Genomic DNA, 1,107,995 nt, shown 5'->3' on the forward strand with positions numbered 1-1,107,995 from the left:
CTATCATGGTATAGTCTGCGCTGTGTTAGACACATTTCATCAAACATATTCCATTGAAAACGATTACATAATATATGCAGGTCATTGGAGTACTGTAAGTATATACCTTAATAATGCATGTCGAGCATTCACTAGAGCAATTCATAAAAGTGCTGACTGACTGTACTTAATCCCTATTTGTATTCATCACGAGTCATAACGAATACAAACGTTCCTAAAAAAGTTTGACTCTGTACTGTCTTAGTTGAATGGAGAATAATACGAGTATGTTAATTAGACAGTCAATGATAAATAGAATACTCTACATAAAGATACTGTACAGGGCCACATGAGAACTCACGGCTACGGCTATTGGTATCGAAAGAAAGGCGGACCATTTTCTATCAATTAACACTGAATGTTCTTGATGGGATTTCTTTATCATGAATTAGCGTGTAAGCTTAACGGCGGCATCGACCACGTCAAATTCACATTGATTACTTTTATTATTTTCTGATTGATCGATTGATTAAAATGACGATTAATAAATTTTAATGATGATTTTTATGCTGGGAATAATTGTAATTACTTAAATTTACTCATATAAATAGATAAAACTTGTTTTTTTTTTTTTATTTCAGTATAACACCTATTAATTTTATAAAGGGTCGAACTACGTATTTCTATGAGACTAATTGGTACAATTACACAGCGTCGAGCTGGTGACATTTGGTTTGTTAATATTGAAAATTAATTTTAATTGCGTGGCGTTGGTAATGAATTTAATGAATCGTATATAACTTTGGCCTTCTGTCAATCAATTATAACCCAATTGCGATTTTTCAAATACTAAATCAATATTATCGATTTATGTTCCCATATTAATTTTGTGACACTTAAAGGTACCGTTTTTCTTGTTAAGAATATTTTATTTTAATATTTTATTCTTTAAAAAAATATCTACTACAATTATGGCAAAACCAGTTAATTTAATTCAAAATTACTGAACCCATTCTGATAAAATTTCTATAAAACCCGTCTGAAAAAAACTATCCACTGCTGAGCATAGGCCTCCCCTATAAGTGGGGTTTTACCAATATTTGTCAAGTAAATTGGCATCCGCAGTTAGCCTTTGGTGATATTTTAAGAGGGACGCTGTTGTCCATTTCTCGACCATTAAGTTCCCTTAGTCGCCTCTTACGACAGCCGCGGGAAGGGAAAAGGTGACCCATTCTATGCCAAGACCACACAGCAATTTGAATTAATGAAAACCTCAAAATATTATTCTAATTTTTCCGTTTTTTCTATGTCATTACCTCGTGAGGTGTTATCTAAGTGTGTAAAGGAAGTCGATGCGTAACCGAGTTGAAGATTATGTAGACAATTCAACTTAATTTTAGATTACGTTGAATTCTAGTGAGCAGGGTCCCCTTGAGAAATAACGGACCCATGTAATTTATTCGTACCTAGATACGCAAGAAAGGGTAGATTTAGATAATATGTAAAGTAATAGAGGGAGCGTTAGTTTATTAATGTTACTTTTTTACTACTCAACCTATCGTCACAAGTAATTTGGACATAATGAAGTACCTGCGTAGACGTATAAAATACTTTATCAGATTACGTGCCGAATCTAACACGTTTTCATTAAATATAGTAATTTAAGTTCTTGTCCCAATAAAAATAAACCGATTTCAATCATCGAATTGTGTGAAGAATTGCTAAAAATGTCGCGTTACACAACAAATATACATTTGTGTTAAAAATCTTTTTGCATCGTAATTCAAAGTTTATTTAGAATTTTTATTGATTATCAATAAATTTAGTGCATAATTATTTTAAATAAATATTTCAAATAAATTGTGCCTTAATTACATTATAACCAATCTACATTTATAACTAAGTAAAGTGTTATATTATCTGTGGTTGCATAAATTAAATAAATATTTACTCAGCTATTCACTAAATCCATTACTAAATATAGTTTGTATTCAGAGTCGACACAATTGATCAGAATAATTTGGTACCATGGTACCTACATATTAAATCACTAGATAATATTTGTGACCTTGCCGGGCAGGTAAATGGACCCCTAATGACCATCGCTACGCCATATGAATGTCAGAATATCTGTCATACTAGACGTCGCATTGTGTTACTTCTACGAATTGAACCTTAGGTTGCTTTGCTGCAGTTCGACTCAGACTTTTAAACTCGGTTTCAACTTTGAATTTGGAAGATTTTTATATAAAGTGTGTTTAATTTTATATAATTAACATAAAATTGATTACTAGCTATCTAATTTTTTAATGTCATTTTTTAATCATACAATAACATATACTTACATTAATTTAAACTTATACATTTTTTTTAAATAACAACACTAACAATTAATTATAAATAGTTTCCCAACCTACCGCTATCTAATTAATTTGAAATCGTTTTCTATAAATGGACAAATAGTATTTTTTGAAATTGCAATTTACTTATTGATACAATTCGTCTATAAATTGTTATTATATTCCTAATATCTAACTAGAATAATATCATCTGTGCCTATAGTTCAACTATTACCTGCGACTTTCAATTGTCATGCGATATTGTAAACAAATTGAAATGAATAGGATTCGTGAAATCGAAATAATTAGCATCCATTTAAGGGAATGTTCTGCCAATGAAAATGAACATGTTCATTAAAGAAACAAGTGTTCAAATACGACAAAAAACTCTAATGTTATCATGGGACATCTCCCATAATATACCATCAGTAGATTTTTAGTTTTATGTACGGCTGACGACTGTGATTTAACCGTGTATACCTAGATTAACTTGGTTACAATACCATCATAAAGTGTAAGTTTTCAAACAAGAAGCATTTTCTAGAATCTTCGACAGTCTCTTTCTTACTGTCAACTTTATTTGCGAGCTACAAGTGCAGTAAACAACAGCAATGTCAATAACGTTGCGGTTCCCAGCCGTCGTCGATTCCAGGGAACGGCTAATGATCACACGTGGGAAGCTCGGTGTTTCCGCATTGCCACTGGGTACATACGTACTTCTGCGTATGCCTTCTTACAAGGAGCATATTGACGTTAGAAAACAAAATGTGTTAAGCGCCACTTTGCGTCAATATTCAGTTAAAAGCGATCCGCCCCGACTTTGTACGGAGTTTTTTTTAAATTAACAGCCCATATTACGCGCCGCGAATGTAGCTCTCTATAGGTGAAAGAATTTTTAAAATCGCTTAGGTATGTTTTGAGTTTATTGAATAGAAACAAAATATTATTCCTTACCGTCCATGCTGCTATATTGTAGAATTCCTTTCCCATACATGGGCTGTAATATTATTGTTGTGCAAATTCGGAGCGTGTTTTAATATAAAACATGTTAAAAATGATGTCATAATATTAACAATTTTATCGTATCAAACATTTTCTATACGAGTACTACCTAATTATCACTCATTTTGCCATTTGGATTCTTTTTTTACTCTTTTGTATGTAAAATTGACGAAATGGCGTTTAATACATTTTGACCTTCCAGCGTCAATATTGACTGGAGCAAAACACAGTTACTTCACGCCTCGTTTGGCTCAGAGTATTGAATACCTGGAAATGAGAGAAGGGTGTAATTAAAATAAAACATTATTTAAATTAATTCAAAGTGGAAATGCTTTTCCACTTTGAATTAATTTAAAGAATGTTTTATTGGTGATGGAAACTTCCCATCAGAAAAGTGTGAAGTGACTAACGTTAGATAATTCTATTTTCAATTGACTTACCAAAGAGGACTTTGTACAAAAGTCGTTTCCTTGAGCACTTCTGTCCCATTCGTGTTTCTACCGTGAAACAGTTATATTTATATGGCTGTGTTACGATTTGAAGGATGAACAGAGTACATGATGTACAGAGGAATAATACCTGAGTCCTCAGGAATGGCAACGCATGGGGGTATCATAGGCAAAACAGTATACTCTGTTATGTCTATGGTACTGCTCATGTCTATAGGCGACGGTTACCACTTTCCGTCAGGTGAACCGTCAGCATGTTTGCTATTCTAAGTTGTATAAAAAAAACTTAAAAACTAAATCAAATTCAGTCCATCCGTTACTTACACTTACGCACCTCTTTTCAACCGACTTTTTTATATAATAGGACTTCAAAGAGGACCTTGTTATGTTGTCACCTCATAAATCCGTCAGTTATGAATCGATTTGATTTTTCTATCTCAAAGGAGATATTTTCAAATTGGTCCTATAGGAATTTTATGAAAATGACTTAAATAGTAGTCAAATTAACTGATTTTGCCACAATTGACGTCCATTTTTTTGTATTAACACAATTATAAATTATTGTGTCAAGAGTTAAGATTTAAATTAGGTTTTGTTTGGAATTCAGAATAGAAAGTTTATAACGGAAGAAATTATTTACTTATTGTTAATTTTTTATATGCATTATGCTATATATATTGATGGTCAATAAATATAAACTTTGACGGTTCATTTTTTAACCGAAAATTTCAGTTCCTTACAAATTCTGCAATTATTAATTTTAAAATATTTTCACCATATAATTAACAAATTACCAACAAGCATACTAAAAATCACAAAGATTTCTCTGAAATGTCATACATTCTGATTACTACAAAATATAATAATTATACAGTGTAATAGTTTTTCTAGTTTCTTAAATTATAAAAAACACAATCTAATATTTGGACAACAAACCTTAAATAAACCAAGAGCATTAGTCATCGTTATTATGTGTGCAACAATGATTAGACAGCTAAATTACAAGCAGGTGCATTTCAGTTTCAATATCTGACTCACTGAATAACTAATGTACAACGTGTTTTGATATTGCTCAATGGCAGAGCTTGCGAAAAATTTCCTTTGTTATATTTATGTGATCTGAATAATTCTCTCAAGATTGGCCATGAGCACATACCACCAAAATATCAGGTTTATTTGATGACCTTAGTAAAACAGTTCATCAATAACCGATGATTTCGAGGTTAATTCCTGGAAAAACGTCTACACATATTTAACTAGCTGTATCTCGTGGTTTCGCCTGCGTGAATATGTATTATGTTAAGTAAAATATAACCTATCCATGTACCAAATTTAATTCAAATCCTTTCAGTCATTTTAAGATGTGATTGAGTAATAAGCATACAAACTTTCACATTTATAATATTATTAGTAGAATGTATGAATTTAGAATATATATACTAGTCAGTCAGTTTTCTAGTACTCTTCTAGCATTATTCTAGATCTTTATACAAAAACGTCAATCGGGCAAATAAATATTCAAGACTAAAGACGGCAAATACTAATTTTTGCCCGGAGTGGCAAAACAACTAGATAAAATCTTAAGAATAGGACGAGCTTTGCTTAGTTTAGGAGGAGGTGGATATGTTAACTTTATAAATACTAAGTTTATGGACCAAGAATATTTATGATTATATTTATACGGATTTGAATCTAAAATATTTACATGTATGCATAAAGGATATAATAAGTGTAGCTATAGTGTTCAACCGTTACCACTCTATTAGGAGAGCTGTTAGCTTGTTTGCCATTGTAAATTTCATAAAAAATGTGTTAGAATATTCAGATACTAACTAATTGATTGGTCTCTGTATATTCTGAAATTTGCCTCTAGTTATCCCCAAATTTTTGTTGTTACAAAAATATTACAAAATATTGCTTTTTTTAAATGATGAAAATGGATTGGTAACTCCGCTTTGCTATGCGTTATCAGTACAGGATGATGGCGGGGCTCCAGTGAATAATAATAGATGAAGTAAGATAAATGAATATGTCGTAATCGGCAACTAAGGTAAATAATGTTCGAGAAATAGGCAGCAGCGTCCCTCTTAAACATCACCAAAAGCCTAACTGCGTTGCCAACCTGCCTGCCAAGCGTGACAACTACTAGCCAAATCCGCTTATGAGGGAGGTCTATCTTTAGCAGAGAACAGTTAACAGCTGGTATGAAGATTGTGGTAATAATCTACTGTCCCTTTTCCGGGTTAAGCTTCTCTTTAGTGAGGCCGCTGTCATCAAGTCATAATGATAATTTTATGTCATTTACCAGTTTCCTGTTTGAATCAAAATGGGATTTTTACCTTAATAAAATATTAAGTTTTAGATTTATTTTTACTTAACTTTTATTTAACTTGCTTTAGTGCTGTAGTGTAGTTACTGACACCTGATTTAAGTAATAAGATTGGTAACAATACATTATGATATATGATAAGTCCATTTGATTTATCTTGACAAAAACTACAACTCAGTGTACTGCCCGAGTCGGGTGATGAACCCTTAAATGCTATAAATAAAAGCTTGCTGTTACAACAGACTTGTTTATAACATTTCTATAAGCAAATACCTATATTGGGAGAAGGCATTGTTAGTAATGTGAAGGTTTGTCCTCATTGCTATCAATATACCCTACCAGGTCGACCTCCACGCGGACCTCATGGAAACTATCATGGCTAATTTATTACTGAATTCGACATGATAGACTTACTGATCTGCCTTTAATCCTCATCAATCATCCCTCACTGATACCCAGCCAGTGTATACCGATAGCGCAGTGCAGGGTTACCGTTTCATTATCATCCATAAAAAAATACCTACATTACCGATCCAGAAAAGATAAGTATATTATAGGTTAAGAATAGGCTAAAGCATTGTTAATTAATAAAATTAATAAAAAATAACTAGATTTAAAATCATCTTTTATATTTTAGCAAATAATTTCCTAAATTATTTCTTTTTAATAATAAAAAAATAAATAAACAGTCCTCCCCAATATCTCATACTTGATCTCCTGATACAATATCCATATAACAGAATATTTTAGAATCTGTCTATAAAATTTGAATCAAATGAAAAATCAAGGATCATAGTTACTAATTTTCTAAAAGTACATAGAAAAATTAGTAAATGGCCTATTATTCCAAATGTTCCTAAACGAAACTACTGCACATTTTGTTTTAGACTCAAGCTAACAAAAAACTACGAGTAATAGACTGACGGATATCTACGCATTATAACGAAACCACAAAGCTATTCTCAACCAAACAAATATACTGGTTCAAACATCCCAAACGTTTCTAAACCAAATAACTACACAAGCTCTTTTAGCCATTAATATTGATTTAAATAGATATAGCAACTTCGGCTGTCAATTTTTTGCTCTAAATGAAGCTCAATAGAAGCTAATTTCCAGCTAAATTTAAATATATAGTTTCATATTACTCAACGCATAGATTAAAAATACCAACTTAACGACTAGTTTTTTTTACTATTTTTCAACAGATTTGTTACGCACCGTTTAGGTAAATAGGTCATGCACTATCTTTAATCTTTGAAGTAGGTACATAAATTATCTTAAATTACATTCTAATTTGAAAAATTGCAGAAAAAAAATTATTCATGCAACAAATCATCATGACAAACAATTTTTTCAACATGAAATGCTAGAGGAAAAAACAATCTCAAGGGCGATGGACGAGGATTGCAAAACGTACAAGCATATTTCACAATACACATGGACAGGTGCGTATGTGTGTACCTAGCTAGATGACTTCATATTAGTTTAAACTTTAAACTCTTCACCATAAATTGTGGATAAATTAAGTTTATATTATTGTTGTAATGTAATTTAATAATTTTAGATTTGTATAACGGGATTTTCATAGATTTATTATTTCGAAGATTTTGTATATATATATTTCATTATTTTCATACTTTCATAACCATACCATAATCTTCACCACCACTATACCAATCTATTTACATACTATTGGTTAACACTGTGGAGTGACTTCTGACGTGATCAAATTAGTATGAAATTTAAACATATTAAGTAAACGTCAAATGGATATTACCATTCCTTATATTTGATGATTCGATACCAATTCGATTTGTCAATTGACTTTTAAAAAGGATGAGTTCGTTAATTCGTTCGTGATGTCGATTTCTCTTCTGGAACAAAATCTTGAATTATATCGTGTTAAAAGTCACTCCGTTAGTCCTCAGTCGTCATGTAAAAGCCTACTACAACCACATTGAATTGGTGGTTTGGATTAGGGTTCTATTTCGAGTTTTCTTTTTTTTTTTGCTCTAATATTTACCTTCCTCCAGTGGTTGCAACAAAAAATCCAATAGTATTTTGTTTATCTAATCGCTTCTTACGATATACTGGACACAAAAGTAGTGATAACGTAGATAGATAGATACTCTTAATTGTTTCCTCCATAAAATTACAATAGTAAACTTATTATAAATACAAACAATTACAGGAAAAAAGTAACCGTCATCAAAAAAAAAAAAATAACTGAGAGGAAAAGGATTATTTGTAATAGGGATGTTAACCTCCACTGCTAGTAATATACCATGTCAGGTTGATTTCCACGCGGTTCCCCCAAGAAACCATCCTGGTTAATTCTTGTTGAATCCACCACGATGGGCCAACTGACCAGTCAATTTGATTTCATCCTCGCCCATCATTTTATAATGGTACCCCGCCAACGTGTACCGACATCGCAGGCGGTGTTACCATTCCATTTTCATTTATTAAAAAGAAAAAGAAAAATAACTTCATTAACATTATAATTATGATTTATTTCTATTTTTTTTTTATCTAAATTTAAACTTATAAAAAGGAAAGTTTTTATTTTTTGTTTTGTAACGGATAAACTTTAAAAATACAACATGATTTTGAAAACTTTTTTATCGATAGAAAGATACATTATCAGCAACTAACAAAGAGTGTATTTTATGTTTTAAAAAATCGTGCGAAGGCAAAACGGATCGTTAGTACAAAATATAAACCAAAGAATAGTAAAAGTCGAAGTCCAGTTAGTCTTCATGAAACAAAACAATTTTTCCTAAAAAAAAAAAAAAATACCAATATGGTAAATTAACAAACATTTTCATATTTACATCATCATTCCGTGGAGAAAATAATTCAGTTTCACTAATTTTCCATTTAGGTTTATAATATCACCGGGTCCCTAATATACTGTATAATATTTCAACAATTACGTTGTATTCATAAATCAGTACACGTTCGTCAAGAAATACTTATCTACAACAATAAAATCATTTGAATGTGCGTGTCGGTTGATCTCGTCCCTAAACCGCGGTTCGTCGACCCGGTGGCCTTGCCCTTCATGGCCGCGGAATCAAGCCATTCCTCATAGCCGGCCCGCGCCGCACACCGTCGACAGATGAGTCTCGCTACATAATATTTATTACCACTAAAGAGCCATCCACATGGATGTTCATTTGTTATCCAAATTTAAATATATTCATCAGCTCATGTTTCATTGTGCAAGATTAAGAATAGTAACTGATATTCTTATTCTACTATGTAAGTAATTATTATTTAAGAGTTGACATTTCCTTTATATTGACAAAATAGAAAAATAAATTTATGCAACCATCTACATCGATAATATAAACATAATAAAATAAATGTATATTAATAGCATTAAACATCTATTTATAATAAGACCCTGTCGATAAATATCATAAAAAAATTGGTCTTTTTATGATATCTATCGACAAGGGTTCATTTTTGTGTAAAGTTTTTAAATTCTTAACATTGTTTACAGGTAATAGATTTGACAAAAACTTTTTGTGTTCAAAGTGAAACGACATCTTTTCATGACATTTTTGCAACAAAATTTATAACACTTATTCTTATCTTCTAAGCTAAAAACACAAAGAAACTTATGTGTGGTCAGATGATTTGTTATGGTTATATAGAGTATATAGTTGTGAATTATTATTTAGATCTAAAACTTTAGAATAACAAATCAGAGGGCACAGTAATGCCCTCACCAAGCAAGTACAGCGGTACCATCCTTTTCTCGAAGTGACTTACGACACTTTTTACCCCCTGTACTTTCATCTATATCTATCTATACTTATAATAAATCTGTAAAGAGGTCAATTCTGTACATGAAATATATTTCCAAAATAATTATCAGGGGGTGATTAGTGATCGATACTGATGCCAAAAATGCAATCAGTAAAATTTTTGTCTGTCTGTCTGTCTGTATGTTTGTTATAGAAACAAAAACTACTCGACGGATTTTAACGAAACTTGGTATAATTATTCTTCATACTCCTGGGCAAGTTATAGTATACTTTTCACCAATAGGAGCAGAGCAGTGAATGGAAATGTGTCTGTTACTTCAAAATCACTGAATCGTGAGGAAGGACATAGGCTAGTTATTTTACGAAAAACGACGGAAACACGGACGAAGTCGCGGGCAACAGCTAGTTATAAATAAAACAAGAAGTTTATACAATTTAGCATAGCAAACAAGCTGACGGCCCACCTGATAGAATGTGGTAACGGTTGTCTATATACCTCATAATTATATCTTATTGTTTACAAAGTTTTTAAAAGATATTAAAATGTATAGTTTGACAGATTTGTTTTTAAGTTTTATACAAAAATTGTGCAAAAAAATATGTAAATGTATGGTAATAACTATATTAGTTAAATTCAAACTATACATAATACGTTATCCATTGTTTTACTGGTATGATTTATAAACGTAATGTACAATTAATGACTAAATAATTACTGTGTAGTTAAAATAATTGGGCATTTCTAATGGGACTATATTCAAATTCCATTCCCGCTATTATGTTTAATTGTAATATGGCGCTTGTGCGTATCTATACGTAATTTCCTGATATAATTTCATAATTACTTATGTACCTATCTACTCTATTCATGTGATAAATATAACAGAAATAATTATAAACTGCCATATAACATCTATCTAGCTATGGAAAATTCCAAAATAGAACTCGCTTCCACGCCTGTAAAAACAGAGAAAAAATTACTTTGTAAGTCTCGACAGGTACAATTTTTTTCCATAGATTAAGGATGCTTTATAGTATATGCAACTACTAGAAGTCCTAACTACTTATGTATCATTTGTATGTTTACTAATTTATACTCGTATTATGATTTCCTCCCCTCGTCCGACGACGCGAGGCTGGTGTATGATATGGTTGGATGTAGGTTTGAATGTAGATCTACTTGCCTTTAGACCTGCATCGGACCATAGATTAATAAGTTTTTTTTTTGTTCCACGACATTCCTTTCATTCATATTATTTGATTTGGTGGTGTCTTTTGATTGTTAAAATATATACAATGATGTCCTTAAATTAATTAACGATGGGACTGATGTGCCTAAAAGGACAAAAGTCCCTAAATAAATAAATATAAAAAAATATATATATTATGATTTCCTGAAGACATTTCTTAAATATAAAATTATAAATAAAAAATAGAGTTCCTCGCAATATTATCTATTTATATATTGCTATACAAACGAAAAACAAAACATAAAAATGTCCCAAATTGCTAATTATTTTAAAATATAACACACATGGGCATGATAATATGATAATAGCTAAGGATAATAGAAAAATATTATTCAATTAACTGCAAAAACATTACAATCTAGTGAATTTAGGTAGCCTTGTAACTAACTATTATATCTACTTATTTGGGCCGTTAGCTTGTTTGCCATTCTAAGTTGTATAATAAAAAATAAAAAATATTACAAATCACTGAGCACCACTAACTCTACTTATTTTGGAGCTACTTTTAATAAATATTTACATATTTGCAAGCGAACTCGTCGAGTAAAATTTGTTAAGTACTTTTTAACTTTAATAATTTAAGATTTCGTTCTACCAAAAAAAGCTAACTTTAATAGTACCAAAACAATGTTTTGATTTAAAAACTACTACTACTATTACTGAACGAATTTTGATAAAATCTATGGAACCAAAATATAAAAAGAATATTCTTTCAGATAAATAAAAATTGAAATCGATTTATAAATATCGGAGTTATGAGGTAACAATTATAAAAAATACAACCGAATTTAGAACCTCCTCGTTTTCTGAAGTCGGTTGAAAACGAAAAGACCGCCCATGTTATTTCTTAGAATCGATAATGGTTTCTTAGTTTGATAATAGTCAAAAATATATATTTACAAAAACTAAAGTACAAAATTTTGTGAGGGATATTATTTATTGCTGCATAATTAGAGTATGAACATGCTCTAAATCCATTTAACAACTTAAATGTAATTATTTTTTAAATATTAAGAAATATTTGTATCTTATGTATTTATTTACTTAACTTTATTTTTTTTATATAAATGTTTAAAGTTATTTAAATTATGTATGTATTATTTTGTGTACATTTATTTATTTATTAAACCTGGGATGCTTTAAACGAGCTAGCATAATGCTGTCAACCGTTGAGAATAAATCATTCTTTTCTTGAATGATTCATGGAACAATTCATTGTCCTAATTTTAAATACACAATCGGGACAAAGCTTTTACAGGTAAATAATACCTGCATACCCGCTTCTGTGTTCCTGTGTTCACTCAGGATGATATGGTCACATGTCGTGCTAGCACAAAAGAAAATGTGTTTCACCTTTTTTAAAGTGTATCAGCCCTATCACTTCATCACAGATTTAGGGTAGTACCTGGGCCCTATCGTATCATGTTGTGCATTATATTTTGTACGTTTACTCCTAGTGTTAATTTACATTTGACGGACTTAATATCTATGTAGGAGTGCAATTTGGCAATATTACCAATATTAATAGAATCTATCTATCCTATTTAAGAGCTGCACTCTTATCGGTGGAGTTCTCGCTACTCACTACGAGTCTTTTCAACTTTTCTTCGAGTTTTTTCAATTTTTGATACGACACGACACCAACTTTTTCCTTGATCTGCCTGATGTAACTATACCTTGATCTCTTGGTATTAATAGAATAAAAATGTATTATTTGCAAAAATACAAAATTACAAACACAAGATACAAATGGCAGAATAATTATTTCTTTATAAGGATATTTTAATTCAAGGATCCCAGATAAGGTCTATTACCCCGCCAAGTCCCTTATGGCATATAGAAAGAATCGAATGCCAAAAAACTCTTCTTTCAACAAATTTCATAACTTGTTTCATAACTACATATTTATTACACATTTAGTTGACAAATAAATCTATGCTAACTAAAACGAACTCTTCAAAACAGGGTTTATTGGCTTGAATCACTTCTTGCCGCTAGATTACATAGCTGCGGCTAACTAGTCGTAATGTTTTCTAGATACAGCATTCAATGACAGTTCGCTAGCAGGAGAAATGATTGAAAATTCCCTTCCGAGAAGTGTGAAATGAGAGGAGGGTTGTGGCGCCGACCTGACTATAGTGATGTACCAGAATCGGACATTTAATCGTTAAAAAAATCGAATCCTAACTTGAATGCAAACTCGAGTATTTGTTTGAGTTTTTTAACATTTCATCATAGGCAAATACTATTTCAGTTGATTCCTGAAACTTACTTTTATTTGAGTGAATGAATGTTTGGTTATGTTTTTTCAGTAATTATGGAAAAAGTTTTATGAAACAAACGCGATAAACATGTGTTAATTTTCGAGTGCCATAAGTATTCAAAACATGTATACACATGGTGTATACTAAGTACTCGAGTACCTCAGTACCTATTAGATATTCGAGTCAGTACTCGAGTTAGCTTGACTCGGCGCATCTCTCCCTACCTGACCGGCCGGCGGCGGCAGCGACGCGGGCGCATTCCTGCTAACCGCAGCCCTGTATTTACCATCCAGTCCAGCCACCGGCACTCCGGTTGCTTTCCTATATTTATTCTAAAGAATTTATTATATAAATGTCTATATTACGATGATGAAATCTACGCCTTATTCTAGCAATGTCATTTAAAAATTAAAATTAGTTATTTTTTTTTATTCTATACTATTATATTTTAACTTAACTTATATATAAAAATATATTATAAATAAAACAAAAATATCGCTATAAATTAGAAATCGGTTTTACTATTTTTTTTTTTATTTGCGGACACTAAGGCACAAGGACACAAAACAAAATATATTTAACTTTTTAGAAAAAAGGACAATAAATAATCAGAAATTTCATTGTGGAATTTTTAAACTAGATTTTCGCCGTATTGTTATGATAATAAAATTATATAATGTGATATTTAACATAACTTTTGTGTATACTTATCATACTTATTACTTTTTATTTCACATTATCCATCGAACCCTGGTTCAGATATTTCGCATTTTTCACTACTAAGGCGAAATACGAAGTCACTTGCACCTATTTTTAGAAATGAGAAATAATATATTAAAAGTACCTGATTGTTTACAAAAACAAAATAGTTAATTTTTCGTAAGAGTGCAAAATTAAACTAAATTATTTTCTCTCTAACTACACTGGGTTGGCTGGAAGAGATCTCTTTCAGAGATAAGTCCTCCCTTGCTAACAAATACAAATACAAATACAAATAACTTTATTTTGTTTGAAAAATGGTATTTGGAATATAATATTTTATTGAACATTTTTCACCAGAAATACAAAATTTATTTAATTGTTCCACTATACTATGCTAATACTATACTTAAATTGTCATATTAAATAAATGTCAATATATTTACGTATTAATAATAAATTATACAGGTTACAAATTACAAATTACATTAATTGAGTCACATATTTAAGATTTAAAATATTCGAAATATTCATTAATCGAGTAAAAACATTTTAACAAGTTGTTAAACTAATCGTCGCATGTATTGTTTAAGTGCAATAAAATTCTGAAAAATTTATATGTAAGTTAAACTCAAATGAAAAATATCGCGTATGCGATATTTTTCATTTGAGTTAAAAAAATATATATTTCCTAGTAGCTAAATTTGATGAAACTTATAGATAATTTGTAGTAAATAGTAATTACTGCTGGCATCAAGAAGGGAACTAGTGGCCACATTATTACAATTGTTATTAAGTGAGCACAAGACAGCAAACCGTCCAGCGGCAATTAACGTCACGCAACTTTGAATATGGGCGGCCTTTCTAACGTTTTGAAGATCTGGATCCCACGAACTGAATTTGATGAGTAATACCACGTTTCACATGAACCCATCAAAATCCAATTTCACTTTGTTATTTGTTCGAAATTGTAATTACAAGCGGTATTCTGTATGCAACAACAATAGCTATAATACTATACTAGCTGTTAGGTTTTAGAATTTCACTGCACGGTGGTCTCTTTGTGTAGGTACCTACCTAGCAGTAAATATTTAAAATGATCGTCATGTATTAAATTCTTCTTAATAGACAAAAAAACTAAGTCTTTATTCTTGAATCCCAAATTTCAATAATAACAAGATTATAAGAATAGAATTAAAAAGAAACAACACAGAAAAATTGCTCACCATTACATAGTCTAATAATTTTCCTCTCTATTACTACAAAATATGTTTATTCCTGTCACATACTGGTCAAATTTAGAATGTTATTTATATTTTATTTTATGCAACTTATAACGGCTTACAAACGGACGGCTACCCTGATGGAAAGTGGTAATCGTCATATATAGACATGAACAGTACCATCTTCATGCGTTGCCATTCCTGAGGACTAAGATGTTTTGTCTTTATACCCTGTAATTTTATTGCCATATTCCACTCTTTAAACCGAAAATTTTACAGTCATGCAAACACAACTGCTTCACGGCAAAAGCACAATATTTATATTATTAAAATAAATCAATATGAACCCAAATAATTTTTTTAAGTAATGAAATAATTGATAAATAATTATCATAAATCTTTGCGTATTGTAATCATTTAAATTGGCTTTAGTCGCATATTAAATTTGTGGATGCCATGCTCGTTTCGGACTCGATAGTATACCTTGTTCATGAGCGCGGGTCGCGAGTGGAGCATCCCCTAATTTAATACATACATGGAATAAAGACCATGTAAATAATAACAATGTTTTGAAAAATAGCCTAAAATACAGTTGTAGCGTAAGCAGCGGAATTGATAGGTAAAAGCCAATAAATAAATAAAAGTAAGTACATGTGTTTTTAATTATTTGGTTTTATATGATTAAGCCTTTAAAACATATCATGAAACTTTAGAGTAATGCATTTAATGAAGTGGAATTGGCGTGTTAACGAGTTTACAGAACAAAACAACTTTTGGCCAAGGAGAACTCTTCATTCTTAGTAACGTTATTTCCAAGAAATATTGTCTGGATTGTGGCCTCACCTTTTTTAATATTTGGCGGACAACGCGATGGAATATTTATATGTACCTACATTTGTCAAAAAACTTAACGATATATTAAATAAAGTTAGTCTATAATATTAATGATATGGCAAAAAAGCTGTCGACATGGTAAATCGTAACTGATGATTATTAATATGAACAGTATTATGGATATTGCAAAATACTCGTGACGCCCATAGTACCCGTCATGCATTGTTGTTCCTGGAGTATGAAGTGTTATGAAACATAAGTCTTATAGAGGCTTGGTAAAAATCTTAGATTATAAAACGTAGTACATACGTTGTACTAAGTCTATGGGTATGTATCAATTTTTAAATTAAAAAGATATAACAGCGATTGTGCAACATCTAGGTGAAATATATCCCGTCCAAATATCATTAAAGTACCATATACAAACATAGATACAAATACTTATTTTTTTTTATACAACTTAGAATGGCAAACAAGCTGACGGCTCACCCGATGGAAAGTGGTAACCGTCGCCTATAGTCATAAGCAGTACCATAGACATAATAGAGTATACTGTTTCGCCCATGATACCCCCCATTCGTTGCCATTCCTGAGGACTCAGTTGTTATTCCTCTGTACCCTGTAAATTCACTGCCATATTCCACCCTTCAAACCGAAACACAGCTATGTAAACAACTGCTTCACGGTATAAACACGAATGAGACAGAGGTGCCCAAGCAAACGAATTTTTGTACAAAGTCTCCCTCTGGTAATTTGGATATAACAGCAAAATCTTTAGGTTTAGGAACAATTTAAACTAAATTTTTACAAGATTAAAATCAAAATAAAAAATATCTAAATAATTGTTTCCTAAAACATGCAGCGCGAAATTCTAAAAGTTAGATCAAAATTGTTTATAATGATTCTTAAAAGAATAATTTCGAGAAGCTATCAAATAGTTAGGTTAAGAGCTGAGTTTAGGGAAATGGCACCTTAGAATCGAGCTCATTGGCTATCAAATTGATATAGATCAGTGCGTCGAACGGAGTTCACACAGGAATTTGCTCGCGCTTTCACAAGTACCCGGACCCCGTGATTAGCACAAGCGTGACATGTCACGATGAATGACTCGGTAATTTCCTTTCTATTTTGAACTCTACGTCTTTCGTCATAGAGGCAGGGTTGCGACTTCCGTAGTGGGCACCCCGCGTGACGCGACGTCATACCTCACGGCGACGGCAGTTCAGGGGCCTCGGGGAATGGAATGATACACCGTGGACACAGCGGCGACACGCACAGTGCGTCGCAAATTGTTGCCTACGTGCCACTTGCTGTTACGCAACAATAATAATTGTCGCGTCCGTACTGCTATGTTCAAGCTTGATACAATTACATACAAAACTAATATGCTTACCGCAACTTCTCATTATTGGGCTGCATTGTATCAAATTATGGCGAATCGTTGACTCATCATTTCAAGTAAAATCGTTTCGTTCTCCCATACAAAGACAGATTGTTTTAAGATTACATCACTTTAATTGTATACGCGGCATTTATTTATATTCTTACAGAAATACCTGTAGGTAATTTTTTTATTTTATACAACTTGGAATAACAAACAAGCTAACGGCTCACCTGATGGAAAGTGGTAACCGTTGCCTATAGACATGAGCAGTACCATGGACATAACAGTACATACTGTTTCGCCCATGATACCCCCCATGCGTTGCCATTCCTGAGGATTCAGGTGTTATTCCTCTGTACCCTGTAAATTCACGTCATTCAACTCGAAACACAGCCCTGCAAACACAACTGCTTCACGGTAGAAACACGAATTACATTAAAGATTTTTATATTTAATGTACATAACAATTTTTTGACCTATTTTAAAATGAAGTACTTAATTTTCACACATTTGGTTCGATACAGAAGGCTATCTCAAACATTACAACTGCCCATAAAGTTCATCAACCAAATTCGTACAGTGATATATTGACGACGACGATACGTCTGTGTAGATAGGTAATTAATTGATATCCTAATTTCGATTCCCAGTCAGGCCAATTTAGGAAATGAACTTTTCTGAAATGACTCAGGTCTAGGTATTCTGAGCTATGTCTCCAAATGTTTGTTGGTCTCTCATAACAGAATATCTTATTTATTTATTTATTCATTAGTACAAATATGTGTACATGGCGGACTTAATGCTTAAAGCATTCTCTCCCAGTCAACCATTGGGAAGTGTCAGAATACTCGAATGCGGTACTACTAATTAATGATATACATACATACTAAAATTACATATATAAACGAATAAATATATATGAATAACAAATATACTTACACATATATGATATATACTATATTATACACGAATTTGGGAATAATATAAAGATCTTAGCTTGCAAAAAGGCGATTGATGTGATTATGTAGCACTTATTATTATTATATTACTGAACTGAACAACGACATAGTCGTTGGATTTATACATTATACTCATATGTACATAGGTATAGCAATTAATCATTCTCAACAATAAAAACTCGTTGAAAGTCACTTATTTGATTTAACAAACATAATATATTCATCTATGGTATATATTATATACTATAAACAAAGCTAAATAAAAATGGGAAATTCCAGTCCAGATAGGAAAGTCCGACTTTACATCAAGTATTTTTTTTTTATACGAATATGTGTATGTACGCAACATAAGTTTGTAATTAACAGTTCTACAACACATATGAGTTCTCACGTAACACAACATACGCATTCGCCTCCATTTACGCAAGATAATCCGCGTAATTGTCTTTTAACTGATGCTTCTCGAGCGCGGTCGTGGGCTACCCCTCCTCTCGCCAATTAATCCGTTCAATTGAATATCTAGAACGAAACCTATCGTGCTGCACTCCCACTAGTTAACGCTCGTTTGAATTCCACTTAAGAATTGTCGCTCACGTCTTTTGATCTTCTGGGAATCGATGTTTTGTGTTCGCCTACAAACCATCATTGATAGTGGTTTTTGTTACGTTTTGATTACAACATCGAAAAGGGTAACAGTTTTGGTTTCGATTATACTTTTTTCGTTCGTATTAGCCGCGAGATCTACACCAATTTTAATGACTTTTTTAAACGAATGGGTGGTCCTATACACATTTTGATAAGATTGGAATCAATGTTTTTATAAAACAAAACCACAAGATTGGCATCAATACAATTTAACTAAATACATATTTCAATTTTAAGATATTTACTTATATAATTTTAAGATGTTCCCAAAAAACTGTAAATAATTTTGATTTTTCTAGAGCTATTTTTCAATTATGCTGTTTAAGTTATATAAATGAGAGGTTTCTGAGACTTTCATTAGACTCATAAATTAAGAATAGCAACTGTGATATGAATGTAAGATTTTGAAAAATATAATACAAAACGTACTCATTTCGAATATGGTAAAAGAATATAACAACTGCCAGATATTCTCATTGTGGGCTTAACAGTTTTATTATAGGAAGTTCAAAATATTTTGTTGTTTTACGATCCATAATTCTTTGGGAAAAATGTTCAATTTCACTGGTAGCATGTTCCCTTTAAAGAATTCTAATTATTTCAATTTCACTCTACATAACGAAGTTTTTTTTTTTAATTAATCTTATTATCTAACTTATTTATATAATTAAGTCTTACTCAGGGCCGGCATGTTTTCACGCGTCTTTTCTGACGACATCAAAAAAGAAGGTTATCGAGGATCCGCTCTCCTATATCAATCCAGTGACGCTTTTCTAATATGTACCTCGGCACCGGAGGTTCGAATTTAGTAATAGCGACTATTAGTTCCAATGCTAAAAATATACCCTGTCACGTCGACCTCCACGTGGTCCCCCCTGAAAACCGTTGTGTTAAGTTCCAGGTGTGTATAATTCTATTTTAGTACCTATTCACAACTGTAGGTATATGTAGATATAGTAGCTAATAGGATATGCGTACCGGAAGGCTATTTTAAATCCATCGCTTAATTTGATTGTTAATAGCAGAGTGGCATCCATCAATTACCATACTTTAAAATGGAAGGGAAACGATTTGCAAGTCTAACCAAAGTTCTTTATAAATTGAATCGAGTAACTGTCACGTGAAGATAGAAGGAGGTCTCACCTAACATTTGATAAGGGAGGGAAAGGGATTGTTAGTAATGAAGACTGAGAATCCCATTGCTAGCAATATACCCAACCAGGTCGACCTCTTCGCGGTTCTCCCTGGAAACTATCCTGGGTAATTCCTGATGAATTCATCATGATGGGCTAACTGGCCTGTTTTCATTCTCATCTATCACCCTTCACTGGTGCTCCGCCAGCATATCCCGTTAGCGCAGGCGGAGTTACTATACCATTTTCACCCATTAAAAAAAAACATTTGATAAGACCATAGGGAGAAAGGTTTTCAAACGACTAACGCCTATTAGTTCATGGCTTCCAAAATATAGTAATATTTTTCTTAAGATCAGGGACATGAAACGCATTTTGTGAAATCGAACAAATCAAATATTTACTTTCCAAGTAACTGGCTTTCATATTTCTGTATAATATACATGTAATAGTATAAAATGCGGCCTGCTTGAATAAGTACTCTACAGATTCTGAATATTTTAAGTGTTTACCAGTATGACGATCGATCCCGTCAACATTATGTTCAACCATATTATAAGGACCTAAAGAAAGATCTATTTCACTACACGATTTTAGTAAGCATGACTTATTTCAAGTACCATCACTTTAATAAAATTATTGTTATCCCAGTACCATATCATCATATAATAATTAACAAACTCTTATATTATTATCAAAAACCTAATGTTGTTACTAGAAGATGAGTTTGTACAAAAGTAGCTTGCTGGGTAGGTACGTCTGTTTTAGGCATGATTCTGCCTTGAAGCAGCTATGCTTGCATGACTATGTTTCGGTTTGTAGGGTGGGATATGGTAATGAAATTACAGGGCACGGAAGCATAACGACATAATTCTCAGGAATGGCAACGTATGAGAAGTAACTTGGATGCCTACTTTGTGATGTCCATGGTGTTATTTATGTCTATAGGCGACAGTTACTACTTACCGGTGGGCCATCAGCTCATTTATCAAACTATAATAAAAAAGACATTGTATTTCTGCAAATAAACCTTTTGATTAGTTGATTGACGTCATCGTAAATTTAATATGGCGAATTGAACCCATGTATTGTACTAGTATGTAGAACCAACACAATAAAACTTTTTTTAATCGCATTAGAAACCGATTGACATTCATAATGCCTTCCAAATAAATGTATTCTCAAAACTATGTATGATGTTTTATAAATGGCGGTGCACACACGTGTTAAAAATAACAAATATGTCGTCGCTGCCGATTATATTGTAGAAATGTTTGCAGATAATTTTGCTTTCAGAGTATGTAGCTGTATTCGAGTGTCATATGTTAGACCAAGTACCGGTACTAACTTGTATTGGACATCAGGGATATCTGTCCTCAAATAAAATCTCTTATTGTGTGAATAAGATATTTATTAAGATTAGTGACATGCTCGCGAATTTTTTGTCCGCGTGATCGGGATTAATAAAGCGCAAGTCAAAATGTAGCCTATATCCTTATCCATTCATCTTTGCGAAAGATATATTAGGCATGAATCCTTTTAGATTTATGAACAACTATTATATATTACCTATGTTGCTGTTAGAATTTACATATATACATCCCATTACAATAAATAAATTAAATGTTATGAGCTTACTATGCTTGTTTTACTAACAATCCTCGCAAAATTCGTGAGGCGACAGAATTTGGTCATCGCTCTAATTTCAGTAGAGACAAAGCGTGGACTCTGTCGCAGATTTAGAGAACTTGTCTTCAAGGATGTCCTAGAAATGCACTAGGACCCAGAAAAGGCTGAATGAGTTTTGTGTCTTAGACTATTTAAAAGAATAGAGCAGTGAAGATAAAGATCCTTCATAGTTAAATACCATACACTTAACACAACCACTCATTTCCGAGGACACCATGGTCTACTACTCCAAGTGAATTTTATTTCGATTTTATTTCTGGGCGCTTTTGTATAAGGTAATTTCTGCTTTATTTTGTAAAAAAAAAAAGCGTTAATGAAAGTAGAATTAATTATTAAAATATTAATGCTTTTACGGACTTTTTTAAATTTATATTTGTCGATAGACTTCTAAACGGGGCCATCTTCGCAGACATTAACTTAGTGTGCTCTTGGAATGACAGGGTAAATTAATACGTATTTTTACTCTGTCCCAACTGTCAACATATAATACGTGATTATAACACTTATTACGATTGTTTTAATGTGGTTGGCAACCCTAACAGCGAGTAGAACAACAGATTTTAAATCGTGAATGGTACCTGACTTGCTCGATATCGCGTGAATGAACAGACGGCTCTGTTGTGAATTGTAACTGGCAGCACACGGCTGTCCTCACAATAAACAACCGACCGATACAACGGACATGTGCCCCACTTAGCGATACATTAAATTGGAACTATGTCCTTAATCGAGAAGGACAATGCACAGTTCGTACAAAGTCGGGAATGAAAACGTTACACAAACAATTTGAATAAATGCCTAATTGTATTTTTTAACACCTACCTGTATAGACAGAATATTATAAAAATCGATACAATCAATGTAATTAATATAATTATTAATTCATATAATTGGCCATTTGGATTCAAGGAAAAGGCAGGAGTATGAAGAATAATTGTGAACATACTAATAAAAATTTTACTGAAAGTATCAATCACTAGTCACCCCTAATATTTAGAAAATATAATTACGAAAGAGATTTATAATTCATATAATTGGCCATTTGGAAGGAATGAAAGAAGAATACGAAAGAGAATGCAATTTATCTAGAAGAATGAAAATGTCAGTAGGGGCCGCTCTAAACGGACATATGTCGACCAAATAGGCGATGTGTTGAAGAAGGGCTAAATTAAAAATACCTGTAACCGACAAGCGTATATGAAAAGATTGATAAATGTGAAAGAAGTAAAAGAGACTTGTTTGAATCGAAGTATTTAACGTTCCATTGTTTTTACCTACCCTAATGGGAGACAGGCATGACTGATATGTATGTCGCTACAATCAATGTAATTAATACTATAATGAATTATTAATTCCTATATTTTTTGTATTATTAATTTAATAATAAATTAAGATATCGCACCTGCTATACTTACAGATGTTATCTACGTAGATTACTTTTTTGAAAGATTTTAGAAATTTTACATGAGAACTTTTTTTTTTGATGGGTGATAATGGTATGGTAACCCCGCCTGTGCTAACGGGATATGCTGGCGGAGCACCAGTGAAGGGTGATAGATGAGAATGAAAACAGGCCAGTTAGCCCATCATGATGAATTCATCAGGAATTAACCATGATAGTTTCCAGGGAGAACCGCGAGGAGGTCGACCTGGTTGGGTATATTGCTAGCAATGAGGTTCTCAGTCTCCATTACTAACAATCCCTTTCCCCCCTTTACATGAGAACTACACCACAGTACTAAAAACAGGCACACGTACTTACTTCCTGTTTGTGCCATTAGAGTCGATACTGGTACACATTTCTCTATCATTAAAATTTCAATTTAACATCATAACGATATATTTATTCTAAGGACCAACATGAACTAAATATCTAATAGATTACAATCTAAATTATTATAAATTTAGTTTATGATGATGCATAAAATAGTAATTTTGTGAGACTATGAAGTTAAGATGATCTTAAGCTAATGGTTACAATTACCTTAGGGTTTAGATAAACGATATAATCGACGCGAATATGCTCCTGTTTTTTTAATGCAATAATTAAAGTTTTCAAAAAGAACTGTGAGAAGATCGACTTGTTAGATATTATAGTAGACTATCAATAGGGTTATTAGTTTACTAACAACATTTCTCTCCCCTTCTTGTTCAATTCTAAAGAATCATATCACTTATCTACTGTTCACTGTTGAACATAGACTTTCTCCAAAAAGTGGATTATACCAGTAGTTGCCACGGTTGGCAGGCGGATTGACAACTGCAGTTAAGCTTTAGTGTCGTTTTAACAGAAATACTGCTACCCATCTCTCGACTATTAAACTCTCTTAATCGCCTCTTACAACACTTACAGAAATAAAAGGAATGGCGTATTTTATACCGGAACCATACGGCAAATCTGAAGAATATCCACAAACAAGTCAATACCTGAAATCAAACTATAGGTATATGTAGCTTATGTAATTTTCAAAAACAAAAACCATTTTAAGAGGATTCACTGGAAATAATGCCATATAAAATTAAGTCAACCCTTTGTACCGAATCTTTTTTTGTAATGTGGTCAATAAAAAAGTAAATAATTTAATTAAAATCTTTAATAAAGCAAAATAATTTCGCTTTATTATTAATAAATAGCTGATTGTAACATCACAACAAGTAATTTAGTAGCGGTATGCTTAAGTCTCATATAGATTGACGTATTTATACAAAGTCATCTATCTTCATAAAGTCTGTGACGCCATACTTACAGTACCTAAAGTTTGGTATCTTACATATAAACATGTTTCTTTTATTTAGTGGTCTTTTATATCTAGAAAATATAAATTATACAAAAATTTAATTAATATTTCGTAAAAAATATCAACTTATTAATGACTACGCTGTATAAAAATTAGTAATTTCAAAAGAAACAAGCGAAGTATTGGAAAGTCGCTGCAAACTACTTTGTTTTATACTTTTTTTTAAAGATGATAGTATTGTTTTACCAACCCACTAATATTTAAAAACGTAACCACAGATAATATTACACTAGTAAATAAACGTATTCTTTTAAGCTTTTGGCCCTCAACCTCTAATCGACTTCTAATTAAATATATTTAGTGAATGTACCAGTCTATGAAACAGATATACTTATCTACGATCAGGTAGGTTTATTAACGTCACAATAACTGATCAATGTAAATCTACATCACTTTACTTTAACGTGGGAATGTTGTAACGTTATGCAAATGTTTACAACCACCACAACTAATATTTAAATAGAATCATTCCACCTCAGTTGACCATTTACCTACGGCCCTCTTATTCGCAAAACGAGCGTAATGATATTATCTGCTTATATTAAATTTGAATAAATTATAAGTGTTACTAGCACATAGTACTCTAGTACCTTAGTGAACTTTTTTTATACGTCGAAGGTGGAAAACAGCATACAGACCGTCTGGTGGGGGGGAGACCTAATTATATAATACCCATTGCTAGCAACATTGTAGCTCAGGCGGGGTTACCACTTCATTATCACCCATTACAAAAAAGAAACCGTCTGATGATGAACGATCATTGCAACCTATGGACACCTGCAACACAGCCTAGTACTGTGTCACGTGCGTTATTGATCTTGAAAAAATCTTAATATACACTTCTTGAAGAACCCCATACTGTTTACAAATGTTGTTTACAACTGAGGTTGTACTGTACGTCTTTAGGAAAAACCACAGTAGAAAGCTCCTTCCATAGTCTCAGCGTTCGTTAAAGGGAACTCCTCTGAAACCGCACTATTACAACGCTCACCAAGTACCTTAATATAATTTGGATTTATTTCGAGTTTTTCTTATTTTATACTGGTGTTTTGATTTCCTTAATTTCCACTTACTTTTGACATTCTGGAAATAAAAAGATGGTTTAGTTAATAAGTAATATGGCAAATAAACTGAGGTGATATTTTCTTTTATGCCATGAAATGGAGTACATAATTTCAAGCAACACACATACTTCATATGTAACCAAATAAATGTTAAAAAGTTGAGAGGACAAACATCAATCACAAACATTAAGTGGATGCTTAAGAATATAATTACAAAGTGCAGAGTTCTTATTACAAATTCACAATTTTAGTAAACATTAAAAATATGCTGAAATTATCTTAACCCACTCGAATTTCGGTACTTTGGGGTTGACAACACCTAAATGGAAATATTTTGTCGTCGTTTGAGCGTCGCGTGTAACGTGACGTGAGTCACGGTTAGTTTTACGGAAATGAACCACACACAAAAACAGGCCGACTCCAAATACTTTTTATTCCGACCAGCATCAAAATCAAATCATAATCACTGGCGACATTTGTTAAATAATAAGCAACTATCTATTTGCTTAACATCACATTATATAGCTAGATAACTACATGCAGTTACAAATAGTAAATACAGTATTGACTACTGTATTTTAAGTAACTATTTAAAGTTTTTTAAACCTGCGTTTTATCAAAATTAATTAAATTTATCAAATTAAAGTAAGTAAATATTTCTTTTTCAATTTATTTTGACTATTGAACAGCCAGGGAACAAGTTAGGCATTCTATCATTGACATTTAAATATGTATATTCATACATTTTATATACTTTTTAAATAATATAGTACATACATTATTACTAAGAGGTATTATAAACAAAAGATTGAAGCTGTTACCTCTTATCGTCTTAACAACTTAATCAATCGTCATGAAAATTAGTATACCTTTTTTCTTTACCGTTACACTTTTCTTTATTGTTGTTTTATCCTAGTTTATCCCAAAACTTTGTGCATGTGACCGGGATATGTAATCAAGATAACGTGCGCGAAGTCACGGGTAAAAGCTAGTAGTAAATAGGTAAACACTAGGGGGAGGAGGAAAAGGAATTGTTAGTAATGGGGATTAGCAACCCTATTACTAGCAATATACCCTCTCAGGTCGGCCTCCCTGCGGTTTCCCCTGGAAACCATCGTGATTGATTCATTGGTGAACTTGTCACAATTTGCTAACTGACTTGCTTTATCTTCACTTATGATCCCTCACTGGTGTCCCATGTATACCGATAGCGCAAGTGGGGTTACCATTCCATTATCATCTATTAAAAAAATACTTGGAAAAGGGAATTGTTAGTAATGCGGACCAGTCCCATTGCTAGCAATATATCCTGTCAGATCAACCTCCACATGATCCGCCCTGAAAACCATCGTACTGAATTCCAGGTGTATTCATTACAATGGCCTAACTGACTTACCTTTTCATTCTCACCTATGATCCCTCATTAGTGTTCTACCAGTGTATACCGTTAGCACATTAGATTATTATCCATTAAAAAAAATAGGTGAATACTAAATGTATGAGAATATACTGATACTTACTGGTTTAGTATCTAATTGTAATTACTTTAACTATATCTTGTAATGAGTCGTATTATAAAATACAGCTTTCTTTTTTTCTAAGAAAGAAAACAAGTGTTTCTTTTTTTTTTTCATTTACGTAGTTGAAATACAAAATTCCAACAAGCACTGGCTCGAAAATACAATTTTATTTCTTCGTAATTTTTCTTCGTGAATACGTTCAATGTATTGACCACTTTATTGGTACCAAGTGGACTGCGTATACACATTGTAAACAGCCTTTATATTGGGTGAATAAGTACCCTTTTAAATTTAATATCGGTTCCTCGGGCTGTTAGCCACTTAATAAAGCACTGCGGAAATTAAGAGCAATATAAATGAGAGATAAGTGTTTCATAGGTCGCAACTAGTAACGGCAACTTAGTTAACAAAGTCTAATGCCCCCCATACACGATCATTTATCGTTCCATAAAAGAGAAACTATAATCACTGCACACAAAGCGATTATCGCTTCGATCTATCGAAAAGATAATCGTAATTATCGGTTCCACTAATATTATAAATGTTATTGTGATTATTTATTACTCAATCAAAAATAAAATTTAATACACATACAGACAATAGATTCGTATAATACTGGTAAATAAACTGGATATATAATAAGTCCTTTTATATGAAATTGCTACGTTATGAAAATGGTATGCCGTCGTTGCTGGCATCTAGGTAAGACAATCTCCACGCGGTCCTCTCTGGAATCTATCGTGATTGAATCTGGATTAATTAGTTGCGATAGATCAACTGATATGATTTCATTGTCACCTATCATCCCTCACAGTGTACTAGTACTAATAGCATAGGCAGAACTTCATTTCCACTTTCATCCTTCAACAAATTAATCGACTTATCATTCGCCCCGTGTATGCGGTGCTCGTGACAATTTTACGACCAAATAAACCAATAGGTACCTACTTATTCACTTGCAAAAGTACCTATCTTTCACTAAAACTGCAACTGCTAAAGAGAATATTTATATTAGGGAAATTATCTTCATTGCTTTTACATTGTAAGCAAGTATGAGGTATAAGAAACTTGATTATAATTTCACTGTAATTTTGTCAGTATTTTCATATGTCGGTGGCATTTTGCACTAAGTTTTATGTGGATGATTCAGATTCATTAAGATCGTCGTAAAATAGATGCGAATACGTTTACGATAGGCTTAAAAAGAATAGAGTTAAAAAGAAGAATCTTTTTAATTCTTGAATATATATACATTAATTCTTTATTGCACTAAAACATACAATAAATTAATAACAATGTTAGCAAAGGCGAACTTATCTCTAAAAGAGATTCCTTCCATTCAACCTTACTATTATCATCATTATCAGACGTTAACTGTCCACTGCTGAACATAAGCCTGTAAAGAATGATTTTGAAACATACGAAACACCGAGGCCATAAATAAACGGACATTACTGATGAACACAAAAGTTTGTAAATTGTGATATTATATATAAAACTATAAAATTTTACCCCTTAGGCATTGCCCTTCCTGATTAAAGTGTTGTCCAATAATGTTACTGTAGGTATTGATATCTTTTTGCAGTATTATGCAATATTTAAAAGAAAACTTGAAAGTATACAAACTGTTCACGTGGCAAAAAGTGATAGCCGTCGCCTATAGACAAGAACATGATATCAAAGAATGCACTGTGCACTGCACTGCACCTTACACGTTTCCATGCCTGGGGACAACCACACGACACTGCAAATTCACTACCATTCTTCAAATTGATAAACAGTCATAGTAATACAACTGCTTGGCTATAGAAACACCAGTTACAAAGATCTTCATTATTAAAATATCATAATAGGTACATATATTATAAAAAAGTATCTATTTTAATGATAATAAATAAATTAATATATAATAAATTATTAATCATATATAATAAATTAATTATTGTTTATTTTTGAAAGATGGAACGAAGCCTCAACAACCAATGACACGGCTTTTCAAACAGCCAAGGTATCATAGAGTAAAGTAAAAGGTTTGTAACACGAATAAAACATTAAATATAAGTGCAATAACACGGCGGTGTCACAAACTGGCAGCAAGCAATCGCGACCGCAGCACCATCGCTCTGGGGATTGCGTGAAGGATATATTGACTACAATAGGGCTGCTATTACCGATATATACATATAATCATATATAAATAAACTATACAGAGTGAATTCGAAATCTTTAGCATCCCTTAAAGAGTGTTCTACCCATGAGCGTATTTAAAGGGGGGAGGGTGGGGGGCTACGTGGGTCATGTCCACTGATGAAACGTGTAGACTTTAGTTGATTCGTAATATAAAGCTAAAATAATACAAATAAAACTAATTATAATGAGATGCAATGATGATTAGAATTAGAACAGGAATTAAGAAGACAAAATTATAAAAATAAATACGTGACTATTACTTAGTCATTAATTGATTTATTTAATTAAATTACTATTAAAATATTGCACAATTGATAGTTGCATACGTACTATCAAGTTTCAATAACAATTGTAAAGCACTTCATTGGCATGGCAGCCCTAATCGTGGGTTGCGCTTGCGCACGAAGAAGCCGAAGCCGCAATCGGCGCGCGCGCACCGGAGCCGTCGTGTAATGACAGCTCCGCCGCCATTAGCTCTCATTACCCCACAGTCACGTACCGCAGGCAGAAATGGATTTGTCTTTGCGAAAATAATGATTGTAGATTGCAGGCCGCCTTCAAAGAAAATTGGATACGAATGCGCGTAAACAGGACTCGGAGTAGGTTTGTAGCGTTGCCCTTGAAACGTCAAGCTTGTAGTGCCGAACATTGCACTCTTCAAAATAAGATTCTATTCACCTTAAACTGATAGAATACTATTTTGTAGGATCCGTCTATAATTTAATATAACATAAAAAAATACTTATCACTTTGTTTATACATTCTAATCTCCTAAACTGTGGGGAAAGGGATTGTTAACAATGGAGTTTGATAGCCCCATTGCTAGCAATATGCCTTATTAGGTCGACCTCCACGTGGTTCCCCTGGAAACCATCGTGAACAATTCTTGTTGAATTCGTCACGATGGGCTAACTGACCTACTATCCTCACCTATCATCCTTCACTGGTGCCCCACCGGTAAATACCGATAGCGCAGGTGGAGTTACCATTTCATTATCATCCATTAAAAAAAATCTTCGAAACTGTCTAATATATTGAAATTTTGTAATGTACGACTATATGATTGGTTACAGTTTGAAAGATAGAAGTTTTGATTTAGTTAATTTTTTTATGCAACTTAGAACGGCAAACAAGCTGACGGTTCATCTGATGGAAAATAGTAACCGTCGCCTATAGACATGAGCAGTACCATGAACATAACAGTGTATACTGTTTCGCCCATGATACCCCCCATGTGTTGCTATTCCTGAGGACTCAGGTGTTATTCCTTTATACTCTGTAAATTCACTGCCATATTTTCTGCCCTTCAAACCGAAACATGGCCATGCAAACACAACTGCTTCACAGTAGAAATACGAATGGGACAGAAGTACCTAAACAAACGCCTTTTGTATAAAGTCTCCCTCTGGTTTATTTATTCATTTATTGCAGATTAATAGCTGTGATGTCAAGTTCTAAAAAGTTGTGACTGAAATCGGGAGTAAAAATTAGGTAACTCCATATTATTTGAATTTCTGTTGTTAAACAGTAGGGCTTACATGTTTTTCGGTTTGAAGGGTGGGATATTGTAATGAAATTACAGGGTGCGCAGGCATAACATCTTAGTTCTTAAAAATGTCACAGAGTATTACGTGATGTTCAATTGAGCTTTCCGTGTCTTTAGATGACAATTTCCACTTACCTTTATGTGGAGTATCAACTTACCTGTTATTTCAATTAATCCCAAAGTGATTAAACCTTATGTTATGTTTAATAAAAACCAATCGAACTGTCTTGGGGGGAAAGGGATTGTTAGTAATGGAGACTGAGAATCCCATTGCTAGCAATATACCCAACCAGGTCGACCTCCTCGCGGTTCTCCCTGGAAACTATCATGGTTAATTCCTGATGAATTCATCATGTTGGGCTAACTGGCCTGTTTTCATTCTCATCTATCACCCTTCACTGGTACTCTGCCAGCGTATCTCGTTAGCGCGGGCAGGGTTACCATACCATTTTACTCATCAAAAAAATCGAACTGTCTGTACATATTATATTAAATATCGCGTTGTTGGTATGTACACAGCGAGTATAATTTGCAAGAGTTGAATGGGTATTTCCAGCACTATTATTGTCAATTTAAGCTAGACTATTATTTGTCGAGATACATACAGAGATCATTATAGTTTTTACATTTTGTGTATCTAATACCTAACTAGTAGAAACAAGCTTAAAACGGATACGTACCGACCACAAATATCTAGCAATTATGTTCTTCACTGTCAACTGTAACAAACCTTGTGTCTTAGTATGGATAAGTGAATATATTAAACAAAGTCGTAAAACAAAAGTCGTTTATTTTGGTGTGTACTATCTACCCAAATATGGAGTGGAAGTATTCGAGTTAGGTATATCTGCTTATAGTGTGAGTAAGTAGGTACTATAGCTTTACACAGCATATGGCATATGGGACATTGAAGTTTATATCTTATATTGTAAATTTTGGTATATAAAGCCCTTTAAAAACTAAGATCATTTATGAAATTTCTGATTAAAAATAAAACAAAATTGTAAAAAAATATGACAAAATCAATCAACCAAAAGTCACGTTTGGCTAATTAAATTTTAATCTGTTTTTGATACACATACTTATTATTTATGTTTAAACTAGTATACAGGTATAGATACCAAAATATAACCTAGGATTGCGAACTACAAATAATGACAAAAAAGAAACATACCTATTTAAAACTTGTTCTTCAAATTCTTATTAATATAATTCTTGACACAATTATGGTTATATTACTTTACGCATATCCTGGGTTCCAATTTTCTTTCAAGTTATTTTAGGAAATGATTTTTTTTAAATTACTCACAATTTTTGTGCCCTGAGGTTTCTCTCAAGCGCCTTTAAGTTTTTCACAATACAGAACGTCCTATTTTAAAGACTAAGTAGTCGATATGATTATATAAAATCTCAAATAGATCAAACTTTTTTGTTTTGGACATTTTTCATTCGTCGCGGATTGTACAAAGATAACATTACATTTTAAATTTTAATAAGCATACTTAAATATATATAATAATATACATAACATACTTCATTCTAAACATGTATTTTTTCATCCAACCCTAGAGCATCCCAAATACTCCTTTCCTACCTCCAATCATTGACATTGTTTCCACATGATATTCAAAACCATCGTGGTTAAATCTTAATGAATTAGTAATAATAGATTAACTGACCTGCTTTCATTCTTACCTACTATCCTTCTCTGGTGCCCCCCAGCGTATACTGATAGCGCAGATGGAGTAACCACTTCATTATCATCATCCATCACCTTTGGCTTTTAGTTTTACGACCAACCACTTTCCTGACATTAATCATTCTTGATAATACATTTATGGGTGGTATCCACCACCTACGGTACAGAGGGATCTTTTTTTTAATGAATGATAATGGAATGGTAACCCCACCCACGCTATGGGTATACACCGGCGGGGCACCAGTGAAGGATGATAGGTGAAGATGAAGTAGGTCAGTTAGCCCATCGTGACAAATTCAACAAGAATTGTTCACGACGGTTTCCAGGGGGAACCACGTGGAGGTCGACCTAATATAAGGCATATTGCTATGTGGGGGGCTGTCAAACTCCATTGCTAACAGTCCCTTTCCAACCCGGTATGGAGGTATCATTACCATTCTATCATTATCACTAAAAAAAAACTACAAAACCATTAATTAATTTTTGCATTTAGTACCCGCTCACTATAGGTGCTAAAATTAATAAAATCGCCAGCAAATAGGTATGCAATAATGGAATTACCATTTCAATCTGATGGGAAACACAACATGTAGGTAGGTATATTCCACCTATAGTTACCTATGTATGATTCGTGTGTTGTAACTACATGAATCATAGTTTGATTGCGTAAAACAAATGAGGTGTACATAGGCTTGTACTGCTTAGTTTGAAATAATTTTAAAATACACTGCGTATCCAACAAATTCACACGAAATACGCATAATATATATTTACCTAAAGATCTAGTAAAATTTTGGTTCTACATTCGACATTAGAAAATAAATAAATAGAAATTTAATAACTGTAACTACTTATCTACAACAATTTTAATTTTTTTTTTACCGCTTAAGTACATTTATGTTTTACCAAAGGTTGACTGTTGGAGAATGCTATATAGCATTAAATCCGCTTTCTGTATCTAAAATTTTGTAATATGGTCAATAAAGAATAAATAAATAAATAAAATTTAATTCTATATAATAAAAAATTTGTTCATAATTAGTGAATACTTCATGTAATGTAAATACTTACTCAAAAAAGTACATGACAATTTGAGAGAGAGAGATTTTATTTATTTTATTAAGAGGGAGAACATAAAACTGAAAATGATTCTTAGTACCTACTCATTTATATTAGTATGAGCATCTTCCGCTAGATTAGCAAGATATTATATTTTTTGTTGGCCACACCTGGTCTATGTAGTATGGAAATATCTAATGCTAAAACTATATAACTATATATATTGTTTATTTTATAAAACAAAAAAAAACTAACATTAGTACAAATATTTCTATGTTAAGTAATTACATATGTTAAGCAGTCACATTCGATTATACTGTTTGAACAACAACGTCTAGCACAGGAGGTATAGTTAACTTATTAAGTTACATTTTTATTCTGTATACCTTCTTATTAAAGTTCATATCATAAAAGTAATGTTTAAAAGTAAAAATTGTACCCCTTCTTACTTTTGTTGTAAATAAATATTATTATTATTTGCACTAAATTTCACCCAAATCAATAACTTAAGCATACTTGAACACCAAACTTTTTTTCTACTTAAATTTTTTCTACTTACTATATTATATTTAAAATAAATAAATTAATTAATATCGAGACTTTGTCCCATAAAAATCTCAGCGCCTAGCACAGAACTCGAGAAAACCTAATTTCTAATCGCACCGAACGAACACATTATATGCTATATAATTTTCCTACCAACACAAATAATAGTAAATGTTTGGGCCAATAGGCGGCGTAAGGCGTAGGCGATGTGGGCAACAGTTTAGGTTATGGCCTCGTGATCTGGCAGACCGCGCGCCCCATAGCTTTTTTTAGATATTTACCCTTCGCCACATCCAATATAGATCTTGCCCTGTCACTGTTTGAATTCTACGCAAATGAGCTATCTTGCCTATAATTTGGTGAGTACATCTACGAAGTACGCTGGCGCCTTAATCTATATGAAAACAAAGGGGTGGGGGAGGGTGTGTTAAAAATTTGGTCTAACAGCCCCTTTGCTAACAATATACTCCATCAAGTCAAGTTCCATGCGATTGCCTCTGGAAACCATCGTGATTAATTCTTGTGAAATTCGTCTCAGCCTATACAAACTGATCAATTTAATACACCAGGGTTATAAAAATAGAGGGTAAATGAGCATGCGACTCACCTGATGGTGACTACCGCCGCCCCTGATCACCCGCAACACAAAGGTATTGCAAGTGTACTGCCGGCCTTTTAAAATAAAAAAAAAAAAACAAAGAATTTGCTCTTTTCTTGAAGGTACTTACCGCCGCTCATTCAGATAGTTGAGATGGAACTTTAGTTTGTGACAAGTTCTACAGTAATGATGATCTGCTTTTATCCTCATTGGTGCTCCGCCAGCGTTTATAGATAACTCAGCGTATATATTTTCACCAATTAAAAAAAAACTAAAAGAAGAATTGTTAGTAATGGCGATTAATAACCGCATTGCTAGCAATATACCCTATCAATTAAATTTTAAGTTAATACATCACAATGTGCTGACTTACCTTTTCATCCTCCCCTATCATCCCATGCTGATACGTTGCCAGCATATACCGATGCGGCAGAAGGGGTTACCATTCTATTATTATCCATAAAAAAAGTAGGACGTTACTACTTACATACGAGGTCAGAGGCTAATATAAATTTACAGCCAATAAATTTGTAATGTTAAAGAACACAATATAACCTATAGGTATGTGTATTGATTCAAGATGCAGTCTCAAATACTTATCAATAAACACGACAATAAACAACAATCAATATTGATTGATTACAGAACACGGCCTCAACACGAGAACGTTATATGGTCCCAGAAACAGTGTAATGTGACCAGAAGTATTTCGTAAACAGTAGTTGTGACTAGAGTGGTCTTCATTACGCACACTGATATGCCCTCAATTTTGAAAATCTCTTTAATATGCCAGGGATAATAATCAGCGGGTCTACCATGAAATGAAATTCCGAAATTTTGATTCCGAAAAACTCAATTTCGTATTTTTGTTTATACCAAAATCGAACCAATAAATGGAGTTGAACATTTCGTTCGTCATACATCCTATCATAAAAGTCCAAAAGAACAATATTTTAACATTTTTAATATTTCCAAACGGCATGTATTATGTAATTTTAACATCAAATTTCTGTTTCGTTTGGCTCCGAAATTTCGGAAAACATTTCATGGTAGGCCCCTAGGGCCTTCAGATAACATGAAAATCAGCGTATGTGGATACAGATTAAATGAATTTTTCTGTTTCTGTAATGACTGAACTCTCATCAAGGAAACAAAATTTGTAGGTTTATCCTCCTGCCAAGACTATTTTTTTTTAATGGGTGAAAATGGTATGGTAACCCCGCCTGCGCTAACGGGATACGCTGGCGGAGCACCAGTGAAGGGTGATAGATGAGAATGAAAACAGGACAGTTAGCCCATCATGATGAATTCATCAGGAATTAACCATGATAGTTTCCAGGGAGAACCGCGAGGAGGTCGACCTGGTTGGGTATATTGCTAGCAATGGGATTCTGTTTCCATTACTAACAATCCCTTTCCCCCCTGCCAAGACTATTCAAAGAAACCCACTTTTTCATTTATAAAAACAAAAAAAAAGTAGCAAAAAGTGTAAGTATTGTGTAAGTTAACTCTAGTAACAATTGCTGAATCAATAAGCAGATTTTTACGAGATGAAATTGAAATGGTAAACTCGCCTTGAAACTAAGTAGAACAAAAATTATAAACTATTTTTTATATAATTGCTATTTCAAAGTATGCATATTGGTATCATATAAAATGATAGTTGTTATATATTGACAGCTTTACAGCTATTCTATGTGATATTGATTAATGCTGTTCTACATTTTTAGATAACTACTTACCTATCTATATCATGAACTAACATTCAAACATGTTTTTCTCACCTCAATCACAGCCTCAATGACGCAGTTGGCCAGCGTAGCCCGGTAGCGAGTGAGGCATCGACCTCCAACATGTTTTCACACATAAATCTTGAACATTCCCAGTGTGCCGTGTTCGGTAACAAATTACAGCGTTATCCGAGTGGCCGAGGGCCGTTATTACAACTAATTGGCGACAATCAGTCCGGCTACCGCTTTGTGCCGCGGAATATTCTCGAATCTGGACGCCACGGCATCGAGGCGACCTAAATATTTATCAGCTTATATAATACTTTTATTTTTTGACAGATCCAAATTTGCCACAGTCACATATTTATCTGAAACAGGTTAATTTAAATAAGTCTAATTTTTACCACCACCTGTTGGTAGCTTACCAATAATGCTAATGCAAATAAATACCTACATATTTTAATTTCATACAGATTGGTTTCACACATACATAAACACTAGCTCAATGGCAGCCATTATTAATTTTTAGACTGTTACTACAATCTATGTAAGACAAACAACATAATATCCATTGATACTGTACCTTCAAGCTCCACATAATTATACTCATAAATATGATTGTGAGTTTGTTTGTTGACAAACATTTTACCTGTTTCTGAGGCCATGAAATAGCGATATTACGTTTAGGTTTGAAGAATAAGAATCAATACAATTACTGACACAAAAGGCAATAAATAACTCCTTCAGATATAACAATGTACAAGGGCGTCGTACGCATATAACGCACGGATGTCAAACAGAATAACTCTGACATACAGGAGGACCTGTCTATTTATTTTTATGCAACTTAAAAAGGCAAACAAGTTGACGACCCACCGATGGGAAGTGGTAACCGTCGCCTATAGACATGAACAATACCATGGACATAACAGAGTATACTGTGTCGCTTATGATACCCTTCATGTATTGCCATACCTGAGGACAAGGTGTTATGCCTCTGTGCCCTGTAATTTTATTTCCACATCCCACCTTTACAAACCGAAACACAGTCATGTAATTACAACAATAAAAGCAGATGATTTTTGTAGAAAGTAAATTATAGATAATAATTAAACGATACGAGGATTACTTTGGCTCAAGCCCAGTAAACAGTAGTTACCTCTTCTTGATTACGCTGACATATCCTATCTTGTTGCAACTGAAGAGTTTTGAACAAATATACGCTTTATGGTCTGCCTAAATATAACCATGGGGGGAAAAAGGATTGTTAGTAATGGAGACTGAGAATCCCATTGCTAGCAATATACCCAACCAGGTCGACCTCCTCGCGGTTCTCCCTGGAAACTATCATGGTTAATTCCTGATGAATTTATCATGATGGGCTAACTGGCCTGTTTTCATTCTCATCTATCACCCTTCACTGGTGCTCCGCCAGCGTATCCCGTTAGCGCAGGCGGGGTTACCATACCATTTTCACCCATCAAAAAAAAATATAACCATGGCTCCGCCTATAGAACAAAATTGAAATGGCTACCAATTTGAAGGCGTCGAAATTTTCATTTAATGTCGTTTTTATATTCCATTCTACATAACTCTTCTTCTTCATCCTATCTTTGTGAACGATTTGATTTTCTACTTCCTCATGGCGTATCCTCTCGTTCGACGAAGTTTTTTTGTCCTGAAATCCCTTTTCACTCGTCTAAGCGCTATAGTGGATCCTTTACCGTCCATGCATAGAAATACATATTACTACTAGAACTAGACCTGGGAAGAGAATCCACAATCTAACAAGATTGTGAAATTATCTTCCTATATCTATCCGTGAGAGGCAATCCCTAAATGTTTTTAAGATTAGACTTACAAGACTACAGGAACATTTAGGGAGCGTCTTCTATCTTTATAAACATATATTCATTTATTAGTATGTGTAGGTATATGTATATACTTATGTTTATATATGTATGTATGTATATATACGATTAAATATGATATAATTAGTTTTGTATAAACTTAAGTTTGTCTAATTCTTTTGTTTGAAAATTATCATAATATTGTACACTGCTTTACCGACTGGCATTGATGCTCCTTTCCACTTTGAGTTTGCTGAAAGAAAACTGTTTTAGAGTTAAGCTCGCTTTTGTACATTTGATTACTTCTGTCATCTTTTTTATATATAGTTACGTGTTACGTTGCAGTTTCATAATTCGTCTCATACATTCACATCGAATCCAGACACAATAGGTAATCGCGTAAGATCAAGAAACAGACACAATATCAAAAGCACCAACGCTCAAGGGACAGTCCCGGCAAAAATATCTTCCGATATAAGAGATTAATTACATTGAAATAACGCTCACTTGTTTGTTCAAGTACCAACGCAAGTGATACGAAGAGAAATTTTGCCTCCGTGGAAAAAATTTTCTTTATCTGCGTACGTTAGTAGACCAATTTATACAATCAGCATATTTGATATGTCCGTTTGACGAGAAGTAATGTGTCGCCATTCCTTTTCATTTCTGAGAAGTCGTCGAAACAAACTCTTTATCAGTCCAACGATTAACAAGCTGATAGTAAACCCATATCCTCATACGAAGAGACATGTGATTTGTAAAAGGACATTAAACGTTTACCGCTTACGATTGGAGAGGAAAAATTGATATTAATAAAGACGGCCTCGTTGCTAGCAATATACTCTGTTAAGTCGACCCCCACGCGGTTATCACTGAAAACCATCAGTCAATTATTCTATTCATCCTCGCCTATCGTCCCTCACTGGTATTCTGGCAGCATATATCGATAACGCAGGCGGATGTCTCCCTTTATCATCCATTAAAAAAAATTAAGGGTTGTAGTAGTAAATGCATGAACATATTACCTCTCTAATAAATAATTTAAAAGATGCTGTACTCTAAAGAAAATATCAGAGACTGAGTTATTTGACTGATGAATAGCAAACAGAGAATTTCTGCCTAAAATAGAATTGTATTACCTAACATTTCGAAGGACTTAAAAATTATCTACTGTTGCTGATCATAAACGTACATATCAGTTAAGTAAGTGATATGTACTCGTAAATGAAGCTAAGTAGGTACTTAAAATAGAATCCAAAATGATCTATTAGAGTCTAGCCCCGGCAGCAGATCGTAACGTGAAACAAATATTATAAACAGGGGGAAAGGGATTGTTAGTAATGGGGTCTAATAGCCCCATTACTGGCAATATACCCTCTCAGGTCGACCTCCACGCGGTTCCCCCTGGAAACCATCATGTTTAATTCTTGTCGAATTCATCATGGTGGGCCAATTAACCTGCATTCATTCTCACCTATCATCTTCCACTAGTGCCTCGTCGGTGTATACCGATAGCGCGGACGGGGTTACCAATCCATTTTCACCCATTAAAAAAAAATTATAAACAAAACAGAGGTATATCTCACACTACTCAGACCCACAGGCACAATATTATAACATGTTCAAGGCAGAATTATTATGTTCTCTTTTGACTTATTGCACGTTACGTAAACTGCCAAAGTCGTATCTTGATATAAAATTTATAGATAAAAACTTTCTGTTTTAATTAAATTAAGAATGTCGCATCATTTTTTTTATGCTACTGAGGCGGCAAACAAGCATACGACTCAGATGATGGTAAGCGGTTACCGTAGCCTATGAACACCTGCAATACTAGCGGCATTACGCGCGCTTTGCTGATCTTGATGAAATCTCTTTACATCTTTTTTTGAAAAATCCCATGCTGTAGTGTCTTGGGAAAACCTTGAAAGAGAGCTCATTCCATAACCCAAACGTTCGACAGAGGAAACATCTCTGAAACCGCGCTGTAAGCAACCTTCCAGGCTCTAATGTATGGTGGTGAATTTCTTGTCGATAGCAAGCTGTACGATGGTAAAAAATGGGCGAAATCAAAGTGATACTCAATAGATACTTAATTCCTCCTTGTAAATTATAATGAAGTAGTGAAATGCCAACAAACAATCATGCATTTCTAATATAAATAACTCGATAATCTGGCCACTGCTTATAGAGTAATAGCTATTTTGTATTTTTATTGATTAATTTTTATATTTATATTATTTAATTATTTTTTTTATTTATTTAATAAAAAATAAATAAATAATATAAATATAAAAATTAAACAATTATTTATATTATATAATTTTTATATTTTAAAATCAGTTAGTACTTTTTTCAATGGTAATTTACTATAACATATCATAACAATTCATTAGTGTTCCACTACTGGACACTGGTCCCACCCAATAGGAGATGGATATTATTTTAAAATTTTGGTATATCCTCCTGCACGGTTGACTGTGCTTTATTTAGTCACCAGTCACATACGACGGAGTAATGGTAAGTTAACTATAACACGGTAATTCACAATAAAACAATTTTATTATACTTACAACTACGTGCTAATTCCCAAAAAAGTCCTACTACGATGAATAATCTACCATCCAAAATAGTTTTCTTCAAAAAGCGGGTTTTTTTCTTTAACACGCGCAATTGAAACAAACTATGTGAACTCACTTTTTATTATAGGCATAAAATATTGTAAAACATTACAATACCCAAACAGATTTCAACAAAAACAATGCACTACTTTGTACCCGTAAATACTTACATGTTGCCGTTAGCGCATCGCGCCCGGTCAAATGCCAATAATGAGTTCACTTCATTGTGAATGCCTCAATACCCGCATGAATCGTGTACAAACCGGTGCACCATTACGCTAACGTTTAAACAAAAGAAACTTGCGTTAGGTCGTCGACGCGAAAGTTCCCTCGACCCTAGTATTCGCACGCCCTCTATACGGAAGCATAATGTTTACACGAGAAAAGTAACTATGTATGCGCCAGCGCATACAATGCCTGTCTCGCTCTTCATGAGAAACTGAATTGCGACATTGCACTGGACTGGTTCATTCATCGGTCTATTCTTTTTGAATTTACATAATAAACAAAATTGACTAAAAACGTCTTTGTAACTTAGCTATGTGGAGCTTTGGTGATTCTGACACGAATGATTCGAGTCCATTGCATTTCTTACAATAATTTTTTAAATAAATTTGATGCAGGTAAATAATAAATAAATGCCAATTGAATTAAAAAATTCAAATGAGTAATATGGGAGTTGTTTATTAATGCATTATTATACATATGCCTAATTTTATTAAACAAATAATTAATAGGACATTATTAGGAATATTGTACAAATAAAAATTTTCTAGTTTTTTTTTTTTAAGTGCCATTCATTAGAATCAAATAATAATTTAGGATAAAATTACAACAGATTATAGTTGGCTATTTTTCATCTTACCTAGATGAATACCTACTCAGTATTACTCGCCAGTGCTCACACATAGTAGCAACTAAAAACGCATCGTATGAATAATTTTAGATACCTAAGACAATATTTAAAAATATTTTCATATAAATTAATTTCGTATACAATGGTTGTCATTTAATATAAAAGCTTATGTAATATGATAATTAATAAAAATCAAAATTTTATTAATAATTGCATCGCTCCAATTCTTAAGACGAGAAATCCCTTAAATCAAAGGTTTCTCTCAATACACAAGCCTATTCTATTTCTTGTACTCTAGTATCCTAAGACTGTTATCATAATGATAATTGGGGAGAAAACAAATCTTCATCATTGACTACATTAACCGCTTACCATCATGTAAACGGTATGCTTATTTGCCACTTCAGTGGTATAGAAAAAATATTACGATTCTATATCACAGGTACACTCCTTCTAAAATCTTCATTTTCTACACAAAGAGTATGCCAATTAGCGTATGGTCTATCTATATATTAGCAGTCGCCCATTAACATTTACACAACAAGAGATATCTCTGGCGTATTGTTTTTGTCGATAGTCATTGCCAAACATAATGACCTTATCTTGAATTGCACCAATCACTTTTCAATATCTAAACACTAAACTTCTTTAAAATTAAAACTTGTTAATAATCCAAATTCATTAATATATCGCTGATATTTGGAGCACTTGAATTGTACAATTATATTATACCCGACTTAGGTATTTTTATGTGTAATCACTTGTAAATGGTGCAGCTGTTTTTGATTTGTTGAAAGACAATTTCATACCAATCTCTCGTCAAAAGGAGCCATGTACAAAACAGTAAAATCTATATCCCCAACTAATAATACATCAAAGCCAACCAAACATTTGTCCAGGACCGTTCAGTTATTTATATTCGTCCGCTGACTTTTATATATATGTAAATCGTGATCTAGTTTCGTAAAATATTATAAGGAAAATATTTTACGATTGAAAACAAAGGTCATATTGTGTTTACTGATATGATGTCATCTAGGTATTCGGGAAGATTGGTGAAACGAGGTTAAGTTTAAACATTTTCCTATACTTACACAAACAACACGTATATCATAATACTGGTCCAATTATACGTTATATAAGAGGGGCCGGGTGATCAACCACTGCCCACTCTTAGATTTTGAGCATAAGTACATTATATAAAGTCTATGTGCCCACCCTGGGACACAGCTGAAGCTTTAAAATATGCGTAATAAAAGAAATGGGGGTTCGTCAAAAGACGAATCTTTTTTAAGGGGCCATCATTATAACTTTTATAATATAATTTCAAATTTGCCCTTCACAATTCTATAACGAAACAAGTTTTTTTACGGACCTCCCAACGATATCCAATATTTTTATTATTTTATTTTACACTTCAAAATGTTAATGTGAAGTCATCTTGGACTAGATACTCAGTTCTTAGCCACACATTTAGAGGCTTAAGCTACTAAGCTCTGTCTACCCCGTACAGGGCATCTAACTATCTACAAGAAGGCAATTAAAGCTTCAACTAAACTCACCAAGTCAACTAATTATTCCTGGGGGGAAGGGATTATTAGTAATGGGAACTATCAATTCTATTCTAACAATATACCCTACCAGGTAGACTTCTAGCGGTCCCCCTGGAAACAGTCGTGTTTAATTCCAGGTGAAATCTTACATTGCGCTAATTGACCTGCCTTTTCATCCTCACCTATCATCTCTCGCTGCTTCGCCAGTGCATACTGCTAACGCGAACAGGGTTACCTTTCCATTATCACCCATAAAAAAACGACTTTAATACTATTTGTTTAACACGACAAAAATTCATGTAACTTCACGCCGCTTGGTTCTATCACAGTATAAAATTGTTTTATTACTGTCATAATAAATTTTGAAATTAAACGTTTAATTAAGTTTAGTTTTAATTCATTATTTAATTAACCACAATATACAAAAACTGGTAGCCGAACGGACGTAAGCAGAAGATTTAGATATAGTGTATCAGATACATTCCGAGTAAATTTAATGGCATACCTCGAATTAATGAGGGATAATTAGCTGTACAACGGCAAAAGAAGCATGAAAATAAAATAAATGTTGTAGAAACGAGTTCTTTTTACTTATTGTAAATGGAATAAACTTGAGCGATAGGGTGAGAAATTATACTATTAGCAAAACCGGCCAAGACCGTTTTGAACACAAATTATTAAGGTTCCGTAGTTGTGATTGCTGATACCTTAGAAAATTATTGTCATAAGGTGACTAAAACAAATTAGCACTGTAACTTTTACATAAAATTCTTTCTTTTTTAAAGTATAAGATTATTAATGTAAACAATTAATATTATGGCAAAATTAAACCTAGAAGAAGGCAGTGCATCTATGAGGGTCTTTAACTGTAAATTGATATTATAATACACATTATATATTTTTTATACATAATGCATAAAATGAGGAAAAATAAATAGGGAAGCTAATAGAAGGATGTTCATTAATATTTTATGAATCCTGGGTCCGACTGATGTACACTTTACATAAAAAAATGATCTAGAACATACACGAATTTAACACATATTTCGTTACAATGTGCCTTTGATTTCTGGCATAAAATAAACCCCTACTTTAAGTGACGTGACGTAATAACGACAATAATAAAAAAAATTAAAAATAAACACAACCTACTTATTAAAATTATTCTTAATTTTTTTTGTAACAAAAAATGTACAACATATAAAATCTCGTTAGCACCTAAGATAAAAATGTATATATGTATGTATAAAATGAAGATAGAAATCAATAAGAATTATGTAATAATGCCATACAATAGTCTTAATCTATAACTAAATTCCGATGGTCTTTAAGGTCAATTTTTTTTCAATTTCAGTAATGTAGAAATATCAGTATCTTTTGAAATACAATTCCATTCGAAGTGGAACAGATCAAGCAATCACAAAGGCGTACCTCGTCTACATTTTATTATTTAAGCTCGCTTTTATTCTCTACCTGAGTACCTGCCCCACTAAACTCACTACCCGGAACACTATTAAGTAGTTCTACGAGGCATAAAAAAAATATGTAGAAATAATGCCGAGCCGTCTCTGTTGATGGACAGAACGTAATTTACTCGGCGAAGCCTTTTGTAAACTTACTTTTGAATTTTGTATTCTAGAGCTGAGTTAACTATTCGTATAGGTTTTAATAATATAATTTGTTCTCTTGCGAACTGATTTTTCTTCTTTCTTTTGAATCATATTCAATTAAGAATATTGTTTTTTTTTTTTTTAATATAAAATTGTATTATTCAACGATTTAATCGCTTCGCTTTTATGCAGTTGCCATACCGCTCTAGCACTCAAACCGGCAACGTTATATTACCTATACTTGTTTCCTTGATATTTTGAACAATAAATCATTTTTATTACTTTTCATGTAGTAGGCATTTTAACATATGAACAGGTTCTCTGTCAAATACTGAAAATAAAGAAACATATCTATTTTTCTTCTTATTCCTCTATTTTAAAAATTATCTACAACTTCGATTCCAGTTGCCATGTATGTCCGTATAATGTTCTTATGTTACACACACTGAAAAGCGGTCAGCATTAGTTTTTTAATCTGTTTTCTCTATGTCAAATATAAATGTGACTGGCTGGGAATTTTGTAATATAAATACGTAAATATTTCGTTTCTATATCTATGAAGTTTTTTAGCTTTTAGATCATTTTAAAAGACATCATTGGCGCAATACGAACCTTTAATTCCTAGAAATGGCAATTGTTTAAAAATCGTTTATTTTTATACTATCTTCGGTATTACGATATTCCATTAATTCTTCAAAGTCCAATATCTATTCATGGAATCTGATGGACTACGATCCCATTTTATGTATTTAATATTGCAATAAAAATTAAAGGAATATGTAAATATTTCGTTTGTTTTTTAAAGATTTTATTCTGGTTTAAAATCACAGGAAGGACATAATTTTTATGTCCCTAAAAAAAGTTAGTATTAATTACTGCATGCAGTTTTCAGTATTTTTTTGTCTCAAAATTATTTTCCTTCTGAAAATAAGACTTATGACCGTGTAAAGAAACATTTAAGCCATAAGTACTTCAATATATTTTTTTCTTGGAGGCCATTTTTTGTTGTCACGAATACCTTTATGAAGCCCGTTTTCAGTAAAGTTCACTGCATAATATATATGAACTATAATAAATATCAGTAGAACTTGTATGAATTAAACATACAGGAAAACCGATACACAGATATATTGTGAGGTAAAATTGAGTAAAATTTCGTATTGCAAATGAGCAGGAAAATTTTCATAAATTTAATTTTATTAATCGATTGATATAACAAAGACTTTTTTTAAAATGCAGACACCATAATAGAATGTTATAACCGTCACCTAGAAAACAATTTGGACTTGTCCACCGAATAGTTTTTTTTTTTTTTTTTAATTTAGTTTTAATTTATTTAATTGCTTAATATTTCCGGTAACTTCAACCTTATGTTGTCTTACGATACATTATGTAGATACAATGAGTGAAGAAATACCATCAGTGCATGTGGAACGCGAAGCTAAATGTATATTTCTTATAGGAATTTGAGTATGAAATAGAGAGATAGAACACAGATTTAACAGGATTAAGTCTAGTAATGTTTAGACTAAGTGTCAATTTTCAAAAAAACTGAATGATTATTTAAAAAGTTAACTAAAGACCTTTATCATATAACTGATTTTTTTTTTATTTTGGAGGCATTTCAAAATTTCAAACGTAAACACTAAGTACTACAAATTTTTGGCTAATACCATACGTAGGTATTTAGGCAATGCATTTTGATGTAGAATTAATATTTTAAGACATCAAAGACAGCTACTTTTTTGCTATTATTTTGAAAAATTGAAATCATGTTAGTTTGTATAATGGACAAAAAATGGAATCATTGCCACGCTTATCTATACTGCATTTAAAGGAAGAGTTTTTACGTGACCAAAAATCTTACAAACACGCATTTAGATCCGCTTTACCAATTTGCTGTTATTTATTTGCATTTAATTTTATAAAGCGGATATACCTAGCTGTTCGTGTCATTAGCTTACTAGCTAACGTACATTTTTAGCCTGCACGGTCTTAAATGAGTACCTACTTAAGACCGTACAATCTAAAAAAAATAAGATAATGAAAAGAAAATAAGATGTTAATTTATTAATACTTTTCATTTATTTTTATTGCCTGAAAATTTTACCTAGGTTGATGATTAGAATTGTACCCACCTATACCAAAAGGTTTTTTAAAAACATCTTGAAGCTTTAGTAAGATATCAAACTTAGAATATTTTATTGTTAATTAAAAAAAAAGCTATGCGAGCATCCGTATTAAGTGAATAGGGCAAACAAGTTTGATAAAATATTAACAACAAACATGGGTCGTTAGTAGTAAATAGGTACTAGACATACATGAGAACATCTTAATTTCATAACGTTTCATTTATTGAGTAGAGGTTGACAACCATTATTCACTTGTCATGAATACAATCATGTGCCGACAGCACAATAACGAGCATTATTAGAGAGGTAACTCAACGTCGACATGTTCATAATTATCACTATGATGCAAAAACGAGCGCGACTTGGCGGATATACATTAGCGGGGGTACAAGACGGGGGAAAGGTTGTCGGCCCCGGCCTGTGACGTCACCGCACTGACCACTCTGGGACCGCCACAATGGCCTTTCTCAGAAGGAGCAGATGCGCTTGCCCCGCTATCTACCGCTCCCTTCCCCTCGCCCGCGTGCACTTACCCCGCACACGAGTATTCAGGAATGCGTCGATAACCTTACAACAAAAACTTACCTAAACTATCTAACCAAGCTAAAAACCGTGACTTGTATATAAAAAATAACCATTCTTCATAGGCGTAATCATGAAAAACTACAACAAAAACTCACTCTGAATAAGCAATAGCAAATCGGCGCGAAGTGTAACTAAACGACATTTTTGGGCAGCGCGGCAGAGGCTCTCAGGTAGAGACGCGGCCAGCGATCGGTTCGCGTCAGAGCGCCTACCTGCCGCTAACGTATCATTACGACGTACCGGTAATGATACCCGCCCGTAATCACCGGCTCGCCGCCCCGCGTCCTGTCTATGTCCGCCGCTCCTCCGCATGCCGGCACCTCCACCTCCTCATCGGCGACGAACCACGCAACTTCCATGGATGAGTGTGGATCTAGTCATGATGTAAAAAGACATGCACTAAACCTCCACTCATCGAAAGAAATTGACCACTCGCCGACCGTACAGTCCCGCAGCTCCGCACGTACCACTGCACGCACTTATCGTCCGCGATGTCACCTCGTAGCACCGAACAGTTTGTTCACGAGCACGTTGCCGTGTTTTTTAAACGGCCAGAATTAAACGCGACCGGGCAGTACAGCGACGTGCGCTCTCCGCCGGCTCACTACGAAATAAACGGTCGAGATTTGAAATCTGGGAAGCTAGACGCTGCGCGTGCGGCGGCCGGGAGGGGCGGCGGCGACCAATGACGGCTCAGCGCGCGCAAACCGTGACGTGGTGGGGCGCCCCTGCAGCAGCGCTGCCCGCGCGTCCTCACCCCGCATCACTGCACGATATTATCTTTTCTACAAAGAAGTACACAAACGGTCAAGCCGCTTGAGGCAAGCCCGTCACCTTTGCTGTTTGGGAGGCAGAGACGGAACTGTTCCGTACACTCCGTAGGTGCTCCGTCTTTGTCTTACAAACAGCGAAATATACGTGCTCGATCAAGCCGCTTTACCGTCTATGAAGCTCGTAAGAACGTTATTTTCTTTCTTTCCTACTCGCCCGTCCGTCCGTTCAACCGACAACGGAAGTGAAATGAACGCGCGCGTAAACTGCAGACACGGTGCTGGTACTTCGCTCAATACGACCGGTATATTGATGTGTATCTCGGCATATGTTTCGAGTGCACACAAACAATGAAAGGAATTAACAAAAGAAAATTATAGTATTCAAATAAATTTATTTGTAGTTTCATACAACTTAACTCAGCATTTTCTTTACAAAAATTTTACTAACACTAGAATTCTTACAATTCTGTAGATGAAGTATGATTAATACAAAGATTAATACGAAAAAAGGCCCGTTAGCCGCCGGTGGTTGGCAAAAAATGGAGGAAAATGAGAATAAAGGACAAACATTACTTAATAATATAAAAAAAATCATTTTAATAGTGTTATTAAAATACTAAGTTACATTGTGGTACCATTACTTTTATAAAATAGGAATCACCTCATTCTTCAAAATGCACCAAATTTCATAATGCGATTTCAAAAATAATAAATGCCATCTTAACCTTAGCAACAAGAAAAAAAAAGAGAGAGGTGCTCTTTCTCTCTCTCTCTCTCTCTCTCGGAATAAGCATCATGGGTCATTGTTGGCCGTTATTATGGTGCACCCGAGGTCTGTGAGCTGCATGAACTCCGCGCCACCGTCGAGGAGCCGATGCGAGCACACCGCTGCCTTTTCACTAATAACACACTTCTGTTTGTTGGTAAGATGGCCGGCGGTCACCACGGTGGCACTCAATTGTTCCAAGAGTTGCGACGCCGAATAAGCGTCCATTAGGAACCTGGAAGGAAAGTGAATATATGACGTTCTTTCCTTTTTTTTTTTTATAGATTTCTCTTACGATCTTATTTGTTTAAAATACTTTTACTTAGTTCCTTTGTTTTTATTATACAATATTCTTATTTTAAAATATTAAATGGTATATGATTTATATTTATGGGATTTTTTTTTGTTCACGGACTTCATAGTACTAAAAAGACATTACATTAAAATCTATTAACAATTTATAAATTTTATACCTATTTCTTAGACGATTTTTTTAATGAAACAAAGAAAGCGTTCTCCTCAGCCATTAAAACAAATTCCGTAATGTAAAATCGTCTTAGATTATTTTTCCTTTTTTGTTTATAAAACACAATTATTATGTGTAATAAAATAACATAAATTAAACATAATATTGATAGAGAAGTATTATTTATTAAATTTGTAACTCTCACTTCAAATGTCTTTGTAAGTTCATTAAATATAAAAAAAATTTAAAGATATATGCATGTTTACATGTTTATTAATCACGCTAAAACGGCTGAACACTTTAAATGAAGGTATATAAAAAAAATCTTATTATTGAGTGTTTTCTACCTACAATTTTTTTTAATTAATAATGACTAAATGACCAATCATAATATACTAATTATGCGTAATTTGAGACACTTGTGTAATTACGTTTACGCGCCTGCATTTTTGTTTGCTAATGATACATTTTTTGCTTATGTTAACTATTTTTTTTTTTTTTTTTATAAAACTTAGAATGGCAAACAAGCTGACGGCCCACCTGATGGAAAGTGGTAACCGTCGCCTATAGACATGAGCAGTACCATGGACATAACAGAGTATACTGTTTCGCCCATGATTCCCCCCATGCGTTGCCATTCCTGAGGACTCAGATGTTATTCCTCTGTACCCTGTAAATTCACTGCCATTTCCCACCCTTCAAACCGAAACAAAGCCATGCAAACACAACTGCTTCACGATTGAAACACGAATGGGACAAAGGTGCCTAAGCCTTCCTCTGGTATTCTTACTTCATCATCATACTGATACGGATTATTGTAATCGTAAATTATTATTATGTAATGAATCTAATGAGTCAATTAATATCTTATTTATATACACTTTAAATTATTTCCTCGAATAATTCATTAAATTGTTAATTAATACCTTATTTTAAATACCTTTTTCTAATTATTTTAACTATCTAAACATAATTTTTTTTAATCAATAATAAATTGTTGAATTAAATAATAATAATCTACAATAATGAATGATTCTTTAAATAACAATAAATACATAAATATTTAACAAATACAAAATCTAGTTATTACGTGAGTAAAGTCGATTTCAATAATTATAATAAATAAATATATAAAAATAATACAGTATATGTATATAACACATGTTTGTATATACATGCATAACTTACAGTAATAATAATTTACGTAAATCTATTATTATTAAATCTAAATTTAGTATTAATATATGGTCCTTAAAATAAATATTTCGCTGTAATATCAAATTGAAATTTTAATTTTAGAGATGAGTTTAGAGGAATGGCCCCTTAGTATCGACCCCATTGTTTACTAAACAAGATACGAAAAAAAAAACAGAAAGCAAAGCTATATTGCACCGTAATTTTGTAAAATTGTACCTGTAACATTTTCTTAAGTTATTGTAGTCGTGCCCGCGTGCCCGTAAGATGCTTTATAGCACGACCACGATCTATCATCAGATTATTCAGTACATTTGAACTAAAAAGAGTATCTGGATTTGTAGAAAATCTAGTAGTAGCCAACTTGCACTCACATAAAATGTAGGTGTTCTAATAAATGTAAAAGACTGTAAAGGTGTTTGGATGTTTTTAACTTTATTTTTAAATAGCCGAATTGATTTGAAATTAAATTTAGTACACGAATACCTATTACCTAACTTAACACATAGGATATTTTATATATTAATGTCCACGGGCAATGTCGCAGATAGTTGATAATTATTGCTAAATTCGTTACAAAGAATAAGGACAACTTATGTGAGAGGAGTCTAAAACAACTATCAGTCAGCGAAAAATTAAAAAATTAAAATAGCTGTATCTCACTGTTTCACCTGCGTGAATCAGCACTATAAAGTATTCTATGTGCTAAGTTAGGATATAACCTTCCCGTATATGAAATTTCATTTAAATCCATTTTATAGATTTTGCTTGATAAATTAACACATATGCATCCATCGTTATTAACTTTCGCATTTATTATATTAATAGGTTAATAAGATATCTAAGAACCTACCTACATTTATTTAAAAATATTTAAAAACCGTAACGTGTTCGGGAATAATAATAAACTGAAAAGTTTACCTTTGGGCTCGGGGCCCGCACAATAAGGTTGGAATCCCGTCGAATTTAACCTACTATTTAAACTGAATACCTACCAAGTTAGTAATAAAATTATTATTATATAGGTAGATATAAATTTTAATTAAATCTGAAATCTAACTTAATATTACAAATCTTTATATTATTATGTATACGTGAATTTATTGGGTACGGAGGAATAACACCTGAGTCCTCAGGAATGGCAACGCATGGGGGGTATCATTGGGGAAACAGTATACTCTGTTATGTCCATGCTACTGCTCATGTCTATAGGCGACGGTTACCACTTTCCATCAGGTGGGCTGTCAGCTTGTTTGCCATTCTAAGTTGTATAAAAAAAATACCCAATAAATAAATTAGTAAAATTTTGAAAAATACAAAAATATATTACCCTATAATAGTAGTGGGTTCAACGGATTCGAATGGGGGGGGGGGGGAGCTTAGTAATGGGGATTAACAACCCTATTGTTAGTAATAGTAGTATACCCTATCAGGTTGACTCCACGTGGTTAATATACCACGTGATATATTAACCACGTGGTATATTAACCACGTGGACGTGGTTGACTCTGGAAACCATCGTGGTTGATTATTGTAAAATTCGTCACGAAGGGCTAGCTGATCTGTTTGCATCCTCACCTATCACTAGTGGCCTGCCAGCATACACCAATAGCATAGACAAGGTTAGCATACTATGTCCACCCATTAAAAAACGGACTAGAATGTTTGAACGTGGATAAACAATTTTTTGACTAAATTTATAATACATTTCGAATCATAGAAGTGTCATTGAATATTTGTTAACAGAAGATTATTTCCATTATTATTCTATTATATACATCGACACGAAGCTATGTTTACTAATCTAATTATCGAGACAACAATGTAGATGATTATTAAAGATTTTAAATTTTTAATATAAATAATAAATATCCTTGGAGGTGACACACAGCGCCATCTAGTCCCAATTTGCAAACTAAACAGAAGTTATACTATGAGTACTAGACATTACTCTTGCATACAAACATATGTATTATATGGGGAACCAGTAATCACCGAAAGGTGTAGCGATATGGTATATGCATAATATTGGTTTATTGGCACAAAATATACAGGTCAAAATAAACATGCTTTTTTAACACTGAGAAACTATGTAGGTTTATATTAATGCTAAATACATTAAAACTATTTCAATGTGTATTAACATTATCTAAGGAGTATTTTTTTATTTACACTTAATGTTATTTTATAGGCATGTCTTTGCATATAGTCAAAAGGTGCTTTCTAAAGGTAGGATTGGCACTAAATTAATTACGCCTATAGGTACATGTTAGTGGTTACTACAACCTGTATATAAAATATTTCTAAATATGTAACAGCATTATTTCATCTATTCAATAATTTTATAGGTTTAAAATCATTGAATAGATAAATGAATGCATTTGTGAGACCTAGTAAAAATAAAAATTAATTAATAGACACTTACTTATCAACAAACTTCTCTAGTTCACTGTAATTCTTGACGCTCAGGTACTCATTTACTGTATTTTCAGGAACAAGGCCCGTCACCTGCACAGAATAAAATATGTAATTTTAAATGGCAAAATTGAAAAACATATTCAAGTCACTGTCATTTTGGGAAACATCAACATATTAATTCACAAGAAATTATTAATTTAACTGTTATATATCTATTTTATTTCTTACTAAAATTGGTAAAATTTTACCCACAAACATTAAATCAAGTACCTGTTTGTAGGTGAAATTCAACTAATCTAATTTTCTAATAGATATATATATATATATATATATATATATATATATATATATATATATATATATATATATATATCATATATATATATATATATATATATATATATATATATATATATATATATATATATATATATATATATATATATATATATATATATATATATATATATATATATATATATATATATATACATATATATATATATATATATATATATATATATATACATATATATATATATATATATATATATATATATATATATACATAACCCTTCGACTCAGTGCAACGACAAGCTATTGCTCAGAGGAATTATTCAATATGATGCCTACGGCCACTTTCTATCATCGTACGGCTCGCTATCGACAGGGAGTTCACCCTCATACCTTACAGCCTAAATGGTCGCGTACAACGCGGTTCCCAAGAGACTACACCATGTGGTTCTTCAAAAGGGGAGTAAAGAGGTTTCTTCAGGGTCGGCAACGCGCGCGTAATACCTCTGGTATTGCAGGCGTTCATAGGGCCGTATGCTTGTTCGCCACCTCAGTGGTATAAAAAAAATATAAACATGTTCTATCCTACATATCTTATAAATATCCTAGATCTAATCTTTATTCTTTCCAAATTTGCGTGAGATAGATGTCATAAAATTTAACATCATTGACATTATTGTTCCTGTGCAGGTTATAACACTGTTATTTTCAAGCAGTTTGGTAATATATATAATTTGGATACCTCAATAAGACCATCGGCTGTGATTTTTCCTAATAATCGCTGGCAGCACTGCAGTGCAGTGAGAGCACGACGGAGATCCCCTTCGCATGTGTCTACTGCCTGATGAAGTACATCACCTTCACCAACATCAACACCCTCTGCTTCACATATTTCACGTAATCTATTGAATACAATCAATCCAACATATGTACCCTTTTCATATTTTTAAACAATTACAATTAAAACAAGCTGATATTCTACATTATTGCAAGTACTTGTCACCAACAGATAAAAATAATTTTTTTGGAGGTTTTTCAAATGTGGATTGTTAACATAAAATAACCATCATAAGACATTTAGATAAGACCAGAATTGTGATTTACTAGATTTTTATTAATATATATTATATAGAGCTATTAGAGCCATTTTAGAAATATTTTTTTTAAATGTTCACAGTATTTTTATTTAAATATTATTCACAAACACATTAGACTTCTCATAATCATATTTTAGATAGAAGACTTTTGCATTTGTGTTAAATTCTCAATTTATTTATTTATTTACAAGGCAAATCCACAGCATACATATTAACACACTCTAAAACAATCCAATAGTTAAGGTACTACATAAAATGCATACAATGATTACAGGTAAGCACAACATTCACCATTACATTTACATAGAAAAGATGGTAATGAAGCTATTTAGTCAAGTGCATATTAAGCTTCTAAATTGACAATAAATATATAAGACAATACATTACATATAAAACAGAAAAATATATAATTTAAAGCAAGTGATAAAATCCTTTAATAATTAAAATAGGTTTGTATGTTTTAGTTTTTATTTTTTATTAATAATGAAGTATTTTGTGACAAGGCAATGAGTCTATTATATTGTGTTGGATTCAAGAGGAAATATAATAACATTCTTCACAATGTTGATATTCAACAAATGCCTCTAACCTCTAACCCCATAACAATAGATAACAATTGTGAGCATATTTATTATTGTTTAAATAAAACATGCATACAGACCTTTTAATAACATTTTCCCTTGCAAGAGGCTTAAATCTGAATTTTGAGCATCTACTTGTAATTGGAGGTATGATCCTAGAGACATAATTGCAGATCAAGCAAAACCTAGTAGTTCGTGTTTCACGTTCCATTGTACGCCGTAGTGCTGCCTGTGCTGCTGTTGTCATAGAATCAGCCTCATCCAATATCACCAACTTGTATGGAGGGCAGGGTCGTCCACTTAAATAATGAAATTGAAACATGTAAATTTCATTATACATTCATTCATTATTCATTATACACTCATGAATCCAAAGACTTTGGCTAGACTAAATGGCACAATGTAATATGTTCATGGAGACCTATGTACAAGCAAAATAATACAAAAATAAAGATATACTAACTCAAGTCTAGTGGCGCTAACAGTAAGTTGAGCAAATGCCTTCACTTTATCCCGAACAACCTGGATACCGCGTTCGTCAGATGCATTTAATTCTAATACACGGTCGCGTGTTATATCTCCAAAGAGTTGTCGGGCAGCCGCAAGAATAGCACTCGTCTTCCCTGTACCAGGAGGGCCGTAAAATAACAAATGCGGCAAGTCCCCACCTGACAAACATTCTCGAAGAACTTGTACCACTTCTCCTTGGTCAACTATGTCATCTATAGTCTTCGGCCGACTGAAATTTATTTGATAATTTATAAGTATACAAACTATACCGAATCAAACAAGACATTTCCAAAAGAAAACATTAATCATGGACTTACTATTTCTCAACCCACGGCGCTGGAGGTTTCTTTTTTGTTGAAGTCTTTATTCCAGATGAAGAGGGCTTATCAGTAGCTGATATTTTACCTGTTTTAAGAAATGCTTGCATATTGTTTTAAAATGCGTGTAATGATTAAACCTGAAGAAGTTATCATCAGTAAAAATCAGTAATCATATAAGCAAAATTTGCCGGGAAAAAATAAAAATATTATTACAAGAATAAAGTGAAGGTTAATTCCAATAAAAAGTATTTGTATAATTCTATGCAACCATTTCTATGATCCTATGCAACCATTTCTATGCAATATTACAACTTAAATAGTATTCCACAATTTCATCATCGCTATTAACATCAATCCATGATGCTTTATATCTGATATAGTATTTAAAAATGAGAGTTCAGTTGTAAATACATTTTGTAAAAAATATTATTATAATATTGTGAAAACTTGTTTGGATTTTATGAATTATTACATTTTAAGACAAATTTATGCGTATGACAGGTCTAAGTTCATTGACTCAAATAAAAATAGCCCATCTCCTTTAATACCTTAAATAGCGCGTATATTAAATTTAATGATAATGTGTGATATATTAAATTCCATTGTTTCTGCCTAAAAGGAGACAGGTGTGACAGATATGTATGTATGTATGTGATATACATATGTTGTCTCGGCAGCTGTCAAGAGATAACAAATAAAACCATTTTACTAGGAACTGACTTCAAAAAGAAAGTTTTTATTTCGGTTGGATCTTTTTGTTTCATACTCTTTTAATTTTAAATCGATTTGAAAACACTCTTTTTTAAATGAAAAGATATACTAACAGATTGCTCGCATAGAAATTTTATCAAAATTATAATAATAGTATGTCTAGTAATAACTATTTAGTTTGTATTATTTCGATACTATGAATATTAATTTATTTATATTGGTGGTTCTAGATGGTTATACAAAATATTTTTCCAAATTTTATAACTCTTGAATTTAGATTATATAGATAGATACTTAAACTTCAAAAACAGATCAACATTTGTCAGCAAATTGTCAAATTAAACTTTTTTTAATATTGTATATAAACTTAGACAACGTATGATTTTTTTTTTGACTGAACATATCTATATCTGTCATTTCAAATATGTCAAATTCATCAAAATGACCGCCGTTTTTATAGTAATAAAAATGTTTATTTGAATACGAATTAAGAAAATAACATTAAAAAATGAAACTTAAGATAACACAATTAAATATTTATTACATTTAATCAACTTAATTACAAATTATTCACTCATATTATCCATTCCCATACGTAGGTATTTCCAAAAACTCGCATAAAATAAAATGGATTCTACTTCAATTATTCCTAACATCAATACACATTTAAATCTACAAAGATTCTTCGATATACGTATTCAAATAAATCGGTTAAGTAAAAAGTATTTAAAATGTCCATTACTTTTAGTGACATTACCTGTCCATATTTATAATATACTGTAAAAATTTATTAGGTATAATTTCGTTTTACGTTACCAAAATATCAACTAGGCGATTAGAGTCGTCAAGTAAAATTTGTCGGGAAAAATTATGAATGTGGGGCATAAAAATTTTAGAAAAGTTCAGGTGGGGGGCATAGCATAAAAAAGGTTGGGAAACACTGCTGTTTCTGTATAATCAAGTTTTTACGTACATCGTTTAATTCATTTATAGATAGATACGTTCACACTCATGTCAAAAATAATATTTGTAAACCAAATTGTAATTGTAAACAGTCAATAGTTAGCTCTAACGCACAAAACTTAATACCGGTAACTAAATTTAAGTACTCTAAAACTGTATCTTTTTATGAGCAACAAAAATTGTTTAAACACTATATCTCTCAAACTGCATTTTCGCTCACAATTTGAAGTGTTATTTTACATATCAAATCACTAAAGCTGAATTACTTGTATCTATAGGTGTATATAATCTGTAACAAAAACCAAAGAATTTATTCACTAGAATTATATACTCTATACTATCTATGATTAATAAAAGTTAGAAACACAACTCAGAGTAATAACAAAACAGGCAAATAAAAAAATTTATAGTTTTGGCGGCGAATGAATACTTTAATTTTAATTTTACTCAAATTTGTTTTTTATTTTTTTTTATGAGTGTCCGCATTTTCATACTAAATCCTTTTTTTATAACTGAATGGTTGAATTTTTAACTTCCAGGTAGCAAACTATAATACACCTAAGGCCGGGTTAAAATCATAGAATGCGAGTAAATTTTACTATAAAATTTACTCGTATTCTATGCTATATAGAGGTTAGATAGCTTGATATTTTTGTCACTTCAGAATCAGATTTGTTAAAGTTATAATTGTTCTGTTTCAGAGGTTTTATTATTAATTAGTTACCTATATTACTAGTCAGTGTTGTAGAATGTGCAATTTAAGTCACTATTTTCGAGTATAATACTGTACTCGTTTAAATTAATAGACCGGTAAATTATAAAAGGTACTTTTCATTGACTTTTATATTTAGTAAAAATGACGACACGATCTCAAAAGCCAAAGTCATCGCCTGAAAGCCCTTTAAAAACAAATAAACGTGTCGAGAGTTCTTGGATTCTTCTTATAAAAGGTAATTAATCAAGAGTCAGTTATGTTAATTATTAGATATATATAATCGGAACTTGAATATTGGAACTATAAATCTATAGTATATTTTTCTGTACAGCCAAAAGTACCTTGGTAAGTATACTTATGATACAGGTATAATTTTTTATGATACCAGGATAATATACATATTGCAGGTTCAATTGATATTATATTTTTAACTAGTTTGCATTCTTTTTTGTAGATATAATTTAACTAAACTTATAAAACATAATATTGAGTTAAAGATTATATTGATTTATTTAATTGTAGTCATAGAATGCACTTCAATTGTATCTTGAAAAACTACCTCCTTACACAACATGAAACCTATAACTGAAACAATCTCCTTGCCCTATACACCTCATAGAACATTCAAAAGTATTTTGTATGCTTTAAGTTACAGGAACATTATATGGGGAATCTCAGGTGATATAAATTGTCCATTTATTATTCAGAAAAATGTATAAGAGAAAAAAAATGTGTAATGGTGGTGTGGGACCTCAAAAATCAGATAGGCTTCTTTTTAAAAAATCATAATTAAATTAATAATTAAATACAATTTGTTGTCTGATTATTAAAAAGGATCTCACTGGGTTTCTTTATGAAATCTGCACTGGCATCTTTGATGACACTGGTGCCTTTAATATATAACCCCTAACTTGAACCTTTTTTAAAAAATGGGGGTTGCAATCCTAAACTTTAAAAATTGTATTCTACGAAACTGTGATAGATATTTGATTAAAACTAAAGCGATATGAAAGCTTCTAACTAGCTTTTCATTATATATTTTTATTATAATTTTTAATAATTATAAGGTTGTTAAAAAAATATTGAAAAAAATAGGGGCTGTTTTTAGTGGCTATTTCTGGCTATCTCTGTCTATATTGTTATACCCTAATGGGATGTCATGAAAAAATTTAAGTTCTTATTTGCTTATTTAGTAATAATTTTAGTTCAATTTTAATTGCTTGTTTTTATATTTACAGATGGATTATTTGAAAACAGTAACTTCAACATCATAACCTTGCCACATCCTGCACATGGTAAACCTGCTAAGTATGCCCTGGACCATATTCATAATAAGATGTATGAACTGGTATTATTTAGTGAACCATACCGGTCCTGGTTCATTGATGAAACTGTCAAATCAGATGGCAACTTGCTTTTGTTGACTCCAGTTAATCCTTTATTTTTAGGTATACTTTATTATATTTTGGCCTTCAAACTATAGGGGTGTTCATGCAAAACTCTTCAGGAGAGAAAAAAAATAATAATATTATACTTTTTTGAATTGGCCAAATTAAAAACATATTTGTATGAAGTTATAAAAGTTCTTTCTTTATTGAGTAGGGTCCATATTTTTAAGCTAAATAGAACCTAAAGTAAATTAATAATTGTGTTTATGTCAAAATTCATTTTTGCACCTATGCCTCTTTGGTTTGAAGCCTGAAAAATCAAGTAAATAATACTGCATTTATTTTGAATTGTAATAAGTGAATTGTTTCAGTACTACCACGACTGAGAGAGCAATGCAGTAGTAGGGCTGTGCCCTTAGAAGACTTATTGTCAGAAAAAGGTTATAGCAAATTATTAGATTATGTTACTAATATAGATTTGATTGGCGATTTAAAGGTGTCTATTTTTATATATTACTTCTTCATGTAGGATATAAAATATTATTCAATGCATTTGATATCTTATTTAAAATATTTTATATAAAAAATTAAGATTAATTCTTGACATTCTTTCTTCATAAAATGTTCTAAGATTTTATAAAATGTGGCTATTTTACCATTGCAAGAGAAATAAAGAAAATCCATATTATCTTGATGGTTATATCTATATTTTAAGGGTCCAGCAGATATGAAAGCTTACAAGTACAATGAGGAAAAAACTTTAGCATGGCTTGAAGGAAGAGTTAAGAAATTAGCAACAGTATTAAGAGAGAAAAACATCCATGTCACTTCAGGAGCCACTTCTGCCACGTTTGTAGCTAGTAACATTGGGAATGATAATATTGATGAAGGTAATAGTAATACTCTCTCCATTTATCTACTGTTTGTTGTAGCACAGTCTAAAGAACTGATTCCTACTAGTCATCCATGGATTTGTCTAGAATTCTAGGTGAAGCAGTCTGTTATATCATTGTTTTGGATAAGCAAATGCTATTTTTAATATGATAAAAATGAAATTGTAACTTCCTTCGCTATGTTGTTGTTGTGAATGCAATTCTATTAATATAATAAATGTGCAAATATGTAACCATGGATGGGTGTTTGTTACTCTTTCACACAGAAACTACATAATGCATTTGAATGAAATTTAGTACATGAGTAGGTTATATCTTAACTTAGCACATAAGATACTTCATGTACTATTTATAAGTGCAAAGCTGTAGGCAACTGATTAAAGAATATATACATAATATCTGCTTATAAAATATAAATCATTTCATGTATTATTTAAATTTTACAGAAATCTACCTTAAATATGCACATGGGATGGTTTCTGAATATCTTCAAGATGATCTTGTAGAACTTTTAGAAAAAAAATTTCATTTTAAACCTGACCTGATTGAATCTATTGGAAAGAAGAGAAAATCTGAAGCAACAGATATCAGTGACCCTAATAAGAAAGTAAAACAAGAATCAAATGGAGTCAATGGAGACAGCATAGATATCAGTATAAATCAAAGTTATACCGAAGTTAAAAAAGAGCGCCCATTATCGGCCAAAGAAAAGGCCAGACAAAAAGCTGCTAGTGGTACTAAAACTATTTCATCCTTCTTTACAAAGAAATAAGTAAAACAGACAATATGTTTTAGGTTTAGACAATTATGTAATAATATTGTATTAAGTATTCAAGTAATAACTAAAATCGATTCTTGTTACACAATTATAAAATAAACATTTTTTTTTTAATATTTGTACAATGAATTTTTTCTTATTGTTATGTATTCAAATAAGAGATTGATTATATTATAAGACCGTTAATTCGCCCTTGCTTTTTTACTATTTCAAGTTGCATTAAAAATTGCTTTCTTCAATTTAAGGAAAAAATGAAATGCCTACTAAAGATTTGCTATTTTCCTTTTTAAGAAGTAGTATATTTATAATGAGTCTCGGGTAATGGGGTACAGCAAGGTGGATGAAGAAACCTAAAATATTTATAAAGGAAACAAGATATTTTATTTATAAACTATCAAATTTAATATAGATAATAGGGGCGAAAATAAAGGTAAATACTTTTATTTTCGCCCCTATTATAAAAAAAGGTTTTTTTATACAATAATATTTTAGAATGAATGAAATATAGTTGGTTCAACCCGGAGATATTGGAATATATAGTTATTCATCTGAAGTAAAATTACACAGACAATCTTATATCCTTCATCCTAATTTGTATCTGAAGTAATAAGATAGAGCTAGTCATAAATAAAAGTCTTGAAAATTATTATTGATTTTTATTTATTCAACTGGATCCAATTTTTTTTTTATTCTTCTTATTCAGTTATTTTTAGTATTTCCAAAAAAAATATAATGGCAACACTGTGGTCGCCATTAATAAACTTCCATCCGTGTCGGACATTTAGTGTTAATTATTAATTACGGACATTTTAAAGTGATTAGTTGATTATCAGACTCGCCAGACTTTGTGTAGTGAAACTGATGTGATTTATTTTGTTACTTTTGTGCGCAAAGACTTCCCTGAGTGCTAAATTTCTCGAAATCGCGGCCAATGTCAGCAGGCGTGTCAGATCAGGTATTTCGCATTTGTACTATCTTTTTGCATTATTTACAAATATATATCAGAATTTATCGAATTTAATGACGTTATGCTATTCCTTGTTTCATGTAAATGTGGCGTGTAGCGGATGAAAGGGCAAGGGAACCAAGGTAAAGTGAAACCATTATGACGTTGCAAGGTGTTTTCTCCGTAGGAGGAACACCGTACCGGTCGACTTTGTATCCGGTGCTTTTGCGATGAAATCAACATTAACATCATATGTATTTTGCTTTCTCCTATTTTCACTTTCTAAAATGCACGCATTTTCACGATAGATTATAATGTAATATTATTAACTTATGACAGTGGTTTATGGCTTTAAGTAAATAGGCGATTTATTGGTCTTACTCAACATATGTTATCATATCAACATTAATGTCTATCAACTGGTTAGTGAATGTAACATCAGTACACAGAATATATAGACTTACAGATATCTTTACACTCCTCAAAGTACTAAATTTGTAGACTAATTTGATATTGCACCTATGTATATCTGTACAATCTAATATCAGCTTAATTGTGTAATTGTGACATATACTTGAGACCTAATTAACAGTATTTGTCTATTTTAAATACTAATTTGTTTTATTTTGGTTGCCATAATTTTCTTTGCCAAACTAAACATTTAAAATGTCGTGCATGTAGATATATAGTGGTACAAGGCTATTTTAAGACCACCAAGCTATATGGTGCATGTAATATATGTGGTATCTATTTGAAGTAATAATTCTAGTAACACCAGTCATAACCACCATCATAACTTTATGACAAACAATATGACAAAATGAATATCTTTTTATACAATATTTCATGAATGTATATTAAGTATTGTACTTATGAAAAAAGGCTCAGATTTACATTAATTGTCATTATTTTTCATGCTTTTTTTCTGTTAAAGAACTGATTATTAGAAACACATTAATGAAATATTTTATAGAGGAGATAATTGAATGTGAATTAAACATTTAAAAAAAAAAAAAAAACAATACTTTTTGTGTAGTTTCTTTTTATAAAACAAAGTCTTTTATATGTGGTTGATGACATTTGTAGTTGCGAACTGAAGTACCTACTTAATTTATATTATGTAATCATCAAAGTAATTACATTAAATTCATTAATGTAACATGTAATTAAGGATAACTTTTGTTCATTTGACATAATTATTTCAAACAAGCTATGAAAGCAAATGTCTATTGATATACTAACATTTGTATCTTGTTTGCTGTATGAAAGATTGTTATTTTTAACTAAAACATGCTACAGTGTATTGGCCTTTAAATTTTATTAATGACAATGTCTTTGTTAGATTAGACCTATTATCTACTTGTTTAATTTTTATGTATCTACTTATATGTCAAGGTCAATAATAATAAAATGATAGGTATATAAGTAAAAGTAATACTTTAATTATCAAATTTCTTCACTGTCCTGTAAAGACATGATGTGAATACCATACCATCTGAAATAAATATTTTTTTAATGTCAACAGTAATACCTGTTTGTCTGTCACAACCTAGCAGAAATATAGTTTCTTTTTTTATATGATATATTTATTTATCTACCATCAATTGAAAATTCATATGTCGCTTAACACATTTTATTGTAATGTTCAGAGATAGATATAGATTTTTAAAATGAGGGTCATTGCCCTTTTCTCTTATTTTTATTAGGTTAACACATTTGTTCTATTAAATAAACTGACTTTGCTTATCCATAAGAGTGTTTTTATGTTAGAATGATGAGTGTGTAATGTAAGTTAGTGTAAAAGAAGATTGTGACATTGAAGTTTTTTTTTATATTATATATTTCCTTAAATATTACTGGAATTCTAAGAGAATATATGTATTTCATGAAAACCAGAGAACTTTAACAATGACTTAAAGGATGCTATTTCGAACTAGGAAATTTATTTATGATAACAGTATTGCCTACATATGAATTCCATAGCTCCATTGTTTATCTTTGACTAAAGTTTCTAAACTAATAATTAATTTCATCACATGTTGTTTATGTTATTTCTGAGTAAGGTGAGATTTTTAATGTTAACTCACCTTCTGAGTCAAAATGGTGACTGGATTAAAGATCATATAAATAATAGTAGTTTTATAGCTTACTAGCAGTAAGTGACTGACTGACTTGTAAACAGGGCCATCTTTCAGGTATCAGGTAGACTACCCATTGTGTCTGGACAAAATGTACAATATGTTAAGATCATATCATGATGCTTTACTGTCTTGCCCCTGAGCAAATTCTTGACTCCTCCCACTCCCCGCCCCCCATGACGAAAATAAAAATGTAGCAGGAATCCACTGTTCATTCTAAAGTGCCAGCATGGAATTTGATTTGATCCTTTACTGATTCAATTGTTCGCATGTCGCTATTTTAGACCTCGCTTCCCCTTGGATCTCGGCGCCCCCGAGCGAAGTCCGATCCCCTCTCGGCCCTTTTTTCCTAAGATCGTTACTGCTATTGAACATAATTTTTAATGTACTAATATATAAATCGACAGTGACAAATGCACCGAAAGAGCAACAGTTAGAGAGTGGCGGCGACGAGTTGGCGGAGGTGTCATGGCGTCAACAACAGCAACCTTCCTACGCACCGCCCATCTCGTCAGCGGCCGACCCCTACAGCGCGGCAGGTAGGTACATACTTTGCAATTTTTTTTATATAAAATGTATACTATATATATATATATATATATATATATATATATATATATATATATATATATATATATATATATATATATATATATATATATATATATATATATATATACATACACACATAGATGAAATTTAATGAATTATGTATGAATATATTGACTGTTTTGTAAAACAAAAATACATAATATTCCAAAATGATGATCTTCCTATACAAATCCAACAACTTTATTAACTCACTTATTAACTCATAACTTTTTGGAAAAATATTTAGTTTCACTGTTAGAACACTTCCTTAAAAATATGCTAATAAATTAAATTTCCACCTTTATGAAATGTTATACCTACAATCACAATACTTTGACCTATTATTATACACTATTCATCAGACCTGGTTTCGCACGGGTAGATAGAAAATTCGAAAATAATATATAGCCTGTGTTATTCGCTGATAATGCAGCTTTCTATAGGTGAAAGAATTTTTTAAATCGGTTAAGTAGTATTTGAGTTTATCTATTACAAAGAAACAATAAAATCTTTTATCTTTATAATATTGTCTATTATTAGTATAGATGTACTTGCATCAATGTCTTACTAATTAATAATTATACACAATTTATTGCTATCAACAATTTATTTACAAACCGTTTTTATGTTTTTAGTAACATGTCACTTTAATTCTATTACATAAATGACTGAATATTTTCTATCAGTATAATAAATACATCATATATCTAGCTTCCAATTCTCTTTACTTTGTTCTGAGTATATTTAATTGCTTTCAATTGCTAATATTGTTTATTTTATATTTCAGGTTATTACGGTACAACAGCACTTCCTTATCAAGCTTTTGGAGTTGGGGATGGGACATGGTCCACCAATGGAACAGACCCGATGACTTTCCTCGGAGGATACAATCCTCACGATTCTTATGGAATGGATGGTAGCTAGTATTTATTCAGTGACTAGAAAAAGTTACAGATTTACATTTATAAAGTATCTAGTTTGTTCAGTCTCAAAAATTACTGGAACTGCTCTACCAGTTTGGATTTTTTATAATTGTATAGCAGGCTAATAGAACCTGTTTTTTAATTCATCACTTTAAAAGGTTATTAGTTAATTAGATTGTACCAAAAAACGACACCTGCTACCAAAATTAATACTGCCACAGAGTAATGATTACAATATGTGGTATCTTTTCGTAACAATTCAATGTTACCATTTCAGGTGTATTTGGACCTTCAACAACTGCTTTCTCAACTGCTGCATTTGGTCAGCCAGGTTCAACTTTTAATTATTTCCATGGCAATGGAGATTATTCCACATGGGGTCAGTTGGGTCGCGCAAAACAGTACGATGATTACTACAGGGCCGATGGCCTGTACGTGCCTGATGGCATCAAGGCAGTTGAGACGGGAGTACAGGCGCTCTCTCTCGGAGAGCATAAAATGGACAAAGACCGGGCTTCAGAGCTCAAGGACGTATCAGGTGGATCGCAACCCAAAAAGATGACATGGGCATCGATCGCGAGCCAACCTGCCAAACCTGCTCCGTCTTCTCAGAGCACTGGACTCAAGAAAAAAGGACCGGGGATGCCCCCTCCGCCCATAATACCCGGCAAACATAATTTAGAAATAAATGCGTGGGATGCTGGCAAGAGTGCACCTGTTGTCACGGCGCCGCCTCCACCACCGTTACAACCTCAGCCAGTGCCCCCAGCGGTGCCGCTTCAAACGGCTCCACCGGCGTCGACGCCAGCTTCACTGCAGCGCGGCCCCCCACCACAGCACCAGGCACCGCCCGCGTGGGCCCACGCTCCGCGGGCGCCACCACCACATCAGCCGCACCAGGCGCACCAACCGCATCAGCCGCATCAACCACATCAGCCACACCAGCCTCATCAGCCACATCAGCCACGTCCGCCGATGCCTGCGCCTCCTATTGCCGCTGCGCCGCCAGTACAAACAAGTCCGGCTACACCTCATCCTGTACTTGACGAATTACGCGTCAAGAACGATTATAATCCTAAGGAGTTTGATTTAAGTGCTCCACTCGCCCGATTTTTTGTCATTAAGTCCTACTCGGAGGATGATATCCACCGTAGTATTAAGTATGAAATTTGGTGCAGTACAGAACATGGCAACAAAAGACTAGATGCTGCATATCGCGAGCGCGAACGGGAAGGAGGTGTAGTCTATTTGTTCTTTTCGGTAAATGGTAGCGGCCATTTTTGCGGTATGGCACGCATGACGAGTGCAGTCGACTATAATTCTAACTCATCCGTATGGTCGCAGGATAAGTGGAAGGGACAATTTCGAGTTAGGTGGATTTATGTTAAAGACGTTCCGAATGTGCAACTTCGTTATATCAAATTAGAGAATAACGAAAATAAACCAGTTACAAACTCTCGTGACACTCAGGAGGTTCCACACGCAAAAGGCCTTCAAGTGTTGCGTATAATGCATAGTTATTGTCACTCGACGTCTATTTTTGATGATTTTATTCATTACGAACGGCGTCAGGAGGAGGAGGACTCGCGGAAGGTGCCACATCATAATAACCAGGACAATAATCGTGACGATCATGAGAATGGGCGCGGTTATCGTAACTATCGCGACTACCGCGATCATCGCGACGGCCGCGACGGTCGAGATGGACGGGATCATCGCGATAATCGTGAGCCGAGGGACCACCGCGACTCGCGGGATGGCCGCGACAATCGCGATAATCGTGATCCTCGTGATATTCGAGATTCGCGCGACCACCGCGACTCTCGTGATCCCCGTGATCCTCGTGATCACCGGGATCATCGTGATCATCGCGATGATCGTGATGGACGAGACAACCGCGATCACGGGTATCGTGATCGTGACTCCAATTACAGACCTCATCATAAGGTTAGTTCTTTGACTTAATTATATATAAATATTGACATTCTCTTGACACACACATTGTATATTAAATCTTTTAATGTATTCCGTATGATTACAATAAAGATTTTACAATACAATACACATACGTTCTATTGTTTCTCATAATAATAATAATTATTATTGATTGAGCCGTGTCATAATAATGATAAATGTGAAAGTTTAAAAGGATAGATGGATTGGTTGGTGGAATGTTTCTCATTCTTTCATGCAAAAAGTACTGAATGGATTTGAATAAAATTTTGTACATGGGTAGATCTTGACTACGGACATAGAATAATTTAAGTACTGATAAAGTATTCTATGTTATAAAGCTGCGGGGCGTAGCTATAATTAGATATATACGACTATTTGGGTTTATATAGATGCATACAGCTCCAATAGACAAGGTACAAATAAATTGTATTATTGGAATTGAGTCCCACAGCGTTAACATGAGAAAGAACAAGACAATGTGCATCGCCATTTCGTTCTATCTCATGACTCGCTAGCGTAAACGATTTCATTAGAATCGTTTCTACTTTCTCTAGGAGGGTTGATTACGCTATTAATGTTTATATACTTCATATAATATATACAATCTGGAATATTAGAATTATGATCGTCATGACATCGTCATATTAGCTGTTAACTGTCCACTGCTGAACATAGTCCTCTTCCATAAGGGAGGTTTTGTCAGTAGTAGCCATGCTTGGCAGGCGGGTTGGCAACTGCTGCCCAACCTTCGATCATTAAACTCCCTTATTATAACAATATTACAACTCCTTTATTAACATTTATTATATAAGTAGGTAGGTATTATATGTATTTATAGTGTATGTATTTATTTAATATTTTATTATATATTTTAATATTTTATTTAACTGTATATTTGTTTATGTATTAATAGTTGTAGCGCTTCAACTGCCCGCTAACGAAATGCTTTCTTACTGTATAGAGATATGTCCACCCTTACTCACAACATAAATACATTATTTTATATGTAACTTACAAGTGCAATAAAGAATATATATATTCATCTCTTACGATACCCATAGGAAGGAAAGGGGTGGCCCATTCTATGCCGGGACCACCGGCAAAATTATGACTTGTCTAGTCGATAGGGATATTATTAGAAAAGAGAGTGAATAAAAAATATTATTAGAGCTTGAGTAATTTTTATTCACTCTCCATTTCGTAATCTCTCTCATCTCACAAATCGCAATTAAATTATTTTAATCTCTTTTGTAAATAAATAAATAATTATGATTATGTTTAGCATATATGTGTTGTTTAGATATGTGTTTAGCACGTAGATTACTATAGATATAAAATTACATTTCTGAATGTATGTTTCAGGACCGTGACGGGTCACGCGGGCGTGGACGTCCTCGTAATTGATTGGATGCCTATACCATGTGAGAACAATTTGAGGACTGGCTTCTCCCCATAGACAACTAGTACTCGAGTTAATAATTGGTACCGTATTACAAAGCAGATAATATTTATGTATGTTTAGCCGCATACATGAGCAGCAAAGATGCATCAATCGTAATGTGACCCATGTTGCGTCAATCTGAACAATTTATATATAACATAGAGTATTGATTGTTTTAAACAGTGCAACGCTAATGGAAAAACTTTCAACAAATTAAAATGTGCTAAATATTTTGTACTGGATGAACGTTTAATTAAACAAACGCATAGTGAACCGAACATTAACAACATTCATCATGTGCCAGTTACGTGGCACATGACGTTGAGTGAATTGTGGACTTTATTTCAAATTTGTGGACTGAATCAATAAAATATAGTAATTTTTATAACTAGGAAATTCTGTGGTGAGAGGAGTTGATCCTTTTTAGGGACCGGTGGAGTTAAATGATAAAATTAACATCAATATGTTGTGCTCAGTTATGAGTGTAGTGTTAAAACAATACCATGATCATCAGTGTCTTCATCAACCTAATAAAAATGTTAATACATTTTACCTATATCAATGGTGTGGTGACCTAATACTTTTATATTACAGAAATATTGTAATCAAAGAGGTGAGGACATTTTGTATACATTTTTTTAATACCAATAACAAAACCAGTTTGTGTATTCTCTCGTGGCATTGAGTTCCATATTCTACATACTGTATTATATAACATTTTGTTGTAAAAATATTAATTTTGAGTGACATGTAAGTAATACAAAAATAACAGTTTCATTATTACCAGAAATAAAAATCATTGTGAAGTATATTGATATGATTTCAGAATTTTATTTTCTTATGTTTTTCTTTAGTTGTAGGTTAAACTATGTATTGTTCTCCATTGATTTTTAGAAGATGTACATACATATTGTCTTTATTATATGCTATTTGTAAGTGCAACTACAGTGTGACGAGAGAAATTTGACGAACGATGTATCATCCACTTTATCATTCAATATACTTATTATATGTATATTATTATATCCCCACCTTAATTTTTAAAGTGCCTTTTGAATTGTTTAACTTGGATTTCTTTGACTCGATTAGACATCTAGAGCTAGTGCCACACAATTTATTTTTTTATCGTCAATTTAAATAATTTGTAGTTAGGAATTTGCTGATGCATTCTATTTTTTTTTTTTTGTTTTAATATTTTAGTTTTATCGTGATATTATATAAAGGAAATTAATTTTCCATAATCACGCATGAAGTGTTGATTTATAAAAATTATGTCGAACCAATATAACGTTTTCCTAAAACTGATACTGGATTAAAGCCTATCATAGATCTTTTGTGTTATTTTGTTATTATATATCCTAAGTACCTAGTATAAGTTTTAAACAAAATTTATGTTGATAATTTGTATTAAGAACTGCACCTCTTACGAATAGAAACTCGGAATTCTAAAAATACTGAGGTAAACGTGACCATGATTGTGACGTAAATTTTTATACAGGTCACACTAGACACTTTCCCTCTTGACCACTTCTAAATTATTAAGCTTGATAAATAATACAATTCTTGTTTTCTTTTTTTTTAATGGATGTTAATGTAATGTGGGAGATCCGTGGCTACTACGTGGACCGGTGCTGGCATGGAGCCGGTCTAATTCCTTGCCATCAGATATGTTAATGCAATGTTAACCCCACCTTACCTTTTTTTATACTACTATGATAGCAAACGACCATACAGGCCGGCTGATGGTAAACAAGGTTACTGTAATCTATATCATCAGGCCTGTCACACTCGCTTTGCTGATTTTTATGAAACCTTAATACGCCCTTTTTTGAAAACGCCATACTGTAGTCTCTAGGGAAAGCCTGAGTGTTCGCGGGAGGAAGCTTCTCTGAAATGGCACTCTACATGACCATTTAGCTTCTAAGGTGTGAGATAGATAATCTACTGTTTCCTCCAAAATATTACAATAATAGATTTATTACAGATACAAACAATTACAAGATTGAATCTGTGAGGATGGATTCCTCGTGGATGGCGAGCGGTATCGGTATAATTAGCCCGTCGTGACGAATTCAATAATAAATCCATCACGATTTTTTCCAGGGAGAACCGCGAGGAGGTCGTCATGATAAAGTTTATTGCGAGTAAGAGCCCAAATTGTATGTCATCCATTCCTATTATAATATTATATACATATATTCAATTCAATTCAATTAAAATTAAAAAGCTTTTATTTACAATTTTTACGTATAGATTTTGAAGTTTAGTAACACCTAGACACATTTTAAGTCCGCCCTTTAGGAACACAATTGTGAAAACGGCTACCAATTTAGTACAGTAGTTTTTGCGTGATAACGGAAAAATCGAATGACAGACAAAAGTTATAAAAATTATATTTTTCTCTTTATATTCTCATTACGAGAATTCATATTTCTTTTTTAAATATATCCTACGTAATCAGAAATTTAAAACATTTTTTGTATAAAAATTCATAAGCTCGTTTAACACAGCTATATAGACTTCAAATAATTATTATATATGATATATTATTATATCTCATTTACCTATATTCGTTATAATTTATGAAAATTATTTTTGGTAGTTACATGAGGCCATATTTTTAGTTTGTAGGTTAATCTTTCCCTTCTTATTGATTATGGGCTCATAAATAAATTGAAAATCATAAGACCTTAAACAAATGCCTAAGAAAATAGAGACCGAGATTTCCGAAGGTGTTTAGCCTATATTACATATAATTGAATTTTTTTAGCATGACCGTTTACGTATCTATTAATATGCACTATGATGTACTTTAATTTTTGTCTATGCTATATTTGTTTTCTCGCTTCTTCATAAGTATATCTCATTCTTGAAGTTCTAGTTTATCTGTCATGAGTGTCATGTCATTCATTCAGTCAGTTGCTTGTTTCGTTTGTCTTGTGTTGGTCTTGCGATCTCGGTTTTCGTTTTGTTTGTACTAGTATATATTCCGAATGATATCAATAAAAACAATGTTATCTAATAAATAATCAGATAGGTAATCTAAACACGATAACAATAATGTGACATGTTTTTAAGTTTTGCTTTCGAACATTTATAGTATCGTTTACGGAGACAATCTGAGCAGTGGATTTTTTAGCTGAAGATATTTTTGTAAAAATGAGACATGCATTCGACCGAAATGCAAAAAAGTGTATCAGTGCAAGTAGATAGTGATTTCGCTTTGTTGCTGCCTAGCGGTGCCTATGAAATAAAAAAAATGGAGCCAAGATCGAAGCTCCGGCGAGTGATACTGTTCTGTTTACTGCTTTCACTCTTTGGGATGGTGGCATTTGGATATTTTTGTCCTGACCAGGTTAGTTAATGTCTTATAAATATCTTGATAAGAAAACTATCTTTTCATTTTTTTTTCATTTTTTTGTTTATGTAAATTTTTACTTTTGCTGTACAATTTGTTTACCTTTTTGAAAATATGACTTATTATTTTTTAATTTATATCTAGATATCTTTTCCAACTAATTGCGATATGACATATGTAGCTAATGAAATATATATATTTTTTTTGTATTAGAAACTAATCATTTTAACCTTGAGAGAAAAAGATAATTATTCCAATAAGTCTAACAATAAACACAATATACTAATATAATATATTAAAATTAAATATAGAGTAGATATAATCTTAAGTATTATAATTTGTATTAATAGATCTTATGAAAATGTAAACAAACAAATAATTAACCTCAGATGTTAATTAACCTTAAATTAGAACAGCCCAATATACAAATAAAATTATATTATAATATGCAGTATAAATTAAAATTAGATTATTTGATTTAACAAATTAATTGTTACTAAGTAATTTCATTGAGAGAGTATTTCTGTGATAAACTTGGTAACCTTTTCTTTAAGCTCTGTTGAAACAAAATATGCATGATTAAGTTTAAGCTACATGCACTTCTTTTTGTTTTTTCTGCCATTAGCAACTTGATTTTCATTACGAGGATGCTGCTGTTGAACCATGGATTATATAATATCAATTATTTAATTTGGGGTACCAAAAAAAGTCACTCAGACAAAATGTACACAAGGCTAAGAAAGGGATTTTAGGGGATTTAAGAGGGAAGATTACAATTAATTTATATTAATTCCAAAAAGATATATCAAATATTTGTTTTATGTTAGTAATATAGTTACTAATATTTGTACAGAACAACAACATACAGGAATTTCTTTATACGAGTAATTTAACAATTTTATTTTAATGTAGTCAAGTAAATTTTAAGCAATGTATAAAATGAAGAAACACGATTGGGAATTATGAACTTTACTTATACTTTTTAGTGACTACTCAACACTTAAAAAAATCATATTTCAGCCTTACTGTAGTTACACTAATCTGATTAGAGGAATTGGTCATTATATAGTTAGAACAAATATGGTGTTAATTATATTTATTTTAACAATTCATAACATATTTTTCTATACACGTTTTTACTCCTTTTCATTATTTAATTTTCTACATTACAATAAAAATATCTAAATAATATTTGTCAAGTTCTTATAAACTTGTTCTAAAGTTGCCTAGTTAATTACAACTATTGGAATCTCAGTTATAGTAAACATCATTAACAAGTCTATGTGAATGTACTCTGTGTTAGGTATATCCTACATGATGTAATATAATCTTGGTAGCAAGGGACATTTTGCCATTTTTCACTGTAAAACAATGATATTGGATGAAATTTTTGAAGCTGTAGACTATCTAATAATCATAATATCATGTTAATAAGTTATTTTTATCTATCTTTATGCCAAACCCCTTGCAGGGTGGAAAACCAAGTTATGTAAGTTATGTGTTAGTAACTTTTTTCTATGGTTTTTGTGACTAGTTAGGAAAAGGTACTGTTAGTACTAAGATTCAACTGATCCCTTGCTAATAATATACTCTATCAGGTCGACCCCCATGCAGTTCCCCCTGGAAAACATGGTAGTTAATTTTTGATGAATTCGTCACAATGGGCTAACCGACCTGTTCTCATCCTTACCTCATTGCCAGAGCTTACCACTAGCACCGATGATACCAGGGTTACCGTTCCATTATCATTAATAAAAAAGGCCTGTTATCCATAATAACACCTGATAACACACAGAGTATAATGGGTTGTATATAATATAAAATAATCATTCATATTTCATTAATAATTTTTTATTGAATGTGATCAATGCTGTCTCGTGAGTTTTTTTTTTTATCGATAGTAATTACAGCTACTCGAGAGTTTGTCATTATTTAAAAATTTATTAAAATTGATAAAAATTAAAACTGTGAAGGACACAAGATTTAAAATGGCACGATCATTGGAGTTGATTGATCAAGCCGATCTCTCATCATACAAACCCAACTAACTTTTGATATTGACATGCTAAATTGTGTATAAAAAGTAGGGTAGGGATACTATCAAATCATCCTACCCAATATGTCCCCAACCGTTCTTTGTTAAATAAAATCTACAAATAGGTTGGTCATAGACATAGAAATAGAAGCTGCAAGTATCTCAAGCAAGGGAGCAAATATCTATTATAAAAACTAAATCTCATGCTTTTAAACTACTTGATGTTACCAAAAGCTATTTACTGATAGTTAAGTATCAAACCTGCCCCCGTACTGTCGTGATGATTTCACCATGAATTAACTGCAGTTTCCAAGAATACCGCTTTGTAGGCGATCTGATAGAATATTGTTAGCAGTGGAGCTTATTAGTTTACATACGAACAATCCCTATGATGTTGATTTATTCATTACTAATAGCTACTAGTAACTATTTTTATAATATATTATCGCAGCTTTTGCCCGCAACTTAATACGCGTAGATTTTCTACGCGCGTACTAAGTTGCGTTAAGCGTTACATACTCTTACCACTTCTAGATATTGTATCAAGATAAAATATAGTTACCAGATTTTAAGTCCGAGTTAGACTTTCAAAATTACAATTATTAATATCGTAACCAATTTGATGCTGTATGTTTTGTGTGATGTCGAAATAAACTTACAGACAAACAGCCAAAACTTTTTAAGAATTAATGTTTTGACTTTTCAAAAAAATCCTGTGAGACATCGTCCATTTAAAGTTTTTTTTTATGTAGCTTAGAAAGTCAAACAAGCTTACGGCCTATCTGATGAAAAGGGGAACCGTCGCCTATAGGCATGGGCAGAACCATGGACGTAACAGAGTGTGTGTGTATATGTGTGTGTTTTTAAATATGTATCTATACTTATATACTATATGAATCTACTATGTTTGTCGTTTTCGAACATTATATAGATGTTACCGATAGATACTAAGCTAGCATAATATAAGGTGACAAACACGACGCGCTTCAGCTTCATACTCGTATTTGTTGTGACTTTTATTATTCCCAGGTAAAGTTTGCTTTGCTGAAACGGGGGAATTTCGGTCCGGACATGTCTATATCAAGGGCAGACGTTATGAAACATTTTCCTTATGACCAACCTGCGTAAATATCAGCAGAAAAATAAGGCAGCGCCTCTAATCCCGAGGGTGTCTCTTTTATATTTTTTCTTGATAAAAATAGTGGGGCTCGTACACTTTGTCGGTAGAGATGTCAATGTCCTTTTGTCGCACAGTGAATGTTTGAATTATTTTCTTGGTATACTGTTTGTGCTTATTACTTATTATTATTATTTTTTTATAAATAATAGTATGATAATTTTGATATCTTATTCAAGAACTTATTTCTATATAACTGGACTTCATGAATTTAATGAATTTACTCTTTCGTTTCCAGTAGTGGTTTCAACTTCGTCCAGGTTTTTCAGGATTTGTCAGTATAATTATACGGATAGAAGTTTGTTACTCTTTCACGCAAAAATTACCGATCAGATTTGAATAAAATTTAGTACACGGATAGGTTATATATTAACATTGAATAACATAAGCGAAGTCGCGGGACACAGCTAAGTAGTAGTTTAAATAATTTAAAATAGTAAACATAAGATTTAAAAATACATAATTTATATGTAGCTATGTAGACTGTCATTTATTTTTTAACGCGATGTTTTACCATTTCATGATTTGACTGGTCATTTTGCAACGTCTCCTTATTACCTAAAGTTACTAGTTACTATTTTTGTTTAAATCCGCTATTATTGACAAATCTGCAACTACCAGCATTTGAGGATTGACTACTATTATTATTAGTAGGAGATCTTAAGCCTTCCCTATTAGTAATATGGACTTCTGCAAAGTAACACCTAATTCAATAAAATATTACTTAAAAGAAAAATGTAAATGACTTGCTTGTTTTTTTAGTATAATTTTGGCATTCATTGTTATTCTACTGTGCACGATTTCATTAGCGTGGAATTTGGAGTGAAGTAACCACAAAAAATATATAAGATATTTATCCACGATATAGTTAAGCTATTAAAAGAAACTTCCACGGTTTTTTTTCTTCCACTTACTGGCCTAGGTCACGTATTATAAAACTACTCGTATAAGTAATTTTTATCGTGTTTTTTTCAGCGTTTCATACTAAAAAAGTACAAAGGAACCTTTATGGTGCGACTTTGTCCATTCATCCATCTGTCATGGTACTATATCAGCATATAAAGGTACACAGTGAAAAAAGACACATCATAAAAATATAATTTTTGTTTAATTTAGAGTCGGTTTCGAAATTCGATACACAGAATTTATCAAAATTCCAATACACCGTTATACAAATATACATAAATCATTACATGAAGTGTTCAGCAAAATTTTGACCTTTTACGATGTTAATCCGATTTTGGCGCGTATCTTGTTAGGCGACGAGGTACAACGGATTTAGGGATTATAAAAATTTATTAATGTACATCAACTGATGCTGACTAAGTACATACTATTAGGATAATAAATATATATTATACGACCATCTCACATTTGGGTAGGAAGAAATAAAAAAAAAACTTCAAACGCTCTCCGATTCAGATTTCTTTCCCCTCCTCCACATTTATCAATCTATTCATACGGTCGTCGGTGCGGGCACTTTTTACTTGGCCTTCAGTTTATAATTATACTAGAAAGAAACGTCGGAAAAAGGCGTGTGCTTATAAATAATAACAAAAAAACCACCGTGGCTTTGCTCTCGCAAAAACCGTTTCTTAGTCTAGCAACTATGTCTACCAACACATGAGAAACTTCTTTGTAAAACGGTGTCCAGAGATAAATATCTGTTTTGTATAATGTATGAATAACTTTTGTTCCTATCTGTAAAAATTTAAATACAATTAATTTCAATAATACAAAATTAAAGAAAAATTTAATCTGATATATTTTAAACAAGTTTCTCAACAATAACCAGAATGTTACAAATATAGACCACCGGAAATCGAGTGATAGTTATCTAACTCGACAGGAGCATGATTGCAATGCCATAATAATTTTAACATAATTTATTCCTCTATGTGTAGTAGTTTTTGTATATATACGTGGTTACAGCCTATATATACACACACACACACACACACACACATATATATATATATATATATATATAATATCATTTTGTAAACCCTATTTGTTGTATTGTTTTTCTATACAATATTTTACAAGTGCACTGTACTTGTAAAATATGTAACACTTAAATATGATATATTTATTGGAGATACATAAATTTTATGAGCGTCTTAAAATTGAAAGCACTCTTAACTTCCTTCCATTTTTCCTTGGATTGAAAAATATAAAAAGAAAACTTTATTCAAGCAAAAGAGAAAATGAGACCTCCGACCGTGGTTCTCGCCTCAAAGCCTGCATTAAAAATGAAATTATTCTTTGAATTAATTTTAACTTTCTTGGTTATTCGTTAAGAACTACGTTTTTTTCGCAACAAAATGAAATTGAGCGAATTATTCGATTAGACTCCCTTCTGATTAATTAAGTACGTAACTGTAGACGTACTTATAAAGTTATATTTCATTACTTCGGTATAATAATTTTATACACAAAATAAGTAGCTTGAATTTAAACAAAATTATCGTGGGATTCCAGAAATTGATCCTTTCACATTAAAAATAATACGAATTGATCCACAAGTCTCGGAAAAATTGGTACACATTTCCTAATTTATCTAAAAAAATACGTATATATAAAAAAATATCTATGCACTTCCTTTTTTAAATTTGATCAAAAAATGAAAACCGGCGCATGTCAGACATGCAAAATGATTGAATAAGACTTCTCTTTTATTCGCTGTTTACATTAAAATACATGTTACAAAACATTTTCCGTCTTACAACAAAAAAATTAAACTTGCTATAGACAGGCGTTCAATAAATGTTTAAAAGTTTTACTACAAAAACGTATCTAATATCTGTTTATGTGTTAATAAAAAAAGTCCGCCCTATTCAAAATAAAGGGTAAATAGAGCAGTTACAATATTTTATACATTATATATGTGTAAAAACTAAAATTACAAGTAAATACTATTACATAAACATTATTTATTTACTAAGAGTTTCTTTAACTCTATTTTTGTTTATAATAAAAATAGGGCTTTTTCAGACTACTAAAGGCTGGTATGGCGGTGAAAATTTTTACTGGCTGTCTCAGTAATGGCGGATCCGAGTAGCAGGTTCAGAGCATGATCGGTGGTTTAAACATTGAAAGATTTATTGAATAAAAAAAGATACAAGGAAAATAAGAATTATGTGGAGTGACATCTTTCTGTAAAAGGAATGAAATTCGCCGTCTTAAGATTATAAAAAAATTATGTGCTGCGCATGCGCAACTGTCAAGAAGTGAAGTCGCTTGCACCACTATCGAATTAAATTAACGTTTTTTTTAAAGTTTGCTACTAAAATTGTACTTTACAATATATGTTATTGCGAAGTATAATTTCACGTTTTTACGTGTATCTAACATATTTTTGTCTTAGTTGATTACGTATTAATTGTTGTCTAATATTGCTTTGTTATCCGTATTATATTTAATTAATTAAACATTTTGGAAAAATATGATTTGCCATCTTGTAGTTAAGTAAAAAAATAATTGATGTTTTCTTGAGGGAAAAGTCCCTCTCTCTCTTTCTCTCTCTTTCAGTGTAAACGGTCAAACAAAAGTATTTGTAATTGACAAACCTAGTCAATATAAATAGATATTTATCGCATGTTTTCCTACGTATCCATTAATGTAAATGTATGCGAAATTTACTGCATGAGTGGAATGTGAATTTAGAAAATCAATTTAATTGTTTAATAAACATTCAAATATTTGGCTGAATTTTTTTCTAATAATTAGTAATGAGTAGTATTAACCGAGTAACGCGTGTTCATTTTATTTCGATTGTAGAATATCATAACAGAGGATTACTCTCCTCGACTACTCTTTTGTACTGACAAGACTGGAAAAGATTTAAAATACCTACGCATTTGTTGTCAGAATCGTTAAAAGTGGCCTCTGTTATATGTATTTGTATAAAAAAAATAGCACGTTTTATCTGATATCAACATATAACCTCCATTGCTATGGGTGGTATTATAAGGCTGCCACATGCGATACGATGCGATACTGCAAGACGCCTACGATATAAATATGGTTCGTAAAGCAGCCTCGAAACTCCCTTTTTGGTCAACTATTTAACATTCGTTTTGCGAGGGCAAGACAAAGAATGGAATTGCATCTCGTCGCACGCGCGTGTTGTTTCGTTCATTTCGTTGGTGTCTTGCCACAACGCCACATATGGCTGTACGGGTTGACCAGCCAGTGTCGTTGTCCGGACTGCGTGTGGAATTGCTAATGTGCTAGATAGCACCTGGAAATAAACGCCTACCCCGCATTAACAAGTTGCTGCTTAAGTAACCGCTGCTCAGCCCACACTCAGTAATTACGCACTACTTCTCAGACGGGACCTTATAGATATATTTATTTCTATCAAATGTATTTGATTGCACTGTAGGATTAAATATAAAAACATATATTTATATTGCTTTTGTTTTAAATTCTATCACCTGTCGTTTTTCTGTTAATACTATCTCTGAAAATTTTCATACGTTTCAAATTTAATGTCTATAATTTATTCGATTAGAATTTAAAATGCTTCCTTCAGAGAGTAATTTAATTTTTATATGAGATTCGTGTTGGAATTTCAATTTAAAAATAGTTACTGAACATTTGATTTTTATTATGATTATTTAATTTGTAAAATTTACGATAATTGATCTAAAAGGACTGTATAGTTAGCTGTACTGTCTGTATTTGAAATTGAGTATGACTCATTCAATGAAACAAATCGAATCATTCAATCAATTCTGTAAATACTTAATCGATTTTTGATTGGTACCATCATTGGATATCACTAGTGTATCTATAGTCGGGTTAATAACTAGTTTGTTCTATTTCATTCTCATTCTTTTATATCTGAATCTATAAATTATTCTATCTATGCTTGAATAGTAGATAACTTAGGTACCAAGAACTTATAATATGTGTAATATTTAGAAGTATGTGTTAACAGGGCTCTACTATTTTCTTATTAATTGCATTATACTATTTTAAATACATCTTTTGTTAAAAGCGAATAGATTTATAAACTACTATCTTTTACTCGCGACTTCGTCCGCATGGCTCAGATATGTTCACTGACTGGGAGAAAAAGTAGCCTATAACCGTTTCCAGAATACCATATATCTTTATACTAAAATTCATTATAATCGATTCAGCGGTTTAGACGTGAAAGCGTAATAAACAAACTCACTTTCACATTTACAATATTAGTTAAGGATTGTTAGAAATATGTGTTTGTATTATAGATAGATAGATACTTTTTATTGTTTCCTTCAAAAGATTACAATAGTAAACTTATTATAAATATAAACAATTACATGAAATAATCACAATGAGAAAACAATGGGCGCCCTTATCGCTAAAAGCGATCTCTTCCAGGCAACCTATTAGTATTGTGTATAATACGTTATTTTCCTTTTTAGTAATTACATCTTATATTCAATTCAAAATAAGTAAGTTAAATTATTTTGGGTGTAGTAGTAGGTCATCATCATCATCTTCCTACCCTTATCCCAATTATTATTTGAGGTCGGCGTAATATGTTTTTTCTTCCATTTTTCTCTATTCGCAAACATTTCCGCATTCACTCCCATTCTGTAGTAATAGTAGATGTGCCAAAAAATACAAAATTCTATATGTACTGTACCTAATTATTATTACATAGAGAAATCGGAAAATTGCTACATGTTTCAACGTGATATTTTTTGAATAAGGCCTCTTTATATCACGGTACACCGTCTAACACACTATCGTTATCTTTGTTTGGATTTGTAGGTCCAGTCACAGCTATTTGTTAACTACTAAAGGCAATGTCAACATGCAATTTTACATTTACCATAGGTATTTAAATATATCTACGAGGAATGGTATTACTAACGGTATTGGTATTACCATCTATAACAAACTTGAAATCTTATTTTTATTTATTAAATACTTTGTTGTACACGCTAATTATACATAAAAAAATGACATAGGTAATCAAATGTACAAAGGCGAGCTTAAAGAGTTCTCTTCCAGCAAACCCAAAGAAAATCCCACCAAAACCCAAAAAAAAAGCTTATAACCCCGATTTTAATTTTATAATACTGGTAACCAATACAATAAAATGATTTATGGAAACGATTCTGAATCTTTTAACTCTGGAATATAATAAAACCTTTGACGGATGCCAGCCCTTACTAAGAGAGATGGTTGGTGCAAAAAAATTAGTGATGTTACTTCGTAACTATTATAATAAATATATATTTAATGTTCATATTAAACTCTTATAAACTATACCTATATAACACGTGATGTAAACAATAAAATATATTCTTCTAAAAGTTGGTTTATTTTTTGGTATATTCTGATTAGGTTACTCACTGTTTACTATTTACGATGATTCACCACTGTTAAAAATATCAGCTTAGCAAACGTATATTTTTGCTAAAGTACATTTTAATAATTGTACTATACATACGTACGGACGACGTCAGTGTATTTAGAAATAATTATTATAATTCATCTGAGGGATTAAAATTAACAAAACTAAAAAGTGCAATCTTTTAAAAAGCCGATTTTGTCTGCATGGCGAAATTATAACTATATAATACTCGAAAGAGAATTATTAATAAATTATGTCAAAATGACCCTTTTACTCCGAACCTTATATTCCTAGCAGTAGGGACTACCTTCTCCATTACTAAGCATCAGGCCCCTTGGGCAGGTAAGTTTAGATTAACGAAACAATGTGCGAAATTCTTTGCTAATGTAGTCGAGTGACAAAAGAAAACCTTTAAGAAGAGGAGTATTCTATTCATTGGTTTTTTAAAGTTTGTTTATTTGGAGAGGCAAAGTTTTCGTGTGCACTTAATTTACATAAAATATAAACAAGTTAACTGCTTAAAGATAATGTGACGTGAGGTCACGCTACTCTTGCAGGCTTAGTAATGTTTGATGTTTACTTCTAGCCAATATCCGCAGTCTAGAGTAAGGGCAAAGCACGCGATAATCTCATTTATACAGCTGTTTATGTAATAATAGGTAAATGTACATAAATAGACGTTGTTGAAAATCGTGTTCATGACCTATATCGCTTTGCGTGTTCTAAGGGCCAAATCAGAACCACAAATCCATGTGTCAATGTAATACTAAACATACAGAGTAAACGATTATTTAAATTTTATGGTAATTAGGAATGTAAACCGTTTTATATGATTTAATGAGAAGAAATTTATTTTAATCTAACTTATGATCGACTTTACTAGCTTGATAGCTTTGTTTCTAAATTGATGACATCATAGTTTCTTTTGTTTTTTCATAAATTTATTTTATTATATTGTTGTTACTTTACTGAATTTAATCCGTGCGTAGTCATTCGGTTGTTTCATTGTACACCAATACATGTGCGTCTACTAAAGGATATCTGGTTTGCGGTTTTATTGAATGACATTATTAGAAATGTATAATAATAATTTGGTTTCGTCATGGCGTTCCATTTATGTCAACACAATGCGTAATCTAAGCCTCTTATTAATTACGGTGTATTAAATATCAGACATAAATGGTTAGTTAATGGTAGTATTGGTTAAATATGTATTCGTACCTACTATTGTATTAATGAAAATGTTGTTGAAATACGAATCAATATTTTAATAACAGTGTTATAATATTTTTATTTAAATTCATGTATATGTTTTAGACTATACAAAAATGAAAACCACAAGAAGAAAGTAACAAAATTTGTTGCAAATATAGTTTAAAAAATACCTTTACTCATAACATGTTTGAACTGAACAAAAACTGAAAGAATGGAAGAGGTAGTGCTAGATTTAAATCTATCTTATAATGAGGTGATGCCTTCACAACCAAAATATCACACAAAATCTAAAGACTAAAGGATTTATGGCATTTTGGGTGGACTAGTACCTGTTTCCAATGATGAACTAATTTTAGAATTGAAATATGGCATGCATTCTGTTGATAGATGTTGCACGAGACGAACTTGTGAAAAAATCTGAAGAGTATAATTAGACGAATGACTTGGAATATAGTAATGATGATTGTTGAATCTGCGTAGATTGCAATGACCATCCCCGCATCTATGCGTGCCTATACAGGTCCCACAGCGGTAACACTGAAACCGACCAACTAATTGAGCACGTCCAAATGGCTACAGATTCCCTGCTTGAGCAGATTCCTTCCGCTGAAGTCGTGATTGTTGGCGACTTTAATGCCCACCATGCCGAATGGCTTGGTTCGCGTACAACCGACTATGCGGGAAGATCTGTTCATGACTTTGCTTTGGCTTATGGTCTAACACAGCTTGTTTCTTCGCCTACGCGAATCCCTGATGTGTTGGACCATTCACCTTCACTGCTGGACCTTCTGCTGACCACCCACCCAGACAACTATGTGATCTCCGTCGAAGCCCCGCTTGGATCGTCGGATCACTGTTTGGTGCGGAGCGAGGTGCCTCTTACGAGTCCGACTCCACCTCGTTCTACGGGTAGACGTCGCATTTGGCACTACAGGTCGGCAGATTGGGATGAGATGCGGATTTTTTTCGCATCTTACCCATGGAGGCAGGTTTGCTTCACACTGGATGATCCCGACGCCATTGCCGATTCCATTGCTGATGTGGTGCTTCAGGGAATGGAATTATTTATTCCTAACTCTGTGGTGCCCGTCGGCAGGAAATCCCAGCCCTGGTATGGAGCCTCCTGTAGAAAAGCATCTCGTCTGAAACAAGAGTGCTTCCTAACCTGGGCTAAAGGTGTGGCGTCGCGAGATCCTAACACCAGTGCTCTTAAAAAGAAGTATAACTCTGCCTCTAGGTCTTTCAAAAGAGTTATAGCCACAGCGAAGTCAGAGCATATTAGTAGAATTGGCAAGAGACTGGCTAGTTTGCCCTCTGGGACTCGAGCTTTCTGGTCTCTTGCCAAAGCTGCACAAGGGAATTTCTGTAAGTCATCTTTTCCACCTTTGCGCAGGGAGGATGACTCGTTGGCCCAGAACGCTAAAGAAAAGGCCGATCTTCTTGGATCCATCTTTGCGTCAAACTCGACATTGGATGACGGGGAGAAACCACCACCGACCATCACGTGTTGTAGGAGCTCTATGCCTGACATTAAATTCACGCATAGCTCACTCTAGTGCTCATAGTAGAGCACTTTTCTCCCTCGAAATCCATAAGTCGAGTGGGCCTGATGGTATTCCTCCAATTGTGCTTAGGACGTGCGCACCAGAGTTGGCTCCGGTTCTTACGCGTCTTTTTCGGCTTAGCTACTCATCGGGCATAGTCCCAAAGTTTTGGAAGACTGCTCTGGTGCATCCGATCCCTAAAAAAGGAGATCGCTCAGATTAACTATAGGCCCATAGCTATCACTTCCTTATTCTCGAAGGTTATGGAATCCATCATTAACCGTCAACTGCTCCGGTACCTAGAAGAGCACCGGCTGATCTGTGATCGCCAGTATGGCTTTCGACAGGGACGTTCGGCCGGTGATCTTTTAGCTTACTTAACACACCGATGGGCAGTGGCAATAAGTGAGAGGCCTTAGCAGTTAGTCTGGATATTGCGAAGGCCTTTGATCGGGTGTGGCATAGAGCGCTGCTTTCAAAGCTACCTTCATTTGGGTTGCCTGCGAGACTGTGCATTTGGGTCGCCAGTTTTCTCAAGGAACGTAGCATTAAGGTCGTAGTCGACGGTGCATGCTCTGATTTAAAACCTTTGAATGCTGGTGTCCCGCAAGGCTGTGTACTATCTCCGACTCTGTTTCTTCTGCATATCAATGATATGTTACAGATAAGTAATATTCATTGCTATGCGGACGACAGTACAGGATATACATTATATACCGGTCATGCAAAGATCTCGCGGGCACATACCGATGAGTGCCGGAATAGACTTGTGTCTGAAATCGAAACTTCACTCCATCAAGTTTCAATCTGGGGTGAACAAAATCTTGTCCAATTTAACCCCAAAAAGACACAAGTCTGCGCGTTTACCGCAAAAAAGAATCTCCTCACTTTCAGGGCACTTCCCTTGATAAAAAGTCAAGTCTAGGAATTCTGGGCGTTGATATATCTTGCGACGTCCAGTTTTGCGGTCATCTGGAGGAGAAGGCTAAGATAGCTTGAGTGCTCAATAGGGTGAGACGATATTTCATGCCAGAACACCGCCTGAAATTATATAAAGCCCAAGTCAGGCCGCATATGGAATACTGTTCTCACCTATGGGCAGGAGCGCCACAGTACCAACTCCTTCCGTTAGACCGCATTCAAAGTCGGGCGGCTCGAATTATCGATAGTCAACGCCTTACTGTCCGACTTGACCCATTGAAACTGCGCAGAGATGTTGCGTCTCTGTGCATCTTCTACCGAATTTATCATGGGGAGTGTTCTGAGGAATTGTTCGGATTGATACCTGCTGCTGATTTTCACCACCGTACAACCCGCCACAAACTAAAGTTTCATCCCAATCATCTGGACGAGTGGCGGTCTTCCACCGTGCGTTTTTCAAGGCACTTTCTTCCACGCACAACCATTCTTTGGAATCAACTTCCAGCAGCAGTATTTCCGAACCGATACGACAACATAACCTTCAAGAAAAGAGTATATTCCTTTTTAAAAGGCCGGCAGCACACCTGCAATGCCGCTGGTGTTGTGGGTGATCATGGGCGGTGGTAGTCACTTACCATCAGGTGAGCCGCATGCTCGTTTGCCCCCTGTGTTGTAAAAAAAAAAAAAAATCTAAATTCATATTTATAAAGGTATATAAATATATGAAGAGAAACAATGTAATTTATAATTCAATAGCATCTCTGCTGATGCGTGAGTGAGCTATTGTTCGAGAGTTATACTAAATTAACTCTAATTTAAGGAGATTTAATTTAGTTTTAATTTCGTCCTTCCCACGACAACTCGAAATTGTAACCGCTCGTTAGATATTACTACTGCTTAATTTCCCTCACTGCCTCCCATTCTGTTAAGGAGAGAAGTAATTTCATTTATATTATTACTCCTACTTAATTTTTGTTCCCAGAAGTTAAGTAGGTTTTAAAATATACTCAAACTCTTTCATTGAGAATGCTTTGATTAGGTGGGGTGTTACTTACTTTATGTATATTAAAATAATGCAATATTTTTTTTATATTGAAGTATTGTTAAAATTATGCCGACAGCCACCTTTGATCATCTCACTGCTCGCCACCAACAAGGAATTCATCCTGACATGCTTGAATCTAAATGGTCACGTAGTATACGGTTTCAAAGGAATTTTCTCAGGCTGTAGAATGAGCTCCCTACCGAGGTTTTCCCTGGAGACTATAGTATGGGGTTCTCCAAAAAGGTATTTAGGTTTCTTCAGGTTCGGCAAACCGCACCATATACCCCGTAGTGTTACAGGCTTCTATAGGTTGCAATGACCGTTTACTATTAAATGGGCTGTATGCTAACACCTTCGTGGTATAAAAAAAGTGGCATTCCTTGAGTGAGGGTTAAAACTTTCTTAACCATCTTCATGATAATTAGTAACCGCTCTCTGTAGACAATATTGCATAAATTGCGTCGCTCATGACATTATCTTATGACAAACTTTGGACTTTGCAATTTGTGCTTCTTCTTAATGTTTGAACTTAGAAAAATTTATTAAATTTTAAGAATGGCGGATTTCGATTTATGCCGTCATTGAATACGTGTAAACTGTGTATGTAAGTAGGTGATTTTACGAAGGCCGCTCTTAAAAACTATTAAAAAAATAATTCTACTTTTTTTTCTTCTAAGAAATTAGTAATTGAAATTGATCACTTTGTCATTATTTCTTTAATTACACGAAATCGCACTCTTGTAATGACAAATTCGCAAAAACTTTCTTTAAAATCATTGAATTCTTTGAAATGTATTATCTTCTACAATTTTAATAAACAATTTCGGTCAAACGTTCATTTTTGGACCGAAACGGAACTTTGTATAAATAAGAGCGTTTCAATATAATCCTAAAGATGGCAGCGGGAGGTTAAGAGGGTGACGAGACAAAGGGCGCCATCCCCGGCCCCACTTGTTTGTACGCCTAATGAAGTGGGCAGAGCGCCCTTGGCACATTAACATACAGTTACAGCGGCCATCGGTGAAATGCGTGCTATACGTGTTGTGCCGAGTCGACCTTTTTGGTATTTGAATATTTCGGTACTTCTTAAAAATGAATCAAATACTGTTTCAAGTGTACTCTAGTACTTGTAATGTAAATTGGACTCCTATTTTCGTACTTTATCAGACTAGTGTATTTTTTTTTTTATTTATATCTGAAGTTTACATCAATCATCATGATGAATCTCATATTTTTGTTTACGTAATTAAAGAACATATTAATATCAATTCTATATTAAAAACAGAAAAACTTATGATAAAGACAAGAAACGCATATTTAAATACCGTGTCAGATACACGGTAATTCTCTATACCGAGTACATGCGTATCTATTATTTGAGTCGGTATTCGAGTCGGTATTCGAGTCAGGTTTACTCGGCACATCACTAGCTATACTCGCCCGGCTTGAGCTTTACGTTTCGGACGATAGGTTATCTATATCTATACTTTATGTGTAATAATGTTCAAGTACTTGTGAAGTGGATAGCATCACTTGAATGTTAAATTGATGAGGTCGTGATTCTAATTACTTCAAGTTTCAGTGCAGCTATTTTTTGTATCATTTATCCGAGTCCGCTAAGACGAGAGGATATTGTATTTATAACATTTTTTAATTTCGAGGTAAAATTTAGCGCGGAAACGCGGAAAATGTAAAAACAAATTACAATCTCTCTATATGTTGTAGAAAAAACATCATGGTGGCTAACACTTCCCATTAAGGGGTTTTATTTGTTGGACATTTAAATCCAATAAAATAAAATAAATTACGATTTTTCTATCGGTACAGCAAAATAGATAATATAGTTATTAATTTATATCAAAACAAATGATTGTACTGATTTTTTTTTAGAATAGAAAATATTTATTGCCTGTGTAATGGCTGAAATGATGATGAATGATGACAACACATAGTTGCAACAGAAAATATAGAAATGTATATATAAGTAGTATTTCAATTAGGTAAACTCAATTTAAAACATAATTTAATTTTTTTTGTAGTAATAAAAAGAATAGCAAGAGACTATTTACAATTTTTAATATATTTTTATGATATAACACTTATATAGTTTTTCAAATTACTATGGCTATGTGTATAATTGTATATAACTGCATTCCTTTGTCATTCTTTAATTTGCTTTTACTTTGAGACAATATTTTTAATGTCGAATGCTTAATAGAACTGGAAGTTGATAACTTTTGATTACGGAGACTGATTACTTATAATAATGGGGCCCTGTGAAAATGTCTATTTACCCATCAATGAGTTCATTTCGGACTCGTTCGGAAGGGCGGCTGTTGAAGGACATTGGGATTTAGCGTTGACGAGTTGAATCAAAGTCTAATTTGTGACTTGTACTTAACTTGTTTTTGATTGAGAATAGCTGATGGCTGATGGCTGCCGATTTACCTTAAAATTACTGCATAAAATAATATAGCATCTTAGTATATATATATATATATATATATATATATATATATATATATATATATATATATATATATATATATATATATATATATATATGTTCACGTCATCGTTTAGCCGATTTTCTTCGAAATCGTATTGTTTGCACCAATTTAAGTGACAGGATACTTTTTATCCCAATAAGAAAAAAATACTTGTTAGGTGGCAGTAGGGGGCACAACAACCTTTAGCGGGTCAACTAGCTACTATATATAGTTTTATTTTTTTATGGGATAGTAACCCCACCTGCGCTATTGTTATATGCTGGCAGGGCACCAGTGAGGGATGATAGGTGACAATGAAAGTAGGTCAGTTAGTCCATCGTAATAAACTAATTAAGTCGACAAAAATTAATCACGATCGTTTCTAGGGGGAACCGCGCGAAGGTCGACCTGATAGGGTATATTGCTAGTAATGGAACTTGTAAATCCCCAATATTAACAGTCCATTTCCTCCACTATATAGAGTTAGCAATATTACATTTTATCTGTGCGAAATGTAAGACTTCTTGCCCCAGTTATGTGCAATAAAGTAAGACTAACTATACGTGTGTAACCACGCGTGCGGGTTAAATCGCATTAACAGTTGTTATAATTATAAATATTGACGATTAACCGCCATCATCTCCTAATTAATACGTATAAAATTCTACAATCAAACTAAAAAGTAAAGTTTAACTTGTTTAAGATAAATTTTTAATATACTGAAGTAACGAAAAAAACATGAACGTAGTGTAGGACGACCCTTCATTAGATGGAGTGACGACCTCAAATGCATTGCAGGGAGTCAGTGGATGCAGGTAGCCTCAGGACCGTTCCTTATGGCGGTCTATGGGGGAGACCTATGTCCAGCAGTGGACTGATAATGGCTGAGATGATTATGATAATACTGAAGTAATAATTATTTTATAATGTAACATAAAAAATAAAATAATTTGGAAAAAAACATCTACCACTGTTTTATAAATACTAGAAGGTATTGGTAGTTAAGCGTCGATTTGTATAGTATTGTAATGGCTAAAATTACGATTGAAATTTTTTAGGTGTGCGCGCTATCTGCAAGGGAGCGAGTATCAGAATCCTTAGCGCTGACATATGCAGAGGCGCCGGGTCGGCCGCTGCCGGACGTGATCGCGCAGCCCGGCCTCTCGTACGACGAGGTCCTGCACGACGACTTCAGGTTCGACCTGAACGCACACGACGTCATGGTCTTCTTGCACATACAGAAAACCGGCGGCACTTCGTTTGGGAAACACTTGGTCATGGATTTGGACTTGAAGGTGAGTTTCAATCGATAAGAAAACTAAAATAACGTAATACATTCAGGCTGTTTCAATAGAAATAAAATGTAAACAAATGAACAATTGGTCCCGACCATCGACCACGTGATTAATTAATTTACTATTTCGATTTGTTCTTAATTTCATTTAGAGAGTGTTATTGTAATAATTTCAACAATAGTTGGACACGTTTTTATTAAATTCTATTGAAACAAATTAAAAAAGAGTTATTTACCCAATCTCGGAGAGAAAGTAAGAATTTTTAAATGTTTACACGGTTTTGTAGCCTCGTAGCAACTAAATAAACGACGAAATTTTGACAATTGATCATTATTGTAATTATCAATACATACGTATATACTAGTTCGTATATATATATATATATATATATATATATATATATATATATATATATATATATATATATATATATATATATATATATATATATATATATATATATATATATTATACCTATTTAACTTTGGAAATTAAACAGTCGGGGTTTTCACTCTATAATATGTTCAAATGTTAAACGAGCAAATGTTAGACGAGCGAATTTGGAATACGAACTTTTCTAATTTTAGCTTGAATTTTGTTCTAGTTTGTTACTCATTACATTTAGTGAAAGAATTAAAGCGCAGTACTGATGTATATATTACACAAAATAACGTAGTGGTACTGAAAAATTAATAAAGAATGAAATACCCGTCCTTTTATTTATTTATACAGAAATATATATACTGTACAAAGGATAGAGCAGAGATTTCCGAGTAGGTGTCCATCGCCGAGTTGGCAATCAATATAATTCATTATACATGCACCGTTTTAAATACTTTAGATAGAAGGCTTTGTTGCTGATACATATACAACGTAGACCCATTGTAAATAGAAGCCAAATTATATTTTCTATAAAAAAAAATAGTAATTCAATCTGTTTAGTTTTGATAGTTTTGAATTCTTACCTGAATTATCAGTATCCAGATATCAATAGCCAAATTAAACAACATTTTCAATGTATAAAATATTCACCGCTTATGTGAAGTAATAAAAATCACTAATTAAATATATAGAATCCTGTGTAATTGAATTACTCCATATATCCATTGTAAGGATTATATAATTAACCCTTTTTTTATACGACTTAGAATGGCAAACAAGCTGACGGCCCACCTGATGGAAAGTGGTAACCGTCGCCTATAGACATGAGCAGTACCTTGGACATAATAGTACACACACATACTGTTTCGCCCATGACACCCCCCATGCGTTGCCATTCCTGAGGAATCAGGTGTTATTCCTCTGTACCCTGTAAATTCATGCCATATCCCACCCTTCAAGCCAAAACACAGCCATGCAAACACAACTGCTTCACGGTAGAAACACGAATGGGACAGAGGTACCCAAGCAATCGACTTTTGTACAAAGTCTCCCTCTGGTTAAATCCTATGTAATTATCCTTAGCCAACACTTGCAAATTTTTTTGTGACTTAAGCTATTTGGACTATTTCCCAGGCTTTCTTGAATGAGACATGGTGTATATGTTGTTGTATGAGTTATTATGCATTAGCACATATATTGGTGCGTGTTCTATATCCGACTTCGACGAAAAAGATCTGTATAGAGTAGTCACCATTTAACATTTACAGAGGTACTCTAAACCAACTCGCCCACACTTCTGTATTACAAATACAGCCTGTATTTATAATAGCTATGCAGATTCTGCACAAATATTCGCATTTTGACTGCATTTATTCTAACTTCATTATTTTTATACCTACCTCTCGCTCCCTTATAATAATAGTGTGATTTAATAAATTATCGAACGCTCACTTTTTTGACAATTTTTTTCAAGTTGTTTCCTTAAATGTATTAAAAATGTATAAACGATAATGTATTATCCTTATCGTATTTATACCTTATCACATTAATCAAATAGTAGTTAAAAAAAGTTTTTATTAATGTCAATAATGTAAATGTGATAAGACTGATACGACAATAAAACGTTTAAGTACATGTTATTTACATAATACTTGCCACGTGCTAAGACTTGTATTTTTGGATTTTTTATAATGTATTTTTAAAATTAATACTGATCTTAGTAGATTATGCATGAATATATCATGAAGTTAAGATTGTATCAACAACTCAAGAAACTGTAAACGCAACTGCTCGGTGCCAAAACACTAGTGGAACGATGCTATGGGTAGCATCTGGCATCTGGCAGATGATTTTTGTATAAAGTCTTCCTCCAGATTATAGTAAAATTTTGGTTTTGGTTTGTGCAATAATAGATCAATCTCAAAGGTACTGGAGTTCGCTGATACCACAAAGTTACACAAAGTTAGTTAGTTAGTTTATTATTATATCAGCTGTTTTTTTGTTCACTGCTGAACATAGGCTTCCCCCATTAGGGGAATTTTGCCAGTAGTTGCCACGCTTAGCAGATGGGTTGCCAACCGCAGTTAGGCTTTGGTGATGTTTACGACGATGATATTTATGTGAGATGCTGCTGCCTATCCCTCGGTTGTTCCTTCCTTTAGTAGTCTCTTACGACACCCACGGGAAGGGAAGGGGTGGTACATTCTATGACTGGATCATACGATAATTATTATTAACAATTTTTTAAAGTTTTTTAGCTTTGTAGTATTTAAAGTTGTATGTTATAGTTATTTATCTACTTGTGTCTGTTTTCATGTTAAGTCCATTGTGAGATAGAGGTTTGCAGCGAGAGATATAGACGGAGAGAGAGAGAATAAGAGAGGTATTTATTTGTACTATTATTATCATAGAAAAGAAAAAGAAAACAATTTTTCCGTCATGAAACTTATGCTAGTGGAATTCTTACCATTTTTGTTCATTCTACGAGTACTTTCATAGTTTATTATATTGCACTTGAATCTAGCGTGCTATTCACCAAGAGCGAGGTGTCTTTTGTTTTCGCCGCTACACCGTCTGACATCAAAGGAATCAAAAGACGAATCAGCCTCTATCAATTTTAAACGCGAAAATCTCCATGAAAAATCTCAGGGGACGTGGCAGACATATGAAACAGGAGCGGAGAGGGCTATTAAAGAGAGCGCGCGTGCGGTGACTTCGCAGAATTGATGGAAAATGGCGGAATCGTTCAAAGAAAATGCCGCGTCACGTTTCGGCGCGTGACTGTGTGCTTAAACTTTAAAAACCCCTGTTAAGAAAATCGCTTATAAGAAACTTAACACTTGTATTTGTGGGGTTTTTCAATTAAATGTAAGGATAGAGACCATTGATTCTGAATTATTTTTGTCTACCTCTCTTCTCTCGGACTTAATGCTAGGCACGGGTACACACGGTTATACTACCTCTAATAAAAAGATAATAGGTTACTATTGTCTAATATTATACTTATGATAATATAGATCATGTTCTAGAGTCAAATGTCTCCAGAACTGGCGAGCCTGTATGAGACGAGATATGAAAGTGCAGGGAGGATTAGATATTTTTATTACCAATTATTATATATTAGTGTTTTATATCTGACTAGTTAAATATGTAATCGATTTTTTTTATGATGTCCTCGCTATTCGTTATTACAATTAGGTGTTGATTTGGTAATAATTGTATTGTATATAAAATATTTTTATAATGTTTGGGATCTTCCAGGCACTTTGACCCGAACGGAGACTTTGTATAAAAGTTGTTTGCAGAAGTACCTAACTTCTGTCCCGTTTATGTTTCTACCGTGAAAAAGTTGTGATTGCATGGCTGTGTTCGGTTTAAAAGTGTGTGAATGAAAATGCATGGCAATGAATTTACAAGGACAGAGGCATAACACCTTAGTCTTCAGAAATGGCAACGTACGGGTGGCATCACCATCAGCGAAACAGTATACTCTGTTATGCATGTCTATAGGCGACGGATACCACTTTCGATTAGATGGGCCGTCTGCTTGTTTGGCATTCTAAGTTGCATAAAAAAACTTTAAGATAAATTACTACTCGTATATTATGTAGCACCTGGTACTATAGCGAGACAATTTTTCTGACAATTCTATTGAGAGTATCTATAAAGAGTATTGACCTTTATTCTTATGTACAATACATATCTTGCTTCGTCCACTTTTTTAATGAGAGGCGACTGCGTACTATACTTCCTCGAGACCGATAACTATTACGAAATTATTATCATTCTACTTTCACAACATTAATATTATTTGGACAGTATGATAGTGATTTATTTATGACTTAAAACGCTATAAGGGACATTAAAGGTTCCGCAAGCTAATTGATAAAATAACTGATCAAGTGCGAGTATATTTCGTTCACAAAAGGTTATACAATAAAAATTCATATTTAAATGTTTTCTCTGGAATGGCTCTTTGATTTATTAAATTTAATCCTTCATAAAAATTTCGTAGAAATAAAAAGGACGGAAATTAAAAAGTAAGGACATAAAGAAAAAAATGTGTATCCCATTTTTCTTCAGATCTTTTAAAATGCGTTTCACTCCTACATTTTTCTTATAAAGGTAGCATGAATAAAATTAACCTCGATTTTTTTTTGTGTCAACCTTTGTCAAATTTAAATCAAAGTACATTGAACATTTCTCATTTATCATTCAAAGATTGCTTGTTTCGAATTATATAGATTCGTGCGGGCAATATCATGGTAAGAGATAACTGTTGATTTACAATTTTAATGTATCTTCAGCTTAAACAAACCATTAAACTGATGATTTGTTCGAAATTGACTTTTTCTTAATATAAAACTCGGTTCTGATTTCTCGTTATCATTCTCATCCATCAATGTTAATGGAGTCTTAGCAAACTTATGAAGTGTCATTTTGCTTAAAACATTATCATAATTTCTTGGTCTAGAGAAAATTCAATATAGAATCATATTTACCAGAGGGAGACTTTGTACAAAAGTCGATTGCTTGGATACCTCTGTCCCATTCGTGTTTTAATCGTTAAGCAATTGTGTATGCATGGCTGTGTTTCGGTTTGAAGGGTGGGATATGGCGTGAATTTACTGGGTACAGAGGAATAATACCTGAGTCCTCAGGAATAGCAACCCATTGGGGGTATCATGGGCGAAACAGTATACTCTGTTATGTCCATGGTACTGCTCATGTCTATAGGTGACGGTTACCACTTTACATCAAGTGGGCCGTCAGCTTGTTTGCCATTCTATGTTATATAAAAAAAAAAAAAATTAAAAAGTTCCGCGTGCTTCCGGCATAGAATAGGCCACTCCTTGCATTCCTGTTAGTGTCGTAAGAGGCGACTAAGGGAGTTTAATGGTCGAGGGGTGTATAGCAATATCTCTTTTAAAACATCTCTAAAGCCTAATTGCGTTTATTAATCCGCCTGTTAAGCTTGGTAACTACTAGCCGCAATCCAGGAGAAGACAGTGGACAGTTAAAGGCTGATATGATGATTTAAAAAGTATTACAAGTTATAAATAGGAACTTTGTATCTTATTTTACGCATGAAAGCTGTCAAACAACTAGTATGTTATAAAGCTTTTGTTTCGTCATCTTTTCATTCGATATTCTTTCCACATGCTCCCGGAGCAGCGTACCGTGCTGTTTCTCATTATTTTTGTAATATTAAACGCAATTGGTTTTGTTTGTATGATAAAAATATTGTTATGACATGTACCATATACTTACATGAATGCCTCTCAATGGCGTTACCCTGTATTACACCCGATTTAAATGCAAATACGCGTAATAGGTTCTTTTATGACCGCTTCCGGATATAAAATATATCATTTTCGTTTCTTTATGTGAATGATTTTTTTATACCATATAACATAATTCAACGTGCAAAATAAACGTGGAGTCGTCAATATTTCTTTATGTATTTATGTATTCGTATATGTGATAAACGGTTTTTGGGGTTCGCGCCCAGTTTTAAAGATATTGCACAACGGGATTAGTATTTCTGGAACTAAAAAAATCAGCATTTTACCGCCAGTTACATGTTAATTTCCTTCTATATTGCAGAAGGTCGTAACAAAAAAAATATTTTCTGGTCTGTTTCTTTAGGAAGGTTTATAAAGCTTCTCAGGAGGAAGAATAAGGTTAATTATGACTATTATAAGTTCTTGAACTAAACTCGAAGGGTCCATTGTCAACGCCCTTTAAAGTTTTATCGCCTAGTATTAATTGTATGGTGTTTTGTCGTAGTGTGGAAGTCCTTCGCTAGACGCGAGTTCACGGATTTAGATCTAAAAGTCTCGCTATAATGTATATATATATTTTTTTATTAGAATATAAACATGCATCAAATGCAAGATTAATTGGAGAATCCATGAACAGAGTAAACCTGTGAGTTACACTCTACCTACCATGAATTTTTATTAAATACCCGTAAGTCACATGGCGTGGAATTGTGCATGGAATGTGACTTGTAAGTATTAAAAAGTATGAAAAATTTTATGAGGATCTATAATAAGTCTGCTGTCTTTTGAATACATATTATCTAATATATAAAATTCTCGTGTCGCGGTGTTTGTTAGAAACTCCACCGAAAAGGCTTTACCGATTTTTATAAAATTTTGTGTGCATATCGGGTAGGTCTGAGAATCGGCCAACATCTATTTTTGGTAACCCTCAATGATAAGGGTGACCCACCCCTAATTATTTTTTTATTTTTTGACAATTTTTTTATTTTTATTTTATTATGATTTAGCATATAAAAATACATACAGATTCAATTTTTCACGCTTTTACGATCAACCCCTGTTGTTTAAATCGCGATTTTTATATTCCACAATAGGGTTGCAAGATAACAATCGAATATAATAATTTAAGTACGATATATTTTCATTTATAGTTCTAGAAATAATGTTTATGGTAAAACAACGTTTACCGAGTCAGCTAGTATTTTTATACTCCTGAAGCAAAATTTATCTGAGGGGATAGGATAAGGGCCTACCTACCACATTTTTAATCTCGATAAATTTTCAATTTCCTTTCTTCTTATCATCGCTGTTTAATTCGTGGTTCGAACCCTAAAATCGAAAATTTCATTCAATGGTCCATTTGTTTCTAGAGAACATATATCTAGTTTTACAATCAATAGGATTTACTCCCTTGTGCCATTTTTTTTGGAGTAAAAGATGTTCTTGTTGTCACACGATATCGTATTCTGAATTGAAATATTTTATAATATGGCTATAAAACATCTCGTTGTTCATTATCTGTGTTTGTGTGTTGTTTGTATTTAAGTAGCTGTATTAATTTAGTTATTTAATAGAATAACAGATTTGTTTTTCAATTAAATATTACGAATTTCTTTGTAACATCAGCACCACATTCTTAAACTTGACTCGAAGTTTGAAAGTTTTATCTGGCTTTATTGCATAAGAGAATCACATGTTGCTGCGTGCGTGTAGACAAAACTAACAGTGTTGTCAAAGTGGTACTAGTAATAAGTAGTAGGTATTCCACTGAATGTGGTAGGTCCGCTTCAAGAATGTTCACGCCTGCATTAGCACGCATGAAACAAACGACTTGATGGTCTCACGCATGGTAATCGTACGGTAATTAAATAACTAATCCAATATCTAGTATTATAGTTAAAAATAGATTTCATTGCGCAAAAATAGTAGCGTCATCACTTCAATTTAGTAAAAATAGTAATCTTGCGGTTTTTGTTTTAAAATAAATTCGATGAACGACACATGTTTTATATGCACATTAAATAAAATTTAGAATGCAAAATTGTATGTCTATAAGTAGATTTTTTTCGCAGTTAGCAATTATTTGCTTCGCAAAAAAGGCAGTTTCAGATGTCACAAAATTAATATGAGATGGGGATAAAACATGATAGTGTAAATCCATTAGGTCGACGGTAAAAATAATTATCAAAATCGTATCTAAATTAGCCACTAAAGATTACAGAGGAATATAAATCTCACCACACCTCACTTTTGGAAGTCGTTAAAAATAAAGTTTAATAACGAGTAAACACGAAAATCAAATGTTATCTTACAGAGAATCGCGCGAGGTCATATGTCGGGGAGGATATGAACGATACGTCTCATACGTAGGTCACTGTCTTGTCACGTACACATGCCGCGATGCCTGTGATGTACCTACTGCCTATTTACTGGATAGCTATAGTTTATTTCAATAGATCTTAATAAAAAAGTAACCAGAGTTGACAATCTGGTAACAGACATAGTAACAGAAACATAAATTAGTGTTATTAATTTATGTTTCTAAATAAAATCGAAACATTCGATCAAAAAATTGATTTTAATCTTTATTACTACTAATTAATATCATAAGAGTGTTTCAATTATTAGTTCGTTTACAATTTCATTAATTTAATTGAAAAATAACTTTATTAGTCAAAAAAAAATATAGTAGAAACGGCGGACTTAATGCTAACATTTTCATTATGTCTTGTTTCACTTTCTATATCGTACCAATGTGTGGCAACATTGGAATTATGTGACAATTAAAAAAAATACACAATTTTTGTTATTTCTGATTGATTCTTTTAAGAGCTTTGATAACGGATTAAAACATTAGTCATAAAACGTCTACCATTAAAATCTACCAACTAATTAATCTGCCGTTAAGTCTTACACCAACTTCATATGTATTATATTTTGTTCTTGAAGTTATTAAATATTTTTATATCATTGAAATAAATTTTTTTAGTGATAGCAGACACTTGATGTATAATTTATATTTTAGTTCGATATTAGAGCACTTTTTAAACATATAATTACAAATGTTGAATTTTTTTAAACTCTTATCAATATCATAAATGTGAAAGTGAGTTTGTTGGTGTGATCAACCACTGTGAAATTTGGTATATACTCGTATGTACGTACTAAATGGGATGGAGAAACGCATAGGTTACTATTTATCCCGATCAGTAAATATAGGGTATATTTACTGGCTAGTTACGCGAAGTCGCGGGCAAAATCTAGTTAACAGATAATTTCGATCTTAGCACACTTAGGTATGAATGCTTTTAATTGAATACTACTGACTATCGAGAGTAACAGTATTTTTATTAGGGTCCCAAGGTCAACTATGAATTTTTATAGTTACGTTCATCCAATTATTTTTATCATGTGGTTATTGCCCTGACCTTTTATTGTTTCTCTTTATATGTTTGCCAGAAGCCAGACAGTTAATAGTGGAGGAACGGTCTTTAAAAATATTCCAATGTAAACCGGTATTAAAAATAAAACAGAAAAATTATTAAATTATTCCCTTAAATTCGAAGTCATGATTCGATATTTTTTTTTGTCTTGTTTTAGGATATATGATTGTATTTTATTGAAAACTTGTTTACACGTAAGATGAATAGATATTCATAAATAATAGTCGAATCGCCAAATAGTCTTTACGTGATAAAACGTTTTTTTGATAGATTCGTTATTTCTTTTGGTCATAATCGAAATTGTTCACAATTCGTGAGCATATGAATACGGTTTATAGTTTTACGTGCCACTGCAAAAATAAAATAGATTTGATATAATTTACAACTCGTCATAGGTAAACTAATTTGAAGAAAACCTCATGCATATGGAAATATTTTTTTTTCTCATAGCATCTGTTTTTTGCAATGCCTACTGTTTTAATAAATTAGCTTGTATTTGTTAGATTTCAAAATTGTCTTAAATATTTAGCAGAGTTTTATACAGCTGGCTCATTAGTAAATTTCAAACAGTATAGCTATTAATTCAGTATGAGAATACCCCGTTGCGAGGCCGTATTTTCGACCGCAATGTAAATATTTTAACATTCGGCTAGTTCCAGCGGTCTACGCCTGCCGACAACTCTGGATGCTCTTCGGAAATACTCACATCTAACCGGACACGGCATTTTAGGATCTGCTCGTATATTTTCACACTTACTTATGTATTAACATAGTAGGGACCAAATAGGAATAGATATTATTACCATTCATTCCCACCACATATTCCGAAAATTAACAGAAATCGGAAAGCGCACGTTACAGCCCTGTTGTTGCAGGCATCCATAGGCTACGGTAACCGTTTACCATCAAATGGACCGTGTGTTAGTTTATTATCATTCTGATATATAAAAAATAACATTACTGATAAAGTATTTTTTTTATTACTGACAACGAAATGGCAATCCCACCTGCGCTATTGGAATACGCTAGCGGGGTACTAGTGGGAGATAATATATATGAAATCAAGTCAATTGGCTTATAATGAATTCACCAGGATGGTTTCCAGAAGGTACGGCACGAAGGTCGACTCGATAAAGTACATTGCTAATAACAAGTACAAGTACAGCTAATCCCCATTACTAACGATCCCTTTCCTGCGTAATAAATTAGTTAGATACATGTATTGCGTAACAATATGTTTGCCCAAATTTCACCAAGCGCCAAATAAGCATTATTCGAATTCAACATGCTGGAATACATACCTACCCCTCTCTTTAGTCTCGTGCTAAAAGGATTTATTAACGGTGTTTATCACAGCCGAAATTCTATAGTTGAAAATTTTAAATTGAAATATGAAGTTTTGATTGAAAATTACAGCAGAGGACTGAATTTTTTTAAAATGTACTCCTATGTTCGTAGCATAGAAGATTTTTTTTTTAATTTAAGATAATGTGTCATTAGGCTACGATGTTCTTTTTATATTCAATATTTATTCATATCTCTAACTCAAGAGGTTGTGTATTTGCATACAAACGGCTATTTCCTGTTTTTGGCCCTTCGGTTGGACCATCCAAAAATATTTCTTTTTGTTTGTTTGCGACAAAAACTCTCTGTATTTCTTATTGCTGGCACGCTAGTTGTTTTGGCTCTACGTTGATGGCTCTGTTGACCATCTTATTACCTTGCACTTGTCTCTTTCTTGTCATATAACTATTTATTAGTATGAGTACTCGAGTGATTAACGAGTGAATGAAATGTTAATAAGTTTCAAAAAACAAAAACTGTTGCAAAACATTAGGCTTTGTGTTTGTGCTAATATTAATATTCAAGGATATTGGCAATATCTAATTATTAAGTACAATGTATATTTATTAAATATACATAATCAAAGGGCCATTCTTAAATTGTGTTACACCAATTTCATAATTTTTGACGACACTCTCCCCCCGGTCTTTGTTACAGTTGATCACATTTGTGACACTTCCTTTTATCACATATTTTGTAATTTTATATTATTATATATTAGTTTTATCTACATTTATAGATAAAGTCGGTAATGTGTTTGAGATTTTGGTTAATAGTAAAAATTTCGTTTTTTATTGTATTATATTTAAACATAGATTTTAAAATGCCCACTGATAGAATTAAAAAATATTTTCTTACAACAAATAAGTTTTTCAGGCATGGCAGCATAACCATTCTACGTATCTTGCGAAAAGATTTTTTTATTAATGAAATCAAGTTTAGTCAACATTCAAATATGCATAAAAATTTTAACTTTATTGTATTGTACAAATCCAAAGTTGACATATCCAAAGAAAAGACGATCCATGTTTCTATGATACCTAAGTCCCAAGAAAAGGATAAATATATTCCGGTCGGAACCAACTAATTCTGTGTGTATTGCGTCTGTATTTTCTATTTAATTCATGACAGCTTTGTTTCTCTATAAAATAATGTGTTTATAACGTTAACTTTATTGACCCTAAACCAATAAAAAAGTATAAAAACAAATCGTAAATATAGAACGGAACGTAGATAGGATCTAGGTAAGTTTTTGTCCGCCATTTCTTACGCGTGGAATTCAGTACTAGAAAAACTTATGAAATAGACCAATTCTAGATGACGTATTAAGATTAAATATACACCAGATTTTAAGTTAGGCCTTCAGGAACACATTTGTTATATATATTCTTTATTGCACTTAAACAATGTATGCGACCATTAGTTTAACAACTTGTTAGCAAGGGAGGACTTATCTCTGAAAGAGATCTCTTCCAGCCAACCCAGTGTAGTTAGAGAGAAAATAATTTAATTTGGGTAATCCAGTGCAAGAAAGGTACCAATGAAAATAATGTAAATATAACAATAAATAAATAAATAAATATGTAAATAAGTAAATAGATAAATTATGTTAAAGTCACATATAATTTGGTGCATTATTTTTTATGATATTGATGATTATAAAATGCACAGGCAAACAGATTGTCATTTTGAAATATTTTTAAAGTTTATTATTTTGACATCTTTTGATCTTATTAAGACTTTTGAGATTATTATGTTTCATAAATATCTATGAAACATTAATATGACGGTCTACTAAGTACGAACATCCTCTTGTTAAATTGTAATAAAAATAAGATGAATTGTTCAACAGTTCATCTTATTTATTTTACAGTCTAAAAAAATTAATATCGTTATTTAATGTTAGAGCAAGAATAAATAAAAATCAGTAGTATATAATCGTTTATATACATATATAATGGGAAACTTTCGGACACAGTGAGTTCCTTATTTCTCCGTTATATATGTATATAGACATCGGATAAAAAATGAACATAACTTTTAAAAATAATATATTTGTTTTAAATTAAATTATTATGTATGAATATAACAATACTTGAAGTATGTTAAGATGATATTCTATTAAGTAGATTTAAGTAAGAGGACGTTCAATAATTACGTGAGAATTGTTTTCCCATACGTCATATTATATGGTGTGCTTAATAAAGCGAAGCAATACTTCACGCCGCTTCAATTATAAGGGCTCTGTAAATCGCAAATCCAGCCCCACATGGAGTATTGCTGTCCCTTATGGGCGGGAGCACTTAGACATTAGCTTGATCCTTTGTCTTAATGCAACGACGAGCTATGAGAATTGTCGATGATCCTAGACTTACAAGGAGTATCGAACCCTAAAGTCTTAAGAAAGATTTTGCCTCACTCAGCGTGTTCTATCACTTGTACAACGGACTGTGCTCAGAGGAATTGTTTAATATGATGCTCATGGCCACTTTTCGCTATCGTACAGCTCTCCATCGACAGGGAGTTGACCCCCATATTTTAAAACCTGGATGGCGCATACTGCCGATGAGACATTTCCTCCTACAAACGCTCAGGTTATGGAATGATCTTCCTGTTGGGGATTTTCCAAGAAACTACAGCATGGGATCTTCACAAAAGAGATAAAGAGGTTTACTCAGGGTCGGCAATACGCGCGTAAAACCCCTGTTATTACAGGCGTTCATTGGCTACGGTAACCGCTTATCATCAGGTATCACATATATACCTCAGCGGTATAAAAAATATAAATAAAATTTATTTGATAGGTAAATATCTGATTGTTGTCGAACAAGGTAGTGCGTAGAATAAATGTTTTTTTCTACGAAATAAAAAAAGAATAGAAAGTGAGATTTTCATTAGCGGATCCTTCCTATAAATGAAATTTTGACAGACCCCTTTCACCTTTTTATACTCTCATTATTTATGAATGGTCCCTTTGTACTTATAAGTAATAAAAATAATAATTTGTTATTATATGATATATTTTATATCTACTTGGTATATGATTACAAGATACAGATCCTCATTTTGGCCAATTGTCCGCAAACGGACATCCGCTCTCTGGGGAACGATACCGATTTCACTAGTAATTTCCGTGACCAGTCCCCCAAAATGGAATTTTCTGGCGTGAAATACGAATATTGCTTATAAAATTTGCTGTCTTTTATATTATATTTTGTTTACTTTTTTGTCGCCATAATTCGGATTTTAAACTGAACGTGGTGTTTTTCTTTACAGAGGCCGTGCAACTGTCAGCGGGCGCGAAAGCGTTGCCATTGTTTTCGGCCACATAGCAACGAAATATGGCTCTTTTCGAGATACTCCACCGGCTGGAAGTGAGTACCCTTTGTTCAAGTAAATAAATTAAAACCCCACACGGTCACAAAAAAATTCCTCAACGTCGGCCAGCGGTATATTTGGGTATTTCATTTATTCCCCATTCATAAGCGTGTTTTTGTGCGCACACAAATATTTGAATTTGGAATTTTTGTCGAGTAACGCAAGCTGTGTAAATGCACCACATGTCGTATTGTGGCAAACGATTTCAATTCTGAATATTTTTACACTACCGCATTGAAGAAAAAAATGAGAACGTTTTCTGCGTCTCATTATTAAAATCAGCAGGCTGATTTAATTTTTTTTATTTTAAAAATAGTTCTACTACAATACGGGCGAAATGTAAATGCTTTATTTGCCACTTGCAACAATGGTTGTGCGTTGAATTCGGCAGTTATCGTGACTACATCGCCGGCATGTAAATGCTACCAGCGGCGTGATAATTTACGTGTCAGTAAAACTAAAGAACAAATTTGAATATTAATATATTATTGTTCCCGAAATAGAGGAACATTCGATTACATCAGCGTATGGCGCCGTCTATGGCGGCCTTGGACCCGTCATCGTTCATTCGTTTTGGGCATGCAAATGTGCCGAGAGCTTTAAGTACATCACTTGATGTATTCAAAACATACAAAACCCCTCTTCTGGCTATTGTCTACCGCCCTTCGGGATAATATACGATCGCCGCGCCACAACACGTGACTGGTGTTTTAATTGGAAACGAATTTCAATTAAATCAGGCGCCTCTCATTGTTTCTCAATCATAAATCGTTGGTGTTAAATTTTATGATGCGGACAAACTTACATAGTATTAGGAGGTATTAAATAGTGTATTTTATTTATTTATTTATTTATAATTATGTGACAACAATAACTTAATTTACAATTTACCAATATACTAGAAAGCTGAATAGCTTTATGCGCAAGACAGAACGCTAAAAGGTTAGGTTTTTAAGACATTTTTTTTATAATCTCAATTTATAGGTGTTTATTTAAAATAAATTTTAATAATTTTAATAAATTTTAATTAAATTGTATCATAACAGTATGATGCTTTTATTATGTAGACTTCATTATACAAGCTCATATTACACACTCTGAGCGGATAGACCGTGTAGTCCATCTTAAATTAATTACCAGTCTTTAATTAGCATAGTATTCACGGTTTATACGTTTGATACAATGTTACATTGCGGTGAATACATATTTGTAGATAAATGGAATACACAATTATAATTTGTCTTTATTTCGTTTCGCAATAATCGTCGTATAAAATTTTCAACTCCGCATACAGAGTGAACTTGTTTCTGAAATTAGTTGCTTTAATTAATACCGCCCCCGACACCGCCAAACAACGTCGACGGATTTAAGGCCCGTTTCATAGTACTACGGTTCAGCGTAACAATCTGCGACGACACACAGTACAAGTAAAGTACAATGCATCGCAGAATCAGATATATTGCCGGAACGTGGAAATCTACGACGTGACGTGATTTCTTTTTATCGTTGTTCACACATTTATATATAGACGGCTGTTTTTGATTAAATATAGTGTAGGACGAAATAGTGATCGTACTTATTTATTAAGTATATACAAATTATTTGTTGTAATTTTACACTAATAGGAAATGTTACTTAGATAATTGTAATTAAAATTGCTAATAAACAGATGCTCTCAAAGACGCAACGATTTGTTAATTAGTGATAAATCGTTAATTAATGACAACTTTGAAGTAAACATTGAACATGGATCGATTCTATCATCTTATAATATACTCATACACGTCGTACGACGTCGGATGCGTATTGTCAATGCGTCACATCACACATCGTCACAAGTATTGTGAAAGGACCCTTACACTACCCAAATGATGATTTTAATAATTATTCAGGATGTCACCTTACGCCGCCGGTTGACGACTCCGGCGGCTATTAGCAACCACCGTAACAATTGTTATATTGTGAGCTGTTGATTAAATCGATTTGTTATAGAGCTTCTCATTGTCATGCTCGGCCTGTAAGCGATAAATTGCCACGCCATTACCCGTGGTAGGTATTACTGTTCCGGTGGTATATTATTTTAATACACTGGTCACAGTACATTATATATTAGAGTTTTAGACATATTTTATTGTTACGTTTAAATTATTCAATTCACACTTGTATATACATATATCATTTGTCTTTTAATTTAACCGATTTTGTTTCTGCCGCGTGGGTATCGGCATATGCTGCCGCGGCACCAGTGAAGGATGATAGATATAATGCAGAATACGTCACTATGGACTAACTGACCATTGTGACGCATTCTTCAAGAAATAAAGAGGATGAATTTAATCTTCATCTATCGACCACTGTGCATTTTAGAGGGTACAACGCAGAGGTCGATTCGTGGATGGATGCTCTGATGGGGCATAGTACTTGTAGACCCCATTACTAACCATCCTCACCCAAATCATATATATTATAATAAGCAAGGTTCACTATCATAATTATAAAGAATAGATATGCGTTAATTTTTATCCGCGACTTCGTCCGCGTAACAGGGATGTGTTCACTAACCGAGATAAAAGTAGCGTATGTCTTTCTCCATCTCATATAGAAAGTGTATACTAAATTTCATTAATTAAACTTATTTATTAAAAAAAAAATTAATAAACTTACTTTCACATTATATATAATATGATATTCGTAATAACTTCCACATTAGGTAAAGATGACTAGTTACTTTTTTTTTATACAACTTAGAATGGTAAACAAGCTTACGGCCCACCTGATGGAAAGTGGTAACCGTAGCCTATAGACATAACAGAGTAAACTGTTTCGCCCATGATACCCCTCATGCGTTGCCATTCCTGGGGACTCAGATGTTATTCCGCTGTACCCTGTAAATTCACGCCATATCCCACACTTCCAACCGAAACACAGCCATGCAAACACAACTGCTTTACGGTAAAAACACGAATGGGACAGAGGTACCCAAGCAATCGACTTTTGTACAGTCTCTCTGGTTTCGTAGTAGTCATATAAAAACCATAAAATAATCTCTGCAATTAAAATCGACACCATACAAGCAGCGCAAAAATGAGTTAATTTAGCATTCCCTATGCATATAAATCTCCTAAAGCGGGGATACTAAACAAGAGGCTGCCGGCAAATCATTTTAGGCACGCCAATAATTAATGAATAATAACTTAAAAAAATTGCCATCGCTGTCCTAAGGGTTGCTAATTCCAATGCAGTTTAGTGTCACACACTTAATGTCTCTTTTTTGGATTGCTAGTAAATTGCTGCTTAACTTAATCGTTCGGAGTTGGTACCACGAACTTCCTTTTAGTTCGGGCAAGGTATATTTCTTTATGACACCCACGGGGAAGGAAGGGGTGGTCTATTCTATGCTGGGATCTACACGGCTAAAAGAGCTTATGGTGGATGGATGGGCAGCATTCCCTTTAAAACATTGCCAAAACCTAAATTGCGGTTTCTAATCCGCCTGCGAAGCGTGGCAACTACTGGCAAAACCCTCCTTGTTAGGAGACTATCTTCAGTAATGGATAGTTAACGGCTGATATACAACAACAATATTTTTCTACACGCTAAATCCTTTGCGGTGTAGATAGGGCAGAGTACGTTTGCGGAGAGAGCCGAGTGCCTTTTATAGATCCCCCTTCTTAATCAATTTTCGTAACTTATCTCATACATACACATCGCTTTTGAAGACTAAGCCCCTCTCTCGATCTGATAGAATAAATAAAACAATGAATACATAAATACTTATGTTATAAATTATCTTTTGCCCGCAAAATAGTACGCGTGCATTTTGGAAACAGAACCATTTCTAGCCATGCCATATTACGTTTTCGTAAATCAGACTTTAATGTTGCAATTTTAATATATTAGTACATAAGACATCTAAGCGTGTACATGTAAATCAAATGATTGAGATCTCCAAAATGATAAAACAAGCCAAGAGGTGGCATTAAGGATCCGAATATTCCCAAATGATGGAATTAAACAGGACCCAATGCGATTATTAAGATAAGATAACCTTCAATAAGTCTACACTTTGAAACCCTCTTAATGTAATCAGTACTTATATATGCTGATCGCAATGTTCACCAATCGTCATTGATGATTTGTTTATTCTATATACTAAATTTATGTACGGTTTGAATAAGGACAAAAGTACCTTGTGTGAGGGAGGGAAGATTGTCAGTAATGAGGTCTAGCATACATTATGATGAGCCAACTGACCTAACAACATCCTAATCATCTTGTGCTGGTGATCCATCAATATATTCTAATAGCATAGGCGGGTTTACCATTCCTTTTTCATCATATTACCATACGGACATCTTTGCTAATTTTCTAATTTATAGTATACAGAGAACATGATAATACTAATAATGATCATTCCCGTATGCTACATCCGGCATGTTTCTATTAAATGAGATTGATTTAATGAAAGTGGACGAAGCATGTGATATATGTTCAACCAAATCAACCTAGAATTTTAAGTTTAGTCTGCAAAAATAATAGACTTATTAACATTTAAATTTTTATTATCAGTAAGAACTTACGTAATAATATTTCTTATTCTGCTTAAGAAACTCGATATTTTTGGTTTCCATTGTGTTAATTTTGGCCTAAATGGAATTTGTGTAGGTGTGCCTTTACGCACTAATTGGCTGTCGCTCAATATAAATGAAATACGAATGTATTGTACATAAAAAAAAAATTAAATCAATTGTTTTTATTAATTTATTGTGTACACAAATAACTTTATTATGTCTTTGATTGGAATTGATTCATTTTATTACACATTTTATTGAACAATTTAATAATAGCACTTATCATTTTGTAATTCCATTATAATGGTAATTCAGAATTCTTGGGAACATTTAAATTGGTTAATTATTATGAATAAAGTTAATATTTATTTATTAATATAAGGAAAATTAAATCTATTTGTTACTTAACAAATGGCTGTTCCCTTGTCGGTGTCGTGTGCTTATTCTGTAACTAGCTTTTTACTCTCTACCTCGTACGTGTGAATGTTAGAAGGAAAACCAAAGAAATGCACCACTTATAGATAACATATGAAGATAAAACGTATAGGAAATTTTAAGTTGTACCTTCAGGTACATAACTTTGAAAATAGCATCCAATCTGGTGCAACAGTTTATGCGTGATGCCAGAACAAACATACATATAGAGAGACAGCCCAGTTACAATTTTATTATATTACTAAGATATGGTAATAATCTCTAGTTTTATAACAAAAACAATCATCGAAATCGGTTTGAACTTCAGAATAGTCGAAGATTTTGCGATTATATAAAGTTTAATAAAATTTTTATAAATAAGTTTTAGAAATTTATTTTTTTCACTAAATCCTGTTAATCATCCCAAATATCTAGGTTCGAACTATTTATTAATAATATTTTGCAACTTACCTTCGATCATTTGTCTTTAGCAAAGAAAATTAGAAATTTTCCTGTTTTAATTGCTGTTTTATCCAGTTACGGAATATTTAAACATCAAAGGAATACTATAATAACCCATTAACATGGTAATATTAATGGGTTATTATTTCACGAATGGGACATTATGAGTTAATATAGTAATTTTAATATGCTTAACCTCTAATGTATAATTTGAATCTCATTAGAGAAAAACTACTTATTGCTATTAGAGTAGCCAAGCGGTTTCGTATAGTTTTATTTCAAATTTTCTACGAATATAGATAAGATCTCTAAGAATATAGATATATACATTATCATATAAATCAATGGATATTATGGTAATCCCTTGTCACGTTATTCATTCACGCTAATCTTCGAAGCAGCTCGATTCGCTACAATGGAATATTGTAAATATGTATTGTTGTCTTCAACTAGAGAGATAGAATAGTTTTTATTCCGATGTGAAAAAATAGATCCAGCAGCTGGTGGGAGAGGTCAAAATAACGTTTGTTAGGTCAGCTAGTTTAAATATAAACAATGTTGCTAAAACTGTATATCGATTGGACCAGTCCAGTGTCATAGCTAATCGTCTGCGGTAGAATGACAAAGTTACAAAGAGTCATTCAGTTGAAGGTGCGTTGAGCGGCTGTCAACAGCATTGTTACCGCCCTACCAGTGCCCATTCAATCCACACCCATAAATATTTTATTAAACATTTCTTACTTTCAATACAATAATTAAAGTACTTCACATAAACACGATGAAAGTTTACCAACTCTGGTATAATAGTGAATTAATGCCGACGGCCGGAGCAGACACCATGTCGCGGCAGCGGAACAAATATTTGTGAAATGAGTGTTTGTTTTGGACTGAAATTGTATGCGATAGAAATGGGTGTTCCGTTTACCAAGTGTTCAGGGTTGACAGTATGAAAACATGTCGGCCACCCTTTCGGATTAAGATGTTAACAAAAAATTTTTTTACCCTTACTAGTAGCTTTCATTACGTGCTACTCTATAAGAAATCGGTATATACTGGCGGGGCACTAATGAGGGATGATAGGTGACGATGAAAGCAGGTCAGTTAACCCATCGTGACGAATTTTACTAGAATTAATCACGATTCCATTTTATTCACGATTCCCAGGAGGAACCACGTGGAGGTTGATCTGATAGGGTGTATTGCTGGCAATGGGTCAGTTAGACCCCATTACTAACAATCCCTTCCTCCTACCCTCATTAAAAAGGCTGTATGCTAGTATGCTAGCTTTGTGGTATGAAAAAAATTAAGTCTTATTAGTTCCCTCTTACGATATCCACGGGAAAGGGGATGGTGACCCATTCTATGCCGGGACCACACAGCTATTAATAATATAATAAACATCAATAAATAAAATTATTATTTTTGTGATAACAGTCGCCAATAACAAAATATATACCATTTTAAAAGAAAGTAATGTTAAAAAATACCATGTTTTTTCAAAGCATTTGTAGGGTGACACTACCCTTTTTTTAGAATATCATACTGAAAATAGCAAACAAGTTGACGGCCCGAGCCTGATATAAAGCGATAACCGTTCCCTATATATACACTATATATAGACGTTATTGATCTAATGCGATTACATTAGAGGCGGTTAATTGTCTAATGTCTTATACTTTCTCACGGGTCAAAGAGTTGTTATCATCAGCTAGCTTGTAAGCTATTAATTCGTTTTACACTGGCGTCTTGGACCTCCCAAGTAGAAAGCGAGCGGCGGGAGGTCGCACTCTTCCGCTAGTCGACGTGTATTTTTAAAGCGAGATTAGCTTCATTGTGCGCTGTTTACTCACCAATACCTTACCATGCGAGTGAATGCACCCCCTTAAATGGCGAAGGTCCATTAACCGGTGGCGCAAGTAGGCGTTATTCTTTCTTAATAAAAAATAAATGTCAGATTATGATCTCGACTTGTTGAACAAGATTGAGGTATATTCTATTAGGACTACGTGATTGTTACAGTATATTATTATGCCCACGTTATCTGACGTATTGTAGGTTATTAGTTCATTGAATTTTACGTGTAATTTATTGGGATCTTGCAATGGAAGGATATATTTCATTCCCTTACGGTTTGGTTTGAAAGAAGGTATTTTGTGTCGTTGATTTATGTTTCGATATGTGGGGTAAAGTTTAATTTATTCCGTTCGATTCGTAAACATGAATGAATGATATACAACTTTAGGAAATTGTACATACATACTTACCATTTTTGTCTTCAGAAACCGCAACGAATAAAGGTACCATGACACTGTATTCTAAGATATTCACAAGTGACAGTTACCTGATGGTAAGCATCAGGTATACCTTGAGCTTATTTGCCATTCTAAACTGTGAAATAAATCAAGAACTGTAATCAGTGGGTAGAGAAACGTTACTTACTACAATAATAAGTTATTACAAGGAAATGCCTTCTATTACAAATAATTCATATAAACTCTATTACATAGCTCTCGGTTACCTGCTGATCTTGGTGCTGTTGGGTATTATAATTGAATAATAATAAACATCAAAATGTTAGTTGATTCTGTATTATTGCCTATTTAATGAATAGACATATTATGAGCGACATCAGTTTTGCTCTACTACTGAGTTTTCAATAGCGGACATATCAATTATGATTTTTCCTAATTGTGTGTTTTGAACAGCGTAACTCAGGCAGGAAGAGTATATGATAAGAGTAAAGCAATTTTTTTTTTAGAAATTACCAAATATCTACTTCTACTTCTAAAAACTTCTTTACTAAAATGGAATAGGTATACAAATTTGTTCATGTTGAAATTTTTATTCGTCACAGTATGTAATTATTTTTGTTTCATTCCGTTCCTTTTTAACTCCTTTCACGGACGTAAAACTTCGCAGTCAAAAAATATTTCGCGTTTATAATATTTGTAATGTCATATATTCTAAAATATAAGATACAGTTAGGTACCTATACAGATAATACGAACATACAAGTTATAGTTATTGATAAAAACTATTTATTATAAGTACATAAAGAACATAAAGAAATTGTAATAAAACTTTTATCAAAGTCATGCCTACAAAAACTGCTGACCTTAAAGTCAAATATTATATAATGCATATAAAACTTTATTACAATTATTGAATCACTTGAACTTTGTATCCTTATTGATGTCTTTTTATTATTGTGATATGTCGGAATTGAATATGATACCATAACAGTCGCAGCGAGATATTGTTTTTTATTTATTAATATTGTAAAATAATATTTTTATAGGTTTTTAGCAATTTATCTAAACTAATATTATAAAGAGAAAAGGTTTGATTTTTTTATTTATAATAGATAGCTCAATAAAGACAAACGATTTAATAATTCTCAACTAGAAATAGAATAGAATGTTACATTATCAGCGTACTTGCTGGCTTACGTATACGTGCTGGCTGTATTTTATTTAAAAAAAAAACTGTACAGTCATGGCGGATTATTAGGTATTTTTTAAATATTTGCATTAAAAATACACACACACACACACAGAGAGAGAACAAAAAATAATTTTGAAAAAATGTATTTGTGTCTTTTATTCCATCGTTACACAGAAGTTAATCTATTTACACAAGTGTCTGTATTATTCGCAACGAAATAGTGTGTCAAGACAATTTCAATTGCCATAAAGTGCTAGTTTTAACGAGACGAGTCCCTCCTGTCTAGGGTTGCCATCAATTTCGACTCCTTCGGAGGGCATGTTGTCGTTTGGCGTCCTTATTATATTATCTTGATATTATCCAGACTCCGAACGGTTCGCCCTTTAGGGTTCTGTATAGTATCAAAATATTTAAGTACAAAATAAAGTACTGATTAAAAAATAAAACAGGAATATTGTTGTTTTTTTAAATTTTCTTGTTTCTACAAATTAAAAAGTACGAGAACATTATTTTGATTATTGCCTTTAAGATTAATTTGCTCATAATTTTTTTAGTTGTTTTATCTTTATACGGATTATACCGAAATTATATATATACATATATATATATATATATATGTGTGTGTATATATATATATATATATGTATATATATATATATATATATATGTGTGTGTCAGTATAAATTTACTCTTAAGAAATTCAAATAATATTTTTAATGTGATATTTTATATATTTTATTATTGGTTAGATATTTGTTAATCAATCATGCTTAAATTTACTTTGCTTAAAAATGGAATACAAAATTTATAAAAGGTATAAATTTACTATATTTTGGATCTCTACACGGGCAAAGCTGCTAGTTGCAACTATAGCAAATCGTAAACAAAGGGCTGTACAAAAATGATTCGCTCCATTTTTTTTACGGCAGCCCTGTTTTCGTCCGTATCTGGGGGCCAATCTATCACGTCAGATAGTTGGCTCGGTGCGGTTATCGCAGCATCGTAAATTAGCTCCAACTATCAGAATCTGTCAAGCCGCGTCGCACCCACTGCAGGTCCCATTGTGCCGTGTAAGGTCGTTTGCTGAAGTAAATGTTCTTTGCCTGATAAAGCGTTGTAGGTGAAAAATGGTATAGACGGGTCAGTCAATAAAACGCTATGCCCAACTGCTTGAGCCACTCTAGATAAGTGGCAAACGAATCGATAGACACGGTATCGTTACCGCTTGAAAAGATATGAAACAGCGATGTCCGACGTCTTGTTCTTTCTCACACACATATTGCTAATAAATATAAATCTAATCAAAATGGATTCTTTTGTTACTTGTCTAATAATACTAGAATTGTTTTCTATACTGGGTCTACTATAATAGAAAGTAATCATGTTTAGGCTAATTTATTTAACATGATGATGATGATTCTTAAAGGAGTTTCTCAGTTAGGTAGACTGTATTTCTTTTTGTGTAAATTACGTAATATATTCGCTTCTATTTCTTTAATATTTAGGTATAATAGTGTCTTTGATTCTTGATAGCACTAATTTTCTGTTGTATCTTTTAGTTTTAAATTTCAGTAAGCCATCTAATTATTGCCATGTCAATTAAAGACGATAAAAATAATACTATTAGCTATAAAAAAACATGTTTTTTAAATTATTTATTAATTAATATAGTATAATAATATAGTTATATATATGTATACATATAATATATAAAACGATTGATTTTTTCTAATAAAAAAAATAACGAATTATCATGTCATGGTCATCATTATTTCAGCCATACATTGTCCACTGCTGTTCAAAGGCCGTGACTATGTGATTCTTTTTAATTAATGAGTCGATACTGTATACTGTACAAATAACATGACAACACAACATTGTGGAATATTAATGAACGTTGTGTTTGTCGAAAGATAATGAGAGCAGTGTTCCGTTTGAATCAAATCCGATTATGCCGTCGTGGCAATATTGGTATTGTGGTAATCTTGAAGGTCAAATAGCAATGATGTTAGAACCATATTGTTTTATAAAATAATATTTGTAAACTTATTGTTTGTAGGTAATTAATGTTTACTTACTTATGCCAATGGTAATAAAGAAGTCTAGAATGTGATTTTGGATTTTTTTATACACTGTATACTGATATGCTGAGTAGCGGGGTCAAAGCGGTCGTGACAGAAAATGATCAGAATTCATCATCATCATCGTCATTAATATATTGATTATAGGTATCATCTTCGTCATATCAGCCGTTAACTGTCCACTGCTGAACATAGACTTGCCTGTAGAAGCCACGCTTAGCAGGCGAGTTGGCCACCGCAGTTAGGTTTTTGATGATGTTTTAAGAGGGACGCTGCTGCTTATCCCTCGATCATTAACTTCCCTTAGTCGCCTCTTACGACATCCACGGGAAAGGAAGTGATGGCGCATTCTATGCCGGGACCACACGGCATATACTGTACTATATAAAATGTATCTGTATTATATATAATATTATATAACTGATTATAGGTATATACTGTATTCATTAGAGAGAAATTGAGCTTTTTTAACATGAGGAAATTTATACAGAGGCGCACTTTTGAAATGACTTTCAAAATTAGGAGAATTCTCAATTCGTCAGTATTTTTTGGAGCTGTGTTACACAATTACGTCGCAAATTCTGAAATGATTTATTATATTACATATTTATTTTCGACCGACTTCAAAAAGGAGATTCTCAATTTAACTGTACATATTTTTTTTATGCGTGGTACCTCATAATTCTGTTAGTTCTAAATCGATTAAAAAATTACTTTTTACTACTGCTGTTTTTCTTAGCGGAGCAAAATACTGCTTATTAATTTAACGAACGATCCTTATTCCAAATCCAAATTTTTCCAGTCAATGTGTGTACCTCTATGTCGTTTCGATGTTACGTCGTTTCTTTTGTAAAAAATATATCTAATATATTGTTTGTTTGTTGCTATAATGCCAAAGCCACGGATTCGTAAAGTGCGAATGTCCTGACTTCTATAAGAGTAAAACATAAATATGACATGAGTTACACATTTTGTTACTTATTACGTTCCATAATGGCTTGTTGTCTTTACTGTTTTTTTTAGAATGATATTTTCTAAGTATTGGTTTTTTTTTTAATAAAAAAATAAATAAAAAAATCTAATAAATGTTGATATAATGTTATTTTACTGAACTACATAGGTGTTAACTACATAGGACAGATAAAGGAAACACTAGGCGTCATGTCGTATAGGGAGATAAAGGATATGGCCTGGGATAGAGCTGGCTGGAGGAAGATGCATGAATTATTTGCACCGACAAGAGGAAACTCTTAAATGAAAAATGAGACATAGGTGTTATCTCGCGAAAGTCCATATCACTGGTTATTTGATTAGAATCAATACTCGAAGATTGACCATTGGTAGTAATAGTATTGGTCAGTCTTCGTATGTTGGCAATCACACACATATTAATGGTAGCTGAATTAAACAAAATAATTCTAATCATAATATGTGTAATGCATAACGCAACCTTATTTTGTTCCACATGTGACTTAGGTATCCATTATGATTGGTTTCTAACCCATGGGAACCGACAGGGAACATCGGTTCCTTGCTGTCCTCACTGTGTATCTATCATATAGGTATATTTAAAAACAAGTCACGTATATAATATTTATTATTCATTGTGATGCGAGTTATTGAAATTCCGTCCTGTTATGCATGAGAACGCATGCATTCGGACTCGTGTTTTATTTAAAGCAAATTTAAATTATGTTTGAATCATAAGTACACATTTATATCTTACATTGTTCGTCGGGTTTTCAGTAGAAATTTATGTTATTTTGTATGGTTGGTAAATTGTTAAGGTTTATTTATTTCAATAAATGAAAGATTTCAAAATGTTTATAAATATAAATAAATGCTGCCATAAGTAATGTTTATAAATTATCAGTAGCCACCATTTTCCTGCGACAAATACTAGAGACTAGCTTCAATCCATGATTTTATCCGCGTGACCGGGATATGTTCACTGACCGAGATAAAAAAAATATTCTATGTCCTTCTTTATCCCATAAACTACGTGCATACCAAATTTCATAATGATTAGTTAAATCATTAATTTCTCATTTTATTATTAACTCTATTTTTCTCAAAATTTGTAAATTTAAATTGAAATACCTCTAAGAATTAAGGTCAGTCTTCTAAAAACGTTTACCTATTATTACTTTTACTATCTCATTCAAAAATCTATCTTATCTGTTATACTGCAATAACATTAGTACATTACGCACACAATGCATCCTCTTTGATGAATTAATACAGTAATATAGACAGACTTTATGACTCTTGATAAAACAAACTAGAACTGAATGATTTAATCGGTCATTGACTTTATAATTAATAGTTCGTCAACTAATGTGGCCAGAAATATAAGTGGGTTATCGTTAATTAATAAATTTGTAATTAGAACAATTAGAATATTATTTCATTTCCTGTTGCTACGGCGCCCGTGAAGTTTCCTTGTTCTGTGGTTAATTATAAATAATTGAAGTAGTTATTTTTGACTAGCTCTTTATCCGTTACTTCGTACATGTAAATTTCATAAGTCAAAAAAACAAAGAAAAAAAAAACACTTGTAAACGACGTATCAAGATAACCAGATTTTAAATTAGACCTTCAGGAATATAATTGAAAACTGCATCCAATTTTGTGCAATAATTTTTGCTCGGTTTCAGAACAAACGCGTAGACAGACACACAGATAGACAAGATTTTTAAAACTTATTGTTTTGGCATCTATGGGTCCCCTCATATAATTTTTTGTTAAATAACTCTCATGACCTCTAGTTACAATTGTATTAATAAGATTGGCCATGATTGAGCTTTATAAGTCGGTGAGTAATTATTACATTATTTGAAAATGGAATCATGTTTGTTTATCTTTTTATCAACGAGGTCAAGATCTACATATTATCTTAAAGTATTCCGATCGCGCGCTCAGACGTTAAATATTAAGAGATTTCAAAGAGGTTTTTTGCATTTTTTTTTTTATATTATGCGGTTATATTATATGAATATTGTCTCTGTTATATGTCCATACAAATGCTTTGAGAAAAAAAAAATTACGTGATTAATAGTTATGAGTGGATTCCTTTATAACTTCTATATGATTTGTTTTATAATTTTTGCATCTTTTTAATGTGTAAAAACTCATTGTATTTATTAAATAATTAAATATAGACATCGATACTTCAAGACATATTGTATGCGTAAGTATATAGAACACTGATTGATAAAAAAATAAGTCAACTAATTTGGCAATTAGCTGACAAAAATTTAACCCGCTTTTGAGACTCGATTCTATATCTATATAATACTCGTATAAGGTTAAGCGATATCTTTGCTAATTCTGAACTGGATTAGTGAATGAATGAAAGCCATTTATCGTTGGCCTCAAAGAGAGTTACTGTTACATAAAATATGTAAAGAAACAAAAACAGTATTACACGAAGAAAGATAAAGAGGCAACAATGGGCGGTTTTATCGTTGAATAACGATCTCTTCCTCTAGTTTTGAATGAATAAATAAATGCATGAATGAGTATACTTTTCTTTGCATTGTACAACGTAGAGAATAAAGTAACATATTAAATATAAATCGATAAAGTTTACTTCCATATTGATCCGTTTGTTAAAAAAGGATAATAATAATAATTTTATTTATATCCTCAGTTACAAATATTAAATGACATATTATATAGAAATGGCTTATTTAGATTATATCTAAAATATATATTATTTTTATATACAATACTAAGACTAGTAAACTGACAGTTTACTAATCCATTTCCATCGGAAAGTAGGTAATAGTCGCCTATATATATATATATATGAAATTACGGGGTACGAAAGTTTAACACCTTTGTTCTAAGGAATGGCAACGCATGAGGGCCATGGGATCGTTAAGAGTATATTTTATAATGACCATGGTAACACCATTTCTATAAACGGTAGATCAGGTGGGTCTTCGATTCGCTTGTCTTTCCAAGATGCATAAAAAATGTACCTATGAATAAAATTATGAACCTCACAGAATATTCTGTCTAGCATCCATAATACTTTGTTTTGGGGGGAAAAGGTCGACCTTCACGCGGTTCCCCCTGGAAACCATTATGGTTAATTCTCGTCGAATTCATCATGGTGGGCCAACTGACCTGCATTCATTCTCACCTATCATCTTTCACTGGTGCCTCGTCGGTGTATACTGATAGAGGGCGGGGTTACCATTCCATTTTTATCTATTAAAAAAAATACGTTGTTTTACCTTCAAATCGAAACAAAATCGTAGGCTACTTCACTTATGCTAGTTCAATGCATAAATTGGAAAGACAGACCGCTGTCAGAATCGGTACCTGTGTAGGCAAAACTTTATCATCAACAAATATGGCCTCGCATATTCGAGGGTAAGTTTGTAGAGATATTTAATGTATATAAATTAACTTGTAATACAATTTATGTTTGCAATAGAGTATGCAAAATAACTTTTCCCATTAATTTCCTAATTAATATACACATTCTAGGAATAAGTTATAAACTTGATATTGTCTCCTTTATTTTACTCGAGAGAGGGAGATTACAAATGGTCACTTTTAGTACGTACTAAAGTCTACAGAATATGCAGAATAATACTTTTTTTTAATTACTTTAACAACAGAGAAGTTTAGAATGACACAAATACATGTAGATATCATGTTTGTCTTATATTGGTAGGTATATATAATGAAATGCCAAATGCTCCGATTCAAATAGCCCTCTACCCTTTTTCCATATTCATCAACCTTTTAAAATGAATTTTTAATTGTAACTTGTTCCTTTTTCGACACCTTAGTCGACATAGATTAAAATTAATACGAATACTGTGTATAAAAAATAAAAGGTGATGTTTTTGTTAAGATTTTTCGTATAGTCTACAAATAATGTCTCGTAATAAAATCCATTAATTCTCACATATTTGTCTGGGTGCTTAAAGTATTTCAAGAATGCAACCAAGAGACGACAATTTGAGCAGTTAATAACTCACGCTTAACGTAAATCACTGAAGGAATTATCTGTGTTATTTTTACAAGTCCATGTGGTGCGACTCTGCTGTTTCTAATAAATTATGGCATAGGACTAGGGGCCTGAACGACAGGGAAACTATTCCAATTCTAAATACAGAGTACACTGCTGCACGCTTGAGTAAGTACGAGACATATTTGGTATCTATTAAAAGTAATGAATATAATATATTAAATAGTGAAAATTTATATAAAAATAACGACAAATTTTGAATAGAAATTAATATTTATTTATTGCACATGTTATAGGTACAATATTATGCTATTAATTACTTAATAAAATACTTTTTCTAATATTATGCATGGTTTAGAAACCGAAAAGAGGAATAATATTGGGTACCGGTAAATCTACATTCACTTATATATAATCAAAGAGACGTATACAGAATAAAAATAAATAGACATAAAGACTCTCCTCTCCTCTTGTTACCATGCACAGGATTTTGTGTGAATATATGTAAATAGAAATCTAATGAAGTATTATTTTAGAAATGCCTACGTGAAACAAAGACGCAGGCGAAGTGTTTTCAACTATATTGTTTACAGCCCGATTCCATTTTCTAGAGCCATAAACAAATAATGCTTTACTTTAAACGATTTCTGTAATGCTCGCCATACACGGAGCGATTTATCGCTTAGTCTGTCGTTTGATCAAAACGATAATCTTATATAACTATTCTATTCAGTACAAAATTGTATACTTTATCGACACACACACGCAAGTACAAAACGTCGTTAAATTTAAAAGATCGAACGACATATCGTTATTATAATCGCTCCATGTATGTGGGATTTAAGAAGATTACGAATATTGTGTTATTCAAAAATGGAAACGTATTAGTTTATTGAATTCTATTTATTACTACCGACCCGGCTTCGCACGAGTAGACAGAATTTTCGAAAATCATACATATAATAAAAAAAAGTTTCAGCCAATTCAACTGATCGATTATTTTATACCATTTTAGATATATTTCTTTTGATTGATATAACTGTTTTTATTTATGAGCCAATTGAAATAAAACGAACACTAAATGTCAAGTGGAGCAAACAGCAACGCATTAATGAAAACGGAAAACAAGCACATTCATTTTGTTCGTATACAACTAGTAATCTGTAGTGATTAAAAAAATAACTATACCATTCCTTACCATTCTTCGTTGTTCTACCTTAAGTATCCTTATACCAAATATATTAAAAAAAACCGCTTCAGTCGTAAAAATCAAGCTGAATAATAAAGTAGTCATTTTCTTCACATTTATAATGCTGAGTATAGGGGAGAAAGGGATTGTTAGTAATGGAGACTAAGAATCCCATTGCTAGCAATATACTCAACCAGGTCGACCTCCTCGCGGTTCTCCCTGGAAACTATCATGGTTAATTCTTGACGAATTCATCATGATGGGCTAACTGATCTGTTTTCATTCTCATCCCTCACCCTTCACTGGTGCTCCCGCCAGCGTACCCCGTTAGCGCAGGCAGGGTTACTATTCCATTTTCAACCATCAAAAAAAATACTGGGTATACACGATTTCGTTTATAACTTCCCCTTTAAGCACTTGTTACAAATACTGTGACTCCATAATAAGGGTAGGATAGTCTTGAACTTCATTTCAAATCTAATCTATTATCATTGACCTTAATTTCAATTTAATTTAAACTTGTTTTGATAGCATGATCTTATTGGAATAGTTTAAAAAGTTTGTAAATAAACGAGGTGTTTGTTTATAAATAATGCTCCAATTTTTTTATTTTACTTGAATTGTTTTTGATGTTAAATTTTATTATAGTCAGTAAGATTTAATAGACATTCTAATATTAGAGTACTTCTAAAAATATTTGGAAATGAAGTTTTTATAAATGCGTCAAGTCAGTGTCTATCATTTATTTGTTCATTAAAATAATTATAACATGATATCATGAGTACACGAGTAGTAGTAATAGCTATAATTTATTTATTTAAACTTTAATGCACAATAAAATTCTATATACATTTGACGGAATTGTGGTGAGATGACAGGAAGAATAAAAATATAAAATAATCATATCCGTCCTTGAATTTATATTATTTATTTATTTATGTATCGTATAAATATAATAAACATTGGTGAGTATCATCTCATACATAATTTTTTTTTATTTAGTGATAAATTTCACGTTCTATCATCAGTCGGAATTAGAAATTCTGAATCTGTATTAACTATAGCTTAAATAATGTGATTATCTTCTCACTATTATCAATAAATGGTTTCTAAGCTGCAGTGACAATTCATTATTATCGAGCTACACATGTATCGATTTTTAATCAATTTCAATAAAGTTATTGGCAAGACTCGAACCGACCATTGCAAAACAAGTAAAAGCTTGTAAAAAGAATTTTCGTATTACGCACTATTCGCTGCACTCCGCGCCGCTGCCGCTGTAGTTCTGTTATTGTCGACGGTTACGACAATAAATTCATGACAATTGCACTAATTGTGCAGCTAATGGTCCGTTCTTTGCCGCGTTGTCAACCTAGTCACCCGAACAGTTGTGTCGCTGACAACCGAAATTGGTCGATGCGTGCGAAAGGTATTTATGGCCGAACTATTATTACGCTTCTTTGGGCTACTAATACGAGTATTTCGCCATTGGTATTTCTTTATTGAGTTACGTGACATGAATCCCACCGAATACTGGTAGTTGGAACGTTTCCTTACGAGAAGGCAGGAAATGAATCAATGTTATATTGTAGTGATATTGGCTCGCGTGGGTGAAGCAACCGAGGCTTATAGTCGTCGGGCCGAAACTAGAGAGCTGAATGACGCGCCTTTGGCCGATATTGAAATTGCTTTCAGCGTATGGAGTTCGCGTGACGCGCCACCAATCTACCGCCGATATAAATCTACAAAGCTGCCGAGTTTCGAATAAATCGCGAACTATAAGGAGCCGCGCAATTTGCCCGCCCACTCGGTCGGCCGTCTATCGACAAGTTAGCCACGCGATTTCGACGAATTGTCATTTTTGCTTCTAACTTTAACTATGTGTTGCTTCAAGTGAGAATGAAACTAATACGTGCTAGATACAAAATTATATTTTATGCTAAAATAAAAAAAAAAAAAAAACACATTATCACACATAAACTAAACCTAAACTCTACAAAAGAAAGTTGAAAAGAAAATACAATATCCAAACAACATATCTACAAGTTTCAAAATACTCGTATACGTAGGTAATTGATTTAAGCACCTTGACCTGATTGATAAACCTCTTAAAGCAATCATCAAAGAACTTTTATAATTAAGTCACCTTGAAAGACTTGATACTAGAGGGCGCTACTTTCATACGATTAATGGTAATAGTATTTACATATGTAGCACCGTATATATATATATATACTGACAAGTAATTTAAACTTAGCACGAGATTGAACAATACGGAAAATGGATACGCTCGGCTGCTGTAATTACAAGCACCGTCAATTATTATCTTCAACAATAGATCCTATTGTTTACTCCGTTATAGCTGTATCTAAAGTATACTTACTATATTGATTACAATGAGAAGATTCAAAGAATCAAGAATGTACTTTTTCAGAAAATATTTTTACATATTATCACAGAAAATGCAAGCAAAAGAAGCATCCATATACTCCCTGTTGTTTTTTGAGAACGTCTCTATGTTTACTATACATAATGCGCCCTGCGGGTATCATCGTTATGTTTAGAATAAAAAAAACTATATCAAATTTCATCGAAATTGTTTACAAGAAATTTGATATCTAAATTGCTAATCTTTTTAATGTGTCCTAAGTTAAGATTACCCATTTAGATAGTAAGTAGAAAAATATTTTGTCCTAGTACAGTCCCTTATAATCTCATTTAAATAAATGTTTTCTATTTATTAATGGTTACAAAGTTATACTTTAAATAATTTTTGTTATAAGCTCACATTTGGCATATGTAGAAAAAGGACCAACTTCACTTTTTTATGGTTCTGGCCACACTTTCCCTTTTATTAACGTTATTGAAAAATTTTTTAATTTCTCTCTCTTGATAGCCTCTAGGCACGATATAATTGATAAATTTTGTAAGTAAAATATACCAGTTTAACTGATATTAATACTGATGAGTTTAGTGTAAAATTTAATCTGTGTTTAATATTTCAGATGTTAATTTTTTTTTTCTTTGTTTAGAATAGAACTATCAGTCGTATAGAATTGTGAAGGACCAACACTATGGAACTGACGGATATCGCTTGAAATCCTTATTTTTGAAGTCGCTTTAAAACATGATGGCATAACAACCTGAAACAATTTGTGATATAAAAGTAGTGAAAACAGTGCTGTTTTATAGCGCCATTAAAGCTCAAAACTTTAGTGCACTGTAGATGCAAGTGAATGGATAGTAAAAGATCGTTGCAGAGATGCAACCACAGATCTGGTCGTTAGTTCATCACATTTCCTCTCTACAATGGTTCCTTATTGTCAATATTACGATTTCTAATGTTATTTAATCACGGTGTTATTATCATTTTATATTCAATGCGATTTACGAGTTTTACGACAGCTGAACTCGTAAGTGGTTTATGCACGCAAACTTTGATGCTGGTACAACTATTACATATTTTGCTATAATAAAAAGGATGTGAATTTATTAATTTATTTTTATGATCTTGGTGAATGTTTCAGTAGGTAGGTATACACAATATTTACTGAAATTTTATGAACTAAGCATATGAATATAAAATTAATTTTATTAACTTTAACTGAATAAAATAAATTCTGAGGGCTGTATTCACGTAGGCAGAAGTTCATGCTTATTTCTTCTATTGCACAATATAGGTGCTATATTGTGCAATAAATGAGATAATAATGTTTTCACTAATATTTTCTAATTAATTATTTTAATTAAAAGAATGTCTTTATATCAATCAGTTGAATGCTGAAATCTTTTTATCCTCTAATTTAATTTTTAGTCTATCTCTTTCATTCTAAACGAAAGAATTATCATCGCATTTCGCCGTCTGCGAAACATGACATGATTCACGATTGATGAATTGCTTCAACAGTCGTGAACTTGTGGTTCATTGGAACATTTAATTACGTCGTCTGGTCTTGCAATATGTACTCATAAATATCACACAATTTCGCCCTCTGTAAATCACTTTTGCTTATGTTTTCTTTTACCTTCTGTTTCAATCTACAATGAGTGATTAATTCACTCTCCAGCTTAAATTTATGGTCGTATAATTCTGTATCTCAAAATATTTGGTTCATTCCATATACATAACACTAGCGTGTAGTATGTAACGCGATAATTCGTTGTTCGAGTCTCCATTTGCTTGCTGCTGATGTATGTGGTTAATTAATTTCCCTACTCCGACATAGCTCCAGATCTGCCATCTGTCCGATTCAATATAACGCTCGGCCGAATCAAGTAAATCAATTGGTTACGCTACTGATTGCCACAATGCTCTGATCGTGATTAAGGCGTAATCGAAACCTTTTCGGGCTTAAATAAAAAATATATCAAATTACAGATTTTAATTTGTTGCTTGTACTTAAAAAGCATATAAAGAACATGTGCTGTACCTATATAAAATTTTATATCTTTACTAGTAGGTTTTAATAAAGACATTCTTTCATGCAGTGAATAGCTTTAGTAAAAGTTTCCTAAAAGTGTTGTATTGGTGACATGGTGACAGACAGAGGCGCGACAACAGTTTAATTGTTTTGGTCGGGTCTCTCTAGTTGGACGGCACATGTTGCCGACACCCACTGCCAAACAAATAGGGCTGTCGGCGGATAGTTGATATGAACCCGTTAGTTTAATGTTAACAGAAACGACGCTTCAAATTTGTGAAACCACTGACTCTGATGTGTGCAAAATTTGCATTCCTTATGTTACTTACAGTTTGGGATTTGCTAAATCTATGCATATGAGATATTTTGAGGATTTTTTATTATAAGTACTTCGTAAGAAAAATAGTCTTTAATAATATTTTAAGTGCTTTATTATTTAGTAATTGTATTAATTCTGATTTTCATTATCAAATTCAATAAAGTAATTAATCATATCAATAACTTTAAGTCGTCTATTCGTTCACAACAATGAAACGGGTCTTAAATTTTCGTCAACTAATAAAACAAAGGTCTGTTTAAGTCGCTTTGTTTGATTTATTATATAAGACAATCTAAATACGTCTGCACTTTCTTAATGATTTTTAAACTAATATTAACATTTAAGAGTTCGGTAATTTTATACTATATGTGTCTATATTTTAATGTTTATAGTTTAATGTTTGTTTTTCTAGAGCAGTAGTTGCAAGATTCTGGTACTTTTAAAAATGCCTGCGCGGTCTGAGTTGTATACGCATAGCTCGATTTATTCTCCATGTACTCACAGATAACCCGATAAAAAAAACGACGTTACCCCGAAAGCACGTAAATCACCTAGCATTTGTTTACTTTTATTACACCAAGTTTTAAAGTACGCATAAACTTTCTGACACGTAAAAATTAACTGAGCTGATAAATTTAGTAAAATCTTACACTTCTTATAACAAATGGAAAGCAGACGCGAGATCCCCCGAGACTTGGTCCCGGTAACGAGCTACTCCGGCGCCCGAACTAATGTTCTCTACTTTGCACGCGTCATCAGTGTCGCCATTGTCTTGACCCTCCTGTATAAGTACAAATAGAACTACGAATGCCCTATCGTCCGCCATGTCAGCTGGAAGCTTTCGTAATGAGATTCGAGATAAAAACTCCTTAGAGAATTAGCTGTCGTGAGCCAATTGTACTTTCGCAACCGCTTCGATAAATTGTCTTGGTATTATTTTACCTCGTGATATATAGTTGTGTATTTACTAAAATTTAATAAATTGTATGTATAAATTGTTGGACAAATGACCTGTTTTGCTCTTTAAGAAAGTCTTTTCAGAAGGCACAATTTTAAAAATTTCGCCGACTTAAAACACGTAATTTGGATATAATGTTTCCGGTTGCTCTGAACGGAAAATATCTTTGTTTGGGCGCGGATGCTTATTACGACAGGTCCGGAAAATTCGTACTGGCATGAAAGCGCCGGACCGTACTTAAGTGGGAGTCGGCTATTGTGCAGGTCGCTAGCACACCGCCACTACAATGTAAACCACTTTTTGTTTTATTACGGCTATGTATCAACTTCGCCAACACGCGTTTATTTAATGGGACGTCCTAATCTGGATTTTGCCTCCAAAATCGCCTTTATCGTTCAACTTATTCATTATGTACGCATTCAACTAAATGTTGAGCTGTCGTATCAATATGGATTATACCAATTTCTCATACATCTGGTAGCTCCGCTATTAAATATGTCGACGCTACTATTATTGATTGCTCCTTTTGTTTATTCAGTGACTTTTGCGGTCCAATATTGCGAGATGCTCCGCATTCAGGAAATATTTTTCTTTATCGTAAAACAAATAATATTCATTCGTTATTCTTTCTGGAATTTGTTTTGAAAGCGATAATAATTGTATTCATGAAATCCGCCTTAGTACTCTTTCGAAGTCACTTTTGTATGACTTTATTTTTAAGTAGATATGCGAATATGAGCACAGAATTTATTAAATAAATAAAGTACCTATTTTATTTTATTTAGATTTAAATGGGTAAATAATAATGGTAGTAAGTTCTAGGTCTTGTTGTCAAAGTATGGACATAGGCGCTTACAATTTATAAATGGATAAATTAAATAATTTGATTATATATTGTTTTGATAATAATATTTATTACGACAAATTTTTATGGGAGTAATTGAATAAATTTTGTCTACCTGATGTAGACAATTAACTTGGCATGAATATAGAACTGCTAATCATAATAAACTTTATATATCTACGTCATATATTTTGATTTAGTTCTGAAAATCCTTGATGAAGAATAAAAATGTAAGTGGTTATATCTATTAATATTTACCTTGAGTATAAAATATTTATCAAATTAGTATACACAGCTAAAAATGCTTTTGTTTTGTATCCTAGAAAACCACACACCGCTTTGTCACCGGTGTGAACCTCATTTTCTCCTATTCCCGCGGGAAGACCCTTTACGAAATGCTTGTGCCAATGTCACTTGAGAAACCATTGCGCAATATATGAAATTCGCAGTGTGCTCATGTATACGGTTCCGGAGATTTCACAATTATCAGTGATTTTGTAATTAATTTATATTGGTATTGTATTCATATTAAATTTTAACCTCGACTTCATAAATCGCTAAAATTGTGGGCAATAAAAAATAGCAAATTTACATTACATAATATTAACTATTCAATGTATTTTGGACGTTCTATTTATAGCTATTTCCAAAAGCCTTCTGTAATAAAAGCATGGGACTGCGAAAATTAAAATTTTTAGACATCCGGTTTTGTGAGAAATTTATCAGTAATTGTATGAATTAAAATAGGCCTGAATTAATCAGAGATATATGATTATATAGCAACAATTGAAATTAACGTAAATTATTTGAGTGAAGCTGGATGGAAATAATTAATTAACTTTCATTCATAAAGGAATTTCTCTAGAAGCTCAAATGTCGAATTCCGACATTTAATACGTGCAATAAATTAAAATCTGTGTTCTAGCAATAACTGAACTGAAAGCTTTTAAGGCGATATATTGGATTTGTGTCAACAAATATAGAGTAGGCGGTCACACAGAGTTGGGGCCTTTGGGGCCGACCTCACTTCACTGAAGATACTCGATGGATCGAAACATTCCGCTTGATTAATTTAATCCTATAGAGTCATGGGGTAGTGTTAGAGAACTGTTCACAAAATTATTCATGGTTCAATGAAATGTGTAATATAGTCAACCCGTGTTTATTGCGAGAACTTTACCCGCGAAGTTCAATATTGCCTTATTCTTGAGATATGGCAAGTCTGTGTCATATGAGTTTATATATACAATTTATATATGAATTCATATCTACCCATGTCAAGATTGAAATGACTAGTAATATTCTATATATCGAAGCTTCCAAGTAATACATTTACTTCTAGAGATTTGTTTGTTGGGTGAAAATTAAATGGTAACCTGCGTTATTGTTATACGTTGGCGAGGTAAGAGATAAGAATGAAAACAAGACAGTTTGCTCATTGTGATGAATTCATTATTAATTAATCACAATGATTTCCAGGAGAAACCCTGTAGAGGTCGACCTTTCCCCCTACCTCTAGAGTTAACTATGATCAAATATGTTTTAAGTCTAATTGTTATTAATTATTCACTACTAAATATAAGCTTTTTCTATAGACAACAATAAGAAATAGATCCAAACCTGACTTGCTGTCCTTTGACCTACGTTTCTTCAAAAAATATACAAGATACACGTGCTTAAGAAGATAATTTTGATCTTATTCGGTGTGTATGTAACGATGATTGAAGTGTTCATGAATATTCGCAGTTCGGTTCGGCAGTCGCCATCAGTGATAATATGGTGATCAATCAACCGTGGCATATAAATTTAACAGAAGCACACTCACTCCACCTCTTTCGTGAGCGCTCCGCCTCTTTTCTTATGACGCAATTTGTTTTATTGTTCAAGACAAAAAATTTCGCATTACTTTTTACTGTTAGGTAGTGCCGTACTTACCGTGAACTTACAATATCAATCATTTTTGAAATTTGCACTTACGTGGATTACTACCTAATGTATATGTAATATATCAATATAATACATTTATTTGTACCTATTATAAGTATACGGCTCATTCCATGGAAAGTAGTAACCGGCATTCGAATATGAATGTCACAAAATGTACTGTACTATACACAAATATTTGCAAATGCATATGGTGTTTGCTATAATACTACATTTCTTCTGTTTAAATTCCTCTGTTTTATTCTAAAATTAAAATACAAGAACGCAATCATTTACTACTTTCCGGCATACTTATTTCAAAATTAACAATATCAAATCTAAACCTTGTCATTAACGGAATTTTAATTATAATGTAATACAATTTGAACAATTTCAATGAGTACGAGCACTAGGCACATTTCAAAGGGACCAGCCAATGTTAACCATAAACATGTCGTGTAAAAATGCAATAAACTTAATCAAGCCGGCGCTCACTGTTTCGTTTCCCATTAGCATCGGCGAGGGAAATAATGACAAGTCCGACCGGTCCCTAGTTAAAAATTAAGTTCTTCTGTGTTCCATATGCGATCGGCACGCAAGTGAAGTCGGCGCAAACGTGGCCGCATTGCTTTCCCACGGCTCATTGAAAAAAAGCAGCTATTTCACCTGCGTCATTTTGTATTATATTAATCAATGAGCGAGGAAATATCAATTTATTTAACACCTACTATGCATAAAGATTTAATAAAGCACCGCGTTGTCTGTAAATACCACTAATCTATAGATTGGATTATCTTGCGTCGCGGATACGCGTGCTTGCGCGATAAGAAATATAAAACAAGATTTATAAGCTGATAGAGTCGTGTTTCAGTTGCATCAGATCTAATTGGATACAGTCTGCGTTTAATATTAAAGGTTAATCAAATTCAATGAATGTTCTGTGTGTGAATGGAATCAATAATAATTGAAACAACATTTATTATAGGTAACGTACAGGAAAACAATTTATCATTTATATATGGAGTATGTTTTGATAAAGGAGTGACCGCTCAATGATCACGCTTGCCTGAATCTGCGCCCAGAATATGTTGCTTAAAGATTTATGTTATACGCTCCGACTAAATGAACATTGATTCTATAATTGAATACATTATTGTATTCTTCACAAAAAGTTCTCACAGCTCGAATATCGGTGTTTTACGCTTTTACGACGGGGACCGTTAAGTTGTTTATTGCATTGTGTATAATGAAATGATTTTTATATACCTTCTGAGGGACATTTGATCTTTCGGGTTTTATATTTGATTATTGTCGCCATCATATTTTATTGTTGTGTTAATCGAATGAAACTTTAGTTATTTCAGAATGGCATTAAAATGAATATTGAGAGCTGTAGGGTACTTCCTAACGTGGCATCCATCGGTTAGTACGTTGGCACATTAGTAGTCCAGATCACGTTTTGGATATATTCAGACGGGAGACGTCACGCGTCTCGCTTCCGGAGTGAACATGGTATAATGACATGTGTCGGTTGTTACTACCTCTACGGCACAAGAAATGGCGTCCATTTGTGTATTTGAATGTCTCCAGACATGTTTTATTTCCCTATTATGTTTAGTATGCGCTATTGATCCTATGCTATCCGGAGTTCTTAGATTTTTTCTTATTGTCTTTTTAATTTGATTCATTAATAAGAGATAATTTATTACCATCAGAAATTAGATTTAACTTCATCATTATCGCCATCATTATATTAGCCGTTATCTGTCTACTGCTGAACATAGCATAAGCTATAAGAAACGATCCTGAGTCATCTACATATACTGACTCCCTGCAATGCATTTGAAGTCATCATTCTATTGGTGACAGTGAGGGATCGGCCTGTATTGCATTTGTTTGTACGGGGTCGCCACTCATGAGCCTTATTTTCCCATCGGTCGTCGGATAATTTAATGTATATAACTTGATTCCCATTAATATCGTATTTATGAAAATTCTTAATGATGCTTAGATCAAGAGTTAAAGACCTTCAGGGAATAAGTACTATATCAAGGAATCTTGCTTTCTGAGTAGGCGGGTCCACTGTCTCATCAGGTATTGGCTTCAATAAGAAGGAAAGTAAAATTTGATATGAAAGCTCTTCGCGTTGGGGTCGTTAATTGGTACTGTAAAAAAACATATACAGAGAAATTACAATTATTACGTTATAATTATAATATGAATTCATGTTGGTAGGCGTTCATTCGCCTCAATTTGGAACGTGTAGTTTTAAATTAAAATGCTTGCCGTAGCAGAAATAAACCGAAGGCTTTGAACTTGATAAATTATTTGAGACATACATGATTACATAGGTATGAAAAATCGCGTTATATCCGCAGAAAATGAATAAATTACGATGCTGCTATATAATCATATTATATTATATTACTCATGAAGCGTGAAATTCCAGTAAATTTTTGAATTTTCTAAAGAAATAAAGAGACAATGACTTCAATAGCTAAAATAATTTTGGTACAATATTCAACGTCTTTATCACTTAACGAGGTTAACCTAAGAAGCAATAAATCTTCCGATGCCATTGAGATTTCGGTCGGTTTCGTCTGCTGCATATCCTGATTGTTCCGTCCAAGTTCTGTAAATCTATTTTACAAATCTTAGACGGGAGTAATTTTAATTTATGTATAGATTGATTACTTCAAAATAAAACTAGTCACTTATTAGTTGATTAGAATTACTTGAGTTCCGCCACAACTAACCAGGGATATTGGACTACCGCAAAATAATACCTAATTCAGTAAAATATTTAATAGAACTAGTCACAGAGGTCTGACCTATTAACCCTAATCAGTAACGCAGATTAAACACTTCATGGGACGATAAATTTTATGATGTTAGCTTTGAAAATAATATTTGTTGCTGACCCATTGATAAGAAGTTCTTTAGATCAACTAGTAAGCAACATAAATTTTGTATCTAAGTTTATACTTGAGATTTAGAACTTTCAATCATAAGATCAGCTTTATTATCGCTATGGGCATTTACTTACTGAGATAAGTTCTTAAGACTTAAGATTAAAAGAAACAACTCTTGAAAGTAAACAAATATTTCAAGACGACATAGCTGAAAAAGTGGGAAAAATTTTGATGAAATTAAATTTTGCTTGCCTTTACTTAAGATATTTTCTGTCTCATAGGAATTGAGAAACATATTTTTATTTTATTCTTTAAAGTTTTTACAAGCTAGAATAAGAATTCAAGATTCTAATAAATCGACAAGTGTACTAGACGAATGAATGAATGACGACTATAACGAATTATCATTGTTACTTAATTTCTTCTTAATTTAAATTTGTAATGAGATAAAAATGGAATAATATCTTCTTGTATATTATTTTCTGGGTATCAGTGAGTGAGATAATAGGTGAACATAAATTCACAAGCAACTAATCACGATGGCCTGAGAGGAGATCACTTGGATGCTGACCTGTAGGGCATAATGCTAACAAATAGACTGGTACTAAGAATCTTTCTCCCTAAATTTTGCTTATTTTTCTTTGATCGGTACTTTCTAACATTGCGCTTTAAACAGATAAAAGTATTTGACAAGTAAAGCGACCACATAATTCATACTTTGTTATTCCAGTAAATTATTGCTTATCACCAATTTAATGTAGCCGATGATTTTTAGTTAGTACTACAAGAAAAGCAATAGGTTAGTGACGCGCCGTGCGTGACCAACGGACAAAGGGATTCCACCGAGATTTCAAATCGCAATAATCAACCTCGCTGGCGGGCCCGCCTCTATTGTCAACACGCGCCCAGTACGAGTCTTTCGAAGCTGCACGCCAACATCTCAATCAGACCTATTCATAGCCACCTGAAATTGCAAAAAAGTAATTGAAAAATCTCACCTTAAATTTTTTGTTAAAAGTAAAGAAGGGTTGTTGTTGATCGTGACAACCCCATTTCGTTCTTTAATAAGATGTTTTTATATATTTCTGTATAGTATAAATACTGTTCGTGATGCTTGCTCACCAAGCGTAAAATTATAAAATTAGAAACAAGCTCGAGAGATTTTTTTTTAAGTACCTACCTGCCTCTCTATTAATTTGTGTTCCTATTGATTTTAAATAAGTAATTAATAGAGTTTTAATAATAACAGAAACATTGAAATTATTTTAAAAGTGCGGATCTGTAGATAATTTATAGTCAGAAAAACCTGTTTTGACTTCATATCATTTTGAATACAGACAAATCGCAACGAACTCAACCGACCTCATCCTATTCTATTAAAATAGCTAGTACGCTCAAAGACAAGAGATTGTTAGTAATGATTTGTTAGCATGACGAACACGTAAATTTATTATTGAAATAAGTAACTCCGTACAAATAGGATATCTTTTTCAAATCCACCCATATTTGTATTAACTTATCTAATTATGTTTCGCATTGTCATTCCTTTGTTTGAAGGGTATAATAATATTTCCAGACTTGCAACATATAATACGTCATGTTTTATTATAGTTATATGAAATAAGAATAAAAAAAAATTAGGGAACAATATTTATAACTTTACCCCAGCGATATACAATTCTGATATACCTTTTATTGTATAGTCACTCCTTACAATAACACTCAAAGAAGTAGTAGTATATTGTGTAACCTTGACCGTTTCAAGGGAGAATCGCTAAGGGATAATATAAACTTTCGCCTGCCCTGAACCATTAGGACAATTGACTCAAACTCCGCCAGCTTTCGTATCACAAGCAAAATATTTATGGTCATGAAATAGTTTATCTCTCGAATTTTATTTTAAAATGAAAAAAATACAACTTTATTCCCAGATGGGGTAAGCAGTCAGAAGCGGTTTCGACTATTATGATAACTCATTTATGTGTATAAAGTTAATAAATATATATACAGTTATCTGTGATCCGATATAATTTCCATAACATTTGCTTGAATCAATGTAACACTCATTAAATTAGCATTATTGGCTTAATACCCATTAGAAAAGACAAGTAACTGAAATTATCTCCCAATTATTGACTCTAGGTATTAATGGAAACATAAAGTATTTAGTTATTCACTCCTCGTGTCAAATGTAAATCGTCTAAAAAATACTTGCACAGAAAAAAATCTTGATTACATTTATTGGGAACGCTTAAAACCAATTGAGCTTTTTCCGGCACGTCAGGAAAAAGGCGGCGTACAAAGTTGGTCGGTAAAATTTCAGAAATGAATCATAAAATGCTATTTGGGAGCCAACAAGCGTATCGTCTATCAGAATTCAACTCGCACATGCGACGTCTACATTTTTTTCCCATCTCGATCGACGAGTTAACACGTCGAACCGAGGATGTTGAAAAAACTGACTTGATCTTGTCGGCTGTTGTTCCATATTCACTGAATGCGTGAAGATAACATCTTTCTCACTGGAGACTGCTTGTTACTTAACTGTTATTAGGTAATAATAGCAATCGTTAAATATCATTAAATAAACTTATTTAATGATATTTAACGATTTATTTCCTTTTTTTTTTTACAAATTTCTTTTGTACATTTACTTTTAATATGGATATCAGGGGGTCTACCATAAATTGAAATTCCGAATTTTCGGACTCAATTTCGTATTTTTTTCATAACGAAATCGACCCAGTAATTAGAGCTTAACGTTGTTTATCAGAAATCCTACCATAAAAGTCGAACGTAAGGAATGATATTTTAGCATTTTTAAACGGTATGTATCATATAATTTTAACATCAAATTTGTATTTGATATTTCGGAAAACATTTCATGGTATGCCCTCAGGTTATAACAGTAATGTACACTGACTAATCTCTTGAAGGGGTTCCTATTAGTCGACCTGATGAACTTAGAAAGGAGAAAGTGTCTATATAGTGTTTGTATAAATTGAAGTATAACAAAAGTATATGTTGCAAAAATAATGCGAAAAATAATAAACTATATTATTCATAATTAAAAATATTTCTATGTCCTACAAGAGTAAGCATCCCCTTGGAATATTACATTGATTTGCAGGTCAAATCATATAAATGGATTTCTATTTCCTCACTACATTATTTTGTATGTTACGTTTACATTGTGTCAGTTATTGGCTCCGAAGTCCTAACTCAAAATAAGTTAGTGCTGATCCACTACTCCTGTATATTAAATGTAAAATGGTTTTAAGATAAACTAGCATTATCCCATTTATTATTTTTTGGAGGCAAACCGCAGACTGGGTAAAACAACAGTACGTGTCATTATACAGTTTAGAGATTTAAGATTACATTTATCTAATTAACTGGATTAACAACGATGGTGCTGGCCAGATTCTAGATACTTTCATGTTTATAAATCCCTTCAATTTCGCAGTAATCCACATATTACGCTCTCCTTTTGTGGAATGCTATAACAATTTAAATGAGTCTCAATTTATTCAGCTGAATAAACATTTGATTCTATCAAAGGGTATTATAAATATTATATAAATCTATTAAAAAACATAAAAATGATTTTAACTTATAGTTGCGTGCGTATCTCTCATTTAGAATTATTATTGTTCACATTTGTACCTTCAATTACCGTTTAGATGGTATGGAATTGTTATAAAAAGAATAAAAGTGACCGTGTGTCGTGTTACTGAAATGTATTCTTTTGTGTGGGGACAGCTGAAGTCACGCAACTCTACACTTAGATTGTTGGTTATAATTATCATAGATTCGAAGCAAATTCCGCGGCTTCACTCGCGCGTAGCTTGTTCTTGTTTCCGTATTTCCAAATCCTTTCTTAGTATATGTATCTAAACCACACGTGGAGAAGGTAAGGAATTGGTAATAATGGAAACTACGAGTCTTAGTTCTAGCAATATACCTTGTCAGATATCCACGTGCTGAATTTTTAACACACCTGCCTTTTTATCTCCCTCACTGGTGCCCCGTCAGCGTATACCGTTAGCGCAGACGGGATTATCATTTCATTGTTATTTATTAAAAAAATCCACAGCATTCTAAAAACGTATGTTCACCTCTGTAATTTTAGATAAGGTAATCGATGGCATTTGCCAATTGTTGCCATATTGAACGTTACGTAACGTAATAGGAAATGAAAACAATTCATATTTCTCTTTATATATGGATATTGAATAGAGGGAAAGTGTGGGGCTTCTCGCGGAAATCCTACTATCTTTTTTCCCATAAATAATTTCAAAATCTTTCTTCTTCCAGTTTATTTTGTATCATTATGAGATGACAACATTGATTCGGTCACGATGATTTTTGACGTCAACGTTTTTGTTGGAGTACCTATCAACTACCAACTTTTTCAGTAATTATGTATATTACCTTAGATTTTAATTGCACTATATAAAAAAGCGCAGACTGTGGTTTTTCACTAACATTTCAAATATTATAATAGTCTATCTGATATTGGTAAAGTTACGATGCTGTGTTACACGAACGGACGTGCAAATTAACATGCGTGTAATTGACTTATTGACCAAATTCCATACCTGCATGATATTACGAACCTGTAGTTTAACTGTTAATTACCTTAGCTATTCATCGTATAATTGAGATCGGCTTTACAAAGGTGAATGTTGTTTTTAGCTCCTATGAATTATATATTTCGTTTTAGTTCCTCACTGAATGCATTTAGGCGAGTGGTGTCGGCGTAACGTTGGCCAGAAATATCGGCACTCAATCACTCATCATGATATTTTTGTCTCATCCATCGACAGGTATGCGTTAACAGATGTATCTTTTTAAACAATGGTTTGAAGTTTCACCTTTTATTTTGGCGCCATTTTATTTTTGCGTGGCGTGTGTTGCTTTTTTATTTTCAATAATTTCCCGAAGTTGTCTGTCATAAAAGCAAAAAAGAAAGAACATAATTCCTACCTACTTTCAAACCTGTGAGATGACATTTAACGCAAATTTAAATCATTTCATTATATGTACATCAAATTTAAATGTACTGTGTATTAATGTCATTTGACATCCCTCTGATGTGATTTACCCGATTCGAGTGACCCCACAGATATGAATGTAGACTTAAATTCTGTCAGTTTTAATAATTCTTTTGGGAAGTGAAAATAGCCCTACCATTTTATTTATTAGTAAGTCTGAGTACTGTTGTGTTACGGTCTAAATCTTAAAGATAGTCAGGACAAACTCTAAAACAAGATGCTGAGACATGAATAGCTCAAATCTGACCCACGTTGAGCGATTATCGTAAAAATCAGTCGTTATTTAAAATCTAACGATACGGCGACGTATTATACACGTGTGGAGATATCTTACCCAAAATGTATAAAGAAACGGATCGTTAAGATCGTTTCGATTGATCGAAGCGATAAATCGCTCCGTGTAACACAGTAAGTATATTTTATGTTATAAATATTATCTCATCAAAAACATAGAATGTAAAAAAAGAACGCCAAGCCTCGCAACGCAATTCTTTCACTACAAAAAGTTGTGAGATCTCATGCAAAACCAAGATATTGTAGGTATTGTTTCCGGAACACTGTGTCAATATTAAACATCTTTATTTCTATAATAATTATAATGCCATGCCAATTGCACGGCATCATAACTATGCGAGAATTAAGTTATATAAAAGGGAAAGGGATGGTTTTACTCGTTTGGTGGGGATACTCCCATACCATTTGATCTCTAATAACGACAATCATTATCATTAGGTGGTTGTCAACTTCTTTGCCATTTATCCATGAATAACTATAGACTTGAGAATATTGATGAGCGCTTATCAAACGGGCATACCTCTATATTTTTGATTGTGAAAATAGTTACGTTGTTAATGCATGGGATGTTTGTACAGGACCGGGAGCTGAATTTATAATTTAACAGTTAACTCCCAAACGAGTTGTTCGGATTATGTGGATAATGCTGTGCGCGTACTTCCTTGCCTGCATATATGTGTAGTTTGGAGGAGCGTACACTTAGTTTCTCAACAATTCAAATTAAATGCATTTGCAAGATTTTTATCCAATTTCTAAATGAGAGATTCTTAATTCTTAGTGTAAACCGGTTTGAATGCTTATCGAACGGATTTACTCTTGTACTGGTTTTGTATTCATTTATTCGAGATTTAAAATAGGTTTTGTTTATGTAACAAAAGCGTAGTTACATTTTATCATTCGACATTCCGACTTGCCCAAATTTCACCGAGCAGTGAATTTACTGCTTCCAATTGATCGTTGAATCGAATTTATTTAAAATAACTTATTATTCTGCTGTGTGGTTTTCATGCCATGGATATAGTAAAAGAGGGCTAAGAGGACTTAATGGTCGATGGACAGCAGCACCCGTCTTAAAACATCACTAAAGTCTAACTGCAGTCGCCAACCTGCCTGCCAAGCTTGGCAACTATTGGCAAAACTTTCTTATGGGGAGGCTTATGTTGAACAATGGGCAATTAATGTCTGATATAAAAATAATAATTCAATTCAATCATTTAGGTGTTGCTATTTCATGTTGTAACAATATAGGTCTTAAGTTATTAAAAGTAAAGAGTCAAAATTACTACGAACAAGAAATATAGTAGAAACACATAGGAAATTTTTAGTCAAATAATCAGAATACAAATCACTTTTTTGGGTGGAACGAAAATGAACCAACAACAATCTTATAAGATAAAACATGGTCTCACATAACTTAATTTGTGGCGTAATCATCATATGTGCGTTTTATTAATGACTCACTCATAGAATAAGAAATAAGAAAAAAATGTACCCAAATGTTTGGCCATGTGAGCATTTAGAACGTGGGAATTACGGAATATGTCGCTGTTAGCCGTGGAATTAAAGTTAGGTGATGTATGCCGGCCTAGCCATCAGCCGAGATTATCCGAATTACGTACGGACGCCTCTCCCGTGACGTGGAGTGGTGCTCTCTTTGATCGCTTTAAAATGAACGTTGGCTTTTTGTTTTGTTTACACATGTTTACGTGTTTGCATATAGCGTCAAACTTTCAACTAAATTTCAACAACAGCAACTACTTTGAGTACGGTGTTAATAGATTTACATTCTCACTTATTAGTTAAGCTATTATCTATAAACTACTAGCATCTAGTAGAAGCTGGCAAGATAGATATAAAAATAAGACGGTTTAATGTAACTGGAAATGACTTAAGTATAATATGCACGAAAGAATAAAGGAAAAAAAACAGAAGACCAATAAACAATAGATTAGAATGGAATAGAATAGAAACAATTTAGATTTAAGTACTCGTAACCTTAATTTTGAAAATTATCGTGTAGTTATTTTTTATGTGTCTACCGCCCAATCCAGAATGTAATTTCAGCAGAGAATAATATCCGCATTATTTTACCAATTCTCCAGATAACCAATTCCGAGTACCTGTACTAATCTGTTGACACTGAATTTATTGCTATTATAGATAAAAGTAAGAAACCTGATACGAACTGAAACCGAAGATGCGTTACGAAAGTATGTAGACAAAACAAGACACTTATAGACCAGTTCTTTGTGTCTGTCTTGGCGGTATTTAGTGTGAATATACTATTATGTAGATGGATTAATCTTAGTATAAAAATTTTATACTGTGAGAATGAATCCCTAAGATTAGATATATAACGGAAAATCAGGAAAACACAAAGTAGGTACTAATGCAAAAGATTGAAACTCGAAATAAGTTTGACACACGAGCCAGATGGCTTAGTTCTTATGTAGTTGCGGGGAAACTCGTGGCCAGCAATAGAAAATTGTTATTAAGCATCTTACTACCAGAGGGAGACTTTGTACAAAAGTCGATTGCTTGGGTACCTCTGTCCCATTCGTGTTTCAACCGTGAAGCAGTTGTGTTTGCATGGTTGTATTTCAGTTTGAAGGGTGGGATATGGCGTGTATTTACAGGGTACAGAGGAATAACACCTGAGTCCTTAGGAATGGCAACGCATGTGGGGTATCATGGGCAAAACAGTATGTGTGTGTACTGTTATGTCCATGGTACTGCTCATGTCTAGGCGACGGTTACCACTTTCCATCAGGTGGCCCGTCAGCTTGTTTGCCATTATGAGTCGTATAAAAAAAATCGTAGAACTCGTTTCATGCTTAACGTAAATGAAATGAAATTAATTTCCCGATACTGTATCAATAGCACAGAACGTGTGAAGCTAGAGCCGTGTTAATTTCCTATAAGCTATGTAGTACACCTATTCAACATACCAGCGCTTTCGCGATATCAGTTTCACGTCGTGATTATATTGTGAAATTAGAAAATCTCGCGATGCGTAACTACCGCTCTTTTAGTTTTTAACAAAGAGAAACTGTACTAAAGTCGTTTGCATGAGACCTTTGTCTTACCCATGATACAGCCGTGTTTGCATGGTTGTGTTTTAGTTTAAATGGTGGAATATGGCAGTGCAATTACAAAGTATGGAGGCGTAACACCATAGTCCGCAGGAATGACCATCCATGAGGTGTATCATTGGTATCACAATGTATTTTGTGATAGGTATGGAACTATTCACGATTTTAGGCGATGATTACTACTTTCCATCAGGTGGGCCCTTCGTTTATTAGCCATTCTCACTTGCAAAAAGTAGTTTCATGAAACTTATGTATTACGAGGAGGTTTACGCATGAAATTATGCCTGTGGAACTAGATACTTGCCATTAACTTACCTAGTGAAAATTAGGTTTAACCAGTTACGAAATTTCTAGACACCGTCGTAAAATGACCTCTAATCCTAAACGATATCCAATTTATCTCTTATAGAGGCGGTATACTGTATCATAAACATGATAGCTTATCAAAGCAAATTGGAGTCTAACATACAAATGTAAGCAGGGTACGTTTGGATTACGTAATGAAGCTATTCATTACGGGAAAAGAGGGCGAAATAAAAAGAGATGTAATTTCGCGCTCGTGTTGGAACAGCGCGCTAATACGATGAAGGGTCGGGAAATCCTAGCCATCAAATTAGTCTCACCGTCACTACGGATTTTCGAAGCCTTCTTTATGCAATCGGGAATGGCAAAGCTTGCTACTGATGGCCTCATGATAGAAAGTTATGACCGTTGCCTATAGAGAGATGAATAGCGTCATGGACATTGCAGTATGTGCTATAGGGTAGGTGACGTTGTTTCAATATTAAAAACAAAATACAACAGTTGTATATGATAATCGTAGGGTTCGGCAACGCGCGTGTAATACCCCTGGTATTGCAGGTGTTTACGGCAGGTTGCGGTAACGGTTTACCATCGGGTGGGCCGTATGCTTCATGTGGAAATGGTGACATTTTTCGAAGTAAGTTTGTTCTAATCTTTGAGGCAGTGTGTAGACATGATGGATTTTATTAAATGAGCTGTCGTTGGAATTGTAAAAATGGAAAGTATAAAATAAATATGGGCGCCATAAACTTTCAAAAATTAATTTTCTTTAGATTTTTTGTAATCAACAAGCCAGTTTTTTTTTATATTGAGCGATTCTATAATTAACGACATTTTACGTTTTAATTATTACGATATAATAGGAGAGGATTTTTTTATGATATTTGGAATAGTAAACTGACGGGCCCACTGTTTAGAACTGTAAAGACATGAACAGCACCATAGGCATCACAGAATCTACTGTTCATGTCTATAAGCAAAGGCTACCACTTTCCGTTAGGTGGATCTGCTTGGTCCACCTGGTGGTGTGGCCTTCTTATCATTATAGTTGCAAAAAAAAACTGTTATGTGTCTTTGGTACTTGGTACATGGAGTAGATTTTATACTAATATACTTTTGTACCCTATAATTTCACTGTCATATCTCAAAATTCTGTAACCTATATCTTCATGCCGAAATACAGACTATGCAAGCGCAGCTGTTTCACGGCAGAAAAGCGATTGGGACAGAGATACCCAAGCAACGATTTTTATACACTCTTTCTCTGGTAAAATTTTAAAAGCGCCCGTTACGTCACGATCCACTTTTTTTCTATTACCAAGTTGTTTACACGTATGTAACATACTTACCCGAAAAACTTTCGGTGGCGTATCAGTTTGTGTAGACAGTAAGTATTGTAAACAGCAGTAGGTGCGGCGCATTGTAGTCCGCGCCAGATGCACTCGTGTGTTTTCAACGCCTTGTATATTTGAACTGGTTCGAAGTAAAATATATTGGGTCGTATCCACGAGTGTTATACAATCTGTGCTCCGCTTTAATCCATTTTATTTCCGTATATCTTTACTCAGCTGTATGTACTCTAGGTACCACTGGGTAGATGGTTTATGATATTCTCATTGTTTATATTTAGGTTACGTAGAAAACGGGGCCGAAAACCAATGATTAAAAGAGGATCGAATGTAAACATAATTAAAAATTGAAAAGTAGTCTTTTTTTGTATTTTTTTTATATCACTGAGGTGGTAAACAAGCATTCGGCCCAACTGATGATAAGTAGTTACTGTAGCCTTTGAACGCCTGCAATACCAGGGGTATAACGCGCGCGTTGGCGTCCCTGAAGAAACCTCTTTACCCCTCTTTTAAAGAACCTCATGCTATAGTCCCTTAGGAAAATTACAGCAATGAGCTCATTCTATATTCTGAGTGTTAAATACATGCTCACAAAAGAACAACCTACTCGCGAGTATAATTGCCACTGACGGCGTGTCATGAAGTTCATCGGCAATGCAATGTAAATTCGGCTTTACATTTCCTAGTATTTCGTGTCCGTGCCTATGTTACCATTGCCATAAATATTTTGTACGATTTAGTCAAACTTAGAATTTGTTTTGAGTATCATTCTGCTTCTATTTTTCTATTATTTTTTTATTACCTATCTACCTATGAAGGTGCATAATATCGTAGATTATGTAGATAATATTAAAAGTAAGTTAAGCGTTTAACTAGTCTTCATGAAATTTGGTATATGCTTAGGATTTTATACGAGAAGAACATAGACTACGTTCATAGCTACGTTGTACAACAATATGCGGACGCAGTCTAGCAATAATTATTATTGAACAATATAGGCTCTTGTGAAAAAAAAAAGAATCCTAGTAATATTTACAGTGTAACAGCACATTACATTGGAAATGAAAACAAACAGTTGCAGTGGACAGACATATACGAGTACAGTAGATCGCTGGCACCACGTCAGCGCGACGAAGAAAATTGAAAACAAAGTTTGTGGTATGTACAATCTCACACAGGAGTAAATAGGCGAGTCGTTCACGCTTATACGACTTTGTACTAGTTTGAAAAGCATTTGCACAGCTTCTGGTGGACATTCACTAAACAAAATCGGTATTAATTTAAAAAATCATAGTTTATGTGAATGTTTGTAAATGCTCGTAAGTTTCGATGTTACTAAGTCACGTTTCAAAGGCGGAATGGATTTCAATTAAATTTGATAGGTATATTGATAGGTACCTTCTATTCTGAAATACCACGAATTATATACTAATATTATAAATAGTAAATATTTAATTCTATATATATTTGTGTATGAATAAACTCAAAACAATTTAAAAAATTATTTTAATAGAAAGCTACATTATCCACAAGTAACACAGCCTATATATTATTTTCGAAAATTGTTATCTACCCTCGCGAAGCCGGCTGGATTGCTAGTGATAAATAAAATAAATAGAGAATTTCTTGCGCTTAATAATCAATAAACATAAGTTTGCGGACGATTTTAATAATTAATGGCAGCCACAAGATATCCAGATGTTGAATTGCTAATTCGAACAATTTTAAGTTTTTGGCCATTATACAGGTGAAATGGAAATAATTTGCATCCTTTTAAGAAAATATTCTAGCTGTGAAATACTTTTTTTTTTTTTTTAAATCGAATAAAAAGCAAAAAAATCGATGACTCCGAAATATTTTCATAATATATAGATACTTAAAACTCCTTCACAAATAAGAGAAGTCACTTCTTTTTCTTTCGTTTACTCATTAAAGTAACATGTTGCGTCAAACATCCAGATATTCATACAATAAAAAAATTGCAGTTTTTATTGAGGGTCAATTAAAAAAACTTAGCAGCAGCTTTATCATGGGACGCCATTGCACGACGTTAGCAGACATTTATTTCAGTGGATGTATCTTTTATTCAGCCGGAAGTAAATGTCATTAGTCTATGTCACCTCGCTGGAAACTCGAGGTGCGCCCTTTTCCACAATAATTATAAAGTGAGCTTGATTTTGATGTACGATGCGGGTCGGACTTGCGAAATAATTTTAAATTAAGCAATGACTTGAAAAAGATCGATGACGGCAAGTGCATTATGGTTAATGAGTTTGTATTGTATAGAATATTATATTATATCTAATATTATTATTATGATAGATAAGTTAATAACGATTTATGATTGAATTAATAATGTAGATACAATCAATGAATAATTATTTAATAGATGCTTATTATATGTACACACACATATATATATACATACATGCATTATCAACGCGCTACATATGCACAACTTATGACTGTAACATTATCTAATTAAAAATATATGTCCTATAATTACATGGATTAAATTTATAAAATAAATTACAGTATTTATTATTTATATAATTGTTTGAAATTATTATAAACTGTCAATAAACATTAAATGCTGGTTCGTATTGAAATTTGTACTGCAATTCTAATAAAAAAAAAAAAAAACAGTGCCGTGGACATTACAGAACACACTGTTATACCCATGATACCCATTATGCTTGCCATTACTAAGGACTAAAATGTTATAACTCTGTAATCTGTTATTTCACTGCCATTTCCTACCCTTCAAAGTGAAACATGGGCATACAAGCGCAGCTACTTCACGGCAGAAATACGATGGGCCAGAGATACCCATGTAGACTTTTTATGTCTATTTACTATTTTTGTATCTCCCTTTGGTAAAATCTGGTCTCAATATCTATTCTATCATAAATTCTGATGATTGTTTAAAAAAGAAGGCACAGTTTTATAATAACTATAATAACAATTGTATTATTAATGAATTTTTTTTTTTATAAGAGTGCAATTTTTATATTAAGATGAATTTCTGTCCAGAGCAATATCCATTAATTTTTAAAACTTGGAATTTTAACACAAAATTTTTCTATATACTTAATCGTTTTGAAATAAAATAATTTGCTTCTAATATCTTATAAAAACTTGTCGTTCATTTGTGACAAAGTTTGGTGGAAGGCCCTTAGCAACATCTATAGAATATAAGCTTATTTCTATGTTGTCTGTGGTTTGACATTTTCTGGTATCGATCTGTCTGCCACCTTTATGATTTTTTGTTCAATAGATAATGATCAAGGTTATTTATTTCTTTCCTACATTATGGGAATTACTTGAACAACGATGATTATCAATAAAATAATAAAATGCTCATGTCTCATAATTTATACCTGCGAGAAACTTCAAAATTTGAGTATAGTTAATACATTAACTATACAAAAAGTAAAAAAACAAAAAAAAAACAAAAACAAACTGCCGCAAATTAAAATAAAACGTATGTACTTTATAAAAAAATAATAATAAATCGTTTAATAATACCGGACATTTATGCAGGCACCGGGAATCGAATGTCAATAACTCAATTGAACCGATACTCAAACACTCCACCAACAAACCGTTAAAAGCAGCTGCGACATACTTGTAACAACCACAAGTAAGCAGGACCATTAACAAATGGGACAGCGAAATATTTTTTGTGCATCTTAAAAGTTGGACCCTTATAAAATTATTTTCGAACACCCGGCTGCAATAAAAATAATACGATCACTACTGTAATGTGGGCGAATATTTTGGAACACGCAATAACTATTAACGGTTGTAATATATATATATCGGTCGAACGATAATAAATACGTTTTCAGATCGTTATTAACTAATCCAGCATGTAAGAAAGCTAACAGTTTTAGCAAACATTGAAATAGATCACTAGTCTGCGTGAACAGAGTGATGTTTTAGACAATTAGACATCGTCATGAGACACATGTCCTAGCGGTCCTATATAATATCCTTAATAATCCCAATTCTCCTTCCTACCTTCGTTCCCGGTTCCAATTATTACCTCCTCCTTCCAGACCTAGATGAACCAGTCCAGGGTACTGAAGCTTCCCTGCTGTAAAACCCATTTTATGGGTAACTCATTTGCATATCGTGCTGTACAGCTGTGGAATAAACTTCCCGTGAATATTCAGAATAGCCCGTCTAGCAGTTCCTTCAAAAAAAGATTAAAATCATTTTATCTTTCCAATTTAATTTAAATATAAAAATGATTAGAAGACTGTCATCATTGTGTTCTCTTGTATTTGATATTTATATGTTGTATTTAACGTGTGTATGTATGTGTGTATATGTATGTGTATGTGTATATGTATATATATGTGTATGTGTATGTATGTATATATGTGAATGCATGTGTGTATATATATAATTATTTATAATTTATGTAAATATTTATTTAAATTTCTGTCTTGCACTACTACTGCCCACTCACTACTTCCTATGCCACTGCGTTAGGTTGACTGGAAGAAATCTCTTTTAGAGATAAGTTCGCCTTTGCTAACATTGTTATTAACTTATTGTTGTTACTGTATGTTTTTGTGCAATAAGGAATATATATGTTTTTCCATTTGCCCGGTTTTTATAAAATCGACGTATAGCGGATCATGGCTGAGCCTATAATCCACTTCTAAAACTACACTAAACTGCTAAAATTATGTTCTCAGAATAGGATGTCTACTAAACTAGAGGATTTATACGAAGTGAATTGTATTACGATTCACGTAAAGCGGCTTTTTAACCTCCTAGGTTCCGCAGGGGGTGTCAAATACCATCACTATACCAGTGAGTACGGGAAAACTTTATTACATTAACGAAGCGTTCCACCCGTTGAAGGGTCGACGGGTGGTAAAGTGGCAACGTACCCTTTCAAACGTTGTACGGTATGTGGAGTGGAGACGTGGAGCAAAGCAAGTCTCGTTATAAGATCCCTACAATTTCCTCTCAGCAAACATTTCTTTGACGTTTCAATTTGATAATAAATTGTACCTTTTTTTAATATTTGAACCAGCATCAAAAAGGATGAGATTTTCCTCTTCATTTATAAATATTTGCTCGTTTTTCGTTTTTATGTAATATACATTATTATGATTGTAAATTAATAACTATCAATAGAAATAAAATAATGATATATTTTTATATATTTAGTCATTAATCGTGTTTAATTTGCTTCAATAATCACGACTAGTTTTATTATGGATCTATTAAAAACAGAAACATAAATGTTAATTCGAAATATAAATAAAACGTTATGCTAAAAGTGGTGTTGGCATTTTTGGTACAGTTATTATTTGTAATAACAACAACAACTTAACAACACAATATAAAATGTTAAATCCATATCTACGGCGTATAGATTTCAGGTTTTATGTTATGGCGATGCTTTGTGTGAATAAACCGCGGCGCGTTCCAGCCTGCTCCCGTGTTCACAACAAAGTGGCGACGTGCCAATCCACGCTCCTACGGCAGTTATCTAGCACTTCGCTTGTGTTACCGGCTAATGGACTATAAAGTTTGTCATCAGACCGCTACCGACTGTTCGGGTTTGTTTCCCATCTGTAAATTTGAGTAATAACGTAATACGACCCACAGGTATACAGATATAAATTATATTAGCAATTGTTTTCTCATATTAATTTAACTTTTATACAGTTAACTATCTAACTAACTTTGGCAATTAAACTGACAGTTTATCTGATAGAAAGTGCTAACCATCGCCTTTAAACATGAATAGAATACCATGAATATCACAAAATATATAGTGAAACCCATGGTCTGTCGTGCTTTGTCATTCTTGAGAACTAAGTTGTCTACGTACCACTAGTGATTTCGTAACAATGGTATATTTATTAGGTTTTTAAATTTTTATTAAAATGAACATGGCAAGTTAGTTTTGTTCTTGTGTAAACAGAAAAAAAAAAATGATTATATATATATATATATATATATATATATATATATATATATAGTATCATACATAGTCTTCGAGAATAACAAAGCACTATTATCATTTCTCGCTTTCTATTGGGTGGACAGTTGTCAGCTTGTTTGTTTTATAAAAAGGCAAATACAGAAACGACTGCATAGTTAGATTGTAATGTTGACCTTAGTGGTTGACATTTTAATAGCTTCTATAATATATTCCCGTTGACGGGATATGGAATGAAGGTGCGAGTTTTAATTAAAATAAAAAATATAGCAATAAATCAGAGGAAATAGCAATTATTTTATCGCAAAGATAGTCTATAGTAGATTTATTATTTGTTATTTTTTAATGAACGATGATAGATTTGTTGTTAGTTTGTCTCCAAAATATATTCAACGTTTTCAACGTGCAATAACAAACGCACAAAAAATAACATATTATTTGAAGGATATTTTATAAATTATACTTGTATATTTTTAATTAATCAATAAAACAATTTGAAATACCTTAATAAATTATTATACAAACACAAACTAAATATATAAACACAATGCAATTGTGACTTTGTAAACATTGACAGTGATTTTTATAATTTATAGTTTTACGTCAATCCATTGATTCTGTTATGTATATCATCATTTAATGTCATTCGAAAATTCACTAAAAATACAAAAATACATTGTGCACGCTCAATATATTTTCGTGGCTTTATGCCAAGTAAAAAGTATGTGTTTAAAAAAAGATCATGTTCTTACAACTTGTGCATATTATTATGGAAATTATACTTTGTACAGCCATTACAACCTTCTTATGCCAGTCCTCATGTTTTGTTTCAAACTAAGTAATTTGTATAATATAATTTATTACTGTCATTTAAACAAATTGAGATATATTTTTTTATATATTTTTTTTTTATTATGGATTGCATTGAAATGATCGGTAAAGATGCTGATTAATCCTGATTAATTTGCAAAATTAATACTGTTTTAGTGGTACTGCATCATCATTTACCTATATACCTATTGCGGTACACTAGATTTTTATCGTATACATAGATAAACTCATTACTGATAGCGCTAAAAGATCTTTGAGTATCCGCTACGGGTACACGGTCCACGCGCCACCGGTTGAGCGATGGCTCCGTAAAGTTTATAGGGAATTGATTGATGAAAGTGACTTTGACTGTTCTTACTTCTTCGTGATGAAATATTGGGTAAACCAATATTTATAATAGTTGATGACAGATTGGCTGAAGTTGTGCTAATGGTTTAGAGTGGAAACGTTATTTTCTAAAGCCTTAACATATTTTTAATATTGTGTCTCGGATTGTTCGATCTTGAATAATTTTTGATTTAGTGGACTGGATGATTTTATAGCTCTTTTGTTGCGAATTATGTAAGTGTAATAACATTAAGCTTTACTACCACTAATTAGAAGTTTCAAACATTTAATGACACGACGTGCGTGTAATTCACGGCTCAGTGTAGTCTGTGGCCTCGTGCCAACCGCGGGAGATCGCGGATCTCCCTGCGGATTGTGATTATGTATATGTTACAGGGAAGTAAGAATACTAGAGATTGCATGAAGTACCTAGAGATTTCACGAATCACTGAACATGTCGAATATTCTAATATATAAATAATCTTTTTAATTTTGTAACTTCAAACTTTTTATGTTAACGTTTAATACTTACTTTTCGTAAGTCTATGTTTGGTTGATTGAAATATGTATCTAAGAAAATGTGTTATTTGTAATTTTGTTTTATTCTGAAAACAATATGTAACTATAAATTTTGCTAGACTTAATGAATTAACATGTTACTGAACATAATTTAATGTTAATGTTTTGTTATATCATTAAGTTTTTTACAATAAAATATTGTGATAATTTCAAATTTGTTCAACATTTTGCATGACATCGTGATATCCGTATTTCATAAAGTCCCTATTATTATCATTTCCCTGCGACATATACGCGTACCAGTTCTTTGTCGCCAAGCCGTCTAAAGGCGAGCGTCTCGCTCTAATAAGGTATATCCTTCCAAGAAAACAATATGTAAAACGCGACAATCGATTAGCATTCCGGTTTTATTGAACTGGTCTTACTATGCAAAATCCAGTTTGTTAAATTGTAGCTCTGTATCAAGTTCTATAATGTAGCTAAGTTAACTAAAAATTATCTCTAAACTAATATTATAAAGAATAAAGATTAGATTTTTTGTTTTCTAATGAATAGACTCAAATAATACTTAACTGATTTTAAAAGTTCATTCACCTATAGAAAGCTACATTATCAGCGAGTAAATAAGCTGTATGTAAAATATATATATAGCTTATTTACTCGCTGATAATTACTACTTTAAAAAAAACTGCGCCAATCCGTTTTGGAGTCGCTTCTAGATATAGACAATAGTAATTACCTAAATAGCATTACTCAGTGGATACAATAGGTATTTCGAATATTACATATGCTTTGATTAATCTCTGCTAGATAATCCTATAGAAATATTGATGGTTAATAAATAATAGTTCTGTTAGGTGCTTGATATTATATCCGTCTGGGGATATAAGATTATTAGGGTTTGTCTGTATCATTTGTTAAAAGATTCTATTGTTAACGTTATTGTTATATTATACGCTAACGCTGTGCGTAGCAATTAACGGTGTACAATTTTAAAACAATTATAAGTCTTCTTATAGTGAATGTAATATGAATTGTATTACTGTAGCTGTGCTTAAAAAAGTAAATATGAAACAATAATTAAAATTTTGGAATTGGATGTTTTTAAAGATTAGGAATTTGTTCAACTTGAAGCATGAAATGGCATGACGTCTTTGTTCTCAATGCCTGAGAGATACCAACAGTTACTGTGTATTTTCTTTAATGGCTATAGTGCTGTCCGTGTCTATAGGCGACGATGATCACTTTCCATCAGTTGAGTCGTCACCATATTTGCAATTTTCAATTATATAAAATAATTTAATATAGATGCGAAATTTGTTCTCTATGATCAACATTTTAGGGCAATAGAAAGCCATTTTTACGATATTCGTTACGCAATATTGAAAATTGTTCACTGGTTTTTGAAAATAACAAATAATTCTGACGTTGCCACGTTTCGGTAATCTTCCGTATGAACATTCCTAAAGAGATGGGATTTATTAGAAACAGACGGATTAAGGAATAGTATTGATACTCGAGCATGGTGGAGAGAAGCTATCTACGAGTTTACGGTTCGATTGACTAACCGCTCTTGTCTTCTACATAGATACATTGTGTTCTCCTTGTCGTCTCTTAGGGTATTTATTTCTTCGCAATATTAAAACATCTACTTTATTCAACTGCTTTTCACTGAATTATTTCGTTTATGTACTTACCTTTAATATTTATTTTCTTTTAAAAATACAGTAGCTCTGTCTAATGGACTTGTATATTAAATATTGATACAAATTATCGAAATGAAAAGATCTCATAAATAATTTTGATTTGTCACTTTCCTGTCGTCACAACTTGTAGTTTACACAAACAATAATTATCTTCCTTTCACTCACAAATAACAATTTGACAGACAGATGTAAACATCAAATATGATTAATGTAAAGCGTCAATAAAATAAAGGTCACATTAATTTTACATTGGAATTAATTGTTTCTAAAGTCTCGTTAATAAAATTTCAAGGAATTTTTGTGATAATAACTCAAATTTTATTATTTAAATACATAATACATTTTGCGTGCGCGTGTGGGCAGAGGTTTCGATGCACTGCGCCATTTATTTTTATTGATACCGTAATTTTACCAATAAATTTCCTATAGAACACTTCAAACGTCGTGCGTACTTACATATAATATGAACTTAACCTTTAATTATAATCACGCATTGTATTCTAAAATAAATTGTGTGATAAGCGAGCCAGTATCTGCAAAAAGCAGCCAGCTTTCTAGCATACTGATACCTAAATATAAAAGTGAAATATAAATTTTAAATAAATAAAATAAACTATTGTGGTGAATATGCCCACAATTCCCCAAGCATATTATAATTCAATGTGGCAGGGGATAAGCCTACCGCCGTCACTCGGATTAATTTGGTTTGTTATTAGTACATTCACACAGTTTTTGGTATTCGTCAGATTCGAACTATCTAGTATTCTATATGTAGAATTCTCGAGATATCACGATATTTAGGATATTTAAATAGAATAATGTGAATTTTAGTAATAAATTAAAACTTGTTTTTTGAACAGATGTGGCCTCCACGCTGATTTCACAGAGCTGACAGCGTGCGTGGGCGGCGAGCTTGACCGGAATGAAGGCTCGGCCGTCCACAGGAGATACTTCTACATCACTCTCCTCAGGGAGCCGGTGGCAAGGTAATTATTGATGTATAATATCCTATTAATATAACAAAAGGTAGTAACGATGGATGGTATGGATTGATCTCTGTCTTGCAAAAAATACTAAACGGATTGGAATGAAATTTGGTATACGGGTAGGTTATATCCTAACTTAGCACATATTATACTTTATGTATTGATTTACACGGATGGACACGCGAGATGTAGCTATTATATGAATATCCCACGTGTTTCATCCTCACCTATCATCGTTCACTGGTGCCCCGCCGATGTATACCAATAGCGCGGGTGGGGCTCCTATTCCATTATTATCCATTAAAAAAAAACTTCCACGTGTTTTGAAACATATGGATTGAAAATAAAATGGTTTTGGATTTATTAAAATTAATTTCAATAATTTCAATACAAAAAAAAAGAGCGAATTACTTTTTATACTAAGAAATACTAAAAGAACATTGTTGACAAAATATTTAACAATTTTATGTTTATGACTACAGTATTGATTTACTATACATTATATTGACACGTATTAAAAAGGATGAAGTTGCAGATAAAAACCAGTACTATATGCTTAGAACATTTTTTCAACTATATTTAAGTCTAATCCAATTTTTTCATTCCAAGGTACTTGTCGGAGTACCGGCACGTGAAACGCGGCGCTACGTGGAAAGGCTCCCGGCACTGGTGTCAGGGACGCACCGCCACAGGTAATCATATACATTACAAGTCTGTTTAAAACATTTTTAACCGACTTCAAAAAGAAGGAGGTTTTCAATTAAGTTATATTTTCTTGTTTGTCATAACTCCGACAGTTCTAAACCGATTTGCGATTTTTTTTTTATCTGAAAGTACATATAGAAATAATGATGATTATTTCTTGTTGAATTTTTACAATGGGCCAACTGATTTGCTTCATCCTCACCTGTTATCCCTCACTGATGCCCCGCCAGCGTATTTCGATAGCGCAAGCAGAGATACCATTTCATTTTCAACTAATAAAAAAATATCAGCACAAACCTGAACTAAACTACTTTTTTAATAGAAAGGATTTATGAGTGTTGTTTCCATAATACGAGCAATTTTGTTGAATTTGTAGATCGATTTGATCCTTTTTTTTTATGAAAACTAATTTATTTTTTTAAATAAAATTAGTTTGATTTGTTCTCCAACTATTTACTTTAGTTATTTTAGATATGGTAATCGTTCGTATTGATTACTTTGTTTATATTGCGTCAGGTCGTATGTTAGTAACACAAAATGTATTTTTTGTATCTAATCTTCTTTTTTGAAGTTAATTAAAATTAGTGACTTCAGATATTTTGATCGATATTTATTATTACGTGCCCATCGGAGTTTCTATGTAGTTATATAAATAAATTAATGACTAACATTTGTAACGTGACTTTTAAATTTTCTTCGATCGACTCACTTAGCCTAATATTGTTGGCGTACATAGACCACTTTTGTGGTTTCAAAAAAAAACTAACAATATTGAAATATAATAGACATAAACCACCTCCTATTAACGATAGAATTAAAATAAAAAAAAAAAACACCAAATTAATTTGCAGTTATTTGACAGCGGCTGTATTTGTTTCATATTTCATAACCATATTTGGTTCTTCTCTTGTAAGATGATTGAAACTGGGATCAATGTGTACTGTACACCTTTTGGCCTATTATATAGGACATAGATTAGCGTAACAAAAGCAAAATAAAATCACAGCGACTTAATTACCGAAACTATTTTCTTATTTTTATATTGTCAACTAATGCCATTCAAGCATCAGTTGAATAGTCGTTTTATGGAGACATTATCGAAATTAAAATCGTATTCAGTAGTGATTCTATTAAATTTGAGTTCTGACAAAATGCAACGTCCAATTTTGTATAAGATTTCGATTATGCGACTTTCCAATCTCAACCATATTTGAACAATTTAGACTTGTTGCAATCCGGATCTTGCCGTGTGTCATGCTTATGCTTTGCTTCTTATCCAATATCCATCTCATCGGAAAATGTTATTGGGAAAAAGAATATTTAAATAAATAAATATTTTTTGGAAATTTGTCTAATTTTACTGAAGAATTTGGTGTCATTAATTATGATATAAAAGTTATAAATGTGCTTAAGTATATAAAAAGTGCATTAAAATTAAGTAAAAGCAAGTATTGGCCATGTGGTCTCAGCATAGAATAGGCCACCCCTTAGTGTTGTAAGAGACGACTAAGGGAAGGCGAGGGATGGGCAGCAGCGTCCCTCTTAAAACATCTCTAAAGTTTAACTACGGTTGCCAATTCGCCTGCTGACCGTGGCAACTACTGGCAAAACCCCCCATGCTCATCACAAGCCGCCTCGGCTTGTGTTCAGCAGTGGAGATTTAAAGGCGGATATGATGATGATGATGATTGGGCATAAAAAATATTTGTTTTAGTCCCAATAGTTTAAAATATGCCGCCATTTACAATTTTTCCTCCAAAAAGCATCTATTACAATTATTTTGTTTAGATAGTGAAATTTCAGAATATAAATTAAAAAAGTGAGATTTATATTTAGTTTCTGTTATGAGCTGTGAAGCTCACCTACATATTACCTGAACATTCATTTTAAAAATTCCTTGTAAAATTTCGCTTCTATAAAAGAATGTTGGCAAAAACTTGCTAATTTAAAACAGAGCTCAAATTATAATTTTGCGGCTCGTATCCGACGCCCGAATACTTGTTATCAACCGCAAGATAAAACTAGACTTATTATTTATTCACGGGAACTAATGACTTAAATAGTTTCAATTCCCGTGCGTTTCAAACCTTCCTACAAAATTAATTCTGTAGTGAAACCTTTAAGTTTTTAGTTCTTAAAAAAAAAGTAGTGTCAGTGACATGTTTGAAGAGGAATATTGATTGAAAGATAATGCATTAAGAGAAATTAAAGGAAGGTATTTTTGGTTTAATTATTATTAACGGATGGATGAAAGAATAATTGTTAAAACGTTATATCGGGCGAGTATAGAATAGGACGAGATTTTATGTACCAAATAGAAGACTGTTTGCCACCACTTAAATATCCATTAAAAAAGGATTTATTGAAAATCCTACGGGAAGAAAATATAACGGTGAACTGCTAATCTATGCATATTTAATATATAAAAGTTCCGTGTTCGATATTATTATATATGATGTTAGCTCTCTGCTCACCACTTCGTACGTGTGGATTTTAAAAGTAGGGTAACCAATAAAATAGACTATTTTTAGATGGCGTATGTTAAAACATGTATTAGATTTTAACTCAGACCTTAATCTCCGAAATCGCTTAATCGATATTTTTCAACTTACTTCAAAAAGGAGGTTATCATTTCAGTTGTATTGTTTTTTTTTTCTTTTTTTACCATATAACTCTGTCAATGGTAAACCGAAAATTTGGAAAATTATTTTATATTATATCTGAAAGGATATATTTACAGTTTGGATCCATAGAAATTTTATAAAATCAGTTCAGTAGTTTGATTTTTAAATCAAAATAACTCGTTTTGTCACAATTGAAGTCCGTTTTGTTTTTTTTTGTGGAACACAGTTTTAATTTTTTCCCAATAAGTAAAGACGGATCTGGCTGGGGGTGACAGTATGGGACAAAACAAAGTTTGCCGTGTCAGCTAGTCTAAACTAATATTATAAAGAGGAAATCATTGACTTTTTATTTGTGATGGATAAACTCAAAAAAAAAAATACTTAACCGATTTTGAAAGGTCTTTCATCTTCATAAAGATACATTATCAGTAAAGTAACACGGGCTGTATTTTTTTTTAAATGTGCTAAGGTACAGCGGTTCATTGACTAATTGCCATTCAACTGAGCTGACTAATTGATTCAGTCGTATAATTGAATTATCACAGCCTAAACGCATAACTTAAAATTTCAATGTAAAATAGATAACGATATACTCGCGGCGAAGCCGGAGTACATATATTATATTTCGATGTAATGAAACGGTACAAAACACTCACTGGCTCAACTCAGACCTTTGCCAACTGATCTAAGTTTTTGTCTACTATCCAACGCTAATTGAGCCCGGGTCAATTACATACACATGTTACACGTTAGCGTTGTTTCTGTTTGGCCGCTCGCTAATATCCGATAATTTAGATTATAGAAAGACGAGAGATAAACAATTTATCAATTTTTTTATAATACATATCTAAGAAACTATCTAACCAGAAATCTGATTTAAAAAATATCTAAGATGGTCCGTTACGGTAAAAAATAAGATCATATTGGTGGGTTGGGAATAATGAAATCAACATCTAAAAGAACAAACTTAAACACGTATTTGTTTTAAAATTGTATATCTATAAATATTTTAAGTTCGTTTAAAAAAAAGAATATATCTCAAAGAACGGTCCCATTTAAATCTATTATTTTATACCTATCTATGAATTACAACTCATAGGATATCCAATGTACAGACTAATAAAGATCAAACATAAATAATATCAATATTAATGCCAGGAAATAGATAAATAACTTACTGTGGAATAGTACAAAGATATCTACCATATATCTACGTGGCACTTTGATCTTCTTCATACTTGAAACATATTTATCGTTGTCTAGTTGATAGCAGAAATAATCCGCCTGGATTCTGTATTCGCAGTTTTCTTTATTTATCACTAAAACACTCATAGTGTACTATTATTGTGTATAATTAGATATACTTAAAAAATATCGATGAACCTATGTTTGGGGGGCTACTCAAAATTACAAAACCAAATATTCGTGTCCGAACGATACGAGATCGAACTTAGCATTACTTTGCGTAACTCTAATTATCAGTCCAATTAAATTTATTTGGCGTTGGGATTACGATACATTAAATTTTAAATACAATTCCGTAGGACCAAATGGAAAGTCTGTATCCGAATCCGAATCTAATCATGTTTATATTATAGAAAATGCCTAAACTTTCGACTGAGACTTCAGATTTGAATGAATGAATGGGAGCTCTTTATTGTTCTCCTCAAAGATAGATACAAATTATAATGATTAACAATATTTCATAGTACCTTTGATACATTCCTCAGCCTGTGTGGATAAGGGACAATCGACGACGTATTTTTTTGGCCGTCAAAGAGATAATGTAAATGAGAAATCGAATTCATATGCACGTTTCTAAGAATTCATGATAATGCATAAAGTAATATTTCAATATTGCAGTGTGATACTGATGGTTGATTATATTGTAACATACCTTAAGTATATTTTAAATTTACAATCTGGATTAAACGCTACATGATTACAGGTAAATAGTGCCTATTCGCGTCGCGTATTGCCGATGACGCAGAAGGGGTTACCATTTCATGTTCAACCATTAAAAAAAAATCGCGTCTCGCATTATTCCTAATCATGAATATAAAATATATGTAAACAACGCGAAAGTTTAAAATTAACTATAATTTAGTTTTATAAGAGAGGAATTCAAAACGTAATTTCAGTTTGTACCTACAATATAATATACTATTAGTTTATTAAATATGGTATCGCTTTTACCCAGGAGCTGAAGTTCCACCGTGCTACACTGGGGAATCCTGGCACGGGGTCACACTTGAAGAGTTCACGTCGTGTCCTTGGAACCTGGCGAATAACAGGCAGACTCGGATGCTGGCTGATCTAGCACTAGTGGGTTGCTACAATGGTACCCTCAGGCATCGGACGCCAGACATCGACAGAGTATTGCTAGCTTCCGCCAAGAGGAACCTGGCTGCGATGGCTTATTTTGGACTTACGGAGTATCAGAAGGTAGGTAATATTTAAATTCCATTATTCCATTAAATTTAAATTATATCGCGGGCTTCAAACAATTGGGGCAAAGCCTTTTAAGAGAGATTTTTTTACTTTGTACAAAGTGCACCTTATGCAATAGGCCAGAATATAAAAGTACTTTATGATATAGAATGTATAATTATTAAATAGTATTATAAACTAGTAATCGTGTATTTATATTGAAAATATTTTTACAAGTCCTTACTTTTCTATTGTTTAAAGCCCACGATATATTAATTACCTATTCCCTATCTATTCTATCTATATTAAGTATATCTATTCTATCGAATTTGAAAGAACCTATATTCAGCAATAGCCTATAGATAGGACAAATAATGATAGTTTTGTTAACTACCAGTCCTAGGTTATTGTTGCAGTTAAATAGAACTAATTATGATTAACGTTACATACTTTTACATAAACTGTGACAATAAAAGACAGACGTCTAGACAAACAGACAAGACAAATATATGTATATAGAAGTTTAGTATTTACCATTAAATTATTGTACCATAGAAAACAATAGCTGTTCTCTTAATTGTTTAACTCCTTGCAGATAAAGTAAAAGTAATTTAGGTCAGTAATAGATACGATCGTAAATTCCTTACCTACCTCGATCTGATACGAAGATAAACGGTATTAAGAGTTGTTATTCAAGATAGCTGTGCTCCGCGTGGCGCCATCGGGTTTTACTTGTTTGTTGCGATCCATTCTACTCCGGTATGGATCAGAGTCGATTAGAAGAAAAGCTTTTACGTTTATTGCCGAATTTACAACGCGAAGTACGAATATTCGTACTTGGAGTTTCAAGAAAGTCTGAAACAAAATTCTATCAATTCCAACGTCCAATCGTTAATTCCTAACCTTACAGAAATAAAATAGTTTGTATTTTTTTTGTTCCATAACTTAAAACTAGAAATAGGATCATTAACTAAGATAGAGACGTGATCCTACGTCTCTATCTTAGTCATTTATGTTGAGAAAAGATCCTTTATATTATGTTTATCTCAGATAAATTTCATATTTGTGTGAAACTTATTCTAAGATTGATATTTTTGGACCATAGAATATTTTTTTTAAATATTTAAATAAAAATAAGAAACAAAAGTAGATCAATGTTTTGGTCATTGGCGCAAATATCGCGAAACATACTCGTACACACATAAATATAGGTAAATTGAGAACTTACTCCTTTTTGTTACCGCTTAAAAAGAAAATTTTAAAGAGAATTACAAAAAAGTTCTACATTTTTCTCTTCTCATTCATCAAAAATTCTCTCTTAAACCACAAAATAAATCTAAGCATATGACAGAGAACAGACTTCGTTTACTCCAGTAAACATTGGCGTGACTTCGAGGTGAATTCTCCATTCCATATCTATATATTTTAGAGATATGAATTTGTGTATGTACATAAATATTTGAAACATGAATCAACATGGAAAAATATGCCTTTTTTAGTATGCAAGCAACATAAATAAGTTCTTTTCGCCGTGATATGTCGTTAATAGGAATTGGCCCAAGGCTTTTCGGATTTTAAACGCGTGAAAGTAATTGCTCGAACGTTTATTTGCTCGAAAACGTGAACTTTCCGAGTCCAAAGAACATTTATTTTCCAAGCCATTAGTTACAATATTTGTGGCCATTCTACTCACTATTTGTAACAAAGATAAGATAAAGAAAATTGATTGATGTCATTAGCAAAAAAAAATGTTTAAAAAATATTCATCCTGGTACAAGTAGGCACGGCGAAAAGAACTTATTTATGTTGCTTGCATACTAAAAAAGGCATATTTTTCCATGTTGATTCATGTTTCAAATATTTATGTACATACACAAATTCATATCTCTAAAATATATAGATATGGAATGGAGAATTCACCTCGAAGTCACGCCAATGTTTTCTAAGCATATGAAGTCTGTGACTTCATATGCTTAGAATTATTTTGTGGTTTAAGAGAGAATTTTTGATGAATGAGAAGAGAAAATTGTAGAACTTTTTTGTATTTCTCTTTAAAATTTTGTTTTTTAGCGGTAACAAAAAAGAGTAAGTTCTCAATTGACCTATATTTATGTGCGTACGAGTATGTTTCGCGATATTTGCGCCAATACTAAAACATTGTATTTTACGCAGCAAAATCTTAAATTATGCAAACCACATTTCTGCAAAACTATCATTCAATTTCACGTGAGTTTGAAGCATAAAAACATAAAACATAAAAAAATGTTTGAGGCAGTCAAACATTTTTTTATGTTTTTTGTTGTTTCTCGTTAATGAAATTATGTAAATAGAATATCATATTTTACTATGAATAAGCACTCCATGACAGGAGGAGAAATAATATTATTAGAGAGAATTGTGGTTTATAGGATAGATAATGTAATCCGGACATGTTGAGAGTATAAGGAAACCCCTATAGATCCTCTATAAGCATTATACTTAATCCTTGTTATGACAAATTTAAGCCGAGATTTTAACGATCCAGAACACCTTGTTAAATTTACACCAAACAAATTGGTGGTGGGAGGGAGAGAGGGGAGGGTTTCCAAATTGGAGACGTCCCTATCTCATTCTACTACCCATCAATAAATTCATATGCCATTTTGCCATTTGTCTAAAAGGTTGTGCCTATAGTGAAAAGTTTATAGATGTAAACTATACAGAGAAGCAGAAAAAGGCATGCTATGGATTATCCGTTGGTAGAGATCCGAAGGTTAAGATTTGCATGATGATCATATAGTCAGTCGACAAAATTTCCCCGTTGTCTAAGCCGAGTACTCATACAACACGTGTACATTGTAGCATGCAATTTTAGGGTTGTATTATGAGTGGACTAAAATGTTCACCAAGACTTATGACTCCTCGGATTTCGGTAACCGAGGCAAATTATAAAAGAAGGCCATAAAAGTTACTTTGTAACCCAAAGGGTAAACAACTAATCGAAACCAAATGTAAATGTAACTTATGTTTAACAGTATATGTATAGGAATGAATATTTACTTAAGTATATTACTCAATAACTAAAGGCGTTGGATAGGACCTAAATATTTTAGACCGTAGGCGACAGGTGTAGGAGTCATCGTAGGAGCGTCGTCCCTGAAATCCGACATGAAAGGTGGCATTAGCAAAGATATTTACAGTCGCCACTGAATGTTGACCACCCACTCTGTAAGCCCTTTAATTCCGGTAATACGTGCCTTATCTGCAGCGTGAATTCCATCCTTATTGTCTCTAGATTCTGCCTTTTAAATTAAATATAGATTATACTAAAATATCTCAGAACTTGAACTTAATATATGTAGCGGAAAAGATTAACCGTCTTTAAAACACAGTATCAATATTTCTAATATATTTAATTTAAATTATAATGTATTTTGATGGATGATCAGTGATCATAAATCGGACTTCATTCGTAATTTGTTATAAAGCTGAAATAGAATACAATATTTTACCTTGCAGTCAATAGGAAGCCTCAAGACATCGTTTCCGTATGACACCGCTGAAAACATAGTGGTTTATTCAAAGGAAAGAGCCTCATGCTCGTTAGCGCTGTTTTACGCGGGGTATTTTCGCAAAAATAAGTCGAAAATACAGCAACGGAAGCATTACCCTTCCGTTTGTATATTTTCAACGAACTGTTTTCTTACAGCTTATGCAAACGAGTTCGTTTACGGAAATTAATCCTTTTATTTTGTACTAGAAGCAAATTCCGCGGCTTTACCCGTGCAGAAACCAATCTCTTCCGTTCCAGTAAGAATTCAATTTTCAAAAAGCTTTCCTAGTAGATGCCTTGATCACATATGGATGCTGCGTACAAAAGAAAAGCAAAAGAATAGATAATAGTTTTGTTCGCGACATTATTTGTATATATGTAATCGTAATTTATAGTTGTTAAGTCCCTAGTTTAATCGTTTTTGTATACTGTTATTTTTATATAGATTTTACATAGATTTAAGATACCTATAGTGTAAGTTAAATAAAGTATTCCTTTGCGTGTTGTCATTATTACCTACGAATAGAAATAGAAATTGTAACAATAAATAGAACTAAGAAATTGTAAATTGTAATAAATAAATAGACGCTAGAGAGTTCCGATCTGAAGAGACACGCGTCTCGTTCGCACAGATTCGCTAACGCGAGTTGGAAATGTTATCGTGCGAGCGGGCGGGTATAAAGATTCCCGTCGAGCGGCATTCGCTTCCGGGCAGCGACGCACTACACTCGAGAAGAAATAGGACAAGAAGAAAAATACTCTCTTCAGACGGTACCGGAGGCTTCAAAATAGTAATCGCTGTGTTTCACTCCAGCCTGAACCAACGCCCCTACAGTCCACGCTCACCGAACGGCAGTCCACACCGTACAAGTTTAGATTCTGAAGCTTTAGTTTAGATGGTATTTATTGAGGGTCTTTGGAAATTCCAATGGGAATAGAAAGTTCCATAATGCACACGAAGAAGGGGAGTTTCAGTTGTAGTCATTGATTATGGTAAACATTAAAAATGTTTTCTGTGCCATCTTAATTTTTTAATAAAATCGATATCACAATTTCTAACGTAAAAGAAACTAAAAAATAACAACTTTTTTCCTTATTTCTTTTTATCTTATTTTCCACTTTTAGTGTGTAATATATTGCCTGGCTTGAAGTAGAATAATAATTAAAATGCTTGTATACGCATCACCATAAAATCAACAAGTGTCGTTTAAAATCCAAGTTTTTAGTACATAATATTGTCTATTCGTGCTATCTTCAGTGACCCTCGCAGTAATAAGGGAGCACGTTGCTTACCCTCGAATCATTGTTCGCATATCTGCACTGTAATGTAACACCATTTGTTGGCCCACACTCCGCCTTGCCACCTCTCAGTACCCACTCTTCATATTCTGTGAATATTCATTGCCCATTTCCTATAACCGCACCGACTCTTTTAATGGTTTATTTGTATGATCTTGTTAATCTCGAATTTATTACGCTTTTATACAGTTGCCGTAAACTGCGCTGCGCACATAAACTAGATTTACGCTCCAATGTTTCAGGGAGCGGAGGAGTTTTTCGATTTCGTTTTTATTACGGTCGGTTTTAAGGCAACGTATTCCAATGGGAAATTTAAATTTGCAGATAATTAAAATATACTCTGTGAACAAATTTCAATTAGCTAACGCGATAACACATTCAAATATTAGCAATGCCACTTGATTGTATCATTTACTAATTCAACAATTGTACATTTCGGCATTTGAGTCAATATCGCATCCATATTTATATATAGACATGATGTCACTTCAAATATATAAAGAACTCTTTTCTACGAGTCGTCTAACGGACACGTCTAGATAGAGCAATGCGTCCCTAATTGCCATGTAATCGCTCGGGGCATTTTAAAACCATTGAACCATTATTTATCCTCTAATCAGTGTTTTCTATTAAATATCTATTGATAAATTTTTATTATTACAACTCAGAACGGAAAACAAGCTGACGGCCACCTGTTTGGTAGTGGTAACCGCTAACTATAGACATTGGGGGGAAAGGGATTGTTAGTGCAATTACAAAGTATGGAGGCATAACACCATAGTCCCAAGGGGAGAAAGGGATTGTTAGTAATGGAGACTAAAAATCCCATTGCTAGCAATATACCCAACCAGGTCGACCTCCTCGTGGTTCCCCCTGGAAACTATCATAATTAATTCCTGATGAATTCATCATGATGGACTAACTGGCCTGTTTTCATTCTCATCTATCACCTTTCACTGGTGCTCCGCCAGCGTATCCGTTACCGCAGGCGGGGTTACCATTCCATTTTCATCCACCAAAAAAAAAACTATAGTCATCATCATCATCATCATCATGTCAGCCTTTAACTGTGCTGAACATAAGCCTCCCCTTTACTACTACTAGCACTATTTAATCGAAATAAAAATAGAATGTTTTTATTTACCAATATACAATATTCACAGATATCCCAGTACGTGTTCGAGGAGACATTCAACCTGCGTTTCGCGGTGCCGTTCACGCAGCACAACGCGACTGTGTCGGGCGCGACCCTCGCCTCGCTGTCGCCCGCGCAGGTCGCGCACATCAAGAAACTCAACTCGCTCGACCTCGAGTTGTACGAGTTCGCCAAGAATCTTATGTTCAAAAGGTATATTTTTAATACAATTCTAGAACATTCGATACAATTTTGTTGTCACACTTAGGAAGGCAAACAAACTGACAACTCACCCGATGGAAAGTGGTAATCGTCGCCTACAAAAATGGACGTCTCAGAATACATAGTGATATCCATGGTACCCCTGAGTAGTTTCCATTTCTAAAGACTACACCCGTATGTCGCGTACCCTATAATTTCACTGTCATATCTCATCTTTTAACACAGTCATACAAACAAGCCCAACTCCTTCACGACAGAAACACCAATGTAGAGGTTACTACTAATACAAAAGGGTAAAATAGAGATAAATTCATATCTCACCAAAGCTCAAAAATAGTGACTACAATCAAAAAAGTGTCTTACCATCGTATTTTTGATAAAAATTCAGAATGATTTCAGGATTATTGGAAAGTCGTAATGAACTACAGACGACAAATATAATAATGAGTAGCTTGCAAAAAACTTTTCATCTTGATTCATTAGAACGCGTCGATTAATCCCAATTCCCATCTCTAATCAACGACAAATGACCAATGAATACGTCTCATTATTGTTAGGCGCGAATACAGCGTCCTCTGATATTTTTTTATGTGTGATCTTCAGCAACTGAGAACCGAATTTGATATATACGAAATAAATCTGCATAACTAAGTACATTATTGTGTTATTTAAATAAAAGAAAAACACGATTACCCTGTTAAAAAACGATCTATTTGAAATGTATGTAAATGTATATATAGCTAGTTTCACAAGAAACGATGAAAGGATTCTGATAATACCCCATACATTCAAATCTGTTCAGGCATTTAGAGGTTATGATGGAATAACAAAACTCACATACAAATAAACTCTTAAAATATTACACTCCCTTTTTAGCCAGTCATGTAAAAATGGTTTGGTAAGTTGAACTTAAAAGTAACTGTAACTATTCTGTATTGGTGTTACATGATTTATGATTTCAAAGAGGCAAGAATTAACTCGATTATTTAGGTAAAATATAACCATTTATCTTGACGTTTCATTTGATGAAGCATCCCGCTCTCGCTATTTGATACGGGATGTCTATGATGATGGGTGCATTAACTTGTCATTAGAGGACTGTTAGGGTATTAGGGGAGAATAAAGCGAAGAAGATAGACGGCCAATGACTGCTATTTACGTTAGTAATTGGTCGACTCTTCTACTTAGCATTTGTCTATCAACTGAATCTAATTTTATTAAGATTAAAATTTTAAACTTGCTTACATACTGTAAACAAATAATACAAAAGCAACGTATACTTATATTATTAAGTAGATTTAATCAAATCGGTCAAGGTTAATAATAAATAAGTTCGAATACTTAATACTCGTGAATGTAGTAAAGAAAAAAATTATACAAATGTATAAAGTAATAGCATTTTTAATAGGGAAATAATTTTTCACCTTGTCGCTCAAAATTATATAATATTTAAAATCGCAAAGAGATTAAATTCTATTGATAGACGAAGATTACCGAATTGTCTGGGTAATAATAAGTATTTTCAGTGTTGTAGAATATATAAATAATGTATTAGAATATATTATATAATTATTAATATATATAAATATGAACAATGTTCCACGCTGAGCTTCGACCTTTTTGTATGAAAACAATATAAATATTATGTTGTTTTATTATTATCTATTCTTATGTACATGTTGTGTGTGATTAGTAACAAACAAATAAACGATATATCTATCTATCTATCTATCTAATCTATGAAAACAATATAAATATGGTATTTCTTTATTATCCAGTGCTAATCTAGTATTAATCTAGTACTAGTTCAGCAAGTACATAGCATATTTTTTTTGAACAAGCATGCGGCTCACCTGATTAAACTACATCTCATCCACAACAAGCTGTAGGTGTGCTGCCGGCTTTTTAAAAAGGAATATACTCTTTTCTTGAAGGTTGTGTTGTCGTATCGGTTCGGAAATATTGCTGCTGGAAGTTGATTCCAAACATATATTTAAAGGACGAGGTATGAACAGCAGCGTCCCTCTTAAAATATCTCTAAAAGCCTAACTACGGTTGCCAACCCGCCTGCCAAGCGTGGCAACTACTGGCAAACCTCCCCTTATGGGCTTATATCCATCAGTGGAAAATTAACGGCTAAAATAATAACATAAAAATAATACATATTTACCATTTTCCATAAATTCACGAGGTTTACATACATCCTCTTCTATCTGTCGAGGTCGTTGACAAATAAAATAGGTATAATTAAAAAGCTCTATAGTTATAAATTAACAGATATTCTGTGACTGTTTAAATAATGTCTTGCTTCTTAATTTAAAGGTATGTAAACTCCTTATCTGGTAATCATCCTCTGTGACCATCATGTATAACGAAGACAGCGTCCTCTTTACACCAGAGGGCGTTACCTTCACACGATTTGTAATAAATTGCTACCCCTCCCCAGCAAAAAGTGACGGAAACTCGTTTGAGGAATAATACGTATGGTTGTCTCCTGAGTTCAATGCTCCAAGGACATCAAATGTTTTAATGTTATATTTTGCCATATGCCTTGTTTAATTGCTATTATACTACTAACTGGATACCTACTAATAATATAATGAACAAAACATACATAGTTTGAAATAGACGTAATTAAGCACCTTACTATAATAGAATAGAAATTATCTTTGTTCAGATTAACTTATTTAGAAGCTCTTTTAAAATGTTATTTTTATGATTCTACACCTAGGTTCAAAATGATGTTATCTACAACAAGATATACACGGTACAGAAGTATAACACTTGAGTCCTCAAGAATGGCAACGCATGGGGGGTATCATGTCGAAAGAGTATACTTTGTTATGTCCATAGTACTGTTCATGTCTATAGGCGACGGTTACAACTTTCCATCAGGTGGGCCGTCAGCTTTTTTGCCATTCTAAGTTGCATAAAAGATATTTTTACATTTGTATGTAACTATAAGAAACTCAACAGAGGTCGTCTTTAAATGTTTTATTTTTATACAACTTAGAATGGCAAACAAGCTGACGGCCCACCTGATGGAAAGTGGTAACCGTCACCTATAGACATGAGCAGTACCATGGACATAACAGAGTATACTGTTTCGCTCAAGATACCCCCCATGCGTTGCCACTCCTGAGGACTCAGGTGTTATTCCTCTGTACCCAGTAAATTCACGCCATATCCCACCCTTCAAATCGAGACACAGCCATGCAAACACAACTGCTTCACGGTTGAAACATGAATGGGACAGAGGTACTCAAGCAATCGACTTTTGTACAAAGTCTCCCTCTGGTGAATAAGTATCTTTCAATTAACATAATCCTTGGCCATTTAAATGATAATTACAATCATCTGAACATACTGTACCTACATCTTATTCTAGTAATATCCATTCGTAATGATGTGGTGAGAACAACTTTATGTATGAAAATGTATCATGTATTTAATTTCATATAATTCCGTTAAGCGCCATTCACACAACTCCGGGTGAGAGTTTTGAACTTTGAACCTTGTCAGAGACGAGTAATTCGATAGCCGTGTTCATACATCAGAGAAGTCAGTATCAGTGTTGTTTAGTGTTGTGTCCACACCTCGCGGTATTCTTGTTTTAATACAGAAGAATTAGCATTTATTGCAAGAACAATAATAATTAATAATTTTTATTAGCAATTTCTGTTTTACATACGTAATCACAAATAATAGAATATGAATAGATAATAAATATGGCAAATCGTTGTTTTGGTGGCGTGCAACATTAGATAGTACTCATGATAAGGCATACACAAACTAAACACTGCACGCCACGAATCATTGACATTGAACTATGTCATCAAATATAAAATGTACTTAAGCAATTTATCTTCATCCCCGACGAGCACTAACGGGGAGCGAACTTGGAACTGTGTGAATAGTACTGTATCTTTAAATAATATAAAATAAAGTCGCTGTGCGTTTTTGTTTGTCCTGTTTAAGAAGTATATTCTAAACTATGCGACGGATTTTAATATAGATTTCAATATCATTTAGACACTTTTATTTTGAAAAGTTTAAATAAACTTTTGTATAAGTAGATGCTAACATTGTTATTAACTTATTGTTGTTACTGTATGTTTTAGTGCAAAAAAAATATATATATGTTTTGTAACGAAATCGCTTAAAAGATTTACTTCTTATTGCATTCGTGCGAAGCCAGGCCGAGTCTCTAGTACAGTTGAAGATTTTTAATATGTATTTAATTTGTTTTAGATTCGAAGCATTGAAGAAACGCGATACAGATTTCGATTTCCGATGGCGACATTTAGGCGAAGTGACACGGACCGGTGTCACAGAATTCGACTGGGACAGCAACCTGGAAGACGCGACCACCGAGAGGTATAGAGGCAAATAAATTACTTGCCCCCTACTTCACTAGAAAACCATAATTATCAATCTAAAGATAATAGACTAGTCATAAATTCATAATGTACGCATGATCACAAACCGCGGACGCCTATTTTGGGTGTAGCTTACGGGTAAGCCACGTTGGTTTGCTCGGAGTTAATGGTTGTATATAGATTATACCGGTGGTATAGTAAATATAAGGTTAAATTGACGACATTAGCGGCGTAGAAAATATTACGTAGCACCTGCTACTACTGCCGCCAGTCTTCTTTTGGCCAATTAACTTAGCGACTTTGATATTGTTGATCTGCTTTTTGGATTTTAAACTATTGATGATTTAAATATTTGCACAGTAAATTAAAAATGTGTTATTAACTGAGAATTTAAAATATGTTTACATAATTTTAATTCTAATATATTCTACAGCACGGCTACATTATTAGTTGCAAACGCCGCTAATGGCTTCAATTTCCCCTTGTATAGAATTGCAATGTTCGTTATCCGGTTGACTAGAACATAGGACTGTACAAATAGCTTTTAGTATTAATTCACAACTACAAAAGCGTGTTCTATTTTTTCATTTTCCCAGAAAATGATTAATATTCGATCACTAATTACTGTGTTCGCCACTTCGATAGTTATAATAAACAAGGTGTAGATATGTTATCTACAATTTGTGCTATAAATCCATCCCTTGTAAATTATACATATATAGTTACATATATTTTTAATTATAAACAATTGTTGAGAGAATGTTGACGTTTGATAGAAACAGGGTAGGTAACACTGTTAGGAATGGCCCAACGAAGCGTAAGCCTCTAGTAATACTTAATTATAATACTAGCCCAGTGGATCGCGCTACATAAAATTTTAGAACAATAATAATAGAGACACTTGCTCAAACATGTTTTTGAATTGATAAAGTAAGCACAGTTGCTTTATGTAAGTATTGTTAATGTAAACAGCAGCTTGGTTCACTGGTCGAACAATACTCTAAACTTAATAACAATGTTATTACCGTGTATATAGTTGTATTATAATTGCGTAGGCTTATGTAAGTTTGTAAAAACTCGTGGTATATAGACACCGAACATGGCAATCTTTAATGGCAAAAATTGAAATGTGTTATTACTTTAATTTTAGATTATTTTCTGTAGTGGCGCGACTACACCGTGAAAAGTAACCAAAGAACAAAATTAGAGTATGTACATACTCTCGTGAAATTGTATCCGATAGAGTCTTAGAGCAATTACAATAAGAAACGCTATTGGTAATATTTTATAATTAAATATTGCCATTTTTCATTACATTAAAATAATGCACTTATGAACTAACAAGAAAATTAATACATTTGTTAGTCTCTAGACCAACAAATTTACACACTAATGAATATAACTGCAAGCTATATCTAATAACAGACTACCCGCTCCAGCTTCGCAGTGTACTAATGAAGAAAATGAGACGGAATTTTACTATTGAAACTACTGTCTTCTGTCCTACTCGCCCACTTTTTATGTGGAGATTTATAACACAAATTTTTTTCAAACATTTACTTTCACACAAACTTTGTCCTAAACAAAAAAATAAATTAATCAAATAGGTGCAACCATTCTGAAGTGATAGGTTCACATATAATCTTTTTTTTTAATATTAAATACTTGAAAATAAGAATTAATTTCTAATGAAATATAAGATATTCTTGTGTCATGATATATAGTACGTAACAAATCCAGAACTGAACTGCTACTGAGTAGCATATTTGCTTGTGATACTATACAAATTATGGATATATGTAGTTAACTGTAATAAGTATCATCAAGTTCTCAGTGCTTTCTCTAAGAAGCAGTGGCTTTGGCTAAGCGTCTCTTATTGTAAATACTCTAAGAATTAAGCAAATTATGTTTAATGTATATATATAGTTCTAAGCAGTCGAAATGGTATTTAATCTTTACATTTAGCAAAGTACCTTGCTAGGTATAGTTTTAATTTTATTGATTCGTTGCGATTTGTTAAGTTTAAACATTTGATCCAGTTTCGGGACTAGTGTATGCGAATGTGTATTTTTTTTATTTATCGTCAGAATTTTTCTTAATAATCTATTCATAGATATTTTCAATAGGAAAGTTATTTCAATGGCAATATCTTGTCTAAAGTCTTACTCCCTTATTCATAAAAATATCAAACCCCTCATAAATCTACTTTAGCTATGGAACAGTTTTGTCTCTTTCTTTTGTGTTAAATTCCCAATTTCAAAGAAAGTGACAAAACAGTATAATAGTTAAAATAGGTATGTGGAATGTTTTAGTTTTTATAAATAAAAGGATTATACTATTCGTTACATTATTTTTATAATGTGAAATGTAATAAATACTTTTTAATTGTGAAATTTCATAAAGATAATTTAATATTTCCATTATTTGTTTACACACTTAAATACATTTATACCGATAATTTACAACGTTTGCATTATCTGTGATATAAAAAAGTATTGGGAGTTTAAAAAGATTAATATGAATTTTTTGAGGTAAATTTATGTGCCAGTTCGCATTTTGATTTTTTTTTTATATTGACAGATAGTGTAAAAGTTATACGAACCTACCATATAAGATACAACTTGCTCTAGTAATGTGTTTCCGTGGATAAAATTACAAAGTCCATGCATACACTTTGAGCATTCGCTACTAGATAATAATCAAACCTGACCTTATTTCGTTGAGTGAGTCATAAAAGAGTTTAACTTTTACGGCTACTAGTACAAAGGTAACAACAAACATTACGACCTGCCTGGCGCCTATATACAACAACGCCTACAATAGGATTATCGCGTGCTAGTGCTTAGTTCTCTGACTTATCAAATATACAAAATTTGATTCCAAAAACAACAGTCGAATTTTCTGCCTTTTTCAGCTGAAACTGGACGGTACGGCGAAAAATGGCGTAAGTGAAAAAAAAATTGTCTATATTAATAAATTATTTTATAACTTTCATATTTACAGTAGTAGTCAGAAGCAAAGTCTAAGAAACGGATAATTTCGACGGCTTAGCTGTAATTACAAAATTTTCAATATTAATTCTTCTACATTCTACTTATGTTACAATTATTTATTTATTACACCTGAAAACTTTATTCTGTCCATTTTTTATGTAATTAATACATAAATGTACCGCCATTTCAAAAAACATTTTTTTTACTATAGTAGAGTACCACGATTGATCACGATCTCACCTAATGAAAAGTGGTGATGTGATCTGAGATGAAAGAATTTTAAGAAATCATTTATAAATATATCAATATTCAAATTTGTTAATTCAGCGAAACTATTATATATAATGAACTTAAAATAGCTCAGACTCAATCCTATTATAAATTTAATTTATTCTTAGAACAACATCAAAAAGAAAATTTCGAGATAGAGATGATATTTCAAAACGTAGTCTATTGTGGATCTCGGATTGAATATTTACCACTGAAAATATATACATAACTAGTGTTCACTCCCAACTTTGTTTGTCTGAGTTATATTGATTCAGCGCGATAAAAAATAATGCATCCTAAATCCTTCATTGCATATACTACAATATATAAAATTTCATGACTATTGTTTGATCTGTAACAAACAAACGAACTTACTTTTATAATATAAATAAGGATATAGTTAGTAATGTAAACACGATCATTAATTTATATCCAGTTAGTTAATATAAAGGCAAACTGTCAGAGAAATGTGTCCAAGGAATAGCTCAAGGCTATTTACAGTTTACACAACGTCGGACGCGCCACCATTGTGCTAACGAGCCTGGTAGTGGCAGTGAATATATCAATCTGTTTTCGTATATACATCCTTACTAATATTATAAATGTGATAGCGATTTTGTTTGTTTATCATCTCAAGGTGTCGATTAACGATCATAAAATTTTATATATATATATATAGTATTTGGGATGAAAAACGACATAGATTTATATTTATTCTAATAACATATTCCAGTTAAATACGATACAAAAGCATTTTTAAATAATGCATTTTTTTATATTATTTATACGTAATCTGGGTGAAATGTTAATTATTTATTTAAATTTTAATGCACAGTGAAACTATGTACATATGTGCGGACTTAACACTAGACGGTGTTCTCTGTCTCTGTAGTATTATTGTTTTAATCTAATGACTTAATATTTCATTTATTTATATTTCCATATAAAATTAATGCAGCTTTCTTCATATATCTACCTACGAACATATTAGAAAAGAAATACAAAAGGAAAAATAAAAATATTGTCTATGGTAAATTTTTAGTTTAATTCGTACAATCGGTATCGTTTTTAGTGCGTAACTAAATAAATAAAAAGGGAACAGAAAATAAAAAAATAATAAATAAATAAAAGGTTCCGTAACATATTTAATGTCGCCTGCCTTTATCATTTATGAATACAATGTCATTGAAATGTCAATGTGAATGAACTGGGATTAATACGAAAACAATGTTGATTGTTATTGGATGTATTTATCTGAATATTATATAACTGTGACATCACAAATGACTGTAAATTTAAATAAAATTTATATAATACAAAAATGAAAAAAAGGGTAAAGAGGTTTCTTCAGGGTTAGCAACGCGCGCGTAATACTCCTGATAAAGCAAGTGTTCATAGGCTACGGTAACCGCTTACCATCAGGTGGGCCGTATGCTTGTTTGCCATCTCTATAATATAAAAAAAAATCAAGCGTGCGGTATTTTCTACTTTTTATTATATTATTGATAGTGCATCCCTTTTAAAAGAAATTATTTTTAAAAAGATTTTTTGTTCATTATTAAATCAATATTTGGAAGTATTCTAAATTTAACATTTACAGCATTAGTAATTACTGAAAAATACACTGAATCATAAAAACGTAGTCGCAGATTTCTTTTTGCAATTTCATTATTACGGAACCCTAAAAATGGGCACGCAACGGGAATTATAGCATTTATTTAAATATAAACGTTCTCATAGATAACATCGCAGCTACTAGTATAAGTACAAGGTAGAATGTGTATCAATATATAATTTTAGTTGAGGTATCTTCTCTCTGATGTATAATGATTATTATATATAGTATCGGTATTATTTTGTATTATCCTTATTTATATTATTGGAGAGTGTGTCTTCTAGTGACGGTTATATATTTTTCAATATCATTAGTGCCTGAGGACTAATTCGAACGAACCGGTCGATTACAATATCTATGATAAAACTACATTAAATATTTTTTGTATGGTTTCAAACATTGTCTTAATAAAATAACAACAGATCATTACTAATATTTTGTTTCTTCTAATCAAATAAAATTTAATAAGATGTAGTATAAAAATATTTATATTTTATTACACATGGCTGTGCTCAGTGAACATTTATATCAGTTTACGGGCACATTGTCGTGAACATAACGCCAATATATTTACAATGAAGGCATTTGCTTTCTTAAAAAAGAAAAGATCATTGTCCTACCGTGTTTATAAATAGTTTATTTGCTTGATACTTAACAACAAACATATTTATTCATAGACACAGTATAGTCTACGGTCTAAATAACTCAAAATAGCCGCTAGGCAAGCACTCCAACTCTTTTTTATTTGTTAAATAAGTCACTTCCTTTCTTAAGTAATTGTGAAAGATGATAATAAAAAGTATTAAAGCAAATTACAATGTTGATTTGCAATTTTGTATAAAAACTAAATGCATTTTAAGAATTTTATATTTAACTTTCTTCAAGCGCCAATTAATACTGTGTCCCATATGTCATCATATTTATATCTCGAGACGAATTGTCTAAAGATATCGCGCTATTTCCGGAGTCGTATATTGTAGCGAGACGCGTCGATGCTCTGACCTATGGCGGCATGCTTTATTGGATAATATTGCAATATGTCAATCTGTCACTGTATATCATATTAACATGAACACTGCGACTTAAAATAGGATCGATTTAAAAATGGGGTGAAATAAAAAAGATGACAAATTTATCAGAAAATTTGTTATTGTGAATGAAAGGGATCTTTAAATATACAATTGAATATATAAAGAAATTGTGTTGATCGAAAACAAGCAGGCAAATTACATACGAGTACAATGAACGCATTCTTATCATTATTAATTAATTTTATTTACTCTTATATATATAAATAGGTGTATAAATATTGCATAATATTTATGTTACGCTCATTCTTCGCATTTACATTATTATCTGTTTCTCCTTTTTTATTAATAAACAATTTGTGTCTGATACGTATATCAGACAATTGTTATTTGTTACTATGTATATAGATATAGTTTCTAATATCTTTTTATATTAAAACATGATATTTTTGATACACCGCAATTGATCTCACCTTTAGAAATGAAATACGCTTATGACAAGCATACATTTACTTCGTATACGTAATATTAGAAACATTATATTTGAATCGAGGACGTTCAATGTTCAATAAGCTTCCTTTATAATTGTGAGGCGTCTTCCTGAATAGGTTCCCTCAATTGCTATTTTATTGATTTATTTACAGATTGTAAACAACCATGGTGGTATAATGGTTATTCACACACCGCCTCATCTTCCGATGGTCGCGGGGTTCGATCCACGCACGTATCAAACATTTGTTTTAAAGAATATGTTTGTTTTTATTTATCTGAATGATATTGGTTTGGGACTATATGTCGCTGTGAACTATGCCCAGTGGTTTTTATTTATTTAATCCTGATATACATTGAAATGCCAGTCTACCAACTATAAATTAGGTACACACGTGTTGAATCTCTTGCGGTATCTCAATAATATTGCTAAAAAATAGAACCATACTGCAAAATTTCAATTATAAAGCTGAATATAAAAAAAATAGATAATTGTTATTTGCTCTTAGTTAAAAAAAAATCTTGTCTTTTGCAATGTGAAACAATTTCCCGAACGGAGCACTTACAGTAATGAAATGTAATGAACAGCTAGTCTCGATGGGCACTACACATTAAATAAATGTTGTACGAACGTGTTCGAGTGAAATCGGCGTAGTGCCTACACTTGACAATAAATTAGTTTCCATATACTAGCAGAAAACATTTATATTCTTACAAAAGTTAACGCTAATATTATCACAGTAAAATTGTCTTTATATATATACATATAGATAACACAATCGGTCTATTGTCCACGCCATGGAGGACACAACAGCACGTCCGGTGGCCCGGGACAATTTGTGTTACGTAGACTATGTTTCCTACGTGTATAGAAATAAAAATATACTTCCTGTCACCAATTATGACTATAATAAGGTCACCTTCTTATTTTATATTAGTTTTTGTCAGCAATTTTGTACGCGTGCATTTTGACTGGAGAAGAATGAAGCAATGTACGTCACGTTCAAATTGTATATTTGAACTGACTGAGAAGAAGGGAAATATATATAAAAAAGAAAAGAACAATATAAAAATACAAGCAGAGTTGCCAGTGACATTAGGTAGACACTCCTAGATGGCGTATCGTGATAAAATATACCCCAAATTTTAAGTTAAGGTTTCAGAAATACAACTGAAAACTATGTTCAAATTGGTGCTGTAGTTTTGCGTCATTCTGGAACAGTCTGTCGTCTGACTATTGCTCTTATCAACACCCCTCATATAGTTTTTTTTCTTAAATATCTTTTATGTAAAATTATCGTTTAGTTACCATTATATTATATTCAATACTTATATATAATACGTAGCTATTGAGAATCTATATTTCGCTCGTTCTAAAATAATAACTTTTATAGAAATAGAAAAGTTACCGCTCACCTAGACGCTCAGCTTAATATCAGAAAACCTAGTCGTATTGGATTAAATGTTTTCTAAAGAAAAAGAGCCTTATGACGATATTAATAGAGTACTATATCCATGAACAATACATTGCCGTATTCAAGTAAATTACGTCATAGATATCAAAACTTGTAAATTAAATTAAAATTTCATTTTTCTTGTTGCCATCGTACATATTTATTGATACTAGGTTCGTATCGGAAAAAGTGATGTATCCTTTCTTGGACTGGGTCTTAATATATTAGATTTTAGTTACCAATACTGGTATTATACTTTTGAATTTTTTTTTTAATCAAAATATATATTATACTCAATAACATAACTGCTTTAAGTATAAAAATCTCAAAGATGTACGTAATATTAATGTTGTTTTACATTGGTTGTACCTAATTATTTGAAGTTATTTGATGTACATGCGTGCGCAGTCAACTTCAATAGCTTCAATACACATTCACAAACAGATATTAAAATGTTCCACAACTTTTGTTATTCACAATATTCTCTTAGAGCCACGAAATTGGTTAACAAAATGTCGCCTCAAATTAAATTGAACAAATTCTTGTGTACAAGCTAATTAAAACCATGTGAACTTTATCAATATATTTCAGAGGTTGACTGTACAGTTACTTTTGATGGTATTCAGCATGTTTTTACTTGTTTATCATAATAATTTTAATTAGATTTAAGTGATAATATCGACGATATGTATGTGTATATTTTTCTGTGCGTAAGGTAATGCTAAGCCCTGTGATATAATAAATATTGCACCCAAGATTCAGTTCCGACGATAATAACAAAAATATCACTAAATATTTCTCGCTTAAGCTGTAAATATATGATAGCAAAAGTGAATCTAAATCTAATGACGGGTGCATAAGCCATAAAATAAGTTAGCCATAGCCGCGCCAAGTTCTGTGGTGGCATGATAATAAACTAGAACGTCTAGATGTATGTACTGAGTTAATATCATGTATTTATTGTATGTATTGTACCTATAGGATACCACACTGGTGCAGTTCGCGGTGTCTAGTACCAAAATTTAGTGTTTAGTTCTTTAAGTTCCCGACTGAACCAAAACATAGTACGTTATATTGTGTTACTATCACTGAGTAATAAAACAAGCGAAACTAAATGCTCTCTTTTATTTATACCCACCTTCATATTTTGTCAACCCATACTCCTACAGAATTTTAAGTACGCAGAGGAAATATGTGGAAAACACGCCGGAAATACCTAACGGCCAATTAAAGCTGTTCACGCACAGAAACCAATATCGGTCATAAGGCGGCTTAATTTTACCTAATATGGACTTCATAGGTATGTACGTAGTCGGTTCAGCAAAGCGATGGTGGCAGTAGTGCGGGCGTGCAGGAAACTGAAATGGTCGAATTTGCATTTATGTCATTAGGGAGCATCCGCTAAACCGGCGCGGAGCGGTCACCATACTGTATAGGGTTGCCAAAAATCTCATGAGTAATATAAGATCCTTTAGACTGGTAAAAATCAGCAGATATAAAAATATTATATCTTTATTAAGGTGTTTAAATGAGGACAACATCAAAATATTGTGCTAATTTAAATTTCGAACTAGCTCTCCGGATGATGATGGAAAGAACAACAGATATAAAAATACTATATCTTATTTAAGGAGTTTGAATCAGGCCAACACCAAAAATTTGTGTCAATTTAAATTTTGAACTCTCCGCATGATGATGGAAAACACCAATAATATAAAAATTAATCTATGTGATAACAACTTCATGGAAGTTTCTGAACACCGACTTCGTATTCACCCAATTGGTACTTACAAACGGGAATTTGTTTAGTATTGCTAGTATTGTTATTTAGTAATACTAGAGATAAGGTCGCCTTTTGTATCGCTTCTCATAATTATTTACTGTATTTATTATTTTTTTTTAATTGGTGCAATAAAGTGTAAAATAAATAAGTATATAACATAATATAATACTTGACAACCCTATCACCGCATGCCGGTCAAGGGGGAGAATCATTGGAATTGAGCACTCGCTGACGTGCGTTGCACCCGTGCGTTATATAATCACGTAATACTAACTGACATGTTGGCAACTAACTTCCAATTTATTATTTCTAACTGTTTACATGCGACACCATCTTTGTCATAAAGCAAGTTGAACCTAAAATTATTAATGTGTTTTCGTAGCATATGTTGCAAGACACTTAGCGGTTTCATTATTAAAGTCTAAAATCTCAGACATTATGCTTTATTTAAGAGAGTTCATTACCTAATCCTGGCAACATTAGCATTATCTATCAATTTTTTAAAACAAAATGTCAATAATTTCTACTAATTATTAAAGATGCTTTCTGGTATCCAAAAATAAAACGAATTGCACTATGGTAAATCTATCACAAAAATTTGGTAACTCCTTGCATCAATTTTTATTTTTCAAATGCTATTACATATTTATTTTATAAAAACAAACAATTGCATTTCAGTTCGCTGTAACTTTTTAAATAATTATTTATAATGATCGTCCTACCATATTGGATTTTAATATGTTTGGCAAAATGTTGGCATATTGAACGTAGATGGTCATATACAGCGCGGTTTCAAATGTTTCCTTCTACGAGCGTTCAAGTTATGAAATGAACTCCCTATCGAAGTTTTTCGAAGAGACTACAACATGAGGTTCTTTAAAAAAGAGATTTTTTTTACAACACAGGGGGCAAACGAGCATACGGCTCACCTAATGGTAAGTGACTACCGCCGCCCATGATCACCCACAACACCAGCGGCATTGCAGGTGTGCTGCCCGCCTTTTAAAAAGGAATATACTCTTTTCTTGAAGGTTATGTTGTTGTTGTTGAGTCTGCAACGCGCGCGTAATACCTCTGGTAGTGTAGGTGTTCATAGGCGATAACTGCTTACCATCAGGTAGGTCGTATGCTTGTTTGTCACCTATAATTATCCGATTATATAATCGAGAATTTTTTTTTTGCTTAAAAATACCTCTATCGATAGTACAGTATAAACATCTCCTTACTTGCCAAGTATATTGTTTTTATTAGTACGAATAGAGCTATTATCGTATACAGGTCAGTGCATCTGTACATAGCTCAATTGATTCATTATCAAGCTGGGAGATGGACCTTGCAAACAGGTATATGGACAATATTAGTTGCAATTGTAAACAGCACATTATATATTTTCTTTTTATATAGTAGTTACGAGCACAAAGGATTAATACGAGGTGTAATCAAAAAAATATGGTGGTTGAATTATGAAGAAACTAATAAGCTTATATCAAATTTATATTAGTCCCCTTCAAACTACTCTCCATGGCTAGCGATGCTCTTATCTCAACTTTGATCCTGTAATTGAAAACATTCCCGAATGAAGGCTTCCTGTCGAAGGGCTTTCATCTGTTCTGTCGAGACTCTATTAAATAGGATCGGGGATCGTGTCAAAACGCCTTTCATAAAGTACATTTTTTAATTTTGGGAAGAAGTACCAGCCACCTATTTGATCAAATCATTTTTGCCACTTTTGCATGTTTTCGCCTTTTTGCGATTGAAGTACGTCTTAACTGTTACTTGTTACTTAACCTATTCATTTCTAAATCACTCGTACCACTTGTAAACAATTTTCAGAGTCACCACTTTATCGCCATACACAGATTTTAACATTTCATGAGTATTTTCCGTACTTTTTTTGCAACCTAAAATAAAATTTAAAGTTAACGCGTTATTTAAAATGTATGAAATAAATATGACTAGCATAAATTTGGTACACACTATCTCAATGAATTAGTTTACTGAACATATTAGTAAAAACGAATGTATCGTCGGCGGTTCCTAGTATACAAATTTAACATTTACCGTATTTTTTAATCATACCCCGAACACGAACTCGAATTTAAACATTGGCATCCATTTCTAGAAATAATCTACCAGTGAACTTGAACATCTTTTCCAAAGTAACATGAGTCGCAAAACGACAAAAACGTTAAAATATTGGTCTGCAGACAACAACCATTGTTATATCGAAATGTAAGCAAACGGATGTTAAAAGGTATTACTTAAAATGTATATATACATTTATAGAGATTTATTTAAAATTCTACTCTATTCGCCTTCATCCGCGAGATAAAATCAAAGGTCGCATAACAAAAAGTTCGAATTTCTTAAGTACTGCTTTGTGAGTCTCGTATCACATTAAGATGCACCCGGGATCGCGCCAGACTCGAATTACTCGAACTTCGGGTATAGGCATTTCTGTTGAAAACACAGTAAGATATTAAAAACTGAAATTCGTAGAAGTTCAATTCAAAGATTTCTCAAGAAAAGAACGTGTTGGAAATGTGAATTTTATCGAACTGAATCGTGGTTAATGTCTCGTGGTGTGCGCTCGATAGACAAAAATTACTGAACCGGATTTTTATTGAATGTTAATTTGAATGTATGTTTACGGCTTACAATATTAAAACTTAATACTGAATTGTGCGGTGGTTGTGATATTGATAAGTGTTTTTATTTCCAACTGTACTTAATATTAAATTTTTTATGGTTCTACATTTCTGCTACCTTTGAAGTTACTCGAGACATTAAAACGGAATGCAATACGTTCATTTTGTAATATTAGTAAAAATAAAAAAAATATATCAACTTAGAGAGTGTCATTTAACTATAAGCGCGATATTTGTTGAGATTCTAGCAGTAAAATCTTCTGGCAATATCATAATCAACTTTAACAGGTCGCTATTCGAAATTAAAATTCCATAAAAAATATAACTGATGTGTTGCCATCAACTAAATTCGTTCACAATGGCACTCCATCACAAGTAAATTAAACTACGTCCCAAAAGTTTTGAACAAGCACTGAACATAATACGGATTTATCATAACGATCCATTGTTTAGAGTAAATTGTAGGAATCGCATTAAAGATAAAGGGGGTTTTATTTCTGTGCGAATGAGCGATGTTGTTTCCAGAGAGAGACACTTCACTGTTTGAAGTTTTACAAAAGAGGCGGAGGCGGGGAACGCCTAAAAAGCTTTCAAAACAACTTACGTTTAGGAGTCCGCCAAGTTCTTTGTCTTCCTATCCCATTTCATGTAATCGCCATTGTGTTTCTTATCGTACGCACCAGTTATCTTCCGGAGTTTACCAATTTATAGTTAATATGCGGGTCTTTAGCCGCAACAATATTAACTTGTCTTTGTTCCGGCTGGTTCGTAGCTATTTCGGTAACTCGGATCCGAAAACAGAAGTTACGTTATGCTTTCACCTTAGGCATTGTGTTACAAAGTTGCTATCAAACTAATTTTTAGTTATTTTGGAACTTTTTCATATTCTTGATGTAAAAAGGGTTAAAAATAAATCCTTAAGTTTAGAACCTGTAAGTGAGGAGATGAGACTGTCTGTGGAGGAAAAATTTTCCCGATATGTTAGCTTGAGGAGTTACTACAAATTCGTGTGCATTACTGTTAAAATCTGTATCTACAAAAACACGCAATATTACGACTAATTTCGTACTCACTTTCATGAACTTTAAAAAAAAAGTTTCCAATATGTTTTCATTCTTGGTGTTCCGCTCCTGCGTTTTTCTTATACCATTACAAACTCTTCTAATAAATAAAAATAATTATACATTTGTTATTCTGGGTTCCTCTACATATACCTTCAATTACAAATAATGTTATACTACTGGTTTTTTCTCTGTGCTGATCCTCTAAACACCATTAGTGGCATTAATTAGAGATGGGTCTATAACTACGTTTTATCCCGCTCAACAACATATCCCGGTCACGCAGACGTGAAATCGCCTATAAAAATTAGTTTATTACTTAGATTTCCCTTGTGTATAGTGCCTTTATTTACAAACCATCAGACAGCATGAAGGGCCATTAATTCTATGCAGTAACCGCTGAACTGCACACAAAGGACGATTGTTTAGAAGTGGAAAGGAAGGGCTATCGGACCCGTGAGTGCAGCAATAGGCTGTGAAACACGTATCTCGCAACCGGCAGCTGTCATTGACCTCCGACCATTCAAACCATGTCCAAACAATCATCACTGTAGATTTTCAATCGATTTTTAAAATGCGAACATTCTCAACTCGTTGATATTTCTTTAACGCTGAATCAATTTTAATTATTCTCTTTTCTATCTTGTTACTCCCGCACTAATTTTGTCACGATCGGTATCGGTTATTTTTTACGAAACGAAATAATTAAGTACTGGAATTATTGCTCAAAGTTTTACATGTTCATTTTAATCCAAATACAAAAACGTTAGAAACACAAGAAGAAAAACCTAAAATTGTAATAGTTTAAAATTGTGGAATATATTACATATAAGTAAGGATATATAGTTATTTCTAGTATAAAGTAGCTTCTTAAATTGGCAACGAAATATATTTAGGCCATAGCTCTAAGATAAGTAAACATCTTAGAGCTATAGCCTAAATATATTCGGTCATATACGTAGGTATGTATATAAATACTCATAGTTATGTATCTACATAAAGTTACTATAATCTTCACTATGTTAGGATTAGGATATACATATGTAAATAAAAAATAACACGATTTAAGTTTTGAACGAGTTTTACAACAATTTGTGCAAATAACGTGTTCAACTTTAGGCTAATATGTTTTTTCCAACTGAGAACTCATTTATCCATGTCGTTTAACCATTTACGCCAAACTGAGTCAAGGAGAAATATTATGGAAAGAACATGACATGGACATATATGTTCATATCATGTCCTTTTTTTATAATTTAATATACTGTAGTAAGGGGGAAAAGGGATGTTTAGTATTGGAGATTAGTAGCCTCATTACTAGCAATATATCTACTATATCAGGTCGACCTCCTCGTGGTTCCCCCTGAAAACCATCGTGATTGATTTATTGTCAGATTAATCCCGGTGGGCTAACTAATCTGCTTGATCCTCACCTATCATCTATCACTGGTGTTCCGCCAGTGTATACCGATAGCGCAGGCAGGGTTACCATTCCATTATCACCCATTAAAAAAAATACTGTAGTATGTATACAGTTAATAGTGTTGCCGTTAACATTATCAGATTCTTGGTCACAGAAACAAAAAGTGATGCCATGACACGAGTAGTGTTGCTATCATGTCATCATTTCCTCCCAAAAATTTAATGAAAAACCATCACTTCTTTTGTAAATTTCTTTATAATTAATTCCTTAGAAACCTCAAACTTGAAAGTGTATATAAAAATTTTATGGCATAATTAGTGTTAATATACATACTAATTTAAATTTTATTTATTTTTTATAATTTTTATTTATTTATACTTTATTGACCAATAAAATGTGGTCCAAAAAGTGGACTTAATACTATAGATATTCTCTACCAGTCAATCTTATCATTATAAGTAGATAACCCAACTTCTTATATTAAATATTTCTAATGAAAATTCATATTTTGTAATTTAAAAACAATCATAAGCATTATTATAGTCTGTTGAAAAAGTAAAAAGACGAATAATTGACCTGTGAATAAGACAATCTGCTGATGTTCAATATTACTACAAATAAAAAACCAATAATTTAATTGAATGTTTCAATTTGTTACTAATTACATTTCAAATGTTTCTGTGATAATTACAACAAAACTTGGTTACTTTTTCGTAAAGTTTTGTTCAAAAGGACTATATCTATTCACTAATTTACTTAATTATACTATGCTGATTTTATATCGTTCGGAGTAGATATTTTTGTAGGTAAGTACTTATTTATTTATTACAAATACTACTCACGTAATAATTGCAATAAAATATTACTTCAAAAGAATAAAACAAATCTAATTTACTGTGAAAATATATGTGATAACGTACCTATTTGTCGAAGCATAAATCTACACATAATACCTAATTCAGATTCAAACCCCGCGCGCGAAACGCGAGCACGTGTTTCAAAACGTCTGATAGGTTCTGACGAAGGTCATGGTACGCTGACTGCTCTGAAATGCAAAATTAGACGAGAAACCGTTGTTAAAATACTGTAATATAATATTAGTTCATGACAGTTTATCTAAAGGACGACTTGACACACAAATTGTCACGTCTAGTTGATTATCCACTTAATTTTTGTAAAGAATTAACAAGTAGTAATAACAAATAACGTTCGTGGAATTTGTTATAGCAAAGTTAATATATTCCTAATTCTTACATTGGTCACAGAAAAAGTAATCATTACCTAGGCAGGTAAGGAAGAGAAGGAAGAGATTGTTGAAACTAAGGGCCTCATTGCTAGTAGAAATTTAAAGCTCCCCGTAGTCCCTCCTGGCAACCACCGTGCTAAATTCCAAATGTATTGCCCATGACGATGGACTAACTGACCTGCCTTTTTCATTCTCATCATCATCATCCCTCATTGGTGCCCCGCCAGCGTTATCATTCCATTATCATCCATTAAAAAAAAAACGGTTAAAATCAGGTAGGAAATCTTACAGTAGACATACTTAGTTGCCTGCATACTCACATTAGACCAAACGAGGCTAAAGTTGAGTCATTAGCGAGCTCCGTTGTGTTCAAGTACAGCTCGTTGGCACGTGCACTTTCATAGGGTAACAGCAAGGACTTACTATGGATTTGCTCTAATACCTACGATCTTTTATATGAGGTTGGAGTATGCTACTTGTAAAACCTAGTAAGTACTTGTGAATGTCGGTGAATGCCGAGAGGAAGCAATATAAGTCAATACTTTTACTAGATATGAAAGGGGTTGTTCTATATAATAGGTATAACTTTTTTATTCATCCCAAATTTTATTCTTAACTAAAGCGATTAAAACTTTTTAATTATCATAGCGAAAATGTCTCTTGCAGACTAATTCAATAAAATTTTCTTAATTTGTACAGTTATCTCGGTATTTAATATACATTATATCATCTTTGTTAGTACTCAGAGAATGAGTTCTTATTAATATATACAATTTTTTTTATGCAACTTATAATGGCAAATAAGCTGATGGCCCACCTGATGGAAACTGGTAATGCTGTTATGTCCATAGTACTGCTGATGGACATAATAGAATATACTGTTTCACACATGATACCCCCCATGCGTTGCTATTCCTGAGGACTCAAGTGTTATGCCTCTATACCCTGAAAATTCACTTCCATATCCCACCCTTCAAACCGAAACACTATGCAAACTACTGCTACACAGTAGAAATACGAATAAGACAGAAGTACCCAAGCAAACGACTTTAATTTGAAAATGAGTTTGTTTGTTTGTGACCTCTTGATCGGTATGGACGATGGCGTGGTGAAAGACATATGCTACTTAATACAGCTAACGAAGGCAGTAATTAGCATATTAAAGAAAAAAGTCAATAATTACTGCAAGAATGAACGATAATAGGAGTACAAGTCAATTAAATTAGAAAATACAAGTACATATATATATATATATATATATATATATATATATATAGACCACACCTTTCAAGTGACTGCGTGTATGATTTGTATGTTTAATATTTTTTGATACAACTGTAATTATATTATTATCATCAGAGGTTATTTTTATATCGAACCCGTGATACAAGAGCCTCTCACTTTTCTATGCTCTAACTGACATTGATCATCAGGTGATGACTGATCATGTTAAGGTACTGGAGGTATTTGTTATAGGCAGCACAGTGTATTTTTTATTCTCCATGGTGTTCGTGTCCCTAAGCGATGGTTACCACATGCCAACAAAAGTGCCGTGTATACAATATTAAATATAAAAATAAACAGTCATTTATTAGTGTTCTAAAATAATGTTTATTTACATCCACCTTTATTTCACAGTTTACAGAATATAATTTTGTATAAAGTTTTCCTATTACGTTCAGTAATATGATTTTAAATATAGCGCAAAACTCTCTCAAGATGATGCAGAGTGCGTACTTTGTAACAAAGTTCTTCTAAGTTCAATAATGGAGAGTGCTTAGAATTTTATATGACACTTTGTAGATGCACAGGTTAGTTATAAACTACATGTGACGTGCATCTGAGGCAAATAAAAGTATAAAGAATAATACTAACTCCAAATGAAGTAGGCGCGATGGCCAAGTTGCGGTTATATTATTTTTAAAGCTTGTCGCGATGTTCTTATATATATATATATATATATATATATATATATATATATATATATAATAAATTATTATTAAATATATAATATATATATAATAATTAGTTATAATTTTTAATTAGTTGTATAATTGTGGCTGAAATGAATGAAAAAGTATTCTTTAAAAAACAAATACATACATAAAGTATATGATTGTCTAGGGTTGTGGGTATTTTTATTTATACAACGAAAATATTATAAAATACATTTTATATAAACAAATACCTACCTAAGTGATGACGTAATAAATGGTAATCTATCAATCTATATGATGTAAATCACCATATAAGTATACCTATATATCACTCCTACCTAGGTTTAACATAAAACGACAAATAAGCACAACGATGACATAATGCAATTAAACAATAATAAAGATGAATACAATATTGATTAGTGGCCCGAGGAGAAATTAAATTAGGCAATAAAACGAGATAAAATCAATGATCGGTAATTAGGTGACTGTTCGAGCGGGTAAGTACATAATTATGTGAGGCATTCGACCTCCCATGAAGTTATTTGAAATTTGAACAGGTGTTACCCAAATATTCCTAAGCGGACATTAGGAGAGTGGTCATCCGTAAAATTATTACTTTGTAAACTTTTGCCGCCGGATATCGTTGAAATTGAATAATCTATGTCGATTTATCCATTATGTACTGAAGTATGATAGTAATTAAAAAATTATATTGTATTAAAAAGCCTAAAAAGAGATGGATAGAATGTATGAAAGACTAGAATGGAAAAGATAAATAAAAAGATAAAAACGTATTACGCCGATTTCAAATAATAATTAGGATAAGGGTAGAATGATGATGATCATGGTGATTGTATTAAAAGCATACAGATAAAGTACATTACCTAGTCGATAAATAAATTTTTCTTATTATATTTGACAAATCTGTGATTAATTATAAAAACAATAATTACGTTTAGTTTACATCAGGAAACAGCGTGTTTAATTATTCACTCTGGTTCAGCTCATATTCTTTAAACACAAAAATAATTAATTACTACAGTAATGGCAATCAATACTTTTAATTATCAAAATTTTGCTGGCAACAATAATTACAAAATATCCAGTTTATATACTTATATGTATTATCGTATAAAATAACTAGTTCCAATTATAGATATAACAATATATTTCAAGTGAACAAAAAATTATGTAGAAACATTTACTTAAAGACAATGGCACCAATTTTGATTTATGCAACCCGGCAGTGTTGATACAATGATATAAATTACATTATCTGTATTTATTAATCTAAAATCCAAGTGCCATTGAAAAAATGAAACGAGATTACTATTTGCAGGAACCAGCAGCCAGATCTTGTGATATAAATAGCTTTAAATGATAATAATTTTTCTTTGTTTATGTTTCTCGTGTAACTAGCCTTCATCTTTAAATTCGTATTAACGTCATTACAATTTAAACTACATACAATTACAATTATACTAACAAAAACATCATGAACGTAATTGTAGGCTGGAGTACTAAATCGTACTTACTGCTAAGCAATCAAATTTTGATTTCCATTTTTTTAATTCAATCTCTAGAAGTAAGTAATACTTAAATTAGTTAATTATAATAAGAGCAAAAATACGTGCATATATAGTACTTTATAAACCTAGACTTAAATTAGAATAAAGGTATACCTACGACTATAATACACTATCTACCCTATATGTTATGTATCGTCGGTATCAAAAGTCAATAAATACAGATTTCCAAAATCTGTAAACATCGCTGCGTACATAAGTAGCTTAACAAGGTTAACGCCAGAATTTGATGAACATCATATAGGATTAAAATTAATTGAATATACACAATGTCATATGCATGTTACAGAGTATGGGGAGTTTTGAAAATCTTAATGTGTTATCAAGTTTTGATATTAATCATATTACACGATTTGTCCACATTTTAATTAGACGTGCCACTTATGTGCTACTTATGTATAAAATCGAATAATTATCTGAATGAAACATTAGTTGAAAAATGTTCTAAATAATTTAAATCATCCATACCGATGTGACTAGCTGACAACTTAATACGGGGGCGAATAAGAAATCGCATTTTTGAAGCGATTAGAAAATGAGTAAAATGCGCTCAATGTACAATACAGGTAGTTCGCTGCACAATTTCGACGCCAGTCTCCCATAACTATGTTTAGTCTTATGTTATTGTTGCCAATTAAATTGTAATATGGTTGTGGTGGAAAAATAAAAATTATTATCATTATAATATACATAAATACTGCCGCTTGCTTATTATTACAATATTGCTATGGATCCTCCACGCAAAGTCAAGACAGGTGAGCCAATCCTATTAATTAATAAAATAAAAAGTTTTTAATATATCACTTTTTAAACAGTTGCACATATATGTTATTATACTTATTATTTTATTCTTGTATTAATTAATTATCTTCATCAATTATACAAAAGCCTTTGAATCGCTGAAACATGAAGCAATATGGACAGCACTCGCATGTCAAGATATTCATAACAAAGTACATCACTTTAATTCAAAACATGTATATTAAATGTCGCGCTAAAGTCCGACCTGCTGTCACCAAAGATTTTCTCTGCTGTACTAGAATATGTTTTTAGAAAATTATTGAAGGACACGGGAATAAAGATTGATGGCGATTCTAATGATGATTTCTGAACCACCTCCGTTTCGAACACGATATCGTGGTGTTTGCTGAAGCCGCAAAATGAACTAGAAACGATGGTTAGCAATAGTGAATAGTAAAGTGAGGTTGATGATCAATGTCTGCAAAACGAAGATCCTAACTGAGACAATGTGGAAGTAAATATAGAGGGAGATAGAATAGAATATGTCAAAGAATACAATAAAAGAATGAATTAAAAGTTCCACAGAAAAAGATATACAACGAAGAATCGCTCCATCATGGAAAAAATAAAATGGGGACTAAAAGAAATTATGAAATATAAAGTAATAAACTCAAATATAAAAAAAAAATTACTGAAATATCAATACTTCCATATACGAGTACGTCATACAAATGCCAGACTTAGGTTCTAAGGAAAGAAGATCAGGAATTATACAGAATTAGAAGTAAAACCAGAAGAAAAAGAACAGAGTCAATAAACGTAAAAAGATATTTAAAATAATTAAAATGGCAGTGGGTTGAATGATACCGAATACAGAATGCAAAATACAAAGTGAGCAAAAAAGTAACAGAGTAAATCCTCTGAGAATGGAAATGAAAACAAGAAAGGAAACCCGAAAAGAAGTTGTAGGGATATTTTTACACAGAGTTGGACCAGACTGGATGAGAATACTGCCGGAGATAATCCTACTAATTACACATTTAAAATTGTAAAAATTTGGAGTTTTGTTACTCACTCACAGCTGATGCAAATTATTTTTAATATGATGTTTGAATTGCAATATAAATTCTTAGATTAACACTTATGGTGCTTCATATTATACTAATTTATGAGAACACAGTCGTGGGATACAGCTAGTTAGTAATAAAGATGTTAACAAACATAGAAAAAACAGTGTGACACGAGATTGTATTAATAATTTATAATCTGTGACATTATAATTAAACTTATTATTGTCATGAATGTGAGACTACAAAACAAAATATTACTGTATTTTATCTCGACATTGTGGACATTGTGCGTCATGCTGTGTATTCAAATTATTCATTTAACAACTATAAGTCAGTAAATAATGAAATTGTGTTATGATTAGTTATCTTACCTACATATTGATCGGTTACATAAAAATGCAAAAGAGAACGCATACACGTACCAACTATGTAATAATAATAATTTATTAAAGTACGAAAGCACCTTTACATAATTGACAATAAATTTTAAGCAGGTGTTTGTATTGGAAATTTGATATGCATAAGAGCTTTTAGCACCTCAACAGAGATAACAAAATTGAAAGGTAACGCTCTACATCAAAATGTTTGTACTTAATTCTGAAACCGGTTGATATCAACTTACACTTTTTGCTGTGCATAAATATTTACTGAAAAATACGCAATTATTGTTTTATCTTGATCAACATAATTTGTTTTTTCACTGAATTCTTCACTTTAAAAACCCACGCATACGGAGTTGTGAGGTAAATCTAATTTATTATTTAAAAACTTAATCGTCAAAATTAATAAGTTTATTAATCCTCGTAATCCTATACAAAAATTTATGATCCGCCAACCACGTTATCCGAAGTAAATATACCTAACCTACTTTAATAATTTAAAACTCCGGAATTTTGTTTCACATGGCGTTTCCGCGGTAATAAACGGTTATATTGTATTCAACAGTATTATTATCGTTGGATGCTTATTTTTATTTTATTATGTCCAAAACTACGTAGCTAACAATATTATAATTAAGTGGTGCATACATATTTTATGGTGCTCGCTGGGATATTGCTCTGTGTCGAGTGACACGCACACTTCATACGGTAGCATTTTATTGACGCGCGTAAAATTTTACCCCACAAGCCATCCCTTCGGACTACTCGGCTGGTACCCTGTCTCGTTCGAATTTTGATATCGTGATAGTGATAGATAGATATTGAATTGTAAATTCAATGTTTTCAAAATTTAAATATTAAGTTCGAAATATGAGCACATTTTAAACAATTTAAAAACCCTATACGCATAAACTACTCAGTTTCTTACTAGATTTTTTTAGATTGAAACTACTTTCTGAACTGATCAGAAAATTAACGAAAAAATGTCGTGCCTTGTATGGACATATAGGTATGGACCTGGCATTCTCTTTCTACGTATATGTTGTACTATAAGTAAAAATATATTCTAAGATCATTAATATATTTTTGATTTGATTTGAAATTTTAAATATAATATTTATCTCAGATAAAACAGATAAGGTAAGTATTTGATTAATTAATTGTATTACCAAAGTTACCGCTTATTTGATACAGATATATTATTTACAACTATGTTGTCTTGTACTAACAATATTGCTGCGTAAATTATTAGATTAACGTATAGAACCAATTTTAACCGTCCTAGTTGCGAAGGGGGTTATTAATACTTAAGACATTATTATTACATTTCAAAGACCAGAATTTATTACCTGATTGTCGAAGTGTAATTTTTTTTTATATATGTTTATATTAGTTCTTTATATATGTTCCTCAAAATACTAGACAAGTTAGGAAATAGTAGTAACAAAATAGTATATAATAGATAGCTTTAAAGAAAACCTAATTGTAGTCTTTTGCATCATAATCCAACCAATTTATATTGTTTATTAGAAGCACAAATTAAATTATATATTTTTATTTTTTTAACATATACATAGCTGAGAGGATAAACAAAATGTAACAAGCTTATTTCCAAATTTAACATAATGAAAGAAAAATTACAAGTAGCAAAAATTATTTTACATTTATTTATTCGGGTCCCATATAACTTCAATAAGAAAATGTGGCATTTTTATACAATTTTGATCAATGCTTGAAAATTCTTTCACTATGCTATATATGTTGTAATAAATAAATCTAGGCTACAAGCTGGTCACTGCACGCAATATAACGCGTTGACCAAATGAGCAAAATCCGCTCATATCTATCATCTAGATATTGCAGACAAGCCACACGACGCTTATGAGCTCCGTATACGGTCAAGCGGCTCGAGTTGTGTCATAATAAGCATCTATTTCGATTATAAGACAAACAGACCTATTCCGTCTTCATTGTATTACAAGCGGCAATAGATTCGTGCTTTAATGAAGCCGATTGAGTGTCTCCTGAGCCTGTCCGCTTGTGGTTTAAGGTGGTTTTCGTAATATATTTTTTAATAGGTAATTTAAAAAATAATTAACACTCTAGTAGCGATCTAATTAGAAGTTAATATCGCCAGATGCAATTTTTAATTTTCTCCTAAATTGCCAATCGTTTTCATCAAAACGATAACAAAAAATCATACATTATTGCAAGCTACGAAAAAAATACCACTTACTTTTCTGCGTTGATATTAACGTCATCTTACGTTACATAGTAGGTATATCATAATGATATATGAAATAAATATATTATATACATTATAAATGCCAGAACTCATAAATAAATTATAAAATATTCTTCACATTTATCTACAAAAACTTTTCCAAGAGACTATACACAAAATTGCGAAATCAATACATGCAATGCTGTTAGAAGCAATTGGTGTTCGTAAAAAAACCAGATGCCGTTTTTTTTTTCAATACAAGTTTATCGTTAATTAAGGTTTCCTTTAACATTTTGCAATGATATTATTAAAGCATTCTGTGCAATTACTGTTTACAGTTTCGAAAATAATACAAATATTATGTTTGTACTCAGTGTATGTTGCTAAAATACATCTCGTACTCGATTGTTAAAATTAGTACTTACGCTGGACTAACGTAAATTTGTAATCTCACCGTAATCTAGAACAACTTACAGATACCTAACTATATGTATTGGGGGGAAAGGGATTGTTAGTAATAGAGTCTAGCTTCCCCACTACCAATACGTTTTGTCAGGTCGACCTCCTCGGGGTCCTCCCTGGAAACCATCATGTTTTATTCCAGATGAATTCATCACGATGGACTAACTGACCTGCTTTTCATTAATCATCCCTCACTGGTGCCCCGCTGGCGTATACTGTTAGCACAGGCAGGGTTACCACTGTTATCAACCGTTAAAAAAAACTATATATATTTATCCTATCATTATATAGACAGATAAATGTACCTAAGTACTAAATACTTAAAAAAGTGTTTTCAAAATTAAAAATACGATAATTTTTGTAATAAATGTGTTTAATAACAAATAGCTGACCTAGCAAACGTTGATTTACACCCAGTCGGCACTAACTAGGTCCATTTAACTCTCAAGTTGTAAGCAAACAATACTCATTTACAAAATTTCATTAAATTTGAGCTTTACAGAAATTAGCATAAGCGAACATTGTGATATGGATTTTTATATCCAATATAATGGGGAATTTTATTCTGAATAAAATACTGCTATTGAATAATATTCTGAAAAAAAAATGTAAACTTGTTGATTATATAGCTTTTAATAGGTAAAAGACTTTTTAAAATCGACTAATTATTTTTTGCGTTTATCAATTATAAATAAACATACAAAGAAAATGAAATCTTTCCTCTTCACAAGTAATAATATAGTTTAGATATATGTAATAAAACCTCTTGCTTTACAACAGATTTTTAAATTTGGAAACAGAAAGTGATCTACTATACAAATAAAACAATTTCATATCATAAATATGATCCATTTTCCCAATAGGCGAGTCTCTTATACGAGTAAAGACCCTCTCAGTGAATATTTCCCAGCACAAAATCGTTTTCAGAAATATTGTTATGTTCAAATTCAGTTTGCAAGTTGAGATACGCCAATATCTATCAATAAAGAACTAGTTTTCTTATACGGTATTCAATAACTAATAAGTTTTCAATAACGATTTATATGAAGGAATAGACATTGTGAATTTTTTTTTCTTGATATTAGATATTGTGAATCGTTGAAGAAACTGTTGTTAAAATAATTGCTATTTAAGCGACTTTTATCGTAGATCCTCGAAGCTATCACACCGTAGGTACAAAGATGCTATTACATATTTGCCTTTTCTATTCTATAAGGTAGAAATTACACAACACAACACACCGAAGACTTTGTACAAAAGACGATTGCTTGGGTACCTCTGTCCCATTCGTGTTTCAACCGTGAAGCAGTTTTGTTTGCATGGCTGTGTTTCGGTTTGAAGGGTGGAATATGGCGTGAATTTACTGGGTACAGAGGAATAACACCTGAGTCCTCAGGAATGGCAACGCATGGGTGGTATCATGGGCGAAACAGTATACTCTGTTATGTCCATAGTACTGTTCATGTCTATAGGCGACGGTTACCACTTTCCATCAGGTGGGCCGTCAGCTTGTTTGCCATTCTAAATTGCATAAAAAAAACACAACAATAAAGCGTTACAGTTATCAATATCGATGGTTCTGTTAACAAATGGACATGATTTTATGTTAATAAGGTCGACAGCTTGTTGCCGTTTCTAAGTATCTGAGTCTAGTACTTTCAAATGTCGATTGTCTACGCTAATTTTAAGTAAATTAAAATCACAAATTAAGAATAGTACCTGTTCTCTTTCTACGTTGATAGTTTACATAAGGTCATAATAATTGTTTGTGTATCGTAGTAGATATTACTAGAAAGTAATAAAGTAATCAATGGCTGTTACAAAAAGAACCACGCCATAGCTTTATAACTCCATATTACATTAAGATCTCTTCTATTATTATTGTTCTAATTACATATTTCTATTAAAAGATTGCCTGGAAGAAATCGTTCTCAGTAATAAGGCCACCCATTGTTTTTTTTTGTCTATTTTTCTTTTGCTAAATTTACTACTGTAATCTTTTGGGGAGAACAAGAAAAAATATTATTTATTCAATAATAATTATAATTTATTTGCTAGAAACATAGTTAAATTATATTAAAGTTTGTGTTTTAATGTTCAATCTGTTTCGTCATATTTAATAGCATGCAAATATTTATAAGTAGTATTTATCAGACTTCGAAATACATAGTTTATGTAAACATTAATGATATTACGTTATAATCTTAAAATTATTAACATATCAAACAATTCAATAAAATTGAATTACTAATTTGTATAAATATATAGATGCACGGGCACCTATTCAACCTCCAACTCGGTAACACCGAATCATTTGTATGCTCCGTCGAATATGCACATAGTAAGGTTCCCACGAGCACGACGCAAAATGCAAATACGTTGTTGTGGTGCAAATGACTGTCCCGTGCACGGCCTGCCAACGACTCCTTGTATCCCGGACACATCAGTTTACCCGTCCCATTGTCGACCAGATACATTATGAGAGGTTGTCAACTCTCATTGTTGGCTCATTTGGACTGCATTATACTATATCACTGCTCATTTGTGAGGGTCAGAAAACGTAGACTACGCTTGATGACGCTTATTATAGAGTTGAAATCCAATTATGTCACAAGAATAACAAATCATTCAGTCCTTTTATGAAAAGTCATATTTGTGATACATATTATCGTACCTTACAGCCTACAAGCTCCATTATTATATTTCTTGACAGGTACATAATTCTATTTTACAATTAAATAGAAATGTGACTTAAAAATTTTGCTACAATTTTCCTTTGTCCAATTTATAACAACTATAACGCGTACTGGCATGTAGTAAAGATAAAAGAAATATACGAGTATAAGTAAATTTATTTTTTTTAATGTATAATTAACGTGTGCTTTTTAGTATCATCATAAACTTTTTATGAATAGCTACGACTATTAGCTATGCAGTAAACATTTTATACTCTTATAATAGCTATATAGACTTCGTCTATAGCTGAGCTTCGTATATGCTCATCAACACATTAATACGACTTAACTTTAATAATTGACCAGTAAATGACCAGTAGAATTCATGTAGACATACGGTTCATAAAGAATACATCATTATTTATTAAGAGAGTTGAAGATAAAAGTCCAACTCGTACATTCGTTCTCGTGTCATGAGAAGCTGTCATTATAACGGTGTTAATTTATTTATGGTACTCACCCACTAATGAAAAGTTATTATATCTTTGTTGCTATTCTTGGAACGTATCAACTAGGCACCTCGGTATACATTTAATAGATTATTCATAATTCCTTATTCATAAAAACGTAGAAATTTATTTTGAAGTGACTTCTAAAGAATTAAGATCTCAATTTTTTTGCCTTTGGGTGCGATGGCAACATCGTCAATTCTGAATCGTTTTTGATAATTCATTTTGCGGTTGACAGGGTTTACTCCCACGATGACTATATTCATTTTATCACTTTCGAAAGCATTTTTTTTTATAGCAACTATATTTTTTTTATTATAATTGCAACTAAAATCTAGTGTGATACACTTATATGTGTTCTACTTTAGAAGAATGTTTTTAATTAAAATAAAATAGCGAAACATTTAAAATAAGGTAAAATAAGTTTAAGTTTTTATGAATAAGTGGAAAAGTTCTTAATAACTTTGTAGTAATAACTTAACTATAGTTAGAACCCAAGATCTAATTAAAATTTTTAGAATTTTTAAATAATCTAATTAGAATAATTCAAATCTTTGTGTTGTTGTGTGAATTTTAGGTAAAAATTATCTATCCAGTAAAAGCTCTTACGCGACAAAAACACAGAAATCCATCAGTTCAATTTTTAAAAAGAAAATTCTGTTCAATTTACTATTTTCTAAGAATATAGTCATAATTTTTAAAAGCGCTAAATTCTTGCACTTTTGACTCTACCGTCTAATTCAACCAATCCATATACATACCTGCATGTGAAAATATACTCTTTCTTTTGTAAAAAACATATGAAAATTCATTTAGAGATAATATCAGTCATATAAACTAATGACACGTCGACTTGAAATGCATCTTACTGGGTGGCGTTGAAACAGGAGAAGGCATATAAAGTCGATAAGCTTGTCGTCAACCACCGCTCGCCACCGCCCTACACTAGCGTAGGAAGTCGTAAAGCCTTGCCTTGTAACGGTCCTAACACAATGAACGAAATGTTTCTATAAAATTTTATATGTCTACAAAATTTTCTAGAAACTTCATGGAATGGCTTGTATTCCTTAACATTTTAAATATTTATAAACAGTATTTACAGTTTTTAATTTATAAACTATTATTTTTTTCTTCTATTCAATGTTCAAATTACGTTCAATATCTCAAAAAATCAGGTGAATCATATTGAAAAAACTAAATATAAGAATTGAATTTCACCCTATCGTGTTGAAAAGTATATATTAGTGAGTACTACTATGAATGTACGTATTTTCTTATCTCGTTACGTTATCCTTAGTCGTTATTATTAGGTATGTATCCGCTAGTAGATTGATGACAAAAATATTAAATACTTTATATAATTACCTAAGTACCTAGACTTTGGAGGTTTGTTTGAGTCGAAGCATTTGGTGTTCCATTGTTTCTGCCTACCCTAATGGGAGACAGGCGTAACAGATATGTATGTATGTATGTACCTAGACTTCACAAGTTCAACATACAAATTCACATTCAACATACAAACTGTATGTTTGTATATTTAACATATAAACTAAGGTTTTACAAACCCCCTGTCATTCTACTCCGACAAATTTTTTTTTATTATTACAAATATATCATCCTTTAACTGTTCACTGCTAAACATAAGCCTTACCCACAAGGAGAGTTTTGCCAGTAGTTGCCACGCTTGGCAGGCGGGTTGGCAACCGCAGTTAGGCTTTTAGGGATATTTTAAGAGGGACGCTGCTGCTTATCTCTCGCCCTCTCTTAGTCGCCTCTTACCACACCCACGGTAAAGGAAAGGGTGGCCCATGCTACACCGGGACGAACAAGGCGAATTCTTTATTATAGCAAAACAAAATTAAGACAAGTTATGTTATTAATGTATGCACTACTTTATGTATGCACTAATACGATTATACCTAGTACGAGTTCATTCCTCCCTTTAACAGACTGAAAAATGCAAGTTGAATGGCGTCAGTACACGTGTATTGTATGCACGACCCACCTACCTACTTTAGGTACCTATTGATTTAATCAATACTTATCTTTATAATATCAATAAAAAAAAAACTTTGATTTTTTTAGTACGTTTGTTCCGTTGTGGAACAAGCTAAGGTCGGAGGCCATGCGGCCTAGTCTTCAATATGATAAATTATCTGGAATTTTATTTTTCTAATGTCTTATACTTTGTGTACATGTGTCACTGGCAATTTTTAAAGCAAGTAAGGTTATATGCCTGACAAGTCAGCCTTTATTTTTTTTATGTCATAGATAAAAATAGCATACACCTATGTATGTAAATAATTTATTTTATTTGTCACAAATTAATGTATCGCTTTTTTATTGAATTTAATCATTTAAAAATAAAACGAACAAGGTAGTAATAATATGAAATAATACCTGTACAAAACAGTAATAATGAAACTATTTTAATTTAGTTATTTACACCGTATTATTTCGATAAAAGGACATGGCAACATGTTTACTAATTGTGTTGAGAAAGAAAAACAGCAGGTGTTGAAATTTTAATACTGGCTGTTGATGTTGAGGTTTTTTTCAGAACAATGTATTGTTTTTAAGTTTGTTCTATGTCAGATTTTTATAAGACATGTCTCGTATTTTTTTCACTAAACTTATTATTTTATATCTCAAATACATATGTGTTTTATTACCGCATCCTGCTATTTACAACAGCAGGGTGATTTTAATGAAATTTATTCGAAATCACATCGAATAGACGAACGATATAAGATAAAGACATTAGAAAAATTATTTATTCTTATAGTAAATGTATTTTAAAAAAAAATGTAATATATCATATAAATACTTTAAAGTCCAATGACTAATATCAATAAAGTTCAACGTTGTATATTTTTAAAAAAATTGTAAAAGTATTTTTACTGCAACCTTGTGTTCCATTGATTTTATGTTCAGACATTTTTCACGCAAGTTAAAACGCTTATCGCGACGGGGTGGTTCACAGTTCCTAGATTTAATTACCTACCCATTGCGTGCCCGTGCCTACCATGGCTACCCTGGCAGCCGTCACAATCTTGCGGCTTGTTCGCACCGTGATTTACTAAGGGCCATTGCTCATAAATAAACAAGTTCTAAAAGCAATCATAAATAAATAGGCGCTCAAGACTGTAATCCTGAATAGGATAAGAAACATTTTAAGATAATAAATAGGTATAAAATTTGGTATATAGAGGGATTTTTTGTTTTTCAAAACACTTTGCTACCAGTCTTAGTTGTATTTCTATATAAAGGATAAACAATATGGCATTTAGATTTTACTACGTACAAAGGCTTAATATATTAATCCAGGTAGGGGGAAGAGATTGTTAATAATGGGGACTATCTGCCCCATATACCCTATTAGGTTAACCTCCATGCGGATTCCTCTGGAAACCAAACATGGTTATTAATTATTGAATTCGACACGATGAATGCCAAAGTATGTGAAGATGGATGGATATTGGTAACTCTTTTACACAAAAACTACTTAATCGATTTGAATGTAATTTAGTACATGGATAGATTAATAATAGTCAAAGTCAACAATAAAAAAGCAGGTATGTAGGTACTATTTATTTGCAAAAATTTTTCATCGCCTTAAACCCCAATAGTGTATTTTAAAATATATAGATAGATTACACTAAAAACCTAACTTAAAACATAGGATACATTATATACTGATTCATGCACACGAAGCCACGGGTTACAGTTAGTAGTAAATAATTTGTACTGTGCCTCAAATGTCGATGACATGATACTGCGATGACATCAAACAGCAAGATTTGTACATTGCGGCTAATTAGCCCAATGATCAAGCTAATCACTCTTCACCAGCACGCGGAAGAGACATGACTGACGAATTATGGGAATTGTACAATGCTGTTGCATGGCAAACCCCTGAATCGTCGGCCTTAACAACGTTTAACCCTACACAGTTACGTATTTAGATGCCGCCTAAATAGGCCATTATTAAGTCGAACTTAAAAGCAAAAGGCATTTTCAAATGATGCATTTAAATTATTTATAAAAATAAAACAATTTTTTTTATACGCTAATACTGTAATTAGGAATCTTAATGACGTTCCAAAGAGGTTGAGAAATTTTCTTAAGTGGTGTAACGGGGAACGCACTCGACACGGATATCTAAGAGACGGAGATTCGAATCTATGTAGTTGTATGTATTTAACAACTGGGAAGTTATATTTTTCAACTTAGTATACCCTAACTATATTCGCTTTATCAGTATACTAATATCACTATGCTGCTTAAATCCCATTAATCTAATCCAAATCCTGCCAAAGCGTACCTGATCAAAAACCGTAGATGCAGGCTTTTTTTCTGTTAAACATTCCAATTTTAGATTAATGAAACTAGTGTCATTAGTTATTTGACAGATGGCGTTGTTAGTGTTTATAGTGGCATTCATTATTCATATACACTCGATGTTGTTTATTTATTCCTAAATCCCTCCCTGCGTGGACGCATGTAATTAATGTTTGCTTACGAGTGCCACGCTGTCGACTCGCGCGTCGTAAACTACGTTGCATTTGTTCCGCATGCCGTATTGTTCACAATAGACCGAATATAACCTAGTACGTGGTGCAAATTTAACTATTTTGAGCTTAGAAATAAGTTTATAATAAGAAAACATGAACACATGCCATTTGCGTGATAATTTTTTTTTTTTTTTTATAATTAATTCTGATTGGTTTGCAATGTTGTAATCACTGGCGTATTACTTAAAACAAAATCAAACGTTTATATGAAATCTATGCAACCAGTTCGTTAAAATTGAACATTCTACGCTATAAAGTAGGTAGTATCTTTTATTTATCGATATTGATATTTTAAACAGAGAGCTATTATAAAAAAAGATTTTCTAATTCATTTTCCTGTTTAATCAAAATAGAAGCAATGCTGACTCTTTAGAGGCCTTTCACATTTGTCTACAAAAAATAATGAAAATAAAATAATTTAAATTTTCAGTTTCTAAGACGGTGGTTCTGGTTCTAATTAAGAGTTTGGTATACATTTTTATTCTTGAATTATATTCTGATATGTATTAAAGACACCATTTTTAAACTTTTAGTTTGCTCATTCATCATCAACGTATCAACTGTCAACTATCCATTGCTGCTGCCTTCCCCTTAGGAGGTTATGCCCCTAGTTGACACGCTTAGCAGGCGGATTGGCAGCCGCAGTTAGGCTTTAGAGATGTTTTAAGAAGGATGCTGCTGCCCATCCCTCACCCTCCTTAGTCGCCTTTTACGAAACTCACGGAAAGGGAAGGGGTGGCCTATACCTATGCCGGGAACACACAGCAAAAGGGGGGTTATTATGTACTAATTTCCAAGGCAATTTATTAAAGAACATTGAGACAAGAAGTTTGTGGTCGTCCTTCAGTAATAAACTAGTATCAAGTTGGTATGATATTATTATTGAAACTTTGTAAGTATTCTCTTAATTGTTGTAATTTTTTCTTTCTTTGCAATCAAATACCTAATTAAATTGATTTTAATTGAAGCCAACTTTTTATCAAATCTTGCTGAAATCATCATAATTTTTTTCATAAATACAACAAGATTTTTGCATAATAAATACATAATAATAAACTTAAAAAATGTATAAACTAATATAAAAAAAACCGTAAAAATACGAGTAAAGTATACATATGTAAAGTTGTATAAATTTCGCTGCACAATCAATCAATGCAAAGTCAATCAATTTCAATACGCGTAACGTAATCTTGAGAATCGTGATTTTATAATAGTCCCCTAAGTACATAAATAATAGTGGCATTGTATTATTTATTTATATATAGTCCATTTAAAAAAATGTGATCAAACTTACTCTATGTCTATTTAGTTAAGTCCAATTAGGTATCTACCTCATTTAGGTATTTAGTAAAAATAGTCACGCTATCAAATATAATAAAATTGCTACATCAGTGTAGTTCATTGTGAATATCTATGAAATTTGTGTAAAGAGTTTATAGAGAGTCAAAAATGTTATTTACTCAGTCGCAACACTCACAACTGGCTAAAATATTTCTAAACTAATTATGTAATGGAACCCAAAAAACTAGTTACCCGAACTGAAGAATATAATGTAAGTACAAACTTTCTGTGCCTGCAGAGTTCAGAGGCTCTTGCATAATGAACTTACGGACAAGGAAATTTGTTTCAAATCTCTTTGAAGTACTTTTTTATTAGTTCTAACTTCGATTATATTACACTAACGACTAGCTATTACCCGTAACTTTACTCATGTATGTACTGTATTTTTTATTGACGCACCAGATCAATAAAAAGTGGGCTATGCCCTTTTTGACGACGCCTTTTATGATGATTGCTCGAGTCGTTAAAGCATCAAACGGTAACAAATTGATTTTCATATATGGTACAGGATGAAATCCAAGTCGCAAAACCGTATGTTAAACTAAGCAGACACCTATGTTATAAAATGTATTAACACTGAAATTTCGTGAATCAAAAATTAGAGAATAATAAAAACATTTGAGCCTCAAATAATAGATGTTAGTATAAAAATAAAAAATTGTCCATAACCATATATATAGTAAAATTAGTAACTTCTCATAGTAAATTATCATATTAATAGTCTCAGTCTCAAATTATACTTATTACTTTTCTTTGTATTGCATTTTCATATGAAATTACATACACCTACGACATTATTCTATGTATTGAATTCATTGAATAATATACTATATTTACGATTAAAGCTCTATCACTCAGGTATAGGCTACATTAATCGAGTCGTCCCCATGAGGACGCCCCAGCACATCTAAGCTATTAGTATTCAGTGTACGAGTATGTATTTAATACGTTCCAGTGGCCCTTCACAACATACACGACCCCAATTGCTTGAGGGCATGTCATATTATTAAGAAGGTGTAAGCCCTATGAGGTAAGAGAAAGGGACTGTATAGATAGAGTGTGTCATACTGATGTTTAAATTCAGATTAACAAACATCGTAAGATTACTAAGTCACTTTTTATTAGTAGTCTTTAAAACTATAATTAAAAAATGGCGGGAAAATAAAATTTTGTTTTGTTTCGGTTTGAAGGGTGGGGTATGGCGTGAATTTACTTGGTACAGAGGAATAATACCTGAGTCCTCAGGAATGGCAACGCATGGGGGTATCATGGGCGAAACAGTATACTCTGTTATGTCCATGGTACTGCTCATGTCTATAGGCGACGGTTACCACTTTCCGGTGGGCCGTCAGCTTATTTGCCATTCTAAGTTGTATAATAATAATGAAATAAAAATACATATATTTCATTCTTCTACCGCAATAGGCTAAAGCAGAAATTGCTCACTTTATAACAGCGTTCCTGTCGGGATAAATCGACAGTAAGCTTCCCTATTAAAAAACAGTCTCAATTCGTTTTTTTTTTGTTCCTACATTAGGTATATTTTTATTAGTTGTGACACGATTTTAATTTTTTTTATTTGGCTTATTTGCTAATTTCTCTATTCAATTTTTTTTAATCTAAATTTGAATATCCTGTGGTATGATATTCTTTTAACAAAATTTTTATTTCATATATTTAATTTTTAATTTGATAAAAGAAATCGGTAGGTGGCGATAACAACGTTTGCCTAGTTAGATATTTAAATTATAAAAATAATATCCAAACGTTTTAGATGATGAACGAACATTCAGTTGTAACTCTTGAGAGAGAGCAGATCGCGTGCGCGCAACATCCGTCCGGATATCACGCATTACGAGAGACATCATTTTATTAAATATTAAACAAATGATCTATGGAGCAAACTCTCCCGTGGGAACTTTAACAAGAACCAATTTCATACACGGGAGATACTGTTAATATTAAAACTGACAACCTCCGTGGAGATGTAATATAGTAGGCAAGTTTCTTTGTGAAAATGAAGTCTTAGATTCGACCACGCCAAGTTCATATTCACTACTGTACCGTTTCAAAAACAAATAAATTCTTTATAACTTATTTAATTGTATTATTACCTATATGTTTAAATAAAAGCATTAGTATTTTTACCAGTTCAACAAAAGCTTTGAAGTCAACCGTAATAAAATTAGTACGGAACTTACACAGAAATAAATTCTGTCGATTGCAAAAAGATATATCAATAACAGACAGTTATAGAATTGAGAGACGAGACGAGACGAGGCGCTGTACCCCTGAAGAAGACTCACGGATGTAGTCGAAATACCTTTTTTTTATGCAACTTAAAATGCCAAACAAACTGCCAGCCCACCTGATGAAAAGTAGTAACAGTCATAGACTTGAACAGTACCATGGACATAACAGGGTATACTATGTCGCCTATGATATTCCTCACGTATTGTCAAACCTAAAGACTAAGGTGTTATGCCTCTGTACTCTGTAATTTCACTACTGTGATTCTGCTGTATGGCTGTGATGCTGCTTTAAAGGATGGGATATGCCCATCCTTCAAAGCGAATCACATCCATGCAAACACAACTGTTTCAGAGACTACAACAACAGAAACACGAATGGAACAAAGGTTAAGTATCTTACAAACTATTTTTGTACAGTCTCTCTTTGGTAACCGTTGGAAACGACAGATATAAGTGTATAAAATTCCCGTTGTACACATTTATAGACATTGATATAGAATTTCTGAAGAATATTGCATATAACATACGAAAAAATAGTCCTATTTTTCCAAAACCTAAAATCCTAAACATATTAATTTATATAAGTATTATAAATTTAACTTTCATGTTAATATGATATGGACTCCATGCTGTACACGGTGGGTAAAAATATAATCGGTATTAAATATACTCCTTAAAATAATTATATAGCAATGTTATTTTGAGTCGGAATATTGTTGATAAAAGGATCAGGTACGTAAGATAGTGATCTTACGTACCTGATCCTTTCTTATCTATCTTAACAAAATCTTTTAAGTGTAACTTTAATAATTGAATTTTGTTAACAAAAAAACAAGGGAGCATGCTTGCGACACTAAAATGTATACAGCAATATCAAGAGATACATATACACAAATAGAATAACAATATTGTAACACCACTTTTTCCATTCTCATTTTTGGGATATCGTAAAAGGCGACTAAGTTCACAAACCATAATGCTTTGTTGCATCAGTGAGAAAAGAAAAAAACTCGAAATGAAGTGATAATAATTGCCTTTTTTGTAAAATATAGTACGGGACTAACAGAAGAGCATTAATATGGTATTAAGATAGGCTATGATATAACTAGACTGCTTAATGAAACTGCCATTTAGATACTATCAATGTTATGGATTTCATAGAATATACAATAACGACAATAAGTGCCACATATTACACTAATTAGATATCCAGTGTTATAAGGTACCAGGCAATACGGTATTAAGATAAGCTATAAAATAACTTGGTTGCTTAATGAAACTGCCTTTTAGAAAGATCAACACTATGAATTTCATAGAATAATGACAGTAAGTGCGCCACACTACTCTAATTGGATACCCTGAGTTATAAGGAAACGGGCAACGATCAGTTGGGGACGCAACCTGAAATACCCAGATCCAATCCATTTTAGAAAAGTTCGTTACCTAAATAGACTCGATCGGGATTTGAAGCCGGGACCTTATTTACACATAGCAAAGTGTCTACCACAGCGCCACGAAGGTCGTCAACTATGCCATACATGTTATCTCATGTTATTAACATAAATATTTGGCATTGCTATGAAGTTATTTGTAGGAATATTGTTAACCCAAAATATAAACATTTTGTCAGAATACTTAACGAAATTATTGATATATATAATAGCTAAATACAACCATGTAAATATATGGTTGTATTTAGCTATTCTATAATAAGTAACTTATAACATGGGCACCGCTAATTAGAAACTGGCATAAAACCTACCACGAATTAAAACAGCTAAACAATTACGATCGTGCCGCCTTTTTTTAATTCATGGTAGCATGAACATTTTATAATCGGGGGTCTACCATGAATTGAAATTTCGAATTTTCAGACTCAATTTCATATTTTTGTTTCTACGGAAATCGAGCCAGTAAACGAAGCTTAACATTTCGTTAGTCATAAATCCTGCCATAAAAGTCCAAAGGAAAGATATTTTAACACTTTTAATATTTTTAAACGGTATGTATTATGTAATTTTAACATTAAATTTGTTTCGTTCGGCACCAAAATTTCGGAGAACATTTCATAGTAAACCCTTGGATTTATTACGAACAAAAGAATATGATTTCTGTACGAACTTGTTTCAAAACGCATGAAATTATGTCTGAAACTACATTCTATGGTTGAGCCCTAACATAGATCATACACAATACAATAAATCTCCTTCATATTGATTGCTTTTATTACACGGGTAATAAATCAGTCAGTAAATACAAATAAAATACGTGGTCTGCTTGAAAATATGAACCCCTCTTCAAGGAAGTTAAAAGCTTTGCAGTTAATTACCTAAGCCGCAGATAGATGTATCATCTTATATACATCTATCTATCTGCGGACATATATACATAGATAGATTATATTACATCTTATAGATAGAATTAGGCAGGTTAAATAAGGTTATCGTTTATACGAGTATGAGTCTTCTTGAGAACTACTTACTTCTATTACTAAGTAATGCCACATCATCATTTACATTATCATAATATTTCCCTACCAGCTTTTGCACGCAACTTCGTACGTGTAGATATATATATATATATATATATATATATATATATATATATATATATATATATATATATATATATATATATATATATATATTTAATAACATGTTTGTAACATACAATTTATTTAATAACATTAAGTCAAAAATATGTAACAGACAATAACATCCAAAAATCCCAAGAGTCACCGACATCTCACTATCAAGCAAATAATTGTCATGACAAAACATGCAGATAGACAAAAACAAATTCTAAAGAATATTGAATTTTCTTCTGTTGTCCTTGTTAATATAAAAAAAATTAATATAATCAACATTGTTGTATTACAATTTTATTTCATTTGTTTATATTTCCTTTAACGTAATCATAGGATTGATGTCACTCAAAACCTATATAATTTTTTCCTCTGCAAAAGAGGTTGAAATTTTAAACTGTGTTCGTCTTCCAGCAGAAGTAATTTGTGAATATTTAAAAGAAATATTTGAATAATAGTATAAGTATTAGATAATCAAAGCAAACGTAGCTACAATGTTGTTTGGTACAATTCCAAAGTCTACCAATACCGATATCTATATATCTCTGTTGAAACGAATAAATAATTAATGCGTTAATTATTTATTCGTACCATTTAAGTACATAAATTATTCTTAGCATAAGTACATATAAATTATATTACTTATTTATATTTACGTTAACCAATAAATCAGTCAGTTGATAGGTGGCGTATCTGAAAACATGAAAACTGTTTGTGGAATCCGAAAGCTTCGAAGTTAATTATCCCCGCCTTCGGGAGTTAATTAAGTTACCGACTTATCTTGCCTGCTGCTTGTTCGGACTGCTTCTGATTGTCAGCTGTTTTGCTACAGCGAATCTTAATAAGATTGTGCATTTATTCTATTATATAACAACAAAATAAAATTACGTTCAACTTAGAAAAACTCTGATAATAAATTTTAAATTTTTGTATAAAAACGAAGGAAGTAATAAAAAATATAGCATAAAGTGGTAACGCATATATTATGAGGTTGTGAAAGTAATATATGGTTTGATACCTTTTTCAACCGGCTTCAGAATGAAAGAGGTTTTGAATTCCGTTTTATTTTATTTTTTTCTTTGTTAACTTATAACTCCGTCAGTTATAAACTAATTTAGTGTATTTTTTTTTCATCTGAAAGGATAGGTATACTTACAGATTAGTTCCTTAACATTTTTTATAAAAATCGGTTCAGTAGTTTAGTTTTTAGATAAAAATAACTGGTTTTGCCACGATTAAAGTAGAATATTTTTTAAACATAATCTTAAATTATTGAAATGTTAAAACATGTTACTAAGGTCGTATTTATAAAATATAATACCATAGTTGTAAGGAATAATGCATGCCGCATAGGTCACGTAAGTAATGTAAGTTATGACGCCTAATTTGTAAGTTGTAGTAATGCATACTACTGAGTATTACTACTAAGTTACAAATATGTAAGTAATGCGAGGCATCTTAATTTTAAGGAGTGGACGAAAGCAACTGATGTCACGGTTCTAAATAGACGACATCTAATGGACAACATATAAATGATGAAATAACAATAACAAACATTTTTAAACAGTAATGAGCATAAACTTGCGACTGTCATTTTAGTGAGGACAACACTGACTGTGAATCTTGTTACTGCAAATCAAAGGTAAAATTAGAAAATTATGAAAGGAGAATTTTGGAAAAATATACAATAAACTAGTTTATTACCTACTACTTCGTACACATAATTTCTAAAGTAGGAAATCCAATATTCAGGAATACAAATGGAAAAAACTCATTTAATTTTCATGTTGCGTTCTGCAGGAACAAATATGCAGGCAAGAACAAAATTTCTAAAAACTATTGTTTTGACCTCTATTAGTATCATTAATCCTATGAGAGATCTTTATATGAATTTAATCTTTATTTTATCTCTGAAATTAATTATTCTTAAATATTTCCAATAATTGGCAAACGTTGTTTAGCTACAATAAGATTACTATGTCAATGTTCAAAATAAATGAATTCACTATCTATGTCGTGATTTTTTAATGGAACTTTATTATACATTTAAGAAATGAAATTAGTTACTGTTAGGTAGATACATACCTACATCTATTTTGCGTGTCCATTTTTTGTTAAAACTAAGTCCAAAATGAAATCATCTACTCAGACACCAGACTTTCAACTAGGACTCATAGTTCTTACTAATAATATGTTGAAAATAGTTTATAAGAATAAGCTATTTTAGTAGCTAAATAATGTATCATCGAATCTTTACGAAGCGACAATTCGTCATCATCATAATTATTAGCCGTTATCTGTCTACTCCTGAATATAGCCCTCCCTCATAGACTGTCATAAGAAACGAGGCCGTTCCCTACCGTTCCGTTCCATTGGCAGTTACCATTGGGAGAATTTTACCAGTAGTCGCCACGTTTGGCAGACGAGTTGGCAACCGCAGTACGACTTTTGGTGATGTTTCAAAAGGGACGCTATTGCCCATCCCGCGACCATCAAGTTCCCTTTGTCACCTCTTACGATATCCACGAGAAAGGAAAGGGTGGACAATTCTATGCCGGGACCACACGCCAATTATTTACTTTTTTTTTTATACAACTTAGAATGGCAAACAAGCTGACGGAAAGTGATAACCGTCGCCTATAGACATAAGCAGTACCATGGACGTAACAGAGAGTACTGTTTCGCCCATGATACCCCCCATGCGTTGCCATTCCTATGGATTCAGGTGTTATTCCTCAGGTGTTATTTACTATTAATAAACAATTATACTGTAGTAAATAGAAAAAAAATGGCATGCTTGGTTTTCATATTATAAAACTTTTCTACTCAACTCTTATAATAGCGTCACAGTTGCACTGGACACGAGTAACAACGCATGTCCAGATTAATTCGTGCCCCAGTCGCTGCGAGAGTTTTATTGAAAGAAATTGGCGGATGCGAAAGTTAAGCAGTTCGACTAGCAACTTGTAAAAAGTTCTTTCATTACTCAACCGTAGTGTTGCCTCCATACCCCCCCCCCCCCCCGCCCCTCCTTCCCTGTTTTGACAGCATATCTCCGCAGACAATATTCATCGAAAAACTTTCTTATTTTACTTAAAATATGCTGTTTTAGAAGTGAAATATAACTAACATCTGTCTCAATGTTTCTACACAAATAAGTACATTATAAAAGTATTCTGATACATCGACACAAAAGGTTGAAATTTTTAACTTTATTAATACTTACACTGTAACTCCATGGTATATATATGATATAATGACCTGTAATTTCAAAGCTATACCTCACTCATACGCTTCAAAGCAAAACGTAGATAATATTCGAATAGCTGGCTGAACTAAAGGTGCCCATACAGATAATTGAGCATAACATCAAAATTATAAAGCAATTGTTTTATTTAAATTAATTAAAAACTATACTTTAAAACCAACTTATAAATCATATAGTATCATATAGTCAGATTTATTCTAACTATACTACTACTATTTTCCTGGATGTTTTTATTTTATACCACAAAGATGGCAAACAAGCATACAGCCCGTCTGGTGGTAAACGATCACTGTACCCTATGGACACCTGCAACACTAAGGGCAACACTTAATATACCCTTTTTAAAGAACTCCATACTGTTCCTTCTAGGGTAAACCTCGGCAGGGAGCTTATTACACAGACTGAGCATTCATGGGAGACAATTTCTCTGAAATCGCACTGTACACGACCATTTAGGACCAACCGTGTGAGGATGAATTCCCTGTCGATTGCGAGCGGTGCGATGATAAAAGATGACTGTAGGTTTCATTTCAAACAATTCATCAGCACTCAATTCGTTATACAGGCGTGGTGAACCAGGAACACACAAAAGAGTGGTGGTACGTGTAGGGAAACGATAATTCTTGCCTGTTTTATTTCCATCGGCTTGCAAACATATAATAATTTTATCTATTGCCGCTAATATATCAACCTATTCTAATGGTGGTAGAGTTGTCACAATAATTTATTACATTTTTCCTGGAAATAAATAAAGATGTTTCCTTAAGAACTACCAACTTGATTATTCGGTATCGGTAGGTACAAAGTGTATGTTTCTTAGTTTTAAACTAAGTACCTATTCAAGCGATTAAAAACTACTTAAATTTAATATAGTATCTAAAAATTAATTGAGGTGTTTAAATAATTATACATTTACCTTAAAATTGTTGAGCTCTGTAGATACAATAACGTATAGAATACCATAGAAGATAATTATCTCAAAGTCAGTTGTTCGATCTCCGCCTCTTTCACATCTACTCTAACGTCATCTGTTGCAACCATGGATAGCAAATGTGCCCCAGTGCAAACAAATACAAATGTATCAGTCCACATTTCCGCCAATACTGTTTTATTAGTATTAATACTAAATCATGATATTTTCAACCAACATCAAAAAAGGAAAAGGTTCTGGAATGTCATTTTTTTATGTTTATTATCTCATTTATAAACCGATTTGGAAATTTCTTTTTTTTTTATCTAAAAGGATACACCTACTTTCAGATTTATTCCATAGAAAATTTATTGAAACTGATTTAGTTGGTTACTTTTAATATCAAAATAACTGGTTTTGACAAAATTGAAGTCGGTGTTCTTTTTTGTAGACTTTGTTCCGCACTATCATAATATTGATTATAGATTATATAATCTGTCTGGTAACATGTTTACTATGAACGTGAATTTTAGCTATCTACAATTTTAGCTACTTACTATTTTAACATGTGCGTTACGAGGCAAAATTCACCGCACACTGTTTTTTTCCGTTCTTTTTGATTTGGCAAATACAAATATTATGACAAGGTAACTATTTTTTTTCGTAAATATGACCATTCGGTTAATAAGAACCTCTTTTTTTAAACAATATAAGTAGTCAAACTGAATCTCATGATTTGTTTGATTGACCATAATAAAACATACACCAGAACGCTTCTTCTCAAGTTAATGCTTAGGTATATTTATATTAAACCAACAAGGCTCTACAGCCCATTCATTTTTTCCTTAATCTCGTAATAATTTCCGGATATTCTTTTTTAGTGCTCATTTAAGTTATATAAGAACCGCTCTGCAAAAATTAATGACTATTCGCAACAGTTACGTCTATATGTTTTTTTTCTTAAAAGAAAAAAATCTGCTTGTCTTAAACAATCAGCTTTTAACAATCCGCTTAGTTAATTTTAAACTTTTGTGTTGTTTACATATATTCTAAAAACAGAATCGGGACTTCGTGCGATAAAAAAAACTTACAAGAGTCCTGTCGTGACTACGATGTGGTGCAATCCATATTGAAATGTCGGCAATAAAGAAGCAGGTATGTAGGTACTATTTACCTGAAAAGATTTATCATCACGTCAAGTCCCGATTGTGTATTTAAAGTCAAGGTTTCTCTTTAGATTTAATAAATTATTTATTTTAATATTAACGATAGTAAATACTACTAAAAAATGTACTTACATAATACATATAGAATAGAAAAGATAACTTTATTTGAAGCGATAGTAACAGTTTTAATTGTCATCATGACATCATTATGCAAGTCATGATGACTGTAATATCGTATTAAAAATAATTGATAACCGAAACCTGCGTGTATACCTATGAAATATTAAGTAAAAAAAAACAAATGAAGTATTAAAGATAAAGTGACACCTTCGAAAAAAAAAATGGATGTTCAAAATCACTATTATCGAATACTTTTATCATTCTTAAACAGAGTATAAAAAAAACTGTAATCCAAAAACTAGGCTTTAAAACTGCTTAGAGGGTGGCATCGGCGGTGTTGCGGGAGGCCGATAGTATTGCTCGTAGATAGCATCCCAGAAACGGACTCGTTCCTCAAGCAGTATACCTTTTAGCTTCAGCTCCTTCCCTATTTCCATATACGGAGAGACATCGGCGTTTGCAGGAGGCCACGCTGGATATGATGACCCCTCCGGCACTGGATTACTGTTTGACAAATATTATTATACTGTTTTATATACAAAAACTTCTCGTAATCAAAATACTGAAATCTCTCAGTGACATTATTATATTAGTAACCAGTCCCAACTTAGCACAGGTAGACAGGTAGAAAAATACGTTATTAAGGTTTAAAAAATATAGCCCCTACTACCCACTGCTAGTACAGCTTTCTGGGGGAAAGGGATTGTTAGTAACGGAGACTAAGAATCCCATTGCTAACAATATACCCAACCAGGTCGACCTCCTCACGGTTCCCCCTGGAAACTATCATGTTTAATTCCTGATGAATTCATCATGATGGGCTAATTGGCCTGTTTTTATTCTCATCTATCACTCTTCACTGGTGCTCCGTCAGCGTATCCCGTTAGCGCAGGCGGGGTTACCATATCATTTTCACCTATCAAAAAAAAAGTACAGCTTTCTATAATTAAAAGAATTTTTAATAACGATTAAAAATTTTGTGAGTTTATCCATTAACATACATCAAAACAAATCTTTTCTCTATATAATAGAAATATAGATTTCGGCAATAGTACCTAATATATTAAATTTATTTTCTTATCATTAATCATCTTCTGTATTGTTAGTTTTGCATAAGTATTTCATCAAATATAAAGTTATTTGAGATATTACGACAAACATAAGTTACCTACCTAAATAAAAACAACAAGTAGCCAGTGTGCTATTAAAAAAAATGAAGAAAAAGTGAAAGTCCTTGCTCAGTAATGAAACGTTAATGAGCTTTTAAAATATATAAATGTATATGTATATCTGTGTATAACGAGTAAACACTTAATGTTGCCAAATTTAAAAATAATAAAAGAAGGGTTTGAACAAGATAAACGTTCAAATTAACAACCCGTACGGCCCCTATTAAAGAAATGAATTACGCCCATTGTTTATTAATACTTATACTCAACACTAACAACAGAAACTTTTCTAATAGTACAAAGAGGAAAATTATTGCTTACCCAGTTTTAAAAAAATTAGACCATAAATCTCTTACAGAACCTTTAACTTTCCAAAAATCGTCACTAATATTTTTTTCTTCTGTACCTATAGAGAATGTTCCATCCAGTACAGCCAATGTTTGAGCACAATGATCTGCTCCTCGGAGACTTGGGTATTGTTTCGGAATATTGCCCTCTTCTGAGTATGAGTATTCGTACAAGAATATTTTGTCATTACCAGCTTCAATTTGTAACTTTACAGACCTTAGTGCTGGATAAGCAAACATTATATCAGTGAAATAATCGACATAACCAGTTATAGTATCTGAAGTTACTGAACTATCTTTAAAATAGAATTTCTTAATCTGCTCAGCTACTTTTTCCTTTTGCTTTTCATTCTCAAACCGCAAATCAGCTGGTAGAAAGTCAGAAAATTTGTCATTCATTCTGTCCTTCCATAGTTCAAAAAATGGTAAACGGAATAAACCTTCCATATTAGCAAATCCATATAACAAGGGTACTTTATTATATTTTCCTGTTTTCAAAATATTAACAGGAGTATCATCAAGAAACTTGTCTTCCCCTGTATCACGTTCGACACATAAAGTAAATCCAAAAGTTGAATCAGGAATATCTAAGAATGATTTAGATGCTAATATTTCATAAGGTGCCGTCTTATAGAATTCTTCTAAAGCATAGAAATCTTCAACATTTGTAAAATTTAGCAACTTTGCGTAATCTTTTGCGGTTTTAAGTGGATCTTGTTGTAACGACCATACTGCTATACTGGAGCCACTCTCCAGTATTGCTTTAGTAAAAAGTCCTTTGGTTAATGGTGATATTAATAAAAGATCAACAGATGCAGAACCTGCACTATAACCAGCTACGGTGACGTCATCTGGATTGCCCCCAAAGCTAGCAATATTTTTCTTTACCCATTGCAATAATGCTACCTGGTCTTTCATACCAGCATTACCAGGAGCATATTCTGTACCCAGGCATAAAAAACCGCGTACACCAAGCCGGTAATTAAATGTCACAACTATTACATCTTTAGTTCTTACTAGATTTTTTGGAGTTACTAAATTACCATAGCCCAAGTGGAAAGCACCTCCGTGTACATAAACTACAACAGGAAGATTCTTATTAATTGTATTGGGTACGTATATATTTGCAATAAGGCAATCTTCTTGCACAGTTTTATCCTGCCCATACGTTTGATAAATTTCTTTAGGTTGATGGCAAATTATCCCTTTATTAACTGCATCCAGAGTGTCTAACCAAATTGTTGCAGGTAGAGGTGCCTAAAAATTGTATTTTTTTAAGAATAATTCAGAATCAAACTAAAATATTAAAGTTTAATGTATTTTATTCAAATAAAGAAACTGAAAAATAGCTAAATATTTTTTACTTTTTAATCTTTTACATTTCATTATTGGCCCTATATGTTTTAAATAAAGAATGGAAGAAGTTGTAGTGAAATATGTTACTCTGATATTATAATATATGAAAAAATATATTTTATAAATACTTTTTAATTCATCGGTAAAAGTTTATCTCATTTGCTTTTATTTATTATGATTTTACTAACATTATTCGTAATGTCCTGTAAATATGTAATATTAACGACGTTTGAAATATTGTAATGCTTAGATTTTTACTAAATTTCATTTGTAATTAAATTAATATTTAAATTTTATAGTCGTTAAATTATAATACGAGATTGTTCTTATCTTCGCATTTTACTTAAACAGCCTTTTTTAAAATGAAAAATAGATTACAAAGCTACGATAGATGTCGCATAAAAAGATAACGACAAAAAACAGAAGTTTAGAGATATATATATATATATATATATATATATATATATATATATATATATATATATATATATATATATATATATATATATATATATAAAACAGGATTTTGAACTCACTTTAAACTTATTTGGTCCTGTCGGTGCCTTAGCATATGGGATTCCGTAGAAGACAAAGATGTCCGCTTCTGGGTCCTTATACCCACGGACAGATCCTTGTAAAATACGAACAATCTTTGATTCTGCTTCATCACCTTTCTGATCACAAACTACGCCTGCTACGAGGCACACGCATAGACACAACTTCCACATCCTGCTGTCAAACATTGCACACTTAACAAGCAATTGGGTAACCCAAGCTTTAAATAGTTATGGTATAATACTGATTTGCTATGCAGTCATATAATTATATCTAATAACATATAATAATGTAAGATATTCCACTCCTATATCATGATACCTAAATAAAAAAATGACCGCTATAGATGGCGATGTTAAATATAATGTTAAATTGTAATATAATAATATGTGTTTACGTCGCGTCTGTTTCTCCATTTACTTTTTTACACAACACGACGGATTTTGATACGGGTTTTCCTGTCAATTATATATTAAACTGAATGTTTGTATATCTACCTACAACTTGCACCCGTACAAAGCCGGGGCGAATAACAAATACAACAAATTATGAAAGGTCATACTGTTTAAATTTGTGTTATTTCCATTAATATGTACATTTAATATCGAATCATATTAGCTGATAATAAATGATAATGACTGCTTCGTATATCTTGTTCACCTTGGTCATCCAAGTCATTGTTACAACTTCCTCCGGTCTCCCGTGACATAGGGTAAACATATTATTAAATCTGTATAGTATACAATAACAGGTATATAAATAACGTATAGATGGTGTAATAATTTATATTATACCTTCATGTACTTTACATATTGGGGTTGATAAAAAAGCATGTTACTTTACTTTACCAGAGGGAGACTTTATACAAAAGTCGATTGCTTGGGTTCCACTGTCCAATTCGTGTTTCTACCGTGAAGCAGTTGTGTTTGCATGGCTGTGTTTAGATTTGAATGGTGGGATATGGCGTGAATTTACAGGGTACAGAGAAATAACACCTGAGTCCTCAGAAATGGCAACGCATGGGGACCCCCCATGCGTTGCCATTCCTCATCATGGGCGAAACAGTATACTCTGTTATGTCCAGGGCACTGCTCATGTCTATAGGCGACGGTTACCACTTTCCAACAGTGGGTGGGCCGTCAGATTGGTTGCCATTCTAAGTTGTATAAAAAAAAATGTTGCGTTATACAATCACAATATCTAGTACCCTTATTAATTAATAGTTGTAGTCCTGTACATAGGTATCTAGTGGGCCTACTGTATGCAGGTACTTGTATTAGTACTTCTTTTTGTTGTGTGTCCTTTATTTAGGTATAATGTAACTTGACAATGGAAATTTAATGTACTTATTATGATCGCCATTTCCAACAATTGTTTCGACTGATGTTTTCTATTTCCGTGTGCTTACAAAGTAAGAATAAAAGACACCCAGTGCTTTTAAAACGTTCACGTGTACGATATTGGTATGACGTTATCATCGAAGAAAATTCAGAGCATGTTTATGCAGTTGCATACATTTTGCCTGAATTTCGACGTCTAATGTAATGTTGAAAGTGTTAACATAACCCATACTAGAGTAAATTACAAAAGCAATTAAATTACGGAAATAACAATACAAGAAAAACTCGTTACTTTTATTATCTTTCTTCGGCCTAAAACTATTCATATTCTCTGGTCGACAATAAAACCAGCAGTAAATGCAATCTTAACACGCCACCGTAGCGAAACTCGAAATTTAAAATTACAAGATGGAAATAACACCCTCAGAAGGAAATTTAACCTTTTGTTGCATTTATCCATCTAGAAAGCCGCTTCTTCACATCTTCGCGTTATTTCTGTTTCATCATTCAAGTTATTAAATACTGAAATGTGCTGCCTATATATATCTTGACTTACCAAACCAAATTATGGATTCAATTCTTTCAAAACTTGTACTCTAAACTAAATATTTAGTTTTGTTTTTATTTTACTGCTATTTTCTTTTTTCTTCGTGCTTCAATTTTGGATAGATATCTCATTTTATTTATATATTTTTTTCTGTTATATCTCAGAATAATGAATTAATATATATTGTTTTGTATATATATATATATATATATATATATATATATATATATACATATACGTACATACGTTATGATACGTAATCACCTAGTTGCATGTATATATTACAAAAAAAATGGATGAATAACCTAACAGAATTATATATTTACCTAAAAAAATTAATTATCTGATAATGCCTCCGCCTATGAAATCTTTGTGTGTCCCATATTAATTTACCTGTGTCATAAATGACTCAAATAAAATGTTTATCTATGATTAACTAATAGAGAATGCCGTGAGGAAAATGTACATTTATTTATATATTTGTGTATTCAAATTTAATTAAACTTTGTGTAAATTTCATTACACACTCTACACTTGGCTGCACTTATAATCCTTTTCTATCCTTAACTGGGGTCATAAATAGATGCTCTCAATTATAACAATAACAAGGCTCTGAATAATTTATTCAAGTTTATAAAAATTTTGAAAATATTTAAATTATCTCTATTTCTCTCTAGAATTCAGTTTTTAAATTATGGAGAGAATTGACAGGCACGGTACCAACGAACGAACGTTACTTCTAGAGCTCGTATAGAATGCTGACGTTGTTCTTTTATATTCTACTAATTTTGTACTTGTAAAACTTTGAAAAGATGTTTGGATATTTGTTACTCAATTAAGCTTAAACGGCTGAACGGATTTATATAAAGTTTGATACACGTATAGATTACATCTTAACTTAATACATCGGATATTTTATCGATTCACGCAGGTAATTTTATGAGCACTTATGCAGTGCTCATTAAATGTGTCACATACACATGCCAGCTACATAAATTAGCTTTTGACAAAAACTATGCAATTTTAGGGTGATTATTGTACATACTTAATTACTCATTGTTATGTCGTTGTAAATAATATGTAAATGTAAACGGGTAGCTGCCTAACTTTTTTTATTAACTCAGTAAATTGCACTTCTTTTTTTGTAATAACTTAAAATAACATAAACCTATGTTCATACGTAAAAGACACTTGTTTTATCAACTGTATTGTTTGTAGGTACTCATTAGATTAACTGGAAGAAATTAATTTTATGGAATAAGTCTATCATTATCATCGTTATAAGAATTTTATAGGAGCTGAGTATTTTTAATAACATATTATACTTCAAAATAAAGATCTGTGAAGCATCTACCCATGCGACATATTTTTATTTAATTATATAAAACAACAGATAATAAAAATTAAAAACAACTAAATTATAATCTAAAAAAATCTAAAGCTCGCTGTGCTTGGCAGGCGGCGCCGGTGGTGCTACGGGAGGCCGATAGTATTGCTCATAGATAGCATCCCAGAAACGCACTCGTTCCTCCAATAATGCCTCTCTCAGCTCCAGCTCCCTTCCTATCTCCATGTACGGGGAGCCACCAGCATTTGCAGGAGGCCACACTGGATACGATGACCCCTTTGGCACCGGATTACTGTTTGAAAAGTATTTCTCGGTTTATACTCTATATTAAACCAACTAAGTAATATTTTATGTACATTATGCATTTAATAAGTATTAATAGACACATTAGAAACAGAAAAGTTAGTATAGAAAGAAAACCATTTACCGGACTTTAAAGGCATTTGGTATTATTTTGATCTATTTCTGTCCATAGATACACTTAAACTATGCAAATAATGAATACCACAACTTTAAAAATGTGCTCTATCTCCCCAACAAGCACACATTCTTTTATAATCCCAAATAAAACACGACCATAGGTATATTGTAATATATACAATGTAAATTACATACTTCTAGACTACGAAATGACTATTGAGTAATCAGTCATTTCATTATTAAAAACAAGAATATTTTATTTTAGTGCTTTAGATTTATATATGAGTATCACTTACCCAGTTTTAATAAAATTAGACCACAGATCTCTCACAGTAGCTTTAACATTCCGTAAATCATCACTAATATTTTTTTCATCTCTATCTGCAAAGAAAGTTCCATCAAACACAGCCATTGTTTGAGCACAATGATTTGCTCCTCGGAGATTTGGATATTGTTCCGGAACATTAACTTCTTCTACGAATGAATATTCATACAAGTATATTTTGTCATTACCAGCTTCGACTTGTAACTTTATAGACCTCAGTGCTGGATATGCAAAAACAATATCAGTGAAATAATCGACAAAACCAGTTATTGTGTCTGAACTTACTGGACTATCTTTAAAATAGATTTTTTTAATCTGCTCAGCTACTTCATCTCTCTGTTTCTCATTCTCAAATTGTAAATCAGCTGGTAAAAAATCTGAAAATTTTTCATTCATTTTGTCTCTCCATTGTTCAAAAAGCGGTAAACGAAACAATCCTTCCATGTTAGTAAATCCATATAATAATGGCACTTTTTTATATTTTCCTCTTTTCAATAAATTAACAGGGGTATCATCAAGAAACTTATCTTCTCCCGTATCGCGTTCAACACATAAAGTAAATCCAAAAGTTGAATCAGTATTATCTAAGAATGCATAAGATACTAACATATCATAAGACGCCGTCTTATAGAATTCTTCTAAAGCATAAAAATCATCAACATTCGTAAAATTTAGAAGTTTTGCATAATCTTTTGCAATCTTGAGAGGGTCTTGCTGTAAGGACCACACCGCCGTGTTAGAACCACTCTCAGGTATTGCTTTCGTAAAAAGCCCTTCTGTTAATGGTGATAGTAATAAAAGATCGATGGCTGCAGATCCAGCACTGCAACCATCTAAAGTGACGTCATATGGATTGCCTCCAAAGCTGGCAATGTTTTTCTTTACCCATTGCAGTAATGCAACCTGGTCTTTCATACCGGCATTACCTGGAGCATATTCTGTACCTAAGCACAAAAAGCCTTGTACTCCAAGTCGGTAATTAAAGGTCACGACTATCACATCTTTACGTTTTACCAAATTTTTTGGAGTTACTAAATCACCAAAACCTATTTGGAAACCACCTCCGTGTACATAAACTACAACAGGGAGATTATTATTGTTTGTGTTAGGAACGTATACATTTGCAATTAGACAATCTTCTTGAATATTTTTGTCTGTAAAATTATACATTTGAAGAAATTCTTTGGATTGATGGCAAATTATATCCTTATTTACTGCCTCTAGGGTTTCTGACCATATTGGTGCTGGTAGAGGTGCCTAAAAATGATAATATATTAGTTCTGCAGTCAACAATCTCCTATTATGAACAACAATGAGAGTTGATACTACTGCACCACTTTATGTGACCCTCTATAATTTTATCAATTAATTTAACAACGTATATTCGAACTATAGTGATGCAGTACCGTTTTTCATAGAAGAAGAAAACAGTAAAGGATTATTAATACATACATCGATTTATCAAACATACATATCTTAGAACGGAGTCGTTCGTGTCTATATTAATATGATTAAGAGAAAGGCTTTAATGTTTTTGTACTTGTTTGTAATTTCAATTGTATATATTTTTTTGTGAAAGTTTTCATCTGTATAATTTGTACTGTTCGAGGTAAGGGTCCTGGTGACTTGTAATACAGGTTTAATACCTAGTACAGGCACCATCTCCCACAAATAATATTGTTAAAATGTTTTGCAAGTTATAGATATTAAGTCTTTAATTGTTTGTGGTGAGAAATAATAATAATAAATAAATAAATATTATTAACACGTAAAGTAGGCTATACTTTAATTGTTAACTAATTCAAACCATTCCTTAAAACTAGTGGCAGTATTTATTAATAGGGCCTCAAATTTTTTTTTTTACTAAAAATAAATATTTCATATAATAAAAAAAAAATAAAAATCTCGAAAAAATTTACAATTGCATCTGTATTAACGACTGTACACAGTACAAAATGTATAGGTACATACTTATTATTACGTAATGCTGTTAATACAGATACAGATAGTTAGTTTTTTCGAAAATTTTAAATTGTATTGTTTGAAAATGAAATCTTATTTAAGAAAAAATAAATTTTGAGTCCTTATTAATGAATACTAACACCAGTTTTAAGGAATGGGTTATGTTAGTTAACATACTGTATATTATTAAATTTATTATTTTGTATTTACAAAAAATTAGAGATCTCTAATTTGCCTATAAAAGTTATTCGGCGTGCGCTGCGTAAACTATTGACGATATATAAAATAATGTAGGTATATATATGTAGATATTTTTTCATGTATTTATATAATTATTTATGTTATTTTGTTTTTCTTGTGCCTGTAATTATAATATATGTATTTGTTCTAGTAAGGTACATATTCAACTTATAGGTATGTATAGATATTTTAAATATGTACATATTTGCATTATACAATATATAAACATATATTGTATAATGTAAATAAAGTATACTCATTATTCATGCATATATGTATATATATACACATTTACTCATCATTTGTCACAAAAAAATACACGAGGCTATATATCTAATTATAATGAAATCACAATAACCATTTTTTGTTTAACAAATTATTATTAGTTAATCAAAATACGAGTAGAATTAAAAGATGTTTTTTTTTTTTAATTTAAAGACGAGATTCGTATCATGATATTAATACTTATCCAAACAAAATAGTTTCATAATTAAAGTTGATTATGTACATGTAAATTCTTCTTTAAATTATTCGAATCGGACCTTTCATTTATAAGTTACAACGACTACGAAAATATTTATAGTAAGAAAAACACCTAGATTTCAGTGAACAGACTTAAGCTTAATATTATTGTTATCTTTTGTTGGTCCAAGTAAAGTATTTATTTAAAATATGAGTATTAATTTATCTTTTTATGCGAAGCCCAGGCGGGTCGCTAGTAATAAATAAATCAAACTTCACAGATAAGTTCGTTGCGTCACATACTTGCTAGGTACCGATTACTTAATTTTTATATGTTTGTAAAATACTAAATTTTGTAAAATTTTCTAAAAGCTCTAATAAGTCACATGAATTAAAGTATTTCTGGTTTTCTTTTTTCGCTAACGCAATAGCAAAAAAAAAATTTATGACCTGTAGTATGATAATAATATGTTCTAAATCGTACTTTAAATTTGTTGGGTCCTGTCGGTGCCTTGGCATATGGAATTCCGTAGAAGACAAAAATGTCCACTTCGGGGTCCTTATATCCACGAACAGATCCTTGGGAAATATGAACAACCTTAGACTCATTCTCGTCATTTTTCCGGTCACAGATTACGCCTACTACGAGGCACCAATACAAAAACAATCTACGCATTGCTCCGGTAAACAGCTACTAACAATACGAACACAAACTAGATACTGGTAATGGACGAATAACTCCAAGATATATTATGCTATTATTAGCACTGTATCGTAAAGCTCATATCTATTTTTATTAATTATATAAGTACCTATATATTTATATCTTTTGCATTATCAGATTTGTTTTAGTTGATATAGTATCAAATTAAGGTTGCGATGTAGATATTTTTTTTTATTTAAACAGTTATTTAATTAGATGACATATTTTGTTAAGATTTCAAATTACAACAAAATTCGTTAAAACCTTTTGTTGAATAAGATTCTTTCATATTATGCCGACCTCAAATAATTGGGATATGAGCAGCAAAATAAATATGATAGTCTTTCAGACTTGTGTTAAATATATTCTGATCCATAAATTAATTATTTAATCGCATATGTATTTAAGCTAGCATTAATTTTTAAGCACTGCAGGGAGTCAGTGGATGCAAATGGCTCAGCACCAATTCTTATGACAGTCTATGCGGAAGGCCTATATTCAGAAGTGGATAGTTATCGGCTAAAATTATGAATGATAATAATCCTAAACTAATATAATCACTACATAGTATAAAACAAAGTCGCTTCCCGTCTGTCCGTCCCTTAGATCTTTAAAACTGCGCAATGGATTTTGAAGCGGTTTTTTTTTTAATAGATAGAGTGATTCAAGAGGGAGGTTTATATGTGTAATACATAGTAGAAAAACACTGATAAATTTAGAGGTTTCTAATATGATGTGATGTAATGTGCACACGTGCGAAGCCGGGGCGGGTCGCTAGTAAATACTAAATTAGACTGTAAATTTTTCATCTTATGTTATCGCCATCATCAGAACAGCCACTACTAAATGTCCACTACTAAACACATGGCTACTGGCAAAGCCAATTGGCATGCTTAGCAAGCGGATTGACAATCGCAGTTAGGCTTTAGAGATGTTTTAAGAGAGGCGCTACTGCCCATCCTTGGCCTTCCTTAGTCGCCTATTACGACACCCATGGGAAAGGTAGAGGTGGGATATTCTATACCGGTACCATACAGCCAATCTTCAATTTTATGTTATATGGACGTCAAATTCGTAAATTCGTGCACTCATTTCCATTGTTTGATTTTAGGCATTTATGATCTAGATGGTTCTTAATCGTTTCTATGAAAATTGAAATTTATTGGGTTATTATAGTTACTGACATTAGTAGATAAGTTAAGACATTTATTTTCCTAAATATTTTGAATTAATTATGTTAATAATATAATAAATTTAACAATATAGGCAGCAGACTAGCCTATATAGACATATGTATATACATATGTAACGGGAAATTAATGAACTCATAATAATAAATAAACGAATATTGTAATGAATTGGTCTGTATGTTCTAAATATACCAAAGAGGGGGGAAAGGGATTGTTAGTAATAGGGTCTAATTAACCCATTGCTAGCAATACACCCAATCAGGTCGACCTCCACGCGGTTTCCCCTGGAAACCATCGTGGTTAATTCTAGTGGAATTCGTCACGATGGGCTAACTGACCTGCCTTTTCATCCTCACTGGTGCTCCGCCAGTGTATCCCGATAGCGCAGGCGGGGTTACCATTCCATTATCACTCATTAAAAAAAGCCATACCAAAGAGTATTGCATATAATTATTTTTTCCTTATTTTATAATGTCATTATTCTACTATCTACTTATTATATATACGAATAAACTTTGTACTACTTACAAAAAGTGCCATCAGAGCGTTTTCACGAGCACTTTCCGTACCATTTCACGCTATAAATATGAATTTTCTGTTGAAACTGCAGCTGTCTGTTGCACTTCTATCCCTACAGGTCGAAGTATAACCATTTATTTGGATAATGGATCGCTTTTATGAAGAAATTATTTATGGTTTTATAAAATAACGTGGCATGTTTAACGGGAGTCTTCTTTTTTATCATAGCTTATCGTTATTTATTAAGAATTTCATTTACTAAAAAGATACTAAAATGATACTAAAATTGTACACGTATCCTTCTATTTTCGCTTTGTATAAGAACTTTTGCTACAAGCCAAAATCAACGTAGTTCTGAAACACGAAACCTGTTCTTATTATCTCTTGAAAGGTATATATAGTTTATTTATTTATCTACTTCAGATTTATACAATATAAAAAGTAAATCAATAAAACCGTGCAAGCTCAATGCAATATCCGCTGGAGTGCTTCGCTTGTATAAAGCAAATCCCATCGAAACGATGCTTTCGTTCATTTGTTTGAATATCCATTCTCCCCTCAGCTTTGGAGCTTAAAGTTAATTGTGTATGGGGCAGAACAGCCAGGCGTTAGCTCGAAACATTTATTGACTCGAGTCACTCAACAATCTGTAATTCTGTACTACGTATTTTCATCAGATTTGAAAGGAATTCACGGAAATACGTTGTCTTGGGAACATCACATTAGTAACAAAATATAATTTCACTTAGTCTTTTTATCTCTCTATGTATCTTCATGTTATATTATTTTCATGTTTATCCCACTAATATAATGAACATATAATATATAATTTATTGCACTTGTAAAATACATAGATAATATATAAATTTTAATGAATGTGATAATTTAAAGACATGAAGAGCACCATGGTCTTCACAGAAAACAATGGACCTCTTACGTATTGCCATTTCATTTCTGATAACCAAAAACTAAACAGCAATCTAAAGACTAAAGCAGATAGAATTTGAAAAAGACTTATAACGACATTTAAAAAATAAACTTCATTCATCAAATACATTTAACCTGTTTAAGTTAAACTTTGTAACAGATCATACATTACACCCAAAAAACTTTACATCCCTTCTTCAGCAGTCGGCTAAATAAATGTAGTGCAATACCAACTTTTTCTATTGTTTACAGGAATCCCTTGTTTATCAATTGTGATAAAGTACTCCAATTTAAAAGAGCTTCGTAGCAATTTATATACAAGTATTGATATATCAAACTGCAATAAAACTCTTGGAGCGAACTTATTTAGAGGGGGAACAGCGTACTGGGGATTATTTTAACAGACAAACTTAGATCAGATTCTGTGATATACGAGTCAACTAGCTCCATAAGCGGCAATAGCTGAAATAAATAATCGAGTTATTGTAAGGATACCGCTATTATCTTCCATAATTTACTTAGTCAGGCATCGCTTTGATAGTCTTAATCTTAACATATTTGGAAAATCTATTTGCATTATCCTTTAATTGAAAATGTTCTTCTAAAAAAAGAACCATGAATCTAATTTTTTAAACCTCCATCTATCGAGTTGGTATGCCTATAAAACACTCCCTTCAATGGAAACCAACGAACTAAATTTAAAGAACACTGCCACTATATGCTTTATAATAGTTAGTTTAATAATTTTTCTTTTTTCTTTCCTATGCTTCAAAATAAAGACCCATGAAACATGTTCCCATTGGAAATATCGTTCTAAGGAGCGTTATTGCAATAACATAGACTGTTTGTTATAATTATATTATTAGTAAATAAAACAACTGACAATAAAAATAAAAGCAATTAAATTATAATCTAAAATCTAAAGCTCGCTGTGCTTGGCAGGCGGCGCTGGTGGTGCCGCGGGAGGGCGATAGTATTGCTCGTAGATAGCATCCCAGAAACGAATTCGCTCCTCCAGTAGTGTTCCTCTCAGTTGCAGCTCCCTTCCTATCTCCATGTAAGGGAAACCATTTGCGTTTGTAGGGGGCCATGCTGGATATGATGATCCTTCTGGCACCGGATTACTGTATAAAAAACATTATTTGATTCAATATAATAGTATATAAGTAAACTATACTTCTATTTTTATTTACCTACTAATTAATATTATCAATTATTAGTCAACAAAATATTACCTATAATGTATCTAATACATTACCTACTTTTTCTCTTTCCAAGTTTTTAAAAAAACTATATAAAATAAAAGAACTATACAATAGAACAACTATATAAAATAGAAGAACTATATAAACTAAACTAAAACACTTTTTTGAGCACAGAGTGTATTCGAACATTATATTATGATAGTGGAATAGTCCTTTTTAAACGAAATATGAGTTACCATTAATAATAACACATCTAAATATTTATTAAAATATCATACATTTTTAGTAAATATTGTCAGATCTATAATATAAACTAATAAAAGGCACAAGTAACTACACATAAGTATCATAATTCCTCATTCTTAGCCCCAGTATAAAGAACGTAAGTATTGCTTACCCAGTCTTAATAAAATTAGACCACAGATCTCTCACAGTAGCTTTAACTTTCCGTAAATCATCACTAATATTTTTCTCATCTCTACCAGCAATGAACGTTCCATCAAGTACAGCCATTGTTTGAGAGCAATGATTTGCTCCTCGGAGACTTGGATATTGTTCCGGAACATTAACTTCTTCAATAAATGAATATTCGTATAAATATATTTTATCATTACCAGCTTCGACTTGTAACTTTATAGACCTCAGTGCTGGATATGCAAAAAGAATATCAGTGAAATAATCGACATAACCAGTTACAGTGTCTGAACTTATTGGACTATCTTTAAAATAGAATTTTTTAATCTGCTCAGCTACTTCATCCTTCTGATTTTCATTTTCAAATTGCAAATCAGCTGGTAGAAAGTCAGAAAATTTCTCATTTATTCTGTCCTTCCATAGTTCAAAAAGTGGCAAACGGAATAGACCTTCCATGTTAGCAAATCCATATAGCAACGGTACTTTATTATATTTTCCATTTTTCAAAATATTAACAGGGGTATCATCAAGAAACTTCTCTTCCCCTGTATCACGTTCGACACATAAAGTAAATCCAAAAGTGGAATCAGGAACATCTAAGAATGGTTTAGAAGCTATTATTTCATAAGGCACCGTTTTATAGAATTCTTCCAAAGCATAAAAATCTTCAACATTTGTGAAATTCAACAATTTTGCGTAATCTTTTGCATTCTGAAGAGGATCTTGTTGCAACGACCATACGGCTGTATTAGAACCACTCTCAGGTATTGCTTTAGTAAAAAGTCCCTTGGCTAGAGGTGAAAGCAATAAAAGATCAACAGATGCAGAACCTGCACTGTAACCAGCTATAGTGACATCATCCGGATTACCCCCAAAGCTGCCAATGTTTTTTTTTACCCATCGCAGTAATGCAACCTGGTCTTTCATACCGGCATTCCCGGGAGCATATTCTGTACCCAAGCATAGGAAACCTTGTACACCAAGTCGGTAATTAAATGTTACGACTATCACATCTTTAGTTTTAACCAATTTTTTTGGAGTTACTAAATCCCCATAACCCACGTGGAAAGCACCTCCATGTACATAAACCACAACAGGAATATTTTTATTGTTTGTTTTGGGTACATATATATTTGCAATCAGACAATCTTCTTGCATAATTTTCTCTATCCCATATGTTCCAATAAATTCTTTAGGTTGATGGCATATTATGCCTTTATCTACTGCATCTAATGTTTCTAACCAAATTGGTGCAGGAAGAGGGGCCTGAAAATTAAAGGAAAATATAGTTTTTAGGACTTAATTTTACATTTCAACTATAGTTAAGATATTTAAAATCAACATTTCTTAAAACGTGACTCAAAATATAGGTGGGTAATATACAGTAATATCTATATATCATAGTTACAATGTCTATATTAGTCAAATCTCGAATATGTTAAATGTCTTTTATCCAATATATTCAATGTTAGATAACAGGAAAAATTAGGAATAAAGAACTGGTTCAAAATTAAATAGACATTCAACTGTTACTACTGAGTGATATCCTTTTTCCGCTGTTAATTTCCGAAAGAACCCAATATATAGATATTGGAGCAATACTAATATTAACCATGTCTAGTTCAAAAGCTCAGCGCCTCAAACTCGAAATCTTAGAAGTAGCAAATAATAGCTAGCTCTTGTTGCCAGGATTAAATCATTTAAAAGCCTTGATTAAGAGGTTCTGAGAAAATTACTCTAAGAAATTTATTCTTTTGAGTAAAAATAATACGCGTGTACTAACAAGAGCTCTTACTGGACACTGCAAACTAAACAAGCAAATGGCTCAACTAAATTTATGCCCAAAAATTGTTTGCAGATTTTGTCACAATCAAGAAGAAACATCGCAGCACTTAATTTATGAATGTGGCCCACGCATGTGTTAGATATTTATTTTAAATTATATTAATTTTCTTAAACCTCTTGTGTTAAAATGTGTACCTACATTTATTAATAAAAATCAGACTAATTACTTTAAATATAATAAAATATTAAAATTGTTATTATACCAAATTTTGTAATGAATTATTCTTGTAATGTATATAAAACAATAATTTATATTTTAATTAATTTTATAATTATTTATTATCATGATAATTAAATAAAAAGTAATGAAATTCTAAGTACACGTGGTCTCACTAACTTGTTCACTCTAATTCGGTCCTGTGGATATAAAAGATTGTTATTGGGGTGGAGAGACACTTCTTGTCCAACCGTTGAACAGAGCGGAGCTCCCTGACGTATCAAGAGTGAACAAGTATAGTAAACCACGTAGTCATTATATAAAATATATCACAATTATTGTTGATGGAAGTCCTAAAGAAGATATAGTTAAATAAGTGTCAATGGATTAACAGAAGTTGGGTATTTATGTTATATATTATCTGTTATATATTATATGCAAAGTAAAATAAGTAAATATATGATTTAATAGTATGATATCTAAATTAAATAAACTAAGTGAACTTGTACTTCATTTCTATTTATCACTAAGAGGCTTACAACCTTTATATTGCTAAAGAATATATTATATACATATATGTAAAGTTAGTATTACGTAGTACCCCACACATATATTATATATATAATAAATAAATAATAACTGCCTACCCTAATGGGAGACAGGCGTGACAGATGTAAATAATGATTGAAAAATGGAGATTACCATTTTTAAGACATGCATAAACGATATATCTACTTTGAAAAATACACTTTATATCCAGAAGAACAAACTTCACTACAAAAAAATCTTAAAATTCCTATCATTGATAGTAATTAGCAGCGACCTTAAAAAATACGAGCACGAAAGATCATGAAAAGGTCCCAGTGGAAAAAAACTCATCTTTCCATAGTAATAATAATAAATGCCTAGTTCAAAATACCTAACGAAAATATTACATAAGACAGACATAAAAAATTCATACCAATTGATAATCTCCTCTTTTTTTAAGTCAATTTAAAACTAATTGAAAAATGATGATAATGATTATACTTATTTCAATAAAGTAAAAGTCAAACATTAACTATAAAATTTTATAATTTATATGAAATTGTTGGTAATATATTTTTATGTTATTTAAAAAAACTTTTAACATTTACCTTAAATTTATTTGGTCCTGTCGGTGCCCTAGCATATGGGACTCCATAGAAAATGAAGATATCCTCTTCGGGGTCTCTAAATCCACGAATAGATCCTTGGGAAATACGAACAATCCTGGACTCTGCCTCATCACTTGTCTGATCACAAACTACGCCTGCTACGAGGCACACACATAGAAGCAACCTCCGCATCGTGATGACATGCAATAACTGAGCACTTAATAAACAATCAGGTAAGTCGAGGTGTAAAGAATAATAGTATGATATCTAAATGACTACACCCAATAAAAAATATATAAGATATATTATTCTTTATCGTAGTAGATAAGAATATTATTTACTGCAGTAAAGTACAAAATCAAATTATCGATATTGTCAATTTATTTATTTTTTCACTTAAAAGACACAAATATGTGTACAAACATTGTGACCTTCCGAAGTGAACAAGGTTTACGAAGTAATTGCTGTTACAACTTCCTCCTTATAAACATAATATTAAGTATATGTATACAATGCAACGCAACAATATAAATTTATATTACTATTATAAAGAGGAAAGATTCGATTTATTGTTTGTAATAGATACACTCAAAAACTACATAATGGATTTTAAAAATTCTTTTGCAGCATAGGTTATGTAGTAATTTCGTAAATTGTATATACTCGTGCGAAGCCAGGCTCGATGTTTAGTAAAATAGGTATATCCAGATTATGCGAGTGACGGCGTTTAATTTAATACATCAGATACTTTTTATTTGTCGGACATAGATTTGTCACTCAAATGAATATTTAACTGGCTGATCTTTCACTCGAATGAATATTTAACTGACTGTCTGATCCTCCCTGGAAAAGCTAAGCATTGAGGAGTGTGGCTTGGCTTGGTCTTGGTTGACAGCGGTCGCATAGCTCCACTCGGCTTGGCTCACTTAGCTAGTTCGTTCGGAAAAAAAATTAAGTTGTCGTCTACTCGCTTTTGTATTATTGAATACTCACTCAAGTTCATTTGTAACTGAAAATGAAAATATTGATGTGCAATTAGATTTAGTATCATCAAGCTGTCGATTATGTGTAAAATTAATAAATATTTTTTTCTATTTTCAGTGTTCGCTTAAGTACAAGGTAGATAAAAATATAAAAGGAAGATAATATATATACGGGCGATAACCTCGCCCGGGCTACTGGTTTCAGATGTCGGGAAACCAGTGCGGAATGCTAGGTAAAAATGAATTCACTTTAGTTAATTAGGGCACAAATAATATAATACTATATTGTTAGGGGGAAAGGGATTGTAAATAATGGGGTCTAACTTCCTCATTGATAGCAATATCAGATCGACCTCCACGCGGTTCCCCCTGAAAAACATCGTAGTTAATTTTAGTAGAATTTTTCAAATACTAGTAAAATGTATTTTATAATTGTAAACTTTTTTTTTCTTGTTTATTCTATGGTTCGAAAAAAATTTCATCTCGAGTCTAATACCAATACTAGCGTCTGTGACGAACATGCTTGTTGTTTACTTCGGTAACATATTAATTTTATCCCATCCTGCGGTCTCCTGATAATAAAGTAATTTTTTTTTGTTTAAATGTGATTTCTATTATGTTTTTCTATTATATATATTATGTTTATCATATGCACCTATATTACTCGTACCTATGAAATATTATTTGTAATGATTGTTCAATAAAAAAATCTCATATTAATTTATAAATACTAATTATAAATAATGTGGTCTATTAAAGCAGTTAAAAATATTTGAAATTAAAATGTTAATATTTTTAATAAATATCTACGTTAAGTCCTGTATCTTCGATGTATAGTACCTATATATCTCCCAAAGGATGTACCCTCATCAAAACGAGGTAGTACTGGTCTGACAACTAACTCTCTCGACATGAACTTTCAGGTCGTGGGATCCGAAGTATTAGTCCACAGGGATATTGATCTAGTCATTCTCGAAAAAAATATATTGTCGCTAAGGCTAAAAGTTTGGTGTACTAGCAAATATTGTGCTACTGCAGCTACTTAGTGTAACTAATTTACTACACTACTAGCAGTACACATAGTAATTTAATAATTATTATATGTCAGCCACACCACGGATAATAGTTCTAGCTACACGCCCTGGCTTCGCACGGGTATATTAATTTTGTATTTTTCCGTACGATTTTTTAAACATTTCCTTTCATACAAATCTCGTCCTGATATTTACAAATAAAGCAGAAAAAGAATAAGCCAAATATTTTTTAAAAAAATTATTGTTAAAAAGTTTTTATTAGATCACAACTGTTAATAGGAAGTGGTTTTAACCACAGGCACTATCCTTAATCGGCGGTGGTTTCATTCTAAACATGACATCGCTACTTGGGTATATCTAGCGAAAAAGTTCATCTGAACTACTTTTTACAAACTAAACAGGTCTGTTGTTCTACTGTAAAATTTTATTATAATTCAAATATTCATAGTAATATGCTATGCTTCAAAATAAAGACCTATGAAGCATATTCCCATTCGAAATATCGTTTTAAGGAACGTTTTTGCAATAAAATCGATTAGTTATTATAATTATATTATTAGTAAATTAAACAACCGATAATAAAAATAAAAGCAAATAAATTATAATCTAAAATCTAAAGCTCGCTGTGCTTGGCAGGCGGCGCTGGTGGTGCCGCGGGAGGGCGATAGTATTGCTCGTAGATAGCATCCCAGAAACGAATTCGCTTCTCCAGTAGTGTTCCTCTCAGTTGCAGCTCCCTCCCTATCTCCATGTAAGGGAAACCATTTGCGTTTGTAGGGGGCCATGCTGGATATGATGATCCTTCTGGCACCGGATTACTGTATAAAAAACATTATTTGATTCATATATAATAGAATATAAGTATATCATACTTCTATTTTAATTTATCTACTGATTAATATTATCAGATTATTATTAGCCATTAAAGATATTACTTATAATGTATCTAATACATTACCTACTTTTTCTCTTTACTAGAATAAAAAAAAACTATATAGAATAAAAAAAAAACTACATATTGTATGGCTTGAAAATAGCAATGGTTCAGCTCACCCATTGGCATCGTAACAAACAACCAAATTGTGAATAAATATCTATAAACTGAACTTAAACACTTCCTCGAACATTATATTATAATACTAGAATTGTCCTTTTTAAACGAAATTTGACTTACCACTAATAATAAGATCTACATATCCATCAAAATATCATACATTTCCAGTACATGATTCGATCAGCGATTAATGCTCTACAAATCGCAAATTCGGTCCCAGATGAAGTATTGCTGTCACTTATATAGTCACTGTCACTAGAGCGAGAGCACCTAGATATCAGCTTGAACGCTTCGACTCAGTGCAACGACGAGCTATGAGAATTGTCGAAGATACCAGGCTTGCAAGCGGTATCGAACCCTTAAGTCTTAGGAGAGACTTTGCCCCACTCTGCGTCTTCTACCGCTTGTACAACGGATTGTGCTCAGAGGAATTATTCAATATGATTCCCACGGCCATTTTCTATCATCGTACGGCTCGAAATCGACAGAGTTCATCCTAATATCCTACAGCCTAAATGGCCGCGTACAAGGCGGTTTTAGAGATGTTTTCTCCCACAAACACTCAGGTTATGGAATGAGCTCCCTGCCGAGGTTTTCCCAAGAGACTACAGCATGGAGTTCTTCAAAAGGGGGGTAAAGACGTTTCTTCAAGGTCGGCAACGCGCGCGTAATACCTCTGGTATTACAGGCGTTCATAGGCTACGGTAACCGCTTACCATCGGGTGGGCTATATGCTTGTTTACCACCTCAGTGGTATAAAAAAAAATGCTGTCAAATCCATAACTTGAACAATTAAAACGCACAAGTAAAGGCCACACATAAGTACTATAATTATAGGTTTACCTCATTCTTAGCTCTAGGATAAAGAACAAAAGCATTGCTTACCCAGTCTTAATAAAATTTGACCACAGGTCTCTCACAGTTGCTTTAATTTCTGTAAGTCGTCACTAATATTTTTTTCATCTCTACCATCAATGAATGTTCCATCAAGTACAGCCACTGTTTGAGCGCAATGATTTGCTCCTCGAAGACTTGGATATTGTTCCGGAACATTAACTTCTTCAATAAATGAATATTCATATAAATATATTTCGTCATTACCAGCTTCGACTTGTAACTTTATAGACCTCAGTGCTGGATATGCAAAAAGAATATCAGTGAAATAATCGACATAACCAGTTACAGTGTCTGAACTTATTGGACTATCTTTAAAATAGAATTTTTTAATCTGCTCAACTACTTCATCCTTCTCATTTTCATTTTCGAATTGCAAATCAGCTGGTAGAAAGTCAGAAAATTTCTCATTTATTCTGTCCTTCCATAGTTCAAAAAGTGGCAAACGGAATAGACCTTCCATGTTAGCAAATCCATATAGCAACGGTACTTTATTATATTTTCCATTTTTCAAAATATTAACAGGGGTATCATCAAGAAACTTCTCTTCCCCTGTATCACGTTCGACACATAAAGTAAATCCAAAAGTGGAATCAGGAACATCTAAGAATGGTTTAGAAGCTATTATTTCATAAGGCACCGTTTTATAGAATTCTTCCAAAGCATAAAAATCTTCAACATTTGTGAAATTCAACAATTTTGCGTAATCTTTTGCATTCTGAAGAGGATCTTGTTGCAACGACCATACGGCTGTATTGGAACCACTCTCAGGTATTGCTTTAGTAAAAAGTCCTTTGGTTAGGGGTGAAAGCAATAAAAGATCAACAGATGCAGAACCTGCACTGTAACCAGCTATAGTGACATCATCCGGATTACCCCCAAAGCTGCCAATGTTTTTCTTTACCCATCGCAGTAATGCAACCTGGTCTTTCATACCGGCATTCCCGGGAGCATATTCTGTACCCAAGCATAGGAAACCTTGTACACCAAGTCGGTAATTAAATGTTACGACTATCACATCTTTAGTTTTAACCAATTTTTTTGGAGTTACTAAATCCCCATAACCCACGTGGAAAGCACCTCCATGTACATAAACCACAACAGGAATATTTTTATTGTTTGTTTTTGGTACATATATATTTGCAATCAGACAATCTTCTTGCATAATTTTCTCTATCCCATATGTTCCAACAAATTCTTTAGGTTGATGGCATATTATGCCTTTATCTACTGCATCTAATGTTTCTAACCAAATTGGTGCAGGAAGAGGGGCCTGAAAATTAAAGGAAAATATAAATATAGTTTTCAGGACTTAATTTTACAATTCAACTATAGTTAAGATATTTAAAATCAACATTTCTTAAAACGTGACTCAAAATATAGGTGGGTAATATACAGTAATATCTATATATCATAGTTACAATGTCTATATTGGCCAAATCTCGAATATGTTAAATATCTTTTATCCAATATATTCAATGTTAGATAACAGGAAAAATTAGGAATAAAGAACTCGTTTAAAATTAAATAGATATTCAACTGGTACTACTGAGTGATGTCCTTTTTCCGCAATTTTTTATCAATTTCCAAAAGAAACCAATTTATAAATATTGGAACAATACTAATATTAACTATGTCTAGTTCTAAAGCTCAGCACCTTAAACTCGAAATCTTAGAAGTAGCAAATAATAGCTAGCTCTTGTTGCCAGGATTAAATCATTTAAAAGCCTTGATTAAGAGGTTCTGAGAAAATTACTCTAAGAAATTAATTCTTTTGAGTAAAAATAATACGCGTGTACTAACAAGAGTTCTTACTGGACACTGCAAACTAAACAAGCAAATGGCTCAACTAAATTTATGCCCAAAAAGTGTTTGCAGGTTTTGTCACAATCAAGAAGAAACGCCGCAGCACTTATTTTATGAATGTAGCCCACGCATGTGTTAGATATTTATTTTAAATTATATTAATTTTCTTAAACATCTTGTGTTAAAATGTGTACCTGCATTTATTAATAAAAATGAGACTAATTACTTTAAATATAATAAAATATTAAAATTGTTATTATACCAAATTTTGTAATGAATTATTCTTGTAATGTATATAAAACACTAATTTATATTTTAATTGATTTTATAATTATTTGTTATCATGATACTTAAATAAAAAGTAATGAAATTGTAAGTACACGTGGTCTCACTAACTTGTTCACTCGAATTCGGTCCTGTGGATATAAAAGATTGTTATTTGGGTGGGGAGACACTTCTTGTCCAACCGTTGAACAGAGCGGAGCTCCCTGACGTATCAAGAGTGAACAAGTATAGTAAACCACGTAGTCATTATATAAAATATATCACAATTATTGTTGATGGAAGTCCTAAAGAAGCTATAGTTAAATAAGTGTCAATGGATTAACAGTAGTTGGGTATTTATGTTATATATTCCTAACTCTATTCGGTGCGCTCAAACTCTTACTACTTACTTACTCTTTCTTATAACTACCTCTCACTTTAGTACTATTTTCCTGTGTTCTCTCTTCGTTTTCCTTCGTCATTTTTTTTCTGTTGTATGTGTGCTGTAAAGTATGTGTATGTTATGTATATATTTAATTGTGTATATATTATATATGTGTATATATATGTATGTGTACATATGTATGTATGTATCTATATGTTTGTATATGATAATATTTATGTAATAGTACGCCACCTACTCTTTGTCTTTTTCTCAATGTCCTCTACCCAAAGGTTGTCTGGAAGAGATTGCTTAGCGATAAGGCCGCCTTTTGTATCACTTCTCATTAATATTTACTGTATTTGTTATTTCTCTTTTTACTCGGTGCAATAAAGTGTAAATAAATAAATAAATAAATAAAATATTATCTGTTATATATTATATACATATATGTAAAGTTAGTATTACGTAGTACCTCACACATATCATATATATATATATATATATATATATATATATATATATATATATATATATATATATATATATATATAATCTCCATTTTTAAGACATTCATAAACGATATATCTACTTTGCTTTACTAAAAATACACTTTATATAAGAACAAACTTCACTACAAAAAACATCTTAAAATTCCTATCATTGATAGTAATTAGCAGCGACCTTAAAAAATACGACGAGCACGAAAGATCATGAAGGTTCCACTGTCACTTTTTTTTCTGCGTGGAAAAAACTTATCTTTCAATAGTAATAATAATAAATGCCTAGTTCAAAATACCTAACGAAAATATCACATAAGACAGACATAAAAAAATCATACCAATTGATAATCTCCTCTTTTTTTAAGTCAATTTAAAACTAATTGAAAAATGATGATAATGATTATACTTATTTCAATAAAGTAAAAGTCAAACATTAACTATAAGTTTTTAAAATTTATATGAAATTGTTGGTAACATACTTTTATGTTATTTAAAAAAAACTTTTAACATTTACCTTAAATTTATTTGGTCCTGTCGGTGCCCTAGCATATGGGACTCCATAGAAAATGAAGATATCCTCTTCGGGGTCTCTAAATCCACGAATAGATCCTTGGGAAATACGAACAATCCTGGACTCTGCCTCATCACTTGTCTGATCACAAACTACGCCTGCTACGAGGCACACACATAGAAGCAACCTCCGCATCGTGATGACATGCAATAACTGAGCACTTAATAAACAATCAGGTAAGTCGACATATAAATAATAATAGTATGATATCTAAATGACTACACCCAATAAAAAATATATAAGATATATTATTCTTTATCGTAGTAGATAAGAATATTATTTACTGCAGTAAAGTACAAAATCAAATTATCGATATTGTCAATTTATTTATTTTTTCACTTAAAAGACACAAATATGTGTACAAACATTGTGACCTTCCGAAGTGAACAAGGTTTACGAAGTAATTGCTGTTACAACTTCCTCCTTATAAACATAATATTAAGTATATGTATACAATGCAACGCAACAATATAAATTTATATTACTATTATAAAGAGGAAAGATTCGATTTATTGTTTGTAATAGATACACTCAAAAACTACATAATGGATTTTAAAAATTCTTTTGCAGCATAGGTTATGTAGTAATTTCGTAAATTGTATATACTCGTGCGAAGCCAGGCTCGATGTTTAGTAAAATAGGTATATCCAGATTATGCGAGTGACGGCGTTTAATTTAATACATCAGATACTTTTTATTTGTCGGACATAGATTTGTCACTCAAATGAATATTTAACTGGCTGATCTTTCACTCGAATGAATATTTAACTGACTGTCTGATCCTCCCTGGAAAAGCTAAGCATTGAGGAGTGTGGCTTGGCTTGGTCTTGGTTGACAGCGGTCGCATAGCTCCACTCGGCTTGGCTCACTTAGCTAGTTCGTTCGGAAAAAAAATTAAGTTGTCGTCTACTCGCTTTTGTATTATTGAATACTCACTCAAGTTCATTTGTAACTGAAAATGAAAATATTGATGTGCAATTAGATTTAGTATCATCAAGCTGTCGATTATGTGTAAAATTAATAAATATTTTTTTCTATTTTCAGTGTTCGCTTAAGTACAAGGTAGATAAAAATATAAAAGGAAGATAATATATATACGGGCGATAACCTCGCCCGGGCTACTGGTTTCAGATGTCGGGAAACCAGTGCGGAATGCTAGGTAAAAATGAATTCACTTTAGTTAATTAGGGCACAAATAATATAATACTATATTGTTAGGGGGAAAGGGATTGTAAATAATGGGGTCTAACTTCCTCATTGATAGCAATATCAGATCGACCTCTACGCGGTTCCCCCTGAAAAACATCGTAGTTAATTTTAGTAGAATTTTTCAAATACTAGTAAAATGTATTTTATAATTGTAAACTTTTTTTTTCTTGTTTATTCTATGGTTCGAAAAAAATTTCATCTCGAGTCTAATACCAATACTAGCGTCTGTGACGAACATGCTTGTTGTTTACTTCGGTAACATATTAATTTTATCCCATCCTGCGGTCTCCTGATAATAAAGTAATTTTTTTTTGTTTAAATGTGATTTCTATTATGTTTTTCTATTATATATATTATGTTTATCATATGCACCTATATTACTCGTACCTATGAAATATTATTTGTAATGATTGTTCAATAAAAAAATCTCATATTAATTTATAAATACTAATTATAAATAATGTGGTCTATTAAAGCAGTTAAAAATATTTGAAATTAAAATGTTAATATTTTTAATAAATATCTACGTTAAGTCCTGTATCTTCGATGTATAGTACCTATACATCTCCCAAAGGATGTACCCTCATCAAAACGAGGTAGTACTGGTCTGACAACTAACTCTCTCGACATGAACTTTCAGGTCGTGGGATCCGAAGTATTAGTCCACAGGGATATTGATCTAGTCATTCTCGAAAAAAATATATTGTCGCTAAGGCTAAAAGTTTGGTGTACTAGCAAATATTGTGCTACTGCAGCTACTTAGTGTAACTAATTTACTACACTACTAGCAGTACACATAGTAATTTAATAATTATTATATGTCAGCCACACCACGGATAATAGTTCTAGCTACACGCCCTGGCTTCGCACGGGTATATTAATTTTGTATTTTTCCGTACGATTTTTTAAACATTTCCTTTCATACAAATCTCGTCCTGATATTTACAAATAAAGCAGAAAAAGAATAAGCCAAATATTTTTTAAAAAAATTATTGTTAAAAAGTTTTTATTAGATCACAACTGTTAATAGGAAGTGGTTTTAACCACAGGCACTATCCTTAATCGGCGGTGGTTTCATTCTAAACATGACATCGCTACTTGGGTATATCTAGCGAAAAAGTTCATCTGAACTACTTTTTACAAACTAAACAGGTCTGTTGTTCTACTGTAAAATTTTATTATAATTCAAATATTCATAGTAATATGCTATGCTTCAAAATAAAGACCTATGAAGCATATTCCCATTCGAAATATCGTTTTAAGGAACGTTTTTGCAATAAAATCGATTAGTTATTATAATTATATTATTAGTAAATTAAACAACCGATAATAAAAATAAAAGCAAATAAATTATAATCTAAAATCTAAAGCTCGCTGTGCTTGGCAGGCGGCGCTGGTGGTGCCGCGGGAGGGCGATAGTATTGCTCGTAGATAGCATCCCAGAAACGAATTCGCTTCTCCAGTAGTGTTCCTCTCAGTTGCAGCTCCCTCCCTATCTCCATGTAAGGGAAACCATTTGCGTTTGTAGGGGGCCATGCTGGATATGATGATCCTTCTGGCACCGGATTACTGTATAAAAAACATTATTTGATTCATATATAATAGAATATAAGTATATCATACTTCTATTTTAATTTATCTACTGATTAATATTATCAGATTATTATTAGCCATTAAAGATATTACTTATAATGTATCTAATACATTACCTACTTTTTCTCTTTACTAGAATAAAAAAAAACTATATAGAATAAAAAAAAAAACTACATATTGTATGGCTTGAAAATAGCAATGGTTCAGCTCACCCATTGGCATCGTAACAAACAACCAAATTGTGAATAAATATCTATAAACTGAACTTAAACACTTCCTCGAACATTATATTATAATACTAGAATTGTCCTTTTTAAACGAAATTTGACTTACCACTAATAATAAGATCTACATATCCATCAAAATATCATACATTTCCAGTACATGATTCGATCAGCGATTAATGCTCTACAAATCGCAAATTCGGTCCCAGATGAAGTATTGCTGTCACTTATATAGTCACTGTCACTAGAGCGAGAGCACCTAGATATCAGCTTGAACGCTTCGACTCAGTGCAACGACGAGCTATGAGAATTGTCGAAGATACCAGGCTTGCAAGCGGTATCGAACCCTTAAGTCTTAGGAGAGACTTTGCCCCACTCTGCGTCTTCTACCGCTTGTACAACGGATTGTGCTCAGAGGAATTATTCAATATGATTCCCACGGCCATTTTCTATCATCGTACGGCTCGAAATCGACAGAGTTCATCCTAATATCCTACAGCCTAAATGGCCGCGTACAAGGCGGTTTTAGAGATGTTTTCTCCCACAAACACTCAGGTTATGGAATGAGCTCCCTGCCGAGGTTTTCCCAAGAGACTACAGCATGGAGTTCTTCAAAAGGGGGGTAAAGACGTTTCTTCAAGGTCGGCAACGCGCGCGTAATACCTCTGGTATTACAGGCGTTCATAGACTACGGTAACCGCTTACCATCGGGTGGGCTATATGCTTGTTTACCACCTCAGTGGTATAAAAAAAAATGCTGTCAAATCCATAACTTGAACAATTAAAACGCACAAGTAAAGGCCACACATAAGTACTATAATTATAGGTTTACCTCATTCTTAGCTCTAGGATAAAGAACAAAAGCATTGCTTACCCAGTCTTAATAAAATTTGACCACAGGTCTCTCACAGTTGCTTTAACTTTCTGTAAGTCGTCACTAATATTTTTTTCATCTCTACCATCAATGAATGTTCCATCAAGTACAGCCACTGTTTGAGCGCAATGATTTGCTCCTCGAAGACTTGGATATTGTTCCGGAACATTAACTTCTTCAATAAATGAATATTCATATAAATATATTTCGTCATTACCAGCTTCGACTTGTAACTTTATAGACCTCAGTGCTGGATATGCAAAAAGAATATCAGTGAAATAATCGACATAACCAGTTACAGTGTCTGAACTTATTGGACTATCTTTAAAATAGAATTTTTTAATCTGCTCAACTACTTCATCCTTCTCATTTTCATTTTCGAATTGCAAATCAGCTGGTAGAAAGTCAGAAAATTTCTCATTTATTCTGTCCTTCCATAGTTCAAAAAGTGGCAAACGGAATAGACCTTCCATGTTAGCAAATCCATATAGCAACGGTACTTTATTATATTTTCCTTTTTTTAAAATATTAACAGGGGTATCATCAAGAAACTTCTCTTCCCCTGTATCACGTTCGACACATAAAGTAAATCCAAAAGTGGAATCAGGAACATCTAAGAATAGTTCAGATTCTAATATTTCTAAAGGCGCCGTTTTATAGAATTCTTCCAAAGCATAAAAATCTTCAACATTTGTGAAATTCAGCAACTTTGCGTAATCTTTTGCATTCTGAAGAGGATCTTGTTGCAACGACCATACGGCTGTATTAGAACCACTCTCAGGTATTGCTTTAGTAAAAAGTCCCTTGGCTAGAGGTGAAAGCAATAAAAGATCAACAGATGCAGAACCTGCACTGTAACCAGCTATAGTGACATCATCCGGATTACCCCCGAAGCTGGCAATGTTTTTCTTTACCCATCGCAGTAATGCAACCTGGTCTTTCATACCGGCATTCCCGGGAGCATATTCTGTACCCAAGCATAGGAAACCTTGTACACCAAGTCGGTAATTAAATGTTACGACTATTACATCTTTAGTTTTAACCAATTTTTTTGGAGTTGCTAAATCCCCATAACCCACGTGGAAAGCACCACCATGTACATAAACCACAACAGGAATATTTTTATTGTTTGTTTTGGGTACATATATATTTGCAATCAGACAATCTTCTTGCATAATTTTCTCCATCCTATACGCTCCAACAACTTCTTTAGGTTGGTAACATATTATACCTTTATCTACTGCATCTAATGTTTCTAACCAAATTGGTGCAGGAAGAGGTGCCTGAAATTTAAAGAAAAATATGAATATAGTTTTAAGGACTTAATTTTAAATTTCAACTGTAATTAAAATATTTAAAATTAACGTTTCTTAAAACATGGTTGTAAAATGCCTAACGAAAATACCATATAAGATGGACATAAAAAATGTAAAAGAATTAACAATTTCCTCTTCTTTGAAATCAATTTAAAATTAATTGCATGATGATGATAATAATTATACCTATTTCAATATAACAAAAGTTAAATATTAACTTTTACATTTACATTACATTAATAAAATGTAATAATTTTTAGAAGATTGCTCGTAACGTATCCTACTTAAAGTTTTAAAATTTACCTTAAACTTATTTGGTCCTGTCGGTGCCCTAGCATATGGGACTCCATAGAAAATGAAGATATCCTCTTCGGGGTCTCTAAATCCACGAATAGATCCTTGGGAAATACGAACAATCCTGGACTCTGCCTCATCACTTGTCTGATCACAAACTACGCCTGCTACGAGGCACACACATAGAAGCAACCTCCGCATCGTGATGACATGCAATAACTGAGCACTTAATAAACAATCAGGTCAGTCGAGGTGTAAAGAATAATAGTATGATATCTACATTATTCTACCAAATGACTACACCCAATAAAAATTATATAAGATATGTCACTCATTATCGTAGTAGATAAAAACATTATTTACTGCAGTAAAGCACAAATTGAAATTATCGATATTCCCAATGTATTTCTTCATTAAAAAGACAGATTTACGAAGTAATTACTGCTACAACTTCCTCCTTATAATAACATCCAAACATAATATTAGGTAAATGTATAAAGAAACAACAATATTAATCTATACTAATGTTATAAAGAGGAAAGATTTGATTGATCGTTTGAAATGGATAAATAACACTCAAAAATTATTTAACCGATTTTAAAAGTACTTTTGCAGCATAGGCTTTGTATTATTTTCGAAAACTGTATCTACCCGTGCAAAGTCGATGATATCAAATGATAACATTATTTTCTACAGATAATAATTTGCACCTGTTACATTTTTAACCGTACACCGTACATACAGAAGCTATGCTACTTTTAAGAATTACAGAACAACTAAATTAACTATGTACTATACTGTTGACTAAAATTGCGTGCTCCTATCAATTTATTTCCGTGATATGTACTCAAGAAAGAATCGCCGACAATCAATTAATAAATTGCACTAACTTAAATTTTCTTTATGCAACTTAAAATTGCAAACAAACTGACGGTCCACCTGATGGAAAGTGGTAACCGTCGCCTATAGACATGAGCAGTCTCATGGACATAACGGAGTATACTGTTTCACCCATGATACCCCCGATGCATTGCTATTCCTGAGAACTCAGACGTTATTCCTCTGTACCCTGTAAATTAACTGCCATACCCCACCCTTCAAACCGAAACACAGCCATGCGAACATAACTGATTCACGGTAAAACACGAATAAATACTTACACAATGCTTTCACCGCAAATAAAATAAGTACTCACCAATATGCTCAGATGATTTCAGAAAAGAGAAAATTCTTAAAAATAATTTATTGGATTCTGTTTTTTTAACGTATACGAAATTAAACCATGTATGTGAAATAAGACCAAATAACATGTTTTTCTTATCAAACTAGGGTGTAAAAACGACATGAAAGGTATCATAAGCGAGTATTGTTAATGTATATAGGTGATGGTGACCACTTTTACATCAATCAAATGAAATCAGCTGAGTAAAGTCAACACCCGAAGCGTACGAAAACTACCTACGAAAAAGCACTACTGAGCGCGCCTTGTGCATATCACGCGTCATGTGGATCGTAAAATTTCAAATACATTGCGCGGAGTCAAATCTAAGAATTGTTAAATTTATGGCTGTAGTGCATTTCCGATGGGAAAATAATGTCCTGTCCCTTCTACTATGTATAGAGCTTATGGCTCATACTTTACAGTGTCCTTTCACCCTGTATATCGATAGCGTGTGCGACGCCAAGATTACAGGCTGCACTAACTGATTTTCCAATTTTCCACTATTAACCGCGCGATCGCCGCATTCGTCAGTGGCGCCGCACGTCAACGTAACAGATTGGCGTAATAAAGCGACGGAAACAATGCCATTGGTGCGGAAAAGAAAACTGTAAATGGTCCTGTCAGGCACATTCTACATCAGGGTTTCTCAAAGTTATAGATTAAAAATAGCCGAGAGTTCGGACAAAACTGCAGATGCAAAACTGCAAACAGTTTCAATTTTTTTAAATAATTCTTTGTTAGATTTTAAAACAAAGGAGACGGTTCCCACTTATGTCTTCATGTTTTTCCCGAAATTGAAATAAATATTGTAGAAGCAAATAATAATGCGAGTAACTAACGGGTGACATACAATAACATAATAAAACTTATGTAATAAGCCAGCTGCCAAACTGTGGACCGTGGGGTCCACTGTTTGAGAAACTCTGCTCAAAGCCAAGAATGGTCCAGTGGACACTACCCAGTCTCCCTTCTAAGCGTACTTGACGAGTTGCAGTTGAAAGAATATTTATATAAACTTATACAACGACAGTCGAGTATAATTTTTATAAAGGTTTGTATTGTTACATGTATGTGCGTATATTTTATACACACAACAGGAATGTCAACGACAGTCGAGTATTATTTTTACCCACTAAAGCAGCAATTAATCGTTTTTATTGTGCGGGAAACCATAATCAGAAAGGCAATGTGTTTAGGTACATCGCTATGGTCAATAAATACTAATACTAAAGATAACTCACAACTTATACACAAAAAAAATACGATCAAGTTAAAAATAGGCTTCAACAGTACTACTTACCAATTAATATCCTCGATAGGTTTAAACATTTGATGTGCATAATAATTCCATCAATACTTCAGTGACACTCCACTGAAGCACACGTAAAAACCGGAGTGGGCTTCAATCGATCGGACGACCAACACAGCGAAATTTCTAAATACCATGAAAAAGAGAAAGGTATTATTGGTAACATTTTTTAAACTTTTACCTTGCATTGTTATATAACATATGGTTTAGGTTCAAAAATAATTGAAATTTTTACAATTCATAGTACCACTTCTGCGTGGTTTGTAAAATTGTAAAAGAGAACAAGGTTTGAGTCCTGCCGTCAAAATCTTTTCAATCAAGATGTAACAATTCTCGTATCATACTAAGTATTGTAAAACTTTAACCAGGTAACTGAGGAAATACGTTTATGTACTGACGGAGGAATAACTGTAATAATTTATAACACATTACAATTTTTCTAACGTTCATTTAAATAAAGTTAATACCTCAGCGTTATTAACGATAAATATATGGGTAGGTATTTGTCATGTTTTATGTTTCGTAAATTAATATTGCCAGGGAGAAATTAAATTAGCCCTTGCTAATGAATATTAATTGGACGCTCCACTGCCAACCGTTCAGGATAAGGGAAGTACCTAATCATTAAAAAGTAAGGTATTTGTGATTTTAGCTGCGGTAATTTTTTATCGGTCTGCGGCTTTCCACAAACAAAAAGGTCATTAACTTTTGCAATACCTCACGTTCTCTATTTCCCGGATAATGTTAAAAAATATATTAACATCTTTTTGAAACATCTATGTATATTTATTATTTACTTTCCATTACTTGGCATTTCATAACAGAAATAAAATTCTGTATTCTAAAGTAGTATTTAGAAGGAAAGATTTTTTGTTTATAGTTGATAAACTCAAAAAATTACCTAAAAGATCACATTAATTCCCATATCTTACAATCTATAAATAAAGAGTCAGGTTAAAAAGTTAGTAGTTTGTATGTAAAATGTATTATATTATACGTTAGTTCATCAAACAAGTTTTATTCAAAGGAGAAGGTTCTCAACCCGTCTGTATGTATATTGTGAATTTGCTATGCAATAAGATCGTCAATTCATGCTCTGAAAGTTAATCCCAAAAAACAGTAATTTTAATTTGGTGACAATTAAAACTACTGTTTTTTTTTTTTTGCGAAACAGAACATGTAGATAATTCCAAAAATTCTATGAAAATTTCTAAATGAAAATATTATTAGTGTATTATTGCTGTTTTTGCAGAGCAAAATGTAGTCTATTCATTTAACTTATTAAAAAATCTTCAATTATTTTCTATAGTTTTCCATTAAATTCAGAATATAGATACACAGAATAGACAAATTACAATTTAAGAGCAATACATATCTAGCCTAGCTACCTACTTACGAGAGCTATTTCCATTTTCAGTTTTCCATTTATTTGCGTCAGCGAATTCTGAACAAAGGTTTAGCGTTTATGGTCAGCAAAATACCGCCACAGATAGTCGAGAAAAAGCTTCAACTATTTCCAACAACATCTGGCCGATATTGCAATTTCGTTTTCCAATAGGCCGTTTTTGTTCAGTTACCACAAATATGTATTGCATGAAAAACGCAATATGTATTGCAGCACCAACTTCGATTGTTTTTTTTTTTTTACCAACAACTGCAAAAAAGCTGATCACGTTGATTGTGATCAGTCTGTTATTAATAGACATAGAAAAATATATTATGCCTTTAGGATCATTTTTACGCTCGCCATCGAAAGAAAGTTCACTCTCATATCTTAGAATCTAGACCAGTGATTCTCAACCTTTTTTTTTTTGTTGCGGCACATATTTAACGATTTCAAAATTTGGCGGCACACAAAGAAAAAGATAAAAATTATTTACTTACTGCAACACACTGCATAAATAGTTTATGACAAAAATTTTAAATATTTGCAAAATTTGGCGGCACACAAAAGTGCCGCGGCACAGTGGTTGAGAATCACTGATCTAGACGGTCGTGTACAATATACAATAGTTCTTCTTCCTACAGACGCTCAGCTTATGAAATGATACCAAGGTTTTCCAAAGACGATACAGCATGAAGATCTTAAAAAAGTGTAAAAAAAGGATCTTCTGAGGGTCACTGCGCGTGCTATACGCCTGCTATTCCAACACTACCATTACACTGGCGAGGTACCATTAAATGATGATAGATGAGAAAAAAGACAGGTTAGTCAGCCTATTGTGATAAAAATACACCAGGCCCTCTAGACAAGTGGCAAGCGAACTCGTCGACGAAATCGACATCGCTCACGAATCCGTCAGCTGAAGTGAGACGTCCAACGTTGGTATCTCATTCTGTCTCACGAATCCGCCAGCAATGTCCATTCTTTCGATGATCTCGCCTACCACTTGTCTAGAAGGCCTGGTTTTCAGCACGATGGTTTCCAAGGTGGACCAAGTAGACGTCGACTTGGTTGAATATATTGCTAGCGATGGGATCCTTAGTTTCCATTATTAACAATCCCTTTCTTCCCGAAATGCGGTTTTTGTGTTATCTATCTTCACGCCGGTTTCCTACACATTATACTATACCTACCTACTATAAAGGAGAAAGAGGTTGTTAGTAAAGAAGACCTAGCGGTTCCATTGCTAACAATATGCCTCGTCAGGTCGTCCTCTTCACGGTGCCCTCTGGAAACGAACATGGTGAATTCTTATAATACATAAATATTCATCACATCAGATCAAATGAACTGCTTTCTCATCACATTTCATCCCTCACTAGTGAAGTGCCAGTGTATATCGATAGCTCAAATGGGGTTACCTCCTCCATTCCATTATCATGCATTAAAAAAGACCTACTACTATAATATCAATACATGTTTATTTGTAAATATTTATCTAGGTACTACAATTAGATACAAAATATACTCGTAAATGTTTAATAAATACTATAAAATTTATATTAACTGTGGACATTTCAATCGATACGATAATACAATCGTTTTATCAAATTTATATCTTTCTCCCGGGCAAGTCATGGATATTAACATAATATTTCAGTCCCTAGGTCGTTCGGTTCGTAAAATAAATCTCAGCTGTCTAATGAAACGGAAGCTTTCAATAATTTCTACAGAATTTAATGAATAAAATCTTTTGTTTTCATTTCCTCCGCTTTGTTTTATGGCCACTTTAATTTCCCGAAAGACAATGGTGACCCTTCAGAATGTGTTAGTGGGTTTCCCCAAAAGCTATCCTGAATTCCCGATATCCCTTCTCTTTGTTTACGTAAATCGAGTTCAAACAATGGCCTCAATACGTTACTGTTAACTATTTATATAAGCACTTATTTATATATGACTAGCTTTAAGCCGCGACGTCGTCTGCGAAATCGGAATAGCCTTATATATATTGACAGGGTTACAAAGTAGCCTATGTCCTTCTCTGTCCGAAATAATACGCGTATACCAAATTTCATGACGATTGGTGTAGCAAACAAACTTAACAAAATGGACTAATTTTTACTCGCAACTTCTTTTGTATAACCGGAATAAGTCAATTGACCAAGAAAAATATTATCCTACATTCTTTTGCCAACCCAAATACTGAGTGCATCAAATTTCAGTGTAGTTTGTAAAGCTTTTAACAGCTTTGAAGTGCTAAGAAGTAACAAACAAAATATAAAAATATCACTTTCACATTTATAATACTATACGTATATTTTTTTTATGGGTGAAAATGGTATAGTAACCCCGCCTGCGCTAACGGGATACGCTGGCGGAGCACCAGTGAAGGGTGATCGATGAGAATGAAAACAGGCCAGTTAGCCCATCGTGACGAATTCAATGATAAATTAGTCACGATGGTTTCCAGGGGGAACCGCGTGGAGGTCGACCTGATACAGTATATTATTAGCAATAGGAACTAACCTTCTTATCTTTAACAATCCCTTCCCCCCTATATACGTATATTAGTCAATACATGGTAGATGAGAGGAATATCATAGAATTTGAAATGGAAATATCCGCAAAGAAATTAAAGTAATCGATATAGCCTTATTTTTTTATCTGAAAGGATTAATATTTGTACACAATCTAACTACTATACTTACAAAATGGGTCCATAGAAAATTTATCAAAATCTGTTCAGTAATTGAGTTTTTAAATTAAAGTAACTGGTTTTGAACACAATCTTATTTTTCTTATCGGTACAGTACCTATATAAATCTAGTCAACAGTTCTTATTAAAGTGACGTTTACAACATTCTAGTTCAGGTCGACCTTCTCGCGGTGCCTTCTGAAAACAGTCATAATTAAATTATTATATTAATATATATTAATATTCATCACAATAGGCTAACTAATATGACTTCATTCTTACCTAGTATTTCACATTGATTCCCCGACATCTTAAACCAGTAGCCTAGGCGAGATTATTATTCCATTTTCATTCATTTTTCAATTACCTTTTTCCATTAGATAAGCCGTCAGCTTATTTGTCATAGCTAAGTATCGCAAAAAATAATGCATCATCTATTTGAAACATTATACACACCTTTAATCGGTTCACGAATTTGTGGCTGAAATACGTCACGCTGAACAGCGACGTAACTCGAAAATAATTAATCACTGGTGTTGACGACAGAGCGACGCGACACTTCATTAAAGAAATATCCCTACTGGTAGGGGTATTATAAGTAGGCACTACGAAAACATACCATTTTCTATTTTCTTACTCTGTTGTCAATACGACTATCAGTGATTAATACCCAGTATTCACTATACGAGCCTCAAGGAATATTTATTTATTTAAAACAAAAAGTTTATTTTGGGGAAAATCATAGAACAATAATCTGCCATGTGATTATGTTGAGTTAAGTATGACATGTTATACATATCAGTAGCGTAACTATACCATTTGGGGCCTGTGGTAAATTCTTTTGATGGGGCCCTATCATTTATTTTCAAGTAAAATAAAATACTCAGGTACAAGGTAAAATAAAAATTCTGAGCTCGCGGCCTCTTGAGCCGGGGCCCTTTTGGGTCGGGGGCCCGTGGCATTTTGCCAGTCCTGCCACCCTATTGTTACGCCACTGCTAAGCATGGTAACTACGTGCAAAACTCCCCTTATGAGGAAGGCTTATAAGCAATGGCCAGTCAACAGCTGATATGATGACGATTCAATATACGAGCCTCAAGTCACACCACGCGCCTTCCTAATTCTACTAAACCCGCCTCTACTACTTTTTTTTTTAACTAAAATACAACCCATGTAACGTGCTGATAATGTAACTTTCGATAAATGAAAGAATGAGTTTATCCATTTTATATACAAAAAAAAAATCAAATCTTCACATTTTGTATTAGTTTAGATTTTATATGTACCTTATCCTTCATAGAGATAACCATCATCTTGCCGGGGATCTTTTTAAGACTACGCTACAAGTTCCACTGTAGGATGAAGTTAAATTTCGCACTGGAATCAGTCTCAAAATTAGTCGGGTGATAGACCGGATTTTTTAATGGGTGATAATGGAATACTTACCCCGCCTGCGCTATTGGTTTACACTGGCGGGGTACCAGTGAGTGATGATAAAAACGACGATAAAAAGACGATGACGATGAAAAGACAGATCAGTTAGGCCACCGTGGTGAATACGCTTGGAATTCAGTAAGATGGTTTCCAGGGGGTACCACGTGGAGGTCGACCTGGTCGGGTATATTGCTAGCAATGGAGCCCTTCGTCGTCATTATTAACAATCCCTCCCCCCCCCCCCCCTTTTCTTTATGCGCCATAGTTGCATCTAACGTCAAAGAGATAGTTTTTTGACAGCAAATATAATGGCAAACTTGGTTTTCAATACTATTCAATTCCGAATGTGTTGAGAGGTATAGGTACAAAATAAAGCAAACATTTAGTTCAGATAATACTTTTCTTTTTTTATAAATTAAATAAATTTACACGTTACTTAAATGCAGAACATTAGATATGATTCAGAACTGTACATTTATGTAATACTTAGTTCGAAATTTTGCTTATACGATTGCATTTTACATTTAAGAAAATTTGTTATAATACCTACTTGTTCATTGAATTCGGAGTCGAAGCCTGGCTCCATGGGCCCCAATGTACACGACTTCTTTTAAAAACTATCTAAACGAGTGATCATCTCATCTGGTGACTCAGGATCTGAAGCATTTGTCTAATATGAGGTAATGTTGACAGTATCTTTACAACATTGCCACATGGAGACAATCTTCAACATTTTTTTTTTTATACATTTATTATAAATTTTAACACTATAAAGTAAGATCTCACTATTGCCATTTACTAAATCCCATATTGTTTATGATACATAATTACGTTTACTTTATGTGGGCCCTGAAGAATATTAATAAAATTTCTAAAATCCCGCCGCTGATTTCTGTAGGTATAAGACATTTTAATTAAACTCTTTAAAGAAAATCGAAAATATAATACAACGCACCCGGATTGCCTGTTCTGTGCCAGGCGACAACCCTTAATTATAGAGGAAAAAGGGATTGTTAGTAATGAAGACTCTGAATCCCATTGTTAGCAATATACCCAACTAGGTCGACCTTCTCGCGGTTTTCCCTGAAAACTATCATGGTTAATTCCTTATAAATTCATCATGATGGGCTAACTGACCTGTTTTCATTGTCATCTATCACCCTTCACTGATGCTCCGCCAGCGTATCCCGTTAGCGCAGGCGGTGTTACCATACCATTTTCACCCATCAAAAAAAAACCAAAAAAAAAAGAGTAAGAAAAAAAGAATAAACTTCCGTTCGAATTAAAAATCTTTATACCTGCAGAAATCAGGGGCAGGATCTTCCCTGGTTTCTAATAACGCTTACAAAAGATATAACATAAAACAACTAACTTAATGTAGGTACCTACAGCAATAACTTTATTAGGCTGATGGCTAGAGATAAAAGCTTAATAACTAAATATCTTACTGTACAAGCACTCCTTTCAAATTACATCTAGTTTTATGTGATTATATGTTTTTATGTATTACTATTTATGTTAGGTTTAAAAAATTTTAATGATCGAAGCTTATTTATAAAAAAAAAACACTGCTTAAACATTTTTTCGTCAAACTGTAGTCTTGTAGCAAAATATTCGAACCAAATATTTTTATTACAGATCAATCAAAATAAGAAATTGAAGCTCGTTTAAGTACATTTACCCTTATCCATAAAAATATCAAACGTGTTATAAATCTATTTTATTAGATACATGTTTAATCTTTTTCTTTTGCATTAAATTCCCAATTTGTAAGTGACAAAACACTGTAAAACAGATTTGTAAGAAGTTTTTATGAATAAGGCGTTTATCTTCATTACGACCGTATCACAATATGGTTACGTTATATTTTATTTAGTAATAGTTATTAGATTAGCAATAGAATTACATTCTCTGGTCCAATAGTTTCAGAAACAATCTCAGAGTAACTTCTACAAAGCTAAAATATTATTACATCGAAACAATTAAGGCGATACACGCCATTACAAAAATGCAGTATTTTACACTGCATACTCGTAATATTATACTTTTATACACTCACTTCTTGTGTGATTCAAGTATCATTTGAATTCTATTCATTTACAAATGCTGCAATAGAATATTAAAGTATTTGTTGTTAGCACAATTGGAACCCAGCCACTAGGTAAACCAAAAACACCAGTAGGCAAATGGCGGACCATCTTGTTTTATCTCATATATTATGTTTGTTTATTGTGGACTGCCTCTTTTTTTCATAACAGAACGAGCATGTGGCTCATCTGATTATAAGTGACTACCGCTGCTAAAGATCACCCGCAACACCAGAGGTATTGCAGGAATGCTGTCGGCTTTCTATAAGTAATATTCTCTTTTTTTAAACGTTATGATGTCGTGTCGGTTCGGAATGATCCTCTTCTTATGGAGGTACATTTTAATTATTGATATCTATAAAAATCTTGATTTATAAATAAATTATTAAAGTAAATATAATTTAGGTATGTCAATTGGTCATTTAGAATTTAAACTAGGCTAAAACATCGCTAATAAAACATGCTAATAAAACAAGCTGTACATACATATATATTTGTGTACGTGTTACAGTTTTTATAGATAATAATACAAAAATAGCCCGACTTTACGACAATAGACAACACACATTATACTTCATTAATAGATTTACAAAATTTTATGCTTGAAATACATATATTCAATAATATAAAGTAGTAAAAAAGGTAATTCGTTCACGCTTAAGTCGGCTATAAGAAGATTTGACGCCAACATTGTGGCGAAAAACAAAAAGTACATTTAGAAGAAAATCATAGAATAATCTGCCATGTGCAATGAGATTATAATTTATTTATTATACTTTTATGAATAATTTTAATAAATAGATACTTACTAGATATTTTAGGGTGCTTTTATATTTTATCGTCACGACATTTTTAACAAAAAATTAAGAGCGATTTTATATAATTGCATACACTTCACTAAGTCGTTATATGCTTATAATAATATTGGATGCATAATATATATATACATATAATAATGATGGATGGTGCTATGATAAATTATAAAAAAGCCCTCAGTTGTTCATTAACAACTATCTATCATTTCTCTATCCACAGTGAATATTCCATAATCTCTCATTTTTTTTTTATTCTATACTTTCGTGATGAAGTCGTATATTATGTTTATATTTTTAATTCGAATTTATATTTTACACACATATTCAGTGGAGATACAACAAACTCACATTTACAATATTAATAAAGATTACATTCCATTTTTTTTTTTTTTGTATATTTCACTTATAAGTGTCCCATTATAACTTACATATATTTAGTTTACAGTGAAAAAATAATTATAAAATTATATTAAAATCTTACTTTATTTCATAATTTCATTGTTTATATTATGGCTAAATTATCTCTTTTTCAGATTCATTTATATCAAAGGCAGATTAATATTTTTATTGATCTACCGAAGATTGAAAATAAAAAAAATAAATCTATTGATTTTACACATATTTGATAGTATTTTTATTTTCAGTTACAGATGACCTTGTGTGAATATCCAATAATAAAAAAGTGAGTAGACGCCATTTTAATTAAAAAACGAATAGTGTAACGCCACAACGCGAGATGTCGCTACCAACTAAGTGAGCCAAGCCAAGCGAAGCTATGCGACCACTTCAACCAAGACCGAGCCAAGCCACACTCTCCAATGCCAAACTTTTCCAGGGACGATCAGACAGTCAACTTATAATGTAGCCAAATATTCATTTGAGTAACAAATCTATGTCCGATATACAAAAAGTATCTGTTGTATTTCAATTTCAAAAGGTTCTCAATTAATTGTATTTTTATAAGTTACAATATACCTTCTGAACCGATTCCTAAACTTATTCTGACGTACGACTAAGTAACCGTTTGTCTAATAATTAGAATAGTCATGTAAGTTGAGCATTTAGTTGTTATATTTATCAAAATTAAAAATAATATCCGTATTCCTTTCTGTCTTTTTTTTTCTATATTTAATATATTTAATAAATAAATCTTCGAAATTATATAAACCGACAATTGCCTCTTTCCACCAAGTAGGTGGGCTTTCTACTTCTTGACTATCCACAGTAATATAAAAAAATAGAAACGATCACCAGTAATATTGAATTCGAACTTTACACAATCGGCATACATATCAAAATATCAATCACAAAATTTTCAATAATCACACTTTCTTAAATAAATAGAACGCAAATTATTTGCTTACAAAACATTCCACTAGCGGTCAAAGTCCTCTATCATGACTGACATTATCATCATACTCGTTTAACAAAATTCCAAATAATATTCGAACTGGGAATTGAACCCGGGATGTAGCAACTAAATTTACAAAACACCATACTAAGCTGTTAGATTCGTATACAGAAAAAATGCAGAGAAACATATACACTGAATTCTCAATACAAGAATAAGAACCGGTAAATGATGAATTGTGACGACGAAAAAAATTGCTTTATCGATGTGACGTCGCACGGCCTTTCAAACTCAAAGAGAATTTTCTAAATTCAAAGAGAACTAAAAACCTATTTCACAAACGCCTAATTACCCATATTATAGATAAATAAAATAGTAATATTTTTTTCTAAGCTTCATTTAATTAATTTAATTTTTAATTGTAACATAATTGAAATGAGAGTCCTTCTAACGTCACGTCCTCCTATTTTTCCATATATAACACCATCTAACGATAGTATAACATTATTATCGCTAGATGGAGCTGTATATAGAAATGTACACAGTATTCCAAGTCATTTGGACAGTTCTGTGAAGTGACTAGACATTTTAGTAATAAAAAAAATGTTTTTTAATACGCTGTTTATTGAGGTGCCTTAAACAGAAAATAAAAAATCTTTTTAATGTATTTTTATTTTCTGCTTGCCACCTCACAATAAATACCACATTTTAGTTTCTTTTAATAATCGCGCAATATTTAGTATTAGCAATTCATATTAATAAATTTATTTTATAAATTCTTATATAAAATGTTAATTAGTTTTAGAGCCCTATTACAACCAAATAGGCCTCAAGTTATTACAGAAAACCTGAAGCAGCCTGTGAGATACGTTCTTATATTATACAGTAGCACTGTGATATGATTTAAGACAAGTATATAAATATATATTCAAATACAATACTTAAGTAAAAGCAGTCTCATATACATATGCAGGTTAGCTCACACATGCAACCAAGTTACAGCACTCTGTTGTGACATAGTCCATTTGGTAGATGCAAAACACTCAAGTACAGTTCACACTGCATCTGTTAGAGGAGAGATTGCTCCACCATTATCTTCTCATAGCCCGCTGGAGGTGGATATAGGAAATTTTCTAGGTTTATATCTAATATTGCGCCGTCATCAACTGAAAAAAAAATACTATTAAACTGCAGATTTATGAAAGGGAGATTTAACACAAAATTCGTCTGCTTGAATACTTTCATTCCACTCGTGTTTCAGCTACATAGCAACGGCGCTTGCATGGCATTATTTCGGTTTCAAGGGTGATACGATTGTTTTTTTTTTCACTAGAATGACAAACAAGCTGACAGCCCATCTGATGAAAAATGGTAATCATTGACTACAGAGATAAACAGTACTATGGACATAACAGTATTCTGTGGCGCCCATGATACACATCATCATGAAATTTGGTATAGACATGCTAATTGGAATGGAAAAAAATATAGGCTTTTTATCCCGGTCAGTAAACATATTCCAGTTACGCGGCGGAAGTCGGGAGTGAAAGCTAGTAGAATATAAAAGAATAAGGGGTGCAGTAAAAGAGAGAGAAAGTGCGAACGATTACTGCTTAGCTCCGAGCAGCGATTAATTTGCCTGAAGATGCCTCATCTACAGTTGAAACACGTGTCACAAAACGTGCGGGGACGAAATGGCGGTCGGAGATTAATGACTAACATAGAAGGTTGTAAAACTTCTGATAATAATAATACTAGTCAAACATGGTGGCAATGGCACGCATATTAAAGTTGGCGGAATTAAACAAAATAATTTTAATGAAATAACCAGAGGTATAAGAATACAAAATCCACACATAGTATCAAACTGGGCAGGAATCCAAGGAATTCAGGTAGAAACCACAGACATAGGACAAACAAAATAAAAATTGAAATAAAATAAAATAAACACCACAAACACCTTAACTAATATGAAAACTCAGTGACAGATCAATAAAAAATATCTTATTATAGGATAATTCAGAAACATACAAAAATAACATCACAAGTTCTAATAAATTATAATATTTGATACTAACCATAAAGCGCGGGATAAACTGTGCCTTTAATATTTCTTACAGGTACTTCCATATTTTTTCCATTCAGGAAGAAATTCAGATCAACATGGTCGTACGCCACACCGATTGTGTCGCCCTCTGCTGGCATTACTGCAACAGTATTTGCTTTCTCACTTTCAGGCTTTTCATGCTCGTGACTGGGAGAACCTGTGGATACGAGCAAATCTGCTGTGGGTGACTCTCTAGGTGCTGGGGCTAAGTGGTACAATTCGACATTAGCATGCCTCACGGTCCCATCACTGTTCAAACACCAGGATTCTTTGTCCATACCACCTGAAATAAAAATAAGTACTCAATCAATAGTTTAGAAAACACAATAAATCTTATTAATATAATAAAATTATAACTAGATGATGTCTGTACATGGAAGATATTTAAGAAAAAAATATTTTATGAAAGAATTTTTTTTTATATTTTATATAAAATATATTTTAGAAAAAAATATATTATTAAATGTCTTAATAAGATAAACAGAAGCCAAAACAGTATTCTATAGAAATTTTGTCTGTCTGTATGTGTGTTCTAGCAACATGCAAACTATTGCACCAAATTGGATGCGGTTTTCTCAGTTATGTTTCTGAATATGGTGTAGCGTTTCATGTTGTTGATACATCATCTAGAAGTGGTCATTTCACTGATTTTCGTGCCTCTGAAATTGACGTATATATACGGAATAGGGAGCAAAAAGCTAATAATAAATAAAATACCTACCATGTTGGATACGAGTATGATAAGCAAAATTTCGATATGAAATAATTGTATTACGTTTCTTACAATGAGAATATTATCAATGAAATATTATCTCCCCGGAATGACCTCATTAGATATTACAATTCTGAAGACATTTAATTTTTTTCCTTAATCATAAAAAGTTAAAATTTGTATCATCATTCTTACTTTAACCCATATATATACTGCCATTAGATATTTTTATAGTTTATGGCAGCACGACACGACACGACACGACACGACACGACACGACACGACACGACACGGCACGGCACGATTTTAACGTCACAGTATAATAAAAAAAAAACTACAATGTATGCCTATAACAATGTACATTTTCCGATATCACGGACATACACGGCACGGCATTTACCGTCGATAGAACAAATTAATATGAACTAGGTACACACACAATTATAAAATGACCTCTGTCTTTGACTGATAGAAATCGTACATTCCATCTCTGGTTTTTACTGAAGGTTAAAAAAAGTATTGTTATGCCAACTGGTGCTACAACAGCGCAGGTGTTATGTCACTCGAGTCATGTGACCTTTGCAGCCTCAGACCTTCATGAATTACAGTACACATTTTGCATACTAAACTAACTACTGTGTATGTATTTTAAGAACACTTTACTGCTGACTAATTGCCTGACCTATCGACACCATCTACAGCCCTGAAAATATTGAACTGTATATTACTGCATTAAAATCTCATTACCAATCTCGCTAATTTGCCTTCATGTTTACTACATGTGATTTAAGTATCTTGATCTATTTAGTATATTTATCTTTATGTACTATTATTTATATTATACATCTATATTTATGTAAGTTAGTCCTTTTTTTTATATAAATGGCATTTAGAATAATATACATTTTATTAGGTTACTCTTTGTATTTACTGTATCTACCTTTCTCTCTGTATTTATTTACTATTTATGCCAGGTTGTCTGTAAGAGATTGCTTTTAGAGATAAGACCAGCTTTTGTATATGCACATTCTATATAAATACTCCTTGTATACATATTTTAATTAATTAAATTTAGTAATTACAATAACATTACCATGCACTTTACTGACATCTGTGTCTCTAGTGGCAACTCCAACAGCCCAAACACCTCCCTGCTGCAACTTTACTTCAAAGTATGACTTGTTCTGAACAAGGGGAGCATTCCCGAGTGCGCAACCTGAGCCACACACTCGCTGGCCTCCTTTTACAACCACCACTTCATGTCCTGTAAAATCCAGACCACACCACTTACTAATATAATAAAATTGTAACTAGATGATGTCCGTACATAGGAAATATTTAAAACAATAGATATGCGGGGTCTTAATAAAAGTAATAAAGAGTGAGGGATGGGCATTAGTGTCTCTCTTAAAACATCTCTAAAAGCTATGGTTATAATAACTATAGTTGCTAACCAGCCTGCCAAGTGTTTGCCAAGCATGGCAACTATTGGCAAAACTCACCTTATAGGGAAGACTTATGTTCAGTAGTGAGTAATTAATAGTTATTGGCTGAAATAATAATAATAATAAAAGTAATGGAATCAAGCAAAACAATCTTTTTTTTAAATTTTTATCTGTCAGTCTATAGGTTTGTTCTGGCAACATGAAAAATTACTACACCTAATTGGATGCAATTTTCCATTTGTGTTGGTGAAAATGTAACATAAAAACAGGAATATGTTCCTGAAATTTATGTGGGCAATAATCTAGTAAAATATACAAATAATAAGTTAACAACAAATCGTCATTGTCGTAGAATACTGACACATCAGACAAATATTACATATAAAGATCCATCAGTATTCTACGACTATGACGAAATGCCACCATTTTGGATTGGTTATTTTAGCAATGTCAATATTAAGAAGACAAAGGTATATTATAAACAATATGATTTTTTTGAGTAGAATAGGTAACATTTCACTTCAGATGACACTAAAGGCTTAACATAAGGACATTATATACTATATTATTACATTAATAGAAAGGGAGAACACATTATATAAAGAAAAAGTGTACCAAAGTTGAGCTTGTAGTTTTAAATTATTTACAAAGCTATTAAATAATTTTAATTTAACTGGACTAAGTTGGGATGTGAAATTAGTTTTAAAGGATGTTGTAAAATGACACATATGACAACTGATATTATAAGTCAATCTATAATTATAACTGATACTTTGTCACAATCAAATATTTTGTTGAATCCATAAATTATATTTAAGTACTTTTGTACAATGGCTTCAATATGTTACTTGAACCATATTAATATGTTGAATACTAATATGTAGTAAATTTGGTGTATTATGTTAGTATAAACATGAAAAAAATATCTTAATTTTATATATTTCTGTATCATTTCACAGGTACAGGCATAAATCTAATTCTGAAAATCTTAAATATTTATCAGTAAGCCAATTTAAAACCAAGATTAAATAAAAATAAGACTATTTTTAATGATTTATTAAATGTATAGGTAGGATGTATGAATAATGACTATTTATAACAATGATGTACATAACAAGGTTAAGATAGATGAAAATGTTTTAATGGTATATTTGTAACATTAAAAGTACCTAATAAAATATTTATTTGCAAGTTTCTGTATAATGAATATTATTATTATGTCTGTCGAGGTTTGTTAAAGATATTAAAGTTAACTACTGTTATAAGTTTCATACATAGGTACTAATTAAGGAAATACCTTTTTTTACTGCTAACAAACCATATTTAAGTTACGATTTGCGGAACCTAATAAGTATATAATAAAAATTTGAAACAGTCTCTAACATTCGATTTGACAACAGTAAAGTATATAATGAAATTATGTCCATTAGTATCATAGACTTAGTATAAACTACTTCTTGTATAAAGTCAAAAGTGATGTTGTTGCAAATGTTGCAAATTTCAAAATAATTGTAAACTATATAACTAATCTATGGAAAACAAGGGAAAGATCGCAGAAATTAAAGCATAACTACAAACCCATATGTAAAGTGTCCAGTTGCACTGGATTCTCTTTGATACGAATGGGGACGCTTGGCGTCAAAGTGAAACCACTGATACATCCTTTGAGACAACAGAACATGTTGATATTATGCACAAACAACTATAATATGAAATCAATATAAGAATTCACAATTTAATTATCGGTATGTTATTGTATAAATGTATGTCATTTTCATTCATAACTTAATTGACTGCAATTTGACACTTGAATGACGAGACGGAAACGGCTGACTGAAGGGCACCGACCAATCATAGGACAGCACAGAAAATAAATTGGTACTATGTGCACAGATAACTACATATATACAGTACTGTTCATTCAATATAAAACGGCTGCGTTCGCTTCAGCATATTAAAATTATTAAGGTTTACGCAGATGATGGTATTTGTTTTCCCTTTCCCTTAATTGTGTATCGGAGATTTTTATGATAGGAAAATGTTATTTTTATTTGTGTTGAGCTCCACGCATGGAAATCATCATAGTTAATTCTTATTGAATTCCTCACAATGGGCCAACTGATTGTTTCATCCTCACCAATCATTTCTTACTATTGCCGCACCAGCGTATACCGATTGATATTTTTTATGGATGATAATAGAATGGTAACCTTGCCTGCGCTATTGGTATACGTTAATGGAGCACCAGTAAGAGATAACAGGTGAGGATGGAAATAGGTCAGTTAGCGCATCATGATAAATTTGACAAAAATTAACCAAGATAGTTTCCAGAAGGAACCACGTAGAGGTTGACGTGACAGAGTATATTACTAGCAATTGTGCTATTAGATCCCCATTACTAACGATCATATACCCCCGATTAAAGGAATGGAATTGATTAACTGATCTGCTTTCATCCTCATATATCACTACTTACTGGTGCCCCGCCACTGTATACCTATAGCGCAGGCGGGTTTACCATTCCATTGTCATCCACTAAAATGAACTGACCAGATTTCATTTTCATCTGTCATTCACTGGTACCGCGCTAGCGTATGACCAATGACGTAAGCAGAGTTCTTATTCCATTTTTATTCCATAAAAAAGTCCTCCAAGCGGTCTGCCCTGGAAGCTATCGTGGTTAATTCCTTAGTGAATACGTCATAATGACGTCATACGCTATTATACATCATAAACCGTTAGTATAGGCGGGGTAAGGAGCAGTGATACTAGTAATTCATTTAAATAATCCTTGCTTCCTTATCTTTCTTTTAAATGATGATAATGGAATGGTCACCCCGCCTGTGCTATCAGTATACACTGGTGAGGCACCAGTAAAGGATGATAAATGATGATAAAGTAGGTTAGCCCATTGTGGCGAATTTAACAATAAATCAATCAAGTTGGTTTCCAAGGGGAACCACGTGGAGGTCGACCTGACAGGGCATCTTGCTAGTAATGGAGATTAAAGTCTTCATTACTAACAATCCTTCTCCCCCTCAACCCTTCCTTTATCCTTACTAAGATTATAAATGTAAAAAAAATGTATTACCTCTTAACACCTTAACGAGTTATTTAATATACACATACTATATGGGACGGAGAATATAGAACATAGGCTACTTTTGATCCCGGTCAATGAACATATCCCAGTAATGCGGGCAAAATCGCGAGCAAAAGCTAGCTATAAAGTATTTTCATAAACAAGAAATTCTGTCTTTTCTCTTTCAGTACTTGTCGCTATGCAATTATGTCTACTCTTTCTGTAATTTCACTATGGGTAATTAGTTGAATGGTATTAATGATTATTAAGTACTTTTATAAATATAAATAGTCAAACTACTTGAGATTGTGCTAATACAAATACATATCATGAATCGTAGTACGTTCAAATACGTACGAAACCTCGAGACATGATCTGTTTGACAAATAAAGGAGCTCTCTTATACTATACCGCTGAACAAGTAATTATTGCGTTTGCCTATACATTTTTATGGCTTATTCTAGAAAGTTCTATACGGCAACCATTTTTACTCATTGTCATACAGGTTTTTTTATAAGTAGTAATTGTTGCCAGACAGACTACATACAGAAACTAAGGACTAACATTTTATACTTTCGTATCCAGTTATTTATATTTGGAAAACAAAGACTGTATATGTAGACTAAAACAAATTAGAAATAATAAAACTACTTATAACTTTTAGTGATAGAGATAGATTACAAAATTTAACAGTACTTCCACGATCAGGTATATAATATTTATTTATAGCTACTTACATATACCGTTTGCCATCATAGTAGTATAAAAAATATTTAAAATTTTTAGAACACTTTTATTTATCTGTCGCGTATATTATATCGACCTTTTTGACATCGGAAATTGTAAAACATTTTGTCATATACGAGTAATAATGTTTGAACCAATAAAATTAACATTTTAGACATTATGTAGAAGTACCGACTTCTATAGAGGATTTCAGATTTTTCTAAAAACCTTTTATGTAATAAGAAAGTACACCTTCACATAATTACATAAAGTGTACAAGAAAATTATACGAAAGGTCTTACGTACTTATACAGTAGGACAAAATAAAAGTGTCATAGCTAGCGATATTAAGTCATGGCATGACCTCATCATTGCGGTAAAATTTCTCTCGTATACGTTTACCTGTATGTTTTATGCCAGTGCCGTAAGAGGTAACTTAGTTTAGGTCTTGATCACATGCTAGTTCACGAAGTAGTTAATATTTCACTTAGAAACCTTCACAAACTAAAGGAGAATAATTTTAAAAACATTTAGAACCTATCTTTATAGGAGGGAAAGGGATTGTTAGCAATGCAGTTTGACAGCCCCATTGCTAGCAATATGCCCTATTAGGTCGACCTCCACGTGGTTCCCCCTGGAAGCCATCGTGAACAATTCTTGATGAATTCGTCACGATGGGCTAACTGACCTGCTTCATCCTCACCTATCATCCTTCACTGGTGCCTCGCCGGTGTATACCGATAGCGCGGGTGGGGCTACCATTCCATTACCATCAATTAAAAAAAAAACCTATCTATATAATATTATACAAATTATGATAAAAAATTAAATAAATAAAATCTAAATAATTAAATAAATAAATCCTTTTTCCTTTTTAATTTAATAAATTACATCATAATTTAAGTACATCAAAAAATGGTATGAATCTAACCTATTCTCCTTATTTTTAAAAATAAAACATCAATTTTTATAAGTAATTCAGGCTAATGCGTCGAAGTATATGTAATTTCATTATACAGTCATTCACCGAGCACATTTAGGAGGGAGAGGACAAGAAGGCTAACATCATAAAATCAATGATTAATTAATGGTATTAATCATCACCATATCCTTAATTTAAAATTTAAATAATACAATGAAATTTTAGGTTTTAGTGTCTGCCAGATTTGAATCCACGATCTCTTGACCACAAGTCAAAGTAAGTAAAAATAAGTCGCAATGCAATGCTTCTAGAATTCTAAATCACATTCAATATTAATGAGTTAGAAACAAATCTTTAGTAAGTTAAATGATTAAATATCTTAAAAGTACACTCATATTTAGAGAATTTATATTAACGACGGCTAAAGTTTTCTCTGCAAATAAAAATTATTGACTTTGTTGATTAGTTCAAACTTAAGGAGGTATTAGACAGTTGATTCAACGCCAATATTTATCGTTATAATTAATTGGGTTATGCAATAATAATTGATGTAATAATGTAAATTTGGTGTCAATGTCATTGACACCAAATTTACATTTTTAAATCAGTGAGAAAAGTAAACAATTCAGCTGGCGACTCCACAGAAAGTGGTAAATATGAAGATGTCGTCACAGAAATATGATAAGCCTGTAATGCTGTTAAACACAGGCGAGGTATCAGTGAATAAATGATAAGCGAAGATGAAATCAAGTCAATTAAGCTGTCGTAAAGAATTCTCTAGCTTAGCATGTAAACTGAAGAAGCTATTTTTATTTAGATTTTTTTAAAGTGATTTAATCGAGAATGATCGATGATTCAAAAATAATTATCAGCCCATTTTTAATTGATAAAAAAATAGGTCAATCTATTATAAACCTGGTATCCTGTTACTTTAATAATATTACAAGAACATGGTATTTTAACTTGATGATTCATCATCACTTGAAATCTACAGAATACCATATCCAACTCTTCAATAAATTCAAGCAGATGTATGCATTTGTGTCCATTGTATTGGTCTCAATTAATAGATACTGATCAAAATGTAATAATGAAGTAGGAAAGAGAAATAAAAACCGATCTGTCATGAGAATTATTAATAATAATATAATCCGTCCATCAGTATTAAAAGTGTTAAATTTTTTTATTATGTATGCATGATATAACTATCTACGAGAGACGCTTCTAGTAATCACCATAGGAAAAATACCTGTTCAGAAACCAGGCCGGATAATTTAATATATTAACCGAATTTCATTTATTTTTTATCTCCAACTAAAACTATAACGGTTTTAATTGAATATTTATGGATTTAAGTTAAAAGTTTACCTATTAAATAATCACGTAGTAGGTATATATGAATACATAGTACATTATATAATCGTCAAACCTTAGAGGATGACTTCATTACCGGTGATTGCCAACTCAACAAAGCGTAAATTCTAATATGTACTTACTGTGTATGTGCGCGCGTGCTTATCAATTGGCCGAAAGTGGGTAAATTCTTGTCGGGAGTCGAGTATGGAATGCTAATAACTCCCTAAAGTAACCAAATACTTTCTATAACATAAGTTCGACATGGTAAATAAATAATCAGGCCATCATTTATCCTCATTTATATGGGCGCCGGAGGGTGGTGCGCTTATATCTTTTGGGAATTCAGGGATCAATACAAATGTATATATTACTTATATCTATTATTCATTTATTTACAGCTATTTCAATCAATCTTTATTATAAAACGGATATATAGTAAATACATATATACATAAAATTTACTATATATATATATTATATATCTGATTCACATATGGAGGAAATTATTATAATCAGGATATATAAATTGTCATAAATAATTAAAAAACGTTATATTAGGGATATGTATATTTTTTGTTCAAACCCAATAAAAAGTATGTAATTTTTAACAATTGATAGTTTTCATGAATTTAAATATAAAACATATCGTTATTACGTGGTTGCGTCGCTGATTCTGAAGCGATTTTTCTTACTCCGGTCAATCTCTTGCGATTAATAGAGTTTACTCCATATTCCTAAGTTCAATGTTTCTACAACTAAAGTTATGTTTTTTCTATGCGGAGGTAAAACTATATGCTGCAAATCAAAATTTACTTGTAGAAGCACGATTTCGCGTAGATATATATTCTCCGTGTATGAATATTCATACATTTTGTACTGAAAAGCAATGTTAACTAAATTTTTTAACCATTTCTAGAATACTAGCTTTCTAGTATGCTGTAGACGCTAGAGTAGGTATACTGAAATCACTAGAAGCATCTCGAAATAACTATTCAAAGATTAGAGGATATAGTTTCAAAAAATGCCTATGTATTTCATTTCATATTATATTATTTAAGTACCTACCTATATTAATTAGAGTAGCCATGTAAGTATTTTCGAAATTGCGAAGCCAAACGAAAAAAGACCTTGATAACAAGTAAGTAACAAAAAAAAATGTCATGAAAATAGTGCAATCTTAATGGTTTGAACACTTTACAGTAAAATTCAAAGTTAGCAGACCCGATTTTGATATGAATATATTTTGTCATGTCCAGGAAATTTGGAATTAAAGACTTTTAAATTGCGAAGAAAGACAAGTATAATACTTGGCTTCAAAACTTTGGAATTAGGTTTCACTCAGTGCAGTTGTGCCGCTGCATTATAACTTGACCTATTCTGCATGACTATAAGATAGTCAGTTTTACCTTGTACCTACATATGTGTACACATATATTTCATGTTTAAAATCAAATATAATAGTTACCAACTTGCGTACATTACGCATAATATGTCTAACAATAGAAGTTTCCAAATTCCATGCTTTGACTTAAATATACATATAAATAGAGGCATTCGTATGTTCATTGGTTTTCGTGCTAAATGCCGTACTTTCAGCATATTAAAGTCTAGCAATTAATGGGGTATTTTTTTATACAACTTAGAATGGCAAACAAGCTGACGACCCATCTGATGGAAAGTTGTAACCGTTGCCCACAGACATGAGCAGTACCATGGACATAACAGAGTATACTATTTCGCCCATGATACTCCCCATGCGTTGCCATTCCTGAGAACTTAGATGTTATTTCTCTGTACCCTGTAAATTCACGACCTCATCTCACCCTTCAAACAGAAACACAGTCATGCCAACACAACTGCTTCATGGTAGAGAACACGAATGGGACAGAGGTACCCAAGCAATCGACTTTTGTACAAAGTCTCCCTCTGGTAATTTCAAAACAATATTTACTACTTAGTTATAAAACTTCTTATAGTAAATGTAATGTAAATTGTATTACTGTGCCTAAATAAATAAATACTGCTTCTTCTTGCCTTTGGCTTATTCCCCACTTTATGTAGAGTCAGGTCACCTAATTCTGTGGCGCCAGGATCTTCTGTCCTGGGTTGTCAGGTCGAGTTGGTCATCGTCTACCCCTTTTTAGTTCAGGCAGTCGCAAGGATTTTTGACCACAGGTTCCTCATCTTTCTGCATCACCAGTGGCCATACCATCTAAGATGGCTTTCTGTTCTTCCGATATGGAAGCAGCATATACTACAAACTATAAATCATGCCTTAATTTCACATGGATATTTATAATTTATTTCAAACATAGGTTATAGTAAAGGTTTAAGATAAATAGGCACGATTAAAATAAACCTAACTTATTGATTATTACAAATACGCTATCTAAATAATTGTAAATTATTCTGATTTTGTTCCATAATAACCAAACTTTAGTTTTGACACAATTAGTATGATGTGAATACTGAACTAACACTTTCTATTAAAAAAAAATCATTAAGGTCGATTTTGAATTAGCAGAGATATCCCAAAATGATTATACAAAGAAAAATTTATTCCACAAAATCCTTGACTTCAATCAGGACAGATTAATGCAGGACCGTGAATATGTTGGCTAATGCACACAAAAATACAGTCGAGAACCTTCGATTTTTATTACAGATCAATTATAGGAAAGCACAATGAACATACATTAAAAAGATAGTCGTGCGTATCTGTAACAATTAAATTCTTTTTTCAAAATTCCTAACAAAAACTTCCTTCCTGAAGGGCAAAAGCCACCCTCCGGAGTAGTGCATGTCTTGTCACACGCAGGCTCATGTCACCGCCATATAAAACGGTCGCACCGCTCACGCGCATCAGTTTGTGACGGATCCATTGGAGAAACACACCACACGGTAAGTACACATTATATGTAATTATATTTTTTCATTGTTATTACCGACCTATATTTTAAATAAGTTAATATAGAGTAGTAAAGATAGCAGAGTTCAGTGTCTGTTTTAAATAAAATCCTTATTTTTTAATAAAATAAAAAAAGAATATGTATATACATTTAAAAAATACCCTTAATATTATAATGCGAAAGTGTGTTCATTTGTTACCTATTGCCAATAGTTACGAAATTTGGTACGCTTGTACTATTTAAGATTAAAAAGGACATTGACTCGTTTTTATCCCTGTCACGCGAACGAAGTCGCCAGCACAGCCAGTATATAAGCTTTATAAAAGTGATTACTTTTAATTTACATTAATTAACATTAACAATTTTAACGAAATATTACTGATAAATTTAGAAAATATCTTTATATGTGTATGTAAGTAAAAAATGTATTATCGAGAATGGAATTTTCATTTCGAACGGCTTATTAATAACCAGTCACAAAAATGTTAAAATGCTTATATTTATGGACACAGAAAAAATGTTTGGGATTCTACAACATAGGTCGCGGGAGGAATGAACTTACTGAGGGGCCCGGGGCAAGGTCACTTTCTAACGCCCAGGACCGGTCCGACCCCAGCGCGAGCGATAAATATCATTCCAGGGAAAGTTTGTTTGTAAACAGATATATGGGATTCCAAATTCAAATCGTGATAAAGAAAAGACAATAGAACAACCTAGGCTACGTTCGGAAAGCGGACGATAAACATCAATTCAGGAAAAGTTTGTTTGTAAAATAATTTACGGGATTCTAAATTCAAATCGTTTTAGAGAATAAACAATACAACAAGCTAGGCTAAGTAATCACCACTGACACTCCGGAACGCTAAAACGTAATGTACTTTTGACGACTTCCGCAGTGCGGTGGGTAAATAGTACTTATTTATGTTACTTTTTGTAGATCTTTTCCCAGATTCAGTTCTGAAAGGGACAAACCATGGAGTGACTACTAACTTGCATTTAGACGATCATTATATATAATATCATCATCTCGTATACCCATTACTAATCTGCTGTACTACTAGCTTTTGGGCGTGAGTTTATATGTATATAAACTGGAAATATTGCTATATCAAATTTTATTAAAATTCACAAGTATTATGAATACGCATGACTAATTTATGTATGTATGAATATCACTATCCTAATTTATACGCTTTATAGCGGTATATCAATATATTATGTATACATTATGTATTTTATTCTACTATAAGACTAACTGTAAATTTGGTAATAATAAATTATTCTTTATACATATATACAATGATTTATTATATATACATATTTGTATACATAAATATTACAAGCGCATATAGTTAACTTGCCTAGCATGCCGATTTTTGAGGCTTTCTAAATATCATTTATATCATAAATATGCAGGACTTCTTCGTTATGCAGAAAGTATTATTAGTCATAAGTAGTAAACTTAAGCAAACTATTCCCTAAAAACAGCAGCCGTTCACGAGTATGACAGATGAGCCAACTATACCAAGATAATCTTTGTAAAGTTTATCATTATTTTAACAGACTCCAAATTAATTGTGGGCTTAAAATTTAGTTTATATGAAGAATAACATTGAAATAACTAATATAGAAATATATGTAAAAGAATAATAAATAACTACCTACCTAATCATGACATAATAGTTTTGATATAATAATTATATGCAAGTCTATTTAAGATGCGATTTATATTGGAAATTCCATAACTATCAAAAAATGTAAACAACAAAAACTTAAAACTTGTTCACGATTCTATTTGTAAATATGTTGAATACCTATATCCTAGTCATATATAATCGACATAATTAGGTTCTGCTTGTATTATTAGAATGACGCTGTCTTCATTCTAATATTGTTATTTATTTTTTACTAGCTGTATCCCGCGACCTCACCGTCGTAAATCAGTAGGTACATAAAGTATCTTATGCGCTAAGTTAGGATATAACCTATCCATGTACCAATTTTCATACAAATCCGTCCAATAGCTTTTGCGTGAAAGAATAACAAACATCCATTCATCCATCCATCATTACAAACTTTCGCATTTATTGTATTAATGGGATTATTCCTACACCAACCGTAGTAGAAAAAAAAGACAAAACTAAAACTGTAAACTCTGAGAAAACAGAGGAATTTATAGGTTACTTTTTATTAATAATAATATCTACTAATTTTGTTGCTAATAATAAATTGATTACATCTTGATCTTATTTAAACCAGCTGACATAGCTTAGCTATAGTACACTTTGAAAAAACCTATATAAAAAAAATTATAATATTGCCACCCATTAAATTGCTTTTGTTTCATAAATAAATAATGTACCTAGTGTGATGTACGTACATTTGGAAATTTCAAAGTTCCGATTACGACAGGGCGGATATATCTATTAATAAATCTCTTTAATTATTACTCCAAAAAAAATTAGTATAATACTAAGAATTGATAGAGCTCTAAAATAATTGACTCTACCGTTTTACTCTAATCATGTTACTCACATATTCCTCGTTCGCTTCCTCTCGTGGTTCCACGTTGGTGCTCTTTCATATTTAAACTATGTTGTAATTGTTTAAAATAAGAAATAATAAAAAATTATAAAGCCTTTGTCCATACTATACCTATATATGTCTGTTCCCTAAGTCTTAAATCCATTATTTGCTAGCAACTAAATTTTTAGATTGTTTATTGTAATTGTAACTCAATTGATTACACATTATTAAATATTGATTATTATTGAATATATTAAATATAATTATATTCGGTCGCGTACAATGTCAGAGGAATGTCTTCCCACGCGCGCTCAACCAAAGGAATGAGCTACTTAGTTTTCCTAAGTTAACACCGATCGGTAAAAATAAATAGATATAAAAAAAAACAGATAATTAAAAAATGAAAACAACATTGAATCCTGAATTTTCAAACAAGTTTCTCGGTTTTTGCATTTCGTAACAATTCTTATAAAAAAAAATCTTAAACTTCTTTACAAATTATTTCCCTAAAATTTCAATAATGACAAACTGTTCCTAGAATAATTTATTTTAATGAATTTATGATTCATTTAGATCCTTTCATGTATTGTATCACTAAGTGCTTATTAGATTAGTGGTATGAAAAAAATAATGTACCTACATTAAATAGATTAATAAAATAGATGTATGAAATACTATTTTTATTACCCTCAGGTATTGCACAAAGACCGCAAGGCATACAGCCATAACAATAGTGAATTTTTACAATTCTTATTTGTCAGTAGCATATTTTTATAACGCAATCCTAGAATCTAAACCGTGCGAACCGTTATTCGACATTAAGACTTAAATATAATAAAATGTATTTTATTGAATTAAAACAGGTATTAAAAAATTTAAAAGTATTACAAATAATGTTTTATATGAACGTAAATACCTACTTACCGTCAATACCAAAATCGCTGATAAATTTTGAACACTTGTACACAGTGGTCTTATTTATTTTGTACTTATTTATTTTTATTGATGAAGATGGTATATAGTATCTATGCTATTGTGTACAATGGGGAAACACCAATACAGGGTAAAACGATGATGACGTCGAGCTAGTTGAACCATTATAGAGAATTCATTAGGAATTGGCCATGAAGGTTTCCAGAGATGAAAGCGACCTAACCCATATTATAGAACTAACCAACCAACTAAGCAAGGGGGAAGGGATTGTTAGTAATAGGTATCTAAAATCCTCTTCGCTAGCAATATACCCTGTCAGATCGACTGCCATGCAGTTCCTTCTGGAAACCATCCTGATTAATCCTTATAGAACTCGTTACGATGGGCTAACTGACTTGCTGTCATCCTCACCTATCGTATTTCACTGGTACCATGCCAGCGTATAATAATAGGGCTGGTGGGATTATCATTCCATTATTACCCATTAAAAAATAACAACTAGGAGGAGAGGAGGGATTGTTAGTAATGGAGTGTAATAGCCCTTTTGTTAGCATTATCCATCATCTCTGTAAGTTGCTCATTTAACATCGACAGGTTATATATTATAAATTAACAGCCATTAAATTTGTTTCAGATGATGAAACAAATAAGCACAGTGCTGTTACTGACAGTAGTGGCGGTGGCTAGAGCACAGTTCTCGAACGGTCGCATATTGGAGCCCCCAATTCCATCACAGTGCGTGCAGAGAGTGATCCACGAGAGATATGTAGACAGTAAGTATTTCTTTTTACTAGATAGGTTATATAAAATTAATAATAGAATAAATGTAAAGCCGAACAAAAATTGTAACATGAATATTTTTTCTGGATTTTGTATACCCCACAAGGACATGATTAGTACAAAAATGATCTACATTCCTTACCACCGCCATTCTAGTACCTCTGCCATACAAATATTTACTCTAAAAGTTGGAATATAGGCCATATTATTCAGTATCATGAATAGTATCACTTCCGACTTGTTACTGTCGTTCCGTCTCTACTCCACACTCTATATCTTTGAATACCACTAAACCGTTGTAAATAAAACAGCGGAACAACTAGGTATTTAAATAAATAATATCATTATACTTCTGGGACGTGAAGAGAAAATATTTTAAACATAATTAAGTAGTAATTTCAAATTTCGAACACTACCATACGTATACATATCATGCATAAGTAATATTTTAAGCAATCTCATTGGATTACTTCTAAACTACTTGGTAATATTATAAGTATATTGTAAATGTTTCGAAATAAATTTATTATATATTATTATATAGAAATATTATTGATCTAGATGTGATCACATATATGAGAACGTAATAGCCCATAAAACCTGCGGACGCACCTGACTCTATTTAAAGCAAAACCGGCTAGAATCACAGTTAGAATAGTGTGTTAAAACAGGTAATAAATAATGGGATTCCATAGATATGTTTTAAGATTTGGTCGCAAAATACGACCAATTTTTTTTTTAATAGAATGCGATATATCTTCTGCTAACTGTGTGGTCACTTAAAATAATTCGAATTCGGATTACTCGCCGAGGATTTTAAAAATGAACAAAATGCCCTTATGTCACATATTAGTTTAAATTAATTCATAAAAATTAATGGTAGATAGCTAGTAAAAGTTTATAAAATAAACGAACCTTATCAGTCTTATATACAGATGTATATACATATATGTATGTTTATAATATCATCAAGGATTTTTTAAAACAAGATACAAACCACCCACCGTAGTTGGAAATGGAATGTCACTTTGCAAACAATCAAGCTTATCTCTACTCCGTTGATAAAATCCTACCTGTTGCCTTATTGTTCCTGAACCTCTTTTGGAGAACTGTTGACATACTTTTGATAAAAAAGGATTGATTAAATTCCACAAGCTAAAGGGATACCTCATTCATATGAAAATATATTAGGAATAATTATACACGTATATCTAACTTTTTACAGGTCAAACCTACCTTGACCTAGATTGATTTTTAACTGTAAAAATCCTATTTAGGTACAAAATTTTATCGAAATCTATAAAGCCTTCCACAAATCTTCCATAACGCATTTCAGCTGGGGGGGAAAGGGATTGTTAGTAATGGAGTTTGACAGCCCCATTGCTAGCAATATGCCTTATTAGGTCGACCTCCACGTGGTTCCCCCTGGAAACCATCGTGAACAATTCTTGTTGAATTCGTCACGATGGACTAACTGACCTACTTCATCCTCACCTATCATTCTTCACTGGTGCCCCGCCGGTGTATACCGATAGCGCGGGTGGGGGCACCATTCCATTATGATCCATTAAAAAAAAATAAAAAATAAAACGCATATCAGCTCCAGATAGTCTTAACTTTACCCATGAAAGTCGAGTCTAACTTATCAAGTTAAAAAATGAGTCTAGGTTAGATATCTATGATAGTATATAGTTACGCTGTCTATCTGATCATACGCTTACAAAAACATTTACAATTATACTTAACAAATTAGAATGTTATTTATATTTACATATGATATGAACTTTATAAACATAATCTTGAGGAAATAGATTTTTATTAAGTAGGTGCCTATTAATTTTATAAGTTTTTTCGTTTACTTGTTAACGGGCAACAGTACATCTTTTGTGTTCGCTGTTTATGACTAACCGTACAAGAGCCCGGATAGCTCAGTCGGTAGAGCATTGGACTTTTAATCCAAGGGTCCAGGGTTCAAGTCCCTGTCCGGGCGATTATTATTTTGAACAAAACAAATAATTCTGTAAATGTAAAAAATTTACGATATCTGTGATCAATATAACGTAATATTATAGCAATAAACTCTGTACAGAAATTTTTTACTTGTCTAATAATTAGACCGATACAATTGCGTCTATTACAGGGGAGTACATTTGAGGAATACAGCTGATATGGATTCAATATGAAATCAATGAGAACTAAATTGGTATATATTTATAACAGCTCGAAATGTGACCACACAGTTTGAGCGAATACAGGTACAGTGTATAAAGCTAAAAAATGCGAATATTTCATTCAATATTCAGTCATACTATTCAAGCTGAACACGCGTACTCACAAACATACTCGACACTCAAAACTCACCATACTTTTTGTAGCAGTCGAATAAAAAATAATATAAATAATAAAAAAATAAAATTTGCAAATTGCTCAATTTATTTGTTTATTTATTTATTAGTACATATAGTACTTGTACACATATACAAGACAAACTTAATGTTAAAAGTATTTTCTCCCAGTCAACCAGTGAAGTGTCAAAAAAGGGAAGTATCAGAATACGGTACTAGTAATAATTGATATACGTACATACTAAAATTTACATAATATCAGTAACGTTGAGACGCCCAGCTTTATAACATAAACACACAAACATTAATATCAAAATGACAGTGAAACTCATATCAAAATCCGTAGCATACTTAGTTTAGAAAAAGTATAAGCAGACAAACAGATAGACGCAGACAGCCACTTTATTTGATAATTTAATCACTGTAAATAATTTATACTGTGGTATCAAACTTATGAAATCAATCGATGTTCTGGCAACAACTAACACTTAATTATTAACACTTAACAATAGCTAGGTAATGATTCTTTTTATCAACAAGAAAGTTAGCTTTTACCGGCGGCTAATACTCGTATCTTAGTTCCCATGAACTTATATTCACAATATAATTTCACCGTAACGTGTAATCTTCTATTTAAAAACTTATTTCGTACAAACATCGATTATTTTAATCTATATTTATTTTGTTTATATGTGTGTTTATACTTACCTTGAATTCCATTAAAATATTATAGGTATATTTTTATTTTTCATACATTTAATTTTGGGATCTTTGTATTGCAATCAAATATTCAACTAGTTCATGCTGTAGAGTCAAAACTATAATATTAAAATATAATATCTATAATAAAATTATATAGTACCATTATAAACCGGCTGTCTAAAATAGCTTAATACTTTTAAGTGAAACTGATTTATTCTTTTTACATCAATTCTTGTTAGTGGCAGAGTAAATATACAAAATGTTACCATTATATACATAGCCAAAAAAGGAAAACACTAAAGGAATAAATCACAACATCAATGCTATACAAAAAAAACACGAAATAAAATTCTATACCAAACCGCCTGTCTTGATAATAGCAGGCTAATCTCCCCCTCTAATGGAGCGAGACCCGTGTCCCGTAGTAACATGATAATGGGTTGTTATTGTGGTGATACACCAAGTTGATAACACGACAATTATTACCACCCTGGACATTTACCCGACCGATGTCGGTCAAACCAATTTTTAGTAGGTGAAGTATGTATTACATTACCTACTTAACAAACTCTTCCTTTTTAGATAAAGGTTATTTCTTCTCGTGGCGTGACCCGGCGCTCCGTGGTGTGGAGGAAGACTGGCTTAGTGCGAGGAATTACTGTCGGCAACGTTGCATGGATCTGGTCTCGTTAGAAACAAGTGACGAGAATGAATGGGTCAAAGCTAGGATTGTTCAGGATAAGGTGAGTGATGCTAATTTTATAAATAGAATATATTATTAAAAATTACTATAAAATTCCACTTCTGAATATTTTAAATATTCTGACTCCGTATTACTACTATATGTGCTAACAATGACAATATCGAATAATATTAAAATTAATAGCAAGTTCCCGCGGCTTCAAGCCGACCCATTATCTTTCATTCCAAAATCCTTAGCTAGTTCTGCTTATATACGAAGTTTCTAAAACCCAGCAATCTCTGAGTTGATCAAGTCATGACCAGTTTTACTTTTTTAGAATACTAATAGAAAGAATAATAATAGAAAAAATACCTAGGTTGAATACCTAAACCCAACCACATTCAAGGTCTGGCTACTAAAAACTAATATTTACCTACACATTGTATTATTTCCTCCCAGACAATGATAATGAGCCACGCAGCTGGCCTACGACGAATCGTTAGAAATCATTTGTACCTTTGTGAAGAAGCGTCAATTTACTATCCTTGACCTGCATAATATAAGTAAATAAATGCATCGTCTTTTCGAAAATTTAGTAAAATATTCACGCGTGACACAAATATTAATAAGAGCGAAACACCGTGACCGTAGCGTGAAAATGTAGCCTTTTTTCAAAACATACCAAATAGAAAGAGAAAGCCGTGCATACTTTAAAAGATATCTTTGACAAATTCATAACGTGGACTTTTTCGTAACATGCTCTTTGGCACATACATACCTAAACGAGGGGCCTTTGTTTAGCAGACCATTAAAGCATCTGATTAGAATTTGTCGTTCTGTTCTTTGTCACCCTACGATAACAATAGAATGCCTAATCAATTTCACTTAGATTTCACTATTGCCATTTATATTTCCTGGGAATTTTACGGTTTTGTTGTCGATACGTTAGAGACTACTTTTTATGAAATATAGAGACTGTATACAGTACAGACAGATAGCAAAGAAAAGCCTAACATTAAAAAATTAGATTACATCATTTCTCTTATGAGGGTGGCACCCACTAGTACCAAGAGTTTTTAGGCCACCTTCGTTATACACGAAGGCCTCCAATGTGGTTTACCGGACGACGGCTTTACGTGCCCTCAAAGCACTAAGCAAATAACGGGGAACCTGGACCGCAGTCGAGCGTTGTTCAAATAAGATGAATTATTCATACTAATACGTATCTACATATTATATTATTTATAATGCTGTAAAATAGAATAGCACAGTAATACAGCATTTTAAAAGTAAAAGTAGAAAAGCTTTTTGATTGCAATGGATAAACTCAAAAATTATTTAACCAACTTTAAAAATTCTTTAATCATTCATTTATTTCTACGGCACATTACCTATACACCGTAGACCTATATTCCGCAGACTCGACTACTCTATACTTAAATTATTAGTACGTAAGTACATTACACTAAGTCTATAACTCTATATAATAAGTAAATATCAATGTACTATTCAAAAATACACTTCATTTCATAGACTTAATATAACGTACTTTAATTTACGCTTTGTATGATAATTTTTCATTACCTAGATTTGTGTAACGTACTCGTACTCGTAATCGTGAGGGAAATTGAGGTGATGCCATTTGCATCGTCCATGTCTTATTGTTATGATAATGAAAACTGATACACCTTTAGATAAGTACTTACTTAGGCTTGCTTAGTAATTGTGACAAATTGTCGTATCTCCTGTCCATTGTATGCAATCAGTGGAATGTATCATGATGTTCAGTTGACTAATAATGATAATTTCTTCTTAATCACCCACAGTATAATAAATACTTAAATAAATTACATTGACCGACATAATGGTAATTCAAATGGAATGGACCACCTATACATTATACATTTTCTATTTCTAGGTGAAATATATCTGGACATCAGGTCGCCTCTGCGACTTCAAAGGCTGTAATCGTCCCGATTTACTGCCTAACGAAGTTAACGGATGGTTCTGGACTGCTGAACTGCAAAAACTAGCACCCACAACCAACCGCCAGCAGAACGACTGGTCTGAGGGCGGTGGCATCGGAAAACCACAACCAGACAACAGGGTAAGGATCTTGGCTCTTCTCTTCACCGCACCATTCAGCGTGCAGCGTTTACAGAACAATAGCGTAATTCGATATTATGAAATCAGTCATACGTTGTGATGCAACGGAACCGATTCCGCGAGCAGTTAGGTAATGTCATAAAATACTCGTCAACCGATTGATGTATGTATCCGCATGAAAACGAAAGCGACATGGAATATTTATAGGCAGGCCTGCGAAATATTCGTCGAAGGGCGTACCCGCATGCGCGCGGCATACCACTTTCTACAAACAGGCAACGCAGAGCTGAACAAAAGCTCATCGTTATTCAGAATGCGTTGGCGACATAAAATATGTTTGTGCGTCACTTTCCCCGCGGGGCGGACACGGGCGCGACTCGCGGGCGCAGGCTGTGGCCGCGGACGCGCGAGCAAATAATACGTAACCCTTTGCGGTCGCGGTCGCGAGCGGATCATCCGTATCCGCCTCGTCTTACGTTCAAGGCAATAGACACGAGTTAAGCAACAAACACCTGTATGCTCATTCAACCAATAAGTACCTGCTTATATAATAATTTAAGATTTCTATTTCTTTCCCTAATATAAACCAAATTATTTCAATTAAAAAATAATCATCGAAATCGAATCGGAACTGATGAAGATATCGCGAATCTCTGTAGCGTAATATATTACATAGATATAAAAAAAATACTTGAATTTTTTTTCTTAATGGGTGATAATGGAATGGTAACCCCACCCGCGCTGTCGGTATACACCGGCGGGGCACCAGTGAAGGATGATAGGTGAAGATGAAGCAGGTCAGTTAGCCTATCGTGACGAATTCAACAGGATAGGATAGATGAAGAGATAGACAATTGCATGGATATTTGTTACTTTTTAATGCAAAAACTACTGTACGAAATTGAATGAAATTTGATGCACAGATTGGTACACACAATACACACCTTAGCACACACACACACAGGATATTTATACACTTATTCAGGTGGACAAAACCGCCAAAAATAGCTAGTTCTTCATAAATATAGAAATTAAATCCTACTTAGTCAAGTCTAATGAAACTCGTAACACTAATAGATAGGTACTAAATAATTGTGTCAATTCGGAAACTATTGCCATTTCTAAAACTAATGTACAGTTTGATTATTCCTAAGTCCAGTTAAAACAATGTGTACCTAATAGAATTCACACTTAGGTTACGGTAGTTCAAAACATGATAATCTAAAACGCAATAATATCAATAAACTATCACAAAGTATCAAATTAAAATGAAATTTTAAAGAGAAAATTGTAGTTATGAACCGCTTCAACTCCACCCTTATCCAAGTTTCTTACAAAATAGGCATTTTTTTTCCTTTTATCATTTCTTTTTGCTTGCTTTATGCGTCTATACTAAATATAGTATGTTTTACAAATTTTATAATTTTATCCACAGGAACTAATCCAAGGCGGAGCAGCAGAACACTGTGTGGCGATCCTGAACAATTTCTACAACGACGGAGTCCACTGGCACGACGTTGCTTGCCACCATCGAAAACCCTTCGTTTGTGAAGAAAATGACGCTCTCCTCAAATACGTGCGATACACAAATCCCAACCTTAGAGTTTGAAGTTAAAGATTACAATTATTATAAAAAAGACACTATGTTACATTGTAGATTACAGAGTTTCTAAATGAGATCTCCATCTGAGCCTGTGGCTAATTATTCTATTTTTAATCGGTACGTCTAAACTTTAATTCAATAGGAATAACAACAAGAAAGCATAACACAATAAAGACTTTCAATCACTCATGAGTTCAAATCTGGGCAACGCCAAAAACATTTTCTAGAATTTTATTTCTTAAAACACGTTAACAAATATTAAATACGTCTTCCCTAACGGGAATTGACTATAGTATAGAGCCTCAAAGAAACTGAAAAAGTACATTATGCAACATACTATCATCAAGAGTTGTAGACCAATTGTGTTTTCAATGTGTAAAAAATAAAGATAATTTTAATTCGCCGTGAACTAGAGTAAACGTAGGAAAGGATAGCAATTGTCTCAACAATCTGGTCCTAAGAACAACACTGATTCTTATTTAGAAATATCCGTTATTGGACAAATTCTGTATTAAAAATCTAGTATTAGCTGGGCTCAATCTCTTTTATCTAATTGCGCTTCAGTCCCTATTCTTAGGTCTGATGATAATAAATAATAAAGCGCATCAAAACTACGACCACTGCCAGTTAGAAACTTATTAAATAGTATTAAATTTGAACAAGTATACTTCACGGAAGTTCATATGGATTCAGTGTTAATGTCTTTAACAGCGCCATTAACAGAGTGCTTTTGCGACACGAGTTTCGCCTCTAATGGGGCCATTACAACGCAATAAAACTTTTTATTATCTACGATTTCTAAATTATAACTTACCTATGGTGCTAGCTTTAAGTTTACCTCAACACATATTTATTTGAGAATTGTATATCTACAGTAGTCATACGAGAGATATTTTTTTATGATCTGTCAATAAAGACTGCTATTCCTATTCGAAATACTTTCTTTTGTTACATTTTATAACCCTTTTACTACTTATTTTCCTATTCCCAAAATCATTTTTAGTAAATACGAAGTATGCATATGCAATTATTATATTTTCTAAATATATTATTGATTTATCCATGGTGCCACTGAAAATCAATACTGGTATCTATAGTTCTATCAATATCTTGAATTATGGCCCTCATTAATTGCTACAGTAAACTGTAATCTTCATATTAAATTATTTAATTTTGCTGAGCTCTGGCATATTAATGGGATATAATGATTTTCGATATTTTTAGCTGCTGAAAGTTAAAATTAATAAAGTTCTTTGAACCTATTCTAATATGCAAATTTATTGCAAAGTATATGCTAACAACTATGTATATGCTACAGTTCATAACAATCAAGATGCTATGAAGTAACCAAATAACATTCAGATATATATAATAAAAGAAAACAGTTAAGGAAATCAGAAATAAATTTAAAAACAATAATAAAAATGTATATTATTTAAATATTTTCTGACAAATTAAGATGGAATGGTCATTTTGAATCTGTAATGCATGCTTCTAGGCGAGCCCTTTTTTGTCATCATAAACCATAGACAGATGTTACAAAAGTAGACGAGGCTCAGGAGCATTGTCACTTGCATCAGGCGACACAATCGCAGGAAGTTTAATTTCAAACCCATACTGCAACATTAGCACTTAATTTTTAATAATTTATAATTAATCTTAACTGATTAATTGTAGATATTTAAATATTTATACATCACTGTATTTGCCAATATATAATTACAAATCATCATAGTATATTACAAATTACATAATATTAATTTATTTAAAATGCATACTGTACTGGATAATGATTTTTAAAGTAAGATATGACACACTCAGAAATCAACTAAAATATATGTTCTGAACACAGCAACAGCAATCTTGGGTATTTTGCCACATTGTCAAATTATTTAAAAGGGATTTAATTTTTAAAATATTAAATATATTTCTTTTTAAATGACAAATGTTGACCATTGGTGTGAAAATAAGATTGTCAGTGTTGTAATTACCATACTGTCCTGCTTTTATTATATTAATACTTCTACATTTAAAAAAAAACTAGGCAGAAGAAAAATAGTCATCAATTAAAACGATCATCTGATTTATCAGAGCACAACAGTTTGCTACCTAACTTATATCTTATCATTAAAACCAAAAGAAAGTGACAAAATCAACATACAAAAAATTTCATTTGCTTACTCTCTATTAGAAAATTCTTCCAGCTCAGAGTTGAAAGACTCATTTGACCATTGTGAATGTGCCAACTTTGTAAAGTCCTTGTCAAATTGTTCCTGCAAACAATATATCCTCTCCATAATGAACAGCAATAATATCGCCCAGAAGTATTCAAATTCAAATACCATTCCAGTCATTTTTTCCCTTCAACCATTATTATATGGTAACCAAATTTGGTTTTTATTGGAGGATCTGTGTATACAGGATTTGTGACCGAAGATATCGGCAAGGCGAATGCCGCATCTTGGAACGGACCAACCATAGACCCTCGAGTCATCCACCCGAGGTCTCCACCTTGCCTTGCTTTGTCTTCACTATACGCGGCCGCTACATCGGGAAATTTCTGTCCGGTTTTTAATTTCTCCAGAGCTTCCAAACATTTCGATTGCTTCTCGCATAAAATGTGACGAACTTTGACAGCTGTCCCACCTTTTTTCTCTTTAGCACCAGATTCTAAATTTGAAACGAAATAAAGTTTTATTATTTTAGTCCAACGTCAATCACTAAAAGGAAGATGTATATTATAATTATAATAATATTCACTGTAATATAATACATATTTAAAAATTCTAAATCTAACCTAACCTTTTGAATCTCCTCCGGACTTTCCACCACCACTTCCTTTGCCAGTACCTTTTGATCCCTTCTCAGGTTGCTTTTTAGGAGGCATTTGTATCTTATAGAATTAGAATTGTGCTTGAAAGAAGGAATAAAATAAAATTAGAACTTTACACTTAAGTCGGTTCTTCAAAAATCCAAACAAAACAAACGTCACTGAACTCAATTGTAACCGGAAAATTGACAGTATTAGCTGTCAACAGAATTTGACTGTTTGTCATGCTCTGCTATTCTTAATCTATGGCTGTCTGTAAGAAAGAGTTCATACACAGCCATAGACTTAATATTTAATTAATTAGAAAAATAAATACTTTTGTTTTGACACTAAAATATTCTGTGTAATGTCATATGTAAGAAAATATTTAAATATAAAATAATATTATTAGTCACCCGCAAAACTCCATCTAATAGGTTATGGGCCCAGTACGTTTAATTAGAAAATAAATACTTTTGTCTTGATTTAAGAACAAAGAATTACATAATATAGGAAATTAGTAATGGCATTCACCAGTAATAAGCAACGCCGGGATCAGGATCAATATTAAGGAAAACCAAGAGTAGCATTTGGTTTAAATATTAGTCAGTTAGCAAGTTCAGTCAATATTCATAATATCTAATACAAAAGGGTAATCAGTCATTTTTATTCTATTATTTTACATTGACAGGCACTGTTGGGATGCATATCGCCTGCCATTGAAAAGAGGTTCTTAACATTACATAAAAGGAATGACGACATTAAAACTGTAAATCATAGGCAACCATATGATTTACAGTTTTTATTTTATCAGTCCTTCTATGTAATTCCTAGTTCTTAGGTCTTGACACTAAAATATTCTCTGTAATGTCTACGTAATAAAATATTTAAATATAAAATAATATTATTAGTGTCCCGCAAAACTCCATCCATCACTGTCTATTAGCAAGTAGGTGAAAAGGCAATTGAAAATCTTTTTTGAATTAAATGACCCAAAAATTTCGGAACAGAATTCCTTGTTTTAAGAAGAAAACCTGTTCTTAATAGAAACAGCTATATTAAAAAAAAAAGTATTTCAATCTCGTTTATCTTGTAGTTAATTTTCCATTTACCTAACAAAATAAGGTAACGTCTGTAAAAAGCATTAATTTCGTAAATATGACTCTTAATCTATAATTAATTAAAGCAGCCGACTGTCGCGATGTTCTTATATATATATATATATATATATATATATATATATATATATATATATATATATATATATAGCTCTGAAAGCTAGTCATTTTGAGCCCACGTTAATTTTTTTTTTAAAAGGTGTCTCCATTCATATTTTGTTTTTTATACCACTGAGGTGGCAAACGAGCATACGGTCCACCTGATGGTAAGTGATTACCGTAGCTTATGAACACCTGCAATACCAGAGGTATTACGCGTGTGTTGCCAACCCTGAAGAAACCTCTTTACCCCCCTTTTGAAGAACCCCAAACCTCGGCAGGGAGCTCATTCCACAACCTGAATGTTCATAGGAGGAAACATTTCTAAAACCGTGCAGTACGCGACCATTGAGGCTGTAGGACATCTCCACATTAATCAAGAAAGTAATACCTCTTCACCAGAATTTGCTGCAGTTGGCTAGCATAATATATAAAAATCTAACAATTAAATTAATAATATTAGTTATTACACGTCATATACATAAATATTTTATTCCAAAATCTTTGTTTTTATTGCATTTGGCCATGAAAAAGAATAGTTATTATCCATAATCTATGTAACTGAAATATATAAATATTATGACTTATGTCATGTACCTAGTCAACAGTGCATACGTCCGCTTCACTTAGAAAAAAACTAGTTAGTGTAACCAACTCACATCATAACATCGTTAGTAATAATGCCACACTCAGTTTAACAAACTGAGTCTTAAAAAATCTACTAAAATAAATATTTTAAAGAAAATTATATTATAAATAATCATATAATACTATCCCGGTCTTAAAACTATAAACCAAATCTTTTTAGAATATGGATAAAAACATATTACACCGACACCAAATAACTATTGTGATATGGATAGGAAGATGATGATGATAATGATATAACACTATACATATTTATCCAAAATACCTCAAAGTTTAAAGACGAAGGTTTTTAATCAGTGTATGTAGCCAGTGATGACCTACAGGTGAAGCTTCAAATGTTGGTATTCAATTTGAGATATCTGCTAATATCTCGTAGTGGAAGGGAACAGAATAAACATAATATAAAACTATGATAAAATTTAATATAAGAGCAAATACGGAAAGCAACGATTGTATTAAAATGAGTAAACTCGATTTAAGAAACCATATCTTTTTAAATTACAACCGGTCAATAGTTTATATTTATACCAAAATAACTATGAAGAGAGCTATGCTCGGAATTTCTTTGCCCGACAAAATCCGTAATGAGGATATCCACAGAAAAACCATAATAACCGACATAGTCCGAAGGATAAGCAATAAGGCTGGTAATAAGCTCAAAGAAACGATGACCGATAGAAAAGAAGTGTTTTTGAGTGGTACGGGTTGTATGGGGGGGAAACGCGATTTAGGGCAACTCCTGACCGCCTCCCATCCCCAGTGGCAACCTGAAATGCATTGCAGGGAGCAGGTAGCTCAGTACTGTTCCTTATGACAGTCTATGGGAGAAGCCTATGTTCAGCAATGGACAGATAACGGCTGTTATAATGATGATGTAAATTTATTACATTAATACGTGGTTGCATAGATAATTTTTTCAATTTTGACAGTTAAAAAATAGTGCCGACTCCATAGTGACTGCTTACTCTGATAGGGAATGTATTGCTTTTCTATTGTATTATAATACTATTTATTTAGTAGCTAATTAGTGTTTTTTATTAGTACAATTTAATAATTTAGTTATTTGTAGTTTGAAAAATCATGTGCGTTCTATATAATTTTTAAATGAAAGGTATTAGACTTACTCCTAATCTGAATAATGGTGCCCTAGACCTAAATTTGAGCATTCGTAATGTTTTTGTTTTTATGAGATATTATAAAATCCACAGATAAATCTCTATATCCCGATAAAATGGGAATAATGTACGAAAAACGGCCACTTAAAAGGCCTCGCCTCGGCCCACCTGATGTATATCCTCAAGAGCCTCGACAAAAAGAGGATGAACTTACATCCACCAATGTCAAACTTGGCTTCGTCATTACATCCCAGAGTGATGAATTTGGAACCGCCAGAAATTCGAATTACTCAGCATCAAAGGTACAGTTTATAAATAAAAAGAACCAGTTAGTACACTGTTAATAGTTACCAAAATTTTTATTTAATGGGTTTTAGAGATAACTTATTCTATGTGTATCTCTTGATTTATTCACACACTCACAGTGTTACATAGGCTGTAAATGAAAATTATTTCATTAGATGTTGTAAAACAATTTATTGTTAGTGATAGTGATTTTTTTTTCAGATTGGCCAATATTTTTCTGGGATATTATCTAAAAAAGAAGAGCTTAATACACTTCCAGACTGTGGACGTAAACGCCAACAAGTTAATCCTAAGGATAATTTCTGGCCAGCTACTGCTCGCACCAAGGCACAAATTGAAGCCTGGTTCAAGGATTTAGCTGGTAATCTTTGTAAAATAGTAGTTTATGCTAGTTTAAGCTTTGTATAGAACATAATAAAATTTACTTTTCTATAAAATGAAATACTAGAAAATCATATTGGCATATAATTTTTGTAAAAACAATCCCTTGCATGAAAAAAATCATAAACGCTTGTTTTATAATAAGAGAATGAAAAAGGGGATAATTTTTTTATTGTTATTGCATTTTATCTATAATAACATTATATTTTCACATTACATTATACTTTGTCTTCATTCCAAGTTTCCTGGAACATATAAAACTAATATTTTTAATAAATGTAATATAAAGTATGTTCCTAAGAGAAATTATGTTGTTTTTAATACCACTTTCTCTGTCTAGGAAGCAAACCACTATCTCAATTAGCTAAAAAAGCACCAAACTTCAATAAGAAAGAAGAAATCTTTATAACATTAACTGAATACCAAGTATCTATGCCCAGAGCTGCCTGGTTCATAAAACTAAGTTCAGCATACACTGTGGCTGTCTCAGAAGCTAAAATCAAGAAGAGGCAACTGCCTGATCCAACTACAGGTAAGAAATTGCCATAATTAGTAAAACAAATAAAAAATGTAAATGATGTAGTGGCAGCAACTATCTACATAAGTGCTCCAGACAAATTATTTAGGTGTAATTTATTTCTAAAAAAAATTATAGTTTATAACTTAATATTCCTGTTTCTAAAGCTCGATGCTAATACATGTATTACTTTTTGGTTTATTTCATGATAATAAAATGAAGTCTGCCCTTCAACATCATCATAATTGATATTTATTTGAAAAATTTCTTTGTCTCAAATAAATGTTAATAAACATTTGAGACAAAGAAACAATGTCAATATTAATTAATACAAATTAAAACATTAAATGTCTTTTAGATAAATTTACATATTGATTGACAAAAGTATGATGTGTGACTTGTTATGAAAAAGTATATATTTATATAATTTGGCACAATTTTATAAAAAAATATATGTGTCACATTTTGTTACAGAATGGACTACAACATTAATAAAATTCTTAAAGGATCAAATTCCAAAGCTTGCAGAATACTATCAAAATGCTGTACCAGGAAATGTGTCTGATAAAACGCCACCCTCACAATCAGGTGCACTATATATTATAGAGAAACTGTTTCTTACTTACTATTATAATCTACTCAAAAGAATAAGCTAAAGAATTACATTAATACTGTTTTATTATTATTACTATAAAGAACCATAGTAACATAATTAACTATTGCATGTAGCCCCAACCTAAGCAGAGCTTGTACATGGGTATTTTGGTTGAAACATAATGTGTCAAAAATAGGCATATTTAGTCGGCCAATTGACAAATTAGTTGACTTATTTTTTAAACACTTGTGTACAGTAAAGAATTAACACTACTTTTTAGTATTGCAAGTATTAAAAATTATCCACATAATGGAATAAAAATTTCCTCATATTTTGATGTTTTTTAATATGAATTGATTGTTATTTTTAATATATTGTGTTTAATGTATATTATACATTTTTCAAGCCATTTTCTTTATAATTTATCTAAATATCTTTGCATTATAGATATATTATTATCTATTTTATGTATAATATTTAATATTAAAATAGCATTGTTTTAATACAATTATTTACATTACTAATAAAACAGCCTCCATTTTCAAGCAACTTTAAAAAGGTTTTCAATTCAACTCTATATAAAATGATGTCCTGTCTACACCATTCTTCGGAATAGAATAATAAAAAAATAATAATTAAATATATTTCTTAAGTAAATAACAATACTTATATTTTATGTTACTGTATTTATTTGTTAACTTTTACCCAATTACCTTAATTTAAAGTAATAATTTATAATCTGATAACTCATACACATGAACAAAAGAGTAGACTTGTTTTTGGCAAAGCATTTATATGGATACTACCTATATATATCTAAAATAATTGAAATATTTAAATACATTTTTTAATTACTTAATCAACATATTATTTAAATAATTATAATTTATTATATTTTCTCTATACAATATATATTGCAGGTCAGGGCACTCCAAACCACAACTCATCTGGTAATCCTCCAGGAAGCTCGACTCCAAATAGCTCTACTGTTCCTAACTCTATGCACTCACCTGGGAATACTAGCAGTATGTACATTATTTGTTTATACCAAAATAAAACAAATAGATAATTAGTTATATACATATGTAGCTATTTTAATTGGAACATAATTAATATATGACTAAGTTAGGAGTAATGGATTCTAAAAAGAATTACAACAGAATTTTGTGACTCTAGTCTGCTTAAAATTATTCCTCTTCATCTAAAAGTTGCCGGGAAGAGATCACTTTTAGTGATAAAGCCCCACCCATTGTTTTCTCCGTGTAAAGTTTTTTGCAATTGTTTATATTTATAATAAGTTTACTACTGTAATCTTTTGGAGTAAACAATAAAGAGTATCTATCTATCTATAATTTGATAAAATAACAATAGTTCAGAATACTCACAATTAAAAATTGTCTAAATAAAAAACCTAATTTTTAATTAAAAAAAAATGTCTATAACTGTATCCATAAAGGGATAGTCAGAAGCATTTGTCGACTTGTGGTGCCCGTAATATTCGACCACATTTCGCCGAGCATAGAATCCTTTAAAGCAGGATGCAAGCCAACCAACATCCCTCAGACTAATTTGATTTATTGAAATAATGGTTAGATGTGTTTCCACCTATGTAAAGTACAGGGTTCCAATCTTCATTTCTACTAATAAGCTCTAGTATAAAAGTTTATTACTGAATAATTATACTGTATCTTACAAATGTAGGTTCTTCAACTCCTGGCCCATCAGAAAGTACGGACTGGCGGCACTCTCTAAAGCTCTGGAACTATTGCTGTCGGCTCGCTAAATATTTATTAGACGAAGGTTTACTCGATAGACAAGATTTTTTGACTTGGATAATCGAGCTTTTAGACAAAAGAGCCCCTGATGATGGACTTTTAAGGTATGTTAATTGTATACAGTGGGTGTTATTGTTGTTGTTATAAATCTTTTTTATATATACTTTATATTAGACACATTAAAAAGATTGAATTTTTAGAGCTCCATACAGTAATAGTAAATTCTTATTAAATAACTTTATTGTCTGTCAGTCTGTGTGGCCTTTTCTCCAGATAGATAATCAAATATAGCTACCAAGCAGACATTTTTCTTAAGTACTAATTTCTATTATTTCATGGCTCTGTAAAAAAACCAAATTTGTAACTCAATTTAAGAGTATTCATAATGAGGCTTACTGAAATGTGGTAACAACTGACTGTAATATGTATTTATCAATTATCAAAATTAATAGAACTATTTTGAGTTTTACTGACTGATTATTAAACAAGTGCTCTGATGACGAACTAAAACATTCATACATATTTCCATAGAGCATAGCCCGAAATTTGCTAGTAAATATCGTCATAGTCATAAAATAGTGACGGATCTGACAAACATTAAATATACATATCCGTCAGTATTCTACAACTATGATGATATAGACACTGTTACTCTTAAATATCTTGTATAAGTACATAATCGTAATACCTAGGACACGCTTCCTAAGATTAGAGGAATATATAGGAAATTTGTTTCAGACTGATTCTTCCGCTGGCTTTGCAACACATCTGCGAGTTTGTATGCTGCGAAGGTCTCTCGAGGCGACTAGCGACCACTTGTGCCAAGAAGGCGGCTTCCATTTGCGCCGTTCTATCAGAGAGCACGTTACGCACGCTCAACCAGCCCGCTGTATTTACAAAAGCTACTGAAAGGAATGGAGGTATAAACTTACGTATAATTTTATAATAATAAATTTATTTGTTTTAAAAATTAATTGAAAGTAATAATGTCAATATATATAGCCCCAAAGAGGGTTGACGTCAGGCAGGCGGTCGGTCGTAAAACTATAAGCTAAATCCTTTTGTAATATGGATAAAATCATATTACGCCGACCCCAAATAATAATTGGGATAAGGGTAGGAAGATGATGAATGTCAATATATAATAAATAATGTCTTATATCAGATGAAGTATAAATACTGTTGCACTGGACATAATTATATTACTTTTATGAATTTGACTTATTAAAAATGTTAAATATATGTTTATATTTCATATAGAAGTCAGAAACTATTTCTTCTGCAATACATAAACTTTTTCTTTTTTAAAACATGTTCACTTTTATTTCTTTAAAATTTTCTTCATACTTTCAATAAAAATTAATGTTAATATGAGGATCAATTTAAAAAGTTTATAATGATTTTTTTATTTGTTTTCATTTTGTGCCTTTTAAAATGTACTTAAACGTAATGTATAACTTCTGTTCTGCCATCACTTGTAGTGTATTTTTAAAACCTTGTATTTCCTTACATGAGAAAAAAATTACTTGTATTTCCTTTAGAAAATAAATATCTTAAACGATTATTTCTTACTTTTGCTCAAATTGTAGAGACGAACGCCGCACCAATGTCACCCGCACCAGAAACAAGCAACGGCGATGTCAAACCTAACATATCACAGATAAAACGTTCCACCACACCAGCGGACCAAAATCAGGGCACACCGAACCCCAACCACTCGCTTGGTACCCCTAATCCTAATCACTCTTTAGGTACCCCTAACCCTAATCATTCCTTGGGTACCCCAAACCCATCACAACCCATAGACGTGCAAGTAAAGGAAGAAAATGGACCTCCGCCGATGGACGCAAAAACAACCCTAACTACAGTTATAACGGCGGCGTTAAACCCAATTCAAGTTGGATTCGGGGAGATATTAAACTGTTCATTTCATAGAGATGTAATTATACAACTGTCTACTATACTTCAGGTTGGTTTATTCATGTATTTACACTTTATTACCCCATTTATAAAAATATTAAATACAGTAACTTACTTTGTATGGTTATTGATAGAAAAAAAAACCCAATTGCACACAAAGTCGTTACTCAAAAGAAAACAAGTAGAAATACATTCAACTAATCTCCAAAGCTAATATAAATAAATTATTTATTTAGGATCACCAACAATTGTTACATTTATGTTTACAATATAATACTTAATTTGTGGTCTAAATGTGCAATTATTTTTAAGTGAACACAGCATGCAATATAATAAAAGAAGTTAAAACATACCATTGTAAACTTAATAATAATTATTTCATTTTTAATATTTTTTTAAACTTTTTTATTTCAATAAAAAAATCGTAATGAGACAATTGAAAACCCTTATTGTTATCAGGACCCGATCTTCACTATCACTACATAGTACAAAACAAAGTCGCTGTCGCTGTCTGTCCGTTCCTATGTATGCTTAAATCTTTAAAATTACACAACGGATTTTAAAGCAGTTTTTTTTTAATAGATAGATTGATTCAAGAGGAAGGTTTATATGTATAATACATGCATAATATTGTAGAGAAACGTTGATAATTTTAGAGGTTTCTAATGTTATGTGATATAATGTGCAACCCGTGCGAAGCAGAGGCAGGTCGCTAGTATTTGATAAAGTACAAACTAATCTGATAAAATCGCTGTTGCTATAGCAAAAGCTATTTTATCCGATTCGAATATCGGATTCGAAGATAGAAAGCGACAGCGAAATGCGCTGTCTTACTCTTTCTCACTTTTTTTTTACTTTTTCTTTACACCTTATCTAGGGGCTGATCTTATCTCGGTAAATCGTAGGATAATTGTGCCTGTATTCATATCTGAAAAATCAGACCTATCTAAAACAAATAATAAAAATCTCATTAATATTATTACTTAGATAATCTGTGTGGAATGCCCCACTGCGATGGTGTGGTCGGGCTGCGGCTCGTCGCTGCAGGGCTCCCCTTTGGACCTGCTACCAGTACCACCGTCAGCATTGCCGATGCCTTACTTGGACTCTCATATCACTGAGGAACATAGGAGAATGGTTTGTTTCCGTTTACTATTATTTACACCTATAGATTTACCATGAAACCTAATTGTGTACATGAAACGCTTGTTATATTTATACCTCTTTATATATTTTCCCATAGCTCGTAAGCATCTCATAAAATTTTATTAAAAAAAATATTTTATTCAATCATAAACAGACTACCATAATTTGTAACAAATAGAAAGAAATTATATTTATTTCGGAAAGACTGTTTTTACGGTTTAATATTTTTGAAATGGATTGAAGTTATATGTTTTTAAAATGCTTGTCATTGACACCTATATAATAAAATTTGTCTTTTTTTTCAGGTATATGAAGTTGAACAAGAAATAGCAGCTAGAAGCAAACAAGCCGAAAATAAATGGTGTACTGACAAATGGCAGACCAGTTCGCAAGGTATTATCAATCATCGTGAAATTATTTTTCTGTCAACTTCCATCCAAGTAGATTTACTATCTATTGTAGGTGTTTGTTTAGACATTATAACCAGATATATTAAAAAATATATAAATAATTTTGATTCGCTTAAAATTATGGGCAAATTGATGCAACTTCAAAACTCATCAATTTTAAACTTCAATGCTTTTGCTTTTGCTTTTTACGACCAATAACCGGCAAGTCCGTTGTTAAACCTAGTTCGTACTGTTTTAGTAATTTATTCAACTAGTGAGTAATTTAATACTTACCTATAAATATTTTTCCAAAATCATCTAACACTTTATTATTCAGACACGACGAGCTGCTAAATTGCTCACCGCTCGACTAAATTACTAAATCTATGTAAATTTGACTTAACATTCACTACAATGGCAATATTGACTAATATCTCTGATTGCCCTTTCAGGTACTAAAGTTAAAGTGATAGTATTTATTTTTAATTTTTTTTTTGACAGCGCGCGTACTAGCTGTACTGGAAGCATTAGACCAGCACTGCTTCGATAGAGTGGACCCCAATAACAATTTAGACACCTTATATAAAGAGGTATTCGCGAACTGCACTCCGCCTTCCAAAGATGCAACTATTGACACCAAGGATCCGGTAAATTTATTTAATTTTATTTCACAAATTCTTAAACTTTATTATTTTGTCCTCTATCTAATTTATTTATTAAAAGCATAATAATTATTGAGTTTAAGACATGTATTTACACTTGTATCTTAATGTCATTCATGTTCGTACTGATTATATATAATATCAGTTACCGCTGCGATATCTATATATTGGGTTTCTCTAGTAATTGATTTGATGGCGCAAAAAAATCGTCCCTCGCCCACGAAATTGTCCACACCGGTATCTGACCAGTAGATGTCTACAAACATTATTATTGTACATGTAAATAGTTTGCGACAAATATTTAAGGGGGGGGGGGGGTAAGATGAGAAAACAGATTGTTTTACGATCCCCTCTGGTCAATATCATAATTAATTCTTGATGAATTAGTCACGATGGATCAACTGAGCTGACTTTATCCTCATTCATCATCGATCACTGTTGTCACAGCGTGTATCGATAGCGCAGGCGAGTTGGAGTCAATACTGCACTGTAATCCCACTAAAACTCGAACGTGTGTGCCGTAGGAGTTTTTTTTTTTTATGTAATGTATGCGCTAACGGTATACGCTGGTGGAGTACCAAAGAGAGATGATAGGTGAGATAAAAAGGCAGGACAGTTAGCCCACCCTGAAATTAAGTCGGGAATCCAACACGATAGTTTCCAGGGGGAACCGCGTGGAGGTCCTGACAGGTTATATTGCTAGTGATGTGATTATTTGAACCCATTATTAACAATGCCCTTCCCCCGTGCGGCAGGAGTGGGCGGCGCCGTACGCGGTGGTGCGCGTGCTGTGCGAGTGGGCGGTGTGCTCGGCGCGCTGGGGCGAGCACCGCGCGCAGGCCGCCGCCGCGCTGCTGGACCGCCGCCAGCACCAGCTGCTGCACCAGCACCTGCACCACGACCACCACGCCACCGGTACACACCACACACACGACACACACGACACACCACACACACGCCCTTACACTACATCTTAGAATATATAGATACAAGATCGAATTTCAAAAACATATCAACTTTTTGTCAGCTAATTGTCAAATTAGCCGAGTCGTTTTTTTTATCAATGTTCTATATACTTACGCACATAATGTATGTTGACTTATTATTTAATATTTAATATGCCAGCAACTGAGATATTGATGGACGAACGTGCAAATGTGGGCCGAGGCGTAGCCGAGGCACACATACGTGAATCCATCAATGCCTAGTTGTGGCCAAGGCTTGTATAGTACTTTTCTCAAACAATGCGCGGAAATCAAAAACGCAATTTTATTTTTAAAGTTCAAGGACGAATAACGAACAATAATAATTTTTCACGCGCCATAATGTTCCTACTTTTTTTTTTTTTCAATAGAGAGCTATTTGCAAGACAATTCGAAATTTAAAGAAAACCTTTTATTAGTTACCTCCTTGGTAGCCACGTTTCGAAATAAAAGGTCATTGCATTTTTAGATTACAGGATAGATATGAGTATACACAGTCATCTGGCCGCAAAACACGACAGATATGGATTTTCATACTACATTTGCCGGCCGCTGCCTGCATGTATCTGGCCAGTACGGCAATTTTGATATATCTCGAAGAAGATAGACAAAATAATGCTTACATTTCCAAGCATGTTTGAGAAAATATACTTGTGTGACAATATTTGAGTTCAATATGTTTTCAGGTTCAGATGACAAGGAATCCATCAGTTCCAGTGCAGGCATTTACAATGGACCGCCCATATTCCAAAACCTTTTGCTGAGATTCCTAGATAATGATGCACCAGTATTAGGTAAGTATTTATTAAATGCCATTTATTTTTTAGTTTTAATTAAATACATTTTAAAGAGAAGACATGAATACATAATGGATTTGAGCTAATATAGTAGTTTGTACCAACTTGTATTTGTGGCGCTATAAACAATCCGCTAATAATAATTTTGAGTTTGTCCATTACAAACATACGACAAAATTTTTTTCTCTTTATATTATAAATTAAAGATAATATTATTTACCTAGTAGACAGTATCTGACAAAAATTACCTGACCAAATTTTTTTTTTTTTTTTTTATTCTAAATTATTATCATTTTTTTTTTATGGTTATACAGATATTATTCTCAAATAATGTGTTTTTCTGAAAAAATGTTTTATTAACTTCTGAGCATTATTATTGACAATGTTGCTGTAGTTTTTAATAGTATTTCTTTGTTTAATTTAGTATTGTCTAATTTTGTGTTTCGTTTACTTGTATTTCATTTTGTGCAAATTCTAGTGGCTGCCAAATTACTATTTAAGTATATATATATATATATATATATATATATATATATATATATATATATATATATATATATATATATATATATATATATATATATATATATAGCTGTTTGTTTGCCGTAAATAAAAAAATAAATAAAAAAATCATACTTCTAAAAATATATTTTTGTATTTTATTACTTTTTTATTTATTTATGGTAACAGCTTATGATATATATGTTTGTATTGTACATTTTGTGTTGTCTAGTAGCATTTTGATCTTACTTCATTCGAGTCCCGTACAGCATCCATCACTCATATGGTTTTGTATTACAGATGAAAGCCCAAACGCGCCACCTGGCAATAGACAACAGTTTGCCAACTTGGTTCACCTATTCGGTGAACTTATACGCCGCGACGTATTTTCACACGATGCCTACATGTGTACATTGATATCTAGAGGTAAGTTTTCATTGTATTAACAAGCTTTTTGCCCACTACTTTGTGCGTGTAAGAATTGGAAAACCAATGACATAGAATTACTTCTAAAGAGCGTTATAAAATATACATTAGTTATAAATTAGACCTTCAGGAGCATAACTGTGAAAATCGCATTCAATTTGGTTTAGTCGTTTTAGCGAGATGCAAGATTAAACTTACAAACATACAAAAATTCTAAAAATTGCTATTGGCTTGGCTTCTATTGAGTTTTTTTAAATATCTCCCATGACTTCTATTTACAATTTTATTAGTAGGGTAACAATGAGTAAGGACTTCTTATGTTAGTTTGATTATGTCAAAATAATGTCGGAGGGAATTAGAATGAGAGAGATACATATACTGAGAAAAATTGGGAACTTGTTAACTAAAATAGACCCATAATCTCAAAAAACCTTTCCTACCAGTTCCTTGAACAGACATGTCTAGACAAAGCAATGTCTTCAAAGTTGCCATGTCTTGTAATCGTTCGGAATATGCAAAAAACATAGATGTTTGTTAACGACCGGTTGTTGCTTATACTATGGTAAGTTAAGTAAATCTAAAATAGAAGCACATTGGTTACTATGTCTAACCCAAAATCCATCTAGTAACAGTAGATTACAAAAATATTATGCAATTAAATGGCAGTCAAAAACAGCTGTCAATAATAAAATTATTCGACTTTAAACTGTGAATTTTTCTTTTACATGTCTACTTGTATTAATATCACCTTTTTACTGCAGGTGATCTCGTATCGCCGACGGAGCCGAGTTCGTCGGGCGGCTCACACACGGTGGCGCCCCCTGCCACCAGCACTGGAACCAACCATAACATGGATGATGACATCTTTGCTGGCATTGATCTCAAGCCCAAAATGGAGGTTTGGAATGGTTATGAGTTACTGTATTACATTTTATTCAAAAGTAGAAATTAATAATTCCAATTGCTTTTTTAAGGAGAATGTCCGAATGGATCTAGATGATTCGAAAATTGATGACGATCTGGATAAGCTACTGCAACACATAAAGGAAGACCAGGAGAATTCAATGGATGCCCCAGATAGCCCTAAAGATCCTGGGGAAACATCACACAGGTGAGTGTGTGTATAAATACTTATAATTGTAATTATAGTTTATCATAGACAAATACTAAACATAATTCTAATCTTTGATTATCAGAAAAGGGGTCTAACGAATTCTCACCAAATCTCATTTAAACCAGGGGGGGGGGATAATCAAAAATCTCACGTCAACTTCAAAAAATATAAAATATTAAAGATATTACTAAAATATTAAAGATAAACGTAGACGTTTCCAGTGATTGTCTTCCTGCACTACTAGAAATCCCAGATGATATGTGTCCAATTACATTGAAAAAAACCAGTCTCCATGGATTGAGTAAAAATTTAGAAAGTGTTGTTTTTATGTCTTTACTTTGAATTTTATTTAATTTAAATAAATTAATTATAGTATACCTGAACGATTTATTATATTATTATTTTCCCGAATAATAAATATAAATTAAAAAATATTTTTTGCGTCAATCTCCGTAAATCCGCAAATCTCACCTGCGTAGTTTGATCGAAAAAAACGTAATTAATGGATGCCCCCTAAGAAGTGATTCTATGCCATCTACATCCATTTCAGGCAACATATTTGAAATCACTGCTCCATCTAGCCGAGATTGTCCTACATTACGTTTGCCCGAATGATGTAAATAATAATCCTTGATTATAAAAGATATATCAGGAAATATTAAAAACATAATGATTCGTACGATAGTAACCTCAGATGAAGTAGTCAAAGATTAATTATTGCAGTTGTGGGATACATAACACTCGACATATTCTCGATACTTACATTTTTCTGCTGTACATTTAAATTCAACAAAGAATGACCTGCCCCTGAGCTTGATTGAATAGTTGGAATAATAAATTTACGTATAAGCTTTTTGATTTCAGTCAAATTCAATCTGGCGGTCTTTCAGATCTGTAACAAAACACTTTTTTTATACGATTTAGAATGGCAAACAAGCTGACGGCCCATCTGATGGAAAGTGGTAACCGTCGCCTATAAACATGAGCAGTACCATGGACATAACAGATTATACTGTTTCGCCCATGATACCCCTCATGCGTTGCCATTCCTGAGGACTCAGGTGTTATTCCTCTGTACCCTGTAAACTTTACATAATAAAAACTACAAAATATTTTTAACTCTGTCTTAAACTGTTTATGTTTTGTTTAGTGTAAATTCGCCAATGATGGGAGCCAGTGGAATGAGTATACAGGGCATGCAATCGATGGGAATGGGACCGATGTCCGTACCAGGTAATTATTGTTTATATACAGTATATTAATTTTAACAGACTTCAGTTGTATCACTTAAAAAAATGCTAAAATAGTTTTACAACTTTATATGTTAAAATACTGTGGTATTACATTACAACATTACAAAAGCCAAAATTACGCGATTATTAAGTAACCTCACTTGCGTACTGGGTTCTTGAACTATATTACATTATGCCGTTTTTGCTTATGTATCATTTATTGTTTTGCCTATATACCGGTTTGATGAACGGGGCACAAGTGAGGGATGATAGGTGAGGATGAAAAAGCAGGTCAGTTAGCTCATCGTGATGAATATACCTGGAATTCAACACGATGGTTTCTAGAGAGGATCACGTGGAGGTAGACCTGACAGGGTATATTGATAATAATGGGAATGATAGTCCGCATTACTAACAATCTCTTCCCCCTCCCCCAAGACTGTACCTTTTTTTAATGGGTGAAAATGGCATGGTAACCCCGCCTGCGCTATCGGTATACATTGGCGAAATACCAGTGACAGATGATAGGTGAGGATAAAAAGCCAGATCAGTTAACCCACGATGACGAATTCAACGATAAATTAGTCACGATAGTTTCCAGGGGGAACATCGTGGAGGTCCACCTAATAGGGTATATTTATAGCAATGGGGACTAATCTCCTCATTACTAACAACCCCTTCCCCCCTCTCGTGACTATACCAGGCATGCGCACGAGCAGCGCAGGCCCATCAAGCGCGGGCGGCGGCGGCGGCGCGGCGGGCTCGGGCGCCGGCTGCGGCGGCTGCGGGGCGGCGGCCGTGTCGCGCCACTACCACTACACCATGCACTTCCCGCTGCCGCCCGCCGAGCCCGACCACACGCCGCACGACGCCAACCAGCGACACATCCTGCTGTATGGCGTCGGCCGCCAGCGCGACGACGCCAAGCATGCCGTTAAGAAGATGACCAAAGGTATTTACTGTTCCATATTAATAGCGTTCATACCTAAATTAATTAAAAAATATAATAAATCCACATTTCGTCTTATTTTTTAATTCCCCAAACATCTCGTTCTCACTCTCACACATATCTACAGCATACAATATTAGATTACTTTTATAATTAAAATATTGTTTTTGTTTTAGAAATATGCAAATTATTTTCGAAAAAGTTCTCAATCGACGTCGCCGAAGGTGGAAAAATAAAGAAGCATTCCAGAAGCGAATTCAATTTTGAGGCTGTCACACAAAAGTTTCAGGTAAGTTTAAATGTTGTCATACATTTAACTATTTATTCCTCTGTACCCTGTAAATTCATTGCCATATCCCGCCGTTCAAACAAATTTCATTATTAATTTTTACCGTCTTAATAACATCATCCTAAGATATAAATAATTTTTTTTTCAGTATGTTGTATTAATAGAATAAATAATAAAAATATATTATTATTTTTTTATACCACTGAGGTGGCAAACAAGTATTCGGCCCACCTGATGGTAAGTGGTAACCGTAGCCTATGAACACCTGCAATATCAGAGGTTTTATTTTTATTATTTTATTATTATGCGTGCGTTGCCGACCCTGAAGAAACCTCTTTACCCCCCTTTTGAAGAACCCCATGCTGTAGTCTCTTGGGAAAACGTCGGCATATACTTATAACTTTATTTCTCCAGAGACTGGACCCATAACTTGTTGAGTTCTTTCATATTTACTAGCCATGTATTACATTTAATATTCACATTTGATATTCGCGACATAGTTTTATATTTCTGCGTATATCATCGTTTCTCAATAAGATTGTAATCAATGTTTTTGTTTTAAACAAATAATGGGTAATTAATTAAATATTTAAGTGAACGAAAGCTATCGAATGACATTATTTCCCTGCTCAATTTTTTCTTTTTGTTTAGTGTAATCTTTTACTCTAGAAGAGTATTTTTAATCCCTTAACTATATTTGCATACAATTTCATCTGTCAACCTCCCATTGTACTTTTACTGCTTTATATATAAAAATCAAGACCTATTTTCACTACTAGAGTGTTTTATTATTTAATTTGAATATGAGAATTTAAGGCAAAAGAAAAGAACAAAACTACTGTAAGTCAGTTTTGGTAAACCTACCTAGTTTTATGATCCTTGTTCTTTTATTTTAGTCTGAATACACGTTTAAGCGGCCTCTTATATGTATATTATGTGTTTACGTGTTGTTGGTGTGCGTGCAGGCGATGTCGATGTACGAGCAGGGCGCGGTGTCGTGGGCGGTGGGCGGCGCGGTGTGCGAGGCGCTGGCTGCGTACGCGGCGGCCGCCACCACGTACCTGCCGCAGCCCGAGCACGTCGCCTTCGCGCTCGACCTCATGGAGATAGCGCTCAACGTGCACGGCTTGATCGAGACATGCATACAGGTCAGTACCTGTTTAAGGCAAACATACTGCTTTAACAACTATAGCAATTTTATAAATATTCTATAACATAATGAGTTTTGCTAAGTTACTTAGTACAAGTGAAGGAATAAAAAAAAACAATAAATAAAATAAAAAAATTACAGCAATCATACCAAATTCAAAAAAGCAAAGAGCTTCATTCTAAGATTTTAAAGGTCGTGAGTTCTGACCTGTCCTACAGCAAAAACTTTATTTTTTTATACAACATAGAATGGCAAACAAGCTGACGGCCCGCCTGATGGAAAGTGGTAACCGTCGCTTATAAACATGTGCAGTACCATATACATAACAGAATTATCCATTTTTTTTTCGACAATATCTCCAGTGATGGGAAACACTAATAAAAAACAAAAATAAACCAAATGATGGCATTTGACATATGGTCAGTATTATGCTTGGATCGAACCCGTAGGAAAATAATACACAACTGTTACACACGATTGCCAATATACATATCTTTACTAATATTATAAATGTAAAAATGAGTTTATTTGTTACCTGATAGCATCTTAATGGCTTAACAAATCACTATGAAATTTTATATACGCATACTATACGAGATGTAGGAGGCTACTTTTTGTCTATATCAGTGAACGTATATCTGTTACGCGAGCGATATCGAGGGTAAAGGCTAGCTAATATATGACTATTGTGTAATGTAATAAAAAACTTTTCCTTTACATTGTAAAGGAAAATTTATTTCATTATAGTACAGTAGGAATAATTTTTATATTATTATATGTATTACATCTCCCATATCTAGAACTAACAAAAAATTCCTACCCTCCTTACATTGTGGAAGAGGAGCGATAAGGTCGCCCATTGTTTTCTCATTGTGATTATTTCTTGTGATTGTTTGTATTATATTACATGATAAATCTATAGATTTACTGATAAATTATATATGACTTAGATTATATAAGAAAACATCAAATGTAATAATAAATTTTTAAATATTTAATAATCTACCTGGTAGATATTATTATATTATCTGTATTTATGTTACTGTATTTCACTTAAATTATTATTAATTGTCATTGTATATTTTTTTTTATGATGCAATGAAGGGTTAGATAAATAAATAAATATTATATTCTTAGATACTAAATCTAGCCGTGGGCATATGTTGTAGATACTGAAGGAGTTGTCGGAGGTGGAGAGCGCGTTGATATCCCGCGGCGCCCCGAGCAGCGGGCTGGCCGCGCCGCGCGCCTACACGTCCGCGCTGGCGCTGTACACCGTGGGCGCGCTCAGGCGGTACCACTCATGCTTGCTGCGTACGTTTTTCATTTCATTAATTATTATAATTAACTTTTTTTTTTATATATAGAACTTAGAATGGCAAACAAACTGACGGCCCACCTGATGAAAAGTGGTAACCGTCGCCTATAGACATGACCAGTACCATGGACATGACAGAGGATCTGTTTCGCCCATGATACCCCCCATGCGTTGCCTTTCCTGAGGACTCGGGTGTTATTCCTCTGTACCCTGTAAATTCATTGCCACATCCCACTCTTCAAACTGAAACAAACAAGGTAGAAACATGAATGGTACAGAGGTGCCCATGGAAACGACTTTTGTACAAAGTCTCCCTCTGGTAAAAATGTTTAACAGTTTTTAAAAATTGACAGATAATTACGCCGTTGCCACACTTCAGTCAGCTAAAGTCTGAATGTTCCTAACAATATAACACACGTGTATTGTCGGCAGTGTGCGTGGAACAGACGTCGGCGGTGTTCGAGCAGCTGTGCCGGCTGGTGAAATGCGTGGTGAACCCGGGCGACTGCGGCTCGGCCGAGCGCTGCGTGCTCGCGCAGCTGCACGACCTATACAAGGCCGCCGCGCACCTCTGCCACGCGCCGCACGCTGACACCTTCGCCAATGCATACCCTAAGATCAAGTTAGTTCACTATTTACCAATTTCGAAACTGACTGCTTCTATTTCTATTGTACACACTGGTAACACATAAAAATATGACACAGGTAAGTAAATGTACAAAAGTGAGGTTAACTCTAAAAGAGTTCTCTTCCAGCAAACTCAAAGTGGAATGAAGTGTCATTGTCAGCGAGTAGAGCAGTGTACAATAATGTCACAAATTTTCAAACAAAAAAAGAACTAGACTTAATTTTACATATAGCTAAGCTATATGTAAATCATATTTAATTCTATATGAGTGTGTTAGTGTTTAGCAGGTGGCCGGTCGTAAAACTAAAAACCAAATCTTTTTGTAATATGGATAAAATCATATTACGCCGACCCCAAATGATTGGGATAAGGGTAGGAAGATGATAAGTGTGTTAGTGTATTAATTAAATTATATCAATTTGTCAATCATAAAAAATATCTTAACAGATCGCTTATTTGAATATTACCAACATATCTTGCGCTCGCTTCAAGAATTTTTAAAAGACTCAATAACATTTTTGCTCTTTATGAATATATCATTTCAACAATTTAAGATATCTTTATCGAAAAACATTGAATAATTTGCAAGAATCATTACGATAGTCATGAGCTGTATGGGCAGAGCCCTTTAGTATAAACAGAACCAAAAAAACTGGTTTGATAATTCTTTTATAATCGAAGTAGTTGGTCCTGTATGAGTTTCTAATACTAATTTGGATAATACTAAAACTTTCTCCAAACAACCATTTTTAAAATTCTCCAAACAACCATTTTTTCTTATCTGATTTCCATTTAAAGCTTCAATTTAAAACATCTTTACATTATTCACTGATAAACATTGCCTGTACATTATACTAATTACATATTATATTTCATTTGTAAATATTACAACCTGATATTCTTGTTGCAGGCAAGCACTTTACTCTTCATTGCAACCCACACCTTCAAACTACGTTTACAATCCACAGTTTCTAAGCGAATTCTTCACGAATCCTCGGAAAGGTAATAAAATTTAAACTAATTTGCCATTTTTGTTTTTGTTGGATTTCCAATTTAAGTACTAAACAACATTGTCGTTTTCAGGTAAAATTGAAATATCTTGGGCTAGACAAGTAGCGGAGTCTCCGGCTAACAGATACAGCTTTGTCTGTTCAGCAATGTTGGCAGTCTGCCGGGAAGTGGACAATGATCGGTAAGATATTAACGTGGTAAATGTATTGTTTTAAATAAATTTAAGTAAGTTAACATTGTTTCAATTTTATTATTATTATTTCAGCCGTTAACTGTCCACCGTTGAACATAAGCCTTTCCCTTAAGGGGAATTTTTCCAGTAGTTACCATGCTTGGCAGGCGGGTTGGTAACCGCAGTTAGGTTTTAGAGATGTTTTAAGAGGGACGCTGTTGCCTATCCCTCGCTCTCCCTTAGTCGCCTCTTACGACACCCACGGGAAAGGAAGGGGTAGCCCATTTATTTTACTATTCAATTTTACATCTTACAAATATAAATATAACCAGACCATGTCTGTATATAGGAAATATTTATAAAAAAAAATATATAAGGATCTTAATAGAAGATAAAACATAAATGTTTAAAGTTTTTGTCTCTAGGTTTGTTCAAGCATTATGCAAAAATTACTGTACCAAATTAAATGCGTTTTTCACAGTCGTATTCCTGAAGGTCTAACTCAAAATTTGCTATTTTGTCTTGATACGCCCTCTAGAAACGGTGGCATACTTGTTCTCCGAAATTCACTATGGACGAAGTTGCAGGCAAAAGCTAATAATCAGTATTATAATATTTCAACGTGCTACATCATAGTACCGTATCCTAGATATTGGCAGTATTACCACTTTGGATACCTATATTATCTATGTGATGTATTTAATTTTAGATTATTTAATTTTAGTTTAATATGTGTAAGAAGAATTTTATATAATTTAAAATAAAATTGGTATGCAATTAATAAAGTATGTACTTAATAAAGTATCTTCAGAGTCGACAAAACACACGTGATACCTCTAATGTTGCAGGCGTCCAAACGTTGACCGCAGTGAGCGTTTACCATCGAATGGGCTGTGTGTAAACACGAAATTTGAAGTAAAAAGTTTGTCACCTTCTTGGTATAAAAGATTAACTACATACTGTTTTCAATTTTTGAATGTTACAAAGGGTACGGGCTGCTTTCTAAAAACTTTCTCGAAATATAAAGGTATTATAATAACAATAGATGTCTCTGTCGTTTGGGATGTTTCGCTACCCTCCCACATCGTTAGTATAGTGTACAGTAGGTAACAGTGCGCGCGGTACGTGACAGGGTGAACGAGCTGGGCGTGCTGTGCGCGGAGATGACGGCGTGGTGCAGCGGGCTGGCGGCCGAGTGGCTGGGCGCGCTGGTGGCGCTGTGCGGCGCTCAGCACTACCCGGCCGCCGCCGCGCACGCCGCGCCGCCGCCCTTCTACCCGGACCTGCTGCACCACCGCGACCTGCACGACGCCGCCGCGCACGACGCGCTCGCCGTCTTCACCTGCATCCTCGTCGGTCGGTCTCCACGCCAATATACTGTGGCGTGTACAACTGTACACGCCACACTGTAATAACTAGTAGAAACGCTTCGAGATTAATTGTCATTGAAACTGTACAGGACGAGACTGTAGTATGAATACACACGTTGTTTCTTACGTAATAATACTTTATCGGACTGAGAACGAACCGAGGCCGGCATTATAGTATGGATCTAGCCTAATATGCCTTAGTACGGTTCGATATCGCACAATTTTACTGTGACGATAAAATAGGAGATCAAAATATATGCTTTTGAATTTCCATCGAACTTTACGGTGTGGTTATGTAGTTCACATCTATAATATCGCACTAAACCTTTTTTTTTTTTTTTTTTATACAAACTTAGAATTACGGTGTGGTTATGTACCATGGACATAACAGAGTAATATCGACTAATGCGCTGCCATTACTTGTATTAGACTCTTCAAACCGAAACACAGCCATGCAAACACAAACGGTTGAAACACAAATTACTTTTGTATCTGTATTAGATGCAAACTTATATCTTATTATGTTTATATTTTTATTATGGCTTTCTCCACGATATAATTCATGTACGTTAACACTAATTTCTGCTACTTTATAAACATTCCAAGGAAAAACTCCAGTTCTTTCTTTTCTTTTTGTTTTCTTACTTTCTTCAATTCCAATCCAAGGAAAAAAGAAATTCCAATAAAAGAACATTAACAAAACATTAATCAAAACAAGAATTAAATTCTATAAATTATATTAAAATTGCAGTTTTAAAACTAGGACTTTTAAAAAAAAAGAAAAGTCCAAAGATACCAACGTCAAAAAATATTTTTTAATTTGATAGCCTATGCCTTACACTCATGTCACGACTCGGTTGCAGCACGGCACTGCTTCTCGCTGGAGGACTTCGTGCGGCACGCGGCGCTGCCGTCGCTGGTGAAGGCGTTCGGCGGCGGCGGCTCGGTGCTGGCCGGCAACCCGGCCAACGCGCCCTCGCCCGACACCGGCGCCCGCCTCACCTGCCACCTGCTGCTGCGCCTCTTCAAGACTGTCGACACGCCGCAACCCGGTCCGTACGGTGTACCTACATTGTTTTTTATATATTGAAATCTTTTCATATATTGGTTTATATATGTTGATTCAAATCTAAAATTTTGTATAACAATGTTAAATATATTTCTTACTCGTGTTAAATGGTAACACCACAGTTATTATCTGTTTAAAAAAATTTAAAATTCAAGTATCAACTTCAATAATTTCAACCTGTATTCATGATAACAAAAATATATTTAAATCTGTAGTCCCTGACATAGTATCGTAGTGCAGTACCAGCCTTAGGAGGGGATGGCATGATCGGACGACAACCGACCATTTCTTCCTCCTCCAGTATCCCTAAATGCATTAAGCATACACGAATATGGCAGTTGTGAAAAAAGTGCAAATATTTTTATGCATAATTTCAATATTGATTAGCTGAACTTAGTTCAGCTAAATACCAACAATTACCTGCATCAACATACATACATACAGTGCTCTGAGGAATTGTTCGGATTGATACCTGCTGCTGATTTTCACCACCGTACAACCCGCACAAACTAAATTTTCATCCCAATCATCTGGACGAGTGGCGATTTTCCACCGTGCATTTTTCAAGGCACTTTCTTCCACACACAGCCACTCTTTGGAATTAGCTTACAGCAGTAATATTTCCAAACTAATACGACATCATAACCTTCAAGAAAAGAGCATATTCCTTTCTAAAAGACCGGTAGCACACCTACAATGCCTTTGGTGTTGTGGGTGATCATGGGCGGCGGTAGTCATTTACCATCAGGTGAGCCGCATGCTCGTTTACCCCCTGTGTTGTAAAAAAAAAAGAAATTAACTCTATGCTCTCCATCAGGTTTGTACTCAGTGTCAACGTCACCGGGCCCGGGCGGCGGTGGCGCGGGCGTGCGGCTGTCGTGCGACCGACATCTCCTTGCCGCCGCGCACAAGAACATCGGAGTGGGGCCCGTGCTAGCAACGCTTAAAGCCATACTCAGTCAGTATTATTCCCTCAAAACTGTCCGCTTCCACCAACCTCATACAAACTGTTACTTTTACCTAATTCAAACTTGTGCCAATTTTCACTACAAAGCGAAAGATAAAAAAAACCATCCCCTATGTTTAACTTGATTTACCCTTTCCCTGCCGTCATTTTCTTTTGCAATTTATAAATACGAAAACTCTTTAAAATAAAAATATTAACCAAATATATCCAAGCCCATTTCACTTTTATCCAAAATTTCATTGTTAAAATAATTTTTACACAAAATTGTCAAAAAGGAAACCCAATCTGGCAACTCTGATATTACCATTATTATGGTAATTAAATTACAGGGTACAGAGTCAAAAGTGTTATACCTTAGTCCTCAGTCAACAGTCGCAACGCATATATGGTAGAGTATCATAGGCAACACAGTATACACTGTTATGTTCATGGTACTATTTATGTCTATAGGCGACAGTTACCACTTTTCATCAGGGCTTGTTTGCCATTCTAAGTTGCATAAAAACCTGAATACGGAGGTGTCTTATTAAATGAGAGTTTTTATCTAGTCAAAGCAAACGGCAAAATATAACAAATATCGTTCAATTCTTACAATAATTTCAACCAGTGGTCGGAGATTCAACAGCGCGGGATGCCGGCAAGCCGGGAGGAAAAAAATCTTGCGAACTATCGCATATACTCGGCACTAGCGACTCAGGACCTACTGACGCCCAGCTCGATCTCATGTCGTGAGTTATTTATATTATATGCATATTTTCTTTGTCGAGTAGAAGGTATAAATAAATGTAATATGGAGTTACTAAGAAAACATGTACAGAAATATCCGAGCGTATATAAATATTAAGTTATTAGATGCAAACTACAAAATTAGTTAAATGTAAACTTTGTCCACTAGTTATTGTATAGATATTTGTCTCGGATACTTTTTGTTTGTGATTGGGAGTAGTTAGTTGTCTATGGAACGTCAATATTACTGATAATATATTAGAATACGTTAGAATGCTTTTACTAATCAATGATAGCTACTTTTACATGTTTGTTTCATTTAAGTAATAATAAGGAGCTATAACCGTGTTTATATATTGTCTCATACAATGTTAAAATGCAGGTTCGAGTCCTGTCCTGTTTAGTATTTTTATACTATCTCTATCTTTTGATATAAAGTTAAATATTAGACATCTCAAATTTTAAACTAGTTATTTTTTATGACATGTTTTAATAATTATTTATCTATTAAATTACTAATTACTTTATAGATTTACATAGAACAAAACTATCAAGAACATATGTACCGTACAGACTTTCTGCTGTCGCGAACGATGCGTATTAACATTTATATTCTGCTTAAACATCATATACAGTTGTTTTTTTCATCATATTTATTGGCTATATTTTATTTTAGCTTTTATTGATATTTTGAGTACAATTCTGTCCGTTATTTGTCGAAATATTGTTACAAAACTTTATTTCTGTTGTATGTGCTTTTACTTATTATCAAATACATTTAAAAATGAAAATTTTAACCATAAAATATTTTCACAAGTCACGGCTAGTGCTGCCAATCATGCTGAATAAAAACACTGTATAATAATTTTGGCCAACTATTGACGCATATTTTTTATCCTTAGGATGGTAGACTCAGAGATGAGTGGGGGCCATAGAACTCCTAGGTTTGTTTTCTTTTATATTGAGTTACATAGTTGCACCTCACGGGTCCAGTGCTGTATGTGGGATATTCATATCACGGCGATCACACGCTTCGCTTCCCTTCATATTGTTTCGCTCATTTCATAATCCCTTTTGCATTTTCTTTACACCTGAATAAAGGATACTTCCCTGTATCTTTTACGAAATTGCACCTTATTTCCTCCTTTACAAGCTACCTTTTACGAGTTCCGCTTAATTTTTGTTATATCATTTTATGTGAAGTAACAAGCTCTTTACAAATTATTTGTCAGTTCTATGTTTCCTTGTGTTCTGACATTAAACTCGTGTTCACTGTATATTATATGAAATTGATATTTTAATTCTAATGTCTGACTATCTAACATTTTAGGCATATAATGTGGTTAAAATCAATACATATAATAAAGTCGTTACTGGTCGCTGTCTGTACGTGGAAGATATGTAAGAAAAACTATTATAAGGGGACTTTATGGACGCAATAGAACCCAAAACAATTATTTTTAGAATTTTAGTCTATTTGTCTTTACATCTGTGCACGCTAATCTCGAAAACGACTTAACCGATTTGAATGCGGTGTTCACTTATGTGTTGTGCTTTACTCCACTTAATATTTAGTGTTTGTTTTATTTCAATCGTTTCATAAATAAAAAAGTTATATCAATCTAAAGTTTCATATATAAAAAAAAAAACTATAAAATACCTGATCAGTTGAATTGATTGAATTTTTTTTTATTATATGTATTGATTTTCGAAAATTCAGTCTACTCGTGCGAAGCCGGGTCGTATCGCTAGTGTTAAATACATTTCATATTAAAGTATTCAATTTAATTGTTACCTATTCTAGTGGATTTCTATTTATAAATGTCACTTGCATTGAGCTTCTTCATGTGGTACCTTGTAAATAACACGTTGTATACCGACCCATATAAACTGGTATCAACAATCCTTAACAGTCGATATATAATCATATTTTCACTTCCAGACATCTATGTTCCAAATACCATTTGTCTATAAAAAAATATTTACAACCCAACAATAACACTGTGTTTTGTTTTAATACATTTTGCCGTTGAAAATGTCTTTAATAATGAATTTATTTATGTTTTTTTCTAACGCGAGTACATTAATAAACAGAATTGTTTAATTTTACAAATTCAAAACATTTTACTATTTTCTTGTATATAACTAAAAGTTTTAACATAAATGAACTATCATAATATAATCTGTTACTAGCCGTGATTGGCGACACAATTTGTAGAAAAGTATATATGTTTTTCTAATAATACCAACATAGATATACTAAAAGTTTTGCTTAAGTAAATTCGACTTTAATACAACATGTGTGAAGTAAGTATCGCATGTGACGTTGCAGAGGCAGCGGCGGCGTGGGCTCGACGTTACTCGACTCATCTCAATCCCTGTCGTCGCTCGCCCGCCGTGTACTCGCCGAGATCTGTTCCGAGGAGTGGGTGCTACAGAAGTGCCTACAGAACCCTGATGAACTGTACCAACCTGATATGCTACTTGATTCAATGCTAACACCCAGACAAGCACAAAGGTAGCGAACTATTTATGTTACATAGCATTGCACGAGACACTGGATTCGATTCTCGGTTGAACTAATTTAAAAAACCAAACTACTTGACTGTCGATGACAAAAAAATAACACCCTGATCGTAGGCTCTGGTATTTGAAAAATGTAAATGATGAAAAATGATGATGTCTCTATTATTTCCACGTGTTGATTATATAAAAAGGGAAAATTTTGAATTTACAACAAAAAATGAATAATGTATTTATTCTATTTCACCTTACAAAGCCTGGATGGCTTTGTAAGGTGAAATAGAATAAATCAGCCGTTAATTCTCCACTGCTGAATATTATAGACCTCCCTCTATTGACGGGTTTTGTCAGTAGTTGCCACGCTTGGCAGGCGGGTTGGCAACCGCAATTAAGCCTGCCAGTATTTCCGAACCGATACGACAACATAACCTTCAAGAAAAGAGCATATTCCTTTTTAAAAGGCCGACAGCACGCCTGCAATGCCGTTGGTGTTGTGGGTGATCATGGGCGGCGGTAGTCACTTACCATCAGGTGAGCTGCATGCTCGTTTGCCCCCTGTGTTGTAAAAAAAAAGGCCTTGAAGATGTTTTAAAAGGGTCTCTGCTGCCCATCCCTCGACCATTAAGTTCCCTTCCATTAGTCGCTTCTTACGACACACGACAGGCGATGATTCAATGTCATGTTTATTTGTAATTGCCAACTTCACCAAATCCTTATCAAATAACATACACATTATAAAATTCCTATGAATGAATTTAGATATCATCTATTTTTTTCTTTTTTTTGACGTTGCAAAAAATGTATAAAATATCTTTTGTAAATAGATTGCTGCACATGATCTGTTATCCTGATTCAGCGAGCCACACTCACCCCGATCTCGACCAGAAGACCATGATCACCCGTTTATTGGAGGTAAAATAAATAAATTAATTACAAACTAATTTTCTTACACCGACTTTTCGTTTTGAAATCGGGAAATTTTGTACCTTCTTCGTGTTTTGTTTCGGTAAGTTTTAACTCATTTGCTTTCAAAATTCAAATTTTCGAAGATTGCTTAATTTAAGTTAATCAAAATTGACCAATATTTCTGACATTATCACACTTTGGCAAGGTTTGGTACGAATGCTCTTAAGTTCTGGTTCAGTTAGTTCCTGATGTATTTAACAGAACCTAGAGCAGTGGTCGCTGCGCATGTCGTGGCTGGATCTGCAACTGATGTTCAAGCAGTTCCCAAGCGGATCGTCGGAGCTGAACGCGTGGCTTGACACGGTCGCGCGCGCTGTCATCAACGTCTTCCAGCAGCCGGCTCCGCCGCCCCCAGACAAGGACAGGTCAGTACACTCTTGTAATTGACAATAAATGTCTTGCAAAAGCATGTTGGGTATTATAATGATATAACCAATTTGAATAAAACCTTTTAAAAGATAAAATAGAAATATAAATAACAAATCACATGCGGGGGTCCATGGTACTGCTCATGTCTATAGGCGACGGTTACCACTTTCCATCAGGTGGGCCGTCAGCTTGTTTGCCATTCTAAGTTGTATAAAAAAAACACACACACACACACACAACACAACACTCAACTTGTTTATGTATGGGCAATTACTTTTTTTTTACTAGTAGAATTTAGAATAAATTACAGTTTTCTTTCTTACGACTTTAATTCTGTATTTTTTTTTTTTTTAATTAAACATGGACTTTTAGCATAAAAAAGGCTGCATGAAATATGAAATTTTTTGGTCCATTTATATTCTACATAGTTCACTGCATATTTGAATAAAACTTACACTTATTACTTACATAATTATGAGCATGTATTATCATTTGATGTAATAAATTTACCTTCTTAAGAAAAAGATTAAATATTTTGGTATGTTTGTTGAAGATTAAAGTTTTTATGAATAACGTGAATAACGGTGTCGACTGTACAGGACGGGCACGGACCGCAGCGTGGTGAGCACGAGCAAGTGGTCGGAGTCGGTGTGGCTGGTGGCGCCGCTGGTCGCCAAGCTGCCGGCCGCCGTGCAGGGCCGCGTGCTCAAGCAAGCCGGACAGGTACACTCGTGTGCTGATTACCTACACCAGGGGTCGGCAACCTGCGGCTCTTTAGTTCTATACGCAAATTATATTTATATTATTAGAAAAAAAAAATGTCCTCTACTGATTTACGAGGATTATGCAGTAAACTTTATTTATGTAAGTACTATTTATTATTGATAAGAAAATTATTTGTGACTCTTTAAAAACTTTAGAATTCTGTAAATTTATTTTTTTACTTTTCCGACTCAAAAGGTTGCCGACCCCTGATCTATTATAGCATTGGCAATTAGTGATCATTTCGCGATCAGTTGCTAATTTACAATATACATTTACATAAAAGTCCACCAACACTTTCAATAGAGAATTTTTCTAATTAGATCCGTTTTATGAATCTGTTCATATTTTTAAAAGTAAATTAACTCAAAAACTTATATGTTAAAATTAAATCGGCGCTTCTTCTTTCTTTTTCTTATATATATTTACCTTGGATTTGTTGCTAAATTTCATGCGTGTTTCCATGGGACTTCATATATAATTATCTCTATGTTTTTAAAACACTGTTATTGGCACTGTTAGGTCTATTGTTATAAAATTGTAATGTATATTGTTGTTAATTATTTTGTAAATGACTGTTTATTGCCATAAATAAATAAAATAAATAATTATGAACGAGTATACAGTCTAAAATTGTAATCGTTAAAAGTGAATTACACAAAGAAAGTGAAGTGAGTTACACTAAGAATCTATCTATACTGTACAACATATTAAGATAAAAATTTAGTAAATTTACTTAAGGAATTTATAATGGCATACAAGCTGACGGTTCCCCTAATAGAAAATAGTAACCGTCGCCTATAGACGTGAACGGTACCATGGACATTATTATTATATCAGCCATATATCAGCCGATAACTGTCCATTGCTAATCATAAGCCTTCAGTCAAGTGAGGTAACATAGTTACCTCGCTTCGTGGGCGGGTTGGCAACTACAGTTAAACTTTAGTGATGTTTTAAGGGGAACGCGGCTGTCCGTCCCTCGACCGTTAAATTCCCTTAGTCACCTCTTATGACACCCACAGGAGCAATGAGTGGCCCATTCTATGCCGGGACCACATGGTCCCGTCCCGATAGGCACGATTTTCGTCTTTTTTCGATACATGTATTTTTGAGGAGAATGTTCAGTTCCGCTGCTATTTGAATCGATTATTCGATTTCACTTGTAATCTGCAAAAAAAGAACTTCAGTCAAGAACACACTAGTGAAGAGATACTTCATAGATACTTTACATTACATATATTTGAATTTAGAACATAGAATTTCATATTTACGTTTAGATATTTAAATATGAAATTCTACGTTCTAAATTTTTTATTGGCAACAAGCAATTTTTTGCACTGTAAAAAATAGCTGGCTCGATCATCACAAAATTGAAATGAGACCAAAACTGCCAAAAACATAAACTTTATGTTACTTATGCTACCTTATTATTATTAAAAAGAATTTTGTAAATCGAATCAGAATGGATGACATATTCTACACTTTTTTATGAAAAAGATTTTATATGAAAAAGAATGATGACACATGCTACATTGACTATACTTTTTATTAACTAAACCTGTTTTTATTTTGATATCAGATCCTGGAAAGTGGCTGGGGCGCCGGGTGTAGCGGCAGTTGCTCGAGCGGCAGCGGTGGCGGCGGAGGATCGCACCGAGACTGCAAAAGCCACCAGAGTCCCAGTTATAAAGGGTAATAAAGATCTTTAAGCAGTTTTAAAAAATTAAGAATATATTTTGTCGTTAAAATGGGAATTTACTTCCCATACAGGATTTTTTATTTATTTATTTTTAAATACCAATGGTGGTTACATCCATACGGGGGAAAACACTACCGTTTTGAATTGCTTCTCCTTTATATAATTCTTGCTGCCGATACTTGTTTATCTATACAATCTTTTATTAAATATAGTATTTTTATTATTTATTTATTAGTTTTACTGTAACTCAATAGACATTTAATAATTTCTCGTGACAGAGTAAGATATTGTACGATTTTACCTATATCACAAATAATATAATACCCAATACGAACGAAACACAATATCTATTAAATTGAAAATATATACTTATATATAAATAAATAAATACATTTAATTTATTTTATTTCCAAGACGATATCGTAAACATATTTTGATATTATATTGTAACAGTAAAATCGTAGAATATCATGTCGTGTTACAATGTATAAACAAAGCGCCCAATATAAATGTGTCCGTATGTGGACGGTAGATCGTCAGGCGGCGGCAGCGGCGGTAAACGCGGCGTGAGCGGCGGCGGCTGCGGTGGCGGCTGTAGCTGTGGCGGCGGCAACGCTGTGCGCCTCGCCAACGAGCCGCTACTCTCGCTCGTGCTCACCTGCCTGCGACACCAGGACGATCAGAAGGTTCTTTTTTCAATGGATGATAATGGAATGGCAACCCCGCCTGCGTTAGCGCTGTATGCGCTGGTGGGGCACCAGTGAGGTATGATAGATGAGAATGAAAAGGCAGGTCAGTTAGCCCATCGCGATGAATACACGTGAAATCAAGCACGTTTTCCAGAGAGGCCCACATGGAGGTAGATCCGATAAGGTATATTGCTAGCAATGGAACTGATAATCCGCATTACTAATAATCCCCCCCTCCCTCGTGTTCTTGAAAATTATCTTAAAAATATACTTATGAAAAAATACCTATAATATATATTGAAACTACAACAATAATACTACCCGAAATCAGCACAGCCCTTAATCTTATAAAGGTCCACCAGCTTTGTTATAGGTATAATATTGTATAATGCACCCATGCCTATGCAAATCCTCGATAAAGTCAACGAGAATCAATATAAAGCTCCTAAAAATATGAAGGTGTATCCATAATCTCAGATATGTCTTTGCGAAGCTTCACTTGAATCCTGTGGTAGGCAGTAGACAATTTTACCTATGAGAAGGAGCATTACAAGCGTTTGTCCCGTGTGCAGGAAAGCCTGCTGAGCTCGATCCATGCCCAACTGCAACACTACCTGACACACGCGCGCGACCACGAGCGTTCAGCGTGCAACGACACGTGGCAGGACGACGCGGCGCCTGAAGCGCTGCAGCTGCGGTTCTCGCTCGCGGGCGGCATGTTCGACGCCATCCGCCGCTCCTATCAGCTGACGTCCGACTGGGCAGTGCTACTCACGCAGCTGGTCGCACACCAAGTCATCGATGCTTATAACAACAGGCTAGTATCTTTAATCTAACAAAAGATAAATGCCACGAAAAGTCACCGGACGTTCGGACAGGGTCACGTGGACACGACATCTACGGATCTTACACACAGGTGGCAAGTTGGAGGCTCTTTATCTGGGAACAATTTAATAATAAAATAATGACTTTACAACAGTAATATGTGCCAAACGTGATAAAACACATGGTGCATAAAGCATGAAAAAATAGATTTGACTGTATTTTTATGTCAATTTTCTAAAATCATCCATCTTGATTTGTCACTGACTAGATTTATCAAAAGTTAGAATCCTTTTCGTGAGAATAAAAAAAATTTCATTGATGTTTACTTTCTCTTTAATAACCGATGATTTATATTTAATAAACTATTGAATTTTGTACCTAATTTATACTTAGTTTGTTTTATTTGTAAGATGTTATTGTAAGTTTAAATTATTACAAGTAAATATTATTAGGTATTACAAGTTATAACCGCCGTGTAAGCCCCGGCATAGAATGGGCTACCCCTTCCTTTCCCGTGGGTGCCGTACGAGGCGACGAACGGAGCTTATGGTAGAGAGGTAGGCAGCAGCGTTCTTCTTAAAACATCACCAAAAGCCAAAACTGCGGTTGCCAACCTGCCTGCCAAACGTGGTAACTAATGGCAAACCGTAGTTTTAATCAAATAATATTGAGTTGGGTACAGTGAGTACAGAAGCAGACTTATTCTCTTTGATTTCTCTAGAAAAAAAAACTTCATCCAATATTCAAAATTAACAGCATTTCTTTCTACAGCTTGTGTCGCAGCAACTTATTTACAACGTTAATTGACATGCTGGCAACATTGATACACTCGACGCTCGCCGACGGCAGCGACGACAACAACAGGAAACATTACCAAAACCTGATGAAGAAACTGAAGAAGGAGATAGGAGACCGGTACGGGCCTTCTGTGCAGGCTGTACGGCAACTGTTGCCGCTCTCCAAGAATGCAATCATCGAGGTATGAAATTATAATATCTTTTTTTTTCTCTTTCATACGACACATTATTGAGTAAATGACAGTATATACTGTTATATAACATAAATTTTTTTTAACACAATATTTTAATCATTTATTAATATTGTGCTGGGTAGATAGTCCATTGATTCAATCTTTTTTTTTTTTAATCTTATACTAAAATATACATATTTTTTGACAGGTGATTGCATGTGAACCAAGTAACAAAATCAGTTTTGACAGTGATAAAAAACAGGTAAGTTTACATTTTCAGACATAGTTATCTCTCTTAATATATATCATTAATCTATGGATAACTCTGAATGTCCAAGTAATGAACATTATTTGTATATATTAAATGAACTTAGATTAAATGATAAAGCATGACTCTGACCTACCTGCTTAGGCTTCTATTAAGGAATTTGATATTTTTGCTTTATCATCTTATACGTGGGACACTCAGAAACTTTTGCGACACTAAAAAAATTTCAAGTCTATCGTACGATTCGTCCGGTTTCAAGTTACACTTAAAATCGTAAAAAATCATAGCGCGAAAATGTTCTCGACGCAAGTGCATTTTTCGATGAGACACGGTAATTTTAAATAGCTCGCAAAAAATGTAGAGGGAAGTTTTGAATTTAAAACGTACCTATTTTTACTTATAAGTAATCATATTTTTAAATAAATTATAACTGGCCAGTCTCACCTACATAAAAACTTTTTCTTGCAATACTTTCTGAGTGACTTGGTACAGACTTCACCTGTAGATGGTATGTACATCATAAATGATGAGAAACAATTGTTCTGAAACTGTTCTACTCCAAAACCACCTATCTGCAGCAGTTCTTGTTTCTCTGAATGGCGCGGTCAAATCATTCCTATTTCAGCATTGCAATTACTTGGTTAATTGAAATTCTGCAGAAATTCCCCATTTTCGATTCTATTACGCAATGAAACTCATTAAGCTACTTGGATCTTTTTTACTCGGCTAGCAACATTAAGCGAGTAATCACTGTATTTATTAGTAACAATATAAGACCATGTATTGGTTATATAAGACGTCACTGACAACACACAATGGCATTGCAACTGACAAAACAATTAATCTGTAAATATCCAGCTGGTTGTATGAATGGTCATGTGTTTGTGCCAGGGTCTTCGTCTGACTGATAAACAGCGCGTGTCAAGCTGGGAACTAGTGGAGGGTGGTCGTAATCCTGCACCGCTCTCGTGGGCCTGGTTCGCTGCCACGAAAATTGAAAGGAAACCACTCACATATGAAACTGCACATAGGTATGTACCATCGCAATATTCATAATAATGTAAAACAAAAGATTAAATAATGGCTGTAAATTGATTCTATAAAAAAAGAAACTTCGACTTCAATCAATTATTTTTATTTAAAAATCAAATTACTAAACCGATTTTAATGAAATGTCTATAGGACAAATATAAAAGTATATATACTTTTCTGTAAGAAAGATTTTTGAAATCGATTTATAAATGATAGAATTCTGAGGTATCAAGCACATAAAAATATAATTGATAACGTCATACTTTTTTTTAAGTCGGTTGACAAAAGAAAAAAAAGAACAAACTTTTTCTCTATTTAATAATGATTTTTTGTCAACCGACTTCGAAAAGGAGATTCTCATTTCGGTTGGATTTTTTTTATCTGAATGGTATACTGACAGATTAGTCCTATAGAAATTTTATCAAAATCTGTTCAGTAGATTAGTCTTAAAATCAAAATAACTAGTTTTGTCATAACTAAAGTTAGTTTTTTTTTTTTCTAAAACGCAATCATAATTGTCAACCAAAATAAGAAACTTCGATTCGCCTATCTTTTTTAGGTAACCTAAACTATTTCGCGATATATTCACGACTTGTGAACCGATTTTGAACCTTTTATTGAAATTTTATATTGACAATAGGTGATTCTTTAAAGAAAGTAAAAATTATGCACATACCTAATGGGTATTGCTAACATCTAAACGGAGTCCCCTCTGCAAACCTATCATATTTAATTCCTGATAAATTCATCACGATGAGACAGCTTACTTAGTATCTCTCTGTTACCCGCGAGTATATATCAATAGTGCAAACAGAATTACCATTCTATTTAGATTTCTTAAAAAAATATATTACTATTAGATTTAAACTCCTTATAATGCATTAGCCATTTCTTGATTTGACTTATGAATTTGTTTTAAAATCCACAGGTTATTGAAATATCACACGCACAGCCTTGTGAAACCACTCAGTTATTATTTAGAGCCACTGCCCCTGCCACCTGAAGACCTTGAAACAAATGACAATAAACAGGTAAAATTATTGTTGAAAATTTCATAAGTACACATTAGTTATTTATTTCATCAACTCATTTACAGTTTCCCAATATGCTCATTCAGGAAAGCATCAGTATAATATGTATAATTAAATGTCATCTACATCTATATCTTTAATCTGTGAATACAAACACTTTGTGGTCATCCGATAAAACTCCAGCAGGTTGAACGCAAACACATCTAATTGCAGACACCGGATCATAACATCATTTTGTAGTTTCAATGCATAAGAGATAGGACCTTGCTTGATTATATTTTGATGTAATAATTATTGTATTGTTGAGCGCGAGCTGTAAGCGTTCTTCGCTCATGACTAAGGGTCCCGGATGGTCCTGAAACTAGTCGAGTTTTCTCAACTAAAATACACTTGAACCGGTAGTTATTACTTTAAAACCCGCAACTGAATTTATAATATCACAGTAATAGTCAATCGAATCTTGTTTGTATTTATGTCTGTATGAAATCATTGGAAACATCTATGTATATCTGCATAGCTTATTTCCTTACTCTATGATTGTTGCAAGTAACATATTTTTAATCGACAAAACGGAGGTTTGTAATATGGTTGTTTTCTTTGCCAAATTTGAACCAATTTTATTCTTTCTTTTTTTTCTTTTATAATCGAAAAATTTCAATCCTCTGATAGTTCATAATAAATTGGTAAAGATTAAAGCTGATCTTTTGTCGAACAAACTCTTAGATGTTTTGTGTTATGTACAGGACAACGGCAGTCTAGACTCCAGTCCTACTGGTGCTGGCAAAGGACGATCGCGATCAGCACCATGTAAAAAAATCAAGAAACCCAAAGCCGCAACACCGGTAAGTATAGTGTTTTTACAGCAAATATCCATTGCGTAATATACCTGAATAATAAATGTACTATAATTATACCTCGTCATTATTTATATCAAATTTTACACATGTAAAAAAAAATTTTGGTTTTGTAGATACAAAATTTGCACCCTGGAATACGTCTACTCCAGTGATTATCAGCTCTGCTGCTAACTATATCTATACTAATACTATAAAGAGATTTCATTGTTTGTTTCTAAAAGACTAATTAAAAAACTACTTAACCTTTTTAAAAATTCATTCATCTATAGAAAGCTACATTGGGGCGGATGCTAATGCGCCTCTCCTTTAAAACTATCTCTAAAATTAAATCTTCAATTTAATATCACAGCGAAATCTTTATTTTAAGGACCAATATACAGTAATTTTCTTTTTAAATCAAAATTATTATAATTTTAAATTATGGTAGACCATAAAACAATACTTTCACGAAATTGTCAAACTAAATTAAGTTTAGAGAAATGACGTGTCAGAATCGGTCCCATTATTAACGAGTAACATAGGCTATATATTTTTTTGGAAGTCAAGCCGAATTGCTAGTCTACAAATAATTTCATATTCCTTACTTAGACAAACGGAAATGGTACGGCGAACCCGAACACGGGCCCGACCGGCATGGCGGCGACGCCCGCTCAACAGCCCCAGTTCATGCAACAGCCGCAGCAGTGGTTCCCCGCGCCCGGCCAGAACTATTACAACCCGCCAGGTCAGTGACATTGTTTTGCTTATTTATTGGCTGATCCGACATATATTATATTGCCCCCTATCACCGCGTACCTGTGGGAAAGGGATTGTTAGTAATGAGGATTAGTAAGCCCATTGCTAGCAATATGTCCTATTAAGTCAACCTCTTCACGGTTCCCTCTCGAAACCATCGTAATTGATTTATTGTTAATATCGACACATCGACTAATTGATCTGCTTCATCCTCGCCTATCATCTCTCACTTGTACTACGTCAGTGTAGATCATTAGAGCAGGCGGAATTACCATTCCATTATCACCCATTAAAAAAACAGTAAAAACTACCTATTACTACTACGCTTTCGAGGATTAGAGTGAACGAACATCGTAACACTTTTTTTTTATATATTAAGATTAATAAAATAATGTGTATACAATATAGCGGGCGTGAGTCCTCGCGGTGTAGCGCCGCCATCCAACACTCAGTCGAAGCAAGCTCTAAGCAACATGCTGCGGCAGCGACTGCCATTCAACCAAATAGCACAGATGCAGGTAATGTAATATGAGTCGTTAGTGTAATATTACCTTGTTTTCAATAAAATCCTAGTCTCATCTGACAATACAAATAGAAATAAATAGAAATAAACATTCTTTATTGAAAAATAATTGTTCACAAGCCTTTTTTTATTATTATAACGGCGAATTCAGTGTCTAATATGCACAAAATGTTCTTTGCGTCTCTATATAGTAGTAATAGATTAAAAAATATATTAAATGACTTGATCTAATGGGATTCGAACACAAATCTCTCTGCTATCTAAGCTAAACAGTTACACCACTGAAGAAATATTATCAGTCGGTAAATTTTCAACCAAAAAGTGGTTAAGAATTAATTTAAACCGAATGCGCACACGCATAAAAAATATTTTCAAATATAATCTCTTACAATAGTAATATTAAATCTAATAACTATTTATTTATTGACTTATAGGGAAGCGGTTATCCAGGTGCGCCACACGCGCGAGCTCCATACCCACGTCAAGGCATGCGCCAGATGCAGCCTAATCAAATGGGAGTCGGCCAAATGCAGCCCAAGTAAGTACATGCTATATATACTGTCATAAAGACAAATACAACGTAGGACGACCGCCGACTAGTAGAATATCTCAAATTGATATAGGAAATCAATGGCTCAAACTATTATTCGATGTCTTTGGATAAAGCTTCTACAATTTGTCTTAGACAAAAACTGGATAGACATGAATTTTTTTAATAAATGATTATAATTACAGTCAAATCGCACCGATGGGAGCCATGGGCGGTATGGGGCCAATGACGCAAATGGGTGGAGTTCAGATGCCGGGTCAAATGGGTGGTGGTCAGATGGGCGCAGGGCAAATGAACAGTGCACAAATGGGCGGCGCGCAAATGGGCAACACTCAGATGGGTGGCGCTCAGATGGGCGGCATGGGAGGCCAGATGTTCGGTGGACAATATGGCGGTATGCAACAGGGCTACGGGTACAGTCAACAGATGATGCAAGGTGGTCAACAACAAATGATGAATCAGGTATGTCTGACTATAACGTTTTTTAAATATTAATTATAGATCTAAAAAAATTACCAATATTTTATTCTTGCATTTTAGAACACAAATCATTCAAAAACATTTCATTCTAAATTGATAGCATTTAGTGTATTAAAAGCAGTGTCTGACCCGGCATACAATGGGCTAGCCCTTCCTTTCCCGTAAGTCTTGTAAGAGACGAATAAACAAGGGTAAGGGGTTGGGTAGCAGCGTCCCTCTTAAAACATCTCTAAAAGCCTAACTGTCGTTGCCAATCCACCTGCTATCCACCAAGCAACTACTGGCAAAACTCCCTTTATGAGAAAGGCTTATATCCAGCAGTAAATAATTAACGGCTTAAATAATAATAATAGTTTATTACAAGCATCTTTGTCACTCGTACCTATAACATCACGTAACGAGTGGCAGATATGGTGCATTATAACGAACCTAGTCGAATTTATCTTCGTATAGTCCTTTATTTACTGACCAGTGCCTATAATAGGGTTTAGTATTATATATATTCTTTATATCACTCGTAAAAAAAAGATACAGCAATTAGTTTAACAGCTTGTTAGCTTAAAGGGATCTCTTCCAGACAATCCAATGTATTGAGAGAGAAAATGATTAGCGGAGGTAACCTAGTGCAGGAAAGGTACAAAAAAGTATTTAGCATAAATACTAAGTAAATAGAAAACTAATAAAATGTGCATAGTATATAATTAGTTAAAAAGTGAAACTTCAACTTTTCCTTCAAAGAAATAATGGAAGGACTATTCTGTATGTTAGAAAGGAGTTTATCCCACAGTTAAATTAGTCTTTTTAAAATTAATCTGCAATATATATTTAACAGAATGTATGATCTTTTTTTATTCACAATGAACATGTTTGTAATTTCAGGGTATGGGACAAGGTGTAAATCAAATGGGACAACAAGTGAACTCTATGGGTCAAGGAGTCAATACTATTGGACAGAATGTAGGTCAAATGAACCAGGCTGTGGGACAGTCGGGTCAAATGCCCCAGGGCATGGGGCAAATGGGACAAGGAATTAATCAAATGGGACAACCAATGAGCCAAATGGGGCGAATGGGACAAAGTGGCGGTATGGGCGCCATGAACAATCGCGATGCTATGGGTCCACAGGGAGGTAACGCTATGGGTGGCTTCCCGGGACAACAATCATTCCAACAGGTAAACTTTTTTCTAATTTTTTTAATCACTTATGGTCAAAAATATATTATAAACATAAAGGTTTTACCTTAATTTAATAGACAATTATCAAATTAGTAGTAACAACAAATTATTTAGTATATTTTTTTATGAACACTACTACAAATAACTCTTTTTATTATTATTTTTAGAATATGATGGGTGGACGTGCGACTCAAGAAGCTCATACTTACTTAGCGCAACAGAGACAAAACACGCGTCCACAATACATGCAGGTTAGTTGACTGTGATGTCATGGCTGAATGCAAACAGCAACCGTTATTTTCATGCATCGTTATTTCTGAACAAAATTTGACTCTGAAGAAATTGTTAAACTGTGCCTTCGCTATTAAATGCGGAACCATCGAGTCTTCATCAGTAAAATAAAACTACTATTTTAATGCATTTAAAGCAGTCAGATAACTCAGATCTTGGATTCTTCAAACATAGCATAAAAAGCACTTAGTTAGCTGGCATAGTGCGGCCGACCGTTGAGAGAAAAACCTTCTCTTGTCAGTTAATAGTATATTGTTCCTATGTTTGCTCAGAATAGTGTAGTTACATTCGCAAGTAGCGACATTGCGAGCGAGCCCTCTTTTTTCCTCCATTTTTTTTAAATTTTTATTTAGTTCGTAACTAAGACGTTAAGAGTATCATAGCTACATTAACAAATAGTTTTGTACATTATTATTATTATATTTATAAAAATCCCTTTTTCTATATTCTACGAGTAGCTTCAGTGTTGTGTATTCCTATAACCTAACATCGCCATAAATAATATTCAACAGCAGGCGCCGAACGTAACAATGGGCGGTATTGGCGGTCCGGCACCGCCGTATCCGCGCGGCATGCAGCCCCAGCAGAGCGCGCAGTACCAGCAGCAACAGATGACCGAGCAACGAATGCGGCAGCAGATGCTCGCCATGCAACAGCAGCAGCAGCAGCAGGCGCCGCTAGTGCAGCACCTGCAACGACAACAATATCCCCCGCAATATTAAACCGTTAAGTGTTCCTGACAATACCCCCCACAATTAAACCGTTAAGTGTGACTATATATGAATTATCTGTGAATTGTCAAAAACAAAAAAGAGTATCGTATGCATCATAGTGAATTCTGTAATGTCCATGGAGTATTAAAGTCTATGACGATAGTTACCATTTTCCATCAGGTCAGCTTGTTTGCCATTCTGACATAATAAAATTAATCAATTATCAACATTTACGATTGTTTATTTAAGAAAGCTCAGTACCGAACTGAAATATTAATCATGCAATAAAATTCTTATTTTCAGTGACAGTTTATGCCACAGAAAATTTGAATTTTGGCGGCAAAATAGTACAGTGAACGCTCTATATAAGCAACATTCTTTATATTTTATTTATTATACTCAGTTTAATTAGTAAAAGGACGGTAAGTATTTTTATACTTCTTTTTTTTTTCCTATAAGTTACTTTTTCCAATAAGATTTTTTTTTTATTGAAATTGGTTCAAATGAGTTGCTTATATAGAGCATTCACTGTATTTGAAACTTTTGAAGAAAGTTTGCACCTACTTCAAAATATGAAATATAAGCAACTTAATTTATGTTTATCGTTTTACTTCGCTATTAAAACACTCTAAATAAACAATCAAAAATTATGAAAATTGTTCAGTGGATTTTTTAATTGAGCTGTAAAACCGATATTGGCAAACTTCTATATGAACGCTGTTTAATCAGTTAGTACCGAAAGTTTGTTGTCACTGTTACTTGGTACTTGACAATACATAATGCTATCAGCTTTATGAACAAGTAAGTAAGAGAGATAAAATAATGACCGCAACACGAAGTTGCTTAAATGTATATTTACATAATTATAAAAACATATTTAGGAAATTAAAACTTATCTCAAGTATTTTTTACAAATACATTTCTTTTATATTAATATTTTATTTAATTTTTTAATAAAAGATTATTATTAATTATTTTTATGACTATTCCCAGATCATGATTTGACACAATATAATGTATAAGAGGAACTTTTAGATAATTTTTCGTTTTTAAATCATTGTTGCACTTTTTAAGGACAAAATACCTTAATGATATTATAAGTAATAGAACATAATTATTGTAATGTCAAACCAAACCTTTAATATAATGTAATTTTTAAATAATTATAATAAATCAACTCTCTCAGGTAAAAATATAATTTATATATTTCTATTGCATTTTTCTACTCATAATAGTCTCAATTTAATTAAAAGAAACCGAATTTAAGTATGTAATAATAATATTTTGTTCGGATGACGTGTCTTCAAATTTACAAAATACTATTTTTATTTATATTATATAATTATCATTTATTAGATAATTAATATATACGTTGTAAATATTTGTTTTGTAAAAATATGACTTAAATGAATAGCAAAAACTTTTTTATATACTCAAGAATCTGGTTTCATTTAACTACACACTGCAAATATTTCTGTTGTTTTTTTATGCAATTTATGGCCCTGCTGGTGGAAAGTGCTATTCGTCATTTGTGTGGTAATTAAAGTGGTAATTTCTCGGATTAATTGGGACACAATAACATTTTAGTTAAAACAAGAAATTAATAAATTTACAAAATTTTGTTTTTTTTAGTCTAATTTACTTCTGCCTATTAATAGTAAAAACCTATTTACGAAAATAAAAGTACGTATTATACCATTTTGAAACAGATTTCAGAATAAATTTTAAAAAATATATATTTTAAATAGTTGGCTACTTAGACTTTCATACGTGTTTTTTTTTTTCACTAAGTCCGCTTAAACCAAAGCTTAAACTTTCATAATGAAAAATATAACAAAAATCATGATTAAAATGTAAGTTCAGATTAATGTTTTTAAAAAATTTACAAAACCTATTCATTTGATTTACCAGATTTGTTGTTATAGTCCATGTAGAACATTATAAAGAAATTTCATTGTTTATAGCTATCGTGCACAGACACGCACAGAAGTATGAAAAAATCGTCATTTAAAAAAAAATACTTTATTTGGGTACTAGCTGAAAAATATTTTTTTATTTTATATTTGGAGTCCCCAGTAGCCCTACCCTACTATGGGTGTTTTCCGAATTATCCATTCTTTCTGAGACACTCCATATATGTACAGGTATGTTCACGACCGTAAAATGAAACAGTTTGTGGTGCATCGTTAAATGCAATGCCCATCACTACCGAAACCGGTCCAGGCGACCCAAGGGTACGGCAGTGCGCGGGGTGAGCGGCCGACCTGCGCCTAGATGCAAGCGCAACGCGGCAGAGCGCATCCAAACGAATTACAAGCGAGACCTTTGTCACTGCAGCTAGTATTTGAACTACGCTAATTTAATTACGTCGCAGTTATAACATCCATAAGTTAATAATAATAATTTTGTGGGGGAAGGGATTATTAGTAATAGATTCTAATAGCCGCATTACTAGAAATATACCCTATCAAGTCGACCTTAACGCGGTTCCCCCTGGAAACCATCGTGGTTAATTCTTGATGAATTCTTCACGATGGGCCAACTGACATGCTTTCAACCTTACCTATCATTTATCACTGGGGGCCCATTAGCGTATACCGATAACGGATACGGGGTTACCGTTCCATTTTCACTTATTTAAAAAAGAATACTAATTTGGTTAGCAATTATTCCTTCTCCACAAAAGAGATATAAACAGTCGCTCACAAAAACTAATATCAAATTTAAAAAAAAATATATAATATTAACAAATTTCCTATGTGTACATACAGTGAGTGTAAAAAGTATTCGTACACCTAGGGTTATAATAAAAAAAATACGAATTTGATAGACTATATATTTAAATCAATACTGTTAAATAGTTTAACATTCCCGCACTTTGTTAATGATAATAATTTAATTTTTAAAAAAAAATAATACAAAAAAAAAATATAAAAACGTAAACTAAGCAAATAATGACAAACAAAAAGTATTCGTACATTCATTCGCCCGTATCCGTTTTAGTACTCGTGACAAGGACGGACAAAAAAAAACGCTGAAGAGGAGAGAAAAATAATTATGATTTACGCAAATCCCAATAGACCACGTTCAACCGTACAGACTGTATTGATCGGTTTTCTAAAAAACATTAACAATGTTAAGCAGTTGAATAAACTCGTAATCATAACTTAGTGTAATAATGTATGCGTAAAATGAAATAGCCTTTGTTTACCTTATACTGTCAAAATATCACTTGTCATTTTCAGCAAAATTTTCAGTTTGTTTTACAAATATAATTGTAGGTTATGTGTACATTGTGTTTTTGAAGTGTTTTGCTTTTTTTTTATATATTTATAACAGAAATGTTACAATGTTTAAGTGCAAAAAGATATTCATCGATAAAACTATTAATAAATGTTTGGAACTGTGAATGTCTTTATAAAAACACCAGAAACATACACAATGTAGGTTTAGAAGACATACCTAAAATTACAGTGACCAATATTCGAAAAATACTCCGTCAAAAGGGTTTTGCAGTCCAAAAAGTTTTACAAATATAATGGGTTTACCTCTCTGCAAAAAATATCATCCAAATGTACTGTGAATGTTACACAATGTGTTAGAAGACATACCTAAAATTACAGTGACCAATATTCGAAAAATACTCCGACAAAAGGGTTTTGCAGTCCAAGATGGGTTTACCTCTCTAATATCCAAATGTACGTTATGTTCAGGAGAAGAAAAAACGAGCGGAAGCAAAATATATATTAATAAAGCAACTGGTAACTAAACACATGTATATTTTTTTAATGTATTTTATAGATAAATAAATGAAAAGCATCCTTTTTATAATGCTAAAAGGTAATTCACTAAATAATTTATGGTTTTAGTGCATTGTTGCCATTATTAATCTTTCTTATATTTTCTGTTACTCGATTACGAATTTACGGGCTTTCTGTAATACTAACAATGATACGTTAAAATTGTACAGAAAATGAAGCCTGGATATGATACTAATTAGTCTCAAACATTTGTATACAAAATGGAAATGGAAATTACAAACATAAGCAATCTTATGTATTGTTATAGTTTAAATCACTCCCTATTACCCTTTGAAATAAGAGTACCTACTGACCTAAATTATTTCAAGTTACTTATATAAGTGCAGTAATGACTTGAAAAATGCCTTTGTGTCGTTGCTATATTTTAAACCTTTTTTTCAGTAGTTTTCTATATATCTTCTTTGTATATATATAAGTTCATTTATCCTTTTCCAAAAAACAATGTTTTTTTTTATTACTTCTTTTGACTTTCTATAAACAGATACCAAAAATGAAAAAGTTCTTTAAATTTCAACAAACCATTTATTTATATACACAAAATACTAATTTCCAATTATGCATTGATTAATCTATTTTATTCATGCAGGTTATTTTTTATGCCCTAAGTGCAACATCCATGGTAATTGGAATATCTTAGAAAGACTGCTCAAAAAGACAAAAGGTGAAGCATTTATAAAGGAGATTAGAGAAACTTCCCATAAAGATTTCGAAAAAGTTCAAAATGATTGGCAAGGTGTTGTCAATGAAACTATATCACTTTCAAAATTAAATGAAACAGAGATGTTAGATTTATGTAGACTATTTGAATATCCGGTTAGTATACTCTTTTTATTAATGATTCCAAAAGCCAAAATTTTGAGTAATGTGAATAAAGTATATTATGCTGATTGTATATAATTGGAATAAAAGCAAGAAGATGATGATTTATTGATGATTCCACTAAATATCTGTTTTTCAAAAATGAAGAAACTGGTAGCTAAAAATATGAAGTTTTGTACAGGAGTTCCATATGCAGTATAAATAAATATTAAGAAGAAATTTCTATGAAAATATAATTATATTACAGCAGTACATAGCATTCATTCCCTGTAGGATATGAATGCTATTTCACTCTTTTTTTCTTTTTAAATAATGACAAAGGATTGCAGTGTAGCAACCTAAACTAATTAATAATAATTCTATTATTCTTTACACAGTATCATCCAGAAACCAATAAAATATTGGCAGATGTCAGAATATCGCCTGATCACACAATATTGTATTTTCCTTTGAAAAACACATTAGACAACATAGTTGGTTATCGTAAAGTACAAGCTGGCAAGGAAGATGAATCGGAGCACTATGGTCTACACACAGCTGGTTTATACTCATGTAAAGCACCCAAAGTAGGTCGTAGTGATCAAGCCATTCTAGTACCAACAATACAGGATGTATTATATCTAGCAGGACATAAAGTGCCAGGTATGTCTAAAACTTAAAATAAAAAAATTGTCTTGTAAAAAAACCTTTTTGTTTAATACTCCCAACTCATATGACCCCCTTATTTTATATATGAAGATCACCTCAGCCCATTAAAAATCTGGAGATGGAACCTTACTCCTCTGTATATACATATTTTTGGGATACATACTCAAGTAATAATAATAATGATACATTCACAACAATAGTAACATATAATGACAAAATGTTTTTATATTATATTTTTTATTTTACAAATAAATGGTTGTTATGTCTGAATATTTTTATTATTTTTAGGAACATTAATATGGCTAACTAATTGTAGCCTTCCACCAATTGTGTTACCTGTACTTGAGAACTATCAGAAGTTGTGTTTGTGGGGTGATTGGGACAACATGCGAGCTGTCGCCGAGAAACTTGGCGAGGATAGATGTCGCTTTGTTAGGTAAATTGTATTTTAAAATGTCATATTGGTGCTTCAAACATACATAATTCTTATAAAAAAAATTATTATAGGCCTACAGATGGATTAGTGACTGCTACAGAAGCTGCAATAGCAAATTTATCACTTAAAACACTTGTATCAGAAGCAAAGCCCGCTGCTCATCGGTCCATTACTACATTTGCGGCAATCAGAGATGATGTTTATGCTGAACTCACTAATATTGAAAAGGTATTACTACTCAGAATTATTAGTATTATTACTTGGAATTCATTATTTAAGAAATGTTTTAAAATTAAAAAAAAAATATATATCTTAGTTACAAAAACTGGCTTTTATAATGCATGAAATAGATGGAGAAATATAAAGAAGTGGATAGTAACTTTATTTTTTACTACATAAGATTTTAGTTTTGACTAAAAAATATTTCAGATGAAAGGTATAAAATGGCGCCGCTTCCCAGCACTTACGCGTCTATTGGGCGGCCATAGACGAGGTGAACTTACAGTGCTTACTGGACCTACTGGCTGCGGTAAAACTACGCTATGTGCGGAGATGTCACTGGATCTAGCTCAACAAGGCGTAAGTAAATATACAATATCAAGAATGAAACAAAAGTTTATTACCTATACATTCACTAGAAATTGTAAATTAATCATTAGAACTATTTTCAGGTAAATACACTATGGGGAAGCTTTGAAATCCGTAATTCTCGTTTAGCTCGTACTATGCTGCAACAATTCGCTGGCATACCTTTAGAACAAAACTTACAAGACTTTCAGAAATACGCGGATGATTTCCAGAAATTACCTATATACTATTTAGCATTCCATGGACAGCAACCCATCAAAATTGTTATGGAGGTAAAGAATCTAATATTTTTTTAAATTTTGGTTAGAAAGGTTGAAATCTAACTACCTCATCTGTAACTTTTTTTGTATGCTTTATTGTATCAAAAACAAGAAGACAACAAAACTGTAAAAAATGATGAATGAATATATCCCAATAATCCCTGTCGAGGTTTTTCCAAAAAACTATAGCATGGGGTTCTTGAAAAGGGAGGTAAAGAGGTTTTTTCAGGGTCGGCAACGTGCGCGTATTATTATTATATTATTGGTATCGCGAGCGTTCATAAGCTACGGTAACCGCTTACCATCAAGTGGGTCGTATACTTGTTTGCAACCCCAATGGTATAAAAAAAATACGTGATACCGGTGCAAGATGATAGTGTAGAATGAATCAATTAGTTGGTCTATTCTGTAGTGATAAAATTGTAAAGAAAATCGACCTAAATGATGCTAACAATGAGGACGCTAGATGCGGCTACTAACAACCCTGTGCCAATTTGTCTACAGATATATTTCTGTAAACATATGTTAATATAATATAAACGTAATGTTTGTCAACCCCGGCTACTATGGGGGGAAAAGGATTGTTAGTAATGAGGTCTAACTGATTCTTTGCTAACAATACACCTTGTCAAGTTGACCTCCACGTGGTTCACCCTGGAAACCATCGTGGTTAATTCTAGTGGAATTCGTCACAATGGGCTAACTGACCTGCTTTTATCCTCACCAATCAACCTTCACTGGTGCCCTTGCAGCGTATACCGATAGCGCAGGTGGGGTTACCATTCCATTATCACCTGTTGAAAAAGAACCTGGCTACTTACAATCCCTTTGCCAAATTGTCTACATTTCTATAAATTTATGTAAATAAAATATAAACGTAATGACTGATAGAGTTGTTTTAATCTTTCTATGCAATAAAATCTGAATAAATAAATTTCATTGCCAGGCAGTGGAGCACGCACGTTATATGCACGACATCGCCCATGTGGTGATCGATAATGTCCAGTTTATGCTAGGCCTGGCCGACGAGAGGGACGGCGACCGTTATCAGAGGCAGGACGCCGTTATCGCGGCCTTCCGCACCTTCGCCACCGCAAGGCATTGCCACGTCACGCTCGTCATGCACCCCAGAAAGGTATATCATTAACGACACCACTCACCTATCGTGCACTGTTGAAAATAAATCTATGTTAGTTAGGGGTTAGTATTCATATCGCTAATGCAGAGTCATTATTTCCCATAATACTATCCTCCTCAACGCGATTTGGCTAATTCTTGTTGAATTCGTCACTATAGACTAACTGACCTGCTTTCATCCTTATCTATCATACTTCACGGTACCTCATCAGCGACCAGTGAAACCGCAGGTGGAAGTATCATTCTAATATCATCCATTAAAAAACTCATTGAAATCCTATTAATAATATATTTTTGTAAAGGCCTGAATACATAATCATGACATTTAGTGCATAGACAATATGACGTCCTTAACACATAAGTTTCTATTTTAATTCACGCGGGCAAAGATTACAGCTAATTTATCAATATGTCCAATCCAAGTGAACCGTATAAGCGTCCTAATAATTATAAATATTCAAGAGAAACATCTCGTTTTATAGGTATTTAACCTACTTACTGTCCGAGTGTTCATCACTAGAATTGCTACTGATTCACACCGTATTGTGACTAGGGTTGCCAACTCTCTAAAGAACCAAGCTGGGAGAATTTTATGTTTAAGAATTTTATCGAGTGGAAGAGGTTATTAAACAATAAGTAGTTAATTTTTAAATTTATATTTATTTTGTTTCTAAGCAGCATCTTATATTTGTCGACTTTTCACTACAAAATCATAAAAGTTTTACGTGAAAAATCGAAGTTAAACAACTTTGCTTTTACTTAAAAATATTTACTCCATTTCTTTCCTTGCTCCATCATGCTGAATACGCGCTCGCAAGAAGCATTAGAGACAAGAATAGAAAGAACAAATGAACAAACTTATACATTTAATTTTTTTGAGATTAACCATTATTACCGGAGTGTCCCGGGCAATTCAGAAGGATTGGCAACCCTAATTCTGACCCTGTTTTCATTGTTCAAACTATAAAATCTTTATTTCTAGGAACGTGAATCGGAAGATCTGTCTACTAGTTCAATATTCGGCAGCGCGAAAGCGTCTCAAGAAGCTGATAATGTGCTTATAGTTCAGGTTTGTATATGTAACATAATCTCACTAAACAATATTTCGGTATAGTCGTAGAATACTGACGGATCTTTATATGTATTATTTGTCAGATCAGTCAGTATTCTACGATTATGACGATTTGATATGATGGTTTAAACCTTTATGACGAAGGTATAAATTTTCACTGACTGGCCAACGTCAAGAAACTAACTTGCCAGAAAAACCTAAAACTTAATACTACTGGATGAATTTTATTGTAGTATTCTCTATACACCTTTTTATTTTCGTGAAGCTTTAAATATATCTTACTAATATAACGGCATCTATTATTATATCGATATTGGAATGATAACCCCACCTATTGCTATGGATATACGTTAACTGGGGTACCAGTGAGACAGTGAGAGATCAGGCGCTCTAAACAAGCGAATTCGTTTATGGAATCGACATCGCTAGCGAGTCCGTGAGATAGAAGGAGATAGCAACGTCGGATGTCTCATTCCAACTCACAGGCTCGCTAACGATATCAATTCCATCGACAAATTCGCTTGCCACTTGTCTAGAGGGTCTGGTCAATTAGCCCTTAATGGCGAATACGATAGAAATTAACCGCGATGGTATCTAGGGGCCACCCCGTGGAGATCGACCTGACAGTATGACGGTATATGCAGTAGGAACTAGCGTTTCCATTACTAACATCCCTATCCCCCGTTTGCACTAGTAGGCGCCTTTCGCACCGCGAGTTTTCATCATCATTCATTTTTCATCATTGATTCATCCGCTACACCACTCCAATTTACCTTTTTGTTTCAGGATAAGCGTCTAACAGCAGTTCGGGGGAAGAAATATTTACAAGTGGCCAAAAATCGGTACAGCGGTGACCTCGGCATCGTGCCACTAGATTTCGACAAGGACAGCCTCAGTTATCAACCGAAGAAAAAGAATAAAGCGAAGCAGGATGAACCCGATAAATTATTAAATCAATGTTTCGAAGAATTCTCAGTTAAGGAATCCAATTATGTCTCTGATTTTGAAAACAAGCCGTATAAACAAAAAGAACAGAAACATCGTGATGTAACATCTAATGGAAACAGTTATTTAAGTGATATACTTCATTTGAACAGAACAAGATAATGTTATCTATAGTCTGTTTCAATAGAACTTAATGCAGAAGTAAACAAACAACAATTGTGCCAATTTTATAATCATCATATTTATTTATTGAACATTAGCAGCATTATGACTTCTGATGTCCAATAGTAATACAGATTATAATTCTATTAAGTAATTAGTAATTATAATCTCATTATATCTGTGATAATATTGAAGGAACTTGGTAGGCTTTTCATTAAATTCCATTAAAACAGACTATTCAAAGTAATTTATATTATTGTTATAAGAGTTCATATTTTTATTTGTAATGATTTGTAAATATACAAATGTGAAAAATGTAAATAAATAATTACAAAGTTAAAATATTTATTGTTTTAATTAACTTTTACATAAGATTTATACACATCTTAATATTAATTCAGTGAAACATTAAAAATCATAATTTCGTCATAGTTGTAGAATACTGACAGATCTATATATGTAATATTTATCAGATCCGTCAATATTCTACGACTATGACGATTTATAAACAATAAAATATAACAATATGAAAAATAAAACTGATTCCTAAATATATATATATATATATATATATATATATATATATATATATATATATATATATATATATATACGATTTCAAAGTTTTTATCTAAACACGATACAAATATTAAAAATGCTCATAAAATTTTCAAGCCGTGAAAAAAAAAACATTCCTTGGCAGATAAGCGTTAACATTTACCGCCCTAATAATATGATGAATTTAATAAAAAAAAAATAAGATACTTTACAGATATTACGTTTAACAAAATTTCATAATTACATAAATATATATCACATTATTAATTACTAGTTGTATCTCGGGCTTCAGCCGCGTGAATCAGTTCATAAAGTATTCTATTTTCTAAGTTAGAATATAACCTACGTGTGTATCAAATTTCATGCAAATCTAGTTCAGTAGTTTTTGCGTGAAAGAGTAACAAAAATTAATTCATCCACCATTACAAATTTTCGTATTTATTATATTAATAAGACTATCAGATATCTCTTACTTGCTCATTGAAGATGAATGTCCCAAATAAATAAGCTGAATTCCATTTTTAACTTTTATATCACTACCAAACAATACAAGTACTACTTGGGTATTGGAAAAAAACTTTACATCTGATTGGCATCACACCTAAAAGCCTGTACTACATCAGATATAAAATACAGGTAGATAACAGAAGTGGAATAGAAACTTTGATTGCTGAATCTTTTTTATTGCAGTGCATCTGGAATTATACTAACAATAAAAAATTTAAGCTATTTTTTATTTAAATAATTCTAATCTAGTATTATTTAACAAAAAATAAGTATTTTTTATAATTTATTAATTTATAAGGAAATGCTAAGCACCCATAACCGATGAGCGTGTTTGAGAAGATTGATACAAAGAATTTGGCGTTCCAATGTTTTTGCCTACATTAATGGGAGACAGGTGTATGTATGCCTTTAAAAGTTCTATTACTGCCAGCTCTTATTGGCAATTGTGAAACATTCCTTATTATCATCAATACAAACTTATGGTATGTTGGCAATCAGAAATAAGGTAGTACTAGATATGTAACTGAATAACAAGGACAATAAAACATTTTTTTTTTTTCAACCTTTATGACCAATAGCGATCATAACCATATTTTAAAATAATAAAATCTGAAGCAATATCAATGCAAGTTAATATTGGAATATTATTTACATTTGTAGCAAACAAATAGATTTAAAGAAACAATATTATCTAGTACGCTGATATGAGTACATTACCTACTTAAATATCTATGTATTCAACAAAGGAGTGAACATATAGTCTTAACTTCCTACCAATATGTAGCCACAAGAGAATCCATCTAAATTATATCACATTAATTTCAAGTATTTGTTTAAGATAAGTACTTACCTAAAGTCAAATTCATAATCATATTCATTTATATATTATACAAACTAAAATTGCATTAAAGTATTAGAATTAATGCTTAATACAGTTACTAATAATATAACTAATTTTATAAAAATATAGATTTGGTATACGGAATATAATTTTATATTTTGTATTATTCAGGCAAATTATTTCTACAAGTAAATTATAACATGAGTAATATACACATTACTTAGGCAAAAAATATAAACAATTTTAAAAAATAAAATGCATACCCTTGTACAAAGTCGAGTTAGATTCTACTTATTAAAGTGAGCATGTACCGCATCAACTAATGATATTTCATTTGTACGATTCTGTCTCCTTTTACATTTAGGGCAGGGCATGTTTGCATTTAAACATTTACTGTGGAACACACTCGAGCAATCATTACAACGGTATGTTGTAGTTGTTTCAAAAGGATATAATATCTTTGGATCCCGACATACTTCACATATGAAACCCTTTTGACTACATAGCCAACAATCTAACACATGAGTTTTGGCAAAATTAACAACCTTCTCTAACTGCAGTGCTAAGGAACCATTTGGTATTTGTGCTAGATCAGAGATTGTGTAAAGGTGCACATGGTCATATAAATATTCTCTTGGCCACACTCTCTTTTGCAACTCTTCTATAATAGGCTCTCTACAAGTGAATATGTATGCTCTTAAAAAATTTAACTGTATTCTCAATTCTTGCAATTGGGCCATATCGGAAACACCACAATAAATCTTTGGATTCAGTTTCTTCATATCAATCCAAGGATGATGCTGAAACTCTAACAAAAACAATGCTGATTTCTTGGAAACTGCATATCTTTTGAAGTCCCAATTATGTATTACACGGGCAGGAATTATAAAAACATTGGGGTCCATACAATTGGTACAGTAATATTCTCCAGTATAGGCGCATACCTTTGCTTTCGATATTGTGCTTCCTAATAAATCTTGGCACCCTTTGCATTGATAATTTTGGTTGTCAAGACCCTGTTCTCTAGATAAAGAACCTAGCTGTTGTATCATTTTTTGTAATTCTGGTACAGAGAAAGACCCAGACATAGAATTAGGCACTACTTCAAAGTCTAATCCTTGTAATAATGGATCATCTGGACTAACTGTTTCTTCTGGTATTTCACATATTTCAGTGTCATCTGTCAATTTCAGTTCTTTTTGTATATCTTTTATGATATCTCTTAAATTTGGAGTTGTAGTACTTGTTTCACTGAATGGATTTGAGTTATCAACTAATGAAGACAAACTCTTTAATTCTGGTGTTTTTATCATACTGCTGCCATGTGATGAATTGGAATGCATTGATGCATTTAAGTCATCATGAGTGTCTGACCATCCTTTGCCAGACAAAGAGTTACCAGTTACAATAACATCAGTTGGTGCAACAAAGTCTTCAGAATTTAATGATGATGATAATGAGACATCTGGTTTTTGAGCTTGGCTCGTGGATGGTGCCCCAGCTTCCTCAGGAACAGACTTGTCCACTCCAGCCTGTGATGTTGTTTCCTCTTTTGTATAATCTCTTTTTTCCTCCAATATTTTAGGTTCAGTGGGTCTACTAGTAATGTCTTTTAAATCTTTTGATAATATAAAATCTAATGCCTCATCTTCATTAAGTGCAAGCATACGACCTAGGCCTGTAATGTTGGAAGTATGTGTTGGAGTAGTCACCAGTTTAGGTTTGGTCTCTTCATCAGTAATTGTACTAGCCACATCTAGGGCTGCACTTATTGGTGCAAATCTGATCTTTGGCACCCATATACCAGCCAGCACCAGTACCTGCTCTGGCCATTGATTAAGCAGACTGGAATTTATGGGTAAATTGAACTGGACACATGACTCCAAACCTTCAATAAGCTTTTGTGCTACTTCTAATATCTCAGTATCTGATACAAAAGCTGCCCTGGTGTAGAATGGCTTTACAGCAGATATGTTTTTTAATAATGTGGATAAGTAAGACGAAAGAAGACATTCATTGAGAGCAATACGAAGCCAAGCTCGACACTGACCTATTTCTGTGTTAATCTGGGGTAATGAAGATATCTGATCAATATTTTGTCTATGTGACAGCACTAATATTAGAGGCCAAAAATTCGGTTGTGGACGTTGATCTGAATCACCAGACAATGCGTTTTTGGCCTTTCGGAAAAATGTATCTTTCAAACCATGCAAGAAAACAGCCTCCAATGCCGAGCAAAGTGTATTAGTTGAGTCCGTGGAACCCAGCACGCTGTGGAAATTTTCTTCGAACTGATTGTTGTATTGTATGTCTTTAACGCATTCAGACAAATTATTTATTAAGGATTCTTTGATAATAGTATCACGACTACGAATGTTGAAGCCAGAGGCTACATTCTTAAAAAATGACATTGTCGTTTTCACATGAACAAAACCGAACAAAAGCGAACAAATTAATAATTATAATGATTGGTTAATACTATTGTCCAAAACTATGATTTCTTTACCGTAAACTTAGAGAAACAATATAATTTTCAATGAGCGTTTCAACAACACAAACATTGACAATAAACAGACATGATATGTTATGTCATTTACATATAACAACCACAGATTATAGAGACTATGTCTAAACCTAAGAACAAGGAATTACATAGAGGGAATGATAGAATAAAATCTGTAAATTATATAGTTGCCTCATTTCTACCATCAGATGCTATTTTTTCTCAATTCATACCAGGCTGTAATCTATAATATAAAATTTGTCATTGACAAATAATTGATATATCAAACATTTTCTATAATAACCTGCTATGAATTCAAAAAATAGCAACTTCTGATGTACCTTTCGTCCTATTTTTACTTATTATATTTGCATAAGAAGAAAGGAGATAACCATATGAATTAAAGTTTTCATTTTGTTATTCCTTCTATGTAATTCCTTGTTCTTAGGATTGAAGTGCCTTCTCATAAAAAATTTGTAGCTCTAACGTTAAAGTTAAAATGTCAATGTCAGTTGAAGTCGGTAATATCTACATATCTATCCTATTGTTTTTATTTATCAGCTGTATAAGTTTACGAATTAATTTATTTTTAGGTTTTAAATTTATTTTTTATTCTAAAGCATAAGATATTAAGCCTCATTAATAACTAAAACTATCGTTGTTTAAATTTATTTAAGTAAAGTGGCTTGCGGCGTTTGAAGGCATGTTTAATATTTTTCTTAGATTGCTATTATACTCGTATGCTTTCGTAAATATTTACACGTTTGCTGAAGAATATTCAAAAACCGAAAATAATGGACAAGGTAAAAATAAAGGCATGTTTATTTTACACTCAAATATATGGTAGTATGATAATAATTTCTATATTTTTTCAGAAGTGTTATTATGCCGCAAGTGTGGAGCTGACGTTGCAGATTCTTATTATTTGTTTAGCAAATTAAGTCCAGGATCACGTAAGATTGAAAAGCAAAATTTGTTCGGCAAACAAAATGTTACCATACAAACCTTGGTCAACCCATTTGGAGTAAAGTTCGAAATAATTACCACAGAGAAAGCAAGATGTGATAATATTGGGCCTGTAAGTCAAATAAACATATAGTAATGATACAGTGAAATTATTTCTGGTATATTAATATATTTTTTTAGATTAAGGACCATGTCAAACTGTTATTTTTGCAATTAGATTTTTTTATTTATTACATTAATTTTTTTAGCGTCAAGGTGCAGATTCTTGGTTTCCAGGCTACGCCTGGCGGATATGTGCATGTCCACACTGTGGGCAGCATCTTGGTTGGACATTTGACAGTTCTAAAAGTCCTGATACCAGTACTGAGAAATCACAAAATATACAAACATTTCATGGATTAATACTGAGTAATGTTCTTGGAGAAAATTGTAAGTACTGAAAATTTCTCTACAATTTTAAATAGATTTTATATTATTCCCTCCATATGGCCATAGCTAGAGGAGGACATTGAGGGGCAATGTTCTACCTTAAAAAGCTCAATGCCCTACCTTAAAGTGAAAGGCTCTCAGAAAATTAGGCAGATTTGCTCTTTCAAAGTCACTTAATTATAGCTTCTGCTCTACCAAAAAGTCCTTAAACATAGCTTTAGCTATAACCCTGTTCCTTCCAAAAGATTACAGTAGTAAATTTAATAAAAACAAAAAAAAAAATAGTAAAGATTACACTGAGAAAACAATGGGTGACTTTATTGCTAAAAGTCATGTCTTCCTTTTGGTGAAGAAGCATATAATAATATATTATATATACATATATAGGACATGCCTCTGATTAACTCATAAGAGATTATAATCATAATATTTTTTTTTACTATGTAATAATAATTTTATACATAGATTTAATATATTTTTTCAGTTACAGATTCATTGATAATGATGCCGAAAATGTACAAAATGTGAAACATTGTAAAATATTATTTTGTAAAGAGAAATTTCTATTTAAATAAAATTCACTTGTTATAAATTTTGTATTTTAAATATATTTTTTCACATAGCCCTATTGTTAGATAGGATTAAAACACAAATCTAGGCAATTACCATTTATTTTCACATCTCTATAACAAAAATACTTTTGAAAGTATAAAAATGACCTTAAATATAGAAACATGTCCAAAAAAAATGTTTTAGTGTTGAAAGCAAGAAATTATTTTTATACAACAATATAAATGTAAAAATATCCTGGACAAGTACAATTGGTCTCTGATAGCAAACAAAAATTCTTTCAGTCAATTACAATAGAATGATTACTTATTTTGTGGCCATGGCTATTATAGTCATGCCTATAATTTTGTTAGACTAGATACAGATTCAAAATTCTTTGTTTATTGAGGATGAAACTATTAGAAATTTTATCCAAATATGTCAAGTTTCATCTAAGTTTAAAAGACAAATTATCCATATTTTCTTAATACCTGCTACATAATTACCTTTTTACTTCCACTAAAATTTGATGATTCTCTATGCACTTGCTTTGTTGCATGTTCAGATTTTTTTTACTACTTAGAATGGCAAACAAACTGATGGGCATAATAGTTATTTACTTAATGGGTATGATATTTTAGGAGTTTACCTTTTTACATCTTATCTCTATATATTTATGAATAATTAATTAACAAAAACAGTTTACTTATGCTCAGTAATCATATTTTAATTATTAAACAAAATTACAATCAAACTTATCCTAATAATCTATTTCTTATCTATGTACTAGCAAATCTTTGATGTAGAGATTGCCCCGTGGCAGCTGGAGTAGGAGTAAAATTGACACCTGTAGGTGAATCATTACCAGAGTTATTGCCATATGTTTTTCCCTGTATAGCAGCAATTTCCTTTTGCAGTTTAGTATTTAATACTTGTTTATTCACAAACTTTCTGCCAATACCTCTGTTTCCTCCTCTACCCCTTCCACGTGATCTTGTGGACCTTCTGCTGTTATTGGACTGATTAGAACGGTTTGATCTGTTTGACCTGTTAGATCCTACTGATTTGACACTACCTGGACCTCTTCGAGTGTTATAACCACCAAATTGATTATTAAGCTGTGCTAGACTCTGTCTATTTAAATAACTAGAACTTCCAAAACTATTACGACGCCTCTTAGCAAAATCATTTGCTACACTGACTGTCAGTTGTGAAGCAGAATTGAATGAATTATTTCGAGATCGTGTGAATGTCTGTGACCGTATAACATTATTCTGCATAAGGAGATTCTGCCGTTGTTCCTTCAAAATTTGATCCGACCTTAGTCCTACTGCACTGTATCTGTTACCAGTGCTTAAACCACGACCACGTTTAGAGATGCCTCTCTTAGCAACAGCCAAAGGCTTCCGCACATTGTTTGCAGCACCTCGACGTGTGGTTATACCAAGTCTACTGTGTACATTACCATATAAGTTTGGATTTGAATTGGAGCGTCGGAGTCTATTCTGCTGGCCACCTAAAAGATAAACAGTGTTATTGAAAATTCATGATATAATTATAATTGTTATGTATAAAAATAATGGGTAATTTGATTAAGTCAATTGATGTGGGTACCTGTATAATAGTTATGACAATTAAAATAGTTTTGCTTCCAATCTCAACCAAGTTGTATCTTTTAATGGCGACTGATGAAAATAAATGTAATTATGCGAAAATGACGTCAAATCTTACGAATATAGTGCTTCCGGGACATTTTAATCCAAAAACAGATAAATGGAGGGATTATAAAGAGCAGTTATTATGTGCGCTCGATGCCGCGGGTTATGGTGAACAGAACATCGATAAAGCGCGTTCATTGTTTTTATCTCAGTGTGGAAAAGACACTTATGGCTTAATTGTATCTCTATTAGTACCAAATCGACCAACTGAAGTGGAATTTTTCCATATACTACATGTTTTGGACAAATTTTATGAACCGGAAATTAATGAAATTTTACAAACGGAAAAATTTCATAAACGTCATCAATTACAAAATGAAAGCGTGCAGGACTTTGTAGCAGCTATAAGTTTATTGGCTGTTAAGTGCAACTTTTCGGACTTGCAACGTCAGTTGAGAGACAGACTGGTGTTAGGGGTTGGTGATATACGCTTGAAAAGAGAATTATTGAAAACAGAAAAGCTAACTTATGAAAGTGCTTTACAAATGTGTCTCAATTATCAAGCTACATGTTTGGATTTATACCCTGATAACATCCTGCAGAAGCAAACTCCGTTCCATGTTACGGAACCTATGGAAATTGGTAGGATAAAGTCAAATGACTGTCGACATTGTGCAAGACTACATAAAACTGGTGAGCGCTGCCCGTTTGTGAAAGCAAGATGTTACTTTTGTAAACGTTATGGGCATATCGCATCTGCTTGTGAGAGGAGATTGGCGAAAGTGCATCAGACTACAGAATGTGGGGAGGGAAGCTGTAAGTCCTTGCCCGAAGAGATGTTGGGGGTGTATAATTGTACAGAAAAGTACCTTCCAGCAATTAGAGCTGATGTGATAATAGATGGTGTGAGCCTTTCCATGGAAATTGACTCTGGAGCTTCGAGAACAATTATTTCAGAGGAAACTTATTACAAATTATGGGTAACACCACCCCCACTGAATCCTACCAACATAAAATTAGTGACATGGACACGTGAACCACTGAAAGTGCTGGGACTGGCTAATGTACGGGCTAGTTTAGGTAACAAGGAGGCACAATGTGAGCTGTTGGTGATAACAGGCAAGGGACCAAGTTTATTAGGAAGAAATTGGTTCAACCCTCTGGATATACATGTTTCTGGATTGTGCTGGTCTAATGAAGAGTTAGCATCCTTCATAGACAAATTTCCTGATTTATTTAAGAATGATTTAGGAGAATACATTGGTCCAGAAGTTTCATTACATGTACGACCTGAGATGGCACCGAAGTATTTTAAAGCTCGACCAGTACCATTTCCACTTAAACAACAAGTGGAAGCTTCTTTGAAACAGATGATTAATGATGGCGTTTTGACACCAGTTAAGTATTCAAAATGGGCCACACCAATTAGAGTTGTTAAGAAAGATGATGGCACACTCCGTATCTGCGGAGATTATCGTGCCACTGTTAATGCTGCTATAAATACAGATACATACCCACTGCCCACATCAGTAGAAGCTTTTGCAAAGTTAAGTGGAGGACGTGTGTTTAGTAAATTGGATCTTAAGCAAGCTTATACACAGGTGAAGGTGGATAAGGAGACAGCTGAACTGTTAACGCTTAACACTCCTATGGGACTCATGAGGATGAATCGTTTGGCCTTTGGTGTGAGTGCGGCACCAGCAATTTTCCAGCGATTAATGTCAGCAGCCCTTGTAGACATGGAAGGAGTAGCATGCTTGCTCGATGACATTGCTGTATGTGGGAGAAACATTGAAGAACATAATGAAAGGTTATGCAAAGTTTTAAGCAAATTGAATTCAATGGGATTTCGTCTTAATGTAAAGAAATGTGTATTTGCATCAGACAGCATTACCTTTCTGGGACATATGATTGATGGTGAAGGACTACATCCATCTCCAGTAAAGGTCAAGGAGATTAAAGAGAAACCAGCACCTCAGAGTAAGGTGGCGTTACGGGCATTTTTGGGTCTTTATAATTTTTATGAAAAATTCTTGCCTGACAAAGCGACGATTCTTGAACCATTGTATAGGTTATTAGATGCAAAACGACCCTGGATATGGGGTGAAGCCGAACAAGTGGCCTTCAACAAAGCTAAGAATCTTTTATCATCAGATTTGACATTAGTTGGATATGAATTAAACAGAACACTGCTATTAATTTGTGACTCCTCTGATTATGGTCTAGGAGCTATGATTGTCCATGTGATGGATGATGGATCAGAACGACCGATTATGATGGCTTCACGAACTCTTCAGCCACATGAGCGGCGTTATGGACAAATTGACAAGGAAGCCCTGGCAATTATATTTGGTATCACAAAATTTCATGAATATTTGGCAGGACGTAAATTTGATATTATTACGGACCATAAGCCGCTTGTTGGTCTGTTTAACCCTTTAAAACCTATACCTGACCAAATATCACCAAGAATGTTACGGTGGTCGCTGAAGCTTGGTTGTTATAATTATAATATTAAATATAGGCCAGGGAAACTTATTGGAAATGCAGACGCCCTTAGTCGATGGACAGTGCCTAATACGTCTGCAGGGGAAGAGGAACGTCTAAGAGAAGTACTTTTACTTGATGAGCAGCCAGAGGGGTGGGACCTTGATGTAACACGGATTGCAGTAGAAACTAAGAAAGATCCAATTCTACAGAAAGTTATGTTTCATGTACTACATGGCTGGCCCCGTTCTAGTCCAAATATGGAAGTGGAACCATTTTGGTCTCGCAGAGAGGCTCTTTCTCATAGTAAAGGATGTTTACTATGGAGCAACAGAGTTATTATACCCAAAGCACTGCAGAGTAAAGTTTTGGAATTATTACATGCTCCCCATGCTGGCGTTGTTCAGACTAAGGCTTATGCTAGAGGATATGTTTGGTGGCGTGATATGGATCTACACATTGAGAGAATTGTGGCAGACTGTGTGCATTGTCAACAAGTGAGAAATAATCCACCGAAAGATCCACAGGCTTGGATACCGTCGGAGAAACCTTGGGGTCGGGTGCATGTAGATTTTGCAGGACCCTTCCAAGGTAAAACATTTTTTGTACTGGTGGATAGTTATAGCAAGTGGTTTGAAGCCGAGATTATTCCATCAATGAGCAGTGAGACAATTATTAATGTATTAAGGAAGATTTTCGCTGCACAAGGATTGCCTGATATATTGGTATCTGATAATGGCAGGGCTTTTAGTTCTGAAGAGTTTAACTCTTTTCTGAAAAAGAATGGTATAAAGCACAAGTATTCACCCCCGTATCATCCTGCGACTAATGGGCATATTGAACGTGCTATACAAACATTTAAAAATAAACTTAAGAAATTTTCATATGCCAATTGTAACATATCTTGGCCTGAAAAGCTATCGAAAGTATTGTATCATTTACGCACAGTACCGAATAGCACTAATAAAACACCAGCGGAAATTCTAAATGGCCGTCGATATAGAACTGCTGTTTCCAATTTACACCCTAATTGTGTACCAGATGATGCCCAGAAGCAACTTGAAGCTGTAGCCCAACAGTCTCGAAACAGAACGTTTAATATAAATCAAGCAGTGTTAATTCGGGTTTATGAGCCAGGACGGAAATGGCTCAGGGCTACCATTGTGGAGGTTGAAGGTCCAACCACATATAGGGTGAGAACAGAGGATGGGGAGATACATAGGCGCCATGTAGATCAGATTTTATCACGTGGTAGCAAAGAGCATACTATGCGCCAACGTAGACCATCCTGGGATCAACCAGATGATATTGTACCTGAGGCTTCGCCTGAGATTGAAATACCAGACCCTGATTCCTGGCCAGATATAATTGGTATACCTAGGGAATCTGTGTAGTGTTCATGTGTTGTGATTAATATAAAGAGTATCTTAGTCTTATGTGCTGATTTCTGTATTTGTAACTATTATAGATATTAATTGTACTTCAAGATTATAGGGGTGAGATATGTTATGTATAAAAATAATGGGTAATTTCTTCTTCTTCTTCTTTTTTAATAAAATATGGCTTCCACCGTAGAAGCTACGGTGATTTTCTGCCAATGTCAGGGTTAGAGAAGACTCCGTGTATTTTATATTATGACATTTTTCAGTAATGAAGATAAATCGTTCAGTTGAGTTCTCTGGAAAGGAGGACAACACAAAATATGTTATATACATGCAAAGGAAAAATAAATTTAATATAATATGTGTGTATGAGTGTATTATAGCAAAGGCAATGCGCGGAAGGAATGAAAAGACGAGAAGTGTAAAGAGTGACATATACTTATATTTTAAATTTTTATATTATTAGTACATATAAATTTGGCCAGTACCTTAACCAAAGGAGAGTGGACTAAGGTAAGAAGGAATGGAATATTTACAGGACGTGGAAAGGTACGAGGCAACAGGTCATAGAGGGGAAGGGTCAATTTGGGGCATTCAAAAAATAGGTGCTCTAACGTTCCTTCCGCTAAGCCACATTCGCACAGAGAGTGATCTTGTATTCGGATTTTGTATAAAAATACGGGTGTGCAGACATGTCCCAAACGTAGGCGGCATATAACTGATGTAACCCACTTATCTAAGTTTCGTTGAGTAGCAAACCATGGTTTTATAGGGATGAAGGGCTGGATATTACCATAATACTTGCCTTTAGATTGTCTAGTTTTTTGCCACAAGTTATCCCAAGCTTCTAACATGTGTGGTTTAGCCTGACAACGTAGATCTCGAGTGAAATAAAAATTGTAATTATTACCATGTTGGATAGCATTTTTGGCCCAAGAGTCTGCTGTTTCATTTCCAATAATTCCTGAATGACTAGGAATCCACGCAAGGGTAACATTAATACCGGACTTGTAGCACCTATGTAAAATTTGTTTAGTTTGCAAAGTTATGTAAAAGTTTTCTTTGGATTTAAAAGGTAGTTTTAAAATATCTTGTAAACAGCTTAGGGAGTCCGAAAGAATGAGGGTTTTGTTTAATTTATGTGTTTCTACATAGGACACTGCTTCCATAATAGCTATGGATTCACCAGTAAATGTTGAGGATGAAGGAGAACATTTGAAGTTGAGGACAACGTTATATTTTGGAATCCATACAGCGGCTCCAACATGATCTGATTTGTCAGTTTTAGAAGCGTCTGTAAACATCAGAAGCCAGTCGTGCCATGTTTCCGCGACAATAGCGTTAAACTTTTGATTAGCAAAAGGTAAATGTTTTACTAATCCAAAATCTAGAATTACATTAGGACGATAAATTAGAGAATCATAATCAAATTCGAAAAGAGGGTTACGGTCTATTTTTTTAATAAGTGAGATCGGGTTTTTGTACTTGGTAAAGCTCTTAAGGATGGGAGGGGTTCTTTATGGGTCCAGTAACTTGATAGGTTTATTTGTTCTGAGAGAGACTCTAAGATAGGAAGGAGAGGATGGGAGTTATATTGAGCAATATTGAGGTAAAAGCGGTCTGAGAGATATTGTCTACGTAGATGGAGAGGGGGATCTAGACATTCGACTTGCAGAGCGTTTGCTGGAGATGACTTCATTGCACCAATAATTATACGTAAGCACCTAGTTTGAACTCTGTCAAATTTAGCTAGAGCAATTTTGTTGCAAGGTTCTAACAGAAATGAGCCATAGTCAAAGTGACTTCGGATAATAGCATTATATAAGAGTTTTTGGCTATATGGATGAGAACCCCAACGTACACCAGAAAGGGCTTTTAAGATATTAATACTACTTTCGCATTTATTTACTACGTAGCTTAAATGATGCAGGCCTGTTAATTTTGAGTCCAGGATAACACCCAAAAATTTTACTTTATCTTGTACTAAGATAGGTTCGTTATTTAGAGAGAGTTCAATAACGGGGATTTGTCTCTTGCGGCTAAAAACGACCGCTGAGCACTTTGGTATAGAAAGTGTTAGCCCATGATCATCTAGCCACTGATTGAGGTAATATAACGCGGAATTTAGGCGGGAAGAGGAGTCAGAAAAGGAATCTGAGGCGATATACATAGCAATGTCATCCGCATATTGTAGGATTTTGCAGAAACAAGTAACGGAGGATTCAAGGTCAGATGTATAGATATTATATAAAAGGGGACTAAGGACAGAGCCCTGTGGGAGACCTTTCCAGACCAGTCTTGAAGGAAAAAGAGAGCCATTAACACGCAAGGAAATCGATCTAGCCATTAAGAGATTACATATGATAGTAGTCAGTCTCACAGGAATACTCAGATTTTGCAGCTTTTGCCTGAGTATTGGAAGCTGGACATTGTCATACGCAGACGAGATATCAAGGAAAATTCCTATGAGGTGTTCATTGCAGGAGAAAGCAAGGCGTATTTCCGAAATAAGGACACTAAGGCTATCTGTAGTACCCATGCCACGTCTAAATCCAAATTGTAATTTGGATAATAAACCTTTACTTTCTAAAATCCATTCAAGTCTATGTTTAATGAGAATTTCTAGAATTTTTGCCAAGGCCGAAGATAGGGCAATCGGTCTGTAAGAATTTGGATCGTTAGGATGTTTTTGGGGTTTTAAGATGGGAACTATAATTTGGGATTTCCAAGATTCAGGTACTATTCCAGATAAGAAGACACAATTAATAATATCCAGAAAGTATTTTTTACCTGACATGGGTAGATTACATATAAAAGAATATGGGATGCCGTCAATTCCTGGAGAGGAGTCATGGAGATGATCAAGGGCGCAAATCAATTCTGGTAACGAGAATGGTTCATCCATTCTGTCACCACTAGAAGTTGGAGGAGTTGCATAAGGAAGGGAATCTTCTGAGGGGACAAAAGGTGGAGCAAGCCTATCAAAAAAAGCATCTACCCATAACGAGGGATCATTCGATGTTAAATTATGATTAATAGTTCCATTGCGAAATGAATTGATTTTATTCCATACAAGAGAGGGGGAGGCTCTTGGAGATAAGGATTCACAAAACCTATGCCATCCTGAAGATTTTTTCTTGGAGAGCAGTCTCTTTGTGCGAGCAGCTATCTTACGATAGGAGAGGTAATTATCCATCGTCAAGTTTGATAAATAAGTTCTTTCAGCCTCTTTTCGCAGCTTGACACTATTTGTACACTCAGAGTCCCACCAAGGGGGGAAGGGATTTTGTTAAGAGTAGAATTTTTAAGGGGGATCGAATCATTAGCTGCTGATGTTAAAAAAGTAACAAAATTATTGTAGGTTTCATGAAAATTATTTATACTTATGGCAGGGAGGGAACAAAATTTATTTTCTAAAAGACTGGAGAATTTATGCCAATCAGCTTTATCTGTTTTATATTTTAGAAGTGGACTGGGGACAGACGTAGGTTTGGAATAAGTATTATAGAATGTAATTAAGATAGGAAGATGGTCACTACCATATGAATTAGGTAGGACTTGCCATGTAAGTTTAGTGACTAGGGTAGGGGATGCAAGTGTTAAATCAGGACAGCTGGGGTTTTGAAGAGGGGATACTCTACGGGTACTAGATCCATCATTCAGCACGCAGAGGTCAATGTCGTCGAGTAGATCTAACAAGTATGTGGAAACTGTGTCAGTGGATTGTGAGCCCCATAATGTGTGATGGCAGTTAAAATCTCCCATGATAATAAAAGGAGGACAGAGAGTCGATAGGAGTGACTGAAGCTCAGAGAGTATGGATTGATTTGGATGAGGGATATAAATAGAGACTAAGGTAATACCAAAGGTTTTGACTGCTACTATTTGAAATTCTGGACTGTGTGAGGGGATGGGGATTTGGGAGAATGTAGTAGATTTTGTAACCAGAAGAGCGGAACCCGCCCATCCGTCGGCTCTGTCATCCCGGAGGCATGAGTAGCCAGGCACTCTGAATGTAGTGCCAGGTCTTAACCATGTCTCCGAGATGGCAAATGCCACTGGTTTAAATTTATTGAGTAAATATATAAGATCATGTTTTTTATTTAAGATACTCCTAGTATTCCATTGTAGGAGGTTTAGGGTCATTTTTTAAGAAGGAGGAGAGGAGGAGCTGCAGTAATTGTTGGACATTGTTCGGTAATGCATCTGAAAATTTTGATATAATGTTAATGAGGGTACAAACAAGAAGTTCCACCAGATTGTCATTTGGGGTAGGGAGAGGAGTTGTTTCCTCATATTTTTGTTGGCCTATAGCAGCACAACCATTAGGTTGAGAGGATTTGGGTGTCTGAGTAATATTATTATGTGCAGATATGTCATACGATTTACCCATGGGGGGACGAGGTCGGGGAGTTAAAAGGACTGTTTCACGATATGATTTTCTGGGTGATGAGGATGGAGATGATGTAACTGAGAATTGATAGTTTGGAGGATGAGAGGTTTGAGGTTGGTGTAAATTTTGTTGAGTCGATGTTACATCAGCATATGACCGCTTTACAGAAGGAAATCGGACAGATGCCTCCATGTGGCTTATATTTTCTTCAGCCATTACAATTTTTATACTTTTTTGTCTTGCATGTTCGGGACACACCGACTCTGTAGCTGCATGATTATCACTGTCACAGAGTATGCAATGTGGTTGTTCCTTACTTTTATCACATGCATCACCTGCATGTTGAGCACCACAATAATAACATCTAGGTTTAGATCGACACTGAGTACGAATATGGCCAAACCTACAGCAATTTCTGCATTGAATAAGAGGTAACCTATATAGCAGAACCGGGAGAGAGGTATCAAAACAATAAACTTTTTCTGGAAGAACCTGCCCTTCAAAAGTCAATACAACTGAAGATGAGGGAATCCAAGTGACTGAGTTGTCCGGTTTATGAGATTTGACATTTAATCGTCTAGCTCTTATCACTTGTCCACAATTAGGAGGAGTATCGATATTTTGGACCAGTTCCTCAAGGGACCAGTCATTAGGTATATTACGAACAACCCCCATTCGGGAGATTTGGAATCTTGGGATGCTAGCAGAGTATTTATTATCTGTAAGGAGTGGATTTTCAACAAAATTGTTGGCTTCTAAATGATTTTTAAATTCAACAGATATCCTATTACGACCTAATGCTTTGATACCCCCCTTCCTGATTCCTGTGATTTTATTTTTGTGTAAGAACTGCGCAAATCTTAATAGTTTTATTGATAATCCAGTTGAAACATCGGGTTCTATTCTTGTTACATGTACGGAATAAGGAGCCGCATCCTGGGGATTATACTTTGCTTTTGAGTCACTCTCAAAACCTGGTCTGGTGTAAACAAATTGTATTGATTCTGAGGGTGGATTAGTTTTTTTCCCATCCCTATTGTCAAGATCCAAAGACGCTCGTCTTTTCCTTGTATTACCTACCAGGGATTGAGAGGGCTCCAAGCCATCATCGATAGGTTCTATAGGTATACCTCCTATATCGGGAGGATCCTCATCACCGCTCACCTCCATAATTACGGAGGTGGAGCGAATATACACATAAGAAACTACTTACCACACACCACTAAGAAAATAGGACAAACACAGGACAAAATGAAATAAATATAAGGATTCTCAACACAATATAACACTAAATAATAAAGATTCCAACAAAAAACGTGTATTCACTAACACCTTCAAGTGACAGTATCAAATGGGTAATTTGATTAAGTCAATTGATGTGGGTACCTGTATAATAGTTATGACAATTAAAATAGTTTTGCTTCCAATCTCAACCAAGTTGTATCTTTTAATAATAATTTCAAAATATTATTTAAAAAAGTTTTGTTAGTATTTTATTTATGTTTGTTTATAAGGAATTTATTTACCTCGGTTATTAAATCTGCCCGTTCTGACTAGTGGAGGTATTTCAGACTGTTGTTCTTCAAGGCCTGCTCTGCCTTTGGGAGTTAAGCCTCTAGTAAAACGAGATCTCGAGTTCGATCTCCCCCGTGAAACAGAACGACGACGTTGACGGGAGCGCGAACGTGCTTGTGATTGTGAGCGGGATCGTGATTGAGAGCGTCCCCTCGGGCCACGTGAGCGAGACCGGCCCTGTCTAGGTATTGGGGTGTTGGAGCGGGTCTGCGAACGGCCGCGGCCGCCACGACCGCGTCCCCGACCACCACCTCTGCCGCCGCCACCTCGGCCTCTGTCTATTCCACGTCCTCTATTTGTACCTCCACCTCTTCCACGGGATCTACTTGTTCGTATTTGTTTATTCTGTTGAATTATTTCATCTGCAAATACGTATTAAAATCATTGAAGTCCAATAAAAACATATTGTTCTATTTTTACAACACGCGTCACACCGCTTTTTGACATATGTTCAATTATTATAATGAATTAAAATGTAAATGGTAATCTACGTAGAAATATTAAGATAAAGTTAATTTTAGGTGGTAAATAAACAGCACATTTCAAAATAAAAGTAAAGAGCCACAATTCTTAGTTGTAAGTCATTAAAAGTTCTTACCTAAAGACATATTCACTGAATCTGTCATTGTAAATCACCGAAGTATGGTTATAATATTAAAGAAATTATTTTTCTAAATACACAATAAATATTACGAGAACAGATCGTAATGTCCACTAAGAAAGCTTGGGTTATAAGGTTAACTTCTATTTTATAGCTTTTTATTTCATTTGTCAAAATACAAACAGCGTCAAAAAACAGATTAAATTACTTTAACACAAGTTCCATAGACATTGTTCTTCATCTATGTTCATACATTTTAAAATTTTTGTACTGGCAACTGATTAACGAACATTCATCAAAAATATTCAAAAGTCACACGCAATCAACTAATACAAACACGGGTGTATTGTTATATTAATAAGCAAATTTTTAAGAGCATTCATAATTTAACTTGTTGAAATGTGACAACGTCGTAAAATGCTTTGTCTAGAAACTATAACGTTAATCATGTAGTAAATTATTAAGTTATCTTTGGAAATTTGGATTACGATATTAAATAAGTATTTAAAAAATTTCAAAGTAGAATATGTAGGTACATAGTTTTAATTATAGATTTATGTGCAACCTGTTTTATTATTGATGTTTTACTTCATAGACATGTTAAAGTTGCAGCTGAATACCTACCTTGTTCAGAATAGATTTAATAGAAAGATAACCAACATTAAAGTAGTAGTAGCAATTGTATTGAGCACAATAGATTTAGTTCTTAGTCTAAGTAACTTGACAGTTTATAATAAACACACACTAAATACATGAAATATTATATCACACCATTGTATTAAAATATTATTTAATTTTAACGACAGTATTTCAGATAAAAGTCAATGCATAAGACCACGACAAATATTAAGGTTACTAGGCAATAATATTTTTCTTTTTCAACTTTCATTAAAGAGTTTATTAATACCTAGTTTACATCTTAACATGACAGCACTTTTTAAATAATGAATCGGAAATATTCAAATATTGGGGAAGGAGTTTTTCAGGGGGGGGGAGGATTATTAGTAATGAACGATAACAAATTTATTGCTAGGAATAACCCTATGGAGTATGAGTACAAATGCAATATAAATAAATGTAAATAAATAACATAAAACGTCCAATCTAATAAAAATGAGTGAGTTTCTGTGTTATCATATAGCGCCTATTAACTATGATTGCTGTTTTTTTTTTTAATGGGTGAAAATGGGATGGTAACTACGCCTGCGCTAACGGGATACGCTGGCGGAGCACCAGTGAAGGGTGATAGATGAGAATGAATGATTGTTCTGTTGTAACTATAAATGTTCACATACTACATAGGATTGACGATATATACTACTTTTCAACTCGGCCATACGCACCAAATCGCTGGTAAAATAATATCAATAAACTATTTAAAAATATTAATATATGCGTTAGCCTTTGACAGGTACCGAACGAATATATGGCCGTTATACAAATAGAAAAATGGAGGGAAAACGTTCTGATTACTTACATATTACTAACTGTATACAGCAATTTCACCCGTTTAATAATACATAAAGAATCCTATGTGTTTAATTAGAATATGGCCTAATCGTGTAGCAAATCCATTGAGTAGTTTGAGTGAAAGAGTAACAAACATCCATCTATTCATCCACTTATTCCAGACACCCGCTAGGTTTCGAGATAAAGAATAATATAATATTTAAGAATTAAAGTTTTAACTGCTGCTGTGAAAGGATAAGATGAAAAATTAGTCTGCATTCAAAGTTTATACTTATGTGAAATTTTATTAACAAAATGAAAATAGGTGAAATAAATAACATAATATGTATATTTTTACGAAATATTAATTTGTACAATATTTTATTCTCATTATAGTTAAATTAAAATATCCCTCTATACTCAGAGGACAACAACGCAAATAAAATACAAACTGAGTGTTTATACATCTAAACAATACCTATATCCGAAACTATCGTAAAAATAATTAATTATTAACACTAAGAAATCATCTAAAATGTATCTCCCATATGGGTATTAATATTCGACAATTTTCAATTGACTGGATAGTATGTACAAATTATTTTAATCTACTTTTACAATATGAGCCGAGTTTGTAAAGTGAATCACAGTTTAATTAATGGTGTTTACAACTTGAAGGCCGTTATCGTAGGCGCGACAGCATCGTTAAGGCCGTGATATATTACTACATATTTAAAATACACTGGATGCAATAGACACACACTTTAGTTTCTCTAATGGAAGATGAGTCAATAATATCAAACTTAAGTACATCTTATTCGTGCAAAAATTGAGTTACAATTAATGCTAAATATTGTGCAATACTTTTCATATATGACATAAACAACTCAAAAATTACAATTATGACAAACATACAAATTATTCAGTTTCAGTGGTGGCAATTAAAAATAGCATATTCCATGAATATTTTCTGAAAATATCATGTCATTATAGTATTTTAATCTCTTATAAAATGCACAAACTTCAATGTTATACAAAAATATACAATTTTATATTGCTCACTAGATCGGATGATAAGAGACACCGAAATAGAAAACAACAATTCTAGCATAATATTCAGAATTTCATAATTTATTATGCTACAGGAATGAGAGGTCGTCGATCGGCGACGAGGTCACACAACGCTTGGCACCTTTGAGTATTTACGCTATCATTATTACAATCTAATCGTACCAGTATTCTTTCAGAGAAACCGCTACGAACTAAAGGAGGCACACGATTCAGGTCGACGAAAAGGAGGTCGAAAAATATAGTAGAAATAAATACGTCACTAGTCGAGTTCGTTCACAGCCGTGGGCCGGCGGCTCTAGAGGCGGATGTCGCTAGTGGCCGCGGCCAGCAACGAGGCCGCGTGCGGCCGCCGCCACGCGGGCGCGTCCAGCGTGTCGCCGCCGGCAGCGCCGCCCGCGCCGCCCGTGCCGCGAGCGTCCGCCGCGGCCGCCGCGCCCGCCGCGCCGCCCCCCGCGCCTTCCGCATCCGTGCGCACGAACGCGCGGCACTGCACGTCCTCCTGCGCGCCGTACCGATGTAGGCTCAGAAATTTAAGGTTGGCCACTATGGAAGAGTTCATATGCCTCGACTCCCGCGGTATGTTGACGGTGGTGGCGGAGCGCTCGATGCGCTTGGTGCGGCTCTCGGGCGGCGCGAGCTCGAGCGACTGGCCGCGCCCGTAGAGCCGCGACTGCCCGAAGCGGGGCGTCAGCCTTCCGATGAGATTGTCCTCCTTGCGCGCGCTCCTGCTAGCTGCCTGCGCCTCGTCTGGGGGCTTCGGTTTCTTCTTGAAAAAGAACGGCGTGAGACGTTCCGCGAGGGGTCGCGACGGTGTCGCCCCGACGTCGTGAACGTTCGACGTCGAGTTCGAAGTTTTCAGGGGCTTCGTCGAGTTCGAATGAGTTTTGATCGGATTCGATTTTCTCTGGATACTTATTCTGGAAAACATACCGTAGTCCTCCTTCTCCTTCTTATCCGTCGACTCGACGACCACGTCTTTTTTGGGTTCATCCTCGGGAGAATCGTCCTCGCAGACTTTCAGAACGCAGTACGCATCCCTCTGGAGCTCGTCGAGGAGACTGTCGTCGTTTGAAACCGTGTCAATTTTGCTTGTAGGGCGTCCATCCCGTTTATCGAGCAAACATTCATTCTCATCGTCGCGTATTTCGTCGCTCGGCAGGCTGCCCGTCGATCCGCACAACGTGCCATACAGAGGAGAGGAGCGACCGTCGGTCGTCTTGGACACTTCCAGCTCGGGCTTCGGGTGCAGGCGAGCTCGACTCGCCGTCTGTCCTCGTGGAGGCACCGCGGGCGGAGCGTCGTCTTCAGAGGGCCGCGAGTGGCTCATGAAGTTGGTCATGAGCTCGTACTCCTTGCAGCGGTAGTCTTCCGTATCGACGCGGCGTGGGCGGCGCTCGGGCGGGCGCGGCTCCACCTGCACGTACTCGCAGAGCGGTGCGCGCGCCGGCGACAAACGCGCGGGCTTAGGCGGTCGTGCAGGTTTCTCCGCAGATCCGTCGCTGTCTTCGGACGGCTCGTGCTTGAGGCAGGACATCGTGAGATACCCACTCCCTGTGGACTTAGTGGACTTTCCGGAGGACCGCTCGTCGCCGTGCCGGCCGAGCTTTAGCGATTCCGTACTGGAACCGATGTCGAGCGATGACTGCAGGGGTAGCGTCGTGCCGTCCAAGTCTACGGTGGGCGAAGTGTCGCTGCGCCACGGTCGCCATAGAAACTGGCCGCTGTCGACGCTGCCCGTAGCACCAGCTAAATGCAGGTAGTTGTCGTCACCTATGGGTGCTTGCCTAGAACAAGTAATGTTTATAAATTAATTTTGTAACAAATATACACAATAACAATATAAATAAATACAATATATAATAGAGTGTGGGTGTACATACTTGCTGCCGTACTTGGTCTCCCTGGCGAGCGACCGCCGGTAGGTGCGATGGCGGTGTTCCAGGTGAAACATGGCCTCCTGTAGCTCGCGAAGCGTCGCTGCCTCCGCCTCGCGCTCCTCCACGGTAGTGCCCTCTGGAGATAAATACATATTTATAACATTAACATTACGCATTCAATTATTGTTTTATATTTATAATTAATATTTATAGTGTCAAATTATTTTATTATTAAAGTAAATTATACAAGCGTAAAAAAAGCTTAAACTATTCCAAATGAAATAAACAAAAATCCCACTTAAATCCAAGCGAAAGCTTTTGGGATTTGATCACCTCTAGAATGTCATATCACCATTTAGCGTGTCACTACTATTTTCAGTTGTTATTACTTATCTAAATAAACGAGTAGTATTTTTTCAACTATTATTATTTAATTTTTATATAACAAAGTCTGTAGTGAATCATTGCATGAAATTTATATTTTGAATATCAGTTTTCAAAATTGTACAATTCAATATTAATATATCAGTTTAAATCTATGACATTCTAAAATTTTTGAAAATACAATATCACCCGTTATTGATGATGATACTAATGATGCATTGGTGGTGACACTGATTTTGAAAATATGTGTCAACCACTCTTGGACTATTGAAATCCTACAAACACCTCATACATCTCGATACAGTGAATCAGTGATTATCGATATACGTTACGATTTAGGTTTGTTTAGTGGTTCAAGAGGAAACAAATATAGTGAACGCGCTATATAAGCAACCTCTCTATAAGTAACATTCTTTATATTTTATTTATTCTACTCAGCTTAATTAGTAAAAGAAACAAGTAAAAATATTTTCCAGACAATAAGTATTTTAAAACTAAGAGTGCAGTATAATGAATACCGCATTTTGATGAGGCTTCCCAAATACTGTAGTGCGTCGGGCATGTTTGCGGAGTCCAGGGTGAATGATTACTTAGCTATAATAAGAAATTGTGTAACAAATTCTGGGCTCACATTCGAAATTCAAAGAATGAGATCCTCAGCGTCGTCCCAGTGTCTGAATGGCCCCATTCAAAAGTATTGGTTGTTCGTGCACCGAGACAGGAACATTAAACAATGTTCTCTTGCTTTTATCTAATAACTGTGTTTGCTATATTATTTTACTTTACTTTTTATAAATTTTCTTTTTAGTTTATTTTTTTTTTTTATATGTTTTGATTATTATATTTTTATATGTTATCCGAATACGTTGTAACACAATTGTACCTCTATGGCTTAAGTACTTGATAATAAAGATTTTTTTTTCCTATAAATAACTTTTCCCATTAGGAATTTGTTTTTTATTAAAATTATTTCAAATGAGTTGAAATATAGAGCGTTCACTGTGTTATTTTCTACAAATGCGTTGCATGTCTGATATAGTCCAGACAACGTGAACTCAATAAATCGGTTTATGAACTATGAATATATAATGATATTGATCGATATTATTTATTTATTTATTATTATTATTTCTCACCACAAACAATTTAGGACTTAATATCTATAACTTGCAAAACATTTTAACAATATTGTTTGTGGGAGCTGGTGCCTGTACTAGGTATTAAACCTGTATTACAAGTCACCAGGACCCTTACCTCGAACAGTACAAATTATACAAATGAAAACTTTCACAAAAAAGATGATGGGTGAGTACATAAAAAAATCAGATACAGCGCGTATACAAAATAAATAGCTTTCGATATGTATAACATTAAAACAAAAACAAATTAAATGCTAGGGTAAATAAGAATGCATTGAAATATAAGTAAAAAAGTGTGACACGAGTTTGTGTTATAGAGTGTATGTTATGTATGTGAGAGTGTATAGAGTGTATGTTATGTATGTGAGAGTGTATAAAGCGTATGTTATGTATGTGAGAGTGTATAGAGCGTATGTTATGTATGTGAGAGTGTATAGAGCGTATGTTATGTATGTGAGTGTATAGAGCGTATGTTATATATGTGAGAGTGTATGTTATGTATATCTAGTATATATAGTGGTAGCGGTAGGAGCGATGCATGTGTACCGTGGTGGTGGCGCGGGCGGTGCAGGCGGTCGTCGAGGCGCGGCGCGTGCGCGACGAGCAGCGCGTGCAGGCGCTGCAGGTCGCGCGCGGGGTCGAGGCGCAGCGCCAGCGCGGCCGGCCCGCGCCGCGTCTCGCGCTCGCCCGCCTCCGTCGCCTGCGCACACCCGCCGCAGCCCTCCGCGTCCGCCTGTTCGCGCCCGCAGCTATCCAACAACAAATCATTTATTCGAACCGCTTCCTGTCACGCGCTATCGGCAGGGAATCCATCCCTGCGTCTCACTTTCAGAGGAACTTCCTCTCGTGAATACTCAGGTTGTAGAATAATCCTTCTGCCGAGGCTGTCCCTAAAGAGCGTGGGGCTCTTCGGAAAGAGCATAGTAAGATTTCTTAAGGGTCGGCAATGCACGCGTGACACTCGTCCACAGGCTACGACAACTCGGTTAAAAATCAGACAGGCCGTATATTTGTTTACCATCACACTCGTAGTAGAATAAAAGAGAAAATACATAAAAATGGCATCGCAGTAGACTGCCCGATATTATCATAATTATACTAAATATAACAATATAATTTAAATTTGTTATTTATAATGAATGTAACGATTAAAAAATAAACAATTCCACACAGATAAATTCCAGATAACGGATATTACGGTGTGTTTTTATTCTGTTGAGATTTGATGTGACGTAATAGAACCTCTCAATTCTTATATAAGATATAAAATAATTAATCCATTGTTCTCACAAACAACGTAAAATAATTATACAAGTAGTGATTATAAATATACTATTTATTAGTTTAATAAATAACCCCGTTTATAATCGGAATCACTAAGATCTAGACAGGGTGTTGATATAAAGTGCCATAGAATTAATAAAGAATATCATTAGTCTGCTAGCAATATACTCTGTCAGGTCGACCTTCACGTGGTTCCGCCTGGAAATTATAATACTGGATTCTATATTTACTTAACACGATGGACTTTCCAGTACAATTTGTAAAAGTAAATGCAGGTAGCGTACGCACCATGTCCAGCGCGCGGCGCAGTAGTAGCCGTGGTGCGCGGGCGCAGCGGGCGAGTGGCGGCACAGCGCGGCCAGCAGCCGCACCCACTCCGCACGCTCCACGCAGTTGCCCGCCTGCACGAACAGCACGCGCTCGCGGTGCACTGCACGGTGACGGGCAGGTGGGGGGTAGGGGGGGGGGGGGAGGACACTCATCAGTAATATGTTTCATTCATATATTACTATCTTTCATTCGTGACTTCGTCTAGGTCACTAGGTTGTGTTTACACTGACCACAATAAAATGTTACCTATATCCTTCTCCATCCATATAGTACGTGTATAACATGACAAACAAACTCATTTTCAAATTTATAATATCAATAAGGATTCATTCAAAATTTTCCTATAACCCATACAAAATTTTTATTCAATAACAGACTACTAAATATTGTTTACCTATCTGGAAGATATTGTTGGCCCCCAAGGGGGCGCCAGCGGGCGGGCAATCGACCGCGGCGACGGCCAGTACTCCCGACAGAGGCAGCCGGTGGGCCGGCGTTTTCGCGCCACATCGCGACCACGTCAGCTCGCCGCTGCGGTTGCATACATACATAGTTAGGCATATTAAAGGCGTTTGTAACTTTAGCTTACAGAAGTGTAGCAAAGTCTCAATTTATTTATTTATTTATGTATACTTTATTGCACCATTTATAAAATAGTAAAAACATTTAACTGTAATAAGAAATGATACAAAAGGCGGCCTTATCGCTAAGCAATCTCTTCCAGACAACCTTTGGGTTGAGAGTGGCGCACTATTATATATAAACAAATATATAAAAGATATATACATATATATGTATATACATATATATATATATATATATATATATATATATATATATATATATATATATATATATATATATATATATATATATATATATATATATATATATATATATATATATATATATATATATATATATATATAAACAAATACATACATAAATATACACAAACTTAAAAGTACACATACAACAGGAGAGAGTGACACTGGAAGATGAAGATAGAACATGGGAAAAATAGTTACTTAAAGGGAGAGATAATGGGCTTTAACAGATTATCTGTCAATAATTTTAAAAATTTCCAGATGATTATTAAAAAAGTGTTCAGTCACTCAAATATCAATTATAGAATATGTTGCATATAATCATTATAAATTTATCTACTTTTCCATTTACTTAATATTTTGTCTTGAAATTTCAGATATATTTTTGCCATCAAAATCTAAATTTACAATTTAAATTTAATAAAAAATGACGTTGTGTATAAGTTCGTTATCAGAGATTTTTTTATATATACAGTCAGATGCATTAAAAATAGTTTTTTGGAAATTGATAAATAATTGCGACGTTGCCACACTTTCATAGGCTAAAGTTATAAACGTTCTTAAAAGCTACACATTTTACAAGCTGAAGAATGGGATATCTATCATAGATATGTTAAATTTGAATAATAACTAATCAATTTTTTTAATTTTTTTTTTTATTTTTGATTTTTTTTTGATTGATTATTTAGAAAATGCTCTGATAGCGAAATAAATGATGAAATTATTATTGCTGGTAGTGGCTAGCAGTGAAATTTTACATGCAATTTATTCTATAATTAATATTTACTTGACTAACAAAACACTCTTTTGAAAATATAATAATTCTGACGTTACTACATTTTGATATGAACACCCTTACAATCGCTTTACTGAACCTTAGGTAATTGGGTTTAAATTAATGATTAAAAAAAAACGATTAATGCAATGCTGACCTGGTGAGGCGGAAGTGCCGCCGCTTGGCGTGCGCGTGCGCAGCCCGCGTCCAGCGGCGGCGCGGCGAGCCGCCGCCCGCGCCCCCGCCCGCACCGCCTCCACCCGCGCGCACCCCTTCCGACCGCTTGATCATAGTTCTGGAACGACACATCTCTTATTATTAAATTGGAAGAACATTTTAACCTTTTTATGATTTATACAATAACAAACAAGCTGCCTACGCACCTGATGGAGAATAGTAACCTTCACACAATAACCAGCACCGTGAACACCACAGAATATACTGTAATGAACCTATATACAGAATATACAGTATCATTATGTGTTACCGTTTCTTTGAACTATGATGTTATGCCTCTGTACCTCTCTCTGTGTGTTTTTGTAATGGGTGATAATAGAATGGTAAACCCGCCTGCGCTATCGGTATACGCTGGCGGAGCACCAGTCTCCCTGTGTGTTTATTAAAATACTTGGCAGTATAATTGAAACTGTCGCACCGTCTCTTGCTTTTATTTTTAATAACTGCATGTATGATAGTTAGTTTCTCAATCTAATGAAATTCAGTAAAATTATACAGCTTTTTAAAGATGGGATTGAAAATGATCCGGTAAACTATAAGCCCATTTCCATTCTTCCCATATTGAGTAAAATGTTTGAAAAAAAAATCATAGTTAATCATCTATTTAATTAATTCATAATAGACTAAGGACTCAGGTGTTATTTATTCCTTTGTACCCTGTAAATTCACTGCCACATCTCACCCTTCAAACTGAAACACAGCCATGCAAACAACTCACGGTAGATACACGAACGGGACAGAGGTGCCTAAGCAAATGACTTTTGTACAAAATTTCTCTCTGGTATATTATTGTAAAAACATGTTATATATATGTTTAAAAACATATGCTGACGATTAAGTCCAGTCATCAGTAGACAGTATATAAATAATCAGACAATATCCTGTATTATTAATTGAATATTTCAATGTCAAATTACATTGAGTTAGAAAACAATACATACCCATATCTGTTCCACATGACGCATAGGTTAAAAACGCAATAAATATGAATTAATATATGGTGTCAATGTTGACGTACATTGTTTTATATAAAATAAAACTGGCAATTGTCTAGAACGCAATATTCAATTGTCTTTTATTATTTATTAACCACATTTCATAATAAATCAACAGGGAGTACTAAAGAAGACTAAATGGTTATCAACTTTTGGGAAAACAGAAATGTAGCTGTGGTATAAAATATTCATCCATTTTATTAATATTATATTAATATTAAATAATATTAGAATATTCTTTATTTGTATATTATTACTGTTCTCGAATTAAGCATTTAATAATATATACAGCAAACTCCCTTGTTATTTTTTATTAAGATATTTGCATAAGGATTAGTACAAAAAATGTAACTAGAATACTTCTTTAGATAGAAAAAGAAACCAAAACTCACCCTTCTTTTAGTAAGACAGGCGTCTCTTGTATATTGTTGTTTTGCGTATCAGTGCTGGTGGAGATTATTTCGAGGAACTGCCTTATTGCTTGCACCTGTAATATATAATATAACCGGTTATATACCATACATACAAAAAAAAAATATGATAAATAGCTCAGAGCATATACATTCATTTTAAACTCCTATAATAATATAACCTTTATTTGAAACAAGATTTATTTTCTCTATAATAATAATTAATACAGTTGTTTTTAGTTTTATGAATTAAATAAAATGCTGTGAATACCTATAATAGGCATTTATATTGTATTATATTTAATGTTTGTTATTTATGTTAAAATGCAATATGCTGTTGGCGTTCCTTTAAATAAATAAATTATATAATTTTATTCGTCAGATAATCTAAAAATAATCCAATAGTTTTCAACAAATGTTGAATGCTATGATTCTGACATATCTTCTTATTTTTATTTTTTTTATATTTTTAGTTGACTTGAGACTTGATATTGTTTATATTGCCTATATAGTTAAGTATAAATTCATTATATACAAAACAATATTAAAAAAAAATTACTAATAAGACCTACTATAGAGTTTAATTGGATAATCCCAAAGTTAATATGTAAGTATAGCTGATAAAAATAATAATAATTTACTAGAGTTATACTTAACACTAGAAAAGCCACTTCAAATTATCTATGGTAAAGTTAATTGTAGATAGATACTCTTTATTGTTTCCTCCAAAAGATTACAGTAGTAAACTTATTATAGATACAAATTACAAGAAATGTTCACACTGAGAAAACAATGGGCGGTTTTATCGCTAAAACGATCTCTTCTAGGCAACCTTTGAATGGAGATGAGTAGTTATAAACAGTTTTATCGGAGGCACGATGAAAATTTTGTTGTTTTAAACACATATAGAGATGAAATATATTCTACTTGTATTCATTGTACTGACATGTCTTGGCGTGCAGAAGCTACGGTACAGTTCGGCCATGTACTCCTCCTTGCAGACCTGCTGTGCTGAGCGACTGCTCACCAAGTTTCCCAGGGACTGGATCGTCTTCGAGATTAGCGTTAAAGTCCGGTTTGTTTGAGGGTCCTGCAGAATAAATTCACACGATGTCATCATAAAATGCGTGCTCCCTTTTATTTCGTCCAAATCAATAGTATTAGTAACTAACGTATTGGTATTCAAGTAGATCGATTTGATCATTCATTATAGATGTTGCTAAGGCTATGTTAGACAAAAACCCGGAACCACAAAAATTATATATAAATAAAGAATTTTATATTATATATTAGGAGATTTTTATATTTTTAAGTATTTTCAAACACACATCTCATATGGAGACTACTTATAGATCAATTGAGTTTAATTTTATGTCCATAAAAAGTATAAATAAAATAGTAGATTAATTGAAAGGATATATTATATATTAGCTCGGTTTGGGTGTTTCTATTCTGCAAATGTTCATTGGCTGGTCCTCATAAGACAGGAGATCCGAGCTCGAAGGCCAGGTGAATAGAGCGATTGTGTGGTACTTTTTTTAATGATACACCTACAATTTGCTCGGTGGTGAGATCGAAGAGTCTTGGGCCGAGGATGGCTGGCGCGAAGAACCTCAGGAAGATGAAGCCCGAGACGACCGAGTAGCGGACCTCGGCGTTCCGCGGGAAGTGGCGCGCGGCGCACTGCCGCAGAGCGTCGAACAGTCGGCACATCGCCGCCGGACACATCGCGTATGAAGACGTTATCGCGCCGAATACCTGCACCAACACATACGCTGTCGTTAATTTTAAACCTTTGTTTACACGTATTTTAAATACACAATTAGGACTTAAAAAGAGAAACAGGTAAATAGGTACTAATTATCTGTAAAAGCTTTTTCATTGCGTTAAATTTCGATTGTGTATTTAAAACGTCCGCTGTCACTGTGAACCTTTAGGACTCGTCTATCCGGTCTATGGTTTAAGTGACAGGAATTAAAACATAATTTATTACCAAACCAATATGACAATTTAACAAATTTATCATATCATTTCATCAGTTGACCAGGCTTGGTTACGAGTTGACTGATGTAGCGGTCTTATGCCTTCGCTTTTTAAATATCATAGAAATTAAATAATATACGAGTAGCATGCTCGGATTTTACTCTATAGAGTTAGATACACGTCTGTGATCACTCATAACAATAGCCTAACAAAGAAACGTGTAAAATATGTTAAAAAATTAATAAATTTTATATCGCCATACTCCTAAACTGTTTTATTCCTGATTTTGTTTACGTAGAATTTTGACATATAAAAAGAAAAAGCTTCTGTTATTATGTCATAGTAACACTTCATAAACCTTAGAAGCACAAATCAATAATTGTGATAGCCAAATGGTTAGCTTAATAAAGAAAAAAATATGGTAAATTCAATTCAATAAAAAAATATCAAATACATACGCACCCTTTCAACATACTCCTTGAGATTAGCAAGGTTAGCGGTGACGGCGGCGGAGGGTTTGACCCTGGCGGGGTCGATCTCGCAGGGCCGGCGCTCGGCCAGCACGGCCGCCAGCGTGGGCCGCAGCACCGAGCGCAGGTATGCCGCGCCGCTCAGCCGCATCGCCTCGTCCATCATCTTCGACACTAGTGTATTGCCACGGAAAATTGTCGTCGCGTCGCTGCAATCCAACAGTTGATTGGAGTACAACCGAAAAACAGTGACTTCAATCACCGTTGTTCCATTTGGTGATTGTTGTTTGATTTACGAATAGATGAAAAAGAATCTTCAAAAATATTAAGTTCTGTTAAAATGTATACAAAAAATATAAACAGTTTTTTTAATGTATATATTACTAAGAAGGAAATTAGTTGACAAGCAGTATCCCATTATCATCATGTCTGTCTTCCTCTGTTTGCTGTTAAATATTCCTGATAGACTGCTACAAGGAACAGTTCTAAGTCTCACCTGCATTCATTCATTCACTGTAAGATTTGAAAGTCGTTAGTTTACCTAGTGGTGTATTGCCCAACATTGCATTTTATTTTCACCATACAAGATCTTTCTCTCTCATGCCATATCCACAGTAAATATGTTTTCTATTTAAACCATTAAGAAAAATAATAAAATTAATATTTTTCTAGTAATAAACTCACGTAAGAACGGATATCTCTGCGTCAGCGAGCTCCTTAACGATAGGCACGATGAGATCATGGTGTGTGAATAGCCTCACTAGGGGCTGGGCGGCGTCAGTCTTACTTGACACTATCTCCCCCAGGATGTACACTGCAGACGCTGCTATAGGCTGTAACATAAACAAAACGAGGAATTCATTAATTTTGTCTTTATAATTAGAATAACACAATAATAAATTCGCATCATGTGAAAAGGAAAAGAATATCTACCACTTTTCAATTTTAAAGTGTTGCCACTGTAAGTACACAAATCAATAACATTCTGCAAGAACTAAATATTCTGTAAGTACATTAAAACGAAAAGTATTCTATATATTTCTAGAAATTACCGTGTCTGTGCCAAATTTTATTCAAAACAGCCATTCTTAAGATCAGACTACAATATTGTTTCGAATTGGGAAAAGATTTTAACGTGGAACATCGGTAGTCATATACTAGTAATATGGGGTGTGTTCCAGTTTCTAGTAATTAAAATAAGAGTCTAGAACTAAACCATAGAGACAAATCACTTTGACTCTATGGTTTAGTTCTAGACTCCATAATTACTATGGTTTTCTATGCAATCGTGTAAAGAAAACAACTATAATAAATTGCTGGCGAATTAGTCACGATGAACCAAGTGACCTAACTTCATTCTTACCTATCATCTTTCATTAATAGCTCAGTAAAGTAAACCGATAGTCCTGGGGAGGTTTCGAATATAAAAATTCAAGGATAAAAAAAATACCTTGACGAAAGGTATGCATACCTTCTGATGGACGCTACGTAGGAACAATTCCTCCAGTTTCTTATAGTGCTCTAAAGGGAAAACGTGATCGACTGTGTACTGCAGTAGAAGTCGGAGTGAGCCGAGCGTGGCGCTGCCCGCCGCGGATAGCCGCGTGCCCGGCGGGGTCGCCCCGCGGGACAGGGCGCCGCCCGCGCGGGACGTTAGGAAGTACCTGTAGATAGGAATAGTCCACTCTATCAAGTTTTTGTCTATTGCCTGAGCATCACCGTAGATGAAGTAGAGTAAAGGTGGGTAGCATGTACCCTTGACGAGATGATCATATATCAGCTTTTTAATGCCCACTGCTGAACATAAGGCTCCCCCTTGGGGGATTTTGCTAGTAGTTGCCACGCTTGGCAGGTGGATTCGCAATCGCAGTTAGGCTTTGGAAACGTTTTAAGAGGGACGCTGCTGCCCAGCCCTCGCCCTCCCTTAGACGCCTCTTACAATAAATCCTAAGATTTGATGCTTAGTTCCTAAAAATTAAATGACTACTACAAGATTTGCTAAAATTCAAAGCTAGCGAAAAGAGAGTCTGTTAAGTTGTTATTTGCATGGGTCTTGCATTGTTATTTGCATCTCCATTTAAATTATAACCTATCCAGTAATGAATGAAATGGAAACACGTTTTTCATGCGTACAAGTTTTCAGATGTTGTTTTAGATAATTTATACACGAGTAGAATCATACTGTATCTATCTGTTACAATAATTTATTTAAAAAGCTTACCAAGCGCGTAAAGGTGACGGTGCAGGTTGCCGCAATTGTAATCGCACTTCCCCGAGGAAAACAGGTGTCGCTGAGTCATGCCACACGGAAACCCTCGCTTCGCACGCTACACCCGGCTGCAATTGTAAAATAAAATCAACATTATTCCGAATAATAGTTTCTACAAATCTGCAATTTTTTTTTAATACAACATAGAATAGCAAACAAGTTGACGGCCCACCTGATGAAAAGTGGTAACTGTCGCCTATAGACATGTGCAGTACCACGAACATAACAAGAATATACTGTTTCACCCATGATACCCCATATGCGTTGCCATTCCTGAGGACTAAAGTGTTATTCCTCTGTACCCTGTAAATTCACTACCATATCCCTATCTTCAAACCGAAACACAGCTATTTCATTATTACTTTGTTTTATTATACTCACCGATTGAGATGCATCCTTGTCTTTTGGATCGGAATCCATTACGAGATCAAAACAGAAAAATTCATCAAATTGAGGGTTAACAGTCTTTTTTCTAGGTTTTGTGCGCTTTTCTACTCTTCGCCCGTTCGAGTACAACAACGTGACGAGAGCGAACGGGTCGCACTGTCCATTCTTTGTGGTGAGTTCAGAACATTCCAGCACTCTGAGTCGCAAGGTATCTGGTCCGACGCGCGCTGCGCAATGTCTCTCTGGGTCCGACCAATAGTCGACGGCGGTGGGTGTGGGAGTGTCCGATTCGGACATCGTATGTATATGAGGTTTCGTCCGTGTGCCCCACTGAGCTCGATCTTTCAAACTCTCTGAGCGCGACAGTGTCAGTGTAGGTTCTGTTGCCACAGCACTGAGAAGTTTTTTACTCGTAGAACTCGAGCACGAGCCAAACCTCATGCTCTCTTTACAGTATTCTGATATACGGACGAAATTTTTTCCTTTGGTCTTCGACGAGCTGTTGTCGGCAGCCGGGTCAGGATCAGGGGGTTTTGGCTCCATTCGTAACCGTTTTCTCGAATCTTCAAGGGAGAGCTCAATATATGCTTTCCCCTGCACTTCAGAGTCTGCATCGACCGGCCGCAGTGCGAACCAGTGGTCTTTATTGTTATATCTGTGTAGATCTTCTCTTTTAATGGCCACCTTACCCAGCACTTTGTCCTGTTTGAGGTGTTTGTCACGGTCAAACACGTATATTGACAAGTATCGAAATCTTCGGGGCACCTCAAATTGGAACTCCTCGCCGAAAAATGGACTGTAACAAATTAAAACATTTATATAGTTTTCAAAATTGATATTGTTGTGGCATATCGTTCAATATAACACAAATCTCATGGAATACTGTCTCGTGTTTATTTAAAATTATGGCTTAAGCACGAAGTGAGCTAGACTATTGGCTAGGTAGCTGGACGCTATTGTTAGAATGATCATCATCAAGGAATAATTCATTGACCAATATCATTGGATTGATGTAATCTGACATAATGATATAAAATCGTAATGCACTTGTAATACGGACGAAGTCTCCTACTTCGTCCGTATCCTTATTCATAGCTTTTAGAAAAATATAAAAACATGTGTTCCTTGGCTACCTGGTTGCCAAGAATATTGTGGTAAAACCTTTATTACTTACTGGTTTCGACAAATACAATAGATGATTGACCTTATGAGATTAATGATAGATGATGATGAGATGATATTATCTTGCGAATCGGGTCAATAAACTACGAGACCACCGTGCTCTTAATTCAAAAATATGCAAATATTATTAGAATTCAATAGAGTTTAACATACGTAAGTACCTAAAATCAAATTTAGCATTCTAAGTAATTTTAATTCTGATGGGCATATTCAAACAAATTAAATGTAGATATTAAATTTTTTTACTATAAACTTCAGCAAATTACTTTCATTTCAGAAGAAATCTAAGAAAATCTTGCACAATGGACAGCAATTACTTAAGATTAATGGAATTACCCAGATAAAACATACTGGTATGTATTTAATTCCAAGAAAAGCGTTTAAAAAGAGATTGTTTGCTATCTGTGGTTGATTAGTATAATAAAAATCTATTAAAGCAGGATTCGAATAGTTAGTATAAAGATTAATTAAATGTTATTACGTTGAACGTGGTTTTATTGTTCATTTGTACTAAACAAAACAAGATATTCGCGAACAGTAATTGAGAATATTGCGATTTTATATGAGAAAAGGTGGGTGTGAGTGTATTTAACGTAGGAAGAAGTTTGTAGGTAGCTTGTGAACGGGCACTGTAATTACATAATGTATACTAGCTTGTGCAATTATTGTAATATATTTACATTCCTAGAGGAGAAAATTTTCTTACATGTCACCACGCCAGTTAATTTATGGCTTATGGGAACCTTAATCTTCAGAGGCGGCCAAGAATGTATCGTATAAATGTTACAGTATTCTGTGGTATTCAAATCATAAACTATCATTTTGTTTTTATATGTTTTTCTTTTTATTCTAAATTCAAAGTAAAATAGTAATGTTATTATATAATTGTGTAATCTTCATTATTATGTTGTTTTGTTATATGTAATTTATATTATTTTTCTTAAAGAGCGATTGTATTTAACTAATGATATTATTTAAATGAAAAGTTTGTTTAGTGTATGTGTAAATAAATAAATAATATCGTTTTAGTTTTTATATATACAGGCTAGAAATGATAGAGGGTCTTACTGGATTATTCCTACCTAAACTGATGTTAAAACAAATTGCCAAATGTATATCATAAATGATAGACATTTGGCAATTTAGGAATGATCAATTGGGATCACTTATCTTTTTTACCCTGTATAAGTTGATTTTTTATCTTGAGTATCCAATCTATTAGATAGGCGAGTTAAATATTATTCCCAATTGGAGTGTATCTTTCGTCCAGTTTATATATATGTTTATCACACGTAATATTTACATATTAATATTTAAATTTAATCGTATAATATAAAGGGCTTATTATTGTTTTGTGTGGGATTTGTGTCGTGTGTCGGCGTGGCAGGCTGGCGTCGCATCCGGCACCGGCCGGTATTTATAAAACGGAGGCGGAACCGCCACCCGCGACCCGCCACTCACTGTGCCACAGTAGAGGAGCGTCGGCGCAGTATGTGCATGATGCATATCGTGACCATACTTCACGTTTTGTCCTGGACAGTCCCGATTTTTGGTGTCAGAGCTTTATATCAATGTCCCGTTATGAGAAAACCACGAAAAAATAATTTAACAAACGGCGAAAATTGTAAAGCGAATTGTTATCTTAATTAATAATTTGTGGGTATTAATAAAAATTATTCATTATTAGATTCTAATAAAGGTATTGTAAAATTATCACTATAAACCTATCATATGATTACATCATAATACTTTATTTTAAGCTTTTTAATTAAAAAAATCGATCTATTCCAGGCAAGTTAAGATTTTTATTTTTTTTAACAAACAAACCGACTTTTTATTATTTTTGTTAATACAAATAACTTTGACAAAAAATAATAAAAAAATAATTTATTAAAAAATATTATAAGCATTTTTATTAGGATGCTGAATTGATTTGACTAATCAGTTAAAACTATGTTTCATCTTTACATCAAGTTCATAATCAGATACTAACAACATCTTAATCTAAACCATTCATCATCGGTTGTGATTACTATAAACTCTGTAATGTACAAATTAAAATCAAAAAAATTTGGAACATCTATCAGCTCGCACTTGGCGGATGTTTCAAAATAAGTAGGACAAAAGCCATACCAGCCGTACGTCTACCCGTGGCCGCAATAAGCGGGCAAGGAGCATAAAATAGCGCGTAATGCAAGAAACCAGAGCATTGCACTTAAGACTGACGGTGGCAGGTCGTAGCCCATTCCGGCGCAGGCGCAGGCACGCAGCCGATCATCATTTTACGCGCCACGAGGTTCCGGGACCAATTTATCACTTAAAAGCTTCCGTTGCAGCGCCACTACAAATTTATGGACTGTTTTTTATGACGTCTTCAAACTGAATTAAATCCTTCTGGAAACAATTTTAAGGCGGCTACACTACTCAACACGTTAAATATAAATGTTTCACATTTTATTTTTGAAATCTTTACTATTTATAACATTGAGTGAAACTCGAACTTATAGGATATAATATTTTGAATATCTTCTACATATAAAAGTAGAAACTGATGGACTGATTTTCGAACAGCCGAAACCACTGGTTTTAGAAAAAAAAAATTAAACACTAATAAAAGATTCGTATAAGCAAAGCTACTGGAATTAGCTACGTTCCTTTTTTTATATGGAACATTAAAATAAGTATAAACGTTATTTGATTCGATGACGTACTAAATACTTATTTAGTTTGTAAAGCTTGCACAATTACTAGCTATATTTAAACAGCAGAACGTTTGGCCAGTACTCGTTCGAATGTAAGTGGTACTGATAAGGTATCGCAAGACAAAGAACCCATTATGTTAACTCGTTTGACAAGTGACGTGACATTTCCTTCGATATCCACCACAGTGTTCTCACCTTTTGGGTCACAAATCATTATCGCTTCCGCTCGTTAATGAATATAGCACCCTATCATAAAGATTCTTAGACTTAAATCATTGATGTAAGTTTAGAAATAAGTTTTACATTCCTGTCTTATCATAATATAATAGGTATACCTATGATGTAAAGAGAAGATGAGGACAACAAGTCTATACTAAAGTGGCCTTAATGGTTGCCTATCGCCAAATGCTGGTGCTAGCAGTTTGGCGTTAGGCGTATGTATGGCTAGGTTTCAGTTTGACAGGATACAGCAGTGAATTAACTGGGTACGAAACTATGGTGGAATAAAACCATAAGTGGTACAGTGATGTGATTATGTGAATGTGTGTGCCTATAGGCAATGATTATCATCATCACTTTCTGAGTCATGATCGTGAGCTCGATTGTAATTCTAATATATAAAAAAAAAAGTTTCGATAAAAAAACTAACTAATCCACCATGGCATTTATAAATTCTTATTATACATTTATATAATGTTGTTTAGGAGTCATAAAGGTTGCTATTTGATCGACAGAGTCCAAGATCTGTATGACATACTTTGTGATTTCTACGCTAATGCTTAGTATAGGTAGTTTCCCACACCTTGTTAAAGGGAAACTGAATTCATTATTCGAGTGCAGCGGTGTCTCATTCATTGGAAAAAGTGAATGGTGAGGGAGTGAGGGGGTGTAGCGGAAGGGACGTTCCGCGCGGGCGAACGCGTGCCGGATACGCATCCGGGACGCGGCGCGCCACACCGCCCTCCCGGCTCCCTTACACCACGGTGACGCTTCCCCAAAATTTACAATTTCCAAATGCGAACGTAAATATAAAAACAATTTATTCCCCAAAAAAATTAAGAGCCAAGCGGTGTAAGTACTTATATGAAAACAAAGCGTTACCGTAGTCTATATTACTTGCGTTAAGGATACAAAAGTTATTTATTGAAAGAAATACCCTGCACGCTTTAAATCCTTCCAAAAATATCATCCGTGATGGTGTTTTTGTTAATTTTCTAAACCTTTAGCTACACATATTTTATGTAAGAACTTCGCGCAAAAGTAACTAAAAAACAGCAGGAGTGACCATAATTTGTTAAAAATAAAAGTACTTTATTGTACCTTATATACTTACAACATACAGGCGAAAGTAATTTAACAAAAATAATTTCTTTCCAAAGGAACAATTTGCACGTGAAAGCACCGGAAGTATTACCTTGTACTGAATAATGTTGTTGCGCCTGCGCAGCTGTGCCGACACATTTATATATTGTCTCGAAGAAAGTGATATATTATAATGTAATCGGTATGTTTGTTATTATGCAAAGTATTAAAATAAAAGTATTGAAAACCGGCAAGGTTTCTAATAATAAAAACCAAGTAATACTTAAAATACACGATAACATTTTTAGATAATAAAAATAGTGTTTACTGACAAGTCCGGACAAAATGATAAATATATTTATCAATAAATATAAAGAAGGATGTCAATAAAAGGTGATTTGTGCGTAAAATTAATGAATACGTAAGAGAGATAACGAACGCTATCAAAGCGTACCCCATGTGGAAATTATAGATAAGCGTTGTTCGGTTAAGCGTTATGATTGGCAATAATATACCGTTGGCGTAGGTGGAGAATTAAACAACTCTTAACTATTAACTTTGTAATTTCGAATTAATTGCGATTATTTATTTTTTAAAACTTATTTATTTTATTAACTGTCATTTTGCGGAAGTCCGTATCACTGGGTATTAAAGAATTAAACAAAATAATTCTAATTAACTTTCCAGTTATTAATTATTAATTGTTTTTCATGGCTTTACCTGCGTGAATCAATATACCATATAAACTATTTTATGTGTTAAAGGTAACTTATCCGAACACTAAATTTCATTAAAATCCGTACATTTGTTTAACTATGGTTGAATAACAAACATGCAAATATCCTTACAATGTTATACATTTATAATATTAATAGAATGATAAACAAAGAAGCAAAACCTAAGTTATTTCGAAACATTATAGTTTATTTTTATTTAATTGAATATCTTACTTAATTTTCTACCCATGCTGACGATACACGTATCTTTTTCACTATCAACAATTTCTGTAATTAGAAATAATAATAACAGTAACAACTGGGCGATATACTAGTTAAGATATGCAAATGATGGGAAGCATAAAATAGAACGATCGTCGAAATGAACGAGGCAGCGGCAACGCAATGCTGATAGTGTACAATAGGGCTAATTATTTTTAATTCAACGCGCCAATAGTTGGGCCGTCCAGCCATTCACAAAGTAGGTACTCATAAACCTTGACCCAGTAAATTTGTTAGACTAGCGTAAATGTGTCGACGGGCGACGAGCCGTTCCCACTCGGGCCCGGTGCCGCCGGAAGTGCTCCCGGACATGGGCAACAAACGGTTCGTTATTGTGTCAATCATAAAATAAACGGTAAAAAATGTTTGCTCAGTAAACGAAAAGGGTCCGAAATCAGTACGGTAAACTAACTCAAGGACGCACTATGTATCCACGTACCGTTAAAGCACTTACAATTTATTGGGCAGTATGATATGCGGGAATACCGAGATGCATAACATATTATAAATAGTTTTCCATAACACTCCAGTACCTTTTTTAGAAATTAACACAACCTTTGAGGAATGTAGGATTATTATCTGTGAAATTATCTGAGATGGATGACACAAATTAGATTACCTACTTTACAAACATTCACATGAGTGTAAACCGACTCAATAGTGCCTATTGTTGATATACTGATATCACCATTGTTATATTATTATAGCTTAGGTATTTCATAGCGTTACAACATTTCATGTCATAATCAAACTTGAAATAAGAAAAAATAAGTAAAGTAAAGTAACACATAATATCTAAAGAACAAAAGTAAAATTAAAGGCGACAAGAAAGAAAATCAGAGGAAAATAACAGTTATTTTTTTGTAACAAATGTTACATAAAAATATCACACGTGCCTAAAAACCAGATAATATGAATTTCACATTAGTACAAAAGCGACAAGTGAAAAATAGTTTCATTCATTTCAAGATTCACTCGGATGGGTGTTTATAGTTCAATTTGGTGTATGTGATGGAGATAGAGTCAAAATATTGATGTTATAAATTGAGCTACTTTTAACCAAGTTAAAAGTTTACAAAGTTACAAGTTCTGACTAGCAACATCAGCATTCTTTATTTTAATGTAACATAAAGCAATTAAGATATTTCGAGACATTTTTCAAAATTTTACTCTCATAATTTTAATTTTTTATTTTACTCTCGACTAACACGCCTATAACAACCAAAGATTATTGCCTTACTTGAGAGTTCTCTCCATGGTGGATGTGCGAAATATCTCCTCCTGGTCAAGCGACAGCACGCAGTAGATGTCGCGATGGCACGCCGCGCCATGGCTGCGACCTGGCAGGTTTTTTGCTTCACCTGAAACAACGATAACGAAAATCTTTACAAGAACTGAGATAGGGCCACTTTGTCCTTATTCAAAAATATCGTTTTATAGCCTGACAGGATATTCTATAAATGTTGACAATTTTAAAGTTATTTTCCAAGTGGACTTGACTCTTGAAAATTGGTACATATTTATTGTCGTTTGGTCCCAGCATAAAATAGGTCATCCCTTTTTTCCTGTAGGTGTCGTAAGAAGCAATTAAGGGAAGATAATGTTCAAGGTATGGGCAGCAGCGTCCCTCTTAAAACATTACCAAGGCCTACTAAATGCGGTTGCCAATCCTCTTGCCAAGCGTGGCAACTACTGTCAAACCCCACCAATAGAGAGAGGCCTATGTTTAGCAGTGGACAATTAACGACTGCTATTGTATGGTATGGTATGTATTCGGTGTCTCCGAATTTTCGAAAACAATCCAAACTATCGATCGCATATTGGGATAGACCATTCTGGGATGGGCACTATCCACCAGGCTCCACCCATATAATATGTCCGTCTGCAATTGCTGTATGTATTCCTATAATTAGCTGTCCTGTAACTTATCCTTGCAAAACCAAATAAAAAAATGTTTTGTTTATGTTCGTCAGCTTCCATAGGACTTTATTAATTGGTCATATTAACGTGTGAGTCATGAAAATTAGCGTCCTCAACTTTGAAAAATGTATACTGCTTTTCAGATTTAAGTGATATTAATGTTAATAATGCAAGTACAATAAAGTTTTATAAGTAATTTATATATAGGTACGTCTAAACAAGCTAATGGGTAAACTTACAAAGGGTCATTCCCTTATGAACATCGTGGCAAACACACAATTTCTCATATTGTTATTGTGAACATTAAGAAAGTGTTACACGCGAATGATAACTATCTTAACGTTATAATAAGCACGAGAGAGAAACTCGTTGATAATAAACTATGACAAACTACAGTGTACGGTCAATTGCACTGATAATTTCGTACTACTTTGTACAATTGTGAACTTTATATAATTGATGTTAAGAGTTTTATTAGTATAAAATCTAAAAATACATCTAGAGAATATGATACCACCGTAACAATAAGCCAGCGTAGATGAAGAACATGAGGTAATAAAAAGCTAATGATGCGCAACCTCACTACTGCTCGTTAGTCGGTTGGCTTGTCTCTGTATTCTACTTACGTACCTACGCAATAAAGATTGTCCGTTGTTTTGCGTCACTTACAAAGTATATTCAATTACATTTTAGTATACTATGCGTCAGGTTTGCCTATTATGTTAGAAGTCAGGCACGAATGCTGAGTAGGTATACAAATAGTCAATTATAACCGTCAATTCATTTCAATCTACTCAAAGTAAGCATTATCTATATTGTAATAAAATAGTAGAGGACCGAAAAGTCTGTTAGACGGACAAAGTCGCGGACGCAGCTAGTCATAAATGTTAAAAACTAGTGTAATGTTTCATCAGAATCGACTGACTGATTCATAGGATGGAGATACAGTTTAACCCTCTAATAATATAATTAATTAACAGAATTGATCGAGCGAATCATGAGTTACAGCTTGGCTCTGCATTCTAGTCGACTTTATACAATGAATGCCATTGTATAAAGTCACGTAGAATGTAGAGGTCATTGTTTATGGTAAGTACATACATAAGCAGACAGGTAAGGTTTCTTATAGGGCCTTAGGGGGTATAGTTACATTTACATTAAGTAACTGTTTTTCTTAATTACCGCAAGAGTGGGAAAATTACTATAATCTACTAGTACATGTATTAGGATGAATGTGATTATAATCTTTAGAGTACTTAAATATTACCACAATTATTCGGTTACTTCAAAACAATTATGTATAAAAAATTAATTTCTATTCAGCAAAATATGTATTATTCTTATTTACGAAACATAACCTTGAATGTGTAATTTATTTTTAATTAACATTAGTGAAACTTTCTTGACAGTAAAATGTTCCGCAATGAGACAAGCGTTGCTTCAATTGAGCGGGCGAAACAGTAGTATGATTAAGTATAGCGTGGCCATCCAATTATTGCCAGTTACACGTTATCATGCCTATTACAGGAGTAAAATAATGACACACATAAAAGGGGCACTGGTTGTGTAACATAACGACCTCGTTGGATATCACTATATACGGAAAGGCAAGGTGAGTTGGCCATCGGCGGCTCGGCGGCCCATAACTGACTCCTGCCTTCTTTGCTGACACTGCCCAGTCACCCAGCCCGGCCTATAATATTCGCCAAGCCCCTGGCCTTAATAACATCAGTGCGTAATGAGAACGAATACATGTAGTATGAACGTACTATCCTGTGATAGAAACAGTAAGTCCATTTAATAATTTTTTTGGTCATTAGGAGATATACAATTGTAATAAAAGTAAAATATTGTAAATATTTCACATTATTTATTGAAGTACTTAAATACCTTCATAGAAATGTGATTAAAATAAATTGAGAATTTCCCAGCTTACTGTAATTACTCAGGTTCATCATTAAACAAAATTTATTAGCCGCTATTCCTAATTAAAACTGACGAGTGTGAAAACATTCTAATGAATTCAATATCAATGCAAATTTCACGACAACCATTTGATATCCTATCATTCTATGACACACACTTTAATTATCTAGAAGCCCATTTGGTCATGTTTTCCAAATACGGTGGGTAACATGATCTCGCGTTATATTATTTCGGTAAAATGATCCAATGGCGTGTGCATTTTAGCTTTCACCTTTTTTTTGTAATATAAATAAAATAATTAATTACTTGTTATTGCGTACAAGAATAATTACGAGGAATTTAAATGATGATAAGCTATGGCGAGATTGTGGTGGCGATTGTTGGGCCTCTAAACAAAGGAGAGACCTTCCGTCGGCCGCGCACTCCCACAAATTCGTTGTAATTGGACTGAGAGAAACTTGCAACAAACTGTACATAATTGCTGATGCAAAAACAACCGTCATCATCATCAACACGACAGTAACACACGCCATCGAAGTGGATCGTGGGAGTGAAACGGGAACCTTTGAATCAGCCACTGAGGAAACTAGTACCTACGTACTCACTATTTAGTCACAATAGCTGTCATTACGATGTTTCCACACTATGCGTAGTGCGATTGTTTCGAAATCGAGAGTACGTGGTCGAGCCTCGAGCTGGCCGTATTGTCACAGATTACTCTGTGGTATTATTGTTCAACACAGCTTATAGATAAGTACCTATTTCTTCGTAGATAAAAGTTAATATGTTAAGTAATTAGGGGGTAGCCAAAGCAGTATGTACCTACTTCTTTGGTAACCGAAAAGTTTACTTTTACTTTCTTATATTTTGCTGAATATACTCGAGAATTACTCTTTTTTAAATTCCAAGATCAGGATTTTTAATTTGTCGTCCCTAACTTTTTACCATCATTAACCAATTGTGCAGGACCACCGACAGCACAGGAAGCACTAAATTCCCGGACTTACGCAATGCGAACCCTATTATTTCTCACAATTCCCGGGAACTAACAGCTCATCCTATTATTTAATTCTGCGTATATGATCGTATACCGACAAAATTTAATGAGATAAAGTACGTTTGCGTAAAAGTTCAAATTAATAGTAATATCCTTAAATAATTCAGATACCTCAAATATAAATTACCACAAACAAAACAACTATAAATTATACTTAATATTGTAAGCATTTTTTTAACCCTTCTCGTCCTAGGAACTTTATTATTTTAGGGTTGTCCTTTGGTACTACATGTCTTTGCTTTTCGATATAGCTTCTTATACAGTTAATCCAGAGGAGAGGTCCTTTTGATAACTGTAATGTCAAATATAGTCAATTTATTGAGCAAAAATCTGCGTATTGCAAAGCTGTCTACTTGTGGACGCTACATCTCGCATTCTAAATTCAAATATGTTCAATATTAGGTATATATGTCCATGAAAAACGAAATGTTGTTTTATTATAATTAAAGTTGCTGTTTTTTTGCTGATCAAAATTTATTGTTTAAAACAATGTGGCCACGTATCATAAAAAGAATGATATAGAGTGCCACAAATTAATAACACAATATTTATAAAGTCATACGTTAGCCAACAAATTCTCCTGAATACAAACAACCTACGTAGGTTGGGCTCGGCAATATCTAGGTTCTGATTCTCACCCACATTGGACATTGTCGGTTGTTCCGTGGGTACCTATATTGCGAAAACCAGTTGACTTGTTCGTTTTTGTCAAACCACAGACGTATATTTTGCAATAGCAATGCTGAGGATTTTCACTCAATATGCAGTATGTTAATTAACAAAGCCGATTCCTAAAAACTAGTGTTAATGTTTAAGAATAATGGTCTCAAAATTTTTCTTTACCTAGAAAAATTCTTTATAACCAAAAACAAAAAAACTATAAAAATATTTATACTCTGAGAACCTCTTAATAAATACTATCACTGCTTTTAAGACATGTATTTCGTTAAATATACTACTTATAATACTGTAGAGAATAACAAAAATAGACAAAGTATAATGAAATTCATGAAAATTATTCTATCAGCCGTCAACTGTCCACTGTCGAACATAGTCCTTCCCCCGTAAGAGGAGCTTTGACAGTAGTTGCGACGCTTGGCAGGTGGATTGGCAATCGCAGTTAGTCTTTGATGATATTTTGTAGTATATTAATTAATAGTACACCACTCGTAGCCCAGTGGTATACTAATTACTCCAACACAGACCTCAGAGATCATGAGTTCAAATATAGCTGACACTAATAATTTGTCAATTTTAATTTTCGACTAACTCTCCGGTGATGAAAAATACTTTTAATAAACCAAACTAATTAGTGGTTGGGATAAGCTTGCCTGGATTCTTGGAATCTAATATGTTTAACCATGACAAGTGTTACGTTCCTAACAAAGGTAACATAGATACTATATCGACAAATGTTTTTGATTACTTTAGTTAGATGCTCAGTACTGTCATTCTTGACGGAATGGTAAGCTTATTTATATATATATATATATATATATATATATATATATATATATATATATATATATATATATATATATTATTTTTTATAAGACAATTGAAAGCCAATTAAAGGAAAGGAATGTACTTCCTGAGAAAAACTAAAGCTTATTTATATGTTTTTCTTTTAATTATTTAACGAGACAGATGATTGAAAGCCAATTATTTTATATCGTCCGATTCAGTACCTTCTATTTAAGATACTTATTGCGACAGTACGTAGAAAGTATCAAGGGATTGATGCCATACGGTAAAGGTTACGCAGCTTTCTCGAGATTGTCGATCACACAATGGTAAACGCCCGCGCCACATCCGCGTCCCTCCGCCCGTTGCGTACACCATGTACCTATTCATAGTATACCCAAAAAATCTTGAACCCAACCCGACCCCAAATAATGCTGGGATTGAAGGTTGGAAGTAGACGAATTAAAGAATTAACATCATTCATTGATTGTAATTATGTTTTCTCTTACGATAAATTATAGACTAGCCTCGGCTTCGAATGGGCAAAAATCGTACATCGTACAACCAATTGATGTGTACAATTGGTTTCAAAATCTTTTGCATGGTATAGAAAAAATAAGCGGAGGTAGATATTTTGTTTTATACAACCTATTGAGAGATCTGGCAAAATAAGAAAACATTTTGCAGAGATTTCATTCGTAATATTCCTAATATAATTATTAATAACAGAATAATTATTAAAGTTTAACAGAATAATTTTGAGTTATTCTCGTATAGTGTATTGGTTTAAGTTGCTACTTACATACAATTATAATTGTACAATTTTATAAACGTAACATATTTCAATATGGAAATATTACAATTAAAAAGAAAAATAAAAAAAAAAAAAACATTTTCAACGGTACACAAAACATTTTAAATTAGGTTTGTTAAATAATAAAAATAAAAACATGAAAAGTTATTATCCCAGACCTAAAAGAAATCTATTTTTATTTATTTATTTTATTTGTAATATTTACTCTGCTTAGCCTGTAAGTAAATCGAGCGAGCACATAAAATTAAATTTAAATTCAAGATACAGTAGGTATGGATTTATAAAATATTTTAAACAAAACCATACTAATGTAAAACCACGGAAATTTAGACGCGCGTCGCGACGCAATAACAAACAACATTGCTGTTAATCTTATCATTGGTTATCACAATAGTGATAGCGAAAGATGAGTTTTGAATGGAAATATTATTATATTTCAAATGCACGTGTGGCGTTACCATCGCAGTGATAACGGTGACGATAAACGAACGCGTTTTTTCATTAACGGAACGCGGAGTTTCCATGAATGGGTGCGCTGAATGGAAAACGCTCGGCTTTGCCCCATTCACCGAGCGGCGCGACGCCTTGTTGATAAAGCTTACAGCGAACGACGCCCGCCGCCACACTACATTCGCCGTTCATCACCTGTCCTTGTAGCAATACTAATATAGACTCTCTGAATCATTCATTTTATATGCTCTAGACACTTTATAGTTGGTACCAAATTAACAGGTGACCTGTGTTACTCTGTTAGCGTAACGTTGAAAACATGGCTACATTATTGCGAGCGTTCAATAATAGTTATGTTATTATTAACACGTAATATTAGGCCTGTCATTATTGTTACGTACTTATACTCCGTTTATGGTGATGTTACAGCCAGCAAGTAGGTCATTAGTAATTAGGAAACAATGTATACATGTATATAAATAAATGTATGATGTATACATATTAACATTTTATTAACAATATTGTACATACATGTTTGTTTAATGAATAATTTTATAACCATATATAAAACGTTTTAATTCAACAGCATAACTTAATATTACAATGCTTACTAATATTACGAATGTGAAAGAGAGTTTGTCTGTTACCTACTAACACTTTTTGACTGACGGCTTAACTAATCACTATGAAATTTGGTATACATGTATTATAGGAGATGGAGAAGGATATAGGTTACTTTTTATCCCGGTTAATAAACATACCTAGGCCACGCGGACGAAATAGCGGGTAAAAGCTAGTATGAACATAAATCACAATAGATAGGATAGAAAATCTATGCATTGATAATATTATAAGTGAATATGATAAGATCTTGCTCAGTAACATCACGCATATAAATTATGAAATTTAATTTTAATCTAACATTCAAAACCTATAACTATTACCTATACGATAATTCTATTCTATTTTGTAACGTAATGTAGATAACGCAAATTCTTAACAGCAATGAATATTATTAAAACATATTGTGGAAATTAGGATTAGTAACCTAAAAAAATATTGTATTGAACTATCAATGAAACAAGAACAAAAAGTACTGTGTTGCGAGATTTAGCACTTTTCAACCAGTTTCAAAAAGAAGCAAGATCTCATTTCAGATGTATTTTTTAGTTTGTTACCTCATAACTCCGTCAGTTGTTAACCGATTTGGAAAATTCTTTTTTATCTGAAAGAATATACTTACAGATTGGGCCCATAGAAATTTTATCAAAATAGCTACTGTAGTTTAGTTTTTAAAACAAAGTAACTGGTTTCGCCACAATTGAAGTCGGTTTTTTTTTGGGAATACAATCTAAATTATTTACATTTTATGTTTGTGGCGGGATTAGATTTTTACTCTGTCACGTTGAATAATGAAATGTCATGATTAAAAACGAGAAGTTTTTGTCGATACATTACGAGTACAATGAAAGTACTTTAAATTAGAAGTCGGAAACGTGTGTCTAAAAGTAGATTTAGGTTTTTTCCGCAAAGAAAAACTGCAGCTTCAAATCACGACAAAATTAATACAGAATCAACAAGGTAGTAACATCTATGGACTGCAAATAGACTTCTCAAAATCTATTCATAATTATAAAAAATACAGACTAATTAAGGAAGGGTTCTCGGTTATAAAGAACCTTTACTTTTAAGTTGCTTAGAAATACAATCGCCTGACTGAAATAACATTTGAGAACCTGCACATTTTTCAGTTCTGTTAAAAAAAACAAAGACAGTAGTTACGTACCGGATTCATAATAGATACAAATCAATGAATGCGGCGTCAGTTGGTGCGGTACCGGAAAGTGTCAATGCCACAAGCGGCAACCACGGTCCATTGGCGTTACGAGAACAATGTACACTCATAATGAGACACCGTGTCGTGTGCCACTTCTACGTAATGTTTAGCACTCGACTGGAATACCAGGCTGCACATTCGACACATTTCCTCAATTAAATATGTATCAAAAGCGACAACAAAGAACATATTTTATTAGTTTTGTTTATTATAATTTAGCAGTTGCATATGAACTGGGAATAGCTCTTGTAAGAATGAAAAGCATACCTCGTTCGTACAATATGATCTTTGTGTACAAAATTTCATTAAAATCTGTCCAGCCGTTTATGCGACTAACATATAAATTTTTCTACAAATATTCTATGGGTATATAAACATTTATGATGTATGTTTTGTTAGTATGTTTTTAACATATCTTGTAGGACAGGAAGTATTTACTTATCGTATATATACCTACCTACATAATAACAGTTATTAGATAGTAAAATTAGTTTAATCTAGAGAATTAGTGTAATTCTTAATTCCTAGATAGTAAATATAATTAATAAATATTTTGTTAAGTTTGAAGAGGACAGTTTAAATCAAGGAATTTTATTTCTATGCGTTCAGTAACACAAGTTTCACATTTATTATTATAGTAAAAGGATTGTTTTTTATCTGCTAATGACAACGTTTAGTGATAATAATTTAGGCAAAAAAGAAACCAGCCAATCTTCAATTTTGACAAATGAATTTAGGATCTACATGGAATAAACTCTTTCGATATATAAACTAAAAATAAAAACCTATTCAAAATAGGTAAAGATACATACAATAAACAAAGAAGATATGACGAAATATACACGCAATAAACACAGATTTTGAACCTTATTCTTTTTACAGTCGCAAATAGTATATGTTTGACAATTAAGCAAATAGAATTGTGGCAGGTTCTCGTTTCGACTCATACAGACAGTGCATAACGAGTAATGGGAATCAATTAGCGAGCACCCGATTCGATGTGTTGACTAAGTGATGGTAAGAACAAAGGTGCGTGGTATAGATAGATAAGGCATAGCCGACGGAAGTTACCATAAGCATCGAGCGAAGTCATTTAGCTGCGACGCAACCGACACGACGGGCGCCATCCTAGGTGCAATTACTGATATGCAACGTAACTACATACACATTATTATGCATATGACATTACCAAACTTAATTAATTTGCGTACTACAATAATTGCGTAAATACAGCAGTGCGAGATTGAGACGGTTTGGAAGTGTTGGTCTAAAAATGATGGCTGGCACGCCACGTTGTTTAGGGCATGTCAGATGAAAGATTGGTAAAACGGAATATACAATAAAAAGGATGCAGATGCTGACTGCGTGCCTATTGTGTTATAACGCCCATCCCAGGCTCAGAAGCAGAACTTTAAGCTTTGGGCAAAGATGTATTCAAAACTATATTATGTGCTTTCTTTAAAAATGGAATATAATTTTAACTATGCCAGTGCGCACAAGACGAACTATGAAAACAGACGAAGCGATGTATTTGTAAGTGTAAAGATAAAAGTTTTTAAATAGCGAGTTCTGTCTGCCTAATTCGCAAATGATTTGGTGGTGATAAAAAGATAATATTGCCACTTCTTTTTTAAAGAAAATTAGAATAGTAAAAAGTAAACAGGTTGAATGCCCACCCCAATAACAGATGCAAATCCTTTAGCTATGAGCAAGACATTTCTAAAAGTACATATTGTGTGCCTTTTTAAAGGGGCCAGGCCTCCCTGGCTTAATTATGCTAATACATAAGATACAAGTATGAGGTAAACGCTTTAGCGGATTTTAGTAAACTGTCGGTGGTGGGAGAGATGACAGTATAAAATAAATATGATATCCATAAACTAACAAAACATCACTTTTAAAAGTCTAGTTTTTGTGTTTTTATTATGTTCACTTGTATTATAATTTCATACAAAATTTACAATTGATATAATTTTCATTCTTTGTAATTACCATCATAAAATCACATCTAATTATAGATTGTTATATATTAATAAAAAATAAATAAAAATACCCAATACATATATACTTATTTACTTTACCTAAAATAATGACCAAATTAAAAAAAAAATGTTTGTAATGCATACTTATTTCTTGTAAGTTAAAAACGGCTTAAAATTTTTGGTTATGACGTAATTAAACATTTATATATTATTTATAGCCCGCACTAATGACGAAAACAGATTTGTGTAAAAAACATTTAATAATATTATTGAATTTTTATAATAAGCTTTAATTAAAATTACTAAAGCAAAATAACAAAACATTTATGTTTCAATCAGGAAAATTTAGTTTATTATAATGACATCTCAGTATGCAGTACCCAATGATACTATGTGTTAGATATTTTATTCAATAAGGATAAATTTATATTATACTAGCGACCCGCCCTGACTTCGCACGGGTGCAATATTTGTTTGTGTACCTTTTAAAATGTTCAACACATTTTAGTAGGCTGGTATTTTGGCATGTTTGAAAGTACTATACTAATGTTCTCTAAGATTTTAAAATAAACAGTTTGTAAAATTTATTTTACTTTTAACATAAAAACCATATTTTTGGCTACGATATGAAACTTAAATAAATGATGTCGCGGACTTTTTTTTTAAAGATAAAAGGAATTAATATTTTTGCTATATATTTTATTCTTTAATTTCAATCCGCATTGCACGCCATTTGATTTAGATTTTAATTAGGTTAGATTGAAAGTACGGAAACGTGTGTCTAATTATTATAGAATTTTTGCAAACGTCAATTACATTTATTGTGATTAATTATTGAAATCATATATTTATCAAAATAAAAAGTAGTCTATAGCACTCAAGCATATATATATATATATATATATATATATATATATATATATATATATATATATATATATATATATATATATATATATATATATGTATTTATGTTACTGTATTTCACTTGAATTATTCACTTGTCATTGTATATTTTTATTTATGGTGCAATAAAGAGTTAAATAAATAAATATACCTTTCTAATAGTGAAAGAGTTTTCAAAATCGGATTAGTAGTACCAGAGATTACTCCGAACATCCAAACTCACAAACTTGACATATTTATATTACTATAGATTCATGTTAATTGAGTATAATGACTTTAGACAAAGAACATTAAATGTTTATTTAAACAAATTAATAATAAAATTGCAATTAGGCAGTTATTATTATTGTATTCAGCAGCACACTGCATAATGTCTTATTTATTACCCATTTAACAAATTGTGTACCGGTGCATTAATAACAACATTTTTAAATTTGTAATTGGATGTTCTTTTTTCTAATTAATTTTCATAATAATACTTTAGCAATATTTGCTTCAAAAATAACGGTGAACGAATATGACCATGATGGAATGATCGCATATTTCTTTTTTATATCACTGACGTGGTAAACAGGTATACCGGCCCACCTAATGGTAAGCGGTTAACGTAGCCTATGAACGCGTGCGATACCAGAGATATTTCGCGCGCGTTGCTTTTCCTAAAGAAACCTCTTTACGCCGTTTTTTAAGAACCTTTATGCTTTAGTCTCTTGGGAAAACATTCCATTTTTTATTCCAATGAGTAGCTATCATTATGGTAGCAATAACTAGAGGAAACGTTAGCAATTTGCAATTGTACTCTTTATTTGAGGACTTGTATACTTTATTTTAAATTAAGTAATTTTAAAATTATTCCAAGTAGAACAATATACATATCTCCACACCTCATTGAATGGGGCTCAAATCCCTGGAGAAAAACCGAATGCCAAAGGTCTCTATCAATGATAATGTCTTGCTTGATACAAGATTTGTCTCATGTACACAGGCTGGTACACCTACGATAAGTTTATTATTGTTGTTTTCATTACGATCAATCCGATCACGATAAACTATATATGAATTCAAAGAACACTTATAGTACTATTTCAACTGATAGTTTGCAGTTATTTTAGTACAGCATAATATGTAATACTGTAAAATTATATTTGACGATAGCGCTGACAAGCGGAGCGGTCGGCGGAGGCGAAGGGTCGCAGGTCGTGCTCCGGAAGACGTGGTACACTGTTATCATAACAGACATACTTCGCTTTATCGATATAGATTTATGTGCCCAAGTTGTCATATAGTTTAATCAATCATTTAAGGTACACACATGTTCCCGGTATACACTTAGGAATTTAACCGAGATAGGACCTATATTAGTTCCGTTTATAACGCTCTTCTTAAAGAAGGATAAAATTCTCATATTTATTATAAAAATCAAATTAAAATAAATAAATACAAATATTTCGTCAGTTTTTGTACATATATGACATTTTCCACTCATGTCTGTGTGGTCCCAGCATAGAATAGGCCAACCCTTCCTTTGGGTGTCATAAGAGGCAATTAAAGGAACTTAATGGTAGAGGAAGGGACAGCAGCATCCCTCTTAAAACATCTCTAAAAGCGTAACGGTGGTTGCCGACCCGCCTGCTTTAGCAACTATTGGCTAAAGTCCCTTTATGGAGAAGACTTATGTTCAGCAGTAGACAGATAATGGCTAAAATTGATTATGACTTATGATATAATGCTTTCAAATTTTGCTTCTCTTGCTTTAACTCAACTATCTTGATTACCAACCAACTTTTAGCTTTATGATGCTTTCACTCTGGTTTGAAATACTTTATTAATTGTATAGTGTATTACTCTTAGAGGACATGAGTGGAAAATTTTTAACAATTTAAAAAAGTGTAATACATAAATAATATATTGTGTATAATATAAACAATAACAAGGGCAATATATCATGAGGCACTTATTATTTTTATAAAAAAATATTTCTATAATATGATTTGCACTTCTCTATTGTAGGGCACAGTCTTGTTGCCATTGTGGTAAACAAGTGGTAAAAGATCCCTATGTTTTGTAAACCAAATTTGAATGACTACTACTTTAAAACCATTTTGGCTCATGTTTACATACCAGTAATTAATCAAATATTAAACATACAATTTAGCATGTATTAGTGAAATTAAAATGTAGATTTGAATTAATATATTTTTAATATCTATGATTTTGTAATTATTAATCAAAGTTTTAGAGACACTATCCATTTTTACTAAACAGATAATATGATTGCAAATATATTTATCATATAAAATTATTAATTGTTGCTCATGATTTTTCTGAATTAGGATAAATAGGATAATATGTTCTATCTGTGTACTAAATTTAACTCACATCTACTTGAGAAATGAATAACGGAAATTTATTTATTATTTTGGGATATTTGAGTTTCTTATACATATCATTCATTACAGTCGACCAAGTGTGATTAAATAACAAACATCTATATATGTTTACTAACTTGTTTACACATTCATAATACTAGCTGTTTGACAGCAGCTTTTTCTGCAAAAATTAAAATTAACAGAAATCAATATATGTTCATATACAATATGGTTTATTTATATGTAATTTTATTCAGAGACGTCCAGCTGTTAAATGTTGTTGACAAAACAAACATTCTTAAAATATATTTTTTATAATTTTAGGATTCATAGGGTAGTAATTAAATGTGTATAAATTTTATTTGACAATAGTTGAGAATTGGTTAAATTTTATCTGATTAAGAACTTTTTCCAAATCATCTATTTTGCAATTTATTTAGAATAATGAAAATGAATAAATACTTATTGTTAATAAAATTTTGCTTCATAATGAAACAGTGAATTCAATTATAATAAAATAAATATAAGAGCAATATATCCAATCAATTGACAAAAGTATTTATATTGTCAGAAATGGTTCAAAATTGAGGAAAATATTATGTAAAATACATAAAAAAAAATACAAGTGAAATGTAAACCATGTTTTATTTGATGTTAATTAAAAAAAGAAAAAAAAAATCAATTATAAGGATATAATAAGGACTATTATTCATGCCTAAATATAAAAATATATTCTCAAAACAAATCAGATAAAATACAAAAAGAAAAAACAAGACCTCTCTGGCTACTTTATAAGGAACATGATATGATTATAATATTAAATATTATTTAGACATTATATTATATATATACTAAGCTGAAAGGATAAATATATTATTATATTATTAATGGAAATTGAATACCAGGATAATAATTAATACATACTTAAAGATAATTCAACAATTACATTTCATTAAGAATATACACAGATAAATTTAATTTCCCAAATAAATAAGTATTTATCTTATTATATTTCTAATGAGAATAATGAATGATTTAGAAAATTATCATATTTTTTTAATGGGAACAAATAAAAGGTACTGTCTACATTTTTTGCATTACTAAGTGATGGCTGCAAGAACTCTCGTAATTGCCACTTATAGTACGTAGATATCTAATCTATGATTTAGGCACGAGATTCATTGAATTCACAGCAATTCATTTTCATTCATAAACTGCGCGAGTTGTCAAAACAGCCAATGAAGACAACAAAGAAATTAGAAGAAACCTAAAACTTTCATAATATACATAATATTAATTACATTTGCTTAATTGCTCGTATGTAAACCCTAGCCAAATACGAATTTTATAGTGGTAGTCATTCAAATTTGGCTTACAAAATGCAGAATTCTTTTACCACCTGTTCACCACAATGACAACAAGACTAAGCCCGACAATAGAGGAATGCAAATCATATTAAAATAATATAAAGATCTTTCTGAGAATTAAATTTATTGCTGCTTCATGTAGAAATAATTAGAAAATATTACATACCGATCTTTATTTTTAATCTTTCTTCGACTCGCACTTTACGCGTATCGTCCGCCATGTTAAATCCATTACTATTTATCTCTTTCATCCGTTGTTATCTCTTTCGGAACGAGCTCGGCCGGCTTGCTTGTCCCGCCACTTCCGGAGTGTCGTAATGTTCTACTTGAGCCTGTTTTCAACAAGTTGACTCAGGAGTTCAGCTCCAATAAAGAGTAAGAACAAAATCCATTGATGTCCACATTTTCTAACGTTTTGAACACTTTAAACACTTTCCAAATCGAACAAATTCACCAATGCAATGCGCATGTGCTCGATACATGCACTTTACTATCAATGAATGAATGCACTTTTGATCTAACTACACAACCTTGATTTACAATTATACGAGGTAAGTTAATACTCGACACCTTTTACATTTATCAATAAAATTTAACATTATGAAATTTATGTTTGGCTAACGTATTATCAATAAAATATTTTCAAACGTTCTGTTCATTGATGAACAAAAAGTATGAATGGACAATTACGTCACGTCACGACTGCGCCTGCGCGACCGCGGATGTAAATGTAGGTATTGTAAGTCTGTGTGTGGATGGATGAAATAAATAAGTCACCTTTTAGACGGTCATTAGCAAACAAATACAAACAGTGTTGCCAGGGTTAATTAAAAAAATATGTTTAATAATCCTTTATAAACATAAATACATCACAGATATATATATATATATTTGTTCTCATGCAAATATAATTAGTAAAAAGAGGACGAAAAATACACCATCAGTTGCTATTTTTCTCAATTCATAGCAGGTTAGTGTATAAAAAATGTTTGATATGTCAATTATTGTCAATGACAAATTTTACAGTACTAGAATATATATTCGACACAGTTTATGTAGAAAGTATGCAAGCAGGTTGTATCTGAATTTGGTAGGATTATACGGCTGTATACATTTTCTATATACTAGCCTGCTATGAATTGACAACAATAAAACTTGATGGTGTATCTTTCATCCTCTTTTTATTAATTATATTTGTATAAGAAGAAAGGAGGCAAGGAATTACATACAAGGAATGATAAAATAAAATTATATTATTTTATCATTTCTTCTATGTAATTCCTTGTTCATAAACTTATTTATGAAAACTGAAACCTTTATACATAATGGCAACTCTTATTGGATTAAGAAGAGAACATGTTTAGTCTACAAAAATAGGAATCTAATATATCTTGACAGGGGGGAACGGGATTGTTAGCAATGGAGTTTGGCAGCCCCATTGCTAGCAATATGCCCTATTAGGTCGACCTCCACGTGGTTCCCCCTGGAAACCATCGTGTACAACTCTTGTAGAATTCGTCACGATGGACAAACTGACGAATGCAACTGCCATCCTTTACTGGTGCCCCGCCAGCATATCCTGATAGCACAGGCGGGGTTACCATTCCATTATCACCCATTAAAAAAAATATCTTGACAAACCTATTCCTTTTTCCTTATTCACCCCACATCTATTCCAAGATACCTCGAATTCAGTATAAATAGGGATTATACATATATTTCGCTATAAATAATTAACTAGTGCCTACTTTTTAAATTATTTTCTATTTAATCATATAGTTTAAATAACCGAAGATATTTGAAATCTGTAAAAATTATAAATATTCTAATAAAATGAAGAAATTCAATTGTATTCTCCATTCTATTCATCCCGTTTTACAGTACCGAAATAGAAAATAAATGAACGCAACCGTCAAGAAGTATTAATATTATATTAGAGAAACAATAATATGAAATAAATTGAATATTTATTTGTCGAAACACTTTTACATAGATAATTTACTCTACGAATTACACACTTTAGTATTTAGTCACAGTTCATAATAATATCATTAATGGACACCTTTATATCTAAAAACAATAAGATAAAATATACTTTTAAATTTTTTTAACTGCTAGGAACAAGACTTTTAAGTCAAAACAGTTGAATGGATTTTTTTCATAGTCTAGAATTATTTTAATGTGCTATTTCTTATACGGTCACAATTATTATTTATAGTCTATGTATCAAGCAATTTAAGAGTCAGCACTGCCCTTACGTTGCCTAGGTACTGAAAAATGAACTTTTTATATGTACACAATATCAACACAATAAAATAAATGTAATGTCCAACTATTTATAATATACATGCTTTATTTACTTTATATCAGCCTTTCCCAAAATGGGCGATAACGCCCCCTTGTAGGCGCTGCAGGCCTAAAGGGGGATAGGCGTTGTGTAGAGGCTTGGGGGTGTTTTGTTGATACATACATACATATCTATTACGCCTGTCTCCCATTAGGGTAGGCAGAAACTAGGTGTTTTGTTGATCTTAAAGTGATAGTGGTTTTAAGTAGGTGAAAAAATGGGAGCGCTAATAAACAATTTATTCTCAAAATGGGCAACCCCTGCTTTATATAGATGAATATCTATCTACTTGTGTAAAATTTTTCAATTTCATTGGTTGTATAGATTTTTTACACACTTTTTTGTTAAAAGTGAGCCTTATCGGTATTTAAATTATTGACTGACATCTACTGTCAACTACCTTGACTATTTTAGTGTGTTTACTGTTTAAAATAATTTTGAAATTACAAAAAAAAAACTACAACAACATAATACGTATATTTATTATTTATATGATTTATTTAATTTTTTAAAGTGCTTCTGAAGAATTTATTTCTTAGGTAATTATTTGAATGATTAACGTAAAATTCCCAAGGCATTTTTATTATTATTTTAGCCGTTAACTGTCCATTGCTGGACATAAGCCTTCCGCATTAGGAGGCTATCGCCAGTAGTTGACACGCTTGGCAGGCGGGTTGGCAACAGTGGTTTTTTTTTGTAGGTGATAATGAAATAGTAACCCCACCCGCGCTATCGGTATATACTGGCGGGGCACCAGTGAAGGATGATAGATGAGGATGAAACAGGTCAGTTAGCCTATCATGACGAATTCAACAAGAATTGTTCAAGATGGTTTCCAGAGGGAACCACGTGGAAGTTGACCTGATATTATATACTGCTATTGCTAGCAATGTGGCCATCAAACTCCATTCCTAATAATCTCTTTCTCCCTCCCCTGGCAACAGCAGTTAGGCTTTTAGAAATGTTTTAAGAGGAATGCCACTGCCTCCCCTTCCTTAGTCGCCTCTTACGACACCCACGGGAAAGGAAGGGGTGACCCATTCTATGCCTGGGCACACATAGCGGCATAAAATAACATTATTAATACTGAACGTTTGCTGTGTGGTCTCAGTATAAAATGGGCTACCCCTTCCTTTCCTGTAAATGTCGTAAGAGAATTTAATGGTTGAGTGACAGGCAGCAGTATCCCTCTCGCTTGTAAAACATCATCAAAAGCACAACTGTAGTTGTCAACACACCAGCAAAGCGTGGTAACTGCTGGTAAAACTCCCAAATTAGGTGAGACCAGCAACACATAATTAACAGATGATATGATGATGAGTACTAAACAAGAAATTAATAATAATAATAAATATCCTTGTAGTCTTATAGAACTTGAAAATTTATTTGAAAATCAAAGTGTGTTCAAATAATTTGTTGATTAGAATGCTTTTTATAGAAACTGCAGATTCCGCATCAAGTATCAAGAAAATTAATATGATTGATAATTATACACACATAAGTAATAACATAATTTATATAGTGGAAAGTATTCCAGGCCCCAAAGAACAAAGTCAGGAGTATGAAGAGATAATTGACAATTTCAACTCTCAGCTAACTAATCATTGTCTTTGTGAGCAGTATTGTTTAAAAAATAAGTGCCAGTGCCTCGGGACATCTGACAGCTTTAATTATGTGCTCTACAATCAAGATAAATATTTATTACAACTTGATTTAGAAAATGGCCAATTTTGTACAAATCCTATTATAGAGTGTAATGATCTCTGTTCTTGTTCAAATGAATGTGGAAACCGTGTCGTCCAAAAAGGACCTATGGAAGGTTTAATTGTTAAAAAATGTTCCGATGAAATGAAAGGATTTGGACTTTTCACAGAATCTCATATACCTAGAGGTATGTTTGTCTGTGAGTATGCAGGGGAGATAATAACAAAATCAGAAGCTAATAAGAGACATCAGATTAATGCAGTAGAAGGGAAGATGAATTATATATTTTGTTTACAAGAACATAGTAAGGATAGAATGTTTCAATATTTTATAGATCCAAGCAGATTTGGCAATATTGGCCGATACATAAACCATAGTTGTGAACCCAATTGTTGTATAATCCCAATTAGAGTTAACACTCCCATACCAAAACTTGCTATATTCAGTAGCTCAGATATAGTACCAAATACAGAAATAACTTTCAATTATGGTTGTTTTAAGGGTGATAAAATTTTAGAAAATACATCCAGAACAAAATGTTTATGCAAGAGCAAAAATTGCATGAGATGGTTGCCATATCATTTTTATTAGTTTACTAAAATTGTATAAAAATACATATTTAGTGAAGCAACCTAAATAATCAGGTGCAGCAAAAAATTACTATTTATGCATAGATGTCTGTATTTATATTATCATTAATGGACATACCAAATGTTTCACAAGTCTCTTTTACAAGAAATACAGGTAGATGTTTTTGGACTTTGTACAGATAAGATTATTTAGTTCTTATTATTCAGTAAATGACCAATAAGATTTTTACATTTTTTTTTTATATATTTTGAACCACTGATACTCTACAGAACTTATTTAGGATTTTTTAACCTTCAACATATAATTTAATTGAATAAAACAAATTATTCTTTTATAAGTAACCAGGTTTGTCTTTTGTCTATTTGGTACACTTGACACTGAAAAAGGTTACCACCAACCCGTGGACACAGGATACCGCTTGTATCAAATTAGGACAGTCCTCTTTCTTTGGAATGATAATGGAATGGTAACCCCACCTGCACTATCAGTCAGATGAAAGCAAAACTGACTGATAGCTTGTAATAAATGCCAGAGCAATTAACTAAGATAATTTTCTGAGGGAACCTCTTGGAGGTCAGCCTGATATGGAGCTTAAATCCCATTACTACCAATTCCTTTCCTCAAGGACAGTCAAGTCAATTTCTCTTAGTGGCAGTCCCTCTGTTCACAGTATCAATAATAGTACAGTAGTTATAAAAGCACTCGAGTTGAACAATGCTAGTCTAAGAGTAATAAAATAATGATACTATTTTTAAAGGAACTATCTGTGCCTCATGTAAATGGTTTGTAAAAGATCAAAAAATATTCAATAACATTTTTAGTTTTATGAAATGTCTCAAATCAAATTAGGTCAATTAAAGTATGTAAGTAAAAATCATGATTACAAAAATCATCTTTATTTCTTAAAATATATAACGATTATAATATGGCGAGAAATAAGAGGGTGGAATGTATAAAACAAAAAAAGCAGGCCATTTTGTTACCTACTGGAAAATAGCTCTTATCATCAATTCACCCGACCCTCTTCAGTAAAAATAAATGTTTTCAAATATCAATCTTCTTTTAACTTTTTAGAAAATCACAATGTTCGAACATACGTTGACACAAAGCACCAACCACAGTAAAAAACCTATACTTAGTAAATGCCAATTTTTTGGCATTTCTTATACCTAAACAATAGTTTTAATAAAATACAAACATGTTTGTACTTTATATTTTACCTCAGATCAAAAATTCAGACAGAAAAATGCAACTTCAGTCACACTTTACAATATAGCTATGAAATAATGTAAATGAAAAATGTAAACAAATATGGAATGGTTGTCTAATATAAATGATAAATGCAACCAAAGAAATGTAGGGTAAAAGCTATTATTCATACTTAAGTTGACAACATAATACTTTTACAATTTATATACTGACAAACCATTATTGGCATGTTGTTAGCAAATTAATAATACAAAAGTAATAGTAGTATCACATTCACTTGTCATATTTATGGGCAGAATCTGAATATAAGTTTTCAAATTTATCTATATATTTTAAACAGTTTATTCTTTAGTAAGTAGTTTACGACATTGCCTACTTACTAATACTATAATATATAATAATAAACGCAGTACTTTACTAAGTGTGGCAATGTTGTAATTATTTATAAAAAAAAAAAATTTGAATGTCTCTGGTTGATCATTTTAATGTATTCTGTTGCTAGCGAACCAAAAAGTTAATCATGCAATAATATTCTTATTGAGCTGCCATTGAAATTTGAATTAAAAATAAATAAGAAGTAATTAAAACATTCTAATGCTAAATAGGTGGATAGTTTTTAGTGGTGGCATTGTATCCAACGTTTGCAATGATTAAAGTTTTAGTTAACTAGTAGAGCACTTTTAAAATAATCAATTACAAAAAAAATATTGTTTTTGGAAATTAATAGATAATTGTGACGTCGCCACACTTCGGTAAGCTAAAGAAGGAACACTCTTAATACATTAAATTACAAAAATGTTATTGTTTTTATAAAATTTGATAATTATACAGATAGGTTTAAAGAACTATATTCAGAAATCTGTTGCATTGACTTGATATTAGTTAAAGTTAATTATAAATTCAACAATGACTCATCATTCATTCGGAGTACACTACGAAAGTACAACTAAAAATTATATTGTATGAGGTACAATCAGGTATAGTAAAAAAAAGTAGTCAAATGCACAATCTTATAGCTAGACAACAAGTTTTAATCAACAAAATATGCATTACTCAACATGACTGTTCAAGGACAATATCATGCTGTCTAGTTGAGTACTGCTGTTCATTTTATAATCTAAAACGAAAAAGTATATAAAAAATAAAAACATTTATAGAAAATATAAAGTCTCGCTGAGCGACTGATGAGGCTGGTTATGCAAACTGTTTGCGGCCAGGAACGCAAGCTTGTGTGCGTATTGGCACACGGAAGGCACGCGAACCTGTGTCGAGCAGTTAAAGTACAAGTGCGTCAGCTTGTATGTGAGTAGTTGCATCTGTAAATAATAATTATCATTGTAATGGCAACGATTACTAATTAAATTTATCTTTTTACTATGACTCATTATGACTACTTACACGATCGGGCGAAAGACCTGTGCTGTCCTCGATTACATTGTATGACGTCGGAGCAATGGTGCCTTCGCGTACATTTTGTGATACGAGATAAAAGTCGTACCTGAAATAAAATTACAAATTTAAAAATTCTAATCTTTATCCATAACCTATTTAATAATGTATTCAGGTACATAATATAACGTTGTGTTGTTACAATTAAAGCAAATAAAATTATATCTCTGTATACTATTGCTTGCTCTGCATACATTGCTTTTTCATTGTTTAAAAAAGAAGTTTGATCACGATAAGTTATTATAATAACACTAAACATTTGGACAATAATAATTTACTGTATCACTAGATTAAATAATACATGTTGAGTTTTTGTTAATAAATAAATCATTATAAATTTTAATTTCCTAACTTTGTTATATTTGTAATTTTAGTCTATATTTCACCCTTCGACAATTAAATAGTCATGCAAATACAACTACTTGGACTTAGAACAAGTGTAGACAGAAGTACCTCAGTAATTCATACGTTATATTTAGAACATGTAGGTTTCTAATCTAGGAGTGCGTAGGCTTTAAGCAACATGCACATGACATCCACAATGTGGCATAAAAAAATGAACGATTCATATAAAGTGCAACAACCTTAGGTACATGTTTGAGAATGAAGTAGATTATGTACAAACAAAAGTGAGATGAGACCGACCTTTCCGGCAATGTGACGACATCATCAATAACTGTACCGGGACGTGGATTGTCCCCACTACGTCCGCGATCTACGAATATCCTCGTGTTGATGCGTTTCGACACGATGACGAATGCAAATTTGTAGTCCGTACCGCCGTAAATCTCTGTCAACTTTTTCTTAATCTCAGCGACCTGTTTAAAAATCGTTGAAAGTGCATTACAAAATTAAACATTATAAATTTGGTATACACCTACATATATATATGGGATGGAAAAAGACAATCCACTTGTAATCTCCGGATAGTAAAAATATTATGTGCACGAAGTCGCGAGTAACATCTAAATAATAAATGTTAAAAAAAAATTACAGTAGTTTTGAAATTGATTTCATAGGGAGCTGATTGATGTACTGAAAAAAATTAGTAAAACAAGTGTATGTTTTAAATATTATTTGTAAGGTTTTACCTCATGGCTGAGGACATATGGTATTTGTCCGTCGCCCACACCATCACGATATACAAAGATGGGGTTGGGCAGCACACCTGCATTAATAAAATATTAGTATTACATTAATTGTATTAAATTATGTTTTCAATAAATTTGATTGAAATTTAGTTCATACTTTTTTAAGCTAATACATGTATAAATACTCGCGGTTTACAACTAGTTAAATATATTAATTAGGTTTATCACGTGAAATAAGTGAAAATATATATAGTATGTAAATGACATAATTATTACATATGGATATATAAACATAATCCATATGTAATAAATTAAATTAATATTATAAATATGAGAATTTGTTTGTTACCTTCTAGCACTTTAATGCCATAAATAATCGCTATGAAATTAGAGCTACTTTTTGTTCAGGTCAGTAAACATATGTCAGACATGGGTAAAATCTAATACTATAATAAAAGAAATATTTACCATTTCTCTCCTTGTATTTTCGTACCGCTGATGCAATATTGAATCCCATGTGGGCGCTAAGCTCTTCACCCGATGTATGGGCGTTCACAATGGAATAATACTGTGACATTGCTTGGTTTAGCGTGGCCACGAAGGCGCCAAAACTCTTCTCCTTGCAGCGAGTGTCATGGCACACATCATAGCCCACCACCATCAAATTTTTCAGTGGAATCGACACGGTCCACGGTGCTCCACCAAGCTGTATAACACATTAATTACTGAACGAAAATGGTAATCATTATAAAAGAAAGTTAGAGACACTTAGAAGGAAGGTACTAAACCAGCACCAACGCGCTTTTTTTTATTAAAATAAACTAACAAAACACGTAGTTCATAACAGAATGTTATGTATATATTTTATAGCCATAATTATGCTAGTCAACATCGCACTGATAATAGCATAGATGTGGAGACAATAGCTTCTTCATCCTTCTACTCCACTCCATAAGCGATCAGGTGTAGAGTTAGTTTATCATAATAACAATATTTACCATGTATGAGTCCCTCTCCCTCTTATTACTTCCTCTAAGACAGTAGTTATTTTTTTTTTTTTGTAATAACTTTTTTTTAAACAAAATCATTAAAAGTTCGTGTTACTACTTATATTGAAGTTATTACATTCTGTATGAGCCAACATAGAGAAAATAATGCAATAGACAAAGCATAAACATTGTTTACAAACTCACTGAAAAGAGCTTGTAATAAGTCTAATAAAGTTTATTACTTTTCACTGTGTGAGTAGAGATAAGAAACTATCATTAGGCTTTGACAATACTTAATGAAAGAAATAAAACAAAGCTTAAGATTATCACTAACCTTACAATTAATTTGAATAGCAACTTTGGTTGCAATGGACATAGCAGACTTGCTGGTCATATTACGCGCGCAGACCACCTGTGTCGGCACAGCGCGGTCTACTGTGCATTTCTTCTTGATAGCTTCATATCTGAGTACATAAAAGGCCATTAATATTATGTACAATAATATTTCTATTACTACGTATCTAGTATAAAGTGTTACAACCTGTCAGAAAAGTTCCTTCCAAGGACACATAAGATGAGAGCAGGATTTTTCCTCGCAATCACGTTTTCGCACATGTTGGCATAATCCATATGACCGTCACGCTGGATCACAACTGTAATAAATTATCATTAAGTAAACAAAATTATGAATAGTGGCAGTGGCACAAAACAAAACAAATCATTTAAATTTCAAAGTCAAATAATGTAATTACTGGAACAAATAATAAGTAACAAATATTAAAAAAAAAATCTTTTCTGAAATTTAAAAATACTTTAAAAAATGGTAACAATTCTGATTATTACTTTACTGTAAATCCCGTAATGAGAAGACAAAAATTAATTGTATTTGTTTATTTTAAATAAGGTTATCCACTTAAATTATATACTTGCTAGTGTCATAATCGCCTAATAGAAAAACACTATTTAAATGACTTTGCTGAAATATTACAAAGTCTAAATATATATTGTCAGTTTAAGAGACAAAGTTTGAATAATTACCAATTTCTGGTCTGGGCATGCGGAATCCTACGCCACCGCCAGTTTTCATGATAAGTTCTGTGAAATTTTCGGCGTCACGGCGTTGTCTCTCCGGCGTGATTACAACCCATGATGGAAGTTGAGCAAGCGATAGCAACTGCTTTGATCTGTAATTGTATATTATATTAAAAAATTAAATTGAAATCAAAATGTCGAGTCTTAGCAACGGTGTTAACTAGAAGGGTGGGGGGAAGGGATTGTTAGTAATGGAGTCTACTAGCCCCATTACTAGCGATGTGATTGGGTATCAGGTTCATCAACCCTCCTCACGGTTCCCCTTGGAAATCATATTTGGAATTTTACAGACAGGGTTACCATTCCATTTTTACTCATAAAAAAATAAATATAAAAGGTACTAACCGCATATCGCGTGTCCAGCCTTCAGTGGTATCACCAGCTGGATATTTAGCTTCACAACCTTGGAAAATATTCTCGGCGGGGAGTTGGCGTCCTTTGAATTTGATAAGATCATCAGACAGCTTCAATGACCATGTTCCTAATTCCTAATCAATAAAAATACTATATTAATTGAAGAAATGGCAATAAAAGGTTGAACAATGGTCAGTATGTTGATCCCTGGTCCCTGGGGGAAAGGAATTGTTAGTAATGAGGTTTGACAGCCCCATTGCTAGCAATATACCCTATCAGATCTACCTCCACGTGGCTCACCCTGGAAACCATCAAAACTAATTCTTGTTGAATTCGTCACGATGGTCTAATTGACCTACTTCATCGTCACCTATTAACCCTCATCGATGCCTCGCCAATGTATACCGATAGCGCAGGCAAGGTTATCATTCTATTATCACCCATTAAAAAACTCTGACCTCTGGTCTGTTTTAAAACTTCATCAAAATCTCAACTGCAGTCGTCAACTCCCTTGTTAAGGGTGGCCACCAGTGGCAAACTCTCCCTTAAGGGGGAGGCCTATGTTCAGTAGATATGATGACTATATTAATAACTTTTTATACTATAGCTTAGCTTACAGCATTTGTATGTTGGATGACAAGCAATTCCATATAAATTGTGAACTAAAAATCTATATTCTTGCTAATAACGTGTGGGCATTGTTATGTGAGGTCATGTCAAAATGACTCGCCATTATTTATGTTACAGTGAAAAATCTATACGATCCGAATCTAATACATAGGAAAATTTGGTAAAATTATTACACAAATAATTATTAATATTTATCAACAAAAATGTTGTTTTAGATATAATTTTTAAATTATAATCATCGACATACCTCAACCACCTCCTTTTTTTGTGTGAGACGGCGATTAAAACTGAGCAATTTTTGTATACGGATGGCGGGCCCAATCTTGGTATGGTTGTTGAGGGCGCTCATCAATTGGAAATTGGATCTCATAGCATCAGAGAGCCCAGTCTGGCGGCACAGCTCTGGCACTAAGTACACCAACTCCGGCATACCGGCGCGGATTTCACGTGGCTTCGATCGGGATATCAGCATTGGTTGTGAAGCATCTTGGATCCTTATGTTGTATTTCTAGAAGAAGTGATTATTAGTTAATAATAATAATTTAGCAAGCACATTAAAATGAGCCAAGATCAGGTTATATCTTAACTAGATAATAAAATTGTAACTGGACAATGTCTGTACATGAGAGACATTTAAGAAAAATTTGTGTGAGATCTTAATAAAGAGTAATATAAGCCAAAACTATACTTTTGTTTGTTTGACTATGTGTATGTTTGTATTGATATTACGTAAAACTATTTCAGGAAATTAGCTATGACATTTACAGTTCAATTGCTGAAGATCTAATTTAAAACTCGTAATGTTTTATTTTGATATATCATCCAAAGTGGTATATTTTATTGATCTCCTAGGGAGATAGGGAAATTTTCCTTATCTCTGAAATCCATGAGTACGAAGTAGAGGGTTATAAAGTTAGTAAACAACAAATAACATAATTATCATAATTACACACCTTGTAATAATAATCAATGTAGGAAATTGTTTGATCCTTCATTTTGAAAGTGGATCGAGGACTAGCTTCCCATGTTACATCATCAACTCTGTATGTTCGCTTGTTGTAATCAGTCATGACTATCTTTCCTGGAATAAAAACTTAACAATTAAGCAAAAGCACTAACAAAATATTGGATCAAGTTTAAACTTTAACTATGTTATACAGCAGAGCATCAAACATACCATTTCTGTTCTTCGCATTCATGAATTTATTTATACAAGCTGATAGTGACTAGTTCTTTTTACTAAGATCTCTTTTGAGTCTTTCCCGGTCAGCAAAGTTAAGCACTACTGATATTTCCATTCAGTCATATTCTTTTTTTGTTAAAGTGAACAAACTGATAATCCATTTTCTCTATATGATATTTCAGTAGCTGACTACAAAAAATGACGTTTTATTACAAACCTACGATGTCTTCTGAGAAAATCTTCTTGAAGTAGTTGCCTTTGGTGGCAGCATACTCATTTAACATTTGGAGGACATTGTCCATGCGCAATACCTATGAACATACATACTACTAATATAATAACAGAAAAGCAAATGATTAATCTTAATGCTTTGAAGATTGGGTTAATCAGAGATATTTGTTAACTATTGTCTGTATTATTTATACAGATATGTATATGTATATTAATTTTATATTTGGCTAATTCTTTCTTCTTTGTTGTCAAATAGTTGTAATTATTAGGACAAGGGTTTATAAGATTTCCTTTTATAAAACCTTGTCCTAACAATTACAAAAATGTTATGTTTTAAAAATTGTACAGAAACATGTTTAAATCGGCAATTTCATATGCACTAACCCAATACTTTTTACAATGACTTCACTTGCAATAAGTGCAGTTCAACAATATCTAAAACTATTCTATATTTCAAATTGATAGTATATGTAGTAACTGAGATATGGCATTGTAATAAACTTTGTAGGCTGAATGGATAAAGTTCAGTTTGTAAGGGTTCCTTTGTTTTATTTTATAATAGAACAAATTTACAACTTGTTATTTATAAATTATAAAATTAAAAATTCAAAAGATAATTGAGTTATAAATTTAGCATTTTGTATGACGATAAAAATTAAATAATAGTAGTAAGAGAAAAATATGATGAAATAATATATTATGTACCTTGTGTGTAATTTCTGTCACCATCAACAAACGATCTTCATATTGGTTAATTGTAGTTTTGTAACCTGGCCAAATTTGTAGTTTGTGCTCAGGGATGTCGATCTAAAAACAAAATTAATTTTAAAATTAGATAACTTCAGGTATAAGAACACATGTAATGAATATGAAATAATCATACCTTAGCAAGTGGATCAAAAAAGTCTCTACCAACAAGCTGTAGTTGTAGCAAGTTGTAACATTTGCGAATGATGATATTAAAAATCTGAATGTAATGGTAATCACCGGGGCTCACGGCGCATGTAAGCTGAAATTAAGTCAATAAATTAACATAATAACACTGCAGTACATATGACAATAACTTTTAAAAACTGTAAAGATGAATAATAATTCGTAATAAAATTGTGTGACGGATTTAACAGCTCAAATCATAATGAAATCGAGTATAAAGAAAATTGGGTGGCGAAGAGAAAAAGTATGTCTTTTTCTCAATTTTTTTAATTGTCACGAGTAAAAACTAGTAAAACATAAAATACCTTTATGAGTATTCGCATTCGTTCACCATCTGTCTTTCTATCAGAATATAATTCCATTGGATCTGGATGGAGTTTTCTAACTGTATATAGGACAGTGCCGTCAAATAAGTATCTGTTGAGAAATTATATAGTGATATTTATAAAATAACACATAGTGTTCCAAATTGAGAACTATTATTAAGTTTGGATTTTTTTACTAATATTTTTTTGGTTGAAGTTTCTGTTTTATAAGATGATTTCCATGCATTAGAAATGAGAAATATTATCATCATTAAAGTATATATTTACCCTCCAAGAGTTTTCTGATGCACTCTGAGCAGGCCTTTACGTACAGTGGTGTTGTCTTCCTCGGGTGATATGTCCACATGGTACTGGTACAGGCTCCATTGTGGTGTTGTTTTTACCGTGAAGTAGTTTGCGATCAGGTCCAGGGGAGTTCCCGAGGTACCTATTATAGAATTTAATTTTCAAACTTTCACATTGTTTACACATATTTCAAATACACTATAATATTCAGATAATTAATTTATGTTACACAAAAGAAAAACCGACAAAGCCAGTTATTTTCAAATAAAAACTAAACCTACTAAACTGATTTTAATAAAATTTCTATGGGACCAATCTATAAGTATATCCTTTCAGATAAAAAAAGGACTCTTAAATTTGGTTTATAACTGGAGTTATGAGTTAATAAATAAAAAAATGCAACAGAATTGAGAACCTACTTCTCTTTGAAGTCAATTGATGGCAAGCATAGTTCTTTTTGAATGGGTAAAAATGGAATTGTAACCCCGTTTGCACTATCAGTATACTCTGGCAGGGTGCCAGTGAGTGATAACAGATGAATGAAAGCAGATCAGTCAGGGTATATAGCTAGTGTATATATACTAAAGTGGATACTTTTATACTTTGTAAAATAATAAAGTGTACTAGTGTAGATAGACTTATTAACATGACATAAACTGGTTCAAGCTACATAGCACATTTTATTTCATAATATCATATATTTAGGACATATTAAGTAGCAATGGCGTTGTTAGCCCTTACTACTAACAACAATCCTTTTCTCCCCAGGCAAGCATAGTAGGTAAACTTTTTTTTGTAGTAAATACTTTCAAATCACTGTGATAAAAAAATCTATAAAATAAAACATTTCAGATAACTATTGAAGACATTTCCTCACATATACAAACAAAACACCACATCTGTATGTGATCACACACATTGAAGTAAAAAGCTAGAGGACTGTGTCGTGTTAAAATAGAATATATAGATTTAAGCAAGTGAAGTCGTAGCATGCAATTATATTCATTTTACATGTTACATTTGATTTCAAAATTTAAAGCATCACAATAATATTTGTTCCTCAATATATAGAAATCAATGTTTAGATTCATATGTACCTTTTTTAGACTGTACAGTAGTGGGACGTGTGCGCAATATAGTCATTTGTTCAGGCAACACTCTGCCTCCACCACGTCGAGATCCTCGTCCAACCACACCCCCTGCATCACCACCAGCAGATGCTTGTGACGACTGACCTGATGAAATGAAACAAAGTTTAAATATCAAGATGTTCATAACATAGTTTTGTTTTCTTACTACAAACAATACAAAACTGTTGTTCAATGCCCCTGGAACAGGTAATAGATTGCTATAGAAATAGAAGACTTAATTTTGTTTTTTCATTCTCTGCATATGAGTATAAAGATTTTGAATACAAATTTTTGCAATTCGTCTTAATGCTGTTTCTGATGACAAGCAAGTGTGCTTACATGACAGACATTCAAATTGTTTGCTACTACAAATTGTATAAAAAAAACATTGATTTGCCAATAACTTACACAAATTAATAGTTTTGTTCATGTTAGTACAAACCATTAATAATTCATAACTAGCATATAGAAGTCATTAAAGAACAATATTTCAAGTTTTGTGGGAATATCGGAAAGAGTCGCATTACTAAGAATGAATCTGAGGGATGGACCAATATCGATTATACAAGTTTATTCCCCAACTGGGAGCTCAAGTGAAGAGGAACTAACAAAATTCTATAACGATCTGACAAAAGCACAAAACTTAGCTGACAAAAACGTGCTTGTCATTGGAGATTTCGAAGATTTAGAATGGAAAAATTAGACACCCGAAACCACATGAAAACATCATAATGGGAAAATTTGGATATGGAGCATGGAATGAAAGAGGTGAACGTCTGATACAATATGCTTACGAGAATAAGTTGTCGATCATGAATACATTTTTTAAGAAGAAAGAATCTAGAAAATGTACATGGATATCACCAGACCATAAATAAAAAATTAAATCAACTTCATTCTGAGCTCTAATCCAAATTCTGTAAGTAATATAGAGGTGTTAAACAAAACAAGCTTTCCGTCTGATCATAGATTAGTGAGATGTGCCCTTAAAACCAAAAAGTCAAAAATAAGTAGAAGAGCTTTTAACACTTCACCAAATCAAATGAACTCTACTGAGAAAAAAAAACAGCTATATACGAAATCTGAAAAAGAATCTAGAAAAATCACATGATTCACTGATTAATTTAGAAGATGTACAGGTCTTGAGCAATAAACTGGAAGAAATAATATTAGAAAGATAAAATCCAACATAAAATCCTAAGCAGTGAAACACTTGAGTCTAATCTCTAGAAGAACTGAACTAGTGACAGAGAAGCACAAAACCAAAGAAAATAGAGAAAAAATAAAGAAGTTATTTAAGGAAACTAATAGAGCAATTAGGAAAGACTATGATAATCACAGAAGAGCAGTTATTGAAAGAAACATGACAAAGTTCCGAAGTTCAAAAAGAGCCTTCAAAGAACTTACAACACATAAAAAGTGGATACAATCTCTAAATAATGGTAAAGGGAAATCAGGTAAAGAGATGACATAGTCAGAAGTGCAACAGCATTCTATACCGACCTGTATAAAAAAAAAACCTTTAGAAAAAGAAACAAAGATGAAGACCTTGTGTGTAAGGAAAGCAATTCAGAAGCAGCACCGAACCAGATTACAGAGTACGAGGCCATAAAACTTATTAAAAAATTAAAACCTGAAAAAAGCCCAGGTTCAGAAAACATTAGGAATGAAGCCATAAAAATCAGAGCGCCTATTTTAATCACATATCTAGTGAAAATTTTTAACCTAGTTCTGGAGAAGCAAGTGGTACCAAAGCAATGGTGTGAATCTGACATTATACGTATATATTATATATTAAGTACAAAGAATTCAATAAATCACTACATAGCATTTGTGGACTACTCCAAGGCCTTCGATAGCACCACACATTCATCCATATGGCATGCTTTGGCTGACAATAACATAAACAGCACCTACATAAATATTATAAAAAATATTTACTTTAAAAGTATAAGCAGAGTCAAACTGGAGAGGCAGGGTAAAAAGTTCACAATTGGAAGAGGCGTAAGACAGGGAGATCCACTTTCTCCAAAACTTTTCATAGCAGTACTTAACAACATCTTTAAAAGTATCAATTGGAGCCATGAGGGTATATGGATACTGAACAAAAGACTAACACACTTATGTTTCGCAGATGATATAGTACTTTTTAGCGAATCGGTTAGCAACCTAGAAAAAATGCTACAAGAACTAGATTTGGAAAGTAAGAAAATTGGCCTAAATATGAACGCAACCAAAACAAAGATCATGACAAACCACAGCAAAAAATTAATTAAAATAGAAGAGAACCCTATAGATTATGTGGATAGTTGTGTATACTTAGGTAAATGTATTTTAAGTAGATATAAATGTATGCTTTGTTGATTGTCCTTAAATAAATAAATAAATTGGTCTCTTTCGAAATGAACAGTGGAGAAAAAGAAGTTGATAGAAGAATAAACACAACATGGAAGAAATATTGGGCTCAAAAAGATATCCTTAAAGGGAACTACAGTCTCAACTTAAAAAAGATAATTATGGATTCCTGCATCCTGCCAAGCCTAACATATGCATGCCAAACATGGACCTATACAGAAAAAATAAAGAACAAAATCCTATCATGTCAGCATGCGATGGAAAGAAGTATCTTAAAGTTAAGAAAAATACAGAAAATAAGAAACACTGATATTAGGAAGAAAACCAAAATAACAGATGCTCTTCAGTATAGTATGAAACAGAAGTGGAGATGGGCAGGTCATATAGTGAGGTACAAAGATAAAAGGTGGACTCTCCAAACAACAAAATGGTGAGGTCCAGTAGGAAAAAGAAATGTTGGAAGGCAAAGAAAGAGATGGGCAGATGACATAATAAAGATAGCAGGAAAAAACTGGACAAGTATTGCTATAGATAAGGAGAAGTGGAAAAAGATGGAGGAGGCTTTTACCCTTGGGGACCATGGAAGTGGATAAAAAGCTATAATAATAATAATAAAAACTAGCATATATACAATTTTTCAGGAGACACAGAAACATATATCCTTAATGTATTATAATATTATGAAATGCGGTACTTTACGAGGAGGTGATTTATGAAATAAATAATAATATAATTTAAACTTAAAGTTTATTAAATCACTGTCAAATGGCATTCCTACCATGCCTGGGTTTGTATGATGTATTATGTCAATGGGAGGTACTTTTTAGATTTATTAATTATGTATGATTATACCACTTACCAATATCAATCTTTTGCATTCGCTGTTGGATGTCAACATCTCCAGGGTGGTCATGTGTGGTAGGTGTAGTCCGATGCGAAGCTCGGCCAGCTTGTATTGTAGGAGTTGGCACACCAGCTCGCACTGGTGGTGCGACAGTTGGCGGGCCCCATGCTAACGGCGGTTGAGGACGCGGACCACCTTGTTGCGGAGCGGGCCTAGGATGCTCACCGGGTCGACGTGGCGGTGGGCCAACGCCTTCCCCCCCGCGACCAGCTCGTCCGCGAGCTCTTCCTCTCCCACGTTCAGACATGTTTCTAAAAATTACATTAGGAATATTGGTAGTCATTTACAAACTATTAAAGTTAAATTTATTGCATTATTATTAAAATCACATGGTGGTATAAATGGCGAATATAAAAAATAAGTACAGAAAATTTGAAGATAACTATCCAGTTCTCAATGTTACTGTAATGCAGGGTCTTAAAAAGTAATCAAGGAACTGTTAAAAGCTACATATCTCATATTCTCTTATCGAAGAACTAAAGAATTTTCTTAGAATAAAAAAGGGTAAGTGCTTTCTGGCACTTATCTACTTATTTTGAAGTTTTTCTACTGCAGGTATAAACTTTTTTTTTGTTATAAACGGTTTTTACATGTACTTTACTTTAACAAAGTAAACCAAAAGTCTAAAAATTTTATTTAGTTACAAAGAGCAATGACTGCATAAGAAAGGTATGCCATTTAAAGTACTTGTACTTTTTTAAGATTCAGCAAAATTTGAAATTGGTACCTACAATTATAATGGCGGATAAGTAGGTAATTAGCAACATTGCAAATTTTATAATAAAAATGTCACAAAAACGACTATGTAAGTTTATAAAAGATAACAGAAAATGAACCATGAAAATAAATTGCTTTCTGTTAGTTTAGTAATAGTTCAATAGATTGTTATTTCAAACAATTTAATGAAGGTTATGATATTTTTTGAGAATACTTTCAAGTTTAAATATCTATTAAATATCTTTATATTATTAAGTATCTTGTAGACACAATATGACTGAAACAAATTCGTTTAAAAAATAAAATAAAAAATTTCTTACCAATAACCTAAATTAATCGAAAAGTTAAAGGTGCGTTGAAAGCGGGGAAAATACAAAAAAAATTACAAAAGACAACAAAGATAGCTTTCAAACGAATGAAAGGAAAGAATGACTTCAATTTGGACTTAACCGAATGAGTGAATGAGCAGAGCCATAATTCTTTTACGGCTTCGGATACAAGGGCATTTGGCCCAGCAGAAAATTCTCTTTTTTAGTATCGCCAACATTAATAGTAATTTTTATCTTACGCAAGTAAAAAATAACTATAAGTTTAGAATCATAAATATATATGGATACGAGTACAGCTTGATATAAGAGCAATATGACTGATATTTGTGCATACATGTCCTAGCTACTTTTCGCGAAGTTGAAAATGACTATCATTCCTGGAAAAGTGTATAAAACTTGTTTTTATTCAAATCTTATAAAGTCTATGGAATATAAAGTCACAATAAATGAAAAAAAAGTCTATGGAATACCATATCATGGATAAATTCCAAATCTTACTCTATATTCTATTTTTAAATTGTACATAAACTGTGTTGAATCGTCACCTCTATGGCAAATTTACGAATCTGCAGTTTTTTCAAATTTAACATTTCATAAAAATTTACATTTTGCATCTTACTTATTATGGCTTATTTTCAAATTTCTATTTCTAACGGTTAAAAAAATCGAGTAGCTCGAATCTCCATATTTTTGTGATATATCCAAAGGAAACTTACTTAGCATATTTTTATAGTATTTTCTATAATAAAAAACACTTTAATTTGAAAATTTCAATAATTATTTTATCAAATTTTCAATCCTAATTTAGTTATTTTACATGAATGGTTGCTATAACGTTGTTAATTAAACTAAAGTTTTTTCCAAAACACGTGATTTATACCTTGGTATATTTACGAAAGTGGCACTTTCGTTACTTTGCCAGATATGGAAATAAATGATTTTCTTTACGAAACTGCCATTTTCATAGATTTGCTATTGTATAACTCAATACCTAGGAACTCTCATGTATGAAGATGCAAAGTAACGAATATGCATTTATTTCTGATACTTGTAATATAATAATAGTTAATGAAGCGCATTCAATAAAAAACAGGATTTTAAAACTAAAATGTTAACACGATCTTTTACAGTAGTCTTAAAAGTTAAAAGTTATTTGCATTCTAATGTTTCAAAACGTTCCCCTATAAAATGTATCTTTTTCAGTTTCATAAATTTACCATAAAGGTGCCGACATACGAGTACATACTATCAGGTGAGCGGCAAATTCGTTAGTCCCTATGTTTTTTTTTTTTTAAAATCAACTATTAAAAACTAAATATAAAAAAATGCTGTTTACCGCTGCTTCGTTTGCGGATATCAGTGTGTATAATACAGGGTGTCCGGTAATGAATGGATAACCTTGAAACGTCTTATAGTTCAACTTATGGCCGTCTTAAAAAAATACGAAACAAAATATATCATATATACCTCTTGGCGCGGCTTAACCAATTGTTTTGAAAATTGGTATACACCTAATATTTTTTTAATGGATGAAGATTGATTGGAGCATTCGCTTATACTATGGCGGAGCATTAGTGGAGGATAAAATGATGAGGACAAAGTGAGGTCAGTTTTTTTTTATAACACGGGGCAAACGAGCATTCGGTTCACCTGATAGTAAGTGACTACCGCCGTCCATAATCACTCGCACTGAGGCATCAGTTAGGGAAGACAGGTGAGCATGAAAAGGCAGGTCAGTCAGCTTATCGTGATGAATACACTTGGGATTCAACACCATGGTTTCCATTGGGGATCACGTAGAGGTCTTTTTTTGATGGATGATAATGGAATGGTAACCCCACCTGCGCTAATGGTATACGCTGGCGGGGCACCAGTGAGGGATGCTAGGTGAAGATGAAAGCAGATCAGTTAGCCCATCGTGATGAATACTCTTGGAATTCAGCACGATAGTTTCGAGGAGGGACCACGGGGAGGTCGACTTGTTAGGGTATATTGTTAGCAATGGGACTTATAGTCCACATAACTAACAATTATTTCCCCCCCAGTGACAGACGATAGGTGAGGATGAAAGTGGGTTTGTTGGCCCTAATCATTGGCCGGTGGTAGGAGAAAGGAGAATTTAACGAGAATTAACTAATGTGGTCCAGAGGAAGCCGCGTGGGGGACGACCTGATGGGGTTTATTGCTAGCAATGAGGCAACCTTATTACTATACACACACACATATATATATATATATATATATATATATATATATACACTAAATATAAATATTTAGTAATAAGGTTGCAACATTGTTAGCAATGGGATTGTTAGTCTGCATTATTAACAATTCCTCCCCCCCCCCCCCCCTGGCAAATAAGTTGACAGCCTACCTGATGGAAAGTGGTAATCGCCGCTTATAGACATGAACAGTAAAATGGGCATAACAGGGTATACTGTGATGCCCATGATACTCTTAATTTGTTGCCATTCCAGAGCACTATGGTGTTATGCCTCTGTGCCCTGTAATTTCAATACTACATCCTCACCCTTCATAACACTTTTGAAACACAGCTGTGCAAATACAATTGCCTCACGGCGGTAACATGAATAGGACAGAGGTATTTAAAAATAAAAACGTAAATAATAATAATAATAATAAAACGTGAAATAAAAAAAACTATTGATTATTCTTTTTACAAAATATAGGCTTTTACTCCCATACCAGTGTAAAATGGAAAAATGGAATGTGACGACTAATGTTTTTTTGAACAATAATTTAAATTATTAAAACATCGGTATATCTACTTTTGAAAAGGTATCAAACTTGTACGTGTTTAACAGAGCAAAGTTTTCTTAGAATGCTTATTATTTATAATTAATACTACACACATTATATAGTACACATATATACACAGTATTATAAGAAAATATAATAGAATCATGGTATCTTCACATATATATAAGCATAAATAAGAGATGCAACCTCCTTGAAGTTCTGTCAATAATATTATATTATTTAATGACAGGTAGGTTCAATATGTGGTGAAACTATAGACAGCGTATTGAGGAAATTACCCGAAAAACCTAAACAATCAAGCATGTATCTATTGGTAAGTACCTATTGTATGCTCATCAGTGAGTACACAGTTTATTCGTAAATAAACAAAAACTATAAACTCCTATTGGGAATCCCGCGAGCCGATATGTTATGTACATCGATATAAAACCGGCTCCGATCGGCGTCCCAATGAGTTCCGCGCCGGCCGACGACGAGGCTACACGTTTCTGATTACGTCAACAATATTATTGTGAGGAGTGGACGTGGAACGTGCCAGAGCTTGAGGAGGCAATTGGTCGGTGCAATCATCTCGTTACGCGTAAACAAACCGGTGAGTCTCCCTACTTCCATAACGTAAGAATCGCGCCCCGTTCGTCAGAAACCATCATTCAATCCATTATTCCTGTCGTTATAACTTGAAATGGCCGTGCATGAAATAAAGGCGCAGTGCTATGGTACATTGACTTGTTTAAAAACAACAAACAGTATACAATCACTCCGTTTTAAAAACAAACCCATAAGTTATGTCTCATTATTCCATAAGATTGAAGTTTTTTTTAACTTGCATAAGTACCTGTATCATACGTGTAATTAGATACTATCAAGATACTGTGTACTACAATAAAAACATAATAAATCTGTATGTTTTGTGGTTGCATTGTAGACAACTTCATAGGATGTTTATATGTATAGGTACCTATACATATAAACATCCTATGTAGTATCCCATCCTAGTATGGAATACTATTTTAAACTTCATAATCTGCATTGAACGTGATCGCATGGTCAATTTAATTTATAAAAGGTTCATAAATTATTTTTATATTTCATTAGATTTCCACACATCCTCCTTGACATCGTATTCATATGCACAATTTATAAAAACAAGGTCAAAACTTGTCAAGGATTCCGAGGAGTCATGCCCCTGCAATGCTATTGGAATGAAATTGTTAAATTTCATGATTATCTAGATATTATCAGCTGATTTCTTTGCGTTATGCCTTATATTTGCTGTAGACACAAATATTTATTTAAATTATTAATCGAGGAGTTTATACAATTAAACCTTTAAGCGCGCACCTTAATTTCGTTTTATCCTTTTATCTTCATGCCGAATTCTTCGAACTGAGTCGGTATATAAGTTCAAAGTTTGAAATAAACAAGATAAAGAACTACTATACGATACTTACTACACGATATTCCCGTTTAACTAGTTTCTCTGTTGAAAGTCTATGTATGTAAAATTAACATAGAAAATAATGAACATATATTTCTTGTTGATTTTTCCTTTAGTTTTAAAAAAATATCCTAATAATAATAAGTGTCAATCAATCACACCAATTGTGTGATCCTCAGGCTAGAATATTCTGTGTTAAGAGGGGTTAGGCAAAGAGCATCTGGATGTATAACCCAGAAAACTCAGACCCGTGCGAATTTACAAAAGATTGTTTCCAAAATTTCTTTGAGCAATAATCGAAACTGGGACCCTGTTTACAAAAAGCTACGGCCCAACAAAGGTCGTCTTATCTTGGAAAATTTATTGATAACTTCTTTAAGAGATTTCTATTATTTATACTTTAGTAGATTCGTTTATACGAATAAAAAATATTCCGGCCATAAATCGGACAACATTAAAGAACATCCAAATTTGAAACAATAGTTTGGTGTGTAAAACTATAATGAAGTTCGTGGACTCATTACGCGAAGCAACGAGCCTTACTATTGCATTATGAAGGTCATCATAATATTACAAAATTGTGTATGTACAAAGTTACGTCTAAATAACAGAACAGAAGTACGTATGAATAATCGGTAGGTGTTTAGTATGATATAAAGTTAAATCTATACGTTTAACTTTAGGTCCAAATAAATGTCAATTGCCCGAGACTACTCTTATTGCATCTTCACCAATAAAATAAAATCGCGATGATAAAAATGCATCTCTTCCCTGCCACACTTGATGTAACTTTGCTTGGAAGGGATATGATAAATCTGACGCTCGATCTGCTGTTGAAATAGACTGGTGTAAAACACGTTGAATATTATGTTCTAATTGATGCAATCATAAGTCGATTTTACTTAAAAAAAGAAAACACCGACCTCAATTGTAGCAAAATTGAATTCTACAGTTATTTTGTTTTCAAAAGTACTGAACCAATTTTTAAGAATTTTTTTATGGGATTAAATGAAAATATATCCATTCAAATAAAAAAAAAATCTGTTTAAAAATGATGGAGTTCTGTTCTAACAAACATAATACAACTGAATTGAGAACCTCCTCTTTATTTTTTTAATCATCATGTGTATTATCATCAGTATTGATATTATATTTGCTATCTACACTATTCTATCAGCTAATCTCAAATTTAGACTGTTTCCTTGTGTTTCGGTCTTTCATGAACATTGTCATCATTAGGGCTTTATTTAGTAAAATACTGACATATTTATAACGAATGGCATGTTATTTATTAGCATTCAACATTTCTACTTCACTGTATATAGGTGAGTTACGGTGGTTTAGTTGATTATTTATAAATTTATTTTTTTGTCTTACGTATAGCTAATGTAATGTGTTTATTTGTTAAGACATATTTCGATTATGAACCGATTTCTTTAATCATGAATTTCTAAAACTTATGATACCATTCCATCTTACTCGCTGATAAATATAGCTTCCATTCAACATTGCCTTGCCTTTTCCGTTTATTTGGGGTCGGCGCAGCATGTTTTCTTCCTCCACAAATCCCAGTCAACTGTCTCACTCCTCTTTTATAGATATCATCTATGTTTCTCACTTCTTTTTTATGAATATCATCTTTTAAACAATCCATCTTCCTTTACTTCGGTCGTCCCCTTTATTTATAGCCATCCACTTTCACACTTAACACTTTCTTCTTATTCTTATACTTTATTTCTTATTCTGTCATTCCTTGTCACCCCACACATCCATCTCAACATTTGCATCTCTGCTGCGTGTATTCGTATTTAATCTATCATCTATATGGGCGAATATTCAGATCCATACAGAACGACAGATCTTTCAATAAATTTGTAAATTTTATCCTTCAGTTTGAGGGCCCTTCGAGGTTTGCATACTGTTCCCGAGACGTGTCGCTATTTCAATCATCCAGTGCTAATTCTGTGATTAACTTCACGATCTATATTGACGTTGTTCTGTATAATTGAATTGAATTTAAATCTGTTGATTTTCAAGTCAAAATGCTCCAGTTTCATTTGCTATCTTTCCAGCTACTCTGGACCTCAAGTCGATCTTCCCCGATAAGAACAATGTTACCTGAATGTCTGATGTTAGAGTATCCATTAATATTAATGTAGCTTCCATTACAAACAACAAATCAATCAATAAATCAACAAATAATCTTTCCTCTTTATAAATTTTGATTCTGTACAATATTGTTCATTTCAACTTCCTTACCTATTATTTAGATATCTGTCGTTTATTATATATAGTATTGATTAATATTTATAGTTATAATTGATATATTAGTCATATAGTGTATTCCCAATTGTAATATTATAATAACTCGAACGTATGAGCCTTATCTTATTTACAGAGAGCTGTTACTTCATAAGTTGATATGCAAATGTAAACACACTATTCCACTCACATTTTAATTAGAGACGAAAGATTTTTTTAATTCTCGGTATGTTTCTATATTGATTGTCAGATTTAATTATCCCAAAATCTGATACGAGAAACAGATAGTCTAAGCGAATAAATATTTTCAACAGAGAAATTATTAATTTGGGAGGTTTTAGTTGAAGCAAACAATAGGCATTTAATTTGATTTGATTTAATTGATTATTTCATTAAAATTGATTGAGCGCTTAGGTATTAGCATGAACAAGTATTGTGACACGGGATTTTTACATATATATTAAGATAAAATGAAACATAATATTATAATCTAAGATCTCTAAATCTGTTGAATACAAATATTTTGTACTATATGGCCGGTTCACTCTTGACTTTATTTATCAAGGCAATGTTTTTAACCAGTTTATCTTTTTGTTGCTAAAGGTCAAAATATTATCATTTTTTGTTTTATTATTGTGAATTCATATATTCTGAGAAAATTGTTTTAAATATTAATAATAAACATGTGTTTCGAAGAAATGTAATAATAATAATATTATGTATATATGTATAAGTATAGAGAACTATTTTCTTTAATAATTTTTCCTCATTACACGATGTAACAACACTGTTTCTTTATACAACATCTGTAACCATAGTTACAGACACAGACGGTATCATGATTCACAGATCATGACACCAACAAGGCGTCAACACGTATCCAGTTGATATGTCACTATTATTGTTTACCATATATGGGTACCTAAAATACTTTTAGGGGGTGGAGAGGATCGTTTTAACTGATCTATTATCAGCAATACACCCTATTAGGTCGACCTCCACGTGGTTCCCCCTAAAAACCATCGTGGGTTAATCTAGTGGAATTCGTCACGACGGGCTAACCGACCTGCCTTTTCATTCTCACCTATCACTCGTCACTGGTGCACCGCCAACGTATTCCAATAATGTAGGCGGGGTAACCATTCCATTATCACCCATTAAAAAATACTTTTAGTCTCCTTTAACCCTTACTAATATTATAAAAATATACATGTCTATGTACATTTTTGCTATAACCTAATACCTATACAGAAGTGAATATACAAAAGTATATAAATAAATAAATGTCAAAGTGAGTTTGTTTCTTTATTACTTGGCACTTTAACCATTCAACCAAATACTCGTAAAAAGAGTTACAATTATTTATTTAAATAACTTCAAAATGAGTAGGTTTTACTCAATACGATGGTTGTTTTGCATGCGTATGTTACTGTAAAAGCCCGTTAGTAAATCTTATTATTTACCAATAGGGTAAGGATTAAAAAATATATATTTTTTGGAATTTCACCAAACCAAACTTATCTTTCTGATCACAAGTAGGAGCACCATGCACTAAACATGTCTAAATATTATGTCTTTTACTGTAAAAGTCCAAATTACGGCAAATTAAAAAAAATCCTTTATTTTCCGTTTATTTCGCATATTTTGACATTCACAAAGGGAATCAAAACCTTTCCGTCGTAGCACAAGTAAAAGTAAAAATCCGAAGACCGTAAGCTTGTAGTTATTTCACAAAAAAAATTAAACTTAATGATTTTGCACGGAACCCTTGTTACGCGAGTCCGCGATAAAATACACCATATATTACTCGATGGTAACTTAGTCTGTAAATGAAAAAAATTTTAGAATTTTTCTAGTTTATCCATTACTATAAAATTAAATGTTTCCTCTTGATATATAATTTGGATTGGTCATACTAGTTGAGACATAAAGATATTAAAATCTCACCTCTCATATTAATACGGAACTCTGAAACCAAAATAAAGTTATTTAATTTTACAATTAGAGTCGTGAACATACTATTATGATTATTAGAAGTGCAGGATACCTATTTGCATATTATAATTATGTATCTATTTTGATAATAATCACAATATCGTGCTGCATGTAAGTAGGTACGTCATACATCTGCTTACATTTTCCTTGTCTTGGGCTATTCCTGAATGATGACCAGACGTAAAAAACGTAACAAAAACTTTATTTTTGTAAAACCATAACATTATCATAGTGTTCTTGTTTAGTATCATGTCTTAAAACAAACTTTATATTAAATTGTACTTATCGTGTGGGTGGCAAAAAGGTGGATATGTGAGTTTACGAAATGGTAGTGGTATAAGGAACTGTAACCCAGTTTGTTTCACTATGATTATTATGACAATTGGTTAAGCCCGAAAATTACTCGTTTACAGTGTACTTTTTTAATATTGTTTACTTTGATACGATCTAGGAGTCTGTGGACACATTGGATGGGTATTGCTAAGTGCACCACGACTTAACTGCAAAGACTTTAAAATAAAAATGTTATCGTCAGACCTAACTAAAATTAGAATTTAGTAAATGGGTTCCTATGTCCTAAGCGTGTTTTTGCGTGAAGCAACTACGCTTGCATCGCTGTGTGCTTACTCACTGAAAAATATACAATTACCATACCTAAGGACTCCTCAGGAATAGTACGAGTAAAGCACGAGGGGTACCATGGATATCATAGTGTATACTTGTGCACTATGGAGATATACAGTGCGTATAACTCCATAGTGCACATATTTAAACGACTATTACCACTTTCCTTCAGATGGGCCATCAGTTGGTTTCCCATTTTAAGTAGCATAAAATTTTACACTTTAGAAAAAATGATATTTGTATTAAAAGAACTAGATTCATGAAAGACCATTCGCAGTCTTTAAATTTCTTGGTCACATTCGCAGCGGCGTTTCCATAACACACACACACTACATAAACATGCTAACGTATTTGTGACCCCAGTAAGGTCGCAAGTGATGGGAACGAATGGAGGAACATCACTCAACTCGGAGAGTGACGCCTATCGGAGGTCACGACCCTCTGTATGCACTCACTGGAGGATATATGATAAGGGGACGAATGCAAGTAACCCAAACGTTGTACCCACTAAATTGCTATCAACTCTACCGCTTTTTTTTGTCTATTTCCATATAACGTGAGGATTTACGAAATAAAACTGCCAACTATCAACCATATGCATAGAAACACGTTTTCTATACAGCCAGCTTCCGTGTTCTAATGGTTCGAATTGAATCGTCATCTTGCCGTTTGTGCATCGGTGAACTAAGTTTAGGTATGTTATAAAAATAACAAGAGATAAAAAATATAATACTTGGAAAAAGTTAATAAATTATTGTTTTTTTTTTCCTGTATTATACTACAGATCTATACAATGAATGTAAACAGGAAAAACAATAACTTTTCCCAAAAAACAAAACCTAAAAGCGCTTTTGCGGTTTTCAGTGTTTTTATTTTATTATTATTTTTAGGTGGGATTTTACGAATACATATTTACGTAAACTCTGACGAAATGGTCTGAGGTTTCGGGGTGCAAATATTGGCACTGCACTGCGCCTCTTGGTATTGACTATGTAGGTATTTACTTGGTATAACCGTTCGGAAGCGAAATTAATACATATAATACTGCATTTCATTGTATACACAGAACTTCTCTACTAGACCGTATTTTTTGTATGATTTTGACGATTCTTTTTATACAGGGCTACTTTATTGCTAATCCTATATCTGTTTTGCATCGCTGAAGTTTTTGTAGAACATCATCCTAAATTATTAAAACAATAGGAATAATATAATAAAATATAGTTGTACTTACACCCATTCCATGTAAAGAACCCGTCTAGGTACAATTTTTCTTTTTTATGACATTTAAAAATAAAGACAAGCTTTCGGCTCACCTGACATGAACATCATGGATATACCGCATACAATATGATGCCATGGTTCCACTCATGCGTTGCTATTAATTTTTAGATAAAGGCCAGTATTTTTGTATATTTATTTTTATAATTACCATTTTATTTTTACATTTTACCAGGTTACCGAGATGAAGACACGGTGGATATTCGTGTTGGTGTGCTTGTGCACGTGGATGGTCGCGGCCAAAGCAGCGGCGGTTTCCACCCAGACTCAGGATACGATGGTGGTAGCCAAATCGGAAAATGACCACACTGTGAGTATGGAATTATATATTTTATGGGGATAATCGGATAGTTACCCCACTTATGCTATTGATATGGGCTGGCGGAGTGACAGTGGGGAATGATAGATTTTTTTATAGATGATAATATAATGGTTACCCCGTCTGCACTATCGGTATATATTGGCACCAGTGAGGGATGATAAATAACGATGAAGTATGTTAGTTGGCCCATCGTGACGAATTCAGCAATAAATCAGTCACGATGATTTCCAGGGGGAGCCACGTGGAGATCGACCTGATAGGATATGTTACTAGCAGTGGGAATGCAAGTCTCCAGTACCAACAATCCCTTCTTTCCCCGAAATGATAGGTGAGGATGAAGTCAGGTAATTTGGTTCGTTGTGACAAATTCATTAGGAATTAACTACAATAGTTGCATAATGAAAATAGTAGGTTAATAATGATGAGATGACTGAGCAGAAATATCACACCTAGGAAGATATAAGATGAGCAAGGAACATATCCAAGCAAATTTTAAAATTGCGACGGTATATTCATGTCTATATATATTAATTGTCTTGTAAATTACACAGATAAGATAGTTATAAATATTGTGAACTAGGATAGATTTATCTCTATTTTATTTAAAAAAAAAAAAAATAAAGATCGAATCAAGGGAGAGAAAATGTAATATCAATTATTGTTACTCGGATGAAATTAGTGCTAATGCCTAAACGACAGCTTTACGTATCCTCCGAAGCACGAAGCATAATTATTAAATGTTCCAAAAGGGGGGAGAAGGGATTGTTGGTAATGGGGATTAGTAGCCCCATTGCTAGTAGCTAGTCAGGTCGACCTCCTCGTGGTTCCCCTGGAAACCATCGTGATTGATTTATTGTTAGTTTCGTCACGGTGGGCTAATTGACCTACTTCATTTTCACCTATTATCCCTTACTGGTGCACCGCCAGTGTATACCTATAGCGCAGGCGGGGTTACCATTCCATTATCATGCATTAAAAAAAATGTTCCAAATATGAATTTGGGAAATTCGGATTTGTTTACTATAAAAAAATTTGGCAGCATTTTTTATTACATTGAAAAACACGGTCCTGTATCTATAATTGGACAGTCTGAGGGAGGGGAACGAAAACAGTATTCTATGTTTTAATGAAGCATACTGATGATAACTATGATATTGATCTTATACCACACAAAATCATGGTCATTCTTTGGATCTCGGACTGCTGTACTAAATTGACTATTTTAATAATGTTGTTATGCTTCATATTGTTTTTATTTTATTATTACAAATAAAACTTAAAAAAGGTGTCGATTAACAAAATTTATAACTATTTGTAATTATTGTAATTTTTTTTACATATATAAATTCCGATCGATTGTGTAATAACGCAAATGTGAAAACTATTTATGACTCAACATAGATGTAATTTGACTATGTATTGATTGAATGAGGCTGTATGTTTTCCTAAAAATAAATAAATAAAGCCTTAATATTATTAATAATAATATATTGTTCTAGTCAATAAATATGTACCATACAGAGGAACTCACGAGCACAAATAGGTACTTTACGGAACTAAATAACCAGCAAATATGCTATTAAATATTCTGTATGTTGGTAATAAATGTTGATACAATGTTAGTCATAATTCACCTAAGAATAAACATATTATACTTAAGCATGTATTGTATGGAGCCAGTGACCCACATAATGTATCTACATACGCACTTTGTCATTCAAGAAGCAATCCTTGTCAAGACGGTAAACAGCTGCTTACATTGCAAATGAATTTTCGTCATTTATATTGTTTAACTTTCTTTAAATTTAACCTACTTTCTTTAAACTGTATTTACACAAGATATTGTTTGTTTTTAACTTTTAGGTTAGTTTGGTACTTCCTACCAGTAAAATATGCTTAAGATAACTTTGTAATGAATGCAGTTTGCATTGACATCTTTAAAAGATTCAACTGCCTATGATGTGCTTACAACACTTGAACGACTGGATTAATTTAGCTTATTTATTTTAATTCTCAGAACAGTCATTAAAGTTTTTAGAATAATTAAAGTATGTTTCTACAAAAAAAAAACGAATTCAATTGTGACAAAACCATTTATTTTAATCTAAAAACTAAGCTACTGAACACATTTTGATAAAATTTCTATTGGACCATTCTGTAAGTATATTTTTTTCAGATGAATGGAGTTACGAGTTAACAAAAATATGGACAGGACGTAGTCTGTATGTGTGTAGTAGATACCTATTTGAAAGTTGAAAACCAATTTCTTGTTACATTTATTTTTATATAGTAACTTTTTTCTTGAGTAAATTATAACTTACTTTTATTCCTTCTATTCTTTGTTCCTAGGGTTTTGTACCTCAAAAGAAAATATAGAATCCTTATAGGATCGCTTTGTTGTCCGTCTGATAAGACCCTTTTTCTTATGGACGCCTGAAGATATAAAGCTGAAATTAACTTTAAATAGTCACGTCTGCAATCCCCTGAAGATATGATTAAATTAAACTTCTATAGCAACACTATCAAAAGAAACATGAAAAAAGATGATGCCCACAGATACCTTTTATCATCGTACCGCTCGCAATCGACAGGGAATTCATCCTCACACGCTTGAACCTAAATAGTCACGTACATTGCTATTTCAAAGGCGTTTTCTGTCGCGAACGCTCAAGCTGTGGAATGAGTTCCCTGTCGACGTTTTTCCTCAGAGGGTATGGGGTTCTTTAAAAAGGATATGTAAAAATTACTTCAGGGTCGGCAAAGCGCACGCTAGTGTTGTAGGCGTTCATAAGTTGACCATTTACCATCAGACGGGACGTATGCTTATTTGCCACCTTCGTGGTATAAAAAAATACAGCCATTTATAGCATATATTTTGACATTTGCAAGGAAATCATTACTATCGTATTTTTTTTATACTATTGAGGGGGCAAACAAGCATACGGCCCACCTGATGATAAGCGGTTACCGTAGCCTATGAACGCCTGCAATACCAGGGGCATTACGCGCGCGTTGCCAACTCTGAAGAAACCTCTTTACCTCTCGTTTGAAGAACCCCATGCTGTAGTCTCTTGAGAAAACCTCGGCAGGGTGCTCATTCCATAACCTTAGTGTTTTGTATTTCGTCTGTGTTTTGATCTAACGTGAAACTTGAAATTTGGCATAAAACAATTTCGTTCAGCGGTAAAGAGAAAAATCCGAAAACTATGCGAAACCCTCGGTGCGCGAGTCCAATTCGCACTCGACCGGGTTTTTCTCTTTGTATATAGGTAGTTAGAACGATTTTGTAACGCTCCGAAATGAAATGAAATATTTATTTGCTTTAAACAGACATTTAATACATATAATAAAGGCCATGTGACAGAACTTTTTGGCAACTGTTTAATTGCCTTAAAATTGTAGGCATGCAAATTTAATGTGGCTAAAAGCTGACGCTATCATGCACTTCATCATTCTCGACAGAGATAAACTGTAGAAAAGCCTACATGGGAACCTTTCTATTCATATCCATAAGCGACTGTTATCATTTTTCATTAGGCGAGCCGGGGTCTATTTGTCCTTCCACATCTTAATAATGTAATAACACCGTAAGTAGACGATATTTGTACATGGGAAATATTTAATAAAAATTAATATTAGGAGCCTTAATAAGATTAACAGAAGCCAAAACTTTGTAGAAGCAAATAGTTTGTAGAAAGGTCTGACTATATATTTGTTCCAGTATCACACAAAACTACTGAATCAAATTGGATGCGGTTTTTACAGTTGTGTTCCTGAAGATCTAACTTAAAAAGTGATGTTTTATTTTCATACACTATCTAAAAGTAATCTATTTACTTCGTTTTCCTACTTCTGAAATAGTAACAACAACAACAAGCAAACACAGGAGTAACAAGCGTATATGTATATGAAGTAGAGGGCAAAAAACAAGTTGTATATAGAAACGAAATATGTATATTATTTGCAGGAACCAAGTACCACGTTGTCCAAAGAAGAGACATCGACAGCAGAGCCCGTTCCACCTGTAAAACTGACAGAGATGGAAGTGACGTCTAATATCGCCTTACGATACGCTCACACAGCTGTGGTCACCCGCGTACGCAATCCGGCCAAGCGTGCGCAAGAAACCACTTTCAAAATACTGCTACCTGAAACAGCTTTCATAAGTGGATTTATCATGTACGTCTAATAGATGTCATGTTTACTACGGTAAACTTGAATATCAAATAAGTAATTACGTTTCCATTCATAATAATGGAAACACAATTATTTATTATTACGTGAAATCTAAATCACAGTAAAGTATTTTTATATAGTATGATTGGGAGACTTTACAGTTGTTATTATTATGTTTGTTCTATGCATTTGAGTTCAGACAACTGTAGAAATACTTGTATAACAGACATTTTTAATTATACATATATGCTATATTAGAAATGTCTAATTTCCGTGACAAATATTATATTTAGTGATGATTGATCGAATAAGAAGTAACCAATAAACAAATTCACATTATTGTATTGGCAAGGAGTTAAAGAATTAAATGATATTGCACTTAGATAGTCGTACCTGCAGTTTATAATAACCTTACATTTTTTTTAGGACATTGGATGGAAAATCTTACAAGGCTTATGTGAAAGAAAAAGAGGAAGCCAAGAATATTTACAATCAAGCGGTGGCAAGTGGAGCCGGAGCTGCACATATTGCTGCAAAGTAATTAGTGTAATTCTGTCATAATACAAGTAATTAGTTAAATAAATTCAATTGCTTGCTAATGTTCTTAATTTCTAAGGGCTCGCGACTCGAATCAATTCACGGTGACAGTCAACGTGGAACCAAATACAGAAGCTGTTTTCAACTTGACCTACGAAGAGCTCTTAGTTCGACGAAATGGCGTGTACAACCATGCAATAAATCTGCACCCTGGGTCGCTGGTTCCAAATTTATCCGTCACCGTCAACATCCACGAGTCACAGAAGATCACTGTACTGAGGGTGCCTGAGGTCAGGACTGGAAATGAGATTGACGCCACTGCAGAGGATACACGTAAGTTATAAATGTTTCAAAGTAATTTCACATATGTTTTTATAGAAAACCAAATTCAGTACTGATGGGGGAATCGAGGAAATATCGGATAAATACATATACTAAATAAATGTGGAAACATTCTGACTAACTTTCACTTAAACACTTAAAACCTTGATAGCTGTGCGTATCTGTTTGAAACTTGGTTTTAATTTTCAGAAAATTCCAAAGCTGTTATACATCACGATGATCGTGTAGCGACTGTTACTTTTAAGCCCGATCTTGAAGAGCAAAAAAGACTTATCGGAATTTACATGGTTCGTAATATTAAATAAACTGTATATAAATATCGTACTAGTTTTTATACAACTTTGAATAGTAAATAAGCTGATGACCCATCTGATTAAAAGTGGTAACTATCACCTATAAGCATTAATAGTGCCATGGAATTTACAGAAGATACCGTAAAAACATCCTCATGCCCTTATTTCTTAACTGTGTGCCACTTATATTCAAGAATGACGACACATGTACAGTGGAGTTACATTAATGTTTTTTTTTTTACATGCAACTTAGAATGGCAAACAAGCTGATGACCCACCTGATGGAAAGTGGTAACCGTCGCCTATAGACATGAGCAGCACCATGGACAACAGAGTATACTGTTTCACCCATGATACTCCCCATGCGTTGCCATTCCTGAGGACTCAGGTGTTATTCCTCTGTACTCTGTAAATTCACGCCATATTCCATCCTTCAAACTGAAACACAGCCAAGTATGGTAAACACAACTGCTTCGCGGTAGAAACACGAATGGGACAGAGGTACCCAAGCAATCGATTTTTGTACAAAGTCTCCCTTACTTTTCATCAGATGCGCTATCAGCTTATTGCCGTTCCAAGTCATATTTATAAAAAGATAATGCATATAATTGCTGTTATTCAATTATTTATAGGAAAAGTCCAAAGAGTCTCAAGCCAATATGGAACGGAATTTGATTTACAATCGCGTTGAGGAACCTGAAGAACAGGAATCAAAAGACGGGATCCTGGGTCAATTCGTCGTACAATACGATGTGGACCGCCCTAAAAATGGAGAAATTATTGTAAGCCTTATTCATAATTCTATTTTGTACCCAAATAAATATCTACTAATTAAAATATCATCGCCAGCATAAGGACGTAGAACATTACTGGGCATGTAGCTCTTACTATATTAGCTACTTGGTGGATTTTTTTTGTTGTTTCTGTGTCTTACTCGTCTGTAAGTGATCTTACAAAACCAGAAGATTTGTAAAATCACTTACAAGAGAATTAGAAATATTAATTTATATTTTTTTCCTAAAATTCCAGAACTTTTTGTTTGGCCTTTTTAGATAAAATAAAAAAAAAATTCTGGAGAGACCAGTTAGAGATTAAATCAATTTGCTAAATAAAAAAATAAATTATACAGGTATTTTTAATATCTTTATTATTTTCAGGTTAATAATGGTTACTTCGTTCATTTCTTCGCACCTGCCGACCTGCCGCCCTTGAACAAGCACGTAGTATTTGTATTAGACACATCTGGCTCCATGTCAGACAGAAAGATCGTGCAACTGCAGGAGGCCATGCAAACTATCCTCAGTGATCTCAACAAAGGGGACTATTTCAATATTGTGGAATTCGATTCTTCTGTTACGGTGAGTGATTTACTTTCACATATTTCAGAATTCTAAAACAATTCTGTGTAGTAAATAAGATGTGGTCGAATTGCGAGTATATGTTGCGTAGTATATGCAAATCTACTAATGCCGTGTGGTCCCGGTATATAATGAACCACCTCTTCCTTTCCTGTGAGTGTCCAAAGTAGCGACTAATGAAACTTAATTGTCGAGGGATGAACAGCAGCGTCCCTCTGAAAACATCGCTAAAGGCTAACTGCAATTGCCAATCTGCCTGTCAAGCGTTGCAACTATTGGCTAAACTCCCCTTATGAGGAAGAATTATGTTCAGCATTAGACAGTTAATGACTGATATAAAGATATGCGAATTTGCAGAATATATATATTTCACTAGGTAACTTTTAAAACGCAGAGTTTCTCGATTTATTTCTGTTTTTATTTGTGTATTATTGATTTTTGGTATTTTTTTTTTTCATATAAGCAATATCCTACTTTTGATTTTGCTGTTTTTTTGCAGAGCAAATTTTATACATTTATTGACAATTTGCACGTTACTTAACACTTCACTAAATTTTATATATAATTTTATATCTTGTTCTCCTGTTTAAGAAAACTTTTTATTTCACAGGTTCATGAATTGAAAGAAGCAGACGAGGAACCTAAAGTGCCTGACTATCGTTACTTCAGGATGTCAAATACGCCGAAAGTGAAACTGGTTCCACCATCGTTGGCTACACCGGAGAACATAGCCAAAGCTAAAGTAATAGTCAACAGACTCCAAGCTGCCGGCGGTATGGTATCATGATATTTATAGGATGATAATTTGATTAATGATTTACCAGAGGGAAACTTTGTACAAAAATCGTATGTTTGGATTCCGCTGTCCTATTTGTGTTTTTACCGTGAAGCAGTTGTGTTTGCAAGGCTGTAAGAGTGAGATAAGGCAATGAAATTATAAGGTACAGAAGAATAACACCTTAGTCCTCAGGATGACAACGCATAAAAAGTATCATTATAGGACGGTTACCAATTCCATCAAGTGGGCCGATAGCTTGTTAGCCATTCTAAGTTGCATAAAAAAATGTTTTTATTTCTTTGTAACACTTTATTGTACAGTCTTAAATTATAGGATACAGAGTTCTTAAGAAAATAATGCGTACAATGGCGGATATACGAGTATGCCATAAAAGGAATCTCTTCCGATCAAATTGTTTTGCGATAAAAAGGCGAAGCGAATTACCTACTATACTAAAGAAATATTAACATATAATACCTGAATTACTAAGGCGATGATTTACCTATCTACTTAGATACATAGTTTTCAATTTTCGACGTAGGCCATTATGAAGACATAAACTTGATGGGTCAACGGTTAAACATGATCTATTTAAGCAACTTCGATAACTATGTTTTGCATTCGCAATCATTTTTTAGTGAAATAAAAAAAATCATTTCCACTCGATTAAAATATTATTCGTACGTATTTATAGGTACAAACATTGCCCAAGCTCTGGACATCGCAGTGCAAATTGTCAAAAAAGGTCTGAGCAATGTAACGACCGATAATATAGTAGAAAATAACCCCGATATACAATCTGACACAGTCTCTGCAAACGAGACTGAAACTACGATTTTGCCTACAGAACAGCCGCCTACGGAAACTAAACCTGACAATGGTAAGATATCTATTTATCTTGATACATGCTGACAAATAAAATCATACATAGAACATTTTCTCGTTTTTTGTTTTGCCATTTTTTTCATTACATATATAATATAACATATAATGTGGATGTCTTCCTTATAATAGTACAATCATTAATATTATTAGTGTAAGTTCTCGCCGCTGATTTTTGCAAGAATGAGACTTTTTAATAAAACTTAATTGAAAGATGAGCGATCATGTAATGCAATGCAGCCAGGGTGTCTGCTCTCAACTCAGATTTCGGCTAACTGAAGTCACAATCTGGGTTTAACTAGTTAAAAATAGAAAATCAATTTGCTAGATTTGGCAATCTCATCATGACTTTTGAAAAGAATTACACGAAACGGAAGTTTATTCTTTTCCATACACGATAATCCAATAATAATGTGATAAATTATATTACAGAAGCAATTAACCTAGAACCGATCATCATATTTTTGACGGACGGCGACCCAACTGTCGGTGAAACGAACCCCACAAGGATCATCAATCGTTTGACAGAAAAGAATTATGGAGCGAACAAAGCCACAATATTTTCCCTTGCTTTTGGTGAGACAATTTGATTTTATAAGTTTTAACCGTCGCAAATAATATATCTACTAGTAATACAGTAACAAATAATAATTCTTTCCATATAATATAAAGAGTTAATAGACCTTGTAAAACTTAAAATAGGAATACCACTAACGGTAGGCGTCCATAAATCCAAATCGCACGTATCGCATAGATCGCAACCACCGGATCCATTTGCAATCACTTTACCCTTACTTTACTGTCCACTACTGAACATAAGCCTCACCTTTGAGGGGTTTTGCCAATAGTTGCCATGCTTGGCAGGCTAATTGACAACCGCAATCAGGCTTTAGAGATGTTTTAAGAGGGATGCTACTGCCCATCCTTCGCCCTCCCTTAGTCGGCTCTTATGACACTCATGGCAAAGTAAGGCGTGGGCTATTCTATGACGGGACCACACGGCCAATCCATTTGTAAGCAATGCGTTAATTGTACCCACAGTTATGGAAATGCCGATGTAACTGCCAACTATTAGATTGTGATACTATTTTTCTTTAGCAAAGACCAGACGAGTTAACTTGTGTGTGTGTGTGTAAATTTTTGAGTATTTGACAATGTATTTAGTTACCCATGACAAAAAAAGAACTGAAAAAAAAGTGAATAACGACAGGCAATACGTTCGGTGCGATGCGAATACCGTGAACATAGTTGTATTAGTTTCTATACAAAGAATGCATGTCGCCCGATGCGTGCGATGAAGAACTGCGGTCGGTTACCTTTAGTCCTTACTAAACGGTAACGTATGAGAGACTCTATTAGCTTGGCGCCATAGTATGTTTTAGGTGTCAAAAACAGTACAAATATGATTATTTTAGGCCAAGACGCGGACCGCAAGTTCTTAAGAAAGATATCGCTACGAAACGACGGCTTCATGCGACATATATACGAGGCAGCGGACGCGGCGCAACAGCTCCGAGACTTCTACCGGCAGGTGTCGTCACCGTTGCTCGCACATGTCAAATTCGTCTACCCGCCAGATCAGGTAACTGTATAAACAGGTTTTTTTTTTTTATGAGAAAAATATGAAATTATAATAGCGCCTGTTCTACCGGCATACTTTGGTGAGGTATCAGTAAGTAAAGGTAGGTGAGGATAAAGTCAAGTCTGTTGACCAGGAATTAACTATAGTGATTGGTTATTGCTGAATTATATCCATCCCTATATAAAATAAATAGTATCATTATTCCCAAAATTATATTACTAATATAAGTAGTCGAAAGATATAGTAATCGTAGCTGCAAAATGCGGAGGAATAACAGGTGTAAGATGAACGTACCTAGTTTAAATATGTATAAAGGAACGCATCTTAATTGACAGATGACATTAGTTAACATGTATGTACTAGCGGATCTTCCGGTTGCTTTCTCACCTTTGTTCATTCTCTTGATGTTAATAAATATGTTTGCAATTAAATAAGTTTTATTTAAATATAACATGGCGCAGTCGTAGCGGTATTCGAAGTAGTAGTCATGGTTGAAGTTGCAATTATCGTATTCAAAGTGTAAACGATATTGTATCAAGTATTAAATATCGTAAAGAAGTTTTTCAGCCAAGCAGACGCCATCATGGAAGGATCGGTTAAATTGCCTCCAAATTTCGACATAAGATCGCCTAATGCAGCCTCAGAGTGGAAGGTATGGATACAGGCATTCGAGGATTATTTAGTGAGCATTGGAAAAGATGACTCGCAGGACAAAGTAAAATTATCACTTTTGCGTAATATGATGGGAATCGAATCTGCAAGACTGCTACATACATTGCCGATTACGGAAACAGAATCGCAAGTCTATGCAAATGTTATAAGAGCTATTAATAATTATGTAAGTCCAAGAGCAAATCAAGTATTTGAAAGATATAAATTTAATGAAAGGAAACAAAAAGAAGGCGAAAGTTTTCATAATTTTCTCACAGATTTAAAACAGCTGCTTGCTAATTGCTCGTATAAAAATGTAGAAGGACAAGAATCATTAGAGGACCAAATATTAAGAGATAAAATAGTGCAAGGCATATACGACAAGTCCTTACAGAAATCTCTACTTAGAATAGACAATTTAACACTGGAGAAGGCAACCAACTTTTGTCGTACAAGTGAAATTAGTAAAAAGCAGGCAAAAGAGATGAATCCAAATATAGAAATAGATATAGTGAAGAAAAGAAATAGTTTAAAACAGAAGGAAAAGGAAGTATATCAAGGAAATAAAGAAGTATATAATGGGAAACAGAAAAATAAAGGAAGGCAGCATGCATATCAAGAAAATAAAACAAAATATATAGAAAAATTTAATTGTAGGCGCTGTAAGAGAAACCACGGTCCGAGGGAGTGTCCAGCCTTTGGGCAGAGATGTCATAAATGTGGATTAAAGAATCACTTTGCAGTTAGTTGTAATGTGAAGAAAAAGGTACAAAATGTAGATTGTAATTCTGACAGTGACTCTAATTCTAAATTGTATTGTTGCAGTATAACGAGAAACAAGGTAAAAGGTAATAAAAAGACACACTGGACAGAGAACATTTTAATTGAGAACAGGTATGTAAACTGTAGATTAGATACCGGGGCAGATGTGAGTATAATGCCATTAAATATATATAAGTCACTAGGAAGTAATATTGAACTTAGGAAATGTAACCAAAGTTTAGAGGCCTTTCAAGGCTCCACAATTAAACCAGTGGGTATGGTAAATTTACACTGTAAATATAAAGCAATTGAATGTTATGAAGATTTCATGGTAGTTGACTGTAAATCAATGTTACTAGGATTACCAGGTTGTATTGCATTGAATTTAGTTAAAAGAATTAATACAGTAAATTTAAATTGTAATGATGAGAAATTTAAGTTTATACAAGAAAATATGGAAATTTTTGAAGGTCATGGAAATTTTCCTAAACCAGTGGATATTCCTACATTACCACATGAGCAAATTTGTCATGCGGCACCTAAGATACCAAATAAATTATATAATCCTTTGAAGTGTGAATTGAATAGGTTAGTTAAGAGGAAAGCTATCACTAAAGTTGAAGAGATAAGTTCAGAAGCATGTATAAATAGGCTAGTTTTAGTAGAAAAACCTAATGGAAATATAAGATTGTGTTTAGATCCCAGTGAGTTAAATAAAAAAATAATTAGAAAACCCCAAGTATTATTAACTGTAGATGAGATAGCATGTAAAGTAAAAGGTAAAAAGTATTTTTCAGTTTTTGATTTATCGGAAGGATTTCATCATGTGACACTAACAGAAAGTGAAACTGGAAATGTTGTTTTGCGACACCTTTTGGAGTGTATAGATACTTAGTTTTACCGTATGGTCTTTCAAATTCACCTGATGTATTTCAAGATCAAATTCAAAATTACTTTGGCGATATACCTAATGTAATAACATGGTTCGATGACTTACTAGTTATGGGAGAAACTGAGGAAGCTCATGATAAAACTGTTAGGGAAGTTATTAAACGTGCAAAACAAATAAAAGCTAAATTTAATAAAGACAAGTTGCAATATAAGTTAAAAGAAATTAAATATATAGGACAAATATTCAGTGAAAAGGGTATGGAAATGGACAAGGATAGAGTCAAATCTTTAGTAAGTCTAGAAGCTCCTAGAAATATAGCTGAGTTAAGAAGAATTATAGGGTCATTCAATTATGTTAGAAGATATGTACCAGAAATGGCTGAGCTTATGGCTCCATTATGTCAATTATTGAAAAAAGATGTTTTATTTCAGTGGTTACCAATACATGATAAAAATTTTTCAGAGCTCAAAAAGAAAGTTTCAGAGGCTCCAGCTTTGAGTGCTTTTGATTCTAAAAAGGAAATTATAATGCAGTGTGATGCATCTCAGAATGGAATAGGTAGTTGTTTGTTTCAAAAAGATAACAATAACTGTTTAAGATTAGTAGCTTGTGTATCCAGAACAATGAACAATTGTGAATTAAACTATAGTCAAACGGAAAAGGAATTATTAGCTATTTATTTTGGTACACAAAAATTCCATAAATATATATATGGTGCTAAAAATATTCAGGTACAAACAGATCACAAACCATTGATTTCAATTATTAAAAAGCCTATTACTAAAGTAGGATCTCCAAGGCTTAGACGTTTGTGTCTTAAATTATTAAATTATAGATTAAATCTTAATTATATACCAGGTAAAGACATTCATTTTGCAGACATGTTATCTAGATGTAGTATGAAAACAACAGAGAAGGACTATGAAATGTTAGACATGGTTCATTCAGTTTCATTGCATTTGCCTATGAGTAGTGAAAGAAAGTCTGAGTTCAGATCTGAGACTAGCAAAGATAAAGTGTTATCTGAAATTATAAAATATTATTATCAAGGATGGCCTGAAGAAAATAAATTGTTAAAAGAATGTAAACCATATTTTAAATTTAAAGAGGATATCTATGTAGAATCAGGTTTAGTGTTCTATACTAACAAAATTATTGTTCCTAAATCTTTACAATTATATGTATTAAATTTAGTTCATTCTGGTCACCCAGGCATAAGTAAAAGTATTAAAAAAGCTAGACAGCTATTTTATTGGCCGAAATTGTCTCAGGATATTCAAATCTTTATATCTAAATGTAGAACTTGTGAGAAATTTAAATCTGCAAATACTCATGAACCATTGTTAATGCATAAGATACCTAAATTAAGATTTTCAAAAGTAGGTTCTGATATTATGGAGTATGGAGGGAAATCCTACCTTGTTGTTGTGGATTATCTATCACATTGGTTGGAAATTATACCAATAATAAATAAAAGTTCAAAGTCTGTTATAAATGCTTTTCAGGAAGTATTTACAAGGTTTGGTTACCCTACTGAAATTATAGCAGATAACAATCCATTTAAATCTTATGAATGTATTCAGTATTATAAATCTAAAGATATTTGTATCACTACCAGTAGCCCTCACTATCCTAGAAGTAACGGCATGTCAGAAAAGGCAGTAAATATTGCTAAAAATCTATTAAAGAAAGCGAGGGAGGATAATGTAGATTATAGAGATTTTCTATTAAGTTATAACTGTACACCTTTATCTAGTTTAGAAGTATCACCATCTCAAATATTACAGAGTAGACAGTTGAGAACTTGTGTACCTATTACAGAAAGCATGTTAGAACCTAAAATAGAGAAAAATATTCATAAATTGTTAACTGTGAAACAATCTATAACTAAAAAAATTCATGATAGATTTATAAGGAAGGGTGAAACAAATTTTAAGGAAGGAGAAAATGTAACTTATAGGACAGGTCATGATAGTTATTGGAAAAAAGGAGTAGTTATTAAGAAGTCTAAAGAACCTAGATCATATTGGATCAGTAGGGGAGAAAATTGTAAGCCCTTTAGGCGCACTTCTCATCACATTAAGAGGTCAAACACAAAAACACATAGTTTTAAGAGAGATTTTTTTGATTATTCTTTAAATGACAAAGTTAGTAATAATGTGCCAAATATTGTATCTGAAAATAGTAACCAATCAAATATCCCTCATAAAGCATGTCACACTCGCAGTGGAAGAATTATAAAACCTAAAGATAGACTCAATTTATAATGTAATTTTGTAAAATGTTTTTTTATTTTGTAATTGATTGTAAAAGTTTTGTTTTAAAGTTGAAGGGGGAGGTGTAAGATGAACGTACCTAGTTTAAATATGTATAAAGGAACGCATCTTAATTGACAGATGACATTAGTTAACATGTATGTACTAGCGGATCTTCCGGTTGCTTTCTCACCTTTGTTCATTCTCTTGATGTTAATAAATATGTTTGCAATTAAATAAGTTTTATTTAAATATAACAACAGGTTTAAAGAAAAAAGGTAATCCAGATAGACTACGTGTGTATAAAACACAGAGTTAATGGAGAAGTAGGGAAAAAGATAAGACCCCATATGCCCTAATAAAAAAAAAACTTTATTGCCTAGGTATAATTTCTATCAGTTGATTTATATAAAATATGATTTTTTTTATTTAAGAGACTCGCATGTTTAAATATCTTAAACGACAGACCTGTTTTAATTTTTTATGGTTGAAATATTTCCCTACCTGTGAGAGATGATGAGTGAGGATAAAGTCAGGTTCAGTGGCGTAACATGGCAAAATGCCACGGGCCCCCGACCTAAAAGGGCCCTGGCTCAAAAGGCCGCGAGCTCGGAAATATTTTTTTTTACATTGTACCTGAGTATTTTATTTTACTTGAAAAGTATTTTTTTTTTTTTTACTGATAGGGCCCCATCAAAAGAATTTGCCATAGGTCCCAAATGGTATGGTTACGTCACTGGTCAGGTTGATTGAAAAACATACTTCTTAGGTCTTCTGTATTAGTGAACGGATTAAGAATTGCGTGTATTGTGATATTTCTACCAATTCAATAAAATTGTAAGGATGACATGGGTCGGTTTTTGAATCCAAAGCGTATATTCATACAGTGAATCATATTTACAGGTGAAAAATGATATGATAACAAAGCATTCGTTCCGCACTTACTACGAGGGATCAGAAGTAGTAGTGGCCGGGCGAGTGGACGACTCCGCCGCCGAGATCACCTCGCAAGTGCACGCTTTCTGCGGTAACGAGGGCGAATCGGGCAAGGTCAGTAATAAACACTAATGGACATATTACACAGCGTTTTTAGCGAAAAATTAAGCGGAGCTTTTTTTTAATGCGAGGAAAATGAAATAGTAAACCCGCTTGTACTATTGACATATCGTCATAGTCGTAGAATACTGACGGATTTGACAAATCAAACTTTGACAAAGATCCGTCAGTATTCTACGACTATGACAATATAGGGGATGGTAGGTGAGGACGAAAACAAGTCAGTTGGCTATCCTGAGGGATTCACTAGGAATTGTATAATACGGTGATGCGTTATATTAAAACTACTACATTATCAAGGTCGCGATTAACTACGTGAGATGTTTCGTTTTGCATTACACCTTTCACCTTATCTTTTAGGGAAATTTGATAATTAATAATAAGATCTATAATCTTAAATCCCGAGTCGTAATATTCGTTTATTGCATAGTGCGGTTTCAGAAGAACTTTCTCCTGCAAATACTCAGGTCGTGGAATGATCTTTCTGCTGAGGTTTTCCCTAGAGACTACAACATGAAGTTTTTTAAAAAGGGCGTATTAAGGTTTCTTTAGGGTCAGAATCGCGTGCATAATATCCTTGGTGTTACAAGCATCTATAACTATGGTTATTTACCATCAGGCGGGCCATATGCTTTTTGTCACCATAATAGTGTAAAAAAGTCTCTAAAACCACTCAACCGATTTTAATGACATTTTGTAAATACTTATTTTTTTCTCCAATTTGTGAAATAGGATAATTTTTATTTTGGTAAGAAAAGAATAACCTGGTAAATGGCCGGTGAGAACCAATAATAAACCGAAGGCCTTTGATCGGGTGTGGCATAGAGCGCTGCTTTCAAAGCTACCTTCATTTGGGTTGCCTGCGAGACTGTGCATTTGGGTCGCCAGTTTTCTCAAGGAACGTAGCATTAAGGTCGTAGTCGACGGAGCATGCTCTGATTTAAAACCTTTGAATGCTGGTGTCCCGCAAGGCTGTGTACTATCTCCGACTCTGTTTCTTCTGCATATCAATGATATGTTACAGATAAGTAATATTCATTGCTATGCAGACGACAGTACAGGAGATACATTATATACCGGTCATGCAAAGATCTCGCGGGCACATACCGATGAGTGCCGGAATAGACTTGTGTCTGAAATCGAAACTTCACTCCATCAAGTTTCGATCTGGGGTGAACAAAATCTTGTCCAATTTAACCCCAAAAAGACACAAGTCTGCGCGTTTACCGCAAAAAAGACGCCGTTTGTCGTATCTCCTCACTTTCAGGGCACTTCCCTTGATAAAAAGTCGAGTCTAGGAATTCTGGGCGTTGATATATCTTGCGACGTCCAGTTTTGCGGTCATCTGGAGGAGAAGGCTAAGATAGCTTCCAAAAAGTTAGGAGTACTCAATAGGGTGAGACGATATTTCATGCCAGAACACCGCCTGAAATTATATAAAGCCCAAGTCAGGCCGCATATGGAATACTGTTCTCACCTGTGGGCAGGAGCGCCACAGTACCAACTCCTTCCGTTAGACCGCATTCAAAGTCGGGCGGCTCGAATTATCGATAGTCAACGCCTTACTGTCCGACTCGACCCACTGAAACTGCGCAGAGATGTTGCATCTCTGTGCATCTTCTACCGAATTTATCATGGGGAGTGTTCTGAGGAATTGTTCGGATTGATACCTGCTGCTGATTTTCACCACCGTACAACCCGCCACAAACTAAAGTTTCATCCCAATCATCTGGACGAGTGGCGGTCTTCCACCGTGCGTTTTTCAAGGCACTTTCTTCCACGCACAACCATTCTTTGGAATCAACTTCCAGCAGCAGTATTTCCGAACCGATACGACAACATAACCTTCAAGAAAAGAGTATATTCCTTTTTAAAAGGCCGGCAGCACACCTGCAATGCCGCTGGTGTTGTGGGTGATCATGGGCGGCGGTAGTCACTTACCATCAGGTGAGCCGCATGCTCGTTTGCCCCCTGTGTTGTAAAAAAAAAAAAAAATAAATAAATAATAAGAAACAAAACAGATCGTAAAATATTTAAGATATTTACAGATTCCATACGACGTAACGCTGAAAGCACCTGTGCCTCAAACGAAAAATTATTATTTACCTCTGGAGCGACTGTGGGCGTATCTCACTGTTAAACAACTTTTGGATGAAAAGGACGCCCAGCTGGACACAGAACAGTCTAAAGACAAGGAAAAGTCACCGGAAAAGAAAGCTCTGAACATCGCACTAAAGGTAGTGTATATTGTAAAGTTTATAACTCTTACTAATATGTAATTCTGGGGGAAAGGGATTGTTAGTAATGGAGACTGAGAATCCCATTGCTAGCAATATACCCAACCAGGTCGACCTCCTCGCGGTTCCCCTTGGAAACTATCATGGTTAATTCCTGATGAATTCGTCATGATGGGCTAACTGGCCTGTTTTCATTCTCATCTATCACCCTTCACTGGTGCTCCGTCAGCGTATCCCGTTAGCGCAGGTGGGGTTACTATACTATGTTCACCCATCAAAAAAAAAATGTAATTCTTAAGTAGTGAACTCAAAATATCCTTTTTGTTTTTTAATTCTATTCAATTCGATGAATCTAAATATTTTCCTAAAGAAATTTAAAACAATAAGTCGAAAACGATAAAAAATTTTATGAGTCAATAAAGTACCTACAAGAGTTATGATTTTCTAAAGGAGCAAGAATGAATAAATTTGCTTGGTTACAATGTTATCTGATGAAAGATTGTTTAAGATTTTTGTTTGTCAAATTTATACCTACTTAATATCCTTTTTATTATTAAAAGTTTCGTAAATGCACATTATAATATTATATATATAACACTTAAATATACAGTATTAACAACAAACAAATTAATAACAAAGTTAGCAAAGGCGAATTTATCTCTAAAAGAGATTTCTTTCAAACAAGCTAACACAATGACATAGGAAGTAGTGAGTAGGCAGTTGTAGTATTTTAATACACGAAAGTTGAACTGTAAGTTATTACACTAAAATACCTTAATCTTTTTGAACAGTACGAGTTGGTGACTCCACTAACATCACTGGTCGTGGTCAAACCCAATGCCACGAAAGACGCAGTGAATGCCGAGTCTGTCGACAAAGGTAGGAGATATTATACACATCATATTTTTTATATATTTTTGCACTTACATACATTTTAGAGTTCCGTACATCCCAAGGAAAAAACGGAACCCTTGTAGGATCACTTCGTTGTCCGTCTATCCGTCCGTCCGTCCATCTGTCAAGTTCCTTTTTCTTAGGAACGTAGGTATCATGTTGAAATTAATATTATATACGTAAGTCTACAATCTCTTTAAGCAGTGAAAAAATCTTCTAAATCGATGTAATCAAAAGTTACGGTCGTTTATGTTCTATTTATGTCGCATATTTTGACATTTGCAAAGGGAATCAAAACCTATAGGGTATTTTCCGTTGACCTAGAATCATGGAATTTGGCAAGCTGGTAATGTCATGTAGCACAAGTAAAGGAAAAAATCCGAAAACCGTATAATTGTAGTTATTAAAAAAAAAAAAAAATAAACGACTGGCACTTGACAGGTTTTTTTTTTACTTATTACTGGTGGCGCCTGTGCCCACCACTTCATCGACCAAATCGACATAAAAGTAGCTTTTGTCCTTCTTTTTCCTAACGTTACATGTACTTAAGCTAAATTTCAAGATGGTTTATCCATCAAGGCGCCAAAAGCTAACAAATAAACACTAATTTTTATATTTATTATTTTTTTATCGATTATTTTTTCATACCTAATCAAATAATATTCTTTTTATTACAGTTGACAGTGTCCAAAATGGTTTTCCAGGCGCACGTGAGTATGATAAGCATTTTAAAAATTATAACCCCTTACTTTTAATGAATTTACCTGACACCCTGTTGGATCAATTCGGATATTCTAATTGTCTTACATTTAGTTTTTATATGACGAAGAATACTAAGGTGGCAAACAAATATACAATGGAAACAATCTTTATACCTTTTGTATACTCCATAGCAAAATAAAAAAAATTACCGAAACATATTTATTTGTTTGCACGCAAGCAGCTTGGCGACAAGAATTGGTGGGGCTATCAGAAGTATTTAGGCAGACAAATTTATACAGTCCTCTTGTGGCGCAAGACTTCTTTCTTTCTTCTTCGTTCTTTAGGTGTGATTGACAATTGCTATTGATTTATATCACGAACAATATTACCTAAAATTTATTGATAGGTAAATTGAAAATACCAATCGATCTTTGTGATTGACAATCGCTTCGGTCATTTACTCTGTGATGTTGATAGTAAAAAAATCATATTTTGATTAAAATAAATAACGTTACTATAGTTAAATAAATATTTTCTTTAATACAAGGTTTTAAGTATAAGCCACTTATGACAATAAATTATATATTTTAAATGACAGTATAATTTACAATATTCAATTATTAACTAATTTATGTTTCGACAGCATTGTCCGCGTTGTACTCCAGTAGTCTGCCGCTTGCACATTACCAAGGAAGCGTTCCAATTGCCCAAGCGTCCTTTGAAAGTTTCCCTCAACCTGGTAAGAGATAATTTTCCTTCCTTTCTATTCTTATATGTATATTATAATTACGGTCCTCGATATAAGAATTAGTTAGGCATCCAGCACCTATCTGTATATTTCATCTCTACTGGTGAAATTACATGCTACTTATTTTATACAATATCCATAAATAATTATTGGCCATAATATATTTATTTTTATTGTTTTTGACAAAAATGTTTCAATAGAAGTTTACTACAATTTTATGGACAAGAATCGTTTTATTTTTCATTTTCCATTTCATTGCATTTGTTATACTAACAACATTATAATGTCGGAAGAGAAGTTTCAGACAAAAATATTAAAAATTTTATGAATAACATCAATAACAATAAGACTAGAAAATATATAAAATGTTTCCAAACATGTTATTTGTATTTCAATGAACTTCTCTGAGGACCAAACGTTGCATATTATATGCATATTGCCAGGTTTGCGCTTAAATGCACCACTTACGCGGGATACCGGAGTTGTGGAAAAGCGAGTAGATACCACGACCACGGCTCACGGTGAGATTAAGGACGTTTTTCGCATCGATACATTCAAATGTTTTGGGGAGCGCATTACATTCAAAATGGTGCTTATTCACTGCTTAAAGTTGCCATTATTAGAAATAAATAAATATATATTTAGCGCTTAATTATTAACAATAAACAAGGATTAAGGATAGTACCTGTGGCCCTCTTTCTACTTCAGTTTGAAGACACGCAGAGTATCCAAAGTGCTAACTTAATTGCATGGCATGTTTATTTATTTACATGAATTAAATAGTAAAATAATTGACTTGTTGTATTCTTTAAACGAACGAAATTTAGCGGGAAAATAATTATATAGAGTGACCAAGTGTCAAGATAAAACATATACTGGATTTTAAGTTACAGCTTCAGGAACACTACAGTTAAAACCGCATCAAAATTGGTGCTGTATTTTTTGCTTGATGGTGGAACAAACATACAAACATATAGGCAAAGTGTTTAAAAATTATTGTTGTGGCATCTATTGGTTTTCTTAAGACGAGGAGTCTTAAGAATCTATTAATTTTGCGTAAATAGTGCACTTATGAATTTCAATAATAATATATTTATTGTTTAATTGTAATCCATTTATATTCAATAAAGAAAATGCATGATTAATAAAATCTGGTTGCTACGAAAGGTTTATTTATCTACGAAATATATTCAATTAATCTATTTTCAATTTAAAAACCACTTCCATCAGAATGTTTAAAATTTATAGATAAACAAAATATAATTTTTTGAATTGCACTGGCTAAAAGTTGAACCCCAAACTACATTTACAAATAGATATGCTTTAACAGTATCTTCATTCATGCTGCATAAATCATTGCTTTTTATATGTATGTTAGTTGCGGACCAGTTACAATACGACGACGTGGAAACTGCAGAATACGCGTTGGAGGAACAGCCAGTAGTTGGTGAGGCAACGAACGGTTTCTTTAATATTTTTAAGAGGTATTCTCTAAGATTAGCATCCATTACTTATCTTTGAAATAGATACAAACAAGTTAAAGTATCTATTTAATAATGTTACAATTTTTTATCCTAAAAAAAAATTTATTTGAGTAGTAAAATTTTAACTTTCAGAGACAATTGTTGTCACTATGCATTTGCAAATTTTGGAAACATTGGGGCCGATTCTAAGGTGTGATTTCTTTAAACTTATCTCTTAATCTTATTATATATATATATATATATATATTTTATGAAATTACTGTTCATGAATGATCATAAATTATAATTTTAATAACTCTAATTAAATCTATTCCAAATTAATTCATTATAGTCCTTATAATAAAAATTGGGTTGTGATATCAAATTGAAATTTTTATTTTAGAGACAGGTTTAAATAAACTGCGTTTCAGAATCGACCCCAATGTCATTAACAAGAAAATAGACAATTAATACATGACACATTTACATTTATATAAAAAAATCTAGAAATTTATGCATAGATACAAAAAAAACAAAACAAATTACGCCAATCATTCTTGATTTCTATTTTTTTTTGTATACCATAATCAAAGTGACCGCTACTAAAATTCATGGGAATAATTTCTGTAAGTAATTAAAACGTTGCATAAAATCGATTCAATACTAAAAGAAACAATCATGCCTTCATTTGCATGTTTTTTTTTTAATTTTATATTTTTGGATGCTCGTACGCAATGTTTGCATGTGTGGAAGTATATAATGCATATTAAAACTCATTTGAAATCATTTCTGGGCCATTGCCTTTCAGTGGTGCACTCAGTAATATCTGAAAGCCATCATAATATATAATTCATGTCATTATATCTAATTATCATAAATTGTCACATCTAGAGATTTGTTTTAATTTTATGAACTTATATCTGTCAGTTATAGTTGTTGCAATTCTTAATAGGATTTGCTTACTCCTATGTTAATTTTGCATAGTAATTTTATTGCGATTAATGTTATCATTTATACGAAAGTCCGTTCCATGGCCTTGCAGTATGGAATGAAATTGCTATAAATAGTACCTATTTTAAGAATGTTACCGGGCCAAAAAATTTTTACTTGCATTAAAGTCATATTGACGTTCTGTGCATTCATCTAACTTTGTAAACATGTTTTCTCTAAATTTTGTAATAAATATAAAGAAAATTGACCTCTCCGCCTCCCCCAGATCGGACCTTGCATATATGATATTTAATGAAATTATGACCTCGCCTGCGCTAACGGTAACGTAACTGGCGGGGCACCAGTGACGAATAAAAAGTGAGAAAAAAAGGCAGGTCAGTTAGGCTATCGTGATGAATACGTCTGGAATCCAGCACAATGGTTTCCAGGAGGGACCATGTGAAGGTCAACCTGACATACCCATATTGCTAGCAATGGGACTGCTAGTCCGCATTACTAACAATCCCTTTCTCTCTGCATATATGACTAGGTGTACCTATATGTATATAGAGCCATAATTACTTTTTTATTCTTCAGCTTTCAGCAGCAAAACGGCAGTTGACAGAATGTTGATAGCGTCTTTGCCTGGTAATTATTGAAACATTTTATGCAACGTTAAAATATATTTTATATAAACTTTATATTTTCAAAATAAAGATTACTTTCTCGTGTTATGTATTAGGTATCAGTTTTTTAATGGCATCGGATTTTTTCGATAAATGTATTAATGTGTGTGTGAATAAGTAATATAATTTATATTAGATAGGTGACCGACCAGTGGCAATAGGTATTTCTTCATACAAAAAAAAAAACAGGCTTGTCTTACAAAACTATTGTAAAATACATAGATAATGTAAAAATATTTCTCCTATCATGCAATAAAAGTGTTTAAATTTTCAATTGCATGTTTACAATCTATATCTCCGAAAAAATCTCATTTTATATGTTTGTTATAAGGTTGCTTTGTTAGTCTTTTTCACTTGTAAAATATATCTATTGTCAATAATAGGTAACTATTATAATAGATTGTGTATATAGTGTAATTCATATATGCCAGGATTCGATACGCCTGATGATATGGCGAGACCTAGACCAACGCAGTACGCGTACATGCAAGTCGCCCAAGTGGCCCACCCGACAACTCCATTCATCGATCCTCTACAGAGGTACCACTTAGAAGCTTACCCGTGGGCATTAACTCTGATCAACATCACTACTGATTCACTACTCGTGGAGGTCAATGGAACAACGCTCAACATGAAACTCAGCACGGATAATACGGTACGTATTTGATTTTAAAAATTAATAAAATATTTATTAAATCTTGATAACAATTTGAGTGTGATTTGGAGGTCGTCGGTCATTTAAACGTTTGTTAATAAGATTTGATTACGAAAATGCGCATAAATGTTTCACGCATTATTTACGATGAACAAACTTAACCATTGGTAGGAGTTAAAAGCAAAAGCTGCTACTTTATGTGAATGGTAACCCCGCCTGTGTTAGTACGTTGGAGGGTTTGAATGCGTGATGATAAGTGAGGATGAAACAAGTTTAATTGGCACATCCTGACGTTTTCATCAAGAATTTGCCGCGATTTTTTCCAGGAGGATCCAATGCCAGGTTTTTTTATGGATGATAATGGAATGGTAGCCCTGTGCTAACGGTGTACGCTGGTAGGTCACCAGTGAGGATGAGAGGGCAGGTCATTTGCTAATCGTAATGATTACACTTAGAATTCAGCACTATGATTAATATTGTTAACAGTGGAACTAGCAGTCTACATTAATAACAATCCCTTCACCCTACCATGTGGAGGTTGACCTGTCAAGGTATATGGCTAGTAAAGAGACAGTTAATCCCCATTACCAAAAATGTCTTTCCCAGAGTTTGTTAGTAAAAACTGACAACATAATAAAAAAATCATGCCCTTACTTATATGTGGAAAAAGAGTGTTAGACTGAAGAGGGAATTGACCAATAACTAAAACTACTGCAACTTTGGCGTGATAAATTCTGAGTTATAAGTATATAAGAAAATATTCCTTTAATTTTCATAGAAAAGTGCATTTAGTCAGTTTCAACTCAAAAACAGATCTTCCATTCGCATATTAATTATATTTGTGGATATTTTAATTTTTTTTTTATATTGCTAGATACCGAAGAGTCCTGGCGGTGATCCTGTATGCAACAATGCCATTGACAACACCACCGGCGTCTGCGTCTACCTTTTGAATTGTGTAGCAGCGCAGTCCATCACCGTTGAGAAATATGTTCATTCAGCCTGCGTAGTTGATACTGGGTATGTTGGTTATTAGATAGTTTTAAACATTACCGTTTTTTACACATATTTAAATTTATTGTTCATTATCAAAATTTAAAATCTATTTTTTGTACTTAACGCGACACGATTATAGGTAAACAGTACTATGTGTAATTACGTCGTCTTAAGTTCCAAAAATGAATTTTAACGTTTGTAATCGTTACGTAGCTATAGACACTAATTGGCTGCTTCTCATACAATGAAATTGCGACATTTTGTTTAAAAGATAACAAAAATTAAACGTAACTAAAATCTGACTAAACTATTTTTATACAAACTAATGGTCTGCCATTAATTTTAATACACTTGTAGTTGACTGGGATATCGTGTTTTACCACATATCGCTACCAACTGGGACCGTTTCTTCTCATCAGGATAAAACCACTCTACCTCTTAAGTTTGTATAAAGATTACACATTTACAAAATTTCTTAAAAATCAGTTGAGATGTTTTGGAGTTTAGCGTGAATGAACATTGTGATTTCTTGACACGGGATTTTTATATAAATAGAGTCTATACGTAAATAGCCGTGTGGACTCGGCACTCGGCACAGAATGGACCACCCCTTTTCCGTGGCGACTAAGGGAAGTCAATTGTCGACGGATGGGCAGCAGCGTTCCTCTTAAAATATCGCCAAAACCTGACTGCGATTGTTAACCCCCCTGCCAAACATGGCAACTACTGGCAAAACTTATGTCGAAGATCGAAGTTCAATAGCGGACAATAAACGACTTATAAATAATAAATACCTAAATTGACGATGATATATTATAATTAATTAATTCCTGAAAATTTATTTACAGATACGCTGGAGTTTGCTGTCCAAATGTTCCAGACAATGTAAACAAACCGGTGTGATACGGAATGACAAAATGATGTAATTAGTACATATCTGTTGACAACAATCAAATTGTTTGAAATGTGATTATTGTTAAGTAAATATTTAAGGATTGAACCCACAATATGTTGTGATTTTTGAACTCATAGGTGCTAATTGAACTGAATGGTGCCATGTTAAGATATATTGCTGCAATTTTGATTACGTGTAGTTAAGTTACTAATGTACGTAACTAAATACGAAACGTCGTTTATAAGAAATAAAAAAATAATCTTATCTAATGTATTTTAATTTCAAACGTCAACATAATGAAAACCCTAATCCCCTTATTCATAAAAACTAAAAAGTCCTACAGACTTATTTTAACTATTAGAATGTTTTGGCGCTGTCTTTCAAATCGAAAAATTTGTGCAAAAGGACAAATCACTTCAATAGTGTGAAAGGTTTGACGTTCTTATGAATAATGGAGTATTTAAATGCATGAAAATGGAACTATAATCCCATCAGCGCTGTTAGTTTACGCTGCTAGAATACCAGTAAAGCATGATGAAGTTTTTAAAAATTTTTAGAGAAAACCGCGCGTAGGGCAATCACACCTTTTCCATAGAGAACTAGTACTAAAATTTTAGCTACTAATAACCCTAACTTATTACTGCCATCTGTTGTGAGAGTGTAGTTAGAATAGGGCATTGAGTATCCTATAGGATAGAAGAACAAATGAATACTGAACAAAATATTCTACCGCAGAATTTAGAAATTATCTACTATCCAGAAAAATCCTCAAGAAATTCGACTGTCATTCTCTTGAAATATATATATTTACAAAATAAAAAGAGCTTTGTGTTGGTGAAGTTACCATTGTTTTCGTGTCGCAAAACAAAATTAAAACAAGAATACCCGTTGAGTAGCCACTGACGGAAATGAAAATTATTTAAAGATCACTTTAAAAACAAATCTATACTGATATTATAAATAGGAAAAATATAATTGTTTGTTTGTAATGGATAAAATTAAAAACTAATCAACCGATTTAAAAATATTTTCACCTATAGAAAGCTACATTATCAGTGAGTAATAACAAGCTATATATTATTTTCGAAAATTCTATCTGCTCGTACAAAGCCGGGCCGGATCGCTATATTTCAGAATAAAGACACTATATCTAAACAACATAAGAACTGAGGTTGAGTTTAAAATTCTACAATTATTTGTATTTGAAAAATTAAAACGGTTGTCTCAGATAGCTAAAGGCTTTGGGTTCGAATCTCATCGAATCGAGATGCCGAAAAGCCAATTATTCATTCAACCTATTAAGTATTCCAAACTCATCTATGTATCAATCGTTTGTTTATGCATACAGTTTTGTCGATTTTTTTTAAATAAATCCTGCCACATTTCTTGGAGGGAAAGAAATTTTTAGTAATAAGATCTAAGAGCACCATTGGTAGCAATAAACTCCATCAAATCGACCTCCACGCAGTTTACCCTGGACCATTTTGGTTATTTCTCATTAAATCCACCCAACGGCCAACGGACCCGCTTTCATCCTCACCTATCGTGTCACTGGAGGGAAAGAATCGTTAGTAATGTAGACTAGTTTCATTGGTAGCAATATACCCTATCAGGTCGGGGGGGGGGGGAAGGAATTGTTAGTAATGGGGTCTAACAGCCCCATTGCTAGCCTGTCAGGTCGACCTCCACGCGGTCCCCCCTGGAAACCATGGCGGTTAATTCTTGTGAATTCGTCACGATGGGCTAATTGACCTGCTTTCATCCTCACCTCTCACTGGTGCCCCGCCAGAGTATACCATCAGCACAAGCGGGGTTACCATTCCATTATCATCCATAAAAAAAGTTCGCATTACTAACAGTCCCTTTCCCCTGTTATGTATTAAAAAAAAGTCTGTCACTCTTTAATCTGTGGTGCCGCGCTAACTTATACCGCATACAGCGAGTGGTCGGTTCATGATGATCCGTTAGGAAGTTATCACCTGCCGACTTTTACTAAAATAAACACAAAGAACTCTTCATCAACTCCGTCAGGTGAACAACATGCTCCTATAGATGAAGTTAATAAACTTTTGTTAAATCGTATAAACCTACGTCTCGTTAATTGGGATCTTTATTCTGAAACTGTTAATCAATTACTTTTGGATTTCGAGTATGATGTCAATGAACCCTTAAACAATTACAATAGGTTCTGTAAAATTATTTTGACAGCTGTGGAACGTTCCGTTCCACGTAGGAACTTATCAAATAGCGGTGCAAATACTTCAAAGAGGCACAAACATATTGCAGTACCTTGGTGGAATAACAGGTGTGCGACAGCTGTCAATGATAGTAAAGCGGCTTACCTTAGGTTTAAACAAAATCCAACTCTCGATAATTACATAAATTTTAAAAGAGTTCAAGCTGTTAAAAAGTTAGTAATTAAGCAAGTAAGACAACAGGGGTGGCAGGAATTTTGTTCCAAATTTAATAGATTAACACCAATTTCCACTGTTTGGCAAAATATGAGAAAACTAAATTCAAAACATCGTCAAAATCATTTTAAAGATATATCATGGGTCAATGATTTTTTACGCAAATATACTCCTGATTTTGTACACTCATCTTTTGATGACAAACAGTTTAATTCTGTTAATTCATGCCCAAAATTTCTCACTGACCCATTCTCAATTGATGAAATATCCAGTGCAGTAAAATCTAGAAAAGATACAGCTAGTGGCCTTGATCGCTTAACATACAATATGTTTCGATTGCTGAATAAAATAAACCTTACTAAACTCTTACAAATTTTTAACGATTTATGGAAGGACTGTATTATCCCACCAGAATGGAAAATGGATTGTTTGATTCCAGTAATTAAACCCGGTAAAGATCCTACAAATTTCGACTCCTATAGACCTATAACATTGACGTCCTGTGCAGGCAAATTATTCGAACAATTAATTAAACAGCGTTTAGAGTTCTTTATTGAAAGTAATAGTATATTACCATCGAATCAATTTGGTTTTCGCCGTGGATATTCAGCGCGCGAAAGTTTAGCGAACTTCTATGTCGACCTTAGTACTGCTTTGAATAACGATGAATATGTTCTATCTGTTTTTTTAGATGTCGTAGGAGCTTTTAACAATGTAAATTTAACAGTTCTATCTTCGATTTTATCCTCATTTCTTCCAATGAAACTTATCGAATGGATTTATAATTTTCTTAGTAATAGAGAAGTGTATGTTAAAGTAAATAGTAAATTAATAGGACCTAGGTTAAGCTCTAAAGGAGTATGTCAAGGTGGTATTCTAAGCCCGCTACTATATATTTTATATATCTATAAACTTAATTCAATTTTAGGAAACAGTGTGAACAACTTGCAATTTGCCGATGATTTATTAATTTATATAAAAGGAAAGAATATTATTGATATGCAATTAATGTTAAATGAGTCATTAAAAAGACTTGAGAAATATTTTTCTCTTCTTTCCCTCGATATTAGTTTAACCAAAAGTAAAGTAGTTGTTTTTCATCAAGTTCATAAATATGTTCCATTAATGAATATTATATATAATAATCAAACTCTTCCAACAGACTGTAGCGTTAAATTTCTGGGGGTAATTTTTCATCAAAATTTAAAATGGGATCTATACGTTGATTGCTTAGTAGATCGTGCTTTAAGAGCCACTAATATAATAAGATCTGTAATTGGTCGTAACTGGGGAGCTGATCCTAAAATTATCCTTTTACTTTACAAATCTCTTGTTAGAAGTAATTTTGATTACGCTTTATTTTGTTATGCCTCAGAACATAAATTAGTAGAAAAACTCGAAAAAATTCAAAATATGAATTTAAGACTTATTTTAGGTGCTATGTATACTTCTCCAATTATCTCAATGCAAGTAGAATGTAATTTGCCTCCTATCCTTCTTCGTTTCGAATACCTAAAACTCAAATTTCTCTTCAAAGTTTTTTCAGTTTCCAATAACCCACTCATACTCAAATTATTAAATTGCCCCATTTCTATGTTTTTGAATAAAACTATTGTCAATGATTTGAATTTACGAGATGAATATAACATCTATAGTAGTAAGATACTTCCTTGTTATAATGGCCTTTATGAGAGTAAGTTCTGTAAGATCAAAAATGTTATACGTAAAGACATAAAAGAAAAGCACGATATGTATGAGACTTTATCAGAATTTATTGACTACAGGCAGATATATACAGATGGTTCCAAAAATGCACTTAGCACTTCAGTGGCTTTTTACGATTTGTCAAATAGATTTGGTCACGGTTATAAAATTTCAACTTTGGCTAGTATTTACACAGCAGAAGCAAAAGCTATATTTTTAGCATTAGAATACATAGAAAAACAGGTACTATATTCGAAATGGATTATAATTACAGATAGTATGAGTGTTCTTATGGCATTAAAAAATAACACATTCATTTCATCATCAAACTACTTAATTCAAGAAATTCGTAATAAATATTATCATCTCTGTACTATATATGGAAAAGATATTATCTTCATCTGGACCCCTTCACATATTGGAGTGTTTGGGAATGAACAAGTAGACACTTTGGCTAAAATTATTAATTCAAGTGCTGCTCGTGTTCAAGACTTACCCCTTTGTTACTCAGATTGTAGTATTGGAATACATAAAATCGTTACAACTAAATGGGAGGAGCATTGGACTCAAATATTACAGACTAAAGGCAAATGGTACCGCAAAATTAATTGGCGTATTGGAAAACCGTGGTTCTGCAAAGGAAAGGACACAAACAGAAAATTTTACACCAATATTTGTAGATTACGAATCGGCCACGGACATTTCAACGAACACCTGCACCGAATGGGCATGATCGCTTCCCCATCATGCACATGGTGTAACTCAAATACAGCCCAATCTCTACATCACCTTTTTTTTTGATTGCTCTGAATTTGTCATTCAAAGACACATTATGTTTGACGAACTTAGGATTATCTTCAAAAAACCCGAAAATATCCCGCACTCAATCCCGCTTCTCTTAAGATTTCCTTCTTGTTTCAAAGCTATTTTCACTTATATTACTACAACATTCAAGGAGCTATAAGAATACTTTTATTGAATTGCAAGACAATGATTTTTTATAATTATTTATTTTTAATTTGATAAATCCACTGGTTTAAGAAAACTCAAGAAAAGATATTTATGAAAATGTACTTACCGGATTTGACAAATGAAATATTGAAGATTATGACAATAATTGAAGCGACATTAGAAAAATAAAATTCCAGACAAATTATCTTTTTGAAGACTAGGCAGCATGGTCTCCGACCTTAGCCTGTTCCAAACGGAACAAACGTACTAAAAAAAAAAAAAATTATACCGCATACAATAACAAAAAAAATCTCGAGTGAATAACGCATCTGGTGCTCGTCTGTTCATCATAAACATATACGACTAAGAAAGTTTATAGTATTTATCTTACAATTAGCAATATAGTCCTTGGGTTGATTCATAGTCTTACATATTATTATTGGTTTGACTAAAGTATAGACTTAGGTATAGACTGTTTACGTATTAGACTTCTGTGTGCTATCACTGTCAATGTCATTACGTGCTATCGTGCTTTGTTTCATTCAGATTGTCAATAAATTTGCTAAAAATTTTCATTTTCTATTCGTGTGCAATTATATAAAAAACAAAAAGGTATGGTAAATCTGGCCGATGCTTTTATGATAAATACGGTGACGGATGGAGCTATGAATTTGTTACGCCATATCGTAAGTTGAATTACGATTATTAGTTGAAATAATTTGTTGTCTTTTTGCAAGCTTATCTAATATAATTTACTTGATTCGAGTTGTGTGTATTATATGTGCAATAATTTAATTTACAGGGTGTATTCAAATCTAAGCCAGTAAATCCACCTCCAGCTCCGATCATTATCAGGATGCCACTTTGGGAATTAGCACAAGGAGCTGGGCCTTTTGTAAGGCTTGCAGGGCTTAGTGGTGCCGCGGCAGTAGTGCTGGGTGCTATGGGCGCACATCGTACCTTCCCTGAAACGGACACCAAAGAAGACCTGCGAAAAATATTTGATACTGCCAATCGATTTCACTTCCTACACACGCTTGCATTAATGACAGTACCTTTATGCAGGAGGCCATATATTGTAAGTCCAATATCTTTATTTCACGAAATTTAATTATAATCTTCAGAATTTCTTGCCTTTTATTAAAAAGACAGTATATAATTATTTTTGTATAATATTGTCTAATACTGATATATTATTTGTCTGCCACAATTTTAATTGACTTATTTTGAAAATCTATAATTATTTACTAAAATCGACAAGTATAGAATATAAATTTAACCTAACCTAAATAATTCGAAGATCATAATATTAATGACACAACATGATATTTTTTTATAATAAAACTATTAGAAGTCATAGGTATAATGGATATGTTAACTGAACAAGGGCCTTATTACAAATTTTTAATAACTTGTCAGGTCTATGTCATATGACTACATACTGACCTGTCTTCTACTGACTTTAGTACAAAGAGCAACTCAATTTTATCTATAACTGTCAAAATTTATAACCTTCTGATATGCTCCCACATCTCTGGTTTATGCTTATGATTTTTTAATAAACTGCAAAGTACAAAAAGAGTTGCTGACAAACTGGTATTCATAATTTTCTATATCACTATTAATACTCGGAATTGGGGGAAAAGGAATTGTTAGCAATGGAGTTTGACAGCCCCATTGCTAGCAATATGCCTTATTAGGTCGACCTCCATATGGTTCCCACTGGAAACCATCGTGAACAAATCTTGTTGAATTCGTCATGATGGGCTAACTGGCCTACTTCATCCTCACCTATCATCCTTCACTGGTGCCCCACTGGTGTATTCCGATAGCGCAGGTGGGGTTACCATTCCATTATCATCTATTAAAAAAAAATTGTCAGCATTTATTGCCCTCTGGTTTTTTTATGCAATTTAGAATGGCAAACAAGCTGATGACCCATTTGGTGGAAAGTGGTAACTGTCACCTATAGATATGGTGTTAAAGAGTTTCTAGCCTGTCATCTTTACATCAGTCTTCACTTACATCAAGTTTTGAATTTAGGGATGTCCAATTTTTTAATTAAAAATATAATTATAAAGAACTATGAAGTGTTAGTAACCCTTGTTATACATAAACTACAATTAGATTGATTTTTAATTTATTTTAAGTCTTTAACAATTTTAATATGTTTTTCTTTGATCACATTTTAAGTACTATGTTCCAATATTAAGTTTGTAAGTACATAATTTAAGTAAAAATTTTTTTTTTGTAGTTCTATTTATTTTGCATTAGGTACATTTATTGTACAATCACAATAACTATATAATATGAAAATTTCTATTAACATAATTTTATTTCAGGCTGGTGCATTCTTTATAGCAGGCATAGGACTTTTCAGCGGCACCTGTTACTACCATGCCTTCACAGGTGACCGTAGTCTCCGACGTCTCACACCTATTGGTGGTTCATGCCTCATCCTGGGTTGGATTGCAATGGTACTCTAAATTTTATTGAAAAATTAAAATCTATTCATATTCTAGTGATTGAAATGTATGAGGTAGGGTCATTGTTAATAGCATACACTTATTCCAGCCTTCTATGTTGTACTATCATTGTAGATTACAATTTATTGTATTTTAAGTGATTAGTGTCTTGTTTCTTAGATGGTAAATTATTTTAAAATACTTTTTGGGCTACTGGTAGTAGACAAGTATACAGTTCAAACTAAAGATATTTGTTTTATCGAACTTTCTAGAAGTGAGTATAATGGAAATATGGAGGCTAACTTCATAAACTAAGAGTTTCACAGAACTTCCTAAAAATATACTGAAAAGTTGTCATAATGTTTACCAAGTCATATTTTACTGAGAAACAAAATCACCTCATATCTGGAAGGTTTAAAAATTCATTTACTCCCATAAAGATATTTTGTTGTAATATCTTAATCATTTGTTATTATATAATGTAATAATTTATTATTACAAACCATTGTACATATTTTATTATTATAGACTGTAAAGTGAATTGATTTAATATATGTAATATTGATGTGTTAAAAAGTGTTTTATTTTACCTGTATTGTTTATTATGTAGTGTAAGAAATACTTCAAACCAGAAGCACTATAACAGCAATAGAAGCGAAAATATTTTTTTTTATTTTGTATCTGTTATTTGTTTCACCATCACACAAAATGTGCAGTAAGCATATAAATTGAATGTGGTTTTTGTGTTCCTTAAGGTCTTACTTACTTTATCTTGATACATCATCAAAAGTTGTCTATTTTATTGGTTTTCCTGCTTCTGAAACCCACACGTACGTAGTAGCGAGAAAAAACCTGGTCAATCATAACAGAACAGTGTATGCGTTTAATTCCTAGAGATTTTTCACAGGTCGAGTGATCTGACTTCATCTTTGTCTGCCATCACTCACTGGCACATACCAAGACATTAACATCAATTTTAAAAAATGTCACAGCGTTATTAATAAATACCTATAGCTGCTGTAAACTGCTGTGATTAAGCAAATAAAGTACAAATTAGGTATTGTCATCTTTAAATTATGTTCTTCCTTTAGTAGTTGCTGGCACAGACTAAATTTATTTGAATAAACACCAACGTCATTGTAATGAGTAATTTTATTCTACAGGTGGAGAGTGAATGTTGGGTAGATGCAATTATTGTAACATTTACAACATTTGTGCCATTATGAGTGGTAAAATAAAACACAAAATTGATCAATATTGTTTACATGGTTTTATTGAAATTGTTACATATTAAATTTTGCACTTTTTCTTTAATCATTAATGATACTTAAACGTTACTCAAAACATACACCATTTGGTAATAAATGCTATTATATATTTTTTATAGGACTCTCATAGAAGATACGCAACGATCATTCTTCAAAATTATGTAGTAGTAATATTGCGACAACGAGACAATAGTGGTGAGTGTGTTAATGTTGTATTGTTGTTCGCAGTTAGACACAATCAGCGTGAAGCGTCTTCAAATGTCTCGCTAAAACGGTTCCGTCACACACTTCAATCATATATTATTATCCCACTGAGAGTCTAAACTAACAAAGAAATATACAGAGCTATCACATTAACACAAAATATAATTATGAACATATTTATGTAATCTAAAAAGAATCCAAAGAAACAAAATAAAGAACGCACAGCACTTAGTGTCTCTCACATTAGGTAAATAAATCACTCTGATTGCACATTAATAATATAGTCCGGAGCGAGGTCGCGCCGGCTAGTATAACACAAGGATTATAGTTATCACTAACCGCATTCACACATGTATACAAGAGGTGAGGGGTTGATAATATGATCACAGTGGCCGTGGCCGAGGCCGAGGCTGAGGCTAGAGGGCCGGTTAGGTAGCGTAGTGTTCACGACAGGTGGAAGGAGTGCTGCCCTTCGGAAGCGGCGAGGCGCAGCTTGGCGCGCATCACCTCGCCGCTGCTGTAGTCGGGCAGCTTGAGGTAGTTAACACACGTCATCACCGACGGTAGGTACTCGTCAGGGTCCAGCGATGATTCTAGCGATTTGCGTACCACGGTCAGGGGTGGGTTCAACGCCTTAAAACCTAGAACAATTGCAATTAGACATTGTACAACAATTCGGATTTTCAATATTGATTTCACCATATCAGGCAAAGGGATCAGAGCACCAAAAGCTCTGTAACAACAAATTACTCTGACACTAAAATTATTTTGTTTCTATCATTCTTATAAACTTACTTATGAATTTTTGTTAAATATCTTCTCATATACATACACAATCTAGTTACAATTTTATTATATATAACTAGTTTTTAACAGCGACTTTGTCCATATGACCGGGACAAAGAAAACCCACATCCTTCCCCATCCCATATGGTACATGTATACCAAATTTCATAGTAATTAGTTTAACTGTTAAAGCACTATAAGCTAACAAACCAACTCACTTTCTTATTTATATAATTAGTAGGGATGTGTTCTCTACCAATCAACAGCTAAGAAAAGATTATACTGTTTTAAAAGAAATATATAATAGAAGCTAGATAAAAAAAATATAGTTTTAGATAAATTGTTTGTCATTGAAAAAAAAAAATATGGATATTTAGTTACCTCCAGTAGGCAGGCGTGGACTGCCCGTGACAAACTGAAGGAAGAGGCGTTGTTCTTCGCGGTTGTACGAGGCAAGTATATCAATGAGCATACGGATGGCACGCGATTCCGCGTTATATCCATGGTCTGGTCGGATGCATTCCGCCAGCATGCGCGGCTCCCAGCGTTGATCACGCCCACCTGCAAACAGAAAATAAAATTAATATATATAAATCTAAAGCAAAGCTATAAACATTCATATTTAGTTTTTATTTTAACCAACAGATTATACAAACAAAATTACAAGTATCTATTATCCAACAAAATATTATTTATTGCTATTACAGTAAATGTTGTTAATAGTAATACATTATACTTAAACAAAAATTTTAATGTTCTTAGGGAGAAACAGTGGACACTGATGTTCATCAGCTTACCTGATGGACTTCCACAGAAGACCTGCTCCAATTCTTCAGGGTAGAAAATTTTGAGATTGGCTAATGGAAATACTGATTCAAATCCTTCTTTGAAAGCCGACATTTGTTTACTCACACCTGTTAGAAGAGAAAACAATATATTAGCATTACACTCATATCAATCACTTGGTTTATTATTATTTCGAGAATATCTAACTTACCTTCATAAAGTAACCAATGTGAAACGAGAGAAATATAATTTTGTAGATTGTGGGCAGTGACAGGGAGATCTCGGCCACCGCGGCGAAGCTCTGTGCAGCCGTCGCCCGGCAGGATAAAGTCCAATCCGAGCTCCTCGATTGGGCATCCATCCAATTCCAGAGCACTTATCTACACAATAGAATATAAATATAGTCAAATTTTATCGTCAATGTCTATGTCCTATGAGTAGCCTTTGTAGAAGTTATTTTAATTGAAATTGTAAAAAGTGTGATTAATTGTATCAGTCATTTATGAGACTTTCTACATTTGCTATTATCAGGTTTAATGTAATTTTAACTTTTTATTAATTTTTAAATAACTTCTAAAGTCCTCCATTCATTCTGATTTTTTATGACTAGATATATGCTATGCTATCCACGTTGCCAAGTCTGAAATGTTCGTTATTTTTGCAATCGACATTCGTGTCGCCTCATATTAATTTACTGTTAGTTATCTTTGTGAAACAAAAAAAAAATATAATTGTTCTCAAAATCTACTAGTTGATACACGAATCCGTGTTCTGAATTACAATTATTACTGTTGTCTATGTTCACAATTAAGGTTTTTTTATTTTAAGGAGCAAAATTGTCATTTCACTGGGTGTTATTATACTTTGTATATGCCGAGAAAGAGAGAGAGAGAGAAATAAAGCGCGAGTGTGTGTGTATGCGCGTGCTCACCATGTGGTTCTTCTGGTCGGGCGTGTGGCGCGGGTCGGCGGCGATGAGGCGCGCGCGCTCGGCCACGCGGCGCAGGCGGCACAGCGAGCGCCACAGCTCGGGCGCCACGCTGCGCACGTCGCTCAGGCTCAGCCACTGCTGCTCGCTCACCGCCCACCGGTACATCGCCACCGACAGCGGGATGTCCACCTGCGACACGGCCGGCGCTCTTATGGTATACACTCGCTCCCACAGTACGTACAGTACGTACAGTACGCGCAGCGGCACAACATGCTGACGTTGTGATTCGATAGAACGACAAATAAATTGGACTGCACTTATGAATTTAAAACGAGAGTAAAGCCAACATAAATAACTGTATTTTAATTATTTATTATATATTTATGACAGGCGTGACAGATATATATATATATATATATATATATATATATATATATATATATATATATATATATATATATGTATATTTATGATAGTCATTATTAGAATAATATTCATGTTGACATCATAAATGTGCATAAAATGAAGTAATTAGGCTATAAAAGCACTCTCTACCATACCAGTACTAAACATTAACACTAGTAGTGGTGGTTCAGTTAATAAGTAAATTTTTTTCCTATTTACTGTTCAATAAAATTGTTAATAAAAATCCCTTTAAAAAATACTACTTTTATACTGTTCTGACATAAATTTCATATAGGAATTGTTATCAATTTAACTTAGGTTAAGACTAAATTTATCGCATCCAAAAATGAAATTTAACTTATTCAATTCAATTTCAATTATAAAAATATCACAATTGCATTTTTTCGAGTGCTAAAATAAAAAATAACGGCGACAAAATACTAACCATCCTCGAATCCATAACCGCTTTGGCCATGAACTTCCCGAGGAAGCGGAACTTGGCTTTGACCCGGGACAGGTGCGAGGCGCGGGCGTTGCGGCCGATCGCTTGCGGGAACAGGCCGCAGGGCCACGACACGTAGGTGGCGTCGGGCGCCGGCGACGGGATCGACGTCTCCTTCTCGAAGTCCGAAGCCTCCGGCGTGCGCTCCTCGTCCAGACTGAGCGCGTCGCGGACCGAGGAGGCGAGTCGCGCCGCCGCGTCCGCCGCGCGGTCTGTCACCACCGGTGGCTGGCTCTTCACTATCTCCCCGGCGAACGAGGTCGGCTTCTGTTTGAAGTTCTCGCTGCCGTGCCACAGGTCAAGATCGGCGCGCTGTAGTTCTTGCGACACGAGCGCGTAAAACTCGAGGGTGGGCCCGAGACCGGTGCCGACCTCGTTCTCGTACTGTATTTCGAGCAGGGCCTTCGAGTGTGCGAACTCGTGCATGACATGCTCAGCCTGGCGCAGCACGTTGTGTCGCTGCACGGTGCGCTTGCGACGGTCGAGGCGTGGCGCGACTCGTTCCGAGTCAGCGCCGCCCGCGCCGCCGCCCATACCGCCGGCGCCGCCACGCTCGCCGCCCGCTTCGAGCAGCCGCTGCAGGGCGCGGTCGCGGTCGAACGACACCACGTAGAACAAAAGGTGCCGGCACTCGAACGGGAACACGAACGGGCTGCACGCAGAACAGTTTGAAAATATTTATTTATCTGGTAAGATCGACATATATTACGAAACAAGTTTTATCCATAAAGCATAAAAGTAGTTTTATGTCTTTTTCATGATTCAAATAAATTAGGTGTTTTCTTGTACCTTCAACTATACTCAAAGGTATTAGAAAGAGATAAGAGATGTTAAGTTTCAATTCGATTCGACATTAATGATTCTCACCATGCGTAGGCGACTTTTTTCAGCCACGGCGGGAGATTGCCGGTCATGATGACGAGTGGGTCTTGTAATTGTCTATTGGCTTTGGCAGCAAGCTGTAATAAAAATAATTAAGAATTAATTAATATTGATGCTTTTGAGTACAAATAAAAAAGAATCAGTCATGTATTGATTGATGATTGATGTCTATAAGAATTCGATAAAAACCGTTCACTATTAAACATTAAAAAAAATACAATTGAAGTAAGGACAACTTTTTTAACTCGGTTTAACAGAGATTGTACAAAGATCATCTCTATATGGGTAATTCTTCTTGTCTCTGTTGTCTAGTATAACTTTATTCAAGGGGCCACACTACTAGTGTAATCAATAGAGTATTGACACATAACACCTTAATTTTCAAAAAGAGCAATGCACGTAGAAAAACTGCCTATGGATATAGGCGACCATGGTAACCACTTTAAATTGCATAATACAATTGTACCTATTTATATTTATACATATTTACTTATATTTTTTTTTTCATTTAATTTATTTATTTTTAAGTCATTAAGTCGATTAGCACACATGTATAACTGTAACTACTAATAAACTGTCAGTTTATCTCATTGAATTTGCTGGAAAAAATCTGTTTTAGAGATAAGCTTGCCTTTGTTTGTTTTTCTGATACAATTACTTTTTGTGTACAATAAAGAATACCTTAGCGTTAATAAAGTCGGCGTTGGACACGAGCGGGCGGTGATCGGGCAGGCAGGCGGCGTTGTAAAGGGTGTGCCAGTGCCGCGAGAGGGCATGCAGCGCGCGCAGCACGCCCAGCGCTGGCAGCGATGCATCCTTCACCTCGTTGCCCGTCAGCAGCGGCGACCGCAAGATCACCACCAGCGGCGACTCACGCGGCGGCACTATGCCCTCTGTCGACACACCAGCAACTTTACAATACACTGACGCTATGAGTGTACTCTTGCAGACGATGGATATATTAATTGTAGTATAAACGTAAGAGTACATAAAGTATTCCTTTAAGGGATAAATCTTTTTGTTCTTTTTTTCTTTATTTTTTTTTATTTTACTTGGTTCTATATTCTAATATTTACTCTGTACTTTTTGTTGTTTTTAAATTAAATTTACATTAAAAATTCATTCGCCAATTGTAAATTAATTTAAATTTTATCTATAAACTATAATAAAAAATATTAATACCATTCCATAGTAAATCTGGTTTGCGTCTAGACGCAAGCTTCGTGGGCTGTCCCTTGCCTTTCCTCGAGGCGGCCGTGTCAGAACGCGGCTGTTCGGGTGCCTCCACAGCGCGGTAGTATATTGTATGCGTTTGCACCCAAATTCCTGCATTTGCTGCAAACACAATACAATTTTAATTAATATATTGATATTAATCACGTGAGTTAGGATTAAGCTTATCCAATATATATATATATATATATATATATATATATATATATATATATATATATATATATATATATATATATATATATATAAATATAGACAAGAATACTTCGGTATACTCGATGTGCGTACAAATTGCATTTAAATCCATTTAACATTTTAATTATAATAAAATTAGCGATGCAAATAGAATCATAGACTTCATATAAAATTAAAATCCACCAAGATTTTAGTAAAATGGAAAAATTTATTCTGGTAATGAGTTTCAGATCTAATAAATATATTAGAATAACTTATTTGAAATTTTAGTTATTTAAAAATTAACACACATAATTTAAAACCCAAGCGATATAGTTGGGCAACGCTACTAATACTAATATTTAATAATATATACAACACTAGAGATTTAATAATATACATACCTAATGGCGTCTCTGTGTCTGTATCGGCGTCCGTTTGCTCGCCAAATTGTCTCACAGCCTGGTACACGGTCATGTTGTATGGCAACACTGTGTCTCCGATTAGGAATTCCAATTTGTGTTCAGAACTGCAATATTAAGCAAAAGGAATTTTGTTAAGATAATTTTATGTAATTTAGGTGTATTTGATTTAGAAAATATACTTAATTTATACATAAATAAATTATTATAGTAATCTTAATAAAAATTCTCTTTAATAATAATATTTCATGTGCATATGATATAAGCAATCGACTCTATTCCAGTGTTTAGCTGATATTGTCGTATCTAATTAGTCATTATGTCAATTGAATTTTAATCAGACTAGTGATATATTATGTGCTATCACTTTAATGTGAATGTAAAAAAGACTCTATTTTCTGCGCTTAGCCTCTCATTTGGGCCGTTGTACGTATGAGTCGTGGCTAGTACAGCCAACCTAGCTCCGCCCAGAAGCGCAGAAGCTTCCTGGGTTCTTCACAGGCCTCACGGAGCGACCTCACCGTTCCGAAGATTTCTAAACGTTGATGGGCCACATTCCAGGATTACGTGAGCAGCCGTTTCTTGTTTGCTATCACTTTATTTCCGTTACATATTTTGAATATTATAATGTTTGCCATTACTTAATTACGTGACGAGATGCTAGAGTAGAATGAATTGTTTCCAAATTTGAAATCAATAAGTAACTTAACTATTGCATATACAAAATTCACACTGAAACTGTAACCTTTCTGCGTTCTTGTTCTTTTTATGTCTATACTAATATTATAGAGAGGAAAGATTTGATTGTTTGTTTGTAACAGATAATAGACAAAAACTACTCCACCGATTTTATAAAATCTCACACATATATAAAGCAAAAATTCTATTTCCGACTAGTGTCTAATATATTGTATGTGTGGTTTAAATTTCCATTGACTAAAAAAAGAAGAAGGTTCTCAATTTAGTCGCATTTTTGTATTTGTTACCTCATAACTCTATCAAGTATAAACAGATTTGGTATCTATAGCTTTTTAGCTTATTATTTTTTAGCATATTTTTATATTAAAAGAATTTATTACAGACTAGCGGCCCGTCCCGGCGTCGCACGGGTGGACAATTTTATATTTTAAAGTGGCCATTAAGGCTGCACGCAACGGAAGCTTAAAAATGTCTCCTGTCTTCCCAACATTTCCCTTCACTGCTCTTCTCCTTTTGATCGTAGCATGAACACCCCCTGATAGTTATTTTGGAAATATATTTCATGTACAGAATTGACCTCTCTACAGATTTATTATAAGTATAGATTAATATATAGAAATTTTTATAAAAATTCAATAGTTAGTTCAATATTTAATTTTGAAATCAAAATAATTGGTTTTGTACGGAGGAATAACACCCGAGTCCTCAGGAATGGCAATGCATGAGGGGGTATCATGGGCGAAACAGTATACTCTGTTATGTCCACGGTTCTGCTCATGTCTATAGGCGACGGTTACCACTTTCCATCAGGTGGGCCGTCAGTTTGTTTGCCATTCTAAGTCATATAAAAAAAAAAAAGTCATAATCGAAGTAGGTTCTTTTTGCAACACGATAATAAATTATTGAATTAAGAGCCTAGTGATTATTAATGTAAATCTACCGAGCTTTTAATGACTCAATGGACGAAAGGTACACATAAGATACATCGTGAGTAATATAAGAGTGCTTACTCAGTGGGGTGGTGGTGCGGCGGTGTGGCCAGCGAGTCTTCCACTTCGTCGTCGGAGGCAGCGTCGTCGTCCGAATGTACACCTGAACCGCCCGCTTCACGCGACCGTGCCGTCGCGTAGCCGCGCTGCGACAGGTACCTAGTAACAACCATACGAACATGAATGCGATATTCATCATATCTTTCAACAGTCCACGGCCGAACATAATGCTTCCTTTTGGGGGGGTTTCGCCAGCAGTTGCCACGCTTGACAGGCGGATTGGTAACCATAGTCAGACTTTAGAGATATTTTGAGAAGGTCGCTACTTGCTGCCCATTCCTTGCCGTCCCTTAGAAAGGGTGGCCTATTTTATGCCGGAACCACATGGCCCTGAAGGTGATATTACCATCAAGTCTATAGGCGACGGTTACCACTTTCCATCAGGTGGGCCCGTCAGCTTGTTTGCCATTCAAAGATGTATAAAAAAAATCACATTTCAAAATACACGATTGCACATTCATTTGATCTGTTTTGACAAAGGTATTCTGTAACTGTCACTTTACATGACACAAAGATCACAGTGCAGTCAAAGGTGATTATTGTTGCAAAATCTTTTTTTACCAATTTTAACATATTTAAGAAATAACACAGAAAATTTGTGTATAGACAGCATTCCACATGTCTTCTGAAAAAATATAAATTACTTATAATGTAATTAATAATGTGTATTACCTCTCAATGGCTTGTACTAAAGCTAGGGGGTCTATCCGCACTACACCACCTTTCCATTGCTTCAGGTTGGTGCATGTTGGATGACGTTTGAGATCGCACTGTAATTAAAAATTAAATTAGTATAATTTATCTATAAATTAAGAAAAATAAACTGAATAATAGTTATAAAAAAAGGCCGTTTCGCGCGCGTACTCAACACAACGGCCACAACGGCACAACAAATCAAGATAACATAACTTGAGAAATAGATGATAGGTATGACAGTGTGGTACTTATTACTCTCACAGTAAACTGAACTGAAAGTAGTCTCTCTAAAGAGTTGTTTTTAGTGTGTTACTGTTGTGTTTCCTACTGACCATGAGCTGGTGCGTGTTGAAGAACTTGAGCGCGGAGGTGGCGGGGCGCGCGGGCAGGTCGTGCACGCGCACCGGGAACTGCTCGAGGTGCGACACGCACGCGTTCACCTTGGCCACCAGCGCCGCCAGCGCGCCGCCGCCGCCCGCGCCGCCCAGCAGCGGCAGCGAGCCATCCTCGCCCCACTCCGCACTACTAAAATTAAACGTGCCATATTATCGTACACTTGTTCACTTCGATGCGTAATGATATTAACAAATGCTGTTACTTTAAAATTTTGAACGTTAAATAATTCAAATAAAATTTATATATCCTATACTGCTCTATTCAACTGAAATGTCAGTCTGTTTAACCAAAATATGGACCACAGATAATAAGTAGTAGAAAATCATACCATATTAATATAAATTTATTAAAATAATCTGTGGCATTCTAAGGGAAATATATCAAGAAAAACTGACGTCGAAAAAAGTGACGTCAAAAACTAGGAAACTTACTCAGCTGAGAGTGGCATATCTGCGAAGACGTGTAGGAAGAGCCTAAGGCGCTGCTCGCAGGCAGCGACTAGTTCAGCGGAATCTCGACCTTCGCCTTCTCCTTCTTGCTCCTGGCTGGAAGTCTCTGGGTCCTGTTCTCCGCCCGTAAGGAATTGGAGCAGGGCACCCAGCACTCCGGAATGATTCACCTGTACATAAGAATATATTTTCAGATAAGAATAGTGAATTGTTTATTATGATTTATTTAAGCATGAGAATAATAACATATGCAGTTGGTGACCATCACTGCCACTTTTTGCCTAAAAGAAATATAACCCACCAAATTTGTTCACGAAACATAACTACGGGATATTTAGCTGTTAAGTTAGTAGGAATTATAGACTTCATTATCATCAATAAAACTTTCAAACCATGTTTCTGATTCGTTGCTAGAAACACCCTAAATAGCTTATGACTTCGATTTTATTCTATATAATGTATGTTTGTTCAGTGGGCACTTGGTATAATGCTGGCATTACACTGTCGTCTAACAGTTCAATACTTCAACGTGACAACAATCTGACCCAACTGACATTTAACATAAGACTATCTACTAAGAAAGCTATAAGTCAAGATCATCAAAATATTCACTAATTAGCTCTCTACATATGGAAGAAAACCCATCTATGATGAAAAAGGGTTGCTGAGTGGTGGCACCGTATAAGCAGATATGGTATAGGAAGACCCTTCCCCCCAAAGATGCAGTGACGATCTCAAATGGATTGCAGGGAGTCAGTTGATGCAGGTGACTTAAAACCGTTCTTTATGGCAGTCTATAGGGGAGGCCTATGTTTAGCATTGGACAGACAACGGCTGATATGATGCTGTAGAAGGTTGGACGAACAGTCGGACCATAAGGTCCACCATGTAGTTGTTTCATTTAAATGCCAAGTGCGCTACTGAAGGTGTATGTGAGTGGGGGAGGCGCCGCACCTCGAAGGGCGAGACGTCGTGCTGCAGCAGCGTGTCGCGCAGCTGGTCGAGCGCGGCGCGCTGCAGCGGCGCGTGCGGCAGCGCGGCGGCCAGCGCGGCCAGCTGCTGCAGCGCGCCGCCGTCCGAGCCCAGCGCGCCCCACTTGCGCTGCAGCCGCGACGCCGTCCACTGGATCCACTCGCGCACCTTCTCCCTGTATACACTATCATTCTAAATTACACCTGAATATAACCTTTTCAATTTTTACAAATAAATTTTAAACATTGAGTTTATGGCAGGATTTTTTTTTACCACTGAGGTGGAAAACAAGCATACGGCCCACCTGACGGTAAGTGGTTACCGTAGCCTATGAACATCTGCAATACCATAAGTATTACGCGCGCGTTGCCGACCCTGAAGAAACCTCTTTACCCCCTTTTGAAGAATTCCATGCTAGTCTCTTGGGAAAACCTCGTCAGGGAAGTATATACGTATATAATTAAAATTTTGGAGCATTATTCAAACTGTCCTATAAACGATTTAGAACATAGTCATTAGAGCCACACAGACGACACTGCCTAGTGGTCAATTTTGTATTTGGCTCTATCATATTGAGCTGAATACTAAATTAACAAGGTATTGATAGTCCCAGTACCTTGCTAATTTAGTATGCAGTTCTTCTAATTGTAAGCAGTTACCATAACTTGTAAATACATACAATCCTAATATAGATGTATATAATTTAATAGATTTCGAAATCTTTTTGAAGTGACTCAATATTTATTTAATAGGAAAATATGTATTCTTAGAAACTGGCATGTTCGTTCTAAAGTTCTTGCCAATTGTGTCCAATTATGCTTATATTTCAGTTACATTAAGTATTTATATATTCTTAATGAAAAAAAAAAAAAAATGATATAAACAAATATTATAATGGCAGCAACTGACTTGTTCTGTACAGTGAGGTTGGCGGACGTGTGCGGCGAGGCAAGCAAGGCGCTGTCTTTGTGGGCGTGCGGTGAGCGTCCCCAGCGCGACGGGTTCAGCGACGACAGGAACGACGACGTCTTCGACGCACCGCCCGCTCGAGATGTCGATCGCCCCGCCGACGTCGCGCCCGATCCTACGTATGTACACAAAGTTAAATCTTGTAGAAATATATGGACAAGTATGATATTAGAAAAGATCATTAAGACAGAGAATAGGTAGTGAAATTATATAAAAAAAAAAATGGTGTTTGAGCACCATTTTTTGTTATTTTTGTTATATTATGTCTTTTTTTCATACTATTCCATTAGAAATACATATTTACTATTACCACTTCCTATGGGCTATTATCTTTACAAAATACTTCAAAGCTTGATATTTAATTAAAATAACACAGTATTATTATAGCATATAAACTGAATTCTATATTATTTCGGTGGAAATGTTTAGATATGTGTGTCTATCTCTAAAATAACCTGTTTTTTAAACACTAAATCAGTCAAGGCATGCAAGGAATAGACACCGGAGTGAGAGTGTGTCTCTCATTTATTTACACGTGTCCTAATAAGAAATTTATTCTGTTAATTGCGACAATCCTCAACTATAGAATACAATAGAGTCTGAAGTGAAAAAGGATTAATTTTTTTCGCATTATCGCCGAGTTCATAAACAAACTTAAAGCATATGAATGTCACATCAAGTTAGTCAACTGTATGGCTAAGTGCATGCGGTTACCGTGCGGAGCGGGCTGCGCGTGCGGCGGCGGCGCGGCGCCGTGCGGCGCATGCGCGTGCGGTGGCGCGGCGTGCGGCGGCGCGTCGTCACGGCGGCGAGCGTGGCGCCCTCCCGCGCCTCCCGACCGCTTCACGGCGCGCTTGCGTTTCAGCATCTCCGTCAGTTGCAGGGGACTGCCCGACCTGTACCAGTGACATGGTCTACTCAATTATGAGGTCAAATATTTTTGTATTTCGTGATGTGATTTCAAGATGAAATCAAAATTAATGGATCATTTTTCACTGGTGTGTTTCAGTGAGTAAATGATTCTCCAAAAATATTATTTTTTTCTTTATATTTATTTAAATAGTAATAACAACTATCACAGATAAAACCAACAAACCTGTGTACTGAGCTGGAGTTTTGTGGGTGTGTAGAGGATGACGGCTGGCCAGGTTCAGAGCCACTGCCCTCACTGCCTGTGGCTATAAAGAAAAAAATTCATTGAAGAAAGTCTTCAAGTATGATAACTCCAAATAAATACATATAAGTATGTACTTCTATTGTTTCTGCCTACTCTAATGGAAGACGCGTGACAAATATGTATGTATGTATGCAGTGACTAATCAAATCCAGAGATATGTTTATCTTTTTTCAACACAATGTATCAACATTTAATGACATCAGATACAGAAGCGCTATGATTGGAGAAAATAATAGTACTTTGTGTATTACAGCATTGTTCATGTTCGTATGCAAAGGTTGGGTATTAGTTTACGCAGGCGTATGTTACTAAAAGACCTTGTATTCAGGGATAGTTCAGTTACTTCAGAATTTGTTTATGTCTTATGTTTCGACTTGAAGAATGAGATATGATTGTAAAGTTATTGGGTGCTGTAGATAGATTTTTCAAATTAGTGGTTTTGTTCTTTGCGAATATTAGCTACAAGTAAGCGCTCACTATCAGTTTCTGAGCTGGATTGCCACCAAGGGTATCAAGGGAATAATATGACATAGTATGAAAATATATAGACTATATAAAAGATACTTACGTAGCGAGCTAGCGACAAAAGAACCAGATGCAGAGAAAGCCATAGACAAATTGTTGTGATCTACAGACGTAGCCGAAGTGGATGCCGGCGGAGATGAACCGCCACTTGAACGCACGCTGGTGGCGCTTGGTGACTGTTGAGAATTACAAAATAAGAGATGTGATTAGTTGTATATAGACTGCATTTTACATATGGAAATATGTATAATTGAACAATGTAGTTAGCGTGGTATAAATATTCATTAAAAAAAAAAAAAAAACTATTTATTTATTTATACTTTTGCACATATTTAAATATGTATACAGGGCAGACTTAATGCTTGACGGCAACTTGGCGATCTACAGATTAAACACTGCCTTCTTGTTTGTATATGTAGGTATTTACAATGTAGTCCTCAGAAATGGCAATGCATGAGGTATTAGAGTGTATAGTATAATGTCCATACTGCTGTCCATGTCTATAGGCGACGTTTATCACTTTCAATCAGGTGAATCGTAAACTTGATTTGCCATGCTAAATATCATAACAAAATTTAGACATTCAATTACAATAAAACATTTAGATAATTACCTACTAATTTAACTAAGTTATATTAGTCTATGTCGGCAAAATCTGTTTACTTTGAGACTAGACAACATTGTATGATATGTTCAGGAATATTAATTTGTATGCATGTACCTTAAGCTTGGAATGACGTGGGGCGGCGGCGGCAGTAGTAGCGGTGGCGACAGCGGGCGCGCGTTCAGCCAACTGTGCTACCTGGTGCAGGACCCCTTCACGCCGGAATTGCGCGCTCATCTCCTCTGGCAACCGCTGCATCAGAATCTCAGCTAGCTGCAGCGACCCTACCACGATGCGGAGGTCGCTCGATGCCATCATGCCCGCGATGTGTGAAGATATTACCTGATTAGAATCATATCATTCTTTATAAGGTCTGTTATTACTAAATGAAGTACATGTAGGAGGCAGTGAATGAGTGTGGCAGTGTGGTTAGTGATTCTGGATATCCTATACGAACTATGTAAAATAAAGGGTATATATATACTAAGTAATGAGATTATCAACCAATTCTTCAGTAACGATAAGTCATCACCACATTACGAAAACAATCCATGGTAGTCACAGAAGAAAATGATGCTTGCTTTACGAACAATGCATGTTAATTTTTGCTTAGCTCGGCACTTTGTCAATTTAAAGACAAAAGTATAACCTTACTTACTGAAATTCGAACAATGAATTAATTCCCCATCCATTCTGTCAAACATATTGAAGTGTTATGCTTGAAATCTTGTTTAGGGTACGCGCCCATTATTCGGTCGACTTCTATTTGGACTTGCCTCAATATTATGGTACTACAAACCTGCATTTTCAGTACTTGACGCAGTAGCGGCGCATCAGCGTAGTACACGCAGCGTAAAATAGCCTTGAGTGCTTGTGAGCGAACGGCAGGCCCGGCTGAACTCCAATACACTTCATGCAGCACGGCTAACAGAGCGCGCGCCAGTAATGGGTTGCAGCGAACCATCGCAATGCGCGGATCTGGACACCGTCATTATCAATTATTACGTAACAGAATACACGAGTTATAGTTCCAATAGATTGGAACTTTAAGTGTTACTTGTAAAAAAAAAAAGGAAATTAGTTGCAAAATATCAAATTAATTAACAAAAGATTTTTTTTTATTTTGCTCGATAACATATCCTCCGTTACAGTTTGGTGCCGTGACCAGGATAGTTACAATTAGCGGAAAGGTGTAAAAAAAAAATATTAGATAGATCTATTAGTTTTAATATAGTATTTTGAGTATGGATTCAATACATTGTAGGTCCTAATCTCAACACTGTTGTTGTATCGTGGTTGAAGTAAAGTATTATGGTATCTTTTAAATAATTATTAGATCATATCTATTTATTATAGTGACGATTTCATTTCAACAGGTTTTTCAGAATTACGAGAGACATTAACAAGTTGGCTTAATTTTTATGAAGATAAACATAACATACCAGGTGCAGTAGTGGATGCGGAGCCTGACTGATCAGGTGGGCAGGGCGCGGGCGCTACACGCTGCACGGGGCGCGCGGTACCCGTATGATCATTAAGCTGTTGCATAGCAGTCAGATCCACCGTATATGAACGGCCTAATGTCGACAGGCAGACTTCCTCTTCGCCCGCCGCAGCGCCTGCCTCCAGTGCACGACTCTCAGCCCACGAGTAAGATCGCCATGTACCTGAATTATGAATAAAAGTTATGTATTTAATTACAATCTACTTGTATTTACATAATTCTGACTAAATATATTTTATTTATTCATTGTTTAACATAAGCAGAAAAATATTTACTGGAAAGAGAAAGATATATTATTTTTAATACATAATTTCACCTCTGACTTGTGTTTTAGATACAATACCAATAACGTGCCATTATGAATTCTAAAAAAAAAGTATACCTCTATCATCGCGCCACTGCCAGTGAGCGGTGCGGTCGTTAGCGGCGGACCAAGGACGATCGAGATGAGCATCCACCGCGAAGATGCCGTCAGTCGGCAGTCGCGGCATCAGCTCGCCAATCAGGCACGTGATCTCGTATAGTTCTTGGGGTAACCGCGGTAATAGTTCCACTTGCTATAAACATAAAAATATTTAATTACAATTATTAATTTGTCCAACCTTAAGTAAATGGAAACGATTAAATTTCAATCTTTGTGTTTAGAAATCCAATATATTAAACTCAAACATATAAACTATATATGTTACATTTTTTTTTAGGTTACAATATAACTTAAGTATGTTTCATTTTCTTTACCTCTTGGTGCAGAGTAGAGCCGGTGAGGAGGCAAAGCAACGTGTCAGCGATAGAACGCTGGTGAAGCGCGAGCGCCAGCTGCGGGCACGCCGCGCACATCACCCATAGCAGGCGCAGTACCGTGATGAATGTAGCGCCGGAGATCAGGGGCGGCTGTACTACCAGCTACATGGAATTAGAAAAAAATTTAATGAGACTCGTACATACTAAGTACATTATATTCACACAATTTTTTAAATAACTTCAAGTAACCATTGTTTAAATACACAAACAGGGTTATAAACATCAAAGAATAAAGTCATTTCTGAATTTCAAAGTGTTATGTTCAAGTAACTTTATTAATAATATATCTGACTTTTTAAACTGGTACATATCAAGCAAACAGTTGCATAGCTGTTTCAGTTTGAAATGTATTCCTTACACACACATACACAACCTTTTTCTACAGACAGGCTTTCAGTTTATTAATCATTCTGAATCATGCAAAACAGCTTGTCGATAATTCTAATAGGTAAACAAAAGGAGAATTTTAACAGATGACTATATAATAAATATTACGATGAACTTACTAGTTGTTGCAAATTAGTTAACAATTCTGGCGTGGCAATCTCCTGTAGGCGTGCGGGATCATGTTGAAAACTGTCCACTAGGCGAGAGAACGCAAGACATACACATTCCACAGACTTTTTATCTTGTTGTGTGAGTCTGCAAAGAAAATCACAATTAAAAACAAATTCTTAGACATGCAGAAAAGGCTGAGAAAATGTTTGACACATTCCATTACGTATTTTATTTCAATATTGCATTTCTTGATAAATTATTGATTAATGAGCATGCTCATCTCTCACTTAGCATTTAATCACTGAAGAATGAATTATTAATCACAATTTTAGGCAATAAAATTATATAATATTATAGAACAATATAATATTCATGTTTAGATAATATTTCTATGACTGGAAATTTTATTTTTATCGTAAACCAAATGATAAAGTCAAATCAAATATTTATATATATAATAATTATATTATTATATGGGATAATATTTATATTATTATATGTATTACATCTCCCATATCTAGAACTAATAAAATTTTTCATCATGCCTCCTACCAAATTGTTTATAATTACTCCTCTCCATCCAAAGGTTGCCTGGAAGAGAAAGCTCTTAGCGATAAGGTCGCCCATTGTTTTCTCATTGTGATTATTTCTTGTAATTATTTATATTTATAATAAGTTTACTATTGTAATCTTTTGGAGGAAACAATAAAGAGTATCTATCTATCTATATATCAAACGTCAGAATCTTATTTTCACTATTTTACTACAATAAAATTGCCAATTTATTGAACTTTATGATTTACCTGTTAGCAAGCAGTTGCAGCGAGTCCCTAACGAGATGGAACTCATCTGGTGTGAGGTTTTGGCAGCAATTTGCAGTGATGGAGAGCGCGGCGCGCTGTGCGTTGATCGAAAAGAAGTCCAGGTATGTCAAGCAGGCCGATACACCGCGCTATTGAAATAAAAACAATGTTATTTTGGTTGTCCGAGCACATGAAGATATTTATTTGTGTCACAACTTTGTGACACTTGAGGAGTGTAATCCACCTGATTCAGCAGACATAGTATTCCTGATGTAGAAGGTAGAGTTAAATTAGTAAATGTTAAAAGCGTAGATAGAAGGTATATATATATATAAAGGTAGATTTTATAATATATACATATCTGGAAGAAAGGGGATTATTAGTAATGGGGTCTAGCTGCCTCATTGTTAGCAATACACCCTATCAGATCGACCTCCACACGGTTCCCTCTGAAAACTGTCGTGGTTAATTTAATGGAATTCGTCAGGATGAGCTAACTGACCTGCTTTCATCGTCACCTATCATACCTTACTGATGCCTCGCCAACTTATATTGATAGCGCAAGCGCGGTAAACATTTTATTATCACCTATAAAAAAATTTATACGTACCGCCTGCAGTATCGCCTTGGAGTGGCGGCGCGAGAGCATGTCGAGCGCGGTGAGGCTCTGCTCGGCGACGTCCATGCAGGTGATGGCCTGCAGTTTGTCGAGGAAGGCCGGCACCGCCAGCACTACTGCGCCGCTGCTCCGTGGCAGCGCCTCCAGCATATACGTCAGCGCGCGGCACGCATGGTTCATCTGCGCACACATCGCAATGTTATTGTTTTCGCGGTTGGCTTTGGCCACATATACCACTATATATTACGAATACTATATCTATGTGTTAGGATATGACATATGTTTATCAAATCTCATTCAAATCTATTTAGTCATTTAAGTGTAACAAAGTACAAACATTTTTAAATAATAATATAAATAATAATAGTTTTAGTAGGATTTAATTATTTGTTTCATTCTTTATTTCCCTCATTCAATACAAGTATACATGTGAGGGTAGCGCCCTCTGGTGTCAAGAGGTTTAAAAAAAGCAATCAAAATAAGAACCTACTACTGTTTGCAGTTAATAAAGTAAGTTAATTCTAGATTAAAGTCGTAAATCTTTAACTTTTAAGCTTATTTAACAGTATAAATATGAATTAATGTATTTTAAAAGACCATATATTATTTACACTTACCATATCAAAATTGTGTTCCGCAGCGAGTAAATTCACAAGCGCTGGAACCACCTGCCTGACAGGGAAGCCAGCAAGTGTGTCCTCATTGCCCATTACAAGTAGTTGGCACATCTCAATCACGGCTTGCAGCTGCTGGCCTTCGTCGCCCGTAGCTTGTAGTCCGGCTAACAACTGGGCAGCTTTAGATGCGGCTGTGCATAAATTTAATTACACATTATAATGTTATGTCCTGTAATTTTTTTACTGGTGAGAGTATTGTGTGAACTATGTTTCAGAGTAAAGTATAAAATAGCCAGTGTATTGTTTAATGTAAGAAAATACAAACACATAACTGCAGAATTATAATGTAAAAATAGGTTTGTTTGTTAACTCTTGGCAACTAAGGGTTGTATTGTAATTGTATTGTAAAAATCTTTATTGTACATAAGTCAAATTAAATACTAGTAAATGATTTAGTATACAATGGCGGACTTATCCCATAAAGGGATCTCTTACAGTCAACCTTTGAGAAGCTGAAAGAAAACTGTAGAATGTATGTAATAAACAATTAAAGATAAACTAAATATAAAAAAAAAAAAAAAAAATGAATATATAACACAATAAAAACAGCTCTATATACCTACATATGTAAATAATAAAAGTAAATTAATAATAATATAACATTAATAAATAAAAACTTATACACATACACATACATATATAAGGGTTAATACGTCATGAAACTTGATATATGAACCAGAAAGAGAAATAGGTATATGATAATCTCATACACATACTATTTTACCTTGAGAAATCTTTAGGTTACATTTATCCTGACCAGTAAACATTATATCTCTACCACATGGACAAAATTATACAGTCATATACATGAATAGTAGGTAATGTCTAGGTTGATTGTCTAAGTCTTGGTAGGTCTTACAAGTATTTTGCAATTAAACTGTACTTTTATAGTCTTACGATTTGTAGAATATTTATTAAGGTATATATTACTGTCGTTACTGTTACTGTTGATGACTTAAAGCAACGGTTATCGCTTACATTGAGCGTGTTTGCCGTATCAAGTACAATAAATAAGTGTACCTGAGTTAGCAGTGACGGTTCTGTGCAACAGGTGCTGCATCCGCGGGCCGAGCGCGCCCAGCAGGTGTGGCGGCAGGCCGCGCGCCTCCAGCAGCGCCTGCAGCCGCCCCACCTCGCCCTCCTCCGAGGAGGACTCCTCCGCGGCCGCCGCCGCCGCGCCGCTGCCCGTCGCTGACGTGCCGCCAGCGCTCGCGACGCCGCTGCCGCTGCCTCCGCCACCGCCGCCGCCGCCGCCTCCGCCGGCGCACTCCTCCGCTGATGAACACAGTAAATCGGTAACAATGGTGGTGTGTATGTTATCCGAAGAAAATGTCAACGCATCACAAAAAATATCAGTTAAATTACTAATTTAATTGAAAATTTCAAATCATAGAAGTTTCATGTGTTTGTTTTATATTTTCCATGGAACAATGCTTTCTTCTTGTGTAATAGTAGGTTGATAGTTTTGATATAATTATTCATAATTTTCATTACATTATATATTTTTTAATTTTTAACGTTTTCATCGCGTGAAGTCCCAATTGTGTATTTAAAAAATGTTTAAACAACGCGAAAAATTTAAAATTACCTACTATTACATTTATATAATCCTTAGTTTTATTATATTTCAATGAATACTGTTTGTTATATAGTTTAATGAATGTTGTAAAAATATATTTCTCTTTATATTACATTACGATGAAAACGTAAAACATAAATGATTGTGCATATAAATAAGTAGGTCAGTAAAGGTCTCACCTTTGCCTTTAGGTTTTGCGTCATTGGACGCGTTGTCAGGCATCGAAGCGGCCGAAGCAGAAGCCGGCGGTGTGGAAGATGTGGATGCCACGGCACCCTAAATAATAAATAATATTTATAAAATGAAATTTTATTTATTTACTTTCAAAAAATACAAATATATCAATTTAAAAATCATAATGTTACCGTGGTTAGAGGCTGGGGGTGGGACCGGCTGGACGCACCACCAGTACTGGCACAAGAACCCAGACTGCTTTTGCCTGTAATAATAAAATAATATGAAATAAAAAATAGAGTCACGAAAAAGAATTGTTTTGCACATAAATAAAAATGAGAGATAATTAACAATTTTATTATTTTTAGGAAAAGTAATTTAATCAGATGTATTTGACAGATAACTGTAACGTTGTCAGATTTCCGTAAGCTTTGCTATGAACGCTTTTGTTGGATTGTATGTGTAGAAGGGTAGTCACCTCGTTTGTCTCGACGCGTGGACGCTGGCTGCGGCTGCGGCATGTCGCGAGCTCGCGCCCGCCGGCCGCTCGCCGCGCTGCTGCCTGCGCCCTCGCTGCCGCCCGTCTATAGCGCACAATTACATTAATAACAAATTCATTCTTGTACAAGAAAAGGAATTTCACAAAACTACCGTAACAAACCAGAAAGTGTTGGGTGGGAAAAGAACATTAGCAACGGTAACTGATGAAACCATTACTAGGAATATACACTGTGAGGTTGATCGCTAATGTGGTTCATCTTGGACACCGTAGTGATGAGTTACTAGTGAATTTGTCAGTGACGAGCCAACTGACAAAGGGGGAAAAATAAAGACGAATAGAGAACTTTTCCTTTTGTTTGAAGTCAAAATATTAATATTTCATTAATATTCAATTAAGATATTATTGAAATTTCATTGCTTTTTGAATGAGAAGCTAATAAACAAACTTGATCCATAACTTGATAATTTGAAGACAAAACCATATCTAGAATTAGAATTTGGTTCACTACAGACAACTTTTGTGATGTCAGAAAAAACCAAGTATGATTTCTCAAATAACGCTGACGCCTACAATTGTACAAAAATTGATCACTTTTACCAAATTTCATATTTTGGCTTCTATGGTTTCGTCTCTATACTAACATTATAACAATATCATCTAAAGGGATCACAAATTTTATAAACTTGCCTGTCTTTTTGAAGCAGTATCCTGCCTCTGACGCTGAGAAGTGCTGGCTCCTCTCGTCAGGCAAGCACCCAGGGTCGCCCCCGTCGCAGCAGCGATACTCTGAAAAATTATTATACGAAGTACAAATATTAAATAATATTTTGAAATAAGTGTATTATTTTACAGCATGATATAGTAAAATTTAAATTATGCTACATTCTAAAGTCAAAACTACACTATTCATACATATAAAAGTGTGTACATGTAATAGTATATATACACTATCAAATATTATTAATACGTCATGTGTACACATAAGATATCAATAGTGAAACAAATGAGTGTTTCCATTTATTTTGGTAATGTGAATATATTATTTATGCTAGCATTTCATGGTAAATACTATCTTAAGTTCAAAATAATTCAAGATTGTGTCCCACAAAACAAAATCAACTTTGGTTGTGACAAAACATGACAGTTATTTTGATCTATAAACTAAACTACTGAACTGATTTTTGATAATTTCTATGGGACCAATCTGTGTATATTCTTTCAGATAAAAATATCCAAATTGATTTAGAACTGACAGAGCTATGAGGTTACCAACATAAAAAAACAACTGAATTTAGAACCTTCTTTTTGAAGTTGGTTTACTAATCTTATGAGTTTATAGTAAGTAATATATCTTACTCTCCGCGCGTTAGTTTGACGTAAATAGGGAAGGTCGCGTGGAACTATAAGAAGCTTGCTGGCTGAACTATGCCCTTTCGATGAGCTTGCTTCTGTAAAATAAAGACCACGTTCATACAATGTTTTTTTTTTTTAGGAAAATGTTCATTTTTCTACTATCTCTTTTGCTATTTGTCCTTTATAATACAAAATGGGAAAGTAGAATAAAAATATAAAACACCTTTTAAAAAAAGAAAACGTTAAAAGCACATTTTTTTAAATAGTCGTAAGCCCTTGATTCATCTACACATCTACAAACTCCGCAAGATTCACTTCTCTGACAGATGCAGTACAATCTATCTATAATAACAGCATATTAATTGTTGCAATGTTCATATTATCTAGTTAAAATTAAAACTTCGAATACCTTCAATATCCTTATAAGGTGGAGGAGTACTAGTCCTTCCGCGGCTATCTGCGCCGCTTTTGTGCTCTGTTGTTGTGCTATTATGTACCGCGTCACTCGTTGACGGGTGTTCTGTAACATCGACACGTGAATATTATTATACAATGCGAAGTTATATATTATCTTTTGAATGATTGCGCTAGATACAAAACGATAACACAGTACGATAAGACAGCAACTGCCACAATAAACTGCTTGGTATTCTCCAAATAAGATATGACACTAATGTGTAAATTAATTTACCATTAACTAATTCGGTATTTTAATTACATGATTTCAATTGATGGCTATTTAATGTAGTTAATTAATAAATTAATGTCATTAGTGTATATAATATACCTGAATGATCACTAATAATAGTTGAGGTAGGTGGTCCGAGGTCACGATGGTGTCTATTTCGTAACAGGTACGTGCACGACGTGAACGACGCTGACGGATGCTCCGATTTCTCAGTTTCCAAGTCAAAAACTTTGTTTTCTGTAAATTCCTTGTTTGTTTCTGATACTTCTCTATTATGAGAATCAATTTTAAATTTCTTGGTACACTCCTCAAAATTAATCAGGAAATTGCTTCTCTTATTTGATAAAGAGCGATGTGCTGAGCGCTTTCTTTTCTTCCCTTTCCTTCGGGTAGTCGTCGGACTGTACACAGAGTAGTCAGAGTCTAGAAGTTCTGTTACAGTTGATGAACTAAATGGCGAGTAAGCAAAATCTCTGTCTTCTAATGGTAGTAACCCTCCTTCCGACTGATTCAACTGCAGATGATGAGTCGAAGTAACTGTAGCGTTCTGAGTAACTGTATGCGACAATGTTTGTGGTTTTATACTGTTTGTTAATTGCTCACAAGCACTCTCAGTAGATTTAAGAGCAGTCCGTGAGCGCGTACAATAGGCGACGCAATCTTCAGTGCTATTGTTCGATATGGAATAGCTCTTGCGTTTCTTCCTTTCATGCGAGGAAGTTCGTCCGCGTTTCGGATATATGTTCGTGGAAGACTTAGTGATGTCTCCACCTTTGAAGTTGGTAGTGTCACAGCGTGTTTCGTATACGTCGGCACCGTAAGACCAGCGTTCAGTGATGGAGTAATCAGATCTAGGTAGAGAACTAATGAGGCGCGAACTCCTGCGCAGCTCAAGGGGAGCTTGCTGCTCAGCGTCGGCGCGGCGGCTGGAAGAGTGACGGCTGGTGGAGCGCGGCAGGGGCGACGTCACGTTACGTCTATTTCGGCGACTGTGATTCGCTTGACGAACCTGACGCAACCACCGACCGCCCACCACCCTGCTAGGAGAAGACCTGTCCAAAATAATAGTAATATTCAAATATGTAATTGTAACGATCGATAAGTATGAGTAAGATGGAAATTGAACGTTTTTATGAAAACTAACTAGGGGAACTAGAAATAAGTTGCAAAATCCAAAACAGGAATTTTTAAATTGATGACTTTGGTCCGTTTGGTAAGAAATTTTATAACTGACTAGGTTAGATATTAGGCAAACTTTAAAAAATATTAGTTTTTGTAAATTTAATATGAAAAATTCTCCTAATCAATATTAAACAATTAAATTAGGTTTTACAAATTCAATTTATATTAACAATATACTAAATACCTATGTGTAAATTTAAGTTGTTTGTGAGGAGACATAAATAAATATATTATTATTTTTATATATTATTAACAACAATATGGATAAGGATGATATTAATAATTGATGATGATTAAGAATGATATATTAATTGAGATTGTAACTATCAGAAAAAAGAAATTTAATGAACTACCTAACTATATTCGTAATAATAATATTAATTATATATTTTTATAAATAAAGACAATTTAAGAGCACACTACAACTATAGTGGTACAAACTATGGTACAAATGGCTCTTGGACGAGTGTTATTATTCAATTAGACTTATTAAACTAAAAAAAATCCACTTTATAAGTGCATACATAATATTTTGTCATTAATATTAGAAAAATTTATTAAAATTTTGCATGCCATTGTTTTGGCAAACCACGCATGCTAATAACTAAATAAATAAATAATTATTTTAAATATACCTCTAAACAAGTGACAAACAAATCAACTGGTAGAGACCACTATGTTTCCTAGTCAACTATAAACACAATTATATACAGCATGTTGCTGTTTCATTCCATCTCGTGTATATGGTAGTGTAAACATATCCACTGATACATTTGTTTGTCAGTGAATATTAAAGAAAATATTAGTCTAGCTAATTAGGTGAATTGATATGAGTTTTATTTAGAGACTTTCTTATTTTGTTCTGATGGATTGTAATGTGTTGCCTTAGCTGTCCCTTATGGCATCTTGATCATATACAAGAAATAACACATTATATTCTGTTTATAATTGTTTAATTTTATCCATATATAAGAAAAGAATAATAGCTGTGTGCCCAAATTTATACAATTGATACTGTAATTCTAAGATCATTACAGAATATATGTATTTGAATTTTTATTTCTATCAACTTTGGATGTTATTCCATTGATAAGGGCCAGTTCATAATGTTAAGAGTATGGCCAGTAACCACAATGACTCAACATTTAATTGTACTTTACATTTTCACAAATAATATTTATCAGACCCAACTTCTCTGTTATTTTATGAAATTATTCAATTATTTCTTACATAAACTCAATAAATAAAATAGAAAGAATAAAATAGAGATTATAATATATATTCTAAAATTGCTTTACACATATTATATTTTAATATATTAATTGATTGTATATGAAATAATTCATAATTGACAGTTCTTTATAATAATATATAATAACTATGCTAAATACTATGTAGACACTAGAGATTGGAACAAATGTTGAAAAGCACATATTTCCACATGTATATAAGTAATTTTGAAAATGGTCATACATTTGACAGTTAAACTACTGTACAAATTCCTATAATATTAAATAACAGCCAGAGACATAAGGAAAGCATTAAATAAATAAGCTTGTAATGTTATCAAAACTTTAAAATGTATGAAGTTGCAAGTACAATTCAATTTAAATTAGATTAAAGTAAACTGTAACAAGATAGACTCATTTTACCATAAAATTTGAAAAATTCCTACTAGTTTCTTTTGTTTTGATTTGTTTGTATAAGTTTTATTGTTTTATTACATATATGGAATGTGAAAAAAAATAAAGAACTTACAAAAATATACAACTGTAGAATACTTCCTTGTATATTTTGTTTTTTATTATATATTAGACAAATTTAATAAATTAACACTTAATTACTGTGTTCATCTGTTCTTAGAGAGCTAATGTATTCAAAATTCTCAAATGATAGTGACACAACACATATATTTTGTTTATTCTAATTATCTATACTATAAATATAATTCTCTATAGCAAGACAATCATAGGAAAATAATATTATTACAATATTGATTTTAGATAAGAATTAAATTGATTTAAGAGTAATATTTGAAATCCAGTGATAGTAGGAAGTAGATTGATTAAAGAGAAATACTTAAAATCTAGTAAAAATAGGAGGCAATAGTGAAAATAACAAATATATGCTATAAAGCTTCTTAGGGAATATTTTTAATGAATAATTGAGTTTTGAGTTGTTATACCTATAGTGTTTCATGTTTAAGTATCTGTATTCTGTTGTCTTATAGGTAAAGGAAAATTAGCTGCTCCATTTGTATAATGGATATTGTCTAAATAACTATAGATAATTATATAACAATAGACAATTGGTACACCAACACTTTATACAAATGGCCTTATTTCAGCTCCCTAGCAATTTATCACATCTAGATCTTTCTATCATTGTATAGGTATATAAAAAAGCAAATATGTTATAATAAAGTTATTAATATGGTGTATACTTATTTAAAAAAGTATCAATTTATAGTTATCTAAACATCCTAATATTTGAGGTCTATAATGGACAGATAAATTGGCAAGTAGTATAAAAAAATAAAAATACTTAGAGTGTGTACAAAACACCTGTCAATATATACCCTTAGAAGACCAGAAGAGAACTTTATACATATTTATTGGGTATCACTCTGTATCACTTGTTTCTGCCACCAAACTGCTGTGATTGCATGACCATTTCAGTTTGATGGATGGAATATGGTAGTGAATTTACAGGGTACAGAATAGAGATATAACACCTTTATCCTCAGGAATTCCAATACAAGGTTATGGTGTATTCCATGATGTCTATAGTGTTGTTCATGTTTATAGATGATGGTTACCAGTTTGCATCACCTAATCAGCCATCAGCTAGTTTACTGTCTATATAGTAGTACAATAAAAATAAGGAACATTGTAAAAATGTTCAATATTCTTAAAATACTATTTTTAATAGAAAGCATATGCTTGATTGCCGCCATGTTGTTGTATAAGTAAAAACATTTGTCTCATCAACAATGTCAAAAGTTGAAATGAAAATATTGAAATGTACTTTTTATATTATCAAAACCACCATCATAAGTCCAATTATAACCATCATATCATAAGTCCTTCTTAGCTCAAACCATTATTTTATGTTGTACTATATCAGGTACATGTTAGATATACTTTGTGGTATATAATAGAATAGACTTTTGCTGTGTACATATAGCAGTAAACATTGCTTTATATTATTGCAAAGGACTTGACATTAGTATTGGTAAAATAAGAGGAAGACCTATGTTCAATAGTAGATAATGGCTAGATTGTAAAGACGATTAAAATTATTATATAGGTATTTATCTAGAGCTATATAATATTACATTAAAAAATATGTTGGTAGGTACCCCACATTTTTTATTTACCAACCATTCTTTTAATACTTAACTTATTCTTCAACTTACCCTCCTTTCCAAATTTTTTTTTTATTTATCAACTTAAAAATGGCAAATAAGAAAAATATAGTAACTGTAAATATAAACAGCAGAGACATGGATATCATCCAATACACTAACATTCATATTACTCCTCATAGATTTATTTCATAAAAATATTTTTTAATACAACTTAGAATGACAAACAAGATGGCGGCTCATCAAACGGAAAGTGGTTGTATTGGATATGGCAGAATTCTTTGTGATGCTCATAGTAGCCCTCATACATTGCCATTCTTGAGTACTAAGATTTTATGCTTTGATATTGTATTATTTTACTGCTAATACATATGCAATAATTAGTGCGACAAAATCTCAATATTCAATAAAATTTTCCAAAAAAACTATAAAAATAAATTCATTTTAAATAATTCATGTAAATTCAAGCACTGATATAATTATTCTTGACCATATCCAGTCCTTGCCATGTGGGTCCCGGCATAGAATAAACCACCCCTTCCATGTCGTAAGAGGTGGCTCAGAAAGGGTGAGGGATGGGCAGCAGCATCCCTCTTAAAACATATTTAAAGCCTAACCTTAGTTGTCAACCTGCCTGCTAAGTGTGGCAACTACTAGTAAAACCCCCAAGAAGGAAGCTTATATTCAACAGTAGACAGTTAAAGGCTGATATGATGATGATTTCCAGTCCGAAGTATAGGAAGCAGCATACAAAAAGTATGAAAGAAAAAGAGAAGCTATTCTGTAGTTGAGACAGCTGTGAAGAAATAGTGACTGTAGTGTTACCAGCTTATTATTCTTACCCACTGGACTCTCTCGTAAGTGCAGAGTGCGACGACGGTGTGATGTGTTGCTCGGCCATAGACGACGCTGGGGGACACACGCGGCTGCTTGTGTGGGGCCTGCGCAGGCCGCCCGCGCGCGCTACCTTCCCGGCACCATGCCAGGGCGAGCGCTACACCGCTGCCTTCGCATCCACTGCGCCGCACCCAACACCTCACAAACACATCACAATTGTTTGTACCAATCTCAGCGTCACACTTGATGCACACACGGTCGACACGCGACACTGACACTCACTGCTTAGCTATCTGGAACAAAAGATGAAATACGCAGTCAGCGATCTGACAATGCGACGTTACATAAACATTTTAACAATTTATCACCAAGTACCTGACACTGATTTGTTGAATTTGCAAAAATATTTGTAAAACGAATGCAATTCCGTGAGTTTGATGTGTAACAGGAATTTTTATGGTTAATACCACGTTTTATAGAAATAATTGTAATGGATGACACATCAAGGACGGGAACTACGCTTTTCGTCGAAATATTTTCAATCCATTCCACACAGCTGGCTGGCTGTCACTAAAAGTGTTGCCAACTAAAATACAAAAAATATACCAAAACCCTTCAGCTCTTTGAAATACGATTAAAGTTTATAATACTATTTTTAAGACATTTTTCTATATTTGCATTTATATCTTTATCACTATCATAAATGAAAAAAAAAATCGTTTTAATAAAAAAGGAGACTTTTAATTTCTCAACAGAAAAAAATATTAAATCAAATATTAAATTAATTTAATATATTTTTATGAGCATTGAGGCAATATTTTTTCGACTTCGCTGTAGTTATGAAATTATAAGTAATTTGTGAAATCTGTCATATTTATTTAGGAACATGGGCTAATACAGTTTTATAAAATGTCAGTAATGTTATGGCATTATCATTATAGAGCACTATTTCATAGAAATATAGGCTTAATAAAGTAAAATTTTATATTTTATTGCAAGAACAATTAATTTTTAGTTGAAAGTGCTCGATAGTACCGGGACCAACAGGGAATTTTAATCATGAGCGACCGTAACGCGTAACATATAAAATATATAACAAAGTAAAATGTGGTTGGGTTAGTAAACACATTATAAGAAAAAAGTGTAAATTATAATGAGTACGTGATTAATAATAGAATATTATAATTAATAAATCTTTAGTCATGAAATCAGAACTTTTTACAAAATTTTATATTTAGCTAATATTGACTTTTGAACTGGCCTTTTGAACGTTTGTTTTCCTAACAATAACAAGATATTTGGATGTTTATTACTCAATCATGCATAAACACAAATAAATTTAAAGAAAATTAGTATACAAAATATTTTTACAGCCGAAAATGGAGTAAACATCTATTTAAAAATTTTCCAGCGGCGTAATGTTGAATTTTAATATATATTAGAGACTCATTTTCTTGAAATTACGTTCCAATCAGCAGACGATTTAATTAATATCATAATTATTAACAAATAGGAGCTAACAATATACATTATAATAGGAACTAACGTAAAATATTACAATTGTACTAAAAACTTCAAAAATAAATAAAATGGCAACATTTGTTTCTACCAAACTTCTCGCTGGCAAAACAACGATTGTTCTGAATGGTAATCTTGCATAGGGCTGACAGATTGTATAGCTAATTCAATGTTAATTGAATATAATAAATTTATTAGTGGGATATTAGACTTGTACTATTATTATTACAAAAAGTCAATTAAAACGCAAAGTAAGATACAAATGCATTTATCATTCTATACCTAGTTTTTTTAATTGACGCATTGAAAATTTATCATAAACAGCAAAATGTAAATAATTGTATTTTTATTAAATTCTCATCCAGAAAATTCACGCAAATATATCTCTTTATAGCTACTAACTGCATATATTTTGCTTCACTATTTTATTGTCACAATAAAATGGTACGATGTCATTTTGTGATACGGGAAATAATAAAAACGTAGATATAAGTACATGTATTTTCCATGGCATAGGCATAGTTTCACGAAATGACGATTTCTATCCTGAATATATCGTATAAACCTTTACGAGACTTTGACCGTGTCACTGGGATATATTTACTGACCGAGATAAAAATAAGACTATATCCTTTTCTATCGCATATAGTACTTGTAATAAGGCACCAAACGAACAAACTCACTTTTACATATATAATATTAGTAACTAAGGATGTATTACTAGAAAATGTAGGATCTTATGAACTTTCATTGACATATACAAAATATTACCACCTTAAATGTTTATATTCAACGATTGTACGGCGATTGAAGAAGTTTGCATCCTTTTTTCACATTGCTAGCAATAAGAGTATATAATAATCTATAATATCTTATCAGATAAATCTCCACGCATTTACCCTGGAATTCACCGTAGTTAATTTCTGATGTATTCGTTACTATGGCCCAGTTGACTCGATTTCGTCTTCCTTCTCTGACTGGATTATTAGCCAGAGTATATCAATAAAACCGGCGGAATAGCAACAAAATTTTCATCTATTAAAAATTTCTTTAAATTTGGAAAAATATGAGAGTGTGAAAGCGTATCAAGAAATAGGGTTTCCATAAAAATCGTGATAAAATTAAGCTAATATTTACAAGTCAAATAGGCACCTTACAATATTTTAGAGAACTATCTGATCTAGATAGTCTGTAGAAGTTTGTTTACCTCGGATCCATGATTATAGCTGATAGCGACAATGAGAAAGGGTAGAAAATCAGAAACTATCAAGTCTGAGCAAACAGAGGATTAAGCGATTTTATATACATAAATACAGTAATTCTTATATACCCAAAATAAAAATAAAAATATAAGAGTCATTATACTCTTTACGAAATTTCAGAAGTTCAATATTTTACATTTAAACGAACATTTTTCTTTAAGAAAAATGTAGGTAGGAAAAATTACGAATGTAAAAGAGTTTTCTATTGACAGTTATATATTTATTTTACAAAAAAAAAATCAGAAACGTAAATATGTTGTAAAGCGTCCCGTCCGTCCGTCAGCTACACGATAGAAAGAGGTCTACACAGCGAGTACTGGATTTCTATGGAATAACAGTCATTGTGACTAGCTTGCAAAGATATTGACGTGTGAATTTTTACCTACCTTAAATGAGTCATTGCCGACACTGACGGTGAAATATTGAATTAAATATTATATAAGTGTGAACAATAACCTAGTATGACATTATGCTGCAATACAAGGTCAAATTAAAATTCAATTTCTATTGTAATATTTGTGACAACCCTACGCTTACTGGGTACTCTAAATGAAATAGGAGCAAAGAGAACGAATATACCTAATTAGGTGTTTTTCACGTCTTTGCACGCGTGAACCTGTATATATTATATATTACCAATACCTACTTTATTTTACTTTTTTTTCTTATAAATGCAAATAGCTCATGCACTCATAGATACATGGCCTAGTTCACATGTATATGTAAGGGCAGTAAATTTTATATTTCACACTAATATTATTGTTATTTGTATCTATTATTATTGCTATCTATATTTTTAATAGTATTATTTTTTATCTTTTGTATAATAATTTAACCTTTAATCGTATATTTTTTGTTTATTAAAAATTTCTTAAATTTATATAAGAAAATTATGTAACTGGCCTTCATAAACACAGGATTTTCTTAGCATGATGGCCAGATACACTGTTAATCAATATGTAACGATATACATCTTGTAATTGCATCTGTATATTTATGTTGAATAAATTATCATCTTATTTGTTAGGATACATACCCTACTCGGGTACAAATTACATTCAAATACGTTCAGTTGTTTAAGCATTATTGAGTAACAAACATGTAAACGTCTTTACAAACTATTTTTATAATATAATAATTTATATTTTATAAAATTATTAATTTTAAGGCAATAAGTACATAATATACTCGTGTATGTGGTACAATTAGGTAAGTGTCTAATTAACTAAGTACCTACTTAGTTTATTAGGTAAACCAATTATTGTCATCATAATGTATGTCATAAATGGCATTCTGTTTCATGCATATCATATCTATTGTGAAATAATTTAGTCAGATATTAACAGTAGGTATTTTATATTGGTATATACGTACTAGATAATTAAGTTATATATTAAATTTACAAAATTTAAATAATGTCAGTGTGTTAATGTTTCAGTCTGTCAATTTAAATCCTATTATAATATTATAAAATCGAAAGTATGTAAGGATGGATGGATATTTGTAACTCTTTCATGTAAAAACTTCTGAATGATTTGCATAAAATTTGGTCACGGGTAGGTTAGTACTAGCTTAACATATAGAATATTCACGCGGGCGAAGCCGCGGGATACAGCTACTTAATTAATATACCAGAAATTCTAGTTTCTTGGGAAGAGAACAGGAGTGGCTCGCTGTGATCTTGTAGGTACACATTGTGGACGTAGCAAAGTGTCGCGGCGTATATTTTAAGGTTCCAATATACGTTGGCCGAACACGCTCGGCAAATGCACTTCGGCATATATACAGTGAGTGTAGAAAGTATTCGTACACCTAGGGTTGTAATAAAAAAAATACGAATTTGATAGACTTTCTTTTATTTATCTAATTTAAATCAATACTATTAAATATTTTAACATTCCCGCACTTTATTTATGATAATTTTTGTTTTTTAATAAAAAAAATTATACAACATAAAAATATTTTTACGTTAACTATGCAAATAATGACAAACAAAAAGTATTCGTACACTTATAAAATTTGTAAGTAAATGAATATTAAAAAAATATTAATACTTTGTTGGACTACCGTTAGCATTGATGATAGCTTGGAGTCTCTGCGGCATCGAATCAACTAGTTTGAAAATATAAGAAGACGGTATCAATGCCCATTCTTCGCGAAGCGCAATTTTTAGTGTTTCTTTACTCGAAATTGGTCGATTTCGAATTTTATTATCGAGATAATCCTACACATGCTCTATAATATTAATATCAGGTGATTGAGGAGGAATCTCTAGGTATTTTGGAGCGTTAAACAGGATCCATGCTTTAGTATTCCATGCTTTATGTTTAGGGTCATTATCTTGTAAAAATATCCAATTATTGTTAAAACCCATTTGAGCTGCACTAGAGAGAAGATTCTCTTTTAAAATATTAATATACGTTTTGTGATCCCTAATTCCATCAATAAATGCAAGTTTTCCCACCCCAAAAGCACTCATGCAACCCCATACAAATACTGACCCACCACCGTGTTTTACCGTTGGACATAAATTTTCTTTCTTATATTCCATATTAGGTTTTCTCCATACCATATGATGTCCATCCGATTTGAAAATATTATATTTCGATTCATCTGAGTAAATAACAGTTTGCCAAAAATGATTTTTTTCATTAATATATTTTTTGCGAATTCTAATCTTTTTTTTCTATTAATATCATTTACCCAATACTTTTTACGCGCAGTTCTTCCATGATAATCGTTACTACGTAATACGTTCCGAACGGTACTGACAGAAATATGGCAATCATTGATATTATTAATTTCTTGTAACACTCGAGGGGCACTAATTTTTGGATTTTTTTTTACACAATTTAAAATTTTCCGATCCAATCGAGGCGTGATTTTTGATGGACGCCCCACCTCTGGGTTTGTTTTTTAGTGTTTTTGTAATAGAAAACCGATCAATTACAATCTGTACGGTTGAACGTGGTCTATTGACAAATTTTGCAATTTCACATAATGATTTGCATTGATTATGCAAATTAATAATATTTTTTCTCTCCTCTTCACTCGTTTTTTTTGCTTTACGACCCATTTTTGTAACTAAACACGTCTATACTTGTCACGAGTGCAACTAAAACGTCTAATATCTATACCTACGTATTAAAAATGACCTTGGCATTGTAGGCATATGAAAAATTCGATTGATTAAATGATTTATACAGAATTTCATTTAAAAAAGAATGAATGTACGAATACTTTTTGTTTGTCATTATTTGCATAGTTAACGTAAAAATATTCTTATGTTGTATAATTTTTTTTTAAAAAAAACTAAAATTATCATAAACAAAGTGCGGGAATGTTAAACTATTTAACAGTATTGATTTAAATTAAATAAATAGAGGAAAATCTATCAAATTCGTATTTTTTTTTATTACAACCCTAGGTGTACGAATACTTTTTACACTCACTGTACATATACCTAGCCTTTTTTTGCATGTTTTTGTCTTTGTGATCACGCTGATCGACGGCCAGCCGAGTGATGATTTTTGGTGCACATATCAAAGAGGCATAACATATCGGCAAAATTCGCAAACAGTGATCACACTTTTGGCGAGTGTTCAGTTCATATTCTAAATTGTATCGGTGGCGGCGACTGCCTCGGCATCCATCTTCATCCTACGGCTAATGTAGATTAAACCATGCCAAACTTGTAAATGACGTCATTAAATTTGTCAAGTGTCCTCGCTGAGAAAGCTCAGCCAACGTGCATTTCCAATTAATATCTTTTCTTATTCGGAAAGTAAGTAAGATTTATTTTTTGCACTCAATATTATATTTATGTTAATTAGAGCAAAACAAAAATAAAATCTACAAATACTATCAACATTTATGATTATAAGGTATAACTTAATTTGAAAGTTTCTAAACGTGGCTAATATTATTTGGTACCTATACTACATACATACATATCTATCACGCCGGTCTCCCATGAGGGTAGGCAGAAACAATAGAACGCCAAATGCTTCGATTCAAACAAACCTCTTTCGCTTCATCCACATTCATCAATCTATACTAGTAGACCATAAAATAAAACTCAAGTTATTTTTTATATTAATTGACGTGAACAAAGTCGTGGAATACAATTACTAACAAATAAGTATTTTGTACTGAACATTCAGTATTGAACAGGTTTTCTGCTATCGAAAATCTTCAACATGTACTAATAACGCATGTACAGTTAGATCAACATTTCAATAATAATATTTCACACACATCATGTTGGTCCTATCATGTTGCGTGAACACACACTGATGTGCGGAGTGTATCTCGGTCCTGTGGGCGGGGCAAAGGGCCAGGGACTGGTGAACGACCGCGCCTGATGCCGCGGTGTCCGGTCTGCCCTGAATCGCCTGCTCCGCTAGCCACTTACCGCGGTCATTTATATTATGTATGGAAAATATTGCATGGATATAACATATTGCACTAATCACAGATAGCAGCACTGTTGTTATAATTCGTCGAATGCAATAACGGGGAGCGTATCTCATGTACATTTAGATTTAATCGCTAAATTGATTGATATAATGAAAACAACGATAATATAAAGTGAGTGTACCGGCTCACTCAACGTACTTAATAACAAAATAATCTTTAAAAAAATATTTTAGATGGAAACAATTTTGTTAATAAAAATCTCGCTCTAATGTAAAAGAATAAAGTTCAAATGATTTATTTCTCATGGCTTTTCTATCTTTATATCTTCACGTTATATTTAGAAAAATGTTTTCTCAAAAATTGCTGTTTCAATTCTCGGTCGCTTACTGCTAGTTTTCATTCACATTTTTGCCAGTTCTCTTTTTTTTATACAACTTAGAAGTGCAAACAAGCTGATGGCCCATCTAATGGAAAGTGGTAACCATCGCCTATAGACATGAGCAGTACCATGGACATAACAGAGTATACTGTTTCGCCCATGATACCCCCCATGCGTTGCCATTCCTGAGGACTCAGATGTTATTCCTCTGTACCCAGTAAATTCACGCCATATCCCACCCTTCAAACCGAAACACAGCCATGCAAACACAACTGCTTTACGGTTCAAACACGAATGGGACAGCGGTGCTCAAGCAAACGACTTTTGTACAAAGTCTCTACCATAAAAAATCATCGAATAAAGTATCTTTAAAATATAAGGTAAATATTTTAAAAATAAATCAATATTCCTATAAATTACGTTTGAAATGCTCAAAACGAACGAATATAACCAATTTATGTCACTTGTATTAGTGGCTTGGATTATTAAATAATATTACTTTTGTAAGATTTTTTCTATATATTTTATTAGTGGTCGATTAGTCGTCAGTTCTCGACCAGCGTTATCGTCATAAAACATGCATTGATATTTGATACCGCGAATAAATGCCCGTCGTATTCTGACGTTTATTTTTCGACTGCATTGATTAAAGAGTAGGGCACAAGTATTATTGGCCATATCATCCAGAAAGATTAAAGAGTATATTAAAAAAATAGATAAAAATGTTAGTTCACGACCAGCTAGTCGTAAACTGACAAAAACCTTGTTTTCGTCTACTAGTTGCGCAACTATCTACTATTTTAGTAAAACTGTTGAACTTTAAAATATTTTAGAAGGGATTGTTACTAATGTGGACCTACTAGCCCCATTGCTAACTTCCCCTTGGAAACTTTCGTGTTGAATTCCAGGTGTATTTATCAAGATGAACTAATTGACCCGCTTCTTCATTCTCATTCCATATCTTCTCAAGTTCTATGAAGTCAGGACTTGAACTGCAAAAGTTATGACCTTTGAGAGCCATACAGACAGACAGTTGATATATTTATAGGATATTTTATAGCCACTTTGGCAAAGAAACCAAAAGCGTTCTATTTATTATTCAGATACAATATTATAGACTATATAGGCCGATGTACATATTAAATGATTACACTGACGCCAAAACAAGGCAACCGGGAAATAACCGAAAGGATCACTGCATGCCTAATAAATATGACCTTTTAGAACAAGTACCTACTACTCATATGAAATCCATTCGAGCGTGCCTACCTAAAAGAACTGCCAATTTTACGTATTATTTAGTTTTATATTTAGCAATGGGTTCTGTTTTATTGCTATTATTACGGATTTTATATGTGTATACAACTTTATTGCACTAAATGTAATAATTTATAAATGTTTAGTTGTCTGTCACCTATATATTTTATCTCGCTTTGACCTCTTATATGTATATTTTTAAAATAAGTAAAGGGATTGTATAGCTAAATAATATCGAAGTTGCGATTATTTGAATTTAAAATTTTCGCTCAATAAATATGCTTCAATATTACATATGGCAAAATCATAAATATTTAGTTTATTATAAAATAATAAAACAATGAACAGTGGTCGCTATAAAAAAATACCTAAACAACATCCCGCACTACACAAAACCACGCATATCACTTTGGTAATAATACAAATAATAATATAATAACAGCGATCTCAATAATCGTAATATTAGACGCAAATACAAACTTGCTGCCCATAATGTCGTTTAGAAAATGTTAATAGGCCTTTTATGGGAATGAGCATTATTATATTACAATAAGATACCGAAGGATATTTTGGATCTACCCATCGATAAATTTGAAATTGAAGAAATTAAGAAACAATTATTGCAACAAAGCCTATTACACACTTAACGATTACTTGAACGACAAAGATGCATGGTGTTATTCGATTTTGCACGGGATAATAACCATGTTTTTATAGACATAGTACATTTAAATAAACACAAATACTATGACTGACATTTAAAAGAGTACCGTTGAGTTTCTTGTAGGTTCTTTTCAGCAGATAACAACAATCTGAACCCAGCAGTAGAATCATAAAAGATGACAATTTAAAAGAGCTTGTAAAGAAATCTCTCAATAAAAATTATTTTTAATGTAAACACACCGGATACTTAAAGTGCAGAGTAACATCTATTATACAGAGATAAAATACATAAATACAAGTATAATGACGGACTTTTCTCGGTAAGGGATTTCTTTGTCTGCTAGTGTGCACCTACTTAAAAATAACGATATTTCTAGTGAAAAGAACTCAGGTAAAAATTATTACTATTATTTATGACATAAAATACCTAACGGCTGGCCTATGTGAAATCTGTAACGAAACATTACTACCTATAGGCAAGACCAGCCTGCCAACCAGTTTAAATAGTACCTGTACCTGTTCGCGCGTATCCCAACCTAATATTGGTTCGGAAAACAAAACAGAAGCAGGTAGTACCATATTATCGCACTCAGGTAATAGAAATAAAATGTTTTAAGATCGACCGTCGAGTAAGTTTTCATTATTATTGTGGGATATTGTCACGTGATCCAATATTATTAAACTGCGCGTGAGTGAACCGGAGCTGTATAAAAAACAATACGAATGGCCACCACAACCGGTGCTGTTGGCTTGGCGATTTGTTATTCCAACGCGACCTTCCTTGACTCTGAAATTATCATCCTTTTGAGTCCGAAGTCATCTTGTTTTATTTTTTGCGTCTCCATTCGACGTATAGTGATTATTATCAATATAGTGGATTTTTAGGTAAAGATACCTAACATAAATGTCACGTACATACCCAGTTACCTATAAATTATTTTATTACTCATAGAAATACTAGCTGCATAAATGTTGCATTTTAGATACTTATAAATGAATACTTTTATGAAGTTTCACGTTTATTTGTAATATTATTATAGGTATTAAGCATGAAAATAAATCATGTCATTTTAATCTTATAAAAAATAAGATTCTTTAAATAATGCTTCTAGATGTTACACTTTATGTTATATTCTGTTAAAATCACGATATACTTTATTTGTATACAAGCCACAAAAGTATTTTCGGCAATTAAGTCGGCAAGGCGCACGCAATGCTGCTTGGTCTGGCATTGTAGGCATCCATGGTAAACCTATGGTGGTAACGACTCGTCTTTATGCAAATCGTATGCTTTATTGTCATTTCAGTGGTATAAAAAATAAGCAACACATAACGGAAAGGCAACTAGAGAACGAGAAGTGGGACCCGCTTAATTTGAACCTCGGGGGACACCACCTTTCGATACCGTCGAGATTAACTTTGCCAAGTTTTATTTGAACGCAGTTTTTGTCGAGAAATATAAAAGAACTAATGTTAATATGAACTTTAGAGTATGGGTGTTAAAGTTTATTTTTGGTTTGGTCGTGAGGAGAGATTGCGCTTCAAGGCCGCGGGTCGACAACCCGTCAGTACTGCAGCGGCCACGTGCGAAACCAGCTTACCTCGACAACAACAGACGCCGTGGAACTTGAATGCTCCGTACGAGCTCCATGGCTCACTGCAGACTACCTACCATATAAGTAAATACACAGTCCAAATCTACAAATCGACCATTTAAAATTAACCTTATTTTTCTCCAGAAAAAGATTTCTTTAAAAAGATGTTATCTAATCGTCTCTAAATTAAGTCCGCATTTGTACGATGTCAACAATTTTTGATAAATGTCTTTTGCATAAATAAGTATTCACGGCAAAAACAATGAAAGCACAAAGATTTAAGGTTACTAGAAGAAAATAACAATATAGATTTAATATACCTAGATTCAGTTGTTATGGTGTCAAAATTTAATACAGATAAAAACACAATATTATGTCTTATATGTCTATGTCATATCTTAATTATTATCATGAATATTGCTGTAATGAAAATGACAATATTAATGGCTATTATATGTATACCTATGCATAATATATCAATATGTTTTACATTTACACAACTTATCACATAAAACATTAAAATTACGTACATCACTTCTTCATAATAACAAGTATACAAATTTCTACCTATTTAACATGATGCACATGATGCATCATGTATGTTACCCATGTAACATGTAAGTATGTTATTTTATATAAAGTCTTCGGGGTACTTTTAGACATAGTAGATCAAATAGAAATCACTTAATATGCGTTAAATGTACGATTCACTTGCCATCTATTCGTTGTGATTTCGATTTTATCTCGATTTAATTGCGTCAAACGTCACTCTATTAACCTGAGCATCAAAAATTTGATCAAAGTTAGATGCTGAATTGCAGACCGTGTCGAGAATTTATGATATTTTTAATGAATGAACTGAATCCCGATTTATCTCATTAACGTATATGAAAATAATGAAATAGGTAAAGGCAACTAAAAACATTCCTCAAAAATGCACATATTTTTGTAGCATTCCAAAGTGAATTAGCACTTAAGAGTATTGCAATGTTATGTACCATATAATAAATATGTGACTGTAGTTTTATATAAGCTCATGCCCTGACAAAGACATATGATGTATCGTCAAAACAATTCGCAATTCGCCACAAGTTAGCTATTTCTTATCTACATTAACGACCTTCCGTTCATAACGAACCATATAATGTTACATGTTTGCCAGAGATAATATTATTAATTACAAGAAATGATATGACAGATCTTTAAACTGGCATTCATATTTACTTAGAACCGATAGGTACTATATTAATTCTATCATCATAATTTTTGTACAATACTATCATCATCATAATATCAAGTTTTGACTGTCTACTGCTGAACATAAGCATCCCCCTTGGAAGGTTTTTATTTATTTATTTACTATATTACATCTACTGGTGAGCTTTACAGTCTTCCGATATGCTCACCCAGGAAATCATCAGTACAATATATATAAAAAAGGAATAATACAAATAAATAAATGTAATTTTTAAATTTCTGCACACAAACACCTTGTGGTCATTTGACAAAACTCCAGCAAGTTGGAAGATCTAGTCGGACCAGGACCATCCAATTGCGGATACCGGTTCAAAATATTATTGAGTAGTTTTAATGCAAAGGATGCAATCAGAGGGGAGCTTGCTTAGCCAACTCTGTTCTTCTTAATGGAACATCAAATAATTGCCGTCTACATGCTCGCGCGTAGTTACTGGACGCTCCTATTGATAATGATACCAGTACGGTTTGGTTACATTTTTCCCCCCTTACAAATTTTAACACATACTCAATTAAAATTAGTTTCCATCTCACTTCAAGTGTATTATGTTTTACTTGTAATTGTCACACTTTGGCAGGCGGATTGGTAATCGCAGTCAGGCTTTGGAGATGTTTAAGGAGGGACGCTTCTGCCCATCTCTCGCCGTTCTTTAGTCATCTCTTAGAATATGGGATTACCTATGGGAAAGAAAGAGGTGGCCTATTCTATGCCGGGACCACACGGAGGTACTACACCTATACTTATTAAAAATCCTAAAACAAGTCCCGTAATATCAGTGAAATAAAGTGTTAAATAAATAAATAAATAACGTTTGCGATTGCAGAAGGCAAGGCTCGAGCCTCTCCCTATTTCAATGACGAATGATTTTGAATAACGAAATTCTTTGAATTTGATTGTTCTTGAGTACTTTGAATGTATATGCGTTAAAACTGTTTGGCAAAATCTCATGCATAGGGAAGTGGGATCGATAAAAATATCATGTAGATTATTTATTCTCCTCTTATTTCACTGAAAAAAGTAAATTAATCAAAATACATGAACACATCAAATAATTTGCTATATACTTTGTAGACGTATTAGCTACTAAATGGTAGATTGTTGACTGCTTGTGGTTTTAATTGCAATGGAATATAATGATAATAAGTGATAACCTTCATATTTAAAGTGTGCAAATCGTACAGATATGAAGTTGGCATAACGCGACTTTGTTTACCACTGTGTCATAAATGAACAGTGACGTTACGACGTATTCACTAAGTAACCAAAGAAGTTGCAATCTATACGTATCTCAATAACACGACATCATGCCATTTATTAAGCAACTCGAAAAAGGAGATGCATTGGTTTTGCCAATTGATGATACTTTAACTATTCATATAAAATTTGACGTTATTGTGACATACTAGACAATTAACTTATCTTGTACTGGAGTGTTCTACATGGATTTGATGTTGTTGGGAGTCGGAATGCCGCTGGTATATATGTTTTTTTTAAGAATGGCAAACAAGCTGATGACCCAAGTCATTGAAAATACTAACAATCGTCTATATGTACGAACCGCAATACAGATATTACAAATTGTAATCTACTAATGGTACACCTCATACGCTACTAATCCCGAGGACTGTTGTTATGCCTCCGTACCCTGTAATATCACAATTAAAAAGATACACGAAGTGACAAAATTATTGCTTACACACGGCAATGAACTAGAATATTAGACTATGGCATTTTGCTTTACTCCTATACGCTGAGAGTGCATCGATATCAATCTGACAATCTGTTGGGGAAGTCGGAGTGCACCCCACAGGGAGTCAACGACCGACCCAGTGCAGTGCCCGCGCCCCCGCTGCCTAAACATACGCAACTTCTCCGGAGCCCTATTGGTTCAATGACCCCCTAGTTGTCCCTTCTATGCAGCCCCTGCAAATTATGCACGAGCCAGACAAATCAGCAGTTCGATTAGTGAGAGACAGCTATGACATTAAACAAAAGCTAGAAAAACGCATAAATCTAGACATATCTGTACATAGAATACCATACCTAGTCTTCTATGTACAATTTAAATTTAAAATAAGTAAATAATAAATAAACTTTGTAACTAAATGACGTCTGTACATAGAAGATATTAAAAAGAAAATGATAAGAGAGGACTTAATACGACCTGTTTCATCTCTAAATGAGGCATCTTCAGACAAATTATTAGATCGCTGCTCGAAGCTTAGTGTTAACCGTTCGGCACTCAAACTGCGAAATTTTATTATTGAAACAAATGTCGCAAAATGTGTTAAGATAAAATGGCAGTCGGAGATTGATAGCTAATACAAAAGGTTGTAGAACTTATAGTAATAAAGATAGTAATCAATCTTCGAGTGTTGGTAGTCGCATACATACTAATGGTAGCGGAATTAAACAAAATAATTCTAATGGAAAAACCGGTGATAAGGACTTCCGTAAAATAACACCTAGTTCAGTAAAATACCTAATAAGACCGACAGAAGCAATAATAATATTATTATATTTAGAATTTTTGTCTGTCTGTTTTGTTCCTGCATCAGACAAAAACTACTGCACTAAATAGAATGGGATTTTCATAATTATGTTTCTGAAGATCTAATTTGAAACTGATATATGTTTTGATACCTTGACACATCATCTAGAAATACTTATCTACGCTAGATACGTATAGAAATAAATAATAGATTAATAAATAATAAATGATCATGTTAATAATTTAGCATAAAAGTTTATTAATAACCCATCTTAGTATCAAGGGCGACACAGTTTACTTCGTTATGTCCATGGTACTGTTCATGTCTACAGGGGACGGTTACCGCTTCTCATCAGGTGGGTCGTTAGCTTGTTTCCATTCTAAGGTAGCATACAAAAATAACCTGCATGGATAATATGATATTGATAACATAATATAAAATTTATAGACTTTGGTAGCGATACATAAATGAAATATTAATGTTATGATACAGCAACAAATAGCTAAATCGGTTGCAGATACATATAATGTAATTCACAACTATTTCTGTACAAACGCGTCAGGGACACTGGACCTGAAACAAAACGGTGTCGTCGCTATGCGCTCTCTAAACTAGTTTTTATGCAAATATCTCAATGTCTGATATCCACTACTGTTTTTATTTAACGCATATGGATGGATATTATGAGTAAACACCAATGTACTTGAAAAATTTGGACAGAACAGGTGAAGTGGTTATTTGTACTCGATAATAGTGCAAATTATGCTAATCTTAGAACAAAACCGTATGACCGTCACAATATCACACGCAATCCTAATAATATATGTACAAACAAGATGTATTTAGTTTATGGAAAACAATATACACCTTTTTCAAACTGTAGAAAATTTTAAAATCATAATCGATATAGATAATAGCCATCAATCAAAATAAGTAAAGAGAATAATTCTCCTGTCGCATCGTAACTTCGCTGTATTCTTATGTTCTAAGTTACGATATATCTTATTCCGTAATAAATTTAATTCGTATATTAAATTCGTTTAATAGTGTTTTGCGTGAAAAAATAAAAAACATTTGTCCATATATCCAGCCTCACAATTTTTCGCATTTATAATAATAGTACATAGTATAGGATTTCCTATGCTAATATGTAACGCTACTGACAGCGGTATGTTGAAGAGTAGTTTTCATGGAAATAATATAGGATTACTGCAAAATTATTTTACACACGCAATAAATACTTTTTAAAGTTGTATTCTGCATGGAATAGCTTTCATGCAAAAATAAAGCTTTGGAACTTCGAAGAATTGAAAAGCTATAGGCGCCACTTTCGATTGGTATCGAGTAGTGAAAGCTATGGTGTCGCAACTACCACGGACGTGGAGCCAAAAGGTTTCGTGACGCTTGCCCGTACTTCTTGCATAACACATTACGTTCAACACAACCACAAAACACTACGCTGCAGATTACCGTCCAATGTAAGCGATGAAACGAAGTATTATTGAATTACTACATATAAATGATACCTTGCAAACCCTTGACATCCCATCAAGCACATGAGAAAACCGAGATTTACTTGATCTAGTTTGGATTGTGTAGTCGATCCAACTTTTTCAGGTTGACAACTCTAATAAAATGGATGGAATATATTTTACCCTCTGTTGATTTACTTTTAAACTAACATAACAGTAGTAGTAACTATTCTCTTAGCAGTACCATGCTAACCTTATCTCTTGTCATACATGCCCATACTAAGACAACCTCTCTCGTCTTTTTGGAATATGAGAATTTATGAGCCGTTAATAAGTAAGTCAGGCAAACAATGAAGTCTAATAAAACGAGGTGATTAAATGTAGTATTTAAAGATTATTTGGAATTTGCAATTATCAATTCGGGTTATCTATAGGTATAAATTTGAAGTTTAAAGTATGTCAGTGTACAAAAGGTAAATACAAGGACTGAATTAATATTCAGTTCCAGTCAACTATTGGGACATTGGTATTATTTACAAGCTAGTATTTATTTTATGTTTATATGAATGGTAAAGAAGGTGGAAAACCTAATAAAATGTGGTGTCAATCTAATATATACTTGTACAATTCTATGTAGAAGCCCATGGAATATCTATACTAAATAGCTTACTCGTATTCCGTGACTCTCTTCGTGCAGTATCCTCTTTAGGACTTGAAAAAAAAAAAACATTATGGATACTTTTTACCTTTTAGAGTAAATTAGACTGAAAAGCTACCATAATACTTGCTGTTTTATGCTAGATATAGGTAAGATACTAGAATATAAGAATGTGCTCTTGTCAGTGACGCAAAACTCAATTAGTACTATTAGACAGAGTATAAGTCTATGTTAACGTATCTTTTAAAATGTCAGTTATTTCTTAATTAATGCTATTGAGAAATGTTAGAAGAATATTTTTCGCATATACTTATAAAGTATTAAAACACAAACAGTTATAATTTTAACATTTGCCTATTTAATATTTAATTATTATTATTTAACTACGTACGCTACTACTCTTTCTACATACACTATTTAGGTTTAGTTAACGTTACACAGGGTAACATTAGAGACTTTGTAACAAAACTCGGTTGCAACTTTTGCATTCTGCAATACAATAATTGCAACCAACGTTGAACCTTGGAAGTGTTCATGCAAGGCAACAAACGTTAATTATTCTACAAATAAACCTTTGGCATTCGTTATACTATGGTGACCTACCTACTACCTACGCTTAGACTACTAAACAGGTGGTAAAATTTTGTGTAACTCACTCGACAAGCTATAGGCATAAAAATATTTTTATTACCTATTTCTGCCGTAAAACAACAGCGCGCGCATTTCGGTGTCTCAAGTTACATTCAAAGTAATATTGTATTTCAGTGCAAGCAATGGGATTATGGAGTTTTGCTTGCGAGACAAAAATAAATTTGACACAAATTGAATAAATACAGATAAAAAATACAATGCGAGTATGGAAGCATGCAGGTATCGGGGCCTAGACTAAACTATACAGACAGATAGATGTGCTGCGGGCGGAGTCAAGTGTTTCTAGAACCGGGTGTATATGCATGAGTAGTGGATGGAGCAAGAGTATCTACAAGTACGCATGTAGCTATCTCTTACATGTAGTTATGTAAAGATAGATATAGAAAAAACAATAAGTGTATACTCTAGTCTGTCTGAAAAACGTAAAAGCTGTCACAAGACATAAGAGCCATATGGATGAATAGTATATTACAGCACTTAGATTATAATGTATATTTATAGCAATTAGATTGTCTATATTTCGATTTCTAGCTTCGATTGGTGGGACGTCTGCATGCTAGCCATACTTAGTATGTTACTGAAACCCGCAGCTATATTAGTAACTTCGCCTGTGTGACCAGGATAAAAATAACCCTACGCATGTTTTACTTAGTAGAATCCTTTTCTATACCAATTATTATGTGGATATGTTACGTTATAATAATTAGTTGATTGGTCAAACACAAAGAACATCTTTTTTCAAATCTATACATAAAACAATTAAATACTGTTGGTTGGCAACCGCGTCACTTGAGAACGAATACACTGATTTGGATTTTTTTAATTCAGATTAAAATTCTTAGAGATAAAGATTTAAATTATAAACAGGAAAATATCTGTCGAGTCAGTTAATATTAGAGTATTTGTAAAGATTGGAATTATTAGGTCCCTTGGAAATATAGTAATTTTTTAAAGTAATTTAATGTTTGGATACTTTTTTATTGAAATTAAAATTAAATTAATTTTTACAGATGAAATGGTAGCCCCGCTTGCGCTATGGGTAACGCTGGCGAGGCACCAGTGAAGGATGTCAGGTAAAGATTAGAGTAGGCCATCGTGACGAATTCTACAAGAATTAACCAAGATGGTTTCCAGAGGAAACCGCATGGAGATCGACCTAAGAGGGTAAATTGCTAGCAATGGGATTGTTACATTCCTATTACGAACAATCCTTTCCCAATGTTTGGGTACTAAGTATACATACGTAGATATAAATACATTCTGTTGGGGAAAAGAAAAATCGATGGGAACGAGATATCGGTGTAGTGCTCGATAAGATAAATCCCTCAGTCAGAGATGTGTTGTTTGTTTGTTTTTATTAAGTGTATATCGAATGGATACGAATACTCACGTTTCATGTGAATTAAAGGAATTATGCCTACTTAATAATTCATTAATTGTGTTCTATGGTCAGTTACAAAGTTTGATAGTTATGAGATATGATGAAGTTTTAACAACAGTTAAAATAAAGCATCGATTTGAACTTTTTTGATAATTGGTTTAAGTATATAAGAACAATATATTAAATTTAAACAAATGTACATATAATACATTGCAAAAAATTTGCGAATTCAATCGTGAATGGACTAATGAAGGATAAAAAATCTATTGCGGGGAAAGGATTGTTAGTAATGCGGACTATTAACCATTTCTATATCAGCCATTAAAAAATCCTATCTCTTACAAAGACGGTAGATTGTACGTATTTTTTTTTTATATCACAAAAGTGGCATGTGTACAGTCAACCTGACGGTAAGCGGTTAGGTACAGCAGCAGCCTATGAGCGTCTGCGATACTAGTGGCTTTACGCGCGCATTGCCGTTTTTGAAGAAACATCTAATAACATACGTAATAGCATAAAATCATCGTACAAAAATCCAGACGAATCGAAGAATCCTTCTTTTGGAAGTGGTTTAAAAATTGCAATTTCGATAACATTAGAATGCGGACGTATTGCTCGAGTTGGTGAGAGACAGGTGGTGCCTATTTTTGTACTACACGTAACGTAACGCGTTGGCGAGCGACTACCACGTGCTGTGAACTAGCCGACGACTGTTCCAATATTATTTACATATTAAATTTTTTTTTCTACAAATCTTCGTACTTGTTACATAATTAATTATAACAACATACATAAAGATTGGTCAGGGTTGGTTGGAAAGGATAAACCAATTCGAAATCCAATGATATTATTCATTACAATAAGTTTTTTTCAACAGGTGAAAATGAAATTTTATCCCACTTTACATTTTCAGTCATATTCCTTATTAATACATCACCAGCATATGGTAATGTATTAGTAAGGAATGACAGGTAATGTCGATGACAGGGCATGTTAGCCTATCATACCAGGATATGTTAGCAAAAGCAACAGCTAAGTTTCTTGCCTGCTCTTGCGTTTCCAATAGCCGGTAGAATCATAAAAAAAGACTATTAAAAATGCTTATAAATATATATATATATATATATATATATATATATATCTATATATATATATAAATGTTTACTTATAATAAAAATCTTATGTACATTATAATTATAAAATTGATAGAACACGACGATAGTAATTTCTTTAAGACACGAATATTCATATTCTTGGCAAAAGACGAGAACGTACATGTACGACACTCATAATAGTGATAGAATAGTAGGTATATGTAGGAAATCTATTTATTTTAAATAACAATTACTAAAAGGCATACATTTACATACCAAATCACAAATCGTGACTAGTGATGAGTCGTGCTGACAGATTCGATATTTTGGATATATTCGTGATTTTTCATATTTATTCGTGATCCTATAAGGATTCCGATTTCCTTTTAAAGTACGGAACCCTAAAAAACAAACGATAAATACAGATTGCTATTTTAGACGTACATATGTCTAAAACAGTTAATTTAATGATCCGCAGTAAGAATCTAATATTGTGTATTATGACTTGCAGAATTCATAAGAAATGACTAAGATAACAAAGAAAAGCTCAAAATATAGTCTCACTTCTGGACACGGGTAGATGTTATCTCTCTCTCGTACTAGTGTATTGTCCTGCGTTCTATAGTCGTCCCTAATGTTATCCTATATTTTTTTATACATCTTAGAATGGCAAACAAGCTGACGGAACCTGATGGAAAGTGGTAACCGTCGCCTATAAACATGAGGTATATACGGTGACATTTTGCATTTTTACTCCTTTACTACACTAGACGGAGATAGATAAATTGATGTTAAAAGATACATATTAGGAATGTATATAGACTACAATATATGTACATTGTTTTAAACCCTTGGGACCCGACCTTACCTAACTACTCGTATGTTTAAATTCCCGTTCTACAGTTTTCATACTCGATTGAATTTGTGTGTAAAACCTTTGTTCTGCAATAATTTTATATCTATCCCGTATATTATACTGAGTTTTTATACATAATATACCTATAAGTAATGAGGACATTTTATTTTAAACCGCCGCTGATATAATTATAACGCATCATCGGAATACATGGTTGTAACCTCAATTGCCTCGAGTAAAACATCAGAGTGAAATAGTGACCGCATTAGAATAACTAAGTCAATGTATATTATATTACAAACAAGTATATCATTCATAACATAATTCTATATAAGGACTGATAGCTTAGTAGTAGCAGTTTTTTTTTTTTAATTTGGACATAGGTTATACTCGTCAAATTATTTGTTCGAGTTATATTATATCATAATATATCTTTGTGTCCTCATAATTTTATAATTTATTTATATTCCAAAACATTTTCCTTCATCTTTATGTTATTTGTAACTTTCATCAATTATTTGCATTATTCTGTTTCAACAACTGATATACTTTCTGTTTCTTATTATTTGCTATTGTTACAGTTGATTTCACAATTAAGATTCACGTTCAGGATGTTAATAATGATACTAGTAAGGTACTAACATTTACATTTAAATTACCTAAGAAACAGTTCTTGTTCTTAAATTAAATATTTTTTCAATTCACACAAATCGTAATACGCTTCATTAATTTTGAATTTGTATTCTGTTATTACGCCTTACGAGTAAAGTTTAAAGAGGTCATATTATAGACACGTTCTACATACGCTCTACGCGCCGAATGGTAATAACAAAATTGATGATTGGCCCTGTCCTCATTATTATATTCAAGCGAAGTTTACCGATGAATTATATTAACGTATTTTCTGTATCCAACATATTGAGCAGTCCATAACTACAGTATATTACAAATGTCCTCTGAAACTTAATGCGTCATTGTTTATGATAATGCAAATTCTCCGACGTGACAAAGCGGAAGCAACAGTTGAAAAATGAATAGCATTGAAAAAAGTAATAACAACAATCGTGTAACTTAAATCATTTATGTACATCTCAAAATGCTTAAAACGTTTTCCAACTGAATGCTAAAACAGCCGATCGATTGGCCTCGTTAAATTAATAAAATGCGTCACAAGTGAAACGCAGGTCCATTCGGCTGACTCTCAATGATAGTTTATTATTTAATAGTGGTAATAGATGTATTTTGACTAATTGTTATTATTAGGTAATATTTAACATTGTTTTTGTACAGTGTAGGTAATGAAAGGTATCAGACTGGCAGCCGGGTCGCCGCGACGGATCGATACAGACGCGGCCTGCCGCTGCCCTGCCACCTTGTATCCCTGCCAATTCAACACAGATCCGCGCAACGCCAAACCCTCTTTATACAATACATATAAATGGAAATGGTGGACGAAATAACATGGCTCCATATATAATGGACATATACAGTCGCTAACGATTCAAGATCTCACTTTAAACCTGTTCGAACGACAATCTATTTAGGGAGAGCAAACGGAGTAGATTGAATCCATCTCATACATGAATCTTTATAAAGTGAGAACATCTATACTGTTCCAAAGAATTACAAACGATGATAACTCCAAGAAATAAAAGATAAATTGAATTTTACAAAAACTCTAATCCAAACATTCATTATAATTAAATTGTCTGGGCAAATAAAATTAAAGTAGTTATATTAAAGTATGTTACTCAATGATATGGCAGCTTTCTATAGGTAAAAGAATTTAAAAAAGTAGTGAAGTATTTCTTGAGTTTATCCATTACAAACAAAAATTCAAATCTTTTATTTTAATCTTTATATTATTATTATATCAGCCGTTAACTGCTGGCTGTGCAAGCCTGCCCAAAAGGGGGTGTTGTCAATTGTTGCCATGCTTGACATTCGGGTTGGTAACTGTAGTTAGGTTTTGGTGATGTCTTAAGAGGGTGCTGCTACCATCTCGACCATTAAATTCCCTTAGTCGTCTCTTATAATACCCACGGGACAGAAAGGGATAGCCCATTATATGCCGCAACCATAGATAGGGCAAAATAATAATATTAGTTTAGATAGAATTTAATATTTTGAACGATGTATGTTATTTGAATACTAGGTGACAATTAAAAATACAAAGAAGAAAATATCGTAAATATCTAGAATTTATTGGTGAAAATACATCTGCTAATGAAATCGCCCACTTATCCAGTTGCGTGCGTCGCATTTTATTTGCATTTAAATCAAATTGTAGTCAAGAGAAAAACCTATAAGAAGTACAGCGAGTACGATGGGTCATATTGATAAATCTAACAGCTGACGAAACTAAACACCTAAACCGGACTGTACTACATTACATACATATACATACAAGTAACGCTGCAGTCAAACGAATGACTTTACCTGCATAAATTTTAATAGGTCGCATGAATATTTAGCGACTGACGAATATGTAATTGTACTTCGATTAAACTTCCAAGTTCAACTGTTAATTGCTTAAAGTCAAGCTGCAAATTAAGAGGAAAAATCGAAGAAGTTTAGTAAGTATGATAGTCATAAAACTATAAAAAATCCAGCGACTGAAGAAAACAAACATTCAATCCGTGTTGATAACCACTTTCAAGTTAAACTGCAAAAAAATTTATAAATTGAAGGTTAATGATACAAGATACAGTAAGTTTGATGGATCGTGTGAACTATTTGAGATAACCAAACGTCTAAGCCGTGCTAATAATTGATTTTAAGTCTAACTTTAAAAGAAGGATCTAAATAGTATAATAAATTTAGGATGATAATAAGTATGGACAATTTAGCAATTAACGATATCAAACGTTACATGCAGATACTGAATCCAGAAACAAGTGTGATGTTTGATATATTTCCTACAAGGTAGTTCATGTGGAGAAACTAATGGCTGAAGAATCAAAACGTCCATATCATAGTCTGTTTCATTACAACGTAATGAAACAGAAAGAATTTTAATAAAGGAATAAAAGGCCTGACTATAGAAAGTCTCTTATATCCAATAGGCGTATAAAATCAGTTAATTGATTGAACATTTCGATACATTACTAATTTAGAGATTATTTCTGTGATAATAGCAACAAAACTTGCTTATCTTTTCATTAACTAATTATTTCAAATTTATTAAAACAGATCCACGATTAAATTCCACTCACTGGTATGTGCGTCTTTAGTTTACATTTTCCCTGACACCGTCTCAATTAGAGCATTGAACAATAGTAGTCCGTGTATTCACGATAAATAACAATTATATGACGACATTTAGAATGCATAGCAGTTATGAAAGAGGAAGAAAAGGGCTTTTGTTTTTCTAAAGTTGTTGATTGCGAGGTGTTTCCCTACAGTTTGATTACGTGCCTGCTCGATATTGCGAACTAGCGTGGAAGCTAATTGATAAATTGATTACTTTCCACAGAATTATCTGCTTGCTTAGGTTCTCTTTTTAGTGGCTATGATTCTAGACACAGGAAATCCTTTACCATTATATCTTTACTCATCTTAAAACCTAATGTCGTTTGTTGTCTATGACAACTTAGAACCTAATCGAGTAATGATAAAGGAAATAAAAAGATAAATCATAAAAGCGAGTTTGTTATAGATGTTGAAATTCGTTCAGCCATGAAATAATAATTTGTTTGCCAACCATGTTTTAAATTAACGATATGCAACATGGCATTATGTATCCGTAAAGCAACTAATTATAGTTTTATGGTTAAAGTGTGAGGTGTGAGGGTTAGTTTATTAGCAATTAAATGAACCAGTTCACGAAATAAACCGGTTTTTTGACTAGCTGACGTAGCATTATGTTGTATTTACGTATCGTAATGCAAAAATTGCCTATTAATATCCATATATACTATTACTAGCTTTTACTCGCGACTTCATCCGCGTGACCGGGATATGTTTATAGAGCAGAGTAGAGTATCCTATATCCTTCCCATATAGTACGTGTATACCATATTGAATAGTAATTAGTTAGGCCGTTAAAGCGCTATAAGCAAACTTATTAACTCATAATAAAAGAACTCATTTTCACATTTCTAATATTAAAAAAGATTGTATCAGAGCTCAAATGAACGCTTATTTTAACCACCTCTTTTATGGCGTTTTCAAAAGGAGGACGTCCTCATTTTATCTGTATTTTTTGAGGCTACGTTAAACAATTGTATAGCTACTTCGATATGTATTATGAAAATGTTTAGCCCTCGATAGAATTTGCCCCTAGTTGGCCCCATATGCCATACATGATCATTGAAACCACATTTTTCTTTGCGAAGCAAAATAATTGTAGTTTCATAATCAAATGGCGGAATTTTATCATTAGAGTCGGTGCCCGAGCCCGACTCGCATTTGATAAGTTTTATCCGACAGTAAAATGTAAGTTATGTGTGCATACAAAATGAGACGTTTGTTTTTTCTAGTAGTTAACTCAATGTCATTTTCAACTTGAACGAATAAACATAATACTAATGCACTTCATGGACGTATTTAAGATGGAGTGGATAGAATAATACCCACCCCTGATGCTAGCAAAACTTTCAGCTATGCGTTAAGACATACATACTTGAGAATACATATAAGGGGTCAGGTCTTCTCTGGAAAATATTCCTATACATGTCAATGATATATCAAAGATTATTTGGACTGTGGTAGTTCACTTCGATTCTCGTATGATTATACTTTTTCAGCGCACTTTGAGGCCAGTGCAGATGATGATTTAATCCACGGTAATTTCGCTTAATGTGCGCCATTTTTTTACAAGATCAAAATGGAATGGTGCACTCGTCTATGCTAATAATGCACAATGTCGGTTTTAATTTATCATCATTGTAACCGACAATTTTTAAACCAAAATTGAACTACTGAACTCATTTTAATAAAATTTCTATGAGACCAATCTGTAGCATATTCTTTTATATAAAAAAATCAAAAATCCAAATTGGTTTAGAATTAACAGAGTTATGAGGTAACACACATAAAAAAGAAAAAAAATATATTACAGAATTGATAATTTCCTTATTTTTGAAGTCGATTGAAAAAGATCAAAAATTTGTTTAGTTGCCTTTACTTTTTTAATTTAAACTTATTCAAAAAAGTCTAAATGTATTTATTAATCTGTAGTATACACTATATAAACATATGAGCTAATGAGTTGATTATAAACACTATTATGTAAATGCATGTTTATCAACACTTAGATTATATAATCATAGTGTAATATTTTGAAAGATTGTACAAATAAATATTTCCAAATAATGTAATTTTTACTTCTTTAAATATAAGTTGAACTAAAGTAACAACAAATTATGTTAATAATTTTTATTTTTTTAATTATTTTAAATAAATGATATCTGACAAAATTTTGATAGGGCACAGTAACCGAAATATGGATAGTTTAACTTAATACATAATTTGTCTAATGTCTATGTGTTTGTGCATTGTTAATTTAAGTATTTCAAAAGAAAAAATATACTCAATTGAACAATATTTTATGAGTGTATTTTACACTATTAGGTCCTCAAATACTATGTCAATATAGAAGACTCTTTCTGTAATGTATATAGTTTACTATTACTATAATAGGTACTATTGATCAACATTAGATCACTTAGTTGGTTAATTATAAAATGGTGCATAACATTATGAATTTATTGGAAATGTGGAATGTAAATTAAAATAGTAAGAAAGTAGAATCTTAATTTTATTAAAATCATCAAAATTGAAATGAAGCAGATGAAATGATCTAAATGTCTTTTGTATATACCTATAACATTTTATTTTGTATAACTGCTTACCTATAATGTTTGCACTACTATAATATTGTTAGTTTAATTTAGTTAATTGTAAGTATTAGTGATATCATTTGCATTAGTTAAATCTTGTTTTTATTTGTAAAACTTACAATTAGCTTTTTGTCTTAACTGTTTTTTTTTTATTATGAAATTTTCTGGTGTTGGTTTTACTTTAATAAAAAATAAAATTAATAAATAAAATAACATACTTTCTCCTGGCTAATTTAACTTATTGAAAAAGTGCTCTATTTACTTTTGAAAAAAAAAAAATGTTTAAACCTAAAAAATCAAGCAAAATAACATATTAAGGTAAATAACATATAGGTATAGCAGTATGGCACTTCTTAGGATAAGTATAGCTGTAATAAAAACAACTTTATTTATTAAATATTTAACTATAAATTATTGTATATATTACTGATCACTATTGACTGATTCTGTTATTTGTATTTATTAATAATTAGTATATGGTTTCGACTACATGAATCAGTATGCAAAGTACCCTATGTTCTACGTTAGAATATAATCTACTTATGTACCAAATTTCAAATGCATTCAGTAGGTAGTTAGTCCTTACAATCTTTTGTATTTATAATATTATTAATAGGATTATATAAATTCTTATATTGATTACAATGGTTGAGGTGACAACTTTATAACTGAGTGAATAATTAGGAAACATTACAATTCAGTTTTTAATTACAAGTTTCTTTGCCAATAAAGCAATAGAAGTATTAATTTATGCACAATGGTAAAGACTAACTAAGCCATCTACTAAGCCATAATCTTCAGTAGAAAGTTTGTATTTCCATGTTTTAACAAGTCAGTGTTGCCATATCTTCCTCAGGAATCATTAGAATGGCCACAAGCCTTCTTAAATTTTAGAATAATTGATGCATGCACAGAGATGTCTTCTTTTATAATTATACAATAGTTACAGTGAGACAGTAAAAACAGGCAAAAATGTACCAGAATATGTCATATATCTTAAAGCGATGGTGGGATAGTCTTATATTTTTCTTGAAGTTTAGCAATAAGAAGAATTCTGTTTCAATAAAAAGTAGGGCAATCAAAAATATATGATATAATGTTTGGTTTTATATAATGTTACTATGGATTAGCCCATTTATAAGATCTCACAGATTACCATATTTTTGTTAAAAAAAAAAATTGTGAAGGTAAATGGAAACCATACCTACCTACATAACATGTAGTATGTTACCTTGAAGGTAATTTGTATGCTCAAAAAAGATAATAACCAATTCCTTTGTATCCTTCATTTTTAAAGGATGAAATTTTTAACATAATTTCTAAAATAATTTTAAAATATTGTATCTCGTGTTTTAAGCTTAGTTATGGGATACAAAAGCTTAAATACTATCATAAAATCTTGCATATGGTGCAGATTCTCTAGACATGGTAATTATTTGGTCAATTCCTGTAGAATTTTTTAGAAACGTAGTTTCTACAATACAGAAGAAAATCATATTTTTAAAATACTCACATTGATAAAAGGTTAGTGTAAGAAACGAACTGAACATTCGCTCGATAGTCTTAATTTATATAGATCGAATAAATTAAATGAGACGTAATATATCGTTAAAAACGCAATCCATTTATCGCGACTGATATTTCACTATGTTCAAATCGATTGTGATAGCACTAAATAAAATTTCAAAGAATATTTTTATGCACATTCAGTTCACAAAATGTCACTATATCAACAAGAAATGACACTATTCAATTTAGATCCATACTGATTTTCACAATTTTATAATGAGAACAAAAACAGCTGGTCAAAGTAACAAAACTCTTTGTGTTTTCTTCTCATCAAAAATCACAAAGCACAAACTATAAGTGAAGTACAAAACCGGTAATCATCGATAACCACCCAGTTTCAATTCCGTAAAATTCACGTACATGATGGCGCTGTTGTCGTTAATGCAGTAAAATTAAGAAACTGTGTGTAAATAAGTTAAAATTATTTCTATTACAGTTGTTAGTCATAACAATCGTGTACTTTATAAATTGTGAAATTATATGTCAAGCAAAATAGTATATTATAAATATTTTAATTGTAATATTGATCATTTAATGCACTGAATATAATTCAAAACAAAATAATTAAATAATATTCTGTACGGGTTCGTATGAAAATATCTTGTACCAAAATATTTTGGTGAATTGCTGATTATTGTTCTATCATCGATACTTAACAGTATGCCTCAAGGATCAAAAATATCTTTCTGAAAAATATACAGATAATTTCTTTCTTTGATTGTTACAACACATAAACTTCTAATAGTCCAGCCTATTAGAGAAGAAATGATAACAGAAAAAAGTCGAATTAGTCTATTCATCAACTCGAATATAGCCTATTTTTAGACAAAGGTTATTTGTTCCATTGTCGCATTAGAATTAGTATAATCCTAATTATAATAATTCAGATGAATGGGATGAAATAAAATCACTCTATAGGTAAAAAAATGTTTACAGTATTTGTTTTATTTAACGAATGTAGCTATCGAAATAATAAATATCATAATCGGTGGATGCATACTATAATATTCTAGATATTACCGCAGCCCATGAACAATTACAATATCAAAGGCAATTCAACAATATTTTGCAGACCCCAATACAATGATATCGAGTTACACTATCCATTATAATAATATTATGGCCATATTACGTAGTCGTCTTCTTTTGATAGACATAAATTTTTAAGAATTTCTGATGGTGATGGCATATTTTTATCAAGAGTTGGAATAGAATCTATGATGTCTTCTAAATTGGTATCAAATATTTCAGTATTCTGTATATTATCTTCATCAGGAGGCGTAAATTTTGCTGCGGAAGCTTTTGTAGACAATTTATTTTCATCAACAAGTGTATCAGAAATGAGCTTAAAATTATCAGATTCCATGTCTTCTAAAGATAATTTAGCTCCAGTACGAACTAGTTCTGCATTTGCTTCAGAAATTTCAGAATACATTATATTTCGGGTTTGTGCTTCTTGTTGTGATATATCTGAATCAGCGTGTCTTTTCTTAAGTTTTTCTACGAGATCACCGACTTGTCGTATAACTACACCAGGTGGTTTAGACGGACATTTGTGAGTTCGTTGTGAAACCTGTAATCATTCATTGTAAAATTAAAAATAATACTAAATAATAAATACTTTGCCTCCCTTTGTGTATTCTATCGCCTGTATAACGGATTGTGTTCTGAGGAATTATTTGAAATGATGCCCACTGCCACCTTTTATCATCGCACCGCTAACCATAATCAGGGAATTCATCCTCACATCCTTGAGCTTAAATGGTCACGTATAGTGCGATTTCAGAGAATTTTTTTCCCGCAACAGTACAGTAGGGGGTTCTTCAAAAAAGGTATATTAAGGTTTCTTCAAGTTCGGCAATGCGCACATGACACTCCTAATGTTGCAGTCGTTTATAGGCTACAGTGACCGTTTACCATCAAACGGGCTGTATGCTTGTTCGTAAAAAAAGAAAAATATATATATATATATCATGATATGACCGTAAAATGATTTGAAAATGTTTATTACCTTATATCGGAAACTTTTTTCACATGCTGTACATTTGTAAGGCATTACACCGGTGTGTATACGTCTATGAACTAAATACGATACTCTTTGACGAAAACATTTACCTGAAATATAATAATTATGGGTATATTTTTACAATTCATTAGTATTAATTACAAGTATAATTCCATTTTTATTTTAATTATATTATTTTACAAAGTTAATTAATATTTTTTAACTTACCACAAGTTTCACACGAGAATGGTTTTTCACCAGTATGAATTCTTTGATGATTGTGAAGAGTTGAGAGCTCTTTGAATGAACGGCCACAATAATTACATGTATGAGGCTTTTCATCATTATGATAAAGTAGATGTTTATGATAAGATTGTTGGAAAGTAAATGTTTTATTACACTGAGTGCAAGCGTAGGGCGTCTCACCTAAAATCATAAACATAAAAAACCTTAAATATTAATTAAGTATAAAATAGTACGTAGTCATTTTGTAAGAAATAAAAGATGATTTATTGTCGCAAATAGCTAAAAAGCTAAATAATATCATATTTTTGTTAAAGTTGTAAGTAGTTTTCGTTAAATTGCATTTATGGCGATCTAATTGATTATTATTTGTCTGTTAGTAAAAATTACCTCCAAAATATCACCAATTTGTTAACCTGTATGCAGACGCTTATGTTTCTTCAGAAAATATTTAGTTGTAAAGCATTTTCGACATACATCACACTGCCATTGTTTGTTATCAGTCCTTTCAAGACTAGTTAATTTATCTTCTAGCGGTGGTTCTTGTATTTTTCTCTGTTCATTTTTTGAATCTGTATTAGTAATAGAGGTATGATTTCCAGAAAGGAATCCGCAATGTGCCACTCTTAAATGAACCATTAACGAACCTCTCATTTTAAAATTTTTAGGACATATATGACAATGATATCTGGAAACGTTTTGACTTGAATTTTCATCAATATTATGTATCAAGCATCTATGCATTCTTAAAATATCAGCATCTACAAATTGTAAACCACAAACACTACATATTGTATTTGTTTGTGTTAGCGATGCATCTGCTTTTACCGTCGGTACAAACAAAGAATTGTTAGCTCGTATGCATTCCTTATCAGAAGGTCTTGATACATCTATAACTGGCACGGGATTAAGAGAAACAACTGGTAACTTGGGGTATATCTTCACATATTTTATTGGCATATTTGCTGTTGATAGCGTAGTTTTATTTTTAGATCCAGCTGGTTTGGCCTGTTTTTGAAGTGCACTACTAGTTAGGTTATCAAATGTCGTTGATTTTGATATATTAGTTACGGTTTCTTGTTTTTCAGAACATCCTTTCGTTGTTAATAATTTAACGTGACTAAATAAATGTATTGTGAGCTTGTCTAATCCACTTACTTCTTCCTGGCATACAGGACACAAGATTTTATTTGTAGACACATGTATTAATCTATCTCTCAGTGATTGCACAGAATCGAATACTCCAGTATGGGTACATATTGGGCACGATAAAGATGCTGCTGTATCACTCATTATAACTCTCACGAGGAAAAACAAACGAATATTTTTATTTCTTTCACCATCGAAACGTTGTCAGTATGCTACCACTGTAGCGCAAAACTAAATCCAACAAGTTATTTTTAGAAGACTGCGCATTTATTCTTTTGGCGGCATTTCAAGAGATTTCACACCAGTGCTTCATTCATAGAATTAGTTCCATACCATGCATTTTATTATAATATCTATATTATTGTATCATAGTTTCTAAGATTCATTATTTACATACCTAAATATATAAATCTATTGATTACCTCAACAATCGGTCTTAAGCCATTTACACTTATTATTTCCAATCAACGCAACTGATAATAGTAGTAATAGTAACGTAATTAATAAATATTTTTAATGACGTAAATAATAAAAAAATATTAAATGCTTTTAAACAAAATTAGTATAATTTATTATTTATCAGTAATATACAATATTTACAATAAGTAAATAAAATAACATTTTATCTATTGAAAATTATTTGCTGCGAGTACTGCCAGTATTTTATTTACTTTGAATCTAGTAATGACTAATAGTCGAGTATTTTTTGTTATACGTAGATGTTACAAGAAGATACAATGGCTTAGAATATTGTTATACTTTATTATATTTTTAATTTGGAGTCGGAATAAAAACATGCTTTTGTGATATTATTTTTAGGATTATTTATTTAATTAAATTATCATCATCATCATATTTAACTGTCCACATAAGCCTCCCCTTTGGGGGTTTTACCAATAGTTTCCACGCCCGGCAGGCGGATTGGCAACCGAAGTTAGTCTTTAAAGTTCTTTTAAGAAAGACACTACTGTCCATCCCTCGCCTTGTCTTAGTCGCCTTTTATGACACCCACGGGAAAGGAAGGGGTGGTCTATTTTATGCCGGGATCACAAGGAACTACGTTACAAACTTATTCTGTTTATTGCTGAATTTCAATTAGAATACTGTATACTGCCTTTTCTACTAACTCGTTTAATAATTATTTACAAATTTTTAAAAACAAATGATGTACAATTGGTATAATTTAAAAATACTCTTAGGCCGTTTTAAGACATAAAATTCTATTGTAAGAACATATATATAGTAAACGTATTTATATAATTCTATTTTAGGCATTTAGCTAATAAAGTACAAACAAATTGAGATTAGATAGATAGATTGAGTTATATTGTACAGTACGTAAGAATTAATATACATATAACATACCATAGTATTAATTTCTACGCAATATACAGTATTAATTAATTCTATTGTATCTTAAGTTTATATGTTTATATTTGTCTTAATAATTTATTTAAAAATATATATATATATATATATATATATATATATATATATATATATATATATATATATATATATATATATATATATATATATATATATATATATATATATATAACCTACATATGCAATAACTCATGAAATATATGTCAATGTATCCTGTGCTCTCATTATTACAGTAAGTTTCATAAGAAATTAACATTTCTTTAATAAAAATCAGAAAGATTTAAAAATAAATGTATAGCACATACATACATCTAACACACATAAAATATATATTATAATATTTTATACATTATTGTTCCGATTATTTTTTTTTAACGGTTTTCAGAATACAATTGTCTTTGTCAGATATTGCATATCTATGACTCTAATTTACATCTTTGTTAACTGTCATGATTGTCATAATGACAGGACCTGTGACTTTAGTCAAACTGTCAAACAAAGTTTAATGGCGGTGAATTTGTTTTGTTTCTCTATTATTAATCTCATAATTCGTATCTAACATACAACGGACCTGAACAGTATCGATCAAATAGGCAAATATCAATTGTTTGGTTGTACCAAACAAATTAACATCGTCACCTTAGTCTCTTTATAGGAATTTTATTCTTTAATAATATTTATTTGATATTTCTAATATGACAGAACTAGGAAAGGTACCGGGCTATATGGCTCAGCTATTGGAAGAACTCGGCTGGAATCAAGGAACAAGAATTCCTTTAGCGGATCCTGATAATCAAAATTTGGAAACATTGCTTATTAGTAGGTAAGTTTTGCACCAGCAAATTTTTAAATTCAACTTTTTTTTTTTATTTGAAAAAAAAATACAAGGATTAAATTTTAATTACAGACAAAATGAAATACAAAAACTGAAGGAGGCTCTTATTCTGCAAAAACAAAAACGTGAGGATCTTAATAAATATAAGGATTATGTCCATTCTGAATATCAAGAGAATAGTGTAAGTATTTTTTGAGTAGTATTAAGTATTCTTATTTAAAAGTAAATTTGTTTCCTTGAAATTAGATAGCATATTACTCTTAGAATATAATCTTAAGTACTCCAATCTTCATATGTTGTTTATACTTTTATGAAAATTATAATAATCATATTTATAATATGTTTATTACATTCCAGAGACTTCTTTTTGCACACAAGCAACAGCTTGAACAAGAGGTGAAGTTAAAACAATTATCATGCAATGAAGCTGATCGCCTTGATAGGGATATTGTTGATAGCAATAAACAGAGCAAAGAAATTAATGAGCGCATTAATAGACTTCAAGGTATATTTTAATATTATTTATAATTATTTTTATTTATTTATTTCTCTTTATAATTTCTTTTTTTTAACATTTCACATTGAGGCAGTGTTCAAAATTCATGTACTGCCTGATTCATTTCCTGTACTGTTTAGTTTGTATTAATTTTTATATTATCTACTCAGCATTACTTCAATGTGACATGTCCATTTTTAATGGGAAGTGTACTTTTTTGTGTATTGTCTGTACCTAGTCACAAAACTATGTGCATAAATATAAAAGTATATATCATGAACTAAAGGGATGGTTAGCAGAAGAAGAATTTGTATAAAAGTATTTTGCATTTTATAGTTTACTAGAGTGGGATATATTAGTGAAATTACAGGATGAAGTGGCACAATTAGTTCATGGGGCTCAAAGTGTAATCTATAAAGTTCACTGTTCATTGTTCTTCTATAAAGGTAATGGTTGTGAATTTACTTTCTGTCAGTTCACTTATCATCTCAAGAAATAAATTCTATTGTAAAAAAAATATTATACTTACTGTGGCACCTCTACATTCATTGCCACTCTAAAGGATTAAGATGTGAAAAGGGATATAGAGGATAGAGATTCCTAAAAGTAAGAATTTACCTATAATCATTCCTTTTCAAGTTACATTGTGTTACCAAAATACTGTAAATATTTCAGTCAATATTGCACGGCTCTTGAAGAAGGCAGACTCTCTTAAAAGTGAAGTATGCGGCGAATGTGGCGCCTTACAAGAGTGGCGTGCAGCTCTCGAAAGGAATGCTGGAGATATTACGGCTATAGAACAATTCACAAAACAAGACCTTTCTAAAGCTAAGGTGATTAAACAATAGAGACTGATAATGATTCATTTATTTGGAATATTGACTAGAACTAACCTTTACATGTAAAGGAATAAGTATTTTTAAGTTTCCTACTATAGAGTATATAATAATACTCGGACCTACAATAAAAACATTAAGTCTAGATTTATTAACAGTTATTAAATAATACTTATTATTAAAACTAAAGTTTATTTCATAAAATTTATTTGTTATTAGGCATTGGAGACCAAGAGACAAAAATTGAAAGTGGAACATGATCGTATGCACGATAGACTCAATCAGCTGGTTTCTAATCTTAGCGCTGAGGAAAGGGCTTGTGAGAGGATATCTGTGCAGGTATATTTCAATCAACTTTAAAAAAGAAGAATTATGAAAATATATCTACAGTACCAGCCTTAAGTGGCGCCAGAAATCATGCATCAGTGAAGTATCTATTAAATTCGACAGTGGTATTTTTTACTAAGCTGTAATAAAAAACTAAAACTATTTAAAGCATCTAATGCTATGGTATATGGTCAGCACCTATGGCAACCATCTTTTTTACCGTTGGTCGGGTCGCCGTTAAAATAATTAAGTGTTGCAACATACACATATATCAATTAATTTCATATTATAGTGATTAAGTAAATATGATAAATTTGCATCTCATAGATTTTCATTATTCATTTGTGTTCTCCAAACATGAAAACAATTTTATTACTAAAATGCTTGTGTTCTTGATTATCTAGGTGATGGAAGGCATGGAACAAAGGAAGCAGATGATGACCATGTGGACCAATGCCGTTGAGAATTTGAGGCAGCGCGACACTGACATTAGACATATTAGAGAGGTAAAATAATCTATATGAACTTTGGTCAAAAAACTAAGAGATTAAATTAAATTACATTCCATAATGTTACACTTTTATACAGTTAATAGATGTAATATAGTCATAATGATTTAATCTTTAAAATAAGCAGTGACAGCTCAGTTAGGTAAAGCATGACTGCAGGTCCCAAGATCTAGCCCTAGGCTGTCTCTGAATTTTAAATTTTTTTATGCAACTTAGAATAGCAAACAGGCCGCACGGCTTCCTTGATAGAAAGTGTTAATGGTCACTTATAGACATGAACAGTACTCTGGACATAATAAACGTAATAAACCCTTCATGCATTGCCATTTCTGAGGATAATGTTGGTATGCCTCTGTACTCTGTTATTTAATTACTATATCCCACACTTCAAGCTAAAATACAGCCATGCAAACACAACTGCTTCACGGAAGAAACAAGAATGGCACATTTGGATACCTCTGTTTTCCACAAACAAGACAACTTTTGCACAAAGGTGCACGGTACCTTTGCTAAAATGAGAGGTTGTAACCTTTGTAAGATAATTTTCCTGGGTGACTTGACCCCTTAAAAAGGTCTCAATAGGTAAAAATAATACATATCCTCAAGACATATCTTCGCGTATAGTTAAAAGTTGCATTCACATATTGGTGCCCACCAGATACATATGAGGTGGGCATAGTCCGGCCCCCATTGAATACACCTATGGATATAACAGACAAAATTGAAAAAAAAAAAAGAAAATGTGCTTCCTTTTTATAACATTGTTATAAAATAATACCACTTTTCAGGATTATGCCGTGTTAGAAGCAGAAGCTAATAACATCGCGGAGCAGTGTCGCGAGCAACAAACGTTTTGCGACCAACAGCAGGGCAACAATGCAGACGCACAGCGCGACAACATGGCGCTTGCGCAGCAATTGAGCAACGTCCGGATGGCCTTCCAACAGCTCAGTGATCATAATATGACTTTAGACAGTGACGTAAGTAGCTTAATCTCACTCTGCTATTGCTTAGTAGAATATTATAATAATATAATAAAGTTTAGAACAGACAACTGAATCTTTTTTATTTTTATAATTGATATTGATTTAGTTTTCACTACAATTTCTACTGTCTTATCAAATGTCTACATTTTAATTTTCTTTAATTCGGGCAGGTGCATTGCCTACAACGGGAGCTTAGTAACATGCGGGGCATATCAGAGAAGCTTCACATGGAAAACCGGCAGATTATGGAGGAACAACATCGAAAGGATATATTACTTCAAACAATTGTAAACAAGGTGCTTGAAAAATTTCTCTACATACATATTTTCAAGTCAATTTTGTATTTTATTTTATTAAATATATAATTATATTTGACAGATTCTTATATAAAACTGTAAATAAGTAAATCGAAACATTCATCCGTTACTGGATTTATTATTAATACTACTAATAAAAATGTATCAATAATACTAATAAGTAAAAAGGAAAGGATTGTTCACGCTTGGTTTAATTATTAGTTTGTTTATATTCTTATTAAATTTTGTTGAAACAGATTATATTTGATTTATATATTACTTGCTTTGTGTTACAGATAAGAGAATTAAAAGAAAAGTTGACGGATTCACTAGATAGATCCAAGTCATCTGAAAAAAGGGCTAAAGAACTAGAGGATATGTTGAATGTGAGTATATCAGGTTATTTTAATTATTATTTAGCATATTGGAAGTGTTGAGACTTCAAAGAAGACAGTCTTTCGGTTGTCATTTATTTATGTATTTTTTTCAAATAGGAAGAGGAGCGTTACGCGAGTCAATTGACTGTGAACCAGCAACGGGCGATGCATTGCTCCTTTGTCGAACAACAGAAACTGCTTGCTCTTAAGAATGAAGAAAAACTATTTCACATGCAACTCAAAGGTAGCAAGCTATTTGTTCTACTAGGATTTTAAATAAAATGACGTCATCACAGAAAATACTGTACTGATAATAACATCTCTCGTGCATTAGTCTTTCTGAGCGCTAAGCTGTTATGTTTTTATGCCAGAGATTAATATTAATTATATTTATAGAGTTAATAGTATTACTCCATACAATGGATTCGTTCCTTACAATTCTCTTTGACATTTAAAAAAGGAAGGCGTCACGTTCGGTAGAAACTATACATACCTACATATATATTTGTATGTGTCTAAACAATATTTGTGTTTGCAATAGTGACAGTTGTGAGTTATATATGTTTTTATATGAAGTGCCATACAACATCACTCACATTCAAATAAAACTCTTTGGTTTTAATAGAAGAAAAAACTGTTTTTTATTACTTATTTATTATACATACTTGCATACAATAATTCTATATAATGTAATATATAAAGTTTTTTTTAAATAGCATTTTTATAACATATTGTGTATTTATATTGCATTGCTTGCAGCTTCGAAGGCAATAATATGTAAATTGGACACGAAACAACGCAGCGTACAAAGAAATTTGCAGAGTCAAAAGGAGTCACTATATGCTATTGTTAGTACAATATACATTGTGTAACACACAAGTAATTAGTTATGTAGCTGTGTGAGTGTGTCACTTGGGATTAATATTATATTATTTAACATTTTAAAATTAAGGAAACCAATTCTAAAATTGTGTACTTTAAGCTTATTTGTTTAAGTGTATTGACCGCCAATATATTTATGAAACTTAACATCATATGTTACATTATGTTAGTATATTCATACACCGAACTGTTACATGTTGCTCTTATCTGAGCTGTTAAATTTCACGCTTATTTTTGTTCCAGTGTTATCAAGTAGAGACTATAGGATCTCGCGTGGCACACATGGAAGGGGCACAGGCGGAGCGTGAATGTTCCGCGGAGTTAGTGGAAAGAGAGAACAGGTACAGTTCGCAGTAAATATCTTGAACAAAAACTATAGACAAGATCTGCTCAGTAGACCACTTTTGAGTACAAAGAATGATTTTGACATGGTGATCCCGTACAAATAAATATAGTATCTAATGTTCTATAATTTTGGTGATTTAGCTGTTATTTTGCGGCCATGCTATAGCAATTTAGACACCGGACGGTAATTAATAGGGAAGTCACCCAGACTGGGCCTATTAACTCTAGGCTCGGGGTAGCGATCGATTAATAGCCTAATTTGTGTTTCGTTATTACCAATTAACTACATTCGTTTAAAACCAATTAAACTTTAAAATGTAAAAATAATTAGAATTTATTTTGTTCATAACCCCTGCCACATCCTTTTCGAGCTTATATTGTGTGCGTGAACTTCCCTGTCTATCACGCGCTAACATACTATTTTTTTTTTACATTATCAATTTATAAATTTTAATCTAAGGAGTTATTGAAAAAATTGATTTCTTAGGTTGAAAGAGGTATGTGCCCGTCACGCGACGCGCGTGGCTCTACTGGAACGGCACTCGGCGCGCTTGCTCGACGACATGCGCCGCCTCACGCGTGACCTCGAACACAGGAGCGCCCACCATGCCAAGTTGGTATGTGAACAACGCTGTACAATGGCACACAATGTTATAATTGTAGTAGTAATGATATAATACACATGCGACAGCAGATAAATCCCTCTTACTACCGTATTAAGAATTATAATCGCTATATAAAATAAAAAAAAATTGTAAATATTACTATGTATCTTCTTAATTTATTTAATTAAAGAACTATTGAGGTCAGAAGGGAAAAATGTTAGGACACTTGATACGACACAATGAACCTATGAACATTATAATAGAAGGTAAGATAGATGGAAGGAGGGGAAGAGGGAGACCAAGGCATAGTTATATCAGGCAGATCAAGAAAAAAGTTGGTGTCGTGTCTTATCAAGAGGTGAAACGACTCTCAGAAAATCATAGTGAGCGGCTCTGAAATAGGATAGATAAATAGCTTTTTAATATTTGAATAGTTATATCAGATTGACAACATTTATTCTATTTTCATTTATAGATCAAGAAAAAAGTTAAAATAAGAGAAATATTAACATAGTTCTGTTTTTAATAATTCCAGCAAAGTCGGCTGAAGTCATCTATGCTGAACGTGGATGGTGGCGACAAGGATTTGCGTGCATCCCGCGACGTGTGGCGGCGGGCGCGCGTCGAGGAGGCTCTGATGCGACTGCGGGTCGCGCAAGCGGAACGAGCGCTCGCCGGCCTCGACGATGCTGCCTTCACGCTCGACAAGCAGCGGCTGCAGCTCGACGCGGTATGATATTAGTAGCACGCAAGCAGCGCTGCAGCGGCTGTAACTCGATGTGTAAGATTTACCAGTATTCGTCCAACGCTGTAGCGACTGTAGCTCGGTATGCTAAGGTTTTACCAGTATTCGTGCAACGCTGCAGCGGCTGTCCTATATTGAGTGTGTACACGACAATCAGCGGCTGTAGCTCAATGCTGTAAGACATGTGCAGCGCTGTAGTGGCTGTGTAACATGTAGGCGGATAGAGTACTCGCGAACTTGATGTCGCATTCACACTCGACAAGTACAGTCTGTATTCGAAGTTAAATAGTATAAAAAAAAAAACCAAAACGCGAGCCATTTATAAATCATTAGAGTTATGAATGACTTACATCTTGGCAGAAGTATTATATTATAAAATTTGAATATAGGCAATGAACGAGCGGCTAGTGGAGATAGCCGCGCGACGAGACATGTTCAATGTTCAAAAGCGAGCCCTGCTCGAGGACTGCGGCAAGCTGCGCAGCGAGATAAAAGAGCGCGAGCAACGCATAGAACAGCTCAAGAAGAGGTGACACGTTTTCTACAATTACAATCTGGAGACTGAAAACTGATTCCAACTAGCTTGTTTTGCATGATATATTTTTTTTTTCAAAATTTTAATGTAGTCGTATTTTTTTAATGGGTGATATTGATATGGTAACCCCGCCTACGCTATCGAGTTCGAAATAAAAAAAAAAATCAAATGTTACACATACAAAAAGTTTTTTTTTTTGTAAAATAATCTAATAAAAAATTGTTGTCGTTCTTATATTAAAATGGTCTCTTATTTATCTGTATTATTTCAGGTATGACATATTTATAGGATCACTCGGCAAAGACGAATGTGGACAACAGCTTTCGGTGACATTCTTTAAAATAAAGGTATAACAATTTGGTAATCATCACATTATATCAGCCATTAATTTTCTACTGTTGAACATAGGCCCCGCTCTATTTTTTTGCCAGTAGTTGCCACGGTCGGACAAGTCGCAACCGCAGTTGGAGATGTTTATTAAAAGGGACGCTGCTGCTCGTCCCTCGACCATTAAGTTCTCTTAGTCGCCTCTTATGACACCCACGGGAAAAGAAGGGGTGGCCTATTCTATGAAACAAGCCTTTGTTTAATAGATAAAATGCAATGCAATGCCAGCCCGAGCTATTGGTGTGTGCTAGCGGGGTTATTAGTAAATGAGGGTAGGTAGAGATGAAGTGAACATGTAACTGCGAGTACATGTTACGATCGGCGTGTAGTTCGCAGCGGATCGTGCGGAGCTGCGCGCGCGCGGCGCGGCGCTGGACGCGGAGCTGTCGCGGCGCGCGCGCGAGCTGGCCGCGCTCGAGCACGTGCTGCGCCTCGTGCACGCCGCGCACGCGCACTTCGCGCACGGCCTCGCGCCCCTGCCCGACCACAGTGCGTACTACTAGCTAGTTCATCAGCGACCCAGTCCGGCCTCGAACGGGTACATAGTTTTCCGAAATAATATATAGGGAGGAGAGAATTGTTAGTAATGCGGACTACTTGCCCCATTACTAGCAATATACTCTATCAGGTCGACCTCTACGTGGCCTTCCCTAAATATCATCATGCTGAATTCCAGATGTATTCATTACGATGTTCTAACTGACCTATCTTTTCACCCTTACCTATCATCTATTATTGGTGCCCCGCCAGCGTATACCATTTGCGCAGGTGGGGTTACCATTACATTATCATCCGTTAAAAAAAAATATGTACTCTATGTTACTCGATTATAATGTACCTTTCTATACGTGAAAGAATTTTTAAAATACGTTGAATAGGTTTTAAATTTATTCATTACAAACATTCGTCCGATCAAATCTTTTCTCTTTCTTAAAATTAGTGTAGATTTACTACCAATCGATAGATCCTTAAAGCTCAAGATAAGCCGAGTAAAGACTCCCTTTCACTCCGGCGTGCTCCGAGAATAACGACTCCCGGGTTAAGGTCGTTTCTGTTTCTTGGTTTTCTTTGTTCGAGGTGAATGGTGTACGTAGCTATACGAAAATTTCAAAGTCTCCATACATTTACACAAATGTATGCTTTCCTTTTTTATATGACTTTAAATGGCGAACTAGCTTACGGCCCACCTAATAAAATGTGGCAACAATCACCCATAAAGAATATGATGTGTGTCCGTACTCTGTAATTTCACTGTCATAACTCCGAAACGTGCAAGCAAGCTTGCTATACTATACTGTGATTTTCAAGTTACTTAAAATTAATAGGTATTATTATGTCTTTTTAACGTCTAGTAAATAAGCAAACAAATAAAAATAAACGTAATTCTACTCGCCAGCACCCGAAATAGAGGAGCTGAATGGTCTGACAAAACAATACTATGAAATGCGCGATGAGCTCAAGGGATTGCACGCGGAGATAGCGGCGCTAGAGCAGGCGGTCAGCGACACCGCCTCCCGCCTCACCTTGCTCTCCGATAAATGCAAGCAACTTACGGCCAGAGAGTAAGTCATATTGTAATAATAATCATAACACCTTTCTTTATTCTTTATTGTACACAATATTGATTGTTATTTTTGGACATATTAATATACATTGTTAGCAATATATCCTGGCAGTTCCCCTTGGTAACCATCGTGTTTTCGATCGAGTCAACTGACCTGTTACATTCTCATCTATCACCGCTCACGATTATGCGGATAAAAACTGATTCGGTTATATAGTTTTTATAACTGCCGTTATAATATATAATAAAGTTATTACTAGAGAACAATAGAATTTAAAACAATATTTTTTAGGATTTTTGTGTTTATTCCGTCTGTCGTCAGGCAAAAATTACTGCACCAAATTGAATGCGTTTTTCACAGTTGTATTCCTGAGGTTCTAACTTAAACTGTAAACTGGTGTATGTTTTATCAAAAGTACCAAAGTAGATATAAACGTAGTTTATTTTTTCCGCGAGCAATAAAGAGTAAGAAATAAAGCTAAATTGGTAATCGTAATTTTCAACTAAATTCATAGAAGTATATTATTTTTTAAGTAGCTATAAATACTGTAGAAAATACGAGTAATTTGTTAAATAGTAATATTTATTGACAAAGATTGGTCTAGTGTAAACTACCTTATAATTGTATCGATAGTGTAACGCAAGCAATATTTGATTTAATGTCGTATCTTGTTTTCCTTAGGTTGACACTTATTGGCTTCAGATCTTAATGAATTTCACACAAATATGAAGCATACAATGAAATTTCGGACCAAAGAATGAACTATTCACCATCGAGTCGTACAGTTCAGCAGTAAAAATTTATACTTTTCTGAATAATCGTACAGAGTGGAGACTGAAAACGAGCTAGAGAACGCAAGAGAGCGTATGTTGCGACAGGAGAGCAGGCTTCATAACGCGCGAGAGGTCGTCAGGCTCAACGCCAAGCGGGCGCAGAAACTCGTCGAGGGAGTCGACGACTGGAGAACCTTTCAAGTAATTGCTTAAACTTTTGACTACTTCGCTCTGTAACAGTTGCCAGGCTCCTAGCGCCTGACATAAATCTTTAGTCAATATTATGAAACACTAGAAACCTATCCTGGCTTCGCACGAATAAAAGCACCATGTTATTCCTGATAATGTAGCTTTCTATAGGTGAATGAATTTTTAAAGTCGGTTATACAATTTTATTAATATTTCAGTTTATCTGTAACATGCAAAAAATAATAATATTAAAATTCTTTATAATATTAATTAAAATTTTTTGCTATGATCATTAATTTTAAAAGGTTGTATACTTATGTTCTATATAGTTTTATATCGAAAAAGACTTCATACAAAAGTCTGCTCGAATACCTTTGCTTCACTCGTGTTTTTAGCGCTTAAGAGTTAACATTGTCAAAAACAGCCTTCTTGGACTACTTCGCCGATAGTTTTAATGAAATTTAACTTAAAATCATTAATTAATTTACATTAAAGCCAATTTTACAACGAAGGATGCTATTGTCATTTCAACCTAATTATTTGTTATAAGAATTCGTATGCATAGATGGCGCTGTGGGTGCGCGACTACGCGGAAGCAGCGCAAACGGCTCTACAGACTCTGGGCGAGCTGTGTTCAGCCACGAACCAGCAGTACTCGCGCTTAGCGGCGCTATTCGCTTCCACCGACTTGCAGCGACACCTGTCCCCGCATCAACGTCGTCTAAACCTGTTTATAAAACGGTAATTATAATTTCAGAATTTCGTATATTTGTTTGATATCTCCAAGTAGTGCAAAATTACAATATTTTTGAAAAATAGCAATGCATGAGGGGTAGAAGACATACCTGTGATATTCATAGTGCTGTTCATATTTATAAGTGGAGGTTACACTTTCCATGAGATTAACTTTCAGTTTCTTTGCCATTCTAAGTATTATAAAAAAAAAAAAAAGTTTTTGTGTGCATACATTAATTGTATAAACTCATTTGTAAATTTACGTGTGTCATAAATGGCTCAAATAAAAAGTTTATCTATCTATCTATGTACATAATTTTGACGATTTATTCCATTAAATGAAAATAGGATGTTTGTTCTGTTGAGAGGCAGCAACTTCAGTGACAATTAATGGACCAACACGAGCACAAATATTATTTTTCTCTGTACAACAAATAATTGTTTAAAAATATATGCAGTCTATTCTATGTTCTAAAAACATGATTGATGTCGCCGTTTTTATGACACGAAATATACTTGTACTTATATTGAGGTAAAAATTACTAATTAATTAAATTTTTTAATAATATGATGATAAGATCATACAATATTATTATTATTAATTATTCACAGAATTTTATCAGACACAGCAACAACTACTCCTTCTAAAGAGGCCGGAGTTGAATTGGAAGGTAAATGTCAACAAATATAACTTTTTACAATATTTTAGTTTGCTGTCAGAGCACTTTGTTTAATTTTTACTGAAAATTGTCAGATAACTCCGACGGTGCCACATTTTAGGTAAGATTCGTTATGAACCCTCTGCATTTCTTATAGAGTCAATTTTCTCGTCATCGACCGAGTCGACGAAGAGCGGCGTGAGTATCGCCAGCGGGTACACGAAACGTATCTCCTCATTTCGAAGAAGCCTCGCTCCTAAGGTGCAAGAAAGTGTTGTAAGTATACATTTATTGATGGAATACTTATCACTACTATAGTAGTTCTATTCTTTCTTTTTATACACAAAGTAAATAATAGAAATAAATAATAAAAATAAATAAATATGCCTTGTCGTCCATTATCGTTATGGTAATATAATTTATCTATTATTTTCTTTTCAGCTGATTGATGATATTCGTGAACAAGGTAATTTTATAATTACATTTTATCATAATATGCGTGTACGATATTTAGTACATATCTAGATGTTTGTAAAATATTATATCAGCCGTAAAGTATCCACTGTTGAACATATGCCTTCTCCATAGAAGGAGGGTTCTGCAAGTAGTTGCCACGCTTGCCAGACAGGTTGGTAACTAATTTTTTTTAATATATGATAATGAAATGGTAACTCCTCCCGGTAACTAACGGTATACGCTGGCGGGGCACCAGTGAGAGATAATAAGTAAGAATGAAAAGGCAGGTCAGTTAGCCCGTCGTGACCACGATGGTTTCCACGGGGAACCGCGCGGGGTGGGTTGACCTGACAAGATATGTTATCAGTAATGGGGTTGCTAGTCGCCATTACTAACAACTCCTCTCCTTTCCATGCTTGATGTGACTTACTGTTATTGTAAGCGTTAACCCTTAAATACATGAAGTTTCAAATTTGATACCGGGGTTTCCATTGTTTCATTGTTAAATAAATTTAAATATTTTGATTACCGTAATGCCTAAAGTATCAAAAATGATACCAATTTTTTTTTTTCAAAATAAATATAGAAAAATATCGTTTTGATTTTTTTATTATTTTTCTTATATATTCAATCAATATATGCAATCGACTTATATATTTTTTAATTTGATTTAAAAATCAAGCTTTTAAGGGTTAAAATATTTTGCAGTGGTGGGTATAATACTATGCTTGTCAAGTTAGAAACATGCCTGCCAACCCCAAATTGTATTATACAGCATGACTAATAAGAGTTAATATTCAACAAACGTTATATTTGCAGCTCGAAGGTCGACAGTGTCGTTGCGTGTAGTGACCCTCGGCATGGAAGATTCCTCGTTTATGATGGGATCCAGTACCAGTACCAGTACCAAATCACGCAAGTCACTGCGATGATCGTTTATGGAAATGGATACGTGTTTGAAAATTTTTATGATCTATTATTTGTATGAGTATTATTTGATCCGAGTATGTAAAGCGGATTTTTAAATTGTCATAAAAACCTTATTGGGGACGGTGAATATTTATGATATGTATTTATAAATATTTTTAAATATCTATTTGATAAAGTAATCTGAAAATAGATACTTCAGTCCTTAAAACCTCGATCTCTAAAATCAAACCTAGTCATGTTATAAACCAAATTTATTCGAAACTGTCAGTCTTTTAAGTAGGTACATAGTGTTAAATAATGTACATAATTTTTTTAAGGGATTATAGGTATTGCCGCGTGGATTTTACACTTTTATACACACACAATTTTGGAAAAATATTCTTATCATTTCACAAGTCAGCTAATTCAATAAGTTACTTACAGAGTACTTTGATTATGCTCGACTAATAAAAATGTATATTTGGTATGGACGTATTGTGGAATAATTGTTTGTATATGAAGTACTATCGCTTCTTCATGTTTTTTTTTTATATAACTTAGAATGGCAAACAAGCTGACGGCCCACCTCATGGAAAGTGGTAACCGTCGCCTATAGACATGAGCAGTACCATGGGCATAACAGATTATACTGTTTCGCCCATGATAACCCCCATGCGTTGCCATTCCTGAGGACTCGGGTGTTATTTCTCTGTAGCCATTAAATTTACGGCATATCCCACCCTTCAAACCGAAACACAGCAAACAACTGCTTCACTGTTTAAACACGAATGGGACAGAGGTACCCAAGCAATCGACTTTTGTACAAAGTCTCTCTCTGGTGCTTAGTTTGGTGATTAGTTTGTTATATTAAATTCAATATTATGGTTAAGTTGGTACTTGTCGAAACTATAATCATTGACATTGTTATAGGTATTTTAAATGTAAACCGTATTATTCACTTCTTGATTAAATTTTTTATAATCTTTCATTGTGAACGTACCGAACGCTTTTCTTAAACAAGGTTCTCAATTTGACAGGTATTTTTTTTTTAGTTTGTAGTGCGCTATCTTACTGAAATTTTAGCCGATTTAGATAATTCTCTTTTTGTAAAATATTAATTTTGCCATGATTACGGTCACTTTTTGCAACTAAAAATTTTAAATTATAATACCACCTATATTTAAATTCTAGTCAATTTAAAGCAAAATTTATATCTATCTAACATTGGTGTTTTATTACTTTAATATATAGTAAAAAATACATCTGCTCACATGCGTATCAAATAAAAAATGCCTTTATTCACTTAGCGAAACAAATTTTTAGTAGAATACTTAGTAGTCCATAGTGCGAAGTATAGATTTACATAGATAATATTATTTGTTGGTATTCTTTTAACACTTCTATAATGATGAGACATTGAGGAGAAAAAAAAAACTATACAATGCTATTTTATTAATTTATTACAACATTTTAAAACGTCTGTATTCCACTGTGTACAGTTTGTCATTTTATTAAAATTATAACAAAACGTGGAAAAAATTGGCAAGAACATAAGATTTTATACATAATACAATTTTATAAGGTGGGATGCAATGAATGGAGTTATTGTCGAATGTACTTAAGTATTAAATTGCAAGTTTCGCAAATAATTTACAACATTATAAATTGTTATCAATAAATCCCTATTTGCGCAGGTACTCACTACACAAGCTGTCTAATCTTCTACTAATGCTAGAATAGAAAGTTTATACTAAGTAGGTAATTAAGTAAGTACATTCTGTGCATACCTACTGTTAGATTTATACGAATCGCTTGCACAAATAGTAACTAGGTATATTGACTTGCAATACTAATGCATACTCATATTTCCTACTACATATTCTATCACAAGTCTACAAATATGAAATGCTGAAGGCACGAGGACTTTGAAATCAATGGTTGACAGTCAAGTTCAGCCTTACATTAATATACATGTAGATTACTAGGTATTTCAAAGTTTTATTGTAATCAATACGTACGAAAGCTACCACATTTTGACATTATTGTAACAGCCTTTATGATAAATCCAAATAAATGGAAACGATTTCGAAAACAGGTTAACGTCCTTAGAAATTTATAACAAAAAATATTCCTTTAGGTAATAAGCCGATTATAAAATCGCTTTAATATTGTAATATTTGATAGCTCTATACAGTGATAAGTGAGATCAAGAGTCCTCCCTACTTCGAATATGGTTTCCTGTAATATTAAGTAAAATACTTGCACATTTGTACCTACAGACATTAACCCTGTCAAATCTAAACAAATTAACAAAATCCATAAAAATAATAATGATTGATAATATAAAAATGTAAAAAATTTGGTCACAAAAAAAAAAACGCACTGACATAATGGTTAATAATGATGTGTCTTTTATTCACTACAGATATCTAAGGGACTACTGACCTGTTTTTAAAAGCCTGCGCAGTCGAAAACAATCCTTAGCGTACACATTATTGGACTACATGTCATAACATACATTTGTCCATGTAAGTATGGTACCTACTGTGGACATAAAAGAGAGATTTTATTCTCCGAAAAATGATCACACAGGCTTTACATTTATTCATTAATCCTATAACCACGGACGAGAAAGTAAGGATCTTAGACCTCTGAATACACAAGTGAAGTAATTACACATCAATCATCACATATCTTAAAAAAAGGGCATAGATAATAAGATTTAAGGGTCGACAATGCAAGCGTGACATACGAGGTGTTTACAGTCTACGGTAAGTATTTACCGTCAGGCAGGTACGACCCTTACAAGCATTCGCTTGTTTGACAACTTAATAATAAATTAAATAAAAAAACGTAAATGAAGCTACTGCATTCTAGATGAGAGACCAAACGTACTGACATGCGTTGGATATCCACTTCAATTTAAAACTTAGTGATACACATACAATCCTTTCTTTTTTCGTCCATGTTCTATTCTAGGTTTGTACATAACTAATTAAATTTTGATTGTGTAGGCCTTTCATGATTGAACCCCAATTTAATTTAAGGCCATAAGGCTTACATGTACTCGTATGTGGTGATACATGGAATTCCTTACTTTAGGTAAATATCTTTAGGCTGATGTCTGAGAAAACACGAAAGTAAATGACACAATATAAATCCTATAGTAATAATAAAATAGTACTAAATATTTCCATTATTAGAACACTAAAAAAATAAGTATATTATTATATAAAACCAACAAGAATGGGAAAAGGTACAGGACATATAAAACATATTACTTTTTATAGATTCTAAATAAGTATACAAACTCCTTATATGCATACAGGAATAATTTTTTTTAACAAATTGCAATGCCAAACGAGCTGATGGCTCACCTGATGAACATCACTGTATAGTTTGTGATGCCCATGTTATCTACTCCTTTTGAGTTACCATTTTTAAGGAGTAGAAGTATTATGCTATACTGGGTAATTTCATTACCACAGCCTGGTTAGATGCAGATTCGTTTCTTACAGAGATACATGTTATATTTAAAAGCTATTATTTTCAGTCTAGATATTTATGCCCAGCAAGTGTATATTAGATATAAACTTGAATAAGCCTCACGGAATACACCGTGCCATCCATAGTAACCCTCACGCGTTACCATTGCGATGTTCTAAGATTCTGGATACGAATTTGAGGCGATTTTGAACTAAAATTGCAATTTGATAATTCTATCAATATTTTACTGAACTATGAAAATTCTATGAAATTGTTATGGACTAATATCATCAATATAATCAAATTGATAATAGAATTATAGATTTATAAGTAATGAAAGAAATATTTTAACTCTTGTTGGTCAGTAACATATTTACACTAATCAACCTTATTTTAATTCTTGATAGCTAACTCTTCAGAACAAATCTTGTAATGTATTATGGTACTGCAAATTTTCTATTCTATTATAAGAATAATATTATTTTTTCATAAAATAGAAGATTTCCAAACTCATTTAGGTTTAAATGTTATCTAAGACCAAAGAGAAATACTGAAAGTTGACTAGTAGAGAATGCCAATATATTTTAGTCCACATAGTATCACATTTTATTAAGTTTAAATGAATAAAATGCAGGTAGGTTATATACAGTAACCAAAAAATGTTAGTAAATCTCAAATGTCATAAATTAATATTATTGATATTGAATTATGATTGAATAAAATTTGAAATTTATTTTCTATAAATACTAATGAGGTGTTCAATGATATCAGGCATTGTTTCTGGCTTTTAAAGACCATTATTAGATTCATCAAAAGAAACCATTTCTTCTGTTTAAAGTATGTGCTTATATATAATAAATAAAAAAACTTAAACTATTGGTAATATCATTATTGAAACATAATGATTTACAAATTTTCCAACATTATATATTAAATTTTATATATTTCTACATATATTACAAGAAAATAAAAGAAGTAAAACAAATAACATAATAATCTATTCCAAATGTATTATCTTCTAGACAAGTATATTGTGTCATTTATTTAACATAAACACATTTCATAATATACTAAATTCAAATAGGTATTTATACATGTAACAAATAATTAAAGTAAAAAACAATACATAAAAATAAAAATCCTATTGTGGACACAATGACATGCTAAATGAGCAAAGAATTGAGTACATTATCCAGACACCCATACTCATTTGACTATTAAACATTAGTTTGTCTTTGTAGTTGATTAATAGGAATTGTAGAAAAAAAAGTACAATTTTAATAATATAGAAATAATCTAAGTGTTGTTTCAAGTATGTTATCTCAAGCAGCAATTGAATACCCTAAGGACATTCTTCAGACACAGATTTTTATTCTAACACTGTTTGACACAAACAACTACATGACATTTCACCACCAATTTTACCTACAAATAAATTTAGCTATTCAACAAACAGGACACAATGGCTGGAATAGGAACTGCCCAAGCCAAACAGCATGGGGAATTCAATGGTGAGCAGACCATGAGTGACTGGTCTGCAACGGGCTCCCTTTACTAGCCGACGTCGTCCACGTTTCTCCTCACGTCGCCGTACTGGTCTCTCACTTATTTCAAACAGTGTTAGAATATCAAAGCGTCATAAGTCAGGGAACCGTAGCGGGTCTTCTATAAAATCGTCTGGTATAATGAACAGTTCTTCAGGTATATCATCCCGAAAATCAAACTTCTGAAATGTTATTTTAGCAGTAACTGTAGGTAAAATTGGTATATCAATCTTGACAGGAAATCCTTTAGGCAATTTCATGGCAACAAATTGACGTAATTTTGCAAAGTGCTTAAAAGGTGCAATAACTTCAAGGACATTCAACAACATGTCTACACTGAGTGGAAAATCATCACTCATAGCTATTGTAGCTCTAAAATTCCTAGATGATTCTTTATAAACTAGTTCTCTACCGAGGCCGGGGTACTGTCCTGGTGGAGATGATATGTATGATTCCCAATCCACATTGCTTTCAGGGGGTGGGTTCAATGATGCTCTACGTGCTGGTTCTCCATTTGTATCTAAATTATGTGTATTACCTTTAGTAAGACTTTCTATGATAGCTTTATTTTTTTGTAAATCATCAGTTGATAAATGTTCTCGCCTCTTACGTGATTCTAAAACTAATCCTGTAATTGTATAAATATCACTCTTATATAGACCAGCTACAGTTTCTTTACGATCTTCTCGGAATATCCAACCTGACTGAGCCCTTGAAAATGCAATACCTTTGGTTGACATCTGTGCAGCCAGTATGTCACTGGACATCAGAATATCAACTTCATCCTCTATTTCATTTTCAGTTTCCTCATACCTGACCCGTTGGTAAACTTTAGCTTTGTTATCTAACACTGTCAGTGATTCACTTGGTGGTTTCTCTCCTTGAAAAATGAAAGATATGTCTCCTCTTTCCCATTTCATATCAGTGAAATCGACTAAAGTGGTATCTAACCTGATTCCTGAGCCCGATTTGTAAATCTTACAAACATCAGAAGGTAATATTCTAGATACTAGAGGCACCCAAGAGTGAAAATCCCATTTGAGTTCCATATAGAAGTCTTGTATTTGAGCAAGAGCTCTAATGAGATCTGGCCTTCTATGTTCCATTTGTTCACGTGCTTGCTGCTTGAGCTTACGGACAAGGGACGATATGGTCTGGCGGTCTCCATAGCTAATAGCTTCCGCAAGTGGAGACCAGCCCGCGAGATTTTTTACTTTAACTGGTGCACTATGGGCTAAAAGGAGTTGAACGCATTCTTTACGACCAAGCATAACAGCCAGATGTAATGCCGTATTTCCATGTTTGTCCTTACGCGTCACATCGTGGTTCCTCAGTAACAATGACAGTTTACGAACGTCTCCAATAAATACACATTCGTGAAGAGGAAATGACTCGTCTTCTTCACTGCAAGTCGAATTAGACATTTCGCACACACTAGTCTTTTAAATCATCACTGGTATATCCAATAATTTGTGAAAACATAGAACAATTTTGAACATATCTAATCAAAGAGATAAGACATATTTTGGTGAAAGTGCTTGTTTTATAGATAGCCAAATATTTGTGGTATTAATACGTCATTAAGGACTCCAATATTTTTATACACCTTACATTCGAAAACATAATATTTATTCGTAATTGTAAAACAAAATAACTAACATTTTCAATTATTTTATCAATTATCGTATATACCTAGTTCCATCCATTTTTTTTATCTCGAATTGACCACAGACTACACAACACAATTTCTAACATAGAGAATTATTGTTAAGTATCATAAACGATCAAATATAAAAGAAATTAATTTTTGCGTAAGTTACAAATATGCACAACTAGTTAGTAACTAGTACTATTTTATAATCTAGTCCCATATTGCTACAAATATATGTCTACTCGACTGCTGATAGCGCTGTTTGGAAAACTGTATTTAACAATTCGTCTAGTGATTAAGAAGTAATCATGCTATTATACTTTTTGACAGCATAATATTTTCACATTTGCATTAGTTGCCAGATATGTAGATACCTAAGTTATTATAGGTTTCATTGTAGACACATAATTTGCAGTCATACGAATCCGGGTATAGACAAATGATAGTACCTGTCTATTGTGAATATCCGAGCAACCGACTTCGGGGATGATTTCCTATAATAGCAAATGCTGTGCAAATAAATACATTTTCTCCGACATAGCGCCATGTGGCAAGAGACTGTATTAATTCATGACAGTAGATTTATTTCACAAACTTATTTTATCACGCAGTACTAGGCTTAGGGTGGGGCTGGGTGGTGTAGTTAGGTGGTTTAAGGGGGGCACCCAGAGACAATCCTCAGCAAAGGGTCGTATCAAATATCAAATTCGACGTTAGTATTTTGATTTAATAGAGGGATTGCCCCCCTAAAAGAAACTGTCTTCTCTGGCGGTATTCCTACCACTTCGAATAGAATTGTATGTTATGCACGTAAATAATATTAATTTACTCTTGTACCACCTACCCACTTCTATTTGTTCTGACATTTGACTGATCAACACGTATCACATCTCTCACTGGTACCCTGCCAGTGTATAATGATAGCGCAGGCGGGGCTACCATTTCATTAGCAGCCATTAAAAAAAACCCTGCTGGTACGGTACACCAATAAAAATCTGGAAACTTCAATACCGTAGAAATAGCAAGGAGATGACCAAGTGCCTTGTTTTTAATTCTGTAATAATATTTTTTTGAACCTATCGTGACGAATTCAACAATAATTAACCACTATGGTCTCCGGGCGGAACCATGTAAAGGTCGACCTCATAGGGCATATTGTTAGTAATGGGCACTAGCAAGTCCCATTACTGACAATTCCTTCTCCCCTAATATAAATTTAGTGTCACATACAACTTTGTTAGTGTATATTTTTGTTCCAATTTGAGAGAAGGATAAGCAGAGGGGAATTAAATGTCGAGAGCGCCTTAGGCAAACACTTCATCGGCGCCCCTCTAACAGGGCATAAATTGTAATTTTTTATTAGTACTAGTAATAATAAACATTGATAACTGAAGTTATGAATTATTTATTTAAAAATTCATATTGGTTACATTCAATTCCAATTGTTAAAAAAAATTACAAAAAAATTAAAAGTTTCTGCTTCTACACTTTTTTACGATTTTTAAAAAAATCGGTGTAATTTAAAAATAGCAATAAGTTTGATTCAATTTTAAGTATTGCTAACGAATTTAATGATGAATGAAATAATTTTTCACTCTCTTTAGACAGGAAAAACACTGCAATTGCTGACTGCAGGTCGATACGCACATTCTTAAGACTATGTTAATGTTTGGGTAAATTGTATAAATATCTTTTATATTGTGTAAGCAGGTGCATAAGTACTTATTGATATGATTAATAATATGCTTTTTTTATTTCTTTGTTTAAAATTCCGCGCGCGATTGTATATAATATAGAGTGTCTCTCCATACAAATGCTTCAAGAAAAGCGGGTCAACTTTTTCATACAATTTTGCGTGATAAATAGTTATGAATGATTCCTTTATAATTTTTATATTTATTGTGTCTTATAAATTCTACACCTTTTTAATGAGCAAACACTAATTTTATTTAGTAAATAATCAAATATAGATAAGCCAAGATACATTGTGTGCGTAAGTAGGTATATAGAACCCTGATAAAAAAAAAACGAGTCAGGTAATTTGACAATTAGCTGACAAAAAGTTGGCCCGTTTTTGGAGTACGATGCTATAGGGCCGATGGTTCGATCTATATAATCTAAGTAAGTAACCTATAAGGCCAGTAAGACTTTTTACTTCAACTAAATGGATCTGTAACAGTTTTTACAAAATATTTATATAAATGATTCTAAATGCTTTGTCAAAAACAAAATTGATGACTGCTGCACGTGAATAACTGAATGAGTAATAATATTATTATTAAAACTGAGCAATAATGTCATCATCATCATATCAGCCGTTAATTATTCTCTGCTGAACATAGGCCTGTCCCATAAGGGCGTTTCACTTGCTACGCTTAACAGGCGGTTTAGCTACCGCAGTTAAGCTTTGGTGACGTTTTAAGAAGGACGCTGCTGCCCATCTCTTGACCATTAAGATCCTTTAGTCGCCTATTACAATACTCACTAGAAAGAAAGGGGTTATCCATTCTAAGCCGGAACCATACGGCGGTAATGTACAACAGCTTATGTAATCAGGTGTATTTATTACAATAAAAGACATTCATTAGAAATCACCATCTAATAATAGCAATAACAAAAGCGGGTACATCATATCACGACTTCCACCACCTCCTTTTGTTATGATGATAGGAGGAGGTGGTCCATAGCCTCCATGCATTGCCGGGTTCCCATAACCGTACTGGCAAGATACAGTGCAAAACTGTGAACAAATAAAAACGTATTGGTATTTAATAATTTCTTGTAGGATTATTTCTTGTTCCTATATAAAGATCCCATATGACGTTTTGCTTTCACGCTATTTTCCGAAACTACTTAACCGATTTTAATTAAATTTTGTAAATGTATATCCCGAGTAATAATATAGATCCAGTTGGTAGTGACAGGGTGCGAAATAACATTTGCAGGTCAGTTGCTCAGACGTAAAAAAACAACACTTAAAATAGAGCTCATTTAATCAAATTTTATACTTTTTTAGCATCTATTAACAAAATTTAATAGCAAAAATGTTATAAAAATTTTTGTAAAAAATATAACATCTATTCTTATAATTGACGTTTCAATTACATAAAATTACATTAAATAAATTTATTTATCGGGGTTGAAACATGTGTATTTGTAACAATATTATGAAATAAATATTAAATATATCTATTTAATATTTATTTGCTGCAGAATATAAATATAAATACTCATATACCTATACTATTTTGAGTTAGAAGGATAAAATTAATAAAATATACATACACTGACGGCAAATAAAATGGAGAGACAAATGACAAGTTTTGTAGTCATGCTTCTACTTTACACTTTAAACAAACACTTATGAATTTAGATTTTCATAAAGTATTTATATACCTACCTGTAATAAATTACCACACTGGTTATTAGCAATATAGTATTGCTCATTACGTTAATTATTTTTTTTTTTATAAATTTTAAAACTGACGTTTGAGCACGTATCAAGTTGCGAAAGCGTACATTTATATCAAATTTTCTTCATAACTAGGTAACTAACACAAGGTACGGAGACATAATATCAATAGTAGTACATATTATTATATTATCTGTGGTAATACTTAGGAATGATAATATGTAAAAGATACTATGCACATCACAGACAATATAATGTTCATTTTCATTGGCGACGGTTACCATTCTCAGCTTGTCCGCTATCCTAAACTACATAAAACAATAATAGTCTTTTATACGCTTTCTGTTTTTACCTAATGGTTAGCTGGTAGAGAATGTCATATGGCATTAAGCTCGCCACTTGTACAAAGTTTTATTGTGCAATAAAGAATAAATAAATAATACAGTTAGAATAATAAACAATAGTAATGTTATATTGGCATAGGAATACACACGGTATAAAATGGGCCACCCCTTCCCTTCCTGTGGATGTTGTAAAAGGCGATTAGGGGTGGCGGGGAATGGGCACCAGCGTCCCTCTTAAAATATATCTAAAAGCCGAACTGCGATTGCCAACTCGCTTGCCAAGCGTGGCAACGATTGGCAAAACTCTGCTTATGGGGAAGGCTTATGTCTAGCAGTGGACAGATAATGGCTAAAATAATAATAAAAAAATAAATAATAACGTTGTCCAATATCAATGTTGTGGTCGTGTTGTAACACCTATTATATTTTATTTTTTTAATTAGCTATTATAATTTTTTCGTTTCCACAAATTTACAATTTCTAGCAGACATTCATAGGTTGATTGGAAGAGATCGCTTTTATGGGATAAGTCCGCCATTGTATTCATTCTTTTTTTAAAAAGTCTGTAGCCTATAATTTAAGACTTATTGTAGAATAAAGTGTTACAAACAAACATACAATACATGTTTATCTAATATATAAAATTCTCGTGTCGCGGTGTTTGTTACCAAACTCCAAAACGGCTTTACCGATTTTTATGAAATTTTGTGTGCATATCGGGTAGGTCAAATTCAAATTTTCACGCTACGATCAACCCCTGTTTTTTAATCGCGATTTTTATATGCCGCAATAGGGTTGCAAAATGACAATCGAATATAATAATTGAAGTACGATATATGTGTAGTTCTAGAAATAATGTTTATGGTAAAACAACGTTTACCGAGTCAGCTAATAATATTAGAATATTGTTTGTTATATTATTAGTATGTTCTTTAAATAAATGCTGTACAGATGAGAGCTTTGAGAAGTATGTGTGGTATTACTTTAAAAGATAGAGTAAGAAACAGTGTGATTAGAGAGAAGTGTGGACTGAAAGTCGATGTAGTGACCAAAATCGAAAAAGGAATGTTGCGTTGGTTTGGTCATTTGGAGAGGATGGATGAAAGAAGAATTACGAAAGAGATTTATCGAGCAAGAATGAATGGAGATGTCGGTAGGGGCCGCCCTAGACGGACGTATGTCGACCAAATAGGCGACGTGCTGAAGAAGGGCCAAATTAAAAGTACCCGTAACCGACGAGCGTGTATGACAAGATTGATGAATGTGGAAGAAGCGAAAGAGGTTTGTTTGAATCGAAGCATTTGGCGTTCCATTGTTTCTGCCTACCCTAATGGGAGACAGGCGTGACAGATATGTATGTATGTATGTATGTTCTTTAAGTATTTAATTTTATAAAATATATTTTATCTTATACAAATTTTAACTAAAACTGCATACAAAAATTGGGCGGTGCAATTTTTTTTTTATATAATAAGAGTGGCAAATAGCAACACATCAGTGGTCCGTCTAATGGTAAGCAAATAACCTGCAAATACCATTAGACGGGCCACGTCTAATGGTAAGCAGGTTATTTTGTTTACATCACCAGAGGCATCACTCACTTGTTGCATCACTTTTTGGTATAAACATCAGAAGTTTTAGCAGGCACCCTACAGTAAATACGTTTTTTTGACCAGAAAAGTAACTACTTATGCTAAACATAATACAAAGGTACCCATGCAAATGTCTCTTTGTTTTCGTACCAATTTACGAGTCTTCCTTTGGTAAATTACTTTCACACATATTTACGCAAAAGAGAAAAAGTTTGTTCAGAAATTTCTAAAGCTTTATTTTTAAAATTAATATTAAAAAATCATTTTATTAAGCCCCTAAAAGCAGAAAAAAAGGTCTGGTGTGTTTTATTTTTTACTTGTATTGTAACTTTAAAAATTCCTCCATTTGTAAAATTTATCTCTATTTTTTGGACTAGGAAAGGACTTCATCCCAAATACTAGTGTACGTAGAAAATTAAGAGGTAAAAACAAACACTTTTTTACATTAACATCATAATAGATTATAATTAATTTTAGATTATAAATAGCACAGATAATGTAATACTTAATATTAGTGACAATTAATTTCTGTATATATATATACAATTAATAGATAATAACTGTATCCCCCCCCCCCCCCGCGAGAATCGGTATATATTCTTTGCTAAGTTAATAAATAGCACCTAAATACCAGCTTGAACCTTTCGACTCGTTGCAACGACGAGCTATGAGAATTGTCGATGATCCCAAGCTCATAGGCGGTATCGAACCCTTAAATCTTAGGAGAGATTTTGCCTCACTCTGCGTGTTCTACCGCTTGTACAATGGATTGTACTCATAGGAATTGTTCAATATGATGCCCACAGCCACTTTCTACCATCGTACGGCTCGCCATCGACAGGGAGTTCATCCTCATGTCCTACAGCCTCAATGGTCGCGTACTGCGCGGTTTCAAAGATATTTCCTCCCACGAACACTCAGGTTGTAGAATGAGCTCCCTGCCGAGGTTTTCCCAAGAGACTACAGCATGGGGTTCTTTCAAGAGGTTTCTTCAGGGTCGGCAACACACGCGTAATACCTCTGGTATTGCAGGTGTTCAAAGGCTACGGTAACCACTTACCATCAGGTGGGCCGTATGCTTGTTTGCCACCTCAGTGGTATAAAAAAAAATATAGCTTAACTGTAATTAAATTCTATTTAAATCCGTTCAGCAGTTTTTGCTTAAAAGTGTGACAAACATGCATCCATCTATCCTTACAAACTTTCGCATTTATTATAGGTATTAATAAAATTATTAAGATCAATTTCGACGGATCCCTTGCTTCAATCCAGATAATGTACCTATCTGTTCACTGTGAGCTACCGAAATAAGCTAAATTAGTTAGACATAATAAATGAAATACAATATTAAATATATACTCACCACTAATCTGTAGGGGTTGTTTCCTCCACACTATTAAAACATTTGTAATTATGTCAAGATGTATTCATTTATATACATTTTTCAAGAATAATATTCGCTGCGAGTAACAGATATTGAAGATGAGCTAAAAGGAAATATCCAAAGCCGTAAAGCTATTATAAAAAAGGGGGTTGTTTCTTGTTTCATACTTGTTTTGATAACTTATCGCTTTAAGAAACAGCAGTGTCTACTAGATGGCACTAGTAGTATGTTTGTAACCTAAAAATTGACAGATGCGATGCGCACCGCAGTGGGCCAGAATATTATTATTATCAGTAAAATGCGAATTGCGAACGCCTCTTCCCTTAAAACTGCATATTATTGAGTTTCAAAAACTGTGTAATTGTGAAGTGATCGGGATTTTAGTCTAAAGAGAATAAGTGTACTAACAATAAATTAATACAGTACTGATTTTTTCCATAACCAGAAAAAATCCGCTTTGAGATACCATTCTCAAGATAAAGCTTCTTACGTCGGTCGTGCTGTATCTTATAAAAAACTGTTGATGTTTATTGATTGTGTATTTCGTCTTCAGTTCATGAATTTATATATTCTCGGTTAATTTTCCAATAAACTAGTAAAAATCACGTCTTTACAGTTTAATCTGCCTATGACTACTTTTTTTCTAAGCGGCGTATTATTATATGTAAATAAAGAAATTGAGTGTATGACATCGGAGCACAACATCCTGGAGTAACATGTAAGTATTGTTCACTATATTTTTGATTTTATCTCTACACACTTCTGTCTAATATTTCTAGGTAAACAGGTAAGTACATTTATTATGATTTTTATTTAGTAAAGGAGTGAGTTGAATAATTGTAAATAATATTATAAATAATGTTGTTGTTTTCTAAAGCTACTTACTGCAGGTAAGTAATTCTGATATTTAAAAATTATGACTGCAGCTACATAATATGAACTGCCATGGCCTTTCATAAGAATAGATATGTACATACCTTGTACTATGTAGTGCTATTGTTATAGATTGTTTTTTTTTCGGAAATTTATATTTTTAGTTTCAGATAATATAAAATATATAAAAAAAAAAATGGTGAAGCTATTAATGAATACTAATACTAGTTTTAAGGAATGGGTTATTTTAATAAATATATTGTATAAGGTGTTGTATTATTAACAGGTTTTTAATGTCATTAAACGATCATCCAGCATCAAATAAAAAATATATTTTTTTATGAAGCATACAGCAATTACATAAATCCTGTGTTTGATTCAATTTTACATGATCATTTACAGATATTTTTATTCTATGTATTGGAATAAAAATATCTTCTTGAAGTATACAATCTGTCGGTGATTTTCATTAAAATTTATTGTGCAATTAAGGGATGCTTGTCTAATAAACATTTAAGCATATATATTCATTTTTATATCCTATTAGTACTATCATAAATGTAAAAGATTATAAACATTTTCTGGTTATGCATAAACAACTAAATAGATTTAAGAAATTTTGGTATACCAGGGTTAATATGAGGGATTTTTTATATCTAGGATTAAAATTGCACAGTTAATTTATAATATTACTTAGTACATTTTTTCTATGAAATTTGAAATGGCATATAAAGCTGGCCTCTCACATGGTGGAAAGTACTAACAATTATCTATAGACATGAACAGCACCTCATACATCACAGAATAAACTGTATCACTAAGTGGTATCAGTCATGCATTGCTATTCCTGTGGATTAAGATGTTATCTCTGTATCTTGTAATTTCAATATCATATTTTTCCCTTTAAACTAGTACAACTATGCCAGTATAGCTATTTAACAGCAGAAAAATGAGTGGAGTAGAGGTATTCAAGCAAAGGACTTGAACAAATTCTTCTTCTGGCAGACAGATATAAATTAGATTATTAATGAGAAAGATATAAAATTGTATTCCATGTTATGCTGTATGTTATATCCATGCTTATTAGTAAACTGATGCAGCACAAATGATAAGATCTATAATATTAGCAAATAAAATCAAATAAATTACTATGATATGGTATTATTTTTTATTCTAAATGATTTTGATCATGAGTAATAAATATTGGTCATCATAACAAATTTATGAAGAATTAACCAATGTGGTTTTAAGAGAGGACAGTGTGAAGGTCATCTTGTTATTGCTAACAATGAGGCTTCTAGTCCCCATTAGCAACAATAAATAAATATTTTAGTAATTGTCAATAAATAATTTTATTAGGTTAAAAAAATATATAAATAATGACAACAACATTAAAAATAAATATGTTTATTACTTTCAGATTTGAATGTTATCTAAAGAGAAAGGTTATCTTGTCACAGAAGTTATCAACCCAATGTTTTCACTCTGTTTACTGTTTTATGAACATAATTATTCTATGTGATATTAATTTCTGATGTGCAACATTTGTGCAATGAGTGATAAATAAGGTGGTTACAGATACAAGTAAATAACAAATAAATAGAAATAAATAATATGGACTTGAAATTACCTGCAATCATTGCAAAAGTTTAACTACCTTCAGCTAAACTATAATTTTGCTTAAGTTATTTATTTGTTATTATTTATTGTTTTTTTTTTATTATATTAATATAATTATTTTTTACATGAGTGTTATATTGTTAAAGTCATAGTCATTTATATATAACACACCAACAAAAAGCAAAATGGAATTTTAAAATAGTATTTAAAAAAATGTCATGCTGATATTTTTATTTATTTTGGAAAAAATTAGATTAACAGATAGATAAGCGGATGAAAATCTTTACCGGATTAGTAATTCATGGGTTTTGACTTTTTTGGAAGAAGTTTATTACTATTTTTTACTAAAAAAATATATTATTAGAATAATATTATAAATTTAAAAAATGCAAAGTTCTTTGTAAATGTATTAAAATGTTTGTTACTGTAGCACTATTAACATCATAACTGATTTATGTGAAGTAAATAAAGAGTATATTTTTTTACCAAAATAATTACTTACAAAATAATTCAAAACTTCCACAAAAAAAACACCTATTTCAATCGTGACAAAATTTGTAAGGTTATCGATAATTATTAGGGCTTAAACCCTATTTATTGTAAAATGAATTATGGAAATCTGTTCAGAAGTAACAGATATTAAGTAAGAGAACATGAAGTCGTTTAAAAAGGTTTCTATCTATAATCGTTTTGTACTACTTATTATATTTACACTGGATGACCCCATGAACTTCGTATCATCTAAAACGCCATCTATTAAAAGTAATCTGAAGTAGCGATTTCCGTATAAAATTATCTATTTTTAATGTTTCTATTTAGCTCAACTGTACTTTGATTTTTTTTCTTTTAAATAAAAACTAAAGAAAAATTCAAATCGGTCGTCATTTAAGAGTTTAAGCAAGACTAACGAACATCAATTGATTTTTATATATATATATTTATAATGTAGTTTAAGATGTGCATACCTACACCTTTTGCACGTTTGCATAATTTTAAATATTGTTTTTCCTACAAGCTGTTCATATTATGTACGATAACAATATCAAGTAATATGTATGAACACCGGCTCTTGTATACCGGTTTTATAAAGAAAACACAACGTTGAAATGACTCATGTCTGTTGCTAAATTTAATAGGTATTATTAACAATTATTTCACAAATAATATGTTTATAATTTTTATATTCGTATCCGGCAGATAAATGCGTATATAATTCTAATTAAATTAAAAAGGAACGTTCTGAATTCTACTTTATTTATTGTTGTGCCACTGACGCGATGTTTTCGGCATTTTAATGATTTTTTTTTTATCAAAAGAGTCTAATCTCCTGTTGATCCTATACAAATTTTGTCAGTACTAAAGTCGGTTTTTTGTGGAGTAAATTCTTAAGTTATCAGCTTCATTCAAGTGGTATAGCAATTTTTCTATTAGACTTCCCGTTTATTGCGTCTTTGTGTAGCTTCACTTCACAATAAAGGGGTACTGCGTAGTCGCCATAGCGTCGCTTTATTGTCTAGTAGGGGCCCACTGCTTTTATTTAAACTGTATTTGATAGAATAATAAAATTTTCAATACTACATATGCAGTATGCATAGACTGATAATGGGGCAGACGATTGTTAATGATCACTTTCAATATTTTTGTAAGGTTAATGTTTACATAATGTATCTACCGGGTACATTACGAATCACGATATAAAAGGCGAATAAAATGCATATATAAAAGTGTTTTTTTTTTTGTGTATTATTATAGAGATATATAATTCAAGAATATAGTTCACCTATTACTAAGCGACCGCAGCTCATGAACATCTGTAATAATGAATAACGAGATGTTTTTTAGATATGAATACATTAGATTAAAAATATTTTAATTAAAGTCAGAGCTTCTTTACAAGTAGTAAAGTCTTCTTTTCTTTGCGGTTATAGATTTTTGATCAGCAACAAAAAATGGCACATATAATTGTCCCTAAATCAAAATCCCTATGGAATCAAAATGAGATAAATCCTATCCATAGCAAAATAATTATCAAAATCAGTTTAGAATTGATGACGTAATTACGCATAAAAAAAAATATAAAAAAATTATGGCTTAAAAACGGTTTATGTGATAAATAACTCAAACTTAGACAAATGCCGTTATTTGAAATTATATCATAGATAATTTATAGGTATAGAATGAAAGGTACAGGTAAGGAACATAACACGAGAACTAAGGGTCGGTTGATGAAGACATGGGTCAAGGCCTCCCGGTAATCGATGTTCAACTTTACAAAATAACACACTAGCTTTGCGATTAATGTTTTCCCAAATATGAAATGTCGTGTTATACCTACCTACGACTTGCTTCGATTTCGCAGTTTTAGTTTTTATAAAATTAGTTTTTTTTTATAAATGAAAGAACTTTTAAAAATTGTTCAAATCTTTTTTAGTTTATCCAATACAAACAAAATTATATATTTTTTTTATTTCCTTAATAATATTCGTTTTGTTATATTCTATATATATATATATATATATATATATATATATATATATATATATATATATATATATATATTTTATATATATATTTTAATGTGTGATAATGAAATAGTATACCCCACCCGCGCTATCGGTATACACCGGCGGGGCACCAGTGAAAGATGATAGATGAGGATGAAGCAGGTCAGTTAGCCCATCGTGACGAATTCAAAAAGAATTGTTCACGATAGTTTCCAGGGGGAACCACGTGGAGGTCGACCTGATAGGGTATATTGCTAGCAATGGGGTTGTCAGACTCTATTGCTAACAATCCCTTTCCCACCTATATTCTATATTAAACTTTATTATGCAGTGCCTTATGTGAATGTGAACCATATGTTGTTCTTAACTATCAACAACTGTTTTACTTCTCACAGTAATAGGCAGTTTCTATATGACCTAGATTTATGAAATTCCCGGAAGGTGGGTTTTTTTAATGAAAATGGAAAGATAACCCATCCTGCGTTGTTAGTTTATGCCGGCTGCGTATCAGTAACAGATGATAGGTGAGGTCAGGTAAGTTGACCCATGGTAAGGAATTTATCAGAAATTGACCATGATAGTTTCCAGGAGGGATCGTGTCGAGGTCACAGGGTACTTATATTGTAACAATAAAGCTAGCCTCTTCTATTAATAGCCCTCTCTTCCATCCCGGAAGGTGAATAGGGTGTATAACTATACTTAGAAAATCTTGTTTAACATTTTGTTCCAAAAAATCGGACTTCAATCGAGATAAAATCAGTATAGAAGTAGTATCAAAATGAGAGTAAACACAGTTGATTGTATAATTAGCAAAAATATCGTAGCTTGCATAAAAAAATATATTCTAATCGAAGACCTCCTTTTTTGAAGTCGGTTGATAAATCATTTGGATAGACAAATCACCACTCGTCTTAGCTTTATTTTTTTTTAATGAATGTAAATTGACTTTTTCAGTTAAAATTGTTTTGCGGTTTGTATAAGGATGTGTTCTCTCTGAGTACTCTCTGAGTATACACATAGACACATTATAATATACGTATATCATAGGAATTTGTATTGCATGAGCGAAAACTAGAAACTATAGCCGCCGCAACTCGGAAAATGGACTGTTCTGATTATTTGAATATCTAAAAAATGACAAATTGTTGAATACAACAATTTGTCATTTTCTATTTCTCCAAAATATTGGAGAAGTCTTTGTTAACTTTAAAGTAAATATCCACTAGATTCTTAAGTCTTACTTGTAAAATATGATAATATAATGTTAAATCTGAACCAGTTGTGGAACACGCAACAAGTATAGTTAATCATGCCCTATAGGAATATTGGAAAAACAAAACAGAACCAAAAATTAGAACTAAAAATTTTTAAGCGTTCAGAGAGATTCACGGATCTTAAGACTGAAGAATTGGATAATCTAATCTACAGACAGTTATTGTACCTCACCAGATTTCCTTTTTGTGACGTATCTTTTATATGAGTCAAGTGTGCTTGAAGCACAATCAGGAATGTGCCAATGGGTCGATGTGATACTTTGCCTCGCAAGTTTGCATTTGATTTTCCTGAGAACAGTTTCGCTAGCAGAGATTGGTTAATTTAGTAATAGGGAGTCACTAAAACCCTACCATCTTTGCGATAAACTCAGATCGGAAAATTGGCGAGCATTTGGAAGCAGATTTTCAATCCCCTTTAGATAAAGGAGATTGGTTATAATTCTGAAATTACAACTTTCAGGAAAATTCCTGAAAGCAGTAATTTCGGACACTTCGGATATTGATATATTTACAATTGGTATACATGTACAAGTTATCGTATCTGTAAGAGTACAGTGATTACTACTGAATTCGATTAATTTGTGTTATACGGTTTTCCGATACATCGCAATAGAATAGGTGACAGAGGAATTGTGTGATTATGTAGAGGAGGCGTAGGAGGGTGTCGGCCCCATGTTGGGCGGCAGTTCGCGGCAGTGTCGTGCTCCGCCCGTTGCCTTTCCCTCCTCCGCTCCCGCTACCCTCTCCGAATTCAGTAGCACGCTTCCAGTCTTCGGAGCAGATCGTGTGCGCGTTATGCCGTATTTCCTCCCGTCTGCGCTTCATCATACGAATTTCGTACGACCCCTTCGGTTCGTTGCATCGATGCATGAACCACATCACATAGATGCTTATCTGCACTTCATCATTCATTATTCATGATAAGAAATTACGACACGATACCATTTATTGTTTAATTACCTAGGGTTAGTAGATTTTGTGGTAGTTTCATCGTTTATATGTAAACATAGAGTTCATTGACGTTATATGTTCGAGAAAGTTAAATGCTACTCATCATTGCGTAGTTTTTGTTTTTATGTTTAGAGATCATTAGAATGATTAATGTTTTAGTGTTTAGGATAATGATAGGTGTATTCAGATAAATTCTAACACATTTAGATATTATCGTGTTTAAAAGAGTTAATGATGTGTCAGTGACTGTGATAATACAGTTTTAATCACCACTGTAGTATCGACTATTGTACCGAAATGTTGCTTTCAATCAATAGTAATCAGGCAAGCCAATACCTAGTCGCAATTTTTCTGCGAATGACTTTCACCAGAGGAGTAACTGTCCTACAGCGTCTTACACGATACCGAAATGTACATTTATATGGGAAATGTCTTCACTGAATGATTTATATTGTATTCTTAAATAAGTACCAAAACCATTAGATAAATAAAATATTTGTATTAGGGAAGTAATGAACTGCGAGTACTTATTTTGTGTTTTGAGACTTTCTAGTTTAACATGAATTTAGGAGCAGTTCCCTCGAACTTGATAACTAAGTAGGTACGAACTATTTGTTGACATCAGTGGCTTGCGGTCGCGGCGCACTCGCGGGACAGTAACAGCTGATCGCGAGCCTCGCTGAGGCGCCATTAACCAGCGAGCAGGCGCGCTGCGGTCGCAAGGTCGTTCCGTTCGTATCGAGCGGCACCGGTCAAATATTTAACGAGCCATACCCATCCGGGCATTTGCCATTAACAAAACATTTTAATCAGTCGAACTTGTCACATATTTGATCTTTTTTCTATCTATCTATATTATCAATAATTGCTAAGTAATTTAATTTTAGCAGCTAAATATGTCTGAACTCGAAATAACTTCTTTTTGCAATCGATACTCGATTGGATTTACTCCCACGTTGGTACCATATTATTTTAGTTGTTTTTTTTTTTATATAGTGCAAATATTTCTTCTTGATATATTCACACTTCGGCATTTGACTCATGATTACGAGTTTTAATTCTTGTACTTATTTTTAATCATATCATCGTCCATCGATTCGACTATTTATTTTAAAATAAGCATAATGAGATTGCATATTAATTTGGTCATATTTGAAGATACTGTTTTTTTTTCGCAAAGAAAAATCAACTTGTCACTCGCCAATCGATTATTACTATAGCAATCTAAACAAGCTAAAGTTGTGTTGCTCTCCTTGTTGACAATCGCAATGTAGCGTTCTCCTGTCAAATTGTTGTTTTCCTTATTATTATTTTACATAAAAAATATCAACAAATGTACTCTATACATAGCCTCTGAAAACGTTTTCTTATTTACAGTACCTCTGCGTCCTATTTAAATACAAAGTTAAGTAGATTGCAGTTTCTGGTACCTACTTGTAGCATATTGTAAATATATGTTACTCATGGGAACAGTTCAGTATTTATTCAATAAAATTCATAGTTTGGTTGTTCTAAAATATTTTTTAAACATTTAGGAGTTTTTGCTGTTTTCTATTAATTTATCGATCAGTTGCAGAATTTCATCGAAACTTATAAAATCGATAGTTCTAGCGCCTATGAAAAATAATAATTATCAAGAACTAAAAGCTTAATGCGACATTACAGCATTACGACCTAATCTGTTTCTGGATTTTTACATTATTGAAATTATTGTATATGCAATTAATTACAATGATTCCTCTTAGCAGAATTTGTCATTTCAACAGCGTTATGACCTCGCCAGAACAGCATCAGAGCGTAGCTTTTTCTTTTGTTCATTTTCCCGAGTTCCCGGCCGCATCCGTTTCGCTCGTTGCGTATCTCTCTTGCTCTATGGTTAGCTGAACAAGACCTACCGGATATAACTGCGCAAAGGAAACTTTGGGAAAAGCTTTTTATTTAGAGAACGAGATGAACAGCGACTTTTTATTTAAATTTCTAACTTTATAATCGTCCGAGTAATGTAACACCGACGACACGGAGATGTCGATGTGAAACTAGATCATGTACGACAGAGGTGGCCGACTTGACTAGACCCATGATCTACTGTTTACTGATGAAACCCTATGCGATCTGCCAATTACATACTTCTTGAAATCTCAAATGAAACAACATAGTTCAGTACGCAATTATGTTGTATTATAGTATTTTTCTATTTTATTAATAGGGAAAACATAAAACTGAAAAATATTCTTAGCAACTACTTATTTATAATAGTTTGAGTATGGCGTCTGAGCATCTTTCGCTAGATCGACTGGTTGCCCACCCCTGATGTATAGTATCTAGCTAAGCAGATGTAATATTTATTTTTATTTTGATCAAGATCCTGTAATTTTCTGTATAATATATCTGTATTTTTTTAAACTGTAAACCGTTGTCATTTTGTAATCAAATGTTTAATGCAAACAATTACAAATTTTGTTTTGCAAAAGAAAAAAGCAAAAATTGTTACAAAATTTATACAGGACCTGTTGGTCTTGGTTGGTGTCGCATAAAGGTTTTTTATTGAAGACAGAATTATCAAAATTAGTAGCTCATTTTGGAAATCTCTTGATTATTAAAACCATCTCAAACCTACTTCTAAAATACTAGGATGAATATAGATAATTATACGATTTCGTTAAACCATGTTTTTTTTCTATTGTGAACTGTTCGTTGTTAGGTTTACACATATTGATCGGCACTAATAGATGGAAAAAGTTATTATTCTTTATTACTTAACTGTTGGTAAGATTAGAGTCAGTTTCAGGAATTTCTAGTGTATTACTAGAAAGAGATTGGACTAAGAATGAACCGTGATCGAAATTATAGCATAAATTTAGCATAAGTAATTATTTTTATTGTTTGTTACTCACTCAAATATATATATATATATATATATATATATATATATATATATATATATATATATATATATATATATATATATATATATATATATATATATATATATATATATTGATATGATATTTTATGATATAATATGTTATTTTGAATAGTTGTAATGTAAATTCATTCCTTTTTAAATGAACTTTTTTCAAATTAACTCACAGTGGTTTTTCGCTTTTCGGTAGCTGCCAAAAAATGAACATATTTCAAAAGGAACTACTTGTTGCTAAGTGTCATTAAGTTTTATAATTATAATGAAAAGAAAATAAATTCAGTTTAAACTATTAAGAAGGAAGTTAAATATTTAAAAAAGCCATTGTTCTTTTTGGCTTTTTTCTCATTGTTTGGGTTCTGGCTAGTATGTTTTTGGCTTTTATTCTGGTCTGCAAAAACTCCTCATACTATCATAAATATATTGGGCTTTCTCCTTCATTTTATTTTTCTTTTTATTTTCTATCTTCTTTCTTTCACGTGTGATGAACTACTTTACATTATACTTGTCTCTTATTATTATTATTGTGTCCATACCAGGTCAACCTTCCTTTGTTAAACTTTCTTCTAAATTCCTGGTTTTAATTTAATACTTTCTTTTTCAATTTGTACTTTAGTTTCGATACTTTATATTCCTGCTTTTAAAAAACTTTTGTAGGGACTGGAATTAAAATATCAACTGAGTGTATATCTTTTACATCCATAACTTTTCTGTCTTAGAAAAAATGCGAAATTTAAGTAAATAATATTTAACTGATATACCTAAATGAAGATATCATTTTAATATCATAGAATATAAGGTAGGTAGGTATATATCATTTAAAAATGTTAAAAGACGCAAAGAATTTGTTTTACATTTACGGGGCCAACATTAAATATTTACCCTAGAATTTGCAGATCGTAAAATATCTTATATGTTTACAAAGAGACTATACATAACAAACACTAAACTAGGATTTTTTTCTATTTTCTAATATTATAGTAGTACTTCTGTTCGATTTTTCTGTGAATGATCTCACATATGGTATTAGGAGCCAACTCGCCTGTTCTCAAATTATATAGGATTCTAAACACCCACAGCAATCTGATTGACATCAAATTCAGATCCATCAACAAAAGATATAGCTTATTAAGTAAAATTTTAGACATAAGCTCTTAAATCGTTTATTGATGGGATATTTGCTATTGACAATAATAGTGCATGTGGTGTTCGCCTGTAAAAACCTTTTACATTAAGCAGAGTTATTTTTGTGTTATTGATTAAGTTGCATGTAACATGTAAAAACTTTTAGGTGAACTTTATTAAATAAATAAAAAATAAATAAATATCTTGTCTTCAGTAAAATTAACATTTTTCTGTATTGTGCGTATCTTTGTGTGTTTCTTTTTATTAGGCATATACCGGTATATTTTGAATTTAGTTCGTAATTTCATAATTAGTTCATGGTGAGTTTTCAGTCGTAACACTAATGTATTTATGAGTATTAGTTTTGTTTACATGGCCATAATAACAAATAATTTTGAAGTGTACCATAAATATGTCGTTATGAATGTTAGAAAAAGTATTTATTTCTCTGAAAATAATATAGTGTAGCTTGAATTGAATCACGTTTGCTGATATTGGCACATAATAGGACAGCTATTTAAGTGTAGGAAATCAAAGTGTCAGTATGGAAGAGTATTCGAGAACATGCAGTAAAGCGGATATTGTCCTGCTCGAAAGTAGGCCGCCACCAATCTATTTATGATTTTTACTCTTGTTTAAAAGTTAAAGTCAATATTTAATATCATTTTATATTGTACTGTAAATGTAAACTTGTCTCGACAGTACTCAGTTATTATCATTATTTTAAAACAATTCATTACGAAACTGATAAACATTACAATGTATGTAAAAGAATTATTTTTATTGTTATAGGTGAAAAAAAAAATATGTTGATAATAATTTTTACTCGTGACTTCGTCCGCGTCTGTCTCTCTACATTAAATACGTGAATACCTCATTTTATTACGATTACATTAATTCGTCTAGAGGTAACAAACAAACTCATCAAGGATTACAAGTCTAAACGTGAGAATGAGTGTACCTGTTTGTTATGTTTACACAATCGACTGATTTTGATGAAATTAAGCAAAGGGATAGCGTATTTACATGCATTTGAAAAAAAAAACTAAATGTGAATTAGTATAGAGTCATTGTCATATTTAAGATTATTATCCAGGGGAGCCAGGTACTTTAAAAAAGGTGGATATGTACTTTCAGACATGTCTTTGCGAAGCTACGTTCGCGCGGGCACGGCTCATCTAGTCTTTCTTTAAATATGACTATGGATAGAGTATCGTCAGTTAAAAGCTTTTTCAAAAAACAATTGCTTAATAACAAATGCTGTTAAAATTGAAGTTTTTCTGCGATAGGGGAACGTTTCATCCAGGAGTGTAGGTGCGCGTGCATAGGGCTCGTCGCCAAGGTTACAGGGTGGGTGCGATCAGCTGGACTTACGTAAGGTGCTTGGGGTTGGCGGTGGGAGCGCGGGGGAGCCGCGGCGGGGAGGGTGGAAGTTAGGGCCGATCGATAGCTGCTTTCGTCTCTCGCTATCGTCCTGCCGCTTGTGTATTCACACCGAATCTGTTGTCAGCCTCAGTTTACAAAATTCAAATTTACAACGAAAATACTCTAGATGTGAGACGAGCCTAATGACTATTAAACTGTCTTCATATCGATGAACCAAATTAATTAGAATGAAGTTTTCTACTGAGCCTATAGATAAAATAACATTCTATAAAAGAAAGTTATCCATGGAAAGAGCAAAATGTTTATTGATCTTGGATCTTAGTCATTTTTAAGTCATAGAATAATTACATGATTATTGTACCAATTTGAGCCGCTTGAAATTTTATTTCGAGGTTTTTCTGCTTGTTTCTTTTAACATCTGTATATATTAAAAGCTCATCTCTATGATTATAATTTAGTTCTTTTTTGATAAAAATTAGCCAAAATAATTGGACTTAGTGGAACTCTTTTGGTAGTTATGATATACCTGACCTGATGCCTTATAAAACAATATTTCCCCTGACTCCAATCGATTATCCTTGAATTTTATTATTTAGACATAAATTAGGTCAAGGTGCGATTTGATATGAACGAGGGGTATGGCAAGGGGATCGCGAATATTCAAAGTTGATGAAGTTATCTTGATTTATTGCTTGAAATTTAAACCAAAATCACGAAATACCTCTATAGAAAGTTATTGCTGCGGGCAAAATGGAGAGACTAAAGTTTACATCTTTTTTTATATACTGCAGTTCGAAATGACAATTTTTTTTTATACCACTGAGGTGGCAAACAAGCATACGGCCCACCTGATGGTAAGCGGTTACCGTAGCCTATGAACGCCTGCAATACCAGAGGTATTACGCGCGCGTTGCCGACCCTGAAAAAACCTCTTTACCCCCCTTTAAAGAACCCCATGCTGTAGTCTCTTGGGAAAACCTCGGCAGAAAACAATTGATGTTCACCTGATAGATAGTAATAATCGTTGCCTGTATTCGTAGATATGAACATTACTTTGCATGGACGTCATAGCCTACGCTGTGACATCTATGGTACCACTTATGCGTTGTCCATTCTAACAGTTTCTAAGGACCAATGTACTACGATATTTCTATACCTCTATAATTTCATTGCTATATCCCAACCTTTATATCTAGCATTATAAACACAAATGCTTGGCAGCAGAAACATTAATGGCGCAGAGGTAGCTATTTTTGCAGACGAATTTTGTACAAAGACTTCCTCTGGCATTAGTTTAAGTCACCTTGTTAATCAATTTTGTTTTAAGTAAATACACATTACTTTGACTAGAGACTAGTTATGAGATTAAAACAATGATGTAGTTTATTAGTGTAAACCTTATTATTTATAAATTTGGGTTAATATTTATTTATTTGGGTTCAATCAAGTAAAAAGTACTACCTATATTTATTGAAGGAAGTAAATTATAGATTAGATTACCAACTCCTATTCCTAACCCTCCCCTGCAGCTCAGGATCTGCAGGATATATATTTTCCATACTTACTTGTTAATATATTAACAATACAAATGTATTCAGGATATTATATTAAATATATATATATATATATATATATATATATATATATATATTGCGTACTGTTAAGAATTGCTAAGTTAGGTATGGACTCCAAAATATTTACACACAAACCCTGTTCTACGCAATCAGATTTGTTACGAAAAGTATAACAAAATTGCGCAGTCGGAAATCGTATGTCTTATAGGTCGTTTGATTGCAGATAATGCTGTCAAGTGAACGATATATTTACGAAGTGTCATTTGGATATATGGATAAATCTCTTGATATGTAAATTATGTTTATTTTATTACGAAAATATACCTACGTGACTTATCGATAAGTACCTATATATTTCAGATTAACTGTTTAGGCCAGTATGCTATGAACACGGTGTATCGGTTACATTAGTGTGTAACACGTGACTTTAAAATGTATGAAGTTTGTATTATGAAAGTATTTCTATATAATGACTGTAATGTATGTCGGAACTGGTGATAGTACTGGGTATATATTGTCAGCGGAAGGTTTAATGCACGCGATTCTGGGAAGCGGAGACAGATAAGAGCCCTCGGCGGACATTACGACTCAACTTTTACATACTCATGCTGTTCTGGTATTCGCAGCGCAGCATGAGTGTGTATTTAGAAAATAATAATTAAATATACTACTGGGACCAAGCGCGATGAAAATTTTTTTGCAAGTAAATATGCACCTGCTTCTTTATTGCCGAAATTTCTACATTTTTTCGACCACAAAGAAGCAGATATGAAAGTACTATTTATCTGCAAAAATTTTTTTCATCGCGCTAAATCTCGATAGTGTATTTAAATATCTATAAACAACGCGAAAGTTTAAAATTAACTAAAAAAAAATTCATCAATAATTGTAATTACAATATACATGAATACTTAGTAACTATTAGACATAGAGCTGTTATGTCAACTCTGCTGGGTTTACTTGAAATCTAAATATTTGAAATGAAAGAGAGATTTGCTATTAGTTTTTCCCACACATTTAATCCAATTATTGCATATTTATTAAATGTGTATATATATACAAAAGATTAAATTTACAGTTAATAAATGTGCAACTAATGATTATTGATTCATTAAAATTTTATGGCATTGACCAATTTTGCAATTGTGTTATCATACATTTGATATCTAAGATATTAAGTCTATTACTACTACTAATCTGTTACTAATATAACTGACTACAGTTAGGTCATATTTTTTTTTACTTATTATCATACGAGTATATGACATATCTTCATATTGTTTTCTTATTGAATAAAGTTCGCGTGCTTCAAAAATAAGTTTAATGATTCAACAGAAATAAAATTTCGCATAAAAATATCTGGCGTTGGATGCACAAGTATATTTTTCTTTGCATAAACGCGATTTAAAATATAAAAAAAATATGGGTCTATTACGAGGGTAAACCTAACCTAAATCTACTCGTATAGTAAACAGAATTATCAAAATTATTTCAGAAATAATTAGTGAACTGTTTTGATTTTAAAAACAGTACTGAAAAAGTTTATAAATGTAAATATATTCATATTTATATTTATAAACCTTTTCAAGAGTATTGCGAGATTGTTTGATGTAGTTTTCAAGAAATATATATTTTCAAGAATACCTTTGATTTGGCTAATAATTTGTTTTTCTTATATTTCTCAGCATTAATATCCTGTTTGGCTAAAGTAAGAACAATGGATCCACCTTCTATTTTATTTGAATTCCATACTTTCTGTCTAAAATGTAATTCATATCCAAAATGTTTTAAATCAAATACGATTTTATTGTGTAATGGCATGTTTGTGATGTATGTTAATGTTCTTTTGTAGATAAATTGTCAAGTTATCGGATAGCGCGCGTATATAGTGTGTCGCATTACGTATTCCTGTATGATATTAGAACGCGGCTGATGAGACAGGTGCATAATTTATATTTCACACGTACTATAATGTATTCCAAACCACGTTCCGTTTTAGGTAGGATATAATTAGCTATTCTGTATGCGCTTTTTTAACATATCTCATTAAGGAAAATAACAATATTTCCTGGGATATTAAATGTGTATTTTACATGTTAATTAGTTATTTGATATTGTGGATTTAGAATTAGCATAATTATATTGAATCATTATTAGATTTTTTTTATGTTCCGATGATGTAAGACATGAATGGTTTTCACCATTTTCATTTAGATATTCGTACTTAACTATTTTGGCTCTTGCAGAAAAGTAGAATTTATAAATAGCATTTAGTACAGTTCCTTCTGAATGCTGTTATAAATAATGTCCTAAAAATATGCAATTAAAATCTACGGTAATTTCTTTGAACCTGCTACCGTTATTTCAACATATATCCATACACTTTCAATTTTAATCTTTTCTTTGTTATTGCTTGAGGAACTCAATGCTACAAGTAAGTAAGCGATATTGAATAATGTGAATGACTAAATGCTTGGATAAAGGTAATGGAAGATAAATATCGTAAGCTAGCAATCGATAATAAGTGAATAAACTGTGAAAATGTTTCAGCAATAAGACTACTAACATGATTTTCCTTTGACTGGCAAACGCCTGATGAAATTACGTTCGTCACATCGTCGTTGCCGATTCGTACGTGTAGGCGCTGTGGGCAAATGTTGGCGAAATTTGATTTTTTATTCGTAGCATGAGTAGATTTACGCGACATTATAATCTAGCACTTGCTTGTATTTTATATATACGCAGTTCAGTCCCATACAAATATTCCTAACGACGCTTAACGTTTGCATTATTATAAAAGAAATAAATTATTGGCTTGACTGTACTTGTTGATTTGTTGCCATTTTTTCAAGTTCTCGGTATTTGAACGTTCGTACTATGATCATGATAGGTGTCACGAACATCGCAAATATGATATTATTCGAAAAGAATATATATTTTTTTCAACATGATGATTTTTATTAGGAAATTTTATTGGAATTTATCAATATTAGGAAAAAATAGATGTTAGCTGTATTCCTTATATATGTCAACCTACCACTGCAATTCCAGAGCGATCAATTTATAAGCAAACCACCTTTCTTATGATTTAATTTGCCATGTTTTATTTTGCGTTATTACCATGCTTCGCTTTATGTTTTATTTATGTGGCTTTGGTTGTTTTTGTTGTGTTGCAGCCCGCGTGTGTAGTGGTGTGTGGCGGTGCAGTGGTGATGTTGTGCGCGCGACGCTGGTAGTGCTCCCACTGTTGCTGTAATGTCTTCTCCGGCGCGCGTGCCGCCGCCCAGCTTGCCGGCTGGCGCGGGCATGCTGCCGCCAGGGCCGGGACCTTCGCGCCAACGGTCGCTCAAGGACAGACTTAGAGAAGGCATCGCCGGACCTTTCTCTTGGCAGTGAGTGTTCATATAATAATCACCTATTATTATATTATTGCAATAATATATATATATATATATATTACAACATCCGAATTGTAACTAAAAGTGCTTAGATAATTCGCTTAAGATTACCGCGCTTAATGGCATGGCTTAAATTAACCTAAGGAGTTTAACATCCTTGTTTTTGCAAGGTTCATTGATAATGTTATATTACAATCCCGCATCTTTACTTGATGATGATTTCGCGTGTGTCCGTACTTCTGACGTCAACACAAGCACCTCATCATTTTTATGAGTTTCGTAAATCCAAACAAACACACATTTTACCGGTAAAGAATGATAGCCGAGTAAAATCTGCAAAGTTTGGTGTAGTAATTTGTTATATGTGAAAACTTCACGCGATAAAGCTTTCAGTTAAGTAACACAAAACGTTGAAAATATTATTTTATTTTATTTTTTTTTAACATTAGATATGTTTGACGAATTAACTATTTGGCTAATAACGTAGTATTACTTGTAGTTATTCTAAAGTATTTTTTACTAGAGACTAAAAAAACGTGTAATTACTCAAGAAATTTTCGAGTGTAAACAAGATAATGCTATTTTTATTATTTACAATGTATATTGATTTCTAAATTAACAATAATAATGTTCGCGTAATATTATTGGAACTTTGTTCCGTTCTCTTTATTTATTTTCATATTTTTATTATGGAAGGTTAAACTAATATGTTAAATATGATTTTGCTAAAAAAACTGATAGGAACAACTGTTTTTACAAATAGATATGTTTGTACGTTATTTTTGTAGATTTTTAAAGTCACTGATATATCATGTAAATTGGAGCATGATCATCAGACGTGACAGATATTAACGTATGTATTGGATCATTTTTTATTATTATTTTTAATATCGAAAATTTATAATATTGAATATCATTTTAGCGCGTTGAATTAAAAGTACAAATTCCTTCCATATCTTTGTTTGTAGTCATGTATATTTGTAATAAAGGTACTTAATTTTGCCTGCGCTGTAAATAATGCTGTAACTATCGTCCTACACTACGTTTGCCTGTACGGGGTCGCAACTCAAGAACCCTTCTTTTCCATCGGTTGTCGGTTCTTCGAGCAATGTGATCGGGCTGGTCACTTCTGCTTGCTTATCCTTCGAGACATGTCGGTTACTTTGGATCTTCTGCAGATATCCCCATTTTAGATTCTATCACGCAAAGAAATTCCGAGCCCTCTCCATAGCTTACTGAGTAACCAGAAGCCTTTGCATACGGGCTAATAGTAATAGAATTATTTTCAAATAAGCAAAAAATACACATTTTTTGGATTAGATAAGTAAGAAGTGCCCTGCTATGGTAAAATGTAGTACTCACAAGTAGCTTTAAGTTACGAAATAAAAACGACGAGCGTTTTCAGGCAGAAAATCCTATAATACGAGTACTGCGGCCTCTGTGATCTTTTGTGCTCGCCCTTTTTTAAAGTTCGCTGCTAATTCCTGTCAATGATAGGAATTTTAAAATGTTCTTAGCAGCGACATTTTTTATCTCCCCAGGATATATAGCGTATTTTCCAAAGGAGATGTGTCGTTAATGCCACTACAGCCACAAATTATGCGATAAGGTATTTCTTCCTTATCGTGGTAAAATCTGCAAATACTGTTTGGGCATAAGCTTAACCGAGCCATGTGGTTATTTAGTTTGCAGTGTCCTTTCAGAGCTCTTGCTTAATAATACACACATGTTAACATATGAGTATCAATTATTATATATGCATTCATTTGATTAAATTATTTATACTCACAATTTTGGGTTTGTAGGAAGAATGTTTTCTTTTTCTAAAAGTTAAGCTCGTCTATTGTATATTTGTTTTCTACCACTACGTACCTGTACGTATATTAGCGTGGGCAGTAAAGTATATAAATAAAAACTGGAATCTTTGGTATTGACGACGCTTGAATTTATCTGTCGAAGATTTGTGATTCTGTGACGCAGATTCCGCGCGGCACTAAACATAAACCCTGAGGTCCGGATATCCGGTACATGCCCAATATATTTCCCGTTCGTTTGAAGCGTACACGTCATTGAGGGCTGGTGGTTACGATTGCCAGTAAAGTTTTATTGCTCTTTGAAAGATCTACACATATTGGGTGTGACGCGCCACGCCTTCGTGCCTGGAAACTTTTCTACTTAAACAATGTATTTTTATTCATTGCATATTTGCATGAAGATTTGGTGTGTTTACAGCATTATTTGTTTATTTTATCCATTTCACCAAGTGAAATTTACTCAATCCATGTTCTTCACCAAACTATAAATAGAGATTGTTGACGAATGAGACATTTAAATTACTATAAATACAGTCTAGTTTCTACTAATTATTTTTAAAGTTGGAAAAGATTTTGAAGTCGGTTGAAAATAGACTATGTGTTCTGTTGTTGTATGTTCTGACAGGTTGTCAATTCGGTTGTATTTTTTTTTACTGTTTGGAACTTCATAACTTCGTTACTTATATAATGATTTGGGAAATTTTTCTTTTATTTGAAAAGATAAATCTATAGTTTGATTCCATAGAATTTTTATTAAAATCGGTTCAGTAGTTTTTAAATCAAAATGACTGGTTTTGCCACAATTGAAGTCGATTTTATTTTTGTAGAACACAATATTAAATTATTATATTATTGAATATTAAGTTATTGCCAAATAATCCGTAAAATTACGAAACTATTATAATAACATAAATGTGTATGTTATAATGAAATAGTAAGTAAACCATGTCTGTATATAAATATAAAAAATAGTAAGAGGGATTTTCAATAAATACCAATAGATGTATAGTTTTTTAGAAATTTTAAGAAATATCTCTTTTTCTGTATATTAATTCTGGTATCACGTAAAAACTACTTAACATAATTGGATGTGGTTTTCACATTTGTACTCCTGAAGGTGTAACTTAAAAATCAGTGTATGTTTTATTTAGATACGCCAACTAGTAGTGGTGTATTTTATTGGTTTTTCAACTACAGAAATCCACGCGTACAAAGTAGTGGGCAAAAAGCTAGTATTACATACAGCTACTACGTCTTTTTCGAAATTATGCAATTTTTACATAGTGGGTTAACGGTGGAGGGAGTATGTTTTTCCAGCTATTGGTGTTCGAGTTTCCAGTCACGTAGGCTTTTGTGAATAATGTACCAACTCGCACAACCATTTGTAATATAGTTATATTATAAACTTGCATTAGCATGAGGCGATGTTTATTTATCGCTGTAAATTTTTATTTAATATCTTTATTTTTTTATTTTTTTTATGCAACTTAGAATGGCAAACAAGCTGACGGCCCACCTGATGGAAAGTGGTAACCGTCGCTTATATTATACCTTTAATTGTAGTTGAGAACTTGTTAACTTATACAGTAAGGACCAAATAATACTTTGGCCACAACAAAATATCAGTATTTTGTTCTTTTGAGGGCAAAGCAATAAACTGAGTTGTGACCATCTTGTGTTACTATGCTTTATTTGTATATGTATTTTTTTTTATCTCTTTTTATTGTATATGTCTGTCTATGTCTATTGTTATTTGTGTGCTGCCAGTAATGTAAATAAATTATATATCTATCTATATAGTTCCGGAAGGTCGACTGATAAATGATGGTGTTTATTTTTTTTTTTGGAAAATTTAAGTTTTTTTTTATAATAAATTAAGAAATATTTGTAAAAATATAATGCAATTGCCAAATTTCTTGAGGGCTACCCTTTTGTTCTAAGAGCAGAAGCTAGAAGTATGAGGATATCGTCAAATGGTTATCATTTAAAATCGAAGTCAATCTTGGTAGTAAATAATTTCAAACATATAATTGACATTGAATATTCAGGATGACCCGACATCACAGCCCCCGACTCATCCACTTCCACTTGTAGACTCCGCCATTTCAAATGTCAAATTAGTATACATTGGTGTAATCCTATTGGGACTACATATAGGTCAGTCGGTCGCGCATCTCATCGGCCGGAATCGAATTTGTCTTCAGCTGCAACTTGCGATTTCTTCGACGGTACAGCAATTCCTATTGGATATATTAATTATTGTTGAATACTACCTGATTGCTTGTGACTTTATCTACATAAATTTGAGTTTAAAATCCCTTACTTGAGAAACGGTCGATTCTTATACAAACTTTCATTTCTTGTTTAAAAATAAATTAAATTTGATTTAATGTATTAAGATAAATAATTCATAAAAGTAACAGACAGACAGAGTTACTTTCGCATTTATAATATTAGTATGAATTTTTAAAACGTTGTTGTTTGTTTTTCTTAGTTACATTACAACAATTTAAGTTTACATTTATCAACCGATTTGCAAAAAAAGAAGTAAGTTCGGTTGTATTTTTTAAATGTAAAGAAAATATTTTTTATCTAAAAGGATTATATATATATATATATATATGTGTGTGTAGTTTAGTTTTTAAATCAAAATAAACTATGTTATTTTGATTTAAAAACTATAACTATGTATAAGTTATGCCGAAATCGAAGACGATTTTTGTGGAATACAATCTTGTTCCATTGTATCTCTTATTTGGACTTAACAAATATTTGATGATTTCAGTCCATATTCGGGCTTGGTTTATCTTATTAATATTGTAAATATAAATAGAATCATGTTTAGACGGTTGAACGCATTTGAATGACATTGATGCAGAGATAGACCGTATCGTAAATTAACATATATGTAGGATTCTACTTTAATGGACGTGGACAATTCCTCAGGATTTAGTAGAATATGTTTGTCTTGATTTACAGTACAAATAGAGTCGGTATTGTTGTTTAGTCGTAGATTACAATAATGCAAGAATTAAAGACAATAAAACTTCTAAACAAAATAATTTGGCCACACCTATAATATCAAATAAGATATCCTTCCCTTATGTTTCTAACATATGCCCAGCAGTGGGATATTAATGAGTGCATATCATCATTACTGTCAATACCACTATTTTAATATAAATTTAATAAATAACTACATAATTAAAAAGAACCAGCATATTTATAAACATAATTGGCCCAAAATCGTTTCGTGACCGAAATCCATAGGTTGCTGGTTCAAATCCGGCTTGAAGGACCACTTATTATGTTTATAAATATGCTGATACTTTTTAATTATGTAGTTATTAGATAATTTTATTAAATTTAAATGAAAATACCATCTCTTGACGTGATATATTTATTTATTATTATTATTTTTTTTCCCTTTTTATTGTCAACTTATATAAAAAGGTTTATACGTAGCGCCAGTATGTGTTTCAGTCATAAGATTAGTATCCTTTTTATTTTATGATTTAATATGCTCCTCTTTAGACGGTAGATGGTAGAAGTGACGTTAACAATTCCGAAAATATATATGTCGACAATATGTAAATTATCAATAGATATTATCATATTCAAAATCAAATGATAACTGAATTGATATCTTATTTGTACTTATTTTCCTTTTTCAATACCGACTGTCACTGTAATCTTGTTACGAATATCATCAATAGGGTGATTTCACTCATACATAACTAGTTGTATTCCGCGACTTCATCCAGTTATATCAATAGTTGTGTTGTGATCTTGAATAGATCATATATATATAGAAAATTTCCGCAAGACATTAGTAGTCAAATGCAAAAATATTTTTTCAAACTGGTATATTTAAAGATTAGTGCGTTTAAACATACAAACTCTTCCGCTCGATTATGTTATAGTTAGAGATTAGAAAATAGTATACAAAAGTAATAAAGCGAAATAGAAAATATAAAATGATTGAAACATATTTATAAACAAGTTTAAGAGACCATTCAGTTCAGTTTTAAATCTTTTCCAAGAATTGCTATTCGAAAACGCAAACTGAATATTTTTATTATTACTTACATTGCTTCTGTATTGCTTGTGCAGACAGTCTACTTATCTAATGGAAAGTGGTAATCTTCGCTTATGAACAAGCAGCATGAACATCATAAAAGAGATCAGTTTTACGCCCACGGTAAACCAACCATCATACGTTGTTACTCCTGAGAACTAAGGTGTTATATCTTCGCAGCAAGTAATTTCATTACCATATCATCCTTCAAACCGTAACTGTTACGATTACCGAAACTATTCATTCAATTTGTTCAACTTTATTATATAAATAACACGAGTACACTAAAGAGGTTGTTTGAAGAAAATTTTCCACGATTTGTGTGGCATTGTGTTGACTATACATAGATGTCGTAGAGCGCAGATCGTCTATCTACAATATCCATAGGCATAGCATAGGTACAAATATTTGCATTGCGCAACATTCTGTATCTGGGCTATGTACATTACCTCCATCTAGTTGCCCCTTATCATCACTCGAGCAGCCTCAGCTGGCGCGGTGGAGTTGTGGAGGTAACCTTTCATACTAAATCTCGCTTGTTTGCCGCGCCCCTTTATAACGTAATTTAATTAAAAAGCTGCCCCCATTTCGGTCGAAATTATTAACCAAGACGACAAAGTAGCACTTTCGTTATACTTACTCGAAACTTATTTACTGTTGTTTGTGCCTTAATAACAAGTGTTAGGAGTGTAAATAATGTTAAATTTTGTTTCACAATGAAAACCAAATCTCAAATACTGATAAAATTAATATAGGACTAACAGGGGAGTAAATTGTATTGATTGGAAAAATAAATATGTAACCAATTAGATATTTTGTATTATAAAAATAGATCGTTGATAAAAAGTAAGACGGAATTTAATTTCAACAAATTTGTATTCCTACTACATTATAAGTGAGAATGTGACTTTATTTAGTTCTTATATTTTATCGTCTTAATAGCTAAACAGTAGTTTGTTGCGTGCACAAAAGTTGCAAACATACTTTAAAAAAGATAACAGTGTTTATTAAGGAGAAAGGTCGCACAAAAAGTACTTCGACATAGATTGGTATTGTAAAACAAAAACTGTTATTATATGGCAGTTAAAATACATAATAATATACTGATAGAATACAGAGATTAGACATACAAATTTTTTTATCAGAAACCTTACGATTGACTCTCTAAGAAATGTTTTTACTCACTTGAAGATTATTTTTATATAAAATTTTAAGGACAATTAAATATTTGCACGTCACATGGTTGAATACAGTGTATACTAATGGAATACTGTTTTAAATATAAAATACTTCTAATGTTATAACCTGCATTCAAGCAAATAAAGTTATTCACTTAAAAGAATTCATCGATGGAGTCGTTGTCGCAAGCGAGTCTATAAGTTGGAATGAGGCGTCGGATGTTGCCATCTCATTCTGTCTCACGGTCTCGCTAGCGATAACGATTCCATCGACGGATTCGCTTGCCACTTATCTAGAGGCCGATAGTTACTTTTTAACCCGGTCAACTAAAATGCTTTGGGCGTGCTGACGTACTCATAAGCAACTAACTGTTGCTGTATAATTGCACATAAATAATGTTACAGTTCTCTGAGAATACGGCGCTAATAGCGTTTTAACAATGACAAAACATTTCATCTTTCGTTTATTATTTAAAAATAGCAATACAGCATATACCTAAATGGATATGGGATTACAGTGCAAAGATATTTAGCAATCATTAGATTATTTATTTGCTAATTATATATGTTACACAAATGGTGTGGATATTCATAAGTCATTTTCATAATCTTCATAGGCTTGTAAATGTAATTTTTTTTCAAATACAGTATTCTTTATAATTATTTTTTTTTCAATTTTCATACATCTAAAGTTATGTGAACACTATCTGATATCATAACCATGACATTAAGCGTACAGATATACTAAAAAAATTGTATAGTTTGTATCAGTCAACGTCCGCTAGACCGTTTCGTCACCGGTCTATAATAATAATGTGCTATGAGGCCATGACTGGACCGTCTAGAATTCAATGGCAAGAATATTTTAAATGTAGCCGAACAACACAAGTACTAGAACAACAGAACAACATACAATAGTGTTTTTGAATGCAATCGAGTAGCTAAAGAAGGATCTTAGTACGTTTAACTCTTAAACAAAAATAGAAAAAGTGGGTAAGAAAGAAGGCCTACACTTAGTTTACGGCAACATCTCTTTAAATTTGTCGAATTACTTAATACTTGCATAATTACGAGTAGGTACTTATTATATTTCAACCATAAATGTATGTACTAATTCTATTGTAATATTATATTAGTGATTAAGTATTTGTTAATTAGTTACCTGTCGTTCAACGCGACCCTTATTACTCTTACTACTTTTGCATGCGTATGTTTCTTATTATCAACTTAGTTGAAGCAATGTTCTGTTTCTTTATGCACGTCGCGCGGCGTCCTTGACCGATATAAAATGTTTAGACGACAACCACGAAATATCTACATACAAAGAGGTCGGAGCTCTCCGCCCCGAGGGAGGTTTGCCTCGGCGGTTTTGTATAATTTTCTGCACATAGTATTTAAATGATATAAACATGTTTAACAAAATTTAAGTCTTATATTTTATTTACAGATTTTTTTAAAATATAAGACTCACAAAACTTTCGTTAGGTTATAGATTAGCTTCACCTAGCCGCTGCATGTAATAAAATTTTAACATATGAGAGTAAGTTTGGTTTACTATTTTACATAATTATAATTGATCCGGATAACGTGTTCAATTGAACTGAACTTGAAACTTGTACAGTATACTTAACTGTCTACTAAGTCACATGACAATATAATTTTATGATGCCATTAAACGGGTCTAATGGAACCATAAAGGTGGCCATAGGAATTTATTAACAAAACAGTGCAACTATCAGATATTGTGCTATCCCTTCAGATTTGGGATCATTTGATTTGTCTCTATAAGTACTTAGTTTATTCTAAGATATATTTTAGGATTTGATCTCGTAGCCTGAGTATTTCATCACAATATCTATTTCTACAGAAAGCTTGCATTTTTTTTTACAAGTTTTCTTCCTACCTTTTTTCCATATCTTTTTGAGGTCGGCGTAATATGTTTTGTTATTCTATTCATCTCTATTTGCAGCTATCTCACTAGTCACTCTCTATCTGGCGATGTCATCTTTTAAACAGTCCATCCATCTCTTTTTTAGGTTTTAATATATTTTATTATTGTTTATCTATCTGTCATGCATCACGCCACGTTATTGTTTATATTTTTATAAAATGATTAATTATTGTTACCAAAATGACTAAGTATGGTAATGGTGTCATCGATATTTACTACTGCGGTTCCAAAGACACTGAGGTAACCGGATGAAATTTGGCAGACACTAAAGTAATAGAGTGATAGTGGAGGAAATGTTGCTAAGTTCAAATATGTTTGGCAATCCGTTGGCAAAGCTTTCCGTTTAAATTTTTCTTTAATGGCAAACAAACGGTCGACCTAGTGGAAAGTGGCAACCATCAGCTATAAATATGAACATGACAGAATACACCATGTTGTCCGTGACAACCCTTGTGTGTTGCCTTCCTAATTCGAACACGTTTACACACAAACATTTCAAATTTCTATACGGTAAGATGTGTTTGACAGTTGTCGTGACCATATCAAGTGCACGAGGTCACGCCACAATAGACGCGGAGGTGTCACGCGGTTCCTTCGACGCACGCAACGCTTTGTCGCCGAGTTAGAGCGTCCAAATTGATTATACACGGACGCGACCGCCACGGGCGTATCTGTTTTCCCTTAGCGTGTTTACATCACTATTCAGGTTTATTGAATATGTGTAATGAGCTGCTCATTGTTCCGTGGTGTTACCTCTACGACATATCACTATTCCATTGTGATAACTGATAATATTTACTACTAGCTTATATCCTGCGGCTTCTTCCGCCTGACTCAGTTACATAAAGTATTCTATGTGTTAAGTTAGAATATAATCTACCCGTGTCCCAAAATTCATTCAAATTTGACCAGTAATTTTCACATGAAAGAGTAATAAGGATCCGACCATCTATCTTTACAAACTTTCGCATTTATAATTTTAGTAAGATTAGTCAGCGTTGCCAAATTGGGTATTTTTTCGCAATATTGTTTAAAAATTCTTCTATTCGAGAAAAGTGAAATGGGTTTAGAGACATTAGGGCAATTATTTTACTGAATTAACTTTTGTTAACCGTTTGGCATCCAGTTTTTTTTTTCGCAGTTTGGGCACCGAACGGTTAACACTTTTCTCTGAGCAGCGAACTATTAATTTGCTTGATAACGCTTCATTTAGAGGTGAAACACGTGTCGCAAAACTTACTTGGCCGAAATGGTAGTCGAAGATTGATTGCTAATATGGAAGGTTGTAAAACTTCTGGTAATAAGAACAGTAGTCAATCTTTGGGCGTTAGTAGTCGCACACATACTGATAGCGGAATTATAGAAAATAATTCTAATCAAATAACTAGTGATTTGGGTAATTGTTTTGGAAATTTTGGGCAATAGTTTTAGTACTTGTAATTTTGTACATTTATACAAGGTAATAATCATATATGTCTGAAGGTACATAATTGAAAGAGAGGAGAGGGAAAAGTAGAAACATAAAGAACTTGACGTTTGGATAAAAAATAAAATACACATTTGTCAACCCGGAGATTGGTATTTCTGCAGTGCAATACATCAAAGAAATTTACATATCCTGCTTTAAATTTGCCAGATCGTGTTAGATTTTAATGTACATGTACTAGATATCTTTATGATAAAAATATCTAGATGCAGCGTCTAGTGTCAAAACTGTCCTCAAAAACAGTTAAGGCTAAATGTTTGTGGACACGTTAGATTTTTTTAAACTAAACAAAACGCGCTATTTTTCGGTGTTGCAAGTAATAACTATAATGTGAACAGTTGGGTTAATATTTACGCACTTATTGCCTCTGTGTGTTTATGATATAAATTCTTTTAAGCAGGAATAAAGTAGTTGATTTGTTTATGCTCTATCTGGAATATGTTTTTAATCTAAGATAAAAATATGATAGCATGAGTAGTATAGTCTTTTTACTGTCCCTGTTATTTATTATCTTTTGTAAATTCTTAATTGTTTTATTTTAGATACTACTCGACATCAAACTCGACTTTTACTTGGTTTTACGCATTAATAGATGGGTATTTGAAGGTCACACTTATAATAATATTTAAATAGCTTTGAGCTGTGCATGTCATGTGTCAACTGGTGACATTGACATACAATTATAGTAGCCGAGCCCCCAGCTTATTGTTTGTGCCATCACCTTGTTTGATCATCCCTTCTGTTTATTGAGCAAAGAGCGGTGATAAGATAACGTACGGCTGTGTAGTCAATATTATTGTGTTTATTTTCATCGCTTTGTGCTCCTGTTCTTATTTATTGCTATTCCTTGAATAAATACATTTCATTTTGTTAATTACTCGCTGATATGTATCTTTCCATAGGCCAAATAATTCCGTTTATAACGAACAAAAATCAAATGTTTCTTCTTTATTGGTTTAGAAGTTTATATGATAAAATGTTCATATATAAGATATGATCTATCTGTGTTCAAAATTTAATGCAAATATAATCAGTAGTTGAAGTGCGAGAACACTTTACAAACTTTTTGATTTATAATAGTAGGATTTAAATAGGATAAATTGGATAATATCTGTTCGTATTCCAGAAATAGAATAGATAACTAAAGAGTGCGAAGAAGTTATTCAAAGTAGTCCTTAACGATTGGCTATTTGATTTTCAAAAAAGAGGTTTTCAATTATTTATTTATTAAACTTTCATACACCTGGATAATGTAAATGGCGGACATAACACCATATGGCGTTATCTACAAGTCAATGTACAGGAATAACAGAAAATATAATTGACGGTACAATGTAATGGACAATATTAAAGTAAAACAGTAATTCAAAAATAACATACATATAATACTCATATTACTTACATTATACATGTATATTTTACATTATACATACATACATATTATTATTTCTGTCTTTTGTGTGTACTATATGTTTTTTGAAAGACTCACTATAGATTGCATAGATTTTGAAATTTGGAGTTTACTCTTGTAGTGGTACTAATTTTGACACGATTGAAGTAGCTGTTTTGTTCCAGAACATTATCTACTTTTGTTTTCTAAGATATTGTCACCGTAGACACGAACTTAAGAATACCTACTTGTTGATGTGAAGATAAAGCTGTAAGAAGTAAGTAAACTACTCTCTGAAACAAAATAGTTTTACGAGTAGTTTGTTGTTCTGTAATATGCGCATAATGTTTCAGAAATACATGTAACATTCTTGAAGACTATTTGTTGGAATAAATGTTTATATTAGTACTGAAATACCGTATATTTATAATGTGGTGTTATTCATAGAATAACATTATTAAAATATTTATGTTCTCATTTATTTACAGTTAAACAATATTTATTTAGAGTATTTTTTAGTACGAGTATAATTCCTTTAAAATCATTTCGATTCGTTTTGTGATGTTAGGATAAATAAAGAATTATAAAAAGAAATAATTGAAACTTTGTGTTATGACATATGTATTATATGAGATTGATCATACTTATGCATGGAACAAAATTTAGTCAGTCTTTTTTTTTCTAGAAATTTTATCAATTGACTTCAAAAAGGAAGAGGCGCTCAATTAGTTTTTTTATGGACATCAGATGATATTTTCATCAATTCTGAAACTTATTTTTTATATTTATTAAGGTTTACTCATATATTACTTCCATTTTTTTTATGAGATATATCAATAATTACAAACAACATACTCTTATTATTATTACTTTATTTTTTAATGGATATATGGCGTTGACTTTATTTATTCAATTTATATAATCGTATATATTATACGAAACCTAATGTGACGTATAACCGTTTTATTTGCGTTTCTATACTCTTCCATCGGGCATCGTAATTGAAATATGAATTGCAACAGGAATTGCAAGTGTGAGCAATTGAATGATTGCCAGCGACGCCATCCATCATGAGTGTTCGAGATGATGCTGCGCAGACATCCGTCCACTGCGGTGCATCACATCGTTAGCCATTTAATGCGATTGCATCCGTTTCAGAACTTGTAAATACACTTGTACCTACACTCGACTGGATGTTTGCTTCAGACTCTCAATTAGATTAAGTGGTTATGCGCTTTTGAGTTTCACTCTTGAATTGTTTTGGAAAAACGGATGATATATAACTAATTGGGGCCAGTTACGCAAACAATTACATTACCAGTACATAAACAGTACCATGGACATACTGTGTCGTCCCGTGATACTTTTCATGCGTTGCCAATCCTATGAACTAAGGATAATAACTAGCTGATATATAATTATGTTACTTTAATGTGTTTACCAAGTTTAGATTAACGATGTTTACGATATTGTATTAATTTGTAGCTTCGCGCTACGCACCTTAACGGAAGAGGTGGAGAATATTCTAATTATAGCTACTTTACATACATACCCCACATGGGCATTATTGATCGATACTGTTTCTCTAATATTGAGTTTAATTAATTAATATATTGGTAAAAAATTGATAATTTTTATATACTTTGTATGAACTAACTATGAAACGAAAAAGTGTAATTGGATGAAAATTTAAAAACGGCTTTGAATTCATGATAATCATCACATTATAAGGTTTTTTTTTATTATTATATTAGCCGTTAGCTGTCCACTGCTAAACATAAGAGGGACGTAGGGTTTGTCAGTAATTGCCATGCTTGGCAGGCGGATTGGCAACCACAGTTAGGCTTTGGAAATATTTTAAATGGGGCGCTGCTCCCCATCCCTCGTCTTGCCTTAGTAGCCTATTATGACATCCACGGGAAAGGAAGGGGTGGCCTATTCTACTCGTATGCCGGAACCACACGGGAAAACACATGACTGACAGATAGCATAACAAAACGGAACATATTTTGTGTTTACATAAGTGCTCGTATCTATTTTATTTCGTTTTTAATATTTTATTTTAGAACTAGAACGATTTTATTTAATTGTTAATATATTCATCATCTCCAGACATGCCCATAGGAAAGTGGGTTGCTCAATTCAACTTTTTAACAAGTTCTAATTGGATATTCGAAATTTTATAAATGTTATTGTTCATTAAAAATAAATATAATACTTATTTTTATTGAGATTAACATGTAGTTGTTATGGACAGGTAGAGGGATGGTCATGGCAGGTTCCCTAATGGGATCCCGTCTGTACTCTTTAGACCTAAAACCCCAAACATGAACGGAATTAAAATGTCCGCAAACATCAATTTTAATTATATTTCGTTTTAAATCATCCCGTGCAGGATTAAGCGCTTTAAAATATTTTAAGTGCCAAAAAGTCGTAAGTTATATCCTTTAGTATAAGGTACTGACACAGACCACGTTTTAAAATAAAAAATTTAGAAGGTAGACGGACCTCAATTGTCTTTATTTTTCGTATGTTTACGACATCTTTGCTAATTTTAAACCGATTTTAAGAATTCCGTTTTCATTTAATAAGTCAATAATTTTTTTTAATTAATATTCCACTAAGTCAAGTTTCAAAATTAATTTACAAAAATTCTTAATTGAGAGGCACAAGTTAGACATTCCAGCAAGTTATCTCTATGTTTCATTTGTCTGCTAGATAAACTGTCATATCTGTCTGTTTACTGTATATCTGTCTATTTACTGTACGGATAATCTGGAAGTATTATTTTATTGTTACCCTATTTCCTTTGGCCGCAACAGAATATCAGTGCTTTGCTCTTTTGAGGGCGAAGCAATAAACTGAGTTGTGACCATTTTGTATTGTTATGGCACACGCACAAACGAAAAATTGTATTTAGCTTTATGTATTTTTTTTATTCATTTATGTTATCTCGCTTTTTATGTACATATATCAATATATGTTGTAATTTGTGTGCTATAAGTAATGCAAATAAATTATCTATCTATCTATCTATCTAATAGGATAACTCCCTTTCTTGTACCATGTTAATTTTGTCATTTGTTTTGTGATTGTAGTTATCATTTTTTCTTTCTTTGAATAACTAAAATCTATATATTAATGTATTCTATAATGCGCTATCTATATAATAGTGTAATATCGCAATACTTGCTATTACTATAGTAAAATCTCGATTATCCCAATCAAATACAACCAGAGGTATTTTGTACTATTGAACATCCGAATAATCGATTTCAAAGTCAAATCAAACGATAATTGTTTTAATATTTTGTTTTTACTACGTATAGGATTTTACAATCGTCATTTAGATAATACAACACAAAAAAAAAATACGAGCTGTAAAGATAATGGATTACATAATACCTATTTACCCAATTAATACATAATACCATTTCTAAATCGGTAATTAGAGCTGTGAAGAATAAGTCCGTATAATCGAATTTTCGGATAATCAAGATTCTACTATACTGTAATTTGGTATAAAAATAGGTTGTAATAAATATAACTACCGAACTTACCTGATGGTAAAGTTCGTCATAACATTTTCCCGTTTTGTATCATCCATCATACACATGAAACAAAGTTTTGCTATGTAATAAATGGGGATAATTTTTGCATTCGATGAAAATGCTAGAAGAAGGGAATGTGTCAAGATCGAAGTTTCTAGTCTATTAGTTTTTATGGAAATGTACTATTTTGTAATATTTTGACTGCACTAAACCTGAAATACTTGAATTGTGTGTATGAAAACACTCTTTCAAAAGAAAAATAATAAAAATAAATACTCTTTATCATCAATTCCAAAAATATCTTAATGTAACTAATTACAAAATAATAAAAAATAAAGGAACAGTGGAAGTTGATTCTTAATGCATCGTCAATTTTAAACTGCTCCTGTGTTTGAAGTTGCCATTTTATTTTATAGGACAAAAGTAGTTTTTTTTTATGCAACTTAGAATGGAAAACAAGCTGACGATCCACCTGATGAAAAGTGGTAAATGTTGCTCATAATCTTGAGCAGTACCATGGACATAACAGAGTATACCTTTTTTTTCGCCTATGATACTCCCCACGCGTTGCCATTTCTGAGAACTAAGGTATTATGTCTCTGTACCCTGTAATTTTTACTACTATATTCCATCCTTCAAACTGAAACGCAGTCATGCAAGCACAACTGTTTCACAGTAACTCGAATGGGATAGGGCTACCCAAGCAAACGACTTTTGTACAAAGTCTTTCCCTGGTAAAAAAAGTTGTTGCGGAGTAATATTTATTTGTAGGTTCTTTCTTTATTCTAATATGTAATTGAAATTTGTCTACGAAATATCTATGAGTTTATCCGGAGTGTTTTGTAATTTGTTGAAGTTGCTGTTTTTTGCGCAGAAAAATATACCTACTTGTTAATAGCAAAGTATTTAATTGTTAATAGAAAGAACATTGCAGTATGAAATAAATACTATCAAAATGAAACACCGTATTTATAATCTATGATAAGAATAATATCTAGGTGTCTTTTTCGATAATGGCGCGTGATCAGATATCCAATTTAATTATAATGAAACATTTAATACTTACAGTGCATTAGTGTTACTTGTTATTATCCAAAATTAAATGGTTGTTTACACATAAATGAGCTTTCTTTCCTCGTTTTGGTACGTATTAACTCTTATTATCTTTTTAAGAATTAATAGACACTATATTAGAACAATTAGTTTAAATTTAAAATGGACATTTTCGTGTTTTGTATATGTTCGTAGAATGCTAAAACGATTCATATTTGCAATTTTTCTGGTTGATATTTCTAATGAGAATGCGGTAGATGGACTGTTTAATCTTATTAGTAATGTGAATAGATTTGTATTTGTATGACAAGAGATTTGTATATTTGTTACATAATCACGATTAAATGGAATTAACACAGAACCATATTATTGTACGAAATTAATAGGGTTTCCCAAGAGATTAAAGCATGGTGTTCTTTAAAGGGGGGGTAAAGAGGTTTCTTCAGAGATCGGAAACTCGCGCGTAATGCTCCTGGTAATTCAGGCGTTTATAGGCTACATTAACTGCTTACCATTAGGCGGGTCGTATGCTTGTTTACCACCTCAGTGGTATAAAAAAATACATAAAATATCTTTACTTATCACTCTTAAAATCGCAAGTTACAATAATTGGGAGTGGTTGAAATGAAATGATTTCCTTACAAATAATGCTTTACAATGCCTTATAAAAACCTAAACCAGAAATAAAATACGTAATGTTTGCAAATATAACTCGTTTTAGGATAATATTATTAATTGCCCAATTTGCTATTTTAGAACCCCCAGGGGCGTTAAATTATCCGCATAACACGAATCATAACATGCTTCATTTCGTGTACGCATCCGAGTTTAATAAGAATCTCGCGTTGAGGCCGTAAAATTAACCTAGGGGTCGTGCATCCATTAAACTGCCCCCTCCGGTTACGTGAGATTAATTCGGGATTTTAATAATTAAGTTTGTTGATATGTTGACGCATTTTGCTTCATTCGAGAAAATTACTAAGTACTGACTGCCTAACACTGACATTCTTATTCATAAAAAATGTTATTGTAGGTTTAAAGAGATCTTTAGCTAAAATGTCAAATAACACCGTTGAATCATCATAATAGTGTGTTATTGGAGGATTTACGGTATTATGTTGCAAACTGTAGAGTTCTACAGACTATGGACAGTCAGTTATAGTCAGCTATCAATATATAATATTACTCCTACTATTACATTTTTGTAATAAAAATATGAAAAGTATAGTAATTGTTAATTAAATTTAAAAACGAATATATACATACTTCGAAATATCATTGGTCATGGACCAGGTTAGGCAATGTTACGAACACGGCTTTAGGATGCATATCATATTATAATAATGTTATTCAAATAAATCGCAGATTTGTTAGTAACTCATGCTTTTTTTAGATTAAAAATCAAGTAATTATATTTATATGCGTAATATATTCTTTTAATTTAATGTTACTCATTTTGAGGTTAAATTGGCCTTATAGTAGCCATTAGTCCATTATAACTTTATAGGATCGCTATTTAACGTTTTCGCCTTATTGGCTTGCTAGAGTGTGTTCAGGAATAACACTTAAGTTGAAGTACTAAAGTAAACGTGAGATTCTTATTGACTCCGTCCTGCTTATACGTATAAATTATAGTTCGTTTCTTCCCCATTTTAAAAATATGCCCTCCCTCCCCATTTAACTTTTAAAAGGTGTTTTTAACACCCTATAAAATGGTACTTTTTGAATGCTTATGACGCTATACTCAAACTAAAGCGAACAAATTTACTTTTAATTAAAACTAAAAATTGATTTATTGTCCTGACAACGTACAAAAAAAATTCTATACGATAATATTTGTGTCAGTGTACACGTGATAGATGTTTCTGGCTGTCAAAATCATAATTTAGTGAGTCATTTGCAATTTAAAAGTCTCTTGTACATTGTTAAGAAATGCAGATTCGCCAAAGGATGACCGTTTTGACAGCGAAAAACATTACGAGGTTGTCCGGTGTTCTTTATTAAAATGATAATTGATCGTTAATAATTTATTACACATATCAATGAATTCATTCGATATTTATTTCAATATTTTTTTCCTTCGCCGTGGAGTTTGACAATCAACGGCACGTGTTTCCAGGTGAAATGTAAAGAAGCCAACAAAATTATGGCCGACGTGGACGAGGATGAGAATATTTGGAGCACAGAGATCGAGTGAGTACTCGATCGTAATCGATTGTAACTTTATTTAAAATCCATTGAAGCCACTCGTACTCGATCGTAATCTAAACTTTTAAACTAATATTGTAAAGAGAAAAGATTTGATTTTTTGTTTGTAATGGATTAACAAAAATACATATAGAAAGTTACATGCCCTATCAGCATATTACATTGCCTGTATTTAAAAAAAAATGGTCTTTTACCTATTTACCCATGCAAAACTAGGGCGGGTTGGATTAGTCGATTATAGCTTTTTTAATCCATTGAAACATTTAATGGATTTTCAGCTAAATCACTAATAATCAGTAATAATCACTAATAAACAGATTCGCAAGTATTTTCTATTGCAATATTTAATCTAATTATAAATTAACTATGATTCAAGACATGCCTTGTCGCTTGGTCTGCTTTCGTTGGACGAAAAGTATAGGTATATAGCCCAGCCCGGGCATGATCTACCGGTGTGCCCAGATTTCATTTAAATACGTTCAACCGTTTCTACAGATGCGTTTAAATAATAAAATTATAAACAATATGAGAAATAACATACATCTAATGTAGTATGTGTTTGATATATATAAAATATTCAAGATTTTAATTGCTATCATTATGTTGTGTGTTGACCATATAATTAATTGTTTATTTTATCATTTACTCCATAAAATAAGTAAGAATTATGTATTGATACATGATTATTTGTAATATAAATAAGTAGGTGTGATTGTGTTGCTTTTTTGGTGAAAACCGACATATAAAAGGTTAAAAGATAACAAAAGTTTAAAGATAAAATTACGGTGCATTTAATATACATATTATGGATTTAAAAGTCTGAAAATAGAAATTATTATTATATATATTTCTATTAAAAACATATCAGTACAGTTATAATTCAAACTGCAGTTGGTCCTATGAAGAAATTATTTTGTTAATGTACTCCGTGCTTTGGCATGCCATGTCATGCCACTATTGAACAAGCTACTCTAAATCTTCAGGTATTAAAATTTATTTTATATACGTTAATATAAAATATTCAGATAATTGTAACTATTTACTTTTGCAAATACTAATGTCCACAATAATTTATAAACAGAATTTTTTTTTTTATATATGATTATCACATGATTTGTAGATGCGATGTTGAAGTCATAGAGGTTAGCTATTTTAACATGTATTCAGAAGCCTTATTTACAACTAGTTCAAACGTTGTAAACTGAGTAAATCTGTCAAGATAAAGACAGTGTTTGGACAACCGCGCTGCTATTGTTCTCGGACTTGGTACGGCCTCATTATTTTTAATCGTGATAACGAAGACATTATCAATCATAAAAGTTAAGATTGAAAATGTAAACATGTTTTGGAGAAATTGGTCAGTCTTGTGTTAGTAACACTGAAGTATATTTTACTAAGCTACCTATTTGTTTTTTTGTTACCTCTTTACCGGGTAATCTGTGAGATTCATGCGTATCGCTTACGTGACGCGAGTCACAGCACTAGTGTTTACAACGACATTTATTTATGATCTAAAAACCGTCCCTTTCTCATGTTGCACATTACCCTGATGCATATACATATTTCCTATATTAAGTGCAATTAAAGGCGAGCGAGTGGACTTCCTATTCGGTAACGTTATGAAACAGGAGTGTCTTAATATTTCAGCTACTTAGCTCTGTCGCCGCAGTTCACGCCCACGCCGCAGTCACCAGCCTGGCTTCGTCGCTCCTCTTACGTAGTGTATGTTCGTTTATGCTCTGGCCTCATTAATCTCAAAGATGAGATCAAGGCGGTTATCTGCGCCTTCGCGATTTATGTGGTCACATTATTGCCTATATTTCGATTATTCTAATGAAACCAAAATGTACCGAAGTCCATTGTCCGTAATTAGCTTATCAAAGGATTTGTTGTTGCGACGCAGTTCTAGAGGTCTGCCATAAAACGTAATTCCGAAGTTTCGGTCCCAAATGTAATGCGTATTATGAAACACGTTGATACCACAATCAGGCCTTTAGGCGGAGAGCGTCGTTTCCTTTGCTATAAACCTTATCATAGTGTCAGAACACACGAAATTGTAGATGCAGCATAGTTTTGGTGGAATTTACATTCAGTTTTTTTTTGTCTGACTCTGAAATTTCGGATAGTTTTACATGATAGAAGAAAGTTAATGCATGTGGCTATACACAATCGATTGTAAACGAAGTATTCTCGCAATATCTTCGCGATTAGTGAGGTCATAGTAAAACATTTACATTTTTTTATAAATATTCACATATCAAGCTTACTAACAAATAGGTAAGGGGACAATATTCACCAAAATGAATAAAATTTAAAAGTCATACGATGTTCATAAATCTCCAGCTCGCTGTAAGTGAATTTCAGCGGTGAAATTTTATTTACATTGTCACTGAGCTCGGTTTTCAATATTTCTGTGCGCATTTCTCTTCGTACTACGTCATATTTGGTTCTGGTGTAAAGACTTGACACTGATGGATTAAATCGTCTGGCCGACGCTTTTATCACAGCCAGATTGCCTTTCTTAGAATCGTTTTAATTTCTAAATAATATTCTGTAGGCGTGTAGATTAACTATGTGATTGAGAACTGGGATTTTTCAGTAAAGTTTTATTTGTACAAATCTTATTTACGCAATCTCTAATTTGTACATTTACAAAGATTCTTTGAAAATAAATATACTTTTGTTTTATTATAATATAAAAGCTTTCCTTACTGGTTAATCAACATAGAAGAAACGACTGGGTCTAAACAGTGGCTGCTACGATAATGTACAAAGTTCTTACACAATTTTAACACCATTTTCTCATTTTTGATAACTTTTTAGGTTTAATTCTTTTAGTTCTACCACAGATCATACAGTATTATTTTTGCTAAACTAAAAATGTTTTAGAAAATACCAACGGATTGGCTAGATATTAAGTTTCATATCGGGATGGAATTCACGATATTTGCCTTGAATCATGAATAAGTGCTAAGTAATAAGAAATGTTGTATATCATTTAAATTGCTGTAAAGGCAAACATAGATAATATACAATATATCGTAGGTATGAATTTTCCATTCCCTATAAGTATGTATGTTACGAAGTGCGGCAAACAGAAATTCTTGTCGTATCATTCTGTTGTGAGCATTTCCTACTCCCTCAAAACATCTTCATTAATTATTGTAAGGATAGACTCATATAAATGATTAACGAGAATTCGCTTAATTATGTATTAATAATATTTTGTGAACTGTGGTTCACAAAATAATATTAATACCTAATGCCTTTGACTATCCCATTGGGGATAATAGTTGTAAGCATTTATTTTTTTATTTAATTACATTTCTGTATAAAAAATTATTTATATTGAACATAAGTTTTAAAATATAAAATAATTACTTATGTTTCTTGTAATTTATATGTTAATGTTATAAACGCGTATGATAAATTACGAGCAAGTGGATTGCAATTGCAACGACATCGTAAACGTAGTTGTCCTTCCTGGATGACGTTCTGTTTGCGCACTTGCGCCTGCGCATTCTTACGCTGTATATATATACATAATAATAAATCGAGATGTGAATAAAACTAAGAGAAATTTATCAATTGACATTTAGAGTGAGTCTTCATTTCCCGGAAGCCGTAATTATCGTTTAAGAAATTTTAGAGTAAATTTTCCTCAACAAATAGATAAACATTATATCATTCACGGTTTTGAATTTACCCTGATATATGAACGGTGACATTGTGAACAGATTCTTGTTTTATCAGTAAATGGGATATTTTGCTGTCATAAATATTATTGCATATACTTTCAAACTTCCTTATCTGGAGCTAAATATCTACTAGCTATCTAATTTGATTATGTACCTATGAGTATTGAGTACATAACAGTCAGTATGTACTTATAGGCTATGGTTTTTTTATCGGCCAAATTATGAATGTTATAACTTGGTCATTAAACTATTTTTGTATAGTATATTTATATAATAAAAAACAAAACTATTAAAAATTTGTCACTACTATAATGGTAAAATTGTCTTCTATCTCTTTACAAAATTGAACCTATAATATATCAATGAATATTTCAATCTTTCATATAGTTAAAAAAATAATGTTATTTAAATAAATGCTTATGTGTGAGCACGACTTTGTCATAGGCAGAAAAAATGTCGCTTCTGAGCAAAAACGGACGGCGTTTATCGTTTCCTTACTTCCTCCGTCACGAAGTTTCTGTTGTCGCTGACGTGCCTGCTCATTTGTGAGAACCCAACATTTTTTAATTAAACCTTTTTTAATACACATTATTTTACCCTTTTTAATACAGATAAAAGTGAAATATAGTTCTCCAGGTTAGGTCATTGTTTTATCAAAGAAAGTATTTTATTAAATGGACTATGAAATTAATTTAGACCCATTATATCTATGTTAGCAATTTTTATATAATTTCCAGCTTAAATTATAAAAATGATTAAGTAGGTATGTTTAAAAGTAATTTTCGTGCTTTTATCTTCTCTTACAAGATTGAAGAGAAGTATATAATAACGGCGAATATTTCAAGGTTCTGTTCTTCAAACTATGAATAAATAAACTCTTCTAATATTTATTTCACTAGTTGGCGTGTGAAAAAATAAAGTATCAATTCTTATTAAATAAAGTTGTTTAAAGAGAAGACTACTGTTTAATGAATTGTAGACTCGATTCTGAGGTACGCCATACATTATCACTTTACATATTCTGCCAGGGTCGAATTGAATGCAGAATGCAATCTTCACCTTGTTTCATTGCATTATTTGCAATGATTTATGAGTATACCTTTTGCGCTCAATTTTTGGCGCATTTTAAATGGAACACATTACTTTAAGTTGAAGCTGTTAAAAGTAAGCGACAGCTGTAGGTGATTAACCTTTTTGGAGCTTAGCCAAATACACCGAGTAAGTTTTGACGAGACGATGTCGTTAGGACAAATTTGGCATTTAATTACTAATTTTAGTGAACTTTCGGGTTATCACGATCTACTCAAATAATGTACGAGTACTAAGACTATTCATATCTGCAGAAATTTTGTTTTATCGTCTTCTCCTTGGAATTTTCTGACTTTGACTCTCCAAAATATTTGTTTTTTTTCTTCTTTTTATCTTATTACGTTTCTCAATTTATTTTTTTTTACGATTGAAGGTCTTTTTTCATCGTGTATTAAAATCTTGAAAACATAAGACTAAGATAAAATAAGTTTGTCACCTTTTAATATTATCATTATATTATCTTCAAAATTGTTGTAAATTTAATTATTATTGTTGGCGAAGATCGAGTATTATCTATGTTATTGACATAAATTTTGTATAGATAATTTATGTAAAATGCTTTGTAATTATGTACGGAACTTATAAACAAGTTCTTTTGGAATTTGGCGAATTTTCACGTAGTCTATTCGCCTTCAATGCCATTTACTCATCTGGTTTGTTTATAAATTTCCTTGAACTCACTCATCATTAATTGATGTATGTCGTACGTGATCACTATTATTTAATGTAATTGTTATGTTGACAATAGCTGTAAATGACATTTACTGTTATTGTTCCTTCTGCGTAGGGTTGTCATGGATACCTTATTTTGTAATACATATATGTATTATTTATGATTACAAAAATTCTGAATTACAGAATACATGTTCTATTATATACATAAAAACCGTGAATATAATGATATTTTAAATGACATTGGTCTTTCTTGAGAAAGTGTTGGGAAAATGAGTTATCATGTATGGAATATACTAGCAATTAATGACTAATTATATTAGTATTAGTACCTATGATTAATTATAAAAATAATGATGTTACATTATTGTTGATAACAATTAAGTATTAATCATCAGTAGATAAAATTAAAAACATTGCGGATATGTCCAAGTTCATATACACGATTAAAAGTCATGAAACTTACGAGCTTCACCTTGTCTGAATGTTTTGCGTACATAATTATGGCAACCCTAATTTGCGTAGTGCTCTTACACACATCAGATAAATTCAACTTTTAGCTGAATTACCCCAATTATGATGAACTTAATTGCGAATTGAGTAAAGTTTGGCGGTGGTTTATTGGTCTTAAATATAATGGGGAACATATAAAGTTTTTATTATTCCTATATGATATTTTAGTGTTTTGCGAGTCTGTTTTAGGGTTCTGTGGTTTGATCGTACAAACGCAACCATTGTAATTTTTATTTTGTCTCTCTATGCATCAATTCAATTGAACCGTGAAATTATCCAGTATCAAGTTGCTAAAAGATTCGAGTTTCTCAACCTATGATACTCTGTGTTATGAGAAATCGGGCAATTACTATCTGGATGGAACAATCTAATACATTTAGATCGAACTTAAAATTTGCTCGATTGTATCAGGGATTACTTTTAACAGTCCACCACGGTGGTGTTTGAATAATGAACAATGAAATTTCTTATAAGGTATTTATTGAATAAGTCTAATACATTGATATGCACTCTCTCAACGTAGAATACCCACATCCACATAAAGACAAAACTCCTTATGAACTCACCAAATGGAGTGGTAAGTCTACCACTCACAATATAATCGAAACATAGATACCACAAATCTACTGACACCCACAGACACTAACTCAAGTCCTTGTTTTTGAACAAGTCATCTACTTATGCCTAAATCATCACCACCATCACCTGAGAAATAAAGTCTGAAGATCTCTTAAAACATGCACGACACAAACCAATCATCCCACACCCCCTACCCCCTTCCCATGCCCCTGTAGGAGAGACTGTATCCCATTAAGGCACCCACTCCTGCCATAAAATGGCACCCCTATTGACAAAATATCGACGAAAAAAAAAATTTATATGAATATATTTTTCACTCAAATTTTCTAATGACTTGTAAAGTTTGATGTAAGTGTTGTCATACTCGACATCGAGGAAAGCAATAAGTCCAACTTAACAACAATGATTTTGCAATAAAAGAAAAAAAAACGTTACAAGCACGTCGAAATTGTAATGAAATGTCGATGTCTTGTTGTGAATATTTTTTCTGTTATTTCTGATATTCTTATAACTATCTTTTTTAAATATCATTGTGCCCTAGTACAGTTACTACACTACAACATCTAATACTACAAATATTATAATGTTATGGAATACGTCATGGTAACGAGACCTAGGACAATGTCAGTGGACGCGCTATTCCGATTCTGATGTGACCTACAAGTGATAATGCCATTCTTTAGCTCATGGCCTCATTAGCCAAAGTTTTGTTACAGTCCGAGTACCGTTGCAAGCATTCTTCCTCGGCTTGTATCAACCAACCGTTACCTGCAGACGATCACGACTCCAAACTGTTTGATTGGACAATTTGACGAAACACTTCCGTATTTAAATTTTTTGTGCACTAGATCCCATTTTATGACAACTGAATTGAATGTTGGGAAGATCTATTGGGAGAAGGTCACTAATGCTACATAACTAATTGTAACATGTTATGTTTCTATGGATAGACTAGATTTTGTGTAGGTAGGTATAAGCAGCGTTGGAATAATATTAATATTATGAAAAAATATGCTCTGGTAAATGACGAGATATTTCATAGACGCTTTTATTATATAATATATTGGAAAAGATATAACATCATTTAACATATAAACTAAATGTACACGGTAAAACTAAACAATTGTAATTTATGTTGTATTTGTGTTATGTATAATTATATAACAAAGAAATAAATAAAGTGAAAAAAATATGCGAATAGGTAATATACTCCTTTTTAAGCCTTAAAAGTCTATATTTTTTATTTAGTTACTACCTACCCGTGTACCAAATTTCATTCAAAACAGTTCAGTAGTTTTTGCGTGTAAGAATAACAAACTCTCCATCCATTCGTCTTTACAAATATTCGCATTTATTATATTATTAATTACAATTATTAATAGGATAGGATAATAAGATATGAACAATAAGTAGGTACTTTATAATATATCATTGTTGTATTTCACTTTACAAACACAAGTTATCAAGTAATTTTACTAGTAATTTATTGACGAGACAATATCTCGGAATAATTTAATGAATGATGTATGAAGCCGTTATATAAGAATAATATGTCAAGATCGTGTGAAAGGGCAGACGTTGGGTAATTGAGCGTTAATATAGTCAAATAACTACTCCAAAGTTCTATATTACTTTATAATGTACAAACTGAAATGAAAGTCTTTATTAGCATCTTTTGAGCTATATTGTATTGTTAGTATAATTGAACATATTTTCCGAAGGACACAAGTTGGAAAAGATAAGAAATATTGAGTGTTGCACCACACATTTAACAATTTAACTCGATCTAAGTATAGGAGGTACATAGTTCTTTCCTTTTAATTTTTAACTTGTGTTTCTTTGAGAAAAAATATTTAGTTTCACTAACAGAACAGGCCCTGTTATCATCATCATCATATCAGTAATAATCTGTTTACTGTCGTAAGGAACGGTTAAGAGCCACCCATATCTACTGACTCTCTGCAATGCATTTGAGATCGTTACTCTATCTAGTGAGGGGTTGTCCTACACTGTGTTTGCTCGTACGGGGTCACCACCTCATCGGTTGTCGGTTTTTGTTATGTGACCAGCCCATTGCCACTTCAGCTTGTGACGGTTCGCCTATAGTGCAGTGGGTTTGATACCATATAAGTATATGAATTATGTTAATAAAACTGGGGTTCCTATGGGTGGCCGCTGCGAGGGCTGGGCTATTTAATATAAACAAACTTTAAGTCATTAAGGTCATAATAGCGCAAAAGGAAGATGGACCACTGATTAGTTATCGACACAGAAGGGAAGGTTCTTCACAATAACTACAATGTGTCGTAGGTGTCACAACAGAGTTAAATACATTAATATATATTTATCTTAACCCAACTATAGTTTACTATAACTTGTGTTTCATTAGGTATTAATAGGATGCTCTCAGCACAGCTGAATTGGATCTATGAAAGCTTGACGGTGTTCTATATCAGATAATCAAATTTATAGAAAATAACATATTACGTTAACATTTAATTATATTATATTTGTGAAAGGTCTCAGTTCGAATAAGAGGCTAGATTAGGATATAAAAAATATTTAATTTACACTTACTTTCAAATTTACAACAACATTTTAGTGGTGCTTTAGTTTCAACCTACTTCTATCGACATTTGATTCTGTATATTTTCGCATTAGTCAATGTAAAAGGTGCGAGCGGGAGAGTGAGCGAGATGAGGGAGAGGGGAGATGAAAAAAAAGAAAAAAAAGAAAAAAAAAAAAATGGAGGGGACCGGCGGATAGTGCGCGTGAGAGAAGAGATTTTGTGATTGTTAATATAAAAAAAAAAAGAAAGGAGAATTTAGAAAAGAAAATTAGAAGATATCAAAGTGGGAAGAAAGGAAGAGTTGAAACTTTTATAAGAAGTAGAAAAGGGAAAAGTCGGTGGTGGCGAAATTTGGTGAGTCTGTTCCATTTTATAACTGCGCAGTTACTAAATTTTGATTGTGATCACAGTATAAGGGTTATATTTAATATTTGTCCATGGCCATGTTAAATTCTATATTCTTTTAAATCTGTTACAATTCTAAATATTGCAATTCGTTATTATATTGTATGATTTGGTTGCGTATGAAATTTTCTTAGGGTTTCGTGGTTTGTATTTGTAAAATTTATTCATACATAATTTTATTAGTGCGTTATTTGTAATAGAGTTTATTGATTCTATACGTCAGAATCCATATAAACTTAGATTAATGCATATATTTTAAAATCCAAACCCACTTGAACAAATTTTGTTATCAGTATAAATTAAATAATAATACATACTTACGTTATTCTACTCATATACAAAATCCAATTATATGGTCGCTTGATAGAACTTCATCAATTTGATTCAATGTTCTAATTGTCCAGTTTTGGAAAATACTTATTAAATCAGCTATTAAACTATTATAATATTAACTAGTTTCATATCTAGTTATTATAAAGAATTTATTTATTGAGGATAATAGACTAAAGTGACTATGGTCTGGTATCATTGCTAGGGAAACAACCATTGATGAGAGAGAGGGGTTATTGAGTGACGACTCTGTGAATGCAAGTGCGGTGTGGGCTACCTCCATTGTTTGGAGTGACTGTTTTATGTGTATTGTGGGGCCGTTCCTTGTGTCAGTCGGTGGAAATTGCCTGTGTTCAGTCGTGGGTTGGTGATGGTTGGGACGATGATGATGATGAAATATTTGTATTTATTACACTATTACAGTGTTGGTTTGGAATTTCTGTGCATGCTTAACGTCCCATGGTGAAATGTTTTCATACCATTGCTCGGTCGACTGAACTAATAATTCTTTTGTATACTTCTAATTACCCATGATTACATGTGGGGATTTGTTTTACACCAGATGTACAAAGAAACAGTTTAACTGATGCATGTAATATTATGTGAATGTAATACTTTTAATACATTATTAATTGTGTTATTAGATAAATTCATGTGACTGTGGGGTGTTTATGGTAAACAAGCCTGTATTGTTTAAATAGATATTTTGTCTTGATTTATTATAAACTTTAATATTGATTTTATTGTAGTGAGCAAGCTGACAATAACAACTCTTTGTATATTACTGCTTTTAATAATATTTAATTATATTGATATTATGGGTGTGGATTTATTTCCTAATGGTAATAAATGTACTAAAGGATTCTCTGACTATAGTTATTCTTAACTAGGTATGAGATACAGTATAAAATTAGTATTAAATGACAAGTATGAGTTATGTATTTTACTCATATTTAGAAAGGAAGTTGTCCTGGCGATAAGGTTTGTATGTGTGTTGTTTGTTCATGTTATATTGACTAGACAAGTTCAGACAGGGTTAATATTAGTGAATATTTACTGGATTTATATTTAATATACATGTTTTGAATATTTTATGGGAGTAGTGTGGAGATATACAAGTAGTAAAATATAATATTAGTATTTTATAAATTTTATTATTGAGTTATATGTTTATGTCGGACTGTATCCAAGGAGATATTATCCTATTAATATCAAGTTAGGACAATTACTTTAAATATTAATAAAGCAAACACTAACACTGATTATTCACTTCTTTAATAAATTTACATTATAGGCTAGAAATCAAATAGATAGCATATTGGGAAAATCTTCACCACACATGTATTTGAGGAATGTTCTTGATAATTAGTACTGTATGTATATATTATTGCAAGTACAATTGCAATAAGAATGTTAAACTTCTAATCTTCTGTTCATTTTTTGAATTTGAAGGTGGGCTTGGCTACTGATATGAATATAAAACTGCAGCATTGCTGGATGCTATTAATTGTTTCTGGTGTAAGCCATGATTGTTTGTGTCACTGATAATTTAGTTATATATTACGGTTGATATATGATGATTTTATAATTAATTATATTAAACAAATACAAATAAACAAACATGCTAGTATTTGTTACGTTGACAGTTGTGATAGATAATCAAAATTCAATTCAATACATCAATACGTCATTCAATACGTCATTAGTGTGACAGATGTCAAACAAAAGGAGATTATACACGTTATGATTCTATATCTAAATCTATAGAAAATTTATATAATTTTCTGTTATTTTATAATAACTGTAGGGGAAATATTGGAATTATTTATATGAGAAATTTCACTTAAATGATATGATAATTATTTAAAGACCTAATTTCTTAGGGATTTAATCATGATGATTTAAACACTAAAACACTTGTTTATCTGAGAAATCCTCTTAGTAAATAGGTTTACTAAGACACTAAAAGGAAGTAGATATAGTGTAACTATAGTACAGCTACAATAATTGTATGGGACTTACTGTCCTTTCTATACAAATATATATTTAATCTATATCTTTCACATTATAATTATGCAATATATTGCCTCTACTACTACAACATACACAAATAGGACTTATTGTCCTTCCTATATACCTATATATAATAATTGACCTAGCACTTTAATGTGTAATTTATCAGTATTTATGACAACAACCAATTAGGACTTATAGTCCTCTCTATAAAGCTACATAATTATTTAATCTGATTATTTCACAATGTGATTAATCAAACCTCTACAAATATTACAAAAGATCTCTATTACTCTCAACACAATAATAGATTGTTGGACTTAGTGTCCTCAATTTATAGAAAACCCAACTGGTTATTTCACGAGACGTTGTTAACTTGTGATTAATCAGTGTCTTTTAAAGGACTTATAGTTCCTTTAGATATATCTCTCTGAATAAATAATTGGTTAATTCACAATGTGGTTAATCAACAATAATATTATATATAATTGACTGGACTTATAGTTCATTCAATAGCACTCATTACTTTTAGTAGCTCTCGACCTATGGGTTGGACTACTCGTTTTTAGGCTCCGGCCTAATCAACAGATTTAACTTGAACCTTGAGTATTCTTGGTATTAAGTAAATAATATTAAATTGACAATGCTATGTTATGATATAGCAATTATCAACATTATATGGCTTGGCCAATTCCAGGGTGTGGAAGGTATCCCCTATCACACAAATCTTCATCTCTATCGGACTGTCTTCACAGGTGATCTCTAATGTCACATTATAGGGCCGAAGGGTTATGTCCCAACAAAGTAGGTTCTGGTGTCTGGGTGATCTCGCTTCTTGGTCTGATCTCTTGTGGAGCCGAAGGGAAACCCCCATTGAGTAAGCTCGTAACAGGGTGACGCTGGGAAACAGTTTCGTACTGTTAGTGGGTGATCTCTATGTCGCCATATAGGACTGAAAGGGTCATCGCCCATGAGTAAGCTCTCGTGTCGGAGTGATCCTGGGATTTCAGTTCCGATCCGTTTGCCTCTGGCAAACACTAATTTATACTGGAAGCATCGTGGGGCTGGTGGAGCCACTGTAATGTTGAAGTAAATGTACTTATGTTTGGTTTGGAACTGAGAATACTCATTCCCTTATTACCATCAGAGTGCATTAATAAATAGTAATACCCTTCCCTACCTTTTAGGAGGAAGAGTTATAGATAGTTGGAAAGTCTTCCACTGGTCCGGGCGTGTGAGGGGCCCGACCGCTCCCCCATTTTTTTTATTATTACAGTTATTCTGTAATTTACTATTAAATTAACATAACTTCCTTGTTACATGAATTATGAGTATAATTCATTAATTATTCTTAATCCTTAAATATTTATCAATCATCTTCATTATTTAACTCCTATCATATACCAATTGAAGAACCTTTTGGTTATTACACACACAACGGGTCCTACATTACTAGACGATCACACATTTATTTATCTGGCCAGATGATCAAGTGTTTTACTAAAGATCTGTTCAATATTATGTGTTTATTGAAAGGTTATATGATTCATAGGGTGTTTGGGGTATATAAGGCAATATAGGTATGGGGTTATATTGAGGGTGTTAGGCCTTTCTTTAGGGTAGGGTTTCATTAGATTTTCATAGATTTTCATTAGGGTAAGCCTTCGTAGGCTTTTCTTAGGCTTTGTAGGTTTTCCATGTGTAGGTTTATTAAGAGGGTAGTTATTTTATAAAGGGGTACACAGGGTTGCAAAGGGGGGGACCATCACAATTGGTGCCGTAGTGACCAGGATATAATTGGTTCATGGCTATTTACAGATCAGATCAATAAGAACACTTGGTCACAATTGGAACTTGTGACTTTAGGGATTGGTTATTAAAATATGAAGGAGTTATAAAGTTAAACAGTAATATCTGTTAATAGTGTAACTCAAAACCAACTTGGTGATTCTTATGACAAATAATTATACTGTCATAATATTATAAAATTAAAGAACTAATTGTAAAAAAAAAAAAAAAAAATCATTATACATATACTAGAAGGAAACTTTGTAGGCTGTTTATACAAATGCATCCACTACAAGCTTAAGCATTCTACATACTTAAATGCTGCGCACACTTAACTCATTTAGTCATCTGTAGGTTGCACATAACACAAACCATTTGTATCTTTTGAAATATTAATTTATTGTACAAATAAATTAGTTGATGTGTCTGATGCAATTGTTTATTGTTATAATGGGTTTGCTGTTGTGACTTTTTTTTTTTTGGTAAGCGATAGGAGGTGTTTATCTATTTATCTAATGGGGTTACATAATATTTTATTATAAAACTTATTGATCATGTCATATCTGAAAGTATTAAGAAATAGTCACTGGTAATTTAAGTATATTAAAGGAATTTCTTATAATAAGAGTTTTAAACTATGGGGGCCGTTTGTATTATTTTATGATACATATTTGTAAGAGTCTTAAAATAGGGGGGTCGGGCAAGAATTCACAGACAGGGGGGCCGGTGGTGATAAATACTATTTACTACTATGAAAAAAAAAAAAAAAAAAAAAAAACGTATAGAGCAATATTTCGTTCTGCTTGGTTTCAGATAAGAGTTACTAATATTCATCATAGGGTAAAAGGGAAGTTAAAGGAATTTAAGATGCCGAAAGAAACTAGATCTAAGGGAAAGAAAATTAAAGGACATAGTCAGGCGAATGGGAATTCTATTAGTAAGCAGCCACAAGTAGCTTCAGTAGATTCGAAAAGAAGAGGTTCTCATTTAGCGATAACTCGCTTAATACAAAAGGCTATGATGCCTATATATACAAAATTAGCTCGATTAGAAGAAAGGGTGAATTTTCCTAAGGGAGAGACTAATAGTTTAGGAATTGATAATCTTAGGGAAACCGTTAATAGACAAACTGTAGAAGAGGTTCCAGAAAATACGGTAACGCGTGAAGAAATATTGAATATCGATTGTCTCAATCCGCAGAATCAAGACAACCATACAATGGAAATAGTTAAAAAGACATGTGCATGTTCGGATTTGTCGACTGCTATAACAAATATAGGAACTTATCCATTATTTAATACTAATTTGCCTAGACCTAGATATCCAATTAAGGATAAACATCCAGTGACATTCATTGAAGATCTTAGCACCTATCTGAAAAAAATTAGATTTCAAGAAGACGATGTTGTGGACTTGATTATAGAATGTCTCGAAGGAGAAATTAGAGATTGGGCTCGGGTTTATCGTCAGAGATGGAGCAAATTTGAGGACTTCAAAAGGGATTTCTTGGAAACATATTGGGGGGAGGCAGAACAGAATAAATTAAGAAGAAGTATAGTTTGTAATAAATGGGACAACACTAAAAATACAATGCTCGGACATTTTATTTCACTGTGCGGTCAAGCGAAAATGTTAACTTATCCCATTCAAGAAAGCCAATTAGTTAGTGATATAATGCATCATTTTCCTAAAGATGTACAGTGTGCTTGGGCGACATACAAATCAGGATCAATTTTTGAAGCAACAGATTTTTTGAGACGCATTGATGATGTGAACAGGCAATGTAATTTAAATCAACAGGAAAAGCTTAATTATAATACAGGAAAATTTAACTCAGGACAAGGATATTCCCAAATGCGCAGGACATATCCTCAACAGAAGAAACCTGATACTATTATGCATAGGGAGAATTCAGTCAATCAAATTTCTGAAATTACAACCCAAGAAACTTCTAACAGGGGTCAAGAATTAGCCATTGAGGGTGAGACTACAAATTTAAACTAAATAAGGTTGATGACATTAGCTCCGTTGCATCAACCAGGACAGGAGCATTTGTAGGCTCGAAGGCTTTGGCGTTCATGTTGAAAATGGGTTGGAAACCTGGCCAACCTTTAGGTAATAGTGGAATTGGAATAATTAAACCTATACAAATTAAAGGACAAACGAATAAGATAGGATTAGGAAAAAATATTATTGATTGTGAGGGAAATGATTTAGAATTATCTGTGGTGGAATTATTTAAAGGACAATCAGAATTAGAATTGGAATTATTAAATACAGCTACATGTTTAATAGGATCATTGTTTGAAGAAGAGGATATTAATAATCATATAGAAACTTACAAAGTATGTAAATCAGAGATAATTTTGAGTATATTAGGAAAGGAAATGAAGTGTTTGATAGACACTGGAAGTGATATCACTTGTATATCTGACCGATTTTTAGAGATATTACAGGTAGACTCAGAATATAAATTAGAAATGTTACCAATAAAACCGATTCAAATTAGAGGAGCGGTCGGACAAAAAAGTGCAAAGATACGACAAATAATTATGTTGCCAGTTAGATTTGATAGTCTGACTATTGATATTGGATTTTTAGTAGTGCCAAATTTGACGCACTCTGTTATATTAGGGTTTGATTGGTTATTCAAAATGAAGGTTAATATTCAATTAAATAGTATTCCGCCAGGGATAGAATTAGTGACCGACAAGGATACGGTATTTGTACCTTTCACAAATGAGCTTTCTATAAACGCTTTAGAATTAGAAGAAACGCATAAACCAAAAGAATTACATTGGTCAGAACAAATTCATATTGGAATGTCTTTAAATAATTTGCAAATAGATGAATTGAAATCAGTTTTAGCAAGCAATCATACAGTATTCACAAAACGGTTAGGCAGAGCGAACTGCTACGAACACCACATTAAAATGTTTCATCATGTACCTGTTATTAGACGCACTTATCCTATACCTTACGCCTATAGAGAGAGGGTAGGGGAGAAGTTAAAAGAAATGGAAGAAATGGGTATTATCTCCAGAGGCACGACGCCATATAGTAGCCCATTGACTTTTACAATAAAACCTGATGGTTCATTAAGAATTTTATTGGACGCTAGAGAAATAAACAAATACATGGTATCTGATGCGGAAGCTCCGCCACAACCATTAGATATACTGAATTCATTTAATGGAGTGAAATTTATTAGTATTATCGATTTAAATAATGCCTACTTCCAGATTCCAATTTCTAAAGATAGTAAACAGTATACAGGTTTTACCTTTAATGGTAAAAGTTATGTTTATAATGTACTACCGCAAGGTCTTAAGACTTCTGTGGGTAGTTTTAGTAGGGCCATGGATATAGTTTTAGGACCCGATGTAAGACAGTTTTGCGTTAACTATTTAGACGATTTGGCTGTATTAACTGATGGAGATTTGGAAGAACATTTGATTCATGTTAATATAGTATTAAATAAATTGAAATCAGCTGGTCTTACTTGTAATATTGATAAGTGTAAATTTATTTGTAAAGAAGTAAAGATGTTAGGACATATTGTTACGACTAATGGAATCAAGACTGATCCAGAAAAGGTAGAAGCTATTCGTAATTTTCCAGTGCCACAAAAATTAAAACATTTGAGAGCATTTCTTGGATTATGCAATTATTATAGACGATTCGTTCCAAATTACAGTGGAGTAATACAACCTCTCTGTAAATTATTGAAGAAAAGTCAGAATTGGAATTGGGATTTGGATGCACAAAGTGCATTTGAATTGGTGAAAAATAAGTTAGCAAACACTTTTATGTTACATTATCCTAATATCACAGAGAAATATTATTTACAGACTGATAGTTCAGGAATAGGTTTAGCAGGGGTGTTATACCAGTTGGATAATAAAGGTGAAATGAAAATCTTAGCGTTCTGTAGTCGCGCCTTGAGAGGAGCAGAATTGAGATGGACTGTTACAGAACAAGAATTTTGGGCGATTATATACTGTTTAAGAAAATTTGAAACATATTTGAGGGGGGCGAAATTAATTATTAAAACAGATCATAAGGCCTTATCATTTATACAGACTTGGAAGTTATATAATAGTAGAATTATCAGGTGGATCTTGTATCTTGAGCAGTTTGATTATTCCATTGAACATATTAAAGGTTCAGAAAATATAGTAGTTGATGTGCTATCCAGGTTCCCGTGTGATGTAGAATTAATACAGGAAGACAAGGTCTTTTGTCCCGAGATTTATTACATGGGGATAAACAGTAATAAAGAATTATTACATAAATTAAACAATATGGAGAAATTGCAAGCAAATGATACGGAAATTCAAGAAATTATGTATAATTTACGTGGAACAAATGGTAAAGGTAGATTGGAGAAGATTGCCCAACGTTGTTGTATCCAAAATAACCTTCTATACGTAAAAATAGATAAAGAAAGGCAAGTTTTATATTTACCTGAAGAGTTAAGAGAATCAGTAGTTATACAAATACATAAGGAGATGGGACACCAAGGGGCTTACAAAATAATAAAATATTTAAAAGTTAGATTTTATTGGTTGGGAATGAATAAATTTATTAAGTCAATACTGCGGAAGTGTCATGTATGTCAAATGTCTAAAAGTGCGAATATAAAGTATGTTGGAGAATGCCAATCGATAGTAACAGAACAAATAGGTGACTTAGTGATGATAGATTTATACGGGCCTCTACCAAGTAGTACATTTGGTGCTACATACATATTAGTGATTCAAGATTCCTTTAGTAAATTAATTAAATTGTATGGTCTGGGTAAGGCTACCTCCCGAGCAGTGATAACAAAATTTAAACAATTTATTAAAATTATTAAACCTAAAGTGGTTCTATCTGATAATGGAAGTCAATTTAGTAGTGATAGTTGGAATAAAACCCTATCAAGTTATAATATAAAACCAGTACATACATCTGTTAGGAATCCAAGACCAAATACGACTGAAAGAGTAAATAAGGAATTAGGAAGATTGTTCAGAACCTACTGTCATAAAAATCATAAAGTTTGGCAACAATTATTGGTAAAAATTGAAGAATTATATAATAATACTTACCATGAGAGTACTGGTTTTACACCTAATGAAATAGTATTTGGTATTAGTACTAATATTTCTTTAGATCAAGTTTTGCCTTACGTTAAAAGAGACCAAGATATGAAGATAATAAGGGAAAAGGTTAAACAGAATTTGAAGGATAATAGTCAGAGGCGTCAATTAAAATTCAACAGAAGACATAAATTAATGACATTTCATATAGGTGATTTAGTAAAGGTTAGAAAATTAAATAAGTCTGATGCGTTAAAGAAGACTATAAAGAAATTTGAACTTTTATATGAAGGACCTTACGTTATTGCAGCGATACCTTATGCAAATGTATACACTTTAATGCATCCCGAAACCAAGGAGATCAGAGGCAATTTCAATACTATACACTTAAACAAATATTATAAGTAAAAAGAATTGTAGTTGATAAGTTTTGTTATGTTAAATATGTGATAAGAAATTTTAATGTAAAAATGTGAAAAAAAAAAAAAAAAAGATAATTTTAAATAAAAAGAGCATAGGGACTATGATGGGACAGGGGAATGACTCAGGCATAATTGTTTCAAAAAAAAAAAAAAAAGTTTAGTTTTGATTTAATTAAATCAAGAAATTTTGATGGCTTACTGATTATGGATTGGGTGTGATTAAGAGGCGAAAGATTAGATTAGAAAGATTAGATGATCATGATAATTTAAACGATAAAAATTTGGACAATTATGCTTGGAGGGGAGTGTGGCGGTCATTCTAGAAAAGGGGGGGGGGGTGCACAACATCATTTTGTAATTATCAATCCGGTAAACTCCTTGATAATTAGGGGGCCGGATGTGACGGTTCGCCTATAGTGCAGTGGGTTTGATACCATATAAGTATATGAATTATGTTAATAAAACTGGGGTTCCTATGGGTGGCCGCTGCGAGGGCTGGGCTATTTAATATAAACAAACTTTAAGTCATTAAGGTCATAATAGCGCAAAAGGAAGATGGACCACTGATTAGTTATCGACACAGAAGGGAAGGTTCTTCACAATAACTACAATGTGTCGTAGGTGTCACAACAGAGTTAAATACATTAATATATATTTATCTTAACCCAACTATAGTTTACTATAACTTGTGTTTCATTAGGTATTAATAGGATGCTCTCAGCACAGCTGAATTGGATCTATGAAAGCTTGACGGTGTTCTATATCAGATAATCAAATTTATAGAAAATAACATATTACGTTAACATTTAATTATATTATATTTGTGAAAGGTCTCAGTTCGAATAAGAGGCTAGATTAGGATATAAAAAATATTTAATTTACACTTACTTTCAAATTTACAACAACATTTTAGTGGTGCTTTAGTTTCAACCTACTTCTATCGACATTTGATTCTGTATATTTTCGCATTAGTCAATGTAAAAGGTGCGAGCGGGAGAGTGAGCGAGATGAGGGAGAGGGGAGATGAAAAAAAAGAAAAAAAAAAAAATGGAGGGGACCGGCGGATAGTGCGCGTGAGAGAAGAGATTTTGTGATTGTTAAATATAAAAAAAAAAGAAAGGAGAATTTAGAAAAGAAAATTAGAAGATATCAAAGTGGGAAGAAAGGAAGAGTTGAAACTTTTATAAGAAGTAGAAAAGGGAAAAGTCGGTGGTGGCGAAATTTGGTGAGTCTGTTCCATTTTATAACTGCGCAGTTACTAAATTTTGATTGTGATCACAGTATAAGGGTTATATTTAATATTTGTCCATGGCCATGTTAAATTCTATATTCTTTTAAATCTGTTACAATTCTAAATATTGCAATTCGTTATTATATTGTATGATTTGGTTGCGTATGAAATTTTCTTAGGGTTTCGTGGTTTGTATTTGTAAAATTTATTCATACATAATTTTATTAGTGCGTTATTTGTAATAGAGTTTATTGATTCTATACGTCAGAATCCATATAAACTTAGATTAATGCATATATTTTAAAATCCAAACCCACTTGAACAAATTTTGTTATCAGTATAAATTAAATAATAATACATACTTACGTTATTCTACTCATATACAAAATCCAATTATATGGTCGCTTGATAGAACTTCATCAATTTGATTCAATGTTCTAATTGTCCAGTTTTGGAAAATACTTATTAAATCAGCTATTAAACTATTATAATATTAACTAGTTTCATATCTAGTTATTATAAAGAATTTATTTATTGAGGATAATAGACTAAAGTGACTATGGTCTGGTATCATTGCTAGGGAAACAACCATTGATGAGAGAGAGGGGTTATTGAGTGACGACTCTGTGAATGCAAGTGCGGTGTGGGCTACCTCCATTGTTTGGAGTGACTGTTTTATGTGTATTGTGGGGCCGTTCCTTGTGTCAGTCGGTGGAAATTGCCTGTGTTCAGTCGTGGGTTGGTGATGGTTGGGACGATGATGATGATGAAATATTTGTATTTATTACACTATTACAGTGTTGGTTTGGAATTTCTGTGCATGCTTAACGTCCCATGGTGAAATGTTTTCATACCATTGCTCGGTCGACTGAACTAATAATTCTTTTGTATACTTCTAATTACCCATGATTACATGTGGGGATTTGTTTTACACCAGATGTACAAAGAAACAGTTTAACTGATGCATGTAATATTATGTGAATGTAATACTTTTAATACATTATTAATTGTGTTATTAGATAAATTCATGTGACTGTGGGGTGTTTATGGTAAACAAGCCTGTATTGTTTAAATAGATATTTTGTCTTGATTTATTATAAACTTTAATATTGATTTTATTGTAGTGAGCAAGCTGACAATAACAACTCTTTGTATATTACTGCTTTTAATAATATTTAATTATATTGATATTATGGGTGTGGATTTATTTCCTAATGGTAATAAATGTACTAAAGGATTCTCTGACTATAGTTATTCTTAACTAGGTATGAGATACAGTATAAAATTAGTATTAAATGACAAGTATGAGTTATGTATTTTACTCATATTTAGAAAGGAAGTTGTCCTGGCGATAAGGTTTGTATGTGTGTTGTTTGTTCATGTTATATTGACTAGACAAGTTCAGACAGGGTTAATATTAGTGAATATTTACTGGATTTATATTTAATATACATGTTTTGAATATTTTATGGGAGTAGTGTGGAGATATACAAGTAGTAAAATATAATATTAGTATTTTATAAATTTTATTATTGAGTTATATGTTTATGTCGGACTGTATCCAAGGAGATATTATCCTATTAATATCAAGTTAGGACAATTACTTTAAATATTAATAAAGCAAACACTAACACTGATTATTCACTTCTTTAATAAATTTACATTATAGGCTAGAAATCAAATAGATAGCATATTGGGAAAATCTTCACCACACATGTATTTGAGGAATGTTCTTGATAATTAGTACTGTATGTATATATTATTGCAAGTACAATTGCAATAAGAATGTTAAACTTCTAATCTTCTGTTCATTTTTTGAATTTGAAGGTGGGCTTGGCTACTGATATGAATATAAAACTGCAGCATTGCTGGATGCTATTAATTGTTTCTGGTGTAAGCCATGATTGTTTGTGTCACTGATAATTTAGTTATATATTACGGTTGATATATGATGATTTTATAATTAATTATATTAAACAAATACAAATAAACAAACATGCTAGTATTTGTTACGTTGACAGTTGTGATAGATAATCAAAATTCAATTCAATACATCAATACGTCATTCAATACGTCATTAGTGTGACAGATGTCAAACAAAAGGAGATTATACACGTTATGATTCTATATCTAAATCTATAGAAAATTTATATAATTTTCTGTTATTTTATAATAACTGTAGGGGAAATATTGGAATTATTTATATGAGAAATTTCACTTAAATGATATGATAATTATTTAAAGACCTAATTTCTTAGGGATTTAATCATGATGATTTAAACACTAAAACACTTGTTTATCTGAGAAATCCTCTTAGTAAATAGGTTTACTAAGACACTAAAAGGAAGTAGATATAGTGTAACTATAGTACAGCTACAATAATTGTATGGGACTTACTGTCCTTTCTATACAAATATATATTTAATCTATATCTTTCACATTATAATTATGCAATATATTGCCTCTACTACTACAACATACACAAATAGGACTTATTGTCCTTCCTATATACCTATATATAATAATTGACCTAGCACTTTAATGTGTAATTTATCAGTATTTATGACAACAACCAATTAGGACTTATAGTCCTCTCTATAAAGCTACATAATTATTTAATCTGATTATTTCACAATGTGATTAATCAAACCTCTACAAATATTACAAAAGATCTCTATTACTCTCAACACAATAATAGATTGTTGGACTTAGTGTCCTCAATTTATAGAAAACCCAACTGGTTATTTCACGAGACGTTGTTAACTTGTGATTAATCAGTGTCTTTTAAAGGACTTATAGTTCCTTTAGATATATCTCTCTGAATAAATAATTGGTTAATTCACAATGTGGTTAATCAACAATAATATTATATATAATTGACTGGACTTATAGTTCATTCAATAGCACTCATTACTTTTAGTAGCTCTCGACCTATGGGTTGGACTACTCGTTTTTAGGCTCCGGCCTAATCAACAGATTTAACTTGAACCTTGAGTATTCTTGGTATTAAGTAAATAATATTAAATTGACAATGCTATGTTATGATATAGCAATTATCAACATTATATGGCTTGGCCAATTCAAGGGTGTGGAAGGTATCCCCTATCACACAAATCTTCATCTCTATCGGACTGTCTTCACAGGTGATCTCTAATGTCACATTATAGGGCCGAAGGGTTATGTCCCAACAAAGTAGGTTCTGGTGTCTGGGTGATCTCGCTTCTTGGTCTGATCTCTTGTGGAGCCGAAGGGAAACCCCCATTGAGTAAGCTCGTAACAGGGTGACGCTGGGAAACAGTTTCGTACTGTTAGTGGGTGATCTCTATGTCGCCATATAGGACTGAAAGGGTCATCGCCCATGAGTAAGCTCTCGTGTCGGAGTGATCCTGGGATTTCAGTTCCGATCCGTTTGCCTCTGGCAAACACTAATTTATACTGGAAGCATCGTGGGGCTGGTGGAGCCACTGTAATGTTGAAGTAAATGTACTTATGTTTGGTTTGGAACTGAGAATACTCATTCCCTTATTACCATCAGAGTGCATTAATAAATAGTAATACCCTTCCCTACCTTTTAGGAGGAAGAGTTATAGATAGTTGGAAAGTCTTCCACTGGTCCGGGCGTGTGAGGGGCCCGACCGCTCCCCCATTTTTTTTATTATTACAGTTATTCTGTAATTTACTATTAAATTAACATAACTTCCTTGTTACATGAATTATGAGTATAATTCATTAATTATTCTTAATCCTTAAATATTTATCAATCATCTTCATTATTTAACTCCTATCATATACCAATTGAAGAACCTTTTGGTTATTACACACACAACGGGTCCTACATTACTAGACGATCACACATTTATTTATCTGGCCAGATGATCAAGTGTTTTACTAAAGATCTGTTCAATATTATGTGTTTATTGAAAGGTTATATGATTCATAGGGTGTTTGGGGTATATAAGGCAATATAGGTATGGGGTTATATTGAGGGTGTTAGGCCTTTCTTTAGGGTAGGGTTTCATTAGATTTTCATAGATTTTCATTAGGGTAAGCCTTCGTAGGCTTTTCTTAGGCTTTGTAGGTTTTCCATGTGTAGGTTTATTAAGAGGGTAGTTATTTTATAAAGGGGTACACAGGGTTGCAAAGGGGGGGACCATCACAAGCTTGCTTATTTTTTGAACCTTATAAGGGATGATAAATAATTTGATTTCGTCTTATATAATAATAAATAAAAATTATTAAATCGATGAGTTTGCTTTACGTTTATGTAGACTAGGATACCGGATAAGTCGAACTTAATGACACCTCATTAATTTAAATCGACCTAGTAATTTGAGTAGTATGTACGATGTAAATAAACTGTCCCACATGCAGCATTTACGTTCCACATAAGTACATAGAGGTCGTTGACTGTTCTAACATGTGAGATTCGTTACTTGCTTTAGATGGTTTTGTTCGAAACAGAAACGTTTAGTACCTGTACTATACTAGTTTTTATTCGCGACTTAGTCTGCAGACTGGAATAAATAAACACGAAGAGGAAACAAGCAAACTCACTTTTATACTTAAAGTATTATTAAACATTTATTGATTTTAGTAGTCTCTTATTTAGATAATAGAAACATGTCACTAAAATAATGGAACATTTTACCCAACAGAAAAAAGAAAACAGTGATACCAGTGACAAAATAAAGTGAAAATAAAACGGAAATAAACCCTATTAACTAAAAATATAACATACAAACAAAAAAATGGCAAATTAGAAACGTCCTCCTTTTGAGTGTTGCTTAAAAATAGGTTATAAATACGATTGCTGCAAAATAGATAATGACAAACACCGACCTCTTTTGCAGAATAATTCGAATGATATGCGACTTGTATACAAGATATAGTGACCTAGTGACATGGCATGACACAATGATGCTTTCTATTTTCAGAATATTACTAGTATTAAATCAATAAGTCTTAGTAAATTGCAGCATTTATGCGGCACGCCATTCGTAGTAATTTGAAATTTTATGAGCGGTAGTGCACCGATTGTGTCGGCTCACGTAACCAATAGTAACATGAGGTATATAATTTGAATACAATAACCACAAGCCGTGTTAGGTATTTGTGTAGGTTGTAGGATTATGTTGACAGGTTTATAATTAACTTTACGTATTTTTTTTTGTATGTAGATATTCAATTTCGAATGCTTTTTTTTTTAATTAAAATTGTCTTTGGATCTGAAGTGCTTGCTTGAATCTTAAGTCCGTAAGTTCTTTAGTAAAATTGATGAACACATTAAGGTTCAGTGAAGCCTACCTTGAGTCAGTCTATACTTTTTTTTATATATCACGAAGGTGATAAACAAGTATACAATCCAGCTGATGATAAACGGTTACTGTAGCCTATCGACGTCTGTAACACTAGGGGTGTCGCAGGCGTCTATAGACTTCCTATATATTTATTAGATTATTATATTTATAGAGGACCACAATCAGCAGCGAAAATTGATATCTTGATATGATGACTTTAGGATCTTATTTTTTTATTAAGGATGGAGACACACATATTTTTGAATATTTTGATCAAATTGCTTACAATAAAATTTTTGTGCAGTGTTGATAGATGAATCAAATTACTTTAATATACATATTTGTTTATATAAATGTGTGTCAGATTAAGATAAAAAATGTACGACTGATTGACGGGCCTCGTTGCTTTAAAGATAGATGACCGGGGCATCGGGGTGATTTTCAGAGGGTTATCATTATCAGATGACGACGATAGTACAGCCCCCACCAGCGGCGACGTGTCTGCCCCATCAGTAGCAGTCAAATCGCCGCGCGCCTCGCACGCAACGCACACGCGCACGCGCACAATCGCAGTGAAAGTCGCGCGCGCAGGTTCCGCTACGATTTCGTGCGTCGACATCTTCGTCTAGAGTTATTCTGTTTGTTCGTTGCGCCAGTGCAGCAGGGAAAGGAGGTCGGTGCTTGGCCACAACCCGTAAGAGCACCGTGATTTGTGTGATGGCGATGTTTTAAACCAATCCCCATATATATCATAGTGGCATTACCAAATAGTGTTCTAAGGTACACGAGTATTTATAAGTGTGTAATTATTTTGCATATTATTTCGTTAATCTTGAATTAGAAGTTAAAGTTAAAAACAGTCAGATTACTCATCAATATCGTTTTGTAAATAGATTTGTTTTGATACTTATTATTTTCTTATGGCTACCGTCAATGTTACTGTTTAAAATTTAGTCCAAATCAAAATCTTAATTCGAAATGCGCATATATATGAAACTTAAAGTGAATTGCAATCGTAGGCTAATAAAATAAATATCATTTACCAATTTAACAAACATTTTATCAAACATACTAGAAACAAAGTTGAAGTTGTTCCACAAAGTGCACACCGAGTTGCACAGATACCAAAGTGAAGTGAAATCGAGCGTGCGTCCGTGACCCCACATACCATTTCTCTAACTTCGATCTACCTTTTATTTCTACAGAGCCCTTTTAACGTTTCTGTAATGATAAATCATGACTTTAGCATAATGAGTACTTGTGTATTTGTATAAATAATTTTTTATTTGCGCTTGTAAATTGGATTTTTCTTGGTATTTTATGTCTAAATATTGCACTAAAATGATAATAATCAATTTAGTTTAAGAGATTTGTTATAATAATAAATCTAATTTCCGACTAAAATAGTGATTGTCTTCTGCATAAATTTATTATCGGACAATTCTATAAGAATTTTATAGTTTGAGTAAGGATTTTATGAAATGTATATATTTTAGCAATCGTTAGTCACGTATGTATAATTTATTGTCTTGTAACCAAGGAAAACTCTGGTTGATTATAATTTTGATTGTCAGTCTGTTTATTTTACAATTGCCAATGATTATATCTCTAATTAAAATGGCATGAGTTTATTTGATTTTTAAAAAATAATATTTTTTTAGATTTTTATTTATATAACCAGTATCACTCACATGTTTCTATAATGTAATCCATTGATGAGAAATGAGAGAAAGAACATTAATATCTTTAACGATGAACTACTACTATTCGTATGTGGGTGTCGCCCTTTGGCGTCAAGCGTTTCTAGGCCGCTGAACTGAAGCTAAATTAAGCGTATTATTGCGCGCAGAGTGTTCAAAGTCAGTGACGACTTGCGTTTGATCACCGGATAAACACGGAACCTTTTATCCATTCATCCATACATTCAGTTTCACTGCTTTCAGTGTCGCCGCTTAGACATTACCCTACTATTATCGTGCTGGGTATTCAATTTGGTATTAGGTCTTATTTAAAGTTTCCTTTCCCTGAAATATATTGCTCAGTTCTCCTTTTCGGCTCTTAGCCCAAAGACATCGCGGGAATGAAAAGAATGATATATTCTTCATTACAATGCTGTATGGAAGGACTAACTGAACATTTACATATATTTAATATATTGCAGCACTAGTTTTTCCTGGTTATTTCGTCAGCGTAGCTACGATATGTTGATTGATCGGGATATATATATATATATATATATATATATATATATATATATATATATATATATATATATTATATATATATATATATATATATATATATATATATATATATATATATATATATATATATTTTCTCCATATATATATATATATATATATATATCTTCATGACGATGGTTAAGCTACAATTGGTACCAAGAGGTCATAAACAAACTCACTTTCACATGCATAATTTGAGTAAGGATTTCTAATGTGAATATGTGTAACAGATTAATATTTTAATGTTACAGGACTCGGTATAATAAAATTCTACTAGGCCCTGTACTATATTCAATTTTCACTCAGTTTCCTGGGAATTTTTAATGCGACACAAAATACACAAAATTTTAATAAAATACAAGTTGAATTTAGAACGAACCTAAATAAACGCAATAAATTCTATTTCATCAGATGTAGTAACGAGGCGTCGCGCAACGTTTGTCTTTATTGTCTCTAAAAATATCTACTGGAATATAGTCCAAGTAGCTATTAAATGGATGCTAATTAATGATATCCAGTTTTGCAGCGATCAGGTTTACGGTGACATATTTTTTATTGGATGAAATATTTTTTTATTTGTGTCGTTTAAGATATTTGTATAAATACAGTTTAACAAAACGGTATCGATTCAAAATTCAAAAGGAATTACGAACTGAATTCATTGTTTTTATATTATTAAAAGCTAAAAGTACCGTTATAGGTAGTCAGTAATTTCACCAATACATTTTTAATAAATATTATATATATATATATAAATATTATATATATATATATATATATATATATATATATATATATATATATATATATAAACATATTTTATGAAATTCATATATTTTTTTTTTATTTTTAAAAGAAGTGCAGTTTACTTGTGTCAGACCAATAATAATTGCGCGCAAAATAAAAAGTCAATATGTAATTGTATTAAAAGTGCAAATGAGATGACGGAAATAAGATGGAAATAATATACGATAATTAAATAATCTCACGATAATTTATTCATTTCAATAATTTATTACATACTTATTATTGTTATAATAGCGTTTTAAAAACGAGCGTTTTAAAGTTTTGATATACTTTAATACTGACAATTTTAAATAAATGCCCAATTATTATATACAATTGTATTAGGGCTTTTAAGAGTTGCAATAACTTTATCATAAACTTTAAAATAAATAAATGAGCTATGTTAAAATATTCTATTGATATAAAGCATTATACGAGTATATCACAGGGCAGAAAGTTCGATTCCCAACTCGTCCAATTTGTTTTGAAGTCCTCGACTTTAGCTTGGGCGTTAAACAATAAACTCGGCAGTAATCAATCACTTTCATCCTTTGGTGAATAATATGTCTATTTGTACATATATATTTTAAATTATATGTGTACTACTATATATAGGATAATGTAATAAAAAACATTTGTTATTATTTAGCTAACAGTAGTCGCCAGTCAATAAATTATGTAGGTAATAATGTATGTCATGTGATAGAATTGGTGTTTACAAATACTATGTTGTAGTGATTTAAAAACATTTCTGACATAGTTTATCACTCATTCTAAAAAATAGTCTTATCAAAAATTTTCCAGTCTTCGTATGTGTATTTAGATAATTTGGTAAACATACGAGTATACCTATTGGAAATGACTTATTTACAAAATTATTATATTCATATATTTATAGCTGTTTATTTATATTGAAGAAACTGTAATAAACATTTAAGAAAATAATATGATAAAAAAAGGTATATACCTATAGGAGTAGAAAATATACCCTCCGTTCTTTATGCTGTCAATATTACACATGAAACTTTGTAATTGTGTTTGGATGTTTATTATTAAATGGTTAATAAATAGCTAGACGGGTTTAAATGAAATTTGGTATGAAGATAGACTGCACCCTAGAATCACATAATGTTTACTTTTTATTCTAATATACTCGGACGGACCCGCCTAAAACGGATAAAGATAATTTACTCATCCATCACCATATTTTGAATAAAAAATTTTGCAAATCCATATTAATCATGTTATGACATTGCACTAGTAGGCACTTCAATCACTGTGGGGATTGTAAAACTATCTTATCGGCCGCACTTGTTCCAAAGTGGTATTAGTGACATTGGAATAAAGATACGTAGCTATCAAAATTATTGGATTCGCAATTTACAAGCAATGGTTGGCAAATAATAATTTTAAGTTAATTATCATTTATATCTTTGATGAAAATATTAAAAAAAATCCCATGTCAAGATGTCTGTATACCAAATAGGATAGTTTTTTTTTCCATTTTATTTTGAAAGTACCGCCATCAAATTTTGCCCTATGATTGACTGTTAGAGAATGTTGTTGGTGTTATATCTGCCATGTGTACCTTTATTATATACATGAAGTTAAGTAAATAAGAACTAATTATTTTAGTGTAAGAGTTAATTATTTAGATGTTATTTCACAAAAAATACACTGAGTTTAATCGTGGTCAAACCATTGATTATTTTAATTTAAAAACTAAATTACTAAACAGATTTTGATAAAACTTCTGCGAGACGAATCTGAAAGATTGTTTTTTTTTTAAATAAACAAAGAATTTTTCAAACCGGTTTATAAATAACGGAGTTATGAGGTAACAAACAACCTCAGAACCTTGAGAACCTCTTCCTTTTTTAAAGTCTATTGGAAATAGTTGGTCGTAGTAAGGGACAAAACTAGGTTTGTAGAACGTTGCCAGTCTTAATTATATTAAATTTAATTTTTGTATGTAAAACCCACCTGTCACGGCGTTCGTTTACGCTAATCTTCGAAACTCCTCAACCAATTTTATGAAATTTTGTACATGTTTTTTTTTTATGGTTGAATGGTAATTCCGTCTGCGTTATCAGTATATGCTGGCGGGGCACCAGAAAAGGATGAAAGGAAATCTTTTAGCCCACGTAACGAATCCCGAAATAATTAACCACGATGGATTCCAGGATAGTTTCCGGTGGTCGACCTGTTTAGGTATATTGCTAGTAATGGAACCATTACTAACAATCCCTTTCTTCCCTGTAAATATGTATTGTTTGCTACATCTTAAAATATATGATAATTTTTATCTCGATATAAAAAAAATCTGGCAAGTGGAGGTAAAGTGCAAAACGTTTGCTGGGTCTAGTCTTATAAGTATAAATATGTACTTGTTTTAATTAATTACTTGTGAGATTTTCTTTCCATTGTTTCACATGACATTCGCTAAATTCTGCCCGTGGATATTTTTATCGTGAAGTTTGCATTCAGGCTGTTGATTAGCCGAACAGCAGCCACAGCGTAGCTCGGGTTGTGTAAGTACCATTGCGCTTTGAAATCGGACACGACCTACATTTTTCTAGCAATGGACGTAACTTGAGTATTGTGTTATGCACCGCATTGAAGTCGACCATATAAAATGTGCGCAACGTTGCTAATTATTGTCACCTACTTATAATACTTATAACTGCAAAAATTTATTGCAATATAAGTATACAACTTGAGATGACAAGTGAACTGCATGTTGATCTGTCACCTGATGAATACGAAAATTACCACAATTTTCGTCCATAGACGTGAATAGAGTGGAAAGACATCACATTATACGTGTGAGGAGTTTTGCATCCTGTAATTTCACTGTCGACAAATTTAATCATAGTCAAACAAATATTTGTATTGACAGTAGTCCTGTAGTAAATTTAATTACCTTAAATTATTCATTTGTTTCATTTAGAATCATTAAAAGTTTTGAATAATCTATCGTTATTATTCCTTATTGATTGACGGCTCGTATAATTGTATTATTTAAAATGTATTTTTAGTTAAATTTTCTATTTTTGAAGAAATATCACTTTTGCAAACGATGATTGTACAAATTCGTTGATCCTTTTGAATTGTACAGTAAACAGGAATTAGGTTAATTATTGTTCAATGCTCTCGTTAGTTTTTGTGGCATCTTAATTGTTTCTCATGGTTTCAATTTGAATATTGTAATCTTTCCGCATGTTTTTATTACTTTGAACTTGTCATCAGTGACAAGAGCTTTGTACCTTGACTGTGTTACTGACCTTTTAACGGGAAACTCGTCGTTATTTTATTTGCTTTAAACGTGAATCACTGTAACAAAGGGCGATAATTATGGAAACCAGATTTTGTTTAACATATCTAGTAACTAAATTAACATATCGATTTTCTAGAAGTTTGTCTTAGGTTTTTGTTTATTTATTTTTTTTTATAAATAATTTGAATATTGCACATAGTTTCCATTATGACCTTGACACCTAGCTCCCACGGAAACGACATATATTGTTTTTAAAATCTAATCTTATGGCAAGCATAATATGAAGATTATATATATATATATTATATATATATATATATATATATATATATATATATATATATATATATATATATATATATATATATATATATATATATATATATATATATATATATATATACGTACTCCAGTACATACTACTTGTCTCAGCAAATCCTATTTTGTCCTATACCACCACCAATGTACTCCATCTTTTCTCATCTACATGAAAACTACTCTATCTCTAAAGTTGGAATAAACAATAATACATTTACAAAATCTTATTAAAATCAGTTGAACTCTTTCGGAGATTAGCGTGATTGAAAATCATGACACGAGATTAAATATATTAAGATATTCATCACCGAGTATTACTGCTATTTCCCCAATTAAAAATTGCGCTTATAAAACTGCACTTGTTTTCGTTGAATTGGGTGTCTCGAATGTATTAAATTGGGCAGCTGTGATTATTTGTAGCCGCTGCAGATTGGGAATATTTCCAAATAACATCTTAAGGAATTTCTGAATTTAAAATCAAATTCTTTCATTGATTTACGTACGCGTCTCTTTACAAGTTTATTTTGCTTATATACTCGTATTTATACAACTGACTTTACCAAATAACTTGACGCCCTGATCGAATAGTTTTATTTACACTTACTGTTTATGCTTCAATGATTGACTTGGATTTAAACCCTGTGGTCCTATCATTACCTTAATAATTTAATAAAGGAACGTCTACTTATGTTAGCGGCCCTAACGGATCAGTAAGTTTCGGGTAGCTACTGTTATAAACCGTCTCAATCTAACTAGATCAATTTAACTTGGAATTCTATTTATTATTAGTGTATTACTGTATTTAAGTTTGTCTGCTCGGCATATACAATTGTACAGTACAGTCATGGACAAATATTTTGTATCAAGCATCAAAGAACAATTGTGTATTATTTTACCAATATGTGTAGAAGTCTAAATATATATAAGTTGACATTATGTTTATTAACGCAGCGGAACTGTTTCTATAATATTTCGTTAACTATGTCAACATACAATCCATAAAATTATTTTAGCACTCAAAACAGTGTAATTAAACCGTGACACAGTTGGTACCCCCCTTTCAATGAACCAATGTTGACGGTTCATTTATGAATTATAAAACATGTCTCAGTCTTATTGTATGCTGACCATTTTCCTTCATAGACATTTAAGTAATATTTTTCCGTACGATAATTCAATGCAACTAACGCGAAATCCTGAAGATTAGAACTTCTATATTTGTAACTATTTGCAACTAAATTTCTGTCGCCTTAATTAATTCACGGCCTGATGAAATTCAGCATGTTTGTTATCAATATAAACTGTTCAAGTGACGTTGAAAATATGGCAATTATTCTTCATTGGATGTAATTGGTTTTGATTTGTACCACTCAGATGGTGCAAAATAATATCACCTTTCTGACAGTTTGACACGTAATAAGTGCTTTATCTTGTTGTGATAATTATGACTAGTAAATAGTAGTTTTTCTCAATAAAATGTACACAAAGTGGCCTGATGCTTGACTCTTTAAGATTGTAAACACGAACTCTTTAACTTACATATTTTATGCTCTTGCCGAGTTCCGGTATAGAGTTCTTGTCGAACAAAGGACATTGCTTACAGCTTATTTTAGTTGATGATTTGTTGATGTAATGAAATGATTGTCTTTATTCACCTTAAGTAGGAGGTTTTCAGTTTACTCGTATTTTTTATATGTTAATATTACAACATTAACACATATAATAAATGTATAGTATCTTTATTTATCAATAAATTTTAATAATTATTTCTGCAATTAGTAGGGTTCACATCCGTATTGGTGACGATTTGTCACCCGTGTTAGTTATAATAGAAGCCGATGTTTTTTATTTTTAATATTAATATTAAGATATTGGCATTATGCAAAAATCATAAAATGGTTATTGCTATGGTTAGCTAGTTATTATTATATTACGCATAAAATTAATTGTTTAGCTAAACATAGAAAAGTTTTATTGTCTATAATTCTCAACATAACTACTTACATGTACGTAAATAATCACGTCATTATTATTAGTTCGTAGTCAGTCATTATGATGTCGACTATTATCTATGAGGTTAAATATTCTATTGTTATATTATTTTATAGATTAAAATTATTTTTATTTTAAAAAACAATATTTAAGAAACCTAAAGTACCGTACAAAATTAAAAATTAAACCTGATAACGACCAGCTATGTAGCGATGATTATCTGTTAATCTAGCTTACGCTATGTGTATACAATATTTTATTTCTATGAAAAAACGTTTAAGTGTTATTCAATAATAAACAAATATTTTTATAAAATTTCATATCTATAATATTAGTTGCAACTATGGTTCAGTATTCAAGTGATGTCAATTTGCTTTGTGTTCGAAACAGTTTCAATATTCACACCATGAACCAGCATATTGCTCTGCATATGCATAATATTATACAGTTGTAATTGACTTTTATTTAATTTTATTCATCGTTATTAAACATGTTTTTTTCTAACTTTAGCAAAATCGTTAATCTTTTAAGGTTACCTTGTTTAAAGTTTAATAATCCGAATCGAAGGATTACAACCTTGCATTGTAATTGTAGCACTTTTATCTTTCGTAACAGATATTTTGTTCATATATGAAAGATATATATATGATATCATATATGAAAGTCGATTCATGGCTGTGTTTCTGGTTATTGATTTCAGGAATGGCAACGCATGGGGGTATCATAATTTGTAACTGCTCATGTCTATTGACTTTCCATGGGCCGTAGCTTGTTTGCCTTTCTAAGTTGTATAAAAAAAAAAAAAAAAAGATTGATTTCATTTCTGGTTATTGAATTCAATAATTTGTAATCTTGATTATTATGTATGGGAATTCTTTCATGACTTTGTACATGTTGAAAACAATAAGTGTTTATTCTTAAATGTACTTTTTCCTCAATCTAAAAGATTTCTTAAAGATATAACATATTCCAAGCTGTCTAATTCTTAGAATTGTCTACAAAAAATGTATGAGAGCCCCAATCTTGTTTATGGCTCTGAATTTGTCAATTTAATTTTTCTTTAAATTTTAATTCACATTGTACAATACGTAAATACAATATTTAGCATTTCCCTATTTAATATAATTGTACATAGCAATTTCATCAATACGAACCGAAGCGTATTTACGTTAGTGCGGTTCCTTGGCTGATTCGTTTCATATTCTCACGTTTCGGAGTTTGCTTAGTCCGAGTTAATCTTACTCGATCGCAACTAATCTCGGTTTACGTATTTACGTGTATTTAATTATTGTCATTGTTCTTAGCTAACGTATCACTAGCCATGATAACATCTTCTGATTAATTGACCACAATATTTGTAGCAGTCGATTGATTAGTAGTCTATTCGCGTGTGTTCGGTGCTCATTAACTATGCATTGTGAGTGCTTTTGTCAGCCATTGTGTAGCGACTTGTTATTGTCTCCCGTTGCTCTTGATACTGTATTCCCTCTTATAATGTAAACAAACGACAGCTAGTTCTGTCGTGACGGCCAGTCCCATTAATAGAATTCAATGAAAACTTTTTTTTACCTTAGGATGATAATACTGGCAGCTAATACGTATTTTTTTCTTGTTTTATATCTGTAATTTATAACCAAATCACGGACTATTCTTCCATTCTTAGGATGTCTTTATATGGACTTTTAGATTGAGATATTTATTGATATGACTAAGAATTTGATACTACATGTAGATGTTGTCATAAAATAAACTAAATTGATTTGCCTTAGTACTATCCTGCTTATATGTCACCGTAGTCGCTGATTTTATTTTCTTTAGAATGTTTAGTGACATTGGTCTAAATAGTATGTTTATCCGAATGATCGTGATAAGGAAATTTTCATTTACTTACCTACTTGTTTCGTTAGAGTTTGTTATTGATCTATCACTGTATAATCTAATCCTGTTCTGATTTTTTTTAAAGAATGATGATAGATAAGTATTAATTGTCACATATATATAAGAAAGACCAACGCCATAGCTATCACGGAATATACTATATTGCTTGTAATAGTGTATCCACGATAGTTCCAAATTAGAAGATACTAACAATGCGTCAGTATTTAGTACATTTTAGGTACTTAGTATTTGTTAGTAATATCTAAATATAGAGTACATGAAATTATGTTCAAAACGAAAGAGGCATCTGGAATTTATATAGTGAGAATAGAACATAAAATACTACACTATAGGCATTATTTTGACAGAATCCAATTAAAAAAATAGTCAAATTTAAAACGTTTTGAAGTCACTTTAAAATATAGGCCTAAGGCTAAAATTTAACGTCTAAAGATACGAGTAATGTTCATCCATCGGTAGTAAACGCTTGTTTTTCGACACTTTTGTTTATCTACATGTGACCTTTTCATCTACATAGCTTATTCATGTCTAGAATTATAAGTATTTCAAACATTATCAAATGAAAAATTTAAATGCGTAGAAGTATCAGACTACACCAATAGAATGAATTCATGAATTCCTTTATAAACTCATTAAAAATATACACACGCTCAACTGTTCCGTATTATATTAATTAATATGATTACTAAAATAGGCATTGGTGTTAAATCTCTAATATATTAATAAATAATTAAACATAATACTCGTAAATAAAAAACAAAACGATTTTGCGTTATCTTGGATAGATTTTTTTCAACGCCTTTACAATCTATTTGACTCTGGCTACATTAAATTTCGATTGGGGTTCCTACTTAAAATTTATATGTGGTTCTTCAAACAAGGGATAAAAAGGTTTCTTTAGGGTCCGAAATGCGCGTGTAATGCCCCTTGTATTGCACGCGTTCATAGACAACGGTAACCGTCATCAGGTGGGTCGCATGCTAGTTCTCCACCAGTGATATTAAAAAAAAAATATCGAAAAAGTTTGAGTATAATCTACATTAAATATGGTATTTTCTGAAGAGTTGAGAGAGAGTACGAACAGTTTGCCATCTATAAGTAGCTTAAAAACAAAGTTTTGTAGTTTTTAATACACTTAGTTTTAATAATTATATTGCGGAACTTCGCTAGGATGGTTTGTTGAGTTTTATAATTAGCAATATACTTGTTACCCTCATAGAAAAATGGCATACAAATTCATCGATAGATTCGTTATCGCTACTACGTGCAAGGGATAAAACGATACAGCCACGTCCATTGTCTTGTTCTTCTTCGTGCATACTCGAACGGAAATGCATTCTGTCAATAGATTCGTTTGATACTTTTCTACCAGACATTTTTTTTTGTAATGTGGTCAATAAAGAATAAATAAATAAATATTTGTATAAGTAAACTGATTAGATAAATATTGACACGTACCTTAAAAAAAGAACAAATCTAGAAATTACAAATTAAATGCAGATTTAAAAAAAAATATACTATATTAATAATATATAATATACCTATACCTGGCTTCTAGCTTTGTGTACATCAGTATGTCTACCTATTTAGTAAATTTATAAGAATATCACCTAGAGTGTGAACTATGTATCAGGTATTTTGTAAGTACGAGTATATTTAAAATCATGACCTGTATGTGTATGGGACGTGTTTTAACTATGGAGTGCAAAGTCTAGTGAAGGCGCTACACATTTATGAACGTCTGTGCGTGCTTTATCATCTTCTATGTTATTACCATAAAACAGAATAGTGATTTTAAAGCAATATTTTTCATTATAACAACGATTGTAACTATGTTACCAAGGTTTGAAACCAATATCTTATAAAATTTTATAAGTGTAGATATTTTTATTGGAGTTATTGCCAAACCGCTTGGCTTTATGGGGTCGTTTAGTTTTAAAAAGTCATCATTGTTGTATCAGACATTAACTGTCCATTGTTAAACATAGCCTCCCCTATAAGTAGGGTTTTGCCAGTAGTTGTCACGTTTGGCAGGCTGGTTGACAACCGCAGTTAGACTTTTAGTTATGTTTTAAAAAGGACGCTGCTGCATATCACTTTACCATTAATTTCCCTTAGTCGCCTCTTTAAATAACCACGGGAAAGGAAGGGGTGGCCCATTTAATTAACCCATTCCATGTCAGGACCACACAGCGGACAGTTTTAAAAGTACTCATCATTAAATAATATAGTATAAATCGTAATGTAATATATTTTGACGACTTATTTATAAGAAAACATAAAATTTAATCTACTAAAAAGTAACAATTTAATCTACTAAAATGTTACAATACATTATATTCAGTAAATACCGCAACTTTCTTTGCATGAATTTCTGGAAAAGTAATAGATCAGATATGTTAATATTTATAGGATCTGATGTATTTGTACATCAAATTTTATCCAAATGTGTACTTTTTTCGTCAATGAGTAATAAATATACAAATATCCTTACAAACTTTTACGTTTATTATGAATTATTTTACATTAATTTGTAATAAATATACTGTACCAGTACATTATAATGTTAGATAAATAATTAAATTCTTACTTGTTTAGTATAAAAAGAAATATATAATTTAGGTAGGTATTTACACGTATGCGCGTAAAAGGAAAACCCATGAAGTATAGGAAATATGAATCGTATGTATAATGTAAATTGATGACTGCAATAAAAATCATGAATAGAATTTAGATAGTATTTAATATCTATCAACATCAGCATGATATCTTGACAATACACACCGTTATGGGGGGAAAGGATAATAGGAGGATAGTTAGTAATGGAGACTAAAAATCCCATTGCTAGCAATATACCCAACCAGGTCGACCTTCTCGTGGTTCCCCCTGGAAACTATCATGGTTAATTCCTAATGAATTCATCATAATGGACTAACTGGCCTGTTCTCATTCTCATCGATCACCCTTCACTGGTGCTCCGCCAGCGTATCCCGTTAGCGCAGGCGGGATTACCATTCCATTTTCATCCACCAAAAAAAAACACACCGTTTACAAATTTGTTTGTCTCATCCTCCTCCTCCTCCTCCTCCGCGATCGGGACTGGGATATATTTATTAGTCGGGATAAAAAGTAGCCTATAACATTCTCGTTCCTTTTATGAGTAGTATGTGTAAATTATATTTTATAGCGATTGATTAAGTCTTTTAGGTACCAAACAAACAAACTCAAAGTAAGGCTTAGTAGTATTGCCCATTAATTTTGAATCATAACATTGGTGATTCTGATGTTTACTTCTCTAAGTGAACCTAAAATTATGTCAGAGAGGGAAGCCGAATTCTGTCTAGCCCTGGTAACTAAAGGTTTTGAAATCTGCCGCTCATTATTTTGCGATTTATGTTTATAGTCATAGTGAATCAAATAAACATGATTCTGGCGTCAGTAGGCACTTCAAACGGATTGTAAACGTGAAACATCAAAAGCTTAATGTTTCCTAATAAAAATTAGAACCGATACTGTCTTGCTACATAGTACATACATCGGTGGGTTCTTTTATCTTGTCGATTTTAAACAATGTCATGAGAAGGGTTGCTAAATGCTATTTTAGGTTTTACTCAAATATTAAATGTTTTTTCTCCAAATAGATTCGATTTTACCAAATAGAACCCAAAAATTGCGAAAAAATACGCAACTCCCAGCGCTGGTCGCAAATACGTCAACAAGTTGATATCTGGTATCCACTTAGGTAACTTGTAATAGTATTGTACCAGAATTTATTTTTGCAATACATGTAGGTAATTGACAGTATTCTTTAAAAAATTGCTAATTTGGTAAATTATTAGAAAAGATTAATTTTTTTTTAAGAAAGAAATTTTGATTATGAAAATAAGCATAAGCAAACTCTACTTAACAATCTACAACTTAATCTTAAACATAAACTACATATAAACATAAAATCTTAAACATCTACTAAGTAGATGGCGCTACTGAACTATAACGTAAACAAGCTATCAAATGAAAAGCAGTATCATCATCGTATAAAGTTTTAAAGCCATTTTGTTTGATTTTCTTAGCCTAAGTTACACATAATATTTCATTTTATATATAATATATAATTATATAATATATTTTTAATATCTAAAAGTAAAAAGTACATGATTATACGTATATTTTATTTCATTAAAATTTTATTAAAAATATATTTATGTATAAAGTTATATATTTATGCTACCATTTTCTTGGCTTCAAACAGAATATAAATATTCAAATTTTATATTTTTTACTATGCACTTATTAGTTGTATAAAGTGACAGGCTACAAACAAGTATGAAATTACGTCAATTACTATCACTTTTCATATTCTGTACGAGATAAATGTTACGTGTCAAATGTAAAAGTTGTCTATAATATTTCTTATAGGGCAAATGTCTGTGATTTCTCTGATCAATAACCTATACGAGTAATTAGGAATAAGCTACTAATTATAGATGAAGTTAGGAGTTAGGTCGGACGTCCGCCGCTGTTAATCTCTTCGGTGACATTGGGCAGACAAGCTGTCTGTACGTTTGATTGACATATTAAGGTTAAGTAAGTACACTGTAGATGGTAAAAAGAATTAATGTAACAGATATACCTTCTTTTTGTTGATGGTTAAAAATTCAGATGCTTTTAGCACATAACCTCCCACGGCTAATAGCTCAGTTATTGGCTTCCAAAAGATCTTCTGCCTTGCAAATGTTAGGATCGAACGTACAGCTCAGAAGCTTTACACACCAAAAAAACAAATTATTATCCTCTTGCTTTTTAAAGTTGCTTAAATATCAGGGGATAAGACCACCAGCACCAGTTAAAAGTGTTCATAGACTGCAATTGCCGTTTACTTGTAATGTTAGGGAAACCTTGGAGCGTGAGGTCTACTTGTGCTTTACTTGATTTTATTTTAGTTATTCGGACGTGCAGACCAAATGGAGACTTTCTACAAAAATCTGCTTAGTCACCTCAGTACCTTTCGTATTTCTGCCGTGAAGCAGTTGTGTTTGCATGGCTGTTTCGGTTTGAAGGGTGGGATATGATAATGAAATACCACTTTCCATCAGATGGGCCGTCAGATTGTTTGCCATTCTAAGTTGTATAGAAAACGCAGTTAATGAACCGATTTAAAAAAAAGGAGGTTCTCGGTTGTTTTTTTTTTGTTATCTTTGTTGTTACAACTCCGTCATTTCTAAACCGATTTAGAAAAAATATTTTTTTATCTAAAAGGATACACTTTAAGATTGGTCCAATAGAAATTTTATCAAAATCGGTTCAGTACCTTGGTTTTTAAATCAAAATAACTTTCAGGATTGTAGTAGGTGAAGTTTTTTTGTGGAACGAAATCTATTATAAATAAAAGACACAGTATTCAAACACAACAACTCTTCGAAGATGCATTTACAAACTTTGATAACAAAATATGATTGATACTAAAATAGCATTATTGAAATCAACTGCAGACACACTACAAAGTCGCTAGGTTATTTTATGCAATTCGGAGACAACTTTCCCCGAGGCGCGTCGTATACGCGGCCGGCGGCGCAGCCCGACGTCAGGCAGGCTGTTACGAAAGCTGCGACCACCTGCTTATATGGCGTAGCACTTGTTACTGCAACAATTTTTTATAGCTATTCGATTACGGTACGGTTGGTTGGAACGTTTCATTCATTGAGTGTTTAGCTGCATTAGATATCTGATTTTTAAACCTAAAAGGTTTGTAAGGTTAGCTTTTATCTGCTGTGGCATCATATATGAATTTATGTTTGGAAGCTTGTTATTAATTAGGCTTGTCTTTAGCTATGTTTGACAGTGATTGATTCAATCGATAAATGGAAAAAAAGGGAATTAAGGAATTAGAAGATTTTTAATATACTTTAATTAGTTCCAAAGGTTGACTAATTAGAAATTAATTGTTTAACGTTTAGTTAATGGGCGATTGTAATCGCTTTTCATCAATTAGGTTCCCATTTAGCTATTTCTTGTAATAGGGCTTGTAAAATTTTAATTCACAAATTCTTGGAATAACTATTTAAATATTTTAGAATATAGTAATTTTTACCTTTTTTTTGCAAAGAATTTTAACTTGGCTTTATAGAATTTAATAAACTACGCAGTAATTATCGGGCGAGGCATTCGATATAGCTGTAATGTAGTGTTCAGTTCAATATTTTATGTTGATTGGCCATGATTAACCAAATTGTGTGGCGCATTGTTGGTAATGTGAACTCATTTATCGCTCACTGTGAATGAAAGCGCCATATACTGCGCTGCTATAAAGCTTTAGCAGAAGCATAATCCGCGGCCAGATTAAGTCAGCTGAGTAGGTAATACTGGTTTTTATATTTTTTTTTTTGTATTTAAATAAATGATATCATCTTTCAGAAAAGATTTTCATTTATACCGTATAAAGTTTATAGCTCCGAGATATACGAGATTCTTTGTTCATACGATAGATAGGGCTCGGTAACATCTGCGCCGCTGTTTACTTTATTCCTTTGATAATCTTTCCGGGGTTAATTGAAAAGCAAAACCAAATTGTACCTACATTTATTCTTAACTTTTAAAGAAGAAAATTTTGATATTTATTTTGTGAATCATAAATATACGTTGGATACACTAATAAACTTGGTAATGCCACGTAAATAAATATATTTACATTATGAGGAATGGTTTAAAATACAAATAGTCTCATTTTCTATTGTGTCTTCACTTAGTGAACGAAACTACAGAACAGTATAAATACTCGGCCAGTATTTTTGATGTTCTTGAAGTTTTCGAACAGTCAATTTCGAAAATGGTGGAGCCGTAAAAATGTTGATAGTTCCACACAGTGAATTAACAAATTAATACAAAGTGCAGTGAAATTACAATGATGAGTGGTAGTGAGCCGACCTTGACCGAATCTCCGGTGCCGTTGGCCCTGGCGCGGCTACAGGGTCGGCCAGGGCGTCTGCCCCGCGGGCTCCGCACTCACCGACCCAGCTTACCGCTCGCCAGCTTGCAAGAGGCAGCTGATGAAACGCCACGCCGCTACAGTGAAGAAGCTTTTCCCGATATGGACGATGATGAGGCCTTCACTGAAGTTGAAGTGCCTCAGCCATTACGTTCTACCTCCAACGGTCGAAGATCTTCAGATGCCACTTTCTCTGAAAGATACAGAAAGTTGACTGAATTCGATGAACCACCACCGGAGTTACCTCGCCGAGCGTCCCTCGCTGTCCCAGTCGAAGGCGAAATGTACGGTCGCAGTGACAAGGGACGGCGACGCTCGTGGGCGGCTCGTCTACAGCTTGAACGTAAGAAGAGACGGAAATCGGGAGGCAACGATACAGATGAAGAAAGCGATACTCCCTCCTCGACTCCAGTGTACGTTCGTCAAAAGCGACCGTCCTGGTGGAATGTTTTTGTCCCTGACAATATGCTAAAACACAGGTATAGAAAGTTCACATTTTCTATGAATAATTTTGATCAATTGTTATTGTTTTTATTTAAATTAATTAGCTATTAATAATAAGTCAGTGTTATTCAATTATATCAAAGAATTATTATTATCAATACTTAATGATTGCAATGCAAGAATAATGTTGTCCACCTCACATTCGGTGTAGGAATTAGAATGGAAGTACGAATATGGTTCACCATAAAACCTGTTTTCCTTGACCTAATGCTCTAAGACTGATTGTTACTGTTTGTGAACTGGGCGCACTGTTTTCAGGGTTACTGAGTACAGCTATTAAACTAGAACATTGTCATCCATCATGATGAGTCAGACTTTGATCAATCTAATGCACTTCACGTACTTCCTTCACATAAGACAATAGCAAGTAAAATATTAGGTACATTGTATTATAAATTTTGCGACATATACAACGGAAAGCTAATAAATAATGATAAGCAGATACGAAATAAAATTGTCGGTTAAGAAATACAGGATATCCCAAAAAATAGATTTCATAAAAATTAAATAGCGGTACAACTTGTTACTGTTAACTCCGCGTAGCGTTTTAAAAGATAACTCTTAAATATTATAATTTATCACTTTCGATAATTGATTTACGTATTTAAAAACAAAATCCACCAAGGTTTTCGGGTCATATTTTTGATATGATCTAAATTGTTCGATTTCTTTAGTGCAGGATGCGGTAAAAAGATTAATTGTATTTGTCGTTTTTCATCAACTTCATTTCTTGACGGTACATAATCTATAGCTGTAATATGAAAAATTCCATGCTATAGTTCAAGATAATATTAATAATTTATAGAGGCTAACTAGACAAGCGACAAATATATTACGATTTTGTCATCTTGATAAATCTGGTGTCGCTATCATATTTGCGCGAGCTCGGTTCTTATCAAAACAACGATGTGCTTAAAATCAATGTAAATATTATTTATGACAAAGTCTTTATAATAAAACCACTAACTCCATTTCAATGTTAAAACTAAGTCACATAAAGTATTGTACAAATTATCATAAGAACCTTTATCAAAACGTAATGGAACTTTTCAAATTTCGTTTTGAAATATAGAGTTTCAAACTTTTGGCGGTTTTCTATATAAACCAGAAATATTGAATCCTAAATGAAATCAGTTATTTTATATGAAACATGATATTAAAGATTTAAATCGGAAAACTCTTAGAGGCTAGAATATAATACATTTAAGCTAAACTATAGAAAAAGGTACTCGTAAGTACTATCAAAGTAATATACAAACTATTATTTTGAAGGCTGCTATTGATTAATATTTATAATAATAAATCAATCACATTGTTCCTATCATTTAATCATTACACATTAGAAAACTTTAGTAAAGTTGTAAAAATAAATGCTGAATCTATAGCATCACTAAAGATATTGCGAAATAGTTTAGAACTCGAAGGCACTCTAATAATTTCTGAGCACGAAATTGTTCAATTCTCTACTTGAAACTTGCATTGACACTGACGTATAATTAGTGTGCTAACTTCAAAGGATACCAGTAGCGGTATTAAACCACGATGAGACCACATATTTGTCGTCTGAATTTATCAGACGACAGACAAATACATAAGGCTTCATCATATACAGTGTACACATTATAAAACTTGGCCGCTTTCGTAATAAACATACGTACAACGTCACGTTTACATTTCCATGAAGGGCATATGTTGAGGACGAAATTCACCAAACTTGACTCATATCTGGTCGTAATTTATCATTCTTCTGCTTTTTTTTTGTTTTATTTTCATGTCTTAGATACAGCTGAAATATCGAAAATTAGCTAGATAATTTTTTTTAAACAGTTTGGGTTTTTCTTTAGAGACATTACTAATTAATTGACTGGGAGCTCATCATCGACCTAGTCAAGCAGGACCATTTTACAATTTCTGATAAAAATCTCTTTCGTCAAAATTGTTACCGTACTAGGGTTATCTGGATATCTGTAATATGGATATATATATAATTCATATTCCTCTATCTATACGTACTGGTATTATAGTTTACATTAACAGGTTTACTTTTCTTTTAGTTACAGTCTGCATTAAGAGTAAAACACAAAATACATCTGTTATGTTGCATACTGCTAGCCGTCATTTTATATTTTCGTACTCGTCGTCGGCCATAAATTTTAAGCATCTCGTCCTTGTTCCAGTGTAAAGTCCTGGGGTTAACATCTTTGCAGTCGGCAAATGTAAATATGAGCAAGTTTAATAACACTTTCAGTTTTCAAATTTCCGATTGATTTCATATACATATCTGGAATTTTGTAGAAGTGTGCGAAATAAATTTCATGCCAGTTGGCCATGTGACTTGTAAAATATCGGATCAAGGATAATAGGGGGGTCCATTAATAATTAGTTTGCAGATTATATGTCAAAGCTCAACTTTGACATATAATCGCTTTATTATGTAGTTTTCTATTAATTATTAATTTAACTAATATAAAAGTGTACTAGTATAAGTATGGAAATATTTTATACAGTATTAATATAGTTATTAACTTCTTCAATCCACTAAATTGACCTGCAATTGAGCTGTGTACCCGAAATCACATTCATTTTATTAGTACTTATACTTTGTACACGATTTCTTTAAATCATCGCCGCAAAGGCATATAAAGCTTATTGTGTAATGTGTAAAAATATTTTCACCTTGACATTTGTTCTTTCTTGATTATACATATGCTGACTTGTGACTTCATTTGTGATTTAGATAAACATTGGTGTATTCAGGAACGTGTTGTTTAAAGTAAAATATAATACTATATCGTCAAAGTCCTATATCGAGTCAATATAGATATTACAAATTGAATTTGTACGACGTTCAATAGTCGAACGTGCTCCGACTCTGCGTTTCACTTTTGCTTTTGTCGTCAAAAGAACAAAGTGTCTGTTCGAAAGAGATCTGAACTATATAATTTACAACTTCGAACAATATTCAACAATATTGCGTTCATGTTTTTTAAATACAATATCACTCTGTAATAATTTATTTCTAATTCTGTGAAAACGGAATTCTCGTAGTATCACTGTGTTCGCCTGCTCCTTTCTTTGTGAAGACTCCATAATTTTCTAATATTGTAGTGTATTATAGATATTACATGTACCTATATTAAAAAAGTAAGATTTAAATTTTCTTTTAAAAATGGTTTTAATTATCCCGAGAAGATACAAATGATATTAAAATACAATTATGTGGCTATTCTCGTAGTAATTTTCATTTAACTTTTGATCTTTTAAACCTACCAGTTATTGTTTTTGACTTTGCAATTTCTTTACAGATAAAATGATAATAAACAGTACTTTATTTGACTGTTATTTCACAAAGTTTACGAGGGAAAATTATAAATTGTTTAATACGTTTTGTTTAAATTACACAGTACTAAAGTACAATCCCCTCTGGGCTTGAGACTTTAATTTGCTATCTATTTTATACTCTATTCAATTGTATTCACATGGAGAAAAAGAACTAATAATTGCTATTATTTGCATTGAATACTACAACCAGTTACTTCAATTGATTTCCGTAAACATTGTGATTAGCTAGAATAAAGACAGACTCTTAACAAGAACAGAGTTTGTTTCGTAAAAAACAGAAACTTCAATTGCGACAAATATTTGGATTTAGAACACGGAATTGTGTCTACGAGTAGATTTTACTCCGCAGAGAAAAACGGTTTTTTCAATCGTCTCAATACTAAGACTTAGTAATTTCTGCGTTTGTAAAAAGGATTTATTGAAATAAATTCGAATTTGCCGACGTAATCGCGGCACATAGCCAGAAAAATATAAAGATAAATCGACAGCCTTTCTTCCTTTTGGAATTTGTTTAAAGGAACCAATAATTACTATCATTTACATTAATTACTTCTACTATTTAATTTATTTCCGCAAACATTGTGATTAGCGAGACTAAAGAGATATTGTTAATAATAAAGTAGGCGGTTTATATTATAGACTGCCGTGTTGGTTGATGCGGAAAGTTGCGACATATTACATTTAACTACGTGACACGGGCTACGTCATAGTTTAAAACGTTTTCGTCATACATCGCGCGACCTCTGTTCGTTTGTTTCCGTAATCGTACGTTCACCTTTCAATTTCATCAGTAGAATTAATGGTTTATTGGTTTAATCTATTAAAGGTCAATTGAGAATCTTAAACGAATATCAATAGTTAATTATAGAGTGTTTTGCTTTGGTTGTGTAAATTGATTCCAATATTCTCAGTAGTTGTTTGCATTTGGTTTTTGTATAAAAAAAAAAATAAAAATAAAATATGTAGGCAACTGTATCCCAATAGGTTTGGCCAGAAGTATTTTGACAGCAGCTGTTGCTGATGTGATAGACGAAACATTATAATCCATTAAGTTTCAATTTACATTACATTGCAATCCATTACAAAATTGACAGTTTTGTTGATATATCTAAAAAGACTAATTTAAAAAGATATCATATGTTATACATTAAATGTACAATATAATTAACACTAGCTATTTAGCTCGGCTTAGCACGGGTAGTTGTTGAGTTCATCGGTTGATTAGTTTTTGAGATTAAATATTATAATCAAGTTTTACCTCTTTATAATATTAGTATAGATTAATGCTATCTAGTTTATTGTAACGTTCTTTTTATAATTCACTCGTATAGTCATATTTGAAATGGAATCTATTTCTTATCATTTGCTGAGCATTATTTGCAACTATTTTATCAGGAGAGCCTACCGGAGACTATTAATTAAAAAGGATTCCTATATTAGAAACCTATTATATTTAATTTATATTAAAAGTGTATACTAATAAGTAAACCTTGCAAAAAGCCCACAGAGAAACCTCAGTAAGGCTGTTCAAATGAAAAATGTGCGTATCGGGTTTCCCATTAGTTCTACGTGAGCGACGTATACATTACTCATTTGGAATTGACTGATGCAATACTAAACTAATTCTAAAATTACCTATTATCTACAAACACGGACTTTTATACGTTTATTATTATACTAATATCATCCGCGAATTTATTCCTTTGACCGAAATAAATATAGTGTCATTTTCCATCCCAAATACTACGTGCACACTTAAATTTCATGATAATTAGTTGAGCCGTTAAGGTGACTAGAGGTAACAGAAAATAAACTCACTTTCACATCCCACTAATAATGTAAATGTGAAAGTTTGTAAAGGTGTTTGAATGTGTCGATAATTGTATATTTGGATGTTCAGGAGTTTGTTACTCAATCACGCTAAAACAACTGAATGAATTTTAATGAAATTTGATGTATGCACTGATGGAGCAGTTTTTTTATATATTATATTAATAGACCGATTATATTATTGGTAGGGATTATTACAAAAGACTCGTATATAAATCTTATGAATATAATAATGCATACATGTCAATCATACAATAATCGACACCTGAAGTAACAGCTCTAGGTTCTTTATATCATTTGGCTTGTCACAAATATTTATAGTCATAAGTTTCGCCAGTTAGTCAGTAATTACCCTAGTCTATGTTCCTGTAAATATTGTAAAGTGTGCAATGCCGACACATGAAAATCACACATCTCTGTCTGCATACACATTGTATATAAACTAGTGCAGGATTTGAATATTTCAACGTTTCGTGACATTTGTGACATTGGAATCAGTGAACTTCGTAAACATGTCAGCGCTTAAATGTTCTCGAGAGATTCTAGCAATAAAACCAACGATAAATTGCATCTTCCTAGACTTTAATATACGTCGGTTAAAATAAAATCTATTCTAGTACAACATGGGCCATCTTAAAATATTAGTTTTAAAAATTAATAATATAAAAGAGAGATTTAGACAATTCAGAATTGACCTCAATAATAATTGCTTTATAAAAATAATCTACACTTATACTATATGCATATAATATCTAAAATTTCATTATTTTTTTATTTCTTCTTCTTCATTATTATCTTATTAAATTTTAGACTATGACACTAACTAAAAATTTTTTGCCGGCCTAGACAAGTCATAAATAAATAGTGTTGCGACAATAAAAAAAGAGAAACTCGAGCTAGAACCCTAAATGGGAAAGTTGGTAATAAGTATGATAGTATACAGATAGGAAAGTATAATTTTGATATGCGTTTTGTGCATTTACAAGAATGAAACTAATTTTATCGTGTACTTTTGTAAAGTTATCTACTATCAATGTCTTGGATTTCTTCAATTTCAAAAAGTCCGCTACTGATATTGTTGTTATTATCTCTTTTCTATTTGAATTACGGCTTGTCGTATATCTAATAAATGTATGGTATATTACATCGTAAAAAAGCGACATCAATCGTGAACGCACTGATAAACGATGAGATGTTTCGTAGACCTCCAAAATTGCAAATATATATTTACTTAGACATAGATTTTGCTTCATGAAGGATAACGGTTGCTACAATCGTTACAAAAATAAAATAGCTTTAACAGGGGAGTAAACTAACCCAATAAGATTTCTGGTTTATAGTTTGTAAAAATAATTGTGAAATGGCGACGTAATCATGTAACATGGTTACAATAATCTGACGAATTGAAAACCTCTTTATTTTAAAAATTGAAAAATAAATTATTAAATCGTACAAATGTCGATAGCTAATATAATTTGCCGTTTTATACTGTAAACTGTATTAAGCCTCCTGTACTTATTAGGATTTTTTAATTAATATAACAAGAAAAGAACATTTATTGGATTTAATTTGCTACAGAAATAAAAATAATAATATGAATTTAAATCGTAAATTAATTAATTAAAATCGTGCCGTCGTTATGGACGATCGATAAAACAAACATGTTGAGATTCATCTATTAACAGTTTTATCCCAAATCTCGGAGTCTTGCCAACACTCCCACGCTATTTATTATATTTGCACAGATTATATATGTTTATACATCATTTATATGTATATAAAGATCAGTCCAAATAATTGTTTTATTGTATTTAACAAGTAAACAGTAATAAAAATTGATATAGTAATCAGGCCCGTCGTAAGAATTATAATTATTCGCAAATGAAGTCGACTCGACAAAGTAAATTGCTAACAATCGGGCCTATAGACCCTGTTATTTATCTAAGGGGTGCATGCCATCCGGGCCTCAAGTCGTAGAGGGAACAACCCGTTTCATCCTACATTCTGTTATTAAAAATTCTCAAGTTTTAGTTGAGGACCACTTTCTAGAATGACGAAAATCTTGATTTTTGTTGACGATGAGGCGGCAACCCTAAATGCAGTGATGATTTTTGCACTCCAACTCAGAAATATGTTTAAGACGGCCCTGAAAGCATTGATGAATTTTATGACTTGTATGTTTGCATCGCTATTTCTATCCAATTGCAATTGGAATGCAAATAATTTTGCACTGTCTTGTGAATTGGAAAACTATATGAATGCCCTTGGGAAACTATATAATTTAACGTTTCTGGCTGGCATTTGTCCAGGGGCACCATTCACTTTTTTGGCTCTCCTATTTCACCATGTTTACTAACAATCTGTATCTGTCTCGTAAGGTTTTGTTTTGTCTGGTCTACTAATGTTCCATAATTACCCTCAATTATATTGTTTACATTTGTTATGTTATTCATAATGAAAATTCTAAGATTGTTATGGTGTAATTATTACTGTCAATAAACAAGTTTAATTAGAAAAGGTGTATCTGAGACTGTTAGACGATTAGCCCGAAGCGACGCGTAATTTTAATCTCCATGATCATAATCTATTATATCAAAGCACATGGTTCCATTTTCTTTTCCATATTAAAAAACAAAATTAGACCACTCCCATTTGTACCTGCGATTTCATTCTCTTGGCCGGGACATATTGATTGATTGGAATAAAAAATAACCTGTGTTCTTATCTAAACCACATATAGTATATAGGCGCATAGAAGTAACAAAGTAAACTCATTTTTATATTTTGTAAGTACCTAAGGATTGGTAACAATTGATGGATTTTAGAGGACTGTGATTTTAATAAGTATTTTTTATACCGTATAAAAGGTTTTTCATTTAAAAATTAGGGATGTCTAAAACAGTCTCGAGTGGGCCCAAATCGCGATTATAAATCCACTTTAAGTATCATCTATGTCGAAGCCTCCATTGTGCCCGATGATAGGTGGGTCTCAAAACCCACACCCGTGTTACCTATTGTATAATACAGGGTCACCAGATAACACTTTGTAACAATATCAACCTTATAAGTAACGGGAATACAGCAGGTATTAGAATGTGGTCACAGCGATCAATACTTACAATATCCGTACCTAGATATATAGGTGGGTCTTGTGGGTACCCAATATATTGCATTATATCTAGACAACGAAAATTAGGCCGTTACTACTTAATGTTTATACCCGTATTTAATAGACAACGTTTCCAATCCCTTTATCAGATTAGTGTATGCCCGTGACTTTATTTATTTTGATATAAACTCCAATTGTTTTCTATTGATAATTTAAGCCATTAAAAATAAAACCAAATATCTAAGCTTGAATAACAAACTAATATTAAAAAGTTCATACAAACTCACATTGCCTTTACGTTAGGTTAAAAAAAAAAAACAAAATATAGTTTCTAAAATATTACCTATATATTGTTTTAATCCTTTTTAACCGGAAACAATAATCGTGTCATCTACACGAGCAAAATATCATGTTTTGTATCATATATCGCAACATGTTTATACTCTACAGGAATAATATACGACGTATGTTTTGCGGAATCGCTGTATTATATTGCTAGCAAAATTATATATTTATTCTTCTTCTAATATAATTTTTTCAATGAAATTGTATATTTCTGAAAACGCAGTGTAATTTTTGGCGGACTTGGATGCGACTTGGCAAAGTATAGTTTAAGATGATTACATTTCACAGTACAGAATAGCTGACAGATTGAGCTCAATAGTAGGCTGACCAGAATCTTAATTTTATGTAAAACATCTAGTGTTATTTAGTTGACTTTCAAAAGTCTATGCTATATATATATATATATATATATATAAAAATAAACAATTCTGACTGATCAGTGCAATGTCAGAAATGTTAGATATTAAAACGAAATGTTGTGTTAGCATTCCATAAGGCGAAGCTGCAGGAAACAGTCTGGTATAAAATGTACAATATTACTTGTTTGATGGGTGTAAATAATCTAAAATAAACTTTACATCCTATGAAAGTTTCTAATGACGTTTTTGTAACTTCTTTATATTATTTATTCAATATTTTTAATGAGAAATTCAGTTATTTTAGTAAATATTTGTATGCGATATACGACCATCTGCGTTTTATTACTGCAATCATTTTCTACAGATGCGTTATGTTTATTTACTTACATCATGCATGTATATTTATCTCAATCAGACACTAGGACATAAATCGCAGTTACACTCAGATAGATGGACATATCAATACTTTTTATAGTTACTTCCGAATGAACTGCGGAACAGGGTGACCCAGATGTGTGGGCGCAGCACAGCGGTGGCAATGTAACAATGTTGATTTGTACAAGGACGGTCACATTCAAGTACCGTTTACGACGCACGGGATGCATGTTGTGCATTCTTGCTATTTATTTTGCTGTAAATTTATTCGTATCTCCCACTGCCTCACGACCACTACCTTCATGCATTTGTAATGAATTAAGATTTATTTATAACGAATGAAGTATGAGTAAGTATATCTTTTCGTATACTTAACAGGTTGCTTTTTTTCCAATGAAAGGTGTTTAATCAGAGAATGTGTTAATAAATCTCGGGTTCGTTTTTTGAACAATGCTTGACGTAATATTGATAATTTTTGTCGTCTTATTTCAAATATTGATTTACAGATAATGTTATTCTGAAGGAAATAATACTATATGATTTTCAAAACGTTAAACATTTAATTACTGCAAAATCAGCAACAAACGTTTCTTTAATCTTATCATCATTGAAATTAGATTGTTAGAGTAAGCCAAAACTATGGCAATGATTACCACTGGCGAATATGTAGCAATAGAAAATATTTTTAAACTTTTATTTTGTACTCAGAAGATATAATACAACTTTAAAGTCGCATAAACGGAGTATGCATGTAATGCATTATTTATATACATGCAGTGTAACCCACGTCGAGGATGTAAATATGAGCATTTCCTCCCCATTGCGCCAATTGCGCTCGTTTGCGGACGGTACTCGACTAATTGCAGACTCCGCAATTAGAGAACGAGTCAACTAGTTGATGGACAAGTGCGCAACTCGTAACATTGTACTTGCGAGGTATCTCCAACCAGCTGGCCAACCAATATATATGGAGACAGCACATAAGTGATATATATGTAACGATAAATCATCAACATATGTGATGATAAAATATCGTGACCTCACATGTTTTTAATCAAGGTTTACTGAGAATATTTTAAGGAACACAGCAGATATGCGTTGCTTGCGGTAACCTTGTCATAAGTACTTTAATGTCCCTGATACAAAGAAAGATGTAGCTCGTACAGCCCTAGAAATAAGTTAATACTAATAAACGAAATTATTTCTTACTCAGTGTTCTCGAAATATAAATTCTATTAGAAAGAAAAATAGAAGTAGATAGAATGTTGATGTTGGACCATTTCTTAAAGATTTGTTTATTGATAAAGTTTTACAGTAATTATTTGCTTGGGAGTGTTCAGATTAGATGAGCTTAGTCATGTTGGTATCTGTCTTAAACTATGAATGAATGAATGAAATTTGGCATACTTTCCATATCCGGGAAAACAGAGGGTACTGTAGATGTAGTGATATCTCTAATGCGAGATATTTAAATTTATTTTTAGGATTTAACACGACGCAGAATATCTGATTTTGTTTATGACGTTTCGATGAGAATTACACCGCGTCATGATGAGAGAGTTAGCGATCGTAATACATGAATACGAAATCGTGAGCAAAAATTAGTCTAAACAATTTTAATAAATATGACGGATTAACAACTGCAACTGTTTGACTAGTCAAGGATTGTTAGATAAATTAGACATGATATGAAGATAGAATATAGATGTCTTGGTAACAATCAGATCAGATAAATCATACGAAGGTTTCGGTGGTTATCAACTGTGAATGGTATCTGGGCTGTTTATTCCATGTATTTCAAAATGTTAAGAAAACGTTTGTGTTATATCCGTTGGCAATGAAATATAGTGATATATGTTTTGTGTTTATTGACAAGCAACCCGCTCGGACTGGCCGACGTCATTCCTTGATGACGGTTTGACATTTCCAAGACCAAACAAATGCTCGTTGATAGAAGTGATAGCTAATAATGGATTGGCTTCTCGTGTCTTCGATTGCAATATCAATAAATGTATTATAACGATAACAGATTATTTTTAGTAATACACATTTAATATAAATATAACTGAATAGAAATACTCATCTTACTTTCTGCGTCTATCTTTATCTTATTCTTACAAGTCTGCATTCAAGCTTTGTCTTAATTAATGTTTCTTTATATTTGTATAAATACCGTTTGCTATAACATTTAGCAATCTCATTCTGAAACATTTTTTTTGCAGTTCAAGACCGCAGTACAATGATTCCTTGATCTCATTGTCATAAAAAATCCCCTAGGGGTTCTTTTAAAAAATCCAATTTAAAATTGAAACGTCGCCTACATAAGGTATTTTGATAAATGACAAAATTAAGGTTTGATGATTTGATTGATCGAAACCATCGGTATTGGATTTTAAGTGTCTGTTATTCGTTTTGTTGAGGCGGAAAGGGCGTCCTTGCCGTTTTGTCAAAAACATTCCATATAAATATTACTTAACTCTTTTTCATTATATATATATATATATATATATATATATATATATATATATATATATATATATATATATATATATATATATATATATATATATATATAAGTAAAACATTTAGAATTTTACATTTTAGTTAAGAGACTTAAATAAGAAAGAAAGAAATTTCATGTTATTAGTCTTTAAAAATATACTCCTGTCATTAACGTGACAGATTTGTCCTAGTATTGATCTTATCTAGATACGTCAATGTTAGTAATTAACCAATTGGTGATCCAATAGTCAAGTTTATTTATAGAATCAATATAATTTTTTTCTTGGGTGAGACATTTGAAACTTTTCGAGAAAACATAAGCATCCTAGTGTAGTTTATTTGAGATCTTGTTAGCATAAGTGATGGATATTAATTAACAATTTTGTAATTTAATTTTATTAGGCGTAGAAATAATAAAGTTTCCTCCTATTTTCCTTTATTTTTTGGATGAGGCATTTTAAATCTTCAGTAAAAAAATACAAAATTACAAAAAATAATTGATAATTACTATATCCTAACTGTTAATATATTGAAAATAAATGATTATATCATGATTTAAACTGATGTCATTGTTACCACCGTTGATAAATTAGATAAAATAAATAATGAAATGCCAAATATCATAAATGTGAAATATATTTAAACTGAATGGAAAATATGAAACCACATTTCTAATGCAAAAAACGTTTTTCCCGCTTATGTCAGAATTTGCATTAATTCATTTATAAGATTCTCAAATACCTCAACAATTTTTGCTTTCTAACAGGCATATACTATATAGAAATATCTTTATTATTTATTCTCATATATAATTCTATTGAACTTATACAGTATTTAAATAAAATAGAACTCGAATGTAGGAACCGCAAGGTAATCGCTGAGTTTAATTCAAACAGTCTCGAGGGAAATCTACGTGTCCCCACTATCGTGGGTCCCGCTACTATTAAGTTCAACAACGATTTAAATAAATCTGACTAACCCAACATGTTTATAGTTATTTCTTTATATTATTCATTATATGCTCAAGTGGTCAAGCTGGTCGATTAATCAATGTAATTATTTCCCATTGCGATGTTGTGATTCGATACAGATAGCGATATGTGTGTGCACATACGAATGCATCAAGTACGTTACGTAGATTGAGATCGCAGTAAGGTGTGTTCGAAATACGTTTGTGTGGCCTCCTATATATATTTGTTGTATGAGAAGGCCGTTGTAGTCATTAGGGTCAACTAGCACATAACACTAGCAGCGACAGTATACACTTATATATCAGTTTATTACATGCACCGTCAATTATTCCCGGTCAGAGTTTAAGTATTTCTTTTTCTTTGACTTCATCTGTAGCGTATACATTACGCGTAACATGTGTAATTGGATTAGAAAACAAGATATTTAATCATTCTTTCCTCTACTATGTATCTTGATAATAAACATGCTAATTGCTGTATTTTAAATTTAATGTTAATAAAGATGGCTACTTGATATTTCGTAATGTTTTGAGTTCGTGTTGGTGTGCGGGTGCGTGACGCATTGCGTTGCGGACCGTTGGCACTAGCAAGGAGGTTGTGAGGCGTTATATATGGCGTTCTACAATTACAGTTGCTAGTAATGTAATTATTATCTTAATTTACTTTTAGTGATATATTTATGCTAATAACATTATGCTAATTAGCATGTCATATTACGCACATATGAATTTTTATCACGGCATATTTTAAGATGAGTTATGAATATGCACGGCCGTGTAAGGACATATACTAAATAAAAGCCAAGAAAATTTCTAACCTAATGGAACTTTCTGTTTGATCCAGGGATAATATTTTATTTCATCATTCGTTTTTCAAACCATGCCCATTTTTTCTTTTTCAGTCACAAATATATCGATAATAAATTTTCAATTCTCGTCAATCGTTAGATAGTACGTGTAAGTAGCAAATAATACCGTACACCCTTATCCATTCAGTATCTTATTTATTTTCGGTTATAATATAGCTACTTTGTGGACTGCTCTATCAAACCTATTTTAATATGCCATATTTTATATTCACAAATAACGGGAATTAAGTCCATCTGTGTTCTATCTGTATTACTTTATTTCCATGTATAGATGAATCAGAAAGTGTTACGCTATTGTTATGCCGACCTCAATAATCCAAAAAGAAGTCGAACAAGATGAATTTATGTATCATCATCACATGTATAAATTAAAATTAATATATTTTATATTTTGTGTGCAACAGTAAATGCAACACGAATTTATAAGTTTCCCAATTTTAGACTTATTTAAAATGATCTCTGGTTATTTCTCTAAATGCTATTATACAAATAGTACATAACAAATAATATAGTAATCTACTAATAGCAGTTTTTTGGCTCAGCCGTATAAAAACATTTGACTCTTGTACAAACATACGCCACACCCACAATTCATAGCGTTGTGACGTCATTATATCAGCATTAGGTCAGTATAAAAATATATTTTTAAAGCAGCTATATTTAGATTTAGGTTTTGTTTTTTTAACATCTGAATAAATACCTACAATGTCGGTACCCCATATAAAATAACATTATATTCGACCTATCATAACAGGTTATAATCTTGATATTATCATAAATTAATACACCGAGAACGGGACTTAGCTAAACTAAACGAATCCTGGTTTTGTCCTTAATTTTTCTATTTTTGTTTCTTATAAATGGCCTAAGAAATGACTAAGAGCTTTCCAACAAAATTCTTTAGTTGTTCAAGGTTCTAGTGCTTTTGCGAACGTTTTGCATGTTCTTGCTTTGTTCTTATAGTCTATATGTTACTTAACAGAAATGCATAACATTAGACGAAGACTGTGCACATTAAGAAAAGGAAATCCACAAACCAGTTAAAAAAGAAATAGATTACAGGGTACTGGGGTATAGTCCACAGAAATGGTAACGCATGAGAGGTACCATAGGTGTCATATATTATTTGCTATATTCATTGTGCTGTTCATGTTCGTAGGTGATAATTAGTACTTTCCATTGGGCAGGCGGTCAGTTTATACGCCATACTAACTTGTATGAAAAAATATAGGTGTAATCTTAAAATATTTTTTTGAAATGTATTATTAGGTCAACAAAACATGTAGAAGACGTTCACACGAATCGTGGCTTAATAGTAAATTGTTTTATCTCGTCGTACGTGCGCCTGCACTCGTACTAGTTACTCCACTGTTTCACAATCGCAGCAACAGTCCAACGACCTCGCGGCTGAATAGCTGGCCACTTTACTTCCTCTCCCCTATATTAATTATGATAATATCTATTGTTAATCCGCTATTGTATTACATTTTTAAATGTAATTGCTGACAAAATAATTACATATAGCATGTTGATGTAAGTGCAAGTTTCTATTACACTCGTTCTAAGTTTGTTGCATATGTACAAAAAATACTTGAAATAACTTGTATTCAATATAAATAATAAAAATATTTATTATTCAATATATTTAATTATATACCTACAAATACAGATGAAGGAATTACCTGATAGAAATTACTCGTAAACTATTTAATTTTTTGGTCTATTGGCATAATGCCTCAGTTACAGTAGCTTTTGTTTCTGTAGTCAGGTCGTTTATGACACTTGTCAACTTTACGTATTGGCAAAACGAAAATTATAGTGTATTTTAATGTATTTTTATTTCTGTATGTCGATATATGTATAGTACATTCATATATTAAACATTTTTTGTTGATGTGACTACATGTTATACAAAAAAAAGTTTATATAATATTTTACAATTTGGCCGGTATAATTTTTCTTGTGAATTTAAAATTATTTCAAGGCTTTCCACTGGTAAATTATATAAAACTGTAGGTTAAAATACAAGTGGAAATATAATTATTATGTTATTTCATAATTACGTAATTTGGTAAATAATTTGTTTTTAAACATGACACTTAAAGTGAGTGATGGTTAGGAACATTAATTGTTCAAGTAACACTTGCACTTGACCGCATTTTCACATGTAACATAACGTACAGATATACAACTCGAAAACAATTTATGAATAAATGCGAAAATTGCGCCTCTTACGGACAACTCGAACCATTTAATTCTGTTTTTTCCCCTTACTTGTTTCATAAAATCTTACAGAGTAAAAAAGCATCCACTTTCTTTTAGTGGTTTTCATGATTAACACAATAATAAATCCAGATGTGCCGAAGTTTTATATCCTTTTAAAGGAACTACAAAAAGAAGGTTTGTATTCGATTCGTCCGTATATCTTTTAAGTAACTTACGAAAAAATATTATTATTCGTGTCTAATTTTTGTATATTATGTCATGTCTTCGTCTATTTTAAACCTATTTGGTAATTCTCTTTTCAATAGATAGGGTTTAATTTCTTGAAGATTTCCCATTGAAGATTTGTGAATTTTTGTAGAGATCTTAAATTATTGTTCTGATTTATTTATTTATAATAAGACTTAATAGCGCAGAAAAGTTGCTAGTGTAATATAAAAATAAGTATTTATTTCATTAATATTAATAACTATAGAAACTGGGCGGTGCACAAACGCCACTAGAATACTTATGAGCGAGAAACAGAAATACTGTAGGATAAGAATAAATGGCATAACATTGCTTTAGCACGTATACAATGGATACGAGTGTATTTCATATTTTCCTCACGGTATTTATCCACATTGTTATATATACGGGTAGATACTTATTTTATGCAGTAAACTAATTAAATTACTAAAAGTTTTAGAGTTTTTTAACTGCGTAGAAGTAACAAAGCTCACTTAGGGTAGGGTAGTATTAATATTTAAAGACATCAAAAAGAAGGAGGTTCTGAATTCAGTAGTATTTTTTTTTATATTTGATATCACATAACTACGTCAGCTGTAAATCGATTTGCAAAATTCTTTTTTTTTTATTTGGTAGGATATACTCACAAATTGGTACTATAGAAATTTTATAAAAATCGGTTCTGTGGTTTAGTTTTTAAATCAAAAAAACTCGTTTTGCTACACTCGAAGTTTTTTTTTGTGGAATACAATTTTGTTGACATAAAATATAATGTCTGCTGAAAATTGAATTATATTAAACAATTTAATTTCTAATTTAATTTAATTTTAAATTTCTTGTTATACGAAAGTTGTACCGTTATCAAAATAACTATATATGCTACAATTTTAATGTATTTACTTTATTAATGTATTTAATTTACCAGAGGGAGACTTTGTACAAAAATCGTTTGCTTGGACACCTCTGTCCCATTCGTGTTGAAGGGTGGGTTATGGCAGTGAATTTACAGGATACAGAAGAATAACACCTGTGTGTTCAGGAATGCCAACGCATGGGGTGGGGGTATCATGGACAAAACAGTATACTCTGTTATATCTATAGTACTGCTCATGTCTATAGGCGACGGTTACCACTTTCCATCAGGTGGGCCGTCAGCTTGTTTGCCATTCTAAGTTGCATAAAAAAGTATAGACTCACAAATATCTCCAGAGTACTAATTTTTTTTTTTAAATTAATATCACATTTGTACATTTGTATCACAAATACGAAGGATTTTTATTTGGTTCCTTAAGCAAATGCTGCATAAAAAGTTGAAATATCATCGACACGTTTAAAAAAAAAACAGTTCATTAATTTTTTATAATAAAAAAGCATTAATTAAACTGCTCTTGATGTATTTGTTCATCGAATACGCAAAAATGTCCTCTCTCAATGCGAAATATCGCATTAAATGTTTTCGTATAAAAGTTATCCGTTTATGATCTGAGCCGTATATCAAATTAGGATTACTGACGGAAGACTTAATGTCAATAGTGGCAGTTAACATATACTGTGACATTGATAACGCCTACGTTTTTAAAGGGCATTACAAATGAGATCATTGCTGCTAGATCTAATTCTGCATTAATCACGAGTTTGCAGTGAGAAATTGTGATATTTTCTCGTCCTAAAATTACATTTTCAACTTTGCCAAAAAATATAATAGAATTTAGCATCTTTTTAAAGACCATGGACTGCGGAAAATGGTAAAAGTTTTAAATAACGCTTTGATCTGGGGGTATAAGTACTAAAACAAAGCTGTGACCTGCTAAATCCATATTCTTCTGTAGTTTTTTTAAAGAAGTGTTATTATATTCCACTAGGATAAACACTAAGGATAAGAGTGAATAAATTTATAATGTTTACCACTGTTTGCAAAAACTAGATTACATCCTAGCGAAGCCGGAATTGATAGTTAGTTTAATATTTAGGTGTTATTTATCGTCTTTATCACAGCAATTAACTGAATATTTACAATGTTTTTTAAACATGTTGTTAAGCTAACAGATAAATTTACAATATTATTTATAACTATATTTTAGTTGTATTATTACTCATTCTCAACAAATACACATATTATAATACAAATATCAACAAGGATATAATTATTAATAGTAGATTGCCTGTATTTGCTTTTGGTTTCTCATCATGTGCATTTAATGGATCAAATTTAATTTCTATTTAAATTATATCCGCCAATATATTTCGCCTTGGATGACTTACAATATGAATGCGGAATTGAATCATGTTGCAGGCCATTTATATAGAAACATATATAATGATTAAGGTTGAGTACTTGAGTTACAATTACATATATGAGACAGAGAGAACTGCGATGTTTACTCCAATTCGTCATCTGTCATGTCTTATTTGCAGATACTATGTAAGTGCATACGTGGTTAACTATGACGCTACTAGTATTGAATATCTTAATTGATTAAGAAAAATTGCCAAGTTCTGCGAGTTCAACTCAAGTTCGTTTTCTTATTTATTTACTGTATAGGTACTTTTTTATGTATTCTGTACCTTTTGGTTACTGCGAATTAACTGTTTGTTTGTTTAAATAATCGCAGTATTATAACACCAGTTCGTGTCATCACCAATCCATAACCAAAGTTTGGCAGTGTAGAAACACACCGAAGAAAGTATATAAGTTTAAATTTAACTAGAAAGTTATGTGGGTGATGTATATATAATAAGATGAATACACAGATCAGATACAGACCTAAAACTCATGCCTGCTTGTTCTGTGCTAAGACTTATTGTGTTTGCACTTTTATGCAGCTTAAATTCACAGTGATTTCTAGATATTTTTTACATGAGAAATGATGATAAGTAAATTTTCTAATTAGTCTTAAAGATAAATCCAGACCTTATAGAAATTTTCTAACTTTGTACATCAAATTATAATAAAATATATTAATACATTGTGTTCGTTTATTGTCTTATTTACTTAGTACATTATTATCTATCTAAATGCCTAGTTTCACTGATTATTTTATAAATGAAGAAGATTTTTTCTATCTTGTATTACTGACTTAGTTAAAAAAAGTATTGACTGAATTAGTAAAGTAAAAAATACAAGGCGTAGTCCACGATAGATAAAGTATATCAAAATATTGAACGCAGTCTAGACGCGATATAATCTCAGATGGCGAGAGATAGGTATGCGAACGAGTGCGCTCCCTGCGCCGAACACTCGGCCGCCCAGTGTCAAGGCCGCATCCCCCCACGAATCTTGGCGAATACAACTCGTGGGAAGTGACTACGACAGCTAGACCCCCCCTTTTACATGTGTTTATGTGATATATAGTAAGGAGGAAGCGAAACCTCGCAGCTCACTAATAAATGGCTACCTACTACGTCCCGGGTGGAGCTCGAACTCCGTGTTTACGTAACGTACCACGCTTCAACTTAGATGACTTCTTTAAATTAATACTAATAACTTTGAAACCTTAGTCGCGCGTCGGCAATTACAATGCCATTTAATTAAACTCGATCTGTTTTTTTTTTTAAATATTATATTTTTATATGAATTTTCAGTTTAATATTTTTCACGAACTTTTAATCTGTTATTAATTGGAATTATTATAATTAGTCTACATTTTATACGCAAAATAATTGATTACAAAGTATTATTACTTGTATAAAGGTTCTTCCTCAATATAAAAAAATTTGTCATAGAATTCAGTAGTAGTTATTTATTTTGAAATTAAATCAATTTAAAGCGCTGATGGATAAATAATTAACTATTTCATAATTAAAAAAAGTAATAAATAAATACGAAAATAAGTCGAAGTAAAATGTCGCAAGTGTCATAACTACTGTAATTTCTATTTATAAGGTTAACAAAGCAATTTATGTTTTAAAAATGCCAACAGTTCAAACAACTTTCATTTTAGGTAATATACGTTTGTTGTTGTGTCCTTCATTATTTAGGCATTGCATGAATTAATATGTTACCCGTCGCATGAATCGATGTGGCATTCTTTATTTAAATATATTTTATATTTAATTTTTTTGTTTTAGTGTCAATATTTAGTTGCACTATTATAAATTTTTAAACTGTGGTCAATAAATCTTGTGGCAAACAGTTTAACAATTTAAAACATTTGTACTCAGACAATTTGAATTCAGAATGATTTCTTTTTCTTATATATTTAAATCTCATAAAGTTTATTCGGCAATTCAACCAGGTTTTGTCTTGAGTACAGTGCTTGCAGCTGTTGCATGTTGCCTGTATCTAGCGAGTGGTCTCTGTTGCATGCAGGTCTAGACGCGCTTCGCAGCAGCTGTCCAGGAGCGCGGAGAGCATAGACCAATCTTTCAAGAGGTAAATAAAAATATGTTTAATCTACTTCTGTCTATCAGTATAAATGCCTGGACAGACGATGAACATTTTTTGCTGACTTACTTTCCCATTGTATAAGCTGTTTACACAACGTATGCAATGCGATATCAAAATTTTTGGAGTTTTATTACAATTGAAATAAAATTTAAGCCAAGAATTGCCTTTCGTCGGACTTTTTGGGAAAATGAGTGTCTGTGGCTAGAAAGTACCTCGTCTGTGCAGGCCATAAGTATTAGATAAACAACAAAAAACAAGAAACGTCTCCTTTTTAAAAGTTACAAACAAATAGATGGCGCTTATATATAATACTTAGTTATTAGTCTTTTTATTAATTTTAATATCTCTAATACTTGTATTACACTAAACTTGAACCAGGATGCACATTATAATAGAACTTTAGAGATAAAATATAAGATAACTTGAAGGATTGATACATAATATAATGACCCATAGATATAATGTGACATTGACTACAAGGTAAAAAAGTTTGTGTCAAAATACTCATGTACAAGTTTATTTCCGCTATTATAGTCTTGCACATGCATAATATTCGACTGGAATGTTGTTTGCATAGTTTATTTCGTACTCACTTGCTATTTACCCGCTACACATGTAAATATGTATTTTGTTTTATATCTTATTGTAGTTACATAATGTGTAGTCACGTTGATAGAGCCCATTCAATGTTATAACAGGTTTTTGTTTGTGTCAAAAGTTCAATTTTATAATGTAAACATAAGTAATTGTAATTAATATTAAATTATGTTAAATTTTTTATCATCGTCAAAATATTGTTTATAATGTTTCGTTATTGAAACGCTGTTTTGATAAGCGGTGACCCACTTGTATAATTCACTATGTAGTCACAAATACACCCCTTCTTATTATGTACTTCACCGTGATTTGCACACACACACACACACACACACACACACATACACATAGTGTATTCGCAATGTCAATTTTACAAGAATAATCATACTTCCTAAATAATAATTTAAAAATATAACTACACGTGACTATATTGATGAGCACTAATTTCTTATTATCATTTTCGCAATTATACGCCATATTGTTGCAGTGATCAATCCATTTGCTCACATGTCGAGGTTATATAAAAAAAATACTCTTACTTTCTTTATTATCTATCTTAGATAAAAAGTAGAGTGACATCACTCCTAAACCTATTTACTAGACAAAAGTCGCTATCATTGAATGATGTGTTTACAACATGATCACGCTTGCCAAAAGTGTTGTTCGATAATCGCGATGTACGTATAAAAGAGCCAATTAAATACATTTCTTTTATTACGTCTGCTCTTTATACTCTTATTTTTTTTAACGCATTTATGACTATCTTGATGGTGTAGTGATTTAATATACTGTCTCCTGGTTGCGGGTTCGATTCCCACTCAAAACGACCTTTATCTTGATTTGGGCGTTTTTCATGTCCATGTATTATGCATATTTTTCAAATATGTCTAATCCATAGTAGCTTAATACCCATAGTACAAAGTCTAGTAGTAGATTGCTACGGTACGGTAACCGCTTACCATCAGGTGGGCCGTATGCTTGTTTGCCACCTCAATTGTATAAAAAAAAAGATTGCCCTATGTGATATGTCCAGGGCTATTTATCCATTATCTTAAACCCAGGAATCGAACTCAGAACATATAATTCAGTAGTGTTACTGGTCAGAAACAGAATTTATTATATTAATGTTCGCGTTGAGCGAAATATTCTGGGTCACATCAATAAATTGTCTCATTTTTATGAATTATTCGAGTAGACACCTATTAATATTCAATGAATGCGTTGGTCTAATGCGCAGCCGCTGAATACGGAGGCTCCTGCTATTTGTATCAGACCTACGAGTTATTTGGGACGCTGGTTTTAAGGATCCTGTTGCCTATTACCAGAGCGCTGACCTCATATGTTTACGACTCTTTTAATCATGTTCCGTGCTATTGTCTGTAGATTGTTTAAGAGGCTGCATAATTAAAATAATAAAAATATTCATTTACATTGAAAAATTGTAAATTATCCCGGGCCTCTAGTCCAGGGTGGCCTCCAAACGCCTCCATTTTCTTCATCCGTATCCATATACTATGTATGTTTATTAAAGTTTAATTTAAATTTCACTTGCAAAGATTTTAACTTAATAAAAATTTATACATACAAATGAGAACTGAATAAAAGCTTGTAAAATTACATCAACTTTTTAAACTAGGGACCTCATTGAGTTATGCCACCCCGGACTTTTGATGGGCTTAGTCCGTCACTGGTTCAACAACGATAGTTTTGAGCTTCCTATACGGTCCAGTTGTTAGTATGTATGCGTTGATGTTAGTGGAGATTCAAAACTTCGATTACAAGCTGTATACTCATCTAAATATCAAAGTGTTTTATAAAAAAGTTATATAATTTTTTTTTGTGTATGTAGTATTTTAAGAAGGCTATGACTCTAATAGTTAAGTAGTAATATAACTATTATAATTAAAACATGTTATTGCAGTATTCTTAATTTATTTTCATATATTTACAGGTCGAAAAGTCGCTCGGTGGACCATGGGTTCGGTGCGCCGTTTGACCTGGAGGCGCTGCGCTCCAAGGTCGAGGGCAGGTGCGATGCTGTGCACAGAGGTAATACACCAAACCAGTTATTTATACATTCATAACTCGTTACGAATGACAACAAATATTTCGCGGGTCATTTTGTGTGCATTTGAATCATTCTGGTAGCAAAATATTTATATTAATGAGCATATTTTAACGGTTTACATATTTTGCGTAACTGACATAATATTAGTCGATTACCTTGCGTACGTAGGTATTGTATATAAATAATTATGTTCTTAAACTATAATCGGAAATGGGATAATCATAGGCATTTTATTTCATTGAATGTAACGCAGTTAATCATATATATTATTATAATATTAGCTTTAATAGATGATTATAAAATGGTAACCTCGCCTGCGCTAACGGTATACGCTGGTAGGGTACCAGTAAGGGATGATAGGTGAGAATGAAAAAGCAGATCAGTTAATCGTGATGAATACCGTTAGAATTCATCACGTTGGAAAACTACGTGGAGGTCGACCTGACTGAGTACATTGCTAGCAATGCTACGGGTAGATTGCATTACTAATAATCCCCCTATATACTATATACTATACATAGGCCTCAGGAATGGCAACGCATGAGGTTTTGTGTTTATATAAGTTTTATTATACAGCATTGTATAGTATAAAGAAAATGGCATGGTACACAGGCGAGCTTGTCCCTTGAAGGAATTTCTTCCAGTCAAGTTTGAGAACACAAAAGGATAATGTATTTATAAAGTTACTATGGATATCGTCAGTATATTCTGTAACGTCCATGATATTGTTTGTTCCTATAGTTCATTAGTCCTCAGGAATAGCAACGCATGGGCGAAACAGTAGATTTTTCGTCCATAGTAGTTACTGTTTCATGTCTATAAGCGACCATTATCGCTTTCCATCTAATGAGTTGTCAACTTGTTTGGCATTCTAAGTATCATAAAAAAAATAATAGAAGTTAGTACGTATAACATAATTATTTAGAAATCTATTGAATTTATTATGTGACATCATATCATCATACGAAATATTATTTATACTGTTTCTGTCTCTATGACTATTTAGGTGTACCTACATTAGTCGACATATTATTACTATTTTACATAAATATACGTTAAAATATTTTTCTTATATTAAACATTTATATTTGAGGGAATGTTTATAATCTCAAAAATAAAACAGCAATTGAAAACATGACTAAAAAAACGCTTGTGATAACATTACATGAGGGAATGACATGGAAAAATGTAATATCCGAAAAACTTATTGTTAAATAAATTTTAACAAAACATCTTTTCTTCAACCGCCTGCTCTATTATAAACTCTCAAGACCAATAATGCCAACTACAAAAAATTTTATGTGAGGCTTGGTAGGCCTTTAACATAAATATTACTCCAATCACATTCAGTGAGGGAATGATATGAGGACAAATTTTGAATTATATTTAAAAATATTTTCATTTATCTATAGTCAATACTATCCTATATGAATAAAAAAAAAAAAAACAAACAATTTATAAAGAATTTTACGTTTTTGGTTAATGATATCAACATAGTGAAATTACTTAATATTCATAGGATTGAACAACTTTTTATAATATGTCTCTGTTAAAAATATTGATATAAAAAAAAATTTAAGTATTGTATGATTCTATTGAATGTGTAAATTTAATATAAATATTTTTTTTTTTAAAGTAATGCGGAAGTGGACCTATTGTTGATATTTCCCGTTGTGTCGACTTCCGTATTTTGTAAACGTATTTAAATTTAGCGCGGCAGGGGGTTTATCGTAACATCTGTTTATTTAGGTCTGTTAATGATATTTACTACGATTAAATTGGAATGCCAACTTGCTATGCTAACACCAAATAAAAATACTGGAAGGATACATTTGATTTTTTTTATATCAAAAGTAGTTTGCTTGGGTACCTGTTTACCGTGAAGCAGTTGTACTTGCATGGCTTTATTTCAGTTTGAAGGGTGGAATATGACAATGAATTTACAAGGTACAGAGATATTACACTTTAATTCTCAGGAATGCCAACCCATGGGATTATCATGGACAAAACAGTATTTATTATTGTAAGCCGTTAACTGTCCACTGCTGAACATAAGCCTTCCCCATAAGGGTAGTTTTGCCAGTAGTTGCCATGCTTTGCAGGCGGGTTGGCAACCGCAGTTAGGTTTTTACAGATGTTTTAAGAGGGACCCTGCTGCCCATCCCTCTACTATAAGTCCCTTTAGTTTCCTCTTACGATACCTATGAGAAAAGAAGATGTGGCCCATTATATGCCGGGATCTACACGGTGAAATAGTATACTCTGTTATATTCATAGTACTGTTTATGTCTATAGACGACGGTTACTACTTATCACCAGGTGGAGCGTCAACTTGTTTTCCTTTTTAAGTTGCATAAGAAAAACAAAACATGCAATCGGTATTTTTTTATGACTGTGAGTAGTTGCCTTTATATTAACGAAGTTATTCCTAATTCGGAATATTCTCTTCCTTTGAATAGTAACTCAGTCGGAGCTATCTAGTAAAGGGTTGTGCGCTTCGCGTATTTCAAATTGACATAAATGTTAAGCAAAGCCTGACATAAAAGAAAAGTAAGGTATAAGTTAAAATTTTATTGATAGTAGAATTCGGTATTGACTTGTACAAATGGATAAAATCGTACTCTTACACCATCCTTAGAGTACGTACCTGTAATATTTTGGTAATGTACTTAGAGGTTTTCACGTTGTAAACGTGTTGTTTATGTCTATAAAAATCATTACCAATTTTGTGTGATGCAAAAGGAGAAGAATCTCAATTAGTCTGTATATTTTTTTATGGATACGTTACTCCATTCAATACTAAACGAATGTTGTAGTTCTTATTATTATCATCTATTAGGTTTACTCTCTATGGTCCCATATTAATTTTGTTACAATTCAAACCACTGTTTTATTTTTTTCGACCCAAATCTGATCTTACGATTCCCAGTAGAACAAAAAATTAAAATAACGATTGCCATGTAAGTCCGCTGAGCGGTCTATTCATTTGCTTTATTATATTAGAATTAAACCCGAGGTTTATTAAACGTAACGTGGGAATAAAATTTTACGCATGGCAAACTTAATTAAACTCACTTTCATTACTATGCAAATACCGTTTATTGGCAACTTTATTATTCAGTTATTCTATCTTTTATATATATGCCACATTTCAGTTTCATATCAACAGTCACACAAACTTTAATTAGTATTGATTTTTATTATATATAATATGTATAACAAAGTAGCTAATCAGTAAAAGCCACTTATGTGTCTGTGAGTAATGTATATTAATTAAAAAAAAAATGTTTAACCAAATTAAGAAAATATACTCGTAAGATACTTAAAATGCTAAACAAACTTGTGGCTCATCCGATGGAAAGTGATAACGGTCGTCTATAGACTGGACAACAGCGTATTATACTGCGTTACTGACCTGTAATAAAATATATACAAATTTACAGAGTTTTTGGGAGCATCTATTTAGTTAACTAATTTTTGTTAAATATTCTTATTATGTACAATTTTTCTATCAAATGAACAGTAGATGTATATATTACATTGGAAATCATTATCATTACGTTGGAAAGACCTCCTCCACAGGCCGTCGCAAATAGTTATGTAAATAATTTTGATAAAAAATACTAATTTAATTATATAATCTGTTTTTTTATAAGCTTGACATAATTAGTAAACAATCTCAACATATCTTTTTGTCCAATTTAGTACTGTTAAAAATAAAACAGACAAAAAAGTTATGAATATGTGATAATGTGTCGTCGTCGTAGGTGTAAAATTAAATAGTTGAATGTATAGACAGTGGCGATTTATATATATATATATATATATATATATATATATATATATATATATATATATATATATATATATATATAATCTTCTGTTGTAGACAATTTTATTCTCGATATCTGTAAAAATGTCTTCTTGTATAATTATCATCTATTATCATCACCATCATATTGACCGTTAACTCTCCACTGCAATACATTGGGGGGCTTTGCCAGTAGTTGCCACGCTTTGTGGCAGCCCCAGTGAGGCTCCGGTGATGTTTTAAGAGAGACACTACTGCCCATCCCTCGATCATTATGTTCCCTTCGTCGCCACTTACGATACTCACGCGAAAGGAAGGGGTAGCCCATTCTATGCCGGAATCATACGGCAGAAATTATAGTAGTAGTTATTAATTACGCTAAACAAACGAAGTAAAATATTAAGTCATGACAATTTCGAAAATACAAAATAAAATGTTAGCTTTTCAGGTATTGTGAGGATTTACCACTCGCTATCGACAGGGAGTTCACCCTCATACCCTACAGCCTAAATAGTTGCGTACAACGCGGTTTCAGAGATGTTTTCTCCCACGAACATTCAGGTTATAGAATGAGCTCCCTGTCGAGGTTTTCCCAAGAGACTACAGCATGAGGTTCTTTAAAAGGGGAATAAAGAGGTTTCTTCAGGGTCGGCAATGCGCGAGTTATACCTCTGGTATTGCAGACGTATATGGTATAGGCTACGGTAACCGCTTACCATCAGGTGAACCATATGCTCGTTTGCCACCTCAGTGGTATAAAAAAATATATAAACCAATCTTTCATCTTATTTTTTTTATTTAGCTAACTGTTTATGTTTACTGTTATTTCAATCAAAAGTTGTGCCATAGTCCTGTTTACTAATTATTCTAAGTACCATAGAAAGAGAAACAGTATATTTATAGATTTGATTTGATAAGTTTTCCGTTCTTGCTTTATTTTTAACGTTAGATTTGGCTAGTCTGTTTACGTTGAAATGTGATTTATTTATATTTGTGTTTTATTTATGTTCATTTTCAACCTCAAACCTTTTAAAATAAGATTTAAGTACTTCCATTACCACAAACTATACCTGGCACTGGAGCGAGTGTGCGAGTTAGACAAATAAACAAGTCAGTTATAAAGATTATCCGGCTATAATATAAACTATAATTAATCCGGTAAGCTAATATAAAACTCTGTTTATTTGGTCTGTCTGTCACGGATTTCTGTCAGTATGTGATCATTTCGATTAATTTGACAATGATTTATGTTACTTGGACGTTGCCTTCCCTGTAATAAAATTATTACGACAGGTTGTTATTCTATGTAATTTAAATTAAATTTCTCACGCATACATTACAGATGTTTTCGTTTGCCTAACGAATGTTGGGTACATATTTATGCAAGCGAATATTATTTTAGTAATTTATTATGTTGACCTTAAATTAATTATAAAATATTTTTTTAATGTAGCTGGCTTAGATTATATACATACATATCAAATCTTAAATACATCCCAAAAACAAATGTCTGTATTTAAAATATACAACTCATTTTTGCAAATGTCCAAATGTTTAAAATCTTTTCAGGGGATTTTTAATTGATGATAGAAATAGTGAACTAACGATACCTTTCCCTCTCTCTTTTCGGGGTGGACGTAACTCTGGCATTGTGGTAGAATGCAAAAACGAACCGGTGACCGCAGCACTATGGCGACAAAGTGGGGTTTATTCGGTTGAAGTTTTAGTTGGCAGTACTCATTCGCGTCACGTGTGAAAATAGATGTACAATATTAAAAAATGTAAATAAAAAAAAAAACATATTGTTTGTGCGGTGAGTCACCAATTACAAGATTATTCGTAAAACAATAAAAGAATGTCATTAAAAACAAGTCAGGCTGTTGTGTCTAAGCAATTGTAGGGAGACTAGACTTAATTGACCTAGATTTTATTATATATATTATATATATTTTGAGACCTAGATTTTATTGATCAATAGTAGGTTATCTTTGTGTGCCTAAGTGACGTACGTGGATAGTTATATGGCACATGGGCACTCATTTCCACTTTTAATTATTCTGTGTGTACTTTCAGTCAACAATTATTAGGTTAATAGCTTTAGGTATTAAACGATCATTTCAGCTGATAGATAGTTATAAATACTATATAATTTAAGCACAAAATAATAAATAATAACTTTATAACATAGTAGTGTTAATATTAAATTGTGTAGTTAACGAACTTGTTTGTTTACAGTACAATGTAAATTTAATAATAATCATTAGCATTTAAATGCGATAATATGTTCTTTGTCTAAAAATAGCGCATTCTATTTATTAATAACAACGTGTAGTAATTATATTATAAACAAGTTTTTATATGTCTGTACTGATCATGACCATGGTGCCATTCATGTCAATAGGCGCCAGTGACGACAGGCCATCAGGTGGGCCGTAAGCTTGTTTACATTCCAAGTCATGTAAAAAATATATACACGTACTTTGATGACCTTCAGAGTCCATAATTATGCTCCGTTCAATATTTGTAATTTTATTTATGTATTTGCCAGTCAACTATTCATCGAGGCAATCTAACGAGCCTAAACAAGATTGCTTTGTTTAGTAAAACGTCTTCATAGTTATATTTTGCTTTACATTATTGTATTTTCATTGAAGTTACATAGGTATATTCAATTTCAATAAAAGCTGGTAGGTAACACTTGAAAAATGTATTGGTTCCAAAATTTGAATTGGTGAGACAGATTTGTAATTTCAATACTGACCTTTAAAGATATAAATAAATAAATAAATTTATATTTATTTTAGGTAACTTGATATCTATTTTGAGATTATTTTAATGAATGAAAATGGAATGGTTATTCAGTCTACGCTGCTGGTATACGTTTATGGGGCGGTTTATGTTTACTCCTATCATCACTTACTTGAGAGGGGTAAGGATGAAGTCAGTTCAATTGATACATCAGGATGATATTTATCAGGTATACACGGCTTGGAGGTCAATCTGGCAGCCGTTGATCCCGCCTACTAATAATCCACTCGCTCGCTCAATAGTTAGAGATTTCGATAATGATAGACACTATATCTTGGAATAATATTTTCATTATAATTATTGCGGAGAAAGCCGCTGGATATATTTAGTAATTGCTATGAAGTATATTTTTTTTTCTCTATTAGGTTATAATAAAGATTAAATTTACTGACAAGCTGACTAATTGTTGTGTTGGAAACAAAACGTTCAGTGAAGGGAATTTTCCAGCCCATTTCCTAATTCCCTTTCAACAACATCAAGTCTTTGTGTACTTACCCTATAAGACACTATTAAATGTTAATATTTTTTTCGAAGTAAGTTTAATTTTCGTTAAATATGTTCTATTTTGTAGATGCTTAGCGCCTGTTACTATGTTATTAGCAAAATTATATATGCTTACATATTATATGTATATGTTATTTTAATAATAGCGTATTAAAAGGCGCTAGCCACATTAACCTTACGCGTTTATGGCTAGATAATCTACAGAGTAATATCATCAGGTTATTATAATATGCAATTAACGCCTCACTACTAGACGCGTATGTCTCCTTATAAGGCGAAGATATTCACGTTCACTACGCCGACCATATGATTTGTTAGATCAGTACCCATTTCTACCAATATGCTCTATCTGTTCGACTTCCACATGCAACCATTGTAATTAATTTCTAATGAATACGCCACGACGATGGGCCAACTAACTGATCTGGCTGAGAGGAAAGGAATTATTAGTAATGGGGATATTAGTTGACATTGCTAACGATATGGTTTATCATATACCATAAAAGCTCCCCTGCTAGACAGGTGTCTCTCAAAAGCCGAAGATATTTACTATCACTACGCCCACCATATGTTTAGTGAGTTAAGTCCTCAATGCTACCAATATACATATTGTTCTGTCAGGTTGACATCCATGCGGTTCCTCTTTGGAAACCATCGTGGTCAATTTCTAGTGAATTCTCTACGATGGGCTAACTTACGTGACTTAGTCCTCTTCGTTTTATTCTTCACTGGTGACCCCGCAACTATATTATTGTATATCATTAGTATAGTTGTACGCACAGACGAGGTTACCATTCTATTATCACCCATTTAGGCTTTATGTTGAGTTTTCATTCTCTTGTAATATTATATTAAAAAAAAACTTGATCCTACAGAATTTTAATAAGATCTTTAGATGGTAAATAAGTTGTTAAATTATTTCGCACATGAATGTTTAATATATATTATGTTTTAGATGAGGACGAACATGTTAAGAGGCTGCCGCCGCCGCCGCCCATCAAAACCATCACCTACACAGTAAGTTGAATCAATCGACTTCAGTGACGAAGAAAATATATTTTTATATCTATTAATTAATTAATTTTTTTACATAGGTACGAGACCGGGACACATTGACTTCGGTGGCAGCACGGTTTGACACAACACCGTCTGAGCTCACCAAGCTGAACAGGCTCGCAACGCAGTTTATCTTCCCCGGACAAACGCTTCTTGTACCTGACAAAAAGAAAGGTTAGTCCCGTCATATACGCAAGTTTAGTAGATTTGAATGAATTTTACCGTATTTTCGTACAAAAGTCCAATGCTTGGATACCTCAATCCTATTCGTATTTCTACTGTGAAGCAGCTATGCTTGCATGTCTGAGTTTCAGTTTGAGGAATAGGATATGGCAATGAAATTGCATCGCATTAAAGGTGGGCAATTTCAGCGGAGAAGAACGGGTAAAAACTCGGCTATTGCTTTTTTCGAAGTTGAGTTTATAAACAAAATGTGAAAGGTTACAATGACGCACAAATTTCATATAAATAAAAACTACAACATGGATGTTAGAGAATTTTCTGATTTCCATAGTGTTATTCGTGTCTATAAGTGACGGATGTCATTTTCTATCAGGTGGTAATTTAGTATACGTGCAAATCTATTGATGAACTCTTTGCGAATATAGAGATGCTACTATTTGAAAATAGAATGCTAACTATTATTAGGAGATCTGATGGGACTATGGGGCGGCCGCTCGTTTACTAACGTAAATTAACTCTTTCTAAAAATTTTCTTCTGTATAGCGAGAAAATCTAATAAGCACTAGGAGACATGTATCGACATTTATCGTATATGTAAGAATGTTTATTTATATTAAAAATACATACATATATTTAGGTATGTTTTTGTACATATTTATAAAATTATTCCGTATAATATTTATTATTATGTCAATTTATATTAATAGGTAAATTAAATTTTTTGGTTAATATATGTTTGCCACCGCTACTCTCAAACGCTTTCTGTTTTTACCTAATAGTTAGCTAAAGTAGAGAATGCTATATGGCATTAAGCTCGTCATTTGTACAAATTTTATTGTTCAATAAAGAATAAATAAACATTTGTTTCAAAACTTGCCACAATAGACAAGTAATAAATCTATCATATCGACAGTGATATATCTATATATAATATCAGTGCCGTATGTATGAAATAGACTAAGATAGCAACATATTTTCTCATTCGTGTGTTCATGAAAATTTATCTACAGAAAGAGGCTGACTGGTTTTGTAAGAAAAACGTATTTCCTGAGATATATAGGATTTGTTAGGAATATTATTTATATTACGTACCTATATCTAAATAACGCTATTATTTACTCTATAAAGAAATTCTGATATCAAGGCTTTCTATGATAGCGCTGTGCGAGAATTGCATATAATTATTCACTATTAAAATACGTGTTCATAGAATACATAATGTACAGTATTATTGTCGTCACGGTTTTCTCACTAGGTCTAGAAATAATAGGTAGGTTGGTTCTAAAACTAAACAACTCTTACTTACCACGATCATTATGGTATTTTAAATTTTATTAATATTTGCCCAGTATTATCTGTCGGATGAATAAAAAAAATATAATGTACGCATTATATGTATATTCTGAAATGCAGGTTTTACAATGCTTTCATCGTCCAAGAATTTTGATGGCCGGACAAATATGCATACAGTTATAAACATTCCTTCCTTAATTCTGGGCGTCCTGTTGCTTGTAGTTACTATCTGTAGTGACATCACACATAATATTATTTATTTTTCTGTATAAAAATTCAATTAGTAGAGATTTAAATACTTTATATATTATTAAACTTTTATAAATCTTTCAATTTTACTATTTATTGCCACCGTAAACAAAAGTAGAACAGTACCTATCTCCGTAGAAATAGATCAAAACCGTTTTCTAACATTGATTTGTCGTGTTTTACAGCCTAAAAACCTCTTCACGCCCAATTAGATGTCGTTACAAGACAGTACTGTTAAATTTCAACCGAGACGAATTATTCAAACGAGAAACTATAGTTACAAGATTCGGCCTTCACTTTGCAATGATTTACTGATCGGGGAGAATACTAATTGCCTCCTTTATTATCGAATAGTTGCCGCTATATTTTTCAGCGACTGCCAAAAGGAAGTTCTTAATTAGCTTTATTTTTATTTTAGCTTTGTTTTTGTTTTGTTACCCGATTACATCATTAATTTTTAGTGTAAAAATTAATAATAATTTATTGCAATCCATTGGGTTTCTTTCTGTGTTGATTCCATATTAATTTTGTGACGATTAATCATAAAATCTGAATCTTGCGAAGAAAAATCGAGCATAAGAAACAATTTGTATTAATTCTAAATCTTTTTACTGATTCAAGAATAACATAATGAAAATGCACATTACAAAGCAATGGCATCACGGTTTATTATGTACAATAAAAGATCGGAGTCACTGGTAGACAGGACAATTAATGTTCTTTTTGTTTACACTGATTGTGGACCGCGAAGTATGTCATTTTTCTGTCACATCTATTTCTATAATTAACCAGAAAGATTTGTACTAAATAATCTCTCTTACTACATTTTACCACCGAGAAGCTCTACTTGAATAGCTGTGTGGAGTGAAACTTTTAACAATTTGTATGTTATTTTTCATTTATAATTTTTATGTCACACGTGTGCAGGATATCCCTTGACTTAGGCATAGACTGCATAATCGTTTACCATCAGGCGGGCCGCTTGCCACTTACATAAAATTAAATAAATACATATTTATCTATATTCGGCTTTCATCATATTAAAATCGAATATAATATAATAATACGAATCATTATGTGCCCAAATTAAATTCTTTAATAATTTACGCATAGTAAAGTTTATCAGAACTAAAAGTATGACGTGCCAAAATGCATATTTTTTTTTCTCGTATATACATTTAGATCTTGGCAGGTATAACATATAATGTTACAATAACAAATATTGAATCAATGTATTTCCCTAACACCGGTGAGCAGTGTGTGGTAGAATGTAAACATAACAAAAGATGTTTCTTATCAACACGAACGCAATTCTGTATTGTCCATTTGATAGAAAAACCGCGTATCTGCTTTTGTGTTATTCGTTCTCGCGTGACGTAGACATGGAACAAATTTTTCTCCTATTTACACCGCAAACAACTTCAAACAAGAGTTACGGTACGACACGGACGGCCGCGAGCGGCGGGGAACAGAGTCAGCTGCGCCGGCGTGCAGACACCACGCGTTACCACAATCGTCTATTTTAAACTATCACCGAATCGCTCCTGGCCTATTTCGTTAAATTAATTACACGACACTGGAATCAATTCGTCGAGTACGCCGCCACAGCCGGCGCACCAGCGCTGTCATGATATGAACGGTTTATCGCACGCGATAAGTGTACATTCCGATATAATGAGCCTCGCGGTGTTTCAGCTCAAGAATGTTCAGTTTTGAATTCCTAAAACGGTGGTATCAAGGTGCGTTGTGATTCTCGTGATACCTCGTCATTATTCGGCGGTATTGTTTTGTCTTTGCGCCATACGTGCATCGCGTGATGACAGCTAGGTAAACAATAACAGCTGTAATGACTGCACCGGTCGATTTTTCAGATGGCGACAAGGACTCCGATGGACCGTCGGAGAGCGGTGACAACACTTCTGAATCAACGCAGGGACCCCCTAGTGAGCCTGCACAGGAAAAAGGTGGGGAAAAGAATACTTATTTAAGACTATTGTAACAAAATTTTATGGATTTAAGTACCATTTTGTTTTATAGTTATACGTACAATAACAGTTTTCGCTGTAAGTGCGTTAGAAACACACCGTGATAACGTGGAACTTATTCCGTACCTTGACGTGGTGTCAAGGTGACATCCATGAATATTTATTTACACTGTTTTAACACTTACCAATTGAAAATAAATAGATATTTCAAATAGTTGGTTTTTAGTATTTAATGCGTAGATTTTAAAATAGATTTGTTACTTATTTGTTACGTATCAATTTATTATGTCAATTTTCATAAGTAAATAAAATTTCACACATAAGATATTTATGGGGTAGAAAGAACTAAACGAGTACTAACAACAGTTTCCATCATTGCACGTAAATAACTATCCGAAGGACGTTGTTTTGATATTGAAATCTACAAGCTTCAAAATATTCTTTTGATGTTTCCCGATTAGTATGTCGATAAATAATATTTTTTTTAAATATAATAAAATAATGGAGACATCACAAAGCATCATTTAATTCTATTCTAAACAGAGCTTGTACTAGAATGCTCTAGAAATTTCTATTGAATTGCAGAGATCCTGGACAGTCTACGGCCGGTGTCCCCGGAGGCGCCCAGTAGCAGTAGCGGACCTCAGAGATTCCTCAAAATCAACGTGCGACATATCACAGACGGACAGGTGATTTATATTCATGAATAACTCACGCCTGTTGATTCACTTTGTAAATGTTCTGTTTCACATTATTTGTTTACTATCCCGTTGACCTACTTCATTTTCCGGTTAGAAAAATAGTGTGGATTGCATTAGTAATTTATCACCAGACGAAATTTCGTTATAATGATAGCGTGTGTATATAACAATACCTACAAATAATGTATAATTTTTTTATCTTACTCTATTTCTATTTGTGTGGCAATATCATTCTCTAACGTCAAGGGTTTTTAGGCCGGTTGCCGCTGTTTTTATATCATGTTGATTATTATTTTGTTTGTTTACTATTAGTTTAATATTTAATGATAAATAAAACACAGTTTTATGCAATGAAAATAAAAAAGATAAGAGTATAAAATGGACGTAAAAAGAAAGGAAATAAAAAATGGAGGGATAAGCCAAACAATGGGGTTGTGTAGAACAATAGGTTGTGTTTCCAATGACCTACCTACACTGTCCGGTCATTTCACCTGCATATCTAATGTGTAAGTACATTCAATGTAATGTCCATGACACTATTATGAGAAAAAAGAATTCAAAGGAATGAAATTATAAAATTGTTGATTTCATTAATGAATATCTGATTTTCTACACGCTTTAGTCGCTCTCTGCTGCAAAATATCTATAACCTTTTGAAATACTATTTATATAACGGCATTGAAAAACAATTTAAAAATACTTTATATCCAACATACTTATATTATTTTGAAAATGGGAAAACCAGTGATAATGAACACTTCTGGATGTCGTATCCCAGATTCTGGTGAAAAGTGTGAACAATATTTAAATGTTATGTATCATCCTTTATACCACTTTTCAAACAACAAGTTATTCTTCTCTTCTCTCTTCAAGAATACAACTGTGAAAACCACAGTCAATTAGATGACAGTTATTTAAAAATTTTAATTATTATTTTGGTTTCTGTTGCACTCATACATTTTATTAAATATCTCTTAGTATATATAAAAATATCGTCAAGTTATGATAAACTGTGGACATATAGCCGAGAGCATTTCCATCAACAAAGATAAAACCACTAATTCCCTATTTATTGAAATTTAATGAAATTTCGGGCATGCACAAACTTCATTGCCTTTGGAAGTTAAGTAATGAGCAGCAGTATGATATGACCAAGCGTGGCAACACAGCAGTGGACGATTAAAGGCTCATATGATGATGATATGGATACAACGAAAATAAAAATTTTTTACTTGAAATATTTCATGTAGATTGCCGCACTGAGTAAAAGCGTGATCTCGGACTCGCTTGCGTTTTGTCATGTTTATTGGATTAATTATTTTGCATTAAAAATAACTCCACTGAATGAAGTATGAGCAAATCTACGAGTAGTCAGAGGCACTACTGCCCCATTCACCTTCATCTACATGAACGAAACGATATAGTTTTCGCATCAGCCTAACAATAAACATGTGGGATGCTAAAGTTGTAATGTAAACAACGTTGAATATTGTTTCGTGTAGACACAGGTGCGTGTCGAAAAACATTTTACAATGAATGTTAAAATTTATCATTTCATTATTTTTTATATTAATCATTTTGACCTTAGTTCCTAAAATTTTATATAATTTCCGAAGATTTTATTTATTTTATACATTTATTTCTATTTATTTAACATAATGCTAAAATATAATGAAAAACTGGTAGTCTATATCCTTCGATAATTTTATTTCAATACATTTTTGTTTGTAAATATGTATACAGAATGTTAGGCCGTGTAACGTTATCAATAGATGAAGCGATACTTAGAGCATTCGATGCACAAGGATTAAGTAATAAAGATATCGCCATCAATTTTGCCACTAACTTTGATAATGCAGCGAAGAATATCACTCCGAAATGTACTGTCAGACTTTTAGATCCAGGAAGCTATAGTAAACAAACTAACTGCAGCATTTATTATCAAAAAGCTTCAAGTGAAAAAATAAATAAAATTATCGATAAATTAGACTATAGAAAAGCTCCAGGTCTTGATAACATTAAAGTGTCAGATATTAAAATAGTCAGTAAGGCGGTATCGGTAGCTATTGCTAACCTCATAAATTCTAGTGTTAAAACTGGCGTATATCCCGATGAACTAAAGATTTTGTGTTAGACCGGTATTTAAGAAAGGGTTAAGAAATAATTATTTAGACTATCGTCCCATTACCTTACTTTCTACAATAGACAAAATAGTTGAAAAATATGTTTGCGAACAAATTCATAAATTTTATCGTAAGCAAGATGTAATTTACCAAAATCAATTTGGTTTTCAATCGGGTAAAAGTACTAGTCAGCTGTTATCTAAATTTACAGATGAGATTAATGAACATCTCAATAAAAAACAATACGTGTTGGCTTTATTCATAGACTTTTCCCGTGCTTTTGATACCCTAAAACATGCACAAATAATTACTAAACTTGATGAGTCTGGTGTACGTGGGCCTTTACTCAACTGGTGCAAGAACTATTTACAAAATCGTAAATTCACCGTTAAAATAGATGATGTATACAGTGATCATGTACCAGTAACTGAAGGTACGGCACAAGGATCTGTATTAGGTCCGCTACATTTTTTGTCTTATGTTAATAATATGCATAATATCGTAAAAAGAAAGGAAATAAAAAATGGAGGGATAAGCCAAACAATGGGGTTGTGTAGAACAATAGGTTGTGTTTCCAATGACCTACCTACACTGTGAAACACAGTTCATGTTACCAATTTGCAGATGATACGTGTCTAGTATTGTCTGACAAAAATATTCAAAAAGCACGAGACCTTCTACAATCTGATGTCAATGTCCTTCTTGAATGGTGTCATGATGCCGGATTGGTATTAAATCCAATTAAAACACAACTTTTGATCATAAAATCACCCTATTTAAAATTTCGTCCTCTATATAAACCTATCATTGCTCACAACCACAAGTGTCTACATATAACTAATGAAAGGAACTTTTGCAGCTGCCCCGCTATAACGGTCAAGGACAGCCAAACATATCTTGGCTTAACTATAGATAGTAAGTTTAATTGGAGTAAACACATCGAAAAAATTTGTAACAAATTAAGACAATTTTTAGCTAATATAGTCATCCTTAGACACCGAATTCCCTTTAAAGTAAAACTGATGCTGTATAATTCATTGGTCGAATCTTATGTTCAATATGGGTTGTCAAGTTATGGCCGCACTTATAAAACATATTTAAATGATATTTTTAAACTTCAACGTAGAATTTTAAGAACTATTGTATCTCCCAAAATTAAGATGCAGTATTATGACGATGATACTGGTCTTTTTCGACATTGCAATATTTTACCTGTACATCTACAATTTAAATACACATTTCTTAAGGAAAACTTTTTTAACAATAAATATTGGAACGAAATTAATCATGCTGTATATACGAGGGCGGTCGCACGGAAGCAACTTTGTACCAATAGCGCTCGCGTAAATAACTGTTATGGTGAGCGTACGGCTGACTACCTGGTTCCTCGATTTATTAATGAACTACCCACCGATGTACGAGATAATATTACTATTAGCAACATCAAGTGTAAATTAAAACGATACTTCTTGCATGGTTTTAATACAATCTAAATAATTTTAATGTATTTAGTATTAATATAAACCTACGTGGTTTCTAAATGCTAATGGAACATAAATTCTGTAACTTGTATTTTTATCGATAATAAAATAAAAAAAAAAAAAAAAAAAAAAAAAAGATGTGCGTGCGCTAGAAAATTATTATGCCTATTATTCATCATGTAATAGGATAATGATGAGAGGAAAATTCTAGTGGAAAACACAATGCACGTCATACCGAAGACAAATTGTGCCATTTTTTTTTTCTAAAAAAAGATATTATACTTAGAAACAATAGTACAGGTGAATGATGAAAGATGATAAAAATGAATATGTTCCATAAATGAATTAGTAATTACCTGTTCAAAGTTACCGGTTCATCTTTAAGAATTAGTTTTAATTCCACCTTTTTGACCATATTGTTTCGATCAATTAATTGATAACTAATTATATTAGCTTTGTTTTATCAATTACTTACTTATAATTATAATACTGTATGACTCAAGATAGTTATTATTCATCAATTAAGTTATTTAAAAATACATACAAAGGAATAATATTTCAAGGTCACAATATTTGTAACGTATTTTCAATGACTATAAAAAGGAGGCGATTCGCATTTTGCCTGCGTTCGTGTTCTAATCCGATTTCACTAATTTCTTTTGTCTATCCGTACCATTTACTCTCGTGGTGGTCCCATATTGTCGGATTTATCCGACAGATAAGCGGTTTTTGTGCGTTTGATTTGTCAGAATTGAAGTGCTATGTTTTGTGGGGGATGAAATATTAAAATATTTATTCTGATATTGATATCAGTCGGGATACTTTTTAATGAGTGATAATAGAATGGTAATCCTGCTTGCACTATCAATATACACTGGCCGGGCACCAGTGAAGTACGATAGATGAGAATGAAAGCAGATCGGTTGGCAAATCAAGATCTCCCTCTAGATCCACTTGATAGGGTATATTGCTAGCAATGGTACCGTGAAACGTAATTACTAACAGTTCCGTTCTCCTCTAAATTTGGGTATTTAGAGAAACTGCTACAAAGCCAAGCGGTTATATACTAATATACAAAAGGTTACGTATTATTTGTGTGCATATGGTTTATATCGGTATCACTCCAATATGATTTTGTTATCCATATTGTTGGCAAAAAAAAAACAACATACATTATAGCCACGATATACCGCCCACAACAGTCCAATATGTATCTTCGTTTCGATTGGGTACTATTTAAATTTAATATAATGGATAACCAATATTTAATGTATTCGTTATTTGGCTAGTATATAGATATCGTAATTACAATAGATATTTCTATTTCTTCTCTTTTCATTTAAGAGTTTCCTCTTGTCGGTGCAACTAATTCATGCGTCTTCTTCCAGCCAGCTTTATCCCAAGCCATATCTTTGAACTCCCTATACGACATGACACCTAGTGTTTCTTTTATCTGTCCCATGTACTTTTTCCTCGTTCTTCCTCTTCCTCTTTTGCCCTCTATTTTTCCTTCTACTGTATTCTTAAAAAAATCATCATGTCGTATAAGGTGGCCCAGCATTTTGCCTCTTCTATTCTCTATTATTTTAATTAATGTTCTTTTCTCGTTCACTCTTCAGGACTTCCTTAGATATTTCTATAGCGATATATAATTGTCCATCCTTAATTTTTTGTATGAATGTTGCAGGGCGTGGTGTCCGGCGTGCTTCTAGTGACGCCGAACGCGGTGATGTTCGACCCGAACGTGTCCGACGTGCTGGTGATGGAGCACGGGCCCGAATCATACGGCGTCATAGCACCCATGGAGTACGTCGTCAACGCCGCCATATTCTATGACATAGCGCACATGCGCACCCACGGACCGGACAACAACGCGCACAAGTGAGTACATAATATCTGTACCTGTGTATACCTGTAAAAATAGTGTAGATATAAAATAAATAAATAAATAACCCTTACAATAACGCGGTAATGTATCTCTGTCACAGTCTGTTACAATAGTGTTGCTTTCATAAAAAAAAATCATCGTTTAGGCGTTATGTATGAATGCCTAGACACTTAGTTGAGTGATGACCATTTTGGTTGCATAATTCCTAATAATTTTTGTAATTTGCCATTTAAATTTTCCATGTAATTTTAATTTGTTTATGTTTTTATTGTAATTGTTATTGGTTTGTGTTACATAAATATTTATATTTTTATTTATGTTTTCTTTCTTTCTTTATTTAAATGGGACTTAATGGAAAGTTAACCAGTTTTGTCGAAATTAGCATAAAAATATTCTTTTAATAAAATTAGTTATAAATCGAAACGTTCAATCAGTTAATCTATATTGTATTTGGTACTGCTGTTGGACATCGACAGACTGTTTCATGGTCGTATCAATTATTAGTTTGTTTCCATTTTTATTAAATTCTATTGGAACAAACTATACAAATAGATTCATTTGTCACTTCACCAGCGGACCTGTACTAAAAAGAGTCTGAAATCAGTTCAAAAATAGAATCTCCATACGTTAAAAAGAAAATTTTTTGAATTAGAAAAAAGGTTATTACAGGATTAATTCATTGGTTACACAGTACTTAGCCAATAGTAATGTTATTATTACTTTATATAGTTTTATCCATAATATGTAGATATATATCTTAGTGCCAATTCCCTCGCGGGGTTGACAGAAACGAATTTCTAAGGCCTATATTTTTGTACACGTAATAAAAAAAATATTCTTTCCAATGTGTCCTCCAGTAACTAAAAAAACATTGATAATACTTATAAAAAGCGATTTAAAAAAACTAAATACAGATTAATTCTACCATGCGAAACGTAACTAATTTGTACATTTAGTCGGTTCTAGTTTTGTTTTAGTTTGCAGCGTAGTCGTAAGTCTCATTGGATTATTTGTTGTGCGTTGCAGAGCGGAGCAAGCGGAGATCTATTACATGAACAAGTCGGAACATTCGCCTGGCAAAGACTCGCTTCTAGTCAAAGTGAGTATTATTGTTTCTATTGTAAATCTTATATAAAAGTTTGATGTTTTGAGTCGAAAAGTTTTCTCGATATTTTTAAAAAATACCAGAGGGAGACATTGTACAAAAGTCGATTGCTTGGGTACCTCTGTCCCATTCGTGTTTCTACCGTGAAGCAGTTGTGTTTGCATGACTGTGTTTCGGTTTGAAGGGTGGGATATGGCGTGAATTTACAGGGTACAGAGGAATAACACCTGAGTCCTCAGGAATGGCAACGCATGGGGGGGGGGGGGGATCATGGGCGAAACAGTATACTCTGTTACGTCCATGGTACTGCTCATGTCTATAGGCGACGGTTACCACTTTCCATCAGGTGGACCGTCAGCTTGTTTGCCATTCTAAGTTGTATAAAAAAAAAACATTACAATTATTATTTTCAGGATGAGACATTCCCCGAGTTGCAAGCAGCGAGCGCGGAGGGCGGCGAGGGGGAGGACCTATGCGGCGGGGAAGATCGTCCCGGCTCCGGCGACGAACGTGGCGGCGCCGCTTTCCCGAAAGCCTTCGAAAGGGAACTAGTCACACCTACCGCTTTGCAGGTATTACCCGCACTAATTACCTAAGGTTATCTCCACTGTAGATCCTAAAGTATTTATGTTCATATAGAACCATTCATTTAGATAGAATATACCATTAATTTTGTGTCCCATAGATACAAATTTAGATATTTAGTCGTATAAAAGACGATGTTATTTTAAAGAACATTTTGTACAAGGTATTTGCTAATACAATTGCATTTTTATAGCGTTATATTAAGGATTTCAAATAGATAATAAGACATTGAAAAATGCATTGTAACAGTAGAGATATAGTTACAGATCTAACAATAACTAAAGAATTAAGTAAAACTGTCACTAACTAGAACACTGTGAGCACTTCTTTATATTGTTAAGCAACTTTAATGCACAGTCCACATTCAAAGAAAAATAGTGAAATATAGATAAGATATTTTAGATAGAAATTACTCGTAGTATGTCGATCTGCCGATTGTTTGTTGGCGTTTGATTGAATTAAGGTCTAAATCGTACTAGTATAAATATATAGTTGATTAATTTAAATTATAGAAACGGTTGTACACTGCAATATCTTTGTTGTACACAGTGCCTTAGTCACAGCTTAGTTTATGATTAAATTGTTGTATGTTCACAGTGAAATTTAATTAATATTAGTACATGGGTAATTAGTATTATAGAGCCGTACACGAAATAAGTGCCGCTGTCAATGTGTGCGTCGTCTATGTTCATTAGTTTATTAGCTTTAGTTATTGCAATTCGCTTTTGCATAGATAATAATTTGTTTTGTGCTTCACTTTTTATTTTCTCGCTTTAAGTGCAAGTAAACGCTTTTGTGTTCACAGCAACAAACAATAGAAGAAAGGCGGAAATCTTTACTGGATCACCACTGGGCTATACCAAGCAAAGATAGAATGTCAATTGATCAAGGAAGCGAGGTAGGAGTTGTCCACGTAACACCGCTATCTTTCATCGCATTGCAATATTGCCTAATGTTAATGTTAAATATTTATCTTGAAGTACTATTTGGTGTAAGTTTATGTATATTTATATAAAACTTAGTAATTCACGCGAAACTGATCCGACTTGTGATTTATTGAAAATATTTAATAACAAATGTGAATTAATGTGTATAATATTTATTTATTTAGGAAATATTAAAAATTTCATTTCTCTTATAATGAATAAAGACAAAAAAACTTGCAGAAATATTTTTCCATAATATTTCTTGTGAATCTGTATCTGAGATCTGGCATACTGATTTGTTATAGTATCTACTAATGAAAGGATCTACGATTATATAATATTTCAATGTTCTTCTCTGTCAGAGTCTGCTGTATAAATCAAAACGTAAAAGTTGATCTCTTCATTTTATTCGAAACTTAATTTTTCAGTCTACTTATATATCTATAATACCATTATAATAATAATTGTAGAAGTAAAGCTTGGTATACAAACGTGCATGATAATGCAGGTGTCCTCAAGCACCGAGCACAAAGATGAAAGCGGGGAAGGTGGTGAGGGCGGGGAGGGCGCGGAGGCGGCGGAGGGCTCGGGCGCGGAGGAGGGCGGCGATCGCGACGAGCGCCACGACGCACAGCACCTGGTCAAGCTCTCCTACCACGACTCCGGCATCGATATACGCGAGCCGCTGTTGCATGTCACGCCCATCAACACCAAGAAGGTAATCTACAATAGTTTTGATAATCTTTAAAACATAAACATGTAATTTACCGATAACATATTCTTTTGAAGTTATTTTAATTTTTTTTTTCTATGTTAATTGCCATTCGCGATAATAAGAGTATGGTCATTTTTAGGTTCATCACGTGTTAACAGGTAGTTTTTTTTTTTTATATGTTTAATATTATTATTATAAACTAAATGTAAATCACAAATAGGCAGACATACACTCCAATATATCAATGGATTTCTAGGATCATCAGACAGACATAGAGCACGATGATTATCATCATGAAATCGAAACCATATATGAGATCGCGGAGCCGGACGCAGATGTCTCTATGTACGACAACTGGGACTGTGTCGTCACTTACGAGGCAAAATTTCCAAGTCGATTCGCTAATGAACATCGCGATGTTGAAATGATGTCTAGTTCGTCCCGCGACGAGGTGAGAGGTTATGGGACTTCTCGGCAACGGAAATATTTCAATGTGGACAATTCTTATTGTGTCTTTTGTAAATCTTACCCTCTAGACAAAAAGTAATTATTTGTAGATACGTTTACGCAATCACACGCATGAGAAGACAAGATAACAGATGTCGCATGATATCGCTGTTTCTTATTCCTAGAAACGGAGTTTTCCCATTAGAAGATTATATAAGATGGTACTGCTCATGTCTATAGGCGACGGTTACCACTTTCCATCAGTTTACAGTTAACAGTCTACAGAAAACAGTTTTTTTTAATGGGTGACAATGGAATGGTAACTCTGTCTACGCTATCAATATACGCTGGCGGGGCACCTGTGAGGGATAGATTATAGGTGACGATAAAAGCAGGTTAGTTAGCCCATCGTGACGAATTTTACTAGAGTTAACCACCATGGTTTCCAGGGCGAACCGCGTAGAGGTCGACCTGATAGGGTGTATTGCTGGCAATGGGTTAGCTAGACTATTAAGACATATTATCATCATATTGTATTTTTCTCAGCCCTCCAGTACAAAAACAGGAATGTGATAATGGACACTATTATACGCTGGCGCGGCATCAAAGGATGGATGTTGGTGACAATGAAGCAGGTGAGTTAATCCCATTGCTATTAGCAATATACACCAACCAGGGGGAACCGTCGACTTGATCGCGGTTTGCTGGCAATGGGTCAGCTAGACTCCAACTAACAATCATGATTAATTATCATTATATTGTGATGAATTCATCATGATGAGCTAACTGACCTGTTTTCATCCTCATCGTCCTTTACTGGTGCCGCGCCAGCGTATCCCGTTAGCGCAGGCGGGATTATTATTCCATTTTCATCCAATAAACAAAAAGATACTATTATTCCGACATCATTTTGTGACATAAGCATACCATAATTTTAATCTATCATTCCTAATTGGTACTCTAGCAGTTTTAGTTATAAATTTAGGCTCGATCTTCAATCATCCCAATCATTTAATTTACACAAAAAACAAAAATGTATATGCAAATAAAGTTTGCGACTTGTCTAGAGGATAATAGGTAGAGTCTGTTTTTCTTATTGATTTATATACCTCATGTGGAATCTACGTTCTTATAATTGTTTTTCTTTTCCCTTATGTTGTACTTTCTATTCGTTTGTTTTGTTTTCAAATATTTTATTCTTAGACCAGTATGATTCATATTTCAAGGTTGTATCGATTTGTTGTTGGTGGTTTTTGACATCTTTGTTTGTTGTGTGACCAACTGTGAAACGAGTTTAATGCATTATTTACGTATTACGTATCATTGTTTCTTGCGATATGTTGTTTCTCTTTGACTGTGACGGAAATTCATACTTATTTCATCTATGTATATTAATATATTATAAAGCGGCAAGATTTTATGGTTTGTTTGTAATAAATAAAGTCTAAAACTACTTAACCGATTTTAAAAATTCCTTCACTTATATATATAATTTTCTAAAGTTCTATTTACTCATGTGAATTCGAGCCGTGTCGCTAATAATTCATAAAACTATAATAATAATAAAAGTTTATTATTATTACTAATTCATAAATGTGTAATTTATAATTAAAGGAACAGTATTATGATAGCCTTCATTTTGTTTTGCATTTGATACAATTTTTTTATTTTAATCAATTATTAAAAGAGCATACTAAGAATTTAAAATTTTTCCATGCTACTATGTTTGGTAAACACGCTGATTCTCCACGTTATTTAAAGTTTAACTTTTGGCTATAGAAATGAACATGAAATAAATGCTCCGCTGCTCATATTCCACGAGTCTCTCTCTTTAAAATACTATTCTACTATTTCCAAGTTAGTTAAATAGCGGTATTTCGCTACCAGAATACTTTTTAAATATTCAATTGAAAATTTTGGAAATTATTAAATTGTTTTCGGAAATTAAGAAATTGTTCTAACATTACCACACTTCAATAGGCTTCAATATGAACCCTTCTAATAGTTACGACAATAATTAATAATAATAATTAATTTAATAATTGTGAGTCAATATATAGATACGTTTGTAACTGTTTACGTTCATCAGTTTACCAGAGGGACACTTTGTACAAAAGTCAATTGCTTGGGTACCTCTGTCCCATTCGTGTTTCAACCGCGAAGCAGCTGTGTTTGCATGGCTGTGTTTCGGTTTGAAGGGTGGGATATGGTGTGAATTTACTAGGTACAGAGGAATAACACCTGAGTCCTCAGGAATGGCAACGCATGGGGGGTATCATTGGCGAAACAGTATACTCTGTTATGTCCATGGTACTGCTCATGTCTATAAGCGACGGTTACCACTTTCCATCAGGTGGACCGTCAGTTTGTTTGCCATTCTAAGTCGTATAAAAAAAAATATATTTTTCTCCGCATAATTACTTTTTGTTTTTCCAAAGATTGACTAGAGGAGAATGCTATATAGCAAGTCCGTCTTTAGTATTAAATATTTGTTTATACTGTGGTGAATAAAGAGTAAATAAATAAATAAATATGTGTGTATATAGGTGTACAGCGATGCGGACATAGTTCTGTCTGCGGAGTGGGTACCGCCGGTGGTGGTGTCCCGCGGTGAGCCGCCGCTATCGGCTCCGCCGTTAGGGGAGGCCGACCGGGCACCGCGCAAGCCCGCAGCTGTCTCTTTCTCGCTCGACGGCGGCCAGCAGCACCACCAGCAACAGCAACAGCAGCAGCATCAACAACAACAACAAAAGGACGACGCCAACAAGCCTGACAAGAAGAATAAGGTACTAGTGCCACAAATTAGGAATTTTGTTTTTTTTTATCTTGTAATATTGACCAGTTTGGTATTGATTAATTAACACGGGCTATTTATTAAAAAGTAATGACCGTCCCAAGTAAATGCTATCAAAATCATAACAAAACAATAAAATGTGAGGTTGAAAATAAAAGAAATAAAAGAAATTGAAAAAAAAAAATGAAAATAAAATATTTGTTTGTTGAAGACTATGTAAGAAGTGAATTGGTTTAAATTGATCACTTCTTTGTGCCCGTCCCATAAGATTCCTGAATTAAAAATATATACAAAAAATGCTATAAACTACACATTTCTTGCGGTGTTGCCCGCTTCTAATTATGTTGTTCCCATATATTAGTCCCGTTTATTATTTATATACTTAAATGATAATTACCTTCATAAAATTTCAGCGAATTCGACTAATAGGTTATTTTATAGCATTTTATATTTGATTTTTAGATTGATATAACTTTTTTATTTATGAACCAATGGAAATAAAACAGACACTAAATATCTAGTGAAGTAAACTGCAACGTATTAGTGAAAACCGTATTCAAATAGGTTAAGCCGTTTCTGAGATTAGTTTGCACAAACGTACAAACAAACAGATATATAGAGAAACAAGTAATAATAAATAATAAATTTATTTCTTTATACAAAGGTAGTTATATAGTTATTATTATTATTATTAGAGAAACAAAAAATCTAAACATCATTATTTTGGGTTCTATTGTGTTCATAAAGCCCCTCTATAATAGTTTTTCTTATTTATCTTCCGTGTACAAAGTGTCCAGTTACGATTTTATTATATGTATTGATGATATTTTTCATAGAGTTTTATATACATGAATCTAAAAACCCTGTTTGCGGGTAATAACAGATCCAATTTCGTATGATGACCGAAAAAAATTACATTTTATGTGAATCTAAATCCAAATTGTTCGTTACCGATTGATACACTTCTTATACGGCATTCTATGCAACAACCCAAGCGATAAATATTCCATCTGATTGCGGTATAAAATAAAACGGGCGAGCCCAAACGATCTGGTTTATTGTTATGTCCTTTATTTTTTTTTATAAAGGCTCTTGTATCATGAACGACTCAGATTCAGTTGAATTGACTACATACGATTGTTCGATGTTAAGTTAATTTACCTAATGAATATTGTATAGTATTTTCAATCCTATACTATTTGTTTATATTATTCATACTGTTTTATGCAACTTACAATGGGAAACAACTAAGATTATTTAAACAAGCCTTTTTTTATTTAAAAATAAAAATAACTACTTGCAAATTGGTTAGAAATATGTATTATTAAAATATGATTTTCATATTTCAAGAATGCGTTTTTTTAACCAATTTACATAATAATACATATTTCTAAACAATAATTATTGTGCAATTGAAAATTTTCGAAACGGGCGGGATTTGGACCCAAACCATGGACCATAACCTTTTATTAATACTGGTACTAGTTGCAGGTTCAATATTTATATATTTACTGACTTTTAGCGCGACATCGTCCGTATGTCCGGAATATGTTGTTAAACAGTCATCGTAAGACACCAAACAGTAACAAACTAACTTACATTTATCATATTAGTAAGGATTTTTTTTTCTGACAGATGCTCAAACGGTTGTCGTATCCATTGTCGTGGGTAGAGGGTCTGACTGGCGAGGGAGGGGCGCCGGGTCCGCAGAGCTCGCAGGCGGAGTCACTGCCCAGCTCCGCAGACAGCCACAATTCCACCAGCGTCTTCTCCAAGGTCTTCAACAGGTAATTACTTGATTTACATCAAACATCACCTAATATAATCTCTTCGCAATGATATTCAGTAGACTGACTAATGATGTTCTCGAATCGAAAATCGAAATAACGTCAAATGGACATTGCTTTATATTTGGTATCATTTCATTTTAATCTCAATTCGAGTTCGTTAATGTCTGTCCACAATACAATGCAATTTTAATTTTCCTCTAATGTCGAACCGTAGTTTTCGTTATAGAGATAAAAAAATCCATCTTAGAATCGATTCCATAAAAAAAAATCTTACAGATCTACGTAATTTTGTTTTTAACATTTATATTAATAGGTATAGGTGACGTAACAACAAGGTATTCTTATGATTTAATTTTTCTATATTATTTCAACTATATATAATATTGTGCTATACTTACTCAATATATCTAATCAAGTAATGTACCATGCACTATTGTAAAACATTTAAACTGAACAATCTAAGGAATGAAAGAATATATAATATTTTAATGGGCGTTACACGCATTTTACGAAGTTGATAAGGGATGGAGAGCCACTACGTAGGCATGATGTAGGTAGGTACTGATGCCATTCGTGGTTATCAAGATAATCTGTGAACATATATTTATAAAGACAAATGTAAAATTTATTTATGTAGATCACTCAAGATAATTTTTAAAAACCATGTATCAGTTCCTAATATTTATAAAAAAATTAACCCATTCATTCATTATCGTGCTATATTTAAAACAACATTATTTATTCATTAAATATACAATGTTGTTATCAGTAACGATACTATAAAACTATACAGTTTTAGTTACTTCAATGCAACTTGTTTCATTTGTATGGCCTTAATGTATTTTATAACATAAATCTCATTGTGTATTTACACATATGAATGGTGTTTTTCATTCATTTTAGTAATATATTCTCAAGGCTATAAAATTGTTAATACAAAATAATGACATTCTAAATAAGTTGAAGACGCGAGATTGTATATATTGCAAATAATTTAACCATGTAATAATTAATAGGTGTACCAAAGTAGTTGTATGTAACTCACATGCATGGAATCGATGATACGCCCTCCACAATTAGTACATAACTATAATCTTACAGTGATACTTCTTCCATGCATACGAGGCTCTATTTCATTTAGCGCGCTTACAGACGAGTCTAAACGATAGTTACAGTTAATAAAGTATTATTTTTTGTTATTAAATTATGTCATAGATTATATACATAATTTTCCGGAAGATTATCAATCATTATACAATAAATATTACTGCTTAATATGCCAATGGCTACGTACTTTACGTACGTACAATTACGTACTTAGTCTTTGGTTCATACTCGTCGATAAGCGCTGTACTCGCTTCGTTGAACTCGCGCCATTCTCGCTCCACTTAAGGGGGGCCTTACACGGTCTACATAAACATCCCGTTGACAACTAACAAAAATATGCGACACACATATACACATGCTCGTCGAAAAAGTTTAATGTTGCAATCGTACATTTTTCCTTTGCTACCGTGGATGCTAACTGGATGTACCGAATTTGCATTCGTTGGTGCGTAAAGCTCGCCAATGAATTTAGTTGAGTTCGGTACGGGATTGTTCCTGAGTAAAACGCCGTCGGAGGAGGCGCCACAGGACGTGTTCTCGACGTCGGGGTACGTGACATCAAGCCTCTGTCAATGTGCCCACTTCGTTGTGTTGCGTATACGGATCGCCCGCTGTGACGACTTGTCTAGCAATTTTAAACCTTAATGCTTTGATCCTAGCCTCCGTTGTTTATTGATAACATCATGTGTACTTGGATTTATTTTTATTACACTAGGTCATTCTTCTAATGATCTTCCTAAAATATTCCATTTGTGCAGTGAATATGTAATTGCGGATGATTTAATACATGCGTTTGTTTATTGTCATGCAATAAGCATACTGTATTCCGTTCAGTGACAAATTTTGGATTAATTTTAATCCTATTTTTTAACAATATAAAATGAGACAAAGTCAGTTATGGCAACACAAACATTAATTTGCTGGCGTCGATTTATGTTGCATTGCGTTTATACTTTTTGCACATTTTCTTAGTTACATAAATAGTAACGATTTATGGACTACATGTCCATGGAGTTTATGAAAAAAGAGAATTTATTGGTCATAATATTAAAAAAAAATTAAACGCATTAAATGAAAAAAAAAATGGTAAAATTTTAAGCTAGCTATAAAAGGAAACAGTGTGTGGCAGTCCCACCAAAGTATAAAGGTTTATTTAATGCATTTATTAATTAAAACGTCGTCGCGGTGTATTTAATTTAGTATACTCTTTCACACTATTCTCTTATTAGGCATCTCCACCGACATAGTAACTGTGTTTGTTGTCTATTGTCTTGTGTAAAAGGTCGTGAGTTTCATTGAACGATCTAGAATACCTATCTATATATTAATGTCAAAATTCATTCGCTTATTTTGTAAACGATTATAAATGTTTAATGGCATGATGTATATGTGTTAGGAATATTTATAATGTGTATATGAACTAGAGCATTCGATTGATTATTATTCAATGGATGTTGTTATAATTTATCATAGCACATAGCATTTATAAAAATAAGCTGTAACGTATCGTATTATGATAAATTATAAAAGCGCCTAATGAGACATCTATGCGTCATATATAGATCATGGATAATAGCTTATTTTTTTTTTTGCGTGAGTTAAATATAAATTAATCGTACAGCGTAGTTTCAGACTACTCTAAAACTATGCTGCAACATCTAGATGTCGCTGTGTAATGTTCAAGAGAATTTATTCAATTGGCTGTTTCTAGAATGCTCTACTTTGTATACATCTATAGATGTCCAATTTAAATTTAGTTAATTTCCCCGCATAGAAGTATCATCATTATGTAAAATAGGTGAATTTTAAAAATGAATGTCGTTCATACTTTTCAAAATCATCGCATTCATTATACACGAGCGTTTTGTCTTATTGGCACCTTATATTTTAATATCGTTAATATGTCATTTATGTTAAAAATATTTCAGCATGTTTAGCTTCGATATGTTTATATGTCTTCTTAAAAATATGCCTTGTGTGTTAAATTTAAGAACTTGTTATTATTATTACTATTTAATTGCCATCAGGAGGGATTGGAACCCTGTCACATTCACTGGTTTCTTAAAAGAAATTGCATTTAATTTTCTTTCAGTTCAAAATAAAAAATATTTTCGTTGTAGTGAACGGAATGCGTTGTTTTTATATGTTTAAATCGTCTGATTCAACTCGCCAAATTGCCAATTAAAAATAATTAGATACCATTATCACTTATTTAAATAACGTTTTTATCAAATTATTTACAATTAATGCAAATACAGAAATTTTCAATATTAAATTCAAACCCGATCGTTATATGTATTTTTTATGATATTACGAAAATGGAACTCCAGAGTGTGACAAGGCTTCATATCTATCTATCTTATTGTAAACTAACCAAATTCTAGCAGGAGATTCTTTTATGTTGTATAAAATAATTTTTTACAGGTGCAGTAAATAAAAACTATTGTTACTAATTTTTATTCATTCATTTTGTAGAACAGCGTACTTTGGTTAAGGTATACATATAGTAATAATTTTAGGACTATTTTACTTGTGATACTAAAAACAATTTTATGACAAACTTAACTACTAAAAAAACGATAAAGGAGTAATAATTATTTATTACCTGTGTTTCACTTTTATCACATGAGTTTTTCAGATATATCAACGAAATATTTTTTGCATTTTACAATAAAAGAAATAATTTGTTTTATAAATTATATTTCTATTGTTGCTAACTGCAATGGAAAATCTCTGTTGCTTTTAATGGTTTGATGATCAGTAAAATAATCAGTAAAAAATCTATTAATTATACCTCTTGAGCAATATTAATAAAAGATATTAGGGTCTGTTTGAATAAAACTTGATGAAAATGTAAACAAATTAATAATTAAGATCGATTCGATCATAAGACACTCTGATGATGTTCAACATTAGGATAAGTAAACAATTGATTAGTTGATGGAATGTTTCAATTTGTTACTAATTTTATTTAGAGTTTTTTTGTGATAATTTTAATAAAATTTGGTTACCTTTTCATTAAATAGATCTTAATTAATCAGACTATATTATTCTTCGGTCGTTGACAATTTTTTTCCTTTCGAATTCGCTGTATTATTAAATAACCGATGTATGCGCAGACGCAGCTCACTTGGCGGTTTCGGTCGGTCGCACGCCAAGTCTACGCCAAGCTCCACCCAACCCCGTCTCGATTACCGCAGCATGGTGTCCGTCGACGATATGCCTGATCTCTTCGCCTCTTTTGATAGTCAGTATTGTTTATTAATAGAAAGGTTATCTAGTTGTGTTCTTGTACATGCAAATATAGTAGAGAACGAAAGAAGCGACGAGTTCAAAAGTATTACAATGAGTCAGTGGTTGCAGATGGCTCAAGATAGAGAGGTACGGCTCTATAGAGAATACATGTTCAATAGTGTACAATTAACAGCTGAAATTATGATGAGCTTTGTTGAAATAATATTTTGAATATTTGAATTTATATAAATTTAGTAAGAAAAATAGTATATACAACAATTTCTCCGAGACTTCGAAGCTTTGAAATAAATTGTTTGTGTAAAAAAATTTGAACGTGTTACACAATATTTATGCTAATTGTAGATCGATATTTGTGTTTTTTTTTTTTTTATTGAACATGTTTACTTCCATGTTTATATATTGAAGATAGTTGTTCATAGTATATGTACTAGAGTCGCAGACAAAATGAAAAGCAGTTTCGTTTAAGAAATCTCATAAAACTACCAACAGTCCTATATTATTCTACTACGCAATTTCTTTTTTTTTGACATAGTTTTATATCCTTCATGTTTTGTGATCGCAGAGTTGATTCCCCGGCCAGCCAGGCCGAGTGACGACCCGCCTCTGTACCTCCGTCTGCGCATGGGCAAACCAGCCGGCCGTCCATTGCCACGCACCACACCGCTCATGTCTTACGGCCGCAAGCGCATGAAGCCCGAATACTGGTTCGGAATACCTAGGAACAGGTACCTATTGCTACTGCATTATTTACGTTGTATAAGTTATACTGGTTTCCATGAAGTGGTTCGTAACTTCTTTTGTAATGCGAACTGCTAAGGAATATAATACCCTTCCTGCTTTTGCTGTGAATAAGTATTTATTAGGTAAGCGCGCTCTATCCTACCTAGATCACTATCACTTACCATCAGGTGAAGTAAGATCAAACGCAGATTCATTTTTGAATAAAATAAAAAAAAAAATCTATTTAACTCTATTGTATTACTTAATTGCTCGAAACAAGCTTCACATTCAAAGAACATAATTTTTTTTTGTTGAGAGATCTTTGGTGTTTACCATCGTCATATATTTCTTCACAGATATTTTAATATCCAACGTGCAACTTTTAATGAAATTTTTTTTTTCTTTAGGGTGGACGATCTGTTTAAGTTTTTGACCCACTGGGTGCCAGACCGGTACGGGCCACTGGGTGACGTGACCGCGCAGGGCTACGAGCTCATCGACAGTGACACGGAATGGGAAGATGATGACGCCAAGCCTGGACACAAGGTATGTTTACTACGGATATTAAGTGAATAAATGTTACTTTGCATGCCCATATTTTTCCATAATATTATATTTTATTTTATTGTAATTACATTAGGCTCAATAGAGCTTAACAAAATTTGATTCCTACGAACAAAATTATATCGAAGAAAATGTATAGAGGATTGTATTAAATTGAAAGAAAAATACAAATATAATTAGTCTTGATACTACTGATATCGTGTATTCGTGATTAATCCGTAAACAAAAACTCTCAATTCCAATTTCCAAATAAGAATGTTCACTTAGGACAAGATCGTAAATAAATCTGATCATGCTCGCGTTTTTTGTTGGTTTTTAAAAGATACGCGTAGCAAAATGTGGGCGTGTCGAGTGTGACGTTCACCACGATGGCAACTCCCCTCCCCCTACAAATAATAAATGAAATTATCTATAGATATATTTTCATTAGCATAAGTATGAGGTACAACGACACAGCAATACGTATTTTATCCTGCCCCGACTTGACATAAGTAGATAGTATTTTACTAAATTAAGTGTTACTTTACGAAAATTTACTAAACAGTGGTAACTGTTTAGTTGATTAGAATTATTATGTTTAATTATGCCACTATTATTACGTGTGCGACTGCTGTCATTTGAGGATTAACTACTGTTATCTTTATATTATTATTCTAAACTGCAATTGATCATGAACGTGTAGCCCGCACTCAATGTCACTCTTTTACGTATCACATATCTCTATTATCTCATCAAGATAACAAGCTACAGTATATATTTATGACCTGTATCGGACGGTGTTAATTAATAGAACAAAATGTCTCTGTTTTCTTGTCGTAGGGCGAAAGAACCGGCAGCTCGGGCGATGTTTCGGACATTACCAGAGAATCGTGGGAGGTAAGTCTCTCTTTGTATATATAAATTTTTTATTATTATTCTTACATGACTTTCTAACACGTTCGTTTCGTTACTAACAACGCTTCTAACACACTTTATCGATAACAAAGCATCTCACATTAAACATTACAGTACACATTTGACATAGATGTTTCTGATAATGATACCTCAAACTGTTTTTGGTCGCACTATATTATACAAGTATATTTACATTTACGTCACTGCATTAGCACAGCGGCGGTACAAACAGAATGGTTATCCATCGCCATATATAGGGTGTTGAGGCATTCGAGATTGGTTTGTTTTCAATTTTACTTACGTTCTTATCAATATTAATATGCCATTGTGAATGATATCATACTATGTAATGGCATATGTTAGTTTACCTACTCAAGTTAGATGACAAATTCATTAAGAGCCCCTCTTTGCTAAGAATCGCAATGTTCATTACATTATGACATTATAAATATATTGTAAAGGAAAAATATACATCTGTTTTATTTTAAATAACTATTAGAAATATTTTAAAATCTTATCGGAATTTAACGCAACGCAATTGCAGTTAAATTGTACGTACTATAATATATATTTGATTTTCATTTCTGACATTAAAATTAACTATTATAAATAAGTACATTTCTAATAACATTTTGGAATGCAATGCAAATAAAATCATAATTGCAAATGTAAATATGTTGTTTGTTGCAATATTTTATTATTTTTACAGATTATTTATTTATAAATTATCGTAATTATAAATTAATCTTTACAATGTTTTATTTTAATATCTATTCAATATATTTTTGTGTCAATTCCTTCGTCTCATTTTTTGCGTTCTGCACCTTGAGATTCTTTTTTTTAGCCACAGAGGGGGCAAACAAGCATATGGTCCATCTGATGTTAAGTGGTTACCATAGCCTATGAACACCTGTAATACCAGGGGTATTTGCGCGCGTTGCCGACCCTGAAGCGTTTTCTTTACCCCGTTTTGAAGAATCCCTAAGGTTACGCGGTAAATTAGGTTAGCAAATTCGATTAAAGAACAAAGTACTGCTTCAAGTATATGAAAGACTCCCACCGCATATCAGAAATGATGCAAGTCCACAATTAGCTAGAACTGCAACGGTTAGCCGGCTTGGCCATTTCCCCAGCCGGTGCCATGTCATAGCACAAGCTTTAGCTCTCTAAATGAACATCTCGGTGGTAGTATGTCACCGCAATAAGGTCGGGCAAAGACCACGTTGCTTGAGGTCCGCACCTGCACCTTGCAAGAGGTTTGCAGATAATCCAGTGTATGAGTGTGTGTGTGTGTGAACAAGCATTTGATGAGCCGACATAGTACGGTCAACCACCGACGCATACATAAATCAGACAATCTTTGCGTTTGCTGCGACTTGTGTGGAACTTTAACTATTCAACTTTACCATTGGGAGATTTTGTACAAAAGTCATTTGTTTGGATACCTCTGTCCCATTCGTGTACCTTGAAACAGTTGTGTTTGCATAGGTGTGTTTCGGTTTGAAGATTGGAATATGGCAGTTAATGTACAGGGTACAGAGGCATAACAGCTTAGTCCCAGGAATGGCAACAATACATGGAGGGTGTCATGGGCAAAATAAATACTCTGTAATGTCTATGATACTGTTCATGTCTATAGGCGACGGTTACCACTTTCCGTCAGGTGGGCTGTCAGCTTGTTTGCCATTCTAAGTTGTATAAATAAAATATAAAAAAAAAATTGTATGAATGTTAAATGAGTAATAGAGGAATAAAAAAAGTATCAGCGTTGTAATGCTGCGATACTTAGCTCAAAGGGCTTCTTAATAAATTCGGTTCGATATTAAGAGTGGGCTTAATCGTGGATCACCCATATGTTTGTTTACTGATAAAAACCTGATACGTTGCATTTCCTACGTTTGTTTGTTAGTTACGTTTGTTGTTTGCTTGAAATTATCATAAACACGGCAGATAAAGTCGATCAAACTTTATCATACCAAATAACAGTTGTAAGTTGTTTTTAAACTCATAGTCTATACTCGATTGCCTGTATCAACAAAACACACACAAAACTTTCTTAAAACATCTTAAAAATTAAACAACGGTTATGTATCAGTATTTATATAATAGTATTATTAGCATCTCATTCACTTAACGGAGTATTCTATAAGTGAGATTGATTATTTTTCAAAAAACAAATTTTAAGTTTTCACCGCTATCATGGCGTGTCTTTACTTCAAGTTAGTGTGGTGGATTCTGTATTTCAAATCTTACTCCATTATACAAACAATTCATGTACATGTTAACATTAGCAAAACGATTATTAATATTAGATATGATTTAATCTTTAATAACACTGTAAGTCAAATTCAGCAAGATGAGCAACGAAAAAAGATTTATAACTTATTATTTGAAACGTCCAACATATGTGCTGTGGTAATCTGTTTTTGTTGCTGTCTGTACTAACATAAGTGAACACACTTGCGCATAGCTGCTGAAGGCGCCCTACGTGAAATTTTACTCGATAATGAAGAGCCAGGCCGAAGCGTTGGGCGACTCGCTCGGCGAGGAACCCCGCCCCGAGGTATCTACCGACCACTCGCGCCCGACACGCACGCAGAATATGACCAACGGACCACTATTTTAATTCTTTTATTTAATTATTGACAGCTATTCGAAATTTGAATTACGCGTTGAGCATACCAAAAAAAAATTTCTAAAGTGCCAGTCCCATGATATTTATATTTAAAATAATAAATTATCAGAAAGTGTAAATATATTTCATTTTATTATAATATATTAAAATCGTAATACAATGCATGTATTAGTTGTTACAAAATTAAAACACTATCTGTCAAATGTATAAGAGTGGAAGGCTGTATATGAAAAATAAGTCATTAAAATGCTATAAATCCAATTCAGACTGTTCTCAAACTACAAATTAATGGCAGTAAACAATACTAGACTAATAATAAATACATAAAAGTCACGAATAACACGCATTGTTGTTGCATGTAATTGTCGCAATTGGTATCTGCGTGGTATCCTTAATAAATTTGTTGTGCTGTTTACTCCTCAAATTTCTGTAGAAATACCCCGTGACTTAATTAGAAGAATGGTGTCATTTTCCGGAGACAATTAATTAATAATTTATACAGTGGGACCGTGTCATATTCTGTGGAATTAAACCGTGAGACAAGCGATTATGCACCTATAGTGAATTGAATGATGCACACTCTCCTAGATTTTGTATGCGGCTGTTTATGAAGCTAGGGTAGTATGTTCTTGGCACTGCAAGGCGTTAGCACTCTTAGCGTAATTAATGTTAGCGAGTGCTAATCGTTCTATGTTAATATATATAGTTGACGTCCTTATTTCATTTACGTAGATTGTTTAGAGAATATGCGAATGCCAGGTAATGTCCGCTTTAAGAAATTTCTGTAACTGTCTTTGGCAATTAGATTTTATTCTGTGCGGCTACGAAGTTATTTAATTTAATATTATATACGAAAAAATTGGTAATTTGAAGTAAAGTATGTGATTATTATATTACTGTGTATATTATTACAATTAGTAGTATAAATAAGTAACAATTACTAAACGTGAATTTAATTGTGAGTTAAATATAATTTATAAATAAATACATTGTGTTAGGTAATAAAAATTCAAATATTAATTAGATAATTAATCATAAATATTTTTTTAATTAGTATTCACACATGTCAAAGTGAAAGATAATATCAGAATTATTATGTATGTGTAGTTCTCTCTTTTATAGATCAAGTTCGGTTTTCTGATCACCCATCTGCACTGAAATAAGACTGCCATCTCGTTTAAAGGCCACAAAACATAAACATTGCATGTACTTTATGTATTAACTGTTGGCGTTAAAATTCTCTTCAAATAGTTTATTTAACTCCTAAATATCAATTTAGAATTTCTTTAAATTTATGTTGAATAATATTTGATATAGTGTTTTATAATTAGTTATTGCGGGAGGGGATTTGTTGATCAAGGCAAGATATAAAGAACAAATCGATCTTTATTTCAAGCCATTGTTATATCATAATAGTTATAGAAAGCTAGTAATATAATTATATAGTTTTTAATGAAAACTATGAGAACTTTTCATATAAATTGAGGTACTAGTGTCAAATATGTTTATCTAGTCTGTGCCTCTAACCAGTACCAACGCAAGGAAATGCTCAATTAGTTTTTTGTAGAAACATTTAAGTACTTATGCTAGTTCTGTCTGACTTACCGTGTTTTTGTTTCTCTGCCAATCTGCACATGGCAAGAGTATTTATTTCCATTATAGTATCGATAAGGAGCATACATTGGTCGACCCTTTATTAAGCAATAGGCAACACATATGAGTGATGATTTTTTTTATTATAATCAGTGTTAATATGTACTTATATTCTTAAATAAGTGTATTTAGTCAAGTAACATTTTAGGGGTTATAAAGTTAGGTAAAATTTTAGTTGACACAAATTTATTGAAAAGCTTTATTAACAATTATACAATAGGTATAATAAACGTCATATATGTGATTAAACTGTGTAGAAGTAAATATGTAAATAATGCGTCACGCAATCAGATAATATCCATAGAGGTTTTGACGGTGTGTTATTGAATGGCAGTGACAAAGTGTGAGTGAGTGGTGTGGTGATATAACAATAGCCGACGGCGGCAACCAAACGAACAATGGTGAGTTGACACTGAGCACCGCCCTCTGAATGCTGGTGCTCGATGATAGCTGCTCATCACGTAATGATCTGTTGTTGACATTCTGTTAACTACTTACCTTACGTAACAAGGTCAAAGTTCACGTTAGCACGAATTTTTATTCCAGTAAATTCTAAGTTTTTCTACACTATAGTGCATCTACTATTTATCTATGAAATGTTCTTATACTTGGTCTCTTTACGACTCTTGATTTCTTTGTTATTTACTCACTAATCAGAGTATAGTTTGATATAAACGTTAAAAATAATTTTAATGATACGAACTGCGCGGAGACGTGTATTTTTAACTAAATAATATCTGTGGTGGTTCATATCTAAAATGGCGCACGTAATATTATGTTGATGTTTTAAAAATATGGTTCACAAGCGACCCACTTCAGCTTCACACGATTTTAATAAATTATATATTTAAATTATTATTAATACAGCCTATGTTACTCACTGATAATGTAGCTTTCTATAGGTAAAAGAATTTTTGAAATCGGTTAAGTATTTTTTGAGTTTATACATTACAAACAAAAATCAAGTATTTGCTCTTTATAATATTAAAAGAACTTATAATATTATTTAGATTTATTCAAGAGAAAGCTATAAGTTGATCTAATACTATATTTGTTCTATATATTGAAATCTTAAATATCCGTTAAATTATTCATTGGCATTGTTTACGTCTAATCCATATTCAAGATCTCATTGGAGAAGCTTCATAGTATAGTTTTAAAATTTGAAATTTATAAGTGTATTTGTATTAAAATGGTTTACTTATTTAATAGGTAAAAACCTTAGATAGAGTGACATACAAATGCTTCGAGAAAAGCGGGTCAACTTTTTCATACATTTTAGCGTGATAAATAGTTATAAGTGTTTCCTTTATAACTTCTATCTTCTAAGGTAAAAACGTAAAAATATCGAACTTCAAATAAAGTCGCTCTTAATTCATACACTAATAACATCTACTTCAAACCATTGTTTGAGAAAGTGTTTCCAATTTGCCATTTTCTTATATCATAGATAGTATAGGTTTTTCGTTGTATTTGAACGTGATTGCTTATTGCACCAATATTTTATGAATTGTTTATGGATTTTATATATATATATATAATATATAGCTAATCTTTACGTAAAAGGAATTAAAGAAAGATTAAGTAGGTGCCACATAAAAAAAAACAAACCATACGTAGACTATTACAATTATATCCGTACATACATACATACATATATATTCTGGTAGGAAATAAGGAGGACCAAGTGAAATATTGTAGTGGTAGCTAGGTATTGTAGTGGAATTTACTAAACTTTTCAAAATAGGTAGGTATGCCTAATTTATAGTTTAGGGTCCGATTTCATTTTAATTTACTTATTCCTAAAATATTGACGTTCTGATTCTAAAAGTACCTATTTCATAATTAATTTAGTTATATAATAAGTGTATAAACTATTCTAGAATTGTTATCTAATTAGTTAAATGGAATTTTTTAATGGTCTCGATAACAATATTATAATTTTATATGAACGGTGCTTGATGAGTTATTAATAGCTGTTTATAAACACATATATGATTTTCACTTGTTGTGCAACTTCTATGCAATTTGTACCCCTGAAAATTACTTGCAATATGAACATTAGGGGACAAGAAAATGAGATAGTAGCCTTCACAGAATAATAAAGTAAGAATATACTCTTAAGTAGAGATCAAAATAATTTGTCACACTCGGATCAATAGATAATTTTTTACTAGCTTTTTGTCCGGTATTTTGTACGCGTGGATTTCAGAATTAGGAAAACCAATGAAATAGGCAACTTCTAGATGGTGTTTCAAAGTAACACGTACACCAGTTTTTAAGTTGGGTCTTTAGGAACGCAACAGTGAAAACCACGTTTTTTTTAGTGCAGTAGTTTTTGTCTGATGCTAGGACAAACATACAGATAAACAGACAAAATTTATAATTTAGATCCTTCGTATTAATTTTACTTAAATATCCCCCATCTATAGACATTGTCAAGTTACAATTTTATTATATTAGTAAATAAGATATACATTAATATAAACAATAGGCTGGAGCCCTGCCAGATGAAGAGTGGTACCTCTCAGGCATTACCATTCTTGATTGCTATTTCTTCCACATAACATACCATAATAGTAAACAAATTATCAGCATTATACATTAAATTTAGGCCATTTATAACCTTTAGAATCACATATTAGTGTTACTACGTAAATATAACCATATTTGTTCGCATTTCAAATCAAAGTAGACATGAAAAAAGAATTAATTTGACAAATTAGGGATTCATATGACATTAAAATTGTGCCACTTACATGGTAACTATTGGACGTTTCCGCTCAATTCGTTTACATGCATTATCCGTACAGTATGGATCGTTAGGTTGATTCTGCCAGGTTAATTATCTACTTTATTATGATATGTTAATAAGTGTTATTAATCTGTGTACACGGGTAATAAAAATATCTCTCACGAACTAAACAATTATACAATATTCGATCAATATAATAAAGCCTGTAAACTTGGATCAACTTTGAAATTGTTTTTGGAATGTTCCATAAGAACGGAATAAAACGATGGGTTATGCACAAAGCTTTAGTATAGATTTTGTATGCGGCGTTTCCTATTAATATATACATTATAATTCAGCCAGATACCTTAATACGAGATTAGCAGAGAAATCAGAAATAAGTGCTGTAAATAATTATGTTTATATCGCATCGGCCATTTAATTATAAACTAAAATATACCAGAAATTAACTGAAGACAACGGCTGTATAGGCATAGTCCTTTTGCCTTCCCTATTCATAAGGAAAATAGAACCAAAAAAAAAAAAATTATACATTCAAAGCTAGGAAATATGAAGTTCTCCAAATAATAACGAGTACATACGACATGTCCATCTAAATAATAATCTAAAACCTATACAAGTTATTAAATCATAATATTCAATTGATATTATGAGTATGAAAGTTTGTATATTTGTTATTTGGATGTTTGTTATTCAATCACGCTTAAACGATTGCAGATTTGAATGAAATTTGATACACTGATAGGTTATATTCTAACGTATCAAATTAGATACTTTATATTACTAATTTACATGAGAAAAGTCTCGAGAAACAGATATTAATTCTTAATTTGCTTAATACTTAACAAAATGCGGTTGTTAATCCGCCTGCTTAGCGTGGCTACTACTGGTGAAATCTCCGTTATGGGGGAGGATATGTTCAGCAGTGGACAGTTAATGACTGATCCAACAATGCTTAATAAAAATTATAAATTGAAAATTCAATACTATTTACAATTAAGTATCCTTTTATATCCCCTCCCCTTTGTATCCCCTCCAGTACATTTAGTACTGATATCATATGAAATCAATTAAGTAAATATTTATTGACTAGATTACTGTTACCGATGATTATAGACACAGATAATACCAATTTTCAAAAGTGCAATTAACCTATGGTCTCTTTATCTTATAACTTGCATTAATTGAACCCAGACTTCTTGTCATCAAATACGCATGTTTCAATTAATTGAGCGTTCTAAGAGTACTCAGCGAATGCGACTGGTTCGCAAGTAGAATTTCACTGTTTTTTTTTTTTTTTCATTCATCCTAGTGCTGCACACGCTATTAACGGTATTGTTCTTTCAAGTTTACTGTTTTTATTTAAACTGATTTATTTTTTAAACTAAATTTTTTGATCAATTGTTTTGATGATGACTTAAGCGTTAAACATTTTTTTTTTTATTGAACGCACAAAATGCTTGACTACAAGCTTTTATCCTATTTGACTAAATAACACAATTTTCAGCTTTAATTTTATTTGTAGTTGTAGTACATTGTAAGTCACATATTACCTTGCAATAGTTTTAAAATTAGTGCTGCTATACAAACAGACGTGAGCCGACGAATTTACATATACAATTGTATTAACTGAAAATATTTAATCATAGCGTAACAAAAACATTTACATAATTTCCAAATTTCACATTTATTTAATAAAAATAACATAGAAACAGTTGTTTTTCACACTTAATTGGAACTAATCTAGGGGAGAGACAGATATATGAATTTTAAGTTGAAAGCATATAGATAATTATATTTATTATCCAATACAATTGAGTGACTCAAGAATTATAGCACACTTAACATGATTGCATAATTGCACTGAAAAAAATCGAAGGAACAGAGAAAACCGAGGATTCGCTTGGGCGCGCTTGGTTTAAGATTGACCTTTGAAAAATAAGGAATGAGTGACTCGAGTCATATTCAAAATTCGAAATTATCCTTACTCCCACAGCGAAATATATCGAATAATCAGTGACTATTTAAATATAATTATGTTGTTTAATTCCGTTATCATTAGTATGTGTGTGACTGCCGATACTCGAAACTTGATCACCACTACTACTACCAAAAGTTCCACAACCTTCCATATTAACATTCAATCTCCGACTATGATTTTGTTCACGCATTCTTTGCTATACGTGTTCCACCTCAGGAGGCATCTTCAGGTAAATTATTAGTTCGCTATTCGGAGCCTATTGTTAACCTTGGAGCGCTCAAACTGCGAAACAAAATAATTCTATTAAAATAATCAATGGCATGTACTTCCACAAGAAAACATCTAGTTCAGTAAAATGTTATCTGTTCATTTCGGTAAACATTTTTAGTAATAAGTGCCTCACTATCACACTAATTATCTGGTCCTCAAGCTAAGATACCCTGTGTTATGAGAAATTGAACAACTAACGTCTGAGGACACAACTCAGAATACCCAGACAAGAAACAAATCGGGAAAGTTTGTTTACCAAATTAGTCTGACCGATAATTGAATACGGAACTTTGTCATGGTGTTTTATTTAGGTACATACGCTAACAAAAAGCTCTCGCTTTAGACTTGCCCTTAGGTTGCAGGACATTTAGATCTATTAAAATGCCTTATCATAGTGTAAGATGACTCCCGGCAATCCCATCTAGTTACAATATATGACGCGACAAATTAATTTGCATGTCACGTTGTCGCGAATGAAGCGTTTCAATTAAACTTTACGCGTCTGCTTAATCGCTTGATGTTAATCTTTTGATTGTTGACATGTCGCTGGTCGTCGCGGCGTCATCGCCACTCATGATGATTTATGGCTTGAAGTAGTTGTAATGCAAGTTGGGTGCATGTTCATGCCATAGTCTCTATCTATCCGTAACTCAGACGCTACAAAATATTGCTCGCAACTTTTCATGTTGATAAATTCGACTTGCCTTTTAAGGTATGATAATTTTTTTTTTTTATAAATAATGATTTACCTAATTAAAGTACAATAAAATTTTATTGTTAATCAGGTATGGAAATAAAATTATTGTTATTTTCGTAGTATATTACTATTTTATACTTGTGCGTGTATGTATTGACTCTTTTGTAAACTGTAGTCGGAATTTCTTTACAAAATTATATAAAATCGATGTCGATGATGCGGTCTAAATTATAGATATAATTATCTATAATTTAGACCTTTATTAATTATTATTTAGACCTTTATTTATTAATTAATTATAATTAATTCAAGTAAAACAAGTGAATTATCAAGATTTATTATTTTTTGTTTATTACTATCGGCAAATTAAAAATAAGTCCACGTGGGCTTATGGACAGTATAGACTATAGACCGACATCGTAGAATATATCATATAGTCCATAATATTCGTCACTTCTAGGGACAACTAGTAAGATATAAAACTTCTTTTTGTTAGAGATGTTATATTCACTTTTTAGACTGCATTAAAGCCCATATATTTACCTTCATTTCTATTTAAATGATCTAGACAATTAAACTATTCAGACCATAAATTAAAAGTCAACTGATATGTAACTATGTAACGTTAATCAGTGCATTACATAATTATGACTAATCACCAGATAGCAAAAGCACTAAAGCATGTTTACATAAACATAAGTCTACATCTAATGAGTAGAGCTAGGTCTTTAATGATCAACAACAGCATACTAAATAAATATCTGTTTACTTCATGTATAATTTGGATAAAATAAACTATAAATAAATTCTCTTTTAAAAATTTATGAATAGAAGAACAGATACACTTAGATTTTTTAAAAGTTTACCCAAGCCTTTAACCTAATTAAAAAAAAAAAACTCAATGTTTTCAATTCGAACTTGTATATTTGTTTTTGCGTATCTTCGTCGATTATGAACAGAGTTTAATTTTATCTAAAATCTTTTAACATAGTGTAAGCCTGGTAGTTTAGTAACAGATTAGTTCATAAATCCTACTGCTGGAAGTAGCTTATATCTAAATTTATGGTATAAAAACGCTTTGAGTTTGTTAAGTAACGTAAACTCTTCCGTGTGAATATAATTAAAATTGTTTGCAATATAATTTTTTCTTGCAATACACATTAAAAAGACTTTATATTTGTCATATAAATACATACACATACATTCGATATAATTTAGATTTTTTATTTATTAATTTAGATGTGTATTTTTATTTTTATGTTTTTTTTTTGTTAATTGCCTTTTCTTTGTTTACTTAGTCCACCTGCATGTATTCTGCCTCACACTTTTGTTTCTTCGATATTCATATATCTTAGTATTCAATATATTTGAAACAAAAATGTCATAATCAAAATTTTTAAAACTAATTTGTGAAACTTTGCGACAAATGACATTATAGAAAGCCCGATACGAAACTCCTTAACATTACGATCTGATTAAAAAAGGTCGATGAACATTTTATATCTTCAAAATCTTATGTTGGATTAAAAAATAACATGATTCCTTGGAAAAAATGCTTAGCACAACTCTGACATTTGCACCATTTATAGAAACGTTACTTACCTGTATGTCATATGTATCTATCAACGTGCTGGTGATATGTTTCCGTTTTGTCACATAAATCTCAAATAGATGTCAACAGATCCAATGAAGTTATGATCATAGATTCTCAAAGTTTTATTAGGTAAATTAGGCACATATATAATTGAATATACAGGTACTTACTTGTTACGTGATTCAGGAGTTTTCTATTATTATCGGTAAGGTTTCATATCTGATATGAAGTTAACAATTTCTTTACGGAAATAGGCGCCAAAATAGATTATAATCTGGTTACGTAGCGCCTATTTTCGTAAACTAAAAACAAAATAAACTATAATAAATAGACTATAATACATGTTGCCAAATGTATTTTTTTCTTTTGGTTTTCTTTACATTATTTTGAAAAATTCTCATAAATATATTCGTTAAATTGTATTCGTACATTAAAAATAAGTCTGTGAAGTATACAAATAAAATTTACGAATGGTCCACTGGTTTTCCCCAGTTTAAGAGTCTCTTTCATAGCTGATACCGTTTAATTGGCATCGGATGAATTAATTTCCGGCTATACCGGCATAATTCTGCTGCACAGCTATGCAGTTCTCATGCTGTCAGCGTGGCGGGGTCGGCAGCGGAGTCGCGTGTCGCGCCTTTCTTTTCGCGTCTAGTTTCCATGCGACACTACTACGCCGTGCTCGCCTGTAACTGTATACGTGTATTTGGCAACGTCAATTTAAAATATCCATGTTATTATATATATCCAGTCCAGACTGAATATAATACTATAGTGTTTCTGTAATTAATACACACTCATTAACCAGACTGATACTCGGCACCAAAACAAAACGTTTCTTGTTTATAAGCGGGCACATACGTCGCGAGCGTTCAGTTCAGTGTTTGCTTACGAAACCTTGTAATCGCGTGGGTGATTTCTAAATTAAACGCTGCCAATTGTGATGTGGACGTGGTTTTTTGTGCTGCACAGTATCTACCTATCGTGATATTTTGAGCGGCGTTGTTTATGTGCATTTTTCGTTTGGATAAATGCAGACTATGAAATGGATAGAGATGGTGCGGCTCGGGCCAACCGCGACCGAAAGGTCCTCAACATTCGACAACGATAAGGTGAGACTACGTGTTCGAGTGCCGTTAACTACAATGCGGTCAGCTTTCGTTCGTTCTGTTGACAAAAATAAAATGGCAAATGTAATACTAACATTATTATTTGTAGTAGAAGTGTTTTTACGCGGAATATGCATTCCAGCTGCGCGGAATAACAGAAACTTTAATAGGCAGTTTTAATACAACTTTTTTATAGGTATTGCACGCACACGTCTTATGAATATTTTATACGGAGTTGAAACTACATCAAGCGTTCACGAACATCAAAAGCTACTGCTGAATTTATTTATATATAATTGTTTTTTTTTTTAACTTTTCGTTCGTTCGTTTATCGAGACCTTCATTTGAGACCAATTTGATGTAATGATTAGCAACTTTATTATTAAGGTCAAGGGCTTGTTTATTCAAGTAAAAAAACTTTGTACCTCAAAAACAAATAATCGTATACGACACAAATATTTTACTCGTATCTTATACTTATTTTGCACTGATGAACTGATCCTAACTTTCCTAATAAGGTATGCACTGATAAAGCCAACTTAAATATGGCATGATAGAAGGTCTCGCACAAGGCATAAACAGGCTTGAAAAATAGGAAGTCACATATTTATTTTATAGCTTCATAAATAACTAAACTTTGGTATTCGTAAACATAAGCCTTCTACAACAATATCTTACCTATTGAAAGTAGAGTCATTGAAATTAAACATATATATATATATATATATATATATATATATATATATATATATATATATATATATATATATATATATATATATATATATATATATATATATATATATATATATATATATATATATATATATATTTATTTTTTAAGTTTTATATTTTTACTAAGTCATCCAAGGATTCCATTTGTTAATAACTCAGTGGTCAATATACTTGTCTCTAAAATTCCAAATTTTAATATTCTATTAAAATGTTATTGCACTCCTTTTTTGTATATAAATAATCCACTTGTTGCCTTTGTAATCCACATTACTCAATGGAGTGGTACCTATACATCCTGGCCGCTGTAGGAGTCTCTATAAATAGTAAGAGAGAGGCGAATGACCGTCGTGTTTCTGCAAGGCCTAGGAGTTACCTACGTGCAGTTAACAGGCCCATTTATAGCATTGGAGCTTCTTCGAGCTTCTTTCTAGTAAATTTATGATTAGCTATTCAAAACTCCTTATATTACCTGTGTAGGTAAGGACAATGTTTCTATTAGCTGAATTGTATTAAAAACTCGTTGCAACCAGTGATTATATATATGTGACCTTCTTCGTAAGCTCAATGCTGTCAGGCACGTTAACATAATCAATTTTTATGTATGAGTGTTTTAACCAAACATTATTAGAAGGGTCAAATATGACTAATACCTAGTCGGAGCCAAGAGAGGTCGAGAGCATTTATTAATAAAAAAATTGTTTTGTATAAGTATAAATAGTTTTTTATTTATAAAAGCGGTCACGTACTTTACTAATAAATATTTTATTTATAATTTATGCGTTACAATATTTTTTTCTAAATCAGTAATAAACAAATAGTAATTGTTACCTAATCGTACTTTTTTTCATTGAATTTCAAACGATTTCAGAAAAAAGGAGGTTGCCAATGCGGTTATATTTTTTTTGTTTGTTACCTCATAACTCTGCTAGTTGAAACCGATTAAGAATTTTTTTCTGATAGGATATCCTTACAAATTGATCCCATATAAACTTTATCAAAATTGGTTCAAAGTTTAGTTTTGAAAAAAAAAAGTAATTTTATTAGGATAACTTTTTTTATTTAAAATTGTGTCAACAAATGATAAAGAACTTTGCTGCTTTTGTGTAGATATCAACATATTTTTTTATGTACAATAAAGTATAAATTAATAAATGTATGTTTTTAAACTTGTCGCGTTTTGATCACGAAGGTCAGTTTTCTCGTAGGTTCAATTTATTTCATCATGTGGCGAGGAACTGACGCGCAACAAATCTAATGTAATACCTATTACTCATCGTACCACAGAGGCGTGTTATAAAAGATGCAAAAACCGGTTGACCATAATTTTAATACTTCGCCGATCAATAAAACTCTATCACGTTCACATCGTTATCCGTATCGTTATCAAGTCCATGCACTTAACTTTTAATATTGGAATAGATACAAGAAGGATTCATTTGATTTGTGTTTTTAGCTGTAACTTTAATTGAATAATCTACTATTGTTACTCACGCTGAATTACAGTTGTTTGTTTCGGTTATACTCTATTTTCGAGATTGTCCATCTAGTTTCGGACACGATACGACTTCTCATTCATGAACCTAGCGAAACATAGTCGTAGAATATAACTATATAGGATAGATAAGTTAGTAAAGCCGATGTAAATAATTATAACTTTAGTTGAATTATATTGTTTTATTGATAATAATCTAATCGTTTTAATAATATTTATTCGGTTGGTGTAATAACATTAGCTTATTTATAAAAATATTATTTATTTACTTACAGTATTTGTGATATCTATTATGTATGTTTTAAAATGTTACTTTTACAAACAAAATACTGTAAAAGTTAAGTACATACATAAAATATGAAAAAATATTAAATATAAAGAATAAATGATGAGTAATTCACATTGGCCGTGTGCCGCCCTTCCCTTCCCGTGGGTGTCGTAAAAGATGACTAAGGGACGGCGAGGGATGGGCAGCAGCGTCCCTCTTAAAACATCTCTAAAGCCTGTCTGAGATTGCCAATCCACCTGCCAGTGTGAAAACTGCTAACAAAACTCTCCGAAGGAGAGGCTTATGGTTAGCAGTGGACGGCTAAGGGCTGACATGATAAATACACCTAGTTAAATTACCCCATATGTATCTTTAAATTACAACTTTACTGATATTCTAGATCAAGATACAAAATAAGCAATTTTACTTTATTAACAAGGTAGAATATTTTGCTTATTTTACTTACCTACTTATTATACTTAAACTAAGAAACCAATACTTTTCTGTAGCAACATTAATGTAATTTTTATAACCATTTTTAAAGCCATAATTTCTAACTTAATCCGCTTAAAAATTAACCCATTATATGTTAAACACAAAAACTATTGTAAATAATAAATATAAATTGTGATAATTGAAATTTCTTTTGGATTAAACCCGCTTAGGTATGATAGTTGAAATATAAGAGTCGTTACGTACCAAAAGAATTTCACTCGGGAATAACCTACATGATTGTTAAGAAAATTCAAAAGACAAACATGACTCTCGTAGAAATACAACCTTAATCGCAACCAAAATCAATCATAAGTACAACCATCTTAAGTATAAGAAACCAGGTCAGGAACATCTATACAAAAAGATTGGGACGATATAAACAATCGTGTTTCTTTTCCTGAGGATAGTAGCCACTTGGATAATAAGTAAACTGCAAAGTGTCAAAATGGTTGTTTTTAAAGCAAGTATACGAAGAAGAGGGACAGTGCATTCTATTACCGATAGAGATGGTGGCCTCTTACGAAAAACGAAAGTTTGTTTGTACACCTTGCATAAAAATAGGAAATCAACAATCCATTCCACGCGCGAGGTTTGTTCACAAAATTTAGACGCGACGGAACGTCTCGTGAAATTTTTCTATAATAGTTTTATAGAACTAGCTGTATCTCTTGGCTTAGCTCGTGTAGATCATTATATAAAGTATCTTATGTTTTAAGTTTGATTATAACCTATCCATGCCCAAAATTTCATTCAAATTTGTTTAGTAATTTTGGCATGAAATACAAATCCATTTATTCAAATATTAATAAATAAAATATTAATAAAATATTATACAAATTTTCTTTAATTTTTCTTAATAATTAATATAAAAGTAAATAAGGTAGGTTTTACATCAAATGATTACATTAGTTCTTTAATGTCCTATTGCCGATCTTCACGGGTATCTCCCGATGAAATGAGGCTAAAGTCGTTCTGTTATCGATATTACGCTAACCAGAAGCTTAGGGTACAATACACCTGCAGCGGTGGACAAAGCTTGTCAGAAGCCTGGGATGGCAAAGTTGAATAAGGCCCTTAGTTAAAAAAGTTGATTTAATTTTACAACCCTTTCTAATACAATTCTTATTTGTAAGTATAAGTGTTTATGTTTATTTAGTTAAAATCTTGTAAATGAAATTTAAATTACACTTCAATAAACATACATAGAATATGGATGTGGATGAAGTTGAGGCATTTTGAGGACCCTAGGACCACAGGCTTGGGGCAGGCCGCCATTTCTGCCCTCCCGTTAATCCGCCATTGACCTTCTGCAATAGTATGTATGTATTGTGCATTGTATTCGCCTTTTACGACATTCTGATAATGAAAAGGCGTGTTGGCACGTATTTTTCCTTGCGGTTCTGGACTAGACTAACTGTTTCCTGCGGCTCTGCTTGCGTGCACAATATATAAGGTATGCTGTGTGCTAAATTAAGATGTAACCCGCTCTTGTACTAAATTTTATTGAAATCCATTCAACCGTTTAAGCGTGATTGAAAACAAGCATTTTTGTAAATTTGTACAATTAGTATCAATAGGAATTAACAAAAATAATTTATACATCCGACTACCTCAACAAGAATTAATTTCGACGTCTAGTCTAGACTGTAACTTAATAACCATGAGTTGGAACAAAATGGTTTTGAATCACCTCACAGTGTGTCTATTGTTACCCATCTCATTTTCACACTAATCATACTTTTGTGATCTACCTACCTAATTAATCGTATGGAAGTATATACTCGTAATTAGCTGTATTAGTTTGAATTTATAGGTATATACTATAAAAAAAGGTTATACTCGTTTCATACTCTTATGACATCATATCAACTAATTATATTTTTTCCAACCGACTTCTAAAGAAGGAGGTCGTCAATTCGGTTGATTTTTTTATGTTTGTTATTTCAGAACTCCATCAGTTATAAACCAATTTGGAAAGGTCTTTTTTATCTAAAAGGATGATGATGAGGATAATGCACTTGCAAATTTGTTTCATGGAACTTTTATCAAAATCGATTCAGTTGTTAACTGGTTTTATCGTAATTGAAGTTGGTTTTTATTTTATGTGGAACAGTTTTAATTATTATCAGGTTAAAATATTCCATTTTTAATCCCGCCTGCTCTATCAGTATACGCTGGCGGGGCTACAGTAAGAGATGATACGTGACGATCAAAAATCGTTAGTTGGCCTGTCGTGACGAATTCAGCAAAAATTAATCACGATAATTTCTAGGGAAACCAATTGAAGGTCGAGTTGATATATTTATTGCTGGCAATGGTTCTTTCTAACCCCATTACTAACAATCCCTTTTCCCTCCTCTAATTATGTTAAGTACAGTTAGAGTACGAGTATTTGCTTTAAACGTGATGTTAATTTTTTAATCAATACTAAACTTTGATAGGTACCTATGGTAAATACTTTATTTCGGAGTAACTGTATCCCGCGACTGCGTTAATTATTAAATAATGTATCCTAACTTTCCGTTAAGTTAGGATAAAGCACATCTATCTATGTACCAAATTTTATTTTTCTTGTAAAGATAAAAAATTGTGTGTATGGTAACTACATAATTATAAATTATTTAGACGGATTTAATTGATTTTATATAATCAGCTTTAAAAAAATAGTTTCTATATTAATTTTCATCTCCTAGTTTACCATACACCTAGAGCCTCGAACAAATCTTTAATTTAGTTAAAAATGTAATCGATAAATATTTCCCCTTGATTATATAATTATTATTACTCTTTTAGTTTTACTCTTAATTCATTGCATAAAAGTATTTTTACATTAACTTTTATGCCTTATATAATAGACTTAGGGGATGAATTTTGAAAAATACTGAAGTTAAATTTCATTACTTTTATATTATTACAAGTATATATGTAATTAATTTCAAGTAAATCAGATAAAACAACACACTTTCTCATACACATTTCCACTCCAGTTTTTGCATGCGTTGGGGTTGAATTTTGATAAATGCTGCAACTAACAGTCATTATTTAAGGGTTTTAATAGTAAATGTCTTTAATTTTTTTTTTATTTTCATACGTATGTTGGTATAATACTCTAAAACATTTCAATGTGTCGTTTTAAGGTTATTAAGTTATTATATAGGTACATATCCTATCAGTACGCACAACTATTTAAGTATCGCTATAATAAACTTATTCATGTTAAATTTAATAAACGAATGTTATTTTTGACAAAAAATTTGTCAGATTGTTTGGTATGTCAAGACATCACAAATTATAGTATTAGAACGTTGTTTATAAATTTATATTTTCATATTTATTATAGATAAATTATTGTAAAAACTTTAATCATACAGACATTAATGTAAAATAAGTGATATATTATGATTTATGTTCTATTGACAGCAGGAAAGAAATAGTGAGCACCGAATGTTTTTACTTGTAAATAACCTACCTAATCACACTAAATTAAAATTTAGTATTTAGAGTAGTGCGCACTCACACGCACTGTTCACTTGAATGTTGAATGTGAACTGTAGTGTCCGGGAATGTATCACTGCATTAGTGCATCTTGACCGTTTCACCGTCTCATACCATCACTCCAGTCACGTATCATCGTTAATATTCATCACTTAATTGTTCACAAATTCATTCATAAATTATTATATTCCGAGCATGGCATTGCATTTTCCGGCTCTACTCGCATATAAATGACTTTTTAATACTCAAGTATCCACTGACCAAGTATCGTTTTTTGCATGATTTATGCCGGTTGCATGCATATTACAAAATAATGTCGCCCACTCGGTGATTTTATACAATATCGCACCAGTGCCGTGTTTTGTGTAGTTCAAACAGTAGGCAGGTATGAACTGAGTTAGTATTTGGGTCGGCTATTTTGAGACTAGCCATATGACCCCCTGAAATAGACGCGTTATTTGTGCTGATGTAATTATTTTATGCGTGTAGGTACTGTCGATGAGCGATGAACTTCGCCGGGCGCTGTACTCATCGGGCGCCTCCGTCGACATGGAGTTCTCCCCGCCTGACCTCATTGGCACCTCCGAAATATTCACAATGGAACACAGGTATGGTATAAAGAAAATAAGAGTCATTACATCTGCTTGTTTACAAGTATGATCAAGAGACAAAGAAAAAAATCGATAATTATAAAAATTATAAATAATAAATTTAAGTAGTTGATAACGTGACTCTTGATAAGTGCCTATTTTTATTTTTATGGATGATAATGGAATGGTAACCCCGCCTGCGCTAACAGTATACGCTGGCGGGGCACCAGTGATAGATGATAGGTGAGGATGAAAAGGCAGGTCAGTTAGCCCATCGTGATGAATACACTTGGAATTTAGCACGATGGTTTCCAGGGGAGACCACGGGGAGGTCGACCTGTTAGGGTATATTATTAGCAATGGAACTGATAATTCGCATTACTAACAACCCCTTCTCCCCAAATAAGTGCCTATTTATAACCATTAACATAATAGTGTTTAAATTTTTAGTATAATTAATCATATTCGATCGAACTAATCGATATGGAATTTGATATACCTTTAAATTTTTTTTTATACTACAACTTAGAATGGCAAAGAAGCTGACGGCCCACCTGATGAAAAGTGGTAACCGTTACCTATAGACATAAGCAGTACCATGGACATAACAGAGTATACTCTTTCGCCCATGATACCCCCATGCGTTGTCATTCCTGAGGACTCAGGTGTTATTTTTCTGTGCCCAGTAAATTCACGCCATATCCTACCCTTCAAACCGAAACACAGCCATGTAAACGCAACTGCTTCACGGTTAAAACACGAATAGGACAGAGGCACCCAAGCAATCGACTTTTGTACAAAGTCTCCCTCTGGTACCTTTAAATGGCTTCTTGAACATTCTTTTTCAAGGGATAACAGTATCACGCAAAGGATGTTTATTCCACTTGAATCTCTACTTGGGTTCTCTGCAGAATGCATGACTGACTAGGAGCTGTGCTTGTATAGCTGTGATTCGGCTTTAAGCAAAGTGTATACCATGACACGAGATATAATACCGTTACTCCTTAGGAGTGACAACTGTGAAATATTGGGGGGATGGGATTGTTAGTAATGAGAAGGTTACTTTCCATTGGTATCTATATACCTTATCAGGTGGACCTCCACGCGGGTTCCACTGGAAATCATCGTGACTAATTTATCGTTGAATTCATTACGATGGGCTAACTAACTTGCTTTATCATCCCTCACTGGTGCCCCGCCAGCGCAATACTTATACCGTTAGCGCAAGCGGGGTGCCAATTCCATTATAACCCATTAAAGAAAACTGTGAAATACTATTAGGTGTCACAGATTGTTTTGTGATGTACATCGCACTGTTCATATCTATAGGCGACAGTTGTCACTTTCCAACAGATAAATAGCATATACAATTAAATTTAAAAAATAATAATAACCAATTGTCAATTTCCAGAGAGAAGATATGCACAGTGTTACCAGCGCGTGCGCAGGGCTACATGTGGTCATTGGCGTTCAGCACGAGCCAGCACGGTTTCTCGCTCGCATCCATGTACCGGAAAATGCAACGGGTCGACAGTCCGGTTCTACTCGTTATACAGGATACAGACAACAATGTATGTTTTTATATCTGTATTTACCAAGAGTCTCTCAAAGTGTGGGTTGCGATCGCCTATGGGGTTTGGGGTCGTTATCCTAGATAAGGCGCCTAGTCACTGGCCGACGGGAACCGGTATGATAAGCATAACAAATTGTAATGGTTTATAAAAAAAATTGTAAAACACTGTATTAGATCTGTCAATTTAACATCATCATCGTCATCAGTTTAACATTTGCATACCTCTACGGGGTGCTGCATGTTATGTACCTGTATATGTAACTTCTTATTGTACCATGTAGCAATTTTTTTTTTATACAACTTAGAATGGCAAACAAGCTGACGGCCCACCTGATGGAAAGTGGTAACCGTCGCCTATAGACATGAACAGTACCATGGACATAACAGAGTATACTGTTTGGCCCATGATACCCCCCATGCGTTGCCATTCCTGAGGACTCAGGTGTTATTCCTCTGTACCCAGTAAATTCACGCCGTATCCCACCCTTCAAACCGAAACACAGCCATGCAAACACAACTGCTTCACAGTTGAAACACGAATGGGACAGAGGTTAAAAATAGTTTCTTAAGTTAAATAACGTCAAAAACATAATTTGGAATTATTAACAAGTCACTAATCTAGTTATTAGGATTTTATCATCCTTGGAAAATAACATGCCTGAAGTGATTGGTAAAGTATTTGTTGATGGGTGTAGGGTCAGAGAGGAATTCTCATTTCAGTTTTATTAGATAAAAAATATGTATCTGAAGTTGTAATAATAACCCACAAACTAGATTCTACTTTTCAAAAAAGGAGACTTGTGAGAAAATGTCCGTCCAGTCCAACACTAAGTAGAGTGGGAGTCAATCCTGTCGATGATAAAATCTTACTAATATAATAAAACTATAATTAGACGATGTCTTTACATGGGATATGTTTAAGAAAATTAATATGAGGTATTTTAAGACCAATAGACGCCAAAATAATTAATTGTAGAAATTTTCTTTGTATGCTTGTTCTAGCAATACGCTAAAACTATCTACCAAAGTGGATGCGGTTCCCACAATTGTTTCTGAAAAGTTTAACATAAAAACTGATTTATGTGTGATATTTACGATACGCCATTTAGAAGTTGTATATTTAATTAGTTTTCTTACTTCTGTAATCCACTCGTACGAAGTAGTGGGCAAAAAGCTAATGCATTATAAATATAACTGGTGAAAATATGTCGCATAGCATATTTTTTATATGCTATGCGACATATTTTCGCCACACAGTAATAAAATAAATGTGTAGTTGTAGGTATTTAAAATTTCTAAAAGATGTTACTTGGCAACAATGTTAGATTTGGGGGTTTTATATATATTAAATATTTTTCTTTCAGGTGTTTGGAGGTTTGACATCGTGCGCTTTGCACCCCTCGGAGCATTTCTACGGCACTGGGGAATCTTTACTGTTCTCATTCCAACGGGTACAGGACGAGCCTCGACGGCCTTCACAGCCTGCAGTAGAGCCAAAGAAGGAAGCTGATAATGAAGAGGAGCATCCAGAAGAAAAAGGAGGTAAGACAGTCATATTTTGTTTAAATATTCTACATTTAGGCATGAAAATGGAATAGTACACCCACCCACTCTACCAGAGATAATGACTATTTCTAAAAACATTTAGCCAACAGTATTAAACAGGCGCTACCTCTTTTACAGATCAACCTACACAAGTAAAAACAAAATTCAAGTATTGGGGTTGGACTGGCGACAACATGTATTTCATTCGAGGAAGCACCGACAACATATCTATTGGTGCTGGCGAGTAAGTAGATATTTTTTCATTTTTATAATATTTTTAAATAATAATAATAATTCAATGTGGTTCATTATGGCGAAAAAAATGTACGCCTAGAGTTGCTCAGTGTATGCACAGGTCTTTAATTAGTGTAATGTTATTATTAAAGACTGAACACAAATTTGTGCGTGGCCATGATTTATTGATTGACAGGGATAACAAGTGAGGCTATGTCCTTTTCCATGCCAAATATGTGTCAACCAAAAGGTAAAGAGGAAACTCACTTTCACATTCAAAATTGAAAAATCGAATCCAACTAATAAATATTATTAAAATTGCAATGTGTCACGTTACAGCGGCAAATTCGGCCTGTGGCTAGACGGGGATCTGTATCTGGGGCGCACCCAACGCTGCACTACGTACGGCAACGAGCCACTGACGACTCGCGAGGACTTCATAGTCAAGATCATGGAGTGCTGGACCTTTATCTGAGCGGCGAGCGCCAACCAAGCCCTCTCGCCGTCTTCCGCGACGCCGCCATCGCCCGCACAGGCTGAAGCGCTCCACGTTTCTACTTTCAAATCAAATTAAGCTTTAGATTATCTTATGAAATTAGCTACGAAGATTTGACACCTTTACAAGTCAATCTATTCGACTTTAGTACTGATGAGTCTGAAAACGATTTTGTACTCGCATTATGACTCGAAACGTAGGGCGCGGGTCGTGACGATCGGCCGCAACAAAGACAGTGTCGAAACGTCTACGCGCACTTCTAGTCAAATGTACTGAACCTGACCAATGTTTTCACCCTCCCCGAATTTAGAGGCGTTCGGATGGAGTGCCGCCGCTCGGCGCCGGCGGAGCGCGCGCTGTCGCCGCCTGCCACCTCGGAGAGCAAGTGCATTAATCCTAGTCAATTGTCGTTTGTATTAAGTTGAAAATGATGAAATAGGAGCTCATAGTTATGAACTCTCTGGTAGACGAGTAGATCGCACCGCCGCACGATCGTGTACGCGGTTGGCGACGGTCGCGCCTCCGCTCCGGTCGTACTTGAGCAGTTCGATAATGATTACGTGTCAATTCATACAAATAATATTGTGCATTGTTGTTAAGGATTAAAAGATATTTGTAACAATCAAAAATCATTGTATAATGTTATGTAGAAGTTTATAACTAACGAATTCATCATTATATTTAGACGCGACCTTTTAGTTTCTTCATTGTGTCGAATTAGTATTTGTTGACTTCGATATGATTGTGGAATGAGGCTAGTCCGGTTGTCGTTCCAGGCTTTTATGACCGACCTGGACTGACATATCAAAAAAGTATGATATTGGAAGGATCATGAATTGGAAACACTGTTTTTTGTGTAAATGATTGTGTACGTTATGTTGTTATGTAGCTATATAAATGTATCGATTGTTTGTGTTGAGTCATAATGTTAAGTTAGTGGACATAATTATGTTACACTTTCACTGTGATTTGATTAGTGGTTGCATTTGATTATAATATTGAAGCATTGTCATTTCATGTGTAGATGTTTGTGGATTTAGTTCATTTCATATGGTGGATTTAGTCTGCGATTAATGTTCATTATGTATGTTATGTTACGCCTACAAAAAAAATTAACAATTTGTATTCCGTAAATTCGTGAATTGTATAACATTATTTTTTATGATATGCTTCAGTACAGAAAATTTGTAGCCGGTACGTAAAATTAATTAAATAGTAAAAATATTTTAAATAGTTATCTTAGAGAGCTTGATGAATGTAATCGTCATTGTGCTTAGTAATCGTGTCACTTAGCATGATGTTAACTCAGATTTATCTGGTCGTATAAATTATTTATTTGTCAGATGTAAGGGCAAGCTCGTCGCACGCAGCGCTGTGTTGCTCGTTTGTTGCAACGGCTTGTTTTTCGTGTATATAACATTTTATTCCTATGTGAGATTAGTAAAGAGATATATTTTTATGTAAAACCACGCGTTCACGGTTGTGTTGTCGACATAATATACAAGCATCGAAAATTAAAAATAATCACTGTCACCATTATGGAAAACAGTATCCTATCAACTATTAGAAGATTCCAGTTGCGCGCGTGTGTACCCATAAATAAATTATATTTTGACATTGTTAATTGTTTGCGTACAGCAGAAACATAATAGATATGAGACTTAGGTTTAAATTAAAATTATATCGGCATAATTATTGTTACAAATTTATAATCATTAGACTTGTTGAGTAGCAGTGAAAAATGTAATATTTATTTTTTATGTTATGATTTTCATCTTACGATTACTGTAGCCACATTATTTTATTGGTGATTTATTATGTAATCTAAGTTGTTAAAATGTGAATCAAGCCATAATAATTGAGAATATATTCTTTTGAAAAAGAACTAATTTTATTTCTTATAACCATACACCAGTCTTAATTAATAATACAATATTTAATTTAATTAATGTTGGTTTCCATAACTTCTGCCACCATAGTGGTAGTCATTGTAATGCCTCCGATTGTGGTTGTCTCTCCTGTGGTGGAACCCTCTCCTGTCATCTCTATTGCCATACCGGTCGTATGAGTGGTCGCGCCTGTTATTACGTCTATCGTTTCTTCGACCAGGACCTTGTGGCACCCACCATGATGGTATGATTGGTGGTTTTGGGGCATCTGCATTAAATACCTTCATGAATTCTTCATCTTTATCTGTATATCTATCTTTTAGCTCTTCTTCACATTTAGCTAAGAACTCCTTGTCCTCAGCAGAAAGGTTGTCAGTGGCAGTCATATTTAGTTGCCCAATATAGTTGGATATTGAATTATAGAATCTGTAACTAAAAAAAAAAAATATGTAACAATAATAGTAACATTTTAATTACTGCACCCAAAAATTTGCCAACGACAAATTTTTAATGATGTGACATCTTCCCCCGACTTTGAAAAATCTTTGTAATTTATAAGTATAATAAAGAATATAGTAAAAAAAAAGATCTTCAGAGCTTAGTGTTAAAACTAAGTTATTAACATCAAATTTAATGTTATTCTATACAAATGCGTGGTTCCTATGACGCATTTATTGAATCTCAGTAATTGAGTTGCACCCCATCGAACCCTCCCCCTAGGGCCAATACTGAGTATCATTTAGTTAATAATATTGAAAAGGAGTCAGTGGATGCAGGTGGCTCAGTACCATTCTTTATGTCAGTCTATGGGGTAGACCTATGTTCAACAATGGACAAGTAATGGCTGAGATGATGTATATAGCCTTCTAAAGAGCAATATTATAGTTGTCATCAAACAATAAATTAATCATCAGACTATTATAGTGATGTTCTTGATTATAAATGTGACAACTGCTGCAGTTATAGCATATAATATGCTTTATGGGATATGCTGTCTGCATATCTCATAATGAATAAAAGATAAAGTAAACAGACACCCACAATATATTTTCACAATATTTACAACAACATACCTATAAGGTTCATAAAATTAATGTCTAAAAAATTTAATTTCAAATGTGTTATTCTTTTCAATTGATGATAATGGAATGACAAGCTCGCCTATGCTATCAGTATATGCTGTTGGAGCACCAGTGAGATAAAATGATTAAATGGATGAAAATATGTGATTTGGCCCATCATGATTGATTCATCAAGAATTAATCACTATGGAGACAGCATGAAGGTCGACCTGACAGTGTATATTATTAACAATGGGTCCCTGGTCTACATTACTCTCTTTTTGTCCCATACCATGTGGTTGAGAAATCTATATTGATTGCTCCTGTTGAAAATTTTTACTCATGTCTATGTTTGTGTGTATCGAAATAATACTTAGTTACCTCTTGTTTTCTTTCCAAAAAGTGTTTAAGAGTTATTTAAAAAATTGCAATTATTCAAATTGTTCCTAATAAATGAAGTGTGAGCTTTAAACTTAAAAAATATTTTACAAGAGTAATTGCTGTTCATTGTAATTATTGAATCCTAACACAATATCATAATCATAATCCATATAATCAAGAGTATTACATGTAAAGGTATATCACATATAAATGATAATATTAATAGGTTGGTACAGTGATATTGGCAAAGTTTATAATTAAATAATTAATGGGGCAAGGTACAAAAACATTCACTATTTATTACTAATCATTCCAGCAAACATTGTTTTCTCCCTATTACCACTTACTAGATCTATCTTATCAATATAAAAATTATCTATATTTCTCAAGGTACAGTGAATAATATAATTGTATAAAATTTATATTATTTGCTCTACCAACTTTGAACATAATCATAGCATGGATGGACAAACAAGCCCAAATATGAGTAAGTAAAATGCTCAGGTAAACTGTTTTAAGCATGAATTTAAGAAATTGAGGAATACAATAAGATGTGACAACAGCTATGATGGTAAACCAAAAGACATTTTGTGGACACAAGGACATCACATTTGCCAAAACAGATCAGGTATAATTCACAAAGAAAAGTCACCCAATCATTAACAACAAAGTTACTGTTAATGAACCTAATCAGATAAGATAGTATGTAATAAACAGATAAAACACCACAAAAACTCAATCACATATTATATAAAATAGTATTTACAAGTTTCGCCAATTAAACTCTCCAGTATGAGACCATAAAATTGCTCAGTCGAATTTATTTTATTCGACTTAGAGGGTTTGAACACACGTCCAATATATGCACCACACTCGGGACATAGGCATGGTCTCCAAATATAGTCAGGGAACCAAGAATCAATGTCTTTCCACTGCAAATGCATATAATAATAGTAATTTTTATGTAATTCTGTGCAAAATTCACCTAACTATGACATTCATAATTACCTCCCCTGTGGGCATACAACTTGATTGAGTAGTAGTTATTACAGGAAAATGAATGAAGAAATCGCTAAGTAACATTTGAACCATAACTTCATCTCTATTAAATAAAGTGTCATTGAAAGTGTAGCGAGACTCGGGGCTGGATTCGGAAATTATGAAGTTAGATGCTGTAACATCATTGCCGCAATTACGACACAAAATTACTTCTGTAATAAAAAATAACCAATTTTTTTAGAACAAATTATTTATATATTAATTAGTTCAAATTGAAATAAACTTTTAATCTTAAAGTACTTACCACCTGTTTGTTTTTGATTTGGTTGTATTAAATCAAATTGTTTATGTGAAGCTGACAAAGTTGTTAAAAAATATATGAACAAAATAATACTGAAAAACATTACAAATATAAGGCAAAAAATGTGATGAAATAATTATTAATTAATAAAAGCACAATAATATAATTCCACGCAAGTACACTTTGATAAGTACGAAATTATGACTGATAGAATGAATTTATGACAATATGTCGACGTCAGAGAAACTACGTCTGATACGTCAGACGCCACTGTCACTGTGACACAGATAATGATTTTAGATAGGAGTCAATTCAATTCAATAACCGTCTCTTTCAACCTTGACATTGGTAAAATCAACGGAGCCCCGACAGAAACATAATTTAAAAATCCGGTAAAAGGAATTAGCAAGCCTACTACTAGCAATATACCCTAACAATTCGACCTCCTTGCGGTTCCCCCTGGATACTATCGTGACTGATCCAATGGTGAATTTGTCACGATGGGCTAGCTGACGTGCTTCATCTTCACTTATCATCCCTCACTGGTGCCTCGCCAGTGTATACCGATAGCGCAGGCGGATTCCCCATTTCATTATCACCCTTTAAAAAAAATCCTTTCCATAGCTCGCTGAGTAACTTGAAATCCTTGCATACGGGCAACTGTTTAGGACCATGTTTCAGTTGCGAAATTCATCACTAGCAACACGCATTGGTTAAAAGATCTTCATCTTCAAATGTTTTAATTAATACATAATTAATAGTAATTTCCCAAGTTCCTAACTCGCTCTGTAGAAACAGTACCATCTCTTATTGCTGTTTACACACCAATCACTTTTTAGGTAAACATGTCAATTATCGAACAATTATGGGTAAGTATCTCAAATTGATTGCAAGATATCTATCTTGCAGTAAATATAAAAGTAATATATGACGATGAAGTTCTGATCAGTAAGCCCATCGTGACAGATTTAGCAGGAATTAGCCATGATGGTTTTAAGGGGGACTTGTGGAGTTTAATTTGATATGGTGGCTTTGTAGGTTAACAACGGAGTTGCTAATTCACAATGAATAGAAATATCTTTCTCAATAAAAGTATTTGACGAGGAATTTTTTACAAGTTAAGCAAGCTAATAAGCATAATAATATTTAACATATAAACCTGTGTACATTTTGCAGATATGTACTCAATAGTTCCTTTCCCGTGGGTGTCATAAGAGGCGACTATTAAATGCTATGTTTAGGAAAAACTCTCTAGATGATGTTATCGTATATAAGTGATCTTCTGTATGTTTGTATGTATGTATTGTATGTATTGATGTTAGGGATATCAATAAAACAGATGTAGTTAATTACTATTTTTTATTATTATTACCTAATTAATTAAAGTGGAGATGAGGTGACGTAGAAACCTAAGCACGTTTTACCGTCCTTCGTCAATTGTCATTGTTGTTGAATCTGGTTCATAGTCATGATCAATGACACGTGTTTTTATTATCTGCTTGTAAACAAATGCAGACTTATTTGGTGTCCGGGTGCGGGCGGGATCTTCAAAATCAACAGCATAAAGACCAAATCGCTCCCTGTAAGAAATAAATATTATACATTTTAATATAAAATGCTATATATGTATATACATAGCATAGGGTTTGTACCAATACTTTCTACCTATATATACTTTCTTTTCCTTTTGGGTTTTCAAGATCGACTGAAAAAAAATCATTTAAGGGATAAGTCCCTTAGTATATATTTTTGTTATAATCATATATATCTATATTAAAAGTGGCTGTACAAAAGCATAAATAAATAAAATTATTAATACGGAACCAAGTAAAACGTAGTGGTTTACTTGCTCAGTAGGTAAACCCTTACCGTAGTGTTTACCTAAAGAAGTACCGTGATAGTTCGCCGCATTTATTTTTACACGTAAAATATGGACGAGATACACACCTATTAATTTTAAAATTTTAAGCAGCCTTCAGTGTGGCTCAGAACTTTTGGCACTCTTTATGGAAGGTCTGTATTATAAACTAATGATGTTAAGACTTTACTTACGTATAACCCTCCATCCATTCAAAATTATCCATCAAACTCCAAGCCATATATCCCTTGAGATTAACACCAGCATCTAAACTGTCCAAGACACTTTCTAAGGCTGCTCTATAATATCTAATTCTACCCTCATCGTTTCCAGTAACTGATTCTGACCATCCGTTTTCAGTAATATAAAATTTGACGTCACCATATCTTGCTTTTAAATGTGTAAGTGAATTATAAATACTGTTAGGCGCCAACTGAAAAACAAAAATTCAATCAATAAGAAGAAAAGAAAAGATCACTGTATATAAAAAAGAGAGACACAGAGAATATCTATTTATATCAGACAATTGTATTAATATATTTAATTTTTTTTCATGGGGAGTTTGGCCCTTTAACAATTCGCATATGCACTTTCTGACCTGTCTTTACGACATAAAGCGGAGCTTTAAGATATAAATCTTAAAGCTCCGCTGCTTATTCTGGCACGGGCATAGCTCAACCCCCGTCCCCTTTTTTAAATACGACTACGCATACATGTATAAACAATTGTAATAGCATTTTAGGTTAATAATAAAATTAGTATCGTAAACAACCTTTGAGTAACAGAGTACATTATGGAATAGGCAGATACTGTAAAATAATTGAAAATGGAAATAAATATAAACATTTATTTATATCAGGTATCATGAATGTGCGGTCGAGGACCTAAAAAGGCGTAGACGGACTCTGTAATAGATGATATGGCCAGAATGAGAGTGAATGTGGAAATGATTGCGAATAGACAAGGTTGTAAGAGAAAAACATATTACGCTGTCCTCACATGATAATTTGGACAATGGTAGGAAGAAAATGATAGTTAGCATTAAAATAATCTTATTAACTTACCCTTAGCCAAGTAGAATTAGATAGAGGCCACTCTGGTGGCGAATATGTCCCCACGCCAACATCATCGTTCAAAGAAGGTACCGCAAAATCTGACAAATATTCGGAGGCTGAAATCAAGTAAGCTGTGTAGTGATTTACACCAAAAAAGTCATATGCGCCCCTCACATAGTTCTTTTCTTCTTCGGTAAATTCTGGCAAGCGGGATGATGAGTATCCCTGTTCGACGCTTTTTTGAGCCACTTTTTCAGTAAATTCTCTAGGGAAACCACCTTGTTGTGAAAATATTGGTTCTGCATATATACCCCACTGAAAATAAATAGTAACATAGCACATTTATTTACATTAAAGTAAATATTTATTATATTTATAACAAATTTTGGAAACTCATGTTAAATAATAAAAAATAGTTTTCTCACTTCGGATTGACGTTTTATTTCAGCAGCGGCTTCGTCTTCGCTAGATTCAGTAAGTGGTCCAAACCAATTGACGCTGATGGTGATGCCACATTCTCCACCTTGACGCTGTTTGAAATAGTTATTATATGCATAATAAGCTTTTGCATGAGCAATAACGAGGTTCTTCGCACAAATATAAGTACCAACGTCAGTAAGATTCGCTCGAGGTGCTTTCGTAGTAGAACCATAACCCTCAAAACAAATTTCTCTCGGTTCATTAAATGTAATCCAATGTTTTACTCTATCACCGAACAGATCATATGCTATACGAGCATATTCTTCGAACCAATCAGTGATTAATGGATTCATGAATCCACCCATGTCAGCGAGCTTCTGCGGCAAATCCCAGTGGTAAAGTGTGACTATGGGCGTTATGTTATATTTCAGCATTTCATTAATGTAATTATTATAGAAGGCGACACCAGCTTCATTAATGTTGTTTGATAATCCATTTGGTAAGATTCTGGACCAAGACAGCGAGAAACGATAAGCATCCAAGCCCAACTCTCTCATCATTTCCACATCCCGCTTATAGTTAGTGTAGGAGTCTGCAGCAATATCTCCATTGGATTGGTCTTTTATTACTTCTGGAGTATTATGGGTCATATGATCCCAAATATTTTCACCTTTACCTGAAATAACAGTATTTTAAGCAAGTATTATGATATATCATTTTTAAAAAATCAGGTGTTATAATAATGTTTGTTTGCAAAATGCATATTATTGCCAGATTAATGGCAAAATTATAAAATGAAGTAGGTATTATAGAATGAAAGAAAATACCATCTACATTCCAGGCGCCCTCAATTTGATAGGAAGCTGTCGCGGTTCCAAAAAGAAAGTCATCTGGAAACCTTCTCTGTTGTTTTGAAGGTAGAGCGCAGCAGCCCAACACTGCTAAACTGAAAAAGAACACTATATTTTTTATGTATTGTTTGTAAAGTTTGTATAACATATTACTAATAACTAATTACTTTATGTGATTTTAAATTTATGGAGTTTTAGTCAAGATTTTTCCATTTTTCAATTGTTCCAGTGGTCTTATATACGTACACATATATTATTCGACTTATTTATTTATTTGAAACCTAAACACATTATAATAATATTTTGCAATATACCTATTTATTTGTTATTCATTCACACTAGATTCAATTTGGAATTGATTTGCTTATAATGTATTCCAATATGATGAATTAGGTACTGAGCGCGCGAAATCAAAGACACGATCGTGCGATATCAGTTAAATTTTAAAAGTAATAATACAATTTAATGTATCATATATTAAAGATGGTTAAATTACACAATTAGAAAACAATAACAATTTTCCAATAATTGAATTAATAATTTTTTAAGTAGGTATTTTAGTACACTTATAGGTACTTCTAATTTAATAAATAAACAAAAGAATGCAATATTATGCGAGACAAGAAGAATTGGTACAAAACTTTACTTATACCACGCCAATTTATCACTGTGATAATAGCAGGCTTTTTTTTATACCACTGAGGTGGCAAACCAGCATACAGCCCACCTGATGGTAAGTGGTTACCCTAGCCTATGAACACCTGCAATACCAGAGGTGCAATAACGCGTGCGTTGCCGACCCTAAAGAAACCTCTTTACCCCCCTTTTGAAGATAATACATAATATTATTTCTCTTATGGAAAGAGTCCCCTGCTCGAATACTTTAGGTATATATTTAATATATATGTACGCGTTTATATATGTATATAGTTAATAATATTGTTTTCAAATATAATAATAAGTTAATAATTGCTTATAATTATTTTCCTAAATGTTTTACGGTGTTATTACAAACTTGCTTAATTATACAATATTATCATGCTAACTTGTACAATAATTAGTCAGTTACACCAATTATCTTGAAAATATTACTTTCAGCAATAAGACCACTTTACTGTATTTATACAACTGTATTGCATCTTCCCTATATTGTGTAATGCATATAAAGTACACTTATTAATTTATTTATTTCCATTATAAAAGGTATGAAAAAGAATGCGATTTGCATACAAGTAACTATATACACTTACCTAAAAATGAACGCCAACTTCATTGTCTTTCTGTCTTGAACACTTTGTATGAAATGGATAAATTGTTTATATAGTACTTATGTATATTATATTATGCCCTTTTTTTGGATAGGCTTATCACTGTTCTTAGTAACTCCAATGCTAGCCATAAGTGGCCACTTTAAACTGATTATGTCCTATCTTGACAAGACTTCTAAAAAATGCCAGCATTGTCGATAACAACATAATACAACAAAATTTCCATAATATTGTTTATTACCAATTATCTAAGGCATCGTGATAGAGTGAGTTAGATAAATTATTTGGTTAGTCGTAACAGGTACACCAGGACTGAAACCAGTATCTTTCAAACTTGCTATGCTTGCACGGCTGTGTTTCGGTTTGGAAGTAATGGTATATTGCAGCGTGTGAAAGCATAACATCACAGTCCTCTAGAATGAAAAGCCGTGGTGCGTTTGCATCGTAAAGTGAAAATGTCTGTATGTAGGTACTTGCAACATATGAAGTTATTAAACTTTAGTATGCCTATTAAACGATTTCACGGTAATAGATTTTTAGAATTACCAACCAAATTAAACATAATGTTCGTTTAGATCTCAGGTTTAGATACTCTCCATGTTATGTAAAAATGATTCTATCTTTAGCAGTTGCTAAAGGTCGTTCTTTAATCTTTAATATTTATTTTATTTCTTTCTTTATATGAATACCTCACTGAACTGTTATCTTGCCGAAGTCCGTATCACTCGTTATTCCATTAGAATTATTCGGTTTAATTCCGCTATCGTTAGTATGTGTGTGACTGCCAACACTCGAAGACTGACCACCAATACTATCCTTAATGTTTTACTATGTTATTCCAAATTTTATTAATTATACAATATTATCATATATATTTGTACAACAATTAGTGCGTTACCCTAAGATTGTCTTGAAAAGGTTGCTCTTAGCAATAAGACCGACTTACTGCACCCATTTATACAAGTGTATCGTTACATTTACAATATTGTATAATACAAATAAAGTATATATGTATATTCATTCTTTTTTCACTACCTATTACTGCCAAAAGTTCTACAACCTTACATACTAGTCATTAAACTCTGATTGGTATTCGCGCACGTTTTGATTCCGACACGCGTTTCACGTCGAAATAAAGGATTTTTAGGTAAATTATTAGAACGCTGCTTAGAACCTAATGTTAATCGTTTGGCACCCAAACTGCGAAAATATCAAACTTATTACGAGTATTATTATAATGAGGCCTATAAAATCAAAGACAGCTAAATCCAAATCTGTTAAATGTATAGGAAACTACAAAAACTAATATTTTGGTCAAGGATATGGAACGATATTCTATATTTTAAACCAGATTAAAAAAATTTGAATATTAGTAATTATTTGAATTTTAATTAATAGAACTTTTAATTAAGAAAAATATTTGAGTACAGAGTGAAAATGTAATCGATTTTATGGCGTTTAGCTATTTTTGATTTTATAATCTTTTATTATTGATACTACATGTTCGCGACATTATTTGTATATATCGTAATTTATAGTTGTTAAGTCCTAGTTAATCGTTTTGTATTCTGTTATTTTATATAGATTTGCATAGATTTAAGATAGTGTAAGTTAAATAAAGTATTCCTTTGTGTGTTGTCATTATTACCTACGAATAGAAATAAAAATTGTAACAATAAATAGAATTAAGAAATTGTAAATTGCAATAAATAGACGCTATAGAGTACCGATCTGAAGAGACACGCGTCTCGTTCATTCTCGCCCCGTCCCGCTCGCACAGATCGCTAACGCGAGTTGGAAATGTTATCGTGCGAGCGGGCGGGTATAAAGATAGGCCGCCTCTCGTCGAGCGGCATTCGCTTCCGGGCAGCGACGCACTACACTCTCGAGAAGAAATAGGACAAGAAGAAAAATACTCTCTTCAGACGGTACCGGAGGCTTCAGAATAGTAATCCCTGTGTTTCACTCCAGCCTGAACCAACGCCCCTACAGTCCACGCTCACCGAACGGCAGTCCACACCGCACATCGTGGTCCTTCGAGAAGCCGGATTGCTGGAGGAACACCGTTGGTACATCGAGAAGCCGGATCGCTGGAGGAAGACCATTCTGAAGCCGGATCGCTGAAATGCCGACTACGAGAAACATGAAGTCGTCGCAACAAAAAATCGCCGTCACCGAAGCCACAACGTCCGCCGCCACCACGTCGACTACGGCCGCCGGAACGCTGTCCGTCGCTGCCACGCCGTCCGTTGCTGCCACCACGTCGTCTGCGGCTGTCAGAATGCCTTCTGTCGCTGCCACGTCGTCTACCGCCGCCACCACATCGACTGCGAACACGTCCGGCGATACGACGACCACAGGAGCCACGGAGACTACCGAAGCCACAGGAACGACAGAGGAGACAGCAAGGAAGAAGGAACCGAAGCACGGCACGGCACGCACGGTTCGCACCACGGCCTCGCAGAAGAAGAAGGCTCTGGCCAAGGCACGGGAGGAGCTACTTCGAAAGGAGGTGGAATTGGCTGCTGCACGTGTCGCCGCCCTGGAAGCCGAATCAGAGGACGACGAGGAAATAGAAGACGACGACGCTACCGTCAGAAGAGAACGAACGTCGGATTGGGTTCATCGAAGCACGCTAGCACTCACGATGGAGCCGCATGTACCAGAGATAGAAGAAGTCACCGGCAAGCGTCAGGGGTTCGTCCCATCGAGACCCGTTGAAGAGGATTCGAGAGCGCCGCCGCCACAGCCGAGCAGCGACGCACTTCACCGGGACCACGCACGCCACGTTGACCCACATGCCGCCATGCCTACGATAGCAGCAGCGATGCAGTCGATGAAGAAGGAAGAACCGGTGCTGAAGGTGGGCATCGATTGTAATGAGTTTGCGATCGCCATGCAGATGGCCGCTCGCAACATACTGCCCTCCACAGCGTCAAGAGTCACCGAGTTGCCAGTCTTCAATGGATCGTCGAGCGAGTGGTTACCATGGAAGATGGCCTATGAAGAGAGCGCAAGTCAACTCACAGAACAAGAGAACCTAGCAAGACTGCGCAGAAGCTTGAAGGGGGCCGCAAAGGACGCGGCACGCTCCCTATTCGTCGGGTCTACGACCGCAGAAGAAGTAATGAAGATGTTAGCCGCGAGGTTCGGCCGCCCTGGAGCACTCGTCACAGCCGAACTGAACAAACTCCGCGCGCTACCACGACTCTCGGACAACGCAAGAGACGTCTGCCTCTTCGCAAGCAAGGTGCAGAACGTCGTCGCCACGATACGAGCGCTGAACAAGAGTCACTACCTCTACAACGAAGAAATAGTGAGAAACGTCACAGAGAAGATGCCGTCGGTACTACGCTTCAAGTACTACGATTTCGCCAACGACCAACCGGAGGGACAACCGGACCTCATAACACTCTCTCAGTTCCTGCAAAGGACCGCCGCACGATGTGGAAACTTCGCCCCCGCCGAGGAGATACCGTCCGAAGACCGGCGGGAGTCCGCTCCTAGGAAGACGGCGAAGACATACACGACGCAGGAGAAACCCGCTACACCACCGTGCCCGATGTGTCGACGAGAGGGACACGCTCCATCGGACTGCAAGACGATGAAGGAAGCAGACACATCGGCGAGATGGGAGCTAGCGAAGACTCATAGGCTGTGTTTCCGTTGCCTCAAAGTGAGAAGATTTCGCCACGCCTGCAAGAGCAAGAGATGTGGAGTAGATGAGTGCACGCAGACTCATCACCCTCTGCTGCACACCACGCGACAACAGCCGGAGAATGAAGTAACAACACACGTCGTCGAGGACAAGTCCGCCGCAGTCACCGCATCGGCAAGGGAAAACGACAAGATCGCGTTCCTGAAGATCCTGCCGATACGAGTCACCGGTCCCACGGGAACGTGCGACACCTACGCGCTACTGGACGACGGGTCGACTTGCACCATCATCGAGACGACGGTGGCGGAGCGAATCGGTGCTACGGGTCCCCCCGCACCATTCTACATGGAAGGTGTGGCCGGGGCACGGATCAACGCAGCTCAATCGACGCGTGTTCACTTCAAGATCCGCGGGCGGAATTCACAAGAATACACAGTGGGGGCACGGACGATGGACAGACTGCAGTTATCACCGCAGTCGGTACCGCGCAGCGTCATCAAGGGCTGTCCACATCTACGAGACATAGAGAGGGAACTGGTCTATGAAGAGGGCAAACCGACGGTACTGTTGGGGCAAGACAACTGGCACCTACTGCTGGCCCACGAAGTTAGAAGAGGATCCGACACGCAGCCGGTCGCATCACTCACCGATCTGGGATGGGTACTGAACGGTACGAGTCGCGGCAGGACAAGACAGCAGGTGCACAGAATCAGCCACATAGTGACGACACATGAAGAGGAACAATCGATGGAAGAAATGATGAAGCAACATTTCGCGCTCGAATCGCTGCGAATCGCACCGAAGAGGTCTTACAATGAAGAGGAACGTCGCGCCCTACGCATTTTAGAGGAGAAAACTCGTCCGTTACCGGCGGGAGGATACGAGACGGGGTTACTATGGAAGAAGGACGACCCTGTGCCGCCGGACAACTACGAATCGGCAATGCGACGTCTCCAACCGGTCGAAAGGAATTTCGACAAAAACGAAGAGCAGTGGCCGCGTGAAGATAGTACGAGCGACGATAGTCAAGCGGAAACGGGAGAAGAACGCGTACACAAGCTACAGAACGCGACGCAGTTGTCTATAGCATTACCCGATCCGTCACGTTTTTCTAATTGGTTGAAACTTGTTCGCAGTTCAGCACGAGTGTTGCAGTTCATCGACCTCCTGCGATCGACCAGTCAACGCTGTACCGCCATCCGAAAGAGAAACAAGAAGAAAGAGAGCACCGACCCCACTTGGACCCGCACGAAGAAAGTCGATAGAGAGAAGACGAAGATGAAAATCAAGAACAGCAATAGTCCATCTGTGTGTTTCATCCCCATAGACACACACTACCTAGATCGCGCGCGACGGCTATGGATTCGCGCGATGCAACAAGAGGCGTTCGGCGACGAAATCGCAGCATTAAAACGAGGGAAACAGCTGCCGTCATCCAGTCGACTCATACAGCTGTCAGTCGTCATAGACAACGACGACATTCTGCGACTTCGATCGAGAATAGCAGCCGCCGCCGATCTGTCAGCCGAGCAACGAGAGCCCCCATCGTCGACGGAAACCACGCCTGGGTGCGCCTATACATCGCATGGGTGCATCGGAAACTTCACCACGGCGGCTTCGAGATCACCACGAACGAGGTGCGACAACACTTGTGGGTGTTGCGCCTACGACACGCCGTCCGCAGTGAACTGAAGAGGTGTCAGCTGTGCCGCCTACGAAGAGCAAGACCGGCGCAGCCATCAACGGGCAACCATCCACAGAGCAGGCTGGCGCATCATCAGCGACCGTTCACGTTCACCGGCCTAGACTACTTCGGGCCTATGACCGTGACAGTGGGCCGCACTCACCAGAAGCGGTACGGAGTGCTCTTCACCTGCCTAACGACGCGCGCAGTCCACCTAGAAATCGCCGGCAGCCTCAGCACGGACTCCGCCATAATGGCCCTGCGGCGCTTCATAAGCCGCAGAGGGTGTCCCACTGAGCTATGGTCCGACCAAGGCACCAACCTCAAAGGTGCTGACGTCGAACTGAAGAAAGCAGCCGAGGAAGCCATCCAAGAAGAGTCATCAGTCCATTTCATCCGGTGGCGCTACATTCCCCGAGCGCACCCTTCATGGGAGGTGCGTGGGAACGGTTGGTGCGTAGCGTGAAGACCGCACTAGCCGCTACGTTGAACGAACGGGCGCCCAAGGAAGAGGTCCTCCACACTCTGCTGGTCGAGGTCGAGCACACCCTCAATAGTCGACCGCTAACCCACGTGTCAACATCGGCAGACGACGACAGCGCCCTAACCCCCAATCACTTCATATTGGGCGGTCCATCGCGCGTCCCACTGCCAGGCAGCTTCACCGAGAGCGACGCGGCGGGACACAAGGAGTGGCGTGCCAGCCAGAGGCTAGCTGATTGCTTCTGGAACCGGTGGGTGAAGGAGTACCTACCCGAGTTGCAACACCGGCGGGAGCCCCGAGCTACACACGGAGCCATCAAAATGGACGACCTGGTCCTGATAGCTGATGGGACCTTGCCTCGCAACACGTGGCCGCGAGGCGTGGTGGTGGCGACCTACCCTGGACCAGACGGCGAGGTTCGAGCAGTCGACGTGCGGACGAACAAGGGCATCCTACGGCGACCCACTAAGAAGCTGATCATACTGCCCACATCGACATCGAGCGACGCGAACACGAGTTAACTCCAGCTACGAGAGCTGCGGCGGGAGATTATGTTCGCGACATTATTTGTATATATCGTAATTTATAGTTGTTAAGTCCTAGTTAATCGTTTTGTATTCTGTTATTTTATATAGATTTGCATAGATTTAAGATAGTGTAAGTTAAATAAAGTATTCCTTTGTGTGTTGTCATTATTACCTACGAATAGAAATAAAAATTGTAACAATAAATAGAATTAAGAAATTGTAAATTGCAATAAATAGACGCTATAGAGTACCGATCTGAAGAGACACGCGTCTCGTTCATTCTCGCCCCGTCCCGCTCGCACAGATCGCTAACGCGAGTTGGAAATGTTATCGTGCGAGCGGGCGGGTATAAAGATAGGCCGCCTCTCGTCGAGCGGCATTCGCTTCCGGGCAGCGACGCACTACACTCTCGAGAAGAAATAGGACAAGAAGAAAAATACTCTCTTCAGACGGTACCGGAGGCTTCAGAATAGTAATCCCTGTGTTTCACTCCAGCCTGAACCAACGCCCCTACAGTCCACGCTCACCGAACGGCAGTCCACACCGCACACTACATTTCGTAATTAATTATTTTATTAAGGATTCTATCACAAAAATAATTGTAAGTAAACTGCGTAAAATATGGAAAAACCCCTAACATCTCTAAGAACACCAACACTTATATAATGAGGAGTTCGGTTTTCTAATTTTACTGTATGGTGCAGAGATTTGAATGATCAGGCAACTAGAACGCAGAAACATTGATGCTCTAGAGATGTAGTGGTGGAGGCGAATGCTGCAAATACCTTGGAGTGTCTATCGAGCTAACAGTTGCATTTAGATCGTACTGAAAATCAGAGAGAGATTATCGTCAAATGTTCAGAGAAATCTCAAGTACTTCAGTCGTATCATTTGAAATGGAAACTGTTGTAACGTCTAATCGTCAAAGATTCAAAACAAGGTAAACATTCTCGAGATAGATCACCAATGTGATGGGCAGACGGCATTAAAACGGCCACACAGCAATTCATTATGGAATGCTCTTGCCCGGCCGTGAGCAGAAATAGACGGCATTGCGAGGACCTCAAGCGTGAAGAAGAGCCTTATCAACAATCCACGATAAGCATGAAAATAATGACCATTCTGTAAAGAGTGTACGATTGAATACTGACCGAGAGAATTTACTTACATCTTACATCTATGAATTTACTTATAAAGAGATAATCCACAGAGCGTGAGATATACAATATTTTTCAAAGTGTATGATTATAATTTAAATCTCTTCACATGATTTCACTTTCACAATCTCTGTTTAATCTCTTAATTTCTTAAATGAAAAATAAGTAAATTATTAATTTTATTCAATGTTATGTTCAGACAAAGAGAAACTACAGAACAATATATACATATTAAATAAATGTAATTGTATAATATACCTACTGTATGCCATGCCAGAGGCGGATTCAATTTCGAGAGCGCCCTAGGCAAGCACCTCATCAGCGTCCCTCTAACAGGGCATATATAATTTTTTATTAGTACTAGTAGTAGTGAACATTGATAAATAAAGTTATGAATTATTTATTTAAAAATTGATACCAATTCCATTCAATGACTATTGTTAAATAAATAAAATTGGAAGATTCTGCATCTACATTGTTGTCCTGCGAAATTGTCAATATCATCATTATAGTTTAAAGATAGCAATAAGTTTGATTCAATGTAAGTATTGCTAGAGAATTTAATCTCTTATCTGTCATGCTCGATCGAAGATAATTTTTCACTCTCTTAAGACAGGAAAAGTTCCGCTCACCACTGCAATTGCTGAGTGCCGGTGATACACATATTCAAGGCCATACAAACACAATTAAATATTGGCATTCTTGTATTACATGTCAATATTTAATTAAATTGTATAAATATATATCATATTATGTAACTAGGTACATAGGTACTTACTGACACAAATAATTGTGTTTTCTATTTTTTTTTTATTTAAAAATTCTATATTCGCGCCCCTTCGTAATCTCCTGCCCCTTGTAAGTATTTGTATTTTTTAAATTTATTATGGGAAACGAAAAAAGTATGACTATTTATGTCCCATAATTATTGATTTTGCATGCCTAGATTGCATTAGAGATAATCCATCCCTGAGTGTATTTATGTCTAAACATAGAGTATCGCAAGATCATATAAAACAGTGAATAAACCGGTTTACGGCCTGTGAACATACCTATACCAAAGTATAATTCCATATTCCAATGTCCCTACGTTGTTTATACATATATTTAATACAATATATTTGTCTATACGTTATTTATACATATAATATAATTTTGTTATATAATTTATATAATATGGATTATTATATATAACCTTATATTTTTATATATTTATTAATTATTTTATTAATTAAGGAAAACTAACAGCTCTTTGTAGCAGAGTACAGATTATACATGAATGTTAACACATAGGCTAATACGGTATTCACAAGATAATTTGTGAACATAAATTGTAATATATGGGTAAAAATAACAAGCAATAATTGTATTATTATGTAAATATAAAAATAATAAGATATAATGATATTAAGTTGGTACAAGTTAGCTGGTAAGGTATTATCCTTTATCTATGTTATAACATAAGGTTTTTAACCCTATTCAAACTCACTCAAAACATGTCGATGCTTTGATAGGTTTCGTTATATTCACGACAAATGAGGAAACTATTTTACTCTTCTCAATCCAAAGTTTTTTTTAATGGTTTGCAGTACAGCATTTAAGGCATCCCGTACTCGCTATTGGATACGGGTAAAGTGATGCTTATAAAAGAGGGTACATGTTGTATTAAATAGTCATTTAGGCACGATATTTGAGGAGTATAAGGAAGGTAAAGTAACGGCCAGAGACTGCTCATTAATACAAAGATTGCTTGGAAGAGATTACTCTTAACGATAAGGCCGCCCATTGTTTTCTCGAAGTAATATTTTCTTGTAAGTATTTGTATTTTTTAAATTTATTATCGTAATCTTATGAAGGAAACGAAAAAAAGTATCTATTTATGTATTTTGGCGGTGACTCGTCTTCTACAATGACAATGAAAATAAATTGTGGGACTGACAGTCTTATCAAACATAAGACTGTCAGTCCCATAATTTATTGATTTGAAAAAATAGCAACTGAGGATGTATCTTTCGTCCTCTTTTTACTGATTATATTTGCATAAGAAGAAAGGACGCAATCATATTATTTACAATTCTATTTTATCATTCTTTCTATGTAATTCCTTGTTCTTAGGTGTTAACGCTCATTAATGTCAGTATTAAAATGACAATTGCAACTCAACTGTCGAAAAAAGCGCGGGAAACGTTTAAAAAAGCGGGAGTGTTTTTTGATCTTCTTTAAATTAATTTTATTTTTAATTATATAAGGATTAGTCTTATTTATATATTGTGTATTAGATTGTATATATAATTGTATATTTTGTAGTAATAGTGTTTGTTGCTGTAAATATTGGTAAGTAAATTACCTATATTAGACATTATGGATCCACCTATAGACCCTGGAAGGATGTAGCTCCTTATGTCGTTCATGTACAAAAAAATGAAACACATCCTAATGATAACACTACATTACATCCTATTGCATTTGGTCGCTTTTTACACACTAATAAGATAAATAATATAGTGAATGGTAGCCTGGTCGCTTTTTACACACTAAAAGAATAATATAGGAGGAAGAAACCGTTTATCGCTTTCTTTCTCAAATTTTGAAAATGCAAATGCATTTTTAAATAATAGTCACTTAGAAACACATAATTTTAAGGCATTTATACCTTCTTTCCATGTAACCCGTATGGGAATTGTGAGGGGTATTCCTAAAGATTGGACAGAAGAGGAAGTAATCCAAAATATATCAGTACCTATAGGTTGTGGGAGAATTCTAAAAACCAGAAGAATTAAGAAAAAGACCATTAATGAAGGACAACCAAGTTTTATTAATACTGAAACCATTGTTATTACTTTTGATGGACAAATATTACCAAAAAGAGTATTTATGTTTTACACATCATTAACTGTAGATTTGTACATTTACCCCACTATCCAATGCTATAACTGCTGTAGGTTCGGACATGTCAAGATGCAGTGTCGTTCAAATCCTCGGTGTTATAAATGCAGGCAAAATCATACAGGTGATAAATGTGAAGTAGATGAGGAAAATGTTTCTTGTATCTTGTGTAATGGTTCTCATTCAGCAATTAGTAAGAAATGTCCTGAATATGCACGTCAGAAAGCCATTAAAGAAACAATGGCCCACAGTTGTGTTTCTTATGCTGAAGCATCAAAATTTCATCCTCCCACTTCTAAACTATATTCAGATGTATTAACATCATCATCTGCATCCAATAAATCTCATTTTCAATCTTCTTTCCTCAAAGAGAAATCATCATTACCACATATTCAATCATCACATAAAAAAACAGTTACACTTAAACCACGCTCTCCTCAAAAAGCACAACAAGGATATGATCGTTCTGCCCATGAAGCCATAGTTCAGGAATATAATATTCCTGCTCCCTCTAATGGTTGTGCATTATCATCAAATAATATTGACAATAATCAATCCATCTTTGATATTATTCTCATGCTTATTAAAGTGTTATCGCAATCGAAAATGATACAAACAACTTTACCACCGTCCAACGATGCCATTTACAATGTATTTTCTCAATTATTAACTTCTAACAATGGATTACAAAGTCCTAATAATTCAGTGGAACTGTCGTAGCATAACAAACAAGAAATCAGACTTATTTTATTTGATTAATAAATATAATCCTTTTATAATAGCTCTCCAAGAGACTTGGTTAAAGCCAGGATATCCTTTTAGGATTTCAGGCTTTACAAGTCTCCGTGATGATAGAGCTGACGGATATGGCGGTGTTGCCATATTGGTCAAAAACTCCCTTCCTTTTTCTTCTTTTTCGCTTCCTGTATATAGCGGCATTAATGCAGCTGCTATAATTATAAATGGTATCTGTTTTGTTACTTTATATATTCCTGATCCTACATGCCAAATATATTCACAACTAGAACAATTATTTTCAATTTTACCTAAACCTTTTCTCGTAATGGGCGATTTTAATGCTCAACACCAATCGTGGGGCAGTTCTACTTCTAATTTTTATGGTGGAAAACTCCTGACGATAATTGACACTTACAACTTATGTATTATTAACTCAGATGTACCAACACGTAAAACTGCACCGAATGAAGGGTTTAGTGCTCCTGACATTTCAATATGTTCTTCTGATTTAGCTTCTTCACTGTCGTGGTATCCTCATTCCTCTACTTTCGGAAGCGATCACTTTCCCCTCATTCTTTCTTTTCCAATTTCCATTCCCTCAAGTCGAAAGAGTGGTCCTCGGCTTAAATATAATTTATCAAATGTAGACTGGAATATTTACAAACAATATTTAGATAATAAAATATCGGAGTTACCTATTGTTTACCATGGAAATGAACATCAATGTTGTAATGACTTGATGATAAATATGAAGGAGGTTGCTGATTTATTATTTCCTGTTAAAAATAGTGCTTCAGGGAAAATTCCCTCGCCACCTTGGTGGGACAAAGATTGTACGGAAGCAATTAAAAATCGTAAAGAGGCTGAAAAAAATTATAATAATTACATGACACCAGAAAATTTTGAAATTTATACCGCAGTTTCACGTTCTACTCGAAAACTACTGAAAAAAAAGAAATTAGAAGGCTGGAGAAGATTTTGTTCTTCTATCTGTCCAGAAGTTAATTCATCAGTCGTTTGGAATAATATTAAAAGATTCAGATCTGCCTTTAGTGATCATACATCACGTTCTGCACTCGATTTAACTTTAGCGAATAAATTTTTAGATCGCCTTGCTCCTAGTTATGTGCCGGAATGCCTTTACAATATTTCTCTATCCGTCTCTGACGAATTATTCGAACTTGACTCTCCTTTTACTCTAGTAGAACTTAAAGGTGTTCTAGCTTCTATTAAAGACTCTGCACCGGGAGAAGACGGTATACCGTATTCCTTTTTTAAAAATGCTAGCGATGCGACATTAATTTACTTTTTAAATATAATTAATTCCATAATTATTTCGGGAAATATACCTACTTCATGGAAGTCTCAGATTATTATACCATTTCTAAAGCCTCATAAACCACCTTCTGAACCATCTTCATACCGTCCTGTTGCACTTTCCTCTGTCTTACTAAAGCTAGCTGAACATTTAGTGAAAAACCGTCTAGAATGGTTTTTAGAAAGTAATAACTTACTATCCCCGAACCAGTTTGGTTTTAGGAAAGGTAAGAGCACCTTAGATAATGTGAGCATTCTTATTTCAGATATTCATATAGCTTTCTCACAAAATTTGTCAATCCTCTCAGCCTTTTTAGATATAAATTCTGCCTATGATAATGTAATAATTTCTATTTTAAAAACTAAATTACAAGCTCTAAATGTACCGGTAATGCTTTCTAATTTCATTATTAATATTTTATCAGAAAGAACAATATATATGAATTTAGATGAAGATACCAAATTATCTAGAACAGTATGGAAAGGCCTTCCACAAGGATCTGTTCTCAGTCCAATCTTATTTAACATATACACATACGATCTAGAATTATTCCTTGATAAATCCGTCAAAATTTTACAATATGCTGATGATCTTTTATTATATTTTATTGCGAAGTCCATAGAATCTGCTTCTGCCAAATTATCTGATTCATTAGATTTGTTAAAAACGTGTTTAGATGCAAATGGTCTTAATCTTTCTGTAACCAAGAGTAGTGTAGTTTTGTTTTCAAGAATGAGATCACCGCAACAAATTAAGGTGCTTTATGATAACTCATACATTCCTATAAAGACTGAAATTAAATTTTTAGGTATCGTGCTAGATAATAAATTAACAGGTCTGTCCCACTGTAATTATATTTCTACGAAATGTGAGCGTAACCTCAACATTCTTAGGTGCCTTGCTGGAGTTTGGTGGGGAGCACATCCCGTTTCACTAAATCTTGCTTATAATGGTCTTATAAGGAGTGTCATTGATTATGGAACTTTTTTGTTAGCTCCAGGAAGTTCATTTGCTTTTAAGAAATTGGATTTAATTCAATCAAAGGCCTTGAGGATTATCTCTGGAGCAATGAAATCAAGTCCAATCAATGCTTTACAGCTCGAAGTCGGTGATCCACCTTTGGTTTTAAGAAGACAATATCTATCTGATCGCTTCTTTTTTCGTTGTTTACAATTATCTGATCATCCGCTTATTCAAAAGTTATCTCAACTACATATCTTTATTTCGTCTTCATCTTATTGGAAACATAAAAAACCTCCATGTTTAATACAAAGTTATGAAAAATATAAATCCATAGAATCTCCCACTTTTACATCGTCCTGTTTTCCCATTTATAAATGCTCATATCAATCTTTAGTTTTATCTCCTAATATTAAATATGATTTTGGGTTATTAAAAAATGATTCAGAATTGAATGCCAAATTTATGTTTATAACTGACATTGAATGGAATGAATGGCACTACATCTTTACTGATGCATCAAAACCAGACAATAGCGGTTGTGTAGGTGTGGGTGTGTTTCATTCACAATTTAATATCGTTCAAAAAATTAAACTTCCACCGGAGTCTTCAGTTTTTACCGGGGAATGTTATGGTATTTTAAAAGCTGTAGAATATATACTTTTAATGAAATTACATAAGGCAATAGTTTTCACTGACTCTATGAGCTCTTTGCAAGCTCTAGCCAAATATCCGTTTAAATCAAAACCAGTTTATCCCATTATTTGTGACATAAGACAAAGTCTTTATCTTTGCATGTTGAGAGGTTATTCCGTTTCTTTTGCCTGGTTACCAGGACACAGTGGTATTAGCGGCAATGACAAAGCTGACCTTATTGCAAGAGAGGCTGTAACTTGTGGTGATATGTATCCGTATCATAATTACTGTAGTGACCTAGCTTGTCTCCCAAAAATATATTTAAGGTATGCCTGGAAGGAATATTGGGAAAAAACAAGTACAATAAAAGGAAGATTTTATCGCCTTATACAACCCGATATTCCTTTCAAACCATGGTTTTGTAAATTAAAGCTTGGAAAGACCGCAACAACTATTATAACTCGTATGCGTCTAGGTCACGTATGCACACCTTCTCATTTATACAAGCTTGGTATTGTACAAAGTTCGTCGTGTAATTGCGGTGCTGAAGTGGCGGACTTGAATCATATATTCTTCTCATGTTCTAAATTTGACCATACCTCCCTTTTTAATCATCTCCGATCCATCCGTGTTCCATTCCCAACTTCTATTCTTACTCTACTTTCTTCCAATGATCCTATTATCTATAAAATACTATCTTCATATATATATGATAACAATATTAAGATTTAGTTATATTACATGAATACATTTATAGTTGCATCAATTGCTTTTCCTATATATTTATAAGTATATTCTCATATGTATAAGTATATGTTTCATATCCTATAAATATCCTAGACCTAATCCTTATCCTTTCTAAATTCGTTTGTGTTAGGTATTTTTATTACTATTATCGTTTCCCCGTTTTGTTCTTGGCAAAATACCCTAATATCGGGGTGAACGCCACAAAAAAAGAAAAAAAAAAAAAAACTCAACTGTCAAATTGAAGTATAGTAGGTAGCTGTCACGTTTATCATATTGTTATTTATTTTTATTGTATAAAATAAAATATAGAGATTGAATTATTTAGTACTTATTATCGTATTATTCAGAATGTCAGAAAACGTGAATATCGATCTATCAGGAGAAATCAGTGCCACTACTGAGAAGAAAGGCTTTCAAAAGTATGTCAATGATATGGAATTGTAAGTCTTACTAAAATTTAATACTTACGTGTTCAGGCTTGTGTTTTTATTTGCTTATCATTTTCATCATTCCATGGTAACTGTGGCCTAAGTATGTGAGTATCTATTATAAAAATTTGTTTACTAACACTTTTTTGTATTTATGTCAACATGTAGTAAACGTGTTAACGACAAACAGGTATGTTATTTTAGTACAACTGCATTTTAGATATAAAATACAGGTATATGTAGAGATTGAGACTTATAAAAAGAAATAAAATATACTAAATATCTATATTAGATATTTAGTATATATATATATATATATATATATATATATAGTATATTAAGAGCTTTAATCTAAATGCAATTGGTGGGAGTTATAAACAAATGATATTCTCAATTTCTGATTAATTTTGAATTGTAATTTAGTTTATATTAATGTTGTTAGTTCAGGGTACATGTTCGACACCTGTTGATTCATCACCACATATAATATAATACTTTTTATATTTAAGTATGCTTTAAATGTTTAACAACAATATTTTAGAAGTATTTCTGTTACATGAATTGTTAGAAAATCCTTTAAATTGAAAATAAAATTATAAAAATGCCTATGTAAATTATTTTATTGTGAATTATTTGGTCAGTGCTTCTTGCAAATTCAAAACTTGTTTCTATTTGTACACTACTTATGGCATTATTTATTGTTTAGAAAAAAACATTAGTTCTGTGAAAATTTATAGTTTAAAAATTGGTATAATAAATAAGTAAATATATAAAAAACAAAGATAAACTTTAAAAATAATATGCTTAGACTGTAATACCTGTTGAGATAGTCCTCTAATTCAACAGGTACAGTATTAAGGGGACTGTTACAAAATGACGACTCTTAACTTCACATTGAGTTGTGCAATGAAGTTCATACAAATTTACATATTATTACTGGTTATCTTTTTTTTTAGAAATATATGATATATAATTTTCTATTATATTACTTTACTAATATGATAACTTTACTATTTTATATTTTTTATGCAAAAATCTTGTTGTATTTATAAGTTAATTTGAAAATATTTTGGCAAGATTTAGCAAAAATTGTGTTCAATTAAGATTTTAGATATTTGATTGATAATCGAAAAAATAACAATGCAGTCTTTATTTAGTGAGTAGTTACTGAATTTTTTATACAGTATCATATCAACTTTATATTAGTTTATTAATGAACATCAACCCCAAACTTCTATATCAAAGCAGTTATTGAAAATGGCTTTGGAAATTAGGAAAAAATAGTACATTAATAATGAGCTAGGAAAAAACTGTCTTTACAATAAGAAATCCATCTGTACAATTCAAGAATCTAAATGTAAACCAAACTCTTAAATGTTAAAAACCAGATCCCCAAAACTTAATTTTTTCATTGCTTTTTGCAGACAAATGTGAAAGGCCTCTTAATAGTAGACTCATGCGTGGGCATTTATCTATGACTATTATAATATATCTGTCTTTATTTTGCAGAATTGTTCAGCATGTCCGCAGTGGCGCTGCTCCTGCATTGTTGATGGGCGTCATCGCTTCTCGTCGACCATGGACACAATTTGTTGCTACAGACAACTTTAAGGTAACTTTTTTTATTGGTTTATTTGAACTTGAATACATTCTACTGTCTATTATATTTTTTTAAGATAGAGAAAATTTTGAAGTTATATTAAAAATGTAGTGTCCTTAAATATATTTTTGTATGAGCATTTTAGGAAAGATATATGTATTTTTACAGGTACCAGCATCAATACCTCGACTTTCTCGACGATTTTACAGAAACATTGAATATTTTCAAGCAAATTACTTGGTAGTCTTTCTGGGATTATTTGCATACTGTCTGTAAGTATGCAAAGTCTAAAAGTATTTGCTTTTACATAAGTAAAATATGTAGGTAATTATTATTAATCTTACTAATATAATAAAATTGTTACAACAATGTTTGTACTTAAGAAAAATAATATGATTGATCTTACTTAGTAAGATCAATAGATGCCAAAATAATACTTTTTGAAATTTTGTCTGTCTGTCTGTTTTGGCCTTACACAAATAGTACTATACTAAATTGGATGCTATTTTCACAGTTTTAGTGTGCAAAAAGCTTATTTATTATAATCATTTGTTATATGTATTTGCAAAAATGATCTAAGCTACTACATTCATACTATTCTTCCCTTTAATGGACCTTGAGAGAACTTCCTTGCACCTTCCTGGCACTATTTCCCTAAACCTATTTTAATTTTAATTTGACAGTTTAGCAAAATTGCTGTTTTCATTAATTTATAATAATTTTGATTTAGATATATTAGAATTTTAGTTTATATTGATTTATCAAATTGAAATTTTAATTTTAGAGATAATTTATATATGTATGTATATTTTAGGTCAATTTTACTATATTTTACAGCGTAACATCCCCGTTGCTACTGATAGCTATGGTTGCTAGCTTTTTTGGATATAGAAAATTGACGTCTGGACCTAATACATGGAAGGTGAGTTAATTGTAGTAATTTATTACGAGTTATACGTATTTGAAACTAATAAGCGATAAATTATTTCCAGCCGAAAGTAAGTGACCAATGATTTTTTATTGGTAGACTGTCAACTTATTATATTTTTATTACAGCATTTAAATACTATTACCATTTTTTTCGTCTTACGACTCTTTTCGTAATACATATAAGGCACGATTCTTTTCTCTTTTTAATGAGCTTGTACTTAAATAGCGTCTCTAAAAAGATTTTTTTTTGTGTCCAAATACACAATTACACTATTGGCAATACCCATTATAACTAAAGGTATTCATATCTATTTACTTCTAAACGAAGGAATTAATTTGTGAGCCAAACACAGACGGAGCTATAATATGTATTAATATATTAAGCTATATGTTATAGTCCGCAGTTGAACTGCCAAACAGCGACTTTAATATCTATAATATATATTTTTGCATTCATTAATTTTGCTTAATATATCGTACTATGTCAGTTTTGCTGATGTTTGTGCCAGACATCCTCAGGGGCAGGAAAATATTTTTAACGGGCATCGAAAAAGGGGAAGATTCTCAATTCGGTAGTATTTCTTTTTTATGTTTGTTAGGGTAAGGGTATACTTTCAGACTGATCCCATAAAAAAAAATTATCGAAATTGATTTAGTACATAATAACTAATAATTATCTATTATAATTTTTCTTATAACTTGTTCTTCTTACATAATGTTGTCTTTGTTTTGATACTTACTTTAATGTCTATGTCGTTAGATTGGTAGTTGGGAGTTAACGAAGACACAGCAATACGGTGTAGCGGCCGCCGGTTCGATGGCCTTGTGTTGGCTCGCTGGTGCCGGAGCGGTCCTTTTCTGGGTTCTAGGTAACTATTCTTTGTTGCCGTTAATACGTTGATATATCACTTTTAGAGGGGAGCAAAATAATTATTATCTTGCTAATATAATAAAATTGTAACTAGACGATCTCTACATGGGAGATATTTGAGAAGAATTACTATGAGGGGTCTTAATAACACTAATAGATTCTAAAACATTAATTTGTAAAAATTTTGTTAGTCTGTTCCGAGAGCACGTAAAAACTAATGTCCCAAATAAATAATGGATGCGGATTTCACAGTTATGTTTCTTGAAGGCCTAACATAAAATCTGGTATATATTTCATCTGGATACACCATCTAGAAGCGGGCTATTTCATTGGTTTTCCTATTTCTGAAATAGCATAAGAAGTGGGTAAAAAGCTTGTCAATAATAAAAAGGAAATGAAAATCCTTGAAGAATTTAAATAGTGGGGAAAAGAATAACAAATTTGTTGCTTAAACTTTGTAATTACTAGTCTTAAATAATACTACGTAATCGATCGTGTGGAGCCTGCCTTAGTGTTCTATTTGCATTTTAGGTGCAACTGTGACGGTGGTGGCGCTGCACGCGAGCTTCTTCGATGCAGAGACGCTACCCCCATCTGATGACCCCGAGCAGTTCCCAATGGTGGAACAAGTGTGACAAAGTCACCTGCCGTTGTTTTTACCACCACCCGGTCGCATCTCACCGTCCCACCGCCCGCCACTTTAATAAAAGCTGCCTATTTAACAGATTCCTTTGATTTTATTAATATTTATCATAATTTATTACGCAATCTTATTGTAATATTATTAGTACTCGTACTCGCGAGCGCTTTTGTGCAGCTTTTGTATTTTCCTTATGAAATAATAATTTTTAGCAGTAAAAAGTATCTTATATAAAAAAAATATTAATTATATATAAATTACAAATAATATATTATTATCTCAACTAATATTACAAGGAAAGATTTAAATTTTTTGTTAGTTACAATAAACAAACTGAAAAATATTTAACCAATTTTAAAAAATTCTTTTGCCTACAGAAAGCAACATTTTCAGCGACTAATATAGAATGTATTTTATTAAAAAAAAGTGCTAATCTGGAGTAGATCGCTAGTCTTTTATATGGGATACTTCATATATAATATGGGTACAAATCAGTCAACATCAATAGTCGATGCACACTTAAATTTTTTTTAAAACTCATTTGCTCTGTACAATACATATGCTATTTTATATGTATATTCAACTAATTTTGACCTTATACGATATTCATCTAGATCTGGTGCTAATCTTGTTAAGTAACTTCTGTAACATATGCAAAGGTGTTTACGAATTTTATAAATGAAGATTCTATCAATTTTTGACGTAGCCTGTATGTGTATACTATTTTTACAAATGCTTGTTGATCTTATACTGATATTAATTTTTAGTGTATTTATATGCTGTTTTTTTATTTGTTTCTATACTAAGAGGATGAACATTATAAATTCAGCGTTTAATGTTTGAATTCCAAAATATGTTTTGAACTTGAATAATAAATTAGAATATAATTTTTATTAGTATCAATTATACACCAAGTCGTTAATTTAAATAAAATTATAAATATTCACTGGTAATTTATAAATAATTATGTTTGAATTTGATAGATTATGATAGACATTTAAGATATTCTTTTAAAATAATTAATTCAATCAAATTATTATATAATATTAAAAAAAATGTTATTGTTATATCAGCCGGTAACTGTGCACTGCTGGACATAGGCTTCCTTATTGGGTATTTACAATAGTTTACAAGCTTGGCAGATGGGTTGGTAACCGCAGTTAGGTTTGGGTGATATTTTAAGAGGGATGCTGCTGCCAATCCCTCGACCATTAAATTCCCTTAGTCGCCCGTTTTTTTTTTAATAGGTGATAATGGAATGGTACTCTGCCTGCACTATCGTTATACGCTGGCGGGGCACCAGTGATAGATGATAGGTGACCATGAAAGCAGGTCAGTTAACACATCGTGACAGATTCTACTACGATTATCTACGATGGTTTCCAAGGGGAACCGCATGGAGGTCGACCTGACATGGTGTATTGCTAGCAATGGATCAATTAGACCCCATTACTAACAATCCCTTTCCCCCCTTAGTCGCCTGTTACGACACCCACAGAACAGAAAGGGGTGGATGATAATGGAATGGTAATCCCGCCTGTGCTATCGGTATACGTATACTGGGCAGGACAGAAAGGGGTAGCCCAGTCTATGCCGGGACCACATGGCAAATATTTTAAAGAACAAATCAGTGAATATACTTTAAATCTCGGTGCGATGGGACATATTAATAATATTCAAATTCAATATGTATTATTATTTAAATAAAAAAAAAATAGGATATTTAATAATAATATGTATTATAATAGTATTATGTAATTATTTTTAGTTCTAAGCGAGTGTCATTTACGTTGTCAGATTTTAAAAGCAAATCCTTTACTGTATTATTAACAGTTATGTTACAAAGCTCGGATTGAACTTTGTTCTAAGTTTTTTCTGTACTTATAAATGTATATAGAATAATATCAGTTTTAAAATAATTGTTTTCGACTAAGTCAACGACTTGTATATAAACTATGCTAATATATACCTGATTAAAATTATTTTTTGGTGTTCTTATTAATTTTATTTAAACTAGGATCATGTGTTGCATATGGGTGAAGTGGAATTAAGAAATACATTATTTCTTCAAGTCATTTAATAGATCTATAGCTTAAAACAAATAGTAAATAATAAAAGCAACTTTTCGTAAATCTTTTACATTGTAAAACATATTATATTTTCACTCTAGTAAAGTTTGCAAGAGTGACTGTAGGGTTTTGTTAATAATAAACATATGTGTTCGGTCTTAGAATTAGTGGATTTAGAACTTGATTATACTTGAAATAAATTGCATTCTATTTAGTTAGTACCTTTTTAATTTATATAATTAACGTTAAAATTTAATAACATTTTAACAGAAATGATAAAAATATTATTATTTTGACAGCATAATAAGATAAATATAATAAACTAATAACAAAAAATAGTTTATTTCTTACCACTTGATCAATTTTAGCAATTTGAAAAAGAAAGACATGGGATATTTTTTAATAAGTCAACAGTTTCAAGAAAACTATGGGTTTTACATATAATATATGTATATTTTTGACACCAAAACCATCAATTTCTGTGATGAGATTGATATTTAGTGTTAGGCGAAGGACATACAATGATGAAATGATTGAGTTGGTATAAATTAGTACAAAATATGAATAACACCAGTGAAAACATGCACTTCACAGAGTGAAAATATTACATAAATTTGACCTAATTTTAAATGCATAATTAAATTCATTGTGTATTAAATGAGTTACAAATCATAACTTATAAACAAGCTGTATTTATGGAAAACATTAGTAAAACAATATATTATGTCAAGAAATGTCATCATAAATTGTATGTGAATAAAGTCAGTCCCAGGACTCCCAGGGGTAAAATTATAACTCTGAAGATTGGTATAACCCTTAGACTTTCTTTGCGGTCCTATTTAGTGAAATTGCGGGACAGGCAAAGTGACACATCTGCGGGATTTCTGGTTACATACATAATAGACCTCCCAATCCCTTACGAAGAACGATTAGAAATATTTTGTACAAGAATTGATAGAATATATGATTTAATCCAAAAAGTTCTGAAGGTCGCCTAATTGTAATTCAAATTATAACAAATATGAAACTTTTGATGTTTTTGCAACTTAATTCTTTACAAATTCAAATCTGGCGCATATACAAAACACATACACTAGTGTAATTATTTTCTTGTCTCGTTGTATTTGCATTTTCAGCCTGTCAGTACATAGTATGTTATACTACTGTCTATAGTACATACTGTATTCATAGTTTGACGCAATCCAGTCTATTACATAAAAATGTCGGCATGTATATAATATGCCACATTAACATTATTAAACATTTAATTTCTTTTTAAATATTTAACAATTTTAAATGTAAACATTAAAGTAGGTACATTTTATTTATTTATAAAAAATATAGTATTACTAAAGTGATTATTATTATTCATAATGCTGCTGTGTGACGAGATCAATTTACCAATCATCTAATTTGTGAACAATGATATATTAGAAGATGTAGTTTATTAATTTGGTCATTAAGTTTGTAGTAAAAATTAAAAAAAAAAAATACAATTTAATGTTCGAATAGTGGGCGCCATGATCAAACAGATGTCACAGTGTTAAGGCACAAGATCAGAACGATTTTGTATGTTTTATTCTTACTAATATTATAATTGTGAAACTCAGTTTTTTTTTTGTTATCTCTTGGCATTTTAATAGCTCAATCAACCTTCATAACATATTAGTAATATTTGTAGACATAGAAAAGGATGTAGAGTTTCACCTGATCTATTTATCATCAAACATATTTATTATATTGTTTACAAAATGATGAAATATTTATTTGTATACAAATATATATGATAGCTTTTTCAACACAATACACAACTTTTTATTATATTTATTTATTATTTCATTTTCTAATATAAAGTACTTTCTCATTTCATAAATTAATCTCCACACATATTATTCTTTTTATAATTCTGAAAACAAAATCTTACAATCTCAATTATTTGAAAGACAGAAGATAGACCATGTAATTTATATCAGAATTTGTATGAATAAATTAGCAGCAATAATGAATACAATCTATAATTTGAATCCTTTAAAATTTTTACAATATATTTGATTCTTAGTTTCTATAATAAAAATTAATATGCTCACAACTGTTCTTTAAATATGTAGATTATCATGAAATAACCTTTTATGAAAAGGCATTTTTATGATATAACAGTTTGTAAATTGCACTTTATATTTATTGTCTGTGACAAAGATAAAATTTTTGTTTTAAATAACAATTAATTTAACTACAGGAACATAGTTATTGTTAATTTTGTTATAAATAAAATTATATAAATAAAATAAGTATATGAGACCTACATATCCCCTGGAAGACTATAAAGTATACAAATATACGTCTAAAACTATAGATTTGTTAAATAAATCACAACAGAGCTTCATTATTAATTTTAGTCAGTTCCATGTCAGCCACAAGCAATATTTCATCCCACTTATGTGTTGGTGTGTGGGGAGGTGTGGTGACACCGAGTTTTAGTTCCTTGCCAGAATTTGGAGTTGTGAATTCCAGTTTCCTTTTAGACCTCCCAGCAAACACATGAAATGTTGGTGTTTTCTGGCTGTCTGTTTGTACAAGTGGAGTAATAGGGGATGGTGTGGCAGTAACCACATTGTCACCAGTTAAAAGCAAAGTGTCAACATTTTTGTCAGATTTCTTAACTTTAAAGGGCCCTATATACTTAAACACTGGCTTCTTCAATATTGAATTACCAGATACCTTTTCTATGAGACCAACTGAAATAAATACATTGGCAATATCATATAGCCTCCTGACTTTGGATTTGTGTTGTCGATCTTGCTGTTCAGGCGAGAGAACAGTGTGATTCTTGCTGGATGTATCAATTAATACTCTTACAGCCATCTCCAGATTTATTAATGTGTTCTGAAATTAAAATGTTACATTGTATTTGAAATGGCTACTATACACTGTTCTGTTCAAGTGATAAACATCAATAAAGAAAAAAAGATTGTGAGTTTTATTCAGATGACATCAAACTCATGTATGACAGTTTGATAGTAAACAGTTAATTGAATCAGCAGTTTCATTCTTACATACATATCATGCCTTGCTTTACCCTTTTCTTGAAGTTTTCTGCTTTAGATAGCTAATCCTATAAGGACAAACAAGCTGACAGACCAACTGATGGAAAGTGGTAATTGCGAACTATAGATATGACCATCATTTGATAGAATATGGATATCACAGAAAACCTACCCATGGTACTCATATACTATCATTCCTGAGGACACAGATGAGAAGTCAGTTTAGATTTTTCCCAATAAAAATTATTTCAAAATAGTCCCTTGTGGGCAAAAAAATAATATAATAACAAAAATGAAAAAATTACTGATATTAATAATAGAAAACAATGCTCTATACTTACAGGAGGTTCTACTAAAAATAACATGAGGAATCTTTGAGCTAAAATTCCAAGTGTTTTGTGTTTAGGTGCTGGTGGCTTTGGTGCCCGCCCACGGAGGGCTTCCGACAGTTTCAAGTGTTCTCCCTGCTTTTTTAATGTTTTCAAAAAAGAATTCAGTCTTGATCCTCCATACCAGAGGTATGTGTTCTTCCTTTTGTGGACAGCACATTGCATTGCTTCCAATATATTTATTATATCATACATCCGTCTTTTTTCTACACCTAACTGGGCAGCAGTGCTGTCCAACTGAATTTCGAGACTGCCACTTGTGTGTAGAGGAAAAAGGGTGAGAAATCTGTAGAGCAATTATTTCAGTGAATATGTTTTTCATAAATTTCTGAATACTATGCTATATTTACATTTAAAGTTGTTGAGAAATAATGTTTCAACTAGTTATTTATTTAAAAATATCACATCAAGTCTTCTCTTAGACATGAAAAAAAAAAATTAGTAACTTGTATTAGATCAAAATGATAACTTGACCGGTATTATGTATTTGAGTAGGGACTAATTTTGGAAAGTGCTAGCTGGAGAAATACCCAGAGTGGCAAAATAGACGAGACACAATATCTCAGCAACTTGTATCACATAGACATAAATATGTGAGTACTTAATAGATTTATTGTAATATACCTGTCACATAGTATTTGCAGCGACTTCTCTCTACGGTGGACGGTACTAGGTGGTGGCGTGGGATATTGCAATGCCACACTAGTCAGTAACTTTAGGTTAGCTGTCGGTGATACATAACTCGATGAATTAGTGACTTCAGAAAGCGCATATCGCTTTGGAGTACAAGTAATGTTGTCATCGTCATACATTTTGTGATAACATTATACAATGCAACTAATAATTAGCGTATTTTTTGTTAGGTCGAAATCCAGTTGGTTGAGTGATTATAACTATCACAGAAAATTTATATTTAATTGTCCTAAAAGCGAGAGAGTTATTCTTTTCGAATTCATATTTACAAAAATTAAACTACTAAACACATTAAAAATATTATGCCCGGAAATTAATATTCAATATAACCTAGTAAATAGTAAACAATTTTGACAGCGGTAAATGCGCGCGAGCCTTAAGCGCGAGGACTTCAAAATAGTGATGTGCTAAAGTGATGTGTCGAGTCATGTCGACTTAAATATTGACTCAAATATCTGTAGGTACTCAGGTACTCAATCAGTTATGAGTATTTGTGATATTTGATTACTAGTCGTGTGTTTACAGTATATTTTTATGTTTCTGTTTCGTTATTTCATATTTTTTTACCAAAGAAAAAATTATTCAATGATTGAATGGATATTTTTAAATTTCATTAAAAATCGATTTCAGAAATCAATTGAGACTTCGGTCTATTGATCGTAGAGTTATTCAAAACCTTATCTAAAAAATGCGGTCCTAACTATAAGAAAGAAAGGTTAGCTTAGTTTAGCTAGTTTATATCTACAACTGTTTGTGAAAATAAACAATATCAAAATTAACTGTAACTTTATTTGTAACTTATTTTTTCCTAATTTTATATTAAAATGTAAAACCATGCGTGAGAGAATGTGTTTGTTTATAAGCGTATTTTATGTATTGTAACCACGTATTTTCACATATATAAGTATAGTACCTTACTAATGGTAAAGAATGAGTGAGTTGAAGTTAGAATATTTCGTAAATAAATTACTTTTATGTATTATCACAGTATGTACGTATGGTACATGAGATCTGGTAATAACTTTATATGTAAATAATGTGCTGTTTTGATTATGGACCTAAATTAATAAAAACAATAGGGACTTTTGAATCTTAAAACTAATTAAGACTACAAAGTAACAAGTTTAGTAGAGCATGTTTGTAACAGAACATACATAACATAGTAACAAAAAGTTTTAAATTATTGAGTTTTATATCTCAATATTGTAAACAGTTTAAAGTAGCATCTAGTAAAATAAGTGTTATTTTTTTTTATTAATGCACTCACAAGGTCTGACCTTGAATATTGTTGTCAAGTTTGGATCCTCTCTTAAACGGTGCATTGAAAATATATTGAATAAGTGCTAAAACGATTCCTGTGGCATCTATCTTATAGGACTGGCATGGCTAAGAAATTGTCTTCCTTTAATGAAAGAATAAATTATTTTCAATTAAATAGCCTAGAAAATAGAAGACAGTTGTTTGACCATACTTTTTTCCATAAACTTATAAATGGTGCTCTGGATTGCCCTAAACTGTTAGATCAAATTACTATAAATACACCGCGAAAATTACCTTATAGTATAAAAATATTATTTATTTTCAAGTACTTAATCTATTTAGGTTTAATCTGGGATACTTCAACAATTCACGCAATGTAAAATAATTATAATATTATGGCAAAAAATTCAGATATTGACATATTTGTAAATTTTAATACATTTAAATGTGCCGTTCTGAAACATTTTAATAATAATAAAAAAAAAATCATCCTCTTTAATATGAAGTGAATAAACATTCAATTCAAGCTTACCTGTATATTTATGCATGACACCTTTTTATGTTATTTTGGTTAAAAATTAAATTATTTCTTTTCTTCTGAAAAATTTGTGCCTGTCATTGTAATCAGTAATTAAGCTAACAATATACATATATAAAAGACTTTATATATATTCTTTATTGCACTAAAACATACAGTGATAACAATAAGTTAAAAACAAAGTTAACAAAGGCGAACTTATCTCTATGAGAGATTTCTTCCTGTCAACCTAACACAGTGGCATAGGAAGTAGTGAGTGGGCAGTAGTAGTACTAGTATACTAGTAGTAAAGTCAAAGATTTTGTTATTCCTTGTTTTTAGGGTAGTAGTGTAATTAAGGATGATTTAAATTAATGAAAAATCTATTTAAGACCAAAGTATCAATAAGGCTAAATATCATAATACTGTTACCTAAAATATTTTATTTCGATATTCTAGGTAATATTAATGTTACTATTTTGGTTTGTGATACCTAACTACTACTTAACTGGGAGGAAGGGATTGTTAGTAATGCGGGCCACCAGTTCAATTGCTAGCAATATACCTTCTCAAGTTGACCTCCACGTGGTCCCCCTTTAAAACCATCGTCCTGAATTCCAGATGTATTCATCACAATTGGCTAACACCTATCTTTTCATTCTCACCTTTATCTATCACTGGTGTTCTGTCAGCATATACTGTTAGCACAGGTGGATTAACCATTCCATGGTCATATATAAGAGATGATATCCCTTAAAAAAGAAACATTAATTTAAACAACCTTTCAATCCACATAGATATGTATTTGTAGTTCCTTAGGTTAAATTTGGAGTTGCTTCATTTTTATCTACTTTATCATATGAGCAATATGACAATTTTTTTTGACTATATTTGTTGGCCTATGTTCAATAATGGTCGAATAATGGCTGCAATTATAAGAATGATGATCGACTTTATTGACCGTCTACTATTATTACATTAAAACCGGATGTTGTATTATCTTGTCTATGAAATTTTTTTTTTTATTATGTATCATGTCATGGCTGGCGAAGCTTGATTTCTTTTCTTACAAAAGTGAGCTTGGTTTTCTTTGAATGCGGTGATCACCGTCAGTTTAACTTTTATTTACAATTTAGACAAGCTAACTTGTAGGCACTTTATGTTTGTTATACATCGTATATGTGTTGTTGGACATTCATTAAAATGATACTAATGTAATAGAGAAAGGAATACATCAAACAAAATGAACGACGGCGACTGGATTTGCCCTGATGCGAATTGCGGAAATATTAATTTTGCCCGACGGGTTTCATGTTACCGCTGTAATAAAGAGCGACCGGACAGTGGTAAACCTTTTAAAAAGAAGCTTGGCACAGAAATTGGCAAGTCGGCAGCCGAGAAGTCTCGTGGTTTATTCAACGCAGATGACTGGCAATGCAATAAATGTGCTAACGTTAATTGGGCCCGGCGTCAGACCTGCAATGTTTGTAACGCACCGAAATTCGGTGAAGTACGTATATACGTAGATTATTGGTAATATTGGGCAGTTTTATAGTTATAAATGAGTAAAATTTTATATATTTGTCTCTTAACAGGTGGAAGCTCGCACTGGATATGGTGGAGGATACAATGAGAGAGGCGTAGTGGAGTACCGCAGGCGAGAACCCTCTTCAGATGACGAATATGATGAGTTTGGAAGAAAGAAACGCAAGCGCAAACCTGAAACACATGATAAGGTGGGTTTCCTATGTTTACAGCTTTATATCATTTAATTTTTGTATAGACTTGTCTATGATGCACTTACTAGAGATATTTGATTGAGGTTTTTTAAGTTTAAATTTGTATTAATAATAGGTACTGAACCAATTGGATTTACACTGCACAAATTTTATTACTTTTCCAAATTGATTGAACCTTGAATATAACATAGTTTTAAAAATATTTTTCATACAATATTCATATTTACACTAATGTTCCCATAATTATTGCATTTACAATTCAGTATGTATTTATTTTTTTAAATAAATGGTTATAGAATATGTATTTATTGCTATAAATAAATATTTTTTCTTGTAGAAATGTATTTAATTGTTATGATATGTTTATAATAATCATTTGTCTTCATTGATATTAAGATTCTTATTTATTGGTATATTATTGTATAATTTTATGCAACTATTTGAAAATAATAAAGATTAATTAATTAATTAATTGGCACAAGAATATTGTTATATGTTTAATATGTTATATATTAGATAGTTAATTTTTCTAGAAGTAAACAAATATGAATATTGTTGATAACAAGTTGTAGGTGTAATATATGTATTATTTATATCAAAATAACTATATATACAAGTCCTTATCAATAATTTTCACCTCATTAAATATAAAACAATAGTTAATTGTTCTGTCTCTTATTTAAAAATTTTATTAAAAATCTAGGGGAAAACATTTGAAGCTAAGAAGATTTGATGTTAATGTAAGTGCAATAAAATTTTGAAGCACATCATTATTAAAGTGGAGATTATTTTTCCTGCCTTCAGGTTGGCATCACTGAAGGGGCAGCATTCAAAAAAATGCCACCAACAATACTGCAGAAGGAAACTAAGTTGGATCTTGCAATGCCTGTGCCAGCAACAAAAGTGTCATATGTTAATAAAGAGCAAGCCCATGTTAATGGCAGTCTTAGTGATGGATCTGTCTGTGAAGTGCCTCCACTCACTAAAACAGCATTTAGGAGGAACCAACTTCAATCACAAACAAACTATAATAGACAGGACCACATGTTGCCCACTTTCAAAACAAATGGTGTCAGATACCGAAAGCGGTTTATTAGTACAGGCGATAGAGAACATAGTGTCTCCTCAGGTTATGAAGTAGTACCAAAGAAGTCTAAACTAGGGACAGAGGTTTCCACAGTCAAATCATACAATCCAGTTATGGAGAATAGAGTATCTTCAACCAATAATGAAGTGATTTATAAGTTTACTGGATCCACTCCTGCAGAAGATTTTCAAGTTACATATACTTTGGAAGAAAGAGTGAAAGCAGCAGCTTTTGCTATTGTATATAATAATTGCAAAATTAGTACTGATAGATTTGAATCTCTTTTTGATAAACCAGCACCTGATTTTAAAACTATTTTTGCATGGAGACAACGCCTTTTGTCAACCGGTTGTTTAGTTGATAGCCATTTAGAACTCAAGAAAGATACTTTTGAGAAACCACAGGCTACGGCTGTGACTTCTAACAATACTTCTGTTTTAGAAAACAAAAATATTAAAAGACTTCCTAATCCTGATGAAATCCCTATTATATCTGATAGTGATAATGATTGTGATAAAAAATCACCAGTACCTCCAAAAGCTTTACCATCCTTGAGCCACAGGAGTATGAGTGTTGAAACATTATTAATTGGTGGGATGGACAATGAAACTAATGTAGCAGGTGGTTCTAGTGCTGGAGAGGGCAGAACCTCACAAGCTAGGAGTCAGTCACGTTCAACACATCACCAGACCCGTTCTAGTTCATGTGATAGCCGAGATTCTAATTATTCTGATACAGATTTAGAACCAGGTAGTAAAAGAGCAAGGTCTAAACCAATAAAATCCATGAACAACTCTAATCATCTTTCAGGTACTTCAAACAGACAATCTAATCGGGATTCAGATTCAGAGTCTATATCATATAATAGTGATGAAGATAATTTCTTATCGAGAGTTTATCAAGGTGGCAGGAAATTAAGACGAAAAACAAAGAGATCATCCATTCCCACAACCAAAGTTGTAAATAATGTATCTGAAACACCTTCATTTATAGGATATAATACGGCAAAACAATTGGAAAAGTCTCCATTAGTAACTGGTAATATTTATATGTCTAACTTGCGTAACATGGGAGTTAAAAATCATGAAAGTATAACAGTAGACATTGATGGCTGCTCAAATGAGTATGTTCCTACGAAACTAGGATCAACAACAAAGAATTATCAAGAATTCAAAAATAATGTAAAGAGAAAAGGTTTTTGGGCTAAAGGAAATGGAACCACTATGGTTAAAAATAAACAACATGTTACAAATGTTTCCAAAACAAGAACACTCGAAGAATTTTCTAACAATGCTTATATGATATCTCCACATGGTTATGTTACTCAGCAGCTAATGCAGCAACCAATACAGCCATTAGTACAGAAACCAATAAATGAATTTGCACAGAATCCAGTACAGCTATCAGTACTGCAATCAATAGAACAATTGCCAAAGCAACCACTAATACCAAATAAAAGCGAAGATTTTACTAAAGATGAATTCGATCAATTTACAAATGTTGATAATTTTCTGCCATTTGATAAACCCAGTCCATTACCTATATCAACTCCACAAATGTTTAATAATGTAGAGAAATCAGTGGGGAATTCATCATGTATATTTGACATAGTACAGTCTCAGTCTACAACAAAAAATAGAAGTATAATGGATATATTTGGAAATAATGATGGAAATGAAAACAGTACAGAGTCAAAGGAATTAGAAAAATTGGATAGTGTCCCGAAAATTTATGAAACTGAGTGGGACGATGATGACGATGCTCTCTACAAAGAATCTACTACACCTGACAAAAAACGCACACCATCCCCGCCAAGTATTGGATCACTTAGAGTTCAAAGTCCTATGTCTAGTATATTATATGCTTCAGATATTGAGACACCAAAGAAAAGTAAGGATATACCAAATGCAACTATGGACATTATTAGGGAGAAACATGACATATTGTTAGGTTTGTTAAAAGAACTCAAACCTAACAAAGAAAAAGAAACAAATGCACATTCCTCTAATCACATAGAAATGCAACAAGAGAGAAATGATACAGATACTAGTGATACATATCATGCTAAATCAGTAATAAATACATCATCAAATCTTCTGTTAACTAAACCTGATACAATCCCACAAGAGATAACTAATGAGATTATTTCTATTCCGGAAGAATCATTTAATGGACGAGTGTCTGCTGCAACCTTACCTCATGAAAATGCGACAAAAAATATAAGTCCATCAAAGCGCGTTCAAATTTTAGAATCGGTTACTATATATCCAGGCGGAAGTCGAAAGTCGTCAGTATCACATGAATTGAGCAATATCACCATTAATCATCAGGAATCTGATGTTCAGATTTTACAATCTAATCCTTCATTACAACATGAAAGTGATGTAGAGGAAGTAACAGTACAGACTTCACCAGCCCAACCAGCACCATCAGTGGATTTAAACAACTTACTGTCAGGGATTAACACAAATACACTTCTACTAGCTCTTCAGAATTTGCAACAATTAACGCAACAATCAACAAATAATACTAACAATTTAAATGATTCAGATGACGTTATACAAATTAATGATAGTGATAAAAATGAAGAAGTAGAACCTATAAATATTACAAATGACGAGGAGTGGGAAAAGGAGACAAATCGCGGCGGTAGTATAGAGAGAGAATTAGAAAAGTTGGATGGAGTTCCTAGTGACACACCTTTTTTAAGTGATATTTTTGATCCTGGTCCAGTGGTTATACCACAGAACGTCGCAAGAAAATTAAATCTAAATCTCATATCTGCAGATGACAGTAAAGCCGAAAACAAGGCCAATCTAAATCAAAACGCTCCAGTAATTGGAAATTTCAAAAGTTTTGCATTGCCAAAACCTATAATGTTGAATAGGCTTAAATTAACTGTGAAAACTGCAGACAAAAATGTAAAAAAGACAACAAATGGAAAAAAAGTAAAGAGAAGGAGAAAGGTTTGTATTAGAATCTTCTATCGGCTTTTCATCTAATAGTCATCTGGAGCTTTTGTTGAAAATATTTATAAATAATCTATCATACTATTTGAACTGTTTTGTTTCAGAACAAAGCTTCTGGTTCCCAAGGTGAAGATGATGGTGAAGAGGAAGAAGATGAGGAATCTGGTGATGATGCTGATCTTTCTAAATATGATTTATGGGGAAGTGATGAAGAACAAGGAAATTCTTCAAAAGCTGGTCAGTTGTGTATTTGATTGAATTGAACTTAGTTGCTCATTCTAGAATTCTCATTTAAATGTACATGATTTGCAGAAAATACAGATAAGACCAAAAGCGGAGAAACATCGAAGGGGGAAGGCTCAGAAACGGCAGATAAGAATGGTAATTCAGCTTCTCCAGAAACGAAAAATAGTAAGAGAAGGTTGGTCAAAATATGGGAACGGTTAACTTTATATTTAATTCTAATTTTAATATTACAAATTTACCGTGTTGAAACATTATATAGTTTTTGATTTAATTTTCTTTGACAGGTCTAGGAGCTCGTCGTCATCATCCAGTTCCTCCTCCAGCTCTACTTCTAGTCACAGCTCATCACAGGCTCCTAAAAATAAGTATGTTCCATATCTTTTACATAGTGCTAATTTTTTTTTTGTTACTAGTCACACAGGTCCTTGCTTCATTCAAATAAGTGAGAATGGTGTTATAGATAGACGTGATAACTCTAGGAAGTCGTGATTGTAATACGCCTAAAATAGAATGAAACACCAATGTCTTGTTTCTTTTTTTTTCGATGACTAACTTAGTGCATTGTACATAGTTTTTTTTTGTACAATAGTTGACTATGGAATTCCACTTGCAGTTAAGTTGTTAAAAGGTAGGTAGCTTTTGAACTGCCTCATGCTGGGCTATTCGCTCTCGTAAATAGACGATACTGATATTATATGTATTAAATTTTTTGTATGTTGTTTGTAATGGATAAACTAAAAAAAAATAAGTATTATAATATACATATACATAATAATTCTTTTACCTACACAAACTTACATTATTAGTGAGTATTATACATATAATACAGTCCGTATTTTATATAAAAAAAAAAAAAAAAAAACTGAAGGTTATCTAGTCGCTAGTAGGGAATATTTAAGAAAAATTATCATCCTCCATGTTAATTTTTCTTAACAAGAAAAATCGAACAATTTTTTTTTAGCATTTTGTCTCTCTGTTTGCATATTTGTACATATCACTTTCACGCCAAAATTGTACTAAATTGGATGCAGTTTTAACAATTATAGTCTTGAAGGTCTAACTTTAAATTTAGTATATATTTTATCTTTATACACCATTTAAAATTGGTCTAATTCTTTAGTTCAAAAACTAAACGTTTTAAAATGCAGTTAAAAGATAGTATTGTAAACAATTATTTTCGACTAGCTGATGCCCGCGATTTTGTCCGCGTGGTGTTTGTTATTCCTTCCATTAACATTTTTAATCTCCTTACTGTAGTGAAGACTCTCTCTTTGCCTTAGGTTAAAATGACTTAGTAGGTTGTGTACTAAGCTCTGTAAGTTACTTTATTTTTTTACTATCCCACGGGAATTCTTATTTTTTTCGTGAATAAAAGTGTCTAAAATTTTGACTGGGGATGTAAGGTACCACCGTGCAAAATTTCATTTAAATCAGTCCAACTGTTTTGTATATTAGACTGTACAAACAGACATAGAAACAAAAAAATTGAAAATAAAATTGGAATGTGTCTATTTTACTTTTGACATCCCTCTGATTCGGTTTTTAGCATTTTATTTTCTATGTACAGACACTCGACCTCTACAATTTTATATGTATAGATGTGCATCGTATATATTTGTGTTGCAGATTCGATGATTTCAACCTGAATAGTGAGCGCGAATATTCGCCGAAGGGACGCAAATCGCGGTCGCGTTCGCCTCGATCGCGTTCCAGTAATGCACCAGTAAGACGCAAGTCGCGCGACAGCCGCTCAGCCGGCGAATCCAGGTACAATTTTATCATCAATATAGTTATTACTAAATGTAGAACAGGTGTTACCAGCATCCAAAGGCTACAGAGACATTTTAGCATCAGGCGGGATATTTGTTTGCCTTCGTGGTAAAAAAATGTAGGGCAAAAAATATTTTTGCTTCGTTGGTTTGCTTTGTATATTTTTATATAATTTTATCTTTCTAAAACACCGTGTTTCCATACCAGCATACAGCCCTTTTGCCCATAAGTTATGTGCATTTTGTGTAACTTAAATAAGTTAAAGAACTTTCACCCAAGTTCTAACAAAGTATTACTTGTCCAATCACTGGTGTTTCTTTTGTTGGACTATGCTGATGTGTGTTGTTCAAATATGAATGAGGACCTTAATAAATTGGATCGTCTTCTTAATAATTGTATTGGCTTCATTTATGGGCTGTGTAAGTACGACCATATCTCATTCTATAGTTCTCAGCTTAAATGGCTTTCCATCAGATAATGTAGTAATGTTCGTCTGCTCTGTACATTTCTATTTTATACGATCCAAACTCTCCTGAATACCTTAAGACTTAGTTTAAATTTCACTGAGACGTTAGTACCCGTTGTCTTCGATCTACTAGAAATCTGCTACATGTTTCTGTCCACTACACTGGCTCTTCCTCTAATTCTTTCGCCATTCAGGCTATCAAGCACTGGTATGCTTTACCCTTTTGACATTAGATCTGCCCCAAGTAAAATAGCATAAACTCCGTTCTTTTTATTTAGAATCCATAGAACACTGCTGTCTGATGTTGTTGATGCCTTTGTATCTGAGTAGTTTTTTATCCGATATTTTTTATTATTATAATATATATGTATGTATGTAGAAGAGATTGCTTTTAGCGATAAGGTCGCCTATTGTTTTCTCATTGTGATTATTCCTTGTATTTGTTTATATTTATAATAAGTTTACTATTGAAATCTTTTGAAGGAAACAATAAAGAGTATCTATGTATGTATAATGTAAAATTTATTATGTATAATGTAGGTAATATAAGTATTACATGTGTTTTAAATTATTGATTTAATTTATTATTGTTCATTACGTTGCATCGTCAATTCAATTGTGTTATTTCGAATAATTTATCTACCTAAGATTTTTAGATATTTCTTATATTTATTACTTATGATTTCCGAATGCAGGGTTACTTTTTGCATTAGATTAATTCACGCTTGGTTTATCACATCTGATGGAAAATATCAAGCTTACGTCACAAGAATTAATGTCTAGGATAGAACTGGCACTCCCGTGAATTCAATAATAATAACTACGCTGTCGCGTAAGTACACGAGTGCTACTTCTACCCTTCTTATTGTTATGCATTTAAAAATATGCAGTGTGTTCTGTTGTTACTAGGTCATCCCGCGATAAAGAGAGGTCACGTGATCGCGAGCGACGCGACAAGTCGCGGGGAAGTCGCGACGACCGCAAGGAGAGACGCTACAGCCGTGAAGGGAATACGTACCCCGCGCGTGGACGCCACCGCTGAACGTAACAATATTGATAAACTTAATAAGAATCGTAATGTAAATAGATTTGATTACGGCACTGTGCATTATAATTTATGTGAATTTTTATCTTAGATGTCGTTTACTATATAAGCGGAATAAGATCTAGGAATCTTAATAAATGGTGTCTAAAGTATCTACCAATTTGTGACAAAAGTTTCTAAAGATTTTGTTTAAATAAATTATGTATCAATCCTATGAGAACTGTTGGATCAAAAGGCGTTAATATTGCTTATTAACGGGACAGTTCAATAGTTAAAATGTTTTATCTTTGGATGTCATTGATGGAATTGTGATGATTAATCATTAAAAATGGCAACGTCATGATTTCTTATCAAGTTTTTATAATGTTCATATTATGTACCTATTGTTTTAATAGTACATTATTTAGTCATGCTAAAATTGGGTGCAGTGTGTTCTTTAGAGATTGTTTTTTTTTGTTGTAACCGTCGCCGTTGTAACGCTGAGAACAGCGTCATGCACTACACAGATTACACTGTGCCTCATTTGTTACCATTTCTCAAGACTGGGGTATTATTATGTCTGTATTTCAGTAATTTCATTGCTAATACTCACTGAAACACGAGTAGAACAAGCAAATACAAATTCTTTCTCTGTATGTAAATAATAATGACAGAGTATTGCAGTGTTGCCATTTTTAAGATAATGATTTATTGGTAGGAGTTCTTTTTATCACGTGATAGTCATCATGTAAGCCATGTGTGCTGATAATGTCGACGATAAATGACCATTAAAGTAGGGCGGGTAAGATATAGCAATATTTATATATTGTAGTTATAATATCTATATATTGGTAAAACAACGGACGTATTAAATATCGGTTATCCAATATATAATATCGATATGAAGGACCCGATCGAAATAAATATATAGATACCTAACTGGTATGGACGATATCAAAAAGGGGTGATGACCTTTTTCTTCCATCAATGCCCAGAGATATATAGATATCGGAGGGATACTAATACTATCATTGCTATTAAGTAGCATTCTATCCTTATATAGGTATGCAGTTCGTAAGTACATAGGTATTCGATTTGATATAAGGGGTTTGAAGAGTTATCAAGCGTGTTTTGTGTGATATTTGGAATTCATACGAATTTACCTAAAGTTTTTTTACCTTGATACGGATAAAGTATGCAAACTAAAAAGGTTTTGCCTACTTAGGGTTTGATGAATTGATTATGTACATAATACGATCTAGTTCTAAATGTTCCAATTTACTATATAAGATTATAATAATTATAGATTATTGTAATACTACCAATTAGTAGTAATTTTCGCTTTGTGATAATTTGCTTTATAGATATTATATTTTCTTTTGTGTAGTTGAGTGTCTGGACTGCAAAGTTTTATAATTATCTGATCTCCATCGGTTTCGTTGCGTACTTTTAAAAACGCACATCGAACTATTTTGCAATTAATTGTATGCATTTAGTATTGAAGTGTAATTAAAGTTTGTTATAATTATTTTGACATGCATTCATTTTGATTCGGTGCCAAAATTGTCACTGCAAGTTGACCTTTCTTTTGCCTTAAACATCTTGAATTGCTCTAGAAATTATATGATTGCAAGGTGAAGCTATAATAAAAGTGAGAAGAAGAAGATTCGAATTAAGGATACTTGGGTTCAGCCGGATATAGGACATATTCAAAGTAAGGTTTTGTTTCAGCCGTTGCTGTTCTTAATGACTGAAAATGAAATGATAATCTTGCTTCGTTTGGTTTTCGCAGGCGGGTTAGTAAGGGATGATATGTAAGTCACTTTAGTTGACTCATATTAACCGTAATGGTTCCTAGAGGAACCACGTGGTAGTCGATCTTATGGGTGTGTAAGTCTAAGTAGCTAGTTTTTATACGGAATGAAAATTAAATGGTATTCAGGCCAGTTGGCCTATTGTTACGGTAACAGTGGTTTCGAGGCGGATCGCGTAGAGATTGTCGTCATGATATTTGTTTACGGCCAAGGTGGAAAACTACGTTCTACAAATTTTGTGGTTTTGATTCATACTTATTTTTTTATTTGTTAATAACTGTATGGCAGTTTTACTGGAAGTAATTTTTATAAAATTTGACAGTAAATAATGTTAATAATTATAATTAAGATGAAAGAAGAAAAGTATAAATCTAAATCATAAAAATGGAATTTTTGAAGTTTTCTACTTACGTCAACGATAAACAGCGTCTGTTAGGTTAGGTCAGGTCTGTGTTAGGAAATTGAGGTTATTTGTTAGTGATCTATGTTAGATTACTGCAGACCTCATCAGTTATTACCCAAAGTCTAGTTTTCCACGTTTACATTTCTTTTTTCTCGATTATGACTAAGAAATCAGTTTTATTTTTGGCTTCAAGTTCTTGTGATAGATTTTCTCCAAAAGGTATATGATAAATATTTTTTTTTATGATGTGAACTATTAGATGCTATACAAATATATTTTCAAATATACAAATAGATTGTATAATTGTATAATTGAAAATATATCTGACACATACTTTATTTGCAAGTGAAAATATAGTAACATTGTTTAATTTAAAAATCTTGAGTTTATTGCGTGTGCAACTGTGAACGGGATTTTGTGTTATTAAAAAATCAAGAAATCTGCAAGCGTTTTGTTTTCGCTTAGTTATATGATGTAAATATAAAATTAAAATAATATTTTTTTTTGGAATTGCTACACAAAAATACTGTTTGTTTACTGTTATTATTAAGTAACTATCTACTAAGGAAACTATGTATGGTATAGATTTGCCATTAAAATTGGTATGATATAAAAATCTCTTTATTTTATATTTTTATCAACAATATAGTGTCACAATTACATTGTAAATACAAACAAAAAATATACGAAAATATAGAAATGGTATAGGTATTACCCTTTTGCAGGTTGTTCTGAAATTAAAGAAAATATATATTTTTTTAGGTTTCTCTCTTTTTTTTTCCTAAATAAAAAAAATAAAATAGGACGAGTTTGCAAGAATTTGATTCTAATTCAGAAGATTTAATTAATGGTCATAAGTATAACAAAATATAAATTACAGTAAAACTAGGTAAACTGTTAATATATGGCTTTTAAAATTTTATCTGAATGGTGTAGCTATGTTAAAGGTAGTTATTAATATATTTACCTCCGTCCAAGCAGCGACATTCCTGCAAAAAGAATTCCTTCAAAATAAATGAAGAAATGAAGAATTTAGAGATAATTCTGTAACTATGCTTGATTTCTATAGATTGTGACCAGATAATGTTTATAAGTCTGAATATATGATCTATGGCCGGTATGTAGGTACATATCTCAATAATCCTTACTAATATTATAAATGTGAAAGTGAATTTGTTTGTTTGTTATCTTTTAGGCCCTTAACGCCTTAACTAATGACTGAAATTTGATATATGCGTATTATATGGGATGGAGAAGAACAGAGGCTTTTTACCAGTCAACGTATCCCTATCACGTGGACGAAATCACGGGTAAAAGCTATTAAATTTATAAGTATCTCAGAATTTAAGACAAAAGTGAAAAGTTTTAGAGACTATTGAATGAACTATTTTTATTCGCAGACAGGACAGTTTAAAGGAAAGCCGGTGACAGCGTACGATATATAATATATATTGCTGCTTCATTTACATGTCATAATTTAAGATTCTGTTTCACAAGAAAAGAACACAGGCTTTAATCGTGGGGAAAACAGATATTATAATTTAAAAACTAAATTACCGAATCAATTTTAATAAAATTTCTACGGGACCAATCTGAAGGAATATTTCTCGGATAAAAAACAAAATTTTTCAATTTGTTTTATATACGTAAATGAGAGAGTTCTGAGATCATCATTTTCCTACTCTTATCCCAATTATTATTAACAAATATAAAAAAAAATTCAACCGAATTGATAACCCTCTCATTTTTTGAAGTCTGTTGTAAATACAGTTTTATAATATGTATATATCACGCTGTAATCTTCCTGGCATGATTTATGTTAATCATGACTTACGAGTTATTACAATGATCGCTATAGTTCATTCACTCTTGAAACTTGTGAACCTCTGTTAAATGTCACGATGAGTTTAATTCCCAGGGGTCTAGGTGGTAAATGATTCCACTTCTAAATGAGTTACTGCACGCATGAGAATGAACGCGGGACCGTCTATATCCGGCGTCTGCTTGCTTATAAATCTAATTGTAAGCCTATAAATGCGGGCGGTAGCCGTTTCCTAATAGAACAATATTATATCTAGGTCGTGCGATTTCTGCCTATTTTAATGAGTAAGTTTCGTATGGATTATGCGATTGAAATAATTCTAATTATTTAAATCAATAAAAATGGAATGGTAACGCTTCGGCGTGGATTTAGTTTCTATTACGGTTGTGGTCACAGAATCCCGAAAATCGGCTTAGTGTGAGTCAGAGTATGGACGCGCTTATGATCGATATAGTGCATTTGTATAAAGGAGATATTATTAAAATATATGACGCTCTGACCAAGGTTTTGTATAGTGTACATGTGGGCACAACCATGGGGCGAACACTATTAAATTAAACCCGTAAAATGTTATTTTGTTCTCTCACGAAATTTACAAAAGTATTAAAAGTATATAGGTATTGGATATAATATCATTAGCCTATCGACCTCAATAGATCGTGAAAATGTGACATCACAAGTATGTTAGGGTTTTTTTTCAATGAATGATAAGGAATGGTAACCTCGCACGTGCTACTGTATACGCTGGCGGGGCACCAATGAGGGATGATAGGTAAGATGAAAGGGCAGATCTGACAGAGTATATTGCTAGCAATGGGACCGGTAGTCCGTATTACTAAAAATCAGTTGGCCCATTGTGATTACTTCACTAAGAATTAATCACGTTGGTTTCCAGGGAGGATTGTGGAACTTAATCTAAATACTCTACATTAGTCTACAATACTAACAAGGTGGTTGCTAGTTTCCGCTATTAACAATTCCTTCTTTCCCAAAACGTACATGCCCCACTTCGATGAACGCTCTACCAGAACGTTCTGGTCATATATTTTACGTGTACCAGGCCATAGGCAACGACTAGTAGATAATCAAAGAAATAAAAAATAGACATACATCACCGTTAAGTATAGGCTTTTGAGGTGGTTTCGATATATCTGGTTTTCTTGACGGCGACTTGGGAGTACAGGTTGCGTCCACGGCTCCACCTGTTACAAATCAACGGCATTGTGAACTTTTTTTTAAAGTAACAAGAATGGCAATCTAGAGCTACGAGTATAATACTTTATTTGCATCATCGATATCTTACTAATCTTACTTCTTACTAATATAATAAAATTGTAACTAGTGAATGTTTGTACATAGAACATAATGAAAAAATAATAATGTAAGGGATCTTAATAACTGCGATGGAAGCTAAACAACAATTTTTACAATTTTTGCCTGTCTGTATGTATGTTTATTGTAGCATCAGGTAAAAACTAGTGCATCAAATTGAATGAAGTTTTGACCTGATACATGTTTTATTTTGACACCCTAACTAAAAGTGATCCATTTTATTGGGTTCTTATTTCTGAAACCCATACGTACAAAGCGTAGCGGTCCAAAAGCTAGTCATAAATATTATTTTACTTAATCCTTTTTTTTGCATGATTTTTTTATTGGTGAAATAAATCAAAGTGATATAATTCATGTTCAAAATTAAAGGAAAAATTATTGTAAAAATAAATTTGTCAGCTATGCAGTCATGCTCACTAAAATGTCCAGACTTGTGGCGGCGTGGTGGGCCGGGTCATTGGAGCTCCCTAAAATATGGTCGAGCGCAGTGATGGCATCCGTCATACTCGTGAGGTGCTGCTTGTGGAACTGGTCTGCTCTTGACGATTTCCTCTTATTAATTGTTTTAACCAGTTTTTTTCTGCAATGGACATTAAAAAGTTATCCAGACACGATCAACTTAAAAGTGAAATTGCTCTTGTATATAGTTTTTGGGCATTTAATGTTATGATAGAAATTTCCATCTCTATGCAAAGAAAGATTAAGTATTATTCCAAAAAAAAATGAGTGTAATTTTGGCAAAGAGGTTTAAAGAACATAATCGTACCTGGTCCAACATTTGCTCCCTCTAATGGGCTCACTTTGTACATCTTAAAAATAAAAACATAACCATAATGATTTATTTAAATTAAATAGACATCTAAGTTACTACTTACATTACTGGTAGACATTAATTAAAGGTTTTTTTAATGAATGATAATGGAATGGTAACCCCACCTGCGCTGCGCTAACGGTATACGCTGGTGGGACACTAGTGAGGGATGACAGGTGAGAAGGAAAAGGCAAGTCAGTTAGCATATCGTGATGAATATACTTGGAATTCAGTATGATGATTTCCAGAGGGGACCCCGTGGGGGTCGAACTGGCAGAGTATATTACTAGCAATGGGACCGGTATTCCGAATTACTAACAATCCCTCAATTTAAAATGTTGCTCGTCAAATACTTATTATAAAATCAAATTTTGCAGTACTACATTTATAAAACTTGAAACAGAACTTTAACAACAGCTAGTTCAGCTAATAAAAACTGACAATCTTCGCCTATAGACGTGAACAACATTAGTCTTCAGAAACACTAACGTACGAGATGATCGTATCACGGGTGTCACAGTTTATTAACATGGCTTACATATTTAGTAATTGCATCATAACCAAAACAGCTATACATGGCTGCTTGGCGGGAGTAAACATCTAGGTATCTAGGTACTCTTAAATAAAGATTTCTAGTAGGTTTTGTTTTATTCATATTTTAGTATTTTTGTCTTACCCTGTGTATAGTCTTAAACTGTGTATAGTCTTACCCTTCCGTCATCTCCAGTAGCCAGTCCAGAAGATAGCGGTAGAACATCAGGCCCCCACTGCTTTATGAAGTGACCGAGTCGCGCGACGCGCTGTGCTGGTGTCGTTACAGTGTGCGAACCGCCGCAGTACCGGTTGCATATGTGTTTGTCTGTTTCTGATCTGTGTATGTGGTGGTTGTAACATGATAGTTTTTACTAGAAATAAGCAACAACTGAGTTACTTATTCATTCGATTTAGCTGAAATTGTATTCTGAACTGATAGATTCATAAAAAATAAAAATTAAAAAAATGCTTTTTTTATACCACTGAGGCAGCAAACTAGTTTCTCGTCAGTGTTGTAAGAGGCAACTAAGGGAACTTAATGGTCGAGGGATGGGCAGCAGCGTCCATCTTATAACATCATCCAAAGCCTAACTGCGGTTGAAAATCCGCCTGCCAGGCGTGGCAATTACTGGCAAAACCCCTCTTTTGGATGAGGCCTTTGTACAGCAGTGGACATTTAACTGTTAATATGAAGCAAATGTTACCTGACTTTTTGCGGTAGTCTGGACGTACTTTGCTTGTCTATAGTTTCCCAGTCGCGCATGTTTCGTTGTGGCAAATTACTTGCCTGTGACTTGCGTATTGCATCTACATGTGACAAAAATAGGTTTTAGAGGTGAGAAGTAGGAAATGTCTCTTTTGCAGACTAGAAGACAAGAGAACCTATCAGTTCATCCATGAATCAAACAAAAACACAACTTCACCGCTGGTAAATAACTAAGATTGTAATAGATATTATTTTGTGAAGAATTGTCCAAAGCCAAACTGCCAGTTTTCTAATTAGGTACTTCAATAGTTTGGTTGTTTTGTTTCATAAGAGCATCTAATTGACACATAGTCTATATCGTATGTCGTATATTGACTAGATGTGAACTCACGATCTTTGTGGTCTATAACACTGGGCCATGACATAGTATATAGATATTTAACAGATGTTTCGTCTAAACACTGACCTAGTTCGTAGCTAAGATATGGTTTCATGGAGAGGTTGGCGGGCATCGGTTTACTTATCGGTAACGTGCTTGCCGCCTCCATTTGCATTACCGCCTTAGCATCGCAAGATATGCAGTTCACGTCCCTGAAAGTTTATGTTAATTAAAGTCGCATTCTGTTTAGTCGCGTGGAACTGTTTAAATTGTTACGTGAAACGAATAGTTTACTAGTTATGAAGAATGATAGATATGTCTTTTAACATAGGTACCTTTAATGGGATGCTTTACCTGCTTGCTCTATCGATAAACACTGGCGGGTATCAGAGTATGCTGACAGGTGAGGAAGAAATCAGGTTTGTTGGCTTATCATGACTAATTCATTAGGAATTAACCACGATTACTTTCAGAGGGGAACACGCAGAGGTCGACTTAATAAGGTGTGTTGCTAACAATGAGGTTATATATGTGGGGAAGGGATTGTTAGTAATGAAGAGGTTGGTATCAATATATTGCTATCCATTGTTATCAATATACCCTAGCAGGTCGACCTCCACGCGGTTCTTCCTGGAAACCATCATGACTAATTTATCGTTGAATTCGTCATGATCGGCTAACTGACCTGCCTTTTCATTTTCACTAATCATCTCTCACTAGTGCTCGGCCAGTGTATACCGATAGCGCAGGGGGGTTCATCATTCCATTATCATCCATTAAAAAAACAATGAGGTTATAAAGCCCATTAATAACAATCTCTTTCCTCGCGTAAAATAGGTCCTAGTTCTCCTTGACAAACGAATTTATAGAAAGATATCTTATTACTAATTTGTGCATTAGTGCGTTAGAACAAGACTGTCTATTTGACGTTTTGTTCTTTCTCATATGTGCAGTAACGAAAATATATCTGCGGATAGATTCATTTACCACTTACGTAGGAGGGTTGAAAGATTAATAGTTTTATTTAATACTGTCGTGAAGCCAGTAAATGCATTCGTTTTTGCTTTTATTGATGCTGGACAAATCAGTGCAATATGCGACTTATAGGGACTTAGAGGTTGAAACCTTAGGAGTAACAAACAATACATAAGGGATGCCTTGTGTGGTATATAGTACATATCTATATATTCTCCAAATATATAGTTAATCTTTTCGTTTATAGGTAAATGATTATCACTTTCAATGAGATCAGCCTGATAGCCCAGTTCCCAGTAGTGTCTAAAATTAGTAAATCCTGAATAAGTACCTCAACAGCCTCTTTTTAGTACCAGCCGCTTCGGCCTCTCGTCTCAAAGCTGCCATTTGCTTTAAATTCTCTTGTAGTTGCCGCAGTTTGTTATTAAAGAAGTCCTTCACGGGTGACAGTTCCATCTTGTCCAATTTCGTTTCGATTTCACGCTGTATATCGTCTAAAGCTTGTTGCCATAATGCTTCCTGTAAAGAGTCATCATTGTCATTATATCACTGTTGAACATAAGCTTTCCCCTTGGGGGGTTTTGCCAGTAGCTGCCAAGCTTTTCAGGCAGATTGGCAACAGTTAGGATTTGGAGATGTTTTAAGAGGGACCCTGCTGCCCATCCCTTGCCCTCTCTTAGTAGCCTCGTACGACACCCACGGGAAAGGAAGAGGTGGTCTATTATATGCCGGGAGCACACGAACCTGCACTATAAATAGTAATAAATTATATAGTTATTTAAATAACAAATAACTAATTTAACTGTTTAAAATAAATCTTAACATGTTAGACAGCGCTCTCTAGTCCCAAACTAAACGGAGTTTCTACTATAGGCATACATGATATGACTTGCGTAAGTACATAATATGATAATTATGTAGTAGTTACTTTTATGTTTTTAGTCAATGAATAAATATACTTTTTTATATATTTATATATACATATATAATAATTTTATATGAATATATAGGTATCGGTACAAAATATAAAAAAATATCATATAGTATAGGAATTGAACTCGTGGACAATCGGAATGTGCTTCACTTTCCGACTTTTCCGAACTTTATATATATATATATATATATATATATATATATATATATATATATATATATATATATATATATATATATATATATATATATAAGTTGATAATGTAGCTTTACATTCATGTAACATAACAAAAGTTATATATTATTTAAAAAAAAAATAGATATCCTACAAAAAATACAATAGTATAACTCTAGGTATTAAAAATACTAATGGATATTTTCTGATATTCGTACAGGACGTCTAAGGTTGAAAATGTAACTTAATTGATGAGGTATAATAAAAATAACTCTAAAAATGATAGTACAATAAAACTATGCATCTATTAATTTTAATAATAATATAGAGAACATTATAATCTATAGACCTGAATGTTGAGTTTTCCAAGAGCAAGCTCCAGTCCTCTGGACAGATCGTCGCAAGCCAGTTCGAATTGGTCACGCGACACTTTCCGTGCAAGCATGCGCAGATCTGCTTTTTCCGCCATAGCTTCCACCATGTCCTCTCTGTCTAATTTGATAGTCTTCAATAGTTCGATTTGTTCTAACAATGCCTAAAAAAGAAAAAGTCTTAATGTGTATATAAATGTACACTTCTGAAAATTATCGCGCTGAATTCCAGGTCTATTCATCACGATAAGCTAACTGTCCTGCCTTTTCATCTTCACCTATCTGCCCTGCAGGTATATATACGTTAGTGTAGGCGAGGTATTATTACATTGTCATCCAACAAAGAAATAGGAATATCGGTAGATCCCGTAAATAATCTTTATGTAACAATAATAATCTGAAAATGTTTTGGTCTTTAAATGAAATTTACATAATCATACCCACATCTTATCCCAATTCACTAGAGCAAATCCATGAGAATCAGCTAAGTGTAAAAACATAAAAAAATTTTGATTACATTCATGTGACTTTGCCGGTCCTCTTTTTCCGATGCCAGTTGAAGTGCGGTTTCGTGTACTTGTTTTAATTGCTCTTGCATCTCTTGTACAGTCTCGAATAGGTGCATTAGTCCTATAGGAAAGTATACAACTATATAGAATAGTCCTTGAAATGTCAATCTGACCGATAATATTTGTTATATTTATAAATAGGTAGTTAAGAAATAGTTTGATGGAAGGACAGATGGCTGCAATGATGAATAGATTCTCTACTTGATATTTACTCGTCGATAGGGAATTTATCATCATCATCATCATCATATCAGCCATTAACTGTCCACTGCTGAATATAAGCCTCTCCCTTGGGGGGGTTTTGTCACGCTTGACAGGCGGGTTGGCAATCGCAGTTAGGCTTTAAAGATGTTTTGAGAGGAACGCTGCCCATTCCTCGCCCTCCGTTAGCCGACTTTTATGATACCCATGGGAAAGGAAGGGGTGACTTATTCTATGCCGGGACCATATGGCAAATATATGATAGGAAAATCCCACATATGGTACCTAAATAGCCGCGGTGTGTTTTCATTGAAAAAATAATAGAATTGCTACAGCTAGTTTGAAATGGAACATTTGGCTCCTCAAATTAAAAAAACTTGACTGCTCTGTCAAAAACGGAACTCTTTTTAAAAAAAGTGTCTTTTGGTAGAATAAAGATATTTACATACGTACATGAACCCTGAAAGCATTTTACTATTTTTGGGCAGTCGAATAAAAAATGCCTTAATGGTCACGAAGGACGTGATACCATTGTTATTGCTATTCATAGTCTAAGATTATCGCTTTCTGTCGAGTGATTCTACCGTCATTGTATAAAAAAGAGAAGTAGTTGGTAATTTTAGGAAATTGAAACTACCTTGTAGGTCTTTTATCAGATCAGGAGACAACTTTCCAATAGTCAAGTTTTGTGTTAGAGCTGCTACTTGTTTCATCAAATATTCCAATTGATCTTGGAATGAATTGATCTGTAAAGTCAAACACATAATTTGAAAACAAGCCTTAAAACACTCAGATTACTTTGCAATCAAATAGTAATTTAACATTTAATATCAAATTTACACAAATATTACATATATATATAGTGACAATTTTTTTTTTGATAAGGGCATACAAATATATTAGGTAGAAAGTAAGTAATTTAGTTCTAAAAACCTTATTTTACTGATATGAGCGTTTGGAATAAGCAATGAAGTAATTTATGTGAGTCAAAAATACTTATATTTCACTAAACGGTATTTTTCCATTATTTCATAGTAGGTATTGGTGGTGGTGTTCTTATGTTAATAGATAAACAGGTAGCTTTGGCTATATTTTTGTTACTGTGTGTACCTGATCTGATATCACACCGTCGTTCTTGCCTATTTTATCGCAACATTCCTTCAGTCGCCTGTCTAGATCATTAATTCGTTGCACGAGGCCAGCTGATATTTCTGTGAAGGACCGGCGTGGTTGACGACGTTCTATTTAAATGGTATCACATATTATTATTATAAATAGGCATTATTGACATTTTATTTAATATTTGTTAGGTTTGTGATTTATACCTGCTGCTTGCGACGGAGTTGATGTAGGTGGCTCCATTGTTGGCGGAGCAGGTGGTGGCGGTGCTGAAATTTAAAATGTAATTATTAATAGAAGCTTAAAGTCTATTATTACAGGTGCATTCTTTTAACCAAGTAGCAGTAGAAAGTGGACATGATATTTTAGTAGGAGGTTCAATTTTTTTGTTATCTTTGACCCATGTTTTTCAGGGAGAATATTTAGTTTTTATAGTAGAACAGGTATTTCTTTAAAAGAGTGCTAATTACTTTCATTTTAACCTGTACAACTCAAATAAATATAAAATCAATATTTACTAAATCCAGCATGTAAATCTTCCATAGTAGTATAGAAAATGTTAGTCAGCTGATCAAGGTCCCCTCGTAAACGGTCTAGTCGAGCCTGTATCGAAATCAAGTCTTCTTTCGATGCATCCGGTGGACCAGCGAGAGTGTCTGAGGCAGTGGTCAAAGGAGCAGCAGCTGTCGGGGTAGAAGTTGGTGGAGCAGCTCCTGCTGGGGCAGAAGTCGGTGGAGCAGCAGCTGCTGGGGCAGAAGTCGGCGGAGTAGCAGTCGGTGCGGCAACAGTCGGCGAAGCAGTAGTTGAAGGGGTAATAGCTGATGGGGCAGTAGCTGACGTGGCAGTGGTTGTGGAAGGAGGAGCAGTGGCCGTTACTAGAGAGGCTGGTGTTGATCTGGATTTAAATAAGTTGTAAGTAAAGTATATTATAAATATTGGTGTATAGTGTGTAGGTTTTAGTTTATAATAGACTGAAAATATTTTCAGCTATTGATAATACTCTCTCGGATATATTAGGCTCCCCATAAAGAGTTACAAGGAATGATCCCGAGTCATATCCATCTATATCGATTTCTTGTAGTAAATCAAATCATGGAGCCCGTGGCTCTATGGCTTTCTACATGCAAAAGTTAACATAGGTAAATAATATATCGCGCACACCCACGTCTCGAAGAAAGCGCTGAAAAGGAGCACCGGGGGGTTTTAGCCGGTAAGAGTCCGGCAGTACGGCGGTCTGTATGAGAATTTCCCCTTGACAAAAAAAAAAGAAAAAATAAAAAAAAATAAAAAAAGGTAAATAATATATGTGATATTTTTTTTTGTGGAAAATGAAAAATAATCTAACATATTGAGAACCACACATCTAAGTGTTGTCGTCATAAAAAATTCTACGTGTATAGCGTACTATTTTTAGTTCTTTAAATTGCAATAAATATAATATAACATAGGAAATTTTTATTTTAACTTGTTTGTCAATGTAGCAAAGATCACTTTTTGATGCAAAATTTTAATGGAATTTTTTATTTCTTATAACACTACTTTTTGACTTTAACTGGAAAAGTTTTTTAATAAAGAGATTACGATTGGGTACTTACGTTTTAGATGCGCGACGTTTAAGGGCGTCCTGAAGTTCGGTAGTTTCACCTATCAAGTCGTGAAGTAATGAACTGAGTTTTGCGATGCCAGCTTCGGCTGCTTCCAGTCGAGATGAGACGTTCAATGATGTCCACATATCGGTAATGGCTTTTAGATTTGTTTGAGATCTAAATCATATTTAAACATAATTAGAGTTCAGAATAATGAGTTTAAAATTAAAGTTTGATGTCATATAAGGAGTTCTCAAGGGTCGTATTAGGCAATCTTATTCAAATATTTCCGAATAGATACGACATTAAAACCTTCAAGAAAAGAACACACTTCTTAAAAAGTCGCCAACATACTTGCAGTTTCTCTGATGTTGCGGATGCATATGGACAGCAGTAATAACTTACAACTAGGTGAGTCACATACTCATTTGCTCCTATTTCATAAAAAAGAAAAAATACTACTTGTATCTCTAAAAGAAATTTTTATTGACAAGATAAGACGACTGGCGACGGTTACCACTTTCCATCAGGTGGACCGTCAGTTTGTTTACCATTCTATGTTGTATAAAAAAAAAAATAACAACCTTTTCTAAGTTAGCTCATAAGTAGGATATTATAAATGGTTGTACTTTCAGTGGTAGGTGTTATATTCGTTTGGACAAAGACGACGAAAATAGGCGTGAGTAACACTTTTAGATTCACAAAACATCACGGGCACCTATGATATACTATGTACTATATCTACGTAATCACTACATAGTATAAACGCTTCTCGCTGTCTATCTCTATATATGCTTAGATCTTTAAAACTACGCAACGAATTTTAATGCGGTTTTTTTAATAGATAGAGTGGTTTAAGAGGAAGGTTTATATGTATAATACATGCATAATATAATAGAGAAACATTGATAATTTTAGATATTTTTGTTGGGCCGGCAACGCTATTTAGTATCAGCATTGCACCCGTGCGAAGCCGGTGCGGGTCGCTAGTTATATATAATAAAATTAAAAAGCTTCCGTGTCCAATATTAATTTATAATAAATTGATGACACTTTTCTGGGGTCTTGAGTACTTCTTTTTTTGTTATTTTCTACTTATTAGAGCTCTCAATATTAAATACCTTTTTTTAAATATTATAGTTTCTTAATTTTTTAACTATTTAATGGATACGAAACATTGCAAGTGTTGCTGTTACGCAGAATATTTTATAATGTAATACGGCAGATGGCATGTAAATCAAATATGACTGTACATTTAAGATTTGATATTATAAGTCTGACCTGACTTCTTCAAGAATAGCTTCATTCTTTGGTATACTTCCATAAACCCGGTTCTTTAAGTCTTCCACGGTGTTTTCTAGTACATTAAATTTGCTGAGGGTAACGAGGGAGAGCTTCTCAGAGGACGTCAGGTGGGCAGGAGGCGGTGTTGGTGCTTGTGGTGGTGCGGGTGAGACGTGCGGGTCGGGGGAACGGTCGCGGGGCGGACCACGGATGGCTGTTTTGTTGTTAACATTTTGATGAAATTAATTGCAATTTTTTTTATAAAAATAACACCAGAAATTTATGGAGGATTGTTTATAGAAATATAAGTATAAAAAACTAATCCCGATTAGATATTATGGCCTTGTAACAAATGTAGTTAAGTATTTAGTATGAAAACTTATCTATTATCTGTGGACATGTATTTAACATATTTGCCTTTACTGGCAAAATGATTTTTAAGTTAGGAATACGATTATAGGTATCATTATATAATAAACAAACAAACAAACTAAATAGACTCCTTAAATACCTTTTTTTTTAATTCCTATATTTTTATTTTAATTAACCAACTTTTTTTGACAAATTGTAAGAATAAGATGTTCCATATGATTTATTGCAAATATCCTGATTTCTTACTGAACATAGGCCTCCCCCATTAAGGAGGTTTTTGCCAGTAGCTGCCACACTTGGCATGTGGGTTAGCCACCGCAGTTAGGTATTGGTGATGTTTTAAGGCTCTGCTTCAGTTTCTGCTGAGTCGCCACTTACGACACCCACGGGAAAAGAAGGGGTGGCCCATTCTATACCGGGACCATACGGCTATACTATTAATATACCAAGCGGGATTATTATTCCATTATTATTAATATACATATAGTCTTTGTAGATACGATTATCCTCACATATATATAAATTATAGATTGATTTGGAATTATCTTTAATAAAAAATTAAAGGTTAGTTAACTTACATAGGGCATCTGATTTTTTGATCCTTTCAACTGTAAAAAAATGTATCATTCGTATAATAAGTATAATTTTTTTTATACAACTTTGAATGGCAAACAAGCTGACGGCCTACCTGATGGAAAGTGGTAAACGTCGCCTATAGACATGAGTAGTACCATGGACATAACAGAGTATACTGTTTCGCCCATGATACCCCTCATACATTGCCATTCCTAAGGACTCAGGTGTTATTCCTCTATACCCAGTAAATTCACGCCATATACCATCCTTCAAACTGAAACACAGCCATGCAAACACAACTGCTTCACGGTTGAAACACGAATGGGACAGAGGTACCCAAGCAATCGACTTTTGTACAAAGTCTCCCTCTGGTAAATGATATAGTAGTATAAACAAATAATAAAATCATTGATAAATAAAATAATATATTTACCGACTAAAATGGTTGCTGTTTCGGTCGTCGTGACGGCGGTGGCTGTAACAAAACTATTTTTTAAACGATTTAAAAAAAGATGATAATTGCTTTATTAATTATAAACGGATTTTGATGATTGTTTTTTAATCAAAACATTTATAGTATTTTTAAATTATTTACGATTTTTTTTATATAAATAGATATATATGTATATTTAATATAACTTTTCTACATACCTAATTCTGATTTCTTTAATTCTTTTTCTGGTGGCTGTAAAACAGAGATTTTACTAAATTTATGTAATATATACAAATAGAATAAAGCACTATAAATGTAAGAGAAGGAAAATTCGAGATGTGTGATATAATCACATGACAATAATTATTCGTGGAATAAGTGTGATTACTTAATTTATATTAACTGGAAATAGATATCTACGTGTCTCTTGTCTAATAAATATTATTAAATATATGGTGCTAGATATATGAGTCAGCTCCATATAGTACAATGAAATTTATTTTTTACTTAAATAACTAATACATTCAAAATTTAGCCAAATTATTACAGTTACACATGCTTACGTATTTGTATTGTGTGGGGATTGAACTTGTAACTATTTTTTTTAATGGATGATAGTGGAATGGTAGCCCCACCCGCGCTATCGGTATATACCGGCTGAGCATCAGTGAAGGATGATAGGTGAGGATGAAGAGGGTCAGTTAGCCCATCGTGACGAATTCAACAAGAATTGTTCACGATGGTTTCCAGGGGGAACCACGTGGGGGTCGACCTAATAAGGTATATTGCTAGCAATGGGGCTGTCAAATTACATTACTAACAATCCCTTTCTCCCCCACCTGTAACCATTGGAAGGTAAGGTGGCCTGTTAAATAGCTTGGAATACAAATTTATGAAGTATATATATGATGACGTAGTCATGTAGGTGCGGGTTTAGAATAAAGCACCCTTTTCTTTCTCGTAGGTGTCATATAAGGTGACTAAGGAGGCTTTATAGTGGAGAAATGGGCAGTAGAGTCCCTCTTATAATATTACCAAAAGCCAAGCTGCGCTTGCCAATCCGCCTGTCAAGTGTTTTTTTATACAACTTAGAATGGCAAACAAGCTGACGACCCATCTGATGGAAAGTTATAACCGTTGCCTATAGACATGAGCAGTATCATGGACATAACAGAGTATACTGTTACGTCCATGATACCTCCCATGCGTTGCCATTCCTGAGGACTCGGATGTTATTCCTCTGTACCCTGTAAATTCAAGTGTGGCAACTATTGGCAAAACCATTCTTATGGGGGAAGATATATTCAGCAGTGGACAGTTAAGAGCCGATACAACAATACAATAATATGTTAAGACAGATTGTTTTTGATTTATCATACTGTATCCGTATCCACAACATATTCGCTGATTGATATAGTCTGTGTGTTTGCTCGGCCAATTGGTAAACCCGCAACGCTGCCTCTGAGCTCTACATTCTTGCCAAGAACCCTGAGTTGCTGGGCCAAACAGTGTAGAACAGCCTGCAGCATATTAAAGTCCACCACTCCGACCTATGGGGTTTTGGTATAATAAACCTTAGAAACAGATACCTACATAATGGTAAAGTCTATAAACGCCTACGACTCAATTAGGGATTATAGTACTGAGTAAATTTTTTAGATTTATAAATAAATTTATCTAAACAAATATTATAAAGAGGATATATTTGATTTCATCTTTGTAATAGATAAAGTAAAAAAAAAATCAATTAATTTTAAAAATTATGTTTGAATTTATGAAAGAATTTTTAGAATCGGTTGAGTAGTTTTTGAGTTTATCCATTACAAATAATGAAGTTTTTCTCTTTATAATATTAGTGTAAAAAAAAGCTAAGGTGGCGGTTTCAGGTATGTCACACTAGACTAAAATTACCAAAAGTCTTCTGTAGTCTTTAAACTTCTATTTCTATGTTTACTGTATATAATATACGAATATACAGTACCTCTGGTGTGCCAATGGCCAAGTCAATCATATCACTGATGTTCAATAAAACAGCGGTCTTGTCTGTAATAGCATATATAATACTTGTTTTTTTTTTCTTAAAATACTTCAACAAAAATGTTTCTTATTATATTATCTAGGTAGTGAAAGTTTATTCTTAAAAGGACTAAGCAGATATGAATGAAATTTGGTACACATAGAACATATCCTAGGTTATTTTTTTTTGAAGAATGAAGATTGGTTCGCGTCGTAACTGGTATGTTTCTGAAAATATTGTAAATGAGGTATCATTAAATCCCAATCATTAATCGCACAAGAAGGAGATGGCATTAACATTTTTAAGTTTTTATTTCATGTTTTTTATACTAGTATTTCTGATACAACAAGGTCATAATAATATAAGGGTCCTATTATTTGGCTACTAAACTATAAAAAGTAGTTTTTGATCGAACACTATTGTAACACTAAATAAAGGACACTAAAAAATTGTATTTGTATAAGTAATTGTACCTATATCTCGAATTTTAGGAAAATTTTTGTCGTGTATGCTGAGTCTAATTCCTTTTAAAAACAACTTTGTTAATAATGCATTTTATAAAATATTCTTTATAAGTATTTTGAAACTATTAGTCTTGAAAATGAATCTTTATGGAGTGGGTACTCACCGGCCATAGTAAAACTTTAATGAGATTTCTTCTGGTAAGGTTCTTCTTTTACACAATTATATTTATTAAAAACTAAAATAAATCTAAAAAAAATAATTACGATATTTTTACAAAACGCAAAAATCCATTTTGGCAATACTATTAATACGAAAACACGTTGACAATAATGACATATGTGTATGAATTTGATGTTATGTACAAAAAGGTTTGAATTTTATCTAAAAAACTTTATAGCTTCGTGTTCGCATGACGAATAGTGATATACGGATTGTATACAATTTAAAGTTACTTCAAAAAGGAGGAGTTTCTCATTTCTTCCTTATTTTGTGTGTAGGTATAATACGCGTGATCATATCACACGGACTACACGAAGTACATGTATTCTCATAAGACGTTTCATAGATGTACTTCGATTTGTGTATGCCCTATATTCTTTCCTCAGTTAGCATAGCAAATTGTCTGACCATTACAGAGAAATCTAGGTCTCCTATTTACTACCTTCATCCTTCTACTTTCATATTTTAAATTCGTTTCGTCGACCTTTCATTTGATATTTGCCCAAACCAACGTAGCATGTTCTTTCTCATTTATACCGACATTTTATTTTAAGCAAACTCGCTCTCGCACTGCTGAATACGGTATGCGGTCTACACAGCAAATTCAGTGCAATTCTTTCATTTTAACTGTATTTATTAAATTACCATTCTCTCGCAATCAAGGCGACTATGGAACTATATATAAATAAGTTACGATTATGGTTGTCGAATCCTTCTTAACGTGAAAGTGTTTGAGGATGGATGAATGTTTGTTACTCTTTTACGCAAAAACTACTGAATGTGGTAAACAGACAAGCTATATCTAAATTTAACATATAGAATATTTTATATACAGATTTATGCAGGCAAAGCCGCAGATTATAGCTAGTGGTTTGGCGGTGACTTGACATCGGTGTTTATGTGACATTTCGCACGTTGGTCTGCAAATTGAACTGCAATTTCTAATCTTATCACGTTGGTAATACAATAGCGGTTCCAATAAACGATTAGGTCACTCCATAAAATTATCGAGTCATTGTTCAAGGAAAAACTTTGTTCCGCCGCTACGAAATTCCCGTTAAGGAGCGACATTGAATTGTATGCAATGTCTATGAATAGGGAGTTCTCGGCTCCTTTAATAGGATTTAAAAGTGGCGGCGTGCGGGTGCCCGGCTCTATTTTAAGCGCCGGGGTGACTTGTGAGTGCTTTGCCATGTCACGCCCTTGGTGCTCCGAGTCTGAACCCACTTTGTTGCTATGCTTGCCACATAATGGCTGGACGCGTTTGTCTGCGTGAATTTACCTACTTTAATCTTTATAAAACTCTGGGGGTATTAGTAAGTATAAATCATGGACTACGACCTTCTGAAGCAGGTATAGACAAAAGGACAGCTAGATTAATATTATAAAGAGAAAGGATTTGGTTTTCTGTTTAAAATGAATAATCTCAGTAAGGATATATAGGAAGCTACATTATTAGCAAGAACGGCTGTATTTTTTTAAAGATTTCCTGTTTACCCGTTCGAAGTCAGGGCTGGTCGGTAGTAAAATTTAATAATATTGTAATTATAGATGTTGCTGTCCAAAAGAGTAGCTATTTCAATAGTGTCAATTTTTTCAGGAGTAAACTATATTGATTGTAAAATTCTTTATTAACTATAAAAAACTAATTTTTTTTCCTAAAATATCTCCTAGTTTCTTCTAAAATATCTTTAAAGCATAACCGTTGTTGCCAATCAGCTTGCCAAGCGTGCCGACAAAACCGCCCAAGGAAGAGGCTTATATTCAGCAGTGGGCAGTTAAAGGCTGATATAATGATGATAGTACTTTTAATTTTTATACGAGATGATATAAGATGCATTTAGGAGTTCAAAGCACAGTTCATTCGTGCAGGAAAATGAAAAGTCGAAGTAAAATTAGATATATATTGATACTGCATCAGGATTGTAACAGAATGTTTTATATTTATAAATAAGCTATCAATACTAAATAAGGGTTTGTAAATATATTGTAATGGTGATTCTTGTGATATTTAAATACTCATCACTTATCAATTATCGCAATATTGTCAAAAACTATAGATCAAATGTAGAGCGTCTATGGTATTTAATTCTATGAACAATTAAATTACAATTATATATTTGTCTCGTAACAGTAATAAAATTAGATAAATCGATAATAACTTGTCCCAAATCTAAATAGTTGCCATAAAAAATATATCATGCAAAACTTTCAAAGTTTGCTTCTAAAATATTATAGAAAGGGTAAAACTATTTTTTTACTTAATATTCATATTAAAAAATCACTGGGGTCGGTAGTATTCGTAAATAAATTACACATTGTTTATTTACCAAAGGGTGTAATTTCTGAAGGTCACCGTTATCGATGTGCGTGACATTTGGGAACCCCACTTTCTTTTTTGATTGCGTGTCGAAATCTTGCATTAAAGTAAAACTACGCTTCAACCAATCGATTTAAATATTTTGATATTTAAACATAATAAAAGTAAGTGTACCTACTCAGTTCTATTTATTAAAGTTATATCTTTTTAATCAATTTGTCCTAAAGCAGATTTTTTGTTTATACTCTATGTGTTCGTATTGTGAAATGTGGAAATAAGATTGATGGATTTGGCACGATTCACTGAGATGGCTGTATATTAATTGCAATGGGATTGCATTAATATCTTTTAAAAATTGAGGTCGACAGTTTGTACGCTTACTGAATAATGACGGAAGTATACTGAATGTGAGTGTGGCGTACCCGATCTATAGTTAGGTTGTATATAATTTAATAAACTATGGGTGTTCAATTTTAACTCAATAATTACTTGGTAACATTATCGATAAATAGGGATATTGTTTTTTTTTTTTTTGTTTTTAGTAGGCGACAATAGATTTATTTAATTAAGAATTTTATTATCAACGGTAACTTTTTATAAAATTAATTGTCGTTATTATTTGCAGTGTAGGTTCCGGCATAGAATGGCGACTAAGAGAGCTTATGGTAGAAGGATGGGCAGCAGCGTCCCTCTTAAAACAACTCTTAAAGCCTAACTGCGGTTGCAAACCCGCCTGCCAAGCGTGGCAATTACTGGCAAAACTCCTCTTATGGGGAAGGCATTGGATAGTTAATGGCTGATATGATGATGATTAAAGCATACATAATTTATCAAGCATTGGGTTTCGTTTCACACGAAAATGTTGCACTGATTTAAGGAATAACTTTTAAATTCGAATTTTGAAACGAAATTACTTCGAATACATTTCCAAACAGACGTTCCTTTATACATATTTTACGTGCATTTGATGTAATTAGGCACGATATAATCACAATTCGTTTTTTACATCTCGAATGGATATCCACTCTATTTATTACTATGAACAACCTGTGGTTTACTTATTGTTTGCGACATTACAGGCGAGTGTAAATATTGAAGTGAATGTAGTCCGAATGACAAATTTTATGGTATAAGATGTTATGGGAATGATGAGCACGGGATTGCAGAAGACTTTTTTTTATACAACTTAGAATGGCAAACAATTTAAAGGCCCACCTGATGAAAAGTGGTAACCGTCGCCTATAGACATGAGCAGTACCATGAACATAACAGAGTATACTGTTTCGCCCATGATACCCCCCATGTGTTGCCATTCCTGAGGACTCAGATGTCCACTGTACCCTATAAATTCACGCCATATCCCATCTTTCAAACCAAAACACAGCCATGCAAACACAACTGCTTCACGGTAGAATCACGAATGGGACAGAGGTACCCAAGCAATCGATTTTTGTACAAAGTCTCCCTCTATTATAGAAAGATTATTATAGACTATAGAAAGAGCGACAAGATGGGGACGAAAAGAATTTAATTTATCAAAATAGATTAGAAAAGAGTATTGTTAAAAGAGAGATACACAAAATAGTTGAGATGAGGGCCTAAAGCAATAATAGTTATAGATCGCGTATGTCACATGCGCAATTAATATACTCAGTTCTTAACAGTTGACCAACATTTTAAAATATGGCTTGGTAGTATATTTTTTGTCGTTATTTATTTGGTAGTACGTAGGTATCATCAATATATTAAGTAATATGAGTCATATACATTTTAAGTACTTGGCCGAGTAATATACATTGGTATTATGTAAGTAGGTATGTACGTAAAGTGCGTTGGTTCATTCTTGATAATTATTTAATTAAACAACAGACCAAGAATCAGGCTTCTTTATGTGGTGTTTTTAAATATTGACGTAGGATATACGTAGCGAGATAAAGTGTGAAAACAACGGTTAATTGATTCGGCTACATTAAGCCAAGGGGTCAGTTTGTATCAGTGATTATATTTAGGCAACTAAAACGTTTTCATTGTTTATTTGTCTTGTTAACAGTTCGCCGGCGTTGTGCATACGCTGTATGACTGGACATGCGCCATACAGCGATGCTGCAATTTACGAGGACTCCAAATGATAGATAATAATATCCAAATTACAGTGTATGGCCGGCCAGCCGATAAGTTTCATTCGTTCAACAATCCCGTGAGAGAAATATTTATAATCTGGAGTAAGTACATACTCAAACTGTTTTACCTGTCTTCGTGAAGTGTTTGCTTTGGTTCATATTTCGCCGAAATGTGAGGCTTCTCATATTTTTTATCCGGCAGGTGACCGATCGCGAGAGTGAGACGGGTGTCTCTCGAATAGCGTACGAACGAAAGCTCGAGGATTGAGAATAGTCTCGCGTTGGCTCGACTCGAGGTTGATCGTTTCGTTGCGTTCGACCTGATAAACAAGTTGAAACGTCAAAAAGTTTACGTAGTTGTAACAGAGACCGGCGTTTAATCGTCCATTTGTGACAGAAACAGTAAATAATAACAAATGCAGTGTATTTAACGTTTATTTAAGTTGTACGCTTAGTTTTTGGTTACGTGCGTAAGCTGACTAGTTTTTTTAAAAGATCGTGTCTTCAATTTTGTGGAAAGCAGCGACTTGAGTGCATGCGAGATAGATCCTGTTGCACCTTTATTAACGGTGAGTGTTCATAATATTTTTGACACTCTTTTTTTTGATATTTTATTGCTAAGTCTAAATGTAGATTGATGTAAGTATAATGTAATTATGTATTATTATTATACTAGGCACTTGGTTTAGTTTTTTTTGTGAGAATGTGTGCTTATCCATATACCAAAAAAGGGACTAGTGAGAGTAAAGTAACATTAGAAAGTGCCTTAATAAAAAGTTACATTTTGCTTGTTTTTATTCTACGAAATTCTGCTATTAAACTGGCTACACAATATCAGTTTTAGTGCTTATTGATTGCTTTTAACTGACTATTAATGTTGACGTAAACAGCACTAAGTTACATTAAATAATTCACAATTTTGCTTAAACATGCAAAGTTTTAACTCAACAGTTAAAAATGTAAGTATGTAGCGGGCATTAGACTAGACTAGAAACTAGAAAAGAAATTACCATCTATGTAATGTGTAATTTTGTAATTTAATGCCACATACAATTTCTGGTCAGTAGAGTCTTTGTAATAACAAAGCTGTTCGATAGAATATAATTTCAGGGCTAAGTCTGATTTTATCACATACTGAATTTTTTTTTAAAAATATAAAACTGACCGCTCAACTTAAATCCCAGAATGTGTTTTTAGAGAAATAAATATTATACAGTATATTATTTAACGTAATTCCTTCCTTAAAATTAATGTTCATCTATACTTATAATAAATCTGTAGAACAAAATAACTATCAGGAGGTAATTAATGATCGATACTGATGCCAAAAATGCAATCAGTAAAATTATTGTCTGTCTGTCTGTATGTTCGTTATAGAAACAAAACTACTCGACGGATGTTAACGAAACTTGGTACAATTATTCTTCATACTCCTGGGCAGTTTATAGTATACTTTTCATCACGCTACGATCAATAGGAGCAGAGCAGTGAAGGGAAATGCTAAAAATGTCCACCCGTGTGACGCCGGGACGGGCCACTAGTATAAGAATATTTTAATAGGGTCTCAAAAAATTTTCTTTTTCTTAGAAAAAACAAAATTGAAAAACCATAAACTGAAAAACATTTTTTTTTGTATAAAAGAAAATATCTTTATCTACTAATATTTTTTTTTTTTTTATACAACTTAGAATGGCAAACAAGCTGACGGTCCACCTGATGGAAAGTGGTAACCGTCGCCTATAGACATGAGCAGTACCATGCACATAACAGAGTATACTGTTTCGCCCATGATACCCCCCATGCGTTGCCATTCCTGAGGACTCAGGTGTTATTCCTCTGTACCCAATAAATTCACGCCATATCCCACCCTTCAAACCGAAACACAGCCATGCAAACACAACTGCTTCACGGTTGAAACACGAGTGGGACAGAGGTACCCAAGCAATCGACTTTTGTACAAAGTCTCCCTCTGGTAAATATAAATAAAATATATCTATATATATATATATATATATATATATATATATATATATATATATATATATATATATATATATATATATCTGGTAAATACTAACTATACTAACGGTATTATATCACAGACTACACAGTATAAGGTACTTATGTACTTACATATCTACCTAATATTTTTAGTGATATAATTTTTTTTTGTTTTTTAATACTCTATTAACGAATATTGAATTTATTAACAAACTATATATAGGCACTTTTCATTGTGGAGTTGCGAGTTCCTTGGCGTTTATACACATATTATACTATAATTGAGATGGTAAAGAATACATAAAAGTACATTTGCTGATTGAACACTTATGAATGCAATATTTAACTGTTACTACTCAATGAGAGAATGATAATAGAAAAAATATTTACCTTTTCTGAAAGGATATTTCAAGTATGTTCTGAATGAATATACAATTTCAAAAGTAAATATAAATAATATATTTTTTATTAATAAATTTATATTTAAGTTAAGTAGACTGTTGTTATCATATCATTAGATCTATTATAAGAGTTATTACAAGAGATTTATTTTTTAGATTACATAGTGTAAGGAACTGGTGTCTGAAGTAGTATACCATAAACATAGGTTATGTTACACATTACCAGGTCCTCACCCCATGGTATTGGCACTGTTACACAATTTGATCTGGTTATAAATATAAATACAAGACTAATATACTTTATTTATAAATTTAATTTGAAGATTAATATTACATGATTAATAACTTTAGGTATGTATATTAATAATTCTATATATCCTATAAACATTTACACATACATTATTATTTTAATAATATTCCTTTACTGTTATAATTTATTTATGTCAACATCGAAGTTAGTGATGTATATTTTTATGACAAATTTTATTTAAAGTGCATGGATATTACGTATTTTGACAGCTATTTAGAATATTCGTAATAATTATTTTACACGAAAACAAACGTCAGATTTTTCCTTAAGTGAATGCGGGAAGGATGTTTTGACTGCAAATTATAGGTATTATAATAGGTGCCTAAGCACTTACCAATGTGACAAACAATACAGATTTTATTTAACTATATTTAGGTATAGAAGTTTCAATATACCTATTAATACACTTCAATCTTGATTGACAGGTGTTAAGAAGTTACAACAAGAAGATTAATCATGTGAAATCATGGTAGAATAACAAAATTTGATAGACTGTGACGTCACGTCACGATCTAAAACAGGAGGAAATTATAAATTAGTTATATTTTCTTGTATATTACAGAAAGTGTCCTGTATTTTGAATTAATTTTGACTATTCTTTTTTTTAGCCGTGTGGTTTTAGCATAGAATGGTTTATTTCTTCCTTTTCCGTCGGTGTTGTAGGAGGTGACTAGAGAACTTAATGGTCTAGATATGGGCAGCAAAGTCCCTCTTAAAATATCAACAAAGCCTAACTGCGATTGCATATCCGCATGCCAAGCGTAGCAACAATTGGTAAAACCCCCCAAGGGGGAGGTTTATGTTATTTAAGCAAATATTTATTTATTTAATTCTTTATTGTACACGTCAATTATTTATAAGAATATAACAGAGGTAATCAAATGAACAAAGGCGAACTTAACTCTAATAGAGTTTTCTTCCAGCAAACCCAAAGTGGAAAAAGAGCATCAATGTCAGCGGGTAGAGGGGTGTACAATATTGTGACAATAATGTATATTTATGTATATGTATACACATATACATATACATAAATATACACCTATATATACATACATATACATAAATATTCACCTATATATACATACATACACACAAATATAAAGAATATTACTTATCTATAAAATAATTTGCATCATTTTGTTATGTTGTTATCAATCTACCCTATAGAATAGAATAGAATAGAAAATCATTTATTCAAATAAACTTACATTCAAGCACTTTTGAAAAGTCATTACATTTTTTTTTTAATTTACCGCTCGTTCGGAAAGCTGTCGAAACACAAGAATAACGAGCAAGAAAATTGCGTTATGCTCTTTTAAATAATTTTATTATTATTTTACATTTTTGTTATATTGTGTGAATACAAACCACCAATTAGCACTAATTCAATTAACTCAAAAAGAAAAAAAAAATTGGTGAACAATTTAAAACATCAAAGTAAACTGGGTCAGAGTGAATATAAATTAATGCAGTGATGCTATCTCCCAAAGTAACAGGGAGTCAGCGCAACGGCTCGGTGGACCGTAGCGGGCTATTGTCATTCAATCGGCCATTGTGGGCTCTTTGTCGGCGGTTGCAGCCCAGCCCAGCCTGTAGAGCCGGTCATTCGATACGGGGAGCTAGTTGGAATACAATTAAAGTTAGACTTACAGATCCATGTAAAATGTACCGATAATATGTACTCGCTACAGTTGTATTTGCCTTTTTTATGCACAATTCATTTATATATACTAAATTAATTGCGTTCGAGATATCGACCGTTTATCAGAAATATGTTGAATAACCGAGTTACAGAGTATCCTATATCTTATCTCTACTCTATGCCAAATCCTATGTACGAGTTCCTACTCTAGTAGGTACATATCTATTTACTTGTTTGCCAAATTTCATGACTATGTAACAAATAAGTCCAGTTTTACGTTGATTGTATCACTAGCTTTTTGCCTGCTATTTCGAACGCGTAGAATATGCGTGCGAAGTAGAAAATTTAAGGAAATGAATTACTATTGATATACATGGTATATCAAGATAATGCATATATTTATACCATTAATAACAAGTTACATTCATACATATCACCTTCTCGCTGCTGTGAAAAATAAGCACCCGAAACACTGTCAAAATAAATTACGCGTGCAAAATTAAATAGCTAGACTAGAGAAATAAATTCATGTTTTATCAAATCGAAGCTTAAGTCATTAAGCTTAAGCTTAATACTCATCTCCCAATCGCGAACCAAATAATATTGGAAAAAAAAATGCATATATCAGATTTTAAGTTAAATAAAGATCTATCTATCTATCTAGAAGACAAATATGAAAATAATTTCCAATTAAGTGTAGTAGTTTTTGCATGTTCGAACAACAGACAGACAGACCGACAGACAGACAAAATTTTAAAAAGATATTTCTATCGCTTTTATCAATTTATCTTAAATGTCTTCTAGTAATAATTGTAAAATTCGGAAACCTTAAAATAGATTTATTTGCAAGTAGTGTAATACCAATTGTATAATTAATTGTAATATTTTTGTATTGTTTTCACATTAAAATGGAATTATTTATTTTTCTATACATATGTTCCATTTGCCATAATTTTAAATTCCACCAACAAAACTATTGCTTATCAGTCTACGGTACAGACATTGTTCACATAAAATATTAATTATATTATTTAACTTTCGAAAATAATATATAACCTATTTTACTAGCCGATAATGTGGCTTTTTATAGCTAAAAGAATTATTTAAAATTAGTTCAACAGTTTTTAAGTTTATCTATTTTACAAATAAACAAACAATTAATTTCTCTTTATTATATTAATATAGAAATACAGATAATAATAAATTGTATTTGAATTCATTTTAAACATCGAAGACCAGAATTCATTCATTTTAATTATCGAAGAATATTTTTATTTATTATAAAAAAATACTAATTGTAAGTAGCGCAAAATAGAAACAAATTAAAGACTAAGTATATATATGTAGGTGCGTGTAGTGTAAATCACTGCACTTTATGGACAGCAAGGTCCGGTAGTTTGTAAGCAGACAATGGCTGGTAAATGTTGGTACAGCGGTAGGTAGTCGCAATAAAACTCTGTAAATAAAATAGCTTTATAGCTTGGCGTTATATCTTGGAGTCAATGCCACAGCGCGGGTCATCTTTGTGCACATAGATAAACAAGGGATTCAATGCATATATGTGCTTTATTCAGAAAGGAGATTCACAGATACATATACATACACACATACATACATACATATAGTATATATTTTTTATTTTATTACTTTAAAAGAGTAATAAATATCCATCCATTGGTCGTTAAAATTTTGCGTATTTATAATATTAATAGGTTCACAAAATGGCATTTTTCCAATTTCAAGGTATATAATACGAAAACGAACAAATTTTATAAATTAAACTATTGGTTATTATGGTAAAGTAATCTCCGTAAAATAAAAAAATAAAAAATAAAAAAAGAAAAATCTGTATATACTTTAAAAGATATATGCATGGTATCCCTTATCGCATTGAAGGTAAGGTAAACATTAGGTAACCATGTATGCATGCAATACTCCTATCTATATGGTTTTCTATCTTTGTAAATTATCACGTCTGTGTCAATTTGCACCAAAGAGAAAATGCCTTCATTAGCATAAATTCAGCGCGCGTAAGATTTAATTATTTTTGTCTAATTAAAATATAATCATATATCTTATTGTACCTGTAATAAAGAAAACTGTATATTCATTCCGTGATAGTCGACTGTGATGTAAAATATGTGAAATTTTTCTTTCTATATTATCATAGCATTTAATTGCGACTTCATCAGCTTGATTAGGATATATTTACTGATCGGGATAAATAAAATGCCCTGTGGTGTCGCCACAGAAGAGGCTATTCCTTCCTTTCCCGGGGGTGTCGTAAGAGGCGACTAAGGGAGATCAAGGGAAGGGCAGCAGCGTTCCTTTTAAAACATTTCAAAAGCCTAACTAATTTGCCTGTTAAGCGTGCCAACTACTGGCAAAACTTCCAAGAAGAGGCTTATGTTTAGTAGTGGACGTGGATGATGATGATGATGATAAAAAAGTAGTCTATCCTCTTTTCTTTTCCTTATAGTATATGTATATTAAATGTTATAATGATTGGTTAAGATGAGATTTTATTTGCCACCATTGTGGTATAAAAAATGGTTGTAAAGGAATAGGCTCCATAATATAAAGCTCAGCGATATTGTATTCATGGAATTAAAAAACATTCTCTAAGGCACATGTCGAAGGAAATACGTCAATCATGTAAATAATTTTTGATATAGACTCTTTATGTCAGTGGCGTGACCGCGCGGTTTATGTGAAAGGTTAAATTATTTTCATTCTTCAACCCTTATAAAAAGATACGTTGTTTGAAGTTCAAGGGTACCTAAGAATAGCTAATAATGTTCTTTCAGCTAATAAAAATAGAGGATAAATTTTTGATGTCTTCGAATATTTCATACAATTCATAGATATACTAATACATGCAGGCATTAAAATAATATATTATCTGTTTACTTCGGTAAAAAGTGTAGGTGAAAAGGTTGCGGGTATGTATGTTGGTAATACAATGTGGTAGGAAGACATTTAATTATAAAAATATATACAAAAGCAACATAAGAGTGAACGATTATGTGTAACAAAAAAAAAAATATAAAAAATAAAAAGTAGTAAATTGTGCACATGCTTTAATGTACAGGTATATGTACATATTAGTTCTACCGTAACAGGATTGGTAAATAAAAAAATCAGGGGTTTCTCGGCCAATATTGGTACACGTCTTGTGCACACAAATATTTTCAAACAGTAGTTTCCCCGGGCCGTGTTTGCTGTGAGCTGTGAGGGTTTCTTATCTCAGACGTCGCCTTATCTGGTAGGGGCGGAACAGTAGTTCGACTAGTGTTCGGCTTTTATAGCGGTTTCCCTTGATATATAGCTTAGGCTTTACGATTTCTAAATTGCTGGCCGGAGACAATGACGTAAAATGTTTTCAAAGAGCTTTGATATATTGTGTGGTACTTACAAGACACGTACATTTTTTTTTCCTTATTTTTTATAACACAGGACAAATACGGTTCACCTGATAGTAAGTGACTACCGCCGCCCATGATCACCCACAACACCAAAGGCATTGCAGGTGTACTGCCGGTTTATATATAATATCTGAAAATCAATGAAAACAATAGCGTATTTAGTTGTGACAATATTAACGTGAGTCTGATATTACACGGAAGTAAAGTCTATTGATTGTATGAAGAATTTTCAACATCAGTATAGAATTGGAGAAGATATCTTGTAATACAAAATCAGACCGACTTATGTTACTCGCGATCTGGATAATATCGTCATAGTCGTAGAATACTGACGGGTCTGACAAATATTAAATATATATATCCGTCATTATTCTACGATTATGACGATATTGTTTTCTGTACGTAAAATAATTTATAAAATCAGTTATAGTACATTACTGCAGCAGCCAGCAACTGAGGCATTGATGGACGAACGTGCAAATGTGGGCCGAGGCGTAGCCGAGGCACACATACGTTATTCCGTCAATGCCTAGTTGTGGCCAAGGCTTGTAAAGGTCATTCCATTTTTAAATTACAGGATAGATATGAGTTTATATAGTAATTTATCTGGCCGCAAAACACGACAAATATGGATTTTCATACGACTTTTGCCGGCCGCTGCCCGCATGTATCTGGACAGTACGGCAATTTTGATTTATCTCGAAGAAGATTGTCAGAATAATGCTCACATTTCCAAGCATGTTTGAGAAAAATACTTTTGTGTTGATCCTTTACAAACAAAAAAATCAAATCTTTTCTTTTCAATCGACTTCAAAAATAAGGAGGTTCTCAATTTGAATGTAAATATTTTTGTTCGTTATTTCGGAACTCTGTCAGTTGTAAACCGATTTGGAAAGCTGTTATTTTATCTAAAAGGATATACTTGCAGATTGGTCTCATACAAATTTTATCAATTTTCAGTTTAGTTTTTTAGTTTAGTAGTTTAGTTTTAATTAATAATCATAACTGATTATATTACAATTGAAGTCGGCTTTTTGGTGGGACACAATCTTTAATTATATTATTATAATACTTAAAAAAGACAACAGCTCTTCGAAGTTAATCTAATCGCAGGTAAATATCTACTATTTACTATTATTACTGTGCTTTGAAATTTAGAATTTAGGAAATAAAAAATTATTTACATATGTAAAAATATCTAATTTAAAAAGTATTATTAAGTAACTTTTAAAATCGAAACTTTAAAATAATCCATGCATTATTAAAAAGTTTCATGATTTATTTGATAAATACAATGAGATTGTAAATATGTATTAATATAGAAACACAGTTTACGAATAGTTTGAATAGTAGGTAGGTACTTATTATAAAATACATTTCCAGACTTTTTCCTTTAGTGTAGCAGATTTGAGTTGACATACTTTTTTTTTGCTTCGTTTATATTCATACATATGTATCTTCATAAATGCTCGCAGGTTTCGGGTACATTTAATGTGACCTATTTTCAGAGTATTGTATTTTTTCCTCTTTCGACGGTGACAAACTAGTATAGGGCTCTCACCCCCGATTGTTATAGAAAAAGAAGGCTTGACTGATGGTAAACAGACCGTAACTTATGGCTGTATAACGTAACTGGTTTCACTAGGGATGTCACGTGCTTGTAATTTTTTTCACAATTTTTTTATAGAACCCTATGGTGTAAAACATAGTGATAACCTTGTTAGGAATTGTGGTTGACAATCTGAACAGTTGCGAAAAAATATTTACCAGAGAGAGACTTTCTACAAAAGCCGTTTGCTTGGGCACCTCTGTCCCATTCGTGTTTTTACTATGAAGCAGTTGTGTTTGCATGGCTGTGTTTCGGTTTGAAAGGTGGGATATGGCAGTGAATTTACAGAGACAGGGCACAGAGGAATAACTCCCGAGTCCTCAGGAATGGCAACATATGAGGGGTATCATGGGCGAAACTGTATACTCAGTTATGTCCATGGCACCTACTGCTCATGTCTATAGGCGTCGATTACTACTTTCCATCAGGTAGGCCGTCAGCTTATTCGCCATTCTAAGTTGCATAAAAAAAAACTATATTCATTGAAATTTTAAAACAAAGAGCATAGAAAAAGAACATTGATCATGTACTTGTAAACAAAAACAGTGAATAAAATGTTTCATAAATGCGGTTGAACAATTAAAGAAGAATTAATTCTCTTATCAATCTCTTAATATATCTACGCTAAAAATAAATTGAAGAAATAAAGTAGAGAAAGCACGAGGATTGGTTTATTGGTTTAAATGAACCTTATTTTGTGAATAACTTACATTGAGAGTACAATATTCTTTTTTCTATTGATCACTTTCATGGACCATATTGTCCTTGTATTTGCTAAGGATGATTGGGTCATATATCGTGCTATTAAAAAAAACCAGTCAACAACTTCTTCTAGTGTTTACTTGCGACTTTGCGGACAATGTCGCTCGGAAGTGATCGAAATAAGTGGTCACTTCACTCGGAATAAAAAGTAGCCTATATTGTTCTTCATTACAAAAACTACGTGTATTAACCAAATTTCATGACAAATGGTTATGCGTTAAGGCGCCACGAAGTACGAACTAATAAACAAATTTATATTAGTAGACACCGAACATGGCAGTAAAATCTTAAAAAAACGACGACTTAAAAGATCTTGAACAAGTCTACTTGAATAAAGATTACTTGAACTTGATAGTAATTATAAGAATTATAATATCATCTGTTCTTGAGGCTTTTTGAAGAACTGTTTTTGTTACATACTCATTATAAGTTAATCTTGCGTTTTAATCTATATCATTTTTTATATTCCTTACGTAATTATTTTCAAAGACTTAAATAAAAAGTGTGAACTTCAAAAAAAAAAAGATTACATTGTTTACGATTTAAACGTTTAGGGAAGTCAACAGATAAAGATATTTTAAACATCGTTACGTATGATGGATAGATCGACAAGGGCGCCAACCCTTTTTTTTTCTGGGACCCCAGCGGCGAACGTAACAAAAGGTTTAGCTATGAATGGCCAACATTTTTTTTCCTCCATTCATTCGTTTTCCTTACAAAATATAAGATACCAGTCTGAGAATTCAGAATTTAGAATAATGATTCATGAATGATGATTATTTAAACTGTACAAAAAATATATTTAATAGTTATATTACATGTCATCGATATATAAAATAGCCTATGTTTTAAGGTGGGGTATAAACTATCCGTGTATTAAATTTAATTCAAATATGTTTTGTAATTTTTGAGTGAAAGAGTAGTAAAGATCCATTTATCCTCACAAAACTTCGCATTTATAATAGTAGAATGGTTATAAGACTAATTGAAACATGTTGTATTTATTAAATACTAGCTATCCGCTCCGGGTTCGCACGAATAGATAGAATTTTCGAAAATAATATTTAGCTTATGTTACTCGCAATGTAGTTTTTTATAGGTGCAAGAATTAATAAAATCGGTTGAATAGTTTTTGAGTTTATCCATTACAAGCCAACAAACAGTAAAATCATTCCTCTTTATAATATTAGTATAAAAGGTATAAATATAATATATTTATAGTGTTAACAGCAATGAAAGTTTCTTATTTATTATTATTTCATAATTATACATCGGCCCGGAAAATCCATATTTATTTAGTGCGGGACTCGGGAACCTCTGAATACCTAAAGTTAACTACCACCAACTTTTACATTTATGATGTTAGTCACTATACGTATATTCGAATGAATAATAGTCTCAAGAGAACTTAAACCTACGTATTACCTGTGCAACCCTGGTTAGCCAACTGTAGTGCCAAGTAAGGAATGAAATTCGCAATTTAGAAACGTCTGACTGGTAATTATAACTAATTATGGTCGCCTTGTACCGGGAGACCTGGAGAAGTTCCGTCCGCGTCGCCGTGAAATACTAGGAATGCATACATATTATAATAGTTCCATTGTATCCCAAGATAGAATGTATGAGTACATTATATGTATAAGGTAGGTACATGTGTGTTGGTGTCGTATGAAATTATGTACATTTTTATATCTATTTATAATAATTATTTAAGTAAAATTAATTGAAGATATGTATCAATACTTGAAGATAATTACAATAGTTCCTTAGTTCATTTTTTTAGGTCGTTACGTTAACAATTTTTGTGGGAATTCAAAAAGCAGAAGTTTCTCAATTATTTTCTCTTTGTGTGTTTGTTACGAGATATCTTAGCTAATTCTTAACTGATTTTAATTATTCTTTTGCAATGAAAAGTGTTTACTCCAGTGTTGGTCTTATATTAAAATACTTTATTCTTTTTTTTTTATAACACAGAACACAGAGGACAGACTAGCATGAGGCTCACGTAATTCTTGCCATTAGGTACGTGACTACCGCCACCAATAAGCACCAAACCAAATCTAAAATCAAATTATCATTCCAATTGGATTAGAATAACTATGGTAACGTAAAGAAACAGACTGACTGTCTCATTTACAATATCTGGCGAGGATAAATATGACTCGTTTGTAGACGGACATTCCATTTCAGGTGGCATTTTACTATAGTAACCTGTCATGTCGTACGATGACCACTTTTACGATTATGCCTTGGAGGGAGTCTGCTGCATATTATAGCTTGTGTCTGAGACCTTTTAGGGTTCCTTGATCTATTAAAATTCCTACATTTCTTTATATAACGAATTAGTATATTGATGGACATTTATGGTTTTAATGTACGTGTTGAATGCATGCTACTTGTAATAGATATTCACCTATAGGTATCCTTCCTATTTGGGGACAGGGATAGTTAATAATGGCGGCTTTATACTTATTATATATAGATTCAATCGGCGTTTTCTCTTACTCCTACTAGTTCTCCTACTGGTTTCAAGTAGGAGTATTTTCATCCGTAAGGATTAAAATAAAAGTTTACATTCACTTAAAAAATTATAAATCTTTTTTCTCATTTTTATGCAGTAAGTCTTTTCACCACGATGGTTTCCACGAGGAACTGCGAGGAGGTCAACTTCAAAGGAATTATCAGTTAGGCTGCTTGTCCTCATTATTAATATTCCCTTCCCTCTCCTGTTGGGATCCTCTCCTGTTGGGATCAGTTAGTTTTGGGTCGATTATACTGAAAATTAACTAGATCGTAAATAAAAAAAAAGAAATTTTTTACGAACGGTTAATGCTACCAGTATATCTTTGATACTGTTGATTTCCAATCCTAACAAAGCGTGATTGAGAAAGATTCTTCCCAAATTTTATAACAGTACGTAGTTCTTTAGTCAAAAGACCGAGATAAATTACATTCATTAAGACGTCATGCTATAAAATAGCAAGTTGTGTTGGTACATAATGGTTTCTACTAACAATATTAAAATTTCTACGGAACAGTTCAACAATTTATTCAATACATGCTTGTTGATTTTTTATAACTTATATTGAAGGGTGAGGGTAGGTCCTAATATGGCATCGTGCATTAAACATAGCAATCTGTATAAGGGAGCAGTAACATGCCTGTATAATTATATCCAAATAAGAAACTCCTTAGGCTGGACTTTTTGTTACAAATGATAGACATTTAAACAGGCTCCTTGGTGTATCTAAATAGTCAAGTTCAAGTTAGTATTAGTTATTCTTCATATAAAAAGACTTGTGTAATTCGATTAGATGCCTAATTGATGCATACTTTTTATGCCGTTACTTAGTTACTTCGTCCGGATATTTCCACATATAATATTGACATTTTTTTTATACAACTTAGAATGGCAAACAAGCTGACGGCCCACCTGTTGGAAAGTAGTAACCGTCGCCTATAGACATGAGCAGTACCATGGACATAACAGAGTATACTATTTCGCCCATGATACCCCCCATTGCGTTGCCATTCCTGAGGACTCAGGTATTATTCCTCTGTACCCAGTAAATTCACGCCTTATCCCACCCTTCAAACCGAAACACAGCCATGCAAACACAACTGCTTCACGGTAGAAACACGAACTGGACAGAGGTACCCAAGCAATCAAATTTTGTACAAAGTCTCTGGTAAATATTGACATTTGGATATTGTGCGAAGATGTGGTTAATCCAGTCTAATCCAATCCAAGAAATGAAGGGAAGGAATTCTGAAATTCCTAGTATTCTAAGATCAACCGCTCATAAACTCATCAACCACTCTTCCTCAATCCATCAGCATAGGGCTCGGAATTTCTTACTTACTGCATAGTTTCAATAACTAGTTGTTTTCTATAGACAAGTATGAAATAAAATCATTATTAATTTTGTGAGTTTATTTGTTTGTTACCTCTTGGCTACTTATTGGCTTAACCAATCACTATGAAATTTTATATACAGGTTTTATGAAATGGAGGAAAATCATGGCCAATCGACATATCCTGGTCACGCGGACAAAGTCGCTGGTAAAAGTTCGTAAATAATAAAGTATAACGATTTCTAGGTCTATCATCGCGTTTGCGATAAATCTTTTAGTACGTACTTGGCGGTAGCGACTTGCCTCTTTTTCGTACCTTTTAAGGAAATTACATAGAACGGGTTTCATTTTAGTGAAACGTCCACTGTTCTAGACGTCGCGCTAACGTGTGTGATAATAATAAAATTTCCTTTAAGCTTAAGCTATCCCGTACTATCGTCTTACGATAAATTTTCATTACGGACTATTCAGAGTATATAAAGATTTATGCGACAGTGCCGTCGTGCTCCGCAGACTGGTTAATGCCAGATGCGGGACTCAGTATGAAACTCGAGTACATAGGCATATTACTGCATCTAATAAATATAAAAGCATATGGAATATTGAAGGTTTTTATGACATATATTCATGTAATAGCAGAGTAGAGTATTATAGTTTTTTTTTATGGATGAAAATGGAAATTTTGTTGGAGTTTTAATACTGGCTGTTGACATTAAAATTGAACTTTAACCTTCTTTATAAATTTACGCTAGTGAGACTATCAATAAGAGATGATAGATTAAGATAAGGTTGGGCCAGTTATAACGATTTTTTTCAAGTGAATATTGCATGTAGGTTTTTTTGTTTATAATGGGTGATAATGGAATGGTAACCCCGCCTGCGTTATCGGTATACATTTGTATCGTTATATACCAGTGAGAGATGATAGATAATGATGAAGTAGTTCAGTTGGTCCATCGTAACGAATTAACAAATAAATCAATCACGATGGTTTCCAGGGGAAACCGTGTGGAGGTCGATCCGGTAAGGTACATTGCTAGCAATTCTAACATTTCCTTCTCCCCCCTTGCGTGTTGGTTGACTTTATAGGAATATTGCTAGCAGTTGTGTCTGTTGTCCCTGTAAGTAATAATAATACCTTCCATCACTGTTGTACGTTTGATACATAGGTTTCTTAAATATATGAAGACTTTTATTATACCACTGAGGTGGCAGACAAGCATACGACCCACCTGATGGGAAGCGGTTACCGTAGCCTATGAACACCTGCAATACCAGTGGTATTACGCGCGCGTTGCCGACCACTTCTTTACATGATGGCTAATTAAAATGAAAGATATAAGCAGATTATCAAATTATGACGTCTTCATCCTGATAATATTATAAATGTAAAAATTTATAAAAATATTTGGACGACTGCATATTTGTTACTTCATCATCATCATCATCTGCTGTTATCTGTTCACTGTTGAGTATAGACCTCCCCCATTGACTGTCATAAGGAATGTAGCCATTCCTTATGGCAGTTTACTATTGGGGGATTTTGCTAGTAATTGCCACGCTGGGAACTGTAGTTTGGCTTTTGGTGATGTTTTAAGAGGGAAACTGCTGCCCATTCCTCGATCATTAAGTTCTTTTAGTTGCCTCTTATGATGTCCGCGGGAAAAGAAGGGATAGTCCATTTTATGCCGGGACCACATAGCACGGCGTTACTTAATCACGTTTAAATAGCACAGAAGATTTGAATGAAATTAGGTAGATGATATCGATCGATACCTTTTATCATAATTTTTGGAGCAAAGCCGCGGGATACTGTTAGTTAGTCATAATCATGATTAGTCTTAACTTCTTAAGTTTATGGTAGGGGTATTCTCTCGAAAGCATTCAGTACTTATCGGTCGACCGATCCATCCACGATGCTCGGATATAATGGAAAAGCGTTGTCGACTTGCTATACGTCTGTTGAACGGTACGAGATCGAACTTCACCTTAATAATGGGCATGGCTAAAGCGGTACTTACCCTTAACAAGTATTTAGTTAAATATGTATGGCGAACTTTATCGTACCACTTCATTGTATAAAATATCTATTAATATCAATGTCTATTAGAGGGGAAAGGGATTGTTAGTAATGCGGACTATCATTCCCATTGCTAGCAATATACCCTATCTGGTCGATCTCCACGTATCCCCCCCGAAACCATCGTGCTGAACTCCAGGTGTATTCATCATGATAGGCTAACTGATCTGCCCTTTCATTCTCACCTATCATCCGTCACGGGTGCCCCGCCAGCGTATATCGTTAGCGCAGACGGGGTTACCATTCCATTATCATCCATTGAAAAAAAATGTCTATTATTGTTGTAGAATTCTATATATAAACCAAGTAAATATTTTAACATTTATTAGACACTTAGATGCGGTTGTTAACCCGCCTGTCAAGTGTGGCGACTACTGGCAAATCTTCCCATAAGGGAAGGCCTAGTTTCAGCAGTGGATAGTTAAGTGCTGATACATATATACATAGATACTTGGTAATTTATTAATTGTTGTAGAAATATTCTTAAAACGTGAAAACAAAACAGAAGTTAACACTGGCTTCGGAATGGTGTAAACGGTGCGGGTAAAGTCAGGATTTACCTTCGATTTTTTTTTCAATCAAACAATATTATAATTGAAATATGGTTTTCCTATTTCTATTTCTTTATATTTTTATTGATATAGTAAAAGCAACTAAGACTGTATTGATATATTAAATAACATCATACAGACGTGCACGTGGTATTGCAGGCGTCAATTGCTTGATTGACCTTTGTGGTGGGCTATTTGTTATATTGCATTGGTAAGCTAAATATACGAGTATATAGGAGGAGCTCATGACCATTTAGATATCATAGCTTCATATCTGCAATGTGTTGTTAAAGCCGACTCTAATCCGTTTACTGCAAAATAATAAGATCTTATGCCTTTTCTTTAATTTACTCTTAAATATAGAGTTATAAAAAAATAATAAATAAAAAAATAGCGTACAATTTACGATTTGTTATACATGATTGAGGCAGATCTTTCATTCAACGGCCGTGAATATAATTTTTGTATCTACATTTAGGTACGTGTTCTCAACTACTTCTTTATAAACGTTAAATTTAAAGTCTATATCAAATGGCAATTTTCCTAGTTATTGATACGGCAGTCAATTCAACTCAAATGATTTTGAGAGAATTGATAGTCATTTAAACAATCTAGTTTAATTTGGGTCTGGTAGATGTTTTATTGTATGGTTCTGATTATATATTTTTGTTTTATATATGGTTCGGATCTCAATCTCTATGTTTAATCGAACATTATGAACTTCGTCGAATTAATCGGAATTTGGTTGTAGGTATACGTAAATTTAGATAAATTCGAAAAGGCTATAAGGTTAATTAATTGAATAACTTAATGTCAGCTATGAGATATAACACAAGGTAATATTCGAGATTTATTATATAACAGTGAAATAATTTATACTTACGAATATCAATAATAATGTAGAAGTGAATCTATGTTTCAGTTCGTTTGAGGTTTAATGCCAACATATTATTATTATATAGGTAGATCTGGGAGCATACAGCGATTTTTTTTTATTTATTCCATCTGTTTCTATTTATTCATCTATGTATGTCTTCACGCAGGGTTTCTTAAAACAGAGAGAGACAGAGAGAATCTAGTGTATAAACTTTATGGCTACGTTGATCGGTTTTCTTTTTCATAATTTAATTAAATATTAGATTAGTTACATGCTAATTCATCTGTTACTTAGCTAAATGCATTTTAAATTATATTATTTGCCTTTATTATCAAATAAAAAATCAGTGACACTTTTAGGATATTAGAATCATTGTTAGTATGCAGTAGCGGATGTAGAACTATTGATTGATATAATAATGAATGACAATAAAACCCACAATGTAAACAAACAATAAATATCTCCAGCAACTGATACCCAGGTTGTTCAATCACGTTGACATTTAGTGCTTGATCATTTACCCGATGCCAATATATTTGAACGCACGCTTTGCTATTGCTTGTTGGCAATTTATATCATTCAAAACCAGCTCTGTATCGGATTGCATTGTAAAAACAATAAAATTGCTAGTTGAGAAAAACGAGACAGCATTTAAAACTCACTATGTACTTATATCACTTTTTTACTGTATTATGAGATATACTTATGCTTGTAAGTAATGCCAATTACATATAAGACTTTATGATACTGGATGAAATAATAAGTTGAGAACAAGTAGTTATTGCAATAAGAATTATAAAAATTGATTCACAATTAGCGAAAAAATTACAAAAGCCAAATACAGACTAACTGAAAATCATACTCTTTTATAATGATTAAGACATTAAACATGACATAACATTTCGTGTTGAGTTTTAAAAATTGTATTAGTATACTGTACAAGTATTTGTCAACTGTCATTATTAAAGGAAAATAAAACATAATTACTCCTCTACGTAAAATGGAAAAGTAACAAAAATTAATACATACTACGTTCACCCAGCTTAACCATAAATCTGTATTTACTGCAGCGCCTTAATCCTTTAACACATTGCACGTATTTTTATGTTATATATACAATAAAGATCTGAGTAAGACATGAAGAAACTCAATTTTTTTGTATCAACTGTAATTCTTTTTGCAATCTATAGAATAATAAACTCGGTGGCAAAATAATAAAAATAGGCAAGATGTGTATCGGACTAGCATACTAAGAGTTTTGTAGAAATTATAATTAATTATAATTATATAAATTGCAAACAAAATTGTTTTTTTGTGATGCTACTACAAATTTACCGTTTTCGGATTTTTTCTCTTTACATGATGTTATACGACATTACTTTTTGCTAAATTTCATGATTCTAGGTCAACGGGAAGTATCCCATAGGTTTCGATCCCTTGCAAATATCAAAATATATGCTATAAATGGTCGTATCTTTCCATTGCGTTGATTTACAAGTTTGATTTTTTCACAGCTTCAAGGGATTTTTGAGTAGGGAAATTTGACTATTTGATGTTAATTTTAGTCTGTTACCTCCACGCATTTCTGAGAAAAAGGGTCTTGATAGTCCGACAGAAAGGACAACAAAGTCATTCTTTAAAGGTTACTTTTTTCTTTTTAGGGTTCTATAAACCTAAAAAGATATTAGAAAGCGGTTTATTAAAACCTATATCTGGAGTATAGCTTTGTATGAATGTGAGATGTGGACATTAATTCAGAAGGAAATGGATAAACTTAGAGCCTTTGAAATGTGGTGCTGGAGGATGGAGAAAATTAGCTGGAGGGATCGAATGACAATGAGGAGGTCCTGCTAAGGGTTAAGGAAAAAAGACAAACTATTAGAACTATTGAGGACAGAAGGGGAAAAATGTTGGGACACTTGATACGACACGACTAACTTATGAACTTTATAATAGAAGATAAGATAGAAGGAAGGAGAGGAAGAGGGAGACCGAGACATAGTTACATCAGGCAGATCAAGGAAGGAGTTGGTGTCGTGTCGTAGCAAGAGGTGAAGAGACGCTGAAATCGTAGTGAGTGGCAAGAGCTCCACCGACAAGAGCGCATCTCTTAAATAGAATAGATAGATAGAACTCTAAAAATGATAACTACATTGTCTCAAAGCAGGACAAAACAAAGATTAGAGACGGTCCATGATCTGTGTATGAAATTTCATTCAAATCCGTTTAGCCGTTGAAGCATGATTGAGTAATATCCAAACATCTATAATCTTCCACCACATTTATATTACTTATTAGCAAAAATACAATCGGTTTGTTTTCATTAAGATACGAAGTTTGATCTGTGTATAATAATAAACATTAAAAATTAAAGTAGTTTTTTTTTAATGTTATTATTTATGACTGCACATAGATCAAACTCAGTTCTTGTTTATATAAAAAGCAAAATTGAATTAATAATAATTGCATTAGGAATGACGTTCTTATAAAAACACATCTTTTTACCTAAAGCTATTAATGTGTTTATCTAGCGTTCGAGTTTACTGATGTTATATAATATTATATATATATATATAATATTCCAATATAATATTAGAAGGATATGGTTTAATCTATATCTATATATAAATATAAAGTGAATTGTCGAATATATATATGTACATAGGCGCATCACTTCAGATCAGCTAAATCTATTTAGCTAATTCTTTTTTGTTGTGTTTGTTATTGTCAGGATAAGGTAAATGTTAAAAAAATTGTACGAAAAAGTGAAAAGTTCGCGATGTCGCGCATCCCCTTGCGGGAGGATGGGAAAACCAGTCCGGAGCCCTAACTCCCCTCTGGTGGTAGCACACGCCGGGCATAAAGATGTCCGGGTCTTCAGGTTGCTGCTGCTGCAGATAAGTGTGTGTATGACTGACGGCTTGGTGGCGCTTAGCATGCCGATGCGGGCTCGCTCTGCGCGGTCTTCGCCTGCCGAGTGAGACCCCGGCAGAAAAGCTGCCAGCGTGCGAGTGAGCCCAACGGCTCTGTGTGCTAAGCGTCAGCTTCGTTATTTGATGCGTGCGTGCTGGCTATGAGTTCACGCGCGTATGAGTCCGGCGGCCGCGCATGTAGCGGGGCCAGACCTTTGAGGTGGTCCCATGATGAAGCGTCTACGCGCGCGAACATTTAGGTTCTCTATAACCGCGTCCAAGGTGGGCATCTTGAGGTCCCTCTCGAGTGTGGTGTTCCTCACGTACCTAATGATGGTACGGTGAGATTGAGCTTGAGCTTTTTCTTACGACTTAATTGGGGTAGCCGGCGCAGCATAGGTCAGCCGTGGTCTGATGTAGGTTTTATAAATTGTTGTCTTCACCCCGAGAGGGAGGTTTCCTTGGAGCGCTGGACGCAGGAGGTGCCTGGCAACTCGCGCCTTATTGCACACCGCGTTTGTGTGAGCGCCGAAAGTGAGCCTTCGATCTATGACCACTCCGAGGTAGGTGACGGTGGCGGACCACTCGATCGGGGAGTCGCACAGGTGTAATTTTTCAGGGTGTTGCTTCCGGCCGAAGAGGATCGCCTGCGTTTTACGCACGTTCACCGATAAGCGCCATTTCTTCAGCCATTGGGGTAGTGTGTCCAGGAGTCTCTGAATCTTTGTTGCTGCATGCGATGCGGTGATGGACGACGCGATGTAAGCTGCATCGTCTGCATACAGCGCCAAGGTGGTCTGGTGGGTGGTAGGTATGTCGTCGGTGAACTGTGCGTATAGTGCCGGCGATAGGCAGCTTCCTTGAGGAACACCTGCGCGGATCGGACGCTCTCCCGAACAGGTTTGCTCGACCGTCACCATGAATCTCCTGTTCTTCAGGAAGGAGGCCACCACTTGGATTAACCTTCTTGGCATGTCCGTCTGGGTGGCCAACTTGTACAGCAGACCGTTGTGCCATACCCTGTCGAACGCCTTTTCTATGTCCAGGAATACCGCTGCCGCTGTCTCCTTCTTGTTGAGAGCGACTGTTACGGCGTGCAACGTCCTGGACAGCTGCAGTGTTGTCGAGTGTTCAGCCCTAAACCCGAATTGCTCCGGTCTCGGCGTGATGTGTGGCATCATGTGCCTGAGGAATCGAATATTTTCGAAACATGCTGCAGTAACGTGATTGGCCGGTAGGACTCTGGCTTCAATACGTTCTTACCGGGCTTAGGCAGCGTGATGACTTTGCCTATCTTCCATTGGTCTGGGAAATGCCCTGTGCGAACAATACCGTTGAAGAGGTGCGTCAGTGTCGCTATGGTGCATCGCGGCAGGTGGTGAAGTGCCATATTCGTGATATTGTCGCTGCCTGGGGCTTTCCGAGGCTTCGTCTTTCTGATTTCACGCTGCACTTGTCCCGGCGTGAAAACTATGGGGTCCTCGTGGGGTGGTAACGAGGATGATAGGTAGTTTGTTACGTAATTATCTACCATGGCAGCATGTTCGTGGTCCTCTGCGGGGTTGGGCTGAAACTGGCGTTCGAGGTGGTCGGCAAGAATCTCTGCGCGGTCTGCTGCGCTGTACCTCGGAGTCCCGTCGCTCGCCAGTAGTGGACGGACTGGGGGTTGGGCTTTGGTCAGCCGGCGACACAGGCGATGGATGTTGTTCCAGTCGTCGCCAGCGTCTTCCATCATACGCTCCCAACTTTCTTTCCTGTAGGACTCGATGTCTTTTTTAATTTCGGCCGTCAGTTTATTTACTCTCGCCTTGAGTAATGGGCATCTTGACGACTGCCAGTCCCTACGCAGTCGGCGTTTCTGCGCCAGTTTTCTGCGTGTCGCGGCCGGTATCCCGTCGAAGTTCTTGCGGACCGGGCCGGGTTGAGCCGCGTCTTTCAGGGCGTTCTGCATAGAGACTGTCAGACGCTTGGCGAGTTCTTCCACATCAGTAGGAGTTGTAATGGTGGCGGTGGGTGTGTTTCTTTGCATCGAGTCCTCGAATTGTTCCCAGTCGGTCCGGCGGCGAGGGCCAACGGCGTTCGGATCGTTGGGGTTTCCGGGATATCCATGCATACTGGTAAGTGATCGGACCGGATGTCCTCTAGGAGGACTTCCTGCGTCGGTTGGCTGTTTAGGCCCCTGAAGAGTGCGATGTCTAAGACGTCAGGGGTCATTGTGGGGTCGTGAGGATAGTGAGTTGGAACCTCAGGTCCTTGGACGGTGATATCCATTCTCTCGACTATCCTCAGGAGTCTTTTACCTTCAGCGGTGTCATGGTTTGAATTCCACGCCGTGTGTTTGCAGTTTAGGTCTCCTGCCATGATAGTGGGTATCGGCGAGTCGAATATGGCCTCGACATCAGCCGATACGATTCTGCTTCCCGGTGGTTTGTACGTTGCAAACACACGGGTGGGACTTCCTGCGATGTTTAGCTCGACCCCGAGTGCATACAGCGTGTTGAGTTGCACTTGGGGGAGTGGCTGGTGGGCAATGTTCCTCCGGATTATTACAGCCAACCCGCGATATGCCTTGTGGCTGTCCGTGACCTCGTCTTTACGATATACATAGTATCCCGGGATGTGGAGTTTGTCGACGGCCCCAAGTTGCGTCTCAGATATGAGACAAACGTCGACGTTATACTCCACTAGCAGCAGTCTTAGCAGTGCCTTTTTGTGGCGGACGCCCTCCGCGTTCCAGTGGACTATTCTTGTACACATTGTGTTTGTGTCAGTCTCACTAGACCCGCGGTGATGGCCGGCAGAGGGTCTGCGCCGGACTGTACCGCAAGGAGTACCTCCATCAGGATACCTATAATGGTTTTTAGGAGGTTTCCTGTACTGATGGAGGTATTATCCTGGGCGGGTTGCTTCGCCTTCTTCCCCTTGCTCGTCATCGGTTTGTGCACCGTAGAGGTGGTGGTGGGTGCTTCTAGTGGTTGAGGGGCGGCGACTGCAGGCGGATGCGTCGTGCGTTTGGCCACTATTTTGTTGCCGGTGCCAGTGTCTGGGGATTTCTTCACCTTCTTCCCCTTACCCCTCTTGCGGTTTTTCTTGGGGGCTGATGGTTCTGTTGTTCTCCGCTCAGTGGCTGGGTTTGCCGGGGCCATTAGACTGCCCTGGCTGGCGGCTGCAGGGACCGAGCGGCTGTTGTCCCTTGGAGCGCTTCTGTTTCTTGTGTTACTCGTGAGCACCGCCGTGCCGGCCTTCTTGGCACGGGATTCTCTTTTGTACACCGGGCAGGCGGTGCTGTTGGCTGTGTGCTGGTCCCCGCAGTTTGCACACGTGGGTGGTTCTTCCCTGGGCCTCGGGATCCGCAGCGGACACACGCGAGTTTTCTATGGCATCCGTATGATGAATGGCGGAAGCTTTGGCATCGGTGGCATTGAGCCGGGCCTTTCTTCCCCCGCCATGCTTCAATTTTGATTCCCGGCATACACAGCAACTCGCTGACTTCGTATATAGTGATGCCAAGTGCGCTTTATCTGGGCGAAGAATATGCAGCCTGGACGGCCCTGACGGGCTTTGATCTGCCTGATGTATTCGCACTCGTATCCGAGCTCCGTCATGGCTTCTGCGATCGCATCAATCGGTGTGTCCGCTGGAATGCCGCGGATAGCCACCTTAAGGCTTTTCTCAGCTGGTAGCTGGTAGGAGAACCAGCTGATTTTCTCCTTCTTTTCTAAGTCGGAGAGGTATCTCTGGATGGTGCGATATTCCTCCTCCGACTTCGGTGTAATAGCGTTCGGGGCGAAATTGAGTGTTGCCTTAAGGTGTTTGAAATGCTGGACCCAGTTAGGCAAGTGTTCCACTATGAGCGGAGGGATTCTGTTCTTTTTGGCCGCAAGAGGGGTTTGTGCGGCGCCTGATGTCATCGATCTTGTTGTTGGAGGTGCCATCGTTCCAGGAGGTGGAGCTGGCGCCTTGGCTACGTTGGCATATGTTGCTGGTAGCGGGTCTGTGTTTGCGGCTTCGGCTGTCCTATGCCGTAGCCGAGGGTCTCTCTGTGGCATGGGAGTCTGCTGTAATGGCGGCGACGATTCCTGACAGGGACGCTTGTGTCCCTCCTCTGTATCTTCAGGACTTCTGGGTCGTCGCGCCGGTCTCGTTACGACGAACTGCTCCGAAATACTTTTGGCCAGCTCCATTTCCTCTATAGGGGGCGTTGGCTGGTCCTCGAGGCGGGCAGCTTCATCCCCGACCAGAGCGGCGATCCTCTCCTTCATGCCTTGTGAGAGAAGGTCCGTGGCCAGCACTTGCCCCAAGATCAAGGAATCGCATTCCAAAGTTGATCTTGGTGAAAGGTTAGCCCGCGTACCTCCGCTCGGCAACTGGGAGAGTCTCGCCGCTCCCGGCACAGGCATGGGCCGAACACCCGAGGACAAAACGCCTGCCCCCGTGTAGGTTTCTTCAGTCGGCGACGCTGGAGACATCAGCATTTCAATTGAAGAAGAGTGGGCGGCGTGGGTGGCACTGGTGTGTTTCATCGAAGACACTGGCACTGGCATTGGCACTGATCGCGATGAATGTGGTGATTCTTGAGGGAGCATGGCTCCGGGACTGGATTTGTGAGACTGGTTCGCGGCGGGCGCGGCCTGCGAGGCGCGCTGGGCATCGGCGTCGCCCAAACCGGCGCGAGAGGTGGTGGCACTCGCGTGGCCGCGGATCGGCGCGGCTGGTTCGGCGCGGGAGACGCTCGGTGTCTCAATGGTGCGATGCGCGGCGCGCGAGCGGGAGCGCTCTCTCCCCCGCGGGGGGGAGATCGCTGATCGCGGGCGCTGCGCACGGGCGCGCGCGGGGAGAGGAGCAGCGGTGGTAGGTCCCCCCCCTGCGATGATGGAACATCGGCATCACTTTCACAAACTACACTTAGCACTTATGCTTCAGCTTCATTTGGTTCAGCTTGTAGACGCCGTTGTGCGGCTCTTGGAAGCAGCCTCCCGCGATCCTTGCTTCTTGGGGGGGGCCAGTCCCCAGATGGACGTCGAACTAGGTGATGGCTCGTCTCAGCTGTCCTGTGTGACAGCCGGCCGTTGCCCGGTACGTTTGCAACAACAAACGCACCAGACAACGTCTTCTTTTGGCGCTGGCTATTGAGGGTCCGAGCGGTGCGACGGCGGTGAAAGGCGACGGTCACGCAGAGTTGAGTGGCGAGGGCTCAGCTCGTCGAGTGGTGGCGCACACGCTGGTGCACGCGGTGTCTCTGCCACGACGGTTGTACGGTGGCGCTGGCGCGGTGATGCACTCGGAGCTTGCGGTGGCGCACACGCCGCGACGATGAAGTGGGTCTGCTGCTGCGATGAGTCTTCTTCACTGGTGCTGACGCTGCGACTGCTTGATGATCCACGAAAAAGTGAAAAAATTGCGTTATAGAATATCTATATAAAAAGTGAATGTGTGAGCGAGGCAGAAAACTAATCGTATGGAGTGTAGCATAGGGAAATATTGGTTTAATTCAACTAAAAATAAAAATACATTGGTATTATGATAGACAATAGTAGTTAGAAAGGGAATGTCACAATCTTAAGTCGATGATAAAAAAAACGTACCAGTATTAGTAAAGAGTTTAGTGTATCACATGGAGATCTTGAAAATATTGTCAGAATTATTGGGTTTTGTATAATTTTCTTCATTAGTACCCCCATGTGAAGACGGGGCGGACAGCTAGTTATTATTAAATTTGAATCATAAATGTTTCTCAGATATAATTGTATTCTGAAAAGACACTAATTATTTTATTAAAACAATTACGTGTGCTATTATTACTAGGTATAAATTTTTCATTAGTGCAATGGCACCCTGTGGTCTTAAGAGTTGCGAGGTTATCTACTTTGTGTATACGGCTAGGTAATTGAATAGTGATCTAAGGCAAAGTGAGAATTATTTTACCAAACTGAAATATTATTACTAAAGGCTATAAGGGCGTTTTCACACAAAACTGTGTGCAGTATTGAAATAAAATGTCCCAGTACCGAAGACTCTTTTGAGGTTCATCTGTTTAAAGGCAATCTAATAAATTGATAGTGCGCAGTCAGTGGCAATATGCCGTATGGTTGGTGTTTCTAGTCATAAAATTAGCAGTTTGACGAGCCCTAAGGGCCTGAGCGTCACATTATTTTAATCAATACGTGGAAAATGAAAACAATAAAATAGTTTCCTGGATGACTATACTATTTTGTTAACTAAAAATAAACGATTTAATTTATTTGTAGTGTCCGTTTTTCGAATGATAGATAGACAGACAGACTTACTATCAAATAATAAAAGGAATAGTGCTGCGCTTGCGATAGTACTATTAGAGATTGTGTCGATGATGCCAATAAAATTATATGGTGGATAGGTAATATAAACTTTATAATACATACTTAAATGTAATTGCTAATAAAAACTATATTGTTGCTAGCATAGAGTTGAAAATTAAATAGAGTCCGTCTACGGATGTATTTTTGGTCCGACGGTACGGACTACGGAGGTAAATTGAACTGTGCGACAATTTATTGCAGGATTTAGACTTGACTTAATTGGACGGCAGGTGGCTGTGGAAGTGTCGTCGAATATCATTCCTTCATCCCATTGTCGTTGGAGAAAGAGGAATTGCTAATGAGTTTTCTTGTTAACTAAGTACTTGAAGTGATTTTCTTATGTAGAAGACTATGGTATTTAAACAGTTTAAAATACTGTCTTATAAGTCACATTTGGGAATTAAAGTCTGTCTTTTAACTTTCATTTAAATCTGCTAAGTGGTTACTATTTTGAAAATGTAATAAATATACACAAATACTATGCACTTTATAATATCTGTATGAATTAGATTTTTTTAAATGTACTTGCTGATCAGTAAACGTTTTTCTGCCATATAAATTACGGATAAGGACACCCTAATCACTTAGCGGTGTGAAATATACTTTTCTATTTATTGTCATACCTACTAAATAAACAAAAACTTTCATAAAAATCGCTCAAACCGTTTTGGAAGAGAGCGGCACAAGAGTGCTGATAATTGTGACATGAGATATATTTATTTATTTAAACTTTAATGCACAGTAAAATTTTATGTACATTTGGCAGACTTAACACCGGACAGTGTTCTCTACCAGTTAACCATATATATCTATTTATATTGTACTTTTCATCAGGTGGGCCGGCAGCTTGTTTGTCATTTTAAGTTGTATAAATAAAAATAAATAAATAAATTGTTATTTTACCACCTATCACAACTGAGTTTAAAAAATATCGTATCTTTGAACTTTAAGTTTAAATTACATTAAAATCGATTGAGTGGTTTCGGAGATGAATTATATTTAGGAATTATACACGTGAAGTTCATTCACGTTTCCTTGCTGAAATTCCTGACTGTTCAGTTTGTAAGTAAGTAATAAAGTAAGTAAGCACTTTGTTCATCCAACAAAAACAAAATACACGCCGTATGCAGATCCCAAGGCAAATATTTAGCGATGCGCGACGACTCAGCAGATATTAAATGCCCGTTACCCTCAAACCTTGAAAGGTTTCCGAAGAATGGTCTCCCCTTCCGCCGTTGAGAAAATATATTGAGCGCGATTTGTATGCGACACAATGTCTCCTTCAGGAATATCAAATTATCCAAAATATATGACAGAGGAAGGCCATGTTGTTGCCATCGCTGTAACTTCTTTGAATCAACATCTATTTTTATATGGCAATAATCTCTTATTTTCGTATACAAATAGTATAAGCGCTGTTTCTATGTGAAAATAGTGCAATCATGCATAACTGGGATTAATAACGCTCGATTTGGTATTTTCGTATTTTATTAAATTTTGTGGAATTCCATTTCATTGGATTTATATTGTATTATTTCATTCCGAAACTATTTGTATGCGTGAGATTTGTAACATTTGGTGCTGAGGGCTCAACAATATTAAATTGATCATTGCCAAAAAGGTCACAAAAAGAAAGATTTAACGAGTTTCTATTAGTGGTGGTCGTCCAGATATCCTGTCGTTTCTTTATCACTAACTACAGAATAGAGAATAATAAAGTGTCCCGAAGGTAGATTATAGTAATAACGATCGATTTTTCTAATTACGTTCATACTCCATTAGGTATTTATATTATTTCCATAATGATATTATTTTTATAGAATTCAACCAACTATATTAATAATATACAAAATATAGCCATAATCAGAAACTTTTGTTTTTCAAGTCAGTAAAAATATTGAATGTGAGCTCGTTATAGAATTTAGTAAAAAAAAATGATCGATGAGTATTTAGTCTGATTTACGACAATTTGATAGTAGGTATCATCATGACCATATATCTCAGTATTCATGCCATACCGAAATAAAAATAACGTGATCGTTTGCTAAGTTTTAACAGTTAATAAGTATTATAATAATATATTGCGTATAACGAACAAGATAGGAGCGTCCTTGCAAAGTTTTATGTTAATTAAATAGCTTTTTTTTTTTTGTGAGACGACAAAGTTGGAATGAATAACGGAAGAAAACTGCAATACTAGATATTATGGCAGAATAATTTGCTTGCAGACTTAGTAATTATATTATCGAATGAGATATATTGGGTTATTTAGCTAAGAAGAACGTAAAAGAATTGCTTTTTTTTTAAATAAAATTAAAAAAAATATTTTATGATTTTGTTCTTTGCTTTAGTCCCTTGCATGTTTTTTGTAAATACAAACATTAAAGTTATGTATATAGAATATAATAAAGTTATAAACATACTAGTAATTAGAGCAGACCAGTTCTTATAAGTAGTACCCGTTTAAGAGCATGACGGATGAGTCAGCAAAATAATAAGAAATTTATTTGTTAATCGATCGAAAAAATGTAGAAACAAGTAGGCGATATATGATATTGGGTGTCTAGTTGAGTCATGCTCAAATAGCTAATGTTTCTACTTCGATTTTAACATATGAGACTACTTGATAACAAATTGAACAGGTTCTTTTTGAATCAGCATAATATTAATATGTTTAAATTAAATTTATTGCTATGACCGGTTATTCGAATTCCCGTGTTATATGTCATTATTCTAAACAAATTGATTTTGGTAAATTTTTTTAATTTATCCGTAGTATCGAGTGGGAGACTTGTTTTTGTAAAATTTGTAAAAAGAATACTAGGAGACCCTGTGACGTCCATGTTGCGGACGCTGAAGAAGCCTTAATACACGCTTTTTGAAGAGCCTCATGCTGCAGTCTCTAGGGAAAACCGTGGCAGGGAGCTTATTTCATGGTCCGATTCGAATCAATTAAAAAGAAAACACTTTATGATTATCATAGCGAAATCTTTATTCTAAAGATCTATATAAACTTAATTTCTTATTAAAAAAATAGTTTATGTTGATTCATGAAGTAGTAATTACGTGAAACTATCCAATTTAAATATCGGATACGTTTAAGAAATGGTGCCTCAGAATCTACCCCAGTATCACGCAATAATTTACTAATTAAGTATAATTAAATTTTCCGTGGGTGTCGTAAGAGGTGACTATAGGAGTATGGTGGAAGGACGGACAGCAGCGTTCCTCTCAAAACATTGCCAAAACCTAACTGCGGTTGCCAACCTGCCTGCCAAGCGTGGTAACTACTTGTAAAATATCCTTTAATGAGGAAGGCCTATATGTGTGTACCAGCAGTGTACAGTTAACGGTTGATACGATACAATATCGAATTTCATAGTAATTAGTTAAGTTGTCAAGGCGATATAAGGTGACATATAAACAATCAAACTCACATTCATATTTATAATATCGGTAAAGCTATGTAGTTATACAATAATTATATTTTATTTATAAATGAAAACACTCTAACATAAATTACGCACCGTATTCGGTGGGGTTACTCGCGAACGGTGCTGTGAAACAATTTCTTGGCAGATAAGGATTTGTTTAAAGTTTGCTGTTTGCAACGTCATTATAAAGTTCAAAGAACTTAATGCCAACAAAAGATCTAAAACATGCCGCTGAATTATGTAGATACTTTATCATGGGAAGTGACAGTTTGGTTGTGTTTTGATCTACATCCATACTTCGTTTGTTTCATTCCTGATTAAAATTAATATAACAATTATCTTAACTAATAGGTATTATCATTTGAGTTTTGATCGATCAGCTGTAATTAAAGTTAAGTTAAAGTTTGATAATTACCTTAATACCTATTTATTATGTTTATGTGTAGCTCTCATAATATTTTCTCTTATAGGTAATTGTTATAACGAAATATTAGACAATTCTAAAATTGAAAAATGTCAATTTTAGAATTGTCACAGTTTCTTCTCAGATAAGTATTCATATGAGATTAATAATCTCACTGAAGAACCATCAAGATTTTCATCTGAGGTTTTCTTCTAATAGATGGCAGTGTGGTCCCGGCATACAATGGACCATCTCTTCCTTTCTTGTGGGTGTCGTAAGAGGCGACTAAGGGAACGGGATGGGCTGCAGCGTTCCTCTTAAAACATCGCCAAATCCTAGCTGCGGTTGCCAACTCGTTTACCAAGCGTGCTAACTACTGACAAAACGCCCTTTTTTAAGAGAAGTGTATGTTCAGCAGTGGACGGTTAACGGGTGATGAGATTATGAGTTAGCATCACCGTAATTTTTTTTTATATATATTCTTTATTGCACTAATACATACAGTAACAACAATAAGTTATTAACAATGTTAGCAAAGGCGAACTTATCTCTGAAAGAGATTTCTACCAGTCAACCTAACACAGTGGCATAGGAAGTAGTAGTTTTTATTATTTATTATACTTTTTTAACTATTACATCTACCTACATTACGGTGTTTTGTTGTTTGTGTTCGGTGTTGAGTTTCTAAGCTAATTTCGTTGTACCTCGAGAGGAATTTCAGTACTACTACACATATGTAAATATATTTTAGATTTGTCTGCCTGTCTATCTGTTACTTTGTTTGACAAACAATAGCCTTGGGAACTGCTAGTTGTAGTCGTAAGAATAATTTTTCTATTAAATAATGATCTACCACGTTCAAGAGCATAGTAATGTAGCCAAATTGGTTTACAATGTGCTAGTTTGTTGCTAGTGTGTATTATAAAATATTTTTGCTAAACACATAAAGAAGCATAGTTGAAATTATAGTGTTTGTATCACATTATTTATAAAGTATGTCGTAATTGAAATTTCTAGTCTATAGTAATATTATAATTAGGTAAAATTTTATGTAAAATTGTTTATAATGGATAAAATCAAACATTACTAAATCTATTTTAACAAATATTTTATCTATAGAAAGCTACATTTTATTATTATTTAAGCCATTAACTGTCCACTACTCGGCATAAGCCTTCCCCATAAGGGGAGTTTTGGCAGTAGTTGCCACGCATGGCAGGCGGGTTGACAACCGCAGTTAGGTTTTAGAGATGTTTTAAGAGGGACGCAGCTGTCCATCCCTCGGCCTCATTTACTCGCTTCTTACGACACCCACGTGAAAGGAAGGGGTAGCCCATTCTATGCCCGGACACAACGGCGAAGCTATATGATGAAAGCTACAATTTTAGCGAGTGATATAGGCTTTATATTATTTTCGAAAATTCTATCTATCCGCGCGAAGCCGGGATTACTAGTAATTAATAAAGGAAATGTTCTAATAGTGAAACCCAATATTTACCTCAACAAAAAGCGATCTTAGGAACGATATAAACTAAAAAAACTGACATTCCCAAACAAATAATCGTGTCCCAAACAAACAATCTGCTGTAAAAATATTTTTTTATTTCGTTTGATAGTCCATGTCTTTTTCGGAAAAATATACCAATGATTTTAATTTTATTCTGTATAAATAATTTTATAATTATGGATATTTAATATAGAAACTTTGTATGTACAATATGTACTATTTAAATTATTATATAAAAAAAATATGCAACTTAGAATGGCATACAAGTTGGGGGCCCCCTTGATGGAAGGTGGTATTCGTCGTCTATAGACAGAAATAATAGAATAATTATTGATTTATATAAATAATACATATAAATAAATAAATTCAATAATAAATAATACCCGTAATAAGCTGGAATGGGTCGTTAGTATGTAAAATTAATTGTGGTAGATGAATAATAGTAAAATAATTTTGACAGTTACATGGCAATAGTTGAAATAGTTCAGCTAAACGGAGTTAAGAGAACGTTAGCGAATCTAATATTAGTCCACATATTACTCGTATATATGTATCTTAGTATATTTTGGCGCGGATTGTGTCCTGTCGGCAGCAAAACATGAACAAAAACAGAACTACAAACCGAAAGCGGATTAGATCTCAGATCTAAAATTATGTCTGTGTAGTTCTGGCGTGAACAGCGTAAATATGCGGAAGCGGATAGGCTAATATATAAAATGCACTAAAATGTCACAATTAGAGATAATATAATGACATCCACTATAGTAGTAATACAGCATAATATTATGCGGAAATAAGGATTCGATTATCTGTTGGCGCAGTTTAAGAAATAACTTTTTATAAAGTGATTTGGGTACTTAGATGCTTTGGATTGTGGTCCAAGTTGTTTTGGTCTCTTATAGGTATATAATACAGGGTACCCTAGTTTGAGGATCATGCAATTAGTGAGATTGTAGTAGCGTTAATAAAATAAAAAAATGGGTTGTATATTTATTTTATCAGTCAATGAAATATCCAGGGATATAATCCAGAATACCAAAGACTTAAACCAGCAGGTTATCTCTTTGTGCAATTAAATGGGAATAATCCCGAAAATATATTGAATAGATGTCACATGTACGTTGCAGTAACTTAACCTTATTATTTGACATATGTAGATTCATTGCTCTGATTATGAATTAAACTCTGAGCCTAGAATGTCAAGCAATGCGCTAGATTACAAAAAAAATGGTCCTCATGATATCATCAGGAAGAATGGATTGATGAATTTAAATCATTAAGAACTAATATCTGAAATTACCGCATCACATACATTTGCCTTTTCGTACTGATATTATTTTATCAATCGAATCTAATTACATGTGGATAAGCACATACAATTCAAATCGCTGGCGCTAATGTCTTTGTACTCAGAACAATATGCTTAGGAATTAGTCTCTGCCGCATTTGCGTACAAAGATATCAGAGGTTCTAGTTTTAAACACAGTAAATGTTTGTAATGATATAAGTAATAAAGCTTAGCGATAAATTTATAAATGTTATCAAGCACTTAACACATAATTAAGATGTAGGTAATTAACTTTAAAAATGAATTTAGTAGGTACATATTTATACTATTATACTATAACGTTACAGTAATTAAAGCAAATTAATATGATTATTACTAATAATTTTAATTAATTAAATTCTTTATAGGAGTTTAGCGAGGACCATTAGGTTTTATGTAGAAGCAAAGCGGTTCGCAAGAATTATTGATTTTTACAAGCTTAGGAAAGGTCGTTATAGTCTAATTTGGGTTCGGAGTTGATCTACCGGGACTTAAAGGTCAGGTCTAGCCTTTAAGGCCGTCTTTTGTCACTACCATATACTTAGTACGTGCTTATTGTCATTATTTATGTAAGTAGTATTTTGCATAACCAATAATCATTTTCTATTTTGATTTAACTTATATTTCATCGTCTGGTTTTAGTTCTATTTTTCTTATCCATTTTATTTATATGTAATTTATCTAATTTTTACTTTTCCTTCATGTATTTATAACTCGGATATTTATTTTTGCAGTAAAAAAAGTGTACGTAAATAGTTTATTGGTATGTTAAAGAGTTCAAATAATCAGTGATAAGAATGTTTATAATTTCTACCTTTTGTTCCATAAACTTGAGTTTTCCCCTAGGGGATACCGTTTTTCCAAATGTTGGGAGCCAATTACACTTTGCTAAATGGATACCAAGCGTTTTTGGTTTTGCAGTTTATTTACGTGGTTTGGTCTCAAGTTTTTCTGTTTTCATATGTGTTATGAATATTATAATTTTATGATATTATGCATAAACCTGACACGGAAATATTTCGCTATTCTCTTTGTTACAATCCCACGAAATAAAATATAATGGGACCAGGTTTTTTTTAGTTAAAAAAGATTTTTTTTATTATGTAGAATTTTTATTATTTTGTTTCTATTGTAATCATTTTTTTAATCAATACATTTAAATATAGGGCAAATATGAATCAAATCAAAACATGTAATATAAAAAAAAATACTTACACACTGTTAGGACTTCACCGATGATATGTAACTTACTTGATTGCGTTCTGTAACATGTACATGTTGGCGGAGAGTTTAAAACAAAACAAATTACGAAGGAAAACAATAATGTTAAAGGTCATCGGCGCGGCGCTCCGATACTTCCCGTCCATCATTGTTTAGTCTGAATAAGATGTATGGAGTGTACAGCGTCTAAATGCGTCATAATCTATTATTTATTTTCTCTTGAGAACAGTGCCGAACTCATTCGAATGTCAAATATTTTTATTTTATTGTACTAAGCTTGGGAATGGCAAACAAATAGGCCGCCCACTAGTAAGGTGGTCTGCTAACATGAACGTGTATTAGGTATCACAGAATTTTCTGTGACGTTCTTTATATGCCTCATGCATTGTTATTTCTGAGGATTGTGATGTTATTCATATCATATAATCTTACTGCTATATGCCTTTAAAGTACTCCAAGCGCAGTTGTTTAGTTGCTTTGTTTTGTATAAAATATAAAGAGAGAGATTTTAAATAGAATTTCTAATCCCAGTGGAACATGTTCTGTCAACAATAAAGTCTTATTGATATTGTCCTTGCGCACAGAAAATTAAAAGTATTTTTGTACAATTGTATACGTTTTCCTATAATTGCATAGCATTAAAATTCAACTCAGGCATGCTATGAAATTATGAAAACGTCTAATACTTTCTACTAACCCATAATGTTGTTAGTATATATAATATTTCTTAGATTATATAGATAGAGCATCGAGCATCAAAAACGGGTCAACTTTTTATCAGCTAATTGTCAATTTTACTTTTTTTTTTATCAATATTCTATATATTTACGCATAAAATGTATCTTGACGTATAATTTAATAAATAAAATGAGTGTTTACGCATTAAAAAGGCAAAATAAATATCGAAGTTATAATGGAATCACTCATAACTATTTATTATGCAAAATTGTATGAAAAATTTGACCCGTTTTTCTCGAAGCATTTTTATAGAGACACTATCTATATACTTAATCTAAGCATTTTTTTTTATACATTAATAACTTTAAATACTCCAGTAGTCTTAATCCGTCTCTGTTAGCGAATAAATCTATTATGTCATAGGTATGAATTACCGAGTGGCTGAACGCGCCACATGGCTGGCGCACTCGTGGGAATATTGGGACATTGGTTTATATCTGTTTGTTTTACTAGTCTTACCTACTGGGTTTATAGCTCTATTTACGTAGGTAATCATACTTGTACATTATTTTTTTTTTGTTCTTGTAAACATACCCAGAGCTAATTATTGTAATATATCAAAATACTATGTCACATAATGCTCGTTCACGTTAATCTCGATAGATTTTAAATAGATTCAATTGCTTATTTACAAAATTTAATGAAATTTAATAAATTAAATGCTTCAATCTGAGAAAAAGGATGATGATATTATCTGGATGAGAGAAAAAAAAATAACCCAGTAGATGGCGGTATGGGGCAAAACAATTTTAGTCAGCTAGTAGGTATAGACCTTTGGCGGTCTTTATGACGGTCTATGGGACATACATATCCCATAGATTGCCATAAAGAACAGTCGTGTGGCATCTGCGTCCACTGGTTTTCTTTAATATATTGAGGTCGTCGCATCATCTATTGAGAGGTTGCTTTACTACTATGTTTGCATATACGTTTGTCGCCACTATACATAAGTGGCGACAAACCTATATGTACGTATGTATATACATACGACAGGTATGGTCTGCATTTTCCACTTCAGTTTATGTATCCTTCATTTTGTAGTTATACCATACATGTATCTTTAATTACAATTATTTTTATTATAACCGTGAACAGAAATAACAGTTACCTTTCACTTAACGAGTTACTTAAGTTATGCCGGAAAAAGATTTTATTATTTGAATTATGTTATCTGTAAATTAATTTAACCAGCTGTTGAAAATTAATTAATATGTTATGGCCCAACTACTACACACACTACGCGAGATATTGCATACCGCACACGAGTTCACATACTCAGTAACATTATTAAAACATTAACTAAACTTCTGAATATTAATTGTTTATTAGCGCGTTATAAATCAAGAGATTCTTATCATATCTATCACCAATTATGGCCATAAAAGTTAACGCTTCGGTCAAGTATTTAGTACCAGTATAAGCAATTAGAATTAACATTCTTAGTGCGATAAATGTAGACAAACGTGAATATCAAGATGTAGTAGAGATGTTTGTGTTCATGTACTAATGTGCTTTTATTTTATTAGTGTATTATACCAGAGGGAGACTTTGTACAAAAGTCGATTGTTTGGGTACCTCTGTCCCATTCGGGTTTCAACCGTGAAGCAGTTGTGTTTGCATGGCTGTGTTTCGGTTTGAAAAGTGGGATATGGCGTGAATTTACAGGGTACAGAGGAATAATACCTGAGTCCTCAGGAATGGCAACGCATGGGGGGTATAATGGGCGAAACAGTATACTCTGTTACGTCCATGGTACTGCTCATGTCTATAGGCGACGGTTATCATCATCATCAGGTGGACCGTTAGCTTGGTTGCCATTCTAAGTTGTATAAAAAAAAAAATTATTTATTAGTGTTCTTTTTTTAAATTTAGTATGAAAGTTTGATGCTTTCTCAAGCGTCTTCCAAAAAAGGACTTTCTCAATTCGGTTGTATTTTTTTCATATTTGTTACCTTATAACTCCGTCAGTCATGAGCCGATTTGGAAAATTAATTTTTTTTTATCTTTTTTTATGCAACTTGGAATGGCAAACAAGCTGATGGCCCACCTGTTGGATAGTGGTAACAGTCGCCTATAGACATGAACAGTACCGTGGACATAACACAGTATACTGTTTCACCCATGATACCCCCATGCGTTGCCATTCCTGAGGACTTAGGTGTTATTCCGCTATACCCTGTAAATTCACTGCCACATCCCACCCTTTAAATCGAAACACAGCCATGTAAACAGAACTGCTTCACGGTAGTAATACGAACGGGACAGAGGTACCCAAGCAAACGACTTTTGTACAAAGTCTCCCTCTGGTAAATATCTGAAAGGATAGTTCTATAGAAATTTTATCAAAATCGATTCGGTGGTTTAGTTTTGAAATCGTATTTAGTTTTCAAATAACTGGTTTTAGTTGAATTAATCGATGAAGTTAGACCTTCCTAGTTTCCTACCTGCTCTTAATTGACGCTGGTGGGTTACCAGTGATGATTTCTAGGTGGTGGGTTACTAGTACTGAAGATATTAATTTATATTAAGCATTACCTTCCACTTACCACTCCAGGGAGAGGCTTTTATTCAGCAGTGGATAGTTAACAGCTGATATGATGCTGAACATCTTCAGCTACCTTTTATCCACAAATTTATTTGTGTGCTCCGGATATGTTGATTGACAAAGTAGCCTATATTTTTATCCATCCCAAATAGTATGTATATACCATATTAAATGCAGATTAAATGATTCGTTAAAACGCCTAGAACTAACAAACAAACGAACTAACTTTCACATTTTTTTTAATGGACGATAATGGAATGGTAACCCTGTCTGCGCTAACGATATACGCTGACGCGGTACCAGGGAAACATAATAGGTGAGATTGAAAAGGTAGCTCAGCTCAGCTCAGCTCAGATGAATACACCTGAAATTCAGCATGATGGTTTCCAGGGGAGACCACGTGGAGGTCGACCTGACTTGATATTGCTAGTAATGGGATTGGTAGTCCACATTCAATCCCTCTTCCCCACTTCCATGTTTATAATATTCGTAGAGAATTTGCATTGCTATCTAGAATATACGAAAGTGTAATGGTCGAAACATTGAGATAATCTAGGTAGGATTATATTTTATCCAAATGGTTGCGTTAATTTTCGTCTCTTATAAACCGCAAACGGACAAATAATGGCTGAGACGATGATGATGATAAACCGCAAATGAAGATCTTGACAATCTGGTAAATTTTAAGATTGCGATAAAAATTTCTGCAATTTACCTCTAGCTCGTTATTTGTGATATGCAAGGAATCTAGGCAGTTCTTGGAAGTTTATTTACATTTCCAGCAATGGGACGAGCTGCGAGCCTAACTCGTTAATTTACATACTTAAATAGCGAATCTACTCCCAGAATTTGTTGGTAGTGCGTATAATTATATCGATTATTAACTAACGAAATTCATAAAAAAAATTCTAAATGAGCTTTTTGCCCGCTACTTTATACGTGTGGATTTCAGAAGTAGGAAACTCAATGAAATTCACTACTTCTGGTTGATGTTTTAAGATTAAACATATACATACCAGATTTTAAGTTAGTCCTTTACGAAAATAACTGTGAAAAACACACAGAAAGACAGACAAAATTTCTTAAAAGTTTGTATTAGCTTCTATTAGTCTAACCCTTTCAGACCTGAAAGATACGGGCGTGAGTTGTAACTTTAAAAAATTCTAAAACCGCGCGCAATTCATTTTTACGCACGAAGCTGAAATAACATGATAGTGAGATTCTAAACCAGCCAATAAGAAATCATTTTAGCGGTTAGGTGGTGCAGTAGTCTCGTGCGTGCCGGCAAGATGGCTTGGCTCCAAAACACGAAAATATATTTAATTTGAAAGAAAAAAAATCTTCGGTCTGAAAGGGTTAATTAAGACCCCTCATATCAATTTTCCAAAAATATATCTTATGTACAGATATCGTTACAATATAATTATATTTATTGTTGGATTAATAGATATATCTAGGACCTACGTATATAAAGGTGATTAAAAAACATCACGTGCAAATAATACATAACATATTTTATTATGGCGTCATTGTATGAGTTCATGGTTACAGTAGACAGTAAATAGATTATTTTACTCTTGCCATATGAAAAAAAATCTCGAATTTGACTCGATGAATGAATGACTTGAATCTCGATTTATTTATTGATAGAATATTTTTCGTAGTATTTCCTGAATTAAGTTATCAACGAAATTGTATATGGACAAAAATGTATTGTATTGTATCTTTACATGTATCCGCGGTAAATAAATTTTGCCTCACTCTGCGTGTTTTACCGTTTATACAACGGTTTGTGCTTAGAAGAATTGTTCAATATGATGTCTACGGCCATTTTTAACCATCGTACGGCTCGCCATCGACAGAGAGTTCATCCTCATACCGTACAGCCTAAATGGTCGCGTACAACGCAGTTTCAGAGATGTTTTCTCCCATGAACACTCAGGTTATGGAATGAGCTCCCTGCCGAGATTTTCCCCAAGAGGCTACCGCATGGGGTTTTTCAAAATAGGGGGTAGAGGTTTCTTCAGGGTCGGCAACGTGCGCCTAATGCCCCTGGTATTGGAGGAGTTCATTGGCTATGGTAACCGCTTACCACCAGGTGGGCCATATGCTTGTTTGCCACCTTAGTGGTAAAAAAATACCTTGAGTAATAGATTATTATGTGTAGTATTCATAACTTTTATGTTTGTGTTTTACATTTATCCTTCATTTCAATCAAAATTCGTAATTGTACTTTCTGGTATTTCCTTATTGTATGTACTAATCAATATAACTTCCCATAAACGACTGAAATTTCAATATAACTGTTACGTAGCGACGGTCCCAAGCCAACATAAATGTCAAGAGGGCGCTTAGGCGGGTACAGTCTGTTTAAATTACGCTGTTAGAGGCATTAATGTCGAAACAATTGTGAGAGATACGTTCCTTTGTGCACAAGATATTATTCCACGGGGAATAGATTATAGATACAGAAGATAGAGTATTGAGTATTTGAAAGAAACTAAATAATTAAAGACAAGAATTTTAATATTTTCACGTACCATTTTGAAATTAGTTTCAGATGTTATAGGGTATGGAAGGAGTTGACTTGGTAGGTGGTTTTTTCAAGAGGATGATATTTTTTTTATACAATTTAGAATGGCAAACAAGCTGACGGCCCTTCTGATGGAAAGTGGTAACCGTCACCTATAGACATGAGCAGTACCATGGATATAACAGAGTATACTGTTTCACCCATGATGATGTGCGTTGTCATTCCTGAGGACTCAGGTGTTATTCCTCTGTACCCTGTAAATTCACGCCATATCCCATCCTTTAAACCGAAACACAGCCATGCAAACACAACTGCTTCACGGTAGAAACACGAATGGGTCAGTGATACCCAAGCAATCGACTTTTGTACAAAGTCTCCCTCTGGTGATACCCCCGAAATGAAATGGTAACCCCGCTTGCGCTATCGATGGGACACCAGTGAGAGATGATAGGTGAGGATGAAAGCCGGTTAGTTGGTGTATTGTGATAAATATATTAAGAATTAACCACGATGAATTTCAGTGGAAACCGAGTTGAGCTTGACCTGATATACTTCAATAGCAGTGAGGATTAACACACCCACTATTAACAATATGACCCTTTCTGGATAAATAATATCTATTATGCCCACTTTTTTGGGTATCAAAAAGGTTCTTCAAAAGGATGTTATAAGGTTCCTTCAGGGTCGGCAAAGTGTACCTAACTTCCCTAGTTTTGCAGGCGTTCAAAAGCTACAATGACCATTTACCATCAGATGAGCTGTATGCTTCTTTGCGTCTTTCGTAGTATAAAAAAACCACATTCTTTAACGGTAAACAGTAAACTGTCTTCTTCTTTATTCTATACGTTATATAATATGTGTAAGCCCTACGGAGCCACAGACAGTCCTCTATGTCGAGGCTGTTTCGACGCCGAAGAAACGGCTGCTCACGTAATCCTGGAATATGAGGCTGTGGTCCATCAACGTTTAGAAATCCTCGGAACGGTGAGGTCGCTCCGTGAGGCCTGTGAAGAACCCAGGAAGCTTCTGCGCTTCTGGGCGGAGCTAGGTTGGCTGTACTAGCCACAACTCATACGCACAACGGCCCAAATGAGAGGTTAGGTCAGCGCTTAGGCGCGGAAAATAGAGTCTTTTTCACATTCACATTCACATGTGTAAACCCTATGTTACCATTAGATGGAACCGTTAATATGCCAAGTTACGCAAATAGACTAAAATAAAATCACTTTCAGTATATACTTTCTCTCACGCGTAGCCATTTCTGAGAACTAGAATTTATGCCTCTGTACCATGTAATTTCACTGCCGTATCCCGAATCGGAATAATCTTTTCAAAACGAAATATAGCCACGTGAGCACAGCTGTTTCATGAGAGAAACACAAGGGTGGGACAGAAGTACCCAAATCTAAACTATTTGAAGGAGATTTGTATCAAGTCTCTTTATAGTACTTTTGTGTATTATATTATGCGATGTCTTTGCCAATTCCGAATCGATATTGATAATTGTTTTTAATTTATACTTTGTCCCAGATGTTGGAACCATATTAATTTTGCCACTTTTAAAGACGCTGGTTGTTGCAGATCAGTCTTAATATATATAATAATAATGTTTCTATAAAAAACGTGAGAAAATTTATACTCGATCTTTGGATCAGATTTGAAAAATTCTTTTTGCATTTGATAGCTCATTTATTGAGAAAGGTCATTAAACATCATGATATGACTACAGACGAAGCCGCAAGGTACAGTTAGTAACTAATATAAACAAAATGAATGTTGCAGAAATGTATTTATTTATCTAACAATAAACTTTGAAAAACATGTATATCTATTGATACGGTGTATTTTTAATGCCAACTTTCTCGATATTCGGAAAACACGCCAATTTTTCCCATTGAAAACATGGTGCTATTGTAGGTGTTGTGTTCTGAGAAATACAAATAAGAAATAATTTAATCATTCCACTGAGAAGTTATTACAATAATTGTGTTTTCTCGTAAAAAAAACTTTCATTGTTTCTATATATATGTTAAGTATGTTTTTATTTAACTATTAATAGTAAGGGAGTGCTTGATATAATTAAGAATAATTTTTCAGTTGTAATAGGCAAAAAATTTTATTTTTTTTTTCTTTTTCATTTAGATAAATCTTGTATACTAATATTACAAAGAGGAAATAAAATATTTGTTGTAAAATATTTTCGTTTGTAATAAATAAACTCAAAAATTACTCAACCGTTTTTAATAAATCTTTCACCTATAGAAAGCTACATTATCGGCGAGTAACATAGGCTATATATTATTTTCGAAAATTATATTTACCCATTCCAATCGGGCCGGATCTCTAGTCTAATATATAAAACTTTTGTATTGCTCGAATTGTCGTTTTTCTTTGCAAAACAAAGAAACTATCTATTTCGAAGCAAAATATTGTAAATAGTGTAGTAAATTCCGTGTTCTAATATTAATTAATTTATTTATTAAAAATATTTATTACGTTATGACAGCAAAAACCAAATCAATGTTATATATAAACCTAGTGTGTTAACATACAAAATTATAATAAAGATATTTAACCCGACTCCAGATATTTCTGAGCCGTTTCTAATATCTTTGTTTCTTACTATTATATCTAATAAATTTTAATTATAATGTATTATGAAACATATCGTCATCGATGTATTTTGCAACGACTGAAATCGATATTTTTTTACGGAGCAAAATGTACCTACTTGTAAACAACTTGGGTATCAATGAACTTTCCATAATGTCGATGAAAATAGTAATGCAGTCGTGATGCGAGGAAATGTCGTAAAAGTTCACATAAACAGTAAATTGTTTTATATTAGCGTCAAAATTCTTGAGTACATTGTACTTAATATTTAAAACAATATTAGTATTAATAAGTTGTGATTCATTCAGAAGTATGAGTGTTTTTGTGTTTCAATTTATAAATAATAAGAAGTTATTGTATCGAGACTTAGAGCAGTCGTCAAGAAGGATAACGTACATATTATTATGGCAAAGCATTTTGCTGGAATATGTATTTTTTATATCACGGAAGTAGCAATTATGCATACGGCTTGAATGACTCTAAGCATTTAGAGCAGTTATAGATGCCTACAAAAAATAATTTTTAAAAACTTTAAACTGTATTGTGATTGTGATTTCATGGTTACCTACTACCAAGTAGGTAGATACATGATGTTTGATATTTTTAAACAATCCCTTTTAGTAAATAATACACTTAAAGGTCGCCTTAAAAAGATATTTTTTGGCAATATGTATAGGTAATAGTCACTCTCATAATAGTTGCTAATAAGTACATTTTCTCTCTGTGTCTAGTACCAATAATTGTGTTTTTCGATACTCTTGTCTATATTTTATACAGATGAGACTTCTGAATAAATGTTTATTTTTATTTGGCTTAAGTATATTTTTATTATATATATACACTATAGTGTAGAAACATACCTCTAGTTTGGAGATACTTAGACAGATGAATCTAAACTGAACGATCAACAGTCTTGCGGCAAATCGAAGTTTAACAGTTAAATTGTAGAACTATTCAGCTGTAGTTGAATTTAATTTATAAACTAAACCAATGGTTTATAATTGTAAGGAAAATTATTGGCGATATATATATATATATATATATATGATAAACTATAAACAAAGGTAATGCAATATTATTTTTTTTGGCATACAAATATGTAAAATTTTGACTTTAGCACGATTTTAAGAAGTAATTAATCTTCCCTTTTTTTAATGTTGGAAACTTTTTGGGTTATTTAGTAAACAGTCTTGGCATACTAGTATACAAATACATAGTTTATGGATACTAATATAATATAATTTATTTGCTGAAAAACACGGTATACAGATGTTAGCAATAATATGTTAGGAACAGGCATGTTTTGTCAAAACAATGGCATGCAAAATTTTAATATTTTAATATATAATAGAATTACCTATACTGTTATACTAATACCCAATAGAATACAAAAATAACTAGAATATAAATTATATCAGATTATATGGAGACTTTGTAATATAATATACCTCTGTATTCGTGTTTGAAAAACAGTTGTGTTTATGACTGTGTTTCGGTTTGATGGGATATGGCGTGAATTTAATATGGAATAACACCTGTTTTGTCAGGAAAACATGGGGGGTATCATGCAAAATTTTATGTATTTTAATATATAATAGGCGACGGTTACCACTTTCCATTATACTAATTGTTTGTCATTCTAGAATACAAAAAAAAAAAAAAAAAAAAAAAAAAAAAAAAAAAAAAGGTAAAAAAAAAAAAAAAAAAAAAAAAAAAAAAAAAAAAATTATATCCGTAATGTTGTACGTACAGATCGAATTAAAAAATCCGTTCTGTTCTACTAATAGAACAAAATGTACTCAAAAATCAATTCTATTCTACTACGAATAGTAGAACAGAACGGACTAAAAAGTATAATAGTTCTATTAGTAAGAAAGAATGGAGAGAGTAATGAAATTAATATAAATCTGAATTGTTCAATGATTTAGTGCCACTATTTTTTTTATAATAAGATAAGAAACCTCATTGTATTTTAAATGTTTTTTTGGCATTGTAGTAGCAAAACTTTTAATTGTCTCTATAGTATTTTAATCTAAAGTCTTATTTTATTTTTGATGAAAATTTCATCCATGTTATAAAAAAAGCATAAAAGTAACTATCCATACATAGTTACTTTTATAATTTTTTTATAACACAAGGGGCAAATAAGCATGCGGCTCATCAGATGGTAAGGGACTACTGCCAACCATAAACACTCGCAACACCAAAGGCATTGCAGGTGTGCTACCGGCCTTTTAAAAAAGAATATACTCTTTTTTTAAAGGTTATGATATCGTATTGGTTCGGTTGGTTATACAATGATAAATTTCAATGAAAATACATGTCATGATTTTTTACTAAATGTAATAAAAAAAAAAAATATTATGAAGAGTCGAGATTTAACAGTCAATACGAGTAGTATATTATATATAGGCTACAGATAGAGTGGTTACATTTTGTCATATTGCATTTTTTGCTATAGGCATATGAAACGGTGGCGCCATCGTTTATTAATTTCACTGGATATAGTGTCTGAAGGACAAAAGGGACATAGCGTTTTACTATTCGTTGTTCCGCACGCAAACCTTTTGTAATACATTGTGTAGATTTAGGTTTATGTCTAATTTATAAACGAATTTATTTGTACATTCATTGTACAAAAGTTATTGCTTTTCCATCAATATGATTTACAAGGAAACATTTTAAGGGATTATAATTTACAAAATGGATTTGATACATTTTCTGAATACAACAAATTCGTCTGTAGAATTTATTTGCGTATAATAAATAAAACAGTTCCAATAATATAGCGTAGATATGAGTATTAGATGTGGTATTTTGTTAGTGCTAAAGCATTATGCACTTTTTTGTCACTCGAATCAAATGTGATGAAATTAAAAATGTTACTTTTAGGCTGAAGTTTTATTTGTGAAATTGATTTTTTTTCATAGTAACATGGTTTCAAAAAGATACAAAATTTCAAACTTCCCATACCTATCTATTAATTTGATCACTGCGCACTGTCGTTCATATGGGTTGGTCAATATATTTTGGTATAATACAATGTTTAAATGAAAACTCGTGGACGTAGTTCAGATATTTTCACTTATAAAAATGAAATCCAAATTTCACTAAATGCTAGCAATTAAAAAAAGGACAACATCAAGAGAATTAAAACATAATAGGTATTATGTCAATATAGGTATAATAAAATATCAATTTACGATATTTTAGATAAGTATTACGATATTGGCCGTATGGTCCCGGTATAGAATAGGCCACCCCTTCCTACAGGATAGGAAGGGGTGGCCTGTAAGGGTGTCGTATGAGCCGACTAAGGGAGTGCGATGGATGGGCAGCAGCGTCTCTCTTAAATCATCTCTAAAGCCTGACTGCGGTTGCCAATCCGCCTGCCAAGCGTGGCACTACTGGCAAAATCCCCCAAGGGGAAGGCTTATGTTCAGCTGTGGACAGTTTATGATGGACAATCTATATTATTTACATTGTGTCAAAATATACTAATCACGTCAGTGCGAAGATTCCGTTCATTTTAATATACCTATTAATCTTTGTATAAAACGTACGCTATTTTTCAATTTGTTGATAGCTCAAACCGGAAGATTCAGTAGGACATTATTAAACGCATTCATCGTCGGCTATGCACATGTAGGAATGTTTGGTATGGAAGCTGGTATGTAGCCGTCTCAGATTAATCATGTACCCAACCCGCTTTCACGTTCTCTTATTTTAGGATTGCGTTAAGCTTTGCAACATCACAGTGTAATAGACGAAGCAATGTATACTGGGACTATTATCTATACAAGCATCGACTTAATTCTATCTTTTGTAAAGGCAAATACTGTGTACTGCTGTACGGTTTTTACCCTTGAACATTTTATAGTTTTCCTTCAGATTCTTAAAGGTTGACTGTAAGAGATCCCTTTATGGGTCATATATGTAAGTCCGTCAATATGTTCAATGTAAATTTTGTACAACAAAGATATATATGTATATATATATTTATAGTATAAATATACTATAAAAAGATAACTTCGATCGGATCAAAGCTTCACACCGATGACTGAAGTGATGTTTAGTGAAACCATTACATTCAAAATATTTGAATTTAGAAGGCGGAATTGTGTGTCTTCTTCACCTTATAAGCTCGCTTGGTAATAAGCATTTTTTTGATTTGCAAAAAAAAAAAAATAGTTTCTAAATTAATACGACATACTCGTATAATCAACACGGAAGTAAATGGTACTAATTGTACTAATTGTTAAAATAATTTTTCGATTGATTAAATATATAGATGAATTGAGAACCTCATTTTAGAAGTCACTTAAAAAGAATATTGTGTTTCTTATGTTTGCCGATTATTTTGTAATATAAGTATTACTGCATGGTAACATATCAGTATAGTTTAAGATTATTTGAGAGTGAGATTTACTGTCTTTCGTCTTTTTCATAGATCGCAGAGATCTTTCATAAACATGACTATTCAATTGTCATAGACGTTAATGTTTTACATGATAATTTATACTGCAACTAGCTTACCAGGATAAAAAGTAGCTTATATCCTTTAACATCCTATGTAGTACACGATTTTCAGATTTCATAGTGATGGTTAAGCCGTTAAGGCGCTAAAAGATACCAAACAAACAAACTCAGTCTCACACTTATAATTTTAGTAACGATACACAATGGAGAGATCTAGCTTTAGGTAATTTATAATTTTTTTTTATTCTGTTAAAAAGTTGCACTAGTCTTTAAGTTCAACTAATTAATTATAACACAAAAAAGTGGTTCAGGTTTCATTGATCTAACATAAAATGAATAATATTTGGGGTACATTATTCATCAATTTTTATACAAAATTGACCTTTTTAAATTTTTTTTTTTATAGAAAACTAAGCATACCGATTAGCTTTTATTTAATACGAGGCAATCTTATCTCTCTAGCTAATAAAAAAAAAAAAAAAAACTCAACGTACCTATTTATATATTTTGCGATTATTTAATATAAGTACAAATTTACATTGAAAAACAAAGTGTATTCGATTTCAGCGTCCACGTCTTTCAATCTCGACTTTAGGTACCTGATTAAAGGAAACAGTTTATTGATTTTCCACGAGGTAACCGTTTACCTGGTACTAAATCTCGGTAATCCATTTCAGAATATTCTATGTTAAATATTCTTTACACCTTTTTCAAAAGTGCTGATAAAATTATTTTTCTCGTAATATCTTTAATATTATTGCTTTCAAAATTATGAAAACAGATGTGGATTATAGCAAATAGCTGGAAAATTACGTAATAAATTTAAAAATTTGTGAGATATATATTTTACTACATTATATCTACATCGTACTTTTTATTACATACGAGTATTGTAATCTTTTGGAGGAAACAATAAAGAGTATCTATCTATCTATCTATATGAAGTCATACAGAACGATGTTTAATAAGTAGGATTTTGCTTAGCAAAAAAATTAAATACTTGCAAAATTAATAACTATTTAAGTTATAAGTAGGTAAGTAGTTATAAGTAGTATTAATTAGTAACTGCGTAAGTTTATTACACAAGAGCAAACCATATCCATTGTAAATAGAATTATCAAAGTCGTATATAGTACATAGATGTTGCGTAAAATACGTACAAAAAAAAATATAGACGAATTGAGAACATCATATTGTTAGAAATCGCTTAAAATCTCCAAAAATGAATAATAAATAGTAAAAGAAGGGGTGAATGTGAAATAATCATACATACAGATAGCTAAAGTCGCAGACACATTTATTATAGTAATGAATAAAGTGCCTACAACACTATGAACCCTAATAAACTAGCAGATATCTGATAAGTCTCAACAATCTCTCTAAATGAGATGTTATTGAACTGAATCATTTGGTTCTGATAAAATAGTCGTAAAGACTCATTCTATGTTAGAATAAAATTACTTCAATGAAATGCATGTAGTTTTATTTAAAGTTGCCCTTAACAATGCTAATTTTACTGCCTGCGATATCGCTATACGTTGGCGGGGTACCATTGAATGACGATCGGTGAGCATGAAGTCTGGCCAGTTGACATATTGTGACGAATTAACCTGGAAATACCCACGATGATGTCCAGGGAAGACCGTGTGGAGGTCTTTTTGACCGGATACATTACTAACAATGCGGACTAATCCCCTTATATAAGAGTTATTTGCGTGGGTATCTAGTCGCCTTTTTTTATACGACATTGAATGGTAAACAAGCTGACGGTCCACCTGATGGAAAGTGATAACCGTCGCCTATAGACATGAGCAGTAACGTGGACATAACAGAGTATACTGTTTTGTCCATGGTACCCCTATGCGTTGCCATTCCTGAGGACTCAGGTGTTATTTCTCTGTACCCAGTAAATTCACACCATATCCTGCCCTTCAAACCGAAACATAGCCATGCAAACACAGCTGCTTCACGGTTGAAACACGAATGGGACAGAGGTACCCAAGGAATCGACTTTTGTAGACGATTTTGTGTCCTCTTACGACACCTACAGGAAAGTAAGGAGTGGCCTATTCTATGCCGGGACCTACACGACTGAGCATATACAGAGTAAATTCTGTAATGTTCAGCTGGGTTTTTAACCTGTTTGCCATTAAAACTTCTAAAATCCTCAATTTTTAAAGTAGGTATATATTTTCACTTTATGTAGCGTTCTTTAAGTTACTTGAACACTGAAATGATTACAGTATTGCCTGCCATGCTATCAAGCTGTCTGTCTACTACATATCTCAACAGGGTAATGTAAACGTAGGTCCTCAACAAATGTGGTCGTTGCTCTCACATCACTTGCAATCAGTAGTGCCATCGGCTGCTAACTTGCTGTATTAGTTATGGCCTATAGGCAATCTCTTCGACCCAACATTACTTTATCTTGATCGTAATTGGAATTGATATACTAGAACTAGAAGTTATGTGTTTCAACTGTCGATACATTGAATTGTAATTTATATTGTCTCGTCCATTTGCTTTACATATTGTATTTTGATATTATTTTTTAATTTTTTTAAACAAAATGGTGGAGTTTAGTTTTAAGATAATTATTATAGGATCGCCTTAAAAAGAAATTGTCATAATTAAGAAAAGTATTAAGTAAACAATTATATTATTCTAATATCTTTCTTATTTCAAATTTGATAAAAATAAAATTTAATTATTATATATTGTATAATTGCAGTGGCTGTCAAGTCGTATAGGGATGACAGTGTTAGAACATTGAATATGAATCATTCTTTTTAAAGGAGGCCATTTTAAAATTACATGAAAATATCAATTTTTATTATAATATTTTGGTTGCAGTTTTTAACCAAAAAAAATTGACAGCCCAATACGTTGGTACCTGGAACAACTAAATATTTAAATAATTACTTATCCCTTCTTCGAATATATACACTCCTTCGAAATTTATCACCAGTTTTTAATTGTCATGTGCAGAATTGAATACAAAATTATATTAAAATAGTAACAAACAAACAAGTAAGTAATACAACCCCGCTAATTTCTCATCCAAACTCCATTTGTTAAAATTGAACGTGTAGAATTTGTTTGTTGTTTCCTACACGACTCCGGCAAACAAATGTATTAGCAAGTTTATCTTCGGAAGGGCGGAAATTTAAATATTTAACCAGAGTTAAATATTCCTTTTCATAATTATAAGAATGGTTTACACGTGTTCAAATACTTTAGCATTCTCTCAAGGGAGCGCGTCAGGTCGTGACCACCAGAGTATGAAGGTAATCAGAGCCCCTACTATATGTTTTGTTTGAGAAAAATAAATTATTTCTCATTATTTTAGATAAAATAGGTATTTGCCTATGTAGTTATATATTAACAAATACCTATAATAAATATATTCGAATATAAATAATGGTTATTAATTATAACTCATATTTATAATGTAAATTATAAAGATACAAAGTTTATTGACCGTCCTTGTTGATATATTAATAAAATCGTTTAAATTAATATTAATAAAATATAGTTACATTAGTTTCTGGACAAATATTTTATTTTTCTCATATATAATATTTATATAGTTTTTTAAAAGCTCATAAAGTATATGAATACTATTTGAAGAAAATATTTTTTATTTTTTAATAATATTGTGTACTGATTCAATTTATTTTCGAATATATTGATTTGGTTAAGTCTGATTTAATTTTAGCTTTAGCTTTATATTCTAATTTCTGAGCAATCGAGTTAAAATTCAGAATATAGTCTTAGAATATCTACATCATGAAATATTGTTTTCACAGTATTTTTTTAGAAAATTCTGATTATAAGAGCTTTAGTTTGATCTGCTACAAAATCATATTAAAATAATGTAATTGCTATAATAAGACTCATTAATTAAATTAAAAATAAATTTATTTTTCTATCCCGTATCTGTCTATTCAATAGCAGCATTCCTCTCAAAACATCACTAAAAGTCTTAACTGCGGTTGCCAACCCGCTTGCCTAACGTGGCAACTACGGGGGGAAAGGGATTGTTAGTAATGGAGACTGAGAATCCTATTGCTAGCAATATACCCAACCAGGTCGACCTCCTCGCGGTTCTCCCTAGAAACTATCATGGTTAATTCCTGATGATGGTTAATCATGATGGGCTAACTGACCTGTTTTCATTCTCATCTATCACCCTTCACTGGTGCTCCGGCAGCGTATCTCGTTAGCGCAGGCGGGGTTACCATACCATTTTCACCCATCAAAAAAAAAACATGGCAACTACTGGCGAAACAAGGCTTAATGCTTAGCAGTAAATAGTTAACGGTTGATATGATGTGACGATATATATCTATTGAAAAAGGATGTGCAAGCGAATGCTTTTGATATACCTAACTTTTTTATTCGGCCTTCACTAATAGGACCGGTCATCAAGTCCTTGTGTTACTAGTTGCTGTTTATCAATTTATTATGCATTATAAACTGTGTGAATGTTTTAGGTATAATAAATACAATTTGTTGTTTTTAATTCTATTTAAAAACAGGTTCGCAAGCTTTCTAAAGTCTGCACATGTTTTCTTAGCAAGTGAATATAAAATTTTTAGAACGTTTGGAATGTTGATTACTTACATTTTTGCATTAAAATATTTTCTATAGGTATTAATAGTAAATATCTTATTATTAATATTATAAATGTTAAAATAAGTTTGCTTCTTCTTGACATCTTAACCAGTCAACCAATCATTATCAAATTTAACATAAATCGTGTGGTGTTTGGGATAGAGAAGAACATACGATATATTTTTTTATTTACTATATTAGCCAAAAGGAACTAGTTCAGCTAATTCTGTAAGTGTCCCAGTCTAATATATACAGCTGCAGAGCGTTAGTTTTCAACCAGTTCCTCTCCTAATAAAATAGAACACACGGGTACATTACAATTGTAGGATACAAGAATGTGTTTATGTATTATATATCGATTAATTATATAACTTTCTTGTATAAACGCGATGTCTGGTGAGATTTTCCCAAGAGACTATAGCATGGGGTTCTTCAAAAGGGGGGTAAAGAGGTTTCTTCAGGGTCGGCAACGCACGCGTAATACCTCTGGTATTGCAGGTGTTCATAGGCTATGGTAACCACTTATCATCAGGTGGGTCGTATGCTTGTTTGCTACCTCAGTGGTATAAAAAAATCTATTAATATATGAAGTATAATTTTTGCACAATAGAAACTTCAATTTTGACCAAATTTGTACAGAACCCACGGATTATTTTAATTTTAATAAAAATGTGTTCATAATTTTTCTACATGAGAGTTCAATTCACAAATGCCTTTTTTGACGACAGTTGCAAATTTATTGCCGTAAAAACCGAGTTCTCAATTTAATAATCGGTTTTCGCTAGTCTATGATACAGATTGTTCCCTACAGGTGATGGCTTGGAAGTAGTTAATGAACACAGTAAAACGGGCGTACTTAAACGCGAAATTAAGCTTGAATTAAGGATACGACTCAGTTTGCAGACGAATAAACTCGGATAACGAGACTCAGTTTTAAGAAGCTGCGCGTGAGAATGCATACCGTTAATGTAACGACGTCGGGAACTTTATTGCGAATTAAACAGGGGAACAAATGAAAGTTTTAAACACACTGAGTTCGTGATTAAGTATTTTATATTAGACTTTGCCATTGTCTTGTTATGAAAGCGTTGAAAAGAAAGGATTTCATTTTATTAAATTAGTTATTTATAGCCAGTTTAATATTATATTTTCTGTGTCTATAGTAAATGTACCAGAAGAAGACTATACACAATATATTTGTTATATACAAGTGAATGTTGTACCTCTGTCTCACTGCAGCTATGAGTATGCTTGCATGACTGTGTTCCAGTTTGAGGAGATATGGCAGTGTATTAATAGGAAATGGGGGCGCCATATCTCTATACCATAGTCTTCAAAAGTGACAACGCATGAGCGTATTAGTATATTCTGTTATATTTATAGTGCTGTCCATATCTACAGACAGCAATTAATGTTTTCTATCAGGTGGGCCTTCAACTTGTTTGCTATTACAAGTTACAATTGAAAATCTAATACTTTTATATATAAACATAAAACATTTTAGGTAATGAATCGACGAAAATTTACGACGGGGGAGCCAAAAAGCTGAAGCGGCAATTTCGGAAGTTTTAAATGAATGCGCAATGTCCTGCCGTCGTTAAGTTAATTCAATGCACTTTTAATTTAACTTTGACAGTATCATCTAATTTGACAGGGTGAAAAATCTGTCCATTAGGTTATTAAAAGATACTTTTTTTTCTACTTGATTAAGTACACTACAATAATTATAGTCTTCATGAGTATTATCAGGTTAGCAGTAGCAATAAGCTTAGTTGAGTATTGCTTTAATTCGATTTGGAGATCCCAAGATCGATTCTTAGACTCAAAATTTTTATATTTATATTTGGATCATTTAAAAATGATTTATGCTTTGTTTCATGTTTTAATGTAAGCTTGGAATTTATTGTTACATTAAATTCAATATCTTATAAATGTGAAATGTTATTTTTAATCATATTAATATCACTAGTGGCTAATGATAAAAGTGATTGTCACATTTAATGACTTAATGTTGCACTAGCTATTTGCAAATGAATGTGAACTATGCATTTTTTATTTTTATACGAATGAAAACAAGCACAATGTGATAGTTTTTTTTATACAACTTAGCATGGAAAACAAGCTGACGGCTTACCTAATGGAAAGTGGTAACCGTCGCCTATAGACATGAGCAGTACCATGGACATAATGGAGTATACTGTTCGCCCATAATACCCATGCGTCGCCATTCCTGACGACTCGAGTGTTATTCTTCTGTACCCTGGGTGGGATTTCACTGCCATATCCCACCCTTCAAATCGAAACACAGCCATGCTTCACGGTTCAACTGCTTCACGGTAGAAACACGAATGGGACAGATGTTTAGGCACCTCTGTCCCGCAAATGACTTTTATACAAAGTCTTTGTTTGGTAAAATATATAATAAATTTAAATTTAATTCTAAGGTCTCTATTTGCTTGTTCTGTACGATCACTTCACTTCATTGCTAATTGAACGTAACCGATGATTCATGAATAAATCTGGTTCATGAATAAATCTAAACGCAGTGACAATCTTGCAATTTCATTTCGAGAGTGCTTTGTAGCAGAACTTATGATTCCGCGTAGCATACGATATTTCATTTGTTTCATGTGAATTATTCTAAGTCAACTTCAGAGAGCACGGAAAATCGTCGTCAGTTTGACACGTAGAGTTCTTTGTATATAATGATGACGGTTTACCAACTCTTGACACCAGAGACCTTCACACAAGTAGTAGGAAATGGTAGGCGATGGTATGTCTGAGTTTATTTAATTTCACTGATATCCGTTCAGCCTTTAAAACGTAATTAACTACGCGAATACAATACAAATAATATCAATATATTAATAATTATGTTTCATTACAACTTTAGTATATACTTACTTCAATAATATATACTTTCTTCAACCAAGTCCTCTCTATTAATCTGTCCGATTGTGGAGTAAGGGCATACGGGTACGCAACCCCGGCCTCCATAGCTACTACAGTTACAAAACCTATGTCCTCTCCGTAGCTGTAGTATCCCCCATATAGTTCCTTTCCACTTATCACCTCCTTTCCTTATAACCTATTCCTTTCCCAATGTAACCTATTTCCTTTCCCTATCCGATGTTAAGAAGAGCAGTTCTTTTTCAAAATGATAAGAGAAATTAAAACGCAACTACCCCAGGAGGGTACCGGCACTGCCGGAGAATCCGTCCCTGAGTGCAACTCAGGCAGTCCCATCGTATCTGGGGGGGACAAATTTCTCATCGACGGCGATGCGTTATGCCACGGGTCACGTCATGTCTCCCCTGTTTCCCCAAATGGCAAAAAGAGGGCAAAGGAATGCCAAATTGCAACGATGAATGTTTGTGGAAGTATGGATAGTAAAATAGACGAAGTATGTGAGATGATGAGTGAAAGAAGAATTGATGTATTAGGAGTAAGTGAAACAAAAAAGAAAGGCTGCTCTATTACTACTTATGACCGATATACTGGGTACTGGTCTGGAGTTAATGACTCTGAAAGAAGCAGCCAAGGAGTGGGAGTTATTTTGTCAGAGAGAATGAATGCATCTGTTAAAGAATTTGAATTTGTAAGTCCTAGACTCCTCTGGATACGACTGAAAGTTGGTTTGACCCGTATTTTTCTCCTTTGCGCTTATGCCCCGGATATGTCCAAGCCACCAAAGGTCAGAGAGGATTTCTGGGATAGTGTAAGAGAGATTATGACTAAATGTAAGGAGAATGAAAGAATTATTTTGATAGGTGATTTTAATGGCTGGGTGGGAATCCGTCGCGATGGATATGAAAGGAATTTAGGAATGTTTGGAGATAAAAGAGTGAATGAAAATGGTGAAAGTTTATTAGAAGTATGCCTGGAGAGAAATCTGGTGGTGACTAATACTTTGTTTAGTCACAAACTGATTCATATGTATACATGGCAAAGGCAAACTGAGAGAAGTATGATTGATTTTGTAATTGTGGATGAACGATTGAGAGCGAAAGTGAAGGATACAAGAGTCTATCGTGGTACGAATGTCGGAACCGATCACTTTTTGGTGATATCGAGAATAGGTGGCTTATTCAATAAATGGCGACATCGTCCACGTGTTCGTATGTCAGAAATAGAAAGAGTAAGAGTAGAGAGACTGACAGAAGAACAGGTTCGAAATCAGTATCAAGAAAGATTGAATGAAAGATTTAGAGAGCTACTGAAGAAAGATAACTATGAGATAGAAGAATTTTGGAAGGAATTTAAATGCGGAATCTTTGATATAGCTACTCAAGTTTGTGGTGTAAGTAAGAGGAAGGATGTTAAGATGAGAATGAATGTATGGTGGGATGGCGAAGTGAAAGAAATGGTGGCTCTAAAGAAAAGGCATGGATGGATTTGTTAGCTACCAGAGCTAATAAGAGAATGCAAGGTAATGTAAGTGACATTGAAAAAATTGCAAAAGAGAAGTATGATGTAATGAAAAAGAAAGTTAAAGAATTAGTAAGCAAAAGAAAGAGGAATGTAAGGATGAGTATGAAAGGAAATTCTCTAGAAATTTTCGAGCTAATCAAAAGCTTTTCTGGCATTTAGTTCGAACAGCTAGAGGTAAAAAGAGAGATCCGAAAATGGGCGTGATAAGGGATATGGATGGTAATGTTATCACGGAACAAAAGGAAGTCTTAGATCATTGGAAGAGATATTTTGAAAGTTTATTTGAACGTGGAAGTGAAAGAAAGAATGTTGAAAATGAAATAATGGACGAAGAAGTTGACAGTGAAAGTGATATAAGTATGGATGAAGTAATGAATGCAATGAAGATTATGAAATTTGGTAAAGCAGCGGGATTCGATAGAATATCTGCCGAAATGCTTAAAGAAGGTGGAGAAATCATTGTAGACCTGCTGTGTCTGCTGTTTAATAAATGTTGGCGGTCCGGTTGTGTTCCAGGTGACTGGAGCAAAGCTGTTATTGTGCCACTATATAAAGGCAGCGGATCACAGCAGGAGTGCAAAAATTTCCGCGGAATAAGCCTTCTTAGTGTTGTAGGCAAATTGTATGCTAGGATTTTGATTAAAAGAGTGATGAATGAGACGGAAAGTAAAATTTGGGATGTGCAAGCAGGGTTTCGAAAGGGTATGGGATACGGATAGTCTTTTCTTAAGGTGCATAACAGAGTTAGCTCAACATCAGAAGGTTTTCTGCGCCTTCATTGACCTTGAAAAGGCTTATGATAGAGTGGAGAGGAATGAACTGTGGTCAACACTGGCAATGTATGGGGTGAGCAGCCATTTGATACGGGCATTCAAATCTTTATATAAGGATTCAAATGCCTGTGTCAGAATAAATGGAGTCTTTACAGACTGGTTTGGCATTGAACGCGGTGTTAGACAGGGCTGTGTAGCGTCTCCTTGGCTGTTCAACCTATTTATGGACAGTTGCTTGACCGATTTGAAAGGATCTAATTGTGGATTCAGGATGAATGAGTCTCTGTTTAAGACTCTTTTATACGCCGACGACCAAGTACTTTTTGCATCGTCGGAGTATGAATTACAACAAATGGTGACTATAATGAATGAAGCGTATGCAAGAAAAGGTATGAAAATAAATGCGAAGAAGACGAAGGTAATGGTTTTTGAGAGGAATGAAAGTTTAACGGCATGCCAATTATGATAGGAGATGAAAAAGTAGTGAGTGAGTTTCTATATTTAGGTTCTTTGTTTACGAGGGATGGGAAGTGTGACAGAGATATTGAGAGGAGACTAAAAGCGGGAAACAGTGTTAACGGTGCACTGCTCTCGATATCGAGCAAAGCTCGCCTTGCTATAATTCAAGGAGTACTGACACCAACACTCATGTATGGAAGCGAATCGTGGGTATGGCAGAAGAAGCATAAAGTAAGATAAATGCTGTACAGATGAGAGCTTTGAGATCAATATTACTTTAAAAGATAGAGTAAGAAACAGTGTGATTAGAGAGAAGTGTGGACTGAAAGACGATGTAGTGACAAAAATTGAAAAAGGAATGTTGCGTTGGTTTGGTCATTTGGAGAGGATGGATGAAAGAAGAATTACGAAAGAGATTTATCGAGCAAGAATGAATATATAGACGGACGTATGTCGACCAAATAGGCGACGTGCTGAAGAAGGGCCAAATTAAAAGTACCCGTAACCGACGAGCGTGTATGACAAGATTGATGAATGTGGAAGAAGCGAAAGAGGTTTGTTTGAATCGAAGCATTTGGCGTTCCATTGTTTCTGCCTACCCTAATGGGAGACAGGCGTGACAGATATGTATGTATGTATGTATGTATCTTCAACCAAGAAGTTTTTGAACATTCATTGATAAGGTTCGTTTTCGCTAAGATTGTCTTGGTAAGACGTGTTTGCAAACCGATAAATCCTAGATTAACGCATGAAGAACCTACTTATATCGCAATTTGCATAAACAAAGTCGAAATACACATAGCATTTAGCAATGAAAATAGCTAGTCTTTTCGTATTTGCATTATGATCAATTATGTTAGTTCATTACGTATTCAATTAGTAATAATTCAAAATCATCTAAAATATTTTATACATACTTATCGTTTGGTGTAAAATAAAAAAAAAAATGGTAAACGACGAAAGCACGATGATATTTTATCAGTTTTATTTATCTACATCCACTGTGCTCTTACTTTGTATATTTAACGACTAGTATTTACTCGCGCCTTTGTCCGCGTGATGTTTACTGACCAGGACAAAAATAGCCTTTGTATTTTTACATCCCATATAATATATGTATATTAAATTTCATAGTGATTGGTTAAGGTGATAAGACGTAATAGATATATAAATAAACTCACATTTTTAATATTAGTAAAGATTATTACTTTGCATATATTCGTAATTACAACATATGTATTAAGAGAAACGGGTAAAAAATTAAAAAAATGCTTGATAGTGCAGTTCTCTTTTATCTCATCTATATGGATAGGACAATATTAACACAATGACGAAACCCCAAAACAAAAGATGATAGAAAATAAGTAGAAAAATAAGACGGACACATTATGATGGCCAGTAATACGCTACAGGTACTTATCCATATTATAATTTCGATTTTTTAGTTTAATAGGTATTAGCAATTCCTTTCCTGAGAACGCTATTTGTTGCTTGTGAAAATCTTTTAAAAATATATTTCATTTATTTATTTAATTCTTTATTATACACACCAGTTATAAGATTATGACAGAGCTAATCAAATGTACAAAGGCGAGGTTAACTCTAATAGAGTTTTCTTCCAGCAAACCCAAAGTGGAAAGGAGCATCAATGTCAGCGGATAGAGCAGTGTACAATATTGTGACAATTTTTATACAAATTTCAATTCCATATTATATATTTTTATTTCTGTATTTAGATCTGTTAACAAACAAACATAAACGAAGTGCTGGCACCGTTTCAGTTAACTTTACATTAGACCTTTGACTAAGTGATTACTTTCCCTGAGGATTAAAGGACCATTAACGATATGTCAATCCCAGAACTTCCTAACCTTTAACCTTTGATTATACCTAATAGATTGAACGGATTGTATCTGTATTATGGGTAGTATATATTTTTTTACATTAGGGGTTAAAAATAAACTCGCTTGCGCTATTGGTTTCCGCTGGGAGGATAGTAAGGGATAGGATAGGTGAACTAAACTAATAAACCTACGTCAGTTGGTTTACCGTGCGTGGAAGTCCTTCTAACAAGGTATATTGCTAGCAAGCTTTGGTTGCCTTCACGAAACATTTTTCTCAGCATTTAGTACACAAATGTGGAAGTGAAATTACTACGTACGAAAAAAAAAAAAAATTTGAGGCTTGCGTTATGAACGGTAAAGTGGGCATTATTAGAACATTCTGTTATACATTTTCATCAGGTGACCTCATAGCTTGTTTGCCATTTCAAATTCAAAATAAAATGTAAGTATTTCAATTTTAAACGAGTTCTGCATCATAATTTATTTATATTTCAATCCACATACAGTGTGTGTTCACGTTTCCTGAGTATTTGACTTTTAAACTTAATTTCAGTTTATAGAACTCGGAACGTTCCACGCGTTGTCGCGTCCATAAAACCGACCCTTATGCGGCACGCTTACCTCCCACTTTCCAAAGGGAATTAATGTTTCAAAAACTGAAGAATCAGAAGTTTGTTTTTCGGGAACCATTAGGGAGATTTACATAAAGCATCCGCCACCGTTGGCTGGCAAAACTTCGCGAATTGGGTGATTAGCTTCAAATTTATAAGGGTTCATTATTAACATTACCTACTGCGCTTCGGAATTCTTATGAAATTAATTAGATATTAAAGTCTGTATTTTATTTGGTTTATGTTTAAGTATACTCATACTATTAAAAATGTTGCAGAGTAACTCGTCTATTGAAAAATACACATATGGATGTAAAATGCCCATATTGAATTAAAATTGGTGTATCTTATTTTGAATATTTATGTACATATATAAAGAGATAGTAACAGCAAAAATATTTAAATTATAATATAACGAATCATCATCATCTTGCCTACCCTTATAAAAAAAAAATTATAATATATGAGGTAACAGCAAAAATATTTTTATCCATATAACGAAAAAGATTTCCCTTATAGTTTTATTTGACCGGCCGCATAATATTTTTATCCATATTACAAAAAGATTTCGTCAACCCTCTTTGGGAAATAACGAATATCCAATTATAAAAAAAAAAAAAAATAACAACCACAGTGAAAATGTTAATTAAGGCACCACTAGTAGTCGTGAGAATTGTTAATTTTTAAATACGTCAGATCAAGTACATATTGTATAAAGCAATTTCAATTATGAACACATAGATACTTACAAATTTATTGGTGACAATTTAGTTTGTATTCCATTGTAAATTCATATAATAATCCTATTAATATATTAAATGCGAAAGTTTCTGACGATGGATGGTTGGATGTTTGTTACTCTTTCACGCCTAAACTACTGAACGGATTTGAATGAAATTTAATACACGAATAGGTTATATACTAACTTTGTACATACACTATTTTATATACTGATTCACGTGGGGGAAGCCGCGGGATACAGCTAGTAATAAATAATATTGCAATTGGTACAGAATTGGGAAAGCATCCGCGTAACGTAGTCGTAAAAAAGTCAATGTACATGTGACCTTAATATTTGATAGTGTAAACGCCTCACAAGACGAACGTTATCATCACAACTATAAACTTAAAAGGATAACACCACTATGTGTTAATGCTTCTGTTTTTGAACAAACCATTTATATTTGTTTATGAGGTCGTGGGTGGCATAATGATGTTTGATTTCATCATTAACCTCCTTACTTAAAATGACGTTGCTCGGTAATCAATGACTAAATTCCTATACGCCCATACAAAAAGCTTTTACAAATTAATTAGAAACTGAAGAGACTTATTTAATGTCTTTAAGTGATTTAAGAATTTTGGATGAACAGATACAGATGTCAGCACTTTAATAGTCCATTTACGTCCCATTGTTGGGCAATGTTTTTTCCAATGAGTAGGTAATAACTGGCATTTGTAGTGATATTTTCCCTCCTGCTTTATTGTGGTCTGTTTCCTTAGTCGCCTCTGAAGACATACTGAAGATAGTGAGTGGTGATTACACTTTGTATCTTTTATTCCGTATGGTATGGAAAAATATGTAGGTAACATTTAGTAAATTACAATGAGTTTTTTTTATACAACTTAGAGTGGCAAACAAGCTGACAGCCCACCTGATGGAAAGTGGTAACCATCGCCTATAGACATGAGCAGTATCATGGACATAACAGAGTATACTGTTTTGCCCATGATACTCCCCATGTGTTGTCATTCTGTTATTCCTCTGTATCCTGTAAATTCACTGCCATATCCCACCCTTCAAACAGAAACACAACTGCTTCATGGTAGAAATACGAATAGGGCAGCGGTGCCCAAGCAAACGACTTCTGTACAAAGTGTTCCTCTGATATATACTTAAATAGATATTTTTTTCCTACTCTCTAATAAATATATGTTTTTAAATAATTTATAATTATTATAATAGTTGAATAATTAAAAAAATTTCTAACACCAATGTAATCTTTTTTTAAAAAATACTTCGCTTTTAGTGAACTAAGATATTATCAGACCCAATTCCATTAATAGGTATTTGTTTAGAAGTTTTTGAGTGATGCGTGCAGAAACACGATCAAACTATAGTTTTATTACATACTGAATGAATCGAGGAAGCGTTTAACCGGTGAAATTGAATATTTTTTCCAAAGAAGCGTGATTCGAAAAATGACAATAAATTTTAAACTTTCTATAATAACGTAGTTGCAGATATTGCTTTATAGTGAAACTTTAGTACTAAATATACGTATAAATAAAAACAGATAAACGGATGAACAAATAAGTTTATGAATTAAGTTATTAAAAAAATCATAAACTTTCTCATTTGTAATATTAGTAAAATATATAATATTGACTAGGATTACCTGCGACTTTGTCCACGTGATTGAGATTAGTTTATTAACTGAGATAAAAATTTGTTTATGCCCTCAAAAATTTCATAGCTATTGTTAGGCGTTAAGATTAAATAAACAAATTGTCCATGGACCACTGATTATAATATTATTATTTTATTACAAATGCTTTCGGATACCTACATCCAATATAGTAACAATATCGATCAGTTCTCGGCTCGTCCCCTATCAATTAAACTCCGCAGACTGGAGGTGCATAAATCACGACGAGCGTGCACGAGGCCAGCTATTTGATACACCCTTGACGTACAATCGACATTGAATTGAGATAAAATACACGATTGATAATAAATAAAAGAGAATGTCTTTTTATAGTATAGTAGGTATGCGGGAAGAGGGATTGTTAGTAATGTGGACATTTTTTCCCCGTTGCTAGCAATATAGACGGTAAGATTGGCCTCTATACGGATCCCCTGGAAACTGTCGTGGTTCTAGTAAATTCGCGAATTCACGATGGGCCAACTGAACTGACTTCATCCTATTCGTTTTATCTGTCCCTGGTGCTGTGTCATTGTATATTGGCTAGTGCAGGTACCATTTCATTTAGGGGGAAAGGGTTTGTCAGTAATGGGTCTAATTTCACCAGAACTAGCAATCACCCTATCAGGTCGACCTCCACGCGGTTCCCCCTGGAAACTATCATGATTAATTCTAGTGAAATTTGTTTTTTTTCGTACTGTTATTGCTGTTGGCCGCAGATGGTCTTTACAGCTTCACCGGGCGCGAGTGAAATTCGTTATGATGGACTAACTAACATGCTTTTTCTTCTTACCTATCACCCCTCACAGGCGACCTGCCAGCGTATACCGATAGCGCAGACGGGGTTACCATTTCATTATCATCCATTAAAAAAACATTTCAAATTCATCCATAAAAAAATAGTAGTAATAATTATAGTATCTAGAATAATCTTCGCGTAGATGTATTTTAGTATGTGGTTTCGTTTCTTTTTCTGACGGTTTCATGGTTTTCATAAACATAACATCACTTTTGACAGGAATATGCCCGTCGCTACAATATTTTTAGATGTAGCGGTTAAAACTAGTTTAATCTATATATATGTACCTATTTTAATTGTAAAGTACATCGCAGTCGTCCATGGAAATATTGTCTGGTTTGCACAGAAAAACAGCGCTGTGGCAGTAAATAAAGTGCCATAGCATATTGCTGAGTGCTGGCCACGTTGGCAGCAAATTGTTACAAATTAATATTAATGTATTATTTATTTTGTTTTATAAATGCAATTGGTTGTCAATAAAGATGTTGTCTTTCTTTCTTGCTTGCTTTTTTTTTCTTTCTTGCTTTCTTTCTTTCTTTCTATTTTCATGCCAAGTTTCTTGCGAAGTAGAAGTAGAGAGGTTCGAATGATATTTTACTAATAATAAAGCAATCAAATTTAACACTATTTCTAATTAATCTCTTTAATTGTACATATATTAAAAGTGTCATTATATATATATATATATATATATATATATATATATATATATATATATATATATATATATATATATATATATATATATATATATATATATATATATATATATATATTATATCATAAACATTAGAAACAAGCATATAGCATGTCTTATGGTAAACAGCTACTATAAGCTCATGGACTTCTGCAATACCAGGGGTGTCACATGCGCATTACCGACTCTGAAGGAACTTTTTTTTTAAGAATTCCATTTTGTATTTTTTAGGTGAAACTATTTATAAATGCATTACAAGTAATTTACAAGCGTAATAAAACCTTGGCAAACAAATAGAGTGTACGCTAAATTAAATTTCATTAAAACCACACTGTACGCGACAATTTAGGTTTTGTTTTTAATTTTATTTAAAGTTATATAGATTCATTACAATTTATAATTAAGATAATTCATAGTCATAATATGCCATTATATAACTTTATTTTTTGTATGTTCAATTGGTACATAATATTGCTATTTTGAGGTTTGCATTTAAATAAAGTAATGCGCATTTAGCAGTCGATGAATCGAAGTATACCTACCGATCCAATTCTGTTAAAAGCGGCTCACGATTGATGCTGGTGGAATACCATTAAATAGTTTCCGTATTGATTGCACGCCAAACGGAACATATTTCAGTATCTAGAGTAAACATGGAATAGGCGTACATGACTTATAAATGCGGACTATTGACAGTTTCCTTTTACTTGCAAATACAAATTATATTTATTTACAGTTTAATGCATTTAAATTTTATGAGTGTAGCCTAGTTCGTATTCGACAGATACTAAAAACTTTGCGTGTCAATTGAAATTTTCGACAAACTATACGGTGATGGAAGACGATGATAACTAATCAAACAACAAACAAATCAAATTAAACCGAGTGACGGTGTTGGATAGTGTCCATAATTATGTTATATGATTGTTATGCCACAAATTTGTAGGCATATCAAGAATGTTCCATTCAACAGCCGACAAACGGTTCTGATTATCCCTTTATGGATTATAGTAGTAAATATATTTATTTATTTCTTATTTTGTTAATAAGTTTATTTCTTTGTCCGTAGGTGCTGAATCAAGATGTGCCCGCGCACGAAAAATCGATGCTGGTCATTAAAAATACTAACCACGTAAAATTCTAAGCTTCCACCATTAAGTTGTCATTAATAACGTCATAGAAATACATTTGTTGATAGAATTGTATTAATAAAAAGATACAACATGAATTTTAATATCATATCGCTTCTGTTGACATGGAATTTCATACTGATTTCGGCTAAAATTGATTCCACTGAAGAAGAAGATACTGCTAGAGCGAGAATGTTAAGAAACAGAGAGAATAATCGAAATCGCACTACATTCAATGGCACACTGACAGATCTTCCTGAGCGAAGGTACTTGAGGCATAGGAACAGTTCTAAGTATCGTGGAGACAGGCATAGAACTTGGGAGTACGAAGCGAGGCGAGACAGAAGAAAGCTATCAGCTAGCCATTCTGATGAGAATTATAGTGGCCCTAATCCGACAATAGATCCATTTGGTCCAAAAAGAGAGGATAAGTCACGAAAAAATGAACGCCACAGGAATAGAAGCAATGCGGAGAATATCCCAAACCGAAGACCTGTAAATCAAAGCAAGCCACAAGAAAGGCCATCTCACTCTTTACCAGTGAAGGAGAATACGACAAGGTCTAGATTAAGAGTTATGAACAAATGGCAGGGTGGTGGTTATATACCTTATTCTCAGCCACGCGAGAGAAAGCCAAACATTATCCTTATCTTGACTGACGATCAAGATGTGGAGCTGGGGAGCTTAAATTTTATGCCAAGAACAATGAAGGCGATAAGGAGTGCTGGTGCAGAATTTCGACATGCTTATACCACGACACCTATGTGCTGTCCATCCAGGTGGGACATTTTTTAATATTATTTATTTTAATGTTGATTTATCATCGAGTATAATGTACTTGTTCGTTCGTATATGACACAGCATTCCTTTAAATACGAGGTTCTAAGTTTGACTGTTTTTTGTATACAATACGTGACATTATTACCTTTTTTATGCAACTTAGAATGGCAAGCAAGTTGACGGATCACGTGGTAACCGTCGCCTACACATATAAACATGGTATGTCCTCAGAGTATTCTATGATGTTCATGGTAGCCTTCAGGCATTGCTATTCATGAAGACTATGTTATTATGCCACTGTACTCAATAAACCTTTGTACTTCATATCTTTAATTCACAACCGATTTTGACATTTATTTGTGTAGTTTTCTGCGATTAATAGTATCTCTGCGTAGGTTCCATAGGTTAGCCGTATGCAGTAATGCATATACTACTTATCATTAACTTTAGGCTTTTAGTTTCTTTATCTCTTCCAGTATGTAGTATAATCTTTTTTTCTGTATTTTATTTGCAGGAGTTCTCTACTCACAGGAGTATATGTCCACAACCATAATGTGTACACAAATAATGACAATTGTTCTTCGCCGCAGTGGCAAGCCACACATGAGACAAACACCTTTGCCACATACCTGTCCAATGCTGGATATCGCACTGGTAAGTCATACATTTACTTATTACGAATAGGAGCTGATCCGGCAAATGTTATTTTGTCGTCTACCGGCATTTGCTGAGTTCTTATCGGGATATAAACTATCCTATCTCATAAGTCGGAGCAAACAATAAATATTTACTAAATTTCATTAAAATAGGTTAAGCGCTTTTGTAGATTAGCGTGTACGTACATCCTGATATGGGATTTTTTATGTTAAGATTTATTACTTCAAAAAGATTCACAACACATTACCGACGATCATGTGCCTTTCCCATGTCATGTTGTTTACAATATGTTCTAGGTTCTAATTTATTCCATCTCTCATTGTTCCACTTCATTAAAGCCTACACACACGAAAGACATTTTGTCTGCGGATAAATTGTCTACGAAGTCTTTTATTCTTAGATTAGTTTTACCCGCGACTTCGTTCGCCTAACCGGGATAAAAGGTAGCCTATATCTTTCTCTATCCTATGTAGTACGTGTACATTAGATTTCATAGTAATTGGCACTATAAGAAAACAAATAAATTCACTTTCATATTTAGAATATTAGTAAGAATTAATCTTCATCCTTATTAATTTGAAATAAAATCATATATTTATGTTACAATATTAAAATTTTTGATTAAACAAAACACTTTTTTATTTTTTTGACATGTAGTTGGTCTGTTACTCACTAAGTGGCCTAAAATAGTCTATTATAAATACTTGTATGTCTAGGCCGTGTACTCGTTTTATGTTATTTATTTTAGTGTCTGTTAACTTTACTGTACGCTGTGAATTACTAATGTAGGTAAAATATTCAATGACAAATGTATAAAAACCTGTAGCACAAGTTTTTTTATTTATAATGGTATGTAATGGCCATTTAAGAAGAAGTAGGAACTTGTAAAACCTAGATTTGAAGTATTTTTTTATAGTAACGTATCTCGATGACAACAAACTTAATTTTAGGTAACTCTTATGGATTTTATTGTAAATTTATAAGTTGATAATTTTGATAATAATATGACAATTAGCATTTCATCTTCTGCTTCGTATGCGTGTATTTCAAAAATGAGAAAATCAAAGAAATAAACTACTTCAAGATGGTGTATCAGGATAAAACTTACACCAGATTTAAGATTTACATCTTTAGAAACATAACTTCTACTGAACCTATGACTATTTTTTAATATGCTCTATGTATGAACATTACCTAGTTACAATTTTATTATATTACTAAGATTTATTTATTTATTTATTTATTCATTAGTACAAATATGTGTATATGGCGGACGTAATGCTAAAAGCATTCTCTCCCAGTCAACCATAGAGAAGTGTCAGAATACTCGAATGCGGTACTACTAATTATTGATATACATACATACTAAAATTACATATATAAACAAATAAATATATATGAATAACCAATATACTTACACATATATGATATATACTATATTATACACGAATTTGGGAATAATATAAAGCACTTCTTGATTAAACAAATTAAACCCTGTAGAGAAAACGATGTTATTACATTTGTAAAATTATTCATATATGTAAATTTTTGGCACATTTTAATGATATCTACTTAGTAAGTAGTAATTTACTTGGAACGTTAAAGACCTTGGTGATAAAATAAATGGGAACAAATTTTTTTTTAATCTCTGTCGTTCACTTACCTAGATTACGATTAATCTGTGATATTGTAGGCTCACCCCCTACGACGTGGAAATCAAATAGATATTTTTTGTACATTTTTAGTATCTTTTTCGATTGGCATGAAAAGTGGCATCGCTTTTAAGTACCTACTCATATTTATGAGTATAATTATAATGAGTTTTACATTAGCGGCTATTTTTATACTGCAATGTGCTCCTAGCATAGAATAGGCCACCCCTTCCTCTCCCGTGGGTGTCGTAAAAATCGAATAAAGGAGAGCGAGGGATGGGCAGCAGCGCCCCTCCTAAAACATTTCTAAAAACTGTGGTTGCCAACCCGCCTGCCAAGCGTGGCAACTACTGGCAAAATCTCCAAGGGGGAGGCTTATGTTCAGCAGTGGACTGTTAAAGGCTGATATGATGTAGATGATTTTTTTTAATGGATGATAATGGAATAGTTACCCCGCCTGCGCACACGGTATACACTGGCGGGTCACTAGTGAGGGATGATAGGTGAGGATAAAGCAGGTCAGTTGGCCTATCGTGACTTACAATATAACAATCACTATAGTTTCCAAGGGGAACAGCGTGGAGGTCGACTTAATAGGGGTTTTTTTTAATGGGTAAAAATGGTATGGTAACTCCGCCTGCGCTAAAGGGATACGCTGGCGGAGCACCAGTGAAGGGAGATAGATGAGAACGAAAACAGGCCAGTTAGCCCATCATGATGAATTCATCAGGAATTAACCATGATAGTTTCCAGGGAGAACCGCAAGGAGGTCGACCTGGTTGGGTATATTGCTAGCAATGGGATTCTCTGTCTTCATTACTAACAATCCCTTTCCCCCTACGACCTAATAGGGTATATTGCTAGTAATGGGATTCCCATTACTACTAATTCCCTCTCCCCCTTGATGATGATGATTAGCGGCTGTAGAAATTCATAACTAATTTATATCGTTGCACCGAGTGAATTAATCATAGTATTTTATGATAAATATCATATGGTTTACCTAACAGTCGACAATTTAATGAAATCTATTAGATTACGAATGTTTTGAAACTCATATTTCATTTTGAGTGGATATTTAAGTAGGTATGCATAATTGCTGTTGATTTGCACTTTCAAGCTGGTTTAAATTGAATTGAATTAATTAATTTTATACTTTATAAACCGGATTATTAGAAAAATATGAAAATGAGTGATTGCAAATTTAAATATTCCGTATTAAAATTAGATGTTCTATGCGAATTGATAATTGTATAAACATTTTTTTTTATACAACTTAGAATGACAAACAAGCTAACGGCCCACCTGATGGAAAAGGGTAACCGTCGCCTATAGACATAAGACATAACAGAGTATACTGTTTCACCCATGATACCTCCCATGCGTTGCCATTCCTGAGGACTCAGGTGTTATTCCTCTGTATCCTGTAAATTCACGCCATATCCCACCCTTCAAACCGAAACACAGCCATGTAAACACAACTGCTTCACGGTAGAAACACGAATTAAGTTATACATGATTAGTAAATATATTTTCATTATCGTGACTGTGAAACAGAACAAAGACATGTTGTTGTCTCGCTCTTTTTCTTGAATATAGCGAAAACGTATCTGTCTACAAAGATTCAATTGCAACTTGTATAAGGGGTTTGACAGGAATTTTTTAGCGACGCGACGTCAAAAAAATAGGTAGATCTCAATTCACATATATTTATGTATATTTTTTTTTATACAACTTAGAATGGCAAATAAGCTGACGGTCCACCTGATGGAAAGTGATAACCGTCGTCTATAGACATAAGCAGTACCATAGACATAACAGAGTATACTGTTTCGCCCATGATACCTCCCATGCGTTGCTATTCCTGAGGACTCAGGTGTTATTCCTCTGTTAGGTACAGAGGAATAACACCTGACACCTGTAACTTCATGCCATATCCCATCCTTCAAACCGAAACACAGCTATGCAAACAAAACTGCTTTACGGTTGAAACACGAATGGGACAGAGGTACCCAAGCAATCGACTATTGTACAAAGTCTCCCTCTGGTATACTGACAGACTGACATGACAAAGCCGCGAAATATAGTTAGTACCTAATATATCTTTATATATACAAGTATATACTTAAGTTATCACTGTTTATGTCTAAACCGTAAGAATAAGTGTCTTACTCTAATATTTAAACCTAAAGTATGAAATCTATTACTTATGCTGTGATAAAATCATAATAATTACAATTTATAGGGATTGTAAATTGTAATTTGTAATCTAAAATTTTCCATTTCAATATGAAATTACGAGTATATGTGTCATTTTACACAGGCGCCAGTGTCAATGCTGTTTTATTAGTTTCTCTCAAGAAATTGTTATTTATTAAAGGAATAAAATCTAGAATTAAATCGAGTAGGTCCGTTGGTATATTTAAACATGCAATTCTCAAATATTGAATAAAGATTATATAAATACGGGCTAAGTTGATTATATTGATTTTATTAAATTATCCGATAAAATACTCTATAGCTGTTTTATGTAATTCGTTTAAAATACATTTTGCTTAACGAGTACTTAGGGTCTCTCTCTCAGTCGACATGATTTCTCCCGACATCTTAAACAATTACCGTGATGTTTCCACAAAATAAGACAAAACAACATTAAACTATACTTATAAACTTTCCTCTAAAATCACTCTATTTATAAACGAAAATCGCATTTAAATCCGTTACGTATTTTAAAAGATCTAAGCATTCAGACGGAGGGAAGCGATTTTGTTTTATACTATTTAAAGATACATATAATATTATTATTTATAATATTATCTGTACATAGGATGAAATCGAAATTGTTAGTGCTAAGTAAAACTAAGAATTTATTTTATCTTTTAAGTTAGAGCAAACAATATACATTAAAAAAAATATTAAAATTTGTTAAGCGGTTTCGCGGATCAGCATAAATGGACATTGTGGGTTTTTTGGTTTATTGTTATAAATTACGTGTAATTGAAAGATATTTTTATTTATTTACAGGATTCTTAAATTGTAACTAATCATCTGAGAATGTATACCGACCACTTAATAAAGGTGTATTATGATTTATTACCTGTCTAAGCTATATCGAATACCTAATGTTCTATATAATAGAGTATAGTTTCTGTGGAAATATATTTAATTACTTAAATATTTGTATTATAATTAAAACATTTATATATAATAATTACAAAAACATAAAAATACTTATCAATTCTGAGTAGCACCTTGGCATTTTGGAGTTCCGTTTCGGTCCCCGATAAGAGTTCAGTTACATTTTGTGAAAAATTCATAGACCGAAGAAAAGTGAGGATTTTTTCAAATTTTTTAGTATGTACAGAATTTTAACCATATACTCGTATTTGCCATATTTGATTATCTTTTATTTTTTCTCTTAAGAATTTTTTTTTATAAGTATAAATATTTTTGTTGTACTTACGTAGTTATGTATATTTACTACATCTTTATATTATATATGTATCTATAATGTAGATACAATACATAAGGAGCATTGTACTGATAAGCATGTCAGTAGATAATAGGAGTACCCAATAAGATCAGGAATTCCGTCTGACTCATACTTTCATATTGAGCTTTTTGAGCTCTATATCATTAGATAAATTTAATTAATGATCACTATGTTATAATTAAATTAATGTAATAAATTTTATTAACATTGATCTTTAAGTTCAGCTATAGTACATTAATATGATATGAAAACAATTATAGTATTGTCTGTAGTTAACTGTACTAGTGAGGTATTGGCTCTTTTTCTAAAATGAAAATGTCGATTCTCTATGTTTCTTAGAGAAAGTAATCCTATTAATTGTATGTAAATGTGATAATAGGTAAACATGTTTATATGTTTGTTACTTTATTAGGCACAAATTTAATTTGATATATCAAGAATAAGAATAGTATGAAGCTCATCACAAATTAAAACATAAGATAACTTTTATCACATTTAGTTTTCCGGACTGTTATTTAGAATTACTTTACACGGCGTTCTGCATAATTTAGGTAATTAAATTAATTAATTTGTTAAAATTTTAAGATTCAATCTTTAAAACGAGGATGTCTTTAATTAATTTTGTTTTATTTGAAATTGATTTTTAACGTTTTTTCTTATTCTATTTAATTGATGAAATAAAATGAAAATACTTTTAATTATATTTTACCAGAGGTAAAATCGATTGCTTGGGTACCTCTGTCCCATTCGTGTTTCAACCGTAAAGCGTTAAGTGTTTGCATGGTTGTGTTTCGGTTTGAAGAGTGGGATATGGCGTGAATTTACTGGGTACGGAGGAATAACATCTGAGTCCTCAGGAATGGCAACGCATGTCTATAGGCGATGGTTACCACATTCTAAGTTGTATAAAAAAAATTGTAATGAAAACGGATTTATCTAACTATAAGCCTAATGTATCTAGGACATTATAATAAATAGTGTCCACTTTAGCACAAGTAACATTACTTTCTAATTGCTGTAACTAATAGACGTTGGCAGGTGGATGTGGATAGATATGAATGATAAATCATTAAAGTTACACGAGAACCTTATTTGACGAGTTACAGTTGATAGGCGAGTTATAAATAATTATAGTAAAATTAATGAGCCAACAAAATAGATGCGCTATGAGAGGCGGTAAATATCTGAGAACCGCGACGTTCGAGCGATTACTTTTTAACAACTTACTGTACTCACTCGAATGTTTGATATGGTCACATTTACACTGGCTGGTTTTAGTTCAGTTGAGAATAGCAATAAGCTGACTGAGCGACCTCGCGACCTTGTGTCATTATAATAAATTCTACGGTTCAACGAACTCTTAAAATTACTAGGTCTAGAGACATGAAATTTTGTTTTGGAATTAATTATAAGAAAAATTTGCAGTATTATATTAACATAACAGTGTTATATAATAGAATCTCATTTATTCGAACATCGATTATTCGAATATTCGATTATCCGGACTTATTCTTTACGGCTCTAATTACCGGTTTAGTAATGGTATTAGGTTTTAATTGGATAAATACGTATTATGTAATCTATTATCTTTACAGCTCGTAATTTTGTTTATATCGTATTGTCTAAATGACGTACTCGTATGTAAAACTCTTTATATATTAAAAAATACATATCAAAATTTAATTATTGTTTGATTTGACTTTGAAATCGATTATCTGGATATTTGATTATAGGAAATATCCCCGGTTTTATTTGATTCGGATAATCAAGATTCTACTGTATGATATTTTTAAACTTATTTAATTTATGTAACTATGAAAATCTGTATTTTGTTATTGTTTCACTCTTTTTAATATTTATACAGATGATCGTCTTAGAAACGTCATCCTCAAGCGTTTTTTAGGCTTTCATTGTTCACATGCATATCTTTTCATCGCATTTTTTTCTATATCTACGTATTTGTATTGGCCGTATTCTCTATTCCATAACTAAGATGTCTTATAAATCTATAAAGTCAAATTGCACCAAATAGATAGTAACTAACTGCACTATGCATTATCAACATCTAAAAAGGTGGTGTGGGCGCACGTGGGACGCCGGACGTCGGCTATTTGTCCGGATAAGATTCGTTTTGCCGTCAGTACGAATAAATGTAGATGGAAGTGTCCTTGTGTTCGTTTGGGGAGATGAACGGCCGATCCTTTCGGTACTTCAAACTCTACTGGTATTTATTTATGAGTGTGATTATATTATAAAATATAAGTAAATAAACATTGTCACATAATCCCTAAACGATGAATTTGGATCTTTTCTCAGGTTTAAAGAGTGGGGAAACGTGATTAGTTTCATTTAATTCCTTGAATGCACAAGTACATAAATTTATTACTTATTTCTCTAATAATACAAAAGTACCTGATTGCATAATAATGGATACAGTTGAGTTTATAGGTACCTTAACAGCATTCCGAACCCAGCAGTAGAATAATAAAATATTGACATTTAAAAAAACTTGCAAACAAGTCTATTTAAATAAAGATTATTTCTATTCTATTCTAAACATTATGCACAGTTTATCTTAAGAATTGTATTGTTTTTATTTTTCGTTTCAACCTTATTAGGTTTATATAAATTTATATTATTATATAAATTTCTTCCACGTAGTTAGTATAAGCTATATAAATTGGTAATCCAATTTAAGCATACACGATAAAAATTAATAATTGACCTGTTTTTGGCGATTACACTCTATCTATATAATCTAAGCGTAGAACGTAAAACGCACTGACTATAGTGTTTATAAAATGTTTATAAAAAAACACTTAAATTGTCTTAATATCAAATAATCACATTGTTTTGACCTATTGAGTTAGACTACCACGTGGACGGAGTCGCGGACACAGCTGGCAAGTAGTTGTAATTAATTATGCAAATTTGTTCCCATGACGGCGTTTGGCACTTATTCTCACAAATGTAACATAGTTAAGCGTGGCTTGTGTTATATAATATAACACATAATATAACTTATATTCTATTTCAATAGATCTGAATGGAAATGTAAACAAAGAAATAATCAATTCTGTTGATAATTAATATTAGTTTGAATTAAAAATAATTTAACTGAATGTTTTAATTTCTTACTGATATATACTGATAATTTAGAGATTGTGTACCTTCCCCCCCCCCCCCCCCCCGCAACTGCCGTTAAAACAAGACGTGTTTGTGTTAGCTCCATTGTTTTAAAATTAAAATCTGTGGTAAAAGTTATCATTTCTAAAATAATATTATACCAAACTAAAGAACAAAGTGAGATCTTTACGACGGACTATATTTCATCGACAAATAAGTATCGTGAGTACCGATAAATAGTGCATGAATATTTTGTAGAAGACCATTTCAACGACATACCCGTTTACAAATTGATAACAAAACAAAGGTTTGACCTTGACTCGTGGTCGCTGAAATTTCATGCAGTATATTACAATAGCGGTACTGAAGAGTGATACTATAATTCAACATTTCATTACGATTACTCGTTGGCGAAGAGGCACCACGTGCAAGTTTTAAGTAATACTCCGAGGATCGATTCTCATCAATTTTTTTTTTTTTTTTTTTTTTTTTTTCTTTTTGTAAAGAATTTTTGCAAGAAATTTGTGTTCGGCGGTTATTTCATTGAAATATTATTTAGGAATTTAGCTTCAGCAGTATATTTCTTTGTTTATTCATTTTTTTATTTTTTCAACGTAATAATTGACGATGCCACTTAAGCGCACACCTCCGCCTTCACCTGCACCTCACACTGGTATTACTCAACTAGAGCTGAATGTGTCCACCACTGTCGCTCCAGACCGTCCCTCTTGTGACGCGGGCATAGCTTTAAGATTACCTCATTCGGAACAGTTACATGGTTCTTCTTCCGAACCAAATCTGAATGAGATGAAAACTACTAATGCTACACGCAAACGAAAACACTCACTTTATGATGACGAGATGTTAAATTCGTTTATAACAGAAATGAGACAAATGTTTAAAGATTTTAGGGATGAGCAAGATAGGAGGAATGAACGGTTGTGTGCTGTAGTTGAGGATCTCCGCATATCTGTTGATTTTTTGGCTCATAAATATGACTTACTCAAATCAAAAATGGACAAGTTGGAAACTGACCATAACGCAGATATGCGGTATGTAAAGACGCTGGAAGATAAGATAGAAACTCTTGAACGTAACAATAGGTCGACTTGTTTGGAAATTAGGAATATTCCAACTTCTCCTACTGAAACAAAGAATTCTCTTTTAGAGACGTTTATAAAAACTAGCGGTGTATTAAGTATACCAGTTCAACCCAGCGAAATAAAAGACATTTTTCGCATAAAAACCAAACAACAAGCTAGTAAAACCATCATAGTAGATCTAACGAGCTCTATATTGAAGGAAAAAATTATTGCAATGTACCGCAAATATAACAAGGGAAGCTCTAAATTAACTACAGAAACGCTTCATCTAAGTGGGCCAGTATCTCCTATTTATATCTCGGAAAATTTGTCTTCCAAAATGAAGAAATTGTTTTATCTGGCCAGAGAATTTGCAAAAACTAACGATTATAAATATTGCTGGGTATCCCATGGAAAAATATTTCTTCGCAAAAGTGATAATGGTTCATTGATTCCAGTAACAGATGACACCGTGTTGGAGAAAATTAATATATCAAAATGACTATGTACTCTGGTGACAGAAACAGTTTTTGCTTGCTACATATTCATGAAATATTGTAATATTTGTTTAGTCTTCTTTACTATTGTACTATGTAATTTTCTTAATAATGTATACACTAGCCTACTTTTTTATCTTCAATCATTTATAACACACACATACAATTATACACATCACTTACAATATAATATTAATCTATATTACAGATTTTCTGACATAAATAACTTTATATTCAATTTATTTCAATTAGATTTCATTCTCACTGATCCCATTCTCTGGTTTAACCATGATCCGCGTATATATATCTCTTATGAATAATACTAATCAAATTAATGATGATATCGAACAAATTTCTTTATCAGAATCACTAAGATGTTCCCCCGAGGATATTCCTATAAATTTAAAGTCGGACACAAACTCAATAAATATTTTTCATGTCAATATTCGTAGTATTAATTGTAACTTTGATAGCTTTATAACATTACTTCATAGAATAGAATTAAATATTGATATTATAATTTTAACGGAATGTTGGTTGAGCAAAACCCCTTATATTCCCATACTTTCCGGCTATGAATCCTTTAAATCTAATTTTAAAAAACAAAATGATGGTGTAGTGGTATATGTTAAAAGCGATCTTCAGTACATTGTAGAAATTCCCGAGTTTCAGGATGCAAATTGTATTATCTTAAAATATTCCAATAACCTTGCCGTCATAGCAATATATCGCTCTTCTTCATATAATAATTTAATTTCTTTTTACAAAAGTCTTGATAATACACTTAAGATGTTAAGTAACTTTAAAACTTGTGCTGTAATTGGTGACATAAATATCAACATAGCACCCACTAATACTGACTCGAATTCCGATGAATATCTAAATCTAATTGCGATGCATGGAATGCTCCCAACTCATCTTTTGCCTACGAGAGAAAACAATTGCTTAGACCATGTTATGCTGCGCTCTTTGGGTTATGCATCCACCATCATTCTTGATTCACTCATAACGGACCATGCTCCTATTTTATTCCATTGCCATACTAAAGTAAGTTCAACCTCTGCAAGGCGTTTCTCTCAACATTGTGATATCTCTGCTGTTGTAAAAGAAATAGAATCTACAGACTTTTCTCCCGTATTTGACTCTAATAATCCTGATATGTCTGCTGATCTCTTAGTTAGTATTGTATCCAACGTTGTCAAAACTCATAGTCGTAATATACAAATTTCCAGTAGAAAACGCATCATTAGACCATGGATTACTCCTGGCCTACTGAAATGTATACGACATAGAGACAAACTATACCGTAAATTTAGGAAGAATCCCAATAATGAAACTCATAAATTAATTTACACACGGTATCGTACCTTTTGTAATAATCTCTTAAAAAAATTAAAACGAATTTTCAACAGAATGAGATCCAAAGGGTCAAAAAGAATTCAAAGGAAACATGGAGTTTGATAAAGAGAATGGCAAATCTTCAGAAAAGACAAACTAATTCCACAAAATTATTGAAATTAAGTAATAATCCCTTATCTTCTGTTAATTCCGTTAATACATTCTTTGCTAACATTGGCAAGAATCTAGCATCCACCATTGAATCACGGTTTCACGGTAATTCTCGGATACGACATGATTCAGCTACGCCTCTACAACACAGGCATGATACCTGCAGTCCATCTTCTCCCAATTCTATGGCTTTTTTCGATGTGGATGAAGAGGAGATTGAAAATATTATCATTAATTTAAAGACCAACTGTGCTGTTGGATGGGACGGTGTTTCTACTTCAATAATTAAGTCAGCAAGACATGTAATTATTCCCATACTGAAATATGTGTTCAATTGTGCTATTAATATGGGTATTTTTCCTAACGCTTTTAAAAAAGCAATAGTACATCCAATTTTTAAAAGTGGAGATGGAGATGTTATTTCTAATTATAGACCTATTTCAGTCTTATCCGTTTTTTCAAAGATATTTGAAAAAATCCTAAACCGTAGATTAATTACATTTATTGAGAGTCGTAATATACTATCACCTAACCAATTTGGATTTAGAAATAAAAAATCTACGGAGGATGCAGTTTTAGAAGTTACTAATACAATTATTAAAGACTTTGACAATAAGAAAAAAACTGTGGGTATATTCTTAGACCTTTCTAAAGCCTTTGATACTGTCTCTATTCCTATTTTGCTTCGGAAACTAGAAAGTGTGGGTGTTAGAGGTATAGCTCTTGATATGTTCAGAAGCTATCTTGCAAACCGTACTCAGTGTGTAACTATTGATGGTTATGTAAGTGAAGATGAATATATCAGTTATGGTGTTCCTCAGGGTAGTGTTTTAGGGCCTACCTTATTCTTAATTTATATCAATGATCTTTGTAACTTAACTATTCAAAACTGTAAAATAGTTACCTATGCGGATGATACAGTTCTCCTCATCAGTGGACGTACCTGGACGGAGACACAAATGCATTCAGAGAATGCACTGAGACATGTCATGGGGTGGCTTCAGTCGAACCTTCTTACACTTAATCTCTTAAAGACAAAATTTATTCCCTTCTCTATAAACAGTGTCTCTCGGCCTTCTTCCGCGTTTTCAATTCGTCCACATATTTGTCCAACTCCAACAGTTTCTAATCCTTGCAGTTGTATATCCGTGGAACGTGTTACTAGTATAAAATATCTTGGGGTAACGTTGGACGGTTCGATGACATGGAGGCAACATGTTGATTGTACTGTGTCCCGCGTAAGAGAACTGATATTCGTCTTTAAGAGGTTAAGAGGTGTCGTGGATTTTAACAACCTAAAAACTGTCTATTATGCACTGGCACAGTCTGTAATAACATACTGTATAACCTCCTGGGGTGGAGCTGTTAAAACAGTTTTGCTGAAGCTTGAACGGGCTCAAAGAGCTGTTTTGAAAGTAATGGCTAAAAAACCAATTTTATTTCCCACTATTGAACTGTATGTGCTCTGTCGGGTTTTAACTGTTCGCCAATTATTTATTTTAAATACTATGCTACGTAAGCATTCTGAACAACCGTATGAACTAAATCTGATAAAATCGAAGCGTAATTCTTATAAAATTTGTAAAGTTGAACCTCGACGCACTGCTATAGCGAGCCGTCATTATCAGCATATTAGTTCCTCTCTATATAATAGCTTAAACAAAGAATTAAAGATATATCCTTTACCTTACCATTTATGCAAAGATAAATGTTTAAAATTTCTCCAATCCTTATCTTATAATGAAACAGAAGATCTTATAAAATTTTCCGAATAAATTTATAACTTTTCTCACACCTGCATACACACACACACACACACACACACACACACACACACACACACACACACACACACACACAACACACACACACACACACACACACACACACACACACACAAACACACACACACACACACACACACACACACATATACACACACACGTACATGCACACGCTCACGCACACGCACACGTATACACACACATTATTATTATTTTATTTATTTTTTAAGTTAACATGTAGGCTACTGTTTTTAAAATTTTTACTTTTTTATTTTATTTATTGTAGTTTATAGTTATTATTTAGTATTGTGGTTGGTTAGTTGCTAGATACAAACAATTATCTTCGTTGATGTAATAACTACTATACGTTTTGTCTACTTTGGAATCCTGCTATAAGGAGGAGGGCGTTGATATTCGCGACACAGTTTTATACTTCTGCGGATATCATCGTTTTTCAATAATATTGTAACCAATGTTTTTGTTCCAAATAAATTATTATTATTATTTTTTAAATTTCACTAAAATTCTCATCTCCCCTCTTAAGGAGAGGAGATGGCAACTAACCCCCGGCAGAAGCACAGTCGGCCGGGGTTCAGGGCCCCAGGGAGAGAAACCGGCGTACAATGCGGGCAGAATCTAAGAGCACCGCTTTCTGCATCTTTCCCGGGAGTGAGCCGCCTCGGAATCCCAACCGTCTGAGATGTTGTTCCAGACTGGTTGGGATAAGACCGTTCACCGACATAACGATTGGGATGATTTCGGTAGATGTCACCCCCCACATTTCGGTCACCTCGTGAGCCAGATCGAGATATTTTCTCTTCTTCTCGGTTTCGGCTTTCACGAGGTTCTCGTCATGCGGTATGGTGACATCCACCAAAAACACCCTCGAGAGTGCCCGATCCATCACCACGATATCAGGTTTGTTCGCAAGAACGGTCCTGTCCGTGATGATGGATCGGTCCCAGTAGAGCCTTACGCTGTCGCTTTCGAGGACCGGCTGGGGCTCGTACTTATAGTACGGCAACCTCTCATTCGCGAGGCCGTACTTCAGAGCTAGCTCTTGATGGAGTATTTTGGCTACCTGGTTGTGTCTGTGCAAGTACTCAGTGTTGGCAAGAGCTGAGCAACCCGAAAGCACATGTCTGAGTGACTCTCCGGGATGGCGACATGCCCGACAGATGTCCTCAGTGCCATCCTTCAGAATATGCTTTCGGTAATTGTTCGTCTTAACCACCTGATCTTGTATTGCACAGACAAAACCCTCGGTCTCTCCGAAGAGATCACCGAACTGTAGCCAGTGCACGGAGGTCTTCGTGTTTACGTACGGCCCGTGAAGGTCTTTGAAGAACCTTCCGTGCAACTCCTTCTCTTTCCATACGGCCTCCCGCTGAGAGGTACCCAAAACTTCGGGTTTTCGCCAGTCCTCTTTAGCCAGAGAAAGAGGGGTGAATCCTTTGTCGCATTCTATGACCTCTCTATGCAAACCCTCGTCTATTTTCTCCAGAAAATATGTCCTGAGGCTGTTAACCTCGCGGTTGTGCATGGTCTTAACACTTAACAAGCCTCGACCACCAGCCTTCCGCGGGATATACAGCCTCATGACTGACGATTTCGGGTGATGCATTCTATGGAGGGTCATAGTTGTGCGGACTTTCCGATCCAGGGCTTCGAGATCGGTTTGAGACCATCTGAGCACGCCAAAAGTGTAAAGGAGTACGGGTATGACCCAGCCGTTATAAGCTCGGATTTTATTGGCGCCCGACAAAGAACTTTTCAGTACTCTTGTAAGGCGCGCAAAAAATTCCTCGCGGACTGACTGTTTCATATCCGTCTCCTTCACACCGATGTTTTGTGACAAGCCCAGATACCGGTATGTTTCAGCCTCGGAGAGGGTTTTAATATTAGAGGGATCTGTGGCGATCCCTTCAGTTTGAGTGACCCGTCCCCTCTGCACATGGAGGACCGCGCACTTGTCTATTCCGAGCGCCATCCTAATAGAGCTGCTATAATCGTTTACGATATTTAGCAGCTCCGTCAGGCGTTCGACGCTCGGAGCTAGCAGTTTCAAGTCATCCATGTACAGAAGGTGAGACACTCGTGTACCTCCTCTCCGATACTGAAATCCAGTCCCCGAATTCTCCAGTAAAGTACTGAGTGGATTCAGGGACAGGCAAAACCAAAGTGGACTCAAACAATCGCCCTGGAATATTCCCCTCTTTATCTCTATCCGGTCAGCGGTATCCGTCAATCGCTCGCCCTGGATAGTCAGGATCGTCGTCCACTGCCCCATGCATGCCTCCAAGAACACTCGAACTGTACCGTCGATCTTGTACAGCTCGAGTATCCTCCGGAGCCATGAATGGGGCACGGAATCGAACGCCTTTTTATAATCTATCCAGGCGGCGGAGAAATTCCGACGGTTCCGCTTGACCACGTGGCCAGCGACAGCATCAATGAGGAGCAGCTCCTTCGATCCGCGGCTACCGCCCCTGCATCCGTTCTGAGCGCTAGATAGGATCTTATTCTCGTACACATGACGAGAGATCTTAGCGCTCAAAACGGATGTTAACGTCTTATATATTGTCGTAAGACAAGTGATGGGGCGATATTTAGATGGATCCGCGGTATCGTCCGTCTTAGGAGCTAAATGAGTGATCCCGGTTGTAAGGAAGTTCGGGAGCGTCCTGTTTTCGAGGGCACTCTGGAATTGCACGGCTAAGGTCGCATGGCTGGCCGAGAACGCCTTTAACCAGTAGTGCTGCAATCCGTCGATCCCCGGACTTTTCCAGTTCGGAGCCCGACGGATCGCGGCAACCACGTCTTCCTCCGTAATGGCAATGGCGTTCATCGGCGTTATTCGAGCACATGCTTCCTCAACATCGTGCATCCATGCGCCCTCCTCATGTTCCACAGGTTCAGACCACAGCTGTCTCCAGAAGGCGACGAAATTGGCTGTTTCGGGTCTTTGTCCTGTGGGCTGTAGTTTTGGGCGCTCCAAGTTCCTATAAAACTTCCGTTGATCACTCATAAAGAGGCGATTCTGTTGATACCTCTCAACCCTCTCAGAGTACCGTCGGAGTCGCTTCCCCCATGCAGCGATCTTCTGCTTCAGTTCATCTATGCGCTCCGTAAGTTTGTGCCCGAAGTCCGGCTGGAACAGACGTACACCTGTCCCAGCAAAGGCCTCTTTTACGGAGCGCATAATTCTCGGGCGTGTGTTGCCCTCCCTGAAGCAGAGCAGTCTACCAATGAGGACTCTGGCCTGGGCGATCCGTCGTTCAATCCTTCTTTTCCAGGCTGGTTTCATATTATCCCTTTGGATATTACGTCCAGCCCGGGGCATTTTTGCGCCGGTATATCGGCATACTGCCAACGCAGCGCCAAACAGGAGATTGAACTCGTCTCTCCCAGGTCACCGCTGCCCTCAAGGTACTGAGGCAGCAGTCCATTTGTGGCCTTAATGGCATCCCGCGTCGCCACATTTGGATATATCCGGGGAAGCTTCGGTCTCTCTTCGAGGGGAGTTCTTCGGATCTCTAGAAGCGCCTCCTCTAGTATGCTCCTCATATGCTCTATATCCTGGGAAGTTGTTCCGTCCGCATCCGCTTCTGAAAGCGTTTCGGCAACCACCTCTACGCTAGGTAGCACGTCTGAGATGGGTTGCTCTACGGTCGCGGAGTTTGCTTCTGGAACAACTTCACTTCGCAATCGTTCGAGTTCGGTCGCGCTAAACATACCAGAGCGCTGTATGTACCGAACTCTGTCGGCTAGGTTCTGTTCCGAGACGGTTAGATCCGGTAAAAGACGCAGAAACTCGCGGTGCATTACTGCCCGGTATCCTGTTCTGCCTGTTTCTGTCCCTGTAGCCCTGAAGAACGCACGCATGAGGTCCTCATTCATGGCTCTTGTCCACCTCATGCGACGTGTACCACCAGTGGCGGGCACCGATTGCTGGGCCTGTGACGACCCTGCCGGCGCCAAGCCAGCTGATGTCGATGGCGAGGGGTCGGACCGGCCAGGTGGTGGGGCCGGTCGGCTGGCTCGCATTCTGCCGCGCCTACCGCCAGTTGTAGACGCGCCCCGGCGACCCCCGGGCAGCGACCCTATACTGTCTGTGTTATTATTATTATTATTATTATTATTGATCAAGTGGGATGTTACGTATGTTGTAAACTTAATTGCTTATTGTTGTTATTCAGACTCATTTGTATATGGTAGCTATACACAAATTTTACATAATATGAAATCTACAGCTGAAGTTAATATTTTTATTTCCTTGATTATCATTGATAATAATTTATCACTGTTTAAATTATTTTCTTACTTTTTCATTGTCATTACACTGATATTTTATTATCTGCGTCACAACTATATAATGATTGTTACACCGCGCGGCACTTGTTATAAAGGTAAATTGGTGCTATGTTGTGTAGCACGCTAGTATAATATTACACTATCTATTGTAGCATTAAATGATATTCATCGCCATATTGTGGTCAAATAGATACATTTACGGCTCTTTTATGATGCAAGGCACATGGTGACAATTTATTGGCACGTTGTAAAGACCTAATTTGCTTTGTAAATTTGTGTTCAAAACGACCTATCATAAATTCGCCCCCGGCTTTCCCTTTCGGGTCGTGGGCGATAGCAGCTACTCCTACACCAAATCGAAATGGCTGATAGTCCACGCGTAGAGCGTAGAATTTAGTCATCAAAATTGCTTCTTCCGTTCAAAGATGAAAGTTAAGGAGTGGGCGAGCAAATTGTCCGCTAAATTGGACGGCACTCTTACTCTTGGCTAATGGTCAACTATTTCTATGAAATGTAATAATATCGTCCTTAATTGTATTTAGTTAGGTATATGCAGAAGCTAGTTACAGCATCTAAACAAAATATGATTATTTTAACACAGTTTTTATAAAAAAAAAACATAAGTTAAACATTGAATATTTATTTTATTGAATTTGGAATTAACAGATTATTCTGTAATGTAACATATGGCTAGATCTTTTGTTATTTATTTTAAACATAATTTTTTATATTATTTTAGTTTATGATGACATTGTTAAAGGATAAGACGACAGATATATTGTAAACTATGCTTTACAAAATCGGAAGCTTACAATACACTCCTTCCCAAAAAAGATTAAATAGTTTATAAAAAGAAATTAGAATACAAGAATTTTAGCATTAAAATATAATTTTGAATTAATATTTCAACATTGGTGATTGGTAATAAATGATTTTGAGTACAACCTATATTGTGTTCTTTCATCAATCATCAAGTTATTATAACTTATTTAGTTATTTCTAAGTTAATGTTATTTTATTTTTGATGTCGATTGTTTAGTTATAAAAAACTATGGTGCTAAATAAATTTGTTATTCTAGCCTGGCACTGATGGGATATTAGGTATACTTATTTATCATCAATCATAAATTGACTTGTTCCTTGCTGATGATTGAATAACCCTTTCGACCTTTAAATTGTTAAGAAGTTAAATTGAAACCATTATCGCTGTTAGCTTCGCTTGTCCTTTAGTTCAATTTGTAAATAATATAATTTAATAATTATATATATTCAAGCAGACGACGTGATATTCTTTGTAGTAGATATATTTTTAAAATGGATGTAAGTCCATACTTGGATATCAATCAAAGTAATACAAAGATAGCATCATTACCAATATTTAAGCACTGTTTATCTTGTTATTTTTTTTTTAATATATTCTTAATAGTTTTCTATTTTTTTATTTTTAGATTTATTCTTAAAATGTAATTTTTCCATATATTGAGTAGTAAATGCACGTTATGGCAACGCAAAACACGCACACATATATAAAAAAATACCTGTTTTTGGCGAAACATTTGTATAATGACACTATCTATATAATCTATAATAAGCTTTTCATTTGCCATTTTTGAAGAAGAAAGTATCAGTACCCCATATCTGATATTTACATTGTTACGGTATCAGAAATCATGAAGTCATTCAATACTGTATACTTTTTTTTTACTGTCCGCTTTTAGTTCCACTGACCTTTGTAAATAGAGCTCGAAACTTAGTGACCTATGCAAAAGTCTGAATCATATTAGAAAAATCTCAGACATATTCGTGAATTGGATTCACTACCGTTAATTCTTTTCTTGATTTAAAGTACCGTCTACAGATGTAGCTTATAACCGAGTGGCAACATTTATAAATAGGTAAACATCAAAGACGGTACAGTTTTGTCAAATAATATAAAAGGTGTTTACTTATGAATTTTACTAAGAATCGATCGTGACTTTGCTATACGAGGTTTGTCCGGAAAGTACGTATAAAAGTTTTTTAAAAATTTTATTTTACAATTATTCAGGTAAATCAATTTTATCCCCTTCAAAGTACTCCCCCTGTGACATAATGCACTTGTGCCAACGCCGTTTCCACTGTGAGAAGGCTCCTTGAAAGTCCTCTGGTTGTAGGTTTCTCAGCTGCCCCGTCGTAGCTTTTTTTATCTCATTTATGTCCCCCAAATGCCGCCCCCGAAGTACCAATTTGGTTTTTGGGAACAAGAAGAAGTCACACGGGGCCAAATCCGGCGAATAGGGGGGTGTTCGGTCACCGTAATGGAATTTTTACTCAAAAACTCACGGACAACAAGAGAGGTGTGGGCAGGGGCATTGTCGTGGTGAAGAATCCAACGCCCCTCTCGCGCCAATTCTGGACGAACTCGTGCCACACGAGCTTTGAGGCGTCTGAGCACATCGACGTAGAATTTTCCATCAACTGTCTGGCCTGGAGGGACGAATTCTTGATGGACAATCCCCCGAACATCGAAAAAAACAATCAACATTGTCTTGACATTTGAGCGGGATTTTCTTGATTTTTTTGTTCGTGGTTCCCCGGATGTCTTCCACTCTTTGCTTTCACGGCCATTCTTGCCGAGTTTCGAGAGAAACTTGATTACGACGCGCTGCTCTTCAACGGAAGCGGGCTCCATGCCGACGGGGTTTCGTTAAGAGGTAACTTCACAGATGGCGTGACAAGCCAGTTCGCACCGCACGGCGGTCAGACCAGAACTGAAGCATTGTTAGGGACATAAGGAAGGGGTCCTGCGCTTACCTGGCCTCCCCACTCCTCTTTCTCGCATTCCAGAACACTTTTATACGAACTTTCCGGACAGACCTCGTATGTATTTAACTATTTTTATATTTTATCGTCACGATATAGCGGGATTTATAATTCGTAACGGGATTTGCCTTATTGCAGAAGGATCTACGCATTATAGGAGAAGAGATTCAATTAACCAAATTTTTTTGGGTGTCTGGTATAATACATTATTGTGCTTCACTATGTGACACAAGAGTAATGTGCTGATATATATAAATTTTTCAACAAGGATAGAAAGCATAAATAATTAAAAATTAAACAATAAAACAGTTTATGGGACGAACTTTAACTTTAACTAGAAGAACTTTATATTAACTCAGAATCAAAACAATTGCTAAATAAATTAAAACACAACAATCGCATAATACAAAATTCGTTTTACCGAAATTATTTTGGTAATGTACGTTTAATAAATAGATAATAAAAATATCTCCATAAAGTTTTTGTGACAACAGTAGGTTTTGTTTCATTTCCATGTATTGGTTTGTTTGGTTAGGACTTGTATAAAGAAAACGGTAATGTTGACTCAAACTACTGGCCCGCTCCTCAGCACTACAAGTGTAAGTTATTATAAGTAAACTGCATAACACCTATCGACAGTACCATATATCCATCATCAATTGCTTGTCTGTCGATGGAACTGAGCCAGTAAATAAACTTTATAGTCGGAGATCCCGTTGCTGATTTCTGCAGACTTCTTAACGAAACTGTTTAATAGAAAAACAATGGAAAACATAAAACAATATACACGGGTTGCCTGCTCCCAGTTAGCCGCAACCTAGGTTTGCCATGCCAAAAAAAGGGATGATAATTTCGGTAAATTTTCTTTTACAACAAACGAATATTTATTTCTTTCTACATACGGCAATAGATTATTGTTTATAAAACAACAGTCGCAAGTAAGGAAGTAATCTTAACATTTGTTGTAGATGAATGATGCTGTAGTAATAGAGAATTGATTTTTTCGATAATAATTACACTATACGAAAGTTTATTCTTTTCTCTATACGACAACATACATAGTGTTGCCTACAAACAAGTGGCTGCAAGTGAAGGCTGCCATCTGGCAACACTAGATTGCGGCTGAGAGCAGGGAGGACCACTTGGATACATTTTATTATATTTTCGATCAACATTTAATCAGTTTCATTAAAAAGTTTTATACCTGCAGAAGCTAACAGTTAGATCTTAGGCTATTATGAATAGTATTTTAGCGAGCATGCGTGGGCGCACGGAGCGGGCAACGGCTCGCGCGCCGCACTGTCTAGGAAACCTGCACTTTATCACATGCGCGTATAAATTACCTGCATACGGTAAGTACCTACTTTTGTTTATAATTTATGTTTTTGCTGCCGGATTAAACACTTTTATGTGTACATTTAAGTGATCATTTGAAACTTTTGATAGAAATAAACAGACGTTAGAATTTACCAAAACTATTGCTGAATATATAGTAAATTATATCGTGATTGGATTGGGGGTTTCGTTTAATTATGATTATTTATTTAAATTTTACTTCTTTATTTATTTATTTTATTTCTTTATTTTATTTTTTAGTTATTTAAATATGCTGGCGGAAAGTTTATTTTTTTTTTATTTATTTAAGCTTTACACAATGCACAGTGAAACTATGTTCTCTACCAGTCAATTATTAGGTAAACTGATTAATATGTAAGCGGTGCATTATTAAATTGAAGGAATATAAAATTAATATTTAATATATTATAAACATATAATTAGACTAATATAAACATACATAAAATATATTAAATAAATATATACATACATTAATATTACTATAACAAACAATTAACTATATTTATTAACTATCTTTCCCAATTTATTCAATAACAAAAGACAACGACGATTTTTACGATAGGTTCCAATTCAAATTTAATAATTATAATATTATGCATATTACAAATGTCATCACTAAATAGAATACAATTAAATAAAAAAATACTATTTCTATAGATCAATATAAGTTTATTATAATTATTTTTATAGGACTATCTTTAATATGTCTGTAGTCACTTGACCTTTATGCGTTAACATTTGCAATACAGACTCGTCTTCCGTAATACCATGATTAATTATTAATTTATTTCTCATACATAGTATTTAATGAAAAAACTATATGCAGATTATAGATAAATATAATCTACATATTCTTACCTATCTAAGTTGTTAAATAAATATCTATTATTATTGTAATACATAATTTTGTAAATATATAAAATTTGTTTCTGAATGTTTGGTGTACTATTTTATATATTTATTACTATTCGTCATAGATTCTTCAAAAGGGGGGTAAAGAGGTTTCTTCAGGGTCGGCAACGCACGCGTAATACCTCTGGTATTGCAGGTGTTCATAGGCTACGGTAACCACTTACCATCAGGTGGGCCGTATGCTTGTTTGCCACCTCAGTGGTATAAAAAAAATATAATAATCCATTGACTGCCGATAGTAAATCGTGTAAGTTGTACAGTCCATGACATTAATTTTTATCTTTTGAAATGTTTACAATTAATTCTTAATTGTACAATAACAATTTACAATAAAATAATGTCTATATTAATATTTTGAGATAAAATATTATAATCTGTTACAATAGAAACCAATTGAAATGTAAATAAATGGGTAATCGACCCGACTATGTGACAGTCTGCTGTTTAATAGTAGTACAAATAAAAAATCTATTGATTGATTGTTCTGATGTATTCTAGTCTCGTTTAGAGAGTACTTCTGTAAAATTTTCGACAAAACTTAGTTACGTTTTCATTAAGATCTATTGAAAGAGACTACACCTATTGGTAGGTAGATATTTATACAGTTGTAGACTGCAGCTAGCCAGTCGCGTCGACCCGCGCCAGCCTGTCTGGCAAGCCCTACATCCTCTTTCAACGTTGAATGTCCTCGTTACGGTATACCGTTGTTAGATATTGCGTTACGATGCTAATATAGTTATTTAATATCTATGCTTGAGAAACACCTGAATACCTATGTAATAATATAATGTCTATTCATATAATAACATGTTCAAAGTACGTTTGTGCTTACAATACTGATACGAGAAGGGGGAAAGGGATTGTTAGTAATGGGGTCTAACTAACCTATTGCTAGCAATACACCCTGTCAGGTCGACCTCCACGCGGACCTCCTGGAAACCATCGTGGTTAATTCTAGCGGAATTCGTCACGATGGGCGAACTGACCTTTTTTTTTATACAACTTAGAATGGCAAACAAGCTGACGGCCCACCTGATGGAAAGTGGTAACCGTCGCCTATAGACATGAGCAGTACCATGGACATAACAAAGTATACTGTTTCGCCCATGATACCCCCATGCGTTGCCATTCCTGAGGACTCAGGTGTTATTCCTCTGCACCCAGTAAATTCACGCCATATCCCACCCTTCAAACCGAAACACAGCCATGAAAACACAACTGCTTCACGGTTGAAACACGAATGGGACAGAGGTACCCAAGCAATCGACTTTTGTACAAAGTCTCCCTCTGGTAAAACCTGCTGTTATCGTCACCTATCATCGCTCCCTGGTGCCCCGCTAGTATATGCCCAGAGTGCAGGCGGGGTTACCATTTCATTATCACCCATTTAAAAAATAAATATTGATACGAGTATTTATCTATATAATACGTGAAGCAAAAACTTTGTATCCCTTTTTATGAAAATTACACGGACGGAGGAATATCAAATTTGGCACACTTATAGTTTATATAGAGAAGGAGTGCAGAATGCTAATATTTAAAAAAAAAATATGCATAAAAATACATTAAATCAATAAATAAAACATTACACACTCTACCATGTATTTGACACACACACGCATATATACTCTTTTGTTTATTGTTAAACTCTGTGGTCAAATTGAGAATAGATTATTATTGTTGGTATTTAATACTATTTATCTATGGTCTTACTGAATTTAAAATATAATCATAATTAATTAATTTATTACAAAATAATGTTTTGACCACTGGCCGACCACTACTTTTTAATTAAAAATTTTATTTAAGCGACAGTTTCCATTTAAAGGTCCATTCTGGTATGTTTATATTTGTGATGTTGCTGCTTTCTCGTCACGATTGGGGAAAGCTGGATGGGCAAGTGTATGTCACATGTTAATTAGAATGGCAAGTCTTATGGATTAACTAGATAACCTATCTACAGCCTAGTTGAGCCTGTTTTTAGAGTTTAGCCGAAAGCAACTGAATGTATTTGAACGACATATTTTTTTTACTAATTTACTCGGCGCTCTATTGAAATATTAAAGCTTTCTGACCTGAACATTGCAGTGTGACCTTATTTATGCAATTTGAAGGTATTTCACTTTTTTTGTCGTTTTACATACTTTATATATTTTAAATAAACCTAGTTGTAGTTTGTCTTATTCATTCTACTGTTAAATTTATTATTTCCTTCATCTATCTCATACAGTATTTTTATTTGATTTTATCTTTATTTTTTTATTTGTTCTTTCGTTTCTTTCTTATTGTTAACTATGAGTATTTTATTTGTTAAGTCTACTATTTATTATCGTTCTTTGTTTTACGTATTCCATATATATTTATATGTTTTAAATTAATACAATAGCTGCATAAGTAGATGTTATAAGTTGAAAACACAATTTCGTTCCGTTTCGCAACACCTCTTGCGTAGGACCGTTTACTGATTTGATTGGCCCTTCTTAAAAAGGTCGTGGGCGCTAACGTATATGTCAGATAAAGTAGGTAAAAACACATGAGTGCTGTTGGTTCCGTGATTTATTCACAGTTAGCAGACCTACAACAAGTATGGAACTCTTTCACTTCTTATAAAATAAAAAGTGAAAGAGTTCCATACTTAAATCCCAAACTCCCTTGGAGTCTACTGTTACTTTATTTTGATAATCTTAATGGTGTATCAGTTTAACATGCCGCTTTGACCAATATCCGTGGGTTTGATTCCTGTACGATACAAACATTTTATATAATTTTTTTTATATATATATATATATATATATATATATATATATATATATATATAACATAAGTTTAGAACTGACGGATGATGATGTGGTAACAAAAAAATACAATCGATTTGATTTGAATCATATTAGAAAAATCTCAGACATATTCGTGAATTGGATTCACTACCGTTAATTCTTTTCTTGATTTGAAGTACCGTCTACAGATGTAGCCTATAACCGAGTGGCAACATTTATAAATAGGTAAACATCAAAGACGGTACAATTTTGTCAAATAATATAAAAGATGTTTACTTATGAATTTTACTAAGAATCGATCGTGACTTTGCTATACGAGGTTTGTCCGGAAAGTACGTATAAAAGTTTTTTAAAAATTTTATTTTACAATTATTCAGGTAAATCAATTTTATCCCCTTCAAAGTACTCCCCCTGTGACATAATGCACTTGTGCCAACGCCGTTTCCACTGTGAGAAGGCTCCTTGAAAGTCCTCTGGTTGTAGGTTTCTCAGCTGCCCCGTCGTAGCTTTTTTTATCTCATTTATGTCCCCCAAATGCCGCCCCCGAAGTACCAATTTGGTTTTTGGGAACAAGAAGAAGTCACACGGGGCCAAATCCGGCGAATAGGGGGGGTGTTCGGTCACCGTAATGGAATTTTTACTCAAAAACTCACGGACAACAAGAGAGGTGTGGGCAGGGGCATTGTCGTGGTGAAGAATCCAACGCCCCTCTCGCGCCAATTCTGGACGAACTCGTGCCACACGAGCTTTGAGGCGTCTGAGCACATCGACGTAGAATTTTCCATCAACTGTCTGGCCTGGAGGGACGAATTCTTGATGGACAATCCCCGAACATCGAAAAAAACAATCAACATTGTCTTGACATTTGAGCGGGATTTTCTTGATTTTTTTGTTCGTGGTTCCCCGGATGTCTTCCACTCTTTGCTTTCACGGCCATTCTTGCCGAGTTTCGAGAGAAACTTGATTACGACGCGCTGCTCTTCAACGGAAGCGGGCTCCATGCCGACGGGGTTTCGTTAAGAGGTAACTTCACAGATGGCGTGACAAGCCAGTTCGCACCGCACGGCGGTCAGACCAGAACTGAAGCATTGTTAGGGACATAAGGAAGGGGTCCTGCGCTTACCTGGCCTCCCCACTCCTCTTTCTCGCATTCCAGAACACTTTTATACGAACTTTCCGGACAGACCTCGTATGTATTTAACTATTTTTATATTTTATCGTCACGATATAGCGGGATTTATAATTCGTAACGGGATTTGCCTTATTGCAGAAGGATCTACGCATTATAGGAGAAGAGATTCAATTAACCAAATTTTTTTGGGTGTCTGGTATAATACATTATTGTGCTTCACTATGTGACACAAGAGTAATGTGCTGATATATATAAATTTTTCAACAAGGATAGAAAGCATAAATAATTAAAAATTAAACAATAAAACAGTTTATGGGACGAACTTTAACTTTAACTAGAAGAACTTTATATTAACTCAGAATCAAAACAATTGCTAAATAAATTAAAACACAACAATCGCATAATACAAAATTCGTTTTACCGAAATTATTTTGGTAATGTACGTTTAATAAATAGATAATAAAAATATCTCCATAAAGTTTTTGTGACAACAGTAGGTTTTGTTTCATTTCCATGTATTGGTTTGTTTGGTTAGGACTTGTATAAAGAAAACGGTAATGTTGACTCAAACTACTGGCCCGCTCCTCAGCACTACAAGTGTAAGTTATTATAAGTAAACTGCATAACACCTATCGACAGTACCATATATCCATCATCAATTGCTTGTCTGTCGATGGAACTGAGCCAGTAAATAAACTTTATAGTCGGAGATCCCGTTGCTGATTTCTGCAGACTTCTTAACGAAACTGTTTAATAGAAAAACAATGGAAAACATAAAACAATATACACGGGTTGCCTGCTCCCAGTTAGCCGCAACCTAGGTTTGCCATGCCAAAAAAAGGGATGATAATTTCGGTAAATTTTCTTTTACAACAAACGAATATTTATTTCTTTCTACATACGGCAATAGATTATTGTTTATAAAACAACAGTCGCAAGTAAGGAAGTAATCTTAACATTTGTTGTAGATGAATGATGCTGTAGTAATAGAGAATTGATTTTTTCGATAATAATTACACTATACGAAAGTTTATTCTTTTCTCTATACGACAACATACATAGTGTTGCCTACAAACAAGTGGCTGCAAGTGAAGGCTGCCATCTGGCAACACTAGATTGCGGCTGAGAGCAGGGAGGACCACTTGGATACATTTTATTATATTTTCGATCAACATTTAATCAGTTTCATTAAAAAGTTTTATACCTGCAGAAGCTAACAGTTAGATCTTAGGCTATTATGAATAGTATTTTAGCGAGCATGCGTGGGCGCACGGAGCGGGCAACGGCTCGCGCGCCGCACTGTCTAGGAAACCTGCACTTTATCACATGCGCGTATAAATTACCTGCATACGGTAAGTACCTACTTTTGTTTATAATTTATGTTTTTGCTGCCGGATTAAACACTTTTATGTGTACATTTAAGTGATCATTTGAAACTTTTGATAGAAATAAACAGACGTTAGAATTTACCAAAACTATTGCTGAATATATAGTAAATTATATCGTGATTGGATTGGGGGTTTCGTTTAATTGTGATTATTTATTTAAATTTTACTTCTTTATTTATTTATTTTATTTCTTTATTTTATTTTTTAGTTATTTAAATATGCTGGCGGAAAGTTTATTTTTTTTTTATTTATTTAAGCTTTACACAATGCACAGTGAAACTATGTTCTCTACCAGTCAATTATTAGGTAAACTGATTAATATGTAAGCGGTGCATTATTAAATTGAAGGAATATAAAATTAATATTTAATATATTATAAACATATAATTAGACTAATATAAACATACATATAATATATTAAATAAATATATACATACATTAATATTACTATAACAAACAATTAACTATATTTATTAACTATCTTTCCCAATTTATTCAATAACAAAAGACAACGACGATTTTTACGATAGGTTCCAATTCAAATTTAATAATTATAATATTATGCATATTACAAATGTCATCACTAAATAGAATACAATTAAATAAAAAAATACTATTTCTATAGATCAATATAAGTTTATTATAATTATTTTTATAGGACTATCTTTAATATGTCTGTAGTCACTTGACCTTTATGCGTTAACATTTGCAATACAGACTCGTCTTCCGTAATACCATGATTAATTATTAATTTATTTCTCATACATAGTATTTAATGAAAAAACTATATGCAGATTATAGATAAATATAATCTACATATTCTTACCTATCTAAGTTGTTAAATAAATATCTATTATTATTGTAATACATAATTTTGTAAATATATAAAATTTGTTTCTGAATGTTTGGTGTACTATTTTATATATTTATTACTATTCGTCATAGATTCTTCAAAAGGGGGTAAAGAGGTTTCTTCAGGGTCGGCAACGCACGCGTAATACCTCTGGTATTGCAGGTGTTCATAGGCTACGGTAACCACTTACCATCAGGTGGGCCGTATGCTTGTTTGCCACCTCAGTGGTATAAAAAAAATATAATAATCCATTGACTGCCGATAGTAAATCGTGTAAGTTGTACAGTCCATGACATTAATTTTTATCTTTTGAAATGTTTACAATTAATTCTTAATTGTACAATAACAATTTACAATAAAATAATGTCTATATTAATATTTTGAGATAAAATATTATAATCTGTTACAATAGAAACCAATTGAAATGTAAATAAATGGGTAATCGACTCGACTATGTGACAGTCTGCTGTTTAATAGTAGTACAAATAAAAAATCTATTGATTGATTGTTCTGATGTATTCTAGTCTCGTTTAGAGAGTACTTCTGTAAAATTTTCGACAAAACTTAGTTACGTTTTCATTAAGATCTATTGAAAGAGACTACACCTATTGGTAGGTAGATATTTATACAGTTGTAGACTGCAGCTAGCCAGTCGCGTCGACCCGCGCCAGCCTGTCTGGCAAGCCCTACATCCTCTTTCAACGTTGAATGTCCTCGTTACGGTATACCGTTGTTAGATATTGCGTTACGATGCTAATATAGTTATTTAATATCTATGCTTGAGAAACACCTGAATACCTATGTAATAATATAATGTCTATTCATATAATAACATGTTCAAAGTACGTTTGTGCTTACAATACTGATACGAGAAGGGGGAAAGGGATTGTTAGTAATGGGGTCTAACTAACCTATTGCTAGCAATACACCCTGTCAGGTCGACCTCCACGCGGACCTCTGGAAACCATCGTGGTTAATTCTAGCGGAATTCGTCACGATGGGCGAACTGACCTTTTTTTTTATACAACTTAGAATGGCAAACAAGCTGACGGCCCACCTGATGGAAAGTGGTAACCGTCGCCTATAGACATGAGCAGTACCATGGACATAACAAAGTATACTGTTTCGCCCATGATACCCCCATGCGTTGCCATTCCTGAGGACTCAGGTGTTATTCCTCTGCACCCAGTAAATTCACGCCATATCCCACCCTTCAAACCGAAACACAGCCATGAAAACACAACTGCTTCACGGTTGAAACACGAATGGGACAGAGGTACCCAAGCAATCGACTTTTGTACAAAGTCTCCCTCTGGTAAAACCTGCTGTTATCGTCACCTATCATCGCTCCCTGGTGCCCCGCTAGTATATGCCCAGAGTGCAGGCGGGGTTACCATTTCATTATCACCCATTTAAAAAATAAATATTGATACGAGTATTTATCTATATAATACGTGAAGCAAAAACTTTGTATCCCTTTTTATGAAAATTACACGGACGGAGGAATATCAAATTTGGCACACTTATAGTTTATATAGAGAAGGAGTGCAGAATGCTATTTTTTTTTTAATTAATCATAAAAGTACATTAAATCAATAAATAAAACATTACACACACTACCATGTATTTGACACACACACGCATATATACTCTTTTGTTTATTGTTAAACTCTGTGGTCAAATTGAGAATAGATTATTATTGTTGGTATTTAATACTATTTATCTATGGTCTTACTGAATTTAAAATATAATCATAATTAATTAATTTATTACAAAATAATGTTTTGACCACTGGCCGACCACTACTTTTTAATTAAAAATTTTATTTAAGCGACAGTTTCCATTTAAAGGTCCATTCTGGTATGTTTATATTTGTGATGTTGCTGCTTTCTCGTCACGATTGGGGAAAGCTGGATGGGCAAGTGTATGTCACATGTTAATTAGAATGGCAAGTCTTATGGATTAACTAGATAACCTATCTACAGCCTAGTTGAGCCTGTTTTTAGAGTTTAGCCGAAAGCAACTGAATGTATTTGAACGACATATTTTTTTTACTAATTTACTCGGCGCTCTATTGAAATATTAAAGCTTTCTGACCTGAACATTGCAGTGTGACCTTATTTATGCAATTTGAAGGTATTTCACTTTTTTTGTCGTTTTACATACTTTATATATTTTAAATAAACCTAGTTGTAGTTTGTCTTATTCATTCTACTGTTAAATTTATTATTTCCTTCATCTATCTCATACAGTATTTTTATTTGATTTTATCTTTATTTTTTTATTTGTTCTTTCGTTTCTTTCTTATTGTTAACTATGAGTATTTTATTTGTTAAGTCTACTATTTATTATCGTTCTTTGTTTTACGTATTCCATATATATTTATATGTTTTAAATTAATACAATAGCTGCATACGTTGATGTTATAAGTTGAAAACACAATTTCGTTCCGTTTCGCAACACTTCTTGCGTAGGACCGTTTACTGATTGGCCCTTCTTAAAAAGGTCGTGGGCGCTAACGTATATGTCAGATAAAGTAGGTAAAAACACATGAGTGCTGTTGGTTCCGTGATTTATTCACAGTTAGCGGACCTACAACAAGTATGGAACTCTTTCACTTCTTATAAAACCCTTGGAGTCTACGGTTACTTTATTTTGATAATCTTAATGGTGTAGCAGTTTAACATGCCGCTTTGACCAATATCCGTGGGTTTGACTGTACAATACAAACATTTTATATTAATTTTTTGTATTGGTCTAGATATTTTCTATGTATATATATATGACATAAGTTTAGAACTGACGGATGATGATGAGGTAACAAAAAAATACAATCGATTTGAGAACCTACTAATTTAAAATCTGATGTAAAGGAAAAATTTGATTTTTTGTTCGTAACAAATAAACTCGAAAAATATTTAACTGATTTAAAAGATCTTTTACATATAGAAAAATAGGTACCATATTTTAGTAGTGTAAAAAGCAAACCATGATAAATAAGGTGCTAATATTTTTGAGATAATAATTATTATTTCAAAAATATTATAAATTAAATTTATTAATTAATTATAAACGGCATTGTGTTATTGATTAAATAAATATTTGATAATGGACATTGAAATATTATGCGGTTCAAACTCAAACATTCAACATATTATTAAATCAGACTGGTGAGTATGTGATAAAAAAGTAATTGACATAGATTCATGTAGCCCACGCCCAATTAGATGGAAATATTATAACATGTTGTTTAATTTTCTAACTATAACGAAAATCTCAAATAGAATTTAAGATATTGTTACGCATAAGAGCTGGGACTTTAGTTAGGATAAAATTAATATGGGTACAATATTGAACTATAACATATTAATGGCAAAAATATTTATAGAATTCAATTAAAAATTGGCGAACATTTTTATATAAAATATAAGGAAATTGATGATAAACACAATATACAAAACTCAGATCAATATTTATAGATTTAGTACAGTATTGTTATAGTAATTATTATGTCAATTTTTACTTTTAATAATAGATTCATTAATGGTTTGCATTAGATCTTTTAAATTACGCAATTTTCAATTAGCATATTAAGCTAATCTAATTTGAAAATTGTTAAAAAGTTCACATCAATTTATGTTACCCTAATTTGAAAATGAGCGTTAAATCAAGGAAGCGCCTATTTTATTCCACATAGAGGTCGCTAATTGAATCTAATTCTACTTTTTCATAATTATGCCCGTCACTAATGTCTTCTCGTATATTTATAAAGCGCCAATTGTAGCAATTGTGTTGAAAAATCCCTGTGTACTGTACGTCCTGCTTATGGACAGGATAGAACTTAATTTATATGTCTACAACGTCGACCAACAAGATACCTCACTCAATTTCCCGAGTTAAGAAATTTAATAAATGCCTCTAATTGCCAAGCGTCAACATTTCTCTTTTACACGTTGTGTTTAGTATTGACGATATGGTTAATGCTAAAGAAAACATCCTCTACTTATTTCTTGTGCAAGTATCTAATATCCGCTTACAAGTAGGGGTTTTATCTGTCTATTATCATAAATAACTTACATTTTTTATAATTACTTGACAAGCAATACCTTCAACGACATTTTGAGTCTTCGAGCTATCGAATGCTATTAATATGCCTCAAAGAACGTGTAATATTATGTAAATTATTGTCAATAAGCGTTTTATGTGATAGTTCATTCATCCGTTATGTATGAATGGACCCCGCTGGTCCACCCACGCGTCACTTGTTAATAAACTCAATACTTACTGATCGCATGGCTAGTTTTATACTATTTACCGACTGTATTTTTTTATTGAGAAAATTTACGATTTGTATAATTTCTTAATAAAATATCATTATCTTTTATTACTGCTTCATATAATAGATTTTACAATTCATCAAGTAATCAACTGTAAATTACTTATTTACTATTGTTTCAGATTGTAAGTGTAGATCAAAAAAAAAAACATGTTTAACGTAAATCATAACAAGTTAATAGACTATCGACAATTTTAAACTGATTTTGATAATTACCGTTTCAATCGGATCAACCATCAGTTGATATTGGAATCAGAATGAAGTTTTTATATCTATCCTAAAGATTCTGGAATTGTTGTCCTTAGATCTGTTTTATATAAATTTTGTGACGATTGAAGTTATCATTTTTCTTTGTGGCTTATTATATAATATTTGGGGTTTACCATGAAATGAAATTCCGAACTTTCGGACTCAATTTCGTGTATTTGTTCATACCGAAATTGACCCAGTAAATGGAGCTTAACATTTCGTTTGTCATAAATCCTACTATAAAATTCTAAAGGAACGATACTTGAGCATTTTTAATATTTTTAAACAGTATGTATCATGTAATTTTAACATCAAATTCGTGTTTTGTTCGGACCCGAACTTTCGGAAAACATTTCATGGTAGATCCTCTTGTTGCCGTAATTATATATAGACATGTTACATAATTTACATGTGGACACACGATTTTGAATTGAAATATTTACAATCTATTATTAGTATGTTTTGTCACAACTAAATTCGATTCTTTTTTTGCGGAACATAATGTAACTAATTGCTAATGGCATACTAAGATTTGATATATTCTTTTGAGAAAACAAATATTTGTTTACGTTCGAGCATTTTACTCCCACGGGCAAATGATTAGGCTCATTATAATGAATGACTGCCGATAAGCATTAAGTTCTTATGTACTTATTGAACCTGGAAAATAAGCTAATGAACAGCATAGAGCTGAACCCGTCACGACTTATTGACAAGCTGACAGGTAATGTCAAAAATTAATCTGATTAGATACATAATTTATATTGAAAATTGTATGTATGTATGTTCCGTGTATGTTACAGGTTACCAGAGGGAGACTTTGTACAAAAGTCGATTGCTTGGGTACCTCTGTCCTATTCGTGTTTCAACCGTAAAGCGTTGTTTGCATGGCTGTGTTTCGGTTTGAAAGGTGAGATATGGCGTGAATTTACTGGGTGCAGAGGAATAACACCTGAGTCCTCAGGAATGGCAACGCATGGGGGGTATCATGGGCGAAACAGTATACTCTGTTATATCCATGGTACTGCTCATGTCTATAGGCGACGGTTACCACTAAGTTGCATAAAAAAAAGACAGAAAAAAAAGAAATTTAAACACTGAATATTTAAGAAATAAAATATGGGATGATACTTGGTATCTCAGTAATGAATATAAATTATTACCTAAAATGAATGAAGTCTGAAATAAAATAAAAATGTATGCTGTATTTAAAATAACAGAATAGCACACAAAAATTAAGCTTGTATTGTACGAATAATACCTAGAAATATCTAGATGACTGAAAGAAAACCTACCTAGCCAGTTTATTCTGAGTCATTTTATATATTCTGTTGAATAGAAATTATATATCTTTTGAATGAAACAATAATATAAATTATTTGTATTAATAATTTCTTGTTGGGTTTTCCTTGTTGACATAAGAAAGAATAGTTTCGGGAATGGTTCGGATTCAGGAAAATTTACTATATATTCTCTTAAGGAGGGCCAAGTGGGCTGTGCCAATACCAGAATTGTCTCGTATCCAACCCAGGGTCAGGAGCAGAGCTTTTAAGTAATGGGCAAAGAAATGTTTAAGAGTATATTTATAGGTAATGTCTTATATATATATAGGCTCCTTTTTTAAGGGACCAGGCTCTGTCTGAAAAATAATCTTAAATATGCCAATATTTCCCTCACCGGATTAAATGTATGTTTTCCCTTTCTCTATTTTTATTACATTCTTTTATTAAATTGATGTTAAAATGACGTATGTTAGTTGATTAGTTTGTTTGTTTAGACCAATTGCAAGATAAAATAGGACCACTTCTTGACATCCGATCGAGCTAAAATTTTGCACGTCTCTTTAGTTCTGGTATTCAATATTGTAATATTTTCAAAATGGCCGCCACTACTACGGCTGTTCGTGTTTTTTTTTTTCCACTACCTTAAAATGCGTATTAAATGTAAAAGCTTGTAAAGTAAAATTAATATGGTCACTGTTCAAAGATGGCAGACAACATTATAAAAGCTTGTATTTAAAAATGTTTTTGAGCACATTTATCACGAAAACTTCTAAGAATATTGTATAATTCAAATTAGCCTTTTATAAAAATATCTATAGCTAATTAATAAAATAAATAAAAGAACAGCGCCCACATCAAGTCTGCACACTTTCTGTTCCACTTTTTACCATCATTCTTCCGTCGTCGCTTCGGTGTCTATTGTATTCCTAATTGAGCTGTCAATGAGAGGCAGTCCTTGAATCCGTGATAACTTCTCGATCGTCCATACGCCACATTGATTCTTATTTTGAAATGTTTCAAGAGAATTTGCAGTTTATTATTCTAGGTGAATCAGTAGTCGGCAAACTCGGTCTGTAGTGTTTAAAAGTTTAAAAACTACGAATAAGTAAATATTATGTTTTTACTGTGTAAGATTTGTACGAATTATTTTTGATACTTCAGTTTAGATGGTTATCTTATGGAGATACTGCGTAATATCATAGGTAATGTATCTATTTCTCTTACTAGAGTCGCTGTATGAACTATTTATATCTATTTAGATATATAATACGTGATTAATATGCTTATTATAAGATTCGAGGAATGTGAACTCATTAATTATTTATTAATCTACAGAATATACAAAATTTAATAAACATTAGGAATATCATTATATGAAATATTGTTTTAGTTGGAGGTTATTTCCATAGATAATGGAATAGTCGTTCGGAGTATAGATAGGTCTGTGAGAAAAGTCGAAAGTACTGGTATTAATATCACGTAAAAAAATAATAATCTCCAATTGTTATAATAGTGGAATATCAATGTGTGATAGATACCTTTATAATAATCACATTTCTGTTTTTCCAAAGGTTGATTGAAAAAGAATACTATATAGCATTAAGACTGTCTTTTAAACCAAACATTTTTGTATAGTGGTCAGTAAAAAATAAATAACACTAAAATAACCAAATGTCGACCAGAGATATAAGTTCAAATAATCTCATATACCATATGTATGACGCATGTAAGTTCTTGGACCTTAGTAGGTGCAGAAGAGTCTTGAACTTAGACATAAACTAAATTTCGATTGGGTGTTATAGCATGGTATTTATTACATTACATTATAGGTAGTTATTTTATATACTAAGCTAGGTGTACTTGAGTCGTCTATCTACAATAATGATGATAATAAAAATTTTGTTTAGGACTAATTAATGCCATGTAATTGCAGTATTATCTAATCCTAAACTTATAAAATTTGCTTTATCACTCAAGTCTCTAAAATATAAATTAAAAATACCAAATAATGCAAAATTTAGTAATATTTTTATTTTATTTAACTAAAAATTAAATTAGTATACTCGGATATATTCGGATTATACATATAATAATAGTAAGATAAACCTAATGCTATTAAAATATAAATGCATTTCGATTCAATCTTACCTAATAAAAATTATAAAGATAAATTAAAAAGGTATATCTTCTACAGAAATGAAATAAAAGTGGGTATGTAGCAAGAGTGCAATGTTCAATGACGATAAAGTATCAAGCACACAAATGAAACAAAAAAAAAATCATTGCCATTAACGTATCTTGTAGGATGTCAAAACAAATATATTTTATTGTCCAAAATAGGATTTATAGCTTCCAATGTAGTATTAATTTAAATAGTCGGCGGTGTCAAAGCTATCATCTATAAATAATGTAAAGATTTACAACACGACGGTGTTGCGAGTTGCGCCCACGCAGGTCACGCAATCACTTGCAACTTACACTATGCGTGGTAAAAGTCATAAGAGACAGAGGGACTTTTTTAACATGTGACGAATTGACTTCATCATGTGAACGTACATAAATTTGCATAAATTGTATTACAATACTAGAAAATCGTTGTATCATAGTTTCAACAACTAAGAAACTACACTACAGAAGGATGTTGAGAATTACAATTTAAAATCTTTTTCTGTACATATATCTATTTATATGGTCAAGTAACATCTAAATGGATGAATCGATTAGTTTAGTCAAGATAGTTTTATCTATGTTGGTTGAAAGTCAGATCATTGTGTCAGAGTTTTTTTTTATTATAATTAATAATTGTAATTTATAAATTAGTATTTATAATCTGACTAGACGATGAATATAACTAGGTTAATGATTTATTAGAACCACTGATAGTTGTACGAGTTGTTTGTTTGGAATCACTTAATTTATTTCAAATATTTTACTTGTCGCTCTTAACTTATACCATACGGCATCTTGTAATCCGCCTTCAGTAGCATAACAAACGAGCAAATCGGACGCGACTTCCGCTCCGCGCCTCGTTCCAACCGTGGGTGAAGCGGCGCCTCGCTGCCTCGCCTCCTCGCCTCGAGTGGACCGTGCGTTGGCGTCATTCATAAGCACTTTGTCAATGGACCGTCGTTGACCGCTTCAAGCACAGTGTGGTAACTTGGTGCTAACTAAATGAGAACAAAATATCGTAGTAATTATAATAATTCCATAATCATAATTATTACAACAATAATAATACCGCGATACAGATAGATTGATAGGGTTTAAAAAGCTGACAATCAGTGGAAAAAACAAGTTCTGAGTATAAGAATATCTAGCACTGAATAGAATGATGTTCTAAAATATTTTGCAAAAAGTTGTGAATAAAAGCTCAAGACTGTATTATAGTAGATTGGGCGAGGTCTAAATTTAGCAGTGGATGATGAGTAGTTGAAATGGTGATGATATCTGCCTCGCCTCCTCGCCTCGAGTGAACAGTGCGTTGGCGTCATTCATAAGTACTTTATTAATGGACCGCCACTGACCGCTTCAAGCACAGTGTGGTAACTTGGTGCTAACTACTTAGTGAAAACAATAATTACATACTTATAATTAAATGCAACAATTTTAATACACCGATACCGTTATAGGCAGGATTTAAGAAACCTACGACCAATGCAGAAGAAAGGTTCTAGTACAGATACAGTGTAAGTATAGGTCTACTAGTGATTTTTAGTTAAGTTGTAAACCAAATTAAACTTTTTAGTACAGGAAAAGTTTGTATAAAATCCTCTACTTGGATACCTTTGTCCCATTTATGTTTCTTCCGTGAAGAAATTTGCACGGCTGTGTTTCGGTTTGAAGGGTGGGCTATAGCTATAAAATTATAGGGTATAGAGGTATAACACCTTAGTCTTCAGGAGTGACAACGCATGGAAGGTATCATGGGTGGCACAATGTCTGTTATGTCATTGATAATATTCATGTATATAGGCGACGTCATCAGCTTCCATGAAGTGGGTTGTCAGTTTGTTTGTCGTTATAACATCAACACAAAAAAAAAAAAAACAGAAATACGGGGATAATTAACGAAGTTAATCTTAAGCAATAATATTAATAAAATCGTAAATATTATTATTATTATTTTACACTTTATTGCACCAAGTAAAGAGAGAAATAACAAACATAGTAAATATTAATGAGAAGTGATACAAAAGGCGGCCTTATCACTAAGCAATACTTAGAATTAGTAAAAGTGTGTGCATATCTGTCGAGATATCGTAAAAGGTTAAAATTTTAATCGTCGTTTCAGATCTATATCAGCAGTCAGGGGACCCCTCCAGCAGTATAGTTAATCGATATAATTATCTTATTTAAAATCTATTATCAAGCAAAGTCTATAAATAACATAATCGACTGCCTCGAACACCGTGCCGAAATGATTAATGTGCGTTATTACAAAACAAATTAACCTTAACTACAGTTATTCGCCGATATTGACTGGTATTTAATTAATGACGTGGTAAAATTATATTAGTTATAAGATTTACTTATTCATTTCAATATTAAACATTTATTTATGCAAACTTTGTTAACCACTCTCGTAATATTTGATTTTGTAGTTATCATTTATACTGTTATTTTATACTAAATATTTTCTTTCATTTTGTGTAATCTGAAATTCTAAGCCTAATACAGTAATATTTATTTTCATTTAAAAGTTTCCTCTTGTCGGTGCAACTAATTCATGCATCTTCCTCCAGCCAGCTCTATCCCAGGCCATATCCTTTATCTCCGTATACGACATGACGCCTAGTGTTTCCTTTATCTGTCCCATGTAGTTAATCCTCGGTCTTCCTCTTCCTCTTTTAGTAATATAGGATGGTATAAATTGCAAAGGAATTATGAGTATCAAATAAATTCAGAAATTTAAAAGATATCGCGTGCTAATACAATTAGAAAAGTATAGACTAATTGACATCTTTTTTTTTTTAAGTCGCTTAAAAATATGTGTGATTAGAATGTATATAAGTATATTTATAAGAATACAGCATTACAAAATAGCGTTATTTCGTTTTGATCTTCTGTAATGTGGTGCTTAGCACTTGAGCGGATACAATTTTGCTAGCGAGATATATCTCTTGGTCTATCTTTCGTATATACCTTTAAAATGTTAGAGACATGCGGGTAAGCTATATTGGTGTCATGCCCTCCGGCTCCGGCGGTAGGGGATCGTTACCGTGCTGTCTCTGACGACAATATGAAACTGTGTCACTGGCCTTATGAGACTAGGAGTTAAAGAAATTCTGTTTTGTGTATATTATTCCTCATTGTATAGTATTTAAATAAATTGGTAGGTAAATAACTGTCTGAATAAATACTATATTATATAATACTATCTATCTATCTATAAATTGAAATCTGAAGAACTGATTAACCGAAAGCCTATCCTTATAATTACATGGAGTTTCAAAGTGCACGCTGTTCTATGCACATTCATCAACAAACTGGGTTATGTTAGCCACTATAGAAATCACCTGTTCGTGAGCTCTATAATACACCTAAAGAAAATAGTTCACAAGATTTTTAGACGTGTCTTTAAAAGTGATTCTAATTCTATAAATACTTTATTAATACAAACACTATTATGGTAGCGCTTTGCGTGATGGTAATCGCTAAGATCTTAATTTAATTAATGAGTCAAAAAGCATTAATATATAAGTGAACACTTATTTATTACTTTTCGCATGAACCTTCCGTACAAGCTAAAATTTTTTTGTCTTTCTCATCGGACTTGATCAAATGTCATGTATGAAGCTTTTGCCATAGTCTTAACTGGTAGCATTTATATATTTTTTAATACAGCTAAAATGGTAGATCTTGGTTTAATAAGTTATATTTTAAAAAAAGCGTCCTTTGACAACATTCGTATCCCCGCTGGACGGGTTTGCAAATATGCGTTTATTACGATACGATGTAGGTAAACAGTATCAGGCACGGAGCGTATTATATTGAAGAGTTAGTTGTTAAACAAAACTATAATATTCTTTCATTAACTGCCTCGGAATTTGCAGGAACAATATATTGCGTCTAAAAATAGAGTGATCGCGTGCTTGGTATCGCCGGCGGCTTTGTTGGTAATGCCTCCGAAACTGAGCTATGTAGATAACACACACTCCGCCCAGTAAGACTGTCAGCTTTAATGAATAGCCACTGTAAATAATGTGCATTAGTATTCACTGTCGCCGATTGCAACCTATTTTAAAATAGTCAAGTATCTAAATTCAAACTTTAAACATAGCAAAATCACGGTGTACGATTTGTTGGGTATTCTACAATATGGTTGAACGCAACTTATGGATGGCTTATTCGAACTTGAGTTATGGAAAAATTTTGGTTGCTTTTGAGATGTTAAGCTTTCCATAAAAAAAGTTGAAAATTACGATGTCTGGTTTATTCAAACTTGAGTCTTAGAAAATCACAGTCATGTATGATGAGATGTTGAACTTTCTACAATATAGTTGAATGTTATGATGGTTAATTTATTCTAACTTGAGTCGTGACAAAATCACAGTTGCCTATGATATGTTGAGCCTTTTACAGTATGATGGAAGGCTACCATGGGTGGCTTATTCAAACTTCAGTCGTGGCAAAATTACGGCTACTTACTAGATGTTGAGCGATCAATATGAGTGATTGGATGGTTGATTTATTTGAACTTGAGTCGTGACAAAATCAGGACTGTTCATCAAATGCTGTGTTTTCGATACAACTAACGCTACGATGCATCGTTTTATTTGCATTATGTTAGAGTAAAATCACGGCTAGCCAATATATTGTGCTTTCTACAATATGGTTTAACGATGCGAGGGCTGGCTTATTTATTATAATCATGAAGGAGTATCGCTAGTAGAGATTGATTTCTTACATTTTAATATATCCACAGATAAAAAATAGTACATTTTAGTATGCTATAGGAATATATTTTTCTTAGAGGTCGAGTGAATGTTTAAAATACAATCTCATAGATACTTATAACTTTCTCTGAGCAGATTTTATTAACATTTATATTATTTATTAACATAAATACTTTTTATTCTAATTGTACAGAGGCGAAACTATCTGTTACAGCTAGTGTAATAAATCGCAAACTTTGCAGTGACGAGTGTAAAACATGATGTCGCGTTTATTTTAAGAATACGATTCTCCAGACTCTTCTCGCTGTAGAGGAAGAGCTCTCATATCTAAATTCATAAATAGGTAATAAGGAAACGTCCTGTCCTCAATGACTCAAGATTGGAGCAGCTAACATTTGCAATTCATAGCGTAATTATTCAGCACTGAGTGGAAATTATTATTATGATTATTTGTAAATAGGTACATGAATGAGCAATGCTGTATATTTTTAATGAATTATAATGGAAAGGTGTCCATATAATTCATTAAAAAAATATAAAACATTACTCATAGACAGGGTAGACAGAGACAGGATATCTGTAAGGAATGACAGATAAGGAAGTCAATTGGCCAATCTGTGAAGAATTTATCAAGAATTAATTAATCATACAAAAACGATCTGCTATTGTATGTTACCGCTAGTCTGCGTTACTAATTATTTCTTCTCCCAATGCTTCATATTATACCTGTATTATTTTTGTAACAAATTATTAGTGCATATTTCAAATTAATCACTAGTGTATATGACAACGTACATTCTGTGAAATTAAACACACCAAACGTTATTGCAAATGTTGGTTGAATATTTTAGCGAATTAACTCCATTAAGCTCACCCGTTCGTTGTTTGCAAATGTTTGCCGTAAGGTAATTACGCAAATAGTGGGAGGCTGGTGGACGGTTGTCAACGTCACCAGAGATTAAGGTCGCCGTGCTGTTGACAAAATGAAATTCCGCAGTCAAACACAGTTGTGCCGTGACGTAGGGCGACGAGGTCACAGGTCACGAAGCTCAGGTCGCACAATGGAAACCAATGGAATACGTAGATATTAGTAGTAAAAAGGTATTTAGGGACAGTCGTAATATTTAAGCGTTATATATTACTTTTATGCAATTTAGAATGGTAAATAAGCATACGATTCAATCTCATTTTATTGCGTTAGTTATTTAAAATGAAAAATGAAAATATCTGTCATTTTCATATTGCAGATGCTTTAAATACGAACGTTTTTCAAAATTACAAGTTCTTTTCTTCATATATGATTTGAATATATCGTTCATATCGCTTGGATAAGAATTTATAAGGTGATTTAATTAAGAAACCATATTAAATGGTGACACTTCGCTTCTGATTTGATGTATTTAATTTGATTATGATATACACGTACCTCTATTTCAATGAACGGGTAGTAGTTAATTCTTAATTAATATGTTATTATAATGATACAATATTCTAGGACATGTAGCATACCTACCTACTCTTTAATTGAAGAACTAGTCCTTTTAATACAAATATTTATCAATTATTACAGTTTTAAATGTATGGCATGTATATATATCTCATCTCTATTATTTAATTTTTTCCGTATGGTCCCGACACAGATAGATCGTAAGATGCGACTAAGGGAGGTCGAGGGATGGACAGTAGCGACTCTCTTAAAACATTTCCAAAGCTTAACTGTTGTTGCCAATCTACCTGCCAAACACGGCAACTACTGGCAAAACCAGAGGGAGACTTTGTACAAAAGTCGATTGCTTGGGTACCCCTGTCCCATTCGTGTTTCTACCGTGAAGCTGTTGTGTTTGCATGGCTGTGTTTCGGTTTGAAGGGTGGGATATGGCGTGAATTTACAGGGTACATAGAAATAACACCTGAGTCCTCAGGAATGGCAACGCATGGGGGGTATCATGGGCGAAACAGTATACTCTGTTATGTCCACGGTACTGCTCATGTTTATAGGCGACGGTTACCACTTTCCATCAGGTGGGGTGGGCTTGTGCATTGTGATATGATGATGATGATACTTACTCCAACTCGAATAAAAGCTACATAGTAAGAATTATGTAGATTGTTTGTGGTTCATAAACATCTAACGTGACAAAGGTAACAAACAATGATGAAATGGGCTAAATATTGACACGAAGTGAAGTAGTTAATGAGTGACGTTGACTAACACGCTTAACTTTAAGTTTGTGTTGCGGACAATTTACAATGAAATGACAAGGGGAGACAGCTTCCAATGACACGAGTTTATAATAACGTTTTCAATATAAACTATTTCAGGCTTTACTCCCTTAACATTGAATTGAAATTGCATTACGAGTCCACTGGAACTTTGCAGACTTCTCAATTAATCTAAAAGTGGCGATAATTAATGCTGTATCGTTACAGTACCAGTCACTTTTGTCTTATTAATAATTCTGGTATAGGAGTAGTAATACTCTAATATTCCCTTCTTGCCATATAGTCTCGGCATTGGTGAATAAGGAAACGGGATGGGCAGCAGCGTTCATATTAAAACATCACCAAAGCCTTACTGCGCGTGCCAATCCGTCTGCCAAGCGTGATAACTACTGGCAACCCCCCCCCCTCCTCCCTTATGGGGTAGGCCCGTGTTCAACAGTGAACATGATGATGGATATGATAATGGAAATTCCCTTTCCATGATTATATTAAGAAAAATATTTCTTGTGGGTACCTACAGCTTACACTTACTACTCATAAGTCCCATAATTATTTATTTAAATTATTATTTATAAAATGGATTGAAAACAAATTAAGAACTTATAAAATTTCTTCTGCCCATAGTTATTAAAGTAATAGAAAATAAATACCTAACTATCATATCCTTGTTTGAGATATAATAAATTTTTCTGTTAATTTGGTTTAATATAATATTTAGATAATAAAAATAATATACATAATATTGTGATTGAATCCTAATTTCTATCTAGGAGCCTCGTTGTTGGCTGTTTTATTTCTTTATTTTTCAAACAAATTCTTAAAGTTTTACGTATTGACAATATGAAAATATAATTTATATGTGGTATTTGTATTTTTTTTTTTATTAAAATGTATTCTTTAGAGACTTCCAGTAAGCTAAAATTCCGTAAAATGTTGATTTACATATTTGGACATTAACATATTAAAACAAACAAGCTGTTGCCAATCCGCCTGCTAGCGTGGTAACTACTGGCGATACTCCCCTTATGGGGAAGGCTTATGTTGAGCAGTGGACAGTGAACGGCTGAAATAATAATAATAAATATAAAAACTACTGTTTTTATTTTACTGTTATTTATTAACTATTTACTGTTATTTATTACTGTGATTTAGAAACTAAACTACTGAATCAATTTTAATAAAAATTTTATGGGACCAATCTGTAAGTATATTCTTTTAGATAAAAAAAGAGTTTTTAATCGATTTATAATTGACGGAATTATGAGGTAAGAAACAAAAATATACAATCAAATTGAGAACCTTCTTTTTTTAAGTCGATTGAAAACATAAACTAAATACTGCATAAACATGCAGTTTTTTTATAAGCTATTTCAGTTAATGTTAAAAAAGTTTTCGTGTTAAGATTCAGAATTTGCTTAAAAATCATTTAGCTTACTACGCGTAAGTACTCATGTTATCTTTAATGGTTTGCGTCCATATTGTGGATTCACTGCAGTTCACCTTAAGCAGATAACAGTTGCTTGACAGTCATTCAGAGATAACACGTGCCTATAAACATAGTCAATTACTTAGTACGTTAAGAAAGAAGTACACCGTGCAGGAAATTCTTTATTATGGTAGCAATACAACCCACTAAAGGTATTAAATTTAACTGGTTTATTTTTAAACATATTTTATGTAATAAGCTCGTTCAATTATAGACGTTTTTTTAATAAATTGGTTTTTTAAATGAAAAATGTTTATTTTCATATTTGGCAATTTTATTATTATTGAAAGTAAAAAAATATTGAATTCTTATCAATAAATATTACTTCTATACATTTGATCTGAACTGCGGTTGCCAACCCGCCTGCCAGGTATGGCAGCTGACAAGCCCCACCCCGCTTATGTGGGAGGCCTATGTTCATCAGTGGCTAGTTAACGTTTGATATGATGATAATTAGGATTTCTTAATTGTAGATGATTTGTATTATCTATGTATATGAAACAAGATGCTGATAGACTGACTGACTGAGATCCATATATCAACACACAGCCAAAACTGCTGAATAAAGAATCTTGAAATTATGCAGATAGGTTCTATAGTGTAGTTAAATAAAAAGGAATTTTGAAAATTCAACCGCTAAGAGGGAAAATGGCGATTGAAAGTTCGTATGGAATTTTGTCAGTTTAGAAGTTTTAGGCTCCTAGTTAAAAGCAAAAATTACAATAATATGTTTATTGGCTTTTGAAGAATTCACCCCTGAAAGGATGATTTCTATTATACTTGAATAATGAAGTACGAAACTTTAGTTTTAGACTTTTGAATATAAATAAATAAAACAGTTTTTAGTATTTTTATCGCTACTATTTACTATTTATTATATGGATGAAATGGGGTATGAAAATTTATATAGGAACTTTGTTATTTTATAGTTAGAACTGTGGAAGTTTGTTTTAAGACTTTTGATTAAAATCAAATTGTTTTTTAGCATTTTCTCGAAATTATACCTCTAAGGATGAAAATTTGTATGTAATTTTGTTAATTTTAAATTACGAAGGCCAAGTTATAAATTTAGTGTTTTGCTAAGAAATAAAGTATATTATCATTTTTGGAAATACTGTTTTAAGAATGTCAAGGGGTTGTATTAATCAACCACCATACGGACACAGTCGCGGGCAACAACTATAATTTATATGACTGAGGCAAAAACGTGATGACTTTGAGAAATAATACCACACGCGAATGAAGTTGCGGGCAAAAGATGTTATGGTATAAAACAAATGAATAATTTAATATTAAAAAATGTTATTACTTTATTACGCAGACTACTTTGTAATCTGCATAATAATTAAGCAAAAAGAAGATTTTCAACACGATTCTCCTTATCCCAACAAAGTGTTTCATATTAAGTCCAAGAAAGATAATATCTAGGCAGCAAACAGTTATGATAGTTAAAGAGAAAAGTTACTTAGTATTCGTAGATAAAGAAAAATATTATTTTGTTCTTGTATGTACTCACTTATCCAGATATTTCATAATTGTTTTTATTATAGTAGTTACAGAAAGTAAGTAATTCCTTGCATTGCAGTAATAATGATAGTCGGAATAAAAATATCCATTATATATTTAGATAATAAAGGGGGGGGGGGGAAGGGATTGTTAGTTATATAGCGCAGGAAGGGTTACTATTCAATTCATCATCATCATATCAGCCTTTCATCCATCATAACAGTTCACTGCTGAACATAAGCCTCCCTCTTGGGGGGTTTTGCCAGTAGCTGCCACTTGGCAGCAGGGTTGGCAACCGCAGTTAGGCTTTGAAGATGTTTAAGAGGAACGCTGCTGCCCATCCTTCGCCTTTCCTTAGTTAATTCTTACGATACCTACGGGAAAGAAAAGGGTGACCTATTTTATGCCAGGACAACAAGGCAAATATTTCATTATTATTCATTAAAAAAAAAACAATCATTGGCTTTAAAAGAGAATGTTTTAATTTAAATGGGTCTTATGATTTCATGATGCATGTCATGTATATTGATACTCGTGCCTCGAACTACCAGAAATGTAATACTGCTGTGAGATTAACAATGCTCTACGCATCGGAATGTTGGTGGAAAAAGGGCTGACAGTCAATGCGTGTAATCGAAATATAGATGCTAAAGTTACTAGGCTAAACAAATTTTGGAACGAGTACACTCTTAACAAATTAATGATGGCCATGAAGCTAGAAACTTCGCTAGTATAGACGAAACAAAGACCATAATAGATATTGTAAAACTGGCATTGAAAGTCTAAGAAGTTCAGGAAGGACAGCATTTAAAGGCACATGGCTGTCTCGTATCAATAAATTATAATCTAATAATAATAAACTCTAATAATACTCTTCAAAAAAGGAATGAAGAGGTTTCTTTAAGGCCGGCAACTCACACCCAAAGCAATGGTATTCATAGGCTACGGTAATCGCTTACGATCAGGGAGCCATATGCTTGTTTGCCACCTTAGTATTGTTCACAATAGTAAAAAAATAATTAAAATCAATATAAATAAGATACAAAGTACACGATCGCAATGTAACTTTCCCAGTACTGTCTATTCTAATTAAGGAATTACAAAATGACTTCTCGTAATATGCATTTAATTGAACATCAATCATGTCATTGTTATCGGTGTCAGTCAGACGTCGATAAAATCATCTAATTATAATTTACTATACTTACTAATATAATTTATGTTCATATGTATTCATATATTTTGGGCAGCTATAAAAAAATAATTAAAATGTAACATCATTTAACCGTCAAGTTAAAATGCTTTTGAATGAAATAGAAATATTTGAAGATATAAAGCAACTACTCTTAAATTTACGAGTAAACTTTATCGTAAAATTTTACGTTATTAACTTTTGCAAACGTCTTACTAAAGTATATATTTTATTTTGCAATTATAATTTGGTGTTAGGTAAAATGGCGTACCTAGATTTTTGAGAAAAAGCTTTGGTACGAAAATTGTCAAGTAAGTTGTCATGAATGGAGTCGCGATATCAAATTAAATTCATATATTATTTGAATTATCTAATATTGTTGTGATTTTTTAATGAATAGCAGTATAATGCTTCAGTCTGAAGAAATCATCGTTTCTTTACCCACTTCATTTAAGCTGTGACGGCGGAGACAGCTCGACGAAACGGCACGCCTGGCGCGAAAATTAAAATCCTCCCTGTATTTGCATAAATGACACCGAAATTAAAATTCGAGAACTATTGTCTACTGGCGAACAATAATTTCTTGCTTGGTGGCACTTCTATTCAACTCTGCTCAAAGCTTTTTTTGAATAATGATTCCAATTTTAAAAGATCTTAATTTGAATATCACGATGTCACTTTAATTATAACGGGAGCTTATGATGAGTTTTATTCTCCAGTTCATTACGGTGTTATTCGATAAACATTTGTCAATGTACCTTAGTTCTTTTAGTTGTATCTAATATTTTGTAGCTCATAATAAAAAAATATGATTTATTATTTATTTATTAATCATTCGTTGTTTTATTATAATATTTTTTTTATTTTTGATACAGTCTGTATGTGATTCTTTAAAAATTTTTTTTTACATAAGAACGTCGTAATAATTTATTTAATTAAACATAGTTGTGTTACTTCAACAAAAAAAGGAATTATGGTTCATAAATAATTAAAATAAGAATACAAATATTTCAAATTAAAGTGGATATTCGAAGTAAAAAAAATGTATTTCACAAATGTAAATTACATAAACCTTTTTCGAGTCAATCGCTTCGCTCTAGTGATTAAGTTGGATAAGGGTTCGCTGAGTTTACCTACCGTTTTGTTCTGATTTACCCACATTCAATTTATGGTGCCCGATAATCTTTGGTATGAGGATGATTTGAAAGCAAACTTTCTCCATACTACCTACCATAGGAGCTACCCTAACTTAATTTAATAAATGTGTCCCACTAAGATATACCTATTGATATTACTAAAATCTTGAACTAAATTTATCCTTTTATATAAGATTTTTCACAGTACAAAGTGAGAGAAATTTTAAATAAAACTTTTACGTATATATATATATAGTCTCAGATTCTATATATATATATATATATATATATATATATATATATATATATATATATATATATATATATATATATATATATATATAATATTCATTAATAATAGTATAAAATCTCTTAGTACTGATAAAAAGCGTACTTACTTATAGCTATAGTCTGTGGCGATTGTGTCAAATATTGATTAATTAATACCAGATAGAATAATAAAAAATGACTATTCAAAAATGCTCGTAATTTAGTTTAGTTGAATAAAAAACATTATTATTATTAGAAAAAAAAATAACTCTGACATAATCGTCACAGATACTGCAAATATGAAAACAAATACAGAAACATGTTAGTTTCAAACTGATTGCCTTATGTTATAAATATTCTTAATTGATAATAAAACTCCATCTTCTGAAGATACTCTTTCGACAAAATTTTTTAGTAGGAACTTTAAATCGAAATTTAGCCAAAGTCAATAAAACTAATTTTAAGACAGAAAAAATTTGCTAGTATTTTTTAAAATTGCTACTTCTAAACAGATTTTCACAAATTATTTTTGTAAAGAATTGATATAGTTTATTCCCGTATATTATAGTATATAATAAAATGGTCACATTGAAAGTCGCTTTTTGTGAAACAATAATTATAAAAACTCAGGAAGATTTTAATACTCGTATGATATTTAAATTTAATATAATTGTCCCGAAGTTTCAGATATTTTTTAATGTTCCATCACAAGTATACTAAGATGTTTCTCAGTAATTAACTCCCTGTGTTGCCCGCAGGTTACTTCGGAAAATACCTGAACAAGTACAACGGATCATATATCCCGCCGGGCTGGCGCGAGTGGGGCGGCCTCATCATGAACTCCAAGTACTACAATTACAGTGTCAATATGAATGGGAAAAGGATCAAACACGGCGATGATTATCACAGGGTAAGTCTTTTTTATACAACTTAGAATTGCAAATTAGATGACGGCATATCTTTTTTTTAATTCAACTTAGAACGCAAATAAGCTGAGGACCTACCCTGATGGAAAGCGATAACCATCGCTTATAGAAATCTATAGTACATAGAATATGGACATAACAGAATATCCTGTATCGCCCATGATGGCCTTCATGTATTGTCATTTTTGTTATGCCTCTGTACCTCATCTCATCTCATGCCCTCTGTTCATGTGATGGAAAGTGGTAAAATGACATAGATGTGAACAGCACCATGGAGATCACATGATCATCACTGCTGATGCTCAATTCCAACTTTTATACCAAAACTACCTAGCCAACACAATGTACAAGAAAAGTTAAAAAAAGTACAGAATATTTTTGTATTAAGTCTTCCAAGTTTTGACATTGAAATCGGATCATAAATAATAGACGTAGTATTATGTTTATTATATATTTTTTATTGTTGACAAATAACGTATCGAGAATGAGACTAGTAATATTTATTTTATTTTTTATTTAAATAACTTTATTGAGTAAAAAAATATGGTACAAAATAAGTGTAGATTTAACTCTTAATAAGGTAGGTACTCTTGATAGAGTACATTGTAAAATGCTTACGTGAAATGTTAATAAAGGTACCAAGTTATTAATTGGATTTTATTTTCTTATAGGATTACTATCCAGATCTGATAGCGAATGATTCAATAGCTTTTCTGCGCGCGTCCAAGAGGCGGTTCACTCGTAAACCGGTGCTGCTCGTCATGTCGTTCCCAGCACCGCACGGTCCCGAAGATTCCGCACCGCAATTTTCACATCTATTTTTCAATGTTACCACCCATCAGTAAGTATATTTAGATAATTTATTTATTTTGAAGGTTGTGTAAAATTATAATATATTTTTAAAAAATATTTTTAAAAGATTAACGGTAGACATCTTTTTGTGTTTACATCTTCACTGAACCCACTTCTTAAACTCACGAGTTTATAAATTAGGTATTAAATATTTTTGATATTTTTCTCCAGCATACACAAAATAGTAACAAAAACTAAGTTGTGTAACAAATTTTATGTGTTAATATTATCTGTTACAAATAAGGTAAGATGTAAGGACAATAAATTGTAACCGATTGTCATGTAAGTATCTATTGACAACATGTCCTGGTTCGGATAATTTTGTTGTAGTTAGTAATATTTTAAGGACACAGTGTAGGATGATTCTCTACTAAATGGAGTGACGACTTCAAACGCATTGGAGAGTCAGTGGATGCAGGTGACTTAGGACCTTTCCTTGTGTCATTCTATAGTGGAGGTTTAAGTCCGGCAGTGGACCGAGAACGGCTGATATGATGATGATGAATTAATACATATTTGTATTGCCAAAAATTAGAAATACAATGTTTAATGTAATCTTTGGAGCAGGAATTTTAAAGTAACAATCATTTAAAATCTTAAAATTGAAGAGTTTAAAGCAAACGTCCTTTGATATTTTTCATAAAAACACTAATTGCTGCGGCGTTTTCGCGAGCACAGCGGCCATCTTGCTCCTCTTTAAATATTTAAGGAGTTGACCGAGGCTTTCGGGATCCTTGAGTAACGTTAAGAAAACCATTCACCAATCAATATGTTGTTGTCTTGTAGTTGTGAGATATTTAATTTTAATATACATTATAACATTGACTGGTTATAAGGGTAGAGGAAGACCTAGAAAGATATAGATGGAGTGTGTGGAAGATGGTATAGCCAGAATTGGAGTGACTGCGGATGTGACTGCGAATGGAAGAGAAAAGCATATTAATGTTTTTCTCTTCCATTTGTCGACTCTAAATAATAATTGAGTTAAGGGTAGGATGAAGATGATGATAAACATTATTTGTGGCACAAATGATGATTTTAAATCACATGATTTATTTATTTATTTATTTAAGGACAACCAACAAAGCTAACTTAAAATACATGATAATAAGGTTTTATTATAAAATGCTGCCTCATTTAAAGGCCGCCACGACACACGTATACATATTATATATAACTATTAGGATGAATAACACAAATTTTGTGCCATTCTTTTTACCCACTGTAAATATGAGTGGACTAAGACATTCGAGTAAAATATACAGTTTTGAGTCTTCTCTTAAATTTTCATTATTGTCTTTGTTTGTTTGCACAGTCTTCTTGGCCTTTAACGGCTCAACGAGGTACTATGTAATTTGGCATATATACACAGCTGATCAGTTATGTTGACACAGTTATATTTCAATTTTAAGGCCGTTAGCTTGTCATTCCAAATTGCGTTACAACTTAATATTTAGCATAGAGAAGAACATACCATAGACATATTTCTACTTTTTATCCTGGTCATGTAGACAAAATCATAGACACATCCAGTTGTGAATCTGAATTTGTTCGGGTTTTGTTACAATTTATATGTTTTTAAAGGGTTTATGGCTTTGTTGTGAAATCTTTAAATCAAATTATATTTTGTACAAATTTAATAGAAGAGACTGATGATCTCTTATATTTACTCGCATATTATTTAAAGCTTCTCGAAAGTATTTTTAATGTATGTAAATAATAAAAGAGGCAAAATGCTGGGCCACCTTATACGATATGACAATTTTTTTAAGAGTATAGTAGAAGGAAAGATAGAGGGCAAAAGAGGAAGACGCATACCGAGGATTAACTACATGGGACAGATAAAGGAAACACTAGGTGTCATGTCGTATAGGGAGATAAAGGATATGGCCTGGGAAAGCTGGCTGGAAGAAGATGCATGAATTAGTTGCATCGACAAGAGGAAACTCTTAAATGGAAAGAGAGCACACATAACAATATTATACTAGTCGGTCTAGTTTCAAATCTTAGAATTGATAAAGAACATGATAAGTTTTTATGTGTTTTTAAATAATTTATCCGCACTTTTAAATGCTTGAGTTGTTCTTTGAATAAAATAATCCTCTTGTAATGTGAGACTTGGTTTACCTGTATATTTCATCCAATTTATTTTAACTTTTAATCAGAGACATTTATATATTTTATTTATGATATTACACGATTTTAATAAAATATAAAATGCGTTCTGATGTAGGTATATACCGTCTCTTGGAATCCTCAATTAGTCATCTCAAAATGGAACTGTATTATAAAGTACTTTATTTTATAACAAATAAGTACACTTGTATACGGAACTTTGAAATAGAGAAGTGGTCTCTCGTCCACAGGTAGGTAGGTAAGTACCCGCCTTTTTTCGCGAGAATTCCGAAATTTCACGTATACTTACGGCCGACGCCCTGAATAATTTTACCTCCACTCGGGACTGCGCTGGGCTGATTTATGTTTCATAAGAATGTTTAGACTTGTCCGTTATATTCTGGTCTCTTACGATTTTGGGGGCATCATACTCACTTGTTTATTCAGCGGATGATGTAGGCGCAGAATAATGTAGCTGGGGCAATCTCAACGAGACCATTGCATTACGGTACTGATATTTTTGTCGTCAACCATCGGTATTTTTGTCATCTGGATTCTGGAGGGGCACGTCAATATACCTATTAAATATCCAACTGCGTGCGCTACGTAATTATATTGTACTTACTGTTTTGCGCGGTTTTTTTTTTACACATTTCTCCTTTCCGTTGACAGCTCTACGTGCCCTCCAAGGCATGAAGTGATAAACAAATGACAGTCACTTATAAATGATGTAAACGTGAATTTGAATATTATGAGATCCAGTCTGGGATTCGATCTTGGAATCCTCAGATTGTGGTCGACCATCGTCTAACTAAATTAATTATTAAGAATGATAACTGAATTTAGATATTGTTTTAAATGTATCCAATAGATAAATATTATTTTACTAATATAATAAAATTGTAACTAGACAATGTCTATACATAGTGATATACTTAAAAATATATATATGTGAAGTTTTAAAGAAATTTTGTCTGTCTATAGAACAAACTAACGTAACGCAAAACCCCTGTACCAAATTGGATGCGGTTTCAGTTGGGTTTTTAACAAGTTACTTAAAAACTGTAGTCATCTGTAGTAAGTTCATTGATTTTATTACTAAAATTTGCGCATACGAAGTAAAGGGCAAAAAACTAGTAACTTAATACATTTTTTATATTCCTTCACGAAATATGTAAATTTATGTAAAAAAAAGTAGGTAATACGTACATAAAAATGGAATAAAATTGAGAATCATCTCCATTTAATTCCTCTGACTTTAAATTATAGAGATTACCTTTTCGAATTTAAAATATTCTTATGTAAAAGGCCTATAGGGACCTAAAAATATTAGTTTCAAATGTAATTGCTTTCTTTCAATATGAATAGCCACATTTATCATCATGTTTTATACGGACATAATGTCGTTAATCTGCGACGTCGCGTAAAGGCTTTCATGTGCCGACAATTAACCCGCGTTGCCTGATCACCGATAATTTATACGATGGCCAGCAAAACTTTTGCTTTGACTTGTAAATACAGCAAAGCAAATAAAGCCTTCTGTATCTTTGTTTTCTTGTTGGTGCCTGAAGTATGTAAGAACTCATGCAGTTTGTCTCATAGTAATAGTGTTTCAGAAAAGAACTAATTCTTCTCAGATCTTTTATGAATTAGAAACGATTGTGCATTATCATCAGTTGGTAATAACAGAGAATAACTTACTCAAGATTGCATTAAGGTTACATAGTATGTTATTTAAAATAATTTATTCCTTAAAACATCAATAAATAAAATTCTCGAAAATAAAGAACAACCTGCATATGTACTATATAATAATAGGTATATATGTTTTGTGTTGTACATTTTTGTAATTTTTCTATTTAGTTTTTGCTAATAATTTTTTTCTACTAATAACACTATTTTTAAGAAATGGATTTTTTTATTTAACATACTGTATAATAAGGGTTACTTCTGTGGTCCCAACATAAAGTAGACCGCCCTTACCTTGCCCGTGGGTGTCGTAAGAGACGACTAAGAGAGGGCGAGGGACTTAATGGTCGAGGGATAGGCTGCAGCGGTCCAAACATCATTTAAACAAAACATCACCAAAGCCTAACTACGATTGCCAAGCGTAGCAACTATTGACAAAATTCCCCCAAAAGGGGAGGTCTATGTTCAGCAGTGGTCAGTTAACGGCTGTATCATATGCGTAATACAGAGTGAAATTGAAATCATTAGTATCTTTCCATGGCTTCTTTTATAAATCAAATTCAACATTTTTTCAGAGAAACACAGAACCTCCTTTATTAACATGCTATGTCTAGCTCTTATAGTTAGGAAGCATGGGAAGCTCTACATTTTTTGTTGTCTTTCAAAACATGTCACGTTTTATTTGGATTCTGAACTTCTCTTCATGTGATTTAGAATGCCTAAGACATGGTCTATCTATGTATTATTCAAATCCGTCAGCTGTTCAGACATGAGTGACTACTAAACATCTGTTCGTATATCTACAAATTTTAACATTGTTAATATGTGAAGAAAGACGTCCCTTACGGCATAAGTAGAGTAAATAAATATATTTGGTAAATATAAACTTAATCCTAAATACTATTTAAAAACAGAGTCGGAAGTTTATGTAGTGCCTGAGCAAATATACAATTTTGATTTATAAATAACGTACACATTTAATTAAAAATCAATTAGGAAAAAATGTCAAAGGAATAAAAATCATATCACCGAAACGATCGACAGAATTCTTTAAGCAAACATTTTAATTAACTTCTCGAATCAATAAATACTAATACGTAGTCGTTTAAAAGTAAAAAAAGTTATACCTACAGCGTCCTTACATTTTATTAAGGGAGATAACATGAATATATTTTGCCGAGCGGCGGTTGGTCTTATGCACCGGGCATCGAGAACCAAATCTGGGACTGAGTTAATATTCAGCCATCGGCATATTGTGTGGTCGCAAACCTGTACCGAGGACGGGCTTCTTGCCGGCGAACATGCTTTACATTGTATATATATAACTTTAAAGGAACATACTCTTGACAAAACTCACGACGGCGGTGCCGCTTTGCAAAATACAATTCGCAAGGAGTTTTTATTTGCAGTATACAAAGTAAATCTACAGTATATGTTACTATGATAAATATATTTGAAAGTTTATAAAGATAGTTGTACTAAATAATATGCATAGGATACTTTTCAATGTAATTCTCATGTACATACTTCATAATATAACTCTTCAATTTCATAACAAGAATCTTTATTGACCGACAGATACACAGTCTAAACCGGTGGAACTAGATTCTAGAAGTAAGATAAAATTTTGCACAACGGTAGGCGAAGGATTCTTGGAAATTCATTCCCTGAGGAGGTTAGGTACATAAGAGAGGGAATTTTTATGTTAATTGCTGATGAAACATATTTTTTTACAATGTAATTAAGCTATTTATTAAGTATCTTTACTTATAAAATTGTATATATTGACTGACTATGTTTTATTTTATAACGTAAGTAGCTAAAAAGGATTTTTGAAATTTTTTACTTAAAAAAGGAAACACGACATCATGCGTGTAAAGCTGTGGGCAATCGCTAGTGTAGATGGAATAATATAGTGCGAATGGATCGACTCATACTAGTATACGATATATATATATATATATATATATATATATATATATATATATATATATATATATATATATATATATATATATATATATATATATATATATCTTTGACCTATTTTGTTACAGCACTCCCACGTATGACATGGCTCCAAACCCTGACAAGCAGTGGATCCTGCGCGTGACGGAGAAGATGAAGCCAATACATCGACAATTCACGGACTTGCTTATGACTAAGCGTTTGCAAACACTACAAAGTGTTGATATGGTTAGAATCTTTTGTAATATAGAGACCAATTCTAAATATTATTCTCGTACAACCAATAAACTAATTGATTGTGAAAATAGAGTAATAACATTTTAAAGGTTTTTAAAATGCAATTTTGCATAGTTATTTCTTAGATAAGTGACTTTAGGATATAAAAAGAAAGAGTTTTATATTTTATTAACTATTTTTAGAAATATAAAACTTAATAATTTGAAAACAGAATATTTTCATATTAAGATATCTATTACGGTTAATGAAATAAAAAAAAACATGTTTAACGTATAAAAACGGATAGCATTTCTTATACCTATTTTTGTTATTAAAGTTTTATATTGATAGGTACTATTATAAATCTATAGTTGATAGTTTAGATAAAAATTGAAACTAGTTTTTATTCAAGTTAATACTGATATTTTTGAATAACGAATATGCAGTCACATTGAACTAATTTTTAAATTTTAAATATAGAAGATTGCGCATTCGATAGGTCTCTTTCTTTATTTGATAACAAACGTAGAAACTACAAAACTTACACGTGAAATTGAGCACTTGAATTCAAAGTATAGGTATTTGCCATTAAAGCAGTCTCCCATATTTTTACTTGATTTGGAAATGAGAGAAAATGGTCCTAAATTTTAGTTTCTTATAAATTATATTTTCTAACAACTAGAATTGGATATTCGAATTTCAATGTCTTATATTGGAGACAGTGAGTATAGCTACTGCTGTAGATTTGTCCTTTGTTCCTATGTTTAATTATGGACACAGAAACAAGAAGTTAAGTTTTAAATAATTAGTATAATATCACAGTTATAAATAATAAATAGTACTGTAATAGGTATACTAAATAATAACTTGTTTCTCAAAGGCTATCTTATAAATGGAACTAATATTGAGTTTCTATGTAGAAATACATATTGTTTTCAAGCACTATATTTCAAGTTTCCAACCAGCAGGCTGACTTATGAAACAATCGCAATGGAAATAAAACGGACTCATATCGAATAGAAATTAATATAAGGTACTTCTTTCGTAGAAAGCCATAGATTAAGAATTATTATTATTTATTACTATTATCGGATTATTAGTGTTATTATTACATAGAATTATTATTAATTATTATCACCGTGTGTGGCCACCGCGTAGGCCACCTCTTCCTTTCCCGTGGGTGTCGTATAAGGCGACTAAGGGAGCTTATGGTTGAGGGATGGGCAGCAACGTCTCTCTTAAAACATCTCTAAAAGCCTAACTGCGGTTACCAACTCACCTACAAAGCGTCGCAATTACTGGCAAAACTCCTCTTATGGGGAAGGTTTATGTTCAGCAGTGGAAAGTTGTTTTTTTACAAATCGATTACGTCAAGTCAGCCTGCAGAGCTTAAAGCTATATAAACTTAAAAGTATTTCAACGTACACTTGCGATATATTTTAAAGATTCACGAAATGATAGACAAAGAGTTCATTAAGTACATGTTCACACGTACAACTGCAAGTTGAAATAGGACAGCCAACTCACGGCATATTGGAGATTTATCTGTCAGGCTGCTCGAGGAACCAATATTTCACAGACCAATGTGAACGCTTAAGCGATCGGAAATAGTCGCGCTCAGATATTGCACTATAATGGATATAGACTTCGTGAGAAATAATGCTCGTTTGTGAATTATAATTGCAAACGTATTATTTAAGCTGTATAGTGTATACATAAATTAAAATTTTTTTACGATACTCAGAATTTCAAATATGCTTATAGACATGAATAGTTCCATGGACATCACAGAATACACTGTGATGTCCTTGATTACTTATGCACAAAGTCTCTCTCTCTGCTGAAAATAGTGACTAAGTACATCCCAACAATTCGCAAATGAAAAAATTTACAGCAAAATTGCAATGTTTTTTAACAGCAGACTTCTTGGGAGAGCCATACCAAAACTCGAATGTTATTACACTTAGCATTGCTACAAATTTAACAGAAAAATATCTGATATCTGTTTAGTATGTGAATAGATATAAAACATATGCAGATTTCCAGACTACGTATCTATTAAAAATAAATATTCTTAATAAAGTTAATGTTTTCCAGGCCGTAGAAAGAGTATATCAAGAGCTAAAAGCGCTTGGCGAGTTGGATAATACGTACTTGGTTTACACATCGGACCATGGGTACCACCTCGGGCAGTTTGGCTTGGTGAAAGGGAAAAGTTTCCCATTTGAATTTGATATCCGTGTACCGTTTCTAGTACGTGGACCAGGTGTGGAGCCCGGTACTGTGTAAGTACACTATTTAATTGTTTTCTATTAAAATTCAAGTATTTACTAGCTGAGCCGACAGACGTCAATTTGTTAATATTTAATTGAAATGTTTGAATTGGTTTGAATGGGGCTTTTACATTATTCCAGACAATTTTTCTCTTTATGAAATCTTTTCCGGACTTTAACGAATATTCGAAAAACAAATAGCCGAATTGATCTAGATATGACCAAGTATTGCGCTTAGCAACACTTTTAGCTATTCAATTTATACATATACAAGTATAGTCTCTCCTTTTGTAATAATGTCACGATCTTTTGTTAAAGATTCATAAATTTGTTTTAAATAAAATATTAACGAAAAGTGTAATAGAATACAGATTCATTGTGTTACGATATATAGTTACTATACCATACACAGTTTACCATCAGCATCTTTAAAAGTACAGCATAAATATTAATTTTTGGTAACGAATTTTATTCACATAAAATTTTAGATGAAATAAAATCACTATATAATTACACAAAAAACTTTTTGTCAGCTAATTTGAAAATTAGCTAACAAGCTCGACCCTTGACCTTGAATTTTTGAGACTCGATGCTCTATCTATATAATCTAAGGCAGTAACCTAGGGTTGCCAGATTAGTAATTTAGTAAACAACAATTCTAGTAAATTTGTCCTTATCGTGTTTTGATAAAAAATACGCTAAACTGAAATTTATTTGTTTATGCACACGATAACATGGGTCACATATAAAAATGATCGTAAGCAAGAGTCGCCAGCATACCAAATTTTATAATACTCTTGATAAGTAGTACTATAGTTGTCTGTACGTTTAGAGCTTTTTTTTACACTTTATTCACCAAGTAAAAGCTTATTGACAATTAACAGGGTATTTTATCCTATGATATTTGAATTATATTAGGTATCTCAACAATGTAATTTTTAGTAATTGGTGAATTGTATTAGATATATTTATTTCTTACAGTGTGGACGATATTGTTTTAAACATCGACCTGGCGCCAACATTTTTGGATATGGGCGGCGTTGATCCACCTCCTCATATGGATGGAAGATCACTACTACCGTTGCTCCAGCCGCGGCGCAGAAGGCAAGCGACCGCACACTGGCCTGACACGTTCCTTGTTGAGAGGTATTTTATTTTTTGTAATTATTTTTAGATTCTTATAACGAATATTCTAGAATTTAGGTACACAGGTGTATTGTCAGATTCCAATACCGTTGACTTCGAAATTTTTTAATGACTCAATAATATTAATAACCATGACGATATATATCTTAAACTTGGCCTTCGGTACAAAAACTGTTTACTTACTAGAACTTATAAACTTCTTGCTAAGTTGTGATTAGCAAAAGTACCTACTTGATTAGGTACTTACTGGCCTTTTAGATCTTCTAAGATAAAGTATATTATATTATGTAAGTAAAAAGCGACACACGTTCCTTTTTCGTGCGTGTCGTAAAATGCGGATAAGGAAACCTATGGTTGAGGGATGGGCAGCAGCGTCTCTCATTTCAACATCACTAAAAGTCTAACTGCGGTTGCTAAGCCACCTGCCAAGCGTGGCAACTACTGGCAAAACTCCTCTTATGGGGAAGGCTTATGTTCAGCAGTGTTAACCGTAGAAATAATAAAAATGCTGTAACAATGAAATAAGCGTGACAAGAATATTAATAAGTACTTTATCTCAGGCTTCTTTATACTATCGAATTATGTAGGTAAAAGCATCTTTGTATAATTTTTATCGAAACATGTTTTAATTTATTTAGGTTTTATGATTAAATATTTAACAAGCAAGGAACTGGTGCCCTGGTATAATTTATTACTAATGTAAACGAGTAAAGTTTTCATGTCTGGAAGAAATGCAAACTTTTACCATCTTTTTACTACGGATATTTTTACTTAATTAGAAACACGGCGACGGTGCGCTTGATGAGAAATTGGAAGCGCTCGCTATACACAGGTATAGTGTAACAGACATTGAGGCCGATTCTGAAACGTCTTTTGTTTAAACCTATCTCATAACCTAATATTTTGATTATTTCGCGAAATTACTGTTTTATAGGCATCATGAACTAATTTTGACTTAAATCTACTCGTATTAGAAAATTGTTTCATATTGATCTTTACAATAAGTTAAGAGGCTAACTCATTACATTCTTAGTCATATCGATATCGATTTAAAATTTTATTTTATTGGAAAAACAGGAATAAGTTACACAATAAATTGACAACAACTATAATAAATGAATATGTTTATTCTCTGAACTTATGGTTTAGCAAAACACATACATTAAATATGCCATTAATTTTGTTTCCCACCCACTTTAACTATAAAACATGGCTACCGAATCCCATTAGTTTATAACCAACACGTTGATGGCGGTTTTAATTATAGCTCTGGTCGCCGAGAAATACACATGACGGATGGTTTCCGCGGTCAGAAGTACAGTAGAGAGATGAATGAGAGGACCACCGCGGTACCGCACGACTCGTCCTCCGAGAGCAATGATTTTGATGACGATATTGATGATGATGATTTCCTGGAATTAGATGATGAAGACGATGAAGAGGTAAGAGTGAACCTATGTATTTGTTACTGCTCTAGATAATACAAAGCAAGTCGAAAATTAAAATACGTATGTACCCTTCACGTGCTACCCTTCAGTCTATACTGGTATGATCTTATTAAGGATGGGTAATATATACAATAACTATATATTTTAGTTACAATATATATATATATATATATATATATATATATATATATATATATATTACTAAAGATTTTATATATATATATATATATATTCTAAGTTGTAAAAAAAAAAAATGAAATATCGGTTCTCTAATATATAATATTAAAATGATGCACGCGATTGAAATGAATAGAGATGTCTTACTTGGTATAGGTGATATTTAAATAGATGATGACTGTTTTTCCGGCGTTAATTTCCAGAAGTACCCAATATATAGATATCGGAGCGGTACTGATATTACCCATGTCTAGGTTTTATACTTTTTATCATTGAAAAGAGACATAATACCACTTTTAATTACAAATTGAACAGACAAAATAAAACTGCACTCAAAATACTATATATAAAAACAGGTTATCACTATTTACGTACTACTAGAAAACAAAACTAAGCTAAATAAAAATAGGCTCGCGTTCGCGGCATAACCGCTCAACACTAAGGGTCCTGGCTGGTCCTGAAACTAATCGAGCTTTCTCGGTCCACTAAGTTAAACCGGTAGTAATTACATTAAAATTAGTAAACAAAATACTAGACATTTGCAGACATGCAAATATTCAAATAATGCAAACACTTATATAAAATATGTCTCCATTTTTTGAGTTATTTTTGAGATTAATACATGTTTTTATGTTTATTTATTTGGAGACTTTGTCTGCTTTTTGAGTACCCAAGCAATGTCTGGTAAATGTTATCTATGGAGTTATGTATTTGGAGACTTTGTCTTTTCTGTCATGTTATTTTACTTCTGTGTCACAATAACTGTTTCGATTATATAATAGGTTGAAGGATAACTTATTATGTGCTACAAAAACATAGTTAATGATTTAACTGCTTATGTAGGTAAGACAGTGTTTTCTATTAGGCGAGTAACACAAAAATCGTCAATCTAACATTTTGTATGTTTCTAATTAAAGGAAAGCTTTGAATCCGATAGTGAATCAAAGAAGTCTTCCGAACCTCTACTGAACAACGAGAGCCATAATCCACTCTTGGAAGCGAGTCTCGAAAAAGCTCTGGATCTAGCTGAAAGCAGCACAAATAACCAACCAAATTACTTAAAGTTTTTTGATGGTAAGTTAAATAGTAATATCAATATCACAGGATTTTCAGAAATAAAATAATAATGTTGTTAAATTTTTTAATAAAAAATAACAATCCTTGGGCGCTTTAGTGGACTGAATGATAACCGTCTACACGTAGTAGAAAAATATTATGATAAATCTACATAAACGAATCATGTGAATGAAGTCGTAGAATTAGTAAAAACATTAAGAAGATCATATTATTTTTAGAAGAAGGCGAGACAAGTCTATTAGACGGCAAAGCAGCACGTATAGCGGCTGAATGCTCGAAAGCGGAACTTCGCGCTCCGTGTTCGTCTAGAAGAAAATGGAAGTGCGTGCTGGTGAATGGAAGATGGCGACGGCATAAATGCAAATATGAGGTGATATACTTTTTAATATTCAGAAATATGCCATAGTAATTGTTCTATAGCTTATATAATTTATATTATTGTTATAACTGTACCTGTTAAAATAAATTAGAATATTGATTTTACACAATATTTACTATTTTTTACAGGGTGAAATTAGTACACCTGCACCTAAAATGAGTACTAAGAAATGCGCATGTTTTACGCCTAGCGGACTTGTTTATACTAGATTAGAAACAGATGGAACCATAGCACGCCGACCTGTAGATCCGAATAATAAAGAAAATAGCACACGTACTCGTAGATCTATTGACAATGACGTATTTGAACCAAATACAGTGGAAGGTATCCTTAAAGAAAATCCAAGCATAGGGCATTTGAGTTTTAGAAACGAGCCCTTAGATGAAATAGAAGGTAGAGATATAAACGAAAAAGTAGACAAACTTATAAAGGAAACGGAAGCGTTTCTTGAAGCTTATGAACGTACCAAAGATAATATAGATCATAAGAGAACTAAACGGAGAGCTCAAAATTTTAATCATAATAAACACAAACATAGAAATGACGCTATTATTAACGACAACGAATCATCGTTAGAATGTAAAATAGAAAAAGATGGCACAGTTAATTGTTCACAAGTTATATATAACGATTTAAAAGCTTGGATGACGAATAGATTAAGCTTAGAAGACCAAATACGACAATTACGTACAAAATTAGAAGACTTGAAGGAAATAAAGAGGCATTTAAAGACTGCGAAGCCTGTTGTTGAATCACAGACGCAGCACCCTACTATAGTTAATTTGCATAATACAAACATAACACATGAACACAACAGTTCAAAAGAACATATCAGAAAAGGTCGATTGCACAGAATAAGAACGAAACACAGAAATATCACAGCATATGATAAAAAATTTCGGCAGTCAAATGAATATGTTATTCCGACTATGAATACAAATACCAAAGATGACATTTTCAATACACAATTAAAAAATGATACGACAATTTTAATCACAACTATTCATCCGGAAGATACAACGGCGAATCTGTTAAATGTACACACAGAATCACTAAGTCCCCAAACCACCACAGTTACTATAAATAATAATTACAGCCAACAATTGGATAACGATAAAGCTACAATTCAAAATAATGTATTAACGACAGGTGATTTGTTTACTACAGAATATGATGTCTCTATTAATAATAAGCACATGCCAGACGAGAGCTCGACACATCGAATAGATTTATCACAGAATGCTCAATATTATAGCTCTGAAATTGACAAAATATTAGCTACTGAAAAAATATCAACTACAGTCAAAGAAATTGATACTACTACATCGTCGACCACACCAGCAACAGTTCAAACAACTCCAACAATAGAAAACACTACAAACTTAGGACCAGCAAGACTTGACGCTTCTGAGTACGAACAGAAAAATCCCAATAGAGGCATGTCTAGATTAAAAGGGCTTCTAGACAAAGGTGGTGATAGTTTTCAAAGACGCTTACATCCATTATACATTGAAAACGAAGATAAACATGTCTGCTACTGCGAGGAAAATCGGTGAGACTTACAATTAGCATTAAAGATACAGAGAAAATATAAATATGAAGTTAATATTTTTATAAATCTTTATAGGAAAACCAGAGGACCAAGCCACGACTACTGGGAAGCGGCGCAAAAGGCGAGAGAATTACGCAGGAAACTAAAAGCTCAGAAACTAAGGAAAAAGATAAGAAAAGCAAAAAAGAAGGCAAGTTATGTTCTATTAATTCAGATTCGTTCACTATTGTAGAATAATGTAAAAAACAAACTGATAACAGTCCTATTAACAAGACCATCTATTACACACATATATAAAAGCTTTATTTCATATTTAATCTTAATTACGAAGTAATGTGAAATTTAAAATTTTCTAGATTTTAAATAATTAATTAGAAATATTGAAAACTGACAGTTAATTCAGTCATTGCCACACTGTGGTAAGCTTCTATATGAAAGCATCTTCTACATTTACTACAGTTCTATATTTTTCTTACAGGCAGAATTAGAAAAGCTATGTGAATCGGAACGTATGAATTGTTTCCGTCACGACAATGAACATTGGCGCACGGCGCCTCTGTGGACCGCTGGACCGTTTTGCTTCTGTATGAGCGCCTCTAACAACACATACAACTGTGTAAGGACCATTAACGCTACACATAACCTGCTCTACTGTGAATTTGTTACTGGCCTCATTACATACTACAATTTGAGAATAGGTTGGTTGATTTTTTTTTTTTGTTTTATTTTTATGTAAAGGACAATGTAACGTAAAAATAAAAATATATTTATCATGCTATCTGGGAAACTGGAAAAAAAACTTCTTTCCTCTAACACAAGGCAGATTATCTTTGACTATTTTAAAAATTCGCATTATAAAAATGACAGGATGGTATTTATATCTTATAAAAACGATTAATAAAATTTAATTAATGTGAATTTTTATATTTTCATAAAAGTTTATCTTTTTACAAAATAGAATTGAAATTAAAAACATGATAATATTTTAATTTCATACTCTGTCTAATAATATTCGTTATGATTATCTTATTTTCTACAGATCCGTTCGAAACCCAGAACAGGGTAAAATATCTAACCGCAGCCGAAAAAGAATATTTCCACAATCAGTTACAACAATTACTCAGTTGCCGCGGGCCGTCATGTCGGCGGTACTCGCATTCGAATCATCACGGTAATAATATTAACTTATATATTATATTAATTAATATTATATATAAGAGTTTAATAAATAATAAAAATAGAATAAGAGAGGTTTATATGTATGGATAGATGGACATTTATTACGTGTTTTTGTTTCACGCTTAACACGCTACCTAATAGAAGGAATGATTCCAATTTTGAGTTATATTAACTCAAATTTTTGTGTTGAAAATATTTCCAGCGTTCAATGAGTTATATTCTGGTGTTGCCAGCGTTCATAGGCGTTCATAACCGATCACCATCAAACGGGCTGTAGAAATGCTTGTTTGCCATGTTTGTAGTATAAAAACATCGATTCGACAAAAATACCTAGCCATATCCCGCACCTTTGCCTGAATTTATATATAAGTACCTTATGTGTTAGTCTATACTAAGAAAGAGTTTGTTTAAACGTCGTAAAAATGTAAAAATCTTTTTGCATTTGATAGCTCATTTCCTGAGAAAGATTATAGTTTCCTATATTTACCATCACAATACATATACAAGCAAATCCACTGGTCATAGTTAATCTAAGATATGATCTATCTGTGTAGGTATTATTTTTTATGAATTAAATTTTCACATTTATCATTTGTAACAATTCCTGGTTCAATTATATTAAATTTATCTCTAAAACTTAATAAATAATAATTTTTATTGTAAAGACTAATATGAACTAATTTCCTAATAGATTTAAGTCAAAATTATTATAAATTTAATTTATAATTGTCTATAAAACATTAATGTTGCGAAATTATCAAATTATAAATTTAGGTTAAGATATAATGGCGCTTCAGAATTGGCCCCGTTATTTAGATAACATTGTAGTAAATTAATAACAAAATAATTTGTATTTTATAGGACCCAGCGAAGAGAGCTATATTAGAAGATTCGATGACGAACAAATTTATAGAGGCGAACCTATTGGTTACGAAAGGTGAGAAGGTACCTAATAATAGTGTTTCGATGGAGTTAATCCATCGAAACCGACCTTCTTTTAGACTTCTTTTAGTAAGGAATTATGTAGTAATTTAAATAATTAACTGAGTTTATTATTTTTCCATGAGTCTTATATTTGATACTAAGTTATTAGACGAAATTTCATCAAATTTCATCCCGTAGTTTGTACATGATGTATGCCCAAACACACTCTTATTTTGAAGAGATAAATAAATAAATATCACTGTATATATAATAATATACACACAGCGTCGTCTAATTCTAAACTATGCAGACTTTGTATTATGAATACTAAATAACTGACAGAAATACTAATATACTTTTTTATATAAATATATATACTGTTTTTTATAGAAAACATTCAGACTAATTGCAACCCGAACATTTTATTAAAAAACAAGATTTTTTTTATGTGGCAGCACTGTGCCACGGCCTTTTTTTACTCTCTTGTAATGTGCTGTAAGCGTTGAATATACTCTCACTGTCATTATTTAGTCATTAATATATAGCAACAAATATATAGTCCACTATCCGCAAAGTCATATGAATATAAACGTTTGTCTAAATTATTTATTTATTTGAAAATTACTCACCACACTTACAGTTTCCCAAAACGTGTAGTGAGCCATAGTTTTATTTTACAAACTTACAAATTTTCAAATTTTATGCGGGAATCGAACTATGACCATGAGATAGTGAGGCGGTGTGTTAAACCGCTAGATCACCAAGGTCGTCAACATTTTGATAATATACTTAAATAAGTAATAATTGATTTTTTAATAGCGACATTTTATATAGGGCCTGGCGATGGAACAGTTACAGTCGCCGTTACGCGAGAGCAAGGGAACTCCATCGTCGCCGCCACATGATGCCGTTCTAGTCTATTTTATTTATGTATTTTGGAAAAAAAAAATCTAATTTATGTATCTGTCTGCTTATTACCAGACATATTTAAAGAGTTGAAAGTATTTCAGAGGTTGGAAAATTGACAGTACAGTCAAGGTACTCAAGGAAAAGATTGTTTGTGATTTAAGTACTATGTATTGTAACAGAATTAAGTAGTTATTGTAAGATAATTTTAAAATATGCATCGAAATGTAGGGCTTCCCATAATTTCATCTTTGCTAAGTGTAGAATCGCACTGTTAGTGTGATAAAAATATGCTTTAGATACTATATAATTTCTTCTGTGCCTACGTATAGGTAAATGCCCCTCTCTCTACAATTTATAGATCCGGAAAAGTATACCTATTTAGTTCTAAAATTTTAAGCAAGCACTACCATCAATTAACCTAGTCAGCATCTAGATAAAGTTTAACTAACTAAAATGGCACTCGATATGATGTATCTAAAATTAACGCCTCACGATTTAAAACAACTTAAAAGCGACATTATCTTACTCAGTATAAAAAAAATCTAAAATTTACATATTTCAATATGTTATTAAAAATATAGAAAACAAAAAAAAAAAAAGTGTAAAAATGTGCTTTACAATTTTACTTTTACGAAATGATAATGTGTAATATTATACAATTAAATATAGCTACTCACTCTGTGAGGCGTTATTTTTTAGGGCTGTCTGGCGCTTTGAACAGACATCTATTGATATTGTTAATCAAAGTATACATATACATTGTCGTAACAAAATTTTATCGGCAAAATCCTTTCAAAACATTAATTTATGAAATTAAAAGAAAAATTTAATCAATTTTTGGCTGTGTTATATTATAAGTTATTGGCATATAAAATCGATCGTAAATAAATATCCAAAAATCATAGTTAAAGCAATACGGGCAATAAATATTCGACTCATTATTAGATAGTTTTGTTGACAAAATTAATATCAATTAGTGCGTGGAAAATTTTAGAACTGGTAATTACGTATGCTCTTCTGGACAAATTAAGCTTTTCTAATAGAAATCTGTTGATTTATATCTATCTACATAAATCACTGCCAGAATATCGTATTTTAACTACATATATAGGTATATTATTATCTATACATATACGTGGTTTAATGGAAAAGATATACTAAGCCGAAACCCAGTGTGAGTAATTATGTAAACAAAGTTGAAATATGAAAATAATTTGAAATACTCGGACCTATAATATTAAATAGGTCACGTTACTGCACAGGCTTCTCGTAATAGCGTTGTCTAGTGTCCAACTAGCAGAGATTCTACTGTGGATGACACTTATTTGTAATAAGTACATACATAACGATAAAACCAATCCAAACCAAAAAACATGCCTATTTACTTAAGAATGTTTGTATCATGTGGGGATTAAATCTGCGATGGACCTCGCAGAATCCCCCAAAGATAAAGTAGTAAAGGAAAATCAAATCTCTAAGCCTAAAAAAAGTTTACAGATACTGTTACTGACTCTCGGCTTTGTATATGTAGCCTCGTTGTTTTATAAAATTTACTACAGTCTTTTGTAGTGACTTTTTTTTTTATTTTATATACACGATTTCTATTTTGTTCTTACAATTTTGTATAGCATATTTTTGTATTTATCACACAAAGGTCTAAGATTTTACGATTTTCATACAGAATGGTAATAAATAATTTAACTATTTAGTTTTTATGTTTGATATTTATTTTATATATACATACTTATCCAAAATTTTAATAAGTATGAATAATTGTTTTTCAATAATTTCCTCTTTATGTCAAACTGAATTTACATTACGAATTTTATGATATGAATTTCATATATCAATGTTCAAAAGTTTCACGGGAGAACTTTTTTTTTTACAACACAGGGGGCAAACGAAAATTACTTTAATTTTTTTAATTAATGCGTACAATAGTCTAATAATAATAATTTACAAAACTACAACATGAGCATGCTTCGCAAGACTTTTATAAAATAAGTAATACTATTAATTTCATAGTGTAAAAGTGATATGAAAATAGTATGAAGAAAATTTTGATGCTAGAAATTTTAAGGACTATGGTATTATATAGAGTTATTACTTGATACTAGTTTTATACATTCTTGGCAGTTGAAATCAGTTTCGTAATATAAATTTGGTCCAAACCTTAAAATAATTTTAAATAAAAGGGTCGTTTCTATTTATGTTTCATTGTGAATACCTAAATATGTATGAAACAATATCTAGCTTTAATTGAATATTCTAAATATTATTGTTTGTAAAAAAATTTAAACGTACGCAACCTTAGGTTATATGCCGTATCTATCGGAATTTCGATTAGGGAGATATTGAATGTAAGGGGTGTATCCTGGCCAGATGCAGGCATTATATTGATTTATTTAATAGTATTTTACATGTGAAAAGATACAACAATTATAATTAGAAATCAGAATGGAGATCAGACTATGTGCAAACTTGTAGAATTTAACAAAATGTTTTATGGCAATCATAGCGAATAGTGATGCCAGTAATTAAAATTTTAGAATATATGGTTGTGTAATAAATGTCTTTATTCTCAATTTAACAATTACGCATCTGTTTTCTTCTGTGTTTATTTCCTTTCATCAAAACTGTAAAATGGTTAATGGCAACTTAAAAAACCCGAGCCAAAAGAAAAACAGAATGCCATGATAAAATTGTATAATTTAATTATGAATTATCTTCAAAGTAGGACTTGAAGATAGTACCCAGGCTTAACTCACTCCCTCAATTTTGGAGCCAATATATCAATAGTAAATCTCCGGACGACAGCTACCGAATTAATGATTGCCATTATAATATTATTATATGCCCCAGTAGGTAATTTATATATGCGATTTGTCTAAAGTTTGCGTAACTAGTGGAATTGATTACTCTTCACTCTATAGTACTATTTTACTAATACATATAATAAATTTAATAATAAAAAAGGGGTCTTAATAAGAGCAATAAATGTCAATAATTTTTAGAATTTTTCTGTCTGTCTGTATTTATTCGGCATCACGCAAAAAATACAGCACGAATTTAAAATCTGGTGTGTTTCATCTTGTTACACTATTAGGAAGCGATCTATTTCAATGACTTTCCTACTTCTGAAATCCACGTGTACGAAGTAGTGGACAAAAAACTGGTAACTGACAAAATACAAATAATGCAATGCCCCGAGTGCAAAGCTTTATTTTCTTTTTACGTGATAAGAGCACCTGATTGGTATTAACGTATGATTCGATACTTGTTTCATGTAGTATTTGTTATGATAGTATCATATTTTTTTTTATTATATGTATAAAATTATGTGCATGTATTTCTGGCCAGACTATGAGTAAATCAGCATGTTTGTCTGTAGCTTACTATTTATCTTGTAGAGGTTATAAAGTGATATTAAATTGTTGCCATTGTGATGATTACTGTGTACTGGTTGTAATAATAAAATTATTCAAGAGCTATATATTTTTTTAATTTTCCTATTTACCAAAATACATTATTTGTAGAACCATAAAAAGATTTTGTTACAAGAAATTTTTTATATTACAATTTTGACAATTCTTTTTGCTATTTATAATTTATTTAGAAAAAACAAACAAATTAAATTCTGTAGACTATATAGTTGACAATTGTTAATAAGTTGTAATAATGTTGATATAGTTGCTATCATACTACTTAAAATTGAGTTAGTTCATGGATAAATTACTATGGTTAGTTATCTAGTAAATTTCACCAGATTTATTTTCATAAAATAATAGAAAGATTTCAGTGAATAAATTATACACTAAAAACATGAGATGTCAGGATATCAGTTAATGCTTTTATTAATTTATTTACTCTAAATATCTAAAATATTGTCCAAATCACTATCATTGCAAAGTGAAAAGAGTCCCTGGTACTGCTTATTTTGACTGCTTTCTGGCGGAGTCGAGTTAAAGTTTTCAAAATTTTCTATATTTTCCTCTACATATTGAGCCCATTTAGAGTTCATAGCGACATCTGAAACGTTTTTAATGAGAATATCATCATTACTCTCAGATTTTATATTACATTCAAAACTTGATGTAGATGGATATGGGGAATTTTTACATTGTTTAGTAATATTTATGTCGTTATTGATATTTTTAGATTTTTGAAAATATTTTTCATCTAAATTACTAGTGATTTCTAATGATGGCAATATATCTTCATCATTCTCGGTGTACTGATCCCATTTGGATTCTTTAATTTTAGGATTTAAAAACTTTGTACTTGGTTTACTCTTTTTGTTTACATCATTGTTAATGTATTCTGCATTATCAATTTTAGAGGTAGCCCTATCAAAATAAAGATTTTGAGGTTTTTCAAATGGCTTTAGATCTCTGTAATTCTCTATCTCATCTGTTTTATCAAAAGATTTTCTTAAAGTACTACTGTAACTGATATTATTAACTCTTTTTCTTTTTTTCGTAACATTTTTTGGTATTTCTAATACAACTTCAGAATTATTAAAGTACATAGGTTCATTACTGTTTACTTCTGTAGGTTCTTCAATGTATTCTGACCACTTGTTGCCTCTTTTTATAGATTCATTATCTAATGTATTATTATTTTGTACTTCATTTAATACATTTCCGAATTCATTGTCATCACTAGAGTTTTCAGTGTATGATTTATTTAGTTCATCTATTTCTCCCCTAATTCCATTGAGTTTTTGTACATGTAACCTGCATTCTTTACCAGTTCCCAAACCGTAATGACGTTTTATTGATTGTTTTTCCCCGCATAATTTACATTCAAACTTATTTGACTTCTTCAACTGGTGTACCTATAAAAATTGAAATATTTTAAACTACAACTATTATTTAGTTACTTATATTTCTATAACTACTTTAGTTTCACTAATTATTCCACTGCATCTATTATGTATATGAATAGGGGCGAGGGAAGGCAGCAGCGTCCCTCTTAAAACATCAAAGCCTAACTGCGGTTGCTAACTTGCTTTCCAAGTGTGGTAACTACTGACAAAGTCCCCCAATAGGGGGAACCGTGAACTATGTTCTGGATTGGACAGTTAACGGCTGATATGATGATATATGTATAGACAATTAAATTCATAAACTGACATTTAAAAACACTATTTTCTATGTAAAAATAAAATGTAGTAGGTAATATATATTGAATAAGTATTATTTAAATCTAAAACATAGATGTATTATTAAAATTATTAATCTATTAATAAAATTTCGATTTAATTTCTTTATACAATTTTAAAAAAGTAGACGTTATCTAAAACACAGCTATTGTAAATAATAGTTATTAAAAGAGTTATTTATAAATATATTCTCTTACTTGAAATACAAGACACCGATAACACCTCAAAACTTGAAAATGTTGTGGCATTCCCAGTTTTTTATGAATATAAAAATTAAAACTGCTACAATAAAGATAAAAACAATCACTATGTTAATTAATTATTAGGTAATTTTTATAAAACCTTAGTTACATCTATTATTTTTTCTCTTAGTTTTCTTCTATTATTTATAAACAGTAAAAAATAAGATAAATTCAGAACAACAAAACAAATTGACAAATCAACTATGTTACTGTCATTTGTCACTGTCAGACTCGTAGCTGTCTATTCAAAGATTTAGAAAAGCAAAGTACGTTAAGGATTTTTGTCATAGATTAAGACTAACACCGGTTTTTGTATTAGCTGACATTAGTATTAATACAGCAATTTTTTAGTACTATTTCTCTAAGTTAGGGATCAATTACACTTCTCTATGGTACAGAATTACCAATAATTATTTTAATGAAAATGTGACGGAGTGTAGTGAAGGATGATAGGTAAATTATTATCTTTTAGGAGAGGGGTTTTAAGTAACAAGGTTCAAATAGCCCTATTACTAGCAATATACTATATCAGAACGACTTCCACGCGGTTCCTCCTGGAAACCGTCTTGGTTAATTCTTAATGAATTCATCACAATGGGTCAATTGATCTGCTTTCATTTTCGCCTATTATTTCTCACTGATGCCTCCCCAGCATAGTAGTATACCCCCGGAATAGTAAAGTACCTACCGACAGTGCAGATGGGTTTACTATTCCGTTATCATCTATTGGAATATAATAATAATACAACAGCGCAATCTTATTAATATTTTATTTATGAGCCACATTCATCACAGTTTTCGTATATTTTATTTTACAAGTTTGACACGTAGGTATTTACAATAAAATAAGTATACCAATTTAAAAAAAATAATACACATATTTAAAATAAATTGCCGAGGCTGCTTTGGGAGTATTATAAGAGGTAAGTATATAGTGAGATGAACGTAAAAGACTAATCAGAATTTATGTAAGCAAGTTAAAAAGATTTATCACTGTTAATTGTAAAATAAGATGTCTTAAACAGTTGCTAACAAAACCCAGTAAACGATAACTAACCTGCCTCTATTAATTTTTCAACTTGATGTAAATTTCTAGACAATCGATTGAAATGACGCATTGAATCGCCATCTAGCGACAAGTTGTAACAAATAACTAAGCAGTTAATTTTAAACTTTAGCATTATTGACACATATTTTAAATATACTATCGGAACTTAACACGATGAAATACTGCAGGTAAATAGTACTACGACTACGTGATCACGGCGTGTTGCAATCCATGGCGAAACGTATGTAATAAAAATCAATTTATTCATTTATTTACCTGCAATTTTTCATCGCATAAGTCACAATGGTGTATTTAAAATAAATAAATAAAAATGGAATGTAAATTAAATATAGAGATCAGTTAAATGGTAAGGATGGAAATCGATCACTGTAGCGTTCTCTAGAGATAATTAAAGATACATCAAGCTAAACATTGGAAACTGTCACCACGCCGGCATACACAGACCAACAGTGTATGCCGGCTGCAAATCCAGCGACCCGGAGGTTGTCGCCTCCGGAGTAGAAGCCGGGGTAATGGGGTACGCCCCGAGGCCCCTACCTCGCCCGCCCTCACATCATCTGGCGGGCAAAGAGAAACCCTTGATTGATTGGAAACTAAGAACATAATCGGTATGTGTCAACTTCTATGACTATTAGTTACATGGTGTATATAATTTATTAATTTTAAACATAATGTACGAATATTCGTTTTTATAAATAGGTAATTATTAATATCATATTGCACATAGTATAAAAAATATTGCACATTGAGGTAAGTAACATATAAAAATATTTTTTAATATAAAATAAATATACTCAAATGTAGGTAAAGTATCTAATGCACTAACGACAGTAAAAAATAACAGTAATCAACCTATAAAAATACACATAAAAATCCTACGGAATCACTTATGGTATAACGATAGATGAAATAACATTTCTATCTTTATTACGTATCTAACTATTCATAACAACATAGCTTGGAATAATTATAACTAATAAACATTAAATAAAAAAAAAACGAAACAGTTCATTGGTGTTTTTATTAATATGAAATAATAACTTTTGGCACAGAATCTATCTAGGTACTTATCGCGCAGATTTGTAGACAAGAAAGTGATAAATTTAATAAAATCGATTCAATAAATGATAATATAATCATTGATATTATTCCAAAGTGAATCAAAATAACATTTATGTACCATCATGTTTGGTTTGTGTTGCCATCATTTAAATATAGAATTTATTTTGTATCTCTATGATACAAAATAAATCCATGAAGGAAAATTGTAAGAAATTTGATATTTGATTAGTCCAAATATGTTTTGAATAACTTTTTTTTATGCAACTTAGAATGACAAACAAGCTGACGGCCCACCTGAAGGAAAGTGGTAGCTGTCGCCTATGGACATAAGCAGTACCATGGATACGTAGCTTTTTATATATAGTGTACATTCACTTTTAGAATACCTTCTTCAGAAAGATTGATTAGGAAGTACTGCAATACTCCAACTGATACTTGATCTATGTTTAACCCGAAATCACAATCAACTTTTCTTGATCTTGTAATATTATGTAGGTAGATAGCTTTTGCGTCATTTTCAATTGACCGTATCGTAGTCATGACATGGTTTTCACATAAACTTAACTAATTCTATTAAAATACCTCCAACTTATTTCTAATTACATTTCACAACGTTAAGCACAGTTCATTTACTTATATCTTATTATAAGACGTTATAGATTAAAGATTATTTACAATGTGGACAAATTTTGGCACCTTAATTTCGATAACGATTGGCACAATTTATTTACAATTTGGCACAAAAATGAGCACATACTAAGACCGCACTATTAGGCCATAATCTCATTGAGATAAATTAAAAATCTATACAATGTCGGTTACATTGCGCATGTAAACTCGTGTCATATAAATATAATCAAATGAAATTCCTCTAGTACCTCTATTTTTATATTAATTAATATACGCGAATATATAATATTACGCGATTCTATTGTAACGTGAACCGTTAAATTTTCTGTAACGTATGTATACTTGGCCCATAATACATTTCAAACATGTTATAATACTCGTACTCTATGCGTTATAGTATGGCGCGGTTGACAGGTCATTAAAACTATAAAAAAAAAATACTAAAATGAAAATAAAAAATCCATCATGAAAAATTATCATTTCGGATTTATTGAATTGAGTTAGACTTAAAATTTCTCTGAATACAGGATATAGTTACTTTTTTCATCATCATACAATGCACAGAATATAGACATAATTTGAGCCATTCAAATGATATGTTGACAACGGGAATGCCTTGAATACATACTTCAAGTGGGATTATCTACTTTTGCAAGTTTGTTTTTAATAATATTCAATGGTACATACAATTGATTGAATTTTTATAGCTAAATTAGCATATAAGATTGTATGTTAAGTAGTCAAGAATAAGAATAAATATCCAGGTAGAACCGATATTTCCGTGGACTCAATAATAATTATGATGGTACATAATAGCCTTCCTCCTTTTAAGAGCTAAATTATTAGTAACAAACTTGAATGTCTTTGAAATTTGAAACATATTCAATGTGTGAGTCGTGTAGCGAAAATTTTATTTAATAAATACGATAAATATATGAGAACGCTCTCATACGGGATTGGAAGAAGAAGAGTAGGTTCGTTTCGACAACATTGATGTATTCACAATGGAAAATATCCCATATCCGCGTTATTTCTACCCAGTCTGTTTATTCTTATAATCGTACGCAACAATTATTATACTTATGGTTTTATAAAGCACGAGATTTTGCACTGAACCGACATAAAGGAACTTTTGATTAATTAAGATAGTAATATATGAACTAGGGTTATGTATGCATGACCGTGGTTCGCCTCGTGTAGCCTCGCCTGGTGGCGCCACCGGAGCCCTGCGCTTCGCACTCTCTGCGCACTCTGTCTATGATATCGGCAACCAGTTTCTCTTCTTTTGAACGCTTTTCTTCCCATTCGGCTTTATTTGATTGATCTGTTGAGATATAATCGTCATTGTATACCCATAATTCTAGAACTTAAGTATATTTTGTGTCAATTAAGCTCAATGAAAAGTTAGTCAAGCCAAGTTTCGTCGAAATAATCACAGAAATGGTCCTGAATCACCTGTATCCACTAAAAACTTACATTGTGTTTGTTGGTACGAAGTCATTATTTCAGAAAAATCGTTTTTCCTTCACTGGTTATCGGTTGTTCATTTGTATCAACCGATATATGGCTGGCCCATTGTAAGTTAGGTTTCAATATTAATTTGGATACGGATTGTGGCTATGGATTTCTTTAAAATGTTATTATTAGAATAATATCTTCATTGGCTTGTTAAAAATTTTCTGAACTTGCCTTTTGTATCTCTCTTAATTACTTATGACAAAAGATTGAAATAAAATCGATTTCTATGACTAAAGGTTGAAATAAAGTCGATTATATATATAAAATTACCTTTATGACGACAAGATTTCTTCGCCTCTGTATTCTTCGTAGGTGTTTGCTTAATTGTAGTCGTGTGGTAGTTGGGTACACTAGACTTTGGTATTGATAGCTCAGGATCGGGCTCTTCCTTTACTTCTGGGGGTGCTGGTTGAAGAGGTGGCGTCTCTTTCGCCAGCGCCTCCGCTTGGGTGTTTGTTAAAACTGGACTAGAATCTGCTAGTACTTCACTATGTCTGCTAGCTAAGTGACCGATATATCCTGCATGAATAGAGCATATAATATTTTTATTTTGTATGGATACACACTGGATGGACACTGTGACCTTTTCACGAGACATCTAGGTAACTACAAATTATATGGACCGTGTTCTGAGGAATGAATTAATACTTACAAAATCGTCGTGTATGCATAAAACATGTTGAAACATATAAAACATGAAAAAAGCGGATAAAGCATGAGATTTATGTAAAGATGGCCTCTCTAATGTGTGTGTTTTACTTCAATGTGTGTCACTATATTCATATACAGACGTGGTGTTCTGTTTGTGTTTGTGAGGAAACGTCTTCAATAGCGGTCCGGCCAGAGAGTATTATCTTGGTCGAAATCGAAACTGTATAAATATTATTTTTATTCTCATATATTCAATTCTATGAATTTTGGAAGGGCGTACCTTGTTATCGTAGACAATCTATACTGCGTATAAGATCTAATATAAAGATTTAATATATATGCAATTGGGTTCCACAAAAATTCGACTTTGTTTTTTTTTTGTACAACTTAAAATGGCAAGCAAGCTGACGGCTCACCTGAAGGAAAGTGGTAACCGTCGCCTATAGAAGTAGACATAAGCAGTACCATGGACATAATAGAGTATACTGTTTCGCCCATGATATCCCCCATGCGTTGCTATTCCTGAGGACTCAGGTGTTATTCCTTTGTACCCTGTAAATTCACGCCATATCCCACTCTTCAAACCGAAACACAGCCATGCAAATACAACTACTTCACGGTAGAAACACGAATAGGATAGAGACCCAAGCAATCGACTTTTGTACAAAGTCTCCCTCTGGTAAAACCAAAACCAAATATAAAAACTAAATTAAACATAATAACTGAACCGATTTTGATAAAATTTTTATGGGATTTCTTCAAATCGGTTTACAACTGACAGAATTATGAGGTTACAAATATAAAGATATACAACTGGATTGAGAAATTCTCTCTTTATCAAGTTGGTTAAAAAATATCGAAAAACATGTAATTTACCTTTCCTACTCTTGAAGTAAACGAGACATTGTTCACATTGGAAGAGCGGCGCAGGATTTAACGGCTGAATCACGTGTAGTTTATATTTGTGCCGGTACCAGTGTGTCCGGCTTTGTAATATTTCCCCGCACAATTTACATATCACGCTCCCGTCACTCCTTGTCATGTATTCAAGTAAATCGTTTCTTGCTTTCGGTATATCCTTGTTTTCTTCCTTAATATTATCATTTTCTACTTTTACCGTCGAGTCTTCGTGAGGTTTTTCAGTAAGGAAATGTACGCCCGTGGAAACATCTTGTGTTCCATTTTCCACGGCGCTGGCTGCTGGCATTTCGTTGTTTGTGATGTTTTGAACACTTTCTGTGTTCGATGAATCTGACATCACCTCTAATGTAATAACGGGCATACTACAATCGCCATCGTCTTCGTACATAAATTGGAAATCTGTAAAGGCATAAAGTGTGTATAGATATATATCTAAATAAATGAGAAATAACAATCTATACTTACAATAAATCTGTAGAGAGGTCAATTCTGTACATGAAATATATTTCCAAAATAACTATCAGGGGGTGATTAGTGATCGATACTGATGCCAAAATGCAATCAGGAAAATTTTTGTCTGTCTGTCTGTCTGTTTGTATGTTCGTTATAGAAACAAAAACTACTAGACGGATTTTAACGAAACTTGGTACAATTATTCTTCATACTCCTGGGCAGGTTATTGTATACTTTTCATCACGCTACGATCAATAGGAGCAGAGCAGTGAAAGGAAATGTTAAAAATGTCCACCTGTGTGTCGCCGGGACGGGCTGCTAGTTAATAATAAATGACATTATCGTGTGGACCCCCTTCCTTTCCTGTGGGTGGCGTAAGAATAGACTAAAGTGGGGCGGGGATGGGCAGCAGCGTTTCTCTTAAAAAAATCTCTAAGGCCTAACTGCGGTTGCCGACCCACTTGCCAAGCGTGGCAACTACAGGCAAAACTCCCCAAAGGGGAGGCTTATGTTCAGCAGTGGGCAGTTAAAGGCTGATATCATGATGATGAATAAATGACCTACTGCCTTTTATACTAAAGAACCTACACATCCAGATATGACAACTTGATTAAATTAATTAGAATTAGAGAAAGTATTTATACATTTCTCTTATGTGCGTAGAACTTATTTGTTTTTTATTTGAATTATTATTCTCAACGTGTGTACTATTTATTTTTTCGTTTGTTTACTATTGACTTTCAAAAATATCTTGCAAATAATTAATTACGATAAACAAACGTAAAAAAATAGTAAATCATGTTCATCTCGAAAACACAAAAATTGATTAATTTTTCGCTTTAGTCGTTGATAGAGTTTTGTCGTACCAATGTAACATATTACCAAATATAATTCTCGGCATACGATAAACAAACGTAAAAAAATAGTAAATCATGTCGAAAACACAAAAATGATTATTTATTCTAATAGCATAAGAATGTCCAATGAGTATTTATTCTAATAGCATACCTACCTCTTTCTCATCGGGGGTAAGGGATTGTTAGTAATGGGCACTAACGAGCCCATTGTTAGGAATATACCCCGTCAAGTTGTTCTTCACGCAGTTCCCACTTATGACTATCATGGTTAATTCCTGATGAACCTCACTAGAACCGCGACAACATAAATCGAGCGTAAACTTGTCTACCTTTCTTTCATCATATCCCTTTTTTTAAAATTATGGGAAAAACTTCTATTTTGCCTAATAATTTTGCCACGAAACAGCTTATTTGTATATCTTAGTTCGACAGTTAGGGCGAGAAATTATGGAAACTATAATTAAATGTTTCGATGCCATTATAATCGAATACTGTTGAAAACTGTGATAATTGCGATGCAAATGCGGCTAAACTATTATATATTTATAAGGACGACGAGATAAATAAAATACACATTATGTTTTCAACATCCATTTTACTAAATTTAAATAGAATCGACCGAATGCATTATATTTTTAATAATAAAAAAGTATAAGTGGCCAGTACGTGCAATAATAAAAAGAGTTCATTCTTACATATTAAATTGAATCTGCAACAAATACTAACATTAAAACCTCAGATGGTGTAAGGGTGTATAAGTTATATACATATGTATATACTAAATTTTTTTAATGGATGGTGATGGTGATGATGATGGACGATAATGGAATGCTAACCCCGCCTGCGCTATCGATATACACTGGCGGGGCACCAGTGAGGGACGATAGGCGAGGATGAAGCAGGTCAGTTAGCCCATCGTGACGAATCTAACAATAAATCAATCACGATGATTTCCAGGGGGAACTACCAGAAGGTCAACCTGATACGGTATATTGCTAGCAATGGGGTTACTAATCCTCATTACTAACAATCCCTTCTCCCCCCTGTATATACCTATAGCCGCTTACTATCAGACAAACCGTATGATTAAATGAAATGATCTTTTTTGTAAAGAAGCTTGAGATCATCAGACATTTGGGACCAATCGTGCAACCATGATTTACGAGTATAATAATACTCTATTGTACTACGTTATCACACCACAATACCAGTAGAACTGATGAAGTTGTCAACATACCTATTCTGTGGCCTGTGCGGATGAGACATTCTAAAACTAGTAGGTTGATGAAAGCACCTTTCTTTTCATCTACCCGCGCCTGTGGTGCAGATGATGTAATATACTACTACTACTACAATGCCTCAAAAGTATCATAAATACAATATTTATTAAGGGAAAATTTTAATAAAAAATACGTTTCTATTCAGAAACAACAATTTATATTTTTATGGTGCCGCGGTGCTTCTATACGTAAATGGTTTTTTGCCTCGTGAAAGGCTCACATGCTGGCCATGCTGTTTCTTTTTTCATGCATGCAGTTTCAATCTTGCATTATATTTATCTAGAATTAAGGTAGATAATAACAGACATGTAAGCTCGAATATAAATGATTAAGACATAATAATTGTTTATCTATTTTATTTGGATTACTTTAGGGTACATATTATGTATGTTCACATAATGATGGTAATTTTTTGAAACAAAATTACTTTAGACACAATAAAAAATAAAGTGTTTCTCGTTCACATCAATTTATTGTTAAAGCTTTTGATGTTTTATACGATATCTATATATTTATCATAATAATTATATCAAATATGAAAACTGTGCTATTAAATTTGTTAATAAAAGTTAAAAATAAAGACTACCAAGTATCTAACGGTACTATTTCTACATTTAATACACCATTAAATATTACAGGAATAGTCGAAATGTCCAAAATAATTTTTATTATAGCTCTTCATGTCTATAGACTTGTACGTGTAATACAAAGACATTTTTTTTTCTAAATAAAGAGCTACATAATAATATTATTGTGATATGTAGATATTCTCTGTGGTAAAAAAAAAATAAGAATTTAAAACTTTCATAATACAAAGGAAACAAAAATTATATGATGTACTTAATAGGTAGATATCTACTAGAAGAACAAATTACCTTGTAAATAGTCATTAAACATTTTAATAGGTTCGCAAGTAAACTATGAAATCAATAGAATATAGTGAAAAAATCAACACTTGCATAAAAATTGCACATCGTAATCTAAAGTATCTATCTAAATATACGTAGGTAGGTAGGTAGGTATATCGACAATTTCTGTAACTTTCATGTTTATAAAAATATGAGAAGATTAGTGAGAGAAGTATATATTTATATTTATTATTATAAGTAACAACTTGATTCACAGTACGTTTCAGATAATTCATATTTTATTTAGCCATTTTTAAACAGTGTAGATAGAAATCTATGAATTAAATATGTAAAAGTACCAACAAAATTTAACTACGTGCAAACAGGAGAATAACATTTTTAAATGTTAAAATAATTTTTTTTTAGATAAATAAATATCTATGTGTAGAAATTTATTGTTGGTACTTACATTAAATAATTTGTCATTTTTTTTAACTATATTTACTTTTCTGTGAAGCCAATTATTGGTATATAGAAAACCCAAGATCAGTAATAGTATATGTATATATAAGTTACAGTGACAACTGTGTCAATTTAAAATGAAAAATTAACAAGGTAGGCACGTTAGAACAAAATTCTAGTTATGAGTGGAGTAAGTATTTACCAAAAATATGCTGGACGTTATGTGCTACTAAATTTGTAAGAATATTTTGATAATAATCATCATTGTATGCTTAGTAAGTTAGCAGCTTCAAGCCCCTGATACATCTTGGATTTTTTGTATATCAATGTGTAAAGAAAATAAAAAAATTGCATGTGTATACAAGAATATAAACAAGGACTGTTCTATCAAGCTAAAGTTAGTACTTACCGCCGATTCGCACCTAACCTGTGCCCATAATACTTATTTATAATGTAAAATAATATTAATTTACATATTATTTCTTTAAAAAATACGCTGCCTTGCAGCACGTGTTAAGAAAGGAGAAATAAGAATTATAATAACTCAACAATGAACATGATTGCCAACTTAGTTAGCACTAATATCACAAAATAAAAATACTACAAAAGAAGAAATAAAAGAAACAGAAATAACATTTCACTACTCTGTTTTATAAATGAGAAATGGTGCCTGTATGACACATACATACACATAGGAATGTAATATGTATACGTATGTATCTGTGATCACACAGAAATGGAAACCATATTGTTATTGCAATTTGGACTTACAAACGAAATGCAATTGGACGTTAGTTAATTCCAGTTTTTCTATTAAAACTATAAGTGTGTATATATACGGCCCGTGTTTTTTTTCTAAACATATGTTTAGAAACCATATAGCGCAACTTTTTGTAATAGGACCGTTTTAATCTATGAGAAACATTATTATTCAAGTTTTCATTAGATCTATGATGTGGAAAAAATAATTCTTTTAAAAGTAAATAAACACAAAACATAATCTGGACCAAATATTCCGATTACTGCAGAAACTATCTTCAATGTAGGCTTTTGCTGTGCAGTTTATTACAATTGGGGTCTGTTTAAAGACATTGATATCACAATATGGCGACCTCATAATTATCTATCAATTTTCGGGAGCATTGAACAATTTTTGGAGATAATTGCATCATTTCCTACTATCCGTCAATGTCAGGCCAGTGTCGACTCTTCAGTAACATAGTGATCACTTGTTCTGAGCTATTACAATATTTTACCGTCAAATGCACTTCATTTGCAGACACTCATAAAAAGAATAGTGAATTTCAAAAGAACCACTTGAAAAATAAAAATAAAATTGTCAGACGCAAAATTAGAAATGTGTTATAATATATTAAATGAATTAGTTTGTGCGATTGACTGGCTCTGATGTAATAACTAATTATATTTATTATAAATCACACTGTAATTGTTAATACCTTCTCGGCGACCATTTAAATCTAGGGATTCAAGTAATCCACCATAATATTATATCTACAAGAATGTGATCTAACAAAATCTTACATAAAACTTAACATAAACTATCTCAATAACCGTTGTGCGCTAAATTTTAAAATACAAAAACACAATATAACCAATAAATCTTTTAAGTAGATATAGTATAACTATAATCTATTCATTTACGGCGTCGAATCATCTAATTATATATAAAATTGTCCTTATACATTTAGGTACTTAAAGATATTTCCCAAACATGAACTTAATATTACGTGGAGATTAGTAGCAATCATCCAAACTTGCCACGGAGATTAGTCGCGATCGTACCATTAAGAGGCACTCCTCGCTATGAATTTCCATGCAGCGACCTCATGTTAATTTTTTTTTTATTTTATTCGACTTGAATATGGCAAAGAAACGATGGTCCATGTAATGATAGTGGTAACAGTCGTTTAGAGATATAGACAATACTACTGGCCCTCTAGACAAGTGACAAGCGCATTCATTAATGGAATTGATATCGCTAGCGAGTCCTTGAGATAAAATGAGACAACAATGTCTCATTCTATCTCATGGACTCATTAGCGATGTCGATTCCATCGACGATGTCGCTTGCCACTTGTCTGGGGCCTGACAATATCAATATAAACTTAAACACCCAGGATGTCACATACATTGCCAATCGTGACAACCAGTGTGTTATACAGCAATACACAATAATTTCCCTGCCATGTATCACCCCTTATGTACTGCTACTTCTGGGCGGAAAAATGAACAAAACAAAGAGACACATACAGAAGATTAATTTAAATTCATGTACTTTTTAATAAACAAAAGTGATAGTTAATTTAAATTGATGATAAAAATAAATATATAAAAAAAAAAAAATTACAGGAGATCCTAACATCGAGATTGTAAGCGAGGAGGGCCACTCAATTAACGAATATTATTTTCCTTATCAATGGAAGAACTGCTGATTTCGTTTTCGGTTCTAGAATATCTAGAACACTTCCATACCAACTAAACATAATCCTAAAAGTGAAGTAACAAGAGTTGGAACAGTTTACACATTATACAAATTAATACACGTGCTATGGCACTTAATAAGTTTTACGTTAACATATTTTATTGATAATTCCTCGAACTATAATATATTTTTTAATATTTCTTTCTTGTTAATAATAAAGATTCAAATAGGTACATGACATAACGATAGGCTCACTAACATTTCAAATAGTAATTTAAACATTTATAAGTCTTTATAATAGAAAATATAAAATTAACATTTACATATAATTATATATGTCTCGGTCTAGATATTTTTAGATTTAGAATAATAAATTAATCAACATTCTTGTCGCCATTTGGTAATATTATTGAGAATTGAACTGTAACACTTTATAATCGTGTTTTAGATATCTAAAGATAATAATATTATGTAATCGTATGCGAAGACAATTTGTATATGGAATAAGCTCTTTGGTTGGTGTCTTGCGGTCTTCCTCAATAATTATACCTCTGTAGCTTCATTTTTACGGCGACAACAATGTGTTATGTCTAAACAGAGAATTGCATATGAATGGAAGGCACGATTCAGACTTGTACAGCACCCGTTAACTCTAAAATTTATATAAGTAATAGTTTAAATTTAATACGCCGTAGTTATTGCGTAACTGGCCATGTTTATAAATTGTATATTTATTGTCTAATATTTGCACAACCATACTTTTAAACAACTTTATAATAATGAGCTTTTATCTGTAACAAACATTAGATATTAAATGCATAACAGTATTATTGGAATATATATAATATAATATATAGCATATAAAAGTGTACACGAAAATTTTACTCCAAAAATAGAACAATACTTATTAGCGAAGGTCCGATCTTGAAGATGCGTAAGTATTAGCTATATAGGAAGTTATTTTATATTAGACGTTTCTTAAGGCACTATTTTGTATGTCCTTGAAGTTTTATATGGAATTAATAATACTTGCGCCATAACAGTCACAGAGTATCACTCAAACTTGCGTTGGGTCTGGCGAGGAGTGTGATGGCGTCGACCCTCGCGGAGAGCCCGAGCCCATAGTCTCCATCTTGATACCCGGCGGCAGCTGCCCTTCGATCCCGGGTATCATAAAGTACGCGTTTGTTGGATATACGCATTCTTTGGGCACGTAACAATCGTGCGTAGTCTTCATGTGATTTTTCATTTTGTCTGGCCTAGAGAATTCTTTACAGCACACGGGACAAGGGAACACTTTCCTCTGTTGTCCCTCGTGGTATAAGAATGCGTGCCTCTGGAATGAATATTTGTTTTTGAAGGTTTTCTGTATGTTCTCCTTCGCGCATTCTATGCATTGATATACGCCTTCGTTGACCGAGGCGTATCTGAAGAGATTGAGCCCCCTTACTGACATTTCAGTCAGTTGCTCCGCAGGGTCGTTGGAGGCGGAATTGGCTCTTCTACGTACCCGTCTCCTCGCGACCGGCCTTTGAGTGCCACCCTGGAGTGTATTGTTGTTTATTGTATCATTCTGATATTCATTTGATGTAGATGCCTGCACTGCAGGGTTCACACGAATTTTACCTGTTCCATCGTTGGACGGTGATTGTGAATACTTATCTTTATTTTCAGAATCTGGTGTACCACGTTCTGTAAAATAAAACAAGTGGAATTATAGTTTGGGGAACAACTTCAAAATACTATCTAACGAATACTCACAAACACATCTAGCATAATAGACAATTGGAACGGGCGTCAACTTAAACGTGTGATGGTAACAAAAAAAAAAAAAACAAGCGAAGAAAATATATTAACCTTTATTTGTTCAAATTGAATGACGAAAGTGATTACACCATGATTAAAAGAAAAACCACGAAAGACGGAATTACTTCACGGACAAGTTTGTGGACATAGTTCCTGACATATCGTTTGTAATTTAACGATATCAAATCATACAATGATCATTAGCACCATACAATTAAAGATTTCGTGTAGATATATACTTATTTAGTATAATGTGCATTAAATCTCGTCCATGTAATAAATCCTAAAATAAAACATTTAAAACTAGAAACAAATGAAAAATAGAAACATAACTTTTGGAATCTAATGAACTGAAAACATCAGTCCTTCATAGTTACAATTCAATAGACATCACAAAACCTTCTGGTGTCATAATAAATTGTTTTGTTACAACACAAAATTGTGTTTGAGAATCAAATAAATGAACAACTTTGAGCTGTGCCGTGTTAAACTGCTTAATTAAACTATTTAAAGTAATTATAATTTATTAAGTTAATAAATTAAAAAATAATATAACAAAAAAGAACAGATTTCACTATGATATAATAGGACTCAAAAGTGTTTGCATTTGGAACTATTTCGGCAAGTAAAGTATACGAGTAGGTACACAAATATAAAAAAATAACACTTCAGTTAACTTAGCTCTTAAGATCACAAAAGGTGGGTATTAAAGTAGAAAGAGTACAGTTACAAATTATATAACTGAAACGTAAACAGAATCAGACCATTATAGCTGCCATGGGTTTAAACCAACATATGTAATGTATAGAAATAAACAATAACGGAATAGCCTCATAATAATGTGAAGATAATAGTAATGTTGTATAGAAAATGTCTATTGCTTTAAATTAAAAAAAAAAAAAAACAAAATTAAAAAGCAACAATTTGTACTGGATAAAACATAGTTTGTTTGCGTATCGTCAATTTGAGCAACATAGAAAGCATAATCAAACGTAATCTAGCGCTAACCACACCATCTACATGTGATAGTAACTTAGGAGAACGTACCTGATCAGTCCCCTCTTCGTGACTAACAAAGATTCTACAGTTTAGAAAATTCACTCCATTGTTAACAACACTATTTATGTCTAATATAATAATATTATAAATAACTTAACTTTTAAACTATTCTTTACTAATAACCCGTGTTGTTACTTTGCTACAATTATAAATTAAATTTTATTTAATATTGTTTAATTATCTGAAAACATTACCATCAGTTGTCGTTGCTACAAATATCACTAGTGACAGGTTATTCATTATTTGTCACAATGCCACCACTTCATAAGTTATTTAATGATTGTTATAAATAGCTGCTGGCAAGATAATCAGTTTTCATTAAAATATATTTTTCTACATTTAAAATTCAAGAAGTTATAGACAGTTTAAGACTACTCAACGATAAGTACTTAACAAACAGATGTAACACATTGGAAAGACCAAAGATTAAGGAACGCATGAAATATAAACATTTATCCAAATATTTGAAATAAAAGAAGGGTTTAAAAATAAGTTAATAACAAAACAAAATAATAACATTAATAATAGATAAGATTTGCTATTTTGCTGTAACTTTTATTATTTTCTTTAAAGATTCTAAAAATAGTAATTAACACCTTATTGTATACCAATGTATTTTCTGTCTTTAACAAATAATTCTATTTCGTGTAACTTTCAATTCTAAATGTATCTAAACATTTGCATTTGCTATTGTCTAAGTGCAAATAACCAAAAATATCGATTTACTTAACATTTGGCTAGATATTATATTTATGATGTAGGTAGGTATGTTCCGTGTGAAGTTAATTCATATCACTTAATAATTAATATATAACTGTTACTATATAACTGTTTTTCAATATAAGAGCTGATGAATTGTGAAGAATTTTTCAAATGTCTAGTTAATACGTTCGTGCCAGTTTGAATGTGTGCAAACAGTTTATCACAATTATTTCAACTACAGATGGTATCTAAATGTATTTAGCTACGTAATTATGTGTCAATATATTATATAAGACTACTAAATGAGGTACCAGTATATAAATCTTGAGTATATGATTTTTTTTACTTATTACTGAATTAATTAAGAACAAAATCCTCGAGTTTTGTGTAATTATAGGCGACACATCCAAACGGCTACATATTTTATGTTTTAATATATAAAGTAAATAGTAAATGAGTCGACATATGTGAATTTACATGTTTAAAGATTTAATATTGTAAAATCATGAAATAAATAACAACTATAGCTTTCCGCAGGTACTTTTTAACTGCATTCAATTTTGGTAGTTATTGCCATAAATATATGTATCTATATTGATAGTAAAGTTTACTGTAACAATAAATTTGAAATTACTCAGACATAATTTTGACCATCATTAGATAATTTTATATTGACTCGTATATGCTTGATTTCTTTACTCCTTTTTGTTTCTCATTTAATAGGAATTAGATTTTTCATTCTACGATAATTACATAATGATGATATATAAGTACATTCATAGATAATGTATATATATATATATATAACACAACAATATCAACAAACAATATAGTATGTATGTTTCGGGACAATCCATTTAATGTCACATTAAATGTGACACCTCTTAAGTATAATTTAGCACCAATTGATGATATAACATTTTAATAAATAATATTTGGATTGATATAGTAAAATATAATTTTGAATAACATTTACTTGTTTATATTTTGTTAAGAAGTAACTTCAGTTAGATATAAAAAGCAAGGAACAAAGAAGTTAAGTAGTAAAGTAATAGTAATCCAACTGTTGAAGAAACTTACATGTAAGAATAATCTTCGTACGCATTAGCTTAGGCACTGGCTAAATTGACTATATAATACAGGTAAGAGATTTTAAACTTTCAATAATAGCCTCACCTTAATTAAGTCTAATTTTTCCCTTTTAAGTACCTATCAGTTTCAAAGGTAAATTTCATATAAATATTATGAAAGGTAGGTACAATAAATTCGTTTCTTTTATGAATTTAAACAGTCTTAATATAATTATCAAGACTCACTCGCCTCGAACGCATGTTACTTCATATAAATTTTATATTTGCATCATTTACCAAAATGTAATGGGAAACCATGAGATGATATTCTTATTTTTAATTACAAATTTTATTTAACTACTTCGGCCTAAAAGGTTTCTAAACTCCTAAGGAAGCATCTTAAAGTAGATGTAAACTCCGAATAATGAAAATAAACAATACATAACAATCTTTGAAGTTCTTAATTTTCTATTAGTCGATAAATATTTAACTTATTAATATACAAGTAAAGGCACACTAATAGGCAAGCGTTCCCTGGACCTACATTTCAATATATTGGAGAGTTTTGGTTACAGGTTTACAACTTAATATATTTAAGTATACTACAAATAATTTAATAGTATGCAATGATTTACTTATTATAGGTGAACTTGATTCTTGATTGTCACAGAAATTGAAAATGAGAAAACGTGTCACTATCGATAATAAATGGAAGACTACTTTTGCCTCTAAATTTAACTAAATAATTTATAAGTACCGTCCCTTATTTAATAATTAAGGCATTTTGATTTCTACTAAAATAGAATTTACAAATCATCTCATGATTCCAGTAATCAATAAACATCTTTCAAAGCACCTTGCTAAGATCACTTTAGCAACAACGCCTTGTTGCCGCCTCATTTGAATTATTTACAAAACTGTCAACATTTATAACATTTTTTTACATTCTCGTAATTTACATAGTCCTGCTGTAATATAGAGTTAATCAGGATCGATGGAGATAAAGATTTCATGGGTGTGTTATAATAAAATTAATAAGTATATATCTAAACATCACTAGAGCTATCATTTCATTTCATTTCAATGTTCTGCCAAATTTTGAATATTTCATTTGTTTGATTCGTTAAAAGCTTTTTTGTTTATTTGGCTTTAAACTAATTGTTGCATAATATAAACCACATTATTTATTTATCAATTAGTAGATTTATAAATTTACTCCAAATACAAACTTGTCAGACACAAAATTGGAAATGATAATCTCCATAAGATTAAAGATACGAATGATACACGTTCCAAAATTCAATAAATCACTAGTTTTTAATTCACTGATACGATTTGTAATTGAAAACGCTAAGAACGTACTGTGTGCACCTTCTTAAATAATCGTTTTTAGTCGAATTCAAACGACGATGTACCTGCTATGTTAAAGCCATGATACGTGCAACTCTGTATCTTGTCATTCTCTAACTTAAGGTGTGTGGTCTTTTTAAATATTACATAGTGTTCAATAGTGTAGGACATCAAGTACGTGAATATATTGATTTTCCTTTGGATTTTTTAATTTAACGTTATTATAACACCGCCATAATTTATCAATTAATACAATCGTAGCAGCAATGTAAATCATCGACTGTATTTAATTTCTTTTATAATTTTATGCTCTATAATGTATATTTTGTTATATTGTCTTTGATAGATACTCCTAGTAGGTATTTTTCTACATAAATAATTTTATTATATGCTAAAGAAATATGCATCTATTTATATAATTATGTTAGGAATTGAAAACTTTTAATAAAATATCTACTTGATAACTGTCACAATGTGTTGGGGCTCTGTTCAATGTTCAGGAACTGAATATTTATTACTACAATTTTCGCTGTAAATGAGATTTTAATAATTCTATTCTATGTTATATTTCATTTCATTCTATATATTATGATGTAGTTTAAAACACGTATTTGAATAGCATAACATTTACAAACAAATATTCCAACATTGATAAAATATTTTAAATTAACCTTAACAAGTTCTAGAAAATAAAATCATAGCCTGTGTTGAGTTTTACTTCGAAGAAGTCAAATCATCATTTACAACTAAGATCACTAATAAGGCAAGTTAATGAAAATGCATTTTACACCACTACACAATGGCGCGTCGATAGGTGCCTTTTTGCAAAGAGTTTAGCCTCTTTTTCTAATAAATCGTTTGCAGTTAGTAACCACCATACATCTCGTTTTACAAAAAGACCACGCCATTGTCATACTCATAAAATATATCTACTAAACTTATAACTAACTAATTCAGTTCAATGAGAATTGTATGCAACAATCAGCACATAAAAAGTAATCGAATAAGACTACTTTTGATATAACGATCACCATGAGTAGTTACTTTGTACCCTGAAAATTTTGTAAGTAATAAAATTAAGTAACAAGTAAGTGCAAAATAACAAGTAAATTATAGAAAATTTTATAAATCTCTTTGTAGTCAGCACTTTTGAGAAAGTAATGGAACAACATAAATAAATAAATAAATATAACAACAAACGATATCATCTAAAATATCAACGAACTTATTGATATACTCGTGAAACCAAGAGCTCGAATGCCTATTCAATCGCAACCAATGGCTACTAACAACTATGTATTCAACTTTTCACTTAGGATGGATATACTTATACCCTACCTTTAACTATAATCAGATCTTTATTACTTTGCTCATAAATCGAGTACCAAAAATTAAGACTCTTGTTTGGCCATTTGCTCGTTAGCATTAGGTTGATTTTTGTGTATAATCTTTAGATGCGCAATCATGTTGTCTTTCCGAGTGAACTCTTTGAAACAAATTGGACACGGAAACACTTTGACGTCTTTCTTATGAGAAGTGACGTAGTGTCGACAGAAATTACTGATATGCGTGTACACTCGCGCACAAATTTTACATCTGAACACATTCTCTCCCTCCTTAATGCAGTAATCTCTTACAGATTCGTTCGTATCCTCGTGATAATTTGCCACGTTACCTATGTTATTTTTTCTAATAGGTGAAGTGAATATGCGATGTTCCCAATTAGTTTGCGCTAAATCGGACACATCGTTATTACCCAAGTTAAGATTATTTTGTTCTAATTCAGCAGCGAATAACTGCGTGGCAAGAGCGGGCATAAGTACAGTTTCAGGCGGGAACTTGTCGAAAGTGTTAAGTGCGGGATTCAAGTTAGATAGACCAGAGAGCTGATTGAATAAGTTTCGGGCTCTAATTTTTGACATTTGGGGTAGTAGTTTTTTACTATTCTTTGGCTTTAAGTTACGACCTAGTCTGCTTTTATCATCTGCATCTTTAATAGAACCGTCTCGTGAATTGGAGTTTTCGCGACTTCTATCCGGATTAAATTTATACTCGACAGGTTCGTTGTACCCATCAGTAGCATCAGCAGCAGGCTCTTGCTTAATTGATCCATTTTCTATGGATAAAATAGGCCCATTAGTTGGATAGTTTTGGTGTGATTCCTCTTTAGGTGCTTTATCGGGATCTGAAATATACAATTTCAGGCCTCAATTTACGTGTTTAATTTTTTTTTTCTTTTTATTGAATTTATTTAATGATATCGATTTTGGAAATATTTTAGCGATATGAGTAGTTTTGAATAGTGATAATAGATATTTATAAATTGGTATAGGTATGTTAGCTCACTATAATATTTCCAATTGCTTTATATGAAGGAAAGCTATTGGGAATAAGCCTTGTTTCTGTTCCCTTCTCTCATTTTTATATAAAGTATATGTAAGAAAGTTTAAATAGAAAGAAATTATTACTGAAATCATTAAACCACACCGGACTTGCCCCTGGCCATTCCTCTAATAGCTCTCCCCAAAAGCACAAGCAAGCAATAGTTGTTGTTTTATAGAAGAAATAAGCATCTGTTACTCGATATGTCAAAATAATTGGATAGATTATCACTTACCCCTTTAGAATCTTTAAATATTAAACATAAGTACACTTCACTTATTCACTTAATGATAAAATTTCCTAACATCAAAGCTTATATCCCATTAGCTTTTCCCTTTAATTTTTATTTTATTTTCATTTTACTGTTATTGAACAGTGTTAGATCAATGGAAAGGAAGATTAATATATGTATTTACAAAAGAGAAGCAAATTTGTAAAAATTGTCCTCGAAGTCCTTAGCCGCATTTAAGATAAGTATTTTACATAATTCACCTAAACATTGGTATTCTAGAACAGTACTGTTGTTTATTGTCTACTATGTAACATTTTTTTTTAATTATATATAAACGAATTAAGAAACTGTCGCTAAAAATATATCTCATAACCAAAATAATTCTAAGCACATACCTGCAGATTCGGAGTCTTTTCCAGTGGGAGCTTCTGTCGAGTGAGCGTCGTCGCCTTCATCTATCAACAGAGCTTCGCCAGCATCCTCGCCACCGGACGTCGCGCCATCTTCAGCGCTAAAGCCGTCCATAGACATTTTTACTTCCAGCATTTCAGGGGAGCCACGGATTAACTGGTCGCCCGCCCTATTCGATGGAGCGTGAGATGCCGACTCCGAGATGAATTCGCCGGGAGGACTAGCCGCCGTGTTTAATGCATCACTTGAACTTCCGCTCAGTTTTCTCGGTCGACCCCGTTTTCTTTTCGGTTGCATTAATGCATTGCCCAATAGAGGCATTAGTAAATTTGGAGGTGCACCGCCACTGGGCATACCAGAAGCGGGCCGTTTTTGATGCATGTACGGGTGTATTCTGTGCAACTGAGGCGGTGGCGTGTGCGTCGCACTTGACTGCTGTTGAATTAAGGAGTTCGTGAGAGCTGGGATGTCGCACTTTTCTTCGTTCACCTCTGTAAGTCCCTTTATCCTTAAACTTTCGGCTACTTTTAAAAAAGCTGTTAACCTCTCCTGGTCTACGCTCACCTCTCCTCTGTACATGAAATCTAATAAACTTTTCATATCGGCATAGGGGACATCCTTTAGTATAACTATAGGATGTTTCTCTTGATGATTGACGAAAAGAGCTTGGAAATAAGGACTGCATGCCGATAAAACCATTTTATGTGCTTTTAACAGTTGACCATCCACAGCTAAGGTGACGTCAGTAAACGTTTCAGCGTGCAGTAATTGGTCGAATACGGATAACATATTTGACTGGTGGTTGTTCCACCGCAAACAGAATCTTTGTGTCGCCATTTTTTAATTTATATTATACCCTCTTTGGAAGATATGAATTAACCAGTCCAGATTTAAAAGCTAATATACCAACAATTATTCAATGTATACATAAGTTTTCTCTCTTGTTCCATGAACAATACAATAAATCATCAACAATAGACAATGTTTACTTTTTAAAAGCCATTTTCAATTTGTTTTAAACTGTTAGTGCATTTTGGATGACGGCCACAGGGACCTGAAATAGATAAAAAAATGTTGATATTATTATACAGAATCTATATATACAGCACTTACTTACTAACAAAATACTGAACACATACTTCTAAAATATTCCGAAACTGATTTATCAAGTTATAATTTTCAACTAGCATGTCTGGTATCATATTACTGTATTTTGTCATGTGGACTACTAATTTCAGTGTTGAAAAAACAGTGCATCTCCGTCTACTATAAATGGACATATAACATGGGGCGTCACAATACATATTTATATTCTGTGTAATAACAATATTAACACATAGGCGTTAAAATGTAATTTGCCCATAAATATACTTACGCCAAGTAAGAACCAGAAATTTTTTAATATCTCTGTAAATTATTGATTAATTCTTCTCTTTCCGAGTCTAGGGAAAGTAGATAAAGTTTTGTTTGAGAAATCAGTTTAGGGTACAATAGGACTGATATACCTGAAGAAAGTAAAAGCCCTTAAAATAATATAAAAAAAAGTAAGTATATTTATGGGTGAATTACATCGTCCAAACGGCATTACATTAACTGATAATGTGACCATCTTAAAACTATAATCCCGATTTTCTTTAGCTAAAAAATTACCAATAGTCTATTTTAGAAAATTCCGAAATACATATCGGTAGCAATTCGACCCGGTTTTGCAAGAGTAGATAGAATATTTAAAAATAATATACAGTCTTATACTTAACTTTATTATCAGCGAGTAACTCGCTGATAATAAAGTTATTTATAAGTAAAAAAAAAAAATTAAAATCTGTTGAGAAGTCTTTGAATTTATTATTCATTACAAAAAAAACTATCAAATCTTTCCCTTTTATAATATATAAAAAAAAAAACACATTTCCTGTTTTAGATTTACCCGATTTCCAAAAAATACAATGTTTTTATAACTTTAGCACTGTCATATTAATTTCATTTTGCTGTTATGTAGTACTTTCATAATTAAAACAATTAAAAATGTCATGTAAATTTAGTTGCTAACATCGGTATTTTTTTAAATGCACCGATAGTATTTGGCACATTTCTGCCAAAGAGGTAGGATGCTATTTCAAAATGATCACAAGTACAAGGCAAATATGATTTACATAATCATAAAGACCCCTTAGACATTCACTACTAGCAACTTTATGGCATCAGCAACAGAAAGTTACTCCTGGATTATTGATTTCTCCACTCTCGCGTCAGTTTAATGATTAATTACCCTATATGATTACACCATTTATTCGATAAAGCATCTTTTTAATTCTGTCACGCTATTATTTTCTGAGGATTTCACGCAATCTGAAATGATAGAGCAACTAGCGACGAATGTCCTTGTTTAAGGTTATACTATAGGGAAGAAGCGTATTTATCGTTCAACATTTATGAAAATATCGTTATTTTGTTTCATTTGGTTATGCAGTCATTGATATCCATTTAAAATTATTTATAAAATTTTGTATTTTATAATTTATTACGTAAAGTACTTCTTAAGAATTGATAAACTAGTAAAAATATATTTTAATGGATGAAAAAGAAATTGTTATATATAATTATAACAATTACTTACAATTTTTTTATTTATAATTTGACACACCTAAAGATTTACTAGTATTTATGCCATATATAAAATAATTTTTTTTTTGTTTTCCTATCGCTATACCTGTAGCAGAAGGTGAATATGTTTTATACTTGAAACAGTATTTTAAATATTCTATAAAGTAATCAAAACAATTTTGCATTCTAATGTACTGGACGTTATTAATCTAAATTCATTCCAATTTTTCATACGTCCATAATTAAAAAGTAAAGGGAACAAACTTTCCAATTTTACGACGCTTTGTATTGGAAGACTGTATCTCGAAAACATAAGCTACGCAATAGAAACACTTGTGAACATTTTCTGATTATATTCAAGAAAAAGACATTTATTTGACTTCATTAAAAATGTATTCAAACGTTTAGCATTCACGTGAAGAGATCCGCAAAAAAATAATCAGTTACTTATTGTTTTTATTATCTTTTTGCAAGCGTCTACCTCCTAAGCTATGTATATCTTTGTTTATAATTCAATAGAGTATAAATTAAGTTGCAAAAGTTATGATGCTATGTCATGAGAAGTTAAACAGACAAGATGACAATATTATAAGAATTTAAACAATTAAAAAATAAGCATAACCTCATAAATAAATAAGGTAGGGTAAGGGACTTTTAGTAATGCGGACTACCAGTCCCATTGCTTGCAATATACCTTGTCAGGTCGACCTCCACGTGGTCCTTCTTGGAAACATTCGTGCTAAATTTTAGGTATATTCATCAAGATGGGCGAACTGAATTGCCTTTTTATTCTCACCTAACATCCCTCACTGGTGCCTTGGCAGCATATATTATTAGCGCAGACGGAATTACCATTTCATTATCACCCAAAAAAAAAAAAAAAAACAAATAAGATACACATTTTGTCCTTTATAATAATTATTACAGATATTCTTATGTCATTATATTCTGTCCCGGCACCTTATAGATAGATAGATACTCTTTATTGTTTCCTCCAAAAGATTACAATAGTAAACTTATTATAAATATAAACAATTACAAGAAATAATCACTTTAATACTTTAGTTTACTTTTTATAATAAATAATGTGAGTTACTTAGTAGTTATTTTAGATAAATACTATAATTTATCTTTACATAGGTAGGTAAATAATGCAAATTAAGTGTGCTGTATGAATGAATAATAAACGTGTTTTATAAACTTTAATGATGAAAAATTTGGCAAATTATCTTGTGTTATATATTTTTATAAATAAAATATTTAGATATGTCATTAAATATGTAAATCAGTTGTTTTGTGCCCATTTATTTATAAGCAAACTATGTTATCTTGAATTAGAGATCCTTATATTTTACTGCTTTTCTTTTTGTATTTAATAATTTAATTTAAATAATGTGTTTAGTCTTACATATTATATATATAATGCTATAGCATTAAAGGAACATTTATTAACAGAAAAAAAATTAAGAACTGCTAATTGGACGACGGACTGATTCATCAAGTCCAAGCCGAATGTTGATTGAGATCCATATTTGAAAAACATATCAGATTTGTGACTTATTTAAAATCATTACTTATGCAACGTCTAAAATAGAGGGAGAATTTATAAGGTAAGATTTTTATACATAATTTTTTATATTTAAATAAAAAGGCCATTTACAATTGATTTAATGTATAAAAATTTGAATGGGAGATCAAGCATTTTTGATGTTTAGAGATATAGGATACGTAACTTTCAGGTATATACCTACATTCATATGTTCAGAATAAAATCATAATATTAAAGATTTAATAGACTCTAGACTCACAGTAAATTAGCTTTTTTTTATTGCACTATCATATATGTACGTATAAATCCATTTAGTATCAAATTACTAAATTAGTGATGCATTTTCAATACTAATAAAATATTTAATATTTTGTAGGTTTAGTTTTAGTAAATATATGAGATCATTTCATGGTCTCCACCCTTTATTTATGACTCATAGGTAGGTAAATATAATGTAATATAGACTAATACTTCGATAAGACTTCTAAGGGGTGTATATATATGTATGTATATATATGTGTGTATATATATATATATATATATGTATTGTTATGTACAGTTAATGTATGTATAAGTGCATCAGTTCAGAAAAATCTGGATGGAGAACGATATAGGCTAACTAGCTTAGCTAGCAAGCTGCTTTTTATCCCAAACAAACAAAAAAGCAAAGTCCTAAGCGCAGCTATTAAATTATAAATTCGAATCAAGCTTTCTTAATTCTTTTAGGCATTTAATATCATGAAATGAAATATTGAAAAAATATAATTATACCTTTAAATATTAATTAGATTACTAATATCTAGGTATAATAATTTACAAAAAAGACTTAAAATATGGAAGGCGAGGAAACTTAGCGTTTCATATGAAAGTAAAACATATGCAACTAAATAAGTATATAAATAATGTGTAATGTAAAATGTATGAAAATATTTTCAGTATCTCGCGACTTTTCTCGCGTAAATTATAATAATAAATTGATATCCTATATGATAATGTCTATTTTTGTACAAAATTTCAATCATACCTATTTATTTAACCGTAAACAGCTTATCATTTAAACAATTTGATCTGCAAAATTTCATACATAAGTAAGTATTGTACCTAATAAATATAAAATAACACATTTGTACACATATTAATAAATACACATAATAAACATATAATTATAATGTTTGTTTATTTTATAAGTTTTTTATTTTATGGATTTTTTGCATTATTATATTTGTCGACGAAAACGCGCGATCACATGTTTGATTTAATTAGTTCTATATAGTTATTAAAGTATATAAAAAAATTAAAAATTATTTTCATATCACGATTAGGTAATCTCACTGAGAGAACTGTTTTATTTCAGAAATCCTACACCAGGTTTCAGTTTGATATATTAACTATGCACGGTAAAGGGTTAATGGCGTAATCTCGTACGGAATATAACTTAAATTTTATTGTTTAATAGTAATTTTAGTATATTTTTGCGGTTTGTTTATAAAAGAATCATGAAGTAGGTATACATATACAATAAATTTATTATCGGAGTAAAAATGTTTTAGTAGTTTGTGAATGAATTCAGTCAGTATCCAATTCAATCAAGGTTAAAAAATCGAGGGCGCCTCTAGCGGCGGGTGGCAAGTCTGTGCACCGACGGCGCAGTCCACTCATAAAAAACATGTAGATATCGTACCTTAAGTTATTCGCTTATTTTTATATTGGAAGCAACTTTTATTTAGCTCACAACGTTATTAAATTGAGGTAACATAACACCTCCTTCATCGACAACGAATAGCTAAATAAAAATCTAATAAATTCTTATTGGAATCCAATAGGAATAATTAGATTTTTAATCTGAAGCTAAAACACGATTATTCAGTGGACATCCACAGGTGCTGACTGCTGACCACAGACGTTATCGCAGTACAAACGGGCGCTCGAATTATTACTACGCACCCAGTCGAGCGCGTTACATTACGTCATCACAATGGCATTATTACCGACGATATCCACATTAATTCGGCTGATACGTCAAGATAAGCACGGTTTCAGAATAATTATATCACTGCACTAACATAAGAGAACATACCACACGTATCTGCACCACAATCAACTCGACCCTTTTATGGGAATGAGGATCAGCCCTTCCGCCATAGTCCGAGTCCGCGTTTACGTCGCACCCCGCTCACCCGACGACTGACGGTCGCAGCCCGTCCGCAAGCAACCCCGCGCCGCGCCACGAACGCCGACTCGCTCCGCGACCGCGACTCGAATATCTCTCACAAAAAATACGCCGTCATCATCGAAATGGCGGCAGCGGATATATTCAGCGCAGGGTGCACGGTAAAATATTGATTTATTGAAATTTATTGATTTCCTCTCACGAAATGAAGATCACCCCCGCTATTCGCTCAATTCTAACAGCGGCCGTTTATGGGGTGGTTATGTTAGTCTAACGCAGGTTAAACCATTTAAGTACATAGACATCCGTAATATATAAAGAGGAAGGCACTATACGTATAGGTAAAGACAATGAGGGATGTATAAGGTAGAGAAGGACTAGTAAGTTTCCATGAAAACTTACCCCTTACGTAGGTTACTTTGCTTAAACAAGTTACTAAAATATGCTAATAGTATTGTCACATGAAAAAAAATATATGAACCATAATTACAATATCTAGGTGCGTTATTTGATTATGAACCAGGCTGTTCATTAATTGATGCTTAAATTATTTGCTTAAATAGCGGATGAACGTTTATTTATCGGGCTTAAGTTTGGAACCCCTAGTAAAAGAAATGTGTTTTACCTACGTTTTTCTGATCTAAGTATTATGTGCGTAGGTTCTCAAAGATTGTTTATAACCTACCTTGACATAACAATGTTCGAGGGATGAGTTTTCCACGTGAAAAACATTAATCCATTCGTGTTGTCGCCATGTCAGCAGTGCACGCTGTCTCTGTTGCTCACGGGCGGGGTTGATTGGACGCCCTCCTCGCGGCGATTGCCGCCGGAGATCACCGAACACCGCCACTTTTCGCAACCGAAGTCACCCGAGTCTGCACGGAAAATAGAACGCGGGGCGCACTTGTGGTTTTATTTTTTTTTCCCAATTTTCGAAATTCACTGCTTCACCACCAAAGTTTTTTCATGTAAAAACGTCTTATATTTAAAGGCATATAAGTCTATAAAATAATCGTCCACTTTCTTTTAAAACAAAACAAAGTTTTTATAAACAACACAAAAATTTCAGGATGTGAACAAAAAAAAAATCCGCGCGCGATGTTATTACACGGAAGTATTTTTAATAAAAATGGCCTGCCGCCTCGGCGGGAGGAGTGGCAATGGGCAATGAGGTCGGTACCCTCTCTCTGGCACCCGCGCGCGCCCCTCCCTGCCGCTTCTCCTCCGGCATAGGGTTAGAAAGTTACAAAAGTGAATTGTGGAAAACATGAACAGCAGCGAAGTCCTGGCTATTGAAACGCGACAATTTTAAGGCCAGGAATATTCATATGTCATTCACGTATACCCTGAAGACTTTTTGTTATTAGCTATGGCCACTACGAACATATATTAACTTTTATAAATTTTCCTTAACACCGCATAATTTAATATTTCGTTATGTAGAACTCCTGTGGTCTCAACAGTTTTAATAGTATACATTTTAGGTATTATTTATTACTCAGTCATTAAAATCATAACTAGAAATGACACATCCTTACCTACAGAAATTGCAAAATAAACGATATGTTCCATTTAAATACCATTATCTAGCAATTAATTTGTATCATACATCACTGATGGAAAACTTTAATTAGAGTTAAGTTGACGTCATTAAAATGTCCTTACACAAGTTTAAAAGACCGGTCTTTCAATAGGTAAATATCGATTTTTTGATAATATAAAATGGTAATTCGTCTCTAACAACTTGAATAGTGTCTGTATGTTTATTTGTTCGAACGTTTGAACTGTTCCTCGAGAACCATAAAAATCAATTATAGGATATATTACAGTACAGATATTATTATAAATTTCGCATATATATATATGTAATTATAGTAGAAAAAGGTTAATAAAAATAACATTAATGTTCCTTCTAATACATGTAAAAAATAACAATAGAAATATAATAAGCAATATATAATAGGTGAAGATACGTGTCCCTAAGAAATCGTAATGTTAAAAATACAAATAGATACTATAGAAAAAAAATTTACACATGAAAAACCAGAATTTGTCAAATTAATATCTTCGTCCAAAAGAGAGTTGTTCTATATCACAGTATTTCACACGTGTGTACATAAAATGGTACTTGCGTTGAGCAAGAATTGTTACTAACTTTATTTATCATCTACAAATAACCCCTCTATTATGAGTACGGACTTACATACCTATAATTACGATTAGCATTATAAATGTATAGGTTACAATATTATATACTTAGGAATACTCATTCTTATAAAATAAATAGATATATAATATATATAAAACGTAGGTACATAAAAGGGGCTAAAAATTTGTATATTGGAAAATTATTTGTTACAGTTAAAATGACGTACAATTTTTAATGTCACCTAAAAACTATCATATTTAGATGGTATTAAAGAATAATTTAATTACATACATTATACATTTACCCTCTTATTCATAAAAATGTCAAACCACTTATGAACTTATTTTAGCTATTGAAGTGTTTTGTCATTTTCTTTAACATTAATTTCTTAATTTGAAAAACAGTAACAAATCACTCTCATAGTTAGAATAGTTCATAGCATGTTTTAGTATTTATAAATAAGGGGGTTAAGATTTAATAATAAATATTTATCTACACGCATAAAAACATAATATAGAAGGAAATATATATTCAATTTAGTGTTGTTCAGGGTAATTGATAATTAATGAGAGAAACGGAAAAATTTATAATTCCTTTAAAATATCCTAAACTAAAAAACTTCTTTATTGACAATATTTTATTATCATTTCTATGTGAGTGAAATTGCGGGGCATAATAACAGTAACAAAATAAAACTATACAGTTTTTCATCTTTACTACCTAATTTATATTTGCATATATTAACATTAAAGTAAATATATTAAAATGTAGTAAACTTTACTGGTATCTATGATTAAACGATTTCTCTCAACCCCCAATAGAAACGGATACTGCGTTTTATTCATTTTATAAGTCAACTTCTAACATCGAACATTGAACTCCGTTGAAATCGGTTCACTGGTTCCACGTGTAGGAATAAAATGCAAGAACCATCATGCGTTTCATGTTTGCACCAGAGTTGGAGCCTCGCAACACATAACGCGATGATCCAGTATGATATGATGCGCCTAATTTGTATATCTAAATCTATGAATAATGAAACTAAATTTAGTAAAAAATCTGTATACAAATTTTAATATTGTGTTACACAAAACGTCGTGTGTCAAAAATTATAAAGACTTAAGAAAATTAATAATTTTAAGTTAATGAAAGTTAATGTTAGTTAAGTTAATGAAATTTCTAAGTCGGTTTATATCTGACAGAGTTATAATATACCAAACATAAAAACAATGTAACCGAATTTAGAAATTGGTTTAAAAGTTTGATAAAACTAAATAATATTTAAGATAAATCCCATAAATTTTATGATTTATAGATATGTCTACGCAACATGTAATTAAACTTTAGTCTTGTAGATTATAGACAATAGGTGTTCTAGATATCTTCTGGATAAACTCTTTCAATTTGCATCTGATATTAAGATGGATTGTTAATTTAATCGAAAAACATAATAAATATAGTATTATGGATTTTTTTATTAAAAGATTCATTAAGTGGGAAATTAAAACTTAGGATAAATACGTAGGTATTGTGGGAAAAGCAGCGTAAGAAGAATTATCTATATGCACTATCAACGAATTAAAATACGCACAGAAAATAAGTAATAAAAAAACTCGGAAGTGTTAAAATTTCTGTGGACACATTTACATTCACGTTTACCCCTAAAGATAATATACAGCCAAGTAAACCAAAATGTGTTTACGGAATTATTTGGATTATTTGACATTTTTCGGTAATCTATCTCCATATATCGTAAGGTGGGGTTCTACGGATCATAATGGGCTGGTTATAGGCATCAGGCGAGCTGGGTAAATACCATATCCGGCAAAATTTTGAAGACATTACGTCTAAACTATACCCAAATATTGTAAATTTCCTCTATATCTAGATTAAAGCAATAAAACACATCAAAAATTTACTCACTTAAAAACTACAGAAGTAGATTTTCCGCAACACACAACGTTATGTAGGTTTATCTAGATTCAAAGTTTTCACAATTACATTTTAATTAAATAAAAATAAAAAAATTGAATTGTCGCATATTGTAACTTTGGCTGTAAATTTTTTTTTGTATATAAGTCTCTTGTGTCCACCGACCACCTGTGCTCGACTCATCCAGCAGAATCTGCTGACGATGGGCTAATCACCTGAGATGATGCAAAACCAATTATGACGTAAAAGTATCAATATCCAGGAGATTGATTGAATTATTGATTGATTGATATTACTCATATATGAAATATTCGCGAAATGTTGCTGTATTTTTTAGTATATTGTTTTTACAATCGATGGGGCCATTGCGATTGAAGTCAAATTTGTTTTTCTAGTCTTAAATTATAACAGATAGATATTCTCTTTGCTTAACCCAATGCGATAAATATGGGCCTGGTGATTTTTAACGTTATCGCTGGCACTCCCCTGAACATGCGAGTCTCATATTGCAGCGATCGGTACCAGAGCTGGCGCTTATCAATCACCACCTTATCACACACTAAATGGATTTATCTTCTATTTTTATCCTGTCTGTTTGACATCTTATACGTAATTATAAAATTAATATAAAATACGATGTGCGTATTATTTAATTATGCCCCTTGGCTGAATGTATATTTTATATTAAAAACTAATTTAGTTTTATATATATTTGTGACCGTCCAAAGAAATATTTTATAGTGCTTACTGTATATAAGTATTCTTATGATTATTGAATTAAGATAGAGAAAGAAATAGACTTGTAAAAATGGCAAAAAGTGTCCCATATGAAAATTGTATTGAGTTATATTGATAACCTAACCTACATATAAAAATCCTAAGGAAGCGGTTATATAATCAGATATTAAAATTGAAAATAAAGAGCGTATTAATAGCCAGTAACGTTCTTAGTTATATATACTATGCCCCCTATGCCTCATGTTTTATTTTTTTATTTAAGACGATTTTAAATGTTCTCTATGGTATTATTTTTATCAGGGTCTTTTCTTTTCAAGGCGTCTGAAAGAAATTACTATTTAGCGATAAGGCGGCCTACCGTTGCTATTTATCTTATTTTTGTGTAATTAAGTTTATGTAAATAATTATTAATTTTATTTGTGTACATATTGTTAATCTTTGTAACTAGTATCATTTGTAAAATGGATAAACTCAATAAACTCTATTATTATTATTATCAATATATTTACCGGCATCTTAATTAAAAAGATTTTTTTTATACAACTTAAAATGGCAAACAAGCTGACAGACAGCCCACCTAATGGAAAGTGGTAACATTCCTGAGGACTCAGGTGGTATTCCTCTGTAAATTCACGCCATATCCCACCCTTCAAACCGAAACACAGCCGGGCAAACACAACTGCTTCACGGTAGAAACACGAATGGAACAGAGGTAACCAAGCAATCGACTTTTGTACCAAGTCTCCCTCTGGTTAGTTTGTGACTTAGCTTTTCTCTAATACAAAGTCAAAGCTTAAAAATTTGAATTTTTATCATTGTTATAAGTGAGAAAATATTCGTATCTATTATTCTATAGGTTTTTATTTGATCTGACCACTGACTCAATTCTAAAATTCTGGCAGTGATGAATATTTTGGGAAAGGTTTGTGAGCAACTAATAATAATAATGTCTTTCATCTGATCAAACCATAAATGCATACATTTTTGCTGTGGTAAGAGGTTTGTTTCAATCAGAGCATTGGGTTTCCTATTATTATTGTCTATACAATGGGACACGTACACTTGTAATTTGTATCTTTTTCTATATAATTTTATAATGTTTTTCTATTAAAAACAATGAAATTAGAATGTTTATTATTAAATTTTGTAATAAGCTATTAATTGAAAATGTTAAATACAAAACGATCGGATTTGACAACCTTAAAATCCTTGTTTACTGTGGATTTTAGTTTATTTTAAAAATATATTATTCTAAAATCAAGAAATACTTTCTTAAAACAAACTTTATTTACTGACCGTTATAATAATATACATTTATACATTTTTTTAAATAAAAACACAATTAATTATACACAGTCTCCCAATTCACCACGTCAAGACAGCGTATCCAAGATACTGGCAGCATTACCTATTTGATCTTTTGAGCAAAGTAGCTACCAGTTCTTGGGTCACCAATAACCACGATGGGGCGCGGTGCGATCGACCGATAAAAATGCTTTGCATCTGGGCCCCACGAACCCATGTACAGTAAATGGCAAAAATTAATAAAAAAAAATCTAATTATTAATTTTTTTAAATTAAAACTAAACTTTAATAATAACTTATGAATACTCGTACTAAGTAAAATATCAGTAAGATTTATAAGATAAACGTTAATACGCATACATAGTAAAGAAAATATTTAGTTCCATTGGTAGAACACTTCCTTCAGAAGATACTAACGATTTTGATTTCACAGTTTGTGTTAAATACAGAGAACTGCATTGCAAGCATTCACTGTAATTATATTGCAACTATACATTACAAAGTAGTGGAGAGTACTCTGAATCTACAACCACATATAGTCAATGGAGAAACAAGGAGATTTATTTCTGCTCTGGACGCTATACTGATGCAGCTGCTGTAGTGTGTTTAGGTTTGAAGAGTGATATTTTGAAACTGTAAAATAGTTACGTTAAATTTTCTGTTAAAGTCACACAATTTCTTTGTAGGTATAATAAGTGTCGGTAAAGTGTAAGTGACAACCCTAACGTTACAGTAATCGCTTATCAGGTGGACCGTGTCATATATCAACTTCATGGTAGATATATATACAATACTTAAAAATTAAAGTTCTTGCAATGTATAAAAAAATAACAGCTTAATTATTATCATAATGACAAAAATAATATGCCATATGATTGTACAATAAGTTTTTAAAAATCGAATATATTGGGAAAATATTGCATAGTATAAGCTATTTGAGAAACTTCACTATTTTTCAGTCACACAATAAGGTACTTTAAAAATCGAAATACATTCAAAAAAGAAGTGAATGAAAACATGACTTATCTTTTCGAAAACAATTAGCTGTTCTGATAATAATGACAGTATGCGATATTGAAGCTGACGTTCAATCAGACGAAAGTGCAACGATCAACAGAGAGATACACTACTGTTTTTAAATAGAGATTTACGCAATTACCATTTCGTGTAGCAATAAATTTAGATAAGCGTATCAAAGTCAAAAATTAATAATATTCTCAGTTAAACAGCTATAATATAACAAGTACCTAAAATGCGAATTCAGGAGTAGACAGTGCAGTTAAAAATTTAAATAAATTGAATTTTGAAGTAAGTTTAGAGACTCTGGTTTGGATTTTTATTACTATGTCATTTATAGGTATCATTAAATAAAAACAGATACAATAAGTAATTAGGTATAATCTTAGGCACAATATACAAAAATCAGAAAGGAGAAGGAAAACGAATTAACTACTACAATAAAAATTATGTAGAAGTTTTTATGTTTATAGGTATGATTAGATTTTTCTTTAAATATTTTACTGCAAAATTATTAAAGATTAATTAAAGTTAACCAAATTAAAATATTCATTTCAAATGAATTAGAAATATAGATAGTTATAGCCAAATATCCCTGTAAGGCATAATCATCAGATAGATTTTAAAGGAATTTTTTTATTTTCTTGCCGGGAACAACTCCTACACAATTTCAAGACATTAAAAAAATAAAGATTTTACCGTAAAAGAAGAGAAAAATCTTTTTAAAATATTAGTGTGTAATATTCTATTTATATATAGAATATATATAATATTACCTAATACACAGAATAAAAAATAAAAAAGCCGTGTTGTTCAATCGAGTGTTTCCTATTTAGATTATTAAGCATAATACGTACTAGGTATAGAAGATAAAATGATAACATAATTATGTATTTATACGATACAGGTACTCGTCCAATAGGTACCTATATATATATATATATATATATATATATATATATATATATATATATATATATAATACATACATACTGCCTGGTTTCTGTTTTAACTAATTTCTATACCTACTTATTTTTATTTTATTACGACAGGTACTCTATAGATTTTAAATTATTGTAAGGATTATGACAAAAATAATAAATAAAAATTGTATATAGTCGTTATCAATATGAATGGATATTCATTTATTTCTTTCTTTATTGCACCAAAAACATGAAATTATACAATGACAATTAGAAAATTCAAGTGAAATACATTAGCATAAAGTACAGATTAAAATATATACATAAAGGTACAAAAGTTGGGTTCATAGCTCGGACAATGTCTTATAGACAACTATTGGCTAAAGAGGAACAGATAGAAGTGGGTAAGATTTTTAAAATGTTACTTATTTCAGCTACATTTGTCAAATTTCTCAAAATTTATACTAGAGTTAGATTTGTATGTATATATGTTTTATGAGTGAAATATAATGTAAGGCAGTACATATCAACTTGAAATAATTCAGAATTAAATTTAACTTGACAGGTAAGTAATGCACATTCGCCGGCACGGTATGATCGCTTTTAAGTTAGTGCAAAAAGTCATTTGTATAGGCCATTTATAAATCTTAGAATGAGTACCATTAATCTGTGATTTATTGCTAGTGGTATTTTATAAATTTTATTTTAACGATAAGTAATAATTACCTATGTTCCATTTTTAAATTATGAAGCATATCTTAAATATACACCTAATTATACACTAATAGATACGTTTTTAAATTTAGTTTTTGGAAGTAGGAAAATTAATTAAATATACTATACTTTTGGGACTTTGTATCGCATCCAATCCAATATTAAATTTTATGCAGCAGTTTTTGCGTAATATCAAAACATATTCATAGATAAATAAAAATGCTAAAAAATATTGTTTTCTTTTTCTATTGATTTTATAATTATATATACCACTCATATTTTTTTTATCTTAAATATCTGCAATGACGAGACATCGTGTAGTCACAATTTTATTCTATGTAGATATATAGATACAGATGTCGTAAATCGAGCACCTGCCCTGAATGTAAACTTGTATCGATTGGCCGGGAGTGAGCCATAATTCAGTGACCTGACCTAGGTCATCGTGCCACTATAGGCTGAAGTCCTTACAGCGGACTGACCCAGTTTTTGCAGCGCGGTCGGTGCATAAAAGCTTGCCAACACACTTTCCCTAATAACAAACATGCCCTGGAATAAAGGCGACACTTTTTACTTGTGACTTTGTTTCACGTATGGTTCTCGTCAATTCTAACGGTTGAATAAATATTAGCTGAGTGCATTTGTCATCTTGGAATACATGAAACTATTTAATACAAACTAAGTAATGTTATTTAAAAAATACTAAATTTTACTTATGCAATCTTTAAAGGTAAATTTAATGTTATTCCTTGGTAGACATATTATTATATTTGAAATCGGCTGTACTGATTTTAGCTAAGTAAGTTTTTAAAAGAAAAAAAATGAAATTTGCATCAGACAACGTCTGTCGGGTGATGAACCCGTCATATCATCATATGTATCAGCCATTAACTGTCCACTGCTGAAAATGGGCCTCCTCCTATTCGAGGGGGGGTCCAATAATTTTGTTGGATTAGCAAATTTTTAACAACGCAATAGTTCAATATAGCCTGACATATCTTTGTACTATACAAGTCTAATAATTAAATAAGTTATTATATATAAGTAATGCTTCAAATTCATGAACACACCGTCTTTTTCTCTGTTTGTCGAATCACTGACTGGTAGAGAACACTTACCAAAGTTAAATCCGCCATTATGTACATATATATTTATATTGTGCATTCAATTTTAAATGAATAAGTGTACGTAATTAAAATTTATTGTTCGATGTTACAATATTAATTTTATTATTACTGTTTCCTCTAAGCTTGATTTTCATACAACATTTACACGCATAGTAAGTTATAAAATTTCATTCGGTAAATCGATATGTATGTAAACAAGAGAGTTTTGTGTGTGAATTTTATTTTTTCCATTATTAACGGTCCGGACATGTACGATCTATTTCAATGCAATAACGAAAGCCTCTACAGCTTTGAATCTTTCGAGTGTCCAATGAATAAGCAGAATTTGCTGTAACGGCCCCAGCGAACGGTCGACACTAACCGTAACTGTTAAAACTGCGCGATGGTAAAAGCTACGAACAAAAAGAAATCCTTCGGCTTTCTAACAGAGACGTGTGCCTACATCACCGGGCTTGGTGGAATCTCTCATAGCTTATTCAAATAAATGTCTATTCATATTTATGTCCGTTTAACAACACTGTACGTATAGGTAAGTACGGTAACACAAATTTCACTAGGACGCTTTGCGTTTCGCTATCTTATCGATTATAGGCGTCGGCTTATCGCCAAATCTAAGATTTGCTGTCATTCGAACAGCCGAGATCTTATGACTCGAACTGTTTAAACATTATATTTAGAGGTTTGTAATAAATAATATATTATGGTGTTCACGCATTTCCCACATGACAATATTCTAAACATCAACTACCTGTGGTTCGCGTTGGGCATACAGAACACCAAATTTCAAGTGCATATTTTATTGTGCCAACATTATGGCATCTAGTAACATGTCATTGTCAGTGCAAATATGATGCTTTGAGTAATATTTTAGAAATACAAAAAATATAAAAATTATATTATACAACTGAAATAAACAATTATACGATAAATCATATTAATATCATAAACCGACAACAATATTTACACTTGAAGTAAACTAAATAAAAATAAGTATTGAAATAGATACTTAAACGTAAGAAATTTTTACGAATTGCAATTATTATTTTTATGTTAGTTCTTATTTTATTAATTACAAAATAAGTATTGCAGCGTCCATAGGTTATAGTAACCGTTTACCATTAGTTGGGCTGTATGTGTTTGGTACCTTCGTGGTATAAAAAAAATAGAAGAAAACTACATATCACTTACCAAATCACAAACGTGAATAAAATATATAATTTTAAAAGTTTTATGATACTACATAATCTTAATTTATTAACAATGAACTTAATAAATAAATGGTAGGTACTATATTACTTTTTTACTAGGTACCAGGAAAAAAATATCGAAAAAGTGGCAAAATAAATATAGAACCAACACGAAGGTAAACCCTGTCGGTTGAAATAAAAATTCTTGGGTATCATGGGCATTAAGGTGACGGTTAGACCCATTAACTTTGATAAATCAATTATAATTGGATATAACAACTACGAGCAAGTTTTTGCCCCCAGTATTCTTGACACTAAATTTAATTTCAAAATAACTAGAAAAAAAAAAACTTAAAATAGAAGTAACAGAGTTATGAAGTAACGAATATAAAAAAAATACAATCGAATTGAGAACCTCTTTTTTTTAAATCCGTTGTAAATATACGGCGAATTTCAAAGGTTATTGGATATCAAGGACAGAGAATAGGTAACTCAAAGGAAAATGGATTTGAAAAGACTATGATTTTATACAGTATCTACAGATATGTAGATACTGTATAAAATCATAGTATAAATGAAACTAAGTAATATAAGGTATAATTCAACAAGTATTAGGTAGCAGTACTAGAATTATATAGTATTATCTAATAATTTAAGATACTACATCCAAAATTTCAACAATGTCATAATTTTTTACATGCTTTTTATAGGATATGAGAAAAGCCTACCTAAGCAGGAATTAATTAGAATTGGTTTAATCGCATAATATACACTAAAAGATACATGCTGAATAAGTAACGCCCTTATATTTGATTCAACGAAAAATCAGCAATCAAAGCGTGCCAAAATTATAAAAGGTGAATTTTATGATCCACCTTGCAATAGAGTTACAATTGAAAGAAAAAATATCAACACTTGTGCAGAGTTACAATAGAGTCTCTTTAAAAAGTCCGTCAATTTGAAAAATACTTTATTTTTTTAATAAATTGAAAAAAGTTGTTTTCGAATTTGGATTTATGAAGTTGATACAATCAAACCGATATTAGAATAAATACGTAATTTGATAATGTTTATGTATGTTTATATATAATTAACGGTTATTACATTATGGAAGTCCTTTATCATTAAGAACGCGGAAAGAACTTGTAATAGTTGTTTGTCATTTTTTTCTCACATCACTATACGACCGAGTGTCACAACTACTCCGCTTTATACAAAGACACTAGTTATTTATTGCATTGATTTGCCAACACGAATCCCTAATTTATTTATATTCGTGGGAATTTTTGGACAAGAGAAAATTTCTTCTAAATTTCTGAGATATTTCCAATATTTTTGTTAATTGTTGGAATTCCAATCATCAAAACTAACCATATTTACAAAAGAACTCGATTAAATCTTTTTGAAATCGATTGCATTTTTTTTAATATTAAACCATTGAGAATTTCAAAATTGTTCAATATTTTCTATATTTTTGTTCCAAAAGTTTGAATAAGAAATTTAGTTTCCAAGAATAAATTAACAAACAAACTTTCAACCCTCTTTGGAGAATGAGTTTTCAAATAGTCTTTTTTATCTCATGTAAACAAAGAATAAGTGCTAAGTACTGTTATTATAGGGTAGCCAGAGAGACTTGTCGATTATTGACGTTATAAATGAGCGTAACTAAATAAAGAATCTGCACTATAAATTTAACCGTCTTCAAAAAGAATGAGCTTTCAATTTAAGAAGTTAATTACGTAAAATAATTATAATTCTCTTTTCATTACCCTTTTGTTAAAATCTGATTTAGATTTTCAACTAAAACTCTTTTTAGAATGATTTTTAATAAATATTCGTACTTGTGATTTGTTACTTTGATTGTTTCTTATGACATTCCTGAGTATGAAAAGGAGTTGTAACACCTTGTATTTGTAGTCCTTCGCCAAACAGACAAATTGTTAATTGATATTTAATACAATAGTTCTACAATCTATATAACGAAATTGGTAATTAACTACCCGTCATGTATCAAAAAGGCTTACAATTAGTTATTATTGGGTATTGAATGTAACATCCATTGAAATATTTTGGAGAAAAATTCTTTAATAGAATCGTTTTATGTATTCTAAATTAAAATTATGGTAAAAGTTTGCATGGATTACAGCAGACAACCAAACTTAGTTTCTTGTAGTCCAAATTGCAAATTTTATAATATTAGATTAAGTGATATCACAGTTACAGTGTTAGTTAAGTTTACCTTGAGAAGGTAGTGTCTGAAAAACTCTATAGTCTATAATAATTTAATTACAAATAAAAGTCCCCCAAACAAGCCATAAACTCTTTAAAACAATATTGTATATAAGCTTGTACACAACATAAAAGATGTATTTTATATATCGTAACAAAATTTGAGATTACAATAAAAAAATATTTTAATTAATTAAATATATCAAGAAATTGTAATAAACGTACACACTTACTGATATGGTATGTATTCATAAATATATCAAATATTTATTTTCAATTATTAATTATTATGTAACCTAAAGGAGACGGCCCCCCACTAGAAGGAGTAATGACCTCAAGTGCATTGCAGGAAGTCAGTGGATGCTGGTGGCTTAGGAACATTCTTTATGACAGTCTATAGGGGAAACCTATATTCAACAGTGGACAGATGATAACTGACATGATGACGATGATGTTACTAAAACACAGAAATAGGCTAGTCTATTGACATTCCGTCATGGATGAATGACCTAATGTAGCATTAGTCTAATTTACTGCTTGGAGATGTTGCTAAAATTATCAAGGTTATTCCGACCAATCAGGATATGAATGAAAGTGGGGTAGTAAATCAATGTCTCGTTGCTCTCCTGTATATTTAGTTGTTTATCTAGTTATTTATCGTCCATAAAAGGTTTGTATTATTATATATGCACGTTGCCGTCCGACCTATGGACGTACACAGACGGTCCAAGAATTAATTATCAACATTATCTCGTATTTCTTTACACATTCACGATTAGGGTTGCGTGTCATATCTTGTAAAAGATTAAGTATAAATATGAATGAGTGATAATGATTAACTATGTATATATATGAATAAGTAATAAAAATAGTATAAAAATCCTTTTAATTATTTTTCCGTTACAAATCTATATTGTAATAAATTTTTATATCGTATCGCAATTATTTACTTTTCATTTATGACATCGTATCAGAAAACATTTATCTGTTTACATTCATGTAAAATTAAACAACAATATATTGTAGTATATATATATTGTTGTTTTTGTTTAACAAACAGATCTCTATAAAATAATTCGTGATATAAATCAACCGCAAAATATTCAATATCTACATTTTACACTTTATTGTTACGAGTATATCGCCGGTAAATCGAATAAGGATGATGTCGCTATATAATGATGTATATGTATATTTTCTATTCCAGGAGCTCTTCTAAAATGTCAACCATGCATGAATACGGTGTGAAATTTTTCAACAAATTAATTTCGCCCTGTCGTATAATTGTAATTCTGCACTTCAAGTGGTTTCGTATTACGTATAGTTAAATTACCTACGTGGATTTGTGATGTGACTTTGCTACACAGGAAGAATAATAATGTTAGTAATGGAATCTAATAGTTTCATTGCTAGCAATTTACTCCATCTTTTAATGGGTGAAAATGGAACGGTAACGCTTGCGCTCTCGGTATACGCTGGCGGGACACAGGTCTACCTCCAAACAGTCACCTTTTGAAAACATTGTGATTAATTTCTGGTGAATTAATCACGATGGGCCAACTGACCTGATTTCATTCTCATCTATCATCACTCACTAGTACCCTATCAGCGTATACAGATAGCGCAGACGGGGTGACCATCCTATTTTACCATTTCATTTTCAGATATCGACAATCAAATTGACACTGCTGAAAGAAAAAAATTAATAAGTAATGATAATTAATAATTAAAAAGTAATTAATGATTACTTTTTATTGTTACTTTCAAAGAAAGATACAGTTACATAAAAAAATGTACACAAAAAAAACATAATTGCAAAAAGCAAGGCAACAATGGGTGGCCTTATCACTAAATAGCGATCTCTTCCAGACCTATCTAAGGATGAAGAGGAATAATTTATTTCTGGTCAAAACTTAATAATAGAAACAATAAGTCTAACAAAAAGGATAAAGAGAAATAAAAGAATTTTACGTAGAGATATTGCGTCTGTATGCATCTTTTACAGGATTTATCGCGAAGAGTGCTCTGAGCAATTGTTCGGATTGATACCTGCTGCTGATTTTCGCTACCGTACAATCCACCACAAACTAAACTTCCATCCCAACTATATGGATGAGTGGCGCTCCTCCACCATGCATTTTTCAAGACACTTTCTTCCACGCATAACCACTCCTTGCAATAACTTCTAGCAGCAGTATTTTTAAACCGATACGACATCATAACCTTCAAGAGCATATTCTTCTTTAAAAGACCGGCAGTACTCCTGCAATGGCTTTGGTGTTTGACGGTTGTTTGACGGTAGTCACTTACCATGAGGTGAAGTGCATGCTCTTTTTTCACCCTGTGTTATAAAAGAATAAAGGACCGTAACATAGTAGTTCTTTACATTGTAGTAGCACGTTGGTCATTCGATAGAATCAAATGTCTAGTTCATAATATAGATACTAAGTCTAGAGACACTACGGTGAATATAGTATAGTATATAAAGGTATATGGGTAGTCAGTATTCATTACTAGTCTTTTCGGAAACCGGTTATGTCAGGTGGCTTAAAATGGTCAAGTCTATAGACGTAATTTGTAAGGGATATCTATCTACAACTCTTTGTCACCTTTCACGATCAATAGGATCTATTCTCTAGTGATCCTGTCAACGTAGGATTTAACAACACCATCACCAATAAATATATATATATATATATATATATATATATATATATATATATATATATATATATATATATATATATATATATATATATATATATATATATATATATATATATATATATATATATATATATATATATATATATATAAAATTTAAAGTACTTTGATAATAGTACCGGTAACTCATACGTTTTTAGAATCTCCTATACAATTCTTTCTATATCCTGAACTTTACGATTTCAAAACTAAGAGTGTCCTTTCAATTTTATGTATCCAGGGTTCATTTTTTTATTATTTAAGGTAAAAGGTAAAAAATTCCCTTCATATATTTCATAGATAATGTTATAATGTTAAAAGTTTTCGAATTAGTGTAATTTAAACAACTGTATTTAAAAAAAAATGCTGAACACACAACCGAAATTGATTGACTCTAGAAATAGGAGATGTTACAGAGATCTGATCACAATCGTTCTGGAAAGTTCCATGGAAAAGGAAACGTTGTGAGAAATAGCTAGTTTTACTATAATTAACTAGGATTTAGTGGGAAAATTGTATACCTACTTCAAGTGATAACTTGAATATTTCATGAAATCTATAGTGAGTTTTAGTTTCAGTAGTGTATTAAGTACATATATTCAATTTTATTTTAATAAAATTATATATAAAATGATAACCCTATTAATGTAGGGTATAAAAATTAGGAGGAAATAGAAGGGCCCGTCCTGCTAGAGTCGAGTAACGGTCTATTCTCGGTTCAATGACTCGATTCGGACGCTCAGTTTTCGCCGTGTACTGTTAGATATCTCACCGCCGGCAAGCAATAACACACCGGGCTTTCATCAGAGATGAATGTGTCTGAGATATGAGCCAATGGATCTCTTAAAACAACCCCTTTATATTCTATACTAATGGTTAAAAGGGTCGAACCTAATTAGCACTCAACTGATGGCTGCCTGTCAAGTCAACCTTGTACTAGGACCTCCAATGCATAATAAGAAAATGAATTATAATGAATCATTAACTGTAGTTGGACTCGAACCCACGTCTTAGCATTACAGAGGTCGATCGTCCTACCAACGGAGCTGTTATTTTTTGTGCCAAGGCAACTAACTGATTCTCAGTGATCTGTTACATCGAATAATAGTCATTGATGGTAAATAAAATTGTACAATTTTTCCAAGTTTTTCACAATATTTCAGATTTAAAAATATTTGCCAGTCATTAGATTTTTTCATGACATGAAATTGTAAACAAACTGGGGGTGTTCACATAATGGAGTAAACGTCACCGTTAGATATGAAAAGCTAAGTTGTACCTATCCAAGTTTATTACAAAATAAAAAAAAAATATGAAAGTAGTAAAAGTTCTCTAACAATTTGGTATGCAATTAAACTAGCGGCCCACATGATGGAAAATGATAAATATCGCCTACACTGTGGCACTCATGTTTTCTTTCATGTGTTTCATTTCTGAGAATTGAGTTTTCATACCTCCATATCCAGTAATTGCAATAAATAATTGCAGATCACAATTCTACTGGGAAATTTTGTAAAAATATTTTTACTCAATTAACATAAAATAATTTTCATCATAGTCCATGCAAGCAAAACCCCGCGCAGCTAGTATAATATAGCGACAATAATTAATATTTAATAATAAATAAATACAAATAAATAAAAATTGATTTGTAGAAAAATAGGTAAGGAACAATGTCGTTTACTGGCTTATTTAAAATATTGACAGATTAAACACAAACAAGGTAGTAGCACATTTGACTCGGTCAAACATTTGAATTGATATGATTAGAAACATTATATAAGTAGTTCAAACACCTTTACCATATCTGTTAGGCAAACCCTACATTAATGTTTGTTTACTCATTTTAAGCTAGACGGACTTGGCGGTGGATTCCAACTATGTGTGTCACAGCGAGGGAGCGGCTCGATTCCTGCTCGACCGACTCCCAGTTCCGAGAAGGGCATGTGAGAGACATCGGCCATTTCTGATTAAACCTCCACTGTCACATAACGACTGGACATTATGGTGCCTCATTAAAATAGTGCAATGGACTCGGACACTTAATTATGTTCTGATTTTGTTAGCTAATCGCCAACATTAAAATTAATTCTTTCATAACCACTAATTTACCGCTAATAAGACCAAAAGTGGCATCTCCATTAGCGACCCACAGAATTACCTGACAGGAAGACTTGTAGAATATTATTGGGCAATTTATCGATTGCTTGCGAATCGACTCCGACATTATCATGCGATATGTCATGTCTTTTCACAGCTTATCGTTTCGCGTTCGCGCAATCAGGGACACCTGTCGTTGTAGTATGATGAGCCGACCAAATCAAATCTACCTTTCTATTCGGTCCCGTGCTGACAATATTACATGACACAAATCGGACTATCCCACTCGAACACGATAGATATTTGCGAGACGGCGAGTATTCTGAATTGGAGTCGAGTTGATCGCAGCCGAATAGGATAGGCAGCGTAGCAGCCGTTAGTGCTATGTCCCGTTATACCGAGACTCATTACTAATTTGATCTCACGAAAGCTCGATTTTTGGCGGCGAATCGATTAACCCTAAATATGATCCGACGAACAAAAATAAATTTATGTTAGCATTATCTATTTTATTAACATTTATAGTGATTTTCTTTCATTATGGTGCACTACGAGTATAAACGTTTTTAGCCATGACTTCGTCCACGTGACCGGGATTTGTTTATTAACCAGAATAAAAAGTAGCCTATATACTTCTCCATCTCAAATAATACGTGTATACCAAATATCATAACAATTGTTCAAGCCATTAAAATGTCAAGATGTAACAAACAAATAAACAAACATACTTTCACATTTATAATATTAATTGTTTAAACCCGCGACTTTGTCCACGTGACTAGAATATGTTCACGAGCCGGGATAAAAAGTAACTTATAGCCTTTTTCATCCCATATAGTACATGTATACCAAATTTCATAGTGACAGGTTAAGTCGTTAAGGTGCCAAGAGGTAACAAATAAACATACAAACTTATTTTCAGATTTATAATATTACTAAAGGATTAAGGATAAGAATTCCAGCAATTTGGCAAAAACATCTCTGCATTATCTTTGTACTCAATATATGCGATTAGGATAAGTGTTGCGTTCTACTTATTCAATTGTGATATTACAATCGCAAACAGATTATTCATTCTACCAATATTTTAAATGTGAAAATTTGTATAGATTTTTGTGTTTGTTACCATTTACGCTTTAATGGCTGAACCTATTTAAAGGAAACTTGGTACACGGGCAGATTATATCCTAACAGATGGAATATTATATAGTTATTTCACGTGGACAAAGTTACGGGAAATAGCTATAAATCTTTTGTTTGTCAAGTCTTTGTTTATAAGTCGACGCTAATGCTATGTTTATATGAGGGTACTATACCGGCCGGCAGCATGATGGCAGGCGGTGCGGCACGGACGCGGAGGCGCGCGCCGGAGTGGTTGAGATTGCGTAAGCACTGGGGCCGATTTCTAGCGCGGCTCCCACGCGGCAAGGTCAGCGCTTGAGCGCTTCAGAGGACTGCTCCCACTTGCCACTTGTGTATACTTACACTTCGTTGACTATGCTAACACACGTATATACGTACTTCGAACATAGGTATTTTAAGGGCAACCAATTGTTTCTAAGATAATAAATATTATAATTGATATACGGGGCTCTTGTAATATAAAAATGAACATTTTGCCTCAAGGAGCATAGTCTAGATCAATTTCTGAAACTTTCATACAAAGACGATCACGTGGCTATACGGTTATTGTTCAAAGCATAGGTATTTTGAAAATTCAACTACCCTGCTCTTTGGGAAGAAATTGACAACTTGTTTATAGCCATTATCGATATCTATCAGAACAGACAGATTTATTTCTTTACTTCTTTGATCTAAGAATAATTAAGTATTTAGTTAATAATAAGTAATTAAAAAATATATTTATTTATAATATAGATTTAACTAATTTTATAATAATACGTTTGAGGATGTATAATTAAAGAAACGTCCCACACACAGCTCCTATAATTTTAAATTAAGCTTAGCCTATTAAAATATACCTACCCATACCACACATACTTTAATAAAATAAATTGCATTAAACATTAATATAATAGGTAACTATTGGTGTAGATTTTACTCATATGCCAAGTTATAATGCAAATTATTTCCAAAGCTAAAACTCATCACGTACGAATTGGACCTACGATATTAAACAAGTAACACTGGCTAACAGTTTTCGTTTTACAATGTTACAAGCGCCTTTATAGGCCTATGCACCGTAGAACCGTTCATCTTAAATTTTATATGACTTTCACATGCCATATACCTATTGCTTTGATACGCAGCAACATGGTACCTTCGAGTGGTAAAGTTTACGCATGAGCAGCTTAATAATGCGTTTGGTATCTACACGCAATTTGCCTTTAGTACTGTTTTATAGAGGTGTTTTATGATTCGGCGCGATCATCAAAGGTTTAAATCATACGCTTCGCGTAGTGATGCACAAATGATACGTTCCAATAGCAACATAAAGGTGGCAGTTGTCCTCGGGTGTACAAACTGCGTACATACCTATCTATGTATGTACACGTAGGTGAGTACTTAATAGATAATCTTAGCTACCACTACATCGTGAGACCTTGAGATGTTGAGACGACGCCTACCTATCTCATTTGCTATGTGAGACTAAAATCTGCGCTTCATTTGAACGGGGAGTGTAACCATGGTAACGTTAGTCACCCATTTCAGTGTGATACTATAAGTATGTATGTATATTATAATACAATCCTTTGATTTTGTTTACATAAAATTAGTATTTTGTAACGGTTATATGAATGCCAAATTTAAAGTTCTTACGAAATTCAATTTTTACATACTGGTTTTTTGAGAAAACTATATTAAGATGATATAAATCAGTAGATACCTGTGAAAAACCTTACCCTTCTTTCTTCGGCATATTCTTATTCAGTATTTAAGGCATCTCCATATAAAATTTTATCATTTCGATTTAAATAAATAGTTTTGCAGTCTATATCCACTAGTTTGTCCACCTAACCGAAACGTATTCATTGACCTTCTTCTTGTCAAACACTATATGCATTTTATATTTCATTCCTATTGGTCGAGCAGTTAAGGCGTTAAGAAGTAACAAGCAAAAATTGTAAAGGATTGTCTCATTACAATAATCATATTTAACTGAATGTATGTATTCAAACATGTTCTTTGTAACTATCAAACCACTTAGTCATTAAATTTGTTAAACCATATATAAAGATACATATATGTATATAAAGGAACTTAGTTCGGATATTTGCATATAGATATCGGAGTGCTACGACGCCGTAGCAACTTATATTCAAATCTTATCTCATTTTCGTGTCAGCTACCTACTTTATGTTAACTTCGTACTACACATCTGGCAAATATAAACAAATATTATATTTAGTTGACAAATGATCATATTTAAAAAAAAATCTCGTCCGTCGTTATTGAGAAAACTACTCTACGTAAAGTTGTTTAGTTGACAAATGAGACGTTAGCGATTTGCCAAAAAAAAAGTGATAAAAGTACGGGAAACAAAGACATTAAAAATATTATTAAATAACAAAAATATAAAGATTTATTAAAATTAAAAATTTATCCATCATATAAATAAACTGTATGATGGATAAATTTCATATAGGTACCTAATTATATTTTTAAAACTAATACAGTCTTAAATAGTAAGTAGACTTAAGTAACATTTTAACAGTTTTTCTGAAGCAAATCTCTTAAAAAAAATATTTATTTTTTGAGTTTCTCTCTGTATCTTTTAGTTATGGGTGAATTTTCATTACTTATTTATTTTAGTAATATTTTAAGAATAGACAGATATAACTGGTACAACAAAAGATTGCAATGTAATTTTTAAAAAATAAAAATAATTTTAATCGCTTAACTTTTTAATATGTATACAACTTATACATATAAAGTATTATATGTAGTAAAAAAACCAGGTCTAATTTGTAATTTCCAAATTAAATGCTAATTCTAAATTGTCTGTGAATATTAAACAGGAAATTACAACGAGTAAAATTGAGTCGAGCTAGCGGTATCTATTGCGTTCTCAGGGCCTTCAGCGTTTATATAAATTATAATGAACATTGCACACAAGAACTCAAGAAGTTCAATGCCAGAAAAAAGTTAATTCCTTTTCTCCTGCTTTTCCACGGTTTTCATTGTTGTTATATGTAGGAGGTAGATATATATCCAAGTATATACCCGTGTATATACCTACCACCTACATCATCATACGAAACACTGCCATGTATTCGAATACATAGCTGTGTTTCGGTTTGAAGAGTAGGTATATAGACATAAAACTTAAATCCACAGTAATGACAACTCATGGGCGACACAGTACTCTATTATGTCCATGATACTGTTCATATCTATAGGCGAGGATTACCACTTTCTATCAGGTGAGCCGTCAGCTTGTTTGCCTTTCTGTTGCATAAAAAAAAACTCTGCAACTGTCTATCAAACGCAAATGTACACCTAAGTAACGGAACAATGTAACTGAGAATAATGTATACTAATATTAGGAACTATATTTGTTTGTTTGGAATGGTTACATTGTATTGCATTGTATTGTATTAAGTCAATGGATGCAGGTGGTTCGTGACCGTTCCTTGTGGTAGTCTATGGGGAAGGTCTGTGTTTAGTAGTAGACAGATACGGATGTTATCAACATGTAACATAGACTACTAGTATATGTTATTTAAAAATAATTAGAGATCCCTATGAAATCTGCAATATGTAGGTATCAAAAAATTTCCTGTTAAAACTGATATAAAATAGCTATATTATATTTAATTTAATATAATAATCGCAGGTTTTATAGAAAATAAAAGAGATCTGATGATCTCCCAGAAACATCGCAGAGGGAATTCATATTTATATACGAACACTCTAATTATTAAAACTCATTACAATAACATGATCCATATATTTGAGTGCGATGGTTGTGTTGGAATTTTGTCTAATTAACTTACCTATATAATTTTTATTATGAAATTTACTTATGTGTGGATAGAGCAATGACCTTAAACTCTAATATCTTGCAGGTTGTCATTGTATGTAGTTGGTGGACCGTTCCTTATGAAGTCTATGAGAGCATTGATGTAAATAGGCTTTCAGCAATGAAAAATTAGTAGATCATGTACATATATATGTATTTAAAAATAGATATAAATTCCATGTGGTAATAAAGTACAAAATACAGGTAAAAAAATTAAAATAAATGATAAATAAATAAAGGTTTGAAAAAAGGCCTTTAAGACAAATTAAAGATTTTTTTCTTGTAGGTAGAGTTTCTTTAGCTCACCTGCGTAATTAACTGGTAATTTTTTTAATTAATTGACTATATAATAATATATATATATATATATATATATATATATATATATATATATATATATATATATATATATATATATATATATATATATATATATATATATGTATATACCGAAACTAATGATGTGTATATCCTAGAGCAGAGAGGAATAGAACTTTTTGATAGGCGCCTCGCGCGGCATAGTGCAGCGTACGCGCACGTGAGAATGGGCGGCGTGAACGGTGTGGTAATACTAATCGCTTTCATGCTAGACAGAGAGGACGAATGTGAAATCAGGGTGGTTCCACGTGGGGTCATCGACCCACCGCGACACGCGTATCGGTGATTTTTATAATTTGGATTTTGGGACAAAATTTCTGTCCGAACGCCCGGAAGAGTTCATCTCGTACTAATGTCAACACTATGCCATAGCTTCATTGTAAGAAAATAAAACAATAACTTAACCTAAATAATAACTTATATATCTAATTATACTTTAATGTTTCTATAATATGATTAAAAAATATAAACTTTTTTAATTATATTATTGAAACTTAAAGCATAAAGGCTGTAGAATGCTTTAATTTATAATGAAACAAGTAAAAATTTAAGTTTGGTTAAGACATATAAATTGGCAAATAATATTGTAATTTACAGTAACGAATAAATAATTGAATATTAGGATCAATAAATCATGTTATCATTAGCATACGCAAAGGCCTATAGTCATATGTTGGTAAGGTAAAAATAACTCCCAACAATCGCTATATTACTTACACTACCTATATTTCTTGATAACAGGCATTAAGCGACAGGTTAATAAACGTAAAAATGTATAAAATTATAATCCGAGCAAAAAGCTAATGTAAATAAGTTACATAACAATGATTCTGTCACCGTAAAGACGGTACGAACGGCGCGGGCGCACCGACAACGTATCGCTCGCTATTGTATGGTAATTGTGACCTTCGCTTTTATATTTATCACCCTTAAGATTTTGTCTATCTGTTTAGATATCTTTACTACTTTCAGCGATAGATTTTAATCTATCATTCTTCGAAATGACGAACGTTTAATCCTATGTAAATTTGAATGTTATCCCTACATTTTGTTTAGAACATATTTATAAAAAGAGTAGTTTTTACCCGCGCATTGGTCCTCGTGAATGGGAAATATTTACTAATCGGAACAAAAAGCTTATGTCCTTCTCCATCCCATATAGTACATGTATACCGAATTTCATAACGATTGGTTGAGCCATTAAAACGCCAAGAGTTAACAAACAAACGAACTTACAATCTTATTTGTAATAAATATTAATAGAAGTAAAGATATTGTTAAAAAAAATGGCATGATAATAACTTATTCAAAGCTTCTATTGGTTAAGTTAATGATCAGAAATAAGACTCCAAACATTTAAACGTATATATAGATGTAAATATCTCAAGTCGTTCCACGCTTGTTGAGTATTTCCGGTTAAAAATTCTAAAGAAAATATTCCAACAACCTCTAACACAGCTTGCATTACGAAATAGAGAATATCCCAAAAACGATTGAATCAGCTCAATGGTCAAGCTCCGAATAACTGTCCCTGCGTGAAGGGTAGTGACCGAAGGAAAGCGACGCGGACGCAGGCAAGCGTTGCGCAAGAACCTTATTCCACGTGTAACCAACTAGCCGCTCATAGTTTTCACTGTGGTAAACAGATGAAAAGGGCATCCTGAATAAAAATTACTTACTAATTACTAAATGTTTTGTTTTAGTCTTTGTGGAAAAGTACTGCAGACAATTATTTCAAAATTAACAGAATTTAACTAATTCTATATTTTTTTTAACATAAATATTATGTTATGTTATTTATGAAATAGTCAATGATTTTGTTATATTTTAATAGCAACAATTTTTTTGTATAACAAAAATGTTTAACAGAGAAACGATTATGAAAAGGCTAACGTAAGCTAGTAGAAGCGTACCCTGAGGCACTAATACAATACTCTGTATAAACCTAAGTTGTTGTTTCAATTTGAAGGTTAAGGAAGCCATTAAAATCTCTTGACACAACTGGCTTAACACCATAGTCCAAGGCTATAGGTATGAGGAGTATAATAGAATTTGTAAATTTGAGTTTCTATTATGTCTATAGAATTTTTCATGCCCATTATTTTCCGGAGGTTTCATTATCACTTTCCAAAGATAGACTCTCTGTTCGATCGACAAAGTAAAAACATATAACATAATTTCAAGTATAAAGTAAAATTCTTTTTGGCATTATTGAAGACGTCAACTCAATAAGTATTATTGCTGAATCAAGAGCATTTCGATCTCTTGCCATGTCATTCTTTAAAATGCCTTTCTCAGCTACAAACCTCTGCGAAAGCGCAATGTCGCGCGACGCTGGCGCCAGAGCCAGCGCCGTTGCGGTAGTTTGGGCCCGCGCTTGCGCAAACGCCTCCCACACGTGTGCATCAGAACGCACTCATCACTCTTTTGCACCGTTACTTTTTCCTACTTCGTAGCTGGTATTATGGCGTCTTTCATAAAAGTAGGAATGCTTAATTAGAGAAAGGGCTCTGCGCTCTTGCCCTGATTTGAAATGATAATAATAAATCCATTCCTATACCTAAGAAACTTGGAAAAACCTGTTGGTGTTTTTATTCGTGTGACTTGCTCATTTGTATACATTCGAAGAAAATTATTTGGACTAAATGTAACGAAATAATAGACAAAAACATTTTCATTAATTTATTTCGTTACAATAGGTATTTCAAATATTAAATCAATACAAAATAGTATGTAATGTAAAATATGTAAGGTATATTTTCATAGGTAGCATATAGATACTTAATAGGTTAGTTAATGGGTTTGATCAACAAATAACTTTTAAAGACATTTATATTACCTTAATAAGTACCAACACATACTTTTATATCTAGAAAATTTCATCTTGGAATAGAGATTTCATCTAATAAAGATTTGTAATAGTTTATCTCGGTATGAATATGTAATGCACAGGGATGAAGAGCATGTTTTAAGTAAAATATTGAAGATAGGTATGAAACCTTAAGAAACATGGATAGACTGTATAAAATATGATATGACCAGCGGGTCTATCATGAAATGAAATTCCGAAATTTCGTGTTTTTGTTTATACGAAAATCGGACAAATAAATAGAGTTGAACATTTCGTTCGTCATGCATCCTATTATAAAAGTCCAAAGGAACGATATTTTGACATTTTTAATATTTCTAAACGATATGTGTTATGTAATTTTAACATCAAATTTATGTTTCGTTTGGCTCCGAAATTTCGGAAAACATTTCATGGTAGGCCCTCAGAATGGGAGTGAATGTCGAAATAACTGTCAATAGATGTGAAAAAAACGTATTACCCCAAATAGTTGGAATAAGTGCGGGAAGATAATGAAGTTCTTATAATAATCGATGACTCCTATGTAATAAGGTTAATATGTATTAACCTTATTACATAGGAGTCATCGATGTAGGAGGTAACTTAAATCATAATAACAAATTAAACGTTGATAGAAATGCTTATGCATAACAGTAGTATGCAGTGCAATTGTTATTACTTAAATCGAAAATAGATGGCCGTTGTGAGCTGCCTTTATGTCTAGGACATTAGGTCACAAGTTTATAGCCTTGTAGACTTGAATGTCAAACTATACGCTGTTCAAATACTGCAAAGGTTTACATACAGACATTGATATGGTAAACGTACGAATAATGTACGTCATTACTTAAGATATTTAATAATAATTTCAAAATATTAAGACCTACTTCTTATCCCCTTTTAAAATAAGTATATACCTAAATATAAGAAAAATAATTATTACTAATATAACATGTGAAAGGCAGTTTGTTTATTAGGTATTATAAAATTACAGCAGCATATACAGATATCTGATATGGGAAAGGACATAGGTTATGCCACAGCACCGCGGACGGCTATTAAAAAAAAATAAACCTGCTCATGATTGCGATTAAAAAGGTAATCGAAAAATTCTTTATCTAAGTGGATTTAAGTATTAATTATAACAATAGTAATCTTGTTAACGTAGTCAATGGTGCGTGACTCCAACGGGGTTTTTGATGAGTGAATGGCGACACCGACGCAAAATGTCCCCAAAAGAGTAGCCCTCGTGCAACGATTACCGGCAGATCGGCGGTTGCGCGGGCGGCGATCGCGAGGCCCCGGCGGGTGCGCGCCGCCGCGCCCTCTGCGCCTTGAGCCGCGTCCCTCGCCCCCTCACCCCCGCACCACATCCCTCGCAGCCCCGCACTGACGCTCTCGCGGGAAAATTACACACGCGACAATTCACACGTCACGATGCGAGAAAATTAATTCATTGTTGGATGCGGTACGGGGAGGTTCTATTGGTATTTTTTGTTACTATAAATATTTTTTTAGTTATTAAGTACCTATTACATTATGGATTATATAGAGGAAAAATATGATTGTTTGTTTGTTTATAAACTGAGAAACTATTTAACTGAAGTTAAAAATTATTTTATCTATAGTAAGCTACATTATCAGCGAGTAACATAGGCTATATATTATTTTCTATTCACACGTGTAAAACCGGGTGCATCACTAGTTAGATAATAAAATACTTGCCTGTATAAAGGTTACCCATTTTTTGTTATAATACTAAGTACTTAATTGTAAATAAATAAATAAATTGTGATTGTTCGGTGATTACCACCGCTGATAACATACATATGTCATAAATTAAATAATTATTGAATGGATTAATTACCTACAGAGATGTGTACCTACAATCACAACAATATATTACTACAGAGTTATATCAGCCGTTAATTGCCAACTGCTGGACATAATAAGTCTGGGGGGAAAGGGATTGTTAGCAATGGAGTTTGACAGCCCCATTGCTAGCAATATGCCTTATTAGGTCGATCTCCACGTGGTTCCCCCTGGAAACTATTGTGAACAATTCTTGTTGAATTCGTCACAATGGGCTAACTGACCTATCATCTTTCACTGGTGTCTCGCCGGTGTATACCAATAGCGCTGGTGGGGTTACCATTCTATTATCATCCATTAAAAAAAAAAAAAACATAATAAGTCTTCCCAGAATTTTGCCAGCAGTTGATGGACTTGGCAGGCGGATTGGCAATCGCAGTTAGGCTTTTAGTGATATTTTAATGCTGCTGTTATCCTTCTACCATTAAGCACTTCACTCACCTTTTACAACACCCACGTGAAGGAGGGAAAGGGATTGTTAGTAATGGAGACTAAAAATCCCATTGCTAGCAATATACCCAACCAGGTCGACCTCCTCGTGGTTCCCCCTGGAAACTATCATGGTTAATTCCTGATGAATTCATCATAATGGGCTAACTGGTCTGTTCTCATTCTCATCGATCACCCTTCACTGGTGCTCCGTCAGCGTATCCCATTAGCGCAGGCGGGGTTACCATTCCATTTTCATCCACCAAAAAAAAAAACACCCACGTGAAAGAATATTCTATGCCGGGACCACGCGGATACTATAGAATATTACTGTGCATATACTTGTTTTACCCATTTTTTTTTAATACGTAAATATCATCATCATTATAACATCGCATTATGGTCAGATTGCTGAGAACGGATCTATATCCAAAGAAGGAAGAAATTAACCCACTAAGTATATATTACTAATTATATGAATTTTTTTATTATTTTTTATTAGAAACATATTTCTTTTTGTCTTAATTTACGTATGACTCAAATAAATTATTTATCTGTCTATATATATAATATTATTATGCAGACGTGGCGGTTTAATGTATAACTATATTTAAAATAAATTCTCTTACCCGATTGTATTATGCTTTGACCTCGACGCCCATGCCCAACATTGGGAATAAGGAGTTATTAAAATAGAGAAGAATCAAAACACGCCTTTGAAAACGTGCTCAACCACAAAAACAAAGTAGCTCTATTTATACCAGGAATGCCTAAGGGTACACTGGATATGAAAGTTCGTTTCGTAAAATCTCTCCACAAACTGCACTTGAAATAAGTCGACATTTCAGTCGAAGTTTACAAAACTGCGCGCGATCATATTTGCTATGATAACGAAGACCGAGATGAAGAGTTATGGTTCTTCGTTCCTTTTCTATGTCAGTATGTCAAAACGCAAATTAAGGGATTAAATAAGCTGAGCAAATGCCCGGTGCGGCAAAAACTATGCGCGGCAAAATTACGAGCAGCTCACAATTCAAAATTCACAAAAAGACGGCAAATATTATTTTTCCCAAAGCGGTAAAATAGCTAGATCGGGCACTGTCTGTATTATCTTTAAAATAAATAAAAAACACCGATATGATCCAGATTGGTACTTGAAAGAATTCGGTACTAATTGGATGCGGTAGAATTTAATTGGGAATGCATCTTTGCTGCGGTCTCATTCTGTCTCAAATATATATAAATTGCACATTTTTTTATACTGTTACCTTAAATTACCTACTGGTATATGTATAGTCTGTTGTAATAGAATTAATGAACTAATAATTAAGTTTTGTTTAAATTGTAACAGAAATACTCTTTAAAGAAGATAACCTATTTTTAATTTGTACTTCTATTGAACATCAAAAGACTGTATTAGGGTAAATTATTATTATTAGGTATGCATATTAGCATGCTATTTAATTTATGTATAATATGTATACTGTGTACTGGTGTACCTAATTCGAAATAAATAAAAATAAAATAATATAAACTATTCGTGTATTTACATATTTATGATGTTAAATACACTTATTTAGTCTCACATTTTGTTCCACTAAAATAAAATCGATTTCAATTGGAATAACATTAATAGGTTGACTCCTATATAAACATCATAACACGTAGTAAAATTATTATTTGTATCTTATAATCCAAAGACTAGATAAAGTCTCATATCTCATGATACGCAAATGTTTATGTAATATACCATTTTCGCGATCATTGCATAATACTCGTTACCTATGCCTACACCTCTGTTATATTACTGCGCTTTTTTTCATACAATACCTATTTCCAATGACAAGTTATAAAAATAGGTATTGGATGTAAAGTGAAGAGTTTGGCGCGCAAACGCAATTCTCTTTACAAAATGGATGCGTCGTGTATTTAATACGTAATATTTACCAACTTAAATGTAGACATCCTTACCTCCTTACTAATATTATAAATGCAAAAGTGAGTTTAGTTGTTACCTCTTGATGCCTTAACTGCTCAACCAATCATTATGAAAGGTGTACACGAAGTATTTGAGATGGCGAAGGACACAGGCTAGTTTTATCCCGGTGACGTCAACGAACTTGCGTGTTTTCTACACTAATATTTAAATAAATCACTCAATTTGAATATCATCACAATTTCATGTTATTATTGTATGTAAATATTTTGACTGACAAATAGAAGTTACGAAGTCACAATATCATAAAAAAACTTCATACACTCCACCATTACGTACAAGTCTCTCCCCATAAAAGTATTTTAGCCTACCTATTTATCGCAAGGCTGGTTAGGTTGCTTAATACTGATAACGTATATGTCTTCATTCGAGTTTTCATCTCATGAGGAGTAATCTACGGTTAATCTCCAATATTCTAATATGGACAAAGTTTTACATGCGACACTAAAAATATTTTAATTTGGAATTTATTCAAAATTTAAAAAAAACATAAAATAATTATATATATCATTATCAATTCAGCCGTTAACTATCCACTGCTGAACGTACAAGGCTTATGTTAATAGGAGTTTTGTCAGTAACTGCCACGTTTGGTAAGCGGCTTGGCAATCGCAGTTAGGCTTTTAGAGAAATTTTAAAAGGACGCTGCGGCCCATCCCTCTAATATTAAATTCCCTTAATCGCCTCTTACGATACCCACAGGAAAGACGGGGTGGCCTATGCCCGGACCATACAGCCAAAATTTATATATATATATATATATATATATTCATATCATATTTATTATTATCTATGTAATATAGAAAAGAGGGTAGGTAGAAATACATTTTTAGAAATATTTTGTCATTTAGGAGGTATTAATGGTTACCATCGCTAATTAATTAATGATTACACTTTATATTTTTGCTACAAAAGTGGAATAAGTCTCTGTAAGATATAACGCCAATAAAGACGAACAACTTAAAAACTGGTTCACCTTGACCTTTGAAGCTTAGTTTGAACTTTAGGTATTTAGAAAGGTAAACTGCTAATATATATGGACAAATTTATTATGGAAGCATTTTATTTATAAACCTTCCTAACGATTTCCGTAGACGTATATATATTTTTTTTTATAACGATATTCCGATACTATATCGATATAATAATTAATTGTAACATGTGCCACTTGACTGCTAAATTTAGTAAATAAACAGTACTGTACATTATTATTTACTTAATATGTATTATTGTATCTTATATATAGTAAAAATTATATATATAGTGACGTACATACATTCATATACTTATGAATATTATTATGCCTAAACGTAACTGCGTATAAAATATATGAATAAGTACACAGGTATGTACGATTACATATAAAAAAATATCCGTTTACGAGAAAAATCAAATCAAATGATTGAAAAAGTCTACCCTGAGCACTTATAACTATACCTTCATGATATAAGCAAACATTAAAAAAAAGTTCCATTTTAAATACCTAGGTACCTATTACAAGTATATAAGGTCTACTGTCTTAGGTGTATCTATACAATAATAGGTAGTGTAGGCAAGTTTTCTTTTATAAATAGAACTCCAGAAATCTTTGCGTGAATTTACTGGGTACAGAGGAATAACACCTGAGTCCTCAGGAATGGCAACGCATGGGGGGTATCATGGGCAAAACAGTATACTCTGTTATGTCCATGGTACTGCTCATGTCTATAGGTGACGGTTACCACTTTCCATCAGGTGGGCCGTCATCTTGTTTGCCATTCTAATAAATATATATATATATATATATATATATATATATATAAATATATAAAATATATAAAAATATAAATAACAATTTCTTTTCACAGTTGATTAAAATGAACAAAAGAAAAATAACCATATAAATAATATATCAAACGAGGGATTTTCCAAGGCGACGCTCTTAGCCCTTTGTGGTTCTGCCTTGCCCTAAACCCTTTATCTAATCTACTTATAAACAGTAATCTCGGATACAAACTAGACAAAAATAATGATGATAGTTCAATTTCACATTTAATGTACATGGACGATATTAAATTATTTGCTACAAAAAAAACAGACCTCTTTCTTCTAGCTGACATTACACAAGAATTCTCAAAAGATATCCAAATGCAGTTCGGTGTTGACAAATGCAAAATTCTATCAGTTAATAAAGGTAAAATTCAAAATAACGGATATGCACTTGAAACTGGAGAAATGATCGAACCGATGGATGAAGCTAGCACATACAAATATCTTGGATTTCACCAATCTAGACAAATTCACCAAAAAGCAGCTAAACATGATCTTACAACTAAATTCAAGTATCGACTTAACTTAATTTTGAAAACTGAACTCAATTCAAAAAATACTATAAAAGCTAACCATTTGCTATCCCAATCCTCACTTACTCTTTTGGTATATTAAATTGGTCACAAACAGACCTAAAAAACCTACAACGCACCGTGAACACGCACCTTACTAAATATAGGAAACATCACCCTAAATCATCCATCCAAAGACTCTTTCTGCCACGACATGAAGGAGGAAGAGGAGTGATAGATATCCAAAACCTACATAACAAACAAATAGCTACCCTTAGACAATACTAAATCTCAACAGTCATTAATCCACAAATATGTTACAGAAACAGACAAAAAACTCACACCACTCAACCTGTGCGACAGACAAACTCAAACCAACGAGCAACTGACTAATTTAGAACAGAAAATCGCAACATGGACTGGAAAATCATTACACGGAAGACACCGATCCAACCTTTGCCATCCACACGTCGACAAAGATAAGTCGAACGAATGGTTAAAGAGAGGCGAACTGTTTCCCGAGACTGAAGGGTTCATGCTTGCGATACAAGATGAGGTAATAGCCACCCGTAATTACAAAAAACATATTATAAAAGATCCGAACCAGACCACCGACTTATGCAGACACTGCAATAGTGCAGCAGAAACTATTCAGCATATAACTGGATCCTGTAAGAGTATTGTGCAAACGGACTACAAACATAGACATGATCAAGTAGCTTCAATAATTCACCAACAACTCGCTTACAAATATGATTTTATAAGAAAAAAACAGCCTTACTATAAATACAAGCCTGAAACTGTTCTAGACAATCAAAAGTGTAAGCTTTACTGGGATAGGACTATACTTACAGACAAAACGATACACTACAATAGACCGGATATCACACTTCATGACAAAAACAGTAACACAATATACCTCATAGACATCGCTATCCCTAACACACATAATCTCCAAACTACCATCTCAGATAAACTTGCGAAGTACCAGGATCTTGCAATAGCAGTGAAAACACAATGGCAAGCCCATACAGTACATATTGTACCCATTGTTCTATCTTCCACCGGCATTATCCCAAAGACTCTAAGTAATAGCCTACAAACACTAAATATCCACACTAATCAAACATACCTACTACAAAAGGCCACTATCTTAAATACCTGCCATATTACCAGAAAATTCCTCACCTCGTCTACTATTACATCTTCCTACTCTGAAACCTCTCCTACACTTGGTTAAGGCCCGTGTCGGTGAGTAAACCTTCGTCCATGTGAAGAAGAGAAAGAAAAACAAAAATAAATAATAATAATAATAATAGATATAATAAGTGGCTTGGTCACGAAAAACTCGCAAAGAACGTCACTATTCTATTGGTATTTAATTACATTTATTAAATAGGTATCGATAAATGGGGATTCCGATAAGTCACACCGAACATGGCGTATTTATTGATATTCGATTCGATAACTACTCTCTTACTCATAAAAACTAAAACGTCCTATAAACTTATTTTAACTATTATACTGTTTTCTCGTTGTCTCTAAAATTGGGTTTGTGTAAAAGGACAAAACACTTCAATAGCCAAAATAGTTTTAATTAATAAGTATAATAGACCTTTAAATACGGAATCGAGTAATTACTTCATTAAAATAAGTTGAAAAAAGAGATATCTTTTTAAATATACGGAAAAAATAATATAACTATTGTTATTAGCTATGTCTTAGTTGTTCCGAGCTGGTTAATTACCCAGAGCCAGGCAAAATGAGGGGATTTTTTTTCCATATATTTGCCGCCCTTGACAATAAGGTGCTATTGTTAAGGGCGGCAAATATTATATTAGGCCATGTAGGTATATCTACACCTACAAAATCGTTTGCATATGAACACACAGCTAAAACTACTAAATCTATAAAGCTGTAATTTGGACCATAGATTTATTACATAATTTAAGCATAAACAAAGAAAACTTTTGAGAATTAGTACACAAAAAAATATAAAATTTTATACGAGCAACGCGTGCAAAGCTGTTTGCTGTTAGTGTAACAATAGCTAGTCGGTCGTACTATAATAGTACATTTACTAAAATACTTTTTACAAATGCCCGTGAATATACCTACCTATAACTTGATATATGCAATGCACAAATATAGGTAAGTTACATAACAATTTAATAAATAATTTAAAACTGTATTCCTAAAAAAAAAAAACAACTTAAATTATGACCAAACCAGTTATTTAGATTTGTATACTAATATATTTTAAGATTAGATAGATAATATACTAACAGATTTTAATAAAATTTCTAGGTGCCAATCTGTAAGTATAGTGTATAATTCAAGTAAAAACAATTCAAAGCGGTTTGTAATTGATGGCATTATGAGACAACAAACATAAAAAATACAATCGAACTGAGAACCTCCTTTTTTGAAGTCGGTTCAAAAGTAGTTTGCTAGTCTTCTATAGTTTGGCAGTGATCCAGCCTAGTCGAACGATGCCATAACGTAATCCTTCCTCGAGACAAAGGTCATCCCTATTGACACTGCAAATACCACACTAATAGAAATTGTATTGAAGTTTCCGACCAACTGTCCGGTGATGAAAAACACTATTTACAAGCCATTTTACTGATTTTGTGACTAGATGGCGCTGTGATGTCTATATGCAAATAAAAATGGCAGCTTTATTCGTTATAAAGATTGACTGGTAGAATAAAATAGAATACTTTAGGTGATTTAATTAAGTTATAACAAAGTTCTTATTGAATAAGTAAACGGTTCCATACTCAGCTAATATTAAGCATGCAAATTATTGGTAGAGAATGCATTAAGTCCGTCTTTTGTACTACATTTTATTTGTCAATAAAGTTTAAATAAATAAATAAAACCAACATAGGAAAAAACCCTATCCATTGCAAAAAGAGTTGTAAAAATAGTTGTAATAATCGATTGAATTGACAATTTTTTTTTACATTTTCTTTAAATTTTATACTGAAACAAAGTATATCTATAGGTATCAATAATAAAACTATTTTTTTTATATCTAATTATTTTAGTTTAGAAAGGCATTTCATTTTACAGTTTTATTACATACTAAGTATACAATACAAAACATTTATTGTGAAGACTTTCCTGTTTTGACATCATTGAGCTCATTTATTAAAATACTATATCCTGTTGATGTAAAATAATTCCATACTGAACCGGTATCTGTATGTGCAGCCCCATGTATTTTAGCGCAGTCATCTTTCGGATGGGTCACCTCAATGATCAAACGATCAGAATCTAAGATTGCGCTTGTCAAATATGTTTTGTATAGTTATTTGTAATGTCCAGAAACAAAAAATCTAAGTCTTCGTAAAGTGTATATCTTGTAAATATCGTAGTGTATTAAGAAGACTTCTTTTCAGACATATATTGTGATCCCGGCATTAAATCGGCCACCCCCTTCTTTCTCGTGAGTGCCGTAAAAGGCGACTAAGGGAACTTAACGGTCGAGATATAGGCAGCAGCGTCTTTCTTAAAATATTGTTAGAGCCTAACTAAAAATGAAAAGCCGCCTGCCAAGCGAGGCAACTACTAGCAAAACCCCCCTTACAAGACTTATTTTCAGCAATGTACAGTTAACGGCTGATAGGATTGGGGAAAGGAATAAGAAGACATAATACTGATATGATTATAGGAGGGAATAGATTGGTAATATGGAGTACCAATCCTATTATTAGTAATATACTCTAACAGGTCGACCTCCACGTGATCCCTCCTGGAAACTATCGAGCTGAATTCCAGATGTATTCATCACGATGGGCTAACTGGCCTGCCTTTTTATTCTCACCTTTGTTGCCATTATATTATCATCCATTAAAAAAAACATGATTATAAAACAAAATTAAATATATCAAACAAATTTAATTCTCTAATCTGAGGATAAATCTCGCACAGTTTCAAAAGATCATATGAGGAGAGAGAGACCGAATTATAAACAAACCTCACGTAAGTGATTAACAGACATCCCCTAACCATATGAATAAATCTCTAATGTAACTTTAGCGTATCATTGATTAGTAAAGCTACCTACAACAAGAAAAGACTTTTTATTTGAAATACTTTAATCTACACTCAAATAAACATAATTTTAGATGAATATTTAATTGTGTTTACTTAAAAAAAAACTTTTATTTAATATATAATATACCTACGTAATATATATAATTCTTAAATAGGCTCCTTTTCATCCTGATCACGCAGACTAAGTCGCGGTTAACACAACTAGTTGACTATAAATTTACTTATCTGACAGTCTATGAATTTGGCTCGTTGTCAAGGGTAATATAACAAAATATAAACAACTGATAAAACCCTGGTAAGTCTATGATTTAATGCCTTTTTTATTCGAATATCGTACATAAAAATCCCGTGTCGTGACATTCGTTCGTAATAATATACAAAACCGCTCAATAGAATTTAATGAAATTTTATTTATGTGTATATATTACTCCAAATTGTGAGATAAGATATTTTTTATCCTAATAAGAAAAAATGTACCTGTTTTTTTTTAATGGATGAAAATGGAATGGTAACCCCGCCCGCGCTATCGGTATACACCGGCGGGGCACCAGTGAAGGATGATAGGTACGGATGAAGTAGATCAGTTAGCCCATCGTGACGAATTCAACAAGAATTGTTCACGATGGTTTCCAGGGGGAAACCACGTGGAGGTCGATCTAATAAGGCATATTGCTAGCAATGGGGCTGTCAAACTCCATTGCTAACAATCCCTTTCCCCCCAAAATGTACCTGTTAGATGCCAGATGGGAATAAAACATTTGCTAGATCAGACAGTATAAAAAAATATAAATCAAATAACATATGAGTTTGTTTGCTTTGTATAAATTATTGAAATTATAGTTTAGTCATAACACTTTAGTCCTCAGTAATGGCAACAAATGAGAATTACATGCTCATTACAGTATATTTTGTGATATTCATAGCACTGTCTATAGACAATGGTTGCTATTGGGGGGAAGATATTGTTAGTGATGTAGAGGTTAGTCCTCATTGCTGGGAATTATCGGATTCACCTCCACACGGTACTAGCTGGAAACCATTGTAGTTAATTCCTAGTGAAACTCGCTACAATGGATCAACTGACCTGTCGTTATTCTTATTTATTATCAGTCACTGATATTCCGCCAGCGTACACCGACAGCTTAAGCGGAATTACCATTCTATTTTTACCCCATTAAAAATACGGGTAGCACTTTCCACCAGGTATTCAGTTTATTTAATATTCCAAGTTACATAAAATTTAAAAACAAATGACAATTAAGAATTGTATACATACATGGTATTTAATATCTATATGTATATAGGTACTATCTGAAATACATTCTATATTATTTAAACATTGCATGGTACAGTCAGCAGCATAAGTTGTTAAAGTCACATACATTTCCAAAACTCCCAAACGTCATTGCTTATATACAATAGATGACAAATTATTTAGATATAATTGGATGGACATCGTAAAAAGTCAAAATCAACTGAATATATGTTACAACTGATAAAAATATTTCCTAGGGAACTGTGTACATATAAGGTGTAATTATTATTGATATGTTCATCAACTTTTCATATTGCTCTACTACTAAATTGTTACTAGTTCTTTAACACCAACATCTTAAACAGTTAACTGTTCACTGCTGATCATAGGCCTCCCCTTGGAGGCTGTTGCTGGTAATTACTACACTTGGCGGGCCAGTTGGCAACTGCAGTTAGACTTTAGTAATATTTTATGAGAAACGCTGTTGCTTATTCCTCGACCATTAAGTTTACCTAATCGCTTCTTAAGACACCCACGGAAAAGGAAGAGTGGCCCATTCTATGCCGGGATCGCACGGCCATATTTTTACATATTATATAAAAATATTAATCGAATGTGGATGAGAGTGTAATGATAGCCTTGTAAATACTTTTGTCTCTTTAATTTTAATTGCCAAAAGACAATATTAAAAAACATATCACAGTTTGGCTATAAAAAATCAGTGAAACACTAAGACGCGAAGAACATAGTGAATTTATTATGATTGCAGGATACAAGGAACGTGTCCTACAATAATCAGAAGGCCACGCCAGGGTCTGTGTAGACGCTGCACCGATAAGCGTTCTCCTCGCTATTAGCTAACCTTATGAAGCAAGTACGTGAGATTACTTCTATCTTACTATATTGTATGTTTACGTCATTAAAATACCTATATAAGAGTTAGAACAGAGTACGTCACACGAATGACAGAAATGCAATGAACATAATAATTATGATATGAACATAAATTGTAACTAAGTGTGAACTGCAAAAGAATTGTATATTAGATATTTTTATTTATTCGTTTACACATTATTGCACAGATTCAAAAGAAAAAAAATATTGTTTTTTAAAAATATTCCATTTGTCGATATCTTAATTAGCGTTATTTGTTAAAATGGCCGGACTAATTATAAATAAATTGTCACAGTAGTTATATTACTATACCAAATGTGGATCAATAGAAATATGAACTATAGAAATCCAAAAAATACCCCCTAAATGGGTTAAATTATCACATTCTCAAAAACCCATGTCATCAAATAATGAATCGTCACTACTCGACAATAGATGGCGTAAAAAATAAAGGGATACGAATAATACTTTTAATAACTAATAATTAATTTATATTCTTCAGTCATTAATGCGTAACAACATGATATATTTACATACATTAAATTCTAGGATATCAAATATCTTCACTAATAACTACATTTTTAGTTGAAGATTTATGTAAGTTACAACAAACCATAGAAAATACAAAATTGTTCCTGAACTTATTTATAAAAAAAAAATGTATTATTCTAGTACTAACGAAGATCACAATGACAATTCACGTGTACTAATTACATATTTGTCACTATCCTTTCAATAAACAAAGCTGTTTACACGAAGGAGTTTATAAACAATTGCAGGCTCACGTCCGGACAAGTTATTATACCTGTACGAGACAGTGAGTAATGAATACTGTAGATGGTGTACATATGTAATTTTACGCCATGCAAATTAAATAACGATGAATGACCTTGCACTTTGGAAGGACGTATTTTTCTCAGAACATCAGGTGTATGAGTTAGTTTAATGGGTAAATAAATAATGGAATTAGCATAAAAAAAACTGAACCATAGTGCTGAATCGTATAATAGATTTTTGGATGTTTCAGTAATGGTCCTCTTTTGTTGGATCTTATCTTATTTTAGTTTTAGAAACAACTATTTTGACTTTATCATAATATGTACACATAATCGCCAAGTCAGTAACATTACTTATATTTAAATTATTTTTTCTCGCTGTTTTTGAAAACTTATAGATACTGTAATCACATTTCTCGATGTTAATAGATAATAATCATAGGGGGGAAAGGGATTGTTAGTAATGAAGACTGAGAATCCTATTGTTAGCAATATACCTAACCAGGTCGACCTCCTCGCGGTTCTCCCTGGAAACTATCATGGTTAATTCCTGATAAATTCATCATGATGGGCTTGGTGTTCCGCCAGCGTATCCCGTTAGCGCAGGCGGGGTTACCATACCATTTTCACATATAAAAAAAAATAGATAATAATCATCTTTAACGTCGTTTTACTACGCGTAAGTCTCGCCTAATTACGGGAAGATATATTAAGACTATAATTACTATTCTGGTTAAGCGGCATGTTATAAGGTTATATCACATTATCATTTTCTTCCGTTGGTGTATGGTATTTTTTTCCCATATACGCCTCTTGCAATATCATGGGGATGTAAAGGAATGAAGATATTTTGCATACTTCTCTGTCGCCGTACAAAAAGAAACATTCTGTAGTTTATTAGATCTGTAACACACTAGACTTTCTTTTAATGGAATGGCCTGTCGTTTCTCCAGGAAAATAAGTAAAGATAACTTCAGTAATAAGTGTAGTTACTAATATAACATTATACACTAACGAGCCATTCCAACTTCGGACTGATAAATGGAACAACTTCGAACTTAACTCCCAATTTTTAAATTAGATTAATATATATTATGTATTTTTAATTCATCCATTACAAAAAAAAATCAATCTTTCTTATTGTAATATTAACTAAAACGGTGCAATCCAATCTATTCTAATATAATAAAGAGGAGAGATATAATTATTTGTTTGTTTGTCTGTTTGTTTGTGATCGACAAATTCAAAAACTACTGAACTTGTAGCTTGATGAATAAATAAATTAAAACATATTTACTCTATGGTATAAAGTAATATATAGTATATATAAAATAAACACATTCACGACTATAATCCCTAAAGTGGTAGTCAGAAGCAGTTTAGTTTGTTATTAGTGTTTTCCATTATCAGACAGTTACTTATAAATTTATATTAATACAAAAAATTTGGTGTCGATCAGATCAACTCACAATCTTTGCAGTGTTTTTATTCCCTTGGATGCTCTTAAATTATAATTTTATTTGAATAAAATTAATAATTTAGATTATTAGGAACGGAAACAAACATTTAGGGGACTAAGATTATCAGGGTCGGATCGAAGAGCATCGAGTATCGTGGGGGCACTCGGGGGCAGGCCGGAACTGAGCTAGCGAGGGTTCTATTTGATTGTGATGCAAATTCCCCGTTTCCGGCGAGGGGGGATCGCAACAGGTGGAGGGTCGCGCCACCAAACGACAATCACTGCAACAAAACACAGTAATTGCTTATGATTTTGTGCTTCGATAAGTTTCATCAGTCAATTAGGCTTTTTTAAATCTATAACCGAGGGAAATCACATAAAATGCTTTGTTTGACCTTTTATGAGTAATAATTTAGATTAAAAGAGATTATTTTCCCTACTGATGTTTCCTTTGTACAAGACTTTTATAATTGTATATTTCAAGATAATTTAAAAAGTACAAGTAAAGCACACAATTTTGTGGATTTTCTTTCGAATTAATATCATGTCCAGGTACCGTAAAGGTAACACTAACTAATATGTACACTTGGGGGGAAAGGGATTGTTAGTAATGGAGACTGAGAATCCCATTGCTAGCAATATACCCAACCAGGTCGACCTCCTTGCGGTTCTCCCTAGAAACTGTCATGGTTAATTCCTGATGAATTCATCATGATGGGCTAACTGGCCTGTTTTCATTCTCATCTATCACCCTTCACTGGTGCTCCGCCAGCGTATCCCGTTAGCGCAGGCGGGGTTACCATACCATTTTCACTCATCAAAAAAAAAAAAACATATGTACACTTAAGCTAAATTATAAGCAACAGTTACCCCTTTCCATTAGGCGAGCAGTTAGGTTATTTACTCTCTAAGTATCATAAAAAATAATTCTCAAAGTACAAAATCCGCTGTAACAATACTACCTACTAACATGTTCTATAAGATGACCCTACATTGCTGACTATGAATAAAAAAGAATGATATAACAAATTGCATTTTTAATTCGTTACCATTTAACTTCTTATCATTTAAGAGTTTCCTCTTGTCGGTGCACCTAATTCATGCATTTTCTTCCAGCCAGCTCTATCCCATGCCTTATCTTTGACCTCCCTATACGACATGACACCTAGTGTTTCCTTTATCTGTCCCATGCAGTTATTCCTCAATCTTCCTTTTCCTCATTCACCCTTTTCAAAACTATTACCACCTATATATAGGTCTCGAATTACGAAAGATACATTGACAAATTTTAAGCTATCTACATTAAGTTGCTTTCTTTTTTTGAATCTACATTAGAGATAAATGTTACAATAAACGAATATTTGTTACAACATTTGAAAACTCAACTTTATTGTTGGTTACTTACCACCTAATTAAAAGGAAAATATGTGAACATTTTTGGATATTTGGTACCCAAACTTGCTTAAGCGCCTGAATTGATTTAAAGAAAATTTATTATACGAATGAATTTTATCTTAGATTAACACAAGATAATTTTCATTTAATTTTAAACCACACGGATAAACCTGCATTACAGTATAAGGCACCTAGCCCATTAAAAAGGTATTAAAAATGGAAATGTTAAATTAAAAAAAATAAGTCCATAGCAGGGTGCAATGTAAAGTTTTTATAAATACTTATACAATAACGTCCCTGACGTTACAGACTGTCGCCCAAGCGTGCGCGGACGCAGGGGCGGCCACCCCGGCCGGAGGTTGTTCACCTCCCCTCCTCCCGGACCCCTCACCCCGTCCCTTCGCAATCACAGCCCTTTGTGCGCTCACGCCGAGGGCTACTCGCAGAGGGCATGGACTCCATTTATTTCTTTGTTTTGAAATGCCTTCTAACTGGAGGGTACGCAACAGGTACATCTGGCGGGAGATTTTGATTTTTTTTGTCACAGCATGAGCTGTCAAGAAATTTGATAGAGCTATACAATAATACAATGTTATGAATTGAACATAAACTGAAATTGAAACTATTTCATTTCTAATAATAATAACTTGATAAAGAGTTATAAGTAGAACCGAATCTTAAACGTAACTGAGGCAAAAACACAATAAGAGGTATAAGTAAAGGATAGAGGCTATTAGTTCCCATTTTTGCTTAGCTGTTTAAGTTTGTCACTTCTTTGGCATGAAAGTATAGGTGCAATGATGATCTTTAATTAAATATTGCATTTTATCTATATTAAATTTAAGTATGTACACCCACAACCTCAACAAATGACAATATTGTTTTATATAATCACATAAAACTATTTTGAATTATAAATTCCAATGAATTTTATATTATTTTAGACAAATGAAGACAAGTTTCAAAATACCACAATTAGATTCATCAGTTATTCCTGTAATGAGCATACGTTTCTTACCTGTTATTTCACTGACTTCCTTAATTAAAACATTCAATTAATAAACACCCTCACCCTGGTGGGTACCGGAGCGAGGCAACAGCCACTCTCCCGTGAAGACACCGCCCTTACTTTTGTCTGGTGCTTTGATTCGACATGACTGTGCCCATATATTGCATGGCGAGAGTAACAGGTCAGTATAATTTACACTAAAAATGAATATGAAGATATAATGTTTTTTATTTATATCTGTTATAATACTATAAGAATACGAACGATCAGTGTTTCTCATCCCTACGATATCATAAGACACGACAAAGAAAACATACCATAGTTATTACCCAAAACAGAGCAATAACAGTTTGACTAAGTTTCCTGTAATTTGGCATAACACGTAAACTAACATATATAACGGCTGAGTACAAGTTTCTCCTAATTGAAAAGGATATTAGCAAGTAAACCTACAATTTCACTTTCTATACAGCTTGCTTTACGATTTTATTTCGTAGACTCTTCTAATAATAATGGTGATTTTGGATATGCCAATTTAAAATGCTACAACAATTATACAACATAGTTTAATAAACTCTCTGTATTCATAAAAACAATAAGATACACATAAATAGGACAATGCGAAAATTCAATAAATTACTCATTCACCATCAGTATTCAAACAATTAAGTTTGAATTAATTTTACAAAGTGTACTCACGTCTATAAATACTAATATCCCTCACAAAAAACAAAAATGCACCCTTCATCGTCCCAAATCACCGGGTACGTAGTTGGAGTTGGATATAAAAACAAAAAAGCGATGCACCCCACCCGCATGCCGGCGCAGGAACACGCTCGTGTCAAATTGGACTGAATTTACTGCATTACGAAACAATCGTAACACTTATTCACACTTATAAAACACATGCCACGCTATTTGAGACCCTAAATTGAGTGCAATAGTGTCGACTTGCAATAAATTTATTTTATTAACAACACTCATTTGAATATTCCGTATGAACGATGGGGGTGGTATATTTTTACTGATTAATTTGTTTAGTTCTAAATGTCTAAATAATGTGGGCAATTCATTCATTCCCAAAACGATTTTTTGTAAAAAATAAATAAATATAAATAGATATTCTTTACTGTATAATGTTTTATTTAACGTTGAAAATACAAAATGTATTACTAGTAACCGTATAACAAGAAGACGTAGTAAACAGGAAAACAGAAGGCCATGTGCCGATTGTACTTATTACGAATAAAATTAGGATTTGGATACAAAATAAAGACCCATCTGATATACACCAACCACTATCTATAAATATGAACAATAAAAACTATTACATCTTAGATAGATCTTCATTCATTTTAGCTGCTCTCAAACATATACGCCAATTTAAAAGACTCTTGACACCTTCATCAAATAGCACATGGTTTATCTGATCATTATGGACTAGTTTAAGCTCCTCTGAACTCGTCCTTCTACTTTCGTTTTATATATTTGTTTGAACAATCTTTCATCTAATAATCAAATAATATGCTTAAATCAACTTGGGACGTTGGTAAAGGTGTACGTCCGTCTAATGATCCACAGTGGCCAAGGATAGTCGGTGCACCAATTGTACGATCCCGCCACACCATTTGTAGGTTATGTACTGCACAAGAAAAGTTGAAAAAAGTAATATTTTTCATATCTAACTATGATCAAACAATCTACAGATATGCCAGATCCAGTAATTGGGGAGATCTGTTACTTAGCTTGTCTTTATCATTTTTGTGCTAACCCTTTCAAGCTCTCCTTTAGCTATACTGTGTCACACAGTCAACTAACCTCTGTTCCTAAATTTTCCGCAATGCACTCACGTCATGAGAGATTTACAATACTATGAAAACTATGTCTTAAGTTTGCATAAATCTTCGTAAAATATAGTCTATGATGTTCTTAAATAAAAATCCAGAGACAAACCTTGTCCTTGCTCAACATGTACGATATAAATCATTTTTATTTACTGTATATGTCGATACCATCAATCTTATATATATATAAAATACGGTGTTTGTTACCAAAAAAGCTACCGATTTTTTGAAATTTTGTGTGAATGAAAATTGGCCAGCATCTATTTTTCATACCCCTCAATGATAAGGGTGACCCTCCCCAAAATATTTTTTTTTATTTTTTTGACAAATTTTTCCATTTTTATTTTATTATGATTTAGCATTGAAAAATACATACAACATTAAATTTTCATCGTTTTACGATCAACCCCTGTATTTTAATTGCGATTTTTATATTTCGCAATAAGTGGTAAAACGACGTTTACGGAGTCAGCTAGTATTTATATAAAATATTGAAAAGCTATTTAAGGAATATTAGAGTTAACAATGTCTAAATTATTTATAATAATTATTATGTCTATTACATTTTGTGGAAAATGATCGATAGATCTATTTTTATCATTCATGTAATTTTATTTTAACTTTTTATTGCACTGGTTTTATTACCCTTCTAATTTAAACATAATAATAGTGTTATTATAAGGAAAGTTATAATCATGTGTAAAATTTGAAAAAAAATAGGTTGAGTTCTTTACCTATTTTTTTTTTCAAAAAAAAAACACTCCTTGTAAAATAATTATTATATATGTCGTTCTTTTCATTAAGTTTACCTCGCAGTAATTATACAAATGTACTTGAGGGTGATAAAAGAAACAATATGCGAAAGAAATATTCCCATAAACAGAGTAATTGCCATCCCATCACCTAATATTTTATACTCTCGTAACCTTTTCTATTAAAATCTTCTTACTAAGGAGTATACTCACAACAAAAATGTACCTACGGAAAACTCATGTAGATATATCACAGCATAAAATTCGAAAATAGGACTTCAGGTAAATAATTCAGTCATGATGCAATAACGCATTATGACTCTCACACCATCATAACTAGCCCAGGATGCCTTTCATGAATGCATCTGAAGGTAAGCAAGATTTTTTGTAAAATAAACACATAAAAGCTGAACTATTAAAAATCATAACAAGCAGTTAACTAGAAGTATCATCTTCATATTTTGATCATTTGCGGAATATCGGATCATATTTTTCTTAATATACAGTCCTTCGATAATAAGTACAATCCATTTCTTACCTACCAACAAACGATAAACCATTATCGAATATATAATTCTTCAATGCAACAATTCTGTCTGTAGCTTTGTCACGTTTCTGAGTGGATGGATTGTTTAAAACTAAAGTTGTGATATAGAAAGATAAGAATCAATTGATAGACTATTGGAACGCTGATTACACATTTAATGTTTCGATGACACAGTAAATGAATTACCATAATAGACATGTTGCAGGGATTGACCACTTCTTGTAGGTATCTAAGTTAAATATCGATAACTTAATAGAACTCTATAAAAATCAGAGACTAAAAAGAAATTTAAAATAGAGAGCATTTATTTTACGCAATTCTACGCTCTCTTAGAAGAGTGTTATTATCAGTGTGCCGAAATTTTCCTACATTTTTAGTTTTTTTTTTTTTCAGTTTATATTCGAAACATTTAAATATAACATAATTATTATCTATCCTAAATTACTATTCTTTCCTCTATTTTCCATCCCATTTCCCATTTGTTCTACAGAGCAACACTAAGTTAATTGACAAAATTAATAAAAAATTTATACTTTGTACGGTATTGTGAATCTTATTTCCCTATTTTTAATATCAATGACACAAACGTTAAAGGTGAGATTTGAACGCATTATTATTTAGAGAACTGTATTCACTAAAACAAAAACTCTCTGAATCATAGAGGCTTTGTTGTCATAATCTATGGTAGCAACAAATATGAGTAAAAAATACGCATATAAAAAAAAGAGTTCGCTATACATAATTCGTATACAGGGGGCGGATGAGTGAATGTTTATCGCTATTAATATGAAGCGAATCCGAGCCCCCCTCGTGTCTGGTGTAATAACCTGTAAACTGAAGCGCCCTCCGTCGCTTGCCGATAGCGCTTTGGTGTCGGACAACAAGTGGCCGCGGTTTCTACGATTTACACCTGAGATATAAAATTATGCAGGAAGTGAACCTGAAAACATGCATTGGTCGGAAGATAATATACATATATATTAATAATATAATATTTTATCATAATACAACGTTTTCAGATACGATTTTAATTTCTCCACAAATTTTAATTTTTTTTCTTCATATTAATACGATTTCCATAGGTAGTTGTTAACTGTTACCGTAATGCTGAATTCCACATGTCCAAATTTCATTGACGACGTATATAAACGAGTAATCACTCGTAATTGAATCTAGCGTTCGTCATTTTATTGTCCGAATTAAATGAATATGTACAATGGGTATGTAGGTATACGATTTAATCTATTTCTTTGCTAAAATTAAATTTAGATTTCTTTTGAATCTTATTTTCACACTAAAAAACGTTTTGTTTTTAATATTAGCAGATGTAGTTTTTATGTTCTATTTCAGATGAATTAGAATCGGATCCATTAGTCTTTTTCATTGCATAGTAAATTATGTCTGCGTTGTGGTTGCGAGGTAAAGTCACGACATATCATGACAGCGCCATGTGGAGTGTGACTGGGGAGCGAATTCATTCATGATTCAGATAGAATCGCTTCGATGCTCACCACAAATAACAAGAGTTGTCACATTTATAAAGAACTTTTTTTTTACTGCAATAACAATATTGCAATGTCTGATCAAATTATGCGGTTTTCATTACGTATCAACATTCTACATTACACCAATAATAATTATTCAAAACAAAATTAACAAGTATGTCGTAATTGAGTGCAGAGTGTACCTACTTTATAAGAATTGATTATGAAATATTGAGTAATTTGATCTATTTTGTCATCAATACGATGATTACGATGACTTTATTTTGAAACAACAATAAAAGTGGACTTGTCAGCGTATAAAATGGACCCGATCGATTCACTCAGTCTGCTGACTGAAGTTTCGAATTTTAACAGAAATTCCGTAGTCTTTATAACCATTCTGTCTCTCAAGTTGAAGCCCACAAATATTTTACAGTTTTTTTTTAAAATCAGTTAAGCAATTTTAAAATAAACGTGAACGAACATTATCACGTGGGATTTTATTATATTAAAATAATATAGTAATAATATACCTAATCAGAAAAATAACACGTAAAGGACGTGACTTTATGATAATTATATAGAAAATGTATAATAAGCACTATGTAATCAACAGGAAGGAAAAATACTTAATATCGTGTTCTAAGCTACAGAATAAACATAGAAAAAAAAATATCATCCTGCTATATTATTATGCTGCTAGGGTATTTAGTTAATTTCGTTATTTTTCTCTAGTTAAGCTAACTATCCCTACGAGAAAGTCTAGATATGAGCAGTACCATGGACATAACAGAGTATACTGTTTCGCCCATGATACCCCCATGCGTTGCCATTCCTGAGGACTCAGGTGTTATTCCTCTTGTACCCTGTAAATGTAAGACTTTTAAGGACCATGCTGACCTTACAATTACTGTTGGATGTATGGTAATTTTTCGATTTTCAAGCTATTGTAAAAAACTCTATGTTCACTACAGAATAATAGTTTTGAAATAAATTCCCATCCACGTTATTGGTTTAGACTGGCAGGATAATATAGTGAGGGATGATAGGTAAAAATGAGTTACTTCATCGTGTCGAATTCATCAAGATTTCACTACGATGGTTTCCAGAGATAGCAATGGAGCCATTTGTTCGTATAATAATGAATGTTGGAAATATTGACGATTATGTACACCACGATATTAATAAACTTATAAGTAAATAAAACCGTGAAACACAGCCTTGTATGATATTAGCGCTTGAATGTTCTCGTAAAATATTCATAAAGTGCAAATTAATTGTCTAAGTGTTAAAATCCAAATTTATATCCCAGTATAGCAAAAATTCATATCTAAAGAATTTACACCATTATTTGCAATTTCAAAAGTACTGATAGTAAAACTTTTCAGTTTCATTTCCCCTCCGTTATCTTCTCTTATCATAAATTTCTCACAAGAACGCAAGTGGGATGTGAACAATGTTTCGATAAACGTCAACACATTACATTATTCATTCCTTCTTTATCTATCAGCATAGGGTCGCAGCTTCACAGCTGCGCAGATTTGATACATTTCAAAGTTATGTAACTGATACCTATTTTATTATTAACTTGATGGTCCGCTTGGTTTACTTTAATATCCTTACATTGTTTCCTACATCACGAACATACATACATATTCAATCCGAAACTCAAATAATTATTTTTTAAGAACAAAGTTAACTTTAATTAAAATATTACGGGAATTTTACGAAAAAAATAGCAAAAATTGATCCATACGTTTTGACGCTCGTCGTATTTGTTAATTACATAAATTAGAAGTTATATTTGACATGGTTCAATTCAAATGAAAGTCGTTACTTCCTTTTAATGAAAACAATCGCTTTAGTTATTCATCCTAAAATAAAACTTGACTGCAGAGAAAACGAACAACTAAACATATCCCTAACAAAAAAATCATGATTATGAAAAACTCTCACGAGAAGGCGCCCTGTTCCTCGGAGGGAAGGGAACGAAAAAAGCATTCCTGGGAACGCAAGAGGTGGTGTTCTTTGTTTTTTTTTCGCCGCCGTCCAGAGGGGGTTGACCGAGAATCTTTTTATTCTTTTACAACCTTCGTTCCTCTGTTCGGACGATGGTCAGTCTACAATCCACCCGACTACTTATTATTTTAGTTTGTTCGAGGGGTTTATTTATACTTTTTGTAACAAGATTTTTATAAGCGGTTTTTATAAGTATATTTTATATTGCAAAAATATAACCATTTTTATAAACAGTATTTAGGTATATTGTAGAACATATACACTCACTTACTCTGTAAATTACTTATTAACAAAAGTTGATAGATCGTCAACAGTTACAGAATCATTTATTTCTTAGCCAGATTTTTTTTTTTTTTTTTTTTTTTTTTTGAATGTGTTTGCTGTTGGCCGTGTGTGGCCTTTACAGCTTCACCGGACGCGAATGCAGGGGCGAGTGCTGATGGCACTCCAAGCCCGCGAGAGGGGAGCGACAGAGGTGTCATCTTATGGACTGCGGTGTGTGTGTTAAGGGCGCCAGAGTGGCTCGGCCTCGGCTTAGGCCACCGCACTTCGACCCCCGTCGAGGGACGGCGAAGGGTCGGTACGTCTGGGTGGGTGAGATGCGACGCGGTTGTTATGCGCTCGGGCGCAACCTGATCGCGCGCGGACCGTGTGTCGCGATTCGCCCCCGCCGGCGGGGGCGGTGTGTGCTGTGTGTGCATGTGTTTACAGGGCCTCTTGTCGAAGATTCCGCGGTAAGGAGGGAGGGAGACGCGTTTGCTGTCGTAGTTGGATCATCGGGGTCCAAGTGCGTGCCTCGGGCGACGACGTTTTGGAGCGACGTTCTCTATGGGGGGTTTGTATTTGAATGAGCGGATTTGAAAACAGTAGCGTCAGACGCTTGCTTCATAAATTGCCTTATAGTGGGTATTTTGAGGTCGCGGTGTAGATCCACGTTGTTCGGGGCGCCCGTGGCCCGTCGCAGAAATTTATTTTGCACCACCTGAAGGGGGTGAAGTAATGAAGGAAGGGCGTGGGCGAAGACGACAGCGTACGTCATCACCGGTCTTATACATGCTTTATAGAGCGTCAGCTTTGCGTTAAGCGACAATTGGCTATAAAGGGATCAGTATAAAATTGGCCAGGCCTCGGACGCGCTTAAGATGAGATGCGAAACTCAAAGAATCTAGTGTCACGCCAGGTATTTGCTTCGTTCGTCCAGGGGACGGGCGTGCCAAACAGCTGAATAGAGGCGGGAAGGGATGGTTTTCTTTTGGCCGTGAAAAGCACGGCGGCGCTTTTATCTGGGTTGACTTCGATGCGCCATTTTCTGAACCAGTAGGCCAGCTCGTCCACCGCCCGTTGAAGCCTGTTGGCTGCACAGGCGGCCGATGTGCTGTCCACATATAGGGCTGTATCATCAGCAAAGAGGGCGATTTGCACTCGGGGCTGACGCGGGATGTCGTTGGTGTACAACGAGAAGAGGGTGGGGGAGAGGACAGCGCCTTGAGGGACGCCGGCTCTAATCGGTCGTGCGACTCCATTGACGTCAAGCGATATGACCTATTGGACAAGAATCGTATGATGTGCACGAGCCTGTCTTTACTCCATCTTGTGCAGTTTGAAAATCAAGCCGCTGTGCCAGACTTTGTCACAGCTACGTCGAGATGTGACCCCGTTGGATTTCAGGTGTCGGGCGTTGAGGACGTGTTCTACTACACGATGTACTTGATGAACAGCTGATTGCTTATCTAAAGCCGAACTGCTCATCGATCAGGATGATTTGGACTGTAAGTCTTTCAGGCGTGCATTGTTCTCATACAGCTTCCCCAGCGATGAGGAACTGATGGGGCGAAAACTGGTGGGAAGGGACTTATCTTTCCCAAAGCCTACGACATCGGCTTCTTTCCAAGCATCTGGAAAGATTTGGTAATTTTTGAAAATCGAACTAGAAGTAGCAGAATGGTTTCTGGCAACTTTAGGAGTCTGTTAGAGATACCGTCGGCACCGGGTGCCTTTCGGTTGGGGGTTCCTTTGATGAGTGTTCGCACCTCATCCAGTGTAAAAATGGAGGGATCGACAGGATTTGCTCCACCTCGGATTCTACCTTCTCTAGATGATCATCGGGCACCGTCGCATGCATTGGGCCTCTAGGCTGTTGCTAGGCATTATCATCAAATAAGGCCGGACTGTTGTTTGTTCGGATTTGGTCTGTTTTGAGGGTTTTGGCTTCGCCAGTACGCGGTATGGCAGGGGGTGAGTTCTTTGGTGAACTTATCCCATCTGTCTTTAATGAAAAGCTCGCAATCGTTCTCTTTGAGGGATAGCAGTTACGCTCGTGTTCATTCTAAAATAAAACATCATCAGGCAGGTTCCACTGCAGAGAAAACTGCGCTCTGTTAATGGCTGTAGTCGTCTCCTCGAAATTCGACTACGTCCGGGATGCGGTCCAGTACCGGAGAGTTATGAAAACCGGCTCCAGAGAAGGGCGCCCCGTCTGCAGGTGGGCCTAGCGAGAATGTGACGGGGCGGTGGTCGGAGATGAGTTCGGCATGGACCTCCATAGAAAAAGCGTTCTTTAGTAGGGCCATGTCGAGGATGGAGGGCTGATGAGCAGTGTTTGCCGGATAGTGCGTGAAGTGCACTGGGGGAAGGATGTCGAAACCCATGGAGAGCGAAAGGCGTTCCAGGGTGAGACCGTTTTTCGGATTTTTTCAATTTAGATCTCCGGCCGCCGAATCCCCCAGGTCCATGAGGAGGTCGACCGAGAATCTTTTTTATTCGATGCTATATAGATCGGTCGGTGGTCTGTCATCGCGAGGAGGCATATCGAGGCTTCCATGTTTACGAGCGGAGATGGTCGATCGGAATGCACTGAAGGGAATTAACCGCCGCCGCGACTACTTATGCGTACGATTTTAGTTTGCGATTCTTGGACCGCGTGTTATTTCTACTGTTAGGAGAACGTTGATGGACGGTGAGAAACTCACGGACTTCGTCTTTAGTCCGTTAGCGTTTTTAAAGTATAGGTTTATTTTCGCCCTTAAATCCATAATTAATTGTTAACATTGAGGATGGCGACTAGTACGCCGATGTTCGCAGACGGTAGTCTTTCTTGTTCGTTGAGACCTTAATTTGGAGGCCAGGGCCGTAATCTCGCCAGCGTCGATGGAGCTGGCGAGTTTACCAGTGCGAAGTCGGCTAAATACGTTCGTTAGTTTGCGGGGCGGGGCGCGGAACGATGCCAAAGCGTGGGAGCGGTTGCAGATGGCAGAGGGGGTCGTCGACCGGAGGTTACAGCATTTTTTCGGGGGAGGTGGTTAGGGCTGCGGGATAGTAGGGGGCGCGGGGTAGCCAGATTTATAAGCCATCTTATATATAAATGAATGAACTATATTTATTTATAGGTTAGAATTCATTCCTTTTTGTCATAAATGAAACAATGAAATATATTAAAAGAAATATGAATCTGGATAAATAATACCAAAACAATTACATTTGCAGTAACTTCTATCAGTCATTCTTCAAATTATTTTAATGTAACCGTAGATTTCAGTTAATTGTTTCATCATTTTTATTAATTTTTTTAAAATAATATGTCACCAATTCCAACATTTAAATATAATAACACGTATTAATAAGCAGATAAGAGATATACCCATTCGAACCAGTTCACCATAAATCATTATCTCTAACATTTAGTTCCAAATAATTGTGCTAGGTACGTTTAGGGCGGCACCCCACTAATTAGGCAGTTGGCAGTGCATGATGCGGGCACTATCGGAGATGTATTGACTATCGACTTTGGGGAGGATATGCCCCCACCCTCACAGGACACAGTTATCTGCGCCGATCGATACTTGCCATGGAAAACTACTAACATGCTTAATAATCTAGTCATCTATTGTCTCTTTCAATAGAACGTTATGTAAACCAAGATTTGTTGCAGTTATCATAAAAAACCTTCTCTAATTAATAAATCAAAACATTCAATAAATTAATCGATATTTTTAGTTAAATATTAGAAGGCTGTCTTACGGTTGGGTCAATTATTCGTTTGTTTACATTAAGTTCTATAAAAACGGATTATACTTACACTACTATCAAATTTTATTATAAAATACAGTGCACTTGATGATATTGAGAGATATGTGTATGACAGAATGATATTCACTTCTATCTAACCTGTAAGGTGCCTGGCATAAAGGTATAGGTAATATATGTTATAATCAATAATTTAATATTTTAGTATGATATAAAACAAATATAGACACCAACAGTGTCCTTCTGAAAGTACGTAGGCTCCTATTTAATAAAATCTTTTTATTGCCGTTATATTCTATACAATAAGCTTTTTGTTGGTGTGTTGTAATTCCTGTGTGAGTTAACTGTGTATTTTTGTTTTTATATTTAAGTTTTTTTTTATTAATTTATTAAATACAGTTATTTATTAATATCTATTACTAAAGATTAAATAAATAGGCTTGTTTATCATACATATATTGTTTGGCATTGTATTACGTATATTAATGGAAATAGTTCAAATTACCTTTTTAATTTATTTTTCTGTTATTCCTAGTTTCTTACTTGCTATCCTATTCATGTTATAACTGGATAACCATAGGAGTATATAATGTATTTTAAATATAAGTATGTTTATACAGTATACAGATGTATATATATTTATATATAATATAATAAGTACCTCTATTTATGGATGCAAGTAATTACAAGTGATTTATTAAATACAAATTAACGAATAATAAATGATCGTTATAGACCCTAATGGGCACAGCAATAACTTATACATAGAGAAGTTGACGTAGTGATTTTTCTTGTACATTTTAATTACATATTTTTGCATGCAATAGTAAAATTCAACGCATCCAATTTGTTTTCATAACATACTTGCTCCTGTAAGTGTAAGTACTCTACCAATTTGCTGTTAAGGCGCCTGCCATTACCACCTTTTACCGTTATTTTTCATAGATGATTGCCAAATAGCGAGTCTTAACGGAATCTGAATCTGTATAACACAAGCGGCGGGTGGCCAAAGTCGAAGTGGTCAACTGGAAAGGTTGGCACCTCGCGTCTCGCGCCCCACACACCTGCAGCGGACATTCGAACCACGGCAATAGCCGAACTTATCGCTGTGCGCTGACGCAACCAAAACAGGATCCACCTCCCAACAAAAAAGTTCCACGGCCACTATTTCGAAACTCGTGCGCACCTAAATAGAGAAAGGCATCTATGTGCTTGTACATCATTTGTAGAGCCGCTAGTCGCAACCCACGGGGTATGGGGTGAATGCCCTTAACGTCCTCTGTCCTCCTCCGGCATAGCGCCCTCCCATTCTCGCATACGAGAGTCCCTCTTCTTTTGACTTCGAAAAGAGGGCACGTATTCGTTCGCGAGCGTGTAATTTTGAACTTATTAGATATTGTGCGTAGAGTCGCTAATGGATCAATGGGTAGCTTGAACGTGTACAGTTAAGGGTGTGTGCGCACGCGCATTACGTTTGTATTCAAATGAGGACAGTGCGTTCCGCACCGGAGAGCACTATGATTGTATTTTTTAGTCCGTGAGCCGTAATCAGCTACAAGGAAATGAGCATCCTTAAGGGTGGCGCAGCGTAAGCCACGCCGGTCGCTCGCTATTGAGGACACGATCTTATTAATGTGCAACAATTAGCCGCTGCAGGAGCGACAATTCATATTAATGGCCGGGTGGTCTACGGTAGCAGCGCCGAGTCTCGATGATCGACTTATTTATGTCTTCAATAATTACTATTGTAACCATTCTCGCGCCTTGCAAATTATTTTAGGTGCCGCCAATAAACGCCACTTGTTCCATTTTATATACTAAACCGCTTTTTAATTATACTGCAACAAAGAGGGACAATTTTAAATGAGTAGTATTCGTTGTTTTATTTACCAGTCCATAACGATTATTTCGCCTTTACTGCTAGGCAGACAACACGGCTACCTATCTAGCGATAACATCTAGATTATAAAATATATGATACAAGTTTTTAATTTGAGTGAATGTCTTCACTGTGAAATTTTATTTTTATTTTAAAACATAGATAATTTTTTAACTCTCTATGTATGTTATAGATAATAAAAATAAAAAAATAAAAAAAAAAAAAAAAAAAATAGTTGTTGGACACGTTTTTGTAACAAAAATGGTATCTATAGAAAAAATTATTGTGTGTTCTTGAATATTTTGGTATAATGAAAATTACTCGTATCTTTCATTACACTTACCTACTATAAATATGAAAAAGGAAATAACATGATATTTAGCAATATTATAACGTGAATTAGCATCGATAATGATGTTCAAATATTTGTTACATAATCACAGCTAAATAGTTGAATGCATTTTAATGAAATATATTATTAATCTAGGATCCAATACGAATATGTAGTTAATTGCTTAGTAAGTACCTACTTACTAAATAAAAAAACAGGCTACTCAATAATAAACGACTGAATCTATACAAAATAATTATATAATTAATGACAAAATAATTACACAACAATTAACAACTGAATTAATTTACTTTGCATAAATAAGGGGCTTAATAGCAAAATTTATTTGTATGTATGTAGGTACAAAGACATACTGGTTATTCATTGATGGATTTGTATAAATTTAACATGTAAATAAATAATAAATATATAGTAAAAAAATATGTATATTATTTATTTATTATTATTATTCCTTAAAGCTTGAAATAAACCGATTCTAAATAAATATACCTTTGTCTTCTTTTATAAATAAAACAAAAGTTTGATATTTAGATATTTCCAGTTTGTGACAGATCTATATGTCTAATAAGAAAATTTTAAAAAATAAAATTAATTGTATATTATATTAAATGGCATTAACTAAAGCACTAAATATAGCATAATAATGAAACAACTATTTTTTGTATACCTAGACAGATATATCGTATTTTTTAAATAATAATACATACATTATTTCGGAATAAATCAATTTATTAATCATCACGTATATTGTCATTATAATGTACTAGAGACTCGCCCCGGATTTACACGGTTTTTTTTTTTAATAAAATACGTATATAGACCATATTGCTTGCTGATAATGTAACTTTCTCCAGGTGAATTTTTAAAATTGGTTAGCTACTTTTTAAAATTTATCCATTACAAACAAAAAATCAAATCCTTATTATAATATTAGTTTATATGAATAAATAATATTAGGATTCTGTAGTACTTACCTCTATTGTTCAAGCGACAACTCGGATCGTTCGTAAACAGTAAAATACTTAGTAATTCTATGGGAAAATTTTATGGATTGATTTTTTTAATTAATATGTTTTTTAATTTTAAAATAATCTGGACAGAAATAGTAGATATTGGTACACTTTAAATTATTAATTTTGAAACAAAATTTATTTTTATTAAATTTTGTTTTAAAATTTTATATATATATTTAAAAATAGAAATACAACTTACCACTTTTATTTTTTAAATAATCATTCAGATATATTGAAAAACTTTTTAATATTTTATAAATTGTCAGCTAATGCAAAATAGCCATATTTCGAAATAAATGTTTTAAAAAGATTCTATTATAAATACATAATTATATTTATATACTTACCATTCTATGCAGGTATTTTTACTTATGCATGAACATTCATAAAAGAGCACTTTACAGTTATATAACCCGTTGTATAAGTTTATTAACGTGGCCCAATCAAAATGGTAATGTGTTTGTAATTTTATGTGCACCTCTTTATAATTGACATAATTTGACAGAGTGACATTTTGAAGATGTTTATTACTGTATAAGATATATTAGATAGTACCATCTATAAGTGTGGAAATCGTGGAACTTGCTTCGGAGATCCTTACCACTTCATGGTTATTTACAATTGTATTTAATTAAGGAACCGTGTATCCTTAATTTCTCCAAAACTGTTCCACGTCAATATCTAAATAACTATATATTACTAAACTGTTACAAGTTACCAATTAACAAAATCCTTTCCGATTTTATAATATGTAATGGCATTACAGCATAAAATTTTACGAGTATATTCTTTTTTGCATAAAGTTACAAAAACCTTTTGCCTACATAAAATTTAATTTTTGTAAACTTGCTTTGTACTTGTCTTTTATTAAATATTTATTTTGTCTTATTACAATAGCGAAAAAAATAATAGAATCAATTGCCAGCAACTACTGTCCTTAGATAATATTTTAACAATAAAAATTAGTCTTTTTGAAAAGGCAAATTTTGAAATAAATGATACTTATCTATTTCAAAGATGGCCGAGACAATGTTAGTACAAAATACTAGCTAAATTACCTACCAACGTGGGCGGATTCGACCTTTGCACGTCTTATTTTATCGCCACCACTTCTTTGTCTCTACACACAATCCAGGTCTATTTACTTTAATTTATATGATTATTCTTTTTTATATATTTTTTATACATATACAAGGTGTATATTAGACATAAGTACAGTTTACCTGACAGTAAGCGACCACCGCAATTCAAAAACGCTTGCAACACCAGAGGCATCACTCGCGCGTTACTGACCCTTGTGGCACAGTACCTAGTAATTTCACTGTTATGTCTTAAGAACTTTTATTACACTATTATATACTATATAGCTGCAACTGCGTAAAATAAGACAACTGTTTACATCTTATTTCATTTTCATACAAGAAAAGAGTCAAATTATACCTACTTCATGATTGTAATAAAATACTCAAATACTTAATACAAAAATAGTTTATGAGCTAATTATAGTATTTACTCGGTTTTCGATTCTAAAATATCACTTCTGAACATTATAAATCTCAATTCTATATATTTCTCAAACGATTTTTACGAAAAAAAAGTCAATATACCTACAGGTTTTTTTTACAGACCCTGCTATTTTCTACCTATAAATAGAATTATAACAATTAGTAATCAAACTGTATCATCATTATCATCAACCATTAACTATTCTCTTCTGAACATAAGCCTCCTCCATGCTACTGACAAAACCACCCTTGGCTTTATCAGTAACTGCCACGCTTGGCAGACGAGTCGACAACCGCAGTTTTTTTTTTTTTGATGGGTGAAAATGGTATGGTAACCCCGCCTGCGCTAACGGGATACGCTGGCGGAGCACCAGTAAAGGGTGATAGATGAGGATGAAAACAGGCCAGTTAGCCTATCATGATGAATTCATCAGGAATTAAGCATGATAGTTTCCAGGGGGAACCGCGAGGAGGTCGACCTGGTTGGGTATATTGCTAGCAATGGGATTCTCAGTCTCCATTACTAACAATCCCTTTCCCCCCCGACAACCACAGTTAGGCTTTGGTGATATTTTAAGGAGGACGTTGCTGCCCATCGTTCTATCATTTACTCAGTCGCCTCTTACGATACTCACGGGAAAGGAAGGAATTAAACTCTATACTATTTGGAAATGTCAGAGATAAAAAAAATCACTATAATTTAACTACCAATATTCATTACGAAATTCGAAACGTATTCGCATATCCATATGTGACGCTATTGCTATTAATACCTATGTTTAATCTGTCAGGTCGACCTACAGGCGGCCCCCTCTGTAACTAGTTCGTCACTCATCCTATAAATATAAAACAAATAAGATCCTTTTTTTAATCCTTACGCGAAACAAGATCGATTCATATATCTTACATCCTGTATGTTTCCAAAATCTTTAAATTTAGTTCAATATAAATCTCCTAATAATATTTTCCTGTAACAGTTGTTTCCCCTCGTATCCCGTTTCAGGATCGTATACCACAAGCTCTGTCCGCGAAACAACTATAATATGTAATAAATAAGAATTTGCCAATGGTGATTTTCCTGAGAATATGGGTATATTTATTTATTTATTTATTTATTTATTTATTTATTACATCCACTGGGTGAGCCTTACAGTCTCCCAATACGCCCACCCAGGAAAGCATGAATACAACAACATATAAAAAAAGGAATATTACATATATACAACAAGAATAATATAAAAAGACTTAAACAAAAACGTCTGAACACAAATACTCTGTGGTCACCCGACGAAACTCCAGCAAGTTGGAAGCAAATACATCCAATTGCGGATACTGGCTCAAAACATCATTGAGTAGTTTCAATGCAAGAGATAGGGGAGCCTGCTTAGCGAACTCTGTTCTTCGTAATGGAACATCGAATAAGTGCCGTCGACGTGTTCGCACGTAGTTACTGGGCGCTCCTATTGATATTGATTCCAGTACAGTTTGGTTACACTTTTCCCCCCGCACTAATTTTACCACATATTCAATTAAATTTAGCTTTCGTCTTACTTCAAGTGTATTATAGCCCACCATACCTAACAAAAACATACTCGGGTATATATGGGGATAAGACACCTTGAAACCATACTGTTTTTGGTACAGCCATCTTACAAATTTCTTTTGGATTTTTTCCACCATAAGTATATATTTAGACTCATGTGGGTTCCAAATAATTGCGTTATTTTCTAATTTACTACGAACAAAAGCATTATATAGCAATTTAATAGCTTGTATGCAATCCAATTGTTGCGCTTGTCGCAATACAAATCCGAGAGTTCTGAATGCTTGAGTACACAGTTCGACAATATGCGTTCTAAAAGTAAGCTCTTCACACGTCAAAACCCCCAGATCTCTCAACGAACTTACCCTACTTATCAATGAGCTACCCAATTGATAATTATAGGTAATCTTGTTAACACTTCTAGTAAAGGTTATAATGGAGCATTTGTTGTTATTGAATATCAAGTGATTTTTTTCACTCCAATTAAGGATATTTGCAACATCTCGTTGAAGGAGCTCACAGTCTGAGGAACTAGTAATTTTAAGAAATAACTTCAAGTCATCCGCAAACAACAGACAACAGGCTGTATCAACTACCTCCGGCAAATCATTCACAAAAATTAAAAATTCCAACGGACCCAAATTACTGCCCTGGCTTACCCCGGAATATGTGTAATATGAGTCTGAGTAATTATCTATGAACTGCACATACTGCCTTCGATTGCGAAGGTAGCTGGAGAAAAATTTAATTAATTTGGGAGAAAATCCGACAGCTGAAAATTTCTGGAGAAGTATGTCATTATCTACACTATCGAATGCCTTTTTAATATCAAAGTAAGCTGCATCCACCTGACAGCCTGAATCCACAGCCTCTGTGACATATGTCCAAAAAGACAACAAATTAGTAGCCGTCGAACGACCTGGCCGAAAACCATGCTGAGATTCATTAAGGCGCCCGTCAAGCTGCCTACTAATTCGATAGTGTAGAACCGATTCAAATAACTTTCCGAAGGCAGACAACACAGCCACCGGTCTATAGTCGCTTACCTCTGACTTGCAGTTACCCTTAGGTATAGGAACTACGCGTGAGATTTTCCACACTTCAGGATAGACACACTCCTTAAGACACAAATTAATGAGATAGTGAATAGGCTTTTTAAATACAGAACTACAGTCTCTTATTACATAAGGAGGAATACCATCCGGACCCGCAGAGCGTTTTGGCTTAAGTCGTCTGAATGCGAATTCCACATCATCAAGAGTAACGGTGTCGATATGTATGCGTGCACCCTCCGACCCTGACATTGCAATAGCTTTCTCCGCATCCAAACTAGGAGGTGTTTTCGCATAGACCGAATGAAAATATTCGGCAAATGCTCGCACCTCTTCATTCTTAGGTACAAGCATTCCCCCAGAAAATATTTCCCTAGGTTTTTTAATTTGACGCTTAGAAGCCACATATTGCCAAAAAGTTGATGGATCTCTTTTTACATTACGTTCCATATCGTTTTTGTAGCGTTCAAAATCCTCCTTAATATTCAATTTCACCATTGCTCTCAGCCTCATGAATTCTTGCCTATTATTTACACTACCATTTTTTTTAAAGCGACGATGGTGATACGCCTTCAGTTTAATGTTGCGTTTAGTACGATCAGAGTACCACACAGGATATATATACCGAGGTGGCTCTGAAAAACGCATTTTAATTGGTACGCAATTATTTATACACTCATTAACAATATTATAAAAAAAGGAAACAGCGGCCTCGGGTTCAGAAATTTTGTATAAGGCATCCCAGCTTGTATTTTCAAATGATTGATACAGCTTGTAAAAATCTGCTTTTTTGAAGTTCCAATTAGTACAGGTATCAATATCAATATTTAATCCCGTGCACTTATTACGAATAAACATGTTACTTACCTGTATGTCCAATGGCGGATGATACATATCAGGTGGTACTAACCAATCCTTCTCCTCCTGCACCAAAACATGACCCAATGACGCACTCACAATTACCAAATCCAACATTCCATCTGAACTATTAGTTACACAGTTTACTTGCTGGAGATCGCCGAACGACAACAGATATTCAAATCCATTACGCGTAGTAATATTTGCGGAATTTAAATTAAAATCGCCACATATTAATATTTTTTCATATTTTAACAATACGCTTTCTATTACACTGAAAACAATTTCATACATTTCATCATTTGTATTTGGTGGAATATAAACACAGAGAACTACCATCAATATATTATTATTGTGGTACAATCCCGCACAAACAAGTTCACATCCCGAATCTGTAATCTGTGACGGTATATCAATTTTACGTAGAGCGTACCGTGGCGCGGCCGCGACGGCCACTCCGCCGCCTCGCCGCGTACCTGATCGGTCCATTCGTATAATTGTATAACCAGGTGGTACAACCTCCGAATCGTTAATACTTGTAGTTAGCCAAGTTTCAGTTATTAGGAACACGTCTGCCATTGCTGTCGCCATTGCTGCTGAAATATTGTGTAACTTAGTACGTAAACCACGGACATTTTGGTAGTATAAAGATATTGACCTCGAAGTGTTCCGTGAACTATCATACTGTTTTCTGTGTTCCTGTTTACGACTTTCGTTTACTTTCTCGCCTACGAAACCACTCATTAAATTCTGTGTTAGGTGGCCAATTCTCTGGAGACATAAAAAAGCTGAATTTGCTTTCCGGTACAGCGACAACAAATGACGCGTAGTCTCTGTGTTTCAGTTCCAGTTTTTCAACTTTATATTCATTATAATCTTGCAACGGATTTTTTTTATTCATATAATTTTTTATTTGTTCAACAGTTGTATTAGAACGCATTGACCATAAATGTATTTGTCTAGTTTTTTCTATGGCGGATATCTCTGCGTCCAAATCTCCAGTACCCCTAATTATAGGTCTTCGACGGCGCTGGCGCCGTTGCACAGTGTGCCATTCATTTGTACTCCTACCGTCTTGTACAGCGTTTTCATCGTCCAGTGAACGCTGCGCCGATATTCTCTCCTCGCTATGATTCACACTAGAGGTGTGTCGAATATTCGTAGTGGGAGGCATGAGTGTCGAGTCCGCCGACGACGGAGGAGGCTGCGCGCGGTTGGGGGCGGCAGTGGTGCAGTAAGAGGAGTCTTTGCTCGCTGCTTTCGCGTCATCACGTGAGGCCGTTCGGTTCGATTGGTTGTTGGAGATGGAGCATGCGTTATTAAATTTTCACATACCTCCATTTCAGTTGGTTTTTGTTCCATCATACCCTCTGAAGCCGCTGCTGTAATGGCACTCTGTACTGTTTCCATTCTACATATTTTTGCCTGTAGCTTATCCAGGGAGTCGCAGATTTCGTCCATTTTCAACTTCAAAGGTCGTAAACATCGTTGCACAACTTCTTCCATATCGGATATTGACAATTTCAACATTTTCACAACAAAAAAGAATTTAAAATACGGAGCCTATTTTAAACCGTCCGACTACCGCGGGGGGTGCGGGAGGAATATATATCCTTTCCTCCATACCGCATGTGACAGATACCGCCAAAAATGCTATCCCAGGGAGAGTTGACATCAGGCAGCCCGCTAACCATAAAAGTAAAAGCCGATACCTTGGGTAATGTGGATAAAAACATATTTCGCTGACACCTAATAAGTAGGATAGCGGAAAGAAGATGACGATGATGCACAAATAACAATAATATGATATCTATAATTATAGCAAGAGTCATTAATAGCTATATATAGCCCACCGCTATTCATGACCTCTCACCCAACAGAGAAGGTCATGGGACTAAATACATATACAACGCGCTAGTGCGAACAGGGGAATTGTTTGTGCCCAACCATTGTCCAGAGATGTCGAATGGCAATTTAAGTGGACTCACTCGGTGTCGAACACGTCTGAAATGACTCAACGATTTCATTACCTAACGGAAACAATCCTCCAATACATGGAAACAAATACTCGTTACTTAATTTCCTGTCTAATGAATCGGTATGTGTAAATTTCAAAAAATATAACAACAATGATATGTGTTTAGCTATATGTGTTTCGATCACCAATCTTTTTCCTTTTTCGAGGCGTGAATAAATTTTTATTCTTGACTTATTATATTTATTAATGAATAGATATACAAATAGTTAAGACTGTAAATTTTATATTATATAAAAATAACTTGAAAACTGTTCCGTGTACACACATCTACCTACTCTCTTGAAAGCCATTAGTTTTTTTTTTTTTTATAAAGACTTGACTGTTCCATCTCTCCGGTATTCACGGGGTGAATCGCAACGACTTGTCTGGTGTTGCTATACGGAGAACATTATGTGCTTTATTTCTCCTTATGTGCGTAGACATCCTCCCCCCGGTCGATGACTGAAGGTTCAGAGGCTCGAAGATCTGTTTTATCATCCTCGTGAAGTAGTGGGCAGGTTTGGTGCAAGCTTCGCCGATAAATTCCTTTTGCAGTTTTAATATCTGCCACTCTAGCAACTCCATCTCGTCCAGGGTACAATTTATGTATACGTCCAACTCTCCATTTTAGTGGTGGAATATTAGGCTCCTTCAAGATAACCATGTCTCCTTCCTTTAGATTGTCTTGATTTATTCTCCATTTATTCCTCTGTTGCAATTCACACAAATATTCGTTTCTCCAACGTCCCCAAAAGTGTTGTTTCAATTGTTCTAGTAGTTGGTACCGGTTTAATCGGTTTGGATTAATATCTTGCAAATTAGGAGATGGCAATGATGTTAGCATTCTACCAATTAGGAAGTGCCCTGGAGTTAAAGGTTCTAAGTCTGTAGGATCGGATGAGAGAGGGGTCAAAGGTCGGGAATTTAGGATTGCTTCGATTTGTGTGAATAAAGTCGACAATTCCTCGAACGTCAAATGCCTATCACCTAATATTCTGACCGCATGAAATTTGGCCGCCTTTACGCCGGCTTCCCAAAGACCTCCAAAGTGAGGAGAGTATGCAGGTGAGAAATTAAATTTAATGCCCTCATCAGCGCCAAACGTGGAGATGTTTTCATGTTCTGAATTTAGAAAACTATTAATTTCATTATTTGCACCTACAAAATTAGTACCGTTGTCACAATAGATTTGATTCGGTTTTCCTCTGCGTGATATAAACCGACGAAGGCACATAATAAATGCATCCGTTGATAAATCGCTAGCGATTTCTAAATGTATTGCCTTTGTGGCAAAACAAATAAATAAGCATAAATAGCTCTTCGATATTTTACAACCGCGTCCCTTTCTGTCTGTGATCAAGAACGGCCCGGCAAAATCTACACCGCTGATTTCGAATGGATAACTTGGAGTAACTCTTGAAGCTGGTAAGTTTCCCATTAAAGGATTTATAGATTTAGCTTTCATTAATCTGCATACAGAACATTTATTTATTGTACCACGAGCCAAAATTCTACCCTTCAGAGGCCAGTATTCATTTCGTATGTTGGCTAATAATAATTGTGGTCCACTATGTAAATGCTTTTTATGCATATATGCAAAAAGAAGTTTAGTAAAATTGTGACTGCAGTCAAGCAAAATTTGATGCTTTTTTGTATAAATTTCAGAAGAATTTTGGAGACGGCCACCGACACGCAGGAACCCGTTATCGTCTAGAAATGGACTTAGAGAAAGCAGTCGCGATTTAGAAGGTAAGTTTTTGTTTATTTTTAAAATATTTATCTCAGTAGCAAAACATTCTTGTTGATGTAGTTTAATTAACCTTTTCATCGCTAAATTAAGTTCTTCGACAGTTAAGTGTCCCGTATGTTTGTCTATTTTACATTTACTGTTATGTAAATATCTTAGTATATAAGCCATGACTCTCTGTAAAGTTGTAAATTTAGAATACTTGTTGAAATCAATAATTTGTGTGACTTTATTAATATTAATACTTGTATGTGTGTATGTAGTTGTAACAGTGTTTGTTAATGTTTTAGCAGTAGTAGTTAGATATTTTCTTTCAGGTAAATCACTTAGAAGTGCAATGTTTTGCGGCCATTCCCTTTCATCTTGCCTTAGAAATTCAGGACCATCCCACCATAAATTTACCCTCTGAATTTGTTTGGGATTCAAGCCACGCGATGCTAAGTCAGCTGGATTTAGTTGACTCGGCACATGTCTCCAAGATTGCGCAAGTGTTAGCTGCTGAATTTCCGATACTCGATTGGACACGAATGTTTTCAAGTCGCGAGATTGCGAGTGTAACCACCCAAGAACTATTGATGAATCTGTCCAGAAATATATAGATGTAATTTTACGTCGAATTGAACTCATTACCTTTGCACTTAACCGGGCTGATAATAATGCACCGCAAAGTTCTAATCGAGGTATACTAATAGCTTTAAGTGGAGCGACCTTGGTTTTTGCACATAGTAATCTAACTAAAATATTTCCTGCATCATCAATCGATCTCATGTACATGCATGATGCATATGCTGATTCAGATGCATCTGAAAACGCATGTAGCTCGACATTAATGGGATTAGCTATACAAACACAACGAGGAATACGAACAGATGATAGACTGTTCAAATTTAAAATAAAATCTATCCACAACTGTTCCAGTTCCTTTGGTAAAGGATCATCCCATTCCAATTTGCTCAACCATATTTTTTGTAAAATCATTTTTGGAATGATAGTACAAAGTCCTAATAGACCTAAGGGGTCAAATAATTTAGCTGAGTTGGACAGGATTGATCTTTTAGTAATCCTCTCTTGTGTATTAATATTTAAAGAAAACTCAAGAGTATCACTTCGTGGATCCCACTTAAGACCTAAAGCACTAGTTCGAGCATTCACATCTAAGTCTTTGGGTGTCAAGGTGTCAGGATTATCATCAAATATAGATGGGGCGTTCGTTCGGAATTTACGAAGCGGAAAGCAAGCAGAGGCCAGAATAGTAGTTACAGAGTTAACTATATTTTTTAACTCATATTCAGTCTCAGCACCCGATAAAAAATCATCTACATAAAAATCTTCCTTCAATAACCTTGCTATAATAGGATCAATGCATTCCAATGACAATTGAATGAGGCACCTGGTACTGAGAAATGGTGCAGAAGCGGTACCATAGGTTACGGTGTTCAATTGAAATGTTTTAATTGGTTGCTGTTCGTTATCACGCCATAAAATTTTTTGCAAACTGCGCTGATTAGGGTCGACAAGAATTTGCCTATACATTTTTTCAATATCTCCTGTGATAACGAATTTGTGTTGTCTATAGCGTATTAAGATAGATAGTAAATCGTTCTGTACTACTGGACCTACATATTGAATATCATTTAAGGATTTTCCAGATGACGTTTTTGACGATGCATCGAAAACCACACGTAATTTTGTGGTACTACTACTCTCTCGGATTACTGCTTGATGCGGAAGATAATAGCCTAATTTTTCATGATCGGATATTTCATCAAGATGCCCTAACTCTTTGTACTCATATATAAAATTACTATAATTTCGATGGAAAGAAGAATCGCGTTTAAACTTTCTTTCCATTTGTTTAAACCTTTTAAGTGCAACGTTGTATGAATCACCTAACACTTGTGGTGATTCTTTAAGTGGAATTTGTACACAAAATCTTCCATTGTCATCTCGTTTAGTAGTTTCTCGAAAGAACCTCTCACAATAATTGTCATCAAGAGATTTAGGATTATTAGGTATTTCTTCTAATTCCCAGAACATAGCTAGTTGTTTATATATCTCTTGAGAAAAATGGCATTTGATAACATGACTATTTGAACTACCTCCGCTAATAGGACCGGTTACAATCCAGCCTAATTGAGTTTTTTGAAGGATAGGTAATTTAGGACCTAGTTTTATTTTTGAATTATCTAGCAACTCCCAAAAAACATCAGCTCCCAAAAGAATATCAATTTCTGATGATTGATAAAACTTAGGATCTGCAAGTTGTATATTATTTGGAATACCTAACCCATTAATACATATTGATTTGTGAGGTAAGGAATCTGTGATATGAGGTAAGACATAACATCGTATCGGAATGCTAAAGGTGTTCACTGTAGAATGTATTGTGATATCTATTAATTTAGTAATGTTTAAAGTTGTGTTTCCTATACCAGAAACACATTGATGAACACTTTGAATATTGTTTAGTCCGATCAACTGTAGTGCCTTTGTAGTTATAAACGTAGACTGGCTACCACTATCTAATAAAGCCCTTAATATGTAGGGTTTGTCATTGTTTGTCACCTTGACCAACGCTGTAGACAAAAGAGCTTGATTGGCGGCGACAGCAGACATAATTATAGAATTCGAGAAATTAGCTGTGGTTTTAGGTACATTTAGAATGGTAGCATTGTGTGTAGTTGTCAGTACTGTAGATGAATCATGTGTTTGTTGATCACATGGTATGTGTGCTTGAGGTGGAGTGGTTGAATTTACAGGTAATGAAAGTTGTTTGTGTAATAGGGTATTATGTTTTCCTTTGCAGATTCTACAGCCGCTCATTTTGCACTGGAATGATCGATGGCCGCCTCGGAAACAATTCTTACATAGACGACCGGCAGAAACCTTAGCAATACGTTCTCCTATTGGTAACGATTTAAACATACTGCAGTCAAACAACTTGTGTTTTAAACCACAAACTGTGCAAGAAAAATCAGGAGATGTCTTTGAGGAAATAATAAATGATTTAGATTTAACCATATTGTTGCGTTTTTCATTTTTATTTGATCTATTAGCATTGACTGTCTCTAAAACTGTTGCCCTTTGACGTAAAAATGTATAAAAATTTTGTAAAGTAGGTGATTCCTTATTGCTTCTAAATTCTTCCCATTTACCCGCTGTAATACTGTCTAATTTACTAACTGCTATGTATATAATAATCGTGTCCCATGAATCGGTCGGTTCTTCTAAACTATTTAATGCGCTTAAATTTTTAGAAAATGCATCAATTAAACAACGAATACCCTTATCTGATTCCTTAGACAAAGGTTCGATTGAAAATATCGCTTTTAAATGCTCATTAATTAATATACGTTTATTATTGTACCTATCACATAATAAGTTCCAAGCAATTCGATAATTAGCTGCAGAAACAGCGATAGAACTAATAACGTCACTGGCAGCGCCATCTAGATAGGACTTCAAATAGTGAAACTTAGCAACTTCTTGAATACTTCCATTCTCATGAATCAAAGACAGAAAGGTATCCCTGAAGGTTATCCACATGCTGGTCTGTCCGTCGAATCTTAAAATATGTAATGGAGGTAGCTTCAGATTTAAGGCAGACTGAGTGTTGGCAGATGAAGTTTCAGATTGGTTTTCATTATTGTAATATTCTAACAGAGCTTCAGCTTCAGCAATTAAAGAAAAGAATTTATTTTCTGTTTGTTCGCGTTCCTCAATTTGTTTATCTAAATCTTCATCCAATACCCACTTCTCAATGTCTGTCTGCACCTTATCAAAGTTATATGATAGTTCACGAGTTTTTACTAGCCTTAAGTTTAATTCATGAATCCTAACCTTATTTATTTCTCGAGTTTCCAGTAATGGTTGTAAATATTTTTCAAACAATGTTAATTGAGCTCTAATTGTGCTCCGTTGTTTTACTAAATCTTTATAGTCTGTCATTATTAAAGTGCAAACAATGAATCAATAGGTACTGACTTATACTGAAGTAATTCACACATTGAAAACAGCTCCAAGTTAATATGTTATAGAACTTAGTAAATCAAAAGTAGCTACAAATATATTTGTTGAAACCTCTCTGAATACCCGATAAAAAACACCGGCGTAAATTTAAATATGATTTTAGTGATCGTTATATCGTACTAAAAACCTCCACATACAATATAAAATGAAATATTAATAGTTAAACTAAAAATATATCCGTACTTTTAATTGTCAACTTCTACCCACACAAAAAAGGAATGGATAGGAATTTATTACAATGATTGGGCTTACTTCCCTGTGATTATTGTTTCAAATCTTCGAATAACATATAGTGTTGATGATGGAGATTTTTGCCACTTGATAAACTTGCAAATTTGTAAAGTTGAAATCACGTCGGGGTCACCAATTTGTTTCGATCACCAATCTTTTTCCTTTTTCGAGGCGTGAATAAATTTTTATTCTTGACTTATTATATTTATTAATGAATAGATATACAAATAGTTAAGACTGTAAATTTTATATTATATAAAAATAACTTGAAAACTGTTCCGTGTACACACATCTACCTACTCTCTTGAAAGCCATTAGTTTTTTTTTTTTTTATAAAGACTTGACTGTTCCATCTCTCCGGTATTCACGGGGTGAATCGCAACGACTTGTCTGGTGTTGCTATACGGAGAACATTATGTGCTTTATTTCTCCTTATGTGCGTAGACAATATGTATAATTATATCATTATATAAATAATATATAATAAACTTCTTTACTATATTCTCATTTTGTATTTCTTTGTTGTATTATTAACAACAAAATTAAACAAATTTTTTTTTTTACAATACGACAACGAACTTGATTATAATCAGAGATAGATTACGATATGTTTCATAATAAAAATAATGAATAATTATTCATTAAATCATCCCAATAGCAATTGATAGTCAATAAATCGGTAATACATAAAAAAAAATTATCACAGGAAAATAACAATTATATTACAAAGATGCGGAAAACAGTAATAAGCAAAGCTGTGTAGGTGCTATAGAGGTAGCATACCTCTGGTACTAGTTTATTATATATAATGTATGCCTCAGGCAACTGCTAACAACGACCCTGAATGGATAGGTATCGCACGGAGGCATGCCGGGGGATTGTTATATCATGGACGATTATAAAGTTACACATAAAATTACTCTGTTAGTTAAAGAATTGTGGAGATGTATAAGTTACCTCATTAAAAACCACTGTCCTGTCTATTTGTGATCCGGTCGAACCCATTATGAAACTCCATGTACCTAATCGCTAACATAATTGTGGCATAACAAGTTAGTCCTAAACAAAGAATATGCATAAGAGTGCATATTTTCTGTTTAGTTTTAGGAGAGAGAGTTATTTGATGCTAATTTTTGTACATAAATAACACTATAGTTATTTATGTACATAAATTCGTATCTACCTATAATTTTATTTTCCACATGCACATTTAACTGGTCCCACATATTTTTGTTTGATTCCAATTATAAATAACTCTATAAGTTTTTGAAAACAATACAATCAGAAACAGACCCGGAAGATGTGGCGATACCAGTCGGCATCGCACCCACACCGCGGCAATCTATCTCCCACCGAACATTTAGTGGTACCGGTGTGGCTAGTAATAAAATATTTCTTTTTATGTCTCCCCCGGTAACAACGTTTGGACCCGGCCGCTTGCGCAACCTGTGCATTCCACGTATTCTTGTGTGGGTCTATAATAACAAACGGCCATTTTATACGTAGAAGTCCAACACATTATCCATATCTGCCTTTAGAACCAGAGATTAAATAATAGATATAGGTAACTGTAAATGTTGATATTGTCAACGTTCCAATTCACGGAGTCAAGTTCAAGTTCGATAACTGCAGAGCGCTGGTTACATACGGTTACTATGTTCATTATGCAAATGACGCACGTGATGTAATAAAATGCTTCCTACAGAAAATTTATGCGGCATGTAATCTCATTCTTATTTCTGATACAGTATAAAATTTACAGCTATGTTTATATTTGGTACTTGAAGTAGCGAAGGGCCTGCGATTTTTCGACCACTGTTCTAACCGCATCAGTGGTACATGATGGTGTGCCCTATTTTATTATATCTCAGTAGTAGATTGTGGTTTTAGAAAGTGAATCATTAAAATCGAGGTATTTATCTACCTGGTCTGATTTGTTTCGTTTCAACAAATTGTTGTTAGTGTAAAAATAAATTTCAAACACAAATTTTCATTAGTTCTTCCTGTTTTATTGTTTTTACTTGTGTAAATTAGTATACCCGTATTATTTCAGGTTATTTAAAATTTATATAGGTACATACTAAATTTCATGCACTAAAGTCTTTTAAATGTAATTGAATAATAAAACATCTAAACAAACTTTCACATTTAAATATTAAGACAGTAATTGCACTTCATAAAATACAAGCGAACTCTTAGTTGCTCTTTCGTTATACGAATTTATACTTATATACAATACTAGTAGCGCGCCTCTGCTTCGCACAGCTTTTTAAATAAAATACCACCTATGTTTACTTGGTGACAATGTAGCTTTCTATAGATGAAAGAATTTTAAAATTTTCTTAGATAGTTTTCGGGTTTATCTATTCCATACAAATGATCAAATCTTTCCTCTTTATAATATTAGTATAGATTTCAGACATTTAATTCACTTCCAGCAACAGTATTTCCGAACCGATACAATATCATAACCTTCAAGAAAAGAGCATATTCCTTTTTATAAGGGCGGCAGCACACCTGCCATGCCGTTAGTGTTCTAGGTGATCATGGGCGGCGGTAGTCACTTGCTTGTTTGCCCCCTGTGCTATAAAAAAAATAATAACAATAATTAGGTTTACTAAACACTAATATAATATCTTTCTACGGACATAATTTAACCCCATTTTTGAGATGGCTCTGATTACTTCTGTTGGTAATTGCATGCTATGTATTTTGGTCGCCACAATAATTACTTCCGTTGATAGCCTCTGGTGAACTGTTTTTTTAGTCTAAATATAATTAAGACATTCAGCCATTTTAAATTACTAGCAACATTTTCTTTAAGCGACTTTTACTTTGTTGATTTACAAAAAATATGATGCAAGGATAGAGAAGTTTTATACTTGGTCTTTTTACCTATACTGCAAGGATCTTTGTATGTAGTCAAATATATATTTTTTACCAAATTATTACTATACATACTCATACATTGACTTCTTTTATAGTAATAGATATATTGCTTTATTGGTATGCAGGTAACGGAGTTATGGGGCAAAAAAACAAAAAAATACAACTAACCTAATTTTTTTTAAGTCGGCCGAGAGCATAAAAGAAAGATAGAAAACAAGAAAACTTTTATTGCCAATAACAAAAAAGTTACATAAATTATCAATAAAAAAATCATCAATTTAGTTGCTACAGCGCTGATATTCTGTGGTGTCCACGCGTAACATCACGAACGACGACAGCAAATATATATATATATATATATATATATATATATATATATATATATATATATATATATATATATATATATATATATATATATATATATATATATATATATATATATATATATATATATATATATTAGTTTAATACAACGATTTTATTTTCAAGCACCTTACGGTTACTAGGCTACGGTAATAATTTCTCACTAATAAATGGCCTATATTTTTATTGATCATGGATAAAATAAGACCCTGCAAAACCTATTACTAATCATGCCCCTGACTCAGCTTGATTATGATGGATTGTCTGCCCCATCTTTAGACAGAGACCTGAGTTTATTATATAAACAAACATATTTTTTACAGTACGTCTGCCTGTAGGTGGGTGGAGCACGACTCAGTGTTTCCGCATAGTTCTTTTGCTTTGTGTACATTCATGAATCGCACGTTAACAATCCAGTGGCGAGCACTTCTCACGGCACACACCACCGAACCTCAACATTCATAACAATCACAAACATTGAGACATTATCTGACGCAATTAAATGCAGTTGTAATACCTATGGAGCACATGCCTATAAATAAAATAGAACTCCCTATGCAAAAGTCTTTGTTTACCTTTGTCAAATCTTTTAATTCATATAATATCAATAATTATTAGTATTTTTTTAATGGGTGATAACGGTAAGCCCAGATGACTGATGAGGATGAAAGCAAGTCAGTTAGCTCATCCTGACGAATTTAACTAAAATTAACCACGATGGTTTCCAGAAGGAACCACGTGGAGGTCGACCTGATAGGGTATATTGCTAGTAACGGGGTTATTTGACCCCATATTACTAACATTCCCCTCCCCCCACCCTCCCAGTATAAGCAGTTGTTTTTCATTAGTCTCGCAAAATTTTCCAAAACGACATTGATTTGGACATTTTTAATTTAAATATAAAGGTCGAAATAAATCTAGAGTCCAGATAACATCGAAAAATAAAAAATAATGTATAGGAATCGCTACTTAGAATTGTTCTTAATATATGATATTGTAGGTGATATAAAGTTTACCGGGTCATCTAGTGTTAAATAAAAATACGCTATGTAACCCACACAAGCTAAATAGTGACGCGTAACGTAACCTATGACTTTAACACGAATAGACTGTTGCTGTTTTCTCTTAATCGCGTTCGAAATCCACATCTTTCGCTTCTATTATAATCTCCACGTAACAACTTGAGTATCGGCCTCGTTTTACCCCACTGTCTCCGTAGTTTCCATTCGTAATAGCAAAAAGTTGTGAACGGTAGAGCGGGGCGAGACGACGGCATCGAATGCTGACACCAACATCCAAACTACGGAGACATTTCATTCTCGGCAGTGTGGCACCCATCCACTCTGATTAACGCAGTCAGGAGGGGGGTGAGAAGACCACCGTTACTGGTGCTGTTTTTAATGATACATTGTTGATCGCAGACAGAGGAACGGTTCGAGTATTGAGAAGTTCTTGCGCTGAATGCGGTGCGCAGGCGCACACCGTTATCCTATTTCCTCCCTCGATTCTATTACGCGCTGAATGTGCACATTGTGCTGTTGTACGGTCGTTCATAATATAACTAGTGTTGCCATTCAATGAGTCCTTGCCTTACGGTATATGCAATTAAGTATGCAGATTAATTACTTTTAATAGTACCGATATATCACGAACGTAATAAAACTAAATTTATGAATCTATAAATATAGACAAGGTGTAATGGAAAGGGTTCACTATATTTCAAATTCGAAATCCAGCTGTAGCGTTTATGAAACTACACACTTTTCCAAGGATTGTGAGTTGGAATTGCGCATTTTTTTTTTCATTTTTAAAATCGAGTCCTTTGAGGAAGTTCTCCAAGGAAGTTGTTTAGTTTTACAAATGACATTATAGTCCTAATATCCCAAAAAAAGTCATATCTAAAGCTTATATTTTTACAAATTACCATTTAGTTATTTTCTATGTACGAGTGTTTATTTTCCTAACACAAAATATTCGATATGAATGACCATTCGCAGCTTTTCAATTTTGATAATATTTTTATTATATTATATATGTAGATACTCATACCAAGCAATATTTATACCTATACATATAAAGTCTACTTTTCCTTATTTAAGGGCCTTAACTGTTTGTGATAAATCAAAGGTCCATGAATAGACGGTCATAAAGGTGGCCACAAAGTCGGTGTTTTAGAGCCCTTCAGAAAGTGTGTCAACGTCCGTCCGCCCGCCCCCTCAGGCCCCGCGGCACTACACACTCGCGCCTTGGTTCGCATCAATCTATGATGCTTCATAAAATTTACAAACCCTAGATCATGAGCTCAATCTTCATGGATGCAATTTACACTTATGACAGTGGAAGCTATAAAACTGGTAACATCTGTTTTAGGGTTTGGTCTATTTTAATAGAATTTAGTAGGAAGGTAAATAAACGAATCATGAGTAGGTATAATCGCTGATGGGGTAGTCAAGAACAGAGAGTAAATAAAGGATAGGTATGTCAACAGATATATTATGATTAGAATTAATGAATAAGTGAAGTAGCCGAATGAAAGCAGTGACAGCTCAGTTGGACAACACTGGACTGCGGTCCAGAGATTCTAAGATAAAATCCTAATCTAACTTCTGAATTTTTAAAATTTTGTATCATTAACTAACTTCAAAAAGAAGATGTTTCTCAATTGAAGAATTTTTCAAATTCTTCAATGTATTTTTTTATGTTTGTTACCTAATAACTCCATCAGTTGTAAACCAAAAAACGACTTTTCAGGTTCATTAGTTTAGTTTTTAGTTCAAAATAACTGATATTGTCAAAATTTATAATTTAAAATTATTTTTACTTGTTTTGTGCTTCGCAGTGCACATAAAGCCATCGTCTGTTGACCCATGTCGGAGAAGACTTATAAAAAATATTGTTTGTTATACATGAAGATTCATTTATATCGGAAGCAGCCTAGTAATTACAGACACCAAAGAACGCCATCTTTATATGCTCACGACTGTATTCGATAATGAATATCAAAAGGTATTTTGTCAACTATCATTATGAGGGGAGGAAGAGATTGTTAGTAATGCGGACTATTAGTCCCATTGCTAACAATATACTCTAGCAGGTCGACTTCCACGTGAGCCCCCTTGGAAAATCGTGCTGAATTCTAAGTGTATTCATCATGATGGGCTAACTCTCTCTTCTTTCTCACCTCTCATCTCTCACTGGTGTCCCTCCAGCTTATACCGATAGCACAGGTGGGGTTACCATTCCATTATCATCCATTAAAAAAAAACTATCATTGTGAAATACTCGACATATCCACATTTCGCCGGTTATATTTGAATCCGAGCAGGGGCCAAGCTTACCGCAGTCGTTTCTATCGCTCTGATAATAAAATTTACAATAAAACATATAATGTTATTTTTTAGTGAAACAAGATTAGAAAACAAGTGCACGTGATAAAAATCCCAAAAACCCCAACAGTAAAATAAGTTTTAAAAAATTTATTGCAGCCATATTTATTTCATAATGTTGTCACGTAACCAAGAATGGCATCTAAGGATGCCTCATTGGGAAAGAGATTGTTAGCAATGCTCCAATTAGTAGCATAATACCTTGTGTTATATTATATATACAGATATATTAGATCAATCTCCACGCGATCCCTCTTGAAAACCATTGGGAATTCATCATGATAGCCAACTGACCTCTCTTCCTCGCTGGTGGCCCTACATAAACCGATAGATAAAAAAAACCATTTCTCATTTACCTATTTATAAGTCGTTTATATATACCACATGTATACAATGAGTTGGAACTTCTCCCACAGCAATGGTAACTTCGAAATTTAATTAAAAGCTAAATTCGTCGTTAGCGAAATCTCGCGGGAATTAGATGATCGTAGGAGGGATGAATTCTAAATGTAAATAATTTCGTATTTTTACTAGTAGGTAAGTAAACAAATTTACCCAGGCCGATAATGTGATTATTTTTTTTTATTAAGCACAATATATGTAACCAAAGATGAAAACGGTATATACTGTAGCATATCTATCTATAAAAGTTCATATAAACAGTAGTAATTTGATTTATTCTATGAGGAAAAAAGCACGAAAACATTACATTCTTTGTACGTACAAAAAATTCTTTGGTATCGTAAAAAAAGCAAATTGTCAATTCTCACTTATGTTGAACCCTATTATCATGCCAGCATGCCAATCTGCGTCGACGAAATCGGCCTATCTGACTGACAGTTAACGGGCCTCTAGCTTTTAAATGAAAGATGGGATTCGAAGTTCACATATTTTTTAAAGACGTACGAATATAATAAAGTAACAAACAATATCTGTACAAAGGAAATATTTAAAAAAAACATGAGGGATCCGTAGAAGCCGATAGAATATTATTAGAATTTTTTTTGTTTGTTTATATTTATTACGGCTTTACGCAAAAACTATTACACCTATAGATGTTGTTTTCACTATTATGTTTCTATAGATCGAACTTAAAAAATCTAATGTATGTTTTGTCTTAATACACCATCTATAAATGGTCTATCTCTCTATCTATAATTAGTTTTCTTACTTCCAAAATCCACACATTCGAAGTTTTTAACAAAACCTACTTTGATATATAGTACCTGCTGCGACTAAAAATCGGAGAAAGTAACGAGGGTACGAACCTTCAAAAAGTTTACTTAAGGGGGCGTCTATACATGCAAAGTATTTTTTTTTTATATATTTATTCACTTCCAGTTAATCATTTGAAAAAAATTTAGTAAGCGAAAGGAAGAGATTGTCTCACCGAAAAAAGTGTTTGTTTATCACTCTGATATGCTACGTCATTATGCGATTACAACATCAATTCTGAACCGATTTGGATAAACCTTTTTGTAGTCGATAAGATTTATTTCCTAGTCAATCCCATATATAAGTATACCTATATATATTGACACCCTATCTATCATATTTACTATTTTTAGAGAAATTTTGTTACTAGGTCTATTTACAATAAAATTATTATACCATATATCCTGTTGTACTAATATTGGAGTCGATTCTAAGGCTCTATTTCTCTAAACCTATCTCTTAACCTAATATTTTAATTGGATAATTTTGAGAAATTATTGCTTTATATTCCATCATAAACTGAAATTATAATAATGTTGACTGAAACTATATATTAGAAAATTGGTTCATATTTGTCCTTACAGTAAAGATTTTTCTATGATCTAATTTTAGAGATAAATTTAGAGAAATGGCGTCTCAGAATCAACCTCATTACCTATATGTTAAACGGCTGATCGAATTTAAATGAAATTTAGTACACCAAGTAAACCATATCATAAATTAATACTTGGAGAGCTTTTAATAGTAATTTATTTTTGGTAATATCGAACTATATATTTACTTTTGTAGGTATTTCATAATTTAATAATTTGTAAACAATTTTAATCTCTAATTTCTAAATGGTATTTATTAAATAATTTTTAGGTGGCAACGAATAAAATGTTTAACGTAATAAAAGTCTATAATGAAGATACGACTTAAGCATCGAATAATAAGTAAACTTACATAACTAATTGTACATAGCTAAACTTACATAACTATTGTATATAGGTATAAATATACCTAAATATTGATACTAATGTAAAAGGTATGCAAGTTCTGATTTATGCATGGTTATAACATGATCTAACTTATGCAATCTAGAATGGCAAAGCAAGCCCGTCTAATAAAAAAGGATAACCGTCACCGTTATTGAGCATTAATAGAACTAAGGACGTCACAGAATACACTGTGACGCCCATCAAGCGTGGCATCATTGCGTCGCATCATTATTCAAAAACGTTTAAAAATTATACTTTTATATCCCAACCTAATGATAAAAACTCAATTGGGATTGTTTTTTTTTACGCAACTTAGAATGGCAAACAAACTTACTACCTGATGAAAAGTGGTAACCGTCACATATTAACCATAAACAGTACCATGGATCTCACAAAATACTCTATGTCGCCTCTAGTGCATTCTTGAAGACTATTATGTTATGCCTTCTTATCTTGTTTATATAAATTATTGATAAACAAAAATTTTAACATTTTTTTTAAAAGCTTTTATTTATTTCGACTTCACCCTTCAGTTGTACACCAATGGTGTAATGCAAACTAATGTCATAATTTAAAGCTTATCCAATAATGTCACCAGAGAGAGACTTTGTACAAAAGTCGTTTGCTTGGGCACCTCTGTCCTGTTCATATTTCTACTGTGAAGCAGTTGTGTTTGCATGGCTGTGTTTCGGTTTGAAGGGTGGGATATGGCAGTGAATTTACAGGGTACAAAGGAATAACATCTGAACCCTCAAGAATGGCAACGCATGTGGGGTATCATGGGTGAAACATGTCTATAGGCGACGGTTACCACTTTCCATCAGACAGGCTGTTAGCTTGTTTGTAGCATTCTAAATAGCATAAAAAAAGGAAATTTATTTTTTATTACAACTAACATACTATTTGAATGTGAGTATCACCCTCTGATGTCAAAAATTTCTAAGCCACACACATATATACATATCTGTCACGCCGCATCTATCACTTTTTTATTGTAATTATTGTAAACTAAAAATGTTTTTACTTAGGTGTCAATTTTTTCATTGATCGATAGGTGAAAATATTGCCAAATGTTCGTGTCAAGGTTTTTCGTCTGTAATGTACTCAGTAGTTAGTATCTATATATACATATAACCTTGACCTCGAGTAACGGGAAGGCCAAGGAGTCAGAGGAGAGATGATAATTTGTTTTATTACGTTTCGATAGCTAATAGATTTTTTATTCCTTGTAAATGCGTAGAATAGATAAATGCCTATTTATTGTAAGTGCCATAATACCAACTTAATATAACTCAAAGAAGCAACAAGCAACGAACAAGAAGTCTTCTCTAGGATTGACCCTTTACCGACAAACATAAGAACGATCTAGGAGTTGAGTCTAAATACAGTGTTGACCTAAAAATATTGTATGAAATATTTAAGGTAGTCTTTGATAGAGACCTTTGTTCAGCAGTGAAAGATGACGATTTATGTTTATCTGAAAAATCGGTTTAGTTTTATTTTATTATGTGTATATTTTATTGACATTTTATATCATCGTGCCTTTTTAACGGGAATTAACATTGTATAATTTTCTATTTTAATATTTAGAATTCTAGTAAAATTTTAGTTTTCTATATTATTAAAAGGTTTCTGTTTTATCTGCAGTATATTATCATCAATGTGAAATTGACATCATACTTTTTAGTTCAAACATAATCATCCAACAGTGCAAGTACTAGGAGTAGGAATTGTTTCAAATTTTTATCTACTAAAAATTGTTATCTTGAAAGAGATAATAGATAAACAAAAATAAAAAATTGTTTCTGCCAATCATTTACGTAACACCATATTGGTCGTGCTGATCTAGACTACCTGCTCTACTTAGAGGATCTGGGTTGTGCCACTTACGCCCATGTGGTGTTCATCATTATAAAGTCCTATAAACATCCAATGGAACATAATATAATAATTATGTACTTTGGGGCACACAGTAATTGTTATATTCATATCCAATAATTTTATCAGAGGGAGACTTTGTACAAAAGTCGTTTACTTGGGCAAGTAATAATTTATTGACGTCATTAATTTCTGTAAAGTGCAAAAATAGTACCGACTATATTATTGACATTAATGCAAATAAAGGATTTTATTATTGAGTTATTGAGCACGCCTCACTACAGGCATCCAAAATATTGCTGATTAGCTACTAACATTAGCTAGAGTGAGGGCAACTATTCTGCTGTCCTTGCATTAGGGCTCATTATTATCAATTAGTAATATTTGCATTAATTTCAGATATCGCACATTACGCAATTTGTATAAAAAAAACCAACAAATCAAATTAATCGGTGTCTTCGCAACTCTCGCTTAGTAAACGAAGTCCTCATTTAAAATAATATCCATTTGGACCGAGGGCAGTGTTCTTAGACTGTGGGGCTCTAGCGGGTGGTGGAGTGTGAAGGGGGGGTGTTCAGGAGGGCGTTGGTTGCGCAACGCATTACAATAACGCGACATTACGTGCCGCGGCCGCTGCGCCCGCGCCGGGGTCATGCGCCGCGCTCCGATTCGGGGAATGATGACGTTGCGCACCTAGGGTTGTCAGTAGTTGCTACCCAGAGTAAATTCTAATTACAATGATATATGTAGGTAATAGGTAAAAGATTATATAATTCAATTCATTCATAACATTTTGAACATTTTACCAGCGAAACAGTCTTTCTTCAAAGGAACATACATGGAAAATCGATACAATATTATGAGCTTTGCATAGATATCTACTAACGTGTTACATTAATTAGTTGCTTTGATAGCAACTAATTAATAATTTTTTGACGTAATTTTTTCATGCAGGTTTTTGACGTTTTTAGTTCCATTTTTCTTTAGAAAAATATTCGTTTTCAAACGTAAACTGCCTACAAATACACTGCCTTAAAATGAGTGTAAGAGTAATTTCCATTACACCACTAATTTCGATAGAGTATCTCAATCTATATGAAAACTAAGACATATTAAATAGCTTTTATAATGTTTCAGTATGTAGCGCTGTGCTGTAATATGTATTACAAAAAAGATTTATTAATAACAAATTCCCTGCCGCAAAAATTTATTTAATTTGTAATGCTGACAACATTTTGTAATTTTGTCAATTATCTTGTTGCATTCTTATCAACTACCTAATATCTAAACTTTTTTCAATACAAAATTTTATATGAAAATCAATACAAATACACTCTTTAGTTGATATACCTAAGCCGAAAACTTATGCATAAAACACGCAGTTTCTTTGTCTATTTAAATCTTTCTATGATAGGTACTATAGATGTAAATACCCATCGTTATTCTTCACTTAGATGATTATACGAGTACATACAAACATATTATGGAACTCCCTGATTTACGAAGCGATGTTTGATGCTTCCATTTACTTCGTAATTGTTGGTTCCTGTACTAACAGGTGAAACTACAGTTCTAATAATATTTGTGCATTTGTTCTATAATTAGCTACGTATTCAACTATAAGCAATTGGTCCCAAAATCCTTTGAAAAAGAGAAATTTGGTATAGTATTTGATAAATAGTTAATATTCGTGCCTACTACGTTATAAGTAGCAAACGCAAGAGAAAAGTATATTTAATGCATTCAGAAAACAGAGAGATGTTTGTATAAATTGAAAAATTTTGTATAGGAGCCCTATATCTGCTTGAATTCCTTTGAGTAATTAAATAGATAGATAAACTTTGCATCTATCTGTATAGATAGATATCTAATTCCGGTAACCAATTCATATTTCTATCACTAATGTGCACTTTCATGACTGTGACCTTTCGGGTTTAAGTCTGAAGGTGTTATATGACAGAAATATAGCACCCTAAGACAAGAAGAAAAAGTAGAAGACAAGGTATGGAAGCATAATATCTTAATCCTGAGAAATACCAAAAAAACTCTTCATGTATCTATAGGCGACAATTATCACTTCCCATCAAGTAGGTCGTCAGCTTCTTTGTTTATTCAAAACGCATTTTAAAATATGAAAAGGAATATGACTATTATCCTAAATATGGGATCGGCCTAGTATTTTATTCATAAGACTCAATGTTTTGGCTTTTGGTTTTACTACCTACCGCTTGATATGAACCCTCCTAATAGTTATACCATTATTATTTGAAATAATATACCTAAGCATATATCTATTTCTATCATGATGTAGCAATGGTATCAAGTCTCCGATCAGAGACGAGAAGAGAGAATCAGTTCAATCTCTGACGCACTCTTTATTATTAAGAATAACAATGAGACGATAGGTACTACGGCACAGACCATGCATATCGAGATAAAATTTCACTGTACAAACGCCCCATCAAAAATTAGTACAACTATTTTTCCTGTGGGAACTTCTATCATAGACGTAGGTTTACACGATATATAAGTAATAAAGTTCGCCAATATATAAGTAAATAAAGATATCAAAACATTAAATTAAAAAATACCCATAAAATGGTATATTTTTTCATGTTAAAAAAAGACATCGCCAATAATTGGCTGAAATTTTTAGGACATTATTTGAAATTCAATGTTTATATAATAATAATAATCAATTGTATGATTTTCCATTCTACTGTTGCTGTCTGTATAGGTGACTCTTACCACTTTCTATGGACTAATAGAATGCTGTTGTTTGCAAGTTCCAGTTGCTTAAAAAAGTTACTGAAAATTGCGAATCTTTCACCGTACAAAGCACATCAACATATAATACGAATTTGATGTTATGCATTAACTAACAGGTAACATGGACAGAATAATCAAATATAAATGTTCGTGCTTTCGAATACAGCAAATAATAATTCATGACTTGTAATTTAACCTCCATAGCTATATCCATTATCGCTGTTTTCTGATACATCATGCTAACTGTGTTAGTTCTAAGAATTTTATGTAAAGTAATATAAAAAAAAATTGCTTACCCTACAAACAGTGAGTACAGATAACCAAAAATATCTGGGGCAAAGGGTGGAGGGCGTAATCAATGAAAACTCCTTGTTATCTTCAAAACACGTGCAATAAACTAAATATCATATAGGTATGTACAGAAGGGTTCTTTAAGGCATCCTTGTACATCGCTCTTGCGAAATAAGTACTGCCACATATCTATTTACGTTCCTCGTGGTATAATCAACCCTATTGTATTATTACCATACAGTACAAAAACAGTCACTTACATTAAATTCATATAACGTTAGACCATTTTAACTGCTAAGGATCCCGGATGCTCGCACGTTAATACCTAATTTGAATGTATTTGTTTTCTTTTGCCTCTGATGTGAAATAGAATCGAAGAATTGCATACTTATCTAGTTTTTAAAACAGAACGTGAGGCTAGATGTTAAAATCAATTCAATTTATTTATTGCATTCTATAATATTATTATAAAAGATATTAATAATTGATACAGTACATTGTAAACCTTGTCTGGCACAGCAATTAGAAGCGAGGAGGGCGTCGATCCTTAAATTTTTATAAAGATTTCAATAGTTAAATGTAGTTTTATGTCAGTCCCATGTAGCATAATTTCCATAACAAAAACTGCAACGGTATTATGTACAGTCAGTCATTCAAACTATATGTATTCTCATTCTTGAGAGGAGCCATTTTTAATCTTTCCATCGAAAGGTCGTTTCTTTGTTAAATACATAATATTTAGCATGTTTATCAATAATTCCTTTTCATGTGGTGAAAAATTATAGCATATCACCGTTCGTGGTCATTTTCAGGGATTCTTTAGGCGATAAATAAACGAAACAAAAAGTAATATTGCAAAAGGAAGAATATGGTAAAAGAGGGCTATGTACCTCTTCCAATGGAAAGAAAAGGCGGAAAGGGAAAGACGATACCCAAAAGCGAGATACAAGGTAGGTATGGATAATGTTTCTCTAATTGCATACTTAGATTTAAATTATATTTGGACCATAGACAAAATGCTGAATTCACTTGAAAGATTTTCCTGCAATGCGATTCTTTCTTTTAATTTTTTTTTAACTGTCTCTTAGGTATATTATTTTAATAAAGTTAATAATAAAAAGAATTAGTTTTAGATGCTATATTCCTTCAAACTTATTCAGTGTTTCTAGTAGGATTAGAACACAAAGATACAAAATTATATATATCACTGTAAATCATACGATTTTGAATAGTCAACACTAGGTAGTCGACTCGATTAGCAAAATGGCGATAACCAGACTGATCACACACAAATTACCTATTTAAACCAAGCGAATCTACTTTTATTGCATATTAAAAGTGTCTAGATATTGATATTTAAATTCAAAAATAGAATCACATCTGTCGCTCGAATCTAACAGAAAACCAGTGATCCCGCTGTCCACGCAAGGATGCGCGGGCGACGCGCGTTTCTTTTTAGAAAGTGGCACGTGGCGGGGTTGTTCACCCTACGCGATCCGGGTCAGCCGTGCCCCTCCCCGTACCTCGTTGTCACCGCCCGCACCGTCGTCTACTACCTCGCTACTTACTGTAGTCCTTGATAAGGAACTTCATTGAGCCCAACCCAAAACGTGTCGAAGTCTCTTACAGTACCTATCATCATGTGCCGTTTAAAAAGCTAGATGTAGTCCTATTCGTATTACAAAAGTTGGATATGGGAGTTATTTATTTCGTTTTGCAAAAATTATATAGTTTTATATATCACATTTTCCATGACTAAACGTAGTTTTTTTTTATATACAACTTAGAATGGCAAACAGGCTGACGACCCACCTGATGGAAAGGGGTAACCGTCGCCTGTAGACATGAGCAGTACCATAGACATAACGGAGTATACTGTTTCGCCCATGATACCCTCCATTTGCCATTTGCCGTTGCCATTCCTGAGGACTCAGGTGTTATTCCTCTGTACCCTATAAATTCACGCTGTAAATGTTGAGTCATAGAGAACAATTATTTATAATTTTAAATTGTGTTCTACAAAAAACAACTTCAATTGTGGCAAAACTAGTTATTTATATTTAAAAACTTTTTGATAAAATTTCTATGACACCAATCTAAATGTATGTCTTTTCAGATAGAAAAAGAATTTACCAAATGAGTTCCTTACTAACGGAGTTATGAGGTAACAAACTTATAAAATATACATATATCCACCTTTTATGAGATTGGTTAAAAATAAAAATGTGCAGAAATGATTACCAAACAATTTCAGATAAAAAATATATTTCTAATAAAAAAATTATACATATGTCTTACATAATAAAAAAATTACTAATAAAATACAAAAATACAAAGAACATAGCTATTTATACTATTATAAGAATATATAGACATGTGATGCATGTGACTTACATAGAACTTCTATTAATTTTACTAATAACTGCTTAGTAAATAATAGATAACTTAGCTTTAAATACAATAGAAATGCATAAAATAGGCACTTATTACAAGCAAATTGCTTAATTCGAATTTCAAATTATTCAAATAAACAAAAAAATTATCATAGACTAAATTGCAAATAGAATTATAAATCCCCGACCTACCTAATTAAAACCACTTTTTTTATTTCAATATCTAATTAATTTTTTTTTTATTTACATAATAAATTCTAATTTAAGTAAATAACCCATCCCGGACGTAGATAGCGACATTACATTTACTGAGACGAGACGAACAGTAGCTCAGTGCCACATGTAGGTATTAATTAACGCTCACCGGAGGGAAACGGCGGGAACTCAAGCCGTCCTCTCCTCCACGTAAGTACTCTAAGGTCTGTGTCCTCTATTAAATGACATGTATCTAATGTGACAAAATAATTTAATATAAGATACCAAATACCGAGTAAAACTATACAAAATACCAAGAAATAAGAGATACAAAGAATACATATTTTCAAGCGGATATGCATAAAATTTTGCCTTAACTTACATAACTTCAGTGCTACGTTTAAGACAATAAATAGGTATATTGCATTACATTAATAATAATTTAAAAATAGGCTGGCCGCAGTGATACAGTTAATCTAATATTTACACATGTTACGTATTATAATTTCGATAGTTCTTACCTGCCCTAAATTGCTGATATAAAAATAAATAAATATATGTCTAAATTATAATTATATACTTTGTTATACATGAATATAAATCATCATGTCATTTATGATTAACATTTATGGTGTTGTCCGTCGGTGCAGCAGAACTCTTTTCCAGCTGAGAAGCTAGTAGGCATCCAGTCTCCACCACAGTTCTTGATGAAGAGGTAAGCTTTCTCGCGGTGTATATCGCGTTCCACTGCTCCACATATAACTGGGCCAGCTCGGGGTAGGTATTTCAATATCTAAAAACCCATGAAAAACGTTACTAAATGTATGTATGAGAATTAACTTTCTACTAAACTACTACTAAGAAAAAGATATTGCTCCACAAAAAATATCAATAATTCTTATCGATTGGAAACAAAAATCGCATTCGATTTATAAATTAATAAAGATATCGGGTGTACACACAACAATGTTAGGCGAACTAAGATTGCTCGTCTTTTTAAAATGATTAATAAAAGAGATATTACTTACGTAAAAAAATACTGCTATATTAAATATTATAAATGGTAAAGAATGAAGATACAATGATGCACCCGACTGTGCTAACAGTCAATGGCGAGGCACTAGTATTAGATGAAACAATAAGGACGAAAACAGTTCTGTTGGCCCATTGTGGTGAATTCATTACAAATTAGCCAAGATGGTTGGTTCCACGGGGTCCTTTTAGACCCTGCTATTTATTCTTTTTTAATAGTATAATAAACAGTATACTTACCACATCAAGACATTTGTTGACGCAATGCTTGAAGCCTCCACCACCGCATGGTAAGCTAGGGGCGTCCGTATCGTAGGTGACCACGGGCTCGCCTTCTGGTGGACCACGGGGCCTGCTGCGGCGACCTTCCTTTACGCCTACTTGTTGCGACATGAACACGCCGCACTGGCAGGGCTCCAGCTAGAGCGACCACAAGTTTAAAAGGAGCATTATTTAAGCCAAATGAGGTCAACTATGTGTATAGCTGTCTGTTTTGTCACTGCCACAGTATAATCCTACTAATATTATAGATGGGCAAGTTTGTAAATATTCGTTACTCAATCACGGAAACGTTGGAGTAGATTTAGGTAAAATTTAGCACATAAATAAAACCATTTGCTAATGAAAAATGATAATACTAAAATAAAACCAGTAAAACAATGTAAAGACCGACAAATACGACACGAATTGAACGTGAAATAAGGTCACATATTCGATTCTCGGTCAATTATATTTAAATAAAGAACTAAGTAAGAGTTCTGAATTGTGATCCCAGATCTCCGTTTAGTTTCTTGTACTCGTAACACCATTTCTTAGGTTAAAGATGTACTCATAGCAATTAGTAGTTAAAATTGTAAAGCACTTCAAAAATAAACGATTTAATTTAAATTCTTTTTTTTTTATATTAAGGAAAATCTTCTTAATAATATAATAATAATATTAATAAAATTCAAATAAATGCAAGTATATACCTATAATAAACATTTTTAAATATTCAATCATCTAATTAGAAGATAATATAAAATTATTTAAAAAAAGTTGTACCCCTATTATATAGATCTTATAGCTGTAACGTTTTACCTACTGTTTGCCCTTCTCTTGATATTCACTCCATGGTCAGATAATCAATAAATACAGTCACTTTTGTCGTATGCTATGTAAACACATTATTATCCCCAGTTTTGACTAAAATACATATAAAACGCAAAATATATTGTGTTTGCGACATGGTATATGACTTTATCCCTTATGCTGTTTTAACTTTTTTATTAGCTCTAAGAACATAGATATCTCATTACTTTCTTATGGATTTTTAATAACCGGAACTAGAAGCTTCATTGCTAGCAATATACCTGCTGTCATTCCTGTGCGACCATCTGGTTGACCTCCAAACCTATCTTTGGAAACATAGTCACACAACAAACTGACTAGTCTTCTTTCTCACCTATCATTGGTATCTCGCCAGTACAAACTAATATCATAATTGGAGTTACCATTCTATTTTTATCCATAAAAATACCTTCCGACCGACAATTTAAGACAGTAGTTAATTTTAAACTTTCGCGTTATTTACACACTTTTTTATCAAACAATTGGGAAATGTCAAGAATAAAGAAGCAGATATGTAGGTACTATTTACCTGCAAGTTTTTTCATCGCGTTAAGTCCTAATTGTGTATTTACAATAATAAATAATTTGAAAATACTAATAAAAACTAACTAATTACTTAATATACGATTATAATTAAGCAAAAATCAAATACCTCATCGTAGTTGCCATCAAATTCGACGTTTTCAATAGATTTCAAACTCTCTTCTTGGTCTCGTTTCAACTTCCTCCGGCCCTCGATGTCGATGGCTAGGTATAAGCCGATGACCAATAGTAGCCATGTGCGTGCACCTTGCATTTTTGATAATAATAGTTATTACTTTCACTTCAGCCTCTGTAATAAAAAATCACTATTACTATACAGAATAAAAAATAAGTGTGGGAAATCTGAAAATTGCTTTATAAAGGGAAATTCCAAGGTTCGTACAGACATGTCAATTAGAGGAATATATGTTTTAAAAAGGTATTTTTTGTAACTAAAAATGGAATGATAATCCGTCTGCACTATTGGAATATATATGCGGAACACTAATAAGAGATGATAGAATAATGATAAGAATGAAGTTAGATCAATTAATCAATCAGGATACATCCACTGGGAATCAGCCACAATAGTTTCCAAGAAGAACCGCGTGGAGATTGACTTGATAAAAGTTTGCTAGTAATGTGGGGCCCACTATATACAAATCTTATCAAGTCGGGACAAATTTTTCAATGTTTTCCAGTCCCATTGTTTCAAGGACTGGAGACAGGAATAGCCAAGCAGATGACTTTTGTACAGCTTCCAGCTGAGGAACTATTTTTTTTTAAGAATGATAATGGAATGGTAACCCTGCCTGCGCTATCGGTATACACTGGCGGGGCACCAGTGACGGATGAAAGGTGAAGATGAAATAGGTCAGTTAGCCCATCATGACAAATTCACCAATGAATTAGCCACGATGATTTCCAGGGGGAACCTCGAGGAGGTCGACCTGATAGGGTATATTGCTAGTAATAGGGTTGCTAATTCCCATTACCAACAATCCCTTTCCCCCCGCCAAAGAACTATTATAAATACAATTGAAATAGTTGATTAACAAACAAAACGATAGTTGCACTACCTAGTTACTGATATAGGTAAGTGATAAAGTAGTATACTCCTACCGAAATGAAGCAGCCACAAATTGCTAAACTGAATATTACAGCATAACAATAGAACCAATAAAAGAAAGATTTATACAAAGTACTTACATAAAATGACTATTTCGATGAATCCTCCTTTACATCACTATTTGATTTAATGTCGCTTACTGAATGGGTACAGTCTTACCTTATCTTTATAAGTCTGGAGCAGAAGCCTAAGAATTCAATGAATTTATTAATGCATATTCAGCAAATCGCGTGTGACAGAGAAACGTGCCTCAAAATTAGGTACCTCATAAATCTCGGACGTGATCCATTCAAAACGACAGATAATGCAGGTATTTCTAGCGATAAGCAACGTGTTTGAATAATTTATATAATTAATTAAGCATAATTAAATAGTTTTGTAAAAAGAATTAATGCATTTAAGATTATTTTCCAAACTGAGTGAGGGATTTCTCTCTAAAAAACACAAATATGACAACAGACATGTCTTATGTATAACTGTAAAAATACACTCGCATACTGGGGTTTTTTAATGGTTGATAATGGAATGGTAACCCCGCTTGCGCTATTGGTATATGCTGGCGGGGCACCAGTGACAAATGATAGGTGAGGATAAAGGCAGGACAGTCGGCCCATCGTGAAGAATTCTACAAGAATTAACCACGATGATTTCCAAGGAGAATCGCGTGGAGCTCGAACTGATAGGACATATTGCTAGCAATGGGGTTGTTAGAACCCATTATTAAGAAACCCTTCCCTCTTCAATTTTCAGTGGAAAAGAACAAGTAGATATAAGTACTTATAACAAACTGCTTGATAATAATAGCCCATATCTTCCTAAAGTTGTTAGAGGAAGGGATTATTAGTAATACGGACCACAGATTAGAGAAACTGATACCGACTACCAGTCCCACTGCTACCAATATATCCTGTCAAATTGACCTCCACGCGATTTCCCCTGAAAATTTTTGAATTCCAGGTGTATTCATCGCTATAAGCCAACTAGCCTTTTCATCCTCCTCTATCACCCCTCATTGGTGTCCTGGCAGTATTTGCCCATAGCGCAGGCGGGGTTACCATTCCATTATCATCCATAAAAAATTAAGTTTATTGTGAGAATAGATTAATGGTTGGACAATAGACACATACATAGATTACAAACTTGTAACGCTTAGGTACTTACTTATAGCCTTAGTAGTTGATATTTGAAATTACAGAAAAAACATAAATCAATGAAAATTTGCGACCAAACACCAAAATTCGCCAATTCGTGGTCAAAAAATTAATATTTTTGTCCCTACTTGTTTTTATCCCAACAAGTTAGGACTATCACATATTTGTTTTCACTTATAACACATCACTACAAGTATTCGTGTGTGGAAATTAGCCGGCAACTTTCAGTTAGATTTGTTACTTGTATATTTTAAATAAACTGCCCATGCGCATTCATTTAAATAGACTTGTTTATAAGCATTTTTAAATTGTAATTTTTTTATGAATCTACTGCAGGATTCGGAAAGTGGTTTTATGCTAAGAATCCGCAAGAAACAACAATTTTTCTATTAAATCTCTGTTATAATTATTTGTATTTATTTAAATGTACTATGTAAAATTACATGGTCAATAAAATGCCCGTGTATGATCAATTAACACCATATGTCATTCAAATATTCGTTTGGTATGTTTGTTTGTTCAATATATATTTTTAATAATAGTAAGTAGGAAGTATATAAAACATCCTATGTTTTAAGTTAGGATATAATCTGTTTGTATACAAAATTTCATTTAAATCCGGTCAATAATTTTTGCCTGTATGAGTGCCCAGACATTCAACTTTACAAAGAACTTATAACTTATGTAAAGAAAAATGTAGGCTACTACTACCAAGGAGTTTATTATAAGTATTTATATCACTTGTCCTCTTTAACTGGGAATTTATGTATTTTTTTTTCGATGCCTGATTGACCCCAATCAAATAGGAGATTGTTTTTTTTTTTTTTGATGAGTGAAAATGGTATGGTAACCCCGCCTGCGATAACGGGATACGCTGGAAGAAAAAGATTGTTAGTTATCAGATCGATATCCATATGGTCCTACCTGGAATCATGATTAATTCCTAGTCAGTTCGCCACGTACTAATTGACCTGGTTAGGTCATTTTCATCTATCATCCACTTCTGATATCCCGTCAGCGTATACCGTAATATTTTCATCCCATAGAAAAAAAGAAACAAAAATAGATGAGTAAGTCTTTAATAGCAATTTTATTACTCCGGGCAAAAATAATTGCCGTCCTTTTAACAGTCTACCGAACTCATTTCTACCATCTAAACATATCGATCTGTCAAAAAGTACCTACATAAATTTTATACATACAGATTAATATACTTACCTATCAATATCCATTTTTATATCTATACTAATATTATACAGAGGAAAGATTTTATTTTTTGTATGTTTGTTTATTTGTAATAGATCCTCAATAATTACTTAACAAATTTTAAAAATCCTTTCATCTATTGAAAACTGCATTACCATCCTCACATTATTAAAAAAAAAATTTGCGAACCCATAAAATCTACAATAATGTAACTCAAAGTAAATTTGTCCATTAAAGCTGATATAAAATACAAATTAATCTTTCTCAATCTATCACGGATAGACCCGTGCCGTGCAAGAGCAGAGCAATTATTACCATCATCCGGCAAGCCACATCAGAGGCCTTCGTATTGAAAGGAGAGCTACCTAGAAACTCTTGACACTAAAGGGCGACCCTCGAGGAGTAGGTGAGTATAATAAGATGCAATCATTTATAAAAACAACTATTAGACGAATTATTAGTTTTAATAGCTATGCCAAAATCGTAAAATGACGATGTTACATTACTTAAAAAGATTTAGAATACCATTAATGCATACTACTAGGTCGTAAACGAAATTATTGGCTTCAAAAGAACTTCTCAATATGAAATAAACAACGAGAATGTGAAGTGATAGTTAAACACTAGTAAGATTCATCCCTTATTGGAAATAATACTCGTGTAATAATATAATAGTCCTGGATATATCATATAATGCCATCAAGACTCAAAGCAGGGCTTGTATTATGAGTTCTATAAATCTGATATATATACTTAAATACATATATGTATACATAAAAACGCTCATACGTATACATTCTCATGTATACAAATATTTTTAGGTATTTTTCGATTTACACTGACGTCATCCGATGAATCTGTATGCCATTACATAGCTAAGATTATCAGATTTACATATAGGAATCAAACCACCTACAAATTCAAAACGATTTGATTATAAAGTTATTATAAAATATTATATTATTTTATATAACTGTGGCAACAATGACTATATTAAAAAATGACGTTTAAAGCACTCTTTTCCATTCCATTCTATATCAACTGTAATTGTGTTATATGTTATTAATAACACCAACAAATATATATTACAGTCTATTCATATTTAAAGCAATTTAAAGGTTAATTCGTTATTAAACAAACATCCTTTATACTCCTTTTTAGTTAAAGCAGAATAATCTAATTCCATCAAACAACAGTTCACAGCAATAAAAAAAATTAATCCTCTCTCCATAGATTCACAATTACCACAATTTTAATTGAATAAATATTCCAATGAATGCAATATTGTTATCATACAATTTCAACTTTACATGCTAAAATTAAACAGTTCACAGCCCTCAATAAATGGGATCATCATTTTATAAAATATTGATCAAATACAATAATTTAATAAGCACACTACTCTAGCCAAACTTTTAAGAAATCCTAAAAAATATCCTAACATTTATAGCTCACTACACTACTTTTTTTTTTAAAGGTATGGTGTCTAAGGAATATTGCCAATTTCAATTTACATAAGGTGAAAAAGTATAAATAAATATAAAAATAACAACTGATTTTAATAACAAAAAAGTTTTACAAAAAGCTTAAAATAAAAAGTACAATATAAAATTTTAAATTTCGAACGTGAAATTAGAATCTCATATGTAACAATTTGTAACAATATTAAAAAAATATTCCAATCAAAATTCGAAACTAAAACGTAATATCGTAAGTAGTTCATGAAATTGTTCATATCACATAGTAATATAATTGTACTTATTTATATAATTCAATATCTCTCAATCGTATTCAATTACAAAATAAAAACATAACTGATATAACTGGTTTACAAGGTTATCATAGACAAACAGAACCTAACTATAAAATAAAACTGAGTCTAAGTTAATCACAAATCCTTAAGAAATAATATTATTTATATTTACAATAATTAATTCATTGTGCTATTTTTAATTACACACATGAATATATATTTGCAAAGTATTCCCATAGACAAGAAACTAAAAGACAATATCATTATATTCTTAATATAGTATTGCATTATACTTTATCAGCTCTTTCTATGGAATTTCTTTATACAAATTGAATAAACATAACAAAGAATTTATAACTTAATAAAAAAAATATTTCAAAACAACATGTATTTTACGAATACAGATTCAGAGAAGACAATTACAAATAAATAATGAGCTAGAGACTATCAGTCTTAATTAGTTATCAACTAATTATATAATAATGGACAATAAATGGACAGAATTTTCGATTTAGATTTGTGGTGTTTATTTTTTTCCGAGCAAAACCTAATCTAATGTAGAGCTAAATTGTACTTTATAACTATTCACTAAGTATTACTTTTGAAAATTATTATTTAATTGGCACATGTTAATGAGAGCCTCTTGGACTCATGTTTTAAAAACATAGGGATTAATTTAAATTTTATCCAATATTTGAAACTGTTAGATCTACAATTTTACAGTAATAGATCTTATAATTTAAAATAAATTATCTTAAGAATAAAACTTCTTAATCACTTCTAACAGTCTTTGGCTAACATCAGTTTAGCCTCACCTTCAAACACAACCTTCTTTTCCTCTTCTACTATGCAGTAAAACTTCACCTTGAGTATTTTTCTGACATCCACTAGCTCAACACTGATGGTCAGTTTCTCACCAACAAAACATTTGTTAGGAAACTTCATAGTTTGTGATACTAGCACTGTACCTGGTCCAGGCAAATGCGTACCTATGAGGCCTGCCACTAACCCATTCAGTAATGCTCCATGCACAATTGGCCGCTTGTTACCACTGTTTTGATGCAAATAATTGTGATCACTTGTTAGATTTGAGAAAGCATCTAGATCTTTCTGTGTTAGTGTTTTCTGTATTCTAATTTTGTCACCAGCCTTAAAAGCAGTGCTACTAAATGATGTTGTGTGAATCTTACATATCTTTTGATAGTTCTTATTGTTCACCGCAATGTACGGGAATCTATTTGACAAGATTTTGTTCATTATGAAACAAATTTGTTTAAAGAGAAATGATTAACATTTTATTTTGTACTGCAAATATCTTCCAAAAATATAGTTGCAAGGTTTGCTAAAATTCTGTCTTCTGAATTTTTCAGTGTTTGTATTGTTTGGATCACCTCAGAACTTTTTATTTCAGATTTAGTTTGGTCGTTATAAAGATATATCAATGTCGTAATTGCATCAGCTGCTATTTGATTATTAGAATTCAATAATTTTATTATTGGCTTCAGTCCATTTTGTGTCAAGATATACTCAGCATTTAATGGTTCTGTAAAATAGGAAAAACAAATATTATTCTTCTAGGAATGTTAAAAGTTTTACATATATTTCAAATTTTATCTAGAAAATTCTTTCAACAAACTTCACAAATAAAAGACAAATATTACTCTTTCAAACTGTTGAATTTTTGGTATTGCAACAAATTCTACATAGCAGTTGGCTAAAATTAGCAAAATAGCAGCAGTTAGAGATATGGGAAAAATAATCATAAAATAAAAAAATTAAAACTGTAAAACTCACCAGAACATAAGTTGCAAACACCTGCACATGCAAATTGTAGTAATGTTATATTTGTTTCATGTTTAAGAACATGTAGGAAAATGTCTAAGACTCCAACATCTCTAATATATGCATAATTTATTGGATCATAGGCAAAATTAGCCAAATTAGCTAATACTTGACACTTAGCATCTGAAAAATTTAATATAAATGAGACACATGATAATGAGGCAAAATTAAAATATTCATTATTACAGAATTGGCTAACAACACAGTGCAATGGTTTCAGGGTTCAGGTATTATTGTATCCCACCATAACTTCTAAATGCCTAAACAGATTTAAATGGAGTATCATTAGAATCCTTACATGGTTCCAAATGACATTGGATATAATTTCTTTTAAATACTCATAGTATGTTTTTTTGAACTCTTGTTTTCAATTTGCGGATCAAAATATACTTCGTTTTCATACGTATTTATTATTTCACTTTTTAGCCTTTCCCATCCGCTGCTATGAAAATGCATCCAGAGTGCTTGCATCATTTAACTGGTATATTAATTATAGAAATTAAATCAATAGATACCCTTAAGGATGACAAACTGAAGATAAAACTCCTATAGATACGAGGTCTGTCCGGAAAGTTCGTATAAAAGTGTTCTGGAATGCGAGAAAGAGGAGTGGGGAGGCCAGGTAAGCGCAGGACCCCTTCCTTATGTCCCTAACAATGCTTCAGTTCTGGTCTGACCGCCGTGCGGTGCGAACTGGCTTGTCACGCCATCTGTGAAGTTACCTCTTAACGAAACCCCGTCGGCATGGAGCCCGCTTCCGTTGAAGAGCAGCGCGTCGTAATCAAGTTTCTCTCGAAACTCGGCAAGAATGGCCGTGAAAGCAAAGAGTGGAAGACATCCGGGGAACCACGAACAAAAAAATCAAGAAAATCCCGCTCAAATGTCAAGACAATGTTGATTGTTTTTTTCGATGTTCGGGGGATTGTCCATCAAGAATTCGTCCCTCCAGGCCAGACAGTTGATGGAAAATTCTACGTCGATGTGCTCAGACGCCTCAAAGCTCGTGTGGCACGAGTTCGTCCAGAATTGGCGCGAGAGGGGCGTTGGATTCTTCACCACGACAATGCCCCTGCCCACACCTCTCTTGTTGTCCGTGAGTTTTTGAGTAAAAATTCCATTACGGTGACCGAACACCCCCCTATTCGCCGGATTTGGCCCCGTGTGACTTCTTCTTGTTCCCAAAAACCAAATTGGTACTTCGGGGGCGGCATTTGGGGGACATAAATGAGATAAAAAAAGCTACGACGGGGCAGCTGAGAAACCTACAACCAGAGGACTTTCAAGGAGCCTTCTCACAGTGGAAACGGCGTTGGCACAAGTGCATTATGTCACAGGGGGAGTACTTTGAAGGGGATAAAATTGATTTACCTGAATAATTGTAAAATAAAATTTTTAAAAACTTTTATACGTACTTTCCGGACAAACCTCGTATTCATATACAACTTTAAATCAAACTATATATTAAATTAAAATATATATTAGGTGTATTAAGCATAAAAATAAAAAATATTCGAATAGCCATTTGATACATTGCATACAAACATATTTAGAGAATTATATAAATTACCTACCATGCGAAGAGGAATTTATAAATTCATCTACTAATAATGACAAGAAACTTTCACGATCAGTGCCATTTTTAGGAGTACGCTTCTGTAGTTGAAATTTACTGCTAAACATTGAAGGAGATTTAGCAATTCATCATTAATTTTACAATAACCTCACAAGTAATCGAGCAATAATATATAAGAAATGTTAAATTTCATTAAAAACAAATGAATTTTTCTTTTCTAGACGGAAACAACCGCAAGTTTTAATAACGCCATCTTGAAATGAATGAATGAAATGAAGTAATACATTAAAATAATAAATACGTTAAACACAAATATTGGATTTATTTCAAGCAAAAACAGGTTTATAATAAAATTTTAAAAGTATTTTCTACTCTAAATTTAGTTACAACATGTATTCATCATTATCATCATTTCAGTCATTATCCGTCCACTGCTGGACATAAGCCTCCCCTACATACTGCCATAAAGATTGGTCCTGAGCCACCTACATCCACTGACTCCCTATAATGCACTGCGTTTGCCAGTACGCGGTCACCACTCAAGAATCTTTTTTCCCCATCGGTTGTCGGTTCTTCGAGCTATGTAACCAGCCCATTGCCACATGTATTAAAGATCATCAATATCCATAAACGTAATATAATACTATAATAAATTAAACAATAGTGTTAAAATTGTCTTCGCCTCAGCATAGACAAAAAAAATCCTGAATGTATTTATATATCTATGGTAGTCGTTATTATTATTATTATTCTTAATCTAAACTATAATTAACTGTCATATCATTATCATTCATTTTGAATGTCACTTATTCTTAATCTGTGGCTTTATTCTCATTCATTCGCTAATCCCCGACTAACGTCAAATGTAAAAGAAAACACATTACCTATTTTTTTTATAAAATGTGCGAATAGAAAGTGTTGTAAAATGAAAATCTTATAATTAACAGTTTAGAATAGTATTATAACTAAAATGGTAGCCACTCCACACATTACCGGTGAATTGAAAATCTATTTTCCTTTTAATTTATATCATGAGACAGGTTATAAATTAACATTATCTTATTACAGGTCTAACCAACAAAAACATTTTTCTTGTTGAATTCAAAGAACCATATGGAGAAACAACCCTTAGAGATGAAACCACTCCGAACATACGGAGTATTATATACAGTCCTAAAGGCACATATCTCGCTTACAGAAGTGATAGAAAGTATGTAATGTTACTTGTATATATTCACATTATATATTTATAAATACATACATATAAATACGCGTTACCTTTTATATAGGTATTTTGCAAGAGAGAAAATAGGTACTAACTCGAGGCTAGCCTCCTTAAGTAATGGGAATTTTAATGCACTATCTTTATTTATGCTTAAAACTAAAATTTCATTTTACTCTGATCCTTAAATAATATTTTACCGAAATTTATATGCTAAGAGCTAGTGTAAACTATATTTGTAATAGAAATTAATCTGAACAATTTTACATTTGTTATTAGTTATCTGTATGTAATATGCTAAAGTTAAAATATAGAGTGGTTCCTCGGAATTGACTCTAATGATAGTTTATCTTTATAAAATCATAAGTATAGTAAGAACTAAGGTTCTTTTGACCTTTATCAATAATTATACTATGTAGTACAAAATCTGTAAAATAATAAATTAATTCTAATTAAAAATAATATAAAAGTAAAAAGGAAAGTTACAATAAAAAAATTGAAGGATTGTGTGAAAGATGATGTATATGCATAAAGAGATGTGAGCTAGTAAAAAAAGATGACATATTGCACCAACCTTAATTAAGAGGAAGCCAAAGCAATGTGCTCTACAGTAAAATTAATAAACAAAATAATACCAATGTAATGTTAATAATATTATTGCCATTTAATCATCATACATGAAAGAAAGATTCTTGAGTACCCTGTATGGGCAAACAGTGTAGGATGATGCCCACTAAATGAAGTAACAGCCTTAAATGTGTTGCAGGGCGTCAGTGAATGCAGGTAGTTCAGGACTGTTCCTCATATAGCCTTTGTTCAGCAGTGGACAGATAATGGCTGATATGATGATAATGGTGACATGTGTTTGTACATAAGTTACATACATAGTTCATTTGAATAAGTAATTAGAATATTTATTTATTACCAAGTAAGTAATTAGTATTGTTATTGAAAAATATGATTTTAGGGCTGAAATAATAAAATGTGGAGATTGGACAACAGCTGCAACCATAGAGGGAAATATCAAGGATATGTTTTTCTCGCCTTTAGATAATTACTTCATGGTTTGGGAGTTGTTTGTCATGACAAAAGACAATCCTCAGGTATTATTATACATATGAAATTGTATTATATTTTCTTTATTTCTTTTGCCATTAATGCACACAACTACTCATTTTTGAGGCAAAAGAAAATACTACTGTTAATGATAGTGGAATAAAAAAAATAACACTTATTTTGATTAAAATATTTGTGATTTGAATGTATAAATAATATACTCACTTTTTTACTTTATCCGAGCAGTAAGTGCTTTATATTATTCTTAATTTCATGTATAATATAGTACATGTCATATCTGTGTAAGTTTATTTATTATTTATATATATTTATTTGTTTATATATGTAATTTTAGTATGTATGTATATCAATAATTACAAGTACCACATTTGAGTATTCTGACACTTCCCTATGGTTGTCTGGGAGGGAATGCTTTTAGCATTAAGTCTGCCATGTACACATATTTGTACTAATGAATAAATAAATAAATAAATAAATACTGCAAATAAATCAGTATAATCATCACAAAATATACTTGCCCCTTTAAATATTTGTTAAGTTTTTTAAGAGATAAACTCACCATTACTCACATTGTCATTTATATTTGCATAATTTTTTAAAATAATATGGATATATCAAGTCTTACATTTACCACAACAACAAGATTAAGAATTTACCTGATTAAGAATTTAATTTATGAGCACTTTTTTCATGAGTCTAGCTGTCACTTTCTGTTAAATGAGTTAAGACCAAATGTGTAAACCCATCACATAAAAAATGTCATGCCCCTTACTTCTATTATTTATTTATTACTTATTGTTATTATAATAATTATAATGAATATATTTTGACAGGGTAAACCAAATCTCCATGTTTACAAGTCAGCTACTGGTGAATGTGTAGGATCTTTTACCCAGAAAAATCAAGCTGGATGGTAAGTTTTCGTAATAATATGTATGAGTAATAATAATTTGAATTATATGTACTTACGAGGTTTGTCCGGAAATGTATAAAAGTTTTTTAAAAATTTTATTTTACAATTATTCAGGTAAATCAATTTTATCCCCTTCAAAGTACTCCCCCTGTGACATAATGCACTTATGCCAACGCCGTTTCCACTGTGAGAAGGCTCCTTGAAAGTCCTCTGGTTGTAGGTTTCTCAGCTGCCCCGTCGTAGCTTTTTTTATCTCATTTATGTCCCCCAAATGCCGCCCCCGAAGTACCAATTTGGTTTTGGGAACAAGAAGAAGTCACACGGGGCCAAATCCGGCGAATAGGGGGGTGTTTACCGTAATGGAATTTTTACTCAAAAATCACGGACAACAAGAGAGGTGTGGGCAGGGGCATTGTCGTGGTGACACGCCCCTCTCGCGCCAATTCTGGACGAACTCGTGCCAACGAGCTTTGAGGCTCCGACGTGAATTTTCCATCAACTGTGGCCTGGAGGGACGCTTGATGGACAATCCCCCGAACATCGGCCCTCTCTGAATCTTTTTAGCCACTTGTGGACGGTTGGATCCTTCACAGCATCATTACTGTTCTGAGAGCAAAAAAAATTCTTGCCGAGTTTCGAGAGAAACTTGATACGACGCGCTGCTCTTCAACGGAAGCGGGCTCCATGCCGACGGGGTTTCGTTAATAATCACAGATGGCGTGTATCAGACCAGAACTAATAATAATTTGAATTATACGAACTTTCCGGACAGACCTTACATAATCAAATTTTCTGTCATTTATTGTTAACTTAATTATCATAAATAAATTAATTTTTTTTTTATTATCAGATTGAATGTTGAGTTATATCATTAGCAGTAGTAGTAGTTTAACTATGGCTCACTACATATTTTGGGGAACTAAGTGAAGTGAGCAATGTATTCTTAAATAAATAAACAACTTAAAGATATGTCTATTTTAACCATATGTTATTGCATCAGTAAATGATGATAAATAAATATTGTATTACATTTGTAAAGTGTTAGTTTATGTCGGGAACTGCCAATTTAAGAAACAAACTTTTCAGTTGACAAGTTCTGGATTATAACTCTAATTATTTGTTGCTTAGTTCCTCTTAACACATAGTATCCTAGCTTGAGGACATAGTAATTAGTGCGATTATATAGCACTTACACTATGGTATTGTTTCAAAACTTAAGCTTAATTTTAATCTGTAATTATTTTAGGGAGCCACAGTGGTCATCAGATGAGAAACTGTTTAGCATTCAGATGACAAATAGGATACTCTTTTATGAAGATGGCAAATTTGACCGCTATGTGCAACACCTGCAAGCTGACAAACTCAAGTCATTCAGCTTGTCACCTAGTCCAGGACTCTCATACTATTTGGCCATTTTTACATTAGGTAAAATAAAATTATTTAAAACATCAGTATTGATTAATTTTGGGGGCAAAATGATAAAGATTTTGCATTTTTTTAATTGGAAATAACTAGCAATCTGACCCGATAAATTAATAAGTTACCAACATAATTCATATTTGTAATTTATACTACTAAGAATGCCTTGTTAGTCTGTATAGCTGGCTAACTAAAGTAGACTGAACTTGATAAACTAAAATATTCCTATTTTGATTTAAAATTTTATCATAAATTGATTCATATTTGCAAATTATATAACTGTTAATTTTCCATAATAATATGTAAAATGGGTTTTTTTTTTTAATTATTAAAGTTAAATGAAATATGAATTCCTAGTAACTTAAAACTGGGTAACCTCCTATTTTGCGAATTTTTATTGTTGCAATACAATATAATTCCACTGTTTACTGGACTAATAATTGTGTAAATATATTTAAATGAATATATTACCAACTATAATTGGCATTGCAGATGTCCATACACCATAGTCACAATTCACTATCAATCAATTAATTTAGTACTCAGCAGTATATATTATATTTATCCACAGGGAAGCAAGGCCAACCTTCAGCGTGGCGCGTGCTAAAATACCCGCAATTGGACATAATGCAGTCAGTCGTAAGCCGCTCGACCTTCCAGGCTGACAAAGCTACTTTCTACTGGAATAGACGAGGCACTAACGTCTTTGCGATGACACAGACTGATGTAAATATTTTTTATACCTTACTACAATATAATGATGTCCTACATGTGATGCCATTCCTGAGCAATAAACTTTTTTAACAGCAGCTTTGTAGTAGGCATTATTATTAATTTTTCTCTCATTATTTTTATTACCTGATTACAAGGCGATATTGAAGTCATTAGCATTCTTCTGAAGAAGAGTTATATACAATTAAACATTTTTTTATAAAACATGTGGACAAAGTGAGGAAAAGTTGATATTATAATAATTTCGCTTTTATCCATAATATTAAAGTTGTAATACTATGTAATACCAATGATACGTATGTATATAGTTGTTATAAATACTATTTCTTTATAGGTGGACAAAACTGGAGGTTCTTATTATGGGAAACAGTCATTATCATTCGGTGACGTAAAAGGAAATGCTGGCAATGTGACATTTAGTAAGTTTTAGGTACTTATTTACACTAAATAGAAGTATAATTGGCACTTATAACAGTAAAATGTAATTAGAAAATAATCATTAAATTTATAAACCAAATACGTTCCGAAGTGTGTGTGTATGTGTATATATATATATATATATATATATGTATATATATATATATACATACATACATACATGGTTAAGTGGTTACCAAGACTTGTGTTATTTTTTTGTAATTTTCTCAACATATCATCATAGTCGTAGAATACTGATGGATCTTTATATGTATTTATTTGTCAGATCCGTCAGTATTCTACGACTATGACGATATATAATTAAAATAGAATCAAACACACCATCATGACAGCATTTTGTCTATTTTCACTAAAAGTTTAACCATACAAAGAAGATTAAATTTGAAATATCAGTTAAACTCATAGCTCTTATATAATATTTTTTCAAAAGTATTTCTTTACTTACTTTTTTTTATTCTTTTGAAAACTTAAGCAACACAATATGGCAAAAAATAATTTGTATTTTTGTTGATGTATTTTGCAGGTAAAGAAGGCCCCATTCACGCAATAGCTTGGAACCCTGGAAATTCTAACGAGTGGGTAGCAGTGTACGGCCACGCGCCGGCCAAAGCGACGCTGTTCAACGCAAAGTGTGATCCTCTGTATGAGTTTGGCACTGGAGCATGGAACGCTGTTTACTTTCCACCAGAAGGAAATTATATCCTTTTAATATACGCTATTATATTTATTGTTTTATATTTTTAATGGATGGTAATGAAATGGCAACCCGCCTGCGCTGTCGGTATACTTTTTTTTAAACAAACATGGAATGAAACGACAAAAAAATGTTAAGCCACTTATACGAACTCGACAGCTAGACAAATTGTGATAGTATATGGATTAAGGGAGTTAAGGAAGCGCCCTTAAAAATATCCTTATAATTTAAATTTCATCTATATATATATTAACTATCTATACTTAAAACTGACATGGTCACTCGTGTGATATTATTTAAATCCTTAACTCCGACGCACATATGCTATTAGGCGGGTTTGGGAACATAGCAACTGGTCACATTGAGGTGTGGAACATGCAGGGCTACAAGAAACTAGGCTCGTGCGCCGCGCCCGACACTACCAGCCTACAGTGGGACCCGCGCGGCGAGACCTTTTTCACCGCTACAACTTACCCCCGGCTCACTGTCGGCAACGGGTATGTTTTCTTTTAGTTAGAGGTGTATTTGTTCAGGTATCCTGTCCTCGCTGTTAATACTGGTGACGGGATGCCTTCTATATATGATATATAAATATAATATGTATAAATAAATATATATAAGAACAATGCAAGTTATGTGGCATAGAAAAAGTAAGACGGCATAAGAACAATGGATATGTTGTTCACCACTGTGCTTTTTTTATGGGTGAAAATAGTATGGTAGCCCTGCCTGCGTAATCGATATATGCTGGCGGTGTACCAGTGAAGGATGGTAAATGAAGATGAAAGCAGATCAATTGGCGCATCGTGATGAATTCAACAAGAATTAACCACGATGGTTTCCAGAAAGAATTGCGTGGATATCTACCTAAAAGGATTCCCTTTTTTTAAAAGGATTCCCTTTTTTTAAAAGGATTTCTTTTCCCCCAGTTCATTTGACCAGTACTAATAAGTATCAAGTTTTAATTTAGGATTAGACGTGTGTACCGGCGTTAAAACCTTCGGCTACAGAGTAGTGTTAAAAATTGGTCGACGTTGCTCAATGGCGGGGAGAACGTGTCACAAAATGAAATTACTTGTCTGAAGAAAATAAGAAAAAAGAATGGCCGAGGCAAGGAATTGGTGGATACAAATGACTCGGGACCATTCTTTATGGCAGTCTGTGGGGAAGGCCTATGTTTAGCAGTGGACAAATAACGGCAGATATAATGAATGGCTGGGATAATTTTGAGGAAGACATAATGATTCTTTTTTATTTTACTCTTTAATTATAACGAATTTTTTTTTAAGTATATTAAGGTTATTGATTTTTAGGTACAAAATTTGGCACTACACCGGTGTTCTTATGCACAAACGCGTTTGCCAAGAAAAAGAGAACTTACTGGCAATCTCGTGGCGGCCAGGGAATTACCCAAAAAGTGAGTTGTCCAGGACCGCCCCTAAAGGTATCGAGGACACTACGCCGAAGCCAGTTGGAGCGTATCGTCCGCCAGGCGCGAGAAATAAGCCTTCCACTTTCACATTACATGAACATGAGAAACCACATCGTCCCGGCGAAACTGCTAATGGTAAGTTCATCTACATTGTTTATCTGAACATTTTGACCTCTTGTATCCCACAGGCATAGGTGTCTTTAAATAGGGTAAGATGAGCCATGCCCACCTAAGAATGTTACCCCAGGATAAAAGTAAAGAGTACATTATACAACTTCCTATGGCAGAGGCGTGTATTTTTTTTATGGGTAAAAATGGTATGGTAACCCCGCCCTGCGCTAACGGGATACGCTAGTGGAGCATCAGTGAAGAAGGGTGATCGATAAGAATGAAAACAGGTCAGTTAGCCCATCATGATGAATTCACCAGGAATTAACCATGATAGTTTCCAGGGAGAACCGCGAGTAGGTCGACCTGGTTGGGTATATTGCTAGCAATGGGATTCTCAGTCTCCATTACTAACAATCCCTTTCCCCCCAGAGGCGTGTATTCAGCAATATGCAGTTAAGGGCTGATATAATAATAATTATTTTATTACAGCAGGACCGTCTAAACAAGCTATTAAACAAAGGGAGAAGCGTGAGGCGCGAAAAGCTCGTAAAGCTGAAGAACGCGCCACCGGCGACCCCCCACCACCTCAGCCCCCCTCTACGCCACGACCTGCCTTTGTCTCTACCGGGGACCCAGAAAAGGACAAGAAAATAAAAAATATTAACAAGGTATATTTAATTGTACAGTTGAAAGTATGTCTTTAACACACAAATATATTTATCTTATACTAATTGTATGCGAATTCCGGATATATAGTCTATCTATGTATGAAATTGCATTTAAATGCAAACAACCAGATATCTTTAGATTTATTTTATATTTGACTATTTTAACTACTCTATAATCACTCATCTCATTTCAACATTAATTTATAAATTTGCTTTATTTATTTCATTAGTTTCAAAGATACCGAATTTAAACAAAACCCTGAGTAGACCAAGTTACCTTTAAATTTTTTGTCTGTTATTTGTCTTGTACTATAACTTGTAGAACAAATTCTTAGTTTGACGCTGTGTATGTGTGTATGTATATGTTCAGTGGTATATATTTGTAATTCAATAATTTCAGAAACTGAGTGATATAGACAAGTTAAAACAACAGAAGGCTGCTGGCAAGCAGTTGGAGCTGAACCAGCTTGCCAAGATAGAAAATGAACAAGCTTTGCAACAGGAACTAGATCTGTTGAGATTATGATCTCCCAAGCTCAACGGCCGTATAACATTGTTACAAATCCATATATCATTATTAAACATTTCTTTGTCATTTCTATAACTCTATGATTATTTGTAAGTGCCTCTTTTTTTGTTAATAAGCTATATTTATAAGCTACAAATACTTACCTTTAATTTTAGTTGCTCTTTTTTTTTTCTTGTTACTTAAACTCACGATATTATTGATTGTTCACGCCATGATGAATGGTTTATTATGTATAATGTTATCAGAGTATACTGCACCAATCGCAACATATGAAATGAGAGTACGGCCATTATTAAAACTGTTATACTAAGTATAACTGAATATATTTTTTATACTTACATAATTGCTGAAGGTCCTATTTATAAGGTATAAAAAAATATAAAATCACTATACAGAACACATACCATGTATTCTTTGATATCTAAAGTACGCTAGGTACATATTGCTACTAAATATAATGCGCTAAAGTGGTGAATATCGATTGTTATCAAGTTATCTATAAGACATTTTATGTTTTCACAATAATTTTCAGTTTTTTATTATTCAAATTCGTTGTATGTACATCAATGTTAAAAAAAGAAAAAAGACAGGTACATTGATATATTTTTCTGCATTTTTCATATTCTTGACTCTACCTTCTTTCAGAGATTCTCTGTGATTTCCCTAGAAATCATTATCATCCTTTCAAGAGATTATTCTATGACTGAAACTGTAGATTTTTTCCAGAAAAAAAAAACATTTGTTGGAAATCAACAAAAAAAATGTAAGCCATTAAACTTGACAGATAAACACACCGTGTAATAGGATGCTCAAAATAAACATTGGGACCGATTCTGAGATGATATTTCTCTAAACCTATTTCTTAACCTAACATTATAATTTGCTATGGACTATAATAAATTAATTCTTGTAATAATTTAGACGTAAATATATTAAAAAAATATTTCATATTGATCCTTACAATAAAGATTTCCCTGTGATATCAAATTGAAATTTTAATTTTAGCCATAAATTTAAAACATGGCGCCTCCAAATCGATCCCATTGTCCTGTTAATAAAACAATTATAAATCAATTTAAAGAATATCTTAACAAGACAAAAATACTTATGAAATTGATACCCATTTAAAGTTATGTAAGTGAAAATATAAAGTTATCTTATGACTTTATATAAGCGTGACTGAAAATATAAGGAGTGCATTAATCATAACTATATATAAATAATCAAGCATAATAAGATTGATTGATCAGGTTTTCTTAATTTTTCGTATATTTTTTTACAGTGTCTGTTGAATAATTTCTAAAGTATAAAATGTGTTAAATAAAGTATTAGTACAATTGTATTTTATTTTTAATTACAATACCTACTGTATTAGGAAGTTACCAAGTTGTTTGCAACTATTTAATTATGTTCTCTTCTGCTAATTCTGAATCAATATTTTTTTTTAAAAAAGATTTACTCCCATGTTAGCCCAATAAATTCCATGATAATTTCGCCGACATTGAAGTTGGATTGTTGCAGAACAAAATCTTGAATTTCGATAGGAAAGCGTTACAGCAATACAAGGACGTCACAGATTCTATAAAATGTATCAGAGCTATTGACGACGGTAATATACAATTTTCTATTTGGTCCGCTCTTAGCATCTACCATTCTAAGTCATATAAATACATTATTTCGAAATTAACGACTCGCCATTAATTAACCCATCAAGTTATTAAAACTATATGAGTACATTGTAAATATCAAATCCATCAGCAGATTTTTATTAGTGCACGCGTGAAAAGGAACAAGACGCCGCATGTCGCTCTTATTCGTCTCATGCAAACAGAAGTTATAACGTTGCTTTCATTGCCATTTATTTAATAGATTTACTCTCTATGGCAGTTGACTATTTCAGCTGTTTTAGTAAAGTTCGCCGTATGGTCCCGGCACAGAATGAGTCACCCCCTTCCTTTCCCGTGGATAACGTAAAAAGCAACTAAATGAACTTAACGGTCGAGAGATAGGCAGCAGCGTCCCTCTTACAACATCACCAAAGCGGTGCAAGAGATTGTTAGTAATGAGATCTAACAGTCCCATTGCTAGCGATATACCCTATCAGGTCCACCTCCAAGTGTGTTGAAGATTACAAACCTTTGATAGCCATATATTATTTTTATATTATCAGTCACTGTTCTTCTTTTGTTTTTCATTGCATAATTTCTATCTAAATATACGAAAGCTATTTACTATTATAAGACAATTATTTATTTATTATTTACCATAGAACTGAGAATGTCATTATACTCCCCAACAAAGTGATTTCCCCCGGAAACCATCGTGGTTAATTCTTGTGGAATTTATCATGATGCTACTGACCTACTTTCATCCTAATCTGTCATCTATCACTGGTGCCCCGCCAACGTATACCGATAGCGCAGGCAGGGTTATTCCATTATCATCTATAAAAAAAAATAAAGCCTAACGCGGTTATCAATCCGCCTACCAAGCATGACTACTGGCTAAACCCCTAAATATGGGAAAGGTCTATGTTCAGCAAGGACAGTTTTTTTTTAATAGATGATAATGGAATAGTAACCCCGTCTGAGCTAACGGTACTTCACTGGGGGGAAAGGGATTGTTAGTAATGGAGACTAAGAATCCCATTGCTAGCAATATATCCAACCAGGTCGACCTCCATGCGGTTCCCCCTGGAAACTATCATGATTATCTTTGCACCCTTCACTGGTGTCCCGCCAGCGTATCCCGCTAGCACAGGCGGGGTTACCATTCCATTTTCACACATAAAAAAAAAACGGTATACACTGACGGTGCACCAGTACAGAATGATAAGTGAGGATGAAAGCAGCCTGGAATTTAGCACGATGGTTTAGCAATAGACAATTAACGACCGATATGACGATGATAATGAGTGAAACCTAGTGTATTTTGACTTGTACATAATTTTTTACGCAACTTAAAATGGCAAACGAATTGACGAAATAAAAAATAGTAATCGTCACCTAAATAAAAAAAAAACGATTTTCACTGGGAACCTTTTTACCTACATACATACGAGTACATTAAACAATAAATTTAATTAGAAATTGATCAAATACAAATTCTAAGTTGGACAACATAATTTATTACTTTACCTACAGGTATCACCTAATATTTTTCTTATCATGTAGGTAGATAAACAAAAAAATACACCATACCAGCTCGTATCGACACCAAAACCGATCGCGTACCGATCAGTACATATAATAACATGCCCTCCATCCACGGAGCTTTATTTACATCCGATAAGATAACGATAAATTAAATTGATTGTGGTGTTCGCTGCAAGTAAAACAGTCGGTAATCTGGAGCCTGGTGTATTGACACGACGATAGCGCCTCGATTTGTTTACGATCGGCTATTATTACACATCGTACTCTGGTGAATTCCATATTCCGTGATTGACCCACGCAGGAGCAACTGCGTGAACTATTGTGCAATTATGGACAAAGACTGTGAGGATACTGATGAGAAAACTCCATTATTGGGTAGTGGAACTCAAAAGACTAGTTGTTCGAGTAGTGACGCTTTTAATGATAGTAACAGTAATAAGACAGAATCCTTCGAAATTGTATTTGATAGTAAAATGATAAAGTCGTCGACTCGAGCAGAAGAGTTAGCCGCCACGTGGGGAGGGAGACGGTCGCTGGTCGATTCTGGGGGTTTGCGTCGGGCCCACTCGTGGTCTGGTGGACCTCCAGATGATATTAGTTCGGAGATTAGAATTTTAAGAGAAAGGTAAGTCTTTAAGACTATATTATTCGTCAATAATAAGTAACAATGAGCAAACCGAACACAAAAGTGTCGCAGGCCGTCTTTTAACAGAAGTCTACCTTCTTGTGACCATTCATGAAGGTCCATTTAGCAGCAGGTAATATATTAAATAAATAGTTGTGAACAATAGAAACTAATGTAAACATTCATAATAAAGTCGTGAGTTACTTTCCGTAAATGAGATATTGAGTTCAGTTCCATGTAACCTGTAAAATTATTAACTTTTAGACTTTCGCGCTGCATGTTTTTGATTTTTTTTTTTGATGAAAATGGTACGGCTGCGCTAAAACTGGCGAAGCATTAAGGGTGATAGATATATATAATATTGCCCATCATGATGAATTCATCAGGAATTAACATGAATATGGACCTGGTTGGTATATTGTTAGCAATGGGATTCTCAGTCTCCATTACTAACAATCCCTTTCCCCCATGTTTTATGATTAGAAACGGGAATTAACATTATATATAATATTGTATGTCGAACAATATGGATGGATGGAATTGTGAATTCAACGCAGCAGGACTTCCTGTTGTCACACGGATAACGATATTTTCCAATCTGAGTTCAATCCTGCTATCCTACTAGAACAATGAATAAAAATGTATGTCTGTTAGGTATGCAATTAGCTTTAAACAATTAACGGAATTAAATAAAATTTTGTAGATAGATAGAAAATATTCTAAATTATGAATGAATTAGTATACTTTATTTGTATTACACAATATAGGGAATAAGCAAGATAATTAATAAATGTAATGATACAGTTGTATTAGTAACAATAGATAGATATAATAGAGTACTAGGTATATAATTTAATTCACTGAGACAAAGCCTCGGGGTATATATGTAGCTAGTAATCTAAATATAATATAAAAAATATTTTTAAAAGGTCGGCAATACATTAATATTTTCTTTTATTTTACTAAAGTATAAACTTTAGATATAAATCTCACGAGTGTTTAATAGATAGTCTACCAGACACAATTTTTACATAACTATGGATTTTTTTTACTGACCCTTAATAGATCAGACAGAATAGATTAGTTTCTAAATTATACATGATAATTTATTTTTTATTTTTTGCCAAACATACTAAGACAAAAAATTACGTATTTGTGATTACGTACTACGGTATTACTCGTATTATTAATTACAATATCTCTTAACTATACCTAGTTGTAATAAATTATCTATTAGATATCTATAAAAGTGATAACAAGTGTTTCGGTTAATGTAAGTACACTTGTCTATATTTATTCACAACTATGGAAAAGATATATAAATGAAATATGAAATACCTAGACACATACAGGTGGGCAGACGCCTTCAAATAACGACATAGGAATACTGTGCAGGTCAATGAAAGTTTACGTTTTCGCCAGACTGAAATAAAAAAAAATTAAAACTAAATTTATTTTTTTCTTCGATTGTAGCAAAATATACATATAACTAGCAGAAGCACTCCTGACATCTATTCGTATTCATCACTGTAACCCACCGTTTCTAAAAAAAAATACATTGCGTTTGCGATATATAGTTAGGTACATTGTTAAAAAAGGATTTCATGTGGACTACCAGTACCATTGCTAGCAATATACTCTGTCAGGTCGACTTCCAAGTGGTCCTCCCTGGAAACCATCGTGCTGAATTCCAGGTGTATTCAGTATGATGGGCTAACTGACCTACCCTTTCATTCTCACCTACTATCCTTCACTGTTGCCCCACCAGCGTGTACCGTCAGCGTAGGCGGGTTACTGTTCCATTAAAAAATTACAAGCAAACCATATATAAAACTGTATCTAAAAACGTTATGATAGAACAAATTTACATGAAATTATTTTTTTACAGACTGGTCCGTACACAGAGGAGATTACAACCAACTGCAGTGTGTTTACTGTCCCAAAGGCAGCGCCTTACACTTATTTCCCTTGCCCTTGTTGACTTCATGAGCTTCTGCTCTATGAGCATTATGGCGCCATTCTTCCCACGTGAAGCCACTGCCAAAGGTGTCTCCGACACCATGTGTGGGATAGTGTTCAGTTTCTACGCCGTAGTAATGTTCATCACATCACCCGTTTTTGGCAAATTTGTAAGTATAGCCTATTTCAAAATATGATACAAATAATTATCTACATTTATAAATATAACAATCCTGTAACTTCATCGTTTCTTTTTCAGCTGCCACAAGTGGGAGTCAAATTTTTGTTTATCACAGGCATGTTTGTGGCGGGTACCTGCAATATAATGTTTGGGTAAGACATATTTCAATTACCATGAGTGTAAATTTTATCGAAAAACACGATTCGAGTTAATTAATTATAATAAGTTTTATTAAAATTATGGTACTTCTAAATTATGGAAGCACCCCTAATTTTTTAGATTTTTACAATATTTTCTTTCGTATAGCTGTTAATATACAAAAAAGTACCTGATTTTAAAATTAACTAAAAAATCTCATACCTGAAAACATCCAAAGCGATATCTTACAGTAGAGGTTTTATTAAATTCATCTTAATTGTGAGAATATTATGGGCTGTGTGATCACAATATAAAATTTAAATACTAACTAAAAATATTAAAATACTAAATAAAATAAAAACCTCTACAATTTTTGAATGATGCAATGACGAATAAGCTGACAGCCCATCTGACAGAAAACTATTGCCTATAGATACAAACGATAAAATACGCATCACAGAATATACTGTGATGCCAATGGTACCCCTCATTAAATCAATTACAGAACCCTTGCGTTAGTCGAGGATAAGACGACATTCACAGCATTATGCTTCGTGGTGCGCGGAATGGAAGCGCTAGGGGCGAGCGCGTACTCGACGGCCAGCTACGTGTTTGTAGTGAACGCGTTCCCTGACAGCATCGGCTCCGTCCTCGGCATACTAGAGACATTTGTTGGCCTTGGCATGTCTGTGGGGCCGGCCATTGGTGGGCTATTGTACTCGGTATGAACATCAACTACTTATATAATATTTTGACTTGTTTTTACAAAAGCAACTTTTAATTTCTAAAATTTTTAAATTTATTAGGATTTAGCCAGAAGCCGTTGTCTAAAAAGTATTCTCAAAAATCTTTTATTAAATAATAATTATATAAATCACATATGAACGTCCAAAATTTTAAGATTCTTTATTGAACATAGACTATATAATTTACAGTAAAAAAACGCTGATATTTAGTTTCATATATAAATATGAAGTATAAAAGCTACATTCTATTATATATTTTGTGATAAAAAGAACTGGATTTTAAAGCTATAATCTATAACTTAGATGTTTATTAGCCATAACCATAAACATTATGTGCACACTTAATTTCACTTAAATTCATACACTTGCCAAAAATATTTTTAACATACCATACTTAATTAAATTATGTTAATGTTCCAGGTAGATCGGGGGCTTCGGTCTTCCGTTTTACAGCCTTGGAATCCTAATGGTGTTCACTGTTCCCATCAACTACTTCTTGCTTACTGATTGCGAAGGTAATAATAAATATATGAACAATCTCATAGACATCACAGAATATGCTATGGTGTCTATGATAAATTAATGCATGTATAATACAAGATGTTTCTACCTAAAACTATTATATTTAAAACTAATAATATCCCCAAATGAAACGTTATAAATACTATATTAGAAATAAAATTATTTATAACAACTTGACATTAGCACTGCCTATGTATGGAAAAAACTTTTTAATTTCAAGGAGCACAACATAGAAATAAATAGACTTAAAAGCAATCTAACGATATTGGTTGGTGAAAAAGAAAATATATCTCTCGCAGATATAAATATCAAATACTTACGTATATTTTAAGTTTTCAGTTTTTAATATTTGAAAAATCAAGTTTGATGAACATCGATTTAACAAGAATATTTTGTTCACAGAATACGTTTCTGGATCCAAAAGTACATCAATACTGCGTCTTGTCAAGATCCCATCGATTATAATCACAGCTCTAGTTATCGTCGTCGTATCCAATACCTGGGCATTCCTCGATCCTACTTTAGAGCCACATTTGCGTCAATTCAATTTATCCACGGAACAGATTGGTTTAATATTTCTGTTATTTTCTAGTTTATACGGAATATTTAGTCCGATCTGGGGATGGGTTGCTGATAGGTGAGCTACATTGATAGCTTTTATGATTATGCTTTTTTTACAATTTACCCAATAATCTACTGCTGAACATAGACCTCCCCATAAGTGGACTAAACGATTAATTTAATCATAGTTAATTACTTTATTACTATCTCTTTGCACGTTACTTTTAATTTCAGCAGTAGAAAAGCCTAGTAAATGGACCATTTCTGATGGCACATCAAGATTTATTGTTTTGATATCTCATTGGTCTTATTGTGGCCCCTCACATATTTTTTTCTTAAATATCTCCCATTTTTAGATATATTTTAGATATACCTGGTTACCATTTTATTATATTAGTAAAATTATTATTAAACTAAAAACTGCGTTGATGAGAGGGATCATTTCAATATCCACCGCTTCATTAGATACCATTATAAATATTTGATCGGTTCATCCTTAGATTATATGGATAAACGGTATGGATAATCTAAAAGAGTGGGCGTTATATATAAATTTCTGAAAATAAATTAGATAAAATTTGAAGAAAGAATCCCTGAGAAACAAGTTGATTACATAAATTAATGGGCCTGAATATATCACTATGGTAATCTAATCCTAAACTAAGCAGACCTTGTAGGTACTAATAAATACCAAACACCCGATAAAAATACTTGAAATATATACACACTCATGATTAGAAATTGTTCTACTATATGAGGATCAAACCATCAACTATAAATACTAATAAAGTAACAAATGGTTTGTGGCATTTATAATTGAGATTATTAGATATCAATCTCCTTAGTCTCCTGCTTTAATAAACTTATCAAATTGTTATTAAGTACCTAAAATACCAAATAAATAAAAATGTAGTATCATATAACACATAGCAACATTTCTGTGAACTATGGTATGTTTTATGATGTTCATAGTGCAATTCATGTCTATGTATAGACGACGTATACTTTGTATCGTCAGCTTATTTTCCATTCTAAGTATTGATATATGAAAAAAATGTGATATTATATTTTATTTCAGGGTACATAATCATTGGTGTATGATGGTGTGGGGGCTGTTCTTGTCCACTATCGGACTACTTCTGCTTGGTCCATGTCCGTTTATTCCTGGCCTTCCACGGTATGATATAATTTATATAGAACATACATACATATCAGTCAGACGTATCTCCCATTAGAACAGGCAGAAACAGTGAAACGCCGAATGCTTCGAATCAAACAGACCTGTTTTTCTTCCTCCACATTTATTAATCTTTTCATACAAGCTCACCGGTTACAAGTACTTTTAATTTGACTCTTTTTCAGCACGTCGCCTATTAGGTCAAGATATGTCCATCTAGGGCGGGCTCTATTCGTGCTTGATAAATCTCACTCGTAAATCTTCTTTCATCCGGCTTCTTCAAATGATAGAACTAATGCAACATTCCTTTTTCGATCTTTTTACTACATCGTCTTTCAATCAACACTTCTCTAATCACACTATTTTTAAATCTATATTTCAATGTACACGTATAGAACATTTTAATATTAAGTATAATTCTAATATAAAGTTATTTTGTTTCAGAGATCTTTGGCTAGATCTGGTAGCATTATCCATATTAGGGATGTCTGTAGCACTCACTCTATTGCCAACGTTTCAAGGAGTATTAACTAGTTCAATGTATGTTTAAAACTTTATAATTATATATTTATATTATCGAGTACGTTATATCCAAACAAAGCATAACATTATTACAGTTAAGTGGCACCATTGTAGTGCTTTTATTTTTTTTTTTTGTTTTTTTTTTTTATTTTTATTTTTAAAATATTTTTGTATTTTTTTATTACTAAACATTTATCTTTCTTTCTGTAAAAAACATAACGTCAAAATATTACCATAAAATCAATTATATATATATATATATATATATATATATATATATATATATATATATATATATATATATATATATATATATATATACGTTACGATTTATTTTTATGTAAAAGCTACGAAGGTGGTTGCCCTGAAGCACTGGCGACGTACAGCGCCGTAGCTGGTTTATGGTCGTGCTGTTACTCCTTGGGCGAGGTGCTGGGTCCAGCCGTTGGTGGTGTACTCACCCAGTACTACGGATTCCCTCTCTCTTCAACTCTATGTGCTGCAGCTTGCTTCACCATGGTTTGTTAATTATACTTATAATTACTTCTATAGTTTCGGTACAAAAGAACACAGCTATTAACCTTTGTTCAAATTGTGCTATTGTCAAACAATATTGTTTGAAACTATTGGATATAAAGGTATAAGACCTTAATCTTCGGGAATAACAATGCATCGGGGTACTATTTATACATAAGGGGTACTATTTGAGCATTATAATGGTCATGGGTCATGGGTCATGGATTTTTTTTAATGGGTGAAAATGGAATGGTAACCCATGCCTGCGCTATCGGTATACGCTGGCGGGGCACCAGTGAGAGGTGATAGGTGAAAGTGAAAGCAGGTCAGTTAGCCCATCGTGAGAATTAACTACGATGGTTTCCAAGGTTATAAATTTCCTAAAGGAAGTGACATACTTCAGTAAATTTTTCGATCTCTTTTATAACAACGTTATTAAATTATTAAAATACTGGGTCATATGATTGTGTCTACATTATGTTGTCATTTACAAATTAAGTGAACCATCGCTATACAATCTATTATTTATCCATTAATTTTAATAATTGAAATTTTTCTAAACCTCTTCAGAGTGGAGCAAGCAGACAGTTTTAATTTGTTATTTATACGTAACTAGTTATTACTCATGATATCATGACCAGGTTGCCGGAGTATGTTTATACACTAGGATAAAAGTAGTCTATGTTTTTTTTCTATTCCAAATAGCACCATTGTAAATCGAATTTCATAATAATTGATTAGCGTTAAGGTACCAAGATGTAACAAACAAACTCATTTTTACATTTAAATATCAGTAGAGATGTATTAAAAAAAATCTCATATATTAAAAAAAAATATTTCAATGCATCAGTAATTGCAATCAGTACACAAGGTATCCTATATGCTAAGATAAAACTACCCGTGTACCAAATTTCATTCAAATCTGTTTAGTAGTTTTTACATGAAAGAACACAAACATTCATCCATCCGAGTCTTTACGAACTTTCGCATTTATTATATAATAAAATTATTAATTAATATTTATATCTCTTATAAGGCGGTAGTCACACTCGCTTTTTTTACGCTACGAGAGTCTTCTAAATCGGTTGAAGTCACGGAATCTGTATCCGACTCGATCCCGTATACTGACACCACATGGAATAGCAACTTCTGTCGCACGCGTAGTGCACCCAACACTCGACTGACTGAAAACTCCCCGCTGCTCACACCCTGCTCGTGTCTCTCGAGGAATGGTAAGTGTCTACATAAATATAGAATGTATATACCCACCATGACCTGGTATTATGTATAGATATAGTGCTCTTTCACGCTGTTAAATTCCAAGTAAAAGTAAAGCATTCAATGTTTTACCCTTTGACATTACATCTGCCACAAGTAAATTAGCATTCAAGCATAACTACATTCTTTTTATTTAGAATCTATTGATATTATATATATATATATATATATATATATTTATTTATTTATTTATTTATATATCAATTAAATTTTCAGTTATTCCTGTCGACACTCCACTAGTAAATAACCCCATATGGTGTTAAATCCACCATTTACACTTTTACAAATAAATAACGGTTGTCTTGAAAAGATTGCTCTCAGCAATAAGATCGCCTTACTGTATTTATACAATTGTATCGTTATATTTATTGTCTTGCTTATTTCCTATACTGTATAATATAAGTAAAGTTTTCCATCATTCATTATTAAAATAATGTGGATTTTTATGATAGAATAGTAATCCTACCTGCGCTATTGATTTACGCTAGCGAGTACCACATACGAATTTACTATCAAATAATTACGAATGATTTCTAGGGGAATCGCGTAGAGATTTATCCGATACCTGCTAACAACTAGTCCCCATTACTAAAAATTCCCTTTACGGGTTTTTTAAAAGATAAAAAATGAATAGTTAATCAGTCTGCGCTGTTGGTATGTGCTGGCAGAGCACCAGTGCGAGATGAAGGATAAGGATGGATTCAAATTAGTTGCCCCATCACCAGGAATGTGTAGAACATAATGTGTTCGTCAACCATTTTTCTCATATAAGTAAACACATACTATTTATTTTTCTTCTTGTTACAGATACATCGTACGGCAATTCACCGCCACGACACTTTTGTCTATTGCACAACAAGAGCAACAAAAGTGGTTCTGCGAGTATATCAGATGTTCTCGCGTACTTCCTCAAATTTCAGTGCCTAACTAATATTTACGTAAAAATGTCGAGAACTTGCAAAAAATCACAACGAGACACTACTCGCAACAATGAACTTTACCAAAATTACCTCGTCGATGAGGATATAAACGCAGAAGAAAACATCTCTAATTTAAACAATAACACTATAAAATGCAGACAAGATGATGAGAATACATATTTCATGTATTTAGAGAAGGCCATATTTGGTAGTACAGTTGTAATGGAGAATATGAACCATTTAGTGATTAAAAGAAACAACAAAGGCTTAGTACCGAAGTTGATGACGTGTGATAACGAAAAGAATCCGTCGAATGAGATCATAAAGCATAATTTAGAGAAAATACAGTTTTATGAACAAAATCAAGCATGCTCGTCGATTGATTATGTTTTTGTAAGATATGAATTTTAATTCAGTATGCTTCTATAGATTTAATATTTTTAAACAATATCTATCATCTTCTAGGATAATTTTCCGAAATATTATTTCGAAACACAGTCTAGTGCATTATTTCCCGGCATTCAATTTATCATGTTGTGAATTGCTTGTGTGAAGACCAAATATATTAATAATAATATATAATATTTATTTACAACAACAAAGTAATGTAGCTGATATATGTATAATATTTATTATAACATAGAATGGCAAACGACCCACGTGATAGAAAGTGCAAACCGTAGCCTACATATAGAGATGCACTCGTATTTTTTTTTTTTTCAAAACATATTCCGGGTGAAGTTAGAAGTTATTTAATTAATATTTAATATTTCTATGATGTTGCTCATGGTAAAAAATTTTCAGGATGGTTGTGAATGCAGAGATGACGCAACATACGTTCGAGGTACCGTCACAGTCTCTTCTACAGGCGCCTGCGAAGTATAACATTTCGAAATAAATACTATAAGTAAATACTTTAAATATTATTATATTTAAATATAGTAAATACTTTAAAATATTAATTTATATTTCTCAACGTTTTTTAAATCTTAGTATCCTACTTTTAATATACTCAATTTGCTATTAAAAGTATTAAAAGAGAAAAAATGTATTTTACATTTTAAAGTCTCCTTGCTACATTTCTGTAACAAGCCCCTGGGAATTTGAGAATAGCAAAAATATTTCACGAATCGCGCATTGTACTAAGGATACAGAAGAAGGGGGAGTTAACGTTTGGGGTGATAGAATATATCACCCCATCCCTATTCCATTATACACCCTCGGGAACATAGCGGCTCTTATTATTCTTGCTACCCTAGTAAAATCGACCTCTGCTGACGATTTTGCGACTTTGTTGTGATGGAAATTTCGCAAATTATTCGCTGACCACTGTCCACTTAGGGATTAGTTCTTTTTCAAGTTTTGCTCTATCTTCAAGAACATTCTCAAACAAGCTGCGATTTTCTATGACCAATCACGGATATATTGATACTAGGAGAGTATAAAAAAAAGACGTCAAGTAGTAAATGTGTTTCATGACTCTTTTTTCTTCTATTTTTAATATCTTTTTAATACCACAGTATGACAGTAAGTACTATTCTACTACACATTTATCATTCAGTGTATATCTGGAAAAATTTAAAGACATAAATATTTCATGAATTTTGTATGTCCTTATTATAGTTATAATAAGTATCTAAATAATATAGTAATAATTTTAGTTTAATTTTCGCGGTTAACTTTTTATTAACGCGTTTTTACTACAATTAATTATTTATTTATGTTACAAGTTAATTTGCGTTTCACTTAATTTTATGTAACTAATGGCGTCGTATTTTTTATAAGGTTTCTCTGATTTCATCAACTCGAGAACAATAAAGAGAGCTACGATTGAAATTATTACTTCTTGTAATAACGATTTTATTTAAACGAAATGATAAGACCGAATGTTAATACAAACTCAGGCTTAAAAATTAATTTAATCTATCATATAAGACAAATAAAAGCACAGATAAGCGAAGCCAGCTTAGATCACTTTTACCAAAATGCCACGCGCATTTTTGCAAATTTACAACTACTACATACTAATTAAAATATTTATCGTTTTTGTAATTTTTCTTAAAAATATTTTTATATACCTACTTGGAGGAAATAACTTATAAATATTTTATAAAAAGATTTCAGTAGGACCACGAGAGATAGGATACTAATTCGAATTTAATCTATAAAGCGGAATACGAGGAAAGAAACTAGATAATGTACATTTGGTCAAATTGTCCATTGTACAAATTGTCGGTGGGTAAAAGATGAACCTGTAAGCTGTTACTGATATCATTGTATGTGTGGTATTATTTTTTTTAATATTTTGTTTTTATCTTTACACATTTAAATGTTAATATATATATACCAAATAGAAATATTGGTCAATATACACAAAATAAGTAATAACTATGTTTTGAAATACATACAAGTAATTTTTCAAAAAGCAACTTATTTTAATATTCTAATATTAAATATCATTAATAACATTAGAATATTTCGAAATAGTTAAATTAAAAAAAATCACATTGAACATTTTTTGGTTAAAATTACCTTTCTAAGGAACAACTTTAAATTATGCTAAAACACGAATTGGCGTTAACAATAATTTTTCTGTAAACAAAACTTTAAACTTTTATTAGCCGTATCTTTATGAACAAAATGTAGTTTTATTAAAGTAAATGAAGATTTAAACTGATATCAATTAAGTCACTGTAATAAGTATCAAATAATTGTTATAATGTCAAATGAATAAATGAGGTGAATAGTGCCTCTATTTATTAACCTGAAACAGTATTGTTTCCGAAAGTAAGTGAACACTTATTAGGTACTTATTATTCAAATCCTTCATTCACATTCATATAAACTCGCCAATATAAAATGGCGGCGAATATTGAATGGATACAGCGTTCTGACTACTAGGGTGACATACTACTGTTGAGGTAAAAATACTTTTTCCTTACAGACTCAAGCAACAAAATCCGTATGCCCTAATCCGAAACCTATTTACTAATAAAATGTAAGTTAAAGTATTCCAGAAACGCGAATCTTATATATATAATTCATAAAAATTATATTTTGTAACTTGATAATATTGATTCCATCCATTGTATCAATGGGCATCAGTCTACAAAATTATTATTTCTATTGTATATAAACACAGGACGAGGGAACTATGTAAATCAGGGAGGGTGAATGGCGACCCTCTGTGAGATAGAATAAGACAAGTATATTCGCATCCTTTTCTATACTCACAATTCTTTCCTGGAACTCTTGATAGCCTGGTAAACTCTACAGTTATGCAAAATAAGAATAACAGATATAAATACCCTAGACAGACTAAGTACCTACGAGTATTTTTTACCGAGAAAAACAAACAAAAAAATGTGGTATGAATCCTAAAACTTATATGTAGATTTGTGGTTCAAATTAAAAGAATTAAAAAAAATACAAGTTAGGAAACGTACTTTCTCCCGAGTGGTGTGTGCAGTAAATAAATATTGTGTACATCACATGATATGCAATGCATGCAATAGATCGAGATTCGCGAGAAATATTTTGGATGAAACGTTGTTTCCAAATTGTACGCTAGCTAACTTATATGACCGTAGCGAGGGATAACAACTGGTAATAAATATCTTTATTATCAACTTCCAATAATTATATAAGTAAGTACCTAATTTTACTAAGTAATTATAAAACATACTGACCCTATTTATATATATTAAAAACCATTGTCTATTAAATGTGCCATATAGGCCCGGCGTAGAATGGGCTACGCCTTTTCCGTGGGTGTCGTAAGAGGTGACTAAGGGAACTTAATAATCGAAAGATGGGCACCAGCGTCTCTCGTAAAACATCATCAAAAGACAAATTAATCCGCCTGCTAAGCGTGGTAGCTACTGGCTAAATTCCCCCAACTAAAGGAATGGTCGCGCTCCTTTGGCAATGGAGGAGGCTTGTGTTCAACAGTCAACAAATAACGACTGATATGATAATTCTCTATTAAGCAACCGTTAGATGGAGACTATGAAAAAAAGATTGATTTAGTGGTCTGCTATTGTATTATTAGGATTGCTATTAAGATATTATTTAGGTAAATATCCATTCGAAGACGGTCTCTTCCATCAGGTGTATCGTCAGCTTGTTTACTATTTCAAGCATTAATATTTTTTTTATTTAAATATGTTTGGCGCTTTAAGTAGATACTTACATAATAGTATTATCAGGAAATATGAAACTACGACAAACACATGGCTTCAAATGGGTATTTTGTCAGTAGAATATATACAGTATTCAGTTGCAATCATGAAACTGGTTATAATTTTGTGCGTTATTATTGTTCTTGTCAAATATAACGAAACAAAAAAAGAAAATAAAAGGAAATGTGAAGGCATTCATGTTAATGGCAAAAATCATAAAAGGGTAGTATTGAGTAATGGAATCAATCGTCCTTATCAACTATCCATTTCAAAGCCGAATCATACGATTTATTTTAGTTACAATACTGGATTTGATAATACTAGTACGTTCGAAATTGGTTATATTACAAAGAAACAGAAAGTAGTCAGAAAAATTTCGGCTGTTAAAAATGGTTTTGCCACTGCTATTAATGAGAAGGACAATATAGTGTACTTTGGAGGCAGTGATGGAATTTATATGGATGATATTTCCAAATCAGGTAATATACAGCATTTAATTAAAGGTCACAACATTTGGGACCTATTTTATAAAGACGGATTATATTTTATTAGTTACCCTACTTTAAAGTTGTATAAATATATGGGTGGTAATAAGTCCGAGATACAAAAGAATATTCACGAGAAAATATACCAGTTTGCAATAGATGGAGACGAAGATACATTTATAACCAATAAGACGGGACTGTATATAATAAAAAATGGAACGAACGAGCGCATACTCTATGAAGGAGCTAAAGTGTTCCGAGCTATCGAGATCAACAACAAGGGAGTAGCACATTTCTGCGGGCAGAACGAAATATATGTAGCAAACAAACATAAACATACGCTACACAAAATTGCTGATATAAAAGATATATTTGGTTTGGTATTTGATCATGAGGATAATATAATTTATTCAAATCCCCATGAAATTGTAAAATTACTGCCAGAAGAATGCAAATAAATTAATTAATGTTACCACTACTTTTATATTGCATACATGCGTTACTACATACTCGTACTAGTTTAATCTAAAACTTTTGTCATTATATTGTATTGCAGATTTTATTTTCCTCAAATCTCTTTAATTGTTAAGAGCTATTTTAGCCGCAAATTAATGCATGAAATATTTGTTTCTATAAATTTAATTACATTGTGTATAATATATTCGGAATTACATTGTGTATAAATTTTGAAATTATCATCTTGCTAAAATCTGTTATAATGGTTTTTGTATTACAATTAGTCATTTGTACAAAATAAATATAAGCAATTTAAATTATCTGCTTTAAATACTGGTAGCAGTACCTCATTTACAAATAAGTAGTGAGTAAGGGATGCTCTATATCCTAAAATTCCAATGTAGACAATATTGCTTTAATAAAATATTCTTTATTGATAAAACTTGAGTACAGAAATCCCGGATAGACCTAGATATAGATATATAGAATAGAATTAGATATAAGCGATGCCGTTAACTATAAATATATACACGCTGTATGACCTAATTCAGTTCGCATTTCCTGAATACCTGTTTACGTCAAGACGTTTTTTATTCATTGCAAATAAGCTGTCGGCCCACCTGATAGAACTGATAATTGTTGCCATCAATTCAACAGTAATGTGGTTTTTTGTAATAAACATTTTTTTTTATTTATATAGGTATATAGTTTAACGAGTATTTATAAAAAATAAATCTAATACATTATACCTAACACATATTTGCTATTAATATTAAGTTTTCTATTTATAAAATACCCTTTATATAAACTAAAAATAGGTAACTAAGGTTCGCCAGAGAAAGTTATGTAAATAAGTTTTCTCTATACCTATATGATATTACGTGTGGGTAGATACATAATAATCTATATATACTCGTACATAGATTCTACTATAGTCTAAAATCTACCAGAATATTAGTATAACCTACTTTGAATTCACGTGGGAAGCAAGGACGAGACTCGATTAAGTATCCTATTATTGTACGACAAGCTAATTCGACGCTTGGTATTTACTAATAACAGTCAATTGTTCCAAAATAAGATTTGTTGCCAGCTAAATGGATTTACTTAGTCAGTGTCTCCTATGAAGCCATATTTGCTAAAGTCCCATCTGTTGTCCGTTGCTATTTCGTAATAAAAGACGATATTTATTCAGTAAAACTTACATATATTACTTTTATTTAGTGACTATAAATAAATAATTATTGTACAAATTATCAATATCTTTGGCACGAACTTAACTATATAGAAAAATAAGTATAGATTAACTTATATGTATCTAATATATTAATTAATATTTGCACCAGTCTATATTGCAATGTACAAGTAAAATGAATCAATTTTTATAATTGTGTATTAGGTAGGCACTTTAATTTTTATTATTATTTTTTTTTAACTATATACAAAATCGAACAAATAAGTTTTGCAAATAAAATGTGAGAATAATCTTCATTAATAATAAGAACTTTCTTTAATTGAAATTCATTTGAATTTGCGCAATATATCATTCAAATAGCATAGATTATAAAAAAAAAACTTTTATAAATGCACTTATGTTTATAGAAGTAACTTTCTCTAGGTATATATAAATTTTTAACGACAACAAGAAGTTTTGCCATTCAATCAAATATGAGTATAATTGCTAGCATTGTATTTCGAACACAATAACGTACACACTACTTATCTTCTAAACCAAATTATAGGGACGGATGTCAAAGTAGTAAATAATAACAGCTGTGATGTTTTACTTCTCTTTTAAAAAACTATGTACTTCGCAGAAAAAATTGCTGTCGAATTAGTCATGAAATGACATCAAATTAAAAAACGAGTTCTGCGATTCGTAAGAAGTGAGATCATCACCAAAAAGTATTAGTAGCCTTTGTGAAATGCTAGTATTTCATGCCTCTATGACGAACAGAAAACATAAAGAAATATTAACAGTACAGAAAGAACGATACTATGGAATGGTTTGACTGCGCCATTCCCACACACCATTCGCCTCGAAGCAACGGAAAGCTTTTTATTTTGTAACATGGTATGTACAGATTCCACTTCCCAGCGAGCCATCATGCCAGGATCACGGGAGAAGAGTACAGAATACAACTGAGCCGGTCTCCCGTTTTTGGGCTCTTGACAAAAGTTGAGTACCAAATGATCGTTGACAGCCTTGAGAACTTGCACGGTGCCGCTAAACTGCTGATAGTGGGGATTGGTCGTCATGGTTCCTAAAAAAGAATTAAAAGACATTTTATTATTAGTATCTGTGAAGCCTGCTTTATTATTAAGAAATTTCTGCGCTTCTAGAATAAAATGAGTTATCTAAAGCTTTATATGCTATTATATTTATATAAAAGCATATAAAAGTTGACAGCAGCTTTATATTTATATAAAACTGCTGTCAAAATGAATTAAAAAGCTAGATATACATAGTAGAGCCTCTTTTACATAACATTTAGCATTACGCATTTTCTTGCCTTGTACAGTGGAATTCTGGCCTAATTCTCTTTCTTGACTTTTTTTCATTGTTCAAGGAAATTACACCAAATGACGGTATAATAAAACCATTTGCAAACGTCGCATTTTGACGATGGAAACATCTATTTCTTTCCATATAACCTCAATTATTTTTAATATGATTATATAAACTCCCTAAACTAATCAACTTATTGACAAGCTAAATAATTGAGGGGCTTGATTCTACCGATCATGTACCAAATAATTTTAAAAGTGTATATGAGTCTATTGTAAAACTAAAAACTGATTTTTCTTTACCGTTTTGTCCATCGAACACCTGCCAGTAGCCAGCGGACTCGTTGCGGAAGTAAAGCGCGTACTCCGTGGTCTGCCCACCCTCGTCCCACAGCAGGCGCAAGTGACGGAACTGTTGTCTGAACTTCGCGTTGATGTGTTGCACGTGGAACAACTGATTCTCCGTTGATGGCTGGAAAGCATTTATTTTTATTTATTAGCATTCACCAACAAATTTAGGTACATTTTATGTAATATAGAATCATAAGCTAACGGCCCATCTCATGGATAATAGCAACCGTTGTGGTATGAGGTATACTATGGCCGTATCTGAGAACTATGGTGTTATGTTTCCATAGCCTATAATTTCACTGGCATATAGTAATTTCGTAGCAAAATAGGTCAACTGACTCAACATCATCGACGCCTATTATCCGTCATTGGTATATCACTAGTGTAAACCAATAGTGTAGGCGGTATTTATATTCATTTATCCATAAAAAAGATACATCATATCCTTTTTTATTTTGAACACATTCATTCATATTAACTCACTTTCGCACTAGAAGAAAAAAAAAAGAAAAAAAATGTTGATATTGATATTCTTTTACCATCCTCGGCTAAATATATGTATACCACTAGCTTTTACCCGCGACTTCGCTCGTGTGACCGCAATATATTTAATGACCAAGATAAAATAAACTATATTCTTCTCCATCCTATATAGTACTTGTATACCAAATTTCATAATGATTGGTTAAGCCGTTATGGCGCTATAAAGTAACTTATAAACTTACTTTCACATTTATAACATTCGTGAAGATTTAAGGAATCTTTAAGTTTGAATAACATTCTAATTATCCATTTCACTACAAATGTCTTAATAAGTATAAAATTAAGCAAGCAAGTATCTAATAAAAATAGAATAAAACTTTAATCACTTTCTGATACATTTGCGTAGGCATGAATGTATAAAGGCGTATAATTAATTGTAGCTCCACATCCGTGCGACAGTCGATAACAGTTATTGAACAGTGAACCATGTAATTACATCTGTAAAATCCTATATAGATTAAAGTCAAATTTATCTACCCGATCTTCATCGATATGGACGAATTACATCAACTAAGCATTGTAGTTAGTTACATCTAGAATTCTTAAGACCATCAAAGATTAAATGGGTCAGATAATTTGACCTCTAAAACGTTTACTGGATGAGTCAATACACACGAGGTGAGATCGCAACACGGGGTCAAGAAAGACAATTAAAACTACGACATTGAATTGGACAAATGTTGCATGGTGGGCGAGCTGGGGTACCTCGTCACCTGAGAAATGGGATAAGAAAACGATTATATGTGCTTATATCTCATAATTTATATATGTATGAGAATATTCCATTTCATCTTTTCATTATTTTGCAACTTACCTGTTCCATAATCCACTCCATTACCCAAAGGTTGGCTTGAAAAGATTTCTCTCAACAATATAGCCGCCTTGTTGAGCTAATATCAATTTCATCGTATACCTATGTATATACGATATTATTTCACACATATATATGTATGTATGGCGTAAGTAAAGCATACATTATATTATGTATAGGTATTTTAATGAAAGGCAGAGCTAGCGATAGGTAATATGTATCATATTTTTGCCGTGTGGTCCCAGCATACAATGGATGACCCCTCTCTTTCCCGTGGGTATCATAAGAGGCCACTAAGGGAATTTAATGAGCGAACTATGGGCAGTAACTGGCTTTATCAGTCTTTAAACGTAAATAAAAGCATAACTGCAGTTGCCAACCCGCGTGCCAAACGTGGCAATTACTGGCAAAAGCCCCCTCATGAGGGAGCCTATGTTTAGCAGTAAACAATTAACAACTGATATGACAATGATGATTTATATTTAAATTTACTTGTTTTTTTTTTTTATTATACTCTCTACTATTCCCGCGAGTTCGTCAGAGTGATCAAGATAAACATAAGTCTATACCTATGGCTATCTTTTTTTTTATACAACTTAGAATGGCAAACAAGCTGACGGCCCATCTGATGGAAAGTGGTAACCGTCGCCTATAGACATGAACAGTACCATGGACATAACAGAGTATACTGTTTCGCCTAGATACCCCCCATGCGTTGCCATTCCTGAGGACTCAGGTGTTATTCCTCTGTACCCAGTAAATTCACGCCATATCCCACCCTTCAAACCGAAACACAGCCATGCAAACACAACTGCTTCACGGTTGAAACACGAATGGGACAGAGGTACCCAAGCAATCGACTTTTGTACAAAACCATAAAAAAGGCTGTAAGTACATTAAATTTCTTACCTATTGTCAAGAAATGAGTAACTGAATGAATAAGTATATTATATTTGCATTATATAATATTTGGTAATCGTATCAGTAATAAATAAACAAAACTAATTTACAGGTCTAAAATGTTATATTTTTTTATAATGATTCATAACACCTAAAGTTGACGATATTGAAATAAATTTTATGAGTGGGTAGCAATAAAGTAGATACCATCCCAATCATCCCATTTATAAACAAAATAATTACCAACATGAATAAGTGGATTTTATACAATATAGATTATGCCCACTCGTTCTACTACATAATAGATGTGATTATTATTATGTACATACAGTTATGATCGTTGATAATAAAATATGTTATCATAAACATAATTAAATAACTTGTATATAATTAATAGAACAATAAAAAACATTGAATATTTCCTTTTTTAATGGATGATAATAGAATGGTATACGCTGGTGGAGCACCAGTGAGGGATGATAACTGGGAATAAAAAGGCAGCATAACTGCTAACGCTCGTCGTGATGAATACGCTTGGAATTCAGCACGATGGTTTCCAGGGGGACCACTTGGAAGTTGACCTGTCATGGTATATTGGTAGCAATGGGACTGGTAGTCCACATTACTAATAATCCCTTCGTCCCCCGCCCCCCTACCGTGGATAATTACCACTAGTCGATTCACTAGCAATAATAATGTCATAATTGAAAACACAGTTTTTTTTGAGCGTAAAATCTAGTTATACTTCATAAATATTTGATAAGTTTCAATCAAAATATCTAAGACTGCATATCTATAAAATATAAAATGGGTAATCCTGAAAAAGGAAGTAGGGGAAGGATGTTGGTTCAATAACACCGGAAAATAAAATTGGAACATAGCGAATCAACCGTCGAGGGACATACCAGTCTGAACTATCGCATATTTGTACCCGAATTTATGTATAAATAAAACACCTAACGCAATATATCCACACTGTTCCTGAGCTGTAAATATTATTCATGGTATGATCTCTTTAACATTTAATTGTACTAAGGTGTTATTCTTCTCTTTTTCTCTAATTTTTATAAACAAATATAGTGTATATATAATACAAATTAACGTGTTCTGTCGTAATTTTTATTATCCTGAAATTTAAATCCTAGATGAAGTTAATATCACGGGTATAATAACATAAACAAAATCAAATAGAATATAAATAAACAATAAAAATATGATATTTATTCAACCAAATAGGGAGATAATGTCGTAATTTGTAAAATCAATAGGTATATTGTATTGTCCTTATTAATGTTATAAATGTGAAAGTGAGTTTAATTGTTCGTTACCTTTGTAGGGACCATAAGCTTAGTATAACGTACTACGTACTAAGTAGGGACTATGAAATTTGATAAACACGTACAATGTGGAATGGAGAAAGATTTAGGCTACTTTTTATCTCGGTTAGTTAACAAATCACACAGATGAAGTCGCAAATGCTAGTGTATTGTGTTGTAAAATCTTTATTGTACATAATTCATACTAAATACGTAAATATATACATAATCATATATGATATAGTACTATAATACGCAGATTAGAGATGTGCGCATTATAACATAATGCGAATAACAGGAATAAAATCATAGAAAAATTAATATTTTATATGTTACGAATTCAATAAGTTTGTAATATTGACCACTAAACTGACTTCGCCTCTAAAAATTTAGTCAGTAAAAATTCTATAACAATGAAAATGGCCAAAATGTATATGTAAATGTTCACCATATTATAATGCACAGAATATAACTAGGTATGTAGTTTAATAAATAAAAATATATACAATTTGGACGCCCCAAGGCTCTAACACGGGACATCAAGGTCTAGATTGAACTCCGCCCACTAGATTTTCTTACACAGACAAGACGTAAAAATATCAAATTATCATGTCAATGCTAATAAAACGTCGTCACGTTCAAATCCACTTCCTAATATCTGTTGTAATACATTGACATATGATATTAACATAATGTATACTGTTTATACAACATTTCATGGGGATTGGTTAGGCCGTTAGGGCTTTATAAGATAACAGAACAAATATCATATAATAAAAACAAATTTACTTTCACATTTATAATATTACTGAGGAAGCAAATATTATTTCGTCCAAAAGTTATATATAATCAATAAAGAGTATTTACCTACCTATCTATATATTTTTTCTATATATATCTGAGTACAACAGGAATCAATCACAAGTTACAACAAAGCTTAGGTATCTTTAGGTTTTTTAGTTAAAAGAACCTTGCCTTACCAATGTCGTTTGACCAATGATAGAAAAAAATGTTATAAAAAGTCACTATTGAGTGCTACAAAATACAAAATAAATACGATTAAGTACAAATAAAATATCTTCCTGTAGAATAGTATAACAATATATGCAATATAATGTTAATGCTACCATAATATATTATTTCAAAAAGATTTTTAGTGATTTTCTTTAAAATTTAACTGCATTATTCATTAGTAAGGTATATTTATAAATAAAATATAATAAAAGCTGCCATAGTTAAGACTATATAGGTTATGTTAATGAATGATTGTTAAAATGCAAATAAACTCACTTTCATTTTTAATATTTAAAGATTATTCTACTAATTGTATTGTATTGCTATGGCACACTCACATCTAAAGGTTGCATTTGGTTTTAGTGATTTTTTTGTCATTAAAACGCCAAACAAACTCACTTTTTTTTTTTAATATTAATAAAGATGTATCTATTGACTGTAAAGTTTTACGTATCATAGAATCTCACCTAAATAATAATAATAATACTTATAATGCTTACCTAAAGTATGAATACCTTGGTATTCTTTTGTAATATAAAATATTGGTTTTAATCTGAAAAGTAAAAGATCTGTTGGCAATCAATACCAGTTTACGGTGAGCCGTTAGCATCATTTGTTTACAATTTAACGTCGTATAAAAATAAGATCATCGGTACAATATCTCATACAAGAGGCATAACACCTTTATTCTGTGGAGCGGAAATGCATGAGGAATGTTATAATAGAAGGCACTTTATAAAAACAAACATTCTATCAGACGGATCGTCGATGTTTAAGTTAATTTTCTAGTAACAATATAAATGATGATTAGAAATAAATTTAGTGGCCTATTAGAACCTATTTATTTATACAAATGCTTATACATATTTACTGAAGACAATAAATAATATTATTTTAATTAATTTTCGTTTAATTATTTCATTTTATTAATTGATATACAATAAAAAATCTATATACCTATAAATAACGCGCAAATACATTTTAGTCTATTAAATAGATATAATAATTTGCTTCAATTGAAGAAGTTACACAATACAATCATACAGACATATCGTTTTATTAGCCAGTATTACAGTATTGCTATTTATTGTAGGCATTATGTCATATGTAAATAAAAAAAATAGTTTAGATTTAGGCTTAATTGTAAATTTCATTACTTAATATTGAAATTATATGTGGAACTATAAATTAATCATCATTTATAAAAACATACCCCGAAAGTGGATGTGGGAATTTGGTCGGTCTCCCATATTGTTATAATTGGGCAGCTGTTGTACTTATGGACCCCTTCTTTGCTTAGGTGCAAGTATAGTTCTAATGTTTTCCATTTGCCCGTCACATTTTTAATATCAATGTCGGGCAAATCATTTTTGCCCAAACATGTGATTGTTACGTTATGATCTGTGGAATTGGATGTTTCGACGTCGTCGTCGGCACGGGCATGTGCACATACTAGCAGCAGGATCCCAATGATGGTCCAAATTCCGAACTTCATGGTTCTATTCCTTATAATTCACATTTTATTCGCCACTAATTTGATATAAAACAAATATGAGAAAAGCTGTGCACGAATAAAGTGTTCGCAATCGACTGAGAGCGGCAGCGGCGGCGGCGCGCGCGCCTGACTCAGTCGACTTGACGTTATCACTTGACCCCGACTTATGTACAGACAGAGGTTCCATACCATGGACCTCACCTCTGAAATTTAGGTACAACTCGCGATCAACTGATGATCATATTTTTTACTACTTTCATCGCAATTTTCAAATTGCAATTATTATTTAGCTATTGCTGTATAAAAGTCCGATAGACATCTATTTATGGATGAATGGTAACTTCGCGCGTGCTAACGGAATACACTGGCGGGGCACCAGTGAGAAATGATAGGAGAGAATAAAGCAGATCAGTCAGCCCATTGTGACGAATCCAACATTAAATCAATAACTATGGTTTCCAGAGGAAACCGCGTGAAGGCCAATCTGATAGGATGTATTGGTAACACAGGAATGATTAACCCTAATTACTAACATTTTCTTCTCCCCCCAAAACATGGAATTAACAAAATATACTGTATCGCCCATAATACCTTTCTCACGTTGCCATTTATTTATTCTTTATTGACCATATTACAATAAATGTTTGGTACAAAAGAAAGACTTAATAAATTCTCTCCCAGTCAACTTTTGGCGTAACAGGATTATAATTACGCAGCGAAAACAAATCCTGAGGACTAAGGTATTATGCCTCTATACTCTGTACTCATAATTGCATTATCATATGCGACCTTTCAAACTGAAACACAGCTATGCAAACACAACTGTTTCACAGCAGAAACTCGAATGGTATATGATTTAAATATAGATAGCAAAACTTTTGTATTATTTTTTATAGCATCCAAATAAATACAATTATTATCAACTGGCTATTAGGGCCCTCGAGGGGCACTCATATTTAATACGCTTTCAAAGAAGGGCCAATCAATAATAGTGGGCAGATTAGCAAACTAATGGGTGTAAGTGGGACAATACCTACTAATATAATTAAATACTATAATAAAAATTAAGAACTGTCTTAAAATCATTAGAGTCCTATATCTACGTACAATAATTGAGAGAGTGTTTTCGAGTGCTTACGTCCTTTTACAAATTTAAATAACAATGATCGTAATAATTCACAACCCGTGATGTTCCACTGCTGGACATAGGTCTCCGCCAACTGTTTTTACTTCTTATAATCGCCTAAAGCGTACCAGTTTTCTAACCACCGCCACCTCTTTTCGGTCTTGCAGGAAGTCAAGATATACTCATACGATGTATAGAATAGCTACATCCCGCGGTTTCGCGCGCATAATTCAGTACATAAAGTATTTCTTTTTTATTTTTCTATCAACTGTAAGACTGTGTAAACTGCGCAGGCGGGTTGGCAACTACAATAAGGCTCTGGTGATATGTTTAGGAGGGGCGCTGGTACTTAATTAGGCTTTGGTGATGTATTAAGAGCGACGGTGCCGCCTATCCCTCGACCATTAAATTCTCTTAATTGACATATGCCGGGACATACGGTGTAAATAAAGTATCCTATAAGTATTTTAATTTGAATCAACGACTATCAAAACGTTTATTACATCTAGACAGAAAAAACCTCAAAACAATGATAGGGACAATAACGGGTCATTGTCCATTAAACAAACATCTATACACAATAGGAGCCACAGACAGCCCTCTATGTCGAGACTGTTTCGACGCCGAAGAAACGGCTGCTCACGTAATCCTGGAATGTGAGGCTGTGGCCCATCAACGTTTAGAAATCCTCGGAACGGTGAGGTCGCTCCGTGAGGCCTGTGAAGAACCCAGGAAGCTTCTGCGCTTCTGGACGGAGCTAGGTTGGCTGCACTAGCCACGACTCATACGCACAATGGCCCAAATGAGAGGCTAAGCGCGGAAAATGGAGTCCTTTTCACATTCACATTCACATTCACACAAGTATATTAATTAAGAATATAACTCACCCGGTACCAAGATTCATTCAAATCCGTTCAATATTTTTTGTTAAATAAGTCAACATCCATCCTTACATACTACCGCATTTATAACATTAACAGGATACCGAACCACTTGTCGATTAGCATACTATCCACATTTCCGCTTTTTTATAATAATAGAATTATTTTATTACGGAATGTAATAAACAATCTGACTACTCACCAAACAGAAAATATTAACCATTATTCAAAGATATAAAACCGCTAATACCTCTCGTCCTCATGTCCTTGCACATCTGTGTTCGTGTTTTTTATGACTTCCCTGTGGTTGACTGGAAGAAAATTCTTTTGGCATTTTCTCCCGGTTTTAGTTGTCTAGTAGATATTACTTTCAGCGATTACGGCGCACATTGTTATTCCTTTATATATTATTGTTACAAGTAGTTTTTTTACGGTATACGGTGGTGGGGCACCAGTGAGGGATGATAGGTGAGAATGAACAGGGAGGTTAGTTAGCCCAACGTGATAAATACACTCGGAATTCAGCACGATGGTTTCCAGAGGGACCACGTGGAGGTCGACCTGACAAGAGTATATTGCTAGCTATATTATATTATATTGCTAGTAATGGGACTGGTAGTCCGCATTACCAACAGTCCCTCCTCCTTGTTCCAAGTAGTAACATTAATCATTAAAAAATAAAAATAAAGCCTATTTATTACTATTGTTATTAACATTAGGTATATCCGCATCGTACTAAACTGTGTCTTGTCACTTGTAAAAATATTCAACACAATGCAATATTGTAACGAATAAAATAAATTGAAATTGAAATTGTGTTACAAAAATGTAAATAACGTGTATTTAGGTTTGTATATGTATGTTTTAATTTCATATCTCAATTTAAATAGACATAGTGACTGCATACAACTTGCGTCTTAATTTTTGACCCCTAAATGGACTCAAAACAAACTTAATGATTTCATCTTTAAGTTTACTGATAGCTACAATACAAATAAAACTATAGATAAAACTAAAATGGTCAAGTGCGCATTGCAACTATGCTTATAGTTTACGGACGCATCGATATTATCATGATGACAATTAATTACTGATTATAGATTTAATTTGTAGTTCATAATAAATCAATTTACATGATGATTAGAACATTTATAGAGACATCAATATCTGAACAAGTAATCTAATGTAAAACTAGTTTACTCGTGTTTATTTACAAAGATTATTATCCCATTATATAACGCATGTTAGTTTGTATTGCGCTTATTCAAAGTGCAGTAACACTATCTGACAATTGATAGGTAATTTGCGGGTCATTCGATCTTAATGAATGAATTGGAACCATTTCACACACGCTACATTCGAACTGTGTCATGCATCATAAGAAGTATGTAACCTATATCTATAATATTTAAAAATTTCATAATATAACGCATCTCAATTAGCCTACTGTAGTCCACTGTTGAGCAAAAACCTTTCCTAAGGCATACCACTAATTATGATAAAATAAAAATATTAAAACATACAGAAAATACATGAAACATTTTTTTTTACGTAACAGATTTAGATTGTAATAATAATTGTAAACGAATAATTCAAAAATACTAAGTACACAAGTAATACTTACCCGATCCATCGGTTCTGATATGTGGATAACAATACAAGTCCTGGCGTAGTCCACCCTGGCGTCACCAGCCAAGTGCTGTATGAACTCTACTCCATACCACATACCCATCAAACTGTCCACCCAAATACCCATCTGTGGGGACCGGTTCACACAATAATCCCTAATACCTCTCATGAACGGTGCTTCGTAAGAGCTATAACCTCCAGTGTACTCCTCGCCGTATCTTTGTCCGTAATCCATTCCATACCTTGTAGTGGGGTATTGAGGTTTATTGTAATACCCGCCTGAATTTGAATATGTGTTGTAACTACTCGTGTTATATACAGGGTTGTAATTCGGATATCGTGTCGCCTCCGGAAAGTTGGCGATGTCACTGCCATAGTTCCCTTTATATGTTGGATATTGGTTGTACAAATTCGATATGGTTGTGTAGCTCGGATATCGACTGGTCGTTTCCCCGTAACGACCGTAATTTGCACAGTCAACTACTGTACACAAACTAATCCATAGCACGAGTATTCGGTACATTTCTCGTAATTTTCCAACGTGCGTACAACGTCGCGTGATAGTTGGATGGCGAACAGTAATGTGTGACTGTGCCGGGATCACTATAGGAGTGGGAAGTAAACTAATTAAGCCCAATGTTCTTGGCGACTCCCCCAGATAAATGAGCGTTATTCATATCCCTTGTTTAATTTAAAGCTCGTTTTGTTAAGCCAGAGGAAACGATTCTTAATTCGTTTGTAATTTTTTGGGGCTGTATTAATGAACCGATTTTGATAGTTCTTTTGCAATCGATAGGGTCTATGCCCGAGTTCATTTCATATTAACTTTATGGCGATTAAAAATTTACTTTTACGCTTTTTTACTTTTACTCGAATTACAATTAGCAAATCAAAAAACTACTTATTGTGCAACAAAATCTACAAACAGACACCATTTCGTGACTAAATATTTTAAATCTAATATAACTATGGAACGCATTGTCATTCAATGGTATATTTTATCACGACTATAGGTGTCTGACTTTTTTTTGTAGGTACTTATATAATATTCGAAAAACTAATGCATGTGTAAAAACTACAGTATCAAGAAAGCGTAGGTACCTACTTGACTTATTTTTAGATTCTTTAATTAAATATTACAAGAATACTAACTGTAACAAAACCTACGTATAACACTTACCGTCAGAAACAATTTACTTACTAAGGAAATATTGCATAAACTGATAGCAATCAATACATATAATAAAATCGTAACTGGTCGCTGTCTGTACATGGAAGACATATTAGAAATAATATTATAGGGGTGCTTTATGAACCCAAAACAATGATTTTTAGATTTTTGTCTGTTTGTCTGCATGTCTGTTTGTCTATACGTTTGTGCACGCTAATCTCAGAAACGACTCAACAGATTTTAATGCGTTTTTCAATAATGCGTTGCGGTTTGCTCCACTTAACATTTCGTGTTTCTTTTATTTCAATCGATTCATAAATAAAAAAGTTATATCAATCTAAAAAATTACATATAAAATGCTATAAAATAACCGATCAGTTGAATTGACTGAAACTTTATAAATGTATTGCATACATAATTATCATTTAAGTATAATATATAATCCACCAGAAGGAGACTTTCTACAAAAGTCGTTTGCTTGGGCACCTCTATCCCATTCGTGTTTCTACCGTGAAGCAGTTGTGTTTGCATGGCTGTGTTTCGGTTTGAAGAGTGAGATATGGTAGTGAATTTACAGAGTGTAGAGGAACACATAATAATAATAACACCTGAATCTTCAGGAATGGCAACACATGGAGGTATCAAGGGCGAAACGATATACTCTGTTATGTCCATGGTACTGCTCATGTCTATAGGCGACAGTTACCACTTTTCATCAAGTGAGCCGTCAACTTGTTTGTCATTCTAAGTTGCATAAAAAAAAAACAATATAAAACCGGACTCATGAACAGTTCCAATGGGAATGATATACGGGAGCTACATAGTTAGAAGCGGTCAACACCGCGGAAAACGGCTAGTTCTATATAAATTCATTTTTTGTTAGATTCAAATACGTTTAGCGAAATATGAGCAAGTTGAGTGTTGCATTCACCACAACGGTAACTGTCGACAAATATCACTGACTACTCCAATAGTGATTATTGTTGTATACATATATATATATTTTTATTTTTATAATTTATTAAATTAGGTCATAGTATGAAAAATTAATAAGCAAATTTTGTTAGAATGAGAATGGCGTCACGCCTACGCGTTAAGACGGAAATTAAATAGAAAATATTCTTGAACTTTACTTAATATTTCACTTTTAAATTCATTTTCTGTAGCTTTCAGAGTGTAGGCGCAATACAATCTTGATAACATCCCTTTATTCATTATGAAATTTATTTTGAGACCTAACTTTCTTAGTAACCTGTTCATAACTATTCATTTCATATTTATATTTTTTTTATATTTATTAGTACATAACAAAACATAACAATAGAAAAATATTAATATTTTGTTAATCTTAATTAACAAAATATTAATATATTTAAGTTAATTATAATTCAAATGGTGGTCTAAGGACCACCATTCGAATAAGTCTTCGTAGTCTAGTTACAAAAATTCTAAAATATTGACCTGAATAAATTTTATTTACATAATTACAAATTTCAAAAATATTTAATTTATTACCTTATACGTTCACCAAAACTTCATTTTGTTATCTCTTAACATTATTCGGTAATTTATTAATAGGTTTGCTAAAAGAAAATATATTATAATTGGCAAACGTCATTTTGCCTTCTACTGCCTACCAATCCTTTTTTCTTATTGGAATGAAAACAATAATATTCTATCTCTCAAATTAAAGCAACCCACATACGTTTACAAAATGTAATTAAAAGATTTTGAGCTGTTTCGAAGATAGGTTGAACGAATATCATAATTCTAAAGTTTTACTCATGAAGAAATTCTTATATTATTTAGCTTTTGCAATATACTCGTTTGTTGATCTTAAAACATACGTATCTACTCATATATCATCGCTCATAATTAAAATGAAGTAGGTACCAAATGTTAAATGGTTTAACACGTGTAATTGAAATAATTTGCTTAAACTAGTGTTCCTGTTCATCTCACTGCTGATACGACCCCGAGTTCTGTCCACGAGGTCCAAGGGCAAAAGTCACTGGTACATCCTTCACAAACAATACTGTTAATAATTCTATTACAAAATGCTAATCCTACTAATATCACAAAGGTGAAAGTTTGAAAAGGGTTTTGTAATGTTTAGATGTTTGTATGTTACTCGACCACTCTTGAATGGCTGAATGGATATCAATGAAATTAACTATACGGGCGAGTTATGTCCAAACTTGAAGTATATATACAAGTGATAAATGTGGATAATGTTGGGGGAAACAACTAGTGTCACCATAAATTAATATGAACCAGTGAAACCTGTGACACTGCGACATTTCCATTATCTTTTATACTCGCCCTTTTTTAAAGATCACTACCAATTTCTATCAATGACAGGAATTTTAAGATGTTTTTTGTAGCGATGTTTTTTATCTCCTCAGGATTGTATTTTCCAAAGGAAATATATCGTTTATAAATGAGTGGGCTAGTCACAAATTAAGTGCTGCGGCGTTTCTTCCTCCTGTGTCTTTATCTTTAGCCATCTTCTAAACGTAAAAACCGTTTACCGTACGATTGGAAACTTAAAAATTATTTTAACGTGGCGGTTATTATATATTTCTTAATTCTTTATTGCACAATAAAATTTGTACAAAAAGCAAGCTTAATGCCATATGACATTCTCTACCAACTAACTATTAGGTAAAAATAGAAAGCATATGAAGGGCAGGTGTGGCGAAAAATATGTGACATAATTATAGCAATATATTGAAATAATAATACATAAGAAAATCACATATAATACATAAACATTTTTTATATATTAGTGTAGTGTAAATTTCATATATATTAGTATAGAGTTTTTAAATCTTACCTTAATATATATACATATATATATATATATATATATATATATATATATATATATATATATATATATATATATATATATATATATATAATGCTCTACAGAACGGGTGTATTAAGATTTCTTCAGAGTCGGTAATGCACATATGACATCCTTAGTATTGCAGGCATCAATAGATTACGAGTACAGTGACCGTTTATCATCAGACGGGTTGTATGCTTGGTGGATGCTTGTTTGCCACGTTCGTTATAAAAAAAATCTTTATTTTTATATAACGAACACATTATTTACTCTATAATTAGGTACATAACTGTTATCGTATTAACCCTTGACATTTATATATATATATATATATATATATATATATATATATATATATATATATATATATATATATATATATATATATATATATATATATATATATATATATATATATACAAAAATATATATATTTAAAGAGTTCTGGTTCACTTCTTCTCCTCACTCCCCTTTTTTTACCATAACAATCAATACAGGTGCTAACGGCGCACATTAAAAGTTTTGCAAATTCGTACGTCTGCAAGAGTCATCATAATTTAAAACTTGAACAGCCATCTTTCCTTATTTGCTTCCTTTCTCCACCCCTGAACAAAAACTTGACTACATCACGATAAGTAGAAGTAGTAAGCACAGGCAAATATTATTTATAATTTTTTTAGAACGAATGGATAGATGTGCCTACCATTAAACATATATAAACATAAATATATATCTACCTACATACATCTCAGTTTGAATGTTTATATATTCGTTACTCAATCTTAAATGACTGAATGGATTTGACGACGAAAATTAACACATAGGATATTTTATATACTTACTGATTCCCAAAAACAAAGCAACGGTATATATATATATATATATATATATATATATATATATATATATATATATATATATATATATATATTATATACTTACTGATTCACAAAAACAAAGCAGTTCTGTTTTTTTATATCAGGTGTAATATAGTGTAAATAAATTAATAAACTTCTCAAAAACTTTATTACTTGGAACAGATTTCATTTACATTACTTATTTTAAAAATATATATACCTAGGTAGACATACATTTAGTAACTTTAAATATAATAAACATAGTTAACAATTACAATACTATTAGTAAAGTCATACAAAGTATCATAAAATATAAAGAACTCATTTGAACACAACCAGCACAGATTGCCGAATACCTATACATATTCGGTAATTCGAATCTGAAAAATTGCCTTTGTAAATCATACCACTCCCACCTTTCAATCTTTGATGGTGATCTTCGGAGTATGAGGGAGAAAATACCTCCGCCACCTTTGTCTGAACAATGATTAATGATCATCATATGAGGAGTTAATTTCAACACTCTTATCACTTCGGGATGTCTCGGAGTATCTTCGGGGAACCATACATCTGTAAACAATAAATGTTATTAGTCAATTTAAAATTCCCGAAGATACATCGTTGAATAATCTGAACTATCTGGTCACAAATTAAACACAGCTTGTAAATACGACGGTTAGCTTAAATTATACATCTAGATGGAATGTCAAGTGTTAAAAAACGGTCCAAAAACGAAAAAACTATATTCATAATAATGTAGACACTTTCTAGACACTAATTTCAGGTTTTGAAATTAATCTGTGAAATAAACATTTAATACATAGGTATGAAGGACGTAATCAAAGTTTTCGGAATAGAACTAGTAATGTTCCATGACTAATGTCATTATAATGTCATTATAATTAATGTATTATATTCCTATTTTAATACAACCACAGTTGTAATTAAAATAGAAATTTTGGAGGAATGAAATTATAACAGAAATTTTTGGAGAAAAATAAAATGGGATGGAAGAAATTTGTTTTTTTTTTTTGATAATTTTGATAGAATGAATTTATATACAGAAATTTTTAGAATCAAAAATAAAATGGGTAAATAAAATAAAATTTACAGAGATCTTTTTTCATTCTTTGTATATAAATTCAATAGCAAACCAACACAAGTTTGTGATTAGGTTAAAGTAAACGAAATCGTAATAATTTAAAGAACAACTATTTTGAGTAAAAATCAATAATCGTATCTGGTAACCCTGAACAAGAGGGGGGAAAAGATTTTTTTTTTTTTTCATTCTTCCTTAATAGTTAAATGGTATAACATAGGCCAAACAAACATAAGTTTGTGATTAGGTTAAAGTAAACGAAATCGTAATAATTTAGATAACAACTATTTTGCATTTGAGTAAAAATCAATGATCGTATCTGGCAACCCTGAACAAGACTACCCTTAGAAAATTCTAGTGCTATGCTAAAGCTACTTCTGCTATACTCGTACGTATAAGTATCTACATGCTCACCTATCCCTCTAGATAGTAACAATGTTTCCAAACGCTGACGTTGCTCAGCAACCCAAAGCCCTGGAGCCTCTGGGGAGTACACATATACCTGCTCCATTGTTTGTCCGTCCTCATCCCAAATGATCCGTAAACGTCGCTCATTATAAATATCCCTCTTGACCTTTCTCTTGAGACGAACATCCAACCACGACCCGGACATTTGGGTGTCTGACCACGGATTGCTTTTGTATGATCGCCAATTTTCATTGGAATAATTTCTTTTCATTATCTGCAACACAATTAAGGGAAACGGATAAATTAATATAATAAAGGTGTACTAGTTGCACTTACTTCGTTATTTCGTCTGTCTGGGACCGGGACTTATTCATGAATCGGGAATCTTCATCCTAAATATATACTTAACTGAATACTAATTTCATGGCGATTAGTCAAACAATTAAGGTGATAAGATATAACAAAGAAATAAACAATCGATTGATTTTCATATTTATTAGTAACAACAAGTAAAGACTTTATAAAACAAACTTTAACATAAGATGTTTGTTATTTCCTTACTAAAGAACATGGAAACACATATGCAAACACATCTGCTTCACGGTTTTACAGAGTTATCGGTAAGTCCTTGTTGTCCTAGAGTTAGTTCGGTCAAGAATTATCTAATTCGGTCAAGAATTATCTACTGGTCGAAAACTCTTATCTATAGCCAGGATATCACTATGACTAAAACGGAATACAATATCTGCATCTGCACAGTTGCTTGCAATGTTTCAGTTTGAAGGATAGGGTAAGGCATAATTCGAAATCCAAATTATCTTTATTCTGATAAATTTATTTACAAGCAGTTTTAAATCTATTTTCAATCTACTACAGGGTTCGAAAGTTTGTTATGAAAGGCGAAGAACTTACGGTAACTTAAGGTTTGGAGACATAACACTTTAGTCCTCAAAAATAGCAAGACAAAAGAGGGATGTTTTGTCCTATGGTTAGACTCAAAGATATCATTTTAAAAACTCAATTTAAAGACCTGTTGTAAAAAAAAAAAAACAAGAATACCATAAATAATAGAGACCTATGTTATCTAGAACAAAACAGCAAAATTAATACATACCGACCAGTCGAGCCAATCATCCTGACCTTCAACACTTGCATCAGTTATATACAGTGTGACGCAGCCTACTTCATTAGGCTTGTTAGTCATATCTGGGGTATGTTGAGCGTAACCTACACCGTACCATATTCCATAGGCATCCTCTATGTTCAAATGATGTGACCAACGGATGCTAGAGCCGCAAAAGCCTTGGACTGTTGAAACGAATGTAATTATAATCAGCAACACCAATGGAGTGAACATGGTGCGCTCCACTGGAAGAATGCTTAGTATATGTGACACAGCGTCGATCTTGGCTGTAGTGTGCTTAATTAGCGAATTGGTACAGGTAGTGTATTTGATGCATGTCGCAATGACTGCAGTTGAATGAATTAAAATGATGCAATCAGGGAAAAGATATTAATATTTTAGAATGTAGTTTATTTTCTAAAATTTTGAAAGTTTCTGAAAAATTTTAGTCATTCCTAAACATAGATATGGATTTGTATAAATGTCGTAACTATATATATTTTGCTGTTTACATTCTTCGCTTTAAAGTAGCCTCAGAAGACTTTTCTTGATTTTGACTAAATACCAAATTATAAAACTTTCTAAATATTGCCAATTGTGGTATGATAATTTTAATATATGTTTTATAAGAGAAGATTAATTAATGAAATCATTTAGATAAACTACACATGATGATTTTAACTAATTTTTTTTTAACCCAGATCGGGTTATTTTTATGTTTTTAATAATTTCCATAATTCCCCGGTCTCTTATAAACTATAAACATACAATGCGAGAATCTAAAAATTAATATGGTAATTTTGATTGTTTTTGTGAAGATTTTATAAGAAATGCAGCACCTTATCTAAAAGTAAATAAGTAAACAGTCATTTATAAATATGGCATATGAACGTATGAAACAGTCAACGTGCATCGCTTCTCCTTCAACCCTACAGTGCAAGGTGTTAAATAATTCCTAATAATAATTCCATTTGTTTTCCTGTCTTTCAAAATGAAACAACGCATGTGTGCGTATTACTCATAGCAGAAATGAACATTACCAGTATTACGATGGTAATGTTTACAAATCTCCATTGATTGAATTCCCCTTAAATTTAACATTATTTACCTGATTATTATATTCTTAATTAATAAGAAGTTATTATAATAAACCCTAATATATCAGGTATTTGAGTAATAAAATCGATTTAATTAATATTAATAATTTAGGCGTCCAATTAATACCATGAACCATAATGGTGTAGCGTTTTAATACATTTTCAATGGCCACTACAAATCCCGAGCACACAATACAACACTAATTTGTATTCATGAGCATATGTTTGTATATCTTTATTATATATACGTATTTTCAAAAACAAATATGAGTAATACTATTTATATATTGTCATTAATAAAAGATCTGCTTCGTTTTTTTTTTATGGATGGTAATGGAATGATAACCTCACCTGCGCTAACGCTAACTAACGGTACACGCTGGCGGGACACCAGTGATGTTTGATAGGTGAGAATGAAAAAGCAGCTCACTTAGCCCATCGTGATGAATACACCTAGAATTCAACACAATGGTTTTCAAGAGGGACGACGTAGAGGTCGACCTGACAAAGTTTATTGCTAACAATATTGTTAGTAGATTACATAACTAACAATCCTTTCCTCCCAGTTCTATTTAGTTTGGTATTAGATGTATCTATATTTGAGAGAGTAGTTAATTATTAGTTTAAGTAATATTATCATTTAAAAATGGTATGACACCACCTATTTTCATTTTATATAATTTTATACACTCCCTCTGATTAATCATCCTACATATAAACGTAAACCTATATAAACGTCAAACATCTAATAAACATATTGAATGTTTAATATATATTTGACCAGGCCATATAGACCATAACCACTGGCAATACCATACCCATTACTCACATTGTCAATTTTTGTAATCAGAAAGATTTTGAAATAGAATAAATACCTAATAATTTCACTGCCATATCGAAGTATATAATTTTAATTAAAGGAATATATCCTTCCAAATAAAGAAAATACTCGTATTTTTCGAAATCGATTTACAACGCGCGCGTAAAGCCTCTGGTATTGCAAGCGTACATAGGCTGCTGTAACTGCTTACCATCAGGTGGACCGTATGCTTGTTTGCCACCTCAGTGGTATAAATAAAAATCTGACGAAGTTATGAGGTAACAAACGTAAAAATACAACTGAATTGAAAATATCCTTCTTTTTGAAGTTGATTGGAAAACATAGTTTTATTGAATTTTAATCCTTTATATTATTTGCTTTAAAATTGTGATTCACAAAATTATTTGTGATTGACTTTAGGACTAGAATACTTTAGTACTTCTAGTGGTATATTCTAAAAACTCTCAGGTTGTTTAATAAAATAATAGATAATAATTATTTTTTCTAACTTTACTAATCATTATAGAAACTCGTACAAAAATATTTGGCACACAATAGTTTATATGTAATAATATTATGACATTAATCTTTTATCAACCTTAACTTTCAAACAGAGATCTTCTATACAGAAATAAAAGGAATATAAAAAGGAAACTGGAATGTTTGATATTGGTGGCTGAGTTTTCGCAGACTCTCTTCAAAGCCGATGTAGACAAATGTTTCATGGTAAAAACGTTGTGGATGCTGGCCAGGTCCTCAGGGGTGAGCTGATTCTCATTCCTGGAGAGTACCACACTGTACAACTGGGAATGAGGCAGCCTCATGCAGAAATTCAGTACTAGATGGTTATTCGCCACTTTTAATACTTGGATGACACCGCCGAAGAAGCGATACATTTTATCGACAGCTGAAAGTAATATGAAACGACATTTTAAATAAAGCATAAAAAAAGCATTAATTAGTTTAGCAATAAATAGTAATATTGTTACAGTTACAATATATTTTATAATTATTTGTAAATTATATAATAGTATTGTCATTTACCAAAGTTACTACCTACACCCTAGAAATAGAGTTATGTCATTAATTATTAATACTTATATAAATAAATTGTCTATGCATTAAAAAACATATAAAAAATAAAAATTAAATTGTACACGAGTTCATGACTGTGAATGAAGCACGAAGTTTGCCCATAGTTCAAACATAACACAAGTATATTCAACGTTTTTAAAAATTTATTAAATTCAATTTATAAGAGGACGAGCTGAGTTTTTGTGGTCTCTCAGATTAACTTAGTATTTTATTAAATTAAAAGTGAATAGCGTGTGAACAAGGTTACGAGCTCAGATAGCATTCATACTCTGTTTCAATAGAACTTAATGATAAGGTAAATATTTTTCTAAGTCATCACAGAAACGCGCTCTTAATTAAATTAGTAACAAATCGAAATTATTAAATTATTAATTTGATATATGTATTACTATTAAACATCAAGAAATTGTCTTATAGTCAGGTCAATTATTCGTTTATTAACACATTCTTTAAATTCTATTAAAATTGTGATAAATACTTACTTCCGGTTGGCACGTCTGTTGGCCAGAACCCTTTGTGCGATGTATTAACCTTGATATGATAGTCGTCTTGCCAAAGTCCCTCGTGCCATTCGAGGACAAAGTGTCTGATGCGGTACTGCTCTTGCAGCCCGTACTGGTGATTAACGTACGGCATATTTGTCAACGTCGGATACGGAGTTGGAGGCGTAGGCTGAAATATAAAAAAATTACTATCAATAACATTATATACACTCAAATTAAAATATAATTAAATTAAATTACTAAATTACTTAAAAAAATATAATTGAAAAAATGTAGTATCAAAGAATTATGCCCTTTGGACTAGGTACTGTGCCAATCATTGACTACATTTTCTGGCTTTTATTAAATTACAATCATTTAGTTTTCTATAAAAATTAAGCCGACTTTGAATCTTCACGACGAAAAATGTTTAAAAAACTGTAAGAATTATTTTATGGATAACTTCTAATGTATATAAACGAATTCAAAATAAAGTTCCCAAATCTTTAGATAAACCCAAAATCACAATGCCAAAATCAATGAATCTCTAACAAATCACTTACTAAGTTTCTGTTCACAAGCCCTCCATTTACATAATCTTCAAATTTCCTTATTTGAATAATGGGACAGTAAGGATTGTATTCAGTTTTCGTTTCGTTCTCCTTATGAAATATGTATTCCCTTATATACCATACTCCTAATAAGCTTTCTTCGTCAAAGTCATGCACGGCGTTTAAGTTAGGACAAAAATTTACATTGTGTGCATAACCCAATGAAATATACAAGGCAAAAATAAAGGTCAAAGATCTCATGATTTTATAGTGAACTTAATAATTTGTGTCGACTCAATAGAGCAAAGACTAATGTATAATTGGTGGCTCTATGTCCCTCCTTCTTGTCGTCTTCACACAATTAACCTATTAATTAACACAGTGACTCCATATCCTGTGAGGATATGTTTCTATGAGTCATAATTTCAGATCTTACTAAAATTACAAATATTAAAATTGAAGAAAATGTTTGGTTTTTAATATAAACGGATGCTTGAATAACTCTTGCTGACCAAATTAGGCATATACAAAAATTATATGTACCTCATTATTGTGAAATTTTTAATCCATCTAAGTACTGAATGATTCAAATGATATCGTAATATTAATTATGTAGAGAGATATTCAAAAGATTGGTTTACAGCAGTCAACATATATATAAAACTGTAACGAAATTAAGAGTTTCAATCAATAATAACTCATTTAGTGTGCCATTGCTGGGTATTTCCCAAGAGTGGAAGTAATCAGGCTACTCTACCACGCTCTTATACTAACGTATGGTGCATTACAATTTTATTATACGGATAATTAGAAATTTCTACCTGATCCCATTATAGGATCTATATCTATGCAACATTATTATTATCTAAATTCAATTGTTTTTGCCAAACGTTAATAGATTAGTCCACAGAATAAATACTGCCATAGGACATAGATAGATACTCTCTATTCCTCTCTTAAGCTGGTCTCCTCCTCTACAAACCTCCTTTTGTCTCAAATGCAGCTAAACGAAAAATGATATCGCGTCTGATTTATAATATCTATTTATGTAATAGTGATAATTGTAGATCAGGCTATTTTTTGGATCACTAAATAAAAGAAAAAGTACGTAAATGAAAACTTAGCTGCGTTTACAGAACTGAATAATTTTCACCAAGGAAAACAATCGAAATATCTTATTGGCATTCAGATATGCAAACAAATTTTGACAATAAACAATAATAGGTTAGTTTTTATAGACTATCATATTTATAAATATATTTATTGTTTAAAATCTCATGGATAGCTCTACCTGTAGAGGAAAAAATTAGGTTGTACATTTTTAATGTATTATGCATATCTTTCTATTTAATATAAAATCTAAAAACTTTCCGGGTAGATATCCGGGTGAAGTCGGAACGAATCACTAGTTATATTATATACATATAGTTATATTCTTTTTTAACATATACAAATATTTATTGATTAAACTCATATACACGTAATCTTTCAAACGAACAGAGTATAGATGAAAAAAAAACATATCAGAATGTATGTCTCTATAAAAAAAGGCAAAGATAACTAAAAATAAAATTTATTTTATAAACAAGTTATGTGTTTAGCATAACTATTTTGTAATAATGCCGCTAGTATCTAAAATATGGTATACCTCATAAAAAATGCATTTAATATAGTATATAATTTAATAAGTATGTACATATAAGTAACTCAGAAAAATATCTCGATTGTTTATAACTTAAATATTTTAAATAATATACATAAAATTTAATTACAAATACCTACATATTTGTCTATGTTATGTACCTATACTCGGATCTACTGAATAATTGCACGTATTTAATCAATTTAAAATTTTATTTCACTTAATACCTATATCTTTTATGTCAAAATATACGAGATCAGTCTATACAAAAGTAACAAGCCCTTATCGAATAAAATCAATTCAACTGAGACCTCGTCTTTTCTGAAATAAAATATAATAACAAACCTGGATATAAAGTTCCTTGATATCAATATAGAAACATTCTTTTGTATGTTCTATTTTGTATTCCCCTTTCGAATGCGGAATTTTTTCAACACCGTACCATACGCCGGATATCTGATCCAAATTAATATCGCCATAGTACGGTGACAGGTCATCACAATATTTGTGATTTTCGAAGTAGTAGCTATTCTGATTATAATTGTAACACTGTACAAAACCCACACAAAGCAAAATCGTTAGTAGATTGTAAGTCATTATGGATTAACCGACCGAGATAACCCGGATATAATCGGATAAACGTTTCGGATAAACTCAACCGGCAGTACCAGGCGACTATACTTCAGAGAAGGTACCGTGCAGATTAACCAGCGGATACAATGGAAGAGAACTCTATGAGACACGTGGGCGAGCTCCCAAATAATTCACAGTCAACTGACGATGTCTCACGGATGCCACACTGCTGGTAATTTACTCGTTATGCGGGAATGCTTCCGTGATACATATTACCGACGCAACTGTGTAGGGGGCTACGTGCAATTGAGGTACTCTTGCACTCTAAGAATGTACATATAAGTAACTCAGAAAAATATCCTGATCGTTTTGTTATACCTATCTACTAAAACTTATTAAACTTCGAACAAAATTTTCTTCAAGTTTTCCTTGTTGGAATGCAGAAAAATATCTTTGGAATTTTCCAGTGGCTTCTCAAGTTTTCCTCCTCTGGCAAACGCTTTCCTTAGCATACTTAGATGCTAGGATATCAGAAGTACCAGAATGTAGAGTGTAGAAAATCAATACTATGTAATGACGTCACTAGGGGTTACATATCGACCGGTCGCGATGAGACGCACGATGTGTAAACTTATTGATTTTTTCCGAACTATGACTATGGTAGATACGTATATACACCATGAAGTATGCTCAAGAGTTTGAATTTACTACAATAATTCATATTTTATCAGCTCTACCGACTAGAGCGCTACTCTTAAGTAATGAATGACTGAAATATTTTTTAATTATGGGCTATAAAATATAGTTTACTTACATACTTAAATCAATACAAAAATCCTACACTCATTTTATTTAACTAACAAAGACATGAATAAATTTATTAGAGATTTTCAAAATATACATGACACCTGAAATGAAATAATATGCATTAGTCATGTCGTAAACTGTAGGCAAAAAACTTAGAGCTTAAAAAAATTAGTTTTTTGTTTATTAGATGTCATATACGCTTTGAAAATCTTACTGCGCGTTCTCTCTAAACATAGTTCATGTAAATAAAGAGCATTTATACCAAATTTTATATATGTATATATATATAAAATTTATATAAATATATGTATAAAAAGTTATTTTTGCTTTTATAAACATCACGGTAACTATTTATTTTTACCAAAATACCTATACGTTGCAAACAACGGTCAACGGCCGACACGGTGTGTATTCACATCTCTTGTTTCGCCGAGAATAATTTATTTCATATAAAAAATACGAGGAATGCCGTTTTCAAATGTTTCACTAACAAACAACATACGAGTATTTTATCGTATCTTTTTTTCTAAATAATATCTGGAACAATAAACTTTAGAATGAATAAACTAACCTAAAGCAAAAATTTATGGTACAAAATTTAATAATAAAGTATTATTTGTTAGTACTTTTATCATTATTATGCATCTCGATACATCCATTTAAATTCATAATAAAAAAACTAATATTACTTAAACAGGAGATCGTAACATTGCTATATTTATCTCCTCGTAGCATTTTCATTACAAAATGGCAAGTCGCTACGACGGCGACCTACAAATTGCGAATATCAAAAAAGTCCTCCAAATAAAAAGTTCATACGTCGAACTATTGGCACTATAATAAAGATAAGTCCACCTTTGCACATATTATTATATTTCTAATTGTTATTCGTACTGTATGTTTGAATGCAATAAAAATATACAAAGACAACCAGGGACTGGGAATAAGTTTTAAAAGGAGAAATTCGTCTTAACTGGGCTGCTTTTGTCTTGTGAATTTTACTCGATAGCATACCCAATTCTTAATTAATTTTGATATTCACCATCTTGGTTCCATATTCATTTTCTCGGTCTGGAAAAGTTGTTTACAAATAAATACAATGCTCAAGTGTTAAATACTTACAAATAATCAAGTTACCTTTTTTCATTTTTCCAAAATATAAAACATTATAAATTTTGTGTTAGTACTTTATGTACTTAAATACTGGGATACCATATTTTAGTAAATATTAAAGTAGTGAAGTCTAGATTTTGTCATACCTAACTTCGATTAATCGCTGAATACTCGGCACTTTTTTGTATCTTAACCTACAACGACTTATTTCGAAAATATTCATATTCTAAATATTGCGTACAGGTTTTACTTCAACCCTCACAAAATTAAAATACAGAAGTAAACCCTATTGATTTTTTTTTTACAATATGTAAAACAATCGTCAAAATCGATTTAGGTAGTAGGGCACGTCGCCTAACTTGAATAGAAGTAAAGAAATCAAACAAATTAAGAACTTTTTCTATTCCTTCTTTTGGAAGTCCCAACTAAAAACCCCGGAAGTCACCTTTGCAATCTCTAGATCGTTGTACCAATTGAATAACGGATACGTTTTTTATTCGCAGACCCAGTGCTATCAAAGTGATCTTTTCCATCATTTTTAGTTTCACTGATTCAGTCTCTCGCGCATATCTGTTATACTTCCTCTTTTGAAAGCCATAAATGATATCCAATGTTCGCAGCCGACGTATACAGATAGGAAAATCATTGACATTATCATTTCCATTGGTCGATGAAATTAATCTCTTCACATATATGAACCTTGGGAAATTCCAGATTGAGATTAAATTTTTCGCTAACCCCATGTCAATGAAATTGCGATGGGACTGCCCCGGAGGTTTTGTGGTTTTCTCTACTAGGGTTGCAGAGACTTTATGGAGTTTGTATCTTATATTACGGTCAATAGTCTATTGGTTAAGGACATCACTAAATCGTATCTTTATCCCCCTAAAGATAAGAAGTTTAATATACTTAATTATATGACAAATTCACACGGTGACTCCATGGTGTTACTTACCTTACTATATCAACTTAATCCATAGCTACCTATTATAAAATAAAAAGGAACTAAACAAAAAATATTACTAACAATGCTATGTTAATGTATAATTTAAGGAGATAGTGAATTTCATGAAATATGTAGGTATTTATGAGGGAACAAAATTATTATGAAAACTTTTTTATTATACCAAATATTATTTTTTATTATACAAAATTCATCAGTATAACTGTCATCATGATATAATATATATAATGACGACAGATATGAACATAAAAAATGATCAAAGCTCTTCACCGCTGATCCTATTTATTTATTTATTTCATACTAGTGAGCCGGTCCGGCTTCGCACGGATAGGTGAAATTTTCGAAAATATTACTCGCTAATACAGTTTTTGAGATTATCCGTTACAAACAAGCAGACAATCAAGTATCTTCTGTTTATAATATTAGTACAGAATAACTATCAGTCAGCTAAATGAGAACGATCTAAACTCTATTTTCTTTAATAGACTACTTTACATACAATATTTAATCATATTATTTTTACATAATTACAATTCATTAACTGAAGAAACGTCCCCAAATAATGAGAAAAAAAGAACAATCAAGGGAAGAAGATAATTAAAACAAAACATGCTTACAAGAGAAAAAAATCAAGTACGTGAAAACTTTTGGTAGGATATATAAGGATGTATATTGTAGATAGTTATTTTCATTCCCAGAATAGAAAGTATTTATACTACATTATTATATTTTAAGAACATTTCAGATTTAGATCAAAGTTGCTATTTGTTCGCAGAAGAAGCTTTCTCGGCTACGAAATGTGTATAAACTTCCATGGTGACGTAACGCTTTGCCTACGAGGATACTAGGAAACTATGATAAAACAAGAATCAGTACGTGTTAGCACGACATCGTGGTAACCATAGTGGGCGCCACGCGCATACTAGTTGTACCCAATAGGGTGGCATAACACAGAGTAGGTGTGAATAGTTTTCCCAAACTATCGACTGTGAGGTGGGAGTGTAGCTGTGACGTAACATGTGCAAAAGGGTAGGGTTATTATGCGAGGTATAAGGCGATCCACGTGAATACTCTTAGATACGGAAGGGAAATACGTCGTATATCCCATACTGCGTGTACCTACGGAGAATTCGCATAATAGACCGACAATTTGCAAAATACAGCAAGGTGATTTTAATAATCATTTATTTATTTTCCTAATTTATTTATTATATAACAACATAAAATAATTCCAGCTATATAATAGTAAATGTATAACAATTGTATAGTGTGATTGTTTGTTTAATATGATTTAATAAATTTAAAAATATAATTTATATTACCTAATTGTTAACCTAACATTTTATATTAATTTACCATAGAAGAATAAATATATAAATACTACAATATTTCTTATGTAATCCTTTTATTCTCATTTTTAATAAAGAAAAAATGAGTCTACTGTAATCATTAAAAACTCGTAGCATCAATCTACGAAGTTTAAACTGTAAACTGAAGTTCGTAGCTTTAAATTATCGTAGCGCAGTCTACGAAGCTACATAGTATGGGCCGTAAAACTAAACGGTAACCGCAACCTCCATCCAATTTAGCATTCCTAGTAAAAGCTAAGGCGAACAATTCCATGGACGCCATTTTGTTGAAATAGAAATTCAATTTTTATTTTTAAACAACTTAAAAAAAAAATATTTTCAATTCGACAGTTTTGTGTATCTGTGTATTTACACTAAAATCTTTCAGAATTCTAATATGATTTTGATGATTTTGATGCAAAAATAATATACTTTTAAAATTGATGTTGCTAATATATAAAAATGAAATCTTAAATTATTTATTTAGCAATATTTTTTGCAATTTTTTAAATTAATCTTTGTACATTACTATAGCAGAATAAATTTCAACAAAATTTTATTACAAAATAGGTTATTATTAGCTGGGCTTAGAAATTGGTAATGTATTGTCAAAATAAAAGAATTATGCTATAGCTATTCATACTCTTCAGATACGTTTGGACCATCTATTGTATAAAATCCCCAAAAGCGGATAGAGGTGTTTCTTTTTTTTTATACCACTGAGGTGGCAAACAAGCATACGGCCCACCTGATGGTAAGCGGTTACCGTAGCCTATGAACACCTGCAATACCAGAGGGATTACGCGCGCGTTGTCGAATAATTATATTTACTAAATATCCCCAAAATCAGTATGAAATCATTTTTAATTACCAAAATAGTAATATTGTCATACATCAAGCAGACGGAAGTCATGGACACATCTAGTTAATAAATATGCATAATGTTCTACAGGACTATCAGCCTTAGTTATTTTTTTTTCTAGAATAAAATTGCTCAAGGGGTAGTTTAACTCTGTATTTTTATAATACCCTAGTAGCAAGGGTCACATGCAAACGCTGACGTGTCACAATTGAAATCCGAGCGTAGCGTCTGTAGAACTATCGGGGTGCGCGTGGCGCGTGGTGGTGGGCGTTCGTTTACTCACACAAATATAAGCTGTGTTCAACAAATAAAAATTTAAATAAAATGTTCGTTATAAACATGTTCTTGAAAATAAAAAACGACATTATTCAAACTACATATATATATATATATATATATATATATATATATATATATATATATATATATATATATATATATATATATATATATGTAATAATAAATAAAACTTAATTAAGAAAAATATACAAATATACATATAAATATACCTAACATAAAAAATAAGACTGAATTAAATAAATTCTCCTTTCTGAAGTCAATTCAAAATATGTATTTATCGGCCGCTAAATCTTATAAATATGAAATTACATTCATTTGTTTGTTACTTCCTGGCTCCTTGTCGGCTCAACCGATCTCTATAAATTTTTATATACATATATTTTTAAACATAGTGAAGGACGTAGGTTACTTTTTATCTCAATTACGCAGACGAAGTTGGAAATATGGTTCGTTATTATGAGTATTATTTATATCCACAATTTTCAAATTTAAATCTTAATTACATAACTGTAAATTATTTAAGGGTAGAAATGGTTAGTAATACGAACTAAGCCCCATTACTGGCAATACCCTGCCGGGTCGCTAATTCCGAGTGAATTCATTATAATTCGCAAACTAAGCTAACTTCATTCCCACATATATGTACATCATCATACATATATAACATCAACCTAAACTAATAGCGCCATTCCCATTCCATTTTCATCCGTTTTCTACTTTCAAAATTCGAATACGAAGAATTTATAATATAATTCAGTAGTACCTATCATTGAAAAGAATTAAATTGGTAATTCTAAGAAAAAATCTATTCACAGTCGAATAATACCTATTAAGAAATAAAAACATGACTTTTTACTCGTACTAAAAGACGACACCTTTGGCATTTATCGTGTGACCTTTAAACTCAAGGATTCATCTGGTGTCCTCACCAGAGGTCGATTTTACTAGGATAGCAGGATATTTAAGGATACCACAGGGAATAATCGTCATTGATACATATTTGGATACATAAATAAAAATATACCTTTATATTATGTAACTTGAGTGACATTCATGCCGTATGATTATATAAATATAACCTGATATAATTACATATTCAAATTCTAAACTGATAAATATATAACTTAAAACCATGTTCAGATATTTTTAAGGCTATTATATGTATTATATTATGCCTAAAAACGTAAAAGTAAATGGATTAGATACATTACATTTAATTTATTAACGCCCAGACATTTTATATTTTTAACGTTAATTATCAGCATACTGCATCCACACTGTATCGCGTTTTAGTGAAATACTTCTTTAAATTTCGATATCTAAATGGCTTGTTTTAATGATCTTAGAGCCAATATACTTAATATTTATGAGATTTTATTTCCAGACATTGTCAATAGAAAAAAATTAATATAGACATAAATTATATATATATATATATATATATATATATATATATATATATATATATATATATATATATATATATTTTAAGAGATAAACGAGCATGTAACTTAGTTGATGTTAAATGATTATCGCCATCAATAGGCACCCGCAACATCAGAGAAATTGCAATTGTTTGATCCTTGAAGCTAACATTGTAATGTTTCTTTAATAAATGCTAATAAATAAAATATAAAATTGTGTTTTACAAATAATAAATCTAAAAACCGACAGCAAAGCACTAATTTGTTTTAATTCAAACACTAAAATGTGATAAACAAATATTCGGTAACTTAACAAATTACTCTGAGCTATATATAACATTATACTCCGCCCCGGGGCGGGAATAATATGGGGTAACACATTTTGGGGCCGGTACTGACTCGACGTCACGTTGCAAAGTTACCAGGCTCCCATAAACAGTAGAATAATACAATGTGGTAACAGAAAGGAGCACCTTTTTAGAGGCTTCCCAGGCTCTTTTTATATGCGACTGAAAATAACCTTCTTGCCTTTATAATTAGAAACATTCTATAAATAAATACATACTAGGTAGATACGTACTGGAATTAGAAGGTCCTAAATAACGAACAAAGTATATTTTCAGATAGATAAAAATTATTTTAGGTACTTCACTAATTATAATACTCAAATTAATGAAGTTAATTGTAAATGGGTATTACCTACAGTAAACATATTCTACACATTTAAAAATTTAACATACATGGACAAAATTTCATGTTTGAAGATCTATAACAGTTGACTATTCTTGAATACTTATATTATGTGCTCCTCGAATTTGAAGCGTTGTCTATTTAAATAAATTTTAATAAAACAATGCCTAATTCTTTAACGATGTATTAAAGAAGTGGGTAAGTAAGAGCAAGATCTCCACCCCTTAGCTCCACCCCTAGGAGTGTGAAAGTGGATTACGAAATCTTATTTGATGATACTTACTCAACTATATTAGTCTATTTAGTAATATTTTCTACAAGTTTATTAAAGCCACCATGAATGCACTATTAATTTATTAGTCATCAACTAATATTATTATTATTCCAGTAAAATTAGTTTTATTTTATTCAAATACTAGCCATTTGCTACAGCTTTTCCCTCACAAATCAGTACATAAAATATTTTATATGCTAAATTAGAATAAAACATACCCGTGTACCAAATTTTATTTATATCGGTTTAGTAGTTTTTGTGCGAAAAGTAACAAACATCCTTACAAACTTTCACATTTTACAGAAACATACATTTATTTACATTAATTATTTATTTTACATTAATAAACACATTCATAAATTAATAATTATAGAAAAAAAAACTTTTAATTTTATAATTATAAAAAGACAATTCCCTTAGATAAAAGTTTAATTAACATATTAAGATTAAAAAAAATGATCATATCTTCAATCTTGTTAACCATCATAATCTTCCAATATAAGGTCCTCCTGATTGTAAGCAGTCCTAATTTTTATTTGAATTTTCATTTATTAAAATTTTCACTCATAAATCATAATCATCATCTTTAAAGGCAACAAAGGGTTTTCATTCATTCATTCATAAATTATTCGACAAAAAGAAGTTATTTCAATCTCGTCAAAATGGTCAAAGAATCAAAACTGATATAAACCCTTTCTTTTAAATAATAATCCTCAAAATCGTTCAAAAATAGCAAAGATATAAAAGATATATGACCCAAAAAATATACGATTCAATTGGTTACCTTCTTCCTTCTTATACTAAAAACGTCTTGTTATTTTTATCGTACACAAAAGCCTCTACTCACGTGGCTTATCGGATCGACTTCACGTGCCCTGTGTGTATGAAGCAAAGGTCAATCATTTTAGAATAATCTAAACATGAATACCATAAGTTTCTTAGAAATCCTGCTTCACCAAATATTCACCTACTGATATGAATTATTAAACTAAAATTGTGGGGATGTAAAGTTTTGATTTCGTTTTGTTTGTTTTTATTATAAATGACAAAATTATTTTACAGTTTGAAAAAAGATGCGATATTAAAGTGAAAATAAATTATTTATTATGAAGAATTATCTCATTTTTATATATATATTTTTTTTTTTACTTATTAACTACTCTTTTCAATTAATTAAAGTTCGCATTCAGAAAAGAATTGAAAATGTAAGAAAAAGGTGCAAACCCTGCCAATAAGGAAGCTCTATTCGAAAAATAGAAGTTAAATTTGACTAAATGTTAACTCCAAGTAACTGATACTGAAGTTTAGTTTAAATATATAAATCACTTCAATAATATTGCAAAACAATCAGAGACTTCAAAATTCACTTAATAGAGAATCTTTATATCTAAATAAGTAAGAATAAAAATTTATACCTAAATTTAAACCTTTATTTAGCTTTTTTCGAAAATTGATTATAATTTTAATTATTATTGAATTACTTTATGATTCATTTAATTTTATCTAATTTATATACTTAAATAGCTACATAAAAGATAACATTTTTACAGGAAATTATATATATACATTATACTATCATTTCCGGTATCCGTGATTTACTTGATTATAGAGTACGCTAGCACATTGGATGACAGTAGAGTTCGTACTACAGAATTCAAATAAAAAAAAAACAATCAAATCAATTATTGTTATTATATAGTAACTATGGCAACCTCTATAATTTTAAATCATGTTCTTAGATTTGGAATGCGCCTCTTGGGTAGCTTTTTCGCTAACCGCTTATTAAAAGATTCAAAATGACAAAAAAACGGTTTGCGGAATAGAAGACAATCAAAACAGGTGGAAAATACGAGGGTCAAACTGAAAGTCCTTAGAAAATCAAAAACTGATTAAATTAGCAAGTTTTTACCTTTATTTTATCTTTTCAAAATAGTGTCCATTCATGTCAATACATCGCTGCATCCAATAGAACCACTGAGAAAAGCACTTTGCCCACTCGTCCTTAGGGATCTCTTCGACGGCCTTCTGAAATGTAGCCACATCTTCCTCGGCGTCCATAACACGTTTTCCTCAAAGTTTTTCTTTTATTTTTTGGAATAAATAAAAATCGCAAGGTGCGAGGTCGGGGCTATAAGGCAGATGACCCATTAGTTCTACGTCAGAGGTCGCCAAATAATCGATCGTTTGCCTGGCGGTGTGCGATGAAGCATTGTCGTGGTGAAGGAGGATCCTACTGCGAGGTCGTTTCTCGTGCACTTTTTCCAAAACACTTGGCAAACAATTGTTACTGTACCACTCTGCAGTATCTGTTTTTCGATCCTCTAAAACAATTGTCGCGTAATGACCTTCCTTCCAAAGAACGAGGCCACTATCTTTTTCCCACGCTTCGACCTCTCTTCACTTTACTTGGCAACTCCTCGGAAGGAAACACTCACTGAACTTTTAGTTTCGGGATCATAACAGTAAATCCAGCTTTCGTCTCTCGTAACTATGTCAAACACAGAATTTGAGTCACCTCCATTAAATCTTTCATGCATTTCACGGCATCAATCATCACGACGGAGTTTTTGAGCCTAGGTCAAATTATGAAGTATCCACCGAGCACAAAGCTTCCTGACCGCTAAATGTTCATGGAGGATTTTGTGCACTTGATTCATACCAATCCCTAAACTTGCCCGGATCTGCTGATAGGTCACTCTTTTGTCAGTCTCTATCATATGCCGCACAACACTGATGTTATCTTCAGTCGTCGCCGTAGAAGGTCGTCCCTCACGCACATCATCGGTGAGATTAGTGCGAACACGTTTAAACTTATTAAACCAATTGTAAACAGTGGCACGAGACGGGGTTTCATCGTGAAAGGCCAATCATAGTATATCATAACTTTCTTGTTGGCTTAGATGATATCGAAAGTTATAAAAAATCATCGTACGAAAATTTACTCTTGTTAAGTTCATGATAACGTTACACAGACTATTTTCAATTTGCCGCCAAACCGTAAAACAAATGACAAACGAATAAATTATATACTCACTATTATTCGTAAAGAGTTCCATTTTCAAAATTTTTACAATTTTTTTTATTATATTGCTTTCAAGTAGCCAATTCTTAAAATTTTCAGTGTAGCCCTCGTACAAACATATAAATTTGCCTTGTTTTACACAACGTCTAAATCCTCGACTGTCAATTCGCTTAAACTATATATAAGTTTACCAATATAATTTCATTAAAAACCATATGCATTTATAAGCAAAGCTCAATCCGTTAACCGCTCCGCCCTAAACCGCCCTATACTGCTTTGTAGGGCGGCAACAATTTTCCACGGGCGTCGCTGCTACCAGGACATCAGTTGTTAAAAGAGCTTTACAGTTATTATTATATAGAAAACCTTTTCTCCAATATTAGAAAGAGACAACCAAATATAAGACAAATACGCATGCGCACGAATATTCTCAAATAGATGGACCGTACTTACACGTGTACAGCAGCTACATATATATATAATACCTCCATATAACGTTTGACGTCATAACTTGACGAAATATGTAGATTATTCGGTATATAAGTAAAGATAAATATAATCATAGCAGCATTCTTAAAAATATAACTGTAATAATAATGAAAAATATATTATTTAATGAGGTACATAATAATGTATCACTAAATCCAAAACTCAGAATTTTTTTTATTAGTAAAGTAAATCATGTTTTTGTTGTAACAATATAAAAGGGGTTCTTTCCTATTTTTTCCTACTTAATTAGATAGTTTTAT

The 1,107,995-nt window shown here is 32.9% G+C and overlaps 46 protein-coding genes, 2 long non-coding RNA genes and 1 other non-coding gene across 108 annotated transcripts; 21 read left to right on the forward strand and 28 right to left on the reverse strand.

The window, feature by feature from the left end:
• Positions 1–49,087: 49,087 nt before the first annotated feature.
• On the reverse strand, positions 49,088–56,561 carry LOC113522710 (replication factor C subunit 4). Its single transcript, XM_026908493.3, has 6 exons — positions 56,331–56,561; positions 55,967–56,242; positions 55,584–55,802; positions 54,568–54,727; positions 53,539–53,621; positions 49,088–49,688 (listed from the first exon to the last, which is right to left on the reverse strand). The coding sequence occupies exons 1-6, from the start codon at positions 56,438–56,440 to the stop codon at positions 49,481–49,483; spliced, it is 1,056 nt and encodes a 351-aa protein (XP_026764294.2). The 5' UTR covers positions 56,441–56,561; the 3' UTR covers positions 49,088–49,480.
• A 1,784-nt stretch (positions 56,562–58,345) lies between these two features.
• On the forward strand, positions 58,346–61,895 carry LOC113522748 (ribonuclease H2 subunit B). 3 transcript variants are annotated; one of them, XM_031914129.2, is made up of 6 exons: positions 58,349–58,546; positions 58,709–58,957; positions 59,961–60,170; positions 60,482–60,606; positions 60,826–61,000; positions 61,450–61,895. In XM_031914129.2, the coding sequence occupies exons 2-6, from the start codon at positions 58,864–58,866 to the stop codon at positions 61,773–61,775; spliced, it is 930 nt and encodes a 309-aa protein (XP_031769989.2). In that variant the 5' UTR covers positions 58,349–58,546; positions 58,709–58,863; the 3' UTR covers positions 61,776–61,895. The 3 variants fall into 3 exon arrangements, with proteins under 3 accessions (XP_026764355.2, XP_031769989.2, XP_026764353.2); XM_026908554.3 differs by having other exon boundaries at positions 58,346–58,957; positions 60,482–60,550; positions 60,836–61,000; XM_026908552.3 differs by having other exon boundaries at positions 58,349–58,957.
• A 611-nt stretch (positions 61,896–62,506) lies between these two features.
• Positions 62,507–71,110, forward strand: LOC113522568 (YTH domain-containing family protein 3). Of its 3 annotated transcripts, none has more exons than XM_026908296.3 (6): positions 62,507–62,736; positions 62,846–62,870; positions 65,273–65,404; positions 66,244–66,375; positions 66,657–68,326; positions 69,698–71,110. In XM_026908296.3, the coding sequence occupies exons 1-6, from the start codon at positions 62,713–62,715 to the stop codon at positions 69,737–69,739; spliced, it is 2,025 nt and encodes a 674-aa protein (XP_026764097.1). In that variant the 5' UTR covers positions 62,507–62,712; the 3' UTR covers positions 69,740–71,110. The 3 variants fall into 3 exon arrangements, with proteins under 3 accessions (XP_026764097.1, XP_026764098.1, XP_026764100.1); XM_026908297.3 differs by having other exon boundaries at positions 66,244–66,372; XM_026908299.3 differs by lacking the exon at positions 66,244–66,375.
• A 1,552-nt stretch (positions 71,111–72,662) lies between these two features.
• LOC113522749 (heparan-sulfate 6-O-sulfotransferase 2) lies at positions 72,663–179,300 on the forward strand. Its single transcript, XM_026908555.3, has 8 exons — positions 72,663–73,131; positions 90,977–91,213; positions 104,946–105,043; positions 153,885–154,010; positions 154,620–154,702; positions 159,540–159,784; positions 165,764–165,948; positions 170,209–179,300. The coding sequence occupies exons 1-8, from the start codon at positions 72,943–72,945 to the stop codon at positions 170,348–170,350; spliced, it is 1,305 nt and encodes a 434-aa protein (XP_026764356.1). The 5' UTR covers positions 72,663–72,942; the 3' UTR covers positions 170,351–179,300.
• A 35,076-nt stretch (positions 179,301–214,376) lies between these two features.
• LOC128201249 (para-nitrobenzyl esterase-like) lies at positions 214,377–218,003 on the reverse strand. Its single transcript, XM_052897678.1, has 3 exons — positions 217,557–218,003; positions 215,639–216,921; positions 214,377–214,652 (listed from the first exon to the last, which is right to left on the reverse strand). Exons 1-3 carry the CDS (start codon positions 217,761–217,763, stop codon positions 214,454–214,456), a joined length of 1,689 nt encoding a protein of 562 aa, XP_052753638.1. The 5' UTR covers positions 217,764–218,003; the 3' UTR covers positions 214,377–214,453.
• Positions 218,004–220,813: 2,810 nt separating this feature from the next.
• Positions 220,814–224,941, reverse strand: LOC128201250 (para-nitrobenzyl esterase-like). The gene is made up of 3 exons (XM_052897679.1): positions 224,704–224,941; positions 221,527–222,812; positions 220,814–221,102 (listed from the first exon to the last, which is right to left on the reverse strand). The coding sequence occupies exons 1-3, from the start codon at positions 224,893–224,895 to the stop codon at positions 220,898–220,900; spliced, it is 1,683 nt and encodes a 560-aa protein (XP_052753639.1). The 5' UTR covers positions 224,896–224,941; the 3' UTR covers positions 220,814–220,897.
• Positions 224,942–228,400: 3,459 nt separating this feature from the next.
• LOC128201251 (esterase FE4-like) lies at positions 228,401–232,550 on the reverse strand. Its single transcript, XM_052897680.1, has 3 exons — positions 232,316–232,550; positions 229,161–230,443; positions 228,401–228,682 (listed from the first exon to the last, which is right to left on the reverse strand). The coding sequence occupies exons 1-3, from the start codon at positions 232,505–232,507 to the stop codon at positions 228,478–228,480; spliced, it is 1,680 nt and encodes a 559-aa protein (XP_052753640.1). The 5' UTR covers positions 232,508–232,550; the 3' UTR covers positions 228,401–228,477.
• LOC128201252 (uncharacterized) lies at positions 232,411–233,989 on the forward strand. The gene is made up of 2 exons (XR_008253134.1): positions 232,411–232,548; positions 233,417–233,989. It is a non-coding gene; the product is annotated as an uncharacterized LOC128201252 (long non-coding RNA).
• An 878-nt stretch (positions 233,990–234,867) lies between these two features.
• Positions 234,868–245,590, reverse strand: LOC113523025 (uncharacterized). The gene is given in 7 exon segments (XM_052897718.1): positions 234,868–235,150; positions 236,272–236,332; positions 236,335–237,553; positions 239,750–240,010; positions 242,383–242,584; positions 243,707–244,989; positions 245,326–245,590. Coding segments are annotated over 7 exon segments (3,423 nt in total). The 5' UTR covers positions 245,518–245,590; the 3' UTR covers positions 234,868–234,945.
• Positions 245,591–253,741: 8,151 nt separating this feature from the next.
• LOC113522630 (SPRY domain-containing protein 7) lies at positions 253,742–263,688 on the reverse strand. The gene is made up of 4 exons (XM_026908383.3): positions 263,456–263,688; positions 261,526–261,696; positions 259,692–260,003; positions 253,742–258,779 (listed from the first exon to the last, which is right to left on the reverse strand). The coding sequence occupies exons 1-4, from the start codon at positions 263,556–263,558 to the stop codon at positions 258,682–258,684; spliced, it is 684 nt and encodes a 227-aa protein (XP_026764184.1). The 5' UTR covers positions 263,559–263,688; the 3' UTR covers positions 253,742–258,681.
• Positions 263,689–270,771: 7,083 nt separating this feature from the next.
• LOC113522455 (uncharacterized) lies at positions 270,772–283,485 on the forward strand. Its single transcript, XM_026908135.3, has 5 exons — positions 270,772–270,864; positions 274,966–275,104; positions 278,741–278,901; positions 280,759–280,947; positions 282,382–283,485. The coding sequence occupies exons 2-5, from the start codon at positions 274,966–274,968 to the stop codon at positions 282,553–282,555; spliced, it is 663 nt and encodes a 220-aa protein (XP_026763936.1). The 5' UTR covers positions 270,772–270,864; the 3' UTR covers positions 282,556–283,485.
• Trnak-uuu (transfer RNA lysine (anticodon UUU)) lies at positions 277,029–277,101 on the forward strand. Its single transcript has one exon. It is a non-coding gene; the product is annotated as a tRNA-Lys (tRNA).
• Positions 283,486–283,960: 475 nt separating the features above from the next.
• On the reverse strand, positions 283,961–285,564 carry LOC113522623 (peptidyl-prolyl cis-trans isomerase NIMA-interacting 4). Its single transcript, XM_026908371.3, has 2 exons — positions 285,352–285,564; positions 283,961–285,219 (listed from the first exon to the last, which is right to left on the reverse strand). The coding sequence occupies exons 1-2, from the start codon at positions 285,434–285,436 to the stop codon at positions 284,900–284,902; spliced, it is 405 nt and encodes a 134-aa protein (XP_026764172.2). The 5' UTR covers positions 285,437–285,564; the 3' UTR covers positions 283,961–284,899.
• A 2,612-nt stretch (positions 285,565–288,176) lies between these two features.
• On the forward strand, positions 288,177–327,236 carry LOC113523107 (mediator of RNA polymerase II transcription subunit 12-like). 2 transcript variants are annotated; one of them, XM_052897676.1, is made up of 49 exons: positions 288,177–288,334; positions 288,432–288,640; positions 288,846–289,005; positions 289,366–289,557; positions 290,017–290,130; positions 291,058–291,162; positions 291,839–292,016; positions 292,651–292,832; positions 293,502–293,881; positions 294,820–294,969; positions 295,284–295,371; positions 295,869–296,014; positions 296,785–296,944; positions 297,699–297,806; positions 298,611–298,736; positions 299,498–299,634; positions 299,711–299,847; positions 301,001–301,083; positions 301,786–302,034; positions 302,208–302,320; positions 303,286–303,468; positions 304,640–304,784; positions 305,221–305,410; positions 306,327–306,418; positions 306,500–306,608; positions 307,732–307,955; positions 308,833–309,021; positions 309,856–309,996; positions 310,613–310,733; positions 311,634–311,675; positions 313,064–313,249; positions 314,079–314,166; positions 314,422–314,585; positions 315,189–315,312; positions 316,934–317,046; positions 317,586–317,739; positions 318,315–318,559; positions 319,339–319,546; positions 319,746–319,799; positions 320,697–320,836; positions 321,766–321,868; positions 322,612–322,710; positions 323,314–323,449; positions 323,869–323,978; positions 324,418–324,521; positions 324,719–324,995; positions 325,893–326,186; positions 326,357–326,440; positions 326,993–327,236. In XM_052897676.1, exons 1-49 carry the CDS (start codon positions 288,328–288,330, stop codon positions 327,200–327,202), a joined length of 7,353 nt encoding a protein of 2,450 aa, XP_052753636.1. In that variant the 5' UTR covers positions 288,177–288,327; the 3' UTR covers positions 327,203–327,236. The 2 variants fall into 2 exon arrangements, with proteins under 2 accessions (XP_052753636.1, XP_052753637.1); XM_052897677.1 differs by lacking the exon at positions 311,634–311,675.
• A 3,298-nt stretch (positions 327,237–330,534) lies between these two features.
• LOC113522641 (mitochondrial DNA helicase) lies at positions 330,535–337,666 on the forward strand. The gene is made up of 11 exons (XM_052897801.1): positions 330,535–330,651; positions 330,801–330,954; positions 331,601–331,827; positions 332,211–332,475; positions 332,770–332,917; positions 332,989–333,145; positions 333,347–333,496; positions 333,589–333,777; positions 334,712–334,900; positions 335,885–335,971; positions 336,761–337,666. The coding sequence occupies exons 1-11, from the start codon at positions 330,535–330,537 to the stop codon at positions 337,079–337,081; spliced, it is 2,004 nt and encodes a 667-aa protein (XP_052753761.1). The 3' UTR covers positions 337,082–337,666.
• Positions 337,667–338,228: 562 nt separating this feature from the next.
• On the reverse strand, positions 338,229–341,581 carry LOC113522820 (pleckstrin homology domain-containing family M member 1-like). Its single transcript, XM_026908648.3, has one exon. The coding sequence runs from the start codon at positions 341,396–341,398 to the stop codon at positions 339,275–339,277; it is 2,124 nt and encodes a 707-aa protein (XP_026764449.2). The 5' UTR covers positions 341,399–341,581; the 3' UTR covers positions 338,229–339,274.
• A 414-nt stretch (positions 341,582–341,995) lies between these two features.
• Positions 341,996–343,477, forward strand: LOC113522788 (protein cereblon-like). 2 transcript variants are annotated; one of them, XM_026908600.3, is made up of 4 exons: positions 341,996–342,293; positions 342,366–342,568; positions 342,705–342,885; positions 343,370–343,477. In XM_026908600.3, exons 1-4 carry the CDS (start codon positions 342,194–342,196, stop codon positions 343,411–343,413), a joined length of 528 nt encoding a protein of 175 aa, XP_026764401.2. In that variant the 5' UTR covers positions 341,996–342,193; the 3' UTR covers positions 343,414–343,477. The 2 variants fall into 2 exon arrangements, with proteins under 2 accessions (XP_026764401.2, XP_052753731.1); XM_052897771.1 differs by having other exon boundaries at positions 343,376–343,477.
• A 63-nt stretch (positions 343,478–343,540) lies between these two features.
• Positions 343,541–355,724, reverse strand: LOC113522617 (serine/arginine repetitive matrix protein 2-like). Its single transcript, XM_026908364.3, has 3 exons — positions 355,528–355,724; positions 354,881–355,291; positions 343,541–344,950 (listed from the first exon to the last, which is right to left on the reverse strand). Exons 1-3 carry the CDS (start codon positions 355,553–355,555, stop codon positions 344,214–344,216), a joined length of 1,176 nt encoding a protein of 391 aa, XP_026764165.1. The 5' UTR covers positions 355,556–355,724; the 3' UTR covers positions 343,541–344,213.
• Positions 355,725–357,257: 1,533 nt separating this feature from the next.
• On the reverse strand, positions 357,258–394,434 carry LOC113523023 (GTPase-activating protein). Of its 3 annotated transcripts, XM_052897758.1 has the most exons (16): positions 393,860–394,434; positions 378,842–378,962; positions 371,412–372,213; positions 370,983–371,098; positions 370,233–370,425; positions 369,446–369,594; positions 368,754–368,970; positions 367,863–368,066; positions 367,255–367,398; positions 366,291–366,385; positions 364,824–364,961; positions 363,459–363,595; positions 363,023–363,164; positions 361,997–362,199; positions 359,931–360,063; positions 357,258–359,834 (listed from the first exon to the last, which is right to left on the reverse strand). In XM_052897758.1, the coding sequence occupies exons 1-16, from the start codon at positions 393,942–393,944 to the stop codon at positions 358,346–358,348; spliced, it is 4,368 nt and encodes a 1,455-aa protein (XP_052753718.1). In that variant the 5' UTR covers positions 393,945–394,434; the 3' UTR covers positions 357,258–358,345. The 3 variants fall into 3 exon arrangements, with proteins under 3 accessions (XP_052753718.1, XP_052753719.1, XP_052753720.1); XM_052897759.1 differs by lacking the exons at positions 378,842–378,962; positions 393,860–394,434 and adding an exon at positions 376,716–376,849; XM_052897760.1 differs by lacking the exons at positions 378,842–378,962; positions 393,860–394,434 and adding an exon at positions 374,733–374,886.
• A 1,997-nt stretch (positions 394,435–396,431) lies between these two features.
• On the forward strand, positions 396,432–405,831 carry LOC113522980 (histone-lysine N-methyltransferase SETMAR). Of its 2 annotated transcripts, XR_008253152.1 has the most exons (3): positions 396,432–396,579; positions 397,479–398,488; positions 405,365–405,831. XR_008253152.1 is itself a non-coding variant. In XM_026908836.2 (2 exons), the coding sequence occupies exon 2, from the start codon at positions 397,517–397,519 to the stop codon at positions 398,333–398,335; it is 819 nt and encodes a 272-aa protein (XP_026764637.2). In that variant the 5' UTR covers positions 396,432–396,579; positions 397,479–397,516; the 3' UTR covers positions 398,336–399,217. The 2 variants fall into 2 exon arrangements, 1 of the variants encoding a protein (XP_026764637.2); XM_026908836.2 differs by lacking the exon at positions 405,365–405,831 and having other exon boundaries at positions 397,479–399,217.
• LOC113522979 (piwi-like protein Siwi) lies at positions 399,210–413,645 on the reverse strand. The gene is made up of 19 exons (XM_026908835.3): positions 413,534–413,645; positions 412,452–412,747; positions 409,205–409,342; positions 408,090–408,249; positions 407,802–407,913; positions 407,447–407,572; positions 407,269–407,370; positions 406,550–406,643; positions 406,103–406,230; positions 405,397–405,657; positions 404,511–404,653; positions 404,112–404,257; positions 403,615–403,726; positions 403,408–403,537; positions 402,553–402,790; positions 402,085–402,161; positions 401,639–401,811; positions 400,943–401,042; positions 399,210–400,860 (listed from the first exon to the last, which is right to left on the reverse strand). The coding sequence occupies exons 2-19, from the start codon at positions 412,741–412,743 to the stop codon at positions 400,696–400,698; spliced, it is 2,697 nt and encodes an 898-aa protein (XP_026764636.1). The 5' UTR covers positions 412,744–412,747; positions 413,534–413,645; the 3' UTR covers positions 399,210–400,695.
• A 3,115-nt stretch (positions 413,646–416,760) lies between these two features.
• LOC113522488 (inter-alpha-trypsin inhibitor heavy chain H4-like) lies at positions 416,761–450,279 on the forward strand. 6 transcript variants are annotated; one of them, XM_031914154.2, is made up of 23 exons: positions 416,761–416,915; positions 424,099–424,233; positions 428,213–428,424; positions 428,848–428,958; positions 429,038–429,291; positions 429,490–429,587; positions 430,226–430,375; positions 430,751–430,951; positions 431,562–431,724; positions 432,424–432,609; positions 433,044–433,187; positions 434,027–434,193; positions 439,657–439,803; positions 441,858–442,046; positions 442,838–442,925; positions 443,618–443,650; positions 444,286–444,381; positions 444,834–444,911; positions 445,769–445,837; positions 447,381–447,431; positions 447,901–448,124; positions 448,999–449,144; positions 449,969–450,279. In XM_031914154.2, exons 2-23 carry the CDS (start codon positions 424,108–424,110, stop codon positions 450,021–450,023), a joined length of 2,988 nt encoding a protein of 995 aa, XP_031770014.2. In that variant the 5' UTR covers positions 416,761–416,915; positions 424,099–424,107; the 3' UTR covers positions 450,024–450,279. The 6 variants fall into 6 exon arrangements, with proteins under 6 accessions (XP_031770014.2, XP_031770015.2, XP_026763981.2 ...); XM_031914155.2 differs by lacking the exon at positions 447,381–447,431; XM_026908180.3 differs by lacking the exon at positions 444,834–444,911.
• Positions 450,280–455,428: 5,149 nt separating this feature from the next.
• On the forward strand, positions 455,429–458,122 carry LOC113522558 (transmembrane protein 256 homolog). Of its 2 annotated transcripts, none has more exons than XM_026908283.3 (3): positions 455,429–455,693; positions 455,884–456,159; positions 457,424–458,122. In XM_026908283.3, the coding sequence occupies exons 1-3, from the start codon at positions 455,592–455,594 to the stop codon at positions 457,565–457,567; spliced, it is 522 nt and encodes a 173-aa protein (XP_026764084.1). In that variant the 5' UTR covers positions 455,429–455,591; the 3' UTR covers positions 457,568–458,122. The 2 variants fall into 2 exon arrangements, with proteins under 2 accessions (XP_026764084.1, XP_026764085.1); XM_026908284.3 differs by having other exon boundaries at positions 455,583–455,767.
• Positions 458,123–458,793: 671 nt separating this feature from the next.
• On the reverse strand, positions 458,794–515,899 carry LOC113522715 (E3 ubiquitin-protein ligase TRIP12). Of its 5 annotated transcripts, none has more exons than XM_026908503.3 (38): positions 515,568–515,899; positions 487,265–487,552; positions 481,973–482,925; positions 481,595–481,705; positions 481,189–481,280; positions 480,520–480,618; positions 479,809–479,914; positions 479,522–479,595; positions 479,336–479,432; positions 478,598–478,852; positions 477,518–477,708; positions 476,892–477,080; positions 476,282–476,430; positions 475,487–475,622; positions 474,918–475,082; positions 474,562–474,736; positions 474,118–474,342; positions 473,475–473,653; positions 472,793–473,017; positions 472,115–472,247; positions 471,466–471,547; positions 471,084–471,265; positions 470,310–470,484; positions 469,383–469,584; positions 468,411–468,598; positions 467,916–468,105; positions 467,560–467,657; positions 466,849–466,986; positions 465,122–465,246; positions 464,493–464,645; positions 463,992–464,203; positions 463,296–463,387; positions 462,372–463,080; positions 461,522–461,710; positions 460,802–460,970; positions 460,602–460,718; positions 460,186–460,365; positions 458,794–459,659 (listed from the first exon to the last, which is right to left on the reverse strand). In XM_026908503.3, the coding sequence occupies exons 2-38, from the start codon at positions 487,321–487,323 to the stop codon at positions 459,463–459,465; spliced, it is 7,011 nt and encodes a 2,336-aa protein (XP_026764304.2). In that variant the 5' UTR covers positions 487,324–487,552; positions 515,568–515,899; the 3' UTR covers positions 458,794–459,462. The 5 variants fall into 5 exon arrangements, with proteins under 5 accessions (XP_026764304.2, XP_026764306.2, XP_026764305.2 ...); XM_026908505.3 differs by having other exon boundaries at positions 469,383–469,575; positions 515,568–515,898; XM_026908504.3 differs by having other exon boundaries at positions 467,916–468,108; positions 469,383–469,575; positions 515,568–515,898.
• Positions 515,900–516,538: 639 nt separating this feature from the next.
• LOC113522660 (zinc finger protein 502) lies at positions 516,539–519,263 on the reverse strand. The gene is made up of 4 exons (XM_026908423.3): positions 518,288–519,263; positions 517,857–518,054; positions 517,635–517,738; positions 516,539–517,196 (listed from the first exon to the last, which is right to left on the reverse strand). Exons 1-4 carry the CDS (start codon positions 519,162–519,164, stop codon positions 516,741–516,743), a joined length of 1,635 nt encoding a protein of 544 aa, XP_026764224.2. The 5' UTR covers positions 519,165–519,263; the 3' UTR covers positions 516,539–516,740.
• Positions 519,264–520,909: 1,646 nt separating this feature from the next.
• Positions 520,910–536,605, forward strand: LOC113522774 (coiled-coil domain-containing protein 39). Of its 2 annotated transcripts, XM_026908583.3 has the most exons (24): positions 520,910–521,232; positions 521,317–521,425; positions 521,602–521,749; positions 522,416–522,573; positions 522,796–522,915; positions 523,308–523,409; positions 524,201–524,392; positions 524,569–524,694; positions 524,991–525,080; positions 525,189–525,315; positions 525,831–525,919; positions 526,197–526,294; positions 526,786–526,915; positions 527,439–527,633; positions 528,038–528,177; positions 528,455–528,530; positions 528,900–529,059; positions 529,967–530,132; positions 530,962–531,109; positions 531,663–531,838; positions 532,445–532,503; positions 532,649–532,767; positions 532,933–532,957; positions 533,767–536,605. In XM_026908583.3, exons 1-24 carry the CDS (start codon positions 521,105–521,107, stop codon positions 533,877–533,879), a joined length of 2,994 nt encoding a protein of 997 aa, XP_026764384.2. In that variant the 5' UTR covers positions 520,910–521,104; the 3' UTR covers positions 533,880–536,605. The 2 variants fall into 2 exon arrangements, with proteins under 2 accessions (XP_026764384.2, XP_052753622.1); XM_052897662.1 differs by lacking the exons at positions 530,962–531,109; positions 531,663–531,838; positions 532,445–532,503; ... (1 more) ...; positions 532,933–532,957; positions 533,767–536,605 and adding an exon at positions 530,817–530,929.
• Positions 536,606–538,732: 2,127 nt separating this feature from the next.
• LOC113522567 (ankyrin repeat domain-containing protein 13C-B) lies at positions 538,733–540,603 on the reverse strand. Its single transcript, XM_026908295.3, has one exon. It carries the CDS (start codon positions 540,308–540,310, stop codon positions 538,979–538,981), a length of 1,332 nt encoding a protein of 443 aa, XP_026764096.1. The 5' UTR covers positions 540,311–540,603; the 3' UTR covers positions 538,733–538,978.
• Positions 540,604–543,081: 2,478 nt separating this feature from the next.
• On the reverse strand, positions 543,082–544,622 carry LOC128201247 (uncharacterized). The gene is made up of 2 exons (XR_008253132.1): positions 543,823–544,622; positions 543,082–543,277 (listed from the first exon to the last, which is right to left on the reverse strand). It is a non-coding gene; the product is annotated as an uncharacterized LOC128201247 (long non-coding RNA).
• A 2,915-nt stretch (positions 544,623–547,537) lies between these two features.
• LOC113523092 (TLD domain-containing protein 2) lies at positions 547,538–708,984 on the forward strand. 26 transcript variants are annotated; one of them, XM_031914051.2, is made up of 28 exons: positions 581,359–581,485; positions 583,515–583,588; positions 585,251–585,325; positions 647,756–647,818; positions 650,382–650,479; positions 658,577–658,638; positions 658,716–658,851; positions 662,274–662,366; positions 662,973–663,076; positions 668,380–668,573; positions 669,607–669,679; positions 670,099–670,257; positions 671,076–671,168; positions 671,705–671,914; positions 672,168–672,362; positions 674,905–675,144; positions 676,788–676,939; positions 678,505–678,597; positions 681,169–681,296; positions 681,867–682,029; positions 682,432–682,570; positions 683,408–683,464; positions 685,953–686,045; positions 703,151–703,269; positions 704,663–704,822; positions 706,189–706,366; positions 706,508–706,613; positions 706,943–708,984. In XM_031914051.2, the coding sequence occupies exons 2-28, from the start codon at positions 583,542–583,544 to the stop codon at positions 707,076–707,078; spliced, it is 3,366 nt and encodes a 1,121-aa protein (XP_031769911.2). In that variant the 5' UTR covers positions 581,359–581,485; positions 583,515–583,541; the 3' UTR covers positions 707,079–708,984. The 26 variants fall into 26 exon arrangements, with proteins under 26 accessions (XP_031769908.2, XP_031769913.2, XP_031769916.2 ...); XM_031914050.2 differs by having other exon boundaries at positions 581,369–581,485; positions 583,487–583,588; XM_031914048.2 differs by lacking the exons at positions 581,359–581,485; positions 583,515–583,588; positions 585,251–585,325 and adding exons at positions 547,538–547,987; positions 564,673–564,888.
• On the reverse strand, positions 708,969–711,948 carry LOC113523093 (uncharacterized). 5 transcript variants are annotated; one of them, XM_052897663.1, is made up of 4 exons: positions 711,734–711,948; positions 711,439–711,641; positions 711,197–711,362; positions 708,969–709,414 (listed from the first exon to the last, which is right to left on the reverse strand). In XM_052897663.1, the coding sequence occupies exons 1-4, from the start codon at positions 711,831–711,833 to the stop codon at positions 709,377–709,379; spliced, it is 507 nt and encodes a 168-aa protein (XP_052753623.1). In that variant the 5' UTR covers positions 711,834–711,948; the 3' UTR covers positions 708,969–709,376. The 5 variants fall into 5 exon arrangements, with proteins under 5 accessions (XP_052753623.1, XP_026764770.2, XP_052753624.1 ...); XM_026908969.3 differs by having other exon boundaries at positions 708,969–709,420; positions 711,734–711,947; XM_052897664.1 differs by lacking the exons at positions 711,197–711,362; positions 711,439–711,641 and having other exon boundaries at positions 708,969–709,420; positions 711,734–711,873.
• Positions 711,949–713,074: 1,126 nt separating this feature from the next.
• Positions 713,075–724,870, reverse strand: LOC113522621 (myrosinase 1-like). The gene is made up of 7 exons (XM_026908368.3): positions 724,704–724,870; positions 717,165–717,357; positions 715,891–716,009; positions 715,069–715,739; positions 714,653–714,958; positions 713,783–714,021; positions 713,075–713,310 (listed from the first exon to the last, which is right to left on the reverse strand). Exons 2-7 carry the CDS (start codon positions 717,185–717,187, stop codon positions 713,151–713,153), a joined length of 1,518 nt encoding a protein of 505 aa, XP_026764169.2. The 5' UTR covers positions 717,188–717,357; positions 724,704–724,870; the 3' UTR covers positions 713,075–713,150.
• Positions 724,871–726,875: 2,005 nt separating this feature from the next.
• Positions 726,876–738,440, forward strand: LOC113522837 (prenylated Rab acceptor protein 1). 4 transcript variants are annotated; one of them, XM_052897669.1, is made up of 7 exons: positions 726,876–727,026; positions 732,325–732,396; positions 733,915–734,017; positions 734,174–734,277; positions 734,843–734,927; positions 735,696–735,804; positions 736,338–738,440. In XM_052897669.1, the coding sequence occupies exons 2-7, from the start codon at positions 732,326–732,328 to the stop codon at positions 736,439–736,441; spliced, it is 576 nt and encodes a 191-aa protein (XP_052753629.1). In that variant the 5' UTR covers positions 726,876–727,026; position 732,325; the 3' UTR covers positions 736,442–738,440. The 4 variants fall into 4 exon arrangements, with proteins under 4 accessions (XP_052753629.1, XP_052753628.1, XP_026764473.1 ...); XM_052897668.1 differs by having other exon boundaries at positions 726,877–727,026; positions 732,325–732,417; XM_026908672.3 differs by lacking the exon at positions 726,876–727,026 and having other exon boundaries at positions 732,196–732,396.
• Positions 738,441–738,505: 65 nt separating this feature from the next.
• LOC113522744 (transcription factor E2F7-like) lies at positions 738,506–743,034 on the reverse strand. The gene is made up of 3 exons (XM_026908549.3): positions 742,573–743,034; positions 741,901–742,234; positions 738,506–741,398 (listed from the first exon to the last, which is right to left on the reverse strand). The coding sequence occupies exons 1-3, from the start codon at positions 742,758–742,760 to the stop codon at positions 740,883–740,885; spliced, it is 1,038 nt and encodes a 345-aa protein (XP_026764350.1). The 5' UTR covers positions 742,761–743,034; the 3' UTR covers positions 738,506–740,882.
• A 2,405-nt stretch (positions 743,035–745,439) lies between these two features.
• On the forward strand, positions 745,440–754,459 carry LOC113522452 (uncharacterized protein DDB_G0284459). Its single transcript, XM_031913775.2, has 8 exons — positions 745,440–745,928; positions 746,014–746,154; positions 746,962–750,210; positions 750,318–750,450; positions 750,526–750,634; positions 750,744–750,824; positions 752,086–752,226; positions 753,605–754,459. Exons 1-8 carry the CDS (start codon positions 745,662–745,664, stop codon positions 753,735–753,737), a joined length of 4,254 nt encoding a protein of 1,417 aa, XP_031769635.2. The 5' UTR covers positions 745,440–745,661; the 3' UTR covers positions 753,738–754,459.
• A 1,898-nt stretch (positions 754,460–756,357) lies between these two features.
• Positions 756,358–772,925, reverse strand: LOC113523022 (uncharacterized). Its single transcript, XM_052897719.1, has 22 exons — positions 772,760–772,925; positions 772,096–772,157; positions 771,494–771,664; positions 770,333–770,366; positions 770,115–770,156; positions 769,684–769,713; positions 768,731–768,947; positions 767,459–767,626; positions 766,382–766,758; positions 766,070–766,132; positions 765,855–765,985; positions 765,382–765,490; positions 764,492–764,604; positions 763,953–764,138; positions 762,827–763,014; positions 761,608–761,732; positions 761,140–761,242; positions 760,612–760,771; positions 759,857–759,899; positions 758,869–758,960; positions 756,904–756,925; positions 756,358–756,667 (listed from the first exon to the last, which is right to left on the reverse strand). Exons 1-22 carry the CDS (start codon positions 772,764–772,766, stop codon positions 756,648–756,650), a joined length of 2,463 nt encoding a protein of 820 aa, XP_052753679.1. The 5' UTR covers positions 772,767–772,925; the 3' UTR covers positions 756,358–756,647.
• A 4,590-nt stretch (positions 772,926–777,515) lies between these two features.
• On the forward strand, positions 777,516–915,617 carry LOC113522506 (extracellular sulfatase SULF-1 homolog). Of its 2 annotated transcripts, none has more exons than XM_052897940.1 (17): positions 777,516–777,824; positions 842,545–843,384; positions 843,900–844,039; positions 894,055–894,206; positions 894,894–895,063; positions 900,936–901,074; positions 903,160–903,347; positions 904,317–904,481; positions 905,749–905,923; positions 907,024–907,180; positions 907,402–907,553; positions 907,691–909,114; positions 909,190–909,308; positions 909,597–909,812; positions 910,154–910,285; positions 911,155–911,230; positions 912,052–915,617. In XM_052897940.1, exons 2-17 carry the CDS (start codon positions 842,699–842,701, stop codon positions 912,131–912,133), a joined length of 4,173 nt encoding a protein of 1,390 aa, XP_052753900.1. In that variant the 5' UTR covers positions 777,516–777,824; positions 842,545–842,698; the 3' UTR covers positions 912,134–915,617. The 2 variants fall into 2 exon arrangements, with proteins under 2 accessions (XP_052753900.1, XP_052753901.1); XM_052897941.1 differs by having other exon boundaries at positions 907,405–907,553.
• LOC128201262 (craniofacial development protein 2-like) lies at positions 832,593–842,619 on the forward strand. Its single transcript, XM_052897720.1, has 4 exons — positions 832,593–833,469; positions 834,383–834,532; positions 834,609–834,712; positions 842,545–842,619. Exons 1-4 carry the CDS (start codon positions 832,593–832,595, stop codon positions 842,617–842,619), a joined length of 1,206 nt encoding a protein of 401 aa, XP_052753680.1.
• Positions 915,618–915,947: 330 nt separating the features above from the next.
• Positions 915,948–917,734, reverse strand: LOC113522829 (probable serine/threonine-protein kinase clkA). The gene is made up of 2 exons (XM_026908658.3): positions 917,488–917,734; positions 915,948–916,963 (listed from the first exon to the last, which is right to left on the reverse strand). The coding sequence occupies exons 1-2, from the start codon at positions 917,536–917,538 to the stop codon at positions 915,995–915,997; spliced, it is 1,020 nt and encodes a 339-aa protein (XP_026764459.2). The 5' UTR covers positions 917,539–917,734; the 3' UTR covers positions 915,948–915,994.
• Positions 917,735–920,814: 3,080 nt separating this feature from the next.
• Positions 920,815–946,236, reverse strand: LOC113522812 (protein tramtrack, alpha isoform). Of its 4 annotated transcripts, none has more exons than XM_052897966.1 (5): positions 945,747–946,236; positions 938,723–939,792; positions 923,339–923,782; positions 922,082–922,330; positions 920,815–921,617 (listed from the first exon to the last, which is right to left on the reverse strand). In XM_052897966.1, exons 2-5 carry the CDS (start codon positions 939,573–939,575, stop codon positions 921,460–921,462), a joined length of 1,704 nt encoding a protein of 567 aa, XP_052753926.1. In that variant the 5' UTR covers positions 939,576–939,792; positions 945,747–946,236; the 3' UTR covers positions 920,815–921,459. The 4 variants fall into 4 exon arrangements, with proteins under 4 accessions (XP_052753926.1, XP_026764436.2, XP_026764435.2 ...); XM_026908635.3 differs by lacking the exon at positions 945,747–946,236 and adding an exon at positions 944,969–945,133; XM_026908634.3 differs by lacking the exons at positions 920,815–921,617; positions 922,082–922,330; positions 923,339–923,782; positions 945,747–946,236 and adding exons at positions 926,313–931,418; positions 944,969–945,126.
• Positions 946,237–1,010,172: 63,936 nt separating this feature from the next.
• On the reverse strand, positions 1,010,173–1,013,034 carry LOC128201263 (uncharacterized). The gene has a single exon (XM_052897722.1). The coding sequence runs from the start codon at positions 1,013,032–1,013,034 to the stop codon at positions 1,010,173–1,010,175; it is 2,862 nt and encodes a 953-aa protein (XP_052753682.1).
• Positions 1,013,035–1,013,038: 4 nt separating this feature from the next.
• LOC128201264 (uncharacterized) lies at positions 1,013,039–1,015,449 on the reverse strand. Its single transcript, XM_052897723.1, has 2 exons — positions 1,013,363–1,015,449; positions 1,013,039–1,013,048 (listed from the first exon to the last, which is right to left on the reverse strand). The coding sequence occupies exons 1-2, from the start codon at positions 1,015,447–1,015,449 to the stop codon at positions 1,013,039–1,013,041; spliced, it is 2,097 nt and encodes a 698-aa protein (XP_052753683.1).
• A 16,364-nt stretch (positions 1,015,450–1,031,813) lies between these two features.
• LOC113522921 (follicle cell protein 3C-1) lies at positions 1,031,814–1,036,108 on the reverse strand. Its single transcript, XM_026908768.3, has 4 exons — positions 1,035,997–1,036,108; positions 1,034,918–1,035,097; positions 1,033,396–1,033,575; positions 1,031,814–1,032,916 (listed from the first exon to the last, which is right to left on the reverse strand). The coding sequence occupies exons 2-4, from the start codon at positions 1,035,059–1,035,061 to the stop codon at positions 1,032,743–1,032,745; spliced, it is 498 nt and encodes a 165-aa protein (XP_026764569.1). The 5' UTR covers positions 1,035,062–1,035,097; positions 1,035,997–1,036,108; the 3' UTR covers positions 1,031,814–1,032,742.
• A 2,610-nt stretch (positions 1,036,109–1,038,718) lies between these two features.
• On the reverse strand, positions 1,038,719–1,043,713 carry LOC113522701 (uncharacterized). The gene is given in 4 exon segments (XM_026908481.3): positions 1,038,719–1,041,316; positions 1,041,319–1,041,569; positions 1,041,821–1,041,991; positions 1,043,440–1,043,713. Coding segments are annotated over 4 exon segments (1,041 nt in total). The 5' UTR covers positions 1,043,549–1,043,713; the 3' UTR covers positions 1,038,719–1,040,806.
• Positions 1,043,714–1,044,276: 563 nt separating this feature from the next.
• On the forward strand, positions 1,044,277–1,054,016 carry LOC113522794 (eukaryotic translation initiation factor 2A). 2 transcript variants are annotated; one of them, XM_026908608.3, is made up of 12 exons: positions 1,044,277–1,044,436; positions 1,044,510–1,044,651; positions 1,045,631–1,045,766; positions 1,046,574–1,046,653; positions 1,047,900–1,048,078; positions 1,048,644–1,048,798; positions 1,049,139–1,049,223; positions 1,049,766–1,049,939; positions 1,050,256–1,050,433; positions 1,051,250–1,051,503; positions 1,051,969–1,052,147; positions 1,052,548–1,054,016. In XM_026908608.3, the coding sequence occupies exons 1-12, from the start codon at positions 1,044,412–1,044,414 to the stop codon at positions 1,052,671–1,052,673; spliced, it is 1,713 nt and encodes a 570-aa protein (XP_026764409.2). In that variant the 5' UTR covers positions 1,044,277–1,044,411; the 3' UTR covers positions 1,052,674–1,054,016. The 2 variants fall into 2 exon arrangements, with proteins under 2 accessions (XP_026764409.2, XP_031769797.2); XM_031913937.2 differs by having other exon boundaries at positions 1,051,972–1,052,147.
• Positions 1,054,017–1,055,897: 1,881 nt separating this feature from the next.
• On the forward strand, positions 1,055,898–1,065,948 carry LOC113522439 (MFS-type transporter SLC18B1-like). The gene is made up of 12 exons (XM_026908115.3): positions 1,055,898–1,056,456; positions 1,058,345–1,058,585; positions 1,058,675–1,058,748; positions 1,059,240–1,059,456; positions 1,059,905–1,059,995; positions 1,060,405–1,060,639; positions 1,061,642–1,061,740; positions 1,062,185–1,062,280; positions 1,062,610–1,062,781; positions 1,063,815–1,064,010; positions 1,064,864–1,065,369; positions 1,065,781–1,065,948. The coding sequence occupies exons 1-12, from the start codon at positions 1,056,161–1,056,163 to the stop codon at positions 1,065,859–1,065,861; spliced, it is 2,304 nt and encodes a 767-aa protein (XP_026763916.2). The 5' UTR covers positions 1,055,898–1,056,160; the 3' UTR covers positions 1,065,862–1,065,948.
• Positions 1,065,949–1,068,937: 2,989 nt separating this feature from the next.
• Positions 1,068,938–1,070,415, forward strand: LOC113522440 (ommochrome-binding protein-like). Its single transcript, XM_026908116.3, has one exon. The coding sequence runs from the start codon at positions 1,069,141–1,069,143 to the stop codon at positions 1,070,098–1,070,100; it is 960 nt and encodes a 319-aa protein (XP_026763917.3). The 5' UTR covers positions 1,068,938–1,069,140; the 3' UTR covers positions 1,070,101–1,070,415.
• Positions 1,070,416–1,071,580: 1,165 nt separating this feature from the next.
• Positions 1,071,581–1,083,272, reverse strand: LOC113522442 (uncharacterized). The gene is made up of 3 exons (XM_026908117.3): positions 1,082,668–1,083,272; positions 1,072,910–1,073,078; positions 1,071,581–1,072,362 (listed from the first exon to the last, which is right to left on the reverse strand). Exons 1-3 carry the CDS (start codon positions 1,083,193–1,083,195, stop codon positions 1,072,043–1,072,045), a joined length of 1,017 nt encoding a protein of 338 aa, XP_026763918.1. The 5' UTR covers positions 1,083,196–1,083,272; the 3' UTR covers positions 1,071,581–1,072,042.
• A 4,435-nt stretch (positions 1,083,273–1,087,707) lies between these two features.
• LOC113523021 (uncharacterized) lies at positions 1,087,708–1,091,466 on the reverse strand. 2 transcript variants are annotated; one of them, XM_052897750.1, is made up of 4 exons: positions 1,091,406–1,091,466; positions 1,090,173–1,090,366; positions 1,089,065–1,089,332; positions 1,087,708–1,088,121 (listed from the first exon to the last, which is right to left on the reverse strand). In XM_052897750.1, exons 1-4 carry the CDS (start codon positions 1,091,413–1,091,415, stop codon positions 1,087,823–1,087,825), a joined length of 771 nt encoding a protein of 256 aa, XP_052753710.1. In that variant the 5' UTR covers positions 1,091,416–1,091,466; the 3' UTR covers positions 1,087,708–1,087,822. The 2 variants fall into 2 exon arrangements, with proteins under 2 accessions (XP_052753710.1, XP_031769629.2); XM_031913769.2 differs by lacking the exon at positions 1,091,406–1,091,466 and having other exon boundaries at positions 1,090,173–1,090,485.
• Positions 1,091,467–1,092,593: 1,127 nt separating this feature from the next.
• Positions 1,092,594–1,096,694, reverse strand: LOC113522882 (uncharacterized). Of its 2 annotated transcripts, none has more exons than XM_026908723.3 (3): positions 1,096,214–1,096,694; positions 1,093,676–1,093,865; positions 1,092,594–1,093,005 (listed from the first exon to the last, which is right to left on the reverse strand). In XM_026908723.3, the coding sequence occupies exons 1-3, from the start codon at positions 1,096,463–1,096,465 to the stop codon at positions 1,092,698–1,092,700; spliced, it is 750 nt and encodes a 249-aa protein (XP_026764524.1). In that variant the 5' UTR covers positions 1,096,466–1,096,694; the 3' UTR covers positions 1,092,594–1,092,697. The 2 variants fall into 2 exon arrangements, with proteins under 2 accessions (XP_026764524.1, XP_031769801.1); XM_031913941.2 differs by lacking the exon at positions 1,096,214–1,096,694 and adding an exon at positions 1,094,239–1,094,556.
• Between the last annotated feature and the right edge of the window lie 11,301 nt (positions 1,096,695–1,107,995).

Source organism: Galleria mellonella, unplaced genomic scaffold (genome assembly GCF_026898425.1).
Source record: "Galleria mellonella isolate WM207_F2 unplaced genomic scaffold, CSIRO_AGI_GalMel_v1 utg38, whole genome shotgun sequence".
NCBI lineage: Eukaryota > Metazoa > Arthropoda > Insecta > Lepidoptera > Pyralidae > Galleria > Galleria mellonella.

Coding starts and splice junctions, on each gene's coding strand:
- LOC113522829 (XM_026908658.3), bottom strand. CDS start 917,538: ATGCCACAACATTTTCAAGTTTTGAGGTGTTATCGGTGTCTTGTATTT. Junction 916,964..917,487: donor ATCGGTGTCTTGTATTTCAA/GTAAGAGAATAT, acceptor CAATTTTTATAG/GTACACCAGTTGAAGAAGTC.
- LOC113522455 (XM_026908135.3), top strand. CDS start 274,966: ATGATGAAACAAATAAGCACAGTGCTGTTACTGACAGTAGTGGCGGTG. Junction 275,105..278,740: donor CCACGAGAGATATGTAGACA/GTAAGTATTTCT, acceptor CTTCCTTTTTAG/ATAAAGGTTATTTCTTCTCG. Junction 280,948..282,381: donor AACCACAACCAGACAACAGG/GTAAGGATCTTG, acceptor TTTTATCCACAG/GAACTAATCCAAGGCGGAGC.
- LOC113523107 (XM_052897676.1), top strand. Junction 299,848..301,000: donor CCTGGGGAAACATCACACAG/GTGAGTGTGTGT, acceptor TGTTTTGTTTAG/TGTAAATTCGCCAATGATGG. Junction 326,441..326,992: donor CGCGTCCACAATACATGCAG/GTTAGTTGACTG, acceptor AATATTCAACAG/CAGGCGCCGAACGTAACAAT.
- LOC113522794 (XM_026908608.3), top strand. CDS start 1,044,412: ATGGTAGCCACTCCACACATTACCG. Junction 1,044,652..1,045,630: donor GCTTACAGAAGTGATAGAAA/GTATGTAATGTT, acceptor ATATGATTTTAG/GGCTGAAATAATAAAATGTG. Junction 1,045,767..1,046,573: donor TGACAAAAGACAATCCTCAG/GTATTATTATAC, acceptor ATATTTTGACAG/GGTAAACCAAATCTCCATGT.
- LOC113523093 (XM_026908969.3), bottom strand. CDS start 711,833: ATGTTTTTCAGTATTATTTTGTTCATATATTTTTTAACAACTTTGTCA. Junction 711,642..711,733: donor AAATCAAAAACAAACAGGTG/GTAAGTACTTTA, acceptor TTTTTATTACAG/AAGTAATTTTGTGTCGTAAT. Junction 711,363..711,438: donor GTTGTATGCCCACAGGGGAG/GTAATTATGAAT, acceptor ATGCATTTGCAG/TGGAAAGACATTGATTCTTG.
- LOC113522623 (XM_026908371.3), bottom strand. CDS start 285,436: ATGCCTCCTAAAAAGCAACCTGAGAAGGGATCAAAAGGTACTGGCAAA. Junction 285,220..285,351: donor GTCCGGAGGAGATTCAAAAG/GTTAGGTTAGAT, acceptor TTTCAAATTTAG/AATCTGGTGCTAAAGAGAAA.
- LOC113522641 (XM_052897801.1), top strand. CDS start 330,535: ATGTTACAATGTTTAAGTGCAAAAAGATATTCATCGATAAAACTATTA. Junction 332,476..332,769: donor AGCAGGACATAAAGTGCCAG/GTATGTCTAAAA, acceptor TATTATTTTTAG/GAACATTAATATGGCTAACT. Junction 334,901..335,884: donor TCGTCATGCACCCCAGAAAG/GTATATCATTAA, acceptor CTTTATTTCTAG/GAACGTGAATCGGAAGATCT.
- LOC113522715 (XM_026908500.3), bottom strand. CDS start 487,323: ATGGCCGAGCAACACATCACACCGTCGTCGCACTCTGCACTTACGAGA. Junction 480,619..481,188: donor GTCAAACTAACGCGCGGAGA/GTAAGATATATT, acceptor ATAATTTTTCAG/AGTATCGCTGCTGCGACGGG. Junction 479,433..479,521: donor ACCCCCAGCCTCTAACCACG/GTAACATTATGA, acceptor TTTATTATTTAG/GGTGCCGTGGCATCCACATC.
- LOC113522921 (XM_026908768.3), bottom strand. CDS start 1,035,061: ATGCAAGGTGCACGCACATGGCTACTATTGGTCATCGGCTTATACCTA. Junction 1,033,576..1,034,917: donor TTGATGGCAACTACGATGAG/GTATTTGATTTT, acceptor TGGTCGCTCTAG/CTGGAGCCCTGCCAGTGCGG. Junction 1,032,917..1,033,395: donor TCAACAAATGTCTTGATGTG/GTAAGTATACTG, acceptor ATGGGTTTTTAG/ATATTGAAATACCTACCCCG.
- LOC128201251 (XM_052897680.1), bottom strand. CDS start 232,507: ATGCGGAGGTTGCTTCTATGTGTGTGCCTCGTAGCAGGCGTAGTTTGT. Junction 230,444..232,315: donor CAGGACCAAATAAATTTAAG/GTAAATGTTAAA, acceptor TTTAATTTTCAG/GCCCCTCTTCCTGCACCAAT. Junction 228,683..229,160: donor TCTAATTTTATTAAGACTGG/GTAAGCAATACT, acceptor TTTTTTATACAG/TAATCCGGTGCCAGAAGGAT.
- LOC113522820 (XM_026908648.3), bottom strand. CDS start 341,398: ATGTCATTTTTTAAGAATGTAGCCTCTGGCTTCAACATTCGTAGTCGT.
- LOC113522837 (XM_052897668.1), top strand. CDS start 732,326: ATGTCAGAAAACGTGAATATCGATCTATCAGGAGAAATCAGTGCCACT. Junction 734,278..734,842: donor GGATTATTTGCATACTGTCT/GTAAGTATGCAA, acceptor TATATTTTACAG/CGTAACATCCCCGTTGCTAC. Junction 734,928..735,695: donor CTGGACCTAATACATGGAAG/GTGAGTTAATTG, acceptor CTATGTCGTTAG/ATTGGTAGTTGGGAGTTAAC.
- LOC113522568 (XM_026908296.3), top strand. CDS start 62,713: ATGTCAGCAGGCGTGTCAGATCAG. Junction 62,737..62,845: donor CAGCAGGCGTGTCAGATCAG/GTATTTCGCATT, acceptor TGTGGCGTGTAG/CGGATGAAAGGGCAAGGGAA. Junction 68,327..69,697: donor ATTACAGACCTCATCATAAG/GTTAGTTCTTTG, acceptor TGTATGTTTCAG/GACCGTGACGGGTCACGCGG.
- LOC113522506 (XM_052897940.1), top strand. CDS start 842,699: ATGAATTTTAATATCATATCGCTTCTGTTGACATGGAATTTCATACTG. Junction 895,064..900,935: donor TTCAATGTTACCACCCATCA/GTAAGTATATTT, acceptor ATTTTGTTACAG/CACTCCCACGTATGACATGG. Junction 901,075..903,159: donor CACTACAAAGTGTTGATATG/GTTAGAATCTTT, acceptor AATGTTTTCCAG/GCCGTAGAAAGAGTATATCA.
- LOC128201249 (XM_052897678.1), bottom strand. CDS start 217,763: ATGTTTGACAGCAGGATGTGGAAGTTGTGTCTATGCGTGTGCCTCGTA. Junction 216,922..217,556: donor CAGGACCAAATAAGTTTAAA/GTGAGTTCAAAA, acceptor TACAATTTTTAG/GCACCTCTACCTGCAACAAT. Junction 214,653..215,638: donor TCTAATTTTTTTAAAACTGG/GTAAGCAATAAT, acceptor TTTGTCAAACAG/TAATCCAGTGCCGGAGGGGT.
- LOC113522621 (XM_026908368.3), bottom strand. CDS start 717,187: ATGAAGTTGGCGTTCATTTTTAG. Junction 715,740..715,890: donor GGGCGCCTGGAATGTAGATG/GTATTTTCTTTC, acceptor CTGTTATTTCAG/GTAAAGGTGAAAATATTTGG. Junction 714,959..715,068: donor AAATAAAACGTCAATCCGAA/GTGAGAAAACTA, acceptor ATTTATTTTCAG/TGGGGTATATATGCAGAACC.
- LOC113522660 (XM_026908423.3), bottom strand. CDS start 519,164: ATGAGTGATACAGCAGCATCTTTATCGTGCCCAATATGTACCCATACT. Junction 517,739..517,856: donor ATTCTCGTGTGAAACTTGTG/GTAAGTTAAAAA, acceptor ATTATATTTCAG/GTAAATGTTTTCGTCAAAGA. Junction 517,197..517,634: donor AAAAAAGTTTCCGATATAAG/GTAATAAACATT, acceptor GAATGATTACAG/GTTTCACAACGAACTCACAA.
- LOC128201264 (XM_052897723.1), bottom strand. CDS start 1,015,449: ATGACAGACTATAAAGATTTAGTAAAACAACGGAGCACAATTAGAGCT.
- LOC113523023 (XM_052897758.1), bottom strand. CDS start 393,944: ATGAAAGAGATAAATAGTAATGGATTTAACATGGCGGACGATACGCGT. Junction 378,963..393,859: donor AAGATTAAAAATAAAGATCG/GTATGTAATATT, acceptor TCGTTGTTTCAG/GTGAAGCAAAAAACCTGCCA. Junction 360,064..361,996: donor CCGCCCGCGCCACCACCACG/GTACACATGCAT, acceptor ATTTATCTCCAG/AGGGCACTACCGTGGAGGAG.
- LOC113523021 (XM_031913769.2), bottom strand. CDS start 1,090,415: ATGTTCACTCCATTGGTGTTGCTGATTATAATTACATTCGTTTCAACA. Junction 1,089,333..1,090,172: donor ATGATTGGCTCGACTGGTCG/GTATGTATTAAT, acceptor ATTGTGTTGCAG/ATAATGAAAAGAAATTATTC. Junction 1,088,122..1,089,064: donor GTTACTATCTAGAGGGATAG/GTGAGCATGTAG, acceptor TATTGTTTACAG/ATGTATGGTTCCCCGAAGAT.
- LOC113522979 (XM_026908835.3), bottom strand. CDS start 412,743: ATGTCTGAACGTGGGAGAGGAAGAGCTCGCGGACGAGCTGGTCGCGGG. Junction 407,371..407,446: donor TTTTTGATCCACTTGCTAAG/GTATGATTATTT, acceptor TTTTGTTTTTAG/ATCGACATCCCTGAGCACAA. Junction 406,644..407,268: donor TGACAGAAATTACACACAAG/GTACATAATATA, acceptor GTATGTTCATAG/GTATTGCGCATGGACAATGT.
- LOC113522488 (XM_031914154.2), top strand. CDS start 424,108: ATGAAGACACGGTGGATATTCGTGTTGGTGTGCTTGTGCACGTGGATG. Junction 429,292..429,489: donor CGCCACTGCAGAGGATACAC/GTAAGTTATAAA, acceptor TTTAATTTTCAG/AAAATTCCAAAGCTGTTATA. Junction 431,725..432,423: donor CAGACTCCAAGCTGCCGGCG/GTATGGTATCAT, acceptor ACGTATTTATAG/GTACAAACATTGCCCAAGCT.
- LOC113522980 (XM_026908836.2), top strand. CDS start 397,517: ATGATTGATAATTATACACACATAAGTAATAACATAATTTATATAGTG.
- LOC113523022 (XM_052897719.1), bottom strand. Junction 760,772..761,139: donor AGACTACCGCAAAAAGTCAG/GTAACATTTGCT, acceptor CCACATACACAG/ATCAGAAACAGACAAACACA. Junction 759,900..760,611: donor CTACTGGAGATGACGGAAGG/GTAAGACTATAC, acceptor TTTATTTTTAAG/ATGTACAAAGTGAGCCCATT.
- LOC113522617 (XM_026908364.3), bottom strand. CDS start 355,555: ATGACAGATTCAGTGAATATGTCTTTAG. Junction 355,292..355,527: donor TTCAGTGAATATGTCTTTAG/GTAAGAACTTTT, acceptor ACGTATTTGCAG/ATGAAATAATTCAACAGAAT. Junction 344,951..354,880: donor GGGCAGATTTAATAACCGAG/GTAAATAAATTC, acceptor TTTATCTTTTAG/GTGGCCAGCAGAATAGACTC.
- LOC113522744 (XM_026908549.3), bottom strand. CDS start 742,760: ATGTATGACGATGACAACATTACTTGTACTCCAAAGCGATATGCGCTT. Junction 742,235..742,572: donor CTGCAAATACTATGTGACAG/GTATATTACAAT, acceptor ATTGCTCTACAG/ATTTCTCACCCTTTTTCCTC. Junction 741,399..741,900: donor TATTTTTAGTAGAACCTCCT/GTAAGTATAGAG, acceptor TTTTAATTTCAG/AACACATTAATAAATCTGGA.
- LOC113522882 (XM_026908723.3), bottom strand. CDS start 1,096,465: ATGACTTACAATCTACTAACGATTTTGCTTTGTGTGGGTTTTGTACAG. Junction 1,093,866..1,096,213: donor TCAAGGAACTTTATATCCAG/GTTTGTTATTAT, acceptor TTTATATTTCAG/CCTACGCCTCCAACTCCGTA. Junction 1,093,006..1,093,675: donor AACAGACGTGCCAACCGGAA/GTAAGTATTTAT, acceptor TATTACTTTCAG/CTGTCGATAAAATGTATCGC.
- LOC113523092 (XM_052897648.1), top strand. CDS start 626,707: ATGATGAGTGGTAGTGAGCCGACCTTGACCGAATCTCCGGTGCCGTTG. Junction 683,465..685,952: donor TTACCAGAGAATCGTGGGAG/GTAAGTCTCTCT, acceptor ACTTGCGCATAG/CTGCTGAAGGCGCCCTACGT. Junction 704,823..706,188: donor TACAGGATACAGACAACAAT/GTATGTTTTTAT, acceptor TTTTTCTTTCAG/GTGTTTGGAGGTTTGACATC.
- LOC113522558 (XM_026908283.3), top strand. CDS start 455,592: ATGTCATTACGTGCTATCGTGCTTTGTTTCATTCAGATTGTCAATAAA. Junction 455,694..455,883: donor ATTATATAAAAAACAAAAAG/GTATGGTAAATC, acceptor TTTAATTTACAG/GGTGTATTCAAATCTAAGCC. Junction 456,160..457,423: donor TATGCAGGAGGCCATATATT/GTAAGTCCAATA, acceptor ATTTTATTTCAG/GCTGGTGCATTCTTTATAGC.
- LOC113522812 (XM_052897966.1), bottom strand. CDS start 939,575: ATGGCGACACAAAGATTCTGTTTGCGGTGGAACAACCACCAGTCAAAT. Junction 923,783..938,722: donor AAAAGACTCCGAATCTGCAG/GTATGTGCTTAG, acceptor ATGCCTTTACAG/ATTTCCAATTTATGTACGAA. Junction 921,618..922,081: donor GAAATCTTGTCGTCATAAAG/GTAATTTTATAT, acceptor ATATCTCAACAG/ATCAATCAAATAAAGCCGAA.
- LOC128201262 (XM_052897720.1), top strand. CDS start 832,593: ATGATAAGAGAAATTAAAACGCAACTACCCCAGGAGGGTACCGGCACT. Junction 833,470..834,382: donor GGATACAAGAGTCTATCGTG/GTACGAATGTCG, acceptor GTTGTGTTCCAG/GTGACTGGAGCAAAGCTGTT. Junction 834,533..834,608: donor AGTGATGAATGAGACGGAAA/GTAAAATTTGGG, acceptor GGTGCATAACAG/AGTTAGCTCAACATCAGAAG.
- LOC113522452 (XM_031913775.2), top strand. CDS start 745,662: ATGAACGACGGCGACTGGATTTGCCCTGATGCGAATTGCGGAAATATT. Junction 746,155..746,961: donor AACCTGAAACACATGATAAG/GTGGGTTTCCTA, acceptor TCCTGCCTTCAG/GTTGGCATCACTGAAGGGGC. Junction 750,635..750,743: donor ACGAAAAATAGTAAGAGAAG/GTTGGTCAAAAT, acceptor TTTCTTTGACAG/GTCTAGGAGCTCGTCGTCAT.
- LOC113522774 (XM_026908583.3), top strand. CDS start 521,105: ATGACAGAACTAGGAAAGGTACCGGGCTATATGGCTCAGCTATTGGAA. Junction 524,393..524,568: donor ATATGACTTTAGACAGTGAC/GTAAGTAGCTTA, acceptor TAATTCGGGCAG/GTGCATTGCCTACAACGGGA. Junction 530,133..530,961: donor AAGCAACTTACGGCCAGAGA/GTAAGTCATATT, acceptor ATAATCGTACAG/AGTGGAGACTGAAAACGAGC.
- LOC113522788 (XM_026908600.3), top strand. CDS start 342,194: ATGTTTAATATTTTTCTTAGATTGCTATTATACTCGTATGCTTTCGTA. Junction 342,569..342,704: donor GATGTGATAATATTGGGCCT/GTAAGTCAAATA, acceptor TAATTTTTTTAG/CGTCAAGGTGCAGATTCTTG. Junction 342,886..343,369: donor TAATGTTCTTGGAGAAAATT/GTAAGTACTGAA, acceptor ATATTTTTTCAG/TTACAGATTCATTGATAATG.
- LOC113522749 (XM_026908555.3), top strand. CDS start 72,943: ATGCATTCGACCGAAATGCAAAAAAGTGTATCAGTGCAAGTAGATAGT. Junction 154,011..154,619: donor CTCAGGGAGCCGGTGGCAAG/GTAATTATTGAT, acceptor TTTCATTCCAAG/GTACTTGTCGGAGTACCGGC. Junction 159,785..165,763: donor GACTTACGGAGTATCAGAAG/GTAGGTAATATT, acceptor CAATATTCACAG/ATATCCCAGTACGTGTTCGA.
- LOC113522439 (XM_026908115.3), top strand. CDS start 1,056,161: ATGGACAAAGACTGTGAGGATACTGATGAGAAAACTCCATTATTGGGT. Junction 1,056,457..1,058,344: donor ATTAGAATTTTAAGAGAAAG/GTAAGTCTTTAA, acceptor ATTTTTTTACAG/ACTGGTCCGTACACAGAGGA. Junction 1,062,281..1,062,609: donor GGAGTATTAACTAGTTCAAT/GTATGTTTAAAA, acceptor TTTATGTAAAAG/CTACGAAGGTGGTTGCCCTG.
- LOC113522440 (XM_026908116.3), top strand. CDS start 1,069,141: ATGTTTGGCGCTTTAAGTAGATACTTACATAATAGTATTATCAGGAAA.
- LOC113522442 (XM_026908117.3), bottom strand. CDS start 1,083,195: ATGTACCGAATACTCGTGCTATGGATTAGTTTGTGTACAGTAGTTGAC. Junction 1,073,079..1,082,667: donor TATCAGAACCGATGGATCGG/GTAAGTATTACT, acceptor AATGCTTTCCAG/CCATCAACGGAGAATCAGTT. Junction 1,072,363..1,072,909: donor GGTGTTCGATGGACAAAACG/GTAAAGAAAAAT, acceptor ATTCTTTTTTAG/GAACCATGACGACCAATCCC.
- LOC113522567 (XM_026908295.3), bottom strand. CDS start 540,310: ATGTCTAATTCGACTTGCAGTGAAGAAGACGAGTCATTTCCTCTTCAC.
- LOC113522748 (XM_026908552.3), top strand. CDS start 58,864: ATGACGACACGATCTCAAAAGCCAAAGTCATCGCCTGAAAGCCCTTTA. Junction 58,958..59,960: donor TTGGATTCTTCTTATAAAAG/GTAATTAATCAA, acceptor TTATATTTACAG/ATGGATTATTTGAAAACAGT. Junction 61,001..61,449: donor GAATGATAATATTGATGAAG/GTAATAGTAATA, acceptor TAAATTTTACAG/AAATCTACCTTAAATATGCA.
- LOC113522710 (XM_026908493.3), bottom strand. CDS start 56,440: ATGCAAGCATTTCTTAAAACAGGTAAAATATCAGCTACTGATAAGCCC. Junction 56,243..56,330: donor GCGCCGTGGGTTGAGAAATA/GTAAGTCCATGA, acceptor AATAAATTTCAG/TCGGCCGAAGACTATAGATG. Junction 54,728..55,583: donor AGGGAAAATGTTATTAAAAG/GTCTGTATGCAT, acceptor TGTATTCAATAG/ATTACGTGAAATATGTGAAG.
- LOC128201263 (XM_052897722.1), bottom strand. CDS start 1,013,034: ATGTATAGGCAAATTCTTGTCGACCCTAATCAGCGCAGTTTGCAAAAA.
- LOC113522630 (XM_026908383.3), bottom strand. CDS start 263,558: ATGTTCTGTTGTCTCAAAGGATGTATCAGTGGTTTCACTTTGACGCCA. Junction 260,004..261,525: donor AGATGTCAGTAAAGTGCATG/GTAATGTTATTG, acceptor TTTTTATTTCAG/GTGGTATGGACAAAGAATCC. Junction 258,780..259,691: donor AGTTTATCCCGCGCTTTATG/GTTAGTATCAAA, acceptor TTTTTTTTTCAG/TTGATGACGGCGCAATATTA.
- LOC128201250 (XM_052897679.1), bottom strand. CDS start 224,895: ATGCGTAGATTGTTTTTGTATTGGTGCCTCGTAGTAGGCGTAATCTGT. Junction 222,813..224,703: donor CAGGACCCAACAAATTTAAA/GTACGATTTAGA, acceptor TATCATTTTTAG/GCACCTCTACCAGCACCAAT. Junction 221,103..221,526: donor TCTAATTTTATTAAAACTGG/GTAAGTGATACT, acceptor CTTTTCAAACAG/TAATCCGGTGCCAAAGGGGT.